At 38.6% G+C, this 1,030,567-nt stretch overlaps 9 protein-coding genes, 1 non-coding gene and 2 pseudogenes across 12 annotated transcripts; 10 read left to right on the forward strand and 2 right to left on the reverse strand.

Moving 5' to 3' along the window:
* Positions 1–21,697: 21,697 nt before the first annotated feature.
* Positions 21,698–45,758, forward strand: STEAP2 (STEAP2 metalloreductase). Of its 2 annotated transcripts, XM_022585231.2 has the most exons (6): positions 21,698–22,434; positions 33,828–33,952; positions 34,193–34,717; positions 37,169–37,696; positions 40,584–40,748; positions 42,705–45,758. In XM_022585231.2, the coding sequence occupies exons 3-6, from the start codon at positions 34,226–34,228 to the stop codon at positions 42,990–42,992; spliced, it is 1,473 nt and encodes a 490-aa protein (XP_022440939.2). In that variant the 5' UTR covers positions 21,698–22,434; positions 33,828–33,952; positions 34,193–34,225; the 3' UTR covers positions 42,993–45,758. The 2 variants fall into 2 exon arrangements, with proteins under 2 accessions (XP_022440939.2, XP_022440947.2); XM_022585239.2 differs by lacking the exon at positions 21,698–22,434 and having other exon boundaries at positions 30,410–33,952.
* A 10,449-nt stretch (positions 45,759–56,207) lies between these two features.
* On the forward strand, positions 56,208–125,105 carry CFAP69 (cilia and flagella associated protein 69). The gene is made up of 23 exons (XM_022585264.2): positions 56,208–56,990; positions 73,380–73,439; positions 75,306–75,371; positions 77,637–77,746; positions 80,286–80,362; positions 83,151–83,249; positions 86,662–86,811; positions 86,919–87,096; positions 88,798–88,921; positions 91,186–91,234; positions 91,330–91,451; positions 93,679–93,895; positions 96,491–96,655; positions 99,485–99,603; positions 101,434–101,552; positions 115,041–115,122; positions 117,719–117,911; positions 118,917–119,054; positions 119,632–119,708; positions 120,897–121,094; positions 122,806–122,892; positions 124,174–124,278; positions 124,776–125,105. Exons 1-23 carry the CDS (start codon positions 56,871–56,873, stop codon positions 124,944–124,946), a joined length of 2,826 nt encoding a protein of 941 aa, XP_022440972.1. The 5' UTR covers positions 56,208–56,870; the 3' UTR covers positions 124,947–125,105.
* Positions 125,106–130,197: 5,092 nt separating this feature from the next.
* On the reverse strand, positions 130,198–169,980 carry FAM237B (family with sequence similarity 237 member B). Its single transcript, XM_089917084.1, has 3 exons — positions 169,101–169,980; positions 132,449–132,602; positions 130,198–131,216 (listed from the first exon to the last, which is right to left on the reverse strand). The coding sequence occupies exons 1-3, from the start codon at positions 169,223–169,225 to the stop codon at positions 130,794–130,796; spliced, it is 702 nt and encodes a 233-aa protein (XP_089773210.1). The 5' UTR covers positions 169,226–169,980; the 3' UTR covers positions 130,198–130,793.
* A 3,276-nt stretch (positions 169,981–173,256) lies between these two features.
* On the forward strand, positions 173,257–193,980 carry GTPBP10 (GTP binding protein 10). The gene is made up of 10 exons (XM_022585283.2): positions 173,257–173,362; positions 176,051–176,244; positions 178,947–179,038; positions 179,462–179,606; positions 184,420–184,493; positions 185,954–186,006; positions 188,103–188,210; positions 188,768–188,845; positions 191,301–191,424; positions 193,481–193,980. The coding sequence occupies exons 1-10, from the start codon at positions 173,330–173,332 to the stop codon at positions 193,741–193,743; spliced, it is 1,164 nt and encodes a 387-aa protein (XP_022440991.1). The 5' UTR covers positions 173,257–173,329; the 3' UTR covers positions 193,744–193,980.
* A 102-nt stretch (positions 193,981–194,082) lies between these two features.
* On the forward strand, positions 194,083–213,112 carry CLDN12 (claudin 12). The gene is made up of 3 exons (XM_022585306.3): positions 194,083–202,356; positions 204,032–204,118; positions 209,590–213,112. Exon 3 carries the CDS (start codon positions 209,623–209,625, stop codon positions 210,355–210,357), a length of 735 nt encoding a protein of 244 aa, XP_022441014.1. The 5' UTR covers positions 194,083–202,356; positions 204,032–204,118; positions 209,590–209,622; the 3' UTR covers positions 210,358–213,112.
* Positions 213,113–236,714: 23,602 nt separating this feature from the next.
* On the forward strand, positions 236,715–248,674 carry PTTG1IP2 (PTTG1IP family member 2). Its single transcript, XM_089917085.1, has 4 exons — positions 236,715–237,328; positions 244,397–244,461; positions 246,288–246,447; positions 247,880–248,674. The coding sequence occupies exons 1-4, from the start codon at positions 237,181–237,183 to the stop codon at positions 248,008–248,010; spliced, it is 504 nt and encodes a 167-aa protein (XP_089773211.1). The 5' UTR covers positions 236,715–237,180; the 3' UTR covers positions 248,011–248,674.
* An 85,054-nt stretch (positions 248,675–333,728) lies between these two features.
* CDK14 (cyclin dependent kinase 14) lies at positions 333,729–915,874 on the forward strand. 2 transcript variants are annotated; one of them, XM_022585327.3, is made up of 15 exons: positions 333,732–333,913; positions 340,680–340,711; positions 476,934–477,179; positions 500,989–501,083; positions 534,148–534,227; positions 588,743–588,837; positions 616,420–616,482; positions 631,551–631,674; positions 685,215–685,335; positions 718,831–718,924; positions 781,744–781,807; positions 799,795–799,843; positions 831,622–831,761; positions 837,185–837,328; positions 913,737–915,874. In XM_022585327.3, the coding sequence occupies exons 1-14, from the start codon at positions 333,823–333,825 to the stop codon at positions 837,298–837,300; spliced, it is 1,410 nt and encodes a 469-aa protein (XP_022441035.1). In that variant the 5' UTR covers positions 333,732–333,822; the 3' UTR covers positions 837,301–837,328; positions 913,737–915,874. The 2 variants fall into 2 exon arrangements, with proteins under 2 accessions (XP_089773160.1, XP_022441035.1); XM_089917034.1 differs by lacking the exons at positions 837,185–837,328; positions 913,737–915,874 and having other exon boundaries at positions 333,729–333,913; positions 831,622–832,603.
* A 1,177-nt stretch (positions 915,875–917,051) lies between these two features.
* Positions 917,052–960,068, reverse strand: LOC111180776 (uncharacterized). The gene is made up of 5 exons (XM_089917035.1): positions 959,791–960,068; positions 959,037–959,143; positions 923,497–923,600; positions 920,631–920,743; positions 917,052–917,401 (listed from the first exon to the last, which is right to left on the reverse strand). The coding sequence occupies exons 1-5, from the start codon at positions 959,857–959,859 to the stop codon at positions 917,216–917,218; spliced, it is 579 nt and encodes a 192-aa protein (XP_089773161.1). The 5' UTR covers positions 959,860–960,068; the 3' UTR covers positions 917,052–917,215.
* TRNAW-CCA (transfer RNA tryptophan (anticodon CCA)) lies at positions 939,886–939,958 on the forward strand. The gene has a single exon. It is a non-coding gene; the product is annotated as a tRNA-Trp (tRNA).
* Positions 960,069–960,868: 800 nt separating the features above from the next.
* FZD1 (frizzled class receptor 1) lies at positions 960,869–963,566 on the forward strand. Its single transcript, XM_022585367.3, has one exon. It carries the CDS (start codon positions 961,326–961,328, stop codon positions 963,258–963,260), a length of 1,935 nt encoding a protein of 644 aa, XP_022441075.1. The 5' UTR covers positions 960,869–961,325; the 3' UTR covers positions 963,261–963,566.
* Positions 963,567–1,001,550: 37,984 nt separating this feature from the next.
* Positions 1,001,551–1,002,177, forward strand: LOC111180772 (cytochrome b5 pseudogene; annotated as a pseudogene).
* A 4,740-nt stretch (positions 1,002,178–1,006,917) lies between these two features.
* Positions 1,006,918–1,006,986, forward strand: LOC115801729 (U4 spliceosomal RNA; annotated as a pseudogene).
* The last annotated feature ends 23,581 nt before the right edge of the window (positions 1,006,987–1,030,567 follow it).

Raw genomic sequence — 1,030,567 nt, forward strand, 5'->3', positions numbered from 1 at the left:
AGCACATCAGGGTCATCTGCCTACCTATAACTCGTGAGGGAGAATGGTGTCATCTCCACCTAAACCACTGAATCAGAAAAGAGGGGATGCTGAACAGAAAAATTACATATGTCCTCTGTTCTACTTCACACTTGAACTGCTTTATTAGTCTTCTAAGCCTCTTTGCCTTCCTTTTCAAATGGCACATGGCTAACAAATTAATCTTCCTAAAACTCAACTTGGATTAAGCTGTTTCTTTTATCAAAATCTTCCCTAAATAGCTCCTCACTGCTTATAAGGTAAGTCCTTAGTCCTTAATCTGGCATTCACACTCTTCTACAATCTGACTCCAAACTCCTTTCCTAGTCTAATCTATAATTTTTCACCTCTCTGAAAAACCAAGTTACTCACTCTCCTCCTAAAATGGCTTTGACTCCATGGCCTTGTTCACATTGTTCTCATTCCTTATCTCCAAGAATGTCTTTTTCTCTCTTCTTCCCCTATTCAAAGTCCACCCATTCTTCAAGTACAACTTCTGAGTTTACTTTCATACAGCTTTCTATACTCATCCCAGCCTGAAGGAACTTCCTCTCCCTTTCTCTCTGGCGATAGTATTTTTTGTTGTATCATTCTTTGGCAAGTATGATGTACTGCTTTATTCTATCATGAATTCATTCAATAAATAACACATTATCTACCTATAGCTACTTATTTAGATTGCAAACTTTAAGAAACAAAGATTATGGCTTAGATTTCTTTTCATCCCATGTAAGGCTTGGCTTGCAATTAATAAACACTTGTTTATTTGATTTTGATTGTACACCTCTGGGTATTTATACATATGAATGTCTTTAACTCAGTTTAGGAATTCACCTTTCTGGTCAATGTACACATTAAGGAAAAATGCTGTTTCCATTGACTCTTTAATCACTATACAATGACACTCACATATTTTTTTAATTCCTTCTGCACCCTAGGTTCAACAAATTCCATACTTGAGGAAAGGCTGTTCAGAAATTAGAAGGTACTCCAGTTCTAAAAAGATGTGTACTTTCAACCACATATCTGCAGAAAATGAATTGTGACTTTCCAAACTGTATTGAATTACGGAAGCAATAATCTAGATGATTTTAGTCAACAGTTAAACACTACTACTCCAAGCTATCAATCTGCAATGATTAGATTCACCACAGTTTTAAAGATTTACACTTTTAAAGGAGGCTGTTTGGAGCAAAGCACAGTCAATGCAAATGGCTTCTAGGAAACTATTTCTGAAGGAATTTGGCTATTTATGTCTTTGGCCAGAATTACTTGAGTTTTGGCTCGCAGTCTGTATTTTGCTTTCCTGGTAGAAACGTGTACTCACAGTATTCTGCCTGCCAGGATTCCTCGCCAAAAGGGAACCCACACCACTTCATCATGAAAGGACAAGAACTCTCCCAGGTAGACTACTGGTGTGTACTCTAAATGAAAAGAACCCACCCATTTTTATATCCTTACCAAGTAGCTACTAAGACACTGTTCTAGGTATTATGGATAAACACTGAACTAAGTGTTATAGATATATAAAATCATCCAAAGGTTACTCTAGAAAGAGTGCCAACCCAAAACAGCATGCAAGATCTACATCCGTAGTAAGGATAATGTGTCATACATAATTAGAGAAGAGAGAGTTTTGTGTGGGCTGGGAGAACTCAAGAAAGGTCTCATAAAGGAAAGGGATCTAACCAGTGGATCACTTAGTACAGGCAGGTAATTTAGTAGAAGCTCACCAAGAAATAGGACTGAAAATGACATATTCTAGACCAATAGGATGTGAAAAGAGAGCTTAGACAGGGATATGCTTGGTAAAAGAAGGTAGGTAATTTGGGAATACACTAGAGAAGAGTTTTGGTAGTCTGTGTTTTGTCCTACAGACAATGGAAATTTTTGAAAGTTTCAGAGCACCAACAAAACAGTTTTAATATAAAATGAGAAATAAAAAATCACTAAAATAATTTTTGAAGAAAAAGAGATAGACAATTAAAAACAATCTTTTTAAACAGAAATCACAGATAGTTTAGAAAGGAATTAATAAAGCTGAAAGTCAACATTATAAGTAGGAAGTATAGAATTTAAACATTACAGTGGTAAAATCATATATAACTGAAATAATTCAGCATTTTCATTCATATTTAGTACTCTTTCCTGATTATAAAACAATCCATATTCATAGGATTCCTTAGAAATTTTAACTATGTAAAAGATAACTAGAAACTTGGTAAGAAGGAAAATTATAAGTAAAAATTTAAAAACTGTTGTGATATAAAAGGGGTATCGGGGGCTTCGCTGGTGGCGCAGTGGTTGAGAGTCTGCCTGCCGACGCAGGGGACATGGGATCATGCCCCGGTCCAGGAAGATCCCACATGTTGCGGAGTGGCTGGGCCCATGAGCCATGGCCTCTGAGCCTGTGCGTCCGGAGCCTGTGCTCCGCAATGGGAGAGGCCACAACAGTGAGAGGGCTGAGTACCGCAAAAATAAATAAATAAATAAAAAATAAAAGGGGTATCAAAAATTTTGCTCTGGGACTTCCCTGATGGCACAGCGGTTCAGACTCTGCACTCTCAATGCAGGGGGCCCAGGATTGATCCCTGGTCAGGGAACTAGATCCCACATGCATGCCGCAACTAAGAGTTTGCATGCCACAACTAAGGAGCCTGCATGCCGCAACTAAGGAGCCTGCGAGCCACAACTAAGCAGCCCACCTGTTGCAACTAAGACCTGGCGCAACCAAATAAATAAATAAAATTTTAAAAAATTTGCTCTAAAATTCAAGTACTTCATTTTTGTGAGAACTTTACTCAAAGCCTATTCACAGATACTTTTGACATGGTTATCTCACGCTTTTAACTAGTTTATCAGTTTGTAGCACTTCAGTTGTAACAACTTAGAAAAGTTTTGCTGCTAGGTGCTGGCATATTAACAGCTTCAGAAAATTAAAGCTCATGTTGAGAGTAAAGACCAAAACAAATAACCTAGTCAAAAAGTGGGCAGAAGACCTAAATAGACATTTCTCCAAAGAAGACATACAGATGGCAAAAAAAAAACACATGAAAATATGCTAAACAACACTAATTATTAGAGAAATGCAAATCAAAACTACAATGAGGTATCACCTCACATTGGTTAGAATGGGCATCATCAGAAAATCTACAAGCAATAAATGCTGGAGAGGGTGTGGAGAAAAGGGAACCCTCTTGTACTGTTGGTGGGAATGTAAATTGATACAGCCACTATGGAGAACAGTATGGAGGTTCCTTAGAAAACTAAAAATAGAATTACCATATGACCCATCAATCCTACTCCTGGGCACATACCCTGAGAAAATCATAATTCAAAAAGATATATGGGGCTTCCCTAGTGGCGCAGTGGTTGAGAGTCCGCCTGCCGATGCAGGGGACACGGGTTCGTGCCCCGGTCCGGGAAGATCCCACATGCCGCGGAGCGGCTAGGCCCGTGAGCCGTGGCCGCTAAGCCTGCGCGTCCTGAGCCTGTGCTCTGCAACGGGAGAGGCCACAACTGTGAGAGGCCCGCGCACTGCAAAAAAAAAAAAAGATATATGCACCCCAGTGTTCACTGCAGCACTATTTACAATAGTCAGGTCATGGAAGCAACCTAAATGCCCATTGACAGATGAATGGATAAAGAAGATGTGGTCCATATATGCAATAGAATATTACTCAGCCATAAAAAGAAATGAAATTGAGTTATTTGTAGTGAGGTGGATGGACATAGAGTCTGTCATACACAGTGAAGTAAGTCAGAAAGAGAGAAACAAATATCCTATATTAACGCATATATGTGGAATCTAGAAAAATGGTGCCGATGAACTGGTTTGCAAGGCAGAAATAGTGACACAGATGTAGAGAACAAACGTATGGACCCCAAGAGGGGAAAAGGGGGTTGGGATGAATTGGGAGATTGGGATTGACGTATATACACTAATATGTATAAAATAGGTAACTAATGAGAACCTGCTGTATAGAACAGGGAACTCCACTTCACTGTACAGTAGAAACTAACAAAACATTGTAAAACAACTATATTCCAATAAAACAATACAATTTTTAAAAAAATAAAAAATTTACACTCACCAGTTAGAATAATCTCAAGTATAGAAACAAACAGCTACTTGCATTTAAAATTGTTGTAATTATTACAAAGTAATTTACATTCCTAATGACCCTGAGCCATGAACAAAACTTTAAATTACATAGCATTTAATCTGTTTAAGGTCTTGAGAGATTACTATCAAAAATAATTTTCTTTACATAGAGATCAGACTTGTGGTTGCCAAGGCGGAGGGGTGGGCGGGAGAGGAATTGACTGGGAATTTGGGGTTGGTAGATGCAAACTATTACATTTAGAATAGACAAACAACAAGGTCCTACTGTATAGCACAAGGAACTACATCCAATATCCTGGAATAAACCATAATGGAAAAGAATATAAAAAAAAGAATGTACATATGTGTATAACTGAGTCATTGCTGTACAGCAGACATTGGCACAACATTGAAAATTAACTATACTTCAATTTAAAATTTTTGAAAAAGAATAATTTTCTTTAAAATTTTTGGACCTAAAGGGGAAATTTTAAATTATTTAAATCCACAATTATTCAAAAGAAATGATAAACTGTGATAATAATAATTAGCTTGGGGGCTTCCCTGGTGGCACAATGGTTAAGAATCTGCCTGCCAATGCATGGGACACAGATTTGAGCCCTGGTCCGGGAAGATCCCACATGCCATGGAGCAACTAAGCCTGTGCACCACAACTACTGAGCCTGTGCTCTAGAGCCCATGAGCCACAACTACTGAAGCCCATGGGCCTAGAGCCCCTGCTCTGCAACAAGAGAAGCCACTGCAATGAGAAGCCCACACACCGCAACAAGGAGTAGCCCCCACTCGCCTCAACTAGAGAAAGCCCACACCCAGCAACGAAGACCCAACACAGCCAAAAATAAATAAATAAAATAAATAAATTTGTTTAAAAAATAATAATAATAATTAGCTTGGGAAAGTTGTCTATTATAATAACAGTTTTAAAACTAGAAAAACATGAAAAATTAAATAAGATAACAAAATAAAGTTGCAATTATATTCAAAGTCAATATGATCCTAATTATGACTTGTAAAAATATCTGGAATACAAGGACACAAGGCACAGCAGTCACTATTTTAACAAGCTTTTAACACTATTTCTCAGTCAGAATGTCACCACACTTAAAAGGAGTGCTTATTATTGAATCAAAATATCTTTTGAGCAAAAAGTTAAAGCATAAGTTGGAATGTTACAGGTACAAAATAATTGAGGGATATTATAAAATAATTATACCTCTTAATAAGTTTCATTCCAGCTAGAAATCCAGGTTAGCAGAAGTCAAACAGGAAAAACAAGCATTTTAAAAGTTGAGTGCAAGATGAGAAATGCTAACTGAAGTATTTGTGGCACTTGTTTTATATTTTGTGGCTCTGGACATTTACTAATTTTCCCTGCCTAGACTCTTCCTCTTTCAGTGGTTCTTCATTCTGGTATTCAGCCTTTCCCAATGTAGTCTTTGTGCTCTGAAGGAAAATGATCTCTTCCCCAGCTGTAGATATGGACTCCGGATCAAACCATCCCTGAAGCTCTCACTTTCCATTTCAAAGCCTATGTGTTTCTAATATTGCTTTGTCACTTTGAACTGATTTGTATTACCTTATAAATATATGTTTTAAATTATATCATATTTAAATAAAATTTGTATGAAATATGTCTGCGTAGTTAAAATCCTATTAATGAAATGAACACTCATGCAGCAGACATCAGCTTAAGAATAAAATCCTAGTGTCTCAGAGGTCTCCTAAGTACCCTTCTTTGTTATAGTTGACTCCCCACCCCCATCCTCAGAGGTAGACACCATGCTCTATTAAGCCAGGCATTAAAGAAATTTGAAAAAATGTAAACAATGCCACTTTTCTCACTTTTGTTTTGGAAAATATAGTTATTTTTCATAAAAATGTGAATTACATTAACATGTAATTATCTATTATTGTTATATGAAACGAAATAAGTATTTATAAATAAATGTTGACAGATATAGCCCACAAACAAAAACCCTTTGGGGTTCTTCAAATAATTTTTAAGAGTGTAAATAGGTTCAGAGACAAAAGTATTGGAGGCATATAACAGGAATGGTATTGCTAGGCTGAATACTGTGCACATATTTTTGATCATTTTTCTTTTGGATGGATGCTGCTCTTATTAATTCATATAGTTTTTATTTTTGGATACTAATCATTTGCTTACACACTGCAAATACCATTTTGCAATGCAACTAATATTTTTCAGTCCCTCCATGGTTTCTTTTGATTATGAGGAGTTTTAATATTAGTGTAAAATGGATACAATTTTTACTCTTTTGGTTCACATTCTTATATGTGTCTTATTTAATAAATCTATCCTCATTCAAAGGTTACAAAGATACTTTCCTATGTTTTCCTCTTTAAAGATATTTTCCTATATTTTCAAGTTTTCCTTTCAGAGTAAGTCTTTCATTTTTCCTAGACTTGATTTTTGTGGAGGAGAGTACAGTTTCTTTTTTTCAAAAAATGATGTTTTATAAATTAACATAAACAACAGCCCACTGACATACAAGCGCTGGTACAAATCAAATTTTTCCTCTATGCCTGGGTCAGTTTCAGTGTTCTCTATTCCATTCCCTTGGTCTGTTTGCCTAACCCTGTGTTAAACAATTTTCACAGCTTTATGTTAACCTTGATATCTGAAACAGCAAATCATCTTATATTGTTCTTCTTCTCTGGGAATTTCATGACTATTCTTGACCTCTTGCTCTTCCATGATAATTTAGAATTAATGTGTCTAGTTCCATGAAAAACCCTGATGGGACAACCATTAGAATCACATTGAAAAAATAGATATATTGGGGGAGAATTGCTATTTTAATATACTGAGTTCTTCTAGCCAAGATTATGGAAGATCTTTATGTTCATTTGGATATTCTTTAATTCCTTTTCCCATACAGTTAATGCTTTTCTCCATAAGGAGCTTGCTTAACTTTCATTAACTATTAGTAGGTACTTGGTGCTTGGGGTTACTATAAGAAATGGTATCTTTCCTAATTGCATTATTTAACTATTCATTGCTGCTACATAGAAATACAATTGAATTTTGTATGTTGATGTTTTTATCTAGCAATCTTGCTAAACTCTGATTAAATCTTATACTTTATCTGTGGACTCTCGGGTTTTCTATGTAAAATTACAGTTGATCTTTGAACAACAGGGATTTGAAGTGTGCAGGTCCACTTACACATGGATTTTTTTTTCAATAAGTACATACTATAATACGGCATGATCCACAGTTGGTTAAACGTACAGATGAGGAACCATGGATACAGAGAGCTTACATCCCACTGTGTTGAAGTGGAACCTCCACCTTTAACCCCCTTGACCACCCCCTGTTGTTCAAGAGTCAACTGTATTTCATCTATGAATAATGACAATTTTGTTTCCTCCTTTTTAATCATTATACTTTTTATTTCTTCTTCTTTCCTTACTGCACAAGCTAGGACTACAGGTACAATGTTGAACAGTGATGGGAATAGAGGATATCTTTGTCCTGTTCATTATTTAAGGACATGCTTTCAACACTACATTAGGAAGTGCTGGGCGCAGGCCCAAAGGTAGGTTAAAAACGTTTCCTTTTAACCCTCCTACACTGTTGGTGGGAATGTAAATTGGTGCAACTACTATGGAAAACAGTATGGAGGTTCCTTAAAAAACTAAAAATAGAGCTACCATACGATCCATCAATCCCATTCCTGAGTATATATCCAGAAGAGATGAAAATGATAATTTGAAAGGATACATCACCCCAATGTTTACAGCAGCACTATTTACAGCACACTATTTGAAGTGTCCATCAACAGATTAATGGATAAACAAGATGTGATATATATATATTTTCCATTGCATATATATATATATAATATACATATAATATTGCATAAAAAAGAATAAAATATTGCCATTTGCAGAAACATGGATGGACCTACAGAATATCACACTAAGTGAAGTAAGTCAGACAGAGAAAGACAAATATATGATCTCACTTATCTGTGGAATCTAAAAAATAATACAGGTACTTCCCTAGTGGCCCGGTGGCTAAGACTCTGCACTCCCAATGCTGAGGGCCCAGGTTTGATCCCTGCTCAGGGAAGTAGATCCCACATGCTGAAACTAAGAGTTCTTATGCCGCAACTAAAGATCCCACGTGCCGCAACTAAAGATCCCGCATGTAGCAACGAAGATCCTGCGTGCCGCAACTAAGACCCGGTGCAGCCAAATAAATAAATAAATATTAAAAAAAAAAGAAATGGAGTTAACATTTATAAAAAATTAAAAAATAAAAATAAATAATACAAATGAATCTATTCACAAAACAGAAACAGATTCACAGACATAGAAAAGAAACTTATGGTTACCAAAGGGGAAAGGGAGGGGGGGATAAATTAGGAGTATGAAATTAATAGGTATACACTACTATATACAAAATACACGAGCAACAGGGATTTATTGTATCAAGGAATAATATTCAATATCTTATAATAACCTATAACGGAAAATAATCTGAAAAAAATTCTATATATAACTGAATCACTTTGCTGTACACCTGAAACTAACACAATATTGTAAATCAACTATATTTCAGGGTTTTTTTGTTTTTAAATTTATTTATTTTTGGCTGCACTGGATCTTCACTGCTGCACGCGGGCTTTCTCTAGTTGCGGTGAGAGGGGATTCCTCTTCATTGCGGTGCACAGGCTTCCCACTGCGGTCGCGTCTCTTGTTGCAGAGCACAGGCTCTAGGAATGCGGGCTTCAATAGTTGTCGCTTGCGGACTCTAGAGCGCAGGATCAGTAGCTGTGGTGCTAGGGCTTAGTTGTTCCACAGCATGTGGGATCTTCCCAGACCCGGGCTCGAACCCGTGTCCCCTGCATTGGCAGGTGGATTCTTAACCACTGTGCCACCAGGGAAGCCCCTACGCTTCAGTTTTAAAAGTTCCCTACGCTTCAGTTTTAAAAGTTCCCTTTTATTCTGTTTGCTAAATTGTTTTTATGAATAGAGTTATGCAGAATGCTTTTTCTGCATCTATTGAGATGATCATATGATTTTCTCCTTTGAACTGTTAGTATAGTGAATTACAATACAGTAATATATTTTCTAATGTTAAATCATCTAACATCCTTGTAATAAACTTAATCATAATGTATTATCTTTTTTTAAAATTTGCTATCAAGCAAATCAGTTTGTTCATTTAAAAAAAAATTTACATTGAATTAAAAAATAAAATTGTACTCTTTTTTACTAACTTTGGTTTCAAGGTTGTGCTAACCTCATAAAACAAGTTGGGGAACATTCTTTCTCATCTGTTTTCTGGAAAAGTTTGTGTTATATTGGATTGGTCTGTTCTTTGAATGTTTGGATAACTGACCAGGAAAGCCTCCTGTGCCTGATTTTATTTGTTTGCTGTTTATGTTTTACATTATAAAAAGATTTTAATTCAAGATTCAATTGCTCAAAAATTGTGCTAAAATCTCTTACTGTGGTGGTAAATTTTTTAAAAATCTCTTTGTGGTTCTGTCATATTATGTTTTGAGGCTACATTATTAGAGACATAAAATTTAAAATTACTTTATCTTCTTGGTGAACTGAATATTTTATCATTATGTAATAGGCCTCTTTAAAGTCATTTTATCTGGTAATATAGTTAGATCATGTTTCTTTTACTTGATATCTCACAGGTACACCTTTTGAATCCTTAATTTTTAGTTTTTCTCTGTTCTTGCAATTTACATCTGACTTATGTAAATAGCATAAATGTTTGTTTCAATCCCGTCTGAAAATTTTGCCTTTTGATTGAAAAGTTTATTCCATTCATAGTTGTGGTGATTACCGATACATTTAGACCTATTTCTACCTTCTTATTATGTGCTATCTGTCCCATTTTTCATGCCTTTCCCTCCTTTCCCAAAGTTTCATTTTCCCTCATCCTCACCCTCAGCAGACAATTGCTTCCTATAGCACTGAGAAAAAAGCAGCAGTCAGGGGAGAACTTCCCCAAGCTCATCCACAACATCTAGCCACTTCACTGCATCTGGACTCATCTATAGCACATTTTCTTCTGTTGAGGATAAACTGTTCATTCTCCTAGCAAAGGCCAAGTCCACCGTTTGTGCACTAAATCCATCCCCTCTTGCCTTCTCAATGACCTGGCTCCAGCAACTCTCCACTCTATATTCTGCATCATCCATCTTATACTCTCTATGGGATCGTCCCCATAAGCCTATGTATACAATTTTTTTCCATCATAAAATGTTCCTGGCTCTGGACCCTGTTTTCTCCTCCAGTCACCACTCCAATTCTCTTCTTTATTTTACAGCAAAAGTCTTAAGAAGAGTTGTCTATACTTGGATCGGTCCGTTCTTTGACTTGTCTCCAGTTTCTGTTCTCCCCTTCTCTAAACCAACTCCCACGAGGTAAGTCACCAGTGGCCTTCACATTTTAAATCTTGTTCTCATTTCTCATCCTACCTGATCACACAAAGCACTTGACACAGCTGATTACACCCCTTTCCTTGAAATATTCTTTTCACTTGGCTTCCAGGGCACTCAACGGTCCCACTTTTTCTCTTACCTCATTAGTGGCATCTTAATTTCCTTTGCCCTTTACTCCTCATCTCTCTCACCACCAGACGTTGGAATGTTCCAAAGCTCAATCCTTGGAATTATTTTCTTTTCTAACTACTCATACTCCATTGGTGAATTCGTGGTTTAAATATTTGAGACGCCAATGCGTGCTTCACGAAGGCGGGGATCTGCTTTGTCTGTTGTGTCCCCAGCCCCTTAGAGAGACACAAAAAGAACATTCAATAAATATTTGTTGAATAAATCAATAGTTTGAAAAAACACAAAAAATAAAAGTTATTAATGTTTAAAAATAAACATGAACCCTCTTAATGACATACTTCTGGAAAAGATGACTCAAAACATATAGATGCTCATAAAATGGGTAAATTTACTGGAGTAGAATAATCTAGGAAACAATAGGCCCAGTATATAAATATACTGAATACTGGAAGTCTGGTAACTCCTTTATTAAATAATTGCATAATAAAAATAAGAGAAATGTCGTCTTTGGCATTTTTAAGCCAATGGCCTACCTCTTACTTTTTGCCTTAACAAAGTGTATTGCAAACTTTAAAAAGGTCCTTTAAATGGTAAAACCTTTGGTGACCTGCTTAGAGAGGTGAACACTTAATTGCTCAAAATTAATAAACAGGAAAAGAATAAAGAGATTATAGAAAGCCCGTAGATAGTATCTTTCCCAGTGTCTCTGTTTATTAAACAATTTTATTTCCTCTTTATTAAAATGTTCATTCAATTCTTTTGTCCATTTATTGGAGCCTAAACTTTTGCTTCTATTCTGAATTTGTATGAGCTATTTTAAATATTTGACATCAATCTTTTAAATTTACAGCAAACATTCCCCCTCAACTTACGTTTTATTAAAAATAACACTTTAAATTTTAACACTTTGACCTAAATAGAATTTATTTTGGTGCTACTGTATGAAATTAAGTATTATAAAACACTTTGTTATTTATAAGCACTTTGTCAGTTCTTAAAACATTTGTATAAAAATAAATGGCAATCTCTTTTTTAGAGATAGTTGGATTTAGAGTTATAAAATTCCAACATTTTAAATGACATTTCAATTTTACTTAAATGTGTTTTAAAATAAATGACCTAGGTTAAATACAATGTCAAAAATAATGAAAACAGATTAAAATAGACTCCTGTTCAATATCTCTCCCACTCCTAATCTTCTCTGATCCTTTTACAGTCATAAGGGTCAAACATTTATGTTTATAGAAAGAGCAGTTGGGTTTTGTTTCTTAAAGCAAGTTTCTTTCATGGGTGTTAACAACAGGATTCGTAATGTTGATGATGACTCAATTATTCCTGGAAAATGCATCTTAAACCAGGCATCAAAAAGATGATGAAATGACATGAAACTGTGAAATAATGTCTTTGTGATTTTTTTTTTTAATAATGAAACAAAGAAGGAAATTGTCGTGGAGCAACTAAGCCCATGTGCCACAACTACTGGGCCTGCGCCCTAGAGCCCACAGGCCACAACTACTGAGCCTGTGTGCCACAACTACTGAAGCCTGCGCACTGCAACTACTGAGCCCCTGTGCTGCAACTACTGAATCCTGACCACCTAGAGCCTGTGCTCCGCAACAAGAGAAGCTACTGCAGTGAGAAGCCCGCGCACTGCAACGAAGAGTAGCCCCCACTCGCTGCAACTAGAGAAAGCCCCCACACAGCAGCGAAAACCCAACTCAGCCAAAAATAAATAAAAAATTTAAAAAATGAAACAAAGAAGGAAATTGTCTACTGAAAAAAAAGTATGGCTGTACTTTATTTAAAAGAGTTCGTATGAGAGGGATATAAAGTAGATTTTTTTTTTTAGGCCAACCTGTGCTGCATGTGGGATCTTAGGTCCCCAACCAGGGGTCGAACCCATGCCCCCTGCATTGGGGGCTCAAAGTCTTAACCACTGGACTTCCAGGGAAGTCCCTAAAGCAGATATTCTTGATCAAAAGAGAAAATGAACATTTTTGGGTCCTTAAACAAGCTTATCTATCACTGCATAACAAATTTCTGCCAAATCGACAGCTTAAAACAACTTATTTTCTGTCATAGTTTTGTAAATTGACTGCCTTCAGCTTGGTGATTCTCATTTTGGAGACTTTCATGCTTTTGCTCAGGTAGTTGATGGGGCTGAAGTCATCTGAAGGCTTGCCTTGGACATCCAGGATGGCTTCTTCACTCACATGATTTACACTTTAACTGGGTAGGCTGGTCAGGCATCTGTCCCTTCCTATGGCCTCTCTATGAGCCTGGGTTGAGTTTTCTCACAGCATGGTGGTCTAAGGTAAATTTTAAGTGGCTACTTGTTTCGCCTATAACAAGAGCTCTAAGAGACCGAGGCAGAAGCTACAAGGCTTTTTTGTGATCCAGACTTAGATATTACAAATCATCACCACTACTGTACTCTATTTGTTAAATGGGGCCAACCCAGGAATCTTGAACAACAGTATGAATACTAGAAGGTATAATTCAAGGGAGACCATCTTTGGAGACCAGCTACCACAAGTGCTTTCTACAACATTTGACATAGAGCTGGTAAAGGTGCCCAAAAGAGCATCAAAAGAATATGATGGGTTAAAAAAAGTGGAAAAATTCAGGAATGATTCTTTAATCCTACGCAGCCAAGTGTGAATTTTCCAGTTAATTTTACAATCTTTAAGTAATCACTATAACTTGTCCTTCTGACTATATTCTCTTCTGCTACTTTGGGGAATTTAACTGTGTATTCAAACTGATACCAGGCAATGAGAAAAGGACAGAACAACACCTAGAAACTCCCAACTGAATGATACCAAATGAAAGTCTGGCCCCTTGAAAGGCACATTTCGTTTTTAAGTACTAGGTGTACATAACAACTTATCATAATATAATAGTAGGTATACTGAAAATGTCATAAAATTTTAGACCCTGAAGGGACTTGAAAGCCAATCTTTTTTTTTGGCCACACCATGTGGATTGCAGGATCATAGTTCCCTGACCAGGGATTGAACCCAGGCCATGGCAGTGAAAGCCCCAAGTCCTAACCACTGGACCACCGGGGAATTCCTGAAAGCCAACCTTTATTTCAAAGACACTCTAACTAAGGCCAAGAGTGGTTAAGCAACTTGCTAAAGGTTTACATAAGTCGTTGAAGACATTCTAACTCCTAGTCAACAAATTTGCATGCAACATGCTACCTTTTTCACTTACCCAGTAGTATTTGAACTAAAACCTTACTAACAAGACAACTGGGCTTGAGTATGGTTGATCCTTATTAATTTTTAAGACTGCAGAGTGATACCTGTGATGTATTAGAGGGTACAAAGTGGTGTACAGAGAGAGAAAAAAAGCCCAAGTTTCTTCTAGACCAGTGATTCTCAAATTTGAGTAAAGTATGAACTCCTTTTAAAGAAAAAAGAAGGGGGAAAACTCTCAATGGCCACATTGTTGACTTAAATTTCTCTTTTAAAAATTACATGATTACGTTCAAATATAAAACTTTGTGTAAATTTCTTATGATTAGAACATGTATGTAACTATGAAGCCAAAACAAATGTGCAAGTTTGTTAAGTAATATCTAACATATATACTAGTTAATGGGTAGTAGGCACTTTACATATAGCAACTCATTTAAAACTCACAACAACTCTATTAGGTGGGCACTATTATATTCATTTAGTAGATGGGGAAATCAAGACACAACTGGTCAGTGGGGACCTGGGTTTCGCAAAAAGTTCACAGACAACTGAGTATGAAGAATGATATTGTTGGACAGAAATTAAATTGCTGCTTGTAATGTGAGTGTGGTACTGACTGAAACTTCGTAGATCTTCTGGTTTAACATACTTAAAATGAGCTCTCAAAAAGATACATGCACCCCAATGTTCATAGCAGCATTATTTACAATTGAAAAGATATGGAAGTAACCTAAGTGTTCATCAGCAGATGAATGGATAAAGAAGAAGTGGTATACACACACACACACACACACACACACACACACACACTGGAATACTACTCAGCTATAAAAAAGAATGAAGTTTTGCCATTCACAACAACATGGATGGACTTGGAGGGCATTATGCTAAGCAAAATAAGCCAGACAGAGAAAGACAAATACTGTATGATATCACCTATATGTGGAAACTAAAAAATACAACAAACTGTTGAATGTAACAAAAAAGCAGCAGACTCACAGATATAGAGAGCAAACTAGTGGTTACCAGTGGGGAGAAGGAAGGAAAGAGGGGCAATATAGGGGTAGGGGATTAAGAGGTACAAAATATTAGGTATAAAATTAGCTATAAGAATATACTGTACAACACAGGGAATATAGCTGATACTTTATAATAATCACAAATGGAGTATAACCTTTAAAAATAGTGAACCACTATATTGTATACCTGTAATTTACGTAATAAAAAAAGTTTTAGTTAAAATGAGCTGGATAGTGACTAATTTCTCCCATCCTTTTTTTCTCTTCTGTCAACTGCTAAATATACCTTGGAAGAGCACAAATTAATGTTATTTGGTCTTCGCTAGAAGCAAATGCCTTGTTAGAAACTAAGTCTATATTTGCTCACTCATTAAATTTTTTTAGACAATTCCTGATACTATTTTTTACTATTGAAATATAATTCACATACTATAAAGTTCACTCTTTTAAAGTGTACGATTCAGTAGTTTTTAGTATATTCACAAAGTTGTGCAACCATCACCATCTAATTCCAGGATATTTTCATCATATCAAAAAGAAATCCCCTACCCATTAAGAAGTCATTCCCCATTCCCTTTTCCATCAGCCAGTAAATTAACAACTACTAATTTATTTTCTGTCTGTATGGATTTGCCTATTCTGGACATTTTATATGATGGGATCATAAAATATATGGGCTTTTGTGTCTGGCAGGTTTCACCTGAACTAATTTTTCAAGATTCATCTATGTTGTAGTCTGTATCAGTACTTCATTTATTTTTATAATGTCTGAATAATATCCTATTATATGAATATACTACATTTCATTTGTACATTTATCAATTGATAAGACGTTTAGGTTGTTTCCACTTTTGAGCTATTATAAATAATACTGCAGTGAACATTTGAGTGCAAGATTTCCTAAGGACATGTTTTCAATTCTCTTGGGTATATACCTAGGAGTAGAATTGTTAAACTATTTCAAAATAGGTGCACCATTTTACATTCCCATCATCAATGTATGAGGATTCTAATTTCTCTACTTTCTCATCAACTCTTAATATTATAATACTGACTTTGATTATAGCCATACTAGTGGGTGTGAAGTGATACCTCATGTGATTTTGATTTGCATTTCTCTAAGAACTAATGATGTTGAGCATCATTCCATGATCTTGTTGGTCATTTGCATATCTTCTTTGGAGAAATATGTATTCAAATAATGTGTCCAGTTTATAATTGGGTTATTTGTCTTTTTATTGTTCAGCTGTGAATTCTCTCATTAGGCTTTGACAGGGTGATACTGCTAGGCACCAATGCAATGATAAATGCAAAAAACATGGGTTCTGAAATTGCATACTTGTACTCAGTTATAAAGTGGTCATCTATGAGATCCAGAATCAAATCTGCTTCTACTGAAATTTTGAAGCTTATCATTAAAAAATATACATTTTAAATGTTTAATAAAATACTGATATCAGAAATATTCCCTCCACTTAATATCACAGAGACTAAATTTTTCAAAGAAGTTAAGGCAGTGTTAGTTACAATAGCAAAAGAGTCAGAAAATGTATTATCCTAAAGCTGAGGGTTAAGAAAACAATTCTATACCAATATTACGGACTACAGAGCAACTAATAATTATAAGCATCTGGACTATCTTGATATATGGAAATCCATTCATGAAACAACATTAGCTACAAAATATCTATCTCATACAGATATATACTCATATACTTTAATAGATTTATAAATGTGTCTACATCATTTTATCTTCAGACAAAATCTATAAAATATATTCTTATAAATCTATTAAAATTTATTAATATATGTATACATGTTTGTATATAATTTTATCTTCAATCTATTTCAAACAGATTATATACATACAAATTTATTAAAATCTGTGAATGTGCTTTGGCAAAAAATGTAAGGTAATGTTAAAAGAATTTTATGTTTATTGGATTCTTTGGTTTCAAAAAGCACTGTTCCACAAATATGGTTCTATTTTATTAATAGCATTGCTCACAAAGATTCAGTGCTAAAACAATTTGGGAATTTGTTGGGAAGATGTTAAGCAAATGTTTTTAGGTAGAAGTCCTCAGAGCCTTTAATCCACTAATATGCATTGTGAATCTCTAAAAGAAAGAGGTTCTTCATATTATTTACTTCAAAGTCTGTTATTTTCATCATGATTTACATTTATTTTACTTGTATAAACAAATTTGTGTAAACCTCATTTGCACTTGTTTACTAATTTATCTTCTCCACCAAACTATAAATTCTAACAGGACAGGTAAGTATATCTCTCTTCTTCACTGTTGTTCCTAGTGCCTCAGCCAGGGCATACAGCAGGAGCTCAATAAATACTTTTGTAGTGAATGTATTACTTGGAGGAGCATCTTGAGGGACAAGGGCTTGAAGTTACACACTTTGGAAACTACGACTCTAAAGTTATTCAATTGTATAATAACTTCAAAGAAAAATTTGTGTTAAAACCTCTAGACCAGCGGCAGAGTCAAGATGGCGGTGTGGGAAGACACGGAGTTGGCATCACCCCACAATTAGGGTGCCTGCCGGCCAATGGTGGGAGACTCTGATGCCCAAGGAGATGGGAGGAACGTCCAAGCGAACCGGTAGGATGTGGGGGGACTGAGGGGTGAGGAGAACTGTAGGTCAGACAGGATCGGCGCCTCTGAGGCAGGGGAGATCAGGAGAGGCAGGCAGGAGGCACTCTCCAGGAAGAGCTGGAGAGGAGCGGAGGGCGATCGCCTGGCCCACTCAGGCCAGGGAGACTGCTGAGCTCCCAGGCCGGTACCCTGCCCTCCAAACCCCCCTCCAGGCCGAGTGGGTCCTGGGGGCATAGGAGGGAGGCCAGGAAGATCAGGAAAGGCAGGAGGTAGGAGACATCTGAGAGGAGCGGGAGAGGAGCGGAAGGCGTTTGCTCCGCCCACTCGAGCCCAGGAAGCCTGCTGGGCTCCCAGAGGAGGTCCCCTGCCCTCTGAGACCAGGGATAGGGGGCATGCCTGGGGCCCCTTCTGTTCCTTGAGCCTAAGCCCCACGCCCCACAGCCCACAGGGCTGGAAAAGTCCTAAGCATAGGCCCCGTCCACTGCCCAAACTTCACCCTTGCTTAGGCCCCACCCTCCACAGCCAAGGCCATCCCCCCCTTTTTTTTTTCTTTCTTTCTATATTTTTTTCTCTTTTCCCTCCTCCTCTTTTTTACTATTGTGATACTGATGTACCTTCTGGTTGTTGATTCATCTATATTTTTATTTTTATATTCTTTCTAACATATCTGTTAATTTCCTAGTCTAATTTTATTTTTTACTTTGTTACTGTTCTTTTTTTTTCTTTGCTGCCCCACGTGGCTTGTGGGATCTTGGTTCATCATCTAGGGGTCTGGTTGAAGCTCCTGTGGTGGGAGCTACAAGTCTGAACCACTGGACTAACAGAGAACCTCAGACCCCAGGGAATATTCATCGGAATGAGGTCTCACGGAGTTCCTCATCTCAGCACCAAGACCCAGCTCTACCCAACAGCCTACAAACTCCAGTGTTGGAAGCCTCAGGCCAAACAACCAGTAAGACAGGAACACAACCCCACTCATTAAAAAAAAAAAAAAATGAGATGGCAAAAAAATATGTCACAAATGAAGAAGCAAGGTAAAAACCTACAAAACCAAATAAATGAAGAGGAAATAGGCAATCTACCTGAAAAAGAATTCAGAGTAATGACAGTAATGATTCAGAATATTGGAAATAGAATGGAGGCACGGATTGAGAAAACAAAAGAAATGTTTAACAAATATCTAGAAGAACTAAAGAACAAACAGAGATGAACAACACAATAACTGAAATGAAAAATACACTAGAAGGAATCAATAACAGAATAACCAAGGCAGAAGAACGAATAAGTGAACTGGAAGACAAAATGGTGGAAACAACTGCTGAGGAGCAGAATAAAGAAAAAAGAACGAAAAGAATTGAAGACAATCTCAGAGACCTCTGGGACAACACTAAACGCACCAACATTCAAATTATAGGGGTTCCAGAAGAAGAAGAGAAAAAGAAAGGGACTGAGAAAGTATTTGAAGGGATTATAGTTGAAAACTTCCCTAACATGGAAAAAGAAATAGTCATCCAAGTCCAGGAAGCAGAGTCCCATACAGGATAAACCCTAGGAAAAACACACCAAGACACATATTAATCAAACTAACAAAAATTAAATTGAAAGAAAAAATATTAAAAGCAGCAAGGGAACAAAAAATAACATACAAAGGAATCCCCATAAGGTTTTCAGCTGATTTTTCAGCGGAAACTCTGCAGGCCAGAAGGGAGTGGCAGGATGTGCTTAAAGCGATGAAAGGGAAAAACCTACAACCAAGATTACTCTACTCAGCAAGGATCTCATTCAGATTCAATGGAGAAGTCAAAAGCTTTTCAGGCAAGCAAAAGCTAAGAGAATTCAGCACCACCAAACCAGTGTTACAACAAATGCTAAAGAAATTGTCTAAGTGGGAAACACAAGAGAAGAAAAAGACCCACAAAAACAAACCCAAAACAATTAAGAAAATGGTAATAGGAACATACATATCGATAATAACCTTGAATGTAAATGGATTAAATGCACCAACCAAAAGACACAGACTGGCTGAATGGATACATATGCCCTGAGAAAACCATAATTCAAAAAGAAACATGTACCCCAATGTTCATTGCAGCACTATTTACAATAGTCAGGACATGGAAGCAACCTAAGTGTCCATCAACAGATGAATGGATAAAGAAGATGTGGCACACATATACAATGGAATATTACTCAGCCATAAAAATAAATGAAATTGAGTTATTTGTAGCGAGGTGGATGGACCTAGAGTCTGTCATACAGAGTGAAGTAAGTCAGAAAGAGAAAAACAAATACCGTATACTAACAAATATATATGGAATCTAAAAAAAAAATGGTACTGATGAACATAGTTGCAGGGCAGGAATAAAGAGGTAGACGTAGAGAATGGACTTGAGGACATGGGGTGGGAGGAGGGAGCTGGGGCAAAGTGAGAGAAGCATCGACATATATACGTTACAGAACGTCAAATATTTGGCTGGTGGGAAGCAGCAGCATAGCACAAGGAGATAGGTAGGTGATTTGCGATGACCTAGAGGGGTGGGATAGGGAGGTGGGAGGGAGGCTGAAGAGGGAGCGGATATGGGGACATGTGTATGCATATGACTGATTTGCTTTGTTGTGCAACAGAAACTAACACAGTAATGTGAAACAGTTATACTCCAATAAAGATCTATTAAAAAAAATAAAAACCTCTAGGCCACTAGAGATCCATTTAATAAATTATTGCTGCACTTCAGTGGAACCCATTACTACTTCAGGGAACTAAAGAGATTTCTCAGAGAGCACATCATGACCTGGTAAAATCTTGCAAAATCATTTTATACTCTGAAACTCCAACTGAAAACTGTAGTATAAATGACAGTAACCATGGAAGAAGTTGTTGAAAGGAATCATGCTTTGCATAAATACCAACAATTTTGTGGAACACATTTGGTGACATGAGATTTTCCTTCGAGGATGTCTTCTTATTTTAATAGTTCAAGTACGAAGAGCAGACATTCCTTCTGGAAATTGCAAATTATTGACTCATTGATTCTCTTTTAGGATAAGTGATTTCACATACAACTTGATTTTTTTTTTGAATAGTCCATGTTATGACAGTTGTTAAAAATATTTAAAATATATAGCTTTCCTACCTGTATTATACAATAGTTTATAGTTTAGGTTAAAAAATGCTTTATTTTTTAATAACCTCTTGTGAAATTGATATAATGCTATTGTATTTTTTAAGAACATAGGAAAGCTACTTTTCATCAACTACTAAGATTCATGAATTTCCTCCACTTGTCCTACAGAAGTGCTATAAAGATGCTAATTTCATTATTTCAGAGTAGTGTTGAAACAAAAATAATAAAAATTGACATAAAATTTAATTATTTTTTTCCACTTAGCAAAGTGCAAAGAATTTTACCAGATGCCAATGCTGCCACATCATGACACACCATTGAAAGGTAGCTTGTCTAAACTTCAAACCTCGATAATATTTGTGGGGGGGAGGGGGCACATGTCAAGTCAAACAAAGAATGTATTTCCAAAGCAGCATTTGCAAAGGTTAATCTCTCTATAGACTACAGAGGGGAAAGTGCAGTGTCCAAGATCGATCCAAGACCGACTTCAAGAGTTTTTTTTCCTGGTTAATAAACCACCGGGAGAGATTTTTTTTAAACTTAAATTTGCTGAAATGGGGATTCACTAATGCATGCAAACAAATTCCCCAAATTTGAGAATCTTCAGTGAACTGATTTTATATTTGAGAATAAAGATCTCTTGCTTCTGCTTACATCTTCAGCACAAAAAATAAAGAATACCTGACTATTTGGCAATCTGCAGGGAGAAAATCTACATACTCCCCAAACCAAAGGTGGCCTTACAGCTCAGGAATCCTCTGAACACTCAAGGCCATTGCGGCCCTGGCAGTTAAATGTCTTTTTCAGGAACCCAGGTATCCTGACCGCCAGGCCTAACCGTCTTTTTTCCAACACCAAAGCTCGAGCGCCACCAGCTAGAGTAAAGGTCAAAGCTGACAAACTACTATGCAGCCCGCCGGCTTCTCCTATCCCAGGGAGTTTTTAAATGTGGTTCACGAAAGGGCATTTCTGAACATTTACTCCAAGGATCCAAAAGATGATTTGGGTGGGTAGAGGTGAGGGAAAGAACACGTACAGGATAAAAGGCGCAGTTTCTTGGAGACTTTTCAGGAACTGAGTGGGGAAGGGGGTGGGAGTGTAATAAAAAGCAAAGTCTAGAGTGGAAAGGCGACCACACAGCACTCACGCAATGGAGGAGAAAAGTGGGCTCAACTGTTCTAGAGAGGCTTCAAAAGGAACCCTGGGAGAGCCCTGCAGGGAGGCGCAGGCCAAGGGCGGATACGCGGCAGCTCCCAGAAGGTTTGGGGGTGGGTGGAGGCGGGGAGCGCGAAGCTGGAGCCGTGCCGCCCAGACTCCCCGCCCCTCTGCGGGCCCTCTCGGCGCTCCGCGCTGCCGCGCTCTCCCCACGCCTGCCCCGCCCCCGCTCCGAGCTCTCCGACTCCTCCCCGGCTCCTCGGCACTCCCACCTCGCCCGCTAGGCCCTCCACTCGGCGTCCCGGGGCCAGCTCCGCGCTCTGCGCCCTCACTGAGCGCAGCCGCTAGCGGCGCATCCTGCGAGGCCGGACTCCGCGCACTGCCCTTCCTCCCGCCCTCTCTCCTCCTCCTCCCTTCCCCGGTCCTGCGCGATCCAGCTTGGGGAGGCGGGGAAGCAGCCCGACCGTGACCGCCGCGGCAGCCAGAGTGCAGCCGCGGGCCGGAGGCGCGGTTCCTAGGCCTTAGAGCGCGGCGAGGCCCCTGGAGAGTCGGCGCTGCTCGCGGAGAGCTGCGAGGCCCGCCCCTACGCGGCGCGGAGGGCGCGGAGGTGAGCGGGCTGGGGAGAGCTCTAGACGCGGTGGCAGGGGCGGAGTTGGGGGGCCAGATGCGGTCGGCGCCAAGCACTGCATCCCTCCTCCCCTGGATTCCGCGCCGTCTGCGGCGTCCGCCTGAGCTGCTGGGGTCCTGGATCGCCTGGTACCTAGAGGCGGGGAGTGGGAAGGGTGTCTGTTCCACGCATCCCGCCCCCTACTTCCCCGAGCTCCCAGAAACTCCTGAGGTTGGTTGGGCCCAGGAGAAAGGAGGCCAGGAGAGACATTGTCCCAGGTAGGATGTGCCCCAAAGGGAGAGGACGGGCAGGTTACCTTAGCCTCCCTGATAGTCTCCTTACCACTTTGGGTTCATGCGGGGCATTTCATTGAAGATCGGGCAGCGCTGCTTTTCGAAATCTAAGTATTTCTAGTAGTCATTTTGTTTATTACCCAGTGATGTGACCGTGGTGTGTTTAGGCCATTATGTGTTAGAAAGTAATTGGCCTCTTCTTTGAGTGTCCTAAATTATCAGAACCCCGTATTCAGCCACAGCCAAAACTTGTTCAAAATTATGCCCCCAAAATCTTGCTCTTAAAATAGAGCAGGGAGATAAAGAGAATTTTTGTCGAGAGATTTCCATTTATTATCTTTCCCACCCCTTGGAGAAGGATTGATGTCAGTTTTTACTTCTCAGGCCGTACATTTTTTAGATGGAAAAACTTATTCCAGGCCATGGTTAATTATCACTCATTGCTGTGGGTGAAAGTGCAAGTAGAATTCGAACTCCTGCCCCACCGCCACCCTCTTGACTTTGATTGGATCCTAGTCCTGTTAACAGCCCTGATGCTGGGAACCTTTTTAGTTCTCTCCAAACCAGTACCCCATCACACCCCATACACTTTTTTCACCTTTATTATTTCCTCGTCGTGTTGATCTCCATTTATTTTTTTCTTTCTTTATTTTAAGGCTGTGTTTTTTTGTTTTTTTTTTACTCTACAGCTCTCTCTTGTTTCAAAGCTTAAAAGCTGTCTACAGAAGAAAAACACCCGTCCTAGAGATTTTGCAGCATATTTAGAAACATAACTGGAATGGCTGCAGTTTCTTTCTCTTAGCTTGTCAGTCATTGGGGGGGTGGAGGGGTAAGGGAATGAGACAGTATTAATAATGATGAATTGAGCTAATTGTGCAGAAAGGAAATGAAAAACTGTATCCAGGTCACTTTTTATTGTACTAGTGACATGGAAAATAGACTTGAAGTGAATGAGCGTAATTATATTTTAATACTGCAGTTTCAATAAAGGGCATTCAGGGCATCAGGAGATGCATTTATTCTGTCTGTGCTCAGCCAGTAACCATGACATTGACTTAACCATGACATTGACATATCACCCGCTTTCGGCCCACAAGCCTTCATCAGCAAAATGAGGGATCTTATCTAGAGACCTATTACAGCTCTTCTGGTCCTGACATTTTTGGATGCATTTGACAACAAAGAATATTTATTGCATTCTTATGTATATACTATGTGCCAGGCACTGTGGAGGCAACAATGGACAAGACAAACATGGTTCTGCCCTCAAGGAGCTTATTTTCTGGTGGGGGAAATAGTAATGAGTAAAGAACAGTTACATAAGAAAGGAAACCTAACAGGGGCTCAAAACAGAACAAAACTGGAGTGAATCATTGTATTGAAGAGACATGATAGGATGTGCAGTGTTCACAGGATGGGAAAGTGATTGGTCTTTTCTACTTCAAGAAAAGGATGCTGTGGCTGGACCACAGGGAATAACAGTCATACAGGATGACATTGAAGAGTTGTGCTGGGGGACTTTCCTGGTGGTCCAGTGGTTAAGACTCCGTGCTCCCAATGCACGGGGCCCAGCTTCGATCCCTCGTCAGGGAACTAGATCCCGCATGCACGCCACAACTAAAGAGTCCGCAAGCCGCAACTAAAAAGATCCCATTTGCTGCAACGAAGATCTCCTGTGCCCCAACTAAGACCTGGTGCAGCCTAAATAAATAAATAATAAATAAAATATTTTTTAAAAGGAGTTGTGCTAAGACTAGCTAGTTCATTCAGAGTCTTCAGGTCAGGTTCATTTAGGTCAAGAAGGTGACTGCAGTTCAAAATGCAACAGGGAGCCACTGATTTTTAAGGAGGTGAAAGACATCATCTGATTTACAATTTAGGGTGATCTTAGCTGCTTCCTAGAGAATGGTTTGGAAAGAGGCAAAGGAGTAAGTAGAGAGACCATTAGAAAATGTTTGCAGAGTTCAGGTGAGAGATGAGAGAGACCTGGATTAAGTTGGTGTCATTGGAGAGGGATTTAAGAAATATTTTGGAAAACAGAAGTTGGTGTTGGATTTTCTTTTTTTTTTTTTTTTTTTTTTTTTTGCGGTACGCGGGCTTCTCACCGTTGTGGCCTCTCCCGTTGCGGAGCACAGGCTCCGGATGCGCAGGCTCAGCGGCCATGGCTCAAGGGCCCAGCCGCTCTGCGGCATGTGGGATCTTCCCGGACCGGGGCACAAACGTTCATCCCCTGCATCGGCAGGCAGACTCTCAACCACTGCGCCACCAGGGAAGCCCTGGTGTTGGATTTTATGTCAAGGGTGAGGGAAAACAAGGACTGGAGGATCACTCCCAGATTTCTGGCTTGAGCAACTGATGAGTAATGATATCATTTCCTGAGAGGAGGAAATTTGGATGAATGCAAACAGTTCTGGGTAGAAAAAGTGTTTTGTTTTGAACCTGTTAAGTTTGAGATGTCTATGAGGAGATCATAACCACAGCTGCTTGGGAGGAGAAAAGGGATGGTCTCCAGGACAGAAGTGGACAGACTGTCCTTTGATAGGTGAGGTTAATGATTGTGAATTGAAGGTGAGCTGCGTTGTCTGATTTTTCTTTAGCAGCCTTCACCAACTTGGATACAGATACAGTGAAAATGGATAGCTGGGTTCTTCCAGGGCTTGAGTTTTGCCAAGTGGATGTGATGGAGAACAAGAGAGTTGTCCTAATCTGTTCAGGCTGCTATAACAGAATATCATTGGCCGGGTGGCTTAAACCATAAGCATTTATTTTTCACAGTTCTGGAGGCTGGGAAGTCCAAGATCAGAGCAACGGCAGATTCAGTCTGGTAGGGGCCTACTTCCTGGTTCATAGAGAGCCAGCTTCTCACTGTGTCCTCATATGGCAGAAGAGAGCCCAGAGCTCTCTGGGCTCTCTTTTTATCCCATTGATAAAGGTTTCACCCTTGTGACCTAATCCCCTCCCAAAGGTTGCACATCCTAATACCATTACATTGGGGGTTAGGATTGCAACATATGAACTGTTGGGGGATAGGGGATGATAAACATTTAGTCTGTAACAAGAGTCGATCTTTTTAAGTGAGTAATGATAAATATACACTGTGGAATCTAGGATGGATAAAGAAACCGGGAGAGTGAGAATATAGTCAGTGGATCAGATTTCTTCTACCATCTGCAATTATCAGTGTGAACATTTGACTAAGGTTATTGGAAGGCTAAGAGATAGTGCTTGGAGATATCTGAGGTGTGGTGGAGGCAAAGATTCATTGCCTTAGATGAATAAGTGAAGGAAATGAAGCCATGAGGTTGAATGCTTCATCCATTCGAATGATGAAGTAGTAGACAAGGATGACAACTGCTGGGGTAGAGAGGAAGAGTTTGTATGTATTGGGGGCCAAAGTCACTAGTGATAATGAATAAGCTAGAAGTCAGTAGATGACAGCAGTGAGTATAGGGAGAGGATATTACGAGGTGCCATGGGCTTCAAAGGAGCTTGGGGTTTGCAGGACAGAAGAAGAAAGGTTCAGATGTGGCTTTCAAAGTCAAAAATACACTAATTTCATCTCATGGCCCTGGAGGATTACATTTTCTTGATAACACATCCAAATCAGCAGGTTGTGAATGTCATCAAGATCTCTGAGGACAGCCCTTTCAGAGTTACTGTTATGTATGTTTATACATATAAACATACTAGATGTTTATATGTGAAACAAATTCTGTTCTGTTTTATAAAATTAATATAGCACAACAGCTGCCATTCAGCCAGAGGAATGTCAAGGAAACTCTTCTAAACTGAAAATCTTAGGATTTCATGTATCTGAGTGTAATGGAATTCTCTTAGCTTGATAATATACTTTAAAATTTAAATGCATACATCAAGTCAAATGTCCACTCAAGAAAACTGTGACCTTGAAATTTCAAGGAACCCATATGCTACTTAAATCACACTTAGATGGAGCTCATAAAGTTGAAGTGTCACAGTGTTAACTAAAAGCTAGCAATTACCATTATTATCTAGCTATAATTCTTGGAAACAAAAGAATTTTAGTGTTGGGAAGGAATGCAGAGTCAAGTACAACTTTTTTGTTTTCCATCTAACAAAGGAAACTAAGACTCAGAAAACAAGGTGATTTCAGAAGCCTGGGCCTATTCTTTCTCCTCGACACCACATAAACAAAACTTTCTATAAATGTCATAGTCTTTTCAATTATCTAGTCTGTATTACCTGTGAATAAGATCAAAACAAAAGGTACAGAAACTCTAGCGCCTTGCTAATCCAAATGTGGCCCATGAACTAGGACCATGGGTATCACCTGGGGGCTCGGGAAAACTGCACACTCTCAAGCCCCCCCCCCAGACCTAGAGAATTAGAATGTGCATTGTAGCAGGATCCCTAGATGATCATACCCACATTAAAGCTTGATAGTCGGTCCACCTGGAAATTCTCCTCTGCTCAGGTCAGCGGAACCTCTGATGCCTGGAGAACTGAGGAGAGGAGCCCCTCGTCAAGTGGAAAGCAGAGACACCCTCACTGGAACATTCTGAATTTTGAATGTTATGAGCTAACAGGAACAAAGTATGCTGTGTGGTGGGATGACACATTTTAAGGAATGGCACTGCCCTTTCCAAAAAATGAAGAGAGGAAATTGCAAAATAGTGAGTGGACCTTCTGAGATAGCTCGGAGCCTGCGTGAGAAAGGGGAAAGGGCTGCATGCATATTCTATAGCTTCCAGCATTCAAGGGCAGCTGTTAGTCTCTTGCTAGGGTTATTTTTCATTATTACAAACAACAGTGTGAAAAGGAGTGTAACTGAGGATCAAAAAGCCACATCTGTTATCTCCAAATACCAAAATAAGTATGAGGTTGAATCCTAACTCTTTTAGTAGAGTTGTTTTTGATCTTGGCTGCATATTAACACACCTGAGGATCTCTTAAAAAATCCTGATACCCAGGCTGAACTCCAGACCAATTAAATAAAAATCTGGGTGGAGGGGCGGTGGTGACTAGGTATCACTATGGGGTAAAGCTCCTCAGGTCACTCCAGGGTGCAGCTGGAGCTGAGAACCGCTGCTTTAGAAGGTCATTCTCTGTTGTGGGAAGAGGCAGCTCTGAGACTGAGGCTCTGCCTCTCCACTTAACCCAAGCAGTGAGTGGGACCTTCTGGTACTCCCATAGCATCCAGCACAGTCAGCAAAATTGAAGTCACAATCTGCTGTGTGTATAAAAGCCAGTGGGGCTTTCACGACATTGTGGGAAGTAGGATTTTTTTTTAAAGAGGCGTATACTCTCGGCAGGTTTTATTAAAATTTGAGTAATAACAGTTACTGCTAGTGGGAATATTCTAAAATTGGATTGTGGAGATGGTTACATAACTGTAAATACTGAAAATCATTAATTTATACATTTAAAATGGGTAAATTTCATGATATGTATATTTCACCTCAATAAAACTTATTTTTTAGTTGTTATATATGCTTCAATATTCATAATTTAATCATGTTGCTTGGATGGCCAGGAAGCCACTGCCTGTTTTGTATCATTGGAGTGTTAACATCTAGCTGCATGCCTGGTGGATAGGGCTCAGTAAGACATTGGATGGGGGAATGGTTGGGGATGGATGGGTGAGTATCATTATGACCTTTGGTTGTGGACTGATTTCTAAATTGATGTCAATCTTCAGAGACCCCTAAAGTTCATAGCACCCAGTGGGCATTGGTGCCATTGGTAAACTGTTTATGGTATGGTATTGAAATTAGGGAAAGGGGTTTGTGTAGAGGCTAGAATAGCAGGCCCATCATAGAAGATTATTTGTTTATGAATAAGTTACTGCAATGTAGAAAAACTTGTATTTGCTAGCCAATAAATATAGGTGTCCTTATCTCAGAGTACCATCTGCAACAAGGTTATAAGATGGGGAAATTATTTCAGCCATTATGAGACCTGCTACTCCCAGCTTCATTTCAGACATACCCCCTGGTCATGTTAAATTGCAGTGCTATGAAAGCCCAGGCATGCACAGGAGACATGGCTGTGCTTGATGTAGCAGGCTATATATACTATGAAGTGGATGGAAGGACGTGTACATCTTCTTCTCTGGCCTAAACACAGAAGAAAAGTGGGTTGGTGGGGAGGTCTTGGGATGTTGTTGCTTTAATTTATTGAAGAAGATACTAAAATTTTTTATTAACTGAAGTCCTTGAGTAATACATTTTAAAAATTGAATTTCTAGACTAACCTAAATTTAACCAGAACGCTTTTTTGTTGAAAATCTTCCTACCATGAACTAGACTGCTTTCTTACCCTAGCAATTGCAACATGATAAACATATAAAGTTTTGTTTTGATGACTTAGGACCTAGAAACATCATAAAATCATACCCTTATAAACATATATATTGAGTACATACTAAGCCTAGGAAATATCTTGGAAGTTACTTGTAATTTTGAATATCTCATTAAAATTCTGGTTATTTGAAAAGTCTGGAAGGCTTGGAGTTAGTCAAACTTTTGCTTTAATGCTATTTTCTGAAAATCTTTTGGTTCTATAAAACATTAACACAAAAAGACACTCAGATCCAAGTATGAAATATTAATGAATCATTTGTAATTACCATAGTTTATAAACAGAATTTCAAAGAATAGATCTGCATAGTTTTAATAAAATTACTATTTTGTAATTCTTGGAAAATGATTTTTAAATGAGGATGCATACAGATTACGCAAAAGTTTCAGCTGAGGGAAAGAATTTAATAGTCTGACTTAAGTGGATTTTAATATTCAAATAGCGAATAGTGATTGGACTGCATTATATTAGGACAGTTATTCTCAAACTTTAATGTGCATCAGAATCACCTGAGGGCTTTTTATGATGCAGATTGCTGGGCTCCACTCCCAGGGTTTCTGATTTAGGAGGTCTCCGGTAGGTCCTAAGAATTTACATTTCTAACAAGTTCCCAGGTGATTCAGATGCCGCTGGTTCAGGGACCATGCGTTAAGAAATTCTAATTTTTCAAGCAGAATTGCAGCTTTGCTTCTGGCATTGTCTAAAGGACTTAAGAATTTCTTCCAAAAAATAAAAACCTAAAAAAAAACCCCACCTCTTCCCTCAAAGAAATACTTTATTGTTATAAACAGATGGGTTTTATATGTTTATTTAAATGCTGAGAATGTAGGGAATATCTTTTTGCAACCCAAAGATCATGATGGTAAGAATCACAATTTAGTCACAGAAAATTAGATTGGGATATTTGATATTTCATGTGAGGATTAAGCAGACATCTCTAGCATCAGGGAGTTTGTTCCAAGGTGCTTTTCTCCCCTCCCCAGAAATGTTTTCTCTCCAACAGGCTTAAGGTGTACTTTATATAAAGAGTTTCCTAATGTCAGACCAGTAAAATAAAAAGGAGAGGGAGAGGATCTATATAGGACTGCCAACTCAAACAGCTGTTATCACTATCCTTTTATGAAAAAAGGACATTTTGACCAGTAGTTAAGAGATACTCTCAGAGTAAAGGACAATTTGTTAAATTGAATAATTTTATGAAAAACTCCCTATTGTATCCATATACTTTTTAATTGCTGTCGACCAGTGATAGCTTCATATTTGGGAACCAGTGCCCTAGCACTTTTAAAGTAAGGTCACAGAAAGCCAAATTTAATTTTGGATCCTTATGGTTTTAAGCTAGAATGAGCCTGTAGTGTACTGTCATGAACCTGGTTTGAAGACATTCTGTGTAATTTAGAGATTATTTCCCAAGTACAATTCATAAATATATAGAATGACTTGAGGTAAGGGAACACCATGTGATATTTTTCTCTCCCTGATTTTCTAGAATAACTATGCTCTGATCATACAGTCTAGTTCTTAATTATATGCTGATATGAGGATTTTTTTTCTGCTTTTTATTCCAAGTACATACTGTCTCTTCCTAACTGGAATGTAAACTCCTTAAGTGTACGCACCATGCGTCTCTTCTTTATCTCTTATGTGCAAAGCACACAGTGGCCTGGATAAATTCACGCTGGATCACAGCAGAGTAGATCTGCCTTTAGATTATAGTTGCATCACTCCTTGTCAGTGGAAATGTACAATGTAAGGTGCTTATTACTCTTATTTTGTAAATAGGTAAACCCTTTTCAGCTATTGACATAATTCACTTCTTATAACCCCATTTTTTATGGATATCATGATTGTAAACTTCAACTCAGCTGTTAATCAAGTGATCCAAAATGATGGCTTAGCAAATTGTAAAGTGATTGATGAGGTTTTGCTCCAGTGTCTCAGCCCCCATAGTTTGTGGAGATGCATTGCTTTTAAGTCTGTGTACAGATGGGTTCCACAGGATACGGACATACTTCTCGGCTCTTTTTCCTTTCCCTCTTGAAGCAGTACACACCTTCACAGTGTTTGCAGAGCCCCCAAAAGAAAATGAGTTGCTATCTGGGGGTTCTCCAAGAGATACCCATCAACCAATCATGTTTTGTTTTGTAGTATTAATAAATTTAGGTCTTTGGTTGGTTTTGATCTAAAAATTGGATTTATTGTTGATTGATTGATTTGATTGATTGATTGGTAGCTAGAATTCCTAACCTTATAGCTTTGGATTTACCTAAAACTATCCTAAGCTTGAACTATTTAGAGTTAGTATGTCTTTTGGAGAATAAAGTTAATGGGTTACATTTGGTGATCTAGACAGTTTTAAGATTCCCCATACAATGTTTGCACTGCAATATTAGAATGAGCAGAGGTCAAAAGACTCGTATTTGAAGGCTTGTGTTAACTACCGACTGTACTGTCTTTGATAAATTGCTAAGGTTCTCTGAGCCTCTGTTTCCTCATCTTTAAGATGGGCATAATATGTACTTCACAGCCATCTGAGAATTAAATAAGGTAATATATGTGAAAATATTGTGAACTATGAAATAGCACACAAGCACATGGTATTATTATATGCTTTCAGCAATACACAAATAATCCACCTCTCCGATCGTTAAAGGTTGGTTTTTGTTTTTTCCTCTCATGAATGCTTTTACATTCCTTAACACTTTGATAAAAAGAGTCTCATTTTTTAGGCCAACTTCTATTTGTAGGCACAGTCATACTATTAAAGGGTTCAGTTAGAACTTGCCATTAGAAATACAATGTGAATAAGGCCCAGACATGTTAGGACAGAGTCACTTATTAATATGTATAAAATACAGGGTATAATGAGGTACCCAGAGATGACATTATTAGGCCCTAATGTATTTTAACCTATTCACATTCTGATGTGCAGAAGGGGTTTGAACTTGCTTTGTAAAATAAGCAGATAAGTGATACTGTTTTGTTTTTGTTTTTCATTTGAAAAGGTCTTGATCATCATGATTCTTATATTTAAAGATTTTGAAATTCTTACGTATGGGGAGATGCTACAGTCTCTACTCAGAAGAACTTGGGACTGGGATATAGGAAACTTGGTTTCTGCTGTGTGAGTCTAGTTAACTCTTTTTACCCTTAGATAATGTTTACGACTAGGGGTAGGTTGGTCAGTTCACCTTGAATTGTTTAATGAAATGAGCATTGATTTAATTACTTCTGATTCCTTTAACTGCTCCTGATTCTCCAAGTGGCCAACAATATCTCCAAGATGTTGACAGTTTTGTACTAACCTGGTGCCTCTGACCCCCGCCTGCCTTTCAGGGTGTATGGGGTCACTCCAAGGGACAAGAAATAATTATCACCCCTTATATCTTGAAAAGTATGAAATGAAACGTGTAATAGATTAAAAAATAGTGAGTTTTCTCCTTTCCCAAGATCCAACTTAGACATTAAGATGAGTAGGTAATGTTAAGGAGCAACGACATCACCAGAGAAGGAGAATACACTAATATGAACACAACCATCACTCTTCCACCTTGCCCCCGCCCCCATATCTTCCTTAAATTCCTTACATGCACCCAGATGACACATACCTTAGCTAGACTGCCTGGGTTCTAATCCTGGTTCCTCTAGTTTCTCTCTTGTGACCTTGTACAAATTATCTTCTGCATGTGTCAGTTTCCTCATCTGCAAAATGGGCATGACAGTATTAGTACCTATCTCATCGGGTAGTTGTGGGGATTCACTCAGTTAATTTGTAAAGCACAGACCTGGCACATAGTGTATGCTATATGAGTATTAGGTAATATTATTATTATCTTTTTAAAGATTAATTTACTGATGTATTTGGAGTCATTGAACATGCTCCAGTTCTAGGGTAAAAAGTTGGATTTTCCTTGCTCCAGTAATTTCAAATTTCATTTAGTAAAAACCCCAAAAAATGTTTTTTAAAACATTCCACCTATTCCTGTAAAATCCATTAAGTTCTCTGAAGTGATCCACATCTGCTGTTAGCATAAAGGAAATGGTGCATTGCGGATAAAATGGAAGAGTATTTTTTATCCAGACCCAGCAGTGACACTGATTCATGGTGATCTGATTGGTGTGCTCAAGCAAGTTACAACAAATATGAGCCTATAAGGTGTTAGTCACTCAGAAAACAATTTGACAGATTTTTCCAGCAAAAATAACTGCATCATGTTGTATGTAACCAATGGGGGGAAAAAAATGGGAAGAAAAAGATTTCAAAAGTACTGTGTACTTTAAGACCATCAACACATTATTAACCCCCTTTACACAGGGAAGCTATCTTTCTCTATGATAAGTTAATAGGACATAGGGTGAATGATAGAAGTCTATTGTATTTAATTAATTCTTTTTTGTATTTTGATGCCTACTTTTCTGAAAATATTATTTAAATGCAAGGTTTCATTCTTTAGTAGCTGATTTTGCTTACTCTCATTTAGTAATAAAGTCCCTCACTAGCTACTGAGGTAGACCCCATCACAAATGACTGTAGACAGTTTGGGGTTATAAATAAGTTCTTGGTTTTTATTATTGTTTTTCTGTTTTCTGTTGTCTTGTGAGCTATGATGAACTGTCATAGTCCTTCTCTACCTTTAGTGGCATTTCTGACTTGCTGCCTCTGGTCTGCTGAGCAACTGGATAATCACACTTGTTAGAACTGTGTTTTTTAAAAAGTTCTCCCTTGCTGAAAACTTCAGTCTCTTTCCTTTTGCACTCTAGAGCCTTGCTGTTCAAAGAGGGGCCCGTAGACCAGCAACATTGGCATCACCTTATTAGAAATGCAGAATCTTGGGCTTCACTCCAGAGCTACTGAATCAGAATCTGCATTATAACACGATTCTCAGGTAATTTAAGTACGCATTAAAATTTGAGAAGCTCCACTTTAGCGCATCAACTTTGTGACAGGTCATTTTTCTGTTTCGAGATCCATTTTTAGCTTACAAATTGTGTCTTGCAATGTTCGAGGTTATATAGCTTGCCAAACTATTTTACCTCTAGAAACAAGGGATGTTGTTATAACATCTAGAAGTGTATTCATGTTTGCTAATGGGTAATTGATGAGCATTTTATTTTCTCTCCCCTAGGATATCCCTGGTGATCTTAGAAGAGTCCGTATCATGGAATCGATCTCTATGATGGGAAGTCCCAAGAGCCTTAGCGAAACGTTTTTGCCTAATGGCATAAATGGTATCAAAGATGCAAGGAAGGTCACTGTAGGTGTAATTGGAAGTGGGGATTTTGCTAAATCCCTGACCATTCGACTTATTAGATGTGGCTATCATGTGGTCATAGGAAGCAGAAATCCTAAGTTTGCTTCTGAATTTTTTCCTCATGTAGTAGATGTTACTCACCATGAAGATGCTCTAATAAAAACAAATATAATATTTGTTGCTATACATAGAGAACATTACACCTCCCTGTGGGACCTGAGACATCTGCTTGTGGGTAAAATCCTGATTGATGTGAGCAATAACATGAGGATAAACCAATACCCAGAATCCAATGCAGAATATTTGGCTTCATTATTCCCGGACTCCTTGATTGTGAAAGGATTTAATGTTATCTCAGCTTGGGCACTTCAGTTAGGACCAAAGGATGCCAGCCGACAAGTATGTATTTTTAACTTTTATTCTTAGTTAGATGGTATTTTGTACTGAAATAGTTAAAACAAGTATCATATATTTAAAAACTGAATTTTGACACTCTCCAATGATTATCATTTTGAAAACTGTATGAGCTCCTGAAAATTTGTGTCCTGACCTTGTAAGGGCACATTTCTATTCCCAAAATGATGTGAAAAGCTGAGAAAATAACTGGAACATTCCTATCATAATCAGCTAATTCAAGAAAAAGGCAAGGTTGGCAGTTGAATAATGGGCCATCTCCTTGCTTCCTCAAATATTAAAACAATCTCAATCATGTCTTTTTTTTTTCCCTCTCTCCCTCCCACCCATCCTTCCATCCTCCCTTCTTCCTTCCTTGAAGCTATTTGGTAAACAGTATCCCATCTCTGAGCGAAATGCTATGTAGTATGATCCTGAAGAAGAATGCTTTAGAAGTACCTTTTATTTTATGTAGATTATTCATAGAATTTTAAATAGTCCAGTTTGTTTTATTTTAAGGGTAGATTTCAATCTGCGTGGGGAAGGTAGAAGCAGATTGGATTTCTCAGGTTCTCCTTTAATCTATGAGTTCTGTTTAGTTCAGTTTGAGAATAAAGCAGATGGGGAGCTCCATCAATGCTTTTGTGGAACGGGAGCTTTTATAAGTAAACACGTAAAATAGTGCACCTTAAAAATCTTTCAAAAGTGTGGTTATGCATTATAATGAAGCATGATGATAAAATACTTTTATTTTTGTCCATAAAGACAGTTGATTAGATGTCTTAGAAAATAAATTCAAGTATTACATCACCATATGCTGCATATCAGAGTCGTGATAACCATTCATTTTCAAGTGTTTAATTTGGAAGAATGTATACTTTCTTACTTTCCTAGAGAGTATTTCTGAATCCTTTTTTTCTTTTGCATATCAACCAAGGTTTGGCAATGGATACAAATCTAGCAAATTAGAGATAAACCTGAATTTAATCCTTTGCCCATATTTGTGATAATTTGAATTATTCAACAAAAGAAATTGTAGAACAAGAGATTAAGTTCAATGTGAGCTACAGAAAGAGTTTCATTTGTATTTTGTAGTCCTTGTGGCTTTATGAATGTTTGATTTATCCTTTTAGGTTTATTATAAAATTTTATAATTTGTAGTTTTTTTCCCAGTGAAGTAAAAACAGTTTAATCCACCATTGTCACACTTGTAATAAATTTGAGAATGCTTTTCCTTACTTCTTTGATATATATTTCTCCACCTTCCCTGCTCCATTTTAGAAGTTCATGAACATTTGTATAATAGTATAGACTTTGTCATTTATATGGTTAACGTTAGATAAAATTAAAAATCCTAAGAGCTCTACATTCTCACCATTATGTAACTAGGTTTAGTAGGCAAGCATTTCAGTGTGGTCTGTTTCAGAGCCTTTATATAAACATCCTCAGGGATACATTTAGGAATTTGTTTTCCCTGAACATAGCTCAGAGATTTCATAGCAAAATTTTTCTAACTCTAATCCTGGCTCACTCCAGCCAGGAACTTGTGAACTTGGTGTTCAACAAATATTTGTGAATTCTCAACTACATTACAATATCTAAGAGGTTTTGGTAGTTTGAAAGCCCACCCTCACCCGCACTGATCACAATCCCATCTTAGAGTTCCTATAGAGGTAACAGCTCTTAGAAGATGGTAGTTACTTTACTGTTTAAGTTAACAAAGCCTATTAATGCTATTTTTTCCCCACTTTAAATTATCCTCATTTAAAGATGAAAGAATTTCATAATTCTGACCAATGAAGTAATATACCTGAGATTATCCATGGTTTTGGTGAATTGGTTTCTAAGCCAAAAGTTATATTTTATAAATAGTATAGCATCATGATATCATTTAGAGGTTTTAATTACAAATTCAACGATTCAGAATCCATGCTTATCTTTTCCCTTGCTGAATAGCCATAAAGGGCAATGCTTGAAATCACTCTACTCGGCAGAATCACTACAGTCCTAGAACTAAGTACTGTCCACCAAAGCCTGGAGAGCCAGCCCCACCGGGTTCCCTGCAGGAGTGAGAGAGCTGGATGGGGGAGGGGCATGGCCTGCAGCTCAAACTCCACCTAGACTGTTGGAGGGAAGACCTTACCTTGTCTGCTCAGAACCTGGTGATCCAGAAACCTTTCTCTCTTCCCGCCTCCCTTCCCCTGAGGACTTCTATTCCCAGGTTCAAGCTAGATTTTTCTGCATTTTCTTTTCATGTCATTGATGGTAGCAAGGACTTTGTTGTTTTTATGATACTATTTTAACCTATAAATAGATTAATAAATGCTTTATCTCCTTAATTTTTTTGCATCACGCAGGGTCATCATAAGTGATGCTCTGTGGATTAAATGGAACCTGTGATTGTTACCATTTTTATAAGCAATAATAGTAATGATGAGTCTTCTGTTTTTCCCATAGGTTTATATATGCAGCAACAATATTCAAGCTCGACAACAGGTTATTGAACTTGCCCGTCAGTTGAATTTCATTCCCGTTGACTTGGGATCATTATCATCAGCCAGGGAGATTGAAAATTTACCCCTGCGACTATTTACTCTCTGGAGAGGGCCAGTGGTGGTAGCCATAAGCCTGGCCACGTTTTTCTTTCTGTATTCTTTTGTCAGAGATGTGATTTATCCATATATTAGAAACCAGCAGAGTGACTTTTACAAGATTCCTATTGAAGTTGTGAATAAAACCTTGCCCATAGTTGCCATTACTTTGCTGTCCCTGGTGTACCTGGCAGGTCTCCTGGCAGCTGCTTATCAGCTTTATTATGGCACCAAGTATAGGAGATTTCCACCTTGGTTGGAGACCTGGTTACAGTGTAGAAAACAGCTAGGATTACTAAGCTTTTTCTTCGCTTCAGTCCATGTTGCCTACAGCCTCTGCTTACCAATGAGAAGGTCAGAAAGATACTTGTTTCTCAACATGGCTTATCAGCAGGTATGGGACGTGCTTGATATTTATCTGATGCTAGTAAAATACGTGATTATTAGAATTTGTAAAACGTGAGATTTAAAACAGTGTAAAATAAAACTTTACATATCTTGTAATAGAAATTTTGGTATATTTAGGGAAGAGAAAGAACTGTTCTTTAAACAATGTTTCTGCACAAGAATTATGCGGCTAATTCAGAATCACTTAGAATAAAAGCTGCTACTGTCCCTTTCTTTGCAGAAAGAGCTGGGTTTTGTTTTCTTTTTTTAATGTTACAATTGCAGTGATTACTTTCAGCATCAGTTAATTATTTTATAATTGTCTATATTCCATGAAATAATAAGGCAGTTCTCAGTAAACATACACAATAAAATTAGAACTAGTGAAAATATAAAACAGAATAGGAAGACAAGATCAGGAGACACACAAGGTTTTTGTTATCATAAAGCAGGAAAGATACTGCTTCCTCAGGTGAACCTTTTCTAGCACTTAGCTCTTCAAGAAAATCTCTGGGAGAGCTTCATAGAAGGGGCTTGATGATGGAATAGACTATGATTTTCCTCAATAATTTCCATTCAGCAAATGTAAGGGGTTTCACTGAAGCTCTTTGATGTAGCACTTCTCAGTGAAAGCAGAGGACCGTGTGTGTACTAAACAAATGTGTAAGAGCTTTTGCATTTTATAAGAAACCAAGGCATCATGGTCCAAGTATGTAGCATCCAGTACTTACACTTGTTTCAACCATAAAACCTAACATAATTTGAAAAAATTACTAGATTGATGTTCTTTAAGCCATTCTCTCTAAAAATAACCACTTAAATGAATACTAAGGCTTTGATATCTACTCCACCCGCTTCCTCACCTCTTTCAAGTCTTCAGTTTGTTGACACAAATAATCAATAAACAATCAATAATAAGAATAGAAGAGAGTTTTATTTGTGCCAAACTGAAGACAACCTCTCAGTAGCTCTGAGGGGACTATTCTGAAGAGGCAGGGAAGGAGCCAGTGTGTATATGAATTTTTTGGTTAGGAAATAAGTGTAGTCGAACATACATCTTTGATAAAGAATTACTGCTAATCACAAAGAACAGATATCTCAAGTTAATGATTTTAGTGCTTTTCTATATATGGGAAGATGCAAGAATCTGGGGTCATTGAAATTCTTCCTAAGATATGCATCTTAATGACCTAGGGGCCAATATTTCACAGCACAGAAAGCCTCATCCTGTTTTTTTTCCTCCTGAATTCCCCTCAGGGCCCGCTGTCAACTGACAGTGGATTGTGACTGAACCCTTTGTATAACTTGATGATGGGCAACATTCTTCTCTTTAATGGTAAAGCTGATATACAATGTATGTTTGACAGGCCGTAAGACAGGCTGTTCTAATTAGCATAAAGTTCAAGCCAAATCGTGTACAAGCCAGAATGACTTCCCTATACCTCAATATGTGAAAATTTCTTCCATCAAGTTCTTACCTCCTCAGCGAGGCCGTCGTTTGGACACCAATTTACATTCTACCACCTGCTTCTGACTCAACCCTGGTACTCTCAGCCCCTCTTACTTTACCTGCTCTTCTTTCTCTTTGTTCAATAGTATTTACCACCTTCTAAGACACTTTGTGTTCTTTGTTTATTTACTGTTCTCTGCCTTCTCTCATCATAATGTAAGTTCACAAGAGGAGGGATCTTTGTTTCGTTCACTGATATATGCCTAATGCCTGGAACTGTGCCTGACACATTGTAGACACTCAAAAAACATACTCATGGAACAAAGGGATGAATTGGGAGGGCTTGTAGATAGATTCAGGTTGTAATCTCCAGGTATACTGGAGTAAGCTGTTATTCTGTATTGTTGTATAGACACCAAATGAGATAATAAGAGCCTTTATCCACAGAGAAGCTCTGTGGCTCTTTTCAGGATGTTGGTATGATTGCTTCAGGGAACTAATGGCTAAGAAATAGCTTTTCTCTCTCTCTCTTTTTTTTTTCATTTCAAGTATGTTTGGTTACCTGGAACTGGACAAAAAGTTAAGCTGGTGTTAAGTTAGAATGTTTTCCATGAATAGATTACTTAAACCGAAGCTTTAACCCAAGGAATCCAAGCCTTGATTTATACTCTAATTATATTGTTTGCATGTAAATAGACAATTCTAAAAGTAGCCCCTATGCAGAATACAACATATTCAGAGTTAAACTCTGGCTTGATTATATGTGCATTATCAATGTAAGGGAAAGTACTGAATGAGGCAACTGGACAGTTGGAAAGTATATTAATGAGGCCATTCAAGTGGGTAAGTATTTGCACTCCTTAGGGCTTTATCCTAAGGGAAATCTCAGCTTCCTGGGGAAAAGAAGGTAAGAAGAGGTAAATCAACATATAAATAATCTTCAAGTAAGAAAGGAAGGCACAGACATAGTTTAGAAATTCCCTGCCTGGATTCTAAATTGAACTAAGGCCAGAGTGTACCCAAAATATTCAACCAAGTTTAAACTAGCTTATAAAAGCACCAGAAAACTAAGTCTAACTGCCAGTACTTCTTTTGTGTCCCTCTGGAACCAACCACTCAGTATTTCACGGTCTTGGGACTCCAGAGTCCCTGTCACCATGATGTATTACAAATGTGGTGACAGATTTACCCACGCTTCTCACATGTGGGTGAGGAAGGAGAGAATCTTAGCCCTTTTTTTGTTTAACTCTCCCTTCTCTTTCCCTCACACCTGGAACAATACCATCCAGTAATAGGTTCTCCATAACAGTTTGTTAAATTGAATTAGTGCAACTCAAATGTTCTATGTCAATATATGACATATTGTTAGGCCAAGAGTGAACTCTGTGCTGAATCAGTTAATATTCTACCAAACAAAGGAAATTCACGTTTGCTTTCTTGTTAGGTTCATGCAAATATTGAAAACTCTTGGAACGAGGAAGAAGTTTGGAGAGTTGAAATGTATATTTCCTTTGGTATAATGAGCCTTGGCTTACTTTCCCTCCTGGCGGTCACCTCCATCCCTTCAGTGAGCAATGCTTTAAACTGGAGGGAATTCAGTTTCATTCAGGTATGTGGGGTTTGTTTGGTGAGGGACTGGGTGGCATAGATTTTTAATTCCAGTTAAGTACAGTTGGATTTTAAATATGCTGCTAATAAAAGAGTGCCCCTGGGACTGCTGTTCATGCATCTAGCTCGTGGAATGTGTGTTGCTAGAGGCCAGCTTAGGACCATTCTGGTTTAGTAAGTGAAAGACCAGTACAGGACTTTACTAGAAAGCTTTGATAGTACTGCCTACTATGTTACAGATAAAGGTTATTTGAAAAAGAAAAAAAAAAGTGGGGGATGAATGAGCTTAGATCAAGTTTAATACCAAAGTCAATTTATTATTGGGTAAATGAATGAAGACTTACTTTATATTTTGAGTCATCTTAATCTGTCTAGAAAAGTCTCATTCATTGTAATTCAAGTGGAGAGAAGCTCAGTTTGAATATTTTAAAGGAAATGTGTATGCACATACAAACACAAGTGGTAGTTAATGGATTATGGCAAGCAACCAGCCTTATCATTCTTGTTAGTATATGTATTTGGTACATCAGTTGTATACATATGTATATGAGTGTCTACAAAGGGGTTTCAAGATAACATTGTGTTCTTTGACAAGTTAAACATTCACTTTCTCCAGTAATAGCTATTTAATACATTTGCATACTTTAAAAATATATAACTCAAACTGAGACCCTACCTAAATTACCATAAAATCAGTATTGGTTGTATCCAAATGGTTTATAGCACAATATGCGGATGGGTGTCATTTGGTGGTACACTAAATTTTGTTTTTTTTTAGTTTTGTTTTTTGCCTCTTCGCTTGAGTTTTTTTTTAAGTGATCTAAAAATCTCATTCAAATTAAGGGCATATCCCTCGTCTAAATTCATTTTTCCTTTTTGAGGGAAATAAAATGTGAATATTTTCCCAACTGCTAGTTTAATCACACCTGAAAAGAAATAGAAGGCCCACTGATAAAAGGTGCTAGACGGGTGCAAAGTATCATTATAAATTTAGATGAGTAATTGCAAACAGAACAGTTTTCTGCGAGAGAGTTGATCCTTCCCCAGTGAAGTTAGAAGTTACATTATTATGCCGATGTAGTACTACATTTTATGTAACACAGACCATTTCTTAAATAAGCAATTAAACATAACGTAGGGAACCCAAAATGCTGAACTTTTTGATTTTAACCTGTGAACTGTTTAACAAAGTGCTCTTAATAATCTTATATAATATGGTTGATAAAGCCATTTGAAATGCTTTTTATGTTACACATTAATACTGTAAGATTTTTCATATTTATCTTCAACTAGTATGTATGTGTGTGTATACTTATGAGAATGCTCTTCAGCATTGAATTTTATTATATACGTGTGTATATATGTATGTATACATGTATTATATACACACATTTAAAAAAATACACAACTGGTAGAAATGTGGATAACTTTTATAAAGGAGTTTTCCAGTTTTTATCAGTATCCTTAAGGAAAACCCAGATGTTTTGACCAGTAATCCCACTATTAGAAATCAATTCTAAGGAAATAAACCAAAATATAGAAAAGGGCTTAAAGTGACATTATAGTTGAGGAAAGTAGGAAACAGAGTAAATGATCAACAAAAAGGAATGGTTAGGTAAATTATAGCACATCCATTCAATAGAATATCATGCAGCATTAAAGTCATGTTTTCATATTTAATGACATGAGGCAAAGGTTCTGGATGTGATAACTAATCAGAATATTAGGCTATATGCAATACAGCCTTATTTGTGTAAAAAAAAGTGCATATAAATATATAAGAAATATATGAAAATACTAAAATTGTTTAATGCAGTAGAGAACAAAGAATAACTCAGTAATTTAAGATAAAATAGTGTTATCAAAATATAAACTTGGTATATCTGGATGGGTTAATTTATGAGTTTGAATAATTTGCTTCTTATTCTGTTTCTTTTTCTTCCTCCCCTATCTCAAGTCTACACTTGGCTATGTTGCTCTGCTCATAAGTACTTTCCATGTTTTAATTTATGGATGGAAACGAGCTTTTGAAGAAGAGTACTACAGATTTTATACACCACCAAACTTTGTTCTTGCTCTTGTTTTGCCCTCAATTGTAATTCTGGGTAAGATCATTTTACTCCTTCCATGTATAAGCCGAAAGCTAAAGAGAATTAAAAAAGGCTGGGAAAAGAGCCAATTTCTAGAAGCAGGTATTGGAGGAGCAGTTCCTCATCTCTCACCAGAGAGGGTTACAGTAATGTGATGATAAATGGTGCTCCCTGATGCCATATAAAGTTCTCCTCATGCCATTATTTTTATGACTTCCTTTATCTTCAGTTGCAAGTGCACTGTCAAACTGCTATGGGCTGATACCTCTTCAGTGAAATCTCAGCTGAATTAGTGGTAGAATTTTCTTCAAATTTATTTTCACTAATGTCACATTTTGCCAATATGAGGTTTTATTGTCAACTTATTGTTGAAATGTAGGTATGTTTTGTTTTGTTTTGTACAATCGTAAGGCTGTTGTTATTTTAACAAACTTTATTCCATAATCAGGCAGAAATGTTTGTAGTTAATGATATAGATACAACGTAATGTTAAAAAAACTTTGCACGCCAGCAGGACTTTAAGGTTTTTTTTTGGTTTTTTTTTTTGTGGTACGCGGGCCTCTCACTGTTGTGGCCTCTCCTGTTGCGGAGCACAGGCTCCGGACGCGCAGGCTCAGCGGCCATGGCTCACGGGCCCAGCCGCTCCGCGGCATGTGGGATCTTCCCAGACCGGGGCACGAACCCGTGTCCCCTACGTCGGCAGGCAGACTCTCAACCACTGCGCCACCAGAGAAGCCCAGAACTTTAAGTTTTAATATAAATCAATAGATATATTTCTTTTCTGAAGCTTCAGTAAGGTTTTAATTATTATCTAGCTTAAGAAATAGAAATGCATAACCATGCATTATTTTTAAGAAAGGACACATTACATTAGCATCTAGGAAAGGGTGCATGGTTAAAATCCCTATATTTCTTTCATAAGATCGGGTTTGAAGAATGTAATCAATTGTATGAACCAATGTGATTTATAAACAAACACAAATTAAAGAGACAAACTGAACTTGAAATTATGTTTAAAATGCATTGGAGACATGAACTATATACTGATAATGTGTACCTCATGAAAGATTTTATTCTTTATCTTGTTACAGAGCAGTTTTATTTGCATATTAATATACTGATCAGGGAGAAGACAGTAACATCTGGCCTCCAAAACTGATCTTTCTCACCTAGTACCAATCTTGGGAATCTTATAATTGTTTCTGGTTAGAGGGAAAGTGTTATGTTTACACACAAGGAGTTGTCAGCTGATCTATGCTGTTGCACCTTAGCCAGTCATACTCCAAATGGTACAGGATCTTACTGACATTCATGGATGGATTATAACCTGCCAGGCACTGTTCTAAGCACTTTACTTGTATTTTCCCATTTAGTACTTACAACAACCCCATGACAGAGGTAGTTATTTTCCTCATTTTACATATAAGGATACTGGAGCATAGAAAAGTTAAGTAATTTGCCCAAGGTCATGCAGTTAGTGAGTGGCAGAGCCAGCATTCAAGTCCAGGCAGTCATATTTCAGAGGCTACAGTTTTAGCCGCTAGGCTGTATGGCCCCTGTCCCATCCCCATGCATACCAATCTAGATGCTTCCTCTTTGATATAAAGGCACTGACATTCTTTACAGTGCGTTGTGGGTGTCAAAAGATATATGAAAATAGTAAAATCATAAATTTATCATTGCCTGTGGGATAATCCACACTTACCCTAGGAGAGGATCTTGCCTGGGACAGGACCCGGGAGATCCATGGCAGTCCATAGGCCTCCCTGTGCAGTGAGGGACTACAGCAGATAGGACCACAGCAGTTTTAATGAATGGCTGAGGTCCTACAGAATCTTAAAAAGTCCCTGTAGAGTTGGTCATCTCTTTTTCTCTTCTTGAGAAGTCCTCCTGCCTGCTCAGCCACTAATTAGGGAGCAGTTTGCAAGCATGAAGGATATTTAGATGAGCAGTTAATTATAAATGTACTCTAGAGACATAGAATCATACAGATTATTCATGAAAGTTTTCAGTGCTGACATTCCACATTAAAATTGCATTTTGTTCATACTTTGGTTAGAAAGCCCTATTTTTTTTTCCGTTTGCTCTTTCCTTATTAAAATAGAAAGTTGCAGACAGATACAATTATATGTATTCCTCTTCCTGAAATTATAACATTTTTAAACTTACCCAGTAAGGTTCTACTGAATCCAGCTGCCAAAGATAAATGGACTTTTACTTAGTGGAGGCTACCTTTCCCACCAATGGCTCTTTCCCTAGTACCGCATCATGTCAGTTTGGTAAACTACTCATGATTCTCTGATGTCCTCTTGCTGAATTTTAGTAGCTTGTACTTTTTACTTGAGCTTTTCTTTTTTCTTTGTTTTAATTCTATTCTTTCCCTCTTGATAATCATTTACTTGTTAGTTCTCAGTAGGGATTCAGTTGGGTGATAACTTAAACACCTATAAACTATATGGTGGACTAGTGAAATTAAGAGTATATTTTTAATATTTTCTTGTTCCTATAGTTCCACTCCCTTAAGCCCATACTTGCACCAGTTAACGTGAAAATACAATGAAATATTTTTAAAAGTTAGATGACTACTGAAGTATATTGTTGCATGTATATATTAATTAGCCAATAAGATAAATAAAATTATCACTATTACAGATAAGTGGGGCCTTTGAAAATATGAAAAAACAAAGTTTATGAAAATGTATATAAGATGTAACAGTTGTTTGAAATGGTGATATCTCCTTTTCAGTACTATAAAGAGGAAATACTTTTGAAGTTTTAGAATAAATATAATATATTCATTATAATTGTAAGTGTTTAAAAGCTTTTCTAAAAATGCAAAAAAATATTGACTTTTAACTGCTTTACTTAAATGACTTTTAATTGCTTTATTTAACTATTTCCTACCTGATTATTTTTCTTAATCATTATTTCTCATAATCATTCTTCAAAAATCATTACTCTGGCCTCAGAAGTAGGACTGAATTCTGCTCTTGCTAGATGTAAGAAAGTAGTGGGAACTTTAAAGTAGTGGGATTTTTTTGTTTCCTTAACTGTATTTTGAGAAGCGCCCCTGAGAAAATTATTATAAGAATGTAGAAAATATACCTAGTTTTAATCCTATGCAAAATAATTAAGTAATTTTTTTCCTAAGAGGAAATTAATCATTGACTGAATCATGCTACCTAGCTTTTGTGTGCAGATTCCATGTCTCCTCTATTAAGAATATTTTAAATCATGTTTAAATGAGAATATATTCATGCTAGCATATATTTTTCAAAGCATATATGGAAATTAGCCTAGACTGTCTACATGTAGAGATTTTTATTTAAATTTTAAAATATTTTAAAGTATGAATAAATTATATTTATAGGTATTTATCAGAGAGGAATATTTTGTGCTACATATGGGATTGGTTAATGAGCTCCAGTGTTAAACTACCTGATTAATTTCTTAAAATTAGCATAATCTTGGGTTGATTAAGGAATTTTACTTTTAAAATTAATTTGATAATAGTAACTCAATGTATATTAATCCTTACAGTCAAATTATGAAAATTATTTGTGTAAAAGGGCTTTTAAGAATATATCATATCCAATTTTTTTATTGTTTATCTCTTATGTAATATGTAAAAATCTTAATTCTTTTTAATTGCCTTTTGCCATTAAATTATTTCATAATAAATTCTGTACAGAGAGGTTTCCCCTCCAAAAAAGTTTTATTTGTGAAAGTTAAAGATTCTTATGTGATGTTTTAAATAAAGTACCATCAATGTAACTTATAAATATTTCTTTAGGAGTATTATGAACACTGAAACTGTGTCAGTCTATAAAATCTCTGTTTTGAAATAAGTATTTAAACAGCCTAAAATGTCGTGTTGAAATTATTTTGTAAATTCATGACTTAAAGCACACATAGCATAATAACCTGAGTCTAGTGTTAAGATTTATATTTGCGATGTGTTGTCATGAAAATGAGCTGCTCCACCCTCAGCTGTTCATAAGTCAGTAAAGCAAATTCTGATACATCTTCAGTATATGTAATTGCTCTAAATGAGTATATGTAATTGCTCCAAATGACACTGTAATAATTTTAGTGGAAACACGATTTGTTCATACCTTTGAACAGTGAATTTTATAGGGATGAATAGGTTCTTCAGTTTTTTTTAAGTGCAAGAAAACTATAAAGTGCTAATATTCAGAGATTCTGTCTATATGATACCAAAAAACATTTAGTTCAGCTTAACACATGTACACACAGTAGTCCCCCCCTTACCATAGTTTCATTTTCTGTGATTTCAGTTACTCAGAATCAGCCATGGTCTGAAAATATTAAATGGAAAATTCCAAAAATAAACAATGAATAACTTTTAAATTGTGTGCCATTCTGAGTAGCTTGGTAAAATCTCGGGCATTCCTGCTCCATCCCACCCACCCGAGAGGTGAATTATCCCTCTGTTCAGTGTATCCTTTCCCTTAGTCACTTAGTAGCAGTCTTGGTTATCAGATCGACTGTTGTGGTATCACAGTGCTTGTAACCCTTATTTTACCTAATAATGGTCGCAAAGTACAAGAGTAGTGATGCTAGCAATTCAGATATGCCAAAGAGAAGCTGTAAAGTGCTTCCTCTAAATGAAAAGGTGAAAGTTTTTGACTTAATAAGAAAAAAAAATTGTATGCTGAGGTTGCTAAGATTTATGGTAAGAAAGATTCTTCTATCCATGAAATTATGAAGAAGGAAAAAGAAATTCAAGCTAGTTTTGCGTTGGACCTCATGCTGCAAAAGTTACAGCCACAGTGTGTGACAAGTGCTTAATTAAGATGGAAAAGGCATTAAATCTGTACAATAAGATATTTTGAGAGCGAGACCACATTCACATAACTTTTACTACAGTATATTGTTATAATTTTTCTATTTTATTATTAGTTATTGTTGTTAGTCTCTTACTGTGCCTAATTTATAAATTAAACTTTGTCACAGATACGTATGTATAGGAAAAAAACATATGTATGTATATATAGGGTTTGGTACTATCTCTGGTTTCAGGCATCCACTGGGGGGTCTTGAAACATACCGCCTGTGGATAAGGGGGTTGCAGACTACTGTACTCAGATTTTTTTTAACTTTCCAAATCATTGGATTAACAACATACAGTCATCCAAAATTAGGGCAGACTATTTGGATTCTCCTAATGGCTAGATGGGCTAAATTAAATTACCAATGCAGGTTCTTTCTTTATGATTTCCAAATTACCACCTCCAAGGAAGATTCTCTTAGGATTTTCTTTAAAGGTCTTTCATAGCTTTACAGATATCCAGCCTGAATGGGGACTGGAAGTTGTCTCTCAATGTCTAGTTACCCTACTTTAAAAGCTGTTGCCAAAAAAAAAAAAAAGCTGTTGCGCATTACATTCCTCAACTGCACTTGCCATTAGGTGTTCCTGTGTGACTGAGTGTTGGCCAGCGAGATGTAAGGGTACAAATGAGTGACTTCTTGGAAGTCTCTTCAAAGAAAAGCAGCATGTGTTCCTTTATCTTATTCCTCCATCTTCCTGCCGAACTGTGATATAACAGGAGCCCTTGCAAATATCTAAGTAGACCAAGGCCTAAGGACGACATGTTAGAAACTAAAAAGATCTTGACTACTTCACTACTTCAACTGCCTTTTCCTGTATTTAAGCCATTGTAAATTTGGGTTTCTTTTTATGAAATCAAAACTAATCCATTCCGGCCTTCAGTTCTTTATCACATGCCGTTTAACACTGTTTGAATCAACTAGATTGCAATAATTCTTACCTTTAAAAGTTTTTAAAGGATAATGTGCAATTCACATTAGAATTGATTTTCCATTGTTAATTAATTATACTCATTTTCCTGCCTTGACCTTTCATTAGGTATTTTATATCTGCTTGGAAAATACTGTCTTCTTTATAACTGTGTAATAGATATTTGCTAAAACTCTGTAATCTGTAAAATATCATTATCAAATTTTATGCCATGTTTTTATATCATTCTCATAGATCTGCCTTATAAACATCTAAATAAAAAAGTACTGTTTAATGTGATTTAACTTCTTTTTTGAAATGTTATATATAAATGGATTTTTCTTTTTTACTGAATAATAATTCCAGTATTTGGTGGAAGCCATCTAATACTTTTCTGTTTCTTTTCAGAAGCATCCAGAAAGCAATTGCATGTAACCGTTTTGGGTTTGGGGGGAATTTTGTTTGTTTTTGCCAAAGTAGACATTTAGAAAAACATCCATCTAATGAGATGGTATTCTTAAAAGTATTTCATTTCACTAGCATTTATTAAGTATCTTTTGTTTTAATTAATTAATTTTATTTTAATTTTGGCTGTGTTGGGTCTTCATCGCTGTGTGCGGGCTTTCTCTGATTGCGGCGAGCGGGGGCTACTCTTTGTTGTGGTGTGCAGGCTTCTCATTGTGGTGGCTTCTTTTGTTGTGGAGCATGGGCTCTAGGCGCGCAGGCTTCAGTAGTTGTGGCACATGGGCTCAGTAGTTGTGGCTCGCAGGCTCTAAAGTGCAGGCTCAGTAGTTGTGGCGCCAGGCTTCGTTGCTCTGCAGCATGTGGGATCTTCCCAGACCAGGGCTGGAACCCGTGTCCCCTGCATTGGCAGGTGGATTCTTTTTTTTTTTTTTTACAGATTTAATACATTTTATTTTATTTTATTTTTTTACATCTTTATTGGAGTATAATTGCTTTACAATGGTGTGTTAGTTTCTGCTTTATAACAAAGTGAATCAATTATACATATACATATGTTCCCATATCTCTTCCCTCTTGCGTCTCCCTCCCTCCCACCCTCCCTATCCCACCCTCCCTATCCCACCCCTCTAGGTGGTCACAGAGCACCGAGCTGATCTCCCTGTGCTATGCAGTTGCTTCCCACTAGCTATCTATTTTACGTTTGGTAGTGTATATATGTCCATGCCACTCTCTTGCTTTGTCACAGCTTACCCTTCCCCCTCCCCATATCCTCAAGTCCATTCTCTAGTAGGTCTGTGTCTTTATTCCTGTCTTACCCCTAGGTTCTTCATGACATTTTTTTTTAATTCCATATATATGTGTTAGCATATGGTATTTGTCTTTCTCTTTCTGACTTACTTCACTCTGTATGACAGACTCTAGGTCCATCCACCTCATTACAAATAGCTCAATTTCGTTTCTTTTTATGGCTGAGTAATATTCCATTGTATATATGTGCCACATCTTCTTTATCCATTCATCCGATGATGGACATTTAGGTTGCTTCCGTGACCTGGCTATTGTAAATAGTGCTACAATGAACATTGGGGTGCATGTGTCTTTTTGAATTATGGTTTTCTCAGGGTATATGCCCAGTAGTGGGATTGCTGGGTCATATGGTAGTTCTATTTTTAGTTTTTTAAGGAACCTCCATACTCTTCTCCATAGTGGCTGTACCAATTCACATTCCCACCAGCAGTGCAAGAGTGTTCCCTTTTCTCCACACCCTCTCCAGCATTTATTGTTTCTAGATTTTTTGATGATTGCCATTCTGGCAGGTGGATTCTTAACCACTGCGCCACCAGGGAAGCCCTATTAAGATCTTTAAACCAGGACTGAACACAATATTCAAGCTATATTCTGTAAGTTCCTGATAGCAGGAACTCTGTCTTACGACTATATTCCTAGTGTCTTGTGCAACATGGTCCTACCGACACTAACGAGATAGTTTAATGAATGTTGCCTCATTTTTACAGAAAATTATGTTATTTATCACCCCACATCCATGCAGCCATACCTGCATCCTCCTGCACATGCCCCTCCCCATCACTGTCTCAACGTCTTGCTTTTCCTCCTGGCCAGTGGCCTGGAGCTGCCCTGTGGTCCCAGAGTGGAGCCGCTGCTGTTGCTGCCACTGCCGCCACCATCACCCCTGCCACATTGCTGTACTGAGGAAAAGAAACTGACCTTTGTGCCTGAGCACGGGATCTGTGGAGGCTATGGCTCCCCCTGCAGCTGCCTGGAAGTGCGTGGGTGTTAATGTCCTGAGAGTAGGGTTCAGGTAAAATACAGGATACTCAATCAAATTCGAATTGCAGAGAAACAGCAAATAACATTTTTAGTATAATTCTGTTACAAATATTGCATGGGACTTTTTTTTCCCCCTCTAAATCTGGCAACCCTACTTGGCGGGTGAATTTTTTTTTTTTTTTTTTTTTGCGGTACACGGGCCTCTCACTGTTGTGGCTTCTCCCGTTGCGGAGCACAGGCTCCAGACGCGCAGGCTCAGCGGCCATGGCTCACAGGTCCAGCCGCTCTGCGGCATGTGGGATCTTCCCGGACCGGGGCACGAACCCGTGTCCTCTGCATCGGCAGGCGGACTCTCAACCACTGCGCCACCAGGGAAGCCCTGGAGGGTGAATTTTGACTGAAGAGATGCAGCACAAGAGGGAGCTGGTAGATAAATTCTTCTCCCTTCATCTCCCCAAGATAGGCTGTTCCAAAGTGCAATAATCCATGAAAATATCCTAAAAGACTGAGCAATTAACCACTCTTGTTGAAAAGCTATGGCAGCTCAGTAACACCTATATTTGTACACCCTCCTCCACTGCCTGCCTCACTTCCATCTTTTCCTCCCTTCTGCTTCCCAGAAATAGTGCCCCCCAATGAACTGGCAGCAGGTGAATGTTTCTTGTTGTTTGTGGCAGGCTCTAGGAAACCTAGGCTAGCATAGTAATTTTGGTAGTGGATTCTTCAACTGGAAAATAAAACATGAAATAAATGATGGTTTTCACAAAGTCAGGCACAGGGCCCTGCAGACTCAAAATCCAGACTGGCTGAGAGCTTTGAGAAAGGGCCTTTAAAGAGGTAATTAAGGTAAAATGGGGTCATAGAGGTGGGCCCTAATCCAACATGACTGGTATCCTTATAAGAAGAGGAGATTAAGACACAGAGGGAAGACCATGTGATGACAAAGGGAGAAGCCAAGGAGAGAGGTCTCAGAATGAAACCAATCTTGGACACCTTGATCTTGGACTTCTAGCTTCCAGACTGTGAGGAAATAAAATTTCTGTTACATAAGCCACCCAGTTTGTGGTATTTGTTCCCACAGCCTTCAAAAACTAAAACACGGTTCATGGAATCAAAACAAGTCAAGTTAATTACAGAACTTGAATAATTAATGTCACTGGAATAAGCTTGTCTGATTAGTCCTGCTCCACAATAAAGACAGTTCTCTCCTGGGGGTACTTCACTATAACAACCCACCATGGAAACACAATAAATAGTTTTTAGTTCTAAAAGCTCAAGAACATTTTCAGTTCATGGAACTATGAACTGGAACTATGTTATGAAACTGAAGCTTTGATCAGATAAAAGTCGCTCTTTTTAAATTAATCTTATTTATTACCATTTATGTAGTTGCTCCACTAAACATGAATAGCTCCTGCAGCTTCCTATTTCAAAATCACTTGCAGAAAGTGAGAGAGTGGCATGGACATATATACACTACCAAACGTAAAATAGATAGCTAGTGGGAAGCAGCCACATAGCACAGGGAGATCAGCTCAGTGCTTTGTGACCACCTAGAGGGGTGGGATAGGGAGGGTGGGAGGGAGGGAGATGCAAGAGGGAAGAGATATGGGGACATATGTATATGTATAACTGATTCACTTTGTTATAAAGCAGAAACTAACACACCATTGTAAAGAAATTATACCCCAATAAAGATGTTAAAAATAAATAATAACTTGCAACTTGGATTATTAGTACACTTTTTTAGTAGAATGGTTGACTTCAGGGGTGGCTGTTCTTTTGTTTTCTGTTCCAGGTACTTATTATCAGATTTACATTAATGATTCTGTTAGTAAGAGGTAATTACTTTTGTTTCTTTTTTATGCATTGTTTCTGCAACAATCAACCTCAAAGATATTTTAAAAAACTAAAGTAGATTAAATTCCAGCTTTTATGTATTTCTTCTGTTACATAATTCCCCTACATCCAACCTAGTAAGACTATAATTACATTTCACATGTGCTATAAACTTTTTCTGTTTAAAACAAATTACTCTGACTCAGAAAGGAATAACATTTGCTTGAACATTTAGGACACCTGGCATTAGGTTAGCAACTACCAAATTCATATATAATCTAAAATAGTAATTAGAAACATTCTTAATTCATGCTAATGAATAATTATAATTTTACTAAATATTGCTAATTAGGCAGGGTGCAAACAAGTATCAGGAAAAAAAATCAGAAGAAGAATATTATTTCTTAACATTTATGTTAAAAATATATTTAGTTTTCTTTGTTACTTTTAGAAGTAACAAAGTGGTGCAGAGGTTAATAAATTACTAAAACTTGTAGTTAATCTTTAAGTCTACAACAGCTTTTAAGAAATTGTAATTTGTAATTTAACAGAAATGTTAAATTCTGCTGAACTGTTACCAGATTGAAGCATTTCTATTCTCTGTGTATAATTCATCTCTCATACATTTCTCTACTATTAATTTATATTTTTGCTGAAATAATTTACCAATTCAATAGTTAGCCATTTTACCCCTACCTCCTTCTGTGTTCTGGTGTCATAATGTCTCTTGTGCTCTTAACTTATAGCCTTCAAAAATCGATAGCAAAGAAGGATCAATGAATAATGATTAAACCTAAATCCATTAGCTAATTTAAACAGGTAAAGCTTTTTAAAAGCTTAAGCTTGGTGCATTTAACAAGAAGAAAAACAAATACACTCAACATTATCATCAGTAAGAAAACAAAGGACATGGAAAATTCACAAATGGAAAAGTAAGGTAGATAGCTGGTGGGAATCAGCCGCATAGCCAGGGAGATCAGCTCCGTGCTTTGTGACCGCCTGGAGGGGTGGGATAGGGAGGGTGGGAGGGAGGGAGACGCAAGAGGGAAGAGATATGGGAACATATGTATATATATAGCTGATTCATTTTGTTGTAAAGCGGAAACTAACACACCATTGTAAAGCAATTATACTCCAATAAAGATGTTAAAAAAAAAAAAAGCCAATTTTACAGCGACTGCCAAAACAATACTAATGAAAATATACAACACACAGCACAGCAGTGCTTCTCAACTTTTAACATGTATACTAATTACCTGGGAATCTTGTTAAAATGGAGATTCTGATTTAGTAGGTCCAGCACAGGGCCAGAACTTCCGTGTTCCTAACAAGTCCCTATGTAATAGCTGTGTAGGTAGTTCAAGGACCTCACTCTGAGTAGCAAGGACTTAGTGTGTACCTTACTCTGGGTAAACTTATGAAATGCTTTAATTTGGTTTCAAACCAAATAAAAAAGTAATCCTTGAAATCTTTAATGAATGTTTATTGAGTACCTAGAAGGATCTAGACCAGGAGGTCCCAGGTTGCCAGACCAGAAGCACCAACATCACTCAGGAACTCGTTATACGCTGACCCATGAACAACGTGGGGTTGGGGTGTCGACCCTGGCTCGGTCAAAAGTCCAGGTGTAACATTACAGTTGGCCCTCTGTATCCAAGGTTCCATATCCACGGATTAAACCCACCAGATTGTGTGGGACTGTAGTCTGTATTTATTGAAAAAAAATCTGCGTATAAGTGGACCCCTGCAGTTCAAACCTGTACTCTTCCAGGGTCAACTGTAAATGCAAACCCATGAACCCCACCCGGACTTACTGAAGCAGACTCTGAAGGTAGGGCTCAGGAGTCTTTTAATTAGCTTTCCAGATGATTCTGGTGCATACTAAGTTTTGAGAAACACTACTCTAGACACTATGCTGAGGGCTTGGGATGTAAACCTGGGTATGTGACTCTTCTTGCTTTAAAAAAATCTCAGTCTAGTAGGAAGTCTGCTGAGCCAGTAAATACCGGTCAAATATGCAGTCAGTACAAAGCCAGAATGACAGACAAAGTGGCACCTAACATAGCAGAGCATGTAAAGAAGGTTTCCTAGAAAAGGTCACAGGAGCTGAGTCTTATAAGGAGTTAGACATCAGAAGACAGTCACATGTACAACATATGCAAAGGTAATGCAGGAGGAAGTTTGGCACCTGTGAAAAACTGCAAGTAATTCAGTCCAGATGGCTTGAGTGTGGGGTGTGTGAGGACTTCCATTCTGGCTGCTTTTCACCTGTCAAAAGATAAAACAAAAACCATTAGAGCTGATAAAAATTACAAAGTTAGATCTATTAACTTCCTGGTAAGGGAACCCATTCTATGAAGAATTTCACTGATGGGGAAAAGTCAAAAGTTTTTAAGTGCTAGAAAGGGGGAGTTCATGGGAGTAGTGCTAATTAAGGATGGGAAACTCGTGCTCTGGATATGGGACAGAATGAATCTATAGGTCGGTACACAGTTGGTTAAAATAAAACAAAAATCCTATTGTTCATTCGTTAGGGAAATGTCTTCAGTCAAGTCCAGTGAGGAGAGTCTGACTTCTCAGGGCCATTGAGATTTATGGACCCTTATCAGCTTCAGTCTACTATGCTGAATCACAAAAGTCAGTTGATATCTCCTAGGCAAGCTCCACTTTAAGTGGGAAATTTTCCTTGGCAATCCCTCCTCTTTGTCCTTCCTCATCTTGAGATGCCAGATGAGCACACAAAGGATAGCAAATCATCAGATTATCAGCTTTCCCACCACCATCTTAGGCTTGGGTGCTGTTGTCACAGGATTCCACTGTGTTTATCCAAGTGGTTTCAGTCTCCTCTTGATGTAGTATACTTGGAATGTACAACAACAATTAAGGTTATGTTAATAATACACTTGACACACCCGTTGCACTTTCTCGGGTTAATAGCAACCTTAGACCTACTGAACCACTTCTAGGTGTAAGGCCTGAGAGGAGCTCTAAAAGCACCAATGAGTAGTTGTAAAGATAAAAAAACAAAAACAAAAAGAATGCTGAAGTCCGAGCTAGGGAGTTTCAAGAAAGCGTGAGTGGTCAACAGTGTAAAATACTACAGACAAGTACACCAAAACGAGGACAAGAAAGTGTCCACGAAATTTTACCACAAGTGTTGTGACCTCAGTTAGGGCAGTTGAGGAAAGCCGAAGAATGAATAGAATTGAGTAAATAGGGATTGGAAGTGCTCAGTACTCTTTCAAAGAAAGTTGGTTTCTTTGGCTGTGATTCACATCAAGTGCTGCCAAGCCCAATCTAGGTTTTCCATTTCTTTTTATTTGTAGGGCCAGAAATGTCATTCAGATCATCTTGCTTATTATGTGCCAAGTACCACTTTACAAAACTATCATTTCATTCTGTCCTCTCATGGCAATCCTATTGATGAGAAAAGTGAAAAAATTATGAGAAAAATGGGTCTTCCAGGGGTTTACTTGCTCTAGATTCAATAATTTGACTCGAAAGCCTTCTAACATTGTGTACAATGCCTTGGTGGTTATTTAATTGTCTGGGAGAACCACTAAAGTACAGAAGAGGTAAAAGGCTGGGGAATGTAGGTGACACTAGTCACTTCTCCGGGGTGAGATAAACTGCTTCAGCTTCCAACATTATCAGTTCATCATCCATCATTCCTGCATCCCACATCCATCCCTCATCCCTCCACCCGCCCATGCTTGTTTCAAGGAGGCCCAGCGCAAACTACAAAGACTGAGACGCACATGTCGCCAAGGTAACACTCCACTGTTACATACCGAGGTCTTCCCCCGCTTTCCTCTGGTACGCAAGCAAACCCAGCCCCTCCAAGTTTAGAGGTTCAGATAAGGGTTTGGGGTAGTTTGGATCCTCGGGCTTCCGTAGGTGCTGGCGCTTCAGCAGCCTCTGGCCCCGCCCCTAGCAACGCATTGGCTTGTTAACAACCTGCCAGCAAGCAGGCTGCTAGGTACGCCGGTGGGCTGCCTCCGCGGGATGCGGGTGGCGTCGCGGTGGCCGAGTCCACGGCCGGACCCCCAGGACCTTTCGCGACTCTAGTGGCTCTCAGGAGGCTTTCACTTCTCGGTGGCGGGGCCTCTTGCAGTCTCGCGGCTGCGGGCACAATGTAGGACAGGAGGACACCCCCCACCCCTCACTCCGCCGCACAGCCATGTCTACAGCGGAGGCTGCGGCGACGGCCCAGGCCCGGGCACGCGGCAGCACGATCAAGTTCAGCAGCCCTCGCCAAATCCCGGTAGTCGGGGTGGTGACGGAGGACGAGGAAGCGCAGGTATGACCAGGTGTCTGTGCTTTGGAGGGTGTGAAGGCGGGGGCGGGGGTTGAGATCTGGGGGCGGAGATGATGCCTGGGGGCAGCAAGGGAGGAAACGGGGGCCTGAGGGGAAACCAGGGGAGCCCGGGGGACTGTGGTTCCAAGCTCAAAGCTGATCCCTTTGAGAACTGCGCCGCCTGCGAGGGGAGTTGGCTGTCGTCGACCAACCTGTTTGGGGACTCGTGTCTCGAGGTCCTCCCGGAGCGTCCCAGTAAACTGAGTAGGCAAGGTTTGGCGGCTTTTCTTCGAAAAGTGTGACCCCACGAAGCACCTGAGAGGGAGGGAAACATTCTTAGCGAAAACTTGGATTTGATGACCCCTTTGTTTGCACTGGGCTTTTATATGTAGATCGCTGTTATCGTGTGATGTTCTTGATATAGGGGTAAATCCTCCCGTGTTTAAATTTGCTGCTACCAAAACCTGCACCTGGAGGGGAGGGAAATACTATTAAAATTAGAAATTTAGCAACATTTTTATATGAAATTGGAAGCTGGTTAGAAGTGCGTCGGAGAGAATTGGGATCTAATAGAATTGATTTATTGTGCTTGTATTTGGTTTTTAGTTTACTCTTTGTCTTACAAAACTAGTTCTTTCGAATTTCTGTTGAGAAATTTCACTTCAGAACCCTGACTTGGATCTCCACTCATAGCGAGGGTGTTTAGAAATTCCAAGGCGTTTGTTTCCTACTAGGGTTCCATTGCTCTTCCCCAGAGATCCATGATCAAGCCTTAAATTAACGTGAATTCTATGGAGGAAATTTGCCTTACCTCCTCACGCTGATGGTGTGCGGCTACTATGGGAATTCCTGCTGAGGCTTCACAAGTCTCAGGCTGCGTCAGGAACCTTGTCTCCTGCGTCCACATCCTGGAGGCTTGGAGAGTTCCTTAGGAGAGGCTAGTTGACTGGGGACCTCTTCTATGGTGGGAGTAGGGTTGCACTCTCTGAAGATGGCCAGACATTCAACCCACAGAGAAAAAACACTTCTGCATGAGGAGGAGCAGGTGTTAGGGGAATTTACCTAATCGGGTTTGTGGAAGTATTCCAGTCCAGGTGCAGATGATTTTGAGGAACAACAGCTGTCCCTTCACTCCCAAGGCTGCAAGGGGGCTCAACACTACTGCTGTTCTCCCAGGCATGGGGCAAAACTGAAGTAGGTGAATTTGGTATCTGATGGCTGTCATTCTTCCTTTACTTGGTATTAAAAAAAAAGAAGGGATGGGGTCTCAAGGTTATAGGAGGCAGGCAAGAGTGGGCTAAAAAGAAGAAGAAAAAAGGGGAAATACTTTTAACAGGCTGTTGCCAAAACAGTCCACAATGTATCAAATAATGCAAAACAAGAATATGTGTGTTTATTTTCTCCCTTCCCTTTCCCTTTCTTTTCCTCTTTCATTACTGCCTCTTCTTACAGGGCCTAGGTTTCTCCTCCAGGAAGAAATCAGTTTGTATTCATTAAAGTTCCTACCCTGTTAATAACTGCTTCTAGGGATATTAACATTTTTTATAGTACTGAAGAAAAAGGCAGTTTCTACCAAAAGAAAGGAAATCGAATAAAGACATCTTAGAGCTGGGAGAAATGGTCTCTAAGCCTTCCTGGGTTTTGTTTGTGGTTGTTTTTACAAATGAGGACCCTAAGGCCATGAGAAGTTAACCGAGAGTTACTCAGTTTCTTTACTGGGAGTGGAATCTAGTGCTCTTTGCCACTTAAAATGATAACCTTTATAGACCTCTGCCTTGGAACTCTAAATGTTTCCAATCTTTTCAAACCTGTCCATATTTGCAGCCTCCTCCTCTTCCTGCAGTGACAGTACAGTATATCCTAGTAGCTAAAGGTGAGACTGTGGAGTCTACCTCAATCCATTAAGCCAGCTTCATCATATGCTTGAGAAATCACAAATTGTTCACCCTTTATATATCTCCTATTTATTTTAATGTTGTTCCTCTTATTATAAAGAATCAGAAGCCCTTTGGAGTAGTGATTATTCAAAATTTAATGTGCATTTGGAGCACCTGGGGAACCTATTAAACGATATAGATTCTAATTCTGTAGGTCTGGGTGGAGCCCTGGATTCTGCTTTTCTAACAGGTTTTCAGGTGATGCCATTGCTAGTGGTTGAAGGACTCCATTTTCCACTCAGAGTAGCAACACTTAGTGTATCATAGCTGCAGTATGGTATGTACAGTGTGACAGTTTCACAGCAGCTAACTCCTGGAAAGCCATAGGAGATGGTTTTACATGGACTCAGATTATAAAACAAAGTAAACAATAACAACAACAATAAAAATTCCAACCCTCCCCCTGCCAGGTCAGATGATATGGTACCAAATGGGGCTTTAAGAGAACTACTTGTTCTCCTTTCCTGTCACCACAATGCCTCAGTCAATCCTGGATTAATGTCACATCCTTTGGGTCTCACCTCTTCCTCTCTTTTCACTCCATTCTCCATAAACACCACATTACCATCCTCCTTGCTACCTCTGAGTCCCGCCTGTTCTTTCTTTCAGGCTTCTGCAGTAGCTCCTTATTGCTTCCCTCACTTAATATCATTACATTGACCAGATCACTCAACTCTCTAAACCTGTTCCCTTTTCTGTAAAACAAGCCTGTACTAGATGAGTGTTCCCCAAACTTGGGTGACCATTACAGTCATCTGAGGAGCTTTTAAAAAAAAACCTGTACATAGCTGGGTCCTTCCCTAGATTTACTTAATCATAATCCTTTAAGTGATTTTTAGCCTCAGAACCACTGAACTAGATGGTATCTAAGGGGTTTGCCATCCTCAAAGTGCCTCAGGTCCACTTCTTGTCCTGTTTGCGAGGTTTCCCAGTGTATAGTCGGTACTTTATCTGTACCATGTACTCTGCTTAGTGCCACCTCCATGAGGGCAGAAACCTTCTCTGTTGTTTTTTTCTGTAGTGTCCCCTATTATCCCCCAGTAGCACCCAGCACAACACCTGGTACACAGGAGGGGATATTAAATATGTATTGAATGAATGCCCTCCCCTCTTTCCTGAATTTAAATCTTACCCTACCTTCAGATCCTACCTCTCCACCATAAAGTAACCCCCAATAGGACATACTTCCCATTCATTTTCACTCTCACAGACCTTCTTCTCATAAATGGGTGTAGTCCTTGGTCTGAGTTTCTCACCTAATTATCAGTTGTTTTATGTTTGTTACTATTTCATTTGTCTTGTTTTGTCTCTCCCTCTCCTTAAGTGTAGAACATATATCTTAATACTTGCGTGTCCCTCCCCTCTCAACTCTGAGTTCAGAGTAGAAATTTAAGTCCTCATTAGTAGCTGATAAAGCCTTCTGTGTTCCAGCCACACTGGCCTCCTAGCATATCCTCAACCATGCCAGGTATACCCTGCCTAAGGGCCTCTGCACTTGCTATGCCCACTGCCTGGAAGTTTTCCCCTTCTTATCCATGGCTTGTTCCCTTACCTCCTTCAAGACTGCTGAAATTTTACCCACTCTGTGAGTCTTTTGCCGACCACCACTTAAGCATCCTAGCACTTTCTACCCCCGTTTCTCCAGAGCATTATCTTGCAATACACTGTATAACTTATTGTCTCCCCCAAAGCATATCAATTCTTTATAAAAGCAGGAGATTTTTTGTGTTTATTCAATACCATATCTTCAGCACTTAGAACAATGACACAATGGAGGCACACAGTAATATTTGTAGAATAAATATGATTGCGATTAGTTTTTTGTTTTCACTTGCATAGTATCATGGCTGAGCTTCCTTGCCCAAATTTACTTTCCCTCTGAGAACCTGCACAATCTGCTAGTTGATGTCATATCCTGCCACTATCTGTAATACTGCCATGGACTGTGTCCTTAAATTGCCTACCCCTGCTTTGGAGTAATTGCTAGAAGTAGCCTCTGTGGTCAGCTGAGAAGTCAGGCAGAGAATGAAGGTGCAAAGAACCAGTGTTTCTGCATCAGACAGCCCTGCTAGCCCATCTACTAGCTATGTGACCTTAACAAGTTAGATATCAGGGCCTCAGTTTCAACAACAGGGATAATCTATCTTCATATGGTATATTTGAGGATTAATTAAGATATAAAGTACCAGACACATTAATGGACCACAATAAATGTTAGATCCTTTCCCTATAACTAAGTATCAAAGGAGCAGGACTTTTCCCCCTTTGAAATGTTCCTTGGTAAAGTGGGAAAATAAGTTCATTCTATAACTTGACGTAAGTGGAGGTCTAGTTTTCTTCAAAGCAGTTTATTAAGCTTTTGATCTTAAAAGGTTTTGTTAAATGTTTTTACAATTTCTCCATAAACATCTTATGATGATAATAACAGCAATTATTTTTATTTTTACATCCGTATGTTCTCTCTTCTACACCCTGCCTGTGTGATCTCATTTACCCAGACTGTTCCAATTATTACTTTAAGCCTGTGACTTAGAAATCTCTGCCCCAAATTTAACTCATCTCCAGCCTCAACACAAGCTTCTCCCTCCAGCATCCCTGTCTCAGCAAATGGTGCCAACCACTTATGTAATTCCTCAAGCCTGTCCGTCCTCCTTACCTTTTCCTTCTCTTTCCCACCAAATCAAATCACTCATAAGGTCCTGCTGATTCTGCCTCCTTGATGCTTTTCATTCCATTCATTGTGTATCCCGATTGCCACTGCCTTAGTCAAGGCCTGAAGTCATAGACTGGTCTCCCACCTCCAGTCTAGATCTTTCCAGTTCAGTCTCAGCAGACAGAATTATCTTTTTTATTGTTACCTTCCTCTGGTTAAAACCTGTGGAAATCAATGAAGACCACCCTAGTGAGAACGAACAGGGGCTTGCTGTTCAGAGCTTGCTATAGAAAGAGAATCTGCCAGCATTGCTTACATTTAGCAGAGACTCCCAAGGCAGGCAAGGGAGCTTTACAGTGAATAAAAGGGAGGCTTCTATATTGCTCTGGTTGGAGGCTGTTGCCTTGGGGAAGCTGGAAGTGAGCTAGCTAGAAGCAAGGCAACCTGTGTGATTGATTTGGGAAGTATACTTGTCTTTTTCTGGTTGCCCCTGAGAGACAAATTGGGGTAAAAAAAATAGGGAATCTGACAATCATTGACCAGATACTGACTTTTCTGAGCCAGTTGCTGCAGAAGTTGTGGTTTGACTCCCCAGGTTGGTTGCTACAGAGGTTGTAGGACAGAGTTCTGTTGCTAGATATAGTCTGGCCTTTGTCTGTTTTTATATCCAGTCTCTCAAACCATTCAATAGCTTCTGGTGATCATTAGCATAGTATACAAGGCCCTCTGTAAAATGGGGTTAATAATAGTATCTACCTCAGAATTCAGTTAGTAAATTCATTTAGTGCTTACAGCTGTACCTAGAAATAGACTTTGTCTAATAAGTTTTACCTATCACTATTATTGTTATTGTCATCTTTATTATTCATGATTTGACCTCTACTTACCTTATCAGCATCATCTGTAGCTACTATCCTCTGAACTATCTTCTCCAACCTACTGAATGTCTCACCAGTCCTGTAAATGCCATGTTTTCTCTTGTCTCCAGGCCTTCACACGTGCTACTTCCTTTGCTCCATTTCTCAAACCTTCAATTCATCTCGCAAATCCTACTCAGTCTCACCTCTGCTTGAAGATTACTTCTTCCAGGAGCTGTCCCAGATTCCCATCCCATTCCCATTCCCATCCCTCCTCCCCATACCATTCTGTCCCCATCTATTTAGTTCCAGAGCACACCTCTCAGCCAGATTGATAGGTACCTGAAGTCAGGGCAATGCGTTCCCCACACCTAGCACAGTTTCTGAAATGTCGAAGCTGCTTATAACTATTTATAGAAGGAGGAAAAGGCTAAGGGAGGGAGGGAGAGAGGGAGAAACCTTAAAAATATAATATGTGCCATGCAAGTAAAACACAGGGTAACATGAAGTAGTAATATAAGATAAATTTAGAGATAAAACAAGATAAATCTATGCTTTAATCTTTATACACTCTTTCTTGGAAAAGTTATACCTGCTCATTTGGGGGAAAAAATTCTGAAAATACATACAGGTATTAAAAAAAAATTTTTGCTCTGACATTTCAATATCTTTTACAACCCTCAAAGCCAATATTGCAGAAAATCAGAAAATAAAAGTTCACTATATATATTTATTTCTCTGAGAACACAGGAAGAAAAAGGACAACTGAGGTAGTGGCAGATGGCACTGTTAAATCCCCAAACCTTAAAAGGCAAAATTCTATTTATCAAAAAACTTTGTAACAGTAAATTTAATAATTTAAACAATTTAATAGTAAGGTGTAACAATTTTAATGGTAATCATAATACCAAGGATAAATAAGTATATAGTAAATCCTTTTTTTTCTTTTTTTTATACAGCAGGTTCTTATTAGTCATCAATTTTATACACATCAGTGTATACATGTCAATCCCAATCACCCAGTTCAGCACACCACCATCCCCACCCCCCCCACGGTTTTCCCCACTTGGCGTCCATACATTTGTTCTCTACATCTGTGTCTCAACTTCTGCCCTGCAAACCAGTTTATCTGTACCATTTTTCTAGGTTCCACATACATGTGTTAATGTACAATATTTGTTTTTCTCTTTCTGACTTACTTCACTCTGTATGACAGTCTCTAGATCCATCCACATCTCAACAAATGACTCAACTTCGTTCCTTTTTATGGCTGAGTAATATTCCATTGTATATATGTACCACAACTTCTTTATTCATTTGTCTGTCGATGGGCATTTAGGTTGCTTCCATGACCTGGCTATTGTAAATAGTGGTACAATGAACATTGGGGTGCATGTGTCTTTTTGAATTATGGTTTTCTCTGGATATATGCCCAGTAGTGGGATTGCTGGGTCATATGGTAATTCTATTTTTAGTTTTTTAAGGAACCTCCATACTGTTCTCCATAGTGGCTGTATCAATTTACATTCCCACCAACAGTGCAGGAGGGTTACCTTTTCTCCACACCCTCTCCAGCATTTATTGTTTTTAGATTTTCTGATGATGCCCATTCTAACTGGTGTGAGGTGATACCTCATTGTAGTTTTGATTTGCATTTCTCTAATAATTAGTGATGTTGAGCAGCTTTTCATGTGCTTCTTGGCCATCTGTATGTCTTCTTTGGAGAAATGTCTATTTAGGTTTTCTGCCCATTTTTGGATTGGGCTGTTTTTTTTTTGTTTTTTTTTTTTTCAGTACGTGGGCCTCTCACTGTTGTGGCCTCTCCCGTTGCGGAGCACAGGCTCCAGTCGTGCAGGCTCAGCGGCCATGGCTCATGGGCCTAGCCGCTCTGCGGCATGTGGGATCTTCCCGGACTGGGACATGAACCAGTGTCCCCTGCATCGGCAGGCGGACTCTCAACCACTGCGCCACCAGGGAAGCCCTGGGTTGTTGTTTTTTTAATATTGAGCTGCAGGAGCTGTTTATATATTTTGGAGATTAATCCTTTGTCCGTTGATTCATTTGCAAATATTTTCTCCCATTCTGAGGGTTGTTGTTTCGTCTTGTTTATGGTTTCCTTTGCTGTGCAAAAGCTTTGAAGTTTCATTAGGTCCCATTTGTTTATTTTTGTTTTTATTTCCATTACTCTAGGAGGTGGATCAAAAAAGATCTTGCTGTGGTTTATGTAAAAGAGTGTTCTTCCTACGTTTTCCTCTAAGGCTTTTATAGTGTCCAGTCTTACATTTAGGTCTTGAATCCATTTTGAGTTTATTTTTGTGTATGGTGTTAGGGAGTGTTCTAATTTCATTCTTTTACATGTAGCTCTCCAGTTTATCCAGCACCACTTATTGAAGAGACTGTCTTTTCTCCATTGTATATCTTTGCCTCCTTTGTCATAGATTAGTTGACCATAGGTGTGTGGGTTTCTCTCTGGGCTTTCTATCTTGTTCCGTTGATCTGTGTTTCTATTTTTGTGCCACTACCATTTTGTCTTGATTACTGTAGCTATCTAGTATAGTCTGAAGTCACGGAGTCTGATTCCTCCAGCTCCGTTTTTTCCCCTCAAGATTGCTTTGGCTATTCGGGGTCTTTTGTGTCTCTATACAAATTTTAAGGTTATTTGTTCTAGTTCCGTAAAAAATGCCATTGGTAATTTGATAGGGATTGCATTAAATCTGTAGAGTGCTTTGGGGAGTATAGTCATTTTCACAATATTGATTCTTCCAATCCAAGAACATGGTATATCTCTCCATCTGTTGGTATCCTCTTTAACTTCTTTCATCAGTGTCTTATAGCTTTCTGCATACAGGTCTTTTGTCTCCCTAGGTAGGTTTATTCCTAGGTATTTTATTCTTTTTGTTGTAATGGTAAATGGGAGTGTTTCCTTAATTTCTCTTTCAGATTTTTCATCATTAGTGTATATGTAAGAGATTCCTGTGCATTAATTTTGTATCCTGCAACTTTACCAAATACATTGATTTGCTCTAGTAGTTTTCTGGTGGCATCTTTAGTATTCTCTATGTATAGTATCATGTCATCTGCAAACAGTGACAGTTTTACTTCTTCTTTTCCAATTTGGATTCCTTTTCTTTCTTTTTCTTCTCTGATTGCTGTGGCTAGGACTTCCAAAACTTTGTTGAATAATAGTGGTGAGAGTGGACATCCTTGTCTCACTCCTGATCTTAGAGGAAATGCTTTCAGTTTTTCACCATTGAGAATGATGTTTGCTGTGGATTTGTCGTATATGGCCTTTATTATGTTGACGTAGATTCCCTCTATGCCCACTTTCTGGAGAGTTTTTATCATAAATTGGTGTTTAATTTTGTCAAAAGCTTTTTCTGCATCTATTGAGATGATCTTATGGTTTTTATTCTTCAATTTGTTAATATGGTGTATCATATTGATTGATTTGCATATATTGAAGAATCCTTGCATCCCTGGGATAAATCCTACTTTATCGTGGTGTATGATCCTTTTAATGTGTTGTTGGATTCTGTTTGCTAGTATTTTGTTGAGGATTTTTTCATCTATATTCATTGGTGATATTGGTCTGTAATTTTCTTTTTTTGTAGTATCTTTGTCTGGTTTTGGTATCAGGGTGATGGTGGCCTCATAGAATGAGTTTGAGAGTGTTCCTTCCTCTGCAATTTTTTGGAAGAGTTTGAGAAGGATGGGTGTTAGCTCTTCTCCAAATGTTTGGTAGAATTCACCTGTGAAGCCATCTGGTCCTGGACTTTTGTTTGTTGGAAGATTTTTAATCACAGTTTCAATTTCATTACTTGTGATTGCTCTGTTCATATTTTCTATTTCTTCCTGGTTCAGTCTTGGAAGGTTATACCTTTCTAAGATTTGTTCATTTCTTCCAGGTTTTCCATTTTATTGGCATAGAGTTGCTTGTAGTAGTCTCTTAGGATGCTTTGTATTTCTGCAGTATCTGTTGTAACTTCTCCTTTTTCATTTCTAATTTTATTGATTTGAGTCCTCTACCTGTTTTTCCTGATGAGTCTGGCTAATGGTTTATCAATTTTGTTTATCTCCTCAAAGAACCAGCTTTTAGTTTTATTGATCTTTGCTATTATTTTCTTTGTCTCTATTTCATTTATTTCTGCTCTGATCTTTATGATTTCTTTCCTTCTGCTAACTTTGGGTTTTGTTTGTTCTTCTTTCTCTAGTTCGTTTAGGTGTAAGGTTAGATTGTTTATTTGAGATTTTTCTTATTTCTTGACGTAGGCTTGTATAGCTATAAACTTCCCTGTTAGAACTGCTTTTGCTGCATCCCACAGGTTTTGGATCATCATGTTTTCATTGTCATTTGTCTCTAGGTATTTTTTGATTTCCTCTTTGATTTCTTCAGTGATCTCTTGGCTATTTAGTAACATATTGTTTAGCCTCCATGTGTTTGTGTTTTTTTCCCTGTAATTCATTTCTAATTTCATAGCGTTGTGGTCAGAAAAGATGCTTGATATGATTTCAATTTTCTTAAATTTACTGAGGCTTGATTTGTGACCCAAGATGTGATCTATCCTCTAGTATGTTCCGTGCGCACTTGAGAAGAAAGTGTAATCTGCTGTTTTTGGATGGAGTGTCCTATAAATATCAATTAAATCTATCTGGTCTATTGTGTCATTTAAAGCTTGTGTTTCCTTATTTATTTTCATTTTGGTGATCTGTCCATTGTTGTAAGTGAGGTGTTAAAATCCCCCACTATTATTGTGTTACTGTCGATTTCCTCTTTTACAGCTGTTAACAGTTGCCTTATGTATTGAGATGCTCCTATGTTGGGTGCATATATATTTATAATTGTTATATCTTCTTGGATTGATCCCTTGATCATTATGTAGTGTTCTTCCTTGTCTCTTGTAACAATCTTTATTTTAAAGTCTATTTTATCTGATATGAGTATAGCTACTCCAGCTTTTTTTTGATTTCCATTTGCATGGAATATCTTTTTCCATCCCCTCACTTTCAGTCTCTATGTGTCCCTAGGTCTGAAGTGGCTCTCTTGTAGACAGCAAATATATGGGTCTTGGTTTTTTTTTTAGTAGGGTTAATTAATTAATTATTTTTTCACACACACACTGTATTTTATTTTTTACAAGAGATAACTAGACTGACACCAAGCATTGTAAATGGATGACCACAACAAAAGCAACAGTGATTGCAATTACCAAACACAAAACACACTCATACTATGTCATAATATTGACATTCAGTCCAGTAATACTCCACTGTAACAGCTCCTTTACTTTGCAGTGAAAATTGATTTGTATATTTTTTGCCTCTGAGTCCTTGTGGGATTTTTTTTTTTATTCAAACAGAAAGTCACAAAAATTATAATCATCCTCATCAGTTTACTCAGTACCATGTAATTATTTTTTTTCATCTTTATCTTTTGTTAGCACTTTTATGAGTTCATCAGTTTTCCATTAGAGTTCTGAAAATGCTTATTCATTCAGTTCAGCAGTACAGTCAGTTACCAGAAACCTGTACTTGTCAGTCTTTTCCATGAATTCCTTGAAGATGAAACCCTTTTATAGGAACATTTTTGTGAAAGCATCAGAGTACACCCAGAACTGTCTGTAAATGACAAAAGACTTAAAAATGACCACAGTTAAAGATTTGATGAAAGTTCATAATAATGCAATTGACAAGGAAATTTATTTATTTCTGAGATATACATTTTAAAGTAATAATTAGAATTATGACTTATAACATTATACCAGAACATATAAGATTTTTAAAAATTTCATGTAATGTCTGAAACATTTATATTAACATATTTCCATGCAAATAACCCAATGAAAGTTTAGTATTAGTTGTTTTGTTTGTTTGTTTGTTTATACTGCAGGTTCTTATTAGTCATCAGTTTTATACACATCAGTGTATACATGTCAATCCCAATCACCCAATTCAGCTCACCACCATCCCCACTCCACAGCAATTTTCCCCCCTTGGTGTCCATACGTCTGTTCTGTACATCTGTGTCTCAACTTCTGCCCTGCAATGGGTCTTGTTTTTGTATCCATTCAGCAAGCCTGTGTCTTTTGTTTGGGGCATTTAATCCATTCACGTTTAAGGTAATTATCAATATGTATGTTCCTATGACCATTTTCTTAATTGTTTTGGGTTTGTTTTTGTAGGTCATTTCCTTTTCTTGTGTTTCCCACTTAGAGAAGTTCCTTTAGCATTTGTTGTAGAGCTGGCTTGGTGATGCTGAATTCTCTTAGCTTTTGCTTTTCTGTAAAGCTTTTGATTTCTCCAACGAATCTGAATGAGATCCTTGCCGGGTAGAGTAATCTTGGTTGTAGGTTCTTCCCTTTCATCACTTTAAGTATATCATGCCACTCTGTTCTGGCTTGTACAGTTTCTGCTGAGAAATCAGCTGTTCACCTTATGGGAGTTCCCTTGTATGTTATTTGTCATTTTTCCCTTGCTGCTTTCAATAATTTTTCTCTGTCTTTAATTTTTGCCAGTTTGATTACTATGTGTCTCGGCATGTTTCTCCTTGGGTTTATCCTGTATGGGACTCGCTGCGCTTCCTAGACTTGGGTGGCTATTTCCTTTCCCGTGTTAGGGAAGTTTTCGACTATAATCTCTTCAAATATTTTCTCGGGTCCTTTCTCTCTCTCTTCTCCTTCTGGGACCCCTATAATGCGGATGTTGTTGTGTTTAATGTTGTCCCAGAGTTCTCTTAGGCTGTCTTCATTTCTTTTCATTCTTTTTTCTTTATTCTGTTCCGCAGCAGTGAATTCCACCATTCTGTCTTCCAGGTCACTTATCTGTTCTTCTGCCTCAGTTATTCTGCTATTGGTTCCTTCTAGTGTAGTTTTCATTTCAGTTATTGTATTATCTCTGTTTGTTTGTTATTTAATTCTTCTAAGTCTTTTTTAAACATTTCTTGCATCTTCTCGATCTTTGCCTCCATTCTTTTTCCGAGGTCCTGGATCATCTTCACTATCATTATTCTGAATTCTTTTTCTGGAATGTTGCCTGTCTCTACTTCATTTAGTTGTTTTTCTGGGGTTTATCTTGTTCCTTCATCTGGTACATAGCTCTCAGCCTTTTCATATTGTCTACCTTTCTGTGAATGTGGTTTTTGTTCCGCAGGCTGCAGGATTGTAGTTCTTCTTGCTTCTGCTGTCTGCCCTCTGGTGGATGAGGCTATCTAAGAGGCTTGTGTAAGTTTCCTGATGGGAGGGACTGGTGGTGGGTAGAGTTGACTGTTGCTCTGGTGGGCAGAGCTCAGTAAAACTTTAATCCACTTGACTGTTGATGGGTGGGGCTGGGTTCCCTCTCTGTTCATTGTTTGGCCTGAGGCAACCCAACACTGGAGCCTACCTGGGCTCTTTTGTGGGGCTAATGACAGACTCTGGGAGGGCTCAGGCCAAGGAGTACTTCCCAGAACTTCTGCTGCAAGTGTCCTTGTCCCCACGGTGAGCCACAGCCACCCCCTGCCTCTGCAGGAGACCCTCTGACACTAGCAGGTAGGTCTGGTTCAGTCTCCTCTGGGGTCACTGCTCCTTCCCCTGGGTCCCGATGCGCACAATACCTTTGTCTGTGCCCTCCAAGAGTGGAGTCTCTTTTTCCTCCAGTTCTGTTGAAGTCCTGCAGTCAATTCCCACTAGGCTTCAAAGTCTGATTCTCTAGGAATTCCTCCTCCCATTGCCAGACCCCCAGCTTGGGAAGCCTGACGTGGGGGCTCAGAACCTTCACTCCAGTGGGTGGACTTCTGTGGTATAAATGTTCTCCAGTCTGCAAGTCACCCACCCAGCAATTATGGGACTAAATCCTTTTTGATTGTTAATTTTTGAAGTAAAAATCATATTGAGTAAATAAACTCACTCAGATACTTATTCTGCAGACTTAATGTTAGAATGCTTAACTGAAAATTGGTTTTAAAAGACATTTCTTGAGATCAGAACATGTGAGTTTGTAATTGTGAAAGGAAAGGAAATTCTGGCCCTCAAGAGGCAATGGAATAATGACTGTGTAGAAAGGTGACTATGTAGAAATATGGAACGGTATGTATTATAGATTTAAAAATCAGAATATACAATAGTGTTAACACTAAGTGAAATTATGTAATGTATTTATACATGTAAACAAAAACAGAAAATAAAATATTAAAATACATATATAAAGCAGAAAATAATAAAAATGTATTTTGATGATAATAAGATTTTTTTCTTTTTGAATATTTTTTATTACATCATCTTTTCAAACAGTTATTTTAAAGTAGAAATAAGTATGAAAGCAGGAGAGATGGGAAGAAGGAAACAAAAGAGACTGGGATAGCTTAACCCTTCTAATAGGAGTGAGCAGTATTGATATAACATTTGAATGAAAGAAAACACCATGCAGCAAAGCATTAATCCCCAAGATAAATATAGCCAAAACTGCATTTAGAGTTTTGACATTTCTGTACTATCATAAGTACTTAAACTTTGGATAACACCTTCTATTTCCTTCCCCATTTACCTACAAATAACTTATATATGTTACACCCAGTGTTTGGTGCTGGGGATGCCAGAAAACAAAAGTCTTCCCTCAAAGTAAACTTTGGGATAGGGGATAAGGATGTAAACCATTTTAGAATAAGGTGATGGGAACTGTGATGGATATACATTCAAAGTGCTATGGGAGTACTCAGGGGGGACATTTGTTGTATCCTTTTTCCTCCCTTGGGGAGGTGACACCTGAACTGTGTCTTGAAGGACCTGGGGAGGTTAACTAAGGAGACAGATAGGATTGTAACAACATAATGAAAACAGGAGGGGGTGAAAGGCATTAGTGGAGAGTCATTGAGTGATTTAGATGTGTTGTGTTCAGATTTGAGTTTTATTGTTCTGATCAGAGGGTAGAACCGTAAGGGTGCAAGACTAGAGGCGGGGAGAACAAACAGCAGGAAACCTTCAAAACTGAGTGAGAAATGAGAACTGAATAAATCATTAAGATGGAGTGGGCCGGATACTATAAAACTCTTAGAGGAAAACATAGGCAGAGCACTCTTTGACATAAATCACAGCAAGATCTTTCTCAATCCACTGCCTAGAGTAATGAAAATAAAAAGAACAATAAACAAATAGGACCTAATTAAACTTACAAGCTTTTGCACAGCAAAGGAAATGATAAACAAAATGAAAAAACAACCCTTAGAATGGGAGAAAATATTTTCAAACAAAGCAACTGACAAGGGATTAATCTCCAAAATATATAAACAACACATGCAGCTCAATATCAAAAAAACAAACAACCCCATCATAAAGTGGGCAGAAGACCTAAATAGACATTTCTCCAAAGAATACATACAAATGGCCAGAAAACATATGAAAAGATGTTCAACATCACTAATTATTAGAGAAATGCAAATCAAAACTACAATGAGGTATCGCCTCACACGAGTCAGAATGGCCATCATCAAAAAAATCTACAAATAATAAATGCTGGACAGGGTGTGGAGAAAAGGGAACCCTCCCACACTGTTGGTAGGAATGTAAATTGGTACAGCCACTATGGAGGTTCCTTAAAAAACTGAAAGGAGAGCTACCATATGACCCAGCAATCCCACTCCTGGGCATATATCTGGAGAAAATCATAATTTGAAAGGATGCATGCACCCCAATGTTCATTGCAGCACTATTTACAATAGCCAGGACATGGAAGCAACCTAAATTTCCATTGATAGAGGAATGGATAAAGAAGTTGTGGTACATATATATACAACGGAATATTACTCAGCCATGAAAGGAATGAAATAATGCCATTTGTAGAGACATGGATGGACCTAGAGATTGTCATACAGGGTGAAGTAAGTCAGAAAGAGAAAGATGAATATCATATAATATCACTTATACTGTATGTGGAATCTAGAAAAATGGTGCAGATGAACTTATTTGCAAAGCAAAAATAGAGTCGCAGATGTAAAAAACAAACTTAAGGTTACCAAGGGGGGAAGGGGGAGGGTGGGATGAATTGGGAGATTGGGATTGACATATATACATTACTATATATAAAATAAATAACTAATGAGAACCTACTGTATAGCACAGGGAACTCTACTCAGTGCTCTGTGGTGACCTAAATGGGAAGGAAATCTAAAAAAGAGTGGATATATATATATGTATAACTGATTCACTTTGTTGTACAGCAGAAACTAACACAACATTGTAAAGCAACTATACTCCAATAATAATTTTAAAAAAAAAGATGGAGTGGGCTCAAGAAATATTTAAGATGTAAACTCTGTAGAACTTGGCAGTTCCTGTTTTCTACTACAGGTGATGTAAGACTGCTGGGAGAGGGGATACCTGGTTCAAGAAGGCGATCGCCTACCTGTAGTTTAGAAGCTAGTCTTATGTATATCTGCATAGGCAAACTCAGTGTAATGTGTATGCATGAGATATGTAATATGTATGAATGAGATCGTTTTATTTTCCAAAGCATGGAAGTGCTATTATTCCAGATGCTCTCTTGGGCCTTTCGGGACTAAGAAATTTAAAGACGTTAAGATTGTAAGATATGAAGGTGGGAGGTAGATGCAAGAGGGAGGAGATATGGGGATATATGTATATGTAATGTATAGCTGATTCACTTTGTTATAAAGCAGCAACTAACACACCATTGTAAAGCAATTATACTCCAATAAAGATGTGAAAATAATAATAATAAAGAAAAATAAAATGAAAAAAAAAAGATTGTAAGGTAATACTAGAATTCAAGAGGTTTGGGGGGGTTCACTCCAAAATTTATTTACACCTATAAGTCTCATCTGCTTTTCATTATCCCTTACTATCTTTTTGTCATAAGATATTTTTAAGTTGCTGAGATATGCCATATAAAAATAGTGTGTTTGATGTGATTTCTTGTTTCTCATGACATAGAATACTATGAGTTTTATGTTTTTTAGGGTGTTTTCAAGCCTATGGACCTAAATCGTGTCATCAAACTCCTCGAAGAGACTGGTAAAGTAAGCTTTGAGAGAAATTTTCTCTATTTCACTTAGAAACTGTGATTTCCCTGAAAGGTAACATGTATTCCCCTAAATATGTCTCATTTCTCTCCTTTTGTTGAAAACATTTCAAATAGTATATGTCTCATCTTGAAGAACTATTTAAATTTAGTATGAATATATTTAACCTGGTAGGGATGCTGGACGAGAATAGATTTGATTACATGGGATGGACAAATCCATGGTGGATATAAACAGAAGAAATCATAAGAGTAAAGAAAGACTGATCTAGCCTCTGTTCATAACTTATTACCAAGTAGGATATGGGCACAAGGGTAGAAAAAGTGTATCATGATGTAGTACTTAAAAATTTCCTGATAAGAAATTAGGATATGTACATACTCATATCCAGTCATAAGTAATTTATTTTGAGAGAACTCTTATACAGAATGTAATGGAAATAAAGATACAAGACTCAAAATTGAAGTTTAGGCATTAGGAGAAAGGATAATAAATGCATATGCATACATGTTTATATGACACGCTCCTGATGTTACCCAAGAATTGACTGAATTCCTAAAAAGCCACTATAAAATTACTACAGGATGAAGATTGCATACTTTCAGTAAGTGGGAAATGGGCTGACCATGGTATAGCAGATCAAAACAATGTCCTGTGATTAGCAGGTGCAAAAATTTAGTCATTGTTTTAACATTTTTTAGTCTTTACATTTTTACATAGAAAGAAGAAAAAAACACATTAAGAATAATGACTTTATAAGAATAATTTATCTTTTGTTGGCTATGATTATTGTGAAAGTTATTTTTAATTGTGAATATATCTGCAGTTTTTAAAAAAGGAAACCCAACTATGTAGAGCTCCTACTAGCTGTTAAATAAGGGTAGACAAAATATGTATGTGTGTGTGTGTATGTATATGTTCATACATAGGTCTATATACACAGATATATATACACACACACACACACACACACACACATACACACATATATATATACGCCACAGTTTCTCACAAACAAGAAGGTTAAAAGAACAGAAATGGGGGCTTCCCTGGTGGCACAGTGGTTGAGAGTCCGACTGCCGATGCAGGGGACGTGGGTTCGTGCCCTGGTCCGGGAAGATCCCACATGCCGCGGAGCGGCTGGGCCCGTGAGCCATGGCCGCTGAGCCTGCGCGTCCAGAGCCTGCTCTCCGCAACGGGAGAGGCCACAACAGTGAGAGTCGAGGCCCGCGTACCACAAAAAAAAAAAAAAAAAAAAAGTGATTCAGTCATGAAAATGCATCAGTATACAGAGTTTTGCTTTGCTTTGTTTTGTTTTGTTTTAATTGGCTGAAGATGTTTAGTTTGAGCCATTACATTGGGTATATTTTAGAGGTTAAAAATACAATTTCTGGAGTCAGATTGTTAAATTTGACTTCTTACATCACCATTTATTAGCTGTGTGATTTGGGTAATTACGTAGTGTTTCAGCTTGAGTTTCGTATTCCGAAAAAGAAGGATAATAAAAGTACCTCCTAATAGGGTTATTTTGAAGATTAATGAAGTGATATGTATATACCTTGCCTAAATGGTACATGGCATAGAAAAATGCTCAACGTACTTCAGTATTATTAATTTTATTTCTGGAAACAATTAATGCTTTTATATTAACCTAGTTTTGATTTGCAATTTCTTATTCAAATATAAATGGTAGTTTATTTTTACCTTCACTATTTTATGAAACATTTTTAATGCTTACATTATAATATCGTAATTTAAGAATTACTTGATAACATGTCTACTCTCTTTTTACACTAAGGAAAATTTTTAAAATCTCAACAGAATTAATAACACAAAAGAACTAAAATAGATAATTTGTTTTAGGATGATTTAGAAGAAAAACAACTTAAATCTGTCAAGAAAATGGTGCAGTGTTATCAGAATGGACTTGTATCCTTTACTTATATGTGTATGTTTGTTTTGTTTATCCTGAAATGGGAGAATTTTTATTAGAAAATGCATTAGCTTCCTATTGTTGCTGTAACAAATTACCAAAAACTTAGTGCCTTAAAACCACATAAATTTTTTGTTTTACAGTTCTGGAGGTCTCACTGGGCTAAAGGCAAGGTGTTGTTGGCAGGGCTGGTTCTTTCTGAAGGCTCTAGGGGAGAATCCATTTCCTTGCCTTTGCCAGCTTCTAGAGGCAGCCTGCATTCCTAGGCTTCCTGGGCCCTTCCTTGAAGTAGCATCACTCTCACCTCTACTTCTGTCATCTTATCTCCTTCTCTGACCCTCTCCTGCCTCTCCTTTCCTTATAAGGACTCTGTGATTACATTGGACCTACTTGTATAACCTCGGATAACTTTCCCATGTCAACGCTTTTAACTTAATCACATCTGAAAAGTCCCTTTGCCATGTAAGGAGGGTAACAGTTACAAGTTCTAGGGATTAGGACAGGCCATTATTCTGTTTACCACAGAAAATACCTAACATTTTGTGCTTTTTACAAAACTATATTTTTATCAGAGAATATAAATTTGAAGAAACAGTATAACACAGTATTAACTGTGCAGATAATGTCAGTTTCTATAGACTCAGAGAGACAGTTTAGGTAGTTAGCAGGGCCAAGTCAAAGTCTTGTTTCTACCAATTTACTTGAGTATTTGCACTGTTGATAAGCTTCTTAACTTTTCCACCCTTATAAAATAGGGATAACAGCCCCTCGTAAGGTTGCTAGGAAGACTAGATGAGATAACGTATGAGCAAGTTCTTGATAATCTGTAAAACATTCTATAAATATGTTATCCTCAATGAAGATACCACCCTGATCAGAATATGTAGAAACCAGTGTGTCTCAAAACTCTGTGATTAAGAACCAGTTTGCTGTTGGGGGTTGTTTCTTTTTTTTTAATCCTTTGCATATATATGCTATTGTAAAAATGCAATGAAATTGTCACAGGAAACTCACTTTCTGCAGTTATTTTTCCACAGACTGGTAACATACAATTCCAGAACTGGCATGGTCCACAGACCACACTTAACAGTAGTATTGATCTAACTAATCTCTAACAGTTGTCCAGTCTGGTCCCAAGAAGACAGCAGTCTCTAATATTATCTTGTTCCAAGATTTCAAAACGTCTTAAGCCTCCGATTCAGGGAAGTGGTGCCTTATAATTTTATCTCTTTTCTCACCTTATTTTAGCCTTGTTTTATATGGATTTGTTCAGTCAGTTACCTGAGGGCTTGTCGATATCAAGCATTGTTTACTGGTAGCCAAGAAAGTCTACTAGCAAGTGATTTCTTATCTTAACCCAATAACTCAACACCTCCCTTATTTTTTCTTCTTCAGGCTAGAGAGTTGGTGGCAAATGACTGTTTCTGAATGCCTTTAGTAGGCTGGGTTTAGAGGTTATAACCACATAAAGCAAACATAAGTTAGAGAGGTATCTTGATCATTTCTCTAGGAAGTTAACAGAGGTTTGTGTTTCTAATACATCCAGCTCTCCTATCTTTTTCTAAGAAGCTCCTAGAGACTAGAAGTGATCAGATTCAATCAAGAAGTGCAAGTCACAGCTACCATGTCCCCTTAACTGTATTAAAAAACAAAACAAAACAAAAAATGTGAAATTTGTTTATGTACCAACTGGGTTTTTTAAATAGGTAAAATAAAAGGTGCTTTTACCTGAAGGTCTAGAGAGGGTACATTTTGCTTTCATAAACTAGTCTTAAATAAAATTTTTAACCAATTTAAACCTTAAAAACAAGAGCACACACCTGAGTAATGTTAATAAAATAACGCATAAAAGTAAGGTAGGTTTGGGTTGCTTATTCCCGAGCAATATATGTTTTGTATGTGGGTGGAGATTAAGGATATAATTGAGCCATTAAGTTAGTTTTGTTTTCAAAGTGTTATTACTCATTACCAATAATAAGTTATCGTTCAACTGAATATGTGGTGTAGTAGTTGGTAGTCAAATTCTAAAGATGTGGTGAGAAGAGAAAAATATATTTTGAATAAGAGGTTACTGAGACAAAAATTAAATAATATTCCTTAAAAAAACATGGTTCTGTTTTCCTCTTTAGATTTCAAAATTGGTATAATTAAACCACATTTAACAAAATAGATGGAATTCTATAGACTTTTCTTGACAGAAATGCTGTAAAGGATATTTTAATAAAAATCTTAATTTTATTTCTTAACTAAAAATATTAAAGCCCCTAAGGGATTTAGCACAGATATTTAAAATTCTGAATCTGTGTGCAGGAAAAATTAAAAAACAACCCCATTTTATAGAACCTGCATGTAATATCCTAAAATTATGTGGGTAAGTTTTTTTTTAACTTTGTTTTATATTAGCATGCAGTATTTTCTGTTTTATTTTGTCTTACAAAAATATTATGCATTATGGTATAGCAAAGTGATACAGAACTCAGGACACTTCACTTGATCACTTGATTCCAGCAGCTGGTATCTCAAAGGTAGTACATTTTATTTTAGTGTAGTCTCAGATTACTGACCACAAGAGATTAAACTGTAAGTATATTTGAATGTTTTCTCATAATAAATTGCTCTCAAGTGAATGATAAATGTGAGATAAAACAAAGAAATAATATTTTTAGAGAATCCTTGAGAAAATTTATGGACAATACTTAATAGTTTCTGCCTAGTTTTTTTTCTGTCTCTCTAAGAAATTTGACTGTCAAAGACATGAGAGTCAAAATGTTTTATTTGATCTTCCAAATTTGAATAAAGAATGATTTATCACCAAATTATTTTTGGCATATTTTTTTCAAAATGTAAATTAGAGATCAGAATTATAAAATTTATATATTCCATCCTCTGTACTATTTTTTCTTCAACCATTTGGGGGAACTAGCCACATAGTGGCTAATCAAGATGTATATTAAAATATATGTTTTTGGTTTTCAATATAATATGGTAGAGGAAATTTCTTAAACAAGGAATAAACTTTTCTGACAATTTAACCTTCTAAACCTTTCTACCAATTTACTTTTTAAATAGTGAGTTTCTTTTAATATATAAATAATAGTATTAGTAGGACTATGTATATGTGGTAGGTTTATCTCTCACTTTTAGATTTAGTAGCAATAATATTTGCAATTTTGTAACTAATTACATTTAAGATTTTGTTATCTGAATAGATGTTCAAAAAAAATTTATTGAATGCCCTTACCACACCTTACTTTTTAATAGAGACCATGAAAAATAAAGAAATAAATTATTGCTCTGATGCTCTCAAGGAACTGTAATGTACTAACTGGAAATTATTGTTATATTGATGTGAGATAATATTATGTAAAACACTTTCAGATTTTGAGGCTATGCAAGTCTTAGAACACCAGATTTGCAAGCATTACTTTCAACATCAGTACTCCTACAGAGCTCCACCAAGAATTGGTTCTCTATGAAAGCTGTGACTGAATGTTTCATTGCATAATATGAGAAATCTTTTGAAATGCACTCTTCACTTTCCTTCATATTTCATAATTACTCACATCATTTTTTTCTTTTGCTTTCCTAATTTCTACTTTCATCGTGCATTTTTCCACACCACACCCTCACTTGATTCTCTTTTCAGGACATTTTTGGGAGATAAAAACATAGAAAATTAAAAAATAAAATCAAACCCTTCTGTTTTGGCCTCTAAGTAGTATGTTTCTCTCAGTGCATCAGAAGTATAATGCTTATTTTTTTCATAACCTTTTTGGTGGAAAACTCTTCTGATGCTTTATCTTTTAGGTTGTTTCCTTTGGTAAAAAAGGAAAAAATTTGAGGACAAGAACAATTCGTTTTATAGTTCTTCACTTTAGAGATTCAACAATGAGCTGGATATCAAGTAATTAAGTTATTTATTTCAAATGAAAAATTCTAACAAACACCAGAAATGAACCTCTATGGTATTTATAAAATATTCCTTTTCATAACTTGCCCTTGAAATATCTTTTAATTCCAGTTGACCTATATACATCAACATGTGATAGTTCCAAGTGCTCTTTTTCAACTATTTGGTTAATTTTTCTTGAAAAACATGAATTTAAAGTCCTATATATAAGATATATTAAATATCTTTAAATAGGATACAAAGTTCAAGTTTTGAACTCCTGAAATGCTGAAATAGTTTATATTTTTTGTTTAGGAAGTGAATTTTCTGTCTCCTCTGACACTTAGACTAATGACCTAGGTTCGAGTGCCCTATCTTTTATGATTTGTGAATAAATTATTTTCAGATAACTTTGGTTATATTAGCTGTGAAATGTAATTCTAATATAATTAATACTTGTTAAATTCTTTAGTGTCTCAAAAAGTATATTTGTTATTTCATGGATGGTAACTGATCCAATTAATAAGGAAAAAGTCACTGACCTTTAAGAACAAATAGACCATTGATCTATTAACTGGAGTTTCAAAAACTTCAGAAAAAGCCCTTGAACAGCCTTTAAGTTATAGGTGAGACTAGATCTGTGATTTGTATCAGATTTTCCAATGTCTTCCTAATTTTAATAGTACAGGTATAATCTAGTATTATTTTGCCCTCAGAGAGAAAGAAGATTCTTAAGTTTTTTATTTATGTAGTGTTGCAAGATGGCTTTCTTAACCCTTGCCTTGTATGTCCATGTCTCTTCATTTTTATAAACCTATTTTATTTTGTTTTATTTTATTTTGGTCAACTGGTTAGAAACACAGAAATATTTTTGGTAGTTGTTAATTCTCCAGGGCTAAAGAAACAGGATATTTATCCTCATTTTAATCTTTAGAAAAGAAATTTTCCTCTACTTTGCAAATGATGCTTCAATCAAGGACTTCATTAAACATAACTCACATATTCTTCATTCTTATTGAAGCTTGCCATTTTTGAAAAAGAAAGTATCGGATGAAATAACATATGCTGAAGATACTGCTAATTCAATTGCACTTCTGGGTGAGTTGAGATGATAGGCCCTACTGACAAGAAGGAAATAGCTCTTGCACAAAGTTTCACTAAGGATACTTCTCCAAATCTAGGCTCTTTTCTTGTTGGGAATTAATCACAGTGTGCTTGGTGACGTTTTTTGTATTATCTTCTACTCAGGTGTTTCATGATACCAACAGGATTTTTTGTTCCTTAATTTTAAGGACTGGCAGATACTTATTTGCACTTATTTGTCTTGATGTTATATATTTAGTTTGATGAAATGTTTGGGGACATTTTTTTTTGTAAATCAGAAGTATGTGTTCCTCTCTTTCAGTAATCACAAAAATATTTTCATCTTTGAACTCTAATCATTGCTTGAACCTAACTGATTGCTGGAATTGTTAGCAATTCTAACAATTTAGCAAGGGCCAAATTGTTCATTAAATAATTTAAAGTCTTAAATAAAATCATAAAATGGTGGGATATTGGGAGCTTTAGTATAATATACATAACGATGCCTGTGTTTTTGTATACAAAAATATGAAAAATATTATAAGCAGGTTTCATATTTGGGTTATTGCTCAGTTTTCTAGAGAAAGAAAATAATAATTTTTTAGAAATGAGATCAAACACTATAGCTCCTTGAATCAGCCCCTGAGGCATAACAGCATGTTCCCAAAACAAATCCCACATTAAATTTATGCTTATTAATTTAGGTCTTTGTACAGGAGAAATAAAAGATACACAAATGGCCTAACAAATTAAAAATAAATATTTACTGAATAGTTATGTTCCCAGCATTATACTCCATACTGAAAGATGATAGAAACTAATATAAGTAAAAGGCATTTAAATTTTTAACAGAGACACTAACACTTTTATGTCTAAATAAATTTCATAATCTTCAACTGTAGATACTTTGGGAGGAATTATTATGGCCTAAGGTGGGTGAAGGTATCAAGGAAATTAGAATAAACATGGGGAGTTAAGTAAGATGACCTTAAGGAGCAGGAAGACTAGAAACTAATGGGAAACTTTAATTCTGTGAATCTCTCATCAGTGGAAATTTACAGTGAGAAGCCAACCTAGAAGAGGATATGATAGTATTAACAGATAAAAAGTGTAGGTTTGGTTGATAACATTTAAAAAATCTCTGTTGCCCTTATTATTTGTAAATATGCATTTGTATAATAAATACATGGAGCTTTTGTACTGTGTCAGTCTACTCTTTGCTGAATGCCTGCCTACAGAACATATTACTGTCTCATTTGAGGGCAGTATGAACTCTTAGCTTAAAATGAACTCCTTTCACTGATTACTTACCGTAAGTACTGCTGCTCTGTCCCTCATTTTTTTAATTGCTGGAACCATGAGTTTAAACTAAAATAATTGTTTGTAGTACAAAGTTTTGAACAAAGGCTATTCATTTTTAGTAACTTCCAGTTTCTACTACATACTAGTAAATTATATTACTTTTTCTTCTAAATGATAGATATTTCTGAATTAAGAGCAGGATTCTGGAAACATATGAAGGAAAAAGTTGGTACTCTGCCCTGAGATTATAAACAGGAAACTATGAGAGATGATCTAAACCTACAGGAACTAAAAGGGTGGTGAAGCAGATGAGAAACCTTAGAATTTCCCATAAACTTGAACGTTTGGATAGTTTTATTAGAAAAGTTTTGTTGTTCCTGTTGCCTAATTTTTTTCAAAACATAGTGAGTTTTCAACTTCAAAGGATGGGTCCAAAAAAATTAAGAGAATAATCTTGAACCTATCTTTTTTTTTAAGTGCTATCTTTTGCTGATAGATTCTTCTCAAGCTAGGGTGAGCCTTTCCTACGTGCTCCCTCCATCTGTCTGCTTGTTGCCCCACCCACTGGCTACCCCCAGAGATAAACATTATGCAAAGCCTAATGCAAAACACAAGTCTTCAAGGCACACCTAATTATCTCTTTCCCTCAGAGAATCCAAGCAGATCTGCTTCAGTCCTGAAGCTGATATTCCTGACTCCAGTTGTCCTCAGGCTCCCAGAGGACATTCTGGATCATTTCCAGAATCCTACTGATCATTTTCAGATTCCCTTAGGGATCATACTTGTAGGACTTCACCAGAGCAGATACAATCCAGTTTGAAATATAGGCTGAAGCCAATTCAGAAGTAGTTTAAATATGACTGAAAAGGAATATTCCCTATCCTCCATCCCCACCACAATAACCTGGACATAAAACTATTACCTGCAGGGCAAAGACTGCCTAGAAACTCACTGTCTTCCAGTCTGTCAATAAACTGAGGGAGCAAAGCTCACTTGGAACTTCTCTAAGCAAAGGATGCATTATTAGAGGCAACAGATTACTGACTCTCTAGTTAGGGAGGAAAAGTCTCAGCCCTTTTCTCATACTAATGCATTTAATTCTCACAGCAATCTTTAAAGTGGTAACTATTGTTATACCATTTTATAGATGAGAAAACTAAAAGACAAGTTTATACAGGTAGTAAGTGGCAGAGCCAGGATTTAATCTTAGACAATCTAGTTCTAGCATTTATGCTGCTAATTACCATTCTTTTCTTCCTGGGAAGGAGAGACTGAGTTGATTGAGGGGCCAACTGTTACAAGGATAGATATTCAGGGTGTTTTGTGCATGCATGCGCACGCACGTGTGTGTGTGTGTGTGTCTGTGTGTATATATAAAATTACATGATCCAGTTTGAATCTCTGATGATATTTTTAATCATGTTACTAACACTGTATGCTTAAAACTGCAAATAAACTTATGGCACTGTTATTGAATAGCATTTGTTTATCTTTCTGGCAGGTGACTTAATGATAATACCAAGTTCTGAATTGAGGATACAAATTTGTAAGTGTATTATTGACTTTTATCATGCAGAACCACCAAAGCAGCATATTACAGGTAAAGTTTTCAATAGTCTTTCAGTAATAACTTATGTCTTTATAAAATAGAACAGTCTTTCTCATTTCTCTTTGAACTTGGAAAGACAGAGTGGGATCATAAATGCAATACATCGGGCTTCCCTGGTAATGCAGTGGTTAAGAATCCACCTGCCAATACAGGGGATATGGGTTTGAGCCCTGATCTGGAAAGATCCCAGATCTAGGCCACAACTACTGAGCCTGCGCTCTAGAGCTCATGCTCTGCAACAAGAGAAGCCAGGACAATGAGAAGCCCACGCACTGCAATGAAGAGTAGCCCCCACTCACCACAACTAGAGAAAGCCCGCGTGCAGCAGTGAAGACCCAACGCAGCCAAAAATAAAATTTAATTAATTAATTTTTAAAAAAATAAATAAATGCAACACATCAAAACAGTTCTTTTGGTAGTCTCAAACTCTTCAGTCATTTTAAACAAAAAAATTTATGTATTTTTTTCAACTTTAGATTTTTATTCTGATGCTAAATATAACAGAATTTTTAAGGTCATACCCAAGTTAGTTTAATTATAATTATTACTATTCATATTATTTAATACTGTTGATAATATTATTATTTTCTAACATTTATAATTATTCATAATATCTGTCCCACCCAACTAGATGTTAAATTCCTAATGCTAATAACATTCTCTACCATGTTTGGAAAAAGAGTTCTGCATGTTACAGCTAAGGGATCATAATATATAATGATAAAATGAGTCACACTGAAATGGGTGGTATCAAGATAGAGGGCACTTGCAATGTAGAGGATATAATGTTACTTAGGACATACTTCCTACCTTCATAGTTTCTGTAATTCATAATCAATCTAGGAAAGGAGAGAAAATATAAAATACATTTTTAAGTTATATGTTCCTTTAAATGGGTGGCAATAAGACTGGTAGAAAAGAAAGCTAACTTATGAATAGGGAAAAATGGGAGGACATCTGAAGTAGAGAAATGAGTAAAGAAATTATTAACTGTCAGATTTGAGCTATTGATGAGATAAACAGGAGGAAGTGTTTGGTAGATAGTAGACATTGGATACTAAAAGCAGAGACCAGAAATACAGGTTTGAAATTCACCCAAATAGAGATGAAAATTGAAACCATCAGGATGCTTGAGTTTTCCAGGAGATAAAGCATGTAAGCAGCAAGGGACCAAGAACAGCAACACGGAGAGTGCCCATATTGAGATCTGGGGAAAAACAAAACAAAACAAAAAGCAATCCAAAGAAACTGGCAATGAAGGAAGGTTCAGAGAGGAGGAGGAAAAGCTAAAGACTGCCATGTCTTGTGTGCCAGTGAATGAAATGTTTGATGAAGGAAGTAGTGGTCTCAGTGTCAAATACTGTAGAGGCTTCTGTAATTGAGGAATGAAAACGCCAACTGATGTGATATCTGAAAAGTTGTAGTTCATTTTTGGCAGATCTATTGCCATAAAGTGGTCAGGGCAGATACAGGACTAAAGAATGAGAGGACTGTGAGAACAGAGGCAGTGAATGCAGACTTATATATTAAAATCAGATGGAGAATAAAAAGAAGGAAGATGGAGAACAATTCAACTGGTAGCAAAATCAAAGAAGATATTTGGTTTTGTTATTATTTATAATTTTTAGGATAGGGAAAAATGAAGTTTTCCCCTATAGGCAGAGGAATAAGAAGCTAGTACATGGAAAATTGGAGGGTGAAATTCCCAAAGAAGGCATGAGAGGATGGAATTAAGAGCACAAGTTTAGGGTTAACCTAGGCAATATATACACAGTCTTTTTAAAATAGAAAGAAAGGGAGACAAATGATGTATAAGATATGACAGAGGAGTTAAGGTGCAGAGAAGTGAGGTTGATCTTAATTTGACCAGGCTCTGAAAATTGGGAATCTTAGGCAATGCTCTCACTAGCTGTCACACAGTTGGTTTCAGGTGATGGGCATGGCTGGATAGCTGGGACCACAGCTGAAAAGTCCTCAGTAGAGCAATAGTAAGAGACGTAGCCCTGGAGACAGGAATCAGGTCCATGAGCCTTAATATTACTATATCCTTCTGTAGAAATGTAAACTCAATATATAAAGATACAGTAAGTATAAAGTACATTTTGGTTGGTCCATGCATATGACAGGCTATTATGCAAATAAAATCATGATTTGGGAAAATATAGAATGAGAAAAGGCTTACAATAAAATCTTTAGTGGCTGCAGTTGAATGTAAAATTCTGCATATAGTATATTGTTAAAGTTATATGCATACATTAAAAATATCAGTAAGAAATATACCAGATTTACAATAATCTGTAACATAGTAGCTGCTTAATAGATATCTATTGATCAAAAAAAACACAAAAGAAATATACCAGAATGTTAAGGTTGTTCTCTCTGGATGGTGAAATTCTGCAACTTGTGGTTTTCTCTTTATATTTTTTAAATGCCTAAAGTGAGTAGCTAGGGCCTTACCATAGAGAACCCATCACAGGAGTGGACAGGGCCTTGTCCAGGGCTAAAGATCAAATTCAGAAAGACAAGACAAACTGACAGACATCTCAGAACTATGGCAAAGTTAAAGAATCTAGTTGGTCTCAAAAGTCAAGAAGTCAGGGAGGTAGATAAGTATATCACTAAGAGAGAAAATAGCTGCGTCTCACGTGAGCAGGTACCCTCTGCTGTGTATTTAATCTCTCTAGTTGAGTGTAGTTGGTCAGGTACCTGTGCAGCTGTATCAAAGGAGAGGTGGTGTTTCTCACAGGCGCTACAGCAGAAGGAAATTATTATAAGACATGTCGCCAAGAATCAAACTTCCCTAAGATACCATTTTCACTAGCATTTATCAGAACAGCATTATATTTTCACCTCTTATTTCATCACCAAATTATGTAATTATGGTCCCTTGAAAGCACTAAAGTAATGTATTGACTTGAATAGTGAAAACATTTAGTATTTTTAATCATGCCATTTTCCTTTATGGAAAGGTATATCTAGAGAAAAGAAATATTGTTCTTTTTTAGAATTTAAGATACGCCTCCAACTCTGCAGTCCTATTTCAAATGCTACACCAGGGATCAGCAAACTATGGACCCCAGGCCAAAATTGGCCCTCTGTAAATAAATTTTTATTGGAACACAGCCATGTCCACTTATTTTTGTATGGTTTATGCCTGCTTTCATGCTATGGTAGCAGAGTTGAGTATTTGAGAGAGAAATCTTATAACCTGCAAAGCCTAAAATACTGATACCTGGCCTTTTATAGAAGTTTGCCAATCCCTGTGCTATACCATTTTAACATGCCATACACTTTTTTAAAGTTTTTGTTGTTGCTGTTGTTTAATGTTTACTCATTCTTTTGTTTAATGTAGATGATTACTATGTGAAATAACTGTACATATTTATTCACTAATTGTTGTTAGGTTACCAGCAGGCTAGTTCATCATATAAGATTAAAATGGCTGAAGTTGGAGGATTGGCAAAAACAATGGTCCAGTCATTGGTGTTGTTTGAAAATCAACTTGTTGAGAAACTTTGGGTACTTAAAACTCTACAACATCTCTCAGCTTCTGGTTTGTATATTATTGTACATATTTGAACACTTCATTCTCAACTATTTTGTTTTTATCTAGTAATGTCAAGGCTGTACAGCATAAATAATTTTAAAATTTATTTTCAGAAGTTAATTGTACTTTAATGGTGAAAGCACAAGCAGCCAGTGGAATCTGTGCTCACCTCAATGACCCAGATCCCTCTGGACAGCTTCTATTTCGTTCATCCGAAATACTTTGGAACTTATTGGAAAAATCTTCAAAAGAAGAAATCATACAACAGCTTAGTAACTTGGAATGTTTGCTGTAAGTATATGTGGTTAGATAGGAATTTTTAACCTTAAAACGATAGCCAGTGACATAACTAAATTTTTTTTTTTAATTTATGTTCAATTAGGCTTTTGATTCATGTAATGGCTATGTTTCAGGACATTTTTTTGTACCATGGTATAAATGCATCTGCACAATAACAAGTCTTTTTTTTTTTTCTATGTGGAAGGCTTTTAAAGTAGCTTGTTAACAAAACTAAATTATGTCCTTGAGTATGTATAAAGTAAAATTAGATATTTAAAAGAACTATTTCATTTGTTCATTCAGTAAACCTATTTTTGAGTACTTACTGTCTTCCAGATACTACAGTAAGCATTAGCAATAAAATATGAGTGAGCCTTTGAGTTACTTATTCATATATTCATCAAATAATTATTGTCTGCTCTGTGCCAAGTTCAGTACTAGGCTGTGGAAATACAACTGAAAACAATACAGAAATGGTCTCTGCTTTCACAGCACTTGCATTATGTTAAGGGAGAGAGACAAGTAAATAGGCAACTAAAAGAGAGCATACTAAATGTTATGAAAGAGATTACTGCAAGGTCCTTCATGTTCTCCTGAAGATGGTGGATCAGCACAGTTTTATTTGCAAGCAACTGAACCCCCCAACCCAACTGATTTAAACCGAATAGGAAATTTTATGGGCTCATGTAACTACAAAGTCAAGGATAAAACTGGTTTCATGTGCAGCTGTATTCAAGGCTCAGCAAATATCAGGACTTGGGCCCTCTTCATCCCTCTGCACTATTTTCCACTGTGTTGGCTTTAGTCTCAAGATCCATATGGTAAGACCTACGAAGTCTAGCTTCACATAATCACAACGCCAAACCAAGCAGAAGATAAGACTTGCTATTCCAAAAGCTCAAATAAAATCCTTCTAATTGAGTCCCTGTTGACCCTTAGGTCTGGTGTTGGCCATATGCCCATTTCAGAGTGAGTTACAGTGACAGAAAGAAGGAATGCTCTAACTCGCTTCCTTTTAGTTGAAGGCAGCTTTACAAGACCAAAAGTGGGTAAAGAGTGAATGCCTAAATAAACATAAGGGTACTATTATCACAAGAAGGGCAAGTGGCTCCTAGAAGATAAAGCAACAAATGCCCATTGTACAGGGAACCTGACCCAGACTTGGAGAGTTAATCAGCACTTCCTAATAAACCCTAATCTGGTATCTGAATGATAAATGTGACTTAGCAACACAAGAGTTCTGCATGCAGAGAGCATCCTAGACAGGGGAACAGAAGTGAAAGAAGAATTTAGCAAAATCAAAAAAATTGAAAGAAATTCAATATAGTGAGAGCAAAAAGTACAGGGTAGAATAGTAAGAGATGAAGCTAACAATGTTAGCAGGGACTGTAACATGAAAGGCATGATAAGCCTTAGTAGGGAGGTAGGACTTTATCCTAAGAACAAAGAAAAGCCTTTAAGTATCAGTAATTTTAAAAAGGAAAATGACGTGATTGAATCTTTATTTTAGAGCAGTCACTTTGACCACCAGGTATAGATTGGACTGAGGGATTCTTATCTAGTCCCTCAGAGAACTAGAGGCAGATTTGTATAGAAAAGATTAGAAATATTTTCAAATGAGTAGTAAAATGTAAAAAGGGAGATTTTGTTGGTAGACACTTAGGTGGTATTTCCATAGAAATATGGCTTTAAAGATATGACTTCACTTTTTAGGGCTTTGAAGAAAGTATTTAAAAATCTGTTTACAAGAGGTCTTAGTCATTATGATCGTCAGCTTAGAAATGACATATTAGTGATCACAACAATTATATCTCAAAATCCTGGAGCACCAATGATTGTAAGTATGAATCAAATTGCATTTTAATTCTAATTGTGGAAGTGGTGGGTGTGGGGGGAGGAGGGAGTCCTGAACTATGTTGTAATGTTTATGTACTTTGTTGTAATGCCAAGTTATATTGTAATGTCATTATGGTCACCAGTATACTTGCACTCTGCCAGTTATTCTTTGCATCCCTTTGGAAGGTTGAGATCCTCCTCATGTATTATAATTTACTCACAAATATAATTTACTCAGCTGGGCATAAGACCTAAATAGACATTTCTCCAAAGAAGACAAACAAACGACCAACAGGCACATGAAAACATCCTCCTCATTGCTAATTATTAGAGAAATGCAAATCAAAACTACAATGAGGTACCACCTCACACTGGTCAGAATGGCCATCATTTAAAAGTCTACAGAAAAACAGGGACTTCCCTGGTGGTCCAGTGGGTAAGGCTCTGTGCTTCCAATACAGGGGGCCCAGGTTCAATTCCTGGTCGGGGGTAGGGGAACTAGATCCTGCATGCATGCCATGATGAAGAGTTCACATGCCACAACTAAGAGGTCTGCATGTCACAACTAAAAAGATCCCACATGCCGCAACTAAAGATCCAGCATGCCCCGGTGAAGATCCCACGTGCTGCAATTAAGACCCGGAGCAGCCAAAATAAATAAATATTAAGAAAAAAAGTCTACAAAAAACAAATGCTGGAGGGGGTGTGGATAAAAGGGAAACCTCCTACACTGTTGGTGGGAATGTAAATTGGTGCAGCCACTATGGAAAACAGTATGGAGGTTCCTCAAAAAACTAAAAATAGAGTTGCCATATGCTCCAGCAATCCCACTTCTGGGCACATATCAGACGAAGCTATAATTTGAAAAGATACATGCACCCCTGTGTTCATAGCAGCACTATTTACAATAGCCAAGACATCAACAGATGAATGGATAAAGAAGATGTGGTATATATATACAATGGAATACTACTCAGCCATAAAAAAGAGTGAAATAATGCCATTTGCAGCAACATGGATGGACCTAGAGATTATCATACTAAGTCACACAGAGAAAGACAAATACCATATGATATCACTTATATGTGGAATCTAAAAACAACACAAATGAACATATCTATGAAACAGAAACAGACTCACAGATACAGAGAACAGACTTGTGGTTGCCAAGGGGGAGGGGGTGGGGGAGGGAAGGATTGGGAGTTTGGGATGAGCAGATGCAAACTATTATATCTAGGATGGATAAACAGCAAGGTCCTACTGTATAGCACAGGGAACTATATTCAGTATCTTATGATAAACCATAATGGAAAAGAATATGAAAAAGAATATATGTATAACTGAATCACTTTGCTGTACAGCAGAAATTAACACAACATTGTAAATCAACTAGACTTCAATAAAATTTTTTAAAAAACCAAACAGTCATGGAATTTATACTGTGCAAATGGGGAAAACGCCCTACATAGCTTCCTAGTCAAGGTTGCAATGTGTAGGTGGGCCTGTGTTTCTGTGGAAGCCCCTGGTCAGTCAATAAATTCTCATTAGCATCCTTGCAAACATTCAGGTGAATTCCATGAATGTGAGTCAATAGGAATAACATCTTCTCATTTTAAAGAAACCATATGGATCTTAAAGTAGTAGGAATATATAGTTGCAAACTCAAAAGCCCAAGGTTTGTCCCTATAAATTCTCCCTAATGTCCGAAGTCCAACTAGGATATCTCTGTCAGGAATGAGTTCCCTCACGCTGAAATGTTTTCTGGTCATTCTTCAGAGCTTTTCATGTTAAGTAGGAATTGTTTGTTGTCTCTTGACCAAACCTTTGACATATTTGAGAGTGGTTGGGGTCAGGGTGGGGAGCCAGGGGGTGTTTAAGAAGAAGAGCTGTTGAAAATAACTGTTTTCTTCCCTTCTTTCATCCCTTGAAGGTATAGATAATGAATTACATAAGTTACTTCTAGCCGTATGTTTTGGGTTCTTACCAAATTTTAAACAGTATCTTGTAAAATATTCATAGAATAATGTAATATATTTTTTAGAACCTACAGAAGTACGTTTAATATTAAATAAATTAAAAGTTTATCTGGCTATATGCTTTTATTTTCTTTCTTTCATCCCTTATTATTAGTGCTTTATGAACTCAGATGAATGACAAGGAGAGTCTGATAAAAAAATACCTACATATTAAGTAAATTTGGGCATCTGTAACTTAATTTCCATATAATTAATTCATCCTTCTGTTTATTTTGTGTATTTATATTAGGAGTGTGGCTTTACCAGGGATTTGATATTATTTGCAACCTTTAATGAAGGTAAAAACCATAAAACTTTCAACTTGTAATTACCTTAATGAGTCATACATCATTTCAGCTTTTATTTCACTCTGCCTTTTTTTCCCCTCTCACAGTTAAAAACCAAAATCCTTTGGTAAAAGGTCTTAAGTTTTCTAATTCCTATGAAGATTTTGAGTTGAAGAAATTGCTATTCAATATAATTGTGACCTTTTGTAAAGATTTATCTACTATACAGGTAAAAAGTAATCAAAATAAAAATTAAAATTGTCTCACTTTGTAGTATAACTTTTTAAAAGCCACAGCTGCAAATCTTTCATCAGCCCATATATTTACCATAGAAGGTAACAAACTCGTATTCACTGGAATTTCACTTTTTCAAAATTTCTCTTATCTATTAATGAACAGTGAATTTACCTAAATTTAAACCACATAAACCAAGGAAAAGCAGGAGAACCGTGGAGATTTATATATTTAGAGCTCCTGAATAAGAGAACATAAACTGAAAGAAAATCCATATAGGACCACCCAGCCTAATAGTCTATCTTTGACCATAGTAATGAGGGATGATTTAATGCTGGAGGAAATTGCTCATCTCTATGCTGCCCATCTCAAACTGTATGAACCTGCTTTTTCTCCACACAGATCTAACCTCCTTATGTACATAGTTTTATTACCCATGAATTATCTTAATACTTTATATCCTACATAAAGCATGGTGTAATTTGAAGAGCACTGGAAATGAATTTCACTTCTGTCTTATCGCCTACTAGCTGTATGGTCTTGGCAAAGTCACCTAAACTTTCTGAGGCTCAGTTCCTCCTTCTGTTGTGAGACTGAGATAAAGGCTTTGTAAACTATAAAGCAACAGAAAAAAATATACTACTTACTAACAATTCCATTAGTTTAGTTATTACTGCATTAATTGAAATTTCATTTTAGTCTTAAAACTCTTTCAAGTTCCAAGGGAGGATTCATTCTGTCAATTTCATTAGTGATAATATAAATGTGGTATAATATGGTGGTTAAGGCTTTAGTCAGGTGGAATCCAGTGCTGTCGCTTTCTAGCAATGTGATATTGAATACATAGTTTAGCGTCTCTAAATTCCAGTTATCTCAACTTCAAAGTGGGGAAAACACCTATCTCATGGAATTATTATGAGGATTAAAAGAGCTAAAAACAATTTTTTTTGGTAATGCCACTTTGAAGAATATACTTAAAAATGCTCAGAAAAAAACTGTCTTTACAGTTATAACTTTATTATTCATATCAAAAACGTACACTCCATAGAAGCTAAATGTATTTTCTGAAATGCAATATAGAAAATCATTCAATAGAATATGGTTTATTATTATAGTGGAGTATTATATAACTATTAAAATGACAGATACAAAGATAAAATTTACACTATAGTTTATAAACCAATTTTATTTGACAACAAAGTCAAATGGCACAAAGACTGATAAGCTTCTTAAAGCACTATGTGAGCAATGGAATCAACTAATTTTTTTTCTGTCATATGTTTGTGTTTGTGGCTCAGTAATGGTAGTGATAATGAATATGTGTACTGTTATGTGCAGTTCACAGAGTATTTCAAAAAAATTATCCACTTACTACTTACAGCAGTGCTAGAACTAATTGTTATTCTTGTTCTCTCAGTTCTAAATCTTGTGCTCTTTCCATGTGGAATAGTAGAAAATTTAGAAAAATTCATAGATTTATTGTGAAAAAATCTTTGTAGAATAATGCCAGATGAAAAGAAAATTGAATAGAATATAGCACATGGTGTGTTACTATCTTGTGAACCATAAATATATATCAATCAGAATCAGCTATAATATTAACTTGATTGTCATATTATAATAGCTTTGCATTTTTGTTTTATTTTTATTGACATCATGGATTCAGTACAGTTTTAAAATTCTATGGCTTGTGACCTGACTGGTATTCACTGGATAGAGTATTTGTATAAGTTCTGTTGCCTATGCTTAAAAATAGCCATAGTCTATTATCATAACTTCAGACAAAATTGACTTCTTAAAGTATATATACAACTGAGTCTCTGAAATGTTTCCTTTAAGAAACAAAAGTAAGGAAGACAGAAATAACCAGCAGTTTATTTGCTCTAAATTTTCGACTCCTGTGGTTTTATCGTAAGCGGGAGGTAAACTGCATATATAAGCAGCATAGATTAAAAAAACTAATACTTACTTTATATTATTGTCAGCCATAGAGTGTATATCCCAGAAAGGGGGATCATAGTGAACTGTTGTTATTAGTGAGTTTGGTTTTGGGTTGTTTTAATTTCTGGTACTTAACATAGCTTGGAATCTTTAGGAAGAAAGTATTTTGAAATGATCATCAATAACACATCAAATTGGAAATCTTTTATTAAATTTTCTTATATTAAATAAAATTGTTTTAATTATGTTTCTAACATAGTACTTTTTGCCCTTTCTCATAGCTATTAATTGATGGCAAAGTTACTTTGGCTTTGTTTACCTATGTTAAAAAGCCTGAGAAACACAAAATAGTTGAATGGTCTGCAGCACAGTATGAAGAATTACAACTGCACGCAATTGCCACTTTGTCATCAGTGGCTCCTTTTTTAATAGACGAGTACATGTTGTATCAGGGAAATGCTCACGTCCTTGCATTTTTAGAATGGTGTGACAGTGAAGGTAAGTGGCCTTTCAGATTCCTGTCAAAATTCTAATCTACATATTTCAACTGAATGGCGGTGTAGAAGAAGAAATACAATTAAAAGGAGAACTAGTAGATCTGGCCTTCTGTGATCTTAATGTGTTTAAATGGTGTTTTAAGGAAAAAAGCCTGAGATTTCATTTATAGTCAGACATTAGTAAATGTTAGCATAGTTGATGCATACCTTTCAGTAAAATAAATCATTCATATAAACTGATTTAAATTTTTATATTATTAGGCCCATCCAATAATTATACTGTCCTGTAATATTTTAATTAATCATTCAACAAATATTTATTGAATGCCTACTAGTAACCATATATTGTTTTAGCTACTAACGAAACATTTATGTTCAAAATAAATGAAGTCCATACCTTCATGGAGCTTCAGATCTAGATCTCTAGCCACATGTAGTCTGCCAAATTAGCAGAGCCCTAATTTGTATGAATATTTCATTTCAATTCTCATAATTCTTAGAAGGGAAATAAGAAATACATTCTTTTTAAAAAAAAATTATAAGTAAGATACTGTATTCTTCTCTGGTAGTAACTTTGCTCTGGAAATAATTTTGTATGGTACATTTTCATTAGATCAAGAATAGCACTCATCCATGAGGAAGAAAAAATTATAGCTTATTTTTATTCTCTAGTTTTTAATATGCTGAGTTACTAAATTTAGTCATGTTAAATTACTGTGCATTAAATAAAACAATTCTCCTGTCTCTCCTTTATATTATTTATGTTTACAGAAGTCTATAAGGCAAAAAAAAGGAAATGCTGCCTAACAAGAAGAAGCCTGATAGCTAACAGTTATTGAGTACCTACTATGTGATAGGCCTTAACCCCCTCAGCAGTACTAAACCATTTAGGCCTCACAACAAATCTAGGAGTTATAGGTTCTATTATTAGCCCTGTTGGTCAGTGGGTAGAACTCAGTCAGAGAAGTTAAATAACTTGTTCCTTGCCACATAGTAAGTGATTTAATGCAGGCAGTCTAGCTCCAGAATCCACATTTCTAAACCTATACACACTACTGAGAACAGTATTTTGAACTTTTTTTTTTAGCATTAAACAAAAAGCTACTTCTAAAAGAACCTGTCAAAGAAAGCATATTATAACGAAGAAAGAGAACTTGCCTTGTTATTTATCAAGACTGACCATAAAGCTATAGTAATTAAAATTGTATGGTACTTGACCAGGCATAGACCAGTGGAATGGAATATATGGGAGGCTGGCATCATCAGGGATGATATTGCCAATCAATGAGAGAAGGTTGGTTCTCGGGCAGTTGGCCCTCCGTGTGAAAAAATAAAAATTAGATCCTTTCAACTTGTTTAAAAAAGTCAATTGCAAAATGAATTAAAGCCTAAATGCAAAAAGTTAAACTGTAAAAATCTTAGAAGAAAAAACATGGGAAATTATCTTTATGATAACAGGGTAGAAACAGACTTTTTAAATACAGAAGAGCTTAACTATAAAAAAGATTATTAAAGATTATTAAATGTATTAAGTACTGTAAAACAGAAATATCTGTATTACAAAATCTGAATAAGATAATCTATAAATTGAGGGAAGACATTTACTCACCACTCTGACTGATAAACGATTAGAATTCAGGTTCATAAAGAACTCCTACATATCAAAAAGAAAATAACTCAGTAGAGAAGTAGGCAAACAATAAAGATTGCCAAGAAAATTCTTCAAAATTTTTGGAGAAAATTTCAAATTTCCAAAAATAATTAAAAGACACTCCACCCCACTGGTAATCAGAGAAATGTAATCGCTCTGCAAATTAAGATAACAATGAACTACCATTTCACATTTAATAGATTGGGAAAAAATCTATTTCTTATACATTGTATCCATATAACCACTTTGGGGAACAATTTGGCAACTTTAATAAAATTCCATGTGGGTATATGATTCTGGTGTCACAGGCGAAACACTTCTCAGTGGGAACAAGAGGACATGAACTAGAATGTTCATTGTATCAATTTGTACTAGTGAATGGATAAACTGTTATTTATAAACTGGATGTAGAAAGCAGTTAAAACTGAGTGACCTAGATCTACTTGTAACAATGTGAATAATTTTAAAAATACAACGTTGAGGGCTTCCCTGGTGGCGCAGTGGTTGAGAGTCCACCTGCTGATACAGGGGACACGGGTTCGTGCCCCAGTCCAGGAAGATCCCACATGCCGCAGAGCGGCTAGGCCCGTGAGCCATGGCCGTTGAGCCTGCGCGTCCGGAGCCTGTGCTCCGTAGCGGGAGAGGCCACAACAGTGAGAGGCCCGCGTACAGCAAAAAAAAAAACAAAAAACAAAAAAACAATGTTGAGTAACAGAAACAAGTTACAGAAGATACATACAATAATGATACATTTGAGTAAAATTTAAAAACATATTTCTGTACTGGAAATAGAAAGAGGAGGGGGATGGAATCATATTTACTTCTCTAAAAAAAGAAAACCCTAAAGTATGACAAAATTTTAACATCTCTTTAAACTTATATAGATATAAAAGATGTCTAATCTAAATTTCTTGATGTAAAGTAACTATTAATATTTCTCTACAGATTCCTTCTTTAGTCATGGGAACAGTTTTCATGGTACAGGTGGCCGTGGAAACAAGTTTGCCCAGATGCGTTACAGTTTAAGACTCTTGAGAGCCATGGTCTACCTTGAGCATGAGACCATAAACAAGGATCTTTGTGAAAAGAGAGCAATTCAGCAACTGATAGGTAAAAACATAACATGTTTGTGTCCTGATGAAAGTAGAATGTTTATAAATTAGAACTTTTGTTTGAAATGTTTTTCTACACATTTATTTTGTCCTATATCTGACAAACTCCTGAATATTTTCTTGATTTTTCTTTCATACTGTTGCTATAAATTAGTTTGTCTTTACTGAAACATCATGATCACTTATCCTTTAAACATTTGTTTACTTAATTCAGATACCGTTTCATTTAGGATTATCTTTATCTTTTTTTTTTTTTAATGGGCTAGTGTTATATTTCACTCTTCTAGGAGTAAAATCACCACTTTTTGGCCAGGCCTTTTGGAGTCATTTTAAAAGAGGATAACATTACATTTTGCAGTGCATTTGACATTACCAGAACACTGGTACACTGGTGTATACAGAAATGTACATAGGTTTTCTGATGTGAAATATCAGGATATCCTTAATTTTCAGCCTAGAGAGTTGACTGTGCTAAGTCACTTTATCTCCAACATACATACATGCGAGCTCAGTGTAAAATTCAGAACCCCTAAGCAGAAGCTTTCTACCTTTTGTTATTTAAAAAATAAATAGTTCTCTGGCCCTAATCTTTCCTGAATTTGAGAAGTAAGAGCTATATTTGTCATATCCATGTTCAGTGACTGCCTTATGAGAAGGTGATATAATTTGCTGGATGTCAATTAATTACAAATGCTTACTCAAAAACTCTCCTACCTGTTCAGTGCCTGCTCTTCCATCATTAGTGGATTGGGGTGGTGCCCTCTAATAATAATACTAGTAAGCAAAATGAGGATATTGAAAAGGGGGCTAGGCAAAAACATTCACTTTCTTGATGAGTTTACTGGGGGATGAGCAAACCTGAAAGTAGATTTTATCACTTCTGTGTACATTTCATGATACAGAACTCAGTGTGAAGGCCCCAGCCTAACTGGATGAATACAATTTCCCATATATCCAAGAAGAAGTCTTAATCTTACCTGGGTAGCAAGTGGGGAAGGGAAAGCAAATAGCAAGGGTTCTTTTCTTCTCAGGACCTTTCCCTTTAACTTGAAAGAAGCTGATCTTTATTATGTGAGTTCCTAGGGGCAGGAACCTTCTCTTACAGAGTAACAAATAGTAATTGCATTGTAAATGTAAATGTTTATACACCTGTTGTGTAGGCACTGGTGTCATAAACATGTATAGAACAGAACTCTCAGGACCTTGCCTTAATGAAAACAAAAGGAAAGATGTATGTCATAGGAAGATAGCATGCATTACCCTGCACTGTTAGTAAGGCACCTAGTGAGTAATACAGAGAGTAAATGCCACAGGGTGGTTTTCAATGCTGGGCAATCTTAACAAGAATCTTTATGAGTTAGGGTGTGAGGGTAAGGCTGATTTCAAGAGGAAAAAAAGAGAGAGAGAGAGAGAGAGAGAGAGAGAGAGAGAGAGAGATGGTCTTTCAAGCAAGGGGACAGCATAAACAGAGACATGAAGCCAAAATATACATGATGATGTGTTCAGAGCTAGCTTAAGTGGAGTCAAAGTTTTATGAAGACAAATAATATGAGATAAAGTTAATTGTCTAGTCAGAGGCCAAGCTAGAAAGAGTTTTGAATGGCATACCATAATAGAGTTTGAACTTCATTCTCTTTAAGCATGGGGAGCTATTAGTGGTTTGGATTAGGGAAGTTATATGTGCAATGCTATTTTAGAAAGAGGAAATCTGAAAAATATATCCAATGGTTAGAATAGAGCAAGGAGAAGGTAAATGTAGGGAGTTAAAGGATACCGAAATATTAAGAAAATAATTCAGTATTAACATAACATTTATTACAGACAACAGGGAAAGTGACATCCCTGTACACAGGTAGGAAGAAGAGGAGATAATCTAGAAAGGAGAAGCAGATGCAAGGCCAGCCAGGTTGGATTCCTAGAAGGTGTCCTAATAAGGGAGCATAGGCCCTCTGTCCATGGCATGCCTCTGCCCTGGCCTCCAGCATGCTCACCTAGCCTTCCTAGCCTCTGATCCTTCACCTGCTGTAATTCATCCTAACAGGACCAAGAATTCAGAGCCAACAGTGGAAATAGGCTGTGATTTCCATGGCCCTTTTACTTTGAAATATAGCTCCACACCTTCCTGCTAATGCCAGTGATCCCTTAGTAACTGAGGAAAAATGACTTTTGTTCCTTATACAAAGCTTAAAGGAAAAGTCCTTTTTTGAGGCAAAATTTTATTGTGAATGACATTCCATCAGCGTAAGTGGCTATTTTCAAGCCTTTTAAAATTTTGATTGGAAGAAGAGCTTTTAAAGAACATGGGAATATTGCTACCTAAGTTGTTGAAGATGCCTTCGAGTGGACATAAGGAGACGATGCAGAAAGAAGTAACAGGAATAGAAAACGTACTTAGGGATGTCTTCCACCTTTGCTTAAGATTGACCCTGTTAACCACAAGGACAAGAAGAGATGAGGCAAGGTATGATCAGGCATTTTGGTCATATATTTGCAAAGGCACACATCTTTGCCTCATGAAACTGCATATTTTCAAACAGTTTTGTTTGCTTGGTGAAGTATCAGGTTGTTAAGGGCTTCTTTTAATGACACGCCATTAATTATGTACTAGAAATTCTATATATATGGGGCTACTGATTGTATTGAGAGCCCAACGAATCCATTTATCATCTTCTGTCTACAGCTTCTAGGAAACCATACAATGAAAATAGCCCTTTTAAAAGTAATTTTTCTAGTTGAAATTTTATAAGAAAGAATTTCAGAACAGTAATTGATCAAAATAAAAATACAATGTTCAATAACTTTACATTCTTTAACTTTTTTCAATCAGGAATCTTTAAAAATACAATAAGCAAGTATAATGATAAGGAAGAGGCCATTCTTTTGGAAATTCAATCTGATATTTTACTTATTTTATCTGGTCTTTGTGAACATCATATTCCTAGGAAGGTATGTATGCCTGTGAATCAAAGTTTTGTTCAGATCTCTCAATCACATAACACTATGAACTTTTTCTTAGTAAATGTCCATAAATGTTGGTTTTTTTTAATCTTACGAAGATTTAATATTCTTTTTTAAGAGTATAATTACATACAGTAAAGTATATAGATCTTAAGTATATAGTTTGATAGGTTTTGACAAATATATACATCCATTTAACCAATATCACAATTAAAATATAGAATTTTTTTTTTTTTTTTTTCGGTACACGGGCCTCTCACTGTTGTGGCCTCTCCCGTTGTGGAGCACAGGCTCCGGACGCACAGGCTCAGGGGCCATGGCTCATGGGCCTAGCTGCTCTGCGGCATGTGGGATCTTCCTGGACCCGGGCACGAACCTGTGTCCCCTGCATCGGCAGGCAGACTCTCAACCACTGTGCCACCAGGGAAGCCCCAAATATAGAATATTTTTATCTCCCTGTAAAATTCTTTCGTGCCGCTTAGCAGCCATGCCCCCACTTGCCTACAGGCAACCACTTTTCTGATTTCTCTTCCCATAAATTAGTTTTGCCTATTTTTTAACTTTATATGAATGGAATCACATAATTATTTACTCTCTTAGTTCTGGTTTCTATCAGCCAGCACCATATTTCTGAAATATATCCATGTTGTTGCATGTATCAATAATTCATTCCTTTTTATTGCTGAATAGTATTGTATGAATACAACAAAATTTGTTTCTCTATTCCCTTATTAATAAACACTTAGGTTGATTCCATTTGGGACTACTATGTTTAAAACTTTAATTAACATTCTTGTACTAGTCTTTTTGTGGACATAATGCTTTCATTTCTCTTGGATAAATACCTAGGAGTGCAACTAATGGATCATAAGGTAGGTGTATGTTTTGAAGAAACTGGCAAATAGTTTTCCAGAGAGGCTGTACCATTATAAATGATGTTTTGGGTTTGAATTCGGTTCATACCTAAAATTAAAAGTTAGAAAAAGAGCTTAATTCCCTTTGATCTTTTTAATGCCATAGCAAACTCTGAGTCTCAGAGATTAATAACTTAAATAGCAAGACATAGATTTGGACAGATAAAAATTAAAAATTATGAAGGTTTCAATAGAGTGATTTGAGGGAGAGGCAAAAAGAACAGTAAACACATACTTAGCTCCAAGCTTTCGTGGAACTTCTTATATTCTATCACCCTGTGCCTGTGTTCTTCTGGAAAATACTCATAGTCTTGCTTACTGGGAACCAGAACTGAACGACAAGACAATGGGAAAGGTACTTGGTAACAGACAAATATTAATTGGTGAAAACATCACATAAATTATTAAAGGTTTTAACTGCTATTTATAAATTTATTTCTCTCTTGGGAACATTGGAAAATCTTCAATGATAGAATTTTAACCCCTTAAATTAGTTGTTGCTATCTAGTACTCATCTGACATGATGTTAGATTACATTCATTACAATGTGGAAGAAAACCATGGGAAAGGGTTAAAGGGTTAAAGAAAGGGTTAAAGGGTTAAAGAAAGGGTTAAAGAAAGGGTTAAAGGGTTAAAGAAAGAGAAAGGGAAAAAATATAAAGGGGCATTAAGCTGGCATGTTGATTGATATCCTCTCTAAAATGACTAGCTTTACAGTAATTTGTCTTAAATTCCTGAGAACAAGTGAGTACAAATTTAAAAAAGAAAAAATGTATTACAGTACTATTTTCCTAAAAATGTTGTTGTATTTTTCTGGTAGAAAAACTTTTAGGGGACAGGATGAAATGGGAAAGGAAAGGATTATTTATTTATTTCAAGAAATATTTTTAAATAAATCTCTTAGGAAATTTTTGGAACTGAAGGAGTGGATATAATTCTTCATGTAATGAAAACAGACCCCAAGAAGTTACAGAGTGGATTAGGCTATAATGTACTTCTTTTTAGTACACTGGACAGCATTTGGTGAGTATTACTGTACCCATGTTAGATAGAATCACAGTAAAAGAAAATTACCTCTTTTGGTAGCTATGTATGCCAATTTTCTTCCCTCAAAACTACAGCAGAAAGATAAGCCTTTTTCTTTTCAGTAGTCCAGAAATGACACTATCCTTTGGAAAGTAGTCTTGTCTATCACTCAAATATAAAACCATTCTTGTATCTAAACTTAAATCCTTGTTTTTTGTGATTTGAATGCGTTCCATTTTTCCCTGGCCTGGGAAAACACAAGCATCTACTATTACTCAAACACTATTCTTATTCTTGAAGACTGCTGAATTCCTCACTCATCTTATCTTAAAAAGTTGAAAACCAGTTGATTAGGTATTTCCTAATCAATATTGTTTCCCAAACATTTTAGCATTCCAAAGGGCAAATATATATATATATATATATATATATATACATATATATATATATATATATATACACTACTTTTCTTAACATTAATTTATGAAATTTTGTCTTTGGGAAAATTAGTTGAGTTTCCTATATCATTAACACTTAACACATTTCTTCTATTTGGGTAGAATTCATGAGAGCCACACTACAACACATTAGTTTAAAAACAAACAAAAAAACCCCTCATGACTGTAGACCAAATGGGCCTAACAGATGTATGTAGAACATTCTACCAACAACAGCAGAAAACACATTTTTTTTAATCACTGTGATATTGTGATTTATAATTTAAAAATATGTATTTGGTCCATTTCTAGTACAGAGCTCCTAAAATTCTTATAATTTCTTAATAAGAGCAATGGGAACATCTTTTGTTACAATATTTGCTCTTTTATCCTCAGTTCCTATAATAGTTTCAGAGTAATAAAGATGAAAGTAGTATCTTTTGTTATTCATAACAAGCCCCTTTCAACTACATCTGAGTTTACGTTAATGAGGTGATTTTTGGAAAGCCCCTAGATAACCACAGGATGGGAGCCTGGTTGCCAGGGGAACTAACTATATGGTTAATTAAAGGGTTGTAACTTTCAGCTCCACCCTCAACCTCCAGGGAGGGGAGAGAGGCTGAAAATTGAGTTTAACCATCAATGGCCACTGATTTCATCAATTACACCTACATAAAGAAGCCTCCATAAAAATCCTAAACTATGAGATTGAGAGAGCTTCCAGGTTGGTGAACACTTGGAGGTGCTGAAAGAGGGCGTGGAAGCTCCACGCCCCTTCCCCATATACCTTGCCCTGATCATCTCTTCCATCGGGCTGTTCCCAAGTTGGATCATTTTATAATAAACTAGTAATCTAGTAAGTAAACTATTTTCCTGAGATCTGTGAGCTACTCTATAGCTGTTTTATCAGAAGCACAGGTGACAACCTGGACCGGAATTTAAGGTTGGGGAAGGAAAGCAGCAGTCTTGTGGGACTGAACCCTTAACCTGTGAGATCTGATGCTAACCTAGGTAGATAGCTTCTGAATTGAACTGAATTGTTAGGACACCCAGTTAATGTCCACTGAGAATTGAAGAATTGGTTTGTGTAGGAAAAACCTACACATTTGGTGGCCCTAAGTGAAGTATTTAGAGTAGTTTTGAGAGGAGACACAGAGTTATTTTTCTTTTTTTTACAAACACAAATGGAGCATTCTCTAGGGTAAATCACATGTAAGGTCATAAAATAAGTCTTGAGAAATTTAAGAAGACTGAAATCATTCCTTTCTGACCACAACTGAATACAACTAGAAATCAATAACAAAAGGAAACCAGAAAAACTCACAAATGCATGGAAATCAAACAACACAGTCTTGAACAACCATTGGGTCAAAGACAAAAATAAAAGTGAAATTAGAAAATTTCTCAAGAAAAACTAAAATGAAAACACAGCATACCTAAACTTACGTGGTACAGCAAAAGCAGCACTAAGAGGGAAGTTTATAGTGAAAAATCCCTGTGTTTAAAAAGAGTCAAACATCCTAACTTTACACCTTAATGAACTATAAAACAGAACAAACCAAGCCCAAAGTTATCAGAACAAAGGAAATGATAACAATTACAGCAGAAATAAATGAAATAGAGAACAGAAAAACTCAACAAAACCAAGAGTTGCTTCTCTGAAGAGAGAAAACTTTTTTGAAAATTGACAAAACTTTAGCTAAACTAAGAGAAAAAGAGAGAAGACTGAAATAAAATTATAAATGAAAGAGAAGACATCACAACAGATAACACAGAAATAAAAAAGATCATAAGGGACCGTTATAAACCATCTGCCAACAAATTGGAGAACATAGAAGAAATGGATAAATTCCTAGAAATATACAATGTACTGACACTGAATCAAGAGGAAATAAAAAGCCTGAACAGATCAAAAACAATAAGGAGATTGAATCAGTAATCAAGAACCTCCCAGCCAAAAAAGCCCACGTCCAGAGAGCTTCACATGTGATTTTTACCAAAAATTTTAAGAAGAATTATTCTGAAAGGTAGGAGAATAGGGAACACTTCTGAACTCATTTTATGAGGCCAGCATCACCATAATACCAAAGCCAGACAAAGACATCGTAAAAAAGAATTGGGAGTTCCTTGGTAGTCCAGGGGTTAGGACTTGGCACTTTCACTGCCATGGGCCTGGGTTCGATCCCTGGTCAGGGAACTAAGATCCTGCAATCCATGCAGTGTGGCCAAAAAAAAGAGAGAGAACTACAGACCAATATCCCTGATGAACATGAAAGCAAAAATCCTCTAGAAAATATTAGTAAACTGAATTCAACAGCACATTAAAAGGATTATACACCATGACCAAGTGGAATTTATCCCTGGAAAGCAAGAATAGTTCTATATATGCGTATTAGTCAATGTGATATACCACATTAATGCGGTATATCACAAAAGGACAAAAATCACATAATTATCTCAATGTATACAGAAAAAGCATTTGACAGAATTCAACACCCTTTCATGATAAAAACTCTCAATAAATTAGGTGGAGAAGGAATTTACCTCAACACAATAAAGGCTGTATGTGAAAAGGCCACAGCTAATATCACACTGAATGGTGAAAAGCTGAAAGCTTTTTCTCTAAGATCTGTATAAGGCAAGGATCCCCACTCTCACCACTTCTACTCAATATAGTACTATAAGTCCTACCCAGAGCAGTTAGGCAAGAAAAAATAAATAAAAGGCATCCAAATCAGAAAGAAAAAGGTAAAATTATCTCTGCAGATGACATGATCTTATATGTAAAAAACACTAAAGACTCCACCAAAAAACTGTTAGAACTAATAAATGAATTCAGTAAATTTGTAGGATACAAAATTAACATATAAAAATCAGTTGCATTTCTATACACCAATAATGAACTACTCCAAAATAAGGAAATTAGGAAAATAATCACATTTGCAACTTCTAAGAATAAAATACTTAAAAATAAACATAACCAAGGGGTGAAAGACATAGTGGTACAGCCACTGTGGAAAACAGTATGGAGGTTCCTCAGAAAACGAAAGATAGAACTACCATATGATCCAGTAATCTCATTTCTGGGTATATATCCAGAAAAATTGAAATCAGGATCTTGAAGAGATCTTATGTTCATTGCAGCATTATTCACAATAGCAAAGATACAGAAACCACCCAAATGTCCATCAACAGATGAATGAATAAAGAAAATGTGGTATATGCATACAATGGAATATTACTCAGCTTTAAAAGAGAAGGAAATCCTACCATTTGCAAGAACATGGATGGACCTAGAAGACATTATGCTAAGTGAAATAAGTCATTCACAGAAGGATATCTCTTATACATAATTTCTCTTATAAAAGGCATCTAAGGGCTTCCTTGGTGGTGCAGTGGTTGAGAGTCCGCCTGCCGATGCAGGGGACACGGGATTGTGACCCGGGCCGGGAAGATCCCACATGCCACGGAGCGGCTGGGCCCGTGAGCCATGGCCGCTGAGCCTGCGCGTCCGGAGCCTGTGCTCAGCAACAGGAGAGGCCACAACAGTGAGAGGCCCGCGTACCGCAAAAAAAAAAAAAAAAAAAAGCATCTAAAATAGTCTAAAGTGTAGAAGTAGATAACAGTATGTAGACAGTGGAATGATGGAGTGAGGGAGGCATGAGGTGTTATCGTTCACCAGGTATAATGTTATAGTCATACAAGATTAGTAAATTCCAGAGATCTGCAGTACAACACTGCCCATAGATCTGCTCTATAATATAGCGGCTATAGTTAAGGTAAGGTATTGTGTGTACTTAAACATTTGTTAAGCGCATGGATCTAGTATGTTCAGTGGTCTTACTACTAAAAAAAAAAAAAAAAAAAATACCACAGAGGGATACAAGGAAACTTTTAGTGGTGATGAATATTTTTATTACCTGGATTGTGGTGATAGTAACACAAGTATATACATATGTGCAAACTCACCAAATTATATATAATAATTATATGCAGATTTTAAAATTCCAGTTATACTTCAGTAAACATGGGGTGGGGGGAAACTCTGATGAATATTACTTTCCATAAGATGAAGTAACTAGATTTATCCCCTGCAAATTCTCTGTTTATATAGAGAGCTGGAATACTCAGCTCTCTTCCAGATACACATAAACAATGGGGCTAATCAAATATCTAGTTTCTTTTTTACTGCAGAGAAGAGAGGGATATAGTGATAAAATGATAACCTGATCTTAGGTTTCAACAGCAAAGTCTTATTGACCAAAGTGCTGTATTAAGCATAGTAAAAAATTTAGAGATGAATATTAATGAGTACCATCCTTACTATCTACCAGTACATTGGGATTCAGTGGTTACTGCAGAAAATGACTTGATGTTTTATCCCTTTTTTATTTAATACCTCACAGTTATACTAAGATAAAGATAAATAGTTTTATTTATCTGTATCTTTTATTACAGCACAACTCAAATCCCTTTGGCTAAGAGATAAGTGATAAGTCCAATGTTTAATTAGTAACACTGGGCATCGGATCTTTTTCCTTTTCTTAGGAACTTAACTGAGGAGTTCTTGTCTATTCATTTGCATCATGAAAGGACTTTACATTTTATCGAACACTTTTACTTCTATTGAGATATCATATAGTATTTCTCCTTTATTCTGTTAATGTGGTCCATCACATTGTATGCCTTGAATAAGTCTGACCTGTTTGTGGTGTATTATTTCTTTTTCTATGTTGTTGGATTCAATTAGCTAATGTTTTTAGATTTTTTTTTTTGGTACCATGTAATGTGAGTTTAATTTTCCTTTTTATTAATGTTCTATGGATGGTTTTGGTATTTAGTTTATTTTGACCTCAGAAAACAGGAAATATTTTTTCTAGAAAGAGTTTGCGTAAGATTGTTTTCATATCTTTCTTAAATAATTTGTGGAATTCACCAATTAAGTCATCTGTGCCTGGAGTTCTCTTTGTAGAAAGATTCTGAAGTATAGATTTCATTTCTTTAATATGTGTGTGTCTATTAAGGTTTTCTAGCATAGGCTCTGATGTCTTTTCCTAGGCACTCATTTATTTTGTCTGAATTTTCATATTTACTCTCATAAGGCTATTTTTAATATCCTCTTAGGATTTTTAATGTCTGTAGGATACAAAGTGATGCTTTCTTTTCCTTTCTTGGTATTAATCATTTCTGCCTTCTCCTTCTGGTTTTTTTCTTGATGGGTTTCACCAGGAGTTGATCAATATTATTAGTCTTTTTTTTTTTTTTTTTGGTACACGGGCCTCTCACTGCTGTGGCCTCTCCCGTTGCGGAGCACAGGCTCCAGACACGCAGGCTCAGCGGCCATGGCTCACGGGCCTAGCTGCTCCGCGGCATGTGGGATCTTCCCGGACCAGGGCACGAACCCATGTGCCCTGCATTGGCAGGCGGACTCTTAACCACTGCGCCACCAGGGAAGCCCTATTAGTCTTTTTAAAGAATCAATTTGTGTGCGTTATTATTTCTATTTTATTTTGTTTTATATTTAATTTATTTCTGTGGGTTTTTTTCTTTCATTCAATTTCACCTTTTCTATTTCTTTTGTTTTTCTGGAATTTAATTTTATTTATTTTTTTATACAGCAGTTCTTATTAGTCATCCGTTTTATACACATCAGTGTATACATGTCAATCCCAATCTCCCAATTCATCACACCACCACCCCCATGCCCCTGCCGCTGTCCCCCCTTAGTATTCATACGTTTGTTCTCTACATCTGTGTCTCCATTTCTGTCCTGCAAACTGGTTCATCTGTACCATTTTTCTAGGTTCAACATATATGTGTCAATAAATGATATTTGTTTTTCTCTTTCTGACTTACTTCACTCTGTATGACAGTCTCTAGATCCATCCATGTCTCTACAAATGACTCAACTTCGTTCCTTTTTATGGCTGAGTAATATTCCATTGTCTATGTTTACCACAGCTTCTTTATCCATTCGTCTGTCGATGGGCATTTAGGTTCCTTCCATGACCTGGCTATTGTAAATAGTGCTGCAATGAATATTGGGGTGAATGTGTCTTTTTGAATTATGGTTTTCTCTGGGTATATGCCCAGTAGTGGGATTGCTAGATCATATGTTAATTCTACTTTTAGGTTTTTAAGGAACCTCCATACTGTTCTCCATAGTGGCTGTATCAATTTACATTCCCACTAACAGTGCAAGAGGGTCCACTTTTCTCCAGACCCTCTCCAGCATTTGTTGATTGCAGATTTTCTGATGATGCCCATTCTAACTGGTGTGAGGTGATACCTCATTGTAGGTTTGATTTGCATTTCTCTAATAATTACTGATGTTGAGCAGCTTTTCATGTGCTTCTTGGCCATCTGTATGTCTTCTTTGGAGAAATGTCTATTTAGGTCTTCTTCCCATTTTTGGATTGGGTTGTTTGTTTCTTTAATATTGAGCTGTGTGAGCTGTTTATATACATTGGAGATTCATCCTTTGTCCGTTGATTCATTTGGAAATATTTTCTCCCATTCAGAGGGCTGTTGTTTCGTCTTGTTTATGGTTTCCTTTGCTGTGCAAAAGGTTTGAAGTTTCATTAGGTCCCATTTGTTTATTTTTCGTTTTATTTCCATTACTCTAGGAGGTAGATCAAAAAAGATCTTGCTGTGGTTTATGTCAAAGAGTGTTCTTCCTATGTTTTCCTCTAAGAGTTTTATAGTGTCTGGCCTTACATTTAGGTCTCTAATCCATTTTGAGTTTATTTTTGTGTATGGTGTTAGGGAGTGTTGTAATTTCATTCTTTTACATGTAGCTGTGCAGTTTTCCTAGCACCACTTATTGAAGAGACTGTCTTTTCTGCATTGTATATCCTTGCCTCTTTTGTCATAGATTAGTTGACCATAGGTGCGTGGGTTTATCTCTGGGCTTTCTATCTTGTTCCATTGATCTATGTATCTGTTTTTGTGCCAGTACCATACTGTGTTGATTACTGTAGCTTTGTAGTAGTCTGAAGTTAGGGAGTCTGATTCTTCCAGCTCCGTTTTTTTCCCTCAAGACTGCTTTGGCTATTCGGGGTCTTTTGTGTCTCCATACAAATTTTAAATTTTTTATTCTAGTTCTGTAAAAATGCCATTGGTAATTTGATAGGGATTGCATTGAATCTGTAGATTGCTTTGGGGAGTATAGTCATTTTCACAGTATTGATTCTTCCAATCCAAGAACATGGTATATCTCTCCATCTGTTTGTACCCTCTTTAATTTCTTTCATCAGTGTCTTATCGTCTTCTGCATACAGGTCTTTTGTCTCCCTAGGTAGGTTTATTCCTAGGTATTTTATTCTTTTTGTTGCAGTGGTAAATGGGAGTGTTTCCTTAATTTCTCTTTCACATTTTTCATCATTAGTATATAGGAATGCAAGAGATTTCTGTGAATTAATTTTGTATCCTGCAACTTTACCAAATACATTGATTAGCTCTAGTAGTTTTCTGGTGGCATCTTTAGTATTCTCTATGTATAGTATCATGTCATCGGCAAACAGTGACAGTTTTACTTCTTCTTTTCCAATTTGGATTCCTTTTCTTTCTTTTTCTTCTCTGATTGCTGTGGTTAGGACTTCCAAAACTATGTTGAATAATAGTGGTGAGAGTGGACATCCTTGTGTCGTTCCTGATCTTAGAGGAAATGCTTTCAATTTTTCACCATTGAGAATGATGTTTGCTATGGGTTTGTTGTATATGGCCTTTATTATTTTGAGGTAGGTTCCCTCTCTGCCCACTTTCTGGAGAGTTTTTATCATAAATTGTTGTTGAATTTTGTCAAAAGCTTTTTCTGCATCTATTGAGATGATCATATGGTTTTTATTCTTCAGTTTGTTAATATGGTGTATCATATTGATTGATTTTCATATATTGAAGAATTCTTGCATCCCTGGGATAAGTCCCACTTGATCATGGTGTATGATCCTTTTAATGTGTTGTTGGATTCTGTTTGCTAGTATTTTGTTGAGGATATTTGCATCTATATTTATCAGTGTTACTGGTCTGTAATTTTCTTTTTTTGTAGTATCTGTCTGGTTTTGGTATCAGGTTATGGTGGCCTCATAAAATGAGTTTGGGAGTGTTCCTTCCCCTGCAATTTTTTGGAAGAGTTTGAGAAGGATGGGTGTTAGCTCTTCTCCAAATGTTTGGTAGAATTCACCTGTGAAGCCATCTGGTCCTGGACTTTTGTTTGTTGGAAGATTTTTAATCACAGTTTCAATTTCATTATTTGTGATTAGTCTGTTCATATTTTCTACTTCTTCCTGGTTCAGTCTTGGAAGGTTATACCTTTCTAAGAATTTGTCCATTTTTTCCAGGTTTTCCATTTTATTGGCATAGAGTTGCTTGTAGTAGGCTCTTAGGATGCTTTGTATTTCTGCGGTGTCTGTTGTAGTTTCTCCTTTTTCATTTCTAATTTTATTGATTTGAGGCCTCTCCCTCTTTTTCTTGATGAGTCTGGCTAATGGTTTATCAATTTTGTTTATCTTCTCAAAGAACCAGCTTTTAGTTTTATTGATCTTTGCTATTGTTTTCTTTGTTTCTATATCATTTATTTCTGCTCTCATCTTTATGATTTATTTCCTTCTGCTAACTTTGGGTTTTGTTTGTTCTTCTTTCTCTAGTTCCTTTACATGTAAGTTTAGATTGTTTATTTGAGATTTTTCTTGTTTCTTGAGGTAGGCTTGTATAGCTAAAAACTTCCCTCTTTGAACTGCTCTTGCTGCATCCCATAGGTTTTGGATCATCGTGTTTTCATTTTCATTTGTCTCTAGGTATTTTTTGATGTCCTCATTGATTTCTTCAGTGGTCTCTTGGTTATTTAGTAACGTATTGTTTAGCCTGCATGTGTTTGTGTTTTTTACGTTTTTTTCCCTGTAACTGATATCTAATCACATAGTGTTGTGGTCAGAAAAGATGCTTGATATGATTTCTATTTCCTTAAATTTACTGAGGCTTGATTTGTGACCCAGGTTGTGATCTATCCTGGTGAATGTTCCTTGTGCACTTGAGAAGAAAGTGTAATGGAATGTCCTATAAATATCAATTAAATCTATCTGGTCTATTGTGTCATTTAAAGCTTCTGTTTCCTTATTTATTTTCATTTTGGATATCTGTCCATTGTTGTAAGTGAGGTGTTAAAATCCCCCACTGTTATTGTGTTACTGTCGATTTCCCCTTTTATAGCTGTTAGCAGTTGCCTTATGTATTGAGATGCTCCTATGTTGTGTGCATATATATTTATAATTGTTATATTTTCTTTTTGCATTGATCCCTTCCCCATAATGTAGTGTCCTTACTTGTCTCTTGTAACATTCTTTATTTTAAAGTGTATTTTATCTGATATGAGCATTGCCACTCCAGCTGTCTTTTGATTTCTGTTTGCATGGAATATCTTTTTCCATCCTCTTACTTTCAGTCTGTACGTGTCCCTAGGTCTGAAGTGGGTCTCTTGTAGACAGCATATATATGGGTCTTGTTTTTGTATCCATTCAGCAAGCCTGTGTATTTTGGTTGGAGCATTTAATCCATTCACGTTTAAGGTTATTATCGATATGTATGTTCCTATTACCATTTTCTTAATCATTTTGGGTTTGTTTTTGTAGGTCCTTTTCTTCTCTTGTGTTTCACACTTAGAGAAGTTCCTTTAGCATTTGTTGTAGAGCTGGTTTGGTGGTGCTGAATTCTCTTGGCTTTTGCTTGTCTGTAAAGCTTTTGATTTCTCCATTCAATCTGAATGAGATCCTTGCTCGGTAGAGTAATCTTGGTTGTAGGTTTTCCCTTTCATCACTTTAAGTATGTCATGCCACTCCCTTGTGGCTTGTAGAGTTTCTGCTGAGAAATCAGCTGTTAACCTTATGGGAGTTCCCTTGTATGTTATTTGTCATTTTTCCCTTGCTGCTTTTAATATTTTTACTTTGTCCTTAATTTTTGCCAATTTGATTACTATGTGTCTCAGCGTGTTTCTCTTTGGGTTTATCCTGTATGGGACTCTCTGCGCTTCCTGGACTTGGGTGGCTATTTCCTTTCCCATGTTAGGGAAGTTCTGGACTATAATCTCTTCACATATTTTCTCAGGTCATTTCTCTGTCTCTTCTCCTTCTGGGACCCCTATAATGCAAATGTAGTTGCATTTATTGTTGTCCCAGTGGTGTCTTAGGCTGTCTTCATTTCTTTTCATTCTTTTCTCTTTATTCTGTTCTGCAGCAGTGAATTCCACCATTCTGTCTTCCAGGTCACTTATCCGTTCTTCTGCCTCAGTTATTCTGCTATTGATTCCTTCTCATGTAGTCTTCATTTCATTTATTGTATTGTTCATCTCTGTTTGTTCTTTCATTTTTCTTGGTCTTTGTTATACATTTCTTGCATCTTTTCAATCTTTGCTGGCATTCTTTTTCCAAGGTCCTGGATCATCTTCACTATCATTATTCTGAATTCTTTTTCTGGAAGGTTGCCTATCTCCACTTCATTTAGTTGTTTTTCTGGGGTTTTATCTTGTTCCTTCATCTGGTACATAGCCTTCTGCCTTTTCATTTTGTCTGTCTTTCTATGAATGTGGTTTTTGTTTCACAGGCTGCAGGATTGTAGTTCTTCTGCTATCTGCCCTCTGGTGGATGAGGCTATCTAAGAGGGTTGTGCAAGTTTTCCGATGGGAGGGACTGGTGGTGGGTAGAGCTGGCTTTTGCTCTGGTGGGCAGAGCTCAGTAAAACTTTAATCCGCTTGCCTGCTGATGGGTGGGGCTGGGTCCCCTCCCTGTTGGTTGTTTGCCCTGAAGCAACCAAACACTGGAGCCTACCCAGGCTCTTTTGTGGGGCTAATGGCGGACTCTGGGAGGGCTCACGCCAAGGAGTACTTCCCAGAATTTCTGCTGCCAGTGTCCTTGTCCTCACAGTGAGACAGACCCGCCCCCATCTCTGCAGAAGACCCCCTAGCAGTAGCAGTAGGTCTGGTTCAGTCTCTGTGGGGTCACTGCTCCTTCCCCTGGGTCCCGATGCACACACTACTTTGTGTGTGCCCTCCAAGAGTGGAGTCTCTGTTTCCCCCAGTCCTGTCAAAGTCCTGCAGTCAAATCCTGCTAGCCTTCAAAGTCTGATTCTCTAGGAATTCTTCCTCCTGTTGCCCAACCCCCAGTTTCAGAGGGCTGACATGGGGCCCAAAACCTTCACTCCAGTGGGTGGACTTCTGTGGAATGTGTTCTCCACTTTGTGGGTCACCCACCCAGCAGTTGTGAGATTTGATTTTATTGTGATTGCGCCCCTCCTACCATCTCATTGTGGCTTCTCCTTTGTCTTTGGATGTGGGGTATCTTTTTTGGTGAGTTCCAGTGTCTTCCTGTCGATGACTGTTCAGCAGTTAGTTGTTATTCCAGTGTTCTTACAAGAGGGAGTGAGAGCATGTCCTTCCTCTCCACCATCTTGAACCAATCTCAACCTTTTCTATTTCTTGAGATAGATGCCAGGATCATTGGTTTTCAACCTTTCTTCTGTTCTAATATATCCATCTAAGGCTATAAAATCTCCTGTAAACCGAGTTTCCATATGTTCTATTTGTATTATCATTATGTTCAAACTATTTTCAGTGTGATTTTCTTTTCAATCTATGTGAATTTTAGAAGTATATTATTTAATTTCTGAACAGAGAAGCATGTTCTATTTTTTTCTCTTTTTGTAATTGTTATGAATTAAAGAGTCTAAAGGCAGCCCATGATAGGCATCAGAGAGTACTACTTCAAAAGTGGGGAAAAAAAAAGTGTGATTCATACCCATAGGTTGTAAGACCTGGAAGCACCTGAGTGAGAGGGGCCAAGCTGATGGCCTTTATGCACTGACCCTCACACAACCACCGTCACAAAACAGCCAGCAGAAACAGCGTCTCTTTTTTTTTTTTTTTTTTTGCGGTACGCGGGCCTCTCATTGTTGTGGCCTCTCCTGTTGCAGAGCACAGGCTCCGGACACGCAGGCTCAGCGGCCATGGCTCACGGGACCAGCCACTCCGCGGCATGTGGGATCTTCCCGGACCGGGGCACGAACTCGTGTCCCCTGCGTTGGCAGGCGGACTCTCAACCACTGCGCCACCAGGGAAGCCCGGGTCTCTTTTTTTTTTTGAAGAGGGATCCATGTTAAATAATTATCACATTATTATTGAATGATAGATAGATAGATACCACGTTAAATAGGAAGGGTATACAATACAGTTTGACCCCAGCAGGCTTGCAAGGCCTGGGAGGGCTAGAGGGAGATTAGGCTCTGTTTACCAACACCACCACCAGCACCAGCCTATTCAGCCCATATCCACCCCCCACCCAGGAAAACAGTGAAAGTAGCCCTGACAGCAACTTCAGTCCCTCACTCCATATGAGCTGCACAGGCCTAAGCAGCAGGCACTTCAGCAAATAATATCATATGCAAAGAAGGGATGTAATTAAAAACAACAAATGTTTCAGGCATGCCAGCACTGTAAAAGATAGACAGTAAGTGAATAAAGCTTGAAGAAAAAGTTAATAGAGCAACAGAGGAGACCTTTAAGAATAATTAATATCAGGAAAGCAGAGGAGAATATTGCATCTACAGAAAAGAAATAGGCAGTTATGAAAAATAATTAAACAATATTAGTGTTTAAATAGTCGAAATTAAACTACACTGACAAAGTCTCTTTAAAGTTCAATTTTTTTTTTTTTTTTTTGCGGTACGTGGGCCTCTCACTGCCATGGCCCCTCCCGTTGCGGAGCACAGGCTCCGGACGCGCAGGCTCAGCGACCATGGCTCACGGGCCCAGCCACTCTGCGGCATGTGGGATCTTCCCGGACCGGGGCACGAACCCGTGTCCTCTGCATCGGCAGGTGGACTCTCAACCACTGTGCCACCAGGGAAGCCCCAAAGTTCAATTTTTTAAGCAAAGAAATTAACTACTTGATTTAAGGAAATGAAGAAAAAATATTCTTTGAAAAGATTTTTTAATAGAAATAGACTCACAAATTGAATTGAACAATAAAGCCTTGTTAAATGAATAACTTTCTTTTTACTTAAGGTGCTGCATTTTTGGATGTTACCCCTCAGAGGATTACTTTCTTGAAAAGGAAGGCATTTTTCTCCTTTTGGATTTAATGGCAGTAAGTATGATTATAACAATTGTGAACAAAAAATAAATGTCTTTATTAACTTTCCAAACTGAGTATCACAGAACACTACTCTGTGATTAAATGTGCCCTCAAATAGTGTTCAAATATTTGTTTTAAACAAAAATCCCTCCTGGAGTTTCATAGTATGCATTGGCATAGTAGAGTCTGAAAATTCCTCCAGTGAAGAAACCAGTTTACTTAGGTCAGTGTTCGCAAACACATGACAGCCGAGAATTTGTTCTGTCTTGTTTTGTTTTTCCCCATGAAACTTTAAAGAAACAGCTAGATTATTTAAAAATCAATAATCATTTATTAATAACTTCTAGCTTCTCTTAGTATTAAAAGGGTCACCTTAGACAAAGGAGTAAAGACCAGCATTTTTAAAAAACTGTGTATAGTTTGTAGGTAATGTGAAGAATCTAGTGTGTCATACACTGTTTTATAGAATGAGCAGAAGTGAGCATATTAAGCCTTCCAGGAAGGCAGCTGAGAAGAATGGCAAAGATCCTTACAGTAATCCCCTACTAGCCTCAATTCTAAGTGGGTCCATAGTTAAGATGATATGAAAGAGAAAGTATACTTTTGTTTCAGTAAAACTTTGGGAGATATTCTCATGCAGAGTTCTAGCTATGTCACTGCCTATGATTGCCACCATTCTTGATTTTATTAACAGAATAACAAACCTACTTTGACTTAGCAACGATACTAAAGTTATCTGTGTCCTTTTAACTCTGAAAGAAAATTAGTTTACACTAGAGATGAGAGTGAACTCATTAGATATAAAACACTACAAACAAAAAACAAGTAAATAATAATGATAATAATAAAAATAACCCTCCTTGAATGAGTCATAACCAGAAACCCTTTGAAAGTTCAGAAAATTGAACATAATACAGAAGGACGTATGTAGTCCTAAATGACATACAGCTCACCGTGTTTCTCTGACTAGCGTACAAGTATGCCCAGAGGCACATGGTCAGTGTCAGGGATTCTCAAAGCTACAACATTAATTTGGCATATCTTCCTGGAATCTAGCTTCTACTTAAGATTTGGAAGCAAGGAATGATATTATGCATGTACATATTAAACAATTATATTTTATTTTAATATTATATAGAAGACATAAAAGACATTTCTTACTTGTGTCCACTCTCCTTCACCATCAGGGTTTCTTGGATGGAAAGGCATGAAGGCTGGTAGGAGAGGCCATATAACACAGTGGTTGTGAGCACAGGTTGGAATCAGTCTGACTGAAGCCTCTAACAGTTGTTAGCTGTGTAACTTTGAAAAATTATTTAACATCTCTGCTACCAATTTCTTCATCTATAAAACAGAGATAACATTTATCTACCTTATGCATTGGTGGAAGGATTATGTGAGTGATTATGTGTGTGTGTGTACACATATACATGCATTAGAATAGTTCCTGACAGATATTTTTGTTGTGTTTTCTATAGTTATGAATGTAATTATTAGATTGCACTTAACATGGATTAAACCAGCCAAGTTAACTACAAATTACAAATCTTCTTTACTGAAGTTCCTATATAAACGTCGACCCTTGACATTTGCCTCTTTCTCCTGAATGTGAAGTATTGGAGTAAAAAACTCATTTGATTGAGGATTCTGCTTAATACAATCTGCTAAAATATTTATTCAGTGTGAAATGGTAATTGCTAGTAAAGGTTAAATATCATTGAGCGTTTACTATGTGACAGGCAGTCTCATATAACTCATCATAATAACTCTCTAAAGCAGGTAATATTATTACCCTTAATTTAATGAAAGAGGAAACTGATAATGTTTGCAATTCAGACAACAGGTTACATGTTTCCTTTGCTATATTCTATTAGCAGTATACTGTAGGAGTTAATCAACCAAAAATATTTCACACAGAAACCATTACTGTGTGGAGGCCATTGCTCTGGTTGGACTTCTCTATACCTAAATCTTGGTTTGCTGAAAACTGTTTGCAGGAAAACAGAGGAAATATGCTTAATACGATAATTTTTCTTAAGTGCTTAAATACTCTTTTATGGATGCTGAGTTTCAAAATACAAAATTATACCTCATTTTGGTTTATTTTCACATGTGACTGCCACTTGGAGTTACCATCAGTTGGTCTCTTAGTAACAATGAGGTTATAGCTAGGATGAGAGAACTTTACAAACTTTAATTAAGCAGGTAAACTGGAAAGATCCTGTAATTACAGAGTCCTATGCATAGCACCATTTACCTTGCTCCACTTAAAATGAACATTTTCACTTATTTTGACAATCTCTCTTTTTCCTACTCAGCTAAATCAATTACATTTTTGTTCATGACATATGTTTATGACTACATCAGAATTATATTGAATCTTTTTCTTTCTATTTTTTAAGAATCCCTAATGTTTGAAAATGGACTCATTACAATGGTATTTATTTTAATAGGAGATGGTCACAAATCATACTTAGAGTCTTAATTTTATAAGGCAGTCATTTAGAAGAAACCTACTGATTAATACAAAAGTTTCTCCTTTCTTTTTTAAGACAATAATTCTAAATATTAATTGTAACATTTTTCTTTTTCTGTTTCCTTGCAAAAGTTGAACCAAAAAAAATTCTGTAATCTAATACTTGGAATAATGGTTGAATTTTGTGATAATCCCAAAACTGCGGCTCATGTCAATGCTTGGCGAGGGAAGAGGGATCAGACAGCTGCTAGTCTTTTAATTAAATTGTGGAGAAAGGAAGAAAAAGAACTAGGAGTAAAACGTGATAAACATGGGAAGATCGTTGGTAAGTGTATTTATAATTGTTTGTAGAAGCAATTAGATCCGTATTTTTAAAAAGCAATCTTAGGAAAGTATGGGGCCTTACACCATACTAAGTAAATTAGTAGCAGGTTCATATTTTTATAGAATATTTTCAGGAAATGGTATTTGATTATATTCTTTAAGTTGAAAATAAAAAACTTAACAATACTTCTTAAAGAACTTTCTTTGAGTTACCTGCTTTTGTAAGTATATTCAGTAATATTTCATTTACCAATAAAATTTGGGACATAAGTTGAGTGCTTGAGAACAATTTTTATTGTATTTTGTACATTTCTGTTGATTCATATTTATACAGTTTACTTTTTATATGAAAGAAGAAACTTTTAAATAAAAGTAAATCCAATGGTCATAAATTTTAATTACTAGACTCTAAATTAATGAAGTTAACAGTACCAGAATTTATATTTCATTTATCTATTTTATAATGCTACATTATATTTTCTAAACCTCTTACAATTCTTATTATAGTTTCATCTGTTAGTATTGTTTATTTTTAAGTGAAAATACTTTCCCCTTTAACTTCTGATGATTTCTATCTTCAAACCATTTTTATTGTTTCTAACTTTTGATCTACAACATCATAAAATAGTTTTTATATTTATAGCATAATATATAGAAACCAAAAGCAAATAGGAGATTACATCATTGTTAAACTGACAGTGTTCAATTTCTGGATCTCAAAATTAGAAAAGTATTTATATGAAAGTTTCACTTTTAAAAAAGTAATTTTGTGAAATTTTTATATTTTACATAAATAGTTTAAAATGAAAGCTTTAAGTTTTGCAACAGAATGGGGAAGAAATTATTGATTATTTATGCTTTTAAAGGAGTAACCATGTATCAGGCAGTATTGTACTCTTACAATATTTTTATATATTTTATAATGTCTAGACTAAAATCTTAAAATTATTAATTTACTACAGTTTTTATCTGTCCTTTCTATATTTTCATGATATCCAATGATTAGATACAAAGAAACCTCTATTTACTAGTTTTCAAGAAGAGCAAAAAATCACACCACTGCCTGCTAACTGCCCAACCATTGCAGTTATGGATGTTGCTGAGAATATCAGAGCAAAAATTTATGCTGTGTTGGGCAAACTAGGTAAGAAGTTACTCGTCAAATGCACAAGAGCCTCTCTTTTTTGCTGAGTGTTGTAAATTGATTTCACTTTGGAGTCCATTTTTCATATATGATGAACAAAAGTCCCTTTATACAGATAAATGCATATTCTATTGTTATCCCAATATGCAGGCTACACCCTTAAGCTCTGGGTTTGGGGCCAGGCATCAGTATTTTTTAAGCTCCCCAGGTAATTCCAGAGTGCAGCCAGGATTAAAGGCAGTTAGTTTTAGATGGTTAGGCTTAAACACTAGAATTCTGAATCACCTGAGGACTTGACCTTGCTTCTTATTAAAGAAAAAGTCCTCACTCTTCAGATTGTGAAAGTACAATATCATGGTCTGACCACAGCACAGAAAGTATTCCTCTTCTAATGACTAGATAAGGATGACCTGGCAGCTGTTTGTTATAGGAGGAAGCCAGAAGCTCACAGAAGTAACTTTTTCATAAATCAGGATGAAATCAAAAGCAGTCATTTGATTTGTTTTTATGATAAATATATGCCTTTTGGAATCACTTGCTCTGTTAAAGTAAATCTCTCTTTATAAACTTCGTTTAGATTTTGAAAATTTACCTGGCTTATCTACTGAAGATTTTGTTACCCTCTGTATCATACATAGATACCTTGATTTTAAAGTGAGTACTTTCTTAACCTTGTTATTAAAATCTAGTATGGCAAGACATCAGTTGGGAAAGATCTATTTTTATTTGTGAGCAATCATCCATGAACTGTGTAGTTTTTATTTCTTATTTTACATCTGATACTATTCAAAGAACATACCATTAACTGATTGGGTATTTTCCATGGGATAAGATTTCATCCAACTATTAGTTTATAAAAGAAGATGGAAGTTACTGACATAGAAGCCTAACAGAATCTTTAAAATATAATTTCTTCTCTTTAGAGGGTATTAAGAGCTAGGGTATTAAGAGCTAGAATTGAATGAATTATTATTAAAATAAATGATTTATACTTATTAAAGTATTATTTTATCATTACATTGTATGATGATCAAATATCAGTTAAAGAGTTGATTACTTTGCTGGTTATATACTTTTTGGTAAATAAATGCCTTTGAAATTTTAGGAAAGTCTTTCCAAGTAAACATTCTCTTCTACTAGTATTAGTACTATGTATTTGAATGCTGTAAATGAATAAACCTCTATAAAAAAGGAAAACAAGGCTGAATTTTATCCATATTCTGGATGTATGTTTTTTCTCTAAATTTAAACATACTCAAGCACAGTAATTTCCAGATAACCCAGAATATGAGATGGAGCTACAGCATGATGAAACCAACATGTTAAGAGTTTTAGATTCAAGTATTACCTTAGCTGGAAAGTGAGGGACAAGGCCCTATTTCTCAGGGTGGCTGGGTACTAGAGTCCCGGGAATCCCCATGTTCATTGTTCTACAAATTCAGCTTGACCTAGCCTTCAAACAGGGCTTTAAGAAGGAAAGCATCTGTACTTCAGGAGGATGAGACTAAAGCAACAACTTGTGCAGCTGTGAAAACAGTGTCTATAAAGGAGAGGGCAGTGATGATAGCAATAAACTACACTTAGGTAGTGGAACCTTACCCATGAGTACCTATCATTGAAAAACACTAGGTAAATTACTTCTGAATACTCAAATGTAACTGTTGCCCCAAATCATTCTCAATGTACTTAACTTATTCCCAAGGAGTAAGTTAGGAGAAGCTGGTTCAGTTAAGTGTTAACTTTGGAATGATCACCCAAATAAATTTTAGGTTACGTAAAATTATATTATTTATTTGTGGTTAATTTAACTTTTTAAAACTCTTTAAAACTTTGCTATAACAGATTGGAGAAATATGGAGTGAAATATATGAAGAAATAAAATTAGAAAAGTTAAGACCAGTCACTACAGACAAAAAAATTTTGGAATCTATTATAACAGCATCAGAAAATATTGGAAAGATGGTTGCTTCTCTGCAAAGCGAGATGATTGAAAGCCAAGCATGCCAAGATGTGCAAAATGAACAAAAAGTATATACAAAAGTAAGCCACAGATGCCACTGAGGCACAAGAAAATAATTTCAGTGTATAAACTAGTTGAAGTTATCCATAAGTTATATTTGCCTTACTTGTGAATGCTTCAGCACTTAAAGTTACCTTGTAATTTTCTTTTATAGTTACTTTCAGTGTCTTTGTATAGTTTTTAAAGAAAACATGGAGTTAATAGCTTGAAATTCAATTACTATACTCAGTGCTGCTTTATGGCATTATAATTTGATTTCTACAGGCTTACATTTTAAAAGGTAGACACCTGAGACATTTCCATTTTTTGAAAGGTCAAACAGAGTTCCAAAAATTGTGGTCTATTTAAATGTATACACTTAGCAAATTCTGACAAATGGTGTTTCTCTGTGACTGTATGTATAACCTCACTGAGAAAGTTGGCCCTTGTCCCTCACTCTGTGATAGGCCCTTACTAGCATGCCAATCATAGGCACACCGACAAGCCTCTCCTCACCTCAGTGCCAAAACATATACTGTGAGCACTCTACAAATCTGGTCTCTGACTTTAGCTAATCAGAAAAAGCCTGTCAGGAAAATATAAGCCATTTTCCCAAAGCTTTACACAGGTAAGAAACAACACATCAGAAGTTTTTGAGCAAATAGGTTAAGTGACTATTTAAGTAAATTGTTCAGAGATACAAAGATGATGTAGATTCTCCACTTCTGCTTGGTGATCTTTTATGACTAAAATTAAGTATTTAAAACACTTTAAGTTGATTTCCAAAGTGTTTTCTATTGCCTGATCTTTTTACATCTACTATTAAATGTCTACATCTTCAGTCTAGTGGAACTTAGCATCCACCTATAAATTCTTGGATAACTCCCTGCTTAAAAGTTTTGTTTGTGAAGATTTTTTATTGCAAGGACGCTGCCGTTTAACCCATTCATTTGCTTTTAAGTGGAGTACTCCATTAGAAGTTCTTGCTCCTCATTAGTTCTATTGAATTGGCAGGATTCTGCTGTGTGGGCTAGCTATTGCTGATTTGTTGGTTATCGTTGATTTGTTATCATGGCTCTGACCCAGTTTATTTTTTAGCAGTTGTTTAATTAAATACTCTTAGGTTAATAATTTAAACTTAATAGTCTATTATATACCAACCAAGGGCATGTGTCCTCAGATTATATATATATTTAGTGGAGAGCCTGTTGGAGACCATTGTCCTTTGTCAGTAGTTACCTCCCTAGACTGCATCACGACAACAAACTCAGCACTCTCACAAAATTGCTGTCTTGCTGAAGGTGTAAATTAGAAGCACTTTTACCAATATAATCTTGCCTAAACTATTATCAGTGGCAGCAGAAAACTCTTTATTTTCTCCTGTGAATTTGCTCTTGGGTCATCTATGTAGCTTGTTCTGGGTTATAATCTGTCTTCACAAGTGATAATCATGTGAAACAATCAGTCTTGCTAAGAAGGATTATTGTTATTTTCATATTTTGTATTTTTATAGCAACAGTTTTGCATTACGTTTCATGGGAAGCAGTTCAAACCTTGGCCACATAGTGAGGGAAGGAGTTTTTTTCCATTTTAAGACTTTGGTTTTTTAAGTTGTTGAACTCTAACCCTCTTGCTAGTTGACCTTAAAATTTACGTTGGCAAAAACTAGGTCTTCCTTCAAAACACAAGTATTCAAGCCCTTTGGTATCCTTTCATAGAAAGTGGAACTCTTAATTATCTTTCTCATTTCAGGTACAAGCCACACACAAGCAAAGAGAATTGGCTAATAAATCATGGGAAAATTTCTTGGCTAGAACATCAAATATTAAAACTTTAAAGGTAGGATTTTTAAAATATTACAATATCCACAACAAACAGTCAACTCTGACAGACTTTTTCAGGGATAACTATTCATTCACCTTTTTCTGTTGATCTTTCTGTGGAATGCCAACACTATTGATCCTCATTTGCAGTTTAGGGCGTTAACTGAAACTCTGCATTTTTCACAGTTACAGAAGATACCACTCTGAGTTTCATTTGGCTTAGCAGTGGGAGGGAGCGAAGCAAGGATGGTGTTCCTGGTTTGCATAAAAGAGATGAGAGTTAGCCAGGAATAAGCAGGAGAAATGTGCTCCTACTTTCCATTCTAAGCCTTCTTATTTACTGATCCTTTCTGTAAGAAGCAGAGTGAAGGACACAAAAAACAACTGTCCATATTACTCTCTCCTTCAAGGATGCTTCCCCTCTGTGACCACCAAAAGAAACATTATATTAAAGCTTAAGTGGGAATTTGGGATAAACACCCCTTTGGGAAAATGTGATAACCTGCTTCAGCAGGAAACTATTCTAAACAGTTTATAATGCTAATTGTTCACTTGAAATATGTAAGAAGCAGCATAGATTTCCAAAATCTCATTACTTTTTTCCCAACTTTTTCATTAATACTTGGGATACACTTTTATATAATGTTACAATTCTTCCTCTAGATATGAAACTGTTAAATGTTATATTAGCCCACGAAAATAGTGGAATCATTAAAATAGCAAAACCAAAATTAAGAACAAGCTTATTCAAGGCACCATGTCTCCCCTTTGTCACTAAAAGTTCTTCCCAACTTTAAAATCAGCCCCCTCCATGCAAATAATTTGTTACCTCGAATTTAGCCTGTTCTAGTGCCTCAACTATTGAGCTTGACTATAACTGCAGCAAATTATATAGTTTGCATTATTCTGAATGCTTGAAACATTTAAGTGTACTGAATTAGTATTTAATTTATGCAAAATAATTTGAAAACATGTATTATCTATTGTAAATTTAGTAGCTTATTCAATTATGTACAAAAAATTGAACCTGATTTCCTTAGGACCTGCTTTATCCCTTGGTCATATATTACCAGTACCTATGGAAATCTCAGTAACATTTTCAGGTGTTTTCTGCAACGTACAAAGGATATAACTTGTTAATAACTATTTTCTTAGCCTAAATGAGTAAATGCTAGTGCTAACTAATAAAGCATAAAACAGACACAATTAAATATATTTTGTATACTTCATTGTAAGTACCATAGTTAATGCTTTAATAGCAATTAATTTATTTTCTTTCTAATTTAAAAATCTTCAGAAAGCAAAAAGACTTCAAGAGAAAGGTATAGAATCCTCTAGATACAGTGAGCATCCATCAAATGCAATATTTCACCAGACAGATATTAAAGGCCTTAACACAACAGTAAGATTCTTTTTTCTCTATAACTTTTCTTAGTAGATATTAAATTTAATCCCCAAAGAGTGTTATTTCTATGGGGTTTTGTCTCATATTTTTTTCTTTTTGCTGTTCAAATATCAAATAGTTAAGGCATATTTATCTCTACCCTTGCCTAGTTCTGGCTTAGACCAGACCCAGCCCTCCAGGATTCCCAAGAAACTGCTATAAACACTAGTCAAAATATATCTCTACATCTCTTTGACAGAAAGTGTGCAGTGCCTCCTTTGCCTGGCAAATAGATCCATGCCATATTCCAGTGTTCCTGGTGTCCTATTCTGGACATAATTTGGCCCTGATTGCAAAGGCTCCAAAGCCCTTATTTTTCCATTAGTCCATGCTGTCTCCTAGTTACTACGTTCATTTTGTGTCTCTTCCAAAGTTAGCTGAAGGATGAATGAGTTTTCCTCTTAGTGAAAAATTTTGTAAATGGACTCGTAAATATTTACTTTTGCTTTTTTTAGGTGCCCTCTGGTGGTGTAGTAACAGTGGAAAGCACTCCTGCCCGATTAGTGGGAGGACCTCTGGCTGATACAGATATTGCTCTTAAAAAACTTCCTATTCGAGGAGGAGCCTTACAGAGAGTAAAAGCAGTAAAAACTGTGAATGAGCCAGAGAAGAGCGTTCCCGCATAAAATACTCTGGAGACTTTTTGAAATACATTCTGCCTATAATTTTTTAGTTAAATATCTGTATATATAAATGTAAAGCAAATATTTTAGAATAAATATTTTAGTAAAATACTATTAAAATAAAAGCACATATAATGTATTTTTATTGAAAATATCAGCACATACTGTGAGAAGAGTTATCATCAATTTCTTTCTAAAGATTACAATCCTCTTAACTGAAAATTGTAAAACATGTTGTATCAGTTGACTCTTTCAATTGATGTGAACTACTCCAACTGGTTTAAGCCAAAAACCAAACCAAAACAAAAACAAAAAAACCCAACTTTTACAGGCTCTGGGGCTATCAAATCTAGGACTAATTAAAACTACAGGCATTGTTGGATCTAGGAACTGAAACTCTGTGAGTAGGCTCTTCTCCTTCCCTAGCAGCTCCTGAATTATATTCTCCCAGGTTGATATCCAGTAGAAAAGAGTGCATGCCTATCTCTCAACAGTCTGCAACAGTCTCTGCATCTTGGGACCCCTGATTGGCCATATGCCCACTCCTGAACCATTCATCATGACTTTGGCCAGATCTGAGAACTGCCTACACTCAGAGACAGAAGGAAGCCAGTCCCATCCAAAGCATATGGATGGAGTAGGGAATCAGGATATTATTAATATATGTTATTATAAGTATATATAAATACTGGGCAGCAAAAACATTTGCAACAAATATGTTGGTCAACGTAAAATAAGTTCTCTCTCCTATAAAAAGCAAATGTTATTCATAAGCTAAACAATAAAACTAAAATAAACATGTTTTAACTCTTAATATATAAATAAATTCTAATGCTACTTCTCTTCCTTAATGGGGAAGGAAAAGGGGGAGTAGGGAGAAACTCTTTTGGTGGTGGAGGTATCTTGCCAAATAGGAGGTAGATGCCTTAATGCTAGATGTAGAGCAAAGTGTCTGTGTCCCTGTATGGCATTATGCTGTTTCCACAGCCTGTCTCCATTTCCATCAACCCCCTTCTCCACTCAGGAAGCTGCAAAATTGAGTTCATGTCCAGGGCTGGGAGAGACAAGAATCTGTTTTCTCAGAAAGGAAAATATACTGGAATTTGAGTCTAGACTCTAGGCCCATAGTGTGCACACAGCAGTGTACTGGTTAAATGTATAACAACCAGCTCTGCAAGGGGAAAAAACCCTTATTTGTAGTGTTTGCCAATCCCACTATGACCAATTTCAAGCTACCAACATGGTGCTACTGAATGCAGAGTTGGGAAGACATGCATAGAATCCACTTTCATTATCAGATAAAAGACGGCTCCAACACCCCACTGGGCCCACCTTCTCTTACTTTCTCCTCCCTCTTCCCCTCACCCCTCCTCCCCCAATTCACATTCCTCCAGGAATTTTTCATTATTCTGTCTGTGAGGATAGTGGCATCTGCCATGAGAGGAGAAATTGCAATTGTTGTTATTGTTCTAATTAGAATGAGTTACCAGCGGCCTCTCACCCTGGCCCAGCTGCCCATTCTCCTTGTGGCTCACAGGAGTACATAATATGCATGAGCTTATCAGTGAGCTTTGTGCTTTCTTGAATCCCTTTCTCTATTACCACCACCCCCAAGAAGATAGGAGATGGCATAATTTGTTCCTCTTCTTCACAGGCAGCCCTAAGCACAAAGGTTCCATGTAAAGGGGAGTTACTGAGACACAAGAATGGATGTGGGTAGGAACATGCAACGATGAGATGCCCATACAAAAAGCACCAGATACACGTTCAGGTACATCTGAGATACACATAGAATTGAGATGAAGTGTCCATGGCTAAAAGCAATGAATGTTTACTCCAATTTGTAGACTATAAGTTCCTTCCTCAGATTCTAAGCTCCCTAAAGACAAGATAGAAACCACATCTCATTCATTATTGTAACCAACACCTCAGTAAATAAATTATTGAATAAGTGTGATGGTGGCCTCAGCTCCTGGCAACCTTACCCTCAACTTCTGCAAAGGCAGCAAAGTCCTGAGCTCAAAGGGAAGGTTCAGCCAACAAAATACTATACCAGGAATGCTAAACATGGACGTTAAAGTAGTTCAAATGTATGTGCTTCGTAACAGTGATAGACTTTCTCTAAAATGAGGCATAAATACTATTACATTAATATAACCAGTGGGTAGAAATAGAATTGATATTTCTTGGCTGAACATTATTTTTTGGATGTAGTACAACTTGGTATCTCCAGATTGATTAGGACTGACTGCAGTCAAAATAATCTGTGAGTTCTGTAGAACTTCTCCCTGCTGTTGTAGATCTTACCCATCAGGAAGAGGAAAGGTAAAATAGGGCAGGTTATTACCTAGCAGCCATTTAACAGAGGAAGAAATGTACACAGATGGAGGGTAGTAAGGTTGCTTAATCCAGACACTTGCACTTGGTAGACAGACAATACCCAAGTTCGCATATTACAATTCCAGCCACCCGGCAGCGAGCCAGTGAGATCAGTCCCTCTGTCTGACAGGGTCACTAATTCTAACACGTCTCCATCTCTCCTCACATCCTGTGCTCCCACCATACCACTTCTAAGCCCTAGGGGATTTGTGCCTCTCCCATCCAGCCTGGCTGAAAGGTGGACAGTATATTTCCTTCCATGAGTCAACTGATACAAAATTTCAGCTCCCAGACTTCTGCTAATAAACTAAATGAAAAGGAAGTCAAGAAAATAAAAACGGAGTTGAGTGAGCACAGATGAAAGTGGCTTCAACACTCTTCGGCAATGAGATTTTTAACACATGAGGGAGGAGTTCATTCCATGATTAGACCCTGTTAGCCAGTGCTTGCTCATATTGGATGAAAACCAGTGAATAATTAGGTGAACAACTTTTGTTCATCTGGTCCTCAGTCTGCCTTCTGAAACACAGGGTACCTTTCATATCACAGGAAAAAACTATAATGTTCACCCTCAGTCTTTCTGGGTCAAATATCCAGTTTATTTAGTCATTCCAGACTATGAACCTGGCCAGCCCTTTCTGAAGTGCTACAGTTTGTGATTATTCCTCTATACTGAGACCAACAGAACCGAGCAACAATTTACAGGTATAACAGGACACATGGAGGGTATAATGAAACTAGTCCCTCTCATTTTTACACACCTTCTGCCAACATAGCCTAGGCTTACATTAGTTTCATTGGCAACCATGTTTCATAATCGCTTGTATTTATTTTAATTTATGTAGATATTTCCTTTTCAAGGAGGTGGAACATAACTCCCCATTCCCTAAAGTGTGGGTAATGCTTAGCGCCTCGCTTCCAAAGAAAACAACATAGAAAGAGAAGGGAAAGTAACTTTACAGCCAAGAAACCTGGCAGATACTACCTCAGCCAGGGTTAAACGCCATCTGTGTTATGTCATGTTGACAGCATGTACCCTTGATAGGAAGTGCTGAGAACAGTGCTTTACTCCTGTAGTTTTCCCAAAAAAACCTATGACCCCAGTCTAACCATGAGAAAAGCATTAGGCAAACCCAAATTGAGGGACATTCTGCAATACAACTGACCAGCATCGGGAAGTGTCAAGGTCATCAAAAACATCTTCTTAGAGCCTAACTCATTGTAAGTGGTGTCCTGGATAGGATCCTGGAACAGAAAAAGGACATTAGGGGAAAAACTAGTGAAATTCAAATAAAATAAAATATGAAGTTTAATTTAAAATGTATCAGTATTGGTTCATTAGTTATGACAAACATGACTAACGTAAGATGTTAACAATAAGAAAAAATGGGTGAGGCATATACAAGAAGTCTTTGCACTAGCCTTGCAACTTTTCTGCAAACTTAAAACTATTCTAAAGTAAAAAGTTTATTTAAAGAAAAAAAATTCTATAGGAAGAGCAGAGGAACTTTAAGCATAGATGCTCAATTTTTATCCATTGTATCACCTCATGAAGAAATATTCTGGGAGCAATATTAGATGTTTTGCTGTCTTTTTTCAGCTTTCAGTGCTCTGGAAAATAACTGATTATGAGTTAAGCTATATGAGTTCAGCATAAACCCAAAACTGAGAAACTGACTGAGTCTTTACCATAATAGCACTGCAAGAATTGGTGGGTTTTGGGGTTTTATTTTTTTTGGATGATCTGTCTGATCTAGTCTGATGATTTTGAATAGGGCAAAAGAGAAATACATATTGTTCCCCACTCAACCCTATGTTGGCTACAATTCCTCTTTCTTGGAAAAAAAACCATATTTTGACATCATAAAAGTGCTTTTGAATTATATTATTTCCTGCTGCATCTTTGTCCCACAGCAATGACAACTCTGGGAGTCAAGGATTGTGTCTGGATTGCTCAGCAGTGTACCTCCAAGCTCAATGAATTTTTTTGAATGAATAAATGATGAAAAAAGAATAAAATTTTCTATATACAAATGACATGATTTGTGCCCAAAACTGGGGGGATTTAACAGAACATTATATCTAAGTACCATCAAAAAGGTTCAAGATGGAGACTTCCCTGGTGGTGCAGTGGTTAAGAATCCACCAGCCTATGCAGGGGATGTGGGTTCGAGCCTGGTCTGCGAAGATCCCACATGCCACGGAGCAACTGAGCCCGTGCGCCCCAACTACTGAGCCTGCACTCTACAGCCCTTGTGCCACCACTACTGAAGCCCGCGCGCCTAGAGCCTGTGCTCCGCAACAAGAGAAGCCACCGCAATGAGAAGCCCTCGCACTGCAACGAAGAGTAGCCCCCGATCGCTGCAACTAGAGAAAGCACGCATGCGGCAACGAAGACCCAACACAGCCAAAAATGAATAAATAAATAAAATAAAAAATAAAATGAACTGCCTTTCTGCTTGTTATTCCTTTTTTTTAAAATGAGGACTATAAAAATGAGAACATAAAACAAATTTTTAGGCCTTAATGCATAAAAAAATAATATATAGCTTGGTGATGAGATACATATATCAGAAGCCACACAGTACACTACATCAAGATTAAATATTACTTTTTAGGATAATACTGGCATTAGTTTTGGCACAGTTTTAAAGTCAAAATTATGTAGAAGATACCTGATAAAACTGGTTACAATTTTACTGCACTGATTGCAGTATTAAAAAATATGTTGTATTTGCATTTTAAGTGGTTTTTTCTTTAAAAAAAAAAAGAGGCTTTACAAAGATGCCTTCTAAATAAAAAGTTATTGACAAAATACCCCAAAATATGGAAATGATAATTCAATAGCCATAAAACAATTACATATCAACAAAAATACAATCTTCATCAATATTAAAGAATTAGAAATAATTCTGATAAATGCTACAGGAAATATTCGAGCTCATAAATACTGACACAGGGTTAAATTTTCAGGTTGGTGTCATCTTGCTTGAGGTATTTTCTGTGTGCTCTTAAATGTAAAACTCATGTTTTGTAAAATCCAGTCCTGTAAGGTTAGAGAGGAAAAATTGTTAACATTTGTTCTAATATGAACTCTTAATATACCCTCCCTTTAAACAACCCTATTGAAAAAATTAATTTCAAAAGCCTAAATACATGTTGATGTTTTAAAATTTTTTCAAAAAATGTAATATGAATAATTACATGGCTAAATGGCTTTCTTATGAACTACTCATGGGGAAAAAAATAAGATGATAATTTAATGATCTACAAAAATATATCATTCCAAGATCATTTAGAATCTAGTATTTGCACATCAGAGCTCCTCTGGTTTCTAAATAATATAAAATCAGTAAAAATGAAAATCAAAGCTGATCATATTAGGAAAAAATATGGCAAATTTGCTAGCTTATTAGATAAACTTTAAAAATCAGAAAGATTAAATATTGAATTTTTAAGAAAACTAAACTGCTATTCTCTTAAGTACACATTTAAATTACCTCCCATTATCTTCTGTGGAAAATTATACTTGGGAGGCATCACCTGTCTTCTGCCCATTCCATGGGATCTTGAAAGCAAGCAGTCTACATACATGTCCCAGAAATCCTGAGCTATGCTTAAGAAGACATTATAATGTCTAGGCTGCTGGGATTTTTGCAGGAACAACATGAAACTCCAGAAAGAATCCACAGTGTGCTCTATCTTGATTTCCTTGAGATCTATCAGTGTCAAAGAGCAAGCATTCCAGCACTGGAGATCAATGTCTTCCATGATCCCTGGGCTGTTGCTGGCAAGCACCCCCTTTTGAAATTCAAAATCCGCGTTAATCAGATTTATCAGCATCATGCAGCCCAGAGGCAGGTAGAACCATCTTCTTGTGGCAAAATTCACATTCTATACAGAAAAAAAAAATGAAGATATATTTTTAACTTAAAATTATTCAATTACTTGATGATCTGTTTAAACCTAAAAAGTTATAACTACTTATGTATTTGGTTTTTATCAAACCTAAAAAATTATAAATACTTATGTATTTGGTTTTGATCAAGTCAAATTTGCCTACTATGTATTTATTGGTTTTCCTCTAAGTTGCTGACTCTCATACTTTCCTTCGAAAGGATATAACAACAGCTTTACCAACATTCTGATAAACAGTCTTCAGGAGCCACTGAAATCCAACACATGTTTATGAAGTTGTGATACATTCATTTCATCAAAGACCTTTGGAGCTGAAAGAAACTCTAAAAAGCATGTGTTCCAACCTTCTACTTTTACAGATTAGAAAAATTCTCAGTGATATGATTCAGCAAGTTCTCAGGTCTCCTGTCTCTCTATCCAAGACTCCTACCACAATACATTTCAACCAAGAAGATCAAAATGCAGCCCTTTCTACAGGTAACCATAAAAAATGGTGTGTGTGGTTTTCTTTAAATTGACGCTTTCCAATCTATCAAGTGTTGGATGCTCAAGCACCATTTTAGGTTTCAAAGTTACTGATGAAATTTATTCATTGAAAAAATATTTGTTATGCACTGATATCTGGTGGATCCCTGACTTTTCTCAGGTTGTTCAGGAGCTGGTTAGAGAAGATTAACATACATACACAAAGGAGCACGAAGACAATAAAAGTGATATAAGCCAATACGACATGGTGCAGCACCAATAACATTCAGCAAAATCTAGGTATTTTCTCACGATTCTTTGCACAAGTTTCCCTGAAAACTGATTGCTCAGTAAATCGACCTGAAGCCTATAGGTGAAGTCAAGGTCTAAATTCGCTTTGAATGGCCCTACCATTCCAGGCTGGCATTGGAAATGTCCCTGACACAACCTTGACAGCCTGGTCGGAGGAGTGGAGTGGCGAGGACAGATCCGGAAGACAGTACTCACATTCTTCCCCGTAAACCTCCGTCCTCCACTGCCCCCTAACCACCACCCCACCCAAAAAAAGGAAGTTAGGTTAAAGAGACAAACTCAACGAAACAAATTTAAACTTAGGTTAGTCGGGTCGTTTCACGTTGTGGAAAATTGTGCAGGTTTCCCAAACAGAGCTGACAGTGGCCAGTTTATAATACAAAGGACTGAGTGGGACCAGAGAATTTTATTCCTCAAGAATTTCAGGTTACCCTCCGGATCAGTGCTCTCCTGCCGGGTCGGGTCACCTGGACGCAGACAAGGAGCCTGCGGGGAATGGTACCTCTCTTAGGCGGCGGAGGCGAGCGTCCGGGTGCGATGTCGTGCGTGCGCTGCGCTCCCTCGAGGGATGAGGGCGGCTCTTGACTGGAAGGGACAAGAGATCTCTGAGCAGACTCCCACCCCCTGCCCAGCCGAACCCACCCCTACAGGCTGGTGACAGGTGGAAGCGGTGCTCTGCGACCTGCCGCCAGCGCACCCCGGGCGCCCTGAACTCAACCTAGGGAACCGTCTCGGCCGCACCGCGCTCCGGAGCCAAGCGGCTCAGGCTCTCCGGGAGCGGCGCTGCAGAATCTGCTGCCGCCGCTGAGGAATCTCGAAGTCAGCCCTGCAGCCCGAACCACGCTCCCTTTCTAGAGACTGAGTGAGGGGGCAGAGTATGTGGCCGCTCTCAAGGCCCCGCCCTCACCTTGCCCACCTCCCCAGTCCCGAGACCCAGGAACAAGGACAGTGTGAAAAAGAGTAAAGTCACAAGAGTATCTCACTAATGATGATAGATGAAAGATCCTAAACAAAATATTATCAAACCAAATTCAGCAGGATTTAGGAAAATACACATCAGTATCAAGCTGGGATTATCCCAGGGATGCAAAGATCAACATATGAAAATCAATTAGTGGATTCACCACAAAAACAAACTGAAGAGAGAAACCACTTGATTAAATGCAACAACCATTAAAGATAAAAAACAATAAAAATCCTCTTAGTAAACTAAGAATAGAAGTGAATTTCCTTAACCTCTCAAATGTTATCCACCAAAACCCTACAGCAAGCATCTTTCTATGGTAAATCATTAAAAGTATTCTCTTTTAGAGTCATGTACCAAAATGTTCATTGCAGCTCTATTTAGAATAGCCAGGACATGGAAGCAACCTAAGTGTCCATCAACAGATGAATGGATAAAGAAGATGTGGCACATATATACAATGGAATATTACTCAGCCATAAAAAGAAACGAAACTGAGTTATTTGTAGTGAGGTGGATGGACCTAGAGTCTGTCATACAGAGTGAAGTAAGTCAGAAAGAGAAAAACAAATACCGTATGGTAACACATATACATGGAATCTAAAAAAAAAAAAAAAAAAAGGTGCTGAAGAACCTAGGGGCAAGATGGGAATAAAGACACAGACCTACCAAAGAATGGACTTGAGGATATGGGGAGGGGGAAGGGTAAGCTGTGACAAAGTGAGAGAGTGGCATGGACATATATACACTACCAAACGTAAAATAGAGAGCGAGTGGGAAGCAGCCACATAGCACAGGGAGATCAGCTCTGTGCTTTGTGACCACCTGGAGAGGTGGGATAGGGAGGGTGGGAGGGAGGGAGCCGCAAGAGGGAAGAGATATGGGGACATATGTATATGTATAACTGATTCACTTTGTTGTAAAGCAGAAACTTACACACCATTGTAAAAGCAATTATACTCCAATAAAGATGTTAAAAATAAATAAATAAATAAAAGTATTCTCTTTTAAATTAATAACAAGACAAGGATTATCTTTGTTAACATTCAAAACAATACCCTCAAAGAAAGGTTAAAAAAAAAAAAGGAGGGAAGATAAGGATTAGAAAGGAAGAAACAGAACTTTTCAGTCTAGTGGGGAGGCAGCAAAGCTATTGGTTTAGCATGGAGCTTAGAGATCAACTGCCTGGATTTAAATCCCACCTTCTAGGTTCAAATGAAAATTTGTGACTTTGGGCAGTTACTTAATCTCTTTGTGACTTAGTTTCCTTATCTGTAAAACGGGGATTAAAAAATAAACCTGGGGCTTCCCTCATGGCACAGTGGTTGAGAGTCCGCCTGCTGATGCAGGGGTCACGGGTTCGTGCCCTAGTCTGGGAAGATCCCACATGCCGCGGAGCGGCTAGGTCTGTGAGCCATAGCCACTGAGCCTGCGCGTCCGGAGCCTGTGCTCCGCAATGGGAGAGGCCACAACAGTGAGAGGCCCGCTTACCGCAAAATAAATAAATAAATAAATAATAAATAAATAAACCTGTTTCATAGGGATGTTGAGATAATTAAATGAACATTTGTGAAGTGTTTGGAATAGTGGCTACACATAGTAAGAATGCTATGTATGTGTTTGTTTTTTTAAATAATAAATTATATCCACAAACTATTTTACAAGAGTTTTGTAAGGTTTTGTAAGGTGTCTGAATATAAGTTCAATCTAAAATATCCACTGCATCTCTATACCTGAGAAACAAACAATATAAATTAGAAAAGAGATGTTATTTATAATAAGAAAAAAATATAAGATATCTAGAAATAAATGCAACGAGGACATTAAATCCTTTATGGAGAATTTTTTTCTTGAAAGGCATTAAAAAAATTTCAACAAAAAGAATGCTAATATGTGGTCTAAAGATATCTATCTTCCCAAAATAATACACAAATTTTCAACCAAAATCATACCAGGGTTAATGAAAAGTTATTCTAAAATGTATATGGTAGAGAAAAGATCCAAAATAGCTAAGCTTTTCCTAAAGAACAACAATAAGGAAAGGGGACTCACTGGTGATTAAACAGGATGTCATTGGCTCAGGAAAAGAGAAATTAACCAACTGAGTAGATTAGAGAGCCTAAAAACAGACGTATACATTTATAGACTTATATGTGACAGAACCAGCATTGCAGATCTGTAAGGCAACAGTGTCTTTTTCACTAATTGAGGCTAAGACGATTGGTTATCCATACAGAGAAAAAAAAAAAAAAAAGTGGATTCCTGGGAATCCCCTGGAGGTCCAGTGGTTAGGACTCTGCTTTCACTGCCAAGGGCTCAGATTCGATCCCTGGTTGGGGAACGATGATCCTGCAAGTCCTGCAGTGTGGCCAAAAAAAAGTAGATTCCTACCTCATACAATCACAAAAATCAATCCCAAGTAGATTAAGAATTTCAATGTGAAAAGCAAAGCATTACAACTTTAAGAGGAAATTCAGAATATCTTTCTGATCTTGAGGTTGGCAAGCATTACACAAAATACAAGTAGTGCTAAGCATAAAAGAAAAATTAATACATTTGACTACATTAAAATTAAATCTGTTAATCACAAGACACCATAAATAAAGATAAAAGATAAGTATAATCTGGGAGAAGACATCTACAGCACATATAACCACAAATGGATTAGAATTAGGATCCAAGATATAAGAATCTTCCAAGGAATCAACAAGAAAAAGACAAATACCACAACAGAAAACTAGGCAAAAGGCTTAGAGGGCCATTTCATAGATAAGGAAACGTAACTAATGAATGATTGAATAAGTATATTCATAACCTCATTGCAAGCAAGGAAGTTCATATAGTGAAAGACCATAATAAGATATGAACTCACACCCATCAGGTCGTCAAAAATTAAGAAGTCTAGCAAAATCAAGTGTTGGTGAGCATATGAAGGGTATTAGTCAGGGTTATCTAGAGAAACATGGGCTAAATAAACAGAGAGATGACAGAGAGAGAGAGAGAGAGAGAGACTGATTTGGTATAAGGAATTAGCTCACATGATTATGGAGGCTGGGAAGTCCCATGATCAGCTGTCTGCAAGCTCGTGACCCAGGAAATCTGGTGGTGTAGTTCCAGTCTAAGTCCAAAGGCCTGAGAACCAGGAGAGCCAATGATGTAAATCATAGTCCAAGTTAAAGAGAAGACCAACGTCCCAGATCAACAGTCAGGCAGAGAGAGCAAGGGAGGGCCATCTTCGTTCAGTCTGCTAATTCAAATGCTAATCTCATCCAAAAGTACCATCACAAACATACCCAGAAATACTATTTAACCAAATATCTGGGCACTCCATGGCCCAGTCAAGGTGACATATATACTTAACCATCACATGAAACAACAGGGACTCTTCTTACACAGTGCTAGGAGGAGTGTAAATTAGTTCAATTAGTCTAGAGCACAAATTGGCACTATCTTGTGAGTCTGAACAAGCACACAATCTGCAATAAATCTTTTTACTCCCAGGAAAGATCTTGAAGAAACTCTTGTACATGGGCACCAAGAGACATACACTATAATGGAATGTTCATAGTAGCACTCTTCATAAAAGCCAGAAACATGGAAACAATCATAATGACCTAATGGTTAACAGGAGAATAGATAAATTAACCATGGTACATTCACAAAATGGGATGTAATTCGGCAGTGAAAATGAATAGACTGCAGCTATATGCATTATAGGCGAAAAAAGCAAATTGCAGAAGATACCATTTTTATAAATTTCAAAGACAAGCAAAATGAAACCACATGTTCTCTATAAATACACATATATGATAATGTAATTTTAATGGTAAGGAAGTGATTAACACAAAATTCAGGAGAGTGGTTACGTTTCAGGGAATGAGATGTAGAAGAACGCACAGAGAGCTTCTATGGATGGTAAATTTACTAGTCTTTATGATTACAGTTGCCAACAAATATGTGTTAGGTATATTCTTTTCTACTGTCAAATAATGCATGTCAAAACTTCTAGGATAGTGACAAGACATATTTCAAATACATAAAGACAAAGCTTGGTGACTGGTCATATTGATATGAGATGGAAAGAAAAGAGAACTAACATTTTTGGCATGCATCGTTATGGGGGTGACAGTGACAATATGAAAAATGGAAAGGAAGATTAGTGGGGAGGATACATTTGATTCAGGATGTGTTGCATTAGATTTGATTCTGGATCTTCTGAAGTATCTAAAATTTAGCTAGAAATTTAAGCTGAAAGGTCTCTGTTTTAATAGAAAATTACTTTTGCTATGAGAGTATACATTGATAAAAGAAAGTTGAGATGAAGATGGAAGACTATGTCCAAATTTAGGGGTCCATGAACTGCAGATAGAATCAGTGAAGGAAGAAGAGATAGAACAATCAGCCTATACAAGCTCCAGGGTAGTATGATGTCACAGAACTAAAGGGAGGATGCTATGGTCTGAATGTTTGTGTCCTCCAAAAAATTTATATGTTGAAATTCTAATCCCCAAAGGTGATGGTATTAGGAGGTAGAGCCTGTGGGAAGTGTTTAAGTCATGCAGGTGGAACCCTCCTGAATGCGATCAGTGCTTTATAAAAGAGGTTCTAGAGGGATCCCCAGCCTCTTTTACCAGGTGAGGACACAGCAAGAAGTAGGTAGTCTGCAATCCAGAAAAGGGCCTTCACTAAAACCCAGCCATGCAGGCAAGCTGATCTTGGACTTCTAGACTTTAGAACAGTGAAAAATAAATTTCTCTTGTTTATAAGCTACCAAGTCTCTGGTATTTTGTTATGTTATCCTGAATAGACTAAGACAGAAGATACAGCTGAAGAATCAGAAGACTGCTATAGGTCAAACACTTGGAGAATTGGTCTTGAAATAATATTTTTCATTTGGCAAAAAGAAGGTGTAGTGGTGAAACTCAAAAGTACATAGTACCTTTAAAAATAGCCATGATAAATTCATGTGGAAGCTTAGATTTAACAGGTGGTTAAGGTCAAGTTAACTAACCCATCTAATTATCATTATATGTAAAACAATCCCTAAGTAATAAGCAACTATGTTTTCCACACTATGGACCATTTTTATTAAAATCATCTTCGAAGATGGTGGAGTAGAAGGACATGCTCTTACTCCCTCTGGCAAGAACACCAGAATCACAACTAACTGTTGAACAATCATTGACAGGAAGACACTGGAATTCACCAGAAAAGACACCCCACATCCAAAGACAAAGGAGAGGCCACAATGAGACAGTACGAGGGGTGCAATCACAATAAAATCAAATCCCATAACTGCTGTGTGGGTGACTCACAAACTGGAGAACACTTACACCACAGAAATCCACCCACTGGAGTGAAGGTTCTGAGCCCCACGTCAAGCTTTAAAACCTGGGGGTCCGGAAACTGGAGGAGGAATTCTGAGAGAAACAGACTTTGAAGGTTACTGGGATTTGATTGCAGGACTCCGACAGGACTGGGGGAAACAGAGACTCCACTCTTTGGAGGGCACACACAAAGTAGTGTGTGCATCGGGACCCAGGGGAAGGAGCAGTGACCCCACAGAGACTGAACCAGACTGACCTGCTAGTGTTGGAGGGTCTCCTACAAAGGTGGGGGGTGGCTCTTTCTCACCGTGAGGACAAGGACACTGGCAGCAGAAGTTCTGGGAAGTACTTCTTGGCGTGACCTCTCCCAGAGTCTGCCATTAGTCCCACAAAGAGCCTGCATAGGCTCCAGTGTTGTGTCGCCTTAGGACAAACAACCAACAGGGAGGGAACCCAGCCCACCCATCAGCAGTCAAGCAGATTAAAGTTTTACTGAGCTCTGCCCACCAGAGCAACAATCAGCTCTACCCACCACCAGTCCCTTCCATCAGGAAACTTGCACAAGCCTCTTAGATAGCCTCATCCACCAGAGGAAAGACAGCAGAAGCAAGAACTACAATCCTGCAGCCTGTGGAACAAAAACCACATTCACAGATAGATAGACAAGATGAAAAGGCAGAGGGCTATGTACCAGATGAAGGTACAAGATAAAACCCCAGAAAAACAACTAAATGAAGTGGAGATAGGCAACCTTCCAGAAAAAGAATTCAGAATAATGATAGTGAAGATGATCCAGGACCTTGGAAAAAGAATGCCGGCAAAGATCGAAAAGATGCAAGAAATGTTTAACAAAGACCTAGAAGAATTAAAGAACAAACAAACAGAGATGAACAATAAAATAACTGAAATGAAAACTATACTAGAAGGAATCAATAGCAAAATAACTGAGGTAGAAGAAGAGATAAGTGACCTGGAAGACAGAATGGTGGAATTCACTGCTGCAGAACAGAATAAAGAGAAAAGAATGAAAAGAAATGAAGACAGCCTAAGAGACCTCTGGGACAACATTAAACACAACAACATTCACATTATAGGGGTCCCAGAAGGAGAAGAGAGAGAGAAAGGACCTGAGAAAATATTTGAAGAGATTATAGTCAAAAACTTCCCTAACATGGGAAAGGAAACAGACACCCAAGTCCAGGGAGTACAGACAGTCCCATACAGGATAAACCAAAGGAGAAACATGCGGAGACACATAGTAATCAAATTGGCAAAAATTAAAGACACAGAAAAATTATTGAAAGCAACAAGGGAAAAACGACAAATAACAGACAAGGAAACTCCCATAAGGTTAACAGCTGATTTCTCAGCAGAAACTGTACAAGCCACAAGGGAGTGGCAATGACATACTTAAAGTGATGAAAGGAAAGAACCTACAATCAAGATTACTCTATGGAGCAAGGATCTCATTTAGATTCGATGGAGAAGTCAAAAGCCTTACAGACAAGCAAAAGATAAGAGAATTCAGCACCACCAAACCAGCTCTACAACAAATGCTAAAGGAACTTTTCTAAGTGGGAAACATAAGAGAAGAAAAGGATCTACAAAAACAAACCCAAAACAATTAAGAAAATGGTAATAGGAACATACATCTCGATAGTTACCTAAAACATGAATGGATTAAATGTTTCAACCAAAATGGAAAGGCTTGCTGAATGGATACAAAAACAAGACCCATATATATGCTGTCTACAAGAGACCCACTTCAGACCTAGGGACACATACAGACTGAAAGTGAGAGGATGGAAAAAGATATTCCATGTAAATGGAAATCAAAAGAAAGCTGGAGTAGCGATACTCATATAAGATAAAATAGACTTTAAAATAAAGAATGTTACAAGACACAAGGAAGAATACTACATAATGATCAAGGGATCAATCCAAGAAGAAGATAAAACAATTATAAATATATATTCACCCAACATAGGAGCACCTCAATACATAAGGCAACTGCTAACAGCTATAAAAGGGGAAATCGACAGTAACACAATAATAGTAGGGGACATTAACACCTAACATACACCAATGGACAGATCATCCACACAGAAAATTCATAAGGAAACAGAAGCTTTAAATGACACAATAGACCAGATAGATTTAATTGATATTTATAGGACATCCCATCCTAAAATAGCAGATTACACTTTCTTCTCAAGTGTGCATGGAACATTCTAGAGGATAAACCACATCTTGGGTCACCAATCAAGCCTCAGTAAATTTAAGAAAATTGAAATCATATCAAGCATCTTTTCTGACCACAATGCTATGAGATTAGAAATCCAGGATTAGATTAGAAGTCCAGGACCAGATGGCTTCACAGGTGAAGTCTATCAAACATTTAGAGAATAGCTAACACCCATCCTTCTCAAACTCTTACAAAAAATTGCGGAGGAAGGAACACTCCCAAACTCATTCTATGAGGCCACCATCACCCTGATACCAAAACCAGACAAAGATACTACAAAAAAAGAAAATTACAGACCAATATCACTGATGAATATAGATGCAAAACTCCTCAACAAAATACTAGCAAACAGAATCGAACAACGCATTAAAAGGATCATACACCATGATCAAGTGGGATTTATCCCAGGGATGCAAGGATTCTTCAACATACGCAAATCAATCAATGTGATACACCATATTAACAAATTGAAGAATAGAAACCATATGATCATCTCAATAGATGCAGAAAAAGCTTTTGACAATATTCAACAACCATTTATGATAAAAACTCTCCAGAAAGTGGGCACAGAGGGAAACTACCTCAACACAATAAAGGCCATATACGACAAACCCATAGCAAACATCATTCTCAGTGGTGAAAAACTGAAAGCTTTTCCTCTAAGATCAGGAACAAGACAAGGATGTCTACTCTCACCACTATTATTCAACATAGTTTTGGAAGTCCTAGCTATGGCAATCAGAGAAGAAAAAGAAAGAAAAGGAATGCAAATTGGAAAAGAACAAGTAAAACTGTCACTGTTTGCAGATGACATGGTACTATACATAGAGAATACTAAAGATGCCACCAGAAAACTACTAGAGCTAATCAATGTATTTGGTAAAGTTGCAGGATACAAAATGAATGCACAGAAATTTCTTGCATTCCTATATACTAATGATGAAAAATGTGAAAGAGAAATTAAGGAAACACTCCCATTTACCATTGCAACAAAAAGAATAAAATACCTAGAAATAAACCTACCTAGGGAGACAAAAGACCTGTATACAGAAAACTATAAGACACTGATGAAAGAAATTAAAGAGGATACAAACAGATGGAGAGATATACCATGTTCTTGGATTGGAAGAATCAATATTGTGAAAATGACTACACTCCCCAAAGCAATCTACAGATTCAATGCAATCCCTATCAAATTACCAATGGCATTTTTTACAGAACCAGAATAAAAAATCTTAAAATTTATATGGAGACACAAAAGACCCCGAATAGCCAAAGCAGTCTTGAGGGAAAACAACGGAGCTGGAGGAATCGGACTCCCTGACTTCAGACTGTACTACAAAGCTACAGTAATCAAGACGATATGGTACTGGCACAAAAACAGACACATAGATCAATAGAAAAAGATAGAAAGCTCAGAGATAAACCCATGCACCTATGGTCAACTAATCTATGACAAAGGAGGCAAGGATATAAAATGCAGAAAAGACAGTCTCTTCAATAAGTGGTGCTGGGAAAACTGGACAGCTACATGTAAAAGAATGAAATTAGAACACTCCCTAACACCATACACAAAAATAAACTCAAAATGGATTCGAGGCCTAAATGTAAGACCGGACACGATGAAACCCTTAGGGGAAAACATAGGAAGAACACTCTTTGACATAAATCACAGCAAGATATTTTTTGATCCACCTCCTAGAGTAATGGAAATAAAAACAAAAATAAACGAATGCGACCTAATGAAACTTCAAAGCTTTTGCACAGCAAAGGAAACCATAAACAAGACGAAAAGACACTTCTCAGAATGGGAGAAAATATTTGTAAATGAATCAATGAAGAAAGGATTAATCTCCAAAATATATAAACAGCTCATGCAGCTCAATATTAAAAAAAAAAACCGAATCCAAAAATGGGCAGAAAACCTAAATAGACATTTCTCCAAAGAAGACATACAGATGGCCAAGAGGCACATGAAAAGTTGCTCAACATCACTAATTATTAGAGAAATGCAAATCAAAACTACAGTGAGGTATCACCTCACACCAGTTAGAATGGGCATCATCAGAAAATCTATAAACAACGAATGCTGGAGAGGGTGTGGTGAAAAGGTAACCCTCCTGCACTGTTGGTGGGAATGTAAATTGATACAGCCACTATATTCATTTTCACTACTATGGAGAACAGTATGGAGGTTCCTTAAAAAATTAAAAATAGAATTACCATATGGCCCAGCAATGCCACTACTGGGCACATACCCAGAGAAAATCATTATTCAAAAAGACACATGCACCCTAATGTTCATTGCAGCATTATTTCCAATAGTCAGGTTATGGAAGCAACATAAATGCCCATCAACAGACGAATGCATAAAGAAATGTGGTACATATAGACAATGGAATATTACACAGCCATAAGAAGGAACAAAATTGGGTCATTTGTAGAAATGTGGATGGATCTAGAGACTGTCATACAGAGTGAAGTAAGTCAGAAAGAGAAAAACAAGTATCGTATCTTAATGTATATATGTGGAACCTAGAAAAATGGTACAGATGAACTGGTTTGCAGGGCAGAAATTGAGACACAGATGTAGAGAACAAACGTCTGGACACCAAGGGGGGAAAGTGGCGGGGCTGTGGGTGGTGGTGTGATGATTTGGGAGATTGGGATTGACATGTATACACTGATGTGAATAAAATGGATGACCAATAAGTATTTTTTAAAATAAATAAATAAAATCATCTTCACCAGCATCAACATATTCATCACCACCCTATCATGATCCTTCTGTTCCCAGCATATTCCCATTGTCCCCAGATTTCATCTCTGAGTTATATCATATCTCTCCTTTTCTCTCTGTCAATTTAGGCTCTGATCCCACTTCTAAGTCCCTTGCATTTAATTCAGCCTTTCTTCTGCAATTAGGTATTCGTTTTCACTACAATATTTGGCATCTATTACTACATTGGTTGTCTTTTTTTTTCTTTCTATGAGAACATGTAATCTTCCCTACTAGTTTATAATAATACTATCTTTACTTCCTATTCTTCTAGTGACTGGCATATGACACAATCGGCACTCAATAAATATCTTTAGCTGATTTCTACTTCATATCCATGATATTCCCTCCACTTAGGGAGTTTTGTCAGCTTTACACAAGGCAAACCCAAGTCTTTCAGAACTCTAGTGCTCCCTGTGAAGACTTCCTGGGTTAGTCAGGCCAGTGGCCTATTCATTTGCCCCCATTCTTCCTACCTTCCAATCACTTAGCTGAAGTTCTGTCACACTTTTGTTTATCCCGTTTCTTTTCTTTTTTTTTTTCTTTTTTAACATCTTTATTGGAGTATAATTGCTTTACAATGGTGTGTTAGTTTCTGCTGTATAACAAAGTGAATCAGCTATACCTATACATATATCCCCTTATCTCCTCCCTCTTGCATCTCCCTCCCACCCTCCCTAACCCACCCCTCTAGGTGGTCACAAAGCACAGAGCTGATTTCCCTGTGCTATGCGGCTGCTTCCCACTAGCTATCTATTTATCCCATTTCTTCTTTATACAGCTTGTTTCTCCAGGCAATACTGCCATAATCACACCCCCAGAGAATTCAGAAGAGCACTCCACAGACAGCAAGGACATGTTGACTAATGCTGAATACCCACAAAAAGAATAATTTTTCAATTCACTGACTTTCTGACTCATTATAATGAAAGACATTAATTTAAAAAATCTATGATTGCAATTGCCTCTAGTAATCCTTAATAACAACGTATTTATCAAAGTGTGATTCAATGACCTTGGGGAGAAAGAGGGCAGGAAATGAAGTTGAAACAAATAAGTACCCTGCAGAGAAAACAAGCACTAGTTGACTGCTGAGTAATTGAAGGGAAAGTAGACATTATATATTTCAGGAACACAGGAGACAAAGAAGAACAAAATACTGACTCTGAGACAGGAGAAAAAGTGTTCAAGAGAGAAGTCAAAAAAATATCATATAATCCTTACCCCTGACAAAAAAGACCATTCATAGAAATAGTTTGTTGTCATGATTTAAGAAGAACAAGAAATAAAAAGTTTAGCTTAGGTTTGTTTACCTTTAGTTTAGCTGAAACATAGCATATGTATAAACATTATGTATTCCAGGATCCTTACTTTACCTCTTTGCATTATTTTTTAGTGGTTGCTTTACGGGTCACAATATATATACTTTTAACAGCCTACTTAGGGTTAATATTGAATCAATTCATGTCAAATACAGAAATCTTGCAAGGTAGGAGTTCATTTACTCACCCTTGCCTGTTTTTGCTAAAGTTGTCAAATGTATAACATCTACATACATTAAAACTCTATGATACAATGTTATAATTTCCAGTGCTCTCATCCCCCCAACAGTCAAGATCTGAATTTTCATCTGTTTTTATTTCTCTTTAGTGTGTAGAACTTCCTTAGTGTTTCTTTTTTTTTTTTTTTTTTTTTTTGCGGTACGCAGGCCTCTCACTGTTGTGGCCTCTCCCATTGCAGAGCACAGGCTCCGGATGCGCAGGCTCAGTAGCCATGGCTCACGGGCCCATCCACTCCGCGGCATGTGGGATCTTCCCGGACTGGGGCACGAACCCATGTTCCCTGCATCAGCAGGCGGACTCTCAACCACTGCGCCACCAGGGAAGCCCCTTAGTATTTCTTATAGTACATGCCCACTGTCAATATCTCCTTTTAGCTTTCTTTTTCTGAAAATGCATTTCATTCTTGGAAGATCATTTTCACTGGATGTAGAATTCTGATTTGATGTGGGCTTGTTCTCCCTTCCCTTCCGGCACTTTAAAGATGTTGTTCCACTGTGTTCTGGTCGTCAATAATTCAAATCATAGTTCCCTCGTATGCAATGTGTCATTTTTCTCTGACAGCTTTCAAAACATCTCTAGTTTTCTCAAATTTGATGATTATGTGCCTAGGTGTGTGCAATGCAATTCTGATGTTAACCAGCTAGAATTAGGTCAAATTTCAGAAGTTAGGAGCATAATTCTACCCTCACTTCAGAAGCCAGATGTAAATCCCAGAGTTCTCAGGTCACCATTCTTCTGATCAACTGGCTACAAATTCAGGGGTTCCAAGTACTCCCTGAAGTATTATAATTCACTAGCATGACTCACAGAACTCAGGAAAGTACTACATTTATAATTATAGTTTTATTATAAAGAATGTAAATCAGGAGCAGCCAAGTGAAAAGACCCATAGAGTTAGGTCTGGGGGTCCCACACACAAAGCTTTTGTGTCCTCAGAATGCCTCAACTTCCAGGCACATGAAGGTATAAATACCAATCAGGCTCTCTCACCTCAGTGCCCAGAGTTTTTACTGGAGTTTCATTACATAGACTTTGTTGATTGAATCATTGGCCATGTGCTTGAACTCAATCTCCAGCCAATTCTGCCCTCTTCAGAGGCTGGGCTCATATCACATGACTAAAAAGCCCCAACCCTGTAATTACCTGGTTGGTCTTTCTGGTGTGGCTAGCCCCCATTTTGAGTCATCTCATCAGCATAAACTCAGGTGTGGGTCTAGAGGCTCACCATGAGTAACAAAGACATTTCTATCACTCCAAGAAATTCCAGAGATTTAGAGGTTATTTCCCAGGAACTAGGGACAAAGACCAGCCAAATTCTTTATTATACAACAGTGTGGTTTTCTTTGTTTTTATCTCATTTCAGGTTTGTTAAGCTTCTTGAAAATGTACAGTTACATCTTTCACCAAATTTGGAAAATATTCAGCCATGTTTTCCTTAGATATTATTTCTGCCCATTATTCCTTTTTCTCATCTCCTTCTGGGACTCTAATTACACATTCTTAGAGCTTTCAATATGGTCCCTGAGGCTTGTTCATTTTTACTTCAATATTTTTTCTCTGTGTTCCTCAGGTTAGATAATTCCTATTAATTAATTAATTTTTTCTTTTTTTGGCCTCACCATGCAGCATACGGGATCTTAGTTCCCCGACCAGGGATCGAACTCTTGCCCCCTGCAGTGGAAGCGTGGAGTCCTAACCACTGGACTGCCAGGGAAGTCCCAATAATTTCTATTAATATATCTTCAGCTTTGCTGACTCTTTCTTCGTTTGCATTCTGGTGTTAAAGACATCTGGTAAGTTTTTATTTCAGATAGTACATTTTTTAGTTCTGGAATTTCCATTTGTTTCTTTTTTATAGTTTCTCTTTCTCTGTTAAATATCCTATATTTCATTCATAATGCACGTATTTTCTTTTACATCCTTGAATATGTTTTATAGCAGGGGTCCCCAACCCCCGGGCCATAGACCGCTACTGGTCCATGGCCTGTTAGGAACCGGGTTGCACAGCAGGAGGTGAGCGGTGGGTGAGTGAGCGAAGCTTCATCTGTATTTATAGCCGCTCCCCATCACTCGCATTACCACTTGAGCTCCACCTCCTGTCAGATCAGCAGCTGCATTAGATTCTCATAGGAGTGCGATCCTACTGTGAACTGTGCATGTGAGAGATCTAGGTTGCGCAATCCATGTGAGAATCTAATGCCTGATGATCTGAGGTGGAACTGAGGTGGTGAGGCTAGCTAGTGCTGGGGAGCGGCTGCAAATACACATTATCATTAGCAGAGAGGTTTGACTGCAGGGAGACCATAATAAATCAATTGCTTGCAGACTCATATCAAAACCCTATCAATGAGTGGCAAATGACAATTAAGCTATATCTGGCGGCAGTCTTTAAGTCAGAATCTGACACTTATTTTAGTCCATTCAGGGCCCGCCCATTATTTTATTTATCACTTCCATCTGTGCCTCTTTCCCCACACTGTGCACTTGTCTCATTCACAGTTTTGGTAAGCCCATAAGTTAACCCTAGCCAAAATGAGTAAAAAACAAACGTCTCTGGAGAGCTTCTTTGAAAAGGTGGAAAGACCCAGTGATGAGATAGAAGACTCTAAGACTGCCAACAAAAAGAAAGCTGCATTTAAAAGAAAATACCAAGAGTCCTACTTAAATTATGGGTTCGTTGCAACAGGTGATTCACATTCTCCAAGCCTGCTTTGTATAATATGTGGCAACCAGCTATCTAACGAAGACATGAAACCTTCAGAACTGCTTTGCCACATGGAGACCAAGCACCCTGCATTAAAAGACAAGCCTTTGGAGTTTTTCAAAAGAAAAAAACGTGCACACAAAGAACTGAAGCAATTATTGAAGGCCACCACTTCATCAAATGTGTCTGCCCTGAGAGCATCGTTCTTAGTGGCTAACTGCATTGCTAAAGCTAAGAAGCCCTTCACTACTGGTGAAGAGTTGATCCTGCCTGCTGCTAAGGCCAACTTTTAGGAGAGGGTGCAGTTCAAAAGGTGGCACATGTTCCTCTTTCAGCTAGCACCATAACTAGATGAACTGATGAAATAGCAGAGGATATTGAGGCACAATTGTTAGAGAGGATTAATGAGTCACCGTGGTATGCAGTTCAGGTTGACGAGTCTACCAATGTTGACAACAAGGCAACAATGCTTGTATTTGTGTGATATATTTTTCAGGAGGATGTGCAGGAGGATATGTTATGTGCACTTTTGTTGCCAAGCAACACCACAGCTGCAGAACTATTCAAGTCTTTGAATGATTACATATCAGGAAAACTGAATTGGTCATTTTGTGTTGGTATATGCACGGATGGAGCGACTGCCATGACTGGATGGTTTTCTGGTTTCACTACTTGGACCAAAGAGGTTGCTTCTGAACGTGAGTCTATGCACTGTGTCATCCATAGAGAAATGCTGGCCAGCTGAAAAATGTCACCTGAACTTAACAACGTTTTGCAGGAGGTGATTAAAATTATCAACCACATTAAACTACATGCCCTTAACTCACATCTGTTCAGGAGGAACAGCTCTGTGAGGAGATGGATGCAGAGCACACACGTCTTCTCTTATACACAGAAGTGAGGTGGCTTTCTAAAGGTAGATCACTGGCCAGAGTATCTGAGTTATAAGAGCCACTCCAGAGATTTCTTTTAGAAAAACAGTCACCACTGGTAACACATTTCAGTGATACTGAATGGGTTGCAAAACGTGCTTACTTGTGTGACATATTCAACCTGCTGAACGAGCTCAATCTGTCACTTCAAGGGAGAACAATAACTGTGTTCAAGTCTGCAGATAAAGTGGCTCCATTCAAAGCCAAACTGAAATTATGTGGGTGACAAGTGAACACTGGGATTTTTGACATGTTTCAAACATAAGCAGAGATTTTGAAAGGGACTCAACCGGGGCCTTCTTTCTCCCAGCTGGTGCATGATCACCTATCTCAGCTTTCAAAAGAGTTTGAGCATTACCTCCCAACTACAAAGACCCCCGAACTGGGAAGGAATGGATCCGCAACTCATTTGTAAATAAGCAAGGTGAATCGACTTTGTCCGTGCTAGAAAAGGATCAACTGCTTGAGACTGCAAATGATGGTGGCCTTAAAAGTATGTTTGAGACAACTTCAAATCTCCATATGTTCTGGATTAAAGTCAAGACGGAATATCCTGAGACTGCCACAAAAGCACTGAAAAGCCTGCTTCCATTTCCAATATCCTATCTTTGTGAAGCAGGGTTTTCTGCAGTAACAGCCACCAAAACAAGATTACAGAGTAGACTGGATATAAGCAACATACTTCGGGTGTCACTGTCTCCCATCACCCCCAGATGGGACCATCTAGTTGCAGAAAAACAAGCTGAGGGCTCCCATTGATTCTGCATTATGGTGAGTTGTATAATTATTTCATTATATATTACAGTGTAATAATAACAGAAATAAAGTGCACAATAAATGTAATGTGCTTGAATCATCCCGGAACCATCCACCCCCACCCCCCTGAGGAAAAACTGTCTTCCATGAAACCGGTCCCTGGTGCCAAAAAGGTTGGAGACTGCTGTTTCATAGTAACTGCTTTAAATCTTTGTCTGCTAGCTTCAACATCTGGGGCATCCCCGGGTTGATCTTTGTTGATTGTCTTTTGTCTCAAAAATGAGTCACATTCCCATATTTCTTGATTTATTAAGTAATTTTAGGTTGTATCCTTAACATTGTAAATGTTATTTTCCAAACATCTTGGAGTCTGTAATACTTTCCCAAAGAATGTTAGTTTTTTTTGTATGTTTGTTTGGTTTGGTTTAGCATGCAATTGACTTAATTGGGCTATATCTTTTGGGCTTGGTTGCTTAAAGTTTGTCCTGTGCAGGCATGGTTCAGGCATCAGCAGAAGATTTATTAAAAAGATTTTAGGATTCCCTTCTCTGGATTCCTCCTACCTTGGATCTTCCATTACTTTCCAGCAACTATACTTATCCCAAACTCTTACCTCTCATTCTTCAAGCCAAAATACCCGGCGTTTTGCAGCAGAATTTTAGCCAACCTAAAAGAACTGACTGGGGCCAGTTCTTAGGCTAGAAACTGTGAAAACAGGGATCTGAGTATCTCCCTTCTTACAAACGGTCAACTGCCCTCCAGAATCTGCTTACTTCTGGTCATTCTAAGGATAAACTTACAGTTTATCATTGTTATATGTAGAAGGATCATCTGACAAGAGCAACTCAGGTCAGAATTCCTCCATCACCCTCATTTTGTAGGTTAAGAAAACTAAGTCCTAAGGAGGTGTTTCCCTGTTCATAAGGAATTTATTGGAATTGGGGCTTGCCACCATGAGAGCTGAGTTGTTGTAGTAAGATAGATGTTATCAGGCAATTTCCTTAAATTTAATAAACATCACTAGTTTGAATTCATTGGCATTACACCCAGTCAATGTTAATCAAAATTCTATATTTTAAAATACTGTAAAAGAAATGTTATAACTTTTTATTATTTTTAAAGGACTTGGCTAGCAAAGTGCTAAAAGTAAAAGTTCCTAAAAGATATGTTTTATTGAGCATCTAAAAACTGTTTGAAACTAGTATATACACCTATGCAAACAAAAAATCTAACATAAATGTTTATTTCAAAAGCTAAAATAAAAGGAGACCTTCAAGGTGGAGGAGGAGTAAGACGCGGAGATCACCTACCTCCCCACAGATACATCAGAAATACATCTACGTGTGGAACAACTCCTACAGAACACCTACTGAACGCTGGCAGAAGACCTCAGACCTCCCCAAAGGCAAGAAACTCCCCACGTACCTGGGTAGGGCAAAAGAAAAAAGAATAAACAGAGACAAAAGAATAGGGACGGGACCTGCACCAGTGGGAGGGAGCCGTGAAGGAGGAAAGGTTTCCACACACTAGAAGCCCCTTCGCAGGCGGAGACTGTGGCTGGCGGAGGGGGGGAACTTCGGACCTGCGGAGGAGAGCGCAGCAACAGGGGTGCGGAGGGCAAAGCGGAGAGATTCCCGCACAGAGGATCGGTGCTGACCAGCAATCACCAGCCCGAGAGGCTTGTCTGCTCACCCGCCGGGACGGGTGGGGGCTGAGAGCTGCGGCTCAGGCTTCGGAGGTCAGATCCCAGGGAGAGGACTGGGGTTGGCTGCGTGAACACACCCGGAAGGGGGCTAGTGCGCCACGGCTAGCAGAGAGGGGAGTCCAGGAAAAGGTCTGGAGCTGGCGAAGAGGCAAGAGACCATTGTGCGGTGCGCGAGGAGAGGGGATTCAGAGCAACGCCTAAACGAGGTCCAGAGACGGGCGCGAGCCGTGGCTATCAGTGTGGACCCCAGAGACAGGCATGAAACGCTAACGCTGCTGCTGCTGCCACCAAGAAACCTGTGTGCAAGCACAGGTCACTATCCACACCTCCTCTCCCGGGAGTCTGTGCAGCCCGCCACTGCCAGGGTCCCGTGATCCAGGGACAACTCCCCCGGGAGAACACATGGTGTGCCTCAGGCTGTTGCAACATCACAGGCTCGGCCCGCATTCCGTACCCTGCCCTTCCCCTCCACCACCACCCCCACCCCCGGCCTGAGTGAGCCAGAGCCCCCGAATCAGCTGTCATTTTAACCCCGTCCTGTCTGAGCGAAGAACAGATGCCCTCAGGTGACCTACACGCAGAGGCGGGGCCAAATCCAAAGCTGAATCCCAGGAGCTGTGCGAACAAAGAGAAAGGGAAATCTATCCCAGCAGCCTCAGGAGGAGCGGATTAAACCTCCACAATCAACTTGATGTACCCTGCATCTGTGGAATACCTGAATAGATAACAAATCATCCCAAAACTAAGGTGGTGGACTTCAGGAGCAACTGTAGACTTGGGGTTTGCTTTCTGCATCTAATTTATTCCTGGCTTTATGTTTATCTTAGTTTAGTATTTAGAGTTTATTATCATTGGTACATTTGTTTATTGATTTGGTTGCTCTCTTCCTCCTTTTTTTAAAAAATATATATATATATTTTTTCCTTTTTCTCTTTTTGTGAGTGTGTATGTGTATGCTTCTTTGTGTGATTTTGTCTGTATAGCTTTGCTTTTATCATTTGTCCTAGGGTTCTGTCCGTTTTTTTTTCTTTTTTTTTTTCTTGTTTTTTTCAGTATAGTTTTTAGCGCTTGTTATCACTGATTGATTTATTTTTTGGTTTGGATGCTCTCTTCTTTCTTTCTTTCTTTTTTTCTCCCTTTTTTTCTAAGCCGTGTGGCTGACAGGGTCTTGGTGCTCCAGCCAGGTGTCAGGCCTGTGCCTCTGAGGTGGGAGAGCTGAGTCCAGGACATTGGTCTACCAGAGATCTCCTGGCTCCATGTAATATGAAACAGCAAAAACCCTCCCAGAGATCTCCATCTCAACACAAAGACCCAGTTCCACTCAATGACCAGCAAACTACAGTGCTGGACACCATATGCCAAACAACTAGCAAGGCAGGAACACAATGCTACCCATTAGCAGAGAGGCTACCTAAAATCATAATAAGGTCACAGACACCACAAAACACACCACCGGATGTGGTCCTGCCCACCAGAAAGACAAGATCCAGCCTCATCCACCAGAACACAGGCACTAGTGGCCTCCACCAGGAAGCCTACACAACCCACTGAACAAACCTTAGCCACTGGGGGAAGACACCAAAAACAATGGGAACTATGAACCTGCAGCCTGTGAAAAGGAGACACCAAACACAGTAAGTGAAGCAAAATGAGAAGACAGAGAAACACACAGCAGATGATGGAGCAAGGTGAAAACCCACCAGACCAAACAAATGAAGAGGAAATAGGCAGTCTACCTGAAAAAGAATTCAGAGTAATGACAGTAAAGATGATCCAAAATCTGGGAAATAGAATGGAGAAAATACAAGAAACGTTTAGCAAGGACCTAGAAGAACTAAAGAGCAAACAATGATGGACAACACAATAAATGATATTAAAACTTCTCTAAAGGAATCAATAGCAGAATAACTGAGGCAGTAGAATGGATAAGTGACCAGGAAGATAAAATAGTGGAAATAACTACCGCAGAGCAGAATAAAGAACGAAAAGAATCGAGGACAGTCTCAGAGACCTCTGGGACAACATTAAACACACCAACATTCGAATTATAGGGGTCCCAGAAGAAGAGGAGAAAAAGAAAGGGACTGAGAAAATATGTGAAAGGAAATAGTCAATCAAGTCAAGGAAGAGCAGAGAGTCCCATACAAGATAAATCCAAGGAGAAACACGCCAAGACACATATTAATCAAACTATTAAAAATCAAATACAAAGAAAAAATATTAAAACCAGCAAGGGAAAAACAACAAATAACACACAAGGGAATCCCCATAAGGTTAACAGCTGATCTTTCAGCAGAAACTCTGCAAGCCAGAAGGGACTGGCAGGACATACTTAAGGTGCTGAAAGGGAAAAACCTACAACCAAGATTACTCTACCCAGCAAGGATCTCATTCAGATTTGATGGAGAAATTAAATCCTTTACAGACAAGCAAAAGCTAAGAGAATTCAGCACCATCAAACCAGCTTTACAACAAATGCTAAAGGAACTTCTCTAGGCAGGAAACACAAGAGAAAGAAAAGACCTACAATAACAAAAACAAAACGATTAAGAAAATGGTAATAGGAACATACATATTGATAATTACCTTAAATGTAAATGGATTAAATGTCCCACCAAAAGACACAGACTGGCTGAATGGATACAAAAACAAGACCCATATATATGCTGTCTACAAGAGACCCACTTCAGACCTAGGGACACATACAGACTGAAAGTGAGGGGATAGAAAAAGATATTCCATACAAATGGAAATCAAAAGAAAGCTGGAGTAGCAATTCGCATATCAGACAAAATAGACTTTAAAATAAAGACTATTACAAGAGACAAAGAAGGACACTACATAATGATCAAGGGATCAATCCAAGAAGATATAACAATTGTAAATATATATGCACCCAACATAGGAGCACCTCAATACATAAGACAAATGCTAACAGCCATAAAAGGGGAAATTGACAGTAACAAAATCATAGTAGGGCACTTTAACACCCCACTTTCACCAATGGACAGATCATCCAAAATGAAAGTAAAGAAGGAAACACAAGCTTTAAATGATACATTAAATAAGATAGACTTAATTGATATTTATAGAACATTCCATCCAAAAACAACAGAATACACTTTCTTCTCAAGTGTTCATGGAACATTCTCCAGGACAGAGAATCTTGGGTCACGAATCAAGCGCTGGTAAATTTAAGAAAATTGAAATCGTATCAAGTATCTTTCCAACCACAACACTATGACACTACATATCAATTACAGGAAAAAAATCTGTAAAAAATACAAACACATGGAGGCTAAACAATATGCTACTTAATAAACAAGAGATCACTGAAGAAATCAAAGAGGAAATAATAAAATACCTAGAAAAAAATGAAAATGAAAACACGACAACCCCACACCTACGGGATGTAGCAAAAGCAGAGTTCTAAGAGGGGAGTTTATAGCAATATATTCCCACCTCAAGAAACAAGAAACATCTCAAATAAACAACGTAACCTTACACCTAAAGCAATTAGAGAAAGAAGAACAAGAAAACCCACAAAGTTAGCAGAAGGAAAGAAATCATAAAGATCAGATCAGAAATAAATGAAAAAGAAATGAAGGAAACAATAGCACAGATCAATAAAACTAAAAGCTGGTTCTTTGAGAAGGTAAACAAAATTGATAAACCATTAGCCACACATATCAAGAAAAAAAGGGAGAAGACTCAAATCAATAGAATTAGAACAGAAAAAGGAGTAACAACTGACTCTGCAGAAATACAAAGGATCATGAGAGATTACTACAAGCAACTATATGCCAATAAAAAGGACAACCTGGAAGAAATGGACAAATTCTTAGAAAAGCACAACCTTCTAAGACTGAACCAAGAAGAAATAAAAAATATAAACAGACCAATCACAAGCACTGAATTTGAGACTGTGATTAAAAATCTTCCAACAAAAGCCCAGGACCAGATGTCTTCACAGGCAAATTGTATCAAAAATTTAGAGAAGAGCTAACACCTATCCTTCTCAGACTCTTCCAAAATACAGCAGAGGGAGGAACACTCCCAAACTCATTCTACGAGGCCACTATCACACTGATACCAAAACCAGACACAGATGTCACAAAGAAAGGAAACTACAGGCCAATATCACTGATGAATATAGACGCAAATATCCTCAACAGAATACTAGCAAACAGAATCCAACAGCACATTAAAAGGATCATACACCATGATCAAGTGGGGTTTATCCCAGGAATGCAAGGATTCTTCAATATACGCAAATCAATCAATGTGATACACCATATTAAAAAACTGAAGGAGAAAAACCATACGATCATCTCAATAGATGCAGAAAAAGCTTTTGACAAAATTCAACACCCATTTATGATAAAAACCCTCCAGAAAGTAGGCATAGAGGGAACTTACCTCAACATAATAAAGGTCATATATGACAAAACCACAGCCAACATCGTTCTCAATGCTGAAAAACTGAAACTGTTTCCACTAAGATCAGGAACACGACAAGGTTGTCCACTCTCACCACTATTATTCAAGATAGTTTTGGAAGTTTTAGCCACAGCAATCAGAGAAGAAAAAGAAATAAAAGAAATCCAAATTGGAAAAGAACAAGTAAAACTGTCACTGTTTGCAGATGACAAGGTACTATACACAGAGAATCCTAAAGATGCTACCAGAAAACTACTAGAGCTAATCAACGAATTTGGTAAAGTAGCAGGGTACAAAATGAATGCACAGAAATCTCTTGCATTCCTATACACTAATGATGAGAAATCTAAAAGAGTAATTCAGGAAACCCTCCCATTTACCATTGCAACAAAAAGAATAAAACACCTAGGAATAAACCTACCTAAGGAGACAAAAACCTGTATGCGGAAAACTATAAGACACTGATGAAAGAAATTAAAGAGGATACAAACAGATGGAGAGATATACCATGTTCTTGGATTGGAAGAATCAACTTTGTGAAAATGACTCTAATACCCAAAGCAATCTACAGATTCAGTGAAATCCCTATCAAACTACCAATGGCATTTTCCACAAAACTAGAACAAAAAACTTCACAATTAGTATGGAAACACAAAAAATCCTGAATAGCCAAAGCAACCTTGAGAAAGGAAAACAGAGCTGGAGGAATCAGGCTCCTGGACTTCAGACTACTACAAAGCTACAGTAATTAACACAGTATGGTACTGGCACAAAAACAGAAATATAGATCAATGGAACAGCATAGAAAGCCCAGAGATAAACCCATGCATATATGGTCACCTTATCTTTGATAAAGGAGGCAAGAATATACAATGGAGAAAAGACAGCCTCTTCAATAAGTGGTGCTGGGAAAACTGGACAGCTACACGTAAAAGAATGAAATTTGAACACTACATAACACCATATACAAAAATAAACTCAAGGGCTTCCCTGGTGGCGCAGTGGTTGAGAGTCTGCCTGTCAATGCAGGGGACACAGGTTCGTGCCCCGGTCCGGGAAGATGCCACATACCGCGGAGCGGCTGGGCCCGTGAGCCATGGCTGCTGAGCCTGCGCGTCCGGAGCCTGTGCTCCGCAATGGGAGAGGCCACAACAGTGAAAGGCCCGCGTACTGCAAAAGAAAAAAAAACAAACTCAAAATGGATTAAAGACCTAAATGTAAGGCCAGACGCTCTAAAACTCTTAGAGGAAAACATATGCCCAACACTCTATGACATAAATCACAGCAAGATCCTTTTTGACCCACCTCCTATAGAAATGGAAATAAAAACAAAAATAAACAAATGGGACCTAATGAAACTTCAAAGCTTTTGCACAGCAAAGGAAACCATAAACAAGACGAAAAGACAACCCTCAGTATGGGAGAAAACATTTGCAAGTGAAGCAACTGACAAAGGATTAAGCTTCAAAATTTATAAGCAGCTCATGCAACTAAATATCAAAAAAACCCCAACCCAATCCAAAAATTGGCAGAAGACCTAAATAGACATTTCTCCAAAGAAGATATACAGATTGCCAGCAAACACATGAAAGAACGCTCCACATCACTAATCATTAGAGAAGTGCAAATCAAAACTACAATGAGGTATCACCTCACACCAGTCAGAATGGACATCATCAAAAAATCTACAAACAGTAAATGCTGGAGAGGGTGTTGAGAAGAGGGAACCCTCTTGCACTGTTGGTGGGAATGTAAATTGATACAGCCACTATGGAGAACAGTATGGAAGTCCCTTAAAAAACTAAAAAGAGCACTAGTATATGACCCAGCAATCCCACAACTGGGCATATACGCTGAGAAAGCCATAATTCAAAAAGAGTCATGTACCACAATGTTCATTGCAGCACTATTTACAATAGCCAGGACATGGAAGCAACCTAAGTTTCCATCGACATATGAATGGATAAAGAAGATGTGGCACATATATGCAAGGGAATATTACTCAGCCATAAAAAGAAATGAAATTGAGTTATTTGTAGTGAGGTGGATGGACCTAGAGTCTGTCATACAGAGTGAAGTAAGTCAGAAAGAGAAAAACAAATACCGTATGCCAACACATATATATGGAATCTAAAAAAATGGTTCTGAAGAACCTAGGGGCAGGACAGGAATAAAGACACAGACATGGATAATGGACTTGAGGACATGGGGAGGGGGAAGGGTAAGCTGGGATGGAGTGAGAGAGTGGCATGGACATATATACACTACCAAATGTAAAATAGATAGCTAATGGGAAGCAGCTGCATAGCACGGGGAGATCAGCTTGGTGCTTTGTGACCACCTAGAGGGGTGGGATAGGGAGGGTGGGAGGGGGACGCAAGAGGGAGGAGATATGGTGATATATGTATATGTATAGCTGATTAACTTTTTTATAAAGCATAAACTAACACACCATTGTAAAGCAATTATACTCCAATAAAGATGTTAAAAAAAAACGCTAAAATAATACACACAAAAACAAACAATAATTACTTCTTTGGATGATAGAATTTAGGGTGTTTTTTTTCTTTTGTTTGCAACTTTGAGGCTGTACTGCTTTGCAATAAGGAAAAGAGTGATTTAAAAATAAAATAAATCATGAAAAATTTTATTCCCGTTAAAGCATTTAAAAATTTTATCCTGCTTTTCTCATAGGTTGTACATTTAATGCTCCATCCAAATCACTAGAAATTCTAAATTACTATGGGTTTTGAAAATACTACTAAAATAAAACCAAACATCTGAGCTATTTGCAGTTAGTTATGTCCTTATACCATAAAATCTTTAAACAGTGAAAGGATTAAGATGCTTAATTTTTATAGGAAAAATGTTATATGTAAGAAAAATATGGAGAATAATGTAAAAGTAAATAAGCAGATGTTCTGAAAGCAAAGATCTCTATTAGTAACCTTTTAACCTTCTAGTTGTACTCAAAAGTTAACAATAACTTCTAGATTTTGAAGAAAACTTCAGGCTTTACATTTCTTTCCAACTAGTAGAATATTTTTTAAGTTTTAAGGATCATTATCATAGGCTGGCTTCTCCAGGAAGCAGGTTCTATGATAGCATTTAGGGGGCACGATATTTCTTAGAGAAATAAGAATCTGGTATCCATACCTGCAGAAGGGAGGGGAAGGAAGCAGGATTAAGCAGAGAGAGAAGCTGAGCTGTGATGAATTTCCCGTGAAGTCCTCAGAGAACCCCACAGGGAGTGCTGAAGCTGGAAAGGTCTGTCAGATTTGTTCACATTGTGTCAAGCTGGTCGGCCCTGTATTCCCTCTGTTAGTCAATGGAGGGCCACCCCCAGAAGGGTGCGGCTTCTTGCAGCTGAGACAATTCTTGAAGGAGCCTACTGCTAAAAGCTGCTTGTTAACATCAATTCCAGCAGGTGAGCTAAGTCTTTCCTTGAAGGGGGATCTTGGTGTTACATCTCCATATTTACCACAATCGAACTTTCCTTTCTACTGGAAAATCCAACTCAATGCAATGTTCAGTAGGAAACAAATCTTTTTTTTTATACAAATATATACATATTTTATTGATTTCATTTTAATCATTATTAAATACAAATATAAAGACATAACATTACACCTCACTTTGTCCTGCACAATAATTAATAACTATGTCCTATAAATGGGTGTGACCAAGAGAATCCCATGTTGTGGCAAGATGGGCCAGGTGAAATTTACAAATAACACTCAATTGTGGGCCTGCAGAAGCCAGTACTCAGGTGAATGTCAGTCAGGCCACATTTCCCAGGTGTGACAGCCTTTTCACTCCATTTTCAGACACTCTTCACATTTTTAAAAGTACACCCACCAGGTGCCCCTCACAGCCTCCTGGATTTTCTCCTTCCCTTTTGTCTTTCTTTCTACATTTCCTTCCATCTAGCTTTCCTTCCAATTCTCTCTCCTTTCTTCAAACTGGTATCCAGCACCTGCTCTGAGTTCAGCCACACACTGAACCGGAGAGATACAAAGATGAATATTGGTTCCAGGGGTCTTTATTTTTGCCTCTTTTCTCATTTTATTGAAACAAGTAAATCTTTATGCCCATATTTAATAAACATTGGAGATCTGGATTATTTACCAGCATGATGAGGTAGAGAATTCAGGGCAGTAAATGACCCATTTATAAAAGGTAGTTAAAACATAATTATTTTAATTAAACAGGAGAGAACCAATGAGAAGTAGATGGTATTTTCTGGGGAAATGTCTAAAAAACTGCAAACGTTGTATAAGAATAAAATAATCTCCTAGAACCTTTCTTTGCTGCTAAATCTGTTTAGAACTATAAGGATTGAAAATAGAATGTACCAACCAGTACTCTGGAAAGGGAAGCCTCTATACCCTGAGGGATGCTGCTCCCTTCATACACCCTCTGCGTAAGCCCATGGTGCAGGAGCAAGAGAATGCTGTATAGCAGGAACCATAGAGAGAATGAAAAACAGTGCAAAATACTAAAGAACAAGGTCCAGCAACAGAAGAATATGCCAGGCACAAAGACGTATTCTGCAAAATCAAAAGGCAAACTAACAACATGAAGACCACCTTTATTTTGGTTGGATTAGGTCATCTGGTACTCCACATGACTCAGAACAGATACACATTTAGTAACCAAAAAATAATTAGAAGTATTATAGGTCTTCTGACAGGAATGTCAAAGGGAGAGGGGAGGGTGCATTCTTTTTGTTTTTAATAAATCTTTATTGGAGTATAATTGCTTCACAATACTGTGTTAGTTTGTCTTGTACAACTAAGTGAATCAGCCATATGCATACATGTATCTCCATATCCCCTCCCTCTTGAGCCTCTCTCCCACTCACCCTCCCTATCCCACCCCTCTAGGTCATGGCAAAGCACCAAGCCTATCTCCCTGTGCTATGCTGCTGCTTCCCACCAGCCAACTATTTTACATTTGGTAGTGTATATATGTTGATGCTACTCTCATTTCACCCCAGCTTCCCTGGCCCGCTATGTCCTCAAGTCTTTTCTCTATGTCTACGTCTTTATTCCTGCCCTGCCCCTAGGTTCATCAGTACCATTTTTTCTTTTTAGATTCCACATATATGTGTTCGCATATGGTATTTGTTTTCCTCTTTCTGACTTCCTTCACTCTGTATGACAGACTCTAGGTCCATCCACCTCAGTACAAATAACTCGATTTCACTTCTTTTTATGGCTGAGTAATATTCCATTGCATGTATTTTCCACATCTTCTTTATCCATTCATCTGTCGATGGACACTTAGGTTGCTTCCATGTCCTGGCTATTGTAAATAGTGCTGCAATGAACACTGTGGTACATGTCTCTTTTTGAATTATGGTTTTCTCAGGGTATATGCCCAGTAGTGGGATTGCTGGGTAATATGGTAGTTCTATTTTTAGTTTTTAAGGAACCTCCATACTGTTCTCCATAGTTGTTGTATCAATTTACATTCCCACCAACAGTGCAGGAGGGTTCCTTTTTCACCACACCCTTTCCAGCATTTATTGTTTCTAGATTTTTTTGATAATGGCCATTCTAACCAGCGTGAGGTGATACCGCATTGTAGTTTTGATTTGCATTTCTCTAATAATTAGTCATGTTGAGCATCTTTTCATGTGTTTCTTGGCCATCTGGATGTCTTCTTTGTTGAAATGTCTATTTAGGTCTTCCACCCATTTTTTAATTGAATTGTTTGTTTTTTTGATATTGAGCTCCATGAGCTGTTTGTATATTTTGGAGATTAATCCTTTGTCCGTTGTTCCATTTGCAAACATTTTCTCCCATTCTGAGGGTTGTCTTTTCGTCTTGTTTATGGTTTCCTTTGCTGTGCAAAAGCATTGAAGTTTCATTAGGTCCCATTTGTTTATTTTTGTTTTTGTTTCCATTACTCTAGGAGGTGGGTCAAAAAAGATCTTGCTGTGGTTTATGTCAAAGAGTGTTTTTCCTATGTTTTCCTCTAAGAGTTTTATAGTGTCTGGTCTTATATTTAGGTCTTTAATCCATTTTGAGTTTATTTTTGTATATGGTGTTAGGTAGTGTTCAAATTTCATTCTTTTACATGTAGCTGTCCAGTTTTCCCAGCACCACTTATTGAAGAGGCTGCCTTTTCTCCATTGTATGTTCTTGCCTCCTTTGTCATAAATTATGTGACCATATGTGGGTGGGTTTATCTCTGCACTTTCTATCCTGTACCATTTAGCTAGATTTCTGTTTTTGTGCCAGTACCATACTGTGTTGATTACTGTAGCTTTGTAGTATAGTTTGAAGTCAGGGAGCCTGATTCCTCCAGCTCCATTTTTCTTTCTCAAGATTGCTTTGGCTATTCGGGGTCTTGGTGCATTCTTAATAAACAGCACATCTTTAAAATCTTCTCAGACCATCATCATTCCTCTTAATATTCTCCAGCACCACAGCTATTCCCAGAAACTCTAACTTTTCAGAGTTCCCTGCCCTCCAAAACTTCTCTGACAGCTTCCCCATATGCCTTTCCTCTCTATCTTCTTTCTTTCCTTCTTCTGTAGCTTATTATTATGTAGCTCCATGTAGCCTTTCTGGTTTCATTTGTTTTGTTTGTTTAGACTTACAATTGAATTTTGGATAGCAAACAATAGCCCCAAGCGGCCAAAAAGAGAGAATCCTTTCTCTTAAGTGTAGGTGGACTGTCAAGAAAAGAGGGAGCCTATGAATGTCCGTAAATTAGTAATTATGACTTCCTTACACAATTGGTTAATAATTTTATCTCTGTTACACTAATAAGAATAGTGTGCTTTATATTGGAGTTTCCCTATTAGATGTGGAGGATTTTCTTAGGGGTAACTGGGGTGTACATCCACCTGTGAATTCTGAAATAATAGATATAGAGAAGCTTTCTGGAACTGCTTTGTAGACTATTATTCCTCTAAATTCTACAGAGATATAGGACAATTTGATGCTTAGTCCTTTTGAGATTAGAGGAAATATGTTTTTAAATCTGCATCTTATTGTTAATTTTTAGCTAGAATCACAGCACATTTGGTCCCCTACATCTAGCTTGGGGGGTGTTATTTACACCATTTAGAAGACCTGAGGTAAACTGGATATCATCAAAAACACAGCCAATAAAAATAACATATGACTAATTGGGGATTACTGTGGGCCAGGCAACACCATGGAGAATTTAAGGGTAGAGAAGCCAAAGGAAAGTTTTAGGGCTCAGGGGGTTAGATATTTACCATAATGAGGGACCAGCTTCCTGAAGGGAACAGTTACAGAAAGAATGGTATGCTGGTACGGCAGGCATTGAGAGAGCAGTTGGAAAAGGGCATTATGGATTATTGTTATTTCTAATCACTGTGATCCAAGCAATCCAGAATTATGTACAGTTCAGGCATGCAATATACGTCTTCACAGTAAATGTTTCTATAAGCATATGTTATAAAAACTAGGAGTATAATTGTGGCATCAACTAATTTCATAATTTTTTTTACAAAATAAAGCCATCACATGCTTCATTCAACAAGTATCTGATGAGCACTCACTGCTTGCCAGGTGCTGAGCTAGGTTTGGAGTTGCAGTGGAAAACAAGTAGACAAGGCCCTAGAGGTGGGAGACAGACAGTAAATAAGTAAACAGATATATAAAGAAAAGGGATTGTTTCAGATAGTGTCAAGTGTTATGAAAATAATAAAATAGAAGATGACCAAGAGGTGGCTACTATCTTAGACGTGGTGGTCCGGAAGACACCTCTGAAGAGATGACATTTCAGCAGGGACTAAAACGATATGAAAGAGTTGGCCAAGAAGATAAGAAGATGTCAGGCAGAGGGAACAGCTAGCAGAAAGGCCTTAAATTTGGTACATGTTTAGTGTGTCAAGAGAACATCATGAAAAAATTTTCAGGGACCAAGTCATGTGAGGCTTTATAGCTCTGGATTTTACTCTAATAGCAATGAGTAGATATTGGTGAATTTTAAGTTACAAAAGAAAATAATCTGATTTATGTTTTCAAAGGATCCCACAGGCTACTCTGTGGAGTATGAACCAAAGAGGTCAAGGGTGTAAGCAGGAATCAATTGGGAGGTTTTTACTACAGTCCAGGCAGAGGATAAATAAAGGTAAGAGTGAAGATGGTAAGAGGGTATTGGAACTGGGCAATATTTAGGAGGTTTGGCCAACTAGATTCTTGATGGATTGGATATGAGAAATCAGGATTGGATATGAGAAATCAGGAAGAGTGGAACTGAGGTTGATTCTGAGGGTTTGGGCTTCATCAGTTAGTTATGATGATTCTAATAACTAAGATGGGGATAACTGGGGAAAGATGATGTTATGGAAGTGGTGGGAGTCGGGGTCCATAAACTACCTATGCTTACATGGATGAGTTTTGCAGGAGCCTTGAATGCCCTTAAGTGGAATGAAAATTTTTGGTATATATTCACAGGGACTTCAGGTTGGGAGCATACACAAGTTTCATCAAATTCTTAAGAGAATTTGGAAAGTTATCTCCAGAAAGCAAAGTTAGGCAATTCCTAACATATTACCCTCTGGATTTTCTTTTTCTTCTTCCTTTCTTTTCTGCTTATAATTATGTAAAAGCAGAAAAGAGAGTAGAGACTGAATTGTTAGTAAAGAAAAATATATGTAAAGAAAAGGACACATTTTGAAAGTTAGCTCTCTTTTTAATTTTACTTCATTGAGAATATAAGTACATATACAGGGTAGACTTGAAAAGATTTCTGGATTCCATTTTAATTTCCTTGCTACATTTAAGATCCGTTAGCAGTCCTAGGTGTAGGCTAGTCTGTAGCATTCCTGGGCTCTCCTACTAGGCCAAACACATATCTTCTCCTTCTTTGCCATGTCCAAGGGACATCTTATACCTTGGGTGTTTTGAGCTCTCCCACTGAGGTACAGCTAAGGGTAACTCTTGCACTCCTTTCTATAAATAGGCATTTTATCAGATGAGGTTCAGCCAAGGAAACAACACTATGAATAGAATGGAGTAAGGGACTAATATGGGTATTAGAACTTACACGATTGTGTGAGAAGCTGAGGAAATACAGGTGTGAATGCGAATACCTGGAGGATTAGAGAAAAGCCAATAAGGGACCATAAAGAGAGCTGTGGAAGGCTGTTGCCCCTGCATCTGGCAGTGGGCCTGAAGTCACCATAAGTTAGTAAGTCAGAGAGTCAGGAAGAAAAGTTGGACAGACAGTTGGGTAGAGCATGGGCACATTTTTCTTCCACAAGGACAAACTGGAAACTACACTGGTCACTCATTATGTCAAACTCCAAGGATGCAGGCCGCCTGCAGAAAAAGTTGGTGCTTTTGACGGCCTTGCTACATATGCTACTTGCCCAGGAACTGGAAAAGCTGAAGGAGGAGATCTTATAGGAATAAGAGAAGCTATGGGCCTGGGTGCTGCTCCATGTGAACAAGGTGAGCCAGAACATCAGGAACCACACATACACACACACACTCAGGTGTGCGCACATATGCAAGCATGTGTTGAGCAATGCCTGGGACCCTGCAGTAACCTCCTGCATAACGACTGCTGCTTCTCCCTTCCAAATCTCGTGCAAATTTCTCTAATGGCCAACTCTAAACTGAAACTACTAAAGGGAAGGGAATTCTGGGAGCCATAGTTCCTGATGAATTGACACAGTACTAAATTACCACAGTCATGTTCTTCACCAAACATACCATGAGAAAGAAGGCAGTGATTCACTTTGACCCCAATTATGGCCCTACTTAAAAAGACATGAAGTGGGCTTCCCTGGTGGTGCAGTGGTTGAGAGTCCACCTGCCGATGCAGGCGACGCGGGTTCGTGCCCCGATCTGGGAAGATCCCACATGCCGCGGAGCAGCTGGGCCCGTGAGCCATGGCCGCTGAGCCTGTGCGTCCAGAGCCTGTGCTCCGCAACGGGAAAGGCCACAACAGTGACAGGCCCGAGTACCGCAGAAAAAAAAAAGACATGAAATGAGGTTGGATGTATTTAAGTATATGGAGTGTGATGGGACAAAATAACTCAATGAACTCAACTTTCTGGTTCCAACAACCCAACAATTCCATCTGAAGTTCTCAGACATTATGACTAGCACTAACATAGCAGTTTTTATAAACTTGGGCTACAGTTGTTAGTAAAATGCGGGGCTGGATGGACCACAGTGGTAATTCCTATGTGCCTATATAAATAAAATGGGTCAAGATTACTCAATTTTATATCCTACCTAATTTTGCTACAGCCTATTACATCTAGCCTCACAGTAATGTTTTATAAGTAATCTTTGTTTGCTTTCTTGTCCCAACACTTTAATATCTTAGGAGGAAGTAATACGAAATTGATGTAGTTATTGGTTTTTCTACTCTGTGAACTGTAATTTCTATACATCATAGATCTCATCTTCTTTTAACAAAAAGAGTATTTATCAGCTAATAAGACACCATTTTCCTTTGATTAAGAAAAACTACCTTTCATCTGTGAGAGAATTTTCTGTCAAAAATATTATATGGCAAGATTGATAATATTAACATTATTTTCTAAGATGACATTTCATGTGAGATGATTTCCTTAATGAAGTTATGCAATCATTCCTATCTGTTGGAAAGACAATTTACACAGTAGCTAAAGAGAAGTCCAAATTTGAAATGAATGGCACACAAGAGAGCAGTTTTCACAGTCCAAGATCAGCCCTCAGAGGTTTACTTGAAGGATTATTATTATTTCTTTTACATATCAGAAGGGGAAAAATAATAAAAGAGGTGGGAAATATCATCCCCCAAATATATATCAGTTATTATAATACAAAAGTTGTAAAGAGAAAAATTCATATTAATTCCTTCTCCAGCTCCCCATAACTAAATTATTAATTAACTAAGAAGAGAAATGACAACTTTTGGATCACTCAGAGAAGCAAGAAAGAATAGAAAATAATGTGTTAATGTTTTAGTCAAACTCAATTCCAGCCCCCAATTTCTTATTTTTCAAAGAGGGAATATCTTAGGATATTGAATGACAAGTTACAGCTGACACATCAAGGGAATGGAGATACTTCTTACCAAAGTAAGGTGCCAGACCCAAATTCAGATTTTTAAAGGAAACGTTCACAAAATTCCTGGACCTCTCATGTCCTCCATCCCTGATGGGCAGGGATTTGAGTGTGCCTGTTCCCTTTCCTCATACTCATTTGGATGGGCCTCCGAGAAGCCTACCGAGAGAACTTACTGCCTTACCTCTGCAGTGGTGAGGCAAAATGACTGTAGTCTTGACTCAAGACTACAGAGAAGTTAAGCAGCCTAGAGATTGGCTCACCAACTGCTTTGATGGTAATGGCGGAGAGTTTCTTTTCTTTGGGGATTGGCCTGCACTCTCAAATTTGCCCAGGTAAAGTCTACATGAGGGTTTCCCATGGCCTGGAGGTGGGTAGTATATGAGGAAGAGCTCACCTTGGATTCAGTCCAACAGGGCTACAGAAAGGGATCAAGGGGCCTGATCCACAAGGATAAGATCTATGTGGACCCTGATTTCTAGAGGTAGCAAGGGCAAGGAGAGTCTAAATCTACCACTCAAAGAGAGATCTATCCATTAGGAAACCAGAGGTGAGAGGCTCCAGTGATGGGACTCTTCCAAGTACCCACAAAAGCACCTATGAGAGAGTCAGCCCTAAATATTTCTCGATCCCAGGACCTCATATCTAGCCCACCAAACAAAGTTCAAGTAAGGATTTTCTTATTATCTTTTTCTTTCTCCCTTCCATGGTCCAACCAAACCTGGAAAGGTCTAAAGCCAAGGTTAGCAAGCTGGCAACTAAATCCAGCAATAGCTGAGAGAGGGGAAAACATGTAACTCTTAAGTTAAATGCAGAGTTTCAATTGTTATACAGGAACCAACACTCTAATTTCTGAATCCAGACAGTGTTTTGGGCCTTCAAATATCTTCAGGAATGCTTATTATCTAAGAGTGAGTGGAAATCTTAGAACTCTAATTAAATGGTGGGGGGAAGCTTCCATCACTGAAAAAATTTAAAGAGATAATGGGAAGCAAAAAAACCCTACATATATATATATATACATATATATATATATATATATGTTTTATTAGGTCTTATGCTTAGGGCTTGTTCAATGTAAAATGTAATGAAAGCGTAAAATATTTAATTTAAAGAGATAATGGGAAGCCAAAAAATGTGTTTTATTAGGTTTTATGTTTAGGGTTTGTTCGATGTTAAAGTAATTTAAAAAAATCATTCACATATAAAGCTTATACCAGCTCTATCCTATAATGCTCCCTAGAGTAAACAACTTATTCTTTACTCTCTCTAGACATAGCCTTATCCTCTCCTTTGTTCAACTACTGCCATGTCCTTCTAACTCATCAGAAACTGTCTTAGCATTCTGTTAGGTCAAGGGATAGTGGCGGGGGGGCGGCTATGCTTAGTGTAATTGCAAAACACTGTGGGTTTCCCCCAGCCTAAGTATTGTCACATACAAGGGTTAGAGCCTAACCTTTCTTACTAAGAAGTATGTAAAAGCATTACACAGAATAAAAAGTTCTATGGATTATATTAGCTTTTGATACCTTCATTTTTTTCTCCTTTGTTAGCACTGAGTTTGGTCAACAAAAATGGGGTATATCCAATATATCTAATATCCTCTCTAATAGATATTTCCAAGTCAAATAAAATACGGTCTGAGAAAAGGACCTAGTGACTGCAATTTTTGTGAAACAGTAAGAACAGAATTAAAGTTCTAGTGAGTTAAAGACTGAATGGGAGATAAGGAAATAGATATAAGAAATTAATACTAAAATATCTGGGAGCTCTGCAGTAACCAAATGAAAGATTTAGTGCTGTTGCAAGAACTAGACTAAATAAGCAAATGAATTCAAAGGCCAAAAGGAATTATTACCGATTTAATTTTTTAAAAGTATATCTCTTTTAAGTGTCTATGACCCTTAAGAAAGGTTCAAAAAACTGTATATATTTTACGCTCTATAAAACTCTATTTTTTTAAACATCTTTATTGGAGTATAATTGCTCTACAACGGTGCGTTAGCTTCTGCTGTATAACAAAGTGAATCAGCCATACGTATACACATATCCCCATATCCCCTCCCTCTTGCGTCTCCCTCCCACCCACCCTGTCCCACCCCTCTAGGTGGTCACAAAGCACCGAGCTGATCTCCCTGTGCTATGCAGCTACTTCCCACCAGCCATCCATTCTATATTTGGTAGTTATACTCTATAAAACTCTTGAACAAAATGAGTTCTCAATAAACTTCATTTCCAACCATATCCTCCAATAAGTTATGTGTTCTGCACCATCTCAGAGTATATTCTCTGCCATGAGTCTAAGTAGGCTATATAATGAGTGCAATGTGTACAAATGCTGTTCCATTCCAAAGCTGTAGCTTAGCTTACCATGTACAGAGTGATAGTCTAACACACATGCCTAGGACAATGATTTACATATTCTTACAATACCTTTTTCTAGAAGAGAATATTTTAACTGATTAATTTATGATGTGGTAGTAATAAACAAAATAATACAGGAATAAGCTAATATAAACATTAATTTCCTTATTTTGAATTACTATTCAAATTATCTAAGAATTCTAGTTCTCAGTAAGTGATTACTGCTTTATGAAATGTCAGTAATAAGTAACAAAGAAAATGGTTTAGGTAAATGAGAATTCAATACACTACCAACTTTCCTGCTGCATGAGTACCCTTGTTTTGGACAAGCAGGAAGCATCATTATCAAAGGCCCTTCTGATAATTCCACTGCCATTCTTATACCTGTAGATGATTAAAAGAAAGTATAAAAAAAAGAGCACTCAGTGACTCATAGTATAGCAGAAGCCCCTTAAAATATTTTTCTTCCTCTAGTACAAATGGTTGACAATGGGGGTCTTCAAAACATGATTCAACTATTTCTTAGGATTTCTATATATATATTTCTAAGAAAATAACCTTTCAGTGATACCCTTCAAATTAAAAACAGGGTGCATTAAAAGCAAAGCAAAATCATGTTCAACAGAAATAAGTTTTTTCCACTCACTATGAATTCAGGTATCAATAATATTAAAATTTGCTTCTTTCATTAACACAACTACTGTGCTTAATTATTCTTACTTAGTTATTCCAGTAACCAAGGCAGTGTTCTAGCACATACCTGAGTGTGTGGGACAAATTAGGAACTTGGTAATTGTTACATGAGTGAATAAATGAAGAAACTATAAATCCTTAGGAAGAAAGGCAATAAATCCACTTTTTTTTTCTTCACATAGGCCTTGTTTCAGGACAATAATTACATGATCTGAGGCCCTTACTTTGACAATACAACATTTTAACTTAGAGATGAAGAACTTAGATGGTGTATAGCTTTCATTTGTTCAGTCCATTTACTTTTATCATCTAGGAGAACTTCATTTTATCGTAGAGTGTAAGACCCCAATTTATAATGATTCTCCGAGTAACAATATTTTTAACAGTATGAAACTAAAAGAATATTTGACGTTAGTTTTGGGGATTATAAGGCTGTGAGTGAGAATAACTTTATGCCCCACTTCAGGTAATTCATATGTCATAGGAATTAGCAATCTAGCTATTGTCTTTCCTAAAAAAAATAAATTAACTAACAAATATTCAGAGAGTATATATTGAGCCAAAGGACCTGTTAGGAAATATAAAAAAGGGTAAGGTGTAGACATCTGAATAGTTGATGGTAACATATCCCCCTTAAAAAAAAATCTTTTCAAGATCAAGGTGGCAATAAGATATAAAGATGGAATGTCCAAGAAAGGAACTTTATAAATGTTTCCATCTGAAACATGGATACAGCAGTCATGCTGAACCCATGAGGGGATCTTGAATCCAGTGATCTGATTAAATTTGTATGTTTAAAGGGAAAAAAACCCCAAAAACTCCTCTGGAGATCATATGGATAAAGGACTATAGTGAACAAGACCGTTGTGTTGTATTATTTTCTTTGTACATGAAAGCTAGTGAAACCTGCTAAGTTGGGTTATAGAATCAATAAAGTAATTAAAGTTAGACTGAATCTTATAGAAACAATGTCAGCTGCTACTTTCTCTTATACAAAGGATAACAAAAAGCCTCCGCTTCTTTCACATATTCCCCCCCATGGAAGGATCTCCCACACTCACGCTTGAATTTTTTTAGTAGAAGCTAGAGCCTTTTATTCATTTCACAATTAGAGATAAAAACTAAAAGTAAATGCCCTGAGAATCAACACACTGACTTAAAATCACATCAGCTTGTAAAATGCAGGTATCGAAGCTATGCCTGAGATCCAGTTTTGATAGGTACTGTGAGGAGAAAGCAGAAGGGTACTTAGTACCTGTAGTAAGAAGAGGCAATTAAAAGAAAGGGAGTGGGGGATGCAGAAAAGGGAGTTTAAGAACTAAAAAAAAAACCCAATTATTTCAACGTTCTATCCTTGGGGTGGCTCCAGAAGAGGAACTGCAGAGAAGAAGCATTTTCTTAGGACGTACTAGTAAATCCAATTTAATGATTACTTCTTGCTAACCTATATCATTATAACAAAAATTGTAGATGATGAAGAGTATCAGAAAGTTAATATCACAGCAAATGCTGAGGTAAATTACCTCTTGAGTAACTATATTAACAGAGAGAAGCAGGATGATTATAAAATAGCATTATAAAGTGTTAGACTTCTTAATTATATTTGTTCATTTTATGCTTAAAGTAATAAACTACACTAAAATGTTTATTAGATTAAATGTAATGTGGTATTCAGGATTGAGTCCTGGAACAGAAAAAGGTTATTGTTGAAAAACTAGTGAGATCAAATAAAGTCTATAGTTTGGTTAAGAGCACTGTAGCAACATTAATTTCCTAGTTCTGACAAACGGTTATACAAGACGTTAACTTTAGGGCAAGCTGAGTAAAGGGTATATAGGACTCTGGGCTATCTGTAACTTTCCTGTAAATTTAAATTATTCCAAAATAAAATGATTATTAGAATGCTTATTAGTTATTTTTATTAGAATAACTCTAGTTTACAACATTAAAGAAAATCAAATTGTATGTATGCCACTGGCTCATTTGAGACTATTGCTTATTATGCAAAATTCTCTAGTGCCTGAGTTTAATGGTTTGCCTGTACTTTAATCTTAGCAGCCATGGGGAAGGCATTCTATCCACTCAGCGGCAGAACTAATAATAGTTTCTGTCAGTAATGACTTATGCATCAGGGTCATTTCACCTCATGTTCATTTTAGCCGAACATTTAAAGGGGACGATTTACATTTCATGTTTCTTTTACTATCTGGTAACCAGAGCTGTAATAAATATTTCAGGCACTGATGGTGTCTTGCTCAAGAAAAATATTATGTTTTCTTATTTGTTTATAGTACCTAATGTTCCTCAGTATTTTGAGATGTTTTTATATCAACTTCCCATTTATTTTTATCTGCTGTTATTATGTTCCCATGTAAATGTTATGACAAGGAAAACAATTTGGGCTTGTGTTCATTAATAAAAAAAATAAACCTTAGAAAATAAACAGATTGGGCTCAGCATAATTCTGAGATTGTAAGACCTAGTAAAGATAATAATCTAAATGGCAGCAAATGTTATTAAGATTAAACTAAACACCTACTTAGTAACAACCTAATTTCTTCCTTCCTTCCTTCCTCCCTCTCCCTCTCCCTCCCGCTCCCTCTCTCCCTTTCTTTCTTTCTTTCCCCTGCCGCGTGGCTTGTGGGATCTTAGTTCCCTGACCAGGGGTTGGACCCGGTCCCTCGGCAGAGAAAGCGCCGAGCCCTCACCACTGGACCGCCAGGGAATTCCCATCCTAATTTCCTGATTAATTAATCATTACAGGTTAAGTGACAATTATAGTTTTATTGATGGGGGTGGGGTAGAGGGAGGTTCAGTAGCAGGAAGGGAATCAAGACTGAAAGGAATAGTTCTTACACCGTGTATTTCCTAACAATCACTGTCATAAGTGAGGGGTAGAAATAGGAGAAGGATTCTCAGTTTTGAGTTCAGAAAGATTATTAGGCTGGCAGCGTAGTGCAGGGCCGCCTAGCAGGGCTGTGTACCTCTGTCCACTGCGCGCGGGCAGGGGGAGACGGGGTGGGTGGGGCGGACGGAGACCCAGTCACTCTGCTGGTGCTGCCCAGCTCGAGAAAAGGGAATCTAATTCTCACAAAGGCGCGCTGCAAATGAGAGTTGAGTAATGACCCATAGTATCTACCGGACCCCTAGAAGCTACTATCTGACAAACAGTTGCAAGATTCCCTCCCCAGAGAACACAGTGAAATTCTTACAGATCTCAGATCCTGACCTTTGGGTCCCAAATTTTAAATTCATTGTCTCTTGGAAGATTTTGCTGGATATTACTCAGCTGGTCAATGAATTAACAGCTTTTTCCCCAGTTGAGTTCCTGAGTCTTTTACGCGTTTGCTTTTATTGTCCGTGGGAGGTGTTTTGTTTTGTTTTTCCACTCTGCTTCGCCGAGAGTAAAGATTGAGGTATCTTGTGGTTTCCTTAATTAGCATAAAAACTCCTCCAAGGCAGTAGAGTCTCCAGTGCCATCCTATTCAAAATATTCCTGAGGTACCTACTCCGCACCTGACTGTCCCCTGTCACATTGCCGCTCAACATTTCCTCAGCGTTTCACTCCGCTTGCTTCTTAACAGACACCACCGTGCCCCTCCCCGTGGGGCACAGCAAAACGCATGCGCACGTTTCCGTGAGCGCGCGCGCCTTACGGCCGCTGAGGCCAACCTGCGGCAGCGTGCGGATACAAAATAGCAGCGGCGGGTGGTGGTGACGTTAGAAGAGCGCGCCGCACTTCGGTGCGAACAGCTTCCGCGGGAGTGAATTCTCGACCGTCGCGGGCATGGTGTGCTGCAGTCGAGTGTTGCTCAGAAAGGTCCGTGATTGGTGCCCCTCAGCCTGATGTCCGACACCTGGTGCCTCTAGCCCCACTTGAGGGCTCTGGTTCTCCTTCGCCTCCCTCCCTCCCCACTGTTTTCTTCCTGGGGGCCTCTTTCCTGCTTCTTTTCTACCATAGTCCTCTCTTTTTCGCCCCTCAGGGAGTCGGGCTTGGCCTGTAAGGGGTGAGAAGGGCGTGTCTAGTCTACCGGGCATGGTTAGGACGGTTGTTTGGAACAGGGTTTGAGATTTTTCAGGGGAATTGTGCGCACGTGGGATGAAGAGCTGGGGTAACTGCCTGTTGTTTATACATGCAATACGGTGTATGTGAAGTGTAGGTTTGACTTTTTCTTTTGGCTCAAATAGTGTATTTTCCTCCTTTTAAGTAATAATATCCATAACTTGTTTTTACGTATTTTTTCATTGAGTGCATTGTTATTAAGAGCTTTCTAAAGACAACTTCATCAGTAAACGAAAATAGGTAACTGACTTGCCTTCTTGCAAGAAACTAGGTCAGCTTTTGTGCAGTGCGGGTTTTAGACTCGTTTCTGTAAAAAATTTACAGTTGCTTTTCAAATTTAAAAACCTCTTTAAGATCCTTACTAGCAATGTTTTTTGAAACCTGCCGTCATCAGGTTTGGTCATTACCTTATTACTAAGGACGAGATTGAGATATTACTTTTAAGTTTTGAGTTCTAAATCTATGAACCTGATAAATCTAGAGCAGTAAAAAATGTGTCACATATTGAAAGGAACTTCAAAAACAGGAGGTTTCTTTTTGTCGGAGGAAAGGCATGGTTAGTAATACCATGGTTAATAAAGTTTTACTTTATTCAACCCTCTATTTTCCAGAAAATAGGTGGTCAGAAGAAGAGAGACTTGTGAAGGATAGTACTTGGGCATATAGGATAACTAATCTGTAAGCTAAAAAAATGAACTACTGCAGTTTTTGCTGGATACGTTTTTAAATGCTAGCTGTGTACCTTACTGCCATAACAGTCACGTCCAGTCAATGTTGTTTGCAAGGGGAATCTACCTCTTCACTTACCTGTGATGCATTTCTGATCTAGCTCTACCCAGCCAAAGCATAAGTTCGTCAGCCTCCAGAGAAAAATACTCTGGCTAGCCCTTAAGTTCATGTTTTGTATATTCCTTCCACCCTTACAATACTCTGTTTCGTGATTATATTTGCATACTCAAATGAAAAGCTGTGCTTTGAATCTTTGCTATGTAACTATCCACTGCAATCTCAAGTCTAGACAGATTTATCAGACTCAGCAAAGGAGCTTTTGATAAATGTGCTGCCTTACCCTATTCTCATCCCCTCCTCCAGAGTATCAGAATGGTCAGTGGAGTGTATGCATTTTTGAAAAAAGTTCCCAGATGTTTTCGATACTTAAAACTATCCTAAATGATTAAAGATGTGAAGATTATGAATTTAAGAAATTACTTTGTGAGGAATTTTGATAGCCCAGGGGGTTAAGACATAGGATCTTACCTGCAAGAAGTTCTTGATTTAGTGAGGGAAACAGAAATAAACCCTAAATACAGTGTATGATTTCTAGAGATCTAATAATAGAGATATAATCCAATTACTGAGAGCCCAGGAAAATCAATGGTAAGTGTTGGTTAAAGGAATTAAGAAAAACATAGGAAAAAATGACATTCAGGTGGGTTTATGATAGAAAAGAACAAATGACATTGTAAGTAGATGAAAAAGCATGAGCAGAATGCCATGGAGAAGTGACAGTATATTGTGTAGCATAGAGCAAAGAGAGGAAGAGGATATAGGAGGGGTTGAATGAATGGAAATGAAATGTGAAGGGTACGTTAAGAGCTTTGAATATAGCACTGAGAATTTTAGACTTTATTTCATAAACAGCAAAAAACCATGAATGGTTTTTGAGTAAGGGAGAAACATGTTGAGAGATCAGATCCATTGTCAGAAAAATCGCTAAGGCAGTGAGACAGAGAATGTGTTGAGGAAGGAATGACTAGACATTGAAAGACCAGTTAGGAGCTAATGTAATGATCAAGATACTAGGGTAGTTAGTTGTGCCAAAAAAAGAAAGATAGTAGGGCTTCGGGAAGAGAAGCAGGTATAGTCTAAGATCCCCATATGTGGTCTCAGTGAGTAGATAAACTATCATTTCATTATTTGTGAGAACATTGGAGGAACAGAATTTACCTAGGGAAAAGTTTGGTTTTGTTATATAACATGTATTTAGGTGACTATTATCCTTTCAATACCTAAGAACAAGTTATATATTTGAGGGGTTTCAAATATAAGTTAAATACTGATCTTGTTCTCAGTTGCTTTAGACTATTAAGCTCACATCTGGTGGAGATGTCCAACTAACTGGGATAGAGAATATCTCACCTAGGTGATAGTTACTGGTACAAACTGAGATCACCCAGGGGAGAAAGTCTAGATTGAAAAGTGGGCCAGTGTCAGAGACCTTCAGGATTGGAAGGACAACAATTGATAGTGAAAAACAGGGTCTTAAGAGAGTTAATCTAATGGGAAAGTGAGGTCAGACAGGAGGTAAACTAAGAAAAGACAATAAATGTGGCATACGGAAAGCCATTTTTTTTTTAAGGAGTTTTAGTGGCAACAAAGAACTAGAAAGGAATTCAAAATTGGTAAGCACATGTGGTATACAAATGTCCTCTTTCTCTTTTTAAGTATGGAGACTTCATTGATAACCTGAGACTCTTCACCAGGGGAGGAAGTGGTGGAATGGGCTACCCTCGCTTAGGTGGAGAAGGTGGAAAAGGTGGTGACGTCTGGGTTGTAGCCCATAACAAAATGACTTTAAAACAACTTAAAAATAAATATCCTCAGAAACGGTTTGTGGCTGGAGAAGGAGCAAACAGTCGGTAAGTATGTAACTGAATGGTTTTGTATGAAATTAATTCCCCCCGGAAGAAGAAAAAAAAGTTGAGATAAAAATTTAATTGGTAATTTGAAGTAAATAATATCCTGGATTTGTAACTGAGCAAAAATCTACTATTTTTGTCTCTAGTAAATATAAAAGATAGGTACTATGGAATGTTTTGACGTTTTTAAACTTTTTATCCTTTTCTTCTCCCAGTGTCTGTTTATATTCTTGTATACTTCCTTTGTAGAACCAGAAAATGATCTGAATCCCCACTGTTTTCTTCTAAAATTATCTTTGACAGTCTTTAGGAAACTTTCTAGAATCTTAACTGGCTACTCCACCCCACTACCACCCATAGTTCTGCCAGCATCTTGTAGGCAGTACTTAAAATTTAGAGCCTGTTTGCTGCTACATCTCTTGAATGTTTTCCTTTTGACTCTGTTTTGATTTTCTCTCTGTGACAGCAAAATCTTCCCTTTGTTTTTTGTTAATGTTTGCTATTTTCTGTGTAACATATTATGTTGGCCTCAAAATATGAGAAGAATTTTTCTTTCATTGTAAAGAAAACAAAGAAAAAAAATTCTTAAAGCTTCCATCAAAATGCAGTCTGTGGTTCCTCAGGCCTCTGTCATTCTGTTGTTCCTTAGGAGGTGTTGGTATAAAAGTTAGGCTTTCTGTTCCTTTTTTCTTTCCCCTTCCCAAGGAAGTGTTTGGGTATATTTATTTGTCACAGTCGTAGAGGATGTAATGTGTCACTTGCTTGGGGGATGAGTGTAAGCAAAGGATAGAGCCTGGATATAGGCTAAACACCCTGTAACGCAGGGTGAGGAATGCCCCCAACAACAAATTATCCTGCCCCAAATATCCAGCAGCATCCTCTGCTGGTAAAGGAATCCTTGGAGAAACCCCTGAAATTTCTTTTGAGCATTTTTGTTTTGAATAGTCTTTACAGGGCAAATTTTGAGAGCCCTATATTAGAATTCAGTAATCAAAGCTTTAAGATCAGAATGTTGTTTTATTATTTTGATGTTACAGGTAGAAAATAACTGCAGTTTATATCCTAAAGTAAAATTTTTCATCATTTTATAATTTCTTTTGAAAATTAAGGTTGCTGTGATTCCAACCTTATTCTGTGTTTAGATAAGTGGTATGCTAAAGATGGTGTATAATGTTTAAATGTTAAGAAAGATTTAAATAGAACAGTTACTGCGATTGTGTGTTGGAATTTTTAGAATGTAGAGGCTTAAATCTAAAGGATCAATAGGAGCCAACTGGATGAAGGGAAGGAAAAAGCATTACAGGAAAGATAACAACATGAACAAAGGCCCAGTGATAGAAGACAAATACCAGTATAAAACACTAAAAGAAGCTCAATGTGGCTGGAATGCAGAAAACACAGAATGTAGAGGAAGATGAGACTAGAAAGATAGGTACAAGCCAGACCTTCATCGTTTCTGAAATACTGCAGTATTCTCCAAATTGGTCTCCTTCTCCAGTCTCAGTCATCACCTCCAATCCATTCTTTTTCCAATTATGTCTACAGTGCTTTTTCTGTAACACCAATTTATTAATGTCACTTGCATATTTAAAATCCTTCAATGTTCCCCATCAATCTAAGATAATATTCAAACTCTCTAACATAGCATATGAGGCTCTTTGTGATCTGGACCACAGTGTCTTCCACCCCACTTCTGCTATGCTTACGCTAGAAATAATTATTATTTCACGAAATACCTTGTTCCCTCCTAATCCGGGGTGTGTGTGTGTGTGTGTGTGTGTGTGTGTGTGTGTGTGTGTGTTTGGTTTGTTTTTCTTTCTCTTTGCCAACACTTTCCTGCCTTGATTATCTGGCAAAATCTTATTCCCCTTCCGAGACTTGTTCTACCCGGAAATAACCACTATTAACCTTTTCATGACTTTTCTAAGACTTCTGTGTGTCTCTACCCAAATGTAATTAAATGTGTCTGTAAAATTGGGGGATACAAAAACAAGAGCACAAAATTTTGCAACCTTCTCTTGTAACTTTTTTTTCCATTCCAGAGAATTGTTAAGCATGGCTGCATAGTCTTATAGTATTGGAAATAACATAAATTATTTTGTCATTCATCTATTTAGGTAATTATTGTTTTTTTTTTTTTACTGTTATTGTCACAATGCAGTACACATCTTTGTGTATATAATAGTTTACATGGTTGTTCAATTTTTTTTTTTATTTTTTAGGATAAATTCCCAGAAGTGGAATTACTAGTTAGAAGCTTGTACCACTTTATCCTCTCTTGAGCAGTTTAAGAATCGCCATATGAGCCTCCTATAATTAAAGTACTCTCATTTCAGATCATTTTTTAAAAAGCCTTGTTATTCACTGGGTTTTCCATTTTTTTTATAGTTTATTCATGTTGCAATGATCTCTTCCTTTCAAACGTACAATATTTTAGTTCATTATGAGTTAAAATGACTTTTGGTAGTTAGCTTAGTAACTTAAATCATTACTTAATATTATTTTTATTGAGATACAGTAGTCTAAAATGCAAATAAATAAATAGGGATAATTTTATTTTTTCTCCATTATTTGGCCATTTAACATCTGCATTATAAGAATTGGTTGCTAGTCTTCTTTGTATACCATTGTATTTGCTTGAAACATCAACCATTTAATCTAGCAGATTTTCTTTATGTTAATTTAGCTTTATTTTTTTATAGAGTTAGTGCACTGAAAGGCTCCAAAGGAAAAGACTGTGAAATTCCTGTACCTTTGGGTATTTCAATAACTGATGAAAATGGTAAAATTATAGGTAAGTGTATTGTAGATTCTAAGGTTGTGAAAAATGTGCACGTTTTCTAAAATTGAGATCTGTGGGGAATAGCACCTCTTAAGTTTCAGGATTTTTTTTAAACATTAAGTATTTTAGCTGCTAGTTTATAAAACAGCTTTTAAAAACATTATATAACAGTTCAGAGTTAGCTGCTAGATTTAAATTATTTTAAAGATGTAAGAGTATTTACTCAGTTTTAAAACAAATAACTAGCATTTTTTCAACCACTTGCAAAAGTGTTTTCTTGGGGTGAGATTTTTAATAGAAATTTGATGCTATCGTTTAGCCCTTTAGATTTGTAAACTGGAATTTCCTGGCATCTGTTTCTGAAAGAAAAATGTCATTAGTGATTAGCTCCACTTACTAATCTTTGATTTAAGTATCTTTATCTCTCTTTTTAAGGAGAACTCAATAAAGAGAAAGACAGAATTTTGGTAGCTGAAGGAGGTCTTGGTGGTAAATTACTTACCAATTTCTTACCATTGAAAGGCCAGAAACGAGTAATTCACCTTGATCTAAAACTTATAGCTGATATAGGCTTGGTGGGGTAAGTATCATTCATATTTTTATTTTTATACTTTCAGAGAGATAGTTCATGAATAGGAAGTAAATATAAATGGTAATTTGGGGCCAGCATTATTTCTAGTTCATGGAATTTGTGTATCGTTGTGTACTTTAAGAATATGCTGCTTAAAAAAAAAAAGAATATGCTGCTAATATTGCCAACATAGAGTTTCATAGTCACTATTCATTTGTCAAAGATCATAGCAACTGAATAGGGCAGTGGAAATGTTAGAAAATAAATAAACACAGAAAAGTCAATCAAATACAAAAGAATGTTACCAAGTATTAAAGAATAAAATCAGAAATCCAGACAAGCCACATATTAAAAAGTGTATGGAAGGAAATAAAAAGTAGGGGAAAAATGACCAAGATATTCTTACAAGTCTTAATAGAGGTGTTGAAGTATCATTAATCAGATGGCTAAAGGCCGGTACAGATGATCTCAACCATCAACTTTACACACTATTGAGCACTAAGCTGGATCTTGCTATGACCGTTTCCCTATCCTTCACTCTCTGTTTAGGAGCTGTCCATTCTCAGTGCTGCAGACCTTCCAATGTTGTCCTCTTCCACCAGCCTCCATTCTTTCATCAAACAATGCTACTTAGCTGTAGGGTTTGCAGTGCTGGCACATAAATGGAGGGAGATAAATAGCAAGATAGAAAGTAGATAAAGGAAGGGAAAACTTCAGCTTTGCCTGTCTCCTCTCCCTTCCTCTCCCAAGTCCCACTATAGCATTAAACAATAGTCAGATGGAAGGCCTCAGGAAAAGGGAGGGGAAACTGCCGCTCTACTCCAGCTGCCAGTTCCATGCCTTGCTTTTCCATAGCTTCTTTCTAAGCTCTTTCATCTTCCTCTTCCCGCATCTCACTGCTTCTTTACCACACTCTTCACTCTGAATCCCTCACCTCTTTCCATGCCTGTTTAGGCCTTACCAGCAGTGGCTTAGAGTTCACAGAGGCCTCATTCCTGCTGAAATTGTAACAGAGAAAGATGTGATCCTGGCATTTAAGCTTGCCATTCGCATTTAATATTTTCAATGAAACATAGTTTTGAGGGTTATGAGTCATAGGTTCTGTAATACTATATATTTTTAGGAACATTATGGACTTAATAGGGTTTTGTGGATAAGACTGAGAATCCAGCCATTCACTTTCTCATTTTGTAGGAAAATATGTTTCAGGTTCCATAGAGACACCTTTACAGCCTAAGAAGAACATAGCAAGGCTGAGTAGTGAATAAAAGTGGGATGGCGATGGCAGACTCAAGTGAGACTGTTTGGGTTAGAATCTCAAATCCTCTGGAGGCTGGCTGGATGGTTTTGGATACAGTCTCTCTAAAGCCTTTTTTTTTTTTCTCATCTTTAATAGTGGACGGCAGTAGTTCTCACCTTAAAATGTTATTGCTGAGTAAGATATTGCATTTGCAGCATAATACATGCCTTGGATTTATGAATGCTCGATGAATGAATGGTAGCTGCTATTATCATCATTATTGCCAACTTATTGGAGACCACATATAGTGATACACTAAGCTTTTCAGAAGTGGACTTGATATTAGTCAATAGCAAGCATCATGATTCTAGAGCACAATGTTTAACATGTATGCTGGTGCTTTTAAATTAGGTAACTATTCTTAAAAAGTTGCTAATGTGAATACCAGCATAAGCAGATGTCCTTTTAGCTGGTTTCAGGAATGAACTGAACATTAGAAGAAAGGTATCATATAACTAATACACTTGTACTGCTGTTTTCAAATCTGGTCTTTGCATAGGTTGGATTTCAGCCTCTAAAATTTTCATTAGGTACTTGTCAATAAAAGTCTCAGGTATCTGTTCTTCACCTGGTAGCTTCCTTTTTCTTGTATTTTGATATCTTTGGAAATAGTTGCTTGCATTTTTCTGTGTTTAATCATTGTTATGAAAATATGAGGATATTAGAAAGAAATAAGCAAGTCCAACTAATGATAATCATGGCAAAAATGATTGCAATTTACTTTTCAAAAAGTTACAAGAGCCTAAGTGTAACAGGATATAAGAAAATACTGTATTTCTAGGGGAAACAAGTCATTAAGAAATCTCACATAGTTTTATTCTAAATTTATTATAGAAATATTTTAATGAGAAAAATTGTTTAAAGATCTCCATTAAGAGCATATACATTTTTATAGAATTCCAAATTAATATTTGTAAAATATTACACCATTATTCCAAATGAAAATGTGGCAGAGTTTTGAAAGATCTTGATTTGAATGAAAACTGTGAAGACAGGGATCACGTCTGTCTTATTGATTGCTATATTTCTCCTGCCTAGTATATTGCCTGGCCCAAGGCAGTGCTCAATAAATATTTGTTGGATAATTTTTTTAAATTGAGATATAATTGACATATAACATTATATAAGTTTCAGGTGTACACTGTAATGATTTGACATTTGTATATGTTGCAGAATGATCACCACCATAAATCTAGTTAACATCTGACACCATGTATAGTTACAAATTTTTTTTCTTGTGATGAGAACTTTTAAGATTTACTCTCTTAGCAACTTTAAAATATACAATATTATATTATTTTTTAATTTTTTTTTCGGTACGCGGGCCTCTCACTGTTGTGGCCTCTCCCATTGCGGAGCACAGGCTCTGGACACGCAGGCTCAGTGGCCATGACTCACAGGCCCAGCCGCTCCGCGGCATGTGGGATCTTCCCGGACCGGGGCATGAACCTGTGTCACCTGCATTGGCAGGCGGACTCTCAACCACTGCACCACCAGGGAAGACCTACAATATTGTATTATTAACTATTATCACCATGCTGTACATTATATCCTCATGATATTGTTTTTACAACTAGATTTTTTTTTTTGGGCCACACAATGTGGCTTGCGGGATCTTAGTTCCCCAAACAGGGATCGAACCTAAGCCCTCAGCAGTGGAAGTGCAAACTCCTAACCACTGGCCTGCCAGGAAATTCCCCACAACTGGATTTTTTTTTTACCTTTTCACCACCTTTGCCCATTTTGTAACCCCCTCCCCCCCCGCTGACACACACACACACAAACACACACACAAACACACACACATACATACATTTTCTGTATGCATTCATCCATTGATGGACACTTAGACTGATTTCACATCTTGGTTATTGTAAATAATGCTGCAGTAAACATGAGGTGCATATATCTTTTTGAGTTAGTGTTTTTGGGTTTTATTCTTTTTGGATAAACATCCAGAAGTGTAATTGCTGGATCATATGGTAGTTCTATTTTTAATTTTTTGAGAAACCTCCATACTGTTTTCCATAGTGGCTGCACCAATTTACATTCCCATTGGTTGAATAAATTTAATGAAAATATCTGAATGAAATTTAGGAAATCATCTCTTAAGTGGCCCCCATTCCTAGTACTTTCTTTCATCCATTGTGGGCCTTTCTTGAGGGGTATTTAGCAATAAAATCAAGGCCTTTAAAACAGCCATGTAGTTTAATCTAGTATTTCCTTATCTAGAAATTTACCTCAAGAAAGAAATTAAAGGTATATGTAAAGGTTCACTTCAGCGTTTAAAGTTTTTTTAAAAAAGCTTGACAGGGCTTCCCTGGTGGCGCAGTGGTTGAGAGTCCGCCTGCCAACGCAGGGGACATGGGTTCGTGCCCTGGTCTGGGAAGATCCCACATGCCGTGGAGCGGCTGGGCCCGTGAGCCATGGCCGCTGAGCCTACGCGTCCGGAGCACGCAATGGGAGAGGCCACAACAGTGAGAGGCCCGCATACGGGAAAAAAAAAAAAAAAAAAAAAGCTTGACAAATAATTAGTGCTCATTTGCAGAAAGAATAAAAGAGTTGAATGTTTATCGCACCATTTGATGTTAAGGTGACTTAACATTGGTGTATGTCTTTCTAGCTGTATGCGTATTTTTTGCAGAGTTATTTATAACAGTAAAAAATTTGAGACCACCTAAATGCCTAACAATAAGAAATTAGTTAAGTAAATTACGCTACACCCTTGAAATGCATTCACCTTATATAATTCAGTTTGAAAGGAGGCCGACCAACTGTGAATAGTCTTTCAGCAAAAAAAGGAATCAAAGCTGAATCTGATCAAAGCTTCATATCTACCAATTTATAGGAGCATGTTAACTGACATCATGGGCATCAGCAGAAAAATCCAGACTATGGCAAAGAAACTACAGGACAAATGGCCCAGTTTCTTTAAAAATAAAATTGCAAAGGGGAAAAACCTGGAGAGGGAGCCTGTACCAAAAGAAATTTAAAAGGCACATCAACCAACTGTAATATGCAGACCTTATTTGGGTCTCTGTTTAAAGAAACCAACTTTAGAAAAATTATTAAGAATGTATTAATATTTGTTTAAGCTAGGTGATGGCTAAATAGGATTCATTACTTTGCTAGTGAAATGTCCATATAAAATGTTTTTTTTAAAAAATACAAAAAACAATATAAGAAATATTTTGTCAGTATTTGGCTAGAGATAGTGAATTGCAGGTATTTTTATTAGTTTCTTTATGTTTTTCTATGATTTACAAGCTGTTGTTTTTAACATTATTTGATTTACTGTCAATACTGAAACATCTTTAGTGTTCACCATAAATTTATCTTTACCTTTTCTATAAGTATATTTTGTTCCTCAAGTTTTTCAAGATTATTTTAAATTTATACTCTACTTTTAATCCCAGCAATATTCAAGAAGTCTGCTTCTTGAAATGTTAGGAATTCAGAGATAAGCAAGTATTTATAATGCTGATATTTGTTGTAATGTATAAATTTATTTTCTTGTTTCAGATTCCCAAATGCTGGAAAATCCTCTTTGCTAAGTAAGATTTCTCATGCAAAACCTGCAATTGCAGATTATGCATGTAAGTATAATGTGCTTTGTTTTTTTAATGTGTAGAGGCAAATTTTTAAAGACTAATCTTCGAGTATGAAAAAAATGATAACTGGGGTAGCCTTAGTTTGAAAACTCTTGGCAGACAGAGTACATGTATTTCCCATTAATCTTTGAAACCTTTAAAGCTCTCAGCAAAGTTCCTAGTACTGCTTATTAGACACTTTGTTGCATTTATTTGTCTGTTGTATAATCATTATTCAGTTTAGTTAACAATTTTATGAGCACCTACCCTTTATCAAACACTGTGATAAATGCTACGAAGGCAGAGATCAATTCCTTCATTCATTTAGCAAGTATTTATTTCTAGGAACTATCAATAACAATAAATTCTGGAGTTACAAAGGCTGGTAAGCAGAAGTGAATACTTCTTTTGTTTTGATTTTTATTGAACTTATAGACAAGTGGGGGAAGGCGCATATCTCACTAATGAATATAAGAGAATATAATATGGTTCTATGAAAGAGTGTAGGTGACTGCTTTAGATTTCTTTGGGGAAGTGTGATGGTGGGGCTGAGATATGAGCAATAAATATGAGTTAATTGGTGACAGACAATGGAGGTGAGAGTCTTTCAGTCAAAGGAAATAGCATGTACACAAAGACCCTGTGGTGGCAGGGAGTAGATTTGTTTGTCTAGAGAACATGTAGTAAGGGGAAGAGGGAATCAAGATGAGGCTAGAGATGCACGTGGAGACCTGTGACATAGGCCATATAGGCTGTATTTGATCTCTGTGGCTTAAGAGCAGTTGATAGCTTTTTAACAAGGGAAAACACAACTGGCTATTGCAGTAGCTGGATGAGATATAATGGAAGCTTAGACCAAGAGTAGTGAATGAATGTGATAGGATCTTTGCCATCATTAAACAAAATGGCACAGATTGACATTAACATGGAAAATAAAATTAAACCATTCTAAAATTGATAAAGTAGAGTTAATTTTGTACTAGCTGCTATAAATCACATGGCCAATATTTATTGTTACAATACAGGGGATTCTTGAGAAGGAAAGAAGAAGAAAAGCAAAAAGCCTAGGAAGGAGGCTAGGGCAGGATTGATGAAGCGTGAGGATAACTAAATGAGAAAGGACCATAGAGAGATTTCACCCACAGCCCAAGTGATAGAAACCTAAATTGTGCCCCCACCCTCAGCACCTTTACCATGCTCTTTAAAGTTTGAGACAGGCACTTTGAGGCCCACTAATTAAATTACACCTGTGCTTTCGAAGATTATGAAAATCTATATTTTGTCCTTTTCCAAGTATATGATAAATAGCAAAGATAATTATACCTTTAATTTCAACAAATGAGAACATAATCTGAATTAGGTTGTTCACAGAAACGAAATATTATTTATTTTATACATGACGCTAAGACAATTTTGAGAGTATAAACCTTTATTCTAGCCTCAATTTATTATTGTTTTTCTTTTAGTTACAACATTAAAGCCTGAACTCGGAAAAATTATGTATAATGATTTCAAACAGGTGGGTATTTTTAAAATAAGACACTTGGTTAGTAATGAAAGTACTTGCCTTAGTGCTTAGATTTTATAATATTTGGGAGTTTCTGTGGTGTTAGGGGGAAAAAGTAGCAGGATTTTGTTTTTGATAGGTGAAGCCATGATCAAATCAATTCTGCTGACCACTATCAGAGTAAAAATATTGTATTAGAATATAATTTCTTGTTCATCTAAAGTTTGGGTGTAGTTTGTCGTTACAACATTTATTGTATCTTAATTGCCTTAATCAGTTTGTCCTCATTGCAAGTCCATATTTTACTGCCATATTTGATTATTGATTTTCATTTCCTAAAAACATTTTCTAAAGTTCATGGATGTAATTTTACTCCAACTTACTGTTTAAAAAAAAATTTTTTTTAATTGAATGGGATCCTCGTCTTAACTAGCTATTTAAAATTTATTTTTCCCTGCTACGGAAGAACTTTTGAATAATTAGAATAAAAACAAATTAAAAAGGAAAGTAACAAAATTTTTAAAATGTTTAATATGTGATCAGCAGGTGCATCCCTTGGTATTTACCCAAATAAACTGAAAACTTATGTCCACTCAAAAGCCCGCACACGGATGTTTGCAGCAGCTTTGTTCATAATTGCCAAAACTTGGAAACAACCAAGATGTTCTTCAGTAGGTGAATGGATAAATAAACTATGTACATCTCAATAATGGAATGTCATTCACACTAAAAAGAAATGAGCCATCAAGCCATGAAAGGACACAAAGGAACCTCCAATGTGTATTACTAAGTGAAAGAAGCCAATCTGTAAAGGCTACATACTGTATGATTTCAACTATATGTCATTCTGGAAAAAGGCAATACTATGGAAATAGCAGAAAGGTCAATGGTTGCCAAGGATTAGGAGGAAAGAAAGGTTGAACAAGCAGCACACAGGATTTTTAGGGCAGCGAAACTATTCTGTATGATACTAGATACATGTCATACATTTGTCAAAACCCATGGAATGTGTAAAACCAAGGGTGAACCCTAATGTAAAGTATGGGCTTAAAGTGATGATGTATCAGTATACTTTCATATAATCCATTGACATAATTCAAAAGACATAGAAGATGTATATTTACAATAGTGGTATAACAGTAAAATTTTTTTAAAACCGACAATTATATAGAATGTTAAATAATAATTATAAGTACAGGATAATATGAATTTAGAGAACACTATTTAGAGGAAAAGACAACATTATTGGTAATTTTAAAGGGAAATCAGTAGAAAACCTCTGAAGAGAATTTCAGGACATGAGACCTACATGTACATTGCTTTGTCACATAGCTCCAACTTTCTTTAAAACTGAAATTTTTAACCACACAGGCAGTGTGTGTAGAGCATTGTTTCTCATCCCTTACTGTACATCAGAATCATCTGGGTAGCTTAAGAGTAACAATGATAAATGAAGCCTGGGCCCCCGTGATTTGAAACCAAACGCCTTGGGGATAGGGCTTGAGCACCTGTAGTTTAGAAAAGTTTCTTAGATAATTATGATGTGCAGTGAGGTTTGAAAACCACAAGTGTAGAATAATGGTTAGTAACTCTTATAACCTCCAAAAGGAGTATAGTAACACTATTTCCCTTACTTTTTAAGAGTGGTTAATAGTTCTGGTAGAATATGAACAATAAAGAAACAATGGTACCAAATAACCATTTACATATAGAATAAAACTTAAAACTACAAAGCTATACTAAGTCAATTTCTGCTGAATTAATATCCTTATATATTTTTAAGAATTTAGAAAATTGAAATTCTTTGAAAAGTTCATACTGAACAATATATGGAATTCTAAAGAGAATTTAAGTGATTAGTAATTGTTAAACTAAGCCATAAAATTCCTAGATTGTTAAAGTAAAAAATGGGACTAATTTCTGATAACAAAGGACTTTGATTCTTAATACATTTATTTTGTTATAAAGGTATCCTGACTTTATAGAGATGCAGTGGTAATCACAAATTAAGAACTGTTTATAATTGAAATATCATGAAAATTGTTGGATGTAATTGTATTTGTGGTTTTCATTTTTTTTTATTATCATACCATTTAATTTTGTGTTAGATATCAGTAGCTGATCTTCCTGGTTTAATAGAAGGAGCACACATGAACAAAGGAATGGGCCACAAATTCCTCAAGCATATAGAAAGAACTAAACAACTACTTTTTGTTGTAAGTCACATGCATATCAATGTAATGTTTAAATGAATGTGAGAACCAGTGAATTTAGTTTTCCTAGAAATTTTTTATAATAACATTTAAAGATAAAGTAGCAGCATATATTATTCCACTAAATCTATTTAGATAGGGGTCAGATACAGTTAGTAATCTTTATTTATAATATGGGGATGGAAGTGGCATTGTTTACTATGTCAGATTAAGGTTTGGCCATACTTGTCAGGCTTAATTCATTAAGATTTTCAATATACTACTAAATTATATAGGATCAATTTCCTACTTCATTTCTGGTGTTCAGTTATATATGAGATTGTCTGTATTGGTATAAATTGTTGAATCTGTACTAGTTTCTCATTAATGATTGTGGTTTATCAGAATAATTATAATTATCTTAAAACGTCAGTTTCTCTCATTTCGAATTACTAAATTACCAGTAGAGTATAGATTGAGAAATTACTTTTAGCTTGAGCGAGTAAAACATTTCAAAACAGAATTGTATAGCTGTTGTTCTTATGTTAAAAGCAGTCTTTTTCCCTTTTTTTTTTTTTTAGGTTGATGTTTCTGGATTTCAGCTTTCTTCCCAAACTCAGTACAGAACTGCCTTTGAAACCATACTACTGCTTTCAAAAGTAGGTTTTCTGTTTTATATCTGGTCTAATACGTAGGCACATAGGACTGTATGGAATAACGTATGATAATTCGAATAAATATATAGTCTGCCTCTACCTTTTTTTTTTTTTTTTTTTGCCGTACGCGGGCCTCTCACTGTTGTGGCCTCTCCCGTTGCGGAGCACAGGCTCCGGACGCGCAGGCTCAGCGGCCATGGCTCACGGGCACAGCCGCTCCGCGGCATGTGGGATCTTCCTGGACCGGGGCACGAACCCGTGTCCCCTGCATCAGCAGGCAGACTCTCAACCACTGCGCCACCGGGGAAGCCCTGCCTCTACTTTTTAAAGCTTTGATGTTAATTAAAAAATTATCTAAACTTGCTGTCTCCAGTTTTGCGATGTTCACCTGTTCCTCAAACTGTTGTAATCATTAAAACCTTCCTTGATTCCAAATCCCTGTTACATACTTCTCAGACTGTATCTTGCTTAACTTTTATTCCTACTTCTTAGACTATTTCTCAGTCTACTTTTTAGGTTCTCTGATACTCAGATATTTTGCTATGTTTTAGATCAGCTGCCTATTGAACATCTTTGATTGGATGTCCCATTAACTTCTCAAATGTAATATGTATAGAACTGAACTCCTTTTTTTTTTTTTTTTTCTTTTAATTCTCCAGCCTCCCCCAGAACTTTACTGAATATGTAAGCCAGAAACCTCGGTGGTAGTGATTCTATCTTTCTTACCACCTGTGTCAAGCCCTGACAGTTTTATATCCTAAATTTCTCTGAAATGCAAGTACTTGTCTTCACCCACACTGTTATAATCATCAACCCCTCTTACTAGAATGTTCTAAGTCCCTCCAGCTTGTCTCCCTGCTTCCAGTCTTAGTTCTCTCCAGGCCATGTTTTATATCACAGCTAGAGTGATCTTTGTTAAAGAACCAAGCAAATGTTTGTTCCCTGCTTAAAACACTTTGATGGTCTCCCATTGCTGTTAGGTTAAAGTCTAACATGAACATGGTTTACGAGGTCTGGCAAGGTTGGGTTCTTACCAAGCACTGTATCTCTATTGTTCTCCTCCCTCTCCCCACCCCTGGCCACACCCCATACATTCTATATCCAGCCAATGATTTCTCTCTAACACAACATGATGTTGTTTATCTTCAGGACTTTTATATCCTATTTCATTTGCTACTTTTTGCCTGTTATTGATAACACTGCTGTGAACATTTGTGTACAGGTTTTTGTGTGGATATGTTTTCATTTCTCTTGGGTGTATACCTAGGAGTGGAGTTGCTGGATAATATGGTTATTCTATGTTTAACATTTTGGGGAACTGCCAAACTGTTTTCCAGAGTGACTGCAGCATTATACCATTTTACAATCTTACTAGCAATGTATGAAGGTTCCAATTTTTCCACATTAATGTCAACACTCATTATTGTCTTTTTCTTTTAGCCTTCCTAGTAGGGATGAAGTGATATTTCATTGTGGTTGTGGTTGTGATTTGCATTTCTTTTTTTTTTTTTTCTTTTTTTTTTTCCGGTACACGGGCCTCTCACTGTTGTGGCCTCTCCCATTGTGGAGCACAGGCTCCGGACGCGCAGGCTCAGCAGCCACAGCTCACAGGCCCAGCCGCTCGCGGCATGTGGGATCCTCCCGGTCCGGAGCACGAACCCGCATCCCCTGCATCGGCAGGCGTACTCTCAACCAGTGCGCCACCAGGGAAGCCCTGCATTTCTTTAATGAGAAATGATGTTGAGAAATGTGACTAATGATGTTGAGCATCTTTTTATGTGCTCATTAGGCATTTGTATGTCTTTGGAGAAATATCTATTCACATTCTTTGCCCATTTTTAAAATGGGTGGTCTTTTAATTGTTGAGTTGTAGGAGATCTTTATAATTTAGATACAAATCCCTTATCAGATATATGATTTGCAAATATTTTCTCCTATTCTTTCAGTTGTCTTTTCACTTTCTTTAGGTTGTCTTTTGAAGTACAGAATTTTAAATTTTAATGAAGTCCCCTTTGTTTATTTTTTCTTTTGCTCATGCTTTTCATCAGATATACGAAACCACTGCCGTAATCCATAGTCACAAAGATTTACTTCTAAGCATACTTAACTTTTTCCAAGAATAATACAGGTATAGCATTAAGCTGTCACTATCTAGTTCTGAATTTTATTTATGTGCTTACTAGACGTCCAGATATCTGTATTTGGCTCTAGGCACAAAATCACAACTGTCTCTAGGATGTCATATGAGCTAAAATGTATTAACATATGACTTAACTAGTAAGCATTTTCTGCATTTCCTTTGTTAATTAGTTTTGTGGTTATTGGGACTTACTGCATTTCAGAGGTGAGAATGGGCCCTAGATTACCCAGGCCTATAAAGTAAAGAAAGACATTACCAAATAGGTCATTTATATAGATATTTTAATAAAATTATTTGGTTTTTCTCTTTGGCTTAAAGGAGTTGGAGTTGTACAGAGAGGAACTTCAGACAAAACCTGCGCTCCTGGCAGTTAATAAAATGGACTTGCCTGATGCCCAAGATAAATTCCATGTACTGACGAACCAACTCCAGAATCCTAAAGGTAAACCCATTCATTCATTTAGTGCCAATTTAATGAATACCTGCTATTTGCAGAGAGTGCTAGGTACTATAATCAGTGGAAAAGAAAACTGAAAGTTGCTACTCTTAAAAAAAAAGTATGTTTGAAGAAAGAACACATACCATATGAAACTTCTAAATAACACTGTAAAAAATAATATCCCATTTCAGAATGTGTGATATGAACAATAAGTTAGAGGAGACAGAAGGAAAGAAAGATTAATTTGAGCTGAAAATGTCAGGCACCATCAAGAAGTAAAACTTAAAGTGGGCTCTTAAAGAGTTAATGGAATTTGGATCAGAAGAGAATAAAGTCAGCATCTACCTGTGAAGTCTGTTAACATATTTCACCAGTTCTAGAACTTCATTCCCCTAGTACATCATGAATTTTAAAACAGAGCTAGTAGTTCTAAAAAGAGGTATGGGGCTTCCTTGGTGGCGCAGTGGTTGAGAGTCCGCCTGCTGATGCAGGGGACACAGGTTCGTGCCCCGGTCTGGGAAGATCCCACATGCCGCGGAGCAGCTGGGCCCGTGAGCCATGGCCGCTGAGCCTGCACAGCCTGAGCCTGTGCTCCGCAACGGGAGAGGCCACAACAGTGAGAGGCCCGCGTACCGCAAAAAAAAAAAAGAGGTATGTATCTTTGCAGTGCCAGGTCCGTAGATCTCCGAAGAGTACTAATCTTCTAAAAAGAACTTGAGTCACTATGTATGTGTGGTACAGAATAATAGATGCTGTTACTCCAAAAGGATTTGTTTGAAATTTGTTCCTAAATGGACCATTATGTGTAAAGAAATTTAAAGGGATTCTCCATAGTTTTGAGTATTGACCTTTGCAGAACACTCTCTATCGTACAGTGATGACACTTTCATTTTTCTGAGTCTAGTAGAGGACCTTTTGCACAAATGAGGAAAGTAGGGTGGAAGGTAAGTAGTTAACATGTTTTTAAATAGGCCTAATCTCTCTTTTTATCCTTGGGATAAAAATTGGGGAAACTAAATTATAATGTACTAGGACTATCAGGCAGCACCAGAAGATCCTCTCTCCCCTCTCAAAATCTACCCCACACCCCGTATAATTTACATATTGGGCTGTCCTTGAGTTAATAAGTTACTTTGGGATGTAAATATTCTCTGGAATATTTATAAATAAACCTTTATTCCTTAATGTCATTTGCTTTATGAGGTCATTAGATCTATTTGCTGGCTGGTCTTGCAGAAAAGGGAACTTTCAGAGGAGGTACCACAAGGAAGGGTAATTCAGGAGTTTGTGGCTATTTTGGACCATCATAAAACAATGTAGTCCCCTCAGTGATAATTCCTGAGTTAGCCTCTCAGACTTCCTTGGGGGTAAATGAATCTCAGAATCCAAGCTCTGTGTTGGTTTGGCTAACCTCTTTTAGGCAGCCTTTCCAGTTCATGTCAGTGTTGATCCATCCCATCAGTATGGCATCCCTACTTCTGTTGCCTTGGTGGCAGGGAAGAACGAAAAGTTATATAATGGCTGTCAGCCCCTGTGGGGTGATAGATTGGATTCATCTAAAATGATGGATTGAACTCCTTGAACTCTTTTCAATTTTAGTATGGCTCATAGCACCAGTGATGATAAGCCATTAGGACAACTAAAGGCCACCTGTGTGCTGAAGCAAGCTAGAATATCCCAAATCACAAATGATGTTATGTTATAGGAAAGTTCTTTCAGAAAATCTATGTTGTCTTACTTTATTGAACCGCCCCAAAACAAAATTTATTGCTTCTGTAAGTAAATCATCTTCTGTGATTCATCTTTTACTTACACTTAATTTTGTTTAAAATATATTCATGCAACAAATATTTATTAAGTACCTGTCATGTGCCAAGAACCTTACCATTGTCACTAGTAAAAACCAAAGGTTCTGAGACCTTATTAGAAAGAGAAGGAAAAAAGAAATGTAAAATGCTTAGTTTTCGGTTCACTGGTTCACAAATCAAACCTCTAGCATAGTTTTGACTTACTTTCAGAGACAGTGAAAATCAGCCTAGTTTTGTGTTCTTTGTTTCAGATTTTTTGCATTTATTTGAAAAAAACGTGATTCCAGAGAGGACTGTGGAGTTCCAACACATCATCCCCATCTCTGCAGTTACTGGAGAAGGAATTGGTGAACTAAAGAATTGTATAAGGAAATCTCTGGATGAACACACCAACCAGGAAAATGATGCATATCATAAGAAGCAGTTGCTTAATTTACGTATTTCCAATACAATATCTTATAGTGAGCTACCATCAAAGAATGCTGTTACTAGTGCCAGAATAGATATAACTTGAATATGTTAAAAGTGATACTGAAATTGCGTTCATTTGGAAGCTTTTCCACAGACATACTTTTTAGAAGGTTAGTTGTTACTAACCTGGTGTATATGCCATCATTCAAGAACCATACTTTTTAAAGATGTTTTGTACTTAAGTCTATCAACAGTAAAAAAAAGTAACTGAGGGTTAAAAATGACAGTTTATTATTTTATGGCCAATTCACCTGTAATAAAATCCTATAATATTCCTGTACATATGTCTCTAGTGAGATCATTTTTTTAATTATATAAAGGATTCCTTATGAGCAACTAGGTTTTGTTTGTTTGTCTTTAAGTCTGTCATGTACCTGGTTCTACTAAATATATAATAGTTCTCTTTTTTGGAAAACCTCAAACCCTAAATTTGAACATATTCAGTGATAATAAAGACCATTGATAATCAGTAGATAGATCTTTGTGATTTCAGCTTTTGGAAATTTCTCTTTCTTAAGTATAAGAGTATTTTTTTTTTTTTTTTTGCGGTATGCGGGCCTCTCACTGTTGTGGCCTCTCCCGTTGTGTGCTCCAGACGCGCAGGCTCAGCGGCCATGGCTCACGGGCCCAGCCGCTCCGCGGCATGTGGGATCCTCCCGGACCTGGGTACGAACCCGTGTCCCCTGCATCGGGCTTCCCTGGTGGCGCAGTGGTTGAGAGTCCGCCTGCGGATGCAGGGGACACGGGTTCGTACCCAGGTCCGGGAGGATCCCACATGCCGCGGAGCGGCTGGGCCCGTGAGCCATGGCCGGGAGAGGCCACAACAGTAAGAGGCCCACGTACTGACAAAAAAAAAAAAAAAGTATTTTTTTCTTGCTTTGGACACACTGATGTATATCTCATTTTATTGTGTCCTAGTCGTTTCACTGTCTACTTTCATATTTTAGTAAGGAGAATAAATAGGAAGTACAATATTAAACAGTATTATCCATCATCAGTATATTCTCAGGAGATTATAATTTCTAAATTTCTGCCTGACTTTCAAAAATACTTACATATTATACATTTTCTCTTAATGCATTTTATTATAAAATATACATGTTAATTGTAAAATAAAATAAAATTTAAACAGTGCAAAAGCATATAAAGTAAAAAAGAAAAGTTCCCATCTTTCTGCATCAGGCTCTCCAGTTCTCAGAGAAAACCACATGTTCTTGCAGAATTTTTTAATGCATATATCTTTTTGCCTAAATGAGTTCATTATATAAGACTTTCCAAGGTTTTTTGTTTTTTACAAAATAGTAGCAAGTTAATGAGCTTCTAAAAATTATTCTTCAGTGCTACTTTTAAACTATTAGGAATTGTTTTGGAATTTAAGGCTAAGTGAAGCCTTAACATGTGGCTGTAAGTATTAAATAAAAATGGCACTATCATTCTACTTAAATTTCTTCTGATGTGACAATGTGAGTAACTTCTTACAATTGTTATTTCACTTTTATTTGTTCTGTTTTCTATTCCCCACTCCCACCTCCCATCCCAGTCCCCAGATCACTGGCTTTTCTTGTGTTTCTTTTCATTGCACGGCTATTTATTGAGTGTCTCCCCTGTGCCAGGCACTGTGCGGGGCGCTGCATGTCCAGTGTTAAGGAGAATAGACAGGACCTGCTGCCCTCATGGATCTCACGTTCAACATCAGAAGCTGCAGGGGATTAGAGCACTTTACAGCAAAGGAGTAAGAGTGAGGAAAGCGTTTCGAATTTGAACATCTTTACTGATCATAGTGACCATGTTTCATATTGGGTACGTTTTACATTTATAACTTGAGTGTCATTTTTCTCTTTTTCACTTCTATTGTTTCCTAAGTATGAACAAGTAGCAGTGTGATGACAGTTTGATCAGGTGAATTTCTGAAGTTCTGACACCATAATCTTATTTTTTGCTGTGGCAAAGGATAGTAGATGTGTGTTGAGGACTAAGAGGAATTGTAGCTTATTTGTTGTGTCTTTATTGCCCAGGTTACTTACCGCTCCACGACTAGCTGAAACATTTTATGTAACTCACTAAAATGTTCCATTATTTGTATTTTCTTCTTACCAAAAGTGTACTCTATGTACGTTTTTCTGATGGTTGATTTTTATTCTAAATGAAAGAAGAAAATCTGAATTCCTTTTTTATAAAATAAAAAATAAATTTTAAACACTTAAAGATTTATTTTGAAATAAATATTTTAACTGCCATTTATTTTGTCCTTAATACTTTTTTGTTAAAAAGTATTGTTATAATACTGAATCCTTAATTGGATCCTTAATTGTTATAGTACTGAATGGCCAGGGTATCAATACACTGTGTTTAACAAATTTTTACCAAGTCCCAGTCATTCTTGCAGAGCTTGCTATTTCAGAGTCATTTACCATCATAAATTACAAATTTATGCTACCAGACACTGTCAAGTATCCAACTGTGAGGTTGGATCTGTGCTCTGAAGATTTCACCTAAGAAAAAAAAAATTTCAGAAACCTATTGTTCTTTTTGTAATATATATCCATATTATTTATCATAGCGAAATGACCTTTTTGTAAAATAAATGTTTTCTTTTAAGTGGTAAACATGTATTATATAATCAAGGGGGAAAATTTACTTTCATAATGGGCAAAATTAGGTCAAGGGTATTTTATTTCAGGATTTATCCAGTTAGTTTTCCTGTAAAGTTATGTTTTTTTTTAGCTCAGTGTTCATTTGCTTTGTGAGGATAGAGGTCAGAGAAAGTTAATGAAAGCTACAGATTTGTTTTTCTTGCTAAAAATGTACACAAAGACATGGAGTATTTTCCAAGTAGTTTCACAGGGTTTTTGCAAAGTTCAGATAAAATATTCAGTTAACAAAGTTAAGTTCCATCAAGAAATTTGTAATACCATTAAGGTACATTAAAAATAATGTTTCAGGGCTTCCCTGGTGGCGCAGTGGTTGAGAGTCTGCCTGCCTATGCAGGGGACACGGGTTCGTGCCCTGGTCCAGGAAGATCCCACATGCCGCGGAGCCGCTGGGCCCGTGAGCCATGGCCGCTGAGCCTGCGCGCCCGGAGCCTTGTGCTCCGCAACGGGAGAGGCCACAACAGTGAGAGGCCCGCGTACCGCAAAAAAAAAAAAAAAATAATGTTTCAAAGCAACAGCATAGAAATATACTTACAAGTTATAGCTTAAAAAACAAAATGAAAATGAGGAATAATATAAATTGGTAAACTTTATACAAAAGACAATTTAAAAATATGGCAACATTTTTTTTGAAGTCCAAATTATTAAGTTGGATGGTAGGTACATGAGTGTTTTGGGTTTATTTTAACCTTTTTGTGATCTAAAATATTTTATAATTACAAAAAAGTATTTGCCTTACAAAAGTTTATATACCTTGGGAATTAAGAGGTAAACATAGTTGATAAATATTGGCAGACAACATGCTACAATCTTTACTGCAGAGTTTAATAATGAAAAATATCTATTTTTTTTTCTTAAAGAGATATTTCAGGGAAGCGTTCTATTTATTTTCTGTTTTGTGATTGGAGGTAGCAAGTACAGGGAAAGTATCAGTGGACTCTTTTTAGCTTTTTAGTGAGTGTCACAAGCCAGCTGAAGGAAAAGCAAAATCAAATAGGTAATAGAAATAGAATAGAAAAGGAGAAAGAAAAGTATGTATGTTGGAAAGTTGGAGTATTTCCTTGTGGATAACTTAGGAGTAAAAGATGGGCTCATTGTCTCAGTTGGATGAGAAGCCAGCGGCAATTTCAACTACCTTTTCCGACTATAACCACTAATTTTAGGGTGTCCTAATTTAAAAAAAATTTTTCTGTTTCTCATTGTAAGACAGTTGCTTAATTAATAGTTGTTGGGTATTTGGAAGACTTCAAAGGAAGTAATCTCCTTTGTGTATATTATTAATGTGTTCATAATAGAAATGAAATCTTTTGGGGTACCCAGATACCAAGCTATGTGAAGCATAGGTGTTATCTGAATCATGTCCTTTCCTTTGAAATACTTGGAATTTGAAGAACAGCTTATGCAATTTATATTACAACTAATTCTGGAGCAAATATAGCAAGGCAGTTTTTTCCTATTTATTTTGTAAACTCTGAGTGCATTGAAAATTGAAAGCAAAGGACAAGAGCTTCCTTTGTTCATGGCATATATTTCAGTATATTTTTCTGAAATTGTCAGTATCTTCTGACCAGTGCCTTCATTTTCTGATTTGTTGTCAAACATTGTTATTGGTATTATTTCTATATAAAAGGCTTTAGAAAGGCCATGGTGTAATATTCTTATATTAAGAAAAAGGATATGATTATAAAGCTAAAACATACCTTCAGCTTTATTTGTTTATGGTTTGCTACAAATTGAGGGAGATTGAAAATATCTTAAATCAAGAGCAGACATTGAGTAAAAGCTTATGGCTTTGGATGGATTTGAAGCATGATTAAATGATAGAGTAAATAAAAGCCTCTGGTCAACCAAACCCTAATGGAGGGAAATAAGAGTACTGCATAATAATTGAGCCTCAGCTTCAAAAACAAATCTTTCTGTGAACTGGTACTACTCCCAGGGTCAAGAGAAATAGTAAGAACAATACTGAGCACACATGGCCTTTCCTATAAAAATATGAACCAGAAAACTCACAGACTTAAAAGAACCATTAATGTCATAATCCCAAATTTGCAACATGCTCATCAAATGTTTAACATACAGGTTTCTCTTTAAAAATGGGGTATATGGGCTTCCCATAAAGCAGAAACTAACACACCATTGTAAAGCAATTATACTCCAATAAAGATGTTAAAAAAAAATCCATACAAAAAATAGTGGTGGTGGGAGGAGGGGTAATAGGCATGGTAAAAGACAAACGATTTAAAACACCTGCAAGCAATTCCAGGAAAAAGCCTTCAGTTATTGTACTTTAAGCCAATTCTGTTGTACAGTCCCGTCCCCTTCCGGCTCCCTCCCCTCTTCACTAGTAACTTTATTAAAGGTCAGGAACAAGTGCTGTAGTCCTAGCTATGTTACAGTAGACGACACATTCCTAACAGTTTTTTTTTCAAGCAAGGGGGAGCTCATTCTGTGTGCTGCTGCAGCACGAGGAACCGAAAACAAGAAACAGGTGCTCTTGCTCGCTCGCCTAACAGTTTTTAAAGTGACATCTCACTGCTTGATTTATCCAGAACCTTCTTCCCTTATTTCCTGTATTAGTTTGCTAAGGCTGCCATAACAAAGTACCACAAACTGAGGACTTAAACAGCAGAAATCTTCTGTCTCTTCCAGTTCTAGAAGCTGGAAGTTGGAGATAAAGGTGCCAACAGGGTTAATTCCTTCAGAGAGCTGTGGAGAGAGAATCTTCCATGCCATTCACCTAGCATGTAGTGATTAGCCGGCAATCTTTGGCATTCCTTGGCCTATAGAAGCATTACCCCAATTTCTGCCTTCATCTTTGCATGGCATTCTGTGTGAGGTTGTCTTCAGATTTCCCCTCTTCCTAAGGAAACCAGTCATATTGGATTAAGGCTAATACTAAGGACCTCTTTTTAACTTGATTACCTCTGTAAAGACCCTATCTCCAAATAACGTTATATCCTGATGTATGCTGAGGGAGTTAAGACCTCAGTAGATGAATTTTTGAGGGACACATTCAACCCACAAGGCTTCCCTTCTTTTCTTTCTACACTTCCCAACTAATAGTAAAAATTTACTTCCCAACTATACTTGCCAACTTCCCAATTATAATGTTATCTATTATTTTATTTGACAGTCTCGTCTAAAAACAAGTTTATGGGTTTTTTCATTAATCTAAGTTTGCTGAATTTCAGTCATGGAGTTGGAGAAATACTATGGTGAAATATGACTAACATGGAAAAGGAACAGTGTGTGCAAGTTAATTTACAATTTGAGGTTGAACTGTGTAGTTTACTATGTAGTTTAGTGAAGATACAAATATTGAGAGCAGCGGGGAGGTAGGTAGGATTTGAGTGAGCAAAGAGGATAGTATGAGGTCATTTCAAGTTCAGGAATAGCTTCAATGAGCAGTTAGATTTAAGTAAGATCTTAGAGGCAGAAATCCAAAAATAGGAAACTGTCCTGAGTCTGGAGAATTCTGAATAGTGACAGCCATCTTTTAGGAAGATCTACCACTTAACCACTTCTTGACTTTGGGCAAATTATTTAACCTTTCTGCATCTCAATTTCTTTGTCATTAATATGAGGTTATGGTAATTAAATTAGAGAGTCCATGAAAAAGTGCTTGGTATATATTCAGTGTTATCTATTATTTTTTTAATTGATAATATATGTAAGGAAACTGTTAAAATATCTTTATGTGAAGAAGTGAAAGCAGCTGGTGGACAGTGAATTAATCAGATAAACTAGAAGAAAGGTAGAAATGTTGATGTTTCCATATCCAAGGAAGAAAAGTTTAGGGAAAAAAGGTGGTCTGAATTGTGTAATGTGGACCTGAAGCCGGTGGAAGAGAATTAGGACCAAAAAGAAGCCTTTGAATTCAAGCAGAAAGAGGTTATTAGTGACTGTAGTAGGCAGAATAATAGTCCCCTAAAGATGTCCTCCTTCTCCTCTCTGGAATCTGAAAATGCTCTGTTACAGAATTAAGGTTGCAAGTCAGATGACCATAAAATAGAAAAATTACCCTGGGTAGTCCAGATGGGTCAATTTTAATCACAAGGTTCTTAAAAGCTGCAAGAGGGAGGCAGAAGAATGTAGGGTGAAATGATTTAGATGTTGAAAGACTCAACCAGTATTGCTGGGTTTGAAGATGGAAGGGGGCCACAAGCTAAGGAATGAAGGTGTCCTCAGGAACTGGAGAAGTAGAAGGAAAAGGAGATTTCCCTGGAGCTTCCAGAAAAAAACACAGCTCTTGCTTCCAGAAAAAAACACAGCTGATACTTTGATTCTAGCCCAGGGAGACCCCGTCAGATTTCTGACCTCCAGAACTGTAAAATAATAAATTTGTGGTGTTTTATAAGCCACTGAGTTTGTGGTAACTTGTTGAAGCAGCAATAGGAAACTAATAGAATAAATGAGAATCTTCGTAGAATTTTGGTGATGAACGGTATATTGCAGTGAACTTGGAAGCCAGGATTGTTAATTGCTCAAAGTCTTACCTAAAGTACTTCTGAGAATGATATTCCAACATTCTAGTCCCACTAGGGCATGTAAGTATTTCACTTCATCTTTTCCATACCAAAGGCAGGCTAAACATAGACCTGAACTTGATCAATAAGTCTAAAAATAGGGTTGTCTTCCCTTCCTTTTATAGCTTTAAAAAAACATATTATCAACTACATATACATCTCAGCTAAAGTCTGCTAACAAGGTAGTCATCAGTGACTGGGAAATAAATTATAAAATGATTTTGTACACAGTTATTTGATTCAATTCAGTTTTATAGATTAGAGAACTGAAGTTCAGAGCAAAGAATCCTGTGTCATATCGTCATCATCCATCTGCTATTGCCAGAGCTGGCTTGGAGCCCAGAGCCTTTTTGTACCCAGAGATCCTTTTCACCCAATGCTGTCCCTCTTTCTCATTGTTACATCTCTAGGTCTGCCTTTGGGATCGGATTGCTTCTGGCCTTAAATCACCTTACATCCTCTGAAGCAGTATGGAAGATGAGAAAGTGGTAGCAGTGCAGATAGTAGCCTTTTTCATTACTAACACATAGTCCCGTTACTAGAGCAACACAAAAATGTCAAATGGAAATAGCAAATATGTAAAGTCCTTATTGTGTGTTAGACACGTATACTGTCTATGTATAGTAACTCATTTAATCCTCACCATAGTTTCTGATATAAATACATTATTATTACAGATGAGACCCTGAGCTACAAAGAGGTTATTTAACTTGCCCAAGGTCATACAGCGGCAGAGTGGGATAGGGATGGATGCCATCTTTTACTTTCATTTAAAACTATGATGCTTTCTCTCAAACTTTTTATTTTGAAAATGTTCAAAGGTACAGAGAATTTGAATAGTACAATGAACACCCGTATACTTACTCTCTCTAGATTTAACGATTATCAATATTTACCACATTTACTTTATCTCCATTTATGTGTATGTGTGATCATGACACTTCAGCATCTGCCCAGGGCAAGGCCACCTCCAAATATGCCTCAATGGCATATTGATTGTTTTGAGTTAAAGTTACTTGAGAAACAGCAGGTGGAAAAAAAAATGATATAAAAACAAAAAAACGCTGACCCTCCCTCCCCCTTTCCCACTGAAAGTGGTAAATAAATCATTTAGTGGGAAATATTTACTTGGGGACCCAACTCAAAACTATTTTTAGTTTTGTTTCCTTTAACTGTTTTTTAGACCTGTAACAAATCTGGTCGGAACTGAAGGTGCTAGAGGAATGGTGGAGGTGGGAAGCGGAGCAGAGGGCGGGAGGTGGTCCCAGGATATTGCCTGGGACTGCCGGCCCAGTGGATTTTGGGAATTGTAGTCTCCCAGTCATCCAGGACATGCTGGTTTAGGGAGCCTGACTACGAGTCCCAGAAGCCTCCGGTGTGGCTCACTGGGAACGCACTTCCTGGGACGCGGAGAGGTAGACGCTCTAAGAGCTTCCTCAGTGTGGGCGAGTAAAATGCTCTGGATGTGAGAAACAGGTAGGTCTGGTCAAGAATGTTCCAATTTCTGGGTCTTTTGCATAAGTAGCTGAGGATTTTGTGTAAGGTTGCTTAAACGACGGGAGTCATTTAGCCTTGAAAAATGCTGACCACATTTGCGGACGTGAACACTGAGTGAGGAGGTGTTTGGTAGAGCTCTAAAAAATTATTTTGGACCCAGGAGTATGAAAATGGCTAGGGGTCTGGTCGGGGCAGCCAGGGGCTTGCGGCTTGCCTGGCCGGGTGTGCGGTGTGGAGCTGCAGGTTGCTATTTTTGAATCAGCAGCTCATGCTGGTTGTGTAATGATGACCTGCTCACTGTTCAACCCACTCAGTGTTGCAGAGATGGGTTTTTCTGAGAGCGTTCATAGTCACTGTTGCGGTCTCTTTCCATTGGTTCTAACCTGGAAAGCTCTTTTTTTCTGCTCGCTCTGGTGCTCCTGAGGACACAGCTCAAAGGGAGTGAGAGGAGGGTGTGGGGGAGGGGAGGCTTCTCTGGAAGCTTGATTTGCTTTCCTCTGAAGCCCACGTTCTGTGTTACAGGCTTTGCAAGAGGCTAGTCATGACATTAGAAAGCCAGACTTGGTGACCCCACTTAAAAATGATTGCTCAGAGATCCTGTTGTGTGTTTTCTATTGTAAAAATGATTTCACTTAACTTTGGATTGAGCAGTTGTGCTTGAAACCAACCCAGACATACATCTGGAAAAGAGAAGAACAAAAACAAAAGCAAAAAAACCACCTGATTGAAATCACTTCTGTGCAGACTGTTGGGAACATCATTCTACTTAATGATCGTAGTAGGGCTAGTGATACAGCCTTAACCCAGGAAGTTTTCAGGTGTTTACAAGTTTTCCTTCTCATCCTCCTATTTGAGGTAAATAGTATTTGAAGATGAAGTTGTTGATGCTGAAGAAAGATATATGGAAACGTTTAAATGGCGGCTTGAACTATTGGTGGAGCTATAAACTCAAAAAAACATTCTAGATGCAAATCGTAGTAGGCACAGTGCGAATCAGCTTGGACTAGTTTTGTTGTCAGTATCCTTTTTAAAGGTATTAAAGAAACATCATGGGGGCTTCCCTGGTGGCGCAGTGGTTGAGAGTCTGCCTGCCGATGCAGGGGACACGAGTTCGTGGCCCGGTCCGGGAAGATCCCACATGCCGCGGAGCAGCTGGGCCCGTGAGCCATGGCCGCTGAGCCTGCGCGTCCGGAGCCTGTGCTCCGCAACGGGAGAGGCCACAACAGTGAGAGGCCCACGTACCGCAAAAAAAAAAAAAAAAAAAATCATGAATGTCTTTTATGCCAAGACAACTAATCACACAGTGTTTCATTGGCCCTCCATTCTTTCACTATAGTCATGAAAGGATCTAAAAAATTCATTAAATATTGATCATCTATTTCCAGGACAGTAAAGTGACTTTTATCCTTATTTTTCCTATCTTCTCGAATCACAAAATGAGGGTTAATTTTTTCTTCTGTATCTCACATATAGATATTGTGTGAATTTAAGAATAAACTGCCTTTTTTTTTTTAACTCATTGACCACCTTTTTTGGTTTAAGATTTCATTGATTTCAGATGATTGCTAATTATTTCTCCTAATGCTCTGTGAATTCAAATTGAGTTTTTAAACTAGTACCATTTTAATCTGAAGTACTTTTCCTGTTTCTTTAGGTCCAGATCATCTGTGCTGTGTGTTCAGATGTGCATATATTTCTTCTAAGTTGATTAAAGTTTTAGAACTATCAAGTACCTCAAAGAGTAAGTACATTCCTTGATTATATCTCTTCCTTTTGCTACCATATATCAGATGACACTTTTTTCTCTTGTTTAACAAAATAAAGTTATAGGACAGACCTCCATTGCAAGTGCTATGTTGATGATCTACAGTTTCTAAGAAAACCCAAATTACAGAAGAATTACGGTAGAAGGGACTGCTAGTGTTACTACCAAGGATTAATGTAGCTGCTATCACAGATGTATTCTTACCTAGCTATTCCTTAGAATTGTTCCTGAAACAATACAATAATGGATCTGGGGCTTCCCTGGTGGCGCAGTGGTTGAGAGTCCACCTGCCGATGCAGGGGACACGGGTTCGTGCCCCGGTCCGGGAAGATCCCACATGCCGCAGAGCAGCTGGGCCCGTGAGCCATGGCTGCTGAGCCTGCGCGTCCGGAGCCTGTGCGCCGCAACGGGAGAGGCCACAACAGTGAGAGGCCCGCGTACCAAAAAAAAAAATAATAATAATAGTGGATCTGGTAATTCTTTAAGCTCTTAGCCACTATTCCTGCTCCAAACTTCTTTGAACTCTATTCCAAACCACAGGAAAGATATTCTTTTGAAAATATTTTTATTTGAAATATCTTTGATAACCTTTAATTGTGTACAAAAATTTATCCGTCTACTTCTCTGCAAGTCATTGTGGAACAGTTAGATGACAGATGTGAAGTGGGTGTTTTGAACAGAGTTCTTGTCTGATTTGGTCAGTAACTACTCTCAAAGAGAATGTTCTCATAAACCTACCAATAATCATTACAGACTTAAATTCCTGACCCTATTCTGCTTTACAAAGGGCTTTACTATTTATGATCTCACAGCTACCTTGGGGGACATTTGAGAAATTTAAGATGCAGAGGACATAGGTGACTTTCCCAGTTTGCACATAGTAGTTTATGACTGGCATATGAGCCTTGGGGTTGCCTGGGTTACAATACCAAGCTGTCCCCCAGATGGAAACAGCAAGCTGACACATCTGTATATACAACCCAGCTCAAGACTGTCAGCCAGCTAGTGTTCATGGGTGCTCCTCAGATTGTTAAACTGTGTTCTTAGCCTTGCACATTTGCTGCAGTCGCTAATAAGGGGTTTTCATATGGCAAAAAGATGTTTTTTTCCTCATTGGGAGAAATATTTTAAAGAGGAAATAAAAATATAATAAATTGTTTAACTTTGATAAGCAAACATTAATTTGATATATGAACCAGTCTTAGTGGCAAGGGGCGAATCCCGTATGTAGCATACCTGTTAAGTTGAAAACATGAGAATCAACAGAGCCATAATTGATCGAATCTCTAACCACTGTGGAAGTTAACCAGTGTTGCCAAACTTAGATATGTGTTTCTACAAGCATAGACTGTTTATAAATACCTGGTAATGGCCTCATCTTTCTTGGGAAGTTTCTGGGGGAAGAAAATGAACTTTATTTTTAAAAATGAGAGGCTTTGGCCAATAAAGAATGGAAAGCAGGGGCACATTCTAGAAGCAGTTTGAAGGCTTCAACACACAGAGTATGAATGAATGAAATGAGTGGAACTGATCCTAGAGCAAATTTTTAACTTTCTGTGTCCTGACCATACTCACATGGACCTTCCATTTGTTTGTTTGTTCATTCATTCAACAAATAATTGAGTGCCTTCTATGTGCCAGTGTTGGACCCAGTGAAAAAAACAGAAGGCTCTCTGTCCTCCTGAAATTTACAGTCTGGTGAGGAAGATAAACACTGAACAGGGAATATAAGCATAATCACTGCTACCAAAGAAAAAGTACGAAGGCGTAACTAGGGGCAGGCGGAAGGTGAAGGGTGGGGGAAGAGACGGGAAATTTAGGGTCAGACTCCCTGGAAACCAGAAAGATGAGTACGAGTTAGCTAAGCAAAGAATAGGATGGGATTAAGAAAGTTCTAGGAGGAAAAACAGCATGAGAAAAAGCCCTTAGCCAAATTGAAAAACAAAATTTGAGAAGTTAAAGGAAAAGCAGTATGGCTGCATAGACTGTAATATGTAAGGTGGGAGAATGACACAATAAGGAGATTGAGAATCTGGCAGGAACCAAATGGTGGGATTTAAAACTTTGGAAACTATGGGAAAGATTTAAAACTTTATTCTGAGGAAGCTATTCAATAGGAAGCTATTGAATGGTAAGAAATGTAGTGAAATGATCAGATTTGCATTTGAGAAAATTATACCAGATTCGAAATTAATTGGTATAGCTCTAAGAGTCAGCATTATCTTTCAGTTTTAAATCACTAAACATATTCCTTTTCCCAACTATCCCTATAAAATTGTTACTTCATCCCTCTAGTGAGATATACTACTTACCATCAAATCATACATATGTGGAGTTAAGAGCAGGGTATAAAAAGTACAGCAGCCAAAGAAAGTTACAAAGAGCAAGGACATTAATTCCAGCACTGAGACTGAAATTTAGTTAAATAGAGGTTAATAGTATTTCCCTTCTGAGAAATGCCATGGTATACTTGCTGGCTCTCTAAAATAGGACTGTTGGGCTTCCCTGGAGGCACAGTGGTTGAGTCCGCCTGTTGATGCAGGGGACACAGGTTTGTGCCCCGGTCTGGGAAGATCCCACATGCCGCGGAGCAGCTAGGCCCGTGAGCTGTGGCCGCTGAGCCTGCGCGTCTGGAGCCTGTGCTCCGTAACGGGAGAGGCCACAACAGTGAGAGGCCCGCATACCGCAAAAAAAAATAAATAAATAAAATAAGATAAAATAGGACTGTTTGTTAGTCTCTGGGATCTGAGCTAAGAATACTTCAGCAGACACAAGTTCAGGGGACTGATATAACACTTGTACTGATTTGATGCAGGATAAATTTGAACATACTTGATACTGAAATAGATATTGACTATTGACCCACCTCTGTTTATTAGTGTCATTTGATAGTCTGTAGGCTAAGAACTACAGAAATTATTTATCAATAACAAAGTCATTCATACTGATATTGTTTCTCATTTCATTTGTGTTGTAGGAATTAGGGGTACAGGGCAGCTTGATTGAAGAAATCTCAGTTACATTGATTCTCCAAGTATTTGTCTGAAAGCAGGAAGGAATTGTGATTGGGTTAGGACTTTGCATGGGTTATGTGAAGGAGTTCTGAAGCTTTGAAAGAAACTGGGGGAACCTTTTTCCTTACGTCTTCACAACATTGATTAAATCTTCATTCTTTCATTGCTCAGTTTTTCTCTAACACTGAATGATACATTTTTATGAACAGGTATTGGGTCACTTTGCTTAATACCTAACAATAATCACTTGATATGTAATAATCAGACATCTCTTTCATTATCAGCATTTTGAGTTCTTATAAAACAGCATATTTTTTCCCTCAGTCTGACTGTTAACACACTGGGGCAAGGTCCAGATCTTAATGGCCTTAGTGTCCCTCTAGGGCCTAACAGAGTGTTTTGCATGTGCTAGATACTCAGTAAATACCTGTTGAATGAATGATTGCTTAGTAATGGCTACTTCCTTGTCCAGTTCTATGTCATTAATAGCCTACCTTTGTGAGTTGCTGTGGCCTTGGGCCGGGGCCCAGTATTTATTTATTCACATATTCCTAAAATGACTCTTGTGCCAGGCACTGTGCAGGTTACTTACAGTATACTGGGGGGACAGGCGAATGAGCAGAAACCAACAGGAAGCTGGATTCTAGAGACTGACAACAGTAGTGGCCTTTTGCAGGGTAAACATCCTCAAACTTGCACCAGAGTTTCCATTGTTGGACTAAGATGGTCGGTTGGTTGCTAAAATTAAGCATTTAAAATTTGCAGGAAAAAAATAAATTAGGACCATAATTCCTCTGTTTGAAGTATTTTCATCCTTAACATTTTCTTAAACAATTACTACTTTTGGTAATATTGACAGAAGACAACATGATAAACAAGTAGTAAACTAAGAACAGAGAAACTTAGAACTAGTTATGCTTAACTTGAGGACTTTAAAAAATGGTCACTTGTGCTTAAACTCTGATTTTTATATTGTACACTTATATATATGTGTGTGTGTATAGGTATGTACACATACGTTTATGTTTTCTGCTAGTAAAATTATTCCTAGTTCATGTGATTGTGTTAAATATATAGTAAATTAAAATAGTCTGTTCTGTTGTCTCATAGGAGGCATGATGGAAGGCAGAGAAAATACATTTGAGTGGTGTTTGGAGAGTGAGTTTCAAACTCTTGAATAAATAAAGCTGAATAATATACTGGTTTTTATAATTTGTCATATACAGAAAAAGAACACAGCCTTTTAATTTGAGATGAAAGGCCTGGCTACTTTTTTTCTTTTTCCTTATAATAGCATTAATAGAGATAGGTTGTCATTACTTCAGAAATCTCTGTATTCATTTTATATGAGCAGTAATAGTAGACTAACCAATCATAGTATATTAGTATAATAACCAATAACCAATAGTTTAATAACCTGAAATGCATGCCCATCATCTCGAACCAGTCAGGAAGTAGATGAGTAGAATAATTTCAGGGACCTTTGTTCTCTCTTTTTCGTTTGAGTAACTCATTGGAGAGGAGTCTATTTATGTTTTGTGATTTTCTGGCATGCCTGGTATATAGGAATGAGATGTTTGCTTTTTTTTTATTTAACGTTTGTTCAACAGATGTTCTTTGAACTGCTCCAGGATGCCAGGCACTGAGCTGATCACTGAGTGCTAAGAAGTAGTTAACGCTTGCATCACACTTATAAGGCGCCAGATGTAACTTTAAGCATTTGACATTATACTAACTCATTGAATACTTAGAAAACCCTGTGAGGTAGGCACAGTTACTTTTCCCATTTTACAGTTGAGGAAAATGAGGCACACAGAAGTATTGTTGTTGACCCAAGGTGACTTTGGTCACTTGGCTAGTAAGTGAGTAATTGCGGATTGGAACCCAAGCAGTCTGGCTCAGAGTCTGCCCTCAACCACTCTGCTGCCCTGTAGTGCTTCTTTCCCTATGCCTTTGTCTTTTATGCTGGTCCCATTTTACATTTGCATGAGCATTTGAAGCCGAATTTGTGTTGTTTGTAGTTGACGGTTGATGAGTGCTTTGACCCTATATATTTGAGTGTCTGACACATCAAAGTGTTTGATATGTGGTTGTCGAATGAGTGATTTTGGACAACTGAGAGAATTCCTGATGTGATGTTAAGAGAATCTGAAATTATTTTGGTTGTTCCTCTGATTCACTGTGTAGAAAAATACTCATGTGTGAAGACTTTAGTTGCTATATGACCCAGGCAGTAGTAAGCGATCGTGTGTGTGTGCAGCTGTGCTCTGAGGTCACATGCATGTGTGCTTATATACATTCATATTGTACATGGAGAGGAGACAAGGGACAGAATTTCCCTGTTTGCATTGATGTCATTGGTTGTGTTTCCAGTCAGCACCATGCTCTCCTATTGTCCCCTCATGATTTGTCCTCTTGTGTGTCACCCCCTAGTCTGACTGGCAGTACTGCACAAGCCTGCCTGCCATGGGCTGTCGGGATGTCCATGCAGCCACGGTCCTCTCCTTCCTGTGTGGAATCGCTTCGGTAGCAGGCCTCTTTGCGGGGACTCTGCTTCCCAACTGGAGAAAATTACGACTGATCACGTTCAACAGAAATGAGAAGAACCTGACTGTTTACACAGGCCTGTGGGTGAAATGTGCCCGGTACGACGGGGGCAATGACTGCCTGATGTACGACACTACTTGGTACTCATCAGTTGACCAGCTGGACCTGCGGGTCCTCCAGTTTGCCCTGCCCCTCAGCATCCTGATTGCAATGGGGGCCCTGCTGCTCTGCCTGATTGGAATGTGTAACACCGCCTTCAGGTCCTCGGTGCCCAACATCAAACTGGCCAAGTGTCTGGTCAATAGTGCCGGCTGCCATCTGGTGGCCGGGCTGCTGTTTTTCCTGGCAGGTACTGTGAGCCTCTCCCCATCCATCTGGGTCATCTTTTATAACATCCATCTGAACAGGAAGTTCGAGCCAGTCTTTATGTTTGACTATGCAGTGTATGTCACTATTGCTAGTGCTGGGGGCTTGTTTACGACTTCCCTTCTACTGTTTATTTGGTACTGTGCATGCAAATCTTTGCCTTCTCCTTTCTGGCAACCGCTGTACTCCCATCCTCCCAGTATGCATACATATTCACAGCCCTATTCAGCACGCTCCCGCCTCTCTGCCATAGAAATTGACATTCCAGTAGTTTCACACAGCACCTAGTGGGGAAATAGTTGCTAAAGAAAACTTGTAGCCTCACATTTCCCTTGTGCAAGGAGCTATTTTGGACCTATATACATTTTCCTTTGATCACAGTCAGTGAAGCCAAATTAGTATGTCTTAGTAGGATGAAGTGCTGCTAGTTTTTATGAAAAGTACAATATTTAAATGTGAATCATTCCTTTTATCTTCTTATGCTAGAAGGATTTTTAACCTCCAGGTTGATATCTGATCAGTTATTTCGGTGGAAAGGACCTGTGTCTCAATTGAGGTGATTTAGAGCAACATAGTAAAAAATGATTGCTAAGAGAAGCTCTTATAAGCGATCCTTATGAGTATTTCAGAATGTGTTTTGTCCTTTTGCTATAATACCTTAAATTGGGAAAAAAGGGCAATTTCAAAATAAAAATTTTTTTTCAGGTAAGGGTAATATTTTAACAGTAGCCAGTCTACCAGCTTAGGCTGTAACTTTTCTTACTTCTTTCTCGGGGCAAAATGTATTGAATAGAGTTCGGTATTTTGAAGATGACTTTCTTTTGTGAGTTCTTATCTTCTACCTCATGCCTGTGTTTAAAAATAAAATGTATTTTAAGTGATGTCAGAGAGAATAAACCTAACATTTAAAATATCTATTAGTATGGATAACATTTAACATAATTTTAAAAGTTAATAGTTCTATAAGTTGTATTATTAAAGTGTGCCATGCGATGGATTGGTGCTTCCTCTGAGGCAGAAAAACTTTTCCCCAGATATCATCCACCAAGTGGTACTCATGCCCACGTATAATCTCTTAGTGACTAAGAGAAAGAAATAAAGAGGCCCGAGTGGTTAGTTCTCCTTTAGACAGTGGTAGGGGACAAGCATCTGTTCTTCAGTGACAACATCAGAGATTCATTCTGGTGACTGCCTTTTGGGTGATGGGTGAAGTGAGGCATGACTTCACCATGACTGCATTCACCCTTGATTCAGTTCCTGCCCCCATCACTGATTATTTTCTTGAGGATATATCTTTGCCCAACACTTTACTAGGTGCTATAGAGGATACATGCAAAGAATGAGATCTGGTCCCATCTACTAAGAAATTTTAATTTAATAGAGAAGATCAAACTGTTATCTGACAATTAGGGAACAGTCTGACTTCAGTGACAGCTGGTCTTCACTTCTCAATCATTGATCTAGGAATATATTTCACCCAGAGACATGGCTTTCTGGCAGACAGGCTTATTGTACAATACCAGCAATATTTAGAACCCAGAAATTCAGTTTGTTAGATCCTTTAGAGCACCTACATTAGCCTAGACACTGTAATAACATGATATCAGATTCATAAGAATGGATGGGCAAAAGTGGTAAAGATTAAATTGTTCCCTTTTCACCTCTGAAAGTATGACGATGTATTAAAGAGGGAGGAATATTTAAAATCTCTCTTCTAATGGGGTAACATTTAGAGGAAACCATGTTAACACCGAGATGAATGCTTAGAAATTCAGGGATATTGGGTGTTTACCCTTACGAATTTGAGCTGTTTATTTGATGTAATTTGCTACACATTAGTGCTATGTTCATGGGGATTTTGTTCTATTACCCATTACAAAATTCACAGACAGCTAGTTGCATGGCTAACAGATTATTGTGCCTCTTTTGCAAATCTGAGTATGCTTCTGGTACTTCTGTGGATGTAAATGGTACTTTTGTTTCTAATTACAAACACTAGTTTATGTATATAGCAAGTAAATACAGTTGTATAATTTTTAAATGCCATCAGTTGAAAGCACGCAAAAGTATGGTTTTCTTAGCTATAGCTTCTGATTTCCTTCAGTTCTTTTAATTCTTCTCAGATACAGCTGAGTCTTGATCATTCCAAGACAGCGGCAGGTAGAATTTTGAGATTAATATTAATTTCCCCCTTTGCTAATTAATTTCTGTCCCCTCTCTCACTGAAGTTGTCCAAAAGTGTCAAGAGTTCCACCATTCTTTGTATAAACAATGTTAAAAGCAGACTCAGCCATTAATATTCTAGACAGTTTTTAGTCCATGGGATCATGTATATAAAATGTTAAACTTTTCCTGTAAGAATCTTTCGGATTCTTTTCATAATCTGTAGCCTCTAATTAGTATTTATTATAGATTCACTTGGCAAAAGAAACAGTTGTTTCCCTTATTGTCGTTAATATTTCAGATTTGCTATCAGGAGCTATTCTTCAAAGCCATCAAAGGAAATCAAGTATTTATCATTCTTTTTAATAACTTTTGAGCATTCATCAGTCTATCATTGTGATGCGGGATGTCTTTTTTTGTTGTTACAAGTCTCTTAATGTTAAAGGCCTTTTACAGAAGTTTGGAAAACCTTAAACGTAGTATGATCCACCAGACCTGGTTTATCCAACCATGGGAGAAAACAAAACCCTGAGCTTACTTTACTTGTAAATAAATATACACTATAATAGATAATATGTTTGCTGTAAACTGCAATGTAAAACCTCGATAAAACTGCACTGTACTTGATGTTTATTAAAAGATGTATTTTTACAAGTTTCTGTTTCTATCCTCATTTCGTCAGTGCTTTAAGTTGAAATATTTCGAGAAATGTTTCTCAAATATGTGCAAATTGAAAAAGACCGCACCGCTTAAAGCCCTGTAGAATAGCAATTGGAACAGAATTGGAAAACTTGGCATTATTATCTCAGAAGCATCAGGACCCTTCATTTCTAAGAGTGGTCTTAGGAGTTTACTGGACTATTTCAATATTCCACAAAAAAAACACCAAATAAAGTCAAATGTGCCAGACTTGCCTCATCGATGGAGTGTTTCAGCGATCTGTGATCTTGGAGATTGGGATTTCTCAGATGGTTAAGTGGCAGACCTTTCCTTATTTCAGAACTTGAGGTTAACAGGAAAAGCAGTCCTAACAGGTAAGTCACCTCAGAATTTCTGGAGCCTGGAATGAGCTCTTAGTTTTCTGCCTCCTGGTGAGAGCATTCACAAGCACTCCTCCCTGAACCCAAGGCTCTCTGGTGGGACATTAGATGCCAGAGCCGTACGTTGCACTGGAAATCCAAAGCTGCTTCAAGCTGGCCATCCCCATAGCTGATTATACTAACGTACCACAGTCCGGAGCCTGCCCCTTGGTTGCACAGTCTCACTGAGGGTGGCTGAAATGCTAGAGAAACTCTTCATGCTAACCAAATTCACAAGAGACTGATTTACCAACCAGAAGTGAGAAATATAGATGCCTTGCAACCACTATCCAAGACCAGTGTTTTAAAAATACACCCTACACAGAGCTCCTTGGAGAAAGGACTGATTCTACTCCTGGGATAGGGAAAGTACAAGATTAGCCCAGCGTCTTCTGTAAAGAAAATGGTCAAAGAATGATGGGGATTTACCCAATTGCACAGAAGCCGGCTTAAAGAGGTTCCCACTGGCCAAATCTGGGACAATCTGAGCATCAAAATAAATAATAGTAATGGGTTATAATCCATTGAATAAAGCAAAAATCCATACATCCCTACTGATACAAATGGGAAGAAAGAAAAGTTGTTTCTTACAGTAAAATACCAAGTAATAAATATGGAAAAATAGATGGAGTTGAGAAAACATCAATAGAATTGAAACTAGTTGATGAAAGTTTGATGAGAAAGAGGATATTTACGTTTTCTCAAAATACTGCTCCACAAATTACTAATTTCGGAGGGAAAAGTAGTAACTTTGTTAGTGGATAAACTTGGCAGACACAGCCTTAACCAAGTGATTAAATTTATCACCAGTACAACAAACCAACACCATGCACCTTCTAATATGATGCAACAAGAAAGTCAGATCATTGCTTTTGTGGTGTTTCCATTAAAAATACATAGCTTGAGACTAATCTTGAGGAAACGTGCAGTTTGTCAGTTTCACTTTTACTTTTTGCCTCCTTCTCTACCTCTCCTGATCTCACACCTCTTCATTTTAATAGAAAAGCATGAAACCTTACAGTCTAAGTTGTCTCTAAAATATTTCCTACAGTAACTCTTTTAGGAGAGAATTTGAAGAGCTTGTGTCAGGTTTCTCTGGGAAAAAAAAGGAAAGGTCCTTGCAGAAGAGATGGAAATCAAAGTGACAGAACCACAGGACTCATGGGATCTTAATTAGCTGTGCCATTTCATTGCTTAGCAGTATCTGCAGTCCTGAAGTATACTGATAGGTTAGCCTAAGGGCTATCTCCCCTTCTTTCCCCTCCCCCACACTGGAGTAACCTTTCTAGGAGAAGGTCATTCTCCCTGTCCCGGGTGGGTGTCTCACCACCCTCCAGCCCAGGAAGGTTCTCTGTCAGTGACATAGCATGCCAGAGCCCTTTAAAACCTCACCGCAGGACTGTGGAACTCAGAGAGAAAAAGCACAACTATAGCCTGCCTAATAGTCATATCCAAATCTGCTATTAACAGGAAATTTGGGTTTGTTTGAATTCGTTTGGAAATATTCCAGCTTTCCAGACTGTTATGTGAAACAAATCCTTCAGCAAATTTTGACGAAGAAAATGAGACGGTGAATGAGGAGAGAAATTTTTTCTTATTTTGTATGAAAAACCCAGTATGACTGGGTCCTGTTAGCAGGAATGTAGTAATCATGATTTTGAGTGGTCCTTGTTCATTAAAATCCTCTATAGAAAAAAAATATAGATTCATGTCTCCAGGGTTTTGCTTTATAGAAAAAAGTTAACAGCTTCTCATTAAGAGAAAAGGCATTATTGATACTTCAACTGCTTTATATATAGTGGCCTCGCTCCAAGATTCACTCTTTAACAGTTTGAAAGGGTACTTCTAGTAAATAAATCCAGATAATTCATTTAAATTTAAAAATAATCTTTGCCTCTATCCGCATGTCCCTTTTCTTGTCCTCACTCTCAGGCTAATCCTGTGTTCTGGACAGTCCAGGTGGGGAGCTTAGCGCCAGGAGGTTTCTGCAGAGAGTGGGGACCCCGGGTCCTGGCAGTCCCCCTCTGGGGTGAGCAGGCGCCTAGGAAGCCTGTCTTTCCCTTTGCTAGCCACGTGAATGAGGGCTTTGGCTCATGTTCTGACCTGCTGACTTGCTCCTGGCTGCTTCTGCTTTAACAGCTCGAAGGTAGCAGTGGATGCTGGAGCCCGGTTGTACTGGCCGGTTGTGCACATCTCTTCCCAACTCCTCGCCCAATGACATCATGTTGGTAGTTTGAAATTGGCCATGGTGGAAGTATTGATGCCACAGAAATTGGCAAATGCTACAAGTTAGAGTTTGGGTTTTTTTTCCTTTTGTTTTTCTTTCCTCCCTCCCTCCCTCCCTGCCCTCCTCTCCTGGGAAACTGGGAATTATAGCAAGTGCTGAGAGCTGTAAAACCTTATCTGTGATGAAGGGACTCTCTGAAATAGACTTTTAATGGGTCTCTCTACCTCCAGTATTGCTCTATGTCCCTCCCCAACACCAACCCATCCTGTACACAGACAACAGAAGGAGCCTAATGAATACAAGTATGACCTAGCCTCTCCTCTACTTAAAATAATTCAGCAGTTACCTCTCAGAACAGAGTCTAAACTCTTGTTTTAAGTCTGAGTGGTAGGTCTTGTGCAGTAGAACAGATAAGAGTTCATCAAAGAATATAGAGCCAGGAAAAACTACCTGGCATAGCACAACCACACAAGTTATCTAGAAAGAGATTTTTTTCACTGTGTCCACAGCTGATGAGACTTTTAGCAATTATTGACACAATATCTCACAAGTCTAATGTGTAACAATGCAAATTCAAGAATAAATAACAGGGAATATCCCTTCTCAGGGACCTCTAGATTGGTTACATACCTTATTCAAGGAATTTCTCTTTCCTGTATGGCGTGATGAATGTGATAGCTAGCCTTTAAGATGGCCCCCAGTGATCCCTGCTTCCTGGTATTCATATCCTTATGCAGTCCTGTCCCACAATGAACAGGGCTGACATGTGTTACCAATAAAATTTTGCAGAAATGATAGCCTGTGACTTCTGAGGTTATAGGTCATAAAAGATGTAGCTCCTGCTTCTCTATCTTGGATCACTTGCTCTGAGGGGAAGCCAGCTGCCATGTTGTAAGGACATACACAGCCCTATGGTTAATTTAGGAAGAAGCAAGGCCTCCTACCAACAGCCAGTACCAATTTGCCAGCCATGTAAGAAAGCCATGTTGGAAGCAGATTTCAGATCACTGCAGCCCTGGCCAACATCTTGATTGCAACCTGATTGAAGGATCCCAAGCCAGAAACACCCAGCCAAGCTGCCCCCAACTTCCTGACCCACACACCCTGTGTGAAATAATGCTTATTGTTGTTTTAAGATGCTGTGTTTGGGGGGCAATTTGTTATACAGCAATAAATGAGTAATACAAAGAGCATAAAGCAAATGCAGGGGGGCAATCTTGAGGAATATTTGTTTTTATGCTATGAAGAGGTATTGTGAGATTTCCTTGCTCCATATCAGAAAACAAATCTCTCTCATGATCCCAGATTCCCTTGGAAAATGCTGAATATTTTTTGCCAAAATGTGGTAAAAGAGCCTAATCTGAAGTGTGTATGTTGGGGGTGGGAGGTGAGAAAGATCTGAGCTTAGGTTGGGAGCAGAGTTCTCTCTAATTCTGGTAAGGTTATAAGTGACTGCCTTTGTTGTCAGGGAAATAAACTGCAGAATAAACATTCATGGAGTTTGGAATAGATGTTAAATGCATTTACAGTCAATCTGATATTCATAGTGGTTATGTTGTTCTCTGGTTACTAGGAACAACTAAACCATACCTGTAAAAAAAATCATTTGTTTTTATCTAACCGTCCAATTATTTCTGGGGTCAGCCCTTCAGGAAGAAAATAAAACTGATAGTTTCCTAGGTAGATGACATTCTGAGACTCATTAGGCTGTTGAGTTGACAAGTAATACCTCCCTTTGGTAGAACAAATAACAAGATAAAAGCCTGTGGCAGCAATTGTGAGATAAGCATTGGGAGAGGGAAGCTGAATTGTATTGATATTTCAGTGCAGTAAAGTTAATCTGATTGCTTTCCTAACACTTGGCCTGTAAAGGGGGCAAGCAAGCTAGGTGGCTTAGGATGCCCAGAGGGCAGCAGCCTAAGGCCACTGAGCTCCTTGGTTGGGGAATAAAAGAGATTCATAGGAGAAAATGAGACCCGGGTTGGGGATGCTGGGCGGCAGTGGATGGCTCAGCAATGGAAAGCATCAGAAGCCAACTTTCCCTACACTTTTTAGGTTGCTTCTCTCCCCACCCAGCCTGTACAACTTGTCAGGCACTAAGGTGGAGAACGCCATTAATGCTAAAGTGGAGTAGGGAGAGACTAGTAAATTCCACCACCACCACCACCACCCCCCGCCCCCCAGGTGGAACCGCAATGCCAGTGGAATGAAACTAGCTTTGACAGGGAACAGAGCAAGAATTAAGGAAGACCTAACACCTTGTGGTAAATAAGAATTATCTATAGTTCAGCTCAAGTGAAATTCTTGCTTTTAGAAGTGATACCATGAAAGAGTGATGAACAGAAATTCAGTTTATTCGGAGAACAAAAGTATGTGGTTGTTAAGGAAGTAAAGGAATCAAAGTTTAAGATGTTCCAAAGAGAAAAATGGCAAAGAAAAAAGAAAAATCATCTTTACTTAGAAAGCCTGCTATTGTCAGTCACTTATCGAGAGACTGGCAGCCTTTTTTTTCTGTGTTTATATATTTGTTTTTGTTTCTACAGATGCTTCTGAATTTTTTGTTAGAAGCAAAGTCACTCTCACTGCCAAGAGAAATTAGCGATGCTTTTACTGTGGCATAGAGACAAATTATACCAAGGACATATAAGAAGCACCCCCCTGCGCTCCCCCAGCTCCTGCTGGATCTGTGCTTTTGGAAGGCATTGTGTCATGAGGGCAGTACTGGCTTCGTGGGACCTGTGCAGTCACGTGAGGCCCTGTGCTCAGCAGGGCACTACCCTTGGTTTAATAGTCTGGTTGCTGCCTTGAAATTCTTAATTTGTTCCAGTGGGATGTAGCAGAGATAGCATTGGATGTGGACTCAGGAGCACTGAGATCTCTGTAGTTCCAGGTCTTGTCTCACTAAATGGGCAACCTTGCGCAGGCATGTGAAAATCCCTGCTCCCGTTTCTCAGTTTCTACATCTGTACATTGAGACCAGTAACATCCACCTTACTTCTTTTTTTTTTTTTTAAATAAATTTATTTATTTATTTTTGGCTGTGTTGGGTCTTCGTTTCTGTGCGAGGGCTTTCTCTAGTTGCGGCGAGCGGGGGCCACTCTTCATCGCGGTGCGCGGACCTCTCACTGTCACGGCCTCTCTTGTTGTGGAGCACAGGCTCCAGACGTGCAGGCTCAGTAGTTGTGGCTCGTGGGCTCTAGAGTGCAGGCTCAGTAGTTGTGGCGCATGGGCCTAGTTGCTCCACGGCATGTGGGATCTTCCCAGACCAGGGCTCAAACCCGTGTCCCCTGCATTGGCAGGCAGATTCTCAACCACTGTACCACCAGGGAAGCCCCACCTTACTTCTTTTAAAAGGTGGTTGTGAGGGTGCAATGGATTTTTCTTTAAGTTCTGCTCACTCTTACCTAATGTTGGGGCTGAGAATGAAGAAGGTTAAGCAGGGTGTCATGTCGCATATCAGAAGCTTCCTTTATAGATGGTTTGTGTCCCCAGAAAAAACAATACTGCAGTCCATGCTAATGTTTGGATTTAGATAACAAGTATGTCTCTCTTCAAAATGCATTATAAGTTCAAGGGAACACAAATTGAGCCAATAGTTATAAGACCTGCCCCTCCCCTTTTACTACAATTTTAGGGGCAAATATGGGAATAAGAAACAACTTATTTAACTTGGGGAAGGGGCCCAGTGAAAAGTTGACGCTGCTTTGATGGACAGGAGTTTGAGTGGGTGGAGGAGACACTACAAATTACTCAGCCCTTGGTGTCGGTTGCACAACATTAGGATGTATTTAATACCACTGCACTGTCCACTTAACCATGGTTTAGATAGTAAATTTTATGTTATGTGTATTTTACCTCAATAAAACATTTCGAGAAAAGAAAAGTGGTAGGCTGGACTTGGCTGGGTTGGAATTTGTGGACCACTGCCCTAGTGGATCATCATGGGTGCATCCCACTTAGAAGACCCCTGGTCTATAAGAGAGAAGGGTGTGTATTTGCACAGTTCTCCAATAATATGACATAAGATAAATTAGGGGAAAAAAGAGACCTGTCCCTTGAACAGTATAGAGCTACCACACTGTTCTTCCATCATGTTAGGATAAAGATGCAGCCCTTACCCTTTAGTTCTGGGACAGGAAAAATGGAACATGGCATGGTCCAGGAAAAGGTATTACTATTTCATCAGTTATAAACCATGTCCATCTGAAAGAGACATGTGCCAGAGCTGTGAGTGGGTTCTACTCTGAGCTGGGGGGTAGGTGGCTAGGGGCCTGGGTGCTAATGTCATGTCTAGCTTTAAAAAATTTGTCCACAAACTCAGTAGGCAGACTTATTTTCCTCTTTTTGAAGTGCCTAAGGTTAAAGATATTTAATTTAGTTTGACCTGTAGATTGGATAGAGAAAATTGATAATAGACTGTTAGTATTTTTTATACCAATCCAAAAAAAGTAATTCTATAGGAGAAAATCACATAAAGTATGTAAACCTGCTTTGAAAATTGTAGAAAGCACCATGGACTGAAGGTATTAGGAACTGACTGGTATCTATAGCTAAATATCCTTACACATATCACTTCGTTAATGTAATTCCTTGCAGATGAAAGATTTTTAAAAAGCAGCTGTATCTTCAGGTTTGATATTCCATATTTTGTTTTGGCAAGGTGAGATCTTCTTAGCCCTTTTCATTACTATGATTGTATTTTATATTTGATATAAAACTAAATTAATGAGCAACTACTTGTAAAAGTTATCACCTAACACTGTTGATTCACTTTCCTGTTTAATTTGCATCTCCTGCTTCTTTCTTTGGTGAATTCTTATTTTAAAGCCAAACATTTATTTAGTCCTTTGTCTACATGCAGTTGCTTATATTTGGAACTTCTTAATTGGAACTAAATATGGATTATGTTTCGATATTTGCTTTAGCTATTAGTTTATGAGTACAGAACAAATAAATGGTATCTGTTTCCTAATATATTTGTGCTTATTTTCTTTAGATCAACATAAAATAATACAGCTCGATATAAGAGCATTAGGAAATATCTGTGACAATACAGATTTTGATAAGCCAAATGTTATCTAGGGTCATACGTTCCCCCAAAGTATTCACATTTCTCAGAAGTAAGATCACACTGAATTGTGTTGTATTTGGCTTAAAGGACAATAGAGTGGACATGCAGAGCCCAGGCTAAGAGCCACTGCTTTCTAGTGTGCTGTCACCCCACCCCATCTCTTTTTCTAGGCACTCTTTTTATGGTTCTTTCACAGTGGGCCTTGTTCTTGTTTAAACCCAATGAATCTTTAAAACTATTCAGCAATAGTACTTGAAGGGTCACCTCATCCAGAGGTATTTTACAGTTAACACTTTTAAAGATTGGAAAATCTTAAACTCCTCAAAATTAATCTTCAGTGGTGGAATTTAAGGTATTATGCATGTCTGTGGTGAGATTCTTTGAAGCCTGAGTTCCTCCTGGAAGTTCCCAAATCACATCATATAAGCCTACCCCATTTTAGTGCATTTTAGGCTAAAATTTTGTAAAAACATATTAAAATTCATTGAGACTTCTTTATGAGAAAAATATTTTTTAAAAAGATAATTTGAAGGGGCTTCCCTGGTGGCACAGTGGTTGAGAGTCCGCCTGTCGATGCAGGGGACGCGGGTTCGTGCCCCCGGGAAGATCCCACGTGCCGCAGAGCAGCTGGGCCCGTGAGCCGTGGCCGCTGGGCCTGTGCGTCCGGAGCCTGTGCTCCGCAGCGGGAGAGGCCACAACAGTGAGAGGCTCGCGTACTGCAAAAAAAAAAAAAAAAAAAAGATAATTTGAAGATCACTTTGTGAAATGTTCTGTTTTGCAAAGTGCTTTGTGATAATATTAAATTGTCCTTGTTGTAGAGTTGCACTAGGTGGCATGTATACATACCAATTATCTTAAAGTTAAGGACTATATATAGAAAGTTCTTTCTAGCCTTCAAATTTGATTGATCTACCTTGGCTATAGCTTTATTTTTGTGGAACAATTGTGACATCTAGTGGTTATTCTAAGTAATTCTAAGAAATGGTTTCACATGTTTTCCTTAAATTCATTTAAATGTGAGAACTTGCTATATAAACCACACTATAACAAATATTCTTATACACACCTTTTACATACTTAATTATATGGGATAAAGACAAAGGAGTGGAATTCCTGAGTGAAAGGATGTGTGTATTTAGAATGTTGATATTATCAATTCACCCTCCAAAGAAGGTTGCACCAATTTATACTCCTACTGTAACTGTGAATACATAGTTCTTCACATCATACCAACAATGGCAATTACCAAAAGTTCATTTTTGTTTTAATTTTCGTTTCTTTATGAATGGGCTGTTCATCTTTTTATGGCTTTTTTTCCTTTTTCTTTCTTTTTTATTTTGTATGGCCTTTTTTTCTTTATCAGTGAAGTGCCAACACACATTGAGGAAATTAGTCATTTATCTGTAATTTGCATTGAAAATATTTTTCCCAGTTTGTCATTTATTATTTATACTTTGTGATTTTTTTTGTTTGTTTGTTTTGCTTTGGAAAGTTTTAATATTTATGTAGTCAGGTATATCAGTTTTTTCCTTTATAATTTTTGTTTTATGTCATATTTTAAAATGTCTGTCTGTCTCCTCTCCCAGAGGATAAAAATTAAAAATTGTGTACGTTTAGTTATGGAACATACTCATGTATGTTATTTATAGTTTTTTGTTTTTGTTTTGTTTTTTACATTTAGTCTTTTATCTATGTGGTATTTTAGTAAAGTAGGTAACTTTGTTTTCCCCAACAATGTAAAGGAGATTGGTAAATGTAAATATAGCTGTTAATATTGAGGTAGGTATCCATACTGATGAGAAAAGGTGTCAAAAGTATGCAAAGGGTAGAATAATATTGATAATATGATTCCTTTTATGTAGAAAAATTATTTCCCTGCAAAGGCACAGAAAATATCTGAAAGGATGTATAGTACACACATTTAGACATGTGCACACATACAACTATTAGCAGTGGACACTTCTAGGGAGTGCACATGAGATATTGGTGAGATAAGTAGAATTTTACTTTTGTCTCTATGGCACAGTTTTCTACAACTTGAACATATCACCATGAACATGTATTATGTATGTTATAAAAATTATTTTAAAGTAATAGTTAATAACATGGGAAGATATCTTAGGATATGTAGTTAACTGAAAAAGCAAGTTATAAATGATAAGTAAAACATGATCCCACTTTAGAAAATAGAAGAATGTCTGTGTAAAGAAAAAAGACTGGGTGGATATACACCAAAATGTTAACAGTGATCTCAGAGTTGAAGGATTTGGGTAATTTTTATTGCTTTCTTTTGTACTAATTTCTACTTCCCAAATACTTTACAGTGGACACATATTATATTTGTGATTATAAAAAGTAAAAAAAAATATATATACTAGAGTTGATTAATTCCTGTGTATGGATCTCTGTAAGATACATTAACTATAATTTCATGTAGCTTATGATTTACTTACCCAAAAGCCTAGCACTGTCCACTCTCTCTTCCCCACTCCAACAACCTATTTTATCATTAAGAAGTTTGATTCATCAGGCATTTCTTATAAAATAAGATGATATACTCCTTAATAGTTTTAAAAGGAGAAATTTCTGGTTCATGGAGCCAGAAGATAATTGGATACAAAAATATCTGACATGAAGGTTATTTCCTCCACCAAATTTCAGTCATGCAAGACGTCTTAATCCTAGGATTTCTCCTCTGTACGTGACTGATTTCATCTATACTTTATGTGGAATAAGTAGCAAATACTTTTGACGTTCTTTGAATTCTTTTAAAATTATATATATAATTATACTCAGCCTTGTTCCAGAAAGGATTTAAAGTCATTAGTAAAAACACACAAAGTTTAAAAATAAGTAAAATGTAACCAGATAAAGTAAAATATAAAATAAGTGGATGAAGAAATCAGGACAAAGAAAATATGAGAGAAGGAGAAAAAAAAATGAAACCACAAGATGAAATCTATCCCTTAAGAGCCGTCACTGTTTTGAGGGTGATCTAACTGTTCTAAATAGCTCCCTCACCCTCCAAGAAAGAGACCAAAGTTGGGAAGGGTCAAGCCATGCTGAGAATGAGGCCAAAAGGAAATTACTCGGTGCATGAGGTTTATATATGACAATAACAGTGGCCCCAGCTTCTACTGAGGCTTCCTATGGGTCAGGAACAAGGCTAAGCTCTTTAAGTCATGGTTTTATTTCGTCTTCACAATAACCCTATTCTCAGTGGGGGACATTTTTTCCTGTTTGCCATGTTTCGTCTCCACTCTCCAGGTTCTTCCTTTGAGAGTGCCTCTTTGGGCTTCTCCAATGTGCCCCTCATGTAACTCCTTCCTCCTCAGGACGAGCTTGGGAGAGTTGGTAAGTTTGAGAGAAGGAAAAGCAGCAGCAGCTCATTCCCCAGGGAGACCTGTTCCCTAGTCCAGAGGGTTCTCTGCCCCTCCGTACACACTGGAGAACCCTGCCCCTGTACTCCTGGGGTTCCAGTGTGTTCCTCAATTCAGCTTTATCTGTAATATGCCTGACACTGTACACAATTCCTTATCTGAAACTCCTGGGACCAGGTGGGTCTCAAATTTGAGACATTTTTAGATTTTAGAAAGGTTATATGGTTCATTTACAGGTTCTGGGACAACTCCTCATTGTCAAACACATTGTTATTTCTGCAATAAAAGGTATGAATATTCACACAGAGTTGGATAAATTAAGACTATATCATATTAAGTCAGATCAGATTTTATTGTCAAATGAGTTCAGATGATGTTGGATTTTGCTGCCAAATGAGTTACAAAAACACTTTTGGTTTTTAGAACTTTTCGAATTTTAAATTGTAGATAAAGGATTGTTTGGCTGTATTTTGATCTCCAACTGTGTCTACTTTCTCAGTTGGTTCCTGGCTTGGAGGGTAGAGAAAGGTAGAGGTAGATATACCACAAAGGTAATAAAGCTTAAGTTTCAGGGCTCCTTCTGTGGCCCTATAACTGTGTTTATAATTTTATATTCTTTCTCTTAGAGAGATCCCTCAAAAATATAAACTTCAGACCCCACAAAACCTAGGTCCACCCCTGGGGAGAGGTACGATTGCCTTCTCTAAAACCCCAATAGCCTAAAGTTAGGTACCGTCATCATCTCCATTTTACTTAGGAAGAGACTGAGGGAAAGAGGTTAATAAGTTGGCATCAGTTACAAGTGGCAGAGTCTGGATTCAAACCCAGACAGTGGAACTACTGAGTTCTTGATTTTAACCACTGCCTTTCTACATCTGTAGATAAAAATTTAAAAATAGTTGACATTCTCTTTCCAGTTAAAGTAACTCCCAGAGGATAGCCTTTATCCCAACAAAAATAACCTAAATCATCTTAATTTCTACCAAACATCTCAGTCTGATAAGAGAAGAATGAAAATTTTCAAATAATATCCTCTAGTAACTTAGGAAAAAAAGCACTAAACTAACATCTCTGTACACTTTCTTCTAAAGAGAATCCTTAGGATTAAATCCTCTTTGTATATTATCATTCCCCTGATATCGAGCCTTTGATATTAGGCAGAGTTTACTCTTTTTCCCCCAAAAGTGATTGTGTTTGCACTCCCCCAACATCTTAACTACATGGCTTTTCATAACATTCAGTCTGAGAGTCAATGAAAACTGTGTACACAGAATGCTCTAACATTTTTACAACAGTAAACAGTCTCACATTTGCATTACCTCATTTATTCTGCACAGCAAGCCTGTGAGAAGGGTAACCAGGGAGTACCTGCATTTTATTGTACAAAAGAAGAAACTGAGGATGAGAGACAGTAACTTTTCCAAGGTCACCAAATAGTGGTAAAATTGGCACCAGGACTCAGGACATTTTTCTCCCTAGTCCAGGGCCACGAAAACCACTTCTGTTTTAAGAAAGCTGGAGAGATAATTTTCTCCATAAGGGGAATTTTTAGAAGGTTATTTGTCTAAAGAGCATCAACTCTGGTCACGTAGGTTCCAAGTTGTTGCATGTTTCATCTCTGACTAAATTGCTGGTGAAGTGCCTAAGAAAAACAAAACCATTCACATCTTCATACTTGGATTCTCCACTTGGCAAAAGAGAACAATAAAAAATTTTTTGTCCTATTCCTTACAATTACAGTGGCATTTAAAAACATTTTTTATAACATATAAATAAAGTTATAGTAAATAATGATGATCCCCTGAAGAAAATAATAATGATATTCACCATCCAGCTACAACACACCTTATCATTTTACCATGTTTGCTTCAGATGTTTTCTTAAGTAATAAAGTCCCAGTGAATGTTTCCCCCGTCCCATTCTTTTCTTGCACTGCTCAGAGGTAACCAGCAACCTAAAATTTTTACATGAATCCATAAATGTTTATATAATACTGTAGCATTTAAATTTTTTAATATGTTTTGTATCTATATAAAAAGATAAATTATCATTTATATAAATATCTTGTATCTACCATTCTGCAGTTTATTTTTTACAGTCAGTGTTGCTGTGGGAATTATGTTGATATTTGAAGCTGATAGATTTATACCTTTAGCTTTTATGATATTGTAGATGGGACCTTCGTTTCAATTACATTTTCCAATTGGTTATGACTAGCATATGAGAACACTATTGATTTGGAATCAAGAAAACTTCTTGAACTCATTTGTTCTCATAGCTTGTAGATTCTCTTGGATTTTCCATGTGGGCAATCATCTGAAAATAAGAACAGGCAAGCATTTTTAGAATGATCATATTTCTCAGTGTGACCTGCTGTTTTGCAGAATAAAGAGCTCCTAAGGATATCTGATTTCTAAAATAAAATCAGTCTCCAGTATCTACAAGCATATGTTCCAATGCAGATATTCAGGAAGTGCTTTCTAGTCCCCATCCCAAATGTCTTTCTAGAAGTATACTTATAACCATGTTCTTTTCTTGCTGTGTTGCCCAAAGACTTTATTCCTTGGTGTGACTACAAATGGAGCACCACAAGGCCAAAGAATTGGAAGCAAATGGGTGACTTTTATTTCAAGAAGAGCATAGTATCCCACTTAATATCTGTGATTTTTATAGAACAGTGGACTTTGTGGAGAAATCGTCTTTAGATTTATGAAGCTCCTAATCACATTTCTCTGTAAACAGAATGAAACAAAGCTGTTCTCTTTTTGTTTGTCAGTAAAAACAAGTTGGAGAAGAGCTGTGAAGTCAACATCATCTGTTCCCATTGAGAAGAAAAATAGTCACATAATGAAAACCAAGGTCAAAGACCCATTATCTTTGTGGCCATTTATTCTGACCACCTATCAGTGCTGGGCAAAATGATCAGTAGTCTTAATAAAGCAAGCGTCTCCTGGGAGAACATAGTCTGGTTTCCATGTGAACTGGAAGCCAGAGATTTAACTGTATGTCCTTTCTTATTATTTTGAACTGACATTGTTTTTTGTTTTTTAATTTATTTTATTTTTGGCTGTGTTGGGTCTTCGCTGCTGTGCGCGGGCTTTCTCTAGTTGTGGCGAGCGGGGGCCACTCTTAGTTGCGGTGCGTGGGCTTTTCATTGTAGTGGCTTCTCTTGTTGTGGAGCACAGGCTCTAGGCTCACGGGCTTCAGTAGTTGTGGTGCGCGGGCTCAGTAGTTGTGGCTCGCGGGCCCTAGAGCGCAGGCTCAGTAGTTGTAGCACATGGGCTTAGTTGCTCCGCGGCATGTGGGATCTTCCCGGACCAGGGCTTGAACCCGTGTCCTCTGCATTGGCAGGCAGATTCTTAACCACTGCGCCACCAGGGAAGCCCTGAACTGACATTGTTAAAGGACATTTCCCCCCAAACTTTACTCAATAGAAAATATTATCTAATAAACTCTGTGTGTCAATTAGAATTCTTTGGATGCAAACAATAGGAACTGACTAACTTAAGGAAAAAAGTTATTGGAAATATCCTAGGTAGCTCAGAGAGTCAAAGAAAATGTTGAACAGTTAGGCTTCAGGAAGGAAGGGGATGAAGGCAGCTCTGGGGATCTGGGTAACAGGAACGAACGGACAGTCTCTGCAGATAACTGCCACGTGTCAGCTTTACACATATTCCTGTCTGTGTCACTCCACTGAAGATCCAGACCCCTGGAAAAGAGAGACTGATTTGCCTGACTTGTGCCAGGTGGTATGTGTGTTGGTGGCCGAAGGAGGGTAGCAGGGAGGTCACCTTCACTTCCAAGTCCTTCCAGGACTACACGTGCTGGGGAAGTTCCCAAGGGAAATCAGGGTTTTCTTACCCAAGAAAGGAGGAAAACTGCTGTACAGGGGCACACAACAGATGTCCATTTCATTCCTCCTTAGTCTGCTTTTTATGAAAGCTTAATATAGCAGTCTCCCGGCAGAACCTCCTGGCAATTGCAGGAAAGGCATATAGGACCCCAGAAGGAGATGACTCCTGTGGAAAATAGGCTTGAGGATGCTGGGAAGGGAGCCTCCATCAAGTCCACTGGGGACATCAGGCCATCAGCATGGACCTTAGTCCTTTTAGAGAAAGTAGCCTTATGACACACATGAATAATGGGGCTGAGCTTTCAAAACTGAGAACAGCCCATTCGGTGAGTACTTATGGTTAGGCTGAACTGTAAGGCTTCCAGGAAAGCAAAAAGGTACCCTAAAGGGACTTAAGAAAAAACAAAACACTTCAGCCTATTGTTAGAGCAGTTAGCTACCATAGGAGACTTCTGTGGTGCTCGTCTCCCACTTTGACACTCGGCTTGACTATATAGCCAAGGTTCTTCCTAAAACTTCTCTCGCATCACCCCTGTTTTGCTTCTGCTGCTGCTCCTGTTGCCTTTGCCTGTAGAGCAGGTAAATGTGGAGACTCCAGAGTGGACTGCCTGGGTTCAAATCCAGACTCCTCTGCCTATTTTCTGCGTGACCTTCTGTGCCCCTATCTTGGCTAATATGAGTGACTGCTGCTGCTTTGCCACTTACAGCTCTCTAATCTCCTCCTTTCTACATAAGATTTATTAAGATAGCCAATCATAGAATTACCCCCATTTCCTGATAGCATCCAATCCAGAGAAAAATCCTGCTTCCTTAAGCTCTTCCCAAGGCCAGATCCTTTAATAAGTCCTTTTAAACATGCACTTACTGAGATACCCCATGTTTCCCATACTGTGCATCCTCCCTCTCTGTAATAAGAAATAAACCCAACTTGTTCAACTACAGATGTGTTCCTGGTGGTCTTTAACTGGAGAGTATTGACACACTCATGGGTTTTGAAATTTCAGTGGCCTGGTTTGGCATCCTGGCTCCACTACTTACCAGCCATATGACCTTATAGACATCTTAACCTATCTGTGCCTGTTTCCTCATTTGTAAAATAGAGATAATTATAACACCTTTCCATCAAACTGTTATGGTTTTAACATGTAAAGAGCTTAGGACAGTGCCTGACACATAATAAATAATCAATAAATATTTGCTATTATTATTGGTTCAGTAATAGTATCATTTTCTTTATATAACGGACATGCTAATTCTAAGATTTGCATTTCATTTTGCCTTTATCAATTGGTGGAATTATCCTTGATTTTATTCCATGGTTCTTGCCAAGTCACATAACCTTAAATTCCAATGTATGCATGCAAACCTGTGCGTGCACGCATTTGATGAAAGGATGAGAGGAGGGCCTAACATTTACGGAACATTGCATACCAGATATGCAACGATATGAACAAAAGCTAAGGAGATTTTTCTGAAAAATTTTTCGAGGCTAGATGCAAAAATTTCCAGCAGAACTGCAAACAATCTGCTGAAAGAAGGGGCCATTCAGCCATCCTCCTGAGGAATCTGAGCCTGATTTAAGTCTGAAGCAAGGATTTAGATTTAATTTTCCTGCTAGGGGCAGGTAAATTCTCTGCCAAAGACATGACCTTCAGTTTTTTTTTTTTTCTTTTTTTCTGAGCAGTGTCTTTTAGATCCTGCAAAACAAATTCAACTCACATGAGAATGTAAATCAAGTTAGGATATGAAATCACATATGCTTCTTACTGGTTCCATAGAAGTATGACAGCAGAGTTTAGGTTGCAACAAGCTTCGAGGTATCCGAGAAGACCTTTCATTTCAGGGCTTGAAATGATTAAATGATTAAAATTGCTCTTTAATAATTAAATGCGCCATCTGTATAAGGCAGAGTGTGACCTTTCACCCAGGGTCTCTCAGGCCTGTTCTAGAATTTCTGCAGTTGGCACATATGGTATCAGAAATCCATTGCTATTCTTCCTTTGAAATATTAGAGGAGCAGACTTAGAGCAGCTGTTTTTGTGCTGCCAGATTTCATTGAAATGTGGGTTTTAACAGCCCTTGGCTTGTCATTTTGAGTTAGCTTACCTTAATCACAAATTTCACCATAATACAATTCAACTGATGCCTGAAACTCAATATCGCGGAACATTTGCTGAACAATGCACTGAATACCAATGACCAATCAGAATGTACATTTTCCATTGAAATGCCCTTTTCATGTTATACGTGCCCTCAGAAATGTCTAATAGATTATAAACATTCCTTTTTTCTATAACAACAAAGTACCAAGAAATCAATCGCCACCATGCTTTCTTTCCCCTGGTTGGGCACATAAAAAAGAATGTGACATTTGGAGATCTGCTCTATTACTGCAATACCACTGAAATATTGATGGCAGCCCTGTCATTCAGCCAACTGTAGTAATTAGACAGCAAGTGATGAGTATAGTTGCGGGTTTGTCTTAAACGTCTTATCGGACAGCGTTTACAGCTCAGTGGTCCGCAGGTAAAATGGCCTGAACAAAAGAACATTGGTCACCAAAACACCATTGTTCTTTTGTTCAGGCCATTTTACCTGCGGACCACTGAGCTGTAAACGTTGTCCAATATGACGTTAAAGAGAAAGACAAATACCCTATGTTAACACATATATATGGAATTTAAGAAAAAAAATGTCATGAAGAACCTAGGGGTAAGACAGGAATAAAGACACAGACCTATTAGAGAATGGACTTGAGGATACGGGGAGGGGGAAGGGTGAGCTGTGACAAAGCGAGAGAGAGGCATGGACATATATACACTACCAAACGTAAGGTAGATAGCTAGTGGGGAGAAGCCGCATAGCACAGGGAGATCAGCTCGGTGCTTTGTGACCGCCTGGAGGGGTGGGATAGGGAGGGTGGGAGGGAGGGAGACGCAAGAGGGAAGAGATATGGGAACATGTGTACATGTATGGCTGATTCGCTTTGTTATGGAGCAGAAACTAACACACCATTGTAAAGCAATTATACTCCAAAAAAGATGTAAAAATAAATAAATAAATAAAATAAAAATAACAAAAGAACATTGGTCACCAAAATATAATTTCTCTATGTGTTTGGGGGAAAGGGGCAGAGACACCAGGTTTGACAGTACTCACTAATTAATCTGTAGTATCCTGGGGACTTTTCATCTACCTGCCTTCAACAGGCTGTTTAGTTATTAAAGTTCAGCTGTTAGACAACATTCAAATGCTATAAATTTTGACTTCAGTGTTTCTATTGGAGATAAACTCAGTTCACTTCCATTAATAACCTATATGGGAAAAGTATATGAAAAAAGCCTGGATATATGTATAACTGAATCACTTTGCTGTACACCTGAAACTAACACAGCATTGTAAATCAACTATACTCCAATATAAAATAAAAAATTAAATTAAACAAATAAAAAATAAAAGTGTGGACTTCCAAAGCCAAAAGCAAAGATAAGTGAGCTAGTCTTATTTTTTTTTAAATATTGCAAATTTAATTTTTAAAAGCTAAATTCTGGTGGAAAATCTCTTAGATTCTGCTATTTGAATTTGTTTCTCATGTACACTTACAGCCAGCAGTCAGGAAAAATTATCCTGTTTGTGTTGTTTTTTTTTTAATTCCTAGTATATAGCCATGACTGATCCTTTTTTTAAATAAATTTACAAATTTTTAGAAATTTAAATGGGACCTAATTAAACTTCAAAGCTTTTGCACAGCAAAGGAAACCATAAACACATTGAAAAGACAACCCTCAGAATGGGAGAAAATATTTGCAAATGAATCAATGGACAAAGGATGAATCTCCAAAATATATAAACAGCTCATGCAGCTCAATATTAAAGAAACAAACAACCCAATCCAAAAATGGGCAGAAGACCTAAATAGACATCTCTCTAAAGAAGACATACAGATGGCCAAGAAGCACATGAAAAGCTGCTCAACATCACTAATTATTAGAGAAATGCAAATCAAAACTACAATGAGGTATCACCTCACACCAGTTAGAATGGGCATCCTCAGAAAATCTACAGGCAACAAATGCTGGAGAGGGTGTGGAGAAAAGGGAACCCTCTTGCACTGTTGGTGGGAATGTAAGTTGATACAGCCACTACGGAGAACAGTATGGAGGTTCCTTAAAAAGCTAAAAATAGAATTACCATATGACCCAGCAATCCCACTACTGGGCATATACCCAGAGAAAACCATAATTCACAAAGACACATGCACCCCAGTGTTCATTGCAGCACTATTTACAATAGCCAGGTCATGGAAGCAACCTAAATGCCCATCAACAGACGAATGGATAAAGAAGATGTGGTACATATATACAATGGAATATTACTCAGCTATAAAAAGGAATGAAATTGGGTCATTTGTTGAGACGTGGATGGATCTACAGACTGTCATACAGAATGAAGTAAGTCAGAAAGAGAAAAACAGATATAGTATATTAATGCATATATGTGGAAGCTAGAAAAATGGTACAGATGAACCAGTTTGCAGGGCAGAAATGGAGACACAGATGTAGAGAACAAACGTCTGGACACCGAGGGGGCAAAGCTGCAGGGGGCTGGGGATGGTGGTTGGATGAATTGGGAGATTGGGATTGACATGTATACACTGATGTGTATAAAATGGATGACTAATAAGAACCTGCTGTATAAAAAAATAAATAAAATTCAAAAATTAAAAATAAATTTATTTTTTTATATTTGGCTGCATTGGGTCTTCGTTGCTGAATGCGGGCTTTCTTTAGTTGTGGCGAGCAGCGGCTACTCTTCGTTGCAGTGCATGGGCTTCTCATCGTAGTGGCTTCTCTTGTTGTGGAGCACAGGCTCTAGGCGCATGGGCTTCAGTAGTTGTGGCGCACAGGCTCAGTAGTTGTGGCTCGCAGGCTCTAGAGCGCAGGCTCAGTAGTTGTGGTGCACAGGCTTAGTTGCTCCACGGCATGTGGGATCTTCCCAGACCAGGGCTCGAACCCATGTCCCCTGCATTGGCAGGCGGATTCTTAACCACTGCGCCACCAGGGAAGCCCCTGTTTGTGTTACTGATGTCCTTATTATACTTAGGAGCCAGATGGAATTCACTGGGCATTAAGACATAACATAAAATAAGGTACGTTTGCCCTTTTTTCCCCCAGCAAAATTTTAAGCCATGGGGACAGACAGTAAGTATTCACTCATTTATTTATGAGTTCCTTCTATAATGGAGTACTTAACACCATGAATGAGACATGTAAGAATTCAACCTTGGTTTAGTATAGGGAGCCAAACACATAAAATGAGTATCCATAATATGAGGTGATTTTATATGCAAATACATATTTGTGTATAAATGTATATCAGAGGAGAGGGCTATTTATTTTGTGAAGGAAGGGTATGGATTATTCACCAGCCAACCTTCCAAATCCATTCTCCACCCTTCTCTGCCCTGCCCTGACCTCTATAGTTTGCATTACCTTAGTTTCTTTACCTCTTTGACTCTGGGAGCCTAGATAGTAGGAGAAAAGAGGGGTCAGGGTATTTATTCTCACTACTCAGCCAAACTGTATTTTCTCTACCTTATGGCCACAGCTCCTGTCAGGTAGCCTCTCTTCAGTTCTCTCTGGATATCAGCCTCTCTGGTAATAGCTTCCCTTTGATGTCCCAGTGTGCTCCACCATCCTTTATTTGTTTTCATTACTCCTTCATTGAATTCCCTTCAGTTAGCCTTCCTGGGCCCTTGATTAACACAGAACGAAATACAGAAGGTCAAGAAAGATAATATAGACGTTCCTTTACCTTCAAATGTTCAGTGTATACACTTTGATAGATCTGAGCAAAGCTATTATCCAGACTATAAACGTGTCATTTCTGTTGCCACCAACAGATGGCATTAGCAGTCATGTCAGTCCTTTAGGGCTGTGCATTGTTCTTGAGTCTGTTGGCTCTTGTGATACTGTGATTTATAATAAATATATATTTGGTTTTCATCCCATTTCTGGCACAGAGCTCCTAAAACCCTTGGAATTTCCTACAGCCATTATTTTGTGATAAGTTTTAATGGAGTATAATCTATAAAAATATCAAGTTTTAATGGAGTATAATCTATAAAAATACTATGCTGCATCCCTGAAACTAACATACTATTGGAAATCAACTGTACTTCAGTCAATCCCTTGAAATTTCCTAAGTGAGGACAGTGATAAAGGTGTCTTTTGTTATGTTGATGAGGTGACTTTTGGAGCCCCCAGCGAAGGATGGGGGCTGATTGCCAGTCATCCCCTACCCCTACCACCCCCCCCCGCCCCCCCACCGAAGAGAGAGGCTGGAGGTTCAATGAGTTGCCCGTGGCCGGTGATTGAATCAAGCACACCTATGTAATGAAGCCTCCATAAAAACGGAAAAGGACTAGGTTTGAAGATCTTCCTAGTTGGTGAACACAAGGAAATGCAAGGAGAGTGGTACTCCTGGAGAGCACATGGAAGCTCCTCACCCTTTCCCCATACCTTGCCCTATGCATCTCTCCCATCTGGCTGCTCCTGAGTTGTGTCCCTTTAAAATAAACTGGTGATTTTGAAAGTAAAATGTTCCTCTGCATTCTGTGAGCCACTCTAGCAAATTAATTGAACCTGAGGAGAAGGTTGTCGGAACCTCGAGCTTATAGCGGGTTGGTCAGTAACTTAGGTGATAATGTGGACTTTCAGCTGGTGTCTGAAGTGTGTCAGGGGTAGGGGTGCAGTCGTGTGGGACTAAACCCTTACCCTGTAGAATCTAATGCTACCTCTGGGTAGACAGCATCAGAATTTAGTTGAATTGAGGGACACCCAGCAGTCGTCCAGAGCATTGTTGTGTGGGGAATCCCCCAGCAACACATGTTGAAATTAGTTACCAAAACCTAAAAGAGTTGTTTTTTTTTTTTTTTTTTACTATTTTTTAAATGTTTTACAAACATTGTCTCTACCCGATAAACACAAAAGCAGTGAAAGTACTGAAGAAACTATTTTAATAGGCACACATTTGCTTTTGATAAAGGCAAGAATGATGATGATTTGGAAAAAATGCAAAGTAGAGAGAAAACAACAAAGTTTGCATGTGCACAAGGAATGAATTTTTTTGACAGGAATAATTCTGAAGGACAAAGAGTGAATCTCGTGATGAGGGAAAAGTGCTATGCCTGACTGTTAGGGACTGAATGCGCCCCCCCAGAATTCATATGTTGAAGCCCTAATCCTAATGTGACTGTATTTGGAGATAGGGCCTTTGAGGGGGCAAGTTAGGTTAAATGAGGTCGTAAGGGTGGGGCGCTAATCCAGTAGGACTGGTGTCCTTATGGGAAGAGGAATAGACACCAGGTGTGTGCACACAGGGAGGAAAGGCCATATGAGGACACAGTATGAAGGTGGCCGTGTACAAGCCAAGGAGAGGGGCCTCAGGAGAGACAAACCCTGCCGGCACCTTGAGCTTGGACTTCCAGCTTCCAGAAATGTGAGAAATTAGCTGTTGTTTAGGCCACCAGTCTGGTATTTTGTTATGGTAGACCGAGCTTTATACACGGGATTTGTAGACTTAAATATTCCCTTGCCTTATTGCAGGTATTTACATCAGCGCCAGGAAGGAGTACAGGGACTTCGCTTAAGAACGATTATCACAAATATGTTATCACCATTTTTCCTTCCTATGAGGGGTCTTTTTTTTTTTTTTTTTTTTAAAATAAATGTTGCTGTGCACGGGCTCTACTCTGGTTGTAGCGAGCAGGGGCTACTCTTCATTGTGGTGTGCGGGCTTCTCATTGTGGTGGCTTCTCTTGTTGCGGAGCACGGGCTCTAGGCGCACAGGCTCCAGTAGTTGTGGCGCGCGGGCTTCAGTAGTTGTGGCTCGCGGGCTCTAGAGCGCAGGCTCAGTAGTTGTGGCACACGGGCTTAGTTGCTCCGTGGCATGTGGGATCTTCCTGGACCAGGGCTCAAACCCGTGTCCCCTGCGTTGGCAGGCAGATTCTTAACCACTAGGGAAGTCCCCCTATGAGGAATCTTGATATGTTGTTGTTGAGGAATGCTCAAAGAGACAGAAAACGTAACTCAAACTGGCTTAAGCAAAAGGGGAATTATTGACTTAGATGATAGAAGAATTTGATTCCAGGGACAGTCTGATACAGTGTCCAAAAGGATCAGCAGGAACATGTTTCTTCTTCTGAAATGACTATTGTTTTTCTTTTTGTCCTTTTGTCAGTTTATAAGAGCACTTTTCATATTATAGCTCTGTCTGTCCTCTGCATTACGAAGAGGCAAGGAAAAGGCAGCCTGGGACTCTGTACATCTTCCCCTTCTCCATCTTTATTGTCAGTACTGGATCCATAGTCCTCAGGGTGCAGTCAAATCAATATGTCAAGGGTGCCATGGGACAACTCCATCATTCAGTCTTAAAAAACAAACCAAGATAGATCCCGGACAAGGACAAACCTCTATGCCCTGTTCCTCCCTACCATACCCCCTCCACAATGAGGCAGTATGGCTCAAATTTCAGTCATTCTGGAACCACCTTCACAATTTTGCCTTACCCTTTAAATTATGCTACTATTTATATTTCTGAAACCTGACATTTTAACATAGATTTACTTTAAAAGAAAAGCATATATTGTTGCCATTATATCATTATAACTACTAGTTATATTTTTCCCCATACACATTAAAACTAAATTCATAACTATGAAAATAAAAGATACTCATCTGCATACCACTTAAAATACACCCGACTTTGGGAAGCTACATTAGAGCATGCCACAGGGCGGGCCACATACTAGTCAAAGACAAGATCAAGGACTGAGAGAGTTGTGCGTTTCAGGACCTCATCCCTTATCAATCGCACAATAACTCCCATGGTGCGTGGTAGATGGCAGGTTCCCTTACATCTGCGGAAAGCGGCACAGAAAGCTGCTACTGCTTTCCAGCTATTGAATGGTGGAAATTAGAATCCAGGCCTTCTTCAAAAGCAACGGCCAAGCAGGGAAAAGCTGTGGGCTTTGGAGGGAAATAGACCTCCATCCAGACCAGTGGACAAACTGTAGGCGGTGGTCAGGGCCCTCGCGAGCCCGAGGCCAGTGCGGACCAGGGTTGCATTACAAACATTTCGCGTTCTGGCCGGAACATGAGAGGTACTACAATTCTTCGAATTATGCTGGGGTCCAGGGCTCGGAAGGGGCTGCCTCAGAAGGGGCTGGGATTGGGACAGGTCACAGTCCATGAGTGGGTCCGCGGGTCCAGCTCGGTACCTGGTGCCCACCGCAATCCCACTGGCCGGCAACCGGCGGAACCCAGGGCCAAGGAGCCATGTGCTGGCCGCAGTCATGGAGTCAAATCCTCCTGCCAGTATTCTTCTCCCTCTTTCTCGTCCAACTGTTTATCAGCTTCTCAGAGAATAGTTTTTCCCAAGTCTCCAGACACAAGAACAAGCACAGACCAAAATCTATGGATGACGGTAAGCCATCCTGAGCCCAGAGGCTGCTGCCCCAGGTGTGCCGCCGCTGTTGTGTTTCCTACTGGTTGTGGCACGCTGGCAGGCTGAGATTTTCATCTCTAAAGTTGCCTTTTGGTGTTGGCAGGAAGACATTTTTAAAGGATCTTAACGTTTTTGGTGAATCCAATTAAATTGGACTCAAATTCATTTGCTTTATCTGAAGTGTGAAAAGTGGATTAAAACAGTTTTAAATGTGGAAAGCATGTTCCCCACCCCCTTTGTTTTGCATGACCTATAGCCCAAAGCTTTGTGCTGTGAATAAGGTGTTGGGTTTTGTTCTAATCAGACCCCACTCAATGGCCATAGCTAGTCTTTCTTAGTGTTGTACGGTCTTAGTTAATAAAGTACTTAATTTGGGTCTTATCTTAAGAAATAATTACCTGGTTTGGAGACTTTCTTTTGTTCCCCTCCCCAACTGAAGAAATTCTGAAACATTAAAAGTTGTACTGAGTTAAATTCATGAACCTGGAGATAATGTTTTCAGTATCCTAAACTGGAATTGTATAGATAGAATAAGGACAGGATTTGAACTACTTGGAAAATGCCCTGTAAAGCCAAGACTGCCATTTTTATGAAGACTCTAAGACAGAATAATTACCGCTTTCTGGTTTTCAGAGTCAAAAAGATAGTATCTCTGAGTGTCTTCCTTCCTAAATCCAAACCCAAAGCTCTTAGCTTTGCACTGAAATGAGACTCTCCTTTGAGAGGGTGGAGGATAAGGAGAGGCTGAATCAAAAGATCTGGCTGTTTCCTTTGGTTTTATCTTTCCCATACATTTTTCTCTCATTTAACCTCTCAGTCATTCCCATACATACTTCAAGAGGAACAATGTTCTCATACCATCCCTTGCCATGTTCTTCCCAGGAAAAATGCCTAAAAACAGGCCAAACATAGAAACAAATCCCTCCCTTTGTTCCCTAACAAATTGGAGTCATACTAGAATTTTTCAAAAAACCTTGTTAAAATGTTGAGGAAGAACAAAAAGGGAGTAAACAAAAATAAATCAAGAATCATGGATAACATAGTCTGGTCTTCTAGCTAGCTTGGTTCTAGGGCTGAAGAACCCAGTCAGTGTTTCTGAGGAAACAGCTTCCCTTTGGGAGGGAAAGCCTGGTCAGCCTGTCCTGGGCCTCCACTGAGTGTTTGCTTCCTAGCCTGGGGTAATTTCCCCTTTGAACTTGCACTCAACCTTCCTATTTTATAAGGATATGGTTTCTTAGACATTACGATTCTTTCACTTCCAAAACTGCGAAAGGGATTCTAACCTTTTACTGAGATCTCCACCTACATCCCTGCTGGTGGTCTGAGTGATAGACCTTTCCCACAGGCAACCCACAGGACTTTGTTAATGATCCCACATCAAGTGAGATCCCCTACTAAGCGGGTTGCTTTGATTCCCCGGGCTTTTAACCCTGATGTTTTATTTATATTTGAGAGCTTAGTAAGCAATATCCCAAGAAGTTGTAGTTTGCTCTTGGAACTTTGGGTTAAGAATCTTCTTTTCCAATACTTAATGAATGCATTAAAAAATACTAAAATGTAGAGAAATTCTCTTACTGGGAGCAACCAGAAAACAAAGGGGTATGGCCTAAAAAGCAAGTGGCAAGCTAGGAAAGAAATAGAAGATTCTAGATCAAAATAGAATAGCACAGCATGGTGACACTCAAAATGCCACCATCACCCCTTAGAAATGACTGTCACTAAATTCCAAGAATTTTCATTAGTACTCCCAGTACTACTCCTGTAGTTCTGAAGATCTACAGAGAAATGGTTTTGGAGGAGAAATAAGAAAAACAGCGAAACTGAACAGTGGATCTGACTCTCATGGAAACACAAGTTCCTGGGCTACAAACTGGCTTTAGGGGCAGATCTACAATCCAGAAATATTCCCTGTATGGAAATGGGATATATCTCCAATTAGCTAGAGTGAACCTTGGCAGTGGAAAATGATAAAACCTCAGAAGAGAGTGTAGAGCCCAGATATTCTAACAAAGTCTGGCACAGACTCACCTGAGTTCTCTCCCTTTGTCAAATACTGAGAACAACCAAGTGAATAGAGCATAAAATACAGTAAAACTGTAGTTTGTCAGAAAAAAAATTTCAAGGACAGTGGTAAGGTGGTCAAAATGTCACTTCTACTGTGTCAACACAAATAGAAGGTCTGAACAGAACTATCTAATCATTAGTAAGATGAAAATAGACAATATAGAACCTATGCAAACACTGCATAGCTAACAGAATAAATAATTGAGTATATATATACTCCCATGCAGAAAAACAGCTAATCTGTCCTAGAAGAAAACAGAACTCAAGGAACAGATGAAAATTTCCCCACAAGTGCTGAGCTAGAGAACCACCAAATGAGAAATAGATTCCGTGAAACATATGTCAAAGTCAAGATATCAGAATGAGATGAAAAGGCAGATTTCTCCAAGGAAATGAAGGCTAAGTAATTTGAAAATGAGGCAAGGCTTCCAGGTTTTCTCTTTATTTCTGTAGTACCCATTTGTTTATTTCTGTAATGGTGAACACACCAAGAATATTTGTCATGCAGACTGTACATATACTTATTGTATTGGACTCTGGTAGCTGCCTCCTTCCTCTGCCCTCTAGCCTAGCGTGTGCTGATATCTGGGGGGAGGTGGGTCTACGTTGTCTTTCCCCTGGTAGATTTCTCAGTCTCTTCTATCACCTGCATACCTGATTCCCAGTACTAAGTTCCCTATGTTATATATAATCAGAGTGATTTCTGTCACTCACAGACCCTTTCTGAGAAAGGTGTACTCATGGATATTATTCAGCAAACGAATATAAACTAAGGGGAAATGTGGGATTCAAGAAAGATTAATAAGCAAAGAAACCAGTAAAACTTTTATAAATGATTGATTACAAGTCAATAGCAATTTAAATACATTAACAGTCTAATAATAATTGATAAGGACTTAATAATAATTAAAATTCCAGATGATTTCTACCTGGAGAATGGTGTGGGAAGGGAAAGGAAGAAAGTTAAAGCATACTAGGATCCTTATATAGGTAGAGAATGTAGATCCTGATTAAGCAATGATAGAAAGAAGAAGATAAAATATATCTCTCAAAAATTTTTAAGGAACCGCTCATATAGAAACAGAAACAGGTGTGACTTCAGGGTGTGACTAGAGGAAATAAAGCAACAAAGAATAAATTGATGGAATAATATATACCTTGCAAATGCTAATGAAAAATAAAGCAAGTGTAGCAATATTAATGTTAGATAACATCGAGTTAAAAAAAATGTTTAAGTAGACGAATAAGCCATATTCCATACTGATGTACAGCACAATACATGAAGATGACATATTATGAAACTTTGTTCACCTAACAACATAGTTTTGAAATAGATGCAGTCAAAGGTGATAGAAATAAAAAGAACATTTAACAAATTAAAAGCCATATGGACTCATTTTACATGCCTATATCAGAAATCAACAAAGTAAATGTAAGGATGTAATATAGAGAATAGTAATATGTGAAATCTTGTTATCTTCCCCCCAAATTTTTCTCTTAGCTGTTCATCAAAAAATTTTAATTCCAGATAACTTTAGAATCAGCTTGTCTGATTCAGTTGTTCTATTTTATAAAATTATTAATTAATTCTTTGCTCTGCCAATCAAAAAGAAAGTTTTTGTTTTGATATCTGGTATAATATACATTGATGCCTGGCATCTCTAGGTATTTGAAATTGTGATCCCTCATGGAAGAAGAGAAGAGGAACAAGGATGGAATTTTATGTAATAACAACATTTTAGACATTGATAGAGGGAATGGAACCAGTCAGGAAACTCAAAAAGGAATGGCCAGAAATGTTCCAAGAGAACTAGGGGAGAATGATGCTGCAGAAATTATGAAAATGTAATCAAGAGGAAGGAAGTGACTGGAGAGAAAAATACACAAAAAAATTGGGTCTTTAACAGGGTATAGGAAGAATCTGGTCCTGAGAATGCTGTGGAAATAGCTAGTACCTCTTTCTTCAGGAAGAGAGTAAAAGAAGAAAAGAACCTATTGCTTCATGTAGCACATTGTCATGTAGGTCAGCTGTCCCTCATTGGTTCTTCAGTAACAGCAAGAAAGACTATAAGAAAGATTGCTGGTTAGTTATACAAATACTCAGTCTAAATCTCTGAGATGGACCCAGATTGGGTCATTCACTGACATAAAGTTCAGACTAAAGAGAAGGGAATGAGGCCATGACGGGCAAACATTTGGAAAACAATGGAAAGGTCAAGAAAAGTGAAGGTCTGAGTCATGTCAAAAGGCAAACAAGAGAGGAAAGGAAAGAAGATTCTAGTCAGAGACTAGAATATTGGTATTTAAGATTTCATGGTTGCAGTCATTTGGAATGATGGCAAAATCCAAGTTTAGATCATGGAAATAATTTGTTTAAAGTAAGATGAAGCATCAGAGTTTCTCTGGATGGTGGAATTTCAGCTGATTTTTATTTTTTAATGTATAGTTATTTCTTATATTGAACATGTGTCACTTTTATAACTACGTAAAGACAATCCTGTTTAAATTTTTGAAAAGTTGGAGACAGAGGCTCCGCACTACCCCTACCCCTCAAGTTCCAATCTGTAAATCGTGGAAGGAGGATTCTGATTGGGCTGACTTGCTCAGATTCCTTCTCCCTGGATCAATGAGCGTGCTGTGGGATTAGCCCAGTTTGATTCAGGTGCGTAGCTTTAGATGCCTGGTTGGGACCAGGGAGTTAGTTTAGGAGAGGAAAGTTAATTTTTAGAACTTACTTGGCTAATCAAAGTTGGATGATGCTATTTCATATTTTTCTGAGTAACAGGAGAAAGTAAGGAGTTAGGATTAGTGAGAAATGGTATCAATGAGAAAGTGTCTAGACATATGAAAATAATAAAGGAAAATGCTCAGGGTATGGATACATTGGCCATGAAACAGGAATGACTTAATGAAACGCATTTTATATAAAGTTGAGCAATAAATAGGCTTTGTATTTATATTTTTGTACTTAATTTTTTTGCAGCATGTACTGTATGGAAAAATTGCCAATTGTGCACAGAAAATAATAAAGTAAGTTAACTTTTATGTGAGGAAATTGTCTTGGGAATGTTAGAAAGTCACACAGTTTACAGTTGTAGTCTAAAAGATATGCCAAACTTTGTTTTACACAATTTTTTGATAGTAGGAATGACTAATAGTGGTTATTAAGAAGTATTTCTGCATTTCAAACCGTTCCGTGAGAATCTAGAAATAAACAAAGGAAAAGTTTAGTGCAAACATGTACTTGCTTCTAGAAAATTGTACTTCAAAAACAAAAGAATTTTTTGTTTGAAAAAATTATACTTCAATTTAAAAAAAAAGAAAAGAAAAAACACACTCTTTAGTCTGGTTCAAAACCCATCACAATCTGAGAAAAGTTTACCTTTCCAAATAATTCCACAAAATTTCATGACGACGGATTTCACTCCTGCCACAGTGGAAACCTGTTCTTTATTCTACCATAGCTTCTGTGTCTAAAGCCCTTCCTTCCTGCACAGATTTTACCTTTTCTTCAAAGCTCAGACAAATTCTTCCTATTCTCTGAAAGAAATCTTAACCAATCAACTAGAAGTGAGTACTTTCGCTATGAACTCCTATTACATTTATTATCCGTTCCACTCCTTTTGAAATTCTAATATTCTTCCATTTAGAAACATTTGTTTTTTATAGAGTGGAAATATTATACCTGCCAGTTAAATCTTCAGCCTCTAGAAAACAATGCTTTATATATCAATGTAACCTAACTTCCATTATATCTAGCATTTGCCCATAATTAGTAAATGCTCTTTTTATCCTCTCTATGTCCACTACTTTAAAATCCCTCTTTGCACAATAACACTTATTTAATATTTTTGGCCAGTATAAGTATTAAACCATTTAGTTTATACAATGTTAACAAACCATTAAACATTACTATGTACCTTCCCCCCTTCTGCATTTTTTCATTTTAATGATATTAACCATCATTCTAAAGTCTGTTAGCTGACTTCTCATTTCTCACTCTCTTAAGGGTCTGAGGTTAGCATGGCTTTGTATTTATATGGGTCATCTTCCTTAGCTACAAGAAAAAAATTCATGTAATTTGTCTTAAATTACGCATTACTAATTTAGAGATGTTGAATATATTCTACTGTTCCTCTGGTTAATTTGAAGTTCTTCTCTTTGAAGACTTTTTAGCCTTAATTAAGGAGTTAGTCAGGGACTTCCCTGGCAGTCCAGTGGTTAAGACTTTACCTTCCAGTGCAGGGGGTGCAGGTTCGATCCTTGGATGGGGAGCTAAGATCCCACATGCCTCCAGGCAAAAAAAAACCATAAAACAGAAGCAATATTGTAACAAATTCAATAAGGACTTTAAAAATGGTCCACATAAAAAAATAATCTTAAAAAAAATAAAAGGAATTGGTCAAATCTTTTTGAGGTAACTGACAGACACCCAACTCAAACTACTTTATTAAAAAAGAGAATTTATTAACTCACAAAACTGGTAAATCCAGTGTGGCCTTGACATCATGCACAGCTGAGTCTTAAAGGATGTTATTCCCATTTCCTCTCTCTCTTTTCATCTCCCAGCTCTGCCTCACTCTGGGTATTGACCTCATTTTCTTCTATGGCAAATGAACATTTTCCATATAGCTGGGGAAGAGGCAGGCTCCCAGCAGACCTCTCCCAATGCCTGTATACAATTCCACAGAGGATTCTGATTGACCCTATTTGGGTCTTATGTCCAGTCCCGCACTAGTTACTGAGCCAGAGGGATGGGCTACTCTGAGTGCCATTGCCTGGGTCAGGTGATTCCAGGAGGAGGAAAGTGGTGGAGCATAGCTGACTGATAGCTGCAGACCCACATAAAGGTGGGGAAGAGGTCCGAAAAGGTAAGAGGGTGTGGGTTACCATAGGAAGAAGGATGGTGACACAATCTGGGCAGACAGAGAGTAAAAAAATAAACTACCTTAGGCTACTGTGTTTCACCCTTTAACCTTTCAGGAAGTATTTTCTCCATCCCTACATTTAAAAAAATGCTCCTGTTAATTAATGCAACCAACCCTCAAGTAAAATTGTACTTACCCAGAGTCGTTGTCAGTTATTGCCCCCCAGCTATAACTTTGGAATGTCAGAGAGATGTACGTGGTGTGCAGACGCTCCGTTGAGTTTCCCTGGCCAAGCAGTGAGTTATTGGTCACCAATCTGGCTGCCCCAGGCTTAACCTGCGAAGGAGCTCCCTTTTCCGTTGTTCTCTGAGCCCCTATCAGAGAGAGGCACAGGGAAGAATGTCTCTTCTGGGGACTGCACTGCTTTAGGAGCTCATGTGCTGTGAACCTGGTTATCGGGGCCAGGGAATCAGCTTAGCACTAAGTGACCACAAACTCTTCTCTGACAGGTTCAGGTTTTTTCTGGCTGTTCATCTCCCTTAAAACCCTGCTAGATGGCATGAACTTGATTCCTAAAATCTCTGAGATCTAATAACCAAGGCCTGAAGTCTCTGGGCTGTAATCCTTGAATGTAGACTTTGACTTTGAAGTTCCAGTCTTTAAGCAACAGTCTAAGACGACAGGATCCATTTAGCCAAAATGGCTTCAATCTTAAATTTGCCTTCATTTGACCTTTGATCTTGGTTAACATGAAACAAAAGTTGGCCTGTGATATATATCTCTTGCTCTCAGGCAGTGTCTAAGGGGTGACTTTTTACAATGGAATGTGTATCCTGCTGGTCTCAGGATATACAGCAAGAAGTGATTGGGAGGGGTCTGGGATCAGTCTTATAGGATTGGTTACCAGCATAGAACCAAATTGATTACATTAGAACCTAAGCTTCCCTATTTACTAGGTATGTGACCTTATGTGAGTCATTTGACTGCTCTGTGCCTTAGTATCCTCCTCTATAAAGTGGATATAACAGTACCTAGCTTACAGGGTTGACATGAAGATGAAATGAGTTAATGTATATAAAGGGCTCAGGACAGTGCCTGTCACATGGTAGGTCCTATGTAAGTGACAGCCGTTTTTACCACTCTGTCCTCATTTTTTTTACTCTTCCAGGTTCTAGTCTTATCTTCCACGGTGGTTACCACCATTGTACCTTGCTTTTGCTTACTTCAGCAAGAGACTTAGAATTCAATTTTCCTATTTCCACATGATCATCTGGCCACCAGTGAGCAAAAAGGGGAAAGGGGGTAAAGCAAGGCTGGTTGACAGCACCACCAGGCCCACATGTAACAGAAGAGGAATCCCCAGAGGAAAGTGTGAATGCTGCAGACAAGGGGAATAGGAAAGAGTATTAGAGAGAGGGAAAAAACAAACAACAACAACGAAAAACACCCTATCTTCTGAAGTCATTATTACTACTTTGTGAAATAATGTCTTAGATTTAGTTCTCTAACTACAGAGCCTGAGAAAGGGATTCAGGTACATGTGATTTCTTGAGTGACTGCTGTTCAGCAAAATTCTATGAAGGAGTAAGGGACCCAGAGAAACTAAGGGACAAGAGCCAAGCAAAGATGTGATCTCAGCCAAAGCCTACACTTGGCCTGAACCATGGGCAGCCCTGGGGCAAAAAGTTACATAGCAGAGTTGTGCCTGCCTTGAGGCAAGGATGTCCATTGTTTGGAACCCCATATACTGGTCAATTCCTGACAGAGGTCAGTTCTTGACCACAGGCAAGATGGTCCCTATCCACAAGGACAATGCAAGAAGAAGGGCAGCTTGAGCCGTTGGCAGTCAGCACTCATTGCATCTAGGTTTGTGTGCATGGGCCTGGTAAAGTGGATCTGGTAAAGCGGCAGACCACCAACAGCATCAACTACAAATAATAATAAAAAAATAATGATGATGATGATGATGGCTGTTATATATTGAATACTTATTGAACTAGTACTAGAAACTTACTGGGATTGTGGTTATTATACTTGGACACTGCTTTTATTTTTTTTCTTTCCAAATACAGTGTTTTTGGTGCAGTGAAGAAAGGGCTTGCAAAAAAATTTGTTTTCCATATTTTGGGTGTCATTTCAGTTCTATATTTTGGTTGAACTGTCATGGTAAGTTGTCCTTATTTGAATTTTATGTACTTTTTTTTTTTTTTTTTTTTTTTGTGGTACGCGGGCCTCTCACTGTTGTGGCCTCTCCCGTTGGGGAGCACAGACTCTGGACGCACAGGCTCAGCAGCCATAGCTCATGGGCCTAGCTGCTCCGCGGCATGTGGGATCTTCCCGGACCGGCGCACGAACCCATGTCCCCTGCATCGGCAGTCAGACTCTCAACCACTGCGCCACCAGGGAAGCCCTGTACTTTTTACAATTGATTTGCAAACTAGTGATTTGCTACAATTGAAGAATTATAAATTATTATATTTGCTTTATTAAAATATAGCAAGTCTGTTCATTGGTGTTTCCTCTGATACAGACTGATACTGATTGTTTCCAGCCAGTGTTGGTTCAAACTAGGTCAACATTCATTCTGATTTGTGGGTGCCTTACCATACCAATTGTTAAATACTTTAAATTTCATCTCTAAAGTACTCTGATGTACAATAACCATAACCCAGTAAAGGGAGGTTTGTGTTCTTAAGTTGTTTTAGAAACTCCAGGAGTTTCTTGTAAGCTAGTCCTGAGGACATACTGAGCCCAATAGCATTATTAATAACTTATATTTCCTCAGCTAATGTGTTCAATACTGAGAATTGACATTCAGAACAACGACTCCCTGGGACTGAACTCAATCATTAAAGAATATTTAATTTTATATCTGTAATGTTGTATTTTTGTTTTTTTAAAAAAATTGAAGTGAAAAAATATAAATTTTGCTCACAAATCCATGTTTTCTTCAGATACCATCAGGTAAATTTAAATCATAGTTGTAGCAAAGAACTTACATATAGCAAGTGACACTTCATGTATTTAGTATGAATGGGGAACCCTAGTCTCCTACTTCATCTTCTGCCCTTCTGGGTTCATTTTACAGGTACACCAGGCTGATAAGTTAAATAGTATTGAGAGGGGATACAGTTTACAGGTGCGCTGGAAATCTGCTTTCCCGGCAAGCGTTGGCTGCCTTTTTGATAAGGAACTGCTGAAACTCAAACAACAAACCATCCCCTGCTACCTACTATTTTATCTTCATAGAAACAGCAACCTGAGAGATCTATTCTTTCTGTTGAGATATTGCCTGGAATGAGTCTAGAGACAAAATAAAGGAAAAAATAAGCCTGTGGCCTAATAGTTTACCTATCTGGAGATAAAGGACATTAAATGTTTCCTCTTTTTAGCAACCCAGATTATTTTCAAATGTTAGTGATTATTGTGTTAAGTGTAGTTTTATTGGAGAATATGATGTATGTTACTGTATCATTTTTAATAATGACCGGTGAATTTGTATTTAAGAATCAGACTGCATGATATTAGGAACGATGAAACTATGAGAAATTATTAACCTTCTGTTAGCTTAAAATATATTTCTTTTCATACATTTCAGTTGACATGTTTGGATTCCTGATGCTTCTACTCATTGCAGTATTGATTATAGTGTTCATTTGTCAATGCTTCATCTATCAATATTACCTGCAGACGTATGTTCCTTTTATCCTTAGTAAGAATGCACTTTAGGATAGTATCATTGAAGAGAATGCTAAGCCAGTAATCAGGAAATGTTTTACCTTTTTTATGTAATAAAAATAGTATATGCATCCATGTGATAAGGAAAAAATTTTCAAAAGGTACAGAAAATTATAAAAAGGTTATTCCGGGACTTTCCTGGTGGTCCAGTGGTTAAGAATCCACCTTCCAATGCAGGGGACACGGGTTCAATCCCTGGTTGGGGAACTAGGATCCCACATGCCGCGGGGCAACTAAGCCTGCATGCCACAACTAGAGAGCCTGCGCCTGCGTGCTCTGGAGCCCGTGTGCCACAACTAGAGAGAAGCCTGCATGTCGCAACAAAAGATCCTTCGTGCTGCATATCCCACGTGCCTCAACTAAGACCTGACACAGCCAAAAATAAATAAATAAATATTTAAAAAGTAAACTCCTTACCTTATTAAAAAAAAAAGTTTGTTTTTCCCACTCCCCACTCCACCTCTGACACCTCCTCTCCAAAAATAATCCTTTTAATATGATTCTATTTGTAGTTCTTTTTTTGGCTACCTCCATGTGTTTGAACAATATGGTTTTATCCCCTTTTCATGATTTCTTAACTTTACATGTTATCTATCAACTCCCCATCATGAAAGCTGAAAAATTTGTCTTGCACTATCCATATTTTTTTGTTATTTTGCTGTTAGGGGATATTATTATTTTGCTTGTTTTTTTTTTTTTTTGCGGTACGCGGGCCTCTCACTCTTGTGGCCTCTCCGAGTGTAGAGCACAGGCTCCGGACGCGGAGGCTCAGCGGCCATGGCTCACGGGCCCAGCCGCTCTGCGGCATGTGGGATCTTCCCGGACCAGGGCACGAACCCATGTCCCCTGCATCGGCAGGCGGACTCTCAACCGCTGCACCACCAGGGAAGCCCCATTATTTCTTGTCAAGAAGGACACAGGACACCTGTATCTTTATTCCTATCACTGTGATTACTCATCTAGTATTTGGTAAAATATATTCATTGTCTTCTTATAGATATTCTTTTAAAAGTCCTGTGACTTCCTGTTATAATTTACAAAAATTTGTTTCTTTTCACTGCTCTACTGAGAAGAAATTTTTGGATCCCATATCTTCCTTTTTTTTTAGGATTCATTTTTTTTCCCTTTTGCTGGAGTATATTCTCAAGTAACTTTTTCAAAAGTAGTTCACAGAGGTATGGAAAATATTTTCATAGTCCATACACATTGAGAAGTTTGTTTTTCTTCATCCTCCTTCAGGCCAACACAGTATTATTTTCTTTCTTTAAGTTGTACACCTTTTTCAAGAAGGACCCAGAGACGAGATAGAAAGATCCATAGATAAGGCAGAGGCACTTTAATAGGCCCATCTGTAAGTAAAATGTGCCTGTATGAAAAGATAAGTGTTGGCCAAATGTTCTGTTTGCTTACTTAAGACCACTTCTTTGTCTAGGACTTTGTATTTTTCTGGCTATGAGACCTTACATCCTTTTCTTATTAACATATAAAGATAAAAGAAAGAGTAAGATGGAAGATAATTCCTTATTCTTTACATCTTAGAAAAAAAATATACCCAGAAGGAAGAACCAGTAAGGGTACATTACATATGTGGCAAGAGTCTGTGACAAACGTGTTGCTTTATATATATATATATATATATTTCCCCCCCACACCCCAGGATCCTGGTCTCTTATAAGTGTCATCACTTTTTTGCATAGTGCTTATCAGTAAAGTGGCTAATTATTCCCAGAAGAGAATAGGGGCCTAAGCAAATATCCATCACTGAAGTTTCTGCAGTTTAGTAGGAAAACTCTGAAGCTTCTCTGCAAATATGGGCCAACAACTGCCCTCAGTTCTGGTTTAGCTCTGCTATTCATCTGCTATCTCTTCTTTTTTGATTTCTTCTAGAGATCTCCTAGGCCTTGTTAATTCCATGAGCACTGCATTCTGTTAGAGGAATTTGTCTTATTAAGGACTTATTGTACTTCATAATCCAAAGATGCTGCTTGGGTTCCAGAAACATCCATCTTTCATTAAAAAAAATGAATGACTAATGGGGCATCAAAAGATTGATTACTACATCTGATCTAATAGTCTTGTTATTTAGCAGATATGATTTTAAGCTAAAGCACTTTTTAAAGTTCCAAGCGTTAGAGAACATAAATGTTTAGCCGCTCGTGTTTTCACTGCCTCCTTTGACTCTCATCTATTTTAGTAAATATTTACTGAGTATTTATTATGCCTTAAGTAGTGTGGTTGTCACTAGGGACATAATTATAACAAGAAAGATAAATTCTTGCCTTCGTGGAGCTTACATCCTACTAAGAGAAGACACAGAGAAGTAAACAAGCAATTGTTAATTCTATTGCTAACTTATTGATATTTCAAATGATATTTCATTTATTTTAATTGTATTACTGTATTCTTAATCTAACACTTTAATTCTCCTGGTGGATAAATAAAAGGAGAATTTAATGTAATAAAGCAAAGGTAATAAAAAGTTACATAAATGTAGTCTATCTAATAAGATAATTCCAATTATAACTTTATTCTGAAAATAAGCCTCACTAACTCTAAGTTTACCATCCTTTTGAACAGAACTCAAGTCTATATTGCTGGAAGACCACACACGATTTACATTCCTCGTGGGACTGCTCCTGGCAAGTATTATAATTTGTTTGATGAGGTGCCCCAGACTTCCAGTAACTCACAGCTGGAAGTCTTCCTCTTACTTATCCCAGGCATCAAAATTAAAGTATGAGTAGGAAACACTGTTCGCATTTCTAAAACACATTCTTATAACCTCAATAGCTAGTGTAGGATGGGTACCAATATTATGGTAAAAAACATAATATTGATAGAGAAGAGTTTAAAATTTCCAACCTAAATTGGATATTAATACCTTTCCCAGTTACCCCAACTCCCACTCCACAAAAGCAACTCAACAAAAGTTTCACTTTGCTTTAAGGAATCCTTGAAGACTTTTCCCAAATCAATTCATCCTACCTAGTTGACTGACCCTATCTCCACTCTTTTCAGCTTGATGCTTTAAACCTTCCCGTACTTACAAGGCTCCTGCTTACCCAGAACTCAGATCTTAGCTCCCTTCAGCTCAACATGCACAGCTCTGGGCAGGTCCTCACACTCTCTGCCCAGGCCTAGATCCTGGGAACCCAACTGAAGTCAGAACCATAGCCCCCTTGTTCACCTGGGTAATTGAACCATAAAGTGTCGACTGATGAAAGGGTACTGCAAGGTCCTTTATAATTTCCATTAAAAATAACATCAGGGGACATCCATATTATTGTGCTGCTCTGGGCCTCTGGGACATGATACTAAATCTGAATGAGAAGCAGGGTAAACCTTGTAGGGGCAAGGATGAACTGTCAGGCATGTACATACTCCATTGCTAACTTCTAGATCTTGTTACGTAGAAATTGTTTTGATGGTAACAGGATCACGAACTGTTTCAAAAAGCTATTTGAGGAGAGGAGCTGAAGTACAGCGTGATTGCTGCTTCCTAGGATTGAAATCACACCAGAGGGCTGCAGAGGACGATGCAGCATTTCAACTTGTCTCCCTCCATGTTCAATTCCACAGCAAAGTGAACCAGGAGAAGTGCTTTGAAGAGAGCACAGGGTTGGATATTTATTCATTTCAGATAGAAACCGTTATCTATTCACAGATTGAGAGCAGTTAGTTACACTAGATTCATTGTAGGGAATAAAATGTGATCAAATTCAGAAAGCAGGATTATTTTCCACCCAGGAGAAAAATCTCAAGCCCAAGGGATAGCCTATATTAAAAGGTTGAATAAAGGAAACAAGATTCTTCAAAAGGAATTGAGAAGAAGATGGAAAGTGGAAGCGTGGTGTCATAGAGATCAGGAAAGGAGGGTCTGAATGTATGAGTGTCCTTTAGACTTACAAATTGAGAGGTTACTGATACCCTAACTGCATGTGGTAGTCTTATGAGTGTTTATTCGAGACACAGTATAAACAGACTTCTGACTTGTGGAAGAAGAAAATATGGAACCTGAAAAACGTCATACACTATGCACATTTGACCACGATACCTCTCACCCACAGAGTTATTTTCCTGGAGTGATAGTAATATCGCCCCTCTTGGTCCTTGGTCCAAACTTCTCTAGAAAATGAATTCGGAAGATGATTTGAAGGGACTAGGGATTCATTGAGCATCCACAGGTTTTCTGTCAGCAGAGACAACTAGTCTTGTGGTCACCACCAAATGTTTGGCCTTTTCCTCTTTGTTAAACTCATACCCAAGTTGATAATACCTTAAGTCATTTGAGCCCTAAATATTAAAATAGCAGTAATATTGCAGTATCAGAATAGAAATCATATGATTATTTCTAAATATTTTATGTTAAGCATTTTAAAAAAATTAGGTAAGTCATCACTGACTTTTCTTAGAAAGACTTTGAAAAGGTAAATTGATTCTCTCTTCTCATAGTATATAATGAATAGATAACTGAAAAGCTAGATCATCCAGAGAGAGAAGAAGGAAGTTTCTTCAATGGTAAGCTTTCAAATTATATTGCATGAATTTTCTGCATGACTTCCCTCCCTCCTGTTATGTAACTTTTCAGAAATGTAATCAGAATCATTAAGAAAGTAAGTGGAAATAAATCTGTAAAATGTAAACTGATATTCAATGCCTGACACATGTAATAGAAGGCAGCAGAAAATGGAGCTGTAACAGCTCCTCAGTCAGGCTGCCTTAGTTGAAATCTGGGCTTCATTTACTAAGTATGTCACATTGGACAACTAACTTAACCTGTCTGTGTCTTAGTTTACTCATTTGTTAATATTCTCCAGTAATAGTGAATAAATCAGTGGGTAGCTCTGAGGGACAAAATGAGGTTTTATGGGCAAAATTTTTAGAATTTCCCTGACAGTAAGTTCTTAATAAATGTTAATCATTACTGCTTATCGAGTACAGAATCTCAGCCCTTGGAGGCATATGAAGGTTACCCTGCCCAACCCCTCCTCCAGTGCTAGGACCCTCTTGCCCGTATCTCTGGCATGTTTGATGGTGAACAGCTGGAGACTGTCACTTGTATGAAAACAATGACTAATTTGGCTTTGTGTATGTGTGTGCGCGTGTGTATATGAATGTTGTGTGCACGCACAGGTGCTTGATTTTCAACAGGGTAAACACACAGGCATACTTTTATTGCCACTTCCTACATCCACCTACACAGAAAGGAAGACCCTAGCTAGAGGCATGCTCCATAATTGTATGGCTCCTGAAGTTGTCAGTGTAGGTGAATAAGAAACGAGAGGAAGGAGAATGCAGGTAACTCCCAGAAGCCTGCAGGCCCCCTAGAGGCCAGAATGATCTCCAGGAGAGAAATTAGAGTTTAAAAGATCAGTGACACTAGGATGACCATCTGTCATCCAAACTGGGACCATTTTGAGAGTAAAAGGGGGTACTATTAATAATTATTCTGGGAGAAAAGTTATAAACCAGGAGTATCTTGCGCAAATGAGAACATGTAGTCACGCTGGTTAACACCCACTGTTGTGAGGGAAATGTGTGCATTTATTTGCAGTTGGAGGGATTGGGTACCTATACAAACTTTTAAAAAGGCAATCTGACAGTGTCTATTAAAACATTTTTTGGGTACTCTTTGACCTGGTAATTCTGTTATTAGAGATTTTTTCCCCTTATGAGTCACCAAAATTATGTGTATTAGTTGAATCAGATGAATTTCTAGATTTGTCCATTTGTGACATACAATTTCATACAGTTCAAACTAATAAAATTGTCAGGAGTTGATTTATGTGTTGTGGGACCTGAAGCTTATGAAATTTTGAGACCCTCGTAAAAATTGTTTTTAAATCTTCTTTTTGTTAATTTTACAAAAATGTTTGACTCTGATAACACATGTTCCTATAACCTTAAAAGGCCTAGGGCAAATGAGGGCTCCTAAAGCTTAAACTATACCACACACACATATTTTATTAAATATTTTAAAAATAGGACACACACATCACACACATTCTTGTCTAGACTTGAATAAGAATGGAACTGTCATACATTTGGGGGTATAAATTAGTACAAGAATTCTAAAAATTAGTTTGCTAATATGAATCAAGAGCATGAACCTTTTTTTACTCTTTAAATCCCAATAATGTCACTTTTAGGAATTTATCCTATGAAAATAATCTAAAATAGCTTCATTTTTAACATGTAGCTCTATGATCCATTAGGAATTAAACATGATATATGGTGTGAGATTCAGTTCCAATTTTATCTTTTTCCAAATGGCTATCAAGCACAATTTATTTTAAAAGCCCATCTTTACGCCAGTGATGAGATGGATTTTTTTTCATAAATTAAATTTCCATACACATTTGAGTATATCTTTATTCTATTCACTGCCATTGGTTTGTCTGGCTAATCGTTCCCTAACACCATACTTAATTATGGAGGATGTATACATTATTTTAATATCTGGAAAAGGTATTAAACTTCTCCCCACCTCACATTATTCTTTTTGTTTCTGTTTTTTTCTTAATTTTAAGTTCAAGCATAATAAAGATGAGTTGTTTATTCTAACTTGTGCCAGTGCTGGAAATTTCAGAAAGTTAAACATTTGTTCTCTGGAAAAGATAATCATTCTAGAACTTCAGAGGTTCTCCATGTAAAGTAATTCATGAATTTACAGTGATTTCCTCTTGATTTGTTTCATCTTGGTTGTCCTCCCCTCCCCATCCTGTCTTTCTTCCTCTTCCTCTTTCTCTTTTTCTTCTTTCTGTCTTTTCTTTTCCCTTACTTCCTTCATCTCTTCCTTCCAGAGCAGTCTTACCAAAGAATGACTTGATGATATTAGTATTTGTTTTTTAAATTTATGTCTTCTTATGCTGCCTTGCTGTCCAACTTTTGTACCAGAGCATTTCGTTTTGAATAAAATGCTACTGCAGGGGGAAAATGTTGCAGGAGAGCTTTTACTATACAGTTGACCATATAATAATCATAGAAAGACTTTCAAATGCATAATGTAAAAGTTATAATTTTTAATGCTTTTTGGTTACATATTCTGTTAAAAATAAAACAGTGAAACATTTTAAAAAAATAGACCTGATATTCCAGCCCCAAACTGTCTTCTATAAAACAATATTTTGAAATCTTAGAATAAGACATAAAAATATACTAGGACAGATTATAGAACCTAGTTTTCTATTGTTGTTCATATCTAATCAGTAAATTTAAAGAAAAGGTAGTGAACTCTATTGAGAGTTTTCACCCAGGATTGTGAGGAAACAGGGCTGTGAGGAGAGAGGAATAAAGAGCTGGAAAGACTGGGATTCAGGGAAGGCTCTGAGTGATGAGAATGGAATGAGGGAAAGAGTATTTGAAGGGAGAACTATCTTAAATTGGGAAGTGGGCTCCAATGCAGAGCTTTGCCTGCAAGAATTTATTGGAGAATGCTCTTAGGACTAACACATATAAGGGAGAGAGAGAGAAGCAGACTTGGGCAGGGGGAATAATTGAACTGTCATATAGTCACAACAGAGCCCTCAGTAAATTTAATGGAGAGTTCTGGAACCTAGATGGCCTCCCTAATTGAGGCAAAGGGGCCCAAACCTTCATATCAACTATCATTAGATGTGGGATGCTCTCCAAAAGGAGACTTAACTTTGAGTGCAGCAACTCCCTTTGACTGAGGGCAATTATCAAAGAGAGCCTGGCAGCTGGAGGAATGAGTGCCTTCTTCTGGAAAGGGAAGTCCAGGCGTCTACCACAGCAGCTGTCATTCATTTGGGGGAATATTGAGAATAGTGATGCTAGGAAGATAGGATTTGAAATGTTCTACTACTCGTTAAGAGCACACTCTTCTCTCTCCACTTTAGCATTTTCTTTACAACCGAAGTGAACATTAACATTTCTTTCAATTATATCTTTCCATTGTTGTTGAAATCATTATTATTATTATTATTTGATTGACCCTATGCAGAGATTGGGCCATATGTGACCGGCTTTATTTCTGGGTTAAATAAATTTTGGAATAGAATTAATTGTGATGGTAACCAAGAAGGGTAAAATATACAAACAGAAGATGGTAGATTTATAAAGAAAAGAAGGTAATTGAAAAATGGTTGTCTTGGAGAAGTAGAAAAAGCAGATCTAATGGGCCAGAAAATGGTGAAATAGAAGGTTGTCGCCAGAAAATAAAACTTCTTCTAGAACACTAGGAGATGGAACAGCTTCGGTCAGGAATTGGCAAACTTTCTTATAAAGCGCCAGATAGTAAATGTTTTAGGCTTTTGGGATCTTCTGGTCTACTTAACTTTACTGTCGTGTAAAATCAGCCATAGACAATACATAATCGAATGTATGTGACTGTGTTCCAATAAAATTTTATTTACAAAAGCATGAGAGGGCCAGATTTGGTTTGTGAGCCATAGTTTGTGGAACCCTGGTTTAGATGATGAAAAAGACCATTGAATGGCTAACTGGTGTTTGCCTATCTTGTTACACTGACTTGTAACAAATGTGTTTAAAGATTCCAAATAAAATTTCCAAAAGAAGATACAAAGGGAAAGCTAGAATAAAGTAACCATTATGTAACTAATAATCTCATCACTTTTGTCACATGGTTGATCACAGTATACACAGCCTTTCACTAATTTCTTCATCCTTCACATTTATATTCTTATTTCTAAATACTGAGTTTTTTGAGATGGAAGCAACAATTAATCCAGCCAACATATGCCATCCTGATAAATCCAAAGGGGTTTTGAGAAACACATCATAATAAGTAACTAATCTCATGAGAAATGTAGCAGTAATCCAAAAGGAATAGATTAGACTTCTGAAATATACATGTGACAGGGGTCTTTCCACTTAATTTGTGTGGAAATTGGTGTGGATTCTTGACAAATCTTTTACCCTCTATCATTTATTATGCAGCTGTCCAATAAAAACACCTTTGATACTTTTCCAGAGTTTTGAAATCTACATGACAAATTTTAAACTTCTTTGAAAAGGATGTTCATTGCCTTTTTGGAGTAAGGCAGTATTTTCCACATCCAAGTTGTTGCCTGGCCAAATCCACAAACAGGGATGTTATTAAGGAAAGTCTTCATTGGACTGTAGGTGAGATGCGATGACCCTAATCGTCACGACTGTACAACCAATAGAAATTTACTCCAAAATTTCATTTACTCTTACAAATTGGGTGCCCAAACAATAAAAAGGGAGAATTAAAGAGACACGTTTATGTTGCTTGTGTTTTTTGGTAAACACACGCTGTTGAGTTATCTATTGAGCATGCCAGAGGCTAATGAGAAAATTTGTGACTGAAAATCGTGGAGACAGACTTAACCTTCTGTTTCCTCCTGGTAGAGGAGAACAAATAGTTAAAAGGCTGAGGGTGAGTGGCAGAATGACAATAGCTTTGTTAACCTGACTCTGTAGATTAGATGATCATTGCCCAAAATGCCAGCTTCTGGTTGGCTGTAAGAAAATGCCTTTTTCTCATTTCACTCACCAGTTTCTCCCTCCATTTAAATGGTAATTACACATTTATAATGCATTGCAATTATGTCCAGTTTTACTCAGAATCCTCTGGGAGCTCTAGAAGCTAGTGCTTTCATAACGAGGGATACTCTTTTGGAGTTATTTCTTTGCTTGGGAAGATCTTGGTTCTATTAATTTTTTTCTACTTTCACTTGTCCTTTTTTTTTTGTTTCCCTCAAAACCAATAGGATTTTTCCAATCAAATAGTGAGCCCTGGCAAAATTGAATAATGATATTCAAGTCATGTAACTTTAAATAATATCTTTATTTTAAGTATCTTTTAATTACCTTGGTAGTTGCTGCATATTAATTTGGTATTATTGTTTTCCCAAAAATAAATCAGACTAATTTCCAGTAAAATCCCCCCCCCGCCCATTTTTCCCTTTTCAAAATCATATTCTTATATTTTTGAAAAATCTAATGGATAGGGCCTTCCCTGGTGGCACAGTGGTTAAGAATCACCTGCCAGTGCAGGGGACACGGGTTTGAGCCCTGGCCCAGGAAGATCCCACATGCTGTGGAGCAACTAAACCCGTGCACCACACCTACTGAGCCTGCGCTCTAGGGCCCACAAGCCACAACTACTGAGCCTGCATGCCACAACTACTGAAGCCTGTGAGCCTAGAGCCCTGCTCCACAGCAAGAGAAGCCACCGCAATGAGAAGCCCGCACACCACAACAAAGAGTAGCCACCGCTCGCCGCAACTAGAGAAAGCCTGCGCACAGCAATGAAGACCCAACGCAGCCAAAAATAAAATATAAATTAAAAAAAAATCTATGGTTAACTCTGATCCTGCATCTTTCCTTTTTCCCCTCTTCTCTCTGTGCTTGGTATTTAGTTCAAGATTCATTTTGGTATTCAAATCAGTGCCTACTTGTTTCATTAGGTTTAATATTTTATCTTGACCTTCCAAATAACTTGAATGCAATAGAAACACCAGACAAAACCTAATGATCTGGTGAAATTAATAATGACAAGTATTAAATATGAATCTCTCAACATATTCCTGACCTAGTACTTATTTAAGCAATCATTTTATATCAATAACTTTTGTCTTTCTGATATCAGGATTATTTTTATGTAAACCTCCATCAAATTCTTTGGGGAACAAGCATTTTGTGCCAAGTTATTTATAATAGGTAGGATTAATAGTTATACAAAGATAAACATTGATAAAATATAATGCAGGAATAACTTTGTTTTATAAGTGTATATAGTGATGGTTTCTGTCAGAATGGTGTCTAAATGAGATAGAACCATATAAATGAGACCCTGTGAGTAATTCTTAAAAATTAGTGAAGGCAATAACATTTTTCTCAAGGGACTCCTAAAATGTGACAAGTGCTTTCTGGGAGATGGGGGAGTTCTGTGGTCAGGTTTATAAGATGCATCTGGAATTTACTCACTGTAAGATCTCAGGTAAATTGCTTAATACCTCTGAGCCTTGATTTCCTCATGCATATAGGAGTAATAATAACCACTTTGCAAGGAAGTTGAGGAAAAATGTAGGAAAAGCTCTTGGAATATAATATACAGTCAATATGTGGTAGCTCCTGGGCAAGGGAAGGAGCCAGGCAAGATACTACAATGAAGTAGGAGTCTAGTCCCTGAACCAGCAAGATCCTAGGTTCTAATCTCTGCCTACCACTTTTGAACTGTTTAATGCTAAGCAAATTATTTATATACTAAGTCGCCCCATATGAAAGGGAAATAACAATACTATAAAAGTTGTGTGAGAAGTAATTTTTTATACTGCTTAGCATATAGTAGGTACTCAGTAAACGGTTCTATTATTGCCTGTTATGTCACTGTAGGTCTGTAGGCACTATGGGAACATATAGAGGAGCCTTACAGGTTACCTTTAGGCACTTAAAATCTTTCAAGGAAGAGAAGACCTTGAGATAAGTATGTTTAGGTAGTACAAAATATAGTATAGTAAGTTCCACAACAGGGGTCCATATGTGCCTAAGTGTTGAGTTAAAGTCTATATAACTCATATTCATAGGGGTCAAGTAAGACTTCATGGAAGCAGTCATGTCAGCTCAGCTGAGTTTGAAGAGTGGTCAGAATTATCAACAGACAGAGATTAAAGCTGTTACGGGAGGGAGTTTGGGAGAAAGGAAGCAGAAGGAGCAATGAAAGTCATGAAGGTGAATAAGCGCAGTTATACATGAGTAAAATAGTAAATAAATTCTACTATTTCTTTAAAGTATAAGGAACAGGGAAGGTGCAGGATTAATGGCTGATACTTACTGGGCACTCATGTGCCTGGCACTGTTCTAAGGGCTTTAATTCATTGAATCCTCACAACAGTCCCATGAGAAAAGTCTTAGTACTTCATAGATAAGGAAATAGAGCCTTTATAGTGCCTATATGTGAAATAGAAGATGATGTCCTTTCTTCTGAGCCTGTAGCAGCCCTGTGCTGAGACACAGCTTGGTGAGTGGTGCATGGGCTACACTTCTACCCCCGCTCACCCCTCACCCTCAGCCAGATGCTTCACTCAGGACCCCTCAGCCTACACTAATGCGTGCAGCAGTCCTGCTTAGTGTCTTAAAGCTAAGCAATCTGGGTCCAGGGCCTGAGCTTTTAATCATGATGCTATGTGATGAGAAAGGTACCTGGTCCTTATTTGTGGGTAATCTTGAAATCCCCACTTAGGAATTTGAGCTTTGTTTTAAAAGTAAAAGGAGACATTGACTTTATTTTGAAGAAACGTAGAGGCACTTTTTAGCAAAGGTGAGGAATAACAATCATTTATTTGTAAGGAAATATATCTCGATGGTATTATTGGGGTGGGGACAGGGAAATGGGATGGGTGGATGATTTAGAGAGGGGAGATTCAGGCAGGAAGACAAGTTAGGAGAGTGCCAGTCATTCAAGTGGGCACAGGTGAAAGCCCAAATGCGAATGGTGGCATGAAATTGGGAGGAGCCTTGAATGACATTTTAGATTAGAATTCACAGACCCTCTTGATTTAGAAGTAGAGTGTCAAAAGGAGGAGCTGAAGGAGATTTCAAGGCTTCCAACTTGGGTAATTGGAAGACAATGATGCTGTTAAGCTAAAGAAGGAAAACAGGAGGAAGGGCAAGGACATTTTGGTGAGAAGGATAAAGTTTTCATGTAGAATTTGTAGTAATGGCAAGACATGCATGTAGAAACTCCAACCAAAAGTTAGGACTGTGGGTGTGGAGCTGGGGAAATTTGAGCTGAAGAGCTAAATGAAGAAAGAGTCTACATGAAGCCATGGGTGTGAGTGAGAGCAATTGTGGAGTATGTCAAGAGAACAGCAGGACAAGAAAGGATCCTTCAGGATAGCCTTAATCTAGAGTGTGGAAAGAAGTTATGGTGTCACCCAAGAAGATGGAGCAGCGGCCCAGAGTAATCAAGTCAGAATAGAGCAGAGCTAAGGTATAGGACAGGGGTGGTCAGGAACACCAAATGTGTGGCACAGGCAAAGTTGCTCATACACGTAATTTATTTTGTAAACTGCAACAATGCCTTTAAACAATTAGGATGTTTCAGGATACTAAGGAGCACTTTGGTGCATATTAGGTACTATGGTAGCTGAAAATAGATTGTAGCTTTCTACAGTGCATTTTCTATCCTATGAGAAGGGTCATGTGCAATAAATGATTTATCTTACAGCAGAGGTTGCCTGGAGCATCATGTAGAGAAGAAATCTGAGTAATGCCCAGGCTCAGTGGGAAAGAACATTAGAATCTATTAGCAATATTGACCCTCTGTGGTGGGAGTGGGGAATACTGTGTCAAAGTTGGTCTTTTCTGGGTTAGATGCTTCCTAAGGTATTGTTAAAGCTCTAAGTTTCTGTGATCATCAGAGCCTAGTTTATCATACACATCAACCTTTTTAAAAAAGGCAAATGACTCCTCATGATTTTGTAGCACAATTTTCCAGTGAGGCTTGCAAAATGAGACCGAATGTCAGGTACTCTAGAGTGAATGAATGAAGAAAAATTATGTGCATTCAATAGGGTAAATAAGGAAAAGTCACCACACACCTTCAACTCAGCTGGTTCCTAGTAAAAGGGTTAGGGGTGTGTGTTTGTGTGTGTGTGTGTGTGTGTGTGTGTATTTAGTTGTTTGGGACTTCAGATAAATGTTCTAATGGGAGTATGGTGGTAATATGTGAAGGAATTGAAAGTAATTGCTTTTTACAGAAAGAGGGAAAAAGTTATTTAAATTTCTCCAGTCAAGAACTTTGATTATAGAAAGCCACAGGTGGGGAACATAAAAAGCCAATGCTGAGCTGGATTATTCACTGAGGAGAACTCATAGTAACCACATTAATAAAGTTTTAGATGAGACTCTTCACTGTTGTATGTAAATAACTATTGCAGAGAAGCTTTTATTTTATAAGTATTCATTATCATAGAAATTTACTGTTCTTAGTCTTGAAAAAGTTGTCCATAAACACTTTTGGAAAATGCCATTGTAATTTAAATACCTATTGGAATTAATTTTAAAAACAATTTTGCTTTGCAGAATCCTAGAGCTGTAGCCCTTTGTATTTCTTCTAACATATCTACTGTATTATATGAATTTACACAAATCATTTCATCTCTGTGTCAGAATATAACTCCTTGAGGGCAAGGGCAGTATTTCATCACTATACCATTGACATCGCTGTGTGTAGGGCCTGTCCCTAGTCTCCTCTGACTTTTCTTCCTGTCCACTGACATTTTCAAGAGTCAGCTTTCATAACCCCTCTGATGAAGGTGTGGGACATGGTATCTGCCATCAAAAAACTTAAAATCCGGTTGCTGAGAGAATAGTCATCAGAAATAGATAATGAACAAGGGAGGTAATTAATAACTTAGAGAATAGGTCCACAGTAATTGCTATTTCAAAACCTTGATTTCATTTTCATTCCTTCTTCAGCCACAGATAAATTCTCAATGATGTAGGCAAGGACTTTCAAGAGATATGACAACATATAGTAACTCTACTATTACTATTTCCTTTGCACACTTACTGTCTCTTTCCCTGTATTTTTGTTCTCACTGTTATTTATTTTTCTGGTGAGGGGCTCTTGTACCAATTCCTGATATTCATTTGTCAAAATGCTAACTTTTTTTTTTTTTTCGAATCTCATCTTCAATGCCACCTTCAAACACATTTTCCTGATCTCCCTTAAGCAACTGTTATGTCTTCCTTTTTTCAGATCACTTTCCTTTCTGCTCTCTTTTGGTACTTATCTTAAGGTGGAAATGGTGTTTTATTGGATAGAGTACAGAATCTTGGCTCTATCATCGTTTGTGATAACTGGAGCACATATTAAACTCTCTCTGTCTCAGCTTCCTCATCTTTAAAATAGGGATAAAAATAATTGCTTGTTTACATAGCTGTGGTGATACGATGAGATAACATATGTAAAGTACTTATAACAGTGCCTAACACGTAGTGAATACTCAGTAAATAATGACTGTTCTGGCAACAGCTTACAGTTCCTGGCATATAGTAGGGTGTATGTTTTGATTTGAATAATAATGATAAAATTGAGTAAATGATGAGTTCATTTTGCTCTGATTCCAGTAAGAGCAAAGGGAGTTAGAAAAAGATCAGGGTAGGGTGGATTTGATTGAATAAGCATTTATTGCATTTTGCTTTGTGCCAGGCACTGGGGATACAATGTGAACAAGACAGACAACATCAGGGAAAAGGGGAGATGTTGGTCAAAGGGTACGAACTTCCAGTTAAAAGAGAATAAGTTCTGAGGATCTCATGTACGGTATGGTGATTATAGCTAGTAAGACCATATTATATACTGGAAAGTTACTAAGAGAGTAGATCTGCAATGTTCTTACCCCTCCGCCAAAAAAAAAAAAGAAATGATAATTATGTGAGGTGATGGACATATTAGCTAATGCTATGGTAATCATCATTTTGCAATATATAAGTGTATCAAATCAACACATTGTATACCTTAAACTTACACTATGTTATATGTCAATTATATCTCAATAATGGAAAAAAAAGACAATGATCCCAGTATAAATACAAAAGAATTGAGGAGCAAAGGAAAATAATTTAAAAATTGTGACACTGCTGGAAAGAAACAAAAGGACTGAAATTGGGGGAAAGGAAGGTGGGGAACGTACTTGAGATAAATATCAAAGGCATCGAGGGAGTTGAGTTTGAGCAAAGACCCAAATATGATGAGGAGTCAGCCAGCAGCAGAACGAGGCGAAGGAAATACCAGGTGGAGGCTCCAAGGCGAGCCAGAGCTTGGGGTGTTGGAGAAACTGAAGTTCAGTGTGGCTGGAGTGAGCAAGGGTTGAGCTGGATACATAGGCAGGGGTCAGACTATGGAGGGATTTATATGCCACTAAAAGCAGTGTGGGTTGCGTTAGACTTGACTGAGAGGGTTGGATTTTCAGCTGGGTTTAAGACTGTAAAATGTAGAGAAATATTTGGGAGTAGGCATCTGAGGTGGAAGAGCAAAGCCATGGGGTTGTGAGGGAGAATGGTGTCGGAGGAGACAAGTAGTCTGTGAAGTGGAGGAGTTGCACAGGGGAATATGAGAAACTATTCTCTTTTGGAGGCTATCATTCTACAGAACAACTGCTGCCTTACAGTAATGGACTTTGACAGATTTTTCTCACAGCAGACGAAAAGTTAAGCTGATGTGGTGACCTTTTGGAATAGATGGTTTCTTTTCTGCCAGGTTGAACCTTTTCTGGGAATATTTGTGCTGAGTGAGCTCTTTGACCTTAGTACAGGGTGGGTAAATGCTATCCTTCACGAGCATTCAACTCTTTTCCTTTCATGTCAGCAGAAGGAAATAAATCATTTATGTTGGCTCGAGTAATTGTAGCAGCTTTTCATTTCCAATTTACCCCAGTGTGTGTGACTAATTTGAGTTGATAATCACGGTTACCCACTCACAGCTTTTCAAGGGAAGGACCATGAGTCGGAGAACATTACGTTTCTATAAAGATTGGTGTAATGGCCTTGAACTTAAGCTTTCTAGTCTAAACGTGAAACCTGAGAGTTAACGCTGTATTACATTTCCAGTAATGACTGTGTCCTTTTTCTTTCAGATTTCCTTCAGGATTTTAATAATCCTTACAGCCTCTTGGAGAATGACTGAACTTCCAAATTCCCTTAAGTTAAAATTTTAAATTCTATTGAACATTTTTGTAGAGTATTTCATTACTTTTACATTGTGACTTGTGCAGTAATTTGTGATTATAAGGGTTAAAAAGCTCTTGAAACAAGATTTTATGGTTAGTTTAAAAGATTTTTTTAAAACTGTTGAATAATCTCCTTCCTAGCTAGCTTTACAATCTTAATATTCTTCCCTTTGAACATAAAGCGGTATAAAAATAGAATGTGCAAGCACCTGACATATAAATTTATATATGGCAGAAGGATTAGAGGCTATACCCCATGATTATGTCTGACGTTGCTGTTTTCTCATCAGTATGACCAGACGATAAATAAATACTCTTATCTGTTTACATTTATTATTAAAAAAATGCACCACTATTCAGAATCTTCCGTACAATAGTAAATTTTAGGTAATGATCGATATTTTTAGAATCTGTGTTGATGAATATATATCAATGATAATATATTTTTAATGCTATAGATAGTTTCAAATAAAAGAGGTAATGACTATTAACAATGTAAGAAAAATACTAGAGGGTTTTTTAATACAGCCAAATTATGCCAGGCTTGTTTCAATACCAAATAATTTCTTCATTAAAATTCAGTAATGATCTGATATATTCATTAATAAGTATGTTTCACCAGTTTTGTTTTTTTTTTAACCTCTCCCTGTTGGGCAAAATTTGGAAAAAGAAGGCATAAACTTATATTTGATATTTTTGTTACTTTTAGTACTTTAATATAAAACTAATATGGCTTCAGTTAAACTGGGTGTGGGAGATGTGATACCAAAAATTGTGAAGAAAATAATCGATTATCACAATGGGGGGAATAAAACTTGGTTCTATATATATTTAGAAGTATTCTCCCATGCTTGACCTAGAGGGGTGGGATAGGGAGGGTGGGAGGGAGACGCAAGAGGTAGGGGATATGGGGATATACGTGTACATATAGCTGATTCGCTTTGTTATACAGTCGAAACTAACACAACACTGGAAAGCGATTATACTCCAATAAAGATGTAAAATGAAAAAAAATTGCCAAGAAAGACACATGAAAAAAAAAAAGCAAAAAAGAAGTGTTCTCCCATGCTATCAAGGCAGGAATAACTTGAGCTAGGAAAAACCAAATTTGTTTAAGTTGAGGTGGCTGTAACTCCAGCAAGACAGACCTTACACTTGATCAAAGATTGATTTCTATGCTAGGCAGAAAATTTGACTTTGATTAGAGAACTGAAACAGCAATGCAGAAATAAGTAATCTCTTTTGTTCCACCAAAATCTGAGAACGTCCTGTCTTTTTTCCCATGAAGTTATAAGCCTAAGCTTACTCCTGTCTGTCTCTTTCTTTGCACTTTAGCTTGTTTCCTGGTGTTCGTCCTCACTTTATTCCCTTCAACCGAGCTTTACTGAAGTATAATTGACAAATAAAATTACATATATAGGGAATTCCCTGGCGGTCCAGTGGTTAGGACTCTGTGCTTTCACTGCCGAGGGCCCAGTTTCAATCTCTTTTTGGGGAACTAAGATCCCACAAGCTGGGTGGGGTGGCCAAAAAAAAAAAATTGTATAAAAGAGTACAGCATGATGATTGATATGCATATATATTGTGAAATGATTACCATAATCAAGTTAATTCATACATCCATCACCTCACATAGTGACGTGTGTATGCGCGTGTGTGTGTGTGTGTGTGTGTGTGTGTGATGGGAATGCTTAAGACTACTCTTTTAGCAAATTTCAAGTTAAAGTACAGTATTATTAAATAGTCACCATACTGTACGTTATATCCACAGAATTTATTCATCTTATGACTGAAGGGTTGTATCCTTTGATGAGGATCTCCCCCCACCCCTAGCCTCTGGTAACCACCATTCTACTCTCTGTTTCTATGAGTTTGACTTTTTTTTTTTTTTAAGATTCAACATATAAGTGAGATAATACAAGACAGTATTTGTCTTTGTCTGGCTTATTTTATGTAGCATAATATCTTCCAGGTTCATCCATGTTATCACAGATGGCAGGATTTCCTTCTTTCCCATGACTGGATAATATTCCATTGTTATATGTACATATATAATATATACATATCACATAACATATACACATATAACATATATTGAATATTTATTAAATTACACTTGCCAGATTTAAATATATCTTTTTCATTAGAGGGATTCATATCTCAATAGCATGCTAAGTTTCAGAATGTTAAAAATATATTCATTTTTTGTTAATACATATGGGCATTTTCACAAATCTTTCAAAATCTCATTAATTCATATTTTGGGGAGAGTTTCTTTTTTTTCTCCTTTCACAAAGATAAATTCTAATTTGCTTCTTTGTTCAAAACAATTCAGTATAGGCTGTATTGTCTTCTATATGTCATGTCACCGCTACTAAATTGTGAAAAACAAATCATGTTTTGGGGGTTTTTTTTGCGGTACGCTTGCCTCTCACTGCCGTGGCCTCTCCCGTTGCGCAGCACAGGCTCCGGACGCGCAGGCTCAGCAGCCATGGCTCATGGGCCCAGCCGCTCCGCGGCATGTGGGATCTTCCTGGACCAGGGCACGAACCCATGTCCCCTGCATCGGCAGGCAGACTCTCAACCACTGCGCCACCAGGGAAGCCCCATGTTTTAATTACGTAACCTGAGTATGGCTTTTGATTTTCAATCATCCAAAAGAGGGCTTTTAATCCCAACGTGTCAATATTGCCCAAGTTGAGAAACTCTAAATTACATCAACCCTAGTAACATTCTTTCGTTAACTTGTCAGTCTCTTTCCCCTCAGCCTCCTCAAATCACCCTATTCTCTTCTTTCTATGCTCTAGCCACATTGAACCTCACTTAGTTTCTTCTGTCAGTCAAGTTGTCTTTTGCTCTCATCTTCCACACATTTACTTCCCTCTGATCAGAATATCCTTTCCCCTTCCTCACTCCCCAACACCATGGAGTTTTACTTCTACTTATTCCTTAGTTCTCAGTTATTTCCTCCAGGAAGGTTTTCTGATCCTCCTTAGACTAAGAGAGGTACTTTTGTAGTATTTCCCCCCAATACCCACACTGCTTATATCATAGCATTTATCAGTTTATTAAAATAACAAGTTAATCTCTATAAGGTTTATACCCAATCCTGTTTGCTCAATGTTGTATCTTCAAGACCTGGGCCTTTGCAATTTATACAGTAGTTCTTTTGTTTGTTGTTTGTTTGTTTGTTTGTTTTTAAGTTATAGAATGAGCATAAGAATAACTGAATGAATCAGCCTACATTTTTTTTTCTTTATCTGTAACATTTAGGAAATGTAGCACTCAAGAAATGTAAGTTAATGTTTTGTGTGTGTACTCTTAAGATATCTCTGTGAAACAAAAATAACCAATTAAAATATTTTTAATCTAGTTAAAAAAAGAGGGCTTTTATAAATAAATACCAAAGGAAGTAATAAAATATTAAGCCATATTTAATTTATTTTATTTTACTTTTAATAGAATGTTTCAATTAATTTCTTCATTACTGGTCCTAATTAATTCATTTTAGAATTTGCCATATTCTGTATTTACAAAAATTATTTACTGGGCTTCCCTGGTGGCACAGTGGTTGAGGGTCTGCCTGCCGAGGCAGGGGACACGGGTTCGTGCCCCGGTCCGGAAAGATCCCACATGCTGCGGAGCAGCTAGGCCCGTGAGCCATGGCCGCTGAGCGTGCGCGTCCGGAGCCTGTGCTCCGCAATGGGAGAGGCCACAACAGTGAGAAGCCCGCGTACCGCAAAAAAAAAAAAAAATTTACTGACTATTTTTTTAAACTTTTTTTATCAATCACTTATTTTATATAGTCAGATTGAATAATTATCAATATATCATAATTCCAAAATGAACAATACTATATTTATAGGATTAATGATTTTGGAGTTGTTTGGTGTTAAGTGAAATTATGAATAACCTTGTTCTCTGTGCTCTGTTTGACATTTTCCTTTCATCACCTATCAGGAAATCTAAAAAAGTAAAGTGCAACTCAGCTGGCTGTCTTTGAAGAAGAATAATTTGAAATGAGAGTAAGTTGATAGTGTAGTAATGGTCTGGTGATAGCTTTCCCAGGAGACATTTTATGCAAAAATGATGGAGGTCTGCCCATCACTGCACACAGAATGCTGACATTCTTGACTTTAATAGGAAAGCATTTATCTTTTGCACCTGCTCCAGTATATGAATAGCTGTCATGTACTCCAACAAAAGAGAGGAGAGCTGTCACTGTGATTTAAGAAATATACATTGGTGTAAGAAAAAGCAAAATGTTTTGAGCACTTAGAATTTATTTTTCTTGCTCTATTATGCCTGGTTTCTACAGTGAATTATTTAAGTTATACTTAATAGTATTAGAATTTTCCTACTGAGTCCATCAGTATGACTTCATCATTATAGAAAGCACTTTGAATTATTAAAGAGACCCTGCGTGTGTGCTTCAGGAATAAAAGGTTGTGCATTTATGATTACTGGATTTTCAGTAGTGTGTAACAAAATGAAACACCTAGATAAAGCGTAAATGCAGTTTTTACAAGCATATCAGTAAGACAAAATTTGAGGTTTATAAAGTTAAAACTTATTCTTAAAAATTCACTGATTCAAATAAAACAAGTAAAATAATGGAGTAAAATGCATATTGAAATTGATTATTGGAAAAACAGAAGGTTTTCTTAAAGGTTTTTAGATTCCTGACAAGTTGACAATGGAACTAGAGCCTTTAAATGTGTTAAAGTATTGAAATGTTACTGCTTTTCCGCACATTTTTATTTCTAAATATTACTGCTTTACTGGGTGAAATTATGAAAGAAACCTGTCAGATCTTTTTTACATTTATGTTTTCCCAGCAGGTGTTTCCTCCCATGGCATTTTACATTCTGATTTTTCTTCTCTTGCTGTCTTTCAATTTTAACTTTCCTTCTAAAACTACACAAGAGATTTCAAGATTATGTACACACACACACATGTAGTTTGTGTGTATACATATATAAAGTATAGCTATAATTTAATCTGACTCATCTTTTAACAAACACTAAACCAAAATTAATTTTCTCCCTTGAGAATATTCACCATTTGAAGTTATTCACTTATTTCACTCCTGCTGATATTACTTAAAATGTCTTTGGACCTATTCCTTTGAAATGTCTTTAAAAACCTGCAGAACGTATAAAATACATCTTCATTTTTTATGGATGGTTGAGAGATGGCAGACAGGCATTCAGAGCCATATGTGATGAGAACAGGTAACTGATTGTTTCAGATAATCCATTTTTGGTCCAAGTCAGGGATATGCTATAAAGAACTTGTTGTGTGTTTGGGAGAGAAAAAATGAAAAGGCAGGGAGGAAAAGGAGGGGCCCAAATTGATTATGATAGGATAGCAATTTGAAAAGAAAAATTCAAAAAGATTTTAGCAGTTGTTGAAAAAAGCTTTGAATTTTCCATGGTGACTGTTTTGAAAGAATGCAAACATTTGGAAGTACTGGCAGCCCCTGAAGCACTGAGGTTTTATATGATTTTCATTTGTACTTCTGAGCTCATATCCATATTGGGATTTAAAGTAAACAGCATATAACTCAAAACTGAATCTGATTAATTCTTCCTAAGGCTCTTTCACTCATCTGGCATCAGTCTGGACAAAAGCCTTATTCTCCACCTTGTACCATCCTGTTTGGTTCTTAATGGGAAGGCAGCTTTGTGTTTTTTTAAAAAAATTATTTATTTTTTTAGGCTGCGCTGCTCGGCTTGCGGGATCTTAGTTCCCCGACCAGGGATCAAACCCCGGGCCCATGGCAGTGAAAGCCCGAGTCCTAACCACTGGACCACTAGGGAATTCCCACATCTTAGCTTTGTTGAGTTTCTGAAAACTCTTCAGTTGTATAGATAATGCTGAATCAGGATGGCTCCAGGAAATGTCAGCTTTGAACAGAGGAAGCAAAGTAAATTTAGAAAGGAGGAAAGGAGCCTAGATTCAGAGAGAGTCTCCATTCTAACCAGAACTTTGGGTGGTTTTCACCTTAGGAAGATACGATCTGGAGAGGGATCAAAAATGAGCAATTTAATACAAGCTGCTAACTGAAATTTCATACTAATTATCGAAGTTTCTCTATGTCTTACCTCATGAGATTGAGTGGTATGCTTGGAAGAGGAGATCAAGTTTTAGATTTAGGAAACCTAGTCCTAATTTCAGTTCTGACCCTAAAGTATTTGTGACCGTGACAAATTAAAGAAAATGGTGTTTTTCTCATTTTCTAAATTGATCTTTTCAGTTAGATAAGGAATTTAAACAAGCCAGCCACAGCAAAATGAATTGTCCAAGATCATAATGGGTTTAAGACATGGAGGTAGGCTTGGAAGGATACAGCTTTTGTCTCATAAAAAAGCTGCTTCTCTGTGAGATAATAGCTCAGAAATTTTCTTTCAATTTGTCTAAAATCATACAAGAAAGAGGTTACTGTGCTAGAAAAGACATCCCTGTCAGTGAAACTGAAAAATTCTGGAGGAAAATGCTTTTTCAGCTGTACCACAGTAAACCAGAAAAACCCATGCTTGGTTTTAAAGTTAAGCATGCTTTTTATTATCCTTTTAGTTGGTTCAAACACTTCCACTGATTTCCAGCTCAAATGTTTACTTTGTTCATCATGGTGAAAATCCCAAATCACATAAGATTATACTAAAGGCAGTCTTCTAGTCATCTGGAAATCAAATACTAAAACCTTAGGGAAACAGGTTCCATTTTTAAGAATAATTTTGTGTCCAATGTTTAATCCTAACAACATTTGAGACCCTACTCTGTACAGAGCATTATAGGTTATTCAGAATAATCGCAATAACAACACTTCATATAAAAATATGACACAATACCCCTGGACATCATTTACTGTAGATACAGATTCTAGCTAATAGGATGTTTTCATGTTCTCTTGGATAAACTTCATGCTCTATCCTGCAGACAGAGGTTGTTTCATTTGAAAAGATAACTACAATAGAAAAAAATCAGTGGAGTATATATAAACATTAGCAATTGCCAATATTTTTTTCTAATTTTATGTATTTTTAGCCAATAATAAAGATATTTTGTTGCATATAACTCCCTTTTTTTAAATTCTGAAATCTTATTGACTTGATCTTTCTTACTTGAAAATTCTTCCAAGATTTTCATAAAAAAACAAACAACAAATAAGGACTATGGCTAGTCTCAGTCTTTTCACAGCTGGAATGTTTTTTTTTCCTAATCTTGTATCAGCTTTTATGTTGAGAAATGAGAGTTAAATCAAATTTTTTAAAACAGATACTACTATATATTATAAAATAGATAAACAGCAAGGATATACTGTATAGCACTGGAAACTATATTCAGGATCTTATGATAACCTATAATGGAAAAGAATATGAAAAAGAATAGATATGTATAAGTAGGTATAACTGAATCACTTTGCTGTACACCTGAAACTAACACAACATTGTAAAACAACTATACCTCAATTAAAAAAAAAAACTAGAAGGGGAAAAATGATTTTTTTAAAAAGCCAATATTTGTTTTGTTTTTTACAAGAAGAGGGCAGAAAAACAAAGCATCCATAGTTCAAAATGCATAATCAAGGGCTTCCCTGGTGGCACAGTGGTTGAGAGTCTGCCTGCCCATGCAGGGGACACAGGTTTGTGCCCTGGTCCAGAAAGATCCCACATGCTGTGGAGCGGCTAGGCCCGTGAGCCATGACTGCTGAGCCTGCGCGTCCGGAGCCTGTGCTCCGCAACGGGAGAGGCCACAACAATGAGAGGCCCGCGTACCGCAAAAAGAAAAAAAAAATGCATAATCAAGTGTCTTTCATTCTCTCCCAATTGTCTCAAAGATGACTGGCAAACTTTCTCCAAAAGAGCCCTCAGCATTCTATAATATTACACTTTCTGATTTGTTGCACTAAGGGAAAAAGAAAGGCTAGAATTGTTTTAGGAGGAGGAACAATTTACAATGTTCTATGAAAGTGAGCCATTTTAAGTACAGTGTTATGAGATAGTTACTGTATTGTACTATTTCATATATACTATGTCTACTACTTGATACATACTGTATGTGTGTGTATGTGTACGAAACTTTTTGAAACTTTTGTATACTCTTTAATTTCTTTCATCAGTGTCTTATAGTTTTCTGCATACAGGTCTTTTGTCTCCTTAGGTAGGTTTATTCCTAGGTATTTTATTCTTTTTGTTGCAGTGGTAAATGGTAGTGTTTCCTTAATTTCTCTTTCAGATATTTCATCATTAGTGTATAGGAATGCAAGAGATTTCTGTACACTAATTTTGTACCCTGCTACTTTACCAAATTCAGTGATTAGCTCTAGTAGTTTTCTGGTAGCATCTTTAGGATTTTCTATGTATAGTATCATGTCATCTGCAAACAGTGACAGCTTTACTTCTTCTTTTCCAATTTGGATTCCTTTTATTTCTTTTTCTTCTCTGATTGCTGTGGCTAAAACTTCCAAAACTATGTTGAATAAGAGTGGTGACAGTGGGCAACCTTGTCTTGTTCCTGATCTTAGAGGAAATGGTTTCAGTTTTTCACCATTGAGAATAATATTAGCATTGGGTTTGTCATATATGACCTTTATTATGTTGAGGTAGGTTCCCTCTATGCCTACTTCAGGAGAGTTTTTATCATAAATGGGTGTTGAATTTTGTTGAAAGCTTTTTCTGCATCTATTGAGATTATCATATTGTTTTTATCCTTCAATTTGTTAATATGGTGTATCATATTGACTGATTTGCATATATTGAAGAACCCTTGCATCCCTGGGATTAATCCCACTTGATCAGGGTGTATGATCCTTTTTATGTGTTGTTGGATTCTGTTTGCTAGTATTTTGTTGAGGATTTTTGCATCTATGATCATCAATGATATTGGCCTGTAGTTTCCTTTTTTTGTGACATCTTTGTCTGCTTTTGGTATCAGGGTGACGGTGGCCTCATAGAATGAGTTTGGGAGTGTTCCTCCCTCTGCTATATTTTGGAAGAGTTTGAGAAGGATAAGGGTTAGCTCTTCTCTAAATGTTTGATAAAATTTGCCTGTGAAGCTATCTGGTCCTGGACTTTTGTTTGTTGGAAGATTTTTAATCACAGTTTCAATTTCAGTGCTTGTGATTGGTCTGTTTATATTCTCTGTTTCTTCCTGGTTCAGTCTTGGAAGATTGTGCTTTTCTAAGAATTTGTCCATTTCTTCCATGTTGTCCATTTTATTGGCATATAGTCACTTGTAGTAATTTCTCATGAACCTTTGTATTTATGCAGTGTCAGTTGTTACTTCTCCTTTTTCATTTCTAATTCTGTTGATTTCAGTCTTCTTCCTTTTTTTCTTGATGTGTCTGGCTAATGGTTTATCAATTTTGTTTACCTTCTCAAAGAACCAGCTTTTGGTTTTATTGATCTTTGCTGTTGTTTCCTTCATTTCTTTTTCATTTATTTCTTTTATTTAAACATCTTTATTGGAGTATAATTGCTTCTTAATGTTGTGTTAGTTTCTGCTGTATAACAAAGTGAATCAGCTGTATGTATACATATATCCCCATATCCCCTCCATCTTGTGTCTCCTTCCCACCCTCCCTATTCAACCCCTATAGGTCGTCACAAAGCACCGAGCTTATATCCCTGTGCTATGCAGCTGCTTCCCACTAGCTATCTATTTTACATTGGTAGTGTATATATGTCAATGCTACTCTCTCACTTTGTCCCAGCTAACCCTCCCCCCCACCATGTCCTCAAGTTTCATTTATTTCTGATCTGATCTTTATGAGTTTTTTCCTTCTGCTAACTTTGGGGTCTTTTTGTTCTTCTTTCTCTAATTGCTTTAGGTACAAGGTTAGGTTGTTTATTTGAGATTTTTCTTGTTTCTTGAAGTAGGATTGTATTGCTGTAAACTTCCCTCTTAGAACTTCTTTTGCTGCATCCCATAGGATTTGGGTCATCATGTTTTCATTGTCATTTGTTTCTACGTATTTTTTGATTTCCTCTTTGATTTCTTTAGTGACCTCTTGGTTATTTAGTAGCATATTGTTTAGCCTCCATGTGTTTGTATTTCTTACAGGTTTTTTTCCTGTAATTGATATCTAGTCTCATAGTATTGTGGTTGGAAAAGATACTTGATACAATTTCAGTTTTCTTAAATTTACCAACGCTTGATTTGTGACCCAAGATATGATCTATCCTGGAGAATGTTTCATGAGCACTTGAGAAGAAAGTGTATTCTGTTGTTTTTGGATAGAATGTCCTATAAATATCAATTAAGTCCATCTTGTTTAATATGTCATTTAAAGCTTGTGTTTCCTTATTTATTTTGTTTGGATGATCTGTCCATTGGTGAAAGTGGGGTGTTAAAGTGCCCTACTATGATTGTGTTACTGTCAATTTCCCCTTTTATGGCTGTTAGCATTAGCCTTATGTATTGAGGTGCTCCTATGTTGGGTGCATAAATATTTACAATTGTTATATCTTCTTGGATCGATCCCTTGATCATTATGTAGTGTCCTTCTTTGTCTCTTGTAATAGTCTTTATTTTTAAGTCTATTTTGTCTGACATGAGAATTGCTACTCCAGCTCTCTTTTGATTTCCATTTGTATGGAATATCTTTTTCCATCCCCTCACTTTCAGTCTGTATGTGTCCCTAGATCTGAAGTGGGTCTCTTGTAGACAGCGTATATACGGGTCTTGTTTTTGTATCCATTCAGCCAGGCTATGTCTTTTGGTTGGAGCATTTAATCTATTTACATTTAAGGTAATTATCGATATGTATGTTTCTGTTACCATTTTCTTAATTGTTTTGGGTTTGTTATTGTAGGTCTTTTCCTTCTCTTGTGTTTCCTGCCTAGAGAAGTTCCTTTAGCATTTGCTGTAAAGATGGTTTGGTGATGTTAAATTCTCTTAACTTTTGCTTGTCTGTAAAGGTTTTAATTTGTCAAATCTGAATGAGATCCTTGCTGGATAGAGTAATCTTGGTTGTAGGTTTTTACCTTTTATCACTTTAAATATGTCCTGCCACTCCCTTCTGGCTTGCAGAGTTGCTGCCAAAAGATCAGCTGTTAGCCTTATGAGGATTCCCTTGTATGGTATTTGTTGCTTTTCCCTTGCTGCTTTTAATATTTTTTCTTTGTGTTTAATTTTTGATAATTTGATTAATATGTGTCTTGGTGTGTTTCTCCTTGGATTTATCCTGTATGGTACTCTCTGCGCTTCCTGGACTTGATTGACTATTTCCTTTCCCATGTTAGGGAAGTTTTCGACTATAATCTCTTCAAATATTTTCTCAGACGCTTTCCTTTTTTTTTTTTTTTTTTTTTTAGATAGTCCATGTTTTTTTAAAATTTTTATTTTTTTGCGGTATGCGGGTCTCTCACTGCCGTGGCCTCTCCCGTTGCGGAGCACAGGCTCCGGATGCGCAGGCCCAGCGGCCATGGCTCACGGGCCCAGCCGCTCCATGGCACGTGGGATCCTCCCGGACCAGGGCACGAACCCGTGCTCCCTGCATCAGCAGGCGAACTCTCAACCACTGCACCACCAGGGAAGCCCCCTAGATAGTACATGTTTATTCACACATTAAGCTAAGAAAAATTCTTGCATGAAATAACTTACACCACCTCTCACCTTCTCCTTAGATTGTTTTTTTTTTTAACATTTATTGGAGTATAATTGCTTCACAATGGGGTGTTAGTTTCTGCTTTATAACAAAGTGAATCAGCTATACATATACATATATCCACATATCCCCTCCCTCTTGCATCTCCTAACCCCCCCTCCCTATCCCACCCCTTTAGGTGGTCACAAAGTGCTGAGCTGATCTCCCTGTGTTATGCAGCTGCTTCCCACTAGCTAGCTATTTTACATTTGGTAGTATATATAAGTCCATGCCGCTCTCTCACTTTGTCCCAGCTTACCCTTCCCCCTCCTCATGTCCTCAAGTCCATTCTTTATGTCAGTCAAGTCATTTCTTCTACGTCTCTACTTTCTTTTTCTCTTCTGCTTCTGAGACCCCTGTAATTCGAATATTGGCATGTTTAATGTTGTCCCAAAGGTCTCTGAGACTGTCCTCAATTTTTTCATTCTTTTTTTCTATTCTGCTCTGTGGTAGTTATTTCCACTCTTTTATCTTCCAGGTCACTTATCCATTCTTCTGCCTCAGTTACTCTGCTATTGGTTCCTTCTAGAGAATTTTTAATTTCATTTATTGTGTAGTTCATCATTGTTTGTTTGCATTTAGTTCTTCAAGTTCCTTGTTAAACATTTCTTGTATTTTTTCCATTCTATTTCCAAGATTTTGAATCATCTTTACTATCATTACTCTAAGTTCTTTTTCAGGTAGATTGCCTATTTCTTCTTCATTTGTTTCATCTAGTGAGTTTTTACCTTGCTCCTTCATCTGTTGCATATTTTTCTGTCTTCTCGTTTTCTTTAACTTACTGTATTTGGGGTCTCCTTTTCGCAGGTTGCAGGTTCATAGTTCCTTTTGTTTTTGGTGTCTGCCCCCAGTGGGTGAGGGTGGTTTAGTGGCTTGTGTAGGCTTCCTGGTTGAAGGGACTGGTGCCTGTGTTCTGGTGGGTGGGGCTGGATCTTGTCTTTCTGGTGGGCAGGGCCACACCCGGTGGTGGTGTGTTTTGTGGTGTCTTTGAACTTAGTATGATTTTAGGCAGCCTCTCTGCTAGCGGGTGGGGTTGTGTTCCTGTCTTCCTAGTTATTTGGCACAGGCTGTCCAGCACTGGAGCTTGCCGGCCATTGGGTGGAGCTGGGTCTTAGTGTTGAGATGGAGATCTTTGGGAGAGCTCTCGCCGATTGATATTATGTGGGGCCAGGAGGTCTCTGGTGGTCCAGTGTCCTGAACTCAGGTCTCCCACCTCAGAGGCTCAGACCTGACACCTGGCTGGAGCACCAAGACCCTGTCAGCCACATGGCTTTAAACTTCCTTCCTTGTGAGCCCCCGGAGGCAAAGTTGATTTGCCAACCAAGTTCCTGCTTCTCCATTCTCTGGCCATTGACTCAGGCATGTGCTGTTAGTATCTCAGCCTAGGTTTCCTTGATGGCAGTGGGAATCCAACAGGGAAAGAACCTTCCCCGCTGAGGCAGGGGGCTTCGGCTGGGCTAGGACCCAAGGGGAGGCGTCCATACAACCAATTCAGGAATGCCACCTCTCACTGTGGCTCTCAGCCCTTCTCTCCTCCTTCCCCTCCAATTTTATAGATTTTAAATCTGGTTATTGTTTTCATAGATTTATTCAGTTTTTGAAAATCTATTTATGATATGTACACTTTTCTGTGTATATGTTAAACTTCAACCAAAACTTCCCTGCAAAGAACCTGAAAGAATTTCTGAGGGCAACATGCAGAAAGTGTCCCAGTTGGACAATAAATTATAGGCTGACCCTATTTTTGTTTTTAATTTTTCTACTTTAGAGAAAAGAAAACTAAGAGTTAGAAACACCTTGTTAAAAGCCACAAAAATAGTAAATATTTCAGTGGAGACTTCAGATAGGTTTTTCTTTCCTGAAAAATCTAGGTGCTTTCCTATGCTTTTCTGCCCAGTGAACGAACTGGCTTATCTTTAACAAAGGTTTGTTATGTTAAAAAATAACAAGCCGGGCTTCCCTGGTGGCGCAGTGGTTGGGAGCACGCCTGCCGATGCAGGGGACGCGGGTTCGTGCCCCGGTCCAGGAGGATCCCACGTGCTGCGGAGCGGCTGGGCCCGTGGGCCATGGCCGCTGGGCCTGCGAGTCCGGAGCCTGTGCTCCACAGTGGGAGGGGCCACAACGGTGAGCGGCCCGCGTACCGCCAAAAAATAAAAATAACAGGCCTTATTCCTTTATAGTCATCCCTTATACATTTATATCATAATTCATGATGATTACATTAGATTCCTTCAGAGCTAAAGAATAGTATTCATTTCAATATTTATAGCAAATTTTGGAACACAAAGCAACTGACCCCTTCTCAGTTAGTACAATGGTACCAATATGGTCTTCGGGAAAATCAACTGTAATAAAAAAGGATTTTAAGGAAACAAAAGACCTCCCACTAGTGGAGAATGTAATTCTGATCATAGGATGAAATGACCAGTAGAGAAAATAATATATTCATCAGCCTTTTGAGATATAGTGAACACTTAAGAAAAAACTCCATGCATTGATGTGGATTTTTATGTATTTTGGTGGCAGCAACTCAGTGTAAATCTTTTCTCTTGGAAGATTTTTGATTACCCCAGTTTAAGAAAAAAAAAAAAAAAAAGGAAAAAGAAACAAATCTTTGACGTTAAATAGCAATTTAGTTTAGAAATTGATTAATATGATAAAATAATTAAACTGACTTAAGGAATATGGCTTATAGCATTTAAATATACACTCCCCAAAGATTGTTATATTAGTATGATGATTTGCATACAGTAGGCCCTCAAAGTGGAGTAGACTAATTTTAGTTCATAGCCAGTTTAGGGAAAGGATAGGGAAGGAGAAGGTGATAAGGCAGATAGAGAAGAGGAGGGAAAATTTAGGTGCAGTAGAGCAAGAGACAGCAGAAGAAATGCTCTGTAGGTTCTAAGATAAATCATTTCCAGTGATCTCTAGCTGTTACTTGAGGCTTTGGGCTCCTAATTATAGAAGATTTTATTGGTTGCCTACTCAATATCTATTTCTCTACACACATGTGCTAAAACCATGACTCTGATTTTGTTCAAATAGCCACTCTCCTCCATGTGGCCACATACTAGTGAGAGGCTGGCCCTATTCCAGCCCCAGAAGGTAAATCCTAATTGCTCTATCGCATTCTTATTTTACTTGCCATTGTTTTAGAAAGGACACATGACCCAGTCAGAAATGAGAAATCTGCTAGAAGCCTCTAGGAAGGGCTTTCTTACTCTTAAACAAGACACAAGAAGGACAGCTTCCTCATCTTTAGTTGGGTAATATTATATCTAGGTGTGATTCCCAGAGCTGCTTCAGCTACTTTCCTATCATGAGATAAGCATGTGGAAAAAGTTGATACCTTGAAGGCGGCAGAACTGAAAACTGGAAATTACCTAGGCCCTTAAGTGGTGTCATTAAGCCACTAATTTACCCATCCTTGGGGTTGCTACTAACCAGCCAAGTGATCTAGGCCTGAGTTTCCTCAACTATAAAATGAGAAAAATGATTTTTTGATTTGATCCATCTGGGACCCTTCAGCTCTATCATCATTCCATGCTTCTTGCAATCCATAAACCATGGCAGTGAAGTTACTGAGCACTTCTTACTGGTGAAAATATATAACCTGGAAAATGAAAACATCAGTGAGTTTTAATATAATTTTCAGTGTAATTTCTAGGAACACGAGTTTTAAAAGTTGCCTAGGGCCAAGCTATTAAAAGATTTCCAGGCATTTCAAATATCAAAAGCTGATATGTGCCCATTGTTGATATAATGTGAGAAATAATTGGTAAGAAACTTGAGTAAGTGCCGAGTAGCAGAATCTAGACTGGGACTCCCAACATTCCAGGACCAGTCTATCTCTTTTGCTTTCTGTGGTGTTGCTGCTACTACCTGACTATTAACTTACATCCAGTGTTTCAAAGCCATTTGCTCTTTGTTAATGATGTTTCAGAATTGCCTGACCTTGCAATAATTTATTTATTTTCAAGGCAATAAAAAAGGAAAAAGGATTCTTGCATCAAATGGGGTTTTAAGTTAACTGATCTCCCAGGCCTTGAGTTCCTGAGAAGTAAATATTTTCCCCCAATAGAATTTTTTCTATTTTTACCAACAACTATTAATGTTTCTCAGTTATTGATAGAAAAGGAAGTCTTTTAGTCTTAACCCATCTAAAGCCACTCTTATGTGTCGACAAAGAAGTGGTTGATTTTCAGATATCTTGGGATGTTCCCATTATCCAGTACCTGCGTTTGAAATGCCTGTGTTAAGGCAAATATTTTTCTAGGTTCAAATTTCTATGAGTCAATATGATATGAATTAGGACATTAGTAAAGGCCATCTTACTTTCTTCCATATAAATCGTATATGTGATGAGACCCTATAATATATGAGGTACTATGCTTTTATTTCATGCAACATTTAAAATGTTGTAACCAGAAAATTAAGCCAATAGAAATGGAAACATCGTTAGAAACCCTGCAAAGAAAGCAAGTGATAGGGAAGGGGTTGGGAGTAAATCCTACAATTTGTGGCTTAAATTAAGTTGTGCTTTAGTTCCCCATCTATGTAATGATAGTAAATTGAATATATTTGATTATTAATAAAAACCACCTGTTTATAAAGGGCTTAGAACTTTATGAATTATGGCAGAGCAAACATAAACATGATTTGGGGATCTTAAAACTAATAATATTCGCATCTAATGCTTTTTCAAAAAGTGTATAAACTCTGTTTTGGTCTTAATGGTTCTAACATTGCAAATATCACACTCAAGAGACCAGCTTTTCTTTGAACAGTTTTCTCTCTGTAAGTAATGTTAGGGAAAGCCAGACTGGTTTCACTTCCCTGCCTCATCTCCTTTCCTTTGTCTTTTCCACAGATGCCCTCTACTCATAAGCACAGTTTCACCCACTTCTGTCCAATCATAGGTTCCTCAGACTATCTGCAAACTTTCCAAAATTAGCTCATCGTACCAGATCCGGATCCCTGGGCTGCTCTGACAAACCTAGAGTCTCTGGTGTGTCTTGGATGCCTAGGCACTCCTTATCTAGAGCTTTCTTTCTCCCCTTCCTGCTTCTCCATGTGTACAGGGTCTGCCTCAGTTGCCCTGTCTGCCTTCTCACCTTCCTTACCTAATAGTGATGGCTCTCCTCCTAGGATCAAACAGTTCCTGCCAGGCCATCCTGTAAAACAAGTCATCAATATCTTACAACTGAGAACCAGATAAAATTTCCCAGGATCATGGCTGGCCTTCTAGCTTAAACACCCATTCCTCCTTCTAGCGACAGTTCCAACTTTTGCTTGGGATTCAGCCTTCCCCCATTTTAGTTCAAGTAGACTGGGTGGGCCTTTGTTCTAAGCCCTAGGGATGGAATTTGGGACCCAAGATATCCTATTTTCACAGTGAGTGGTTCAAAGGTGGGAATGTGACCTAAAATGACCCAAGCAGAGAAAATGTCAGGACTTCCTCTGGAAGTTGTAGGATAGTTGTTCCCTCTTCTTTGGTTAAACTTAAACCTGTAAGGTTGTAACCTAATCAGATTTGACTCTAATATTTGTAGCTCACAGAGCAAGGAAACAAATGGAGGCCTATGTTCTAAACATAGAACCATATGCTTAAAAATGTAAAAATTATAAAATCCAACACAATGTTATAAACAAATTGTTCTTTTCTCCTACCTGGACGAATATACTTTCATAATGGCCCAGAAGGCCATGTTCAAATTCTCAGACTCTTCAGATTTCTGCTCTGGAACGTGGCTGGATGAAGAGATCACACACATTTTGGCCCAACTCCTTCTCTTCTCACTCCAGCCTCAATTCTCTGCCAAAAGGGGACTCATAAGATATGTATGAACACCGCAGCCTGCTCATCTAAATTCCATACACATCATGTGCCAACAGCTCACTGTTGGGCCCAAAGGTATGCACATTGTCAGTTTAGTTCACCTTCAGGGGGATGGGCTAAAAGGAGAGGTCCACTGAGGGCTGAGATAGCTTGGAGATTTTTGGCAGGGAATCCTTTGGTCTGTGGTATCCAGAGTGTGATCTAGAGGGATGTGAGAGGGTTCTGGGGGAGTATGTGCCTTTGGCTCCTGAGGCTCTTTGCCCCATGGGGCGGGGCATGGCTGAAGGAGAGCCAGAGAAGAACTCCCTATAGTACAGGGTCCACAGGAGGATCCCTTTTATCTGGATTGAAGGATGGCACTGCTTCAGACAACTATCTCACAACCGTGAGGGTAGGACCTGTCTTAGAATAAATCCAACACATCAGAGAAGAACCAAGCCAAGGCAAGAGATAGAGAGAACTGGGTTATGGTTATATCATGTAAGTTTCCACATAAGCCACACGTACAGCCAACACTGTCCTGGGACTGTCCAGTTTTATGAGCTAATTCATTTGGGTTTTGCTCAAGCCAATTTGGGCTGAGGTTTCTGTCACTTGCTGACTGAAAGAATCATGTCTGATAGGCTTCTTGATGGTGTTCTGTGAATGACCCATGTCTGGGCTGCTCTGCTTCCTAAGGATGTGGATTAGCTCCCCCATCTCCCTCCCCTGCACCCTGGTAGGGAGGGGTCCTATGTCAGTGTAAATTGTCTTCTTTGTCAGCCCCATTTTACCTAGGTACCAACCTGCCTCATATCTGCATCCTCCTAGTTTCCAAGGAGAAGGAGCTATAAACTGCCAAACAATAATCTACTCATGAAATTATTGCTAAATTTATAACACCCAACAGTTGGGCCAGTTGAAAATATGCTACAATGTGATAAATGTCAGAGAAAGACTCAAACAATTTAATGAACTCTGTATTCTTTTTTTTTTTTTTTTTTTTTTGCGGTACGCGGGCCTGTCACTGCTGTGGTCTCTCCCGTTGCGGAGCACAGGCTCCCGACGCGCAGGCTCAGCGGCCATGGCTCACGGGCCCAGCCGCTCCATGGCATGTGGGATCTTCCTGGACTGGGGCACGAACCCGTGTCCCCTACATCGGCAGGTGGACTCTCAACCACTGCGCCACCAGGGAAGCCCCAAACTCTGTATACTTGAAAGCATCAATTCTTCATCATCAGCTTCTTCAGTAAGGACAGTCTAAACGTGGGAAGGAAATACTCCTGCTTTGAAAACTGGTTCTTCTGTTTGTGTCAACATTTAAGATGTATATATGTGTACAAAGAGCTTTGTTTCTCATTCCTCATCTCCAATGGCCTGTCTGATTTTAGTACCGATTAAGAAGGTTCAGCTCAGAATTCTAGTCCCCTAGCAGAGACTCTAAACCCCAGAAACTAACTTCTTAAGGTCATATGGAACACTACATGAGAATAGAGCTTTATCAACTTCAATGACTAATCACTATGTTCCCTATAAAATCATGCCCTAATGAAGTGTGTGGTTTTTTTTAAAGGTAAAATGCCTTTATTGTTTGAAGCATAAGAAAAGTGTAAACAAATTGGTATGATATTTCATTAGTCTTCTCCGTGATGTGATAAAAATACAGTGCCACTTAGTCTTTTAAATTCTTGAAACTGTCCAAAAGTTCATATTTAGCATTACATAAAAGACACTTAAAACACACACTGAGATGATAAAAACAAAACAAAACAAAACCACCTCATAAATACAATTGAAATTGCCTTGGGAAAAAGTTCTAAATATAGACTCCTCAGTGAACTCTAAATAGGACTTCACTTTTTCTTTTCCAAAGCATAGTATTTTCCTCATGTTTTGCCTACAAGCATCATAAATGTAGACTGCCTTCTCCTACCTTCTGTTCTTGATATCAGGTAACAGAAATGCAAGCTAAATTCATTTTTCTTCTATTTAATCTCTTATTTGGTTTAAGATGAAATTCTTAATTTGTAAGCAAGATCTTTTGGAATGCCTGGCTCATTTTCATCTTGTTTCAAATCACAATTCATTAAGAAGATAGGAAGACAATTATGTGAATTTTTTTAAAGTATTTATATTCAGCTACCAAAAGTGTGTGATTTTTCTAATCAAGGAAAATGTCAAGGATGAGAAGTCAAGTGGATTTTTTTAAAGTGAATATGATAACATATATTAGCCTGAAAACAACTCATCCCCAGTTCTCCAAGAAACAACTTCCCCTGCTCCTGTAGATGGAAGGTATGTCTGCTCTATTTATATAACATGCCTCACCACTACCACTTTCACCTTTGGCCACAGAGAGCAAGAGAGAAGGAAGAGGATAGGAGTGGGAGTAAAGTGAATAAAGGAACAGAAATGAGAGACCAAGAGGGCGCAGAGAAAGAGACACACACACAAAGTAAGAGTGATGGCCGAAGATCTTGACTACTTTCCAGTTCCTGGTTCCACTCTCACCTGAGGCCACCTTCGGTTTCTGCCTACTGGTTCTGAGAGACTCCCCGTAACTTTCGAGTAAAATATGTTTTTTGTTTACTCTTTAGGTTTTTACTACTTTAAATGAAAGTTCTTAACAAACACATACTTTATAAAAGTTTGTCTTCTAACTTGAGTGCAGTCATAGATTTTTAGCTCATTATGCTCTAAAGAAAATCTTAGGAGTAACTTTTTTTGGTCTGAGCACATCTTGAAATTCTGCTATTACTGTTGCTTGAGTAAGAATTTGCTCTTCAGCTACATAAGAAATTTCTATTTAAAGCAGTCGTTTTTACTGTGGATAATGTGAGTGGTGCAATTTGCAATGTTCTTGGGGATTTTAAAATACAGAACGATCTTTCCTCTGAATTTCTTAGCAGTAATTAGATTTCTAGTCAATTGCTAAGTCCATAGTGACTCAAATCATCAGCAAACTTGAAAATATTGAACTTTGCCTTTTAGCTTTAATGGTCTCTTTTTACTTTAAGTGATTCTAGCACACATTGAAGTTATCCTTGAGTAAAAGAAGAAAAACATTTTCTATCTACCTATTTTTTCTAACCTTGATTAATCCCCCAGGTCTTCTTTTATTAAAACACAAAACAAAACAAAACAAAACTTTTATAAAAACTTCCCTAGCATTTAAACATTTGTATTAGTTGTCTGGGGCTACCATAACAAAGAACCACAGACGGGATGGCTTAAACAACAGAAATTTATTTTCTCACAATTCTGGAGGCTAGAAGTCTGAAATCAAGGTGTCAGTGGGGTTGGTTTCTTCTGAGGCTTCTCTCCTTGACTTGTAGCTGGTGTAGATGGCTGTTTTCTTCTTGTATCTTTATATGGCCTTTCCCCTGTGCCTGTGTCCAAATGTCCTCTTCTAAGGACCATCAGTCATTTTGGATCAGGGCTCACCCTAATGACATCATTTAACCTTAATTATCTCTTTAAACACCTTGTCTCCAAACACAGTCACATTCTGCAGTACTTGAGGGTTAGGACTTCAACATACTAATTTTGGGAGGACACACTTCAGCTCCTAACAACATTTAACCAACATTTTTTGAGTGCCAAATATGATCTGTTCTAAAGATTGGGGACAACTATGAAAAAGAAAAGTCCTGCCACCCACCCTTGCAGAGGTTCAAATCTTGAAGGGTGTATTCTATCTAGAATGCTGTGTAAGCCTCTGTGACAGAGAGACCCCAGAGTAGAAGAAGTGGAAATTTCTTTCCCACGTTGGAGCCCTGAGGTAGACAGCCAGGCCCACAGGATGGCTGTGCCATCTTGACCTGGCTTCCTCTCCGGGCACAGGTCAGCTTCCCTGGCTGTCAACGTCCCTACCTCACAACCAACGGGAAGGTGGAAAGGGAAATGCACATTCCTTTTAAGAGTTTGACCTAGAATTTTTACTTAATATTTCTGGTCAAAAGAGAGTCATAAATCCACAGGTGGCTGCAAGGAAGGTTGAAAAATGTAGTGTTTATCTAAGTAGTCATGGGCCTAGCTAAAACATGATTTACTGTAGATAAAAGGGCAAATGAATATTAGAGGACAATTAATGGAGACAGAGACTATAATCACAGGCAATGACTTTATATAGTGTAGTAAGTGAGAAAGGGCTACTATGTACAGAAGCAGAAAAGGCTGTTATAAAGAAAGAAATGGAAAAAGTCAGAGAAGTCCAGAAAAGTGGAAACCAGAGACCCAAGACCACAGAGGGCAACTGAGAAGGAAGTTGCCTGGGTTCCCAGAGCTTTTTAGATTCTGATTCGAATCCCTTATATTATGGGAGCACTTTCTTGTTCCTTATTTTTTAGTCCTAAATTGCTTATAAATTCATGTTTTAGTTTTTTTCAAAGTGGCTTTCCTATTTACAATGCCCACTTACCAGCCAAACAAGTACTTGCTTTCAACCAGCAATTCAGAAAACTAGGTCTTATTGCTTATTCTTACTGGAGAGTAATTGCCATAAAAGCAAATGGGACAGAAGTCAGCTCCACAATTGCTTGATAATATATATTGGTATTTTAACTGTATAACCACAAAAGAAGGTATGTATGTGTATATATATATATATATATATATATGTATATATATGTGTGTATATATATATATATATATATATATTTTTTTTTTTTTTTTTTTTTTTTTTTTTGCAGTACGCTGGCCTCTCACTGTCGTGGCCTCTCCCATTGCGGAGCACAGGCTCCGGATGCGCAGGCTCAGCGGCCATGGCTCATGGGCCTAGCCGCTCCGCGGCATGTGGGATCTTCCTGGACCGGGGCACGAACCCGTGTCCCCTGCATTGGCAGGCGGACTCTCACCCACTGTGCCACCAGGGAAGCCCTGTGTATTTTTTAAAAAGCATGTATAAAAGATGCTGAAAGTTGTTGGTAGGGCTTTCTGTTAATCCCTTCTATTTTTTAGTAAAACATCTTTCTAAAGAAATAATCCTCATGGAAAAGGTTTCACACATATTAAAAATTGCTACTCCAGGACTGTATAGTTTTTTAAGCAATAACGCTTTCCTATATGGGATGATAAATACAGGTAATACATCCCAATCAAAAGTCTTGATCTACTTAGTGGTTGTTGAAAGCCATAAAGCTCAGATAATATTGTAAAAATGTAAAAGGGAAATTCACTTATATATTTCCAAGATAGGTTTATAAATGATGGTTCATAGAATACTTGTAGTTAAAGAGAAATATGAAATTCCAAAATGCGTTCACTACGTAATCAATGTCAGTGAAAATTCACCCGACACTGCTAGATTTTGCTTATGCGTATTTGGACTTTGGCCACCCAACATTCAGGAAGCACTGGGGTGCTTCTTAAAAACACTTCAGTTTTCCTTGGGAAATTACTCCCTCTGCTTTGGAAATAATTTTGGTAAAATGGTCAATTCAAGTGCCTTCCCTCCCACTATGGTTGAGAAAGGGGCCTTTGGATGTTCTTTCACCCAGATCCTTTCGCTCAACAACCGGATGGAACTAGGGGCCAGTGCTCCAGTGTAAGCTAGGTCAATTTCAAGCTCACTCCTGGAAATTTAAATCTAGAACAGAGTGAAAATGAAACTGACATTGGTAGAATTTACTCATTCCTTCACTAGCACTCTGATCACTAAACTTAGGCCTAGGCCTCTAAATATTTGCATAAATTCCAGAGTTCCCATATAATTCCATTTTCCTTAATTCCAGCAGATTTGATGTCTATTGTTTTTAATCTAAAAGCCCTAACTGATTCATTTTTCTGTACTGATCTATAAATTGACCATACCAAGCTATGATATAAGACTAAAACACACATACACCCCACTGCCACCGCCACCACCAACAATAACCTATAGTCTATAATCTGAACAAACTTAGGCAGGAAGTGCCAACAAAATGGACAAAAGGGGAGAAGTATAAATAAAGTTGCTACTAAGTTTTCTCAAATTTTTCAAAAATCTTTACAAACATGGTAACTGTCCCCAGTAGGAAAGAAAAGGGAAAGTATCAAAGTGTCACAGAAAGTATCACACACACAAAAAGGTCAATGTCATTAGTGATCAAAGAGAAGTAAACTAAAACTAGATACCAACTTTTCCCCATAAAATTGAAAGTGATTGAAAATATCAATACTGTTGAGAAGGTGATGAGATGAGCATTTTCATAAACTTCTGGTGGGTGTATAACTGGTCATGAGTTTTCAGGAAAGCAATCTGGCAATATGTCACAAGAACCATCAGAATACTCATATATTGTACTAGTCAGGCAAGCAGAACTATGAGTGTTACAGAGTATGGGATTTATTATATGAATGGACCTTATACAGCTGTGGGGAAAGCTGGGGAAGTGAAACCCTGACAGGGGTTTGAGTCAGAGCGACACACCAACCCTCAAGAACTGGGGTGAGTGAACAAGGGAGAGCAGATCTGAGACACTGTTGTGGGCATGCAAAAGGGGATTCGGATCCGTTTGGAGGTCTCTGGGAGGCCATTGACTCTGGGGATCTGCAGCTGGGCATTGGGCAGCCAATCCAGGGCCACTGTCCATCAGCAGGGCCAGCAGTCAGGAAAAAGGACTGGATGCCAAGAGAAGAGTAAGGACAACCTGGAGCCCACCAGCCAGCTCAGCTTCTGACAACAGAGACCTCCGAAGAATAAGCAAAGCTGCTGCCTCACTCATAGTGAGTTCCTCTCACATGAGTTCCTCTCTTGGCCAGCTGGACCTCTAAGCGTGCAGGGAAAGGAATTCTGGGCACTGTAGTTCACAGCTTCACCAAGTTGAAAATAGAACAATCCAGCACTCGTATCTTTTGATCCTATAGTCCCATTCCACATATAGGAATGGATCCTAATGAGGTGGAAAATGTAGCCGAAGATTAAATAAAAATATCACTATAGCTGCCATAGTTAAAACAGGCAAAATTGGAAATAAGTTAATTGCCCAGCAATAGGGGACTGGTGAAACAAATTAAGGTAAGACACAGACAAGAGTTTCATGCATTCACTTGAAAAATTATTTCATATGACTTTTAATGACATGGTCATATCCTTATGATATGGAATGATAAAAGTAGACACAAAACTGTACCTGCCCCTTTCCCAAGCCAGGGACCAAATGGAAACAATAAAGCTTTCTGGAGCAAAAACAAAAAAACAAACAAAGCCCCATAAAAACAAACACAGAAAAACTGTACGTGCATTGGAATTATGATTCTGGAAACATAGTCATAGATTTTGTTTTCTTTTTAATACTTTCTTATACCTTCCCTATTCATTGTTCACAAAGCAGCCAAAGTCATCTTTTTTAAAAAAAATTTTTGTTGAAGTATAGCTGATTTAAAATGTGTTAGTTTCAGGTGTACAGCACAGTTATTCAGTTTATTTACATATATAAAAATAGGTCCTTGTTGGTTATTTTATATATGGTAGTATATATATTTTTCTCCCAAACTCCTAATTTATCCCCCCTCCTTTCTCCAAAGTCATCTTTTAAAAATGTAGAAAAATCATGTGTCTTCCTTGACTAAAATCCCAACTTGACTTTCCATTGCACCTGGAACAAAATGCTAATCCTTCCCACCATCCGCAGGGTCTTTCACAGTCCTGCTTTTGCCAACTACTCTAACTGAATCTCCAACAGCTCTTTGCTTGGCTCATTCAACTCCAGCCCCAGTGGGCTGTGGTCAGTTCCTAGCCTTGGCTAACATCTCTCCCATTTTAAGGGCTTGGCAAGTATTACTTTCACTTAACATACACTTCTCCCAGTTCTGACTGATCCCTTCTCATTATTCAGATCTCAGTTCAACTGTCATCTCCTGTAGGAGGAGGTGCTCTTCTGAGCACCCCATCTGCTGTGTCTCCACTCCCCACCCCACCCAGCAGTCATTCTTCATCTCATTGCCCTGATCATTTTTTCCTTAACTAAAATATGCTTTTTAATTAGCAGTCTCCTCACTAGGAAGCAGGGCCCATGAAAGCAGGGACCTTATCTGCCGTATTTGTTGTTGTATCCCTGTGACTCCAACAAAGCCACCAAGGCTCTCTGTGTTTTCACTGAATGAATGGGTAAGTGGATGGATCAGTTTCCTAAGTTTTCTACAGCGAGCATTTCCCCTTCAATAGTAAGGAAAAGATATTTAGAAGGAATATGTTGCTTGAAGGGCAATCTTGTACCAGGAAGGACTTTTACCTGTTACATAACTTAATCTCTCTCAGTTGTCATATCTAGTGATTACCCAGGCCTGTTTTGGCTGCTCTATTCCTCCCGCAAGATCTAGGTAGGAGTCTCCACTCTACAGAAGAGAGGTGACTAAATCTCTGTAAAAACACTGGAATCTGGAAAGCATTCTCCTGTATAAATCCTGTCATGCATAGCAGTTAGTGGGCAAAAGCCATATTACCATGATAACACTGTAAACCTCCCAGAGGGGGTGAATTCAAAGCCCAGTTTAGGGCTACAACTCCTTCTCCTTCTAGCTCAGTGGTTCAGTTACCCTTGGCACCTCTGGTCTGCTTTATCAACACCACCCACTCATCGACAATACTGCCCTCTTCACATCTCTCAGGCCCTCCGGTCTCCAGGTCCTACCCTATCACGGTTATAGTGTCAACCATGCTTATTGGCTAACCCTAAACTTCCTTGCTTCTCTGCTGTTGAGACTTTCCTGTCTGAGAAAATCTCAACTATGGAGAAATCCAACGCCTATCATCTCAACATGTTTGTGTTCTGGCTTTGAACTGTCTCTGGAGTAGCAAAAGTTTATCTCCTGCCTTACGTTGCTTTTTTTTAATATAAATTTATTTATTTTACTTATTTATTTTTGGCTGTGTTGGGTCTTCATTGCTGCGCGTGGGCTTTCTCTATTGCACGAGCGGGGGCTACTCTTTGATGAGGCACACGGGCTTTTCATCGCGGTGGCTTCTCCTGTTGCAGAGCACAGGCTCTAGGCGCATGGGCTTCACTAGTTGTGGCACGTGGGCTCAGTAGTTGTGGCTCACAGGCTCTAGAGCACAGGCTCAGTAGTTGTGGTGCACGGGCTTAGTTGTTCTGCAGCATGTGGGATCTTCCCGGACCAGGGATCGAACCTGTGTCCCCTGCATTGACAGGCAGATTCTTAGCCACTGCGCCACCAGGGAAGTCCCATGTTGCCTTTTTATGTTCTATTCTTTGGACGTCCTTTGTTCCCTAGGTGCTAGAATATAAAGAAAGAGGTGAGGCAAGGCTGAGTGGAGTCAGGCTAGGGAGCCTGAATATCTTCACTTTCATGGTCCAACAACACATGCACACAAGGGTGGGAGACGGTGCTGTATATGCCTGTTTTTGTCAGGGCCTTCCCTCCACTGCAGTGGCCAAGTGTCGGCAAGGGAGCTGACACGTGATTAGCTCACTTGGCAGAGGGCCAACCATGACAGGTTGATAGCCCCTCCCAGTCACTAGGCCGGCCTCCAGTCTAGGGAAAGGTTCTCATTCTTCTTAGAATAGGACAAGTTTTATATATAAGAAACAGAAGCATCAGAGTAGAGCTTTAATTAGGTTTTGTTCAGAAGGCAGAGTAAACCGGTGAACCTGTTTCTCAAAAATTCATTTTGGGGATTTTTCATTAAAAAAAAATCTTTTCCAAAATAAGCAATGAAAGACTTATAACACTCTCCTGTGGTCGATGGGTTTAACTATCTTTAGCCAGCATGAATTCTAGTGAAGGCAGATAATCAACTTTATGGCATATATTGGGTTGGCCAAAAAGTTAGATTGGGGTTTTCCATAAGATGTTATGGAAAAACCCAACGAACTTTTTGGCTAACCCAATAACTTAGCAACCTGGCCTATTTTGTGCTAACCTGACTCTCCATGAATTTCGTGGCAAATGAAACTCTGTGTGACAGTTTCCTTTTTTAGACTCTGACACTGGAAGCTATTTTGTTCAGTTTTATGGTTATATAAATTTTGGTGTCAGCCTCAGCAATTTTTCATGCTTTCCATGTCACCCTAAGGGAAAGTGGGCAATCATCAGAAAGTAGCCATGGAGAACTTCCTCTTGCCTATTACTAAGTGCTGCTGGAGAAAAATCACCCTTCTGGGCAGATTGATTTTACTATAATTTTGTGGATCCCCACTTCAGCTGGGCCCATAATATTCCCAGTCAATCCTCTGTTTCTCAGCTCACTTCTTTCTCTTGTACCCAACAATGGTTGTTTCAAAGCTTTTCTACTATCAAAACAACAATTTCCTCTTAATTCTCAAAAAAAGATGGTGTGGGGCTTCCCTGGTGGCACAATGGTTAAGAATCTGCCTGCCAGTGCAGGGGACATGGGTTCAAGCCCTGGCCTGGGAAGTTTCCACATGCTGCGGAGCAACGAAGCCCGTGCACCACAACTACTGAGACTGAGCTCTAAGGCCCACGAGCCACAACTACGGAAGCCCGCGTGCCTACAGCCCATGCTCTGCAACAAGAAAAGCCAATGGAATGAGAAGCCCATGCAGCACAACGAAGAGTAGCCCCCGCTTGCCGCAACTAGAGAAAGCACGCACGCAGCAAGGAAGACCAAACGCTGCCAAAACTAAATAAATAAAATAAATAAATAAATTTTAAAAAAATGGTGTGTCTTACTTGGCATATAAAATAGAAGCCATCTGAAAAGTATTCTCTCCGTTCTCACTACAATTACCCAAAACTGCCCTAATCTACATCCAACTCTTTCCCCTTCCTTTCTATTACCGGAGAAGAGGTCTCCCTCTTCTGTTGACAGTTTATTACTCTGTGGCAGGCAGTCTGTAAAATGGCTCCCAATGACTCTCACTTAACGATATTCATACCCTGTGAAATTCCCTCCCCCTGAATGAAGGTTGGACATAGGTGACTCTCTGCCAAAATAGAATACAGTGCAAGTAATAGAATGTAACTTCTGAGGTTAGGTTAACAAACATATTATGACTTCTGTCTTGGGTACTTTCTAGCTCCCTCTTCCTCTCTCACTTACTGACCCTGAAGGAAGCCAGCTGCTATGTTGTGAGGTACCCTATGGAGAGGTTCATGGACTAAGGGAGGCCACTGGCTGACAGCCAACAAGGAACTGAGGCTCTTAGCCCAACAGCCTGTGAGAAGCTGAATGGTGACAATAATACATGAGGAAATATAGAAGCAGATCCTCTTCCCTCCTCTTGCCCCATTGTTGTCATCAGATGAGACCACAGACCCAGCAAATAGCCTGACAGCAACTTCATGAGAGATTTTGAGCCAGAAGTGCCAGTTAAGCTGTGCCCTGGTTTCTGACACACAGGAGCTGTGAGATAATAAATGTTTACAGTTTTATGCTGCTAAATTTGGGGATAAGCTCTTATGTAGCAATAGATAACTAATAAACCTTCGTTTATGCTCTGGATCCTTCTCTCTTGCTTCTCTTTTCCACATCTTCAAATCTTCTCTATCTGATCCTTCTAATTAGCAATTACACATGGAAAAACTATTTAAAAGAAAGGAAACCTCCAATTTTAATTTCCCACAGCTAAATTTCTCCCCTCCTCTTAATTTTTTTAAAATGATTTTTAAAAAATAAATTTATTTATTTTTTGGCTGTGCTGGGTCTTCGTTGCTGTGCGTAGGCTTTCTCTAGCGGTGAGCAGGGGCTCCTCTTTGTTGCAGTGCGCGGGCTTCTCATTGCAGTGGCTTCTCTTGTTGTGGAGCACGGGCTCTAGGCATGCGGTCTTCAGGAGTTGTGGCTCGCGAGCTCTAGAACACAGGCTCAGTAGTTGTGGCGCACGGGATTAGTTGCTCCGCGGACCAGGGCTCGAACCCATGTCCACTGCGTTGGCAGGCGGATTCTTAAACACTGCACCACCAGGGAAGGCCCTCCCCTGCTCTTTAAAGCCAAGCTTCTTGAGTTACCTCCACTCAATCTCTTCCCTTCATTTCCCTTCCATTCCATTCACCTCCTATTCATCCCATTGCAAGGTAGTCATTAGCCCCATAAAATCCAGAAAAACTTCTCTCAACAATGTGGCCAGTGAATTTTCAGACCTCATTTTACTTGACATTTTTGAATCATTCAGCACACCTCATTTCTCTCAAAAATGTTTTCCTTCCTTCTTCCTCTTCTGTCATAGCAAATGATATTACTCCCTGCCCAAGTTAGAAAAGTGGTCAACTTGACTCCCATCTGTCCATACACTCAATTGTTATCTTCCTCTTTTCTTAGTAGTTCACAGTTCTGTCCACTTTTCTCCATGCACAATGCCACAACTCCAGGACACTATTGTCTCTTGCCTGTATAATTGTAACAGCCTTCTAACTGGTCTTCAATTCATTGTTCTCTCTGCAGCCAAAGGAATTGTTTCAAAACACTTTAACAATGTCAATTCTCTGCCTAAAATTCGTCAATATGTTCCCATTAGGATGAAGTTGAAGTTTTACCTGTAGGAAATATGACCATTTAATTTATCATCCAAACGGGGCACTTTGGAGAGTGAAAGGGAGTGCTGTTAATAATTATGAAGGAACAGGTGTGTAAGCTGAGACTGTCTGAGAAAATGGGATAAAAGATCACCTTATTTATAAAGCCCTGTGATGTCTGGTCCCCAACAACCTCTGCAGCCCATCTCCTGTGTTACCACACACTCCAGTCATTCTGAACTTCATTCAATTCCTTGAACTCACCATAGAGTCTCTCTTGCTTTCGAGGTTTTGGACATATTGTTGTTTTTGCCTGGGAAACTTTCTACCCCTCCTATTCTTCTGAAAGATTCCTATTCATCCTTATGGACTCAACTTAAATGTCCCTTGTCTGGGAAGATCCTTCCTGACCCCTAGATTCCTCTGCTGTGGGTTCCTAAAGCACATAGTATACCTCATTTCATAACTCTTGTTTCTCTCTATTATTTATAGTTTACTTGAGGACTGACTTCCCAGCTGAATTATAAACTCTTTGAAGGAAGATACTGTCTCTGTTTTGTTCATAGGAAGGAAGTTTATGGAGGTAAAACATTCAAAGTCCCAGTGTGGGATTTTAGAAAAACCCATCTCTCATTCCTTGATACTGCAGTAGATGGGATTATCTACCCAACCTCCTATTCCCACTTCTGCTGCTGGTGATCTTCATAGCTTAGGGCAAGTGCAGAAGGAATTTTTGAGGATTAAGATCTCACTCCCAGAGATTCTGACTCAGTTGGTCTGGTGTGGGCCCAAGAAATGGTACTTTAAAAAAAGCCCACTGTGTGATTCTCATGTGAAGCCAGCATTGGAAATACATAGTACTCTAGAGCAGCAGTGTCTCATAGAACTTCTTACAATGATGGAAATGTTCTATGTCTTCTTTGCCCAATAGGGTAGCCATTACCCCATGTGGCTATTGAGTATTTGAAATGTGATGCTGAAGAAGTGAATTTTTACTTTTATTTAATTTTATACATTTTGAATTTATACATTGAATTTATACATATGACTGGCAGTGCAGCTCTAGAGCATTGGCTTTCAAACTTGAGTGTGCATCAGAATCACCTGGAGGGCTTGTTCAGTCAGATTGCTGGGCCCCACCTCAAGAGTTGTCAGGACAGCAATTCTGAAGTGTGGTCTGAGAATTTTGATTCTGACCAGTTCCCAAGTGGTACTGATGCTGCTGGTCTAGGCACAGAGCTTGAAGAAGCGCTGCTTTAGACTTGTTAAAGATATAGACTCCTAGGTCCGATCCTTGTTCTTCTGAATCAGAATCCACAGATTATTTGTATGAACATTAAAGTTCTTTTTTTAATTTATTGAGGTATAATTGACGTATGTTCGTTTCAGAATGAACATTAAAATTTGAGAAGCACTCATTTAGATGATTTTGTGTAAGTCAGACAATTCCAAGGTGACTCCATGAATATAACTTTTGTGCTGTAGAATTACACTCATACCTTCATTTAGCTTTCATCTTTCAAACTGCTTTTTTAAAAAAGAGTCAAATCGTGTGTGACCCTACTCTTTGCTTCATTAATTAACACTTCTCTAAATCTAAATTTTCTACTTGAAAACATAGAAATCCTCACAATAAATACACGGTGCCTCATATAAGTTGGAATATGTTACATCTAAAACAAACACTTGGTATTCTCTCTGTGGTTTATATTCTGCTCGCAAAGCTTTTCTGTTTATTCTTTCAGCTTCTCACAGGTCACTTTTTTGAGGTTGCTCCCCCTACCCTTTCAATTTCACTCCAAGCTGAAGCACAGCCCCTCTCTTAACTTCCCTAAGCAAGATATAGCTATAACTTTACCAAGAACTTGGGAGTCTATGGAATGGAAAAACATGCAGGAAATCAGCCACTGGAACTGAGTAATTCAGGGGTTCACAGCTAAACCTTTCCCAAGGGGGGATTCTGACCTTTGATTTTATTCCTTGACTTGTTGATGATGCTGCTCACCTACCCCACCCTCGACCCCTTCCTTCTACCCCATGTTTATGCCTCCTCCAAATTACCACCTACCCAGAACACAAACCCCCATCTCATCTGAGGACCAAAGAGAGAGAAAAATCTAGTTTTCTTCTCTTGTCCTGGTCTAAAGCCTGCCCCAGCCCATTGTGTGTCATCGTGTGCAGTCTAGCTCCTAGGAGTCCTTAACACTTCTATTTAGAGAGATTTGGGTTTTATTTTTGCACGGTCAAAAGGTCCACTCAAGGTTCCTCCCCACCTCCAAAATATTTAACTGGCTTCAGAGGCACTTAGTGAAATAGAAAGATGCTGCAAGTTTTCAAACAAGTCAGGATTCTCCTACAGATTGAGCACCCTTTCCATATAAAATAGTTTTGTTAGTTCATTCAGGGAATAGAGCTGTCAGAAATTCATATGTGTGGTGGCTGTATTTTTAAAAATATTAACAGTCATTTGTGCATGTTTTCTATATGAGTTCAAAGAGTGACTCAAGTATGAGTCAAGTGCCCTTTTTACTCCTAATTTCCCTTTTTTCAGTAATCTTTTAAAAGTTTCCTGTGTCTTGACATAATTTCAGAGAAATTAAACTTAATAAAGTCATTTCATCAGTGCTGAAACAACTAGATATTCATGTTGGGGAAAATGGAACTCAACTCATACCTCACACCATACACAAAAATTAATTCAAGATGGATTATAGACCTAAACATAAAATCTAAAACGATAAAGCTTCTAGAAGAAATCATAGGACAATATCTTTGCAACCTTGGGGTAGGCAAAGATTTCCTGAGGAAAACAGGAAACACTGACCACAAAAGGAAAAAAATTTGGTAAATTGGACTTCATCAAAATTAAACACTTGCAGGGAATTCCCCAGTGTTCCAGTGGTTAAAACTCAGCGCTTTCACTACTGTGGGCCCAGGTTCGATCCCTGGTGAGGGAAATAAGATCCCACAAGCCATGCAGCATGGCAAATAAATAAATAAATAAATAAATAAACATTTTCAAAAAGACAATGTTAAGAGACCAAATAGATAAGCTACAGGCTGGGAGAAAACGTTTACAACACGTGTCTGACCAAACACCTGCACCCTAAATATATGAAGAATACCTGCAACTTGATAAGAATATTAAAAAATCCAATCTTAAAAATAGTCAAAGGACTCCCCTGGTGGTCCAGTGGTTAAGAATGCTCCTTCCAATGCAGGGGTTGCGGGTTTGATCCCTGGTCAGGGAACTAAGATCCCACATGCCGCGGGGCAACTAAGCCCGCACACCGTAACTAATGAGCACGCGGGCCACAACTAGAGAGCCTGTGTGCCTCAACTACAGAGCCCACGTGCTCTGGAGCCTGCATGCCGCAACTAGAGAGAAGCCCGCCCAGCGTAGCAAGGAGCCTGTGCGCCGCAACAGAAGATCCCGCATGCCACAACTAAGACCCTACGCAGCAAAAAATAAAATAAAAAATTTTAAAAAAAAAAAACAGTTAAAAATGTTTGAACAGTCATTTCACAAAAAAGACAAGAAATGGCCAATGGCCACTTGAAAAATGCTCAACATCATTAAGTTCTTATAAAAATACAATTTTAAACCACAATGAGATACTGTACACCCTCTAGAATGACTGAAACTAAAGAGAATAAAAACTCTATAGACTCTCATGTTTTGCTAGTGGAAGTATAAAATGATATAACCACTCTGGGAAATTGTTCGGCAGTTTCTTATAAAGTTAAACATATACTTACCATACAATTCAGCAACCCCACTCCTAAATATGTGCCCTAGTGAAATGAAAAGATGACTACACAAAGACCTATACGTAAGTGTTCATAGCAGCTTTATTCCTGGTAGCCTTAACTTGGAACCAGCTCAGGTATCCATAAAGAGGACAGTAGATAAACTGTGATATATTCATACAGTGGAATGCAACTCAGCAATAAAAAGGGACTAACTACTAATACAACCACAAGGATGAGTCTCACAAACATTGTGCTGAGTAAAAGAACCCAGACTGAAAAGAGTACATACTTTATGATTTCACTTACATGAAGTTCAAGAACAGGCAAAACTAATCTATGGTTACAGAAATCAGAACAGCAGTTGCTTGCGGGTGGTGGTGATGGGGATAACTGGGAATGAGCTGAGAGAACTTTCTGCTGTGATAGAACATTCTTTATCTTGATGGGAGTGTGGATGAGCACAGGTGTCAGAACTGAAACCTGTGTGTCAGTTTTGTGAAAACTGACCAAATTGTACACATAAGATCTGTGCATTTCCCTGTTTGAATGGTATCTCAGTTGTGAAAAACTTGAGCAGCTTAACATAACATAATAATTGCACTTAGTCTCTGTTATAACCATTGATCCATAGATCCTACTAATTCTGCTAATAATGGTCAATTGCTCAATGGTGCTGATGAATAGCAGTTCATATGTGTTACCTAATTAGGTAAAACTATTGTTGCTTTGAATCTTCTGAATTTTGCTAAACATAGCTGCAGATTTATTTCTGTATTCAACTACAACACTGTGTAGATTTGTTTTAAAAGATGACTGATGTTCAGCTCAGTTCCCTCAACGTTTTTCACCAACATGTGATCCCCTTACATCTTTTTGTTCATCTTTATTTTCTGATCTGAAATGTGTTCAACATTTGATTCTTTGCCACCAAAATTCCATCAATCTGTCACAGCCCAGTTCAAGTGCCATTTCCTCTAGAGGCTTTTATTCCCCCCCTGCAGCTAATATAGCTCTCCATTCTTTCCTGAACCATTGGAGCACTTTTCCTCTCAAGTGCTAATTCCCATGATTTTGCAACAGCTTAAAATGTATTTGGAGCTTCTATTCTGGAATGGACATTTTTTCTAGAGTACAGGGTTAGGCACACAGAAGGTACTCAAATACCTAAATAAACATCTGAACTTAAAAAATGTTTAATCTCATGTAATGTGAATCTCCTTTCCCTGAACTAAAGAGTATACATGTAAGATAAATAATTTGTGTCCAAATAGATCTTGCCTTATCTAAAAAGAATAATAATAGGAAAATTTGAATGATACTCTAACTTTCAAACACTTATGGTTAAATATATTGTTCTTGTAATCAAGGTCATCTTGTACATTACAATCATTATACTAGAGAAAGTTCAACAAAATAAAACAAAAGTGATTGACAATTTCCATTTTATTATCAAAAGACAAGAGAATGGTTTGACCAAAAGTATCTTTTCACCAGGTACATCACGTTTATCTTTGGCAGGAAGTTAAAAGACAGCTCTATAAAATTATTTGGGGCAGTGACAAACATTTAGCCAATTCATTAATGAGAATATTCTATACGTTCATTGCCAAGGTTAACTGTATTGTGTGATACGAGAGCCTTTAGTATGTATGAGGGACCATTAATAAACGTATTTTAGTTTTCAGGCATTTTTGATTGTTATATTCTGTGCTTTATGATTGAGGCTCATATCAGTCACTCCTGTACTATAATGATAATAAGAGAAACAATGCTAATAAGTGATGATTCATTGCACTGGATGTAGAAACTCTGCTTCATGAATTTTCTAATTGTTTTTCCCTGTTCTAGACATTAGCCAGTGTCTATTTTTATTAAACGAAAATTTCAAAGCCTCTGCCAAATAAGTACATTTAGAAAGTAGGAATTAATATGGTATTAAACAAACTACAGTACCTTAAATATACTTCACATCAGATACTAATGTAGTTAAAGATATATACTAAATTAAAAGCCACCAGAGGGCAGCTTAATACAATAGTGATTGAATACTTTTAAGTATGGTAGCAGTATTTTAAAAATAATTCCAAGAGTTAGATATTATAGATATACAAAGTGAAAAGAGATATATTTAATAAAAATATTTTAAAATTTCAGTTATAAATGTTTCTGAGTTGATATATTTTATATGCAGTGCACTTTTTTAGTTGATCTTCAAATACAAATGTGAATTAAATTTATCTTTCTCACTTTTTTTTTTTTTTTTGGCAGCAGCAAAGTTGTACCAGAGGTCAAGCAACTTGGCCAGTATTCACATTTTTAAAATGTGATCTTAGGTTCCCCTCTCTCTGTGGTGGCCAATGTTCCTCCTGTAAGAAGGAATTGGCACCTCTAACTTGTTTCTAATTTAATGGAATTAAAAATTAGGATGATAATGATAATTCTCTTGAAAGTACTTTTCATAATTTTTAATAATTGATGTATTAATTTGCATGCTCTTTGTCTCTGCCTCTAGTTTGAATGCTTCATGAGGTCAAGGACATGTACTTCAGGGACCTTGCCAAATGCAGTGTCCAGCAGTTGGCTTTCAATAATTATTTGTTGATTTAATTATGTAATTAACTGTAAATTCTTAAGGAATTAACATTTCTAGGGACTATTGCATGTTTTCATGTAGTCAACAGCTATGCTTTCTATTCACCCATCCACCCATCTATCCACCCATCCATTCATCATCCATCTATCCCTGTGTCCGTCCATCTGTCCATCTGTCTATCCCTCCATCCATCCATCTGTCCACTTGTCCATCTGCCCATCCATCCACCTATCAATTCATCCATCCATCCATCCATCCCTCCCCACAGACATCTAATCCTCCAAGACAATCTTCAGAAAGGGTTCCTTTCTATTTGGTAATTGAAAAAGGGACTTTCTCAGGGAAGGATCCCTAGTTCAAAGACTTCCTTCAAGAACACATAAATTCGCTTGAATAGTCTTTACCGCGGGGGCTGCGTCGTTTTAAAAAGACTGACAGCCTTCCTCAGTTCTTCCTGTTGGCCAATGCCATGGCAAAAGGGTACATAAGGACTTGTTTCGCTTTTTTTCCCTCCTGAAACCTCTGGTTGCTTTTTAGCAACTACTTTTTGACAAAGTGAAAGATGAAGCCTTTCCTCTTTCACAAGATTTATGTTATTTATCTTGTAATATTTCAGAGTTAAAAAAAAATTCATTGCCACTTTTGTGGCCTTTTTTTAACTATAAAAATATTTATTGCTAAGTTGCATAATATTTTAAAAATTAAAATACAATATTACATAGAGAACAAATATAAATAGTTAACTTATATGGTTAATTTAACTTAGTAATATACATTTAAGGTCCCTCCATGTCTTTTCGTGGCTTGATAGCTCACTTCTTTTTATTGCAGGATACTATTCGATTGTCTGGATGTACCACAGTTTATTTATCCATTCACATGCTGAAGGACATCTTGGTAGCTTCCAAGTTTGGGCAATTATGAGTAAAGCTGCTATAAACATCCATGTGCAGGTTTTTGTATGGACATTTACTTTCAACTCCTTTGGATAAACACCAAGGAGCATGATTGATGGATGATATAGTAGGAGTCGGTTTACTTCTGTAAGAATCCACCAAACTGTCTTCCAAAGTGGCTGTACCATTTTGCATTCCCACCAGCAATGAATGAGTGTTCCTGTTGCTTCACATTCTTGCCAGCATTTGGCGTTGTAAGTGTTCCACATTCTGGCCACTCTAAATAGATGCATAGTGCTATCTCGTTGTTGTTTTAATTTGCATTTCCCTAATGACATATGATGTGAAGCATCTTTTCATAGCTTATTTGCCATCTGTATATCTTCTCTGGCAAGGTGTCTGTTAAATTCTTCGGCCCATTTTTTAACTGGGTTGTTTGTTTTCTTATTGTTGTATTTTAAGAATTCTTTGTATATTTTGTATAACAGTTCTTTATCAGATGTGTCTTTCATAAATATTTTCTCTTGTCTGTGGCTTGTTTCTCATTATCTTGACATCATTTTTCACAGAGCAAATGTTTTTAATTTTAATGAAATCCAGTATTATTTCTTTAATGGATTGTGCCTTTTGTGTATCAAAAAAGTCACCTAGGTTTTCTCCTATGTTATCTTATAGGAGTTTATAATTTTGCATTTTATGTTTAGGTCTATGATCCATTTTGAATTAATTTTTGTGAAGGGCCTAAAGTCTATGTCTTGATTCATTTTTTGTGTGTGGATGTCTAGTTGTTCCAGCACCATTTGTCGAAGTGACTGTCTTTGCTCTATTGTATTGCCTTTGCTTCTTTGTCAAAGATCAGTTGACTATATTTATGTGAGTCTATTTCTGGACTGTCTATTCTGTTCTGCTGATCTATTTGTCTATTCTTTTGCCAATTTCACACAGTCTTAATTACTGTAGCTTTACTGTAGTAAGTTTTGAAATCTATAGTATTAGTCCTCCAACTTTGTTCTTCAATACTGTGTTGGCTATTCTGTACCTTTTCCCTCTGCATATAAACTTTAGAATCTGTTTGCCAATGTCCACAAATGAACTTGTTGGGATTTTGATTGGGATTGCAATGAATCTATAAATCAAGTTGGGAAGAACTGACATCTTGATGATACTGACTCTTCCTATTCAGGAACACAGACTATCTCTCCACTTATTTGATTTCATTCATTAGAGTTTGGGAGTTATTCTTAAATAGCTGTTGTACATATTTTGTTAGATTTATACCTAAGTATTTCATTTTGCGGGGTGCTAATGTAAATGATGATGTGGTTTTTATTTAAAATCCACTGTTTATCACTGGTCCTCAATATAATTTTTATCAGCAGCTTGGTAATTGATCATATGGCTCTTTGGTAAGCTAAGTAACTAACCTCTTTCTCTTAAAAAATATTTAGAATTTTTTCCTGTTTTCTGATATTTTAAATATCAATGAGATAATGAACAACCCTACACACACACACACACACACACACACACACACACATCTTTAAGGGTTCCTAAGATAATTTCCTAATAATAAATTCCTTAAAGTGGAATTTCTGGGTCAAAAAGACACATATGTTAAAGGTTTTTGACACACGTGGCCAAATTGGGCTTGAGAAGTGTTATAAAACTTTAAATTCCAATTGACAGTGTATGAGAGTGCCTCTTTGTTTACATCCTCAGCAATTCTGGGTATTATAGTGTTTAGATTCTCTTCTGGAAGAGGTATTTTTGATTTAAAAATTATCTTGCTTTGGACTTCCCTGGTGGTGCAGTGGTTAAGAATCCGCCTGCCAATGTAGGAGACATGGGTTCGAGCCCTGCTCCTGGAAGATCCCACATGCCGCGGAGCAACTAAGCCCATGCACCACAGCTACTGAGCCTGCACTCTAGAGCCCACGAACCACAACTACTGAGCCCACATGCCACAACTACTGAAGCCCGTGCGCCTAGAGTCCACGCTCCGCAACAAGAGAAGCCACCACAATGAGGAGCCTGCGCACCGCAACAAAGAGTAGCCCCCGCTCACCACAACTAGAGAAAGCCCGCGCACAGCAACGAAGACCCAACACAGCCAAAAATAAATAAATATATTAAAAAAGAAAAATTATCTTGTTTTAGTTTGTAATTATATGATCACTGGAGAGATGAGTAAATCTCTCTGTTGAGGATACCAATAATTTGCCATATGATGCTTGTATTTTCCCCACTTTGGTATTTTAACAGGTGCTGAGCTCACCTGTGAGTACAACAAAGTGGCATGGAGGTGTGAAAATGTCAGTAGTGACAAAAACAATAGGGGTGTGTGTGTGTATGTGTGAATGCACGTGTGTGTAACCGAATGATTTATGCTTCAAAGAAATGGTTAATGGACAATGGTATAAGAATTTTTTTTTACACTTCAGAAAGTTAAACATAGTCCAGAATAGGAAAATCTACAGAGACAGAGAGTAAATTAGTGGTTGCCAGAGGCTAGGGGAAGGGGAGAATGGGGAATGACTGGTAGTGGGTAAAGGGTTTCTTTTTGGCACGATGAAAATGTTCTGGAATTAGACAGTGGTAATGATTGCACAACTTTGTGAATATACTATAAACCACTAAATTGTACACTTTAAACGTATGAATTTTATGGTATGTGAATTACATCTCAATAAACCCATTATTTTATTTTATTTTATTTATTATTTTTTTTGTGTATTTTTTTTACGCGGGCCTCTCACTGTTGTGGCCTCTCCCATTGCGGAGCACAGGCTTCGGACCGCAGGCTCAGTGGCCATGGCTCACGGGACCAGCCGCTCCACGGCATGTGGGGTCTTCTCCGACCGGGGCACGAACCCGTGTCCCCTGCATCGGCAGGCGGACTCTCAACCACTGCGCCACCAGGGAAGCCCAACCCATTATTTTAGAAAGTCAATGTGCTTATTTTTCAAATACCCACTTGAAATTTTGATTTTAATAAAAATGACAATGTGTTTTAAATCATTTTTCCAAGGCAAAAGAAAGAGCAGAGGCATCTAGGCTTACCGATCCAAGGTTAATTCAAGGGTAATGTGTACAGGGTTTCTATTTGCAGTGGTGAAATTTTTCTAGAATTAGATGTTGATGATGGTTGCATAGCCTTGTGTATATACTAAAACCCAGTAAAGTGTGCACTTTAAAGTGGTGGATTTTGTGGTATGTGAATTGTATCTCAAATTTTTAAAAGTTGATTTAAAAAGTTGGCACAGTGCTGCTATATGACCCAGCCATTCCACTCTTAGATGTATACTCCCAAAAACTTGCACACGAAGGTTCACAGCAGTATTATTCAAAACAGCTTTAAAATGAAAACAACCCAAATGTCTATCACTTGATGAAAGAATTAATAAAATGTGGTATTTCCACACAATGGAATATTACTCAGCAACAAAGAGAAATGGAACACAGATACATCCTGCAACAGAATGAACCTTGAAAACATTATCTAAGTGAAAGAAGCCAATCACAAAAGACCACATATTGTATGATTCCATCTGTGTGAAATGTTCAGAATAGGCAAATTTATAGAGGTAAGAGAGTAAACTAATGGTTGTCCTGGGGGAAGGGGTGGAAATGGGGAGTGACTGCTAATAGGTAGGGGCTTCTTTAGGGGTGATGAAAATGTTCTGGAATTAAATGGTGGTAGTGGTTGTACAATCTTGTGAATATACTAAAAACCATTGGACTGTACACTCTAAATGGGTGAATTATGTGGTATGTGAGAATGGTATCTCAATAAAACTGTTTAAAGAAAGAAAAATGCTAACAAATAGCAAAATGTTGAGACAAATATTGAAGAAAGACAGATGGTAGAAAGTCTCTGCTAATATGATGTTAAAAAACCAAAGAAACAAAACACAAAGAATCCCTTTTTCCTTTCTCAGCCTTCTTTATGAATTATAGACAGCATTTACCAATATCTTGAATCTATAATGACTCCGTTGGCCCTTTTCTCCCTTCTTCTTCCACTGTTCACATTACAAATGTCCTGCTTATTCACAGAGTTTATGAAATCCACGTGCATTTTTTTGCCAACGTTATGCTGTAATATGTTTCAATTAAGAGTTTGATACCATTTCAGATTTTTACTTTTACCATTCACTGTTTTTTTAAACAGAAATACTAAATAAATGTGTTGCTATTACACATTCATGCTGGACAGTCACCACAGTGATCAAGTTGGCCAGAAGAAGAGTGTTTACTGCAAGGCTCTGGTTCTTGTTATTATTCAACTCTCTCTACATGAAAATTAGGTCTCCCTAGTAACTAAATTGTTTTAGCCATTGTTTTGACTTTTAACAGCCTTGGGAATAAAATCATGTCAAATGTTTTACGTTATAGAACTTCCGAATTCATTCAACAAAGTTTTATTGAGAACCTGTTATTGACCAGACACCATTTATTTATAATGAACATTAAAGAACACTATTTGGTTAATCAAGTATGATTTTTTTCTTACAGATACTGGTAAGAACACTTCAAAGACGTGAATGGGATTAATTCAGGGCTGTTGCTCCTGACAGATAAGCCAGTCTACCTGCTGTTGAATGATGTGCAAAAAAGAAATTGGGTAAGAAGAAAGTTATTTGAATAAATTTTGTTTTGCATTTGTAGAGTGCTTTTGTTTCTCAGGTTTGTTTTAACGAACAAAAAATCTTTTAAAATCCTCACAAGAACCTTAGGAGTGCGGCTGGGCAGCACTTTCCACATGATTCTTCTGTTGATGAGGACATGGAAATTAGTGAGGTTGTGTGATGGGCTTGCTTGGATATGCACAGGAATCCAGAAAGTCTGACTCTTACTATTTTATTTCAACTTGACCTCTAGAAGTAAGAAAGACTGACGACCAAACCTCTCTAACATTTTCTAAACTGTTTATTTTATTCACACTTGATTCTAATCTAAAGTTGCCTTTAAAGAGAAAAGAGCCCCACCTAGCTACTTGCTCAATGGGATCTGGTATTCCATCTAATCTCCTTATGTTAGTGTATAAATTGACCAACGTTAAAGAGAAAAAAATCTTTCCTCAATGTTTGGGGATGGTGGAGTAGGACAATTTATCTGCAAGGTATAAAAAGGTAAGGTGTACCTCTGCTTTTTGGTGAGAAAAGTTCAGAAGTGACTGTGTTTTGTTAATGAAAACTTCACAATACTTATCTTTGGCTAGAGATTAAACGTGGAAAGATCCACCCATTCATAATCATAGTTTTTGTAAAATTATACATAGTAAAAATGAATGGATCATAGTCTTCATCTGTTGCAGAAATGTTACAACTTTAATATTGCCCAAATGTGTATAAGTGCTATATTTCGAGCCATTGCATAATAATAATTTCTCACTTTTACCAAGCGCTAATTGTGTACTGTGTAGGCAAAACCTACACTTCTCCTGCATATCTGTTTTGTTCTCACACTACTGCCACACTCACAATGCTTCTGACACCAGACATGTGGGTTTTCTGAGACACCAGCTAGGTGTCCTACAGTGTAACTCAATTCTGACACTATCTACCTGGAGATGGCATCAGATGCCACAGGATAAGGACTCAGTCCTACAAGACTGCCCCCCTCCCCACCACTTTAGATGCCAATCGCAAGTAGTAGGTCCCCAGGTTACCCACAACTTGTGTTCAACTTGGCTACAAATCAGAGATTCCCGTGACCTCCTTAGATTCGATTATTTGCTCAAATAGCTCACAGAACTCAGGGAAACACTTATGTTTACCAGTTTATTAAAGGGTATGATAAAGGATACAGATGAACATCCAGATGGAAGAGATATGAAGGGCAAAGCATGTGGGAAGGGGAACGGAGCTTCCATGCCCTCCCCCAATGCTCCACTCTCCCAGCACCTCCACATATTCAACAACTTAGAATAGAAGCTCTCTAGAATCTCATATTTTGGGGTTTTTATGGAGGCTCCATCATGTAGGCATGATGGACCATTAATTCCATTTCCAGCCCTTCTCCCCTCTCTAGAGAATGGGAGGTGAGCTGAAAATTCCAAGCTTCTAATCATAGCTTGGTCTTTCTGGTGACCAGACCCCATCCAAGAGCCCACCAAGAGTCAACTTATTAGGGGCTTCCCTGGTGATGCAGTGGTTAAGAATCCTCCTGCCAACGCTGGAGACACGGGTTCGAGCCGTGGTCTGGGAAGATCTCACATGCCGCAGAGCAACTAAGCCTGTGCACCACAACTACTGAGCCTGCACTCTAGAGCCCGCGAGCCACAACTACTAAGCCTGCATGCCACAACTACTGAAGCCCATGCACCTAGAGCCCGTGCTCCCCAACAAGAGAAGCCACGACAATGAGAAGCCCACGCACTGCAACGAAGAGTGGCCCCCGCTTGCCACAACTAGAGAAAGGCCCACGCACAGCAACGAAGACCCAATGCAGCCAAAAATAAATAAATAAATTTATTTAAAAAAAATTCAGAGTTGTTTAAAAAAAAAAAAGAGTCACCTTCTTAGAACAAAGGACATTGCTATCATCCAGGAAATTCCAAAGGATTTAGGAGATCGGTGTCAGGAACTGGGGTCAAAGACCAAATTTTAGAACAAAAGATGCTCCTAAGCTCTTATCACTTTGGAAATTACAAGTGTTTTAGGAGCTCTGTACCATGAACTAGGGGTACAGACCAGTATATGTATATCTTCTGTTATATCTCACATGTACGAAGACCTATTGTAAGTGGTGCAGGAGGTGGGAGGACTGAAGGAAAGAACATTAATTCTCCTGGCTTCTTCCTTGCCTGGCCATGGGTTGGCAGCAGGGCAGCTTTCATGGGTGTGTGACCTCTGCAGTCAATAGGGCCCCATACTCAGAGGGGTCCTGCATTTGATTTAATGCTTTGCTGACACCATTTTGAAATTCTTAATTTTATCTTTGAATGTGTGTTTCGTTAGTAAAGTCTGATTACAAAAGAGGAGGTACACGTGATACACGTTATGCCATTTCTGATTGCCCCATTTGCATACAGCATTTCCAGTGCTCCACGGGCATAGCATTCCTGTGCATCCATGACACTTGGGAGTTCATTGAGACTCAGAGGAAGGTCAAGGTAAACCTCTGCGACTGATTCAGCCCGAAATGCCTCTCCTTCCTCTTGAACCAGAACAAACAAACAAACAAAAGGCTGTGGCATGCTAAAGAAACCCAACTAACCAAGGAACTCTATCATATCCTTTCTTACTCATGTTATGTCCCTATATTAGCCAACCACTTACACTAAAAATGATGCCATAGAAGGAAAGGGAGGACAGGACAATCCATAGTTCCTTTTCCTTTCAGTCCCTCTTTACTCATTAGTAAGCCAAAGGCAGACAGGGTTGGTACAATGTGTGTGTATAAAGAAGTTAAATGGAATAGTTGAGTTAGTTCTGAGGGGTGTTTCCACTGTTCCAGCAAGAAAACAAATGCATATGTTATGTATGAACTTTGAAATATGAATTGGATAATTTCGGTGATTCTGCTGCATACAAGTTAAATGCTCTTATATTGCACTTAAAACTGACATTGCACAATGTAAGTGGTAAAGTTAGTGCTGATAATTTAAACTTTTAATTCTTTTCTTTATTTTAAATGGTGTTAAATGGAAAAAATTTAAAACATGACCAGTCAAGTGAGAGGGAAAGAAAGACTGTGGAAGAAAACCTAAAGTTTTATATTTCAGGACCTTTAATTACATTTTTTTCTTGATTTTTCAGTTTGCACTGGGCTTCACAAATTTATGTACTTGGTTAACGGTGTCTGCGTTCCTCCACCCAAGGCCACAATTCCTGATGGTGGCCCTTTTCTACAGCTACAGGTCTCCTTGGGTGCCCAGAGCTGGTCCCTCTCCCTTGCTCCTTCAAGCCTGCGGCTGGTAGCACCTGCCACTCTTGCCAGTCCGGTGCGGGTGAGAGGGAAGGGGTATGGAGGGAAAAGAGGGAGATATTGCCTTCCCTTGTTTTCCTTTAACCTCTGCCCACACCTTTGTAAATCACTTTCATCATTCCCTCTTTTTTTTTTTTTTTGTGGTACGCGGGCCTCTCACTGTTGTGGCCTCTCCCGTTGTGGAGCACAGACTCCGGACGCGCAGGCGCAGTGGCCATGGCTCACGGGCCCAGCTGCTCGGCGGCATGTGGGATCTTCCTGGAATGGGACACGAACCCGTGTCCCCTGCATCGGCAGGCGGACTCTCAACCACTGTGCCACCAGGGAAGCCCCATCAGTCCCTCTTTTACACGCCTCCGTTTTCATATATTTTACTGTAGACAATTTCAAACATAAACATATATAGAGAAACTAGTATAATAGATGCCCACATAGCCATTATCCGGGTTCAACTATACTTCTTTCACTCCTTTGGAGTGTGCCATCTGTTTCTTGCTGGGATCCTGGCTGATATAGGGCCTTCCTATGCATTTGGACTACTATTCAGAGTCATTACACCCCTCTCTTCAACAGGGACAGCAACTATTCAGATTATTTCTGAAAAGAACCAAATTATCCCACAGATTAAAATGGAGGAAGTGGCTTTAGACATATTTCCTGCCTGTTCAGTGAAACTTGGTTCCCTAACTCCCTCCCGGGCATCCTAGCTCATCTTAAACCAGGCTTTGTTTTGTACACAAAGCTGCAAAGAGAGGGCATACTTGGTACCATTCAAAATATGTGAATCACATTAATCAACAGTGTTTATTCCCATAGATTAATAAATGCTTTGTCCTTTCACTCATGAGAGAAAAGGAAACACTTGGAAAGAATTTTTTCTTTGTGAGGCGGTCCTCTTTGTGAGAGGATTGATTACATGGTCAAAGATCAGCAGTATATTTATCTTCCACAACTTCAGGAAAATAATTTTGTCATTAATGAGATTTGCTAGTAAAACAGAAAGGTCATATCCACAAGGATAGAGTCATTTGTAATATGAGACCCTGGTCTCTTAACAAGAAAGAGAATCATTTCAGTTTTAGTCTTTTTATTAGTAGACACAATAAAAGTAATGTACTATTCTAGAAACAGGTATTTGGAATTAGACTCTTTTTCATCACATCCCATCAGGTGTACCATAGGATTGTCTAAATCAATAGGAAGCTAGAAGGAAGGGGTGCGGAAAGAACTAATATTTATTGAATGCCTTCTTTGTGTTATAAGTGCTCTCAGGTTTATTATCAATTTAATCCTCATAGTAATCCTAGGAGGCTGATGTTATTATTCCTGTGTTATGGAGGAGGAAAGTGAGACTTAAGTAGGATAAGTTTCTCCAAAGCCCACAGCTACATAATAATTAAAATAGCCACTATTTATGTATGGCTATGCTTGACTCTATGCAAAGCACTTTACATTGAAATTTATGAAATTTAACCCTACGTGGTAAATCGCTTTATGCCCATTATACAGATGAGGTGGGTTAAGCATCATGCCATGGTCACATCACTAATACCGGCAGAGTCAGAATTCTGAGTCAGTCCTGGTGGACTCAAATCCTTGCTAGTCTCACCACCTTCTGTTGGCTGCCAAAGAGATGGGTACACTGTTACAATTTCTTTTTCCATCTTGAACTTCTCTTCCTCTTTAACAATGTCCATTCAATCATTCTCGTTAGATCTTTCTCTTTGATAAAGGACACAAAAGCAAATGTGAGTAGACAGGTCCTTTGTCATCATATTTCATTGTGCAGTCAGTCTCAACAGCTGGCCTGTTCTTTCCTTCATCATTTTCTTGTCTAACACAATTTTCTCCTTTCATTGTCTCCAGACATGTTCATTCAAGTACTCCTAAAATATTTTAAGAAGTAATACATTCCTCACCACATTTTTAAGTTGATGCCTAAAATTTTTATCATGTTAGGTTACATATATATATATATATTCCAGTACATTATGAATAATGACATTTAAAAATAAACTGTCACATCTCTATTTGAATCTATCCAGTAGAATCTAAATATTATAGCAATTTGATGCCCCATAATACTTTTTAAATACACATAAATAAGTTCTTCTTTGTTCGTTTTTCTTCTTGAAATTGTATTTCCATTCCATTTCCTAATATATATTTTATACTTTAAAGTATTTCATGAATAACATACTTCTATGCAACAGAAATATGGAAATAATTTAAAATTTCCTGTGATCATAAGGTTCTAAGTGTTAGAAAATTCTGCACAATTTCTCAAAACATCATAAATATATTGCAAATACTGATGAATAATTATTAAACATAAAATGTGAAATTGTATTGGAATTGCAGATCTTAATGAGATCTTTCTCCCCCATGTATCCAGGGATAAATATACAGGATTTAGTGTCAATGTTGAATGTATGATTTGGCAAATAGAGGTGCTGAGAAGCTCTTCACCTAAATAAGTAAATAGGAATGATGGAGGTTTATTTTTCTTAAATATTTATTTATTTGTTTGGCTGTGCAGGGTCTTAGTTGTGGCATGCAGGATCTTCGTTGCTGCATGCAGGATCTTTTTTCTTTTAGTTGTGGGATGTGGGATGTTTAGTTGCAGCTTGTGGGGTCCTTAGTTGAGGCATGCATGTGGGATCTAGTTCCCTGACCAGGGATTGAATCCGGGCGCCCTGCATTGGGGGTGTGGAGTCTTAACTGCTGGACCACCAGGGAAGTCCCTGATGGAGTTTTGTGATAACAATGGGACTCAGTTCTTTGAATTCTTCTCAGTTATATACCAAAAATTACATGGTAATATATCATCAAGATTATTTTTAGTAATCTCTCATCTTGATGACTTAATTAGGTGTCCTTCCCCTTTTTAAATTAATTAATTAATTTTTGGCTGTGTTGGGTCTTCGTTGCTGTGCATGGACTTGCTCTAGTTGCGGCGAGCAAGGGCTGCTCTTCATTGTGTGGTGGCTTCTCTTGCTACGGAGCACGGGCTCTAGGTGTGTGGGCTTCAGTAGTTGTGGCAGGCAGGCTCAGTACTTGTGGTTCGTGGGCTCTAGAACGCAGGCTCAGTAGTTGTGGTGCACGGGCTTAGTTGCTCTGCGGCATGTGGGATCTTCCTGGACCAGGGCTCGAACCGTGTTCCCTGCATTGGCAGGCGGATTCTTAACCACTGCACCACCAGGGAAGTCCTAAATAGTACATTCTAACTGACCATATTTAGAATTAAATATAAAAGAGCCAAAGTATTCTATAACTATGATTATAGATATAATCACTGACATTTGGAATCTGCTTGCTTGAGTAGACCAGATAATTAGAATATCATGTTAAATAAGCTGAGGTTCAAACCTGTACAAGACAATGCTTTGCCCAGGGAAAAATTTCCATGGCTGAGAACTGCATTCTTAACCTGGGCCAGGTATTTCAAAAACATGCTGTTTCGGTCCTGAGAGAGCACAAGGAGGGGGTGGAATGGGTAGGGAGAGAAACATTACAGAAGACTTTGTGTCAACTCATCAGCGCTGTTGGAAAAACAACACAAAACCACGGATCAAGTCAATAACATTATCTTTGGCCTATAAAGAACAGTACATTTTTTGGCCAACTATCATCCTCGATAATTTGTCTTGTTGTTACATAATATGTTTCCTTAAGAAAACTCAAAGAGCCCTACACAAGTTATGTCATTTTCTTTATAACATGCTGAAGCCGAAAGCAGAAGGGAAGTTGTCTAGACCAGTGCTATCCAAAAGAAATATAACATGAGCCACATAAATAGTAATTAAAAATTTTCTAGTAGGCACATCTTTTTTAAAAAGGTAAAAAGAAATAGGTGAAATTAATTTGAATATTATATTTTACCCAATGTATCTAAAATGTTATCATATCAACATATAATGAATGTAAAAAATTGGCCATGAGATCTATACCATTCTTTTGTTGGTACTAAGTCTTTGAAATCTGGTGTGCATTTAACATTTAGAGCACATCTCAGTTTGGACTGGTCACATTTCAAGGGCTCAGTAGCCACATAGCATCTCAATTCTAGAGAATATGGAAAGGGTGATGGTCACAGAATCCAAAGTCCAGGCTTTATTGCAAGCTAATATCAATATAATGTGTCAGAGTTTGTCGTTATCCTGCTCAAAATCCTCCTGACTTCTTATCACTCCCAAAACAACCGCTAAACTCTTATCTCTGAGGCTGAGCATGATGCAGCCTCACCTTCCTTACCAACTATCTGACCTACCAATTTCCCCCTCACTCATTCTGCGCCCCCCTGTCCCCGCATCTCAGGATTGTGGCGCTTCCGCCTCCTTCAGCTTGGAATGCATCTTCTCCTGCCTCAGTCCCTGAATTCATTTAGGTTTTTGCCAAAATGTCATCTCAGGAAGGCCTGTGACCTAAAATAGCTCTCCTCTCTAGCCACTCTCCAGAGTGATCTCTTGGTATTCATTACACTAAACACTGAAAGTACACATGCATTTTAAAATTTGTTTACTATCTATCTCCTCCACTAGAAAGTAAGATCTATGAGGGCAGGAGCGTTGTCTTGTACACTGTTGGATCACCAACACCTGGAATAGTGCCTGGCACACAGCAGGTTTGTTGAATAGATGAGTGATAATGTTATCTTTGGCAGATCATTTAGAGGGTATAGTGCAGTGTTTAAGAGTGTACAATCTGGAGTCAGACTCTTTGAGATCAAATTCCAGCCTGTCTGCTTACTGCCTCTGTCCTTTTGAGTAACTACTTAACTTCTTTAAACTTTAGGTGCTTCATCTGAAAAATGTGGTTGTCAACAGTAGCATCCATTTTGTAGAGATGATGTTGTTTTGAGAATTAAATGAGATAAAGTAGGTTAAGTACCTAATTCAGTATCCCACCCATAAAAAGCACTCAAGAAAATTTCCTGTTATTATCTTTTAAACAGTGATTAAAATGAGTGCCTTGGCTCCCATGTATTCTTCAACCTGCCCCACTGCTTCACAGACACTGCTCTTGTCACGGTTACTAACAGTCCCTCCTCTTTGTCTCTCCAGTGTATGTGTTCCCTTTCGGCTCCTTGGATACTGTTGAACATTCTCCTGCCTGACTTCTGTAGTACACAGAACTTTCTACTGCCTCTCTGCCTACTCCCTTTTACTCCCCTTTGCTGACTGCTCTTCCCCTTCCCTTGTTTATATTAGTTCAGTCTCTGTCTTTGATGCTGGTTACTCTACGCCCACTCCCTGAACAATCTCACCCACTCCTAGGACTTCAATTGTCATTTCTATGCTGCTGATTCCAAATCTCCATCACCAGCCTGGCTTTCTTTCCTGAGCTCCAGGCTGTATCTGCAATGGCCTTATAGCCATTCAGCTATTGAATATCCAATACTAAAATCATTCTACTTCATCCAAACCTGCTCCTCTTCTGAATTTCCTATTTTAATAAACGGCTCCCCACTCACCCATTGTTCAAACCAGAAAATGCAGTACGTATCAGTCTTGAGTCCTCCCTCTTCCATCCCACAATCCAATCAGTCGCAATCTGCATACTTCTACCTACCCCTGTCGCCATACCTGAGTCGAGGCCAATTTCTGTCTAGATTCCAGGCTAGACTAGCTAAGCTTCCTTACAGACACCACTGTGTCCATTCTTTCCTTTCTCTACTTCTTCTCCACAAAGTAACAAGAGTAATCTTTTTTTAATTTTCTATTTTTGGCTGCGTTGGGTCTTCGTTGCTGCGCGTGGGCTTTTCTGTGGTTGCGGTGAGCAGGGGCTACTCTTCGTTGTGGTGCGCAGGCTTCTCCTTGTGGTGGCTTTTCTTGTTGTGGAGCACGGGCTCTAGGCGCACGGGCTTCAGTAGTTGTGGCACACGGGCTCAGTAGTTGTGGCTTGTGGGCTCAGCGCAGGCTCAGTAGTTGTGGTGCATGGGCATGTGGGATCTTCCCAGACCAGGGCTCGAACCCATGTCCCCTGCATTGGCAGGCGGATTCTTAACCACTGCGCCACCAGGGAAGCCCCAAGAGTAATCTTAATAAAATGCAAATCTGATCTCACTATCATGCTCAGAGCCTCATTGCTTAGAGCTCCAAGGTGATGGGTAGCTCCCTATTGCCTTTAAGATAAAGTCAAATCTGGGGGGCAATTTAATTATATATGTTTGAGAAGTTATACTGGCAGGCTTGTTACAAACAAACAAAACAGCATTCCTCCAACATACCCTCTCCTACAGCACTGTTCACTATTTCTTGTGCTTCAGCCTCCCTGGGGGCAACCGCTATCAACTATTTTACCTGATTCTTTTGGGATTATCTCCGTATCTCTAAAGAACGTGTTTACATTGCTATTTTAAAAAAATTTCAGTGACTTCCACTCTAGAAGGTGAAGATTTAGCTTATTTTCACTAAACCCTATGATACCCACCACATACATGAACACTTTTTGTTCCTCATCTTCTCAACATGGCCATGACTTAACTATGTTGCCTTCAGTAGTTACACTGATATGACTTTGTAAATGTTATTCACATCTGAGCCAAAGAATACTATGTTACAAATACTTTTTCTTTATAACTTTTTTTTTTGAGTTAATAACTTTTCCCCCCTGTAACTTGGGTTTTGTAATAAAGAGGCTTAACTCCATTTTTGATATTTGACTATTGGAAGCTTTCAACCTCCATCCCTCTTCCCTATCTTCCCACGTCTGGGCAGCCAAGATGAGAAGACTTGTGTAGGCCTTTACCTCTAAGAGCTGATGGGAATTTCAAACAGGGCAGACTTTAGCCCATGTTAGGGTAATTCCCCACCATGCTGGCTCCACCTTTTAACCACAGTGAAAGCCCCAAATCACCCCTCATCCTTTGTCATTTTCTCATCAAACTCCTGCATGAGCCCTTTCCCTGCTGGGAACCCCTAGCTTAGTATTAGTACTAAGTATACTTTATTTATAGTCATGGGTGGGTGCATTGTGTCATGTGTCTGGACATCCAAATAAATTCCTAAGTGGGAGATCATGCTCATCTCTGGGCAGACTGATCTATGTATTGATATATACTTATCATCAATACATTCCCAAATTGCCCCACCCCCAGTTTTAAGAATTCTTCCTTCAACATTCTTTAAATGCCAGTCATTCTATCCATGTCATTTTCTTGGTGATCTTTCTCCAGGGCATCTGCCCTGCTCCAGTCCAGCAGATTGGTTGATCTTTAGGCTTCCTTCGGAGCTGTGGTCTTAGATTTTCCCTTCACCATCACCCTGACTTTCTCATGTATCAGAATCCCATTCCCTGGATTCCATTTTCTCTTTTCTTATTTTAGTTGAATAAATTCTCTCATAGCTCCCTGAGAAATGGACCTGTCAGATACTGTTTTTGACCTTTCACGTCTGAAAAATATATATATTCTGCCCTCCCACTTAATTAATAATTTGGCTGGGGAACTCTACATTAGAAATCATTTCCTTCTACTATTTTCTAGCATCCAGTGCAGCTGTTGAGAAATCTGAAGCCATTCTGATACCTGATTCTTTTTAGAATCCTGTTTTTCTTTCCTGAAAGTTTCTAGAATATTATCTTTGTCCACAGGGTTTGCAATTTCATAATGATGTGTCTCAGTGTAGGTTTGTGATGTGTCTCAATGTAGCTCCAAGACATCCATTGTCTTGGGAGCTCGATAGACTCTTTTAATTTGGAAAGTCATGTCCTTTCATTGTAGGAAATTTTCTTGAATTGGTTCTTTGATAGTTTCCCCCCTTCATTTTCTCTGTTCTTTCTTTCCAGAACTTTCAGATATTGTACTTCCTGGACTAGTCTGTACCTTTTTCATCTTTTATCTTTTCTTCTCTTTCTATCTTTTTGTTTTACTTGCTGGGAGATTTCCTCAACTTTATATTTTAAACCTTCACTGGAAGTTTTCTTTTATACTGTGATATTTTTAATATCCAAGAGTTCATTTTTGCCCTCTGGCTGCTACTTTTAAAAACCCTAATACCATCTGGTTCTTGTTTGATGACTGCAATATCTTATAATATTTCACTATTTTTGAATCTTTGAAGATATTAATAGTAGGTTATTTTTTTCCTCCTGCATAGTCTTTATTTCTTCTTTGTTGCTTTTCTATGTTAGTTTGTTTTGGCCTCTGTCTTTCTTATTAGAATATTCCATCAACTGTCTATAGAGATCCTTTACTGTCTGCCCATATCTAGAAGAGAGGCACTAGAAAGCTTTGGGCAAGCTCAATTTACATGGTTGGCTTGTCAACTGTGGGTTTCAATGTAGGGCAATCTGTTGGTCAGAAGTATGGGAAGAAAGTGAAGAAAGAAGGTTAGGTGTCTTGACAGTCAGTTATAAACTTTCAGTAGGTTGCCTCCCAGCCTTGCCAACTGCTGGCTTAGAATTCAGCTTTCTTGGGACGGACAGGTGAGTTACTACTCAACCATAATTTTTCCAGCTTCCAAAATTGTGTTGGTGCTGTTTCTTCTTTTATTATCTATGTGCTTGGGGACTTCTACTTTTAAAAAAATCCATTCATTATTGTTTTAGTGGGTTTTCAGGAGGAATAGAAACTCCCATGTGTGTTGTCTGACATTTCTAATAGGAATTAAAGCATACAGAGTCTTTACTGTATGATTATTGAAGTGTCTACTTTTTGGCCCTTGTCGAATTCACCAGCCTTATCTCATGTCCATTCTATATTCAGACTACCTTTTCAGTTTCTTGAGTGCACCACATTCTGCCTTTGCCATCTGGCCCCCACAAGTGCTGATACCTCTGCCAGGAGCTCCTGTTTGCCCCCCGACTGCCTCTATGGATCTTTCAGGTCTCAGTTTAGGTGTGATTGCTCAGAGTGGATGTCTCTGACCCTCATATTAGGGTGAAATCTCCCTGCTGTGGGGTATCCATACCACTCAATCCTTCCCCTATTTTAAAATGGGTCACCTTTTATTTTTCCTCACTAGTCTGTAAGCTCTGTGGAGGTAGGGGTTGTGACCATGCTCCACTTCTTTCACTGCAGTATATCCAGCCATTAGCAGAGCGCTGAGGACATAGTAGGTGCTCAATGTGCATTTGATGAATAAACAAATGAAGACAAGTGAAAGGACTTGCTTATGATAAGAAAACAGAGATAGTACTGGAAACTGATTCAATCAATCCTTTCTGTTCAACTGTATCGGCCTATCCCTGTTTTCTTGGTTTGCAATTAGAAGAAATCAAGATAGTCTTGATTAGGAAAAGGAGGTAATGATCTCTTAAATTTGTAGGTGGGTCGTACCAGGATAATTGTCTATCTCTGGTTTATAAGTTAGGAAGCAGAGGATTAGTGATATTATACAACACATGAGAGAAGGTTCTAGAACTGAGAATTAGTATCTTCTGGCTCCTAATACTGTTTTCTTTTTTACTGTTTGAAACACATCTAGGATGTTACGTCTCCAACCTTATTGTCTTTTATGCTTCACGGGTATTTCTGTGTTGTTCTCTATATCTGTCTTTCATCAAGTAACTATCATCATGTTGCTATTTAAGGGACAAAATCAGCGATTCTCACTTGGTGGGGGTTGTACAAGAATCACCTTGGAGGCTTTTCCAATCCATATGTACCCCTTCCTTCTCCTGTCCCTCCAGTCCCTGCCTAAGGTGTTCTATAGTGGTTCTTTGAAAATGCTACCCTAGTGCTATAGACTGAATATTTGTGTCTCCTCCCTGCTCCCGCCACCCAAAATTCATACAATGAAAACTAATTCCCAATGTGACAGTATTTGAAGGGTCTTTGAGAGATGATTTGGTTATGAGAGTGAAGCTGTCATGAATGGGATTAGTGTCCTTATAAAAGAGGCCCTGAAGAGCTCCCTCACCCCTTTTGCCATGCCATGTGAGAACACAGTGAGAAGTCGGCAATCTCCAACCCAGAAGAGGGTTCTCACCAGAACTCAGCCATGCTGGCACCCTGATCTTGGCCTTCCAGCCTCCAGAACTGTGGGAAATTAATTTTTGTTGTTTATAAGCCACCCAGTCTATGGTATTTTGTTATAGCAGCCCGAACAGACTAAGACACCAACTAATTTTGATATGACTAATCTTCACAGGTGAGGAATATTGGATTAAATATTAGTTATGAGCAAAAATGCACTAATCCATTTATGACACATGCCATGGTGGTTCAAGTGATAGTTTTAGAATGTTTAGTTCATTTACAAACAGCAATTAGAGTAGAAAGGAGCCTCTTTTTCAAAGTCAATTGTACATCTTTTTAAAAATTTTTATTTATTTTATTTTTGGCCGCATTGGGTCTCTGTTGCTGTGCTCGGGCTTTTCTCTGGTTGCGACGAGCGGGGGCTAGTCTTCGTTGTGGTGCACGGGCTTCTCATTGTGGTGGCTTCTCTTGTTGCGGAGCATGGGCTCTAGGGCACACCGGCTTCAGTAGTTGTGGCACGCGGGCTCAGTAGTTGTGGCTCACGGGCTCTAGAGTGCAGGCTCAGTAGTTGTGTCGCACGGGCTTAGTTGCTCCGCGGCATGTGGGATCTTCCCGGACCAGGGCTCGAATCCATGTCCCCTGCATTGGCAGGTGGATTCTTAGCCACTGCACCACGGGGGAAGCCCCAATTGTACATCTTTTAATTGCACACTTCTAATTTCTTCCCATAAGGTTAAAAAAAGGCAAATTACAGTGCTAGAGTTTAGGAGTTTTGACCCATCCATAAACCTGTTTGAGTTTGGCCAGTTCCTTGCACTCTCTCTGCTTCAGAATAGTTCCTTTCTATACAATAAGGACAATAATAACTATACCCAAAATATATCAAAAGAAAAAGAAAATGCCATACATCGTGCTACAAAAATGCTTTATTGAAGAAAAGATTTTGGTAACCAAAGTGTGTCTCAGTCTAAAACTGGAACCTCTTGGGGATAGTCTCTTGGCATGTCTATGCCCATTTCCTTTGTGTAACATAGTGATAATGATAATGTCTCTTGGAGTAGTATGGGTTAAAATAAGATGAGATCGTCAATTTGTAGCCCATTATAAAGCCACAAGTTATTCTAGTTACATTTTAAAATTATAAATAGCAAGCCATTTTAGCTAGGGAACATGATATATCCAACAAAATCATCAATATAGTTATCCTATGGATACATTTTCTGGCTTGTAAGCACTTGATTAGAATAGGCATGTGGGCACGGAGCAACTAAGCCCGTGCGCCACAACTACTGAAGCCCACGTGTCTAGAGCCTGTGCTCAGCAACAAGAGAAGCCACTGCAACGAGAAGCCCACGCACCATAACGAAGAGTAGCCCCCACTCGCCACAACTAGAGAAAGCCCTCGTGCAGCAATGAAGACCCAATGCAGCCAAAAAAAAAAAAAAAAAGAAATTAATTAATTAAAAAAAAAACAGGCATGTGGGGCTTCCCTGGTGGCGCAGTGGTTGAGAATCTACCTGCCAATGCAGGGGACACGGGTTCCATCCCTAGTCTGGGAAGATCCCACATGCCATGGAGCAACTAAGCTGTGAGCCACAACTACTGAGCCTGTGCTCTAGACCCCGTGAGCCACAACTACTGAGCCCGCATGCTGCAACTACTGAAGCCCACATGCCTAGAGCCCGTGCTCCGCAACAAGCAAAGCCACCACAATGAGAAGCCTGTGCACCACAAAGAAGAGTAGCCCCCACTCGCCGCAACCAGAGAAAAAGCCCACATGCAGCAACGAAGACCCAATGCAGCCAAAAATAAATTAAAAAAAAAAAAAAAGAATAGGCGTCTGAATGCAGATGAACTGTCAAGGGCATTGGGAAGAAAGACTAGGATGTTTTTGATAGAAAAGCTACATTTCTGAATTTAATTGCTCCTAACAGGACTTGTCTAGACTGACCAAAAGTTTTGGTTTCCCTGAAGTATTAGCTTCTGACCACTTTTCCATCCATGTCCACAGTTCAATTACAGGACTGGCCTCTGAATTTTAATTCTGCTGGGTGCAAAATGATGCCTTGAAATTGATGACAATCATAAATGAGGACCCTTTAGTAATGACACATCTCTCCACACACACAAATAACACCAAAGGGATAACTGAGTGAATTGTATGTTAGTTTGAAATGGTAGTAGATGTTTTCTCATATAAAATTCTATTTACAAATTATACAAAATGAAAAACAGGAATGATAGGCCATTGTAATATTTAAGTATGATTTAGTAGGAGAGGGGAATTTACCAGTATTTCAATGCACACTTTGACCTTGGTAGTCTATTTTCTTCAAAACTATTCTGAGCTAATTTATACTTGACACCGTTTGGATGGGTTTGCAACTTCTTTGTTCTTCCTACAGTCATTTGCAAGTAGGTCAATTTGCTTACATCCCAAGGTCTCTTGAAATATATGATGAAAAAATATAGAATTACCTATAAAACAGTCAGGTCTTATTCCTGAACAAGCCCAGAGATTTGTGTCAGCAGTGAGTGATTTGAATTATGAGTGACTAGGCAACAGATGGCTGATAGAACAGGGAGGAAAGAAGTGGGAGAGCCTCCATTTAACTGTGAGAATACACTGGTTTCTCCAATCTTCCATTTGCCTCCCTTTTTGATTTTAAATTTCTCATTGTCCAAACAACAACAATAACAACAACAAAAAGAAATCCTTAAGACTGGACATTATCCAACAGTTGGAACATAAAAGTTGGTGACAAGAGTTTTGAATTCCATGTACCAGTTTCACTGATGACTCACTGGGAACTTGGTATAGGTCACCTAACCTTGTGCTATTTCAGTTCCTGGATGTGTTCAAAAAAGAAGGATAATATTTGATCCTAAAATAATTAACTAGGGTGAGGATTGGAACCAAGATGGCGGAGTAGAAGGACGTACTCTCACTCCCTCTTGAGAGAACACCAGAATCACAACTAGCTGCTCTACAATCATCAACAGGAAGACACTGGAACTCACCAAAAAAGATACCCCACATCCAAAGACAAAGGAGAAGCCACAATGAGATGGTAGGAGGGGTGCAATCACAGTAAAATCAAATCCCATAACTGCTGGGTGGATACGCACAGACTGGAAAACACTTATACCAGAGAAGTCCCCCACTGGAGTGAAGGTTCTGAGCCCCATGTCAGGCTTCCCAACCTGGGGGTCCAGCAATGGGAGGAGGAATTCCTACAGAATCAGACTTGGAAGGCTAGTGGGATTTGATTGCAGGACTTTGACAGGACTGGGGGAAACAGATGCTCCACTCTTGGATGGCACACACGAAGTAGTGTGTGCATCAGGACCCAGGGGAAGAAGCAGTGACCCCAGGGGAGACTGAACCAGACCTACCTGCTAGTGTTGGAGGGTCTCCTGCAGAGATGGGTGTGGCTGTGGCTCACCGGGGGGACAAGGACACTGGCAGCAGAAGTTCTGGGAAGTACTCCTTGGCATGAGCCCTCCCAGAGTCTGCCATTAGCCCCACCAAAGAGCCCAGGTAGGCTCCAGTGTTGGGTTGCTTCAGGCCAAACAACCAACAGGGAGGGTACCCAGCCCCACCCATCAGCAGTCAAATGTATTAAAGTTTTACTGAGCTCTGTCCACCAGAGCTACATCCAGCTCTAACTACCACCAGTCCCCCCCCCCCACCGTCAGGAAACTTGCACAAGCCTCTTAGATAGACTCATCCACCAGAGGAAAGACAGCAGAAGCAAGAAGAACTACAATCCTGCAGCCTGTGGAACAAAAACCACATTCACAGAAAGATAGACAAGGTGAAAAGGCAGAGGGCTATGTACCAGATGAAGGAACAAGATAAAACCCCAGAAAAACAACTAAATGAAGTGGAGATAGGCAACCTTCCAGAAAAAGAATTCAGAATAATGATAGTGAAGATGATCCAGGACCTCGGAAAAAGAATGGAGGCAAAGATCGAAAAGATGCAAGAAATGTTTAAAAAAGACTTAGAAGAATTAAGGAACAAACAAACAGAGATGAACAATACAATAGCTGAAATGAAAACTACACTAGAAGGAAACAATAGCAGAATAACTGAGGCAGAAGAACGGATAAGTGACCTGGAAGACAGAAAGGTGGAATTCACTACTGCAGAACAGAATAAAGAGAAAAGAATGAAAAGAAATGAAGACAGCATAAGAGACCTCTGGAACAACATTAAACGCAACAACATTCGCATTATAGGGGTTCCAGAAGGAGAAGAGAGAGAGAGAGGACCAGAGAAAATATTTGAAGAGATTATAATCGAAAACTTCCCTAACATGGGAAAAGAAATAGCCACCCAAGTCCAGGAAGTGCAGAGAGTCCCATACAGGATAAACCCAAGGAGAAACACACCGAGACACATAGTAATCAAATTGGAAAAAATTAAAGACAAAGAAAAATTATTGAAAGCAGCAAGGGAAAAACAACAAATAACATACAAGGGAACTCCCATAAGGTTAACAGCTGATTTCTCAGCAGAAACTCTACAAGCCAGAAGGGCGTGGCATGATATACTTAAAGTGATGAAAGGGAAGAACCTACAACCAAGATTACTCTACGCAGCAAGGATCTCATTCAGATTTGATGGAGAAATCAAAAGCTTTACAGACAAGCAAAAGCTAAGAGAATTCAGCACCACTAAACTAGCTTTACAACAAATGCTAAAGGAACTTCTCTAAGTGTGAAACACAAGAGAAGAAAAGGACTTACAAAAACAAACCCAAAACAATTAAGAAAATGGTAATAGGAACATACATATCGATAATTACCTTAAACGTGAATGGATTAAATGCTCCAGCCAAAAGACACAGGCTTGCTGAATGGATAAAAAAACAAGACACATATATATGCTGTCTACAAAAGACCCACTTCAGACCTAGGGACACATACAGACTGAAAGTGAGGGGATGGAAAAAGATATTCCATGCCAATGGAAATCAAAAGAAAGCTGGAGTAGCCATACTCATATCAGATAAAATAGACTTTAAAGTAAAGAATGTTACAAGAGACAAGGAAGGACACTACATAATGATCAAGGGATCAATCCAAGAAGAAGCTATAACATAGCACCCAACATAGGAGCACCTCAATACATAAGGCAACTGCTAGCAGCTCTAAAAGAGGAAATCAACAGTAACACAATAATAGTGGCGGACTTTAACACCTCACATACACCAATGGACAGATCATCCAAAAGGAAAATAAATAAGGAAACAGAAACTTTAAATGACACAATAGACCAGTAGATTTAATTGATATTTATAGGACATTCCATCCCAAAACAGCAGATTACACTTTCTTCTCAAGTGCGCATGGAACATTCTCCAGGATAGATCACATTTTGGGTCACAAATCAAGCCTCAGTAAATTTAAGAAAATTGAAATCATATCAAGCATCTTTTCTGACCGCAACGCTATGAGACTGGAAATGAATTACAGGGAAAAAAACATAAAAAACACAAACACATGGAGGCTAAACAATATGTTACTAAATAACCAAGCGATCACTGAAGAAATCAAAGAGGAAATCAAAAAATACCTAGAGAAAAATGACAATGAAAACACGATGATCGAAAACCTATGAGATGCAGCAAAATCAGTTCTAACAGGGAAGTTTATATCTATAGAAGCCTACCTCAAGAAACAAGAAAAATCTCAAATAAACAATCTAACCTTACACCTAAAGGACTAGAGAAAGAAGAACAAACAAAACCCAAAGTTAGCAGAAGGAAAGAAATCATAAAGATCAGCGCAGAAATAAATGAAATAGAGACAAAGAAAACAGTAGCAAAGATCAATAAAACTATAAGCTGGTTCTTTGAGAAGATAAACAAAATTGATAAACCATTAGCCAGACTCATCAAGAAAAACAGGTAGAGGACTCAAATCAATAAAATTAGAAATGAAAAAGGAGAAGTTATAACAGACACCGTAGAAATACAAAGCATCCTAAGAGACTACTACAAGCAACTCTATGCCAATAAAATGGACAACCTGGAAGAAATGGACAAATTTTTAGAAAGGTATATCCTTCCAAGACTGAACCAGGAAGAAATAGAAAATATGAACACACATCACAAGTAATGAAATTGAAACTGTGATTAAAAATCTTCCAACAAACAAAAGCCCAGGACCAGATGGCTTCACAGGTGAATTCTGTCAAACATTTAGAGAAGAGCTAACACCCATCCTGCTCAAATTTTTGAAAAAATTGCAGAGGAAGGAACACTCCCAAACTCATTTTATGAGGCCACCATCACGCTGATACCAAAACCAGACAAAGATACTACAAAAAAAGAAAATTACAGACCAATATCCCCAATGAATATAGATGAAAAAATCCTCAACAAAATACTAGCAAACAGAATCCAACAACACATTAAAAGGATCATACACCATGATCAAGTGGGATTTATCCCAGGGATGCAAGGATTCTTCAACATACGCAAATCAATCAATGTGATACACCATATTAACAAATTGAAGGAGAAAAACCATATGATCATCTCAATAGATGTAGAAAAAGCTTTTGACAAAATTCAACAACGGTTTATGATAAAAACTCTCCAGAAAGTGGGCATAGAGGGAACCTACCTCAACATAATAAAGGCCATATACGACAAACCCACAGCAAACATCTTTCTCAATGGTGAAAAACTGAAAGCATTTCCTCTAAGATAAGGAACAAGACAAAGATGTCCACTCTCACCAGTATTATTCAACATAGTTTTGGAAGTCCTAGCCACGGCAATCAGAGAAGAAAAAGAAATACAAATTGGAAAAGAAGAAGTAAAACTGTCACTGTTTGCAGATGACTTGATACTATACATAGAGAATCCTAAAGATGCCTTCAGAAAACTACTAGAGCTAATCAATGTATTTGGTAAAGTTTCAGGATACAATATCAATGCACAGAAATCTCTTGCATTCCTATACACTAATGATGGAACATCTGAAAGAGAAATTAAGGAAACACTCCCATTTACCATTGCAACAAAAAGAATAAAATAACTAGGAATAAACCTTCCTAGGGAGACAAAAGACCTATATGCAGAAAACTATAAGGCACTGATGAAAGAAATTACAGATTATACCAACAGATGGAGAGATATACCATGTTCTTGGATTGGAAGAATTAATATTGTGAAAATGACTATACTCCCCAAAGCAATCTACAGATTCAATGCAATCCCTATCAAATTACAAATGGCATTTTTTTTATAGAAGTAGGACAAAAAATCTTAAAATTTGTATGGAGACAAAAAAGACCCCAAATTGCCAAAGCTGTCTTGAGGGAAAAAAAATGGAGCTGGAGAAATCAGACTCCCTGACCTCAGACTATACTACAAAGCTACAGTAATCAAGACAGTATGGTACTGGCACAAACACGGAAACATAGATCAATGGAACAAGACAGAAAGCCTAGAGATAAAACCCACGCACCTATGGTCAACTAATCTATGACAAAGGAGGCAAGGATATACAATGCAGAAAAGACAGTCTCTTCAATAAGTGGTGCTGGGAAAACTGGACAGCTACATGTAAAAGAATGAAATTAGAACACTGCCTAACACCATACACAAAAATAAACTCAAAATGGATTACAGACCTAAATGTAAGGCTGGACACTATAAAACTCTTAGAGGAAAACATAGGAAGAAAGCTCTTTGACGTAAATCACAGCAAGATCTTTTTTGATCCACCTCCTAGAGTAATGGAAATAAAAACAAAAATAAACAATTGGGACCTAATGAAACTTCAAAGCTTTTGCACAGCAAAGGAAACCATAAACAAGACAAAAAGACAACCCTCAGAATGGGAGAAAATATTTGCAAACGAATCAACGGGCAAAGGATTAATCTCCAAAATATATAAACAGCTCATGCAGCTCAATATTAAAGAAACAAACAACCCAATCCAAAACTGGGCAGGAGACCTAAGTAGACATTACTCCAATGAAGACACACAGATGGCCAAGAAGCACATGAAAAGCTGCTCAACATCACTAATTATTAGAGAAATGCAAATGAAAACTACAATGAGGTATCACCTCACAGCAGTCAGAATGGGCATCATCAGAAAATCTACAAACAACAAATGCTGGAGAGGGTGTGGAGAAAAGGGAATCCTCTTGCACTGTTGGTGGGAATGTAAATTGATACAGCCATTAATGGAGAACAGTATGGAGGTTCCTTAAAAATCTAAAAATAGAATTACCATTACCATAGATGACCAGCAATCCCACTACTTGGCACATACCTAGAGAAAACCATAATTCAAAAAGATATATGCACCCCAATGTTCATTGCAGCACTATTTACCATAGCCAGGTCATGGAAGCAACCTAAATGCCCATTGACAGATGAATGGATAAAGAAGTTGTGGTACATATATATAATGGAATATTACTCAGCAATAAAAAGGAATGAAATTGGGTCATTTGTTGAGACGTGGATCCAGAGACTGTCATACAGAGTGAAGTAAGTCAGAAAGAGAAAAACAAATATCGTATATTAACACATATATGTGGAACCTAGAAATTGCTACAGATGAACCAGTTTGCAGGGCAGAAATTGAGACAGATGTAGAGAACAAACGTATGGACACCAAGGGTGGAAAGCCTTGGGGGTGGTGGTGGTGGTGGTGTGATGAATTGGGGGAGTGAGATTGACATGTATTCACTGATGTGTATTAAATTGATGACTAATAAGAAAAAAAAAAGAATAGCACAAAGAATGTACATATACCCTTTACCTAGATTTGCCTATTAACATTTTGTACTGTTTATCATTTTTGTATGCTTTCTCTATTGATCTTTTCCACTCTACGTATGTCTATTTTTTTCTGAAATGTTTGAAAGTAAGTTGCATACATCATGCATCTGTTAACATTTTTAAATTAATGTAATTTTATAACTTTCTTCAAAGTAAAAATAATTTTTCTCAGATAGTTCTATCTTTTACCAAAATGTAGAGGCCACTTGGAGCATTATATTTTACCTTGCTTTTGTCCTGTTATCTATTTTAACTACCATTCATGAGGTCCTTTTCATTTCTTATATCTGTACTCTACTATTGTTTTAGATTGTCCTTTAATAAAATCTGAAGTCTTGACGTAAGTACCTGTTGCTACAACATACAAAGTTATAGCTATGTATGTCATGTGACATATTACAGAATTTTGTAAAGTCCTAAATTCTTGTTACATAATTTTGATTGAAGAGAACTCATTTTCTAATGTAAATGCTTGCATTTAAGTAATTGGACTAATTAGATTTCTATTTAGTAAAAGAAAATAAAAAAATAAAGTGTTAAAAAAAATTAACTGGGGTAACTGTTTAGAGTTCTAAGAGGATATTCAATTACGTTAGTTTCTACCACTTTAGTAATTACAGTCAACAATATGTCTTAATCTTTAGCTATCTACACTGGCTAAATTCTAAAATTTTACATTAATTAACATATGTTTTCACTTTAACTTCACTTCCCAACTCTAGTCCCCACATCCTTGGCATCATTTTTTCATAGATTTCTTTTCTCTGATAATATCTTTTGATACTATTTCAGGTCAGTAAATCTGCTTCTGCTTTTGTTGGTACTTTAGATTCTAATCAAATCCTCTATATTTCATCTGATTTAGATTAGGATTCATTCCCTTAAAATTTACTGCCAGCATATGAGCCTGCTATTTTTCTTATATGGACAAGATCCATTCATAAGAAAAGCATAATTTATGTATAACATGAGTAGAAATAATGTATCTTAAATTTCTCATAATTTTTATCATTGGATCCTTGTCTCTCTTATTTGTGTATTAATTACTGTTCATTAATATATCCCAGTGTTTAAGCTGGGAGAGCAGAAATTTCACCATTCAACTTAGAATTTGGCCGCTATGGATGACCCTAGAGGTCAGCTAGTTCAAGACTCTCATTTTACAGATAAGGAAGTGGGTAAATCACTTATTTGTCTAAGGCCACACAACACTTTGTGATAGAGTAGGGACGAAAACCCATGAGTCCTGGGTCTCCAGCCACTGCTGCTATCACTCTAGGCCTAATTAATACACACACATGCTTTAATTGATGAATTCGATTCAGTTCAACCCATGCTGGGTTCAGCCCCTCGGTAAGTTTATCTGTTTATAGGCAGACACTGCACCTTTAACTCAGGCCAGCCAAAACTATAACCTTGTGAATGAGAAGTTCACATGGAGAACTGGCACAGATCCATCCTCCCACTGAAAATACATATGCCACACAGATGCTGAATAGTCATCTTTGTTTCTGAGGACAACACATTGCTTCTCAGTGGCAGCAATATATTCTCTAATCATTTGACAGACATTTATTTAATTTACGTCCACTATGAAACAGGCATTATACCTTTTGTATCTAGGGCTCTTGCCCTCAGGGAACTTACAATCTAAGATGAAGGCAAATGTGAAACGAATAACCATATAAAGAGTTGAATCTGGGAATTTTCTGGTGGTCCAGTGGTTAGGACTCTGGGCTTCCAATGCAGGGGGCACAGGTTCTATCCCTGGTTGGGGAACTAAGATCCCACAATCTGGGCGGCATGGCCAAAAAAAAAAAAGTTGAATCCTATAACATAAGTGTACATATAGTAAAAGCATCCAGTTAAAAATTTCCTTCTTTGTATCACAGTTTCTTGCAAAATTAGCCATTTTAATTTATAACCAACAAAGGAAGCAGATAAGCATGTGCTGGGAGTTGGTTATTCATAATTGCCAAGGTTTACTTGGTCCATTACTAACAACTGTTTCTCCTGCAAGGTATACCATTGTAATTAGGCGAAATGTTTTTGGAGTGGGATAGGTAAAAATGAAGTAAATATTACATTTATGTTTTAAATTACTATTTCTATTATTATAAACAATGCATTTTGGGGGCATAAAACATTCAAATTATACTTAAAGGTACAAAGAAAATGTTCTCTCTACAGTAAGTCCCCTACATACGAACCTTCAAGTTCTGAACTTTCAAAGATGCAAACATGTATTCGCATGTCTAATCACGTGAGTTAGTTCACGTGTCTGGCATACATTGTCACGTGTGTGCATCCTCTACAAGTGGTTGTGCTTTTGTGTACTTTACCGTACAGTACTGTATAGAGTACAGTAGTACAGTATCTTTATTTCAAGCTAGATCTGTAAGAGGACGATTTCATTGAACTCCTTGCTGTGCAGCATGAGGAGCTTACGGATGGAATTGGAGGCCCAGAGAAAGGACAAAGAGAGATAAGAGGAAGAAGAAGTAACTGAAGAACCAAAGAGATTCATGATGCAGGAAATGGCAAGGGGATTTTCTTTATTTGAGGAGGCACTGTTAGTCCTTGAGGCACATGACCTGAACATAGGAGGATACACGAAGGTTGCAGCAGCTCTTCAGAATGCAATCCAGTGCTACCACGTCATCTATGACGAGAAAAAGAGCTTCTACCCAGACATCACTGGATCATTTTTTTTCAAGAGGGTAGATAGAATTGAATCCAGCAAGGAACCAAAACCAGTGCTGTCAACAACAGGCATGAGTGAAATTGCATCTTGCCCTCCATCTCCTATTGCAGACGATCCTTCAGCTCTACCAACTCTCACCTCCTCTTCCTCCAAGTCCAAGTTCATTGGACTTACGAACAAATTGGACCTACAAATGTGGTCTCGGAACGGAACTTGTTCATATGTAGGGGACTTACTGTATTCTGGGTGTACACACTTACAGTTTGTTCTCTTCTTTTTCAGAAAATTTCTAAGCATATAGAAACATATACATGTCTAATTTTTTCTTATAAATATGAAAACGGGTTAATGGTAAATTTTTTTTCACTTACTCTAGACCTATTTACACAATACATATTGATCTATCTCATTTTTGAAAATGCTTACCTGTTGTACTATAGTATGCATATACCATAATTTATTCAAACAGAAGTTTATCTTTTAAAAGGTCAATAATACTAAACACTGGGAAGGTAAAACAGCATATAAATATATTATATATATTCTCACATACACACACGTATATATGAAACAGCCATTATCAGAGTGAATAATATGATTAATAGGATAGCCACAGATGTATAGTTGTCAAAGTTCATTCAGTTAATGACTACTTCTTCATCTCTGTTGATGGATAGGTAGAGCCCATCCGTATTTTGACTGGTTGCTTTTGTCTTTTCATTCAAAGCAGCTGATACCTTTCTCCCTAACTAACCTGAGTAAGTGGTGAAAGTCAACCTTTTTCCTTTCTGAGGCCATGCTTGGTGCTGTCAGTGATATCTAGTTATAGTCCCCAGGACTCAACATCCATTTTAAGTCATACGGACTTTCTTGAGGAATTCCCCACCCTCCTCTGCCCCCACTTGGCTTGACTTCCTGGCTTTAATCAGCTGCAATTTATCAAGTCCCTATAATGTGCTCAGTGCAGAGCAGAACAAGTCAGTGTTCTACCTCACAATTTAAGGAAGGCAGGGGGCTAGTTTTTGTTTTCAGATAAAAATCTATTAATAAAACATAAACTCCCCAAAACTTCCTTTAAACCAAACAACATTGTCACACGCTCACAAGCTCTTTTTACTTGCACAGCTAGATGACTCAAGATTACTACATTTCTATTCATAAGGAGTTTGCTGGCCCCAAATCAACACATTCAGGCTTTCCCCCATCTTCCTTCTCTCTCCCCTGGGAGACTGACTTTTGGAGGCTTGCTGCATCATGTTTTAGCCGAATGAAGACGATGTGTGTTTGCTGCCTGAACTGTAGGTTCTGGGATTTTATAAAGCTTCCCCCCAGCCCAGCTGCTTTTTTGTGGTAGGGGACGAGGAGGTCAGAATGTTTATGCCTCTGAGTCTTCCAGTTTAGAAATATATTCTAAAAATGGTAAATAGACTAAGGCCTTCTGTTTGCTATTTACTATAGAATTGGGTGTTCATTTCAGAAATCAGCTACATTACCGTCCGTCACTCAGTGTGACAGAGGGATGAAGGAAACAGAGCACTAGCCCTGCCTTGGGGAGTTACAGTTGACGCTTCTGCTTTTGCACTTGACTCTCCTAAGAAACGGGCCCATCTTTCCCTTTAGCTCTTTCGCTTCAGTTTCCTTGGCAAAACTGAAGAAAAACAAAAAGTCAACGTCAAACCTGAGCGCATCCCCGAGGCCTTTCCACTCCCCTGACCCGGAGGCATTGGTCTCGGCCAACCCCCCCACCCCCAATTCCAAGCTCTTTTCACACGCGATCGCGTCAGGGAGAAAACCACTACGATGAACGACCTAGGCTCAGCCCCTTTCCTTTCGGGGCCTCCCCACAGCGCGAGAACCGGGTCCCCAGTGGCGGCCCGCTCCCAGCCTTGCCCGTTCGCGGCCCTCCGCGGGCCCGGGTCCTCGAGCGCGCGGGCTGGGCTGGCAGCCGAGGGAGCAGCGCGGGGTCGCGAGCAGGCCAGCGACGGTGGCAGAGGACTCGGGCTCCAAGCGGGGGGCCGAGGTCGCTCCGGGGTCCCGCGCCCGGGGGCCTTGGCCGAGGGGGAGGCGGGGCGGCGGCGGCGGCGGCGGCTGCGGGAGGGGGTTGAGGGCGGGGCTGCTGGCGGTTCCGCGCCGCGGCTCTTTCTCCCGAGCGCCCGAAACTCTTCCCGCCCGCGCCCCGCGCCCTCGGCGACCCCAGGCTCTCGCACCTAGTCCCCGGCCCGCCCCCGCCCCGCCTCCGCCCCCGCCACCCCCACAGCCGGCCGCCGGCCGCGCTTCTCTCGGTTACAAAGGAGGGAAAATGAGCCGGGCGGCGGCAGCGGCGGCGGCGCGGCGCTGGGCCACCACTGCGGCGGCTGTCGCGGCCGCCCCCGGCACCACGTAGAACGCCCCCACTCGTCGAGCCGCGGCCCAGGCCGGAGTGCAGCCTGCCTCTCGCCGCTCGCCTCCCAAGCCCTGCGCGTCGCCTCGCGGCCGGAGAAGGAGGAGGTGGAGGAGGAGGAGGAGGTGGAGGAGGAGGAGGAGGAGGCGCCGCCTTCGCCGCGCCGCGCGTCCTCGCCGTTGTCTGCGCTCGCTCTGGACCAGTTTGGGGAAGTTGGTCGAGCCCCGTGTCGCCCAGATGTGCGACCTCATTGAGCCGCAGCCGCCCGAGAAGATCGGCAAGATGAAGAAGTTGCGGAGAACTTTGTCGGATAGTTTCAGCCGCATTGGTGAGTGGCGTGCTGTCCCGGGCACCGGGCCCGGCGCCCCCATGCCCGCGCCCTCGGCCCCGCGCTTCTGGCACTGGCGGTGCAGCGGCCACCCGGGACTGGCGTGGGGGGCGCTGCGCGCGGAGGGTGGAGGGAACAGTGCCCAGGACCTGCGGGAGGGCGACGACAAAAACGAGAGACACCTCTTTCCCTCAGGACCTGAGGGTTCATTTGTGCATGGTCTTAAGCCTACAATTTGGGTTCCCTCTCCTCGCCACTAGCGCTCCTGCTTTCGCGTCCGCCGGGGACAGGCGGCGCGGCCGCCTGGGTCACCTATTTTTTTGCACGCAGGCTTTGGTATTGGGTGTTTGGTCAATAATTTAGCTTTGGAAATTGGTGAAATGTTGAGTTTGTACCTTGGTATTGTTTAACACATCCAACCTAAAGAGAAGTGGAACAGATACCTTGGGACCTTTTGTTCGGTACTTCGGGTCCTCGAAAGCGAGATTTGGGCGTTCAGTCTCGAGTCCTCTGAATCTTTCCATTGCTGCAGAGAAATTCGCGCCGTGAACTTGTCTGAACCTTTAGGAATAAGTCTCCCAAACTTCTTCCATTTACTAGACCAAGGCTATTGTCTTTAACTCAGCCAACCAATTGACCGACAGATAACCGACCGAGAAATGTTTAGGACATTTAAGAATAAATCCATGTCACGGACTATAACAGGGTGACAACAGTGTCACGTGGAATGGGTGGTTAGATTTCTAGGTTTGGCCATAAAAACCCCTTTTAACCTTAAGACGGTAGCTATCTTCTCTAACATCTTAACTTTCATTTACACAGGTAACTGCTTTCAGCAAGAAAATCGTACAAAATAACCCCTCAGAGTCCCTAAGGAGCCTCTAGCCTTTGTTTCACTTGTTTAACATGTCATCCATGTTAATGAAGGTGTTAATGGAAATTAAGCATAAGGTGCTTAATTCCTTAAAATAAAACCCTGGAGTGCATATGAGTATTGTCCTTGTCCTTCCATCCATTCATTTAAAAATCATTGTATTAAGTGCATCGTGAAATATGCAAACTTTCCTCAAGTCAAAAAAATGTTTAGCCTACTTTTCTTTGTTGTTTTTTAACTGAAAATTCCATATTGGTATACATAATCTTTCCCAAGATGACTGTAAAGTTATGGTGTGAAACCAATATTTAGCCCTGGTTTTATTTATTCTGTGTATGGGATATTTGCAATTTTACTCTTAGTAGTTAGGGAGCCCCTGCATTCAAATGAAGTTTGAAGTCAAGAAGAGTGTGAGAAAGCAAGGTGTTGAGTCGCTGTGCTTTATTAAGGAGGATGTTTCAGACCCTGACCCAAACTATCACAGAGGCGGGTTCTGGAGTCCATTAAGCCCTGTTCTATAAGGCATTAACTGTATATTTACTAATGCTAATGACTCTGTTGGAACTCTTCCAGTTTTGTGTTAAATAATTCATTGCAATTGAATCTCAGTAAGAAACCAAGGACATTAATATAAAAATTCCTTATGTTTAGGTAATTTCAAGGTTTTGATCGACAATCAGTAAAATTTAGATTAACTACAATGCTGGCAAATGGGGTATTATAGTTAATTGGATTTTCTAGCTTACAGAGATTTAGTGATGTGAAACTCCTTTTGATTACAACTCTTGTTAAAATGTCTTCTAAGTTCTAGTAGATTTTACTTCCTCCCTTTCAGAAACAGTACAGTGAAGTGATCATAACTGATTATTTCTTGTATTGATGGAGGGTCATGATTCGAATAGCATATCTCATTCCAGAATACTGTAAAAGGAGATAAAGAGGTTTTAAATGATTATGATTGTATAACAAGCTCAAGACATTCATTAGAGTAGCAGTACAGAAAATAAGTCTTTGTTATCTACTTATTTTTTGAAGTTTTATTTGTAAAATCAAAAAGCATGGAATCAATCTGACTATTTAAGGATTTTTAAGGTGCTGGAGGCTGTTGAATTGAGGCTTTACTGTGGGATTACGTAGTGCATGGATTTAAAGGTGTGGGCTGTGTGTCAGATGGACTAGGATTTCTGGTGTTGCCGCTTGTAGTGGAGTGACCTTGGACAGGTCCCTCACCTTCTGAGCTTCAGTTTTTCAAGTCAGTTTTGTTATTGGCACTTAGTGAAATAATGCATATGATGTCCTGTGTTGTATGGAATAAAGACTCAATAGATGTTCATGATGTGTTATTATCATTATTGGTGATCACAACATGCTGACGTATGGATCTTCTAGGTGGAAAGCAAGAGAAGTAAGAGAAGTGACCACTGACTTTACAGTGTGGCTAACCTGAAAACAGGATGGGTTTTGGAGTTAGGCTGATCTGGGTTCGAATCCCATTTTCCTTGCCTGCTGTGTGCCTTGGGCAACAACTAGCAGAATTTCCTTAGATCCTAGAGTCCTTATCTGTCAGTTTTCTTAAGGTTGTTGTGAAGATTAGATCAGATAAAATACATAAAATATCTAGTGCAATATCTGTCACATGGTGAAGATCAGTATTGGAGGCTATTATTCCTTCTGATTTCTCTGTTTATCTCCTATCTTCCTCATTTCTTCGTTGGTACTTCATGAGGAGATCAAAGAGTGAATGGTTTATTCCTGCTGAGTAATCCAACATCTCAGTATATTCATTCCCTTTAACCAATCTACTCTGGCTTTTGAAATAAACATACTGACTTTATTTTGCTTTTTTAGTATGATTCAGAAGTGTAGTTTGTTAAATGATAAAATATACAGTATCATTGTTTAGCCATGAAAAATTAGTGATCATCTATAGAAAATGAGGACAATTTTTGAAAGTCTATGATATTCATTAATTATGGATTAATAATCCATTATTATAAAAGATTAATAATAATTCTAACTATATAAAAGCGACAATGCTAATGTTTAATTTACTCACACATGAAAGATCAGGCCAACTTTGTCACTGCCCACCTCAAATACAGCTGATCTGAGATTACTATATTATAAAAGGTCTAATAAAACACATTGGCTTTCAAGCCATAGCACTCTAATTTACTACATCTGCCAGGGAGTGACTATAACACAGCTATGGTTCTTTTATAAGATGGGTGTAATTGAATTTCAAAGTCATCCATTGATTTCAGGAGTGAGTATTTATGGTTTTCTGCTAAATAGTGTCAGTGTGTTCACTTATTAGGAATTACTATAGTTGTCTCATGCTTTTTTTTTAAAATTTAGGTTAGCATAAACAAAGACAAATGGGAAATTAATTGTTTAAAAAATTTATATTAAAATTCATTTCCTCTTTTCTTTCATTGTTTCTTTTTTATTTTTGAATGATTGCCTAGAAGGAGAAAGGCTTTCTGTAATATCCCGTGTAAGATTAAGGTCGAACTGACATTTCTTCATATTCATTTGAATGCATTTCTTCACACTTAGTTGGATGATCTTCTAGAGAAAGGAAGTTTATACTCTGCGATATACGAGATGAACCCTACGTATACCATTTCTTTGAAAGATGCAGTTTGTGAGATAACTGAATAAAAGGAAGAGGCTGTGGTTACACTGAATTTGGGAGTTTGTTACCTTGTTCTGTAAGAGTGTAATTTTAGAGTCCAGCTGTCACCTGATAAATCCATTCTGTCAGAAAGAAAAATGTAAGGTTAAAGGTTCAGAGGCAAAATTTAACTATTGTACCATATCCTCTCCCAATGTAGTTTCAAAAGATTTTAATTTGAAAACTGTGAAATGGAATTTATGATTCTTTCATAAGAGAGAATAGTACATGGTTTTCATATGCCAAAAGTTTAGTGTATCTCAAAGGGTAAGATGCTATCCTTTTGCCTTTGAAGTGCAACTCATTAATTCTGCCAGTAATTATCGAGTACCTCCTATGTGCTAGATATTGTGCTGGCATTCCGATTCAGTGACCATTGTTACTGGTCCCTGTCCTCAAGGACTTTAAGAGAAGACAGGCCAATGAATGAGCATGGACACATTCTATCATGAAGATTAGCATAACTTGCTGTTGAAGAACATAGGAGGGGATACCATTTTAGTCTTGGTGAGATCATGGAAAAACTTCTGCCGGGAGCAATGTCTGAGCAGAGGACTAAATAGAATATCTGATTATCTTAGATGCCTTAATATATGCCCCTTTGTTAACCCAGAAAAATGTAATATGCTTGTTATTCCATGGTATCCTTGAAGACAATTGTGGGTTTGTATTTACATGAATAATTAATGACAACCAGAGAATGTAATCAATAATGAGATGTTGTGTGCTCGTCTAGGTCAGAGTTTATTCATCAATGACCTGATAGATATTTGGCAAAGATCTTTAATTGGTCTTTTTTGTTACCACTGACTGCTGTTCAGGGAAAGGATACAATATTTAAAGAAACTATGCGAGGTGTCAATCTAGCAATGAAGAGTTCAATGAAAGGGTAGACTTCTTGGTCTTAAAATATTCTCCCCTCGGTGGCCTGGGCTTGAGAATAATGTACAGGGGAGATAATCTGGCTTCCTGCTCTTTATATCTTAGGAAATACACCTGCAATGACCCTTCTATTTCCTCCTTTTCTTTCTACCTACAGATCCCACCCCTTTATCCAGAATGTTGGAGGAATTGGCAGGATTTAGGTGGCAAGAGAGAAATAGTCCAGTCTGGGTGTTAAAGACATTCTAGTTTCTACTCTCCTAATCTCTCAACTTGAGGGTCTTCGTTCCTTGTTTGCAATTCCCTGAGAGAAGTTATCAACTGTAGTTCTTACTGGTTACTTTGCTTAGGAAAACCCATGGCTCAATCTCTAGAACTTTTATCATGCCCCAAGTAAAGAAGATATATTTAAACGTCTGTGCTGTGAATGATAAGCTTGCTGCTGTAGCTTTGCACTTTGCATGGCAACAACGTAATGTGTTTTACCTTAATCTTTGTTAAATGAGTGAGGTATGAGGCTGTACAATAATTCACTTTGTATTTGAAATCAGTGAGCTAATCATTTCTTATTCCAAAAAGTTGTTCTTTTTTTAGATGGAACAACTTGTCTATATTTACGTAGGTCACTAATATTTTATAAAGGAATCACTAGTCAAGTATGTTAATTAAAGGACACACCTTGGGTTGAGAGAGTGAGGGGTATAGTCTAGTAACATTGTTGACTGATATTTAAAGAAAGCCTTCTGGATTAGAAGTTTTATATTGTGAATTAAAAATGTCACCATTAAGAATCACCTAGGATCTTCTACCTTTCTATCCAAGTAGGTTATTTAATTTAATTTATTTATTTGGCCACACCAAGCAGTTTGCGGGATCTTAGTTCCTCCACCAGGGATTGAACCTGTGCCCTTGGCAGTGAAAGCATGGAGTCTTAAATCTTAAACACTGGACCACCAGGGAATTCCCCAAAGTAGGTTATTTTAGATTTAATATAAATTAAGTCAAATACATTATGTAATATGGGTGAGTAATTGGATGCAAGATAAACCATTTGAAACTGGGACAAAGATCTGTCTTTTTATTTTCCATTCGGAAGAAATGGTTCTCTAATAAAGGAAGTAGAGAAAATTATTACAAGATCAGTTTCTTAGGCAAAAGGGGAAGACTAAGAATTAAACTTTGAGAAACATTTTATCTCCCTTGACCTACCCTTTTCTGCCTTAACTCATCACCACAACCACAGACTTCTTGATGTTTTAAAAAGACAAATTTATAGTATGACACAGAGAAAAGAACCTTTGCAAGATTGCTAGACAGTATAATATAAGCTTTGATGTGATGGCTTCAGTTTAGGCACAGGACTTCTCTCAGAGCTTAACTGCCCAAACTATTTGTTTTCCCAAACTATTTGCTTTGGTCAGAACATAGCTTTCCAAGTAAGAGCTACCCAAGCACTTCTATCCTGAATAGAACTATCCATTATAGACCAGTAAGCACTTATGTACAATTCTGTACCTCTGAAACATTTCTCCAACTTGTGTTTTCAGCTAAATTCACTCCTTTGTGCATTCTCCTTAATCTGAAACATTCTAAGTAATTGTAGGGTTTAAGGAACTAGGTGTTTGCCAACTATATATATGAAATACTTCTCTTTCTCTTTGGAGTAATAACATTTCAATTCTGAAGTCATGAATATTTAAAATAAATTTTAAGTATTTGCTAGTACCTATAAAATATTCCACATGTATTGTTTCCTTTGGTGATACTTTGTTAGAATAGTTATCATGTTGAAACTGTTTGAATTATGTTTCTGCAGTGCTTATTTTACACGCTTGATCTTTCATCATCAAACTTAAACTTCTCTCAGTATGAAAATCTCATTCCGGGCACTGTGCAGAGTGGATGTCTTCCTGACAACTGGTTTGGGAGGTCCAGCCACCATGCTTAATGATAGACCAGCAAACACCAGAAGTTTAAGGGGAAATTTTTTTAAGATTACTTTTTGATTCTTTAATACTTTCATTAAAACATTTTCCTACTAAAGAAGAAATAGAGGAAAGATATGCATACTTCTTTTCCACAGCTGGGAGGATAGTTCCATTTACATATTTATGAAAGTGTCTCACAAAGGTGCGTGCTGTGCAATTCTCTCTCTCATTTGCAGTTTTCACATTTGTATCATAACATTGTTATTCAGGTTGGGGTACGATTTTACTTTTTGAAATGAAAACACCATACTGCTTTGGGTTTTTTTTCTGTTTTTTAGAACTTAGATACTTAGTGTCTTTGAGATGTTTCACAATAACTGTTTCCTTTCCCCTTTTATTTTATAGCTTTGAAGAAAGACGACAACACCTTTGATGAGGTAGGTTAAATTTCTTTATCTAATGTTAGAAGTATTTAATTACGGCCAGGTAAAGTCAGTAGGTGCCAGCTTTGCACTTAGAAACAAACAAACAAAAAAATGCCTTAAAACAAAAAACAAGCCATGGCATCTCTTTATTTAGTTACATTATGTTATTTTCCAGTTTTAAATAACTGTTCAAATTGAATTTTGGTATCAATCAACAGAAATGTGTCTTTTGAAATTAATAAACAAAAGGCACCCGCAGGCCTTTGTTTTGTTGCTTTCCTGATGTTGTTAGTGCTGGTGAAGCCCAGTGTGATGTGTGTACTCAGGGCATGTCTGGAGCTGTGGCAAGTTGGGCTCCACGGCTCCCTTGCAGCCCTCCTCTGAACTAGGGTACGATACGATGTTGACGCCACATATTGTCTGTCAGACTCCCAAAGGAGGAGCTGACTTTTCCTGTTCCAGTTTTCCTATTCTTTGTATATCAGATCTGTCTTTATCTACTTGCCACAAAGTAGCAAAAAAGCCTGTTCAAGAAAGGCAGAGGGTTCCTATGTAATTAATAACATTCTGAATGTGATTTTTCAATTGTACTCTTTCCTGAGTTTTTAGTAGTATCAGTGGGAATCACCAGAGGAATAATGTGTTTACAGAATGTTCTCAAGAGTACTGTAGAGTGAAGTGTTTGATTGTCGCCATCCAAAGCCACAGTCACTGATCTGTGTTGTAAACTGGGCCACGTATTTATATATATGTATATATATTGAGTGTTTATGTATGAACACAGATGTATCTACACATGTGCTTATCCTGCAGCCTGATGAAAGCATAGATTAGTTTGGTTGTGGTTTGATTTGTTTTAACAGTTGCAGATTCCGTGAAATACGCTACCTGTCCTCCCTCTGCTGCAGTGCTTCAGAGAGGAAAGGACATTTGTGCTCATGGAAAGTCCCCTTGGCCATGTGGCTGGCTGTGGTGCAGGGCAAGAGCACTGAGGGGGAACCTGCTCCAGACTGGGATTTCTGGACGGGGCCCATGACATTTGGCTCTCATGGTCTGCTGCTTTGTCTGCTGCACCTGTTCTTTTTTCCCCCGGGTCCAGCTCTACAAAGCTGTGTGTCCCTGGACTCCAAAGCAACTTCCCCTGCCAGCATTCCTGAAACATCCTGTGAAACTTAGTGATTCTAGACCTGAAGCAATAAAGGAGTCTTTTCTTTCCCATCTGTAGTGGGCAATAATGATGTTCCCCTCTAAACCTGTATTTCTGGAATTTCTGCAGTGTTACTGAGATGTTTTTAGGAGAGTATTTTCTTTCTTCTCAGAAGAACTCAATGTGAGAATTTTGGGCACCTTTTCTCTCTTCATAAGGAAAAGTCTCCCCTTTAATTATGTAGGTAATTTAAGTTTACATTAAAAAAAATAAGGAAAAGGAAAAGAAAAAAACTCCCAAATCCTATTATCCAATTACAACCACTGTTGAATGTCCTTCTTGCCTCTTTCCTCATGTAAAAAACAAACAAAAACAACTCCCCCACCCAAACTATAGCCCATGTATTACATCCTACTTTTTTCTTTTAACCTATAATATATTTTTGCATGTTTTTACAGATGACTCCTAATCATTATTAGGAATTTAAAAAACCTTTTGTCTTGTTTAACCACCACGATTAACGATTGTATGTTATTCTGCCACGTGGCTGTGACATCAGCTTTCAAAAACACCTGAGGCTGGAACCTAGATGGAAGTTAAGAATGTATGAGTCAAACCCGTAACTACCTGCCCTCCCTTACCCCCAAACTTCTGCAAAGCTGAAGGCCTGGATTTTGTAATTTGGGGCAAAATTATCCTTAGCTTTTATAAAGGGTTTTCCTTCCTCGGCTAAAGGAAAGAGATTGGTTAGATACCTTAAGTCAGTAAATCACAGAATGTTCCATCTGGAAGGGACCCTGGAAATCATGTGGCCGATTTCAGCATTTCAAAGGTGAAGGCACTGAGGTCGGGGGGCGGGGGGACAGGTAATTTTCAGTTAATCAGGAAAGGCCCAAGGCCAGGAGCCTGAGAGACAGTCTTAGTAAAGACATGCTTGAGTGTGAACCCCAACTCAACCACCCTCTCAAGGGCAATCGACTTCCTTTCCCCAGGCCTTTTATAAAAAATAAAGGTGTAATAATACCTCCCTTCTGAGGTTACTGGGAGGATTAGATAAGCTAAGTGTATAAAGGTACCAGAATAGTCACTGGCACACAGTAAATGTCTTATATTTGGTCTTGTCATTGTCCTTGTGTTTGTCCTCGCCATCATTATTGATGTTCTTACCGTGACATCTGCCTTCTGTAGTTGAAGGGCTGCAAGGAGGATGGAAAGATTTAGTTCAAAGTTAAGTATTAGATCTGAGGAGAATTACTTTCAAATATTCCCCTAAAATTCCATGCAAGACTTCATGTGATGATTTGCATATTAAAACTGTAAAAATATTGTCTAAAACACACCATTTTTTAGATTCCTTGAGAGAATCACTGCCTGCGTTCTGCTTTGTAGTCCCTCCGTGTCTTGCACATGGTTAATATTCAATAAATATCTATTGAATATGAATGAATATCTGTTGCAAATGAAGAGAGAGTGTTCATCCCAGGGTCAGCCAATGTGGATTCTCATTTGCCACTTCCTAGCTATTTGTGCAGGTCATTTACTTTACCCAAGACTCAGTTTTCTCATTTGTAAAACCAATCAGTAAAACTATGATCTTCAAGTTGCTTTCTGTCTTTAAATGCAGCATACAAAACAATCAACATAAAATTACAATTTTACCAAGATCAGAAATGAGTACTAGATCTGTGATTACATGAACAGGAAGTCACTGAGTTCTTCTGTGATCATCTTCAGATTATAATGGTAGATGTTTTCTTGAATTCGTTTCTTGGTCTTCCACTTTTCCTGTCAGAGTTGGAGGACCTTACAGTCCGTTGGAATCCAGTTAAGATTTGAGTCTTGGAATCTGGAGGCTGGGTCAACTTCTTAGATATGCATGGAGGTGTGGCAACTCCTGACTCAGTATTTATGAGCTGGAGGGCTCCTTATCTCAAGGAGTGGCTTTCTCCAGAGTGCCTGGAGAGGGAGTGTAGTTGCTATTTCCTGACTCATGTAGAGGATTTCTCTAGGTGTATGTAAATGTTTGACTTTGAACAGAGGAGAAAAAGAATTATGGACCTGTTTGAAAGAACTATTTATTTATTTTTCCTTTTCCTTCCCTCCCTCCCTCTCTCTCACCCTCCTTACCTTCCTTCTTTCTTTATTAAAGTATAATACATTATATTAGTTTCAGTAATGATTCGATATTTGTATATACTGCAAAATGATCACCACAATAAGTCTAGTTCATGTCTGTCACTATACATAGTTACAGAATTTTTTTCTTGTGATGAGCACTTTTACGATCTCTCTTAGCAGCTTTCAAATATGCAGAGCAGTATTATTAACTATAGTCACAATGCTCTACATTATATCTGTTGGTAATCTGTATGTCTTCTTTAGAAAAGTGTTTATTCATATTCTCTGCACGTTTTTTAATAGGATTGATTTTTGCCATTAAGTTGTATAAGATCTTCAGATATTTTGGATATTGATCCCTTTTGGATACACAATTTGTGAATATTTTCTCTCATTCAGTGGATTGCCTTTTAATTCCTTTCAACAATCCAGTTGCCTTGTTGATGGTTTCCTTTGCTGGCAAATTCAACAATCCAATTGCCTTGTTGATGTTTTCCTTTGCTGTGCAGAAGCTATTTAGTTTGATGTAGTCACTTGTTTATATTTGCTTTTATTCCTTTTGGTGTCAAATCCAAAAATTACTGTAAAGACTAATGTCAAGGAGCTTACTGCCTGTGTTTTCATCTAGAAGTTTTATGGTTTCAGGTCTTGTATTAAGTCTTTAATCAGTTTGAGTTAGTTTTTGTGTATGGTATAAGATTGGGGTCCAGTTTCATTCTTTTGCATGTAGTTGCCCAGTTTTCCCAACATTATTTGTTGAAGAGACTGTCCTTTCCTCACTGTATATTCTTGGCTCCTTTGATGTACATTAATTGACCATATATGTGTGGGTTGATTTCTGAGCTCTCTGTTCTGTTCCATTGATCTATGTGTCTCTTTTTTTTTTGGGGTACGCGGGCCTCTCACTGCTGCGGTCCCTCCCGTTGCGGAGCACAGGCTCCAGATGCACAGGCTCCAGACGCGCAGGCTCAGTGGCCATGGCTCATGGGCCCAGCCGCTCTGTGGCACGTGGGATCTTCCCGGACCAGGGCACGAACCCGTGTCCCCTGCATCGGCAGGCGGACTCTCAACCACTGCCCCACCAGGGAAGCCCCATGTCTTACTTATTGACAGTGACCTTCCTCCCCACCTCCCTCACTGCTTGCACCCCTCCTGAATATTCAGCATAGAATATCTTTCCATTTATTTCTTTCATCAGTGTCTTATAGTTATCAGTGTACAGGTCTTTTCACCTCCTTGGTTAAATTTATTCCTCAATATTTTTAATTTTTGATGCAATTGTAAATGGGATTGTTTTCTTAATTTCTCTTTCTGATAGTTCATTATTTGTATATAGAAACAACAGATTTCTGGACATTGATTTTGTATCCTGCAACATTACTGAATTCATTTATTACGTCTAACAGTTTTTTGGTGGAGTCTTTAGAGTTTTCCATATCTAGCATTATGTCATCTGCAAGTAGTGACAGCTTTACTTCCTTTCCAATTAATGCTTTTTATTTCTTTTTCTTGCCTAATTGCTCTGGTTAGGACTTCCAGTACTGTGTTGAATAAGAGTGGTGAAAAGGGCCATCCTTGCCTTGTTTTTTTTTAACATCTTTATTGGAGTATAATTGCTTTACAATGGTGTGTTAGTTTCTGCTTTATAACAAAGTGAATCAGCTATACATATACATATATCCCCATATCTCTTCGCTCTTTCATCTCCCGCCCTCCCACCCTCCCTATCCCACCCCTCTAGGTGGTCACAAAGCACCGAGCTGATCTCCCTGTGCTATGCGGCTGCTTCCCACTAGCTATCTCTTTTACATTTAGTAGTATATATAAGTCCATGCCACTCTCTCACTTCATCCCAGCTTACGCTTACCCCTCCCCACCTTCTCTTTTATAACTGCCTTTTCTGCATCACATAAGTTTTGATATGTTGTATTTTCTTTTCTGTTTGTCTCAAGGTGTTTTTTTATTTCACTTTTGCTTTTCTCATTGATCCATTGGGGTTGTTCAGTAGTATGTTGTTTAGTCTCTGCATAAAGTTGACCTTTAAACAATGTGAAGGTGAGGGGCACTGACCGCACGCACAGTCAAAAACCCGCACAGAACTTTACAGTCGTCCCTCTATATCTGGGGTTCCACATCCACGGATTCAGCCAACCCAGATTGGGAGATAGATGCGGGCAGTGTACATTGAGCTCAGTTTCTAGTCCATGTCCCTCTTTGTTATTTTGTATAAAGAGAAAACTAATACCCAAGATGATAAGTATGGCAGTGATTTTTATGAGAACCAAAGTCTAGGGGTTAGGTACAAATATGATTTGGGGATATTCATGGTCATTCTTTTCCATCTTTTGAGGATGGTGGAAGCTGTTGCAGTCTTTTCTCACCCTAACTGTCTTCATCACTGGAGGCCTCAGTGTCTTGTGAATGATGTATTTGTTGTATACAGTGTTCCAGCTTCAGACTTCCCTGACTTCCTCATCTAAAATATTAAATCTCAGTAACAGTCATTCCTTAGCCCTCTTGCTCCTGTTATACTCCCTCTATCTCTTCTTTGCTGGCTTCCAGTTTCCAGAGGACCCCTCCTCTGCCTGCCCTGTCCCATTCTTCCGTCCCACAACCCATCCTCTCTCCTTGATTTCCTTTTCTGTTCACTTATGGTGTATCACTCCCTTGACAGTATCCTCAGTGGCCTTACCCCTTTGTATTTTGCTTGTAATCTACTCTGCCAGCTCTCGATTTTGACCTGGCATCTTTTCCTTCTTTACCCAGTGGCTGCCAAAAGCTGCTTGAGGAAATCACTCTGCAAATGAATTTATCATTTCCAGCCTTCGCTGGAACCCGAGGCAACCGTGCACAGTCTTGCACTGTGTGGCTGGGCTGTTTCCTGCTGAAACATTTCCACTTCCCTCAAACATTCTAGCCACCCTCCTCCACCCCTCCTTCCTTTACTAGGTGACTTCTCCTCTCTATTAATTTGCTAGAGTTGCCATAGAAAAATACCACAGACTAGGTGGTTTAAACAGCAGACATTTATTGTCTCACAATTCTGTAGACCAGAAGTCCGAAATCAAAGTGTTGGCAGGTTTGGTTCCTTCTGAGGGCTGTGAGGGAAGGATCTATTTCAGGCCTCTTCCCTTAGCTTGTAGATGGCTATCTTCTCCATGTGTTTTCACATCATCTTCACTCAGTGAGTGTCTGTGTATCCAAATTTCCCCTTTTTATAAGGACATCAATCATATTGAATTAGGGGCTTACCCTACTCCAGTATGACCTCATCTTAATGTAACTGTATCTGCAGTGATCCTGTTTTCCAATAAGATCACATTCAGAGGTACTGGGGTAACTTAAGACTTAAACATAGGAATTTTTGGTAGATACAATTCAACTGATAACAGCCTTCACCTTAAAACACAATAATATTACACATCAGCCCCTTGCCTACATATATACCTTATTTGCTCTAATCATACTTCTTTTTTTTTCCCTGAGAGGAGGATGTGTCTTTTCCTCCTCTGGGCTGGTTCCTCCTCCTATCCTCTTGATTCCTTTCCCTCCTTTCCACTCCAGAAGCTTGTGTAATTGATTCTTTCCTTTCTTATCTACGTTTCCTGTCTCTTCCCCTTTACAGGTATTTCAGCCGAGGCTCTGAGTGTGGTTAAGTCTTCTCCGTCTCTTCCATCGTAATGGAAACCCCTGTGCTCTGTGGTCATTTTTTCATGCTCTCCTTGAGTAGTTTGTCCCTTGGTTTTGGCTGCTCTGTTATTATACTCACGTTAGTGTGGATGGCTCAGCTTTCTGTTCTGAACCCCAAACCCAGATATCTAGCTACCCATTAGATGTTTCTGCCTCTCTATCTTATAGTCACCTTGATTTCAGTGCATACAAAAAACAGTTGACCATTGGGACTTCCCTGGTGGCACAGTGGTTAACAATCTGCCTGCCAATGCAGGGGACACAGGTTCGAGCCCTGGTCCAGGAAGATCCCACATGCCGCGGAGCAACTAAACCCGTGGGGCACAACTACTAAGCCTGCACTCTAGAGCCCGTGGGGCACAACTACTGAGTCTGCGCTCTAGAGCCCACAAGCCAGAACTACTGAGCCCGTGTGCCACAACTGCTGAAGCCTGTACGCCTAGAGCCCATGCTCTGCAACAAGAGAAGCCACTGCAATGAGAAGCCTGCGCACCGCAACGAAGAGTAGCCCCTGCTCGCCACAACTAGAGAACGCCCATGTGCAGCAACGAAGACCCTGTGCAACCAAAAATAAATAAATAAATAAATAAAATACAGTTGACCCTTGAACAACATGGGTTTGAATTGTGCAGGTTGGTTCGTATGTGGATTTGTTTTCAACAAATGCAGTTGGTTGAGTCTGTGGATGCATAACTGTGGATACAGAGGGCTGACTGTAAAGTTATACTCACATTTTTGCACAGAGGGTTGGCATCCCTAACCACTGAGTTGTTCAAGGGTCATCTGTATTACTAATTCCTATATTCTCTAAACATGCACCTTTTCTCTTTCCTATCTCAGTGATTGGCTTTCACAACCACATGATTTTTCAAGGCAAAAACCTGATACCATCCTAAATGTTCCTCCAAGCCCCACATCCAAGCTTTGGCTTAGTTCTTGTTCCCTCCGTCATGCCCATTCCCACTGCTGAAGTGCACATTCAGCCTCTCTTGTCTGGACTGCGGTAGTGTTCTAACTGGTGTCCCTGCCTACAGCTTGCCTCCTGTTCCAACAGAATGACGGATCTGAAATACAAATAGTGCTATTCTCCTGTGTAATACTTTAAAAGCTCCCTGTCAGGGAGCTCTACTCAATGCTGTACTGTGTGGTGACCTAAATGGGAAGGAAATCCAAAAAAGAGGGGATATATGTATATGTATAGCTGATTCACTTTGCTGTACAGCAGAAACTAACACAACATTGTAAAGCAACTATACTCCAATAAAAATTTTTTAAAAAAGCAAAAAGAACAACTCCCTGTCAACTGCAGGTTCAAGTCTAAATTCCTAGCTTGGCTTTCAAGGCCTTTCATCATCCATCTCTCGCCTACCTTTCTACCCTTATCAAACAGTAATCTCTTATTTTAACACCTTTATCATCATTCCAGCTGCCACCACTTCAGTTCAGAACTTTATCGCTTTTACCTGTTTTATCCCAATAACCTGTTAATTGGTCTTACTGTTCCATCTCTCAGTCCTCCACTCCAGCCTTCCCAAAACATCTTTCTTGTCATTATCCTTTCCTAATCAGAGATTTGTACATCAGGTATTTACAGTCAGCCCTCCCTGTCCCTGGCTTTTGTGTCCATGGATTCAACCAACCTTAGATTGAAAATATTTGGAAAAAAAAATTCCAGAAAGTTCAAAAAAGCAAAACTTGAATTTGTTGCATGGTGGCAACTATTTATATAGCATTTCCATTGTATTTACAACTATTTACATAATAAATATTTACATTGTATTTACAACTATTTACATATCATTTACATTGTATTAGGTATTATAAGTAACCTAGAGATGATTTAAAGGGGAAGGAAGGGGAAGCTGTGGGGGAAGTGAGAGTAGCATTGACATATATACACTACCAAATGTAAAATAGATAGCTAGTGGGAAGCAGCAGTGTAGCACAGGGAGATCAGCTTGGTGCTTTGTGATGACTCAGAGGGGTGGGATAGGGAGGGTGGGTGGGAGGCTTAAGAGGGAGAGGATATGGGGATATATGTATGCATATGGCTGATTCACTTTGTTGTACAACAGAAACTAGCACAGCATTGTGAAGCAATTATACTCCAATAAAGATGTATAAAAATATAAAGTATATGGAAAAATGTGTGTAGGTTATGTGCAAATACTATGCCATTTTATATAAGGGTCTTGAGCATCCACGCTGATACTGAGGGACAACTGTATTGATGTCTGTTTTATGTTAGTCTCTGGATATGCTCAGAACCTGACTCTCAGTCTAGTCAGTCTCACAAGATTTCATCGCGCTGGCATTCGCAGGTTGACCAGCTCCTGTCATCTTGCAGCGTTGGGCCTGGGCACAGCTTCAATCTCACTTTCTCTTTATAGTAAGATTTTACATTACTTTATATTCTATTTTATGATGGTCATGTTTGCCAACCCTGGATGATATGAACCCATCGCATGAGAGAGGTCTAGAAATTAGCAGACTGTTCTCTGATCATGCCAGTAATCTGGTAAGTCATTATATTTAAAATTCAACATTTTGGATGGCTGAGAAAGAACCTCACTTCCTCCTTAATTCTCTCTTTGGAAATTTAGTTGAAATTTTCTGATTCTTAAAACTTTCTGCACTTCAGTTTTTCCTTTCTATAAATGTTTGATCATATTTACCCTCTCCCTAATTATGGTAGACATAATTACCATAATTATATCTAGTCCCAGACAGTGGCTAAAATGTCTGGGTAGTGCTGTAAAGATTCAGAGAGGAGGTGCATGTCACAAAATGCAAAATGTATGACATTTGGGAGAATTAGTCACATTTATATTCTTCATTCCCCAAAGACAGAATGTTACAGAAGTTGAAAGCATTGAGTAGCGTCCTGTCTCTCTTGTGGGCAGTGCATATCCTGACAAGTAGGCCCATTAGGGTGTAGGAAGTCTCTCTTGTAAGGTGGCTGGTGTTCCCTTCCAGGCAGTGCTTTCATTTGCATGTTTGAATTCATTTGCAGAAAGCCGACCTTTGGCTTAGGAAGTCTCTCTATGTAACCCAAGTACTTAGGATTTTCTTCAACAGGTACAAAGTGAATCCAGCTATAGGCAGCACATTATACCCATTTTCCTTCTGACTGAAATTGAGCCACTGATTCAGAATCCTCAAATCCTTAAATTGCTTGGTCGTGTTTGAGATGGCCCGTTTTTCATGGAGCCATAATGATAATTGAAATCAGCTAACTTGGGGGTGAGCGTTCTCTGAGGACTGGAATCGTGGTCTGCACTCGATCTGGAGTGTGATGACCTTTAGGGCATTGTGACAGACATTCCTTTCTAAATGATCCTTCTCTGAGGGATACATTTATTAAATATTTTTTTATAGTCCAAAAACACACTTAACTCTTCTTATTCTCTGTGTCATTAAAATTTACAAAAGGCACAGTTACCAAAAATTGGAACCAGCAAAATGCTCTTAATTTTGCAAGCTTGATTTCTCTAGAATGCATCAATGTCAGGCTTCCTGAAGGAGCTCTTCCCATGTAAAGACAGTAATTGAAGGAATACTCACTTTTTCCTTCTGAATCTATCTTATTTTCAATGTATAAAGTTGGTTCTGCTTATTCTTCAATTCTTCATTTAATTTCTAAATTTTATTTTCTCTTTTACTTTTTTCTGCCTTCCTCCCTTTCTTTTCCTCCCTCCTTCCTTCCTCTCTCCCTTTCTTTCCCTCTCTCCTCCCCTTCTCTCCCTGCCCCTGTCTCTCTCCTCTTCCCTTCCTCCCTCCTCCCTCCCTCCCTCCCTCTGTCCCTCCCTCCCTGCCTCCCTCCCTTCCTTCCTTCATTCCTTCGCAGCATATGAGCCTGGGGATTTTCTTAAAAATATGTATTTTTTATGATCTGAAAGTATGACAGTACTATTTACTACAGTGTTTCACTGTCTTGCACCGCAACATTATATGCTTAATTTTTAATAATGAGGTTAATAGTTTTTTCTTGTGTCTTTTAAATAGCTACTCTAAATTCTAAATTCCATATTAAATCTTATATGCATGCTAATGAATGTGTGGGGAAAAACTTTAAGGCTTTCATGGCCATATAGTTAAAGTAGAAAAAACTGCTTCAACATGTAATTGTATACTCAGCCTAAATTGTATCAGGTAGAGTACTTATTTAACTTTCCACTGATGGTTTTTTCCAGCCTGGCAAATCAGACTTCTAAGTATTAAAAGGGACTTGGAATTGGACAGAGAATGTGGAAGTCTCTTGGAGTCGTCAATTCCATGTGTTTTTCAATCTGCTGATTGTGATTTCTCAATCTATGGATACCCTCATGTGAGATGTCTATAAAGTGTGATGTCTAGAATGTATCTTCATATTCAGTGTAGCCTAGCCTGCGTCAAACACATTGTTACAACTCTGTGTTCCATCAGCTGAAATATTGAAGTATGCAAATCATTTCCTTTAAAAAAATATAGAGCAGATTGATGTCAGTCTCTCAATTGTGTTTTGATATATTTTCTTGAGTGGGAAAGAAAGGGGCTGAGTTGCAGTTAGAGTACCAGGAATTTGGCATATTCCAGAGTTTGCCCGTGGTGATGTACCAAGTATGAAATGATCACCCATGACATATGTCTTGGTGGAAACAAAATGAAGTATGTTCCTCTAGTCCTTGCCTTAAGGCTGGGCTATGGCCATAACTTAGTTACCTCAGAGCATTATTTGTTCTATTTTAAATGATTTTCAAAATAGGGAATTGCACCCGCTCTATAAAACAGTGATGGTGTGGAGGGTGGAAGTTTTCTAAATGCTCCCTGAATGAAGATTTTGGTGCAGGGTTCTTCCCCCTACCCAAAATCACACACCTTAAGAATATTGCTCCTGCAGTTAGCTTAGCACAGGTTATTTTTTTGACAGTGTGTCATATCCTGCAAGTGGGTTTGATGATAAAAATGTTTGAGGACCACTCTTCTAACATATCTGTTACTATTAGAAGTGAGTTGAAGATGGATATTGGTACAATCACATGCAGTCTGAATTTTTTTGAAGAGCTCTTGATTTCAGATCATGCATCCTGATTTTTGGTTCCGCAAATATAGTCCTAGTTCTACAATTGTATATTTCTTAATATCACATTTATTTTTTAGGTATTTTAGCTAAAAGAAAAACTCAGACAGTGATAAAGAAATGTTTAACAAAGAAGGGGCTAGGTAGATAATATTCTACAACAGATAAAAATGAATAAGAGTAACGATTATTTTTCAATTTTAATGGAAATTGCATTAATTAAAAACATTATAGGTAAAGAAGAGGTAAGATTGATGAGATAAAATTGTATGTTAGTAATAGCCATTCAGGGCATGAATTACAGCATCTTTTGTGTTATAGTTGCTCATTTATTTTAAATCTTCTTCAGCTCTATAGCTCTCCTTATATTGTCTTCAAATGAATATGGTGGAGAACATTCTGTAGTGCTTGATTCTCTTCTCCTAAAAGGCAGACTATTTAATTTTATAAATGAGCATCCTTGGGTCATTAGATATTGGGGTTCAGGTGTGCAGAAGGCTTGGTAACATATGGCCTGTCCCCAGGTGCCCTAATTTAGCTCAGAACTTTCCCCAGAGGTTTGCATTACTTTATCTAAATGGTGTGTTACGTGTACAACAAAAAGGTGCTTTGGTCATAAAAGGAAAAAATAAATAAATATGTACTTTGCTAGATACACAAGTCTGCCTTTACATTACTTTCTCTACAGTTATTAGAAAATAAAAATCTTAAAACCCATGTGAATGACATTGGATGACCACAATTTTGGGTGATTCACTTTTAGTATCTACAGCGTTCCTTTTCTTTCACTTGTTATTATATACACACACACATGTGCACACACACACACACACACATTTCTCTCCATTTGAATATTTTTTTTCAGGCAACACAGCATATTGGCATCACCCTGGACTTTTTTTCTGGTTCAGAATTTTCCCTTCCTATCACAATTACATATTTTTCACTGAATAATTTAAATATTTGCTATTAAGAAAAGTAAGTATGCACATTGCAGAAAATTTATAAAATATTAAAAAGCAAAAAATAAAAATTACAATGTTAAGTGAAAGCAACCGTAAGTATGATCTCAGCTTTGTAAAGCATATGTTTCCTCTGCGTGGGGGAAACATCTGAAAAAAGGAAAAACAACAGAAGGATAATATGGAAATTGAGGTTCATTGAAGTTGTGACTTGCTCAAAGCCCCTCAGCTAGAAAACCCATTAATCTACAATTCCAGCCTAGTCACTCTGACTCCAGTGTGTGCTTGGCATTTTACTAGGCTGCTTCCCAGGAGAAGGGAGAAACAATACACGGGTGGTACGGTGTGGTGTATGGCGGGTAGATGGAGAAAGGACCCAGCGTTCTTACAAAGAGGCAACTGATGTTTGGTAATAATTCTAACAGTTGAATGGTTTTCCTAATAAGGCACAAGAGTGAGTGAACCTAAAAGATTCCTTCAGTGGAGCTAGGTCATTTTTGAGTCAAGTTATACTCATTTTACAGAGAGGAAACTGAGGTCCATCCAGGCAGATTAAATAAGTTGCCAAAGAGAACGTGGTTGGTTAGTGTGAGATCAAGGAGGTCTCTTCTCTCAATTACTCTTTACATTTTAGATTTCAGTTTCATGCTTATGTTAAAACTGTGCTTGTATTGCCATTTTTATCTGTATATGGACGGGGATTGGGTGGAATTGTTTTGAGATACAAGCTTGATCCTTGGTCGTTTAATACAAATTTCCAGTTAGACATTAGGGCACTGACCACAGTGAAGGTTATGGAAGGTTAACTGTTGGATGAGGTACCCTGGATCACCAACCGGCCTGCCTACAGGTTGGTTGGAGCTGGGAGGCATTATGAGAGTATGTGTTTTAAGTGGCATGTTCAGAACATAATGTCAGGACATCTTTCAATGGGTGTACATTGCCTTCCTTAAGCAAGGTGAAAAGTTAATATTGAACAGAAAGTGTCAGATGAGAAATTCATTTCTTTACTTCAAGGCCTGGCTATATATACGCTTGGATTATTAGCTCGTGCATGTGAAGTGAATCTAGCTTCATTTTTATTTCATATTGTGACAACTGAAATGTTTGTGAAGGCTAAAACTATAGAGGAAACAGGCAGATCTTTTCAATAGTTATATCTTAGTAAGAAAAAAAAAAGCTTGTAGGTGGGCATGGAGAGAGACATTGAATGCTTCTTATTCCTTTTTATTGGTAAGGTGGGTGCTGAGAAAAGAAGCAGAGCATTTCTTTCTTTCTCCTTTTCCTTATGCTTCCAATATCATTGTGTTTTCTTTTTTTTTTTTTTTCCTTTTTATCCTGAAACTGCTTGATCTTGGTGGGGGCAGTCATCTCCATCTTCTCTGAAGCAAATGGTCTAGCTGCCAGCCACTGGGCTTTTTTTGCCCTGAGTTTTTTTCACAATCCATGCACTGGGCCCAGCCAATGTAGTGACCTTTGTGGCTGCCTGTGCCATCCTTCCACTGTGACAGACGTGATTCTTTTCTGGTGCGTGACTGGTGCAGGTAAGGGTAGAAGAAGGGCAAAGAGGCAGGCAGGCAAGCAAGACAGATGCTTTATAATGACTGGCCCTGGTTCTGCAATGGGACAGCAGAATTATGGCCCCTAAAAAGAGACCTGAACTTCCTTATGCTCCCTACTGCGTTTCATGGACTAGTTGTGGCATGTATATTGTTTGATTTACTTTGTCTTCCTGCTTTTACAACCAGTCGAGTTAGGAAGTTTTGCGGACACAGACATAAAGAGTGATTTTTAGATTCTTCCCTGGTACTTGTCAGTGGGCTCAGAAATAGGAGAATGTGTGCCTTCTTAGTGTTTATTTCTTTTTTGATGAGAAGGAGCAGGGAAGTGAAAATCTCAGGAGAGCAGTATCAGTTTTCCGGTCAGCAAGCTCATTAAGTTAATATTTACTTTTAAAATGAATGTATTTGCCAGCCCTTCCTGCTGTTTGCTTGGGGACCATTTAACTCACATGTGAGAGCCTCTAACTGGTTTCCACTTCCACTGGGCATTTCACCTCGGAGGCCAGTGACTAGTATGATGTGCTGCTCCTTGTTTTAACACCTGTCTTTTTTTTTAAACTTCAGATTACATTTATCTTGAGACTAGAGGAAGGGAAAGAAGTGAAACTTAGTTCTTCCCTGTTTCTTTGTGCCTGCTGCTCAGTCTTGTTAAACTGATTTCTAATAACTCAATTGACACATATTTAGGGGTTTAAGAAAACTGGAAATTTGATTAAAATACAGCCTCAAAACTCAAAGATTGCATTTGAAAACTTTTGGTGTTTTTATTGTTATTAATTCTAACACTGTTATATTTTTACATTGTAAAACAACACCTGGTCATTAATGAAAAAGTTAAAAAAATACAGATGATATAAAAAAATTGAAGTTTAAAAACTTAAGTTGTACATTTAGTAAAAAGTTTTCTTTCAGTGCTATTAAAAAATATCCTTTCCATAAGTTTACATTTTTTTTTCATCCTGGAACATAGGATATTCTTACTATCGTTTAAGCCTTTTTTTAAAGCTAAAGATCTCTTTGTAAAGTATTGTAGTTTTAAAAATTTTTATGACCTGCTTTTTGTATTTGTCAATAATGCTATTTTGAGACATCTTTTAGAAAATAATTGCTAACTGAGGATGAGAATGAATTTCTCTTGTTTCTGCTTTGCTCCCGTAGATTTTGACATGTTTATTTTGCATTTTGTTATTTTACTCAACTGTATTAGCTCCATTGTTTTTCAGAGGTTTCCTTTGGGTTTTCTTGGTATATAATCATGTCATCTGCAAATGATTTTTTTTAGCTCTTACTTTCCAGTATTACACAGAATGATTTTATCATTTTTTTTTTCCTCTTGATGCTTGTTACTTTCTAAATGAAGGCTATCATTTTTATTAGGTCTCAGATGAGTGTTTTCTCAAATTAAAAAATTTAATGAGCATAAGATAGTGATTATTTCTACTTCTCTAGATATTTAATAATCAAAGGGTCCTCAGATACATGTCATAGTTTTTGTTGGTGAGTTCTTTAAGCCTTCTGTGTTAGAGAACTGCCAATTATGTTTAATGAGTTGAGGGTTGTATTGAGGAATTCTTACATTTATTTTTGAAAGATCTAGAGATGCCTTTCTATTCGTTATCTTCTTGACATTCCTTTGGTCTTAAAAGTCTGTATGTTAAATGTTTCTGTGATGAAAGCCACAAGTGTGTCCTGCAAGATGTTGCCGTTAGCACAGGGTATTTTTAGAAACCTGAAAAATGTTTATGAACTTTTAGTGGGACCTCTACCACTGTTTTGGGGATCAGCGAAGAGCACCAGTTTGGAGATGAGTGTCAGGAACTTTTGATTCAATGGTTGATGCGTTGGGTGTTTTTTTTTTTCCCGAGATTCCTTTTATTTTCAAGTGGTTGGTGCTGGCTGTCCTGGTTGTTACCCTGTGTGCCCTCCAGGGCTGTGTAGCTGCACATCTCCACCCTGAGCTCTCTCTGAAGCTGGGTGGAGAGCGGGAAAACACAAGAACAGGAGCTTTGGGATCTCACTTCTCCTGTAGTCCAGCTGGGGTTCCCCACTCCCACCCTCCAGACAATCTTTGTGCACCTCCTTTTCCTTATCTGTACATCAAGGATCATGTACCTGGCAATGTTATTATGATTAATCAGATAACGCTTGTAAACCCTATAACAGACTTGGCACATAGCGGGCCAGCGTCTCTCATGCTCAGTGACATTTGTGTCACGCTTCTCTCCATGTGAGCCCTCACACGTCTGTAGGTCACATGATGGCTGACTTGATCATGGAACACCAGTGATCAAATTTTAGGAACCTCCTCATTTTAAAGATGGGGAAACTGTGAAGTCCAAGCTGAGTCTTCCTCCTGCCACTGCTCCCCTTCTCCCCCATCTCAGTGGCCTTGCCATGACCTTGTGTTGACTGGATCTGGCGGAAAGGAGTGTCCACTGGTGGGGTTTGTCAGCTCCGTGCGTGGATGGGATTTTAGGAGACAGTCAGGGGCTCTGCATTTGTGAGCATTATTATTTTTTTTAATTAATGAATTTATATTTGGCTGAGTTGGGTCTTTGTTGCTGCGTGCGGGCTTTCTCTAGTTGCGGTGAGCGGGGGCTACTCTTCCTTGCGGTACATGGGCTTCTCGTTGTGGTGGCTTCTCTTGTTGCAGAGCACGGGCTCTAGGCATGCGGGCTCAGTAGTTGTGGCACACGGGCTTCAGTAGTTGTGGCTTGTGGGCTCTAGAGCGCAGGCTCAGTAGTTGTGGTGCCCGGGCTTAGTTGCTCTGTGGCATGTGGGATATTCCCGGACCAGGGCTCGAACCTGTGTCCCCTGCATTGGCAGGCAGATTCTTAACCACTGCACCACCAGGGAAGTCCATTTGTGAGCATTCTTAACTAATGTTTTAGTAGGAAACAGTGCTCACATACATCACATCTACAGTGTGCATCTGTCGACAGGAGTTGCCAGAAAGATCTACGGTGATTACCTCTTATATAGAGGGAGGAAAATCATCCTGTGCTTTCTCATTTCTGGGTCGATGCCTCCCCTGTAGGTTCTCCTGGTGATGTCTATTTGGTTCTTCTTTCTTGGTTACCAACATTTTTCCTGGAACCTATTCATTGTCTTGGCAGGGGTAGACCCCTTGTCCCTATCTGTGTGTCCTGTGCCCATGTGTTGAGGAATTGTTTTTTGGTGGTTTTTTTTCCCCCATCGGTATGTTATCCCCTCATAGGCGCTGCATATCAAGATCTTGGGACCTGTTGTCTGAGCAGATATTCGCGTCCTTAAAATCATCTTTTATTTCCTTATCGGGGGTGTTTGGTTCCTGGGGGCAGAGATCATTTCTTCCTCTCTCTATACTCGTTTGTTCAGCTTAGTGCTTTGCACCTAGTATGTGCTGAATAAATGTTGCTTGAAAGAATAAACAGAACATATTTTTGGTCTTTTTGGTGAATTTATTTCCATAATTCAGACATAACATTTCTTTCTCCCTCTCTTTTTTAGAATTCACCAATCATTTTTTTTTTTTTTTTTTTTTTTTTGTGGTACGCGGGCCTCTCACTGTTGTGGCCTCTCCTGTTGCAGAGCACAGGCTCCGGACACGCAGGCTCAGCAGCCATGGCTCACAGGCCTAGCCACTCCGCAGCATGTGGGATCTTCCCGGACCGGGGCACGAACCCGTGTCCCCTGCGTCGGCAGGCAGACTCTCAACCACTGCGCCACCAGGGAAGCCCACCAATCATTTTTTTAAAAATGTTTTTCAAACTTTTTTTTTTTTAGTCCTTTGGCCTTGCTGTGTGGCGTGCGGGATCCTAGTTCCCGGACAAGGGATCAAACCCACGCCCCCTGCCTTGGAAGCATGGAGTCTTAACCACTGGACTGCCAGGGAAGTCCCACCAGTCATTTATTGATGATGAGACTTGAAAAAATAAATGATAAACCCTTAAATGATTTTTCTTTGTGCACATCATTTAGTCTTCCCCATAATTGGCATTAGTATTTCTACTTTTACAGACGGGGAAACTAAGGTTTAGAGAAGTTAAGCAACCAGCCCAGGGTTCCAGGGCTGGTGAAGTGGCAGAACTGTGGGTGAGCTAGACAGCCCCCTTCCCTACGGCAAAAGTAGCCGCTGGAAGGGACCTGCTGGATTGTTGGCCTTCTGAAAGGAACGCTGAAAGTTCCTTGCATTTAAATGACGATTGAATTACATTTACTTGAATTCTGTGACTCTGAAGTTGCAAATGAATGCTAAGAGTGTATTAGGGTAGCCCTTGGCTGTGGGACTAATTGAGAAACAAAATGAAAGTGCTGCAAACAAATGGATTTTCCTACTTAGAGTACGTGCTTCCTCCAGTCCCATCCATCCTGTGGCATTTGCCTGAAGGATTCTTTCTCATCTAATTAAACAGTACAGGCCAGATGTTATGTGTTGTCAATAATTTAGTACCCATGTCTTTTTGCCCCTATGGTTAGTTTGGAGACAGCAATTTAGAATAATCTGTGCACATATTTTAAAAACAGGTAACGACTGTCCGTTTGTGTGGTAGTGTTTTTGCTCATCTAGAGCTTATGGGGTTTCTGTCCATATCTTGAAACTGTCCTTTAGAACAACTGTCTGTCCAGTGTGGTAACTTTTCCCAGAAGTCTCTAGCTTCTAATGGGAGAAACACAATCTGTGATTCATGAGCACGTGTTTTGGGGTTAATTCTATTTGCATCTTTGGTTTTTCCTCCTTATTCCCAAGATACATACAAATTAAACATTCAAGATTGCACATCAGTGCGTTGGATTTTTATCTGGGGTTGTTCCTTCTGTAAGTGGGGAGTTGGGGATGTGAGGGGGTGTGGCAGTACTTACTAAGCTTAGTAGTGATTATCCCAAACATCCTAAGCAAAGACTACCCTGAGTGTGTTTTTACTGAAAGCTCTTCCTGTCATTCTGGGTATTTTATACTGTTTATTTATTTACCTTTTTGAAAGGAAATTCCTTCCTTACTGTCCTATCTTATCTTAGATCAAAGTTTCCACCCAGGGACCCTTACTTAAATAGCATTGTCTAAGGCTGTATGTGTTTTCTTTCCTTCTTTCTTCTTCTTTTTTTTCTTTTAAAAGCTATCTGAGTTTTTGCCCCATCTGCACTCTCTGGTATCCCTTCATTCTATTTATGACTATTGTGCAATGAATATTCATAGTTTCCATCATTAATGTAGTAATGTGCCATTCGTCAGTGCACTGGCTTCCTTGTACTATAATTTTAAAAATTTCTGTTTCTTTTATGTACTTATTTTCAAAATTTTGGCCTCTTTGTCTTAAACATTCTTTTTTCTAGGGTTTGTAATCATGTGAATTTTCTGCCCTTAACTGAGACATATGTGCAGGTCTAAAACTGTACTGTGCAAGATGTCAAATGGCTTAAAAGGGTTTCTGTTGTGGTCTGAAAGGGTGGCTCTGTGTCTTCTGAGGGTATAGTCTGACCACATGAATACCAATAATTAGGCATCTTTTATTTTAAGAGAGGGGCAGCTGTTACTGTAGTTGAATTTGAAGATCTTTAGCTATTTCACGCCTTTTTAAAAAAGGGCTATTCTCCATATATGCATCTCTTTGGCAGGTTTGGTAATAGACTTGGATACTGGCATGTCGATAATGTGACACAAGGAGGGAAAGTAAAAACATCTGAAAAGGAATATCTGAAGTGTTCTGAACATTAGATTTTAAGGTATTAGGTTTGTTTTTCTTAAGTTTTTTTTTCCAGTGGATTAAAAAAAAAAAAGTAAGGCACCTAAGCATTATGCATGTCAATTCATTTTTGAGTAATTTTAAGGTTAAAATCTTCACCCATCTTGCACTTGATCAAAGGGTTTAGCAATGAAAGCTCCCCTAGAGCATCCTCAGATGTCCCTTGGAGACTTGTTTGGATGAGAGTTGCAGTGGTGATTGTGCCTTCCAGGAGTTCTCAAGCCTTTTATTTAAATCAGTGCTTATTATCTCTCACTGTTGTTTAAGAACACAGCTCCTGACCCTGAAAATCCAGTGATGATTTCACCTGGAGGGTGAATTATTGGGCATGTGGGATTAGGGGGACAGACTGCTGTCTCCCTCTTTGCCATCATCAGAGGTCCTGAAGCCCCTTCTCCTGCTGGCTAACGTCAGGCAAGAGCGTCACTGCATATTCATAACAGATTTTGCAGGGCTTCAGAGTTCACAGAACAATTTCACATGTTATCTCAGTCAGTTCTTGCAACAGCCCTGTGAGGTAGTGGATAAATATTTTCATCCCTGTTTTGTAGAGGGGGAAATTGCCTTCCAAGAAGGTGAGTGCTGTGCCCCAAGCCACAATTTTCTATTCTTACAGTGGAGCTGGGTCTGGAACCAAAGTTTCCTGTCCTCCTACCTTGACCCCATTATTCTGCTTCACCCAAGAAAGTCAGGATTTAAGGACAGTGCATTTAGGATCAAATCAGGCAAGGTGTATGACCTAAAAGCTCTAATAATGTGGATTTCAAAATGGTACTTAATTTCCTGAATATTATAATATTAATGAGAAATAATATGAATCAGCCACTAATTTCTCCATTCAGACAAATGCATTTGATTTTCCGTATTCCATGACAGATTTATAGACCTGAATACTTAATTTTACATAGTTGTGAAGAGCGTAAATCCTATTTTGTATTTTTCAGATGCCTCAAGGGCCAAAAGCTCATACTATAGTAGGAATATTGGCAGTTTGGCTAAGAGAAGAGAAGGGAGACGACCTGGCTAGCAACCCTCCCTTGAGGAATAGGGATAAATGACTTCTGACAGTATTGCAAGCTGGGGCAAAGGTTTGGTGAAAACAGGAAGCTGCTTATGAGAATTCAGCGTTAGATATGGATTCGAGTCCATGCTCCACCATGCAGTCCCTTTGTTACGATGAACAGACGGCTCCTAATCTCTGAGCCTCAGTCTCCTCCTCTGAGAGCGAAGGCTGGGAGGCAGTTTCATGTGTTAGGTGAGAATTCAGGGTGCTGGTGCCCAACTGCCTGACGTCATAAACCTGCAGTCCTGTCCAGGCTCCAACACCTCTTGGTTGTGTGATACTTAACCTCTCCATGTATCTTGAAACAGGGGGATACTAATGATACCTACCTCATAGGGTTGTTAGGGTCACATGAGTTTCAATACATGAATGGCTCACAGTAAATTTCCTGTCAGAAGTTAGTCATTCTTAAGTGGGATAAGGTAGGGAAGTACTTGGTGCCTCTATTAAGCTCTCAATATATTAGTTTCTTTTTCTCCCATATAGATGTGTTGAGGTTAAGCCTAATGAAAGGAATTTAAAAACCGCTGGAATTTGCATCAGACTCTGTTTATGTCGTTATTGGCCTCTTATACCTTGGACACATTTTTTTTTAAATGTGATATTTTTGTACTACTAAACCCTTAAAATATTGTGTTATATCATGTCTAGGAAATTCATTGTAAGCCTTTCAAAGAGAGAAGGCTTTGTGATAAAAGCCAGCTGCCCAGACATTTCCACCCTCCTCCCCCATCCCCCAGCCGACTGCACAGGCAGCATGTTGGCAGAGATCCAGATTTCCTAAGTGATGGGATTGTTCCCGAGACAGGAATGAGAGGAATCTGCCCAGATTGGAGATGGTTTCAGCTCCTTTGCTTGTTTCGTATTCATAGCCTCGTCCCTGAACTAACCGATCAGCACCGTTTTCCAGTTGTTGGGGATGCTGTTTTAACGCAGGTATGTAAGGTCTTCGTGTTAAAAAAAGTAAGTTTTGAATCTACTTTTTAAGCTCATGGAAGTTTTTCTGCTTTTCTTTGTACAACGGAAGAAGAAGTGTGAGTTCACTTCCATTTATAGTGTCATCTCTGCAAACCAACATGGTTAGCCCCTGGCTGTGCTCCACATGTAGCACCTTTCTTGATCTGACTCAAGTACTGAGATTGTGGTTTTACCTTCCCCGTGTAGGGGTGGGAAAGTTTGGTGATTTGCGTGGCTCAGGCCAGGAAATTATTGGCTCTTGTCAATGGAATTTGTTTATCTTTTCCACTCCTCTGCATTCCTAGACTCTGAGAGAACTCACCATCACTGGGATTGCGCTTCAGTTTGTATGAACTCCTCCCCTTTCTCTATTTTTATTAAATATTAATACTTCATTTTTATTAAATATTATTTTTATTTCTCTCTTCTTTGGATGTAAATCCAGGGGACCCCCCCCCATTTCAGAAAGGGCTCTCTTGCTCAGCAGTTGTTAAAATAAAAAAGATCTGCTGAACACTTTCTGTCCCCTTTTAAATTTGACTGCCTCCTAAATACATGTTTTCTGCAGTTATCTCCATACTTTCTTTAAACTTAAGGTCAATGCATGTGTAAATCTCATGTGCTTCTAGACCTGTACTATCCAGTGGAACTATAATACAAGCCACATTAAAATTTACTAGAAAATGAAAAATTTTTAGTAGTCACATTAAAACTGTAAAAGGAATAGGTAACTTTAATTTTATGTTATTTAACCCGATATATTAAAGTATTATAATTTGGACATGTAATCAGTATAAAAATTATTATTGTGTTATTTAACTTTTTGGGGGAGTAAGTTTTAAAAATCCACTTATGTATTCTATACTTGCAGCATGTTTCAGTTTGGACTAGCCACATTTCAGGTGGTTAGTAGCCATATGTGACTCGCAGCTACCTTATTGGTTAGCAGGGATCTATACTTAAACTTTCCTTTTGTCTTGAAAAAGCACTGCACTGTACTGGCAATTATTTTCCCAACCAAGGGGCTTAGAAAAGAGGCATGAGTCTGCGCCTCATGTCTTTGCCAGTAATTAACACGTATCTAGAGAGATTTTCTTTGTTAGAAAAACCACTTGTGGGATAAAATATCCTAAAACATGAATTAAAATGTAGCAGGTTTCAACCTACCTAAACAGTCGGTTGACTTGTCGATAGCTAGTGATAAAAATTGCTTTGTCTTATGGCAAGACTTAGCAGTCCTAACAACACTCAGCATTTAGCACACTCCCTGGATGCGCTACCTTGCACGGAAGCTGGGGAACTCTGTTTCACGCTACTGAAGTCTAGTGCAAAGCTGTGAATGTTGTTTGTGATTGACCATGCCCCCCACTACTTTTCAAGGTCATCAAGTTTAAAAGGTGAAAGATGTTTGATCCTTAGGATGCCAGCTCATCTGCTTTATATTTCATCCTGTGCCCTGGTTTTTCCAGGATCCTTCAGTTACCTTTGAGAAAAATGGTTCTCGAGTGTTAAAGATCATTTTTGAATCTTCAATGTAGATGGGTATGGCTGATTTTCAGCCATTGGAGGGTCAGTATCTATTCTAGGACAGTGTTTCTCAAACTTTAATGTGGATGTGAATCACCTGGGGGTCTTGTTAACAGATTTTGATGCTGTAGGTCTGAGGTGGGGCCTGAGATTTTGCATTTCTCAAAAATGTTCTGGCGATGCTGATTTTGCTGGTCCACAGACCACACTTGGAGCAGCAAGGATTTTGTGCTATGGTCACAAAAATGCCAATCTTTGATAAGTTTTTATTAGCCTGCAACAAAAAGAGAAAAATAATAATGTAGTGAGTGAGGCTTTCCACTACACTAAAAGTGTTCTTGTTTTATCCACTTTTTAAAATTCAGAAATAATTTTCCTGCCATCTTGTTACCACGGTGATTGTAAATGGTAGTTCTTATTTTTTTAAAAAAATGATCTTTCATGACAAAATCAAAAAGCTGACAACCCTATTTATGTCTCCAAGTTAATAGAATATTTCCACTGATCCACAAACTTCTGAAGTCAGATGCCACCCCACCATCTAAACTATTAGTTTATTAATTTTCTTTCATAGTACTTAGAATGTTTTGTATTGACATAATTACTTGGGTTTTTTTTTTTAATAAATTTATTTATTTAATTAATTATTTTATTTTTGGCTGCGTTGGGTCTTCACTGCTGCACGCGGGCTTTCTCTAGCTGTGGCGAGCGGGGGCTACTCTTCGTTGCAGTGCGCGGGCTTCTCATCGTGGTGGCTTCTCTTGTTGCGGAGCGTGGACTCTAGGCATGTGGGCTTCAGTAGTTGTGGCACACGGGCTCAGTAGTTGTGTCTCATGGGCTCTAGAACACAGGCTTAGTAGTTGTGGCACATGGGCTTAGTTGCTCCGCGGCATGTGGGATCTTCCTGAACTGGATTCCTGGATTCTTAACCACTGCGCCACCAGGGAAGCCCTTGGATGTTGTTTAATGTCACTTTCTCCACTATGCTCTAAGCTCTGTTTTTTTCACCACTTTGTCCCTAGTGCCTCTCACTGGGTCTGGTGCCTGTTAGTCCCCAGCCAGTACTTTTCGAACAGCTTTATTCAGTGGGTCTCAGTGGGAGGGGTACTTCTTTCACAAGTAGTGTTTTGGAAATTGGTGGGAACTGACTTCAGTTGTCCAAAAGAACGGAGTGCGCTATTGGTGTTTGGTGGGTGGAGGACCAGAGGTGCTAGACATTCTGTAGTATACAGAATAATACCAAACAAGTGAAAGCTTATCCTGTGCATCCTGCAAAATCTTAGAATATCCCAATCAGAGATTCTGTTGGTGAAATATCTGTCTATAATTATCTGAGCCAAAAACCTAACCCCATTTAACATACAAAAATTTTTTTTGACCCAGTTTTAATATATTCTGAAATTTTCAGAAATGTAACTGCTGAATACTTCAAAAGTTGTACTTTGATTTATTGGTAACTTTTCAAAGACATGTCCACCATTTTGGCAAATCCCTTCACCTGTAGCAGTGCTGCTTGTGGTATTTGAATTGTGCCAGTACACATTGTGGGCAATATATGATTATGAATACACCCCCCCCACACACACACACTTTGCCTTTATTTTAAAATATCCAATAAAAAGTGCTGAACAGTCTGGTGAATGAATTTTACTCTTTTTAAATTCAAATTTAGTCATTAAAGATAGTTGCAAGCATCTTACATCATTAAATCATTTAGTGTAGTCATGCCTATTTGTATCTTAAAATATGTATACACATAATTTACACATATGAAAGATGGTAAAAACTACTCCTGTTTATTTTCCTTTATACTACAGTTTTCTCTCTTTCTCTGTGTGTACTGTGTCTATGGATTCCAAAGGTTGCTATCAAAATGTGGCTGTGGTCTGGTAGGGTCAAAAATCCCTGTTCTTATGGGAACATCATGGAATCAAGGATTCTTACATTCTGGCTTTGGCTTATTTCTCCAAGCTGCTCATTTAACATCTCTGAATTCACTAGATGCTGTGCATCATACAAGTTGTGGTAAATGATTTGTGAATGACTGAACATGTGGTAAAGTGCCCTAGCTTACTTGGTGACTTCTTGCCTGGAGCTCCTCAGAAAGGCAGAGTGCCTACCTGAGACCCACTGTTTTGCTTCCCTTGTGGTTTTAGTTTGGGAAGACAGACCGCCTTGGAGAAAGGGATTAGCAAAATGCTGAGGTGTGAAGGGGTGGAGAGTGCTGGTAGTGGTGGTAGGGGGGTAGTTTTATGAATTAAAGTTCAAGCATGTCAGGTGAGTAAAAGTAGAATATGTTTTAGCTTTCCAGGAAGAATTTAAGATTCTTAGACCAGGGTCCACTGTTGTAAGAATTTTTGACAGTTATACATTTGTCTACTCCAGAGTGATTAACAACGGAATCCATGAAGACTCATGGTCTGGGGAGGCTTGTGTGTCTTGCTCAGTGGTTGGGTTGCGTGGGCCACTGGGCACAAAGGCCAAAGTTGGTGGGGGAGGAGTACACAGCATACACCTGGTGCCAGGAAGGGCTCCTGGGACTGAGTTGGAGAAAGATGGCAGCAGGTTCCGCAGCAGAAAACCCCTTTAAGCACAGATAATTCGAGTAGGCTTAGATCTGGCTAGAATGTTGCTCATTAATTGGAACTAGAAAGATATAGGAGGCTCAAGGATGATTGGCACTGGAAAAAGTTTACTGAAGGTGAATCCACTTACAATGAAGAACAACATTTCATGATTACTATGCATATAAGGCTTGATTGGGATTTAGTCTTTTAGAAAGTTAACTGATAATCATAAGATTAAGTTCATTCTAGTTTTTGTTTGCAACTAATTAGAAAAAATGTGTGAATAATTAGAAAAAAAAGAAATGAATAAAGTTTTTTGGGAATAATCATTTCTGAAATTGTATAACACATATGCTATCTTTTGTTTACGTATAATCATAAAGAGGGTCCTATTTATTTATTTATATTTTTCCAGGGGATTAAAAAATCTGATAATGGGAATTCCCTGGCGGTCCACTGGTTAGGACTCCGAGCTTCCACTGGCAGGGCCCCGGGTTCAATCCCTGGTCGGGGAACTAAGATCCTGCAAGCCGCGTGGTGTGGCCAAAAAAAAAAAAAAAAGTTGATAGTCATTTCATTCCCTTTTAAAGCATCTGTAAACTTGTAGATTTAAAAATCTTTGATAATTATAAAGAGGATCTCGAGATCCTCATTTTCTGTGGTCTTGTGTGTGACAAGCAGTTTTCCAAAGTTACTTTAATTAATCTCATGAGAGATTGTCTATTTGGCAAGATTTGTAGTTGATTTGTTTGAATTTTTGTGTCGCTGCAGGAAAGGTGGATGGGGAGGAATATGACCGTGGAACTGATTTTATGAGTCATCCGTTCCCCAGAGGATAGTTCTGCATTATGATGACCTGAGTTTGGGGATGGATATTTGGATCACACATCCCCTTATAATCCTCACATTCTTTGTGTATTTCATGTTGCCAGTTAGGTGATATAATCAAGGGCTGAAGTGTGTTTATCTTGCGTATGTTTATCGTAGAGTATTATGCAAGGAGAGTTATTAATAAATACTTTTTGAATGGAATTGTTTTGAATATCATGAATTTATATTCTTCTTTGACTTCATATTTGCAGTTTCTCTCAGTTGCCCAAGGTTGCCATGATAAAATTCAGCCTAACATCTTTTTTGTGTTACACTTTATAAGGTAACATTTTCATCTAAAATTTGGATCATGACTGTTAAATGTTTGCCTCAAAGAGAACAGTTTGTTCTTTGAAATTAATAATAATTTAAAAAAACCCCCACACACTGGATAGCATCTGTGTAGGGATCTTTCCCCTCAATATTGTAAGCAATTATGAATCATGACCAACGAGAGTCCTTGTAATTTATGAATATTCTGAAAACAATTAGGCATATTCTCCTGCTGCAAAGATAACACCAGAGTTAATGGAAGCGCCATATGCCTGGGGGAGATGTCATCAAGACAAACATGTAATTTGTCAAAGTGACGTTTAGACGAGTGTAAGCAATATTAATCCACTCATAAGCTCTTGTCAAACTTAAGCCTGATTTTAAAAGTAGCTATTTTAGGCTTATTATATGTTGCTGTCTAGTGTAGCAACTGATTTGAAGCCATCAAACTTTAGAGTAAAAGAAAATTACATAAAATTAATCAGCATTTGGATCTTTTCTTACCAACTGCTTAACATAAACCTTCTTGATTATTTGAATTATCTTGACTGCTTTGACCCATCGTATTTTATTAAGAAATACTGGAGAAAGTAAGCTGCGTTCTCCACCTAAGGTACCACTTCTGTCCTGTATAGAAAGAGGTGTTAGCAAAGAGAGACTTTTGTGTGATATAGTAAGTATTTATTATGCATAATCATCCGAAGGAGCACAAGACCCTCTGATGCAGCTGTCTCTCAACTGGGTAACATGTACACTTACGAAAAGACTTTCCAAGAGGTATGTAGGCCTGGATAAAACTCTCCAGGGAATCTCTTTCCAGATCCTTAACTTCTGATGTATTCTTTCGGGAAACTCCTCTCCCTGAAAACACATCCATGGTCTGGGCATGATGCAGAATCTTCTTTCTCACCTTTTCTTCTACTATAGCCTTCTGTTTTACAAAAAACACTCTCCTCCGTCTCTAATCTTACTATTGGCATATTGATCTAAGATTTTCAAAGCCCTGATAATCAAACAAAGGACCAGTTCATAGTTTTGATGTCAGGTGAATCTTAATGCCTCTTAATTTTCCCCAATCCCATTCACCTTATTAAGCGATGCATTACCAATGAAATTTATTCCTTATACTTAATAAGTATTTATCATGGTAAATATTATGCTTACTGTGTCCTATTAATAATTATAAGTAATTATAATAAAAACACAAAAAATATAAAAATAATTATAACTGAATCCAGAAGAAAAACATTAAAGCTTAGAGTTTTGTGGTCACAGGAGATCAAAGGCATTTAAAATTTTAAAGTATGTATGAAACTCTTTGTTGCAGAGAAGTACAATAGAGAATTAGTAAATAAGACTTTCAAGCATAAATACGTTAGTATGAAATTCTGAGGGAAAAGAGGAATGAAATATCGTTTCAAAGAGAAAAGGGTATGATGTAAAATTTCCTAGTCCTTATTCATGTATGTTTTATATGGATTATGGTGGGAATGAAATCTCCATGATATTTAGGCAGCCCGCAGAATGGGAGAAAGTTTTTGCACATCATATGTCTGATAAGGGGTGAGTATCCAGAAAATATAAAGAACTGTTACAACTCAATGATAAAAAGACAAATAATCATATTAAAAATTGTCAAAGGATCTGAGTAGACATTTCTCCAAAGGAGATATACAAATGGTCAATAAACATATAAAAAGATGCTCAACATCATTAGCTATCAGAATTGCAAGTAAAAATCGCAGTGAGAGTCCACCTTACACCTACTATGATGACTAGAATAAAAACTACAGATAATTACAAGTGTTGGCGAAGACGTGTGATTCAGCTGCTTTTGAAAACAGTCTGTAGTTCCTCAAATTGTTAAACATAAAGTTATGGTATGGTCCAGTAATTCCACTCCTCAGTATATACACAAAAGAAATGAAAACATGTCCACACACAAACATCTATACAAATGTTCACAGCAGCATTGTTCATAATAACTAAGAAATGAGAACAATCCAAATGTCTGTCAACTGATTGGATAAATAAAAAGTGATATACCTGTACAATGGAATGTTATTTGTTAATAAAAAGAAGTGAAGTACTGATAGATGCTAAAACATGAATGAGCTTTGATAACATTAGGCTAAAAGAAAGAAGCCAGTCACAAAGGACAACATATTGTATGTTTCCACTTATACAAAATTTCCAAAATAGGTAAACCTGTAGATACAGGAAGTAGATTAATGGTTGCCTAGGGCTGGGTAGGAGAGTGATGGGAGGATTGGGGGCTGACAGCTAGGGAGTGTGGGGTTTCTTTTTGAGGCAATGAAAATGTTCTAAAATTTATTATGTTGATGTTTGCACAACTTTGTGAATGTATTTGGAGTTGTATATTTTAAATTAGTGATTTGTATGGCATATGAATTATAACTCAATAGAGCTGCTTAAACAATAATGTAATAGTTCTATTTTTAAAATGTCAATGGTTGCAGTATGCCAGAAATGACATACTTTGTATCCTTTACATAAATTTATGGTGAGCTGTTCCAGATGTAACCTTAGACACTGAAAAGAAAAAGCCCCATATTTCTGCAGTCTTAAATTATCAGTTTTTTTGTTGCATAATATTTCATTGAGTTGATGAAGGATACTTTGCTCATTCTCCTCCTATGTAAGGATTTTCTCATATTTTGATATTTTAAATGATGAAAATTTCTGTACGAGTTTTTTTCTTTTTCCCCTATTGGCTGTTTTCCTTGGATAAAATTCTAGCTGACTCTCAGGAATTAATAGATTGCTGAGACTTTAAATAAGTAGTGCCATGTTATTTTTCTGAAGGGTTGAACAATTTTTAACATTTAAAATAAAATTTTACTGTTTTGTTAAGTACAGTGTCCCCTACCATAGTCAAAGTTGCTTTAAATGGTATTTCTTTGACTAAATAAGTTGTTTTTAAACTTGGGTGTGTTTCCTGCGGTTACCTCATTAATGATGGGCATTTTTATTTTTAAAATTAATTATTAAAAAAAATACATTTATTCTCTAGTTGCAGGGGCTACTCTTCGTTGCAGTGCATGGGCTCTCATTGTGGTGGCTTCTCCTGCTGTGGAGCATGGGCTCTATGCACACAGGCTTCAGTAGTTGTGGCCCGCGGGCTCAGTAGTTGTGGCCCATGGGCTTAGTTGCTCTGCGGCATGTGGTATCTTCCCGGACCAGGGATTGAACCTGTGTCCCCTGCATTGACAGGCAGATTCTTAACCACTGCGCCACCAGAGAGGTCCCTAAAATTATTTCTATTTATTTATTTATTTGGCCACACGGCGCAGCATGTGGGATCTTAGTTCCCCACCAGGGATTGAACCCACGCCCCTGCATTGGAAGCGCAGCGTCTTTACCACTGGATTGCCTGGGAAGTCCCAGATGGACATTTTTATTTATTCAATGAACATTTACTGAATAGCCACTCTCTGTCAGGCCTTGTGCCAGATACTAGAGGTACAAGATGAGAAAGACTTATTTAGCCCGTGCACTCAAAAAAATTCCACATCTCATGAGGAGATAATTAATTACAGTAGGTAAAATGAGTGCTTCAATTAAAGTATAAAAAGGTGTTTGAGGAGGAACCTGGGGGATGTGGCCAGTATAGGAGCCAGGTTATATATATGTGCAGCTTGAAAGATGGACCAGTCTTTGCCTGGAGGAAGGATGAGGGGCAAAGGGAGGGCATCCTAAGGAGGGTGTGAATTATAGACACAGCCATCAAACACTGTGGTGCCGACAAGGAGTTCCCAGAGGTTCCCTCTGGCTGAAGAGTCGTTGGCTCCTTGGTGTTTCCTATTTGTTCATTAGTACATGCAGTTGTTTTTGCTTTTAATATGCTTCCATTCTTTGTATTCCTTTCAAATGTTAATATTAGTGTTAGTTATTGTCACGCTTAAGACAAACATTTTATTTTAGTCTGTTTTTTGACTTTTAATTTTAGTTACTTTTCATTTTTGCATTCTCATCACATAGGATTATGATTACTTGTTTTGATGGGCACCATATGGAAATTTCTTAATTCATAAAATTATGGATTTGGCTGATCCAGCAGCTACAACAGCAGCAAAATCTTGTATCTGAAAGTGGTTTCCCCGGTAGGTGATGAGAGGAGTTGTAAAATGTATGTGGAGCCCATGTTTCCCACACCCAACCCTTTCCATGTCTGATCCCTTTATGATAAACAGCCTGATATTCTTCTTTTTTTAAAAAAATATTTTAATTTTATTGGTGTATAGTTGATTTAATGTACAACTGAATCACTTTGCTGTACAGCCTGATATTCTTCTGATGGCTGAGTCAGGAAGCCAGGGGATACTTTCTCTCTCTCTCTTTTTTCTTCTGTCTTCTCAAGGTCGAGTGGCTTCATTTATTTGACCCAGAGAGTCAAACCAACAGCCTTACTCTGTATGGGTCTGTGGCAACAGTAAAGGGACAAACTTGTTCACGCCTCAACAGCCTGAGATTTTTATTCTTTCAGCAATGTAGTAGATACTCATGAGTGAAAGAATAGAAATCAAATGGAAGGGGGATTGCTATGGATTGAACTGTGTCCTCCCTAAATTCCTAAATTGAAGCCTTACCTCCAATGTGACTGTATTTGTAGATGGAGCCTTTATGGAAGTAATTAAGGTTAAATGAGGGCATAAGGGTAGGCCTTGATCTTGTAGGATTGGTGTCCTTATAGAGACACCAGAGAGCTTGTTCTCTCTACCATGTGAGGACACAATGAGAAGGTACAAGCCAGGAAGGGAGCCCTCACCGGAAACTGAACCCTGCCTGATCTTGGTCTTGGACTTTCCAGCCTCCAGAACTCTGAGACAATCAATTTCTGTTGTTTAGGCCACCCAGTCTTGGTATTTTCTTATGGCAGTCCAAGCAGTCTAAAACAGGAATGGTGATAATAGTCAAAACAATTATTGATTGATTAATATATTTTAGTTTTTGATTTCCTTACAGCAAAGTATGAGTTAAGTCATATCTTTATTTCCATTTTACAGGTGGGGAATCTGATGACTAAATAACTTGTCTCAGGTCTCAATGCTGGGAAGGGAATCTGTGGATCCCTGTTGAGCTTATGTCCAATTTGAGGAAACAGCTCTATAATTCATTTATATATGTTAAGGGGAAAAAAGACCCAACAATAACCACACATAGATTACAAAGTGTTTCCTGTTCAAATCTTGGGAAACTTACCTCCTCTGCTTGATGGATGCACATTTAATGTTCAAATTTCTGAGAAATTCTTCAGTGAGGAAACTGGTTTTAACCTTACTCTCATGTCTCTTAGATCACTTCATAGGGGCACCCCCAGTGATTCAATGTGGAGGAACATTCTATGGGCACCCATTTGGGCAGTGCAGCCCAGAGTGGTCATCAGATTCCTGCAGTGGTCACCAAAGGCCTGTTTAATTTCTAATGTACCTAAATGATGATCATGGACACATTACAACTTACTGAATTTAAACATATAATGAGACTAAAAGTTCATGTTACTTTGAAAAATTCAGTTGAATTTAGCTTTTATTTTTGCATAAAGATTAGGCAAAACTCACAAGGTACATAGTTATGAACTTTTGAGATCCTAATTCTAAGAAAAGAAAGTAGATGCCTTTATAAAAATGAGCTCCTTTGATTTTAGTGAGCACCCGCGTGGGCTAGGCATTTTGTAGGAAAGGATGAGGGTCCCGATCTTTTGGAATTTACATTGTACAGAGATGTGGTGATTAGGGGTTACATGTGTCCTTTTTAACATGTTTATATACATATTGACAAATTATTATAGTTGGAAGGTTCTCTACTTATTACGACTTTGGGCACTTGGCCTCTTCTGGATAAATAAGTCTTTAGTTCAGGTATTAGTGTTTTGATTATAGAAACTAACTTTGGGCCTGTGCTTGGTTGACAGTTTATCATCTACAACTAAAACATTTCTAATTATTAAAAGAATGATTTTTCTTTAAACCTTAAAATGATTAAAAATCTCCAGAGAGACTGGTTAAAACTGGTTCTACACCTTTCCCCCCTCTTTTTCTGTAACTCAAAAGGAGTTTTTAAAATTCTAGACATTTGTCAGGTCTGAATTGAAAAAGAATCTGAACATCTGGGTGAAGGCCTTGGTAAAGTTGTTTTTGGGAGGGTTCAGTCTAGTCTCACGATAGCATTGCTTAAATAAGTTTTTAGGAAACTCTGGGTATTTTCCTCTTTTTTAAATAGGTCATAACATAGGTCATATTTGATAACATTTAAATGAATGTTTTTAGACAGTTACAATTTATTTGTCACGAGGTGAACAAAAGCGCCTCACCTGTTAGCAAATACAAGCCCATTCTAAGACACGAAGGTCTCATCTTTAACATATTGGCCCAAAGAGAAAAAGAATGTTCTTTTTGAATGCAGTTTCCCTTCTGTGTCACACACCCTGAGAATAATTAACCGCCACTTACTAGACTTCTTTTACGCAGATCACTGATCTGGGAAGTGCTCGCTTAGTCTCAGGAAGGGTTTGGTCAATGGAGAAGAAAATCACGGCTGACATTTATGGGCAGAGGCAGTCGGCGGGGGCAGCCAGCTTTTTAACAGCAGTTGTGTGCTCTGGATGACCCCCACCAGTCAGTAAAATGAATGCTGACTACTTTTTATTTCTTTAACCTTGCCATTCTTTGCCTAAACATTCAAAGAAAGGCAATTTTATCACATTTCATGATTCACAAAGCTTAGGGCAGGAAGATGTTCATCTCATGGATCCCTTCAGTCATTGAGTTAGTGGTTTGCATTATGATGGCTAGAGAGCTCTCATTCCCCAATTAGTGAGAGGCACACTGACAGTGCGAAGGACCTTTCTTCTCCGAGATGATTTTTAACGGTTGAATGTGCATGTGAGTGTCTTAAGCCCAAAGCCAGACCCTGGCTACTTTGATGGACTGCATTTTAAATTACTTGGAAAGTAGCTATAACTTAACCCTGTATTTTTTTCTTTTGTTCTTTTTCTCTGCATTAAGCTTCCCCCCAACACTTTAAAAAAATTAAAAATAGAGTGTACTCATGCAGAACAAATGAGCATACAGCAAAGAGGTTTCCTTCTCCCAAGTCCCTAGTACCCCTTCCTAGTGGCAAATATGAACAGCATTTTAAAAACTCCTTGCAGAAGTTTTATACTAAGACGTATCTTATTTTTCTTTCTAACGATATATCTTGAGAATGTTTCATATCAGCCCATATATAGATACAACTCATTCTGTTCATAGGTTGCATGCTATTCAATGCATAGTTGCACTAAAATTTATTTACCCATTTTTAAAATTGGTGACCATTTACGTCATTTATAGGATTTTGTCCTTACACACAGAATAGATAATTTCAACTGAAAGTGCTGAGTCATTCAGGCTAAGGGGAATTAAAATTTTAATATTGCCCAAATTGCCTTTCAAAGAGCTTGCACTGATTCACCCCCCACCCCCCATGTCTGTTTCTCTACCCTTTCTGAAACTTGTAGATTTTTCCAATCTGGCACATGTAAATTAATGCTTTACTAGTTTTCTTACATGTGCATTACTTTAATTATTAGTTAGTCTGAGCATCTTTTCTTTTTAAGTTTATAGGCCATTTTAATTCTTTTTTTTTTTTTCCTGTGAACTCCAGGCTACTTTCAATACTTAGTTATACCTGATGAGAATTACTGCACAGTTTTGGGGGGTACACCCAGAGACTTGTGTCTTAGAACCTTCTTAGTGTGATTAGAAACCTTGCCGGTCATCTGTTCCCACCTTCCAGTTGGTATAGGAAGTACTTTATAACCTTTGATCGTCTGCTTGAATGCTTCCAGTATTAAAGGGGCTTAAAACCTCATGGTCATCTAATTCCTCTGTTGGCTTAGTTGACAGAAAATTCAAGATATGTTAAAAGGCTAGTGTAGAGGGTGGGAGCAGCTGGACTCTTTAAATAAACCACATTAATGAAACTAGAAGATGCTTTCAGGCCCAATCAGGGGACCAGGAGCAATGCATGTGAAACAAATCTTGTCCACTTGACTAAGGAATGAGAGAATATGACTAAGGAGAGCTCTTCTTTTAAAAATTTTTATTTATTTATTATTATTATTATTATTTGGCTGCGTTGGGTCTTCGTTGCTGCGCGCGGGCTTTCTCTAGTTTCGGCAAGCAAGGGCTACTCTTCATTGCGGTGCCTGGCCTTCTCACTGCGGTGGCTTCTCTTGTTGTGGAGCATGGGCTATAGGCACGTGGGCTTCAGTAGTTGTGGCTCGCGGGCTCTATACTGCAGGCTCACTAGTTGTGGCACACAAGCTTAGTTGCTCCGTGGCATGTGGGATCTTCCTGGACCAGGGGTCGAACCCGTGTCCCTTGCATTGGCAGGCAGATCCTTTTGTTTTTTAAATTTTATTTATTTTTTGGCCGCATTGGGTGTTCATTGCTGTATGTGGGCTTTCTCTAGTTGTGGCGAGTGGGGACTACTCTTTGTTGCAGTGCACAGGCTTCTTACTGCGGTGGCTTCTCTTGTTGTGGAGCACGGGCTCTAGGCACATGGGCTTCAGTAGTTGCAGCATGTGGGCTCAGTAGTTGAGGCTTGTGAGCTCAGCAGTTATGGCTCATAAGCTCAATAGTTGTGGCACATGGGCTTAGTTGCTCTGTGGCATGTGGGATCTTCCCAGACCAGGGCTTGAACCCGTGTCCCCTGCATTGGCAGGTGGATTCTTAACCACTGCACCACCAGGGAAGTCCCAAGGAGGGCTCTTTGAGAGTATGTTAGTCATCTATTGCTCCATAATAGGTTGCCTCTGATCTTAATGCCTTCAAACAACAATAAACATCTGTTATCTCACAGAGTTTCTGGGGGTCAGGAATTTGCAATCAACCTAGCTGGATGGTGCTGGCTCTGGGTGTTTCAGAGGTTGTAGTCAAGCTGTTGGAACTGTAGTCATCTGAAGGCTTGATTGGGCCTGGAGGGTGTGCTTGTACCATGGCTGTTGGCAGAAAGCCTCAGTTCCTTGCCACTTAAATAAACGTCTCTGTAGAGCTACAGAGAAGGTTCTCACATTCTGGTGGCTGGCTTCTTCCAGAGTGTGTAATCAGAGAGAAAGCAAGATGGAAGCTACAGCTTTCTGGCGGAAATCACACGTGGTTGTTTCTGTAATATCCTTGTGGTTACACAGGTCAGCCCTATTTAGTATGGCAGGGGCCTCCACAAGTCTGAGCTCTAGGAGACTGGGATCACTGGAAGCTTTCTCGGAGAGTGACTACTCACCTCCTGGGCCCCAAAGATTCACACCTCTCTAACCTGCAAAGCAAATATACTCGTTCCTCTCAGCGCCCCCAGATCTCATCCCAATACAGAGGCCAACTCTTTGTGTAGGAGAATTAAAACAGATTTTGGAAATGCTAGGAGTCTATGAAGAATTTTCCTGTGTTGGAAGAAATTGTTGTATTTGGCCAGTGTTCTCAATTATAAATCTTTCTTTATGCTCTATCCTATGAAATTTCTGTCCCAAATAGATAGGAAATATTTACGGTCTGGACAGAGGAAAGGAGTTTTAGTGAAGTATTTCAACTTATTTTTAGTCAGAAAAGCTTCATGACATTCACTGGTTCTCAAGGTTAGGTTCCTGGAAAACCAATATTGGAGCGTTTTCAGTCGAGGAACTTGAAACCTAATAGGGAAAGTGTGGATATCAAACTGCGCCGGCTGTTTATTTGTGGTTTCAGCTTCAAGCCCACCATTTTCTGCCTTTTTTTGTGAGGCTGGGGCTGGAGCTCTGCGAAATCCATCTCCCAGATTCCCTTGCCAGCTAGATTCCTGTTGGTTTCTGGCAGTAGGAGGCACTGGCAGAAGACTGAAATGTAGGAGCAAGGGGGAGAAAGGGCTTTGCTGTTTTCAGCTCCTGTCAGCGTTTCTCCTGTGGTCGCTACAGCTCTAGTCTGTAGTTTATTTAAGAATTTTTGGCATCAAGTCTGCCATGGCGCCAACCAAGGTCCAAGTATCAGTTATACTGTGTGTGTCCTGTTCTCCCCACCCTGCTTTGAGACCTGTTATCAGTCCCTGCTTTGAGCACCCAGGTCCTGGTAACCCCACATCTTCCCTTTTGTTTCTTCAGCCCTAAGGTTGTGGCTGCTTCTTGCAGTGACTAATATCATGGTTATCTCTGTGTCCCCTTTTTACTTTTTTAGTCTTTCAATACCCATGTAATTTCTTCTATTAACTCTCTGACCTCTAAAATACCTAATGTTTCGGCATTCTCACTGACTGAAACAATCACTCGGGTTGCTAGATATGTCCTCCCTCACAGTTGTTGTGATCTGTTTGTAGTTATTTTCTTTCTTGCAAGGTCAGAGCTGGAGGCCACTGTTTTTCCTTCATCTGGTTCTTTGTCCAGATGTTTAGTGTTTTTCTGGTTTTTAGTGCTTATAGCTGTTGACTTCATTTTATGGATCTGCACGCATGGGCAGGCCTCTGGGATCCTACTTCCTTGTTTCCATAGTGGTCTTAGAGATGGGGATTATCAGGGATGCCTGAGTAGTTTTGTTTAATCTATTTAACCCCAGTACTTTTCTCTTTCCCTCCCAATACAAAGGTGTATCCACTGAATAGCCTTGGCTCTAACAGGTCTTGCCTGAGCACCAGCTGTTTGAGCCTTTTCTGCACACTTCTTAGTGGCCTCCATCCTTGCAGACGCTGCCCACCAGTGGGCACCTGTGGGACCTGCACTTATCTTCTCTCATCTTCCTTAATTTTTCCCAAGACTGTTACTCCTCCTCTGCCGTCTGCTTTGTTTTCTGTTTCTATTCCCAATTCCAGGTCCCTCTTTTTCTTATTATCCCCGATTGGAATGATGCCAAGTTTGTATATATTAAAATTTGAAGCACATGCTGAAAAGGTATATCCACTTATGAATCAAGTGAGCACTTTATAGACCAGAGGAGACAGAAAGTGATTTCATTAGTGATACTTCTGTTCTGCAGGTTAATAAATTAATTAAGCCTTTCTACTTTTATTGGAGGGGTTATGTGTTTCTTTAGTAAATATTTATTTTGTTGCCCTGTTTACACAGCACTATATCAGGTAGGTGCATTGAGGGGTAGCAAAGGAGTAAAATGACCCAGATCTTGCCTGTTTCTTTTTTTTTAATTAATTTATTTTTATTATTTATTTATTTATTTATGGCTGCGTTGGGTCTTCGTTGCTGTGCACGGGCTTTCTCTAGTCGCACTGAGCGGGGGCTACTCTTTGTTGTGGTGCATGGGCTTCTCATTGCGGTGGCTTCTCTTGTTGTGGAGCACGGGCTGTGGGCTTTAGTAGTTGTGGCATGTGAGCTCAGTAGTTGTGGCTCGCGGGCTCGAGAACACAGGCTCAGTAGTTGTGGTGCACGGGCCCAGCTGCTCCGTGGCACATGGATCTTCCCGGACCAGAGCCCGAACCCATGTCCCCTGCATTCTTAACCACTGGACCACCAGGGAAGTCCCTTTTGCCTGTCTTGAAAGACTATGCTGTGTACCCGGGGAGATAGAACACATACACTAAACAGCTAAGGGACCGAAATAAGTGGAACATGATGTGCTGGAAACTGTACTTAAGTGTGTGTTGTGGGACATGTAGTAACGGTGCTTCCTGTACACAGCCACTAAGCACTCTTTGTTGTCTCATTTAATCCTTATAACCCTCAAGCAGTTCCTTTAGTGAGTCCTGTTTTGCAAGTGGTGAATCTGAGTCTTAGAGGTTAAATCACTTGCCCACAGATACTCATCTACAAAGTGACAGAAGTTAGGATTTGAACCCTAGATTGGTCTGAGTCTAAAGACTATAATAGGTAGAAGCGGAGGTTGGGAGCACTTGGGTCATGCTCCTGTGCATGTGTGTTTTGAGATGTGCTGGGTATCTTCTGTTTACTCCCCTAGATTCTGTGTCCATCCTTTCCATCCTGCTCTGTGCCCTGGGTGGCTGACCTGGATTACACTAGTGAACACCCTTGCCTTTCTGCTTCCAGACAGATTCGAACCGTGGGAAGAAATCAGGAGATCTGAGGGCAGGTCGAGAGTGATATTGGGTGTTTATTCCTTCAGCTTTTCTCTACTGGGTCCCAGCCTGTTGGTGCCATACTTCTCTTTCCCTCCGCTGCTTCCTGCCTCTTTGTCTTTCTCTCTCTCTTTCTCTGAATTCCCTCTCACTCCTTGACCCTTCCCTACCCACAGGGTGGGTAACGTAGCGCTAACCCTGCCCTGACTTTAAAAGTTGTCTCTTGATCAAACTCAATTTGAATGTATTATACCCAGTTTGAGTGTGTGTGTGATATGTTTCCTGTTGAGACTGGTATGGGCAAATACTTGCAAAGCATCCCTTCCTTTCTTGCGGGTTTCCTGCTTCTGTCTTTTCTCAGTATGTTCAGCATTGAGGATAAGAAATAGCTTTGCAAGTAAGTTCATCTGTACCATTTTTCTAGATTCCACATATAAGCGATATTATACAATATTTGTTTTTCTCTTTCTGACTACCTCACTGTGTATGACAGTCTCCAGGTCCATCCACATCTCTGCAAATGGCATAATTTCGTTCCTTTTAATGGCTAATATTCCACTGTATATATGTACCACATCTTCTCTATCCATTCCTCTGTTGATGGACATTTAGGTTGCTTCCATGTCCTGGCTATTGTAAATAGTGCTGCACTGAACATTGGGGTACAAAAGCAGAAATAGAGACACAGATGTAGAGAACAAACATATGGATAACAAGGGGGAAGGGGGTGGGATGAATTGGGAGATTGGGATTGACATATATACACTACTATGTATAAAATAGATAGCTAATGAGAACCTACTGTATAGCACAGGGAACTCTTCTCAGTTCTCTGTGGTGACCTGAATTGGAAGGAAATCCAAAAAAAGAGGGGATATATGTACACGTATAGCTGACTCACTTTGCTGTACCGGAGAAACTAACACAACATTGTAAAGCAACTATACGCCAATAAAAATTAAAAAAAAAAAAAAAGAAATAGCTAAGACATGGCCCCTGCCCTCAGGGAACTTATAGTGTAGGTTAAAATTTAATTAATAATAATGGAAAAGAAACTTGTAATGGATTTGAGAAGCTGAGTGACCGAAGAGACAATCTAGCACATAAAATGAGTTGTTTTACTGAAGGTGAAATGTCACTAGCAATTCACAAACTGGTCGCTTATTCTTTCTACCTGTATGTTAGCTTTGTCCCTTGCCCAGAATTTTGAAAAACTCATCTTTATTAAGTTTACTAGAAGAACATCAAGGAGGGGACAAAATCTTTTTCAAAAAGTAACTGGAAGTGTGGTTTTTAGAACTCATCATATTCACTAAAAAGCTAAGTTCACCATAAGAGTTGTCAATCAAATAAAATTATCTACTTGTGTCCCTGGATTTAAGATGCATATGAAGTTTGGGAAAGTCTGTCAGGTTTTTGTTTTTGTTTTTTTAAAGTAATAGACTATTTTTTTGAGCAATGTTAAGTTTATAGAAAATAGTTTTTATATCCCCTCTCTCTCCAATTTCCCCTTTTGCTAATAACATCTTGCATTTGTGTGGTACATTTATTACAACTGATGAGCCAATATTAACTCATTAACTAAAGTCCATAGTTTACATTAGGGTTCACTGTGTTGTACAGTTTTATGGGTTTTGACAAATGTATAATGACATGTGTCCACTGTTACAGCATCATACAGAATAGTTTCACTGCCCTAAATATCCTGTGCTCCACCTATTCATTCCTTCTCCTCTTCCCCTGAACCCCTGGCAACCACTGATCTTTTTACTGTCTCCGTACTTTTGCTTTTTCCAGAATGTCACGCAGTTGGAATCATACAGCATGTAGCCTTTCTAGATGGGTTTCTTTCACTAAGCCATATGCACTTAAGGTTCCTCCATGTCTTTGTGTGGCTTGACAACTCATTTATTTTTATCGCTGAATGATAGTCCATTGTCTGGATGTACCACAGTTTGTTTAACCATTTACCTATTGAAAGACACCTTGGTTGCTTCCAAATTTTGGCAACTATGAATAAAGCTGTTGTAAACATTTGTGTGTAGGTTTTTGTGTGGACCTAAGTTTTGAACTGGTGTCCCAGGATTTAAGATGTAAGTGGAGTTTGGGAAGGTCTATCAGGTGTTTTTATTTTATTTTTTTAACAGCCAGGAGAAATGCTATTATTCCTCTGCTAACGTTCAGTTTTTACCCTGTTATAATGGTTTGGCTGATTAAACAAGCACTAAGGCAAAGACATAACATCAAAAGATAACACAGGAAAAGGAAGTATACTACCTGTTCTCAGATGTAAAGTCCAGGCAGTAATCCTGAAAATGGGTTTCTTTGAACTAGTCGGAGCCAAGGGCAGATACTGGCTTCTTTGCCAGACACACTGAGTCTTAATTAATCACTTAATTAATCACATGCTTACGTATGACCTGAGAATTAGAGGGGAAATACAAACTGAATATCTGACATAATAAATCAAGTATAAAATACTTACCTGTTTTATAATTTTATAAGAGCAATTTACCCGATGACTTTTATTTGTAATTGAGGAAAGTAGACACATTACAGATGCGTATCTGATGTATGAACACATCTTTGGGATGTTAGTGTGGCTCTCCCTTGCTTTTGAGTAAGCAAAGAGCCATTCTTTCCAGACTTCCTGTGGCCACCAATAATTCTGACAAAGGGTCTGACGTCCTGGGAATTTGCCAGCCTTTCTTCAGAGACTTTGACTCATTCTGAAACACCCTTCAGAGCTTCTAGTGGTCTGTTTAAATCTTCTGGTTTAGGGTATTTGAGTGCTGAGGCAGAACATACAAATTCCCATCTCGAATCACCTAACTCTGAGTGGTGTAACTTCATAAAAATCACTTGAGCTTTTTTGTGTTTTTGAGAGTACCAAGCCTCTTTCTGCTGCTGTCGGGTATGTTATAAAGGTGGATTGGCCGATGTTTTTAAAGCACTTAAAGCTCCCCAGGGGAAAGTGCCTTGCAACTTCCAGGCATAATTACTGGGTGTATTCCAGCTGGAATAAGGCAAGCAAAGTGCAGTCACTTTAAAGCCAAATGCTCAACCCTTTTCTTCTGAGGACTCCATTTAGTTCCTTCATAGGGGTAATATATTTTGAATGTGAGAGCATTTGAGTTGCAGTGGGAGAGATTTTAATTATTATTGAATATTTCATCAAAAATTTGGACTCATTATCATTTTGGTATCTGAACGTAAAGGCATCATACACAGTGCCCAGAATCTTCCTTAATCTAAAGTGGACAGGTGTTTTTCCTTCCTGTTTCTGAAGAGTACTAGTAGACTGAGCTTCTTGATCTGGTTTTGCCTGTTTAGGGGAACCATTGCAGTCTGCAGACTCTCCATGTAGTTCAAAGCATCTGGTGTGATAATAAAAGTGAGAAACATTGAGGAATGACTTTGTAATTTCTTTCAATTATTAATAAAAATCATAAACAAGATTTTTATGTCTGTAAATTGTATCTATTTTTTGTTTCATAGAAAATGACTGGGAATTTACTAGTCTTTCTTCAGAGATTTTGACTCATGCCCTTAGAGTTTCTAGTGGTCTGTTTAAAGCTTCTGGTTCAGGGTATGTGAGTGCTGAGCCAGAGCATATAAATTCCCATCTTGAATCACCAAAGTCCGAATGGTATAATGTCAGGGAAATCACTTCAACTTTTTTTGTGTTGTCAAGAGTACCAAGCCTCTCTGCTGCCTGGGGATATTATAAAGGTGGATGAGCCCATGTTTTTAAAGCATTTTAAAATACTGTTGTATTTAAAAATATGACACAGCATCTCTTGGAGATTTAAGCCTCCTTATGTTGACATCAACTGATAGAATGAATTGGAAATAGTTGCAGAGAAATAGGTATTTAAAATATTTTCTAAAAAATGTAATTTATGTATGAGAAATTGGTGTCACAAACATTTAGTTGATTTCAGAGATCGCTGTTGCTCATTTACTTTATTCCTTCTCCTTTTCACTTTGTAATAGTAGTAGACTGTCATACTTTCACACTTGGAAAGGGCTTATTTAACAGCCCAGACCATTCAACTGTGATAAGGACTTTGGTTGCAGTTTGATTTATCATTATTTCTTCTAGTTTGAAATATATTTTGCAAATATTTTCTGTGAACATTCCTTAACTTAATTTTCCCTCCATCTTATAATTGTCTTGAGAGAACTTTTTGTAGTTGATGCTTACAGTGTTTTAGGCTAAATGTGAAAGTTTAAAGCTGGATGTAAAGTTTGTTTATTTATTTATTTTTAGGTTTAATGTGTGTTCATTGGAGTGTCTTCAGGTCTCTACTGCAGTGATGATAATCATGTTGTAGATCTACAGAAATTCATCTTTTGATATTTTTATGGATCTGTGCTGTTACTGTACTTACTAGACTTTTGTGACTATTAAGCACGTGAAAAGTGGCTCCTGGAACTGAGGAACTGAATTTTTTATTTTAATTAACTTAGATGTAAATAACCGCATGTGGCTAGTGGCTACTGTATTGGACAGCACAGCTCAAGTGAGTCATTTGGTTGCTAAAGGCTCGTCTCTAACTTATCTTAACGTCCTGGCATACTTAACAACAACAACAGAAATAAAAATTTATTGAGCATCTGTTTACTTTGTGCTGGAGATGTCACTGGGTATTTACTTTTCACAACTTATAACAACCCTGTGAGCTCCTGTTTTACTGTGAGGAAAGCAAGGCCCAGGGAGCATAAGTATTGGCAGAAGTCATAGAGCTAGTGCACCAGGCATGCTCTTTCTGTTTTGTCACAGGATCTAATTTTGGTTCAAACTGTAGCATCAGTTATTTTGTAGAAGTCTCTTGATTTGGGTTTGTATGCTGTTTTCTTATGATTGGATTGAAGTTTTGTAATATTTTCATCACCCTAAGATGAAACCCTGTACCTATTAGCAGAAGCTGCCCATCTTCCCCTCCCTCCAGCCCCTCGCAACCAGGGATCTACTTTCTATCTCTATAGATATCCCTATTCTAGAGAGTTCACATAAATGGAATCATACACTATATGGTCTTTGTGACTGGCTTCTTTCATTTAACATGTTTTCAAGGTTCATCCTGTTGAAGTATGTCAGTACCAGTACTTAGTTCCTTTTTATGGTCGAATAATATTCTATTATATGGATATGATGTCTTTTGTTTATTCATTCATCAGTTGGTAGAGAATTCGGTTGTTACCACTTTTTAGTTATGAATAATGCTGCTATAAGCGTTCATGTACAAGTTTTTGTGGGGATATATGGTTTCATTTTGCTTGGGTGGATACCTAAGAGTGGAATTGCTGGGTCATATGGTAACTGTGTTTAGCATTTCTGAGGTAGGGGTGGTTCCTTTTTTATAAATGTGTTTGATTCTTTATTGTTTCTTGTGGTTTCTATCCACTAGTGAGTTAGGGTTACAGTGGACTTAGATTCAAGACAACAATAATAGTGTATCTTGTATTCTCCTTTAGTGCCAGGTAAAACATTTATAAAAATAATTAATACTTATTTTCAGATTTCTGCACATACATTTGAGGTTTTTAAAAATGCATGACAGTCTTCCTTCTTATGTCTTTTTTAACATTTGAAAATATATATGTGTGTGTGTGTGTGTGTATATATACATATATATATATATGTTGGTATTATATAAGTGTGGTCCTAATGTAATATGGACAACTGGGGTCTACAGATTGTTGGTAGAACACCAGTTGAAATAAGATTCTGCACTTTTGAGTATTAACAATAGCTGGGGATAATCTCTGTTAGTTTATGGCATTTCCTAGGCATTATTATGTTCAGACCCTAAAGGGTTGGACTGCATGTCTCCCTGCTGATCTGTCTGCAAGAAACAGCAGAATTGTAAAGCAACATAGCTTTTTTTGGTTCAGTAAATAGACATTTCTTGCTGGGATGACAGAAGTCTGAAACTACTCTGTAAAAATACATGTAGTTTAACTCTGTGAATGTTGCCAGAAGTAACCTTACTAAAATAAGGTTATGAAGTACTTTGGCCTGCAAGAATATTGCCCTGCATTACAGTACAGTTGGTTAAAAAAAAAAGTCCTGTGATAAGAACCTTCACACTTGTGATATTGCTTCGATTTCCCCTGTTTCATCCAAATATTTTCTACTATATATTTTGGTATGCTAGGTGTTAAGGAGACCATAAAAGTGTATATGTTGTTGTTGTTCTTTTTTTTTTTTTTTTTGGCTGCACCTTGTGGCATGTGAGATTTTAGTTCCCCGACCAGGGATCGGACCTGTGCCACCTGCAATGGAAGCTCGCAGTCTTAACAACTGGACCGCCAGGGAAGTCCCTGTATATGTTGTTCTTGTCTTCAAGGAGCTTATGCAAATAATGATATAAAGCAGAAATGAAGAAAGGCTCCACAAATGTTACAGAGGGCTGTGGGAAAGTTTCAGTAGTTCAGAAAGAGCTCAGCAGTCTGGGGTCCTTGGAGGGGATGGAATCCTGGAGCTGGGAACAGTGTGTGTTTGTAAATCTTTTGGATTGACTCTTTTTAGAGCAGTTTTAGATTTACAATAAAATTGAGAGGAAGCTACAGAGATTCCCCGCAAACCACTACCCCTGCCCCCATCCACACATAGCCTCCCTCATTATCAACATCACTCACCAAAATGGTACATTTTTTTTTTTTTTTACCAGAAGGAACACTGAATTGACTCTTTACAGTAAAAGCACAACCTCATTAGTTTGCCCTCCACTAATTAGGAAATTTTTGTGAAATATTGGGTAAGGATTGGACTTTAGATAGGATTTTCCAAGAAATTAATAGCATCAATGACATAAAGTGAATGTTTAACCTATTTAGGAGAAGATAATGGTTTAAAGTACTTCTGTAATGAAGGACCCATACATAAGCATTCCAGCAACATTTATTGAGTATGTAGAATGTTGAGAAAGAATAGTGTGATGACTAAGAGCATAGATTCTAGCATCAGACTCCCTGGATTCAAATATGGCTCTACTATTGTCTAGCTCTGTGGCTTGGGCAAATTACTTAACCTCTCTGAGGCTCAGTTTCTTGTTCTGTAAGGTGGGAACAACAGTTTTGCTTACCTTGTAGCATTTCTGTGAGGATTGAACGTAAAATGCTTAGATCCAAGTTTCGTGCCTGATAAACACTCATTAAGTATTGACTATTATAGTGTGTTCCTAGCACTGTGCTAAGTGCAGTGGGGAGATATAAGAGAATTTCTGGTGTCAGAGATCTTTCAGACTAGCAGGTAACATAACACATATTGATATATAATGTATATACATCTTCAATACAATACAGACAGGTGCATATTTTCTTTCTAGTTTGCAATTTAACAATTATAATTAATTCAGTGGACTTTCAAAAACCTAGTTTGAATCCCTTCAGACAACATAAAAGTAATAACTTTTCTTATAACATGTTCTGTGGTTTAGACTTTTCCATAAGTTCTGATGACCTTCTCCTAGTTGGATTGATTTACTGAAATTGGACTATTTGGCCCACTGGGGAAATGCACACTAACTTTTACCCTTATGTCTCTGGTGAATGTACCAATTAGGAGGCGATGCTCATGTTTCTTGAATGTTGTTTTACAGCCCAGCTGCAAAACAGTGGCTCCTGAGTCTAAGGAAGTGGAAACTGGCAAAACCATGGAGTGAAGCCACTGCCTGAGGTGCCCTCAGCCATACCACTTGGCACCTAGAGACGGGACATACATTGGTCATTGAGTCATTTTCCAAGGATTCTGAAACCTTTCATGATAGAATGTTGAGACACAGATAAATTGAATTCTGTGTCTGCTACCGGAATCCTGTGAAAACTCGAGAGGCCAAGATTTGCCTGTTGAGGTCTTCTTAAGGTGAAATTAAGAACCGATGTATTTTGCAAAATTTCTGTTGGCCAAAGGTGCTCTTGGCTGCTGCTGCTCTTTTTCTGGCTTTGTTGCTATTTTAGAAGTGTGCTGAGCGGGACCACTGCAGTACACAACTCCAGGGGACAATATTTATTAGATAGTTTATGTATAGTGCACTCCCTGAAATTGTGCAGAACATAGGCTGCACAGCTGCTAAAGACAGACCTAGTGCTGAATTTGACTCTTAGTTTTGTTCTTAGAACCTGTTGTTACAAGTTCTTTGGAATGTGTCCTGGTCTTATGGATGAAATTGGACCTTTAACTGGACAAGGTCTTAAACTCCAAATACTCAGATAACCCACGTGCCTTCCACGTCTGGTTTGGCATTAACCCAAACTCTCACTGTTATCACCCAGGTTATTATGACATGTCTTATCACTGTAAGTCATCTGGTGACTGGTTTAAAGGAATTCTAACCCTTGTGTGCCAGGACTTCACTAAGCATTCTTCACTTGTAAGCCTGATTTGTGTTCCTACAGCCGTTGTTGCTGGGATCGATCCTTCTCGAAGGTCTGCGAGGTTATAAATGTATTGATGGTTGTGTAAGAGGCTGCTGTTTCTCATACAAGGCCAGCCCTGCCTCCAGCTGCTCCAGGCGGGGTCTCGAGCAGCTGCAACAGCTGCCCTAGGAGTCTGCAAAGCACTCTCCTGCATTGCACAAGGATTAAATATGCTATCTGCTAGAGCTGTGTCTGGTAAGAGTCTTAGAACACTTCCAGGAAAGAAAAACAAAATTGTATTTCCACAAAGGAGTAAGAAATGTTGGCACTTATCTCCATGAGGTCACTTCACTCGGGACAAAAAGTTTGTGTTCTCCTTATTTTAACCAATTTTCTAGGTACTTTGAGGAATACTTTAAGTTTGTGATTCTAACTTAGAGAGATTAGAAAAATAACTCTATTAACTTTGGGGTGATTGGAACCAGGATGATACATTTTGTTCATATAGGTTATTATGAATTTGTCTTTACTCGTCCACTAGTTAGGTCACCGTTTATGCCCTGATTCCTCCCTCCCTTCCTTCCTTCCTTCCTTCCTTCCTTCTTTTTTCTGTTTCACATGTTTGGTAGTTAGGAGTGTTGGTATAAAGCAAAGTCTGGTTGATTTAAACCACAGACAAGTTTAGAACTGGAAGGAATTCTGGTATCATTTATCACAAGCTCCTCATTTTACAGGTGTCAAAGCTGAGACCTTGAGAAGCTAAATAACTGTGCAAAAGTGACAGAACTGATGGGTGGTGGAATCTCAACCAGCACTCAGGCCATGCTGTGCCAGGGAGACGCAAGTCCTGCTCATTTCTCTCCTGGGTCAGATGCCCTTGGAGAAGCCAGAGACCTGCCAGGGGTTATTTATGGAACCCCAATGTGCAATTGAGGTGATTCTCATTTGAACACTTTATGGGAATGGTGTGGAGTATGCTTATGAAAGGCCCTGTCACTTAATAGAAGAGTGACCTCGGGTGGTTAGTTAACCTCTTTGTGCTTCACTTTTCTAATCTGAAAAATCATATTTCCATCCTCATTCAGATGCAAGGATGCTGTGTGTGAATACTTGTAAAGTACTTACTACAACGTTTGGCATAGAGTAGGTGCTATGCCATCATGAGCTGATAGGATTATGTGTTGAAAGTTTCCTTTTTATTTATTTATTTATTTTTTTTTTGCGGTAAGCGGGCCCCTCACTGTTGTGGCCTCTCCCATTGCGGAGCACAGGCTCCAGACGCGCAGGCTCAGCGGCCATGGCTCATGGGCCCAGCCGCTCGGCGGCATGTGGGATCTTCCCAGACCGGGGCACGAACCCGTGTCCCCTGCATCGGCAGGCGGACTCTCAACCACTGCGCCACCAGGGAAGCTCCCCTTTTAATTTTTTAAAACCCATTTGTAAGAGAGGAAGTATCTGTAGAGAAGCTTAAACAGTCATCTTGAGACTTTGTTTGTATTAGGAGGTTGAGGAGGGGAGAGACCTTGGCACCGGATAACTGTAGATTTCAGTCTGAGCTCCTTGACTTTCTAGCCATGCAAACTGATTCATCTCATGCCACCTGTTCAGTTTGTTCATCTGCTAAGGGGATATATGCTCATGAGGTTGTGAAGGTTAGAGGAAGTGGATGTGAAACCAGCCTTAGCACACAGGTGGCAGGTGCTTTTTGTTCCCTTTGCACTGAGTGGAATGTCTACACACACACACACATACACTCAGGTGGAGTTCTGTTTCTTCTATGATGTCCCCCTTTCCCCATTACTCTCCAACTTTCATAAATCTCTCTTCATATAAACTATAACACACCTGCCTCACTTTCTTTCACTTCATGTATATTGTCTTGAATTATTTAAAAAGTTTGTCATGTATCCACTTTCTCTCTCTGAGAAAGAGCATTAAGATTTGTTCTTATTTTGGGGACTTCCCTGGGGGTGCAGTGGTTACGAATCTGTTTTCCAGTGCAGGGACATGGGTTCGATCCCTGGTCCGGGAAGATCCCACATGCTGCAGAGCAACTAAGCCCGTGTGCCACAACTACTGAGCCTGCATGCCACAACTACTGAAGCCTGCAAGCCTAGAGCCTGAGCTCAGCAACAAGAGAAGCCACCATAATGAGAAGCCCGTGCACCACAATGAAGACCCAACACAGCCAAAAAAAAAGATTTGTGCTTATTTTGGATCACACTCACCTTGGTACTGAGTGTGTAATAGTTGCTCAGGAAGGAACTGTTGATGTTGATGGAAAAGTTCATCAAAGTAAGCAGGGAGTGGGTCTTCTACTGCCAGCATATTGAGAACCTGCCCTCTTCAGCTTTCTTTCTCTCAGTCACTATTTTTAATCTTAGTACCTCTATGTTAGTGCTTTCTGCTTCTGATCTCTGAGAAGCCGTTGTTTCTTTGTCTCTGTTGTTCTAGTGTAAGAAACTAGAGATATTCTCAGTCACTGACTTGTTACTAGAAAAATTTCTGTGTAAGATTTTTGGCCATAGCCTTCTATTCAGAAAGTCTCTCTAAAAATTCATTGCAACCTTTAGTCACCTTTAATAAAACAAAACCAAATTTCCGTCATTTTCATGGTTCAGGAGCTCCTTGGTAATGCTTGCACTTTATAGAACCTTTTCTCTGCAGAATAGAAATTGCTTTCTAAAAACTGTTGAGTTTTTACAGTTACAGAGTCTGAAGCCAGTGGAGAAAGTATTTACATTCTCAATCTGGAGTGCTTTTAAATATAGTATTTTCTAAATATTTTTTGTAATAAATTTTTACATTTTATTTCTCATATTTTGCTTAAAAATTTTCTAAATGCATCTTTTTCTCTGAATGTTGCTTAAAATTATATTGTTAATAGTATTTAAGGAACATTCATTCCTTCAGTATTTATTATGCATTCTATGGCAGGTGCTATGCTGGATTCTGGGAATATAATAACGAATGACACAAACTTGGTTTTAGCCCTTGAGGAGTTTACAATCTAGCGGAAAGTAGGAAAAAAAGTAGCTTTCAAATGAAGTAATGGGTAAGGAAGGGTTAAAGTCAGCAGAAGTTGCTAAATTGTACTACTACTGAAACTAATGAATACTTTTAAAAAGCGTTCAAGATGTGATGGACTGTGAAAATAGGTCAAGACGAATACATTTCCCCTCCGTGATTGTTTACTTTTGCAAGGACTGTAATAAATTATCTCTAAACTTTATGTGGCACAGAACCCGAAGGGTTTTAGACATTATCGTGTGGCCATCTGACATCTACAACAAATTTAACCCCTTGAAGCAGAGTGTTTGAGCTTCACTGTGAAGCAAATCAAGGGAAAGGAAAAAGCATCTTTCTGTAAAACACAAGACCACAGGGAGAGACCAGGTGACTCTTCTGTTTCCATCAGAAAATGGACAACCCCACATTTAATAAATTTATTCATTTATTTATTTATGGCTTCATTGGGTCTTCATTGTTGGGTCTTCGTTGCTGCGTATGGGCTTTCTCTAGTTGCGGCGAATGGGGGTTACTCTTCGTTGTGGTGTGCAGGCTTCTCATTGCAGTGGCTTCTCGTTGCAGAGGTTGGGCTGTAGGCATGCGTGCTGCAGTAGTTGTGGCTTGTGGGCTCTAGAGCGCAGGCTCAATAGTTGTGGCGCATGGGCTTAGTTGCTCCATGGCATATGGGATCTTCCCACACCAGGGCTTAAACCCGTGTCCCCTGCGTTGGCAGGCAGATTCTCAACCACTGCACCACCAGGGAAGTCCCCAACTCCACATTTAGATGAAATTTTGGATGCCTTTACTCTGTGCTAGATTTATCTGATAATTATAATGCTGAATTATCACAGACAGTCACCCTCCTGAAGGCAAAAAAGCATGAGCAAATAATTTCTCCAGGTTCCCCTGTTTCTTCACAGCTTGATGATATTATGAAAGCTATATACACATCCAGTGTAAAATGTTTTCTTTCACTTTTTTGAAAGCAGTTAGGAGGATTGACTATTAAGACTGAGTTAGCTAAAGGAAGAGCCAACAGAACTTAACACATTTGATAAAGTTTACCAATCATAAATGATTTATGGCCTTTATCTTTTATTAGACATTACCTACATGGTTCAGATTGGTAACCCATGGCAAGATCAAAGAAATATGGAGTCTGCCCTGTGCTTGAGAGAAATTGTAAAGATCTGAAGATTAAAGCTAGTTGAAGGAACTCTAGTCTTGGGGGAAAATTCTGGTAAATCTCAGTTGATGATCAGCTCAGCCCTATCTTGGAATCCTAAAATCTTTTACTTGAGGAAAAAGAATCTGAAATCATATTTTACTTAGGCACTAAGATCAGGAACAAGACAAGGTTGTCCACTCTCACCACAATTATTCAACACAGTTTTGGAAGTTTTAGCCACAGCACTCAGAGAAGCAAAAGAAATAAAAGGAATCCAAATCAGAAAAGAAGTAAAGCTGTCACTGTTTGCAGATGACATGATACTATACATAGAGAATCCTATACATGCTACCAGAAAACTACTAGAGCTAATCAATGAATTTGGTAAAGTAGCAGGATACAAAATTAATGCACAGAAATCTCTTGCATTCCTATACACTAATGATGAAAAATCTGAAAGTGAAATTAAGGAAACACTCCCATTTATCATTGCGACAAGAAGAATAAAATACCTAGGAATAAACCTACCTAAGGAGACAAAAGACCTGTATGCAGAAAACTATAAGACACTGATGAAAGAAATTAAAGATGATACAAACAGATGGAGAGATATACCATGTTCTTGGATTGGAAGGATCAACATTGTGAAAATGACTCTACTACCCAAAGCAATCTACAGATTCAATGCAATCCCTATCAAACCAACAATGGCATTTTTCACAGAACTAGAACAAAAAATTTCACAATTTGTATGGAAACACAAAAGACCTCGAATAGCCAAAGCAATCTTGAGAAAGAAAAATAGAGCTGGAGGAATCAGGCTCCCAGACTTCAGACTATACTACAAAGCTACAGTAATCAAGACAGTATGGTACTGGCACAAAAACAGAAATATAGATCAATGGAATAGGATGGAAAGCCCAGAGATAAACCCACTCACATATGGTCATCTTATCTTTGATAAAGGAGTCAATAATCTACAGTGGAGAAAAGACAGCCTCTTCAATCAGTGGTGCTGGGAAAACTGTACAGTTACATGTAAAAGAATGAAATTAGAACACTCCCTAACACCATACACAAAAATAAACTCAAAATGGATTAAAGACCTAAATGTAAGGCCAGACACTCTAAAACTCTTAGAGGAAAACATAGGCAGAACACTCTATGACATAAATCACAGCAAGATCCTTTTTGACCCACTTCGTAGAGAAATGGAAATAAAAACAAAAATAAACAATGGAACCATATGAAATTTAAAAGCTTTTGCACAGCAAAGGAAACCATAAACAAGAGGAAAAGGCAACCCTCAGAATGGGAGAAAATATTTGCAAATGAAGCAACTGACAAAGGATTAATCTCCAAAATTTAGAAGCAGGTCATGCAGCTCAATATCAAAACAACAAACAACCCCATCCAAAAATGGGCAGAAGAGCTAAATAGACATTTCTCCAAAGAAGATATACAGATTGCCAACAAACACATGAAAGAATGCTCAACATCACTAATCATTAGAGAAATGCAAATCAAAACTACAGTGAGGTATCACCTCACACCAGTCAGAATGGCCATCATCAAAACTTCTACAAACAGTAAATGCTAGAGAGGGTGTGGAGAAAAGAGAACCCTCTTGTACTGTTGGTGGGAATGTAAACTGTTACAGCCACTATGGAGAACAGTATGGAGGTTCCTTAAAAAACTACAAATAGAACTACCATATGACCCAGCAATCCCATTACTGGGCATATACCCTGAGAAAACCATAATTCAGAGAGTCATGTACCACAGTGTTCATTGCAGCTCTATTTACAATAGCCAGGACATGGAAGCAACCTAAGTGTCCATCGACAGATGAATGGATAAAGAAGATGTGGAAAATACATGCAATGGAATATTACTCAGCCATAAAAAGAAGTGAAATCGAGTTATTTGTACTGAGGTGGATGGACCTAGAGACTGTCATACAGAGTGAAGGAAGTCAGAAAGAGGAAAACAAATACTGTATGGTAACACACATATATGGAATCTAAAAAAAAAAAAGGTTCTGAAGAACCTAGGGACAGGACTGGAATAAAGACGCAGATGTAGAGAATGGACTTGAGGGCATGGGGCGGGGGAAGGGTAAGCTGGGACAAAGGGGGAAAGTGGCATGGACATAAATACACTATGAAACGTAAAATAGATAGCTAGTGGGAAGCAGCCACATAGCACAGGGAGATCAGCTTGGTGCTTTGTGACCACCTAGAAGGGTGGGATAGGGAGGGTGGGAGGGAGATGCAAGAGGGAGGAGATATGGGGATATATGTATATGTATATCTGATTCACTTTGTTATAAAGCAGAAACTAACACAGCATTGAAAAGCAATTATACTCCAATAAAGATGTTAAAAAAATACTTTACTTAGGCGAAGTCAGGATTCAACTGCAGTAATTACTTACTGCATTTTACCTAATTACATTCACCCGATGCCTGGAAAATCTATTTGCTTGTTCCATTTAATTGGTGGGTATTGTTTTTATTGTTAATGATCCTATGTTATGTATTTAATTTGATAAACCGCTTAAATTTTTTTGCATGAAATGTAAGTCAGCATAAACCTATGTAATAAAAATGAAACCAGGCAGCACAATCCGTACTGCATGAATGTGAATGTGCCAAGTGCAGGGTGGGTGGGTGCTTGGTGTATTTGGAAGGCTCATCTAAGGGGGTGCTGTTATGTTCATCTCTAGCTGATTGTATCCTACACAGATCCAAGCTCAGTGTTGTCAGGTCTATAAAAATATCAGGGAACTCTCGAAATCCAGACTTTATGTTAAATCACTAGATCTTTAAATACTTTTATTTGATGATGGTGGTGATGATGATGATGATTTTTAAGAGCACAAAGGATGGCAAACAAACCAGTTAGAAAACAATTCCCCAGCCACGCAGTAAGGGGACAGTTTTTAACCTCAGCTGCAGTCTGGGTCGATAATTGAAAGTGCAACTCGGGAAATGATTGCAGTGTAGCTTTTAAGTAATGAGGGGAAATTCTTTCAAGTTGCAGCATATCCTTGAAGCTTTCTCTTTTTTCTAGAAATCCAAGCATCAGAGAAAAAAAAGAGAGATTTTTGGAGACGTATTTTCCATGTGTGCAATACAGGAGAATCACACATTAAAAAATGTTTGCATTTGCAGCCAATAGTAGGATGAGTTGGAACAGTAGTAGTATTGCATAAGTGAATCGTGCCTAGGCTGTAGTTTGAATAATTGTCAATGTGGACTGGGGAATTACTTCATTTGGCATATCAGTTTTAATACAGATACGTGACTTATCCAGAGCAAATCATCATGCTTCAGGGTGGGTGCATCTACATTTGGGGACACTGAAAGGAATTGCATGTTTTACCACATCACTCCTCTGTTTAGTCATTCAGTGGCTTTCCACTGCTCACACATTAAACTCAGTAGCCTAGCAAAGTCCCTCCCAGCTTGGCCCCTGCCTGCCCCTTCAACCTCATCTTCTGCCAGCCCTCTTGCCCTCGTATATTCCTGTTTCCCAGTAATAGGGGGCTACTCTCAGTTCCCAAATGCTTCTTGCTTTTGCATCCCTATACTTGTTATTCCCTTTGTCTTGAATATAATGTTGCCTGATTAGCTTCTCTGATTTCCAGACTCAGCTCAAATACCTTTTCTTAAGCAAAAACTTTCTTATCTCTAAACTAGCATTTCATAAACTCTGGTTCAAGTGGATCTTAAAAAAACAGAGAAAATTGTATTTATATCAGGCACTAGAAGTGATTCTGTCTCTCTGCCAGGGTTGCAACATAAGTATTTCATAAGCTTAATAGATGTGCTGTATAAATAAATGGATTTACAGGAGTTTCCCAAATGAGGCATATTATAGCTCCTTTGGGATGACTCACAGTGCATGTGAGCATATTAACAACTCGGAATGTAGCAAATGCATTAGCTTTGTTTGATTCAATGTTTCTCAAACTTATTTGACAATGGAACACTTTTGTTTGAGAACATCTGTTAAAGTCTTGAGGAAAGTCTGATTTGGGAAGGTAGTTTGGGGAAAATCTTGCCTTACAACATGGTTTTACTTAATAAGAGGAAATATCTTAGGAAAGAATGTCTTCAAAGTAATGGAATTATTGTCCATTTCTCTGAATGGATATCCCAACTTGGTTTCAGTATTTCAATATTTACACCATTATTAGTGCAGGTCCTTTAAAGTCATGGCTTGCCTAATTGTAACAGAGTCCACCCACAAGAAATGCAAATTTGTATCACAATCTCATCTAATAATTTTTTATTTGAAAAATTTCACACACACACAAAAGTAGAGAGGAGGGTATGTTAAACTCTCATATACTTATTACCCAGATTCAACAGTTATTAAAATTTTGCTTCATTCTTTTCTTTATTGTCTACCCTCCTTTTTGCTGAACTGTTCTAAAGCATATCCAAGACATCATATCATTTCACTCTTACACTGTTTCAGTGTGCATCTTCACAAAAGGGGGCATTGCCTTACATTACTGCAATAATATTGTTGCACTTATCAAAATTATAATAATTTCTTGGTAATGTCTATTACCCAGTCCATATTCAAACTTTGAAAAATATTGAGCTATAATGCACATAACATAAAATTCAGTCTTTTAATGGCCAATTCAGTGGTTTGTAGGATATTCAAAAACCTATGCAACCATCACCCCTAATTCCAGCACCTTTTTATCACCCCCCAGAGAAACCCATACTCATTAGCAGTCACTCCCCATTTTCTCCTCCCCCCACTAATCTAATTCCTGTCTCTAGATTTTGCCTATTCTGGTCATTATGTAGTCTTTTATGACAGGCTTCTTTCATTTAGCTTAATGTTTTCAAAGTTTCTTCACATTGTAGCATGTATTGGTGCTTTATTCTTTTCTATGGCTGAGTAATGTCCCATGGTATGGATATGTCACATTTTGTTTATCTATTCACCAGTTGGTGGACACTTGGGATGTTTCTATGTTTTGATTGTTACGAGACATGCCGTTATGAACATTCATGTACAAGTTTTTGTGTTGACATATGTTTACATTTCTTCTGTGTATATCCCTAAGGGTGAAATTGCTGGGTCATATGGTAACTCTATATATAACTTTTTGAGGAACTGCCAAACTGTTTTCAAAGTGATGGCAACATTTTACATTACCATCAGCAACTTATGAGGGTTCCAATTTCTCCACATCCTCACCAATACCTGTTATTTATTGTCTGTCTGTTAGATTTTAGCCATCTTAGTGGGTGCAAAGTGGTATCTCATGGTGGTTTTGATTTTGTATATTTCCCTAATGACAAATATTAAGCAGCTTTTCATTTGGGTATTGGCCATTTGTATTTCTTCTTTGGAGAAATATCTATTCAAATCCTTCCCTAGCTTTTAAGTGGGTTGTTTGTCTTTTTATTATTGAATTGCAAGAGTTCTTTATATATTCTGAATACTAGTCCCTTCTCAGATATATTAGCTGCAAGTATTTAATCCCATTCTTCGAGTTGTCTTTTCACTTTCTTGATGGTGTCCTTTGAATAGCAAAAATTTCAAATTTTGGTCAAGTCCAATTTACCTATTTTTTTGTTGCTTGTGGTTTTGGTGTTATACCTAAGAAACCATTGTCTAATTCAAGGTCATATAAATTTATGCCTGTTTTTCTCTGAGATTTTTATAGTTTTAGCTCTTATTTAGTTAGGCCTTCGATACATTTCAAGCCCACCTATGATGTAAGGAAGGGGTCACACTTTTAAAAGTAAAATTTTAGTTTCAACTTTCAGGGTGACCTAGAAAGACAGTTGCTTTCCCTCTGCCTGCATGTACTTGTGGACCCCATCCCCCATTCCAACTCCTCCATCCTTAGCTAATCATGACATAATTTATTAGAATCTGTTTGTGTACTAGGGAGTAGTATAATCAGAGTATATGAGAGGACAAAGTCTTTATTACAAATGTGATTACATTTAATTAAGCAAACAACCAAGTTGTAATAGACATCTGGTGTTTTTGCCTTACTTGCCTACTCTTTCTGTTTTTTTTGGAAATGGCACTTGGTTTGTGGAGTCCGCTTCCCACAGTCTCTGTCTATAGGCTGAACTTACAACACATACTCCAGCTCAAGGAGTGGGCAAATTGTACTGACTTGACAAATGAGAATTTTATCTCTAGAGCCATTGTGATTGGTTCAGAGATGGATACAGACCCCAAAAGGGTCAGAGACATATGGGGAATTAGTGGGAAAGTTAACTGGTATAGCCTGGAAATTCTGATGTCTTATCACCAGAAAGTGGTGTCTGTCTGTTTATAAAACCAACATGAGGAAAGGTGAGCTGAGAGATTGGATCTTAACTATCCATTGAACAGCAGAATCCAGCTTTGCCTGAAGTTTAGACTATTTCTGGACCTTTCAAATACATGAGATACATGTATATTCCTTTCTAGATTCGCAGCTGAAAGAGTTGTGGTTCTGACGCAGATAGAATGATAGAAGCTGAAGACACAAGATATATGAGATGCTTTGTGCCTTCGTGGACTTGACAACCTAGAAGGGAAACAGAGAGACAAATAAATAAATATATGGCAAATGCAAGATTAGACATCTGAATAAAATAGGCAAACAGCACAACTATTAGGGAGGGGTTAGGGAACTGGAAAAACCTTCAAAAAATAATTACTGACTTGGGGTTGAAAAATGAATTGACATTCACTAAGTCTTTCTGCAGATAACAAAACCGATTTTTCCACTGTGGCTTAAAGAAGTCATTTCCATTTTGCTGTCGAAGAAGGACACGTTGTTACACTCTATCAGTGGTATGGAACTGACCGTCAGATGGGCCACACCATGGCACTTTTCTAACAGCCACGAAGAGAAGGTGGGAACTAACCTAGCAGGTAGTTAGAAAATTCATAATTTGGGAAGTGGCGTTAAGGTTTTCAGAACCTAATTATGTTTATTTAGTGTATTTTTGAGATAAAGGCCCAGTGTAGTATTGTGCTTTATGTTGTTCTAACTCTGTAGACTTAAGATCATTCAGTCCAACTCATTCATTTCACAGAAAAAACAATTATAGCCCATATAGACTATAGAATGTATCCAAAGTCACACAACAGGGAAGGAACTGTAATCTTGGTTTCTTTATTCTTAGTGCAGTCTTTCTTCTATTTCATATCTTCTCCTATTGAGGCTTCTTCTGAAGAAAGAATCACTTCCTTAAGAACAGAAGCTGGTGGGGCTTGCAGTAAAATTCTTGAGGAAAAAGTAAAGAATAGGGGAGGTTTTTATGTGGATGAGCCTTTTGTTTCGCAGATTGCCAGCTGGATGTTTTCATCATTCTGAGTTTGGTACCCAGACTCCGCTGGAATGGCTGGATGGCTGCCACCTTTCATCCAGATGGTGCTCCCTGTGTCTGTTAAATCAGGCGGGAAGCTGTGGTCCTTGTGCAGATTCTCAGCACACCTATTTCCAGCGTTCAGGATTTCCAGCATACTGAATTTGAGATCAAGCAATTATTAGAAGTTACATATTCTTTTTTTCTAACTCTCGGGAGATTATGTTTTTGATCTTCTTTACTGAGCCATGTCTCCTCCCCTCTGCAACTTCTGTAATAAGAAGGTCGTACAGACTCGCTGTAGCTTCGAATAAGATTATCAGAGGTAAGTATGAAACTATTAAGATGTAAGTAGACAAAATAAAGTTAGAATTTTTTTTTCTTAAGAAAAGTTGATGCTAATATTTGCTCCTTTCTAGTGGGCACTCAAAATCTTTATATAGAATAGGCTCAGAAGGGGAAATCTGTGAGAGAGTGGCATGGACTTATATATACTACCAAATGTAAAATAGATAGCTAGTGGGAAGCAGCCGTATAGCACAGGGAGATCGGCTCGGTGCTTTGTTACCACCTAGAGGGGTGGGATAGGGAGGGTGGGAGGGAGATGCAAGAGGGAGGAGATATGGGGATATATGTATATGTATAGCTGATTCATTTTGTTATAAAGCAGAAACTAACACACCATTGTAAAGCAATTATACTCCAATAAAGTTGTTAAAAAAACAAAGAAAAGAAGAGGAAATCTGTTTGTGTAGCAGTCAAGATGACAAGTCTTGAAGTTTCATTTGGACAGCAAGCCCATAATTTCTTATTTTGTATGTTATTTGGGGTGGCTGAATAGGGGGCAACTGATGGAATCTTGGGAGGAAGGGTGATAATGCTCTTCCCTCCCTCTCCTCCAGCAGACATTGGTATTTAACACCACTGGTTATTTTTTCATATCTTTCCTGTTGCTCAATGGAATTGTTTCTAGTGAATTTGCCGCTATTGTGGTTATGAAACTTGGTCTAAGCCTAACAAACAGGAAGTTCCTTTGGCACATTTACTAGTAGTATGTCAAAAGAAAAATGAAATAACATGACGTACATTCACTAAAAGTTTGCTGTCTAAAACTGAGGATGACACAGAAAGGCAACTGTGTTTAAGCTAGCTGCAAATTATTCTGTTCCCTTTGGTGTCCAGGAACCATTTGCCAGAGCTTAGGAAATAGAATAGCCTGTCAGTTATACTCACCGTCGAATGTAGTTTATTTTGGGGAATAAGTGAAGTGGGAGGAAAGTACAACTTTTGGAATTACTTGGGCCTAGTATAGAAAGGTGACTGGGAGAGGTGAAATCTGAGTGAAGCTGGGGGAGAAGAATATAGGCATATAGAATATAGAGTATAAGAATATAGAAAATCCTATATACAGCTTTATTGAGATATAATTCACATACCATACAAGTCACCTGTTTAAAGTGTACAGTTCAGTGGTTTTTAGTACATTCACAGAGTTGTGCAACCACTACCCTAGTCAATCTTAGCATGTTGCATCACCTCAGAAAGAAGCCTTGTATGATTTACCTATCACCCCTCTCTTGCTCTCCCTGCCCTACCCTGCAACCCTAAGCAATCACTAATATACTTTCTTTGTGTATGGATTTCCCTATTCTGGACACATTTATATATTTCTGGCCTCTTTTTCTTAACATTTACAAGATTCTTCCATGTTGAAGCAGGCATCAGTATTTTATTCCTTTTTATGGCTGAATAATATTTCATTGTTTAGATATATCATATTTTGTTTATCCATCCATCAGTTGATGCACATTTGTGTTGTTTTCACCTTTTGGCTATTAGGAATAATGTTGCTCTAAGCGTTTATTTATACATTTTATTTTTACACAGATGTAGTACACAGGTCAGTGGGAAATTATTGTAACAAAGATGTCAGAAACATTTTAGCTTACCATGGTTTAAATTCTGGTTGACCTTTTATAACACGAAAATTGTGTATTTACTTCTAAGGAGTTATAAAAAATTCAGAAGTCTGGTTTTAGTTCAAGTTATGGAGCTGGAACTTTTCAACTGGTTCCCTTTTAAGGAATTATTAAATTTGTTCCTTCAGACACATCACTTTCAAGACAGTGGTTCTCACACTCTTATCATATCACTCTGCCTAAGGGATGGGACCTTCTCCCGTCAGACACTAGGGCTGGCTCTGTGCTAGTGATGCTCCAGGAGCACGGAGGAGCAGTAAGTAGAGGAAACGAACACATGGATAGACTTCAGTGTGTTAGATAGCATTGTGGGAAGCCATTATTGGAGAAAGAAGAGGGTTGATGGCTTCATCCTGGAAGGATCAGTGAAGACTGTACTTCACAGATGTGGTCACATTCAAATTTGAATTTTTCAAAAATGAATGAGAATCTGTTTTTGTTTTTTTTTATATGTTGTTGGTTTTTTTGCCACAATATAAAACAGTTTATATTTTTGCTCTCTACTTTTTCGTTACCATCATAATAATCACTATTGTTTAGCACTCAATGTGTTTTATTTTTTCTAATACCACCCTTCCCCTTTTTATTAGGGAAACAAAATAAAATAAATCATGTTCACATAAACTACCAAACCTTGTCAGGTGCACAGAATTAAAATTTTTTTTCTATGAACTTCTGTTATTGCTCCTTTCTTCTGAGCTATTTTATATTTATATTTTGATAAGCTTTTTTTTTATCCATCTATTGAACAGAAAACTTGGATATTAATGGAGTAGAATAGGTGGAGCTTTATGTGGAAAGGTGACTTTTTAGTGTTGAAATCATATATTTTACTAGAGTTTAAAATGTTAGTTCTAGGGTTATAATTCATACAAATTTTTGCATAAGTTTTCTCAGTATATTTTTACTACACAAATGATATTTTGAAGCCTGGGTTAGTTTTTAAAGAACAATTAATTATTGTCCTATTTATAGATGCTATGAAAATTGCTTATTTCGTTATATTAGAAGCTATGGAATTTGGAAGAAACTCTTAAAATTGATTAATTCATTGCCCAGAGACACAGTAGATGGTGCTTATTAACAAGATTTTCTCCAGAAGTCTTCTGACTTCAGTATGATAATCATTCCAACATGCATCATTGCACTGAGAATAATTTGTATGTGAATAACCACAAATCCATCTCTTATAAATCACAAAACTATAAATATCAGGCCTTATTTGTTATGTAACACATCCTTACTTTTCTTTCATGGTTACTACTGATTGCACCAGTAAAATGATGGAATACTGTAACATGTATTTTTAAGTATTCTGGCATCCACTAAACTTATATCAAAGTTAAGACTTATTTTTATGTAGATACCAAGAATCTAATAAACTGAATTAACAGCTTGTTTGTTACTCCAAATACATGCCACTTATTGCCTTTATAGAATGTTCAATCACTCTGATTGCATTGGGATAAATGTTTAGTTATGGAAACACTCTTTGACATTTGGGCATTTAACGAAGTTGGCTGTATTGGGCCCTAGTTCCATAGTGAGGTGGCCTATTGTTCGTAATTAAGGGGGATATAAAATTGTGAGGAAATTTTGGATGAGTCTTATGAAAGGGCTGCTTCCAAAGATGGAACAGTATTTTTAAGAATATAGTTATCTGTGTAGCAGGAAGAAAAATACAGCCTTTGAATCACAGTCGTGTGTTAATGGGTGATGGGTCCACCGGGGTAGGATCACGAGGGAGACCTCTGGCTAATGGAGGTGGCTGGGGATCACTTGGTGGGATTGTCAGAGTTTGGATTAGTAGTTTCAGCCTGAACAAATCATATCAGTGTAGAGAGAGCCTAGTCATAGCTAGAGAAAACCAATCAGTTAGGAAAGGTGGGGCCACAAATTCCTCTAGAAGAATATGAAAGATGAATTTCTGCAGATGAAGGCATGTTCAAGGTGAGAAGAGAAACGAACTATTGACTAACCTCAGCAGCTTAATTTACTTCCATATTTATACTTGGAAATGGGAAGGTAAAACACGTTTAAACCCTTAGATTTAGCTGTTTAAGGGATGGTTCTCAGAGGGCTAAGAAAATATCATAAAATGCATAATTATGGTTTGTGCAAGGATCTTTTTCCAAAACATTTTGTCTAAGCAGTTTTACAAATGGTGGGTAGAAACCACAGTGACACGCTTGCCTCCCCTGAGGAAGCACCACCCACTCCTACCCTGCACACTGGCAGCTCCAGACCTCCTGGGGCAGGCCGAGACCCCTCCCTGCACTCCCAATCTGGCTGTGCAACCAACCCAGACATTTCTCTTCTCTTACCAGTCCTTCCCCACCGGGATGGGGCATGCCACCCCAGTCTGAAGGTAGAGCCCAGCCCTGTCCATCTGGGATTTATTTTGATATATGGTGTAGAAGATTTAAATAGGTTCATCTCCCCCATCCCCCCACCCCCCCGAGGCAATAGTCAATTTTAGGGAGCCCCATTTATTGAGTATAGTTCATTCTCATTATGTGGTGTTTTTGGCTGTGGTGGGGAAACCATACTGACTTATCAACAATGTAGATCTTATTAATATTGAGAGATGGTTTGGGGTTGGGGATGGCTTTGAGGATCAGAAAGCTTGGAATCCTGTCCATTCAACCTTCTTTTTCCATATATTAACCTTTATATATATAGTAGGGTTTTTTTTTCCCCTTGAGATATTATTTTCAATTTGTCTGCTTGTACGTTCTTGTCCTAATACTGTGCTGTTTATTGTAGGCGTATAAGACATTCTGATATCTGGTATGGCCAGGCTGGCCTTAATTCATTCTGTTTTCAAACTTCTTTTAACTATTTTCATCTGTTTGAATGCTTTGCTTTTAAGGTCTGAATATAGGCCCCCCCCACCATGCCAAGTGAATGTTGATCTAGACTATTTAGAGCTTTTTTCTTGAAATATAAATTTAGCTATTGCTAGCAAAGTAACACTAGCCAATTTGGGGGTATCATGAAGTTGATAGGAAGGGACGTGCTCTATAAAATAACCAGCCAAACTCCCTAACTATCCCAGCTGTAACTCTATTAAAGGTCTTTTACGCTTCACTTTTAATCAGCACCTTCTTGAATTACACTCAGAAATAGAACTGATTCACTGCACCAACACAATTTATTCTCTTTTCTATATGTGTAAGCATATGTACAAATCGGCTGTTTTCTATATCAGTTACGTATCAGCCACCTCTTGGTGAGCTTTTATAAAATGATTCAAAAATTGCAAAAAGGCACAGACAGAGAGAAAACTTTCCATGCCAACCATGATCTTTCTTCTATTTATTGATTTCTTTATATCCCGCTTTCTTTCACCAACAATTTCAGGTTACTTACAATGAAAGTTCATTTTCAGTAAGACCTAAAACAATGACTGCATGAAAGAAGAAGAAAACTGGAAGAGAAAGGAGTGAGTGGTGAGGCTATCAAGAACTTTTGGCTAGGCAAAGGTCCTGTGAAGTGGAATTAGCAAACTTTACAGCTTGTCTAGAAGGCAAACTGGTACACCAATCTAAGGACAATCTTTATGCAGATTCGTTCATTTATTCAAGAAATATCTATTGAGCACCTGCTATATGCCTGTCACTCATTAGGCATTGGAAATAGAATAGTGAGCAAATCAGGCACAAATCCCTGCCCTCATAGAGCTTACATTTTAGTGGAGGAGCCATAGTAATCAAAATATATAATCTATGTGGAATGTTAGATATTAATAATTGCTGAGAAGAAAAAATAAAACATGGAAGGGAGGTAGGAGGTTAGGGAGGGTGCTTAGCTTTTTGATGGAGTGGTCAGGGAGCGTGTCCCTGAGATACTGACTTTGGAAAAATGGCCAGAAGGCCATGAAGGAGCGGTAGGGATGTCAGGGGAAGGTGCTGGCAGAGGGAGCAGCTAGTGCAAAGGCCCTGGTGTCTTTGAAGGAGCATGGAGGGAGAAGAGCCTGGGTAGAGGGAGGCAGGGGTCATGGTTAGCACCTGCAACCCCAGGACCAGGCCTGGATGCCTTCAAGGTTCTTTGGGTAGGAAAGGGCAGGGCCACAAATAAAAGCAAGGAAATTAGCCTTGCCATACTTTCTAATTTTTATTCAGTTATATATCAAGTTTTTTATGTGCTCAGAATTTCTAACTGAAGAATGAAAAGATGTAATGATGTGTACAGGTACAGGTCTACAATTTCTTTTCTATTTACTTCGACATAGACCATTTTGAAATTTTAGCAGACATTTTAGGATGTACTTCTAAATTTGGTACATCACTGTTTCTTTTGGAAGCAAATAAGAAAAGACCTTTCTGGATCTATTTGACATTATGAATACCCACTAAGAGAGTATTGTGCTCTAAGCTGGTGAACTCTGTGGTTTGCAATCTTGTTTAAACAGTCAGAATTGCAAATAATGATCCCTGAAATATAATTTCCTGTCATTCACCTACCTGCCAATTTCCCTCTAAATTTATGGGTTCCTATAAAACTTACTGTGAAACTCAAGATGCTTGTAACAGTCAATTTCAGACTAATTTTATACTTTTTTCCAGACAGATTATGTTGTTCAAGTCGTGTAGTCATTTTCACACTGTCTCATTGTGTTGTTGGCTGTTTGTTATCTGCTTATTTAAAGAAAATAGAGCAAGGTTTATAAAATCATGGTTTTGGTTCCAGAATCTAACCTGGTAGTCATTTTACTGAGGTCTCCTCCATGTATTCACTAAGGAGGAAAACATCACATCACTTGGCATTTTCGAGGTGATGGAGGAAGAATACATAAGGTAAGAACGGCTTGGAAGCTGTTCTTTCTTCATGTGAATAGGAGGAGTTTATTACTTTGTTTATGGAAAGGGGAGATGGGGGCGAGTGTTGGAAATGTCAGGTCTCTGTGGTTGATGCATTAGTGCCCCACTCCAGGCCGTGTTGTTGTTTTAGGCTGTCAGGGGAATGGGTTAGGAAGATGCCCAGTGGTGCCAGCTGTGTGGCTGGCAAGCAGCTGGACCACGGAGGCGCCTCTTTGGCGGAGTCAACAGTTGGGCCAGAAAGGCTGTGAATCAGCAATGAGTGTAAACATTCGTTTAGTTTGAATGATTAGGAGCAAAGCTTCTGGTCTTCTGTTATTAGCTGATTATAAGAGTGAAGTGGAGGAAAGCTGCAGCCCTTTTTGGAGAACAGTGCTGTTAGAAGCCAATAACGCAGGGGCTTTAAGGGAAGCCACTTACCTTCAGAATATCAAGCAAAGCCACAGTGTTGGAGGGCAGGCTCTTGGTGGGTTCAACAAGGCTGAGCAGAAGGATAGCAGACAGGAGAGAGTGGAAGTGGTTTGCCTGGCATTTTTGGCCAATGCTTGGGCTGAAAGCAGGGTGTCGGTTGCCAAGACCCTTCACAGTCACACCAGTTGTGCTACACGAATGGATTAACCTGACCCAAAGCTTTAGGGGAGAGGAGGAGTAGCAGGAACTGAGGGTACAGTGACCACATGCATGTATCAGCATTATTATTTGTTTATGTCTCCTGCCCTGGGCTACGGATGTCTTCAGAGTGGTGATCGTGCATATTCATCTTATATCAGCATTGTTTACTGAAATGAACTGAAGGGTGGGATGAATTTCTCTTTTTAATGTCGTTTTTTTAACCTCTTCCATTTGAGGATAACTTGTTATTCAGATATGTTCTGAGGAGCCCACAGTGTGTAAATTTACTTTTGTCCCTTTTAAAAGGTATGAGATTTAATGATGAAGGGTTGCACAAGAGCAGAGGATTGCATTTATATAAAGAGCATCTTTATATAAATGAAGAAATTATCATTGGTTCATTGTACATCAATCCATTCATTCATTCATTCATCAGACATATACTGGATAGTACCTATTAAGTGCCAGGTGCTGGGGATACAAAACACAGCCTTATCAGTGGCTTACGAAGGAGCTCACAGGTTTCTTTATTTGAAATAAAAAGAGCAAGAGAATAATTATCCACCTAAATTATCTCCAAAGGAATTGTATTATGTAGAGTTGAAGGAGAGTTGGGAACAGTTCTTAAATGTAGCTCAGAGATATTTTGTGTGATCAGCTTAAAATGTATTAACTGATAGCAACTTGAATTAACAAAATAATTTCAGTTACATATTTAGACATAACATTTTAAAGCTTGTTACTTTAGATAAATTTTTCTGATAATTTACTCAAAGTACTTCTTTTTGTATAATAAAACTAATGACTTATTAGGGTAGGTAATATATTGTCTCTTTAAAAACCTGTAATGGAAGTTATTCGAAACTGAATAAATGTGTATTCTGTCAAATTGTTTTTTTTTAAATAAATTTATTTTATTTATTTATTTTGGCCATGTTGGGCCTTTGTTGCTGCACACAGGCTTTCTCTAGTTGCGGTGAGCGGGGGCTACTCTTTGTTGCGGTGCACGGGCTTCTCACTGTGTTAGCTTCTCTTGTTGCTGAGCACGGGCTTTAGGCACGCAGGCTTCAGTAGTTGTGGCATGCAGGCTCAGTAGTTGTGGCTCACGGGCTCTAGAGCGCAGGCTTTGTCATTGTGGCGCACGGGCTTAGTTGCTCCGTGGCATGTGGGATTTTCCCGGACCAGGGCTCGAACCCGTGTTCTCTGCATTAGCAGGCGGATTCCTAACCACTGTGCCACCAGGGAAGCCCTGTCAAATTGTTAATCATTTACTTCTTACAAGGACCTCTAGAAACACCAGTCCCCAGAGCAGTTTCTGTCTTTTTTTTCTCTTCCAGTTTTATTGAGATATAATTGAGATATAGCACAGCATAAGTTTAAGGTGTACAGCGTAATGATTTGACTTACATACATTATGAAATGATTATCACAGTAAGTTTAGTGAATGTCCATCATCTCACATAGATACAGAATTAAAGAAATAGAAAAAAGTTTTTTTCCTTGTGATGAGAATTCTTAAGATTTACTTTTTAAAAAAAAAAAAAAGTTTATTTATTTATTTATTTTTGACTGTGTTGGATCTTCCTTGCTGCACATGGGCTTTCTCTACTTGCGGCGAGTGGGGGTTACTCTTCGTTGTAGTGTGCGGGTTTCTCATTGCGGTGGCTTCTCGTTGTGGAGTGGGTTCTAGGCGCACAGGCTTCAGTAGTTGTGGCTCGCGAGCTTCAGTAGTTGTGGCATATGGGCTCAGTAGTTGTGGCTCGCGGGCTCTAAAGCGCAGGCTCAGTAGTTGTGGTGCACGGGCTTAGTTGCTCCGCAGCATGTGGGATCTTTGTGGACCAGGGCTCGAACCCGTGTCCCCTGCATTACATCCCTAGTACTTTTTTTTTTAAATCTTATAACTGGAAGTTTGTATCTTTTGACTACCTTCATCCAAAGAAGTTTCTTTTAAAAGAGAATTATAGGTAATGTTGCAAAGAATGGTGAGAAATCCAACTGATTTAATTTTTTTAACCTCTTAAAATACTCTGTATATTGTGGATATGCAAGAAATACTATTAAGTGACCCCAGTAGTTTTACTGGATGAGAGAAGGCAGGTTGTTTTTAAAATATATTTTCTTTTATTATTATTTTTTTAACAAGTCAACCCATTTTTGTTGGCATAGTGCAGCTGTTATATGATTTGCTTTATAAATCTTTGAAGCTCTCTTTTTTTAACATCTTTATTGGGGTATAATTGCTTTACAATGGTGTGTTAGTTTCTGCTTTATAACAAAGTGAATCAGCTATACAAATACATATATCCCCATATCTCTTCCCTCTTGCGTCTCCCTCCCTCCCACCCTCCCTATCCCACCCCTCTAGGTGGTCACAAAGCACCGAGCTGATTTCCCTGTGCTATTATGCAGCTGTGAAGCTCTCATTTTTAAGAATGACTCTTTAAAATGATCTTTTGTCATATAGATTCATAGTCACCGCAGGCTATTAAAGAGGCTGCCTCATAGTGAGGATGGATGTCTACAACTCAGTAATGTGTGGTGGCTCTCAGAGGCCATTATCTTCATTATTTTTCTCCTAGTGCTTTAGATGTGATTAAAAATGATTCTGTGTAATTGAGTATGAGGGGTTTATAGCATTAGTATTCCCCTTTTATATATATATAAATATATATAAAATATAATTTTTATTTATATGTTTAGTTTATATATATTTGTATATATATTTGTTTATGTATATTATATATATATTTGTGTGTATGTACACAAATACACTACATATACGTACATATATAGAGAGAAATTTGAGGACTAAATAGAGTGTCTATATTAAGATAGGAATCTCATAGCATCTGACTTTATATTGTGAAATATCAGCTCAACTAATGACATTAGAAGGACACCAGTTTATATCGGCTGTGGATTTTATGACAACCTCTTTGAGGTGAAATGGAATTTTGTTGTATTGTTAGATACATTTTCTTTTTAAAATTTATTTATTTATTTTATTTTTGGCTGTGTTGGGTCTTTGTTGCTGTGCACGGGCTTTCTCTAGTTGCGGCGAGCGAGGGCTACTCTTCGTTGTGGTGCTACTCTTTGTTGCGGTGCGTGGGCTTCTCATTGCGCTGGCTTCTCTTGTTGTGGAGCACAGGCTCTAGGCACGCGGGCTTCAGTAGTTGTGGCACGCAGGCTCAGTAGTTGTGGCTCGCGGGCTCTAGAGTACAGGCTCAGTAGTTGTGGTGTACCGGCTTAGTTGCTCCACGGCATGTGGGATCTTCCTGGACCAGGGCTCGAACCCATGTCCCCTGAACTGGCAGGCGGATTCTTAACCACTGCACCTCCAAGGAAGTACTAGATATATTTTCTGATGTCTGATTTAAAAATAGTTTATTTCGATGTTATCTTAGGTTGTCAAGTATTATTTAATATAATTAAAATTCTCCATCCATGAAATAATGTGGACAGAAGAGCACCAATTTTTCATTGGTTGGGGAAATAAAATATAGCAAGAATAATACATTTAAAATCACAGTATAGAAGCAGCCAGATGAGACTTGGGGTCAGACAAAATGAGTTTCTATTTGTTTTGCTCTCGGAGACCCTGTTATATGTTATATGGAAATCTGTTGGGTAAGTTAATCAAATTCTCTCTGTCGGCTCTTCATAACAAGGCAGTGCATTAAGTTGCATGTCTTGTTGTCATCACGTATCAGATATGCATAATATGTAGTGTTTCAGATCAGCTGCTGGAGTGTTTGGACACTTTTGTTCCTTTGGGTCCTTGAAGATGGAGAAGAGGTGGGTGTGAGAGAAGTTAGCTCCAGTTACTCTGACGGTGATCATTATTTTATTGACACATTTCTAATGGAGATACAATTGTGATCCCAAATTAGAAGACTAAATAACTTAATTTTAAAGGTTTGAAACTTTGTAGGGCCAATCAGATTTCAGCCATGCCTGGGTATGCTTTAGAATATGACCATGTATGCAAGTAACACGTTTTCTGAAAACCCTGTTGGAAAATTAAAGCCTCTTTTATGGATTCTGCAAAGAGATAAATTCCTGCATTTGGAAGTAGTATACATGTCAAAAGTATGGATGCTTGGATTTGTTTTGTAAGAGAGTATCAAGGTCAGAGTTTTAACTCTCCTCTTGTCCTATGTTCTTGTTATTCATTTTTGATTTGTATATTTATTTTTAACGAACTACTTTAAGACTTGGGTAGTTGGGGTATGAATTTCAAACTATTGTATATTATCTAGCACCAGACATTTCTGCTCTCTCATATTGCTGGTCTATAAAGAAAACAGGGAGGGTCTTATATTGAACCTACTTGTGTATAAACTCGATCAAATGTCACTTTAATCCCTGTACACTTCTGACAAACTAAGAGCTATTTATGAAGTGCTTAGTTCACTTGTTTGAGATGAGTATTTTAATTACCTGGTAGAGGTGAGTCCAGTTGGATATTCACCTGACACTCTCATAACCGAACTCTACCTAGTAGTATCGTGGGACTGATAGATACTGTCTGTTGCTTCTGAGAACATTCTGACTGGCAGTGCTCAGCTACCCTCTAGGATGCCCATGCCCTCTGCTTTTATTGGTCGAGCTGCTTATTTTTGCTAATCATCCTTGTGTTTGTAATAATACAATATAAAGGAGTAACAATAAACTGGTAAAATATAAGTGCATAAAGATAGAGTGTGGTTGTTTTATGAAAAGTAAATTAAACACGTTGGAAAGATATGACACAGGCATGTTCTAAACTTTTTTTTCCCCCTGTTGACTCTGGTGTGGGAGAGACAGCTCTAAAGAATGTACCAATTTAGAAGACTTTTGCCCAAGTGTCTTTAAATCTTCCCCTTATGAAACTCAATACTGGAATTTGTAGATGATGCTATACGGTTATGGTTAACGTGGGGGGAAAAAGACTGAATTCTGGATCGTCTTCAAAGAAAATTACTTCACTCTATTTTGAAAAATACTTGGGTGAATGTGTATTTATAAGAATTAAGTTAGGTAAAATGTTTAAGCATATATTATACTTTTTTTTCTGGGTGAACTGCTACTTTAAATAACATTTTTGCTTTGTCCCTTTAGTAGCGGCATCCACTAGTGGTAGATTATTGCTTCACATTAATATACCTCTGTCTTTTTATGCCCTGAGTTTGTATTTGAGTCTCATTCATTGGTTGCTTTTAATAATTCATATAGAGCCCCCAAATACTGAAGTTTACATTTCACTATCTAGTGAGAAAATATCTAGAAAACAGCAATAACCTAAAAAAATATATTAAACCTGTAGGGAAAATGTATAAATATCTAAAAGAAGGCTTTTCTTGTATGTGTAGAAGCAAGACAAATACATTTTAAAACTTTTTATTTGGAAATAATTTACATTTATAGAAAAGTTGTAAGAATAGTACAAAGAATATTTAAATAGCCTTTACCATTTGCTTTGTTATTTCTCCTGCCTGTCTGTCTATAAATAGATGGATAGATAAATATAGATGCACACAACAATCACTCTCTTTCTCTCTCTCTCACACACTCTCTCTCGCTGTCTCTCTCTCTTTTTCTGAACTATCTGAGAGTAAGATACATATAAGATAGTGTATATTTCCTAAGAATAAAGATATTCTCTTACATCACCCCAGTGCAGTTATCAACTTCAGCATATTTAACATTGATATAATAGTTTTTATCTAATCTACGGTCTGTTTTCCGATTTTGCCAGTTGATCCAGTAACATCTTCTTATGGCATTTTTCCCCTCCAGTGCAAAACCAAGCCTAGAATCACACATTGCATTTAGTTGCCATATCTTTTTAGTCTCCTTTAATTTGGAACAGTTCTTCAACTTCTATATTTTATGACAATGACATTTTTAATAATAGGCATTTTTCCCCCCGCAATGGAATATCCCTCACATTATGTCTGTGTGATGTTTCCTCTTGTTTAAATTCAGGTTACATGTTCTGTTCCCTGCTGGAATATTTCATAACTGGTGTGTCCTCAGGGTCTCACACCTGGAGGCATGTGATATCCATCTGCACCTTACTTTGGATGTTAATTTTGATCATCCAGTCAAGGTGTTAGCTGATTTCTGTATACTGTCTTTCCCCCTTCCTACTAATAGGCAATATGTAGGAAGACATTTTTGTTCTATATAAATATCTTTCTTCTTATCAAAATACTCCCCCCTAGATTTAGCATTCATGGATTATCCTTTACTGTGGAGGTTGCAAAATGATGATTTTTCCCCCATACTGACCCATCAATACTTCACCTTCTCATGTAAGCAAGAACCCTTCTTTTATTTTTCTCTTTTATTTCTTTATCCATTTATTATTGGTGTGAACTCATAGATTTCCATTTTTTCGTCAATGGTTCATAATTCATTCCTATTTTAAAAATTATTTTGGTGCTCCAATTGTCTGAATCAGCAATGGGAGCCTCTTCAAGCATACATATAGAAATCCTGAGTCCATACCAAATCCCAATTCTAATACATCCCCATGGAGTTTTTCTTTGTCTTCTCCCATTTCCTATTTGTATCTGTCTTCTTCCATGGTGAGAACCTAGCTCCTAATGACTTCAGTGTACTTACTAATTTGCTAAAATCTGTAATGTATCTGAAATAGTTTCAGAATTGTTTTGCCATAACTCTACAAATCACTCCTAATAAAAGAGTTTAGGGTTGTTTACAGTTCTCTGCCGCTTCCCTCCCTCCAACCAAGAATTCCGTGATCATAAATTATATAAATCTTCCTCCTTCTCCTCCTCTTCTTCCTTCTTTTTTGATGTTTGTAGTGTGCTTATATTATTCATTTCAAATACACTTAGGGTTGATTTGTTCTGGTTTGCTTTCAGTTTTACTCCTTCCTCCTCATCCTTGTTAATTTTATTTTTCAAATGTCAGTAACATTAACATGCTTCCCAAAGTCAAAACTACACAAAAAGGTACACTCAGAAAAGTTCCACCCCCTCTAGCATCCTTTCCATTCTGTTCCTACCCCTCAACCCCCATATAAGCAACCAGCTTCTTGTTTTCTGGTGTGGTCCACGCTGAAGGGGAGTGGAATTAGGATCTACTGTTTGAAGGGAAGCATGCCAAAGAATTGCGGGACATATTTTAAAACCACCATACTGTGTTTATGATTCTTTAAGACCTGTCTATCTAGTACACAGTCTGTTTAATTTCAGATTCCAATCGTACACACATATACCCAATGAGGTCATCTATGTCCTGTAACACAAATGAGATTATCTATGTCCTATACCTGCTTTTTAAAATTTATAATGTACTGTGCACATGAGCATATTAAAGTTTCTGAGAAACTTTTTAGAATTAAATCTCAAGTTTTTAAAATGACCTTGACCATAAAATTTCTCCCTACTCCATCCTTAACTTCTAAAAATATTCCTAAGGAACTAGTGTTCCCACAACTAAACTTTGTTCTGCTATCATCTTTAAGTAGGATGTTTGCTATTGTTTTCTTATACGTCTTTTCATCATGTTAAATAAGTTTCTTTTTATTACTAGTTGACTGATTATTTTTTGAAGTAGCAGGACTATCTTGAAAGTTTCCAAATGCCGTTTTTACACTTCTGGATGCCCTATGATTTTTCTGATTTGGCCTATTAGTGTAATATATTATTTTGATGTATTACCTAATGTTGGACAGCTGTAAAGTACATCCTATTTCACCTTAATTTGATTTGCCAGTGTTTTTAGGAATTTTGTATTCATATTCATAAATGAGATTGGTTTAGAGTTTTAAAAATTTGCATTACTTTTATCATGTTTGGATATGAGGGCTCTGGTAGTGACTAAGGGATTATCTGTTCCATGAAGATTCAAAAGCACTTGCCCCCAAAGTATCCTTTAGGAAGATAGATATTTGATGACTTTACAATTTCTTATATACCAACTTTTTTACGTCTCTTGGATTAATTTTGGCAATTTATATTCTTGCAGTCTCCTCCATTTAATCTATTATTTCTACTTTTCTTCCCCAAAGTTTAGTACTTAGTGTTTCTTGTATTTTTTTTTTTCTTTTTCCTTTCAAATCCATTAAATTCTGCTTCTGTTTTTTTCTTTTTTACTCCATTATCCTCCCACCTACTTGTTTGGGCGTAACTTTCTTGTGTATAATAGCTAGAGATCTGCTTTTTCGTCAGAAATGCCAAGCATATTTTTTAAAGCCAATAAATACTTCATTTTAAAATCACAATTGTGATGCATCATGATTTATTTAGCTAATTCCCTGATCGTGGACAATTAGATTCTTTTTGCTTTTCTTGCTATTAAAATCAAGGCTGTAAATATGCATCCATATATGTTTATATATGTTTCATCTCTCAGAATAAAATTTTTAAGTCAACGTGAAATTATATTTTAATGGAAATACCCAAATTGTTCTCCAGAAATATTGTACCAAGTTAATTGTATGGGAGCCTCATACCATTGCAATTTCTGGATCTTCTTTTTCTTTGCCTAAATTGATGTGATGAAAATATTTAGTTTTTATTTGTATTACCTTGATTTCTACTGAGGTTGAACTTATTTTCAGCTGCTTATTGGTCATTTGCTTTTATGTGTGTGTATGTGTGTGTGACTAGTCTGTTCCTAACCTTTGCCAATTTTTCCATTGGGGTAGTACTTTTTCTTATTATTTAAGAGCTAATTGTTTTTCTAGGGACAGCGATCTTTGCTTTCCGTATTTTTATAGCAAATAATTTTTTACAATTTGTCATCTTGCCTTCAAATATATATAATTTTTTTTAATGTAGTTTAGTTTAGTTTTGAAATTTATTTTTTATTTATTTATTTTTGGCTGTGTTGGGTCTTTGTTGCTGCACGCGGGCTTTCTCTAGTTGCAGTGAGCGGGGCTACTCTTTGTTGCGTGCGTGGGCTTCTCATTGCAGTGGTTTCTCTTGTTGCGGAGAACGGGCCCTAGGTGCGCGGGCTTCAGTAGTTGTGGCATGTGGGCTCAGTAGTTGTAACTCGCGGGCTCTAGGGCACAGGCTCAGTAGTTGTGGCGCACGGGCTTAGTTGCTCCGCGGCATGTGGGATCTTCCCAGACCAGGACTCGAACCCGTATCCCCTGCATTGGCAGGAGGATTCTTAACCATTGCGCCACCAGGGAAGTCCTATATAATGTTTTTAATGTACAATTTTTTTTTCATTTTAAGGGAATCATATCTATCATTCCTATTATGGTTTCTGGTATTGGGATCATGTTTATAAAAGTTTTCCCTATACTATATGAGAATAATATTCACTCTTATTTTCTTCTGATAATTTCATTTTTTACATTTATATTTTTTAATTATCTGAAATTTATTTTAGTATAAGGTTTGAGGAGGGAACTCATCTTTTCCTTTCTTTCAAACTGCTTTTCCGTTGCCTCAGTAGCATTTACTGAATAATCCATTTTTTTCCCCCTGCTTTGAAGTGCCACCATTATCATAAATTAATTTTCAATATATACTTGGGCCTATATCTTGGTGATGATATTACATTGATTTGTCTTTCTGTACCTGTGTGAGTACCACTCTTTTAATTACCGAAGCATGATAATACATTTATCATACATTTAGTCTTCAAGTGAACATTAGAATATTTTCTTCAAAATAGAAAACATTTCCTACTGAGATTTTGATTAGTGTGGCATTGAATTTGGAAATTAACTTAGGAAGAATTAAAAGTATTGAAATCTTTCTGTTCAAAACTAAGTTATCTTTCCAATTATCTGTTTTCTTCTCTGTTTCTTATTTGTATTTTCTAGTTTTCCTCAAGTAGGTACTATGGATTTTTTATTAATATTTATTCCCTGATAGTCTAGGCTTCCTTTTCTTGATATTTTGATTGTATTTTTTACTCAGTTATCTTTTTTGTCTGTTTTAATGTTGAAAGCTGTTTCAGTCTACATATGAATTTTAATAAACAGTAGAGCATAGTGTGTGTCTTTGGGTTACTTGCTCCAGCTTTCTCATCTTTAATAGTTGTAACTGCTTAATAAGAATTGTTTAAAGTTTAAATGAGATGATATTTAAAAGGAATTTGCACATGGTAGTTCTCAACAAATGTTAACTGCTGTTATTAGGATTTTTAGTTTTTGACAGGTTTCTCTCTGCATTTTCTTATTGTTTCTAGTAGTTTCTTTCAGTTGATTTTTGGTAATTTCCAAATATTTAGTCACTTACTCCTATATAAATCTTTTGCCTTCTCTTTCCAGTTAGGTAAGATTTCAAAGAACCTTTCTGCAAAGCAGTTTAATTCAGGGAAAAGGTGTCCTGGATCATTACCATTTTCAGTTGTCTTTGACTTACTGATCAAAATGTCAGCCATCTCTTAATGTGAATGAATTTGGGGAATTAACTTGTGATAAATGAATTATATAATTTGGCTTTGTTTATTTCTTCGAGAAACTTTTGGAAGAGATGGTCTGTAAGCAAGTGTGTTCTCCAGAATGCCCTAGTTAAAAGCTGAAGGCAACATTATCTTATTAAAAGAGAAGGACTCTGTTTTGTTCCTTTGTTTGTATCTCATCTCCCTTCATGAGTAATGGTAAATCTTATCAACTAAATGGATTAACCAAAAAATTATTATATGGGGTGCATAAGATGATATAAAATTATTTGTTATTATTTTCTAAAAGTAAGATGTGGAAAAGATGATAAATTCAGATTGCTCCTAAAGCCATCAATCCTGAGACAGATTTGTTGAGAAAGTCAGCGGAATATTATTTTGTGTCCAATTAAAATCTTCCATGTGTCAAACATTCTGTCATGCTTAAAGTGAATTTTAAGTGAGTAATGCAGTTCCACTATATTGTATGAAGAAGAGAAAATGAAAAACTCTAACCAGATACCAAACTGTTCGTGAACTAAAGACAAGGAAGGAAGACTGACTTAAAAATCCATTCCTCATGATTGCCTCTCACGAGTGAATGCATGATCTAATTGTGAATGAATTTTTTTTTTTAAAGCAGCAGCTGTGACTTATGCAATTTAGAAACATTAACTTGCAACTGAATCAAACCATCCACATCAGGGCAGAAGGGATCATTTATTCAAAAATGGATTTCAGTATTTCTCAATCCATGACCTGGGTGGGTTGCAAACCCCATGTAAACATGAGAAATAGGAAGATTTAAGGGATGGCTAGAGCTGTGGAATGTGTTCCTTTTTTTTTTCCTTTAGACCAAAGAAATCATCTTCAACATGGGTCTGTTATGTTACTCACCCTTTTTTTCTTTTGACTTTATTTTTGGCTGCTTTGGGTCTTTGTTGTGGTACGTGGGCTTCTCATTGTGGTGGCTTCTCTTGTTGCAGAGCACAGGCTCTAGGCACCCGGGCTTCAGTAGTTGTGGCACACGGGTTCAGTTGTTGTGGCTTGCGGGCTCTAGAGCGCAGGCTTAGTAGTTGTGGCACATGGGCTTAGTTGCTCCGCATGTGGGATCTTCCTGGACCAGGGCTCCAACCCGTGTCCTGTGCATTGGCAGGCGGATTCTTAACCATTGCTCCACCAGGGAAGTCCGTCATCCATTGTTAAGGGTTTCAAAGACAGGCTGGGTAAGAAGAAGCTGTGGGATAGTGAATTTTGGGGTTGAGGGAGGCTAATTAAACCAAGAACTGTGAGGGGAAAAAAAAGGCTTTACTTAGGAGATGGGATTTAAATTGGGTTCTGAAGGTTGAGCAGGGTTTGGGTAGAAGGTGGAAAAGGGGGGCTTTTTGGACAAGGGGAAAAGTTGGGGGTGATGATACTGAAAGTAGAAGGAATAATGGTGTATCAGAGCAAGAATGGATCTATTTAGATGCATATTAACAACTAAATGTGTAATGGGATGGGGAGATGGGGAAGCCATGTACTAGATTTTTGGAGTGTCTTGATTGCCAGGCAGGTTTTTTACCCGTGGTACTTTGGGTAGCAGCTCCCCACTCCCAACACCCAAAGAAGGATTTAGGCAGTTATTTAAGCATAACATTTTACCTTTAAAATTTAATTAACTTATTCCAAAGGAATTTGAAAGAGAAAGACATTATTAGTCACAAAGAAACTTGCTTTAAAAAAGCAATTTCTGAGATACTCTGATAAATAAAATTGTGAAATGGTGGGGTCTTTTTCTGATGATCTAAAACAAATAGGAACAGTTGCTGCAGCTTAAAGCAATAACTGCTGAAGGACAGAAAAGACAGCCAATTAATACTTGATTTAAGTCACCAGATTTAACAACCGAGAAATATGACTTAGAATTATGATTTCTTTTCTCTCAGTGTCACCTGAATCAATACCAACAATATTAGAATAACAAAGTATAAAGTTAAAAAGCTTAGGCCGCAAGGGAGGTAATAGGAAGGAAGTTCACGAAATCCAGGTTGGATTGTGGTAATCACAGAACAGTCAGAATACACATGTATAACACATTCCTATGGCCCTTTCCTGAATCTAAAATGAACTGAATACAATTACTGCTTCACACATTTCCTGTGGACATCCAATATCTGGTTTTGACACCTGGGATCAGTAATAGACCAGTGAATACAGATTTCTAATGGAAGTCAGTAATGACACCTAAGAAAACAAATAAGAAATAGACATATAAGTGGAAATAGCATGTCTCTTGTGATCATATTAAAAAAAACCTAACAACCTAAAGACTTAATCTTTTTCACTTATGTCATAATTAGCCTTCCCTATATGTCACTACTATTAAATTACTTAATTAAAATCTGTTTAATAATTGGTTTTATAAAAAAATTGTTTTTCATTGTTTATATAGCACATGGAAATGGCGTAACAATCGTGTGTGTTAAAGCACCAAGTGAATAACTCATGGCAATGATAATAACAGCATTAATAAAAAACCCACTGCTAGAATGGCCATCATCAAAAAATCTAGAAACAATAAATGCTGGAGAGGGTGTGGAGAAAAGGGAACACTCTTGCACTGTTGGTGGGAATGTAAATTGATACAGCCACTGTGGAGAACAGCATGGAGGTTCCTTCAAAAACTAAAAATAGAACTACCATACAACCCAGCGATCCCACTACTGGGCATATACCCTGAGAAAACCATAATTCAAAAAGAGTCATGTACCAAAGTGTTCATTGCAGCTCTATTTACAATAGCCAGGACATGGAAGCAACCTAAGTGTCCATCATCAGATGAATGGATAAAGAAGATGTGGCACATATATACAATGGAATATTACTCAGCCATAAAAAGAAACGAAATTGAGATATTTGTAGTGAGGTGGATGGACCTAGAGTCTGTCATACAGAGTGAAGTAAGTCAGAAAGAGAAAAACAAATACTGTATGCTAACACATGTATATGGAATCTAAGAAAAAAAAAAAGTCATGAAGAACTTAGGGGTAGGATGGGAATAAAGACACAGACCTACTAGAGAATGGACTTAAGGATATGGGGAGGGGGAAGGGTAAGCTGTGACAAAGAGAGAGAGTGGCATACACATATATACACTGCCAAACGTAAAATAAATAGCTAGTGGGAAGCAGCCACATAGCACAGGGAGATCAGCTCAGTGCTTTGTGACCACCTAGAGGGGTGGGATAGGGAGGGTGGGAGGGAGGGAGACGCAAGAGGGAAGAGATATGGGAACATATGTGTATGTATAACTGATTCACTTTGTTATAAAGCAGAAACTAACACACCATTGTAAAGCAATTATACTCCAATAAAGATGTTTAAAAAAAGCCCCACTGCTAACAGATTATTGCAGAAGTAAACTGGAGAATACAATATATTGCAAGTAAACATGATATATTGAAAATGTATTATTATCATGTAGTAAAAAATGTTCTACATAGTGACCTAGTGGAAGGGTGTCCAAACACGGGATTTCTTCTTCTTTTTTTTTTTTTGCGGCCATGGCTCACGGGCCCAGCCGCTCCGCGGCACGTGGGATCCTCCCGGACGGGGGCACGAACCCATATCCTCTGCATCGGCAGGCGGACTCTCAACCACTGTGCCACCAGGGAAGCCCCTAACATGGGATTTCTGAGACTGCAGACATAAATACCTATATTGGTGGAGTCAGTGGTGACTTCAGAGACAGTTTAGAATAGCATTCATGTGTAGGAACAATATTTACAATGTGATTATATTATTATATCAACCTGTATGCCATAGTGAATTTGCAGAGTCCTTCCCTCCCCCCCCACCCCCCCCACCCCGTTCCTTCTTTCCTTTCCTCTGTCCCACCCATCAAAATGGCTGGGCATACATCTTGGTAGAAAAAAAATTGCTGCTTATCATAAAGAACAGATATCTCAAGTTACCGATGTTAGTGCTTTTCTATGCATGGGCAGATGTAAGAATCTGGGGATCATTGAAATTCTTCCTGAGATCTACATCTAACTATTTAGGGGGCCTGTGTATCCAAAGCACAGGATGCCTCATCCTCTCATCCTGAATTCCTCTCAGGGTGCACTGCCAGTGGGCAGCTGCAGTGGGTTACAACTTAACCCTTCTAGAACTGTGTGGTGAGCAACGCTCTTTGTTTTTCTTTGTTCACGCTAACATGAATATTGGAGTCATTTATATAATCATGTTGAATTCTGGCACTCTAGGAGAAGCAAGTATGCCTAAATGTGCTTGAAAAGCTAGCAAGAGACTTGTAGAGTTCTTAAAAGGGACCAGTGGATACTTTGGGGAACCATAGAAGATGATGGTGCTGGTTTTAATGACTAATTTAATCTCAACTTTATGATTTAAAAAAATTTTGGTATTGGTACAGATTAAACACTACCTTTATTTTTATCTGTTGTCATCAGGATCATTTATTGTTTTATATATGGCCTGAAGGGGTGTTTAGGGAGGCTGGGCATGGGTAGAGAAGCTGTTTAGGTTGTTAAGCAAGAAATGACAGAGGATGGAGGAAAGGGATTACAGTAAGAGGGTACGCAGGAATTAAAATAAAAATGTTTAATTAAGTGGCCTGTGGTCTTTGAGTCCCTGGTCTCCTTTGAGGAGATAGACTGAAGGCATTTTTACTATTCAGATCTTCGCATTCTGGCCCTGAGGGAGAACTGTTAACCCAGTCATTTTTTAGTTGCCTTGGGAAAGCATAGCAAGTTCATGGTTGTTGGGGACAGACTGCTTTTGTGTATTCAGTGTTCAGAAACTTGGTTTCCATAACTTAGGGAATTTTTGAAAATCTACAGAATTTGCTTCAATTACTTTGAAGACATGAAATGTGTCTTATCTCAAAATATTTGAAAAGCTATGGTATTTGCTTCAGTTACTTTGAATACATAAAGTACGTCTTACTTATTTTCGGATTCCTCCCTAGGTAAGTTCTAGGCACTTATCATTGTTTGCTGAACGGATGGAAGAATTTGAAGGTTGCTAATAAATTGCAGATCACTTCGAAGTCAGTTTTTGATGATCCAATAAGAAGAGAAACTTTTGGTCTTCTTTAAGAAAATTTTTATAGAATTTTAGAATTTATGATTGTTATAGGAGATTATGTAGTATAACTGCTCTCTTGATGCTTGAACCTACAGTTTTGGTTTTTATTTAAAATTTCTGAAGTTAATGTACTTTTTTATGGATACATATGAAACTGCGTTAGAAGAATCTAATCATTTGTTCTGAGCATCTTACTTTTTTTTTTTTTTTTTTTTTTGCGGTACGCGGGCCTCTCACTGTTGTGGCCTCTCCTGTTGCGGAGCACAGGCTCCGGACGCGCAGGCTCAGCGGCCATGGCTCACGGGCCCAGCCGCTCCGCGGCATGTGGGATCTTCCCGGACCAGGGCGTGAACCCGTGTCCCCTGCATCGGCAGGCGGACTCTCAACCACTGCGCCACCAGGGAAGCCCCACATCTTACTTTCTGATAAAGCTATGTGTCACCAAAATTGAAGGCCCACATCTTTAGACTACAAACCCTCCAAGGTAGATCTCAGCCTATTTTTAATGCTCTGAAGGGCATGTAAGGTGGGTTTGCTTGGTATTTGCTGTCTTAGAAGAGGCAGATGCTGTAACAGTTAAGTCTGTGGGCTCTGGAGCCAAACTCCCTGGCTCCAGATGTGGTGTGCTCCAATTTGAATTCTAGCTCTACAAGGATTCCAATTAAGTAGCTTATTTTTTCAGTGCTCTAGTTTCCTCATCTATAAAATGAGAATAACAGTAGTACCTACCTACCTCAGACGATTGTTGTACAGATTAAGAATGGCAATTCATGTAAAATGCTTAGAACTACCTAATATTGTTATTATTAATATTATTATTAACTTCTTTTGCTATATATCTATGTAATTGTTATTTAGAAAGTGTTTATTTAATGAATTAAATAAAATACCACAATGTAATTTATTTCATCTTAGAAGGAAATTCTTTTAGAAACACTAAATAGTGTACCTATGGCAATATTCAGTATAATAGTGTGGTTTCTCTCACATTGAGCCAGATGGCGTTCTCTAGCTACAGAATAAAGAATCCTTTAGCTGTGTGTCATCTTAGGAGCAATCACATACATTATTTTCAAATGAAATTAATGTGGAATTAAAAAATCGATAATGGCAACTGTATAGAATTTTCCACTCAGTTGTAAATAATTATTTTTGCATTTTTGTATTTTAAGAGCATCAAAAAGATGCATTAAGGGAGGGTGGGAGGGTGGGAGATGCAAGAGGGAAGAGATATGGGAACATATGTATATGTATAACTGATTCACTTTGTTATAAAGCAGAAACTAACACACCATTGTAAAGCAATTATACCCCAATAAAGATGTTAAAAAAAAAAAAAGGGGGCTTCCCTGGTGGCACAGTGGTTGAGAGTCCGCCTGTCAATGCAGGGGACACGGGTTCGTGCCCCGGTCCGGGAAGATCCCACATACCGCGGAGCGGCTGGGCCCGTGAGCCATGGCCGCTGAGCCTGCACATCCGGAGCCTGTGCTCCACGACGGGAGAGGCCACAGCAGTGAGAGGCCCGCGTACCGCAAAAAAAAAAAAAAAAAAACAAAAAAAAGCATTAAAATAATTACACTTGTAAGGGCTTATTTTGACAAAGATTACTTTAGAAAGTAAGCAAATAAAAGCAAAAACAGAAAAAACCTGCAAGTTTGATTATCAAGGTGACCATGATACTCTTGATGCTCAACTCAGATTTCTAAGTCCTCAGTGTACTCTGTTTTTTTTTGTTTTTTGTTTTTTGCGGTACGCGGGCCTCTCACTGTTGTGGCCTCTCCCGTTGCGGAGGAACAGGCTCCGGACGCGCAGGCTCAGCGGCCATGGCTCACGGGCCCAGCCGCTCCGTGGCATGTGGGATCTTCCCGGACCGGGGCACGAACCCGTGTCCCCTGCATCGGCAGGTGGACTCTTCAACCACTGCGCCACCAGGGAAGCCCCTTAGTGTACTCTGTGTTGTGATTTTTCTATTTTATTTTTATTCATGGTAATAATTACTTGAAAATATTAAAATAACCCTCTAAAATGTACTCACATGCAGTTTGGTGATTTGCAGATAGAAATTACTTCATTCACAGATATTTATTGAACATCTAGTATATGTTTATCTCAGTGCTGAACAAGGAGGGTACAGCAGTGCACAAAGCAGACAAAAATCCCTGCCATCATGGAACTGAATTGTGAAGGGAGGCAGATAATAAATCCATAGGTAAACTTTGTCTGTCTGATGGCGTAAGTACTATGGGGAGAAATAAAGCAAGGGAGTACATAGGAAAGGTGGTAATTTTAATTAGGATGGTCGAAGAAGGCCTCAACAGAGAATGTGACTTTTGAGCATAGACTTGGAGGCCATGAGAGATGGAGCCATGTGGGTACATAGGGGAAGAGTATTTCAGGTAGAGGAAACAGCAGGGAGGTCTCTGTGGGTGGAACAGCGTGAACGAAGGGGAGAGTAGTAGGAATGAGATCAGAAAAATAAGCAACATTGTATAGAGCCTTGTAGGCCGCTGTAAAACTGACTTTTACTCTTAATGAAATGGAAAACGATTGGAAGTTTTTGAGCAGAGTAAAGTGATTTGGCTTCCATTTTAAAAGAATCACTTCATGAGCTATTCTGAGAAAAGACGGTAGGGAGCAACAGGAGCCTGGTTGAGAGGCCCCTGTAGTAATCTGTTAAAATGATGGTGGATCACATCACCATCCAACTAGGGTGGCTGCTCTGAAGATATTGAGAAGCGGTTGGAGTCTTGATTTTGGATGTAGAGTCAAAAGGATTTGCTAACAGATTGGCTATCAAATTAGAATTATCAAAGCTTTAGGTCTGAACAGCTTGAACGATGGAATGACTATTAACGGACCTTTTGGAAAACTGTTGGAGGAGTCTGTTTTAGGATTGTTGTGGGGCAGGGGCTCAGCATTTTAGTGTCAGATGTGTTGAGTTTGATGGGAGAGGTGCAGGTTTATGTGTATAATCCCATAGCACATGTGTTGCTACACTTAGAGGTATTAAAAAATAAAGTGTGATACGGCATGCTCCAATTTGAGAAATATATGCATCTTATATTTGGAATTATTTTAAAGATTTAAAGCTTCACTTGATTGCAGATATCTAGGAAGCCATATTTCTTCTGGTTTGCTTCCTATGTCATTGTTCCAACACTTCCTTTTTTTGTAAGCCAAGAGTGTATGTTTTTGTTTGTGTGGTTTTAGACAAATATACCCAAACATTACACTGCATATTTGTCTTTCACGGGCTTATCTTTCAAGTATGATCTACGTTGGATAGCTGTGTGTTTATCCCCAAATGATGCCACAATTGTTCAAATATTTTTGGAATTCTGTTCTTATATTAATTCACAACTAGCTTATAAACCACTCAGGAAAATTAGTCTTTTAAAGAGAGTTTCAGTTTTTGGACATTGACTTTCATTCAACCTCTGCTTTGGCACATTGTACATTGATACTCCTTACGAGCCGACTTTTCATGTGCCAAGTTTAGTCTTAAACTCATCAGTAGCCTAATGATGTGCACAGATGAGCCTGCATGAGACGCTGCCTGCTGGAGCCTGTGCTGGGGAAGGTGCTGGGCCCTTCCTGCCCTCTGCCTCCTGCCCCAGGACTGCTGGGCACCAGGACTATTTTCATCTCTGGGGCCAAGGATAGAGGGGGTCTGCAGGAGCTGTTACTCGGCATTTAATACCTTCTTATTTCTCTGAAATGGATATTATATATTAAAAATCTATTTACTCCCAGTATATTCTTTTAAAGTAAGTGAGGCATATTGCTACGTTTGTATGATTCTTTAATTATATAGTATCATCTTGGTGGAATCCTTGCTACAAATTTTTTTGATTTCCTATATCAGGATTTAGTTAACAATTCTCTTGAAAATAATGGCTTTATTTAAAAAATCTTTATGGACACTAAATCATGTCCCTTATCATGGCTGCTAAAAAGCCTAGTCAAATTTGTCATCTAGAAAATGTGAAATACTTTTCCTTTGACTTAATTTTCTCATGGACTTATTTTTCAATTTAATTTTAGTTTTTAATTGTGGTAAAAAAACACATAACATAAAACTTACCATCGTAACTTTTTTTAAGTGTACAGTCCAGTTGTGTTATCTCTATTCATATTGCTGTGCAAAGGATTTCTAGAACTTTTTCAAATTGCAAAACAGAAACTCTCATCTGTTGAACAATTCCCATTTTCCCCCTCCCTCTCATCCACTTAGTTTTAAGGATTACTTAAAAAAAAAAAATCTAACACATGTACACAGAGCATTAAAATGTGTGAAATCATACATCCTAAATATTAGATGACTGTGAAAAAAACAGTAATTTCCTATTTTCCATGTATAGGTATATTCCATATATCTATAGCTTCCTGTCTACTAGTTCTTAATCTATGTAGACAATTAAATTCAACACTTTTTATGTTGTTTCTCAAGTATTTTTAGCTTATATCACCATTCTTACTTAAATAATTAGTGTATATTTTCATTATGAAGACTACATTAGTATTTACTATCCAGTGCAATGGTAGACTGTGATATGTTGCCATTCTTGTACAACTCCTTGTTTCAATTTGAGTTAATAATTAAGACTCTGTTGCCATTTGGTTACTTTTCTAAATCCCTACCCTTCTTTTTTCCCACCAAATGTGATGGCAATCTTTTAAATGATTAAATGCTTTTGGGGACCTCTGTCTCATAGCTCCCACTTTTCTTGCACCAGGCTAGATGCCTTATCCCTTAGATCAGAAGAATATTCATTATTCTGGGACTTCCTTCAGGCTCTGTCAGGTTGGATTGCCTGAATCAAGATTCCATGCCTTGTGCTTTCTTGTTTGATAGAACACTCAATCAGTAGTTTCCTAAGGAAAGGAATATTGGACGCTAATTTTTTGTTCCTTAAATGGCTAAAGCTACCTATATTTATGTTCTCACACTTAAATGATAGTTTGGCTGGAAATAGAATTCTACGTTGAAAGTAATTTTTTCCTATAGAATTTAAAAATCATTGTTCTATATTGTCTTCCAGATTCCATTTTTACTTTCAAAAGTCTTTGCCATTGTGATTGCTAATTAGATATGTATATATGTATTTTACATTTTCTTTTCTTTGGACGCTCTTGGAGTCTTTTGTATATTATTATTTCTGGTATGGTACAATTTCATAGTAATTTTCCTTATCATAGGTCTCTTTTTGTTTCATTTGTTCTGCTGAACACTTGGTGAGCTCTTTGAATCTGGAGACATATAATAACATTTGGTTCTGGGATGAATCTGGAGACTTCTGGGAATTTTTTGGTTTTATTACTTTGCTAATCACCTCTCTTCAATATTCTCTATAATTTCTTTCCCTTTCTTTTTAAAGAAATAAAATTATTTATTTATCTGTTTATTTATTTATGGGTGTGTTGGGTCTTCGCTGCTGCGCGAGGGCTTTCTCTAGTTTCGGTGAGTGGGGTCTACTCTTCGTTGCAGGGCGCCGGCTTCTCGTTGCGGTAGCTTCTCTTGTTGCAGAGCACGGGCTCTAGGTGCACGGGCTTCAGTAGTTGTGGCTCTTGGGCTCCAGAGCACAGGCTCAGTAGTTGTGGTGCACGGGCTTAGCTGCTCCGCGGCATGTGGGATCTCCCTGGACCAGGGCTCGAACTCATGTCTCCTGCTTTGGCAGGTGGATTCTTAACCACTGCACCACCAGGGAAGTCTCAGGTGTTTTTTAAGAGTGAGTCCTGACATGACTAGCGCCCCTCTTTTTGCGTACAGGTTATTGGCAGGTCATTTTGGCTGGTGATGAAGTGGTAAGCAAGGTGCTTCATCAGGGGACTCTTAAATGTCAGTATGTAAAGACTGTTTTTTCTTAGAAAGATTTAATTTTTCTAGAGGAGACTCTTTCAACCTCTTAGATGGGGAAGTTGGGCCCTGTGTGTTGAAGCAGATCAAGGGAGTTGATCTGAGAGTTCTAGTGTTTTTCCATTTGCAAATTTTCACTCAGTCCCTCTTTGTTCAATGCTGATTCTCAGTCCTCTCTCACTTGATGATAACTCTGATCTTCAAGCCTGTAAAGGTTATTTTCTCCAGAGAATAAGCTGGCTGCATTGACTAAGGGTGGAGGCCTGGGGGTTTCATGTGCTCCATAGGGAGACTTTACCCAGCCCTCCTGCTTACACTTCTGCTCCTCACTCTGTCTTTGGTTAACCTGGCCTGTCCGTGTTTTGTGTGTGAATTGGCTCACATCTCACTGGTATCCCCCTGACAGGCACTTGACCAGCAGCTTTCTAAGCTCTGACAAACCTGTAATTGTTTCTCCGGCATTTTTGAATGTTTCTGACTTTCTCTTTGTCCTGGTGGGTGTACATACTTTCTCTTCCTTTACTGGCGTGTATTTTGAGAGGGAGAGAAGACAGAAGGTCTGGGTGGTTAATCTGCCATGTTTTATCACATGTCCTACTCAGCTATTAAAATTTTCATTTTATCTTGGTATATTCTAAGTATTTTACTATCTACCTTAAAAGTCATTTCTGGAATACAGCTGGGTACAGAATGCTTTAAAAGCTCCTTTTAAAGGATAGTGCTGTGAGCGGGTATGAAACTTCAAGATGCAACAGAACACAGAATTGAGAGTTCCATGAAACCTTAAGATAGTGATATATAGTGAACAGAATTTAGTATAATTAAAGACAACCTTTGTAGTTTTAGTTGCCTGAAGTATGTTATCACCATTCCTTCTACCCAGGCTATCTTAGGAAAAAAAAAAAAAAAAAGGGAAAAAATGCCAAAGAATAATAGAGTATGCCTCTCAGGCATATTTTGTTTCCATTGCTCTCTCTCTTTCCCTGCTTTGTGAGTACTTTAGAGATGTGGGAATTTTGACAAATAGCAGTGTGATTTTTTTGCTGACCACTATAATTTTTTCTATTACTAAAAATAGATTGTAAAATAAAAAGAATTTAGGTTTTGTAGTTTCTAGGTCTGATCTGTATGTATTTTTATTTTTGACAGAACTATTCCATGAAAGTTCACAGTGATGAATTATGACCCTGTTAATTTTCAGAGATAAATTTAATCTTTGGTGTCATGTGACTTAAATTTAGGTAGGCAAGTGAAATTGTACAAGAACTATTTTATATTTGTGTTTTCTCAAATAGGGTAGCTGAGGTTATCTACTTATATGGAGTCTAATAATAAATAGACCAAATCCTCCTTATATTTGTTTTCTATACATTATGTAGATTTAGTACATTTTTGTATACGTCTCCTAAACAGGGAGTAATGCATTTATTTAAGAGCAGTTTCCTTGCTGGAGTGTATTTCTTATAATGATATATAGATGTAAAACATTTTATTTGAAGGTTAATTAGCTTTTGAGCACATTGTAATTGGATTTTCCATCTCACTGTATAGTGCATTGGCGAAAGCTCAGTATTTGGCCAGAGGTATTTTTATTTTTATTTATATGTAATAAATACATATATAGTGTTACCAAAGTTCAAGGCATTATTCTAAGTTCTTTACAAAGATCAACTAATTTAATTCTTACAACAGTTGTCTGAAGTTGGTACTGTTATTATCTCCATTTTCTGGTTAGGAAATCTCAGAGAGGTGAAGGAACTGGTTGGAAGTCACACAGCTGGTAAACGAGCGTCATGATGTGAACCCAGGCAGTCTAGTTCCTGAGTCCATGGTCTTGACCACTATGAAATAAAATAGTAACTCATACCAGAATGATCACTCTGTGTCAACATAAAGCTGTTACAGCTCCCCTTCAAGTCTTTATTTGAACCATGATATTCATTAAAGAACTTGTGGAGTAACCGTAAGATTCCAAGTAAAGTAAAAGTCTGCCAAAAGAAAACAAAGCAAAACAAAAAAACTCCAAACCTATTGACTGTCTTGGTGCTAGTACAACAAAAATGACAAAGAACCATGTCAAACTTTACATTTAATGAACCTGAAAAAGGAGAGCATGAACCTGTCTAAACTATTTATATCTATAAAGCCTCTCTGGAGGTAGGAGGGGTATAGAGCAGGTACTACTCAGCAGTTCTACTGTGATTTCAGCTAGTACTCATGGAGACAGGACTCCTTCTTAGTAATTATTGAGACCCTTTGGATATCTTAAAAGCAGACAGAACCAAATCTGGTTTGGTAGTAACCTGGCAGATTTTATTATCCCTCCATAGGCAATGAACCACACAGAAGGCAGGAGGTGTGACACCTTAAATATCTCAAAGGTATTTATTGTTGACCAAAACCTAATGGGTTCCTTCAGCACAGGGTTACCCTCTGCTCTCTCTGTAACCATCCGCATTGTCTGACTAGGAGAGAATGGATTGAAGAGCACATTTTTCAGAAGTGATAAAAGAAACTTTCATGCCTTCAACTTAGAATATTTTTATTTTCTCTTTGTGAGGTCCTAATATGTGCACATAGGCATTAGAGTTTGATAGCATGATGGTGGATCCTTCCCGCGTTTGTAGGGCTGCAGTAAATATCAGGATTACTCAGATCTTGTATCAACCTGGAGAAAACTAAAAAGCATTCTAGGCAATGAGGGAATGCAGATTATCTGGTTCCTGCGTTAGAAGATAAGAGTATGTTGGATTGAAGACTCTCCACAATTTAATCCCAGAGCAGCTATAGCTACAAGTTCACAGGGCTCAGACAGAATTACAGAATACCCCTGTTTGTGTCTAAAGCCAGCATGGCGCCCACTATGTGCTGTGTTAAGGAGAGACTAACATGATCATGAAAGATCGCACCATCAAGATACTCATAGGAAAGAACAGAATATGAAAAATAGTATGAGATTAAGTGTTTTACAATAAAAACTAGGTATGTTTAGGTAAATAATACTTTCCAGTTACCCACAAATTGAGAATCCTGGGAGGTTTGGAGTATAAGGAACGATTTGGCCTGCAGGCTTTGGCATCAGCCAACTCAGGCTTGAATCCTGGCTCCACCACTTAATGTGACCTTGGACATGCTGCTCGACCCCTCTAAGCTTCATTTTTCTCATCTGTTAAATGGGGAGAATAATAGTATAGACCTCCTAGGATGTCAGTATGATTAAATGAGATGATATGGATAAGCATTTAGTACAATGACTGACACATTGAAACACAGTACATTTTAGTGATAATAGTATTAGCTGCAGTCAGCAGCAGCAGCAGCAGCAACATCTCCCTGTCCTTCACATACTCACCCTGTTGATTTCATTTGCAAGTGTTTCTCAAATTTCTTTTCTCCCCTGTCACCTCAGTCTTAGTTTTCATCTCTCACCTATACTGCTGCAGTAATGTCTTGTCTGGCTTCAGTGACTCATTCCATACCTCTGAAATCCATCCTCAAAATTCTAGCTAGTAATCACTTTAAAACTCAAATGTGACATTGCCCCTCACTGCTAAATCCCTTTCAGTGTTTTTTATAGCCTTCAAGATAAAGGTGATCTTTCTCCTAGTTGCAGGAGGAGAGTCTCTCCTTAGGTTTAAGCCCCAGGTGGTTATTTTCAGCTATTACAGACTGCCATTCACAGTCTTGGAGAAAGGGACAAAGGGTTCTGCTTCCTTGCTACATTTTAGATCATAAAGTCAACCACTGAGCACTCCTCATTGCTACGTTTTCCAGTTTTATGAAGGAGAGATAATGATCTTGATACCTCCTCCCTGCTCATGGTCATACAGCTCTTTAGCCAAGTCAGTAAGCATTTATGGACTATTGGCCATGAATTTCACAAATTAGACTAGACTCGTTCTTTCTGAATCTCAGTCTGATGCCCCTTTCATTTAAATAAATTTTGAATTTACTTTGGGTTGGAAATTTTATTGGAATGTTATACCACGTACAGTTTATGTACTAGTTATTTTTATCTTATTTTGACTCCACCAGCATTTCTATATATCTCTTTTGACAACATAGGAAATTTGGGATGAAGGCTGGTAATCAGAATTGGCTTCCCAGCAGTATATGGGTCTCCCTTGAGATCAGGAGGGGTTCCTACATTCATAGGATCATTTTATATTTTCTTTGTTTCACTTGTGTGAACTCTAAAGTTATAGATCTGATATCTTTGTAGACACAAACCCAAGTTTCATTTTCTACCTTATATAATAGAACTGACTTGCATTTTTCATCATATTTTGCATAGAGGTCACTGCACTGTTATGATGTGAAAGAAAAACTGCTTTAAATTCAAGGCCTTTTTTCTATCAAGTTAAAAAAAAATTCTCCCCAGAGAGAAGCATTTTGCCAGCAGGGTTCTACAGCTTGTGGGGTGTACTAGGAAAGGGTTCATGAAAATGTGAAGCACGTGAAGGAAAGAATAGTTCATTTAGCCTGTGTGTGAAAAGCCAGATTTCTTTTTCATGCTATTATAGGAAATATTTCAGATTTTGTACATGTTTGCTTTTTTCCATTTTGAAATGGTTGCTCTGTGTCCTCTTGCCAGAGGTATTTAAAATGTGATGACTTCTGAGGAATGTAAATATTAAGGTTGATGTCTAAAGGTCATTTTTAAAATTTAAAACATCTATGCCGCTCCTTCATACTTAAATATTTATGGAACAGAAGTTGTATAAGTTATATAAACTGGTGGTGAGTCCTGGAATAGACCCTCGTCTGTGATGCCCACATAGAGTTGGAGGAAACGGGCCAAGATTAACACCTACTCTGTAAGTGTTCCCAGCTGGGGACAGACATCTTTAGGGGTTTCCCCATTCTCCTGTAATTTGAATCTTTGTAATGAATAGCTATGCAGAGCCGTACACTCATGGTTGTATTGTTGGGAACTTCCAGAAAAGGCTTATTAAGAAAGTGGATGGGGAAGGCAGACATTGAGCTAGTTTGCGCTACGGCGTAACTGTGGTGTGTTACTTCTTTGTCCCTAGACTCAATTCAGTGAATGTCCTAGGCACACATGAAGAAGTCCCAGTGAGAGAATATCCACTTGCTCATGGACTTTGGGTCCTGTCTTTGTTTATTCTTCCTAATGATTCCCTTTCTAGATCCTCTCTGACTTGGTATTAATCATAAACCTGCTTACTAAGCAGAGAAAAGATATTTAAGCTGGCTCTGATACCGTACATTGTTCATTTAGCTAAGTTATTTTGCTTCCTTGAATATTAAAGTTCTTTTGCTTCTTGAACATTTAAATCAAGGTGCTGTTTTAATCTAAAAAAAAACAGGACTTTTTATATGCCTTTGTCTAGACCAACTGAGCTCTCTTTTACTTTATTTATTTAATTAATTTATTTATTTTGCGGTACGCGGGCCTCTCACTGTTGTGGCCTCTCCCGCTGTGGAGCACAGGCTCCGGACATGCAGTCTCAGCGGCCATGGCTCACGGTCCCAGCCGCTCCGCGGCACGTGGGATCCTCCCGGACCGGGGCACGAACCCGTGTCCCCTGCATCGGCAGGCGGACTCTCAACCACTGCGCCACCAGGAAAGCCCTCTTTTACTTTAATCTGGAGTTTTGTATTGGATAAAGTTTAGACTGTTTTGTTATCTGAATGATCAGATGCCAATTTTTCACTAATTAAAAAAAGCCTTAACTGAATTTTCTTGTTGAATACCCAATATAGTATTAACATTTAGTGTTGTAAGTTAACTGATTCACTGTGTATACATGAGGCTCTGTGTGCGTTAATTAAAGACTGTCATGTAAGTGTTCTTGAATTGGAGAGCTAATTGATTTAAAGTTGAAAATATTCAAATAGGAACGTGTTGAGAAAATGTTTCATTAGGAAAATTAGTTAAAGGTTTGTGATCGAGAAACTATGAATACCTTTTAGGTATGAAAAGAGGTTAAATAATTATTTAAGACTTACGTGGCATGTCTTATTTCTGTGTAGACCTTGAGCAGCAAAATTGCTACCTCAACTAAGAACAGACATGGTTATGTGGGTCATATAAACTATGTCACCAGAGTAATTTTTTTCAGATGAAATTCTAATTGCTGTTTCCCTGCTTAATGACTCTCTATTGCCTACAAGATAACACTCAAAACTCAGGCCAGCACATAAGACCCTTCATGATTGCCCTTTGTCTGCTTTCAGCCTTATTCCAAGCCTCATCTTTCACCTACCTTGCTTTCTTCTCCCCCAACTTTCCCCAGATTTCCTGTAGGGCACTACTTATCTTCCCATAAATATGTTATAATATTTCCTACCTTATTTGTTGCACCCATGCTCTTCTTTCTGTCTAAAAATCCCCTCGCTATCATTATGAGGCTCTAAAAATATAACTTGAAAATATTTAATGGCTCCTTTTGGCATTATACTGTATGTATTAAAGTAATAAATAATTGAAATATATATTCTCTACCCCAGTAAGAAATGAGTAAGAGTATAGAAATGATTCATTCATGTATTCATTCAACAAATATTTTTTGAGCACCTACTATTTGCCAGGCATTGTTCTTGGCCCTGGACATTTAAGAGTGAGCAAATAGAGAAATCCTTGTCACCATGGAACTTTTACTTTAGTGGGGATGAGAAGCAGATAATAAACACCTGTAATATAATGGTCAGGCAGAAGTGCAAGGAATATAAACCAAAGAAAGCAAGGCAAGGGGAAAGAGCAACATGGAGGGGAGTGTTGGTAAAATGGTCAGGGAAGGTACTTCTGCGGTGATGTTTGAGTGCAGATATGTAAGAAGGGAGGGAGTAAACTTTGGGAGTATCTGGAGGAAAAGAGTGCAGGTCTAGAGGGGCTTAATGTTCTTAAGAAACAAGAAGGAGCATAGATACGGAAAACAAGGGGACTGGTGAGAAAGATAGCACCTTGCTGGTCATGGTTAGAGTGTAGCATTTTATTCTAAGTCAGAAACTGAGGTTTTTGGCAAGGCAGTGGTATTTTCAAAAACTGATGGCTGTGTGTAGATTGGGGCAGGGGAAAGAGTAGGAGAGTAGCAGCAGAAATACAAGTTAAGAAGCTGTTGTGATCATCCAGAGGTACATTGTGGCTTGGACTAGGAGGAAAGCAGTGGAGGTGCTGTGAACTGGTTGGATTTGGAATATGTTCTGAAAGTAGACCCAAGAGAACTGGCCATTGGATTGGATGTAGGATATAGGACAGAGCAATCAAGGATTCTCAAGGTTTGGACTAGAGACATCATCGAGTGTGTTAATGGTAGAGCCTAAAGGAGAATGGTGGGGGGAGGAGCAGGGTTGGGAAGGTATGAAATCAGGAATTTGGTTTTGGACTTGTCAAGTTTGAGATTCTTATCAAATATCTGTAAGGAATTGTCAGTGCATTGATAAGTAGTTGGATATATGAGTCTGAGGATGAAGGAAAGGTAGGGCCTGGAGGTATAACTTTGGGAACCCTCAGTGCATTGATGGCATTCAAACCATTTGAGACATGACTTTTGAATCACCTAAGGAAGGAGTATAGACAGAGATGAAAAGAGGTCCAAGGTCCCATTCCTGGGACAACTCCATCTTTAGAAGTTGGGAAGAGAAGCCTCTAGCAAAGGAGACTGAGAAGGCAGAGCCAGTGAGGTAGGAAGAAAACTAGCCTTGGAGCCTAAGTGAAGAGTCCAAGGATGGAGGGGGGTGGTCAGGTGTGTCAGTTGCTGCTGAGAGATCCAGGGAAGTGCTCATGGAATTGGCAGAGTGAGGCCGTTGCTGACCATTGGTGGAGTGAGAGGACAGAGGCCTGATTAAAATAAGTTTAAGAATGAAATGATTGTTGCATTTACTTTCAGTGTCAAAGATCATTGCCAATACTGATGTGTGGTAACTGTTTTGCCTTACACACACACACACACATTCTGTTATAAACCTAAAATTAATAAAATGTCATATGTCAATTATATCTCAATTTAAAAAACAAACGAACGAAAAAAGAATGACAGTGAGAAGAGGCCGTGGAGCCAATTAGGATTAACTACTCTTTTTTGGGAATTTTGGTGTAAGGGGAACAGAGAAGTGAAAGGGGGAGGGGTTCAGAGATCAAGGGAGATTTAAGGTAGAAGATAACTTTGGGAATAATTACAATTTCATTCCCTCTCCTCTTCTTTTGTTAAAGAACAAGAAGACATGCATAGCTGAAGCACTCCTTAGCTTTAATATTTACAGTCCCTATAAACATGACAAAAATTGTCATGGAAAGAGGGAGAGCTTTTTACGTTCTCTATGGTGTTAAAATCTATAATAAAATATCAGATTTCAGGGCTTTCTTCTGTAACTTTTCAGATGTCAGATGGTATCTTTGAACTGGTATAAAGCTCAACTGCCCTGTGTGAGATTTTCTGTGAGCCAGAAGTAATTTCAGAATAAAAATTTTAGGACTTCTATGTCTGAAACAAAATTGGTGGCAGTTATAGTAATATTCTAGTTCTTTTAGAATACCTACATGGATTAAAAGAATCATACATTTTCCCAATAAAAAGAAGTGTTGGATGGATGTGCCAATTGTTAAAAAAAAAATTGAGAAGTACTTAAATGCTTGAAGAAAATTATCTGATACATGCTACTTGATATTTGTTCTGATAGGAAGGGTTAGTTTTAGTTAAAATTAATTGCCCCCACACTTATATGCTTATCTCACATTTTCGGTGTTGGGGGGTGGATCTCTTGGAGAAGAGGTCTTCTTCGGAATCGCTGTGGTGCTGGTATTTTCACCTGTACTTGCATATACTGTTCTACCACTAATTGCTTTTTACTAGTGTTTATATTTTCATTTTAATTTCATGCTAATTGAAATGATAGCACAATATTGAATTCTACCTATAAATTTCTTACCTACTATTTATTTATTTATTTACATCTTTATTGGAGTATAATTGCTTTACAATGGTGTGTTAGTTTCTGCTTTATAACAAAGTGAATCAGTTATACATATACATATGTTCCCATATCTCTTCCGTCTTGCGTCTCCCTCCCTCCCACCCTCCCTATCCCACCCCTCTAGGTGGTCATAAAGCACTGAGCTGATCTCCCTGTGCTATGTGGCTGCTTCCCACTAGCTCTCCATTTTACTATTAAAATACAGTTTCTTAGTTGTACTATCTTATGCTACTTTAGTGCACATAGAAGGAAAATACTTTCGCAAGTGTGAGAAAGAGCAGAATGGTGGTGGGTTCCTCTGACTGAGATTTAGCACATGTGGGTAGACTCTGCTTCTACATAGATATTATCATGGATGATTTCCCAGACTTTTATAAGAAAGGCAATTATTTGTGTATATTTTGAAAGCTGATGCCTCAGAATTTTATTCCTTCTTTGATCAGATGGAACATTTTGTTTAGTACAGTCTCAGAAGACAGAGTCCTGCTTCCTGATTGGCATCAGTTATCTTAAAACACCCCCAATTTTTTTTGAAATGTGCACCTTCCAATTTAGTACTGTTTACTTGAAAAGTTACCTGGTTGCTACTGGCAAAATTGATTCTTGATGGGGTTTTTTGTTTGTTTGTTTGTTTTTTTAAAATCTTCTCTTGTCCAGCTTTGGATAGCAGCCAGGTGTGGGTACATCATGTGGCTGATTATCCTGTTAGTAAATGTAAACTTCTCCTTTAGCATTCGCTGCTTCATAATTTCTCTTGTGTGTCCCGAAGGTAAAATCTTATGTTATCGTTCTAACTTGTTCAATAAACTTTACTTTATTTAATTTTTAACGTCTTTATTGGATATAATTGCTTTACAAAGTTGTGTTAGTTTCTGCTGTATAACAAAGTGAATCAGCTATATGTAGACATATATCCCCATAAGCCCTCTGCGTTGTGTCTCCCTTCCACCCTCCCTATCCCACCCCTCTAGGTGATCACAAAGCACAGAGCTGATCTCCCTGTGCCATGCAGCTGCTTCCCACTAGCTATTTTACATTTGGTAGTGTATATATGTCAGTGCTACTCCTTCACTTGGTCCCAGCTTACCCTTCCCCCTCCCCATGTCCTCAAGTCCATCCTCTACCTCTGAGTCTTTATTCCTGTCCTGCTGCTAGGTTCTTCAGAACCTTTTCTTTTTTAGATTCCATATATATATGTTAGCATACGGTATTTGTTTTTCTCTTTCTGACTTACTTCACTCTGTATAACAGACTCTAGGTCCATCCGCCTCACTACAAATAACTCAGTTTCGTTTATTTTTATGGCTGAGTTATATTCCATTGCATATATGTGCCACATCTTCTTTATCCATTCATCTGTCGATGGACACTTAGGTTGCTTCCATGTCCTGGCTATTGTAAATAGTGCTGCAGTAAACATTGTGGTACATTTCTGGTTTTGAATTATAGTTTTCTCAGGGTATATTCCCAGTAGTGGGATTGCTGGGTCATATGGTAGTTCTATTTTTAGCTTTTTAAGGAACCTCCATACTGTTCTCCATAGTGGCTGTATCAATTTACATTCCCACCAACAGTGTCAGAAGATTTCCTTTTCTCCACACCCTTTCCAGCATTTATCGTTTGTAGATTTTTTGATGATGACTGGTGTGAGGTGATACCTCATTGTAGTTTTGATTTGCATTTCTCTAATGATTAGTGATGTTGAGCATCCTTTCATGTGTTTGTTGGCAATCTGTATATCTTCTTTGGAGAAATGTCTGTTTAGGTTTTCTGCCCGTTTTTGGATGGGGTTGTTCATTTTTTTAATGTTGAGCTGCATGAGCTGCTTGTACATTTTGGTGATTACTCCTTTGTCAGTTGCTTCGTTTGCAAATATTTTCTCCCATTCTGAGGATTGTCTTTTCATCTCGTTTATGGTTTCCTTTGCTGTGCAAAAGCCTTCTAAGTTTCATTAGGTCCCATTTGTTTATTTTAGTTTTTATTTCCATTTCTCTAGCAGGTGGGTCAAAAAGGATCTTGCTGTGATTTATGTCATAGAGTGTTCTGCCTGTGTTTTTCTCTAAGAGTTTTATAGTGTCTGGCCTTACATTTAGGTCTTTAATCCATTTTGAGTTTATTTTTGTATACAGTTAGAAAGTGTTCTAATTTCATTCTTTTACATGTAGCTGTCCAGTTTTCCCAGCACCACTCATTGAAGAGGCTGTCTTTTCTCCATTGTATATTCTTGCCTCCTTTATCAAAGATAAGGTGACCATATGTGCATGGGTTTATCTCTGGGCTTTCTATCCTGTTCCATTGATCTATCTTTCTGTTTCTGTGCCAGTACCATACTGTCTTGATTACTGTAGCTTTGTAGTATAGTCTGAAGTCTGGGAGCCTGAGTCCTCCAGCTCCGTTTTTCTTTCTCAAGATTGCTTTGGCTATTCGGGGTCTTTTGTCTTTCCACACAAATTTTGAAATTTTTTGTTCTAGTTCTGTGAAAAATGCCATTGGTAGTTTGATAGAGATTCCACTGAGTCTGTAGATTGCTTTGGGTAGTATGGTCATTTTCACAGTGTTAATTCTTCCAGTCCTATAACATGGTATATCTCTCCTTCTGTTTGTATCATCTTTAATCTCTTTATCGATGTCTTATAGTTTTCTGCATACAGGTCTTTTGTCTCCTTAGGTAGGTTTATTCCTAGGTATTTTATTCTTTTTGTTGCAGTGGTAAATGGGAGTGTTTCCTTAATTTCTCTTTCAGATTTTTCATCATTAGTGTATAGGAATGCAAGAGATTTCTGTGCATTAATTTTGTATCCTGCTACTTTACCAAATTCATTGATTAGCTCTAGTAGTTTTCTGGTAGCATGTATAGGATTCTCTATGTATAGTATCATGTAATCTGCAAGCAGTGACAGTTTTATTTCTTCTTTTCTGATTTCGATTCCTTTTATTTCCTTTTCTTCTCTGATGGCTGTGGCTAAAACTTCTAAAGCTATGTTGAATAATAGTGGTGAGAGTGGGCAGCCTTGTTTTGTTCCTGATCTTAGTGGAAATGGTTTCAGTTTTGGCTGTGAGTTTGTCAAATATGGCCTTTATTATGTTGAGGTAAGTTCCCTCTATGCCTACTTTCTGGATGGTTATCATAAATGGGTGTTGAATTTTGTTTTTTCTGCATCTATTGAGATGATCCTATGTTTTTTCTCCTTCAGTTTGTTAATATGGTTTATCACATTGATTGATTTGCGTATATTGAAGAATCCTTGTATTCCTGAGATAAACCCCACTTGATCATGGTGTATAATCCTTTTAATGTGCTGTTGGGCTCTGTTTGCTAGGGTTTTGTTGAGAATTTTTGCATATATGTTCATCAGTGATGTTGGCCTGTAGTTTTCTTTTTTTGTGACATCTTTGTCTGCTTTTGGTATCAGGATGATGGTGGCCTAGTAGAATGAGTTTGGCAGTGTTCCTCCCTCTGCTATATTTTGGAAGAGTTTGAGAAGGAGTTTGATAGAATTCGCCTGTGAAACCATCTGGAGATTTTTAATCACAGCTTCAATTTCAGTGCTTGTGATTGGTCTGTTTATATTTTTGATTTCTTCCTGGTTCAGTTTTGGAAGATTGTGCTTTTCTAAGAATTTGTCCGTTTCTTCCAGGTTGTCCATTTTATTGGGATATAGTTGCTTGTATTAATCTCTCATGATTCTTTGTATTTCTGCAGTGTAAGTTGTTACTTCTCCTTTTTCATTTCTATTTCTATTGATTTGAGTCCTCTCCCTTTTTTTCTTGATGAGTCTGGCTAATGGTTTATCAATTTTGTTTATCTTCTCAAAGAACTAGCTTTTAGTTTTATTGATCTTTGATATTGTTTTCTTCATTTCTTTTTCATTTATTTCTGATCTGATCTTTATGATTTCTTTCCTTCTGCTAACTTTGGGGTTTTTTTGTTCTTTCTCTAATTGCTTTAGGTGTAAGGTTAGGTTTTTTATTTGAGATGTTTCTTGTTTCTTGAGGTAGGATCGTATTGCTTTAAACTTCCCTCTTAGAACTGCTTTTGCTGCATCCTGTAGGTTTTGGGTCGTTGTGTTTTCATTGTCATTTGTTTCTAGGTATTTTTTGATTTCCTCTTTGATTTCTTCAGTGATCTGTTGCTTATTTAGTAGTGTAGTGTTTAGCGTCCATGTGTTTGTAATTTTTGCAGATTTTTTCCTGTAATTGATATCTAGTCTCATAGTGTTGTAGTTGGAAAAGATACTTGATACGATTTCTGTTTTCTTAAATTTGCCAAGGCTTGATTTGTGACCCAAGAAATGATCTGTCCTGGAGAATGTTCCATGAACCCTTGAGAAGAAAGTGTATTCTGTTTTTTTTTGGATGGAATGTCCTATAAGTATCAATTAAGTCCATCTTGTTTAATGTATCATGAAAGCTTGTGTTTCCTTATTTATTTTCATTTTGGATGATCTGTCCATTGGTGAAAGTGGGGTGTTAAAGTCCCCTACTATGATTGTGTTACTGTCGATTTCCCCTTTTATGGCTGTTAGTATTTGCCTTATGTATGGAGGTGCTCCCATGTTGAGTGCATAAATATTTACAATTGTTATATCTTCTTCTTAGATTAATCCCTTGATCATTATGTAGTGTCCTTCTTTGTCTCTTCTGTTAGTCTTTATTTTAACGTCTGTTTTGTCTGATATGAGAATTGCTACTGCAGTTTCTTTTGATTTCCATTTGCATGGAATATCTTTTTCCATCCCCTCACTTTCAGTCTGTATCTGTCCCTAGGTGTGAAGTGGGTCTCTTGTAGACAGCATATATATGGGTCTTGTTTTTGTATCCATTCAGCCAGTCTATGTCTTTTGGCTAGAGCTTTTAATCCATTTACATTTAAGGTAGTTATCGATATGTATGTTCCTATTACCATTTTCTTAATTGTTTTGGGTTTGTTATTGTAGGTCTTTTCCTTCTCTTGTGTTTCCTGCCTAGAGAAGTTCCTTTCGCATTTTTTGTAAAGGTGCTTTGGTGATGCTGAATTGTTTTATGTTTTGCTTGTCTGTAAAGGTTTTAATTTCTCTGTCGAATCTGAATGAGATCCTTGCTGGGTAGGGTAATCTTGGTTGTAGATTTTTCCCTTTCATCACTTTAAATATGTGCTGCCACTCCCTTCTGGCTTGCAGAGTTTCTGCTGAGAGATCTGCTGTTAACCTTATGGGGATTCCCTTGTATGTTATTTGTTGCTTTTCTCTTGCTGCTTTTAATATTTTTTCCTTGTATTTATTTTTTGATAGTTGATTAATATGTGTCTTGGCATGTTTTTCCCTGCATTTATCCTGTATGGGGCTCTCTGTGCTTCCTGGAGTTGATTGAGTAGTTCCTTTGCCATGTTAGGGAAGTTTTCCAATATAATCTCTTCAAATATTTTCTCAGACACTTTCTTTTTCTCTTCTTCTTCTGGGACCCCGTACTTTGAATGTTGGTGTGTTTAATGTTGTCCCAGATGTCTCTGAGACTGTCCTCAATTCTTTTCATTCTTTTTTCTTTATTCTGCTCTGCGATAGTTATTTCCATTCTTTTATCTTCCAGGTCACTTATCCGTTTTTCTGCCTCAGTTATTCTGCTATTGATTCCTTCTAAAGAATTTGTAATTTCATTTATTGTGTTGTTCATCAGTGTTTGTTCACTCTTTAGTTCTTCTAGGTCCTTGTTAAACATTTCTTGTATTTCCTCCATTCTATTTCCAAGGTTTGGAACTTTACTATCGTTACTCTGAATTCTTTTTCAGGTAGACTGCCTATTTCCTCTTCATTTGTTTGGCCTGGTGGGGTTTTACATTGCTCCTTCATCTGCTGCATATTTCTCTGTCTTCTCATTTTGCTTAACGTACTGTGTTTGCGGTCTCTTCTTTGCAGGCTGCATGTTCGCAGTTCCTGTTGTTTTTGGTGTCTGCACCCAGTGGGTGAGGTTGGTTCAGTGGCTTGTGCAGGCTTCTTTGTGGAGGGGACTGGTGCCTGTGTTCTGGTGGGTGGGGTGGATCTTGTCTTTCTGGTGGGCACAGCCTCAGTTGGTTGTGTGTTTTGGGGTGTCTGTGAAGTTATTATGACTTTAGATAACCTCTCTGCTAATGGGTGGGATTGTGTTTCTGTCTTGCTAGTTGTTTGGCATAGGGTGTCCAGCACTGGAGCTTGCTGGCTGTTGGGTGTAGCTGGGTCTTAGCGTTGAGATGGAGATCTCTGGGAGATCTCTTGCCAATTGATATTATGTGGGCCTGGGAGGTCTCTGGTGGATCAGTGTACTGAGCTTGTCTCTCCCACCTCAGAGGCTCAGGCCTGACACCAGATTGGAGCACTAAGACCCTGTTAGCCACACAGCTGCTAGTGTTGGACGGGCTCCTGCAGAGGTGGGGGGTGGCTATGGCTCACCATGGGGACAAGGACACTTGTTCAATAAACTTTATGTTGAAAGTGTCAGTATGTAACCATGGGCTCTCTGTTCTGATTTGATTCTTTAGAGGCAGCTTTGTAGTTACAATGGAGAAATATGATAGATAGTGAGAAAGAAGAAAATTGATAGAGATAGATACATAGGTAGATAGGGAATGAACTAAACATTCTCAATAAAACTCATAAAGAACTGTAAATACATAGCTCCTTTTACTTTAGCCAAAGGAAGTATCAAGAAAGGCTGTAGGGTAGCACCTATAGCTGTTAAAAAAAAGTGTTTGAATAAGTGGTTGAATTTCATGGAATGGTGCAAAAGCACAGTATAATCCACAACAGAAATAGAAGTACTGGAGAAGAATCAATAGGAACTGATGGACCTAAGAAGTGAATGAGCAAATGAGCCTAACAGCCCACAGCTGATACAGAATGAAATGCCCAGGTTGATCTGAACCAAGAGAACCAAGACCAGTACCAGACCTCAGGCAGAGTCGGAGCCCCAGGATAAAGGATTGTCTGTGATGCCTAAAGGCTTAGTACCTGGTCCCTCTAAATATACGTTATCCTTATCACTGGGTTGTAAAAGCCTTTGTTTTACTGGACACTATTCTAAGCAGTTTGTACACGAGTTAGCCTCACAACCACCCTCTAAAGTATACAAACTATTATCATCCGCATAAGTTTCTTGCCCAAGACCTGGTTTGTCTGCTTCTTGAGCTCATGTTCTCCATGTAGCTGTTCTGCAGCTTATGTTGAAATTATGCTTCAGTGTGTCTGTTTATATGGTTTCATCTATGATGCTGTCTCTTTTGACCTTATTAAACCTGTTTTATCTCTCAGGGGTCTGAATTAAAGGGCCTGTGGTTGATATGAGAGGAAATATTTGAACTGGGGTGGATAGCCACCTGGTTGTCGTTCCTTAAAGTCAGGTTGTCCTGCCGATGCCGTAGTTACTCTGTGCCCATAGAAGGAACTAATTGTGATGGGGTCAGTCAAGAAGTATGAACTGAATTATTATTTTTTAAAAACTTTTATATGGATTGAGTCTTCCTTGAATGATTAGGAGAAACAGTGACTATTGAGGGAGTCAGGTGCTTCAGGGGAGGATTGATAAAACTAAGTTGATCGATTTGGCCTTTGTGTTTCAATAAGTAAAACCCCACCTTCCCTAAACTAGAATCAATATTGGAGAGAGGAATGATAAGTAAAGATGATCTCTCAGTTCCCTGTGACTTGCTGTTGCAACACTTCTCAAAGCTCAGTTTTCCTTAAGCAATATGAAGAAAGAGTTTGGTTGTCTGTGTCCAGGGTAACTAGGAAAAAACACATCTTTGAACCGTATGGGCAGGCAGTGTACATGGAGTCCCTGGAGTCCATCCAAATAATCTTCCACCAGAGGGTAGAAAAGAACCATTGTTCATGAGGGTTCAAATGGAAATTGTTCAACTCTTCTAGGCTGTGCTCCTACAATATTACAAAGGTTCTTTGTTAAATTATCAAATTACATCCAAATATCGATAACAATTATTATGCTACGAGTGGTCTTTGCTGGTCTTTGGATATACATTTCCCCCCAACATCTTACCTATTGAATTCTTTGTGACTCTAGTATTCAGAATTTGATTATCTAAAATGAAAGTCTTCCAGTTTTGCTTGATCCATCATTCAGAGCCTCCCTCTTTGAGGTCTCTCTCATTCTGAACTCCCATAGTATTTTACTTCTTCTTTGGCAATTACTTCTTGTATTGTATTTATTTGTGTAAGCACCTGTGAGAGTATCAGTTGTGTCTCATTCATCTTGATATCCCCCATAATGCTTAATATCAAGTTCAATAAATGGTTGGTAAATGAACTGAACATGAAAAAAAATCCTTTGGTAATGAAATACAGAAAATGTAGTTTACTTTATGTCTTCTTAGCAGTTTCTTTACATATTCCATCAGTCCCTGGTGTACTTTTGTGGCTTTTTCCAAAATCCCCTTGCTGTTAGTTCTTTAATTTTTAATTAAAGAACTCTTTCCCTCATGGCCAGAAATCTTTAAAGCCAGTGTTGGTGTAACAAACTGATTTCCCTCTCATAATTCCTATGACATTTCTTGGCTACTTATGGGTGCCATCAATTTATAAGTGGTATCTACAAGGCCAAGTCAGTTTATTTCCCTCTAGGTGCTATGCCTAAAATTTGAATACATGCTATCATAGCAACTTGGATGCCAGATTAAAGTAATTGGTCCAAGCATTCAGGCATCCTACAGGTGCAGATAACTGATTAATAGGTCATGCCCCATGACTTATGGCAGTTATATAAATTCCCCTGTAAATTATAAGAATAAATAAGTAATTTTAATATATGATAATTTAGTAAAAATTTATAGAATATTATATATAGTAGGTTTGTGAGGTAGCTTTGTGAAACCTTTAACTACTAGTAAACCCTCCTCTCCTGCCATCATATAAGTCAAAATCAACCTTAAATCCTCTTTTCTTAGATTTTAAAACAACACATCTATTGTTACTTAGCTCTAGCTCTGACATTAGTGCTTCACAGTAGCTCTGCATCCTTTTGTACATGTATTTTCACGTGTACCAACACTAGCACTCTGGGTTACAAATAACTGAAAATCAACTTGAAGTCACTAAGAAAAAAATGGAATTTATTGGGAGGGTAATGTGACAGAATAGAAATAGGAACTTGACAGCCACGCTTTAGAAAGTCAGGTAACCAGGCAGTTGGTCCTCAAGGGCTAGGACCAGGGATCCCATGTTATCTGTGCTGTCTTTCTTATCCTCATCTTTACTCTTAGTACTTGGTAGTTCAGGATCCCTGTCCAGTTTCTCTACAGAGCTAGAGACACTTGCTTCTAAGCTGGTGTTTTCTCTGTTTTGCCACCATCAGGGGTGCAGAGGTGGGGTGCAATTCTGGTTGGAAAAGTCCCAGGGAATGACTGGCCTACGTTGGATCCCTTGTCTGCTCCTAGACAGGACTCAGCCCTCCCTAGACTGTGGTGGATGGCATCAGGGCAGGAGTCATTCCAGGCAAAGAGAAAAGATGTGCTGACCATTCAGAACAATTGGTGCTACTTCTTTTTAGAAATAGGAACCTATCTTATTTTAATAACCACTCAAGAAAAACATTTCACTAGGAGTAGTAGAAAGGATTCAACCAATATTTGCGTGCTGCTGTTGTCACTGTTTTACTGGATACAGAATGAGTGTAGGGGGAAGTTAAAGCCTTTCAGAGTTGTTAATATCCCTGTTACTTATGCATTTTTGCAGCAAACCTCATCCTCTGTTGCACCAGTGAGATTGGACTGGTTATATGGTCTCATGATGATTCTTCCTTAGACAAATGATCACTTTGGTTTGCTTTCTCTTCTTTGAGGGTGGTGTCCATGTGGTTTCAGAATTATCTAAACTATAGCTGTATTGGCTTGAAATGGCAAATACTAAGACATTTTCTACAGGAAAGTTATTTAGATTACATAGGAGCACATATTTTCATTTTAATTGTGAGTTTCTTCAGTTGGTTATCTTTTCATTGTCATGAGTGTTTATTGTTGAATGTACAGCATTGTTATCCATTCTTTCCCATGGTCCAGCATCCTATTTCATTTTATTTCTTAAGTGTGTAGATGAGACAAAGGGAGCAAATTATTTAATGAATACCTTTTGTTTTAATACTTTAAAGTACTTACTAGATCAGTGGTAGGGTATTTCTAGATTTAAAAATGTAAAACATAATTTAAAAAAAGTATTCATTAAAGTTATTTCTGTATGTCTATTTGGCAAGCTCTTTTAAGAAAATTTTCTTCCTTTTGGGATTTTTCTGATTTTCTAACCAAGTGAAATTTTAGAAAGCTGGGATAAAGTCCCTAAAATAATAAAGCTGACTTATAACCCTGAACTAGAAAACTTGTTCTCTTCTTTTTATGGTTAACTAAAAAACTTGGAGAAGTTAAAAAAAAAAAAGAGACTTAGCTCCTTAAGAAGCTTCAGATAATCATGGATTTGTAGTCTCTGTCCTTAGTGGAATCTTGGCATCATGAAGAGAGAAAACCCTCACATCTTTTCTCAGTGCCTTTGCCTTTCTTCTTGCTGCTACCTGAGGATTTTGTGTCAGCCTCTGAAATCTTGTAATTTAATTCACATTTGTCAGAACATATACGTTGTACATGTTTGGAACTCTCTGATACTGTCCTTTTGTGAACGCGGTCATAATAAAATCTCTTTTACATCTGGGTTCCTCTGCTCCATTTCACACCACATCAAAATCCTGTTATGTTTCTGCTTGTGTGTTAATAGAAAAAACTATAGTGGGCTATGTAAATGCCCATGCTTTTTATATATCACCTTAATAATTATTGAGTACATAAATGTGTATGTATATGTATGTAGAAGCCATGTAATATATGTTTTAGTGCAAATACAAGTCTTATGTGACAGGGATTGGAAAAGGAGAAGCAAAGACTGAGATGCAAACAGGTTGTTACCCAGGGTAATTCAGGACACACAACCAGGAAACACAACATACAGGAAGGAGGAAAATTGTTCCCTAAAAAGAATTAGGCTGAAACCTTGAATAGAAACAGAACTGTGAACAGATATCCGATTTTTGGAATATAGGCAAAAATAAGGCCTATCTTTTAATTATTGTAACCTGCATCTATCTGTTTCTGTTCTTAGATTCATGATTCTCAACCTTCCATGCCACTTTTTAACAAACACAATCTAAAGCTCCCCTTCTCTATTTTTGGACTTTTAATTTCCAACCTAGAGTGAAGTTCATAACTGAACTGTCTTCACCTGGACATGTTTTCTGCAGTTCACAGGGATCAGCACAGGATTTATCTCTAGCCAAGAAACATTTATAGTGCATCTATTGTATGCAGGACCCAATATCAGCCCTGTAGGGAATGCAGAGATGAAGAGGATATGGCCTGTGTGGGTGTGTTTGTAAGGATTTTTTTTTTTTTAATTAGTGCTCTGGAAGCATGGGTTTTGAATGGTCTGCCCTCAGTCTTATTTTCCCAGTAAATTACCTTGCTTTCAGGGTGCAATTTAATAGAATGCAGCGTTTCTCAGGAACAAATATATTGGTTGATAGAATTATTCATATTTACTGATAAAATTAGTTCATTTTTTTCCCTCCAGAATCTAGAAAACACTGAAAATTGTGTAGTGTTAAGAAGAAAATCCCAAAGTTTCCATGAAATGCCATGAATGACATGTGGATGTTTTTGGTATGTGGTTAAGAAATGGCTTTTAAACATGCAATTCAAACTCCTCCAGAATTTCACAGTGTTTTGAGAAATTTGTTTTTTAATTGAAGTATAGTTGATATACAATGTTGTGTTAGTTTCAGGTGTACAGCAAAGTGATTCAGTTATACATACATACATATCGATTTTTTTCAGATTCTTTTCCTTTATAGGTTATTACAAAATATTGAGTATAGTTCCCCGTGACATGCAGTAGGTCCTTGTTGGTTATCTATTTTATATATAATAGTGTATATATGTTAATCCCAAACTCCTAATTTATCCCTCCCCATCTTCCCCTTTGGTAACCATAAGTTTGTTTTCTATGTCTGTGGGTCTGTTTCTGTTTTGTATGTAAGTTCACTTGTATCATTTTTTTTTTCAGATTCCACACTAGCAGTATCATATGATATTTGTCTTTGTCTGAGTTACTTCACTTAGTATGATCATCTTGAGGTCCATCAGTGTTACTGCAAATGCATTATTTCATTCTTTTTTACAGCTGAGTAGTATTCCATTGTGTGTGTGTGTGTATATATATATATATATATATATATATATGTATGTATGTATGTATGTATATCACATCTTCTTTATCCATTCATCTGTTGATGGACGTTTAGGTTGCTCCCATGTCTTGGCTATTGTAAATAGTGCTGTAGTGAACATTGGGGTGCATGTGTCTTTTCAAATTATGTTTTTCTCTGGATATATGCCCAGGAGTGGGATTGCAGGATCATATGGTAGCTCTGTTTTTAGTTTTTTAAAGGAACCTCCAAACTGTTTTCTATAGTGGCTCTACCAATTTATATTCCCACCAACAATGTAGTAGGGTTCCTTTTTCTCTGCACCCCCTCCAACATTTATTATTTGTAGACTCTTTGATGTTGGCCATTTTGACTGGTGTGAGGTGATACCTCATTGTAGTTTTGACTTGCATTTCTCTAATAATTAGCGATGTTCAGCATCTTTTCATGTGCCTTTTGGCCATCCATATGTCTTCTTTGGAGAAATGTCTGTTTAGATCTTCTGCCCATGTTTTGATTGGGTTGTTTGGTTTTTTTTTGATACTGAGTTGTATGAGCTGTTGTATATTTTGGAGATTAATCCCTTGTCAGTCACATCATTTGAGAAAGCATTTTAAGTGAATAACATTTCTCTGAATATATGGGAATATAAGTAATGACTGACGCCAGCTGAGAAAAATTAAGTCAAAATTTTTAGGGCTTATTAAAAAATTAGGGTTTAGGTTTACTAAAACATTATGAATATTTAAAAATCAATCATAATGTAAACATTTCACTGTAAAAGTTTACAATCAGAAGAAATTGCTAGGGTTACATGGAACTATTATAATTTGAAATTGAACCTCTTGGGGAAATTTCAATCTTTTCTCTATCACTTTCCAAAATAAAATAAAATATATTCCCTCCTTTAGACTTAAAGATTTAATGAAATTAATTCATAATGTAGGTGACTTATTGTATTAAATGTATATGTATAAAGTAGCCTTTTCTCTTACCCCTTTCCTAACCTTTGAAAAGTTTTCTTATTTAATGTTTTCTTGTCTTTTTTCAGTTAAAAAAAAAAGAGCCCTTCTCTGTCCCTTTTTCCAAGTACTTTTTTCTCCAGGTTTAGTTTTCTTTGGCCCCATCTGTCTGTGAAGGTCAGACATCTGGCAGCCTCATATGTCTGAGATAGCTCCATGTAGGATGATAGGAAACAAAGGGTTTCTGCACAGATGAGAAGTACCACAAAGCCTGTATGGTAAAGCCGTGGTCATTGGGTGCCTAGGCTAGTATTTCTCCACTCAGGAGAAAGTTCCTAGCTCTGCTTTGAACCCACCATTTGACTCAGACCTTTATTCACACAGCCTTCTAATCAGTCTATTTATCTAGGACGCCCAGGACAGGGGTGGTTGAAGAAGCTGTGGCAAGACTGAGAGGGTGTGGTGGTGTTAGAAGGAAGTGGCACATCTACAGCCATAAGAAAGAAAGACTGAAGGCAAAGAGAGGCTGGACCATCACAATGAAGCGGTGGAACTCACATATGTTGGTTATTGAGATTAGGAGACAGTGGTCCTGTATACCCACCTTTAGACCCTCATGGTTGTCACTGGTATTCGTAATTGACTCCATCATCAATTGAAGATTAGATGTTGTTTATTATAAGCCATTTAAAATGTCAGAGAAGTGCATAATACTTTTTAGAATTAAAAAAAATTATAAAAGCAGGCATTTCAAGGGATCAGATTTTGTTTACTTGCAAAAATGACCGAAGTAGATGTTAGTATCTAGTATTTTTGTCAGTTTCTTTCCCATCTTCTTCTCTATATCCACTGAGATGATGTTTTTACAAAAGACTTTTTGTCTCTTCTCTTTGAAGATGGACCCCTTATTTTAATCTCTACTATTGTTCTTCTGTGGTGTGGTTTTATATACATCTCAATGTCCCCTAATAAAGATATTCTTTTCTTTTTTAATTAATTTATTTATTTTCAGCTGCGTTGGGTCTTTGTTGCCGTGCACGGGCTTCCTCTAGTTTCAGAGTGGCGGCTACTCTTCTTTGTGGTGTGCGGGCTTCTCATTGTGGTGGCTTCTCTTGTTGCGGAGCACGGGCTCTAGGCGCACGGGCTTCAGTAGTTGTGGCACTCAGCCTCAGTAGTTGTGGCTCTTGGGCTCTAGAGCACAGGCTCAGTAGTTGTGGCACACAGGCCTAGTTGCTCCGTGGCATGTGGGATCTTCCCGGACCAGGGCTCGAACCCATATGCCCTGCATTGGCAGGCGGATTCTCAGCCACTGTGCCACCAGGGAAGCCCAAGATATTCTTAATAGCAGTAGGTGGCAAAGCTTCTAAGACATGAACATAGTGATTATTTCCCACAGCTTCACCCTCAGCCTCTATCTTTACTTCTGTCCTATGGTCAAACTTCTTGTATAATTCTATACATTTGTCGACAGTGTTTTTTCCCCACACATTCTTCTCACACATTTCTCAAGCTCCCCATCCATTTCCACTCTACAGGAGCCCACAGAATTTGTTTGAACTACTATCATCAGCAGATCCTCCTAATATTTATGTATATAACAAGTACTGAGGGCTGAGCTTTTGTGTTGCAGAAAAAAATAAAGTTCAGTATCTTCCCAGTGGCATTCAAAAGGATGAAAGTGAAGATGGTTTGGAAATAGGGGATGTGGGAGATGATTCCCTTAAACCAATTACAATGTGAAAGGAAAGCGCTTTTCCTTGAGATTTCTGATTATAAGTGTGCACCTAGTCCTGGGAGCTAAATGAATATTTGACACCGTAGTTACCTCTTCTTGTACTTAATTTCTTAATTAAATGAATATCTATGAGGTCATATTTCATGCCTGACTTTTTTGATTTCTTGCCTAATGTATTTTTCAGTTGTATCCTTATGTCTTAATCTAATTTGTGCCCTTTTGTGATTCTGTTCTCTAAGGATAGGAAATAACTTTAAGCAAGGATGAATTGTAGATCAACCACTCTCCTGTAGGGGCCGCTATGAGAGTAGCAATTTGGCATCCTTCCTTGCCACTCAGCACCGTGTGGTATGACTTGACACAATTAGTCTAAGGATTGTGAGTTCTGGTTTGTGTTGATATTTTACTTTTGAGGGTGATATGAGCTCTAACTCCATCAAGAATTCTGCAGGCTCATAACTATGTATTTTATCACTTTGGTTCCGTAAATGCTACACCTGTGCATTTTTTTTTTTTTAACCTCACGTGTTTGGCGCATGGTTATTTTAGAGTTCTCATCATGCCCCGTTTGCATATGAGAAATCTATGCACATAGACATATTAAACCATTTTAGTGGCTTTGCAGCATGAATGATGGTATCCTAAACTTGGCCTTCTATAGGACCTCAGATTACTGTTTAATGGGGTTGTCACTCAAGACACTTACTGGCTTTCACCAGTGCTTTTAAAAAATTGAATTGAGCATGATGAGGTGCATCCCCTTGATTAAATGTTTTTCCTCCTATGCAATCACCATTAGCTGTTTGGCTCCCATTCTGTATTCTTTTGAAGCAGCCCTGCATTACAAATCAATATCTTTCTGAAGGGACAGTGTGTCGTGAATTGCCTGCCTGCACGGTTACTTTGGCTGCAATGTTGCTGCAGAGCCTGGTTACACTGCCTTCCTGGGAACTCCAGAGGCAAGTCCATCGTGTTTGGAGAAAAAGAAAATAGATTCTTTTGGGAAAAAATTGAACTCTTAAAGCTATTGATACTGAATGTTAGCATGTCCTTTGTGTTCTTCTGAACCATATTTGGTCTTATTCCATGGAGATTAGCTTCTGTAGGTGGTTTCTGGGTGAATTTTTTTTTTTTTTTTTTTTTTGCTTTTGCTTCCCCCTTTCTTGGTTGTAGTACGGCCGTACCATTTCAGCTTGCTAGTGCAGAAAGATGTGAATTCAGTTGCTGTATGGGCCTGGTTTGGTGCAAGCACATTGCTAGAGACATGTTAAAGAGTTCCAGGTGATTCGAGCCTGAGAGAGACAACAGCAAAACGGTAAGACCGAGCATGCTTAAAATCAGAGCAGGGGTTTTAATTTGGAGCATCTCAGCAAGACTGAATCCTGACTCACTCATTTACAACTTGAAAAGGATTCATTTTGTGCGTGTCATTTTACTCACCCCCTTCTATCTAACTGCCCAAAACATCACAGATTGATCAAGGGGCTATTTAAACTAAAGATCTGACAAGAGGTTACCCACGGAAGTCTCTTGAGGTTCCCGAGGCTGCTGCCTGTAGTTTGTAAACACCAGTAGCAGCGATAAGATGAAGAAAAGGTTTGCGACTGTGCTTCTTTGCCATAGCTGAATCTTATTTCTTCTGAGATTCGTCTTATTTATTATGGCTTAAAGAGATCTGACAGATCGTTTTGCCTGGCTATGCTTGGCCGAATGCCCTCTGAGTCAAGCCAGTGAAGGACGGGATACTTTTCTCATTTGGGTAAACTGATGTCCATGAATTAGCTGGACTGGCTCTGAGCGCAATGAACATCTCTAATATATTAGGGATCTGGGGCTTCCTCCCTGCTTCTCCCGCCCCCTCCCTTCTGGCACAGAAAGGCACCTGCTTTAAGTGTGTGCTGCCTGGCAGAGGTCAGTGTGCTGGTATTTTGCATCATTACACCTGTAGTGGTTATGCTTTCATGTACAGAAGTGATAATCCTTCATGCAGTTCTGCTTGAAGTGCTGACTCTAAGAGTGGACTGTTAGCGTTTTGTATGCTAATGGAGAACTCCTGCATGCATGAAGGACTGGGGCAGCAGACAGCCTCCTCCAAAATGATGCTTACCTGTTCGCGGAGAAGATAACAGTTGAGAGACAGAAATGTAAACCTTGATATCTGCAGAGGGTGAATTCCTTATTTCCTTTGTTAATGGGCACACTGTGTTGGGGTTGGAGGTGGTTGAAGTTGAAGGACATGTTTTAATACTGTTCAAAGTGAGACTACTACATTACGTGGTCCTGGTGAGTTTATAAGGATCCATCTATTATACAGGTACTGAATGTTAAGGATGTCAGCATTTGATTTCTTTTTTTGCTTTAAAAATATTCTTCTTATGTATACTAGAACTGAGTACTTCGTGTAAAATGTAAATGATGTAGCTAGTGAATATTAGTTGAGAAAAGCATCAGTAACTTGATGTGGCATGTTGGCCACAAGCCAGTTGTATATAATTTTGTGACATAAGTATTTTTAAGAAAGAACTCCTGATTACTTGATAGGCTAATTGAGAGAAATATTGATAATGTCTGGGTTCACTAGAATTTTTTTGGAGGAGTGAAGGAGCCTTAAATATTTTTCTGTATTCACTCAACTATTTATTGTAAAGGTTGGACATTGATTTTAGGGAATGAATATTTGGATTTTCTTCCAAAGAGAGTTCAAATTTTCTTTTATTTTGACCATTTACTATTTCCTAAAATATCAAGATGATCTATAAACTATTCTTTTCTATACTTCAATTGTTCCTTAAAAAAACAAACTTTTTTTCTACTCAGAAGATGATGTGCCATGTGTTTGCTGTTTCTTTTTCTGAGAGTGATGTTTTTGGCTATTTATATTTTTACCTTCACTTTGTGTAAGCTGTGAGGTTTATTTTTTTCACCCTGTGACAAAAGGAGTTGTACATTTGCAAAAAGTAAGTAATTTTAAAAAAGGGGTAGTAGAGCATTAATATGACATTGATTTTACAGTCAGGTTTTTATTCCTCATTGTGCAAACATTTATCACTCATCTACTCTAAGACATCATAAGATGTGCTGTGAAGGAAGTATAGATGAAATAGATACACTCCCTTCGCTGAAGGAGCTTAGATGTAGTAGCTTTGGTATTTTTCTCAGGAATATGCCCCATTATACTTTCTCATGAATAAGTAAATTTGATGTTTTTTATATTTTCCTCCTTAGGAGACTCCTTCCTCTATTTTCTTTTAATCATTTATTTATTAAACAAACATTTATGGAGAGCCTACTGTGTAACAGTGTAACTACTGTGTAACAGTAAGTAAAACAGAGCTGGTCCCTGCCCTCATAAAACTTACAATCTACTTATTTTTAAAATATTTCAAGAAGAATTTGGAGGCAAGTTTTTTTCATTTTGGGCAATTATGAAACAGACACTATATGCTTAGATTTTTTCCATTTTAAAAATTGTGGTATAAAATATACATAACACAAAATTTTCCTTTTTAACCATTTTTACGTATATAATTTATTGGCATAAGTACATTCACAGTGTTTGGCTGCCATCATCGCTGCCCACTTGCAGAACTTTTCATCATCCCTAAGAGAAATTCTGTGTCCATTAAATGATAACTCCCCATTCTCCGTCTCCCCAGCCCCTGGTAATCTCTCCAGTCTACTTTCTGGGTCTAAGAATTTGCCTCTTCTTGGTATCTCATATCATATCGAGTGGAATCATACAGTATTTGTCCTTTTGTGTTTGGTTTATTTCATTCAGCATGTTTTCAAGGTTCATCCATGTTGTACCATGTATCAGAATTTCATTCCTTTTTAATGTATGCTTTGATTTTTTTATATGGAAAAGACAGCAGTTCCCCACCCCCCTTATGATTTCACTGAATCAAGTTCCCATATGGACCTCTATGGACATCTAATAAGTACGGATAATTTAGAGATACTAAAAATAAAAGTCTGGGGGGGGAAGGGCAAGGAATGAAGAATAGAAATGCACTGAGGGAATGATCTAAGGATGTATTCATTTGGATTCTTTACGTGGGCTAGTAATTGAGCATGGTAATTGGGCTAGTTAGATTTTCATGTCAATTCTTTGCTTATAGAAAGCAACTATCAGCTGAACTATTCAATGGAAGGCTGGACTGTAGCTTTTGTCATTAACATTCAAATTTTACCCACTCTACTTCTAGTCTTTTACTTTATCTAACTTTGTAAGCAAAGACTGATCATGCTGAAGTCCTCTTGCAGAATCAGAGACTCTTAGGACTGGGAGGTTTTTCAGCAATTGTGTTATCTGATTGGCTCATCTTCATTTCATTTGGCCAATTGGAGAGCGAGATTCCACTCAGTCTCCTGACGCCCACTGCAAGCCTTCTGTCACTCCCCACTGCTGTTTTCAGTGGACACTCAACCCCCAAATCCCAGGTATCCTCTGACTTAGAGGGGAGTGAGAGAGGGTATTAGCTTGATGCCGTCTTAAGCAGATTTCCATTGGATGAGGTAAGCCTGGCTTCATCAATATAGCATTCTCTTTCTCATATTTCTTCCTGTTGCTGCTTTTAAATCCAGTTGGTTTTCTGATAGAAGATCCTTTTTAGAAAGCCAAGCTAAGGCCCTAGAGCTGTCTGTCTATCTATCATTGACTGATTTGATGATTCTTAGATGGAATCAATCAGCAGTTTATATCCGCGCCTTTAACATACTATTCAGGAAACACAAACATATATGAGAAGAGGAAGATTCAACATGGCAGTGTCTAATGCCTGAGACTTCCCATCTTCCCCGTCAGCCTGTCCTTCTAAAGAAATCTTTTTGCTTTCTGCCCTTGCCCCACCCCCTAATACTTTGATGTTCAGGCCTGACTTTTGATATGAGGCTGATTGAGAGTCAGATTAGTCAAAAGCATGTTAAATTTACATGCTGGAAGTGGTGAGCAGGCAGGGAGGATGGGTCAGAAAACCTTAAAACACAGAGCGGTGATTTTGCTCAGTTTTAAAAATGCTTTTCTTTTGCATCAGAAGAAAGAATGAGAGAAGTGTTGCAGATCAGGTCTCTGCTTTCCTTATTTCTCGCAGGATGTAAGTCCCAGGGGGACATGTAAGGAAGACAGCCTGGTCGTCAAGAGCTTGGGCTTTGTAGTCAGAGTCTTGGAATAAATCCCGTTTCCTGTGTGAATTCTCTTGTGGTCTTGGACATGTTACTTAACTCTTGTGTGCCTCAATTTAATCATCCGTAAGATTGGGACAATAATAATACCTCATGGGGTTGTTGTAGAGATTAATTGAGAAACTACTTATAAAGTATTTTTAATAGTAACTCATAGAATAAGAGCTCAATAATAGCTATCATCATCATTGTCGTGGTCATCTAGAAGTCCTTAATTTCCATCTCTCTTTTCTATCAACTTATATCTTGCTCTAGATTCTTCTCCAGTTTGCTTGTTTATTGAGCATATATGACAATTTCTTAATGTTATTGGGTTTGAGTGGATAAAAGGAGGGTGTGAAAGAATGCTCCAGTATTCTAGTTATCATCTGGCAGGTTTGGGAAGGATTATATGTTCTATAGACTTCCTCTTCGGCCCAACTGATACAAGTTGGCCCCAGTGGCTTATTCCACAGCTAAATGAGATCTTGCTAAAGACACAAAGATGACTGTAAAATGCTCCTGGAAGCACTGGGGTTTGTTTTCAGGTGGCAGACAAACAGCAGGGTATGTGTATGCCACTGTTCTGCTCTGTTCACCTTGGATATCTCAGTTAGGATTCGCTATTGAATTTTCTCAGTCATAGGCAAGGTTTAAAGAACCAGTCCTCATGGAAGCAGTTAGGACTTTATTATTAATGGATTTCCGTCAAATTTATTATCACTGAAATTTTAGCTCTTTACAATAGATGGGCCAGTTGTTAAAGCTACACTGAAAGATACTTCCATTTTCTCCCCACGCGTTCTTTGTTCCCTGTGTTTCTCTTCATAAGCTCTGTGTGGTTAGTGACCCATATATGATTCTCTGAAAATTTTAAGAGCTTCAAAAGTCAATCCTATATTGAGTGGTGCCCTATATTTTTCTGAATTCTTTGGTGGGGTTTGCATCTAGATTTGTTTTATTAGAATAAAACTATTAAACTTTTAAACTTTCTAACATCACTCTTGACATTAATCACTAAGTTATTTTCCAAGCATTAATAATGCAGTTAAATGTTATTAAAAAGATGGTTAATATAGGTGAGGAGATAAAGGTTGTATTTATTTATATAACCATCTGTTTCAGAGTAAGAAGAGAGTACACAATTTTATTTCTCCTTCAGGGAAGGAATTTAAAAATATTTACAATCTTTATTTTTAAATGCTGTTCATGTGGTTACCAGGGGAAAGAAATTCAGGTCTTAATGGATCAGTCAGAACCTCCAGTAGTGTCTTCTTTACAGGTTTCCAATTTTTAATGTTATTTTACCTTCTAGATGCTTTATCTTACATGAGGGACAGAACAGTGAGCTACAGATATTTGAAAGGCATAAACATGAAGGAAGAACTAGGCTACTTTAGTACAAAGAAGCTGTGGGTGGTGCAGTGAAACTAGGAACAGAAAACAGAATTCAGAAGGCACCCGAGACTCTTGTTTGCACAGCCTCTGAGACAAATGACAGTTTCTCTTGTCTTCATGATGTTAAAAAAAAAAAAGCCCTCAAACGCTAAGCATATGTGTACAGAAAGCATTCTGGACCATGTTAGTGATTTTAAACATCTGTGAATCTAAGTTCAGCCTGATCTGTTTATTGGTTATTAGTGCTCTGACACAGTGGACGTTTTAAAATTGCCCTAGTTAATATTAGTCAGCTCCCCTCCCAGGTTATTTTGTACCTCTGCATGGTGTGGGGTCCTTTGAAAACACCCTGGTTTCTCCTTCTCAGATAGGACCCAAAACAAAACCTAATAAAAAGAAAAGCTATATTTAAACCTGTAAATTCTATGAGAGAGGGGGAAAAGTCCCTATTTGCAGGAACAGACTTGTTCTTTTCTAGAGCAAGAGCTATAAGGGAATATTGTCTTGATGAAGAAACTAATTAGCCATGCAGTGTGAGCCACTTTCTGTAGCTCGAGTCTTCTGTTGTGTTGAGAATGGGGATTCCAGTTCCTCACTGTAACTATGGGGATTTCGTAGGTTGGAATAGGCTTTTGCTTTGTGGAATCTCAACAAAGCCACTCCTGTGCTGTGTGTGGGGATTCTCATGTCATGAGCCCCATTTCTGAGCCCTCTGGCTCTAAATGAGAGGGGGGAAGTAATGTAGATGTCGATTCTAATATTTCACCTCCCAGTATGTTCATTGGGCCATATGATATGACTGCTATACTCCTGACTCTCTTTTTTTCCATGATGAAATTTTAACCAGCATATGATTATGGATGTCAAGTGAGAATGAGAAAACTCACACATCGTCTTCTTTTTCCCCTTGACTTCTTGGGGATATTTAGTAAGTTTTTAGTGGAAGCAGTGACTGAAAGAGGCCCAGAATTCCACAGAATTGCCCTGTCCTTCTGTTTGGGAGTAGGGGTTCGGGTCCTTGTCCAGACCAGGGTGGGAAATGTTCAGTTATGCCTCTCAGGCAAAGGGCTTCTTCTTTTTTTTCCGTGCAAGGGAGGACCTGTTTTATATTACATGGCACTCTTCATGCATGTAAGTTCCTTTTAAAATTTCATTTCTGGATCCTGAAGTGACTTCCTTTGAATTTTTTTTTTCAAAGCTACTACATAAACTCTGGTAAATAAAGAGTAAAGCAAAATTCTGGATTCACTTTGCCTTAGAATAATTTTGTGGTCTTTTTTTTTTTTATAGATATGGTGGTCCATGGTAAAACAATGCTTCTGTATTAGAAACAAATAAAAGTTTCTATGCAGGAAGTAATGCTACATATGTTATTATAACCTATGTATAGTCTCCTTTCTCTACTCCTCACACACTCCAGTCCCATTGCTTTTTAAAAATTCCTGAATATATTGGGGGTAGCTTATTGGAAAATTTTATTTCAGAGTTCAAAATTATATTAAAGAATTATCTGAAATTACCATGATCTTTTGTGGGAAGTTTGAGCAAAAATGCTACCCAAGGAATGTTGAAGTGATTATCACTCCTGTTGTACCCAGAGACAAATTTTGCCTCTTTCACAATCTCGACTCTTTATTTGACCGTAGTAGCAGAATCTATTATTATTATATGGTTTAGAGCACTGCATTTCAAAGTTCAGTGTGCATACAAATCCTCTGGGATCTTGTTAAAATGCAGGTCTGACTCAGTAGGACTGAGGTGAGGTGAGGGCTGTGCTGTGATCCTGGGTGATGACTGTGCTGCTGGTCCAAAGGCAGTCAGGGGTTAAAGAATAATTCCTGATGAAATCCTGATCGCCCAAAATAACTACATTCCAAAAAACCTAAATAGGCCACAACTAACAACAGAGAGAGGGCATTTCAACCCTTACTGTGAGTATTCATTAAACTTCATGTTAAATTTATCATTATGAAATCATGGAATTTTAATCAGCATATAATTATGGATGCCAAGTGGGAGTGAGAAAATTTCACATATCTTCTTCTTTTTTCCCTTACCTTTTTGGGCTAGTTACTTTTTTTTTTTTTTTCTGTACGCAAGCCTCTCATTGTTGTGGCCTCTCCCGTTGTGGAGCACAGGCTCCGGACTCGCAGGCTCAGCGGCCATGGCTCACGGGCCCAGCCGCTCCGCGGCATGTGGGATCTTCCCGGACCGGGGCACGAACCCGTGTCCCCTGCATCGGCAGGCAGACTCTGAACCACTGCGCCACCAGGGAAGCCCATGGGCTAGTTACTTTTTAGTGGAAGTAGTGTAAAATAAAGAATCTAGAGGTCAGTAAATATATGCATGTATCTATGCCAGCCTTTAAGCAAACTGTATCTCTTATATCTAAATCAAGTGTCTCACTGTAACAGAAGGAAAAGCAACTAAATAAAATTATTTTAGTAATGCATATTAAAGTACAAGCTCCTGGGAAGACCACCTAAATATTTCATAATAGAATCAGCAAAACAACGATCAAGTCTCTTGGTGATAAGCACTGAAGCCCAGTAAGGTTGTAACAAAACTACAGTCACTGAAGCGGCATAAAGGAATGTGATGTCCTCAGGAGTTCTCCATTCAACTGTGTCCATTAGCTGATGGATTCAGGATTGAATGAAATTAGGTCAAACCCCAAAGAAACCAGTCAGTAGAAAAATAAGCATTTTAAAATTAAATCCCAGTAGTGGACATTGAATTCTGGTAAGTGGGAACAGCTGGTGAAGCCTTTTTGTTGACTGGAAACGATCTCGGCTCAGAAGGTGCCTCATCCTTACGTAGTTTCTTAGGACTCATTTTTGTAATGGCCCATGTTTAGTTAAAGGGGAAGGCTTATAATAAGGAAAACAATCCATCTTTGAGTAAATATTACCAGAGCACCCAGTTTTGTGCTGCCATTTGAGCTTTGGGAATGTGAAAGAAATGGAAGACGTGGTTTCTGTGCTCTGGTGTTTACAGTCTGGTTGTGGAAATACAAATACATGAGAAACAGAGCAAGACAAAGACCTCCTCCCACCCCAGCAGATAAACCAAACGCATCAAAACAAACTCCACAGTAGCTTATATGAAAGCACGTAAGACAGTGTATATTTAAGTGACGGGTTATGAGGTACAGTCTAAAAACGATGTAGTTCTTAGTGAGGGCTTTTCTGGTTGCGACAGTGACAGTGACATAGGGGCATGAGTGGTGTTTAGTAGACAGAACTAGTGTTGCCAGCATCCCACAGTGTGACCGCTACCCCATGCTGCTCACAAATAATTCCTCAGTCAAAAGGCCCAGGATGCCATCACTGAGAGACAATGCCAGGATTTTAGAGTTAAGGAACACCCGCAGAGGCTGGAGCTCTCAGGAGAGGTGTTTATGGTGTGAACCTGACTGCCTCCTCTCTAAACCCTAAAATCCTAAGGCAAAGGGGAAGTAAAAGGAAGCACAAAGAAGTGAATTTATGTGTCTGGTCTTAGCTCTCTAGTTGCTCTATTTAAAATCATTTACCAGCTGTAAGCTGCTGCCTGGAGTTTGTAATAGTTGAGCTTTGAAAGGCCTGAAGAGCTGTTTACTCCAGCTGTGTCATTTTACAGATGAAAAGACTGAGACCCAGAGAGTTGTAGTGACTTGTTCTGAGTCACTTAGTTCTGACATAATATGGGGCCGCAGGCTTGCCCGTATATTCGCTAATGTTCTGAAGGTGATGTTTGTTCTGATAAAACATAGCTGTAAGTAAAAGTACATTCAGGCATATATCCCTTTATATACATAGACAACACGTTCTATTTTTTTGTTCCATGTAGCTATTCACACTGCCACCTCTGTACACACACAGACACACACACACACGGGTGAGAAAAGAGAAGACTACAACCAAAGAGAGGACAAGGTACTTGTAGATCTTGCAGGTTTAGGTTAGAGGTGAAGGCAGCTGTCATGGGTTATGATTCTAGTGGCATTAGAAATTTCTCCTACCCTCTCCCCCTTCATTCCCCGCTCCTACCAAAACACCTCGTCCACTTACCCCTGAAAGCTGAATTTCTTTTATAGGGGGTGGAGCTTTTTAATGCTATAATGCTTCAAGTTCAGATAATCCAGGGAGAGGTAATGCTCTGATTTAAGTGTTCACAAACTTGTAAATGACAGATGGTGGCTTTTTAATTGGGAACAGATTTTGAGAGACGATATTGAGTAAGAGAAAGCTGTTTGTCAGGCCCTCATCAGGTAACAGATGAGGGGAAAACAATTGTAAGAGGTTGTTTCAGTGTCAAGAATTTTGCTGATTTCAGTTTTGCATTGGCCTGTCATGGATATTCCTTTCATGAATGGCAAAAGATCATGACTTAAACCGATTCTTGTTATGGTGTTTGCCTTCATGAAGAGGGTGGAGTGAAGAAGTACAGAAGATCACACACTGAACCCAGTAAAATGCCAATCATCAGAAAATGGTTGATTCAAAGGGACAATTTTCAGCCCCAATGAATTTGCCGGAAATGAGTGCCAACCTTCACTGAATTAAGTTGTGCTCATTCAAATCCACTGCTGTGAGTTTGGGGGACAGTTGTCTGGATTTTACATAGCTCCAAGCTAAAATTGTAGGTCAAACTGTGACTTTTGGAGCCTCCAACACTGTTTGAATTGCTAACAATTTTTACTGAGTTTTGGGTCTGCCAGCTAATGTACAGACCCCTGTTAATGATGAGTGAACCAAAATAATTGATTCAGATGAACACCTAAACGTGTGGGTGCATCTCTAACCATGTTTGAAATTCTAGCTTCTATTGAATTTACTGGAAAAAATAAAGGAACAGAAGTTTATGTTGGTATTTGTGATGGTTTCTTCTTTTTATCTTTTTATTTCTTCTTTTTATGCCTGATGGTTTTCAAGTACCATCAGACATCCCTGCTTTTATAAATTTTGTCACTTCAGTTTCTAAATGGATCAAGGAAGTGTGAAAAAATGCCATCATAGAGAAAACATATCCTGTTTCCCGTTGATACTGGAATGTCTATGGTTTTCAGGCAGTACTGCTACTATAGCTATTTATTGTGACTGGCTTGGTCCATGGCTTGGTGTAGGGGGAAGTCTATGGCGTGTTGTGCCCTGTGCAGAGGGCACTAACAAACTATGTGTAAAGGACAGTGAAAGCTGATGGTGAATGTCATGTCCAAGAGTATTCTGTGCCTGGAACATCCACAGCTAGTGCCCACATCCTTAAAAATATATGTAGCTAATAAATGTAATTTTGGAAAACAATTTGTCTCAGTCTACTTAAGCATGGATGACTGACTTAACTAAATTCCCTTAATTTCAAATACTAATTTAGTGTGACTGATTATTTTAACATATTTCAGATACTTTAAACAAAGAAAACATGCACAAATATGATTATTGCACATAATATTACTACACTTACACTCATCCTATTTTAAAACACCAACACTGTGGGTTTAATTAATTTCGTATTATTTCTGTATTTCTTTTTATGCCTTCCTAGGGTTATAGATCTAATTAGTAGATTCCTTCCAGGGGTTTCACTAGTAATATTTTTGAATCTTCTTGGAGTTGTGTAATCTTTACAAATCCACAAGTAAAACAATGCCTTCTCCGAATAGCTGGGATTACAGGATCTGACGCGGTTGGGGCCTTGGTTGATTTTTCCAAAGTGATTCAGATCTAAGTCATTGGTTAGCAGTCAAGTTGAATTTTCTATTTAAGGGTTAAATTTCACTTAGTTACTAAAATTTAACTTATTTCCAAAAAATGCATTCCACATTGACTTCACAATAAATTTTCTTTACAATCTGGTGTCTCTCCACTAAATGTATTCTTTGTAAAATGTTGCTTAGGCAACATCACATACCCTTTGTTTATTACTGTGTTATATTGACCTGGTCTGTTAGTGGAACATCTGTGTTGCTGTTCTTTCTACACTTGTGCTGTGTAGACCCCTTCTCCACAAGCTTTGAGCAATCATTCCTATTCTTGGTGCGATTCCTACTTTTTCTGGCACTACTTGGCTTACTCACAGTTCTATGTGTGAAAACCAACTATATATCCTGTTATATTCATCCTTCCATATAACTGCCATTTGTCGTTTATATTGACTTTTCTTTCTCAAAATCATAATGAACTCAGGGTCTTTCAATAACTCTCTTGTTCCATTTAACCATAATTTTATTTTCCTTTTGATGCTCAAATATGTAATCACAGTTTGGCCAGTAGGAATCCCTATAGCCAGATTCCTTTGTCCTTCTAGCATGGTCACTGACATTTTTGAAAGGATCCTAGTTTTCTGGTAACAGCTGGATATTTCACAGCTGTTTTGCGCTTCCTGCCCTGTGAACTGGAATCAGGTTACTTCCAAGGATTCCTCTTTTTTCATAGTGGGGAACTGGAACATAGACCAGAATCTAGGCACTGGGGGTACACATGAAAGTTAGCAGTGGATCAAAGTGCTACTATTGGGTGGTTGAAAAAATCTGCCTTTTTGAGGTTATGGATTCCTACTGATTTTTTTCCAATTTGACATACATGCTTTTGTCCTCGAGTTTTCTTATATTATGAGATTGTATCTGCACCGACCACAAGCATCTTGTTGTAGGAAGAAAGATTTTATTTGGGGAGGGGAAATGTTTATTTAGATTGCTGACAGGTTGATGGAAAGATTCAAATGAAGATCTGGGCACTGGGGAGTAGCACCAATGTATAATCTGTCTTCTAGAACCCTCTTTCATTGCTAGGACTCTAGTCAGCTCACTCTTCTCTTCACGTACCTTGTGCACTTCAATAATTTTATTCTATAGTATGCCAGAGATTGCAGCTAAGGGGACTGAGTGCCGTTCTTACTTCACCTTGTCTGGATCCTTCCCCACACCTAAGCCCTCCCTCTTCTCTTCAGGGTCTGACAAGCCCATGAGGTCAGGGAGGCTGCTTCCCCATAGCCTTATGAAGGGCCTGGAGTCTGCTTTCTGTTGTGCTTGTGGTTAACAGAGATGGCCAGATCATGTTTAAGTTGTTTGTCCCAAATATTGGAAACTTGAAACTTTTCCAGAACGGTCACTTTGCCATATGTGGAAAACTCAAGTATAGATGACTTTCCTGGATGAAGATGCCTACATAAAGCAGGCCTGATACTGTTTTTTGTTGTTTTTTTTTTAACATCTTTATTGGGGTATAATTGCTTTACAATGGTGTGTTACTTTCTGGTTTATAACAAAGTGAATCAGGTATACATATACATATGTTCCCATATCTCTTCCCTCTTGCGTCTCCCTCCCTCCCACCCTCCCTATCCCACCCCTCCAGGCGATCACAAAGCACGCAGCTGATCTCCCTGTGCTATGCGGCTGCTTCCCACTAGCTATCTACCTTACGTTTGGTAGTGTATATATGTCCATGCCTCTCTCTCGCTTTGTCACAGCTCACCCTTCCCCCTCCCCATATCCTCAAGTCCGTTCTCTAGTAGGACTGTTTCTTTATTCCTGTCTTACCCCTAGGTTCTTCATGACATTTTTTTTTCTTAAATTCCATATATATGTGTTAGCATACGGTATTTGTCTTTCTGACTTCCTTCACTCTGTATGACAGACTCTAGGTCTATCCACCTCATTACAAATAGCTCAATTTCGTTTCTTTTTATGGCTGAGTAATATTCCATTGTATATATGTGCCACATCTTCTTTATCCATTCATCCGATGATGGACACTTAGGTTGTTTCCATCTCCGGGCTATTGTAAATAGAGCTGCAATGAACATTTTGGTACATGACTCTTTTTGAATTATGGTTTTCTCAGAGTATATGCCCAGTAGTGGGATTGCTGGGTCATATGGTAGTTCTATTTGTAGTTTTTTAAGGAACCTCTATACTGTTCTCCATAGTGGCTGTACCAATTCACATTCCCACCAGCAGTGCAAGAGTGTTCCCTTTTCTCCACACCCTCTCCAGTATTTATTGTTTCTAGATTTTTTGATGATGGCCATTCTGACTGGTATGAGATGATATCTCATTGTAGTTTTGATTTGCATGTCTCTAATGATTAATGATATTGAGCATTCTTTCATGTGTTTGTTGGCAGTCTGTATATCTTTCCTGTAATTGATATCTAGTCTCATAGCGTTGTGGTCGGAAAAGATACTTGATACAATTTCAATTTTCTTAAATTTACCAAGGCTTGATTTGTGACCCAAGATATGATCTATCCTGGAGAATGTTCCATGAGCACTTGAGAAGAATGTGTATTCTGTTGTTTTTGGATGGAATGTCCTATAAATATCAATGAAGTCCATCTTGTTTAATGTATCATTTAAAGCTTGTGTTTCCTTATTTATTTTCATTTTGGATGATCTGTCCATTGGTGAAAGTGGGGTGTTAAAGTCCCCAACTATGAATGTGTTACTGTCGATTTCCCCTTTTATGGCTGTTAGTATTTGCCTTATGTATTGAGGTGCTCCTATGTTGGGTGCATAAATATTTACAATTGTTATATCTTCTTGGATCGATCCCTTGATCATTATGTAGTGTCATTCTTTGTCTCTTCTAATAGTCTTTATTTTAAAGTCTATTTTGTCTGATATGAGAATTGCTACTACAGCTTTCTTTTGGTTTCCATTTGCATGAAATATCTTTTTCCATCCCCTTACTTTCAGTCTGTATGTGTCTCTAGGTCTGAAGTGGGTCTCTTGTAGACAGCAAATATATGGGTCTTGCTTTTGTATCCATTCAGCCAATCTGTGTCTTTTGGTGGGAGCATTTAGTCCGTTTACATTTAAGGTAATTATCGATATGTATGTTCCTATTCCCATTTTCTTAATTCTTTTGGGTTCGTTATTGTAAGCCTTTTCCTTCTCTTGTGTTTCTTGCCTAGAGAAGTTCCTTTAGCAGTTCTTGTAAAGCTGGTTTGGTGGTGCTGAACTCTCTCAGCTTTTGCTTGTTTGTAAAGGTTTTAATTTCTCCATCAAATCTGAATGAGATCCTTGCTGGGTAGAGTAATCTTGGTTGCAGGTTTTTCTCCTTCATCACTTTAAATATGTCCTGCCAGTCCCTTCTGGCTTGCAGAGTTTCTGCTGAAAGATCAGCTGTTAACCTTATGGGGATTCCCTTGTGTGTTATTTGTTGTTTTTCCCTTGCTGCTTTTAATATGTTTTCTTTGTATTTAATATTTGACAGTTTGATTAATATGTGTCTTGGCGTATTTCTCCTTGGATTTATCCTGTATGGGACTCTGTGCTTCCTGGACTTGATTAACTATTTCCTTTCCCATATTAGGGAAGTTTTCAACTATAATCTTTTCAAATATTTTCTCAGTCCCTTTCTTTTTCTCTTCTTCTTCTGGAACCCCTATAATTCAAATGTTGGTGCGTTTAATGTTTTCCCAGAGGTCTCTGAGACTGTCCTCAGTTCTTTTCATTCTTTTTTCTTTATTCTGCTCTGCAGTAGTTATTTCCACTATTTTATCTTCCAGGTCACTTATCCGTTCTTCTGCCTCAGTTATTCTGCTATTGATCCCATCTAGAGTATTTTTCATTTCATTTATTGTGTTGTTCATTATTGTTTGTTTCATCTTTAGTTCTTCTAGGTCCTTGTTAAATGTTTCTTGCATTTTGTCTATTCTATTTCCAAGATTTTGGATCATCTTTACTATCATTATTCTGAATTCTTTTTCAGGTAGACTCCCTATTTCCTCTTCATTTGTTAGGTCTGGTGGGTTTTTGTCTTGCTCCTTCATCTGCGGTGTGTTTTTCTGTCTTCCCATTTTGCTTATCTTACTGTGTTTGGGGTCTCCTTTTTGCAGGCTGCAGGTTTGTAGTTCCCATTGTTTTTGGTGTCTGTCCCTAGTGGCTAAGGTTGGTTCAGTGGGTTTTGTAGGCTTCGTGGTGGAGGGGACTAGTGCCTGTGTTCTGGTGGATGAGGCCGGATCTTGTCTTTCTGGTGGGCAGGTCCATGTCTGATGGTTTGTTTTGGGGTGTCTATGGACTTATTATGATTTTAGGCAGCCTCTCTGCTAATGGGTGGGGTTGTGTTCCTGTTTTGCTAGTTGTTTGGCATAGGGTGTCCAGCACTGTAGCTTGCTGGTCGTTGAGTGAAGCTGGGTGCTGGTGTTGAGATGGAGATCTTTGGGAGATTTTTGCCGTTTGATGTTATGTGGAGCTGGGAGGTCTCTTGTTGACCAGTGCCCTGAAGTTGGCTCTCCTGCCTCAGAGGCACAGCACTGACTCCTGGCTGTAGCACCAAGAGCCTTTCATCCACATGGCTCAGAATCAAAGGGAGAAAAAGTAGAGAGAAAGAATTAGTAGAAGGAGGAAGAAAGAAAGAAAGAAATGAAGAAAGGAGGGAAGGAAGGAAGGAAGGAAGAAGGAAGAAAAGAAGGAAAGAAGGAAAGAAAGAAAGAAAGGAGGGAGGGAGGGACGGTGGGAGGAAGGGAGGGAGGGAAGGAAGGAAAAAAGAGAAAGAAGATAAAGTAAAATATAATAAAGTTATTAAATTAAAAAATAATTATTAAGAAAAAAAATTAAAAAAAAACCAGACGGATAGAACCTTAGGACAAATGGTGGAAGCAAAGCTATACAGACAAAATCTCACACAGAAGCATACACATACACACTGACAAAAAGAGGAAAAGGGGAAAAAATCATAAATCTTGCTCTTAAAGTCCACCTCCTCAATGTGGGATGATTCGTTGTTTAAAGGAGGGAAGGGAAGAAAAGAAAGAAAGAAAGAAAGAAAGAAAGAAAGGAAGGAAGGGAGGAAGGAAGAAAGAAAGAAAGAAGATAAAGTAAAATAAAGTTATTAAAATTAATTATTAAGAAAAAAATTAAAACCAAAAAAACGGACAGATAGAACCCTAGGACAAATGGTGGAAGCAAAGCTATACAGACAAAATCTCACACAGAAGCATACACATACACACTCACAAAAAGAGGAAAAGGGGAAAAAATAATAAATCTTACTCTCAAAGTTCACCTCCTCAATTTGGGATGATTCGTTGTCTATTCATGTATTCCACAGATGCAGGGTACATCAAGTTGATTGTGGAGATTTAATCCGCTGCACCTGAGGCTGCTGGGAGAGATTTCCCTTTCTCTTCTCTGCTCTCACAGCTCCCAGGGGCTCAGCTTTGGATTTGGCCCCGCCTCTGCGTGTACGTCTCCAGAGGGCGTCTGTTCTTCGCTCGGACAGGACGGGGTTAAAGGAGCCGCTGATTCGGAGGCTCTGGCTCACTCAGGCTGGGGGGAGGGAGGGGCACGGAGTGCGGGGCGGGCCTGCGGCGGCAGAGCCCGGCGTGACGTTGCACCAGCCTGAGGCTCGCCGTGCGTTCTCCCGGGGAAGTTGACCCTGGATCCCGGGAACCTGGCAGTGGCGGGCTGCACAGGCCCCCCGGAAGAGGGGTGTGGATAGTGACTTGTGTTCGCACACAGGCTTCTTGGTGCCGGCAGCAGCAGCCTTAGCGTCTCATGTCCGTCTCTGGGGTCCGCTGTTTTAGCCGCAGCTCGCGCCCGTCTCTGGAGCTCCTTTAAGCAGCGCTCTTAATCCCCTCTCCTCGCGCACCAGGAAATAAAGAGGTAAGAAAAAGTCTCTTGCCTCTTCGGCAGGTCCAGACTTTTCCCCGGACTCCCTCCCGGCTAGGTGTGGCGCACCAGCCCCCTTCAGGCTGTGTTCACGCCGGCAACCGCAGTCCTCTCCCTGCGCTCCGAACAAAGCCCTAGCCTCAGCTCCCAGCCCCGCCCGTCCCAGCGGGTGAGCAGACAAGCCTCTCGGGCTGGTGAATGCCGGTCGGCACCGATCCTCTGTGCGGGAATCTCCACGCTTTGCCCTCCGCATGCCTGTTGCTGAGCTCTCCTCCACCGCTCCCCGCGCCGAAGCTTTCCCCCTGCGCCACCCGCAGTCTCCGCCCGCGAAGGGGCTTCCTAGTGTATGAAAACCCTTCCTCCTTCACAGCTCCCTCCCACTGGTGGAGGTCCCGTCCCTATTCTTTTGTCTCTGTTTTTTCTTTTTTCTTTTGCCGTACCCAGGTACGTGGGAGAGTTTCTTGCCTTTTGGGAGGTCTGAGGTCTTCTGCCAGCGTTCAGTAGGTGTTCTGTAGGAGTTGTTCCACGTGTAGATGTATTTCTCGTGTATCTGGGGAGGAAGGTGATCTCCGCGTCTTACTCTTCCGCCATCTTTCGCTCGTCCCTGATACTGGTTTTATTCGCACAAAGCCAGGCGAAATGGAGACCATAAATTGCGTATAAATTTAATTATGTGGAGAATTTGTTCGTGGGCTTTATAGTGCTGATGGAGTTATGTCGTGCAGAAAACTCTCAATATATGGTCATTTATTGATAGCAGTCCTAAGAATCATTGCTTATCTATCCTGGATCTGATACAGTGTATCAAATACAGAAAGTGGTATCTGCAACATATTCCTAAGAACAATCTGCTCAAATATCAGAGTGCTTATAGGCAATTTCAGTAAAGTGAGTGTATTAGTTTTCAGTTGGTGTGTAACACATTACCATGTACTTACTAGCTTATTATCTCACAGTTTCTGTAGTTTAAAAGACTAGGCACGGCATACCTGGTTTCTCTGCCTTAGGTCTCACTGGACTGAAATCAAGGTGTTGGTCTCACCTGGGACTCAAGATCATCCTGCAAGCAGAACTTGTAGTTGTTGGCAGAACTCATTTTCTTGTGGTTGTAGGACAGTGGTCCCGCTTTCCTGCGGGTTGTCAGCCAGTGACTACTCTCAGCCTTTAGAGCCTGCCCCCCATTTCTGTGCCGTGTGGCCCCCATAGGAAGATCACAGCATGAAATGTTGGCTTTCTTCCAGGCTAGCCAGATCACACCTCTGACTTTCTCTTCTGTGGCCAACTAGAGAAAATGCTCTGCTTTTAAAGAACTCACCTAAGGGGGCTTCCTTGGTGGTGCAGTGGTTGAGAATCTGCCTGCCAATGCAGGGGACATGGGTTCGAGCCCTGGTCTGGGAGGATCCCACATGCCGCAGAGCAACTGGGCCTGTGAGCCACAGTTACTGAGCCTGCGCGTCTGGAGGCTGTGCTCTGCAACAAGAGAGGCCGCGACAGTGAGAGGCCCGCGCACCGTGATGAAGAGTGACCCCCGCTTGCCACATCTAGAGAAAGCCTGCGCACAGAAACGAAGGGCAACACCACCATAAATAAATAAATAAAATTTTTTTAAAAAAGAAAGAACTCACCTGATTAGGTCAGGCCCACCCAGGGTAATCACCCATTTGCCATATCACATAATAGAATCATGAAGTGATATCTCAACATATTCAGTCTCAAAGGGGAGGGGATTATTCAAAGGCTGGACATTGGGTGTCATTGTAGAATTCTGCCTATCACAATGAACTTGTAGTTTAAAAATACTTTTATGATAGCATTTTATGAATATATGTGTTCATTATTTTTGTGTCAAGATTGCTGGGTTTTTAAAATAAATTTATTTTTATTTTATTTATTTTTGGCTGTGTTCAGTCTTCATTGCTGTGCACAGGCTTTCTCCAGTTGCAGCAAGGGGGGCTACTCTTCATTGCAGTGTGTGCACTTTGCATTGTGGTGGCTTCTCTCAGTAGTTGTGGCTCTTGGGCTCTGGAGCGCAGGCTCAGTAGTTGTGGCACACTGGCTTAGTTGCTTCGCGACATGTGGGATCTTCCTGGACCAGGGTTCAAACCCGTGTCCCCTGTGTTGGCAGGCAGATTCTTAACCACTGAGCCACCAGGGAAGTCCCTGATTGGCTCCTTTGTTTTTTTTTTTTTCTTTTTCTCAGCCATACTTTATAGTTTCTGTGTACAGATATTGCACATATTTTGTCAGATTTATCAGTAAATATTTTACATTGTTTGAAGCTGTTGTAAATTGTGTTTTTAAAATTTTTGATTGTTGTTAGTATCTGGAAATACAAATGATTTTTGTATATTGATCTTATATCTTGTACCCTTGATAAACTTATTAATTCTAGTGCTTTTTTGGGGGGGTAGATTTCATTGGATTTTCAACGGAGATGATAATGTCTTCTGTGAATAAAGTTGGGTTTTATTTCTTCCTTTCCAATGTAGATTTTTTTTTTCTTTTTTCTTGCCTTGTGGCATTGTCTGGAACTTGTAATACAATATTGAGTCAACATAATGAGAGTGGACATCCTTGATTTGTTCCTGTACTTAGGAGAAAGGCATTCAGTTTAACAGTTACTGTGGGTTTAGAATCCAGGGCGCCTTAGCTGGGTGCCTGTGGCTCAGCGTGTTGTATGAGGTTCCAGTCAAGCAGGAGGCTGGGGCTGTGGTTGCATTTGAAGGCTAAACTCTTGTGGTTGTTTGCAGTCCTCAGTCCTTCCATAAATGTGCCTCTCCACAGAGCTGCCTCCTAACATGGCAGTTGGCTTTGCCTTGGGATAGTGATCTAAGAGAAAGGGAATAGGACTGAGAGTGTACCAGCACAGAAACCACAGTTTTTTTATCATCTTTTCTCAGAAGTGATAGCCCATGATTTCTGCCATATTCTGTTTATTGGATATAAGTCAACAAATACAACCCAAACTCAAGATCTGTGTGCTAAGTAAGAATGTGACTATCTGGAAGTGGCTATCACTGGGAGCCATTTTAGAGATTGCCTGACATTGTATACTAAAATGGTGAATTACACATTTTAGAGTGTTAAGCCAACCCTGCATTCCTGGGATTAATACTACTTTTTCATTATTTATTATCCTTTTTATATATTATTGGATTCAACTTTTTAAAAATTGCCAATAAGTTTTGCATCTTTATTCATGAGAGAAATTGATCTGTAGTTTTCTTCTAATGCTTTTGTCTGGTTTTGGTGTTGGAATGATGCTGGCTTCATATAGTGAGTGGGGAAGTATCCCCTTCTCTTTAATATTTTGGAAGCATTTCTGTTGAATTGATGTTATTTTTTCCCTTAAATGTTTGGTTTACTTCACCAGTAATGTTGTCTGGCCTTGGCATTTTCTTTGTGATAACATTTTTGGTTACACTTTTAATTTCTTTAATAGACATAGGTAGACATAGGACTATTCAACTTATCTATTTATTCTCAAGTGAGCTTGGGTTGTTTTCATCTTTCACGGAATTTGCTTCATCTAAGTTGCTGAACTTATTGGCATAAAATTGTTGATGATATCTGTAGAATCTGTAGTGATGTCATCTCTCTCATATCTGTTATTGGCAATATAAGTTCTTTACCTTTCTGCTCTTATCAGTCTGGCTAGAGGAGTATCTTTTTTTTTATCTTCTCTGAAAACTAGCTTTCAGTTTCATTGATTTTCTTTATTATTTTTCGTTTCCTATTTCATTTTCATAATGATATTTTTTTCATCATTTTAATTCTCTGCTTATTTTAGGTTTTAATTTCCCTTCTTTTTCTACTAGTATTTTAAGGTGTAATCTTATTGATTTGAATTTTTTTCCACTATATGCATTTACCATTATAAGTTTTTCTACAGCTAAAGTACTATTTAAGCTGTATCTGCCATTTTGATATTCTGTTTAACTATTTTCATTTAGTTCAAGATACTTTCTAATTCCCCTTTTGTATTGTTTAGTTTCCAAATATTTGCTGTCTTACTTATCTTTTAAAGTACTTTTTTCCCTCTGGCTCCCTTTTAAGATATTCTCTTTATCACTGGTTTTAAGCAACTTGATTTTGATGTGCCTACATGTTATTTTCTTTGTATTTCTTGTGTTTAGGGTTCATTGACTCCTCAGATTCATGTGTTTATATTTTACAGTTATAATTCAGTTGCCTCAGTGGTGTGGGTTGTTTTGTATCCATATCACATCTGTTGCCTCTTGCTTTCACATCTGTAAGAGAAACACGTGAACTCTTGAGTGAAAATTGAGTGAAACACGTCAGTGCATCTAATCCTGTGATAAACTGTTAGTTTTTGATCATGACTAGAGGACTCTGCCTTAAGTCTTTTAAAGATATCTTCAGCAATTGTGTGGTATGCCAAAAGGTGTGATGATAGCCTTCTTATTTGATTTAATTAAAATGCATCCTATGCTTAGTAGTTGAGATGCACTCATAGGACAGAGTTGATGCTTAATATTTAATTAAAATTTTTTTGTTTGTTTCAAAAACTTAAAAGACCTTAATTTATTATACATACTTTCCCACTTTAGTATTTTCAAAAATTACGTTGTCAGACATGTTAATTATACAATTCAAACAATATAGGGGTATGTAAAAAATAAGTGATCTTACCCTTTATCCATTCAGTTTTACATATCTGGCGGTATCTTATGTTAACACTTTGGTGTGTTTCCTTCTATACCTTTCTATGTGCTCATACATACACATACAAATATCTATATCTATGTCTGTATGTATATTTGTATCTATATCCATACACATACGTTTCTTTCTGATATGGAATCATCTTATACATATTACTCAGACACTTCATACGTTTACTTTAACAATATGGGGTTTTCTTAGATACTTTCTGTTTTCCTGCCTTCTTAAATAAGGATGTGGAAACTTTTCACGAGAAGAAAAAAAAACTTTAAAAGCATTTTCAGAGTTGTCTTTTCTCTAAACAGCATAATAAAGTTACCTAGCTTTACAGGCAAGCTAGAGGCCATAAAATTACTTAAAAAGAAAAACAAAGTCTCCAGAATACAGGGAGAATGAAAGAGTTAGAACGTAAAGTGGAAAACAAGGAGCAAAAGTCAAAGAGACTAAAATAAAATGAGAGAGGAGGGCAGACTATGCAGTAAGAGAATGAATGAAGTTGAGAAGGAAATCGGGGTTTAGTGGAGTAATATGAACAAAATAAAGTGAGAGAGTGGCATGGACATATATACACTACCAAATGTGAAACCGATAGCTAGTGGGAAACAGCCGCGTAGCACAGGCAGATCAACTCGGTGCTTTGTGACCACCTAGAGGGGTGGGATAGGGAGGGTGGGAGGGAGACACAAGAGGGAGGGGATATGGGGATATATGTATACGTATAGCGGATTCACTTTGTTATACAGCAGAAACTAGCACACCATTGTAAAGCAATGATATTCCAATAAAGATGTTAAAAAAAAAAGGAAAAAAGAATAAACATTGTTTTCAACTTTTACTATCTCTACCTTTTAGCCTTTTCATATGCTCCATTCTAGTTTGGAGATGAAATCAAGATTGGGATAGATTTTAAACAGGTATTCAAGCATTAAAGTGTTGACGAACATAATGACTTTCTCTAGCTGTGTTAGCTGCTTCCATGGTGGCCCATCAGTTAAAATGCCCATCTGATTTAGTTCAGCTGTTTTTGTTTTAATTAAGGCAACTTATCCAACTTTTAATGATTCAGAAATAATCCCAGTTGCAGTCAGATGGTAAAATATGTGACAGAGTTCAAGAACCACCTTAGGGCACTAGCAGTAGAGACCTTAAGCTTCCTGTTTTAGGGATAGCAATTTTAGTGTCAGCCCTAAGTGAGTATAAGCAGAATGATTATGAGGAATTTTTCATATTGAGGTTTAAGCTAGTGTAGCTTTTAAATTGTGGCCTTTCGGGGTATTTCCTGGAATCAACATTGGCATGCTTTCTAGGATGACAAATCAGCATGTTTAGTGATATTAAAGTGTCAGTGGAGAGGTTCAGTTTAATTTCTTTTTTTTCCCAGATATGTGTCACAAAGATGTCTACACGGAACTGCCCGGGAATGGACTCAGTGATCAAACCCCTGGACACAATTCCTGAGGATAAAAAAGTCAGGGTTCAGAGGACACAGAGCACTTTTGACCCATTTGAGAAACCAACTAATCAAGTTAAGAGGGTGCATTCTGAGAACAATGCTTGCATTAACTTTAAGGCCTCCTCCACTGGCAAAGAGTCTCCTAAAGTTCGGCGGCACTCCAGCCCCAGCTCGGTAAGTGCAGTCTTCTCACTTATCAGTGGGTGAACAGAACAAGTATCCCTCTTATAATAGTGGCATGCTGTGCAGGAAGACAGCAGGTGGCTTTATCAGTACATTATTATGCATTGTCTCCTTAGGTGGTTTAATGTTTTTGGAAGAAAGAGCGCAGGCACGCGCAAGTGCCAACTATATACAGACTCTTTATTCATAAGCACCCAACAAGCAAATGAGAAGTGATTCAACTTATTTTGGGAAAGATTATTTTCTTTCTAGTTGTTTCTAGTTAGAGGAATTTATAATTAAAAATCCTTTGCTATTTTGAACACCTGGAGAGGATGTTTGAACTTCACTGTGTTTGCGGGCAGTAAGGGTCGTTTTGAATTTGGCAGATTCACAAAGAATTTCATTCCAGGGTACATGTAAGAATGTGTTCACTTGTCTTATTCCAGTTTGTTCTCCTTGTCAATATTCTACAAATTACAAGCTAGACATTGAAACTGATCTTCTTAAAGAGAAATCCTTTTCATCACAGTGAAATTTTCTAAACCCAAACTATATCAAAGCAAGTCTTGCCTTTGGACCCAAGGAGGTATAAAGTTCTGAGGTGATTGCTGCTTTTTGACTGTAGAAGTTTTACTGAAACTGATATTTCCAAGATTGGCCTGCATTTAACATTGTAAAAAAAACACTTATGATCTTTTGAAATTAAGTAATTTTCTAATTTAACCCACACTTAAGAACTTCTTGACATAGATGGTCTAAGAGTTTAAAGGGTAAGTGAAGAATCCTAAGAGAATTTTGATTCTGTCATCTTGCTAAGAAACATATTCCATTTCACAAATTTTAAATATTAAATTCCATGAGGGCCAAAACAGAGCAAGAGATGTCAGCTGCTAGGAGAATATTGACAGTTTAATTCAGTTTAATTAAAGTGTATGATACCTCACAAATCTTGTGTCACATTCTTTTGTTAATGAATCGAAAATAAATTCGTTAATGCAACATTTGTGAGGAGAATTGATTATCTTGGCTTTCCCCAAATTGGCCCCTGTAATCTTGTCTGTGATTGCAAGGTAGTGTCCATTTAGGTCACAGATACAGCACTAACTCCTGGGAGAACTTTTAGATTTAGTATCGTTTAGAAGAAATGAAAAGAATCATTGAAGAATAATTAAGCTTCTGTCATGGAAAGAGAATTACATATATTTTACTATATAGTTATCGTAATATTATTATATGTCAGTCTACGTGATATATAGAAATTGGCGCTTGAGATATTGCAACGAAGCATACTTATACTAAAAAATTATTCACTGTTTATGTGAAAATCAAATTTAGCTAGTTATCCTGTATTGTACTTGCAATCCTAGTTATTATCCAGTGGTACATTATTTCTTTTGTTACTCAAATTGTTCCTGCTTTGGTCACTGGGAGTGGGAGCTCTTTTAGCTTGGCCCCTGTGTCCTTTTGAGATGTCTTCATCCCTTTGTTTTTTGAACACTTTCTTACTTTCTTGTCCTACAAGTTGCTCTTGGCTTACACTGTGTTTTTCCAGCCCCAGACCTAGAATCAGCCATTTCTCCAAAGATCCCTGTTTCCTTTGATTGAAGAATGGTATTTAGAAACTAAGATTTGGTGCTGGGTGTGCTTGCTGCTACTGGGGGTCATCAAGTCAGTGTGTACATCATAGTATAAATAATAACAGTGGGATTTTGATACTTATTTTTAATGTTTAATAAAGAGTTAATTAAAATACTTGTCAAAGAAAGCTGAGACTTGTCTGACGCGTTCTGTATTTCTCTCTGTATTTATTCATTTATTTTATACTGGAGTATAGGTGATTAACAATGTGTTAGTGTCAGGTGTACAGCAAAGTGATTCAGTTATACATATACACATATCTATTCTTTTTCAAATTCTTTTCCCATTTAGATTGTCAGATAATATTGAGCAGAGTTCCCTGTGCTATACAGTAGGTTCTTGTTGGTTATCCATTTTAAATATAGCAGTGTGTACACGTCAGATAGGAGAGGACTCAGGGAGCATGGCAGTGGCATAGGTTTAGAAACCCCTCATATAATTAGAGAGAGCAACTAGTGCAGTAAAACCAAAACCAATGGATAACATCAACAACAAATATAGGTGACGAGGTTTCTCCATGAACCTCAAACTAGGAGTGAGGGGAACAAACCATGAACAATTTTAAGAACCATGTGGTATCAGAAAGTGAGAGGGAGGAAGCTCAGGGAAGGCCAGGGGACTAGGGCCTACTCTCAGATCCAGGAAACCCCAAAATTGCCATCAGGTACATACTGGTGGCTCATTGGGCCATTCTTAGGACAGCAACAGCACCTGGGTGGGGACTTTGATGGCACCTGTGAGTGGATGAGTGCACGGAGACCATGGGGTGTCTGCTGGTCTTCCTCCTGTGACTTCTCTAGAACATCAGATTGAAGCACCTTTTCAGGACAAAGCCCTGCACTGAGTAGAAAGTGCTGGAGTAGACTTCTGTGCAGGGAAGGTTCAGTAGGGCAAAAGGGAAAGAGAAAGTCCAGAAAGAAGTGTTGAAGTGAAACAAATGGGGAAAGCTCAATGTGTGTGAGATTGTCATTTTTTTCTTTTTCAATTCATGAAACAGAGAAAAGAATTTCATTCCATAAAGCTAGAAAAGCTATCTTGGCCATATGCCTCTCAAATTACTGAAAAATTCATTTTACTTAAAAATAACCAATAGAAAAATTATTGGTTGAATCCCATACAAAACTATGAAAAAAAAGAGAGAGAGTAACGAGTAGCATACCATCTCTACAGATAATGAAAGCAAGCTAGAGGGGGGCAAAATTATCGTTATTGCAGATTTATGATGATATATCTAGAAAAACCAAAAGAATCAGTGGAAATACTACAAACAGTGAGAGAAGTTAGCCAAATTGCAGGTTATAACATTAATATACAAAACCCAATAGATACCATTATAAAAACAAATAAGAATTAGTGTTGAAAACTGGCAAATAAATCAAATAACTAAGCATTTATTTTCAGTGATTTCTATATGAAATTCACCTCATGGTAATCTAGTCATTGATGAAGGGAAATTTCTCTTTTAGGAGTAATCCCACTAATAAATCAAGAAAGAATAATAGATTTAGGAATCACCATTTGACAACCCCTGAAGAATTAATACATCTAGGCAAAGATTATCAATACCTGCTAACATCCTCAAAAGAGGGACATCCAGAGGTTATGATGTCCTCATGGGAGTATGCAATAACCACCAATAGAATTAAGCCTGAATCTGAACAAGCCTCTAGATGTAACTACCTGAGTTACAGGGTACAAAGGAACACATCGAGACGGGATTTTCTCTGCTCTATTCCTACCCCCAAGTATCTTTACCCTACTTTTTGGCTTTAATTTGTATAAGTATTTACAATCTTAAGATGATGTAAATACTGTTCTTAGTGAGATCACATAGTATACTATGATTAACTTTCTTTCCTTGCAAAAATTTTAAATTTTCCTAGTTATAATTGCCTCTTCTTTTCATTTGTTCATAATTAATACAATTAATAGAATTTTAATCACAAATTGAGGCCTCAAACTATTTGATAAAACTAGAAAACTCCTCTGAAATAAATCAGAATCAGAAAATCTGTCAGTTTTTCTTCCCCCTGAAATTTTCCTTGTGGTTCTCCATTGTCCTAATCCAATCTGGACCGGTTGATCTCCAAATTGCTGTCAGGAGACGTCCCTTCATTCCTCCAAAGCTGATGGACCAATCTAGTTTTTAAGATAGGTAAGCCTAGCTGCAGTTTGTTTCCTGAGATGATCAAGATGGGGCTCAGTGCCTTTTTTATGCTTCATTTTTGTTCAGTCTCACTGTTCATCCTGGTTTTCATTATGCTTGGTGTCCTAATTCTGAGCCTCTCAAGTTCAGCCTCTTCAGAGAATAAACCTCTGCTGGGATCAGGGATAGGCAGACACCTGACTGGGAGAGTCTAGGGGAAAGGACCTGTTCCTTAAATCCACTCTAACTTATCATTTTGGTTTTAGCCCCTCCTTAAAGTTCAACTTCCAATTCTTGAGTGTTTCTGGGATTCTGAAGTATGAATTGACTTAGTTCTTACTGGTTTCTACCTTTAGTCATCATCCTTGTCAGTGACCTCCTGTCCATTTGTTTCCCATCTCAAAATTTTTGTTTGTATCTTGTCTTCAGTCTTCTCCTTATTCATTTTATTTGTCCTTCTGAGTTATAACTTAGTACTGTCATTTTAGTACAGATTGGTAAGGGGGAGAGATAAATACTTGTATTCAAGCCACCATGTTGAACTGGAAATGTCCACTGTTTCTCTCCTATTATATTAACTTCCTTTAGATCTTCTTTCCTGAGAGTTTCTTATTGGGTTTACCCTTTTCTAATCCAATCTGGGATGTCTGTCTTGTATATCAGGGCGCTTATATTATTTTTTGTGGAAAGTGCTTTGCTTTCTTTTCATTTTGGAAACTTTTGCTTCCATTCAGTATGCCTTGGAAAAAGGTCTTTGCTTTTTCCTGATCAAGCTGGAAATAGTTTCTTTTTCTCTTTTAGCACGATGCTACAGTATTCTGTTTTATTCTGAGTTCTTTCTGTCTACTGCCTTTTTGTTCTCTCCCCTATTGCAGTGACGGGGGAGGGGGGGATTTTATTATACTCTTTTTCATGGAAAGACTATTTTCCTTTCGATTCCTCATTGGGCCGAAAATGGACGTGGTTACACTTCTTGTGCAACACCATTTTACATCCTGTCCAACAGTGTATGGGTTTGATCATTTCATACTCAATGGCATGAGAGTTTTATGACATAGGTTTTGTTATTTTTAAAGATTTTTTAAAGGCTGATAAGCATCAAAGGAAACCCTTCACCTAAGGACAACCAGGATTAATGTTATAGCTTTATTTTATTGTTATTTCTTTGAAAGTATTAGTTATCTTGAATAGGCTCCAAGAGCACAGTTGAGAAGGAAGGAGAAGATGAGTAGCAGTGTGGCAATCCAGCCCCTATTTTGGTGAGGAACTCAGGATAGTCATTCTTGTTTCTTGGAATACCTGTGGTAGAAACTACTGTACAATATCACATCTTCCCAACTGTGTATACATCTCTCTGCTGTTCACATACTGGTCATGTCTATGTGAGGAGTCATGCCTCAAATCAAGGAATCAAGAGTGCCTTGGCCTCAGTGACCATCACAATCATCTGGACTTCCTGATTTTGTCCAGACGGTGGCACTTCAAAATTCAGGCAGAATGTAAAGAATGTGATTTTATTTAAATTGGTATATTTCAAGAGGTGTTTAACAGATCCTATTTGTTTCAGATGATTTTTGAGTGCCTACTCTTCCTGAGCCTAGTCCCTGGGTCATAATTAGCACTGTCACTGACAGGACAGACTTTTGCTCCCCTTTTCCTACCATCTCCTCCAACTCAGCTGTGCCCTTCAACAGCGAAAACTATTGGCAGTGCTGTAGGAGAGTCTCGCCTGTCTTGCTGGCCCAATTTAGAAGGGATTTCATTGAGCTGTGCTTCAAGAGACCATATTTTCAGAAATTCAGGTTTAGATTAAGGTCCTCTATACATTCTGTAAATTTCTCCAAATTTACCTCTCTTCCTTACCAAAAAAAAATCTGCATCCCATGACAGTCAGGCTCAATTTGGAGAGAGAGGAGGATGGTGCAGACTTGAAAATGAGAGGCCCGCTTCAGTCCTCAGATGCTCATCCTTGGGGATCTCATTTTGGCATTGCCTCCTTCTTGTGGGGACTAGCCCCTTGTCAGGTTGTTAGCATGTGTGGTGGTTGGGTCTCTCCCTCTGTCTAGATCTAGATCTATTTTGTAACCAAGTTATCCATCAACTATGAATTATCTCAGTGTGGCTGTGTCTAAAAGGGTTAGAAATGCAGGATGATAGAGCCTGTTGTGAAGATCAAAAGCAGAAGAAAAATTAGCCCAGGAAGGTTTGACTTCAAAAATCCTTGTTGTTTGATGAGGTCAGATAGTTCTGACTGAATCCTTCCCACCTTACCCTCACACCCACTCTCACAATTATTAGTATAATGTGATAGAGAAGTGGTTCTTACTTGTGCTTTTCCTACAATTCAGGGGGTCATCAACAATCTTAAGTAAGGGGTTATGTATGAAGGTTAAAGTAAATTTTCAATGAATTCAGTGTAAAACTGTTGACATTCTTATAACCATATCATGGTATCATTATAGTGAACACTGAGGTATACTCATGCAGTTTATAAAAATTGACTAAAAAACCCCATCCTTGTTTCTAGGAATGGGGTTTCAGTGGACGGTAGACAAGCATGACTTAATAACTCCTCCATTTGGGTGGGAGTTAGGTCTCCATGGAAAGAGTCTGCCAATGTAGTAGTGGTAAAGAAAATATGTTCTCAATTCCAATCAACTTGGCTTGAATTGTAGCTCTGCCATTAGCTGTAGGATCTTAGATGAGTAACTTTACTTCTCCAGTCTTAAATTCTTCATGTTCAAATAGGAACACTAATAGAACCAACCTTAGGGGGTGGTGTTATAGGGATTAAACTTTGGTGGTGTATTTAAAGTGATAAACTCAGAGCATGGAACACAGTAAACACTTGATATTAGCTGGTTGTTTTTGTTGATTGCACAAACAATGAATTGGAGCATGCCAGGAGCATCTCCTTCAGGGCGGGGTGACAAACACCATTCAGCTGGAATATTATCTTGGCTTTTTCATTATCCATGCCAGTGTTCCCCTCCACTGGTCCAGACAATTGACAGTTCTCTGTACCTTTATTCTGTTAAAAAAATGTATTAACATTATCTCATTAAATTCTACATCTCCATGCAGTTAGTGTCTGTTAATAATTGCTGATTAGCCCTCTGTATTTCCATTTCTCTAAAGTGCTGTCTCAAACCTGCAGTCTAAGTAGGGAGGTGGTAAGCAGAGAATAGTGGCTCCTTAAAGCTGTTTCCCATCCATGCATGCACCTGACATCAAAGAGCCAAAGATAATGTTAGGGTTGACTGCCTATTGGCTTGATCTAGCATCTTTAGTTAAATGTGATGATTTAATAAAGTTGCAAGAAAAAAGAAAGGCAAACCAAAGGCCTGAACTTTAATTATCAAACAAAATAGGACCTCTCCTTCTGAATTATTCTTAGTCATTTGATTGGAAGGATTTTATTATTGGCCTCTTTAAACACTTGGCATTTAGCTTCCTTATTTATATGCATAATAATTACAGATCAGAACATTTCTGTGTATTTAAAATAGGAGATGAACTTTACAAGAATCTAACTCTTAAAGCGCAGACTATCTCATAGACATGTCCTGTTCCATAGACCCATTCTTTCATTGACTAGAATAACTTTTAGAGAGGCATTACATGTGTGTGATTCTTCTTATTTTACAGATCTGTAACTTACAGTGTATTTCCACAATGTGTACATATCAGTTTCAAAGGCAGATCACATTGACTGTTTTTCCACTAAATGAGACAAAATATTAATTTTCTGCCATCACGTTGTTAATAGGATGTACTTTAACGATGGCAGTTAATACCTCCAAGTCATTCAGTTAGATGCCATTAGCATCTCTTTATTTTTCTAGTGGATAAATGGGATATATTCTGAAAAAGAGTATTATCCTTGCTTTTCTAACTTCCTCAATTCAGTTTCTTCAAGTAGTAATTTTAGTATGGTCTAAGTCTTAAAATGATTACATAAGCTTATATAAGGCAGTTTACGAAGAGTAAAATATATCATTTTTAGAAAATTATTTGTGCCTTTCCAGGAAGAGAAAATAATAACTTCCTAATCTATTACCAATTTTGTGTGATTGTGTCTTGTCCTTGCTCTAAATACACATTAGCAGTTTATCTTCTAATAAGACTAAACAGGTCATTTTCTGCTGCTGCTTTTTTTCTTTAATTTAGATTGAATTTATTCTTAAAGGAGCACAAAAGCAAACATACAGACGTCTCATTATGATTTTAAATAATTTAGAATGGAACTGTGAACACAATATTTTCCCCATTGAAGATCATTTTATACTGAAGTTTAATATAGGTTTAAAAATTTCTATTTAAAACTTGGGCTCAGGAGGGTGATGGTAAAGTGCGACATTCACAAGCTGTTTCTTGGTGATGAAAAATGCATGAGAACGTAACCCACACAGGACTAGTCAGGCTCTTTTGAATGTAGTTTTCCATTAAGTTTTACTTGATTCAACTCAACACATGGTTGGTACTTCACAAGTTTCTTGAAGAAAAGAATAGGTAATCCATTGTCTATTAATTCCTTCCTACAGTGTCCCTTGTTGTTCTTTTTCTAGCTGCAGTTAAATGTCTAAAATCATAATACTTTCAACCTTTCTTCTCTTCTAGTATGTGCACATTTATTTAAATTTTTTTTTATATATTGATTTAGCTGCATCCCATGGGTCTTAAAATGTCATGTCCTCAGTGCCACATATTTATTTATGAATTTTCAATTTTGATTTTCTTTTTAACCCATATGGCCAGACTATTTAGTTTTCCTTTTATTCTTAATTTTTAATTTATTGCATTGTGTTCAGAAAAAGTAACTTGAAATGTTTCTTCAGTTTTGAATATTGAGTTTTTTTTGGTGGCCTAATCTATGGCCATTTTTTGTGAATGTTTAATGTGTACTTGAAATGAATATATATTAATATACGTATTAGGTTAAAATATTAATTCTACTATTCAAGCCCATATATCTCACTTATCGGTCATTTGCTTGCTCTGTTGATGTCTGAGTGATGTATGTCTGTCTCCCATTATCACTGTGGATTTGACAATTTCTCATTTTATTGCTACCAGCATTTGTTTCATACACCACAAAACTATGTTGTTTGGCTCATACTAGTTTGTGATTATTAAATTTCTTGGTGGATTTTAATGGTGGATTTTAATCTATTTGCTGTTTTGTAAATTCTGTCTTCTCTGCCATCAGTATTGCTATAATGCGTGATTTCGCAAAAATACTTTTTTTTGCTATATTTTCCCTTTTATTTTCAGATTTACTCTTTTGTCTTAATTTTTTGGTCTCTTCTCAATAGCGCATTGCTAGATTTTCTTTGTCTTTCCAATCTGAGAACTTTATATTAATAGAGAAATTTTAAAATTTGTATTTATTGTAAGCATTGATATATTTGGACTTAACTTCCTTATTTTATGATTTTCTACTTTATATGCTTCCTTACTGAGTATGCCCCTTCTCTAACTCTCCCATTCCTTACCCTCTTCCCCCTTCTTCCTTGCACTTTTCTCTTCCATTCCTTCCCTCCTTAATTTGTTTGGGATTTGTACATCATATTTATTCTAGTAATTACCTTTTAAGTGTTAAGAAATACACTAAAATTTATGAATGTGGAGTTAATCAGTATCTGCAATCTGTCCTTAACAATCCAATAAATCCCAACATGCTTTTATTCTCTTTTTCTACTGTTACTTGCCTTCCTGCACTTCACCCATCACTCCAACTACATCTTATATTGAGATAAAATGGAATTTTATATCTTTTTTTTTCCTGTAGGTGGTAAAATTGCAACGTTTCCATCCCAAATGAGGAACTATCTTGAGTATTAGTAATCCAAAACGATTTTCCCTTTTCATTTTAAAAGTATTGCTTAGTTGTCTTTTGTTCAGCCATTGTTGTGTATAAAAATATTATGCTTGTTGAATAATTTTTCTGTTTAGATGTAACCTCTCCCTAGAGCTTTCTGGGAAAATTCTGTTCAACCATTGAACTTTTTCCTTTTTCAGCTATGTACGTTCTTTTAGTCACTGGCCATACATGTTTTATTTCGCTGATGAAATATTTAATCTCGAAATCTCTGTTTCTTTTCAAAGGATGTAATATCTTCTTAAATCTCTAAGATACTGGCTATTGGGCTTCCCTGGTGGCGCAGTGGTTGAGAGTCCGCCTACCGAAGCAAGGGACACGGGTTCGTGCCCCAGTCCGGGAAGATCCCACATGCCGCGGAGCGGCTAGGCCCGTGAGCCATGGCTGCTGAGCCTGCGCGTCCGGAGCCTGTGCTCCACAATGGGAGAGGCCACAACAGTGAGAGGCCCACGTACCGCAAAAAAAAAAAAAAAAAGATACTGGTTATTTTTATTCAAAGTTATTATTACTTTTGCAGTGTCAACTTTCTTACCAGGGTTTAACTTATTTGCCCATTGAATTTTAAAATTAATTAATTAATTAATTTTGGCTGCGTTGGGTCTTCATTGCTGCACACTGGCTTTCTCTAGTTGCAGCGAGCAGGAGCTGCTCTTAGTTGCTGTGTGCAGGCTTCTCATTGTGGTGGCTTCGATTGTTGCGGAGCATGGGCTCTAGTCGCACAGGCTTCAGTAGTTGTGGTGCACGGGCTTGGTAGTTGTGGCTCGCGGGCTCTAGAGCACATGCTCAGTTGTTGTGGCTCACGAGCTTAGTTGCTCGACGGCATGTGGGGTCCTCCCGGCCCAGGGCTCAAACTTGTGTCCCCTGCATTGGCAGGCAGATCCTTAACGACGGTGCCACCAGGGAAGTCCCTGAATTTTTTTTTTTTAATAGAGTATGGTTGCTTTACAATGTTGTGTTAGACTCCACTGCACAACAAAATGAATCAGCCATACACATAAAGATATCCCCTCCCTTTTGTACTTCCCTCCCATTTAGGTTACCACAGTGTGCTAGGTGAGTTCCCTGTGCTATACAGCATGTTTCCATCAGTTGTCCATTTTATACATAGTGTCAATAATGTATATGTGTCAATCCCAGTCTCCCAATGCCTCCCACCCCACCCTTTTTCCCCCTTGATATCGATACATTTGTTCTCTACGTCTCTGTCTCTTTGCTTTGCAACTTAGATCATCTATAACATTTTTCTACATTCCACATGTACGCGTTATTATATAATGTTTGCTTTTCTCTTTCTGACTTCACTCTGTATGACACTCTCTAGGTCCATCCACGTCTCACAAATGACCCGGTTTCATGGCCTTTGTTTTTTAGAGTTAGGATATACCTGATATCTTTATTTATTTATTTTTTAAAGATCATTATTGGAGTATAATTACTTTACAATGGTGTGTTAGTTTCTGCTGTATAACAAAGTGAATCATGTATACATATATATATATATATATATATATATCCCCATATCTCCTCCCTTTTGTGTCTCCCTCCCACTCTCCCTATCCCACCCCTCTAGGTGGACACAAAGCACCGAGCTGATCTCCCTGTGCTATGTGGCTGCTTCCCACTAGCTATCTAGTTTATATTTGGTAGTGTATATGTGTCCATGCCACTCTCTCACTTCATCCCAGCTTACAGTTCCCCCTCCCCGTGTCCTCAAGTCCATTCTCTAAGTCTGCATTTTTATTCCTGCCCTGCCCCTAGGTTCTTCAGAACCATTTTTTTCTTCTTTTAGATTCCATATATATGTGTTAGTGTACGGTAGTTGTTTTTCTCTTTATGACTTACTTCACTCTGTATGACAGTCTCCACGTCCATCCACCTCACTACAAATAACTCAATTTCGTTTCTTTTTATGGCTGAGTAATATTCCATTGTATATATGTGCTACATCTTCTTTATCCATTCATCTGTTGTTGGACACTTAGGTTGCTTCCATGTCTTGGCTATTGTAAACAGAGCTGCAAAGAACATTGTGGCACATGACTCTTTTTGAATTATAGTTTCCTTAGGGTATATGCCCAGTAGTGGGATTGCTGCGTCATATGGTAGTTCTATTTTTAGTTTTTTAAGGAATCTCCATACTGTTTTCCATAGTGGCTGTATCAATTTACATTCCCACCAATAGTGCAAGAGGGTTGCTTTTTCTCCACACCCTCTCCAACATTTTTTGTTTGTAGATTTTTTTGATGATGGCCATTCAGACCAGTGTGAGGTGATACCTCATTGTATTTTTGATTTGCATTTCTCTAATTGTTAGTGATGTTGAGCATCCTTTCATGTGTTTGTTGGCAATCTGTATATCTTCTTTGGAGAAATGTCTACTTAGGTCTTCTGCCCATTTTTGGATTGTGTTGTTTCTTGTTTTGATATTGAGCTGCATGAGCTGCTTATATATTTTGGAGTTTAATCCTTTGTCAGTTGCTTCGTTTGCAAATGTTTTCTCCCATTCTGAGGGTTGTCTTTTTGTCTTGTTTATGGTTTCCTTTGCTGTGAAAAACCTTTTAAGTTTCATCAGGTCCCATATGTTTGTTTTCGTTTTTATTTCCATTTCTCTAGGAAGTGGGTCAAAAAGGATCTTGCTGTGATTTATGTCATAGAGTGTTCTGCCTATGATTTCCTCTAAGAGTTTGATGGTGTCTGGCCTTACATTTAGGTGTTTAATCCATTTTGAGTTTATTTTTGTGTATGGTGTTAGGGAGTGTTCTAATTTCATTCTTTTACATGTAGCTGTCCAGTTTTCCCAGCACCACTCATTGAAGAGGCTGTCTTTTCTCCATTGTATATTCTTGCCTCCTTTATCAAAAATAAGGTGACCGTATGTGTGTGGGTTTATCTCTAGGCTTTGTATCCTGTTCCATTGATCTATATTTCTGTTTTTGTGCCAGTAGCATACTGTCTTGATTATCGTAGCTTTGTAGTATAGTCTGAAATCAGGGAGCCTGATTCCTCCAGCTCCGTTTTGCTTTCTCAAGATTGCTTTGGTTATTCGGGGTCCTTTGTGTTTCCATACAAATTGTGAAATTTTTTGTTCTAGTTCTGTGAAAAATGCCATTGGTAGTTTGATAGGGATTGCATTGAATCTGTAGATTGCTTTGGGTAGTATAGTCATTTTCACAATGTTACTTCTTCCAATGCAAGAACATGGTATATCTCTCCATCTGTTTGTATCATCTTTAATTTCTTTATCAGTGTCTTATAATTTTCTGCATACAGGTCTTTTGTCTCCTTAGGTAGGTTTATTCCTAGGAATTTTATTCTTTTTGTTGCAGTGGTAAATGGGAGTGTTTTCTTAATTTCTCTTTTAGATTTTTCATCATTAGTGTATAGGAGTGCAAGAGATTTCTGTACATTAATTTTGTATCCTGCTACTTTACTAAATTCAGTGATTAACTCTCGTAGTTTTCTGGTGGCATCTTTAGGATTCTCTATATATAGTATCATGTCATCTGCAAACAGTGACAGCTTTACTTCTTCTTTTCTGATTTGGATTCCTTCTATTTCCTTTCTTCTCTGACTGCTGTGGCTAAAAGTTCCAACAGTATGTTGAATAATAGTGGTGAGAGTCAGCAACCTTGTTTTGTTCCTGATCTTAGTGGAAATGGTTTCAGTTTTTCACCATTGAGAACGATGTTGGCTGTGGGTATGTCATATATGGCCTTTATTATGTTGAGGTAGGTTACCTCTATGCCTACTTTCTGGAGGGTTTTGGGTGTTGAATTTTGTCAAAAGCTACATTTTGGAATTTTTTGAGAAGGATAGGTGTAAACTCTTCTCTAAGTGTTTGATAGAATTTGCCTGTAAAGCCATCTGGTCCTGGGCTTTTTTTGTTTGAAGATTTTTAATCACAGTTTCAATTTTAGTGCTTGTGATTGGTCTGTTTATGTTTTCTATTTTTTCCTGGTTCAGTTTCGGAAGGTTGTGCTTTTCTAAGTATTTGTCCATTTCTTCCAGGTTGTCCATTTTATTGGATATGGTTGCTTGTATTAATATCTCATGATCCTTTGTATTTCTGCAGTGTCAGTTGTTACTTCTCCTTTTTCATTTCTAATTCTATTAATTTATTTTATTTTTGCTGTGTTGGGTCTTCGTTTCTATGCGAGGGCTTTCTCTAGGTGTGGCAAGCGGGGGCCACTCTTCATTGCAGTGCGCAGGCCTCTCACGATCACGGCCTCTCTTGTTACAGAGCACAGTCTCCAGACGTGCAGGCTCAGTAGTTGCGGCTCATAGGCCTAGTTGCTCCGCGGTATGTGGGATCTTCCCAGACCAGGGCTCGAACCCGTGTCCCCTGCATTAGCAGGCAGATTCTCAACCACGGCGCCACCAGGGAAACCCCTCTAATTCTATTGATTTGAGTCTTCTCCTTTTTTTTCTTGATGAGTCTGGCTAATGGTTTATCAATTTTGTTTATATGCTTTTGTTTATTTGCTTTTAAGTTTCATTAGGTCCCATTTGTTTATTTTTGTTTTAATTTTCATTACTCCCGGAGGTTGGTCAAAAAAGGTGTTGCTGTGGTTTATGTCAAAAAGTGTTCTGCCTACGTTTTCCTCTAAGAGTCTTGTAGTGTCTGGTCTTACATTTAGGTCTTTAATCCATTTTGAGTTTATTTTTGTGTATGGAGTTAGGGAGTGTCCTAATTTCATTCTTTTACATGTAGCTGTGCAGTTTTCCCAGAACCACTCATTGAAGAGGCTGTCTTTCTCCATTGTATATTTTTGCCTCTTTTGTCATAGATTAGGTGACCATAGGTGCGAGGGTTTATCTCTTTGCCCATTGAATTTTATACTTTTCTTTCAAGTTGTTGGTGTTCCTGAAATGATTCGTGATTTTTGGTTGTGTACTCATTTTTGTATTTTAGAATTGCTATCAGGTTATTCTGTTTTCTGTATAACTGTCTCTAGTGATTGTGTGAGAGAGGTAGGGATTGTAGTTTGGGGATGGGATATGTCATCCTTTCTCTGGGTATTGGCTACTTGAGTCCTTGCTCTGCCCTTCTAGCCTGAATACCTACATTCTCTGCTGTCTCCTCTTCACATGTTCCTGCAGTTTGCTTGGGAGGACATCATGTGTTCTCCTGTGTTGACAAGTCTCATATTTACCTAGAGACTCCTGCTTCTTTTATCTGTACTCGTCTTCCCCTACATGTTAGGGCTTTAAATTCCCCCATTCTTTTCTCTGAAGTTTTCATTCTGATTACTTTTTATCTTTTAGAATTCCTCTAAATATCTGGTTAGATATTGACACTCTTTTGTTTCACATTCCTATTCCTTATTTATTATTTTTGAAAAATATCTTTTCATTCACTATGTGGCATTGGGTGGGGGGCAGGAAGATGGAGGTAAGCAGCATTGCTCAGTTTGCCAAATAGAATCCTTATAAACCATGGGAGTCAGATTCATTGTATGTTGTGTTTTTTCGTAAGTGGTATAAGAGCTCAGGGTCAAGAATAGTGTACTATAAACTTTCTGCAAGAAGTTCTTTCCTTAAGTTTCTAAAATTGGTTTCTCACGGAGTATCACAAGCATTAGTAACTTTTTATAAATATAGTTATAACTGTGATTACATAATCCTTTAAAAATGTTATTAATTCCTTATACAATTATCATTTTTAATATGCTTTGATATTATCTTTTTATAGTGACATTAAAATAATAGGCAATTTGTCCTCATGGAGGACAACACTCCCTTTTTCTGGCTCTCTGGTGAACGTTGGGGTGGGAGTTGAGCACAGCAAGAGTTATGAGACCACTCACTCTTAGCACTTCTGTGGTCATGATGGAATGTACAGTTTCTGAAGGAAGAGTGATTTTGTTGCAGCTTAAGGATTGGTGTATGTAAGCATAAGAGAGTTTCTTTTGTATTAATTAGTGTTATCTGAATATTTTGATTATTTGTTTGCATTACTGCTAAAAGGTAACAGAGGAGTAACTTTGTATGACTAAATTTTATATAGTCATGATTTATGACAGGGGTCAGGTAAATATTTTCAGCTTTGTTGGCTATATGATCTCTATTGCAAATATAATTTTGTTGTAGCTTGAAAGTCATAAGACAATATGTAAATGAATGAGTGTGACTTTGTTCCAGTAAGCTTCAGGACACTAAAACTTGTTTTTCATATAATTTTCACATGCTATGAAATTTTATTCTTTTTTAGATATCCCCCATTAAAAAAATATAAAAACCTTTCTAAGTTTATGGGTTATATGAAAATCGGTAGTGGGCTGGTTTCCAGCCCCTAATTTAGACTGTATAATAACATGGAAAATATTTATACTATATTGAGTTAAGAAAAAGCAGGTTACAAAACACTATCTGTAGTGTAGTCCCATTTATGTTAAAAAGCAATCATCAGTATACAGATAGCACTAGAAGAAGAGCTATCAAAATACTAATTGTGGCTCCCTGTTGGTGATTAGATTATGGATAAAGTTAAACTTCTGTACTGTGTTCATTTGCATTTTCTGAGTTTTGTACCCTGAATATTTATTATGTTGTTTTTAAAAATAAACATTCTTGTATCAGAAAAAAGTTATTTAAAAACTGACAGAATCTACATTTTCAGCAAAATTGGGTTATTCATTGTTTTTTGGGTTTTTTTTTTAACATCTTTATTGGTGTATAATTGCTTTACAATGGTGTGTTAGTTTCTGCTTTATAACAAAGTGAATCCCTTCTACATATACATATGTTCCCATATCTCTTCCCTCTTGCGTCTCCCTCCCTCACACCCTCCCTATCCCACCGCTCCAGGCGGTCACAAAGCACCGAGCTGATCTCCCTGTGCTATGCGGCTGCTTCCCACTAGCTATCTACCTTACGTTTGGTAGTGGATATATGTCCATGCCTCTCTCTCGCCTTGTCACAGCTCACCCTTCCCCCTCCCCATATCCTCAAGTCCGTTCTCTAGTAGGTCTGTGTCTTCATTCCTGTCTTACCCCTAGATTCGTCATGACATTTTTTTTTCTTAAATTCCATATATATGTGTTAGCATACGGTATTTGTCTTTCTCTTTCTGACTTCCTTCACTCTGTATGACAGACTCTAGGTCTATCCACCTCATTACAAATAGCTCAATTTCGTTTCTTTTTATGGCTGAGTAATATTCCATTGTATATATGTGCCACATCTTCTTTATCCATTCATCCGATGATGGGCACTTAGGTTGTTTCCATCTCCGGGCTATTGTAAATAGAGCTGCAATGAACATTTTGGTACATGACTCTTTTTGAATTATGGTTTTCTCAGGGTGTACGCCCAATAGTGGGATTGCTGTGTCATATGGTAGTTCTATTTGTAGTTTTTTAAGGAACCTCCATACTGTTCTCCGTAGTGGCTGTACCATTTCACATTCCCCCCAGCAGTGCAAGAGTGTTCCCTTTTCTCCACACCCTCTCCAGCATTTATTGTTTGTAGATTTTTTGATGATGGCCATTCTGACTGGTGTGAGATGATATCTCATTGTAGTTTTGATTTGCATTTCTCTAATGATTAATGATGTTGAGCGTTCTTTCATGTGTTTGTTGGCAATCTGTATATCTTCTTTGGAGAAATGTCTGTTTAGATCTTCTGCCCATTTTTGGATTGGGTTGTTTGTTCTTTTGTTATTGAGCTGCATGAGCTGCTTATAAATTTTGGAGATTAATCCTTTGTCACTTGTTTCATTTGCAAATATTTTCTCCCATTCTGAGGGTTCTCTTTTGGTCTTGTTTATGGTTTCCTATGCTGTGCAAAAGCTTTGAAGTTTCATTAGGTCCCATTTGTTTATTTTTGTTTTTATTTCCATTTCTCTAGGAGGTGGGTCAAAAAGGATCTTGCTGTGATTTATGTCATAGAGTGTTCTGCCTATGTTTTCCTCTAAGAGTTCGATAGTGTCTGGCCTTACATTTAGGTCTTTAATCCATTTTGAGCCTATTTTTGTGTATGGTGTTAGGGAGAGATCTAATCTTATACTTTTACATGTACCTGTCCAGTTTTCCCAGCACCACTTATTGAAGAGGCTGTCCTTTCTCCACTGTACATTCCTGCCTCCTTGATCAAAGATAAGGTGACCATATGTGCATGGGTTTATCTCTGGGCTTTCTATCCTGTTCCATTGATCTGTCTTTCTGTTTTTGTGCCACTACCATACTGTCTTGATTACTGTAGCTTTATAGTGTAGTCTGAAGTCAGGGAGCCTGATTCCTCCAGCTCCATTTTTCGTTCTCAAGATTGCTTTGAGTATTCGGGGTCTTTTGTGTTTGCATACAAATTGTGAAATTTATTGTTCTAGTTCTGTGAAAAATGCCATTGGTAGTTTGATAGGGATTGCATTGAATCTGTAGATTGCTTTGGGTAGTAGAGTCATTTTCACAATGTTGATTCTTCCAATCCAAGAACATAGTATATCTCTCCATCTATTTGTATCATATTTAGTTTCTTTCATCAGTGTCTTATAATTTTCTGCATACAGGTCTTTTGTCTCTTTAGGTAGGTTTATTCCTAGATATCTTATTCTTTTTGTTGCAGTGGTAAATGGGAGTGTTTTCTTGATTTCACTTTCAGATTTTTCATCATTAGTGTGTAGGAATGCCAGAGATTTCTGTGCATTAATTTTGTATCCTGCTACTTTACCAAATTCATTGATTAGCTCTAGTAATTTTCTGGTAGCATCTTTAGGATTCTCTATGTATAGTATCATGTCATCTGCAAACAGTGACAGCTTTACTTCTTCTTTTCCGATTTGGATTCCTTTTATTTCCTTTTCTTCTCTGATTGCTGTGGCTAAAACTTCCAAAACTATATTGAATAAGAGTGGTGAGAGTGGGCAACCTTGTCTTTTTCCTGATCTTAGTGGAAACGCTTTCAGTTTTTCACCATTGAGGATGATATTGGCTGTGGGTTTGTCATATATGGCCTTTATTATGTTGAGGAAAGTTCCCTCTATGCCTACTTTCTGGAGGGTTTTTATCATAAATGGGTGTTGAATTTTGTCAAAAGCTTTCTCTGCATCTATTGAGATGATCATATGGGTTTTCTCCTTCAATTTGTTAATATGGTGTATCACATTGATTGATTTGCGTATATTGAAGAATCCTTGCATTCCTGGAATAAACCCCACTTGATCATGGTGTATGATCCTTTTAATGTGCTGTTGGTTTCTGTTTGCTAGTATTTTGTTGAGGATTTTTGCATCTATGTTCATCAGTGATATTTTCCTGTAGTTTCCTTTCTTTGTGACATCCTTGTCTGGTTTTGGTAACAAGGTGATGGTGGCGTCGTAGAATGAGTTTGGGAGTTTTCCTCCCTCTGCTATATTTTGGAAGAGTTTGAGAAGGATAGGTGTTAGCTTTTCTCTAAATGTTTGATAGAATTCGCCTGTGAAGCCATCTGGTCCTGGGCTTTTCTTTGTTGGAAGATTTTTAATCACAGTTTCAATTTCAGTGCTTGTTGATTGGTTTGTTCATATTTTCTATTTCTTCCTGATTCAGTTTTGGCAGGTTGTGCATGTCTGAGAATTTGTCCATTTCTTCCAGGTTGTCCATTTTATTGGCATAGAGTTGCTTGTAGTAATCTCTCATGATCTTTTATATTTCTGCAGTGTCAGTTGTTACTTCTCCTTTTTCATTTCTAATTCTATTGATTTGATTCTTTTCCCTTTTTTTCTTGATGAGTCTGGCTAATGGTTTATCTATTTTGTTTATCTTCTCAAAGAACCAGCTTTTAGTTTTATTGATCTTTGCTATCATTTCCTTCATTTCTTTTTAATTTATTTCTGATCTGATTTTTATGATTTCTTTCCTTCTGCTAACTTTGCGGGTTTTTTTGTTCTTCTTTCTGTAATTGCTTTAGGTGCAAGGTTAGGTTGTTTATTCGAGATGTTTCCTGTTTCTTAAGGTGGGCTTGTATTGCTATAAACTTCCCTGTTAGAACTGTTCTTGTTGCATCCCATAGGTTTGGGGTTGTTGTGTCTCCATTGTCATTTGTTTCTAGGTATTTTTTAATGTCCTCTTTGATTTCTTCAGTGATCACTTCGTTATTATGTAGTGTATTGTTTAGCCTCCATGTGTTGGTATTTTTTACAGATCTTTTCCTGTAATTGATATCTAGTCTCATAGTGTTTTGGTCGGAAAAGATACCTGATAAAATTTCAATTTTCTTAAATTTACCAAGGCTTGATTTGTGACCCAAGATATGATCTGTCCTGGAGAATGTTCCATGAGCACTCTAGAAAAATGTGTATTCTGTTGTTTTTGGATGGAGTGTCCTATAAATATCAATTAAATCCATCTTGTTTAATGTATCATTTAAAGCTTGTGTTTCCTTATTTATTTTCATTTTGGATGATCTGTCCATTGGTGAAAGTGGGGTGTTAAACTCCCCTAGTATGAATGTGTTACTGTCAATTTCCCCTTTCATGGCTGTTAGTATTTGCCTTATGTATTGAGGTGCTCCTATGTTGGGTGCATAAATATTTACAATTGTTATATCTTCTTCTTGGATTGATCCCTTGATCGTTATGTAGTGTCCTTCTTTGTCTCTTGTAATAGTCTTTATTTTAAAGTCTATTTTTTTCTGATATGAGAATTGCTACTACAGCTTTCTTTTGGTTTCCATTTGCATGGAATATCTTTTTCCATCCCCTTACTTTCAGTTGGTATGTGTCTCTGGGTCTGAAGTGCGTCTCTTGTAGACAGCATATATATGGGTCTTGTTTTTGTATCCATTCAGCCAGTCTATGTCTTTTGGTGGGAGCATTTAGTCCATTTACATTTAAGGTAATTATTGATATGTATGTTCCTATTTCCATTTTCTTAATTGTTTTGGGTTTGTTATTGTAGGTCTTTTCCTTCTCTTGTGTTTCTTGCCTAGAGAAGTTCCTTTAGCATTTGTTGTAAAGCTGGTTTGGTGGTGCTGAACTCTCTCAGCTTTTGCTTGTCTGTAAAGGTTTTAATTTCTCCATCAAATCTGAATGAGATCCTTGCTGGGTAGAGTAATCTTGGTTGCAGGTTTATCTCCTTCATCACTTTAAATATGTCCTACCAGTCCCTTCTGGCTTGCAGAGTTTCTGCTGAAAGATCAGCTGTTAACCTTATGGGGATTCCCTTGTGTGTTATTTGTTGTTTTTCCCTTGCTATTTTTAATATGCTTTCTTTGTATTTAATTTTTGACAGTGTGATTAATATGTGTCTTCGTGTATTTCTCCTTGGATTTATCCTGTATGGGACTCTCTGTGCTTCCTGGACTTGATTAACTATTTCCTTTCCCATATTAGGCAAGTTTTCAACTATTGTCTCTTCAAATATTTTCTCAGTCCCTTTCTTTTTCTCTTCTTTTTCTGGAACCCCTCTAATTCGAATGTTGGTGCGTTTAATGTTGGTGTTTTCCCAGACGTCTCTGAGACTGTCCTCAGTTCTTTTCATTCTTCTTTCTTTTTTCTGCTCTGCAGTAGTTATTTCCACTATTTTATCTTCCAGGTCACTTATCCGTTCTTCTGCCTCAGTTATTCTGCCTTTGATTCCATCTAGAGTATTTTTCATTTCATTATTGTGTTGTTCATTATTGTTTGTTTCATCTTTAGTTCTTCTAGGTCCTTGTTAAATGTTTCTTGCATTTTGTCTATTGTATTTCCAAGATTTTGGGTCATCTTTACTATCATTATTCTGAATTCTTTCTCAGGTAGACTGCCTATTTCCTCTTCATTTGTTAGGTCTGGTGGGTTTTTATCTTGCTCCTTTATCTGCGGTGTGTTTTTCTGTCTTCTCATTTTGCTTATCTTACTGTGTTTGGGGTCTCCTTTTTGAAGGCTGCAGGTTCGTAGTTCCCGTTGTTTTTGGTGTCTGTCCCCAGTGGCTAAGGTTGGTTCAGTGAGTTGTGTAGGCTTCGTGGTGGAGGGGACTAGTGCCTGTGTTCTGGTGGATGAGGCTGGATCTTGTCTCTCTGATGTGCAGGTCCATGTCTGGTGGTGTGTTTTGGGGTGTCTGTGGACTTACTATGATTTTAGGCAGCCTCTCTGCTAATGGGTGGGGTTGTGTTCCTGTTTTGCTAGTTGTTTGACATAGGGTGTCCAGCACTGTAGCTTGCTGGTCGTTGAATGAAGCTGGGTTCTGGTGTTGAGATGGAGATCTCTGGGAGATTTTTGCTGTTTGATATTATGTGGAACTGGGAGGTCTCTTGTTGACCAGTGTCCTGAAGTTGGCTCTCCCATGTCAGAGGCACAGCACTGACTCCTGGCTGCAGCACCAAGAGCCTTTCATCCACATGGCTCAGAATAAAAGGGAGGAAAATTAGAGAGAATTAGTAGAAGTAGGAAGAGAGAAAGGAAGGAAGGAAGGAAGAAGAAAAGAAGGAAAGAAGGGAGGGAGGGAGGGACAGTGGGAGGAAGGAAGGAAGGAAGGAAAAAAGAAAGATAAAGTAAAATAAAATAAAATATAATAGTTATTAAATTAAAAAATAATTATTAAGAATAAAATTTAAGAAAAAAGGACGGATAGAACCTTGGGACAAATGGTGGAAGCAAAGCTATACAGACGAAATCTCACACAGAAGCATACACATACACACTCACAAAAAGAGGAAAGGGGGAAAAAATCATAAATCTTGCTCTCAAAGTCCCCCTCCTCAATTTGGGATGATTCGTTGTCTAAAGGAGGGAAGGAAGGAAAGAAAGATAAAGTAAAATAAAGTTATTAAAAGTAAAATTAATTATTAAGAAAAAAACAAAAAAAACGTAAGGGTAGAACCCTAGGACAAATGGTGGAAGCAAAGCTACACAGACAAAATCTCACACAGAAGCATACACATACACACTCAGAAAAAGAGGAAAAGGGGAAAAAATAATAAATCTTGCTCTCGGAGTCCACCTCAATTTGGGATAATTCGTTGTCTATTCAGGTATTCCACAGGTGCAGGGTACATCAAGTTGATTGTGGAGATTTAATCTGCTGCACCTGAGGCTGCTGGGAGAGCTTTCCCTTTCTCCTCTTTGTTCTCATAGCTCCCGGGTTTCAGCTTTGGATTTGGCCCCGCCTCTGTGTGTAGGTCGCAGGAGGGCGTCTGTTCTTCGCTGAGACAGGACGGGGTTAAAGGAGCCGCTGATTAGGAGGCTCTGGCTCACTCAGGCTGGGGGGAGGGAGGGCACGGAGTGCGGGTCGGGCCTGCGCGGCAGAGGCCAGCGTGACGTTGCACCAGCCTGAGGCTCGCCGTGCGTTCTCCCGGGGAAGTTGTCCCTGGATCTCGGGAACCTGGCAGTGGCGGGCTGCACAGGCTCCCGGGAGGGAGGTGTGGATAGTGACCTGTGCTCGCAGACAGGCTTCTTGGTGGCGGCAGCAGCAGCCTTAGCGTCTCCCGCCCGTCTCTGGGGTCCGCGCTTTTAGCCGCGGCTCGCGCCCGTCTCTGGAGTTCCTTTAAGCAGCGCTCTCAATCCTCTCTCCTCGCGCACCAGGAAACAAAGAGGGAAGAAAAAGTCTCCTGCCTCTTTGGCGGCTCCAGACCTTTTCCCGGACTCCCTCCCGGCTAGCCGGAGTGCACTAACCCCTTCAGGCTGTGTTCACGCCGCCAACCCCAGTCCTCTCCCTGCGCTCTGAACAAAGCCCAAGCCTCATCTCGCAGCCCCGCCCTCCCCGGCGGGTGAGCAGACAAGCCTCTCGGGCTGGTGAGTGCTGGTCGGCACTGAGCCTCTGTGCGGGAATCTCTCCGCTTTTCCCTCCGTACCCTGTTGCTGTGCTCTCCTCCGCCGCTCCGAAGCTTTCCCCCTCTGCCACCCGCAGTCTCTGCCCGCGAAGGGCCTTCCTAGTGTGTGGAAAGCTTTTCTCCTTCACAGCTCCCTCCCACTGGTGCAGGTCCCGTCCCTATTCTTTTGTCTCTGTTCTTTCTTTTTTTCTTTTGCCCTACCCAGGTACGTGGGGAGTTTCTTGCCTTTTGGGAGGTCTGAGGTCTTCTGCCAGCGTTCAGTAGATGTTCTGTAGGAGTTGTTCCACGTGTAGATGTATTTCTGGTGTATCTGTGGGGAGGAAGCTGATCTCGGCGTCTTACTCTTCCGCCATCTTCCCCTCGTCCCCCCGTTCATTGTTAATTAGTCTGATACAATCTGTTTTGTTTACCCTCTGCTTCATTTTTAGCCAACAAGTCCCAAATTTGGAAAAGCTGACTCATATGAAAAACTGGAAAAACTAGGAGAAGGATCTTATGCTACAGTATACAAAGGAAAAAGCAAGTAAGTTCATTAATTTTTGAATATTTCACATGTAAAATATACCTTTTCTCTTACTATTAAGTAACAGTATGTTTAAATAATTTTTATTTAATACACAATAGATTTTCCTCCCTCAGGTTTTTTGTTGTTATCGTTGTTGTCGTTGTCTTAACAATTGTAAAAGTCAGTAGAATTGCTTTTCTCCGTGAGCAAACAGTTTTGCAGACCTGTCCAATTTATCTTTTCTGTTCTTCCTCTCTTCCAACTTTGTTTTCTCTTTCTCTCATTGGAACCCTCAAATGAGAATTCATTTCCAGGTGAATGATGTGATTAATTTCTTATGGAGGTTTAGCATTTGCTTAAGAATAAGAGTACTGTTTTGACAAAGCCAAATGTATTGATTATTCTTGACATCTTTTTAACTTGAGTTTTTACTCCATCTTTCAGAAGTCACTTAATTAAACAAACTGCAAACTCTTTCTTTCTTCCTGTGTCCTTTGGCGTCATGCTGCATATATTTCCACACAGAGAAACAACTCTTCCCCCCTTTGTCCTCTTCCCCCACATTCTCTCTCAGGGTCAGGGCACAGATTTGGGTTCTTAAAAAGCTTGCCCCTATATGTTTCTGATAGGCCTCTTCCCTCTCCCATATTGAATAAGAGCACAGATTTGGTGGCATGTAGCTTGTAGAAACTTTTAATACTCTTCCTGAAATAACTACAGGAGACAAAAGCCTCATTTTACCTTAATAACAGTACCAAGCAGTGTTGAAAAAATTTTTTCTAAACTATCCTTGTTATTGTCTCCCTTTTAAGTCATTGTATAAGATAGGAAATTCTAACTAATTACTCAGCAGTAATTGAATTACTAACTAAGCTAAGTAATTAAAGAGATAGAGAAGACAATTCTCTGAAGGATCATTCTAAACACATAATTGGAAATTTTGACTATGTGCTTATTTAGGTACTCTTTGGCTTTTCTGGAATGTAGTCTTATACCTTTGTTCATAGTTTTCAAGTTAAGATGAAGCAGTATTCCTGATAAAGGAAGATATGTAAGTAAGGAAATTCAGAAATGCTGTAGATCAAAATTGAGTATTAATTTTGACTCTTAGACATTTGCCCAAAAAAAAGCCTTTAAAAAATTTGAATAGAAAAAAAATATGATGGGGAAGGAAAAAAAATATCTAGAGGGCTGTTAATGACTTCACTGTGTCTCTTAAGCATTATGGAATGTCATGGTAATGGCATAAATGGTTGAGTTAATTTCAGTAGTGGTTGTGTCCCAAGTTTTTGTATTTTTTCCTACGGAAAAATAGTACTCTACTGTGTAAAAATTACTTGAACCTTTCATGTTAATAAGGTGAAGATAACTACACTGGATTGAGCAGTTATTTTGTGTAAAATATGGTGTATTCATTGTCTCATTTATTCCTCACAACACTCTATAAGAAAGGTCCCATTTTTATATTATTATAATCTCTGCTGGACCAGACATCTTCGTGCTTAGAGAAATTTAGTCACTTGTCCAAGTCAGTACAGGTTATTAGTGACAGAACTTGTCTTGACTCATGTCTTTCTGGTTTGAGGTCATCTTTTCCTAACCATTTTACATACTGCTTCCACAGGATAAGGCCTTCTTGGAAAGACTTGGTCCTTGTTGAGTATTCCAGATGGTTCTCCCAGATGCTCTGATTTGTTTTAACGGTGGATCAAACAGAAGCACACATACTATTTCATTATAAGGAAATAAACCAATCATTTTGAAGTGCCTTCCCACCAAAGATATGCTCAGCGAATTTCCAGATGCAAGATAATAACTATTAAATGTTTAACTTTAAGATTTATGACAAAATCTTGAAAGATAGTTGAAACATTCTCCATTTATTATGCCCAAATAAAAGAAAGACTGCAATCTTTGAGAAGGATAGTTCTGGACAGTTAATACTTTTCACTCCAGCAGGTCTCAGTGTATCTTGTCAGCATTTCTCAAGCAGTTTAAAGCTTGCTGGTCACATGTACTATTTAATTTCCTCCAGCTGGAGATGAAAGCCGTTGACCACTCACCTGCTTTAGGAGATGACAGGCTGCTTGTGTTTATTTGCTTTATGGTGGCAAGGTCAGGCCAAAGAACAACAGTTACGTGCCATCTAGCAACATAAAGAGAGCTGAATTTGGTGTGCCTCCTAAAGCACTACGTAATTTAAAGAGTCAACTGAATGTTAGGATCCCTGTTCCAGTATGCCTCACCACTTTCCCATAGCTGTCTGCATCCCTGCCTCTATCTTTAAACGTTATATTTAGCATCTACCCCAAGAGCAGCTATCGTTATCTTGCAACAGAGCTGCATGGCATTTGTAGAGATACCCATGATACTCAGTTGGTGAGCATTTTATATATATGTGTATTGAATTACAGGTGTCAAGTTTGGATTTTGCAATAAACCTCATTGTATTTGTTTGCTAGGACTGCTAAAACAAATACCATAGAGTGGGTGGCTAAAACAACAGAAATTTATCATCTCTTAGTTCTGGAGGCTAGATCTAAGATCAAGGTATTGGCAGAGTTGGTTTCTTTCTGAGGGTTGGTCCTGTAAGGGAGAATCTGTTCCATGCCTCTCTCGTAGCTTCTGCGGTGTGCTGGCAATCTTTGGCATTCCTGGCTCGTAGATGCATCACCCTGATGTCTGCCTTCATGGTCACGTGGTGTTCTCTCTCTTGGTGTGTTTGTCTCCACATCCAAATTTCCCCTTTTTATAAGACTACTAGTCATTTTGGATTAGGGCCCACTGTAATGACCTCATTTTAGCTTGATTACTTCTGTAAAGACCCTATTTCCAAATAAGGTCACATTCTGAGGTTTTAGGGGTTAGAACTTCAACATATCTTTTTTGGAGGATACAGTTCAATCTATAACACTCATTAATTTCAAACCTCACTAATTTGGCATTTTGTTCATGATAATATTCTTCATCTCCATTTATGATATATGTAAGTCGTCTTTTATTTCATGGTTCAAATATATGAGCATAGGATATCCCCCCATCAAAAGATTTGTGTAATTGTTGACTTTGATACAGTTGCTGTCAGCCATTGTTTAGAAACCTGAGAAGAAGTACAAAGACTTTTTATTACTCTTGAATTCTCTTGAGTTTCTTATTCCTGTAGGGATACATAGGTTGGGGAGAAGTTGACTGAGATTCCTGTACTGTGTAGCCCCCTTGGTAATGAGCTTGCCTCTAAAGAATGTGGCTGGTTAACTGCAACCATTTCAACATACAACACTCACAAATAAGTTTTCCTATTAAAAAAAAAAAAAGCTTTGAACTTCCCACGGTTTTATATTTGAGTAGAGATTTGTTTTGTTTTGAAACCAGTGTTCTCCAGCTTCTTAATACTTTCTTTGTGCATGTGTGTGTTTCTGTCTGGGGAAGGGAGGCAGTTTATCATCACTCTTGCTACTAATCTTTATCCTAGTTTGATTTCCTGGTTATGTTCTCTCTTCTAAATCCCTGTAGCATTTAATTTAGGATTTTAAAAAATCATGCAGTGTATAATATACTACATTTTAAAACATGTGGCATTTAAAAATGTCTTTAGTTCAGCCCCTTGAAATCATGTTTCCCAAGGACATTTGTATCAATACATTAAGAGACTGGTTAACAGTTTTTTAGCTTATTTAATTAATGACGAGTGTTTGTTGTTTTTATGCCCCTTCTGTGCTGTAGGTGAAAAAGAGGGAATTTAGATACAGATTCTGCCCTCAGGAAACTTAACAGTCTGGATGGAAGATGGTCCATATATGTAAAGAACTCTGTATAAGTTAGAACGTAGTGTATTCTATATAAGATAGAATGCAGTAAGAAAGGCCCAGGTAAAATGCTGGGGTTTCAAAAGTAAGGAAGAGAGGATGAGGTTGAATAAAGTATTTTAAATGTGTGCTCTCCAGTGGTGACTGAATTCATAGCCTCATGTGCTTTTAAATCAAGCTTCCCTCATCACTGTGTATATTTGTAGGACTCCTTGGGAGAGTTCCCTTTTGGGACTTGGTCCTCTAACCACATATAATGAAATTTTCACCAGACTCTTCACAAAATCTGTTAAAGCCTGAGGGCCTTAAAGTAAAATCAATTATTTATTTGAATTATTGTGCAAATTTTGATAAAAGTGAAAGTGTTATGTTTGAGTGTTCAAGTGGGATTGGCATTAGACAGTATAATTTGGACGGGCTGGTGGGTTGTTTATATGTGAGCACCCACGGATGCCTGGCTGTTGTAGGTAAGAGCTATGAGCACCAGCCACCTCAACTCCCAAACTTGGAGTATGGTGGGACCTGTGTGTTCCTCAGCACACTGGGATCTGCAGTTGGAGTGCACCCGAGTTCCCCCCGACCCCATGCCTGAACCCCCAGTTCTCCCGGGTTCCACACCCTTCCCCGAGTGGTGAGAAGCTATAAACCTTTACTCTTGCCCGGGACAGACTCCTCTCTTTTCCTTCCTACTTTAAAGGATTGTGAGGCTGTAGCTGCTTGCTTTTGCCTTTCTCATGCTTCTAGTGTCATTTACAGAAAGAAAAAGTTTGCTCTTTGTTCCATCTCTGGAATTAGAGTATTGGACTTACTCAGACTAAGTCCTCCCACAGATGACCCTGATTTCTGGTCATTTTTTTCCTGCTTATCTTCAGTTTCTGTTGAGGTGAAGATGCCAAAGCCTTACTCCTGCGGGAGCCTGCTAAACAGAGGAGCCGGCCCAAACTGGTCTGTACCAGCTGTAAATTGTTATCTCAGGTCCATAAGAACAATGGAGGAATTTGGTCACTTTATGTAACACGAGATTTATGTGATTGAAAATGCCAGTCTTCTTTTAGCATTTCATTCTGCCAGTGTGTGCTGAATCATTGAACTTGAATTCAACGACCTCATAAATTGGGAGGCTAGGCCAAACCAAGACTGAAATACACTAAATACATTTCAAAGAGCTCTTCAAAGCCGCCTGAGAAATAGGAGGAAGAAATACTGCTAATTAAAACAAGCAGCAGCAAGAAGAAAGGCAGCAGCAGTCAGCCACCTTTTCAGAATATGTGAGATTAAAGAGGTGGCTCTTACTGCTGGCCCTGAAGGTCAGCTCCACTGAAACACTATCAGGAGGAGCTTGAAGAATTCTGAAAGTCAGAAATCCCCAGATGGAAAACAGTGGACTCCTGGTTCACTGAAGTTTCAATCTTAAGTGTTGACACCTGGACTGTCATGCTGACTCCAGCATCCTGCGAGGTTATCTACCCACAAACGGGAACTCTGTACAAAAGAGAGGCAAATCTGATTACATTTTACAGGCTCTGCTGCACTCTCTGTTTCTCATTAGGTCTGCTCTGATTTCTTTTAGACTTTGGGTCCATAGGCTTATTATCACAGCTCACTTCAAAGATCAAGCCTGTAACCACACTATTAGTCACAGGATATGAAAATGGCGGCATACTATGATAATACAATCAGTGTTAACTTTGTAATTTAATGCATAAAATATGGCATTACAGTGTGCAAGAGAAACTGGATTTTTAAAAAAGCCTAATGAAATGAATGGACTTTGTGTCATGTGATTTTCAGATCTGGTGCTCCTTGTGTACAGATAAAAGTAGAGTTCTTATCCTTACCTACTCCAAGGAGGATAATAGCCCACCCACCAACATCTGCTAATTTTATTTTCAAAAACCTTAAAGCCTATTCAAATTGCAGATTCAGCCCTGACTTCCTTTTCAGGAAGAATGTAAGGCATTAGGAGCTGGTTCATGGGTACAGCTGGTTCCATTTAGCTTGCAGCAGATAAACAAACAATACCTAATCTTTTTGACAAAAGTGACAATGAGTATATTGTTTAAGCAAGAACCATGATTTCAATTATTAGACCAAACTGTACAGGGATAACTTTTCTATTAGACAGTGTTTTAATGTTGGCGTCTGTTAGCCATTTTTATTATCAGGGTCTTTGATCATTTGATTGGGAGACCCTCAAAACAATCAGTGATATTTCCTGTCTTCAGAGTTGTAGTCCAGCTGGTGAAAATGGAGGCATTCCTTGGATAGTGGAGGAATATTTTGAAAGAGTTAGTGTAGAAATTTCCAATTATCATAATGTCAGGGCTCCTAGAATCTCTCTCCCACTTAAACCACTTAGTTCAGTTTAAGTGGTTTTTGAGGAGGACTAGAGGAAGGACATGACGATAAGATTGGTTTCAGGTTAAAGCAAACCCACATTCCTGAGTTGCTTCATTGTTATTGTCATCCTTTTATTTTAAACCAGGATACATTTGCTGATATCTGGAGACACTTTTGGTTTCATAACTCAGGGAGCGGTAGTGGTGTTACTGGCAACTAGAGACCAGGGATGTTGTGAAACATCGTACAAATGAACAGGACAGTCTCCCGCAACAAAGAATTGTTTGGTCCAAAGTGTCAATAGTACCAAAGTTGAGAAGCCCTGGTCTAAACAAGCAATGCAGAGAGGCATTGTGCATGTAAAAGAGCTCTTTCCGTCGGAGACATTTACTGAGCCCATACTGTGTTCTGTGTACTGGGCCAGGCAATGGATATGTAATGGTGCGCAAAACGTGAGTTTCTCTTTCCATGGAACCTGTCATCTAGTGGGGAAGGCAAAGATTACTCGAGTCAGCAGATACATCTGTAATTTTAAATTGCAAAGAGGAAAAGAGAGCTATGAAAAATAACTAAGATAGAGAGCGGTGGGTTATATATGTTTATGTAAGGGCGAGAGGTGGGCAATGAGTATACCTTAGATGGATGGACAGTGGAAGCCTTGCTGATGAGGGGACATTTACACTTAGATCTGAAGGAGGAGATGTGACCAACCAGGTAAAGAGCACGGATAAGAGTGTTTCAGGCCAGACCCCTAAGAAGAACTTGGTATTTTCTACAGACTTGGAGAGCCCCATGTGACTGGGAGTTCAGGGGAAATCTGTATGAACTGAGTTTTGAAAAGTTGGCAAGGCCTTGAGGACCGTCTTAGGAATGTGCTGCTTACATATTACTCCAAGATGAACCGCCCCAAAGCTTAGAGAGCTAAAACAACAACTATCATTTATTTTGTTCATGAACCTACTCTTGGGAAAGGGCCGGACAGGAAAAGCTTGTTTTTGCTCCATGTGGTATCATTTTGCACAGCTGGACTGGGATATGAGGGATCCATATATGATTCACTAAAAAGATATAAAATAGAATCATATAAAATGCTCAATTAAAATCAGAGGGGGCAGAAAAAGAAGGAAAAGGACGTACAATGAATAGAAAACAGTTTACAAACAGGATAGCTATTAATACACTTATATGAAAATCACTTAGAATGTAATTGGTCTAAATACACCAATTAAAAGACAGATATTGTCAAAGTAGATAAAAAACAAGACCCAACTATATGTTGTTTACCAAAAACCCACCTTAAGTATAAAGACTTAGGTTAAAAGTAAAGTGATAGGGCTTCCCTGATGACGCAGTGGTTGAGAGTCCGCCTACCGATGCAGGGGACACGGGTTCGTGCCCCGGTCTGGGAAGATCCCAAGGTACAGAAAGTGGAAGCTGCCTATATTTTAAGGCCTGTGCCCAGAACTGGCACAGTGTCACTTTCACCTACTTTATTTATCAAGTATTTGAAGAGACCAGATTCAAGGGGAGGGGAACACAGACTGTACCTCTTGGTGAAGAATGTCAAATAATCTTTGGGCCATGTTTTAATACCTCACAATACAGTTTGGATTTCATTTTAGTTGGGAATTAAATCTTTGCTCTTCCCTTTGCACAGAGCTCTTTCACTTATCTTTTCTGACCACATATTCATTGACTACTTCTTGGATTAGCCTCACTCTTTTACATGATATTCCCAAGAAGGATAAAGATCCAGTTTGGTATAAGGTGCTTTGTGTAGAGGGGGACCTTATGTAATGGTTTGCTTGGGACAGTCCTGGTTTATGCTTGTTGTCTTTGTGTAATTATTAATAGCGCTCCTTTTTGCTAATTCAGTGTTTTTACTATTCGGTGTCTCCATTTGGATGATAAAATGTATGATCACCTTCCTTATGTAGTGCTTTATTCCTCTAGAACTTGCTAAAACATTTTGCCAAAAAACAAAATTTGATTAAAGTATTGTACTATGGAGACCAGTCGAGTATTTAGAAGCATTAATTGTAGTGAACATTTGGGAGATTTTTTGAATTGTTTGTGATTATCATTGAACCTCTAATGAAGATTTGTCAATTAATTTAAAAAGTGTCGTGGCCAATTAATGAGTTTTAGGTACAGCACATGCTCTTGGACAGCAAGGTATGGAGACTAGACTTCAGGAAGTTTGTGAAATAGCAACTGATCAGTCTAAAATGCAGATGACTTAACCAGATCCCTTACTACTCATGACATAAATGATAGGCTCAGAGTAATTCAAGGTAGCAGAAATATTGGAAATTTGAAACATGAATTAATGAGTAAGCCGGGGCTTGGGTGAAACCAGGAGCTTTTAGAGCCCAAAGCTAATGGGTTGTAGTGTCAATGAATTTTGGTCAAATGCTTGCAGTCTATTTAGCAATGATGCATACAAAAGGAGTATACTATACCATTAGGAGCAATTATAATAATGGAGAGATGGCATGTATTTGAAAATTTAGGACTCCCAATTGCATAGGGTAATCAAGTGCAAAATTGGATTGTAGACACTGTCGATTTGGGCTGCTTTTTAAGGAATATGAGATCTGGTAGGCCAGGATCAAAAAGGAAGTCTTTGGAAAAAAGGAGTGGGGTTTGATCTGATTCTTTCCCTAAGTATGCTTGGGTTGCCCCCGAAGTTTAACTTCAGGCTCTTGTTTGTTGCCCCATCATAATGAACTGGAGAGTGATATCTTCCTTTGTCACTAAAATCTGACAACTGGAAAGATAGTACATGCTCAGTGGCTTTTATTCAGAAAAATATCTGAGCTCAACAAATAGGAAATTATTTTAAAGATCTCAGGCATGAGACATTTTTCATGCTTAATGTTTGATTCCAAGCAAATATGTGCTCCCTTCCTTCTGTGGTTCAAGGAAACATATTTCCCTGTATAAACAAATTATTTGAAAATTTAAAAGATAGTTCTGTCTCTAGTTCAAAATGGTCTCCTTGGGATTGCTGTGTTTTTAACTATCTCTGTTTTCAGGGATTTTAATCAATGATCCTACAGATCCACCAGCACTGACTGAGCCAAGGAAAATAGTAAACACTAGGAACTTTGGTTAACAGTCGAAAGCCCTGTTGTAACTCAACTGAGAATAAGATAGACGTCATTCCTAATTGGCCTGATGGGTGAGACAAGAGTGAATTCTGAAGTAGCTTAGCGCGCAGCACAGATACTGACAGACAAAAAAGCCCCTGAGGAAGCAGAAAAGGAACCAATGGCTTTTGTTGTGTGTCTGATTAAACCTCGTAGGAGAAAGAAGAGATACTGGGAAACTAAGTAAATGTTACAAACGAGGCCTGTTGGGGATCCCAGAGGAAGCTGAATTCCTAATGAGAAGGCAATGGGCTGGGTTAAACAGTGACACTTTTTTTTTTCCCCACTTTATGTCCTGGGAAACTTTCAATGTTAAGCTCTGGAGAGTTGAGTGCACCTGGGACACTGCCCAAAGTAAAGCACGGAGGATGGTTAAATTAAAATAGAATATATCTTACCTCTGAGTGAAATAGAAGAGATGAAAGAATAGAACACCAACAGAGTTGGACAAAGGAAGAACCAAATAGTATGAGAGGGATTGCCTAGGGAGAGCACAAGAAAACCAGCCAAGCACCAAGGAAGGAAGAGAGTTGCTGAAAATGCAGATGATCGTGTCAGATATTCAGCAAAGACAAATCAGATGAGTCCTGAAAAGGACCCATTAAATTTGCAATTAGGAAGGTTTTTCTTAAGTATGTGCAGGGAGCTGGTGGGGCTGGAGACCTTATTGCTTTGGGTCAAGAGAGAAAGGGAAAAAAATGGAGGCTGAAATGCAAGCTATTCTTTTGAGGAGTGAGGCAGAGGAGGAAAGGAGAACAAGAAGAAAGGGCAAAAGTGTTTTTGTTGTTTTGGCTTTAAACTAAATGGGAGGGGATTGAGTACATATATGGATTATAACAAGGGAGTCGGATTTTACTCTCTTTTTAGGGAGAGAAAATGATTAAGAAAACACTTGGAATATATTCTGGATGAAGAAATTTGAGGAGCTCTCCTTTCTCTGTCACTTGATCTCTCTTCATATGTCCCTGATAATTGGTCTCCCCCTTTCTTGTTCTGATAATATATAAATCTGAAATCATTTTTCTTGCCAGCTTCATCTCATTTAGGACTTAGTCCTAAGAGAACATTATCCTTCTTAAATATCTCTTCTCTTTTTATTGGTGTTCTTTAAAACTTCAAACACACCATTAAACTTTCTGTGTAACACATTGGTTTCTCCTCTTGGCCAATTTTTCTTCATTGATACTAGTTGTAATTTTAAAATAACGTCTATTTATGTGAATCTTCTGTCTCTCTTTGTGCTTTCCCTTGGTAATTAGGGTCATGAAATAAAGCTGATATTTATTGAACACTAGGTTAAGCTCAATTTTCTCACCTATTAAAATAGGGCTGATAATGGAATTGGTTTCACACAGCTGTGAAGAGTATTTATGAACGAATACCTTTGCAGCGCTTAGAACCGTGTCTCACGTGTTAAATGAATGTCACCTATTACTTTTTCCTTTGTTTCTTTTACCAGTTCTGGAAAAGCTTTGGGATGAGATTATTTCCCTCATTTAATAGATGTAGAAACTGAGGCCCATGAAGTTTGAGTAACTTGCCCACAATCAAACAGCTAAGGGGCAGAGCCAGGATTTAGATACAGTCAGTCCAACTCCAGAGCTGAGTTCTTAATTTTTATCTCCTTTTATTTTTGGGGGAGGAAAAATGTTAAAATCTGCTTTCTTAAAACCTATGCTTACTCTACCCCTTTGTTAATGATAAACTCTAGGGGTACATAGCCATTTTTTCCCTGTGATTCTCATATCTTTCCTCTGTGCCAGTATTGTAGTTTCTCTTTAGTTATTTATCATTTGTATTCTCCACTATTCTAAGCAACTTCACAGTGACATCATAGTTATTTTTCCCCTTATTTCACCAAAGTGATTTGTGGCTTTCCATATAGGAGGTGCCTGCATGAAATAGAACACTCACTGCTCCCCTTCCCTTTTCTATTGGATAAATTTATTTTGGACAAGATTTCCATTTCATTGCAACTTTTTTTTTTTTTTTACATCTTTATTGGAGTATAATTGCTTTACAATGGTGTGTTAGTTTCTGGTTTATAACAAAGTGAATCAGGTATACATATACATATGTTCCCATATCTCTTCCCTCTTGCGTCTCCCTCCCTCCCACCCTCCCTATCCCACCCCTCCAGGGGATCACAAAGCACGCAGCTGATCTCCCTGTGCTATGCAGCTGCTTCCCACTAGCTATCTGCCTTACCTTTGGTAGTGTATAAATGTCCATGCCTCTCTCTCGCCTTGTCACAGCTTACCCTTCCCCCTCCCCATATCCTCAAGTCCATTCTCTAGTAGGTCTGTGTCTTTATACCTGTCTTACCCCTAGGTTTTTCATGACATTTTTTTTTCTTAAATTCCATATATATGTGTTAGCATACGGTATTTGTCTTTCTCTTTCTGACTTCCTTCACTCTGTATGACAGACTCTAGGTCTATCCACCTCATTACAAATAGCTCAATTTCGTTTCTTTTTATGGTTGAGTAGTATTCCATTGTATATATGTGCCACATCTTCTTTATCCATTCATCCGATGATGGACACTTAGGTTGTTTCCATCTCCGGGCTATTGTAAATAGAGCTGCAATGAACATTTTGGTACATGACTCTTTTTGAATTATGGTTTTCTCAGAGTATATGCCCAGTAGTGGGATTGCTGGGTTGTATGGTAGTTCTATTTGTAGTTTTTTAAGGAACCTCCATACTGTTCTCCACAGTGGCTGTATCAATTTACATTCCCACCAACAGTGCAAGAGTGTTCCCTTTTCTCCACACCCTCTCCAGCATTTATTGTTTCCAAATTTTTTGATGATGGCCATTCTGACTGGTGTGAGATGATATCTCATTGTAGTTTTGATTTGCATTTCTCTAATGATTAATGATGTTGAGCATTCTTTCATGTGTTTGTTGGCAATCTGTATACCTTCTTTGGAGAAATGTCTGTTTAGGTCTTCTGCCCATTTTTGGATTGGGTTGTTTGTTTTTTTGTTATTGAGCTGCATGAGCTGCTTATAAATTTTGGAGATTAATCCTTTGTCAGTTGCTTCATTTGCAAATATTTTCTCCCATTCTGAGGGTTGTCTTTTGGTCTTGTTTATGGTTTCCTTTGCTTTGCAAAAGCTCTTAAGTTTCATTAGGTCCCATTTGTTTGTTTTTATTTCCATTTCTCTAGGAGGCGGGTCAAAAAGGATCTTGCTGTGATTTATGTCATAGAGTGTTCTGCCTATGTTTTCCTCTAAGAGTTTGATAGTTTCTGGCCTTACATTTAGGTCTTTAATCCATTTTGAGCTTATTTTTGTGTATGGTGTTAGGGAGTGATCTAATTTCATACTTCTACATGTACCTGTCCAGTTTTCCCAGCACCACTTATTGAAGAGGCTGTCCTTTCTCCACTGTACATTCCTGCCTCCTTGATCAAAGATAAGGTGACCATATGTGCGTGGGTTTATCTCTGGGCTTTCTATCCTGTTCCATTGATCTATCTTTCTGTTTTTGTGCCAGTACCATACTGTCTTGATTACTGTAGCTTTGTAGTATACTCTGAAGGCAGGGAGTCTGATTCCTCCAGCTCCGTTTTCGTTCTCAAGATTGCTTTGAGTATTCGGGGTCTTTTGTGTTTCCATACAGATTGTGATATTTTTTGTTCTAGTTCTGTGAAAAATGCCATTGGTAGTTTGATAGGGATTGCATTGAATCTGTAGATTGCTTTGGGTAGTAGAGTCATTTTCACAATGTTGATTCTTCCAATCCAAGAACATGGTATATCTCTCCATCTATTTGTATCATGTTTAATTTCTTTCGTCAGTGTCTTATAATTTTCTGCATACAGGTCTTTTGTCTCCTTAGGTAGGTTTATTCCTAGGAATTTTATTCTTTTTGTTGCAATGGTAAATGGGAGTGTTTTCTTGATTTCACTTTCAGATTTTTCATCATTAGTGTATAGGAATGCCAGAGATTTCTGTGCATTAATTTTGTATCCTGCAACTTTACCAAATTCAGTGATTAGCTCTAGTAGTTTTCTGGTAGCATCTTTAGGATTCTCTATGTATAGTATCATGTCATCTGCAAACAGTGACAGCTTTACTTCTTCTTTTCCGATTTGGATTCCTTTTATTTCCTTTTCTTCTCTGATTCCTGTGGCTAAAACTTCCAAAACTATGTTGAATAAGAGTGGTGAGAGTGGGCAACCTTGTCTTGTTCCTGATCTTAGTGGAAATGCTTTCAGTTTTTCACTGTTGAGGACAATGTTGGCTGTGGGTTTGTCATATATGGCCTTTATTATGTTGAGGAAAGTTCCCTCTATGCCTACTTTCTGCAGGGTTTTTATCATACATGGGAGTTGAATTTTGTCAAAAGCTTTCTCTGCATCTATTGAGATGATCATATGGTTTTTCTCCTTCAATTTGTTAATATGGTATATCACGTTGATTGATTTGCGTATATTGAAGAATCCTTGCATTCCTGGAATAAACCCCACTTGATCATGGTGTATGATCCGTTTAATGTGCTGTTGGTTTCTGTTTGCTAGTATTTTGTGGAGGATTTTTGCATCAATGTTCATCAGTGATATTGGCCTGTAGTTTTCTTTCTTTGTGACATCCTTGTCCGGTTTTGGTATCAGGGTGATGGTGGCCTCATAGAATGAGTTTGGGAGTTTTCCTCCCTCTGCTATATTTTGGAAGAGTTTGAGAAGGATAGGTGTTAGCTTTTCTCTGAATGTTTGATAGAATTCGCCTGTGAAGCCATCTGGTCCTGGGCTTTTGTTTGTTGGAAGATTTTTAATCACAGTTTCAATTTCAGTGCTTGTGATTGGTCTGTTCATATTTTCTATTTCTTCCTGATTCAGTCTTGGCAGGTTGTGCATTTCTAAGAATTTGTCCATTTCTTCCAAGTTGTCCATTTTATTGGCATAGAGTTGCTTGTAGTAATCTCTCATGATCTTTTGTATTTCTGCATTGTCAGTTGTTACTTCTCCTTTTTCGTTTCTAATTCTGTTGATTTGAGTCTTCTCCCTTTTTTTCTTGGTGAGTCTGGCTAATTAAAAAGATTTTTTATTGGAGTATAGTTGATTTACAGTGTTGTGTTACTTTCAGCAAAGTGAATCACTTATACATACACCTATATCCACTCTTTTTTAGATTCTTTCCAGGGTCCTACGTAGCTAATGAAACAACACTGTTGCCATTGCTACCTTTTCATTGCAGACCTCAGCTCAAGATTTGATGGCACCCATTTCTCTCACTACCTCTTTTATTCTATTCATATGGCAAACGTAATTCCTGATCTGCCAGTACATTTACAACCCTTTTATCCTTCTCATGAATAATGGAGGAACTAATATTATAGTAAGAATTGTACCTTAACAAAATAAAATGCTTTCAAATGGGTTTTTGAGTAAATCAGAAACTCGGTACCCTTGTGCCCCCATCCAAAGTATACTCCCAGCACCAGTTTTAAATGCAGTTAAGCATTGAACGTTGAATTAAGAGGAGAAAATGATTCTCTCTACCTGTTATGTCCTTTGAAAGTCTTGTCAAATTTTCATGGTCCTTGTTCTTATATTTAGTCACTTCCTTATGGATTTGTATCTAAGCAGGTTCCTTTATATTGTTTGTATGTATTTACTCACACAAACTTTCAGATGACTTCATTAATTTTAAATGATTTTTGTGATGGTTGACATGACCTGAGCTAATTTACCATTGACCCATCTGTTATAAAAGGCTTGTTTAATTAATAAGACCTGGAGAGAACAACCGTAGTTAAGGTTATTTTGTCTAATAAGTATGGTTATGTGGATGATGTTCATCACAAATGCAGTTATTGAAGCTGACATGGCCAGATTTCTATGTAGAGACAATGTCGGTAGCTACTTAATAATCAGCCTGTATAGTTTTATTTCCCTTTCTACTTTTCAAAACCTTTCCCTTGTATTATATATATTCACATAGCATATGAATATATACATATTCATATATGTGTGTATATATGAAAAAGAAAATACAAAGAGGTAGCAGAGATTGTCTTTGAAAGTTGGAGAAAGTTGAGTTGACAGGTTGAAAGATGGGTGTAAGTTTATACCCCTGAGTAGTAACATGCTGCGCTGAAAACTTGGATGTCTGCATTTCTCATCTGTCACTTTCTTACTGTACTTCAGAATTGGAGTCATTCCTTATATCCAAAATGAGTAAATCTCCCTGTTTTTTCAAGTCTCATATAATTTGGTCATATTTTCTCCTTAGTCACTCAAAATGAGTAAGCTATGAGCATAATGATTGAATGCTTACCTGATACATGATTAATTATGTTCTCTCACTTTCTGAAGTTCATAAACTGAGTCCAGCTGACTAATTAGTGGTCTGGATTTTTAAGATCATGGTTAAAAAGAAGAAAAATTTTTCTTTAAGTATTTGAGTATTTAAAAACAAAGAAAAAAAGGAAAGGCAATCCTATGGGTTATAACCAGACCAAGTTGTTTATCTACCATGGACACAGGACATTAGTTTTCTAGGGTCCATTTTACTTGCATTTTTTATATAGCTACATTCTATTTTTTTAAACAAGAAAAGAATATAAATCTTAGAAAAGAGGAAAATGATAGTTACAAGTGAAATATCTGCAGCTCTTTGACAGGAAGATTTAGGTGTATGTATTTAATTTACCCAATTTACAGACATACTATTTTTTAAACTCACTTTAAGGTAGCATGTTACACTAGCTAAAGTCTCTTTTGTGTTCTGGGCTAGGATTTGTAAATAAGGTGCTGTGATGGAACAGTTCTTCAATTGGATGACTACTGACGATTTCCCATCTGCTTCAGTTGGAAAAGAGTCATGGCAGTTGCATTCATCCCTCATTTTAGGTGAAAACCCAGCAAATATTTAATTGCTTTTGAGTGTATGTTTCCCCTGAAGTCAGGGACTTTACTCTCTAACACTCACCTTGATCTTAAATGAAAATCATTTCAGATGGCTTTCTATAAGGACTGAGAAGATTGATAACACAAAGGAGAGACATTTAGGAAAGCTGAGTTTGGGAATTTCTTAGTAGTTCCAGAAATTGTTCTATCGGGGAGAGCTGATGTAATCTGTCCTATCTCTAGCTGTTACTTGTTTAGTCCTTGTTTGAGATAGCTGACTTCATTCATTCATGCGTGCAGTTATTGAAGCCAGACTCCACGAAAGCCATGAAACATGGTTTCTCCCCAAAATGGCTAAATTATGTCATCTCACTGAGTAGAAATTAGATTTCTTGGAAGTAGATTTGGTGGCCGAGCCTTAGCATTACTGAATAGCCTTTTAAGACCTTGTCAATTTTCCTTACTTTGTACCCCTAAACCTAGCAAAACAAATTGCTCTGTAGAAAAAAGGGTGCTAATGTCCTGTTTGATGTGTTAAACACACATGTTATTGCTTGGAAAGCCCTGGAAGTAGCATAATTGGATTTAACAAATTGTGTATTCAGCTTCTTTGTCATTACAGTAAAGATTTGCCACCAAATATTTTATAGTTATATATGTATATGTAACTATAATATGTAAATCCTGGAAATTTATTAATTTTTAGTGTTTTAATTTATATTTGTAAATATATTCACTTTATAGTCTGCTTTAATCTGCTTATATCATGGAGCTATAGTTAGTAGACTTACAAGCTAGCAATAAGGCAATCCTATGGGTTATAACCAGAGTCGGTTAATTTACCTTTGTTGGTTAGGAATAAAAATGTATGTTTAGCTTCAAAAGAGCGTTGTTGACATATTAGCTTTTGCTTCATTCAAAGCTCTACCCTAAAAAAAATGTAGGCAGGTAATGAAAATATTGGTGTCTAACAAGATCAAATATCTAATTACTTTATTGGATCAATTTTGTAGTGGACCTGGCATCAAAATCCCTCTCGAGTCTACTTTTCTTTCCTTATGTCCTACTGCTTCCCTAATTTCTACTCTCTGTACTTTAAATGTGCCTGTCCCCACCCCTTCTGCATCTCTGTTTATGATAGATCCCTCTATGTAACTAGCTTGCCTCCCCTTTCTACGTGTCCACATCCTATCCCATCTTCAAGTCCCACTCATATTATGAAACTTTCCTGGCTTCTGACAAGATACTCTCTTTGAATAAACTTCAGTTATAGTCCTCTAAGCCCTCTTCTTGACTAGGCCCTGACTTTGCCTCACCCCCACCCCTCCACCCCTGTCCTTGCCAGGCTTGCATAACCCAGTTTTAGCAAGAATCCTGCTAAGTCAATTTAGAGAAAATCCCCCCGTCCTTGATATCTGATGGCTCTGGCCTGTATGCAGCAGGAATCTTGTTAGGTGAGTTTAGCAAGAATCCCCTACCTGTGATGTCTCTTCTTAGTAATTTTCCATCCACCAATGATCCCCTAACCTGCTACTTGGCTATAAATCCCCACTTGTTCTTGTGGTATTCAGAGTTGAGCCCTATATCTGTCTCCACTGTTGCAATAGTCTTGAATAAAATCTTACTGTTTTAACAAATGTCAGAATATTGTTTTTCTTCTTTTTCCTAATTCAGCTACTGCCTTGCTTGATATCTCCTTTACCTCATATGTATGTAACATATTATCGTATGTATATAACTTACTCTTCAGCACCTGTTACAGTGCTATTAATAGATGCTTAACAAACGTTAACTATGTAATGATTGGGGAAAATGTTTAGGAATGCTCTCATCAGGCCCTTTAAGTGTGAGAAGAGACTTTGACATATGGCCCTTGGGAGTAGAGATTTGTAGTCAGGACATATGAAGTTCTTTCTTCAGCTATACATTTGATTATCATGGATTTCAGTTTTTCTGAGTGTAAGGTTATATATCTGGGTTCATAGAGTAAAATCTGCTAGAGGGTCTATCCTGGAGATGATTTGAGTGATTGTTTCCTGTCACTGGGTTGCAGCACTCCCAGAAGACTGAATTCCGGCCAGGGAGACTCAGAGAACCTGTGCCCCAATGGGCCCTGCTGGCCACCCCACCTCTGCCCCCCTGTGGCTGTCAGCCCCATATACTGTCTCCACATTCAGGCCTCTATTGCTTGGCTAGCAGGGTTGCTTTCACCAATAAATCAAAATACAAGAGTCATGAGATTTTATGCAATAAAGAAGTCCTGGGGCCATTTTCCTTAAAAGGAAAGTGTGAGCTTGTTTGAACTTGAGGCTTCCTGGGTTCTTTTCTCAGCCCATCCAGTAAAAAGATATATTATTAAACCATAACAAAAATGTAGATGACCAAATATGGTAGGATACCATTTATAAAAATCTACACACAGGAAAAGAAGTCTAGAAGATACATACATATGTTGAAGAATTTATCACTGAATAGTAGGATTATTGTTGATGTAAAAATTTTTCTGGGACTTCCCTGGTGGCACAGTGGTTAAGAATCCACCTGCCACGGCAGGGGATATGGGTTTGATCCCTGGTCTGGGAAGATCCCACATGCCGCAGAGCAACTAAGCCCATGAGCCACAACTACTGAGCCTGCGCTCTAGAGCCCACAAGCCACAGCTACTGAGCCTGTGTGCTACAACTACGGAAGCCCACACGCCTAGAGCCGGTGCACCACAGCAAGAGAAGCCAGTGCAATGAGAAACCCGTGCACCACAACAAAGAGTAGCCCCCGCTCGCTACAACTAGAGAGAGCCCATGCACAGCAACAAAGACCCAATGCAGCCATAAACAAACAAATAAAAAACTTTCCTTAAAATAATTTTTTTTCTGTATTTCCCAACTATTCTGCCATAAGCATGCATTACTTTTATAATTAGGGTAAGACTTACTAATGCCATTCTAAAATATATTGATTTATTTTGAGTTTTATAAAACATTATTAGAAAACGCAAAGAAGAATGACATTGCTTTGAGAGTAAGTAATTTGATCACAAGTGTCTGGTATAAGCAGAGTGCCTCTTTTGAATGAAGGGGAAATAGGAGGGTGTGAACCACACACCTTTCTTCTGTGGTTCACACTTTAATTATTGCTACTCCACAGAGAATTTATGAGTATGGCTGTGAAGCCCAGTCTCCTAGGACCAAACTGTGGATCTACTGCTTCTAGCTGTGTGATTTAGAACTGTGCCTCAGATTCTTCATAAAGTGGAGATAGCCATAGTATCTACCACACAGAGGTGCTGTAGTGATCACATTAGTGTAAATAAAGTCCTTGTTGAAGGCCTGCCACACTATAGGTGCTTTAACAATAGGGCTATTTAACATGAGTGCTAGTTTTGAATTAAAGACAACTGTCTTGATCTTAAACTTATTGACTGTGTATAAAGTCATCTTACTCCAAATCAGACTGACTAATTTGTACTCTGGCTCTATTGCTAGGGTTTGGAAGTAATACTAGCATAGATCTTATCATACCAATTATATATGATTTTTATAAAGGTCTTCATGTAATCAGCTCTTTACTTATATATGAGTTAATATAAACCCTGCTCTTCAACATGTGTACGTCGATTGCTTTCAACTTTATAGTTAATCGAATCATTTTTTAGTTTGACACTCTGCTTGCATATAAAGCAGTCCACCGTAGTGTGTCACTTTTATTTTTGGAGTACAGTCTTTTAGGTAATTCATGATGCTATAGCATTTTTCTCCAATCCTTTTTGTCATAAAAGACAAATCAAACTAGATACATTTGGCTTTGCTTGATATTATCTTAAAGTTTCATTTAAAAGGTATTTAACAATGACATTTTCTATAATTATGAAAGTAATATATTTTAATTGGAGCAAATTAAAGTCACTCATAATCCTTTTGGCTTGATATAAGTCCCCTAGTCCTTTAACCAAGCTGCTGTGTATTTATAATAATTTTCTTTGTTGATTCTTCATGGGCCATTGCAGCCAAATGAAAAAAGAAAACGGTAGCTTGCTGTCCTGTTTGCAACATAAACTGGAGGTGTGTGTGGGGTGTGTGTGTGTGGGGTGTGTGTGTGCGTGCGTGTGTGCATCTTTATTAGAATGGGTTGAGAATGGTTTGAACTCTGAATACCCCTACCTTAATGGCTCTCGTGGGCTGCTTTGTTTTATCCTGCTGTTCCAAACTTCACTTCATTTTGTGAGGCTGTGTTTGAATGGAAAATGCAAGATCTCTGTGGTTAACATTACTTGGCAGTGAGTATTTGGGGACTCTTCAAAGTCTCTTGGTGAATCAGTGACATGCTTTTTGGTGCATCTCAATTAACTTATTTGGAGATGCTTTTTTCCTGAGAGTGGAAGCTTGACCTCTCTCTCATGATGCTGAATATGTATGTCTCTACTAGAGGAAGGGGAACATTTACAACTCTGCTAGAGAAATGGGAACATCATGCTTTAAACATATCTTTGAACCAGGAAGCTTGAAATGCTGTAAGGTTGAGCATCGGACTTCATCCTCTTTTCTTTAATCCCAGCTCATGTAATGACTCACTGTGATTGTGGTGCTGTAGTTAGACTTTTAAAAAAGAGAATTGTGAATTATTTTTATTTTTGGATGTAGTATAAGATATAGCATGTAAGAATTACCCAGAAGATAATAGGTAACCCAAGATAGGGAAAAATGATAATATCATCAAGAAGTATATCCATTTCTTTTCTGCTTGTTTGAAGCATTTTCTATGGGAAAAAGAAGCTACTGAAGATAAAAATCTATTTGAAGTGGCAACTTGACCTCAGAAGTAGAACATTTGATTTCTCTAGAAATATAAACTGCAGCCTTTCCAAAGACCTCAGTAATATGTTTCCCCACACAAGTGTGCTTGAAAACGGGACTAGAGAAAAACAACACAAAAAAACTCTCCTACTTCTTCTTTTTCTTTACCTTCACACTATCCCTTAATTCCTAGTTTTCAGTGCATATGAGTGTATAGAGATGTATGTTTAGGGATATGAATTGTTGTATGTTACAGCTGAAAACTTATAGAACTAACTAATACAGGAAGCTTCAAATCTCACTATGTGTGAAAAATCAATCTATAAAAACTTCTCATAATAAACTACATTTTACTTACTTTTTTTTTTTTGTGGTACGCGGGCCTCTCACTGTTGTGGCCTCTCCCGTTGCGGAGCACAGGCTCCGGACGCGCAGGCTCAGCGGCCATGGCTCAAGGGCCCAGCCGCTCCGCGGCATGTGGGATCTTCTTGGACCGGGCATGAACCCATGTCCCCTGCATCAGCAGGCAGACTCTCAACCACTGCGCCACCAGGGAAGCCCTACTTACTTTTTATGAAACCCTCCCATCTCATCAAATAAATACGGCTCTTTTCTAGTAATTTTAGGGGTAGTATAACTAACCACCTTTACATCTATGGGTGTCCTGGGCATCTTTTCCATGCTTCCTGCCTTTTCTTGATAAGTTAACAATTCTTCCATTCTTTGTCTTTGATAACTTTGCTTATCTTTTTTTTTTTTTTAAAGAAACTTACCTTTGTTTAATATGCATTTTAGTTGTCTGATACTATCTTATTTCTTCTTTGGCTGGTAATCTCCTCAAGGGCTGTATGCATGTGACTTTTTGCTCTTCCCAGAATGGTTCCTTGTAACTGGAGGTATTCCAGAAGAATACCGAGATGTGTACAACCCCTTGCCCTAAAACTCTGGAAGGTTAATGTATGAACATGGATGATAAAAGTCTCTCAAATGCAAACAAATATCGGACCAGATAACCACTGTACAATCCAGCTGAGTGAGGGAAGGAGAGGAAGCATCAGTAACTCAGGAAAAGCTTAGGTTGAAGTTTACACACAAAAGATGCTATTGGGGTAGAAACAAGTACAAAGTACCTTCTGTTTTGCTTACATCATTGCTACCAAGGAGAGTTTGCTTTAAGCACTGAAGTGCAAAGCAAACATAGGAGTGAATTAAATTATCAAATGTCTTAGGAAGTCTGACAGTACTATGTTTTTCTAAGGAGTTCTGATTTAAGACCTGAGACGACTGTTTCACAGACTTCTAAAGAATTTGAGAGTTGAGATTGTCCCATAATTGTTAGTCATCTTTGAGGAACTATGAAAAATTTTAGAGACATTAGCAGGCTTGAGATGTCCAAATGTTCACAGAAGAAGATGGAACTGGTGTGGCTTCCTCCCTGCATGCCTTTCTCATTTCCCCTCCTCCAGTGGAAAATTTTAGGACAGATTATCACTCAGATTATTTCTGAGTAAATCAAAATAGGAAGAAAAATAATGATCTAGGAGTTCATAAAAAAATTATGTCATACCTAAATAACCTTAATTCCTCTTTCTGATGAGATTGTTAAGCTAGTGGACTGGAACACTGTAGATGCTGGGTATCTGCTTGTTTTTCAAACATGGGTAAATGTTCTGATTATGTTCTGGTAGGTAAGAGAGCCATAGACAGTTGAGTGATACGCCGTTTCTGGCGGTGGATTTAAAACAGGTTGGTAAGAGTGGTAGGGTTTCTAGTACCTTTATTACATGGTAAAGGGTTGACTCATTTGTTCACCATGGAGCCCTAACTGTGTGCCAGATGCAGATTTTCCAGCACAGTCCAATGGTAGAGGCAGAAGGTCAGTGCAGTGGTTTGGGACAGAGGGCCATGGAGAGGAAGGGCTGGATTAGAGAGTTTGAAAGTGAAAAGGGAAGGAGGGAGGGGAGAAAAGAGAGAGAAAGAGAAGACAGTCAATGAAGCCACGTCCCCCAAAGGTGGATGGGGCATGTCAAGAGTGTGGTGTCCAAGAGCACTGCCCTGGACCTCATCCTGTTCAGTGTTTCTATTCTACCTCAGAGAAGGACACACAGAAGGATGGGCAGCCAGTGCTTGTCAAAAACAAGATTAGAATTTAGACAGGAGAGGTTTGAGCAGTTGGTTGCTGCTGACAAGTTGGAATCTTAATAGGAATAAATCAGACTCCTGAAATTATGTTTAAAAAGTGAATTATTAGGCCTAGGGCAAGTTAGAGATGGTGTGATTGTGGGGCCCATGAAGAAAACTCAGGGGTTTTAATTGTTGGCAAGATCCATGAGTTAATGGTGTTTTGTGCTGATCACAGGCGAATACATGCTGAGGCCAAATGAGTACCAGTCGAGTTTCTGGAATGGGGCAGGGTAGTCTCCCAGTCCACTCAGCACTTATCAGACCACATCTGGTAGTGTGTACACCTTGGCAAGCACATTTCACAAGGGGTTAATCAGCCCCGACTTACCAAAGGCTTGCAACTAGGACTGTGAGGGCGCTCAAAATAGTTGAAAACATTTGAACGTTTACCGAGAAAAAGGAGACTTCAGTGTTGGAGAGACCAGACAAAGGAAGAAAGACAATGAGCACGTGATGTCGGAACCTGAAGGCTTATTTAACACAGTGGTTCTCAACCCTGGTTACACTTTACAGTCACCCAGGATGTTTTTAAAAAATATGGATGCTAGGACCCCACACTGCACCAACTAAATCAGGGGTGGAGCCAGGCATGGGTATGTTTTAAAGCTTTCCAGTTGATTTAAAAATGTAGTCAGGGGTGAGAACCTGTACCTTGGTTTCTGTGCAGCCACAGAGGCTGGTGCCAGCTCCAGGCCTTGCCTGATGCACGCAGAGGGCAGCCAAAACAGCAGTCCCTACTCTACCTGCTTCCAAGAGGCTGTCAGGATGGAATGTCCTCTGCCTCACACCACTGTTTACCACAGGCATGGTATAAAACGCCCTGATGGTTTATTATCTTTCAGACGTCACCCGTGTATTTCGCACTATATCTCCTACTCTGTCCCTTCCCCATGTCCTTCAGGCTCTTTTTATGTTGTCTAGATCTAGATCTAGAATACTGTTTTCTGATTTACAAATGCTTACGTGTGTTCGACTTTCTTCTGAGTGTTTACTTCTGCTTTAACAGAAAATTGGCTCTCTCTTGAAGTTATTACTTCCCTTGAAGTCCTCCAAATGACTCACAAGTTTTTATGTCTAGACTAAGATCCTCCCAAATAGGACTCTTGATTCTCTGTCTAAATCTCTTCTTCTTTAGTTTCCCTTGAGTCAGTACACGTGCCTCCATCCACACAGAAACTAAAGACAGGACATTTGGAGTCATCCTTTACCACTTGCCCTATGCCCAATTCAGTTTATCCTAACAGTCTCTTGATTCTGTCTTCAGAATATTGTTTTCCTTTTCCCCATTGCTCTTACCAATACCCTGGTACTTTGTGACCACCATCTTTCCCCTGGACCACTGTAGTAGCTGCCTGACCGCCCTCCCTGCTCCCACTATTGTGCTCCTTCAGGCTGTTCTCTACACGATAGTGAGGGAGCTGCAGACACACAATTTAATCATATTATCCCCTTTCTTAAGATTTCCCGGTGATTTTTTTTTAAATCAGTCCTTTCTGTGGCCCTTAAGGGCCTGCATGGTCTGGCTCTCCTGTCCCTCTCTGCACGTCCCCCCTCTCCTACCCCCTGCCGGCCAACAAGCTCCAGCCACTCTTTCTTTCTTATAGCTTTGTTTAACACATTGTGTTCTCTGCCCCTGGGCTTTTGTACAGGTTGTTCCATCTGCCTGGAATGTTCTTTGCTTACTCTTCTATATTTCTTGTTTCAGCTTAAATGTCACATTTTCAGAGAATCTTTCCCTGTCTAATCTAAAATAGGTTCTTCTTTTTTTTTTTTTAATTGAAGTATAGTTGACTTACAATGTTTTGGGTGTACAGCAAAGATATTCAGTTGTACACACGTATATATATTCTTTTTCAGATTCTTTTCCATTATAGGTTATTATAAGATATTGAATATAGTTCCCTGTGTTATACAGTAGGTCCTTGTTGGTTATCTGTTTTATACATAGTAGTGTGTATATGTTAATGCCAAACTCCTAATTTATCCCTGTCCACCCCCGCTTCCCTTTTGGTAACCATAAGTTTGTTTTCTGTGTCTGTGAGTCTATTTCTATTTTGTAAATAAGTTCATTAGTATCATTAAAATAGGTTCTTTATCTTTTTTATGGCATGCTGTGATTTTCCTTCATTGCATTTATCCCAACTTGTATTGGGTATGTTTTTTAATTTTTAAAGAACTTCTTACGGAGTTTTGATAAACCCCCATCAGTTTCCAACACTGACAACCTGTGTCTAATCTTGTTTCATCTGTATTCATTCCTTCCAATTATTTTGAAACAAACCCCAAACATCATATTATTTCATTTTATATTTTTTCTTTAACAGATAAGGCCTCTATTTTAAAACACCAAACCATAATGCCATTATCACATGTAAAAAATTTAACGATTTCTTTATCATCGAATATGTAGTCAGTGTTAAAATAAACTTTGTTGGAATCAAGATAAAATCGGGTCCATACATTGCAATTAATTGCCATTAGTTCATCTCTCTCTTTTAATCTATGGGTTCTCCCCTCCTTTTTTTCTTGAAATTCATTTGTTGAAGAAACAGGTTCATTTCCCTATGGTTTCCTGTAGTCCGGAGTTTTCTGATTATACCCCAATGGTGTTATTTAACTTGTTCCCTTATCTCCTTGAAATAAGTAGTTAGATTTGGATGTGGTCAGATTCCTGTTGGATTGATTCCATTGAGGGGGATGAATGCTTCCATCAGGGGGCACATAATATCTGGTAGCTTCTTTTTGTGACTTTAGCAACCATTAATGGTGATATTCAAATTCTGTCATTTCCTCTTCATTTGTTACATGCAGTGCATCTATGCAGAGAAACTTCACTTATGAACTATCTGTTTACACTGAGGTACAGTGTATGCGAAAGTATATGAAAAGGGAAGGTAAATGCTTGACATATTCTCTTTAACAGTTTTTAAACTAATGAGATGGTTCTGTAGTACTCTCCAAATGTGACTCATGAGTTTCTTTTAAAGTCTCATTATAAACTTACTGATTTAAACATATTTAATTCCTTTCAATCACAGGTATTAGTTTAGTGATGCTTAAATTGTCCCCTGTTTGAAGAGCGAGCACCTCCCGTCTCCCTTTGGTGTATGTCAGCCGTCTTTGTAGTTACATGTTTTACGTCTGTCTCCTCGGTGAGACTTAAGTGCAGGGACCATGTCTGGGTTGTTTATTCTTTATCCCAAGCACAAAGTCACAGTCTCTCAATTAGTATTTGTTGACTAGGAGGCAGGATATTAAAACTTAATTAAGGGCAGGGCTGTCTTGTGGAAGAGCATTTAGTTTAGTCTTGGTGGACTCAGACCTGGAATCAGAGAGTAGAAGTTACAGGAAGCAAATTTTGACTCAGCATAAAAAAGGACTAAGTAATTTGGGTATTTTAGAGGGGTTGAGTTCCACCGAGGTCTTTTGAGGAGCTACTTTGCTCCAGGGAGTGGGAGGACAAAGACAATCAAGCCAGTCAGGATTTTTTTGTCTGTTCAGGAGCTTGAATGATCACTGAGGTTACTTCTACTTTTTAAGGTAATACGACTCTCAAATCCTTTATTGACAGATTTTATTTTTGGAAAGGTACAAGTTTAAAATTATTGAAATGTAATTATTTTATTTTCTCCCATGAACAATATATATTCCTCTAATTTTATGTTTCAAAGTATTATGAGGTTTTACATTTAATAAAACATCATTATCAATATTTTGTCAAATGTACAAACTCATAATAATTGTTGGTTGAGCACATCCTTTTTCTCAGTACGTTAAATCATTAGACTTTTTGCATTATTAATCACATCCTAATAAGTAGCCATTATGCTATTCTCTTATAAATCTTTGGATTTTTTTTTAAAGAAATTAATTTAACAGAAATGACATTAGTCTTTTTCCTCTTCTCTCTGCATTATTTTGATAAAGATTAGGGTGAGGGCTTCCCTGGTGGCGCAGTGGTTGAGAGTCCGCCTGCCGATGCAGGGGACGCAGGTTCGTGCCCTGGTCCGGGAAGATCCCACATGCCGCCGAGTGGCTGGGCCCGTGAGCCATGGCCGCTGAGCCTGCGCGTCCGGAGCCTGTGCTCCACAACAGGAGAGACCCGCGTACCGCAAAAAAAAAAAAAAAAAAAAAAATTAGGGTGAGGTGTGATTACTGACAACTTACCTTGAAATTCTAAATTTACTTTTCCAGAATAAAGTATTATAGATGACACTTTTAGAATATTTCAGAATATCAAAGGTTAAATAGTATTGAGATGATTTCTCATTTATACCTGAATATAAATTGAATTTAGGTGGAAATAGCAAGGCCATGAATATTTAGTTGTTTTTAATTTTTGAAGTGTGTATGTGAGACAGTATAGTCAGCGTTCCAACAGTGTCCTAAGAGGGAATTAATAAAAGAAGCACTAATGGTAAAACCTTTAAAATGTTTTTAATGACTTTGCCAAAAATTTATAAGTTCAGCTCAAAATATTGTCCTTGACGTACTCCGCCTTGCCATTGTCAATCCCTCAGTAGTAACTACATTTCCTTGTATTGCTTCTAAACCAATACAGTAAGGAAACAAAAGCATTGTATCTCCCTGCACTCAGTATTGTTTTCCATAGCAGTTTCTCTTGAGACAAAATCATAATGGAAGAGAGAGGCAGAATATATTAAATTTACCAGAGTATATTAAATTTCTTTTAGGTGTATTGCCTTAATTTCCTTTATGTCCTCTACACATAATTTCTTCTAGGTGTAAGCACATGAACACTATCTTCAAAGATGACCTAGATAATATTTGTTATTTTGTTTTATTGTACTAAGTTATCTTATGAATTTGAGGTAACTAATGTGATAGAAAACCTTTAGGCTTTCCTTTGAGGACTGTCTGTAAGGAAATTCTCTTTGTGCATCGTCTTTTGAGCTGGGCAAGTTTACCCTAAGTGGGGAGTTTTCCTTTATAGGGTTCACAAAATGTTAAAGTAACAAATGCATGAAAAAATGAATAGGCTGTGCTCCTTATTCAAAACTTCTCGATCGTGCGTAATCCACACAAGATCATTTTATTATTTACAAACTTAGGGCACATAGATTTGTGGACAGAATTTCTGAAGTTGGCAGAGATTTGGATCTGTGGTTAGGACCGGTTTGAAAGCTGGATCCACTCTAGTGTGGCTTTGCCAGGACAGCCAGCCTCTCCATGTCTGTGCGTGGATAGCTCTGTGCTCGGACGTCCCCCTGGCTTTTCCTCCTGATGCAGTTGACAGCTGTTCCTGTGTGACATGCGGACTAAAGCAGTGTCACTTGTCCTTGGGCCTGAAGTGAGCTTCACAGTGAGGACACGCTGGGAAAGGCAGTGGTTGGAAGAATTAGAAAATAGTAAAGAATCTCTGAAATTAAAACAGCTCCCTAGATAGCTTAGAATAACTAGACACAAACCTGGCAATATCTCCAACAGAAATTTCTGTGGTGATATTAACACAATTGAAAGCATTTTTTTTGCTATATTATTTACCTGAATTAATGTTTCCATTGCCAATCAAGCCTTGATTACCTTCTATTCATTAGCCTTTGATTTAATTAATAAAACTTGTTAAAGAGAAATCTTCAGTGTTTTCCTGTAAACAGCTCTAATTTATTGATTCAATTTGAATTTTGTAATTATTCTAAAGAACTTCAATGTTTGAAGTATGTGTTTTGAATACTTAATAAAATAGTTTAAACCATACAAGGTAATTATTAGATACCATGTTTATTTTGTTTTTCATAGAATAATAGGTATCTTCTTTTGATATCTCTAAAAAAATGACATTTTGTTAGAGTTCGTCACTTAGAATTTCAAATGTTTCAGTCGGTACTAAAGTTAAAAAAATATGCCCCAAAGGTAGAATATTAGAAAATGTGTAATGTTATTTTTTCAAAAGGTACCTTTTCCAAAAGTGGAGCCAGTGACTTATGTTTTTTCTAGACTTTAGAACTGAGGGATTCAGTAGTTGGTGAGTGTCTAGACATGTAGAGGAAAACTAATTAAGAAAAGAGAGAGTCACAATGACTCTTAGGTTAGAGGCTATTTGATAATCAATATGGTTCTTAATGGGAAACCAATGAAGCAGTTGGAGAAGAGGGAAATACTGGTTACTAGTCTGGGCTCAGATTATTAAAGATAGTGAGGGTTCTGAAACATGTCTGTTGGGTGAAAAAGGTTAATTAACAAAGCGTTCTATAAATTCTAAAATCTTAAGGAAATGAAAACTTTCTATATCTTCATGCATCATCAAAAACAAAGAGACTGAACCTTTAATTTGAAAAAAGAAAACAAATAAACATGAAAGAAGATATTGAAATCTTTTTATAAATTTTATATTTTTGAAATTATTGAAAATAATTTATACTTTATTCTTGAGATACTTATAGGTATGAGGAAAGAAATATCAGTATATTAACATTATTAATATTCAGTCAATAAAGTATTTTGAGGGCTTCCCTGGTGGCGCAGTGGTTGAGAGTCCGCTTGCCGATGCAGGGGACACGGGTTCGTGCCCCGGCCCGGGAAGATCCCACATACCACGGAGCGGCTAGGCCCGTGAGCCATGGCCACTGAGCCTGTGCGTCCGGAGCCTGTGCTCCGCAACGGTAGAGGCCACAACAGTGAGAGGCCTGCGTACCGCAAAAAAAAAAAAAAAAAAAAAAAAAATATTTTGAGAGTCTCCTCTGTGCCAGACAGTTTTAGGCATTGGGCATGTAACAGTTAACAAAACAGAAAAAGAGTTCCTTTTCTGTATTCTCCTGGAGCTAATAATCTAGTATAAATTTTAAGGAATTTTTTAGTTTCATATGATGTAATACATAAAATCTAAATGTCTTTAACTGCTGTGATTATCGTAACTATAAGAAATTGATAGTTGGAGGTTTTAACTCATGGAGAGTTGTGCTTCAGAATCAGGATCCCATTAACTTGGATCTTATTCTTTTATGCAGTTTATCATAGTAAATATGTTCAAAATTTTTTTCGCCACAAAAATAATGTACACTAGCCTATGAGATTGTTTAAAGGTGTTCCTTCTCTAGTTGCATTTAAAGCATGAGTGCTGGTTCAATTAAAGGCTCTTCTCCTTTCAGTGTATTACAGGGGACTCATAGCTTCATGGTCTCAGAGTGTGTTTTAAGCAGATAGCCTTCCAAAATCACAAATTCCCTGTGTTCTAGAATTCAGTTCACGGTATATGCAAGCCAGCGATCTCAAGGGAAAGGGAAAAGTTTGTATGTGTTTTTTATGGGTGAGGGGAGAATATCGATAAATGAAGGCAAAATTCCAAGCAGTTCCTGGAATCAGTTCCTGCCTCCTCAGGGAGCCAGTGACGAGCTCAGCTGGGCTGAGAAAATCTGTGCAGATGTGAGTACTGACTGCATCCCAGCCCCAAGCCCTGCCAGAGGCCTCCCTTAGTCATAAAGGGCAAAATGGCCAGCACAAGTCACACTCACCAGTTGAACCCCATGTGAATATTAATTTTTTGCTTGCACCTGGGTACCTAGAGCATAATCAGGATTAGAAGAAAATCAAGGTGATGTACTCAGGAGAGGAGAGTTGCAGAGCAGAAAAGCTGCAGGCCTGTCCTCCCAGCTGAGAGACACAAGGGAAAATAAACATGACTCCTAGCCTTGAGGAGACAGCACATTGTGGAGCGTTATAACTGGATGTACTTTGACTACTGTAACCAATAATATATTTCAACAATCCGTTTGATGAGGGATGCCAGTAGGATGGTTGGGCTGTGATGATTCCCTTGACCTTTGTGCCTGTGGCAGTTGTTTTTTGTTTTTTTTTTTTATCGAAAACAGACCAATTGGTTGCAGTTCTTTACAAAGAGACATTCAAATTCTTTATTTCAGACTCAGGCACTGGATTCTCTGGGCCACACGAGCTCTCCTTTGCTGATTCCATAGCCTCTAAAGATTTTTGGTTGCAATTTAAATTGCAGTAAGAAACCATTTTTCACCTATCAGATTGGCAAAATCAATGGTTGATAACATAGTATATACTGGTAAAGGGGAAACAGGAGCTCCTATTTTCTATAGGTTGTATAAATTGGTACAAGCTGTAAGTAGGATAATTTCTCAGTGTCATCAGAGTTAGAATTTAGAAATACACATTTTTTTTTTTTTTTGGCTATCCACACCCTACTTTGTTTTTTTTTTTCCCCAACATCTTTATTGGAGTATAATTGCTTTACAATGGTGTGTTAGTTTCTACTTTATAACAAAGTGAATCAGCTATACATATACATATATCCCCATATCTCTTCCCTCTTGTGTCTCCCTCCCTCCCACCGTCCCTATCCCACCCCTCTAGGTGGTCACAAAGCACTGAGCTGATCTCCCTGTGCTATGTGGCTGCTTTCCACTAGCTATCTATTTTATATTTGGTAGTGTATATATGTACATGCTACTCTCTCACTTCGTCCCAGCTTACCCTTCCCCCTCCTCGTGTCCTCAAGTCCATTCTCTAGTAGGTCTGCGTCTTTATTCCTGTCCTGCCCCTAGGTTCTTCGTGACCTTTTTTTTTTTTGTTTTTAGATTCCATATATATGTGTTAGCATACGATATTTGTTTTTCTCTTTCTGACTTACTTCACTCTGTATGACAGACTCTAGGTCCATCCACATTTTACTTTTAGGAATTTGTCTTACAGATGTATTTTTACATGGATGAAATTATGTCCAAGAATATTTATTATATCATTGTTTTATGGCCAAAAATTGGGAACCTGCTAAATGCCTATCAGTAGAGGACTGGCGTTAAATTAAGCATACTACACTCATACAAAGGAACACCGTGTGGTCTTTCAAAAGCAAGAGACAATTTTCTATGAATTTATGAGGAAGTCACCAAAGTATATCGAGTGATAAAAATAATATACACTGTACCCTGTATGCCATATTACCATTTGTGTGTGTGTGTGTGTTAAGTATATATGTTAAGCTAAGTTACCTCTCTGAGGTAAGTGGTGACCTCAGAGGGTGGGAGCTGGGTGTGGCGGGGAGATTTACTTTTCATTAAATGCTTTGTGTTTCTTTTACTTATTTTAATTAAGGAAGTATGTTGGTAAGCCTAGTCAAGGTAGAAAGTAGAGCAGTCAACTAGAAGACCAACATAGATAATCATGTCTTTATTTTATTAACAGAATAGATTGGATAAAAAGTTATCTGCCTAGCGTAATCCTACTTTTAATTAGAGCTGAGCTGATACACATTTGGAATGTGTCTAGAAGAAACATCTGCTTTGGATAGGTCTTGTGTAATTTTGTAATAGTTAAATATTCTTAACTTTTATTTTGATGATATACTGCATTATAAAACACAATCAGACTAATGTAATTTTAGGAGGCTCTAGTAAAAAAAAAATAGTGAAAAAGGGAGGAATGGGTGATGTTGAGAGAGAGACAGACAGAGACAGACAGAGAAAGAAGAGGGAAGAGAGAAGGAAGAAGACTGAGTGTCAGGTTTCTGTCCTTGGGGATTGAATGACTTCAACTTAAGACTGAAGATAAAGACATTTCAGCAAAAGAAACAGAGGCGCTATTGGAGAAACAAAGGGAGAGTGTTATTTTGACGACTTGAGTTTTAATTAATCTGTGAATAATTGATCGAACATGGTGTTTTTGTTAAGCACTAGTTTCATTTTGGAAAGAACATAGAGTGAATCACAGAAAACTTCAGTTAAATCTTGGACTATGCAAGTGCGAATATTTAAAATGTGAATATTTAAAGTGTGAATATTTATGATGATGATACAGGATTCCCAGCCTTACTGAAATTAATCTTGTTGTGGTGGCATAATTGAGTTCTGACATTTTCAGTGCAAAAATGCATAAAATATAAATTGTAAGGAAGACAATTAGAACCATAACGGGAACATATTTTCACGGATTTGCTTCTCATCTTTTGTTTTGTTTCTCCAGGGTAAATGGGAAGTTGGTAGCCCTGAAGGTGATCAGGCTGCAAGAAGAAGAAGGTACACCTTTCACAGCTATCAGGGAAGGTAGGCATTTTTTCTTGTTATCTTTGCTTTTGTGTTTGCATGATGCTCATAGCTGTTTAACTATTATGCACCTCTGAATATGCTGCGTTTCTAAATTACATAGTTATATTTCTAATTGGAATGTGTAAACTGAAATTTAAAAATCAGTACCTCTTACGATCATAGCAATTCATGTTAAATAAAATAAAACTATCCTGCTATATACTCAGGTGTGGAGAAAAAAACTGCTGTGCATTGATGGTGAGACTGTCACTAACTGAGGAATCTTACATGTCTGATTTTGTTTGCAGAGCTCCACGCACATATTAATCTAGAGTTACTCTATATTCATGACTTTTAAGGAAAGTTCTTAAAAATGAGGGGATTATGCTACCTTATTAGTCATTTGTATTTCTTCTTTCTTGATTTTTGTTCCTGTTCTTTAATATATTTTCTATTGGTTTTTCTTACTGATTATAGATGCTCTTTATATATCAGCATCATGTATGTTGTAATATTTTCTTCCATTCTGTCATTTTTCTAAAAAGTCTTTTTAACAGTTATTTGATACATATAAATTTTAAATTTTTATGAGATGAAATTGCTCTATCTTTTGCTTTATTACATCCTGCATAGTTTCTCTACTTCAAGAGAATGAAATACCTTCTTTTATTAGTGGGATCTTTTCAGTTCACTTTCAGAAATTTTAGTATTAATAGCTTCACCTCTACTACATTTTTAAAAGTACAAATCTTGAAATAAGACTTCAGTTTATTTTTGCATTGAAGGAACCACAGTTACTTTTCTGCTGATCCACAGCAAGATAAATAACAGAGATTTACTTCAATAGTATTGTTAAGATATTGATGAACTAAATGTAGTCTGTCACTGGTCTGATTTGTTTCCCTGACCAGGGATTGAATCTGGACCACAGCAGTGAAAGCCTGGTATTCTAACCACTAGGCCACCAGGGAACTCCCAAGAAGTGTACTTTCTGTTTCACTTTCTCACCTTTCATTCTCCTTTTCATACCACTTCAGTTTAGTTTCTATCATTCCTGTTTAGCTAACACCAGATTTTCCAAGTGGGTAGCTTTTCTCTCTCTCTTGTGTTGTCTCCTTCTCTAAATATTATGGAGTTTTAGGACAGGGAAGGGGCCTTTTTTTCTCTAATCAGCACTCTTTCCCATGTGATTTTATTCATGAATTAAATAGCAGCTATAACATGATGACCTACACATGCCTCTCTTTAGCTAAGACCCTGTCTTTGTTTCCATTCTCACACATCCTTCTGCCTACCTGGCATTTCCTCTTGAATCCAGTAATATATAAAAATGATAATTTATTCCAGGAATAAAATATTTGTATTTGGTCTGATGGGATTGGAAACCACTGGCTGAGATGGAGCAATGGGTTCCCATTGAGCTGTGAATTTGATTATGGTAGGCCCTCAATGTTAAAGAGTAGGAGGGGGCAAAGAGTTTCTGGGCCAAGAGAGAAGCAGAAGGAAAATGATACTGGGCAGCAGGCATGCTCCTTAGCATGTGGGGTGTGCACTAGAATTAACCAGCCTAACCTTGTTAATGGTGCCTTCCCAGATTCAAGGTTAAGAGGAAGTTCCTAATGATATTAGAGGATCCAGCTTTGACAGTTGGGTCCATCAGTGGGAAGCTCAAGGTAAGAAGCAAGTAGGGTTATATTAAAGTTTTTGATGATCTGTCTGTTCATACTGGCTGGGTATGAGGCAAGGCCCTTGGGCACATGGTAAACCTTGAGATAAGCTTAGGAGCTGGCCCCAGGCTGCAGTCGTGTCATAGAATGCAGGGCTCTGTAGGTGGGACCTGGTTCTGTGGGTTAGAGAGCCTCTGAAGACTTTTGAGCTGAGTGTATTAGGAGGATAAATCTGATATTAGGATGTGATATAGATTAGATAAGGAGGAAGCCAGAAGCTGATAAATCAGTCATTCAGAGCAGTGCATATTTGAAATCATGAGGATTTGTTAGAAAGCAGTGACAAAAAATTATGTTGCTGAGAAAGAAATGCCAGACCTAGGTGAATTATTAGTTATAGGCAATTTGAGAGGGAAATACCAATGGTTTTGAGTTTGAATGAGTAAAAAAAACGGTGCCAGAGAGAGAAATAGTTTTTGATTGCATGGAGAATTGCTTTTAATACTTTGCAGTTTGAAAGGGCTATTATCCAATTTAACCTTCACATTAGCCTTTTGAAAGTTCTTTTTTGGGGGGTGTAGAATTTATATTGTTTGTGAATTCGTATTACTAATATGGAATTGAGGCTCAGAGAGGTTAGATGACTTGTCCAAGGACTTGAATCTTGGACCTAGACTTTCTTAGATTATAAAACAGTGTCCATACTAACTTTGTGGAGTAGTTGATTGGGGTTTTACACATTGGGGCTTGAGTTCATGAGACATCTATACAAAAATGTCCTTTTGTGATGTGGAAGTGTAGCTCACAAGAGGCCAGCATAAACAGTATATATTAACATGGTCTTTAACAAGTTGAACAAGTGGTAAGATTTTTATGGGAGAGAACTTTGAGTGAAAACAGAGAGCTAAATTGCAAGACAGTGTAGTGAGTTAGAAAGCCTCATATTAGAGTCTGGAAAGCTGGGTTTTGATCCTGACTGTTTTTCATCACCTTGCTAGTTTGCTAGGGCTGCCATAACACAGTACCACAGACTGAGTGGCTCAAACAGCATCTCATGGTTCCGGAGGCTAGAAGTCCGAGGTCAAGGTGTCAGGGCCCACCTTCTGATGGCCATGAAGGAAGGATTTGTTTCAAGCCTTTCTTGGTGAATAGATGGCTGTCTTTTCCCTGTGTCTTCACATCATCTTCTCTCTGTGCCTTTGTCCAAATTTCCTTTTCTTATAAGGACACCAGTCATATTGGATTAGGGTCCAATGACCTCACTTAATTACCTCTGAAAAAAATTCGATTTCAAATACCATCATATCCTGAGGTGGTGGAGTTAGGACTTCAACATATGCATTTTGGGAGACACAATTCAATCTGTAACATCACCTAATGGTGTTGGGCCTCAGTAACCCTACTTGCAGAACACAGGAGTTGGTTTGTGCCATCAGGAACCATCTACCTCTGCATTATGGTTTTGATTTCCCAAGGAGTCTTTAAACTCAGAGTTCTGAATTCTCTGGAGATGAATGGTACAAGAATTGTTGAGGCCTGAAGGAACTGATCACAACAAGACATTGTATTTTCCTTTGAATAAAATATTTTACGTTTTTCCTAATAAAATCTGACTTCCGAGTGATTTTTAATGGAGATAAATGACCATATAGTAAGAAGAAACTCTGGGCAGTTTTGGTTATTTGTTGCTCTCTTGCCTTTCATAAGTCTTATTTTTCTGCTATTTATGTGTGGAAGCAAAAGCTAGCACCATTGCTCACTCTCTTTTGCATTATTAATACTAGAAATCCATGCACAATAACTCCTCTGTGTACCTAGTGGTAGAACTTGAAATATTTAGGATCAGGGTGGTAGATGCTTGGGATATATTCATTTTTACATTTTTTACATTGATGAGGGAGTGGCATGGCTTGTTCAATTGAGAGGAAGCACTTTAATTTGAGTTTGCCTTTTTTCTGCTGCTTGGTCAATTTCCTCATTCACAAAACGTCAATAGAAGGAAGATTTCAAAGTAGGAAAGCACTGTGCGTAGTAAAGTAGCTTTCAAGTGGCTGCTTGCCACTTCTAACCTTTCCTGGGAATTCAGATGTTAACACATAATTTCCACCTAAAGTGGAAACACTTGTAAGCAACCCTAATCTTACCAGCTTTATGTCCAAAGATGGACTTTGAATTTTATCTTATAGAGCTAGAGTGCTTAATGGCTTAATTCAGGTTCAAGTGCTTTGAAACTCGTTCTGTCTTTGATGGGAGCTTAGAGAAATTAAGTAGCCATGCTGAGGCCAGCTTTTCTATTTTAACTTAAAATCTTTATATGATATCATCATGGTTTTTGATGGTACTGATAAAGAGTCAGGAGATACAAGAAAGGTTTGAAAGGAAGTAGATGAAATGTCTTAGGATACAAGAAAGGTAGCAGTTACAGGAAGGGAAAGATAGTTCAATATCAACATGTTAAGTTTGAGGTTGGATGTTGATGTGGCAATTGTTCATATGGTGTGCAATACAGATAATAGGCCAGTTGTACGTAAATTGGGGACCTTACTTGGCACTTCCAAGTACATGATCTCATTCAGTCTTTCAACATTGTGAGAAAGGTTGATGTTACTATCTTCATGTTAATAATTATGAAGCTGGGATCTAAAGAAATTTTTGTCCAAAGTCACACAAATAATTATGTGGTAGGTATGGAGTTCAGCTTGCATCTTCTACCTAGTACGCTGACACATGCTAGCCATTCAGTATGTGTTGAATGAATAAGTGAATGAATGAGTGAATAAATTCCAAATCCTTACTTTTTATTCTACTATACTGCATTACTGTTGACACAGAAACCTGTACGATCAAAATTGTATATAGAGACTTTCCGGCTGTTAAGAAGCAGACAGGTGAAGTTGGGAAAGCACCATACAGCAAAATTCTGAGTCTTGATGAAGACTGTGCAACTAGCTATGTGATGGTGAGCAAGCCACTTAACATATTTTGTCTTTAGTTTCTTTCTCTTGGAAATGGAGGGGTTGGACTATATGATCTTATATCTTCATGATTAAAATAATAGTACCAGCGTGGATCTTTTCCTGGATAAAGGATCTATAATTGTATCATCAGTATTCCTCATCCACACCTGCTGTAGTGTGATACACATTACTGTGCTTAGAATATTTCCTTTAAACTTTCTAATAATAACCCTTTATGTCTGTCACTGAAAAAATTAACATGAATTGCTTCAGAGCATTTAACAATTGACAAAAATTTTTTAAGTGAAAGATAAAAATCTATGAGTCTAGACTTTGATTGTAAGTAAGCTTATGTAAACTGCCAAAATTGTTATTCTTTGTAAGTCTGAGTAATTTGATGGGTGTCTGCCAATTGATATCAACAAAAAATTTCCAAGCTCTCAGATCATGTGACTTTAAAAACTATAAAAATCATGTATTTTCTTTTTCATGTTTTTAATTTTAAAGGATAAAGTTTTTTTAATGAAATAACTTATTTCTTGTCTGCTTTAAATTTGTAAAAAATTTTATATTATGTCTTATTTTATTTGGAAATACAGTTTCCAACTTGTATTTGAAAACATAAGTATTTTATTGGAAATATAAATTAAGCTATGATACATTTATATTTAAAACACATTTAGAAGAACTATGTAACTAGTTCTAATTTGAAGGCATTTATAACTGGCTAAAAATCTTTATAGACTTTTTTGGTACCTGTCATGCTAATAACATTTTAAAGATGCTACCTCATTTAATTCCCACAATAATCCTGTGTTAAATATAGATATTAGTATCTCCATATTACCGATGAGATAATTGAAGCCTAGAGATAAGTAAATTATCCTGTGTTACACAGTTTACTAGGAAACAGCTAAGTTAGGGTTTTAACTGGGGTCTTTTAAGTGAAGAGTTTGTTTCAAAGGTGATACCTTCCTCCCTTCAAAATTTCTTGGCTAATTTTTAAAAAGTGATGGGAATCCATAATCTACATATCAGCTGCTTGTCATGATAGTAATTATCATAGCTACTATCCGTTGCTTTATAAAAATACAATCCATTGGTATACCTTTGTTACTTCTCAGTATTTGAGAAACTGTTATACTGTTTTGCTGCTTAAGCTATGTTCTATCTAGTGACTTAGAAATAGTCAGAAGATGGCAAACTTTAAACAGTAATTAATTCATGACCACTGTCATGACCACTGACAGGATTTAGTATTATTTACCTTTGAGCTGTAATTTAAGATAAATTTCCTGAATGTTGAAGGAACTTTAAAGGATGACAGAAAACAAGGAGACTTTTTTTTTCTTTTTTTAAAAAATTTATTTATCTGTTATTTTTAAATTTTATTTTTGGCTGCATCGAGTCTTCGTTGCTGCACGTGGGCTTTCTCTAGTTGGCGACGAGCAGGGGCTACTCTTCCTGTGGTGTGTGGGCTTCTCATTACAGTGGCTTCTCTTGTTGCAGAGTGTGGGCTCTAGGTACGCGGGCTTCAGTAGTTGTGGCACACGGCTCAGTGGTTGTGGCTCACGGGCTCTAGAGCGCAGGCTCAGTAGCTGTGGCACACGGGTTTAGTTGCTCCGCGGCATGTGGGATCTTCCCGGACCAGGACTCGAACCCGTGTCCCCTGCATTGGCAGGCAGATTCTCAACCACTGCGCCACCAGGGAAGCCCAAGGAGACTTTTTAATATTCATTTAAAAAAATTGATAGGTCATGTATATTAGAAAGGAATTTGACAGTACCAGAAAGAGAGGATAGAGAAGGGAGCAAAAACATATTTGAAGAAATAATTGCCCAAACTTACTAAAGTTATTGAAAACTATGATTAGTCTGTTCTCCAAGAAGATAAATGAACCAAAATTAGGAGAAACATAAAGAGACCCATACCTAGACCCATCATTGTCCAACTGTTGGAAGACAAAAGACAAAAAGAAAATCTTGAAAGCAACAGGAGTAAAGCAACTCATTACGTACAGGAGAAAAAAATACGTTTAAGATCTAATCTCCCATCCAGACCAGTGGAGGCAAGAAAGCAATGTAATGACATATTTAAAATGTTCAAAGACAAGACAAAAAGCCTGTCAACCAAAAATTCTGTATCCAGCAAAACTGTCCTTCAAAAATGAAGGCTAAAGACATTTTCAGATCAGCCACAAATTGGGAGAAAATATTTCCAAATAATATATCTGATAAAAGATTTATCCCCAAAATATATAAAATATATAAAGAGGTCCAAAACTCAATAATTAGAAAACTCCCCCAAATTTTTTAAATGGATGATTTGAATAGATATTTCACCAAAGAAGATATACCAGTGGCTGATTAGCCCATGAAATAAAGCTCAGAGTTGTTAGTCATAAACAAAATGAAAATTAAAACCACAGTGTGAGGTGACTGTACACCTAATCCAATGGCTGTAATAGAAAAGACAGATAATACCAAATATTGCAAAAATGTGGAGTAACTGGAACCCTCATACATTGCTAGTGGGAATATCAAGTGGTATACTCACTTTGGAAAACATGTTGACAGCTTTTAATTTTTTAAATAAATTTATTTTATTTTTGGCTGCGTTGGGTCTTCATTGCTGCGAGTGGGCTTTCTCTAGTTGCGGCAAGCAGGCTTCTCATTGTGGTGGCTTCTCTTGTTGCAGAGCACCGGCTCTAGGCATGCCGGCTTCAGTAGTTGTGGCTCACAGGCTCTGGAGTGCAGGCCCAGTAGTTGTGGCTCACGGGCTTAGTTGCTTTGCAGCATGTGGGATCTTCCCGGGCCAGGGCTCGAACCCGTGTCCCCTGCATTGGCAGGCGGATTCTTAACCACTGTGCCACCAGGGAAGCCCTTGACAGCTTTTTAAAAAGTGGAATATTAAATTACCATATGACCCAGCATTTTCACTCCCAGAAATCTATCCAGGAGAAAGGAAAACGCTTCCACACAAAGACACGTACACATGAATGTTTCTAATGTTACTATGCAGAATAGGCAAAATCAGGAAACAACCTAAATGTCCATCAACTGTTGAATTGATACACAAAATGTCAAACATTCATATAGCAATAAAAAGGAGCTACCTACTGATAATATGCTTCAACATGTTTGAACCTTGAGGGACTTCCCTGGTGGTCCAGTGGTTAAAACTTCGCCTTCCAATGCAGGGGACACAGGTTCCATCCCTGGTCAGGAAACTAATATCCCACATACTGCAAGGCAACTAAGTCTGTGTACCGCAACTACTGAGCCTGCATACTCTGGAGCCCACGCCACGACTAGAGAGAAGTCCGCGCACCGCAACGAAGAGCCTGCATGCCGAAACTAAGACCCGATGCAGCCAAAAATAAAAATAAATAAATATTTTTAAAAAACCAAACAAACACGTTTGAACCTTGAAAACATTTATGCTCCGTTATATAAGCCTGGTTGTATATACATAAAATTCCCAGAAAAGGCAAATCTATAAAGACAGCAGATCAGTGGTTGCCTGGGGCTGGGTTTGGAAGAGGGGACTGACTGCAAACTGTCACCACTGTCTGGTGAGACAAAATTGTTCCAGTACTGGATTTTGATTATGGCTGGACAAATCTGAGATACGGTAATGGCTGCAGAGCCCTACAGATTTACTAAAAGTCATTTTATTTTATATTCACAGTGGGTATCTTTTATGGTTTATATTATACCTCAAATAAATGTTTTCCTAATTCTATTGAAATGTATATTTATACACTTAGCTAAAAAATAGAAGAAAATGAATATAACACTAGTGATGATTAAATCTTTAATTATTAATTAATAATAAGTTAATCATTAAATTGTTAAATCTAGAAAATCTTTATTCCTCTTTATCCCAACTTCTCTAAACTCTGTTATTTTTATTATCAGAAATAAAACTTATTTTGTTGAATATAAAAACTGGCACCTCCTATTCTCAAAGATCTTAAAATTGATTAGTGGAGAAAGATAAACACGTTATCAGTTGAATTATAGGATCTAATTATAAATGTCTATAGAGGGGAAAGAGTGAGAGGGAAACTGTTGATAAGTCAAAGAGCCTTTAAATTAGTGATGGAAGAGGTGGTGCCTGAGTGATGTTGTTCCGACAGTCACAAGGAAGATTTTGAGGGTCTCCTGTTGGTGTTACCCAGCCTGTCCTGTCATTATAAGAAACATGGGCCACTTCTACGTCAGAACTTAAAAAAAAATTACTCCTACTCACGTGCCAGAAATTGTCTTCTAGTTAACAGTGTTGACATCAGTGATGTTGGATGTTTCATTATTCCAGGAAGGCAGAGGGTGAGGGATAGGAGCTGTCTCTGTGTGCTGAACTGAGCTGCCCTAAGCACATGGAAGAAGGAAAGAGACAGCCTATAGAGCTGTGCTAAAGAACCTTTGAAGCCACATGTCATTGCTGTCAGTTTTTGACAAATAGCTTTAATCACAACACACTATTTGTTCAGTGAGATAAAATAACCCAACAGAAGCAAAAAATCGTTGTATAATTTATGCAGCCAAGAAGCTGATTGTAAATGGCGATCGACAGGTTGAACTTTTATGACTCCATAGTGGAGAAGCAGCCAGAGCAGCTATATATTGGAGGAAGGAACGTCCTTTACCCTTTTCAAGCCTGCATCCTCCCGATCCCTCCCCAACTCTGCTCTGACCATCTTTTAAGACCTTTGTTTTTTTGTTTTTTTTTTTTTGCGGTACGCGGGCCTCTCACTGTTGTGGCCTCTCCTGTTGCGGAGCACAGGCTCCGGACGCGCAGGCTCAGCGGCCATGGCTCACGGGCCCAGCCGCTCTGCGGCATGTGGGATCTTCCCGGACCAGGGCACGAACCTGTGTCCCCTGCATCGGCAGGCGGACTCTCAACCACTGTGCCACCAGGGAAACCCTAAGACTTTATTTAAGTGCTATCTTTTCCCTGAAACTTATTTGGTTTTCACAGAAATAATCTTTTTCCTTTTCTGCTCTTTTTGCTTGCTCTGCTTTTGTTGTTGTTGTTTTCTCCTTTATAAACTTATCTCTTAGCACTTTCTGCATTATACTTTATGATGTGCTCAGTTGTGTTCAGTTGTAAACTATTGATAACCTCTGGGGCCTTTGTATTCTGAGGGTTGTGGTATGAAGCCAGCATTGACTAGTCATGTCCCAGCTCTTTCTCTGCTGCCACCAAAATGGAACTAACCAAGAGTCCAGTTAGTGTTTGAATGGAATTTAAACAGTAATGAAAAGGACCATAGTGGTTTCTGGATTAAAAAGAAAGAGCTCTGGTGTGGACATGGAAGAGATTTGGGCTGAGCTTAAATTATAGTGTCTTAGTTGGTTTGGGCCTCTATAACAAAATACAGAGACTGCATAGCTCATAAACAGCAGAAATTTATTGCTTACATTTCTGGAGTCTGGAAGTCCCAGATCAGGGTGGCAGGATGGTTGGGTGAAGGCCCTCTTCCAGGTCGAGACTTTGCACTGTATCCGCATGTGGTGGAATTGGCTAGAGAGCTCTGTGGAAGCTCTTTTTAAAGAACATTAATCCCAATTCCCTGGCGGTCCGGTGGTTAGGATTCTGGGCTTCCACTGCAGGGGGCACGGGTTTGATCTTTGGTGAACTAAGATTCTGTGTGCCGTGTGGCACAGCCAAAAAATAAAAACAAAAATTAAAAAAAACAATTACAGAACATTAATCCCATTCATGAGGGCAACAACACCCTCATGACCTAACCACCTCCCAAAGGCCTCACCTACTAGTACTATCGGCTTTGGGGATTAGGACTACAAAATATGAATTTGTTAGGGGTGGAGGAGGTACAAACATTTAGACCATAGCAGATAGGTAGGATTCATGTAAGGAGAAATGAACAGAGAAAGGCATGCCCGCTAGTGTAGCTGACTAAGGTAAATATCACTTCTTCCCCTCCACCTCAATCCCATCACCAGTTTGACAGCCATTGAGGAAGTAAATCTCTTGACAGTGGGGTGTGTGGGTTGTTCCTAAATGTTTTCTTATGAAAAGTCTACCTGTTCCTGTTTTCTTTGATAGTCTACTAAAAAGATAATTTGGGTATTGTTCTGGAAACTTCTGGGTTTTTTTTTTCTTAACTTTTTGTTGTTGTTACTCTGATATTTGTTACTATGTGTTTCATTGTTGACCCTGAATCATTAATGTGGCCGGGGCACCTGGGATAATTGGTGAGGAAAAAACCAAGAGACCCAGGGATCTGCAAGAGAATGCCATGAAGCCTGAGAAAGGGGAGCTAGAACAAGACACTGAAAAGGAAGAATGTGTCCAGTTGAGGGGGATTAATAAGGAGCTAAGAACAATTTGAGTGTCTTAGAGTGAGTTTGAGGTTGACAGAACCATTTATAGAAACAGGAAGCCAGAGGTGGCAGCAGTTTTATGGCCAGAGGGGTTGAATAGATGTTACATATGCTGAACTTGAGGTGATAGCCATTTATACCAGTTAGAAATCACCAAACCATAGGATTTTAGAGCTGAGAAGAATTTTAGTGACCATGTCATCTGGTTCCTTCATTTTACAAAAGAACAAACTGAGTCCTAGAGAGTTCAGTAGGTAGTTTGAACTACCAGGATCAGGAGAGCTAGGCCTGGAGTGAAAGTCATGTTGAATCATCATTGTAGAGAAGATGGTCGGAGATCTGGCGGTGAATCACATCTTGAAAATGCAGCCCTCACCACAGATTATAACTGATCTCAGTGGGAAGTGCCAAAAAGATACATCATTTCGGTTTTTCTCTATTTCTCATTTTCTTCTGACATTTTGGAATGTGGTAGAACTCTTCAGAAGACCCATCAAATAATTCCTATTTTAATTTTTTAAAAAGCAGATTAATACCATATGTGGAGAAAATGTACCATACAGTTTATTGTGGGAAAAGTTAAGAAGTAGAAAGTTAAAGGAAATTTTAGTGTAGGACATTTGTATTTTTGGATACATGCCATCTCAGTCAAGTCCCTGAGTATACTCACAAGAATTGAATTGATAATAGCACTTTTTAAAAGTGGTAACAATTTGAACAGGGCCCAAGAAAAAGAATTAAAGGAAATAATAAGCAAGAAATTGGCAGTGGTTCTGTTGTCTGTGAGCTGATACTTCTTCCTTCTGTCCTGAAGTTTAGGGCTAGTATGGGCAGGAACCAGCAGCAGGGGTCAGTTTTAATGATGACAACTTGGTTTCACAGAAGTATTTACGATTATAAAATTTTCTTCTTGAAGGCCAGGATTAATTTTTCTGGAGGGGCGTTTTTTTTTTTCCTGGAGATTTGAGGCAGTTTCCATGATGAGCAGCAGATTGTTGGGTTTGTTTATTTAAGATGACCTGGGTAGTATTTTAAAAATTCTAAATGCATAATAGGCATTTAATAAACAGTTGTCTATTACATGACTTTCTAAGTGCCTTTAAACTTGTTTTTTTTTTTTAATTAATTTATTTTTTGTTGTTGCGTTGGGTCTTCGTTGCTGTGCACCGGCTTTCTCTAGTTGTGGCACGCGGGGGCCACTCTTCATTGCGGTGCGCGGGCCTCTCACTGTGGTGGCTTCTCCTGTTGTGGACCACGGGCTCCAGGTGCACGGGCTCAGTAGTTGTGGCACACAGGCTTAGTTGCTCCGCGGCATATGGGATCTTCCCAGACCAGGGCTCGAACCCATGTCCCCTGCATTGGCAGGTGGATTCTTAAGCACTGCGCCACCAGGGAAACCACTCCAAGTGCCTTTAAATGTATTAAAATAATTGTAAGCCTGTGGGAAACAGTTAAACATTTCTACTTTCCCTGGGACTTCCAGGGTTGATGTGCATCTGGAGTAGTTCTTTCCCTCTGTTACATTAATACATTTGGAATATTACAGATGGTTGATGGTGTTATAGGGAACCAGTAACTTCCACCACCGACCCATTCTAACCAGCAGATTGGAAACCCACAGAGTTGATAACCAGATGGATTCGAATGCATGTGCATCTGACCCTACAGCACAGCTCTTAACACGAGGATGTACCACTTCCTAGAGGCAGGATCGGAGAGATTAAGACTTAACCCTTAAGTGATTTGTACTTGACTGGCCCAGAGCCATAAATCAGTACCCAATTCATGCTCCAAACTTCCTTTCTTAGCCTAACACATGCAGCCATCTCTAGCAGAATCATGCATGTGTTAGAAAACAATCGAAATTTGCCTGGCAGGATTCACCCATAACCTATTAACTGTTGGAACATAGATTAACCAAATACTAGACATCCTGCTAATTTTAAGTTGATTAATATTGCAGAACTTATTGATACTGCTCATCGTGGAATAATTAGTGCAAAAGAAAATATTTTTAAAATGTTGCTCTATCAGGGGAGCTAAATCAAACTGAAAATAGAAAAACATGAAAACACAGCTGCTTATGATACAATTTTGTTTTCACATGCAGGCTTGAAAGTTTTCAGAATTAGAGAGCGCTGGTAGCTTAACTACAGCTTGAAAAACTATACTTTCAGATACTTCTTATGCTTCCAGAAGATTTTTACCTCAGTAGTAGATTATTGAAAATACTTGGCTGACAAGTTCCTGCCTTTTTTAAGTAAAACCTTCTTCAATCTATAATGTTCTGAGTAAAGAAAAATCTTAAAACCCACAAAGAACAAATGGACAATTTTTTTTGTGTGTGTGTGTATAGATGTATAATTTGTTACCCAACTTCTTTATTTGTTGTTGTGTTATTATACATATTGCTGTACTTGGAGCAAAAATATGACCAGAGAAATATATGGGTATATTATTTCAATGATTTGATAAACCCGTGTATTGCTTTTGGGCTTCATAAAGCATCTAGGCAAATCCTTAAGTATGGTGATATATTGCCTTGGTCTCTGCATGGAGTTGCTAGTGGAAGCTTTATGCGTCATTGGAGGGCAGTACATGGCCTTTTGTATTTCAGAGATGGACTATAATGCAAAAGCAAATTTGAGATGACAGTCAAGAGCTAAGGTTTTCAAACCTATAGACTTTTCTTATGAAGAATGTTTATTTTTCTTTGCTTGCAAGTAAGTAACTGAAATGATTTGTTATGCATATGTGGCCCATAGGATATCTAGGAAGCTTTCTTCAGTGCTGATATTTCCAGACTACAACCCTTTCTGTATACGTGCACATGAAAATACACATTGAAACATCCCTCCGAATTAAAGCTTATTTTAGGTAACTCGTGTTGTTTAATAAGTGCAATTCATGTTTTTCATTTCCCTGGTGAGTGTGATTTTTAAAAAAAAGACGTAGACATAAACATGTAGGGAACTGTCTTCCTTTTAATTGCTGTGGGTCCCCTGAGTTCATGGAATCACTCGAAGCAACTTGTAGTCTTTAGAGAAGAGAGAGAAGACATTTTTGAAAGGTTTTAAATGGTCATTTAAAATGCATATATTAATGTAGAAAACCAGCCTTTTGAGAGCTGCCAGATTTTTGAGGAATGTTAACCTTCTCTCAGTTGGAAGAGGAGGATTTCTAATGCTGAACATTTGTCCTTTCTCTTGAGGAGCAGTGAAATTCCCCCCTTGGAAGCAATTTTGGTAAAAGAATAATTTAACCAGAAATCAAAATGCTAAGAAAGCGCACACGGTTGTTCAAACACAGGAATCAAATCTTTTATAGGATTTTTCAAATAAAAACTAGAATGTTTTCCCCTAAAGGTTATGAGTGAATTCCACTTAGCAAAAACTCATGACCTTTTCAAATTCTTGGTCATCTTTAACACTATTTTGTTATTTGACACTGTTTGCTGCTATCACTGAAGAATTGTATGTCCCTTGCAGCATTTCACTGGGCATTCTGTTGTATTTTTATCTGCTAAATCTGGCATCTTGAAGACCCCTTTCTTCTCTGCAGAGGCCTTATCTTTGTGCTTCCTGAGGGCATCCTGAAATCCATGGTTTTGATTCTCCTCACTTCCTCACGAGAGTTCATGACCCTTATGGTACCAGCTGTCACTTCTCTGTGCCGATTTCCCAAACCACATCTCTAGCCTTGACTATTCATGCCCCCAAATTCAGGCAACCTAGTATAACTCATTGAATGTGCTGCTACTCTCTCCAACTCAACCCAACTCAACCCAAGTGTTTTGGATGCCCCAGGACCAATTATCTCATTGTGTTCAGGCATAACATTATTTTCACTGACTGAGAGAAATTCGTTTATCTGTGCTGGGGTCATGTTACGTTAGACTCCTCTCTCTCCATATATGTAATCGGTCTCCATGTTTGCAGAGTTTCATCAAAATGACTTCCACTTTCATCCTCTACTTTTCCATCTTCCTTACTGTTTTCCTATCCAGATATAAAGTAGTGAAGGTCTTGAAATAACTTTCATTCTGGGCTCCTCTGATTCATGGGTCCAGCCTTTCAGTTTCTTCTACATTCGGCTGTTGGATTCATCCTCTTTAAGCATTGTCTTAGGTCAGGTTCCCTGGAAACAGGCTCAGTGGCAGGGCTGCATGCAGGTTAATGGGAAGTGCAGGTACTTTCACCTGCAAGGAAGTAAGGAAGGCAGGTTGAACAGAGAGAAGTTCACTTGCAGTGAATGTGTAACTGATCCTATAGAGTGCTTCAGAGCTGGGATGGGTCTTCAGAGCTCTCACAAATGGAGGCAAAGGACCAGACCCTTCAACACCCTCAGCTCTACCAAGGCGCCTGATGTGACTCATTTCACAGTCTCTGATTTCCTCTCCTGTATGGCTCTCCTTTTCCCTGTAACCATGTGTTATTCTCTCCCTTTCTGCCTCCCCAAGTGCCTGGTTCTGAGCAAGTCACCCCCTGAGAGGAGGCATGAACTGGGGGAGGCTGTTCCTGAAGCCAAGGGCTCTTCCCACTAAAGTACACAGCGGTGGAGCAGTAGCTGAGAGATGGGTGTGTTGGCAGTGAGGAGGGCTGTGAGCTGAGCCCTACAGGATTCGCTCCAACCACATTCAACATTGCCCTTCCCTGTGTAGGAACCTGAAGTGCTTCCCTCCTGTCTGCTTCATCAGGGTCAATGTCTCTGCCTCACTATGAAGGGCCGTCCATTATCTGGCCCTACCATACCTATTGCTGAACTCGGTTTCTCACCGTCCCCTGCCTGCCCTCCAGTGCAGTAAGGATTATCCTCGGTGTAGAGTCTGCTCTGTAGCCTCCTTGAGATCCCTGCCCACAACCTCCACTGCCCACTGTCACCCTCAGGCCTTCAGGCCTTGGCTTCTGTTGTCCCCCCACCTGCAATGTCCCTTCCTCCAAGTCTTCTGTTCTTTCATACCGAGTCTGTTAGTCCTGCTCATAGTTAGTACTGTACAGTTCTGTACTTCATTGTGTATTTTATCACATTTCTTCAGCAGCTTTGTGTGAGCTGTTCTTGTCTTCAGTGCTATATTATTTTGGAAGGTGGCACGTAGTATTTCATTAGTATTCTTGGCAGAATCCAGCAGAATGCTAGCCTCATAGTAGAGGATCAGAGAGTGGCTGTTTTATTCCTTGATTATTTATGTAGGTGGCACAGCCAAAAAAGTTAATTCTGAGAGTGATGAGATGGAAGGAGTTTGCTAGAAAGATTGTATTTGAGCTCAAGGGATGAAATTTTCTGAAAGAAAGTTTCAGAGTTTCAGAGTCACAGGGTTTGTGTGGCTCCTTAGTGGATGAGCTTTAGTACAATATGAATTAATAGCAGTTTCCTTATCCTCTTCTCCCAGTTCAGTCTCTCTCACTGTACTGGGGCCAGCGCAGCCTGGAGTTCCTTCCCTGTGATTCTCTTCCCCTTTTAGGAATTCTGCATGGACTCTGAGCTGGGCACTTGACTACCTACTTTATATGTTATCGAATCCACACAACTACCCTGTGAGGTATAGCTGCTGCCATAGCCTCCATTTTATAGGTGAAAAAAACAAAGCTTCAGGAAAAGGGATGCAGCCACACAGTTAGTGAGGGAGTGGGACAGGTGTCCAAAACCGTTGTAGCTGTCTGCATCATCCTAAGAGTGAACACGTATTTGTAGAGGATAGTACCACAATTGTTTTGGAAACAACTGCTCTGAGGGAAGCTACCTTCTCAATAATTCTACCTCTGCTCTTTTAAATCCCAGTGGAACAGTAGCTAATAAAAGGTAGCATGGTTTCGTGGAAAGGATGTGGGTGTGGAGTGAGAAGAACTGGTGTCAAGCCCTTGCCACTGGTTAGCTTTTCAGTAGTCCTGGACAAGTTACTCAGCAAAGCAGGGCATTAATTTCTTTAAAGTATCTTTAAAAAGGGTTGAGAAATACTGTACTTTTCCGTTTTGCCCTATGGGACTACTGTAACCTTCTCCTGGGTTTATGAATTGTCAAGTGCTACAAAAGAAGTTATGTTTGTTAACAGTGTAAAGAAATACACATGGTGGTGATAATAATAATAATATGGTGATGATGATATAATACCAATAATAATAATAATAATTTAAAATAGTAATAAAAATAGACAGTAATAGCTTTGCATCAAATGGCCACAAGGATTGAACTGCCCTTTGCTGACAATATGTCAGATATTTGCTGATTAAGTTGTTTTGGTGGATTTGTAGTTTATGCCCTTCTTGGCTCAAACAAGCAATTATATTCTCCTCAGGAAATCATGAAAGGTTACCTTTGGTTGTATAGCCTATGCTGTTGAAATTTTGGCTTCAGTTCACAATTCATGGCCAAATTAATATCTGAATCACTTAAGGTCTATTCATAAAGAATAGGATTATGTACACAACTAAAGTTTATGTACTTAGCTGTTAAGTGTGAGTTTCACAGTGTAGCCAGGAGGTAGAGACTACTTCTGTACTTTGTACTACAAGTCACAGGCTGAAATGTAGCCATCTATGAGTCTGCAGTTGTGTTTATATGTAAGTGAGCATCTGATTTGGGCCGGAGCTTGCTAATTTAGTGGAGGATGCCTCCAATTTAGCAATTGAGATTTGTAATGGGTCCCTAGGGCCCTCCAGGAAAATTTTTGTATAAATGAGATAATGGTAACATTTTAGTCATTTGAAAATCATCTCTTTTAAGTAAAATGCCTTATGAAAACCACTAAAACCATATAATTATTTCTAAAAATTAAATTCAAGTACTCTTAGAGGAATTTTTCAGAGCTAGAAAACATTTCATACTCATTGTTTTGGTTGCCCTTGCCTTTCTTGCTGTGGTATAAGTAGTGGAGACGTGTATAAAGCTGATAACTTAGAAGTGATTATTTTTAGATCAAAATTTTTTGGATGACTTTTTTAAAAAAAAGATAGCTTGATACGCAAAGTATAGCAAATATAGTTCTTACTAACAGAACTTTTCACATAGGATGAACTTTAATATTAGGGACTTGGGAAATAAGTGTGAATTATTTTTAATGGATTTTTTTGCTAATAGGACTACTTCTGTTTGACTAAATTTCTATATCATACATTTATTTATCATTGTTTAAAACTTTTATTAATTATGTTTTGGAAAGGACCCCTTAAGGGTAAATTAACATCAGAATGATCACACAGAGTGTGGTAGTTATGCTTCTGTTAGTCAAAACTCTTAGCAGTTTTATTTTTTAAATTAAAGACCTGATTAGTCATCTGGATAGAAATTTCAAGAAACTGCTTTTGCAATTATAGCTATCTTAGGAGAATTCCTTTCAGAGAAATTGAGCAAGGATGCCAATTAATTCCAGCTGTTGGAGTGAACTGTATGTGAATGTCTGAGTTCAAGTTCTAGGAACTTAGGGGGAAGCTCTTAAATGCTATAATTTAGCAACCAAAAAGCCTTGTATGCCATTGTCCACTTATTTGATTAAATTCTTAAATGAAACACTGATTTCTTCATTTCTTTTTTTATGAGCTCAGTATCCCTGGCACTGCTGGCCATATCTGTGGAGAAGTTTGAAGGCAAAATTGGGGAAGGTCAAAGAAAGAAAGAAAGAAGGAAGGAAGGGAGGGAGGGAGGAAGGAAGGAAGGAAGAGGTGAGAGAGAGAGAGAGAGGGAGGGAGGGAGGGAGAGAGAAGAAAGAAAGAAAGAAAGAAAGAAAAGAAAGAAAAAAAAGAAAGAAAAAGAGAGAGAAAAAGAAAGGCTTAATTTTTAAATTTTTTATTGTTTTAAAATTTTCTTTTTCTCTAAACTTGAATACTCAGTTACTTACGCATGTGTTTTTTCTTTTTTGCGTGTGTTTTTTAAATTAATATACTTTGCTTTTTTAGAATAGTTTTAAGCCTACAGAAAAAATTGAGCATAAAATACAGAGAGTTCCCATACACCCTTCTCCCGTGGCACAAAATTTGTTAAATTGAACATTATTAACTAAAGTCCATAGCTTACATTAGACTTTACTTTGTGTTGTACAGGTTTATGGGTTTTGACAAATGCATAATAACATGTATCCACGATTACAGTCTTCTACGGAATGGTTTCACTGCCTTGAAAATCCCCTGTGCTCTGTTAATCACCTCACTACCTTCACTCCCATCCAACCCTTGGCAGTAACTGATCTTTTACCATCCCTATAGTTTTGCCTTTTCCAGAATGTCCTGTAGTTGGAACCATAGTGTATGTAGTCTTTTCAGATTGGCTTCCTTCATTTACTAATATGCATTTAAATTTCCTCTATGCCTTTTCAGGACTTGATTGCTCATTTCTTTTTAGCACTAAATAATATTCCATTGTATGGATATAACATATAGTTAACCATTCACCTACTGAAGGACATCTTAGTTGCTTCCAACTTTTGGCAACTATGAATAAAGTTGCTGGAGGCATTCTTGTGCAGGATTTTGTGCAGACATAGGTTTTCAACTCCTTTGGGTACTTCAGTTTTTTTACCTAGAGAACAAGTAGACACTGAATATATAGATGAAAGTCAAGATAAACACACCATTCTTATGCGAGTGGGAGGCTGGGAGCGGGGAAGATTGTTCACTTTAAATTATGAGTCCAGCAAAGTTTGCAAACTCCAGCCTTTCTCCTGCCAGTGGGTAAGCGGACTTCGGGGAGAAGCTGGAAGGATGTTTTCCTGCTTGGTTACCATTCGAAACAATCGAGAGGAGTACTAATAAACAGCCTTAATCAGTCCCAATTACAGACCTAGTTAATTAAATTCCCATAAACACTTTTAAATTGCATGTATAAATTTAATGTATTTTGTTCTTTTTAAGCATTCGAGTGCCTTGATCTAATAACCAGAACTTCTCAAAGTACCTAAACTATTCTTATAAACCCAATAATACAAAATTTATAAAGTTTATCTTAAGAATTCCAATACTAAGGAGAACCTAGGAAAATTCTCTTACACCTTTCAGTTTAAAATCACAAATTTAAAATAAATTAATTTGAAATTACAAGTATAGTCTGTTAATATATCAAACTGTCTTAAACATAATAAACATTTTATCAACTAAATATTGAACTTTGTCCAGATGATCACACAACGATTCCTAAACTTAACATCAGAGATTTTAATACTGTGGGTTCGACTTGATCATTGTGTCTCTATTTATTTATTTTTTAAATTAATTAATTAATTAATTTTTGGCTGCATTGGGTCTTCCTTGCTGCGTGAGGGCTTTCTCTAGTTGTGGCGAGCGGGGGCTACTCTTCATTGCAGTGTGCAGGCTTCTCACTGCAGTGGCTTCTCTTGTTGCGGAGCATGGGCTCTAGGAGCGTGGGCTTCAGTAGTTGTGGCTCGTGGCTCCAGAGTGCAGGCTCAGTAGTTGTGGCGCACAGGCTTAGTTGCTCCACGGCATGTGGGATCTTCCCGGACCAGGGTCGAACCCGTGTCCCCTGCATTGGCAGGCGGATTCTTAACCACTGCGCCACCAGGGAAGTCCTGTGTCTCTATTTAAAACTAAACATTCCTGGAGTTCTTCTCACCCAGAGTGATTTAGAGTTGTCATCCCAGGAAGAGCAGGTTCATTATATAAAGCGACTTAAGTAATTTACCAGCCAGAGGTCTGAGACCTGGTGGAGGGCATGGATGTCACGGGTATTCTTCCCTAGCCACTGGAGGACATGCTACACAATTTTGTATAGTCAGTATCACACCTGGAGGATTCCAGGTCTCTATTCTTAAATAATTCTTTTACCTCATTTGAATCTGCAGTCCTACAAATCAGAGGCACTTAACTTCTTTCAGCTAATCTCTTCTACTTCTTGTGGAATTTTATATTCTTTTCATATTTTTCTTGTCTGGTTAGGTCAGAACTCTTAAAGCTGTTTTGATCTACTACTACTGAATTCTCTGTATCTCTCATACCTGTCTGTCTCAAGCCGCAACACTAGAATCTGGCTCATGACAGCTATGCTGAGTTTCCAGCTATGTCTGACTGAGATACTTATCTGCTTATTGAATGACTCACTGACTAAACAGTGACCGTGAATCATGGTAAGGAAAGGTAAAGTAGTATCCTTTTAGAGTTCAGATATTTGAGGTCTTGTGTGACATTTATATTATATGTAAATGTATTGTTCTAAAAGTGGCAGGGGTCTTCCCTGGTGGCACAGTGGTTAAGAACCCACCTGCCAATGCAGGGGACACGGGTTCAAGCCCTGGTCAGGGAAGATCCCACATGCCGCGGAGCAACTAAGCCCGTGTGGTGCCACAACACTGAGCCTGCACTCTAGAGCCCGTGAGCCACAACTACTGAACCCGCGTTCCACAGCTACTGAAGCCCACGTGCCCTAGAGCCTGTGCTCAGCAACAAGAGAAGCCACCGCAGTGAGAAGCCCGCGCAACGCAACGAAGAGTAGACCCCACTTGTTGCAACAAGAGAAAGCCCACGTGCAGCAACAGAGACCCAACTCAGCCAAAAATAAATAAACAAATAAATAAATTTATAAAAAATGAAAATAAAAAAATTAATGTGGCAGGGTGAATTTCAAATACAACTAAAGGCTTTTCACAAAAGATTCATCGTGAAGGACAATTTTGAGATGAGGTTATTAGGATTGACTTGCCTCTTTCTCTCACCTCCTACATCTAGTCCATTGATAAATTTTATTGGCTCCACTTGCAGATCAGATCGGGAATCTAACAGCTTCTCACCACCGCCTCAGCTGTCGTTATATCTAGCTTGAGCTCTATTGTTAAATAGCCTCTTGGTGGTTTTTTTCTTGTTTGTTTGTTTTTGCTTCCACAGTTACCCCCACTCCTGTCCATCGTCTGTCTTCCACACAGCAGTTGGCTTGATCTGAAAACATAAATCAGATAGGTACCACTGTCAGCCCTCGTATGGCTTTAATCGTAATAGACTGAAATCCAGATTCTTTACCTATATGTCCTAGATCCTGGCTTCTCTCCAGCCTCGTGTCCGATAAGTGTCCTTAGCCAGACTGGCCTCCTTGCTATTCCTTGACCTGAGGTTCTCCCACAGGACCTTTGTACTTAACTGTGCCTCTTCCTGCGACTCTCTACTCTGTAATATTAACATGTCCCTCACATCAAGAATTACCTCCTCAGAGACGTATTCAGGGAGTACATCTGACCATCTGATCACCCTTTCTGATTTCAACTCCCTCCCTATCCCTCCTCACTCCCCCGGCACCGGCACTGTGCCGTAGTCCCCATCACTATGGTCTCTTACTGGTTAATTTTTATTCATAGTCCTCACCAGCAATTGGCATTGTCCTGTCTATTTATTCATTTATTGTTTACAAGTTCATTACTATAACCCCAGCACCTAGAATAGTCCCTGGCACCAGTAAGTGCTCAGTAACACTTGTAATACAACATAATGAATGAATGAATGAATGAATGAATTACTTTCTCATTAGAATGAAAGCCCAATAAAAGTAAGGGCTATGCCTGTCTTGAGTTATAGCTGCATCCCCAGGGCTTGACGCATAGCAAACACTAGATAAATATTTATTGAGTGAATGATGGACTGATTTGGGTTCAAGTCTCTGTGAGGCATTTCAATTCCTGGTCTTAGATTCCCTTGACCATGTCTTACTTATTTTATTTTTTTTTGCCGTACGCGGGCCTCTCACTGTTGCGGCCTCTCCCGCTGCGGAGCACAGCCTCTGGACGCGCAGGCTCAGCGGCCATGGCTCACGGGCCCAGCCGCTCCGCGGCATGTGGGATCTTCCCGGACCGGGGCACGAACCCGTGTCCCCTGCATCGGCAGGCGGACTCTCAACCACTGCGCCACCAGGGAAGCCCCATGTCTTACTTACTGACAGTGAGCTTCCTCCCCACCTCCCTCACTGCTTGCACCCCTCCTGAATGATGAAGTGGCTGAAGGGAGTCTTTTGTAAGCTACACATAAGAGAGCCTAATTGAAACACTTGTCAGTGGGCCCTTAGCTGATTGATTTCATTTTCCTCTTGTGCTGATTTATGTTATATAAAACCAGAATTAGGGCTTCCCTGGTGGCGCAGTGGTTGAGAGTCTGCCTGCCGATGCAGGGGACACAGGTTTGTGCCCCGGTCCGGGAAGATCCCACATGCCGCGGAGCAGCTGGGCCCGTGAGCCATGGCCGCTGAGCCTGCGTGTCCGGAGCCTGTGCTCCGCAACGGGAAAGACCACAACAGTGAGAGGCCCGCATACCGCAAAAAAATTAAAAAATAAATTAAAAAAACCAGAAGTAAAATTAGTGGCGTAAGCACAAAGCTGAGAATAAAATGGAATACTTGAAATTATTTGAGGACTTAGAATTGCTAAAGTAACTTGTCATCCTTAGCATGGAATGTACATTAGACATTGCCATTTATAGTTTTTTTTTAAAGTCACTTTACATACGGAGTAGTTTATAGTAAAATACCTAGTATTTTAAAAAAGATAACAGTGCTTAAAATATATACCTGAAAATCCCTTAAATAAATTTGAATTTTTAAAATAGCGCCTCAGATGAAAAAAAAAAGAATGTGTTGCTAAGTATCGAAGTATCATTGAGGATAAAATAAGCTCCTATGTTTTAATAGTGCTGTACAGTGCATGAAGCACTCTCCTCTACTTTATCTTAAGCAGATATGGGCCTAAGATCAAGTATGATAAAAATGCTTTCACTTCAGAATGTAGGTCATGAAGAGGAGCTTATATAAAAGACTTTGAAGAAGTTCTTTTAGAGGAAGGTACTCAGAGTAGTGGGCTAGTGTCTGGCTAGTATCCCTAGGGTGGTCAGTGGAGATGAGAAAGGTCGCATGGGTTAGGACTCGGTGAACTTTCTAGAGCTGTCAGTGGTGCCTGTACAGTCTCTTCTCGTACTCTTAGCCATCTGCTTCCCACATCTCCTACCCTCACCTTGTCATCCACCATGTCAGTGCTTAGCTCTGAACACTGCCCTTGTCTTTTCTCTGGAGAAGTAGCTGAGCAGTGAGATTGTGGGACTCACAATCACCAGGCTCTACCACTTACCATTTCACAGGCTTATTTCCGTTTCAGATCTCCTTCATGTTCTATAAAGATGGGATTCCCTCCCAACTATTAGTTGACTGATATTGGAAACCACCTCATTTCTAAAACTTGTGAAACTGGCCATGATATGAGCGCAATGTAAGGGCTCTGTGGCTTTGATTCGCCAACATCCCACACATCAGAATCCCTTGGGGAAATGGGAATATGGCTCTGCACAGATTCCATGGCTCACCCCAGCTATGCTGAACCAGAATCTTTGAGGCTTATGAACAAGGGATCTCATTTGTAAAGTTTTGAAGTTTGAAACCACTGTTCTGGGGACAGAACAAGAATTTTAAGGAATAATCTCGGCATTCAAGATGCTTTTATCTAGTTAGAAAATGAAAATGAACATGAATGGCATAATTAAACAATGTAATGGAGTTGATTTTTTTGTTTATTTGATTGATGTGAATGGAGGGAAGTCTAGATAAGACAGCATGGGTTTGGGTATCCTTGATTTATTCGTGGGGTAGAGAGTTTGGGTAGAAATGTACCAGATGGTCTGACTGGTATAGCAAGATTTAGTTTAGTATGTCAATCATTAGTTTGGCTTCCAAGCATGTATATTGTTTAGTAGACTTTTAAGTATTAATATCCCCGCCCCTCCCAAAGCTGGTAAGGTTTTTCAAGAAGGACTTAAAAATAGACCCAGTCATTTGGTTAAATTTGTTTTTGTTGTGAAAATAAATACCCCTCCCCACATGTTTTATAGATTTAAGTTGCATCTCCTTTCAAATTCCTTAAGAGTGTGAACTTTGGATATTTCATAATAGTTCCCGTGATCTTAACAACAATTAAAACTGTGGAGACTATTTTACCCAATTGCTTTATTATGAACTGTTCAGGCAGTGACTAAAAGACCCCTCGGTGGTAATGAAATCAATTATTAGTTGTTGGTGTTTGTCCTGTGATAGTCTTATGGTTAAAAAGATCAGTGATTTTATGAAGCTTTAATGTAAGGGCTTTTATAAGCAAGTGATCTGAAAATGAGATGGAATCAATTAGAGGCCATATTTCTACTTTGTATCTCTTACTTAGCATATATAATTAATGTATCTTCCTAGAAATTACTTTGAAAAATATATTAATCAAAGATGCTAATAGGTGTTCTCTGAGAACAAAACCTTGATTTATCACATAGATTTAGTTTGTTAAAATAATAGGAATATGTCTGAATATGGATTGATTTGTTTGAAGATTAGTAAAAAACAAGTAGGCTGGAGGTAAAGTGTAGAGAATGAGGCAGAGGGACAGGTCAGGTAAAGTAGGACCTTGTGTGTAAAAAGTTATGACTTTATTATCAGTGCAATGGGAAGCCACTGGAGTAATTGGGAAGAAATTGAAGGATTTGTTTGTTTGTTTACAGGGGAATGGTACAACCAGATTTAAGTTTTAAGAGACTACTTTGCATTTGTATTTTTAGTAGACCAGGAAGTTTAAATATTGGTAAATTTAAATGTTGGTAGTTTAAATTAGGGTGATAGTGTGGAGAAGGGGAAAAGTGAATGGAGTCTGGATGTATTTTGGTGGTACTGCTAATAGGACTTACTGCGCAGTGTGCCTGTTTCCATAATATAAATTACAGAGCATACACTGATCAGAATTCCCTTGGCTGTGACAGATGTGCTGGCAGTCAAGTGAGAAAGTTTGGCAGAAAGTTTGGATGAAAAAAATGTTGAGCTCTGGTCCCACCCATTCATATTAAGAAGTGAGGAAATGAATCAAGTCTCAGAGGTGCACTGACTTACCCGAGATTCCATAGCCAATAGTATAGAATGGAGACTATAGCTTAGCCTCCAGAGTTCTAGCCCTGTGCTTTTTCCCACTCTGCTTATGCCCTTGCCTCCCTATGGTGAAGTTCATTAGTCATAATGAACTTGCTCTTCCAATGTGGTGGAATCCACAGCAAGATAGCTTTCTAGTAACAAAGGTCATAAGCGGGGAAGCCCATTTGCTTATTTCCTCTCACCCCAACTGTTCATTTCCTTAGAGTGCAGTACTTTAATGGTCTCTACTTGCTGCAAGGTATGTCTCAAGATTCAGAAACGAATGGCAGATTTGTGCCTCAGGAGTCTTAGAGAGGTCTTGTACTGATAGAAACCTTATGTATTACATGTAAGAAACAAACACTTGTATTTTCTGGTCATCTTTTAGACTTCTTCCAAATAACATCACTTACTTTTATGTATCTAACATAAACCATTGGTTTTACTGAAATGTAATTTATTATAGACAGTAGAGTTCTATGCACCGTTTTCATTCAGAATCAAAGTGAAATGTGTTCCTTGTGGATAGTGAATTTTTTCCCCTTTTGAAATTGTTTCCTAGCGTTATGGTGATTCTTCATCCCTCCTTTCTGTACCGACACACAGGTTTGCTTGCTGGAACATTCAGTTCAATGCAGCCAATACTTATTGTGTACCTACTAGAGACATCTGGAAAGATATAAAAAGAATGAAGGGTGAGAGTTAAGCTGTCATTTAAACTTTGGGATAGATGGATGAGAGGCTAGAAATAACTTGTTTCAGAGGACAGGCTACATCTATTTTCCTGCTAAGAAGGACTGACTGTCTTATTACCTTCTTACTGTCACCGGAAGCTGTCAGTCTTTCAAGCTAAGATGTTCTTTTCTCCTGTCTCTTCTAGACTAGCGCCTCCCTATCTTCCTTTCAAAGCCCTGTTTTATTTTAAATGAGTAAAAAAGATAGCGAGTGCAGTTACCCCCACTGGGTAGATTGACAGAGTGATTTTCAAGAACGAAGGGATGATCGGAACTCAAGTCTTACCTGTCACTTGAACTGTAAAGTTTGGAAAGTTTATGATCCTTAAAAATAAAAATATAAGAAGGCTTTTAGTTTTCTTTAAAGCCTTATAGTGATTTGCCAAAAGTATCCAGCAGAACAACCAGAACAGGGCACTCTCCTAAAATTAATTATAAACACCTTTTGATATATTAAGACTTAGGAAGGCAGGAAGGACAGGACTTGAAATAACTCCTTGTCTTTTAACTGTGGTCTGTCTTATCCCTTGCTTTGTTGAGGTAGGGCTGGTGGGTTAGGGAATTGGAAACAACATGGAAATTTGTGGCCTGAGGTCAAGGTAGGACGGTGCAGAAGCTCTGAAGAGTTGTGACTGAGTCAGGCCACTTAACAAATGGATTCTCATATACTGAAGGACTACAGCTGGTCTCCTTTGAGAGATTTAACCAAGACTGTAGAAATTCTGAGGAATTTTCCTTTCCTTTTTTATAGACATTATGTCTGTTTAACGTACAGTGAATAAAGAGAATATACAAGAGAGTACGTACACACACACACACACACACACACACAGACACACACCCCTACACCTACATACATATATGGTGGCATATAGGGAAAAAAGGCAGAAAGGCACTTAATTATGGTTATATACCAGCTGGGATTATGATGGATCTTTTTGCTTTTTTACCTTCTGAAATTGTTGAAAAAAATTTTTTTTGCAGTGACTATATTTTACTTTCATAAGCAGAGTAAAACATATTCTTATTTTAAAAGTTAAAGGCACAGGGGATTTTTAGGGTAGTGAAACTATTCTGTGTGATACTGTAATGGTGGACACATTTGTCAAAACCCACAGAATGTGCAACACAAGAGTGAATGTGATCTATGGACCTTAATTTATAATGATACTCAATAGTAGTTCATCAGTTGTAACAAATGTAGCCCACTAATGCAAGATGTTAATAATAGGAGAAGTTGTGGGAAGTTGGGGGAGAAGAAGGGGTCTACAGGAAGCCTCTGAACATTCTGCTCGATTTTTCTATAAACCGAAAACTACTCTAAAATATAAAGTCCATTATTTAAAAATGAAAGTGTTATAGAATTTTGTTACATTTTTGTTGGTAACCGAACATGTTGCTTAGTTGCCTCTGTTACGGAACTTCACCCACAGTAGCACTTACATGTGAAATTTCTGGTGGGGTAATGGTATTTTCATTGTACATAATGAAAATTATGCTATCAGCTTTTCTTAGTGGAACGAAGGGAGCTGGAAGGATTAGAAGCTGGATTGTGGTTAGTTGAGGGTACTTCTTATACCTGTGGTAGTTCCAGACACCTGCTTATAGGAAGGAGGAAACTAATTTTTACAGAGTGCCCTCTCCATACTGGGTACTGTGCTAGGTGTTTCCCATGTCTTCAGGTAGCCTGTGTAGCAGTCTTGTGATATAGATATTATTATACTCTGTTAGAGATGAGGAAGAACTTTAGCAAGGTCATAAGCTAGCAGAGACCAGAGCCTAAAATTCAGATCTATCCCACCCTAGTTCTTTTGACTTATTATAGTTCTAATTCGTAGTTGTGTACTAGCCAAATTTAGCACCTTTTATTATGTATTTTCTTACAAGATGCCATTTTGATCCTACAAAACAATCATTTGATGTTTTGGCAATAATGTTAGGGCTTTGTGAAGAGTTTGCTGGTTCCTTTTTTTTTTGGCTTGTGGGATCTCAGTTCCCTGGCCAGGGATTAAACCCAGCCCACAGCAGTGAAAGCCCAGAATCCTAACCACTAGGCAACCAGGGGACTCTGTGAAGAGCTTGAAAGAAGCCAGCTTAAGGAGAGAAATGCTCACTTAATAGTGAGCTGTGCAAAAGAAGGAATTGAGAGTGGAGGGCCAGCTAATACTTGGTAATACAGCTAAGGAAAATGAAGGCAGAAAGGAAGGGAGTTAGAAACAAGTGACACAAATTAGAGAAAGCAGTAGCTGCTAGAAAAGGCTTTTGGAACAAAAAGAAGTTTCTCACTCGGAAGAATCAGACTGTGTTAGACACAATCTGACAGTTAAACACACATATCTGTGTGTGTCTGTACATGCACTCGCACACACACACACGCACACAATTGGCACTCTCTAATAAAAGCTGGTATCACAGTTAACAAGTGGCTAACCAGAAGATAACAGTTAGGACCTGAAACCCTACCTTGTAAACCCTTTAATCCTTCTGTTAGTGTCTGCGTTGGATGAGGATCTGAGGGAAGAAGTGTCGTGACATTGCTGGCTCGTAGCACAGAACTTTCACAGGAAAACCAAACAGCCTTATCGCTAATGTTGCTTTTATTGGAGAGATTTTTCGCAGCGATGGTAATTTTCCCACTTGGTTTTATTGGACCAAGGCATTATTATTGTATTGTAAGGCGTGTTCTGCTGCTGATTACTTAGCTTGCTTGTTTTAAGTAGGTGAGACAAATTGTAATAGCTCCTTAAACATATATTTTCTTCATCAAGAACGGGAGCTGCTGATATTTGGTTAGAGGTCATAGGCATTTGATATAAGCCAAAAAGTTGACACCAAATAATGCTATTTCTCTTTCAGCCCTAATATTTCAGCTCAGTGGTCATTAGTCTCAGTCCTTTTTTCCTTCAAAAAGTACATTTTTAGTTTAATGTAAGTCATATGTACTTGTCACACAGAGAGATGCAAGTTTCAATTTTAAAAGTAGTGATTTATCTTGATATTATAAGATTAATTTTGCAGCTTTCTCAGAAATTTGATGAATGATGTGGTTATTTTATTCTCTAAAGTTAATTGATGGTGACATTCTTAAGCCCCTAGGAATTAACTATCTCCACCTGAGTAGAATGACTATATATATATCTCATATATATATATACACACACACATATATATGTATACATATATATGTGTGTATATATATATATGAGCTATATATAGAGATATTTGTATGACTCTGAATTTTAAGCATGACGTTTGTTAGGAAAAGCAGCATATCTAAACATATTCTTGAATGAAAAGCATCTGGATGTGAAAGTGACGGAAACTCTGGCCTCCTTAGTGCTGGGATGGTGACAGGGGATCTGTGTGGACTCAGATGGTAGGGGAGGCTGCCTGAAGCAGAAGCCCAGTTCCCTGGAGATGAAGAGGTCCCCTGTGCATGAGAGAGCCAGGAGAGTCTGTCAGGAACTTTCTGGTATGGAAGCCAAAGCCCACCTCCTGATCAGAGGGAGAAAAATCCTTGTGAAGGCATGGGATAGGAAGACCCAATAGCCTGGAATAAATCTGTTTGGCTCCTATATTATTTCTGCCTCAGGTAATGAAGTTTTTGACTATGACATGTATAAGATAGTGTAATTTTTACAGAACTATATCCCATTATCAATCTTCTATTGTTATGGCATCTTGAAAACTTTTAGTCAAGAAAAGGTAAGAGTTTCCACTCTCTTTTCAGAGAGCTACCAAGCTATGATTGTGGTTTTGTAGTTTAAAATGTAATGGGTTTTTCCTTCTTGCACTGTTGGTGGGAATGTAAATTGATACAGCCACTATGGAGAACAGTATGGAGGTTCCTTAGAAAACTAAAAATAGAACTACCATACGACCCAGCAGTCCCACTACTGGGCATATACCCTGAGAAAACCATAATTCAGAAAGAGGCATGTACCAGAATGTTCATTGCAGCTCTGTTTACAATAGCCAGGACATGGAAGCAACCTAAGTGTCCATCGACAGTTGAATGGATAAAGAAGATGTGGCACATATATACAACGGAATACTACTCAGCCATAGAAAGAAATGAAATTGAGTTATTTGTAGTGAGGTGGATGGACCGAGAGTCTGTCATACAGTGAAGTAAGTCAGAAAGAGAAAAACAAATACCGTATGTTAACATATATATATGGAATCTAAAAAAAAAGAAAAAGGTCATGAAGAACCTAGGGGCAGGACAGGAATAAAGACCCAGACCTTCTAGAGAATGGACTTGAGGACATGGGGAGGGGGTAGGGTAAGCTGGGACAAAGTGAGAGAGTGGCATGGACATGTATACGCTACTAAATGTAAAATAGCTAGTGGGAAGCAGCCGCATAGCACAGGGAGATCAGTTCAGTGCTTTGTGACCACCTAGAGGGGTGGGATAGGGAGGGTGGGAGGGAGATGCAAGAGGGAGGAGATATGGGGGGATATATGTATATGTATAGCTGATTCACTTTGTTATACAGCAGAAACTAACACACCATTGTAAAGCAATTATACCCCAGTAAAGATGTTAAAAAAAATAATAAAAACAAAGTGAAAGAAAAAAAAATGTAATGGGTTTTTCAAAAAAATTCCCATTGAGCCTTGGAGTACCCTCCGCAACTGGCATATAACAGAGCAACAGAGCAATGCCAGGCTCTGCAAGCTCATTCAGAAAGATTTTGAAAAAGTAGAAAAGCACTTTAATTGCTAATTGCACAGGCAATTAATCCTGGAGCCTGGAGGGAGTGGGCCTGTGGAAGCATAGTCAGGAGGTGATGCTAGGAGAAGTGAGTTTGAAATGTGTTTTCAGTAAACCCTGACTTTGGCCAAGGGATTTAACTTCCCAGGATCTCAAGTTTTAATCTACAAAATGAAGAGCTTGGTCTAAATCATCCGAAAGCTCCCTTTCAGCTCATATTGTGTTCATCTAGAACAGATAGTGAAAAGAGTACAGGTCTTAAAGTTAAGAGTCAAGGATTCTAAATTCCTGTGCTGGGTTTTGGTCTCTCCTTGAAAATGAAGGATGAAGTCAGATCATCTTCTCAGAACTTCTAGATAGGAAATGCTCTATTTTCTGGCCTACGTTTATATTCTATTTGCACAAATTTGCAAAGAGATGTTAGGAATGATGACCAGTTTTCATTTCTGAGCTCTAGATCGTGGTTCATGTGATCTTAGCCCTCTCTGAAGTCAACAAATGATGGCTGAGAAAGTCTCAGAACCATTTAAGGTCCTTTCGTTTTTCTCCTTAGCGCTTATCACACTCTAACAAACTACATATTTTACACGTTTCCCCTTTTTCTTGTTCTTTATTCTCTTCGTTTTCTCTCCCCGACAGAATACAAGCATCATGAAGGCAGAAGTTTTGCTCATTTTGTCTGTTGCTCACTGCTGTGTCTCCAGTGCCTCTCATGTAGTAGTCACTCAATAAACATTCATTGAGTGAATGAATAAATTCACGTGACATTTTATAAGCAAGTATTGCATTACATCTCTGTGCCTTAAAGCCATGTATTCCATATTTTAAGGTATTTAAATGATAGAAATTACTTGAAGTAAATCTGGTTAAACATTTTTTGACATCAGTGTTTTTATCCCACTTATTCTTAAGGTTTCGTTATATTCTTCATCTTTTAAAAGCATTAAATGGAAACATTATTTTCTAGGGGAAATTTCCATCCAAAAATTGAGTGGGCTCCTTTTTGAATTCCTTTTGTAATCCATTTTTCTTCAAGAATGAAGTGGTAATTTAAAACTAGCAGGAAATAATACATCCAATTTCAAATGTACAATGTGTAGGCGAGTGGAGATTGTTTTTGCTAGCTTTCTTTTCTGGTGCCACGCATTTGAATACATTCCCAACAAACCTCGGAAGACTTGTTGTAGTAAGTTATGTTATTTATATGACAAGTAACAGGCACCACTCAGTGCTAACCTTTTATTAGACATGTACATTTCCATTTCAGTTAATATAATACCTATATTAATTTTTCTGAAAAAATAAAATGAGAATTATTCTTTTCCCCTTTGGTGACACTGTTATGTCACTGAGCGAGAATGGCAGTTAGTAATCTAGTTTCTGTCCATTAACAGCTGTTCTGTCAAACTGTCACTAGAATAGTACATTCAAGAAGTTAGCTTTATGTGAAAGGATTCCCTCTTTTCAGATGGCAGCTCATTCTATTTCTGAATCTTTGAGAAGTGCAGGTCCTCTTTCACCCTCCCCCCTTTTTTGTATACAATAATATACAAAAGCTGTGAGGACCCAAACCTTTGTCTCTAACCTTGTCTCCATTACTTTTCTTCAGACATCTTCTTTTTCAGCCAAAATAAACTACATAATATTTCCCTATTTATGAGTGTTGTTCTTTCCCTACACTCAAGTTCCTTGAGCTTAGAATGTTCCATCTCCTCATAGCACATCCATAGGCTCTTCTGGAGTGACTCGTATGATACCTATCTTATGAGATTCCACACTTTGCTCCAGTTGGGAGTTATCTCTCCTTCCTCTTCATTGCCTCAGTATTTCAGTTGTTCATTTATTACTCTTTCATGACACTTATGCAGATCTGTGGTAGTAAAGGTAACTTGTGTGTTTCTTTCTCATCCCCTTGCGTGTAGAAGTCTTACTTAAAGTGAGGATCTAGGTAAGATTCTTCTTGGAGACGCCACTGTCTGTGCTGTTGCTGAACATTCTCTAGAATGTTCCAGGACTGTTGGCAGGAGGCCACCTCAGTGTGCCGAAGGTAGCTTACCACACATTTCCATTAAACTGAGCAGTACTTCAGGTGCTCAAAAGGGAAAAAGAAATCTGTTCATTTATTGAAGTAGCAGGAAAGGCGAAAAAGATACAAACACATCAGTTGCCCAGTCTCCCACACCAGGGTAGGTTAGGACTGTGATCTGGGCAGAGGATAGGTGTGGCTAGCTGTGGGTTTGATCAGTCATCACCTGGTTGTAGGCCCATCACTTACCTTGGTTTTTATGAGGTGATTCATTGGGAAAGAAATGAGCATCATGTGAATAACCAAAATGGTACCCAGCAGTCTCACATTGGGACCCCACTTATATATAGACTGATTTCCTGCCATTTCCACCTCTTCCTTCCCCTTCCCCTTTGTCAGGAGCAGTTTGCTTTCTGGCTAGTCCATTTCCCCAGAGCTGCTGTATATGAATGGAGGAAGGGCAAACAGAACCTAATTTCTCATTACCTTCTTTCCTTCCAAGACTCCATCAGAGAATTTTTGGGAAAGGCTGGGGAAGGGCCTGGCAAGGATACTTATTTATTTTTGGTTCAGTTGCTTTATCTTAACTTTGAGAAGCAGAGCTAGGAATTGTACTTATCAGAACTTTTCTTTAGGCACGTCATACCAAGCAATATGGAGTTGGTTTTGGATGCTTGTCTACTGCATAGCTAACCTACACATAGTATGACTTCCAAGGTTGGATAGTCACAAACACATCACAGGCATTTACTAAATGTTAGTTGAATGAATGAATAAGTAGTTTGTTAAAGAGATGCCCACCTAAGAAGAGAGTAGAGAACAAAAGGATTTTGAAAATTTTTTAAATGATTTTTTATTACCTACAATTATAATATAAAATACTAGATATCTAGATAAAAACATTAAACAATAATAAATATATGAGTAAAGTAAACTCCCATTCTGCCCACACTTCATCTGCTGAGCCCAGTGTCATTTCGCACAGGTAACATAGCTTGTGGAGTATATCCACCCCTCCACTCCCCTTTTAAATACAGACTACTTTCAACTTGATGTTTTTTTTTTCCCACTAAGTATATCTTAGGCATTTCAATATTACTACTTATAGTAGAATTATTGCATTCATTTTAATGGCTCTGCAATTCGTTTGTTATATGAATGTGCCATATTTTATTTAACCAGAACACAAGGAATGGGCTCTTTGGCTGGTATCAAGTTTTTCACTGTTTATTAAGAACATTGAAGAGAACATTTTTGGTAATGTATCTTTCCTTATTTCTGCATCTGTGTCTGTGAATTCCTGGGAGAGATGTTGGTTCAGGGGCTATGAGAAATATATATATATATATATTTAACATCTTTATTGGAGTATAATTGCTTTACAATGGTGTGTTAGTTTCTGCTTTATAACAAAGTGAATCAGTTATACATATACGTATGTCCGCATATCTCTTCCATCTTGCGTCTCCCTCCCTCCCACCCTCCCTATCCCACCTCTCTAGGTGGTCACAAAGCACTGAGCTAATCTCCCTGTGCTATGCGGCTGCTTCCCACTAGGTATCTATTTTACGTTTGGTAGTGTACATACGTCCATGCCACTCTCTCACTTTGTCCCAGCTTACCCTTCCTCCTCCCCATATGTCAAGTCCGTTCTCTAGTAGGTCTGCATCTTTATTCCCGTCTTGCCCCTAGGTTCCGCTGACCATTTTCTTTTCTTTTCTTTTCTTTTTTGATTCCATATATATGTGTTAGCATATGCTATTTGTTTTTCTTTTTCTGACTGACTTCACTGTATGACAGACTCTAGGTCCATCCACCTCACTACAAATAACTCAATTTTGTTTCTTTTTATGGCTGAGAAGTATTCCATTGTATATATGTGCCACATCTTCTTTATCCATTCATCTGTCAAGGGACACTTAGGTTGCTTCCATGTCCTGGCTATTGTAAATAGAGCTACAATGAACATTCTGGTACATGCCTCTGTCTGAATTATGGTTTTCTCAGGGTATATGCCCAGTAGTGGGATTGCTGGGTCGTATGGTAGTTCTATTTGTAGTTTTCTAAGGAACCTCCATACTGTTCTCCAGTGGCTGTATCAATTTACATTCCCACCAACAGTGCAAGAGGGTTCCCTTTTCCCCACACCCTCTCCAGCATTTACTGTTTGTAGATTTTTTGATGATGCCCATTCTCACCGGTGTGAGATGGTCTCTCATTGTAGTTTTGATTTGCATTTATCTAATGATTAATGATATTGAGCATTCTTTCATGTGTTTGTTGGCAATCTGTATATCTTCTTTGGAGAAATGTCTGTTTAGGTCTTCTGCCCATTTTTGGATTGGGTTGTTTGTTTCTTTGATACTGAGCTGCATGAGTTGCTTGTATATTTTGGAGATTAATCCTTTGTCAGTTGCTTCATTTGCAAATATTTCCTCCCATTCTGGGGGTTGTCTATTCATCTTGTTTATGGTTTCCTTTGCTGTGCAAAAGCTTTTAACTTTCATTAGGTCCCATTGGTTTATTTTTGTTTTTATTTCCTGTTCTCTAGGAGGTGGGTCAAAAAGGATCTTGTTTTGATTGATGTCATAGAGTGTTCTGCCTATGTTTTCCTCTAAGAGTTTGATGGTATCTGGCGTTACATTTAGGTCTTTAATCCATTTTGAGTTTATTTTTGTGTATGGTGTTAGGGAGTGTTCTAATTTCATTTTTACATGTAGCTGTCCAGTTTTCCCAGCACCACTTATGGAAGAGGATGTCTTTTCTCCACTGTAGATTCTTGCCTCCTTTATCAAACATAAGGTGACCATATGTGCGTGGCTTTATCTCTGGGCTTTGTATCCTGTTCCATTGATCTATATTTCTGTTTTTTTGCCAGTACCATACTGTCTTGATTACTGTAGCTTTGTGGCATAGTCTGAAGTCAGGGAGCCTGATTCCTCCAGCTCTGTTTTTCTTTTTCAAGATTGCTTTGGCTCTTCGGGGTCTTTTGTGTTTCCATACAAATTGTGAAATGTTTTCTTCTAGTTCTGTGAAAAATGCCAGTGGTAGTTGGATAGGGATTGCATTGAATCTGTAGATTGCTTTGGGTAGTAGAGTCATTTTCACAATGTGGCTTCTTCCAATCCAAGAACATGGTCTATCGCTCCATCTGTCTGTATCATCTTTAATTTCTTTCTTCTGTGTCTTATAGTTTTCTGCATACAGTCTTTTGTCCCCTTAGGTAGGTTTATTCCTAGATATTTTATTCTTTTTGTTGCAATGGTAAATGGGACGGTTTCACTTTCAGGTTTTTAATCAGTCTATAGGAATGCAAGAGATTTCTGTGCATTAATTTTGTATCCTGCTACTTTACCAAATTCAGTGATTAGCTCTAGTAGTTTTCTGGTAGCATTTTTAGGATTCTCTGTGTATAGTATCATGTCATCTGCAAACAGTGACAGCTTTACTTCTTCTTTTCCGATTTGGATTCCTTTTATTTCTTTTTCTTCTCTGATTGCTGTGGCTAAAACTCCCAAAACTATGTTGAATAATAGTGGTGAGAGTGGGCAACCTTTTCTTGTTCCTGATCTTAGTGGAAATGGTTTCAGTTTTTCACTGTTGAGGACGATGTTGGCTGTGGGTTTGTCATATATGGCCTTTATTTTGTTGAAGAAGGTTCCCTCTATGCCTACTTTCTGGAGGGTTTTTATCATAAATGGGTGTTGAATTTTGTTGAAATCTTTCTCTGCATCTATTGAGATGATCATATGGTTTTTCTCCTTCAGTTTGTTAATATGGTTATATCACGTTGATTGATTTGTGTATATTGAAGAATCCTTGCATTCCTGGGATAAACCCCACTTGATCATAGTGTATGATCCTTTTAATGTGCTGTTGGATCTGCTTGCTAGATCCTTTGTTGAGGATTTTTGCATCAATGTTCATCAGTGATATTGGCCTGTAGTTTTCTTTCTTTGTGACATCTTTGTCTGATTTTGGTATCAAAGTGATGGTGGCGTCGTAGAATGAGTTTGGGAGTGTTCCTCCCTCTGCTATATTTTGGAAGAGTTTGAGAAGGATAGGTGTTAGCTCTTCTCTAAATGTTTGATAGAATTCGCCTGTGAAGCCATGTGGTCCTGAGCTTTTGTTTGCTGGAAGATTTTTCATCACAGTTTCAATTTCAGTGCTTGTGATTGGTCTGTTCATATTTTCTATTTCTTCCTGGTTCAGTCTTGGCAGGTTGTGCATTTCTAAGAGTTTGTCCATTTCTTCCAGGTTGTCCATTTTATTGGCATATAGTTGCTTGTAGTAATCTCTCATGATCCTTTGTATTTCTGCAGTGTCAGTTGTTCATTCTCCTTTTTCATATTAATTCTATTGATTTGAGTCTTCTCCCTTTTTTTCTTGATGAGTCTGGCTAATTGTTTATCAATTTTGTTTATCTTCTCAAAGAACCAGCTTTTAGTTTTATTGATATTTGCTATCGTTTCCTTCATTTCTTTTTCATTTATTTCTGATGTGATCTTTATGATTTCTTTCCTTCTGCTCACTTTGGAGTTTTTTTTGTTCTTCTTTCTCTAATTGCTTTAGGTGCAAGGTTAGGTTGTTTATTTGAGATGTTTCTTGTGTCTTAAAGTAGGCTTGTATAGCTATAAACTTCCCTCGTAGAACTGCTTTTGCTGCCTCCCATAGGTTTTGGGTCGTTGTGTTTTCATTGACATTGTTTCTAGGTATTTTTTGATTTCCTCTTTGATTTCTTCAGTGATCTCTTGGTTATTAAGTAGTGTGTTGTTTAGCCTCCATGTGTTTGTATTTCTTACAGATTTTTTCCTGTAATTGATATCTAGTCTCATAGCGTCATGGTCAGAAAAGATACTTGATATGATTTCAATTTTCTTAAATTTACCGAGGCTTGATTTGTGACCCTGGAGAATGTTCCATGGGCCCTTGAGAAGAATGTGTATTCTGTTGTTTTTGGATGGAATGTCCTATAAATATCAATTAAGTCCATTTGTTTAATGCATCATTTAAAGCTTGTGTTTCCTTATTTATTTTCATTTTGGATGATCTGTCCATCGGTGAAAGTGGGGTGTTAAAAGTCCCCTACTATGATTGTGTTACTGTCGATTTCCCCGTTTATGGCTGTTAGCATTTGCCTTATGTATTGAGGTGCTCCTGTGTTCGGGGCATAAATATTTACTATTGTTATATCTTCTTCTTGAATTGATCCCCTGATCATTATGTAGTGTCCTTCTTTGTCTCTTGTAATAGTCTTTGTTTTAAAGTCTATTTTGTCTGATATGAGAATTGCTACTACAGCTTTCTTTTGATTTCCATTTGCATGGAATATCTTTTTCCATCCTCTCACTTTCAGTCTGTGTGTGTCCCTAGGTCTGAAGTGGGTCTCTTGTGGACAGAATCTATACGGGTCTTGTTTTTGTATATATTCAGCCAGTCTATGTCTTTTGGTTGGAGCATTTAATCCATTTACATTTAAGGTACCTATTGATGTGTATGTTCCTATTACCATTTTCTTATTGTTTGGGATTTATTATTGTAGGTCTGTTTCTTCTCTTGTGTTTCCTGCCTAGTGAAGTTCCTTTAGCATTTGTTGTAAAGCTGGTTTGGTGGTGCTGAATTCTGTTAGCTTTTGCTTGTCTGTAAAGCTTTTAATTTCTCCATCAAATCTGAATGAGATCCTTGCTGGGTAGAGTAATCTTGGTTGTAGGTTTTTCTCTTTCATCACTTTAAATATATCCTGCCACTCCCTTCTAGCTTGCAGAGTTTCTGTTGAAAGATCAGCTGTTAACCTTATGGGGATTCCCTTATGTGTTTCTTGTTTTTTTTCCCTTGCTGCTTTTTATATTTGTTCTTTGTATTTAATTTTTGATTGTTTGATTAATATGCATCTTGGCATGTTTCTCCTTGGATTTATCCTATATGGGACTGTCTCTGCTTCCTGGACTTGATTATCTAGTTCCTTTTCCATGTTAGGGAAGTTTTCAACTATAATCTCTTCAAATATTTTGTCAGTCCCTTTCTTTTTCTCTTCTTCTTCTGGGACCCCTATAATTCGAATGTTGGTGCGTTTAATATTGTCCCAGAGGTCTCTGAAACTGTCCTCAATTCTTTTCATTCTTTTTTCTTTATTCTGCTCTGTAGTAGTTATTTCCAGTATTTTATCTTCCAGGTCACTTATCTGTTCCTCTGCCTCAGTTATTCTGCTCTTGCTCCCTTCTAGAGAATTTTTAATTTCACTTATTGTGTTGTTCATCTCTGTTTGTTTGCTCTTCAGTTCTTCTAGGTCCTTGTTAAACGTTTTTTGTATTTTCTCCATTCTATTTCCAGGATTTTGGATCATCTTTACTATCATTATTCTGAATTCTCTTTCAGGTAGACTGCCTATTTCCTCTTCATTTGTTAGGTCTGGTGGGTTTTTACGTTGCTCCTTTATCTGTGGTGTGTTTCTCTGTCTTCTCATTTTGCTTAACTTACTGTGTTTGGGGTCTCCTTTTTGCAGGCTGCAGGTTTGTAGTTTCCATTGTTTTTGGTGTCTGTCCCCAGTGGCTAAGGTTGGTTCAGTGGGTTGTGTAGGCTTCCTGGTGGAGGGGACTAGTGCCTGTGTTCTGGTGGATGAGGCTGGATCTTGTCTTTCTGGTGGGCAGGTCCACGTCTGGTGGTGTGTTTTGGGGTGTCTGTGGCCTTATGATTTTAGGCAGCCTCTGTGCTAATGGATGGGGTTGTGTTCATGTCTTGCTAGTTGTTTGGCATAGGGTGTCCTGCACTGTAGCTTACTGGTCATTGAGTGAATCTGGGTCCTGGTGTTGAGGTGTAGATCTCTGGGAGATTGTCGCCGTTAGATATTACATGGAGCTGGGAGGTCTCTTGTGGACCAGTGTCCTGAACTTGGCTCTCCCACCTCAGTGCCACAGCCCTGACACCTGGCTGGAGCACCAAGAGCCTGTCCTTCACATGGCTCATAATAAAAGGGAGTTATTAAAATAAATAAGAAAAAAAATTTTTAAGTAATAAAACAAAACAAAACAAAAATGGACAGACAGAACCCTAGGACAAATGGTAAAAGCAAAGCTATACAGACAAAATCACACACAGAAACATACATATACACACTCACAGAAGGAGAAAAAAGGAAAAAAAAAAATGTATTGTTGCTCCCAAAGTCCACCCCCTCAATTTGGGATGATTCCTTGTTTATTCAGGTATTCCAGACATGCACAGTACATCAAGTTGATTGTGGAGATTTAATCCGCTGCTCCTGAGGCTGCTGGGAGAGATTTCCCTTTCTCTTCTTTGTTCGCAAAGCTCTTGGGATTCAGGTTTGGATCTGGACCCGCCTCTGTGTGTAGGTCGCCTGAGGGCGTCTGTTCTTTGCTCAGACAGGCCGGGTTTAAAGGAGTAGCTGATTCTGGGGCTCTGGCTCACTCAGGCCCAGGGGGAGGTAGGGGTACGGATGTGGGGCGAGCCTGCGGCGGCAGAGGGCAGCATGACTTTGCACCAGTCTGAGGCGCGTCGTGTGCTCTCCTGGGGAAGTTGTCCCTGGATCACGGGACCCTGGCAGTGGCGGGCTGCACAGGCTCCCGGGAAAGGACATGTGGATAGTGACCTGTGCTTGCACACAGGCTTCTTGGTGGCAGCAGCGGCAGTGTTAGCGTCTCATGCTTGTCTCTGGGGTCTGCGCTGATAGCTGCGGCTCGCGCCCGTCTCTGGAGCTCCTTTCAGCGGCGCTGTTAATCCCCTCTCCTTGTGCACCAGGAAACAAAGAGGCAAGAAAAAGTGTCTTACCTCTTCGGCAGGTCCAGACTTTTCCCTGGACTCCCTCCCGGCTAGCCGTGGTGCACTAACCCCCTGCAGGCTTTGTTCACTCCACCAGCCCCAGTCCTCTCCCTGCGCTCTGACCGAAGCCCAAGCTTCAGCTCTCAGCCCCTGCCCGCCCCGGCGGGTGAGCATACAAGCCTCTCGGGCTGGTGAGTGGTGGTCGGCACTGACCCTCCGTGCGGGAATCTCTCCGCTTTGCCCTCCGCATGCCTGTTGCTGTGCTCTCCTCCGGGGCTCCGAAGCTTCCCCCCTCTGCCACCTGCAGTCTCCGCCCACGAAGGGGCTTCTAGTGTGTGGAAACCTTTCCTCCTTCACAGCTCCATCTCAGAGGTGCAGGTCCCGTCCCTATTCTTTTGTCTCTGTTTTTTCTTTTTTCTTTTGCCCTACCCAGGTACGTGGGGAGTTTCTTGCCTTTTGGGAGGTCTGAGGTCTTCTTCCAGCGTTCAGTAGGTGTTCTGTAGGAGTTGTTCCACATGTAGATGTATTTCTGATATATTTGTGGGGAGGAAGGTGATCTCCGCGTCTTACTCTTCCTCCATCTTGAAGCTTCCTGTCATGAGAAATATTTTAACTTTTGATAGATTTTGACCAATCTCCTTTCCCACCCCTATAACGTCTGACCTCATAGAGTATGAGTCTATCTGTTTCCTTACAGCCTTGTCAATATGAAATATTATTTGGATTAATTTGCTCTGAGATTCATGCTTTAGCTTCCCTCCCTGATAATTGCCCCCCCTCCGCATTCAGTCCTTTTGTTTGTGCGTTGTGGGTAGGGGCTATCAGGCCATCACGAGCATTGCCTGTAGTTCTGGCAGACATTAATCTCTGCAGTTTTATGGGTAGAAGCCTGGCATAATGGTTTGGGAATCAGAGATATGGCTCTTGGCCCAGCTTGCTACCTTGAATAAGTCCATTTTGTTTCTTTTTTTCTCATTTTCCTAGGATATAAATATCAGACGTTTAATGCCTACCTGACATTTTTTATCAGTCTCTGAGAATGAATTGGAGAAATAGGGGCTAGAGAGGGGAAGTGATGTACCAAATTGTATGGCTTTTGACAGTGTCTCTGGGCCACAAAATTTTACCTGAGAAAAGTGCATCTGTTGGACTAAATGTTCTCCAGAGTCTATTTAGATCTTTCAGTCAATGAATCTATGTTTGAAACAATGTGAAAAGAAAGTCCTGTGCTGGTAACCTTAAGGGGTTCCTATTCCACCTAGTGGGTCTCGTTGGAGCTTTGAGATGAACAATTTGAAATGGATATAATTTCATTTCAGTCTATTCTTCTTTGGTAGTAATTGTGATTTTCCTGTAGTAACAACTTCTTGTTCTCCTTCTAGTCCCCTTTCTTACTCTGTTGGTTTGTGGGACTCATAAAGCCCTCTTTGAATTGACTGCTTCCAGTTTCCTCATAATTGTACTTTAGCTCATGCAATCAAAGTGATGTTGTATTTTTACTCACAAAATATTAATTCAGAGATCACAAATGTAGAGGCTCATCAAATAACAGGCTGAAAGAGCCTCTATCACTTTGGGGGAAAAAGGAGGATGGGGAACCATAATAGTGATGTCTTGTGTAAGGGACCAGTTGTGTAGCTCCAGACACAGAACATTTACCCACATCTGTTATTTCTGAAGAGCCAAAGTTGTGCATTTTATATGAAATCCTCCGATTTTTAAATACTTCATAAATATCTAAGACATTGCACAGACCAAACAAACCAAGTCCGTGGGTTGGATTTGACTCTGCTGTAAACCCACGTATGGTTGAGAACATCTTCTTCCTTTTCTCATTGCTACCACCTTATTGTTTATGAACTTATCTCATGCTGGGTAAAAGTGTTAGGATGTAATTTTAGTTTCTAATATGAGTTTTTAGAAATAAATTACAGTTTCAAACACATCTTGTACCATCTTTCCATAATCTGAAATATGAGTGGAAATAAATAAAATAATGCCTTTTTACGTATAGCATTGTATATAGCATTTTGCCTACTTATGAAGGGAAAACTCCTAATAACACCCTGTAAGAGGTTTCTTCGCTTCTTTTTAAATTCAGTGAAATATATAGCCTCAGTGTGTTTGTCAGTTATTACAAAACTGAGAGTGGATTTATTTTGATCAGCATATCCAGGCCAAACTAAACACATTATAAAAAGATAACCAATCCATAGCAGAGCGCAATCCTAAGAACTTGCGTTGCTGGTGGCGACTTACGGAAGATCATTTAAGGATTTTATTTTTCTTGTTCATGTGTACATTATTCAAGCTGCACTTAATAGGCATCTTCTATAAACTCAGCACTGCATTGAGTGCTATGAGCACAGCAGGAGTGAGAGCAAATCATGTTGTGAGTGGGGCTTACAGACAGGTGGAGATAGGTCATCAGGTAATTATAACACTGGGACAGGACAACTCAAGGTGCTCAGGGACTGATAGAAAACACGTCTAACTTGAGCTTGGGGTCAGCAGAGACTTCCAAAGGAAGTGATAGCTAAGTTAAGATCTGAAGAGATGGTAGGGATGTGTGAGGCTCAGAGGCTATGGGGGAGGGAGCAGAAGAGCCAACATCCAAGAGGTCTGAGAGGAAGTGGTGAATTGGAGATCTCTAGGAAGCGCTGTATAGCTGGAGTTCACAGTGTGGAGGGCGTTGGAGCAGCTGGGGGCGTGGGGAGCTCCATCAAGAGCCCTATTGCGCAGGTCTTTGGCAGTCCTGTTAAGGAGCCATTGAAAGATTTCAAGAAGAGAAGTGACTTGATCAGATAAAGGCGATTTAAAAAAGCCAAGTTGAACAGCAGTTCTCCCCCAGCTTTCTTCTTTACTTATTACTCTCTTTTGAAACCTCTTTAGTCCAGGTGGTGTTGCTACAAGTGAAGAGTTGTGCAGATATGTCTGTCATATCTGATGTTCTTCTAGTCTTCTTAGCTTCAGGTTTTTCTGCCCCCAACACCTGGAAAGATACAAAGATAAAGGGAAACCACAATCACAGCAAAACACTAGGAATGAAGAGGAGAAAACCAAGACAATGAGAGTGGATAATGCTTACTTTGACAGAAGCAGAATCCTCCTGTATCAGGAGTCAGGGGGCCAGGGTTTGAATCCTATGACCACACTTCTGTGTATTATTATACTTTCCTCAATTGTCAAATGAAGGGCTGGATTTAGATGCTTTTGAAGATGACACTCACTTTGAAATTCTATGAGGACTGTTTGAATTGTGCGTGATGATTCAGTCACCCTGTATTAAGTCAAACAGAGATGTCTTTAATGCACTAAGGTTTTATATATATGTGTATGTATGTGCTTGTGTATGATGTATATGAAACAAGATGAAGTTTTATTAAAAAGGGAAATATGGGTGAAAGGAGGTAGAATACATTTGAGAAAGTGGCAGTCACGCTAATCATGGGTGGATGTTCTCCATAGTCCTCAGGAGTTGCCTTCATGTATGGAAAGGCAGGTTGTATGAGCGGGAGCTATTGTTGGTACCAGTCACAAGTGTACACCTTGAAGAGACACTAACAAAAACCCTCCACAGTCACAACATTTGAGGCTCAAATGTTGAGCCTACCTTGATAAATGCAGGGCCAAATTATCCCTTCCCCGAGTTCCTCTGGCTGGTGGTGGTGGAGACAGAGATACAAATTTCCTAGAAAATTTGACACCATGGTACTATTTTTCTTTCCCTTCGTCATTTTCTTGCATGACTTTTTTTTTTTTTTTAACTGTAGTGACAGTCTGAAGTTACCTTGCTAATTTAGAAACATAAAATATATCATGTACAACTTACTTGTCTTTTACTTGACTTATATAGTTATCACAGTGGTTAGTGTTTTATCTTAAACAACTGTGATACATTGCATGAAATCTAATACTTCTAAGATGTTGCCAGTTTCTGACAAGTAGTGACTTTAAAAAGATGAGACTCTAATAAAAATTTTAAAAGTTACTATTTTTGTACTGAAGTGACTTCCCTAGTGTAGAAGAGACTTAGAAGGTTGTTATTTTCAGAAAAGTTTGGGAACTGCTCCCCGAACTCATTAAATACCATTTTGCATAAACAGTTTTATTATCATCATCATAGGATTCTGAATACTGAACACTTAAGATGTCACTCTACCTTTTATAGGTATGTTTGTTTTCCTGTCTTGTTTTCATGTATTTCCAAATATAGAAAAGCCTCCTTCAAATGCTGCCGTAGCCGAGGTTATATGAAACAAGAGAGCAGTGAGAGCTCTGAGAGATGGCGTTTGCCAGTCCTGCCTCCATGCAGTTGGAAGGCAATTCCTGAATGAATCCTTAATTGCTTTTTTTAAGTATCTTGTAAAACTCCTGAACATGTACGTGGTGCTAGAGCCAGCCAAATGTTGTGTCATTAGCAGCTGAGCATCATCGGACGTTGAGCATGAGGGAGCACTGGTGGGAGGGAAGCAATCTGGGACTCGTGTTAGCGACCTTCCCAGAAGTGGCAGAGCTCACTTTGCTGAGTTGAACTTGGGTTCCCGCCTGGGCCACCACGGATCACAGGCCGCATGAAGGAATTCAAGGCTTCGTCCAGGCCTAGGGACAGCTGGCTCAGTTCTGTCCTGGGGAGGTAGAAGTGAAGGTGACGTGACTGCCTGAAGGTGAACTAATTCTGTGAGAAACATGGTGCTCTGGGGCTGTGCACTTTCCACTGAGTTATGCTTTCATTTGTCATTTTTAGAGCTTTGACTTTGTTATTCAGTCAAATGAAGTGGTATTATGTTTGAAATTTCAAGTCAGGGGATATTCAAGGGTAGGAATTAACCCCAACCAAGATTCATAGTCATTTTTTAGTCTTTCACTTCTCTTCCTTCTTTGCTCATAATCTGTTTACAGTATCTCCAGACCTGCTGATTGTATCTGTTTATCAAAGCACTGGTTCTGAGGCAGTATGTACTGCAGACATTTTACATAAAACTTTACTCTTTCACAGATATTAGAAATTTTTGTGGGATTGAAAAGGTCTTATTACCATGACCTTAACATTTTATTCATGTTGCAAATATGAGCTCACAGTTTGGGGGTTTTTGAAATGCAGGAGAAAATCCGCACACATCAAAATACCATCAAATTTTCAGAATAAAGAATTCTGTCTTCTAGCCCAAGAGTTTATATTTTTCACTGGAATCTATCTCACTGGCTGTGTGCATGTGTGTGTGTGTGTGTGTGTGTGTGTGAGAGAGAGAGACACACACACACACACAGACAGACAGAAGTAGATACTAGGTAAATGAAATGATTGATTGAATGGTTGTTTCTATTGATTTGCTTGTGGAACAGTGAGTAAATCGCAGTGTAACTAAGTGCATAAACAGACACACACACTCACTCTGTAAGTATGTTACCCATTCCTATATAACAAAACCATAACACAACAGTGATTTTTAAACTTTAGAATACATAAGGATTGAATAGAAAGCTTTGTGGAAATACAGCATATAAGTTTCATGGGAACAAAAGTTTTGTCTGTGTTTCTCCGGTGCTTAGTGATTGGCACATAGGAGATATTAAGTATTTGTTGGATGATTCTTGGGCCCCACCCCCATCGATTTGGCTTTGGTAGGTTTGGGATAGGACCTGATGCATTGGCATTGATATCAGGCACCTCAGTTGACTTTGATGTGGGTGGTTGAAGGACCACACTTTGAGAAGCACCTCGTGGCGGGCCTGTGGCTGTGGCTGTGAGGTGGAGGGGGTGGAACCTCCTGTGTCTGCAAAATTGCCCTGCTCTGTGGAGGAGCCTGATAGTGACTGACTGGTGTCTCTCAAGGTCAGGCCCTTAGGCACTGGGACTTGCAGCCATGGCAAGGAATATATTTTCTGATTTTCAGCTTATTTTTGTAAAAGAATATGGGCTTCCCTGGTGGCGCAGTGGTTGAGAATCTGCCTGCTAATGCAGGGGACACGGGTTCGAGCCCTGGTCCGGGAAGATCCCACATGCCGCAGAGCAACTAGGCCCGTGAGCCACAACTACTGAGCCTGGGCGTCTGGAGCCTGTGCTCCGCAACAAGAGAGGCTGCAACAGTGAGAGGCCCACGCACAGCGATGAAGAGTGGCCCCCGCTTGCCACAACTAGAGAAAGCCCTCGCACAGAAACGAAGACCCAACACAGCCAACAATAAATAAATTAATTAATTAAAAAAAAAAAAAGTAACAAATGTTCAAGTACAATTGGTGTCTTAAAAAAGAAAAAGAATGCAATAATAGCTATTCACATAGTTTCATGTAAGGAGAGGTTGTTTAAGTCTAGTCAAACAGAGATAGCTATTATGATATAAATGTTTATTCTTCTTCACCAGAAGACTTAAGGGACTTGGTGCCAAACCACATTATCTTTTTTTTTAATTATTGCATACTTTGTAGTATTCTTACTGACTGTACATGTAACCCATTGTAACAAAGTGTAAAATAGTTCAAATAAAGTAAATTGCCTAACAGCTTTTCAACCTAGTTTTTACAGCCAGACAAAAAACAACTCTTGTGTTGTCAAGTCTTCCAGTAACCCTCGGCTCCTAAATGGTCTCTTTCCTCCCTAAAGACAGTCCATGGAGCATAACTACCACTATCTCCAACCGTGTTGCTTGGCAAGATGTGTTTCTGCTGAAGTTATTAGTGAGACGTTTACATTTGAGAAGAACCACATCTCGTATTCATGTACTACCTACATATGTGTGGATCTTTCCACTGGCAAATCGGAACAAGATTAACTAGAGCATGGAAAGGCAGCTGGTGGCTCATTTACAGGTTCAACTGGGAGTAATTGGAGACAAAACTAGGAATCTTTTGCAATGAGTAAATTAATCTTAATGCGGGGAAGTAACCATTTAGACAAGAAATGGTTTCAACATTTTTTTTTTTTTTTTTTTTTTTTTTTTTTGTGGTACGCGGGCCTCTCACTGTTGTGGCCTCTCCCGTTGCGGAGCACAGGCTCTGGACACGCAGGCTCAGCGGCCATGGCTCACGGGCCCAGCTGCTCCGCGGCATGTGGGATCTTCCCGGACCGGGGCACGAACCTGTGTCCCCTGCATCGGCAGGTGGACTCTCAACCACTGCGCCACCAGGGAAACCCCCAGTTTCAACATTTTTGATTAATGTGTGACATGAGTGCAAATTAGAGGCTGACACAGGGTGTGTCACGTTCCAGAACAGGAAAATAGACCCTTATAATGCAAGGATTTGCACCAGTACCTTCATGAAGAGGAATTAGTGGTGAAGGATCACACTGTAGTTATAATGATTCATTATTGTAGCTGCACATTAATTGTGTAAACATCAGTGTACCTTTTATAGTGTTATTTCAGTTCTCTTTAGCCAATCCACTCTAATAAAGAACTTTTCCAGGTATCTCTTTTTTTTTTTTTTTTTTTGCGGTACGCGGGCCTCTCGTTGTTGCGGCCTCTCCCGTTGCAGAGCACAGGCTCCGGACGCGCAGGCTCAGCCGCCATGGCTCACGGGCCCAGCCGCTCCGCGGCATGTGGGATCTTCCCAGACCGGGGCACGAACCCGTGTCCCCTGCATTGGCAGGCAGATTCCTAACCACTGCGCCACCAGGGAAGCCCCCAGGTATCTCTTTTATTATAAAAGGAATATATCTTTATCATAAACAATTCAAATGATATAGAAAGGTACTCATACAAAATTAAATTGTTTCTATATCCCTCCCCTCATCTATAACCATAGTTTGATGAACAGATTCCTTTTTTTTTTTTCTTTCTATTCAGAGTCAATTCTTGGCTGATTAATTGGTTTGAATATTAACAGTGGGAAGAGTAACCATGCATTTGTGAAGAATTTAAAATTGCTAGGTAAACTCTATTAGGTTGAACCACTCGAAATTGCTGTGTTAGGTCAAAGATGTCAAATATTGGCAGTTTCACGTGGTTAAGCTATACTGTTAGAGGAACCTGTTTCTTTGAGTGATTTAGCAAGCTGTCAGTGTGGTCCTGTGAGGCTGCAACATGGAAATAGCCCCCAGCTGACTGCTCTTTGCCAGTAGTCAAGTGGTGGATGCACAGGGAGTGATGGCAGAGCGGCTGGCTGAGGCTGTAATTCCAGTACCACTTTTCAGGTCTGTGATGGGGAAATTAGGAGGGGAGCAGAGCAGGGGGGATATGCAGTGGGACTGAAGTTCTGTCCATCCTCAAATAGAAAACCTCAGCTACGGAGCAAGTAAAACAGTAGAATTTGTGGTGGATAGAAAACAAGTTATGTGATATGTATAAAGTATTCCTGACCTTTTGTATTCTCTTTCCACATTTGGATAGCATGTGGTGAACAAAAAACATGTCTCTAAATCCTTCATGTGATTTTAGCTAAGTTAAGTTTATTCGACATCACATGTGTTTTAACCTTGTGTTTTGGATTAGCTGTGACCTCTTTCCCCATAACAAAGAGTTGACTCTTTTGTATGTATGTGTGTAAAAGTATAAAAAGTAAAAATGGAGTCAAAGATACAATTCCATTTTTTAGCCTGATTCTCTTACCTTTTCATTTATTAGTTTATGGTTGTGTGTGTGTGTGTGTGTGTGTGTGTGTGTGTGTGTGTTAGATCAGATCTCATTTAGGGGAAGGTCCAGAACTGTGTAGAGCTACAGCATTTCTCCTAGTATGTAGCCACAGTGGGCAACATACCTTCTGGAACCATGCATAAGTTAACCTGGAGCTTCGTATTGGTTTTCAGGGCAGGCACAAGTGCCTTTCTCTGTCTAGATCACCTCCTCATCACAGACACAGTTAAACAAGAACTTTTGTCTTTCTCTGTGTATTTTGTTGTTCACCCTTGTTTTTCCCATTCAGAATATTTTCACTATGAAAATATTCAGAATCCACTAGCAAGTAAGTGAGAAGTAGAACTTATTGAAATAAGTAAAAAGATACATTTGGAGTTTGGTATTAACACATACACACTACTATATATTATATTGATAGATAAACAACAAGGACCTCCTGTATAGCACAGGAAGCTATACTCAATATCTTGTAATAACTTATAATGGAAAAGAATATGAAAAAGAATGTGTAACACACACATATATGTATAACTGAATCACTTCACTGTACACTTGAAACTAACACAACATCGTAAATTAACTATACTTCAATTTAAAAAAGAAAGTATACTATTATTTCTAGTATAAAGTGAATTTCAGCAGCCTTAGAGCTATCTAGCTGTGGGCTTCAAGGAAAGGTTTATGTCTGTTGTGGTTGTAGCTTGACATACAGTTGGCTTCTTGGGTTTAATAGGTAGTAATCTTTGTCTTCTAGAAAAATCAAGTAGCAGCCCCTCAGCAGCCCCTTTCACCCCACTGAAAAAGAAAACATAAAAATGATGAGAGGAAATCGTGAATGCGCTAGTTCTTTCCAAAGGCTAAAGGGAGAGTGAGCAAGGATGGGTTGTGATTACTTGTGATCTCTCCTTTCCTAGTAGTAGGATGTCAAATAATGACCTAGAAGACTGTTGGAAATAGTAAAGAAGGGTTTTATTTTAATCATGATGAGATTAGCATTTAGAAGAAATTTAACTCTTCCACCTCAGAGTGGAAACCTAGGATGTTTATTCTGAAAGTGGGAGATCAAGGTTTCTATATGCCTTCAGACAGTGGGTGTCTGAATCCTGCTACTAAACTAAGGGAGGACTCCCTTTGTCCTCCTGTCCTACTGGGACTTTGTCAAAGGCAGTTATCTTTATGAGCAACAGTGTTTTTCTGTTTCTGTATTGTTTCGACATCACAGCCCCAGAATTATTGTTAGCATTTTTACCCTCACCCTTAATTACAATTCTTTTATGTCATGTACGTTTGTACCTTTTCAAGCCTCACTGGTGAAATGAATTTAAAATGTTTGCCATATGTTTGCTTAAAACTTGTGGGGAAACGAAGCGTGCTAGAATTACTAACGCCAGTGTTACAGGATTTGTTTTGTATGTAAACGATGAGAAAATAACGTGGTGTATTTGAGATATTATTAGGATTACATGGAGTAGTATTTTGACAGTGCTTGTCTTGAAAAGGGAGACATACTGGCTCTAGGACTTGTAGGTGTTAATCACTGGACCGACTTGGCAGCCCAGGAGACTCACTTGCCTTGGTAACAGCAGGAGTGATAGTATCTCGCACCTGGCTTGGAGCAGCGGCTGTTGCCTTGGCAGCCTCCAAGTTAGTCAGGTCTGTCACTTACCCTCATGTTGGTAGATATTGTGGTTGGTTTTCTGCCCTTCAATGTCATTTTTCTGCCATCAGCTTTGAAATTAGTGGCTTTAGCCTTTTCCAAATACAAATTTGTTATGTTAATCTCAAAAGAAAAAGCGCTTATTTTCAAATAGAGTTCTTGGTAGTTATTTGACTGATAGTGTGGTTTTAGCAGTGTATGTAAATATAGTTAGAAATCTAAAATCTGTAATAATTGAGAGTTAATAGAACGAAATATGGAGGCTTTGAGTCTTCATGTAGAAATGGTCAAAAGTGTAATGTAGGGCTTCCCTGGTGGCACAGTGGTTGAGAGTCCGCCTGCCGATGCAGGGGACATGGGTTCGTGCCCCGGTCTGGGAAGATCCCACATGCTGCGGAGCAGCTGGGCCCGTGAGCCATGGCCGCTGAGCCTGCGCGTCCGGAGCCTGTGCTCCGCAACGGGAGAGGCCACAACAGTGAGAGGCCCACGTACCACAAAAAAAAAAAAAAAAAATGTGATGTAAAAAATGACATGACTTTTTTGCTATAATATTGGTCACCATCAGGAAGATGTATTTTTCCCCAGGATAAATGATGGCAGAGAATTGATTTTACTGAAATTGTAGGGAAAACACAATGGGAAATGATGGATGTGAAGATGTTATTTTGAGAAATGAGAAACAGTTTAGGTCTAAATGGTAAGAGAGGAAAGGCGGCAATGGGAGAAAAGTAAAAAAAAAAAAAGAAAAAGCAACAACAAACGATTCTCTGGGGATGGGATATTCAATGAATTGTAAGCTTCAGTACCTTTTTGGAGTTGTTGCTGATAAGTATCATCACTGAATTTGACAAACTGAAGGGATAACTTGAAAAATGAAATCAGACAGGATTACAAAAGATATTATATCTTTTCAAAACTTGCCTCACAAAGCTAGGTTCCTTTCATAAACATAATATTCATTAGGTCCTTTATTCATTTTACCTATGCATATTCGTGCACAGGCTAGGTGTGAAGTACTGTACCTGACCATCACTTCCAAATACCCTGTTGTGGTTTGAAATCGTGATCTTTGAGGATGAGTCTGCCTCAGAAGACTAGCATAGGTCCAAGTGTCCTTTTTAAAACTTGAGCACATGTGCAGTTGGTTCCCCAACGGATTAATGATTAATGCCTGGGGATTAGCTATGTAATAGAGCTTTACTTGTTTGAGGCTGACGGTTGAATAATGAAAATATAATTAAATATTTGAATAATTAAAAGAAGGAAGATTGTAAATTATTGGAATTAACGGTACTAAACTCTATCGTATGTCTATGTAGTGGTTGTTTCTTCGAAGTTTGTGTGCTGTGATTTTATTGTTATTGTTATTTTTAGTAATTATTTTCTCATGAGTGCTAATTTACAAAACTCAGATAAAATAAATTTGTAGATATTTTTACTATAAGATTTTTAGTGTGTAAAACTAACTTGCCCACGGCAGATATATGTGAGGCGGAAGAGAGGGCCTCCCCATGATAGTTAGCTTAGACCTCTCTGGCTTTGGACGACACACTGATGCTGCTGATTCAGTTTCAGAGGAAACACACTTCTTGTTGTCTTCTGGTGTTGGAACCAGCCACACCAAGTATTCTCAGTCTGAATGGCCTTCTCTGGATCAATTAAGTGTTTGTTGAAGTTCATCTTTGGATTAAAGATATATTATATTGTCCTGAAATAGGTTTACCTGGTGAAGACAGTGGAAATTCATAGCAATAATAACTCTAAAAACAGGAGCTCACATTAATTGGGGTCATATGAGAATGTAACAGTCTATAGGCTTTGTCTCTGCCTTCTCTGGGGACTGCCCAGTATAGCCTCTTTGCATGATTATTCCATATCTAAAATACCATTTTATTTCAGTAAAATATTAAACAATCTAAACTTGCTTTTTCTTTGAGTATGTTAAAACATAGATATATCTTTTTACTTTTTAAAATAGACTTTATTTTTTTTAGAGCAGTTTTAAGGTTCACAGCAAAATGGAGTGGAAAGTACAGAGAGTTTTCATATACTCCCTTCCCTACCCTCCACCCCAATCCTCCCCTACTATCAACATGTGTCATCAGAGTGGTACATCTCTTACAAGCAATGAACCTACCTTGACACGTGATTATCACCCAAAGTCCAGAGTTTACAGCAGGGTTCATGCTTTGTGTTATAAATCTCTTTTTAAAGAGGTGGTCTTGCAGTATTATTATCAAGAGTTCGAGGTTTGTCCAGGGCCACCCGTGCTGTTAACTAGGTTCTCAATAAATATTTGATGAATAAATGAGCAGTTACAAGTTCCTGACAGAACACACACACAAAAATGTGTTTTGTGTTTCTTTTTTCTCTTCAGGTTGTATACCAAAAACCAAAATCGAAGACACGGTGCTACTAAAATAATTAACAATGATAGAGGAAGCTTCTGTTCTTTGAGTATTCTACCTGAATGGCCATTGGTGTAGGCCAAAAGAAAAAAAATATAAAAAGATATATCATATGAACACTAATCAAAGTCAAGCTGGAGTGGCTATGTTAATATCAGACAAAACACTTCAGAGTAAAGAAAATTACCAGGGACAAAGAGATGCATTATATATTGGTAAAAGGGGCCAATTCACAAAGAAAACATAACAATCTTAAATGTATATATAGTAAACTACAGAGCTTCAAAGCACACAAAGCAAAAACTGGCAGAACTCAAATAAGAAATTGACAGATTGCCAGTTGCAGTTGGGGATGTCAACGTCCCTCTCTCAGTCATTGATAGAACCACTATTCAGAAAATCAGCAAACACATACTGTAGAAGAATTCAATGATACCATCAACGAACAGGCTCTAATCGACACTTACAGAACTCTCCATCCAATATCAGCAGAATATATATTTCATACATATGGAGATAAACCATATCCTAGGTACCTAAACAAACCCAAATTTAAAACAAATGAAATCAAACCAAGTATGTTCTCTGACCATAATGGAATCTAACTAAAGATTAATAACAAATAACAGGTGAATTAATTGGAGGTAACTTAATCTAAATGAAAACCTTGTTCCTCTGCCCTTGATTCTGAATTGTTATTGGCTTGGAAAATGGGAAAATCGGTATATTTCATCTGATGATGTACCAAAATGATAATGAAACAAATCAGTTGCTTATTACCCATGATAAATTGTCTCTATGTCCACTTTATTTTACAGCTTCTCTGTTAAAAGGACTGAAACATGCTAACATAGTGCTGCTTCATGACATCATCCACACCAAGGAGACACTGACACTTGTGTTTGAATATGTGGTAAGTAAAATGAGAATTCAGATTTTATAAATATGAATAAAATTCTTATTATCATAGAGTTTTGTCTTTAGTTAGCTATACTGAAGTGAGTATTTTATCTGAGTACACGAGACTTGTAATTTTGCATAATTTTGAATGATATGTATCTTAAAGAAAAATCCAGAAAAAATGTTCAGTTGAATTTTCATCAGATATATTGTCTATAACCTATGTGTTACTAGTATAGACTGTAATTTTTAGGTTTATCAAATAGGATTAAACAACATGATGGTGATCACTCCATCAAGGAAGTTCACAGACAACAAAAATTTTTTTTCTTTGGATTTATAACTTGGTTTCTCAAAAGCATCCTTATTTGGATGATTTTTGTGGAGAAAAGCCTGATACTTACAATTTAGACTGCATAGTTTTTCCCCTCGGTTAGTATTTCAGCTATTAATTAAAACTTCCAATTTGCGTAGCACACAATGTAATGATCTTATTGTGTTGAGACTTAGACTTGAACTCATAATTAATCTTTCTCCGTTTCTCTTAGAAAAACATACGGTATTTGTGTAGCACCACTTCAGCATTTAACTGTGGAACCATGAAATGTAACCATGATAATTAACATCCCAATTTTCACAGATGGATCTGAGAACATGTAATTTACAAGATACAAATGACATTGGTAGAGACCTTTATTGAGAAGAATAGCTGTTGGTATTGTGAATGTATTAAGATCCCATTTTGTAATTACCACCCTACTTTTTAAAACATTTGAAATAGTGTCCATTTTTCCTTAAAAATATATAATAGAATGAATATTTACAACATTTTTATCTTGCTAATGTCTGCCTATGTCTGTTTGTCATTTGAAAATTGTTGTCTTATGAAGAAGCCATTCATCTTGTCTATTTACATATAAATGATAGATACATTTGAATAATATGGTAATGTGGCTACAAGGACAGCTAGAGCCAAGCAGTTGCATATATTACATGCTACCAAGAATGGATGCAGATTCACACATCAATGCAAATATAATTTCTTTTGTTTAACTGATGATATGGGGGTCAATAATGTATTCAGCTGATTTAGAATTGGAATTTTTGTTTCGTATTTTGTAGTATGTCTAGTTGCAATATTTCAGTTAAATCCAGATTTTTCTTAGTATACTTGACTAACTTTTCCACAAAACATTACAAAAGAGATTTCAAAAATATACTTGTTCCCTCCCCCGAAACTGGTTAATTAAATTGAGAGAAAGAAAAACTAGTTTGGCCCCTAAAATCAACAACATTGATAGAGAAATGAACAAAAATAATGTGAAAACGTGTCTTTCAAATCTTAAAAGAAAATTAAATATATTTGTGAAGCTAAAAATGTGCATATCAGAGCAGATGTCATTTGATCATTTTATATTCTGTAGAAGTTAACACATAAAAGGAAAGAAATTCACTGTCCTGCAGTATTTGTCAACTGATTAAGACTGACTTTTAAAATTATTCTTCTTTGAGTGAAGTTCCCCTTGGTCCCAATTCTTCTGGAGACATCCCAGATCCTCTTCAATAAACCACAAAATAGGGTGCATATATGCAGTACTCTGCGGGCATTTCATGCCTAACTTCTCTGGGGGAGCTAAGGCATAGTTTAACCTGTTCTCTTTTACAGAATGAGGCACACTGGTGTCATTCATGACTTATGATTGCCCTGCCTTGCCTCTTCTTCCTTTCTCCACTCCACCTTTATTTCTTTACTTTTCCAGTATTTCTTTGCCTTTCTCATCCCCGCCTTTCTTTGTCTTTTTCTATTTACTTCATCTCCTATTCTTTTGCTCTCTCTAGTGAAGTGCTTTTTGTTGCTACCACTTGCTTGTTCGGCTTTTTTTTTTGCGGTACATGGGTCTCTCACTGCTGTGGCCTCTCCCGTTGCAGAGCACAGGCTCCAGACGCGCAGGCTCAGCGACCACGGTTCATGGGCCCAGCCGCTCCGCGGCATGTGGGATCTTCCCGGACTGGGGCACAAACCCGTGTCCCTTGCATCGGCAGGCGGACTCTCAACCACTGCACCACCAGGGAAGCCCCTGTTTGGCTTATTTTAAGTAAAATGTTCCAGTGAGTCTCTGAAATCAGAGTTGGGGAGGTGGGAGCAGGGGAGCTCTATGCTGTAGAAATTCCTTTCAGAGTCTTCCCAGTTAGAGTGGGGAAGGTGTAGACTCCCTGACAGTATTAACCTGCCTCTGTGGCTATTGCCCAGTACAAAAATAACTTCCCTGAATATTTCCTAAAGTTTCTCTTTTCTTACACTGCTTTTTCATTGCTTGCCTTTTTTCCCCCCACATATGCCAATATCTTAAGGAAAATTAAGATTCTTACATACTTTAATGGATTACTTTAATCAGATTGTTTTCCTCACAGTATCTAGCAGAAATAAATTCTACTCTTTTCTTGCATGTTTCACAGCAGTGGGAAGGTGATAGAAGTTTCAAAGCATGACATGCCATGGGAATTAGAGCAGATCTAGTGGAGGGGCACAGGGTAGGAAACAGGAGGGCACTTGTGGATTTGAGATGATGAGTGAGGGATCAGAAAGGGAGCTGAAATAATGTTTAAGACAAGTATGACCACAATACTAAAAACCAACAACTAAAATGTATTGAGTTTTATGCTGGGCACTGTGCTGGGGGTTTTGCATTCATTTTCACTTTTGATGTTCTCAACAGTCTTATGGATCTGTGACTGTCACCACCCTACAAAGGAGAAACCTAAGGATTTGGGAGATGAAATGCTTTTTAGGGTCTTGTGGCATGAAAGATAGACTCAGATTCATCTTACTTTGAATCCTAATTGCAATATTGTGTCTCCTGTTTATGTTCAGCTTTACTTAGGTTGAGCTTTTGGTCAGAAGGGGGAAAGGAAACTTTCTTTTTTCTTTCCACAACCTTCCCTATTCTGCGCTTAAGATGTAACTGTATTTAAATCCTAAATACAGTTAAACTGCTCTATAGGCTGAATAAGTTTTGTAGACTGGTTGAAAACCCAGCCACTTAAAATTTTATTTTAATTATGAAATGTTTTAAGTTTCCATAAAGGAAACTTGTAAGTTAGAGTGTTGCCCCGTTTATTTCACTGGGATCTACTTAAATACACACACACACACACACACACACACACACACACACACACACACACACACACACACACACACACACACACACAGAATCTTGTTATTTAGCAAGCCCTAAAATCAGTATCAAACATTTTAATCTACAGTTTCCCAGACTTAATGATGGTATTGCCATATTTAAAAATTGTTCACGTCAAAGTTGTTTTCTAAAAAATGTTGATTTTGTAGTTCCATGTAATTAACAGCATATTTTTTGAGGGAGGGGACTGAGTATGTTAAACAGTATAGGAAAATTCATACCTCATACTCGTGAAAACCCTAGATATGCAGGAAAAGTAACATAATTTAAGATACATTAGGTACTATTGAATTTTCCCTTTGGACGTTAGAATTAATTAAGTATTCAAGCACTTTTTGAGGTACCTATGTAATTTGGGTTCCACAGTGTAAGAGATTCTTATTTATGATAGTGTATACACTGTATAAATATATTTCTGTTTTTTTGCTTTAAAAGAGAACTCTAAGCCTGGCTGCTTTATATTATTGCCATGAATGACATTGTAGGTTACATAAAAGCCTTCTGAGGGCCAGACTAATGAAATAAGTGATGAGAAGTTATTGATGTGAAAGAATATTCGAGGAAATGACTTTGGAGGTCACTATTAAAGTGATTCAGTGTATAATAGGATATTGTTAGTGTAGGCTATCTCTTAAGAACTGGGTAAAACTCCTGAAACATCTGAAATTTAGTTTTTTACACACTTTCAAAATGTGTAGATATAGTGGTCTACAAGCTGCAAGGCTGACACACACTGGGAAATGTGCCCCCAAGCTGCTCATGGCTCATTGGTGTAACCTGCGGGCCCTCGTGATGGGTGCTCTTTTGGGTACTTCCTTTCTCCAGTTGTTGTCAAATGTGAAGGAGTATCTTTATCCAAGCAGTGGCTCTATTAGCTTGAAAAGGTATGTGGTTTCATAATGGTCTAAAATATTATTATAGCCATCTTTTTTTCCTGCCTGGGTTTGAGACATGGAAGAGAAATATAAAAAATGTGAAAATGCTAGCAAAATTTTCTTCTACTTAAACAAAAAGTTAAGCAATTTAGTTTTTATTTTTTGCCAAAGACAAATAAGTGCCACATTACCCTGCTTAACCCCATGCTGAAAAATCTAAAACAGATTCTGTAAGTGGAAATAAAAATATTAATAGTAAACATGATTATGTAAATATATATTACCATTAGTTAAAGTGCATAACCATTCTGTTTTAAATTGCATGAGAGCAAAGTGTGTGTAGCAGCATTTTTCATTACATATTTAATAATACATTACATTTTCATTACATTTAAATATGTAATTACATATTTAATAACATATAAATATAAGAAGAAAAGCAACAAACTTATAACTGATCATGATTATTTGGAGCAATAGTTTTATTTCTTCTACTGTGAAATATTCCAAGCTAATGTGCACCGTTATGTAATACAAAAATCTATATTCCACATGAAAAAAAACTGTGTCACCAAAAGTCATGTGAAGGGATTTATGAATCACCAAAAATCACATAAGGTATTTTTCTTCTTTTTTTTCCACATAATATGTTTTTATAGTGTTTTACATTCTACAAAGCACTCTCTCATAAATGCTATTCGATTAGATTCCATCTTTAGCCCTATGAAGTACATAAGGCAAGTGTTTTTGTTATCCAGTTTTTTTATACTCGATGAGGAAAAAGAATGCTTAGAGAAATTAAGATTTACTAAATCATTTGGTTACGTTAAAAGGGTAAAGATAGGACTTTAGCCCAAGTCTGCTGTGCCTAAAATTCCTCATTACTCCATTTCACTCTGCAGCCTGCTGGTGTTAACCATCTTCTTAGTTTTATTTGATGGCCTGAGGTATGTGTGATGATGGATATGGGACTGGCAGCTGAAAGTTATGTTCTCTCTTTTCACCGTGCCACACAATTTACCTAATTATTTGGTTTCTATGCCTCATACATTTTGATTTCTAAATCTACAAAGAATGCTTTAATTTGCATGATCTTATACCACATCTGTTCTCAAAAACTGTAGCTCTCCATCAGTATTCTGGTTTCCAGATTAAAGTATCCTGAGGCAATTGAAAAGTTTCCTGCTTTCCTATGAGATACGATATATGTGCACACGTGCATGCACGTACAACTTTAAATGACAGTGATCAGGGAAGGCCTTGCTGAGAAGGTGAGAGGTATTTAGGTAACAATCTGAGGGAGGTGTAGGAGGAAGACATATATTCAAGGCAAGAACATTCCAGATAGAAGACTTATGTGAGGAGCAGCGGGGCTCCTGTGCTGGAATGGAGCAGGCAAGGAGGACAGGAGGAGGAGACAAAATCCAAGACACAATGGGGTCCAGATTGTGTCGGGCCTTGTAAAGTTTTATTTTGATGAACTTTTCTTTTGCTCAGAATGAGATGGGAAACCACTGAAGGATGCTGAACAGAGAAATGATCTGATCTGGCTTATATTTTAATTGAATCTCTCTGGCTGCTTTCTCAAGAATAGATTGAAGATGGGCAAGTTCTGAAACAGAGAGACCAGTTAGGAGGCTGTCACAGCTGTCTAAGCGTGGGATGATGTCAGCAGTGGAGGTTGTGAGAAGTGGTTGGATTCTAGATGTATTTCTAAGGTTGAGCTGATAGCATTTGATGTGGCATTTGAGAAATGAAGAAGAGTCAGGGATGATCCCAAGTTGTTTTGGCTGAAACAACTATAACAGTGGAGCTGCTGTGAGGAGAGATGAGGCAGACTGCAGGAAGATGCAACTCAGCCTTGAAGGGGTTAACTTTGAGATGCCTATTATATATGCAGTGAAGATGTCACAAGGCAGTTAGACATATGGGTCTGGGATTTAGGAGAGAGGTTCACCGTAGAGATTTGGAAGTTGTCTGGGTCATAGATAATACTTAACAAGGGGGTTAGATGAGATCACCAGGTATGGTCATTGTTACCTTGGTGGTGCTAAATGAACCATGCCTTTGGATATTCACACCCTTGTGTAGTCCCTGCCCCTTAATTAAGGCTGGGCTTGTGACTTGCTCTAACCAATAAAAGAGCGTGGTGGAAGGAACACTCTGCCAGTTGTGGTCCTGACAGCTTCTGTTTTGCACTCTTGAGCATCCTGATCAGCCATGTTAGAATTCCAGTTGTCCTGCTGGAGAGACCATGGGGAGAGGCCCTGGATTACATGGAGGAGAACTGAGAACCCAGAGGACAGTGTGAAGTTAGTTAGGCCTGAGACGTAGGACCCCAGCCAAGCCATTTGCCCCTCCAGGCTAGTGCCAGACATGTGACTGAAGAAGGCTTCTTGGGTGGGGGTAAGGGGCAGATTCCAGTCTCACAGATGTCACATGGAACCAAGATGGATTGTCCCCTGCTATGCCTTTTCTGAATTTTTGACCCAAGAATTGTCAGAGATAATATAACGGTGGTTGTTTCAAGCCACAAAGTTTTGGGTTAGTTTCTTGTCCAGCAATCAGTAATTAAAACACTGTATGAGCAAATGGACATAGAAATGGAAGAGAGTTTCATGGACTGAACACTGGGGCACTTCAACATTCAGCATAACATTAAGGCACTGAAAAGTGATGAGGAACACCAACAGAGGATACTGAGAAGGAAGTACCTGTAAGAAAGGAGATTATTTATGAAACCAGATAAAACTATTTCACCTGAGACTCTGAGCTAGATAGACTGGGGTTTCACAAGAGGAGAGGTTGCCTCTGCAATGCCTAGCAGAGTGTCTGGCACATAGTAGGTGCTTAGCTAGTAAGTTTTATATGAGTGAATGAGTGACATTTGAAGCAGGAAGGGCAAGAGACTCTTAATAGTTTTATTACTTATTGCGAACAACCTAGGGAAAGCAGAACTACTTAATTCATATTTAAACTTTTTTTCTTTATTTTTCTATTTATCTATATTCCATCTTTAGCTCCTATTTTATAGTCTTTATTTTTTCTCTCAAAACAATTCTCTTCCAAGCAGAAGATGTAGAGCAAATCTTACTCCATAACGGGTAGAGCAGACCGCAGACAATGGGATAGTCAGAAACCACCTAGTTGTTTCAAAGGAATTAAAGTGGCTGGCTGCTCTGAAAAATGTACCAGTCAGAGTTCTCTGTTTCAAGCAACAGACATCCTCTTTAGCTGAATTAATCTGAAAAGTTTATCAAGAGGTTAACGTGTGGCTGACAGACCTGCTGAGAAGACTTTAAAAATGGGCAGGAACAGTGTGAGGCTGGAGAGCCAGACCCAGAACCAATATCATGCGTGGACCTGCCCACTGCACATCCTGCTGCCCCCAGGACTGCTGGCTGCAGACATACTGTGTCTTACTTGACTGGCGTGGCTGCCCTGGGTGACTGGATGTTATTACCTCCACTGATGATGTCAAAATGGTGTCGACATTCTCCATGCTTCTTTGGGTTGTTAGCTCCTAATGCTAAGTGAGGGTTGGTTGTGTTTGGTTAGCTGACACTAGGTCCCATGCCCATGTTTTGACTGCACAGGCCCCTGAGAAGGTGAGTGTCTGGCCTTTTGACTTTTGTAACGACGGTTTGGTCTTGCCTCCCACCAAAATTCATAAAGCAGGGGATTTTCCCAATATAGGGAATAATTTCAGATATAGGACATGCTTTCCTTAGTTCCCTGCTCTTCCCAACCCCCCCTCCCTCCAAAAAAACCCACACTCATATAAACATCTACTACAATGAATTCATTATGTAGTTCCAGGTAAATTACATCTAGAATGTGAAAAGAAAACCATTGCATATAATCTTTGAGAAATCAAGAATGAAGGTTATATAAGGAATGCTGGTTTTTAAAAGGTGGTAGGGAACACACCCCTGAACCTGTAGACATGTAAGCTTACTGTAGAACATTAGTGAAATGCAAAAAAAGATTTTTAGACATTCAAGTCTAATCAATCCCTTTTTTTTTTTTTTTTTTTTTTTTTTACGGTACGCGGGCCTCTCAGTGTTGTGGCCTCTCCCATTGCGGAGCACAGGCTCTGGACGTGCAGGCTCAGTGGCCATGGCTCACCGGCCCAGCCGCTCTGTGGCATGTGGGATCTTCCTGGACTGGGGCACGAACCCGCGTACCCTGGGTCGGCAGGCGGACTGTCAACCACTGCGCCACCAGGGAAGCCCTAATCATTCCCTTTTAATAAGAAACAGTGTTAGTCCTTATTTCAGCAAAGGTTGCGACAGGGACTCTCATGAGATCCTTATCAACATAAAATTGAAATTCAGTTGTTAGAAGATTATTCTTTCAGTTTATTGCTGGTTGAACAACTTCACCCAAAGCCTATTGATTAATGAATCGACACTGGGATGGAGAAAAGTCTATCGGTGTATGCTGGAGGGCATTGTCCTTGACCTTGTCCTATTTGATATTTTTATTAATGACTCAGATGAAGACATTGAGATGATGTGCTTGACCTATTTGTATATGTGTTGTCGCTGGGAGTCATAATTAACACTTGGGGTGATGGAATCAGGGGTGAAAAAAGATCTGGTGAAATGATGAGCAGAACCTACAAGGTGAATTGCTGTGGGGCTAAGTAAAACAGTGTATTTGGTTTAAAAAAAAGGCAGCCCAACCTAATACAGAAAAACAGGGTGCAGGGACTTCCCTGGCGGTCCGGTGGTTAAAGACTTCACCTTCCAATGCAGGGGGTGTGGGTTCGATCCCTGGTCAGGGAGCTAAGATCCCACACGCCTCGTGGCCAAAAAACCGAAACATAAAAAAAAAAAGCAATATTGTAACAAATTCAATAAAAACTTTAAAAATGGTCCACATCAAAAAAAAAAAAGTAAAAAAAAAAGGGATAAACAGGGTGGAGGAAAGTTAACTTAAAAACAGTTTATGTGAAAAAGACTAGTAATTTCTTTGGCTCAAAGAGCTGAAGCAAACAGGAGAGTGCACCTGGAAGGGCATGTGAACGGATACAACATGGAACCAGTAAAGGTGCCAGGAAGACTTACTCAGGAGAATTGAAGCCATACTGAAGAGCGTAGAGAAAAGGTAACATAAATATTCCAGAGAGGATAAGAAAGCCAAGTGTGAGAGTTCTGGAGAGGCTAGTTTTGGTTTAATCCTGGGAAGAATGTTCAAATGTTTTGTGTTACTCATAAATTAAATTCAGTGCCTTGTGTAATGAACACCTTATCACTAAGAACATTCAGTAGAGGATAAGTGGATTTCCATCAGAAATATTGTAGAGAGGGTTCCTAACCTGTACTTTATGCAAGGGATTGAAATATGTAATTTAGATGTTATGTCATATAGTGCCAACTGAAACCGTGAAGTGGATATAAGGTGCTTCCATTTTGTAGATGAGGAAATTCAGGCCTTTAGATATTCAATACTCCATGCATGCCCTTTCCAGTAGCTTCATCATCTCCTGTGTCGAGTGTGAATCTGGATAGCTCCAAGTTTACATAGCAAAGGACTGCCCAAGTTTTTGCACTGTTATTTAAACTCATCCCATTTGGCATAATTTTGGGAAGCAGAAACACAACTTGTTATGGTCATTCGCTTAATAATTCATTTTTTTTTCCTCCAACATATGTGGACTGTCTTCTCTGTGCCAGGGACTATTCTTAAGCTCTAGGGATACAAATATATAGCCCTTACTTTTAACAAGGTTGAAATCTGGTAGAGGACTGTGATCTTAGACTAGATAATCTTCATGTGACATTTGAGTTATAAGTCGCTGTCATAGATCTTCACATGTCATGGACTAGAATATATTTGTGTTTTAGTGACAACAGTAGGAAAACTGGATTTGATTCATGGACTTTTATTTATGGAAGACTTTCAAGGATGTTTTAGTTTCATATATGGAGAGCTAGTTATGCAGTGTAATACTATGATCTTATATTCTGAAGGGGTGGGTTGCCATGCAGAACCAAGTACTGCAAGTGAACAGATGTAAACGTTGTGGATGACAGAACGTGCAGGCAGCTAAAGATAAAAGAATTTTGAACCATAAGGAGAAATTAAAGAAATGAAAAAGAAAACAAGCCAGCTTTCAATCAGTGCTCTGTTATGAATGTCTTATTTCTCTAATTGGTAGGACAGAGTCAATTATCTTCTTTTCTATTCTTTTCCCTAATGGCTTTTTCTCATCTAATAGGGAGTCATGGTCTCCTTTAGTCACTTTAAACTGTGTTTGTTCACTGTCATGTTGGGTGCTGAGATTTTAGTGTATTTTTTTCTGTTTACATCATACCTGTCTTCTCTGTGTTCTGGTTTTATTTCATATGGTTGCCATTCCTTATTCGGAAGTCCTGATTACAGTTCAGTATTTTAATCCACATGATTTAAGATGGGAGCGTGTCTGATCTTTAACTGTTGTGATAGTAAATGTCTGCTTATTTACAAAGACACACAGTTTATGAGCACATTCCACTACAGATTAGACTGTTTTTATGACAATACAGTATGCCCCTATGGTTTCTTTAAAAATTATTTTTCTTACTTTAATTTCAAATTTAATCATTTAAACTATAGACGTTTAATGGTGAAGCTGGTATAATCTGTGATATTTGAAAAGAATGGACTGAAAAAAAAGACTTCAGTTGTAGAAGGAAGTCATAGGGAAGATAACAGTAGTAAAAAAAGAGAATTCCTTTAGAAAGGAAAAAACATATTTCGCGTATTAATCGTTTGTTTTTCCTCACAAAAATCATTTCCAAGTTTCCTTAGTTAAGGAAATAATAATCTTAAAAAAACTGTGCATACTTCAGGGGGCAGGTGGAAGCAGGAGAACGATGCATTAATAAGACTGACAGTAATGATCAGCTTGGAGAAATTGGACAAACGTTCCAGCTAAAGTACTAAAGTTGCCGTCTGATGAAAGTGCCCAAGTTCAGGATGAAGGTGATCAATAATTCCAATTACCTTCACATTATGTTTGAATAGACCATGAAGTAATTGGAGAAAAAATCATTAGCAGATTTATCTCTAAGCGAAGTATACATTATTATATATCATATGAAATGGAGTGTCTGTAACTTCTCACCAATTTTCAAAATCAGTAATTTGATAAAGGCATATCATTATAATGACCATTATAATGAATGGTCTTTCATATGATTATTATTATTTCTTACATTTATTTATTTCAAATTCATTCAGTTAACATCACATAATATTTTAGTTTAATATGCACTTTATGCATTGGTAAAGGGCAGTTAAACCCACACCAGGGTTAAATCATTCATTTTGTTGCTGTGATTGTTGTTTTTATGCAAGTTGTACATCACACGCATATAAAGAGTCAGTTAATTCTGTGGTTTGTTAGGAAAAATAGTTTTTACTTTCAACTCTTTTAACTGATTCTTTCGGATTTTCCTCTGAATATTTAATAAGACTTTCTTTTATTGCCACTTCTTGATTATTCACCTTTTGGCATCATCCATTGATTCCTACAGTGAAAAATGGGAATTTAGTGGTCTTTTAAAAAATTTTTCTGCTTTGAAACAAGTGAACATCCTATCCTGCCACCCTCCCAACCTTCCATCCTCTCAATATAGGTATATTATAATTTTGATTAGATCAGAAATTCAAAATTTACATTATTATGTCAATATAAATCTTGTTTATAGCTGAGGCATGTAGTATACTGTGATTGCTTTTTTGTTTTCCCTGAAATTAATAATTGCCCAGTTTTCATTTCTACCATTAATTCAAGACCTCCCCGAGCCTCTGCCTGGTGCATGTCCTGTCACTGGTTTCCTGCGGTGCCCCTCCCCTCGCTACTGGGCTGGAGCTCTTTTTTCCTCCATCTCATGTTGTTTTGTTTTGGGGTGAACACAATTTCTAATAGCTTTCTAGGAAAGAGTGTGTGGGACATTTTTTTATTTGAGACATTGCATTGCTGAAAATATCTTTATTCTGCACTTACGTTTGATTGACATTTTGGCTAGATATAGGTTTCTTGGTTGGAAATAATTTCATTAGAATTTCAATGAAATTGCTCCATTGTTGTCTAGTTTCCACTGTTTCTGTTAAAATTCTTCTCTTTATTTCCAGTGTTTTGAAATTTCATGATGAAGCAAAGAGTTGACCAAGATGTAGCTTTGTTTTCATTCAGTGCACCTTTTCAATCTGGAAACTCATGTCTTTCCATTCTCTTTTTTTTTAATACAACAATTCACATAACAAAATTCACTCTTTTAAAGTGTATAATTCGGTGGTTTTTAGTATATTCTCAGAGTTTGGGAACCATCACTGCTACCTAATTTTAGAAAATTTCATCACCCTAAACAGAAGTCCCATATCCATTAGCAGTCACCCTGAATTCTTTACCCTTCTAACTGCTAGCAATCACTAATATACTTTATATCTCTATAGATTTGCCTGGACATTTTATCTAAATGGAATCATTAATATGTGACTTTTTGTGCAGGTTTCTTTCGCTTAGTAAGCTTTTAAAGTTCATTCATGTTGTAGCCTGTATCAGTACTTCATTCTTTTTTGTGGCTGAATAATTGTCCATGGTATATGGATTGATGACAAATTGAAATTATAATGGCATAATCATAGATCAGGCATACAAAAAGGGTGTCAGGCAGTCATTGAGGTTCTGGTTTCAGACACATCTCTGCCCCACTGAGCATTTGAATTTCCTCTGAACGATATCAAACCCTATGATACCACCAGCTGTGTTTAGAACAACATCCCTCAGCTGCAACTTTATGTCGTCTCAAGGTCCCCACCCCTTGTAAGTATGCAACCACTTCAGACCCCAACCAGTCCTTGCTTAACAAGCACCCTTACTTCTTGCCTGTTCCAATTATAATTCTTGACAAACAATTTAGGTAGCTAACTGTGGCCTTGCAATTTCTGCCTTTATAAGCTTCCTCCATTTTGTAGTGCTACAGAACACAATTCAAGTGTTTCTTGAATTTGTGTCTCCTACATGTAGTCTGACACACCCCAAATAAAGCCTCTCTATTTCAATTAGATTTCGATTTCTGAAATCTTGGTTAACAAGATAATATCACATTTGTTTATCCATTCATCAGCTGATGTACATTTGAGTTGTTTTCACCTTTTGGCTCCTGTGAATAGTGCTGCTATGAACATTTGTGTGTAGTCGTTTGTTTTGAGTCCCTGTTTTCAATTCTTTTGAGTATATACGTAGGAATGGGAGTGCTGAGTCATCTGATGACTATCTTTAAATTTTTGATTGTCTTAAACTATGTTGCAAATTGCATGCACCGTTTTACAATGTAGCCAGCAGTGTGTGGGGTTTCCGATTTTTCCACACCCTCTCCAATACTTGTTATTGTATGCCTTTTTGGTGATGGGGGTGTATAATAGTTTCTTCTTGTCATTTTGTTTTGTATTTCCCTCGTGACTGGTGACTAATGAGGTCAAGCTCTTTTAATGTGCATATGTCCTTCTGTTCCAGGAAAGTATCTTAAATTATTTTGTTATGAGTTCCTCCCTTCACTTTTTCTTTTCTTTTTGGATCTTCTGTTATGTAAATGTTGGACCTCCTGGATTACTCTTCTAATTTTCTTATCTTTTCTCTCTTATGTTCTAATTATTTTTTCCTTTAGCTCATCATTAAGGGACATTTTCTCAACTTTGTGTTTCATCTATTCTATTGAAATTAAAATTTTTAATATTATTAATTTCTAAGAGACCTTTTTGTTCCCAGAATATTCCATTTTATAATATCCTTTTCTTGTTTCAAGATTGCAATATATTTTCTTAACTCACTGAAAATATTAATGATCTTTTTTTGAAACTTTTTTAATAGTATTTTCTCTGTTTCTACTGAGTTTTTTTTCTTCTAGTTTGTTTTGGTCTCTGTCTTTAATACTAGAGACTGTGGAGTGATAACTGGTGATTCTTAGTTGTCTGGCCATAACTTAAAGGTGGTGCAGTAACAACCTGATTGGGTGCTCCAAGTGTGCTGGGTAGCTGGTTCACCATGAATTTCACTGTAGGAACTGACGAAGCCATTTTGTTGAGAAACCCTTGATAGATCACTATCCATCTTTCCTGCAGTGCTGTAAGATTCCTGGTAAAAATTCTCCTAAACTCCTGCCTAGAAGATAGAGTCCTAGTTGACAATCTTCTGGAAGCAGAGTGGGAGATGGAAATCCACTTAATCCTCCTGTTTCAGGATGGTATCCCTGTTCCTAACTGGTTGGGTTTCCCAGTTCTCTGTTTTACCCCCTCTGGGTCTGGTAGAGGCAGTTACCTATGTAAGCAGAGGGGGATAAGGGATGTAAGGATTAAATATCTACTGAAAAGACTTCCAATCAGGCTTTCATATTTTAGACCTCTATATATAGACCTTCTGGTCATTTCCACTTCCTGGTGTCAGCCCTGAGCCTTTTGGTTGTTCTGTCATATAAATAAGCCTGCTTCTAGGCTTTCCCTGCTGCCAGTTTAATAATCATTTGTTGTTTGTTTGCATTTTGTATGCTAAACTTGCTACCATCTGTTTTGGAGCTTCTAAAATTTTGGTGAGTGGGGATTCAAGAGAGTACAGGATGGGTACATATGTCCAGTTTGCCATCTTTACCATGGAATTGCATCCATTCTTTTTTTTTTTTTTTTTTTTTTTTTGCATCCATTCTTAATAAGTTTAAACATGAACAAATGCTTGAGCTTGTCATTGTGTAAACCACTGTGTAACTAGATAATTTTTTCACTTTAATGGTTGTGAAGTATATAAATCTTTGCTATTTATCAATTATCAGAGTTTATCAGATGTGACAAGGCTAGTGGGAGTGAAGATATTTGAATGAACTGTTATTAGATTATCATCCCATCAGTAAAGTTTTAATCACACAAGCAGTGTCTAAAGTGTGACCATGCCTTTATTAGGATGTCCTGTCTTGATGGAAAATATTTATGATTGTTATTTGGTCAGTTAGTCATTTTGTTTGTTTTTTCTTATAGTTTGTTATGATGATTGTGGGACGTTGATAGGCTGTATAAACACGCACTCATACATTTGAGAGCATTTTAAAGCCAATAAGAAGCTTTTTACAATGTACGTGTATGTGTATACGGAATAAAAAATGGTGACGCATTCTGATTTTAAAACATAATTATTAAGAATGTATAGGTTGCTTATTTTGCAGGTTCATTAGGGTTTTGATTGCTGTGTATGATTAGAAACTTCCTTTTGAAAATATGAACTTTATAGTTCTAAGTTAACCTCCAATTTCAACTGAGTAATTTACTCCTTTTTCCCTGGCAGATAGGAGTCCAGTTATAAATCCCCAACAGATGCTCATGCCTCATTTTTATTTCATAATTGAGAAGCTGAAAAACAAGTTTGTCATGGCAGCTATTTGCTAAGTAGGAATTTTCCTTCTTCTGGGTTTTTCCTTTTTTCTTGAATATGTAATCTTTGTTTTAAAGCTTTGAATCTCATTTCAGCCATCATCAGGAACATTTGGAAGATTGAATTGGTTCCCTTTTCTCCTCTTTAAATTTCTCTGCCCTTTCTACTTGGATAGGGAAGTTAGAAGCAGCAGGGAAAGCCAAAATGTTGAGTATTTTAGCTAGGATTTTAGGATATGTATTGAGGAACGGTATCTAATTCTAACAACAAGAAAAAGTCAGCAATGCTGGGGAGAAGAGGTGTGGGGAGGGATGATTAGTAACAGAATATTTATTAGAAGAAGAAAAGAGAGGATTAAAGTTTTTTTTGTTTTTTTTTAATCAGATTTTACCTGAGTAAAAATACAGTGAACTGAGTGGTATCTTGCAAAGGGTGAGCAGGACAACTTGATTATTTTTCTATCATTGTGACATCTGTGTAAGATGCATGGGCAGCTAGTTTCCTGAGGGCAGGGGCTGATTTCTCATTTGGTGTGTCTCTTAGTACAATTACACTAGGAACTCTATAAATCTCTGCCAAATTGGTATTTTTTTTCCATAAAGTGGGTGCACCAGATATGATTGTGTGTGTGTGTGTACTATAAATGTAGAGTCATTTTTCAAGGTTTTCATTAAAACACCCTTACAGAGCATAACAGACACAAAGATATGGGGTCCATATCCTCTTTAAAGGAGAACTTGCTGCCTAGCTACAGCAAGCATAGCTATATGGTCACCAGAATGCATCTCCGTCAGCAAATAGGGATCTGGCTCAGCTTCAGGGACCCATCTTGAATGAGGTCGTGACTTTCCACAGGCATCCTGTATCTGGTGACTATGTGAGGCGGAGGTATAAAGGCCTGGCCATTTCTGCCCCAACACAGGGCAAATCTGGGGCTAGGTTGGCCGAGGCTTTATTGGCCTGCATCACATTTTCACGTCCTTTGTCCAATCCTGCTTTCTTTTCATTCCTTTCACCTAATAAACATTTCATTCCTTTTACATAATATGCATACTGTAGCCCCAAACTCCACCTGGAGAACCCAACCTATGGCATAGTGTCATAAAGATTAATTTTATTTTTTTAAAGTTAATTAATTAATTAAATTATTTATTTATTTTTGGCTGCATTGGGTCTTCGTTGCTGTGCACGAGTTTTCTTTAGTTGCGGTGAGCGGGGGCTACTCTTCGTTGCAGTGCGCAGGCTTCTCATTGCGGTGGCTTCTCTTGTTGTGGAGCACAGGCTAGGTGTGCGGGCTTCAGCAGTTGTGGCTCGCAGGCTCTAGAGCGCAGGCTCGGTAGCTGTGGCACACCGGCTTAGTTGCTCTGAGGCATGTGGGATCTTCCAGGACCAGGGCCCTAACCTGTGTCCCCTGCATTGGCAGGTGGATTCTTAACCACTGCGCCACCAGGGAAGCCCAAGATTAATTTTAAAATGAAATTTAACTCTTTAATTTAATAGGGATTTGTTATCTTTTAGGGAAGTTACTGTTAAAATATGGGGTTCTGATTTACATATCCAAACATATCAGACATATACCAGAAAATCAAAAGATTTTCAGAGTTCAGAGGGGAAAAAGATAACCTGGTATAGCAAGAATTTCTAGAAAAGTTAACTTTGGATGAGAAATAATTGAGTTCATAAAACTGTAGCATCCTTTTTGAAGTTATTAAATCCTTGACAAAAGTTTCTTTTAAAGTTCAATGCAAGGGACTTCCCTGGCAGTCCGGTGGTTAAGACTTCACCTTCCAATGCAGGGGGTGCGGGTTCGATCCCTGGTCAGGGAGCTAAGGTCCCACATGCCTCAGGGCCAAAAAACCAAAAAAACCCCCATAAAACAGAAGCAATATTGTAACAAATTCAATAACAACTTAAAAATGGTCCACATCAAAAAAAACTATTAAAAATAAAATTCAATGCAAATATATATGTATATGTATTTATCATTCTCACTATTGTAGAGTAAAAGAAAAATTGAGTATAATTTGCTTAGTGTAGATGACTGTATTACTGTTTTCTGATATTTGGATCCCAATCCCTGCAGGAAGATTATACCTCCCTTCCCTATTAAACTAGGGCATGGCCTTGTGGATTGCTTTGGCCAATAAATTGTGAACAAGAGTTATTTGTTATCACAGTAGCATAAGTTGGCCTGTCTTGACGGACATATCCCAGATTACTTAGTATCCAACTACTCTAGAGAAAGCCAATGCTACCATGTGTTTTTCTTTTGAAGACTCCTTTTATGATTCATACTCACATGCATGTTGTATGCATGTATATATGTATATTTATGTGTACACTATACTTATGTAGTACATATGCTGTTTTTTAACCTTTTTAAAAACTTACAGAAGTTAATGCTACCATTGTTCCAAATCAATAAATGTAGTTATGTACCAAAGGTTACCCACATTTTAAAATACATGCACCCTTTGCATTGGTATAAAAATCCTATGCTTTTCTTTGATATCATTTTAAATTTTGGATAAATTTAAAATTCTTAATAAAACAACTTTAAATAATGATTATTTTAAAATATTAAACACTTGATTCTGTTTTTTTTAACATTTAAAAACTACATTTTTTTATCAGTAAGGGCACTAAATCAGCTTGCTTACGACAAGCTTTTGTATCATACATAGCATCAAGGGTCAAGTACAAATGTGGTCACCTTCTATGTCAAGAATGGTGTTTGCTATGTTTTTCTTGATACAAATTATTACAACCAACTTTATATGTTGATTATAATAATTACGTGCTAGGCCTACTAATTTATTTTGAAGTAAATATTGAAATGTTTTGCCCAAAATTCTCCACTATGATTTTCTAACAATTTTTTAGTGACTGATTTAAAATTTAAGCTCCAATAACTTCTATTAAATTTTGCTAAGACTGACTTTCAAATGGTATTTTCAACCACAGCATCAGGAAAGCACTTCCTGAATTCATCCCAGACAAACTCAGTGAGACTTTATTCTTTCTCTTGAAATACTTTTCAGTAACCTTTTTATGGCAAATTGTACAGTCAGGAAAATGAAAAGATATTTTTAGCTCTGATTCACTGAATATATAACTAGATTTTGGTATAAAAGTTTAAAACATCATGAGGAGCAATAATGTTGGTCTTCACTTCTTGAAGTTTCAGAATTCATATTCAAAATATCAACTATATCTGGCAAATATGTCAAACTCCTGGGAAAGTTATTATCTTGGCAAGTTTGCAAGTGTCTAATGATGGAGAAAGAAAAATAAAGCAGTTCTTTTTCCAGGGTATCTTTAATTTCATACTCATGCATGGCAAGGAATTAAGCACATTTCCTTTGTACATGGATTGAGCAAAAGCAAGTAGTGAAAGAAAAGAAAAAGAGTGATGATTTACTCTTTGGTAAATTTTTTTTAGGTCAGGTAAGCCAGCAATTTGACTTTTGACTATAGATGCTAAAAAAAAAGATACTTTGGAATCTACTTCATTTTAACTTTTGGCGGTACTCAGAATACAAGAATTCATGGTTTTTTTTTTTTTAACCCCCCTCTGTGATCTGAGGTCTTTTTATTCTTGGCTATTAAAAGAGCTACTTCAAACAAAACTTTTACAATTTTTTGTGGATCCTTAACAATATGTTTCACTACTCTTCAATTGCTCATGCTTCAGAGCATTAGACCCTGTAGGTAAAAACTTGCATTAAAAAAAATAATGTTGGTGTGATCCTTTTACTCACAGAGTTTGAGGAAACCTAAACTATCTTTGCCCCTTTATGTACTATATTGAAATAATTTAACTTAATGAAAAAAATAGATCTTACCTAAATGTAAGTACATTACCTTATAATGTACTTATGCTTCAGGTGTGCCACAGGAATAGCAATATAAGTCGTCTCTTTCATCATATATAACAAACATACATTTCGTATACTTCACTGTTTGTCAGGACTTTCCCCGAAAGCTTTATCATTCTAAATTATTTGTATTCCCACCAACCAGGGATTTAATTGAAGCTATAAATGAGCTTTACATTTGTAGTATAAACTTAACTTTCAAACTATTTCGCCCGCTCAAGAGATTTTGATTTGTCCCATTTTGGAGTCTGTAGCACACAGCTCTTGTTCCATAAATAATCAGATATTCATAACCATGTTTAATAACTCTAAGGTATTTTGCATTGTAAAATCTTAATAACATTCCTTCTAATACATCCTTCTGTATTTCCTTGGGGAAAAAAACCACCTAAAGTTGTCACTACTTGGTCAAATGATAGGAACAAAGCTATAAATGTTTCATTTAAGGTAAGAGAGAGACTATTATTGAGTTATTGTTCTTATTTCCCCCATGGTCATCAGTAAGCTCTTGAATAGTGAATACTGTTTATCCATCTTTATACATTTGCAATACTTTACCCACTATGAGTTTGAAAATATATTTTGAATATCAGTTGGTATGCCAAAAAAAAAGGCAGGGTGACAACGTTAACAAGTTATAATTGTTTAATGTTTTCCTTGTGATTATGTGTTCCAGAATTACTATTTTTAAAATGAAGAATAACATGTAACATTGTAAATCAACTATACTGCGATAAAAATTTTAAAAAAAAGCCATGTACCTGAAGCTCATTATACAGTATATTTCATAAAGTTTTCTGAAACACACATCTGGTATGATCAGTCCCTATGTGGGTGTTATTCTTAACCCTTAGAACCCAGATTATTAAAAAGGCTCGTCTTTTCTACTTTGTAGCCAGAAAAAGTTATTCCAGGATAGCCACCTTTGATTCCTCTGTCTTCTCTCCCTCTGTTTCTCCTCCCTCTCTCCTCTTTTCCTCTGTTTCTAATCTTTTCACTCATGTTACTTTTACCTTATAATTTCAGGATCTCTCATATTTCCAGCAGGGCAGCTCCAGAAGGGTTTTCAGAGTTAATATATTCCTGAGAACTATTCCAGTTCCTTTTCTTTTTTTTCCATCTCATACTTTGACTCCAAAAAATTTTTTGTGGCCCACTTTGTTAACCTTTTCTTTTTCAAATTCTTGAGGATGTTGGATGATCAGAGCTTTCCATTCTTTATACCCATTGGCCTTTTATTTTTCCTTTTAAACGTGGCTTCAGAATAGCATGAAAATCTTTTTCAGGTGTCTATTTGACTCTGTTAAAATTTATTATATGTTTTAGGCTTGTGAATGGTGTGCCAGAGGGCATATAAACCATGCCGAGTAGTCTTTCCTTCACTGTTTCAAGGGAGCACGTTTATACAGTCTTCTAATGCAGTAATAGCATTTGGTTCTGTAGAACCACAGTGTTCTTCTTCTAGAAGATTTCCACCATTTTTGAAACTTCCCAAATCTATACTTTCAATTTATTTAATTTAAAAAAGGACTATCATTTATACCCCCCATAAGTATTATGAAGTGATATGGACATAGATATATGGATATAGATATGTGTTTGGTTTATGAATTACCCCCTACAATATTGAAACTACTTCAGACACTTGAACTACTGGAAAATAAATGTCTGCATTCTCTTTATGTGAGAAAAATGACTCACGACAGTCTTACCGCCTGGATAGACCTATACAATCTCTCTACCCGTAGTGTCATTGCCAGAAGCCAAATAGTAAGTTTTTTGTTTTAATGGAAAAGATCTTTCAGGTTGCTGGTTTTACACAATGGGAATGTGGTTGGAAATGCTTCCTGTTCCAGTCACCATCCCCAGGCTGCCCATGCATTTTAGAGTCAGAAATGACAGCTGAAACCAATTAGTTAGAATGATGGGATCACTAAGTCGCATTTAGGTTTGTTACGTCCCAAGAGGAGAAAAATACATTATATGATAAAAAAAGAAATGACTAATTTAATTAGGAATAAGCCAAGGCAGTGTGATTACTATGAGAGGATTTTTATATAGTATTAACTGTTGTGTATGTTAACTACCCTTGCCCTCCCCAGGAAATATGTGTGTGGTTTACTGGCAGAATTTCAAACATTTCCTAAGTGGCGTAAAAACAGGTGAAAATAAAATAACCTAGAAGCAGGCTTTGGAATATATAAAATAAGTCTTTACAAGAACAGTGGAATATTTGAGAATATTCCATTTAAGAACATAATTTTGGATATATGGAACAGATTGGAAGACCGTATTTTCTCTATTGTCATACCACGTCCTATGATGCAACTTAAGGCACAGTAATCATAATTAGAATTTTTATTTCTGAGGGAAGAGATAGTACTTTTGTCCTTGTTCATGAATGTCTTGTTTTTGTCATTAAAGAAAAGGGATTTCAATGCATTTGCAAAAAGCCTAAATAACACTTAATAGAATACTTACAAACTTTAAAGTAAATTATTTTTTAACCACTGTTTTAAAAGTGGGTCCCTGTGGTATATAGCGGGTACAAACCTTCTCTATAAAGCATCTTGAACGGCTATGGTTTTGTTTTAAAGGGGAATTTGATTAATGTTTCTTTTCATTTTTTCTCACTAATGAACAGTGCTTATGTATTGGAACTCACAACATTAAAATTTTATTAATTATGATTTGGGAATAAATAAATGAGTACTATAAAGCTTAACGGAAAAAAATGCAAAGTCGGTTTAAGCCTGTGGACTTCGTATAAGAGCAGTTTGAAACTAGCTGCTCAGTAATTTGATGTATTAATTCTTACAGCAATGCAGGCTGATTAAAACAGAGATTGTAGCCAGAGGAAATGGCATTGACTGCTGTAGAAGAAAGGAGGGCTCAACTTCTATAAGTTTTCTTCAGTTGCCTCGAGCAGCAGCTATTCCCCAGTGAATCACACAACTTTAATGAGCTACAGGTGAAACAGATTAAAAACTAAAACCATAGTGAGTTCTACCAAAATGCGCAACTATTCTTAAAGTGTGGTTTTAGTTAGAGTGCATGTGGTGTGTCCCAGACATGGGACAATGGTAATAAAGGTGACATTAGCCAGTAGTAGATTAAGCATCACAGGTAAGCATCTGCCACACTTGCTGCCTTGGAGACACGAAAGTTGCCATCGTTGCCGTTAATTTTGGGACCCCGTGTGGTACCACTGAAGAGTGGAAGTAATTGCTCTTGTCCTTTAGATATTTGCAGATTTCTTGATTTGCTCTCTTACCAGTCAGAGTACTATTTAAAGGTTTTTTATAATGGGTCACTTACTCATTATAAGGAAGAGATTGGAGTGTAATCAAACTGAGATGAGGACCAGGGAGCTCCTTAAACAATCAAAGTCAGTCCGGAAAAGGAGGGCTCTATATTTTTATGCTTTCAAGTTGTACATGTTATCAACTAGTTCTTAACATATCCCATCTTTTTTTTTTTAAATCATGTGTTTTCACTTAATGTTTTTTGTTTTATAAGTCTTTTCATTAATTTCAAAATAAAAGTATAGCTGAGGCTTGGTATTTATTCATAAAATAAGACTATTCCTTAAGAAGAAAGAAATTCAGAATTAGTTTTATTATCTTCTGGAATCTTTCCATATTCTTATTCTTGCGAAGCAGTTTTGTTTTTAATGTTTTAAAAATTACACTAAGCCTGAATATACTGACTCTTCTCTTGCTGTCAAAATGGAAAACGAAATGAAAAGAAGTAAAGAATGTGGAGGCTGTGTGTAACATAACTTCAAAATGAGGATTTCTGATGGTTATCCCCATGGAAAGACATCCTTATTTTTAGCCTAGATGCTGGAAAATAGGGCTGTGCTATTTTCAATGTCATATTTTGTCAGTGCTTCTGAAAAACATCAAAATTAGCTGACAAATATCGTAGACACCATGCTTAACATAAGAGACTGGAAAAAATGCATGTTTTAGGGAAAGGGCTCTATTTAGATTCCTGCTTGATGAGAAAAGTCCAGTCTGAAGACCAGTGCTAATACAAAAGCATAATTTCTCTGAGGAACTTGATATCTCTTGAGTAAGAGGTCTGATCATTTGAAGGGCCAAAAATTGGAAAACCTCACTTCATGGATGATACATTGATTAAAAAGAAACATAAGCACATACTAAATGATGAAGCCTACTTAATAATTGACTTATACTTGTTTCTGCCCAGGAATTTGGGTAAACTTTCATGTCCAAGAGCTTTTCTGACTCTGTGGTCTTCAGAGAGCCTTTTTACCAGTGGCTTTCAGTGGCAGTATATTGCTTCTTTTCCCTCACCCAAAGTCAGTTTCAAAAAGAGTGAGGAATGGAGAGTGGAAAATATGAAAAGGTGAATGTCGTGGTCCAGCTAGTTTCTCATCTTTTTCTTTGGCTGGACTTTCTTTCCTGGTACTCTTGAAGGGCTGTTCTCCACTCAGGCCTGTTTTAAAATTGTCATCATATCTATAATTTATCTTTGTAATTTCCTTTTATGTCTTTCTCTTTAAGACTCATGGCTGTGTACTGTTAGTCATGCAGTTCTCAGGTCTACATATGATTGAAATTAACAGATTCTACTGTGTGAAAGTGCTTATGAGTAAGAAGTCTTTTCAATATTTTGTGGTCTTTCTGTATCCTGCCTTTTTACGAAGAGAGATCTGTCTCCTGCCTTCTAAATTGATCCAGCCACAGAGTAATGAAATCAACATGGAGAAACCTAAACTGTAACTGTGGCTCCTTTACAGAGAATGTTTATGTTTAGGGTGTTATGGTTTCAGATACGTTCTTCAGATTCCTTCCCCTTGAAACACTCCTGCACCTATGTAAATTCTCAAATAAATGCTACTTGATGGGTAATCAACAGTGAGGAAGGAGGAACTTGATTTTGAAAGAAATGTATGCAAGTGTGGGGACTGAACCTTAACAGCTCCTTTTTATTGTCACTCTTCTTCTTGGTCTGCAAATCTAGCCACACTTGATAGCTTCGTTTAAAACCACGCACTCCACGGAAGACTGATGAAGTATTCTTAGGGATTCAGGTATAAACCTGTCAGACACAAGTGCTTCTGAAGGCCTTCCCCTGAAGAACAGCAACAGTGATAGAGTGAATAAGAGGGTGTAGGAAGATGAAGTGAGGCATTATGTAGTGAGGGCAAGAAGCGATGTTAGCCAAGAGCCAAGATAGAGATTGGAGGGGGAAGAGTTACTGGGTTTGATCTATAGTCACCAGGCACCTAGTCTAAAGATACTCCTTTTAGTGTTAGAACAAGAAATAGAGATCAAGTCAGATGGACCTGAGATTATCTGTGTCTCATCGGTGGATAGTGATCTGTTGGTCATGTGCCATAGGGGCCTTCTGTTCAGAACTTGTATGTGTAGGATGACTTTAAAAAATGGAATGACAGAGAAGTACCTCCCAGCATTATTGTTAAGTTTAGTTCTGTATTTCGGGACCAGTGCAAATCATAAAGGTCACATAAGCCAATGAGTTGAACTAAGGAGAGAAGTTAAAAAGAAGGAAGAGATGTGATGAAATTTGTAATTTAGGCACATCTAATGCAGTTCCAGGCATAGTACTGTGTATTACAAAAGAGAGAGGAAAAAGAAACAGTTTTTAATGCAGGTAGAACAGAAGTTTGCTAGGGTATAAAAATAAGACCTTGTACTACCTCTTGTCTCTTCCTCCATTTGAGATTCTCCAGATTCTTGCTCTTTGAATTCTGTCTAATATTTATATTGATATGCTGATTTTTTGCTTTTTTATTGATATTTACCAGTATAAATATCCTAAAACGTAAATAATGTAAATGTGTAATATATAATATGATATATTATTTCTTTATTTTCAGGTTTTCTGTTATTTTTTGTTGTGTATATTTAGCTTGTGTGAGTTTGATTTTGTTTTGTAAACTGAAAATTTATATTTTTAATAGGAATTTTAACATGTGGCTATATGATTATTGTTATGATTGGGTGTACTTTCTATTTACCACTTTATTTGTTGTGTGTGAAGCAATGAGCAAATTACAGTTCTTCCCCTCATGAGTCTTATTGTATAATGGGCAGTATCTTAAATACTACCTTATTTTTGTGTATCATGCTATTGATTAAAAACTGCTTTCTCATGTACTATTTTATTTATTTTTATTTATTTAATATCTATGGAGTATAATTGCTTTACAATGTTGTGTTAGTTTCTGCTGTACAACAAACAAAGTGAATCAGCTATATGTATACATATATCCCCATATCCCCTCCCTCTTGAGCCTCCCTCCCACCCTCCCTATCCCAGCCCTCTAGGTCATCACAAAGCATCGATCTGATCTCCCTGTGCTATGCAGGAGCTTCCCACTAGCCATCCATTTTATATTTGGTAGTGTATATATGTCAGTGCTTCATGTACTATTTTATATGTTCTTCAGAAATCTCTAGGGAAGGTGTTAGCCTTAGTTGAAAGGACAGAGAGGTTAATTATATGGAGTTATAAAGTGGCAGTTTGGGATCCAGAAATCAGTCCTCAATTAATTAAATGCATGAAATAAAACTTTTACATAGTCAGGAAAAACTCCATGGAACCCATTATAATTATATTTTAGGCTCATTTTTAATGAGCTATACTATATGTAAAACTGTTTCCACCTGTATTTATTTAGTTCTTCTTCTCTGTCACTGACTGGACCAGAGAGACAATAATTTCCAAATCAAATGTAGTTACTGTCCTCATGGAACTTGACTTTCATTTGGAAGTTAAACACCTTGGGTGTGGTGCAAGATAAAGGCAATATTGTCTCAAAATATATCTAAGAGCATTTCTTCTGTCCCATCTTCTTTCCCTTTGTTCTTCCATTGGCTGACCCTTTTCATTCTCTGTTCAGGTCTTACTTAGAAGTAATGCTTTCTGGAGGCCTTTCTGAAATCTTTAGACCACAATAAGTTCCCCCCTGCTATGTCCTCAAACATTACCCAGTACTGTTCTTAATATACAACATACTCCACTGTAATTACTGACATGCCTGGTTTTTTCCACCAGCATCTATTTCATTGAATTCTATGCCCTTAGTGATTAGTGTAGTGCCTGGAAGATAATAAGTGCTCAAGAAATACGTGATGAATAATGAATGAATGCTAAATTCTGCTCTGTATCCTTGGGAGTTACCACCTGGCATGCAATAAAAACTCATAAAGGAATCTGAACTGTTGTCATCGTGGCTATAGCCATGGTACAGGTTCTTGAAAGTATCAAAAACTTATGATTCCTGAATAATTGAAGCCTGATAATGGGGCACGAATAATCATGATCACTGGCTTTTACAGAATGATTAAGTGTTTTAATGTCACAAATCTTACAGTATCCTCCAGTAAGATTAGAAAAATTTATATAGCAACTCTGCATGTTTTTTTCCAAGTTTTATGTAACTCATAATATAAACAGAGAAAGCATTAAAAAGAAAATATATAATTGTGTGCAAATTGAGCTTGGGATATTTGAAGGAATAACAGCATAAGTTGCTATCTAGGGATATTCCTTTTAAGTTATATCTGGATGTATTTGTCTTAATTTATAATTCTGAAAGTATTTGTATTGATTTATAAAGTAAATCTTTATAAAGTTTTATAAAGTAAATATTTTCTCAAATATATTCAAGAGTTCTGAGAATCTGAAAATTATTTTTTAATAAATATAGTTATGAAAAACTCAAATAAATCCAATGATTAATTTTACTGTAATGACCTGTTTGTAGTATTTTTATCTCATATAACATAAATAATCATAACCTGCATTTCCACTTGGAAAATACAAGATAATTGAAGTTGTAATTGGATTGGTTAATTGTGTGTGTGTATGTGCTTTAGTTTTTTTAAGTTAAGACATATATTTTTAGGTAGGGTTTTTTTTTTTTTTTCAGTTAAGAGATGTATGTTCAATGAGGAGAAAATTAGGCATTTAACAAAGTAAAAAATTGTGGATGTGAATTCCTTCTAATACACAGATATGTTTAATGTAAGACAGAGCCTAGAGGTAAAGATAATGATTTGATTGTGGTTAAAACAGGGGGCGGAGGAGCATGCAACTGCATACACTAAAAAATCCACCCACTTGTCTTATATTTGCTTTGTTCAGAATGTAATGATGACTTTGAAGTAAAAAAATACTGATTCACTGTGTTATAGCCAGAGGGATGTTAATACATTCCCCTTTTTCTTCTAGCATACTGATTTATGTCAGTACATGGACAAGCACCCTGGGGGGCTGCATCCAGATAATGTGAAGGTAGGAAAAGATCTTTTTAAGTCAAGGGTTAGCATTCTTCATGTGCATGTTTTGAGCGAAAATCTAATCTCTCTACTATAACTTAAAAAAATTGTGTAAAGAGAAGTAATATTGAAGTGAACCATAGTCATTGCTATGCTTTGACATTGGAAGCCATGCTTTGACATTAAATATTTTCACTGTGGTATTATTATTTAGACCTTATCCTGTTTTTTTTCTTCATGGAGAAATGTTTGCCAGTAATGAGTAAAATCCACTGGAATCCTGTCATAACACTGTTTTCAGAAGAGGGGAATCTCCAGTAGCTCTAGCTTGGAGCTCCATATTGCAGTACCAATTGGTTTCAAGATAAAGTATTATTATGATCCAAAACAGTGTTATGGTGAATTCATGGTGCATATACTTCACTTGTTTGTACAAACAGATAAAAATGGCTTTTCCTACTGCTTTTTTTTCATTTCTTTTACCAGAAATTGGATTACTGTGTATAAAAAGAACTAAGTTTTTCTAAGATTTGACCTAGCAACCATCTTGGGAAATTGTCCAAAAATTTCAAGCTTAAAACAGGAGATTCTTTCTTGGCATATGTTAGGGAGTTGGAAGATACCAAAGTTTATCTGAAGGCTAAACTTATAAATGTATTTGAAGTAAAATTATTTGTCTCCATTTCGTCCCATTCATTATCAGCACCTTTCTTGCAATGTGGCATATTTTTTCTTCTGTACTTTTCCCTTTGCTAGGAGAGATATATTTGCACGTATGGTATTACATGTGTTTATTTCTTTTTGCTTTATAAAAATAATATATATATATTGTATAAGTTTTTTTTCCTCTTAGAATATGTCATAGATATCCTTTAAAATCAATACACGACTATGTAGTTCAGTCTTTCTAATAACTGCATATTATTCCATAGTATGAATAAACCGTAATTTGCAACTGTTCTTTATTCATGGATCTTGAGGTTGTTTCCAAAATGTTCCTATTAAAAATGATTCTAGAGTAGATATTAGTATAAAACCTTTATACTCATTTCTTTTGAATATCTAGTTAATGGGTTTTCTTTATTAATTAGAGATGTGATGTCAGTTTTAATGAAGTTAACTGGAACCTTTGCCCACAAGGTTGTAAATTACAGAAGGACTGTTTTTCTCTACATTCCCTAGGATTGACTAACCAGTCATTTAGATTTTTGCCATTCTGATGAGTAAAAATGAAATATTTTTTATGTTGACATTTTCTTGACTGCTAGTGACATTGAGCATCTTTTCATGTCTCTTGACCACTTGTAATTCCGCTATTACAAGTTACCTGTTCTTATATATTCATTTTTCTATTGGATTGGTTTTTTTCCTTAATGAATTATAGGTGCTTTTTAATATGAAATTAATAATGAGGGTTTTTATGGCGGTCATCTATGTTGTACAGTTTTAAAATGTAGGAACTTGTAGGAAATCTGACAAAACATTGTTATTAAAATAAGTAATAGAGTCAATATGGTACTTACAGTATTTGTTGATTTTTTCATATATCTCCTTTTTTGTTGTTGTGATTTTTTGTTTCGTTTAGATTTCTTTTAAATTGTTTGACTATTCACTTTTCTTAAAAATCTGTATCCATTGACATAGGTAGTTTTTTAGTGGTTAGATTGGGCAAGAAATTTTAACAGATGAAGAGATTTGTTTTTTAATCTTGTTCATGTTCAAATTTAACTTTAAACATTAGTATTATAATTAATACATAATTCTTTTTTTAACATTAAAACATCTCAAATTGTCTCATTTATACATTTAATGTTCTCTTCTTAGGGTTGATTGGGTTCACAATCAACAGTACAGTACATCCTTACTCCTGTTTCTCACTTTATTTTTATTTATTTTTTAAATTAATTTTTATTGGAGTATAGTTGCTTTACAATGTTGTGTTTCTGTTGTACAGCAAAATAAGTCAGCTATACATATATATATATATATATATCCCCTTTTTTTTTTGGATTTCCTTCCCATTTAGGTCACCACAGTGCATTAAGTAGAGTTCCCTGTGCTATACAGTATGTTCTCATTAGTTGTCCATTTTATACATAATATCAATAGTGTATATGTGTCAACCCCAATCTCCGAATTCCTTCCCCCCTCCCCACCCCCTTTTCCCACTTTAGCCTGGGGAATCTGTAGAGAGTCCAGCTAGTGGAAGCTCAGGGCCTACCAGCCTCAGTGGAAATCAGAGGGTACTCTGAGCTAAATTTGATTTCCAGACTTCAAATTCAGTGACAGGATTAAGATTAAAGAGCTGGCCTGAGCCTTTTCAAAAAACCATGGCATCACTGGATTTCCATTATCCTTGTTTTGTCTTTTCACCAACACTGTGTGTCATTAGTTATGGGCAAGTTTGTTGGTGAAATAAAGAAAGAGAGCTCATTCCACAAAGCATTGCCAGTATCACTGGTGATTTTTGTAGCCTTTGTAAATTCTGCTTCATCCGTTACATTTTATTTTTCCTTAATCTCTTAATGGTCATGGAAAGATTGAGCTTCTAGGTTACTGGTTTTCAGTTACTAGGCTGCACTCCTTGAAATTGTGTTTCAACAGCTGTTACCCAAGTTTTGCAAGCTTTTCTTTCACCCTACGATCATTCCTCGTACTTAAAATACTTAGTTTTTGCTACCTATTTCAAGTTCAGGTTGTACTGGGGCATTAAACAAGGTTTATTACTGCAGGAGCTCGTACCTCCTAAGGTGTGGTGGAAATTCACTGGTGAATGAGATGTGCAGTTAGCATAAATAATGTCACAGAAATTAGATATGATGCCAACACTGAGTCTAGATATTAGTCATACGGAGCAGGAACTACTCTCACTCACAAATTGTTTCACATGGTTACAGATTGATATTCTACTACATTTTTGCCTCCAAAAGTGCATGATGTGATTTACCTCTTTTTATACCTTTCTGTATAACTGAAAGGCAGTGATAGGTGTTGGTATATAAGTTTCCATTTCCCCATAGCTATTGACATCTTGGCTTTTTGAGGTTTTGCCAAAACGTACTGGATTGTCTCAGTGCTTGGAATATTTAAGGGTGCAAGAAACTTTGGTCATCATCAAAGAGGTCTTCAAACTAGGCTCCACAGCAGAGTCATCTGTAAAACTTTAATATATATATATATGAGAGACAGGGCCTGGACTGTGGTGCTTCAGAAAACAGGTATCAGACCCACGCCTCAAGGTAGAAAGTTGTAAGCGTCTTTGTGGCGAATCTGATCAGTCCAAGAGAACAGACCTAAAGAATCTAGGTGATTCTACAATGAAGACCCCAATTGACAAATAAGTAACTCAGAGGAAGCAAAGTTGCTTGCATTGATTACACAGAGAAAGAAAGAAAGAAAACTTCAAAAAAACTATCAATAATATTCTCCAAGAGGTAAAAGAAAATAGTACATCTGTAAAACACAGTGCTATGTTATTTTTAAAAAGGAGAAATTAGTGGACATGAAGTAGCTTTGGAAATTCAAAATATGATGACAGAAATTAAAAACAACAGTAAAAATGGATGGAAGAAAAAGTTGGAGAAGTTTACCAGAAAATAGAGCATAAAATACAAATCTGAAACATGAGAAAGAAGGTATCAGAAAATTTGGAGTCCAGTCCAGGGGATCAACCATCTGAATGACTGGAGAAAATAGGAGGGAGTCATTAAAGCAATAAACATTAAACTATACTTTTTCCAGATGTGAAGCATGTGAACTTCAAGATTAAGAGGGTCCATTAAATGCCCAGAACATTTAATGATAATAGATGAATGATAACATTTATTGTTGCAAATTTTCAGAACACTGATTTCAAAGAAAGATCCTACCGACAGGGAACAGGTTCACTACTAAAGATCAAGAATTACAGTGATGTTAAACTTCAACAGCAGCGCTGGAATGGAGATGGAAGTGGGACAACAACTTGAAAATTCCAATGTAAAATTGTTTCCAATCTACAATTCTATACAAACTATCAATGAAGTGTGAGAGTAGGATAATTATTTTCAGGTGTTCAAGGAGTCGAAAAGTTTGCATACCTTGCATCCTTTCTCAGGAAGCTACTTGAAGATGTACTGCACTATAACTCAGGGAATAAACCAAAGCAGAAAAGGAAAGGAAACCAGGTAGTAGAGGCTACCACAAAAGAGATGGATATCCTCAAGACAATGATGAAAAGAATCCCAGGGTAACAACTGTGCATCGAGCTAAAAGGGTAACAGTCAGTCTGATTGGTGCAGGTCAGAAGTCTCCAGGAGAGATTTCTAAGAAGATGAAAGGGTTAGAATACCAAATGTGTTTGAGCAGATTTATAAGATGGAAGAAGAATTTGGTGTTGAATTAGTGATAACCACAAAGAAAATTCAACAAAGGCAAGCAAACCAACCAACAAAAGAACTAGATAGTTACTAACACCAGAAAAACAATTATTGTGCAGGGGAAGAAAGTAGTCATATAAAACTTAATGGCTCAGCTGTACATAACATTTACATGATTATAATACAGTACAATATTGCGATCAATATGTAATATTATAAAATGTAATATGTAATCAATATTACATGTTGGTGTAGTTAGAAAAACACTTCTTTAAGTGATTCTGCTATAGCCAGGCTCATTCCAGGATTAGCATCCTAAAGCAGTCATCCATTTCAGCTGCCACATTTTATATAAAGATCAGAATCATTGAGATTAAGAACTTGTCAAAGAGCATTTTGATTCTTTGTCCAATGTTCTTTTCCTTACATTGCATGATTCATATATTAAATTACAGTAATTAGCCTGTTTACCTGACTTTATATGTACTCATTCACATAGGTTTTTCATCATTTTCATGTTGAAGATAATAGTTATACCTTCTCTGAGGGTATGGGAAGTTAAAAAATAGAATGCATCTTGTTAATGCCTGTGTTTTGACATCTGAATTGTAGTGCATGAACATAAACAGCCCTCATTACCATGTTGGTTTCCATGGGAGGCCACTCAGCTAATCATGCACTGGCTTTTCTTCACAGTTTTGTCTGCTTAGAGACAGTGCACTCCTCCAGGGTTACATTTAGGATCTGCACTGCAGGTGAAATTATTCTCAAAGAAGTCTGACTATGACATAGTGACAGATGTCCCATGGGTATTTCTGTGTGATGGATTAACATTTTTTTCATGTGGTGATACTTCTTGTCACTTAAATCAATGAATGCAAAATGAAGAACATAAGAATAATATTTACTAAGTTAACTGTTCATAATGCTGTGCTAGATGCTGATTAAAAAAAAAAAACAACAGTTGAGCTAGAATAAGACCTTGTAATGGTTCTCTATAAATGTAAGATGTGAAAACCAGGTGAGATAAGCAATTATCTTTAAAAGAGCATGTTCTTGTAGTAACTCTGAAGCTCTGCATTTGGTTAAATAGTTCATAGATCATTAAAGGATAGGAATGTAATAAATACTGAATATTTATTACGGTGAACAGAAGGAAAACATAGCGATCAAGTCCTTTTGCTTCTAAATTTGACAGTTTTGACTTTTGGTTTCATCACTATGCAGCATGACAGTATATGGAAATATTTTAAACATTCATTTTGGATTATAAAAATGTACATATCTGTTTAGATTTCATATATACTTGTTTATTGTGAAAAGGTGGGTTGCCACGCATCTGAGAATTGAGGCGATTGTTCTTTACTGTGAATCAGGTAGACTTGCAAGTGTTACAAAGGTGATGCATCACTGAAGAATGAGGGGGAAGAAAAGAACAATTGAAAGAGTACATAACTCATGATTTCATAGTAAAGCATAGGCTAGTCTATGGTAATTTTGAATTAAATCCCAGCAAAACATCTGTTAAAGTTTTATCTTTCGTGCTGTATATTCCTTGTAAGCACTGGAATAAACTCATAAGAAAAATTGTCAATGTTAACTAAATTGCTGTAATCACTTTGCTACTTTAATTGCCTACAAAATGTGTCTGTTCTCAGTATGGCCTTCTGAAATAAATATTCACTATTAACTAATGGTCTGTATTATATCAGTTTTAGACAAATGGGTAATTTTAGCAGTTAATTACTTAGAGGACAATTTAAAGCCTGAATCGAAAGCCTGAGGACATTGGCCTTGTAAATATTTATGATGATTAAAGGTATAACAACCAATTGTTAGAACATGATAATTGGTATGTAGGAAACTGGTTAGAATTTTGGGCAGAAGGTAGTTCATTTTTGCCCCCTTTACAAACCATTCACTATGAATTTTCTTGGGTTTTGACTGTCATAGCTGAGTTGAAGGCAGACTTGTATTGGAGTTCTTCATTTTATAATTCTCAGTGACTTACAGATTGATCAGTTTTTTAAAAAATGACCATAACAGTCTAAATTCCCTCTTTCATTCAGCTTTTCATGTGTTCTTTAAAAAGTGATAAGCATGAGAGACTGAAAATTAAGGTTCATTAAAGAAAAGAAAGATTAATTGATGCTGTCTCCAGCTCATATCCAGAAATATAGGTGCTTGAATCTTATTACCATGATGACATTGGGTCTTCCTGTGTTTTTATGTAATTACCTTCATTGCTGTGTCACCTTAATGACTTTTCTAGAAGATTTTTTTGTAAAAACATTTGTCTTTTTTTTTAAAAGAACTGTAATCCAAAATAAAGTAATTCTGAATTATCTGCCTTGTTCTCTGAAGTATCTGAAATTCTTTGGACATAAAGCTGAGTTTTATTTTTTATCTCAATATCTATATTAATTAAAAAGATATGAGGATTATTAAGGTTGAAAAATTGCTATTTTTCCAAGAACAAGCAGGTGTATAACAGTCAGAATAATGTTATGCCAAATTAAGACTGTCTCATACAGATGGCACTGAGAATTGGTTCCTGAATGAGACTTTCTAATGTTGAGATAGAAAATCCGATAACACCTGATTTTCTCCATATTTTGCGTTAGAACTCTCATTTAGCTGGTGATGATTTCCTACTATGCATTACAGTGAATATTATAGAGCCTTTCATTATTCTGTATTTTGGGAAATACGGTTATTTCATGGAGCCATTCAAGAGTGTTTTAAAAATTTGACACCTAGTCTCAGCACCTGTCCAGTTTTCTTTTGAGCCTTTTCATCCTATTTTTGTTATAACAAAATGATTTTCCATATCTAGACAGTGAAGGATTAACAGTAAAAGAAAGTGAAATTCATGTGTCAATTCATATTGTGTTGGATGTTCAGAGAGGGTCTGAGTAGTGAATTTCTGGTTAAGATGTGGGGCGTGCATTCCGTTGTTTAGAACATGTCTTTTGTATGCTTGGCATCATCTGCTGTGCTTGTTAATGATTTGAATCAGACAAAGGAATCAAGGCAGCTAACTGAACAGCCCACTCTTTCCTAGCGGTGCTTTAAAACCCAGATTGAAAAGAAATCACCCCAAAGATTGATGAAATACAGATAGTCGTTAGAAGTATGCCCTGTGGTATTTTATTTGTTAGATGGAATTACCCAGCTTGGTGGGGCAGGGGCGGTGGTATCCAGTGGAAATAGGACAGATACCCTCCTGGATTTCAAGCTTCAAGCCATTCACCTTGCCTCTCTCCCGTTTAAGATGGATCTTGCACTCGACCCCTTTGTTTGCATGTTTTCCAAGGCAAACATGAGGACCCAGGGGGGAAATTAGCTGAGTAACAGAGTATGTACACACTTCCAGGGATTTTTCTGAAAGTCCTAGACAAGTTCAGCCTTCATGTGAGTAGCCAGTACATTTCATAGATATTTTCTCATTAATATATAAATCCCTGTTACTTGAGATCTCTCTAAGAAGATGCAGAGAGAGAGAGAGGTTTATTGATCATACCTATCAAACTCAGAGTCTTTACTGCATTCCATATGAAACATATTTTTCTCTATTGTATAGCTTGCAGAAGTGACCTTTCTCTAAGACTCTTACACTCAAGATTCATCACCTTTGTCAGTTTTTCAGTCTGCATCTGTCTCTCTCAATTTAAAAAAAGAAGTTGCATTGGCCTTATCAACTGATATTAAGACAGTTCATGTTGATAGTGTTTAAGGTGTTACTTTAGGCAATAAAACCATTTTAAATTCTATTTATTCCTTTTCATTGTGTGTAAAAAGAATGGCCCGTAGTTGGGGGAGTGTTGCATACATTCACAAATGAAGTTGAGCAAATATTTGTATTTCATGCTATTTCTTTTTGGTTCCAAAAAGTGCCTATCAGTAAGGTCAGTTGTATACTTAATATTATTATATTATTAGAATTCCTTGGAATAAGTGTTTCAGTTTTTCTCTTGGAAAATTATGTTGGGCAACTATTAAAGCCAGTAGCTTAAATTTGATCATCTTCTTTCTACTCAGCTAAGGAATATTTCTAATACTAATTTTAGGCTGCTGACCAAGTTTATTAAATGGAAGTTTCTCATCCTCAGCCCTCCCCATTTTCTTCATCATACATACAAACTCTAATAACTTGGAAATCTACTTAGTATACTAAGTATTATAACATATTGTATATTATTATATAATATTACATATTATGATAATATATTAACATACTAAAGAAGCTAATGTGCTTCTTTCAAGGAACATGGCAAAACACATCTGTTTTACAATCCCCATATGACTCCTTGTAAGTATCCCGGTTCTGGTTCCCATGGCTCCAGTCAACTTGCTCACTGTGGGCATCTCGGTGCCTAGAGCAACACCTTGTTGATATCCACCATTGTATTGAGGCAGGAGGAGAGGGCGGAATGGGAGGCCAACTTAAGGATCACAGAAAGCGTGCAAGAGCTTTTTCCCAAGAGTTTGCCCAAGTATTTGAAACTCTTATTTTTTGAGTTATTCCCTTCCAGAAAATTATCATCTTTAAGAATAGAATATTAATGTATAAATAACATAGAGATTGAAAATTAAATTTTTGTTACATTATTTAGAAATAATGGAACATGTTCCATATCTAAGACTTATGAGGGAGTAGAATGAAGAAGCAGAAAGTTAAATGAAAGAACTCAAAAAGGGCAAAACGTGGCAAGACAAACTGTCCTTACTACTCAGATTTTCTAAGACCCAGATCTGTCTGTAGTACAGGGCAAAAAAGGACACATCTATGACCTGATGCCCTGGCATGAATGTTTGTGTCTTACACTATCCCAGTAGCACACTTAATACTGTCAAGTGTGTCCAAAGTGACAAATAAATTATACCATAATGTTTTACTACCTGGGCTTTTATTTCTGTCTCCCTTATAGCTCCATATAACCTTCTTAGTATTCTTTTTAAAAAATTCAACACATAAAATTGCAATGATGTTTTATAAAATATAAACTATTTGGGAATGTATTATGTACATTGTATTACAAATTATGATTTGATATTTGCATTAGGTATTTGCAAATTTGAAACTCAACTAAATGGAATGAATCATTCTTTTGAAAGTTGAAGAAGACCTAGTATTGCAGTAAAATCATTATCTGATGCATATTTTAATGTATTTTTACATTCACTAGATATTTTGAGGACTCAAATTTTCTAATTATTTTTCATTTCTAGAAAGTTTGATGCATGAGTAATTTAATGTTTGTGCATCCTGTGGAGTTTTAAATGATATGGTGCTAAACATGGAGCATATTATTTGAAGCATGTATTAGCGATGTACAACTTTGGTTTATTTGCCAATGTCACATTTTCTAGCCTTGGATTCACACAATGTGTAACTACTTTAATCAAATAGTATACATGGTTTTTGGGTAGCAGTATTTTAAATTGTGGGCGTCAGAGCAAGACAAAAATGGGAACTATCTCTACTACCTCTACTACACTTGCTGTGGGTCCCTTTTCCCAATTCACTTAGTTTCTCTGAGCCTTTATTTCTGTATCTGTGAAATAAAGATAATAGTATCTGCCTAGCAGAAGTGTTGGAAGGATTAATTTACTAGTAAGTATTTAGTAAATGGCAGTTATTACAGCTGCTCAATTTGTAGAGTCCCTTCTATTTCTGTTATTCATAAAATGAAAGGATACAGTTTTACAGCATGAATGAATATTAAGGGCATCTGAGACAATCTCATTTTTAAGATGAAAAACCTAAGATACAAAGATTTAAACTTGGTCCCCAGGTGACAGAAAAGTAGCTTAACTCTCTTTGTAAGAATTGCTGCTGTGCCATAAGGCATAGGGTGAATTGCTAATCACTCTAATAAGCCCTAAGAGACCGTGGACATCCCTTGAAGGTGGTTGACCCAAGCCTGGAAAATCTGCAAGATGTTCACTGTGCTTAGTCTCATATTAAATGGAACCACATTTATTAAATAATGCCTGGATTTCAGACCATTCATGGAATCTCATGACTGTAAGCATTGAGACAAAGAGCATCTGATCATACATCTTTAGACTTTTGACGGAGGTGGAGGAGTATAAAATTTGTTGCTCACTGCAAGTGGCAATAATTCTTTTGAGTAACAAATATATTAAGTCCAATGATGTGTGTGTGTGCTTTTTACCAACTTGCTCTAAATGTTTTGATAAAAAGCCTTATCTTCGTATTCTTTACCTACTTAAAGTCTAAAGAGTTTCAGAAGGGAATAGAAGGAGTATTAAAGGATATTCCCAAGAAGTATATGCCATGGCCCTGAGAATATGAGCTGCTTTCTGCGGGAGATGGCAAGACAACATGGCTATAGATAGATCTGCTGCTGGTAAAAGTGTCCCTGTTCATCGTATCGTTGCTATTTAAGGCATTTTCCCATGGGGATTCTTATTGCAAAAAGTGAACATATTCGAACTAGAGTATAACTCTTCAGTGATCATACTGTAGGATTTGAAGATATCTCCTTTTATAAAGTTGAATAGAATATCCTGAGGGGACAAGGTATTCTTAGGAAGACCTTATGGCTACTACAGTAGAAAAATAAGAAGATAGAAATGAAAATATGTTAGTTTATCAGCTTCAGGACATAAAGCTGTCTTCTGCCATGTTATTTATAAGAGGATTTTAAGTAGCAAAAATAGACATTCAGGAATCATATGCTCATTACATAATATGCTAATTGAGGCTTACAAACTTGGGTTCACTTAATCAGAGCACTTTGATTATATTGGGTGTATAACTGTATTCATCCATGCGTTTAGTAAGCATCAACCTCATTTAAGATAATGAAGTGTAGTGGAAAGTTCACAAGTGCTGTGTGATGGTTGGATGACTTTAAGTTTCTCATGCTTTTAGAACTTTAGTTTTCTCATTTGTTTAAAAGAAAAGGAAAAATACAGGATTATAAAATATATGTAAAATTACTTAAAACAGCCTTTAAATGAGTGTAAGCCTTCAATAAGTATTACTCTCCCTTCCTTTTTTTTCAGTACCTGAGATTGCATTGATGTTCACCAAGTTTTATTAGCAAGTAGCAAAGCTGATTTTTACTCTTTCTCTGCATGTGGCCCCCTCTTTGGTGGTCCTTCTTGTTTTCATAGTATCCTCTGGTTTTCACAGAGATCAAACATAGCTTGTTATCTGGTGATTTATACAACAACCAAGTGAAGTGGCCTTCTGAAAAATTTACATGGGCAAGTTAGATACTTGCCTGTTTGCCAAAAGAAGAAATGCCCGAGACTTGCCTTTCTCAAAACACTCCCAAAGAATATTCCATGCGACATTCTATTAAACTCAGTGCTAATTCCTTGTGGCCTTCCCACCCCTAGCTAGCAGTATATTTTCTGTTAAACACATTGAAATGTTATTTCTAAAACACCAAGTTTACTAATGGTTTCAGTGAAGTATACTGTTATCCCCTTGCCACCATTACTATTATGATGGTGCATTGATAATTTTACTGTTTCGTATATTGTCTTCTTTTCATTTATTTAAAATTTTCTTCTTAATTTGTCTTCTTAGTGATCTGCTTGCTTGGTCTCCTCAGTTTTTTCACTCAGAACAGCAAGAGGTTTGTCATATAATACAGCACTTCATCTTGTGCATCTAGTGAATGCTTGTTTTCCTATTAAAATTTCATGTGTAATGAATTCTGTTTTCAGAGTGACAAGTTTCCTCCCTCCTCTGTGCCTTCAGTACACTCAGTTCACGTTGCTGTCACAGTGCAGACCTCTTTAGGTGGTAGTTATCTGTTTATGTGTCTGTCATGCCCAGTGGGCTGTGAGTTCCTCGAGTCCAGGGACTACATCTTATATCCTGTTCATCTTTGCATCCCTCTTACATGACAGCACCTGGCACATGGTTGGCACTTAGTAAATCCTGAATGAATTTATTCTATGGGGATTTGTTCTGACTTTGTGCATTGATCAAAGATTTAAAAATTTGTTTGGGGCTCCAACTTAATGTTTGGGGTTCTGCTTGTCTTGTTTGGGGCTTAGTTTGTCATGTATACAACTGTAATTGGAGTGTGTGGTTGCATCCTTCCTGTCACTGATTTTCTTAATCCTCTTTAATACGCTACCCTATTTGAATAGCTTCTGGATTAGCATGAGGATTATATATTTTCACTAATTGGTAGAGGTATTAAAAGAAGAGCCCTTTGGGACTGCTTGATCTACCCACTTCTACCCTTAGCTTCTAGAGACTCCCATTCCAGGCGTCTGTTATTTCTGTAGCTACTTCATCCAGCTGTGCCTAAATTCTGTTCAGTCATCACATTACTGGTATATGAGTGTCAGCTGTGGACCCAGGTTAGGAAGGTAGTTAAGGCACACAGTCTGAGGGAGATAGGGTAATACCATAACTGCAATAGACAGATGTAGCGGCTGCCCCAGGAGCACAGAGGAGGAACCCCTCACACAGACCTGTAGGGAGAGGGAAGGCCTAGGGTCAGGAAAGCCTCCAGGGAGGAGTGGTTTTTGAGGCGAGATCTAAGAAATACATGGAGATTAGCAGGCAAAGGTGAGACAGTGCTTTTCTGTCAGAGAATAGGTAAGAACAAAGGTAAAGGGCTGAAGAGCAGTATGCTCTGCGTATGGGCGTACGTGAGACTGCTTGGAGTCAGGGAATGTAGAGTGATGATGCCTGGGCACCCAGCTGGAATCAGGGCTCAGCTCAGCAGCCTCGAAGACCGTGCTGTTAGATGCCCAGACTTTATCCTGTTAGTTGGAGGAAGCAGCTTCTATATCAACACTCCCTACTTGTGTTCTGGCCAAGATTCCTATAGTGGAGTGGTTAAGGGCATGGAGTTTGGAGTCAAACTTGTTGGGTTTGAGTCCTGGCTCTGCCACTTAAACTGATCCCAGTTTCCTTATCACTAATACAGATTTAATAGTGGTACCTTCACCACTAAAATTATTACAGAGATCAAATGAGTTCATATTCTGTGATGCATAGAACGGCAGCTGGCACTTCATGTCATTGCTTGTTCAACTAAGATGTGTTGCTGTGGTGAAATAGATAATCGCAGTCTGGTAAGTCTCTGCTAGCACCTTGCAGAATGCAAACTTTCTTTTCAAAATCAGTTTATTTTTGAAATTAAGTTTGTTATGTGGTCTGCCTTTGTGATTGATTGATTGATGAAAAGATTTTGAAAACACAAAGCGGCTTTATTTGCTCATCCTCTCTCCCTTCTAAACTGAAGGGATATGGATTTTCTTAGAAATTGTAAGCTTTCGGCTTCAGGATGCAGGGGGTATTAGAAGTGAGGAACGAGGCTGGAAGCTGCTGGTGATGGCGTTAAGTCTTTCCATCTGCTACACCGAAAGGATTGAAAAGAGGAGTCCAGGAGACATTTGCTTCCCGAGGTTCTTGAGCCAGTAATTTAATCCAGGCTAACACAGAACAGGTTTTTAGTTTCTGGTACTTAGATTCTGGAAATAATGATCCGAGGCCTTCACTGCTCCACAGCATATTATCACATACAGAGATTTTGAAATGAATTCATCTACTGTTATTTCAAGGTATCCACTCTCTAAAAAATTTACTTGGCTTTCAGAGCCCCTAGTTAGTTGGAAAATATTCCAGAAATGCTAGCTTCCAGGGCCCTCAAGGAGTTGCCAGTCTTTTCCGTTTGAAGATCCTGGAATCCTTATACTGCCCACACTTGGCATCTAATTCATTTAAAATTTCCCTGAAACTGCATTTTGTTACCAGCTGATTACATAGACTCCGGTATTGATGGCACTTAAAACCTTTTGTTTTTATTTTTGTTTTAGAAGATTGATTTTTTAAAACTATGTCAATTAGGATTATTTTGGCAAGTAAATTGTTTAAAGATAGTCTCTTTTTTATAAACATTTTTATAAATATTGGAAAGCCTAGTGACTCACATTTTTTGTTATCAAAATTGGGAACATTTGATAGGATCCAATATGAAACTAAACAGGGAAGGCCATCAGTCACTTCTTAAAATTATTTCTTATAAAGCCATTGCTCTTGAATTCTTGATTTCTCTGTTTTCTGTGTTTCCTTTCCCTTTAGGATGGGTCTGTTCTGTAATTAGTGAAGGTACCTGTCTGTCTTTAGGCAACAGCCTAATCTCTGTGGCCATATATGCAAAAGCAGTATAATTACAATCCAGTAATAATTGGACCATGTGACTGTTTTTGTTTTAATTACTTGAAATCATCTTATCTTTCCATTCCTTAAAGCATGTTAATGGGTGAATCCTTGGGTACCATGTTTATGTCATTTCTATGGAATTGAATACATGCACATTTACATAAACTTAGTAAAAAAATTCTGCTTCTTTTTATAATATTCTGGATAGATTTTTTTCTCTGTCTCAAGCATCAATTTAGACCTGAAGAAATAAAATATTTAAAAAATGATTCTTTACGTTGTGCTTAATTTATAGAACACAGATTGGATTATAGATCTTTCTGGCTGAGGAGGTATCACTTTGGGTTGACATAATAGGTTGTTAGAAATTTTCAGATTTACTTCTTAATGAATTAGGAATTTCCATACCCTTATGCAAATTCTGGTTAAATAGTTTGGTAGGAAATTTAGTGACGGGTACCCATTTTCACTAAACACAAGTACTTGGCAGACTGTATGTAGAAACTGACATTTGTCTGTGTTCAGATTTTAACTTTTGTCTCCCTATTTTTTCAGTTGTTTTTATTTCAGTTGCTGCGAGGGCTGTCTTACATCCACCAGCGTTATATTTTGCACAGAGACCTGAAACCACAGAACCTTCTGATCAGTGACACGGGGGAGTTAAAGCTGGCAGATTTCGGTAGGAAAGCAGTTAATTACCAGTCTATTTTGTCACACTGTGAGAATGCCAGGCAGATGGTGGCACTGCATTTGTTTAGGTGCACTTCTTCTATCATTCCAGATCCTGGTAACATTTTTTCAGGAGTGAAAAAAAAATTTTTTTTATGATCAACATCATGCTTGGTAGATTTTTAAAAAATCCACATTGCTTGTTAAAGCATTAAATAATCATAAGCACAAATCAGATCTCATATATTTCCAAAGGAAAAGTCAGTACAATTTTGAATATAAAATACATTGAAAGAAATCTATTTTTTCCATTTTCTATTATGAAAATGTCAAGCACAGTCAAAAGTAGAAGGATACGATAAGGAGCCCCATTACCCATCACCCGGCTTCAACAACTACCAATATATTGTCAAACTTGAAGAAACCTGGATTTAAACCTTGGGACTGTTTCAGAGCATCACAAAATATATTCAGTAGTGTATGTTGTCCTGAGATTTTAATAATTTAAAAATCTAGGGGCAGTGTTAACCTTTCTGAAAGTGACTGTTGTTTGAAAAATTCTCAGTAACTTTATAAAAGTAGACACTGCTGCTGATTTAAAAGTTGAGGTCCTGGCCTGGATCCATTAAAAGTCATCCCTTCCTTAAAGGTTTTAAGGTTGGCCTCTTACAGCTTAGAAGCTTTCATCCAACACTGACTTAAGCACCCAAAGAGGAGCAGAACTGTTGTGTTGTCCTTGCTGGCTCCCCTCACTTCATCATCATGTCTGATGTGTCTGCACTGCCCTGACTCCCTGTCACACCAGAGTGTGCCAGGTCAATTCCCAGCACCAGGAATGCTGATGGCAGCATGATGTGTTGACATTGCATTGCCTCAATTATTTTTGAATACATATTCTGATTAGAAATTTGTTCCATTAAGAATGGAATGGAAATATTACCCTTGGGACACAAAGACGCCTGAGGTTGAGATATGGGCTTTTACCGAAATATGATTATCTTTTCCCACCCCACCCCCCGAGAAATAAAAGAGAGCAGGAAATGTTTATTTCTTATTTCAAGGTTAGTAGACTGTTCAGTACCTTTGGAATGACTCTACTCTTGGGTTTTTTATATTCTTTTCTTCTAAAATTGAAATGAAACAAAAGTTAGCATGATTGGTGATATACTGCAAAACTTTATTTGTTCTCATCTTATTTGTGTGTGTGTGTATATGTTGTTTGCTGTCAGGTTTTAGCATCAGAATAATACTTAGGTGGCTAGATGTAAAGTCTTTCTATTACAGTGTAGAAAATAATGGGAGAGTAGGTGGGTGGAGGAGAGAAGATTTTCAGTTCCTCAAATTCAAGGCTGTTGGGTTTGCTGTGAACATATTTTATAGTTTGTGGGTATTACTATTAAATTAGTAAGAATTTATAATGATTTTTTTCTAGTATGTTAATATAAGGTATATGTTGGAATAAATTATTGTATTGAACGTTTAATTTTGCTGAACATGGTTTTCTTGTATATTTATAGAATACATTTTTACAAAGTTTATTTTGCCTGTATAACCAAGGAAATAATAGAATTGTATCTAAGTGCTTACTGGGGGATTATTTTTTAATTTTACGATGACGTTTTTATTATAATAGGTAAGTTCACCTTAAAAGATTCTTATGGATCTTTAAAACTGACATTTTGCAGTAGATTCAGAGATAAATTCAAGTGTAATTTTAAACAACTTAGAAAGATTTTTTTAGAAAATTAGAAAATTTAGAAAGTATGACCAATTCAGAGATAACAAATGTTAACATTTTTGTTGTATATTTTCCCAGTGTCTTTCTCCTCCTTCTCTCTCTCTTTTCTTGCTTCTTCCATCAATTATATAATCCTGAAAAAAAAAAAAAGAAACATTGTTTTGTAAGCAGTTTTCACATAAGAATATTTCATGGACATTTTCTCCTGTTATTCAATATGAAAAAATCATTTGTAACAGCATAGATTTTTCCTTTAATAGCCAAGACCTAGTCTTTTTATTGAGTCCCTCATCAGTGAATATTTTGGTTCCTTCTAATTGTTCATGATTATGCACAGTCCTGTATTGAATGTTCCATATATGCTGCAATTACAGCGTTGCGTGTTTTAAAGCATTTGATTCTTTGGACCAGACTGCTCTGCACAAAGGTTGTACCTCAGTGTCATAGACTGAATCTTCTTGCCTGGAACACAGACTTGGCATGCATCCTGTGCACGAAGTGTAATGAGGGAGACTCATTCACCAACTGACAATTTCTCCCAATTGTGCATCATTTTTGTCTTTTAATTTAAGACATGCGATTAACTGTGATTTACTGCGGTCGGGCACGTGTTTGTGTCTGAGATGAAGGAAACACAGTCTGAGATGGACGAGCTAGACAGTCAAAATGGGACGGTTCCAGGCAGCAGAACAATTAGAAACACTAGGTCTTAATTCAGAGTTTGATGTGTAAAGAGCTTTAGCAGCAGTTCCTTTGTCCTACCTATATCTCTTATGTGAAAAATATCATAAAATTTTGATTCAGTGGTACAAATGAAATCTGTATGAGTATAATTCCTTTATCATAAATGCTACTGTTTTTATTAGAGGAAATATATGGGGGGAGGGAGAAGCACTAAAATGTATTGAGTTTATTCTGTGTGCCAGACGCTTAGAAATTCTTGTTTCGTTGTCTCTTAAATGTAGTAACGTATAGTAACCTATACTTTTGAGAGAGACATGAGATTCAGAGAGGGTTAGAAATTCTCACAGGCTTGATTATATGACGGTAGCTGCTCACAAAACTGGAATTCAGATGCTTGATCCACATCCTTCAATTTCAGGTGGCCCAGGATCTTTATATTTACATACATAGATATTTTACCTTACAGACCTGCCTAATCTTCCAGTAAATTATTGTTCATTGTATATATTTATATTTATATATTAATAATTATAGGAAATTATTAACCATTCTATGTATTTTATACATATGACCAACATGACACTCGTGCTACGAAAATAGATTGCACTAATACCAAAAAAATGCATAACATAATTTAAAGAACATTTTGTCATTTGACTAATTCAGTAGTAATGAGTGATTTCAGCCTTAGTCCTTTGGAGATTTTACCTGCTGGACAAGGTAAACCAGATGATAATGTATCCATAGACCCATTCATGTTTAAACGGAATGCAGTTCTGAATTCCAGGTGGTCAAAATGCTGTACTATTTTTTTTTCCTTGTAAACAAAATCATATTTAAGCACTTACCTGAGACTTGTTTTCTATATGCATTTAAAAATAAGTAAATTACACATGATTTAGAATCACTATGGCTTTCCTAATGCAGAAGTTTGTCCCACCTGTGTATAATAAGATAATAAAATTGTGTAGTGTTTAGACTCATTTCTAAAAAAGGGTTCGTGTTTACATTATTTTGGGGAAAAACTATTTCAAATCCCTTACTCAGCCTATGTCTTCACTACCTTGCTCCTCCTTGCCTACTGTAGTACAACCAAACGCCAGACGCATTCCCACATCAGAGCCTGTTACTTAGCCTTTCCCTTTGCCTGGAATACTGTTCTTCCTGCTTCTCACGTGGCTGCCTCTTTCTCATCACACATATCATAGATCATATGTTACCTGTTCAAAAAGGCCACCTTTCCAAAAATAGAATTTTACCACCATGATCACCCAGTTCAACTTCTTCAGTAGCACTTATGGCACGCTGAAATTATTTTGTCATTTGTTTATTGGTTAATTTTTTGCTTCTGCTACTTGATTGTAACTTCCATGAGGGCAGGGACATGGCCTGTCTTGCTCACTCTTATATTTATTTATTTATTTGGCTGTGCTGGGTCTTAGTTGTGGCATGCGGGGTCTTCATTGCAGCATGAGGGATCTTTAGTTGCAGTATGCATGGGGGATCTATTTCCCTGACCAGGGATGGAACCCAGGCCTTCTGCATTGGGAGCGCAGAGTCTCAGCCACTGGGCCACCAGGGAAGTCCTGTCTTGCTCACTGTTGTCTGTGCTATGTTTAGATCATAGGAGATGCTCAGTAAATATTGGTTGAATGAAGAAACAATATGCATAACAAAATTGAGTATTAGTGTAAAGACTAAGACCCACTAATTTACTAATTACTAGTGAATTTACTAATTTCTGCTTGATTCGCTTTAGCAAACCAACAGTTTACAAATTAATTTTCTCTTCATCAGTGCTGTCCTGGCTGGGCATAGTCAAGAGTGCAGATGGAATTAGATGACTTCAGATGGTGTTGGAGCCTCAGGATTGCTTTGAGGCTATTATACATTGGCTCTACATATCTGCTTGGTATTATATTTATAGCCTAAAGCTGCAGAAATAAATATCACTGAGTGAATGTAAACATGTAGAAAAGATGTATAAGATTTAAAGTTCCTACTCTGCAGACCTTAAATGACTGTCTGGTTGTACTATTGTTGAAATCAAAGTGTGTTGAGCCTTGAATTAGGAGACCTGGCTCTGTCTATAACTAGCTTATGACTTTCAGGAAGTCATTTATCCCCTCTGAGCTTACACTCCTCAACTAAAAAATAAGTGCATTGAACAGATACTTTCTAAGATTCTTCTTAGAGTTGTTTTTTTATGTTGTACATTTCTGAAATTATTAACTTATTTTCTAATGATCAGATATTCACTGTTGGATAAAAATCAGTCAATTGAATCCATAATCAAGGCTATACCATCCCTTCCTATGGTCTAATTTTTTTATTCTGGCTTCTAGAAATTCAAGTAGATGAGAGCCACACTTTTATGATATGTGTTGAGATCACATTAAAAGAAAATTATCGTAGTGTGACAAGTAAATGCATAAATAAGCTCACCAAGAAGTTAATGTTCATTTGCAGCATGATAGTATGAAAACTTAAAGGTATTTTTCCATGTAAATGAGATGAAAACAAAATAGATGAGTCTGTAGAATTGCAGCTTTCTGCAGTTCTTGCAAGATGTTGATGATTGTGTCACCCATATTTTCCAGCCATTCTTCTGCTATTTTTAGGGGTCAGGGCCTTGCTGCATGGAAAGACAGCTGGGTTAAATTTGCCCCTGAAAAAAAGAGACAGTGCAAACTCTGTAATATAAGCACTTAAGGTCTTGGCTTATTTTACTGGCTTTCCTAATGTAGGAACCAAGTTAAACAGCTCTGTGGTTTTAATCAAGTAAAATTACACAGGTCTCTTTCCCACCAGAGGTCTAAAATGTTACCTTCCTAATGTTGGTAGTTTCCTCCTCCAGGCTGTTCCTTGTCTTAATTTGAAAAAGGAATTATTGTAAATCACATTTTAGATTAATTTGCAGAACACACCAGAGATGTAACTGCAGAGACCATGGTGAGTGCAGGGTTTGTTTGTAATGTGTCTCTCAGAATTCATGTAGGGAATAGTAGAAAACAGAAAGAAATCAACTGCTTTCAGATGCAGAGTAGAGTCTGTCTGTGTGATAAATATAAAGTCTCTGAATAAAAGCCTGTTAGTCCCCAAATTACAAACCTTTAACTATTTTTTATTGTTAGCCTATAAAATTCACCATTGAAGCCATAGTTATAAATTAAATGTTAGATATAACTAACCATGCTTTGACCGGTAGGATTCAATTTTACTGTATACTTGGTTTAGAATATAATTTCTATTAGCAAAAATATCTTTATTGTCTAACGTGAGGTATCAATCTACTTTTAGAAAGGTCCTTTGAATTTTAACATAAGCAGTTTTAATGCAAAGTTTAGGCAGTTGCTTTCATGAAGATCTGAAAACTAAAGAATATTTTTATAATAATTTGTGCTACAATATGAACCAAAGAAAGGGCTGTTTTTCTACCTAATTTTTCTGGGCTTCATTAAAACTCCAAATCAAAATGTACATGTCTTAAAATGTATCAAATACATTATCAACATTCCATGTTAGAAATAATTTGATTAACATGTGAATTAAAGTTAATCCCCATGACTCATTATTTTAAAGATGTAGTAACCCTTTTGAAAAGGAGTGTTGATACTTCAAATTGTCTTCTCTAGGATCATGAAATATCACTTAGCGTCATTATTTAAATCTTGTTTAATATCCCCGCTCATCCATTCAGAAGTTTTCTTGGATTCAAAAGGGATGTTGATGACATTTCATTATATTGTTCTTTCTGTTTTGTGTTATCATAATGTAACTTTTCCCAGGTATGTTAACATACCTGTGTTTTTCCTCCATTTATATGGACTTTATTTTTTAAAAATTTATTTTATTGAAGTATAGTTGATTTACAATGTTGTGTTAATTTCTACCGTACACAAAGTGATGCAGTTATACATATATATACATTCTTTTTCATATTCTTTTCCATTATGGTTTAAAACAGGATATTGAATATAGTTCCCTGTGCTTTACAGTAGGACCTTGTTTATCCATTCTATATATAATAGTTTGGATCTGCTAATCCCAAACTCCCAAACCATCTATCCCCCAGCCCCCTCCTCCTTGGCAACCAAAAGTCTGTTCTCTATGTCTGTGAGTCTGTTTTTGTTTTGTAGATAAGTTCATTTGTGTAATATTTTAGATTTCACATGTAAGTGATATCATATGATATTTGTCTTTCTCTTCCTGATTTACTTCACTTAGTATAATAATCTCTAGTTACATCCACGTTGCTGCAAATGGCATTATTCTCTTCTTTTTATGGATGAGTCATATTCCATTGTATATATGTGCCATATCTTCTTTATCCATTCCTCTGTCAGTGGACATTTAGGTTCTTTCCACGTCTTAGCTACAGTAAATAGTGCTACAATGAACATTGTGGTGCATGTATACTTTCTTTTTTTTTAAAGATCTTTATTGGAGTATAATTGCTTTAAAACAGTGTGTTAGTTTCTGCTTTATAACAAAGTGAATCAGCTATACATATCCATATATCCGCATATCTCCTCAGTCTTGCATCTCCCTCCCACCCTCCCGATCCCACCCCTCTAGATGGTCACAAAGCACCGAGCTGATCTCCCTGTGCTATGCGGCTGCTTCCCACTAGCTATCTATTTTACATTTGTAGTATGTATAAGTCCATGCCACTCTCTCACTTCATCCCAGCTTACCATTCTCCCTCCCCGTGTCCTCAAGTCCATTCTCTACATCTGCATCTTTATTCCTGTCCTGCCCCTAGGTTCTTTAGAACCATTCTTTTTCTTTTTTTTTAGATTCCATATATATGTTAGCATACGGTATTCGTTTTTCTCTTTCTGACTTCCTTCCCTCTGCATGAAAGACTTTAGGTCAATCCAACTCACTACAAATAACTCAATTTCGTTTCCTTTTATTGCTGAGTAATATTCCATTGTATATATATGCCACATATTCTTTATCCATTCATCTGTCAGTGAACACTTAGGTTGCTTCCATGCCCTCGCTATTGTACATAAAGCTGCAATGAACATTGTGGTACATGACTCTTTTCGAATTATGGTTTTCTCAGGGTATATGCCCAGTACTGGGATTGCTGGGTCATATGGCAGTTCTATTTTTAGTTTTTTAAGGAACCTCCATACTGTTCTCCATAGTGGCTGTATCAATTTATGTCCTACCAACAGTGCAAGAGTTTTCCCTTTTCTCCACACTCTCTCCAGAATTTATTCTTTGTAGATTTTTTGATGATGGCCATTCTGACTGGTGTTAGGTGATACCTCATTGTAGTTTTGATTTGCATTTTTCTAATGATTAGTGATGTTGAGCATCCTTTCATGTGTTTGTTGGCCATCTGTATGTCTTCTTTGGAGAAATGTCTATTAAGGTCTTCTGCCCATTTTTAGATTGGATTGTTTGATATTGAGCTGCATAAGCTGCTTATAAATTTTGGTGATTAATCCTTTGACACTTGCTTCATTTACAAATATTTTCTCCCATTCTGAGGGTTGTCTTTTCATCTTATTTATGGTTTCCTTCACTGTGCAAAAGGTTTTAAGTTTCATTAGGTTCCATTTATTTATTTTTGTTTTTATTTCCATTTCTCTAGGAGGTGGGTCAAAAAGGATCTTGCTGTAATTTATGTCATAGAGTGTTCTGACTATGTTTTCCTCTAAGAGTTTTATAGTGTCTGGCCTTACATTTAGGTCTCTAATCCATTTTGAGCTTATTTTTGTGTATTGTGTTAGGGAGTGTTCTAATTTCATTCTTTTACATGTAACTGTCCAGTTTTCCCAGCACCACTTATTGAAGAGGCTGTCTTTTCTCCATTGTATATTTTGCCTCCTTTAATACAAATAAGGTGACCACAGGTGCGTGGGTTTATTTCTGGGCTTTCTATCCTGTTCCCTTGATCTATATTTCTGTTTTTGTGCCAGTACCATACTGTCTTGATTACTGTAGCTTTGTAGTATAGTCTGAAATCTGGGAGCCTGATTCTTCCCGCTCCGTTTCTCTTTCTCAAGATTGCTTTGGCTATTTGGAGTCTTTCATGTTTCCATACAAATTGTGCAGTTTTCTTCTCCTATTTCCGTGAAAAATGCTATTGGTAGTTTGATAGGGATTGCATTGAATCTGTAGATCGCTTTGGGTAGTATAGTCATTTTCACAATGTTGATTCTTCCAATCCAAGAACATGGTGTATCTCTCCATCTGTTTGTATCATCTTTAATTTCTTTATCAGTGTCTTACAATTTTCAGCATACAGGTCTTTTGTCTCCTTAGGTAGCTTTATTCCCAGGTATTTTATTCTTTTTGTTGCAATGGTAAATGGAAGTGTTTCCTTAATTTCTCTTTCATATTTTTCATCATTAGTGTATAGGAATGCAAGAGATTTCTATGCATTAATTTTGAATCCTGCTACTTTACCAAATTCATTGATTAGCTCTAGTAGTTTTCTGGTAGTAGCATCTTTAGGATTCTCTTTGTATAAGTATCATGTCATCTGCAAACAGTGACAGCTTTACTTCTCTTCCAATTTGGAGTCCTTTTATTTCTTTTTCTTCTCTGATTGCTGTGGCTAAAACTTCCAAAACTATGTTGAATAATAGTGGTGAGAGTGGGCATCCTTGTCTTGTTCCTGATCTCAGTGGAAATGCTTTCAGTTTTTCACCATTGAGTACAATGTTGGCTGTGGGTTTGTCATATGTGGGCTTTATTATGTTGAGGTAAGTTCCCTCTATGCCTACTTTCTGGAGGGTTTTTATCATTAATGGGTGTTGAATTTTGTCGAAAGCTTTTTCTGCATCTGTTGAGACGATTATATGGTTTTTCTCCTTCAATTTGTTAATATGGTTTATCACATTGATTGATTTGCGTATATTGAAGAATCCTTGCATTCCTGGAATAAACCCCACTTGATCATGGTGTATGATCCTTTTAATGTGCTATTGGATTCTGTTTGCTAGTATTTTGTTGAGGATTTTAGCATCTATGTTCATCAGTGATATTGGCCTGTAGTATTCTTTCTTTGTGACATCTTTGTCTGGTTTTGGTATCAGGGTGATGGTGGCCTCATAGAATGAGTTTGGGAGTTTTCCTCCCTCTGCTATATTTTGGAAGAGTTTGAGAAGGATAGGTGTTAGCTCTTCTCTAAATGTTTGTTAGAATTCGCCTGTGAAGCCATCTGGTCCTGGGCTTTTGTTTGTTTGAAGACTTTTTTTTGTGGTACACGGGCCTCTCACTGTTGTGGCCTCTCCTGTTGCGGCGCACAGGCTCTGGACACGCAGGCTCAGCGGCCATGGCTCACTGGCCTAGCCGCTCCACGGCATGTGGGATCTTCCCAGACCGGGGCACGAACCGTGTCCCCTGCATTGGCAGGAGGACTCTCAACCACTATGCCACCAGGGAAGCCCTGTGTGAAGATTTTCAATCACGGTTTCAATTTCAGTGCTTGTGATTGGCCTGTTTATATTTTCTGTTTCTTCCTGGTTCAGTGTCAGAAGGTTGTGCTTTTCTAAGAATTTGTCCATTTCTTCCAGGTTGTCCATTTTATTGGCATAGAGTTGCTTGTAGTAATCTCTTATGATCCTTTCCAATTCTGCAGTGTTGGTTGTTACTTCTCCTTTTTCATTTATAATTCTAGTGATTTGAGTCTTCTCCCCTTTTTTCTTGATGAGTCTGGCTAATGGTTTATCAATTTTGTTTATATTCTCAAACAACTAGCTTTTAGTTTTACTGATCATTGCTGTTGTTTCCTTCATTTCTTTTTCATTTATTTCTGATCTGATCTTTATGGTTTCTTTCCTTCTGCTAACTTTGGTGTTTCTTTGTTCTTCTTTCTCTAATTGCTTTAGGTGTAAGTTTAGGATGTTTATTTTAGATTTTTCTTGTTTCTTAAGGTAGGATTGTATTGCTATACACTTCTCTCTTAGAACGGCTTTTGCTGCATCCCATAGGTTTTGGGTTGTCGTGTTTTCATTGTTGTTTGTCTCTAGGAAGTTTTTGATTTCCACTTTGATTTCTTCAGTGATCTCTTGGTTATTTAGTAGTGTATTGTTTAGCCTCCATTTATTTGTATTTTTTACAGATTTTTTTTCCTGTAAATGATATATACTCTCATACCATTGTGGTCGGAAAAGACACTTGATACAATTTCAATTTTCTTAAATTTACCGAGGCTTGATTTGTGACTCAAGATATGGTGTATCCTGGTGAAGGTTCCATGAACACTTGAGAAGAAAGTGTATTCTGTTGTTTTTGTATGGAATGTCCTTTCAATATCATTTAAGTCCAGATTCTTTAATGTATCATTCAAAGCTTGTGTTTCCTTATTTATTTTCATTTTTGGATGATCTGTCCGTTGGTGAAGGTGGGGTGTTAAAGTCCCCTACTATGATTGTGTTACTGTCGATTTCCCCTTTTGTGGCTGTTGGCATCTGCCTTATGTGTTGTGGTGCTCCTATGTTGGGTGCATAAATATTTTCAATTGTTATATCTTCTTGGATTGATCCCTTGATCATTATGTAGTGTCCTTCTTTGTCTCTTGTAATAGTCTTTGTTTTAAAGTCTGTTTTGTCTGATATGAGAATTGCTACTCCAGCTTTCTTTTGATTTCCATTTGCATGGAACATCTTTTTCATCCTCTCACTTTCAGTCTGTATGTGTCCCTAGGTCTGAAGTGGGTCTCTTGTAGACAGCATATATACGGGTCTTGTTTTTGTATTCATCAGCCAGTCTATATCTTTGGAGCATTTAATCCATTTACATTTAAGGTAATTATCAATATGTATGTTCCTATTACCATTTTCTTAATTGTTTTGGGCTAGTTATTGGAGGTCTTTTCCTTCTCTTGTGTTTCCTACCTAGAGAAGTTCCTTTAGCATTTGTTGTAAAGCTGGTTTGGTGGTGCTGAATTCTGTTAGCTTTTGCTTGTCTGTAAAGCTTTTAATTTCTCCATCGAATATGAATGAGATCCTTGCTGTGTAGAGTAATGTTGGTTGTAGGTTTTTCCCTTTCATCACTTTAAATATGTCCTGCCACTCCCTTCTGGCTTGCAGAGTTTCTGCCGAAAGATCACCTGTTATGGGGATTCCCTTGTGTGTTATTTGTTGTTTTTCCCTTGCTGCTTTTGATATCTTTTCTTTGTATTTAATTTTTGATAGTTTGATTAACATGTGTCTTGGCATGTTTCTCCTTGGATTTATCCTGTATGGCACTGTCTGTGCTTCCTGGACTTGACTATTTCCTTTCCCATATTAGGGAAGTTTTCAACTATGATCTCTTCAAATATTTTGTCAGTCCCTTTCTTTTTCTCTTCTTCTTCTGGGACCCCTATAATTCAAATGTTGGTGCGTTTAATGTTGTCCCAGAGGTCTCTGAGACTGTCCTCAATTCTTTTCATTCGTTTTCCTTTATTCTGCTCTGCAGTAGTTATTTCCACTATTTTATATTCGAGGTCACTCATCCGTTCTTCTGCCTCAGTTATTCTGCTATTGATTCCTTCTAGAGAATTTTTAATTTAATTTATTGTGGTGTTCATCATTGTTTGCTCGTTTGTTCTTCTAGGTTCTTGTTAAACATTTCTTGTATCTTTTCTATTTCCACGATTATGGATCATCTTTACTATGATTACTCGTAATTCTTTTTCAGGTAGACTGCCTGTTTCCTCTTCATTTGTTTGGTTTGGTGGGTTTTTACCTGCTACTTCATCTCCTCTCTGTTTCTCTGTGTTCTCATTTTGCTTAACTTTACTGGGGTTTCCTTTTCACAGGCTGTGGGTTTGTAGTTCCCATTGTTTTTGGTGTCTGCCCCCAGTGGCTAAAGTTGGTTCAGTGGGTTGTGTAGGCTTCCTGGTGGAGGGGACTGGTGCCTGTGTTCTGGTGGATGAGGCTGTATCTTTTCTTTCTGGTGGGCAGGACTGCGTCCGGTGGTGTGTTTTGGGGTGTCTGTGAACTTATTATGATTTTAGGAAGCCTCTCTGCTGATGGGTGTTTTTGTGTTCCTGTCTTGCTAGTTGTTTGGCATAGGGTGTCCAGCTCTGTAAATTGCTGGTCATTGAGTGGATCTGGGTCTTAACATTGAGATGGAGATCTCTGGGAGAGCTTTTGCCATTTGATAGTACATGGAGCCTGGAGGTCTCTGGTGGATCATTGTCCTGAACTCGGATCTCCGATGTCAAAGGCACAGGCCTGACACCTGGCTGGAGTACCAAGACACTGTCAGCTACACGGCTCAGAAGAAAATGGAGAAAAAAAGAAAGAAAGAAAGGAAGGAAGGAAGGGATGGAGGGAGGGAGGGAGGGAAAGGAAAGCAAGAAGGAAAGGAAGAAGGAATAAAGAAAATAAAGGTATTTAAATAAAAATAAAAAATTAGTAAAGATAAATTAAAAAGTAATAAAAAAAGAGAAAAAAAAGATGGTTGGAAATAACCCTAGGAAAAATGGTAAAAGCAAAGCTATACAGACAGAATCACACAAAGAATCATACACATGCACACTCACAAAAAGAGAAAAGGGAAAAAAATATATCTATATTAAAAAAGAAGGAAGAGAGTAACTAAATCAAGAAATCTACCAATGATAATAAACTCTAAATACTAAACGAAGATAAACCTAAAACCAGAAACAAATTAGATGCAGAAAGCAAACCCCAAGTCTGCAGTTGCTCCCAAGCTTCACCGCCTCAATTTTGGGATGATTTGTTATCTATTCAGGTATTCCACAGATGCAGGGTACATCAAGTTGATTGTGGAGATTTAATCCGCTGCACCTGAGGCTGCTGGGAGAGATTTCCCTTTCCCTTCTTTGTTTGCACAGCTCCTGGGGTTCAGCTGTGGATCTGGCCCCGCCTCTGCGTGTAGGTCGCCTGAGGGGGTCTGTTCCCTCCCCAGACAGGACGGGGTTAAAGGAGCAGCTGATTAGGGGGCTCTGGCTCTCTCACGCCAGAGGGAGGGAGGGGTACGGAATGCAGGGGGAGCCTGCAGTGGTAGAGGCCAGTGTGTCGTTGCAGCAGCCTGTAGCGCGTAGTGTGTTCTCCTGGGGAAGTTGTCCCTGGATCACAGGACCCTTGCAGTGGTGGGTTGCACAGGCTCCCAGGAGGGAAGGTGTGGATAGTGACCTGTGCTTGCACACAGGCTTCTTGGTGGCTGCAGCAGCAGCCTTAGCATTTCATGCCCGTCTCTGGTGTCTACACTGATAGCCATGGCTTGCGCCCATCTCCGGAGCTCGTTTGGGCGGTGCTCTGAATCCCCTCTCTTTGCGCATCCCGAAACAATGGTCTCTTGCCTCTTCGGCAGCTCCAGACTTTTTCCCAGAGTCCCTCCCGGCTAGCTGTGGCGCACTAGCCCCCTTCAGGCAGTGTTCACGCAGCCAACCCCAGTCACCTCCCTAGGATCTGACCTCCAAAGCCCGAGCCTCAGGTCCCATCCCTACCCACCCCACCAGATGGGCAGACATGCCTCTCAGGCTGGTGTGCTGATCGGCGGTGATCCTCCGTGCGGGAATCTCTCTGCTTTGCCCTCTGCACCCCTGTTGCTGTGCTCTCCTCCATGGCTCTGAAGCTTCCCCCCCCCCGCCCACCCCCCGTCTCCACCAATGAGGGGGCTTCCCAGTGTGTGGAAACTTTTCCTCTTTCACAGCTCCCTCCCAGAGCTGCTGGTCCTGTCCCTATTCTTTTGTCTCAGTTTTTTCTTTTTTCTTTTGCCCTACCCAGGTACGTGGGGAGTTTCTTGCCTTTTGGGAAGTCTGAGGTCTTCTGCCAGCATTTAGTAGGTGTTCTATAGGAGTTGTTCCTCATGTAGATATATTTCTGATGTATTTGTGGGGAGGAGGCAATGTTGCTCCTCCGCCATCTTGAAGGTCTCCCCTTATCTTTTCCAATTATAGTTTTCTCTGGATATATGCCCAGGTGTGGGATTGCTGGATCTTATGGCAACTCTATTTTTAGTTTTTTGAGGAACCTCCATACTGTTTTCCACAGTGGCTACAGCAACTTACATTCCCACCAACAGCATAGGAGGGCCCCCTTTTCTGCACACCCTCTCCAGCACTTGTTAGTTGTAGAGTTTTTAATGATGGCCATTCTGACTGGTGTGAGGTGGTACCTCATTGTACTTTTGATTTGCATTTCTCTAATAATTAGCAATGTTGAGCAACTTTTCATGTGCCTGTTGACCATCTGTATGCCTTCTTTGGAGAAATGTCTGTTTAGTTCTTCTGCCCATTTTTCCATTAGGTTGTTTGTTTTTTTGTTGTTAAGTTGTTTGAGCTGTTTGTATATTTTGGAAATTAACCCCTTGTCAGTCACATCATTTACAAATATTTTCTCCCCGTCTGTAGGTTGTCTTTTTGTTTTGTTTATGGTTTCCTTTGCTGTACAAAAGCTTGTAAGTTTGAATAGGTCCCATTTCTTTATTTTTGCTTTTATTTCTATTGCCTCGGGTGACTGACATAAGAAAACATTGGTGGATTTATGTCAGAGGATGTTTTGCTTATGATCTCCTCTAAGAGTTTTATGGTGTCATGTCTTATATTTAAGTCTTTAAGCCTAAATGGACGTTATTTTTCAGAGCAGTTTTAGATTCACAGTAAAATTTAACAGAAAGTACAGAGGATTTCTATACATTCCCTGTACACACACATGCATAGCCTCCTCCATTATCAACATCCCCCACCAGAGTGGTACATTCATTACAATTGCTGAACCTGAATTGACACATCGGTATCAGCCAAAGTTCATAGTTTACATTAGGGTTCAGTCTTTTAAAATTTTTTTTATTTTATTTTTTGGCTGCATTGGGTCTTCATTGCTGCACGTGGGCTTTCTCTAGTTGCAGTGAGTGGGGGCTACTCTTCATTGCAGTGCACGGGCTTCTCATTGCGGTGGCTTCTCTTGTTGAGCATGGGCCCTAGGTGCACAGGCTTCAGTAGTTGTGGCTCACGGGCTCTAGAGCGCAGGCTCAGTAGTTGTGGCGCACGGGCTTACTTGCTCTGTGACATGTACGATCCTTCCCAGACCAGGGCTCGAACCTGTGTCCCCTGCATTGGCAAGTGGATTCTTAACCACTGCACCACCAGAAAAGCCCAGGGTTCACTCTTGATGTTGTACATTCTATGGGTTTTGAAAGATTATAATGCCATTAATATATTTGCTGTTATTGTGTCATACAGAAGAGTTTCACTGCTCTAAAAATCTTCTAAAAAACTTAGCTATATGTTTTTTTCTTTTTTTTTAACATCTTTGTTGGAGTATAATTGCTTTACAGTGGTGTGTTAGTTTCTGCTTTATAACAAACTGAATCAGCTATACATATCCAAATATCCCCGTTGTTTCTTTTTAAGTTGTAAATGGGAACAAGAAAGAAATATATGAACTGCAATTAATAAGCATATTCTACTCTATGTATGAGAAATCTCTGTTCAGTCACCATAAAGCAGATTGAAGCAATGTGGTTAGGGGTTGATTGCTAAGAATGGCAGCTTCAAACTCCATGTAAATGAGAAAATGCAAAAGTGTTAGTTCATTTTTAGCCAAATCATGCATGTGAGGTAACGAGACATCTGAAAATGCATAACAGACTGCTTCAAATAGGGCTGATCATCTCATTCTCTACTCTTGATGGAAACTTTCTGGGCAAAAAGATTTCAATATGCAAAATATTTTTTGTTCTATACAATATGAGGGCAAACCTGTAGGCAGCAAATTAGATAAGTAATGCAGATATGAGTTGAAATACACTAATATATCCTTTAAAAATCTGCATATGGGATGACTGGAACCCTAAGTGCTGGCAGTGATGACCAGAGTGGAAGAATTATAAGTGATGTTGTCAAGAATAGCACTGGAATGAAACTTAGAATTATGTAACACTCACATGCTATTTAAGACAACGATGATTACACTTCAACATGAGTTTTCATAACTTTTAGGTAAGTGTAGAAGTGCTTAGAGTTCAGCAATTCACTAATGTCCTTTGTTTATGGATCTTCCTTCATCTTCTGCTCTTTACCTTCCAAGAAGCATTTTATTTTATTTTATTTTTCTCATTATTTTTAATATTTTTTTACATCTTTATTGGAGTATAATTGCTTTACACTGGTGTGTTAGTTTCTGCTTTATAACAAAGTGAATCATTTATACATATACATATGTTCCCATATCTCTTCCCTCTTGTGTCTCCCTCCCTCCTACCCTCCCTATCCCACCCCTCCAGGCAGTCACAAAGCACCGAGCTGATCTCCCTGTGCTATGCGGCTGCTTCCCACTAGCTATCTACCTTACGTTTGGTAGTGTATATATGTCCACGCCTCTCTCTCGCTTTCTTACAGCTTACCCTTCCCCCTCCCCATATCCTCAAGTCCATTCTCTAGTAGGTCTGTGTCTTTATTCCTGTCTTACCCCTAGGTTCTTCATGACATTTTTTTCCTTAAATCCCATATATATGTGTTAGCATATGGTATTTGTCTTTCTCTTTCTAACTTCCTTCACTCTGTATGACAGACTCTAGGTCTATCCACCTCATTACAAATAGCTCAATTTCGTTTCTTTTTATGGATGAGTAATATTCCACTGTATATATGTGCCACATCTTCTTTATCCATTCATCCGATGATGGACACTTAGGTTGTTTCCATCTCCTGGCTATTGTAAATAGAGCTGCAATGAACATTTTGGTACATGAATATTTTTGAATTATGGTTTTCTCAGGGTATATGCCCAGTAGTGGGATTGCTGGGTCATATGGTAGTTCTATTTGTAGTCTTTTAAGGAACCTCCATACTGTTCTCCACAGTGGTTATATCAATTTACATTCCCACCAGCAGTGCAAGAGGGTTCCCTTTTCTCCACACCCTCTCCAGCATTTATTGTTTCTAGATTTTTTGATAATGGCCATTCTGACTGGTGTGAGATGATATCTCATTGTAGTTTTGATTTGCATTTCTCTAATGATGTTGAGCATTCTTTCATGTGTTTATTGGCAGTCTGTATATCTTCTTTGGAGAAATGTCTGTTTAGGTCTTCTGCCCATTTTTGGATTGGGTTGTTTGGTTTTCTGTTATTGAGCTGCATGAGCTACTAGTAAATTTTGGAGATTAATCCTTTGTCAGTTGCTTCATTTGCAAATATTTTCTCCCATTCTGAGGGTTGTCTTTTGGTCTTGTTTATGGTTTCCTTTGCTTTGCAAAAGCTCTTAAGTTTCATTAGGTCCCATTTGTTTATTTTTGTTTTTATTTCCATTTCTCTAGGAGGCGGGTCAAAAAGGAACTTGCTGTGATTTATGTCATAGAGTGTTCTGCCTATGTTTTCCTCTAAGAGCTCGATAGTTTCTGGCCTTACCTTTAGGTCGTTAATCCATTTTGAGCTTATTTTTGTGTATGGTGTTAGGGAGTGATCTAATCTCATACTTTTACATGTACCTGTCCAGTTTTCCCAGCACCACTTATTGAAGAGGCTGTCCTTTTTCCACTGTACATTCCTGCCTCCTTTATCAAAGATAAGGTGACCATATGTGCGTGGCTTTATCTCTGGGCTTTCTATCCTGTTCCATTGATCTGTCTTTCTGTTTTTGTGTCAGTACCATACTGTCTTGATTACTGTAGCTTTGTAGTACAGTCTGAAGTCAGGGAGCCTGATTCCTCCAGCTCTGTTTTTCGTTCTCAAGATTGCTTTGGCTGTTTGGGGTCTTTTGTGTTTCCATACAAATTGTGAAAGTTTTCGTTCCAGTTCTGTGAAAAATGCCATTGGTAGTTTGATAGGGATTGCATTGAATCTGTAGATTGCTTTGGGTAGTAGAGTCATTTTCACAATGTTGTTTCTTCCAATCCAAGAACATGGTATATCTCTCCATCTACTTGTATCATCTTTAATTTCTTTCATCAGTGTCTTATAATTTTCTGTATATAGGTCTTTTGTCTCCTTACGTAGGTGTATTCCTAGATATTTTATTTCTGTTGCAGTTGTAAATGGGAGTGTTTTCTTGATTTCACCCTCAGATTTTTCATCATTAGTGTATAGGAATGCCAGAGATTTCTGTGCATTAATTTTGTATCCTGCTACTTTACCAAATTCATTGATTAGCTCTAGTAGTTTTCTGGTAGCATCTTTAGGATTCTCTATGTATAGTATCATGTCATCTGCAAACAGTGACAGCTTTACTTCTTCTTTTCCGATTTGGATTCCTTTTATTTCCTTTTCTTCTGATTGCTGTAGCTAAAACTTCCAAAACTATGTTGAGTAAGAGTGGTGAGAGTGGGCAACGTTGTCTTGTTCCTGATCTCAGTGGAAATGCTTTCAGTTTTTCACCATTGAGGATGATGTTGGCTGTGTGTTTGTCATATATGGCCTTTATTATGCTGAGGAAAGTTCCCTCTATGCCTACTTTCTGCAGGGTTTTTATCATAAATGGGTGTTGAATTTTGTCGAAAGCTTTCTCTGCATCTATTGAGATGATCATATGGGTTTTCTCCTTCAATTTGTTAACATGGTGTATCACGTTGATTTATTTGCGTATATTGAAGAATCCTTGCATTCCTGGAATAAACCCCACTTGATCATGGTGTATGATCTGTATAATGTGCTGGTGGATTCTGTTTGCTAGTATTTTGTTGAGGATTTTTGCATCTATGTTCATCAGTGATATTGGCCTGTAGTTTTCTTTCTTTGTGACATCCTTGTCCGGTTTTGGTATCAGGGTGATGGTGGCCTCGTAGAATGAGTTTGGGAGTGTTCCTCTCCCTGCTATATTTTGGAAGAGTTTGAGAAGGATAGGTTTTAGCTCTTCTCTAAATGTTTGATAGAATTCGCCTGTGAAGCCATCTGGTCCTGGGCTTTTCTTTGTTGGAAGATTTTTAATCACAGTTTCAATTTCAGTGCTTGTGATTGGTCTGTTCATATTTTCTATTTCTTCCTGATTCAGTCTTGGCAGATTGTGCATTTCTAAGAATTTGTCCATTTTTTCCAGGTTGTCCATCTTATTGGCATAGAGTTGCTTGTAGTAATTTCCCATTATCTTTTGTATTTCTGCAGTGTCAGTTGTTACTCCTCCTTTCTCATCTCTAATTCTATTGATTTGAGTCTTCTCCCTTTTTTTCTTGATGAGTCTGGCTAATGGCTTATCAATTTTGTTTATCTTCTCAAAGAACCAGCTTTTAGTTTTATTGATCTTTGCTATCGTTTCCTTCATTTCTTTTTCATTTATTTCTGATCTGATCTTTATGATTTCTTTGCTTCTGCTCACTTTGGGGTGTTTTTGTTCTTCTTTCTCTAATTGCTTTAGGTGCAAGGTTAGGTTTTTTATTTGAGATGTTTCCTGTTTCTTAAGGTAGGATTGTATTGCTATAAACTTCTCTCTTAGAACTGCTTTTGCTGCATCCCATAGATTTTGGGTCGTCGTGTCATCGTCATTTGTTTCTTGGTATTTTTTGATTTCCTCTTTGATTTCTTCAGTGATCACTTCGTTATTAAGTACTGTATTGTCTAGCCTCCATGTGTTGGTATTTTTTACAGATCTTTTCCTGTAATTGATATCTAGTCTCATAGCGTTGTGGTCGGAAAAGATACTTGATACAATTTCAATTTTCTTAAATTTACCAAGGCTTGATTTCTGACCCAAGATATGATCTATCCTGGAGAATGTTCCATGAGCACTTGAGAAAAATGTGTATTCTGTTGCTTTTGGATGGAATGTCCTATAAATATCAATTAAGTCCATCTTGTTTAATGTATCATTTAAAGCTTGTATTTCCTTATTTATTTTCATTTTGGATGATCTGTCCATTGGTGAAAGTGGGGTGTTAAAGTCCCCTACTACGAATGTGTTACTGTTGATTTCCCCTTTTATGGCTGTTAGTATTTGCCTTATGTATTGAGGTGCTCCTGTGTTGGGTGCATAAATATTTACAATTGTTATATCTTCTTCTTGGATCGATCCCTTGATCATTATGTAGTGTCCCTCTTTGTCTCTTGTAATAGTCTTTATTTTAAAGTCTATTTTCTCTGATATGAGAATTGCTACTCCAGCTTTCTTTTGGTTTCCATTTGCATGAAATATCATTTTCCATCCCCTTACCTTCAGTCTTTATGTGTCTCTAAGTCTGAAGTGGGTCTCTTGTAGACAGCAAATATATGGGTCTTGCTTTTGTATCCATTCAGCCAATCTGTGTCTTTTGTTAGGAGCATTTAGTCCATTTACATTTAAGGTAATTATTGATATGTATGTTCCTATTCCCATTTTCTTAATTCTTTTGGGTTCGTTATTGTAAGTCCTTTCCTTTATTGTGTTTCTTGCCTAAAGAAGTTCCTTTAGCAGTTGTTGTAAAGCTGGTTTGGTGGTGCTGAACTCTCTCAGCTTTTGCTTGTCTGTAAAGGTTTTAATTTCTCTATCAAATCTGAATGAGATCCTTGCTGGGTAGAGTAATCTTGGTTGCAGGTTTTTCTCCTTCATCACTTTAAATATGTCCTGCCAGTCCCTTCTGGCTTGCAGAGTTTCTGCTGAAAGATCAGCTGTTAACCTTATGGGGATTCCCTTGTGTGTTATTTGTTGTTTTTCCCTTGCTGCTTTTAATATGTTTTCTTTGTACTTAATTTTTGACAGTTTGATTAATATGTGTCTTGGCATATTTCTCCCTGGATTTATCCTGTATGGAACTCTCTGTGTTTCCTGGACTTGATTAATTATTTCCTTTCCCATATTAGGGAAGTTTTCAACTATAATCTCTTCAAATATTGTCTCAGTCCCTTTCTTTTTCTCTTCTTCTTCTGGAACCCCTATAATTCGAATGTTGTTGCGTTTGATGTTGTCCCAGAGATCTCTGAGACTGTCCTCAGTTCTTTTCATTCCTTTTTCTTTATTCTGCTCTGCAGTCGTTATTTCCACTATTTTATCTTCCAGGTCACTTATCCGTTCTTCTGCCTCAGTTATTCTGCTATTGATCCCATTGAGAGTATTTTTCATTTCATTTATTGTGTTGTTCATCGTTGTTTCTTTCATCTTTAGTTTTTCTAGGTCCTTGTTAAATGTTTCTTGCATTTTGTGTATTTTATTTCCATGATTATGGATCATCTTTACTATCATTATTCTGAATTCTTTTTTAGGTAGACTGCCTATTTCCTCTTCATTTGTTAGGTCTGGTGGGTTTTTATCTTGCTCCTTCATCTGTGTTGTGTTTTTCTGTCTTCCCATTTTGCTTATCTTACTGTGTTTGGGGTCTCCTTTTTGTAGGCTGCAGGTTTGTAGTTCCCGTTGTTTTTGGTTTCTGTCCCCAGTGGCTAAGGTTGGTTCAGTGGGTTGTGTAGGCTTCCTGGTGGAGGGGACTAGTGCCTGTGTTCTGCTGGTTGAGGCTGGATCTTGTCTTTCTGGTGCACAAGTCCACGTCCAGTGGTGTGTTTTGGGGTGTCTGTGGGCTTATTATGATTTTAGGCAGCCTCTCTGCTACTGGGTGGGGTTGTGTTCCTGTCTTGCTAGTTGTTTGGCATAGGATGTCCAGCACTGTAGCTTGCTGGTTATTGAGTGAAGCTGGGTGCTGGTGTTGAGATGGAGATATCTGGGAGATTTTCGCCGTTTGATGTTATGTGGAGCTGGGAGGTCTCTTGTGGACCAGTGTCCTGAAGTTGGCCCTCCCTCCTCAGAGGCACAGCACTGACACCTGGCTTCAGCACCAAGAGCCTTTCATCCACACGGCTCCTTAATTTGGGATGATTGGTTGTCTATTGATGTATTCCACAGATGCAGGGTACATCAAGTTGATTGTGGAGCTTTAATCCGCTGCACCTGAGGCTGCTGGGAGAGATTTCCCTTTCTCTTCTTTGCTCTCACAGCTCCCAGGGGCGCAGCTTTGGATTTGGCCCCGCCTCTGCGTGTAGGTCTCCGGAGGGCGTCTGTTCTTCACTCAGACAGGACGGGGTTAAAGGAGCTGCTGACTCGGGGGCTCTGGCTCACTCAGGCCGTGGGGAGGGAGGGGCACGGAGTGAGGGGCGGGCCTGCGACGGCAGATGCCGGCGTGACGTTGCACCAGCCTGAGGCGCGCCGTGCTTTCTCCCGGAGGAGTTGACCCTGGATCCCGGGACCCTGGCAGTGGCGGGCTGCACAGGCTCTCCGGAAGGGAGGTGTGGATAGTGACCTGTGCTCACACACAGGCTTCTTCGTGGTGGCAGCAGCAGCCTTAGCGTCTCATGTCCGTCTCTGGGGTCCGCGCTTTTAGCCGCGGCTTGCTCCCGTCTCTGGATCTCCTTTAAGCAGCGCTCTCAATCCTCTCTCCTCGTGCACCCGGAAACAAAGAGGTAAAAAAAAGTCTCTTGCCTCTTCCCAGGTCCAGACTTTTCCCCGGAGTCCCTCCCGGCTAGCCGTTGCGCACTAACCCCCTGCAGGCTGTGTTCACGCCACCAACCCCAGTCCTCTTCCTGCGCTCCCACCGAAGCCCTAGCCTCAGCTCCCAGCCCCGCCCTCCCCGGCGGGTGAGCAGACAAGCCTCTCGGGCTGTGCCGGGAGGGACTCGGGAGTGCCGGTCGGCCCTGAACCTCTTTGCGGGAATGTCTGCGCTTTGCCCTCCGCACACCTGTGGCTGCGCTCTCTACCGTGGCACCGAAGCCTTCCCCCTCCGCCACCCGCAGCCTCCGCCCGCGAAGGGGCTTCCTAGTGTGTGGAAACCTTTCCTCCTTCACAGCTCCCTCCCACTGGTGCAGGTCCCGTCCCTATTCTTTTGTCTCTGTTTATTCTTTTTTCTTTTGCCCTACCCAGGTACGTGGGGGGTTTCTTGCCTTTTGGGAAGCCTGAGGTCTTCTGCCAGCGTTCAGTAGGTGTTCTGTAGGAGTTGTTCCACGTGTAGATGTATTTCTGGTGTATCTGTGGGGAGGAAGGTGATCGCATCTTACTTTTCCGCCATCTTCCCAGAAGCCCTCCAAGAAGCATTTTAAAATGCAGCCAAAACCAGACTTGACTGATGCATACATCCCTACTGTGGATTTACTCTAGTATCATGGATGACAGTGAGTCATTGTAGTCTAAAGCACATGTTTTCTAAAAATTTTACTGGAAGCAAGAAAAACTTACTGGCTACTGTGGAAAATCCAAGATATACTGTAAATTCTGAAGGTTAGACATACTTGAAAAATTTGTGATTTTGATTTTTTTCTTACTTTAATACTGTCCGTTCAGTATTAGTTTGCTTTCCTCTTTTGTTCTCTAAGGTTTTTTTTTTTTTAATGCCGTATGTGCTGGCTTACTACTTTTGAAATAGTGCATATTCATAGTAATATTTTAAAATTTCAATATACAATTTACAGCTACGCACAGTGATACAAAGGAAAGAAGCCAGATATAAAAGAGTGTATGTTGTATGATTCTACTTAAATAAAGAACAAAAAGAGACAAAACTTATCAATACTGTTTGATATCAAGACAGGGATTCCCCTTGGGGGTGAGTAGTGACTGGAATTCGGGGAGGGCTGGACAAAAGTTTCCTGGGGAGGTCACAAATATGTTCTTTAATAATAATGTTTAAAAGAACATTCAGTAAAAGGCATATATATTTGGAAAAAACATTTCCTTTTTACCTTGAATGGCCTCTTCCTTGACAGTAAACATAGGAAGCTAAGACTTTTTTCATTTTAATGAAAAAATAAAGTACTAGAAAATTTTAAAATAAGATATAATTGAGAACTAATGATCTGTACTGCTTAGGAAATTTAGATACATGTCTAAAAAGAAATCTATGTTTATTTTATCACATACTATAAAATAACCTTGATGTGCGTAATCAAGATTACAGTTCTAAAATATAACTTTTTGCAGAAATTCAAACTTTAAAAATGGAGCATCGCTCTATTAAATATCTGTCAAGTTATTTGACATTCTCATTTTTAATCTGGAAAGATACTGATATCAAAGGCAGATTGAAGTGTTTATTCCAGTTTTGGAGTAGAGTTGTCAGCTAAAGAAATCTATTGTGTGAAACAATGACCAGCCCATCCTATATGTGGAAAGTGTGCTTAGAACCAGCCTGGAAGTCACAGATTGGGGAGCACAGGGTGAATGGGGTCAATGAATTGGCTCAATTAAGTGCCCCCATCAAGAGAATGGGACCACAGAGGTATAAAGAGAGGTACATGAAAAGTTGGAAGATTTCAGGATAATATATTTATGATGGTTTTTGAAAAGTTACCAGTAAGCTCTCAACCTACTTAAAATAAGTTGGGAGCATCTAATGAGAATCACTAATATTAAGATTACAAGAATGACACAAAATAAATATGATATGCAAGGATTTTGCTCAAAGAATTGGAAGCAGAGTATGATATTGTTGAAGTCATCATCTAGCTGTTCATAGAGTCATATCATTGGGAGAATTTTGTTCTTATTGTTTTTCAGAATAAAGGTAACAACCCTGAGGGGAAAGTTGAAATAAATCTGTTATAGTTGTATAAAAGAAAAGGAAAACCTGTCATTCACATTTTCAGAATGTTTTATTTTAGATTTTCTCTGGATTTTGAAGGAACCTCACATTATCTAGTCCAAACCCCTCATTTAAAAAATGTATATACTTTGGCCCAGAGATGGAAAATTAAGTGAACATTGTGCCTGTTACTTAGTGTTGTGTTTAATTATTATTAATATTATTATCACTGGTGTCTCTACAGCTCTAGTATAGTTCCAACAGACTGTTGATAACTTAACACATGCATGCGTGGTCTTAGTTGCCCAAACATGTGAGAAGGTAGAAGTGCTAAACAAATGTCCAGATCAAAATAGCCTCTGCTGATCTGGTGACCTGTGTCAGCTGAACAGTGAGATCACCCAGTCCTAAACACTGGAACTAGAACACGTGTCTTGAGGAAACTGCAAGAAACAACATAAAGAATGTTTCTCACAGTAGACCTGTAGGAAGCCTCGTTGGAAACACAAATTGGAATAAAGCCTTGGTAATTTATGAATTAGAAGGAACCACCCTCTTTCATTACATTCCTGGGATAAATTAAAGCATTGAGAAGCCCTGTGGGCAAATGAAGGCTGAATTGGTTTTAACAATGTTCCCCTTAACAACGCAGCAGTGCTGGGTAGTGGCTGAAAAATACACTTGATGCCTCCCAGTGGGGGGAATCTTCTGTTCAAATCTTACCTTTTCCAAAGGTTGGAAAGAAACAGTACACAACTGCAGGGCAGGTGGGGCTGTAACAGGAGTAGTAAGTAAAACACTAAGTCTGATAGAGAAAACTTTTTATATGGAAACAAATACAACCACACGAAAAACAAAATAAAGTAAAATATCCCAGAATGGTTAGAGTGCAGATTCTGGAGTCAGGTGCCTGAGTTTGAATCCTGTCTCTGCTGTTTACAAATTGTGAGTTACTGAAATTCTCTGTCTTAATTTATCTGTTTGAAAATGAGGATGATGATGGTAATACTGGGCACCTCACAAAATTATAAGAAGAATTAATTAAATAAGTTAATACTTACAAATTATTTAAGGACAGTATCTGGCTTATAGACAGTCCATATAAATGTCATGTTTATTTTTAAGCTTTAGAGTTTAGGGGGGGTTTTTAATTTAAAAAATTTTTTTAAGCTTTTAATTTTTTTCCCTCTGTATATATTTTTTAAAATACAATTTTTAAAGGTTACTTTCCATGTACAGTTATTACAAAATATTTGCTATATTCCCCATGTGATACAATACGTCTTTGTAGCCTATCTTACATCCAGTAGTTTATATCTCCCACTCTCCTTCCCGCCACCCACTGGTAACCACTAGTTGGTTCTCTGTACCTATGAGTCTGTTTTTTTTGTTTTATTCACTAGTTTGCTGTATTTTTTAGATTTCACATATCACACATAAGTGATATCATATAGTATTTGTCTTTCTCTGTCTGACTTAATTCACTTAGCATAATACCCTCTGAGTCCATACATGTTGCTGTACATGGAAAAATTTCGTTCTTTTTTATGGCTGAGTAATGTTCCATTGTATACATATACCACAGCTTCTTTATCCATTCATCTGCTGATGGACACTTACGTTGGGTTTAGGGTTTAAGTGTTCAAAATGTTATTTATTTTTAATGTGATTTATTTCCCTAAAATGTATAAGATGCTTTCTTGAACAAGGTTATAATATGGGCTGTTATTCAATAGTTCATTCAACAAGTTTTTACTGAGTGCCTACTGTATACCCACAGCTGTGCTCATGGCTCAGTATACAGTGGTAAATCAAGGCAACATGGTTCTTACAATCCCACTCTAAGCTTTCCTTACCGTTTTGCAGTCAGCATTTTGAATGTTAATTATTGCATTGTACAGAGATGCCCTGGGGGCTAGTAATCTTTTTTAAAGGATCTGATTTTTAAATCAGTCTCATATATTTTATGGATATTATCATTTGTGTATTTTATTTATTTATTTATTTCAAGGGTTTTTTTGGCCGCATTGGGTCTTTGTTGCTATACATGGGCTTTCTCTAGTTGTGGCGAGCGGGAGCTACTCTTCGTTGCAGTGTGCGGGCTTCTCATTGCAGTGGCTTCTCTTGTTGTGGAGCACAGGCTCTAGGCACGCGAGCTTCAGTAGTTGTGGCACACAGGCTCAGTAGTTGTGACACACGGGCTTAGTTGCTCCAAGGCATGTGGAATCTTCCCAGACCATGGCTCTAATCCGTGTCCCCTGCATTGGCAGGCGGATTCTTAACCACTGTGCCACTAGGGAAGTCCCTCATTTGTCTATTTTAAAGTGTAATTACTGGGCAAGGTAAGTTTCTTTTTTTTTTTTTAACATCTTTATTGGAGTATAATTGCTTTACAATGGTATGTTAGTTTCTGCTGTATAATAAAGTGAATCAGCTATACGCATACATATATTCCCATATCTCCTCCCTCTTGCGTCTCCCTCCCACCCTCCCTATCCCACCCCTCTAGGTGGTCACAAAGCACCGAGCTGATCTCCCTGTGCTATGTGGCTGCTTCCCACTAGCTATCTATTTTGCACTAGGTAGTGTATATAAGTCCATGCCACTCTCTCACTTCATCCCAGCTTACCCTTCTCCCTCCCTGTGTCCTCAAGTCCATTCTCTACGTCTTTGTCTTTATTCCTGTCCTCCAGCTAGGTTCTTCAGAACCAATTTTGTTTTTTAGATTCCATATATATGTGTTAGCATATGGTATCTGTTTTTCTCTTTCTGACTTACTTCACTGAGCATGACAGTCTCTAGGTGCATCCACCTCACTACAAATAACTCAATTTCGTTTCTTCTTATGGCTGAGTAGTATTCCATTGTATATATGTGCTACATCTTTTTTTTTTTTTTTTTTTGTGGTACGCGGGCCTCTCACTGCTGCGGCCTCTCCCATTGCGGAGCACAGGTTCCGGACGCGCAGGCTCAGGGGCCATGGCTCACGGGCCCAGTCGCTCCGTGGCATGTGGGATCTTCCCGGACCAGGGCACGAACCCGTGTCCCCTGCATCGGCAGGCGGACTCTCAACCACTGTGCCACCAGGGAAGCCTGCTACATCTTCTTTATCCATTCATCTGTCGATGGACACTAGGTTGCTTCCAAGTCCTGGCTATTGTAAATAGTGCTGCAGTGAACATTGTGGTACATGACTCTTTTTGAATTATGGTTTTCTCAGGGTATATGCCCAGTAGTGGGATTGCTGGATGATATGGTAGTTCTATTTTTAGTTTTTTAAGGAACCTCCATACTGTTCTCCATAGTGGCTGTATCAATTTACATTCCTACCAACAGTGCAAGAGGGTTCCTTTTTTCCACACCCTATCCAGCATTTATTGTTTGTAGATTTTTTGATGATGGCCATTCTGACTGGTGTGAGGTGATACCTCACTGTAGTTTTGATTTGCATTTTTCTAATGGTTAGTGATGTTGAGCATCCTTTCATGTGTTTGTTGGCAATTTGTATATCTGCTTTGGAGAAATGTCTATTTAGGTCTTCTGCCCATTTTTGGATTGGGTTGTTTGTTTTTTTGATATTGAGCTGCATGAGCGGCTAAGGTAAGATTTTAAAAATAATTATTTACAAACTAATGTTAAAAACTTCCTGTGGTTTGTAGTTCAGATTTTAAAATATCTCTATCACAGTGCCATTATGTTTAGCTTCCATGGTAGAGGGACTAAGGATAATTTAATAAAAGGGAATCATTCTTATGATAAAAAATTTTATGATAGATTTGTAGCACTAGTGTCATTCTTTGAGAATAAAATTATACTTCATGTTAATTCCTTTAAGAGGTAGAACACTTGGTTAACCAACCAAAAGTTCACTGGTGTTATACATTTTCTCTTCATAAACAACATCTTAATGCTTCTGTCAAATATATCATTAGGGGAGACCTGTGAGATGAGAAAATTTTATGAACCACAAGAAAAATCAGTCCTAATGAAAAATACAGTTACACCTTAGCGTACAGTTTAGTAAAGAAATGAGTGAACCCTTGAAATTGCTAGAATGAAGACTACTTCTGTCCAGTGTCAATGTTGGTAGTCTCTTAGGAGATGATCTTACTGCAGGAATTACTTTTACATTGTTAGGTAATGCGGAAATCTAAAAGAAAAATGGCATTTTGATCTATTAAGGGTCTTCAGAGGTTCTCTGCTCTGTAAAACAGTGAAATTAGTTGAGAAGAAAACTGTGTGGGACCATTATAACTTGTCTTCTAAGACTTTTGTGGCAGCTTTTTTGAAAATTAGCCTTGATGTCAAAGTTCATTTGATCAGTCTTTTAAAAATCTCAAGAGGAAATATAGACAACTAGAAATGTGCATAAATTAAGGAATATACTTGTAATTGTCAAAAAGGAGTATGTGTAGGTTGTCAAAATGAATGATTTATGATAATGGTAGATTGCAGATTCCTTAGCAGATTCATAAATCAATTGCATTTGTAGCATGTATCCTTCATTCCAGTAAAAATGTCAGTACCTTACATTTTGTCAGCCTTGGCCATGACAACAAACTCAGTCACTTCTTAAATTTTAAGAATTGCTTGTTGTAGCTTCTTTGTGGTGACAGGTCTATGCTTTGGATATGGGCACTTGTGCTGTGCAGTGTTGAAGCAGAGGATGATTATTTTGCCTATTATAAGATGTAGAAGTCACTGCAGACTCCAGTATCTGAAAGCATGCTTATTTTTTTATAGTAAATTCAACAATTTGAAGCATTCTAGTGGTTGAATCATTGAAACATTTTATCTGATGCACTTGACATTAGAATGCTCTTAGGAAATGAAATTGATTCAAACCTCTGTTATTTCTAATAATAATAATAGCAGCGCTTTATAGTTCATGAAGTGATTTCATAACTCTTATTTCATTCTTATAACCCTGTAAAGTAGACGGTACAAGTCTCTTTACCCCCTTTTTAATATGGGAATATTGATTTGTGCTTGTAATATTAACTCAGCTTGGGTATCAGAATGACTGACATTGTAACAGTGGCATTTCTGTTGAGTCTGTAGGCTTGAAAATAATTTGTCTTGAAATCATCTTGTGAGGTCATATGACTTTTTATATATTTTAAATAACAAAGTGAAGAGTGTTCAAGTTGTTCTGACTGTTATTATGATCAGTAATCTTCTAAATTTGAAAATTATCGATAAATACATTTTGCTGTCCAGCACTTTTCAATGGGAATAGGTATAAATAAACTCTTTGGTATCCCTCCGAGAAGTAGAGAAATTTTAATGAAAATTTGAAATTGTCTTTGAATCACTGAGTGAATGCCAAAATAATTGTAGCACTTTTGCCCACTGGCTCTAAAGGGTCATCTATAAATTGAAAACACAAGCATTAAAGGCAGTAAAACATTCTATTATCTGCCTACTTGCCCTTTCATTGCCAAAGATAAAATTTCTGGAAATCAGAAGGGCATTCAAAAACAAAACTCAAAACCTTTTTTCTTAACATATGCGACACCAAGCAAGGTGCTCATTAGACTTTCATCTACCACCTCCCTTCCTCTTTCCAAGCTGCCCTGTCCCATTCAATCTGTCAGTTCACTGACAGACCCCGTGGATGCTGGTTACAGGTGATGTACGTCACTGATGTGATAGGGAAACATGAGGAAAGAAAGAATGAGAACTAGTTTGGTCTTCTTTATAGCTGTGGATTGTTTTATTGAGAAACACAGTGTATAATTTGTTTTGCTCATAAAAATATCATGCTTGGTATACTTAGAGTGATAAAAGACCAGAAAAGACTATAGAAATATCGGAAGTGAAACTTTTTCATCCTTGTATTATTTCTTGAAGGAGCCAGACAATTATTTCCTCAATTAGTTGATGGCTCTTGTCCCCTTTGTACACTTGCCTTCTTTTTACTGAGGCAGCCAGAGAGAGCTTTTGATTGCTATTTCTTTAACTGCTTCTGTAAACCTGAAAAGACATTTTAAAAAATTGTGGTCCATTGAACATTCATTAATGAAAAATAATTTTTTAAGTTACAAAAATTTTTCTTGGTCAGATCAGTTTCAGGTGAGCTGCATGTGTGTGTTTTCCCCACTTCCCCCTACCCAGTGGAATCACAGCATATATTAACTAGTGATTAAAGATCCTTGACCTTGCTGCAGTTAAACTAAAGTCTGACATTATATCTCCAAGATTTATTTCATTAAGGACAGATTTTTGACTTATGGAAAGTACGTTGGGGAAATGCTGGTGTCCTAGTTAACTTATTGCCGTGTAACAAGTTACCACAAACTAAGCTTCTTAACGCTGCACAAGTTTATTATCTCACTGTTTCTGTGGATTCAGAATCTGGGCATGGCTTAGCTAGGTGCCTCTGCTCCAAGGCCTCTCACGAGGCTGCAGTCATAGTGTCTTCTGAAGGTTCTACTGGAAAAGGATCTACCCAATTCACATAGTTGTTGGCAGAATTCAGTTGCTAGCCATCTATAGGACTGAGAGCCTTAGTTCCAAGCTAGCTGTAGGCCAGAGGCCACCCTCAGTTTCTTGCTGTGTGGACCTCTCCAATGTGGCTACTTGCTTCACCAAAGCATGCAAACCAAGAAGGCAATGAAGAGAGACTACAGCAAGGCAGAAGTTATAGTCTTATGTAAACCTAATATTAGAAATGATATGCCATTATCTATGCCATGTTCCATTTTTTTTTTTGGAACAAGTAACAGGTTTCACCAATGCTCAAGGGGAGGAGATTCCACAAGTGCATAAAAACAGGAGTTAGGGGGTCAGGGGAACTACCTTAGAGCCTGCCGACCACTGCTGATGTAAAAAGTACTATCCAGTTATTTCATGGTGGCTATACTGTTTGATATGATTTTCCATAAAGAATAATGAACTGAGCATGTAAAGCCTTATGCTAGGGTGTAAAGATGTTTAAAGGATATTGGTGATGGTGATGATGGTGATGATGATAAATGGTGATGATAAGTAAGCCTTATTGATTGGTGCTTGTGTCAGACACTGGGTGAGCCCTCTGCTTGTAGTATCTTACTTGATCCTCACACAAGCCTCCTTTTTCCAGAAACCAAAATAGAAGATTAGGAAGTTAAGTAAACAATAGGTCTGTAGATTGTTCTCAAGCAGCTCACTGAGAAAATAGACAATTTATGCCACTAATTATAATATTTTCCAATAGGCGACTTCTCTATACAGAATGGGAGGCCAGAAAAGGGTGCCACAGTTTTTGCTTGGGAGACTTAGAGGGGACAACGTAAAGAAGTCTTTTCAAAGGATGAGTAGGATTTTATGAGGTTTCTGAGACAAGGACAGGGACAGGGTTCAATATAAGTAAAGGTAAGTAGGTTTATATAATGGTAATATTTACAGTCCCTCTACAAGTACCATGACAAAGGACAGAGCTTTGACTGTTTAGCCACGGGCAGAGATGATGGTGGACATATGGGCAACAAAGTCAGAGAGTGGATTAAATGTCAGTTAAGTGGTGGCAACAGCAGCAGATGGCAACTCTTTGGTTATACTTTTTATTATTTATTTATCCCAGGCCACTTTCCAAAATGGTGCTGAAACAGCTGCTGATCTGATGGTCCACTTGCTTTATTCTTCTTTAGCCTGCAGGCTGTTCTAGGCAGACTTGTTTCCATCCACTTCCGCCTCTCCAGTTTTGGTCTACAGGTTTCACCTTCAGTCACATGTATCTGGAAAGGCACTTGGTGCCAGGGCCCGGAGGCCTCCCGGGCTGCAGCACACTTGTTTCTCTGGCTCCTGTCAGCTAGAACCTGCTGCCAGTCAGCCAGGACCTGGGCCAGGCCCCACCCCTGCACAGATAGGCCCTTGGGAGTGTGGCAGGGCAATGAGCCAGTTGCCTGCAACCTTCAGTTTGCCACGCAGAGCCACCTGACAGATCTGGGGAGGGCCAAGCTGCGAGAGTAAGTCCTGGTCTGGTTTCCCAGTCCTCTGGGCTAGAAGAGTAGCAGCCAAGCCCACAGCAAAAGCTGAGGGTGAAAAACTATGACACCTGTGTCTTCTCTGGAAGCTCTCCCTTAGGCAGAGATGGCAGCTCTGCTCATTTAGTAGTGAAATTTAATAAAAAGAACATGGTAGCAGGAGTGAGAAGTCCAAGCGCTTGTTCCAACATTTTTACTAGACGTTTGACCTTGGACTAGTCATTTAAACAGGCAGTTTTGTTTTCTGAAAATTAAAAAAAAACGTAAGACTGGATTTAATCTTTAAGCTTTAAATTCCCGGTTTTAATATGTTTTAATGTCCCTTAAAAACTATTCTTCTAAGTAGGTTTACTCTATTCTCTATCATCTATGTACAATTTGTGGTCATTATCTTATAAATACCTTTGTCAACTTCAAAGTAAACTGCTTTGCCCATGAAAATGTAAACCCAACATATATAGAATTGACTACCAGCCTTGTCTAGAGTGGAGATTTTATTGCTTTTCTTAGTGTAATCATTCTAATGACTGTAACTAGGAAATAAGGAAAAAGAACAAAGAACTTCTAATGCTTGTAGAAAGTCTCATTTTTAAAAGTAAATTCAAGGCAAATCTTTACACGGCACCAAAAGAGAATGCGCAATCCTTTCCCTCTTTCCCTCTCTATATTTGTTGTTCTGAACATTGAGAATAAGGTAACAATGCCAGAGGAAACAAATCTAAAATCATAAACTTGTAAACCTAGTCACAGTAGCTATTTTAAAATTTTCGAAATACCTTCAATTCTTTGATGACATGCATGCATATCTTCACATAGTAGCAGTTGTATCACTGATAACATGGATTCTGTTTTTAATCACTAACATAGCAAGATTTTTTTATATTTTGATTTTTTAAAATAAATTTATTTATTTATTATATTTATTTTTGGCTGTGTTGGGTCTTCGTTGCTGCGCGCGGGTTTTCTGTAGTTGCGGTGAGTGGGGGCTGCTCTTCTTTGCAGTGTGCGGGCTTCTCATTGCAGTGGCTTCTCTTGTTGTGGAGCGCGGGCTCTAGGTGCGCGGGCACAGTAGTTGTGGCTTGCGGGCTCTAGAGCGCAGGCCCAGTAGTTGTGGTGCACGCGCTTAGTTGCTTCATAGCATGTGGGATCTTCCCGGACCAGGGCTCGAACCCATGTCCCTTGCATTGGCAGGCAGATGCTTAACCACTGTGCTACCAGGGAAGCCCATGTATTTTCAGTTTGTGTATTAACTTTTTTTTTAATAAATTTATTTATTTTATTTATTTATTTTTGGCTGCATTGGGTCTTCGTTGCTGCGCGCAGGCTTTCTCTAGTTGGGGAGAGCGGGGCTACTCTTCGTTGCAGTGAGCGGGCTTCTCATTGCGGTGGCCTCTCTCATTGTGGAGCATGGGCTCTGGGCGTGCGGGCTTCAGTAGTTGTGGCTTGCGGGCTCTAGAGCACAGGCTCAGTAATTGTGGCTCACGGGCTTAGCTGCTCCGCGGCATGTGGGATCTTCCCGGACCAGGGATCGAACCCGTGTCCCCTGCACCGGCAGGCGGATTCTCAACCACTGCGCCACCAGGGAAGCCCCTGTGTATTAACTTTTATAGCTGTAAGTCATATATGTTCTTTATTTTAAAATAGACATTATGGACTGCTTTAAAGAAGAAGAGAAACATTATCTAACATCCTTTTTCGATAATATGGCCCCTGTTAACATAACTCAATGCTTTTCTTGTACACTTACATAATGACATATTTTTCTTAAAAAAGGTAAATTGCTTTAATTTTTAATGGCATATGATTTTATTAATTTGTTGAATTTTCTCAACAATCACCAGTTTATTAGTTGTCCAAAATGATGTTTTTGGTAACGTGGAGATTTATGTGACATATCAGAAATGTAGTAGACAAATGGACAAATGTTTTTCCATTAAAATGGTCACAAGCTTTATACTGAAATTCAGTAATATTGTATTCCAACACAAATAGGTCCTTTGCTACCTTATGCATCCATATACATAAAGCATACTACTCAGATTTTTAATGAAAACTTTTGTACAGATAACCTGGATGGTCTCCTATTATTAATGCTTTTTCTCTCTTTTTTTCCTTTGAGCTCACCATAGTCATTAGATTCACTTAATAGATAATAGATATGTTCAATCTTGTTAAATGGTCATTATTTTAATTTTGAATGTGTATCTCAAGCTAAATAATTCTTTAAACCCTTCAGTTCTGAAACTTTAGCTTGGGTGTTCTCAGGAAGAGAATAGTCTTCATCACAAAATAATTACCACTCCCTGATCTACTTTCTGGTACACGGATGAATACTCATGTTGAGTCTGGCATCTAAATTAAAGTATTTTTAATAATTCAAACTATAGGGCATTATAAATAATAGTTAAGAATAAGTTTTCATAATTCTACATTGTTTTGTGTTTAGTAATTCACATCATAAACTGTAGAAACATTCCTATCAGAAATCACAAAATCAAATCATTAGCTGATTTCCTTTTTATGATCTTCTAATACCTTTCAGTTTTAATATTTTATCCAACTATGACAATGAGGTGAATTTACTTCAAATGTTATCTTTTAGTGTTTTTGTTTGTTGCACGGTATTTTATGTAAAATGAAATTTACCAATTACAATTTGATGAGTTTGATAAAGGTATATAATGGTAAAACCACCCCCCCAATCCAGTTTTAGAGCACTTTCATCACCTCAGAAAGTCCCCTTGCTATAGCAGTCAAGTAAATATTATTTTTCTTACTATTATTTTAAAATTTTTTTCAGACCTTAGTCAGCCTGGAAGAGTGGGACCCCAAATAATAGAACACTGCTTGGTAAACAAAATTTCTGTCTTATGAGATATTCTAGACCAGGGCTCTCAAACTTTCTTTAAAAGGACAGATAATAAATATTTTTGGCCATGAAGTCTCTGTCACAACTACACAAATCTATTGTTTTAGTGAAAAAGCAGCTACAGACACTATTTCAACAAATGGGTGTGGCCAGATTTGGTCCATGAGATGTAATTTGCCAACCCATGCTCTAGACCTTTTGAAATTCAGTTTTTCTTATTAATATAACCAATGAGCTGGTAAAAAACATTTTCAAAGGAATACATTAGTTAATAAAATAATTGGTAGCATTTTAATTTAGCACACTTGTCTTTTAGAAGTTATTATTTCTGAAAATGTCCAAGATATGTGTTATTCCAAAAACCTGCCAAGTGTAATTAGAATAAATTAATGTTGTCCAACTTTTTGTGTAGTAACAAAGAGTTAATGAAAAAAGAGTAGTTAAAATTAGTATTAGTACCAAAAACTGAAACGTAAATTGTAGATCCTAAATCATGGCACTAACCTACAAAAGTTTTACAATTGTTGACATATGTCATGTTGTATTCTCTTGTAATATTGCTGCTCTAAATGGCATAGTTATTTGTTTGTTTTTTAATGAATAATCTACCTGTGTTTTGTGAGTGTTTCATACCCATTTGAAGAGTCTTACTAAATAAATCCTGAGGGTTTGAGAGCTTATCATGGAAGAAGAACACTTTGGGCTAATTGAGCATACCTACAGACTGGGCTGTGATTAGAGCACTTCTACATGTTGGAGTTTTAACCTCTGAACATATGGCCTTTGTCATATGTATCTTTTCTTTCCTAAGAAATCCAACTTTATAATGTTATGTTGTCTTTACCAAACCATTTTTAAGTTAAAACCTAGTAATATTGTAAAAAAATCAGCCCAAATTTGCTAATTCACACATTGAGGAAGAATGGGCTTATCATAGGAACTAGGTAAAGTCAGTAATTTGTAATAGAAAATAGTCATTTGTGACTTCATGATAGAAACATTGCAAAAACTGGATGTTAACAGGAAAAAGTGCTTTGGGAAAAAAAGTGTTACATAAGATGGCTTACCTTTTTACTTAAAAGTGAGAAATGTGTAAAGTTGCCTTTTTTTGTGTGTGTGTGTGGTACGCTGGCCTCTCACTGCTGTGGCCTCTCCCGTTGCGGAGCACAGGCTCCGGACACGCAGACTCACTGGCCATGGCTCACGGGCCCAGCCACTCCGCGGCATGTGGGATCTTCCCAGACCAGGGCATGAACCCGTGTCCCCTGCATTGGCAGGTGGACTCTCAACCACTGCGCCACCAGGGAAGCCCAAGTTGCCATTTTTTAAGACAAAAAAACAAGTTTATAGAAAATGATATAGTGTAAAGGATATGTTTTTTAAAAGTCTATGGGGCTTTTTTTTGTTGTTTTGAAGATTAATTCCCTTGAAATTTATTTTTAGAAATATATACTGCATTTGTTCATAACATTTGATGTAGTCTCATCTTTAATGACATGTTAATACATTTAGAGTCATTTAGTGCCCATGAGGTATTGTCTCATACTCTTGGATTTGAAATACTTTTGGATTTCAGTATACAATCATTTCAAATATGAATCAATCCATACATGTACTAAATTTTACTTAACCACCAGACATATATTTCAAGTATAGTTACCCCTTTGTGCTTCTTTAATGAACTGTTTAATGAAGGAATGAGTAGGATCAATAAAAGAATGGATAGCAAAATAGAGAGGAATTCATGATTCCGGAACTCACATTTGGTTTGAAGAAAGTTTCTAAATTTAAAATGCCTTCAGTTACATTGTAAGATTTCAAATAAAGCTTCACTGGTGAAGATAAATGCCTTGAAGAACAAGTTATTTGGACTGACAAGATGGGGATATTTAAAGTATATTTAACAGATTCTAAAAAGGACATGTGCTTCAGATGTTAGGTTTCTGTCTTTAATTCTTAAAGGATAAGACAGTTGTCTAGTATAGCACAAGATGAGTTTACATTTTATTGCTGACAGCTCTTTTAAAACCATGGCAGTCTTCTGGGAACACTCTTGGTCCTCTCAAATTCAGCATGTGTGATGTTTGCTGACAAGTGAGGATAAATAGATTGTCAGGCTGCTGATTCTGAGTTTGAACTTCTCAAAATCTACCTGTGATAGTCTTACCTCCGTTAGTTCTTAGTTATTTAGAGCATCATGCCTTCATGTGGTTACATTGGATATAGAAATGAAGCCTTTATTGTATGAATTGTAAAAATTTAAAATAAAATCCTAACTGCTTGGGCAGTCTTGACACTTTCATCTGAGGGAACTCTGTTCTAAGTATTATACTTGCAAAAGCATGTTTCCCTTCAAGGAAGATTTTTTGTTTTTAACTTCAGAACTGCCTGATGATTCAGATTACTCATGCAAGCTTATCCTCTGTCTTAGTAGCTAAACTGGTTATTATGCAGACAAGCGAGGGCTTTAGAAGGCAACTTGGTTATAGTGGTGAGAATATTTAAATAATAGTTTATTTCAGCCTGCTCTACCCAGTCATTAACTCACTGCGCCAGCCATCAGGTTCCCTGCACCAGGAAAGCCTGTCGTTTACAAACCATGACTATTTTAGGACCCACACTATAAAGTATAAAGAATACATACGCTGAATTCTTACAGCGGAGGCGGAAAAGGGGGAGGGGGTGCTGAGACTGCACAGGACTGGGTTAGGGCTTATTTGACCCCTTTTCTTTCTCTCTTTTAAAAGCAAGTATTTTTGTTGAGTAGGTAACATGCGCACAACAGTAATAGATATTTCCAAGACTACAAAATGGGAGTATAGTGAAAATTGTATCCTCCTTCTTCCTGTTTCCTTGTTTCTTTCCCCACAGACAGGTCACCTTGGCCTGTTTCTTTTGTCTCTTTTCAGAGACATAATATGCATGTATAAGCATGTTTCTTTTTATGCAAATAGTATATATCATGCCCACTGTTCTTTATTTTGCCTTTTCCCTTAGCAGTATATTATAGTTGGTTCCATATTAGTACATACAGATTTAATGGCCTCATCGGCTGCATTTTGAAGCTGTACCATAATTTATTTAGTTATTTTCCTCCTGGAATTTGTGGTTATTTTTGGTCTTTTGCTATAAACAATGTCACAATAGGTATCCATGCACATAAGTCTTTCTGTGTATAAATACAGGATAAAGGTGCCATTGATCACTTTCTGAAACTTCTGAAACATACCCAGTGACTTCCAAGTTCAGTCCAGCCAGCCAGCTTGGTGAACATATTACTCATCCTGTCTAGGCTGGGCCCTGTCTCGGCTGGTCCTGGGGACTTTCAAGAATCAGACGTGGTCCCTGCCTTAAATAAGGTAGTATCACTCTCCAGTGACTGTGATGCTTCAAGGTAAAGTTCTGGGTGACAGATCAGGAGTGCAGCAGAATCTTGTGGAAATCCACACAGCAGGGTGGAATGACTTCTGATCTTGGGGATCAGGGAAGAATTTGAGGATGGGTTGGAATTAGAATTCCATGTGGGAAGTGGCAGAGGAGGCATGGGGAGAGGGTTCAGGAAGCGTGGGTGCACCAAAGCACATGCTGGGTGTACTGCCCTCCACACAGGGCCTCCTCATCATATTTGCCATGTGCCAGGCCCCCTCCTGCCTCAGAATGTGGGCACTTGCTGTGCCTTCTGCCTGTAATACTTCACCAAGATTTTTTGATGGCTTGCTCCCTTTGCAGGGATGCCCACAGGTCATCAGAGCTCCTCACTGTGGGCCCTGGTTATTTGCCCATGCCCTCCAGGTCTTGTCCTGTCGTGTCAGAAACCAGTGCCTCATGTTCCTGCCCTCTGCTCTTCCTCTCAATGCCACCATGTAAAAGTGCCTCTTATGATGGCCTCTGGCACAGCTGGCTCCTCCCTGGTGACTGGCACTGCCACAGCCATTCTGGCCTCCTTTGCCATCTGCTCAAGGGCAAAACAGGCCCTTCCCTTAGACTGCTACAAGGCAGCCACCATCAGGGTATCACTTCCAACAACAATTATGAAAGTGGAGAATTTGGGGAAGGGCAAGGTAGTGGTACCACTCACTTCTGTTCAAAGTGGTTGGCTTAGAACCTAGAGACCCCTGCTTAGCATTGGAGAGAGGGTTTTCTCTCTGTTTATCTCTTGCTCGTCCCTCTCTCTGCCTAGGACTGGCTTTCCTCTCCCCGAAGTGAGTGTACCCCAGTGATGCTACCTGGAATTCAGGCCCTAAGGCTTCAGAAAGAGGAATTTCCCTCCTTGTGAGAATCTAAGTCTCCTGAGAGGTCTAATTTCAGATCTTGGGGTCCCCCTTGCATCCCCTAGCCACAGGACTGGGTGCTCTGACCTGCAGCCCCAATAAACAATCATAGCACTTAATATTTACACCAAAACACAACCAACAGTCCAATATCAGTAATCTCGGTAGGATTTAGACTTAAATGTTATTAAGTTGGGCTTAATTGGTCCTGTGCTTTGTAGGGTGAAGAATAGCTCTCACCACCTACCCTTTCTTCAGTCCTTTGGGTTCCTGAAAACCTCTGATCAGGAACTGGGAGAGGCATTGGTACATTGTCTTTGTGTTCCTTGAGGCAGCAAACGTCTCCCTCAAATAAACTGCAGAGCCGCAGAAACCTATTAGCTCTGCCAAAACAGGCACCCAGTTTACATTAAACCTTTTGGTCTGCTTGAAGCATCCAGATGCAAGTTAATTTCACAGCCTGCTCCAGAACAGTGGGTAGGGGCTTGCTTTACATTTATATAACAGAAATTGCCATTAAGTTGCTTTTCTTAGAATAAAGGAACAGTCAGCAGCTAAGGTAAATTCAGGTCTCTTCCTATCAGTAAAACTAAACAGCTGGAAGCTTTGAAATGAGTGTATTTGTACTTCTGCTCATCAAGGTTTTTTATAAGAAACTCTCAGGTCTGGGCACACCTCTTTCTATGCTTAAGTTAACTCTTTGAGAGGCAGCTAAGGTGCCATGCAGAATAAGAGACACCTGCTATTGTTGCAGTTGGGATCTAAGCTGGTTTCAATAAGCACGTCAGTTCATAGGCAGGGATTCCAGTAAGTAGAGGCAAATTGATCTCCTGTCTGAATGTGCTTTAGACAGTCTTGTCTAAGTCCTACGTTTTACAAAAGACTGTTATATTGGGATGCAGAAGGGGTGGGACGTGATGGTAAGAAATGGGACAATCATAAGAAATGATCATTGCTCATAGGGAGCTTATAATATAGATGGAGAGGTAAACAGATGAATAAAACAGTTTTATGTACTTACTGCCAAATGAGTTGAATAGAGAATGAGATGTGATATAAAAATTTGGAGGAGAGATTGATTAATTCTTGAGGTTTCATTCATCTAAATTTTTTTTAAAGATTTATTTATTTATTTTTGGCTGCGTTGGGTCTTAGTGGCAGCATGCGGGAATCTTTGTTGAGGCACACGGGATCTTTTAGTTGTGGTGCACAGACTCTTCCTTGTGGTGCGTGGGCTTCTCTCTAGTTGTGGTGTGTGGGTTTTCTCTTCTCTGGTTGTGGTGTGCAGGCTCCAGGGGGCATGGGCTCTGTAGTTTGCAGCACGCGGGCTCTAATTGAGACGCATAAGCTCAGTGGTTGTGGCACACAGGCTTAGTTGCCCTGCGGCATGTGGGATCTTAATTCCCTGACCAGGGATTGAACCAGTGTTTCCTGCATTGTAAGGCGGATTCTTTACCACTGGACCACCAGGGAAATCCCCATCTAAATTTTAAATATCACATTAGATAAAGTTTGAGACATCATGGAGTTTGTTAGGAAAATAAGTTCATCACTTATATTAAGAACCAGTAGCTTGTATATTAATAGCCTTATGGTATGATATTATATTTTTATTTAACATATTTATGAACATCATAAAGAGATTAAAGCACTATATATATATTGGGTTTACTTCTTACCAAAAAAAAAAAAAAAAAAGAATCGGGACTTCCCTTGGCGGTACAGTGGTTAAGACTCCACACTTCCACTGCAGGGGGCACGGGTTTGATCCCTGGTTGGAGAACTATGATCCCGCATGCTGTGGAAAAAAAAAAAAAAAAAAAATCATGAGCTTTTAGGTAATTTAATCTTGCTTGCATTAGGTTTTTAAAATTTTTAAACCCAGGAACAGATTTTTCTGTTGAAATCTGACACAAAGTCCCAAGCTATAACACAGGTAAAAGTAGAGGTGCTCTGGATGAGGTGGGTTTGGTTATTCACCCTGTTGGCCAGGATGACAAACACGTACCATCTGCTATGGGAACACTGTCTCAGGGGTTCATGATAGGTGCTGTTCTCTTTCTCTATGTCAGTCCAACAATAGACTCACTGTGGGCTGACGCCCTGCCAGGAGCTGGAGCTACCAAGGTGAATGATGCATGGTCCTCTTTCAGGGAAACTACAGTCTTATGTGGGGCGGGGGGTCTGGGGGGCTGATATGTAAATGAATGACTTGGGATGTCCATGCACGCTCAGGGCTGCTGTCATTCAGAGAACAGAGGAAGGCTCACTGCCTGGACCAGGGAGGGAGGGCAAGTCAGGGAAGCTTCTGGAGGACTTGGCCACAGTATAGTTATGAAGGACATGTAGGAATCCATCAGCTGAGTAAGGCATTCCAAGGAATGAGACCATGTTGTGCAAAGAAACTGACATGAAATCAGATAATTACAGGTAATTTGATAGGCAGGTAACAGTTGCCTATGTTCTGTTCTATAACAGAGCATAGAAAGGAAGGGGAAGAAAAAAGGCTGGGGTAATAATAGCAGGGGAAGTTATTTCTCAGAGTTTGGACTTTCAGAATACAGCCCAGAGGATCCATTAAGCTCTATAGCAGAGGAGTGACCTGATCAGGTGGTGTTTTAGTTAATGATAATAGCCAATATGTACTGTGTTATTATAGGCCAAGTGCACTATTCATCACTTTCCATGCATTTCTCATTTAATCACACAATTGCCCTAGGAGTCAGGTGTGGTCATTGTATCAGGGATCCTAGAAGAAAACAAAGAGCAACTCAAACAGGGTGATTGAGGAGAGTTGGTTGAAGGGACTATTTATGAAACTGTGGGCAGGTTTAAAGATGTAAAACCCCTCCAGGCTAGCAGTAGTGGGGAGCCTTTACCATTCTGCTCTGCAGGATTATGAGAGAAATAGATTCTGGAACCCACTGAGCAAGAGTGGCAGCCTTCTGGGACTTCCCTGGCAGTCCAATGGCTAAGACTCGGCGCTCCCACTGCAGGGGCGTGGGTTCCATCCCTGGTCAGGGAACTAAGATCCCACCCACTTGCTGCACAGCGTGGCCAAAAAAAAAAAAAGAGTGGTAGCCTTCCAAGGGAGTACTTAGCCACAGCCATTTTCCTGTCCAGCTGGGAAGGAGCCAAGGGTAAAAATGTACACCAACCTCACTTTTTTCCTTCCCTCTGATTTTTGGTCCTTGTGCCTCCCACTGGCCAAACTGCACTTGAGGCCAGGGGACCAACAACTCTGTAATTACAAGCTCATTAAGGTCAGCAGAGAACAGGAAGGAGGAAGAGTCAAGGCTGCATCAGGAGGGCTTCCCTGGTGGCGCATTGGTTGAGAGTCCACCTGCCGATGCAGGGGACACGGGTTCGTGCCCCAGTCCGGGAAGATCCCACATGCCGCGGAGCGGCTGGGCCCGTGAGCCATGGCTGCTGAGCCTGCGCGTCCGGAGCCTGTGCTCCACAACGGGAGAGGCTACAACGAGAGGCCCGCGTACTGCAAAAAAAAAAAAGAATGCATCAGGAGGGGCAAATAGAGGATATCCAGCAAAGTTACCACATGCATTTCACACATGAAGCAACTAAAAGTCAGCTAGGTTAATCACTTGCCCCAAATCACACAGCTTGTAAGTGGTGGTTCCACATGAGCACACAGAGGAAGCTCTTACACACTACAGGGAACTGTCTCTTCCTCAGACTATGGAGAAGGAATAGGAAGGGCAAACGTGGCAGCTGGGAAACCAGTGAGGAGCTCTTTCTAAGATTCAAGACCCAGAAGAATAAGTATGAAGGCCTAAAATGACAGTGCAGTGAGGGAATGGAAGGAAACAGTAGGAAGGAACAGAACAGAAGGAAGGGAATGGATTTGAAACAGTAGAGGCAGAATGGATACAACTGTGGACCTCAACTTCCTTATAAAAAATGATAATATTGAAGACAGACTGTCTTAGATTCTTTCCAGCACAAAAGCTATATGACTCATCTCTGCAGTGATTGTGATATATGTTTGTTTCATGGAATTAATGTATCTTTGAAAATATTCCCCAAATGCTCAATATACCTCCTTTTGGAGATTTAAAGTTTATTTATATGTTAGTAATGCCCAACTCCAGTATCAGGACAACCAAGATTGTCACCAGATGTCATAAAACATGTTTTAAAATCATCCAAATAAAGTTTAAAAATCATCAAAATAATGTTCATGTCTTTTAGTAGACATTTTCTTCTCATTATGATGTCTGAAATCCTGTACTGAGTACAGTGTTGAGACCCCAAACTATAACTTGACCCCTGTTCAAATAGTATGAAAAGAGAAAAGGAAAAAAAGTAAAAGCATGGGAGAAAATAATTCACAAAAATTGGGCAACAACCATAAAATTTTTAAAATATCATAATGACTTAGCATGACCTAAACCTTTTTTTTCCCTTGAATTGGCTCAATGATTCCCTCATTAATTTGAACTGATTTAGTTGGACATTTACCCTTACAAAAACATAAAAACCTCTTAGTTCAAGTTTGAGCATAGTTGCCTATTTTCATCTCATGGAATATTTTAAAAATTCACTTCAGTAAGGACACCTTAGAAGAGCATATCCTTCAGATTAGCTTTAACCACACCCAAGTTTGGGGTTTCTGGAAAAAAACAATGAGCCTTTGGGGTCCTGTAAGATAAAGAGCATCCCCCCCAAAAACAATCGAATTCCTAGCGGTTACTCTCCAAGTTACCGCAGCCTTCTGGCTAACTGCTCCGTTTCTGGGGCTACTGCTTTCTGCCAACTTCCACTTTAAAACAGACAAACAAAGCAGCTGATAAGAACTGTTCTTACTTAAGCAACCAAACCCTAATTTGAAGGTTCCTGAGCATTTCTCTTATCAAACTTCTCTTTTCCTTGAGGGCTTTTTGTCTGATTGTTCTATGAGACCCTCTAGACAACGTCAGTCATTTTCACTTGAGTTTACTTATTCTTTTGGAACCTCCTTTCAGTAAAACCAGCTGTGTTTTCTCCCCACTTCTCTTTCCTCTGTCCCCTGTCCTCACCCCATCCCTCTCCCTCTCTCACAAGACTGACCTGTCACCGCTCTGGGGTTTGGACCCACTCAGTCTATGCCACTGCCCATCTGGAGCCCAGGAGCATGTTTGTTCCCAGATGCCCAGTCTTTCTGGGGAGGCGGTGACACTGGCTGCATTCACAGCCGGGCATAGCCACTTATTACTGTCGACCAAAGGGTAAATTGGTTTCCTGTCTGTATAATTGGGATACTAATAATTATATTACCTTCTAGGTTATTGCAATGATTAAATGACATCACACCTTAAAACCCTCAGAATACCCAACAGATTGTAACTGCTCAAGAATTTCTCATCAAGTTTGCCTCTATTATAATCACTAGCATATTATCTACAGATTCTCATATTTTTATATTACCTATGGTAAGACTAGGTAAGGGTATTGTGTCCCCCCTCCTTTTTACAAAATTTTAGGTGGTTTAGGAAGGAAATGGGAATGATTTTCTCATAAAGTCTCCAAGAGGAACACTCACTCTGATTTATTATTTTTCTTCAAAGCTAAAAAAATTAATGAGCATAGGTTGTTATTTCGAATGTTATGTATGTATGATAATTTCATCTTTATACATTGGCTTCTTTCATATTAAGCACAAAGCATACCTCTGGCATAAAATTGTAATTATTCTTAGTTTATTTGACCTAATTATAGTTACAGTTGTTCAATAAATAATCTCTCTTTAACATATACAAATGCATGCTCATAATATTTTTGGTATATAAATACATATTTATAAGCAAATGGCCTAAAAGTTCTGAGTATTATGTCTTGATTTAAAACTTAGATTCTTATGATGAATTTAGTATGTTTTACCTTTAATTTTTCAAAACTGGAAACAAATCATCATGGATATGGAAATTCATCAAAATTGCCAATTTAGTCAGGTTATGAAATTCATTTTCTATATTGTGTTGTCATCTAGCATTGGAATAATAACTATGAGTTTCATTAACTGAGAAGCAGAAACTAGAAAATTAAATGTAAACCAGTGAACTGTGAAAATGATGATATACGCTCTTGAAAATGATTTTGCATTTTTCTGCTAATGCAGATGCGATGTGATGGGATCAGTGAGGTGGAATTACTTACTTAAAAGGGCTTTTTAAGAACTTGAGCATATATGACCTTCATACATTTAATGAACAAGGTTCTTAGTAATATTTTCTTAGGATCACTGAGTTTTAGTACCCAGATGGACTTTAAAGTTTCCTTAGTCTGCCCATGGGTCAACAAACTTTTTCTTAAAGGTCAGATACTAAATTTTGTAGCTTTACATGTTGTACTTACTCAACTCTGCTGCTGAGCACAAGAGCAGCCATAGACAATACGTGAAAGAACAGACGTAGCTGTGTTCCAGCAAAATTTATTTACAAAGACAGGTAGCCAGCTCATAGGCCGTAGTTTGATGACTCTGATCTCAGCCCCCTTATTGTACACATAAGCAAGAGAGCTTAAGTGACTTAATCAAGGAGACACAACTAACTCGTTAGTGTCAGAACGACTGTCAGGCATTTCGTTTTTTTCTTATCACATGTCTTCTGATATGCAGACTACTGCTGTGGTAGCAAAAGCATGTTTCTTATATGGTAGGCAGCCAAAGAACTCTGACTAATTGGTCTTACCACCACTCCTATTAATTTCATGTAAAGCAGTATTTCCCAGAGGAATATATTGTTTTTATCTTCTATGCAAAATAGAAAATAAAGTCTTTCTATATAAAAAATTTAATTCTTTGAAAATTTCCTTTCTTGTTTAGAATGTCTTTATTAAAATATTATGATCATTTCTGTTATTTCAAATGAAAGATATAAAAGAAGTGCCCTTGAGGATAGACAGAAGTTAGGCATAATTTATTAACTTAAAAAATTCAGGGCTTCCCTGGTGGCGCAGTGGTTGAGAGTCCACCTGCTGATGCAGGGGACACGGGTTCGTGCCCCGGTCCGGGAAGATCCCACATGCCACGGAGCGGCTGGGCCCGTGAGCCATGGCCGCTGAGCCTGCGCGTCCGGAGCCTGTGCTCCGCAACGGGAGAGGCCACAGCAGGGAGAGGCCCGCGTACCGCAAAAAAAAAAAAAAAAGAAAAAGAAAATAAAATATATATATATATACACATATAATCAGAACAAAATAAAATATTGCCTTAACATGTTTTAATGTCTTCTGGACTTAATTTCATTTTAATTAGAGTTTGTTTTCAGAGGTTACTCTTATTCAGTTGAAAGATTCTGACAAATGCCAGTCATAACATTTTAAAGGGATTTTTGTATCCTGTAAAGAGTAGCTTCTGTTAAAGTAGAAATCTGGACAGAAAAAAAAAAAACAAAGATGTTTCATTTAAAGGAAAGAAAAGGAGATTATAATTGTTATCTCAAAACTTTTTTTCCACTTTAAGAAACACCATGTGATATTAAGTGTATAAAAAACATAGGCCTGTCCCTAAAATGCTCACATTTCCTGCTTTCTGTTATGGCAAATATGGGGCAAGAGGTTTGGAGGATGCTTATAGGGGAAGATTGGGCATTCAAGTCTTTTATTATTCACACTGAAGAGTGTTCCAGTTAAACTTTAATTTTCAGTAAAATTAATCTCAATAAATGCAGGTCATTTATTGTCTAGGATGTATTTCGAAGTTGATAACTATTTGCCATGGACAGACCTGAGGCTAGTGTAATACTCTAGCAAGAGATGATGAGGAGGACCTAAGGAGAAGGAAGAAAAGAGAGCAATTATAAAGTAAAATCCATTGAATTTTTAAATTTTTTAAGTGGAAGTGAAACTGTGCAACTCAGATTGGGACTTGAACCCACGCTCTTTCAACTGAGATCACACACCTGGTCTCAGGACTTAATGAAGTTCAGGTTCTTGATCTCTCATCGCAGAGAGAAGTCAGTGAGAGACAAAGTTGATAGGTAGGAAGTAGATTTATTTAGAGAGAAACACACCTCACAGACAGAGTATGGTCCATCTCAGAAGGGGAGAGCGGCCCAGGGTATGGGGTTGTCAGTTTTTATTGGGGTGGGTAATTTCATAGGCTAATGAGTGGGGAGAGTATTCCAGCTATTTTGGGGAAGTGGTGGGAATTTCCAGGAACTGGGCCACTACCCACTCTCTGACTTTTAGAGTCAGCCTTGGAACTGTCATGGCACCTGTGGGTGTGTCATTTAGCTTGCTGATGTGTTACAGTCAGCGTATACTGAGGCTCAAGGTCTAGTGGAAGTCCGCCATCTTGGACCTACTTGGTTCTAATCAGTTTATGTCGTGTCCTCGGGCTATGTCATTCTTTTAAAGGTTGTGCCCTGCCCCCTTCCCTCCTGTTTCAAAAGTAGCCTATTAGGAAACAAGACTTCCGGCTTCCGTGAATGGATGGATGGTGATGTTTAGTGGTGAGTTATAGAACACTGGAGGGGGTAGTAATGGTTGGAAAATTGGGGACAATAAAAATCTTAAAGATATATATGGAGGATCTAAGTTGACATTTTTTATTTAGAAATCTAAAGTTTTAGGGGAAGATTGATAGTAGAGATACATATTTGGGATCTTCAGCAGACAGATAGTAACTGAACACATGGGAGTAAATCAGATCCTCCAGGAAAACTTGTCAAGTGCAGAGGCAAAAGGTTAAAGCCAAAACTCTGGACAACACCAGAAGAAAATGCTTTTTTGTTTTGTTTTGATTGATGGTTGTTTATTGATATACTGTAAGAGCAGCAATAATGGATTTTTAAAAATAGGTTTAGCACATCATCAGATACTTAATGTAAACCCTCTAGGAGGGAGAGGACACCATTAAAAATGTCTGTTTAAAATAAATTCCAGGCCAGTTCTCAGGACTGCGGAATGGGAAAGAAATACAAAAGCCTTCCTCTGCCCTTACTCCGTGGATTAGCTAACAGAATAGAGAAGTCTTCCCCTTTTCAGCCTGACAGCCTAATGGTAAACTGTTACCCAAGTATGTCATGTCTGTGTGGAATCAAGCTGTGAAGAAAGGAGCCCCTTTCCAAGAAATACTGATTTTGCGATTAAGAGCAAGACACTCTTTTTCTGATCATTCAGTGTGGGGAATGAGGTAAGGTGAGAGAGACGTGTGGGAGTTGCTCTAATATAAAATACAAAACCACTGACAAGCACAGAACAGTGGCACATCCTCTGGAAAGACTGAAGTGGTGAGGGATATTCCTTTATATTGTATTTTAGCTGGCTTTTGCAAGTCCATCTACCTTTTGCCATTATTCCACTTAATTCAAAAGAAACAAGTCAGTGTTGCCAGTTCTTCCTCAATTCCTTAGTCAAAGCAAAGACATGGGAATTAGTATTCTTGGACCCCAATGCTAGTTTTAGCAATTTTCTCCATAGAGTCAGAGGGATAACTCAAGTCTCTAACCAATGTTACTACCTGCAAAAAGGATGTATTAGAATTTGAAAGAATAATTAGATGTGCATAGAATAGAAATCTAATGAACATGAGTGTACAGCTAAAAGAAATTTTACTGTTTGGGGAACGTATAACAGTTTACTAGTAAATTGCATTTGACCCTGGACTCACAGCATATTCCCTGTATTAACGATGCAATTGGCCATAGAGACTTGTGGTTGGGGTCCAGTGGTTAGTGGTTGTAACTTGTGGTTAGTGCCTGTAGGACATCCTCATCCCTATGTCTAGTGAGGAATTGGGTAGACACAGATCTGAAGCCCACAGACAAGTATGAGCTGGAGATAAAATCTTAAGAGAATTCACCTAGGGATGACAGTTAAAACATAGCATTAGCCACAGTTACCCACAGAGTGTATACATTTAGAAAGCACTGGTTTAAATATATAACTCTAGACAAGTCCAGCAGTTATGGGGCAGATAGAGGAAGATTCCAGAAGCAGACCAAGTCACTCCTATTATCTCTTCCATAACTGAGAAGTCAAGGGAGTAAATTTAAAAGAATGGGAGTGGTCAGCTGTATCCATTGCAGCTGAGAGAACTTTTAAGATAAAGTCTGAAGAATCTCCATTGTTTGGCACCGAAGGGCTGGGCTTCTGGAGGCAAATGTTGGAAGAACTGTCACATGATTTACTTTGTGTCCCTGCCAGAGGGTAGAACCAGGCTCAGGGTGGCAGCAGAAGTTAGACCATCTTACAGAGATATGAAAAGGAATTCTTTCCTTGGGTAAGAGCTTACCTGTAAAGCTTCTTAACTCTTCTGGAAATCTAAGATTCTACTATGCTAGCTAGAATCAAGGTTGTCCAACTTTGAATAATTGGCAAGAGGGCTTGAATGATAGGATTTTTTGCTCCACTCTTAGGGTCTTTCCTTAGTTAGAAGTGGTAACATCTTCAAGTTGGATACTCTGAATCATTAGGCAAGCCATTTTAGGTGCCCTAAGGAACATGCACCCTTTCATATGTACACACTCAGCCAAAGCAGCAGTGTATAAATAACCTATACTCATCTAGTTAGCATTTCACGTTGCTTTTTGACTCTTAATTCAAACTGAACATTAATATAAGAAGTTTTGATAATAACCCATGAACTTCATCCTTTTTAGAAGGTATTGTAGCTTTCTTCCTGTAGTGTAACCATAGCAACTGACAAGGAACAGAGAAAGAAAGCTTTCACACATGCTGTGCTAATTAATCCTGTCCTACAGTTTTCCTTCAGCCGGAGGATGCAGTTTAATAAATTTTGCATAGTGAGCGTGTTTTGATGCATGAACTGTATAAATACATAGCAATATCTTTACTAAATATATTTATTTAAAAATGCAGTTGTATATTTCTACTTCAAGGTGTACTTTTTTTTTCTTTTGAGTCATTGTTTTAATAATGTGCTCCCTCCCTGAAAAGTTTTGGCATTTATTTATCTTTTTAACTGAACAGAAATATTTTTAGGGTAAAAACCTTTTGTTTAACAATATACAGGACACTCTCTACAAGATTATGTTTTAATTGACTCTATTAAAGTGAGATGTGAGAGTTTTTCTCAAGTGATACAGAAGAATGTATCTTAAAAATATAATAACATGCTTCAATATGACACATTTACATGCAAACCACTTTAAGAAACTGTCTTAACACATTGAAGAGTTAGATATTGAAAACTCATTTTCATTGTTGATTTGGGAAGCTGTGTGACCCATGTGAGTGGAGTTTGGGCAGTCCTTGACTGAAACATGAGATGGAGAAAAATAATGTAGATGAAGAGCTTTTTCTGTTTATATTTTTCAGAAATATTTAATCAGTTTTACAAACTTACATTCAGAGTGGGCATAACTGACCTGAAGTCACATATCATTATTTAGATTTATACTATTTCTAGGTAATTTTGAGGTCTGGTTCTCCCTTTAAAACTGGGGGTATCTGGGCTTCCCTGGTGGCGCAGTGGTTGAGAGTCCGCCTGCCGATGCAGGGGACACGGGTTCGTGCCCCGGTCTGGGAAGATGCCACGTGCCACGGAGTGGCTGGGCCCGTGAGCCATGGCCGCTGAGCCTGCGCGTCCGGAGCCTGTGCTCCGCAGCGGGAGAGGCCACAGCAGTGAGAGGTCCGCGTACCGCAAAAAAAATATATATATACTGGGGGTATCACAATTTTCTGTAACCAGTCTGGTCTTCTGAGCTGTCAAAGAAAATCTCATATTCTTAAATTCTCCTATCCCTCTGGCCTAGCTTTCTGTCAACAGGGACTTGGCAAAACCAAGGGAATCTAGCCTGAATGTTTTTGGCATCCCATTTGCCTTGACAACAGCATATGGAACGAGTCAGAACCTACTTCAGGACTTGTGCTTATTAGCTCTTTAGTCTGTATAGAAACATGCTCATTTGAGGAACTAAACTTTTTGATGAGATTACTAAACTCTGGAAACACTTTACCACCCTGACTGTTTTATCTGTTGTTCAGTTTTGCCTGCTTTGAGGTAGGATAAAACCTTGCAGAGAAAAGGAGTAGAGGTTACTATGGAAATCTGTTATCAGAAATAGTTATTCTATTCATGTGCAGAAAAGTTAGAGACAGTACATGTGTAGGTATGTTTGTATAATCTGTATATTTTAATATGGAATACTTCTAAACAGTCAATTTATAATACGCCATTGTGTTGTTGTAAAAACTGCATGGTAGGAAAAATTGAGTTATTGTAACCATAGTTGAACTAATTAGAAATTCATCTTCTCACCAGATGCTCTATTAATTTTAACATTTACATATAATACAGTAAAGGGAATACCAAGTGTTTAATAAACTGAGAAAAGTTATGTTCCTAAGTACTACATAAAAATTTAAATAATCAAAACATTAAAATAAATATGTTATGGTAGGTTCACTGTAAAAATGTTTATTCGCTTTGAGCATCACAGTGATAAATAATACTTTACACTTGTCATTAATGAACATACTCAGATAGAAAGCTATCACAGATTTTTTCTCTTAAAAAAATAATATCTATAGATTTTGTGTGTTTTAAAGGAATTATGTATTAATTGTAGAAAACTTGGAAAAAACTCAGAAAAACTTATTAAATTAAAAAACCAGGGCTTCCCTGGTGGCGCAGTGGTTGAGAGTCCACCTGCCGATGCAGGGGACATGGGTTCGTGCCCCGGTCCGGGAAGATCCCACATGCCGCGGAGTGGCTGGGCCCGTGAGCCATGGCCGCTGAGCCTGCGCGTCCGGAGCCTGTGCTCCGCAACGGGAGAGGCCACAACAGTGAGAGGCCCGCGTACCGCAAAAAAAAAAAAAAAAACAGATAATCTTGTATTCCAGAACTAACCACTAAGGTTATTCAAATATATTTTCCACCAGTCTTTTTTCAGTGCATAAATATTTATGGTTGTGAGGTCAAACTGCATGTAATTTATCACTTAACATTTTATTGTGACCACTTTCCCAATTTTTAAACATTCTTAGAAAACAATTTAATTTATTATATGGTATCTCATCATTTCCACATACCAGATTTATTTAACTGTTCCTTTATAATTATTTTTTATGTGGTTTTCAAATGAACCTCCCGAATAAGCATTTCTTAGTGAGTGTGTGACAGAACCCTGAAACCAAAAGAAGTTTTGGAAAAACCCTTTGAGAAAAGAGTCATATTCTTATCTTTCAGATTCACCGTACACATTAGAAAAATTAAGGGCACTGAGAAGTCTCACAGTATGGAAACCTGTTTTACTTTTTAAACCATCTTTTCTCAAAGGTATTTGACCTTGGGACTTTTCCATATCACACTTATTTGTAACTCTCAGAACTAAAGTACCATGAGACATTCTTTGGAAAGTCCAGGAGATTTCCAAGCTTCTGCATAGTATCAAATAGTTTATGAATTGTTTGTTTACTCTCCTGGGATACTTTTTTTTAGATTCTTGGTGCTATATTAGGAAATACAAATGATTTATTGGTTATTAGCATGTATTTGAAACAGGTAGACCACAATAATGCTTTCCCCAACCTTTCTAGTAACCTTGACGTTGCATTCGTGATTCTGTATTATAATATCACCTTTGACCTTTTAAAACTGTGAACATTCAAATTTAAATTCCCTTGTTTTGTTAATGCCTATTAAACTTCTTTATGTTTCATGTAACCCACAGGTCTTGCAAGAGCAAAATCCGTCCCTAGCCACACATACTCCAATGAAGTGGTTACCTTGTGGTACAGACCTCCAGATGTCCTCCTGGGCTCGACAGAATATTCCACCTGCCTTGACATGTGGTGAGAAATGGAAGCTTTACTCTAGCTAATTTATCTATAGTGCTTGGTCTGGGTCAAGCCTAGACAAACATCCTAACAGTCTGAATGAAGATTAATGGTGCTGGAGTGTTGGCCTGTGTGTGGCAATACCACTGGAGTTTTTGAAAACATAATTGGGAATGTTCCCTAATCAGGGACTCCCTTACAGATGGTGTCTGCTAATGGTTCTTGATGGACAGGGGCAGAGACATTTTTCTAGCTGTCAGTTTGGTGATTTTTCTCCCTAAGGGTCTTAGTTTGTAGATTTATTTTATAACAAGGAAGTGTATATCTCCAAACAGCAGCATAGGTTGGAAGTTGTAGGAGCATGTTTAAATTCACAACAGAAATCAGATAAGTGGTGTGAAAATTTTGCTGTGACTGTAAGGTACTAAATTTGGTACAATATACCCCTGAAAACTGTTGGTACCAATTATCCAAAATGAAATTAAATGATTACTTTTTAAAAATATCAGAGTAAGTTTAATTTCAATAGAGTCACAGTTTTACACAGTGGTTTAGCAAAACTTAAAATTCTATTATAGGAGGCCCAAAGAGTGGCAAGGTTTAATGTGTAATTATTATTAATGATAAACTACGATGAGTTTCCAGTCTAGTGTGATCTAAATCAAATAAGGGAATAACCTTCTTTTTAGCAATCAGAAAGGCTTAATAGTGAATGTTGAAAAGGTCATTTATTAATAGAAAAATCCCTTTCCTAGACTCACAATTGTGTTCAGAGTAAAACAGTTCACATAGCACATGGCTATTTGATAGCATGAATCATCTTCCATGAATGATGATGCCCTACATACAGAATTCAGCTACATGTTCACATAATGTTTATGACCTCAATAAAGCTTCAGCATGTGTCATTTATCTTCTTGCCCTGTACTTACTTCACTGCTCTACCCTAAATAATCTTGACTTTTAGTAAATTAGGCTGTGATGAGGCTTGGCTTCTTCCCTGATATTTTTAATCCAAACTTCCTTCCTTCCTTCCTTCCTTCCTTCCTTCCTTCCTTCCTTCCTTCCTTCCTTCCTTCCTCCCTCCCTCCCTCCCTTCCTCCCTCCCTCCCTCCCTCCCTCCCTCCCTCCCTCTCTCCCTGTCTCCCTTCCTTCCTTTCTTTTTGTCTGCGTTGGGTCTTCGTTGCTGCATGCGGACTTTCTCTAGTTGCAGCGAGCGGGGGCTACTCTTCATTGTGGTGCACAGGCTTCTCATTACGGTGGCTTCTCTTGTAGAGCACAGGCTCTAGGCATGTAGGCTTCAGTAGCTGTGGCACGTGGGCTCAGTAGTTGTGACTCACGGGCTCTAGGGCACAGGCTCAGTAGTTGTGGTGCATGGGCTTAGTTGCTCCGTGGCATGTGGGATCTTCTCAGACCAGGGCTTGAACCCATTTTGCCTGCATTGGCAGGCAGAATCTTAACCACTGTGCCACCAGGGAAGCCCTGATCCGAACGTTTTATGGAGAGAAAATAATCAAGTTCCTTGTGATGTAGGGTACAGTGTAGATTTACTTAATTTAGATTCCAACAACCCCTTAGGAATGGGATTTGGGCATCTGTAAAGCCACCGAAAATATATGCAACATTTTGTGTACACGTGGATATATTTATTTTTCTGTGCTGTAGATCTGTATGAGTTATAGAGTGTTTTTCTCTACGTTTTGAGAATGGAAATTCTAGATTGTTTTTCAGTGAGGTCAGTTAAGGACTCTGCTAATAGAACATAGTTTGGAAATATTTGTGGCTTGGAGCCAGTTTTGTCTTAGTTGCTTGGCAGTGCAGTTAAGACTCTACCCTCAGAATGAGGAGAAGCTATTTTTTATACACTAGTGGCTAATTTTTCCCAAACCTTTGAAAGTGCCCTTTAAAGTACAGAGAACCGCATGGATTGGGACTTGCTAATATGTCTGTTTGTGATATATAATGTTTGACTTCCAGTCTGTGCCTCTCCACTCGCCCTGCCCCCAACCTTTCTGTGACATGTATGTGCCTGTTGGTGTCCATTCTCTTAAGGAAGAAGGCTTGGTTGCTTTCTGCCAATTTGCTTTAAGCAGAGACATAATGAAGCATAAGAAGAAGATGGTTATTTAAGTGGAAGGGAGGAAAACTGATATAAAATAATAGACCCCAAATGCCCTTTTGTCTGCATGCCAATATTATTCATTGCCAAAAGCAAATAGTAAATGTGTTATGTTGGAGCAGTTTCCCATGCTTATTGGCTCTACATTTCTAAGCCCTAAAATCTGAGTTATGTCTGTGCTATGCCTGTCACTCTGAATCTGATTTCATTCCAAGCCATTTTCTAAAAGCCATTTTGTTATTTTCCTATAAGTCAGGTAAAACGTATATATTTTTCCAGTTAGAGAAAAGTTCACAGGGCAATGATTTTTGCATAATTAGTGACCTTGATGCTGGGTATTTAAAGATCTAGAAATGGGACTATAATTGAGTCATGGCTCAGCTGCACCAAAGAGAAGTACAAATATTAACCCATAGACAGTAGCAGGGGGGCAGGTGGCAGTGGTTTCAGGCTATTTTTACAGTTCATTTACCATCCTGGGGCAGTGGGGTAGTAACTAAAAACTAACGATCCCTACACAGTGTTACAATTTCCAGTTTTCTGTTTAAATAGCTTTGGGCAATAAAAATATTAATGAAGACACTTATTCATTAACATTGGCAGCAAGTGATGGAAGTCAGAGCTCTCCCTGTTATGATTTACTGCTCTAGGTCTCCAGTGGTGATGTATGAATATAGTGTGTGATTTGAGAACTCGTCAAGAAAGATAGCTTTATGACACCTTTGTCTGCCTCCGTGAAGGAGGGTTTAAGCAGAGGAATCAAATTGGACTTTGTGTCGTGTATAGCTTCCCTTAATTCTTGGATTTTATAACTCTTTGAAAGTCAAGGCATAGGACATCATCTTTAAGCTTCTAAACCAAAAAGGCTTACCAAGTACTGAAAACCACATTAAGAGAAGTGCAAATGTGAAAAGGAGCTTATCTGTGTAGTTCCTCCCTTGTCAAGGAGTTCTGCCCTAGCTGTCGAGGTCATTGCTCTTAATAAGCCTTATATTCCTTTATAGAAGCTCATAAATATGTTTAGAATGGCATTTGTTTTCTAAAGCAGAAGGTCACTTGGGATTATTTTAAGGGATTAATTTTTAGCATAGTGACTAAATTGATCTGTAGCTAATAAATATCTCATCATCACGGTGCTTTTGGGGGGGCACAATATATATTGATACCACCTTGTGTCAATTCCAGTGCTCCCCAACATGGTGTGTAAAGAATGATAGCATGTCAGTCTCTCCCTTTCATCATCTTTTTCAAAGCTAATTAACATATTAACTATGCTTGTCAAAATGTGGGGCAAATCATTTATAAATAAACCTGTCAAATGTAATGAGATTGCATATTAAATCACCCTTTTCTCTATAGCATCTCTGATTTAGGATTAAAATTAATTTATTTAACATTGTAGCAGCTGGGTGGTTAGAAAAAAATTTCCATACCGATCTTGATATATAGAAAAACGTCTGCATCAAAATTGATTTTGCATATATCAGAAAAGAAATTGCCTATTTATTGAGTATTATAAGGCCATTTGGCATTTCATTTTATTAAATAAGCCTAATCACCATACATACTGGCAATATAGAGTTCTGCCATCATCTTTAATGATCTCTCCTGAACCAAGGAAATTTATGTAATAAAATAAAGTTTCCTAAGGACTCAGGCTTGTTTACCAGTGTTTTAAGAGAAAGAATCATAAATTGTCTTAAGCAATAGTAATAACAATGGTAACAATAATAGATACTTTTACTGAACACAAACTGTATTCTAAGTCCTCTTATGCATTTTAATTACTTACCTACTGTTCTATGATACAGTGAAAGAAAACAAAACCCAGGGAGACTAAGTAAGAGAGTAAGGGTCATAGTTAGTAAATAGAGCTGACATTCAAACTCAGAGCTAACGAACTCCAAAGCCCTTTCTCCTTATAACATATTACATAATCTCTTAAGATGATTTATAAGCAATTGTTTTTTATTTTACTACTAAAGTGATTCCAAAACACAAGTAAGTAAAATACCTCTTTGAGAATTTAGGTTATGATCTGAGTCATGTTGGACCCTTTGCATATTTCAAACAAAGTAGATGGCTTTCCCTCTCACACAACAGCCTTGCAGACTGCTTTCTCTCCTCACATCAATAGTCTATATTATATAATTTTATTCAGGATGGAGTTTTTTTTGAAATAAACTTAAGACATGAATCATTGGATTGAATACATTTTCATGAGACCAATATCTATACTGGCAAGTATTTTCACAATTTCTGACCATTACTCATTTACCGCTTCTGCTAAAACGAATGTGTCCATTTAAAAAAGAATGCTAGTAAAAACTGAGAATTTGAGTTCATAGGCTACATAAAATCATCTATCAACATTATTTACACATTTTCTAATTAGGTCATGAGACCAAGGGGGATTCAGATTAGTCACTCTCAAAAGTAACAACTCTTTAAGAGATCTTGAGAGCTGCTCAAATAATACATGATCCAAATGACTTGCCAGTGTAGCCACTGACAATGCAATGGAACATGACAAAAGAACAGGGATAGTCAGAAGGGTGTCTGGGGGACAAAAGCTGAGCTCCTGGTGGCAGCCGTACTTTCTGAGCCACTCCCACTACTGAAGTCCCTTAAAATTGCGATGACCATAGAGTATATTGTCCATTCCAGGATACTTTTTAGAGTTAATAGTAATTCTGCTAGGACAATAGATGTAAAACAGGGATATAACTGTGACGTGTGGCCCTCTTACTCATAAAGCACTGGAGCAATAATTTGCTAAATAGTAGTAGTCAGAAGAGACAATGCATTTGAGTGCTTAATTCACACCGAAGGAGTGCTGGCTACAAACTATTCCTTGTGGAAAACTTCTGTTACATTGCTTTATAACAAATTGTCTCCAAAAGTACAGTTCTCTATTATTAGATTATTATGACATTATGGAGTGGCTGCCACAGTGCTGCATTTAGTGATGGCTTTGGAATGCTGAAGGGAACCTGTTCTCTTATCCTGTCAGAAGCTTAGCGTGGTTATGGTTATTACATCCCATGTTGTTTATCGGTGTGTGTTTGTGAGAGAGAGTTTATGTGTGTTTTCAATGGATGTGTTTGGTCACTTGTTAATGATGGACTGGCTGAATCATAACATATAAAATGAGACATTGTATATGTAGTTTTCACTACTAAATATTTTTAAAACAAATAAAAATCCCCCCACTTGTATCAAAGTTGGCAAAGTAATTGGTCACCCACAACTGGTTTTTGGATTTTTTGTGTGTGTGTGTGTGATACGCGGGCCTCTCACTGTTGTGGCCTCTCCCGTTGCGGAGCACAGACTCCGGACACGCAGGCTCAGCGGCCATGGCTCACGGGCCCAGCCGCTCTGTGGCACGTGGGGTCTTCCCGGACCGGGGCACGAACCCGTGTCCCCTGCATCGGCAGGCGGACTCTCAACCACTGCGCCACCAGGGAAGCCCTGGATAATATTTAAATAGCCAATCACAATGACTAAGCTTCATGATACTAAGATAGCCCTTGGCATACTTAGCTGCCTCACTGGTTCATAGCTGCAAGAGATGGATAAATGCAGAAATTGTTTAAGAAATATATGACTCCATAAATGTTGAAAATAGTGTTCTTATTCAGCTTTTGGAACATCAACCAGCCAAGCTAAATATTTTGTATTTCTATTAAAGTATACAATCCAAGGGTGCTATAGAATATATCAAAGAAATAGAAGCTGTTGTATTTGGTTTTAGGGAGATTCACATACTGTCTATGTCTGGAGAATTAGAGAGAAATTTCGGCCCAGGATGTTCTCATCTTACGCGTGTGTGTGCGTGTGCACATGCGTTTAATTCGGAAATATATGTTAGTACTCCAAGTTTGGAGAGCATTGGATGTTCACTAGTGCCTTTTATGTTTTACAAGTTGTGTATTTTTTCATGTAGCTATTGATTCTCTGATCAAGGTAACTTAACAGTGGTTTGCTGTATAAAGGAGGCCATGTTATGGTAGAAAATACGTTGAAAGCCTAAATTAGGCTCTGCCAGTCCTTACCTGTGTGAATTTAGTTGATCAGATCGCTTAACTATCCTTATCTTCAGTTTCCAAATCAGAAAATTTTAATAATTAAACCTATTTCAGATATAACTAGTTACTAATAGCTGCCACAGTAGTAACAGTAACAAAAGTAGTAATCTCCTGCCTCACTCATTCTCATCCTCTAATCCTATTTGTCAGAAGTAACTACTACTTTCAACTCTTTTAGGATCTGTCTCCACATGTCTTAAATAATTGTTTATATTGCCATCTCTAAGTTACTATTTTAGACATTGCTACTAAGTAGGCGTATAGTAGACAAAGATTTAACTTTCTTCCATCAACCTTCCCCCAACTCCACCTTCATCTCATTCTCCCAATACAGACTCTATATCACATTTTGAAATATTAATGTGTAAATATTAATATTATTCATGGTGAAGTCAAGTAGTATTCATGATTATGTATTCTTTCTTGTATAACCTTTGGTTTTTCCTGGACTTTATGATTGTCTCTGCTTTTTATTAGTTTAGTTGTCTTTGTCCCTGCTGTTATTTATAGTCATAAAAGATCTGTCGATTATATATGGAAAATATTTTCCAAATGCTCAAACACATCAGCAAATCTGTCAATTCCATTTAAATTTCTTGATATCTCCCTCCCTCAACCTTTTCCTTGAAACTTTCCTCTCTCGGCTCTCTGATTTCTTGCCTTAGCACAGCTGAACATCTGTCCGTTTCCCCCCTCTCCTGTTGTTGTAGGTCTTAAGCTAGTTGTTCTCTGTTTCCCTCCAAACCTGTTCTCTACCCTCTTCTTCCCTGCCCTGTGTCCTGGATGACTAACCCCTAGGGAATACATCCTCCAAGCTGCCTTGGCCACTGGTTCCAAATCGAGTTCAGGCAATGGAAAAGTATGAGGATTGAATATATTCATCCCTACTTCTTCCCTGCTTTAACCTATATTTCTCGGAATGGCTAACTACAGCTTCTGTGCAGAAGCACTTTTTCATGGCTCTAGCTGTCAGTAGATTTCCATAACATTTGGCCTTTATGATCCTAGGGGCAATAATGGCTTTTAGGCTTTTTTGGCGGGGGTGGGGGGGGGGTTGGCTGTGCCACATGGCAACCTGGGTCCTCGGCAGTGAGAGTATGGAGTCCTGTCCACTGGACCTCCAGGGAATTCCCGGCTTTTAGTTCTAAGGCAAGTAATGACTTCCTGCTGTTGCTAGCCTCTTAGTGTTTCAGTATGTCTTATTAGTTCTGTTACACCTCTGTAAGTAGTAAATTCATCAGAGTCTGTTCTGGGTTGGATTCATTTTCCTTCTGACCTTTACTGATTATAGATTCCTTGTTTCCTGGATTCCTTGTCTTCCTCCTTTAGTTTCCTAAGAAAGAATGTGTTAGAAATATAAGTTTCAAACTCTTAGTTTTCTCAAAATGTCTTTATGCTGCTCCCACACATGATTGATAAACTTTGGTTGAGTATATAATGAGGGGGTTTTTTTCCCTCAGAATTTTGAATGTATTGCTTACTTTCTTTAGAGCTTCTAGTATTGCTACTGAAAAGTCTGATTCCATTCAGATTTGCAAGCATTTGTGTGCCTCATCATACTTTCTCCCTGGCAAGTATTAGGTTCTTATATCTGTCCCTGGTTATTCTGAAATTGCTTGATAATGAGCTTTGATTGTATCTTTTTCTGTTGGTGCCAATTAGATACACAGACCAATTAAACACATTTTTTACTTAATTTCCCTTTTTTCAGCTCTGTGCCTCACTCTGCTCTCACCTTTTATCCTCAATTTGAGGACTTTTGGATTTAATTTCTCCAGAGGATAAACACTCAGTGTCCTGCTGGTGGGTTGGGGTGAGAGATGGTCAGAGAAGGCCTATGGGTCAATTGGTTTGTACAAACATTCAATCCTCCACCCTATTTCCAGTTGTCAGACTCACCTTTACACTTTCTAGAACTTACGTATCCAAGTTGTGTGCCTTTTCTAAGTTGTTGTAGGTAAATACTCAGTCTATAACTTGAGAAGTTGTAGCTGCCTATGGTCTGCCTAGATTGCTACACCTTCATCCACAACTTATGAAAAAAATTCTCTCTCATCTTCTTGTGTGTCCTCATCTATCTATTTTATCCTTGTTTAAAATGTTATTCCTTAACTGACACTTCAGTCACTTTTGGGAGGGAGGGGGAGTTTGTGTACATTTTACCGAATGTCCTACTCTTGTTGATAATTTAATATTCGTGGCTTTACTTATGGACAGTTGACTGCTAAGGTTCTTGTCCTAGAGAAAATTGTGACTTTGCTTGGCCACAGATTTGAGTTGCAAGTCCTGATGGGTGGGAGCCAATCAACAGCATGGGGCAGGCAGGAGCATCTTGACTGCCAGCTTCCTAATGTGGTTGTGGAAATTTATAATCCTTACCATTTAGCTGTTAATGTAGTGAGGACAACTTTATTTATGAAAACAAATGTGAAAAGAAAGCCAAGCACTTTCTGATAAGCTAGTGATGGAAAGGAATAGAATGTGAAATGATAGTTTTTTAAAAGATAAACATTTTACATGAATTGAAAGAAGTGATTGCAGAAGGTAGTTCTCTGATCAATGGCAATGTGTGAATCCACCATGAGCTTACTATTGAAACAAGCAAAAGCAATCAGTGAAACTCTTTCAACAAATGTTCCAGTCAATATGAAGTTTCTAATCCAATGAAGGTGAAAAAGTAGATTGTTATCTTACATGCACAGGGAAGATATGATTGAATGACAATGTGATTGGAGAGAAGCTAGGGGCTTATATAAACATCACTGTTGGTAAAGGGACTTGGGTGTCTACTTCATACTGTTCATTGAAGGACGAAAGTGAGGACCTCTGTGCTATTGTGACGTTTGTGATTTAATTCCTCAGGACACTGCATTATCTAGCATGTACTTTAATTAGGAATCACATTTTCATTTACTGGTATTCTGCTCTATGAATTAATGTAACTTAAATATACTAGTAGCTTTCTTGATTTTAGATACTATATTATGTAATCAATAAGCTTAGATATTTGGGGTTTTTCTTTTTTTCCAGTTTTGCTCTTCAAATGGAATGTCCTTAGATTCCTATTGGTAAAGATGACATTGGGCAAAAAAAGAAATAGTACAATAATTGAAAAAGAAAGTCAAACTTAACTAAACTAGCCTATCAGTGGCCAAGAAACAGCCTGCTTGAAATTCCATTAAAATATAAAACAAAACTTAATTATAGCCTGTAACAGGCACTTAGTAATTACCAAGGACAGAATCTGAGTAGCTTCCTGTTTTCCTGTACACATGTGGATTGTTCATCTTTGGTATGGCATTTATATTTCTCTGTATTTCCATGTGAGACAGTAGATTCTAAGAATGAGATACTCACATAATTGCATTTTCTGTAGAGCCTGGCAAGGCATTTCTATTCTTTCTCATTGAAAATTCAGTGGTTCTTCCTTGACAGCTAGCTTTCACCATGTTTGCTTCTGAAGACAGAATATATTCATAGCCTAATGTAGACTCAACAAATTGAAAAACTTTATTATATCAACTATAAAAATTTTCATGTTTGTCATTTTTAATCCTAACACGTTTAATTTAGAAACTGTTTCAGAATTTTAGCAACCCAGTGAAATCAATTCATAATTTTGTTTTATTAGGTTTTATGGCCATTTTATACCCCTGCCTCCCAAATCTGAAGATTCTTGGTTATGCTGTTCACACTAGCTGGTTGGTGGTGGCACAGAGGGAAAAAGAACCTCTAGAGTCTCAGGGCCAGCCCCCTTCCCACTAAGATCTCCCTTACACAACATGATTATGTTCAGCCATTCATTCATTCATTTAACAACACCTTACAGAATGTCCAGAGGTTCAAGAGTGAAAAAGACCTGGTCCCTGTCCTTCAGCAGCACCCACTAGTGTTACAGCATCACACAACTCCAGGGGGCGTCATTCACATTGTAGTCTGTATGCATTGTCTAATCTATACAGCTACATTCCAGGGCAAGCCCTTGAGTATATTCCAAGAAGGCCACAGACTTCACCAAAAAACGGACAATGAGGATTTACAGTGGGAAGGTTTTTGCCTTCAGGTCTTCCATGTGTTATCTAAGAGGGTTGTCATAGCAGATGGGTGTCAAACATTTCCCTGTCAAGTATCATCCATCTAGTCGTATACCTTAGTGGTGTTCATTCCAGCATTCTTAACCACAGACCATCTAAGTACAGCTATGCCATTTGATGACTGGAACTAAATGTATCAACTTACCACTCTGTAAACTGAAGTTCAGAATTCTTCTTTCAGGAGAGTAATTTACATGATTTCAGCAGTGATTTGTCATTGTGATATGCTAGATATGTTTCTCTAAAAAGATTGCTTGAATGTGTCATTTGCTCTGATCTTTAAGATAATTACCCATGAACGATTTTTTCCTAATTCCCCACGTTATTGCAGGATGATTAATAAATTTGCAGGGAGGAATCTTATAATATGACTTCCTTGTTTTGCATCAGCTGTCATATAAACAGAAATTAAAGATGTGCAAAGCTTATTAATTTGTTTTTTCTTGTCCTGCCTGGTCTACAGTTATTCCTTGGAGAAGTGCTTTGTGTGGTAGCATTTTAAATGACTAACCGAATGGAACCTCTCTTCCTTTGTTGTTCCATAGTGCAAGAAATAATATTTCTCGGCTATTCAATGCAATATGTTGAGTTTTATATTTTTTCCTTATTGTAGTCCTCAGTAAGGGCCTTTCCTATTTAAATTTTTGTATCAATTGTTAATGGTTTCTGGATGTTCCTGTCTGAATATTCCCAGGTATCTATATAATATGTGGCTGTTACTTTCATTTATTTATTTATTTATTTTTTGGCTGCGTTGGGTCTTCGTTGCTGCGCACGAGCTTTCTCTAGTTATGGCAAGTGGGGGCGCCTCTTCTTTGTGGTGTGTGGGCTTCTCATTGCAGTGGCTACTCTTGTTGAGGAGCACGGGCTCTAGAGCATATGGGCTTCAGTAGTTGCAGCGCATGGGCTCAGTAGTTGTGGTTTGCAGGCTCAGTAGTTGTGGTGCACGGGCTTAGTTGCTCTGTGGCATGTGGGATCTTCCTGGACCAGGGATCGAACCCCTGTCCCCTGCATTGGCAGGGGGATTCTTAACCACTGCGCCACCAGGGAAGTCCTGTGTGGCTGTTATTTTAAGACTTTATCTCTGGGGTTTTCATTATCTATGGAAGTCTGTTTTAAATTTTCAAGCATCTTTAAACACCCATCCTTCTTTCAGTACACTATCAATGGTGATAGACTTCAGTCTTTAGGGATAGTTTTATTGTTTTTTTTCTGCCCAAACCTTAATTTTATAGACTTTCTTTTGATATTTTTATCCTTGTTAGCATTTGTGTCACCAGGAATGAGAACGAATTCGCCATCTCCGTTTCTTCTTTTTTAATCTGACCAGACTGATCAAATAAAGACGCGTCATTCTAACTGGGGAGGCGGCGTGGCATAACGAAGGCTCACTGGCCCAGGATTCTGAGTCACAGCTTCAGGTTCTGGGGCTGACATTTAAACATGTAATATGGTTTCTTTACATGTAAAAATCAAGGCATTGTCTTAGGCACTCTCTAAAGTCCCCCTATCTCTAAATTTTAACAATCGAGTAAATTGTATTGCTGAACCAGAGGTTTACATGGAGACCATTGGAATTCCTTCAGAGTGACATAAATGAAGTTAGGGTTTAGATATTTTGATGTAATGACTGAACTGATTTTTTCTAGTGTTTAATTTTATATGATGATATTAGTTCTAAATCAAATTCCTTTCTGTACTTCAGTTTCTTGTGTACACTCCTCAGAATAGTTTGTATAATTCATTCATTCATTCATTCATTCTTTTATTTGAAAGATATTTATTGAACACCTATTTTGTACTAGGTACCAGGTTAGGTCCTGGGGCTTATAAAGATGAGAAAGATCCTTCCATGCCTTCAAGATCAGAAGGAAAAACAGTGTAATAAGCTGTAACACAGATATACAGTCAGTACAGTGGTGGCTCAGAGGGGAAGGTGATAAATTTATCCTTGGTGGATAGTTGAGGATAGGTTGGGGGGGGGTGGTCACGGAAGGTGTCACCAAGTGGTAATTAGTTGGCCCAACTCGTCAGAGCCATCTTTCAAAGTTAACAAAGCTAGAGCTGAGGACACGTTGGCCAGGCCATGGACAAAAGTACCCCACCAGGGGGTGAAACAGCTGATATTTGTGGGTAGGGAAGAGGGACAGAGTTTAAGAACAGGTAGAGAAAAAGGAAAAAATGGAAAGTGGGGGAAAGTGGTTGGAAGCCAGAATGGAGAAATATTTAGGAATAGTTAGGATGTGACAGCTCAATTGAATGAGAGTGATAGGGGAAGGGCAAGGGTTTCAGATGATTCGTGGATTTCTGGCTCAGGTAACTGCACCAGAAAGCAAAAATACAGCTTTGCAATGTGATTAAAAAAAAAAATAAAAATATATATATATATATATATATATATACACACACACATATATATACATATTTTAAGTATACATTTTTTATATTATATATTTATGCATAAATATATATAAAGTATATATGTACACACATGCATATACACTAAAATATGTACCAAAATGTATGTATACTGAAATATATACACTAAAATATATCAACATAGATGTCTGCATATTAAAATGTATGAGCAAGAGTTATCATTGTAACTTAATGAGCATTGTTGCCAGTTGGTACATTAAGGTGGTTAGGCTTCTAGATCTTTCTGGTAAGACTTATTTCAGATGTGGATGCTGGTAAGGGGCTCCCTCTCACTGCCTGGTCCCTGCTCTCCAGTCAGCAGCGGGCCACCCTGGGCCTTGGCTTTATGGAACTACGTTAGGTTCCTGTACTTCATTCTTTGCTTTCGTTTAGGTTTTGTTCTGACATGCCTCATTTGTAAGTACAATTCTTAGAGATACAATTCTGTTTCATAGTTTGAAAAATAAATGTTAACGTATCCCCATATATAAAAAGTTTATTGTTTTGAACTGAATGTTCTCTGAGATGGGCTTTCACCCACAGTCTAGTGTTTGGATTGGTTTTGTTTTCATTCCTTGAGAGCTGCGTGCTCCATAGAAGTATCTGACTAAGATATACTGTGCCTGTCTGTGCCTAATGAAGCACTAACCACAGTAAATGGTGAGTGACAGTTGAATCAGTTCAGTCCCTTCAGTAGCTACCAAGGACATGTGAAATGTAATTTTTTAATCTTTCACTTTTCAAATACTGCAGATGCCAAAATGAAAAGATCACGTTTGTTATGTGTAATACATTTTCATACAAGTTTAACAAAAAAACCCACTTTTTAAAAAACTTTGATCTTTTAGAAGCAAAACTAGGGGAAAAAAAACCTCTTTGTTCTATTTTACAAATATATATATTCCAACAGAGAAAAGATAAATAAATGGCCACCTTGTGCATCAAATTGCACTACCTTTAATTACATAATGATGTATTTCAGTGAAGCATGGCTAAATAAAATTACCTATTAGGTTAATTAACATGAAACCTTTCTGAGTTAGTATTGCATCCCTATGTGTTAAATTCAGATTGTGTTTAGCATTTAATCTAACTTATTTTATTAGTCTCCTGTTTCTTTGTGGTTCCCTTGGATGGAGCCTGAATACATATTTAGAGAATTAATCTGAGTTATAAAACTCCTTTCAACACAGACTTAACCTAGATTCCTTTAGATTCTTGCTCTTCAGTTTCTGGTCTTCTGAACAGCAATATCGGCATTGCTGAGATGGTTGTTAAAAATGCAAGATCTCAGGCTTCAACCCAGACCTAGGTGACTAGAATCTGCATTCTGACAAGATCCCCATGTGATTGGTGTATACATTAAAAGGTGAGAAACACTACTTCAGATGCTTTTTTTCAATGAACACATAGGCTTTGAGGAGATTTCTGGTGCCATCATAGTGCTGAAGAAGAGAAAGGCAAAAATACTGACTCGTGGCGAGTTATGGTTCTGTTCATCTGCTGTCCTCCTGTCAGATGCAGCCCGACACTGGCTTTATCTGCAGCCCTCTTTCCAAATGTTTTGACAGTGCAGATGGTTCTGAATGGCTGTAAATGATAACTTGATTGAAGCCTCATAACTTTCAATTAGGGAAGTCTGTAGGAGAAGGGGCTGGTCTCCCTCATGGTCATACTGTGAGCTGGGTGGGTCGCTGTCCCCTCTGCACCCTCTCCAGTGCATGGGCTGTGCTGTGTCGTGATCCCTCCCGGTCTCTGTGGCTAAATGCTGCCACTTGAGGGTGAAACTGTTACTCTCTGCCTAAAGCTCTCTATCCTAAGGAATCTCAAGCCTTTGCTAATAAATGGATAAAATTGGAAGCTAAAATTTAGGAGGTTTTTTTTTTTCTTTTTGAGATTTTAATTGCACCATATTTTAAAATATTAAAGTCTTTCTACATTATCTATTGAGGTTCAACCAAACTGTTGCTCTGAGACTTAGGGAAGAAGGAGAGCAATGTTTTATTTTTTGATGACCAAAATAAGGTTCATGTCAAGTAGATAAATAATAACCTCTAGGTTCTGTTTTATACTTCTTCATGTGGGTTAATTGCTTATTGGGTTATTTAGCATCTTGTAACAATGTTTTTTGGGAAAATTGAGTATACTCCACTTGCAATGTCATGTGTCAAATGCAGGTATTATTTGAATATGGGAGGTAATGGGTCTAATTAATACCTGTTTTAGTTGAAAGATGTAAAGTTATCTTGCACCATATCATCCCAACAGGACTTTAATAATCAGATGCATTACACTGCGTCTGAGCTGGGGACTGTAGTGACCACCTCTGTTTGATACAGGTCTGGGAGGGCTGCTATGTTGCAAAAACCTCTCTGATTCATTTGAACTGTATCTTTAAAAGTGAAAGACCAAATTCTTGTTCTGAGAAAGATGATAGTGCCCATTATATTTACAAGTAAATAAATTACAGTTGGAGGAAGTCATATGAGAAGTATGGAGTTAGGGGACCTAACCTAGTGGTTGATCAGGAAACCTTCCCAAGGAAGTGACATTAAACTTGATGTTTCCTACTCTGATGGAGAGAAGTTCTTGCCCCTTCCTTGGGAATTTTTTTTTTTTTCTCTGCGTTCCACTCTCCTCACTATTGCCCCAAATTTAGTAGTTTAGATAAATGTTTTCATTTTGAATTCTTTTGCCATAGAGCTTGTACATCAGTTTTCAAATACCTTCATATCTAGCTTACTTAATCTTTAATTAGTTTGCTGCCCAAGTTATTTAAGATCGAACTTTGACATTTCGCATTCTAGCCTGCAGTTCTAGACAGCTCGTGTTGATTCCAAGAAAAAGTTTATAAAAATGTACACAGGTTCTTTTTTTCTCATATAGGGAAAACTCAAAATGCCATGGCTCTTCCACTTAAAATGACTGATTCTATATATGGTCCCAAGGAGATGGCTGCCTTCCTTCATTTCACCTTTTTTAAAATAAACTTTTAATTTTAGAGGAGTTTTATATTTATAGAAAACTTGCAAAGACAGGAGTTCCTACATACTCCTCACCTGGTTTCCCTATTGATATCTTACATTACTATGGTACATTTGTCACAACTAAGAAACCCACAATGGTACATTACTATTAATCAAACTTTATTTTTATTTCACTAGTTTTTCCTAATTTCCTTTTCCTGTTTTAGGATCCCGTTTAGGATACCACATTACATGTAGTTGCCATGTGTCCTTAGCCTCTTCTGGGTTATGATAGTTTCTCAGACTTTCCCTGTTTTTCTTAACCTTGACAGTTCTGAGGTGTATTAGTCAGGTATTTTGTAGAACGTCCCTCAGTTTGGGTTTGTCTCATGTTTTGGGAAGGAAGACCATAGAGGTGAAGTGACATGAGTCTCATCACATCGTGTCAAGACTCTATGCTATCAACGTGACTTATCATTGATGATGTTAACCTTGAACACATGGTTAAGGTACTGTTTTTCTGGTTCCTCCATTATAATGTTACTCTCCATCCCCCTCCTGACTCTTTGGAAACAGGTCACTAAGCTCAGCTGTCACCCTGGTGGCTTTACAACTAGTGGTTGTAATTGCTTCTGCCCTCAAAGCTAGTAAAACAACTGGGTTCTCCACGGTTATGTCCAACTTTATTCACCACGAATATTGGGATATAGACAAAAATCGAGAACTTCTAGCCTAGGAATAAGACACAAACCTCTTAGAGTAGAATATGGTCTATGGCTCTCTTTTTAACTTTTTCTTCCATTTTCCACGCAGAGCCATAACACTAGCACTTGGCTCTCTCAATATTCCTCAGTTATTGGCTCCTGTTTTCTCTACCTGGAATGCACGGGTCCCATTCCTGGCTCCATCACCTCATTATCCAATATCGTGGGAATTGTGTAGAATGTTTTAGAATTATTGTGTTTATAGCATACATACTTGAGAGACACGTGATAGACGTTTTGCCCAAATTGACAACAGTCCTAAACGTTTACATGACTGTACCAATAATAAGTGAAGATGGGAGAAAAAAACACACACACACTTTTTCCATACTATCAGGAAAAGATAAAAGTTATCATTATGCTAGAGGAATGACTAAATTATCTCTGTGTTCTCTTTATAGAAAAATATATTATAGAATTATCATAGAATAGATAATTGAACATTATACAGCCAAAACTGTAAAAAGAAAAGTATTAGGGAGGTGTGTCAGATAGTTCATAAGTATGTTATATTATTTTTCCAAGTTATGTATTATTGCCATATTCATTAGCCTTAAAAAATTTATGGTTTCTTTTTATTATTTTTTCTCACCCTAAATTCACTTTTGTACCTAATTTTTTATTCATAATGAGAACTCCCAAATTGTATGACCTTCGGGACTAAAAAAATTATCTGTGTCTGCTCATAATGACAAAGCATTATCAATTCTGCTTAAAATCTTGATTTGAATTATAATGAAAAAAATATTTACACAGCTGTGGCATAAATTAAATTAGGAAATTTTGAGCTCAAAAGAATTAAAGATGTGTGAGCATGGGTGGGTGTTTTATATATTACCTTGCCTGGTAAGTAATCCTAAAATGAGACTTTGAACACACTGCATCCTGTGACACCTTTAATTGTAAGCTTTTGTGACCAGTTCTTTTTCTTGAAAAATTTAGTCTAAGCACTTGATAATTACACAGTGATTCAAATTCCCAATAGAAGCAAATTAAAGGAGACATTTATTTTATTTATACATAAATTTTATTTCCTGAAATAAAATTATATATCATAAGTATAGAGCTTAAATGGATGAATTCTTTCTCAGTAAACCACTCAGGGCAGTCAACTTAATCCATCGAGAGAGGTAGCACAGGGTTAATGGAGGGTAGCAAAAGAAAAGGGGGGGGAAAAAAAGAAAAGCAGGCAAAAACTCCCTCCATATTAAATTGAATGGCTTTTTATTGCTGTTTAGCAATAAAGAAGCTCCAGTAATAAAGTATTCTGCTATGTTAAGATGTTGATATGTTTTATACTTCTCCTTTTTTATTTTTTGTGCTTTCTGTCTCTTTTTGTAAATCCTTTAAATATAATTCTCTCAGCTTCATTACTATACCCTCAAGCATCTTTGAAAAATGACAGCATAGGAAACATCCATGAGAAATGAAAGTCCAAATCCCTTAGCCAGCTAAGCAGATAAGTGTCTATAGAAATGCTATATCATCTCATTCCAACTGAGTAGAATTGCAGCATAGATTTATCTTTTGTTTTAAGTATATTATGGAGATGTTATGGACCAAGCACAAGTAGTGGTAAAAGAATTTCCATAAGTGGTTCTGACAGTGTAAAGGTTACCTCAACAGCCAGCTTAGCCGATACACCATGGGGGTGGATGTGGGTTCTGCTGAGGGTCTTCACACTCAGAGTTGCAGCTTGTGGTGGGAAAGACTAAGGCCGATAGGTGGAGAATAGAGGGTATATTCTGAATAGAGAAAAGGAAGGTGCCAGTAGCTATTAAAGATTCAAGATATTTTATGTAAACTGAAATAATAAAACAATAGAAATGTAGCTCAGTAGTCTTAGAAAAGAATTCTTGGTATAAAAAATGTAAAAACGCATCAAATTGAAATTTTAGATCTAACTGGATGTCTGAAGCCCCAATATCTATAAGAATATCATTGCATTTTAATACACAAATAAAATAAATAAATACACAAATAAAATACATACATAAATACACAAATAAATAAATACACAAATAAAATAGTTCTTGTCTCTCAAATCTTTTTAACGTTTTATTATTATTATTACTATCATTATTTTTTATATATTTTTTAAAGTGTACTTGATGTACAATATTGTTTTACAGATGTACAACATAGTGATTTATATATATTATACTCCATTTAAAGTTATTACAAAATAATGGCTATATGTCCCTTTGTTGTACAATATATCTTTGTTTCTAGTTTATTTTATACATTGTAGTTTGTATCTCTTAATCCCATACCATTATCCTGCCTCTCCCCCACTTCCCTCTCCACACTGGAAAACACTAGTTTGTTCTCTGTGTCTGTGAGTCTGTTTCTGTTTTGTTATATACATTTATTTGCTTTATTTTTTAGATTCCACACATAAGTGATAACATAGAGTATTTGTTTTTCTCTGACTTATTTCACTAAGCATAATACCCATTATGCTTAGTGATCCATCCATGTTGTTGCAAATGGCAGAATTTCATTCTTTATATGGTTATTTCATAGTATGTGTACATACATACTGTGAAATATATATATATCCCTTTTATCCATTCATCTGTTGATGGACACTTAGGTTGCTTCCATATCTTGGCTATTGTAAATAATGCTGCTATAAACATTGAGTGCATGTATCTTTTCCAATAAGAGTTTTTGTTTTCTTCAGATATTTACCTGGGAATGGAATTGTTGGATCATAGGGTAGTTCTATTTTTAGTGTTTTGAGGAACTTCCATAATGTTTTCCGTAGTGACTGCACCAATTTACATTTTCACCAACAGTGCGCTAGGTTCTCTTTTTTCCACATCCTCACCAACATTTGTTGTTCGTAGACTTCAATGATAGGCACTCTGACAGGTGTGAGGTGATATCTCATTGTGGTTTTGATTTGCATTTCTCTGATGATTAGTGATGTTGAACATCTTTTCATGTGCCTGTTGGTGATCTGTATATCTTCTTTGGAAAAATGTCTATTCACCTCTTCTGCCAATTTTTAACCAGGTTGTTTGGGGTTTTTTTGATATTGAGTTGTATGAGCTGTTTATGTATTTTGGATATTAACCCCATATCAGTCATATCATTTGCAAATATTTTCTCCCATTCCATAGTTGCCTTTTTGTTTTGATTTTCTTTGCTGTGCAAAGCTTTTAACTTTAATTAGGTCCCATTTGTTTATTTTTATTTCTGTTTACTTTCCCTGAGAAGTCTGATCCAAAAAAAATTGCTATAATTTATGTTAAAGAGTGTTGTGCTTATGTTCCCTTCTAGGAGTTTCATGGTTTCAGGTTTTACATTTAGGTCTTTAAACCATTTTGAGGTGTTTTCTTTTGTTTTCATATACGGTTCTAATTTCCTTCTTTTACATGCAGCTGTCCACTTATTGAAGAGACTGTCTTTTTCTCTATTGTATATTCTTGCCTCCTTTGTCATAGATTATTTCAAACTGAGGCTCCAGTTCTTTAATAACCTTGGTTTCAGTCAATTTGGTCAAAAACAGTGAAATTAAAGCATGTGATAGATATTCTGGTGAAGATGCAAATGTATTAGTTAGGAAGGATACCTTTAAATATATTTTTAAAGAAAACTGAATTTTTCCTCATTAACCACTCATTTATAAAGATTCAAAATACAAAAAAAGAAAGACCCCACTGTAAGTGCATGGGTTTATTTCTGGACTCTCTATTCAGTTCCATTGATCTAGTGTCTGTTTTTTTGCCAGTACCATGCTGCTTTGATTACTGTAGCTTTATAGTGTAGTCTTATATCAGGGAGCTTTGTTATTTTTTTCTCCTCTTCAATTTTTTGGAATAGTTTGAGAAGAATATATATTAGCTCTTCTTTATATGTTTGGCAGAATTCTCCTGTGAAGCTATCCAGTCCTGGAGTTTTGTTTGCTGGGAGTTTGTTTTGTTTTGTTTTTTAATTACAAATTCATTTTCACTACTAGTGATCTGTTCAGATTCTCTCTTTCTTTGGTTCAGTCTTGGAAGCTTGTATGTTCCTAGAAATTTGTTCATTTCTTCTATGTTGTCCAATTTGTTGGCATATGACTGTAGTATTCTCTTATTATTTTTTTGTATCTCTGTGATATCAGTTGTTATTTCTCCTCTTTTATTTCTTATTTTGCTTATTTGGATCCTCTCTCTTTTTTTCTTGATGAGCCTTTCTAAAGGTTTATCAATTTTATTTATCTTTTCAAAAAACCAGCTCTTGGCTTCATTGATCTTCTCTATTGTGTGTTGTGTTTCTATTTTATTTCCTCTCTGATCTTTATTATTTCCTTCCTTCTGCTGACTCTAGGCTTTGTATGTTCTTCTTTTCTAATTCTTTAGATGGTAGGTTAGGTGGTTTATTTGAGATTTTTCTTTTATTTCTTGAGTTAGACCAGTATCACTATAAACTTCCCTCTTAGAACTGCTTTTGCTGCATCCCATAGATTTTGGAAAGTTGTTTTTATTTTCATTTGTCTTGAGGCATTTTCTGATTTTCTCTTTGATTTCTTCATTGACCCATTGGTTTTTAGTAGCATGTTATTTAATCTCCACGTGTTTGTGTTTTTTTCACTTTTCTCCCTGTTATTGATTTCTAGTTTCATACTGCAGTCAGAAAAAATGTTTTATATAATTCCCTTAAATTTGTTGAGACTTGTTTTATGGCCTAGCATGTGATCTGTCCTGGAGAATAGCCCATCTGCACTTGAAAATAATGTGTATTCTGCTGGTTTCAGTTGTAATGTCCTGTAGATATCTATTAAGTTCAACTTGTCTAATGTGTCACTTAGGACCACTGTTTCCTTATTGATTTTCTGTCTAGATGATGATCTGTCCATTGATGTAAGTGGGGTCTAAAAGTCCCCTACTAATATTGTATTACTGTCAATTTCTCCATTTATGTCTGTTAATATTTTCTTTATATATTTAGGTGGTTCTGTATTAGGTGCATATATGTTAACAAGTGTTATAAACTCTTCTTTTATTGATCCCTTTATCATTATATAATGCCCTTCTTTGTATTTCATTTTAGCCTTTGTTAAAGGCTAAAGTTTATTTTGTCTCATATGAGTATTACTACCCCTGCTTTCTTGTCATTTCTATTTGTATGAAATATCTTTTTCCATCCCCTTACTTTCAGTCTGTGTGTGTCTTTAGCTCTGAAGTGAGTCTCTTGGAAGCAGCATATAGATGGGTCTTGTTTTTTTATCCAGTTAGCCACTCTATGTCTTTTGATCAAAGCACTTAATCCATTGACATTTAAAGTGATTATTGATAGATATGTACTTATTGCCATTTTGTTACTTGTTTTTTGGGTTGTTTATGTAGTTCTTCTCTGTTCTTTTTTTCTTCTTTTAGTTTCTTCCTGGTAGTTTGATGATTTTCTTTAGTGGAATGCCTATGTTCCTTTCTTTCTATTTTTCATGTATCTATTGTAGGTTTTGGTTTGTGATTGCCATGGAGTTCATATATGTTGATCTATAACTATATCTGCTTGCTTTTTTTTTTTAAAGGATCTTGCCATGGAAATGCAAATGTTATTTTTTTAGTTAATTTATTTTTATAATTTATTTTAAAAAAATTTTGGGCTGCGTTGGATCTTTGTTGCTGTGCACGGGCTTTATCTAGTTGCACCGAGCGGGAGCTACTCTTTGTTGCGGTGCATGGGCTTCTCATTGTGGTGAGTTCTCTTGTTGCGTAGTACGGGCTCTAGGCATGCAGGCTTCAGTAGTTGTGGCACATGGGCTTAGTTGCTCCATGGCATGTGGATCTTCCTGGACCAGGGCTCGAACCCATGTCCCCTGCATTGGCAGGTGGATTCTTAACCACTGGACCACTAGAGAAGTCCCTATCTACTTGTTTTAAACTGGTAGTCATTTAAGTTCAAACACCTTTCAAAAGATCTACATCTTTTTACCCCACTCCCTCACATTTTGTGTTTTTGATGTCATAATTTGCATCTTCATGTTTATCCCTTTACTGTTTATTGTAGTTATACTTGATTTTACAATTATTTTTGTCTTTTAATCTTCCTACTAGCTTATTTAAGTGGTTGATCCCCAGTCTTTACAGTATTTGCTTTTACTAGTGGGATTTTTCCTTTCCTGGATACTTACTTGTTGATGTAGCCTTTTATTTTCCACTTAGAGAAGACCCTTTAACTTTTTTTTGGATAGTTTTAGTATTGATGAACTCTTTTAGTTTTTGATTGTCTGAGAATTTTTATTTTTAATCTCTCTTTTGATTCTAAATGGTAATCTTGCTGGGTAGAGTTGCAGGTTTTTCTCTTTCATCACTTTAAATATATCATGCCACTCCCTTTTGGCCTGCAAAGTTTCTGCAGAAAAATCACCTGATCACCTTATGAGGGTTCCCTTGTATAGGACTCTTTATTTTTCTCTTGCTGCCTTTAGAATTCTCTCTTTGTCTTTTGGCATTTTAATTATGATATGTCTTGGTGTGGGTCTGTTTGGGTTCATCTTGTTTGTGATTCTCTGTGCTTCCTGTACCTGGATAGCTGTTTTCCTTCTTCAGGTTTGGGAATTTTTCAGCCATAATTTCATCAAATACATTTTCAACCCTTTTTTCTCTCTCTCTACTCCTTCTAGTCCTCCTATAATGTGTATGTTGGTATGCTTGACGTCTCAAAGGTCCCTTAAACTATTCTCATTTAAGAAAAAAATTTTTTTTTGCTGTTCTGATTAGATTATTTCCACTATTCTATATTCCAGATCACTTATGTGTTCTTCTGTATCACCTAGTCTGCTGTTACTTCCTTCTAGTGTGTTTTTCATTTCAGTTATTGTATTCTTCATTTCTGACTGGTTATTTTTATATTTTCTACTTCCTTGTTAAAATGCTCACTGTGTTCATCTATTCTTTTCCCTAATTCTATTAGCAGTCTTATTACTAATCTTTGAACTATTTATCTGATAAATCATTTATTTCTGTTTCATTATTGTTTTCTTCAGGGGTTTTCTCTTGTTCTTTTAATTAAGACAAATTCCACTGTCTTCTCATTTTGCTTATCTTTCTCCGTCTCTTTGAAATTAGGTGAAACCATTACCTATTGTGATCTTGTAGGGGTGTCCTTATGTGGAAGCATCCTTATATAGTCTGTCTGTGCCCATTGGCTTTGGTGGGAGAACTGGATCTGATGTAAACATGAGTCTTGTCTTTCCCCAGAGCGTACTGGCAGCTATCACCTTGGTAGGAAGTGGGACTAGAGATGGAGTGGCTAGAGCAAGAGCTAGGTGTGAGCTGGGGCTTCCCCTATTCTTAGTGGCAAACTCCAGTTTACTGGGGGCAAGGTCAGGTCCCAAGCTGCTGGAGCAGAAGCTGTGAGGGTCAGGTCTGAGCTGGGTCAACTCCATCTGACTGTGTTCTCCCCTCTTCCAGCACTAGCACCCTTGCCCCAGAAGGGCATAGTGCTGGATCAAGAGGGACTGGCTAGATTCTTTGTGTGGATCTGGATGTGGGTTGTGGCAGAGTACTGAACTGCTTCTGGTGCATTGCCCCCTTAGGTGCCAGAAGTGGCCACTGTTACCCCATTCAGGTGCCATTTGGGATCTGAGCTGACTGCCTCTGAGCTGGCTCCATCCTTCACAACAATTCACTCTGCTTGTCCGTAGCAGCCCTCACCTAGTGTGGAGCTGCACTGCAAAGCAAGTGGGGCCAGAATGAACACTTGGCTCAGCTGGGTCGCATGCCAGAGTGGTCATGGGAAACTGGCCAGAGTCCGGTGTAGTTTCAGTTTGCTTTCTCCACCTTGTTTTGTGAGTAAGCAAGTGTGTGTTCACACTTCACAAGTGGAGTCCAGGTTTCTTACAGCCCCTGTGTGAGTCATACTGGTTTTCTAACCAGCTGAGGGGAGTCTTTCTTCCCACTGTTGGAACTCAGGGCTTGGCCGCCCAATATGTGGCTCTAACAGCTCACTCCCCAGGGAAGATCTCCCTCCTCTTCTGAGTTCCCTCCCAAGAGCACAGGTCCCGACCTGACTGCTTCTCTTCCCTTCCTATCTGATTACATATCTGTCTCTCTTATGGGTTGTATAAGTCTTTCTGAGAGTTTTCAGTTAGTTTTCAGTGAGAATTGCTCCACGTGTATATATATTTTTGATGTGTTTGTTGGGTTCCACGTCTTCCTGTTATACCTTCTTGCTCTTAATCTCCTTCAAATTTGATGAAAACAATGTGTTACAACTCATCTGCCAAGGGGGACCTTCAAGATGGCGGAGGAGTAAGACGTGGAGATCACCTTCCTCCCCACAAATACACCAAATATACATAAACATGTGGAGCAACTGCTACAGAGCACCTACTGAACACTGGCAGAAGACCTCAGACTTCTGAAAAGGCAAGAAAATCCCCTCGTACCTGGGTAGGGCAAAAGAAAAAAGAAAAAACAGAGACAAAAGCATAGGGTTAGGACCTGCACCTCTGGGAGGGAGCTGTGAAGGAGGAAAGGTTTCCACACACTAGGAAGCCCCTTCGCGGTTGGAGACTGCGGGTGGTGGAGGGGGGAAGCTTCGGAGCCACGGAGGAGAGCGCAGCAACAGGGTTGCAGAGGGCAAAGCGGAGAGATTCCCGCACAGAGGATCAGTGCTGACCAGCACTCACCAGTCTGAGAGGCTTGTCTGCTCACCCGGTGGGGCAGGTGGGGGCTGGGAGCTGCGGCTCGGGCTTCGGAGGTCAGATCCCAGGGAGAGGACTGGGGTTGGCTGCATGAACACAGCCTGAAGGGAGCTAGTGCGCCACAGCTAGCCAAGAGGGAGTCCGGGAAAAACTCTGGAACTGCCTAAGAGGCAAGAGACCATTGTTTCAGGGTGTGCAGGGAGAGGGGATTCCTTCCCTGTCTGCCCACAGAAGGCACAGCACTGCCTTATTGAGCTCCAGAGATGGGCGCGAGCCATGGCTATCAGCTTGGACACCACAGACAGGCATGAAAGGCTAATGCTGCTGCTGCAGCCACCAAGAATCCTGTGTGCAAGCACAGGTCACTCTCCACAGCCCCCGGGAGCCTGTGCAGCACGCCACTGCCAGGGTCCCCTGATCCAGAGACAACTTCCCTGGGAGAACTCACGGTACGCCTCAGGCTGTTGCAATGTCACAACGGCCTCTGCTGTGGCAGTCTTGCCCTGCATTCCACTTATAACTACCGTACCCCTCCCCACCCCCGCATGAGTGAGCCAGGGCCCCCTAATCAGCCGCTGCTTTAACCCCCTCCTGTCTGGTAGGAACATAAGCCTGAGGGCACCCTACATGCAGAGGTGGGGCCAAAACCAAAGCTGAACCCCGGGAGCTGTGCAAACAAAGAAGAGAAAGGGAAATTTCTCCGTGCAGCCTCAAGAGCAGTGGATTAAATCTCCACAGTCAACTTGATGTACCCTGCATCTGTGGAACACCTGAATAGACAATGAATCAACCCAAAACTGAGGTGGTAGACTTTGGGAGCAACTGTAGGCTTGGGGTTTGCTGTCTGTGACTGACTTCTTTCTGATTTTTATGTTTATCTTAGTATAGTTTTTAGTGCTTATTATTGTTGGAGGATTTGCTTATTGCTTTGGTTTCTCTCTCCTTTTTTTTAATTACTTTTGAATTTTTTAAATTTTAATAATTTTAAAATTTTATTTAGTTTTTACTTTTTATTTTTTTATTTTTTTCTCGCTTTTCTTCTGAGCCGTGGGGCTGACAGGGTCTTGGTGCTCCAGCCTGGTGTCAGGCCTGAGCCTCTGAGATGGGAGAGTAGAGTTAAGGACATCAGTCCGTGAAAGCTCTCCCATAGATCTCCGTCTCAGCTCTAAGACCCAGCTACACCCAACGGTCAGCAAGCTCCAGTGCTGGACGCTCCATGCCAAACAACTAGCACGACAGGAGCACAGACCCACCCATGAGCAGAGGCTGCCTGAAATCATACTGAGTTCACAGAAACCCCAAAACACACCACCAGGTGCAGACCTGCCCACCAGAAAGACAAGATCCAGCCCCACCCACCAGAACACAGGCACCAGTCCCCTCCACCAGGAAACCTACACAGTCCACTGAACCAACCTGACCCACTGGGGACAGACACCAAAAACAATGGGAACTACAAACCTGTAGCCTGCGAAAAGGAGACCCCCAAACACAGTAAGGTAAGCAAAATGGGAAGACAGAGGAATATGTGGTAGATGAAGAAGCAAGGTAAAAACCCACCAGACCAAACAAATGAAGAGGAAATAGGCAGTCTACCTGAAAAAGAATTCAGAGTAATAATAGTAAAGAGGATCCAAAATCTTGGAAATAGAATGGAGAAAGTAAAAGAAATGTTTAACAAGGACCTAGAAAAGCTAACAAGCAAACAAACAATGATGAACAACACAATACATGAAATTAAAAATTCTCTAAAAGGAATCAATAGCAGAATAACTGAGGTAGAAGAACGGATAAGTGACCTGAAATATAAAGTAGTGGAAAAAACTACTGCAGGACAGAATAAAGAAAAAAAAAAAATGAAAAGAATTGAGGACAGTCTCAGAGTCCACTGGGATAACATTAAACACACCAACATTCGAATTATAGGGGTTCCAGAAGCAGAAGAGAAAAACAAAGGGTCTGAGATAATATTTGAAGAGATTATAGTCGAAAACTTCCCGAATATAAGAAAGGAAATAGGCCAGTCCAGGAAGCACAGAGAGTCCCATACAGGATAAATCCAAGGAGAAACATGCCAAGACACATATTGATCAAACTCTCAAAAATTAAATACAAAGAAAAAATATTAAAAGCAGCAGGGAAAAGGAACAAATAAATACAAGGGAATCCCCATAAGGTTAACAGCTGATCTTTCAACAGAAACTCTGCAAGCCAGAAGGGAGTGGCAGGACATATTTAAAGTGATGAAAGGGAAAAACCTATAACCAAGATTATTCTACCAGCAAGGATCTCATTCATATTCGATGGAGCAATCAAAACCTTTATAGACAAGCAAAAGTTAAGAGAATTCAGCACCACCAAACCAGCTTTACAACAAATGCTAAAGAAACTTCACTAGGCAGGAAACACAAGAGAAGGAAGAGACCTCCAAAAACAAACCCGAAACAATTAAGAAAATGGTAATAGGAACATACATATTGATAATTACCTTAAATGTACATGGATTAAATGCCCCAATCAAAAGACATAGACTGGGTGAATGGATACAAAAACAAGACTCATAAATATGCTGTCTACAAGAGACCCACTTCAGACCCAGGGACACATACAGGCTGAAAGTGAGGGGATGGAAAAAGATATTCCATGCAAATGGAAATCAAAAGAAAGCTGGAGTAGCAATTCTCATATCAGACAAAATAGACTTTAAAGCAAAGACTATTACAAGAGAAAAGAACAGTACATAATAATCAAGGGATCAATCCAAGAAGAAGATATAACAATTGTAAATATTTATGCACCAACATAGGAGCACCTCAATACATAAGGCAGATGCTAACAGCCACAAAAGGAGAAAACGACAGGAACATAATCATTGTAGGGGACTTTAATACCCCAATGAAAATAAATAAGGAAACACAAGCTGTAAATGACACATTAAACAAGATAGACTTAATTGATATTTATAGGGCAGTCTGTCCAAAAACAACAGAATACACTTTCTTCTCAAGTGCTCATGGACCATTCTCCAGGCTATATCATATCTTGGGTCACAACTTGAGCCTGGGAAAATTAGAGAAAATTGAAATCATATCAAGTGTCTTTTCCCACCACAACACTATGAGACTAGATATCAATTACAGGAAAAAAAACTGTAAAAAATGCAAACACATGGAGGCTAAACAATATGCTACTAAATAACCAAAAGATCAGTGAAGAAATCAAAGAGGAAATCCAAAAATACCTAGAAACAAATGACAATGAAAACACGAAGACCCAAAACCTATGGGATGCAGCAAAAGCAGTTCTAAGAGGGAAGTTTATAGCAATACAGTTGTACCTCAAGAAACAAGAAACATCTCAAATAAACAATCTAAACTTACACCTAAAGCATTTAGAGAAAGAAGAACAAAAAAACCCCCAGAGTTAGCAGAAGGAAAGAAACCATCAAAGATCAGACCAGAAATAAATGAAAAAGAAATTACAGAAACAATAGCAGAGATCAGTGAAACTAAAAGCTGGTTCTTTCAGAAGATAAACAAAATTCATAAACCATTAGCCAGACTCATCAAGAGAGAAAAAAAAGGAGAAGACTCAAATTAATAAGATTAGAAATGAAAAAGGAGAAGTAACAACTGACCCTGCATAAATACAAAGAATCATGGGGGATTGCTACAAGCAACTATATGCCAATAAAATGCACAACCTGGAAGAAATGGACAAATTCTTAGAAAAGCCCAACCTCTGAGACTGAACCAGGAAGAAATAGAAAATTTAAACAGACCAATCACAAGAACTGAAATTGAGACTGTGATTAAAAATCTTGCAAAAAACAAAATCCCAGGACCAGATGGCTTCGTAGCGAATTCTATCAAACATTTAGAGAAGAGCTAACAGCTTCTCAAACTCTTCCAAAATATAACAGAGGAAGGAACACTCCCAAACTCATTCTTTGAGGCCACCATCAACCTGATACCAAAAGCAGAGATGTCACAAAAAAAGAAAACTACAGACCAATATAACTGATGAACATAGATGCAATAATCCTCAACAAAATACTAGCAAACAGTATCCAACAGCACATTATACGGCTCATACACCATGATCAAGTGGGGTTTATTCCAGGAATGCAAGGATTCTTCAATATACGCAAATCAATCAACGTGATACACCATATTAACAAATTGAAGGAGAAAACCCATATGATCATCTCAATAGATGCAGAGAAAGCTTTCAACAAAATTCAACACCCATTAATGATAAAAACCCTGCAGAAAGTAGGCATAGAGGGAACTTTCCTCAGCATAATAAAGGCCATATATGACAAACACACAGCCAACATCATCCTCAATGGTGAAAAACTGAAAGCATTTCCACTGAGATCAGGAACAAGACAACGTTGCCCACTCTCACCACTCTTACTCAACATAGTTTTGGAAGTTTTAGCCACAGCAATCAGAGAAGAAAAGGAAATAAAAGGAATCCAAATCGGAAAAGAAGAAGTAAAGCTGTCACTGTTTGCAGATGACATGATACTATACATAGAGAATCCTAAAGATGCTATCAGAAAACTACTAGAGCTAATCACTGAATTTGGTAAAGTAGCAGGATACAAAATTAATGCACAGAAATCTCCTATACACTAATGATGAAAAATCTGAAAAGAGTAATTAAGGAAACACTCCCATTTACCATTGCAGCAACAACAACAAAAAAACCTAGTAATAAACCTACCTAAGGAGACAAAAGACCTATATGCAGGAAACTATAAGACACTGATGAAAGAAATTAAAGATGATACAAACAGATGGAGAGATATACCATGTTCTTGGATTGGAAGAATCAACATTGTGAAAATGATTCTACTTCCCAAAGCAATCTACAGGTTCAGTGCAATCCCTGTCTAACTACCAGCGGCATTTTTCACAGAACTAGAACAAAAACTGCACAATTTGTATGGAAATACAAAAGACACCAAATAGCCAAAGAAATCTTGAGCAAGAAAAACGGAGCTGGAGGAATCAGGCTCCCTGACTTCAGACTATACTACAGAGCTACAGTAATCAGGACAGTATGGTACTGGCACAAAAGCAGAAATATAGATCAATGGAACAGGATAGAAAGCCCAGAGATAAACCCACGCACATATGGTCACCTTATCTTTGATAAAGTGAGGCAAGAATGTACAATGGAGAAAAGACAGCCTCTTCAATAAGTGGTGCTGGGAAAACTTGACAACTACATGTAAAAGAATGAAATTAGAACACTCCCTAACACCATACACAAAAATAAACTCAAAATGGATTAACGACCTAAATGTAAGTCCAGACACTCTAAAACTCTTAGAGGAAAACATAGGCAGAACACTCTGTGACATAAATCACAGCAAGATCCTTTTTGACCTACCTCCTAGAGAAATGGAATTAAAATAAAAAATGGGGCTTCCCTGGTGGCACAGTGGTTGAGAGTCCGCCTGCCGATGCAGGGGACACGGGTTCATGCCCCGGTCCAGGAAGATCCCACATGCCGCGGAGCGGCTGGGCCCGTGAGCCATGGCCGCTGAGCCTGCGCGCCCGGAGCCTGTGCTCTGCAACGGGAGAGGCCACAACGGTGAGCGGCCCGTATACCGCAAAAAAAATAATAAATAAAAATAAATAAATAAACAAACAAATGGGACCATATGAAACTTAAAAGCTTTTTAACAGCAAAGGAAACCATAAACAAGACGAAAAGACAGCGCTCTTTGTCTTTTGAATGGGAGAAAATATTTGCAAGCAAAGCAACTGACAAAGGATTAATCTCCAAAATTTACAAGCAGCTCATACGACTCAATATCAAAAAATCAAACAACCCACTCCAAAAATGGGCAGAAGACCTAAATAGACATTTGTCCAAAGAAGATATACAGATTGCCAACAAACACATGAAAAGATGCTCAACATCACTGATCATTAGAGAAATGCAAGTCAAAACTACAATGAGGTATCACCTCACACTGGTCAGAATGGCCAACTTCAAAAAATCTACAAACAGTGCTGGAGAGCATGTGGAGAAGAAGGAACCGTCTTGCACTGTTGGTGGGAATGTAAATTGATACAGCCACTATGAAGAACTGTATGGAGGTTGCTTAAAAAACTAAAAATAGAACTACCATATGACCCAGCAATCCCACTACTGGGCATATACCCTGAGAAAACCATATTTCAAGAAGAGTCATGTACCACAATGTTCATTGCAGCTCTGTTTACAGTAGCCAGGTAATGGAAGCAACCTAAATGGCCATCGGCCGATGAATGGATAAAGAAAATGTGGCCCGTATATACAATGGAATATTACTCAGCCATAAAAAGAAAGGAAATTGAGTTATTTGTAGTGAGGTGGATGGACCTAGAGACTGTCTTACAGAATGAAGTAAGTCAGAAAGAGAAAAGCAAATACCATATGCTAACACATACATATGGAATCTAAAAAAAAAATGGTTCTGAAGAGCCTAGGGGCAGGACAGGAATAACGACGCAGACATAGAGAATGGACTTGAGGACACGGGGAGGGGGGAAGGGTAAGCTGGGATGAAGTGAGAGAGTGGCATGGATATATATACACTGCCAAGTGTAAAATAGATAGCTAGTGGGAAGCGGCCACATAGCACAAGGAGATCAGCTCCGTGCTTTGTGACCACCTGGATGGGTGGGGTAGGAAGAGTGGGAGGGAGACCCAAGGAGGGTATATCGGGATATATGTATATGTATAGCTGATTCACTTTGTTATACAGCAGAAACTAAAACAACTTTGTAAAGCAATTATACTCCAATAAAGATGTTAAAATAAATAAAAATAAAAACTCATCTCCCTAGAATACTGATTTTGAAATTAATTCATTATTAAATGGAATTTTTTAATGATATAAAGTACCATTTGTTTTCAGTTATTTTCACTGTATATACTATTGGTGTTTAATTTGGATAAAAATTATGTGGTGTAATAGAGAAGAGAGTTCTGCTAATGGATTACTTCTTTAATTCAAGGTATTGTTTACATACAACTGGGGCAGGTATAGAGAAGTAAGGCATTGTGTTTAACCTCTAGAGGATCTGAAATAAATACACAAGGGACTGCTCACTCTAAATTGAATAGGAGTTCAGCAATTGACGAAGTGTCCCAATATGTTGATGATTTTATTAGTATCCTTTCAGGCAACATAAACCCATTAAAGGTAGAACCATTAAAAAAAAAATTCTAGAGAATTGCTAGAAGTTAGAGAGATCTAGCAAAAACACTGGTTTATCAGAATATCCAGGCCTTAAGAAGGTGGGAACCAGGTCAATTCAGGGAACTTCATCTGCAGGAAGGTGGTCATTCTTGCAAGTTCTTTGCCTTTAATGTGACTTATTTCATCAACATATGCTAGTTTCTTTCCATCCTGGTCCCAGGTGACTTTATCTCCAAACTTTCAGTAGAAGTATCTGATTGGCTGTCTGCCTGTACTATGGATTCGGTGTTCCTGTTGGGTTCTGTGGTCTGGGAGGCAAGGTCTCCTGATATGCTCGACTGCCTTACTAGATAGGAACTGTGAGCCTGGCAGAAGAATTTGACCATAGTAGATGACTGATAATGAATAAGAGCTTAAGAAATAAACTCATAAAGGGAGCTGTCCTGTCTGGCAGAATGTTCATGGAAGGCTTTGTAGAAGAGATTACATTTAAATTATATAGGTTGGGTTGGATTTACATGTCAAGAGCAAACAAATGAAGAAAAAGGGAGTTCTAGGTGTTAGAGTAACTTGAGCCAAGTTGTATAGGTTTATGCTTGGCCTGTGGACAGATCAGTATGGCTCAGAGATCCTCAGTGTAGCTGCCCTAAATCACCTGAGAAGCCCGAGTCAATGCGTTGCCTCTAACTGACTGAAACAGAGTCTCTGGGGTTTGTGTTCAGATCATTTGCATTTTTTAAAAGTTCCCCAAATGATTTTGATGCAAAGAGAGCTTTGAGCCCTGGACAGCTATAGCAGATAATACATTGTGAATTTGTGAAATAGAGTTGGAAAAGGATGTTAGAACAAGACTATGGAGGCTTTCTATATCAAGCTAAGGAGTTTCTTGGCCATATCCTGTGAGTAACGTAGTTAGTGAGGCTTATATTTTATTGGTTTGCACCATTTTCTGAGCCTATGTAGTTGCATCTACTTGGAGTCCTTTCTGGGCAGTAGACAGAGAAGGGAAAGGAAAGTTAAGGGATCTAGGTACATGTGGCACATCCCTTTATACTTATTTAGAATATTATTTGTTCATTGTTTCTCCTTTGTAGGAGTAGATGTTCTAATTTCAGATTTAGATGTTCTAATTAGATGTTCTAATTCCAGATTTAGTATTCTTAGCAGAGTATATTGATGTTTTAGTAACAGTTCTTTCTTCTCTCTTTAGGGGAGTCGGCTGCATCTTTGTTGAAATGATCCAAGGAGTTGCTGCTTTTCCAGGAATGAAAGACATTCAGGATCAACTTGAACGAATATTTCTGGTAAGTTATTTACAGAATACTTCTGAAAAAAATTGGACTTGAATGCATCCCTCAGTGACAAATCCTACAGTGGTAGTGGAAAATAATTTCAAACAAATTTGTTGGTTGTCACATTTAATTCTAACATATTTTTGGATCTTTGCAAAAGCAGGAAATTAGTGAAGAATTGTGTTTTTAAACTACTGCACATGAATAATATGCCAAAATGGTAAGAAAGGGTAGGATGTCAGAGGCAATATAGAAGAGTGGGTTAAAAACGAAGGCTCCGACAAAAATTCCAAATAATTTATATAGATATCCCCCCTTCAAGTAGGTGTATCTTATTCCCTCCCACTCCTACCTACTTAAATGTGGGCTTTGATTGGTAACTTTTTTTCTAAAAAGTAGAGCATGGAAAGAAGGGAAGGGAGGATAGTAACTTCAAAATGGAGAAACCAGGCAAATGGTACTTTAGCCCGGTCTTCAAGGTTAAGATCATCAAAGATAAGTCACATTGGTAGTATGTACCCTTTGTATAATGTATTGAGAATGGTACTTCTCCTCTGTAGTCTTCCTCCGAAAACCATAACCCCAGCCTAATCTGGAAAGCCACATCACACAAACCCAAACTGAGGGACATTTACAAAATACCTGACTAGTACTTTTCAAAACTGTCAAGGTCATGAAAAACAGGGAAAGTCTGAAAAACTGTCACAGCCCAGAGGAGGCTAGGGAGACATGACAGCATAATGTAATGTGGTATCCTCCATGGAATCCTGAGACAAAATAAGAACATTAGGGAAAAATGAGTTAAATACAAGTGAAGTGTGCAGTTTAGTTAATATCAGCATAGCAGTGTGTGCTCCTTAGGTATGATGGAAGTTCCCTGTAATGTAAGATTTCATCAATGAGGGAAACTGGTGAGGAGCATATAGGAACTGTCTGTATTACTCTTCACAACTTTTCTATAAATCTAAAACTATTCTAAAATTTTAAATTAAAAAATTTTTGTAAATCTGTGAAAAATAAAAATAAAATTTGTTCTGTAGCCAGATGAGCTGGTTTTGTCACCTGCTCTGGTCACTTTGGACAAGGGACTTAGTTCTCTGAACCTTAGTTTTCCTGTGGGTAAAATAAGGGATAATGATAAAACCTACCTCATAGATTGTTTTGAGGAATAATTAACTTAATTACATAAAGTGCTTTTAGAACTATGCCTGACACATAATAGATACCCAATAGATGTGTTGTTATTATTTTAATCAAATCATTTTTATACCAGATATTTTCATTCAGTGGAACTTCCACATTAGCTAATATTCATATAAACTTATTATTTAAAACATGGAATAAGAGCTAGACAAATTAATTTTTTTTGTTAAAAGGAGTCAGACTATATACATTGTAGCAGTTAACCACATTATCATACTTTTAAAAAATAAATCTCCCATGTGAAATCACTGGGGCACATTTTAGAATGGACCTTGTGAAGACATGCACTTATTGGATTATGCAAGTACACCCTTAAAATGTAGCTTTCATATTAAGTATAAGGACCACAGGAGGGTATAGTGATATGAATTGAGACTCCATCACTGCTGTGTTCACCTTGATGTCAGCATTAAATGATAAGAAAAGGAATATGAAAACTAGAAAATCAAAGCACACGTGATTCCACCATGCAGTATCCTATACCCCAGGCATCCCTGTGTATTCACAGTGGGTGGACAAACAGCAGAGTCTCTAATATTATAGAAACTTTCTTCAAAGTCTTATCTTATTGGTTTCTTCTCCCAGAGGCTGTCTGTATCCACTTCCTTTCAGTTTTACTTAATTATTATTATCATCCATAAATTCCCACACAGAGTGTTAAAATAATGTCTTATGATTATAATAATGCAGCCTTATAATGGAAAATTCCCACTATGTCAAAAAGTATAAAAGTTGGAAAACCCCTTTGTCCTACTACCCAGAGAAAATTACTTTTAGTATTTTGGTATATATCTTCCATTTCAACACATGTTAAAAAAATTAAATTGTATCTTGTATACTATTTTGTAACTTTCTTTTTTCACTTAACAATAGGTAGTTAACACCTTTCATTGGAAAATAAATCCAGAAACTTATCATCATTCTTAGTGATGAGTATTTCATCGTATGGATGAGAATTATTTGCTTAATCAGCCTGATATTGTTTATAGTCTTTAACTATTATAAAGCGCTGTCAGAAATATTCTTTGCACAGTTATCCTATTAGTTAAGAAAAATTATTAGAATTGAAAGTCCTGAATTGAATACAGTTTAATTTTCATAAGTCTATTGACCATTCTTATATTTCATTCCCTCCATCTAAACTCATGAAACACTTCCTTCTCTCTGTTGTCAAGAAAGTCGCTTACTGATTTCATTGAGATTGTATTGAGCCTATAGATTATATTACAAAGAAATGATATAAAATGAACTTTCCCAGCCAAGGAAAAATAATCTCTTTATTCATATTTCATGGCCCTTAGCATAAATTTAACAAACATATTTCTCTTTTCCTTTTTTCTAATCAAGCTTTTATTTTCATTCAGCTATTTTAAGTAACTTTCCACAGTTATTTTCCCCAAAATACAATAAACTTGTTCACATATTGTGAAAAACATGACAGGAGAGGGAATTTTAATGGGCTATGCTTTGCATCATATAGATCTTTATGCCAAAACATATCTTTAAATATTTAGCTTTTTAATTTATTTAAAGCTTAAATATAATAATACCACTTAATTATATTCTGATAATAATTTCCTAAACTTTAGATTCCACTTAACTGTTCACTGTGATAGCTATTGAACAATACTTATATAACCTTGTCAAATTACCTATTTTTTATGCTAAAATCATTAATTTACTATATTTGAAATCAGAAAACTTCAAAGGGAAATTATATAGAAAGAAATATCCCTACATACACATTATTTCAGGGTAAATTTAAAAGAAAAAGAAATGGTTGTATAAATGAGGTATATTCTATAGCAGTTGTACCAAAAATTTTGTTTCACGAAAACATAGTTTATTGATATAGCTTAGTCAAAGTTATAATTTTCAATATTATTTTTATAATGTAAGTCATTTCCAATAGGTACTATCTTGTTGAATTGCTTCTTGTATGGAGATTTTGTTATTATTTCTTAATTTTATGACAATTATTTCCTAATTTTATGGGTATTCAGAGACCTTTGAGCCATGACTAGGCTTTTAATAAATCAGAGAAATACATCATTGTAAATTGTCTATGGGAATATTGATACACCAAGCTACTGTTTGCTCTTATTAGACCACAGAGACGCTTAAATGCAGATAAGCATCATGATTTATGGTAATAACTCCTTCATTTACTGTAGTTTATTTTACACGTGTAATGATTTTTACAAGTAAAATGTCCTTTGGTAATTAGGAGATAAAGATCCTCATCTATATAAAATTGCTGCTTTAGAATTAAATAATGTTATGTTTTACCCTGAAGAATTAGACGTGACCAAAAAAGAAAAGAGGGAGAGAAATCTGCAAACTTCTTTTGACAGTAAATGTTATCATCTTAAATATTTTATTTCCTCCCCTGAATTGTTTAAATTTGCAAATGCTAGCCGTATGACACATTAAACAAGCAGACTCTCAGGAGTTGTGCGATCATTGGAAGTAGAAATTTTACTAACCCTATGTGGTTGAATCACTGGGAAAAAATGCTTTTTCTTGGTGACCTTTTATGTCTGGTCTGAAGAGGAATAACTTTTAAATGTGATTAAATCCACTTTCACGGGCTTCTCATGTAAACTGCCAGAGGCTCTTTTCTAAAGCAGCAGTTGTGTATCTGGCCTCTCGTAAAGCATTGCCAAGGAGATAATCAACTTTGAAAAGTCATGAAACGTGGAATTGTTCGTTTTGTTTTGTGTTTTAATACAGGGATTAAGTCCATTCATTTGCCTGTGAACTGTATATAGAAAGGTGGTTGGTTAATAACTTTGAAGCACAGAATTCAAGCTTGTTACCCAAGAGGACTAATATAATTAACTCCTACACACTGAGTCTTTATGTGAAAAGCAACAAAGATCAGTCACTAGAGCCTTTATATTTTTCTTTTGAAGGTTTTCTTTTTCTTGTTTTTTCTTTTTCCTTCCTTTGGTGGGAAGGAGCAGTTCACATTCTTAACAAGTCCAGTGCATTCACTTCCACAACATAGTAACTGTGCTGCTCCGTGTAAGGTGAGCTGGCTATACTGCAGTCTGAGATTTCACCATTAAATCATTTTCCTTGAAATTGTGATGCTCATATACAAGAAAGGAAGGAAAGTGATAGAATTTTGACAAATTATATTCAAGACATTTTGAATTGCCAGGTGAACGGGCACCTACTTCTCTAAGCAGTAACTCTGCTATTACAGTAAAAGAGTGATTTATATCATTTCTTCAGCGTTACTCATGTTTTAATGTGTCACGATGTTTTCTATTCACCTTTGTTAGCTGCGAAAATAAGCAGTAGATGTATTCACCCAGGTAAATATATATATTCAGAGTGACAAAATCAGAACTAATATTCTAATCATATTCTAATCATATTGTTCTGAATTGAAAAAGAACTCTACTTGATGGAACCCTGGGAGCATTCTTCTGCCACTTCAGAACAGCTGAACAAATGGCAGAGAGTGCTCGCACAGCTGTCTGAAACCTTTGGCAGATGCTTCTGGGTTTGTATGGCTCATGGCCCCAGAGTACAGCAGCCACGACAGAGGGGCTGGCATGATTGTGTTCTGGGGGCCTGTTCTAGTTCTCCCTGACTTTGAATGTTGATTAACCCCAAGAGGCTCACTTTTCCCTGTCTCCTGGTCTTCTGGTTTGCAACGGAGTTTCATCCACCAGTTATTTGTTAACATATTGTACATTATTTGATTGGTACAGTTGTTAGAATGTTTCTCTTCCGTGTATATATCATTCAGAATTTAAAAGAGAGTGTGTGTGTGTGTATTTGTGTGTGTGTGAAAAGAGCCTCTGGCAACTTTGAAATCTACTACTCAGCCTGGCTTTTGAGTCAGATCCTTCCTTAAGCCTCTGTGTTTTACAGTTGAACTGACTGCCGAGACGTAACCTGTAGACCCAGTTCCAGTCCTTGTTTCCCCATCCTGGCTCTCTTTCCAGGATATTAATGGGAACCGTAACCCTGAGGTTTCATGATTGGCTAGAATGGCCATATAGAATGTAAAAGAAAGTTGACACCACCTCCTTTGATGGTCATTACCATCCAATTGGATGTAGCAGCCACATTGTTAAGATGGAATATTGCTGTCACAGATCTGTATCTTCACTTCCATCATTGGGTTGCTTGAGGTGACGTCCGCCATACTTCTTCAGCACTCCCTCTGCAACACTAGGTACAATGGAGATGGAAAGGAATTCTGTGCCAGGGTATCTGCCCTGGAGCAAATGAGGGCAATCAAGATAGGCAGGCAAGACATACCATTAGTAATGGAGTCATGAAAAATTGCTGAGCAATTGATCAGCAGATGGGAGATCCAGTAATATAGTAGATCCTGTATTAGTTAAAATACTAAACTCTAAGCACTCAATATTGAATTCTAATCCTAGATTGTTTTTTTTCCCTGAACAAGCCACCTTTTCTAATTGGATTGTAGTTTCTGCATCTGTAAAGGGAGGAATTGAACTAAATGATTTCAATAGTGTCTTGCGGCTCTAACCTTTTTTAATTCTAAAAATGCATATTACAGGATTATGCATAAGGGCTGTGGGTGTTCAAAGGAAATTTCTAAGAACATTTTTGTTAAGCATGGAAGGAAGTATAAGATTTGAAGTGGAGTAAAGGATATGGGGAACATCAGGCAACGGTCCAGGAGTGGAGTAGGCACAGTAGGAGTCTGTCCTGTATGCATGGAAGGTGAGATAGGATGTTGAAGTTTGGACTTTGATAGATTGAGGACTTTTAATTTTATTTTGTCTATAAGTAATAAGGAGACAGTACAATTTTTAACAAAAGAATAATAAAGTTTAAGTGGCATTTCAGCAAAATTAATGTAATATGATATAATGATAAACTCAACTATATAAAGGCTGACAGAAGGAGACAACTAAGCAATACATGTTGGAGTAAAGGATACTGAAAATATTAAGCAATGTTTTTTAAAGCTGATTTTAGAAAAACAAAGTCGGGGAGATGGATTATAATACCACCCACCCTGAAATAAATGCCTCTTTTAATTTGTACACGTTTCTTGCAAATCTCATCAATCAATAGTCCTGGTTATTTCCATGGTGGCAAATCTTTTTCAGTCTTAAGCTTATAAAAAGTAAGGCAGCTAGAAAAATTTTAAAGCCGTATGAAAAGAAATTAAAACCACCATTTAGAGATAACCAGTGTTAAATATTTTTGTATTTTCTTTTCTAGATTTTCACCATTGAGTTAATAATAGATTTATAGGTTTTGTATTCAGCTTCTCTTTATTTTCACATTTAATAGGGAGCAGGGGCTTCCCTGGTGGCGCAGTGGTTGAGAGTCCGCCTGCCGATGCAAGGGACACGGGTTTGTGCCCCGGTCTGGGAAGATCCCACATGCCGCGGAGCGGCTGGGCCCGTGAGCCATGGCCGCTGAGCCTGCGCGTCTGGAGGCTGTGCTCCGCAATGGGAGAGGCCACAACAGTGAGAGGCCCGCGTACTGCAAAAAAAATAAAATAAAATAAAAGCATAATAGGGAGCAATTTCCAAGCCATTAATATGTGTTTGAAAATATCATTTTAATTATGCTATAATATCTTATTAATGTTCCCAAGTGTACTAACACATTACCCTATTACAGTACTAGGTAATTTGCTTACGGTTTTTATGCTACAGTAAATTTTATCCCATTCAGTTATACTTTCAACAAGAATTTTTAGGCATCTATTCCGTGCCAGGCTCTGTGCCTACAGGCAGTGGAAAACCAACAGACACGGTCCCTGCTCAACTCAAATGTACTGTTAGCTGTGCTACATTAGAACAGCTTCCAGTCAGGTCAGCAGGATGTTGTTGCAAAACTGTTGTAATACATCTTGTACATAAATGATTTGGAAGAGAAAGGAGTCAAAGATAACTTCAGAGTTTCAAGCTTGGGGAACTAAGTGCTCCATGAAGTCATGGAAAATAATGGGGACATTGAAAAGGAGTGCCACTGGGACTTCCCTGGTGGTGCAGTGGTTGAGAATCTGCCTGCCAGTGCAGGGGACATGGGTTTGATCCCTGGTCCCGGAAGATCCCACATGCCGCAGAGCAACTAAGCCTGTGCACCACAACTACTGAGCCTGCAGTCTAGAGCCCCTGAGCCACAACTACTGAGCCCATGTGCCACAAGTACTGAGCCTGTGCTCTAGAGCCCACAAGACACAACTACTGAGCCTGCGCTCTAGAGCCCACGAGACACAACTACTGAGCCCATGCTCTAGAGCCCACGAGACACAACTACTGAGCCCCTGTGCCTAGAGCCCATGCTCTGCAACAAGAGAAGCCACTGCAACGAGAAGCCCGTGCTCTGCAACGAAGAGTAGGCCCCGCTCACGGCAACTAGAGAAAGCCTGCACGCAGCAATGAAGACCCAACATAGCCATAAAGTTAATAAAAAAATAAAATTAAAAAAAATTAATGGAAGTGATGGCATAATTATCAAAAAAAGAAAGAAAGAAGAAAGGAAGGAAGGAAAGGAAGGAAGGAAAGAAAGAAAGAAAAAAAGAGGAAAGAAAGAAAAGAAAGAGGAAAGAAAGAAAAGGAGTGCCAGTGGAGGGAGAGGAAGAAGAGAGTTCAGGGACTGGACTTTATATGATAGCAGGTGACCCCAGGTGGAGACGTCCAGTACACAGCTCTTACTGAACAGAATTAGGAGAAAAATGAGGATCAAGGGATTGTTGACCCAAACCAGACAATGTTGGGACCTAAACTGTACTGGTTCTTAAATAATGAGAATGTGGGGGAGGAGCAGAGGAACACTGCCTAGGCTTTAGGGATGCTCATAGTTTGTGGGGGTGGGATGGGGGTAGGGAGGTAAAGTAGGAGAGAATCAGGACAATTATACAAAGATCAAGGTAAGGGCAGGCAGCAGAGAAGTGAGGATAAAATAGGAGAAAAATAATCACTCCCTCGAGGGAGGTTATGGATCAGCTCAGGTCTGGTTAGCTGGTGGGTGAGGAATTTGGGGCCAGGGCCCTTCCTTTCTGTGCTCCCTCAGCGTGTGCCTCCACTGCCTGTATAGTATGTGGCACACATCCTGTACTTTTGCAACTAATGCTTTTAGCCTAGAGGATGAGAAGGGTTTCCTTCTGGAGAAATGGAAGGGTCGACACGGAACACTCCTCTCAGTTTAATTAGGGAAATTTAGACTATCCATGAATTTTCAAAGGAGACTTATGATCCTCCTCAGTGTCTCAGGGATGCTGGAGTCAAGGTGAGTGTAGCCTCAAGGGAGGCCAGCTCCGACCCCTCCGCTCCTGGCTCTGCTTTCATCAAGATTTTGTATGTGAGATAGATCTCGCTGCTGAAAGAAAGGTTCGAAACCCCTGGACTAACGCTGTCTTAGGGTCTTCCCAGGTCAAGTGTTCTATGAAAAACAGACGTCCATGAGGAAGAAAAATGATGCAGAGCCAGTGAAAATGAAGATGCTAGAGAAATAAAAATTGGTTGATTCATATATGGAGACATTAGATATGTATTCTAATAAAGAAAGTTCTGTGCCAATAAGCTATCGAAATTTTTGTAGTAAACTTCAGTAAGGTCATTTGTCTTGAGAAGAAAACAAAGACAGAGGGATATTTCACTACAGAATAGGTAGTCACATTACTTTTTACAAAGAAACATTTATTTGAAGATTGCTGGCTGTTACCTACAGATTTGAATAGGCTCACATGGTGAAAAAAATATTTTTTTACCTTGAGGATTCTTACATTTGCTTTATAGTGTTACAAACTTTCTGTAAATGGAAAATGAGAAGATTTTCATTAAATCATTCACTTTCTCATTGTTATTCATTTTTCAGCAAATATTTATTTTGTGGTTACTATGGGCTCAATACTCTTCCATGTTCTGGGGAGACAGCATTGCACAAAACAAAGTCCCTGCTCTTGTGGAACCTATATTACTGTGAGGGAAGATAGACAATGAGCAAATAAATATATAATGTATCTCATGAGTGTTGCATGAGGAATGCCACTTTACATATGGCATACTGGGGAAGTCTCTCTCAAGGATCCTGATACTTGTGCATTGAGTGAAGTTAGTCAAGCCACAAGACATGCAGATTTAGGGCTCAGAGCATTTAGGTGGAGAGGATAGCAACCTGTTTGTGCTTAATGATAAGAGTATTAAAATCAGAGTTCTCAGGCCTGAATTTGTCAAATTAAGGATCACTCTTCCCACTGCATCAAAGAGATTTCTAATACTCTTATTACTTTGACCTCCTTTATAGAAAGCATTTTCTTATATGAGAAGTCCTTGCTTTTTGTAAAACATTAAATTCCTGTATAGGTTAATATTCAAACATCAGATTGAGCAAATCAGTAAGAGAGTTTGAAGTACACCTGTGTGCATGTTGCAAGTTGGAATTATGCTGCAGCAAGAGATTTGGGCTTCCTGATTGAGTTCATCAGAAATGTTGGTGTAGATACAAGAAAGTGGGAAATGTTTCAGATTTGGACAGTAGACAGTGCTTTGGAGGAGAGAACAGAGAAAGAATATCTAGAATTCAAGAGGAGCTAGAGAACACTTTTTTTTAAGTCAAAAGTAGAAGAATTTCAAAAAGGAAAGCTTCATCAACTGCACCAAATAGTACAGTGAAGTCAGTGGAGGATGGTGCTGAAAAAAGGCCACAGGTGGTAACTTCTGAGGGAATAGTTCCAGTAGGGCTGGATATTTAAAGTCAGGTTACAATGGGTTTAAAGAGTAAGTGCGCAGTGAAAAAATGAAAACATTGAGTATAGACAATCTGTTTGCGTATTGGCTGAGTACATAGGATTAGATGTCACCTTAAGGGTATTTTTTAAGTCAAGATTTATAAATTTTATGTGTCATAAATATTGTTTTAAACAGTGAAGCCCAGGATGTTTGGAAGGTAAAGGACACCAAAGATATAAGAAAGCATATTTGACAGATCAAGGTATTGGGAGGCAAGGGTGGATGGGTGGAAGAGACAGTGCCTTGAAAATGTGGATGAAAAGATTTTCTCGAAGATAAGAAAGAAGAAAGGAAAGGAAGGAGAGGAAGATTTAAATAAATGTTGTAGAGGAGAAAAAAAGGAATTTGAAGATATCATGATCTGCATGATTCTTAAATGAAAGGGAGGGGATGTGGCTGACAGTAATGTGCATCTGTGGGGGTAGATGTTGAAGGAAATGGATAATATATGCAAAGCTGATGTAATACCAAATGGTATTATGATATGTGATGTGACAAGAGAAGGAGGTCATTGCTGACCACATTTGTTAATCAGCTGTTGATCTGAGACCTTATTATAGAAATAGAAATGCTTTGTTTCCAATTTGTATGATGTATAATAGTTTACTTTCCTATTAACATAAGATTACTTTTAGGCATATCCATCCTAGCTATAAATGTTTCCCAATTGTAATAGCTTTTACGAAGACTTTTCTGGAGGCAGTGGTTCATATCTGTAGTCTAACAGTCTTAAATGTTTTAAGAATGTTTTAATTTATCATCAGTATGGGATTACTTACTGGCTTTTGCAGTTATCTCTTGTTATGTAACCACCTTAAAACTCTGGGTTAAATCAACAACAGTCATATTTTAAAATTATTTGTCATAGTTTTAGGGTCAAGAATTCAGTAAGGGATGGGCCAGGCAGTTATGGACTTGGGGGTCTCTCACATGGTTGCAGATATATGGTTGAAGACAGATGGTGGCTGGAGCAGAAGCAATCAGAAGCTGGAGCAGTTGGGGACTAGCCAAATATCTCTCTCTTCATAGTCTTTGAGGCCCTACGTGAGTTTTCTCCATGTGGGCTAGTTTGGGCTTCCTCATGGGATGGTGGTGTGTTTCAAGAGTGGGTGTCCTAAGAGGACCAGATAGAAGCTGCATGGTTTCTCTTAACTTAGCTTCAGAAATCATACAGTGACTCTGTCAGCCAAAGCAGTCACAAACCCTCACCTAGAGTCAAGAGGAAGGGACATAGACCCCAGTTCTAGATGGAAAGAGTGTCAAGAATGCTGGGGCCATGTTTTAAAATTGCCACATTGATTATGTATTGATACAGTTCCATTAGGGCATATCACCATTTTGAGCTGATAAACAGCTTTGTAGGAAAAAACAGTCTGGGAAACAGTTTTATCAAGCTTCTGAAATTTTTGTTGTTTTTCCTATACTCTTTATAGCCATTACCATACTGCTTCCCATGATAAATATGAAAGTGTGAATTGTCACAGAGTGTTAATGGTGGGTCATGAGGTCCCTTATTTGCTCACTCTCCTTTTCTTCCTTTTTTGACTAACAAGTTCACAGATGTGTCAGACTGAAAAAAAAAATGGTGGAATACTGCCATAGTGTGACACATCTGAGGTGAGTGAGGTGATGACACTTCTTAGCAAATTCTCAGAATGTTATCCATAAAGTAGACTTCTATAACTCAAATTCTAGCTTAATTCTTTTTTCATTTGGAACGTGTTTCCACATATAAGTCTTTCATTCCTCAGAACATCACATGTCAGCTCTTGTGGTAGACAGCATCTAAGATGGCTCCCAGTGACCCCCACCTGCTGGTGTTTATGCCCTTGTGTAATGCCCTCCCCTTGAGTGTGGGCTGGACGTAAAGACTTGCTTCTAATGAACAGACTGTGACAAAAGAGATTGGGATATTACTTCCGCGACTAAGTTACAGAAAGGTTGCTACTTCCTTCTTGCTCACCCTCTCTTACAAGTCTCACTGGCTCACTCTGAGAGAAGCCAGCTGCCATGTTGTAAGTTGTTCTGTGGAGGGACCTTTGTGTCAAGGAACTGATGTTTCTAGCCGGCAGCTGCTGAAGACCTGAGACTTGGCAACAGCCGTGTGAGTGAGCATGGAAGTGGGTCCCTCTCTTAGTTGAACTTTTTATATGTGAGACCACAGCCATAGTTAACACTTTAATTGCTGCCTTATGAGAGACTCTGAGCCAGAGGCACACAGTTAAGGTGTTACCGCCGAAATGGCAATTTCCTTGGTCCTTGTCCCCCAAAGGAAAGAATTCAATCAAGAGACAGAGCAGTTTTAAGTAGCAAGAGTTTTATTAAGCAAAGCAAAAGTGTGCTTCTGAGAGAGAGAAGGAGAGCAAGCTCTCTGGAAACCAGAAGCAGCCCCACAGTGAGGGTCGGGTTGGTGTTTCAGAGTGGTGGAAAGTCCCTCCCTGTGTCCTGCATCATTTAACTGACAAGTTGATTGACAGCTTTAGGTTATATAACTGTTCTCCTAGTGTGCAGGCACTTACCCACAAGCACCAAAGTGAAATCCACTGGGGATGGGGGGCAAAAACCACAATGCTAATTTATTACAAGTACAGCATAGTGAACCCTGGGTTACTTTGAGTCACCTTTTAGGTCTTGGTGCGTCTGCGCCAACCTGTGCTGGTGGGTTTTATTTTGTTTGGTCGGTCCTTGACTACAAAAAGGGAGGATCTCTGGGCGTGTTCTGATCACCAGTGTGCAGGGGTGGGGCCGGGGAAGAGAAAGAGGACCTGGTCCAGGGTGGGGTGGGGATCAGCTTATGTCTGACTAACAACCCAACAAAGGTACACCTGGATTCCTACCAACAGAAAGTATGGAGATAGTAAGTGTTTGTTACTTAAAGGCACTAAGCTCTGGAGTAACTTGTTCCACAGCGATCGATAACTAATACATCTCCTTTGATCCCAGGACCAAGAAAGAGTAGGTGCTATACCTGTTGTTTTATAGCTGAGAAAACTATCTTCAGAGATTATATGAACTTGCCTAAGAAGATATGTTCAGTAAGTGCCAGAACTGAGACTATATCCTAAGTCTGCTGACTCTTCCACCAAAATACTCTTGTTTTGTAGTTGTTTGTTTGGTTGTTTTTGCTCTGATTCATAACCATGAGTGTGCAGGAGGTTGACATGGGAATCATTTCTTTTTTTAATTTTTATTTGTGTTTTTAATTTATTTTTTACACAATATAAAAATTTATTTTTTCTCATGTCATGAGAAATCTGGGGTAGGCAAATGCTGGCATTGGTTTAGTGTCTCAGTAATATCACAGCAAAGTCTCCATGTTGGGAATCATTTCTTGAATACACATTCTTAGGCCCCACTCAGGGCCTTTAGAATCAGGTTTCCAGGGATGGGACTCTGTGCGTTCAGACAAACGAGCAGGCCCTGGTTGATGAGTCCTTCTGGTGAAGAAACTCTTACTTTAAAAGATGCATGTCATACTTTGAAATGTTATGCATGTTTTAAATTTTCTGGCCTCATGTGGCAACCTAAAAACCTAGGTAGTATGGGCTTACTATCCAGAATATAGAAATTCAGTCCAACCAAGTCCTGTGTTTCTTACAGGGATACTTTTGATATGATTCTCAAGGGGCATGTCTTATAATGAGTATATTTGGGGGCTTCTTTCACATGGCTTTATATTAATAATGTTATGTAACTATTATTAGAATTGTGTATACAAGCAAATATCTGTAATCGTCACATGTAATCATCATATTCCAGCTGCTATAACTTCTTACCTGGCCTGATTACTTGATAAACATTCTGGTTTCCTCCCTCATTTTGCAGCCTATGTTTTCTTATGCCTCAGAAGACTTTACCCAAAAGGATAAATCTGTCTGGGCTGTTAATCTTTTTGTGAGGTGTGAATTCATTTAAAACCTGACCTTGTATCATCTCCTGCAAAACCCCCTGCAAGGAAAAAGAGCATCCTCAAAACATTCTGTTTTAAATCGATCTCATGTCTCATTATTTTATATCTTGATAGAAAGCTATGGCTAGTTGATTAAAATTTATCACATAAAATAATACACCTAAGTCATTGGAGCATGTCCCCTAGAGAATGGTTTTCTCCTAAGTCAGGTTAACAGATTATCTGACCTTGGAGCTGAATTTGTTCTTTATTTCACTCACCTCTTTTGAAAATGACAGACATACATTTTCCAGGTAGTGTGTAGACTATGGCATTTTTTTTTTTAGTTCTTCCTAAAATCTCTTTATCTGTGAGTTTAGTTGTACTGGAAAAGGGTTGAGAACTGTCTTTTATTTCGTTTTTTATCCATTTATTTATTTTACATCCCTAGTTTATTATATAACTAGAAGTTTGTACAGTTTGACCCCCTTCACCCATTTTACCCACCCCTCCCCCACTACACCCCACCTCCATTTCTGGTAACCACCAATCTGTTCTCTGTGTCTGTGAGCTTGGTTTGTTGTTTTGTTTTGTTTTGTTTTTTAGATTCCACATGTAAGTGAGATCATACAGTATTTGTCTTTCTCTGTCTGATTTACTTCACTTAGTATAATGCCCTCAAGGTCCAAGATTGTCACAAATGGCCAGATTTCATTCTTTTTTATGGCTGAAAAATATTTTGTTGTATATATTACCACATTATCTTGAGAATTGTCTATTTTAAATGTACCATTCAATGAATTTTATTCTTCTATTGTGTCTAATATAAACTCAGGCTTCTGTTAGTTTTGAATAACTTTACGTATTAAAATTATCAGTGAACTTGAGTCTCTGCTTGGGAGGATATTATTCTCTGTGACCAGAGCAAATGGCAGTCTTGTCATACTTTGCCTTTCATCTTGTCCAGTCTTTTGTAAAGATGCAAGAATTGGTAGAAGGATACATCCTGTGCTCTCAAACTTCTATGCCTTTACACCTGCCGGGAATTCCTCCAATCTCCAATGTCTAAATCTAACCCATTCTAAATATTATAAATGTTTTCCCCTCTAATGAATTTCTCTCTGTTTTCCCGATTACAAATTATCTCTCCTTCTTTTGGACCTCTTGGTTTCTTTACCAGATCCTCTCTGCTGTCTCCCTTCAACTTCAACCTTGCCTTGCAGTTGTTTTTGCTCCTACTCCCCTGATAGAGTTTAGGATTTGGGAGTAGGGATGCAGAAGAAAGGAGTACTTTGTGCGAATCAAGAATTAGTGTGTTCCCTGACGCTGCAGGAATAAACTCATGATGAGAGAACTATTGCATTTTTAAAACTTCATTGTGTTCTTTTTAAAATGCATTTTTTGAGGGAACTCTGTGGAGATGACATTAAGAACCACTTTTAAAATTAAAGGCGGTTTCCCTTCCTTCATTTGTTTGTTTGTTTTAAAATAAATGAGTTCATATTTTCCTTTAATTTCTTCTTTTGCAGTTCATTGTTCTAATAATATGTAAATCACTCACAGCAGATAACATTTAACATTCAAATGCAGAGTTCATTTTATTGAAGCTCAGTAGAACAAATTACTATCAATTTGCTCTAAGTAAAATTCAATATTAAAAATGTTTCATGTTTGCCAAGTGAAAAGTAAATAGCTGAAAGTTGTTAATAAAACCTTTTTTGGAGAGTAATATTAGGCTCATTTTTGGATCCTATCCTATTCCCAATAAAAGGAAATATTGTTTGTCTCTCACACAGAATGGTGGTGTCTGCACATTTTAATCTGATTATTGACTCTTGGAATGTGATTCAATTCATTCAGCAGTTGTGAGTGCCTACTATATGCCCAGAAGTGGGCTTCAGTAAATTTCTACTTTGAAGAAGTTTGACAAAATTTTCATTGAATCTTCTTTTTAGTACTTTGCTCTGGGAGTGCCACTCTGAGGAAATCAGGAAGCTAAAATCATAAGAGAACTAAATATGATTGCCAATTCCTTATTAATTTTCTTCCTTATAGTGAAAATTGTTTTTAGACAAATAATCAAGTAGTATATACAGTGACTCTTCTCGTAACTGTGATCTTCCTGATATACCATGATGTCAAATTGGATGTGAAATGGAAAAGGCATTAACTTTAGTGAAATTATAACCTGCTATCTGGCCAAAAATATATATATATTAACAAATGTAATACAGTATTTGTTCATCTTTCCAAATATTAAGCTCAATTTTTGCAAATCATAAAAGATGCTATTATATGGGAAATCTCTGTACCTTCTGCTAAGTTTTGCTGTGAACCTGAAACTGCTCCATAAAATAAAATCTGTCAGGAAAAAAAAAAGATGTTGTAGCTGAATCAAAGCAGAATACTGGGGAATTCCCTGGCAGTGCAGTGGTTAAGCATCCGCCTGCCAATGCAGGGGACATGGGTTTGAGCCCTGGTCCAGGAAGATCCCACATGCCACAGAGCAACTAAGCCCATGCGCCACAACTACTGAGTCTGTGCTCCAGAGCCCGAGAGCCACAACTACTGAAGCCCGCGCGCCTAGAGCCCGTGCTCTGCAACAAGAGAAGCCACCGCAATGAGAAGCCCACGTACTGCAATGAAGAGTAGCCCCTGCTTGCTGCAGCTAGGGAATGCCCTCATGCAGCAACAAAGACCCAACACAGCCCAAAATAAATAAATAAATTTATTTTAAAATAAAGCAGAATACTGTTCTCAAAATCTGTTCTCCTCTTTTGAGCCAATAGTAAGATTCCCCTTCTAGGAATTATACCTTTTTTTCTGTCAATGAGCCACTATGTGGAAGAGAGTAGACAGGCAATAAAAATCTTTATTTCCTGGCAATTTAATGGAAGCTGTGGTAGGTGGAGCAGGGAGATGGAAAGATAAGTAAGTATCAGGTCCTGAAGTAGAGTGGCTAGCAGGATAGTAACAAGGTCAAGGTGAGGCATTAAAAACCTATAATCAGTTTGTTACTAGTTTACATCAGCTAGCTATATGTGTTTAGGCTAAAAAGGAAATAAAAGTTCTTAGTAACATTAAAAAAAAACAACAATCTATAATCGGTACTTTGGGAGTAGAGAGTATGGCTGGGGAACATTGCTGGTGATCAGTCCTCTTCCTGTGTATTTAAGGTGGTATGAGTTAGTTACAATGGGAGCATTCATTCATTTGAATAAACCTGTGTCAACATTACTTTAAAAAAAAAAAGGTAAGAGGTGCTACAGAATATTGTCTAACACACAAAATGCCGTGACGTTAATAGCAATTAATGAAACTTTTACCTTTGAGCTTTAAGATAGAGAATGGCCTATTGGTTAAAACACACATATTTCTGACTTACAAATATTGAATTATTACTTACTAGCAAACTGTTGTCTCAGCCATCACTTTAGCATTTCTTTAATACCAATTTGAGAAAAAATAATGACTCAGGCATACGATGCGATGGTTTCATTTTCTGTACTGATATATGTGTTTCTTTGTCTTGGAGTTTCCAAAGTGATGATTTTATTCATGAAATGCTTCAAGAAGCAAGCTGTGATTTTTAAATAAGCCAACTGCTTGCTATTCCTTTGCTCAGAAAGTTAGGGAACTGAATGAACCACAAAAGAACGCTCGCTCATTTCCTCTGCCTTTTGACTTACCATCCACTGGTAGGCCTACAGCCCATGAGTTTGACAAATGTCAAGAATCTAGCCTATAATTTGAATTTAGTGTTCAAAAGCCTATATTAAAGTAAAAAGAACTACAAATATGTCCACTATAGGCTACTTCCACTTCACTGCTCGATATTTTACTGTCCTTTCTCATGCCTGCCTTCAAAGCATCTGTGCCTTCCTTCTTGCTGATGTGCACACTTTTTCCAGATTGTTTCCACTGATGTCAGCCAGGCCTGACAAGCCAAGCCTTATGTTTATTGCACTGGGATAGGATCCAAGGAAGTCTTAGAAGGACGTGGCTACCCCTGCAGGTACAGAAAAAGATGCTGAGATTCCCATTGGTGTAAGTAGTTCATTAAGGTGTTGCTCCAGTGACAGAGAAGGATACCCTGACTTTTTTCCTCCCACATACCCCAGGCCTGCTCTTTGATAATTTTTCATGCTTCAGGGCTGCCTATGACAATATTTAGGACAAGTTTTAGAAAGCAGGAAAAGACAAAGATAACTCATTTTAAGAGGCTTTTCCCCAAAACCCTAAAAAAGGAGATATTCTAAGTGGGAATCTGCACATTTAGTGACAACTTCAAAAGAGCAGCTTGTAAAGGGAATGATTCAGAATGCTTCTGTGAGCTTCGGGAAACTCCGCAAGACATCAACATAGTAACTAAGAGGATTATGCATTTTAAAAAGCAAGGCATTTCTAAATCTTTTTATTCATATTTGTTTGGTCTTCACTGGAATAAAGTTTATGGCAGCAGCAAGGTAGTCATATGGCAGATTAGTTTTCAGAAATATGTAACTAAATGCAGAAATAGCAAGTAAAAATAAGCAGGCAAAAATATTGCTTTTGTTTGTTATTGTTGTTATTGGTTTTGGTTTTTAGTCTTAGAATTCCTAAAAGTTCAGTACTTATCTTTATGCTCTTCAGCAGCTTTTGGTTAGAAATGTTTCCTTTTCTTTTGTTCTGGTTCATCTGTTTATGATAACATTTCATCCCTAAGAAATAGGCTTTTAAATATTGTGAAGGACCAGTACACTGTCTAAGATGACAGATTAATTACCTTCTTTTACCCTTAAGGGAGCCTAGTAAGAATTTGAAGACATATCGGCACTGATAGCTTACCCCTAAGGTCTGTGTGTTCTGCCAGAAATAATGAAAAAAGGAAATGCAGTCGTGCTACTGACTCTCAGGATACACAGCTTTGATAATACCAGCCTGTCGTTTCAGATAAGATAAAAAAAGTCACTCAGAAAAGAAAGAAGAAAGCAAATGAAGAGATTTTATCCACAGTGTGTTGCAGCATAACCTGCTGGAGAAATAATATAGTGATAGTAAAAACAAAACATGAAGGTACCTTCAGTAGTACCCTTGCTTTCTGTTTTTTCCTTTCTTGGAAAAGGTAATACCTTTTTCAAATGTAAATATAAAAAGAGATTTTCTTTTTGTCCTGTTGCTTTGTCCTTTACTTCTGATTAGTATTTAATTCCATTGAAACCTCAGGGGGAAAGTTAGGATATGTTGCAGTAATTTGCGTATTCACCTCCTAGTAATGTTTGAGCAACAAAGTTAGTTGACCTGAATGCTCTGTACTGCGTCCCTTAAAATAACTCACACATAAATCTTTCCTGTAACTGTAGCCAGCAGAGCTTAAACCCAGCTGTTGTCCTCAAAGCTCTTTCTCTTTGCATTATACTGTGTTTAAGCCCAGTGTAAGTGATATAACCATCAGTAATAGATTTATGAAACTTATGACTCTACCAGGCAATAGATAGTAAATATAAAAGTATGTCAAGTATATTCTTAGATGAATTCTGGAATGAAAGCTCACGATCTCTGGATTGGTTCTTGGAATACCCAACTTCTAGTCCTGTCTCTGTTTGAATTTTGACATGCTTAAGTAGGACTCAGTTTCTTCACCTATGGAATGAGGCTAGAGTACTCATAACTTTCCAAAAAAATTTTTAGTAAAATAATTTCTTTTTTGAAGTGAAATGTCACCTATAATCCTGAAACCCCAAATCCCACCTGCTTGACCTTCTTGCTCTGTCCCCAAGATAGCCCTGGTATGCCTCCAAGAAATTGTACAACTCCAAGGAACATAGTATGAGAACTACTAGACTAGATGATCTTTATAGTATCGCCACAAATTTTCAGTTTTCTCCACTGTAGTTATTTTTGTTGTATAATATCTCTCATACATTTTAACGTTAATGTCATAAAGGGTCCCTTTATGCCTCAATAGTTTTAAGTGTATTGCCTTCATTAAAATATTTGTTCTTGTCTTCTGATTTCCTTTAGTTATTTAGTTAATTATTTTGATCAGTGTGAAGTATAGATAAGTATTATAATCCCATAGCAATTTTTTGTGTAGCTCATAGTATGAATTGCCTTTCACTAAAGCAAAGGATTCATGGACTAATTTAACCAGTATTTATTGAATATGAACCTTATGAAGGGTACTGTGTTAGAATCCAGGATGTAAAAATAAGTAAGACATTGTCCCCACCTTCAAGGAACTCACAGTCTGGCCAGGGAGAAAAACAAGGAAACAGATCGTTATGGTACTGTGTGGTAAGCGCTGAGTGCCAGCCTGTATCCAGTTTCCTGATCCATCCATACACTTGGATGACTAATAAGAAAATCAGATATAATCCATCTAAATCATGGCTCTTGACATATCACAAGCAAAATCATTCAAATCTTTTCCTCCCCAAGTTTTCCGATGTCAGTAAATGGTAGTATCCGTGATCCAGTGGTTCAAGCCAGCAGTTTAGAAGTCATTCTTTTTTTTTTTTTTTAAAGAAGATGTTGGGGGTAGGAGTTTATTTATTTATTTTTGCTGTGTTGGGTCTTCGTTTCTGTGCGAGAGCTTTCTCTAGTTGTGGCAAGCGGGGGCCACTCTTCATCGCGGTGCGCGGGCCTCTCACCATCGCGGCCTCTCTTGTTGCGGAGCACGGGCTCCAGACACGCAGGCTCAGTAGTTGTGGCTCACGGGCCTAGTTGCTCCGTGGTATGTGGGATCCTCCCAGACCAGGGCTCGAACCTGTGCCCCCTGCCTTGGCAGGCAGATTCTCAACCACTGTGCCACCAGGGAAACCCTAGAAGCCATTCTTAATTTCTACCCTTTCCTCATCGCATGCATCAAATTTATCAGCTAATTTTATTACTTCTATTCTAAAATAGGTCTTCAGTTGATCCATGATTCTCTACCATGCTAGTCCAAGTCACCATTATGTTTCACCTGGTCAATGCAGTAGTCTCCGTCTGGCCTCTGTCTTGCCCCCAACCCTTGACAATACTCCTACAACTTTCAAATGGCAATGAAAGTGTTCTAGTTAGCATATTAGTTTGGCTGCTTCAAAAGAGGCAAAAATAGCATGTCTTAGAGAAAAATATATGGTTTTCTTTTTCATGTATAGTATAAGCTGGTGGGTCCATGAGGTCATCATACTAGACGGAGAAAAAGAATTAGTCAAAATTCCACACCCATTCATGGTCAAAACTCTCAGAAAACTAGAAATACAAGAAAATGTCCTTAACCTGATTATAGATATCTACAAAAAACTATTGTACTTAACGGTAACATTCTGAATGTTTTAACTGTAAGGTTCAGAACAAAGCAAGTATGTCATCCGCTCCTTCTAGTCCTATTCAGCATGTGACTGGAGGCAAGTTCCATAAGACAAAAAGGAAAGGAGAGGGGAGGAGAGGCAAGAAGGGAAGAGGAGGGGAGGGGAGAGGAATAAATGCAATAAAGGTTAGAAATAAGTAAAACTCTCCTTATTCACAGACATGATCACCTATGTAGAAAACCCTAAGGAAGCTACAAAAAGCTACTAGAAAAACCAATGTACAAAATCAACTGTATTTTTGTGTACTAGTAACAAACAATTTGAAATTTTTGAAATTTTAAATACCATTTATAATAGCATCCAAATAATGAAATACCTATATCCAATAAAATGTGTTCAACATTTGTATTCTGCAAATTATAAAATACTACTGAATGAAATTTTAAAAGATTTGCATAGAGAGATATACCATGTTCATCAATTAGTAGACTCAATATTGTTGTGAAGTCTTCCAAAATTGATCTCCAGGTTTTATCTGTTGAGAGAAAGAAAAGATAGGGCAATTAACTGTAAGGAAGGTCCTGACTGATAAAATCTGGAATACAAAACAGGCATGTTGTATATCAAGTTGGAGGGTATGGTATTGGTGAGGGCCAATTTCAGCTTTTTCTTTTAAGTGGAAAAGAATGTGAGCAAAATCAATAGGAGGACAATACAGGGATTATAAAGTTTGGATTCTGAAGGAAGCTCCCACTTTTTCTTAAAGAATATTAATTGATGTCATCTTCTACTAGTAATTTATTGGTAAGTTGAATGAATTGGAATCTAAAGAACACAAGAGAAGGTCTGAAATAACCTGGTGAGTGATGTGCCAGACCACCAGTGAGAAATGAATGCTGAAATTAACAAACAGCATTGAGGCAACTTGAGGTTTAAAGTCGCTATCTTCTTCAATTGATAGTTATCCATTAGGATCAAGCCTGGAGTCACAAACCACACTGTAATTTGAACAGGAGTGGTTTAATATAGAGAGTTATTAACTATTTACAGGGATTTGCTTTTAAAAGGGTAGAAAAGAGAATTCTAAAGAATGTTCTAAGACTGTGGGAGAGAACTCAAGAAAGGAACAAACTTGGAAAGGGTCTCCTTCCCCAAGTTTGGGGCTCAGACCTCATTGGAAAAGGTGTGTCTGCAACCCATTGGATTGCGGAGAAGTGCACTGGGTTGCCCCGGGCCAGAGCTGGTCCATGGCCATAGGACAGAGGTTGGTTATATGGAACTGCCAGCCAAGACTAAGCTAGTTGGGAGGCGCCCCTCCAGGGTGCCAGCAGGCCTAGGCTGGTGGGCAGGGCATTGTGAGGAGGAGATCCCTCTTGGGTTCTGAGGGGCAAGCAGGGAACTTCTGGCTAGGGCTGGAAAGCTGGAAGGTGAGCACCACTAGGTGGCAGAGAGGGTATATGTCTGGGGGTCATGTGCCACTGAATCACGCTAAGACCCTTCCTCCTCCAAGGTCCCTCCAGCTCTGTCTACTGACAAAATTTACATCGTACCAGCTGGCAAGGGAGAAATATTCCAGTATCACAGGTGGGCAATGGAAAGTGCATTTGGAGCTGAGTGGCATTACATTGATAAAGGAAGCAATTCTTGACTTCTGTACTGAGTATGTATTAACAATTTCGGGGATTTTATATCCTTCTAAGTCACATATGCTAATACATATGCCAATTTTATTATTAAATGGTAGTTTTTTTTGTTTGTTTGTTTGTTTTTGCCATACGCGGGCCTCTCACTGTTGTGGCCTCTCCCGTTGCGGAGCACAGCCTCCGGACGCGCAGGCTCAGTGGCCATGGCTCACGGGCCCAGCCGCTCCACAGCATGTGGGATCCTCCCGGACCAGGGCACGAACCCGTGTCCCCTGCATCAGCAGGCGGACTCTCAACCACTGTGCCACCAGGGAAGCCCTAAATGGTAGTTTTATTATTAAATACAGGAGAAAAACATCTTGAGCATTGTGAGTCAAAGGAAGAACAAGATTATGACTCCAGTTATAACTCGTGGTCAGCGAGCCTTAGAACATATAAAACTGCGTTTGCTACACTTGGAGAAGATGGCACATTTTGGCAGAATTTTACAGTTTACATTTTCACATTCCAGGGTGTGGCCACTGTACCATTCTGACACAGAATTAGCATCCCTAGTTAATGTTATGTAAAACAGAGACCCGTGAGGCATGAGCCCTAGGAGATGGTCCCTGGTGAAGCAAATAGTATTTTTAGGACCAGACCGGATTTTTCTTTTAGGGTCCACATGGCACTAAGCAGATGGTGCTGTGGGCGGCTGTGGTTTAAGATCTGAGGCAGTTCATGAAGACACCCAGTCTTGTCCTTGTCCCGCCCTAGAGGCAGTGATGGCTACAGGCTGGTCCAGGCAACAAGGTTGTGTCTGCTGTCCCTGTAGGCAGACACTGCTGGACCCTGCAGACTGGCAGCGCCCTAGACTAGACTGCAGGGCAGCTGGGAACTCAACCTGCTGGTAATGTTCAGAATTAGCATAACCTTACCTATTGTAATGTGGAAAGGAACTTGGAACTTTTTTCTCCCCATAGCGCTCTTTAGTTCTTAAAAGTATAACTTAATGTTGAAACTCCCCTTCCCCAGAGGTCCTCTCTTTTAATTGTTCTTTAATATTCCATGGTCTGCGATTAGACTGCATTTATCCAGAAACTTGGATGCTGGCTAGTTGATGGGGTTAGGGAGGAGAGAGAAAGTCATTTAACATGTGCTCACTTTTTCCAGAAAAAAGCATTGTATATTCTCCTTGATAGAAATGTCTTACTCCCAACATCTGTATTACCAAAATCATTTTCTTAATTTGATCCCATCCCCTTTTTTCCATTTATTCTCTTTGTCAGTCTCCTGTCCCATTTATTTTAAATTTATTTGATCTTGTCATCTTTTTTGATTTATTAAATTATGAAGCACTCCAGATTCCTATATTATGAAAGCATGCATGTACATGTAAAAGTTAAAATTCTCTCCAGCATCATAATCCCCTCCCTGGTAAGTTTTATCAAAAATTTCATGTACACATTCTTTTTTCTGTTCCTGTGCAGTCATTCACATAAATAGTATGCATTTGTGAGTGATGTGTTTCACCAAAACATGTTACAAACATTGTTTTCAACTTGCTCTATTTTGTTTTAACCACTGCATGATGATCCTCTGTGGCTGATACATGTTTATCTCACCAGTCCTGAAACTTCCCAGTTTTTTACTATCATGGGGGAAAGAACCTGCTTTATGCACTTTATGCACTCAGACATTATCTCTGCAGAAGCGATTCCTAGAAGAAGACTGCTGAGTGTCCTTTGAACATTTTTATAGATTTTGACCAACCATCCTCCAAAAATGTTGAACTAGTTTGCACTCCGTTAGCAACGGTGCATGTGCTCTCCTGTCCCACTTTTAATGCTGATACCACTGATTCCCCCTCTAGAAGCTGCCCTCCCCTCCACTGGGACTGGTTGGCACTTGAGTCAACAACTTGTCATTGTTCAGCCCATGATTTGCTTTTCTGAGATAGGATTGTACAGGAGGAAAAATAATTTTCTCTCTACCCTTCTGAGTTCTAAGCTGAGACCCCTGCAATAAAAGACAGATTAACAAGAGAAAAAGAAAAGTTTATTAACATATATACCTCATGTATACGGGGAGATAACCAGGGAAAGTGACTAACTCCCTGATATGGCTTTGAATTCAGACCTAAATACCTTCTTAGTAGGAGAAGGGGAGAGGAGATGTAAGGCTCCTAGGGGAGAGTGGATGATTTTTAGGAAAGATGAATGGGCCCTTAGAAGAGTAGGTGGGAGGTACGATAGTTTGTGACAAAGTTTGTCAGTGTTTGGTGTCCAGTTCTCATCTGCCCTCCTGTGATAAGAGTCACCCTCCCCTGGTTGATGAAACTTCTTTCCGGGGAAGGGATTTATGACAGTTGAGTTCCTTTTAGAAGATCTGTCTTTAGGCCATGAGTTCAGACAAAGCCTCCCCCTGCATTTGCTGTTTTTCAAGTGCCTACAGCTCAAAAAATAATCCATGTGCCAAAGTGGCATGTTTTGGAGTGGCATGTTCTGCACCCTTCTGAATAAACCCAACAAAAGCTTATTTCCTATCTCAGATAATTGCCACAGTAGCATCCTTCCTTGGAGACAATATTCAGACCAGACCTTCCTGGGAGTCATTAGAACATCCACTGTGCTTGGAGTGAAGCCTCGGCCATCTCACTAAATTAAGCAGGGTCAGTTTTCTTCATCCTGTGGAATGGGAGATAAAGTTATAATAGTTTTTTTTTCCCTAAACTGTATACATTTCCAGACAGAACACTGCTAGACACATTTATAAAATGTATAACAATCAGATAACTGTTACCAGTAATTGGCAGTCAAGCAAATCCAAGCTATAACCACCCACCACAGGAGCAAAATAAATGTGTTATTTTTCCTTTTTTTCCCAGATGAATAGAAGCCTCAGATTCATTTCAGCTGGATAGAATGAAAAAAGCCTTCAAGCCAGCAGCTGTCAATAAACCATTTTTTTCCTCTATAAGGACAGTATAACATCAGTAAAGATAGTGAAAACAAGAGGGAGGGGACAAAACCCTAACGACTATTTTATTTTCATTTTTACACGTGTCCTTCTAATTTGTATCCATCTGTCAAGATTTTTCATGGTTGAAATTCTTTTATATGTACAACTTTATGTTCTGATTTTGTTTTCACTTTAAAGCTGACTTTTTGTTAGATATTCCAATAGCTGCAGCCTTTGTGGTCATTGTGTGTTAGTTCAGGTAAGGGTGATGGTGGCCTCCCCAGAAAAGACCTAGGCTTCTCCACATGTCCTACTACTGAACTAGAATTGCTCATTCTGGGCACAGCAGAGCCTAACAGAGAGTCTGGGAATGTGAGCCAGGGGAGGGAGAAGGCCAGAAAACAGGGCTGGTGGCAGCAGCATTAGTTGCAACAGTTCCACTCAGGAATTTGTTGTCTGACACTTCACAAAGCTCTGCACCTCAAGGTGAAGCCAGCTAGCAACTGAAATTGTAAATTTAGTGTAGCTGGAGGGATAATCAGAGTAATATAGGGTGAGAGAAGGACAGGCGGGTGAGGAAAAATGAACAAACAGCTACCTAAACAAGTATTGCAGCTTTTGATTCAAGTTTAGAATAAAGCCCAAAACGAAACTTTTAAATGGAAACTACATTTGAGGTCATCCTTTGAAGTTTCTTGTGTGTTTGGTGTTAGTTGTTAATTTTCTCCTTCTCTCCCACCCTCCCTTCCTCCCATCCTTGTATCTGCATTATATCTTCCAATGCCTATTAGGCAGTAATTCTCTTCTCAAAAACATAAAAATTATAATCTCAAAGGGACTGGATCATATCAAAGTGAGTGAAGGAGAATTTGCAGTTTGGAAAAGCATGTTCAGTTACCTATTCTTTGTTCCTGTTAGAATACTTGATTACTTCTGAAATGTTAAATAACATTTATGGAAGGCGTGAGGATTTTGTCTTTATAGGAGGATACTGAGTTAACTAAAGTTTTAGAAACACTACCCTAGAACAAAAGTGCAAAGTTTCATTTTATGCTAAATTTTCACCTTTTGAGGCTCTTTTAAAAGAATTGTAATTGCTTTTGAGGGATAATTGACATACTACGTTTAAAGTATACAATATGATAAGCTTTGCCATATGTATACACACATGAAACCATCACCACAATCAAGATAGTGAACATATGAATCATCCCTGCAAGTTTCTTTGTACCTCCTTGTAATTCCTCCATCCCTTTTCTCTTTAACCCCTCCATATCCAAGCAACCACTGATCTGCTTTTTGTCATTACAGACAAAAAGTTTCCATGTTATTAAATTTCATATAAGTGGAAATATATGTGAGGGGGTCTGGTTTTTTTCAGTGAGCATAACTATTTTTAGATTCCTCTGTGTTGTTAGTGTCAGTAGTTCATTCTTTTATATTGCTGAATGGTATTCCATTGTGTGAATATACCACATTTTGTTTTCCATTCACCTGTTGATTGACATTTTGGTTGTTTCCAGTTTTGTTGTTTCTGGTTATTACAAGTTAAGCTGCTGTGAATAAATCTTTGTATTGGCAAAGGTTATCTATTCCCTTGTGTTAGTACCTGGGAGTGGAAAGCCTGGATCATATGGTGAGTGCATGTTTATCTTTTTTTAAAAAGTTGATATATCATTTTACATTGTTATCAGCAGTTTATGAGAGTTCCAGCTTCACATCTTTAATTTTAGACATTTTAGTTGGAGTGTAATGATATCTCACAGTGGTTTTAATTTGTGTTTTTCTAATGACTGACTATATTGGACATTTTTTCATGCCATCCATATGTCTTCTTTGAGAAAGTGTCTGTTCAAATCTTTTGTTCATTTTTTATTGGGTTACTTTTTTTCCCAATCATTGAGATTTGAGAGTTCTTTATATATTCTAGATATGGACTTTATCAAATGTGTGATTTGCAAATATTTCTTAACAGTTTCTTCTGAGGAGCAGAAGTACATAATTTTGATGAAGTCCAAAGAAATCTTGATCTATCCTGTGGTCACAAAGATATTTTTCTGTGTTTTCTTCTAGAAGTTATAGCTTTAGGTAGGTCTCTGATTCATTTTTTGTTGTATGTGGTGCCAGGAATAGATCAAAGTTCCTTATATAGCTATCCAGTTGTCCCAGCACAATTTATAGAAAAGTTTATCCGTTCTCCACTGAATTGCCTTTGAAACTTTACTGAAAGTCAACAATCCTTCTTAGTACTCTAAACTTAGTGCCTTATGAATTATGAGGTTTTCCACTCTGGCTGTTGGGAATATGCACTATTCTCCCAGTGTGAACTCTGGGCATTGTTCCCTCTAATCATCTGGGTGGCTCTTTCCCTAGCATTGGGTAGTTTTCCTTAACTTTATGCACTGATCACTAATTAACTGAGTCATCAGTTAAGATCTTTAGAGTTTTCTCTTAGTACGAATTTCCCCTCTCTGAGAGTCTGCTCTGCAAATTCTAGCAGCCTGTGCTTCCCCGGACTCCCAGCTGCATATTTTAAACTGTGAGAGGTTACTAAGTTCTCCCTGGTTTCCCTTTCTCTACATTATGACCTAGAAATTTTCTCCAGACAGTCAATTAGAGCAGTCATAGATTTCACCTTGTTTCCTGTTTCTCAGCAATCACTGTCCTTCATTGCCTGATATTTAAATACTTGAGAGCCATTATTTCATATATTTTCTTTATTCAGCCTTCATTACTTGATCTTGGCTGGAAGTTGTGACTGTTTCTTCATGCCCCCGAGCATTCAGCATGCTGGTACATAGTAAATATTCTTCAAAGACTGACTATAGTCACTTACATAGATCCACATAGAAATAACTGGCTGGTGTGTAAGTGGAAAAAAAAAAATGTAACTTGTTGAAAGGGTATGACAGTAAGTAAAAAATGTCAGATGCCAGAGCATTTCTGATCAGGGCTTTCCTGGACTGCACCATGCCCTGGCCAGTCACTCAGGACACCAGTGCCTCTGAACTTTACCTGCTTCCAGCACTGCCAAATAGCAGAAATAACATGGGCATGTAACTACTTAATTTACTGCCTAACCTGATTGATCAAAGCCAACAGGAGAGGCATCAAGTCATCCCAGCCCCAGAAAAGTCCCAAACACAGGCTCAGATTTCCATAGTAAACAAAATTCAAATTCACTGCTACCTTCTTTGTTCCCTTCCTGTCCTCTTCCCAGCTTCCTGTCCAGTGCCTCCCTCAGGGAGGTCTTATGACCTTCTGATTTGTTCTTCTATGAGAGACATCAGCTACTGCTGAATTAATCTATTTTCATTGTCCTCCTACTTTTGAGTTTTGCTTTCAGGCAGTGGATTGTTCTTTGCTTATGTCCACTTGCTTCTACCAATTATTAGAACTTCTTTGTATTTTATTACCTGTGCCTCTCAAAATTTTATAAGCCCAGAAACTGAGTCAAGATTTACGGAAAGACATTCTAGAAATCGTCAAAGGAAACTACCAGGTTATTTCCCACATGAGACCTTTCTTCCTCTTTCTTTTAAAATGTCACTCTGGCATTGAGACTGTTTGAACTTTTCTTCATAAATAACTCCAGTCTGGTGAAAGCCTAGGTTCCTATCCTATCAATTTACCAGTGTTTTTAAGGGAAGATCTTTCTGTAGACCACACGGTCTCATTATCTTTGTGGGTTTTACTCTTGCTTCTTCTCCTTAACTTACCTTGAGGTAAGAAAAGGCACTTCTAAGATAGGAGAATCTTTGTGTCTGACTATAATAATCACAAACTTTATGTAACAAGATTAATTTGAGGTAACATGTAATTAAGACTCAATCTGAAGAGGGTCAGCTCTGCACAGCTGAAAATGCTAGAGAGTGTTTCCAGCCCTGCATGAATCTGTGTGACTAGTGAACTGGATCTTCAGAGTTGGAAAATTGGACTGGAAAGTAGGTGACCTAATTTTATTTTCTTTTATAGTTACAGAAACTATAACTGAGATTATCTCACAGAAACTCTTTTAGTGTTTAAGCTGATGACATTTTTGTTAGTTGTCAAGATATTAGAACTTTAAAACATTGCATTAAACAACGTGTCTTTCTGCTGGTTCTATTACCAAACTTTACCTTCAGTTTAAGTATAATCCAATGCTGACTTTTATTATAGACGTGGGAAAACTGAAACACAAAGGTCATCCAGAACAGAAGTGGAAATTACTTTGTGAATTCCTCCTTCTTTTCTTGGAGTCAAAACATGAGATCATGTTTAGAATGATGGGCTAGCCCATGTTTTTTCTTTTTCCCCAAGATTTAAAATAATTGTTACCAACTCTATGGCATTAAATATGCCATCACATACAACAATGGTGATTTTTTTCCTCATCATTATTAGAACATTGTCACCAGGTTACATGTGATGGAGAGATGGCAGTAGACTACCCAAGCATAGGGATTTTGTGAGCGCTAAACAAACTAATATTTTAAAGAAACTTGCCAGTGGTTAACTGTCATTAAACTGGATTAGCTGCCAGTAAAGGTTAGCGGTCATTATTTTTACTAATAGAGGCTTGTTTGATATGAGATATAGGTATCCAATTCCATTATGGTGTGTGCCCCCAAATGTGTGAGGGGACAGCCTAGCTCAGGTTCCACTGCCCAAGTGCCCACTTGCCTGGCTATGCGGACCAGCCCTTTATGAAGATTCAGTGTTGACTGGGACAACTGTGAAAGCCCCTTTCAGTTCTCAAAGTCTTCAAGTTTCTTATTCATATTAAAGCATCCTTGAAACTAAGTTTTAAAAAGTTCTTTCCACTGTCACTGAGATTTATTAATATGCTTAGTAATTTTCCTTCTAGCGTGTTATCTCAGTCTGACAGAATGTTCTCTTCATGTGTTCTTTGACTTTGCCTTAGTCTGTTTGTGCTTTTGCTTGTCTTGCTGCATTAGGTGAAGTCCAGACACCTTAATCTCTTCTTATCTGACTCAAGCTCACTTGCCCATTGTTCCTTTACGTCAAATCTGGTTGGTCTCCTTATTGAACCGCCTTATTTACCAAGCTCATTCTTATCTCTTGTTTTCTCCAGCCATCACCCCTTCCTCCAGCCATTCCCTGATTTTACTCCCTTATCCATGTTCTGTGCATTCTTCGCGGCTATGCTGTCTGCAGCCTCAGGATGCTCTTCCATTACTAATTCCTCATTACTCACCATTCAGATCACACAGGTTGTATCCCATATGCCATCTGCAGCCAGCATTGCTCACGATAATTACAGATACATCAGCAGCATTTCTGTTCCCAATGAACAGGGTTGCTTTTTTATTTTGTTTTGTTTTATTTTGTTTTATCCCAGTAGAACATGTATTGGTTTTTCATACTCTACTTCCTGGAATATAGGTAAGACTGTGTATATGAGCATCTGTAAAACATTTGTTTGCTTTTACAGGAAGTATCCTAAAATGATAATTGGTGACATGTATTAGTAGACTCCAGTGTTGTAATTACACTTGGGGAAATTGGGGGGTTGGGGTTTTGACATGTAGCATGTCAAAATTCCTCTCACTCTCACTTATATTAATGGGAAATAGGCTCTCAATAGCATTTTCATGCAGAAATGGATGCAGAATTTCATGCAGAACTTTTCAGAAATGTATTACCAACCTAGCATGAGCAATTCTTATACTAACCACTACTAAACAGATTCCTACTACTGTTGCCCTGCATGGTGCTATGTGGAACTAGAGAGCTGCCTATGGGAAAAGCAGCCCTCCAGCCAATCTCCACCTACAGACCTGTGCCTGTAAGTTAGAGCCTCTGCCCTGGTGAAGTTTGATTTGGGTATATTTGAAATCTGACATGTTTTCTCTGCTGACAAAAACATTATACTTGAGGGCTTCCCTGGTGGCGCAGTGGTTGAGAGTCCGCCTGCCGATGCAGGGGACACGGGTTCGTGCCCTGGTCTGGGAAGATTCCACATGCCGCGGAGCGGCTGGGCCCGTGAGCGATGGCCGCTGAGCCTGCACGTCCGGAGCCTGTGCTCTGCAACGGGAGAGGCCACAACAGTGAGAGGCCCGTGTATCGCAAAAAAAGAACATTATACTCGGCATGTTTCTACCAGCCACCCTCTACACATTCCTCTCATTTTACCATGATTTCTGCTGGCCCTTCAGGCCTCGAGGACTGAATTTGGTATATCCCTCAATTTTAAGGAAGACTATTCCAAACGTGCTCTCAAGCGTTAATGAAAATCCATTAAGCCATTAGCATACCTGGTGTAGTCAACTGGGTGGATAGTTTATACGTGTTAATTTGTACTCTTTGTAGGTTATACTCTAATTGTTCAGTGTGTGGTCTGTGGCTCCATCTGGACTAACAAGTTCTGCTGAAATGTGAGTTGTGCATTTTTACTGCTCCTCCTCAGCCCACCCAACCCAGGCTCCAATCATATATATTTAGTAAGGACTTCTGGAGAGATTTTCAGTCTAGGTCAGAAGCAGAATTGCAGGGTGCGTTTGAAATCTAAGTAGCATATAGTTTATCTCAGGCCTTGCTGTGATAAATCCAGTGGTACTATATGTAAGATGTTTTTTTTTTTTCTTTTTTTTTTTTTTTTTGGCGGTACGCAGGCCTCTCACTGCTGTGGCCTCTCCCGTTGCGGAGCACAGCTCCGGACGTACAGGCTCAGCAGCCATGGCTCATGGGCCCAGCCGCTCCACAGCATGTGGGATCTTCCCAAACCGGGGCACGAACCTGCGTCCCTGCATCGGCAGGCGGACCCCCAACCACTGCGCCACCATGGAAGCCCCTGTAAGATGGTTTTTACATTCATCATTTATGGCAGGTTTTAAGGTTTTGGAGACTGGATTCTATAGGAGGAGTGGAGGGTGGGGAGGGCATGTATGTGAATGAATTTTTTTTTTTTTTCAGTACATGGGCCTCTCACTATTGTGGGCTCTCCCGTTGCGGAGCACGGGCTTCATACGCGCAGGCTCAGCGGCCATGGCTCATGGGCCCAGCCGCTCCGCGGCATGTGGGATCTTCCCGGACTGGGGCACGAACCCGTGTCCTCTGCATCAGCAGGTGGACTCTCAACCACTGCGCCACCAGGGAAGCCCTGTGTGAATGAATTTTTATTTGTCAGTCAAACTTTCAAACAAAACTAACAAAGCCTTGTCTACAGTAACTCCATATGCACCAGTACTGTAGAGGCACAGACCGTGACCTAGAAGGGACCTTTGTTTAAGCTTCCCACAAATGTCAATATGACTATTGTTCCTGTTGAGAAAAAGAGGAAAAGGAAATAAGAAGCAAAATCCCAATATCGAGAAGCAAGGCAGTCTGAATCCCTACAGGGCTCTTGTTTGTCTACTCGTGGGTCCTGTGATGTTTCCTTTCTTCACTTTATCTGCTGGAATCCATTTGTAATGAGCAAAAATTGTTTAAGGACACAGGTCTGTTTTCTCTGAAGTTAATGCTTCTTAGTGAGAAACATTTCACTTTCAATAGAGATTGACCTAAGATTTTATTCCCCACTGTTTTCTCTCATATGGAAAGATTTTCAAGATATGTAAAAGAAAAGTATGAAACAGTTCTAAGTGCCCGTTAGTGGAAGGAAAAGAGAACGTTCTGCTGATAAGATGGACATGATATGATGTCCAGGGCGTGCAGGGAGCATTTCCAGATGGTAGTTTCCTACAAGGTTTAGGACTGGGCCTCTGCTAGCACACTCACTTTTTGTCAAATATGGTCTGATACTGTTAATTATTATTATTATTTGTCTATTTGCATATGATCATCCATAATAACTTTTTTTACAGTTGAAAGTTAGAAACAAAGATTTTAGAGAGGCAAGTCCTTTAAAACAAGATATCTCCTGGTGAGCTTTCATAGAAACTTTCAGCTCAGCAGTACTGGCTGCTTGGTGATGTTCCCTCAAATGCTGGACTGTGGGTGTGTGTTGCTGTTATTGATGACTTCATCTGCCTGAATGGGTGTTCGTGTTTGACATAAGTGGGGCAAATAGGCAATGCTCTATGATGGATGAGTATCAGTGCTTCTGGAGGGGCTCTGCATTCAAAGAGCTCTGGGAGGAAGGGCCAACACTGGTGTATTCTGTTATTCCTTGTGCTCTGTGAGTAGGTGAGTCTGTGCAGAAAGATAACAGAGCATTTTGAATTACAGGGCCACCAGAGTGCAGAAGCTAGCCAGCCTTCCAGATTATTTCCATAAGTAAAGAATGGTGCGGCTAACCAGCTCCATCCAATTTCAGGGCTTGGATGAAATCAAATTAGATTGGCTTTGCATCAGCCAGGGGTTGTGCTGGCAAACAATAGACAAATAAATGTGGCACTGTTTCCTGAACAGAGGCATGGGGACAGTGGTATTGCTGGGTAAATTTATTCTATAAGTCATGATATTAATGATGAGTAGATACAAACTGGATAAACTCAAAAGAAGCAAGAAAAAACAGAAAGGAAAGGAAGCCACCTTATTTAGAAACCTGAGGAGCAGGTGATGGTGCAGAAAGGATCTAGGCCTTGGGGTCAGAGCTCTGTTTTCTTTTTCCTCACCTCCACTTACTACCAGTTTGCCCTCTTACAGTGAACTTCACTTCCTGAGCCTTGCCTGTATCATGATCACAAGAGTACCTAACTTGTTGGGATCACTGTGATGATTGAAGATCGTATATATATGATATATATATATCTTATATATATATGATATATATATTCTAGCAGAGGGAGCCTGGCATAGAGTAGGTCCCAATAAGTAAGAATAACTTGGCTGTTCTTATTGGCAGAGATGTAGCAGCCTGGTGCTAAGCCTGCTTCCACTCCTATCGTCTGCATCACCGCCCGTGGGCTAGATCAGCCCTGTGAAAGGACAGCTCCATCCAGCTAACAGCTTCCTGGTACTTCTGCTTTCATGTCTGTAATATTAAGCTTTGACACTCCTTCTACACCCTTATCCAGGGAAAATTACACCAAATAGACTTATCTTTGATCTATTTTCCATTTTGACTAAATTATGGACAATAATACTATATTTTAAAGTATAGACAGAGACTGCAGGCTACAAAAATCCAAACCCTTTTTAGTCTTTTCAGATCTTGAAACTGGATGATTAACCATTGTCAGCTCTACATTGACTTGGGCTTTCTTAGCTATTGAACTCTTGGCTCCAATTCATACCTTCACTCTCCCTTTAATCTAAAACGACTTTTTTTGTAATGCCTTAATTTCAGAAGTGCATTTATGTATTGGTTTTGTTATTTTAGTAGAATTATGATCTTTGATGTGTTCTAGCCTAAAAATCTGCTTTTAACATAATGGTTACAAAGTATCCTATAGCCAACAAAAGGACTATTAAAGCATCAATTTTGTCTTCCTTTACTGCTAGGGCTTTCTTCCCCAGAATGCCAATGCTGTAAAATTCCACATTAATAAGACCTCAGATAGGCTAAAAGTGCAAAAGAACTCTTTCTGTTCCATGATAATGCTGCATAACAAACTGCCTCAAAATTCAGCAGCTTAAAACAATTATTCTTGTTCAAATGCTCATATGGGTTAGTTAGGTTGGCTGATCCAAGATCATATCATCGAAGTCCAGGTTTGCTCCGCATATTTTTTATCCTCCTTGGACCAGTGGGCTAATCAAGGTGTGCTTTTCTGTGGCAATGGCAGAAGGGCGTGAAGGGCGAATGGAAACAGGTGCTACCTCCTAAGTTGGTAACTGCCCCTTTCACTTCCAGCTCCATCCCATTAACCAGGCAAGTTAGAGTGCCATGGAGGAACTGCAGAGTCACATGGCAGAGGGTGCAGTTATAGGAAGGGGTGAGGAATCAAGATCAGTAACACAATTGATCACATCTGGCTTTGCTGCTAACCATTGAGGGACTTTGAGCAAGTCTCTAAGCCTCAACTTCTCAATGATTTCATTCATTCATGGAATTCAGCAAATAATTCTGCCATATACATAGTGCTGGGCATTGTTCTAGGTGATGGGAATACAACAGTGAACAAAAAAATCAGAAATCTTGCCCACATGGGTCTCATATTCTAATCAGAGAAACAGACAGTAAATTGTATACTTGTGCATGTGTTCATGAATGTGTTATAGGTCAGAGAGTAAAAAGTGCAATGAAGAAAAATTAAGTAGGGTAAGTAAAATAATTCACCTCTCCCTGCCCCCTGCCCCAGAGATGGCCATTGTTAACAGTTTGGTGTTTGTGGTTAAGGGGATGGATAGTGGAGCCTTACACTGGGGTTTGAATCCTTGCTCTTCCTTTGACTTGCTTTGTGATCTTGGACATGGCTGTTATTTTTCCATTGATTCCTAATAAATTCCAATAAACTTAGTGTCTGAAAGCAATATGTATTTTTGCCTCATAGCTTGTGTGAGTCAAGAGTCCAGACACAGCATAACTGGATCCTCTGATCAAGGTGTCACAAGGCTGCAGTCTAGGTGTTGACTAGACTGCATTTCTTTCTGGAGCTTGGGATCTTTTTTCAATTTCACATGGTGATTGGCAGAATTCAGTTCCTTATGGTTGTAGGGATGATGTCCTTGTTTTATTGCTGTCAGTCAGGGGCTTCTCTTGGCTCCTAGAGGCCCCCAGTTCCTTGCTGTGTGGCTGTCTTGTAGTACCTGTCACAACATGGCAGCTTGCTTCTTCAAGGCCAGTGGGAGAATCTCTCTCCAGTCTACTGAGTCTACTAAGACAGAGTCTTATAGGAGTGACCCTCCTATCACCATTGCCATATACTATTAGCTAGAAGCAAGTCATAGCTTCTTCAGCATTCAGTGGGAGGGGGTTATACAAGGGCATGACTAACTGAAGGTCATTTTAGAATTCTGACAACATGTTACTTAACCTCTCTGTGTCTCATTTTCCCATCAGTAAAATGGGAATAACAATAATAATATCTAACTCAGCAAGTAGTTTTGAGGACTAAAGGAATTAATAGAAGTAAATCACTGAAAAAAATGCTGGGTACATAAAAATCCCTATATGTGTCAGCTATTTTTGTTATCTATAAAGTGTGAGGATTTTGTTAGGTGATTTTTAAGGTCCCTTTCAGCTCAAACATGTGGTTTTATTACAATATACTGTAATGCAAAACTGGGCAAGGATAGGACATCTACTGAGAGAGAGAGGGAGGGAAGGCACAATATTAGGATAAGTTGAAATGAACCTAAATAGACCATATGTTTCAAGGGGGCAAGAGTCATCCATTCCTCTTTTATTTTGCCATCAGTGAAACCTCCCTAAGTATTGCCGATTTGAAGTTTTTTGGTTGTCTTGTCAAGGGATCTTTTTGGGGACCAGTGTCCCTCTAAGCAAATAGTGCTTTGTAAGAAACTTTCCTCCTTTAGTTACCATACTGTCCCTAAGTTAATTGAAGCCTATGAGTCTCAAATAGACCATTGGTTGATGCCACTGGATTATCATTGAATATAGGTGCTAGTGATATATTTAAAACGTAAAAGTGTGAATGGCTTTTATCCAAACTTGCTTAAACAAGAATAATTGGAGTAGGACACCCCCTAATTGCCTCTCCACCCACACAGGCCCATGAGGAGAGGACGTTATGGTCATCTCTCCAAGATGTCTTGAGGCAACAGGAAAGGTCCCGATCTTGCTGTTAATGCTTCCTCTGCTAAGAGCCACTGATGAAAGCTGTTCCTACTCAGTCAGGCAGGAAACTGCTTGGGCATGGGGGAGGTGTGCCACCTGTAGGATCAGCCCCATTCCCTGTCTCTTTGGATGGTATCCTCTGTCTGGAGTAGTGATGAGCCAAGAGGCAGCTTCAGTAGTTGTTTGTAGAATTCGTACTCTGTGTGTTTATGTTCTCTACGTAAAGGCCCATCATTTAGAGAGAGGCTTTCTCAACAGCAGCACGGTTAACATTTTGAGCTGGATATTCTTCATCTTAGCAGACTGTCCTATGCATTGTAGGATGTTTAACAGTGGGCCTGGTCTCTAAATGCCAGTGGCAATCCCTACCCCTACTTGTGACAACCAAAAATGTCTACAGGTGTTGCCAAATGTCCCGGTACATTTTATATATTTATTTATTTACATAGTTATTCATGAGTTTCTTTAAAATAATTAAAACATGGATAATTTTAAAAAATTCAAACAGTACAAAATAGTAAACAGTAAAAAACATGTCTCTAACCCCAGGACCACAGTACCAGGTTTCTACTCCAGAGGCAGACATGTTACCATAATTTAGGTCACAAGAGATCTCCACTGAAATTTATATAAATGCAGATTGGGTGTCTAGTTATTGTAAGATACACGGGCAAGTGTATTATATTTTTATTAGCAACTTTTTTTTTCATTTGTGTTCAAGATGAAAAGAAAATGACCAGAATGAATCTCTTTTAGTTTGTTTCTGATGTATCTTTTAAAAAGCCTCTCAGCTCTTTCTGGACTGATATATGGCCTCTTAAGAAGAATTATTTCCTGCACAGTAAGAAGCTGCATCCCCTTAACTTATTCCCGTGGCCTCGGGAGCCTCTCACCATGATCTCGTCTAAGACCGATGCCATGTGGCAGTAAGGAAGAACTCTTTGGGGCATCGATATTTTAAGCCCTCGAAGTAGACATTTTTCATCTAATGAAACAACTGAATACTTCAAAAGTACTAACCCTGTTTTTTTGTTGCGAGTATGTGAACTGTGCTCTTTATTGATTTCCTTGCCCTGTTGAGGACACAATGTACTTCGTGAGGCTGTATTTTTCACATCACAGCACTACCTTCTCACACAGGGGAAGATGATGTTCTCATCAGGGTTGTTCATTTATCAGCATGTGTGATTTACAGTCTTCATAACAAATGCCTTGTAGCTCCTGCTTCTCCATCATCGATTTTCTGTGTGACACAAAGTTTCAATTTGATTTTTGTTGGTCCTAGTCATGGTTGTGGAGATCACCACATAATGTTGACTTTCACAGCTTCAGCAAGATATATAATCCTTCAGGGAAGATTTTTCAAAATAATCCTACTCTTGGCAAGATGTACTCTTGTACTCTTGATGGAATTATAAATTGACGCATGATTCTACAGAATAAGTTAGAAAAAATGTTAAATATTCATATTATTTGGCTTAGAAACGAGACTTCCTGGAGTTGCTAAATAGTCACAAGGACACAAAGATTTCCGAATAGAAAAGTCCGACGCTGAGGAAATAGATAAATATTTTCATCACTACTAATACTACCACTATTACTGTTAGCTAAACAAAGTGACATGGTAAGCATTTTTATGCATTATCTCACTAACTCTCACAATGTTGTGAAATCGTGTTACTATTATCCCATAACCATAAAAGGAAAGTGTGTCTTAAGCTAATCAACCCATATAAATGATAATGGTGATGATAGTGATGGCCCCTAACATTCACTGAGTGCCAGTGTGTGTCACATGGGACTCTAAGTACTTTACATGGATTACCTTATTTAGCTTTCTTACCAAGAACCCAATGAGATAGGTACTCTTTGTTATCACCATTTTACCAAAGAAGAAACTGAGGCACAGGGAAGTTGACTAACTAGAATAAAAGAAGTTAAGTTACAGCATTCAAAATATTTAAGTAGAAATTTGAGTACAGATAGATTGATTTTGGAGGTCCTAGTACCTACCAAGACCATGTGGTTGGTAAGTAAATGGTACACCAAGACCTAAACTCGGATCTGGTGGACAGTCTCTTAATCACTGAGCAATATAGCTGATTAGTTAAGGTAATTCCATTTGATGGATTGTCTGGTAGAATGTGACGTGGTTATATACTTTTTTCAGAGCTAAATGGGGAAAAATAGAAAACACGCAGAGGTTATCAAGGATAGGGAAGAAATGAGTTCACTCATCCTGTTAGGATTGCCCCCCGACAATTCCCCCAGCCACCTCCAGGATGTGATGGTGGCTTCCCAACCAGCAGAATGACTGAGTGGGGGTGGACAGTTTCATCCCAGAAGGAAGGATACAGCCTGAGCCTAGAACCTCAAAACAGGGTCATATTAAGTAAGGAGTGTAGACTTTGGATCCGGATACCCCTTTTAAACCCTGCCTCTTCTGTCTGCATGGTGAGGCCTTAGTCAAGTCCGTTGGTAGCTGTAACATGGAGGAATATGACCCACGTGGAGGCTTTGTTGAGAGGATTAAATAAGGTGATTTCCAACATGTCCTGCACAAGAGGAGCACTTGACAATGGGACAGAGACCCTCCTTTCCCTCAGCCTTCAGCGGGCACTCTCCAAACACCTCTTCCTAGTAGCAGCCCCTGAATACTTCATGCTCTCATCTTGCATTCATACCCTCTGAAGTCTACAACCATGAACATTCCTTGTACTCAACCAACTAAGAGTTTTCTACCCTACCCTCACTTCAGACAAAGTCCAGCCTGGCCTCAAATGCAAATACTGTTGGATAATTTTAAAGTAACTTAAGAATTGGGAATATGTGTTTTGAGGTATTTTGTTTGTCCACCTGTATCACCACTAGCATCATCTAAAATAAGCGAGGTCTTGACTGAGTCTGAGTATTTTCAAAGTGTTTGTTTCTAATCTAGTAATAGACATGTGAATAAGAGAATCAAAGTCTGTTTTATGTTATGAATACACCATAACAAAACTGAATTGCTTGGCACTGTTTGGATCTTTTAATTATGAAATCAATGACAGAAGAGCCAATTAAGGAAGAGATGGGTTTCTTCCAGGGGATTGTCTAAAGATGGAAAAGTATATTTTCAAAGGCATCTTGGGGAAACCTAGCTTGTCAGTTCAAGTAGGAGGTAGTTTAAGCCTTAGGCAGTGAATAAGCTAGTAGAGGACAGTGAGTTTTATGACTTAAGTCTCATTAAATTGCACTCATGTAAGCATGGTACATGGAATGAGAAAGTGCTGAAAATGATGGTGATTGTACTTGGATTCAAGTCCGGTGCTTTAAGGGACTGTAGATGACCTTGATCATATGGCTGCTGCCTTCTTTTGACAAGGCTAGCAGGAGAAAGAAAGGCACCAATGGCTCTGTTTGTAAAGTACAGTGTAGTCTGAAAACGCATGTGCTGAGGACAATCTTGTGCAAGTAAGACTCTGAGCCAACTGCGTGTGCACTGTCTCTAAAGCAACGTAGGAAAATAAGAGCGGCAGTGAGTGTTTCCTTCTGCTTTTTATCTTTCAGAAATGCCTATCCACCCTCAATCTCTGTTCCTCAGCTTGTTGCGCTGTGAGCCTATTTTAATCATAAGACACAGACAGAGGTGGCTGAATATTAGAAAATCTAGGTGACCTCTTTGAAAGAACTAAGTTCCCTGCCTTTTTAGTGACTGTGATCATTAGAAGGCTTTGCGCTTTATTTGGACTGGCCCTTTGCTCCTTTTGTTGACAGGCAGTCTTGCAAGGCTGTCCTTTGTCCCCTGTAACCTGTCAGCAGGAGAATGGGGCACAGCGCAGAGGGAGTGATGGGAAGCTGCCTTCTTGAGGGAGAGCTAAAGCAGCTGCTGACAGCCTCCCCTGTGTGAGGAGGCCACACGTGTCAACATCGAGATCCCAAACTTTTGGGGAACTTTACCCTTTACTGAAAATAATAAACCATGATGGCAGTATTTTATGATGTGTTGATCATCCAGAGTGAAAACAACTTCTCAAGAAATAACAAAACAGGATGGTCTTAGAGAAGCATGGCGGAGGAGAGGAAGAGATACCATTGTTAGCCCAACCCCTGATTTATCTGGGTATCTTTAATCTCCGCTTTGTCCTTCACATGAGGATAAAATTTGTGGTCAGAGGTCATCATGAGTGTTTACATTATTTTTACAGTATAATTTAATGGGAGGGAGCCCATTAGATCTCTAGAGTTCAGAGACCATCCTGTCTCCCCTCCCCACACCTATCACCATTGGCTGTTTGGCTGTTGCAAATCACTCAAACTGTTTCAGACACCATTTGTATGTCTTTGTATAAATCAGGGATCCCCGTTTAGGGCTTTTATTCATTATACCACATTTCATATTCATAGGTGCTGAAGCCCCTCCCCCCAACCCCTCTGAACCCTGTAAACTCTTGGCCTACCAATCCCATCCTTTCCTGTTTAACTGTGGAGAAAACAGTAAATGTCAGTGTCTTCATCACTACTGACTGCTGTGACAGAATACCATAGACTGGGGGACTTACACAACAAAGGTTTACTTCTCAGTTCTGGAGGCTGGAGGTCCAAGATCAGGATGCCAGCATGGTCAGGTCTTGGTGAGGGCCCTTTTCCTGTTTATGTCTTTACATGGCCTTCCTTGGAGTGTGCACACGGAGAGATCCTTTGTCTCCTCCTCTTTTTATAAGGACCTTAATCCCATCATGAAGCCCTCATCCTCCTGACCTAATATAATTCTAATTATCTCCCAAAGACTCAATCTCCAAATACCATCACATTGGGGGTTAGGGTTTCAACCTCTGAGTTTTGGGGGACACAAAGATTCAGTCCATAGCAATGAGTATTTGAAAAACACAGATTAAGCGGTGAAGAAGAATTAGGTTATCTGCTTTAAAATCAAGAATAACAGCAACTGAAAATTTATAACTAAGTCATTGTAACACTGATGAACCTTTAGCTCAGCATTGTCCAGAGAATTGCAGAATCCCAGCTCTCTTGGTGTGCCAGTGGTTGTCAGGGGCATCCAGAGTTGTCAGGACTTCATTGGCAGCCATACTTCCTGATAGAATACCTCATTTTCAACTCTAAGTAATTTACTAATTTTAGGTTATGAATACTAAAGTTTAACATCGGTATTCTAAATACCAGTTCTTGACCCACTGAATCTGTTAGGAATAAGTAACCCCTTTTGTAGGGGAAAGCCTGTGGTATTTCATACCAATTGCCAAGAGAACGTTGCTTTGGGATTGGGAATCTATTCTTTTCTTTTTTTGAGGAACAATTTCTCTTTTATTTTACTGTTTTTTTTCAACATCATTGTTTTGTGTGTGTATGTGTGTGTTAGTTTCTACTTTATAACGAAGTGAATCTATTCTTGATCAGGAAGGAGCAGGCCCGTGGGGCCCTGGAGGACCTAGAGTTTATCATGAAGATTACCTTTATCAAGGACTATCTTTTCCATAATTGCATCCTAACTTCTAGCACGGTCGGTCCTTGGCAATAACAAGTTCACAATAACTTTTTATGAATAATATGTAATAACATACATATCTGTTGAAACTGTATATATCTGAATAGTATATACACAGCTGCCAAAACTATAATAAAATACTGCATATGTAGGACATTCTATAGAACTATCTTGACCTGAATTTTTTAACAGCCTCTTTTTTTGCCAGTAAACTTACCAGAGGTTTAGCTGTAACTCATACATTCCTGCATAGCCCATTCAAAGCTCTAAAAATAATAGCCTCTTTTTTTAGAACAGGTAAATGTATGGATTTCCTTTTGATAGGCAGGCCCTGACCTACATATTCTCGATACAGACACAGCCCTTGCTCCTGCTACAGCTCGGGAGGCTCTAATGCTCTTCTCCTCCCACCGCTCCAGCACTGCAGACATAACACAACGGAGGTGGCACCTCCTTTCAGTTTTCTCCACCTCCTCCAGGAGCTCCCCCTGCCCCGCCCCCAGTTCTGCCTCTCCGAAGTCCCATCCTCAGTGCAAGTAGGTGCCTCTGTGAAAGAAGAGATACAAAGGTTGTGAAGAGGAGAAAGAAAAGCCAAGCCTTTCACCCACTGGAGACACTGTGAGGGCAACCTCTGGACCCCACCTTACTGTTGTGTTGCCCACCACCACCCCCATTAACCAGTGCAAAAGACACAGAGAAAACGATTCCCTTTTTTTTGTTTTTGGGGGGTTTTCTGCGGTACGCGGGCCTCTCACTGTTGTGGCCTGTCCCGTTGCGGAGCACAGGCTCCGGACGCGCAGGCTCAGCGGCCATGGCTCACGGGCCCAGCCGCTCCACGGCACGTGGGATCTTCCCGGACCGGGGCACGAACCCGTGTTCCCTGCATTGGCAGGCGGACTCTCAACCACTGTGCCACCAGGGAAGCCCACGATTCCCTTTTTGACGACCCCTCACCCCTTTTGCTAGAGTGCTTGTCACTCCTCCCAAGTCAGAGCTCCCTTCCTCTTGGTTTCAGTCCCCATCCCAGCCTCTCCGTGGGCCTGGAAGCCTCGGACCAGCCTGGTCTTCCTCCTCTGGGCTGGCCTTGCTGCCCCACGCTAGAGCTTGGTGAGTCTTGGGGACAGGAGCCCTGTCCTGCTCCCTGGCCACCTCCATAGGAAGTGTTGTGATTTCCACGGTGGCTGCATTTTTATCGGAAGCCCCATTGTGCAGAGTGGTTTGGCTCCGTAATGCTTTTTGGTTTGTTATGAATTCAACAGGCTTTTGTGCAGCAGCCAGGGGACTAACCACCATGTAGAGAATTGTTTCTTTGGGGAAATATATTGTGAGTCCCAAACAGTTCTCAAACTGTTGGAACACAACTCCATTGTAGGTGCCAGTGTTTTATTTTTGTATTATGGAATTTTATGGTGGTGAAAGGATAATGAGATCGCTGCTGAGCTTTCAACTTGCCATTTGTACGTAATGCAGTTTTCCTTCCTGAATCCTGGGCAGAAACTTATAACAACACAAATGTCTATCAATAAGAGAGTGGATGAATAATATTCTATTCACATAATAGTCACACAAGAGTTTGGATGAATCTTAGCAATATAACGTTAAGTGGAAAAAAAAATCTCAAAAGATTAGCTACAGCCCTATATCTTGTATAGAAATTTTTAAATAATTAAAATTAAAATGTTTTATAATCTTTATAAGGACAATAAAATTATATTTAAAAGGAAGGTAGAGTGATGAACATGGTTCAGAATGGAGCTTACGGCAGGTGGGGGGCAGGAGATGCTGGGTGATCGCATGGGGCCTGAGGATTTGACGTTGTTGTTTTTAAATAATCTAGCTCTTGTCCGGGGCGGTGAGCTCATGGGTGCTTATTATGTTAATATAAACAAAATTCTGTGCACTACATCCAAAGAAAGAAAAAAGTAATACATTATTTTTTCTTTTTGGTTCGAGGGATAAGCACTTCCATTACTATTGTCGGATAGAATCGAATAAGAATAAATGACAATGTCCGTTTTCTTAGTAGATAGCTCTATGAGAGAATCATTCCTTGACTTTGCAACCAATCTCAGTACATCCAGTAGGTCAGCAGAAGCATGGCAGCACCTGCTGTGGGGAGAGGGGTCACGTAGCTAGTGAGATGGCCTGGCTGACCGCTGGGCTTCAGTCTTTGCTGGTCCTGCGTGCGGAAGTTGTTTTAGGAGTCACCTGAGAGGAATTAACAGTCCTGTTAATTGCTCTGGCATCCAAGTGACGAGGTGGGAAGGGCACCAGACACAAATCCGGGTTGTGTCCTGGCTCTGTTCCTCTCTTCAAGGGCACCTAAGCAAGTGCCTTGCTTTGCAGTATGGTACTACTGCAGAGTAGCCAATGTTGCCCTATTTTACTGTGTTGATCACAACTCGTATGAAATAATAGGTGTAACATTACAAACTGTCAGGCAGCTTATGTGAAGTTATTGCTGCAAGTAGACTTACTTTCACAGTTTTTTTCTGTTTCCTTCGTGTTTTATATGTATAAAATATCCACTTTGAGTGTCATTTAGAAATAATATTTTGTAAATGGTCATTTTACTCTGTAGTAGGCTGAATAACAAACATGAAAGACATTAGACCTTAATCCCTGAACCTGTAATTATACCTTATTTAGAAAATGGGTAATTTTTGCAGATGGGATTAAGTTAAGGATCTTGAAATGGGGAGAGTATCCTGTATTATCCAGGAGGACCCTAAATGCAGTCATCAGTGTCCTTATAAGAGTGAGCCAGAAGGAGAATTGATGAAGAAGAGGAGAAGACAGCATGAAGACAGAGGCAGAAATGAGAGTGAAAAATGCCTTTAGCCACCAGAAGCTGGAAGGGGCAAGGGATTCTCCCCTAGAGCCTCCAGAGGGAGGTTAACCCTGCTGACAGTAACTTCAACCCAATGATTCTGATTTCTGACTTCTGACTTAAGACTCCCAAAAGGATTAAACTTCTGTTGTTTTAAGCCACCTAGTTTGGGGTTATTTGTTACAGCATCCACAGGAATCTAATACATTCACATTAACATGTTTTTGAAAATTATATAATTTTCTAAAACACTCTGAAGGATGTCAAAGTTTCATAATGTTATGAATCAGTTCAATAGCTTTGTGCTTTTTAATTTTAATGTAATAAAAATGAATATTTAAAATACTACATTTTTGAGGGCAGAAGTTATAGTTACACATTTTTCTGTTACTCAATAATCAGCGCACTGCCTTGCACAGAGTCAATGCTCAGTAAATAGGAAAACTACTTTCATGCAAGAAAAAGAAGATGGCAATCAATCTGGGCATGTGTTATATGTCATATATGACACATATATTTGTCAATCGAGTTTTAATTGGCCTCAAGTTTGCAGCCCAAGTAAAGAACATCAGTGGATGAATGGAGTATTTCTTTTATGTTTATTATTATTCACATCCTGCCAGTTTTGAGAAATGATTTGAAGCCTCTTGCTGTAAGGGACACCTGGGGTATAAGACTGTAAAAGTAAGGACAGGAAAGCAGGTGCTGGTGGGCGAACTCTGACTTACAGAATGCTGAGCCAGTCCTCCACGCAAATCATTGTCATCTGTACTAGCTCCCGATATGAGATGCACACCTCTCTTCCAAATGCTATCTGAACAAATAATCTTCCACAGGTACTCTGAATGAAGATGTACCTGTAGTGATTACTTCCCACCTACTGCTTGCTCTTTTTTGGTTGAAAAATCCAGTTAGAATGACTTCTTTAAAAGCAGTGCTTCTGAAACTTAAGTATGTGTATGAATCACCCAGGGTTTGTGTTGAATTATAAATTCTGATTCATCAGGTTGGGAGTGGGCCCTGAGCTTCTTTCTGTAGGTGATGCTGATGCTGCTAGTTTATGGACCACACTTTGAACAGCAAGGCTCCATCCAGCATCTAGTGTTCCTACCTCCAAGTGCCTCTCCCTGGGTGTCCTTCTTTTTTTGCTTTTTGTACCACTGCTTCAGGCAGCCACCCTAGTTCTGCTGCATTTGCTTGGCAACATCGCCCCCTCCAGCCTCAGCAGCCTCCACCCTCAGGCTCCTGAACAACGTGCAGGGACATTTCCATCCCTGTGGCTCCCACAGCGGGGAGCTGGCAGTCTGAAGCCCTGTCAGAATAACATCACTCAGTGAAAAGAAGAGAGAAGCCGTTGAGATGCCAGTGAAATCAATGAGGGAGTCAGTGTTTAGAGAGACAGGGAATAGAAACAGTAGGAGGAAAGGGAGAGGGAAAAGAAGGAAAATTTTGTTGGAGGGAAACATTTTAAATGAGCTGCTTTCACTGCAGAATTTTCCAGTTAAGAGCATTTCGTGGAATAGTTTCCAATTTAGTTTCTAGGTATCCTCTAATTTCTATAACAGCCAACTGCTTATTTTGTTCATTCATCTACTGAAAATCTTTTGTAGCCCTCTGGACCCAGGCTGAAGACTTAAAAAAAAAAAAAATCTATATACCGTCTAACTAAACTGAGGGCCTCTGAGAGATGGCCTAGTTAGATGGGGCCAGTCAGCGAGCCCAACCCTTGCTGTGACATTAGAATCACTGGGAGGTTTGGAAAATTCCGCGTACCTAGCCTGCACCTTGAACCAATTAAATCAGAACTTTGAGGTGGGTCCCAGTCTTTAGTATTCTTTTTTATCTGTATTTTTTTCATGCTTCCCAAATGCTTCCCACTTGCAGCCAAGCACCACTCAGCCAGACCTTTATCTTCTAGCCGGTGAACTGAACTCACTTTAAATAAAACTCTTAAGAGCTGTCCTTTATGTATTTGGGTTCCTTCTCATCTAAACCTTTGTCATGTTGAAAACTCTGCAGGATATTTTGGAAACACCATCCTTTTCAATCCTGCAACTTCAGTTGAGCCGCTGATTAAATAGTCAAGCAGCTTTCTGAAGCCCCAGCAGCTTTTCATTTTCTTGGTCCAGTGGCTCCCCCTGCTGGCCTGTCCTAGGTAAAGCTCCCTGCTCTGCAGAATCTCACTGCAGGTTATGCTGCTCTAACCCAGAATCACACAGCATGTTAAAGCAGCTTTTCTAATCGCACATTCAACTTGTATGTCGTTGGCCTTTGCCAAAAATGAAGTCCTAACACGCTAACCCCTTATCCAATGGCACTTTAGGTAAGGCCTAAGGCGTGATGGAGGAAAGGAACTGTATATATGTGTGTGTGTATGCACAGACATACACACATAATACACACATACCATATACATGCATATATTTTGCTTATCTTGCTACTAGAAAATATTCTGATATCAGCCATTGATTGTGCTGGTTCCCTGCAAAATAACTGCCATTGATATATACTTTGGATAGAAAATGGGGAAGGAAAGCTTTCATCCATACCTTCTCTACCCCCTTTCATAGATATACCCTTTTCCTTATCAACTCACTTCTCCCTATCTGCCCCATAAGTTATAATTACGGCCAAATACAAATGAAGGTAGATGTAAATGCATGACCTCACCTTAAGGCCCAAACTCTTGGTCATAGTGTTACATCAGACTTTCACTGCACACGACCCTTGTGTATAGGGAGACAGAAGTTGATTCTTCTATCTGGATGCAAAATGTGGTGCAGCCCAACCTTTCATCTGATGAAGCCTCATGAGCCTGTCTACTCCATTTTATACAGCTCTTGTCATTAGTATGCCCTTCTTTGTCTTTTACTAGTATCTTACCCCATTGGCCCTCAGCACAGCGTAAACCAGCCCCCTCAGCATTGCAGTTACTTGGTCTCTGACGTCCCAAACTGTTTCTTTCTCAAGGGTGAACATTTCCAGTCCACCTCATGGGGCACGGGTCCACCACTTCCTGACCTTTCTGGGTACATCCCTTATTTATTTTTGTTCCTCTTCACGGGTAGCACCTGGTGCTGGTGCAACAGTCCAGATGGGATCTGACTAGTGTATAGTATGATTCAAGGGTGAAATTGGTATTCGTTGTGTACTGCTGCATAACAATATTACCGCAAACTTAGTGACTGAATTCACACTTACCATCTCACAATTGCTGTGGGTCAGGAGTCCAGGCCTGGCTTAGCTGGGTGCTCTGCTTCAGGGTCTTCCAGGGCTCCAGTCAAGGTGTCAGCTGGGCCTGCAGTCTTATGTGAGGGTCTCCTGGGGAAGGCTTTGCTCCCACGCTCATGTGGTTGTGGACAACATTCAGCTTCTGGCAGGCTGCTGGACAGAGGGCCTCAGGTCCCTGCTGGCTGTTGGCTGAGGCCGCCTTGAGTTCCATGTCCTGCAGCCCTCCTCATGTGACTGCTTGCTTCCTCAAAGCCAGCGAGGGAGAGAGTCTCCTAGCAAAATGGGAGTCAGCATCTCACACAATGTAATCACAGAAGTGGCATCTCATCACTTTGTATTCTGTTGGTGAGAAGCAAGTCACTGGTCCCATCCACGCTCAAGGGGAAGGGCATGAACACCAGGAGTCAGAGATTAAGGGGCCACCTTCAAGTCAGCCCACCCCCATCTTTCATTTCCACTGGATGGTCTCATGGAATTTGTACTCAGCTAAAAGCTTTGGATCTTTTTTTATACAAATTGTTGCCTTCCAGGTCTTCCCATCTTGAACAATTAATTAGTAGAACCTAAATACTGGACTTTATGTTTATTGCTATTGGGTTTCCCTGTTAGGTTCAGCCAGTTGTTCCTACCTGATTAAATATTTTTTAATAGAAGAGAGATTACATATCACTTCTATTTTGTGTCACCTGAGAATGTAAGATATTTTTCTATGTCTTCCTTTAAGTCCCTGATGAAAATGCCAGAAAGGTTGGAATTGGCACTCTGTGTGTGTGTGTGTGTGTGTGCGCGCGCGCGCGTGCGTGCGCGTTGGACTAGAGAGAGAGAATTAAAAAAAAAAAAAAGCCTTGCTCCTAATGCTTAGAATCTCTTTCTAGAGACTGGTTAGTTGGCTGTGAATCATTTAACACCATCTGAGCCACATTCTCTGATCCTCCTGGGAGCATAATAGCACAGCTCTTAAGAACGTAGTCTCTCCAATCAAACCAACCTGATTTTGAATTCCAGCTCCACCCACTTGATAAATTATTTTTCTAGAGGGCGCACAGGCAGGGTAAGAGTTAGGAAGTTCTGCTTTCTCCCTGGCTCATCTTTGAAGTTTACACCAGAGCAGAGTTTGTAACATCCAAGCTGAGTTCTGCTGAGCTTCCTCACAAGTTTCATTTAGGACTTCTCACCGAGGAACCAGAAAAAAATCTTCAGGAACCTAAAGTAGTACAGCTGTGAAGCAATCATGATTTGAGAGACGTTGTATGTGTGGACTTTCAGAGTGTCAGTTCAAAATCATGGAATTTACTTGGTTGTTCTCCATTTCCTTAGAGCCATTGCTAAGTCAGTTTGAAATCGTCAACACTACAGTAGAGCTCCCAGCTCAGAAAACAGAAAACTCCAAGCTGGGAACCCAGCATGTTCCATCCCCATCACTTCATTAGTATAGATGTGTGTGAGCTGGGTTTATCCACACTCGATAGGCCAGAATCCCCCTGCGCTAGAGTCTCTGTTGGAGACCTCCCTGACTTCTGGACGCAGGAAAGCTATTAGGATTCCTTGTTCTACTTCAACCACAGGCGTTGTTCAAGGAAAGCCCAGGGACTCATTTTTAGCAGCCCTGGGGCCTGTGCAAAAGCAAAGACTAGCGAATGTGAAAATTAGTGGAACTATTAATAATTTGGAAGGGCAAGTCAATGTTTCTGACAGACACTAATTCTTGAACTCTGAGCTCTGGAAGTTTAGAATTCACTTTTCTTCTGTTATTTGCTGTCTCAGCAGAGAGGCCCTCTTTTTCTCAGCATCTTCCTCTGCCCATCATAGGGGCTGACATGATGGGTGGGATTTATGCTGTACCTGTGAGCACATAGGTAAGATCAGAAGAGTAAGTTTGAGGTCATTAAATTATAGTTCCTCAGAGTCAGATAGTATAAACCTCTACTGAGAAGGTGAGATAGTCCCTTGTTTTTCTTTTTTTTTTCTTTTTTTTGGTCACACTGTACACTTTACTTTTTATTTTTTTTTAGAGAAATAAAGTGAACAGTTTTATTTACGACACTATTTACAGTTACCTTTCAGCATCTCAATATTCTAAGATAGTATATAATGATTTACATAATTTCTCTCTATAACATCATAATTTGCTTCAAAAATCTTGATTCCAGAAGAAAATTCTTATTACTTAACATGAATCCCTGTAATATTTATTATAAAACTGCCAATTCTACTATTAATAATAGAGTAATGAAGTCAGTAATATGTCTGTGTAATAATATGCAGTGAATAACAGTTTATCTTGTCATCAACTTAATAAAGTCCGAACATTCCCAAAGCAACCAGAATTTTGAGAATTACAGAGTCTGGATATCAATGCTTGCAATTGCCCAGGTGTTCGCTAGAAAGCTAGTACAAACTGGCACTAACATTTTTAAGTGACTTTGGGAATCAGTTTTACATACAAAAAATTCAATTAAAAAAAAAAAGAAAAATATGTGGTATTCCAAGCATTGTTCCTTATTTCAGCTTGTTGCATTGATTAAAATATAACCTGAGACAGAGTAAAACTGTGTTCAGCAATTTCAAGAAATACATATAGTATCCATACATATGAAAAGACCCACCTCAATAAAACAAAATAATATTTAATATTTCAAACATTCAGAAGTATATGAATGCATTAGAAAAGGTCTTTAAAAGCTACATAATAAACCAGTAGTTAACTCAGGAGAGGGATCTAGCTTTGATTAAGGTCAAAGGTGAATTTTTAATTTCTGTTGATTTTTTTTTCAGAGATCAAATATATATATATTTTTTTTTAGCCAGTAAATATGCTCTATTTTTGCTTCTTTCCAATAGAATACATTTGATCACTTTTTTTTTATACAGCAGATTCTTATTAGTCATCCATTTTATACACATCAGTGTATACATGTCAATCCCAATCGCCCAATTCATCACACCACCACCACCACCCCCCGCCACTTACCCCCTTGGTGTCCATATGTTTGTTCTCTACATCTGTGTCTCAACTTCTGCCCTGAAAACTGGTTCATCTGTACCATTTTTCTAGGTTCCACATATATGCGTTAATATACGATACTTGTTTTTCTCTTTCTGATTTACTTCACTCTGTATGACAGTCTGTAGATCCATCCACGTTTCAACAAATGACCCAATTTCGTTCCTTTTTATGGCTGAGTAATATTCCATTGTATATATGAACCACAACTTCTTTATCCATTCGTCTGTCGATGGGCATTTAGGTTGCTTCCATGACCTGCCTATTGTAAATAGTGCTGCAATGAACATTGGGGTGCATGTGTCTTTTGGAATTGTGGTTTTCTCTGGGTATATGCCCAGTAGTGGGATTGCTGGGTCATATGGTAATTCTATTTTTAGTTTTTTAAGGAACCTCCATGCTGTTCTCCATAGTGGCTGTATCAGTTTACATTCCAACCAACAGTGCAAGAGGGTTCCCTTTTCTCCACACCCTCTCAGCATTTGTTGTTTGTAGATTTTCAGATGAAGCCCATTCTAACTGGTGTGAGGTGATACCTCATTGTAGTTTTGATTTGCATTTCTCTAATAATTAGTGATGTTGAGCATTCTTTCATGTGTTTGTTGCCAGTCTGTATATCTTCTTTGGAGAAATGTCTATTTAGGTCTTCTGCCCATTTTTGGATTGGGTAATTTGTTTTTTTAATATTGAGCTGCATGAGCTGTTTATATATTTTGGAGATTAATCTTTTGTTCATTGATTCATTTGGAAATATTTTCTCCCATTCTGAAGGTTGTCTTTTCATCTTCTTTATGGTTTCCTTTGCTGTGCAAAAGCTTTTAAGTTTCATTAAGTCCCATTTGTTTATTTTTGTTTTTATTTCCATTACTCTAGAAGGTGGATCAAAAAAGATCTTGCTGTGATTTATGTCAAAGAGTGTTCTTCCTATGTCTTCCTCTAAGAGTTTATAGTGCCCGGTCTTACATTTAGGTCTTTAATCCATTTTGAGTTTATTTTTGTGTATGGTGTTAGGGAGTGTTCTAATTTCATTGTTGTTGTTGTTGTTGTTGTTTTTGTGGTACGCGGGCCTCTCACCACTGTGGCCTCTCCCGTTGTGGAGCACAGGCTCTGGACGCGCAGGCTCAGTGGCCATGACTCACGGGCCCAGCCACTCCGTGGCATGCAGGATCCTCCTGGACAAGGGCACGAACCCGTGTCCCCTGCATCGGCAGGCGGACTCTTAAACACTGCGCCACCAGGGAAGCCCTAATTTCATTCTTTTACATGTAGCTGTCCAGTTTTTCCAGCACCACTTATTGAAGAGACTGTCTTTTCTCCATTGCATATCCTTGCCTCGTTTATCATAGATTAGTTGACCATAGGTGCGTGGGTTTACCTCTGGGCTTTCTATCTTGTTCAGTTGATATATGTTTCTGTTTTTGTGCCAGTACCATATTGTATTGATTACTGTAGCTTTGTAGTATAGTCTTAAGTCAGGGAGTCCGATTCCTCCAGCTCCGTTTTTTTCCCTCAAGACTGCTTTGGCTATTCGGGGCCTTTTGTGTCTCCATACAAATTTTAAGATTTTTTTGTTCTAGTTCCATAAAAAATGCCATTGGTAATTTGATAGGGATTGCATTGAATCTGTGGATTGCTTTGAGTAGTATAGTCATTTTCACAGTATTGATTCTTCCAATCCAACAACATGGTATATCTCTCCATCTGTTGGTATCATCTTTAATTTCTTTCATCAATGTCTTATAGTTTTCTGCATAAAGGTCTTTTGTCTCCCTAGGTAGGTTTATTCCTAGGTACTTTATTCTTTTTGTTGCAATGGTAAATGGGAGTGTTTCCTTAATTTCTCTTTCAGATATTTCATCATTAGTTTATAGGAATGGAAGAGATTTCTGTGCATTAATTTTGTATCCTGCAAGTTTACCAAATTCATTGATAGCCTCTAGTAGTTTTCTGGTGGCATCTTTAGGGTTCTCTATGTATAGTATCATGTCATCTGCAAACAGTGACAGTTTTACTTCTTCTTTTCCAATTTGTATTCCTTTTATTTCTTTTTCTTCTCTGATTGCTGTGGCTAGGACTTCCAAAACTATGTTGAATAATAGTAGTGAGAGTGGACATCCTTGTCTTGTTCCTGATATTAGAGGAAATGCTTTCAGTTTTTCACCATTGAGAATGATGTTTGCTGTGGGTTTGTCATATGTGGCCTTTATTATGTTGAGGTACGTTCCCTCTATGCCTACTTTCTGGAGAGTTTTTATCATAAATGGGTGTTGAATTTTGTCAAAAGCTTTTTCTGCATCTATTGAGACGATCATATGGATTTTCTTCAATTTGTTAATATGGTGTATCACATTGATTAAATTGTGTATATTGAAGAATCCTTGCATCCCTGGGTTAAATCCCACTTGATCATTGTGTATGACCCTTTTAATGTGTTGTTGTATTCTGTTTGCTAGTATTTTGTTGAGGATTTTTGCATCTTATTCATCATTGATATTGGTCTGTAATTTTCTTTTTTTGTAGTGTCTTTGTCTGGTTTTGGTGTCAGGGTGATGGTCGCCTCATAGAATGACTTTGGGAGTGTTTCTTCCTCCGTAATATTTTGGACGAGTTTGAGAAGGATGGGTGTTAACTCTTCTCTAAATATTTGATATAATTCACCTGTGAAGCCATCTGATCCTTGACTTTTGTTTTTTGGAAGATTTTTAATCACAGTTTCAATTTCATTACTTGTGATGGGTCTGTTCATATTTTATATTTCTTCCTGGTTCAGTCTTGGAAGGTTATACCTTTCTAAGAATTCCATTTCTTCCAGGTTGTCCATTTTATTGGCATAGAGTTGCTTGTAGTAGTCTCTTAGGATGCTTTGTATTTCTGCAGTGTCTGTTGTAGCTTCTTTTTCATTTCTAATTTTATTGATTTGAGTCCTCTCCCTCTTTTTCTTGATGAGTCTGGCTAATGATTTATCAATTTTGTTTATCTTCTCAAAGAACCAGCTTTTAGTTTTACTGATCTTTGCTATTGTTTTCTTTGTTTCTGTTTCATTTATTTCTGCTCTGATCTTTATGATTTCTTTCCTTCTACTAATTTTGGTTTTGTTTGTTCTTCTTTCTCTAGTTCCTTTAGGTGTAAGATTAGATTATTTATTTGAGATTTTTCTTGTTTCTTGAGGTAGGCTTATATAGCTATAAACTTCCTTCTTAGAACTGCTTTTGCTGCATCCCATAGGTTTTGGATTGTCGTGTTTTCATTGTCATTTGTCTCTAGGTATTTTTTGGTTTCCTCTTTGATTTCTTCAGTGATCTCTTGGTTATTCAGTAACGTAGTGTTTAGGCACCATGTTTTTGTGTTTTTTACATTTTTTCTCCTCAAATTTATTTCTAATTCATAGCGTTGCGGTCAGAAAAGATGCTTGATATGATTTCAATTTTCTTAAATTTACTGAGACTTCATTTGTGACCTCAGATGTGATCTATCCTGGAGAATGTTCCGTGCGCCCTTGAGAAGAAAGTGTAATCTGTTTTTGGATGGAATGTCCTATAAATATCAATTAAATCTTTTGGTCTATTGTGTCATTTAAAGCTTCTGTTTCCTTATTTATTTTCATTTTGGATGATCTGTCCATTGGTGTACGTGAGGTGTTAAAGTCCGCCACTATTACCGTGTTACCGTTGATTTCCTCTTTTATAGCTGTTAGCAGTTGCCTTATGTATTGAGGTGCTCCTATGTTGGGTGTATATATATTTGTAATTGTTTTATCTTCTTCTTGGATTGATCCCTTGATCATTATGTAGTGTCCTTCCTTGTCTCTTGTAACATTCTTTATTTTAAAGTCCATTTTATCTGATATGAGTATTGCTACTCCAGCTCTCTTTTGATTTCCATATGCATGGAGTATCTTTTTCTATCCCCTCACTTTCAGTCTGTACGTGTCCCTAGGTCTGAAATGGGTCTCTTGTAAGCAGCATATATATGGGTCTTGTTTTTATATCCTGTTCAGCAAGCCTGTGTCTTTTGGTTGGAGCATTTAATCCATTCACTTTTAAGATAATTATCGATATGTATGTTCCTATGACCATTTTCTTAATTGTTTTGGGTTTGTTTTTGTAGGTCCTTTTCTTGTGTTTCCCACTTAGAGAAGTTCCTTTAGCATTTGCTGTAGAGCTGGTTTGGTGGTGCTGAATTCTCTTAGCTTTTGCTTGTCTGTAAAGCTTTTGATTTCTCCATCGAATCTGAATGAGATCCTTGCCTGGTAAAGTAATCTTGGTTGTAGGTTCTTCCCTTTCATCATTTTAAGTATATCATGCCACTCCCTTCTGACTTGTAGAGTTTCTGCTGAGAAATCAGCTGTTAACCTTATGGGAGTTCCCTTGTATGTTGTCTGTCGTTTTTCCCTTGTTGCTTTCAATAAGTTTTCTTTGTCTTTAATTTTTGCCAATTTGATTACTATTTGTCTCAGCATATTTCTCCTTGGGTTTATCCTGTATGGGACCCGCTGCGCTTCCTGGACTTGAGTGGCTATTTCCTTTCCCATGTTAGGGAAGTTTTTGACTATAATCTCTTCAAATATTTTCTCTGGTCCTTTCTCTCTCTCTTCACCTTCTGGGACCCCTATAATGCGAATGTTGTTGCATTTAATGTTGTCCCCAAGGTCTCTTAGGCTCTCTTCATTTCTTTTCATTCTGTTTTCTTTATTCTGTTCTGCAGCAGTGAATTCCACCATTCTGTCTTCCAGGTCACTTATCTGTTCTTCTGCCTCGGTTATTCTGCTATTGATTCCTTCTAGTTTAGTTTTCATTTCAGTTATTATATTGTTCATCTATGTTTGTTTGTTCCTTAATTCTTCTAGGTCTTTGTTAAACATTTCTTGAATCTTCTCGGTCTTTGCCTCCATTCTTTTTCTGAGGTCCTGGGTCATCTTCACTATCATTATTCTGAATTCTTTTTCTGGATGGTTGCCTATCTCCACTTCATTTAGTTGTTTTTCTGGGGTTATCTTGTTCCTTCATCTGGTACACAGCCCTCTGCCTTTTCATTTTGTCTATCTATCTGTGAATGTGGTTTTTGTTCCACAGGCTGCAGGATTGTAATTCTTCTTGCTTCTGCTGTTTGTCTTCTGGTGGATGAGGCTATCTAAGAGGCTTGTGCAGCTTTCCTGATGGGAAGGACTGGTGGCGAGTAGAGCTGGGTGTTGCTCTGCTGGGCAGAGCTCAGTAAAACTTTAATCGGCTTGACTGCTGATGAGTGGGGCTGGGTTCTCTCCCTGTTGGTTGTTTGGCCTGTGGGCTCTTTGGTGGGGCTAATGGCAGACTCTGGGAGGGCTCACGCCAAGGAGTACTTCCCAGAACTTCTGCTGCCAGTGTCCTTGTCTCCACGGTGAGCCACAGCCACCCCCCGCCTCTGCAGAAGACCCTCCAACACTAGCAGGTAGGTCTGGTTCAGTCTCCCCTGGGTTCACTGCTCCTACCTCTGGGTCCCATGTGCACACTGCTTTGTGTGTGCCTTCAAGAGTGGAGTCTCTGTTTCCCCCAGTCCTTTCCAAGTCCTGCAGTCAAATCCCTCTAGCCTTCAAAGTCTGATTCTCTTGAAATTCCTCCTCCCATTGCTGAACCCCCAGGTTGGGAAGCCTGATGTAGGGCTCCGAACCTTCACTCCAGTGGGTGGACTTCTGTGGTATAAGTGTTCTCCAGTCTGTGCATCACCCACCCAGCAGTTATGGGATTTGATTTTGCTGTGATTGCACCCCTCCTACCATCTCATTGAGGCTTCTCCTTTGTCCTTGGATGTGGGGTATCTTTTTTGGTGAGTTCCAGTGTCTTCCTGTCAGTGATTGTCCAGCAGCTCGTTGTGATTCTGGTGTTCTCACAAGAGGGAGTGAAATCACCTCCTTCTACTCCGCCATCTTGGTTCAGGCTCCCCTTGTTTTTCTTAACAGATGCTAAAAGTCCAGGAAATCACAGAGACACCCTTTGGGGACTGTATACATGTTAATATAGGGAAGGGAGACCATTTTGGAGCTATTTTGGTATTTGCTTTCTACAAATGTATATACGCTAAATGTTTTTCTTGATCTTAAATCCCTCTCCCAGGATCCATATCTGTATTTCCACCTGTCCTTTAAAGGCCCTTTGTCTTGACCTGCAGGTATTTCTAACATTTAATAGGCCCAGAACTAAACTCATTGCCCTCAGCTCCCAAACTTGCATTCTTGATTTCAGCTTTCTTGTTCCCTATCGACTGGCTCTTAAACAGTAAGAAATGCATTTTACATCATGACTCACAGTGCACACATACATATGTACATGCACAGATATAACATGAATAAAAGTTGAATAAAATGTTGCTTCATAAAAACAACATGCATCTTTACTGTGTCTGTTACCCTCTGACATCTTCTCTTGGATTTCATCTTCTGAAAAATGCTGACATCAACACTCTAAATGAAATTTACTGTCCTCCAGTGGGTCATGTGACCTGCAGTTTGTGACAACTTGAAAGAGAGATAAAATGCAGTCAGTCTTCATGCATTCAGTATCTGGCCCTAGCCTCCCATCCCATAACCCAGCCAACAATAAAGCCCACGAAACTTCGCGCTGTTACCCAGACACACCGTTCATTCGTTCCTTCATTCATTCAACATTTACTGTGTGCATGTTTGGTACCGGGCTATGGTAGGCACTAGGGATCCAGAGATAAATGTCATGGTCTCTACTTGGAGGTCCATGGTCCGGTGGAGAGACAGATGAGTGCTCTAACGCTTATGAGGCAGTGAGTGGTCCTATAATGGAAGTCTGCACAAAGCCCTCAGAGAACACAGAGATCACAGCAGGTAACTTGGACCAGAGAGTCCAGGAAGCCTTTCAGGAAAAGGTGACCCATGAAGCTAGAAACAGAGGTAGGAGTTAACCTGGCCAGTGGAGACAGGGCATTCCAGAAGAGGAAACCACCTTGGGAAGGCATGGGGGCAGGAGCATCATGAGAACTTAAACAACGGAGTTTTTTGTTTTTGCGGTACGCGGGCCTCTCACTGTAGTGGCCTCTCCTGGTGCGGAGCACAGGCTCTGGATACGCAGGCCCAGCGTCCATGGCTCACGGGCCCAGCCGCTCCGTGGCATGTGGGATCCTCCCGGACTGGGGCACGAACCCGTGTCCCCTGTGTCAGCAGGCAGACTCCCAACCACCGTGCCACCAGGGAAGCCCGGAAAGCTCTTTTGATCGGAGAATGGAGAGGGATAAGCTCCGGCTCTAGAGCACACACACTCCCCGACAGGCCGCGGGCAGGGTTGCTTTATAGGGCGGGGCAGCGGGGGGAAGAGGCGGAGCTCTCGAGGGGTGGGCGGGGCTGCGGGGCTGCACGGCTCAGGCTCCAGATCCTCGCGGTGCTGGGCGCAGCCTCTCTGCACACAGCCCGCCACCGCCATCTTGAATCGCGTCGTTTCCGTGCTCGGCGCTTCTGCACACGGTCCCGAGCCGAGGTGTCGGCAGGGCGGTTCTGCACCGGGAACTTTGGGCCGAAGGGCTGGTGTGAGGCCTCTGCCCGTGGCTCCCTGTGAGCAAGTGAAACTAGACGAAGCGCCAAGGCGAAGAAAAAAGGTTAGACTTTATTTCATTACCTAGATACTATTTTTATTCCCTGGGAATTGTTAATGGGCTCTGCCAGTGACAGTTACATCTTTAGGGCACTTTACAGTTTACTGTTACATTTATTTTATTTTTATTTTTTTTGCGGTATGCGGGCGTCTGTCTGCTGTGGCCTCTCCCGTTGCGGAGCACAGGCTCTGGACGCGCAGGCTCAGCGGCCATGGCTCACGGACCCAGCTGCTCCGCGGCACGTGGGATCTTCCCGGACCGGGGCATGAACCCGTGTCCCCTGCATCGGCAGGCGGACTCTCAACCACTGCGCCACCAGGGAAGCCCAAGATTATTTTAATATAGCCTTTCCTTATAACCAGAATACTCAGCTGTCCCTCCCCTTGGGCCCCCTCCCCACTTTCTTTACTTGGCCAACCATCACTCTGTGTTCCGTCTCCCACTGAAAAATCCTCTCCCTGGCAACTTTTCCCCGCCCCCCAGGTAGCCTCAAGCACACTCTGCTTTGGGCTCTTGCCCCCTTCTCCTCACACTTCTGAGAGAGCTCTTCTTATGTCGAAGGCAGCTCATCACCGTCCCACTCCTCTGTCTCACCAGAGTAGGAGCAAGCGCCTCAAGGCAGAGCCCAGTCTCATCCTTCTGTCTTCTGTGATGAACACAGTAAATGTTAACTGAGTGCAGAGATGAACCAGCAAAGGGACAGGGAGACATACAAGCCACGGGCACAGGTTTAAGGCAAAGCAGCTTAAACGAACACATAGAGGACTTTTTCGCATATCACAGCATGTTGTTTCAAGACTGAGGGTGACCTCAGATATTAGAAACCTGCTTTTTTACAGATATGGGGACCACACTTTAAATGTTGAGGCACACATTTTACATGTTGAGATGTAATTATCTTCTGCACTGTTGTTTTGTTTTTTGGGGTTTTTTTTGCAAAAGATAATTTTTGACTTTTAAAGAGTACCTCTTTTTCCTTCTAACTTCAAAGTATCTTGGTAGTGGAATTTCTTAGTTATTAATACAAAGGAAAATCTGACATCAGAGGCAATACACACCCACTTTCCCTAGTGCATAAGTAGCCTATCATCTCTAACCATACATTTAACCCAAATTGCCTTTCCCAAAAAGGCTTTTACAGGAAGCAACATTGACTTCTAATTCTTTTCCTTTGCCTTCTTTCTATTTCCTGTGCAAATGGCCTAGGAGTTGTTGACAGGAGAATAATTTGAGGTGTGGAATCTCATCAGTCAATGCTATAATAACTCAAAAAAAGTCTGATGTATTTTTTCTTTGCAGGTAATTTTTATGGGATGGCCATAGTATTTGATAATTACTTTGAAACAGAACACTGGATCTGGATGAGGATAGTGCCTTTGAAAAAGCTTTGTTAACATAAACATTGTAGAAACAGGTACAGTCAGGGTATCAATCATACTTTTACTAGGAGTGAGAGAACAAGTTTCATGTTCTGGCTGGACTTTTCATTGTTTATAAAACCTTAGAGGGTCTCTTTCATACGTGATGGATTTGTCATGATCAAGATGTGATTTTGAGCTGAGAGTTTCTCCCTTTAGTTGCTAAAGTTTAATACTGTCAGACCCCTTTGTCCTTCATGCAGAATTCAGTGGGAGCTCAAAAGAGGAGCATCCCCCAGATGAGCTGTGTGCTGCCCGCACACCTGACTATCTCCCTCTCTTGAAATAATCAGAATTAGTGGAAAGAAAGGAGGACATGCCTTTTGCAGAGACACTGTTGTCACAGTTGTTTATGTCAGGCTTGTCTTTGTCTCTTTTCCTATCTTATAACTCTTGGAGCCCTCTCTCACCTATCGCCTTCCATCCCCACCTAGCCCATCAATAGTGTGACCTTGTTTATGTAGATCTGCCTGTTAATATTAGTGTTAATTAGTGCTTGCAAGAACTGTATTGTCTGATCCCCTGAACACTGTGTTCACACCCAGTGTTTCAGTGAATTCCGTGTTTCAGTGAGGAACGTTATACATGTGTTTATTAACCCTGATTTGCCAGAGCAGGAAGCAGTAAGTGAGTCACTTGCTGTATGTGTGCCCCACCTTGCCTTCACAGCCCTGTACCCCCTAGGAAGTCTATGCATAAAGAGCCAGAGCTCTGTATTTCCTTATTGCCTAGTAGTATCTGCTAATCCTCAGAGATGAGTGAATAGGTGTCATTTCCCCCCATGATGTCTGCCATTCCTCCAGTTTTGCCAGCTTCTGGCTTTATCTCTTCCCCTTTCTAACTCATTTGACTGTCATATTGGTCCATCATAGTCTGAGTTACAGCATTTGGCACTGACCCCCAGATCAGGGAATCCCTATGGAAAAAGTGGGTGGGCTGGATTCTCCTCCATTGCCGGCACCTGCTTGACCTGACCCCATTTTCTGTGGGTGCTTTGAATAGTATCTGATCCTTACATAGTGCTTACTGCATACCAGGTAGTATTCTCCCACAGATGAAAAAGGTGCTGTTATCATCACCCCTAGTTTACAAAGGAGGAAATTAAAGCTCGATGAAGTCCCATGGCTAGTAAGTAGGGGATCAGAGGAGTCTGTCTCCATGATCTGGGCTCTTAAACCTTTCATCTCCACTGTTCTCCATCAGTGATTTACCATGATCATTGAGTATAATAGCAATAGATGATGGAACTGAAAATTCGAATAAAGTGTGCTCGTTACACGTGAATCGGAATTGCCTTTTAATGCCTTTGACCAGATCAAACATTGTGGGGATAGAAAAGTAGATGCGGAAAGAAGCTGGAAGTATGGATAGAGAAAGACAGTGTAGGGAGAACAGTATTTGGGGATGAGGAAACTATATATCATGTGACTAAAGATGTTAACTCTAACAAATAGTATGGCCAGTGAAGAATGTGAGCATCCCAAGCTGTCTGTTCTGCTTCTTTGAAACATTCTGATGCCCAGACAGAGGATGTGAGGGAAGAAATGACAGAATTCTTAGAACTGTTAAATGATGACATGTCTGATACTAGAGTGAAGGATAAAAGCTCATGAAAGAATCATGAGGGACACATACATACTTTATTCAGTTCCATGAAGATGGCAGTTCATTCTTTGAGTCGTAAGCCTGCTTACTAAGTTTGGAGTTGATAAAATGCAGCAGATTTAACTTGTCTTACCGCATTTAGCTGCATTTGTTAAAACACAGACATTCGACTTGGGTGGCTCTTTAGCTGGGTTTGTTTTACTGAAATAAAATCCCTGGCACACGATAATGGGAAGAAAAATCCAGAGTTTCATCATATGCAGTGTACTGTTTTCTGCACTGGAGAATCTTGAGTGCTTTGGAAATAATAAGTCTGTTTCCACAATTTCCTGCTCTCCACTAGGTTCTTGGAACGCCAAATGAGGACACGTGGCCTGGAGTTCATTCTTTACCACATTTTAAGCCAGGTATGTTTCACTAATTACAAATGACTAAGTGCTTCTGATATGAAAAGGGTGAATATATAAATATTCCCCCTCGAGCTAATATATTACCTGGGAAAATTCTGGTTACTTTTGCCATTGTGTATTCAACCTCTTATTGGAGTTGTCCTTTGGTTTTCACAGTTTTATTTGTTGGCAAAGATAGACTGAATGACAACCCTCGTGAGAGTTTTTCACCGTATGTCCTTCGTTTGATTTGACTGGCTAATCTTGAAGTAACCTTTCATTTCATCATCAGTTAGACTAGCATCCATGTCTATAAAGACAAACTTTAAATCAAGCTACTATAATCCATCTGTGTGACTTCTAGTAATAATACTAGGGAAAGTATTACATTGTAAAAAGGAAAAATCATATTTTTATTTATTTTTTAAAACTCTAGTAATACATGATCAATTAATTTGAGTTTAAACATATAAAATGTTCTGTATGTTCAACATTCCATCTTTTTTAATTTTAAATATTTAAACCCCTAAACCAGAAAATGTGAGGGAAAATGCAGAACTTTTATATAAAATAAGTTGTCACTTTTTTCTTACCAGTAGGTGGCAGTCAAGAAACTTTCAGTTTTAATAATTATGCTTAATGGAAGAAGAATCTCAAAATGGGCTATTTAATTTTTATAGGAGGGATGAAAGGTTTGGAATTTAATAAAAATTAGTGGAATGAATTATTGTAAAATAATCTTTTTGTTTTTTCTTGTTTACAAAACATGGATTATAAAATGCAGACCTACCATTAAATTACTGAAACGGATTTTATGGAAGGTCTAATAGTCCATTATTTTATGAGGGAAAAGAGCTATGAATAATTACTGTTACAGGATCCAAGTGTATTCTTTTTCTCCCCTTCCTCTCTTTTGGGGGACCATCAGGAATAAGTTATCAATCCCAAAGAATGACTGAGTTTAGAAACTACTGTTACTCTTAATATTTTTCTTCTGAAAGTACACCATGTGCTGAGAATTCTTTTATTTTCTTTGGCTGCCCCAAGGACCCTTTGCACTTTTACTGAAAATTCTAAATAACTTCTATGTTATGAAAGACTATAGATACTTAATTTAAGATGGATTTTTTTTTCTTTTTCTTTTTTTTTAACTAAACAAGAAGCATCCTCTAAGTGCTCTCACTAATGGATTTTAAGTGAGAACACAGCTCTTTATAAACGTTCCAGGTGTGGGTTCATAAAGAAGCCTCACTTCCTCATGTTAATATCTAAAATCTTAAGTCCTAGGGAAATAAAGCAGAGGAGAATATGAAAAGGGTGTAAATGAATAAAGTTGATGCAGAAAGGAACAATTAAGATAGTCATTTGGCCCACCAAGTTTCTAGAGGAGAAAACATGGAGTATTTGGTTTATTTTGGTGTGAATAGAATTTATCTTAATAAGCAACACACAAAAGCATTTTTAAATGTGTCTGGAAAGTACTATGATGTAATGCAAATTGAACTAACAGATTGGGAACTTCATGAGATCAGAGACTGTGACTAGTATGTATTTTGGTTCAATGAATGTCTGCTGCTCTGAATTTTATTGAATGTTTAAAACACATTATTTATGTGAGTTTTCTGGTAGGCATATATAAATTAGGGTGTATATATATATATATATATATATGTTATTAATATTATGTACAAGTGCAACCACAGACATAATATATAAAAGGTAATGGGGGTCCAAAAGAATAACGTGTTTAGATGAATGTAAGGCATGGGTGCTGACTAGCAAAAAAGATACTCCAGGCAGTGCTTGGTGCTTGTGGATGAGAGTAGATGTGATAAATGCTTCCTGAGTTGCCCTGAGAGGAGTCAAGGAGAGACAGGATAATAGACTGAGGCAAAGGGAGCAAATCTACGAGCCTTTTCATGCAGCACTTAAGCAGACCCATCAGGGGAGTGCTGGGGAAGAAGATACACGTTCCCAGAGGAGAAAATATTAGTGCCAGGGTCCACCTGTCCCACCCCACTTTCCACCTCCTTATTCTACCCCCAAAGAGTGCCTTAGAAAGTCTGAGGGAAAAGAAGAAAGTCTGAGCCATGAGGACATACTTTTTTTGCTTTGCTTGATAGACTTCATTTTTTAAGAGCAGTTTTAGGTTCATAGCAAAACTGAGCAGAAGGTGCAGAGATTTCCCATACATCCCCTGCCCTGACACATGTGCAGCCTCCCCCATTATCAACATCCGCCACCAGAGTGGTACATTCGTTACAGTTTGATGAACTTAAGCTGGCACATCATTATTACCCAAAGTCCATAGTTTACGTTAGGATTCGTTCTTGGTGTTGCACATTCTACGGTCTGTACAAAGTATAATGACATTTATCCACCATTACAGTATCACACAGAGTAGCATCACTGCCCTAAAAGTCCTCTGTGTTCTGCCTGTTTATCCCTCCCTCTTCCCTAAGCCCTGGCAACCACTAATCTTTTTACTGTCTCCATAGTTTTGCCTTTTCCAGAATGTCATATAATTGGAATCATCTGAAAAGGATGTTGCCTTTTCAGATTGGCTTCCTTCATTTACTAATATGCATTTAAGGTTCCTCCAGGTCTTTTCATGGCTTGATAGCTCATTTCTTTTTACCACTGAATAATATTCCATTGTCTGGATGCGCCGCTGTTTATGTATCCATTCACGTACTGAAGGACATCTTGATTGTTCCAAGTTTGGGCATTTAGGGATAAAAATGCTCTAAACATCACTGGCACTGGGTTTCAACTCTTTTGGGTAAACACCAAGGAGTGTGATGGGAAAAATTATACTTTGTCCAATTTTTGAATAGATAATAAATTTAAGCAATTCAGAATATCAAACCATATAAAAAAGGAGCACAGTACAAAGCCTCCCCACCCTGTCTGCCACCTGCCTACTTCCCCAGAACGATTGCCCCAACCACAGGCCCCCACTTATTAGTTTCTGTTATGTTTTTTTCTTCTATGTAAATGTAAGAAATTATGAATATATATTTTCATATTTCCCATATTAAAAACAATTTGGGGTCTTGCTTTTCTCATTAATGCATCCTGTAGGTCCTCTCATGTCACTGTACAGAGGAGGCCAGTGTGGCTTCCCTCTTTTCCTGCAGCCACATTGTTTCACATTGTATGGATTTAACCTGTCCCTACTTATGGACATTTGGGTTGTTTCCAGTGTTTTTGCCATTATAAATATTGTAACCCGTATACACACACATAAATAAGCGCATCACATCTGTACAAGTATATCTGAAGGATAAATTACCAGAAGTAGGGTTGAAGAATTAATAAGTATACAGTGACCCTTGAACAGCACGGGTTGAGCTGTATGGATCCATCATACGTGGACTTTTTTCATTAATACCCACTACAGTACTCCATGGCGGTTGATTGAATCAGGGATGTGGAACCACAGATACCAAGTACAGACTATAAATTATAGGCAGATTTTCGACTGCAGAAGAGTCAACGCCCCTACATCCTGTGTTGTTCAGGGGTCAACTGTATACAATTATACTTTTGAACACTTCTGTCAAATTGTTGTCCAAAAGGATGGTACCAGTTGGCTCTGTTACCAGCAATACATGAGAACGCTTCTTCTCCACTCCACGCTTCTTCTCCACTCCAAACTTTTCAATTTTGCCTGTTAGGTGACAAAAAAAATCTTAATATAATTTTAATTTACATGCTTCTTTTATGACGAGGCTGAGCATCTTTTCATATGTTTCAGGATCACTTGTATTTCCTTTTCTGTGAGCAACTAATATCTTTTGCCAATTTACAGTAGAGTTACGTGTCATTTGTCATATTCTTACTAATTTCTAGGGGTTCTTTATATATTAGAGAAAGTATCATTTTTCTATAAACAGGTTTTGCTTCTCTGGAATTTTAAAAAATGACTCTAATTTTTAAGGAATTTTGAAAGTAATCCTCACTCTCATATCTTACTAGTCTTGTTTAACTTGTTTTGCCTCAAGAGAAAAAAATTCTGTGTTGGCTTAGAACAATTGTTAAGATTTTAAGAGAACAACTAGATAACAGCTGGGATTGATTCTTTAGAATTTAGCCTGTATGTGTCCTCTTCTGCACTTATATTTATGCTAACACAAAATTCCTTAACTTCAGCTTATTCCCATAGCAACCAGGCAGCTGGGACAGGCCACAGCTGCATAAAATAAATAAATATATGTGTAACACACACATGCGCATGTACACACACACGTGTGTGTTACATATAATAAGAAATCTAACCTTGGGAGCTGCCACTTCCCCATCATTTACTTCTATTTAAATTTCTCTCAAAAGAAGTGGGAAATGGGTCTGTGTCTTCTTTGAACCTGATTGCCTTCTCACTTCTTTTTCCTCACCCTCAGGTTCTGTGGTTTATGGTCTCAAAATTAGGGGTCTCTCCCTCTCTCCCTCTCCCCCTCTCTAGTCCCTCTCTGTCCTTCCTTCCCCGTCTTTCCCCCTTCTCCCCACCTCTCATACTAGAGTGTCTCCTTCTATCACTATCCTCAGGATGCTTGCTGTGGGCCAGCCTCGGAGGTGAAAGGTGACACCGTGGTATTCTTAGCACTTCAGTAATTCTGTCACCTTCGATGAGATTCATCACAGGCCAAACCCAATTCTCTATCAAAAAGTAAGAGTCTACTGCAAAATTACTACATTTTCCCTTTCACTTGTTTCATAATGACTCACTACTGGGATGCTTTTGCGTAATGCCCTCTGCTCCATTTCCTTCTGGGATGGGAAGAGCCTTCCCTGTGTGACTCCCAGGACCACTTTGCCCTGCCTGCTTTGCCCTCGGCTACTTTATGTCAACAGAGGCCACATGGCTCATACACCTCTGGTGAAGTGGTGCTTGAAATTCTTTGTTATAAGACAGACTTATTAGCATTAATATTTTTTAAAAACACATCTTGGGTATGTATTGGAGGGGTTGTTTGGGATTTGTAGAATTGTGGTAGCCCCAGATCAGGGCAGAATATAGGTAGGCATTTGAGGTTCTCCAGACTAGTAGAATCAGGGTGAGGGACTGAGAATTCTGAGAAGATTTTGCAGTTTCCTACTGTCAAGGAAAACCTTTGGGCTGCTTGAGCTGGGAGTAAGAGCGGTGTTTTGGTTGTGCAGTAACTATTTAAGCAAATTGAACATTAGAGCCGGAAGAAGTTCCAGAGGGCATATAGCCCTGCTCAGTCCTTTGTAAGGCTAGGAACCTGAGGTCAGAGATGTTAAAGGACTTCCCCAAAGTCAGTGTCAGAGATGAAAGTAGATCCCAGGAGGTCTCCCTGGGTTTCAGTTCAGTGCCCTTTTTTTGCAGCATGAATCACGGATGATCATGCTACTGCATCTGTATTACAATTTCTCGTTGACCTTCTTCTAATGAACAGTTTACTGACAATTAGTCTATGAAGAAAGTAGCAAAAAAGTAGGAAGGATCTGAGCTCTGTACTTAGTAAAACATGGACCCATAAACATCACTTTGTATGAAATACTTTGGCCCCGAAATAACATGTGGAGTCCATGTATGAAGCTTTTTTCATCTCTTAAATGCTTCCAACAAAAGGGGCATTCAACAACTATTTAATGACCAGTTGTTATTCAGGAGTTCAGAAAAGGAAGGCACTGTAAAATTCAGGGAGAGAAAAATGTTGCTAGACAGGAAGCAATTAAAAGTAATGAAATTTAGACTGAAATAATTCTATTTTTCCCAAATCAAGCAAGGGAACAGAGTATTTCTAAAGTGATTATATTATTCTGAAGAGAAAGTTATCTAATCCAAAAAGCAGTTTGATTAAGGAAAGTTTGTTAAAGTCAGAATTTCTTGCAACGAATTTGCCGTTGGAGGCAAATTGCAAAAAGGGAGTATTTTAAACATTCTGTGCCCCAAACTAAGCTCACAGACACACTGATCTTGAAGGCAACATATAAATATGGACTTAGTTGTACTCAGACTCTGTAATGAGGTGAAAAACTTCTCCTCAATTCCAGCTATTCACAGGCCTAACTGAGGCCCCCAAACTAAGTAGATTCAGACTTCTTAATTCCAGAGGGAAGATGTAAATTTTTTCAGAATACCATGATGGGACTTCCCTGGTGGCACAGTGGTTAAGAATCCACCTGACAATGCAGGGGACACGGGCTCGAGCCCTGGTCCAGGAAGATCTCACATGCTGCGGAGCAACTAAACCCATGCGCCACAACTACTGAGCCTGCGCTCTAGGGCCCGTGAGCCACAACTACTGAACCCACGAGCCACAACTACTGAACCCGTGTGCCACAACTGCTGAAGCCCACGTGCCCTAGAGCCCATGCTCCACAACAAGAGAAGCCACCGCAATGAGAAGCCCACACACCACAACTAAGAGTAGCCCCCGCTTGCCGCAGCTAGAGAAAGTCCACGCACAGCAACAAAGACCCAACGCAGCCAAAAAAATTTAAAAAAAATTTTTTTTAATTAAAAAGAAACAGAATACCATGATGATAACACCTTACGTTTTATGTTGTATTTTATTATTTACAAAGCATTTCAACATATTATCTCAGTTGGTATTTAGAATAACTCCTGAGTTATTATAATGTTATTGTCCTAATACTGTTATCACAATTTACGGACAAGGAAACTGGGAGACTGAGGCTTGGAGAGATTGTGTGGCTTGTCCAAGGCCACATCTGCAGTATGTAGCGGAGCCCAAACGCAAACCCAGGCCTGCAGTCCCTGGCCTGCTATTCTTACGGATGCCTGCCATTCTTACGGATGCCTGCCAGTCTCTTTAAGAGAGCTTGCCCGTCTGCAAACATAGGAGTATGATGAGGGAGAATTGTCAGCCTCTTCTCAGCCCTGCCTGGTGGCATCTTGGGAAAGATCTCTATATATCTTCTTGTAGGTACCAGAACCCACCCTCCACCTGCTAAATATGGGTATCTTCTTTGAAACTTGTGCTTCCAATAAATTGTCCACTCCTAACACCGTCTGTGGGTGTTTAGTTTTAAATGTACAGTCCTTGGTACATATTATGGGAATTGCCCAGTTCCATGATTTGCACACCAGAGGAGATCTGAACCTGTAGCCTTTGTTCACACTCTGGACTTCCCCTAGTCTGTTAGAAGGTGATGGAAAAACTGCGGAAGCAGTAGAAATTGTTTGGTGGGATGTTCAGTGCAGGGCGGTTGAGAGGAGGGTGGTTTCGTGCCATGATGTTGCCCTGCACAGACCACGCCTGCTGTCAGGAGACACCTGTGGACATGCAGGGCCATCTTCCTTCCTCTTCCAGAAGCATCCCGTCTGCTCCCTCCAGCTCATGGAACTCCTATGGACGTTAAATGAGATAATCCATTTTTACATCCTGTTCATTACTTTTTACATACTTATACTTTACCTATTTTTAAGAGGATTTGAGCTGGCTGTGTAATTGGTATAAAAGTGCTTTTAAACTGTTAGGGGCATGTAACATACAAAGTAATATTTTGTACCATTTATACTGTGTCCTCTGCCCGGTGTTTTCTTTCCCACTTTATGCTTTACCTCAAGAATCTTTTTATATGTCTTTTTTTTTTTTTTTTTGAGCGATTGATAGCAAATGTAACGGTCATGGGTAACATCTGAATGTACAAGGGTGTAACTATGTGATGGTTATAAAAATTGACTTGAAAAATTAATCTGCAAATATATGGCCCTTATCTCAGATTTTATTGCTAAAAACCTTATGGGTCTGCCTGTCCCAAGGCTCAGGCCATTTAGAGCTCTCTCCCCCAAGCATCAACCACCACCTTCTTCAACTCTGCCATTCTTCATCCTACCAGTAAATGCCACTCCGGTCACATAGTGAAAAAGCCAGTTAATTAGTAAATTTATAATAAGTGAACTTTATAGAGCAGAGGAAGTTAAAACAACGTTAAGCGTGACAAGGTCAGGCTGTCTTGACTTTCATACTTTCTGATTGTGGCAATCATGCTGGGGGTCACTGCTGGCTGAGAGCAGGGGAGAAAATGCTGGAGTTGAGTGGCCACGTTTCAAGCAGCAGGAACCATGCGCCAGATACTCTCATGAGCTCAGATTCTTAATAAGTACTCGCTAGGTGGCAGGCAGCATTGTAGATGCTGAAGACACAGTCGTGAACAAAGCAGATAAACCCGTTGCTTATGGGGCTTCCGTGCTAGAGGGGAGACAAATAGTAGACAAATTACAAATCAGTGTGGCTGGAGAAGCTGACCACAGACAGAGCAGCAGGGGTGGGTCACTGAAAGTCAAGGTGAAGAGCTAGGATTTTATTTGAAGTGCGAAAGGAATCAATGGAGGGTTTTTGAGCGGGGGAGGAAATTGATGTTTTGTTTGCAAAGGGACCTACTGTCTACAAAAAGTCACAGACCTATTTCAGAGATGGTAAGGGGCTTCATCTCAAGTGTGAACTCCTCTTGATTGGTAGTTTCTGCCCACAGCTCTGGGCTGAGAAGGGTCTGTAATAGCAAGTCCTGGCTCAGGGGAAATTATTCTCACACCAGTTAACAGTGATGCCATAGACATGGGGCATAGGTTTTTCCCAACAGGTCCATAACCGACCAAGGATTTGATATGCAAAAAGTCATACATATAGCCAACGCTATAAAATAAAAATTTTAAATGGCCAAAAATCATGATAATTACTGAAAAATGTAAAATAATAATTTAGCTCTTCCCCAGTGGGCAGACCTATGGGGGAGATATCTTTATAAATTGTAGAAATTCATTTCAATGCAAAGCAGGGACTATCTGTACTGACTTTCTCTGTATCTGCTTGAAGAATTTCCCATTTATTTTCACTAGAGGGCATCACAAATGATGGAGACTAACAGAGTGTCCAGAAAACGCCAGAGAAAATGTAGTGAGATTAAATTTTCAAAGAGAAATGAAGTTCTTCTGATTGCAGCTTTATTGAAAACAAAAGCAAAAACAAAAAAATCCTTAGGTATACTGGTTTCATTACTTCTACTCTTGCAATTTTGAAAAATTCAGTTTGGGAGTTATCCACACCTCATCGCGCCAAAGTTGATATAGAATGCCAGTCACCAAACAAAGACTTCTTCAGTAATTATGCTCCCTCCCGCCCCAAGAGGATTAAAATCCTTGTATAGTGTCCAATTTGTGTGATTTGGTTACAATCATATCTAAGAAAAGAATTAGAATTTCAACCTATGAGTGGAAATCAGAATAAATGAAGACACAGATCATTTTCAAGGTACTGAAAGAACTGTTACCAAAGAGCTTGGGTAACCCAGCTTTTTGGTAACAAGTGATAAACCGGGAATAGAGTCCTGATTCAGCCTCTGCCACTAGCCTGGATCATGGGCTCGTCAGCTCAACCTTTCTAACCTTAGCTTAGTCATTTGTAGAATGAAGTGGTCAGACTACCTGATTGCTCACATTTCCCCTAGAAGGTGCTGAGTTCTGTCTTCCTGATCTCTTTCTCCCTGTGGAGAGTTTGGATGGAGGGATGGGTCGGGATGCATGGAGAGTGAGACACAAAATCTTTCTTCTCCTTTCTTTTCCGGGAGCTGTGAAGATTCAGTCTCATTTGTGAATAGTACACTTTAGACTGTGATAAATGCCTAACTGATTAAACTTTACTTCTCTAAAGAAAAACATCTTACCGAAAGAGAAGTGTTCCATGACTTTTAGGTTGAGAAAGGTGTGGTTGGTTTGAAGACCTCAGCTGGGAATATGCACTCACAAACCCATTTGTATGTCTGTTGGAAAAACCAAATGCCATAGGAAGTAAGAACGTTTAACGTACAGAGTAGACGTTTGTTTCTAGAAGTTGCTCAGAGATTGCTCATTTTAAAACACACACCGTTGGTAATCGAAGGATGATTTGCTGCAGCCAGGGCAGGGCAGGATGCTGCAGTCTCCTATTTTCAGGACTGAAGATGGCTACTCAGCATTTTAAGGAAACCCCTCTGGGTGACGGCAACAGGGCAGTGAGATTCTGTTACATGTTAGCATGTCACGTCAGAGCCTCTCACTGGTAACGCTGGAGCTGTGTGAAATCACAGCCGTTATATATATGAGGGACAGCAAGAGTTTTAAAGCTGTGAATTACAGTTGTGCAGACATACATCTTATTTCTAAAATGCCTGTTTGGATCACTATGCTTTTTTGGAATTGACATATCTAAAATCCCCATATTTTGGAACAAGTCTAGCCCTCTCTGTTTGGGATAAACTGTCGTCTACTGTGCATGAATTCTGCTTTACTTCTGGTCTGAGGACCATAGATGGTTTAAATCCAGCTTTTCTGTGTCTTGGTCAGAATATCAGCTGAAATGTTGACTGCTGGCTTGGTTTTCCTTATAACCATAAGAAAGTCACATTTGCATAAAAATTCTTGTGAATACTTGTAAATAGATTTTCTTCCATTGCTGGCCCCTTAGTATTGGATCCCATGATTCATTGTAGGCTACAGATGACCTTGTACGTTTTGTGCACTGCGGGGTCCACAGTGCCTGGCAAACAGGCACACAAGAAATATTTGTAGAATGAGTGAGAGAATGAATGAATACTCATGTCTTCTAACCTTAAAAGATTCAAGGCTATGATCTGTTACATAAACAAGTAACTAAAGTGATTGTTGGAAGCATCACCAGAGTGATTCGTGACTGTGTTTATTGTTCATCCTCATAAAGGACCGGACTCTTTTCCCTCCACTGAAGCAATCCTGAGAAAGGCTTCAGGTTCAACACCTCCACCAGATGATAGTCTGGTCGCAGCTCTTGACTTAAGTCATTACTACTTTCTTACAAACTCAGGAGAAAAGAGTAAATGCATTTGTTAAAATGCAAAATAATCCTAAAGAATTTACATAGTGAGTAGTTGAATATATAGTTTAGAGGTGTTCATTATAAAATAATCAAACATTTACTGTGGCATTTTGGACATTACTCTTTTTTTAAATTTATTTTTTGGCTGTGTTGGGTCTTCGTTGCTGTGCGTGGGCTTTCTCTAGTTGTGGCAAGCCGGGGCTACTCTTCGCTGCAGTGCACGCGCTTCTCACTGTGGTGGCTTTTCTTGTTGCAAAGCACAAGAGAAGCTCTAGGCGCATGGGCTTCAGTAGCTGAGGCACTCAGGCTCAGTAGTTGTGGCTCACGGGCTTAGTTGCTCCACGGCATGTGGGATCTTCCCAGACCAGGGCTGGAACCCATGTCCCCTGCATTGGCAGGCGGATTCTTAACCACTGCACCACCAGGGAAGTCCCTGGACATTACTCATTTTTGTATTGACTTATAGTTATTCCATGATATTATTTAAAAATCAGATGCTATTAAATCCATTTGTAAAAGGTGTACTAAAGTTTGAGACTTTAAAAAAAATTTTTATTAGAGTATAGTTGCTTTACAAGTTTGAGACTTTTAAAGATCTTGTCTCTATTGCCACCCCTCCTTTCCATGCACCCCTCCCCCCTAAAAAAAGAAAAGTGTTCTTATAAATCCTGCTTTAGCCTTTCAAGTCCTTTGAACATATTGGGTTAGGCAAAAAGTTAATTTGTTTTTTTTCTGTAAGATGTTACAGAAAAACCCGAACGAACTTTTTGGCCAATCCAGTACTTGGGGGTTTTAATTGATTGCTTGATTTGACTACTTACTCATATGTTTCCTTGTTATTGACGTTAGAAACACAGCAGTATCTTATAAGATCCAAAAAACATTGGTGAGAAGGGGATAAGGGTATTAAAAATTAAAGTTACTTTCCTAGAGTATACAGTACATATATATAAGCAAATGAGTAAATTCCAATTTAGGTTTTATCTGTTTTCACACTGCCTCAAGCCATTTCAGGTTTAGCTCTTTTAAGCTAGGAAACTTTAGAATATATAGCATTGTTCTCCAGTGTTTTCCTGTGGAATCTCAACGAATTGCTGTGTATAAGCATGGCAGTTTGAGCAAAACCCTTCCAGCCTCTGTCCCCTACCCCACCATGTTACAGAGTTAGTGATTTCTTCTTCTCTACCAGCTCTCCTCCCTGGCCGCCCACTGTGTGCGACCATCCTCTGCAGTGTCCCTGCAATAAGAGGAGAAGGTGAAAATCAGCCTGCAGGTTTAAATTAATTGCACTTCTCAGTTATGCTGTGAGTTAGTCTATGCTTTAAATCACGGCATTCTAAGCTTCTAGTTTAAACATAATTGGAAAGAGAAAGCTGAAATTAAAATAGTGACAGAATAAACCTAACTGGAGGAGAAGAGTATAAAACACTCCTAATCAAATACTCGAATAATCTGTTAAAATTATTCATAAGCAGTTGGCTATTTTATTAAATACACCTGTTACTGTTTTGGGGCATTAATTTAAGCACCTTTTTGTTTCCAAAACTTACCTAGTGAAATTAGGTTGCTTACATTCTAATGGAACATTGCTTTTACTCATGATGGAAATCGTTTTAAAAATAGAATTTAAAAAATCTAATTATAAACGTTACGCATGCTCATTGCAGAAAATGTTAGAAATGGCTCCATTTGAAATTGTGTACTTTGACAGTTAAGATCTGAAAGATGTTGTATACAAGAGATCAGGTCCTGTGTGTTACTGGAGCTAGCTTCAGATATTTGAGTTTATCCTGTCTTCATTTGGAAAAGAAAACAGATGGGGTTAGTGGCTCTGCCTCTGTGCTTCCAGGGGACTGCATCCATATCCACATTGTAGCATTTTCACCCCGTGTTGGTAATTCTGTATTTACATTTCTGGGCCACTGAACTGTAACCGGGACGTCCTCATTTTTGTGTGCCCATCGCCCAGTGCAGTGCCTGGCATACAAGCAGGTGCCCAGGTGACATCTGCTAAAAGAATTAAGAGTTTATGTGAGTAGTGATAGAAGGTAAAGGTAGGAAGACTTTGTTCTTCCTTATTTTTTCTATTTTCATATGGCATGTTTCTCTATCAATTTTGGCTCTTTTATGCGTAGCTAAAACTGACATATTGTATTTCTGAAAAAAATAATTTTCTATTAGCATATCCTGTCAAGCTCTAAATAGAGGCAATTCTTAGAACTCATATTTATGTGCAGTCATTAATTGCTAAGAATAATAATTTACCTGTAAATCCAAGATTGTATTAATTTTATCTGTAATGGAATTCTTTCCTGAAATCATAGCAAATTATTAAAATTGCTCTGTGGGGAGTACAAAGTTAAGGAGATCAAATTTGTTTTACAAGGACATTTGATGTAATTATTTTTAAAATATATGTTGCTTTTTATACCAGACTTTTAGATAAAAATAATTTCTTAAACCTCTATAAAAAACTATTCTTCCCATTTCTCCTTTCTTTGTCAGTTAATTCTCAAACCTAGAATATGCCTTTACATTTCTGTTCTACACCAACTGGCTGAATTATGTTGGGTCTTATATAATGCAGTCTAGTAGAGAATAAATTGAGATGTTAGGCACTCTTTTGAAACAAATAAATACATAATTGTTGGTGAGCACTTTTGCCTGTAGCTGTAGAACAATGGATATTTGTAATCAGGCCTGCTCTTCAGCTAATGTACACTATTTCCCCTGGTAGTATACTCTCCAAACAGAAGCCAGAGTGATCCTTAAAAAAAAAAATTCTGTATCATATCCTAAAGGCCACAAAGTCTGTGTGAGCCGGTCTTCTGCCCATCTCTCCTGGGCTGTCTGTCTGCTCCAGACACCCCATCCTCCAGGCTCACTCCAGCCCTGCACATGCCCTACTGGAATGAGAGCTCCCTACAGGCAGGAAGGTCTTCTGTTTGGTTCTTTCTCTGTATCTTCAGCTCCAAGAGGTGTACCTGGCTCACAGTAGTTGCTCAGTAAATAGTTGAATGAATGAATCATTGCACAGATTTCTTTTGAATAAACTTTGTACTTAGAGATAGGAAGCTGAGTGTGTTCTTAAATTTCTTTTTGTTCTTTTTATCTAATGGTATTCTTATATGTGAAACATACCATAACAAAAGCAATATAAATCACTTTCTTTTCTTTAAAAGCTTATAATTCAAAGCAGACAACACTAACAAAAGGCACCAACTAATACTAAGAAGAATTAAGCCTATTAAGTATTAAATGATTAAGAAGAAATGAGATCAATATGAAAAGGAGATCATTTAATTTTACTGGAGGATGTACACACAAATCCTTTCTAAATGGAAAGATACAACATATTGTTATGTACAAAGATTTTATATCACCCTTTTCAGATAAATATACATTTTAATGAAACTCCAACCAGATTTCCAGTAGGAACTTTGTTTATTGTGTTGGTTGACTTTTATTTGCAACTCATTTTCCTTCATCACCCAACCTGAAGTGTCCCTCTCACACCAGTCACTCAACATCATACCTCCGTGTTTTATTTTGCTAGAACACTGTCTTGTCCCTCAGCTTTATTGAGTTATAATTGACATAAAGCACTGTGTAAGTCTAAGTTGTACAGCACAGTGATTTTACATGTGTATATATTACAAAATGATTGCCACGATAAGTTTAGTTAACACATCCATTACTTCACATAGTTTCAATTTTTTTTTTTTTTGAGTGAGAACTTTTAAAATCTACTCTCTTGGCAACTTGCAAATATTCAGTGCAGTATTGTTAACTATAGCCACCATGCTTTACATTACATCCCCAGAACTTATTCATCTTATAACTGGGAGTTTGTACCCTTTGACTACTTTCACCTATTGCCCCACCTCCAACCCTATGCCCCACCTCTGGCAACCACTTCTGTTGCCTGTTCTCTGCTTCTATGAGTTTAAGTATTCTTTAGATTCCACCTAGAAGAGAGACCATACAGTATCTGTCTTTCTCTGTCTGATTTATTTCTCTTAGCATAATGCCCTCAGGGTCCATCCATGTTGTGGCAAAATTTCCTTCCTTTCTATGGCTGAGTAACATTCTGGTGTGTACATGCGCCACATCTTCTTTATCCATTCATCCATCAGGGGACACTTAGGTTGCTTCCATGTCTTGGCTATTGTAAATAATGCTGCAGTGAACATAGGGGTGCAGAAATCTCTTTAGTGCCCTTCAGATATGTACCCAATTGCTGGGTCATGTGGTAATTCTATTTTTAATTTTTTTGAGAAAACTCCATACTCTTTTCCATAATGGCTGTACCAGTTTAAGTTCCCACCAGCAGTGCCCAAGGGTTCCCTTTTCTCCTCATTCTCACAAGCACTTGTTATCTCATCCCTTCAATAACAGCCATTCTAACAGGTGTGAGATGATATCTTATTGTGGTTTTGATTTGCATTTCCCTGATGATTAGTGAGATCAAGCACCTTTTCATGTACTTGGCCATGTGAATATCTTCCTTGGAAAAATGTCTCTTCAGGTCCTTTGCCCATTTTTTAATTGGATTATTTGTCCTCTTGCTAATGAGTTATATGAGTCCCTTCTGTATTTTAGATATTAGCCATTTTTCAGATATGTGGTTTGCAAATATTTTCTCCCATTCTGTACCTTGCCTGTTCATTTTGTTTATTGTTGCTTTTGCTGTGCAGAAGCTTTTTAGATTGATGTAGTTCCACTTATTTATTTTTGCTTTTGTTGCCTGTGTTTTGGGTGTTGTATCCATAAAATCATTATGAAGACTAAAGTCAAAGAGATTTTTCCTGGTTTTCTTCTGTGGTTTCAGGTCTTACGTAAGTTTTTAATCCTCTTCCAGGTTTTGTGAGTGATAGAGGTCCAGTTTCATTCTTTTGCATGTGAGTATCATTATTTTCCCAGCACCATTTATTAAAGAGTCTATCTTTTCTCCACTGAGTATTTTGGTTCCCTTGTCAAACGTTGACCATATATATACATGAGTTTATTTCTGGGCTCTCAATTCTGTTCCATTAGTCTATGTGTCTGTTTTTATGCCAGTATCATACTGGCATATATATGTACCATGGTATGTATATTACTATAGCTTTGTGATATAGTTTGAAATCAGGAAGTGTAATACCTCCAACTTCGTTCTTCTTTCTCAATATTGCCTTGGCTATTCAGGGTCTTTTGTGGTTCCATATGAATTTTATGATTGCTTTTTTCTATTTCTGTAAAAAAATAAATGCCATTGGAATCTTGACAGGGATTGAGTTAAATCTATAGATGCCTTTGGGTAGTATGAACATTTTACCAATGTATTAATTCTTCCAGTGATGAGTATGGACTGTCTTTCCACTTATTTGTGTCTTCTTCAATTTCTTTCATCAATGTCTTATAGTTTTCAGTGTACAGATCTTTTACCTACTTCGCTGAACTTATTCCTAGGTATTTTATATTTTTTGATGCTGTTGTAAATAGGATTGTTTATTTCCTTTTCAGATTAATCATTATTAGTATATAGAAATGCAACTGATTTTTGTATATTGAATTTATGTCCTGCAACTTCCCTGAATTTGTTGATTAGGTCTAACAAGTTTTTGGTGGAGTCTTTATTAAGATCTTCTATATATAAAAAAATCATGTCATCTGCAAACAGCAACAGTTTTACTTCTTCATTTCCAATTAAGATGTGGTTTTTTTTGTTTGTTTGGTTGGTTGGGGTTTGGGGTTTTTTTGTTTATTTCTTGCTTGATTGTTCTGACTAGGACTTCCAATAGTGTGTTGAACAGGAATGGTGACAGTAGCCACCTTGTCTTTTCCACTAAGAGTTCTGCCTTTCACTATCCAGTATGGTGTTAGCTGTGGGCTTGTCATATATGGACTTTATTGTGTTGAGGTATGTTCCATCTATACCCAAAATATTATATCATGAATGGATGTTGAATTTTGTCAAATGTTTTTTCTGCATCTATTGAGATGATCATGTGATTTTTATCTTTCATTCTGTTAACATAATGTATCACATTTATTGGTTTGCATATACTGAACCATCCTTGCATCCCATGGATGCATAATATAAAAGAGACATTATTTTTTTATTGCTGGTGGGAAAATGAAAAGTAATCAGCAGCTATTAAAATGTGAAATATGCATACCATTTGCCAGGCAGTTCTATATTGGGGAATCTATTTGACAGAAAAGAAAGCATCAGTATATAGACATAGATGTGCAAGGATTATTTATTGAAAAATTGTTTTTAAGAAAAAAAGGGGCTGGAAACTACCTAAATTTTCATCAGTAGGAGAATGGTCCAATAATTTATGTACTTCTACCCTATGGAATATTACACAGATTTAAAACAATTGTTACATATTATTTTATTCGAAGGACTATTCACTATATATTATTAGATGCCTAAAAAATTTCAGAGAATGTTTATTGTACAATGCATTTAAAAATTAAAATAGTATATATATATATATTTGTATATATGGATAGATTTGTATTTATAAACATAAATATGTGGAAAGAGACATACCAAGCCATTAACAATTGCTATATCATCAGGAGTGAAAAATGGGGAGCAGGAGAAGAGATTATTAATGTATATTCTATGCCACTTTATTGTCTAACTTGGTAAAACAAACATGTTGTGTTTTCATTTTAAAAATATAAAGATTGTTCAATGGTAAATGTAAGTATACACTATAGGACGTTGGTGGTTTGGCTTTGAGTATGTGTAAATGCCATATAGTATAAGCAAGGAGAGCCAGCACTACTGTGTTTGGTCAGAGATGTATGTCTTCATAGAAAAAACAGCAGGTTTCACTGGACCAATGTGGCAATATTCTTCTGTAAATCTACCTACAGTTTGCATATTTGGAATTTGCATTTCTTTTTTCAACCCAATTAAAACTTAGTTATTCTAAGAAATAATTACTAGGAAACCAGATTATGAAACAAATCACCCTAGACAAAAGAAAACAATGCTTCATTGTTTAAAATGTTTAGATCTTCCTGTTTTACTCTTTTGTTTAATCTAAGGTGAAGACCTAGCATGTCTAGCATAGCTATGGCTAAATCGAACAGTAGCTTTTTAAAAGTTTTTTTTTTAACATACTGGCAATATAGACTTTTGAAACAAAGATTGTTTATAATTTTTCTTTTTTATTTCAGAACGCTTTACCCTGTACAGCTCTAAAAACCTTAGACAAGCATGGAATAAGTAAGTTTTTTTATACAGCTTTTACTCGTTTTCTTTTTCTCTCTCTTAATTTTTAAAACTCTCCTGATAAATTTGTCATGACATTCTTTCATTTGTTCACCCAGTTGTCTATTCATCCATTCGTTTAACCATTAAACAGTTATTAAGCCCTAACTGTGTACCAGCCCCCATGTTCCACCTGAGCCAACACTCTGTGAATTTGGGTTCCCAGAGTTGTTAATCCTGAATTTCACTGTGCTCACTCTTCTTCTAACTAGATTCCAAGAAATGTTTTAGCATCAGCAAAATAGCATTTCTTAAGTACAATATATCAACTGACTTTCTAATCTAAATAATGTTGGTGACAACCTTTGAGCTAGATAAAACTGATCTTTCAAATGTTTTTAGTTTACCTATTTTTCCCCTGAGCTTATTGGGAAGCTAAGCACACGTATCACTTGGAATACATGGACTCTGTTTATTTAATCTCTCATCTGACCTTGTTGAAATAGCTTTATTTATTGGTTTCTAAATTTGATGACATCTGAAGATCTGGGTGTCTCAAGTTATTCGGGGGTCTTTTATAGCAAGCCAAACTGCTAGTAAATCATTGAAAGTTGGGAAGCAGAGTAATTGAGTCACTCTGTTTGACTGTATCACATTTCAAGCATTATATTAGGGAAAAGGTAACTAGATCTGCTTTGATTAAGTAAACTGTAATTTGTCATAACAAAATTTTGTCTATGGGGAATTTAGTGTTATTGCCTCCCTTTTTACCGTTATGACATGTTTAATTTTAGATGCCATCAATTATGGAAAAAATAAGAAAAACTTTTTTTTTTTTTTTGGCTGTATGTGGTCCTCTCATTGTTGTGGCCTCTCCCGTTGCGGAGCACAGGCTCCGGACGCGCAGGGTCCGTGGCTGTGCTGTGGCTCCCGGGCATAGCCGCTCTGTGGTATGTGGGATCTTCCCGGACCGGGGCACGAACCCGTGTCCCCTGCATCGGCAGGCGGACTCTCAACCACTGCTCCACCAGGGAAGCCTAAGAAAAACTTTTGATAATAAAAATGCCTTTAATCAATGCTGTCAGTAGATAACAGCAGATAGCTTACTGTGAGGAACTCATGGAATGAATACATTAAAATCTTCCATGGATTATTTGAAAGATTTGGCAGTTTATTTTGATTAAATTCATACTAAGAAGAATACACCAGTATAATTATTTTTGTCTAACACAAGACTTCGTATTTTCCATTTGAAGGGTCAGTTCTTAATATCTAGAATCTCCCACAGAAGCACGCCCTCGGCTGGGAGGGAACATTCTCTATGTGTTCCTCACCCTTTTATCCTCCTTCACACTAACTTCACTGATCAGTGGTAACACATTTTAATTAAGTGCTTTCATATACCAGGTAATATATACATATAACAGTTCCTGTCTTCGTTAAATTATCAAACACATTTCTCACAATTGCTCAAAAAGTTTTGTCCCACTAAGCACTTTATGAAACAATTCTTGACAAAGCCATTGAATTTCTAACCGTTTCTCTGAAGTAACAGGAAAATCTGGCAAATCCACGCAGAGTGGCGTTTGTGGAGAATAGCCTCCAATTTAGCTAACCCTCGTTTCCTTCCTTCAGAGGGACGGGACTGGAATGACGTCCAAATCACCCAGAAAAATAAATGGCAATTTTTATCCCCTTAGATTAGTCTACAAAAGACAGGATGGAGGAGGGGGAGGTCTGTAGACGATGCTGAGTGATAGTTCATCCACTGTCCCCTTGTGGATGTGACCCCAACAGCATTTACACCTGGCCCACTCCAGCTGTTCATTTTCGCAACTTGTATTCAGCACCTGTCATCTATATGCCCAGACGAATGGCCTTTCTTGTTCAACCATTGGAAGTAACTAGTGGGATGCCTCTCAGAGAAGATGCTTTTGTCCATTTACATTACTCTATATCAGGAGAAACTAGGTTATCTCATGTCTTTCAAAAAAAAAAAAGACAACTGAAGTAGTATTCAAGCTTTGCGTTGCTTTGCTTCATTCTGACCACCTAAGACCTGATGCTTTCCTTTCTGTGAGAGGTACTGTTCGTGTCACAACAGAAGTAGTTAACTTCATTGACAAAAATCAGGCTGTGTGATCCTCTGGTATTGCTGCCTTAGAAATTTTAAAAGCTGTGTGCGTTGTGCTCAATCTCTGAATTTTCTTAAAAGATGCTAGGTTCAGTAAATACGCTTTTACTTTTGAGGGCAGATAGTTCTTCAGAATATGATTTTTCACAAAATAAGAACACGGTTTCTCTTTAAGATATCACTTCAGAGATATTTATTATTTGCATTTTCCATGAACATAGAATTTATATTTTTTCTACCAAAAACAAGGTCTAAAATACTGAAGGAAATATTACATTTTAATGTAAAGTCTTTTAAATCCATTGATAGAATTGTAGTTAATATCTTTCTTTTAATTTCTACCATCACATATGCTTTTTAAAAACCCGAGAATTAATTCAAAGTCATTTAAGAGAGTGCCACCCTTCGATTTCTTTAAAAATATTTTAGAGAAAATATTAAATGCTGAGCTTGAAGTAAGGTTTTAAAATTATAAACATGACTTGTTTAGAACCATGCTATTTTCAAGTCCCCATAAGTCTTATTCTTTTATTGCCTTAAGGATTTATTTCAGAAAAAGCTAAGGAATAAAATCATCACTAAAAATATTATAAAAATATGACTTTCTAGTATCTGTTTTGTACTGAACCCTTAAAGCGAAGCTATAGCCTCCAGCCAGTTCTAACCCAATGCAATTTAGGGAGAAGTAAGAATTCAGACATTAATTATATTATTGATTCTTCCTACAGACCGACTTGTGACCTTGTAACCATCATTGACATTTCAACACCTCTCACTTCAGAGTGGGGTCTAGATTCGGAAGAATTGCATTTAAAGACTATTAAGCAAGTGCTAGCTTTCTTCCTACTGCTAACTAATTTGTTTGTCAACAGCACAATTATGAAACCAAAGTGATTGGTAAATTCTCTTGTACAGCAGTAATATGTTCAAAATAAAGGGAACTAATTTGCAAGGACTAATTTGAATTCAGTTTAGATAGGTTAATATAAGATGGGCAGGTTAATATACACATGTAAATTGCTGTTCAAAATTAAGTAACAATGTTAAAAATAGGTATTAACACAGCTGTTGAAGCTAGTGGATATATGAACCTGCCTAAGAGAGTAAAAATTCTTTTTTTTTAAATAACTTTATTTATTTTTGGCTGCTTTGGGTCTTTGTTGCTGCGCGCAGGCTTTCTCTAGTTGTGGCGATCGGGGGCTACTCTTCGTTGCGGTGCGCGGGCTTCTCATTGCAGTGGCTTCTCTTGTTGTGGAGCACGGGCTCTAGGCGCTCGGGCTTCAGTAGTTGTGGCTCGCAGGCTCTAGAGCGCAGGCTCAGTAGTCGTGGTGCATGGGCTTAGTCGCTCCATGGCATGTGGCATCTTCCCGGACCAGGGCTCGAACCTGTGTCCCCTGCATTGGCAGGCTGATTCTTAACCACTGTGCCATCAGGGAAGCCCGAGAGTAAAATTTCTTGAGAAATGAATCCTCAAGTCTCTTTGAACAGCTGTAACAAGTGACCTAGTTTATTTTGGGACCAAGTCTGCCCTAAGTAACACCCCATGCAATTCCCTGCTGACTTCATTTATACCAGTAACCATGGGCATAATTTTATCCTTTGAAGGATGTTTTAGTATTCTGGGGAAGCAAAGCAGTGATAGGAGAAAAATGTCAGAAGATCCAGCAGATATCTAAACTCAAAAGGATAATATAAAGAAGTCTTAATTATAGGGTTGAGAATAATAGATACATATTCAAAAAGAAAAGAAGGTCCTTTTATTTCCTCTTACTGGAAGTGCATGATCCATGTGGGTTCTCTCCTGCTTGAAGAGGATTTTAGACTAAAGGGAGACAAATCTTAATTTTATAAATACGTGTTCTTTCTGATGGCCTTCAAAACATTCCATTTTATTTCCTTGGAGTTATAAAGACTCTCCCTGTTTTTCTTCCTGATCTCTCTATTTATAGTTGTCTGACATTGGCATGCATGTGCAATCAACCAAGTATTTCAGCCAGTTAAAAGACCTTTCATTATTTTGGCTGGAGAAGAAGCCTTAGTGTATGCTCTCCAGCAAAGTTAAGGGTAGGATTCCAGGAATGCATTTGCTTGTTTTGGAACTTTTTAACAGCTGAACAATTTTGGAGGTTTGAAAGTAGCAAAAAGAGAACTAAGGATAAACCACCAAGTCACAGAAGACAGATTTGGAAAACACAGGTCATAGCTGATAAAGCAAAGCACATCCGTAGACTTTGAACAGGTGTAGGCCAACTTGTCCTGCCCCCTCCACCCAGTGCTCTAGTTCTGCTTATAAGCCTTCTGGTTAGCAAGTCCAACTGGATTGCTCCTAAGAATTAAAAACAGACGATACTTTAAGATGTGCAGTAAATTCAGAGACATTATAATGAGGCTACCCTTATGGAAATGCAAAAAGAGAGAAGACGACGTTTACCTGCATGTATTGGAAGGTACCAGCAGGGTCACAAACCCTAATTTAGGAGCTTTAGAAGTGTTTTCCAGCTTGGCGTACTTGAGCTTTCCTTGAATGTTTTATCTAATTCGATGATTAACTTCCAAAACATATTTTAAAGATGACTTGGGCTTCCCTGGTGGCACAGTGGTTGAGAATCTGCCTGCCAATGCAGGGAACATGGGTTCAAGCCCTGGTCTGGAAAGATCCCACATGCCGTGCAGTGACTAAGCCCGCGAGCCACAACTACTGAGCCCATGTGCCACAACTACTGAAGCTGTGTGCCTAGAGCCTGTGCTCCCCAACAAGAGAAACCACCGCAATGAGAAGCCCGCACCGCAACGAAGAGTAGCCCCTGCTCGCCGCAACTAGAGAAAACCCATGTGCAGCAACGAAGACCCAACACAGCCAAAAATAAAAACAAATAAATAAATTAATTTTTAAAAAAGATGACTTGCTAGAAAGTCATGCTACATGTGCATAAAGCATAATGTATTTAAAATAATATTTAGAGAAATAACATAAATTTCACTCTGTATACTAATATTGTATTTTTCTTGTCATGTCTGATTGCATTCCATTAAGATTTAAATAGGTGCCTTCTCAAGAAAGAAAAGCCCTGTTTCCTACTCTGCCTTATTGTTCTAAGTTGATCAAAAATTTTGTAAAGTAATAATATATTGCAAAGTAAGTTCAAGCTTTCAGTTTCTCTACAGTTGCTTAGAAATGTTAGAGGAAGGTAAGTACAGTTACTGACGCTAGGAGGAGCCGTTGAGTTGAGCCAGATCTTTAAATCCTCTTTCTCCAGTTTCACGTTTTTTTCATTGTTGATCATTTTTGTTATAATTCTGTTTACTTCAAAGTAACAGTTTCAATTTATTTAGTGCCTGAAGATTTCTTCTCACCATATTTTCAAAGAAATTATTCTTTACATCATCCATGCACTTTTTTAGGGGTGGGTTTATGAGGGTGACAAGCTCTAAAGCAGACAGTAAAGCAGACATTTTGGAATTCCTTTCTTTTCACTCAGAGGATGAGCTGGAGCTGCAATTGTCGACTGCCCAGCTCTGGGGACTTGAGTTCAGCATTGGGAGGCTACGTGGGGTGTAGCTCCTTACCACACCCTTGAAAATAATAGTTTTCAACACTTGGACAATCAGATCCAAGCCAGTCTCTTGTCCTGACCTTGGACACCCACACAGGGTATTGTTTGGAAGCCCCTAAGTCTCACCTGCCTGCTTAAAAGTCGCAGTTCAGAGCAATTTCTTGGGTCATTCAGTTTCACAAGAATGAATCATTAGTTCAGTCACTGAAAGCATTGGGTAGGTGTGATGTTTATCTGATCTATTAAACCCCTTGCCACTGAACAGAGAGCAATTCTAGAAAATTGAAGAGTGGATTCTTAAAGGGGAAAAAGAGGAGGTCCTCAAACAGGAGATGCTTTCCAGGCTTTGGTGGGAGTCAAAGAAGACAGCATAAAGGTCTGTCCAGAGACACAGGTTGGAGGCAGATGCCAGGAGGACAAAGAGAAAGCTCTCCAAGAGAGAGCTGGACAATCTGCCAAAGCTCTAACCCTGATCACTAACAGTAGCAACAGCATAAATGTGATAACACGCGAGACGTACCTAGTCAAAGGCCTGACGTATACTTGTTAATCCATAGTCCTGGCTTGACAGGGGTGTAGTAAACCATCGGACGGCCTTCTGCTCTATAGGATTCACATATGTTGTCACATCTTCATGTCTTTATACCAATCTTGAGAGGTAGCCAGGGCAGATATTATTGTCTCCATTTTAGAACTTGAAATAAGAAACCTGCTGAGGTTGAATGATTAGTGCTATTGAGAATTACAACGTGGAGAGCATGCCCCAGAGTGAATCTTGTGAAAGAAATATTATCATTTAAAAAACCCTGATCTTCAAGTGGGCTTATCATTACCTGACTTTATTTTGTTCTCACTGTGACTTTGGGTCGGGAGATCTCTTCTGGGACCTGACGTCATTCATTGCTGGTCTAGCTTTTTGGCAGTGGGAGAGCTGGGCTAGAGTACAAACCTGATTTCCTCTCTCCTGGGGAACAGTGTTTGCAGCAGGCTGGCCACCCACACCATCAACTAGGGCCTGTCCTAGGTAATTGCTGGGTAATGTACCATTGGGATAGAGGCAGGTTTGTGACAAGCTAAGTACTGGAGATGTCAGGCCTGCCAGCCACCCACACAGACCCTGATAGTGGGATCTGTCGCCCATTCCACACAGTTCCCACTGCCCCAGGAAATTATGCTCTATCGTTTTGTGTTATTGCCAGATTTCTTGTCCATGTTTTTCTTTTCGTAGCAAAGAATTCGCTGACATTAATAACCCCTGGTGATGGCCAAGGGCAGGCCCCATGCTGTTTGCTATCTTTCAGGCATGAGTTTTTTGTTCCCCTTCTGATAGGCAGAAACTATCCATCTTCTCGCTTACTAATTGGCAGTACGTGCCAGGCTTGGGAGTTGGCAACAGCCATTGTTTATCATCCTTTCAGATTATGTGTTGGACTCCTCATCCAAAAGTACACACTTCTGGTGCAGCTAAAACCTTCCTTCTGCTATCCAGCTCATTAAGGGATAAAACCCAACCATGTTTCTGAAGCGGCACAGAGTTTCCAGGAGCAGCTGGGCTGCTCGTTTCCCTGAAAGAAGGACGATAGAATTAGGTTTTCTCAGACTGTTCCCCAGAACAGATGCTAGACATGTGAACTGAGGAAGTTCTCTGCTTCTCCACAATATAAAATGGTACATTTGTATTCTGTGGCTGCCATAACAAATTGCCACAATTTATCATCTCCTATTGGGCAGGAGCCTAGATGGGCTCAGCTGGTTTCTTTGATCTGGGTCTGACGGCAAAATCAAGGTATTGGTAGCCTGGGCCCTGTCTGGAGGCTCTTGGGGAGAATCTGCTGCCAGGCTTATTCAGATAGTTTGCAGAATTCAGTTCCTTATGGCTGTCGGGCTGAGGTCCTGTTTCCTTTCTGGTTGTCGGCTGAGAGCCTCCCCTAGCTCCTGAAGGTCACGTGTATTCCACATCACCCTGCCACCTCCTCCTTTAAAGCAGCATCAGTTCAACAAGTGTTTCTCATCCTTCGAGTCTCTCTCTTCCCCTTCTGCCCCATCTCTTCTGCCTCCAGTAGGAGAAAGTTCTCTGCTTCTAAATTCTATAATCCAAGTTCACCTTTCTATTTTAAGATCTGTAACCTTAATTACATCTGCCAAGTCCCTTTTGCCTTGGAAAGTAACATATTCACAGGCTTCAGGGATGGGTGAGAGGACATCTTTGGGGCCATTCTGCTTTTCACGAGTTGTAGTGGGGTTTCCTACTCAGTGAGGAGTCATGGGGTGAGGCAGAGCAGAGGGGGTGAACCCAGCCCTCATCAGGTCAGACACAGCCCGTTTTGCCTGATCTCTGGCCCATCAGGTGACAAGCACAGGCCCCTGATTCTGATGGTTCCATGTTGCCTGGTTCACATTAGCTACGCTCAAAATTATGTATGAGGAAGAAATCATTTTCCACCCCCGTAGAGAGAAACAGAGATTATTCTCAAGAAAACTCATAGTCTCTGAGATGGTAAAAGTTTGGCCTGATATTTATGTCCCCTCTAGATCAGTGTCCAGCAGAACCTTCTCTGTTGATGAAAATCTGTACCTTCACCACCCAGGTCAGCAGCCACTAGCCCCCTGTGGCTATTGAGCACTAGAAATGTGGCTTAGGAACTGAATCTTAAATTTCATTAATTTAAATGTAAATACTCGCCGTGGGCGGCTACCAAATTGGGCAGCACAACTGTAGATCAACAGGTAAACTATCCATTTATTTTAGGTGCCCAACAGTGTAATACAAGTGTGGGTGTCTGATGCTTTGGAAATTCTACGCTCAAGAGTCCTTGCATTTTGCGCTCAAGTGTCTGGGGATCTTGCTTGATGTGTTTGCTTCTCACCTCTGTCTTTTATTTGTAAACACTCTGAGAAGATAATAGCTCTGGAGGACCCAGTAAGAGAGAAATCTGAGGAGGGAATAGTGGAGGTATCAGAGAACACCTAGCAGACATGCCTTCCCCTCCCCCTCACTTCCAAGAGCCATGGTGTTCCTTCTTGAGGGGCACTGCCTATTTCAGGCGACTCCATTCCTTTCTCCTTCTCCTGTTCTCTCTCGTTTCGCGGGGAACTGCTAGGGGTTAGACACACAGTTGTCTACCCTTTTTCAACTCCCTGAAGAATTCACCTCTTTGCTGTTGTTCCCGGCCCCCTTGATCTCCCCTAACTCTGCTCAGAAAATACCAAAAGTCTCAGCTTCCCCTTCACCACATACAAGATGGTACCAAGAGGAGCTCCATTTTATAAATAAGCCTCTCATGGGCCCCTTGGTTACATATGTTAACTCTTCAGCTTCCGGACATTGAAATTTTCCACATTTAAAAAAAACTGAAGCATGAACAGAAATGCATAAATTTTTACTGCTCTTTATTTATTAAAAAAACACTGGCTGTGAGATCCCTTTCCTCAACATTTATTTTTATCATTTCCTTTTGATTAAGAAAATGTTAATGAATCTGGTGAATTGTCAGCCTCAGAATTAAGACAAGCATAAGTTGTCACTGGAGAGAGATGGTTTGAACAACAATGTCATCTTTTGTATCCACTGTCACCCACTCCACACTTTACCTTGGTTGATTTTCATGAAAATTAGGATAGGATAAGGGGCCCAATCATTTGTGGGGACAGGGGGTCCTCCTCATACTTTGGGGGAGACTTTCTATAAAACTGGGGCTCAACTTCCACTCATTGTGAAGATACAGTTAATAAACTATTCATGTTGACAAGTGCATCCGACTTCTGCTGTGTAGACACTGGTCCTACTGACCCTGTAAAAATACACGGTCAATAAATATTGTTGATAAAAACCAAGAAAGAATAGAAAAGAGGAAAGATGCCTGAGAAAGCTCATTATTACTACAAATGGCAAGAAAACACCTGAAAGTAACATAAGCTTTGGTATGATAGGGGCCAAGTTCCAATCACAGATCCAGTACTGAACCATATAATACTCAGGAAGCTCACTAGCCAATCTGAGCCCAGATTTTCAGTCTTTAAGACCCTTGGCAGGATTATTGTGAGGAATGTTAGCTTATCTCCCTTCTGGTTTTCGGCATGCCCTGCCCTCTCCTGCCAGTCCAGCTATTTCATTCATTTCGAGATAAGTAATTGTCCTTGAACATGAATACCGCTGTGACACAGGCCCCCAAACATCTGGAATATTCCTTCTACCTTTCTAGGAGCATGTGCTGAATTTCTCGGTCACCAGATGATTTTTTAAAAATATTTCATGTGTAGAAACAAGATTCCTCTTCCCCAGCAGTTCCTTGCTAAGAGTGATGTGTTAGCAAATAGCATTGTACATAATTCATGTAAAAGTGTGGTTTACCCTAAGTCTTGAAACACATCTATTAGACAGTTTTCCTAATTAAATTGAAAGAAGCCCTAAGACAAACACTGCTACCAAGTTCAAAGCATCTTTTAGACCTTTTCCATACATGTACACGAACTCTGTACCTGAACTGATGGATAAGCCTAAACCAGGTGCATAGAGCTTGGGTGTCCACTTGACCCCGAGGGTTTCATTCGTGATACTAAAAGTAATTATCCTTGTTGATTATGGCTCCTAAATGGGGAGGGTAGATGACTTATCTCTAGAATCACAGAGAATAAAGGCTGGGAGCATAGCCTTACTCTGGTTCACATATCATCACTGACAAGCAAATGGGTAGGGGACACCAAAGGAAACTGCTTTTTTCTTTCAGACACTGAGCCAAGTCCATACCCTAAGGCACAAGTCCCATGTTACTTTGTATTGTTAAAGTCACTCCCATGTTATATTCGTCATGGGAGTGACTTTAACAATAGATTTTATTTTGTCTTTGACAAAAACAACAAAATACATTAAAATGCCTTAAACACACACATATACAATCCTGCAAATCAGTTATTTTTTGTCTTACCTAAAAGAGCATTTTTAGATCATTTCAACATTTTGGGGATATTCGAAAAATCAAGTGGTGGTTTACAGTTGAAGTCTCATAGTGAGTGTATATGTGTGTGGATGTTATTACCCAGACCATAAATGAGATATAAATGAATAGAACTATTAACACAAAGAGATCAATATTCTGGCCCTCGCTGCATTATTATACAGCGCATCTTTGTATATCTGTATGTGAATTCTCATCTAGTCCTCAGCTGAATTTAATCCCTCAAGACCTGATATACAAACATAATGCCAAATAGAGAACTTCCCTTAAATTATTCAAATTCCCCATAAGTGATTTCCCACTCTTCCTGCAATGGAAAACATTTGATCATAAATTCAATTAAATCAGCCATCATCTTTGTGATGTTTGTCCAGCTAAATCCTTTAGTGACTAAACCAATAAACATACCAGCTGTGTGTGTGTGTTTATGGCATGACTGTTGGGAAAGAATTGATTTGAAGTAAAGACGAAGGGTAGTTCTCATTTCTTAGGCCAGATTTTGACCACTTTACTGCAGCCAAGGTTTAAAAGATTAAACTCTTAGCGGGGACAAAATCATGTATATTCCTTAAATTCATTGGCTTTTATTCCCCAACTCAGGGCCAAGTTTTAATATATTGTTTCAGATCAAAACTGATAAGCTTTGGAGATGTTAGTAAAAGCGGTCAAACCACATCAACCATTTTTCTTCCTCTTTCTTTCACACCCTCTCCTCCCTTGTTGAAACAAAGGAAAAATGACTGTTGACATACTTTTAAGTTTCTCCAGGAAAATTCAATTATAGGACAACAGAACTATTTATGATTTCTCATATTTATGTCAGCTGAACAGGTAAAGCTTACTAGAGGCTTATAAATGTTGATTGTTTCTCACCTTTATCCTAAAGCCTTTCAGACAATAGATATAATCAACCACCTCCCCTCTTTTTCACCATATCTTTATTAATAGGATCATCATATCCTATTAATTTGGATGTAACTGAACCTTATTTATACGTTATCTTTACATATGTGTATATTCATGTGGCCTCTAGAGGGCAGCATGTTCGGGGTGGGGGGAAAGGTTAGAGGCCAGCTACTTATCTCCATAACATATGTGAGATAACCAACTGATTTTTTTTTTTTTTTTCCCTTTAGCAAAGCAAGTAAGCTATCTCAAGTAGAAAAATCAGTGCTGCCCCATGGTTTGATTGGCTGCCCCATCTGCCATTTTGGGCATCTACTTGGATGGCCAACAATTTTTATGACTTGGCTCAGCTACCTTGGAGGTTACTTAATTAAGGATTATACCAGGTTCCATGCCTTCGCCTCCAAATGGAACTAAGCACATCATTATATTTATAAAGATGAATACAAATGGGATTTTTCCATTTATCTCTCATTTCTTGTCACCCTTGACTGAAGGTTAAATTGTACCCACAGTTCTAATTTTATTTGGCAGTCAAATCAGGCTTTACTCTCCTTTCTTAGAATTCAGCTACATGTCCCTTACGTTTAGGTTGTAATGCTGAAAGAATTCTAATGTCTCTTATTTTTTCCAAGGAAGTGAAACACATTTCCACGGGGACGTCTTCCACCCATCGTGATTTTAGGCTCTTTCTCCTACCAGCCGGCAAACCTTTGGAGTAATCCCTGACCTAGCCCTCTTCTCTATAGCTACATTCACTGATTTTCTCAATCCAATCTCTATTTTTCATCTGAAGAATAAATTCTCCCATTGTATAAACTACACAATTCTTCTTCTTTAATTTTAGAAATTTCTGGAAGCTGCAGCAGATCTTTGAAAGATATAGAGCAGTACTGTCCAATAGATCTTTATGCATTGATAGGAATGTTTTATATCTGTACTGTCCGATATGGGGCCATTGAGTAACTTAAAATTGTGGTTAGTGCAATTGAGGAACTGAATTTTTATCTTATTTAATTTTAATTAATTTAAATTTAAATAGTCATCTGTGGCTTGTGGCTGCCAAATTGAACAGTGCAGAATAGAGCATAACTTCTGATCAGTTTATAACAAATGTTTTACCAGAATATTTTGTGAGGGGGATTAGATTTTGCAGCTAAAAACCTACTGCCAAGGCTTTTATTCTCTCGCTTATTTCTTTCTCGTATAGCTATAGGCTTAAATCCAAATCCTCTGACTCTGACCAAGGATTTTCTCTCTGTGAGAACATCTGAGAGATTTTCAATTTTCAAATTCTTCAATTTTGTTGAATATTGAACATATCTCTTCTGGGTATCCAGAATGGAGTTTCAAAGCATGGCATTTGGACAGCACTGATTCTGGGGGCACTGGCCATTTTACCGTCTAAAGCTCTGTTACCTCTAGATCTGGTTTTTCCTAAATATAGAAATAAAACTTGAGAACGTGCTAAAATGTGTCAAACTGCATACAAGCTTGGCACAAGTTAGCATATTTCTTAAATTGGAATGTTCCCCCATATACATATGCAACAGTTATTTACACTGACTACAAAGAAAGCCTATGTTTGTTCCATCCACTCTAAAGTGACCTCAATATTCTTTTTAAATTTTCTTATAAGTTCCCAAGTAATCATTTTTTAAATGCTTCCATATTTTTACACATGATCAGCAAATGCATGTCTTAGTTTTCCACAGTATGCCGATATTGTTGGTTTTAAGACATGGCAGACTTTTTTTTCATGGTTTGTGTCATGCCACTAGCTTCTACCTCATGTTAGAGACATGACTGAAAACACCCTCCATATACCTGGCACATATAAGTAGTTGGACCCCAGATGATAATAAATATGCAGCTTTTTAATTCTATTCCTTTACCTTAGTTTTATTTCAGCTGAAAAGATAGAATTAGTATTCAAGAAGATAAACAGCTCAGCAATTATGCCGATTTGGGGGACCTCTAAGCCCAAATGGATATGGAATGGCACCCTTCGTTTTAAATCATTTTCTATAAAGAGGCAAATGTAGAGTTAAAGGCAAGAATAAAGGAATGTGCAACCCAAAAGCTGTGCTCACTTTCAATAAAGACAGCCTCAGCATATTGTATGCTCACCATCAAACCAGTCTTTATAGCACCCATGCCCCCAGATCCACAACCTCTTCACATCATGAGAGAGGAAAGCAAGGATGATTGGTAGCCACATTATTCTTTAAGAGACCAGCCTCTTGGAAAAGGCTAGGCAGCCCCACACCACAGGGCACAAGAGAGCAGAATAGGAAGGGATCATGAAGTTCTTGTCAACACTCTGTTAGTAATGAGCTTTAAGACTGGACTCCTGTGCACAAAGCCAGTTCCCTGCCATTTTAAGACTTGGTCAGCTTCCTGTTAATGGACATGTGAGTTATCTGCAGGGAAGTCATCAGACTAAAGTCTCTCTAATGTAGTAACTATGCTGAGAACAGCCATTTGCAACCTCCAGAAGCACTTTAGACTATTTGATAATAGTGATGCAATCATGTGCAGGTTCATATAGGTACAGAGAGAGAAAATGAAGGGTAAAAGGCAAGAGCTTGGAACTAGGAGAAGAATGTAAGGTACCAGTTCTTAACTCTTGGAGCTCACTCTGCAGGTTCATTACTAAAAAATCACTCCTTAAATTGCACATTCTAATGTAGGAGGAAATGCTGTCTTTTGATGGAAATATATGAAATATTTTTTCTAAAAATTTAAAAAATTTCTTCTCTGATGGCTCTCATATTTGTAGCACACATTACATCACAGAGTAGGATAAATCATTTTCCAGGTCTTGAACCTCAAAATGAAAACAAGCACACCAAAAAAATGTTTTCTTCATACTAACCTTAGCATCAGCCCTGGCCACGTAAATAATTACAGTAATCCCTCTCCAAACACGCGTTGCAGTTACTCAGTATTTTAGTACATGTCAGCTTGATGTTCTACAGCTCTGAGGGCCCTGGTTCAGATGTTGGTGAGTCACTCTACTTGGAGATCATTTGAACAGTAGGGTTGGGAAGAGGAAAGGAGGAATGAGGATGGTAGAGAAGCAGAAATGTTTTCACTTTGTTGTCTTGATAAATCTGAAATTGAGGTCAGCACCCTAGGGCTGCTAGGCAGAAGGAAATCAAGACATATAAGACAGGCCATATGGTGAGCCATAAAACAAGGAAGACATTGGGCATTTAGAAAGAGGACACATATATAGTCAGAGTAAGGGGGAGACTGGCAAAGAAGGCAGTACGCCTTGGTATGTAACACAGCAAAACACATTTACAAAATCTTAAAATAAGAGGCAGATCCTGCAACGTATCTAACAGGAAAACATTTCCATCTTAAGGTACGTAACATAATATTGAAAATATTTTTACTTAAGGTGCTCTTCGTTGTTTTATTTTAGTGAGCATTTAAAAATTATGAGATCTTTTTTGTATAAATTTACTCATAACTTTGATTCTCCTCTTTTTTCCATTAGTTGTAAGTCTCCCAATGAGGTGTTTCCTACCAAAGGAGTTTTAGGGATATACTCTGATTTGGGAAAGAATATAATAGTCTTAAAAGACTCCTTTTACTGCATTTAGTAGGGTCAGTTTAATTTTTTACATGCATAGAAGTGGTAGAGCAGCAGCAGTAATATTTATTATAAATATCAACAGCTGCACTTGCTCATGGTACACATAGATGTGCCTATACCATGCTAAATGCTCTGTCCGCATTATCTCGTTTAATCCTGAAAATAGCTCTCAGATAGTTCTCTACATTTTCTGATAGTAACATTTCAGCTTATTTTAGAAAGTCTATTTCCCTGTCCTCAATTATATTGTAGTCTCAAGAGCAAATCTGTAAATATATCCCTCATTTGCCATTTTATTCACAGAAGGACTGAGGCTAGGATGAGGCAACTAAGGTACTCAGCTTGGGTTCAGAATTTAAGGTGATGCCTCCCTCCAAAAAAAACATAGTAATCAAGATAAATTACATTTTAATGCAATATTTTAAAAAGCCAAAAGATAGCTTCAATGTTTTCTATGCTGTCCATCGAACAACCCTTCGTTAGCACCGGTTCCCCCAGATCCATAACCTCCTCCTTCCTAAACCCCAGTGCTGGTCAGGTTATAGAGAAATGGATGCATTTATTTACTGCTAATGGCATTGTAAACTGATAAACAATGTAGAAAACTTCATGGAAATGTTGAAAGCTGTAAAGATACTCATTTGTGGCACATTCAAGAAATATGATTTGGCATCATCTAAAAGTTCTGGGTGCTTGGGAATGCACAGATGAGGTTCCCATTCTCACGGGCTTTACCTTCTAGAGTATCCAGGAAAATAAACAAGTAATAAAATAAGCAATCTCAGAGAGTGATAAGTACATGAAGACATGGCAGTATGATTTCTTTTTAAAAAGAGGAATAGCATTGGAAAATTGTAAGCCATATGAAGGCTGGGATTTTGACTATGTTGTTTACCTTTATATCCTTTGTACCTATGACAGAGCCCATCACATAGTAGGTGCTCAAGAAATATGTGTTGAAGAATGAAGGTGGTAAGAGTGTAGTGAGTGTAAGGAGAGTGAGAGGAGATGAGATTGGAGACTGGAGGCAAAGGGGGTGAGGAAAGGCCTTGTAGGCTACAGTTGCGATATTCCGATATAGGAAGCCTGGGGAATTAAGTTTATGACCTAGTAATCTGACTCTTTAGTGTTTCTCCCAAGAAAACAAATCAGTGGAGTAAAAACCTAGTTGCCCAAAGATGCTCATTACTGTGTTGTATATTAAACTATTTAAAAAGACTTGGCACCAACTTAACCAAAATTAAGGGAATGGGGAAATATTTAGTATATCATGGTTCATGAACCCCAGTGGAATATTACACAACAATGTTAGGACAGTATTATGAAGACTTTGAAAACATAGGGAATGCTTCATATGTTCTCTGAAGAAAGCAGAATAAAAAATTTTATGCATACTAGCATATTAACTCTAAAATTGTCTGTGAACTGTGATCGAAATGTAATATAAGAGATAAAAATAGTTGTGTTAGGGTAACAGAATTTTGGGTGATTGTTTTTCTACTTTACAAAAATTATCTTTAGTATTATTGTCACATTATTTTAATAAAAATATGTTGCTAAATTAGTATAGAGTTTCTTTTTGGGGTTATGAAAGGATTTCGAAATGGATATTGTGATGGTTGAACAATATTGTGAATGCTGTTAATGCCACTGAATTGTACACTTGAACATGCTTAAAATGGCAAATTTTAGGTTACATATATTTTACCACAGTTTAAAAAAAACCCCAGATCTCTTCTATAATCATCATTATGGTTTAGCAGCCTCCAAGATGGCCCCCCAGTGGTCCCTGTCTTCTGGTCTTCACACCATTGGGTAGTCCCTCCCACATTCTACTAGGATTGGTCTTGGTGACCAGTAGTACATGGCAGAAATGATGGCACATTATTTCCAAGGTTAGGTTCTAAAAGATTGAGGTTCCCATCTTAGCTGTCTCCCTATTTCTTGGTTCACTGACTCTGGGGAAGCTAGCTGCCATGTCATGTGAATAGTTCCTCCATCTGGGAGAGGGGCCCCCCTGGTGAGGAACTAAGGTCTCCTGCCAACAGCCATGTGAGGGAGCCACCTAGGAGTGGATTCACCAGGCCCAGTCAAGTTTCAAATGACTGTAGCCCTGGACGTCACCTTGACTGCAACCCTGTGAGAGACCTTGAGCCAGAACTACCCAGTACAGCTGTTTCAGGATTCCTGACCCCCAGAAACTAATATGACCTCAATATGGGCTTAAGTTTGACTTTTAGGAATTTAAAGAGAGCTTTTTAAATGCAGGTTTTGAAAGGAAATTTTATGTGGAAAAAATGTACACTGTGATAAAAATTACAAAGAAATAAAATGATGTGTTTGCTCAGACCTGTACACATAGAAATAAACACCGAGTTGATAAAAAAATCATTTATCTGAATTATAGACTTATGAGATGTTTTTATTTTCTCTTATATGTTTCAGGATTTCTCTTATATGTTTCTAAATTCTCTAGAATGATCATGTCATACTTTTATGAGGAAAAAAAAGATATAAACAGAGCTTTAAGAACAATGATACAGAGAAGAGAGCATCTGCATCTGAAGCACATAACATGCTCTACCCTCATTTGCTGTGTGACTCTGGCTGTATGGCTTCTCCTCTCTGAGCCTCAGTTCCCTCATCTATAAGGAGGGATAATGATGTTCATCTCATAGCTGGGGATGCAGAATAAGGGAGACGACTTGTGAAAAGTCTCTAGCACACAGTAAATCCTCAATAGATGCTTCATCTCCTTTGTATACCTTCTCATAGTATTTAGAACAAGGGTGTCATTTGCTGGCTGATCATGTCCTTTGTGATAATCAAGGGAAATCAGATAGTTCAACAGGTAGTTGGTTCAGTGTGCAGCCTACAAGAAAGTCTGTGATGGGGAAGATAGGAGGCTCCTTTGTAGGAGCAGTAAGTATTAAAAGCTATTTGACTTTTCTTCCTAAAGATCATCAGGCCCTTGTAGAGGACACCCAACTCTTCAGTCTTAATCCAAGTCTTGTTTTACACATAAACACACAGGCCAGTTCTTCTTGTATCATAATGAAATCATATATTTTCAAATTCCAGATGCAATGTCACAAGATAAAGAAGCTGAAATGATAGTCCACAGAAAATATATCTTTCATTTGCCCAGAACCAAACTTTAATAACCCATAAGCTCTGATCTAACTGAATTTTTGTTCATATTTATTTAAATGGGAGAACTGGTTTTGGTGATTTTCTCCAATCCTAACCATCTAATATCTTTAACCTACAAGACAACAATTCTTTTATTTATTTATTTATTTTTAAGGGGTAAGGAAACATTCTCCCTTCTGTATCACCTCAGGATGCTAAACTGTGTGTTGTTTGCCTTAAAAAATAAACTTTCCTTTTTACATTTTTCTTGTTATCTTGGATCATGTCCAGTCTCTAAGGAAATAAACATGTGAAGAAAGAGTTCTGTGGAATGTTAACTGCACTGGTATTTTTCTTCCTTTTATCATGCCTCAAGATTTGCCAAAGTTGATATAAATTCACCATGCCTTCTTTAAAAAGCATAACAGCAAGGCATTCTTCTTATAGGAGTTGGACTGTAAAAGGTGATTTCATTTTAGTCCATTTTGTTTAAGCCTGTAAAAAGCATTAAGTGAAAAATCTGATATATTTGTTAGGGCATTTATTGCATTACTAAGTTATATTTTCAGTTCTCAGTGAAAGGTTTATTGAGAGGTTTTGAAGAGGTAAACTTTGAAGAGGTTTTGTTCAGAATTAAAGAATATTTTTTCTTCTCTTTTGGTGAAATAATATCACACAAAATTGTACCTTTTAGGAGCTATTCTTAGCATTGTTTACAGTCAAAGGACACACCCGTTCCATTATGGTGAAGCAGATATCACCTTCCAAAACCAGCCTCTGTTGATGAGATTTGTAACTTCTCTAGGGTTTCAGAGGCATGAAAGGCTGTGAAGTTACCATTTTCCATTAACTCAAGTCACCCTAATATTGATGCACCAGTAAGGTAAACTACTTTGCAGGAGTCTTTTAGAGTGAAAATGTTTTTCATATTGGACTAAATATTTGTAACTGATCCATCTTAAATGTAAAAATATAAGCCATTGCTAAACTTTAATGTGGATTGATTTCTTTTTTGATAGATGAAGATTTTAATTTAAATTCTTGACACAATCTTTTATCATCAAAAAATGAGTGTTGTCTTTTTCAGATGAAACAGTGCTATAATCAACCACTTTGAATTCAGGAAAATTGGATAATCGCTATTCTCTAAATAACATAAATATCAAAAACATCACAAGGGTAGAAAACTCATTAACAATTTACTCTGCTTCACTCTTGATTTACTAAAAATGTTTTGAAAACTTGTGAAATTATATGATCCTTTTAATTGATTTAAACAACTTATGGTAAGAAAAGGTCAATCTTTACAGCAATCCTGTGGAGGAGAGGGCTACTAATTTTATCCTGATCCGTATCCAGAAGTCAGAAAGTTTGAGTTGTTGATGTCCTTTAGTTAGCAATGGAATTCCATATGGGGGAAGGTCATGTCGTTAGGAAGGTCTAGTGTTTATGATTGGATATAACAGTTAACAAAGTAACTGGGAAGTTGGAAATCAATTCTGTTGAATGCACATCCTTTGGGTTTTGAAGATGTTATACACTGATTTTGTTTTAAACATTCTGTAAGTTTTATCCTGATTACAAGGATTAATTGTTATTTCTGTATTTTATTTATTTATTTTACTGAAATAAGATACATCATTTTTTACCATGTCCTTCAGTCAGAGGATTGAAAAGTAATTATTTTTGCCTCTTCTGCTGTTAACCACATTATTAAAGTAAAATGCTAAACAAAAATATAGAATCATATGATCACTAGTCAACAAAATCTAGGAACCTTTTCCAAAATATAGGTATAATGCCTGATAGGTTTGTGCTATTCCTATATACAAAAAATGTCAGTGATTGGCAGCTTGTAACAAATTTTAGAGAAACTTTTTAAAATTACATTATATAGTTGTGTAGAATTATAAGTGATTAGATTTATATAAGCTACTAAAAAACACAATTTTACAACTCAAAAAAATCACTGCTACTAGGTACTGGAGAAGAATTGAAAAGGAGATTAAAGTGGAGTCTCTGCAAAAACAATGTAGTGAACCAGTTAACTGTTTCTTTCCTATAAGCAAGTTGCATGCAAGCATGATCCACCTTTGTGGAAAATAAGTTTAAATACACAGGGCTTTTGTTGAAAAGAATATAACAAGAAGTTCACTTATATTAGCGTTTCTTTGTGAATATTTTATGTTAATATCTGCATCTATAGATTTATGAGATGTAAATATGAAAATCTATAGCTCCGTATTAGCACATGGAAAAGGCTAGTATAATTGCATAAGTTAGCCAATTTTTTAAAAGCCAGACCACTCTTCATTTGATTTCAGACTGAACTTAAACATTCAAAGACATGTCTTTTGGGGGGGGAGGGTAGAAAATGATAATAAATAAAATCAAAGCTAGGAAATTTGGGGTAAATATTATCTAGCTAAGCTCTGAAATCCAAAGCAAGAATTTAGTGTTTTCCTTTTTCTGCTCACCTTTTGGCAGTTTATAATACTCTTAAGAGTGTCAGTGCTAGCGTTTTCAAAAGCTCAATTCATTTACACCCTGCTGAGGGCTCTACAGCACTTTCTGTACTTTTCCACCAGATAGAGTTTTCTGCAAGGGCAACTATGTGTTGAGTAAGGGTTAGATCTGAAGGCAAGACCCAGCAGTGCAGATTAGTATGTCTGGCTTTGGGGGTTATTCATCTTGTTCACATTAAGGCTGGACTCTCCCTGTTGTCTTTATTTAATATAGGGCACTGGAGGTATTAAAAAGAATATAGAAAGAATAGTCTCTATAACAATAGAGTTCAGAATTAAAGGAAGAGAGAGAAATACAGAAACATGTAAGGTATCTTTAAAAACAACTTTAAAGTAATCCAATAATCCCTTTACAAACTGAGTAACATACAGCTTTGTGTGTGTGTAATCTATATGTATATGTATGTACACATATATACATACAGTAAATCTTTGGCATGACATGTAATGGGCACTAAAGAGTCAGAAATTTCTGTACGTTCCATTTTGTAAGTATGGCCCTTTGATTACCTGGATCAAATAAAATAATATGTGTGAAAACACTTTGTAGACTGTAGAACACTCTACAAGTAGCACTATGATATAGCATTTTAACAATCAAGTAAGCTGACCGTTATGGGCATGAGTGTCTTCCAGGGAGATTGTGTCATTAAACAGTTTAGCTAGAATAAATGAATGAGAGCTGAACAATTTTCTGTGCACAACAAAACACAACCTATTTATGGAAGCTAATATAAAAATGTTACCTGTTTACCTTGAGGGGAGGACTCTCATTAATTTTTTTTTTTTAACAGCAGTGTGTTGACAAAGAAAGTCTCAGTGTAAAACAACTCTGTCTTCATTATTAACATACCCAAGGGTCTTGCCTCTCATTTCATTGCACAGCCCAGCTCCTGGACTTGAGATTCACTGCACAGACCTAAATCTTTCCTTATATTAGTCTTTATTTTCCCCAGGAGTGTATTCCAGTGTCAGGGATTCCCTTCATCTTCTGCTTGACCAATTACTGGCCCCTCTTTGCAAAATAAATAAATTCAAGCCTGTTTTTTAAAAATAAGTCACTTTTTGAAAAATCAGAGTGGTTTTATGACTGCAGTCTTCCCTCTAAGTTAGAACTTTGACAAGAAGGTGATTAAATGCACATTTAGCTTTTCATATATATATATACAAGAGTGCTGTATCTGACAGTTCTAGTCGGTACAGTTGAGGAAACAGTCAGACTTGTTTTTATTGGTGGGTGGACTTCTTCACAAATCATTTTCAAGAGATCAATTGTTGTCTAACCCAGTGGCCAGTGCCCATGTTGGCATCCTTGGCACAGAGACAAAATGTGCACTGTCAAATAAAAGGACCCAGTCCATTTGTCTTTGCTCTGTGATGAGTGTGACAGTGAGTAAAGCATGAATATAGAGACCCTCCCCATCATTCACTCCAGGTCGCTCTATTTCCAACTCTGTGAGACAAAGCACACTCTTATGCTTCAGACATAGGCCCACAGTGTATGTCGTTTTTTCCCATCATAAATTGCAAGTGAGGAGTATTCTAGAACGTTTTGTTCTTTTTATTAATTTCCTTTTAAGCCTCTATATGGAAGTCAGTATCTCCATTGAATGCTTTAATAAGTAGATTGAACCTGCTACACCTCTACCCTTTATGTTCAGCTTTCATGAGCTAAAATATTAATAAATCGCAGTGAAGATTTTTATAGACATATTTAGAAGTCAACTCTTAGGAACAAAATGTAACTTGTTTTAGTTGTTCTGCAAGCAGATGTATCATCAGTTTTAGAGGGAGTCTTTTGGCACTACAACGTGAAAAAACAAACAAAAAAACCTTGCAGTCCTAGTTTATAAAGTAACTTTAAAAAGACAAGGATGAATTTCCTTCCCACTTCAAAAAAAAAAAGTCACCCTCTGAGACATGTATACTTTGAAGATGTTCCTTAGGGACCAGAATTTAACCTTAAGATGTTTTTACCCCAAAATGATTGTTTACTTTTAAATTCATGTGTCGCAGGTAAAGTAAAACCTCTTGTAAGTATAAAAATTAATATAGTCAGTTCTCAATCAAAAATTCAGTCATTCAACAAATGCCATGTCCCCACTCTGTACCAGGAACCGTGCCTCATAGGAAATGCCCTTTTTGGCTTGCCATTGCCCAGCTCTTCCTCTTTCTCGTGCCACCATTTTCATCCTCTACTTTCAGTTTTCTCTACCCAACGTTGACAGTCTTCCTTAGTGTGGCAAAAGACTTTGGCTTTGCTTTGCTCTTTATTTTCAAGATGGCTTAGAAACTTAGGTGAGCTTTTAAAGCATTTAGTTGACAGGTTGAGTGAAGAGAAGTGAGAGGCACTGTTGGATCACTGCCTTGATGGCAGAGAGGGGAGCTGTGGTGGGTGAGCGATGGCAGGCCAGTGTGGCTCTGCTCACCCTCCCTGCCTCCAGTTCACACTCAGGTTCTTCCTAGGTCAGAGGACATGTAATGTTAGAGCTAGACAACCCTTAATGACCATATGTTCCATCTTCCTCATTTCTGAGGTACAAAAATCTGACCTGCACAAGGAATAAAGAAAATATCCTGCTCTATAGTCATGGTTTAAAGCTGTTTTTGCTATTCATGTTACATTCTTTCATATTTTTTTTTTAAAAACTCAGGTAAAGTGTACGTGTGTGTGTGTGTGTTGCATAGATAAGGACTAGGAAAACGATGAAATTTGTTATGATTAGAATAGCAGAATACTATTATTTTCAACTGTATTAAAAGCATTTGTTTGCAAGTTATAAGATTCTCTCCACAAACATACTCTGAATTCAGTAGAGATTGTTTCTCTTCATTTTCATACAGATGTATAATTTTTAAATTCCTTAAGGTTTTTCCCAGAGAGTTTCCACAAACAACAAACAACATCTTTTAAAAGCAATGACTATGGGGCTTCCCTGGTGGCGCAGTGGTTGAGAGTCCGCCTGCCGATGCAGGGGACACAGGATCGTGCCCCGGTCCGGGAAGATCCCACATGCTGCGGAGCGACTGGGCCTGTGAGCCATGGCCACTGAGCCTGCGCGTCCAGAGCCTGTGCTCCGCAATGGGAGAGGCCACAACAGCTAGAGGCCCGCATACCGCAAAAAAAAAAAAATGAATATGGAATGAACGTGACGGTTTCTGTCCCACGTTCCCTTTCCCGTTTATGTGAACCTCCAGGAATGTAGAGCTGGCTGAACTCACTCTGTGAGCTGACAGGCACAGTTCTGACCGCCTGAGGCCGACCCCCACTTGGTAACCTGGCATCCAGCACTGAAATCCATAGGAGGGCCTCACCATTAGCAGTTGCATCTCCTCATTTGCTGGGACATCCCTTGAGGCTTCCCTGGGACACAGAAGTCCCAGTGACAGTCACTCACAGAGGGCCAGCCTCCACCCCTGATGTCTGAATGTTCCTTGTGAAAAACCTGCAACACCCCATCTCTCCAAACTGCTCCCTGTGCTGAATTTCCTTGACCAGTCCTCCTGCCCTTTCACATGTCTAGATGGCCTGATCTCCGTTCCTATTGATCAAGATGTAAAGCCATTTGAAAAAATTCTCTGGACCCCTTTCTTAACCCCTCCCACCCCCAGCCTCAGACAATCACTGATCACTTTTCTGTTTCTATAATTCTGCGTTTTTCAGAATGTCATCTAAATGAAAGTATATAGTGTGTAGCCTTTGGCTTCTTTCACTTAGGATAATGCATTTGAGAGTCATCTATAAAGTGGTGAAGGAAGGAACATTAGCCTGAAATAACTTCAATTATCTAGTTTTTGAGACTTAATAGAGGTAACCTAAAAGAATTAGTTTTAAAAAAAGAGGCAAGACAACAACACCAATTTAGTGCTTATTCCAGGGAGAAAGACCTAAAAACTGTAAGTGTGGATGATTTTATAGTAACTAATTAGATTATAGAGATTATAAATATTTATCTGTAGGGGGAAAAACAGTCTCTTCTGCTACCGCTAAAAATCACCTAAAATGTTGGATAAAATACAAGCACATCCGTTCAAATGCATATGCATAGCTGAACCAAGAAGAAATTAACTGAAATTTCCAGGGGCCAAGAATGAAAAAAACAGAATGATAAGTAAGTGCTGAAGTTGCAGCTGCCCTTGAGGTATTGCTAAAACAGAAACGTGGAGCTGCTTGACGGTCGGGAATCAAGGCTTTGGGCCTGAGAAAGTTAGGAGGGCATAGGAGTTGAGATTCCCCACAGAGAGTCAAGACCCTCAAAGCACTTCAGCCAGTAATGGGCTGGCTAAAAAAAAAAAAAAAAAAAATCTGCTTCCAGCAAAGAGAGACTTCAAGGACAATTGTTTGTGTTGCCCTTGGCTCTGAATGGGGATGAAAAAGACTCCCCTGAGAATTCTCCAAGTTTAGGTTTAAATTTACATAACTCACTTGGTCTCAGAAGCCAACAGAAAGAACTTGGAGTACATAGGTGTTGAGAGAGCTCCAGCGCTCCTAGCAGAAGCAAAAGAAAATCCCTATAGAGAAACATATTCTCAACCCAGGTGCTTCAAGACTCCCACAGATTATCAAAGCCAAGCATGAGCCCAAAATCCAGAATTATAAAACGTGAAAAAGTCATTGTGAGTGAGGGTCAGTAGCAAAAGCAACAAAACTGGACTCCTCCACCTCACCCAGAGCTTCAGCTATTGGGAATTATCAGACATAGAACAAAACTGTATTTAAAATATTGTACAGAAATAAAAGATCAAATTAAAAACTTGAACAGGAAACCATTAAAGTTGAAAATGAAAATTTGTCAGATTTTAAAAGAACTTATAAGAACAAAATGAATAATGAAAACAGCATATTAGATGCACCTGATTAGAGAGTTAGTTGAGTTAGAAGATGGCTCTGAAGTAATTAGAATGGAGAACAGAGAGACTAACAGATGGAAAATATGAAAGAACAAGTGAAGACATGGAAAATTTAATAAGATGGTATTACATTGGAGTTATAAAACGACAGAAGAGAGAGAATTGAGCAAAGGCAATATTCGGAAAGTAATGGCTGAGATCTTCTTCCAGAATTGATGAAAGACATGAAACCTCAAATTCAGGAAACACTATGAATACCAAGCAGGTTAAATCAAAAGAACCCCATACATCGCAAACTGCAGAACTCTGAGGTGGAAGAGAATAGCTAACAGGCAACAAGAAAAGCCTGTGTAATATCTTCTGAGTTAAGGGAAAATGCTTTGAACCTAAAATTATTTCTCCAGCTGACTATTATCCTGTATGAAAACAAAACTGAGAGAATTTGCCACCAAGCTCTTTAGTCATAGAACTTCTGAAGTTTGTATTTCAGATACAAAAAAAGTTATCTGGGAAGGAATGTCTGAAACATGAAAAGAAAGGTGATTAAATAAATGATAAACATGGGTAAATCTAAATAATAATAACCAAAACAGTGTTTAATCTGTGTCCTTATGTAGAAAGTAGAAATCAAATATTAGACAGTATAACATGATAGGACTAGTATCATCAGAATTCAAGTGTTCCTATGTTTTTTTATTGTTTGGCAGGAGGGTAAAGAGAAAGTGTAACTTTGAACTTTAAATAGTTAAAAAGTTAAGGAGCCATACACTTGGAGAAATAAGGGTGAAGGTATATTCAAAATGTGGAAGTTTCTTCACATATCCTTGATGGTATTAAAAACACTAAACCAACTTACCCCCAAAGACGACTCCACTGGCTGCAGTTTGGGCAGTTGTGTGGTGTTCTTAGTCTTATATTTATTAAGTTTCTGCAGGGAAGTGGAAGTTATTGCCAGGAACACAGCATGACCTCTAAACAGACAAGTGAACTATACAAATTCATTACTGTTTCACCAAGAAGGTCCATCAGAGGGCTTAGCTAGGACACAGGAGGATTGAATTAAAACCAGGAAAGCACATTACAAGAGTTCTGACCTAGGTGGGCTAAACCTGGGCGAACTTCCCTTCTGTTGCCTCATTATTGGATTTCAGATTTGCTGAGGCTTGCCAGTAGGATCATTTCACTTCCCGTTAATCCCAACCTCATATGCAAAGCACTGAGAATTTCAAATGTAGTGTATTGTAGTAGACTTCAGTTTCCTTACATCATCCTTTACATCACTTCTGTGTTCTATATACAAAAAGATTTATTTTTTATAGTCCTATTGAGTGTTTTTTTTTAACCTAAATTAATATGGCACAAATTAATTGACCAACTTTTGTGAAGTCATACACAGGATATAGTCCAACCAGTGTGACTTTAACAAATTTATAGAGGAACTTAAAAAGTGGGGCGTTACCACAAGGGTAAAAATATGTGAAGCAACTTACAACACTGCTTTTGTGGAGAAAAGGCATCAAGTTCTGGGTTGGCCAAGGGATGCACTGCCATCCAACCAGACTGTGAATGACTGGTTACGTCTTGTAAAACATGAAGTTTCCTGAAAAACTGTCAGCATGTTGCAGGTCTTGGGAGAGTTGTCTTAGCATTAATTGAAAATGGAATGAAATATGAATATGCAGTGAAGTTCATGAGGCAAAAGTGGAGTGGAGATTTTGAAAGCCAGCAACTTTTGTATATGGAGAAATATTGTCCTAAAATCCTGCTGCACTTCATAGATACCAGGAGCCATAGAAATACTGTTGAAGTCAATAAAGCTGGGCTACCTGATGTCTTAAGTTCCTTGGAAATAGAACTTTAGACAGGACCCCATTTATTGTGTATATTAGCCAACATGTAGACTTGGTGAATGATAAGTCTAATGAAGCTTTCACAGGAACATTGATAAGCAGTTTTATCAGACCTCAAGCTTAGCAGAATTGCAGGCTCTGTGTTTGTATTATGATCAGCCTGTTTGGAAACTTAGCAAAAGATTCTTGCTGTTCAGCATTTAAATTATGCTTATCATTTTGATCAACTGACCTTTCCTGAAACCATGCAGTATTGGGTTATAAGTCTTCTTCAAATCTATTCCCATTCCAGAATCTTATCATTATATAAGAAATTTAAAGAGATTGGGTGCCAAAATAGCCAGCACAATGCTTGTGTGTTCTTAATATCTTGCAGAATTAAAATCCCAGGAACTATCCTCTGTGGTTTGTCCCCTCAGTCATTTCAAACATTGATAGTAGGGCCTATATGGCTACTTGCCTGCTACTTTATGTCTGTATCTCCCATATTTAAAACAGTATACATCCGATTTGTGTAACCACAGATTTTGTTGGCTTTTGACCATGTCTTATGCTGATTTTTTCTTAATGTCCTTCTATAAATCTCATTTCGTGCTGTTATGAAAACCTCCATTTTGAAAATCACAAATCTCTGGTTGTAAAGTTCATGGGAAGTCCATATTGTACAGAAGCACGTATCTTTAATGTTGCCAGACAAAAGTGTCTTAAAATTAATTTAATGTTTGCACTTTAGGGAGCAACTTAAAAGAGAAGGCCTGAAAAAAGTGGGAGTGAGCATTAAGTATTTTTGGCAGAACATTGTGTTTGTCTCATGTTGGACATATGGAATATGCCCTTTAGTTTAGTCAGTATTTTTTTAATTGTAGACATGATTTGTTGTTGTAGCTTAAATAATTCTGAATCAAAATTTCTGAAAATCCTTTAATTTTTTCCAGTTTTTATTGGAAGTTGTTTGCTGACTATTGCTGTTAGAAGTGTGAATTTTTTGCTTTTCTCCCAGTCTTTCTTACAAGAAGAGAAATTTGTTTCTGCTGACAAATTGAGCAGACATCTGATATTTTATATTCCTGTTGAAGTGTATATATTCCTGTTGAACTTAATATTTGTATACTTGATAATTTGTCTTATTATGTAATTGATAAATGGTGCTGTATGTTGATTCAATCATATATTTATATGACATAAATATCATATATTTATACTATCTGGATTGTATGATTATAGTTCTTTGGGAGAAATAATTTATCACTGTACACCACCTTGTAAAAACCTAGTGCTAGAGTTTAAACATCAAAATAAATATTGAAATACAAAAAGAAAAAGAAAAGAAAGAAAAAGAGTAACTAGTAAACACATGGAAATAGAATGTATAATTTCTAAAATAGAAGATGGAAAATGTTGAATTTTAAAAGTCAATCCAAAAGAGGGCAATGAAAGAGGAAAAAGATAAGGCAGGACAGAATAGGATGCAAGATTAAAATGGTAGCAGTAATTCCAAATATTAATATATCAGTAATCATGACATATAAATGGATTAAATTTTCTCCTTAGAAGACAAGGATTGTTTAATTGGATAAACATTAAACCCAGCTATGATATATTTATGAGACACCTTAAAGTTATGGATATGAAATATTAAAAGACAGTGACAAAAGGTACGCCAGGCAAATACTAAGCAAAAGAAAGCTGAGGTCATTAAATTAATAAGAAAAAAATGAACTTTAACCCAGAAAGCTTTATTAAAGAAGTTCACCACGGAAAGATTAAAGACTGAATTTACCAGGAAAAGTTAACAGCGCTAGACTGTTAAGCACTTAATTACCCAGCTTTACAATATATAAAACAAAACTTGGGGGAATTGTAAGGAAAGATTTTAAAATCTACTGTCAGAATGGGAAACTGAAAACAACCACAATCATTCTAACATTCTGATAAGGTGAACTTATGGCTTGGGATAAAACTTCCAAATAAGGTATCCCAGAAGTATCATGTCTCAGACCACTTAGATGGACTCAAAAAGTGGTTCTGGTAATGATGATTCTGATGTTGAAAATGCATGTGGAGAGTTGGAATAAAAACGGTTCTTGAAATACAAGTGAGGATATAGCAAACTTTCTAAATTAAAATTTTGTGTGATAATTCAGATGTATATGTATAAACCAGATAGCACAAATAAGCATTTGATTATTTTATTGACTTTATTAACAAGTTTAGTCAGTTTGGGGGAGGGGAAATGTCTTCTTGGTAATTCCTTATATTTAGGTCTATATGTGTTAAATCTAAATGTGATCAACAATCGACTGCAAAAACAAATACAACTTTAAATATTTATAATTCTTCAAAATAGTGAAACCATGCTTCAAGGATGATTTATGGCTTGTTGGAGCTGGAAGGACTGCAGACATAATGTGTTTCATCACTCTTTAACAGAGTCAGGCCTAAAACTTAGATCTAGTCTCAGTCTGGCTGGCACTGTCGTTGTGTTTTATCAAAGCTGTATAAAATGGATACCAATGTGTTCACCATGGTTACATACAAACTGTATGTTCAATATAAGTGCAGTTTTTGCCATGAAGTCTACCTATCTCAAACTTTGCATTTGATATTTAGAAACATATTAATGAAAAAAATTTAATAGCAAAAGAGTCTTAGGAAGAGGAAGGAATAATTTGGATGGCCCTGGACCCTATTAAAAGAAAGAAAGAAGAAAAAAAACCCCAGAATTTTAAGAATTTAAAATTTAAAATTGTCTCCGTTTCCTGTAGACAAATTTCTCTTTGCCGGGTAGAGACATTTAAAACCAAGATACTGATCAGTTTTTTCAAAAACAGCATTACAGCAGCCAGACACTGAACCAATGGGTGAGACCTTCACCTATGAAGATTTAGGGAGAAGGTCTCTTAGATTGGATCTTTGGAGTAATATTTTTCTTTGCTCTTCTCCCTTTTTCTTCCTCTGCCCAAATTCATGACCTACTTTCCTCTTCCTCACTCCCAATCCATCCCCCTCCCCCCCACACACCATAACAATTTTAAATCAATGCTAAAGAGTTGCTTGAGGAGGGGAAGGGAGAGAATTGTTGGTCACTAGAAAAGATGTTTATTGGCTCATGGCTTGTTTTGTAGCTTCAAGGCTTTTGAAAGAATACCCACTAGCAGGTGCAACTTTTCTTCACATTCTTCCGGCTGCTTAAGAGTCACTGTACTTACTTCATCTTGTAGAAACTCAGGAATCTGTGGGTAAAAGCCTTTAGCAATGACCTGAGAGCTTTGCACATGCAAAACCACTTTAAGAGTCATCTGGTTCTGGGTGGGTTTGAATCTGCTCAACCTGCTAACTGAGCAAACCATTAACCTTCTCTGACTTCCACTTCGCTCCCCCTGCTGTTAGACAGAAACAGAGTTATCTTGTCCGAATAGTAAATAGGAGAGTGTGTGAAAAGCGCCTAGGAGAGCGCTTGACACATGTTCACCTACTCATAAATGGTAATCATTATTAGGAAGACTTTAATTATCATTTTTATGTTAACTATTTGGGTTTGATTGCCCTGAGCAGTGAAATAGAGATTCCATGGAAAACAAGGCTAGGCTGGACAGTGTGGTCTGCTACCCATTTGAAAGTAGTACCACATGAAAGATTTTACTCCTCTGCTTTTTTGGTAATCTTGAGACACATATCTCTCTGCTGTCGTTTTAAAGGTCATCTTGAATTGATTCAGTCCCATATGGTTTAAGCCTATCCCCTTTGTTAACCTGCATGTTAATATTATGATTAATATTTGAAAGGGTACTTATTCCAATAATCTTTTGTTCAATGTAAGAAAATGTAAATTCTTAAAGGAAAAAGTAACTTTAGTAACTAGAGAATTTAATAGTAGATTTATTTTAATTCTCCTGGTTATTTTGTATTAATTTTCCTGTAAATGTATCCAGATGTGTATGCAGTACCTATATTCTATGAACAAATTCTGGCAACTATTTGATAAATTATCTTCTGAAATTTTCTACCTTGGGACCTAATTCTATCCTGAAAATATCAATCCTTCGCTTATAGTAAAATATGTTACATCAATGAGGAAAGCGAGAGTAAAAGCTGGTTTACAGTAACGGATACTCTAGGAACTAATGTGAATTCTGCTGCTTTTTATTTTCAACAGGCAATTTAACTTGTTTTCTTGGCCAGGAATAAATAAATACTGAAAAATTAGGTGAGCCTTATATCTTACTTAGGGGATTTTCTTGTTTGTTCTGATTTCTCTCTTTTTTGCTTGTGTTTTCAGGCTCAGCTATGTGAATCATGCAGAGGATCTGGCCTCCAAACTCCTACAGTGTTCCCCAAAGAACAGACTGTCAGCACAGGCCGCCTTGAGCCACGAGTATTTTAGTGACCTGCCCCCACGGCTATGGGAACTGACTGATAGTGAGTATGACAAATTCAAAACATCCAATCGAAGCAGGGACATGATTTTAGCATCTATGTGTAACACACATGTAGAGAGGTTCACATGTTTATATGTGCATCTCTCTAATATTACATATGCTTGTATATGCATTGCCTGTGTGTGGGTGTGGGTGTGTGTGTGTAGAGAGAGAGAGAGAGAGAGAATGGGGGGAGGGGGGTAGTGTGTGTATATATTTAGTGGAATCCTGCCATTCAATTGCTAGCTTACCAGACACAGGAAGAAAATGGATTCCTTTTTTGCTATCTCTGCTCTGCAGTCAGCAGCTGCATGTCTTTGTATTTGATTATGTGTGTGTCCAAAAAATGATATGAGCAGTCATAAAGGAAAAGGAAAATATGATTTACATATTTAGTGCCTTATGCGTATTATAGTATTTTTTAGCTGGCTGCAGTACACAGAGTAGGAATGATTCATTTCTATTTGATTCTCAGAGACAGTCTTGGTTGTAACAATAACCTTAAAAAGGGCTGCTATGCAGTGAGCTGACGAACAGAGTTGGCAATTGGCTAATGGGCTGAATTGACATGTAAGAACTGAAGACATGTAATTCATTTCAACTACAGATGCTCTTGGTATTCATACAGAGCTCTTCTCTGGATCTTTTAAAACAAAACACATTCCTGGGTGGGTTTTTGTTTTGTTTTTACAAAAGTGTTCATATTTACACAGCCTTTTTCAATTACATTTTAAATATTTGGGGGAGGATTTATGACTGGGAGGATCTCATCTTTCTTCCAAAGTGTGAAACAAAATTCTTGTGAAATTTTGCAAAACACTATTGCAGTAAGAACACTTTTGTTCAATGGTGATACATTCTTTCCAAATGCCAGTGAAAGATATTTCTCCTCATACTCTTTTCTTTTTCCTTAAAAATTAATATACTGCATATATGGATGGATATTATATCATTTTTAATCCTTGTGTACACATCACTTACCATAGACATACATAAAATTTATTTCTTTATTCCCTTAGACTTTTTCCCCCCATGATAGCATTGGAGTCTCCTCGACAACAATAACCTTTTACTTTGGAACTAAGTCCCAAGTAACAACTCTTGGGTATTCCTACCCTAAATCTTTTCTGATACCTCATATTTAATTCTAATTACTTTTTTTTACTCTAAAGTAACTATAGATATATTAACCCACTACTCCCCCATGCTTTGAAATCTTCTTCAGTATTTCATATATTCCAAGCCCATATTTATCCCATATTCTGCACTACTTCCTTTCTGAAAGTCTACCCACTGACCATTACTACAGCTATCCCCATTAAAAAAAAATTAAAGATGAAATCCCTATAGAAAAATAATGAATTGGTAACACATCTTCCCATACTGAAAAAAAAAAAAAAATTGATGCCAGTGGACTCATTAGTTTATTGCTCGTCAGACTCAAACATATGGTTTGTTTTCCCATTCAGTATAACTTGCAACTTGATATCACTCCTCCTTGGTGACATCTCAATCCCATCTGACTTGATGATTGAGTTTAAGCCGGGATTTTGATGGTCTATGAATTCTGAATTCTGTAGTAGTACTTTTCTGTTAATATGGACTTATTACCCACTTGGCACTTAGTTTATCAGCCAGTGGTTAAATCCAGTTTCTATCAGTAAGTAAATGCCTACACATTATCACTCGGCAGCAGGCTGCCAATGGAGACAGCCTTGTCCCTGTCATTAACAAGCACAATGTATGCAGAACACCAGAGGGGAATTAAAACCACAAAAAATACCTCAGGGTGGTATTTTTAATATGAGAATTTAATTTGTAATTTCACAGATTAAGAATTTTGGCTGCATTAATCCCTTTATCAGCTCACAGCAGGCTATTTGCAGAAGCATAACCATAAGGCGATATTCATTGGCAGAAACACGTCTTTGCATAACGTTAAACATCAGGAGCAGTGAAACCTTTTGAAGGGGGGAGAATAAAGATGAAAAATCATTATATTTTTAAAGCAAGATTCTGCTAAACGCCTCCGGTAACAATTTTGAGTTACAGAAATGCTGTTTCTGTGTCTAGTAGATAATCATTATGAAGCATAAATCCAGTCGCAAGAAAGGACAATCCCAGTATTAAATACCACAGTCATTTCCATTTCGAACAACGTGGTAGTTCTTGTAAACATGTTTACACAACAAAGAATTCCTAGGCTTTGGAGACTTTGGGAACTAGTTCTTTTAAGTGAAATGACTGGTTTTGGTGACTCTGTTATCTAGGTTAATATTCTGCAGACTATATTTAAAAGTTCTTGAAATTCTTAAAATTAAATTTTACATTAGTGTGGAGTCTTGTAGAAGTTCACCACCTGGCAAATGGCAGCAGCAGCAGCAGTGCCAGTATCCTCATATGCTTCCTTTTCAAGGAGATTTGGAAAGAGATCTATCTGAAAAGAAGTGTTGCAGAACCAATAAATGGATTGTCTTATCAACCAAGTCATGGTTTCTATTAATCAGTTTTAGGAGCCTCACATTAATACATAGTCTATTCAGGATGCAATAACAAAATAACTTAGACCGGGGCTTAAACAACAAACATTTATTTCTCACAGTTCTGAAGGCTGGGAAGTCCAAGATCAAGGTGTCGGCAAAATCAAGTTTCCTGATGAGACAGCCACCTCCCTGTATCTTCACATGGCAGAGAGAGAGAAACAGTGACACCTCTCTCTCCCTCTTTATCTCTCTCTCTCTCTCTCTCTCTCATTTTTTTCATATAAAGCCACTAATTTCATCCTAAGGGCCTCACCTTCATGACTTCATCTAACCCTAAATACTACCCAAAGGCCTCATCTCGAAAAACTATCACATGGGGGGTTAAGGCTTCAGCATATGAATTTTGGAGGGACACAGTTAAGTCCATAGCAGTCACATTCTTAAAGATGGGTCATGGCATTTTTTTTTAAAGAACGTCCACAAAGGGAAAATCTTATGCAAGCAGAAAGCAAACCCAGGTAAAAGGAGAAGATTGTAACAAAAGTAAGTTCAAAGTGGGCTCCAGTCTTCTTGGCCTACTTTAATATATCAGACCTTTTGAGAGGAGTATCAAGTGTTATTAGAACCTTGGTTACACAGAGCACTGCAGTCATTCCATGAATTCTTATAAAAATGAAGTTGTATGCTGATGCCAGACTGTTATTTGCTTTGGAAGAACATATAACAATATAATATCTTCCTTAATTGTACTAGTCCTTAAAACCTCACCAGTTTACAAAATGCCAAAATTTAGAAGCAATGTATTAGTGTGCCACTGAAGCAGGAATTATAAATTCATCAAGCAAGAATTATGGTACAGTTACCTGGAGATCTGGCAGTTAAAGCTGGCTAATTCTAGTGGCACCCTGTCATTCTCCCTCTATCCCAAAACCCGAACAGCCTTGCCCCACTTCTTCACAAAGATTTAATTGCAGGGAAGTAAATGGAGGGCTGATTTAGAAGAAATTCATCATTTTTCCCAAATACACCAAAGGGCATTCTCCTGTGTATACTATCAAGTTACATAAATTATTGAAGCTGAACCACCCTTGTCAAAGTAAATGAACAAAATACACTTCATAGCGTAGAGTCCTTGATTTTATTACATTCATTTGCTAATTCACAAAACTCAGATCTGCAGTGAAACAAGGCCAACAAATTGGTGCAGTGTGAAGAGCACTGAACTGGGAATCAGACCACCTGGATTCCAGCTTCAGCTCCGCTGTTAACTAGCTGGGCAGCTTTGGAGAAGTGCCTTAGTTTCTGTGGCTTCCCAATTTCTCATATAGAGGCACAGTGATCCCTAAGGACCTTTCAGCTCTAATGTTGGTAGGGTTTCTTATTCCTATATATGTCCTATATATTATCCTAAAGCAACATTATGCCATTAATGGAGCTCCATGCCATCTTTTTAAAAAGAAAACACACCCTGTTCTAACATATTTGCTGCTCTGGTTTCTAGACTTCCATTCTCTCTTGAATCCTTTTGAGCCGAGCTTTTATACCCAAGATTCCACAACTGCTGGTTTTAGTCTCTATCCATTGGTCTTTCCCCAGCCCTCATCTTGATCCATCAGCATAATTCATCACAATTGACCACTGTCTCCTCGTAGTAACATTTCCTTCACTTGGATTCCAGGACAGGACATTTTCCTTTTGCCTCCCTAAACATTCCTTTTCATACTCCTTTGCAGATTTCTCATCTGCCAGACCTCTCACTCTTAGAGTGCCCTGGGGCTTAATCCTCAGATCTTCCTATCTACATATGCTCCCTAGAGCCTAGATGATCTCATTTAATCTCCTGATTTAGATATCATCTGTGTACACTGACAGCTTCCAAATTTCAATCTCCAGTCCCATCTTCCCTGACTCCAGACTTGCATATACCAGCTGACTACTTAACATCTCCATTTGGACGTCTAGTAGGCGTTTCTAACTTCATATTACCAGAACTGAGTTCCTTATCTTTTCCCTTAGACTTGCTCATTTTATAGTCTTCACCTCGTTAATAAGGGGCAATGTCATTCTTCCAGTTGTTGGAAGTTACCCTTGACTCCTCTTCTTTTGTCATACCCAAACCCGGTTCTTCTGTAGACCCTGTTGATGCTACCGTCAAAATAGATGAATAGACCATCCTCACTTCTCCACTGCCATCACTGCCCCATGTCACTCACCATCTTCCTTCACCTGTGTTTCTACAATAGCCATCTAACTGTTTTGCCTGCTTCTTCTCTTGCTCCTTAGAGAGGCTTTGCTGTTTCTTCTTTCTTCAGTTCGTGCTTGCTCTTGCTCTAGATATATGCATGACTTGCCCTCTCACCTTTTTGGGTCTCTGCTCAAAGGTACCTTTACCTGGGAAGCCTTCACTGACCTGCTTCCACCCCAGCACTTCCTGTTTCTCTTCCTGCTTTATTATTCTTCAAAACACTTACAACTAGTTGATATATTCATCTGAGTGTTTATCATCTGTCTCCCCTAAGTGGAATCTACAAAAACCAGGGTTTCTTTTCATTCTGATTGATACACTACAGGATTCTGAAAACCTAGAACAGTGTGGGGCTCAATAAATATTTCTTCAAAGAATGAATGAAAGAATGCACAAAGAAAGGGCAAAATATGTTGTTTCCAAATTCAAGCTTATTGTTCTAGATCAGAGAAGTATGAGAGATCAGCTGAGCTGTGGCTTGGAGGGGAAGGCAGACTATCCTGTCATATGTGTGTGTAAATCTGTGTGAGTGTGTGTGTGTGTAGCTGTGACGACTTGACATTTCAAAGACCAACGCATACCATGATGTTTTATGTGCGGGACATCCAGCATTGCATCTCAGCCTCCAATTTTGAAAGAAAAGATTCTAAATACACCTATAAATATGTAAATGAAAACTTTTCATTCTGTCCACAGTGTCTTCTATTTTTACCGTCCCAAATGTAAGATTGCAACCAGAAGCTGGAGAAAGTATGCGGGCCTTTGGGAAAAACAATAGTTATGGCAAAAGTCTATCAAATAGCAAGCACTGATGCTCACAGCAGTCTCAAGAGAGCACAGGTAAGATGATCTACTTTACTTGGAAAGTAATTGTGAAAAGACATTGAGTCAATCTTTCAAATGAAATATTTCAGACTTATTTTTTCCTAAGTATCTTATGAATCTCTTATGTTTGTTAGGCATTCATTACAGATTCTAGTGAGGCAGAGTGCTGTCAGTCATTTCTGTATTTTTAGGCACTTGCTGGAGTCTAACCACAATGGTCCTTTATTTATGTAGTTATAAGCAAACCATTTTAGTCATAAGCAGATCATTTCACTACTCACCCATCCTTCATAGAGGCTAGAAAATGGTTAACCTCGGAGGATATTTAAGCCACAGACCTGCTTTGTGTGGCCCACACAATTTTTTTCTTTGGTTGCTCCCATTTTAAAATGAGGAGATTTTACACAAAGTCTGGGTTTCCGGCTTTTCTCGAGAAATCAGCAGCTCTGGCAACACTAAACTCACATTCCTGCCAGAAGTTTGTGTATGTAACTGAACTGTGGCTGCCTCCTTTGGAAAGGACATGGGCTCCCTAGTTTAGTTTAGTGGCCATTTGGGCCACTTCACTCATTTCTGATTCCTGGGTGGCCCCTAGTACAGACCTTATTGTGGTGAAGCTTTTTTTTTTTTTTTTTTCCTATTCGATTCTTTGGCCTCTGCTATTCTGCAGATGTAAAGCAGAACCTAAACGAGATAGTCTCTGAGCCTGTCGGCCTGTCCCGGTCATCACACAGGCTTTACAGAAACAAGCATAAGATGGCAACTTCTGAAAAGGCTGTGTCTTTAGTGCCAGTTGGAAATGTCTGGGTTTTTTGGAAGTTTACGCCTATATATATCTTTTCATTTAATGCAACATAACTCTGAAGCAAACAAAGAACCAACTTTTTTGTGGGGAAGGCTTTTTATTTGCTAGCCCATATTGTTACTTGCTTGTGTGGCTGTTCAGGAATTAAATGTTCCAGTGAATTGAAAGATACAGACAGCATCGCAAGGGCTCCTCTTCCTTCCTCTCTCTCTTAATGTGAAATGTTAACAGGCTGAACTGTCAGCAGATTACATGTCCACATTGTCTTGTGGGTGATTAGTCAAACATTTGGACTTAGCTTTTGTGTATGCTCAATGTGGAGGTCAATTTTGGCCTCTCAGGAGTATGGTGGTGATTTATGAATGATTGGAGAAAAGATTCCCAGATTGATAAAAGATGGTGTATAAATGCCAGTCGGGAAATGTTACTAGTAGACTTGCTATTTCATACGTAAGATTCTTCATTCTTCTGGTTATTTCTCCCTATTGGATAAAAAGTTACCCGGAAGCACAACTTTATTCACCCAGTAGCATTTGTACTCTCACTTCAATTGGTCAGACAAAGAGTGGGGCTGAGTTTTTGACCAGTTACCTCCTGGTTCTGAGAATGGTTTTAATTCATGAGGGTTGCAGCAGATGCTATTGAGAGTATTTGACCTGCATTACCATAATGAGAGCCCCTGACTTTATAAATCCCTTAGCCAATTCAGTAGAACAAAACAAAAATTGGACCTTATTTGTGCTGCTGCCTCATACACACATACACACAAGCAAGCTTGAATTTCCATCGCAGGGCTGTGTCCTTTCTTCTCTGCTCTTTTGAGATCTCTCTGACCTGAGCCTGGCCAGTCAAAACGGCTAGAATGTGTGTCAGGTCAGCTTTTCCGTGTAAATCAAATCATGCTCACTGGATAGAAGCATTTCCCATAAGGTCTGAAAAACTGCTAAGTGAAAAGAGATTTTAAAGAGCTGCTCGGAACTACAGTCATCAGTATTTAAAAGCCTTTACAAAGATGTTTTTTCTTTGTAGTACGTTTTTAAAACTAGATTCAAGGGTATTATCTAGAACCTCTTCCTCTAGAATTATCTGATAATACTAGAAATATGTTCTCTATGAATTTTGTCTTTTTCACATCAACTTTTAAAGCTTTAATATTATTACTGCCTTTGTTGTTTTCTTCAAAATCCAGATACCTCAGTTTGATTCAACATTATATTAAGGAAACATCTAAATTTCTTTTTCTTAGAAAAGCTGCATGGAAGCTGGATTTTAAGAGTTTTCTGTCAGTCAGCAAAAAAGGAAATCATTTTTTCACCTTTGTAGGGTTTTCTTTTAATCAAATGGGATCATCTTAGAGATGAAATAGCATAGCCTATATATTGGCCTAATACATCCTGCACAGTGGAGCTGATTCTAATCAATAGCTGAATACCAGTGTCTATATTGTAGACATTATAGAGTCAAAAGTCTACATAGGGCTTCCCTGGTGGTGCAGTGGTTGAGAGTCCGCCTGCCAATGCAGGGGACACGGGTTCGTGCCCCAGTCCGGGAAGATTCCACATGCCGCAGAGCAGCTGGGCCCGTGAGCCATGGCCGCTGAGCCTGCGCATCCAGAGCCTGTGCTCCGCAACGGGAGAGGCCACAACAATGAGAGGCCCGCGTACCGCAAACAAACAAACAAAAAGTCTACATAAATAAGGGTATTCATAAAGAAAATATGTAATTCCCTAGATTTTGATTTTGTTGTTGATGAATTAATTAACAGTTTAGAACAAGCTGAGGCATCTTAAATTTTCCTCAAATGCCCCAGTTCTTTGTAAAGCCCAGAGAGATTGGGAAGGAGAGGAAGGGGCAAGAGGTTGAGGGCTCAGAGAGCCTAAGACTGTAACCTAGCATTTTAGCCACCTCTCTCTGGAGAATTACACAGAGGTAAATGTGGAAAATGCATTGTATCACTTCTGGTTTTGAAATGACGGAGGACTGGGTAGAGAGGAGCGTTTCAAGTCCTAAGTTTTCTCTTATACCACAATGCCAAATTGTTTCTAAACTTGTATATACTAAGGTCACTTCAGTTATTTAGTTAATAATCCTGGATTTACATAAACTGGCCTTACTGGAAAAGCTAATGAGAAGCATTTTTCTTTGCAGCAGAGAGCAATTTTGGTTTCAGAGTCTTGTAACCAAATGAAACAAAAAGAAAACCACATGCACCTAAGTTTAAAAATGTAGCCAATGGATGATCAAGATACTGTGCTTCCTACAGTTTGTTATCCTCTAAAGATATGAATAGACTACAGATTGCATAGATTGTCCCCACCCTTTTTGTCAGCATTAAAGGATAGGACTTTCCTGAAGTCTGAGAGAGCCTTAAATATGCATACAAATTTTCCCTAAGGGAAAGACCGGAAACTATATTGAATATCACATCCATTAGTATCACTTATATTTGTGCACAGTGATACTGAATACATCCCCAGGCTGAGCTTAATTTTCCAGTTATTCTAAGTTGAGAGAGGAAGTGCACAGTCACTCTTGTCTGCTCTCCTTTTGCTGAATACAGGGGATAAGAATGGCCTCTAATCTTTTAGACAGATGTTTTATAATTTTCCTGAAATGATATATGCTCATTATGGAACATCTCTTTTTAGTGAATCAATTGGTCTTCAAACCCTATTAAATTCATAATAAATATAGAAATACCTGTCTGGTGCATGAAAAAACTGTATTTGGTTCAAGTGCAAGAAGTTACTGCATGCATATTTTGGTGACCCTCTCCTTGCTTTCTAGTATATTATATTTGCTAATCAGTGTTATTTAAGTATCATGTGAAAATGAAAAAAAAATGTGGTAGACTCTTTCTGTCTGACTCTCAGTCATCAAGCAATAATTTCCTAAAAGTAGGCTGCCAGGTAAACAGTAGGATGCATAAATTGCTCAAGAATTTTAATTAAATAAGAGAAAGATTTTTTTAAAAAACTGAACTCCAGGCAAAATATAATTCATTGGTGCTTAAGACTCTCTGCCATCACTAACTGAACATTCATTAGAGAGGTGTTCACACACCCTGGGGAAGTGGGGGGCAGTGCCAAAACCCCTGGTGAGTTTTTAAAAATCCAGGGTCCTGGGGTCTTCCGCATTTTAAAGAACCCCAAAGGATGTTGATGTAGGTAACCTTTGAACCACACATTATGACCTGTTCGGTAACTAAGAATTGTACATTTATGAAGTAAAATAATCAACTTATTTGGGCCAGGACTGGATAAAGACAAAATAGGAAAAGCCATCCCTTCCTTTCCCTTCCCTTTTTTTTAAGGAAGATTAATATAAAGTTGTGCTGTCCAACAGGGTAACCACTAGCCATGTGTAGCTACTTTAAGTTCATTTTTAATTAATTAAAATTAAACTAGGGCTTCCCTGGTGGCGCAGTGGTTGAGAGTCTGCCTACTGATGCAGGGCACATGGGTTTGTGCCCCGGTCCGGGAATATCCCACATGCCGCGGAGTGGCTGGGCCCGTGAGCCATGGCTGCTGAGCCTGCGCGTCCGGAGCCTGTGCTCCGCAACAGGAGAGGCCACAACAGTGAGAGGCCCACGTACCGCAAAAAAAAAAACAAAAAAACTAACTAAATTACAACCTTGTTCCCCCAGTAGCAGTACCACGTTTCAAGTGCTCATTACCCACCATGACTAGTGGCCACCATAGGGACAGGACAGAGCGAGGACCTTTCCAGCATCACAGAACGTTCTACTGGACAGCACGGGTGAAGAGCGTTTCTCCTGCCTGCCTTTGAGGAATCAGGAAAATTGAACTGAATTCAATCAGTAAAAATATGTTTCAGTTATAGAATATAGCCACTTCAGAGAAGCTCAAAACGTTTGCGGAAGAGAGACACTCAAGTTAGGAAAGAGGCAGGTGGCAAAGTGAGTGGGACAGAGACAGATGACTGAGAGCCACAGAAAGCGCTTTGTCACAGGGACAGGAGCCATCACGAGGAAGCGGGCGTGGGGATCTTTCGGGGGAAGGAAACATGGTGCGGTTTCCTCAGGGATGGTGGTCTTTGTTGAGATAACTCAGGGAAGTAAGGAAGAACAGGTGGACAGTCCTTAGACTTCTTAAAGCTGCATGGCAGGGCTCACAAATCCTGAATGTCCGTCAGGATCCACAGGAGCTTTGGTTTGTCTGCTGTCAAACACAACCGCCATCTCAACTCTGGTACCTGCCCCTGGAGAAACAGCACCCTCTAGCTCTCCGTCATGCTGTGACCTCTTCTGTCCCTGCATTGACTAACAGTACTTTTATCTTCTCTTCATCTCGTGGCTTTTGCTGACTTGTTTCTGCTTATTCATGAATCCTGCTTATCATTGCTTCTCTTGTCCCTGTATTCCTGGGGCAGTCTATAGCCAAGCTCTTTTCTTCAGATTCAGACCCTCCTCCAGTCCAGAGCAGCTCTGATTGGTGTAGCCATCATCATGGAGAGAGAACAAGGCTTTGAGCAAGGCTGTTGGGTTTGTCCAGTCAGCTGAGCTGTGAACTGTGTGGCCAACCTTTCCTTAAGGAACCCCTCAGAAGAGGGCTCTGGGCTTAGCAGTCTCTGAAGCTTCTAGGAAAGCAAGCAGTATAGATGGAAGGCACTTGCCTGGCCTGTACACTACTAAGGGAAAAATCAGACAGGTATAGAGGGAAACTCCAGTTTTCATGGAGTAACAACATCCTCAATGTGTGCTATTTTTGACTAACGGTCTTTTTAAGCCATGTTGCGTCTTCTCAACTGTAGACACAAAAGGAGATTACACCCATTAGTACTTACCACAGTATAAGAAATTCAAGTGTTGGATCTAGTTTTCTTTCAGTAGCAGAAAGATTTATTATTTTTCTCCTGCTAGAACTGTTATTTTCTGCATGACTCTGCAAATTTTTTTCCTATCAAACTACAGTTTTATCTCTGTTTATTATCTCTGTTGTCTCATGTAGTTGACAGCAGTAGTTGTGGAAATAACAACAGGCAGAGGGGGAAACAAACCTTAGTGTTCCTCGCAGGTTTTATTTAAAGAATCCCTGGTTTTTGTCGTTACCTCTACGTTGCTGCAGATTAAGAAATATATATTATTCAGGAACTTGACAGTGCTTCGAACCATACACATGCAGACTACGTTTGTGAACATTTGATTGAGAAAAGGCTGGAATGTGGTTTAGTTTCTCCAGCCTCCTTTCCTTAGCTTCCCCTTTGCCCAAGAGAGTCTATTACGTCCTCTAAATCCACTACTTAGCAAAATAATGGGCTAAGGAAGTTTGACTCTTCTCTTCTCCCTGTTCCTTCTCTGCCCCTCTGGCCTTCCTTTGGGTCTCCTCTGATCTGTACCGCACACCCCGTCCACCAGCCCTGTGAGGGGGTTCGCCAAAGACTAAGTCCTTTACTATCTAATTTGCTTAATTCTGTCCTGGGTTGTCACAAAGCAGAATGAAAAGAAAGTTTAATATATCATGCTTCATTCATCCAGAGTGCATTTTTTAAAGTATTTATTTTTCTCTATATTGACGTAATTTCAGATTTACAGAAAAGTTGCAGGAGTAGTACTAAGAATGGCTGATACACAACATCCACTTTCCCCAAATGTTAGCATTTTACTACATTTGCTCTATCATATTCTTTCTCCCCCTCTCTCTCTTTCTCACACAGACACACAAATGTGTGCACATACACAGTTTTTCCTCACACGATGCTCCATTACCTTTAAATATTTCAGTGTGTTTTTCTTAAAAACAAAGAATTCAGAGTGATATTTTTTACATTAAAAATAGAGGGGTTTTTGTCCTTGCTTTTCCTTTACCCTTCTCTGACTGAGAGTTTTTAAAAGCAAAACGGCTAAAAGAGAAGAAACTTGTTTGATGCTCCACAAATTGGTTCATCAGCCCACAGATGCTCAAAAATTGGCTATGTTTTTGAGATTCAATGTTTCCAGGTCAGATGAGCTTTCAAACTGAGGATGGTGGGCCGGTGTGGGGGGTGGGGGGTGAGAATAGCACTGCAACTTGCATCTTCTGTCTTTTTAAAACTGAAATTAATTTCTTAGGGACTATTTAGCCAGCACCATAACATGAGTGAAGCTTTCTTATAAGTAGTGGGCATAGATGTGATATGGCTACTAGCAAGATATCTATTAGAATGCTTGGCCAAGCTATTATGAAGTTAACAATCACATATAACTATAATCAGTTCAGGTGCTCTATTTTTCCTTTTCATTTAATGTTGATTCTTATGAATTTGGGATACAGAGGGAATCGTCTATGCCCTAAGTGCACTGTATTGTATTATTAATACCAGGATAGCAGCTGAGTCCCACTAGACAGTCTTTGTGGTCTGCGGATACTCTAAGAAGTGTCTGAGCTTAAAAGGAGGCTGTTTGAGTTGAAGTGGGCTGATGGTCTGGGATGACATTTGAATGCATAGAGGACAATGTCTAAATGACAATGTCGAGAAGAGAAGGCAAAAAAAAGCTTGAAACTATTGCCATTGTCCCACAAATGCTCATCACTCCTGAGATGCTCCTCACAGACGAGCTTTGTCTGGGTAGAAATAGGGGAGTGGGATCGAGGAGAGATAGATACTGGGGCCCTGGGACAAAAGCCAGGGATTCGGTCCTTAGACACATTAAAATTCTAGACAGATAGCAAATGTGATGAAAACCACAACCCGAATGTATTTCAAGTCTAACAAAGTTAAACATTTTAGCTAAATTATTACAAGTATATTTAACAAAATGTTTGCAATACTCTGAGATGCTTCAATGAATAAAGCTTTTAAGAACATCAAATTGGTTGTGCAAATGAATAATTTAGTGGGTCTCCTTTGGAATTTAGGATAGCTGTTTCCTCTACCCCACACACACACACACATAGACACACACACACACTGTACACTCACACAGCCAAATAGAATAATTTTTCAACAGTCCTAGAGTTGTTAGAATAATGTCATAGATTAAACAAAGGATAACTTCTCCAGCTGATGAAATAGTGTACAAGATCTAGAACAGAAACAATACACAAGTTTGAGAAATTGATCTCATAAAAAATATTAGCGGGCATGCCAAGCATGGAATCTAATACTGTACTCTTAAATTCCATACTTGGCTGAATTTTTTCCCTTTAAATTACCACCATTCTTTTAATGTAGTTTGCATTATGTATAGTGCCCTTGGATTTTTAATTGCTCTGGATTATCATTTTCAATGCAATTAGTAAAATGCCCTCAATTACATATAATAATTACTGTAAATGGGGCTATTGGCCTAATTACTATAAATGGGGAAAGATGTGTGATTATCATGTGCAATTAAATCATGTACAGTATTTATTTTACATTATTATATAAATGGTGTAATGATCACATGTAATTATATTGTATCATTCCTTGGTCAACAAATCTACTTCATGTTAAGATATCTAGAATTGTGATCCATTGCCAAAGATCCATGTAGTAGATGTTTTTTCCTAAAGTATTGGGTTATTCTGTGGGCTGGGAACCCACTAAATAAACTGATTGTGCATAGGCAAGAAAAATCTGGAAGGAACAAAAATTATTTTACCTTCATTAAAATCAAGAATGCCCAGATTATCCTATGTTGTCAGTGTTAAATCCTCCCTGAGCCCAGTGCCAACTTTCACCATACCTATTTGTTTTTATGTAAACATGTGAAAATCAACACCCCCTAAATGGTGGCAACATTTAAAATATGCCTGGGGAAAAAAAAAGAGGTCCTTTCTTCACTGTGGCCAACATGATAATCATCCCTAGTTTACAAATGCACACTTAACAAGCTTACAGCACATAATTAATTCTGCAAAGGATGCTGTTTGACAGAGTGGGATTATGAGAATTGCATATTGATAGTGGCAGGAGAAATAAATCTATTTTCTCTACATAAGGTAGGGTGTTCTTGTGTGTTCTTTAGAAACTGGCACATCTCAGAGGTGTTGCTCTCAAAATGATCTCAGGATGGAAAGAAGTCAGTAATTACAGAGCCAGGCATTCAGTTGTGTCCTAATTTTCCCACCAGTTTTTCAGTGTTTCCGCTGCCTCAGAGACTTAAAGCATTCTCATTAGGTAGCTGCAGAGGCAGCCGCTTGCCTACTCCCTCATTCTCTCACTCGCATTTCCTTTTTTTTTTTCCATTCCTGCCTTGGGAGTGACTGTGAAGATCATTTGCTGGAATGATTGGCAGGTTAGAGGATTCGATCAGATGAGTTCCTCTTAGTGCAGGTCAAAAAGGCTAGTTAGCAGGAGCTGTCGAAAAATGCCAGCAGCATTCGAAATGGGAAATGTCATGACTTCGAGGCAGGGGGTGCCACCTGGAACAGAAAGCCCCCAGCTCATTAGCAAGTTACAGGATGCGGGCTTAACTGGAGGGAGCAGAGAAGGAAAGATAATACTCAATAGGGAAAATGATTGTGAAGAGGAATTGATTTCATGTATAATTTGTTTATCACTAGAGGGGACAAATGCTGTCCTTCTGACACGAGCAGAGGAGTGTGGACTATGAATGAAGCAATTTTGCATAATCTCCAGGTTGCGCTTTGGATTTAAAGAATGCAAACTTCTTTATTCTTAACTGTGGAAATGATCAGGTCATGTTACATTAATTAAAGCTGACATACTCTCAAATGTTTTATCTGGGCAATTGTGGCAACTCGACAAACGGATAGAGATGGGCAACTTTAGAAAATAACAGGATTTTTTTTTTTTTTCTTTTTCCTCTGCTGGTGTGGAAGACTAGCTCAGTTGCATACTGAATTATAACAGGCTTGGTGTTTATCTTCAGTGCTTAGCTAGGCTACACAATCAAACCAGGGTTCCAGATTCTCATGAAATCTCATTTATAGAGGAGAGCGTTTGCCCTTTGGGAGATTTAGATTGAATCCATGTTAAAATATACGTGTATATTTTAGAATATGACTATATCATATTTTGGTACAATGTGAAAACTTTAATCTTTTTTTTTAAAGGAGCAGCTCTCCAGTAATGAAACTGAAGCCTAGTTGTCAGTTCATCTGGATAGAATTTGATATTTTATCATAAAGTCAACAACTTACAGTAGCATAGTTACAAACAAAACTAAAATAAAAAAGTGTCCTTACAGGAAGAATTAATCTGCAATTTGTAAAAAGAGAATGTAGTGGCAAAACAGAAAATAATATTGCCTAGCATGTACTCAAACCAAACTCCAAATTTAAAGGTTTCAGTATTTTTTACAATGCATTAAATGGGCTTTAGTGTAAAGCTTTTTCCTACATAAATTCCATCAGAAAATGTATTTTCTTTTGATAAGAAACTTTTACGATATCATTTATCTTTTACATGGAGATCTTTATTCTGTTATTTTAAGTCACAGATGCCACAGCTGCAAGTCTTTCTGGCTGAACACTAAAGGATGTTTACTTAGCATCCAGATTTTGATTATAACATATATTTTCAAAATGTTTTTGTCCTGACTTTTCTTTTCTCTTAAATACTGAGACATTTTATGAGGCAGTTATGAAATAACCAGTGCTTGTTTTATCAAGCGGCCTCAGATTGCTGTCTTAAGTGAATAGGAATCCTAAAATCTCCTAGTGGAAACACTGGTGGAAAATTCATTCTGTTCTGTATTCAGCATGAAAAGCTTAGCATTAAGCTACTGAATATAGCTGTCAAGATATACTGCATTACTTTTGTCAGATCTAAAAATTTAAACATCAGTGTGAATCCACTCATCCCCTTATTTGGGAGCTTTATTGTGTGGTCCAGGAGCTGGCCTTTAAAAAAAAATTATGAAAGACTTTTGAAATAGCTCATCTAAAGTTAAGATGTTTTATTCTTCCACAGTAACTCAATTTGTTAATAACTGACAGATTTATTAGAAAAATGAATAAGTCAACTATTTTGAAAGAAAACACTGTCAATAAAATTTTTAATAAGAGGATTGGGTCTAGTTGTCTTCCCAAGGACTTCACAGTCTCAGAAGCTTGAAGTAAGATGCCCTTACCTCTCAAGATGGGCCAGATGAAGGAGTCCAGCCATGCAGAGCCGGAGGTGACTAGTGGCCTTTGTTCATACCTGGTCTCATTTCTCACTCTTTCCTCCATGCTCTGCCCTCACCTTGGCTTTCCAAAGTCAGCTCTGCATTCACGGACATCGTAGACTCTCCGCTATTTTGCCTTCTTCTCAGTTAATCTCCTCTCCATCAACTAAAATAATATCTGATACATACTGACATTATATTTATCATTCCCTTTGTTGAATCTTTCCACAGCTCTATGGATTGAGTGACCTTGTTGTTGAAAGTTTCACAGTCAGATTTATGGGTTCCCCTTAGATAAGTTCCCTAGTTCCAAAGAAAAGAAATGGCATCCTTATAATTGTCCTCTTTATCAGTAGTTCTCAACGTGTGGTCCATATACCCTGGGGATCCCCAGAAGTTCCATGGGGGTCAAAACTGTTTCCTTAATAATATTAAACTGGTCTTTGCCTTTTGCACTGTGTTGACATTTGCACTAATGGTGCAAAAGCAATGGAAGTAAAACCGCTGGCTCCTTAGCATGAATCAAGGCAGTGGCACCAAACTGTCTTCCTAGGCACTGTTTTCTCTACCGCCACACAATGGTAATTGTTTTTAAAACACAGTTTCACTTAATAATGTTCTTGATGAAGCAGTTAAGATTATTAATTTTATTAAAGCTCACCCTTTGAGTAAATGTCTTTTTAATATTCAGTGTGACTAAATGGGAAGTTTACATAAACCATCTCCACTGTGTACCTAATTACTCTGGTTTTCTCAAGGGAAAGCTGTGGGCAGGTGTTTGAGTTGCAAGGGGAACTGGCTGTTTTTCCCTGAAACATGGTCTTTAAGGGATGACTGACTGACAGTGGTTATCGGTTATGGTTTTTCAGACTTGGGTATTTGGCAGACGTTTCTTAAAAATGAACAAAAAGTGAGTCTGTCACCCCAGGAAAACAACCAATAGCATTTGCTGCCTAAGATAAAATTAAAGCTTTCAGTAGAAAATTAGAATTTGGGGAAACCATAGAAAACTTTTATTTGCCACTGTGGGCTTGACAACTTTCCAAATATTTTTCAAGTGAGATGGGTAGTGACATAAGCAAATGTGATTTTTTTGAAATTGTATAGTGAAATGTGTCAACATTCAAAAGAGCTGTATAACCCATTGAATCAATACTTTCCAAATGACCAGTGCGTGATTGTAGAAAATCATTGCCTGGGTAAAATACTCACTGAAAGTGCAAAGTAAACCAATAGATTTTAAAGTAACAGAGTACAAAGAATTCATTGATACGGTTTCAAATTTCCCAGTGCAATTAATCTTTAAGAAACTACCACTTGTTGAGTTTTGTTATAATATAAAAGAATATATATCCACAATTACCTGAAAGGGCTATTAAAATACTTCTTTCTTTTCCAACTACATATCTTTGAGAGGCGGTATTTTCTTCAGTTGCATCAACCATAATAACATATCGTAGAACAGACTGAATGCAGAAACAGATAGGAGAACCCATCTGTCTGCTATTCAGCCAGATATTTAAAAGTTTTGCATAATTGTAAAGCAGTGCCACCCCTCTTGCTAATTCTGTTTGGAAAATATGGTTATTTTATTAAAATAGTGCTTTTATGTTAACATGCAATTGGGTTATTTTTAATGAATTAATATTTTAAATTATCAATTTTAATATCAAATGTGGTAAACACCAACAGCTATAATCCATATAAACGAACGCTCTGGGGGTATCCCTTATAATTTTCAAGTGTATAAAGAGTCCTTAAGACCCAAAAGTGTGAGAGCTGCTGCTCTGTACCCATAGTGTCATGCATTAACTCTAATATGCTAATTTTGCTGGTAACATTTTCCCCCTTGAATAAATTACTCTTCATTGCAATTTTTTTGTTTTGCTCTACAGAGTTATTCCCGTTCTATCCGTCTAATTGACTATCTCCGTTTTTCTGGAGTACAGTGAATAAAATCCCAATTCTTGTTCACACAGATGTCATCTGAAAATTACAGTTGAGTGCCATTTAAATCTGTGTCCTTGATGATTAGAAGGCTAACTCTTAAAAGACTTTTGCTGTATATTACTTTGGGGGGCTGTAACTTTCCCTTTTTTATATGCATTAGGTTTGACCTTACCTAATGGTGAGGCTCTGATCCTACAGTACTAAATCATCAGGCTGTTTTACATAGCTTGTTTATAGGACTCGGGAGGACTTTCTGTACAGCGTCCTGAGCAGACTCAGTGTACGTTCAACTTCTTTCAGGAGAATGGACTCAGGTCTTTTCCCTCCCTGCCCACTACCTTGAGATAGCTCATGGAAATCTGAGTGCATTATGGGGTTCAGAATTGAAAGTAACTACTCAGCATGAGTAGAAGTCAGATTAGGGTTGTATTTTTTTAACTCTTTTTTTTTAAAATAAATAAATTTATTTATTTATCTATTTATTTATTTTTTGGCTGTGTTGGGTCTTCGTTGCTGTGCGCAGGCTTTCTCTAGTTGCGGCGAGCAAGGGCTACTCTTCGTTGCCGTGCGCGGGCTTCTCACTGCGATGGCTTCTGTTGTTGCGGAGCACGGGCTCTAGGCATGCGGGCTTCAGTAGTCGTGGCTTGTGGGCTGTAGAGTGCAGGCTTAGTAGTTGTGGCAGACAGGCTTAGTTGTTCTGCAGCATGTGGGATCTTCCTGAACCAGGGATCAAACCCATGTTCCCTGCACTGGCAGGCAGATTCTTAACCACTGCACCACCAGGGAAGTCCCTGTTATCCCTTTTTGATGCTAGTCATTCTAACGGGTATGAAGTGATGTCTCATTGTGATTTTGGTTTGCATTTCCCTGATAATTAGTAATGTCGAGCACATTTCACATACCTTTATTCCACAAATAAATGTATGGCTATTTTACACATGTTGAGAACAAAGCTAGAGTTTCAGCCCCTCTGTATTGAAGACCCCTGGTATTTGTCCATCTTACCCATTAGCATCTAGCTCTCAGAATATAGGCATTTGTTTACTGATTTATCCTTATTTCCCAATTTTGTCTCCATCACCTAGTATTGCACATAATTTATGTCCCTTAAATATTTTTAAATGGAGTGAATGTCTGCCTTACTCACCATAACATAATCTTCTGTTCTTTCAACAAGTATTTTTTCAGTAGCCATTATCTTGGTGCTGTTCTAAGTAGTAGTAAATAAAACTGTTTTTTAGCTTCAGGACAATCACAGTTGAGAGACATAGATACAAACATTTAAATTGAAGGGTGATAAAGGCTACAGTATATTTTCATAAAGCTACATGGGAGGACAAATAAGGTAAAAATTAATTCTGTGAGAGGGGCTTGAGAAAATTTCACAAAAGAAGAGATTTGGGGGACTTCCCTGGTGGCGCAGTGGTTAAGAATCCACCTGCCAATGCAGGGGACACAGGTTCGATCCCTGGTCCAGGAAGATCCCACATGCTGCAGAGCAACTAAGCCTGTGCGCCACAACTACTGAGCCTGTGCTCTAGAGCCCGTGAGCCACAACTACTGAGCCCGCGTGAAACAACTACTGTAGTCGGCGTGCCTAGAGCCTGTGCTCCGCAACAAGAGAAGCCACCACAATGAGCCTGCGCACTGCAACGAAGAGTAGCCACCACTCACTGCAACCAGAGAAAGCCTGTGCACAGCAACAAAGACCCAACCCAACCAAATGTCCCTTTAAAAAAAAAAGAAAAAAGAAGAGATTGAACAAAAGGAGGGACTAGAGAAACACTTTGAGCAAAGCCATGTCACAAAGTGCAGCATCCTAAGGAAGGGTCTGATAAAGCTGAAAGATGTGGGGATGGTGGAGTGAGAAGAGATGGGACTGAAAAGTGATTTGAAGCTAGATTGTGACAGGGCTGGAATGACATGCTAAAGAGTTTGGATTTTAATGTGATTGCCCAGGGGGCAGGCGATATATATGACTTCCTGGTCAGACATAGGAGAGTCAAAATATCTTAAAGCTGGTAGATCCTTTTGGGATCATATAATAACCTTGAAAGAAGACGTGATATTTTTCCTTTTCTTTGAACTTCTTATTATGGTAGATCATGTCTTGAAAACAAGTAAAGAAATATGTAAAACTCCATTCATACTTATATTAACATAATATTAGAATATTAGAAATTGTACCAACACTTACGCTTCTCTTTGGCTGAAAACCTATTCATTCTCCAGCCCTGAAATTCTGTGAATCTGTTATGGGTATGGCTCCTTTAGTATACATTTTTCAACATGTACATAAATGTGTTTCTTGAAAAATTATGCATAAATTCATTATTTTATTTGAAAGAATATGCCTTCTTTGTTAGCATATTTTTTGTAAAATGAATAATGACCCCCTTAATTTAACTTCTGTGGATATGTAAAATTCCATATATTAAGACACATTGACAACATTTAGGGGAAATGCAAAAACTAAAGAATGAGATAACAGATTTTCCAAGGATGATAATGTAAGACAATTTTTGAAGTTGAAAGAAATGTTTAATAATTTAGTATCTTGGGACTTTCCTGGTGGTCCAGTGGTTAAGACTCCGCTCTCCCAATGCAGGGGACCTGGGTTCAATACCTGGTCAGGGAACTAGATCCCACATGCCGCAACTGAAAAAAAAAAAAAAAAGATCCCACATGTTGCAACTAAAAAGATCCTGCATGCTGCAGCTAAGACCCAGTGCAGCCAAATAAGTGAATAAATATTTTTAAAAATTTAGTATTGTCATGGTCTAACTTGTAATATGCCTAGCACTCTGTAGGTGTGCAAAAGTGTTTTCATGAATAAATTCATACTGATGTTTATGAACTTTAAGAGTTAACTCTAGTTTTCATGTCCATTTTTGCCTAAATCCAAACAAACTGTTAATTATTTGAAGATCTTAAAGTGAGTCTAACCAAGTTCTTAAAACCACCTAATGTTTAGTAATTCAGTAACTTTTTTTGATGATGATGATAATAATGGCAAAGAAAAAATGTTAAGACAGCTAAAATAAGACAGATTGAACATAAGTTTTTTAGAATAGACCACTTAAATATTTTTAAAAAGGAATTACTAAGTAGATTAAGTATACCAAACTGGATGGAATGTTATGCAGTCTGAATTGGGAGATTGGGATTGACATATATACACTAATGTGTATAAAATAGATAACTAATACAAACCTGCTGTGTAAAAATAAATAAAATTCAAGAATAAAAAAAATGATGGTCATAAAGGCAAATAACATGGAGAAATACATGTGATAATGTGAAAAAAGTAGACTAATTCTTCTTGTATGTGTAAAATTTATGTGTAAGGGGAAATAACAAAGGAAATACATTAAACTGATATTCCCCTGGTGTAGCAGAGAAAACATCTCCTGATCACGGTAGCCTTGGTCAGCCTGAAAGAACATAATACAGTCCTCGTTGGCCCACTGCCCACTTGCCAGGACTTGAAATGTTTGCAAGAGGTCAGAAATTAAGATTTTTGACCTTCTCTCTCTTGTCTGCGACTTAAAGATAAAGAAGAGAGGCTGGTGAGACAAAATCATTACCTTTTATTTGTACCTTTTATTTGCAACGCAGGGTGAAAATCAATTTTGAGAAGAAAATGTATGTGTCCAAAAATGAATTTGTAAAATTTTTATATTTTGTGTGTACACAACATATTTGGGACCTGAAACCAGCTTATTATGTGGTCATTTTACATAAATAATATTCAAATATATGTATTTGCATATATTTATATATTTGTGTCAACGAAAACAATCTTTCATTTTTAACTCTTTTAGTTTCTTTGTGACTTCTCATGCGCTCCTTCACCATTTAGTCAGCTTTGCTTTTTGAACTGTTTTCCTGTAGTTTCCAATTTCCACCTTCATTCCATCTCTTTACTTGAAATGTTACCAGAGAGGAGTAGAAAAAAGAAAAGTGTATGTGTGGCGAGGGGTTTGTGGTGGTGTGAGGTAAAAAGAAGGCAGAGGGAGGGAGACTGCTGAGGGGGAAAAAAAGATTTAAATGAGAAGGAGAATGAATGCTTCACTTGTTGGCATTTAGCACAATTACCATACCTTAGGAAATATGCAGGGAATCGTTAATTACGACTAAATGAGCCCCTTTTAGAGGCAGTGGCAGGCCCAGGGAGCTGACTGTCAGAGCAGTGAAAGATGTTGAATTGGAAGACTGGACTCCATGTCAGGGGGTAGATGGTCTGCTGGAGAGCCAGACACAGAAAAGATAGCCGGTGAGAGTAGCCTTTGACAGGGGAGCCACAGATAGCATTTGCATACTTTTCCTGCCAAGGGGGTTTAATCCAAAGAAAGAAAGAGATTTCAGTATTGTCAGGCAGGCTTTGTTCAGGGTGAAGAGCAGAAGGAAATCTGCTGAAGGAGCCTTTCTCAAAGCCTTGGTCTCAGCCTTGAGGTTGTTCTCGTAAAGTTAAGTTCTCGAGCGTTGTTTGCACACTATTGTCTGTTTGAAGATCTTCTAAACCCAAAGGGCTCAAAGTATCCCCCTTCGCCAGCACAAAAGAAGGGAATTTGTGTGGTAAAAATGACTCGTGTTGCAGACTGAACCCAAGCACCCTTTGTTCTTGCACAGAATACTCTGAAGTTCCAAGGGTGTCTTTTCGAGCCACACTGAGTGAGTCACACCATAAAAGCGTTTGCACACTAGCAAAAACGAGGTAAAACCAACCCATACTTGTGTCTTTCTTTGCCACCTCAACGAAGGCCTTAATGTAATTCCCAGAAAAGCTGGTTCAAAGAAAAAAAAAGTGGCAGATACAATTTGTGATTGCCATGCATCATTTTTGCCCTGTTTCCTTACAAAATGTTCTGAGGTTGAAGTGTTTAACGTTAAGACAAGTTATTTAGACCACTAAGCAGAGCAAGTTTTCTCACCACCCAACCAACGTTATCTTTTATCTGGCAACATGAGTTTATGATTATGGTCTGTGTCCAGTTTTCAAAAAGATGCCTTCTTTCCTAACCCAAGAAGAACTAGATAGTATGCAATGGTCTACTCTTCACCATAAGTTTTTCTAATAGTCTACACGTCTGTAGTGAGGAGTGTGTATCTGTAATACCTGCTTATATAGTAAATCATCACAGTATTCATGGGTCAGAAATCAGGGCTCATTTCAACTTCACTAGTTGGTTTGTAGTTAAATACCCATAATCCTTATAGTTCAGGAAAGTATGTACTCAAAACACAGAATGGGAGTTTTAAAAATTAGCAATGTATTTGTTTATAAGGATAATGTGGCCAGTTGTGAGTGCCTTTTAAATTTATGGTCTTCTATGTGGAGCTTAAAGCTTCAAAAAATGTGGTATCTTACCACATTATATGTATAATTCAAAACATACAAACTAAACATTGCTTGTAGCTGATCAAGCAGGATATACAATAAAACTTGACCTTAGAAATTAGGAAACATATGTGTATTTACACATAGCAACGAATTTAGCTTCAGATTTTTTTAAAATTAAGGATATTGCTTTATGGATTTTTTTTATTGTCGTTGATCCTTTTGCTGGATTTTTGGCTCACTTGGAGACCTGCGTAGAAGACCCTGCACACATTCAAAATAAAAATGAGTAATGAAAAGTCTGTTTATCTAAGGGTCTAAAAGACAAGGAAATATCCATCTGAGTTGCAAAATAAAGGCAAAACCTGTGATGTGCTTACTTTGAAACTAGCATGAGCCAGCTTCTAAGAGAAAATTTGTGCTGTCTTCATGGGTAGAGTAGTTAAGAAAACCTTTATCAGGATAATCATATTTGGGAGTTTCAATTGATGTGATAATGCCAGTGAGCTTGGATCACAGGTGAGGTTGAAAGCTAAGACATTCACAATGGCCAGATAAGAGCTTTCTGAAGTTAAAAATGAGTGAATAAAATGGTGCTTGCTACTTTCCTAAATACGTTATTTTTTGTTGTGGTGAGTTGCTGGTCTCTGATCTGAGTAAACTCTGCTTTGCTGGAAGTGGTGCATTTCTTTCTCCTGCTTTGCATTTTTCCCTGTGAGAAGCGTGTCTGAACTGGGGGGACCTGAATATACCTCTTTGTTGCTGAGCTTGTCAAGCACAGCACTATGTTCTCTTTCCCACCAGGAAGGTCAGGCCGCTGGGGGCCAATCTGTTCTCTGAAATGAACCCTACTGTCTGTCCCTGGTGTCTGACAGATTGAAACAGTTGTCTGTGTTATTGCGCTTTCAATGCTTTTTAAATGCCTCGTTTTCCGAGAAAAAGATAATATATGTAGACTCCGTTGAAAAGATAAAATTTTTCAGAAGGACTGGACTTTGGGTGTTAATATTTATCTAAAAGGAAAATTTAATTAACTTTCTAAAAACATATTTACACATTCAGGAAGTTAACTGTATGCACTGGTGGGCACAGGCGTGCGCACAAACACACACTCTTGCACCAAGATAAGCCTTCACTTATGAGTTCTACTTCTAAAGACTTATATTGTGGTATTTTTTTAATTGGAATAATAAAATTATGAAGTATGGAACTGTTTCAATAGTAGAATTGTTGAAGTTAGAGTCTTTTGTACACTGAGATTTCAGTTTCATGTATTTTGATCAGAGGTATGTATAAAGCCTGAAGAAATTTGTACTGTGCTGAGCCTCAATTCAATATTCTCCAGATAATTGAGCTAATTAAATCTTTACCAACATTAACACAACTCCAGCGTTCCTTGGACAGTAGATAATTATTGCATGAACATGGCAAGCTTAAACTAAACAGATGAAAATAGAGTTCTATGGAATGGGCATTGAGTTTATTCTTTATTCATCTTTTGATAAGGTTTAATTAAAACTGCCTCTCTCCATTGTGGTGAGAATGAATGTGCTTGTTTTCCTAGTGAAAAGCAAATTATTCACTTCAGCCATGGTTCAATAATCAAAGCCTTTGCAAACTTTTGGGTTATAGTGTAGCTGTGGGGATATAATTGCTGCAATTCTGTATGAAGGCTTTATCTTTTTTTATTACTTTCTCTTATTTATTTTTGGAGAAAGAAACTTATAAAAGCCCATTTTGTGATTTGGTGTGGAGAAGTACATATGTTTGAAGTCTTGTTATAGGTTTGCCATGGCCAGATTTTTTTGTAAGGTGTATTTCTTACAACCTCTTGCTAAAATGCAACGTAAAAAGGGGCACACATTTAAATAGATGGCATTTGAGATTTATCTTTTAAGTTAGTGAAGAAAGTTCAATAAAACCTTTAAATCCTGTGGCTGCCACTGGATTGACATAGTGAGTTGACAATCCTAAGGTAGAAAAGTAGTAGACATTGGGAATTCTTTCCGTAAATGCATATATTTGTATTCTCATTCACTTTCTTTAAACCCACCAAAAATATTGTCTGTACTGTTCTTTTAAAGAGGTTTTTTTTTCTTATGTTAGTGATACTTTTGTAGCATGAACAGATTTTATGTATATTAATGACAACTTATTTTCAAACTTATTACCATGACTGTGCTAGATTTCTATTTTTTTCTTTTTGATAGGTAAGAAGTAGAATTATTTAGAGAGATACATATTCCATAGACAGAATGTGCTCTGTCTCAAAAGGCAAGAGCCTGTGCTACGTTTCTTGTCCTTTCTTTCTTCATTTTAATAAAATGGGAGAGTAAAAGGATACAAGATGCTTATGGAACCAAGAACAAAAATAAAACTGGGCCTTGGGCATAAACTAGAAGCCCATAGAGGGACTGAAGTACGAACACACTCTCTCTCCTTCTCCATCTTTTACTTGCCTTGATTCTGACTTTCCCTGCTTCTCTGGTCCATGCAGTGGAAACGAAGTTGACTTGTCCCTTGATTTGTCATAAGAAAAAAGACCAGACATCACTCTTGGTCAGCATTCCCAATTCCCTGAAAAGGGAATCTGCCCTTCTGAGATCAAGTGAATCAGCCTGACATCCAAATTTTAGTGTCTCCACTTGCCACTTCTTACCATACTTTTTCTCCATCAGTTTCTTGGAGAGGGAGGAAATTCAGATGTGAGCAAAAGTTTCTTCATCTTTAGAATTCTTTTGAGGATGAAGTCGTTTAATGCAGTGTTTTTCAACTGCCCACATGGGTGGTGACATCAATCTAGTGGACTGAAAAATAGTATTTCTTAAATGGAATAGACTAGATGAGAAAAAAATATGTCAGAAATGATCACATGTAGTAAGAATAAATATTATTTCATGAAAGTTTTGTTTCAGCGACGCATGTGTGTTGGTGTGTGTGCAAGTGCCCCTATACTAAGTCATTTAATAAAATGTGTTTTGACAGTGAGTTGTGCCCAAAACAAGTTTGCAAGCCAGTGACTGCTCCTCGGATCCCCTTCAAGGTTTCTCTTGGGAGGTGGAGGAAGGGAGGGAGGGAGAGAAACACTGGGCAGGGCTCCAAGCCCATCACTCTCCCCATCAAAGCAACTCCACTTTAATCTGCTTTATACTTTATGTTTCCACCTAAGGTATCTTTTAAACAAGGATGCAGCGGCAAGAAGTTTGAATAAGTGATTTCCCAGGTCCCTTCTTGGGATTTTTAGAGCTAAGTCCAATAGTCGCCAGGACCAGATCAGGAATTATTTTGGTTTTCTGTATGAAGGACGGCCTGGGAAGCCATCCAGCCCTCAGTTGTTTTCCATGTTCTTTTTTTCCTGTCTTTCTAATGCTGAAATGCAGTTTCCCTACTTAATCCCATAGAAGACTTTGAGACTTAGCATATAACCAGGACAACACTAAATCCGAATGGACTTGAAGCAGCCTTATAATTTTAAAAAGGGAAAATCAGCAAGTCCTTCTCCCTGCACTTTTCCCTGTCCAGTTCTTTAGGGAGGGATGAAAGGCAGAAGTGAGCAGTGGTGACACGAGGGAGAAGGAGGTGGCAGCCCCCTCACATGGTCCTCAGAGAACTGAGCATCCTGGGGAGAGTCAGTCTCTTTAACAGAAATCAGTAGTAAGAGAACAAGGGCTTCCCTGGTGGCGCAGTGGTTGAGAGTCCGCCTGCCGATGCAGGGGACGCAGGCTCGTGCCCTGGTCCGGGAAGATCCCCAGCGGAGCGGCTGGGCCCGTGAGCCATGGCCGCTGAGCCTGCGCGTCCGGAGCCTGTGCTCCGCAACGGGAGAGGCCACACAGTGAGAGGCCCATGTACCGCAAAAAAAAAAAAAAAAAAAAAGTAAGAAAACAAGACTAAATTAGAAAAAAAGCTGACTTCCTTAAAGGGGTGTTTTATAGAACTTCCTTTGGCAAGTTGAAATAGGTTTATCAATCACTTTTTTTCTGCCCTTGACACTGTTGAGAGGATCTCTGTGGTGACACAGACTGTCCTGAAAATTGGGATCTAATGTTAATAAGCTCTTTTGTTTAATTATGAGTTCCGTTTTGCCTATTTGCATACACACCAAAAATGTGACCTTATGTTGGTGAACATTTTATTAGTCATTCATTGCATTAACACCTGTCCTGTTAGCAGTGGTCTTCACTTGTGGTCTACAGGCAGCTCTCTTTAACTCAGGGAAGCTGTGTAGGGTAGGGATGAAGATCTCTGACTTGGATCAGCCACCTGGGCCTTGAGACTGCTCTGCGCTACTTACTAGTTCCATGACCTGAGCCAAGTCTTAACCTTTCCAAGCCTCAGTTTTACCATCTACAAATCAAGACTAGGAATAGTGCCTGTCTTATCAGCCTGTTGTGAAGATTAAATGGGATGATAGTGTATTTAGCATAATAGCTTGCTTGGTTCATAACAAGGGCTCAGTAACTGTTATGAAACCCAAATTTCATGAAGTCTGTGATAAACAAAAGACATATTTACTTGAGCTCTTTTATGATAATTATTTTTTGTTTGTCTTTCCATTTCCTCTACCTAAAATGAAGAAAAGCTAGAAATTCTTACAATGCAACACATGTCTTGGTACAAACCATACATAATCATGAGGGAGGAAGGGCAAATTGGGGCATGGTTTGGCATGAGTTTTAAAGAGAAGGAAGAAAGAGGATTGGTGGAAATTGAGAAGAGACATTCAAGAGACTTTTTTTTTTAAGTGTAGTTGATTTGCAGAGGTTTGTTTTGTTTTTTGTCTTTAAGTCAGTGAAAAAGGACAAAAATAGAACTGAATGTGTTGCATGCAGGGGATGCAAGATATAAAGGACATAGTAAAGTGGGGGCAGTCTTTAAGGAAAATTATTTAAGTTTTGTGGTCCCAGTAGGGGTCGTTGAAAACCATTGCAAAGAAATCAGTACTGTGATGTAGTCATGTGGTTGAAGCAGGAGGAGATAGGCCAGAAAAGAGTTAAAATTGCCTTCCACGTTGTGGAACTAACGAATTGGCCGAAAGGCACCTTCCCTGGTGGCCTGGAAGGGCTCTGAAGGGGTAAGCCATGGGTGAGGAGGGCTAGGCCAAGTCTGGGTTTGCAAAGAAGTGTCCTGTAGTCTAGGTTGCTATATCATTAGAGAGAGAGTGAGGAATCAAAAGCAGAACTGAAGATTTGGTCTTCTCCAGCCCGATAACACTCTGATGAGATCCACATAAAGGTTCCAAAGCTGGATCACTGTTCCTGAACTGTTGTGGGTAAAGATCAGCAGTGACAGCAGAGAGAGAAAGGTCAGAAGAAAGAAAGAAGTAAGCTGGAGGTGCACCCCAGTTACCATCTTCTCCATGATGCCCAGCCAGCACTTTCCAGGCTGCGACTGTGTTGCCTTTCTCCGATTTTCCAAAGCACTTGTGGAGGCTGTCAGTTGGAAACTTTTAATAGATACTACCCGTACACATTGTATTTGCATAAAACAGTGGTTTTAAATCTTGATAAGAGTCAACATTTAAAACTATGCAGATCTTATATAAAAATCCCTGTTTTTCTGCATCTCATTAAAAAAATAAATAAAAGGATGATTGAGCCATTCTGAGCGTTCTCTAATCACAGTGATGGGTCAGGGGTGAGCAGAGGCTGCCTTTTTAGAAAAGGCTGTGCTCTGAAATTTGCTACAGCCCCTGCCACTCACAACTTGCCCTCCTGCCACTGAGGCTCAGCGGCAGTTGCTGTGTACCTTCACCTTTTGTCTGTTGTTTATCTTATGGCAGAGGGAAAAGAAAAGTGAAATATTTCTTGTAACTGTATCTCTGTCCTAAACGACAAATGTAAAACTAGCCCGAAGGAGGCTTTTGTTGCAAGAAGAATTGGCAAGAACATATTTCTTTATGTAAATAACATAGCCCACTTCATTCACTTGTTGCCTTCTTGGCCCTTATTGGGCCTTAGAATCTTTTCTAATTGTTTAGCAATTAATCAGGTTTACTATTATATGTGTTTATGCTTGCATATAGTTTCTGGGGAACCAGAAGCAAAATGAAAAGAATATAACAGTTTTCCAGGGAAGAAAGATATTCATGGAAATAAATAGCTGAGATGAACGAGAAGACAATTGGCAAACATTTATTAAGTGCCAACAGATCCCACAGATGGATTTGTGAGAGATATCAGGACATGGTTGTACTAGTCAGCTCAGGCTCCCATAACAAAATACCATGACTGGGTGGGTTTAAGTGACTGATTTGATTCCTCTCTTCCTGGCTTATAGACAGCCACCTTCTCACTGTGTTCTCACATGGCAGAGAGAGAGCAGGGAGAGCTCTGACTCTTCTTATAAGAAGAATCCCATCATGGGGGCCCCACCCCTGTGAATTCTTCTAAACCTAATTATCTCCCAAAGGCTCCAACTCCAAATACCATCACACTGGGGCTGAGGGCTTCAGCATGAATTTTGAGGTGACATATTCAGTCCATTACAGTGGTCAGTCTTGTCAAGCAGTTTACATTGCAATAAATGACATATGATACAGATGATTAACTCAAGGTAAAATGTGAAAAGTACTATTGTACAAGCATAAATAAAATGCAATCAAAACAGAGGAGGGACAGACCTCACTGAGTCAGGGGATGGAGAAGATAGCATCTGAGCTAAAGCTTGAAGCCAAGGTGGGATATTTACAGTCAGGAATAGGCTTCCAGAGAGGGGGCATCAAAAGGCACAGAAAGGCTGGAGAGTCCAGGGCATGTTTGCAGCCAGACAAGAAATGTGATGACCTTGACAGCAGGGTAGATGAGTAGGTACACGAGTGCCTGGGGAAGAGCAGGAAAGAAAATCTAACTGAAGATCATTCACTACAATGTCTGAACAACCACAAACTTATCTTTTCCTTAACCTTTTCTCTTTTTTATTTCTAGAAAATTCTGCTATACCATAAAGCACATAAGATATATAATAATAATAGTGACAACATCTCACTTATTGAGTTACTGTGTGCCAGGCATTGTGTTGAGCACTTCACATGAATACTCTCATTTAGTCCTCATAACAACCCTCTACATGTTCTTATCACCATTTTGCAGACCAGGAGACTGAGGCAGCCCCACCATCCCGCAGCTGAGTGGAAGCTGCATTTCTAGCCCAATGCAACAATGTGCTAGAAATATAAACAAGTCGTGCGTCCTCCCATTGCACTCACCACTGGTCTTATTCTGATTTCTGACAAGCCTGCTTTATTTTGGATGTTTCAATCACAGTCAGTCCAAGCCTAGGCAAGTGTTTAGTTGCTAATGTCTAGAGGAACTTTGACTACCTCTGGAGATAAAATTAGAGCTGCAAGAACTACAGTGCTCCCAAAACCCTGTCTAAGTTTAGTTAATTAATCTGTAACTCGGACACCCTAAAGGCCCTATTTAAATACAATTACACTGTTAGTGAGAAGCTCCAGGAACCTTGATTAAAACTGAGTGCAGTCAGAAATAAAAAGTGTAAATCTTTTATCTAAAATTCTTGACATGAAAATTGGCATAAGTTTCATATTGTTTCAGTTGGCTTTTAAAATACATATCACAGTTATTAATAAAATGATAATATTCTGTATAAACTTCCTGAAGACACAGTTGGTCTGAAAACATCTGAGATTTCCACATAAGCACTTGTTTTTAAAAACATATACTTAAGATACTATCATTATGGGCCATATTCAGGTGGTATTGTTGTTTCATAAATATTTCTTTCAGAATTAAAAATGCAGTAGGTATTGTAGAATTCAGCTGCAGCTTTAGTCTCTGACCGGTTTTCATAGATTCAGGCAGCTTTCCCTTATTTATGTCAATACAAGGGAGAAGTGACACAGATAATTCAGAAATCATTTAGTTTGAGGATGCATTGTTTGAAATGCAGCTGTACTATTACAGTAATTTCTGTCATAGCCTAATAGTAAAATTAGTTTGTACTTCTTAAAATGGTAACCATTTTGAAGCAGGAATTCCAGAATGTCTTGTTACCTGGAACAAGTCCACAAAAGGAATAATCCACTGACACATATTTGAGGGCTTTTAAAAATGTATAATTAAAAGCAAAGTGCAGTATCAAATATAAGAAAAGAAGCACAGGAGAGATGACTGAAAGAAAAAACATAAGCTATTTCTAGCTTTTCATTTCTACTCTCAGACTTTCAGGTTATAACCTTATAGTTAGATAGGTGTTGGGTACAGAGGGGCAAGGAAGAGAGAAAGAAAGGGAGGAATTCCCTGGCGGTCCAATAGTTAGGACTCTGTGCTTCCACTGCAGGGGGCCTGGGATTGATCCCTGGTCAGGGAACTAAGATCCCATAAGCCAAGTGGAGCAACCGTGGCAGACAATCCTTCCAACATGGAGATTGAATTTGAGATAGAGTTACTGTCCTTTTGTTTACACCCTTTTTATTCTTAATTAACTAATTGCTGAAGCTTGCCTGAGGAAAGCCATAGGTTTTTGCTGCTCAGATATCAAGTACTCTTAAAAACAAAAAGGAATGGGTCCTAAGAAAAACACTAACTGAATGAGACAGAAGGAGGGGTGACCTCTTCTCTTTAGTGTTTTAAGATTTCCCACTGATGTTAATAACCAATAAATGTGAAGACCTGTTCTGATTGAGCAATCTCACTGCGATCTATATAGTGCTTTATTTCTTTAGACATATCTTTTTAGAGGGCTGAAATTTAAATTAATAAACCAGCGGGGTCTGCACGCCAACGTGACTTGAAAGTTAGGTGGAATTTATTGATCTGCAGCCTGCAAGATGTTCTATGCCGCACTGCACATAAGAAAGTCAGTCTTTAAAGTCAGCCAAAATTTTTTTTAATTACCTCAGAAAAGATCGTTTACATCTTTAGATAGTACTGTTGTTTGGCTGGTACCTTCTCTCCTCTACCCCTCTTCCCCACAGATTGAGTCATTAGTGGTTAATGTTGACAACAGCAATAGGTAATGCAGCATTCATAATTCATGCTCCATTTTCTGGTTAATAGAGGGGAAAGGAAGCAATGGCTCACCAGGCTGGCTACTTTTCAGCCCCTGTCTGTGATGGGTGTAGGGGAGGGAAAGTTCAAAAGGTGGGGATGCAACAAGAAGCTCCTCATTTCCTTTATTAACGTGTTAAGAATCTAGCCTCCCTGGATGTCCCAAAAGTCTTAAGCCTATTTCAGTTTTTCACTAGATGCTTTCTCTTGAAAAGCCACCTGTTGTGTGAATCTAAGCTCTTCTTATCAGGTGTCCTGAAAGAGCCTTTTAAACTTCAAAGGGGTTTACCTGGCTTTACTGTTCAGACAGTGAGTATAATAGCTACCCCCACTTGAGTCCTTTGTGATTTTATAAACTTTTCCAGTCGCTCCTCTCAACTTCTGTTTTTCCAAGCTGCACAACCGAACAACCTCCATTTTTCTGTTGTCTTCTGTCTGCCTCTGTTTTTCTTTGATCTCTCTCTCTCTCTCACACACACACACAAACACACACGTATATATACATACATGTATATATATATAATATTGAGATTTTTTTCCCTCCATTTTCCAAGATAATACCTAGAATATTTTATTTCCTCAGTTTCACTGGACTTTCTTAATCAAGTATGTTGTGGGACATAGTAATCAAACCTGTGCATATTGGGTAGGTGCAGATAAGCCAGTTTGGTATAAAAATCATCATTTGCTTATCACTTTTCTGGTCCCCCAACAGGCCCACCTCCACCAGCACCTCTCTGTCTCAGCCTCTGTCTGTCTCTCTCTCACACACACATACAGATAGACACACACACACACACACACACACACAGATTTTCCCAGGGTTTTAAGCATTTTATCACCTGAAAGAGGATAAAATGGATTCTGCATATTAGCTTTTTTTTTTTTTTTTTTGAGTGTGCTCTCTCTCTCTCCCCAAGATAATTTTTAATATTAAAAAGAAAATGCAGCTGATGCTGGCTACTAGTTTTTTTTTTTTTGCGGTTTGTGGGCCTCTCACTGTTGTGGCCTCTCCCGTTGCAGAGCAACAGGCTCCAGATGCGCAGGCTCAGCGGCCATGGCTCACGGGCCCAGCTGCTCCGCGGCATGTGGGATCTTCCCGGACCGGGGCACGAACCCGTGTCCCCTGCATCGGCAGGCGGACTCTCAGCCACTGTGCCACCAGGGAAGCCCACTAGTTACTTTTAACACTTGTGTGATGGAAAATGTTGGTTCTACTTATTATTTCCCATCTTTAATCAAGTCCTCTCTCCATGAGAAAACACTTTCCCCAATCCCATGTTAACTTCGTTTTTATAAACTGTCTTTGATGTGGAACCTTGTCAAAGGGTTTTGAAAGTTTACATAAATTATGTGCTCTGCTTATTTACCCTCTCAAATAACTCAAAATGATTGGAGAGACATGCCCCCTCTCTATATAAACCATGTTGCCTTTCCCCTAATGGATTATGTTTGCATATATGATAAATATCTTATGCTTTATTGTAGATGTTACCAACTTGCCATATATGAAGTGAGGCTATGAGTCTCAGGCTCCAAACCGAACTCTCTTTTTTTCCCCTAAAAATCTGGATAATGGATAAATAATCCAGGAAAACAACCAACTCTGAAATTATTTCTCTTTTGGTATGATAATACTTCATAGAATTCTTTATTTTTCTAATCTATGTTTCTAATTATGTCTAACCTGAAAATGAGCATGTTTAACATTAAAATCACCATCAGGAAATCAGTCAAGAAGTAAAAAGAGACCTAAGGGTTAAATTTTCTATATCTGTTAAATTTTCTACATCTGTTAAATTTTCTACATCAATCTATCTGTCTACAGATATATATGTGTATACATATGTTCATATATAACTAATAATTGTCTCCAGGTTCTGAATAACTTGTGAATGATAAAATTAAGTTGTATGATACAATATAATTCATTTTAAGAGAGAATTTGCAAATCACCTAATGATGTGCACATAATTACATTTTACTCATATAGGAATTCTGTATTTCCAGTCCCTTTACTAAGATACGATGGCAGCTTCTTTGGTGAATATGAAGTTTGTGAGGTAATAATTAGCTTTGGTGCCTTAGGGTAGAAAGCAGAGTGCCCCCTATAAGTACAGTCCTGTTCTGGATATTTAGACTACAATGTCAAGTAAGCCTTGGTGCTACTGCAGTCTTGTGGGGAAGACAGACAACAGTCATTGAGTCTGGCCAGAGTCATGAAGACTGCGGTCAGGGACACCCTGGAGTCCCAGAGGAGCAATGAAGAGGGGAGTGTAAACATGGCTGCTGGTGGGACTCCTGCTTAGAAGTATTATGTTATGTTGTCCATTTCCTTTATAGCAATACAAGTCAACAAATGTTTATTCAATTCTTGCTATTTGCCAGGCATCGTGGGAGATAAGATATAGCTGCTGTCTATAAGGAGTCTGCAGACTAACAGCGAAAGTTGTTGAAATTTTATATAAAGACATAACACACCATATATGAAAATTTACCCTTAGGGAGACTGCGCTGTATTAATGGCCTAATGATTTTCAAGTGCTCTGGATGGACCCAGTAGTCCTAATTCATTTTTAACAGTAATATTCTTTCAACAGTCTGACTTTTGCCATACAACAATTTTGCACTCTTGAAAAAGAATCTTTGAGAATATAAGTGAAAGGGATATTAAAGGATATTGAGTAAGTAGCCCTGCAACTAGAGAAGTAGTACTAGATAAGATATGTTATTTAGGTGGGATGAAAAGTTGAAAAGAGCTTTATTTCAAAACATTCCTTCCCTCTTCTGAAACCTTCTTTTGAATATGCCCCTCGCATTGGGAGCTTCTTCAAGAAGAAAGCACTGCGTTCAGCACACATTACAGCCTATTTCTTCGTGTTCACTCCTTTTTGACTTTCCTCCTCTTGTGCCAAGCTTCCTTGCATCTTCAGTCCTCAGGCACATGCACACACAGGATTCCAAGCAGCGAGAAGACCTGTTGATTATTGCACATGACATTCTGATAGTTCTTAACGGTTCAAGGTCTTGTTCCCTCTGGGTCAGCATGTAGCTAATGCATAAAATGTTAAAACTCCTTCAAAAGAACGTATGTTACAATCTCAGTGCCTTGTCAAACACACACTAATCTGTTAGCAATTTTAGACCTGACAAAAGCTTGTTCTTGGCTGCGTATCTGTCTCTTTACTTTTCTCCATTATATATCCTGTGCAAGTTCTAAGCACAATGATGGCATTTAGTATTAACGACATTAAGTAACCATGTTGACATTAAGTAACCATGTTTTGGTTTTGTTAGCTACATCTTTTCTAAAAATTATTAGTTATTTTATTTATTGTTGTCTGCATCGGGTCTTTGTTGAGATGTGCGGGATCTTTTGTTGCAGCACACAGGCTCTTCGTTGTGGTGCACAGGCTTCTCTCTAGTTGTGACCTGCGGGTTTTCTCTCTCTAGTTGTGGTGTGCAGGCTCCAGAGCGCATGGGCTCTGTAGTTTGTGGTATGCAGGCTTTCAGGTTGAGGCGCACGAGCTCAGTAGTTGTGGCACGTGGGCTTAGTGACCCCGTGGCATGTGGGATCTTAGTTCCCTGACCAGGGATCAAACCCTCATCCCCTGCATTGTAAGGCGTTTTCTTTACCACTGGGCCACCACAGAAGTCTCTTGTTAGCTAGCTCTTAACTGTTTTATATGAATGCACTAACTAATTGCACTATATGTCATTTGAGTGTGTTCCCATTGCCCTGAAACATTCATTTTATTCAACTCCATTTTTCCCCATCTCTTTATTGACCCAATGCATCCAGATCTATAATGGGCAAAAATTTTTTGATTGACTCAGGGAGTAGGGAATTGCAATGTAGTGATTTCACACTCAGTTGCTGGCTAACGAGGCACCATAGTCTTTATTTAGTGAGGCCCTGGTAGCAGGAGATGAAGAACTGTGTAGGGCCCAGCTGCCACGGTTACAGGCAGCTTAAAGGGCTTCAGGGTTCCAGGTGTGAGGGGACTTGTCTCCTCCCAGCAGGTAAGGTATAGATCTAGACAGAGTCTGTTGTGTTCAAGATGCTGATTGGCCTGGCCAATTCATAAATCCAAAAAATTACAACACCTTCTGGTTGGGAGGAAGTGGAAGAGACATTTAGTGGAGTCTTAACCCTCTAATGCCAGGGATGTAAGACCTCCTGATTGCTGGTTGTTTACAAGGGGACAGTTTGTGTTTAAAGCATTTTAAAAAATGTATCTCCCTTTTCCAAGTCTCCTTTTAGATTAAAATATATTAGGTCAGCTAATTATCTATTTAGGTTAAGTCTTATCATTCCATTTACTTTTGCTGTTGTAGCAAAATAATGTAATCTTTTTATATTATTTTTCAGACAGCTGGTGATTTTTTTGCATGTTGGTCTAAGATAACTAGAAAGGCCTAAGGTGCTAGTTTGTTATGTGGGTGCGTTTGTGTGTGTGCACACACACTTATGGAACTACTAAATTTATACAACTTTTCAGACATTTAAACTTTAGTATATAATAATTTTTGGTAAGGCAGACGGCCTGGTGAATTTGGCCTTTCCTCCATCTATGGAAAGTAGTTTGCTAAGGCAATAAAGGTTCTGAAGAGGAATACAAAGGACAGTGTTTATCCTATTAAGAAAACTGTTTTCAAGCACGTTAAAGTTACTGTTAATATGCTAAGTCCAGGTGAGCCCATGAAAGACCCCTACTTGACAAATTTAGCCCTCTTCTAGTTTATTTAAAGATAATACAATTGTATCTATTTAAAGAGTGTTGCAGCTTAGATTTTGATTCAGATATGTCTTTCAGGCCATTCATCCAAATTAGGTTTTATTATAATGAACACAAGAGTCATATTTCTTGATTTTTTTGCCTCATTAATACATAAAGTATTATTTTATGTGGAAAGCTCTCCACTAAAGGACACAGGTATCATTATTAATATTTCCTATTTAGTGCCTGAATGTCCTGAGGATCGTATATCCCATGAAGCATAATTTGTTCTTAAGACTGGAGTTCCCTTGTGGAGACTCCTCCATTTGCTTCTGCTATACTGTTCAGCCCTTATTCTCACCCCCATCTTGCTCGTACCCCAATCTTCAGGCTCGTAATTTGGGACAGAACTCAAATTCCCAGTTCCAAAGTGAGTCTGATTTGCTAACATAGTAACAGGTCCAGGGGGAGCATCCTCATGCCAGAGTCCATTCACTGCACATCATACCCTCCATACAGAATGGCCGTACTCACAGTGGCTCATTGTTACTCAAATCCAGGTAACTATGGATCTCATCGTGCTCTCATTCATGCAAAACATAAGTTCACCTGTGAAAAGCCTGAGGGAATGAGGTTAGTCTATAAAGTGGGGGACTGGACCTGAGTTTCCCTGACTCTAGAGTTATGTTATGATAGGGTTTCATTTTAAACTATACCTTTTTAATTTCCTGGTTTTTATTTCTCTGGTTGGTTTCTTAGGAGTTGTATTTTAAATAATGTTTGCTATGCTTTTGCCACAGTCTAAATAAAAACTGGTTTGAATGGCTTCTCTCTTGGAGTTACCCATTGGGTTCCAAAAGGGTACTTTTGTTTATTATTCACAGGTGAAGAGGAAAAATGCTTCCCTTTTCTCTCTGCATATTCTCCCTTTGATTCAGGTTCGTGTTTAGCTGGATGACGGAATCCACTGGTAGCTAAATATCTACATTTCATGGTCGTAGCTAAGATGGAAAGAGGAGTCTCAGTTTTGCCCACTTAGGATGTAATGTTAGGACCCATAGAGCTCAAAGAGAGAAGTGAAGTACTCTAAAGAAATGGAAATTAGGGCCAACATGAGATGGAAAAATCCTTGCAGTGTGCAGACTCATTGGAGTTATACCCATGCGTTATATAAAACCAAGTCTGTGTGTTTGGGGTTATAGTGTTCTTAAATGCAAGCAATGCCTTGACTGGCTGTATTAACCAGTCAGACTTTCCTCATGTGGTTACAGCTTCTCCAAAGCCCCACAAGAAAATTATAGCTCCCCATCTAGACCACTTATTCATAAAGCGTTGTGTCTTGTGAATCGTGGTATGATCTTTTGGTTTCTGCAGATAAATAGCAACTTAAGAGTAATTAAGGATATAGTGGGGGGAAAGTAGCAACTAGAGTTACCATTTGGGAATTTTCACAACCAGTAAAAATTCTTCTTTTCTCTTCCTCCTCCCCTCACCTATTTTATCACTAAATCTCTAGGTAGTAACAATCATGTAATATAAGAAATTAATATGATGGGTACATTTTCAGGTTAACTTTTATGCATCTCTTAGATATCTGGCAAAGCTAAGTGGGCATAGGACATATTTTTAGTTTTAACAGTATCACTCATGGAGATTTTAATCATTTCTGGTGTTTGGTGTTGCATTCTGGTCATCAGTTATGTGAAAGTTGCTTCCCGGATTTTCCTCAAGCAACTTATATTATTTAGATACAGATTCACCCATTTCCTCTAATCTGTAATTCATCCAATAAATATTTATTGAGTAACTACTATGTGCTATGTGCCACGGCTGTAAAGCTTACTTAGATATTATTACTGAGCTCAAGGAACTGACGATTGAGCAAGAGAAACGTACATGTAAATATATCTGTTTAATTGAGGTGGGAAGTGTTGTAGCCCAGGTGTGAACAATGTGATGTAGGAGACACTGAAGAGCAACTAAGGCCAGCATGTAAATAATAAAACTGCAGCACATAAATGTGGGAAATGTTATTAATAGCACTGGCCTGGCTTGTATATGGTAATGATGACTTTTTATAATAACTGTATGGCCCCCAGGTTGAGTGTCATTTTCCACACATGGTAAAACTAGAAAGAGGTACCAAATGTTTCTAACTAAATCCAAGTTATACTGTAAGAATCCAACGGAGGAACTGATGCACCTGTAGCAGTGAGGTGTGAGTGATAGAGCAGTGCTATGGCTCGGCCTTACCCATCACGGAGCTAGCTGGTGGGTGATGGGTAAGAGAAGCGTACTGAAGAGATCAATTTGGCTATGGTCTCCTAGAAGGACTCAGAGGTTGGGACTGAAGAACCAACAAGAAGCCTTAGACAAAGGAGCTTCAATTGTAGGCAGAGAAACTTTCAACCTAGGGTAACAGACGTTAAGTATTTATTTCCACGTCCTTGAGCAGGGAAATGATACTACAGAAATAGTGGGATTTGAATATTATTTTTAAAATAACGTTTATCGTAAGATGGGGCTCTGATAACAAGGTATCATATATTCATTATAAAATTTTGGAAAAGCATGAAAATAACTCCCTTAGGGTCCCAATACCTTAGAAACAATTTTGGTTAACATTTTGGTATATTTTGGATTTTTTGGTTTTGCTTTGGTTTGGGGTTTGGGGCTTTTTCCTTTTTTAACAAAATTGGATCCATACTCTGTATGGCTCTATATAAGTGATAATCTGCTTCCCCCCGACCCCCCACTTAGTAAATCTTGAACATTTTCCCATGTCATCAAATACTCTTCTGCAGTGGCACTGTTAACGGTGTATAGTCCCTCATGTGAATGTGCCACAGTTCTCTGTAATCAACCATTGAACATTAAAGTTGTCTCCAGTTTTGAACTACTATAAATCATGTTGTAATGAAGATCCCTATATATACATCTTTCCATATGTTACTAATTATTTTCTTAGGATAAAATTCCAGAAATTTTTACTCAAATTTTGAGCCAACACGTATGGGTAATTGAGGTTGCTAGTACATACTGTCACATTTAAAACACTATTTTAGAAAAATAAAGTGGCTGTAGTGTGCAGCATGGCTTGGATGAGAGATTCTGTGAGGAGCAATTTAATCTAGCGCTGAAGAACTTTGGTTCATATCCTGGTTCTGCTTGCTGTGTGACCTCAGTCAGATAAATTCACTTCTGTGCCTTGATTTCTTCCTGTGTAATGAGATAATTCATATAAAGCAATTAAAGCAATGCTTGGCACATAATAGCTGACATTACTGAGCTGTTGTTAATGTTATTATGGTAATAACTTCGGTATGATGTGATGAGAGCCTGCATTGTATTGAGAGGAAAAATACAGAGAGAGACAAATCAGTAGGACTCAATGACTTATGGCTATATTGGCCAAAGGAGAGAAAAAAGTTTAAAAAATAGAAAAGAGTCAAAGTTTTTAAGCCTGGAGGAGTGGATCTCTCAGTGGTAAGGTGGCTCTGACCATACTGAAGTTGACACAGTGGGAGAGGGACATAGGCTGGTGTCTGTCAGTTACAGTGTGGAGACTGAGGGAAGGATATGTTGATTTGGGAATGATCAGAAGCGACCTGTCAACATATGTGAGAGGGCCCCCAGGAGAGAGGAAAGCTTAGGATCTTGGACTGCTGGAGGTAAGTGGAGAGAGGGAGTGGGCAGGAAGGAAGACAGACCAGCCCAGCCAAGGAGAGTGAAAAGATGGCATTGCAGGAGTGGACAGAGAATCAGATTTTGGACGCCATAGAAGGGTAACTGTCACCAAGGAACGGGTACTCGTCAGTGTCAAAATGGCAGAGAGTTCAGAGATTGACAGGAAATAAAAACCATTACTAATTCTAGTTAGTAAATTGAAGGTAGGAAAGTTTGAATTTTCTTGGTGTGTTCTATGATGGTCTTTTTGTTGGTTTTTCTCCTAACATCTTAAAACTTTCTTTGTGAGTTTTAGTCACTATGTGTTCTTGGTCATTTTCAAACACTACTTAGAATTCTTCTTTACCCTATAAGTTACATTTCATGAACACTTGCAAAGCAGTTAGTCTTCCAGCTTGCCCTCTAAGATATCTTTGTTTCTCATTCATAATCATCTTCGGCACAGTTGCCTAAGCATTTGGTTCATGTAACCATTAAAACGGCATGAACAAAAATGCTATAAAATAAACAAGACTGAGTATTTTATGCAGTAATCACTTGCCATGTCTCCCCTTTGAAACTGAAGCCATTTTTATGTCATTGAAGTATAGCAGAATGATCTATAAACAAGATTTCTATTGCATTTATATATTAAAACAGATGAAATCATTTTAAGTAAAATGCTAAAAGCATTTACTTCCTAATTCAGACCAAGCCTGATCCAAAAAATATTCATCATTCATCCAAAATTTTTAAAAACGAAACGAAACTGAGTTTTGATTCCCAATTCATTTGCTTTGTAAACCTGGAAAGACTTTTCAGATATAAAAACTCAATCACTAATGTAAATCATTTCTTATTTCTTTCCACTTTGTGCAAGTTGTTTTCTCATGATCATTTCACTCTTCTTCTATTTTAAGGCTTAGCTTATTGGTACTCACTTACCACCTTTTAACTTTATACGTAACTCTTACTAGATGTGGCTACCAGACCACTCCTTACTAGTTACCTGCCTAGTAACAAGACATTTGATTGGTGTTTCCCATCAGCATTAAAGTACACTTTGTTTTGTTTGGGTTTTGAATTTAATTTGAAGTATAATTTTCCTTTAGTCTTGGTCTACCTGACTTTGCATTAAATCATTTCTGAGTTTGATTTTGCCTGAAAACATGTGTTTGGGTAATTTTTAAATCTCTTTGTTAGAGTCAACTTAAACTGTTTTTTCTCCTGTTTTCTATTATCTCGTGGGTGCTCAGCACAGCACTGAGCCCAGATGGATTCTTTATAATGGCTGTTTGACAGTGATTTGAAGGAGGGAGTGAGGAGATCCTTTTTATTTTCCTCCTGCCCACAGCTGCTCTCAATATGGCTTATCATGACTGAAAGGAAATGAATAAAGATGAGTTATCTGAACTGAAAATCAGCCACAGAGCAGAAGCAATTCATACTCCCCAACCTGTCCACGAATCCAGTAGAGGAAAGGAAGTTGTTGCCATCATTTATTTATTCATATATTTTTAATAGTGGCAGGATTATTTTTTAAATCTTGTACCTTTGAGTAGTGGCCATTTGGAGCATTTGTGAAAGGCCATATGGTTTCAGATGAGATTCCCATCACATCCTGTGCATTTGAAACCATTTATGCCGAGCCTCTTGGCACGACCTGCACTTGGAGCATTGAGCAGATGCACGAAAGAGCTGTAGACAAGACGAGAGAACATGCAAATAGCATTTAAGGAAATGTTAGTGGTTTGACTTGCCATTTTTGGATCGCCCTTCATTTGGATGAGACAACCTATATTTTATTTTAAGCAGCTATTATCTCCATATTTTGTGCATTACATGTCTCCAGTGATTAATATCTACCCTCTTGACTTAGGGACCATAAGTGCTCAAAAACATTTCAAACAGGGAAACATGTGGAAAGAGAGTTTCGAATTTGAGTCCACATTAGGATGGAGGATAAGGTTCATCCAGGAACTTGCTGAATCACACGTTTCATGTTTTCTCTGTAAGAAGAAAGATGTAAGTATGAAAGGCAATGTCTAACTAAAAAATGATCTCATGTCCCGTGGGATTTGGGGATATGAGCACCTAAACTCTGGCCATGATCAGCTTTTATTCGTGACAAGCAAGAGACTCACTGTCAGAAGCCACACAGTGGGTTCGCTTGTACTTCAGATTCACTCAGACCAGGTTCAAATCCCAGTAGCGTCATTTCTTGCTTTGTGTCCATGGGCAAGTCCCTAAATCTCTCAGAGGCTTGTCTTCTTCATTTCCAGGTATGCATAGTAACACTGATCCTACAAAGCTGTTGGAGAATTAGTTGAGAGAGGACCAATGTCAAGTGCCTCATGTTATCTGAGAAGCATCAGGGCACTGTGCCATGGCCATTAGGAGTTCTGGTTTCAGAGTCAGCCATCTGAGTTCTGACACTTACTAACTCTGTGGCCTTGGAAGCATAGCCTACTAATCACATTCACATCTCACAGAGCTGTGATGAGAAGTGACAGAGATGATCCATGTAAGACACTTAGACCAGTACTGGCCCAGTATTTGGAAGGTGCTCAATACTCTCATATGCTGACCTTGCAGAATGGTCAGGTAGATGGGCGTTAATGCCTGTGATTCCTGGCACATCATGAACAAACAGTAAGTAGAGGCTACTGTCCCTGTCATGTAAAAGTAATCCAGCGTGGAGTCCCACCTCGTGAGGAGCATGCTTGATTAGACACCTCTGGCTCTCCACTCTGGAGTTCATCGTGGCCACAGAAGCATCTAGTCTGGTACTTAAATTAACATCTGTGATGCTACGATCCTTCTCCAAAGCCATTATGAGTTCCACAGCTCACAGGAAACTTTCTTTTTCTCTTTTGATAGCCATTTGCCAAACACAGAAGTTTTTGACACCCAGTTAGGCTATGGCACTCCAGACTTGTTACACTGGAGATATGGAATTGGTCACAATTTACATGTTAATGAAATATGAGATATTCTGTAATCTCTGAGTAGTTTTGTCTGCAAAGTAATGTGTTCTTTCCACGATAGGTTACATTATAATGAACATTGCTTTGGAAAAGGAGGAGAGGCCATTCCAGGGCAGATGTATGCATGAGTGATCCTTCTGACATGACAGATGGAAAGAACTGATGGCCAAAGGGTTGACATCTTTCCCCAGTTCTGATGTAGTCAGGTCATAGGGCGGGGAGTGGGGGGATCAAGGTGGGGGGAGGGAGCATTCAATGTCCTGGTTATCTTGAAGCAACTCAGAAAAATTATGCTCTTATACTTCAAGGGCTCCAAAAGAGAATGGAAATTACGTTGCATTTTCAATGATGTGCCTTTCCCAAGGAGGAGAAAAACGTTTAATATCTGTGAACATTTTCTTTAATACCCAGCAAATGGGATGTGCTGTTGATAGAAAAAACAAAAAACCCCACCTATTTCAATTCTGTGCTTCATGATACTAGAACAGTACAGACTTGATATTGTAGTAACTAGGTTCTAAAAGTACCCTTCTAATGAAAACCAGCACAGTTTGGGCAGATATTTTCTGGCATCTTTATATTTCCTTTAACTGGAAACAGAGAAAATGCTGTCTTGGTGTCATAACTATAGGATACTGTGTTTTCTAATTAAAAACAAATTGTGGAGACAGTTTTGCCAAGAAAAATGAAGGTGGTTAGAAGGTATGGAATGGGGTACTTCTGGTGCTCATATCCATAGGTTGGTTTATTAACTAAAGGACTTAGCATGATAACACTGTGGTCCGCTTACTTAACCCTCCTGCCTGTTGCCTCAGTGGTGAAAAAGAGAGCATTCTGTAGAGATAAATAACTTAGCATCATGAGGATCATGAACACTTGGACATTCAGAAATGATATCTGAACTATTAAGTAGATCTAATTACCCATTACCGATAGGCCAGCTATCCAAATTCCATATCATCTATAGCACTGTCCCAAGCCTGCTGTCTGGACAGATGTGAGCTGAGGCTGTGCTGAGAGCAAAGAGAATGAAACTGGCCCATGGGTGGAAGATCATGGTGGTCTCAAGAAGAGAGAAAAGGAAACAAAACTGGGCATAAGTTTGTGCATCACAATTCAGAGTATTATGGAAAAAGGGAAGAATCCAGAGACAGGCAGTGGGATTGATACTGGGGTTGCCAGCCTGGAACAGAAGTTTCCCAGGGCAGCTTGTTGTGGAGTGTGGAATATGCCCATGGTGGTGTTTATAGGACACTTGCAGCTTCAGTCACGGGTAGTGAGGGAGCTGTAGAGGCAGAGCAGTAGGTCAGATGAGCTCCTGGCTTTCCTCTAGTTTCCAGTTTTTTGACCACATACTGTTTTTTTGGGGTTTTTTGTTTAATGCATGAGTGTAATGGGAAGACATTTTTACAGTATTTAACAGCTGGGATCAGAATTAGTCTCAAGAAGGATACTACTTTTGTCTGAAGAAATGATGATTATAGAGATTACATTTAGATGAAATCCATCTAGGTTGGGGAAATGAGATGGGGCCAAGATTTCCTCTAGAAAATCTGAATGACTTTATCCAGGATAGAATGAAAAGGGAAAAAAGCAGAAGATAATAGGAGGAAGGAGCCATCTGACTGGTATAAGGCTATGTGCTCTTGACCCTGCCTTCCTCAAATGTTCAACAAACTCCACTAAGGGCATCTGTCTCGAGCTGAGTTTCAGCGTACATTTCAGTGCGTGTGTCCTAGTAGGTGGGGAGCGTGCCAGAGCCCAGGGCCTGAAAGCATAAGTATCACCCACATCCCTGGAGTTTTCAGAAATCTTGAAGGCTGTGGACTCCCATGGCTTGAGAAATTAGCAGGGTCCCTACCTGTTCTACCCAGACTTAAAGGACAGAAATGTCCTCAGCCACCATGTGGGTGTTATACATATAAAGGTTGTGCTATGACAGGCAGTGGGAATAAATCCAAATAATCAACTTGTGGCCTATAAATACTTGTATGAAAATGTTTAGTTTAACAGGTGATGGAACCCTATAGCCCGCATTTAGCTTCTCATTATCTATTGATTTTATTTGTCCAGGTTTATAGGTAATCACATCTTCACTATACACGGTATATATTTTTAAAGATTTTCTTTGTCTATTTCAAACTCCTTTTACTATATTCCACTCTTGGTATTTCCTTTTTTCATTTCCGTTATTATATTTATCAACTCCACTTAGGTACAGAGATGCTATGGATTTTACAGAGTAGAAGGTATCACTACACAATAATGCAATTGCTTTTATAGGCCATACATAACATACCCACACTTCTTTATTTCATAATCCTATCATAAGCATGATACACTTATGCCACAGTTCATTTGTCATGTGATTGAGGGCAACTCATAAATGTATATATGATACAAAAGATAAAATAAATTATTGACTGTCTCCAGAATCTCCAGTCTCCAGGAGTTAACAGTCTAGTTGGGGACAGAGATATGGAGACCCACGTAAACCACGGAAAGACAATTCAAAAAAAGTAACATGAAGACATACGAACAATCAGTGTCTATATTTTCAGCAGGGAAACACTGCTTCTGGCTTGGGAGGCTCATAATGGAGGTGGAATTTGATCTGGACGAGTCGGCAGGATTATGGATACTGTGGCTTAAAAGTGGGTGGTGGTATATGTAAGTCCAGGCCATTGTACTACCAAATGGAAAATAGTTAGCTAGCGGGAAGCAGCTGCATAGCACAGGGAGATCAGCTCGGTGCTTCGGGACCACCTAGAGGGGTGGGATAGGGAGGGTGGGAGAGAGACGCAAGAGGGAAGAGATATGGGAACATATGTATATGTATAGCTGATTCACTTTATTATACAGCAGAAACTAACACACCATTGTAAAGCAATTATACTCCAATAAAGATGTAAAAAAAAAAAAGTGGGTGGGTGGACAGAGAGGATTCAGCCAGGAGCTGCAGACATAGGATCAGTGGTGGGATGGCCAGGGTGTGCTTTGAGGGCAGCACAGGCAGGTGGCTAAGGGGTGGGTTTCTTCGAAAGAGTGGAAGGTAAAACTGAAAAACTGAATTCACTTCTTTTAGAAATCAAGACATTCGCTGTATAAGTTACCGTATTTCCTGAGAAAAACCTGACTGGTGAGGTTCCTGAAATGCAAGGTTTCTTGCTCAGAGCAGTGCATTTTTCCTTAATACCAGAGCTGAGTGAGGAATGAGTTTATATTTTGATTCCAGGTAACAGCACAAGCTGTTTCTGTGATAGGCTAATCCTGAAACAGCTATGGAGTGAAGGTACCAAAATCATGCTTTTACAATTGAGTCACTCAACCTCTTCATTATTTTAATTATACTCTTGTTAATAAATCCTTACCTTTACTGTTTCAAAAGAGTTTGAGCAAGACAACTTCTATTTAATAAATAAAACCAAATGAGCCTAAAATGGCTTTTTAAATCTAAGATGTGATTACAAAATAAACAGTTAAGCTGAATATTAAAACAGCAAAGCTGTAGATACTGCTAAATTCTTCTTGGCGTTCAGCACTTGGCTAGAACATAATAAATAAAATATTAGTCTTAGTTTTTCCTTCAATTTGTGAGTCAGTAATTTCTATTAACAGCTCATAAAGTGGCACGTCAACATGAAATGTAAGTACATTTTTTTATAGAACGCTGAAGTAATAAAATCTCCACAGAAGTCGACAAAGCAATTTAGCTATTCTCCCTTCTCCAACCTTGATACTTAAGAAAGATTAACTTTTCTCTTGGTATCGCAAATGTTTGTTATTTTTAAAAAACTTGTGAAAGAGGCACATAAAAGAGAACAGTCACTGCCTTCTTTGGCAGGCGTGTGGCATTAGCATAACAGACTTGTTCGAAAACCCTCAACGGAGGACTTTATAACACGTGACAACATTAGATTGTACATATTCTGACAAAATGGTCTTTCTTGCAGAAGAGCATCTTCTTAAAGCAATCCAACAAAAACATCGAAGTGTCAGTTTTCAAAAGCCTCTGTTGAAATTCCATAGTCCCAAGTTGACTTCATTCATTCAGTCACTCAATATGTATTTATTTATCACCTCTTGTATGTACAAGAAATTGCACTGGGTGCAACAGTCTCCTTAAGCACTGATTTCTCTAAAAATATGTATTTGTATTGATGAGTACTTTTTCATTTTTATATTAACTATTTCTTCTCTGTATCTCTAGTAATCATTTAAGCCTTGTGTTGAAGGGAAGTGATTTTTTTTGTGTGGTTGTTTCAGTGATACCTCTGCATTCCTGGGGAAAGCTTCATGGAACAGGTAGAGAGACTTTGGAAAGGGAGGTAAGAAGTAGGAGGCAGGAGACTGGGGAGTACAGGCTTGAGGATGGCCCTGTGAAGGTCCCCACTGAGGAGCAAATGGGAGAAATGGATTACTGTGAACTGGGCTGGGAGGGCAGAGGGCAAGGGAGCCAAGGACCAAGGACACCTATAGGCATAGGGTAGTGACAAAGAGCAAAGGCCCCAGGATCAGAGGGTCAAATCACAGCCTTACCACTTACTGACTCTAACTGGGAGAAGATACTTACCCTCTCTACACCTCTGGTTCCTCATGTATAAAATGGAGAAAATAATGATAATAATAATTGTATCTACCTCATAGGGTTGTTGGGAGGATTAAATGGAGTCAGTATACATAAAGTTCTTAGAATAGTGTTAGGCACATAGTAAGTGATCGATAAATTTTATCCGTTATTATGGTCATAGGTCCCTTAGAGAAGGGACGTGCAGTCAGAGAGAACAGCCTCAGCTGGGATGGTGGTGTTGCCAAAGCCATCTCTAGACCCCTTTCTCTAGGAAATGTACATACAGGGTGTGCATTTATTATGCCTACATCATTGTCCCTCAATTATCATCTCTGTCTTCCAAAAAACAAATTTATCTGTATCAACAGATACAGAGTTGAGGGCATACATCTCATAATCATGTGCTGACACAGAAACTGTAAGGAATCGGTGTTATTTATCTGTCTTCCATCACATTTAAGGTGATAGGGTACATGAGCACCATGTTAGGAGTCCAAAGACGTGGGTTTGGGAGTAAATTTAACCTTGTCACCAACTAGCTGTGACCTTGAGCATGTCACTTCATCTCTATGAGGCCTCTGGTTCCCTTTCTGTAGAATAGTGATAGAGTTTTGGGCCTGCAGAAGCCTTTCAACTCTAGTGTTCTGTGTTAAGGCATCAGTGGCAAATAACAGTTTCAGACAGGAGTGGTGTTCATCAGATTCCACTGAGTAAAATCAGAGAGCAGGAAGACCAAGAGAGTGGACATCCTAAAAGTAGCACCTGTGTGCTTCATTCCCAGTGCTCACAGTAGTGAGGACAGGAATTTCACCCCTGACCAACAAGGTGTTTAGTCACATTTTATGAAATGTGTTGTACAATAAGTCTGTAGCAGGTGAAAGCAGCAAAGAAGATCTTCCTGCTGAAATGTAATTATGTTGTCTCCTTGGGCCCCTGAAATTGCTCTTCATGTCCACTCTGTGTCTTGCTGGCCCAGGCAGTCTGGACTGAATTGGTGCAAGGATGTGTCCGGGTCCTTTAGAAGCCAGTGTAGTGCTTTGTGAAGCTGCTGGGGGGTTGCAGTGTAACCATTTCTAACAGCAGGTGAAGGGTTTTAAATTGAGGAGTTTGGGCCCAAGGGGAAAATAACACGGCAGTTATTCTGAATTGTTGAAGAATTAGATGGTCCACACTGTAAGAAAAATTTTAGATAAATGGAGTTTGCAACTTTAGGTGCACAAACTTGTTGTTATTGTATCCATTGTGTAGGGAATAGATTCAGGCTTCGGGATCCGAATCATGGGCTTGAGTCTTGCATATAACACTTAACTAGTTGTGTGAGCATGTCGTATTTATATTGTCTAAGTCTTTGTTTCCCCACTTGGGAAATGGCAATATTAAACACTACCTCACAGGGAAGCTGTAAGGATAGATTTCTGGAAATGGCAGATGACATACAGTATTATCTGCATAGCAGAACTTTGGAAACTCACTAAATATCGAATAATAGGTGAATGGTTGAACCAGTTACGGTATAGCCATATGATGTTCATTAGTTTCACAAGCCATTCCTTCACTGATGTAAAAGTAATTACAGCCAGCTGAGGTCCAAAACTAGGAGGAAGTCTTAACTTTGTGGAATGGAAATAATAATTACAATAACTAATATTTATATAGTGCTGGTATGCCAGATCCTATGTAAGTCTTGCACTTACAACTACTCATGAAATCCTCAGAACAACCCATAAGAAAGAGCTACTATTATTATCTATACCCATTTTTTACATGAAGCTACTGAGGCAAAGTAATATTAAAAAACATATCCGGCCAGTAAGTGGCCAGGTCAGAGTTCATATAAAGGAATTGGGGAATGTGTGTGCAGTTAAGAGTGGATTAAAGATGGCTCCTCCACACCTCATCTAGCTCTGTGATTTCCTGGATAAATGTAGAAAGACTTGGCCGTGTTGCCGATGAATGAAACACACCATCATTGCAGTGTTGGCATAGTAGCATAGCAGCTGCCCAAAATATAGATGGAAACTGCCATACTCTTGAGTGGAAAGCCCTTCAGGTATCCAGATGGGCGGCTAATGATTCTGCAAGCTTAATATCCAATTGCAGACCATTTTTTTGCCTGCCTGCCCTACACTGCCTGCCTTTATTGAACACAAACTGTGATGTACTGAAGGAATCCAAGATACATTTGTAAAACATCATGTCAGGCCCTTTCTAGTCCCAGTATCCCCTGGTGATCCAAGGTTGGAGTCTAAAAATATAGAACAGAACAGAGAAAAGGAAGCAAACACCAACTTGCCACAGATACATGTAGAGTGAAGGAGATATTTTTTGTTTAAGAGACAGACAGCTGAGAAACAGGTATTTGATCCCTGCTGCTTGAGGGACAGTAGGGAAAGAAAGGTATTTTTGTGATCACTCTTCTGCGTTCCCTATGCGGCTTGGTTCATACAGTCACAACAAAAACCCGAGCTCTAATAATACATTGCCACCGACCACAGATATGTTGCGAGCATCACGCACAGTAGTAACTAACATTCGGCTTCTTTTTGATTACTTCCAGGCCTGTGACATTTAGATGGTTGCACATTTCTTCTAACCTCAGAAAACTCAAGAGTCCACAGCATACATCTCATAATCATGTGCTGACATAGAAACTGTAAGGAATCAGTGTCATTTATCTGTCTTTCATCACATTTAGGTGATAGGATGAATGAGCACCGTATTAGGAGTCCAAAGACATGGGTTTGGGAGTAAATCTAACCTTGTCACTGACTAGCTGTGACCTTGAGCATGTCACTTCATCTCTATGAGGCCTCTGGTTCCCTTTATGTAAAATAATGATAGAGTTTTGGGCCCCCAGAAGCCCTTTCAACTCTAATATTCTGTGATAAGGCATCACTGAGTTCCAGCTAATAACAGTTTCAAACAGGAATGGTGTTCATTCATCACATTCCACTGAGTAAAATCAGAGAACAGGAAGACCAAGAAAGTGGACATCTTAGATGCTTGTAATCTTCACCCATCAACTGGCGATGGCTCAGATAGTTCTCCAAGTAAGCCATGCATCCCCTTTTCTAAAAGGAGAAATGAGAATGTTAATGTGCATTTGAACATTTTAAATGTCAAATGCCTCTGCATTGTTTTTATTTTTTAAATTCTCTCTAAGGAATCATTCTCAAAGTTAGTTAATCACAGCATTCTTGGGAAATATAAACATGATTTTTTTTGATCTCACCTAAGTCTTTACTATACTAAATTTTATTCTATTGCAACATGCTTGAAAATCTGTGGTTTGTAGGTTTGGTCAGCAAGTGCGTACTTTTTGAGCAAACTAATGTAACGTGAAAGAACAGTTTTCAGTGTTTCCCTCTACTTGTATTTGTGGGTACCCTTTACTGGTAACTACACCAAGCCCCACAAGCCATCCCAAATGGACTGTTTGCCAAATGCCTGTTTGCCTAATAAGGAAGCCACGTGTTAATGACAGCCTTATGTGTAGAACGTCTCATGCAGAAAGGCTCATGAAAGGCAAATCTCAATTTATAGATAGATTTTTTTTTTTTCACAAAAGTCTAACGAATTCATGTAGTCAAATCTTAGGAACAGAAGTGTGTTTGGTAGCTTGAGCCTGCTGCCCAGACAGGCTCTGTGTGTCTGCTCTGAAAGACCAAATATCATCCCAACGGACCTGACCTAGTTGAACATAAATACACCATTGAGGAGTGACTGGCTTCAGAATTAATAAAATTTATAAATAAATAGGATGGCCTTGCAAAGAGGCTAAACTTGAAATGCCTCTTAATTTTTTTAAAGCAGTGCATAGCTGCCCTACTGATGACAAAATCTATGAAATGAAATTGTTTGGTAGAAGGCAGTTGGGATTGTTCACATTTTGCAAGATTAGAAAATGAATATAACCCATAATAGGATCATAATACAGAGCCTTATATTTTTTGGTAAGATGCTGATCCAGCCTAGAAGGTAATGATTTGGGCTGTTTTCACACTTAAGCAATTTGGCATTTTCCCTTTCAATCTGTAAGTTCTCTGAGTAGGTGTGAATGGGTTTGTAAAAGCATCTCGATTTCAGTTTTTGTTGTTCATAAAGTATACTCGCTGGTTTCTTTAACCTGTCTTAACGACACAGCTCAATCTGTATCTGAATTGATCAGTTATTAAAATTTAGAGAGGTGGGCAGCCTCTGTGCTCCTGGGCCTGCCAGTGAAGCCCATTAAAGAATCACCAGAGAAGGCATCCATTATAAGGGCTGGAAAGGAAGCACCAAGATCCCTACTTCACTTGAGGATATTATTCAGAAAAGAGGAATATTTTTCACTTCTTGCCACCTAAGCTGAATTTTGAGAAGTAACCATAAAAGATGAAGCTGAGAATTATAATTGGGTTTTTCGTATAGACAAATTGTACTGTGTCTTTTGAGTTTTGATTTTAAATTCCCCCTAAAAGGTCACTGGATACAAAGACAATCTCTGAATTTATTGAAAGGAAAGCAGCTCTGTATATGCCTATTTTGTATTTCACACTGTCTTTTGTCAGCCAGTAACAAACAGACAAAATGGAATTCAGTCTAAGAATTTCTTTACCATCTTTTAAAGATTTTCTTCAAGGACTTATTTCCAAACAGTGAGGAAAAATATTTCTAATTTAAAAACAGAAAAGACAAAGCCCCCCACATTTGTCCTATTACATGGTATCTTCTCAGCATTCAGAGTGGCAGATGTTAGGAGTTCCCCTGGATGAATGTGGACAGAAGGCCATTAGGTATCTTTTCACCTCCCTCACCTGGGAAGTGCACTTTTGACCTGGCAGCCATTGCTGCATTTACACCGAAATGACTAACTGCCCAGCTGATTGCTATAATGTAAGCAGGGCCGTGCCTCGAATGTGAACCCAGTCTCAATGCAGTGATGCATTTTGAGCTATTTTCTGGGTGACTAATTAGGTCTCAACCTGGTGTCTCAGTTTTGGATTCCAAATCGGCCAAGTGGGCATCATGACATTGCCCCCAAGTAACAGGGTCTTTGGGCCCCTCTGATGCAAAGAGGAAGTACAGTGTGGTAGGAGCCAGGCTACTTGGGTGTGAATCCTGGGTCTGATACTTGGTTGCTTTGGAAATCACTTAACTTCTTGGGGTATAGTATTTTCATCTAAAAAAAAAAAAAAATGTGGAAAGAGTAGTATCTATATCATAGGGTATAAAATGAAGTTGTTTTGCAGAAGGTAGTTGACTTGTTCACATTTTACAAGATTAGAAAATAGATTTATTTCAAAAGGAGATCATAATGCAGAGCCTGATATTTTTTGTAAGATGGTGATTGAGCCTAAAAACTAATAATTGGGGCCACTGAGCCTAAAAACTAATAATTGGGGCCACTTTATATATGGTCATGTGAATTAAATAACTTACAAAGTGGTTAGAACGTGCCTGGCACATAGTAAATATTTTGTTAGTGTCAGCTATTGTTATTAGTGTAAATTCAGGGGTATGCTTATTACAGTTAAGGAGTCCCTTGCAGAAGTCATAATTGAGAAGTAAAATATTAAACAAAATGTTTAAGCTTTTTAAAATTTCACTTTACTTGTCAGGCATGGTGCTAATCATATTATATCCATTACCTTGTTAAAGACTGCAAGATTCCTTGGGGAACATACATTTTACTCTGTTAAAAAGAAAATTTTAAATATATATATATTTAAAAAAGAAAAAAACTGAACAATAAGCATTGAAGGAGTATTTTCTATTTTTATATGTAGACCAAAAATATCCATTAATAAAACTTACATTTCATTTCTTAAATATTTCTTAAATACCACATATTATACCATCATGCTGCATTCCTTTCAACTTTTTAAAAATCTTTTCTCAGTTAGGAAATTTTGTTTGTTGACCCATTTGGAGAGGTAGACAAGACGGGTCTTATTATTTTAAATTTACAAAAGAGGACACTGAAGTTTTGTATAACTGAGGTGAAGTGACCATCCAAGATCATAAAACAAGTTCATGGTCCAGGGCCACAACCATAACCCAGTTCTGGGTCGTGCTGGGCCTTGATTTCAGCCCCTTGACTGTGCTGGGCCAGAGACTCTATCTGCCTCATCTTCCATCTGCCCAACAGTCATTTCCAAGAACTGAATAAAACCACCAGCTTTGCATGATTTCCAAAGCTATTGATTGTGCCCCTATTCTTCATTCATCTTGTGGATAATAAATCCATCCATTTAAAGACAAGAAGAATTCAGTGTTCAGCTGTGGTCTGCTACACACATGTCCACTTTCCTTACATTTTCTTTGAACAGAACACAGTAAAATCTATTGTACGGCTCACCGGCGTGATATCGCTTTGATAGACACTGAGTGACCTAATATACACACTCCAGTGTACTCTAATCTGTGGTCTCCCAGCTCCTACTCGGCAGGAATTCTGAGATGTTGATGGAACCCCGTGATTTAACAGAGCAGCCGGGCTGCCCTTTCACCCTTCACACTGGTTCTGACAGCTGCCTGCCATGTGTAGAGAAAACCTCACAGGCTGAAACCCTGTCGCAGAGTAAAGGTCCTTGAATAAACATACAAGCATGATCATGCTACTATTCTAAAATTAAATTGCTTTTTTTAAACTGAATTTGCAGTGGGGAAATTTTACAGCTGAAGATCCAAGTCATCCCAAAGTGCACCAAGTACCTTCTCCTTTTAAAAATAAAACAAAATAACAGACACAGTGAGCCTGGTCCCATCCACACATATTTGAGTTACCTATCTTTTTCAAATGGATTAAGCCAGTTCATCAATGCCCAGGTTTGTCTACTCTGAGACATTAACAAGCATGCCAGAAATGATGTGCAGCATCTCCTGGGTTTGTTGGGAAGCTTGATTTGTGTTTAAGCTATCAATTTAATCCACATTGCCTTTTTACTTTTATCAGGGTATTCTTCAGGTAGAAAGAAATGGAAGGAGCTTTTAGGCATGACTACCGTCCTAAATATAAAGTTGGTTAAAAAAAAAAAAATCCCTACTCGGCCCAAATAGCATTGTGCTTTTATAATTCATTCTCTTCACATACAGTACCCTGCGTTATCATGGCTAATGTTTTCCTGCTGAGCTGCCATCATCTTTTGTCAAGCTGTCAGGGTATTAAACTGATGTACCTTCCACATTTGGATAGAGGTCATTATCCTGTTGCCTGGTTGCATTGCCTCTGCTGAGCAGGTTAACTGCTTGAGGTCTTTCATCTAGATAAATGTTCGCCAGCACTTTTGCTCTGTGATGACATGAGCTGTTCCTTAGAGGTCAAATAGTGGTGCTATGATAAGTTGTTCCCTTTGAGTTCACAGATTCAGAAAGGACCAGAGTCCAAATTTCATCATCGGCCTAAAAATAATGATAAATGCTCATTTTGGCATATTTCTCCCCAAAGTGCTGGACTGGGGACTCTTTAAAAAATACATACTTATGTTTTAATTTTATATAGAGAGAAAAATTTTGCTTTTAAGTATTTTATTGTTTCAGTATCGTAAGTGATTCCACTGTGTCAGAATTGACCCCTTAGTTCTGATGATGGCAGAAATAAATTGTGTGTGTGTGTATGCAAGCATAATAGATAAAATACATTGTAAGTTTTCAGGCTTGCTAATCTTAAAATAGTATTTTAAGCGTAGTTTAAAGACTCTAATATTAGACACCTTGGTACCATCCAAATAGGAAGATAGTTTTTTGTTTGTTTTTTCGTTTTTTTTTGCGGTATGCGGGCCTCTCACTGTTGTGGCCTCTCCCGCCGCGGAGCACAGGCTCCGGACGCGCAGGCTCAGCGGCCATGGCTCACGGGCCTAGCCGCTCCGTGGCACGTGGGATCTTCCCAGACCAGGGCACGAACCCATGTCCCCTGCATCGGCAGGCGGACTCTCAACTACTGTGCCACCAGGGAAGCCCAAAAGTCTTTTGTTTTTTAAAGTGGTTTTTCAACTGAAGCAGGCCTTGCCTCTCTATTTACCATGACTACTGTTGTTATATGAGCTAAAAGATGCTTTTACGAGTAAATAGAACACATTTTTTAATAAAATCTTTTTTTAAAATGCCACTTTAAACTATAGTCTCTTTTAAAGTGTTACACATGGAATCAACTTTCTTGACATTGTATAATTTTAGGCCAAACTGCTTAATTTTAATATTTAACTGCCTCATTTCCAATTGGATGATATATTTAGTCTTCTAAAAATATATTTAGGTGTTTTTTATAAAGTGTACTATTATTTTCAACAACTGGACTAGATTTTAGATTATTGTTTCATTATTAAGGGTCAGTTATATGTAGTCCACAAATTTTATCATAAAACAAAATTTAAAACCTGCCTAGAAGTACCATCTTACAGAACTTGGAATTAGTGAGGTCAAATGCACTGATAGTTTTATTCATGTATTCATTAATACCTGTTAGGTGGTATAGAAACAAACATGAGTGAAACAGTGAGAACTGTCTTCAAAGGAAGATTCTGTATTCCCTTTCCTATCCATTAATTATATCATCAGCGGCACAGTTGCCCAAACTATAAAGTTCAGCATCCTCCATGATGTGCCCTGTTTCTTAACCAGATGTTGAGTGAATGACCAAGACCTGTCAGTCCCTCCTAAATACTATCTTAAAATCCATTTTCTCTTCGACACTCCACACTGTCTTCTAGCCTTAGCTGAGACCCTCTTTATCCCTCATCCTAAGTTGTTCCTCTGCCTCTAGTTACTCCCCATGCTGTCCCTCACCGCCATCCATCTTCCTTACTGCCAAGAGAGTTTTCTTTCCAAAAAACCAATCTGATCAGTCACTCCCTGCTTAGAGAGCATCTTCTCATCCATCCCAACCTTACCACGTAGAGTTGTTGTGAGCTGTACAAATCTCCAGGTAACAAACAAAGCGATGGACCCACTTTAGGTACCCAGAAAGCCTCCTCTAATTAAAGCACCCAGACTCATTCTAATAATAAATGCTGTGCTTCTAGGGACGTATCAACTAACTTGGGGAGAAGGGAGGCCACCCTCATCTACCTTATTAAGAGATGCATTTCCAATAAAAAGTTTAGTCTTATGTTTAATACTTATTTTCAATTTTGTAGTATTTTGGCACTTTGACCAATTTGTCTTGGGAAATTTTTTAAATTTAAATTACTGTATATATGCTATGGGGTATTATACAACAATAAATAAATTCCATGATAAGAATGTATTATATTAGGATATAATTCTATTTAGGGAAGTGGGATGGAAGTACTAAAGGAGAAAAAAGTATGATATAAAATTTCCAACTGTTAAAGAATAATTTAATCATGTACTTTTAAAAATGGATGATGAGATCAAATATATTTACATTACAATGGACCAAGTTTAAAGAATGATATAAAATCTTTATTTTAAAATGTCAATATTTTCAATAAGCCAAACATTACATTCTTTGCTACTATTAAATTTATGATCAAAATATCCTATTTCAGCTTTAAAATGTGCAGAAAAGTACATAGTTTAACAAAAACATTTATGGAGTAGTCAAGCAAAAAACATTGAAGACTATTCAGTTAGACTGATCGGATTCCAATCCTAGAAATGCTGAGCAAATGTATGGAATGTTTATCCCCTATACCTTTAAAAGGGATGTTTTTTACAATTATTTTACTTTAGTGTTATTAATAGACAAGTAGGCGAGATAACTTTCCTCCTAATTATGCTAAACAATAAGTATTATCCAAAGGCTAATCAGTAGCCACCAAGGACCCAGGGCTTTTGCACATCTCTGTAGCTGGGCCTATGCCAAAGGGCCCCGCTAATCTCCAGTGGGTACAGAACTTACTGGATTTCTTCAGCAAGCATATGACTACTCTTCCCAACTTTATTAATTCCTGTCCTTGCTGCTGATCTAGCATGAAAGAAGCTGGGGCAAGAGTTCAGTGTTCTTATTGGGATTTAGAATTACACAGTTGAGAAATTAATGACATCCAACATTGTCATTAAACATACAACTTTCTAGCCTTGAATTTTTTTATTGCGCTCACATACCAGGAGCTCATGGACAGTGGGTTAAATGTGTAACAGGATCATTTTTAATGGATCCACAGTTTTCAGATTCCCCCTGTCAGCTGAGATACCAAAAGCACAGCCACATGATTACCTCAGAGTTAACATCAACATTTATCATGAAAGAATCTTTGCTAGATGCTTGGGATGCAAAATGCGTCACAAATTCACATCATTCCTGCCTTCAAGGAGTTTACTTTCTAGTTTTGATGAAAAGTTTAAATAGTAATGCAGTCCATGCCAGGGCTATTAAATAGTCATTAAAGTAATATTTAATGACATATTGAAATATGGTCTGTGCCTATCACTAAGTGAAAACAGCAGGTTGCAAAACAGCTGTGCATAGTACAATCCCATTTCAGTAACTGAAGTATACACATATATGCATAAAAAAAAGTAAAGTTATAAGCAAAATGTTAACAGTCTTTCTTTCTTGATCAAGTAGAACTGTGCAGTAGTTTAACTGCCTTTTTGCACAGTTTAACTTCTACAATGAGGAGATCCCTTTGGTAATAAAGCTGTTGTCATTGGGCCTGGGGTGACTCTAGGTTTTAGGTGTGAGGCTATGGGCTGTGAACAGGACAACAGACTATTAAGACAAACAGGAAAACCTGCATCCCTTAAGATCACTTTTGGAGGTCAGAGCGGAGGTAATCGTACCTGAAGAGAGGGCCAGCCACCCATCTACTCACTCTCATCAGATCCACTTCCATTAGGTGTTCTCTGGCAACAGGTTCCATCCTTGCTGGCAAGCCAGGAAGGATTGGAGACAGAAGTGAATCATCCCATGAAGCTCTTACGCGGCATACACTTTAGGCCTTGACCTCTGTAGCCTCCAGACTCGCCTGCCTGAAGGAGGGCGAGTCAAGGTCTACATATATGGTCTAGTGCCCCATTTTCTGGAGCCTCTGTCCCATATTTCTCTCAACTTTTCCAACGATGGAAAAGTATTTTGACATTTTGCCCTCAGGAGTTTAGGGGGAGGGAGCTTGTGGAGAGAACTTTGTCTTGCCATTGAGGCCTGGCTCCAGCCCTTACAAGCTAGGTCATCTGGAAAGTTCCTTAATGTCTCAGTTATATCAGAAAATATCTTTCAAATGGGGATTGTACCACCTGCCATGCCTCCTTTAAATGACAATTTGACAGAAAAACGAAGCACTTTTTTTTTTAAGAAAAGACCTATCCAAATACAAGAGATTCATATTAGAAAACCTAACTTTACACTGAGAGATTATCCAGAGACTTGGTTTTTTGTTTTTTGGGTTTTTTTAAAACATCTTTATTGGAGTATAATTGCTTTAAAATGGTGTGTTAGTTTCTGCTTTATAACAAAGTGAATCAGTTACACATATACATATATCCCTATATCTCTTCCCTCTTGTATCTCCCTCCCTCCCACCCTCCCTATCCCACTCCTCTAGGTGGTCACAGAGCACCGAGCTGATCTCCCTGTGCTATGTGGCTGCTTCCCACTAGCTATCTATTTTACATTTGGTAGTGTATATATGTCCATGCCACTCTCTCACTTTGTCCCAGCTTACCCATCCCCCTCCCCATATCCTCAAGTCCATTCTCTAGTAAGTCTGCATCTTTATTCCCATCTTGTGCCTAGGTTCTTCATGACCTTTTTTTTTTTAGATTCCATATATATGTGTTAGCACACGGTATTTGTTTTTCTCTTTCTAACTTACTTCACTCTGTATGACAGACTCTAGGTCCATCCACCTCACTACAAATAACTCAACTTCCTTTCTTTTTATGGCTGAGTAATATTCCATTGTATATATTCCATCTTCTTTATCCATTCATCTGTTGATGGGCACTTAGGTTGCTTCCATGTCCTGGCTATTGTAAGTAGAGCTGCAGTGAACTTTGTGGTACATAACTCTTTTTGAATTATGGTTTTCTCAGGGTATATGCCCAGTAGTGGGATTGCTGGGTTGTATGGTAGTTCTATTTTTAGTTTTTGAAGGAACCTCCATACTGTTCTCCACAGTGGCTGTATCAATTTACATTCCCACCAACAGTGCAAGAGGGTTCCCTTTTCTCCACACCCTCTCCAGCATTTATTGTTTCTAGATTTTTTGATGATGGCCATTCTGACTGGTGTGAGATGATATCTCATTGTAGTTTTGATTTGCATTTCTCTAATGATTAATGATGTTGAGCATTCTTTCATGTGTTTGTTGGCAGACTGTATATCTTCTTTGGAGAAATGTCTATTTAGGTCTTCTGCCCATTCTTGGATTGGGTTGTTTGTTTTTTGATATTGAGCTACATGAGCTGCTTGTAAATTTTGGAGATTAATCCTTTGTCAGTTGCTTCATTTGCAAATATTTTCTCCCATTCTGAGGGTTGTCTTTTTGTCTTATTTATGGTTTCCTTTGCTGTGCAAAAGCTTTTACATTTCATTAGGTCCCATTTGTTTATTTTTGTTTTTATTTCCATTTCTCTAGGAGGTAGGTCAAAAAGGATCTTGCTGTGATGTATGTCATAGAGTGTTCTGCCTATGTTTTCCTCTAAGAGTTTGATGGTGTCTGGCCTTACATTTAGGTCTTAAATCCATTTTGAGTTTATTTTTGTGTATGGTGTTAGGGAGTGTTCTAATTTCATTCTTTTACATGTAGCTGTCCAGTTTTCCCAGCACCACTTATTGAAGAGGCTGTCTTTTCTCCACTGTATATTCTTACCTCCTTTATCAAAGGTAAGGTGACCATATGTGCGTGGCTTTATCTCTGGGCTTTCTATCCTGTTCCGTTGATCTATATTTCTGTTTTTGTGCCAGTACCATACTGCGGAGACTTGGTTTTTACTGACATTTTAACCAGATTCCATTTCCTTGAAAATGTTGAGGAATTGGGCCTCCCTGGTAGCACAGTGGTTAGGAATCCGCCTGTCAATGCAGGGGACACGGGTTTGAGCCCTGTTCCTGGAAGATCCCACATGCCGCAGAGCAACTAAGCCCCTGTGCCACAACTACTGAGCCTGCTCTCTAGAGCCCACGAGCCACAACTACTGAGCCCACGTGCCACAACTACTGAAGCCTGAGTGCCTAGAGCCCATGCTCTGCAACAAGAGAAGCCACCACAATGAGAAGCCTGCAAACCACAACGAAGAGTAGCCCCCGCTCACCGCAACTAGAGAAAGCCCACGTGCAGCAATGAAGACCCAGTGCAGCCAAAAATAAATAAATTAAATGAATAAAGAATTTAACTAGATGCTGTCTTTAAAAAAAAAAAAGAAAATATTGAGGAATAAATTTTGCACTAGAGAGGGAAAGCATGCCCTCACATTACCATAGCTGAAGTTCTGCTTTCCAAGGCAGATCTGTTTCCAGGAATTAAGTAAACACCAGCTCGGAGATTCACACTGCAAACCTCTAATGCCTAGGTGACGTCTAAGGGATTTAAGCTACAGGATATATGATTCAAAGGAAAAAAATAAAGTGATTAAGAAAAATCTTCTCTATGGCAAGGAAACAACAGATTATTTCTATTAATCTTATGAGTAATTTTGTTTTTGTTGGCAGAAAGCTAAACCCGGGGTAAGTGTGGTGCACAGTGGGAGGGAGGACTTACTGGAACAGCACAAGGGTTGTGTCACAGCCACTGCAACGCAGTACATTCGAAGCTGGGTTCTTCTCCCCGTACAAGTCGGCTTCCCCTCCCAGCTTTTCTCTTCTCATCCTTGGTCCCACTGCTCACTGGGGCTCTAGCTCTCCTTTCGTCTGCATCTCCTATCGGCCTCCAGGGCCTGCCCATCTTTGCCTTGAACCGTATCTTGAATGTCTGTGCTTTTCTCCATTCTCTCACCTCACACCTGTGTCCCTGTAAGAGATCCTCTGGGCTCAGCCAATCACACAGCAAACATTTATAGAGTGCTTGCTGTGACTACAAGCTCCCCCTTGTTCCCCTCCACCCAGAATGGTTACATATAATAAGTCGTCCGAAATGTTGTTTTCATCACGTCATTTCCCTTCTCAGAGATCTGAAGCAACTCTTTATTTCTTTCCACTGCAAGTCTAGCCTCTTCTGTTTAGATTTCAAGGCCTTTCACAATCTGACTCCATCCTACTAGAATCTACCCCCAAAGTCCCACTTCTCTCCTTAGATCGGATGCTATCTCCATGTTTCATTTATTCATTTTCTCCATACTGATGTGCTGTATACCTGCTATATATATGCCAGGCACAGCGCTAAGTGCCTAAGAATATGATATGGTTCTTTCTGTGAGAAGCTCCAAAAGTCTAAAGGTGGAAATATGTAAGGAAACAACATAATATGATATGGTCAAGGTTCCTTCAGGGGTTGTATAGTGCGCTGGTTAAGTTCAAAGAGGAAAGTGCTGATTCCACCTGAGGAATCAGGCTGACAATTTTGTCTAGAGGGACCAGGGAAGTTGTCCAAAGGGAGCCAAGTCAAGACCAAAGGAAGGGAAACCTGAGAGTCAAAAGCTGGTGTGCCTACCTCATACTAAAATCCAGATTTGGGCTTCCCTGGTGGCGCAGTGGTTTAGAGTCCGCCTGCCGATGCAGGGGACACGGGTTCGTGTCCCGGTCTGGGAAGATCCCACATGCCGCGGAGCGGCTGGGCCCGTGAGCCATGGCCACTGAGCCTGCGCGTCCGGAGCCTGTGCTCCGCAACGGAAGAGGCCACAACAGTGAGAGGCCCGCGTACCACAAAAAACAAACAAACAAACAAAAATATATAGTTAAGTACTCTGGTAAGCTCCTTGCCACAATTAAGACATCCCTCTCTTTTTTCATATTGTAGTCAAAACACATGAGAATCAATAAACCACTTCAGCATTAGGTTTACATCCATACTTTAGTGAGGGCAAGTATCACAGGGAGTACGTGGAAATCTCTTAGGACAGATGGTCAGTAACTTCTTCCAAACATATTTCTGAACAAGGTAATGTTCCCTTCCCCATTAATCTGGTAATTTTCTTCCTTTTTACTATGAAGTATTACTTTCATTTGTTGAGGATGGTAATAATTTTCAGATCAGGAAGAGTAAGGGAACCAGCGTCTATTGAGTAATCCCTGAGTGCTGAGACTTATTTTGTGATTCATTGTAATTCTTTTAAAAAAGAAATTTGATTTCCAGTAGTTAAATAAATATTTTTAGGAATATCACTTAAACATTCCTCATGTATTTTAACTCATACCCTTTATTACTGATGAACAAACAGACAAAATGCAAGTGTTGATCAACCCTCAATGGAATTGAGAGGAAGGAAGTAGTAGAGGGAATATATTGTTTATCCCCTCCCACACTAAGCAATTGGAACCACTATCCAGATGAAACAGAGCCCTACGTGGTAGTGGAATATCTGTCTGGGGATAGAGTTGTAATCAGTTGTCAGTTTCTCCCCTTGGATTCTGAATTCACCAGCTAAGAGCTACATGCTCAGGACCAAGGTGTAGTATGTGTGCAGATCAATAAATAGGTAGCTTAGATATATATAAGATAATCAGATGATAGACAAATAATCATAAGAAACATGCTGCTGTTATGTTTAGAGTAAGATTTTCAAACTCTGTAGTTAAAATTTTAGATAAAAATTACCAAGTCCAAATCTTTAGTCTCAGTGCTCAGTATAAAATATGATTGTAAAAAAAAATAGTCATTGGATGAAGAAGGTAATTCCATTGCCTTATTGTCAACATTATATCATACCTTAAAATCAGATGTGACTGTGGAACAAGTTTATCCACATGTTGTATAATTGTTGATCAATTTAGAAATAAGAGATTCAAACCTTGTTTCCTTTCTGTAAATAAGAGGATAAAATTAAAGCATTTTAAATTTGAAGGGTTCATCTTTAATTTAGTAATAACCAAATTTTAGTGCCTAAAAGTGTGTACCTATTTGATTTTCTTTCTTCATACATGTGTCTTATGTGTTTGTAGTTAAAGTGGTTGAGCAACATTTGACATTCATGATTATTTTCTATTTAGATAGCGTAGCTCTCTGTTTCCTCTTTATCATTTCACTTCATTATTAATGCATTGAAAAGATATTACCCAAAAAAATCACAAAATAATTCAATTTCGATATAGAATGTGAAGCAGGAAATATACTTCTTCCTTCCTTTTCTGAACAATTTTCTCTTAAACACAAGTATATTTAGCAAGGCTTTAAACAGTGCTGAGCAAGTTTAGTTTTTCATTGCAGTTGCCAAATACTAACCATCTCACGAACTCACAGTTATGCATCACATCGTGTGTATGTTCATTATACAAATAATAAGTTATTTATTCCAGTAATTAAATTTCAATAATAAAACTTTCTTATTGGAAAGTATTCAAATAACACAAAGGAATATCTAGTAAAACTTTAAAATTCCCAACCTGCAGAACATCTTGATCTCCTTCCAGAGGTAGCCACTATTAATAGCTGGTATATTATCTTTCCAGATGCTTTTTGATATACATAACATTTCATGCTTATAATTTCAAAGAATACCATTACTTAAATTTTACTCAGATTCAAATTATATGAAATTCAAGTTAGCCAACCTGAGAGTGATATTCATATGAGAATTCCAATTTTTGCACCAGGTATCTGGCAACTTTCCTATTGCTAGCAGGAAGAAATACAAGCAAAACTAGAATACTGTAAAGCTTGACAGACGTATCCCATACTACTATTCATTTTTTAATATAAAAGCATGGATTTTCTTGTATGGCTTGTGGTATTTTTCTCTTTACCTTATCAAATTCTGTTCTATTGCTTTTCAGAATTGAGTCTTCTCTCCTGCCCACATCATTTAAGAGTTACTACTGTTACAATACAGTAGAAAGAGTATGGGATTTGGAGTAATAAAATCTGGTACAAGTTCCAGCTTTGCCACTTATTAGCTGTGTCCTTAAGTAAATTATGTGTATTCTCTACCCTTCATTTTCCTCATTGGAATAAGGAATGGCAAACCCAACTACCTCACTAGGATTGTTTTGAAGAGTAGAGACTTGTAATCCAAACTAGACATGATAAGCATTGTGTCATTCAGGATGGACTAAGTTTTGCTGTGGCTTAATATAACAAACGTTTATTTCTTGTTGACACGGTCTGTCCATATGAGTCATGAGAGGCTCTGCTCAGGGATGCAGGGTAACAGAGGCTGCATCTCTATACAGTCTTCCTCAGCCACCTTGGCAGGGGGAAGAGACCTGGCAAGAGGAATACTGGCCCTTAAGGCAACCACATGGATATGTACATCTCATTGGTCCGAGCAGGTGGAACAGCCATGCCTAACTTCCAAGGGAGACGTAAAGGGCATTCCACCCAGGATCCAGAAGACAGAGAGCTGGAACTTAGTGAAGAGCACTAATGACCACTAATGTTTGCAAACATTAGAAATAAGGTAAAGCGTTTCAAGGGAAGGGTGAAAAGTCATTCCTTGTTATTTTCTTTGATCCCAAAGGTATTCAAGAAAGATTTCCAAGGAAGGAAAACAAGCCTGGGGACAAAAATGGGAGCCTTGTGTGGGAGTCAGGCATGGTGGAAAGGAACATAGGGTGAGGAATTCAACAAGAAAAGAAAGTGAGGGAAGGGACAGCGTCAAAGTGAAGCAAGCTGGGTCTCGTGTGACTAGAGACTGAGCCCCACGCTTCTAGATCTGCAGAGGGTTGCAAACTGCAGCCTAGGTGAACTCTTCCTCAATCCCCTCCATATATCATTAGATGTAGGATGCCTGCCTCACACAGAAGACCTCAAAGCCACTTCACTCCACCTCTGAGCTCAGTTCCTGCTATCTGGTCTCACTGTTAGCGTTGTGTTCTTGTTTTGGCCTTTGCACAGCTCCTGGGGGCTCTTTATCATGGAAGATCACTACCCAATCCAGGGGTGGCAACACCATGGCCACCAGGCTTCACAAGCCACTAAAACAGTCACAGCAAGGTTTTCTTTCTATCCCCTCAGAACCTCTAAAGAGCATCCTATATTCTTGGTGCTTTAAATAAAGGAAGAAGTCTCCCTTATTGTGTATAAGGAAGGCATGTCAACATAAGTGGAAATAGTTTAGATTTCATTATTCCAAGCCCAGTTTTTCCTAAAATTCCTCTACTTTGGCTTAATTGTAGAAGGGTTACAAATCTATAAGAGGGTTAGGATCCCGTATCTATATGTTTAGAATTTCTCTGGTCAGAATATTCCTTCAAAAATATCACCACCAGGCATCGGACGGTGTGGGTGTGTATTTTCATGTGTGTGAGTGCGCTGAGGGAAGGGTGCATGAGGGAAGAGGAAATGTGAAGCTTCAAAAAAGGAAATGGGGTGGTCTTGTTGCATTTAATCAGTGGAAATCCGTGGTCAAAAAAATGTGTTTTTTTTTTTTGAAACTTAGTCTCTTTATCTTATGCTCAAAGGAATAAATTTTATAAAATTAAGCTGTATAAAAGTAAAATTATGTGGATCAGAGAACTGAAGCAATTCTGTGCAGATTCCCTTGATCACCCAAACCAGCACGCAGATCCGTGGGAGGAGCAAGGTAGAGGGACGGTTAGGTGTGGTTGCTATGGCAACCATGTGCTGATTGGAATAAGACTGAGGAATTGTGATTCATCCCTGGCTCCACATTTTTCTTTTCTCTTCTTAACTGGCCCCTAAAGATTTGCAGTCCTTGGGGTCTCGGTGCTACCAAGGCAGGTCACAGAGAGACACCGTGCAGCCAGAGGTTGCTGTCCCCTAGCAATAGCAAGGAAGGCACAAGTTATTCATGTGCCTGAGATAAACAGGGTACAAGTGTAAATAAGGTTTAACCAGAGAGATGAAAGTGAGCAAGAATCATCAGAATGCCAAGCTTCCAGGCCAAGCCCTGGAATGCCACAACTCTGAAATGACAGAACCAAAGTGAGGCCATAGAAGCCAGATCAGCCTGTGAAGTGCAGATATAAAAGACCATGAGTTCGTTTTCTGATGTTAAGAAGAAACACTGGTATTGACAAGAGAGACAAAGGTTTGTCCAGAGGGTTGGAGTGGGATGTACTTTTCCAACACATGTTTCTGAGCTTCAGCTTTCTCATCCATAAGATGAAATGCTGCCTTGAAGGTTGCTGCGGGGACCAGAGGCATAATAAATCCTCCTCAGCTGCTCAAATGAGTTGTCTGTGACCCTTTCTGAGGGGGAAAATATGAGTGGCCATATTAAGAACAATTGCAAAATCTTGGCTGATACTGTTTTTACCTCGATAGGGAAGATAAGAGTTCAGCATCATTGGCAAAGCTGTGAGAAGAGACTCTGAAGGTCATCTGTTGAGATCCCTACTTCGGGATCTAAAGAATGCCCATTTGTGCTTCTCCTGTTGGCTGTTGCCTTCATCAAATAGAGTGGGCTAGGTTCTACCTCTCTTGATGAAACATGATGCATGGACTAGGTGACATTTTTATTTTGTTTTTGTTTGGTTGGTTGTATTCTTGTCATCTAGGGAGGGTGTAGGAAATCACATAAGCCTCTAACCACTCTTAACAGGAGTGTCCATAGTCTGTGCCCCTTGTTCAAAAGGAATTACCTTCAAGGACTTCACTTTCAGGGAAGGTTATTTCCTCTGCAGTATGCTCTAGAATTGTGGCTAGATGATGGAAATGCTGCTTAATGCTTCAGCATTCTGACTCTCCAATCCTGAGGTTCTTGACCTGCGGTCCATGGGTCTATGAATGGAACTCAGAAGATCTGTGAGCCAACTGAAATTGTGTGAAAAAAGCTGCCTGTAGTTATATGTGTAGATGGAGTTTTCTGGAGAGGATTCCTTGGTGTTCATCTGGTTCTCAGATTTGGCAGTGACTCGGTTTAAGAATGATCATAATCTGAGTGCTCTGTGTCTGTTCTCTTGTTGGCAGTTGTATTTATCAGTGTTTTGTCCACTGAGGAGTTGGTAAGAGTAGAAAAATAGGGAGGACATTAAAGAAATTTTTTTCGTAAGAAAAATCATAATCTCAGATTCTGACTTAAAACTGATCTCTCCATTAGATAGCAATGCAACAGTTCCTATGCAGTACCATTACAAACATTAAATAATGTATGCAAAATGTGTACATTTTACTGTAAGTAAAATTTACCTGAACACCATAAATACATATTGCACTCAAATTAACAATATGTATATTTAGGGGTGAAGTATACTGATATCTGCAACTTACTTTGAAAAGCATCAAAATAATAGGATTGATTAATGGATGAATAGAAGCACAGGCAGATGAATAGCTATGTTACAAAGCAAACACATCAAAATGTTAATTGTAGAATCTTTGTAGCGGGTATATGGATGTTCGCTGTATAATTCTTTTGTTTTTCCGTATATTTGAAAAGTTTAATAAAATGTTGGAAAAATACATGATCATAATATTTAGAGTGCATACAACTATATATGACACAGAAGACAGAATAAGGATCAAAAGAAATGAATGGAAGTTGATTTTATAACTTTGATATTTATTGATTCAATTTAGAGGTAATTTAGTACACAGAAGTAAATCTACAAATGTTCAAATTTCAAATGCAGAGAATTTATAGTCAAGAGGAATTACTGTGATGTATCTGTGTGCTTATTAGCAAGACAGCCCTCTGAACAGTGACCATGATTGCATATTTTCCCCAGATTTGGTAGGGTTTGCATAGTTTTATTTGGAGCTTGTTCTAACACAAAGCTCTTCTTGCCTTCAATTATTTTCTAGTCTGTTTCTTTGCTTGATTGCACACCATGAATCTTAGTAATTTTCCTCTACCTATCTGCTTCAGATACATCTTATCTGAATCACCCATCTCTAGTATGTAGACAGGCTTAACACACTACACCCCAGCGAGTGAAAGAAAGAGGTGCTGTGTTCTTCTTTACATTTTACGAGGCATATATCAGTCTCTAAAAATCAACCTGTTAGAATTTTTCTTAATAAGAGAGTACTAAACGAGATGAGATTTAACTTTACCATGTTAATCCAGGCATGAGTAGTTTTATATCCTGCTTGGACCAACGTGCTTAATAATTGATCATGAGAACCATATAAACTCTGGCACTAAAACTTGGGAGGTTACTAATTAAAAAACAAAAGAGTTTTTCCATTTTAGCATCGCAGGCCCGGCTCATTGTAGGTGACAGCTCATTCGAGCCACTGAATCCAAGAGTTGCAAAAGGAGCAAAACCAAACAGCTTATTGGAGCTGATGAGCTGTTTTGTTTTGTTTTCACACTTGTATACTTCATGCAGTATACATTATAGTTAATTATTATGTTTCAAGCAAAACTGTGGTGATTTTTTTCCCGCCATGACAATGAAGCAACTAAGTCACTAGATCTGTTTTGGGTTTTTTTTCTTTCTTTCTTTCTAATGACCCCTGTGTTCAAAGTCAGATCTTTTGAAAAGGACTTAACAGAGCATCATGAGACGTGATAGGTGCTTAGGGTGCAATTTTAATGCCAACAGACTGGAAAACAAACAGCATAACCCAGACAAGACATACCTTTGTTCTTTAGCATCTGTGTGAAGAGGAAATCAGATCTTTCTGGGATGTGCTTCCACTCACAGGTGTGGAAGAGAAGATGTCAGTTCCCAACTCACCACATTGTGGGTGGGATTCTGATTTGGGGCAAGGCGACAGGGTATTGCTGTTGCATTGTCTCTCACAATAAGAGCTCGATTCACTTAACTCCATGCTTTTGTTTCAGTCGTCCACAAACGGACGTTAAAAAAGCGTGAAGCATCCCTTAATCCCATGAGCCTGGTGTGTGCTGGCTCCTGTCACTGCATTCTCCAGCTCTGTTGCCAGTGGAAGTGAGAGATGGACCCCAGGCTTGCAACCACTGTTCTTTGCTCTGCCACCAAACCACTGAGCTGTTGGCACTTTAATCGTTTTATACCAGGAGGAAACCAATTGTGTTGATGTGAATGTCTTATTCATCGGACATTACAGGCTTCACATTTTTAAGGAGCTGAAACTCCAAGTCCCCAGCGTGCAGCCGCAGTGAATCAAGACAAGAGTGCCGTGATGACGTTTTCGAATTTATTGCAGTTGCTCTTTAAAAGATTTGACAGTATTTTAGAATTCTAAATGCCACAATTTGAAAGCCTGTCTGAGGCTGTGTGCTAATCAAAAACAGTAAATCATGTTTGACTTATAAAGGTCAGCAGAGTAGTAAAACTCAGAGTTAGTGCATATTCTTTTCCTTTTCCTTTTAAAGGTGTAGACAAATACAGAGACTCAAGTGAACAGGCAATTTATCAAGGACCTAAAGCATCTTTCTGGTGCATGAAAATGTCCAAATTCTCCCCACGGGCTACGTTTTGAAAATTGCAGTCCTGGGGAAGAAGCTTAGTTTCTGTGTCATCCTGAGTCCAGGACACTCTAGATATTTCTCACGGGCAGAATAAGACCTTTCCACATTAAGTGCTGGAAAATCTGGTGCTTTGTGAGCAGTCACAAGACATTTGAAGAACCTGCTGCATTATCTGATTTGATGTCATCCTGAAAAAAACTATTTACCCACAGATTTCACAGAGGCAGCTGTGACTTCATCTGTGTGGAAAGCACACAACTGCCCTTGGTTGGGGATTGCCCTGGTGATTCCCCTGCTTAAAAGCCTCGAAGACCTCCTCACTACATACAGAATAAAGTCCCAAACCCTAAGCAGGGCACGTAAGGCCCTCCACTCCACCAGCCTCCCCTACCCTGTCAGCTTCCGCTGCACTTTGTTTCCTGATCTCCAAATATGTGCCTGCCCCACTGGCCACTCAACTGCTTCCCAGAGCCCTAGGCTATTCGAGAATGCCCTCCTTCCTCCTTTCTACACATTAAACTTTTATTTATCTTTCAAAGCCCAGTTCTTCCTCACTGCATTGGTACCTCTAGAATAACACTTCCATTCTCCATTTGGACTTAGAGGTTGCTGTTGTCCTGTGGTTCCCTTCCAAACTCTTGAGGCTCCTGAGGACGGCAGTGGTGTGCTGGTAAATATTTAGCAGCCATCTCTCCAGAAAGAGCAGGAAAGCCCTGATTGGTCAATTGTCTGTATCCCATGGTGTAAATATACCTCCTTCCATTGCCAATTTCAAGGGTGGCTGTGTTTAATAACAGCTTGCAAAATTCCTGAAAATTTTAGCATTGGGCTCTCACAAGCCAGTTCAAGCCAGCTTCAGACCACCACTGGGAGGGACCTTGCTTTAACAGTCTTTGGAATAGTCTCCTCTTCCCTGCTAAATGCTGTGCTTTCCTTTAAAAAGAGATGTTCAGTGTTTCCTGGATTGAAATAGGCAAGCCAGCTGATAGTTTGGCTCTGCCACAGCTTATTGAGTGGGGTGCCATTTGCACAGAGATTCGGGGGATATTTGCACCTCTTGTCATTTGAGAGTGGTGGCCTTAGCCGTCTCCCTCATGCCACGGTGCGCAGGCACGTGTGAATTTAAACAGATGGATTTATTGGAAGTGCAACTGAGAACTGCAGTGAGGAGCAAGTTGATGGTCTTGAATCCAGCAGCCTCATTAGAACAGAATGTGATCCACCATGGCGTCAATAAAACACTTACAGAGGAAAGCCTAAGACACAGATTTGGGAAGATCAGTGACAAATTCTTTGAGGGAGGAGAGAATGCTATAGGCTCAGATCTCAACATCGTTTCAACAAATCTTTTGTCATTTTATTTATTTATTTTAAATATTTATCTATTTATTTTTGGCTGCATTGGGTCTTCGTTGCTGCGCACGGGCTTTCTCTAGTTGGGGCAAGCGGGGGCTACTCTTCGTTGTGGTGCACGGGCTTCTCATTGCGGTGACTTCTCTTGTGGAGCACGGGCTCTAGGCGCATGGGCTTCAGTAGTTGTGGCTCGCGGGCTCTAGAGCGCAGGCTCGTAGCTGTTGCGCATGGGCTTAGTTGCTCCACGGCATATGGGATCTTCCCAGCCCAGGGCTCGAACCCGTGTCCCCTGCACTGGAAGGCAGATTCTTAACCACTGCGCCACCAGGGAAGCCCTCTTTTGCCGTTCTTGATGTGAGCCTTTGTCTTACTTTTGTGACTCACAATTTGAGATTGGAACGTCAGCATATATTAGTTCATGTAGTAAAGTGCCAAGCTGGCTAGCTCTGTTTTTATAATCAACTTGGAAATAATAGCATATCGACCCTGCTGTTCCTGTAAGGGTGACCAACTCCTTTTGGTTTACCCAAGTTTTAAAATTGAAAGTCCCACACCCTGGAAACCCCCTCAGTCAAACTGGGACAGTTGGCCAACCCAGTTGCTGTAAAGGTGTGGTTCCTTTAGTGAATGCTATGGGTACTTACACTTGGAATATACCTCACACAGCTGCTATGCCAGGAGACATTGAACCAGTGACTGAAAGGATCATAACTTCTTTAAAAGCCCAGTTTATAAAATCTGTTCTCCTCTTAAGGTTATGGTCCTGTCTTTCAGGCACATTATTTATTTATTTATTTATTTATTTTTTTGGCCACACCTCTCAGCATGCGGTATCTTAGTTCCCCAACAGGGATCGAACCCACGCCCTCTGCAGTGGAAGAGCGGATTCTTCACCACTGGACCTCCAGGGAAGTCCCCCAGGCACATTCTTTAAATGAGAGGGTAGGGCTTCCCTGGTGGCGCAGTGGTTGAGAGTCTGCCTGCCTATGCAGGGGACACGGGTTCGTGCCCCGGTCCGGGAAGATCCCACCTGCCGCGGAGCGGCTGGGCCCGTGAGCCATGGCCGCTGAGCCTGCGCGTCTGGAGCCTGTGCTCCGCAATGGAGAGGCCACAGTGGTGAGAGGCCCGCGTACCGGAAAAAAAAAAAAAAAAAGAGAGGGTAAATGAAAATGTACTTGGGATAGGAGAAAATGCTACATGTGCACAAAAGGTTGCTATTTATTTCTCATAATGATACGTGTTCCATAACTATCCCATATTTTCGTACTTATCTTGGGTATAAGAGAAATATAGCAACTTGCTATGATGGGATAACCAGTATCAAAATACTTTAAAATAGCCTATTAGGATTTTGTGGGGAGTACATTTCAGATAACTTTACACGCAGATAGAGTCTTAACTTCCATGAATCAGCCCTCAGTGATTTGTTGTTCATTGGCACTGTTCATATTGTGAAGCTGCTACACGGGAAAGAGTTGGTGGGGAGCTTAGCTGGGTGTCCAATGTCTGAATCCCTCAGCATGACCTTGTTGGACCTTCCTCGCTGTCAGCAGACATTTCCTGGTAGAAACGATGTGCTATGGTAGTGTCCACAATGTGTCACTTTGTGACAGTGTTAAATTGTGCCCCATAAGAATCAATGTTTCTGCTATAATATGACATATGACATATGTGTTCCTACATGTGTTTGGCAAACTACCACAGTAAAAATTGTAGTTTATGGGAAGAAACAGAGTAAGGGGCAGACTACTCAAATTGTATTCAACATAGTATTTTAGTATGTTTGAGCTGCTCTAACAGAATACCGTAGACAGGGTGACTTATAAACAATAGAAATTTATTTCTCACAGTTCTTGAGGCTTGGAAGTCCAAGACCAAGGCACCAGGAGATCTAGTGTCTGGTGAGGACCCTCTTCCTCTTCTTGCTATGTCCTCAACATGAAAGAAGGAGCAAGAGACCTCTCTGGGGTCTCTTATATAAGGGCACTAATCCCATTCACATGGGCTCCACCCTTATGAACTAATCTTCTCCCAAAGGTTCCACCTCAGAATACCATCACATTAGGTTTAGGTTTCAACATATGAATTTGAGGGGGGACATAAACATTCAGTCTATAGCACATGGCACCCACAAGAGCAGTAAAAACACTACTAAAAATACTAGCACAGTTTACAGGTGAAAGAAGTTTGGTGGAAGGGTTGAGGCTACCGAATTTTGGCTGAAACAGCAAAATGTGCAGAGATCTAGGAGAACCTTACAATAAACAATTCCAAGACAGAGCATCATGTGGCCGAACTAAGCCAAGATGAAATATGTGAGGTAAGTGGGCAGCATGTACAGTACTGCAGACCCCTTCAGCTTGCACACGACTGTGTTTATGCCTCATGCACATGGCTGCTGTGACTTAGTGGCTCAAAACTAACATTAGCACGAATTCTCTCACGTGAACCAACATGACTTCTGGTTTATGCTGACACTGTTCTCTGTTTACCAATCATATGTGATCTAGTTTTCACTACAGAAAGTCATCTTAGCTTTGCAAATTTCTGCTGAATCTTAGGTTTGCAAATTTCTGTCTCATGGCTCATGAGACAGACTAAAGTTGTAGATGATCATATGTACTGAATTCAAAACCCTTAGCATGAAATTTTCTTGCGCTTCAACACTTTGGACAGTAATACTAGACAACTTTTAATTTGAAAGAAAAAAATCCACCCAAAATGAAGTCACATCTGCTCTCAGATCTTTTAATTAAAGTCAGACATGAACCCTCGTGTTTCTCTGACTGCTAAATACTTAGAAGTGGTTTTATGAGATTTGTGTGTGTGTGTTTTAAGTTGTAAAAAATGCACACACTGCTGAGTTACATGACTTTGGTTTATTTAAATATAGTTTAGTAGGACTGTAATATATAAGGAAGGTGAAAGGGCAGAATTCTATTTAATTAACTTATACCCACTTGGGAACCAGTCAATTATAAAGGTATGCTGAGCAAATAAAGCTTCACATAAGAAATCCTTGAAAAAAATAAGCCACTTTGGTGAAGGCTTTCCTGTTCTTAACTTTGTCATTAAAATTATTTCTATGAGCTATTTCAAACCTTAGATTATATGTATGTATGCATATGTGTGTATATGATATGTATGATTTTTATATATTATGTATGATTATATATAAATGATTATATGTGTGATTGAATATATATATACATATGATTTTTTTAAAGATTAAAATATGTCTTGGTCGCTCTTAGAAGACCTAGATCAGTACTTTCCCTGCACACTTTTGGCCTTTATTGAGATAGGACATACTCCCAGGATTGCCATCCTTTAATCTACATGCGGATTAAAATACGACCAGTGTTTTATATTTACATAAATCTGATTTAATAAACAGTCACACCATTAAAATAGAGGATTCTTTTCAATCACAGCTAATTACACATCATATAATGCCTGGTCTTTAACGAGGATTTCAATAAATGTTTGTTGATAACGATGATTATTAAAATGATATGTTGGTCTCCTTGTATAAGAAATGCTTTGTTTTGAAATGTTTGTTAGACTTAAAGCTTTGCCTAAAAATTTTTAATTATGATCACCACTTTGGCAAGAAGCTTAAAATGTGCAGAGTCGCTGCAATTAGCGCATTGTGCACCCATATGGATGTTACCAAACAGCTTTCAATTTAAAGGATTTGAGCTATTTGAGTGATGGACCTTCTGTTAAGCTTAAAACAAAGCCCGACTATTTCTGCATTCATTTTAATTAATATTCTCTTGCTGGTCTCAAAGTATTCTCTTCTGGGGGGGAGAAGCATGATTATCATAAATCAGAAATAAGTAACAGAAGTAGGTTTAACTGATTTTCTACTTCGTTCTGTTTCATCCCATTTCTCCCCACCCCCCGAGGAGCTTCAATGCAATGTCAGAACAACTGGAAAACACTGATTTCAGATGTTCTCAAAGAAAACCATTTCTAGCCAAATCATAACATAATTAAACTCACAAAAAAATGAAGAAATAAAGCTGTCCCCAGATTTTTGAAAATCATTATGAAGTTTAAAACGTATCATTTTCAGTCTAACATTCATGTCAAATCTACAGTATAAAATTTGATTATATATACAAATGAGTATATGTGTCATATATGTATATATTTGTATATATACATGATATTTTTACTTCAGAGAGGTTTGTAGTTGCCTAGGTGCTTGGGGTTTAGCAATCTTATATGTGGACTTAATTTTCTACAGTAGCAAATTCTGCCTGAAGATTAATTAGGTACAAAAGATTAGTATTTTAAGCAAACTTAAACTCACACAGTCTGGTAGTTCTTTTTTCCTGGATACTTTTAAGTGAAGTCTTATAATATGATACTTGGGGAAAAGAAGCTTTCTGGACTTTTTCTTTCACCAAATCAGAATAAATTCTGTAAATGGTTATGTGTGTTAGTTAAGGCCCTAATTTTTTAACTATTTTCAAACATCTCCCCTGCAACCACTCTTTATACACCTTCAGAAAGACAATCACTCCAGTGGCCACTGGAATCCTCTGACTACCTGAACGCCCAATTTTGGACAACTATGAATGCTGATTTCAAAAGTAGACAGCTAAAATGATCCCCCAAAATCTTCACCGAATTCTTAAGAATAAGATAAATACGAAGATTACAAAGCAGAACTGTAATTTACCAGAACACGTGGGTAAAATAATTCATCCAGTATGGGAGTGGAAAGGCATAAAATCATTAATTCCACTCTAAAACACCACAGCAGGTCCTATTTTTTTTTCCTTTTCCAGCATTAAGGAAATTCATTCCCCCTAGCCACTAGATTTGGCACAGAGATACTCTAGTTTTTCCATATTGTCTGGATTTTTCATTTTTATTTCCTTTTTTTTTTAAAGCATGTGATTAATTATACACCTGTCTTTAAATTCCTCCTTATATACCGGTCTTTTGGGTTCCACATTTGAAAAGAAGGAAATGTGGAGTTAATTTTATTCTAGGTTAGAAACAGATAAAAGCTAAAGGTGGTCAAATAATATACATTGTTTTTCTTGAAGAGAGGTTAACTATTTTATAATTCTATACTGTCTTTGCTACTGGGTGGTAGCTTTATTTACATCAAATTGCTTCCCTTTCTGTTAGGCGTCTTTACACAGAGTCCCTCAAACAGAAATGAGCGGATTACCCAACACTACCCTATGTATAGCTTCACATACATCCTGGTGAATATCCTGTTCACAATTTAGGCGATGAAAGAAAACCTACAGTTGTTTTAATTTGGAAGCAAAATAATCACTTCTCTCCAGTGAGGCTTAGAGAGAGAAAAAAAAAAGGGGGGGCCAGAGTCTTCCTGTAATACTTTGTGGAGGGGCAGTGCTGCAGCAGGGTTAAAAAAATAAAAAGTAAAACAAACACAAAACCTGAGAGTGGGTAAGTAGGCCAGCAAAAGAGAGACCATCTGATTACATGGAAGCACCCTGAGCTGGGGTACTGGGCTGTGTCGTCCCACTGGCGTGTAAACTGCGTGTGTTTGTGTATGTGTAAGGGTGTGTGTGTGTATGTGTACACATAGATTTAACAGGGAGCACAGAGGGAATTAGAAAGAGCCTGGCCCATTTTTAATTTGGGTCTGTTTGCTTGCATTTAGCACTTAAGGGCTTCTACATTCAGTTTGCTCAAAAGAGTGATGAAGCACTCCTTGCTTATGCCTCAAATCAGAAATGCATGAAGTGCAGCTGCAGAGATAATACATTTTCCCCAAAGGCTTTGGCTGAGCAAATTAGGTGTCAATGGGGTGCCTGCGCAGGCAGTACTCTCTCTAATTAGTCTCTTGAGCCTAGTTGGTGGCGGGTATGAGATGATCTAATCAATTGGTCTGTGTCTGATGGTTCGTGTAAAAATCCTACCAGGCAGACTCTCTCCCACAGGTCACCCACCTGCACAGCGGGGCTGCTCATTTTCATTTTTCATCTCCTCCATCACATGATGCTGACAGTTGGTTTTAAGAAAATTGAATCCAAAAAATATCTAGTTCATAGGGCACATGGGTCAGAACAAAGTTGCATTATGGGTACCAGCAATCCAATTAATTAATATTTATAGCTGAGAAGCTCTATGTAGATATTTCTGAATAAGGATTTTATCAATAAAAATCTAATTTCTTCTTTAAAACATTCATTTCTAGAGAAAGAACATTGTAAAAACAGAAAGCAAGATATAAATGGCATCCATTAATCTTATGGTTTATATACCTAGGAGTTGACGTGCACATAGTTTATAATTTATATTCAGTTTCATTTGTATTGTGTGTGTGGTGTGGTGCATTTTAATAATCAATTAAATGTAAGGAAGGATTTTGCTATTATACTTTGCTTCCCTATGGATGTTGTGTGCCCTCTCCTTCCACCTATATGCCCACCTGTCAAATGCATGATTACATTTAGATTTGAAAGAATTTTTCTAGCAGTAAACTCACCTACCTCATATGCAGTCCTTGAAAACTGAAACAGATGCTGATGCCACCCAAGGAGGAAGAAAGGACATCCCATGCTGCCGGTGAACAGTATTAGGCAGGGTAGTGGGCACAGTTTGGGCTCAGCTGCTCACAGAGATGGGAAAGGGTCTAGCTCTCACTGGCATCTCCCTTCTTTTCGTATTATTGGCTCCTTTCATTAAATGTCTGAACCTAAACCTAAGTAATAGACATCTCATAATCACTCTGTTCACCTTTTATTATCCAATTACTGTTATTTTGTATTATCCTTTATTATCCAACTCTGCTTATGCCCTGGGTTAGGTACATGATTCTCCTAGAGATTACACCCAAAGAATCAGAGCAAAGGCAAGGACAAACACCAGGAATGACTAAAAGAAAGTCTTAAATCAACCCAATAGGAAAGTAACATGCTATGGATGATGGTGCGCACATATGGTTACATAAAATCAGATATATTGAAAATCAAATCATTTTTTTCAAAATGTTTGACCTACAGGAAGGTGTTAATCTTACCCACCTTTCTCAGCCTGTAGTGTATCTGTGGATGGCCACCTCTGTTCCCAGCACTGTGCTCTTTCAGCAAGAGCATAGGCACAGCATTTGCCCTTGGTCACCATGCCAGGAGGGAATAACATCTGAGAACATATTCCACTCCCAAGTTCTCAGATTCTACCTTTCCCCTTCCTGTTCATTCCACAACTGTCTACTGACTACCTGAGCTAGGTCTGGGCTATGCTCTAGGGACACAATGGCAAACAAAACCAAGATTAATCAAGAATATAATGATGCCACCTGCCACCGTACATGCTCCCTCACAGCAAATGCCCTCAGACCACAGGGACTACATGAAGTCTGTAGTTCAGAAAGGTCAGCTTGGGTGCCAGGTCTGCATCCTACTGATTAAAGTGGTGGAGTGGAGGAGAGCCAGGCAATGACTAGTTCATTCGGGTGTGGCTGTAGGAACTCTGTGTCTAGGCAAGCAGATGTCAGGACAAACCCTGACTCCTGTTTGGCCAGGGTGGGCAGGCTTCCTGGAAAAGCTGGCATCTCTTAGAAGAAACAATAGGGGAAAATCTTCATAACTTTAGATTTTTAGATATGACACAAAACCCACAAGAAACAAAAGAAAAATATGGATAAATTGGACGTCATCAAAATTAAAATTGTGCATCAAAGGACACTATCAATACGGTGAAAAGGCAGCCCACAGAATGGGAGTAAATATTTGCAAATCAAGGGATTAATATCCAAAATATATTTTTAAAAAAAACTCCTACAACTCAACAACAGACAAACAATCCAATTTAAAACTGGGCAAAGGACTTGGATAGATATTTCTTCAAGTAAAATATACAAATGGCCAACAAGCTCAAACATCACTAATTATTAGGGGAATGTGAATCAAAATCACAGTGCCATACCAGTTCATACCCACTAGGCTATCTATGATCAAGAAAAAACAAAAACAAAAAACCAGAAAATAACAAACGTTTGCAAAGGTGTAGAGAAATTAGAACATTTGTATATTGCTGGGGGGATTATAAAATGGTGCAGCCACTGTGGAAAATGGTTTGCCAGTTCCTCAGAAAATTAAACAGAATCACCATATGACCCAGCAATTCCACTACCAAGTGTTACCCAAAAGAATTGAAAACAGGTACTCAGACAAATATTTGTGCATTAATGTTCATAGCAGCACTATTCACAATAGCCAAAAGGTGAAAATAACCCAAATATGCATCAACTCATGGATATTTCATACACAGAGACAAGAAAGCAGATTCACTGTTGCCAAGGAGCCTGGAGCAAGAGAAGAATGAGAATGAAGGATATAAGATATGTAAATAAAGGATATAAGGTCTCCTTTGGGGATGACAGAAATGTTTTGGAATTAGATAGAAGTGATGGTTGCGCAACATTGTGAATGCACTAAATGCCAGTTAATTATATGCTTTAAAATGGTTAATTTTGTGTTATATGAATTTAGCCTCAATTTTTTAAAACAGGGTGGAAGGTTAACCTTCCAAAAATCATCATAGTAAGTGGGGGAAATGAGTAGAGGGTGGAGAGGATGCTGTTTTAATGGTTCTTAACTGTAAGATTGGAACTTGTTGCTCCCTTGGTCAAGGTAGTGCCATTCAGGGGTGATGTGCTTGGTACCCTAGCCTGCAAGGGCAGCAGTAGGGCAACTGCACTGCAACATCTCGACAAAAGACCACTGTTCCCTGTCTGCCAGAGAAGATGCCTGTGTGGCAGTGTGGAAGGGGACAAGCAGGCCTGACCAGGCCTCAGTGACCTCAAGCTTCTAAACTGAGATAATGAGTTGGTTCTGGGATTCAGTGGAGCTGATGGATCGAATCTCTGGGCTGTGCGACTTGACCCTGACAGTGTTTCTTTTCACGCTTCCTGGCAAGACATTATTTTCCCATCCTAGAAACTCAATGAAAATGCTTAAGGGCCAAAAAAGAAACGGAGAGGGAAGCAGAGTGAACATTCCTTCTTTCTTCTTGAACCGTTCACATGGAAGTAGTTACCGAATTTAAGCAGGCATCATCGGAAATGCACAGTTGTATGCAGGATGTTGGGAAGAGGTTGGCAATTCAGGTCACGCGGGCCAATTTTCATTCTGCTGAAACTAGGTCTGATAATCGGCACTGTGGAATGATATACAGCTGGATTTTTTTAAAAACATGTATGTGATCCGTTTTTCTATTTCATGTTCATAAAAATGAACACGATACATCCTTTTAATGGTCTGTATGATGCTACAGGCATTTAATTAAGACTAGTATTAGTGCTAATGATTTGGGGAAGGAAATTTGCTGAATTTCTTTTTCTCTAAATAATCCAAGAGGAGGTTAGACCATTTAAATTCATGGAGTTAAATTAGAAAATGCAATCAGAGCATTTGTTTATCGTATTATAAAGGACTGTTTTGGTTAAGGAGACTGCTCTGCTTCCAACATGTGTGCTCGAGGCCGCTGTGGAAAGAATGGATAGGCTCACTTTGGCCTGACCAATTCTGATGTCTCACGTAATTTAGGAAAAATGAATGATGTAAGGTTTTTTTGGTTGTTTTGTTTTTAACATATAACAATTTTCTCTCTTCCTCCTTCCAGGATTAAGTTGTCATCATTCTGGGAAGGAAAAAAAAACCATTAATAAAGTGGCCAATAATACGAAGGGAATCATGGATCAGTCTCCTTTCACTCCCTGTGGTGGATTTCGCTTACAAGAAAATTGAAGCTGGCAAGACCTGTTTTCTCTGCAATTTATTTAAAACCTTGCACGCATTTGGATACCTTGTGATTTCCAAAAACTATGGAAGATTAAGTTTTGCTTACTGATACATGGCATGTATTCTTCTCAGTCTTTTGTGTTTGATTTTTTTTTGATTTCCCTCTGCACCACGGCGTCTCTGTAAAGGTTTTTATGCTTTCACCAGCCATGTCTTAAATACATTAAGACAACACACTCAGTGTTCACACTTCTTCAGTAATGTCTGTACTTGAAAGCCACATAGTGGCATAAAACAATGTGTGTTTTCTCTGAGAGCAATGCACATTTTGCAACCACCAGGAAGGAAAACTATAGCTAAAAAAAACACCCATGTTCTCTGACTGACTTGACACCTTGGTCCCTGGCCGTGGGACCCCACTTGTCTCTTTAAGGACATTGGCAAATGTGTGTTTTTGTTTTGTTTTGTTTCTTGGAAATAACTGCACACTTATATAGGATATCAGACTCTGCTTAGCATTTTCAAGCCACATAGCATGACTGTTCTCCGAGCAGGTTGGAAGTGAAGAAACAAATATGAAGCATTAAGAACAAAGACAGGGATAAATCACTTCCTTTTGAACCTCTAGAAATTGAGGTAGCTTTTTAAATGCTTTCTGGGTCTTGTCAACATCTTATTTTTTTCCATCCACTTTGTTACGCTTTGTGAGTATTTTCTAAATGGTGAAAAGAGTGAGGAACAGAATGTTTAAAGCACAGGTGCAAAAGAATTGTATCTGCTAGATGAGCCCTGAATGCTGTCTTTACTAGTCAACATTTAAAAAGCAAATTACAAAGCTATCCAGAGTTTGAAATTTGCTCATTTACACCAAAACACCTTTGAACTACATTTTTCTAAACATTCCAGGCTAATTGGAAGGCATCATTGGGTACCCTAACTTTAAGCAGTCTCCAGGAATAACTGTTCGGATGCAGGTTTTAGAAACAAGGCAGGAGTCTTGCTTTAAAGATGGAAAAGGGAAAAAGGAAAGGCCCAGCTTTCCTTGTTTAAGAGAGACCTTGGAGGATGAAGGCGAGTATGTGACGTGGAGGGGAAGGTGGATTGGGCATGCGCGTGCTTTGATCCAGAGGGAGAGCTGCCTGGCGCAGGTCTGTTCCCGGTGGGGCAGGCCTCACTGCAGACCCCAAATAACACTGGGGCAGCTAGGAAACTTCATCTCGAGCATGAAACCTAGCTCCTGAGGACACCAGTTCTTATGGAAATACCTTCGTGTACATTGTTTTACATTTCCTAGTAGAGAGGAGGAGAGGCTGAGAACTTGAAACGTGTCGCACTTTCTAGGATCAAGAGTAGGAATTATGAGCCAGTTTGACAAAAACTTTCCCTGAGAGTCAGGTGAAGGAAAAGCTTTTCTATAGTCACCCAGTATACCTAGGAAACTGGACCCAGAATTTCTAAACATTAAAACAGTACTTCCCCTGGAGTGGGGTGTGAGTATAGATGTCAGGTCACAATCCATCTTGTCCAAAGTAGTAGTCATTGTAAGCTTCTAAGTGCTAAGCGAGAAATTATTTACTGATTGATTTTAAAGAGAGGAAAAGTTATCCAAGGCCAGAATGCTTACTGTTCACTACCTAGAAATACTTCCCATTCTCCTTTCATACATTCCAACTCTTTGGCAGTCTTTAGAGGTATTTTGATTTAACGTGTATTTACATTAGGATTTCTTAAAGTAAATGTGGAGAGAAAACTTTATGTGCAATCAAAAACCGGCCTTTCCTGTGATTTATTTTGAATTATTCATTGGGGGGAGAGGCATAACTTTTGTACTTGATGAAGTTTAAACCAAGGGCTGATGATGCTTCAGTCTTGCTATGTAATAAGCTTTCTAACTTGAAATTTTGAAAATATTTAATGTTTAAAGACTTCAATTAGAAATGTTAGAGTTACTCAGAGATATATACCCCTGTCATTGGCAGCTTCTCTTGGGAAATGAAACGTAATACTTCTCAGTGGGGGGGGGGTGTAAATCTGTTTTATTACAGAGACATATGTCTCAGAAGGGTCTCATTTAGGAGGTTTTCGGTTCCCCATGCTTGCCATTGGTGCAGAACATCAAAGTTTACTTTGTCTCTCTCTTTCCTCTCCCATTTGCGAACACCACCTTCTTTTTTTTTCCCTCCTCTCGCTGAGGACAGCCATGAAAATCACTACAGACTGTGTTCATGAACAGATTTACTATTCTATTGAGAAAGCACTGGAATGTTTTGTGAGATTATTTTTATACGAAGGAGTAGCTTGAATTCAAACAGCTGGAATAGTTAGAACACGTTAGCATGGTAGCTGTATCCGTGTGATGTCACTGCACACACAGTATTTTGAAAGGCAACTTGGGACTTCATGTCCATTTTCTTAAAGGAAGAGTTTGGTTGACTTAAAAATAAATACAAGATACATAGGACATGAAAAAAAAATGTTTGCAGTGCTCAGATTAAAAAAAAGGGGGCATAAGGCGGAGGTGGCTGTCCGTCCCCTGACACAAGGATGAGAAGCTATTTCTACCTCCCAAGGGTGACGAGAAGAGTTTCCAGAGGAGCCTCCAGGCTTGTGGAGAAAGCAAGGTCTCTTGGTATCCTTTCCTCAGTGTGTACATGATAGCCAGTGTAATCAATACCCTAGGTAATGTGTCTATACAAGATAATCATCTGTGAATATTACTGGTTTTGTAATCTTTGTTATATAAGGGGATGTTTAGGCTGTACATACTGGGGTAGATTATTGCCTGCCCCTATACATAGGAATATGCTGCATAATTGCATATAACTCCCATCTCCCTTACCAGCTTGTAGGCAGAGGAAACCATATAAGTTACTGCCTTGCAATTTTCTCATACACCAAAAACCAAACCAAACAAAATTCAAATAAAATAAGCAATCTCCTATTCTCATTCCCTTCCTACAGCAGCATATTTTAGAGGCACATACAAAATCTACATTCTCTCTAGTTGGGAGTGGATTTAAAAAATTCTTCTTTTATCTTTTTTTTGTATGATACACTGAGATGTGTACTTTCTAACAGGGGGTTGGTACCTAAGAAATGAGCTAGCATTATTCAGAAAATTATTATACTTCAAAATGACACATAGTAAGGAGAATGGAATAATACACGTTGCATATTTGTTACCAATTGTAATTTGTATTATGAAAGATGTAATGGTTTGTCAGCTGTCACTGTCGTTTTCTTGTAACATGATATGGAATAAAGTATAACAGAATCTCTGTACATTTTCTTGTTACATCTTCTTGGTGGGTACCAAATAACACCATATACTCCATCAAAGAAACATTGTCTTAAAAACTCTTAGACACAACCATTCTTAAAGAATGCAAACAAGAGGGGCTTACCTGGTGGCGCAGTGGTTGAGAGTCCGCCTGCCGATGCAGGGGACACGGGTTCGTGCCCTGGTCCGGGAAGATCCCACATGCCGCGTAGTGGCTGGGCCCGTGAGCCGTGGCCGCTGAGCCTGTGCGTCCGGAGCCTGTTGCTCTGCAACGGGAGAGGCCACAACAAGTGAGAGGCCCGTATATCGCAAAAAAAAAAAAAAAAAAGAATGCAAACAAGAGACCAAACACACAATGCTCTTGGATGTGGGAAGGAGTGAGTTAGTTGGCATGTTCCAGAAATTTGTTAAACCCTCCCTCTGCTTGATTTGCTATGCCGAATGCAGGTAAAGGACTAGAGGTTGTGCAAAACAAATCTTGTGAGCTCCAAGATCTTCACAATTCCCTCAGCTCCTTACTGACATTCACCACATGTTCTGTGCATCTGGAGCCAATCTGGTTTTGTTTAATGACAATCTTACTAGTATCTTTTATTGCCTCCTCTTTTTTTTTTTTTTTTTTGCACATATACTAAGATGAGGTGAGTAGGTTACCCTCCATTGAACACAAATCAAAGCCTGAGCACGCTGACATTCTGCCAGAAGCGTTAGTGTTCTCGGAGCTGAGCACGTTTCCCTGAACACGGCCTAGTGGGCGCCTGCACCTGACCCAGCACTGCTGGGAGCCGCACTAGGATGGACAGTGCCACTTGGGGAGGCCAGTTTCATTTCTATCATCACCTCTTCTTGTCGGATCTGTCAGCTTCATAACCCCAAACAAAGCCCCATCAATGGATAATAAAGTTCATACCAGATACAGTCATCAACTTCTAGATATGCTATTTGGTGATTTTAAAATGTTTCTCCTTGAAGGTAAAAATCAAAATTCATATATCATGTTAAGAAGACCTACGACCCCCAGCCTTCCCCTGCACAGACCCTCACCCCAGCAGCACCCACCTCAGGTTTCCCTTCCCTTGCTCCTTTCCTATAACCTCTGTGATTTCCTAGTTTGGAAGCCCTCACAAGCTGACACTCTCACAGAACCGAATGTAAGTGTTCTCAGTTGATGTATATTGCATTCCACAAAAGCTCAGGAGAGCCACCGCATCTCCAGCCTCCACCAGCCCGTGCTGTCTCCCCTAAAGCAGCAAGTCACCTATGCCAAAGGCACGTGCACTTCCACACAGCCCTGCCACCACCAGTGGATTCGGAGATAGGAGATGGCGTAGAGGCAGACGTTGTGGTAGCCAAGGTAGAGATAACAGGCACATTTCTTAGTTAAATGGGAGCCATAAGTGACCCTGAAAACTGATTAGAACTAGAAAGGTGTCAAAAGCATAACTTGTTCCTTGGAGCTGTTTCAAGGGAGCAAAATGTATGCCATCGTCCCACTTCAGTGACAGTAGCACAGATGCCCATTGCTGACATCATTTCCAGCAGCCTCGGCGGTGGGCTTGACCGCATCCCTGGGTTGATTTAATCCCACTAGCTCTTGAGAAAAGAGAGGAGGTGGAGGGCTGGTATCTACCAGAGGCCAAAGAAATAGCTTGGAGAAATAGTTCTAACTTTTTTAATGTGGAAGTAGAGATGACAGTCAACTCTCAGCTCCATAATTGCCCAGGGTTGCCTTGCTCTTTTTCAGCAGGGCCGTTGTTCCAGCTCTGCCAGGTTGGAGCATGTGGTGTGTGCTCGCAGAGACAAGCAGTTAGAGTCAGGAGGGCGGTACTCCCAGCCTTGCCATTGGCCCCCAGAGGAAAGAGAAACCAGAGGGGAAGGTGTCGGAGCAACCCGGTGCCACTAGGTTAACGCGTACCGTCGCTGAAGAATGGCGGGCATTGTAAAGCTCCGCCATGAGGACCCCGCCGTGGCCCAGCAGCCTGCTGCTACCAGTGGGTGGTGGCGTTATGGGCATTAGCTTTGAGAAGCTTATACAGCAGAGGGGGCTAGGATAAAGGACACAAATCAGGAGAAAACTGACAAGATTAAAAAAAAATCCAAGGCTTCGTATTTACTGTTCATCCCCCATGCTCTCGGTGTGCTATATTGTCTGCGTTGAGTCATGCTGAGAGAGAGCCAGGCACAATAATAGCTCGGAGCAGCCTTGCAGCCCCAGAGCCAGCCTCTGCCAATGGTGCTGACTGTGCCGGTGGAGAATGGGATTCTGATAGAGTCGTCTTTTTTCTCCTTCCCTGTGAGACCACCAATAATTACGGAGGGCATGCTGCAAAGATGGGGTAAGGGTTCCCAGTTGGAGTGTATCCTGAGAAGTGACCCAGCGGGGGTCCTGGCGAAGGTGTGCCTGCCTGACAGATGCAGACAATGCTGGGGACATCCAGGGACATATGTTTGAAGCAGCGGTTCAAGGATTGAGGTTCAAACGCAACTTAGCTTATACATCCTACTACAGTGTGAAACAATGACTCTCTTCCCTCTCACCATCTTCAAACAAATCGAATAACTGGGTACCTTGCGGATCCCCGGGGCAAGCAGGCACAAGTCCCTTATTCTGACCAACATTGGGGAAATCCAAACCCTCTGGTATCCAATCCCCTTAGCCCAGCAGCTAGCAGCCCCGACTCTCATTAGAATCATGGGGAAGTTTTGAAAACACCTCCACCCCAGACCAATTCATTCGAGAAATACTGAGGGTGGGTCCCTGGCACCGGTCTGTTTGGGAGCTCAACAGGTGTTTCTCTCGTGCACCTCGCGTGAGAACTGCTAGCCTCTTGCCTTCCTCATGTCTGTCTGCTCCTCCAGGGAGCAGGCAGGCAAACTTGCTGTAAGAGCCAGATAGTAAATAGATCCAGCTTTCTGAGCCATACAGTCTCTGTCAAAACGACTCACTCTACTGTCAGAGTGTGAAAGCAGCCATGCCCAATATATAAATGAATGAGCATGGCTGTGTTCCAATTAAACAATTTATGGGGCATTGAAGCTTGAATTTCATAATTTTCACATGTCATGAAATATTTTGCTCTTGATTTTTAAAAGCTATTTTAAAAGTAAAACCTATTTGTAGCTCGCAGCCTGTATAAAAACAGGCAGTGGGCAGGGATTTGCCCGGGGGCTGTTGTTTGATTACCTTGGCTTAGAATGCGCCCTGGTAATGGGGTTAGGCCAGGACCACCCCTGAGAGTTGCCAGGCCCAGGACAGAGCCAAAATGGAAGCCCATGTACCATATAGCTAAATATTTCAAACTATAAATCCAGCTGACAAAATGTTAAATAAATTCTATTATTTTACCTTGACAAATATGTCTTCATAATGACCTAGAAAAGCCAGGGCTGCACTTAGAATTCTCAGACTCCTAAGTTCACCAAAACTTGGCGGCGTGTAGCATACATATGTGTGGGCACCCCACCCTGCCCCCCGCATCCACACTCTGTCCGTACCTGTGGCAAACAGCCCCTCCTTGGCCAGCCCGCGGGTATCAGCTGCATACACTTATGGAGGGGGTTTTTGGGGAAGGCTCCAATTGCAGAGAGGATTCCAGGGTCCCAGGCATCTGGAGAATATGAATAGAAGTGGGGGAGATTGGCTCCTGTTGGGCATGGCACCATGGATTCCTCATTCTCTGGAGGAGGGCTATGCCTGCCGATGATCAGAGCCAGGCCCTTTAAACATGGGAACCAAAACAGAGCTCCCTCTTGCCTGGGTCTAAGGGCACTGTCGGTGGGCGATAGGAGGCTGAGAATTAGCTACTGTGAGTTTTCAGGTCCATGGGGCATTTCATCTGCCCACTCTACTCTGATCCTGTGGAAGCAGACATCGTAAGGGGAAGGGCAAAAAATTGTTTCAGCACATCTCTTGGAATTAAAGGATCTGCCTCCTGTTAGTCATGTGCTGGAACTAGCTGATACCAGGCCACCAGAACCAACTGTATACCTAAGAATTTTGTGAGCCAGTTCTTAAATCGTTAATAACTTGAAATCAGATGGGAGTATTTACACCACAGAAATTGGCAAATTCTACATATCACGGTTTTTTTTTTTCCTTTGTGGTTTTGATTTTGGTTTTGGTTTGGGGTTTGTTTTGTTTTGTTTTTTGTTGCTGTTTTTTGTTTTGTTTTTGAAAGAGAGCCTGTTTTCCAGCACAGCATTGCTTCTTGACCTCTTTCTCCCCAGGCTCATCCCGTACCTCTCCACGCACAAGTCCTAAACTTCCCATTGATCCCTGGATATCCCAGACCTCTACGTGCCCCTGTTCTTTTGCACACACTGTTCCATCTGATTGGAATGCCCTTTCCCATTTTTCGAGCAAGCAAGTTCCCATTAATCCTTTTAAAGCCCTGTTCCAAAACTATCTCTGTTGCCAAACATCCCAGAATTCCCCCTCAAAACAGTTTTTCCTTCTTCCATGTTCCCACATTACTTTGGAAATAGTAACAATACAGGCCTTTTTACAATCTCTATCTCCTCAAGCCTGAAAATGGTGACCGAGGCACAGACGTTTAACAGTGGGTTTTTTTAGATAAATCAATGATTAAAGGATAAATACAGATTAAACAAGTGAGATTGAATACAGTTTACCATCCTAAGAAAGGGTTTAGAAGCCTGCAAACAATGTGAATATACTATATGTATACTAAATGCTATGACATGCAATTATATACAAGGTATGGCTTAGCTCTATGGGAGAAAGGGAAACCACAGAGGAAAAGATCTCCTCAAGGAGTTCACTGAAGCAGTTCCTACACTTGGCTGACTACCAAAATCACCTGGGGAGCTTTCTGAACATTTCTCCTGAATCGCAGCCACAGGGGTGGCAGTCCAGGTGTGTGTACTTTTTTTTTTTTTTTTTGCGGTACACGGGCCTCTCACTGTTGTGGCCTCTCCCGTTGCGGAACACAGGCTCCGGACGCGCAGGCTCAGCAGCCATGGCTCACGGGCACAGCCGCTCCGCGGCATGTGGGATCTTCCCGGACCGGGGCATGAACACGTCTCCCCTGCATCGTCAGGCAGACTCTCAACCACTGCGCCACCAGGGAAGCCCCAGGTATGTGTACTTTTAAAAATCTCCTGAAGTGATTCTGACAGTCATCCATGGTGATGATCGCTCTAGGGAAGTTTAGATGCATAACCTCTTAACCAGTCTATTTTCCTCCCTCTCAAGTCTCCCCTCTACCCTCTGCTCTGCTTGGTCGGGCAGAGGATTCGTTGGGAAGCCTGGGGTCATGCCCCACCTTCTGAGCCCACACTAGAGAAGAGGCAAGAGGCAGCTGTTTGCATGGGGTAGAAACGGAGCTTGGATGTGTGTGTCTCCCATATCCCCACAATGCAGAGACGATCTGGGATGGGAAGGGACGGGGCCTCTGTTTGCTATCTTGGGCACAAGTGTGCTGAAGTGGACATCAGGGCGATATTTGGGGGAAATCCCAGGGTGAACTAGACCAGAACGTCCAAACGATATTAGCAAAGCCAGAGCACCATGTTATTAGGGACTCGTCTTGAAGCTTAGTGTCAAATGAAGTCAAGACCTGGAGTCAAATGAAAGTAGCAAACCAGGGAAGAGGAGAGAAAAGTGAGACACAGAGTGGCCCGGACAAAGCCTGCAGATGTCGACCAACACTGACAGCTAGGTTTGCACAGCATCCTGGGTTACCATCTTGCTGAAAAACTCCAGGGATTCCCATTCACACAGAATAAAACATGACTGGTGACCCCTTGTTCTGATTATCTTTGCTGCTTAAGAAATCACCGGAAAATTTAGTGTCTTAAAAAACAATCGTCATTTATTATCTCATAATTCTATGCGTCAGGAGCTCAGGAGCAGTTCAGCTGGGTGGTTCCAGCTTGAGGTTCTCATGAGACTACAGTCAGATGGTGGCTTAGCTGGGGTCACGTTTAAGGCTCATCACTCATGTAGCAGGTGCCAGAGCTGGTAAGACCCGGAGAGCTGGGAGCTAAAAGAGCTAGAGCAAAGCACCTCTAACTGAATGTGGTTTCTCCACAAGGCCTCTTAAGCATGATGGCTCAAGTTAGCTGCACAGTTAATATGGTGGCTCAGGGCTCCAAAGCACATGCACCAAGAGAATAAGAGAACCAGGTAGAAGGTGTATTGCTTTTTATGGCCTTGCATTCCACTTGTTAGAAATGAGTCACGAAGGCCAGCCTATATTTAAAGGGAGGAGAATTAGACTCCACCTTTCGGTGGAAAGAATGTCAAAAACTTGTGGGTATGTTTTAAAACCACAACAATCTGCCCGCTTACCATAAGTTATATATATTGATCCCGATCCCACATGCAAAATACACTCACCCGCTCCTTGAACTCCCAAATATCTCATCTGGATAGCATCCATCTCACACTCAAGGTCCAGTATCCCATCATCCAAATCAGGTTCAGGTGCTGCAGACGAGGCTCTGTAGGTGCAGATTCACAATTAAAGCTTCCTGAGTATAGTTCTTGATCTGAAGATGTGTGAACTAAAGTGACAAGTTATTTGCTCCCCGCATCCAACATGCTTTGGTGGGATAGGCATAGGATAGCCACTACAGACATTTCTGAATCTGTAGCAATCAGGTAATCAGTCTGCAGCAATTCTGAAATTGAAATCCAGCCAGGCACATGTTGCCAGTTCCTTGATTAGAGCTCAGTATGGTTCCCTAGGAATGATTCTCCATGGCTCTTGACTTCATTCTTTGGGCTCTTGTTGCCTCCCCCTGAATTATCCTTCCTGTTCTATAAAATTTTGATAGCTGTGTAGTTTTCTCAGTCTGCTTCTTTCCCATAGAATTTTGGGATTCCAAAAACCTCTGTTCATTTTATACCCTCTGTCCCTCTTAGTCTGAGCTGGCAATGTTTTCGTTAGTACAAGTCTCCTTAGTATTTTGTTTCTCATCAATCTTGTTAGGATTCACTCCATTAAACAAACATCGAATCTATCCAAAGCTTATCTCAAATGTCGAGATAAGCTTTTCTCTACCTTAGACTTCCTCTAAGGCTACTGCAGGACTGTGCCCTTAAGATTTTTATAAGCACTTCTGTTTAACGGAGACATCTAAAAGGCATGCCTTTCATATCTTTCGAGGGAATTTTGATGGTTTGAAAGAATCTATGTGGCACTACCTCAAATCTGGCTGAGGTCTTAAGGGTTCTTCACCGTTGCCTTCATCTTTAGATAGAAGTTACATATTTTAATTTTAGCTGCATTTGCCATCTGCAGAAGATGAAACTGAGGAATAGTTTTATTTTTTGAACACCCAAAGTCTTGGCTCTTTTATAGTTAACAATTCTTTCTTTAGCTCGTCTTTTTCCTCTCGTATTTCCTATGGGCAGCTGGAAGAATCAGGTTGCCTTGAACATTCTTCCTGGAAATCCTACTGGATCATGAGTTTATTACGTACATTTTCTATTTTCCATGTTACCACTGGTGAAAGTATTCCTAGACTTTCCACCATTTCATAACCAGGGAATCCTTTCCTCCAGCTTCCAACACACCTTCCTCGCTTTCCTTTAATTCCTCTCTAACAGCCTCTTCAAAGCTCTTCCAATGTCCACCCTCTACCCAGGCCCTGAACCGCTGCTGCATGTTTTTAAGTTTTGTTATGGCAGTGGCTCACTTCTAGGTACCAAAATATTTCTATTTATCTATTGTGAAACAAATCACCCCCCAAACTGGTAGCCTAAAAACAGTATTCAGTTGTGTTCTCTTTCTTGGTTTCTGTGGATCCAGCATTCGGGATCAGCCTGTCTGGGTAGTTCTGGCTCGAGATCTCGGCGGTCGCTGGGCTTGGAGCCAAATCAAGGGCTCCTGCGCTCCTGTATCTGGCTCATGGGCTGGGAAGACCTGAATGGCTGGCGGCCAGAACTGCTGGCTATCCACAGGCATCTCCTGTTTGTCTCTACATGCTCTCTCTCTCTGGGGTTTCCCTGGCATGGTGGTTTCCACGCTCCAAAGGAATACACCCCAAGGGAGACAGCCAGGTAGAAGCTGTATCACCTTTGATGAATTAGCCTCGAAAGCCACACAGAATCATTTCTGCTACCTACTCTTACTTAGAAGCAAGTCACTAAGGCCAGCCCAATATTTAAAGGGAGGGGAATTAGGCCTACTGATGGGAGGTGTTTCAAATCGTACGCAGCCTTGTGTTAAAACCACCGCACCTCTTACAGGCACTGGCCTAGCATGCGTTTGCTTACTGATCTGGATGAGTTTGGTAGAATGGGAGAAAATCCAAGGCTGCAGTCTTCTTGAAATTCTGGGAGTTAGGTCTCTGTTTTAAAAATTATCTCCGATTGCTGGGGAAGATGGCGGAAAAATAAGAGGCGGAGATCACCCTCCTCCCCACATACACACCAGAAATACATCCACACGAGGAACAACTCCTACAGAACACCTACTGAACGCTGGCAGAAGACCTCAGACCTCCCAAAAGGCAAGAAACCCCCCACGTACCTGGGTAGGGCAAAAGAAAAAAGAATAAACACAGACAGAAGAATAGGGATGGGACCTGCACCAGTGGGAGGGAGCTGTGAAGGAGGAAAGCTTTCCACACACTAGAAGCCCCTTCCCGGGCGGAGACTGCGGGTGGCGGAAGGGGAAAGCTTCGGAGCCACGGAGGAGAGCACAGCAACAGGGGTGCGGAGGACAAAGCGGAGAGATTCCCGCACAGAGGGTCGGTGCCGACCACCACTCACCAGGCCGAGAGGCTTGTCTGCTCACCCGCCGGGGCGGGCGGGGCTGGGAGTTGAGGCTCGGGCTTCGGTGGAGCGCCGGGAGAGGACTGGGGTTGGCGGCGTGAGCACAGCCTGCAGGGGGCTGGTGCGCCGCGGCTAGCCGGGAGGGAGTCCGGAGAAAGGTCTGGACCTGCCGAAGAGGCAAGAGACTTTTTCTTCCCTCTTTGTTTCCTGGTGCGCGAGGAGAGGGGATTAAGAGCGCTGCTTAAAGGAGCTCCAGAGACGGGCGCGAGCCGCGGCTAAAAGCGCGGACCCCAGGGATGGGCATGAGACGCTAAGGCTGCTGCTGCCGCCACCAAGAAGCCTGTGTGCGAGCACAGGTCGCTATCCACACCTCCCTTCCGGGGAGCCTGTGCAGCCCACCACTGCCAAGTTCCCGGGATCCAGGGACAACTTCACCGGGAGAACGCACGGCGCGCCTCACGCTGGTGCAACGTCACACCAGCCTCTGCAGCCGCAGGTCCGCCCCGCACTCCGTGCCCCTCCCTCGCAGGCTCGCCGCGCACTACGTGCCCCTCCCTCGCAGGCTCGCCGGGAACTACGGGCCCCTCCCTCCCTCCCTCCCCGCCCCCCCCCCCGCCCTCCACCGGCCTGAGTGAGCCAGAGCCCCCGAATCAGCGGCTCCTTTAACCCTGTTCTGTCTGAGCGAAAAACAGACGCCCTCCGGCGACCTACACGCACAGGCGGGGCCAAATCCAAAACTAAACTAAGCACCTGGGAGCTGTGAGAACAAAGAAGAGAAAGGGAAATCTCTTCCAGCAGCCTCAGGTGCAGCGGATTAAAGCTCCACAATCAATTTGATGTACCCTGCATCTGTGGAATACATGAATAGACAACGAATCATCCCAAATTAAGGAGGTGGACTCCGAGAGGAAGATTTATTATTTTTTCCGCATTTCCTCTTTTTGTGAGTGTATATGTGTATGCTTCTGTGTGAGATTTTGTCTGTATAGCTTTGCTTCCACCATTTGTCCTAGGGTTCTATCCATCCGTTTCTTTTTCTAAATTTTTTTTCTATTTTTTCTCTTAAAAATTATTTTTTTATTTTAATAACTTTATTATATTTTATCTTACTTTATTTTATTTCACTTTATCTTCCTTCTTTCTTTTTTTCATTCCCTCCTTCCTTCCTTCCTCCCTCCATCCCTCCTTTCTTTCTTTCTCTCTTTCTTTCTTTCTACTTCTACTAATTCTTTCTTTCTACTTTATCTCCCTTTTATTCTAAGCCGTGTGGATGAAAGGCTCTTGGTGCTCCAGCCAGGAGTCAGTGCTGTGCCTCTGAGGTGGGAGAGCCAACTTCAGGACACTGGTCCACAACAGACCTCCCAGCTCCACATAATATCAAACGGCAAAAATCTCCCAGAGATCTCCATCTCAATACCAGCACCCAGCTTCACTCAACGACCAGCAAGCTACAGTGCTGGACATCCTATGCCAAACAACTAGCAAGACAGGAACACAACCCCAACCATTAGCACAGAGCCTGCCTAAAATCATAATAAGTCCACAGACACCCCAAAACACACCACCAGACATGGACCTGCCCACCAGAAAGACAAGATCGAGCCTCATCCACCAGAACACAGGCACTAGTCCCCTCCACCAGGAAGCCTACACAACCCACTGAACCAACCTTAGCCACTGGGGACAGACACCAAAAACAACGGGAACTACGAACCTGCAGCCTGCAAAGGAGACCCCAAACACAGTAAGATAAGCAAAATGAGAAGACAGAAAAACACACAGCAGATGAAGGAGCAAGATAAAAACCCACAAGACCTAACAAATGAAGAGGAAATAGGCAGTCTACCTGAAAAAGAATTCAGAATAATGATAGTAAAGATGATCCAGAATCTTGGAAATAGAATAGAGAAAATGCAAGAAACATTTAACAAGGACCTAGAAGAACTAAAGGTGAAACAAACAACGATGAACAACACAATAAATGACATTAAAAATACTCTGGATAGGATCAATAGCAGAATAACTGAGGCAGAAGAACGGATAAGTGACCTGGAAGATAAAACAGTGGAAATAACTACTGCAGAGCAGAATAAAGAAAAAAGAATGAAAAGAACTGAGGACAGTCTCAGAGACCTCTGGGACAACATTAAACGCACCAACATTCGAATTATAGGGGTTCCAGAAGAAGAAGAGAAAAAGAAAGGGACTGAGAAAATATTTGAAGAGATTATAGTTGAAAACTTCCCTAATATGGGAAAGGAAATAGTTAAGTCCAGGAAGCACAGAGAGTCCCATACAGGATAAATCCAAAGAGAAATACGCCAAGACACATATTAATCAAACTGTCAAATATTAAATACAAAGAAAACATATTAAAAGCAGCAAGGGAAAAACAACAAATAACACACAAGGGAATCCCCATAAGGTTAAGAGCTGATCTTTCAGCACAAACTCTGCAAGCCAGAAGGGACTGGCAGGACATATTAAAGTGATGAAGGAGAAAAACCTGCAACCAAGATTACTCTACCCAGCAAGGATCTCATTCAGATTTGATGGAGAAATTAAAACCTTTACAAACAAGCAAAAGCTGAGAGAGTTCAGCATCACCAAACCAGCTTTACAAGAACTGCTAAAGGAACTTCTCTAGGCAAGAAACACAAGAGAAGGAAAAGGCTTACAATAACGAACCCAAAAGAATTAAGAAAATGGGAATAGGAACATACATATCGATAATTACCTTAAATGTAAATGGACTAAATGCTCCCACCAAAAGACACAGATTGGCTGAATGGATACAAAAGCAAGACCCATATATTTCCTGTCTACAAGAGACCCACTTCAGACCTAGAGACACATACAGACTGAAAGTGAGGGGATGGAAAAAGATATTTCATGCAAATGGAAACCAAAGGAAAGCTGGAGTAGCAATTCTCATATCAGACAAAATAGACTTTAAAATAAAGACTATTAGAAGAGACAAAGAAGGACACTACATAATGATCAAGGGATCGATCCAAGAAGAAGATATAACAATTGTAAATATTTATGCACCCAACATAGGAGCACCTCAATAAATAAGGCAAATACTAACAGCCATAAAAGGGGAAATCGACAGTAACACATTCATAGTTGGGGACTTTAACACCCCACTTTCACCAATGGACAGATCACCCAAAATGAAAATAAATAAGGAAACACAAGCTTTAAATGATACATTAAACAAGATGGACTTAATTGATATTTATAGGACATTCCATCCAAAAACAACAGAATACATATTCTTCTCAAGTGCTCATGGAACATTCTCCAGGATAGATCATATCTTGGATCACAAATCAAGCCTTGGTAAATTTAAGAAAATTGAAATTGTATCAAGTATCTTTTCTGACCACAATGCTATGAGACTAGATATCAATTACAGGAAAAGATCTGTAAAAAATACAAACACATGGAGGCTAAACGGTACACTACTTAATAACGAAGTGATCACTGAAGAAATCAAAGAGGAAATCAAAAAATACCTAGAAACAAATGACAATGGAGACAAGACGACCCAAAATCTATGGGATGCAGCAAAAGCAGTTCTAAGAGGGAAGTTTATAGCAATACAATCCTACCTTAAGAAACAGGAAACATCTCGAATAAACAACCTAACCTTGCACCTAAAGCAATTAGAAAAAGAAGAACAAAAAAACCCGCAAAGTTAGCAGAAGGAAAGAAATCATAAAAATCAGATCAGAAATAAATGAAAAAGAAATGAAGGAAACGATAGCAAAGATCAATAAAACTAAAAGCTGGTTCTTTGAGAAGATAAACAAAATTGATAAACCATTAGCCAGACTCATCAAGAAAAAAGGGAGAAGACTCAAATCAATAGAAGTAGAAATGAGAAAGGAGAAGTAACAACTGACACTGCAGAAATACAAAAGATCATGACAGATTACTACAAGCAACTCTATGCCAATAAAATGGACAACCCGGAAGAAATGGACAAATTCTTAGAAATGCACAATCTGCCAAGACTGAATCAGGAAGAAATAGAAAATATGAACAGACCAATCACAAGCACTGTGAAACTGTGATTAAAAATCTTCCAACAAACAAAAGTCCAGGCCCAGATGGCTACACAGGGGAATTCTATCAAACATTTAGAGAAGAGCTAACACCTATCCTTCTGAAACTCTTCCAGAATACAGCAGAGGGAAAAACACTCCCAAACTCATTCTACGAGGCCACAATCACCCTGATACCAAAACCAGACAAGGATGTCACAAAGAAAGAAAACTACAGGCCAATATCACTGATGAACATAGATGCAAAAATCCTCAACAAAATACTAGCAAACAGAATCCAACAGCACATTAACGGATCATACATCACGATCAAGTGGGGTTTATTCCAGGAGTGCAAGGATTCTTCAATATACACAAATCAATCAACGTGATATACCATATTAACAAATTGAAGGAGAAAAACCATATGATCATCTCAGTAGAGGCAGAGAAAGCTTCCAACAAAATTCAACACCCATCTATGATAAAAACCCTGCAGAAAGTAGGCATAGAGGGAACTTTCCTCAACATAATAAAGGCCATATATGACAAACCCACAGCCAACATCGTCCTCAATGGTGAAAAACTGAAAACATTTCCACTAAGATTAGGAACAAAACAAGGTTGCCTACTCTCACCACTCTTATTCAACATAGTTTTGGAAGTTTTAGCCACAGAATCACAGAAGAAAAGGAAATAAAAGGAATCCAAATCGGAAAAGAAGAACTAAAGCTGTCACTGTTTGCAGATGACATGATACTATACAAAGAGAATCCTAAAGTTGCTACCAGAAAACTACTAGAGCTAATCAATGAACTTGGTAAAGTGGCAGGATACAAAATTAATGCACAGAAATCTCTGGCATTCCTATACACTAATGATGAAAAATCTGAAAGTGAAATCCAGAAAACGCTCCCATTTACCATTGCAACAAAAAGAATAAAATATCTAGGAATAAATCTACCTAAGGAGACAAAAGACCTGTATGCAGAAAATTATAAGACACTGATGAAAGAAATTAAAGCCGATACAAATAGATGGAGAGATATACCACGTTCTTGGATGGGAAGAATCAACATTGTGAAAATGACTCTACTACCCAAAGCAATCTACAGATTCAATGCAATCCCTATCAAACTACCACTGGCATTTTTTACAGAACTAGAACAAAAAATTTCACAATTTGTATGGAAACACAAAAGGCCCCGAATAGCCAAAGCAATCTTGAGAACAAAAAACGGAGCTGGAGGAATGAGGCTCCCTGACTTCAGACTATACTACAAAGCTACAGTAATCAAGACAGTATGGTACTGGCACAAAAACAGAAAGATAGATCAATGGAACAGGATAGAAAGCCCAGAGATAAACCCACGCACATATGGTCACCTTATCTTTGATAAAGGAGGCAGGAATGTACAGTGGAGAAAGGACAGCCTCTTCAATAAGTGGTGCTGGGAAAACTGGACAGGTACATGTAAAAGTATGAGATTAGATCACTCCCTAACACCATACACAAAAATAAACTCAAAATGGATTGAAGACCTAAATGTAAGGTCAGAAACTATCAAACTCTGAGAGGAAAACATAGGCAGAATACTCTATGACATAAATCACAGCAAGATCCTTTTTGACCTACCTCCTAGAGAAATGGAAATAAAAACAAAAATAAACAAATGGGACCTAATGAAACTTCAAAGCTTTTGCACAGCAAAGGAAAGCATAAACAAGATGAAAAGACAACCCTCAGAATGGGAGAAAATATTTGCAAATGAAGCAACTGACAAAGGATTAATCTCCAAAATTTATAAGCAGCTCATGCAGCTCAATAACAAAAAACCAAACAACCCAATCCAAAAATGGGCAGAAGACCTAAATAGACATTTCTCCAAAGAAGATATACAGTCTGCCAACAAACACATGAAAGAATGCTCAACATCATTAATCATTAGAGAAATGCAAATCAAAACTACAATGAGATATCATCTCACACCAGTCAGAATGGCCATCATCAAAAAAATCTAGAAACAATAAATGCTGAAGAGGGTGTGGAGAAAAGGGAACCCTCTTGCACTGTTGGTGGGAATGTAAATTGATACAGCCACTGTGGAGAATAGTATGGAGGTTCCTTAAAAAACTACAAATAGAACTACCATATGACCCAGCAATCCCACTACTGGGCATATACCCTGAGAAATCCATAATTCAAAAAGAGTCATGTACCAAAATGTTCACTGCAGCTCTATTTACAATAGCCCGGAGATGGAAACAACCTAAGTGTCCATCATCGGATGAATGGATAAAGAAGATGTGGCACATATATACAATGGAATATTACTCAGCTATAAAAAGAAACGAAATTGAGCTATTTGTAATAAGGTGGATAGACCTAGAGTCTGTCATACAGAGTGAAGTCAGAAAGAGAAAGACAAATACCGTATGCTAACACATATATATGGAATTTAAGGGAAAAAAAATGTCATGAAGAACTAGGGGTAAGACAGGAATAAAGACACAGACCTACTAGAGAATGGACTTGAGCATATGGGGAGGGGGAAGGGTAAGCTGTGACAAAGCGAGAGAGAGGCATGGACATATACACACTACCAAACGTAAGGTAGATAGCTAGTGGGAAGCAGTGGCATAGCACAGGGAGATCAGCTCAGTGCTTTGTGACCGCCTGAAGGGGTGGGATAGGGAGGATGGGAGGGAGGGAGATACAAGAGGGAAGAGATACGGGAACATATGTATATGTATAACTGATTCACTTTGTTATAAAGCAGAAACTAACACACCATTGTAAAGCAATTATACTCCAATAAAGATGTAAAAAAAAAAAATTATCTCCAACTGCACGTTATCCCCCATAAGCACTTGGGAAACCTTTGCTTTTGAATCTGGAGGTGATAACTGCCTGGCGTCCCACTTTCCTCACAGGAAACCATGTGTTATACAGAGGAGTTTTGTTCTTTGTCCCTCATTAGTTTCCTCTGTCCCCAAGCCAGGCAGCCACTGTCCCAAAGGAAAAAGAACCCTCCTCAAGTAGCCAACAATCAGCACGCCCTCCATCTCTAGTCTCTAAGACTTATTAATGAGTGGATTTGACTTAGCCTGAGTAAGTAGTTTTTTAATACTAATTGTTTTAAAACCCTGCTATGCCAAAGAATTAAATAAACACTTGTCTAGCTTTAAATATTTTGCAGGGGACTAAAATAACATCTTCTAGGACAGATGTTCTAGTTTTCAACCCCACTCATTCAAGGCAAGAAAATCTCTTTTCTACAAGGTTTTGATTCTGTGGCCATAGCTATAAGATGGTGTGCCATCAATTTTCCAAGTGTAGAGAAATTCTAGGGGTGCAGAGATTTTTCTTTGCAGGCTGACAAATGAAAGTATATTTCAGTGTAGGGGGTGGTGCAAGGGAGTGATGCTCAGCCCTCAGAGATGACTAGAGTCTCCGCTTCTATATTTAGACCATGTCTTGCAACTCGTGAAAATGAATTGCTTGTTCTTTTTCCCCTAAGTCATTCTCTCTCTGCCCCCTACTCTCACCAGGCTTTATTTATTTATTTTTAGAACTAACTGAGTCACATGTGATTCCTTCCTAAAGCTTAAGACTTATTTTTAACAACGTGCTCAAACACAAATCCTATTGTTCACATCCTTAGGGAGAGTGAGTTACTCCAGAGGAAAAAAAAGGAGAGATTTCATATACATTTTTTATGCAGTGAATAATTTATATGAAAAGAAATTGTACAGAAAATGTGAAAAATCTTTGAATAATCCAGAGATTACTGTACTGGGACCAGAAGAGAAACGACTGAAATCCATAAAGCTTTGGAGGGAGCTAAGAGGGGGAGTTTTCATTCAAAGTTTTTCAGTGGTGTCCTTATGTTGTTTTGAACGCTGAGGTTCTATTGTTCCGGGGGGGCTCATTCCACACCACCTGGCTCACTTTCTCTTTCCCACAGTTAACAAGTGTTGTTTGGACTCTAGGAAGTTTTGATAGAGACTCAGCTAGGGTAAATCACCGAGATCATTGATTTTGTCTAGATGAGTGGGAAAAAAAGTCAACAGTGGAGCAGAAAGAGAGAGAAAGAGAAGCAGTAAGCTATGATGACAAAATATCATATTGGATCAGATCAACTTCCCGCTCTTAGTCCCTTAATTTTAATCACATCTTTTCTTCTTGGGTATCAACAATATTGCTGCCCAAACCCTATGGCTATGGAGACATAAACATTTAAATCTACCAGAGACAGATGGTAACATAAATCTCCATTGTTGCTTCCTTAGAGGATTCCCAGCGCTGTTGCCCTCTGCGGTAAATGGGACATCAGAGGTGACTATTTCCCACAAGGGCTCCTTTTGGATTCACCTGCAGGAAATAAAGATGCTTCATTGTTTTAGGGGGAATTTTGTCGGCTGCTATTGTGGGAATTACAACAGCAACAGAATGCTGAGGCTGGAATGAAATTTACCAATTAGCAACTCTACAGCTTCCTTTCTGCTCAGCCTCCCAGGGCAATAGATGTGGTTGTTACATCTGGCCACCTCTATCCAAAAGGTTTGGCTGTGATCATACCAGGCTAACAGACAGCCTTAATTATAGCAAGGGAAAGCCTGATGGTCAGCCCTGTTTTTGATCAGAGAATCTCAAAAATCGTATTTGAATTTATGATCCTGCACTTAACCAGAATATGGCCTTTTGCTGAATTGTCTTAATTTTTTTAAGGTCCCATTTTTCTGTTCTGTGACAACTTTTGGTTGCTTGAGCTTCACTAAATACTTTATAACATTAACACTTTTTTAGATATAGCTAGGATTTAGTCTGTTCTATGTAAAAACATTTTTTGTGGTTGATTTTAAAAATCCAAATCTGCATATCTTCTGTAATTATTAATAGCTTTTACTGCATTTGACGTGTCAGGAAGAGTTACAGAGCTATGTCAGTACTCTGAATGGGCTTCATGATATTTCCTGGTGCCCGGGATGTTGACATCTGTTTTGAGTGCCAGTGGGGGAGCAAAAGTGACCCATGTCTGTCTCAGGAGATAGAACAGAGGAAACATGAGGCAGTCAATTCAAAAATCATACTGCAAACATTAAAAGCCAGAGCAGAGATTCCTGACACTATTCAAGGAGGCATGTGGGAGTGAGAAAAAGATCTAGATTCAGAAGAGATGAAGTTCCATAATCTTTGATTAAAACCTCTTCCTCCGGGACTTCCCTGGTTGCGCAGTAGTTAAGAATCCACCTGCCAATGCAGGGGACACGGGCTCTAGCCCTGATCCGGAAAGATCCCACATGCCGCGGAGCAACTAAGCCCGTGTGCCACAACTACTGAGACTGCACTCTAGAGCCCGTGCTCCGCAACAAGAGAAGCCACCGCAGTGAGAAGCCCGCGCACCACAACGAAGAGTGGCCCCCGCTCACCACAACTAGAGAAAGCCTGCGAGCAGCAACGAAGACCCAACGCAGCCAAAAATAAATAAATAAAATAAATTTAAAAAAAAAAACCTCTTCCTCCATGAACATAAATGTTAAAACAAGCAACCTTTAACTGCCAAGAACCCCAACTGAATTTAAACATACCCAAAGAGGGATTTTAAGGAGAGAAGCTAGCACAAAGAGCCCTCTGGCACGCAGAATCCTTTGTGTAGAAAGATAGTGGAGCCTTTCTAGAGATTTAAACCAATTGAATCAGAACACCTGTGTCTCACAGACTACCTAGAGCAATTGATAATTCTCAGGGTTTACTCAGCTCTAAACTTCACTGGACTTGACCATCCGTATTTCTGCTTCCTCTTTGAGCCTCAGGCTCTCAATATTTCCACCCAAAGAGCTTTTTTTTTTTTTTTTTTTTTTTTTGCCGTACGCGGGCCTCTCACTCTTGTGGCCTCTCCCGTTGCGGAACACAGGCTCCGGACGCGCAGGCTCAGCAGCCATGGCTCACGGGCGAGCCGCTCCGCGGCATGTGGGATCTTCCCAGTCCGGGGCACGAACCCGTGTCCCCTGCATCGGCAGGCGGACTCTCAACCACTGCGCCACCAGGGAAGCCCCACCCAAAGAGCTTTAAGTGCGCTTCCTTCCTCCCATTCATCCCCCTCCAAACACTCCACCATGCTGTAGCCAAGGGAATCTTCTGGAGCCCTCTTCTGGCGCACACCCTCCACTGGTTTCTCCTACGTTCTGTGTCCAGGTCATGCCAGGCATCAGGGCCCTTCCTAATGGCATCCACTTGCTCTCATCTTGCTCCCCAGCCTGGTATGCTTTGCTCCCATGGGTCTCAACCACTATCCTCCTGTTCTTGGTCTCTCTCACATCTGGGCCTTTGTTGTGTATTCTCAGGGCATTTTACTAGAGCATAATAAATACGCCCATTTTATTATAACTGTCCTCCCTGCACGACTCCATGCTCTGCTTCCTCTTTGCGTGAGACCTGGCGCATGGTGAGCCCATGAGGAAGATGGGTTGAGTGAGGGGGTGGGTCAGTACCCATGCTGTGCCCCTCCTTCCACCTAAAACGCCAATTCATCCCTGGCCATCCTGCAAGGCTGGCCCCAGGAAGCCACCCCTAACCCCTCCCCTGCTTTGCTTCCCCAGTGCCTTATATATAACCTTTCCTTTATTTTATTTCACTTACTTATATTAGGTTATAAGTACTTATGCTACTTATCTACTTATACGTTTGCTATTTCTGTAGGTCAAAAGGACCAAATATCAGCATTTTCATATGGTCCAACCTAACAGAAAAGCAGGAGCCCATGGCGGGTATATGTCAGACAGACCAAGGTTGAAGACTGGCTCTGTCACTTCGCTTGCTGTGTGTTCTAGTCAAGCTCCTCGGCTTCTCCACGTCTCAGTTTCCTCATGTGTAAAATGGAAATAATCATAGCAAGTACATCCTAGTGGTGTTATGAGGATTAAATGAGGCACTGCATTCTAACATGCAGAACTTAGGGCTTGGCTCCTATGATAAACGTTAGCTACGCTTAGTCAGTAGTTAAATATTTACTAAGGTCCACTACGTTCCAGGGATAGTGCCAGTTGCTGGAGGTACAAAGATGGATAAGATAAAATGAGGCTTGCCTTTGCGGAGCTCATAGCCACTAAAAGTGCAAAAACGAGTCTGATCAATGCTACAGATGAGGAAGTACTAGTGCTAAAGGCATCTGTTTCTCAACTCTCATGCTAGGGTGGAATCATCTTTTTACAGCTCTAGTTTCCCAAGTAAACCATGAGAGGCTTTAACTATCTTTTTTCCTGGTAAGAGGTAGATACCCATAGTTCAGAAACTAGCATATGGTGGATACTCAAGAAACGTGTGTTGAGTGAATCAATGAAGGAGTCAACTAACAAATGAATAAATGAACTGTAGCTCCAGGTCTAAGCACATATGAAACAGAAACCTCTCAAGTCAGCATTCACAGCCAAAGCAGCCAGGAGTTCTTCCTTAGAACACTGAAGTTGTCCATAACCCACGATCTGGCTGAGTGACCCCTTTCTGCCATTTCCATCAAAAGTAGACTCTGGCCCATAAACCTCTGTTTTACTATAGGAATGGCCAAAAGGGGTCACTCAGCCAGATCCTGGGTTATTTATTTTTTAACTATCTTTCCATATGTTTGTGGCATACACAAAAATGTGTTTTTGAACATTGCTATTTACGTAAAATATAATCATGTAAGCAAACAAACAAAGAAAAGAAAATGAGAGATGGCTTTTCCCAGCTCACAATTCATTCACTCATTCATTTCATTCATCCCACAAGCATCCTATGTGCAGGGCACTGTGTACATAGCAAATGTTTGGGGTAGAAACAACCAGCCCCCAGCCACACCGTTTAATGGCCCTCTGCCTCAGGATCTTGTTTCTTTTATCTTCAAACTTACTTCATTGTGCACATTTGTTCATAAATTTAAATAACTTATTTATTTAAGAAACATTTGTCAAGAGCCAGCTCTATACCAGGCTCTGTGATGGGCCCTGAGAACTCTGTGATGAGCCCACCCTGCCTCAGCCTCTGCTTCCCTTAAACTTGGAGTCTAACACAGAGAAGCGCAGACAGTATCAAACAGTCACATAAATACATAATCAAACTGCAATTACTGCAGGAAAGGAACAAAAGGAGGTACACGAGAAAATATGGCAGGGGGCCTGACCTGGGGAATCAGGAAAACTTCCTTGAAGGAGTGACTTTTGAATTGAGCTCTGAACTTTGAGAGGAGGAGATAGGAGCCGGGGAACTGAGGAAGCCGGTGTGGGAGTACAGGGGATGCGGAGCCCACAGAGATGAAGGGGGGCAGTTGCACAGGGCCAGGGAAACTCACGACACATAACGAAGTTTTAAAATCCTTAAGGAGGATTGTGATCAGCTTAGGTTGATGCTTTTCACTCTGATTACCGTCAACTAGATTGTGGGTTCTTTGAGTTATGAGGCTGCATCATACTCCTTTTTACATCTCTGACCGCATCCAGCAGAGGGCTTTGAATGCAATAATCTGGTGCTCAATTAATGGTGACTGAACATGTGAAAAGGATGCCAGTGACATAACCTTGCACTGGGAGGTTAACGAGATCTAGTTAATGGATACTTTTATCCCCAAACCAAGAGACGCTCCTAGAATCCCCAGTGTTTTCCCCTCGGTCGCGCAGGTGAAAGAGAAGGGGCGGGACACTCTGTTTTAAACTTAAATGTTTCCGTTTATACTATTTCTCTATGAGAGAAAGAGTTCTTAGCGATCCCCTTGCTCGGATTCACATCATGAGAATTACTAGTCGGCCACAGTCTCAGCTGCAAAATTCACTGATCATCATTCTGATGATTGGAGCAAGTAGGGATTTGAAGTGGATTGTCTCTCCCTAGTTCTAGCTCTTCTCTTTCACTCTATCTGATCAGCAATACGGGGTTCCATATTCCCTGACTTGGCTCTTTAATATTCTGAAGGCTTTTGCCACCCACAGGCCCACCCGCAGGATTACGAGTGTCCTTTTGGGACTGTGACTTCTGTGGGATTGACTTCTCTTAGATTTGGGAACTGATGCTCAGCTATGGTGAATGCTCCCATCCTCTGCTAGAGAAAATGTTGCCTCTGTGGTCATTAACGATACACTTGCCACCTCCAACTTCAGATACTAAGGGAAAGGCGCTTTGCAATAGGGACAAGAGATAGAGATAAATTTCAGATGCCCTTTCCACACAAAGATGATTTTCTCAAAATGGAACCAGATTTCAAAGATTTTGTCCCCTTCAGAGAGGCTTTTCCAGTGCATGGATACTATGGGAATATGATTATACAAATGCAGCAGGAAAACGTACTCCTGATCACTATATAAATCACTTGATGCTAGCAGTGATCTCATTTTTAAAGCCATTAGTAATCACGAATGATGGCTAAATTAGGAACATAGTCTTAAAGAGCTTCCATATTGATTGGCTGTTTTCATCCCTTCTTCTCCCTCGTGCTATTCTGTGATATCGCCTCAGCCTCAGAGATTCAGAGCAACAATCTGCCGAACACATGAATACTAAAGAATTGGTTTCCTTAGTAACAATAATCATGAAGCAGCTCTCAGAACTTCCTGCTTTTCTGTCTGTCTGTTTTCTGTTGGTCACATAGAAAAAGACGGCCAAACCGAGCCTGCCCAGAAAAGATGCACATATATATCATGACCCCTAAGTGGAAGGGAGGCTTGTCTCTTCTGAGATCACATTCCTTTTCTCAACCGGCTGCCTTATTCTGTGTGGTTAGGGCTAAACCAGAGCACCTGCAAAGGTCCATGACCACCTCTGAACTCTTTTCCTTTCGAGTCAAAATCTGGAACCACAAAACCATAATGCAGGACACATCACCAAAATGGTTCCTTCTCTGTGGGAAACATGGAACTTCCCTAAAAAGAAGACCTTCTTTCTTTCCACAATATTTCTAATAACAAAAAGAAAATGGGGACTTCCCTGGTGGTCTAGTGGTTAAGACTCCAAGCCTCCAATGCAGGGGGCCCGGGTTCGATCCCTGGTCAGGGAACTAGATCCCGCATGAAACAACTAAAAGAGCTCTCATGCCGCAGTGAAGATCTCACACGTGGCAATGAAGATCCTGCGTGCCGCAGCTAAGACCCAGCAGAGCCAAATAAATAAATATATTATAAAAAAAAAAACTATAGCTAAAATCTTATTTACAAAAAAAAAAAAAGGAAGAAAGAAAGAAAAAAAATGGTCATCAAGTAGAGAAATCTTTGCTGATTTTCCAGGATATCTTTTCTTCCGTGTCTGTTGTGAGAAATTGCCCTGCTTCCTGCCCCTCTTCCTAACTCTAGCCAGGATGAATTCAAGCAACTGCCCTCCATAGGAGCAGAAAGGATGTGCGTCAGGAAGCCTTGGGCCCACCGTCCTGCCCCCGGGTCCTGAGCCCGTTACCCAGACGTTTTTGATGGATTCTGCCATCTCACTTCCTGGATGCATACCGGGGTGCCTGACCCTTTGTGGCTCCACCTCCTGGCCTGGATTCCCAGCTGTGGCTACAGAGGCATCGCTCTGCCTGGCAAAGCACATACTGGCTCCTTCTTGCCTCAGTTGTCTCCTTAGGGCTTCTTGATGGGCAAATACAAACAAAGCACCGCTTGGCACTAGGCACGATGTCAAACACTGTGGGTCTGGGAATGACTGTGAAGTGACAGTCCCTACCCTTATGAGGTTCACAGTCTGAAACAATAATTTGGGTGCAGGACAATAACTATAGTACACTGCAATAGGAGCTACACCCAGGGTAATGAGGACCCCGTAAAAGAAGTGTCTAATACAGCCTGTGAAACCGGAGGCAGAACAGGAAAAAGTTCCTGGAAAAGGTTAAGCCTAACTGTCTTAAAAGTTAAAAAAAAGATAGTAGGAATAATGTAAAGTATGTTGAACGCTTACTATGGACTAGGAACTTGACATGTGATATACATTCATTATTTAATTTAATTCCCACAACAGTGTCCTATGAAGCAGATTCCATTATCATCCCCACTTTACAAACTGAGGCTCATGGGTCAAAATTTCTCACACCTGGTCACAGAGCTAGGAAGCAGCAGAGCCCACAGTCAGACCTAGAGCCGTGTGACAGTAAAATCCAGGATCTTAAGCACAGGCCGAGTGGAAGGAGGGAATCCCAAGTGCTCTAGTGTGACAGGCACACAAGCGGTTGCTTTGCCAGAACATGAGTGTGGGGTGAAGCGTGGTCAGAAGCAGGATGGCCAGCTCATGGAGGCCCTTGCTGATGAGCTTGGCCTTGGTCTGCAAGGTGAGGGCAAGATGCTTAAGGGTTGTAAGTAATGCTGGGAAATGGTCTGATATGCATTTGGGGAAGACGTCTGGTAACAGTGAGGAGGGTGGATTTAAGGAGCTAGAACTGGTGGCCGAGATCAGGTAAAAGCCCCTCACAGTGAGTAGTCCTGGTAAGAAGTGATGTTGGCCTGAATTTGGGTATTGACAATAGGGATGGAAAAGAAGGGACCTCCCACTGCTTTTCCCACAAAGCTCCATCTGCTGGATGCCTACTTCTGACATCGCACCTATAGCTCAGGCTCTAGGGCTGCTTGTGACCTGGTATCTTCACATCTGTCTGCAGTTACCTTACCCTCTCCAACCCTACACTGCATCTCATGTTGTTTTCAACTCCCAGAGCCTAGTACCGGGATGGGTACCTAGCAAAGGAATGTTGAAGGGAGGAATGAATGAACTGAAACAGTTTCCAATTTCCTGTTTAATAAAACTCATGGTCCTGACCATTGCAGTCTTGTTGCTATCTTTATTCAAAGGTGATACAAAAGCTGGATGGATGTTCTGATTAAGCATGAAGTGTGAGTGATCCGGTTGTCACAGTGCAGATGCTCCTTGATTAATATATAGTATCATTTCCTCTGTCTTGGGTTTGACTCTGGAAAAAAAGATGTCAAACAGTGTGTACCTCAGACCCCTTAGCAAGAAGAGAAAGAAGTGGAACTCAGTGCAAATTCCTATTTACCTAGATACAGAGGCAGGGATGAGCCCTCTCTTCACATTCTTACCAATTAAAAGTTGGGCCAAGTCTGGTGGAATGGTGACAAGTTGAACTGGGTGCACATGCACGTGTGCACACACACATACACACACAGATGGCTGAGACATTCCAATGAGTTGAGGACCTACTGTGCAGCATTTTGAAGGCAGCACAATTCATAGCTAAAAATTTGAATAGCTTCTCCCATCTGACAGTCTTAATTTGTCCTTGTCCTAGAAGGAGTAAAAAACTGAAAAAGAAAACAACCTGTACATGGATGTTTATAGCAACTTAAATCATAAATGCCAAAACTTGGAAGCAACCAAGATGCCCTCCAGTAGGTGAATGGATAAATACACTGTAGTACATCCAGACAACAGAACAGTGTTCAGTGTTAAAAAGAAAGGAGTTACCAAGGGATGAAAAGACATGGAGGAAACTCAAACGTATATTACTAGGTAAAAGAAGCCAATCTGAAACGGCTAATTACTGTATGACTTCAGCTATCTAACATTCAGAAAAGGCAAAACTGTGGAGACAGTAAGAAAAGAAAAAATCAGTGGTTGTGGAGTCAGGGAGTGAGCAGGCAGAACACAGAGGGCTTTTAGGGCAGTAAAAATAGTCTGTATGATATCATCACGGTGCATATATGTCATTATACATTTGTCCAACCCATAGAGTGAACTGTAATGTAAACTGTGGACTCAGGGTAATTGTGATGCATCCATGTAGCTTCACCCTTATTAAAAACTGTACCAACTGGTGAGTGATGTTGATAATGGGGGAGGCTATGCTTGTGTGGTGTAGGAGCTAGATGGGAAGTCTCTGAACTTCCCTCTCAATTTTTTAATGAATCTAAACTGCTCTAAAGAAGTACATCACAATTTAAAAACACAAAATCAGAACAAACAACGGTAGCATGAACTTGATGACATCAGGTGCAATGGAGGGAAATGCACATAATTTCTCTGGCCCAGCACTCAAACAAATAACTCAAGGCTGTCTACTTTTTGTGCATGTTCCCAAAAAAAGAATCTTGAGAACCTATGTACATCCCATGCACATTTTTAGATAGCTTCACAAGATCAAGCCTGAGATGGACAAAGGATTCAGGCACCCAACTTGTGTGGGACCCTATCCTCTTTTGTATGACGAGATGTACTGCTGTTAAAGAATGAAAATCTACAAATAAATGCAAAGGGGGGAATTAATGTAATTCTCCTATTCTGTGGTAAAGTAGAATCCTATGGCCTCTGACTCACTAGCCGGAGGCAACAAATCAGCAACAACAACTCAAAGAGACATAGGAAAATACAACTAGTTCTTCAAAAACCATAAAATAGCAATTACCATATTTTAGCATATGGTTTTACACTGAATTATTTCACAGTTATAATTAGGTTGCTAATGCAGTGCAGAATTAGACGATACACTAATTTGGTATATATTTTATCTAATCTGATGGAAATGTAACACTTAGAGGGCTTCTTTTTTTCACAAGCAATTAAAAAGGACTTTAATATCACATTTTAAAAAATTGTGTTGGCCTTTATGATGTGATGTGTATGTGTATGTGTGTGTATGTGTGTGTGTGGTGGATGTGACAGAGAGAGAGACAGAGAGAGAGAGGAATTCCATCCCAACTGTAGGCACAAGCCATACCCTTTAGTCTCTGATTTATTTCCATCATGTAAGATTCTTTTCTTGCTTGCTTGCTTATTTTTTTAATCTGTTTTTCTTTTTTGCCTTTGGTAAATTAAAACTGAATTTTCTTCTCCAGGACAATTCTCTGTTCCAGTCATAGTAAATACCAATTTCATTTCCATCCCATTATTTTTCTAATTAAGCATTTGTCATGCAAAAGAAGATCTGAGGTGCCTGTGCTTTCCATTATGCAAAATATTCAGTTATGATAATAGCTTTGCGATGGCACCTTGAAGGTGTTACGGAAAAAAATCAGAGAAGAAAAATAATAAAATAAAATATATTTTACCTCGGACTTTTGCCAGTTTATTTTCTCCCTGATTTGCCACAGTTGTGGGTATTGACAATGTCCCATCGGTTGTGAAGGATGGACACATAATTCACATCCTTTAATAAGGAGAATTCTATTAAATCTTTATCTAAACATTTTAGAGGTTAAAAATGTAACCCTGCATCTCATTTTTTTTCTCTTCTGTTCACACTTAGCAAAACCTACAACTTCTATACTTGATGAAACGTGCTTCTGACTCAAATTGTTTCAGAACAAAGTACGAATATGCCAGAAGGACAACCTGATATTTCTTGGAAATTCTTTCTTCCTTCTTATGACAAATCCCAAGGGGCTAGGCTCTGTCAAAGGATAATTTATTTTCTAAACCCTTTGAACACAAAGCTTTTCCATTTTCTGTGGCAAGATATTTTTCCCAAACATTAACCAATCTTATAGCTATATTTATAGCCATACATACACTATATATCCATATGCATATATTCTGTATATGTATATCTATATGTATATTTTAATCTATTGATTTATAAACTCTAAGACTTCATTTTTCAATCATTTCCACAGTTTACACAGAATAAGCTGTGAAATTGGATTTTTTAGAAGTGGGACCCATTTCCTCTCAATTTCGCAAAAAATGTAGACTGAGAACTTTCCGGTTTTGGAAGGAACCCTGGTGTATTTTCTGAAACACACTGTGCATGGTATGTGTGTGTGTGCACTGCCTGAGTAGATAGTGCTGTTAGTTGAACTCACTGTGATTCTGCATGTTCAGTATTTTCAAAGATGCTGTTGCGGTACCCCCTCCCAGATCCTGTTTACTGGGGTCCCTTGCTGCTCTGAGTGCTGGCTGCTGAAGGCTCACAGGTGCCCCCATTTCTGGGAAGGTTGTCCTGGGCTAAAAAGAGAAGCCACCTCACTCAGGAATTTGGTGGGGGGAGGTCACAGCCAATGACTGATTGGGAAGTGGTACAAAATGCTGGCACCACGGCCCCAGGAAGGAACAATTCTGTGGGTGGTTAAAGCTCCAGAGCCCTCCCCCACGTTGCAGGTCCTGGTGGTCTTCATCTGAGACCACATCGCCTCCCTGCCTCTCCTGCTTCACTCCTTCCCCCACAGGATTTTCCTGAAGAGCACTTGCTCAAGAGATCACAGCACCCAAATCCCTGTCTCAGGTTCTGTTTCTGGGAAACTTCTTTCAATTTTAGACATTCAATTTCCTAATCAATAAAATGTGTATAATAAGTCCCGCCTAGTCTATTTCTCAAAGTTGGGGTGTGAATGGCAAAATGTGTGGAAGAATTCTGGAAACAGCCAAAGCAGTAAAAATATTTTGCAGGCACCATGATATATCATTTGTTTTAATACTTAACCTTAGGTTCCATGAAAATATGGCTGATTTCTCCCAACTTGTGTTTTTTACACTTTAGGCTAATGTCCACTGTGCTCATTTTGCTGCTCCCTGGCGAGGGCTGATTTGTTAAGAATTGCTGACTTGTCTGTACCGCTCTTTGCATCTGGGCTCTCCAAGGTAAAGGAGGGAAAGAAACGTGAGTCCAGCAAGTGACTGTGTTGGCCCAGAGAGCACAGAGTCCCTGCCCAAGGCCAACTAAGCAAGAACCCGAGACCTGGTCTTGCCAGATCTTCACATGTTTTTAAGCAACGCCAGGCACCAGATATTTATGTAAAATCTCCAGCTTCTTAAATACTAACAACACATTTTTAAAAAACTGTAACACTCTACTATTCAAGCAAAACACAACTGGAGGCCCAATTGGGCTAGTAGTGGGTAACCTACGACCAGATTTAAGCTCCTGAAGTAAGAGACCAGGTAATGCCCACTGAGGCCTCTGCTCCAGCACAGCGCTCAGCACATGATCCACGAAAGATCCCAGAAGAACAGGACCACCATTAGCAGTGTCGGTTTCCAGGGAGTTAAATGAATGACCGCTAGTTTTAGTAACTAGTTTTCTACTTTGTAAAAACCATTTAGCATATGATTCTTTTCCCTAAACAGTATCATAACATGTGCAGATTTTTATTCACTTGCCAGCTTGCTCTTGCACAACTTTTCAAGGACACTGTCTGTTTCCTTGTCTATGAAACAAAAATAATTATACCTGATCTGAAAATAAGCAAAAGCATGTAAAAGGACTTTGCAGACAGTGGCCATCAATCCAGAGAAATCACTGTTCTCTAGATTCTGCCCTGAGATCTAAATCCCGCACTCAGAAATCTGAAACGAACAGGGGCTCTCTCATCTTTCTTCTAAGATGGAGTTTCCTTAATGTTAGTCATGATTTTTGCTATAAAAACTGCATTATTATTTCCTATTACTATTAATTACCTAATCTTTTCCTTTAAGTCAAATAGATTTTTTTAGTTACTGCCAACCATCTTTTTCAATTACCAACTTTATCTTTGCCTAAGCAATAATATCCATGAATGCACAGGTTTTATGTCCTAGTATTTAATTTTTATACAGACACACATGTAGAAGTGTATATGTATGTGTCTATATATGTGTTTGTGTATATATACATATATATAATATTCATCTGTGTACCACCTAAAATCACCTTGCCTGTTACCAATTATATGTCTCCCATTTTGGAATATTCTGCCCCCCAGGGATAGCAGAATTTTATAGAAAGATTTTCTGGCTCTATCAGTTTTTATTAATTTACTCAATAAGCATTTGTCACCTATCTGTCTATCTCATGTAAACCTGGAACAGGCAGGAGAAGATTAATATCACTGGTTCCACAAAATTTTAAACCACTCTAAAAAGCTTTGTGAGCCCATGTGGCTAATGAATTTCAGGAAGGAAACTCACGCTCCAAATCTTCCCGCTCCAGATTTCTGTGGACTTGGGACCACTCAGGAATGACAGAGGGTAACCCCGAGAGAGCCATATTTGCAAACTGGTGAAGCTCTCAGAGTCTGCCCCAGGTGAATCCAGGTAGCGCTGCTAGTGAGTTTTAACACAGCAAAGCGGTGGAGCCTTCTCAACAGCCTTCATGCAGGAAGCTGTCTGATGCTATGTTCTTAACTATCCAACCACCCAACACTGTAATTTCTAAGATTGGCTTTAGTCATTTAGTAAGATAATGGCATTTAAGCCAGTCACCATTAGGATACCAGATGATGTTAATAATTACAGTCTGCATTTAGGTGGCGCCTCTCCAGGCAAGCACTAAGAGTTTTACAAACATTATCTCATTTTCATCTTCATGACACCCTTGTGAAGCAAGCATTTTTTATAGCATTACTACAGAGAGAGCAGCTGAGGCGTGAAGGTTAAACACATTGCCCACGTGAAGGTTAAACACATTGCCCAATCTGAGAGCACATGTGCAATCACGGTTCTCAAACCTGGTTTGATGTCTTAAGAAAGTCTCTGTAATGTGTTCATGTAAAGGTTTCACACCAAATACAGGGGATGTCTCTGAAAATATTTACATTTAGGTCTGTAAACACACAGTCTCTTTAAAATTTGTATTCAGTGTATCTAATTAGCAAACAAACATAGAGGTCTAAGTGGAGTCTGATGTACTAAATACCATCTGCCCCATAACTTATTTAATAAATTGTTAATGTAGCACTTGCATGTGGCCGGCATTGTTCCAAGTGTTTTATAAATATTAACTCCTTGGCTCCTCCCAATAACCCCATGAAGGAGGCGCCATTATGTTCCTCATTGTACAGGGAGGAAAACCAAAGAAGTTAGACAACTTGCCTAAGGTCCCACAGCTGGTAAGTGACAGAGCTGAGATTCAAATGCACATGATCTGGTCCCTGAGTTTATGTCTTTAAACCAGAACACTGTGCAGCTATCAAACTTATAATAGTTATTTGTCTGAAAATGTACTATTTCTTTCTCATGCCACTCAAAGGCTTTTTTCCTATGTCAGTGGTTATCCACTTAACCCTATTCCAGACAGAATCTTCCCATGTAGCCAATCATCCTGACCCCAACCCCACTGCGCTTATAATCTAGGTGGATGACTCACTGGTACTTTAGCAGAGTGACTGGAAAAGAAGGTTTCAGAAGCTCAGCAAATTACAAATCCGTTCCATGCAGAGTCCAACAAGATATCGCCCGAAAGTATTAAAAAATCCTTTCTTCATTTGTGCTTTGGGGAAGGAAGAGTAAAATTCTCCTACTAGTTTGTCTCAGGATTCGGATGAGTTTCTACAGTAAGCAAAGGTATTTTTCACAAGTGACTTATGCAATATACCTTATATTTGGAGAGTGCTTTCAAAGTGTCCTATATATTCATTATCTCATTTGATCCTTACACAACAGCCAGTGAGATAATCGGAGAAGCTATTTTCATAACCACCATTTTACAGATGATAAAACTGAGGCTCAGCGTCATTAAATAAACTTGTCCAAAGTCACCCAGCTAATGAGCTACAGAAGCAGAATACATCCAGTGTCATGTGTTACTAAACCCTATAAATTATCTCATCTCATATTTAGCTTAACACTTCTGGTGATACCAAATCACACACTTAAATAAAAGAGTGATTCCTCCTCAGGGGTGCAGACAGGACACTTGAGAACATTTAATGATTTCCACGTTCAGCTCCCTTCTCCTTTTTCGAGAGAACATGAAATAGACTTTCCAGGGTCATCAAAAAGAGAAGAGCTTCCATGTGGCCACTTCTACCAAACACGGGACTCATACCCGCTGATTTGCCCAGATGCTACCCACTTCCTGAGTGAGGGGAATCTCTAGGTCTCAGAAGAGCCATCTCCTTTGTTGCAGGAACGTGTCCCTTCTCCCCTGGTTGTGGACACTGTGCTGAAGATTAGTTCCACTAAAGAAGGAATGAAAAGGCAATTCATTCGGATGAGTTACGTATGGGAAAGGCATTGGGCCCTGGAGGTCAAATCTGCCAGCTTTTACTTTCTCTATTAAATGTTTACTTTTCTCTTCCAACTGCTAGAACAATTGCAGTGAATCACCACCTGTGATTTAAGATTTTTCATACTTAGTCTGCCTACTTATTATTTATTTATTATTGGTATTCTTCCAAACAGGTCATTATTGCAATCATTGGCTTCCCTCCTCCTCTGCATATGATCTTTACCTCTGCTTGACTGGGATCCCATCCTCTGATGTTAGCTTCTTCAGTTTTTCTCCCAGCCACCTCAGGATTTCCTGGATTTTCTTCCCCAGTCAGTCCCACTTTCATGGGAAGAGGTTACCTCCTCCCTCCCAAGGCTAAATCAACCCCTTCTTCTGCTAGAAACCCCTCCCTTACCACCTTTTGAGAATTTCACTCCATCAATTACAAACATCTCTCCCTGACATTCCCATCCTACTGTATACCTCAGCCTTTCTCTCTTTCCTGGAATACTTCCCTTTAACCACCAAGAGGTTTAAGTCTTTTCAGTTCCTCTAAGGCTGTTCCATTCTTCATGGCACACTCTCTTTGCTGGCTTCTATGACATTAGAGTCATAGAAAAAAATCCACTACCTCCCGAAAAAATGGAAAAGAAATCCACATGGAACCTCTTCAGTGGCTATTGCTGTGTAACAAACCACCCCAAAGCTGAATGGCTTAAAACACAAACATTTATGATATATTAATTCTGTGGGTTGAGCTGGGCAGTTCTCCAGCTCACAGGGTACAACTTAGATCAACCAGGAGCTGCACTCAGTTGGGAGCATGGCTGGTACTGGAATCTCAACCTCTGGGACCTGTCTGTGTTCTCTCGCACCATTCAGTAGTCCTGGAGCTTCCTGACAGCATGGCAGCTGGCTTCCAAGAGCACAAAGCAGAAACTGCCTGCCTTTTGAAGGCTTAGGCCTGAAGCTAGCACAGTAGCGCATCCCCTTCATTACACTACTGGTCAAAGCAACTCTCCAGGCCAACCCAGGTTCAGGAGAGGGGAAATAGACTCCATCTCTTAATGAGAGGAACGGCAAGGAATTTGTGGCTCACTTTAATCCACCACAGACTTCCACATTTGCTCAGCTTAAATCACCACTGTTATCACAATAGCTATTTGGAATTATTCCCTAAAGTGTTAATAAATCTTGGTCAGATCATCTTACGTAACTCCTAGGGTTATTATTTCTCCAAAAAAACAAAAGAGCTCAATTTCTGGCCTTAGGTTAATAGGAAAGTAATTTTATAGACTCTTAAAATTCAAGAGCAGCTTTAAGAACTATTTAAAATTCAGCTAGAATTTATATAGGTCTGTTTTATAGATACAAAGATCAGGTAGCATATCTATAAAATCTAGAGAAAGTAGGTGAAGTGAATTTTAATCTGTTTTTTCTTTTGAAAAAAAAAGCCAATATATTTATGTTGATGACTAAAACAATGCACAATGTGAGAGTTGCGAGTTAAGTTTTTATCTGGGGCAAAATGAGGACTATATCCCGGGAGACAGCATTTCAGATAGCTCTGAGAAACTGCTCCACAGAGGTAGGGGGGAGGGTCAGAATATATGTGATTTTGGTGAAGGGAGAGTACATGCAATCAAGCACATATTTTTGCAGAAGGTTTCTGCTAGTCACGAGGAGCAGACATCACCATGAAGGAATTTAGTGCTTTTCTAGATATGAGGAGATGCAAGAATTGCACTCATAAAATCAGCTCCTAAAAATATCTAACTATCTGAAGACCTGTTCTGCCAGTTTTTCCAGAGCACAGAGTGCCTCATTTCTGCTCTCCACCCTGAATTCCCTTCAGGGGGTGTTGAAGGTCAGCAGCTGCAGAATCACGTGACTTAACCTTGTAGAGGTGGATGGCAACTGCCCATGGCAAGTGCCAATTTGTAGCTGACACTGTAAAGAAGATGAGTATTTTTCTGAAAGGCAAGGATAGTCATAAATCAGAGGTGTCAACTAGGTCTATTACTAAACAGTAGCAAAGAGACTGCTCTGGATGCCCTGTCCAGGTACTCAGCAGTGCCCTTACTGGCCACCCGGTGTCCCACTGGCTTCCTGGGAGGGCTGATCAAAGGTATGTGAGGCTGAAGATAAGACCTCCAGTCCACCAGTTCAGATATGCTGTTGGCTATAATCCAGCCTTCTCATGGGTCCTCAGATGTGTCTTACTCCTTCTTACCTCTGAGTTACAGATACCATGCCTGTTTATCATTATGCCCCACTCTCTCTCCTTCCCACACTTTTCCTTTTGCCTTAGCTAAATCCTCTTCATCCTTTCGGTGATGGGATTATATTTGTCATCCACAGTGAAATTTTCTTTGAACCCACCCCCTTCCCAAAATTAGGTCAGATGCTCTTGGGGCCATTCCAACTTCTGTTGTATAAATAATTTTGCAGAGGCTGCCTTACCTCTTCTCTGGGGTCTTAACCCATTGTTCAGGGGTGCCCCTCAACAGTGTCTGTACACTAAGACCAGCTTCCCTGGCTCTGATCCATTAGTCCAGGAGCAGACACTAACCTTAAGATGGACCAAAGACATTCCCTTTTGAACTGAAAGACTCGAAGCTTTGATGATTAAGTTACATTAATGAAGCACATCAGAAGGAAGACCCATAAACTCTTGGCAAAGAGGTAGAGCTAATTTGACTCTTGCACTAGTTTATCTCCTCCTTGTATTCCGTTAGACACTTCTATGACTTTCCCATGGATTCTGTTCTTTCCTGAAACTATCCAGAATTGTCTATAACTCCCAACCAAAGACTTAAAATAATTTATACCAACTGGAATGAACTCAGGTATGCATGTATAATGAATGGTGTATTTGTTTTGTGTCCTTTTCAGTGCTAGAATGAAGGCTCTGTGAAGACAGGAGGATGCCTGCCATGCTTGGTGCTGTATTTTGAACACCAAGTGAAGTAGTTGGCACATGGTAAGTGGTCCATAAATAATTACTGAATGAATGAATAAATGGAAATATAAGACTGATGCAGCTCTTTGGGAAGTGCCTGGGAAAGAATGAGACTTTACTCTGGTTGGGCGGGAGGGTTAAGGGACCATGGTGGGTTTGGATTCCATGTTGGTGAGAAATGCTTTGAGTGGAGACTCTTGGTTGAATTGCTCAGGTTTTGGAAAACATCCTATATTACCTGACGGTAGAAAGAGTCAAGTACAAAGACCCTGTTTACCTTTGGATGCCAAGATTAGATGAAGGCTCTTTCTTACCATAGTCGAAAAAAATCTCTTTAAACTTGGGCAGTGCAGGAGAGGAGGACGGTAGCTCTGTGAAGCAGTGGACCCTGCAGGGCTGTGTGTCCCATCAGAAACTGACTGGTGAGAGGGAAGCATTGCAGCAGGAACAATGCCGGAAGTCTCTGGTGGTTAGGGTGTGGACAGAGCAGCCATGACAGCCATTTGCAGCAGGGAGAGTGGCTGGGGGTGGATAGAAATGAAAGGCTAGAGGAGATCCCATTTCCAGTCTACACCAATTCCCTGGAAACAGGGCAGACAGGGTTGAAATTTCAGTATCCACATTGGTTCTAAAGCCACAGAACTCTGGGGTTGCTCACTACATCCCAAGCTCTTAGCATTTCCAGGCCAGTGTCACAAGGGTTACACTATCTGACCTGCATGCTGAGGTATTCTAGTAAGAAGCAGGGTTCCTGCAGGACACAGATTTTTAATTCATTACAGAGGTGGGTCTCTCTGCAATTTTACATTTTTTGGAGGACATGAACCTGCCAGATTACTTGGTCTGATGTGTAAAAACTGAGGTCAAAAACAGGAGCTTTGTATCTCTGTGCTTTAGCTATCAACTTTCTAATTGCCCTGAAAGATGAAATAACTTTGTGTCAGAATATGTCTTGATAACAGCCAAATTCTGGATGCAAAACTATCTCTGAACTTTGTAATGATATCCAACTAGAGTAAAAGACGAAAGCCTGATTTCCCAGCAGTCACAATACAGTAACCTTCAAACTCCATGACTCATCTCATTCTTCCTGGGGAAGTTTCCAGCTCTACCAGTTTAAGCTTGTCCAATCCTGCCAGGAAAATACTCTGCCAATGTACAGGTGTCTAGGTAGAGGTGAGACATTTTGTTCCATTGCTATTGGTCCAAGACCACCACATCTTAGTAACAATTGTCTTAGTAACAATTGTATGCAAAACATTTCTTAATATTTGGTGAGGGCCCATAGCTTTAATTTTTTTGTTTAACAGTTCTTAAAAGGCTTTGCTCTAATTAGCTAAGAAGGAATGATATAGCCCAGTGGTGAAGCTCCTATAGTCTATAGCCAGACAATCTCAGTTCAACCTCCATTCTCCTGTTCAGTAGGGTGTGGCCAGTTCCTTAACCTCCCTAAGCCTCATTTTTCTCCTCTGTGAAATGGAGATAATAATAGGACATCCCTCAAAGAATGAATATGAGAATTAACTAGCACAGAGTAAGCACTCAGCAAATGTTATTATTATAGCTATCTTTAACCCTCATAACATAAAATAAAATTATTTTATAAATTCAGATTTCTTAGTGTGGCAGTTTTAAAAGTTGTTATAAATACTTTGACACTGCTCCCACTGAAGTGGTGTCTAGGTCTCCTCCACTTGAATCTGATCAGGCTTGTGACTACTTTGGCTCTAGAATACGTTGGAAGTGACCCTATGTGGCTTCCAAAGCTAGGTCATGAAAGAACATGCAGCTTCTGTGTTGCTGGCTGGAACAACAGTTCCAGTACACTCTGACTACAGTCTGTACAGTCTGACTACCCCAAGACTTCCATGCTGGAGAGGCCACGTCAGCACTCTGGCTGACGGTCCCATCAGAGTCCAGCGTCCCTGCCTAGGGGCCAAGCATTTTGAAAGCAGATCCTCCAGCTCCAACTGTTCCAGCCCTCAACCGCCTGAGTCACCTCTAGCTGCTGGAGTCCTCCCAGCTGAGTTCCCAGACCTCATGGCATGCAGACAAGTCATTCTCTCTGTCCCTGTCCAAATTTCTGACTCCATGAACATAATAATTCTGACTCGTGAACATGTAAAATGGCTATTATTTTATGCCACTAAATTTGAGGTGGTTTGTTATATAGCAATAAGTATATGGAACATTCAGAAAGTAATGGATCTGGGGGGAAACAATGGAGTAAAAGGGAAAATTAGCCATATCAAAATAATCAGATCCAACCTTGATCTGTGTGCATAATTTTCAAATATCTATCAGTTTTTAATGATGGCAAAGTTTACTTTCTTCTTTCTAAGCTAAGTCTGTATTAATCTGAAGGGCCTGCAGCAAACAGAATGACATACAAACTCCACACACTGCAGAGCCCCAAGGGGAAGCTCATGAGCCCATGTAAACATGGACTTCTCTTACTTCTGTTCTTGAGAGAACTGAGGGAAAATGAAAGCTGAAAAGAAAAGCCCTTGGTTTAAATGGACCCCGATTGCATTCCAACCTATCAGATCAATAATGCAGAGATTCCTAAAATCAATGTGCTAAGGCAGTTTTACCAAATGCATTTGCCTATTGATTAATACTCTGACTTTTAAATATAAACATGCATACTTCTTTGTTGTGATCAGAATTACAGTATGCAAAAGCCAGCAAGATACCCAATCTAATGGGTATTCATTAGATTATCATCCTAATTTTATAAATGAGGAAACTGAGTCTCGGGAAAGCAAGAAAACTCACCATGATAAAAGAAATGACAGTGCCTTTTGCTGAGCACAAAGAATACCCCAGTGTCCGGGCTTTTCTTCTGATGCAAAATAGATGTAAGAATGGCGAGTATATCCCCTAAAGGTCTACCCATGGATCAGATCAGATCACAGGAAAGCTACATTTTGAATCTATTTTTCTGCCGCCTTACAGACACCTTCCCCCATCTAAAATGTACCATTATTTCTCGGGTTTTATCATGGGTGGCCATCTGACAGTGACCTGTGGTGTTCGATATCCTTTATACTAAAACATCCAAATAACTGTCTTAGAGGTAGATTCTTGGCAGAGTTTTGGATTTTCTAATGAACTTAATTAGGTTACAGAAGCTATGGGATCTATCTTGTTTCCCTGGGTGTGCTGCCATGGTAATGCATGTAGTAGCTGCATTTGAATTCTAGTTCCCGCCATGGCCAGCTGGGTGAGCAAGGCAACATCTTAGCCTCCATTTCTGCATCCGAACTGCGGGTCATCATCTAACTACCTGCATCTGCGTTGTTGTGAAGATTAAGTCAGGTACATGATATGACGATAACGTTCATGGAAGAAAATGATCTTTTTTTCTTTTTCCACTTTTTTTCAAGTATTAGGATCTCTTTCGCCTTAGATGTCTAGTAAAGTACAAATAGCCCAGTGCTTTTCTTTACTCTGTCCAAAGAAATGTCGGATCTCAATGAAAATGTCTGGTTGCCTGTTCCATTTGTTCTTAATCATAATTCCAAAGATGTTATTTTAAGAAGAATTTTTACTAATACTTTAGACACCATGGATTGACTTACACGTTGTATCTTCAGCCAGAGGATTTCAGGTTAAAGCAAGAAGCAAGTAAACAAACAAAAAAAACCCACAATTTGATCAGACTATGATGTTAAAAGATGTATAATATTATCTCCCCCCCACACACACACAAAATGTCAAGTCATCCAGAAGGGAGAGCAGACATGCTCACTTCCAGAGGCACAAGTTTTACTTGAACTCTTAAAAACCTCTTTCGGCACCAAAATGACTCCAAACTATGCTCCCCACATCTTAGCCAATCAGAGAGGCCTCTTTAAGAAACATAACATTTTAATTTACAAGGGACCATCTATATTTCTTTCCCAGGGCCTCAGAGGAAGGACTGCATTTTAGATCGAATACAAATGTGTACATGTTTTGCAAAAGTTTTCCCAGATAGTATACACTATTTCCAATTGCATAATGACAACAGAACTCATTAAAGCAGAGTCATGAGATAGCTCTTTGTATTTTAAACTAAGATTTAAGTAATATATTTAGCAAAATCTTCTTTTACAGTTTAATCTTTGAACTATAAGAAGATTTGGGGGTAGTAACTACCCTACCTTATTGATGATAAATTCAGTGATGGTGATCTCCCTTTCATACTTCTATTTTTTTTAAATGTGTTCTGTGAGATTTGTGTATAAGTAATCCATGATTAGAACCTAGACCTACTGAATATACCCATCTATATTCAACATTTGAGTCTTAACCATGTTTAAAATGTAAATTCTAACAAATTACGGCTGACTCACAAAAGATAAGTTAGTTTAGGACTTAATATTAATCGGCTATAAATGCCCTGTAAGATAAAAGTCAGGATAGTCAAACTGACAGTCTCCTTTGATAAGCTGTTTTAGGGAAAGCAATATATGTTCTCAAAAGATGGATCTTTCAAAGAGAGCCTATGAATTGAGGTTCTGTGTATAAATGAATCCAAGAACAATCTCACCAATGTCAAGAACAGATTTGTGTAAGAGTGAAGAAAAAAATTAAGAAAGAAAAGACATTTAGTTTTAGAGTTTTTGCAAAAGAACACGGATGTTTTGGAAGTTAAGAATTAGCTTCTGCCATAATTCCTGGGTTAGAAATTCAAGAAGAAAGAAGTAGAAATCTATGCTGAAAGCTTAGATAAAGTGTCTCTACAAAGACAGTATAACAGACCTCAGGTGATGCCTCCGAGGAAGGTGGGAATAGCATAGCCCAGCCTTTCTTAATCACTACCAGCTCCTGAACCAATCAATATCTCTTCACTAGGAATTCGAAGATAAGCATCAGACACTCAAAGCATAGTAAACCAAGTTCTCACTTTCCATTCCTAACATACAAAAGTGATACAGAGGCGTGAGTCCAACCTTATAAAGTTGAGTTTTAAACTATCTTAGATCTGCCAGGTTGCACCTGGAGCAGTCACCTAACTCCAGGCGAGTCTATGTGCACCCAATTGTACGTAATTGGAACTGGTAATTATCCATATTCAACCTGACATAAGCAGTCTGGAGAAACTTCAGAAGATTTGGGCAAGGGCTGATAAAACAAGATCTTCGATATAAGAAAACTTGACTGATGCTTGAAGAATCAGTATCAAGGAGGAATTGGGTTATGCTTATAGCTTTTACCTAATTGAAGTATTTTTATTACCAAGTTCATAATAGTTCATACTTACTTAGTAATTTTTATCTGTGGATCTCAACCCCTTCCACCATATATGAGAAAATAATATATTTTAGATTAATGTCAAAATATGCTGCTCATATTTTCCTTCTTACATTTTGTTAGCACTGCTATTATCACCTCCCCAAAAGACCTTCCATAACACTAATTTTTATTGGTTACCACCCTGAACTGTTCCTGATTTTAATACCTTCCTCTGTATCACGTAGGTTTGATAAATGAAATAACGTATTGGTGTAAAAAATAGATAGACAACCTAGGTTGTTGTTTTTTTTTAACTTTGGAAAATAACTCTCAGGAAACAATTTTTTGACAAGGTCTTTTTTTACACAATCCATTGAGAGAAAACTTCTACAGAAAACTGATTTTTTTAAAAAATAAAAAGAACGATAGCTACTCAAAAGAATATAGAAAGGATTAAAATAAGCATTTAACAAAATTCATGCCAAACAAGGCCATTTAACCTGTATCTCTTCCTTTAACATTTTTGGGTCTAGTATTCTTAATTATAAACTGGAGAAAATTAACTAGTCCTTAGATGATATTTTGGGTTCCTTCTGGTTCCATCATCTGGCAAAAATGACTTTCTTTTTAGCTCTGACTGCACTTCTGAGCCTCCTCCCTAGTAAACTTCACTGTCCAGTAGAAGATAAAACAAGCTCACGTATTTCAAGAGAACAACTTTTGAAGCAGGACAGACCTACTCTGGGGAACAGAACTGCATTCTGCTGAACTCCCTGTGCCCTACCCCCTTGGGGGAGAAGAGGAAGCATCTGAAGTGATGGTGATGGTGGATGCTTAATATACTGGATGTTTCTTGGTAATTAATACACTAGAATAAATTGACTTTTCACCAAGCCCAGTCACCAAGAATGACCTTGAGAGAATGGAACACAAGACAGAGTAGTCTTTACACAAGAGGAGTGGCAGAAGAAACATGGCTTGGTAAAGTTTCTAAGCATGGGACGTTATCAGCAGAAGAAAGAGCATCAGGGTGAGAGGCTAGAGAAAGGTATCCCCGGGAGACTGTGGGCCAGGATGCTGAAGGATAAAATGAATAGTTATGAACGGTGAGTGCTCTAAGGACCTCAGAGAGCACCTGTGCTTCCCAACCTCCTTTTCAATACCAAAATCTTTCATGAATTATTGTCAACACACACACACACTCATTCACATATAATACCTGTTGTACATTCATTATGATATCTGTTGCATTTTCTTTAAAAAAATAGGAACCCAGAAATGCTTTAAAACAAATATGAATTTTATGAATTTACTACATCCATGAATATTTGAAAAATGATAATATATATATCTGAAACAAATAGATGTCATTTCGTTTCAACAGGTAAAGATATGACTGCACAATCTTTAGAGACACCAACATGCACGGTGATGAAATTCACAGTGACCTTTTAGTATGTAGGACAAGTGACACTCACCTAAAGTAGTGACCTTTACATGTAGACTAATGTTTAAGCTTCCCAATGACATTGTGCCCCAGCTTCCCTTTTTCCCAGTCATCCTGAAGCCACCTGCTGAACCACTGCAAAGCTCTGAAAAACTCTGGGGCTCTTAAGAGAGTATCTGCGAATATTGATAAACTGAACTTTTTTTAGTGGGTACATTATCCAGCTGGAATTGTCTTTTAAAATCCATCCTATGAATTATGTGAGAATGAAGAATTTTACTTCCAGTTGACTTTCCTGTTTCATGATTTAAATGATTTATGAATGAGGGCTCTATGTTCAGTCATTGTGGCCCTAGGCAGTTCGGTGGTCTGATTCATTCTCAGGAATTAGATGATCAATTCAATTTTGCAGATCTGATGACCAGATTGATTAGACAGTAAATGATCAGGCCCAATATAAAATACCATTTGGTACCCACTAATATGACAATTTCAAGATAGAATTAACCTCAAAATTATTAATATAGTGCTCAGTGTAGAAAAGGATACAACAGTTATTCTCTAGAGCAATGGTCCTTAAACTTTGAGTGCATCACACTCACCTGGATGTCTGACTCAGTAGGTATGGATGGGGCTGGAGAATCTGCATTTCTAACAAGTTCCCAGGTGCTGCTGCTGGTTCAGAGATCACAGTTTGAGGAGCATTCCTCTTTAAAAAAAGACCAAAAAAGCTGCATTTTAGTTGAGTTTAACATACCAAACAGATATAAATTATAACAATATTGTTCAGCCACCCCCTGCTTATGTGGGAAAAAGTGACCCTCAACAGCACCCTGTTGTCTATATAATTTAACCCAGACTTTTTAGCATGGATTAAAATTTTTCTCCTGCCTTCCTCATAATATCTCAGCCATACCCACCCCCCTCCCCCTGCAGCAATTTAAGCACTTCAGAGCTCCTGTCTTTTGCACCTTCCACCCACTTCTCCACCAGAACCCTCCCTACCCACTTCCACTGGCTGGCTGCTTTCCTGTGCTCCTTTAGCTTTGGGATGGGCATCAAGAGAACTGATCTACATCTCTGTGCCCCACTGCACTATGCCCTCCTGTAAGGCCAGCCCATGTCTTGCTTATCTTTGTATTCTACTACCTAACAGTGCTTACAGCATAATATGAGCTTGGTAAGTATTTATTAAACAAATGAATGGATAAACAAAAGATAGAAAATAACTGTAGAAAAGTATCCCAAGAGAGTCTAATCATAGGTCAACCAATCCTAGGTAGAATTAATAATACAGTGGCATTTTATTGATAAAACTGAGTCACGTAGTCAAAGCATCACTTTAAAAAATCTTACACGAAAACAACAAGAATGTAAGTCGGCTGAGATGAATTGTGTTGTTTTGTTTGTTTTGCGAACCGGCATCCACAGTTCTGCGTCTGAGTGGAAGACCACTCTGCAGCCCGGCCTGTGGCACCCAGCTGGCCCGGGTCTGACCCTCCCAGGATTTCCCACAGGTCCGTGGGCGTCTCCGGGCTTTGGAAGGCTCCCAGGAGCTCCCCCAGGCCCCAGGCTGCCCCCAGGCGCAGTTCCGGCCCCGAACCACCTCTGGGGTCTCAGGCAGCGCGGGCTTCCTCTGCTCCCTCAGAGAGGTCGTCGGGTTCTCAAGTTTTTCTCTCTAAATATTTAACGGGCAGTTTCTCTTTGCTTCTGTTTCTGGATTGATAAAGAGGAGAAAAAGGAGTTCGACCACAGAAAACATAATAATAGTGGACTGTATATCTGACTTTACTTTTTAAATTCCATCAAAGTTTGTGTTTGGTTGTTGTTTTTCTTCCTTTGATAGCGATCCCGTGAACTTCTCCTTGGGGGAAATGGCGCGTCCAAAGCCCGCCAAGCCCAGCCTGAGAGCTCTAGGATTTGAGAGTAATATTTAAAACAAAACCTCGACAGATATAAACTCAAAGGAAGCCTTGCGTTCCTTAAGTCAAAGGTATCTGTTCTGATCGAAGCACTTGGTTTGCTGTTTGTAACCAGCGTTAAGAGCAGAATTTTTAAACACAAAAATGGATAAAAGAAAAGCTAAATCGCGCGGTCCGCCGACTCCTATTCATTATCTCCAGCAGCATATGGGACCATTCTCCTACTTGTCCTCGCCCTTTCTTCCGCAGAAGCAAAAGCAACCAAGCCTGTCCCGCTTCATAGCAAACCCACTCTTTGTGCCGAGAGGTGCCTCTGCACCAATACTACTTCCTCCCTCTCCCGCCTCCTCCTTCATCCGCCCGCCTCCGACTTTCGCTCTGGGAACACCGCGGCTGGCGCCCTTTGCGCCGGCAAGTCAGTACAGAGATTGGGCGACGGTCCCTGAGCCTCCAGTTCCGCGTCTGTTTCAAGGCTCCTCCCTCCCGGTGAAAGACAGACTGCGGGGCGCCTGGAAACCGGTCCGAGGGCGCGCGAGGGAGAGGAGAGCTAGCGAGTTGAGGGATTGACACAAATGGTCAGGCGGCGGCGGCGGAGGAGGAGGCGGAGGCGCAGGGGGGAGCCGAGGCTGCTGGGCTGCCGAGAGTTGCGCGCTCTACCCGGCCGCCGCCACTAGCGCGGCGCCGCCAGCCGGGAGCCAGCTAGCCGAGGGCCAGGAAGGCGGGACGCGACCCCGGCGCGCCCGAGCCACCCGGGCTCTCCCCGCAGCCCGCGCTTCATGAATCGCAAGTTTCCGCGGCGGCGGCGGCTGCGGGACGCGGAGCGGGAGCCGGTGGAGAGGGCCGAGCACTGCTCGGGCTCGACGGAGGGCACCGGCGGGGAGGAGATCGCCCCGGCCTCAGGGGGAGCAGCCGCCGGCCGCGCCACAGCCAGCCCCAGCCGAGAGGCGCCAAGAAAGGAGCCGAGAAAGTATGGCTGAGGAGGAGGCGCCTAAGAAGTCTCGGGCCGCCGCCGCCAGCGGCGCAAGCTGGGAACTTTGTGCCGGGACGCTCCGCACTGGACCGGTGGCGGAGGGGAGCGGGGACGTGGGCAGCCGCCGCCGTCTCCCCCGAGTTGACTCCGGGCGCTTGGCGCGCGGAGTGCTACTACTGATTTGGCTGCTGGAGGCTCCGCTGCTGCTGGGGGTCCGGGCGCAGGCGGCCGGCCAGGGGCCCGGGCCGGGGCAGCAGCCCCCGCCGCCTCAGCAGCAGCAGAGCGGGCAGCAGTACAACGGCGAGCGGGGCATCTCCATACCGGACCACGGCTACTGCCAGCCCATCTCCATCCCGCTGTGCACGGACATCGCGTACAACCAGACCATCATGCCCAACCTGCTGGGCCACACGAACCAGGAGGATGCGGGCCTCGAGGTGCACCAGTTCTACCCGCTAGTGAAGGTGCAGTGCTCCGCGGAGCTCAAGTTCTTCCTGTGCTCCATGTACGCGCCCGTGTGCACCGTGCTGGAGCAGGCTCTGCCGCCTTGCCGCTCCTTGTGCGAGCGCGCGCGCCAGGGCTGCGAGGCGCTCATGAACAAGTTCGGCTTCCAGTGGCCTGACACGCTCAAGTGCGAGAAGTTCCCGGTGCACGGCGCTGGCGAGCTGTGCGTGGGCCAGAACACGTCGGACAAGGGCACCCCGACGCCCTCGCTGCTGCCTGAGTTCTGGACCAGCAACCCACAGCACGGCGGCGGAGGGTACAGGGGGGGCGGCTTCGCGGGGGGCGCCGGCGCGTCGGAACGAGGCAAGTTCTCGTGCCCGCGCGCCCTCAAGGTGCCCTCCTACCTCAACTACCACTTCCTGGGGGAGAAGGACTGCGGCGCGCCCTGCGAGCCGACCAAGGTATACGGGCTTATGTATTTTGGGCCGGAGGAGCTGCGCTTCTCGCGCACCTGGATCGGCATCTGGTCAGTGCTATGCTGCGCCTCCACGCTCTTCACGGTGCTCACGTACCTGGTGGACATGCGGCGCTTCAGCTACCCGGAGCGGCCCATCATCTTCCTGTCGGGCTGCTACACGGCAGTGGCCGTGGCCTACATCGCCGGCTTCCTGCTGGAGGACCGGGTGGTGTGTAACGACAAATTCGCCGAGGACGGGGCGCGCACAGTGGCGCAGGGCACCAAGAAGGAGGGCTGCACCATCCTCTTCATGATGCTCTACTTCTTCAGCATGGCCAGCTCCATCTGGTGGGTGATCCTTTCTCTCACCTGGTTCCTCGCGGCCGGCATGAAGTGGGGCCACGAGGCCATCGAGGCCAACTCGCAGTATTTTCACCTGGCCGCCTGGGCCGTGCCGGCCATTAAGACCATCACCATCCTGGCGCTGGGCCAGGTGGACGGTGATGTGCTGAGCGGGGTGTGCTTCGTGGGGCTCAACAACGTGGACGCACTGCGCGGCTTCGTGCTGGCGCCACTCTTCGTGTACCTGTTCATCGGCACGTCCTTCCTACTGGCCGGCTTCGTGTCCCTCTTCCGCATTCGCACTATCATGAAACACGACGGCACCAAGACAGAGAAGCTGGAGAAGCTCATGGTGCGCATCGGCGTCTTCAGCGTGCTCTACACGGTGCCAGCCACTATCGTCATTGCCTGCTACTTCTACGAGCAGGCCTTCCGGGACCAGTGGGAGCGCAGCTGGGTGGCCCAGAGCTGCAAGAGCTATGCTATCCCCTGCCCCCACCTCCAGGCGGGCGGCGCCCCGCCGCACCCGCCCATGAGCCCTGACTTCACAGTCTTCATGATCAAGTATCTTATGACGCTGATCGTGGGCATCACGTCAGGCTTCTGGATCTGGTCCGGCAAGACCCTCAACTCCTGGAGGAAGTTCTACACTAGGCTCACCAATAGCAAACAGGGGGAGACCACCGTCTGAGACTGGGGACTCAGCCCATTCCCAGCCCTCGGCCTGGTCCCGGCCACCCCAAAATGCTGGCCCTATGGAATCCTTGCCAAGTCTGGCTACTCGAGGCTTTCTCACTAGCCATTCACTTTCGCGGGCTCCTTTAAACAACAAAGCTCCTGCAAAAGCTCTGTCCCTGGGGGCAAAGGGACTCGAGGGCCCAACTGCCAGAGCAGGATGGACAGACCTCTCTTGCTCTGGTACCGGGACTGTACGCTTTTATGATTGTAAATAGCCTGTGTAAGATTTTTTGTAAGTATATTTGTATTTAAATGACAACCGTTCACGAGTTTTTCTTTTACTTTCCTTTTTTGTTTTTGTTTTTTTTGGGGGGTTTAAATTGTAATTATTTAGGGCGGTTTAACCATTTGAGACTTTTTCTTCTTGCCCTTTGCAGAGTACCGCAGAGAGAAAACCAGAGCTCACTGCTCAGTTGCTTCTGTTGGTGCTGGCGCGCCCCTCCCTGACGCGGGGTGGGGGAGCGCTTGGGTTTGCACCGCCCGGATCACTTTCCTGCTCCTCTGTCTGCTCCCTCCCTCCCCATCCTTGCTGGGGTCTGGTACAGAACTCCACAAAGCTTGCAAGTCCGAGAGTGGAACCCCGCCCATCCCAAGTCAGCCCTTGTCCGGGGCCAGAATGCAAAGGCCTGTCCCTTAGACTATCCGAAGCTGAAATTTTCACTGTCCCGAACCTTACCCCTAGCTTCGAGGAGGCCCACGGATGTGGGCACTGGCAGCTGCAGCCTCCCTAGCTCTGGCCTCCAACGCCCAGACACTCCCTTCTTCCACCTAAGTTGGTTAGAGGGTGAGTGGAATAACCAATGCCAAACTTTTTTTAAGTCTAATTTTTGGTGGATGAGCTCATTTCATTCTCCAGCGTCTAAAACCTGGTATGGGTTTGCCCAGCGTCATGGAAAGATGTGGTTACTGATATTTGGGAAGAGGCATGAATCTTTGTGTGGGTTGGGAGAGACTGAAGATGGGAGTTATAAAATGTTAATTCTAATTGCATACGGATGCCTGGCAACGTGCCTCTAGGATTGAGACAGCCTGCATAAAGATTTACCATTCTGTAAAATGGAAATGTTAGGTCACCTGGAAAGCTTTGTTAAGGAGCTGATCTTTGCTTTCCTTAACAGGACAGCAAAACAGTAAACTGAATATGAAAACTTGAAGGAGATTTCAGTGTAATGGATGTCCTCAAAATGAAGTGCTACTTTCTTATTTTCAATCAAATAATAATTAGACATATATCAGAAACTTTAAAATGTAAAACTTGTACACTTTCAACATATTACTACGATTATTATTCAACAACACATTCTGAGGGAGAAACAATCCACATCACTAATAATAACCTGGTAAGATTCCAGGAGGTAAAGGAGGTGGAATAATTGATGGGATTAGCTCCTGAAATAAACAAAATATGGGCATGCATGCTAAAGGGAGAATGTGTGCAGGTCTACTGCACTAAATCCTGTGTGCTCCTTTTTGGATTTACAGAAATGTGTCAAATGTAAATCTTTCAAAGCCATTTAAAAATATTCACTTTAGTTCTCTGTGAAAAAGAGGAGAAAAGCAATCCTCCTGATGTATTGTTTTAAACTTTAAGAGTTTATCAAAATGCCGGTACTTAGGACCTAAATCTATCTATGTCTGTCATACCCTAAAATGACAATGGTCTTTGAATTTGGTATGCATTTATTCTGTTCATTATCACAAAATCATCTATATTTATAGAGGAATAGAAGTTTATATATATAATACCATATTTTTAATTTCGCAAATAAAAAAATCAAAGTTTTGTACAAAATTATATGGTCTTTGTGCCTGAAAATAATAGAGCTGGAACTGTATGCACTATGAACTACCTTTACATTTTATAGTGTCTATAGCCAATCCCACAGTATATAAATTCAGGAATTTCAACGAAAAAGTCTATCTTTAAACCTTTAGATCAGTCCTTCCAAAGAATTAACTGACTTGCATTGTAGTGATTGATGTTGTGAAGTCCCTAGGAAAGATCTGCTTCCATGACAGTAACAATATAAAACAGAAGTTTGCAAATTATTTCTTTACTCAAAGAAGATTATTAAAAAGAGAACTCTAATTTTATTACAGCATTTTTTTCTTTCAAAGGGTAAATTTACGTAACTTTCTATAATATGGAGGTTTATTTTTAAATCATCAACCATCATCTTTGTCACGATTTTTATGAAGTATTATCTTATACTTTCCATAATCTTGGATATTCCAAAACCATAAATAGGCAATCAATAAATGGTTAACTGCCTGTGTGTTTATAAGCATTTTAAGCAGCAGTTGGGTGTATAAGGCTGTTTTGTTGTTTGCTTCTGAAGATCCATTTTTATATTGTTCAAGGAACCTTCCCTAGAGGAATTATCTAGTTGGTCTACTCTTAGTTAGAATTAATGTAAGTGTATAATATGTAGACTGTATATATACATATGTCTATATCTCTCTATAAAATATACACATAAGTATACACATACTAATTTTTATAAAATTACAAAGTTTACTTATATATTTTACAATATGGAAATAAGGTTATGAGAAAAGGAGAATGCCAGATGGAAAACCTCAAATACCTTTGGAAGACAAGTCTCTTATTCCTTTATACACTAAAAATATCTATATTAAATTTTCCCATGAAAACATTTTGTGATAAAATGACGAGGGGCTAAAATGAAGACCTTTAATACAATAGAGTTACCTTCATGGTTATAAGGCAGTTGTCTTATAAGTCATCATCATTATTTATTTTAAGGCAAATGAAAAACTTAAATCTAATTGAAAATAGAGCATTCAGTTTTAATTAGCAAGGTGCAACTTTGTTCTTTTTTTCTTTGTTACATTAATCTAATATAGTAGATATTGGAGAAGGTTTTATTGTGTAGGCACACAAAAAATAGCAATTCTTAGGCTAAATTAAAACAGGTCTCACTAGATTATTCAACAGATAGTTTCTGGAAAAAAATTTTTAAGATTATTAGTCTCTATTCTAAGAATAAATACAAAGCATTCTTATTGTGGGTGTCCTTAAAATGATGTAACTATAAAATTTGATGCAGACAGGTTTTAAAATGGTGGATTTAAGTAATTTGAAAAGACATTTTTAAGCCACCAGCAGGCTTTGTTTTTAACAAAACAACTTGTTTTAAATTGTGTAGCATATAGAAAGCCAGTGTATTCTTTTGTTTCTTTCAACAGTGATGGCAAAATAAGACTTGCCTGAAAAACCATAAAGCTACTGGAAATATGGTCCTATTAATATGCTGTTTCCATGACGAACCCTATTTTCAGATTATTTGGTTTGCCTATTTTATTTTTTTAAACCAGCTATCAATTGGAGTCAATTTTCCCCCTTACTGTGTGTGTGCTTGGTTCAGCTTTTGTAGTAAATATATACATAGTATGAAAGCTTTCTGATGCTCTTTAAAAAAAAAAAAAAAAAGCCATTTTTTACTTAAACTTTCTACGGGGGCAGAAAGTCATATTTTTAATCTAAAAGCCAGTTAGTGTCAAACATATGCAAAACAGCTGGACCGGATTTTTCAGTTTGTCTGAGGCACTCACTTGTTAGCCTGAGTTAACTGTCTTGGTTCTTTTGTCTCCACGGAGCACTGAAGCCTTCCGCTGTAGTTGCATCATTCCCAAACTCCAGCGTTGAACTAGGAAAGGAGAACACAGTGAAGAGTTGATGGCCAATTAAAAAAAAAAAATTGCCTAAACCACAAACCTTTTCAGGACTTGGGTGGCTTCAGATCACTTTCCCTGGTATCATGTTTCCATCTTGGTACATATTTATTTTTTTTAAAGATGCCATATTTTCAGTGTGTGTGTTTGTGTTCAACTTCAGCTACTCTTGCTTTTTGCTTTATAATCCATCTTTTGGCTATAAACCAGATTTTACGCAATGTACATGCAATTTATTGAAACCAGTGTCATGACACTGGACGTCTCTGATACATTTCTGATTATAATGTTCTGTGTAACTGGGGCCTGAGAGATAATCAAAATGTGACCATTACATACATCTTGAGGTGGACACTAGTAATATTGTCATTAAATACTTCACAGAAAAAAAAAATACTTCATGGAATATACTAACATCAAAGTCTTGCAGGATTAACCTGTAGGCGCCAAACTAAGATGTGGACTACATATAAGAGTTCTCCAGTTACATTACTAAAAAGGAATTGTGATACCACCTTAAATTCAAGACTTTTAAGACCCTTACATTTGAAATGGGGTCTTACAAGGGAAGTGCCAAACAAGGTAAAATTAATTTTGGTGATTCCTAAGATTTATATCTATATTTTTGAACTGTTGGCAGATACCAATAGCCCCTAGAATTTGAGAAACATTACTTGAGCTTCATGACTCAGAATTCCCTAAAACTTTTGGGGCTTAAATATTTCTATTCACTTCAGTCATACCTTTGACAATGGATGTGTTAAACCATAACTATAGTGACAAAATAGCTTATTTGTAACCTGGTGATATAAAGACAGACTCTACACTAATATTCTTAAGTTTTATCATGATCTGTAGTGACAAGTGTCTCTACTCCATTACAGAATCAACTTCCTGTTTAAATATAATAACACTTACGTTGGGGATTTTTGTTTATAAGTTGGTTTGGGACCCTAACAATGGATCAAGTAAAAGGATTTATCACAAATCTTTCTCATGTAATGGACAGGATTAAGTATAATCTATAAGTACATCCTACAATGAACATATAATAAAAGTTCTGAAGGTTATCATCAGTTTTATAAGTCAAGCAGATTCTTAAAATTGTTTGAAAAAGTAAAATAACATTTTCCAATAGCAACTTCTCTAAATAAATCCTTTTATTTTAAGATAGTGATATTCTAAAGAGGTATATTTACCTCTTTAAATATTTTTGAGTGATAAAATTAAAATAATGCTGCATTTTCTAAAGGAATCATTAATACACTAGTTGAATGGCATATTTGTATAATTAATAATTCTAAAAGCGAAGTATTAGAATAACGTTGATTTGCACATTTTATATACGCATGCTATTTTTTTAATGAAATTGACTTGCTGGAAGACAATAACTTTTAGGTTTTAAAATTTGTAGTATGCATATTTCATATAGAGACAATCTCAAGAAATTTTATTCACAATATAGACTTTCAAAACATGTTCTCAGGACTAGAGTGATTAACATGAAAATGAAACACTATTGCTGCTTTGAGATAGTTCTCTGTGGCCTGGATTTCTTTTCTTTCCTTTTTAAAATCCGAGTATCCTCTAATTTGTGGATATCTCCATGTTTCAGATCTCAAGACCTGTTTGAATTAAATTTGCAGGGGAATAACTGTAGGATCCCCCCATAGACAAAGTGTGGCCTTTATTTCCTTTCAAGTTGGCATCGTGTCCTTGCTTAAAGGAAGCACTCAGAAAAAGATTGTTCTTTTGCCCTTGGAAATGCTCGTCTTCACAAACGCAGCAGCAAATACCTGGAAGTCATACAGGCTAGTTAAATGTATATTCCAAATGCCAAGTGCTACTTGATTGTTACAAAACAGAATTTTTTTTTCCTTTAAAAGTAGATTTAGAGACTGTTCTTGACCTTATATTTCCAACTCTTGGAAAACACTTTCTAAAAGTTAACTTCAATAAATATTCTGTCAAAAACTCATAACTCAAACAGGGTAACCCACTGTTTAGGTTTGTCCAGGACTGAGGGGTTCCTTGGGATGTGGGATTTTCAGTGGTAAAACCAGGAAAGTCCTGGGCAAACTGGAATGATGGATCATCCTATTCCATGGATTAAACTGAGCTTCCAAGATAGAGTAAAAGCTTTTGTAGTGGTCACTGGTCCAGCACTAAAAATATTCCACTGTAGTTTTCGTCTCGTTCATTACCAGATGAAAAGCCAGTGAACAAGCCCTTTGAAACTTATCTTTTTTTTTTTTTTTTTTTTTGCGGTACGCGGGCCTCTCACTGTTGTGGCCTTTCCTATTGCGGAGCACAGGCTCCGGACGCGCAGGCTCAGTGGCCATGGCTCACGGGCCCAGCCGCTCCGCGGCATGTGGGATCTTCCCGGACCCAGGGCACGAACCCGTGTCCCCTGCATCGGCAGGCAGACTCTCAACCACTGCGCCACCAGGGAAGCCCTGTAACTGATCTTGACAGTGAGTACCAATCACCAGAAGCTGAGTGCAACATGAAGGTATAATGGAATAAATCACATTGACATCTTGGCCGTTCTGTTTTCTGCCTCCTGAAGAAATGAGGCATAGATACAGGAACCTAAGTGGCCACTGAGCCCTGTTCTTGCTGCTTATGAAACCAGGTCAAGTAGCTATTTTTATGGAAGACTCTCAAAAGTATTCCTTTGGAATAAAATGCATTTTTTTAAATTGATGTTAAGGTTTATCAGATTGTAAGGAACTGTTAGGTTTTTGCCTATGTTTAGATCTCTTTTATTTCTCTGTCAGAGCAGTCCACTGTAATGAGATTACAAACTCAAGCAGGGTTTATCCCTAATGGCTATACATCAGCACTTAATTGTCATACTTTTTCTCAGAGGTAAGTAGGTTTACCACGCATGTTTTCCCCAAAATGAAAAGTTGTATCTACAGGAAGGAAAAAGAAGTAAATAAACTTAAAATTCTACAGTGATTATTGGGAGTTGTAGGATGTAGGGTGTGGACCAAGCAATCCATGGCATTCACATTTCTATTTGCATGAAACTCTTCAATTAGAATTGGTCCACCCCTTTTAATTAATTAATTTATTTTTTAAAAAGATTATCCAATTTTATTGTAAAAAAAAGTAAACTTCCATTTACAAATTCCAGGTACTTATCAAATATTACTATTTGAGTTATAGCAGAAGCCAGTTAGTTAAAGATACAGATTCCGGACTCAGTCTCAGACTTTGAAAACCAATGCTCTAGGCCATTTCATTTCCAAAATCTTATCGTTGGATAAATTCTGTTGTAATTAATGACTTCTCCATTTTACTTCTTTTTCACTTATAGGTACATTTTAGTAAAGTAAAACATATAAAGAAAAGTATACTCATATAAAGTGTGTATTTGATCAAATTTCACAAAGTAACACAATTTTAAAAACATGACCCACATAAGTAAATTGAACATAACCAGTATCCTTCTCATGTACTTTCCTGAGCACTACTAACCCTCTCCAAAGACAGTCTCTATCCTTATATCATCAAGTAGTTCTGCCTATCTGGAATATCATATACATAGAATCTTGTAGTATGTGTTCTTTTTTATCTGGCTTCTTTTACTCAGTATTATGTTTCTTAAAGTCATCTATACTGTTGAATTTGTCAATACTTTGTTCATTTTCATTACTGTATAATCTTTCTTTGTATATATATTCCACATATTTTTTTAAACATATTTATTGGAGTATAATTGCTTTACAACGGTGTGTTAGTTTCTGCTTTATAATGAAGTGAACCCGCTATACATATACATATATCCCCATATCTCCTCCCTCTTGCATCTCCCTCCCATCCTCCCTATTCCCACCCCTCTAGGTAGTCACAAAGCACCAAGCTGATCTCCCTGTGCTATGCAGCTGCTTCCCACTAGCTATCTATTTTACATTTGGTAGTGTATATATGTCCATATATACACTACCACTCTAACTTTGTCCCAGCTTACCCTTCCCCCTCCCCGTGTCCTCAAGTCCATTCTCTACTTCTGCATCTTTATTCCTGTCCTGCCCCTAGGTTCTTCAGAACCATTTTTTTTTTCTTTTTAGATTCCATATAGATGTGTTAGCACACGGTATTTGTTTTTCTCTTTCTGACTTACTTCACTCTGTATGGAAGACTCTAGGTCTATCCACCTCACTACAAATAACTCAATTTCGTTTCTTTTTATGGCTGAGTAATATTCCATTGTATGTATGTGCCAAATCTTCTTTATCCATTCATTTGTCGATGGACATGTAGGTTGCTTCCATGTCCTGGCTATTGTAAATAGAGCTGCAATGAACACTGTGGTACATGACTCTCTTTGAATTATGGTTTTCTCAGGGTAGGGTATATGCCCAGTAGTGGGATTGCTGGGTCGTATGGTAGCTCTATTTGTAGTTTTCTAAGGCACCTCCATACTGTTCTCCATAGGGTCCACCCCTTTTTATATTGACTTCATCCTTCTTGTCATCCTTCTGATTCATCCATTCCTCTCAATCTTCTTATAAATGCACATAAAATTTCACTGCCTTTGTTGTTGAAACAAAACACTATTCTTGCTATCTTTTAATTAAACTCGAGGTAAAGAAATAAAAAAGATGGGCAGATAAAGTAGTTATTTCAGGAGATACCTACACATTAGACTCTAAAGCCTTGGTTCTCAATAGGGAGCAATTTTGGCCCCCCAGGAGACATGTGGCAATATCTGGACACATTTTTGGTTGTCATGACTGGGGGTGGGTGGGTTTCTACAGGCATCTAGTGAGTAGAGGCCAGGGAGGCTACAAACCATTTCACAATGCACGCAGGACAGCCCCTGACAACAAAGAATTATCTTATGCAAAGTGCCAGAGTTGAGAAATGCTGCTCTAAAGGAATATTTAAAATTGTGAGTACACATTTTAAAATAAGGAAACATGTTAAATTTATAAAATAGGATTGAGAAAAATATGGATTTACTTATGCCTACAGCATGGACTTTACTTTTGAGCCGCCAAGTTTGTTTTACATTGATAATAGCCTGATGATACTGCATTGTAGTCAATGTCTTCATCTGCTTGAGCTGCTATAACAAAAATACCATGGACTGGGCGGCTTAAACAACAGACATTTATTTCTCATAGTTCTGGGGTCTGGGAAGTCCAAGATCAAGGTGCCAGCAGATTCAGTCATAAGTATGAGACCCTACCTCCAAATACCTATACATTGGGGATTAGGATTTCAACATATGAATTCTGGGGGGAAGCAAACATTCAGCCCATAACAGTCAACAAAATAAATCTGCTTTTATTACTTAAATCTAGACAAGGACAGACAGTATCATAATTTCAGTGGAAAAAATCTGTAAATTACATTAAATAAGCTTGTTGAAAAAAATCTCTTTCAAGTGTTAGCACTATGCTGTTACACTTCATATTCCACATTTCCATTTTCTTTACACATGTCCCTGCATCACTGAAGGTGTTACGATACAGAGGAAGAACGAGGCCCGGGAGGCAGAAAACCTGGGCTGCAGTCTGGACTGGGCTAAGCACGTTAAGGTACCTTGGGTGAGTCCGACTCACAAGATTTCATGAGTCAAATGGAGACACTAATGAAATAATATACATGAAAACCCTTTTGTAAACAGTGAAGCTCTGTACAAACGCGAGGGGTTTTCATTATCACTCACATTGAGCTAATTAAGGAGGAGACTAAGACATCTTGAAGGCTCTTTCTCAGCTTTGACTACTCCCCTCCCCCACTTTTGGAAAAGGATGTTCCAGTCACTGAAGGGACCCAAGGTGATGGGGGCCTTTCTGCAGTTTTCCCAGCCCCTGTCCTCTGGCTTTGTCACTACACTTGGGTTCTCCCGGACATACATAGGATTTTTCCCAGTTTTTATGAGACTCTGGTTAAATTTAGGATAAGCCAGTCTGCAGTGCAGCAACTGCACTATTTGACTGGGCTTGGGTCCTCATAAGGGGAAAGAGGGTCTTGTTTGAGAGGGCTGGTCTGGGGCAAGAATTCTGCTCCAGAAGTGTTTCAAGGTCAGAAGTGTAAGAGGGCTAAGAATATGTTCTAGGTCCAAATGTGACAAATTCACAGGCAGACACTCAACTGAGAGCCCTCACAGAGTGACACAAGTGCCTCAGGAACTGTCCATTTGTTCATTAATGAAGCTGGGGTAGATGTGAGAAGCAGCTTGGGATGGGATGCTTTGTGTCCTGAAGGCAGACAGATTGGGGTCATTTGACACTGGAAGAGGTGAAAAAGAAAGGGATATAATGAAAACCAAAGTCAGCTAATCTTTCTTGGAGCTAGCTCTCATGGGAGTCAGTAAAGTGTTAGCTGAATGGACACATCTCTCAAATAGGGCCATAATCCTGGATTGGAAATATGACCTTTCATCTTCCTCTTTTTCAAAAAAAAAAAATCAATTTCAAGGTAATAGGGACTTGGACGCAAAGAAGTTTAATGTCATCTTGGAAAGAATTTTGGATTTGCAAGACGTGGTTTGAATCTCAACGAGCTCTTAGCCTCAGATCCATTCATCTAAAATGGTGATACTAACAACTTTTTACTAATTCATATGGTTGTTGGGAGGATTAAAGAAATACAGTATATAATGGCATTTTTAGCACTAGAGAGTCATCTACAGATCTTAGTCTTCCTCCCCCCACTGTATATTTCTTTTCTCTCTTCCTCTTCTACCTAATATTCTCCCCTACCCTGCTCCCTCTCCTTGCTCTTCTCACCCATATGCCCTCCCCTTCCCTTCCTCCTCCTACAACTCACCATTATCGCTGATGGAAATTGAAAATGCAAACTAATGCCATATTGTTCCTGCATCCTCTTTTCAGGCTAAGCATGTTTTACAAGACTTATTCAGATAAAGATTAAGTTCATGGGCAATCTTAAGGTTAAATGACACAAATAATGTTCTGTATATTAGTGATATTGCTCTTAAAGCATAAGTGCATTTCTATGCATTCATGCCCACCTTGGGATACACTGTTTCAAATTCAATTTCTTTATGGCTGCTAACAATTCTGACCTAACTGGTAGGTTGTACACTTGAGTAACATGGCAGCAGTTCTTCAAGGCTACTCTAAATCATGACCAGGAAGAGAATCATAATTTCCTTTCAGAAATAAACTCTTCTACAGACTGATAACTAACTGAAGAATTGCAGGAGTCCTTTGTTTGTCCTGTTGACTATATTGCCAAAGGGAGCTTGTTCAATAGTGGTTATGAAAATGCTCCTTTGGTACTATTGGAACATACTGAATATATTTTGATGCTTGAAGTATAGCAGGTTTGAGGGCTTATATCAAAGCAGTTGATTGGTCATTTCTTTATTTCCTTGTATAGAAGGCAGCTAGCCATTTTGGTGCCTTGGTGACCCCTGAGGATCTAGTATATCAGTTTTTCTATTGCTGCTGTAACAAATTACCACAAACTTGAAAAACACAAATTTACTGTCTTACAATTCCGTAAGTCAGAGTATGACATCGGTGTCACTGGGCTAAAATCAAGGTCTTGCACGGCTATGTTTCCTTCAGTAGGCTCTAGGGGAAAATCGGTTTTCCTGCCTTTTCCACTTCTAGAGGCTGCTCCCCCTGGCTCTTGGGCCCCTTACCCCATACTCAAACCAGCAACATGGATCAGGTCTTTTCTCTCACTGTCTGATTCTCTCCAGCTGGGACTGGTCCCCTGCTTTCAAGGACACATATGATTAGATCAATGCAGGACAATGCTCCAAGAATTAGAGCGTGGACATTTTGAGGGGATCATTTTTCTACCTGCCACATTTATGTTTAGCTGTTGGAAATAGCTAGAGGATCTTTTTTTTTTTTTTAAGAAGTATTCCCATCACATTCTCATTCTTTACAATTCCATTTTTTAGAAACTGGCTTCCTGAATTTCTTCTGTTCTCCATTTTGTTCTCTCAAAGTATGTTTCTGTCAACGGTCAATTCCTCATTGATTTCCCCTCTCCCTTCACCCCATTTTCTGTTAAGTGGTCTGCACATCGGTCCTAATCCTCTAACTCTACCAGATTTCTTTATATTCCAGATGTCATCTTTCTTCTTCTTTCTGCTACAGATCCTCTTCTTTGCTACCCACCCTATATGTCTTTTCAATACATTTCTCTCTAGATTCATGGTGTGTGTCTGTCCCAGAAATAGGTCAGAAAGAGACAGTGATTGACTAATGTCGAACATTTTCTTCCAAGTGAAGAATAATATAATCCCACTATTTTTTAAATTACAAGTGATATAACTCTATGGTTTCCATCAGAAACACACCTGTCAAGTGACTGTATTTTTGCCCTTCGGTGAAGGGCCGGATGTGAGAAATAGTTTACCTAGTTAACCTCATCTCTGATTTACTCGATCTGTATTTCTAGCTGTGACTATAGATTTTAATTCTTTATGAAGTTATCACCATGTTCATAGAGAAAATTTTTTCTCATCATCTTTAATTTAAACACTTTGTTGAAAAAGAAAAATCTCAATTGCCTGGGTTGCATTTTATACAAATTCAGGTAATGAGTACGCCTGTCCTAGTTTAAAATGTTATGCTGACATTTTTGGAGAAGAAATTTTTCTAGCATTACAAATGCATCCTTAAAAATGTTCTCTAAAATGTAATTTTTAGTCTATGTTAGAAACCAACTGCAAGATTTTTTTTCTATCTAGGCTGTTATGGCTAAAAGTACATATTTTCCTCCCATATATATATGTATATATATACACATATATATATATACACACATATATATATGCTAAAAGTACATATTTTCCTCCCATATAAATATGTCTGAAAAAAATATGCCTTTTTCAGCAACTTATTTAAGAAGAAGGATTTCAAATGTTCATAGCTATCCCCAAATATGCATTATTTGCAAGCATCTGAATTTGCAGGGATTATATAGAGAGAATTTCTAGAAATCAGTAATGAGTTAGCATATACAAAGTTATCATCAAATACCTCTATCATATATTCTCTTTTAAAATTTACACCATTCATCCTCTCTATAACTTTTTTTTCCCAAGTAGGGATAATTTTCAGTAACAGACCAAAGCTCATTTGAATGCAGTAATGGTTCTATAAATAAAGATGTTTTTAATAATATACAGCTTCATTAGAGTCAAGTTGAATTAATATAGGAGGTATAGGGTGTGTTTGAAGATCTCAGATAAAGCAAGTTATAGTGAAAACTCATTCAATGCTAACTAAAAAAAAAAAACATATGACCCTCGAAATATATTTATCGGAGGTGGCAATGGATTACTAGGAATTCTTAAAATTGAGTGTAGAGTAGAATCACTTGAGGAGCTTATTAAATATGAGGATTTCTGGCCTCATTTTAAAAGACTCTGATTTTGTTTGCCGGGACGAGGATGGGGTTCAGAAAGTTCCATTCTGGTGTTTCTGACGCTGGTGGTTTTTGAGGAGTTTTTTGAAACATTGGGTTAGGTAAAGTTAAGGAAGTGAGTAAAGGACCAATAGTGCTCAGCCCAGGAAGAGAAATGGCTTAAAGAAGGAACACAATAGCAGACCCAAGTAGAGGCAGTGGGACCTTGGATGGAACTGGTCACCCCAAAAACGGAAGTGGCAGTGCCAGTAGGGCCCTCTGTCTGGTCCACGAGCCTTTCCTCAGTTTTTGATAGGGACAACTGATGTTTCTCAAGCTTGTATGAAGGGTTTAGCAAACACAACTTCAAGACAAGCCCCTAGCCCTTCTTCCTATCTACAAACCTTTTATAAAGACAGTGTGGAAACTTCACTGGACTCAGAGCCTGAAAAGTATAAGAACTAGCTTTTTAGAACTCTCAGTAGGGAGTCAACCTATCCTGCCTGTCTTTATCCCTAAAGATCTAAATTAAGAACAGCCAGGTGTCAGCCTGGTGTGCCCAATGGGCCCTTCACCAAGGCCAGGTCTAAAATTCTTTTAAGTTTTTAAAAAAGGATAGGGCTCGGGCTTCCCTGGTGGCGCAGTGGTTGAGAGTCCACCTACCGATGCAGGGGACACGGGTTCGTGCCCCGGTCCGGGAGGATCCCACATGCCGCGGAGCGGCTGGGCCCGTGAGCCATGGCCGCTGAGCCTGCGCGTCCGGAGCCCGTGCTCCGCAACGGGAGAGGCCACAACAGTGAGAGGCCCGCGTACCACAAAAAAAAAAAAAAAAAAGAGGATAGGGCTCTAATTCCATAACTAGAAGTTAACTTAGAGGCATCCTTATAGTTAGAAGACTTTCAGAGTCCAATCAGTTCACTGATCACGAGGTAGGGAAGGAGAAGTGTATAGATTCTCTCTTGCTTACATACGGCATCTGACAGCGACACAGAGAAGGAAACAGTGCAGCAGGTGGAGGATTGATGGGCAGGCAGAGGAGGGATTTCAAAAGGTTCTGGTTCCCCCCAGGCTGGGCCTCTTCGCTTTCAGCAGGGCAGCCATTGGCAGAAGCTGAGCATGGAGGCCTCTCAGGCAACTCAGCTTCCCATCCGTTCTCATTTTGTTTGTTTAGGTTTTTAGTACAACTGACGTCTTAGAAGGCCCTTCCTTTCCAGGGAATTCACTAATCAAGGTAATACTCTATTCGTTTCCATAAACAAAGCCTTATGAAAGAGCAATTCATTCACATTAACTAAGAAATGTGATCATTTCCACTGTTGTACTCAAGTGCTTCAAAGCACCATTGTTGTTCACATCAATTAATCTAGGTAACTGGGAAATGTGAGTAACACAGGACTAAAATATATCCCAACTGATTTTACAAGACTTAAAAAAAAACAAAAAAAAACCCCTAAGATATCTAAACTCATGTTGTCTTAAGCATGTTAAGAGCTTGCTTCATAAGGAAGAATAATCACAGTTACAGAGGAGAGGACGGCCACTTCATTTTAGAATGAAGTAATTTTACTCCATAGAACTTACTGGAGCTTGGAAAGTTTCAAGTAGCTTCTTCCTTTGTGCTAGGAATATACTGGGAAGAAATACCTCCTCCAGGAAGGGTGAATGCCACGTTAGCATCGAGTTAGGTAATATGGGAAACAATTTTTAAATTTTATTTATTTATTTATTTATATTTTCTTTTGGCTCACTGGGTTTGTGCCCGGACTTTTCTCTAGTTGTGACAAGCAGGGGCTACTCTTTGTTGCGGTGCGCGGGCTTCTCATTGTCGTGGCTTCTCTTGTTGCGGAGCACAGGCTCTAGGCGTGTGGGCTTCAGTAGTTGTGGTGCGTGGGCTCAGTAGTTGTGGCTCGCGGGCTCTAGAGAGCAGGCTCAGTAGCTGTAGCACACGGGCTTAGTTGCTCCGTGGCATATGGGATCTTCCTGGAGCAGGAATTGAACCCGTGTCCCCTGCATTGGCAGGCGGATGCTTAACCACTGTGCCACCAGGGAAGCCCCCGGAAATTTTTTGATGAACATTTTTATTATTAAAATGTTTTTGTGGTCTAAGATGGATATTAAATTTCAAAAATAAATATTAGATCTAATTAATTACCTATACATAGTCTTAATACTTGATTCAAGGGACAGCTCATGACTAAGAAGGAAAAAAAAGAGTCATTAAACAGCCATCCTTTCCAAATAACAAATTGTATACATTTCAAGGGTACATGTGGTTATGAGGTTTTTAAAGAAATTTACAACAGAAAGTGCCTGAATAAATAGAGATGGTTAAAGTGATCATCGATTAAAGACTTCTACAGGAAAATAAAATTGATCTGTCTCCTACGCATTCCACCTGCTCCAACTAATTCTTTCAGTCTTTTTCTATTGAGATGTAATTCACATACCATAAAATTTACCCTTTTAAAAAGTATAAAGTTCAGTGGATTTTGGTATTTCTCAAAGTTATACAACCTCAATTTTGCCTCTTCAATATTTTGAAATTGATTCAATGGTAAAAAAGGAAGGAAGTTCATGATAGTTTTCATACCTCAGAATAAACTGAAAAAGGAAAGTGACTCTAGAACTAGTTCATAGCTTACTTATTTCTTTATATATAACTCTATTAATAAAATGATGCATATAGCTTATCAAAATGTATATTAAAACATAAATGTAGAAAAATATAAAACATTACTATCCAATAATAGAACTTACTATATTGGGTGAGTAGAAACTTTTAATATGCAATGGGTGTATTATAAGGTTTTGTACACTCACCGGAGGAGGATTGAATTTTTGTCTTTGACCTTCCTAGGAGCCAGAGTAAAGTGATAAACTGTAAAATTCATAATGCTCATACAGTTAAAAACAAGATAGAATCCATTACTGACTACCATAGAGTCATTATCTATTCTCGGCATGAGCCCTCCAATGTCAAGGAGATGCTGAATCCTGATGCAGTCCCTCCCGTTGCTGACTACTCCAGATGGTAGAAGAGCTAACACCTGCCTCTAAGTTCCTTCTGCCCAGCAAGGCCTTATCTACACTCTCTCTTTGTCCTGCCCTCCTTTTCCGCTGAGGAAATTCAAACAGCAGTCTGCAAGGCCAAAGTCATATGTGATTTTTTTTCTTGGTAGGTCCTTAATACCCCCAGACAGAATTAATTTTCCTTTATGGACGTGATTCATTTCGGTGTTGGTCTTCCCCGGTGGACAGTGATGGGCTTCACAGGAGGGAAGTGTCTTCATTTTCACATCCCCAGTGCCTGGCACAAAGCAGGTACTCAGCAAAGGGTGGTGTGTCAGGTTGATTTTGTCAGTCACTCCTGACTTCTCACCCTGCCGTGGATGCACGTTGGTTTGTCACTGTCCCTCTTTAGAAGTGATCCCAGAATGAAAAAAACGTTTTCCAGATTTTAGCCCTTCGGCATACAGAGTGCCCATTGGCTCTGGAAACCAGGTTTTCCTCGGCTTTCACTTTCTAATCTAAATGTAAGCCTTTATTTGTATCCCTGATAAATGTAATCTTGTTTCCTGCAGGAAAAGATAACTTTATCTTGCCAGACCAAAACGAAAAATCTCAGTTTTAATTCTGTCATCTGTCACATCTACTCTATCAACCAGTTTGATGTCATCTGTGTATGGGAGGATAATGTGAAATATGTGCATTAGCCTTTTTAATGCAATTGTGTATTTAGTGCCAAAGAAAAAAATATCCAGTATGTCTAATTATTTATTGGGAAATTTTTATTCTTCTAATTCAAGATTCTAAAAAACTACATTCCTCTCTCCCTCCACCCATCACCAAAGCTTTAGATAGCTCTGGAAAAATATGTCATCATTTAATATATATGTCATCATTTAATATATATGTCCTCTGCCTAATATCTCCCTGATGCCTACAGACTTTCTATGTGTCCCAGCTATGCACTCCAATAGCATCCTGTACATTCACTAACATAGAGCTCATCACATCTCACGTCATAGTTTGTATCACTGTCTCTATCCCTTACCAGTCTACAGTCTCAATATTTATATTTTACTCAATACCTCAATTGCTTAGCACACTGCCTGACTAAAATTTTATTTGAATCAAATCTACTTTAGATCAATTATATAATATTTACAAATACTATATTCTTTTGTGTGGTTCCATCACTGGATCAGTCACTAACAAGAGGGGGTATGCTATCTCAAAATAACAAGAGACATTATTTCAGGGAAGGTAAAGCAATCGGCAGATCAGATTATTTCTCTAATAACAGCATTTCCGGTTGCCATAAGCTAATCAAATAATGACTTACATTCAGCAAAATTTAAAACCTCCTAAAAAATATGGAATATAATAATTAATCAATAAACAAAATGTCAATTTGGAATTTAAGCATTTCAAAGTTTATTTGTTGCCCTGAAATGTCTACACAACTGTAGGCTGCAATGCTGAATTTCAAAGTTGGGGCATCTTAGGTACTATTCAAGGGGTTTTAGCTAACTGATGAGACAAACTTCTGGAACACCAAAGCAGAAAAATGTAAAACGTGGAAAACTACCCAAACTGAAGTTTCTCAGGTATGATTTACTTCTTAACATAAAGCAGCCCTAATGAAAAGTAAGCTTTCTGTTAGCAGATGCTAAAGAGACAAAAATACTGTTCCTGTCTGCTCTCTTTCCCTTTGGTCAGCTATCAGTTGTCATGAAAAAGAAAATACATCGCTATTTCCCAAACCCAATATTTTTAATATCTTGACATCTATATTCATGTTCTGTTAAAAAGTTAATAATATGAAGAATTCATTATAAATTCTCAGTTGCGTTTTCAGAACCAGAACCTCAATTATTAAGGATTCATATGCATGTGGTGCTGAGTCTGTGCTATGACATGATCCTGTTCTCTATTACTTTACAGTTGAAAAGAGCTATCATTTGACAAGAAAGATATTTCCCCGTACTTTCTTCCACCACCATAAAAAAATAATAAAAAGTATGAGAATTAACAAAATGAACAAACGTTACACTAATAAAAAACCACAGGGCTTGGAAAACTGTCAAGAAAAGGTGGGACAGGGAGGGAAACAAATGAGAAAAAAGGTAAAGAGAAAGGGGACCAAGGGTTTAAATAGATTAAGAAATACTTGCATGTGGCAAATAAGATCACACTGCATAGCTAGGGCACCATCAGGATTTTGTTTTAATGAGAACCAAGACACCTCCTGGAAAACAGCTCACCTTAGGCTGAGAGTCAAATCCTCCAGCTTGGTGGAAAACTAGTGCCAGAGTTTTTGGAGTGGGACATATAAGTGTACTGCCCTTGGATGGATCCCCATGTAATCCTCCCTAAAGCCTACCAAGAAGGAAGCCCGGGAATGAACACTAAGAGTGCTGTTTTCATTTAAAAGCTGTGAAAGACACTAGTATCACGTTTCCCCACTGCATTGACAGAGCATTACCATGAAGGGTAATGTGCCCTACGCCACAGGAGATGTTCATCGCGACTTCATGTTGCTGAAAAGGTTGGCTCTTTGGCTGCTTGTCAATTTGGTTCACTTAGAGCTATCATGTTACAGCAGCATCAGTGCAGGTGGAACTGACTGGTTTTGACATTAAATGGAAGTGGCCCAGTGCCAATGGGGCAGCAGAGGGGTTGTAGGAAAGTTTCATAGAAGTTCTGTGAATGCTGCAAGATTCAGAAGCACATCTCAGGAAGAGGAAAATGGTGGGCATCTTACAAGAGCAGTGAAGGTCATGTTGTTGAGTACATGTGAGACACCTTTCAGAGCTCTTGAAATTCCTGGGTGAGAGTGAATTTTGAAAATGGACTGAAAGAGTTAACATACGTAAGTCTAGAGTGTGAGTATGAATAGGTAACAGGTAATTTGTCATCCAAACAGGGATGACTTTGAGAATGAAGGGTATGTTGCTAATTATGCCAAGACAACAGATGTAAAATAAGACCATCCTGGACAAATTGCAATGTACAGTCACATGTAGTTCCTCCTAGGAACTGTCACTTCCACTCTTTTAGTTTTGTAATGTTTGCAGTTTTACCCTAAACATGTATTTTTTTAAATCAGAAAAATATATAAAATTATATAACTTACACATCTAAATGAACTAAGGGGAATGAGGTCTCACAAGAGTGACAGGGCAAAGATAGAAGCATTAATACTTACATTGTTATGTTGACCCCAGTACCCCACTTCCTGACACCACATTACAGTCTAGAAAATTATGTCTGTAAAATTATTGTCTGTCAATTATTCTTCACCCCCTGGCAACCCCAAAGTGGCCTACCTTGCTTAGAATGGTCACACTGTCCCAGCAGTCATGGTATGCCTCACTTCCGCTATTTGATTTTACTCTCTGCTTTGTCTTCTCTTTGGGATAGTAGTCTTTTAAGGTCCAAAAGGATGTTTTTATGGGGGTCCAGTTTAGAAACACAATGCTTCTGATCATAGCTGGCCCACATCAGTCCTGTCAAGACATTAATGGTAGAAAACTTCTTTAGAGTGCCCAGGAGATCAGGATCCTAATTTACTTTGTTCCTAATTCACCAAGTTGACTTCTTTTTTTTAAACTAGGTTGACTTTTCTCTTTCGTGAGTTCTAACATGTAGCTAGAAGTTTCCACTGCAAAGTGTACTTGTTTGGCTTAAGCTCTTTTCAAGTGACTTTTATAATTTTAAAAAAATTTTGGCATTGGAAATTGAACTCGTCCTCCATCCATAGGGCCGGTACGGATAGAACTATGCAGTCTTCTGCCATTGTCCCAGCCCATTTCCTTGAACAACTGCCTTTATGAGGGAGATGAGATGTGGCAACTTAGCTCCCTACTGCTCCCAGACATGCAAATAAAGCTGGAGTTGAATCTGTATATGAGAGCATGTTGGCTGCCAGTCCACTGACTCTGAGTCTGATGTATTAACCTATCATCAGTAATCGGGATTGATATCATCTGCCCAGGGATGCTGTTCTCTTGGTGAGGAGATGGCAAAGTTCTGAGAGAAGGGGCCACAGGGCAGGTAAATTTGATAATGGGGCACAGAGAGCATCAGAGCATGGGACAGTGTCCAGGAAGGGGTAGTCCCATCCTGCCAGGGGGAGCATGGTAAGCGGACAGCCACTGGGTGGCTAAGATTGAGGGGCTGGGGGAGCAGGATGTGAGCAGAACAGGTAGGGGGCCCCTATTACCAAAATATCTATTGTCTACCTGGGAACAAATCATGTTACAAAGATGAGAAGGTCAGCATTATTCTCAGGAGGTTTTCAACGTAAGTATACTGTTCATGGTACTCTCTGGTTAGGTTACATGTATGTAAGACTCAGGTCAATCGTAGAAGGTTAAGTTGGGTTGGAATTTATACTATTTGTGCCCTTGATAATAATAATTCTTATACTTCACATGTGTATAATGCAATGTATATATTATATATATTATGTATATAATCTATTTGGTCACAATAACTCTGTGAGCTATGTAGGGCATGTAATATTAACTCTATTTAATACATGAAGAAACTATGGCACAAAGCATTAAGATGCAAGGAGAGTGGTAGAAGTCCCTGGAGATGGGGCTTCAAAACATGGTTTTCTGACTTCAGATTCAAAGATAATTTTTAAACCATACTTGGCTGCCTCTCAACCACAAATTAATTGGTAGCATCTGGCAAGCTGAAAAAGAAAATTGTTTTGAGTATTTTTTCTTTTTGCCATTAAATAGAAAAACCTTCTGGGTTCTACCAGCTTGTTCTCTATTAAATATACTAATTGAAGTGTAAAGTAATTTTATTCTCTAAACCAGCAGTTCTAAAGGATATATACATGGAAGAAAATATTAGGATTTTTAGTTTTATATTTTTGGATGTGTTTAAATGAACATAATATCTCCCCACAGTATACCGTAACACATATATACATAAATATACACACACATATATAGCAATAAATGTGTATAATTTATAAGTAAGTGTATTTACAAATATTGAGACAAATGTTCTTAAAGAAAAAACAACACAGAATTGCAGGCTCAAAAAAGCTTGGAAACCATTGTTCCTAACTGGTAACAACTTTCCCTAAAATGTCCACACAGTTTTTAGCTAAACACACTCCTCCTTTTGTTTCACTTAATGCTTAGTGCAACGGGGTATGGCAACGGCTGCTATACCCAGAGAAACAGAAGCTTTGAGTGAGAAGGGCCTGGAGGGATCAATTCTCCTAACTCCTTGATTTGACAGAGGAAGAAACTGAGGCTTACGGGGGTTAAGGGATTTGCCCAAGCTGACAAGTTAAGGTTGAGCCCAACAATACAGGAAACGGATGGAAAATCCAGTTAATGCTTAGCTAGCCATGGTAATGTATCATGGGGCTGGCTTGCAGAAATTAAATCCGTTAATAATCCCCAAGCCTTATTTTAGCCAGAAGTTTTAAATGCCTCACCTATCAAATCTTTTGCTAAAGATGATAATGTAAGGGCTTTGTTTCTCTGGGTGCCCAAAAATGTCACATATATACTGCTCTCTGGGTATCTGGTTATATACAAATACAAACTTGGGGAATACATACAGATATTTAATTACATACATCAATTGGTAAAAACAATTGTATTGAAACAAATATACTCCCCATCCTGACTTCAGTGACAATGGAACCAAATTATAATATTCCCCAACAGGCAAATAACTACTCAAAATCCACTGAATTTTGAAATATTTTGTCTGCCATTATCTCCTTGGAATTTAAGACCAGACCAATGCTGGACTATTATCAGATGCTAAATTCCAGTGTGTATTTGGTTCTATTTCTAGACTCTTAATTCTCTTCTCTTGATCTGGCCATGTATTTAATTACCAGTGCACAAGGGTTTTATTTACTGTAATATTATGGCAGATAAGACCAGTGTTAATTTTTTAGTTTAAAAAAATATCCAGGCTATTGTTGAATGACTTCTCCCCTTCCCATGAACTTTAGAATCACTTTTCCTATTCAAAAGCAAAACGAAACAACACACCCCAAAAACACCAGCACCAACAAAAACCCCATCTTTATTCAGAAACTTGTGAAATTTAGAGATTGGTTTATGGAGAACTGACTTATGCTGTTGAATCATTTTTTCCCCCTAAATAGGCGACTTAAATTCATTTCAATTAGGATATATCTTTTCATTTATTCAGTCATGTTATGCCCCCTTGACAAATGGGTTTTTAAAAAATTCTATTATATTTTCTAACTGATTGCACATTGTATGTAAGAAAGCTGTGAACATTTTTACAAACCTTGTAACCTGACATTTTACTGAATTTTCTTGTTATATATAGTAGTTTTTAGTTGATTCTCTTGGCGTTTTCTACATAGACATCCATCTCATTTGTGAATAATGACTATTTTGCCTCCTCCTTTCCAATTTTTATGCTTCTTATTTTGCTCTCTTGTGTAATTGTATCAACTACTATTTCTAAAGCAACTATATAACTATACCTTGATTATCAATCATTTAGAATTTCTCCCATTATAATAATGCTGAGGTGAACATTTGCAGAAAGTTTGAGTAGTTTGGGTCATTTCCTTAAAACAGATTCCTACAAGTATAATTTGTTGGGTCAAAAACACAAAAATTTTAAAGACTTTTAATACACTGTCATGTTACTTTCCCCAAAGGGTCTATCGGTGACTCTAAACACCCCTTCTCCTCTGTTCACAATCCCGAGGCTCCCGGCACAGATGCCCCCTTCCCAGCCCTTCCTCTATGTGCCTTCCCTCTGCCGCCCACTGAGGAGATACCCAGGAAATTCCAAATCAAGCCCCTCCCCCAAATCAAATAAAAGTAAAACACAAGAACATAAAACTGCTACCCCAGTAACCCCAAAATCAATTTGGAGATGTAATTCAAATGATTTGGAGATTATTTGCTCACTCCTCCTGCAAATCATCCTAGATGCCTCCTTTCCCTCATCCCTCACAGTCTAAAGCCACTGAGTCCAGTGGCCTTAACTTCTCTCCTACCCATTCTTTATTCTCCATGCACACTGTTACCGCTCTAGTTCAGGAACTTGTCCTCTCTCGTCTGGACCACTGTAATCCCATCTAACTGATCTTACAACCTCTGTGCGATCCTTTCTCCACCCCTGTGCAGAACACTTCAGTGGCAGGAGACACCTCAGGATGGCCACCAACTGTCTGTCCAGTTTCTCATTTTAACCTCTGTCTTACTACTACCTGCTAGCCAGACCAGACTATTTGCAGTTCCCTGACCATGTACAGCGCCAAGCCTCTGTTCCTGCCTGTGCCACTCCAACCACAGGAATGCCCTATTCAGCACCCGACACCCCCAGCCCCATTCACCCAGGAAAATCCTTTTTCTGTTTAAGATCCAACTCAAGGGGCTCTTCTCTGGTGAAACATTTCCCATTCCACCCTTCGACCCCCCACCCTAGAACTGTTATAGGAAGGGCTGTCCATTGGATAGTGTATGGCAATATTTCCTGAGGTTCCTTTTATGCCCAGTTTCCAGGGTTCTTATATAAGTGGAACAAAGATCCATAGGGACTGGCGTTCCCCCTCTTTACAGTGAATTACATTTGTTTGACATGACTTCAAAGTCATTCGATACAAATCTATTCCTGCCATCAGTATAAACACAAGAATCGGCCTTGCAGAAGGGGCCTCCATCGTGAGCTAGGGGAGGGAGGCTTAAAAGGTAAGAGCTGGCTCTGCCCCTCTCCATTTTCTTGTGCCTCGGGGCACTTGCCTTGCTGACGGTTAATGATCACCTTAGGCCCTGAAGCACGATGATGAGAGACCCCCAGTGACTGTTACAACTTCAGACAAAGCTTTTGGTTTTTCCCTATTTTTTGGTGGAAGAGACATTCAGAAATCCTGTGAAAGGAAGGTAAAATCTTAGAGCTGGAAAGGGGGGGTCAGCGTGACATCTAATTCAGCTCTTTGCTTCCAAGAAAGATCCGAGGAGCTAACCAGTACCTCCCATTTTTAAAGGTCTGTGGAATGAAAAATCCTTTGTTCATCCAAGCCAGCACTTGTCAGCCCTCATTGGCAAGCAATTCCTGGGTCTCACTTCCTATCCTTGCCTGCGGCCCACCTCCTTATCTCCTCTAACTCCATTTCCTGCCTCTAGGTGACTGGTTTCATATCTCTAGTTTACTAGGACTGCTAGGAAGCAAGGGTGTTGCCTGAATATGCCAATTACATGCTTCGAGCTTATGCCAGAGTCTCCCTCTGATTCCTGTTCTCAAAAGTGGGTGAAGGGGGGCACATGGAAAGCCTCAAGTGTAAACGCAGCTCTCTCTCGCAATTCATTGAGGAAATGGAATAGGTGTTCCCATCACACACCTGGGGGATGGATTTTGCTTGGCACAGCACAGCTGCCCTTCTGCAAACTGTTCCAAAGCAGGCCACTTTATTCCAAATTCCACTGCAAGTGTCTGTTAATATCTAGTGAGATGTTCAAAGCCAGTTAACCATCTACGAGGTTTGGGGGTGCTCTTTTTTGTGGATTCATTGAGTAACACAGACAAAAAATGCTAACACATGTTTCTGTTGCTAGGCCTTAGTCTTATCACAGTTTGAAACTGTAGAAAATCAATTACGTGCTTTGAATTACTCCCTTCCCTGGCACAGAAGCATTTCTTCGTTCTTTCCGGACAGTGAACACTTTGCAACATCTACCACTAACAGCCTGTTAGGATTCTCTGCTAAATTAATGTAGTACAAATAAACCGAACAGAAGCCTGGTGGAATGCTAAACATCCCCCCTCTCCTCTGTTGTGGCCTCCTTGCAGCTTGGGACCTTTCTGCCTTGCTGCTGCAACATCTGGACGGCATTTGGGTTGTTTCTCAAGGACACAAGTGTGCACCTCCGGTGAATTTCAACTTTCAACATCTCTCTGGCTCTAATCTATATTTAATGTTTCATGACTGGTAGTCAAAGACGCTTCAGCTAAATATCAGGTTGGAATGAAAATGATCCTTGGGAGAACATTTGCTTCCAGCATGCGTCAGCAAAGTGTCTGTGACAGAGGCTTTCCCCAGAGATGTGTTGCCCACTCTCTTGCAGTAATAATAATTACGCCTTATGATTGCTGTGCCCACATAATCAAAGATCGCTTCATCAACTGCGATCCCGAGGGGAAGTTGCCTCTGCTCCTAACTGGATGTCAGTCACAGAGAGCAGCACCCCTAGGGATCCCCAATTTTTCGCTTGCCCTTTTTAGTCCCGTGTTGTTAGCATTGTGTTTCTTCATATTCTTCTCAATGCAAATCATGTGTAAATCATGTCCTCCAGAAGGCACACGTGGTGAGGGGGAGAGGGTGGGGAGGGAGGTGGGGCTGGTGTATTCTTCTCCCCCGGCCCCCCTCCCCAACCTACCACAGGGATTTCTCGCATGGAACATAATTACATCTGTGCCATATGGGCTCATTTATATTCTATTACAGGTTAAGCTAATACGACTCAGAAATATGCTAAAAATACCTCAAAGTATTCTAGAGCTGTCAAAACACTTGTCATTTCTTGCTCACCCTTTTGATTGCTAGTGTTTTTGTTTTTGTTGGGAGATTCAGAGAGCTAAGAAAGCATGCTGGCGTGCTGGTGTCCAGTCTATAAATATAGCTTAATTTCCAGTATTAATGCAATCTGTGGGCTTGCAAAGAAAAGATCTTTCTTTATAAACCTAGAATGGCCCCAAGACATGGGCACTGAAGCCCCTACACTTGTAGATTTTAATTTCCCAAGAGGTAGGAAATACAGATTTCAGATGTGTGGTTTTGTCAGCTTTAGAATTTTTCTTGTCTTTGTTTGATGTAATTATCCACTGTGATAGAGAAACACCTGCAGCGGGCTGACACCAGAAAAGTGTGATGCTAGAGTGAGACGAGTCGGTTTGAATGTCAGGCAAATCTTGCCAAGATTTTACATGTGTGGCATGAAAATGAGAAGTACAATCTGTAATGAGTAATGAGTTCAACAATGATTTACAAGGGTATGTTGGGTTGTTTTCATGCAGTGGTTAAAGTCCATCGACCCATTAATTTCTACCATCAGTTCAGAAAATTGGTGGGTCATGCCTGTGTAGACTCTTAACCTAACGGTTTGGTTATGTTTCATTTTTTTAGTATTACTATCTTAACATGTTAGTGGAAATTAATAAAATCTGTCTTGGGAACAGAAGAGCAAGGACAAATATTTTACTTTTCCATGCTTGGCAAGCAGCATTTCCAAAGCATATATGGTGCTGATCATGCTATCGGCCAACAAATACACAGACCATTCTACTGAGAACTGAATTCACACAAACGCATACTTTTCCAATTTTCTAATAACTGTTCTATGTTATCTGGTTGAAAGAGTGGTAAAGACTGCCTGGTTCCAATCTCAAATTCTGCTACTCACTAGCTTGTTATCTTGGCAAATTCCATAATTTTCCCAGTTCCCCCATCTATAAAATGAACATGATATTAGCAGATGCAAACTATTATATGTAGAATGGATAAACAAAACGGTCCTACTGTACAACACAGGGAATTATATTCAATATCCTGTAATAAACATAATGAAAAATAATATTAAAAACAACGTATATAAATATATATATAAATGTATAACTGAATCACTTTGCTGTATAGCAGAAATTAATACAACATTGTAAATCAACTATACCTCAATAAAATACATTTTTTAAAAATGAGCATAAGAACAGTAGCTCTCTCCATGGGATTTTTGGAAGTATTAAATGAGAAAATATAAGTAAAATACTAGGCACAGTGTCTTGCATTTAGTAAATATTTGTTACTATTATTGTTGTTGATTTTAGCTTTAACATAAACAGCTTCTTTATATAGCTACAGGGCTCTTTTAACAAAAAATTATGTTTTTGTCAAAATCATGTTAGTTGCTCAAACTTCCATTTATCTTAGATCATGCAGGCCAGAGGTTCTTGGTACTTTTGGACTACACAGCCAAGTTCTTACTTTAGAATCTACAGAAACTTCATAAACTGGCATGGGAAGAAACAGAAAAAGTCAACATTAATATACTGAAGAAAGTTTCTAGACTTGTATAATTTTGAAATATTTGTACGTTTACGATTGTTCAGAATACAAAGTGTCTGAACTCATGCAATTGAAATGTTCCATTTAAATAAGAAGGTATTCCAGTTTATAGTGGGCAGATGGTTGAACCAGTAACTATAACCAAGTTTTTAGTTTTTGCTTCTTTTAATCCTTAATATAGAGCTATTTCAAGATTTCGAAGGGGTGTGTGTGTGTGTATGTATGTGTGTGTGTGTGCGCGCGTGCGCGCATGCAGAAAATCTATACTGTAGACACATGCGCACAAAAGAACCTAATTTGGGGGTCTTCATTTACGTGTTCCTATCCAGCCTCATGGCCCTGGGTAAGTCATGTGCCTTCCTAGTCTGTAAGATTGGGCTCTCGATTATCCCTCAGGTCTTTTCTCCTTTCAGGCTGCTTATACTACCATAAAAATGGAATTTTAAAAATCAGAATTATTATAAAAAGGGCTATAAGTTGCCTAGACACCTCAAACTTATATTTTTGAATGAAGGTCGACTATAAACTTGATGTAGAAATAGGAGTCTTCTTTTTCATTAGCCTTGACTTTGTGGTTAGGGATAGAGACAAAGACAAAACAAGATACGGGCAATATTTTACAGGAGGAGCAACCTCATCTCCTTCCCAGGCTTCAGGCACTAGGTTTTTGGACAAGGGTGCCAAAGATTTAAAAGGTGCAGTAGCCAGGGAAACAGCAGTGTGACGCTAGAGCCTCATGACTTTTGAAATTTCATGTTTAAAACTAGTATTTTTCAGCTTTCAGAAAATGTTTTCTTCCTCTCAAAATTACCCCCAGAGACTTTTCTGCAGAGAAGATTAGACACACAAACTTTTGATGGTTAAAGTTCAGTCGTACTTTCTTTTTAGTTTTCTTCTGTCAACTGTATTGTAAATTGCTTTAAAGTAAAAATAAAAGTTTTCCTCTTTAACCTTACATGTTAAAAATAAAATAAATCTTTAAAATGGTAAATGGGATTTGTTTCTCAGGCTGGGTCAGTGTGAGATTAATGTGTTCCAAAATGTCATATGGTTCGACCCTAAATCTTTTCTTAGAATATCTTCCCTAACCTATTCCTCTATTGTCAACATGAGACTACACAGGGTGTTCGAGATAAGGGCTGGTAGAAATCTATTCTACTGAGAGTCAAAAGGAGGTCTTTTTCTTTTCCCATGTAGTTACCCTTAATAGGTCAGGAAAAAAATTCTCTGGGAAAAGCTGGAAGTAAAGGTGAAACAACATAAGACAACCGCTAGGTTCACAAACACTGATATTTATTTGTTCCTGGTAGGGAAGGAGTGTGTATGTATTAATTACTTAATTACAGATTTTAAATTAACTGCATTCTCTTTAAAAATCCCTAACCACAAGGGACAAAGACCCGCCCCCCCCCCCCCAGAAGCCTTGTTCTCCCAACTTAGCTTTGAATGGCAGCAGCCCTACAGAAGTGACCTAAGTTATAGCCATTCTGGCTCTCCACGCCAGATCTAGATGCTTAAAGCTTTAGAAATATAGCTATGTGTTCCCATATCCTCTGTAAAAGATATTTGTCCTATCTAGAAGGAAAGATCATTTCAAATGTGAACATCCATTTATAGAACTTTTGGAAGAAAAGCAAATTCCTAGAGTCCCAATTGACTAAAAAAAATCTATTGTATGAAAAAAATCCTCTGAAGATAAAAGAAAATTTAAACTTTAACCACAAAATTGTGTCACATTTCACATAACCTATGTAAACTATCATCCAGAAGACAGTGGAAAATCTGGGAGCTATGACTAAATTCTTTTTTTTGAAAAATACTCAGGAAGTTTAATGCACTGGAATTATAATGTTACTCTCTTTTGTTTATTCTCTTTTTAAAATGTTTTTTCTTGGCTTTTTTGTAGGAAATTTAGAAAAATCACAAATGATACAAGGAAAAAAATAAATTTCACATCGAGATAAACCCCATTGACATTTTATCTCCTTCTAGTCTTTTCTCTATGTGTAAAGATATATTTTCAAGTAATTAGATTGTACTGCATATAAAATTATATACCTTAGATTTTCCCCTTTGGCATTCTTTTATCATTTCCTCATATCTTTAAATATCTTTCAAAAATTTTGTTTTTAATGATTGCATAATATTTCATTGCACAGTTATATCATAACTCTGTTTACATTAATTTGCCATTTGAGATTTTACCTTCTTGATGATTTCAATACTGCAATGAATGATCCTTCCAATGTCTTGGGTTCTCAGATCCCTGATCCTTTCTCCCTTGTGGTGGTGCCCTCCCTCCTGCAGTCACCCACTCCCATGGGCAGACCCTGCAAGGGCATGTCATTCCCACTCTCTCAATATCATATATCCCACCCTGACCAACATCTCTTGAGTTTTGGATCTCCCCCTTTAGTATTCTGACTGTAATTCTTTGACCCCCCCCACCCCGCCCCGGGACCTCCAATTCTAACACCCTTTCACCATCTCTTACTCCTTTCATGTCCAGACTCCTCTTTACCCAGCTGAATTCCATCCACAACAATCACTCTCATTGTGCACACCTTCAAATTCCTTGCCCCTCTCCTGTTCTATCATGTTTGTTTGGTGAAACCATAATGCTGCTTAAATCCAACTCTTTGCCTACGCTGTACAGGGACCTGGGTAACTTATCATGGCTGGAGAAGAACATGACTGTGCTGATTGGTCTCACTTCAAATGCAGAAGCACAAACTCGGTGAACCCTTAGGGCTCACAGTAACCATTCTATACCTCTCTAGTCCATTTGCTCACTATTCACCACCTATGTGACATCATCTCTCTCCTCAAACCTCCCATGTCTTCCCCCCCATCTTTATCATCTTAGCTGATGATATTGTATCCTACTTTACTGAGAAAACTAAAGAGATTAAAAAAGAACTTCCACCAACTCTTACAATCACATCTCCACCCTCACATCTGCCCCCTCATACATTACTGTCCCACCTGCTATCAAAGATGAGGTATCCATGCTCCTAACTAAAGCCAGCCCCTCCATCTGTGCACTAGATCCCATCCTTTCTCACTTACTTGCTTTAGCAGTTGTTCTTTCTCTCTCCTATATTATCAGGATGTTGATTCTCTACTGGATCATTTCCAGTAGCACACAAACATGCTGTTCTTCTGCCACCTTCATTTTATAAGCTATCATCTCATTTCTTTGGGTACTTGCAGCAAAATTTGTTGAAAGGGATGTCTTGACTGGCCATTTCTGATTCTTCTCCTTCCATTCTCTCCTGAATCCTTTCTCATCAAATTTTTGTCTCCTTCCACTATTTCACTGAAACTGCTCTTGTCAAGATCATGAATGACCTCCCTGTTGCTAAATCCAATGGTCAGTTCTCACTTCTCACTTTTTTCAACCTTTCTTCATTTGGCTTCTGGGATACCACACTCTCTTGGATTTCCTCCTACCTTACTAGTTGTTTCTTCTCAGTCTTACTTACTGGTTTTTCCTTTCCTACCTGATCTCTTAATACTGAGATCCCTGGTGTCTCAGTTCTTGGTCCTCTTTTCTTCTCCACCTACACTTATTTCCTTGGTAATCTTATCTAAACTCATGACTTTAAATACCACTTAAATGCCTAGCACTCCTAAATTCATCTCTTGATCCCAGACCTCTCCCCTGATCTCCAGGCTCACATATAGTTACCCAACATATTGTCATTTTGTTGTCTCAAACTGAACATGCCCAAAACTGAACTCTTGACATGGCCCCTGCCCTTGCATCCTCTGCAGCTGTTCGCATCTCACTTAATGGCAACGCAGTCTTCCTGAGGCTCAGACACAACTTTGGCAGCATCCTTGACTTTTATTTTTCTCACACCCTGTATCCAATTCATCAGAAAATTTCTTCCTCTACCTTTGTCATACATCCAGAACTTGACCATTTCTCAACTCCACCTCTGCCACCACCTTGTTCTGTATCACCATTACCAGCTTCTTAACCTATTTCCCTGTTTCCATCCTCAGACCTTCCACCTTCTATTCTCAGCACAACAGCCAGATTTATATACAAATCTGATCAGATTACGTCTCTGCTCAGAATCTCCTAAGACTTCCCCAGTTCAGTCAGAGTGGAAGCCAGAGTCCTTACAATGGTCTTCTGGGCGCTATGTGTTCTGACCCCAGTTCCCTAGCTGAGCCTTCTTTTTCTCCTTCTCTCCCCTAAATTCACTCCCCTCCAGCCACACTGGTCTCCTTGCTGTTCCTCAAACATGCCCGGCAAACTCCCACCTCAGGACCTTTGCCGTGGCTGTGACTTTTGCCTGAAAAACCTTTCTAATCTTTATGCACATGTCACCTTCTCAATAAAGACTGCCCCCCCAGCACCCTAATTTTATACTGCACCTTCAACACCTCCTGTTCTCCTGATCCTCTTTACCATGTTTTCTCATTTTTCCCCCCATATCATGTATGGGAAAGTTTCCTGTATCACATGGGAAGCTTCTTAACAAGCTATGTAATTTATTTATTTATTACATTTGTGTTTATTCTCAGCAGTCCCATCTGAAATGTAAGTTCTCACAGTGTTAGGGGCTTCATTTTGTTCACTGAGATATGCTAAGTGCTGAGAAAAATGTCTGGCACATAATAAGTGTTTGATAAATATTTGTTCAAAAACTTTAATAAGCCTACTCATATAGAAAAGGCAAACATTTTAAATGTTAATTTTCTTATTTCAGCCCACATTTGTTTTGAAAAACTTGCTCTCTGAGTTCAAGTGTAATTTCTAACTCTGGTGTAGAACACCTTACTTGAAGCTTCACCTTTATATTCTATGGAGAGGATGACTTTCAAAAATGTTTTGATGATGGATGAAATGAGAAAGAATAGCCAGGCACACTGAAAAGTCAAGTGAAGAATTATGACAACCATCTGGATATTTCAGCTACATGAACTCTAGCGGGGAACCCCTGTCATCCAGTGGAACATATAACTCCAGGCAGAAACACTTTAATTTGTGAATTGGACCATGCAGGGTGGTGGGTTAGAATGGGCATGATGGAGGGTTGGTCACGAAAAGGAAGCGGCAAGTAAAATGGAAGGAAAATAGATGTGTTAGAAAAGGCATCAAGTACCCAACCCTTGTAACTGACCACACATATGGTTACATGCTGGCAATGCCTGTGTTTTTCTGACCGACGAGACTGTGACGCACACTTACTGTACAACATCGAAAGGATGGCATTTCTCTTTTGCTCAGATCTGAACTATTTTGTTGGTTTTGAACTTACAGTGAGAATCAAACTGTACAAAGTTTGCTTAAACTTCTCCCCCACCCCACGAGCTCATGCTACTACAAACCTGTTGGGAAAACAGATTGAGAACATTTAAAGAGATCCTTTTCAAGTATGAAGGCATTCGAATCCAGTCAAGGGGACAGGCGCGGCGACCACTAAACAAGCATGTGCATTAGTTCAGAGGCACTCAGAAACAGGGCTCAACCCACCTGGAAGGATTTTGCAAAGGAAAGGCGGTTCCTGCAGAAGAGGGAAGTAAAACTGCTCATGGAAAACCAGCCATGTGTGGGCACACTGCTCTGCAGCCATTTAAAATCTTTTCCTCCTCATCTGCTTTAATCAGTTTCCTATTAGATTTTTTTTTCCAGTTGATTTTCAGTGTTGAGAAAAATTACTCTATCCTTTAGTGGAGGGGGCGGGGGTGGAAATGGGCAGGAGTGAGGGATAGGGGAACCGAGCAGAGTAGCCATTCTCATTCCTGAACAGTACTATGGTACTTGTTTGGGAAAAAATAAAGGAAAAGAAAAGAAATATTTTACCAAGGTCCCACCAAGGATGTTAGGGCTTCAGAAGGGCAGTAGGCAGCCAGGGGCGCAGAATACAGGTTTTTTCAGGAAAACAGAGAAAACTGACAGATGAGGAAAGGAAGGTAGAGAATGCTGAGATGTGTGTATGTTGGGGGAATACTGCAATTTTCAATAGAATGGTCAGACAACGGTTTATTGAGAAGGTAGCATTGAGCCAATACCTAAAGGGAGAGAGGTCTTAAGTTGTAGGAAGGAAGAACTCTCCAAGCAGAGGAAAGAGCAATGTCTTTGGAATGGAAACACACATAGTGGGTTTGAAGAACATCATGGATGTAGTGTGGCTGGAGCTGAGTGACTCTGCTTTATTTCTCCTTATAACACTCATCACCATCTGCCATGCTACATGTTTTCTTACTGATTTGTTTATTGTTTGTACCCCCAGCATCTAGAATAGTGCCAGGCACATAGTAGGCACTGTGGTAGGTGCTGTGCTTTGCCACTCAGATTCGTCTTCAGGAGTGAAGACTACTGCCAAAAGACAGCTCTCATGGGAGGTTGACTATAGCTTAGAAAATTGCACGAGGTCACCTCTTCTTCCCACCCTCAAAGATTGACCAGTGCAGGGGTATAAAGGCCTGGATGCCTTGCTCCGCCTTGGGACAACTCTGAAGGGCCGCCTAAGTTCCAGACCTTTCCATGGGGTTGGCTAAAGCCTTCCTTGAGACTATATCAGAGCTCCACTTTACCTTCTGCCCAGTTCTGCTTCCTTCCACTCCTTTCCACAGGTGTGGATTTCAGGAACACTCTTTATTTGACATGCTGTCTGCTAAGCTCTGTCTCATAGTCTGCTTTCTGGGGAACCCCACCTGAGATGGGGTCAGGAGTAGCAGTGAGAAGATAGATGCTTAAATGGAATTTTGGAAGCAAACCACCTGCCAACCGACAGGGAATGAGGACTCCAACATGGATGGTATGTGGTATGTCTCTCACACTAGGTAGCAGTGCAATTGTTAAAACTTTTATTGATGGTAAATCAGGATGGTATACTAGTGAAAAATAAATGCATTAATTGGCACATTGTATAGGCATTTGAGAAGTATGGGAGCAATCATATCTATAAGGACTTGGGAATTGAGTGGTAATTATTGCTAAGCTCAATTAACACTTGGGAAAAGATTTTTTTTTTAAATGCTGAGGGCAATTATTCAGCAATTAAAAGTCAAGTTTGAAAGCCAAGGGGCCTCCTTGGTAGCATATAAAGAATCTCCCATTTCTTGCAGTGGAACAGTATAAAAAGCTGAGCAACAGGATTAAGACTTAATTGTAAAAGCAGACAAGCTCCAATGAATATAAACTCCCAACCAAGCGTGGTCTTCTATCCCAAGGTCAGGACTTTCACTGTTAGAGAATGGACCCTGACACATGGGATGGGACTTCTAGGTTAATGTACCTGAAATCTTAATCCTTAGCTTCAGTGTGTTCTGGTAAAGGTCTAACAATTGGCTCTCCAATATATTTCTTGGACACACTTTTAAGGTTATTGCTCGTCATTATTATTTTCTCCATCACTTTCTCTGTCTGGACAACCAAGAAAACAATAAATTAAGCCCTGATTCTCTCATTTCTATGGGATAAATACTTCCACCATGGCCACTTTCAGTGTGACATCACTGAACATGGAGTTGAGAAAAGCTGTTCATTAGCATCCCATTACATATATTTCTGCCATACATATACAATAGATGTAAATAACCTCAAGAGCATAAATAACAGTAAAATCACTAGGAATTGATGAGTTTTGAGCATTTATCACCTTTGTTTTATGTTTAATTTAACTCTAAGTTTTTAAAATCTTGTTAATAATAATGCGTGTTTTTACAACTGGTTCACAAAATTCCTGAAAATTGGACAATCGGCTCTTGAGAGCAGGAGCAAAGTGGTGTAGAATTTTAACTCGATTGAATTGCATCAAAGGATCTGGTATTAAATCAAGTCTTCAAAACTTACTAGGATCTAACACATTAAGACTATGCATTTTCCTTATATAGTTAATGAATCCATGAATGAGAATGGTTGATTATAAATTGACTAATCCCTTAGGCTATCATTTTGCCAACTTTAGTTGGGAAATAACTGAGTTTTAAACTGTACATACATTTTTAAGAATCTGTCATCTTTTTACATATGCAAGAATCAATTCAATTCCCTTAAACAAAAGAACACAACAATTATTCTCTTTTCACCTAAATTTTGCCAACAGCAATGACTTCTCAGCAACAGAATCCCTGCAGTTGTTTAGGGATTATTTTACAATGTGACAAAAGATTGCAATATAAAATTTGTTCCAATAACATTCTTAAAATGTTTGCCTGCTAGAGAAAGGACTTTTCTTTAAAGTACTATGGATTTTCTCTTAACATGTTTTAGTTTAAACCTCCTGTTTCAGCTTAATGGAGCTGGCCCTAAATAGAGGGATGAAGCCAGGAAATCTGGTATAAGACAGAAACTAGTGTGACCATACCCTTAGGTTGCAAAAATAAATCTTCAACAATGAAAACTCTGAAGTTATTTATTATTGTCCTATGTTTTATTTGAACATTTCTTCACTGATCTATAGAATTGTGTAATCATTCATTCATTCATTCATTCCTTTAATGAGGATATTTGTAGAATGCTCACTTTGTGCAAGGTACTATTATTATCCAGAGTCAACCTAAATAAAGAGGTAAACGGAGGCAAGCTCGAATAACCAGACATCAAATTTATTTGGCAATAGCAGAGGAAATGCAATTCAGGAAATGCCAACTACGACAAGCTGCAGGTGAGTCCGTGGAAGGTTTGGGGTGGCCTCTATCCGTGAGTGAGGAGCGCAAAGAGGGTGCATCCAGACAGAGTCCAAGTGGTAAGTTCATTCGCTTGAGGATGGGGAGAGATGCTTGGCGGACGTTCCTTGGTCAGAAGAGAAGTTCTGGTTTTCTGTCAGTCAGGCATTCACAAGAAATCAGTCTCTCAATTCCTAAGTTTCATTTTCCTGAGGGCACATGCGTGAGATTCTTCTTTTTATATCCTCTGGTTCCATTTTAGATTGAAATCCTTTCACACTAGAAATACAGTGTCTACTTTGTGGCTTTCCAGAGCAGAGCTTTCAGCTCTCACAAACAGGGTAAAAACTACTCAGCTGTAGCCCATTTTCCACTTTGTAAGGAAGGTGAACACCTCCTGAATGAAGCTGTTCTAGTGGCCTGTGGTCCTATCAGAGCTGGACGAGAAGGAGGCTTGAGGTCAACCTCACCAGTGGGGTAAGTTCGCATTTCCAAAGAATTTCTTTACCATCCTGCTATCCTCTTCTTCCCAGCACTGGGGAGTCTTCAAGAAGGTGCTCTGAATAGCAAGTTTAGGGAAAGAAAGTGAAGGAGGGAAGGTTCCACTGGGGCTGTTTTCCTGGGTGAAGAGGTGATGTTGGCTAGCCCGAGTGTGAAGTGAAAAATTATGAAACGCAAGTGTAAACAAGATGTAATAGTGAGACAGCTTCCCTAGTTTTTCAGAGGTAACATTTCATGCTACAGTTTTATTCTATTTAAAAATTTTTAATTGAGGTACAATAATTGACATATAACGTACTCATTTCAGGTATACAATGTTATGATTCGATACTTGCATAGACTACAAAATGATCACCACAATAAGTCTAGTTAGCATCAGTTACCTTACATAGTTAAAAAAAATTTCTTGTGATGAGAACTTTTAAGATTTACACTCTTGGCAACTTTCAAATATGCAATAGAGTATTATTAACTACAGTCACCATGCTGTATGTTACATCACCATGACTTATTTATTTTATAACTGGAAGTTTGTGGCTTTTGATCCCTTTCACACATTTTACTCCCCCACCCCCAAGTCCACTACCACCGCCGGCCTCCGGCGACCACCAATCTGTTTTCTGTGTCTATGAGTTCAGTTTTTGAGTTTTTTTTTAGATTCCACATATAAGTGAGACCATATGGTATTTGTCTTTCTCTGTCTGACTTATTTCACTTAGCATAATGCCCTCAAGGTCCATCCATGTTGGCACAAATGGAAAGATTTCATTCTTTTTTATGGCTGAATAACATTCCATTGTGTATATGTGTGTATATATAGTGTGTGTATAGATACATATTATTTTCTTTAACCATTGATTTGTCAGTAAACGCTTAGGTTGTTTCCATATCTTAGCTATTGTAAATAATTCTGCAATGAACATGAGGGCACATATATCTTCTTGAATTAGTGTTTTTCTTTTCTTTGGATAAATACCCAGAAGTAGGAGAATTGCTGGATCATATGGTAGTTCTATTTTTAATTTTTTGAGGTATCGCCATACTGTTTTCCATAGTGACTGCAGTAATTTACATCCTCTCCAACAGTGCACAAGGGTTCCCTTTTCTCCACATCCTTGACAGCACATGTTATTTCTTGTCTTTTTGACAATAGCTGTTCTATTTGCATTTCCCTGATGAGCATCTTTTCATGGCCAGCTGTATGTCTTTGGAAAAATGTCTATTCAGATCTTTTGCCCATTTTTCAGTCTGATTGTCTTCTTGCTATTGAGTTGTATGAATTCTTCATATATTTTGGACTTTTAAATATATATATTAAATTTACAAAATGTCAAACATCGTCTTTTTCTAGCGTTTACAAAATCTACTACAAATCTAAAAATACTAATGAATATAATGAGTCTTGGGCTAATAGAGTCATTGACTTTCTCCAGTATTATGAGTGATTAAAAACTGATTTTATTAAACTAAGCAAGAAGTAAAAGGAAAGAAATGTTAAGAGCTAATATTTCCTATTGCCAACATCACACCCAGTTAAGACCCTTTGCAGTTGCTATTCCCTCTGCCTGTAGTACTTTTGCCCCAGATCATCTTTGCACAATTAGCTCCATTTAGGTCGCAGTCCAAAGGGTACTTTTCAGAGAGGCCTTCCCTGACAACCTGATAGAAAGTAGCTTCATGCTCCATCATAGCACCCTTCTTTAATTTATTTGTAGCAATTAGGTTTTTCCAGAATGGATTTGTTCATTTTATTTGTTTGCTGGCTGATTTTTCTGTCTTTTCTCTCAACCAACTGGAAAGAAGGCAGAGCCCTTGTCTACTTTGTTCACTGCTACTTCCTTCGTGCTTGTCTGGCACATAATAAGAGCTCTGTGATTAGTTTTTGAACAAATATATAAGTGAATGGGCATATTTAACTGCTTTGGGGTTCTGTGGTATATTCTTCATTGGGAGTCTCACGGTGGATTCTAACATCTAGATGATGTATGCTTGGCTTATGTACTTAACATTTTGAATGCTGAGCCAGCTATTTACTGATTGTCATTGTCCATTTAAAAACATTAAGGGGGCCCAGGCACGGAGCCGGGCCGCAGGGAATGTCCCGGGACAAGTTCGGGAAGACGCCGGCTGTACTCGGCCCGTCTCGGCTCCGCTGCTCCCTTTAGGGCCCGAGGCTCGCAGCGCTCCCAAATGGCCGAGGAGTCCTACAAAGCCGTGAAGTATACACGGCTGGAAGAGATCCAGAAACACAACCACAGCAAGAGCACCTGGCTGATCCTGCATTACAAGGTGTACGCTTTGAGCAAATTTTTGAGATGCTTGAGAATTGTCCAAAATTGTCCAAAATTATCACCGGGGAGCTGCATCTGGATGACAGGTCAAAGATAACCAAGCCTTCGGAAACTCTTATTACTACTATGGATTCTAATTCCAGCTGGTGGACCAATTGGGTGATCCCAGCTATCTCAGCACTGGTTATAGCCCTGATGTATCACTTCTACACATCGGAACACTAAACATGTTCTCAGAGGCCAGTGGAAGAAAAGACTGCTTTGGTCCGGGGAGAAAGAAGCCACCGTTAACTGCTTCAACTGAACCCTTCACCTGAAAATGATTTGAATACACCTGTTTTCCTTTCCTCCTACATTAGACACAAAACAAACCAAAAACAACTATTCTTTCTACTCCTGAACTTTTAGAGTGTGCCTTTTTAACCATCAGCTTTGTTTTGATGTTCCACCACTATGTCATTTGCTTATTGTGGGCACAATCTTTTAAAACATACCACCATGTTTGGCTGTCTATTTGATATGTAATTGTTTTTAATGTTTGGAATCTGACTGTTTGGCGGTCATTTAATGTGTTAATCTTTCAGATCCAAGTTGTCTGTCTGATGTGAGCAGGGGCGTCCTTGGATCTCTTCTTGTGCTGCTTCATCTAATTGAATAATAAGGTATTGCATGTTTCCGGTGTCATTTTTTTGTTTGTTTTTTGTTTTCCAAGGAAATTAAGGAAGGCCCAGAAATAATAGCTTAAAGATTTCTAGTAATTGTTCTACTTGAACAATCATATAGATGATAAAAAGAGAAAGTGGCCTGCAAGACCTAGAAAAGATACTCCATCTTTTCTTTGATTAAAAACACCAGCAACATCAACAAAAGTCTGTGAACCATGAGAGAACATTACCACTGTCCCTTCTCTCAGCTTAAACATGTCATTCTGAAGAGATTCTCAGTTATACAGTTTCTCAGGTTTTACAGACTCCTCCTTCAGAGCTGAAAACTGTTTACATGCTCCTATAAAGAAATGTTGATTCCCTAATTTGTAAAAAACACATATTTGAAAGAGATTGTGGGACATTTGGAATCTGATTTTTGAAGAAATTTAGCTCTGGTGTTGGGCCATGAAGAACTTTGGTGTGGACTGATTCAGTGGACTGGTTCAGTCATCCCTTATTTGTTTATTATTCTCTGCCCAGTGCTTTTTTCTTTAAATGTCGAAACTTGAGAGATGAATTTATAGACTTGAAGTACTTTGTAGTTAGCTATGATTGTCCATTGGCCTGCTAGCCGACTGATGAGCCATGGAGTTATTCAGAAATAACTAAACACATTGGAAAGGAATGTGTTTAAATTACAGAGCATAGATTTTTATAATCAATGACATGTATCACCCTCTGCCTTTTTTGTCACTGGAAGTTAGAGCGAATGTAGGAGGGCAGTGGGGCAGCTGACTCTATCACATGGGAAAGTACCTTGCAGAGGAATCCTTTGTTTAGATTTTAATAAACATAAGCCTGGAACAAAAAAAAAATTTTAAAAATAGAAAAATCAAAACATTAAGGGATTTTTACTACGATCAGGTTTGTTTTAAACTTTTATAGGTCAAGATTTTCACTGAATAGTGCCTGTCTCTTCAAAATATCTATAGACTTTGTATCTTCTGTCTTATAGTGTTATCACTTTATTTGGACTGATAATTTGAAATTAGAAACTTTGTTTTACATAGCTGTTTATCTTGTATATAGCTTGGGTTTCATATGTATGGACTGTGTAAATGATAAGAGATATATAAGTGATCATGAGACATATGACTTAAGCCTACAGGGATATGTTACTTTTGCATCCAAATAAATGAGTTTGGGCTAAGAGGTCCAGTAAGTGACTAAAACTTAGTCTAATCTAAAACAGACAAGTTATAATTAATAATATCACTTGTAAAGCTGCTTGAATTAGGCATGTCTTGCTTCACAGTTATTATACCACTGTGATATCTCAAACAGCAGACTCTATACACCCATATTAGCAGAAAGTTTAGTGTTCGCTGGATTGCCCACATTGGATATTTCTAAAAACCCTGGAGGAAAACTCTTATTTCACACAATTCTCTCTCATTGTTGCTTGTCTTCATGGCCAGGCATCTTATTGCAGACGAATTCTACAATCATTCCAAAACTAGATTGTCTATCCAACGTTCCTGACTCTGTTTTGCTCATGGGCCTGTCTTAATTTCCCCAACCCAGTTACTATCAAGCAGTAACATTTAAGGGACTCTGCCAAGGAACTTGGGTATCACAAAATGGTCACAGCCAACTCTCTCATTAATTCCCACCTGTTCTTGCATTGTGAAGATTGTTTATCTTCTGCTCTCCTTTCCCTGGTCCAGCAAGTGGAACTCCAAATCCCAAATCCCTCACTCAGTTTCGATTGATATCTTTATGGAGATATCTGATAGATTGAATTATTGGACCCAATTCTTCACCACTTCTTGTATCTACACCCTCTGCCTTATAGCTTTATATTCTCTCCTACTAAAGTCTCTGCCTCTTGACTTTGACTCGGACATGTGTTTTGCTTTGGGTTGTAGGATGTTAGCAGCTGCAATGCAAAAATTAGCTTGAAAAGTATTTATGTTGGGCTTCGCCCTTGTGCCTTTGCCATCACCATGAGAAGAATGTGTCCTGAAGAGCCCAATGGGACCAAGGAGGATGAAAGACATGAGGGAAAGACCCAGATTTGCAGATCTGCAATGTGAAGCAAAACCAACCCAGGTGACTCACAGATCTGTGAAAATAAAGAACTTTTGTTTCAGTCACTGTGTTTTGAGGTTGTTTGTTATGCACCATTATTGTGGCAAAAGCTAATTTATACAAGATGTAAGTCTTGCCATGGTAAAGTCAAATATTGACATCTTTGTGCAAAGTAGTTTGGCTACTTATGGCCCCTAGTGTCCCCATTCCAGAGTAGCGTTTTGGCTTTACTTTTGCATAATCAAAATGCATGTTAGAATTCTTTCTCAAAATAAAAAGTTTTCCTATAAAAGTGAAGAAAACCAAAAACTACTTTTAAATGGCCACTTTTCCATCTCTGAAAAAAAAATTAAAAGCCTTGCTGAACTCTATGCTCCAGATGAAAACCCAGATTTGTCAAAAAGGTTCAGAGAAGAAGTGGTATTGGTGATGATTCTGAAAGACTGGATAGGATTTGAGTTGACAGATAAGAGATGGGAATATATTTTAAGTAAGGAGTGAAATGAACAAAATGTGATGACTAGAAAGCATGAAACTCATTCAGAACCACTTAAATCATAATTTACTTTACAAACATTTATAAATATAATTTTTAAAAAACCTTAAGTTGTGAAAAATGAAGGTAATCTATTATTGAACTCAAAGACCAATCAATACTAATAGAACTTCTTCAGGGTATTGAAGAAAGTACAAGTACAGTGAAGATTTGCCAAAAAAAAAAATAGAGCTATTTTAATCAGTATGTTGAAGACGTTAAGTAGACACATTCCAATGCCAATTCTATTACTACTTTAATCCTATTGTCCCCAATTCTCCTAGAAATTCCATTGAGATTTGCTTTGATTTATATCAGCATTCTGTATGTCATTATTTCTTGTTTCTCAGACTTAGCTTGAAGCATATTTGAATCACATGGGTTCAATATATTCCATCTACCATTTGTCTTTAGGCCCTAATACCTTGGTTTGCATGTAGCAGGTGCTCAAAATAGTTTCTGTTATTATTTTTAATTAATACTTATATTATTAGCAATAGCTAATCACATTGATTCATCATCTCAGTGGCTCTGTGAGGTGGGTACCAAATTTAAGTCAATATTTTTGGTTGAAGAAACTGAGTCATAAAGAGATTAAATGATTAAGAGATGAAGTACCAAGTCACACTGGGAGTAAGTGGCAACACCATGACTCAAGTTCAGATCTGCCTAACACCAACACCAAGCTATTTTGAGTTGAACTGATGCACATGGTTTGAAAGACCATATGGAAACTACTGTATACAAACCATGGCCAAATATCATTGCAATACAAAGAGATGTGTTATACATTATATAAATGTATGTTTGTGAATGTATATATACAGGGTGATTTGCCTTTCTCACTTCCTGATGATAAAACTTGAAGAATAATTGTTTCTGTGACACATGAACTGCAAATGTATTTTTTTCATTTTGCAGACCCTGGAATGCTCATTTACCTCTCTTCAGCTTGGGAGTTACAATGCGTTCATAGCTAGCAAGAGTGAGCTACTGCTGCCTTAGACTCAGTGCTTAAAGAATCTCATAAAAAATTGAAATTCCTACCTTTATTCAAGCTTGTCAGGAAATCTCCCTATAGCCCTTTGTATTTGAAAATGCATTATAGTTTTTTTAAAGCACGTGGGAAACGGTTTTACATTTTTTCAGTTGCACATAAAATCACTTTATGAGCTGTCAAATGAAAACTGAGAAAGCTCAGTGAATGGGGATGCCTCCTTCAAAATCTCCTATGTGAACTGGAGGTGCCATGTTCTCTGCTTACATGGCTAATATGGTTACTTTATCTCTTCATTTCACCCCTAACTAGAAATTAGGAATTCTTTAAGACATACCCATTAGTTAAAGTGAGACATAACCAGTGCTTACTAGCAGAAAGGAGACAATGAATATCCCTCCAAAAGCTATTCTCACACAGGAAGGGTTGAGAACTGAAATGGAGCTGTATTGGAGCCAAGGTTTTTTATGCTATTAAAATTAGTCTGGTATTAATCTAAACTAGACTATTTTAAGTTAAGATGTTTATTGTAATCCCCAGGACAACCACTAAGAAACTAACTCCAAAAATACAGTAAAATAGACAACAATGGCACACTAAAAAAATATCTATTTAACACAAAAGAAAGCAGTGACAGATCAACCAAAGAATAAAAAAGATAAGACATAGAAAACAAATAGAAAACGGCAGCTCTAAATCCTAACTTGTCAGTAATTACATTAAATACAAATGGATTAAACACATCAATTAAAAGCTAGAGGTAGTAAGCTTTGCGCAGTGGCAGTATCGCAGCCAATGAGGTTTATCTGAGGCGCAATTATTGCTAATTGAAAAGCTAGAGATAGGAGTGAAGTAAGTCAGAAAGAGAAAAACAAATACCGTATGCTAACACATATATATGGAATCTAGGGGAAAAAAATGGTTCTGAAGAACCTAGGGGCAGGACAGGAATAAAGATGCAGACGTAGAGAATGGACTTGAGGACATGGGGAGTGGGAAGGGTAAGCTGGGACGAAGTGAGAGAGTGGCATGGGCATATATACACTACCAAATGTAAAATAGATAGCTAGTGGGAAGCAGCCTCAAAGCACAGGGAGATCAGCTCGGTGCTTTCTGACCACCTAGAGGGGTGAGATTGGGAGGGAGACGTAAGAGGGAGGAGATATGGGGATATATGTATATGTATAGCTGATTCACTTTGTTATAAAGCAGAAACTAACACACCATTGTAAAGCAATTATACTCCAATGAAGATGTAAAAGAAAAAAAAAAGCTAGAAGTAGAACAGATTTAAAAAAATAATCCAACTGCTTGGTGCCTACAGAAGACACACTTTATACTCAAGGATACAAACAGATTGGATGGAAAAACTACACCGTGCAAGCAATAACCAATAGAAAGCTGGAGTGGCTATATTAACATCAGAAAGAAAAAATAGACTTTAAGACAAAATCTGTTACTAGACATAAAAAATATTATAAAAGTTTCAATCTATGGTCAATCTGTCAGGAAGACATAACAATTATAAACATATATGCATCTGACAACAGAACCCAAAGTACATAAGCAAAAATGGACAGAACTGAAGGGAGATAGACAATTCAGCAATCATAGTTGGGGAGGCCTCAACATCCCATTTCCAGTGAAGGACAGAATAGGCAGAGGGTCAATACGAAAATGTAAGACTTGACCAACACTATAAACCAACTAACTAGACCTATCAGACATATATAGAACATTCCAATCAACAGCAGCAAAATACACATTCTTCTCAAAGTCACATGGAACAGTCTCCAGGATAGACCACATGTTAGCCATAAACAAGTCTCAGTACATTAAAGAGGACTGAACTCATACAAAGTATATTCTCTGACTGCAATGGAATTAAATTAGAAAAAAATACTAGGAGGAAATTTAGAAAATTCACAATTATATGGAAATTTTTAAAAACACACTCCTAAAAAACCAATGGGTCAAAGGTGAAATCATAAGGGAAAGTAGAAACTACTTTGATAAAGTATACATCATGTTGAAAACTATGGGATACAGCTAAGTCAGTGCTTAGAGGAAAATTTATAGCTCTAAGAACTTATATTTAAAAAGAAAGATCTCAAATCAATAGCTAAACTTCCACCTTAGGAAACTAGAAACAGAAGAGTAAACCCAAAACAAGCAGAAGGAAGAAAGAAAAAGAAGACGATTTTCAAATGTAAAGAGAATTAGTGATTTTTCTACAAACTCTTAGTGAAATTTTTCATTTCAAGAGCTAACTGTAATTTATAAGTACAGAGATTATTATAAATTTTATTTAATGATTATAAAAGTAATACTTGAAGATTGCCTAGAAGTATTTAAAATATCACAACCTAGAGTCACTCATCATTACCATTTTGGTACATTCCCTTCCAACCTTTATTCTAGGCCCAATGAATAAAACCTATATAGTGGACAGGGTATATATACATGTCTCTCTATATTTTTTCACTCAATAGTTAATTGTAAATTTCCCTGGTTATTAATATTTCTTTGAGATAATTTCAATGGCTGTATAATAATGTCCCCTGCACATACAACATAATTTATTGAACCATTTCTATATTTTTGGACATTTAGATTGCTTTTAATTTTTTTTCTTAGAATAAAGGTCTACATGTGGGATTACTAGGTCAAAGATTAAACTTTTTTAAAGCTTTTAACTATTGTGATTTGCTTTTTAGAAAGAACATACCAATTTACATTACCACTAGCAGTGTACTAGAATACCTGTGGAGATAATATTTTCTGAATCCAAGTTTAGTCACACAATTTGACAAGTACTAATATATTTACAGAATCAAAAATTTTAAGTGTTTAAAGTCAAGGTCATTCCAGAAAATTTAGGGCATGATTTTAAAAATCAATAAAGTAATTATTGCTTTCCTTTTCACAGATGACCAAAATACTACTAAATTGAGTTAAAATGTTTTGCTATATCTACTTATTAAATCTAGAGGTGGAATTTAGAGTCTTTGTGTTCAACCCCCTAAATTTACAGACCAGTGAACTCAAGCCTTGTGAGTAGCGTACATCTTGTAGCTATGTTCATGACTTAGCCAAAGGCCAGTGCACTTTGATTTTAAACAATATTTTTTAAAAATACAAGTAAATGTGAATACACTCCTGTGAAAATTCAAACATTACAGAGATAAATATAGATATCCCTATCGTTCATCTATCATCTATCTATCATCTATCTGCTTATCAAGAGAGATAAAGTGAATATCCCCTCCATCCTCTATCCTCAATTTCACTCTGCTTCTCAAAGGTTTAGTGAGGATCCTTCCAGACATTTTAAAAATTCTTAAACTATAAGTTTCCATTTAAATGTTTATTTTAGTATATCTTCAACTTGTGTTTTGTTTTTTTTTTTTTTCTTTTTTTCACTTAACCATATGTTCTGGAGATATTTTCATATCAGCACATAGAGATCTGCCTGTATTTGTATTTTTAACTGCTACCTGCTAACACAGACATAATTTACTTAAAAATCCTTTTTTGAGGTGTATTTCATTTGTTTTAATCTCTTGCTTTCATAAATGATGCTGTAATGAATGTCTCTGGACATACACTTCCATACAAATGTGCAAGTTTTCTGTAGGATAGATAATCAAAGGTCAAATTTCTGCATTAGTAGGTTTGCATACACAGTTGTCCCTCAGTATCCATGGGGGATTTGCTCCAGGACCCATCAGGATGCCAAAATTTGTGGATGCTCAAGTCCCTTATAAAAAATGGTGTAGTATTTGAATATAACATAGGCATATCCTCCCATATACTTTAAATCGCCTCTAGTTTACTTATAACACCTAATACAATGTAAATGGTATGTATATAGTTGTAAATACAATGTACATGCTATATAAATAGTTGCCAGTGTGGCAAAGTCAAATTTTGCTTTTTGGAATTTTCTGAAATTAAAATTTTTTTCCGCATATTTTCAATTCGAGGTTGGTTGAATTTACAGATGCAGAAATCTGTGAATACGGAGGGCTGATTGTACTTCCGAACTCTCCTTCAAATAGACTAGACTATCACCATTAATATGATAGGCAGAATATGCTCCCTCCCAAAGATGTCCACGTCCTAATTCTGAGAACCTGGGAATCTGTTACCTTATCTGGCAAAAGGGACTTTGTAGATGTGACTAAGGTTAAAGACCTTGAGATGGGGAGATTATCCTGGATTATCTGATTGGGTCCAATCCAATCACATGAATCTTTAAAAGCAGTGAATCTTTCCCAGCTGTGGTCAGAGAGAGATGTGACTACAGCAGAAGAATCATCAAAAAAAATGCAACATTGCTGTGTTTAAAGATGGAAGGAGTCCAGGTATGCTGGTTTCCTCTAGAAGCTGGAAAAAGCAAGGAAATGGATCCTCCTCAGAGGTACCAGAAAGGAATGCAGCCCCGTCTGACACCTTGATCTTAGCCCAGTGAGACTCTTATTGGACTTCTAACCAACATAAGGTAATAAATTTGTGTTGTTTTAAGCAACTAAGTTTGTGGCAATTTGTAACTGCAGCAATAGAAAAAATATGTAATTTAAGAGAATATCCATTCCTTGAAATCCTCAACATTAGGTATTTATCATTGTTTTTAACTTTTGCAAGTCTGATAATCAAAAATGGTGAGCCACTATTGGTTTCATTTGAATTTCCCTGATTCCTGATGAGGCTCAGCTTCTTTTCATAAATTCTTAACCTTTTGAATTTCTTTTGTGACTTGGCAGAGACTAACCTAGTATCATTCTTCTTTTGGATTGTTTGGCATTTCTGATTGATGGGTAGAGTCTCTTTTATATTTTTACATTCTGATATTAGTATTTTATAGCCTTTGCTTGTTACATATGTGCCAAATATTGTTTCCCAATTTGTCACTTTACTTGATCGGAGTTGCTTGACCTGCCTCACAATTTCCTAGCTCATCACTCAGTGCTGTCTGTGGGTAAACACTGCCTGCAAGTGCCATACACTAGTTATTGAAATGGGAACCATCTGTGCTGGTGGACTCTCCCAAGGCTGAATAGATAAAAATACTGCCTAACTCTGTGGAGGTGAATTTTACTTGTCTGTTTGTTTATTTGTTCATCTGTCTGTGAATGGAAAGGTAGAACATAATGGTGAAGGTTGCTCTCTTAAGGAAAGAATCCACAAATCCTATAAAATCAATGAACTAAAGTTGACAGATTGATTCAGATGATAAGACTTTTTTCCCTTCAGATACTACATGACCTATTGTACTGAACAGTTGAGCCCTTGGCCAACATGTGTTTAAAGCCAGCCCTATTCTGTTCTCACTGTATTCTGTTCTCACTAAATCAAAACTTTAAAAAGGAAATGTCTTGGGAACCTAGGCGAGTCAGTTACATTTAAAACACAATACATGACTAAAAAGATTAAAAACTAAAGCTAATATTTACTTATGGATTACTATGTGCTAAGCTTCTCACTGAATCCTCACAGCAATTCCATAAGAGGGGTATGGTTATCCAGTTAAATAGATGAGAGAACTGAGGCTCAGAGAGGCAAGCAACTTGCCCAAGATGGCATTAAATTATAGAACCTGAACCAGATCTGACTCAAAAGTCTTAACCACTATAACTATGCCAGAAATCACACCTGATATCAGACATCACATCTGATATCAGACGTCACATCTGAGTCTTAACTATCCTACAGTAAAAACTTTCCAGTAATCTGAATTAGTAAAACATTCTGAATTACACTTTGTTTAATTACTCGAGGATATACACAGAAATGAGGAACCAGGCTATAGTGTCCAGCAGAAGAGGATTTTAAAAAAAATACTTGATTGAATAGACAGCAGTGATTTATCATTAGTCACTGGCTTATCAGTTGATTACCTGTTGATGGATGTTTCTGAAATAGTGAAGGGTGCTTGAAAAGTAGCTTTCCCCTTTCCTCTGCAATCTTATTTACCCTATAATTTGCAAAGTAAATCTTTTATTCAAAGGTAGTAAATACAGGAACTTCATTATAGCTCCTGTCTGATTTATCTCAAATGCAGGATTTGTGAATGGTTTAACTCTTAGGTCTTGCATTCCTGATTCCTGGTTTCTCTTTGACGGACCTACTGGGAGGTGGCAGTGGGGGCTGATGGGGAGAAGGCAGTCAGCAGCAAGTGCGACAGACAGAGTGCACTGACTGCTTTCTGGAGAGAAAGATCCATTCTGGGGCATTTACCATTTACCAAAGATCCATTCTGGGGCATTTACCGCCCGTTCAGAAGCTGTCAGAAAGCCTGGGGCTGGCCTTACCCTCCAGTCCTCCTGCCCTGAGGGGCTCCAGGACGAGCTCACACAGAGCCACTTCAGCATGCACCCCGGCCTCTACATTCCCTTCACTTATCTCACAAAATATAAGCGTCTCTGCTCCCAGAAAAGGTTGAATCAGCCTCTTCAGTAAAAATTCCTTTCCCGGTATCTTTCCAGAAGAAATTAACTACTTTGTTGCCAAGAAAGACCTATGCCACATTTTCACAAAATAATGGAAAAATGTGCCTCTGTGTGTGTGTGTCTTCGTTCTTTTAAATCTTGAAAAGGGCACCTGATTAGAGGTGAGATAGGACTACTGGTTTGCTGTTTGTTTTTTATACCATTTTCTGGAGTCCCAACCTTTGCATTTTTCAATTACAATAATAACCCACTTCCTAATGTTATTGTTATTAAAGATATCCAGTGTGTAGTAGATACTGGTTGTTTAGTAGAAGTCCTCCCTGTGGGGAACCATTGGCCCCCAGTCTGAGCCCACACTTGTGCTCCCAATGCTCCCAGAGATGGAATCAGGAGCTTCACCTGCCGCTGAGAATGAGCCCTGGCCCCCCGACCCAAGTCATTGCTTCAGGAAAAGGCTTGATCCCTAACAGGAGTGGGACGGAAATGTCAGAGTCCTATCTGTGGTTCCTGCGGGATGTGGCAAGAAATTCTCTTACTCTGAAGTTAGATTACCAGTGGCCATATTTTTGAGCTGCATGAGGGAGGAGGCTGTCTAGGATGAAAAAGAATGAGGACGAAACACGGAGGGAGGCAGAATCAGTGGGAGACAATGAGAACATTGCCTGAGCCCCCAGATCCAGCTACCTCTTGGGCCAACTGTACCTGTTGGGTTCCCAGTGATGGGAGCCAAACAATTCCTTCTGGCTTATGCTAGTTCCTCCTCATTCTGTCACTTTTAACTAAGGAGTCCGAGTAAAGCTTTCTTCCGTGTATATTCAAATACCTATTTCTCCCTTCCCCACTTTTACAAAGTAGGATCAGCCTACACATCTTTACAATTTGCTTTTTCACTTAATGCGTCATTGACATCATTGACACTTTTCCAGGTGGTATATATAGAGCAACTTCATTCTTCTGAGAACAGCAGAGCATGCCATACAAATGCATCATCCCTCTATTTATTTTTACACTATTCATTGGTGAGTGGACATTTTGTTGGTTTCTCAGTTTTTGATATTCAACCCAGCCTGCAATGTATGCCTTAATAAAAACATCTTCAGGCACTTGGGTAGGTATTTTTATAAGATAAATTCATGGCAATGGCATTTCTGGGTCAATCATTTCATGGAATTTTTCATAGAAATTACCAAATTGCCCTCCAAGAAAGTTGTGTCAATCCTAGGCTCACAGCAACAGCATACATGAAAGGGGCCCTTTTTCCACACCCTCACCAAGGTGTGGGGTATTATTACTCTTTTCAAATTTTTGGCAATCTCTGACATAAATACATATCTCATTTTTTTTCAGGTATGATCTTTAAATGTTAGTCGGTTGAGACCCTTTCCTTCTGCTTAATGGTTATGTGTGTTTATCTGGGACTTGTATGTACCCCTTGCCTAATTTCTGCTGGGGTCTTCATGTTTTCCCTGGATCCATGACAGCTCATCATATATTAAGTGTATCAATCAAGCTCTTAATATAGCTTGCCACTTTTTCTAATTTGTCTCAGTTTTTAAAATTCTAATTTATGATGTCTTCTGTCAGGCAAAATTTTTAATTTTCACATAGCCAAATATATAAATATTTTCCTTTTTTATTCATTAAAAAAACTCTCAATAATGTTGTGAATCTACTCCTAACACTTATTCCCAAATATTTTAATAGCCACCTATAATGAATTCAATTTTGTTGGATAGAAGATTGTGTGTTAACACTTTCAGGCTATTAGATGTAATTAGTAATAATTTTGTGAGGAAATTACTATATGTCTCACGCTGGCCTCTCAGTGTTGTGGCCTCTCCCGTTGCGGAGCACAGGCTCTGGACGCGCAGGCTCAGCGGCCATGGCTCACGGGCCCAGCCGCTCTGCGGCATGCGGGATCCTCCTGGACCGGGGCACGAACCCGTGTCCCCTGCATCGGCAGGCAGACTCTCAACCACTGAGCCACCAGGGAAGTCCTATATGTCTCTTTTAAAACTGTTCTATTTCAATGTATGTGGTGATTTTTCACTCTGAAAAATTTGTTTGTAGCCCACCTTTCAATTAAGTAATGATGAGTAAGAGGTGAGATGAGAGCTAAGGGGTTGGGCTCTAGCCCAGCTTTGCCACCATCTTGGTGAATGACCTTGGGTGAATCATGTCAGCCCTCAGGTTTCATGTTCTCCATCTTGAAAGGACAGGGTTGGATGAAATAAGCATTGAAAACCTTTCTAGCACCAAACTTTCAAGAGTCTATTAATTCTTTGCTCGTATCTTTATTTAAATCTTGTACTAAGTGATAAATCATTTTCTAATACACAGTGAGTAGTATTCCATAGTTTTTTTTAAGAGTTTTTTTTGGGGGAGGGTGTATAAGAAGGAAATTATATTTATTAAGTGCCTATCAGGTCCTAGGCACTGTACATGTATTGTTTTATTTAGTTTCCACAACAAACTTTCGAGATGGAAGATGTAATCCCATTTTACAAATGAGGAAACCATAGTCCACTGAGGTTAAGTGATGGAACAACTGGGTAGCCTTATGCAAAAATGAAATAAAATATACCTTGACTCTTAACTGATATCACACATAAAATTTAACTCAACGTGGCTCATAGTCCTAAATGTCAGAGCTAAAACTATAAAACTTCTAGAAGAAAACATAGGAGAAAATCTTAGCGACCTTGAATTTGGTAAAGACTTTAAAACATGACACTGAAAGCACAACCCCAAAAGAAAAAAGTCAGTAAATGAGACTGTATCAAAAGTTAAAAGTTTTGCTCTTCAAACAGCATTGTTATGAAAGCCACAGCCTAGAAGAAAATATTTACAAGATATATATCTGACAAAGGAATTGTGTCTAAGCTATATAAAGAACTCATAACTAATTAACAAGATAAGCAACCCAGTGAAAATTGGTAAAATTTGAACAGACACTTCACTAAAGAAGAAATATTGATGCCAAATAAAAACATGAAGTTCAACATCATTATCCATCAGGGGAATGCAAATCAAAACCACAATGAGAGGGCTTCCCTGGTGGCGCAGTGGTTGGGGGTCCGCCTGCCGATGCAGGGGACACGGGTTCATGCCCCGGTCTGGGAAGCTCCCACATGCTGCGGAGCGGCTGGGCCCGTGAGCCATGGCCGCTGAGCCTGTGCGTCCGGAGCCTGTGCTCCGCAACGGGAGAGGCCACAACAGTGAGAGGCCCGCGTACCGCAAAAAAAAACCCAAAACCACAATGAGATATCACTTCACAGGCATTAGAAGGGTTAAAACTGAAAGAAGCTGACTGTACCAAGTACTGGGGAGGATAAGAAGGAGCCAGAAATCTCATACACTGCTGATGGGTACAACTGCTTTGGAAAACTGTCAGTTTCTTAAAAATTTAAACATACACTTAACTACAACTCAAGGGAAAAGAAATCATATGTTTATACAAAGATTTGTACATAAATGTTCATAGCAGCTTTATGAATAAAAATTAAAAACTGTAAATATCTCAAATGAGCATCAACAGGTAAATGGATAAACAAACTCTGGTATATCCATAAAAGGAAATTAAATAAATAAATAGAAATATCTGGAATAAGTAGAATAAAAAGGGATAAATAATAATAAAAAGGAATAAAATACTGATACATACAACAACACAGATGAATCTCAGAATAATTAGGCTGAGTGAAAGAAGCCAGACAAAAGAGAGTAGATATGGAATGATTCCATTTATATAAAATCTTGTAACAGAATCTATAGTGACAGAAAGCAAATTCGTGGTTGTCTGGGGAGGGACGAATTACAGAGGGGCATGAGGAAACTTTTGGGGGTGATAGATGTATTCACAATACTGATTGTGGTGATGATTTCATGGATGTTTACATCCAACAAACATTAAACTGTATACTTAAATATATGCAGCTTTATTTAGGTCTATTTTATCCACAATAAACTTGTAAAATGGATATATTCAGAGAGAATTTCTCTGATGCATCGTAACAGATAAATTAATAATGAAGACAACTAACATCAACCGCTTTTAAATCACAGATTTTGCCAAGTTTCCAGCCTTTTTTTTTTAAAGTTTTTAATGGACAGCTTAGTTACTTATGTACACTTCTTAGTTAATCATGGCCTGTATATACCAGTGTTCCCATGTCATATATCCCTTGTCTTAAAATTTTTGATTAACCCCAGAATGACTTTCACTGCTATCACCCAAAGTAGTGAGAAATTAATTTCTTAGGCATAGAGAGGAATGTTGGGTGTGTAGGATCTTTTTTTTTTTTAATCTAGAAAATAAAAAGCGTTCTTAGGAGTCTTTGCCTAAGATGTGATCTTAGAATAATTTCACTCTGGTACTGTTTGCAAAAAAAAAAAAGAAGTGTTTTCATTTTCTTGAAAAATGAAACTTCTTACCTTTGATAATCAGATTTTTTAAACATAAACATAACCTCTCCCATCCTGTTCTTGAACTGATGATTTGTAAGCAAATATCTCATAATCTTTAAGTTTAAATGAGAGCTGCCTCAAGGCAGTCATGCATGAGGACACATGTATTGTGTCTTCCACTGGTACTGCCCTTTCTCTAAACATTTTCAAAATTTCTCTTTGGTAGAGTCGTCTCTGAGCCAAAAGAAAAATTGGTCTCTTCATTATAGTTACAAATCAACCAAAATATTATTACAAAGTTTTATAACCCACTCTATCTACCAGGCCTGGTTCCACATAATTTCAGACTATTTTCAAAAATTCTCCCAAATTAATTCCCCCAAACAAAAAGTTGCAACAATATTTTAAAAAACTTCTACTCTTGCTTGACTAGTAGGTTGCTTGACCAATACCCTGATGCAGGGACATGTCTTTTTATTTTCAACAATAAAGAAATAGGGCATTTTACCTTTGACATTTAAAACTGTCATTACTACGTTAGTTCTTCATGGAGGAACCAAGACTTAAAATACATATACAATAATATAATGTTAATAAAAATAGACGCTGGCTACATACTAAGGTCATTTTAGTTAACTGTCATAATTTAAATATTAGAAAATTAATTTTTCTTGATCAAAATTAGTGAAACCTTAAAAACGATTGTCTCAGTAGAATATCATTTAAGAGGACAATGTCATTTTCAGACATGTTCTGAAATTCTAACTCATTTTGTAGTAGAATTACAGGATAACATTTATTTTTTAACATCTTTATTGGAGTATAATTGCTTTATAATGGTGTGTTAGTTTCTGCTGTATAACAAAATGAATCAGAAATACATATACATATATCCCCATACCTCCTCCCTCTTGAGTCTCCCTCCCTCCCACCCTCCTTATCCCACCCCTCTAGGTGGACAAAAAGCACCAACCTCATCTCCCTATGCTATGTGGCTGCTTCCCACTAGCTATCTATTTTACACTTGGTAGTGTATATATCTCCAAAAATACACTACCACTCTCTCACTTTGTCCTAGCTTACCCTTTCCCCTCCCCGTGTCCTCAAGTCCATTCGCTAGTAGGTCTGTGTCTTTATTCCCGTCTTGCACCTAGGTTCTGCATGACCTTTTTTTTTTTTTTTTTAGATTCCATATATATGTGTTAGCATACGGTATTTGTTTTTCTCTTTCTGCCTTACTTCACTCTGTATGACAGACTCTAGGTCCATCCGCCTCACTACAAATAACTCAATTTCATTTCCTTTTATGGCTGAGTAATATTCCATTGTATACATGTGCCACATCTTCTTTATCTATTCCTCTGTCGATGGACACTTAGGTTGCTTCCATGTCCTGGCTATTGTAAATAGAACTTCAATGAACATTGTGGTACATGACTCCTTTTGAATTATGGTTTTCTCAGGGTATATGCTCAGTAGTGGGATTGCTGGGTTGTATGGTAGTTCTACTTTTAGTTTTCTAAGGAACCTCCATACTGTTCTCCACAGTGGCTGTATCAATTTACATTCCCACCAACAGTGCAAAAGGGTTCCCTTTTCTCCACACCCTCTCCAGCATTTATTGTTTGTAGATGTTTTGATGATGGCCATTCTGACTGGTGTGAGATGATATCTCATTGTAGTTTTGATTTGCATTTCTCTAATGATTAGTGATGTTGAGCATCCTTTCATGTGTTTGTTGGCAATCTGTATATTTTCTTTGGAGAAATATCTATTTAGGTCTTCTGTCCATTTTTGGATTGGGTTGTTTGTTTTTTGATATTGAGCTGCATGAGCTGCTTATAAATTTTGGAGATGAATCCTTTGTCAGTTGCTTCATTTGCAAATATCTTCTCCCATTCAAGAGTTGTCTTTTCATCTTGTTTATGGTTTCCTTTGCTGTGCAGAAGCTTTTAAGTTTCATTAGGTCCCATTTGTTTATTTTTATTTCCGTTTCTCTCAGAGGTGGGTCAAAAAGAATCTTGCTGTGATTTATGTCATAGAGTGTTCTGCCTATGTTTTCCTCTAAGAGTTTTATAGTGTCTGGCCTTACATTTAGGTCTTTAATCCATTTTGAGTTTATTTTTGTGTATGGTGTTAGGAAGTGTTCTAATTTCATTCTTTTACATGTAGCTGTCCAGTTTTGCCAGCACCACTTATTGAAGAGGCTGTCTTTTCTCCATTGTATATTCTTGCCTCCTTTATCAAAGATAAGGTGACCATATGTGTGTGGGTTTATCTCTGGGCTTTCTAACCTGTTCCATTGATCTATATTTTTGTATTTGTGCCAGTACCATAATGTCTTAATTACTGTAATCTTGTAGTGTACTCTGAAATCAGGGAGCCTGAATCCTCCAGCTCCATTTTTCTTTCCCAAGATTGCTTTCGCTATTCAGTCTTTTGTGTTTCCATACAAATTGTGAAATTTTTTGTTCTAGTTCTGTAAAAAATGCCAGTGGTAGTTTGATAGGGATTGCATTGAATCTGTAGATTGTTTTGCATAGTATAGTCATTTTCACAATGTTGATTCTTCCAATCTAAGAACATGGTATATCTCTCCATCTGTTTATATCATCTTTAACTACTTCCATCAGTGTTTTATAGTTTTCTGCATACAGGTCTTTTGTCTCCTTATGTAGGTTTATTCCTAGGTATTTTATTCTTTTTGTTGCAGTGGTAAATAGGAGTGTTTCCTTAATTTCCCTTTCAGATTTTTCATCATTAGTGTATAGGAATGCAAGAGATTTTTGTGCATTAATTTTGTATACTGCCACTTTACCAAACTCAATGATTAGCTGTAGTAGTTTTCTGGTAGCATCTTTAGGATTCTCTGTGTATAGTATCATGTCATCTGCAAACAGTGACAGTTTTACTTCTTCTTTTCTGATTTGGATTCCTTTTATTTCTTTTTTTTTCTCTGATTGCTGTGGCTGAAACTTCCAAAACTGTTGAGTAATAGTGGTGAGAGTGGGCAACCTTGTCTTGTTCCTGATTGTAGTGGAAATGGTTTTAAGTTTTTCACCATTGAGAATGATGTTGGCTGTGGGTTTGTCATATATGGCCTTTATTATATTGAGGTAAGTTCCCTCTATGCCTACTTTCTGGAGTAGTATCAGAAATGGGTGTTGAATTTTGTCAAAAGGTTTCTCTGCATCTATTGAGATGATCATATGATTTTTCTCCTTCAATTTGTTAATATGGTTTATCACATTGATTGATTTGCGTATATTGAAGAATCCTTGCATTCCTGGGATAAACCCCACTTGATCATGCTGTTTGATCCTTTTAATGTGCTGTTGAATCCTGTTTGCTAGTATTTTGTTGAGGATTTTTGCATCTATGTTGATCAGTGATATTGGCCTGTAGTTTTCTTTTTTTGTGGCATCTTTGTCTGGTTTTGGTATTAGGGTGATGGTGACCTCATAGAATGAGTTTGGGAGTGTTCCTCCCTCTGCTATATTTTGGAAGAGTTTGAGACGGATAGGGGTTACCTCTTCTCTAAATGTTGATAGAATTCACCGGTGAAGCCATCTGTCCTGGGCTTTTGTTTGTTGGAAGATTTTTAATCACAGTTTAAATTTCAGTGCTTGTGACTGGTCTGTTTATATTTTCAACTGCTTCCTGGTTCAGTCTCGGGTGGTTGTGCTTTTCTAAGAATTTGTCCATTTCTTCCAGGTTTTCCATTTTATTGGGATATGGCTTCTTGTATTAATCTCTCATGATCCTTTGTATTTCTGCAGTGTCAGTTGTTACGTCTCCTTTTTCATTTTTAATTCTATTGATTTGAGTCTTCTCCCTTTTTTTCTTGATGAGTCTGGGTAATGGTTTACCAATTTTGTTTATCTTCTCCAAGAACCAGCTTTTAGTTTTACTGATCTTTGCTATCATTTCCTTCATTTTGTTTTCATTTATTTCTGATCTTATCTTTATGATTTCTTTCCTTCTCCTAACTTTGGGGGTTTTTTTGTTCTTCTTTTCTCTAATTGCTTTAGGTGTAAGGTTAGCTTTTTTATTTGAGTTGTTTCTTGAGTTAGGATTGTATTGCTATAAACTTCCCTCTTAGAACTGCTTTTGCTGCATCCCATAGGTTTTGGGTCATCCTGTTTTCATTGTCATTTGTCTCTAGGTATTTTTGGATTTCTTCTTTGATTTCTTCAGTGATCTCTTGGTTATTTAGTAGTGTATTGTTTAGCCTCCATGTGTTTTTTTTTTTACAGATTTTTCTGGTAATTAATATCTAGTCTCATAGCGCTGTGGTCGGAAAAGATACTTGATATGATTTCAATTTTCTTAAATTTACCAAGGCTTGATTTGTGACTCAAGATATGATCTATCCTGGAGAATGCTCCTTGAGCACTTGAGAAGAAAGTGTATTCTGTTGTTTCTGGATGGAATGTTCTATAAATATCAATTAAGTCCACCTTGTCTAATGTATCATTTAAAGCTTGTGTTTCCTTATTTATTTTCATTTTGGATGATCTGTCCATTGGTGAAAGTGGGGTGTTAAAGTCCCCAACTATGAATGTGTTACTGTCGATTTCCCATTTTATGGCTGTTAGCATTTGCTTTATGTATTGAGGTGTGCCTATGTTGGGTGCATAAATATTTACAATTGTTTTACCTTCTTCTTGGATTGATCCCTTGATCATTACGCAGTGTACTTCTTTGTCTCTTGTAATAGTCTTTATTTTAAAATCTGTTTTGTCTGATACAAGAATTGCTACTCCAGCTTTCTTTTGATTTCCATTTGCATGGAATATCTTTTTCCATCCCTTCACTTTCAGTCTGTATGTGTCCCTAGGTCTGAAGTGGGTCTCTTGTAGACAGCATATATATGGGTCTTGTTTTTAGATCCATTCAGCCAGTCTATGTCTTTTGGTTGGAGCAGTTAATCCATTTACATTTAAGGTAATTACTGATATGTATGCTCCTATTACCATTTTCTTAATTGTCTTAGGTTTGTTATTGTCGGTCTTTTCCTTCTCTTGTGCTTCCTGCCTAGAGAAGTTACTTTAGCATTTGTTGTAAAGCTGGTTCGGTTGTGCTGAATTTTCTTAGCTTTTCCTTGTCTATAAGGATTTTAATTTTTCTGTCGAATCTGAATGAGATTCCTGCTGGCAAGAGCAATCTTGGTTGTAGGTTTTTCCTTTTCATCGTTTAAAATATGTCCTGCCACTCCCTTCTGACTTGTATAGTTTCTGCTGAAAGATCAGCTGTTAACCTTATGGGGATTCCTTTGTATGTTAGTTGGTTTTCCCTTGCTGCTTTTAATATTTTTCCTTTGCATTTAATTTTTTTTTTTTTTTTTTTTTTTTTTGTGGTACGTGGGCCTCTCACTGTTGTGGCCTCTCCGTTGCAGAGCACAGGCTCCGGACGCGCAGGCTTAGCAGCCATGGCTCACGGGCCCAGCTGCTCTGCGGCATGTGGGATCTTCCCGGACCGGGGCACAAACCCGTGTCCCCTGCATTGGTAGGCAGACTCTCAACCACTGCGCCACCAGGGAAGCCCCATTTAATTTTTGATATTTAACTGATATTAAACTTTTTATTGAACTATTAAAAATTTTAATAGTTTGATTAATATGTGTCTTGGGGTGTTTCTCCTTGGATTTATCCTGTATGGGACTCTGTGCACTTCCTGGACTTGATTTACTATTTCCTTTCCCATATTAGGGAAGTTTTCAACTATAATCTCTTCAAATATTTTCTCAGTCCCTTTCTTTTTCTCTTCTTCTTCTGAGACCCCTATAATTCAAATGTTGGTGTCTGTAATATTATCCTAGAGGTCTCTGAGGCTGTCCTCAGTTCTTTTCATTCCTTTTTCTTTATTCTTCTGTGTGGTAGTTATTACCACTCTCTTATCTTCCAGGTCACTTATCTGTTCTTCTTCCTCAGTTATCCTAGCCCCCTTCAGGCTGTGTTCCCCAGCCAGCTTTGCTGTCACTGCTAGAATGATATCGTGTCCTAGTGGCACCTTGCTCTGGGCTATGCAATAATAGAGTCAGTAGACACATATCTTGTGGTTAAAATAAACATACCACTGGCTGTAAAGCTCAATTTAAAAGGAGAAGGGTTCCCATCGAGCACGTAGTGTCTCAAACTGATTACTTAAAAGGTGTCCTGAATTTGTATATTTGTGTGTATAATTCAATCGACCCAGTGAGATCTGATTTTAGTATGCTGAGACCGGAAAATCCCAACCCAGGAGATGCTAAAGGAAGAAACATCACAGAATGCTGCCTTCTTCAAAACTGCCCTTTCAGAGTTGTAAATTTCCCATTGTGAGTATAAGGAAATAAGGGCCATTGGTTATTTTGCTTGAGTACCTATGCTCTGATAAATGGCTAGGCAAATTGTCAGCCTTTTCCTTTTCTATCTCCCTTCCCAAACTTCCTCAGGTAATACTTGGTGCCAGCACATGAAAGAAAGTTGTCTCTGAGTGAAGAAACCAAAAGACCTTCATGAGAAGCTCCTCCACCCAGAAACACTTCCAAGCAGAATTTAAAGGAGATCATTTGTTTCTGCTTATTTTTCTAGTGATTTGTCTCCCCAAACCCATTCCCTTGTTTTCTGTGGTCAGCACAAGCCCTCTGTATGCTTCACAGAGGATTGTTTCACTCTCAGACACAGCCTGAAGGGTCCACGTCCTTGAATGATGGGATAGCTCAGCATCCACACTATTGAATCCCTGGCCTTTTCTTGTCAGGGATGTGGCAGGGAAAAGCTTCAGGCCCTATACCTGCATGGAAAATGGAGGGACATTTTGCTGACACTGCTCTCTCACAGCTTGTCATTTTCAAAATGAAACTTGCTGTGTTACTAATCCAGAAAGGCCTGGAATTTTCATCTATCTGCTGTCAAATGCACTGTTAATGTCATGTTGGATTATATGATAATAGTGAAATAAATCCTTTAATGACTTATCTAAACCACACGACAGATAGAAGAGTGAGCAAGGTGGGCTAGGTAACAAACCAGAGGGAAGCAAGAGGGCTGGGTTCATGAGCCACATTCAGGTAAAGGATTGCATTTGGTTTGCTGCCTAGTTCATCATGTGGTCCCTGTCAAGGGACCTTGAGGAGTGTGAACCAAGCTTATTCCACCCAGTAGGATTCACTTTCTCAGTTGATTTATTTTCTAGGTAGAACATACCTATAAGGAAATAACCTTCATTACTAGGCATCACTGAGAGAGCCTGTCTCCATAATCAATTCTTTTCCCAATGTGATTCTCCAAGGCGAAGGGTGGAAGATGGGGGGTAGAGCAGGTGAAGAAGGCAATATTTTCCTCTCACTCTGTCTTTCCCATAGAACCTAGGAGAGAGACCTGAATATACTGGCTGTCCATTTAATGATGACCCATATGGTTTGTTGCTCTTTACCCAACAGAGCTAACCTAGGTCATCACTCTCAAGAGGGAGTGAGTGAGAAGGAAACAGTGCTGAGCTTGTGGATGGAAATCCTAGGTTCAAATCCAGATTCTGACTTCGCCAACCATGTGACCTCTCTGCACTTCATGTCCTCACTCATAAACTGCAGGGTTTCTACCCCGCTCAGAGAGTAAGAATCAAGTGAGATGAGGGGTATGAAAATACTTCATATTTGGGAAAAGAGGTGTAAAAACAAGGCTTTTATTACCACCCACTAGTCCAAGAGTTCCCAATCTGGCTGATCATCAGAGGTGTCTGGAGGCTTATTAAAAGTATAGAATTCTGGGCCCCTACCCAGTCTTACTGAATTAGAATTTCTGTGGGTAAGGCCTGGAAATCTGTACTTTTAGAGCTTCCTGAGCAATTCTGATGCTTACTCAAGCTTGAGAATGCCAGTGCCAGGGTTTGAACTTCTTAAAGATGAGAACCGTGTATCTTAGTATTTTAAAACCTCCACACCTAATACATGGTATTTATATAAGAAAATAGTGACCAAATATTCACTGTACAAATATTTACTGAGGGCATACTGTGTGCCAGGCATTGTGCTAGCCACCAGCGAGACACATAGCACAATCCTGGCCTGTACTGAACTTAGGCCCTACATGTTGGTGGTGTGGGTGTTAGATGCAGGTACAACAGTTTCACTGTAATACACCAGCTACTATCAGAGAGCTCGAGCCATTGAAGGGTTTTCAGCAGTCCTTTGATATGGTCCAATGTTGTTGAACTTGTCAGTCTTGCCTTCATTTTCAATTCTATTTTCACTGCTTTGTCATGGGCAATATTTCCTGCAGAAAATAGTGAGAAGCTTTAAAGAAAACATTTTGTAGATTTTCCCATCAGTTGAATTTCATGCTTCTTCCTGATCAGTTTCCTTGGACTCATGCAGAATATTTTTTTTACAAAACCAACATGTTGGGGGCAAATGCTAGTGGAAATATGAAGTCTAAACACCACAGGTGCAGAACAGGAGCTACCAAAGGACATGCCATGAAAGGGGAGAATGAGAAAAGAGATCTTCTGGGAAGTCTCACTCCAAGATGAAATGAATTTTCAAAACATAAAGAGGTTGCAAAAAGGAAAGTTAAAATTCCAATATCTGTCTTGGGATGTGAAGAACAGCAAGGTGTTCTTGATTCAACCCAAGCATGGCCAGTCGACCCCAATGTCTGGCTGACCCTAGCATAGCTGGCTGACCTGAGTTTTGCCCATCCCTTGCACCACACTTGAACCCTGTGTTAGCCCTGAAGTCATGTGGAAGATCATTTAAAAATATTTTCTTCTCTTTGTCTCCTGGCTTGGACTGAGAATGCTCTGAGGAGAGCAGTATGGAACCACAGGGGAGATGGAGCTCATTCTTTCTATATTTCCATGTGCTTTTATGATGATTTCCCTGCAAGTGTTGGCCAGCAAAGGAATGATGAGCACTGAGAGACTCCTTGATTTGTGCATGGTGATGTGAGCAAATAGTTTCCCATCAGGACGTTATGGTTGGAGAGCAAGCGCTGGATTCAAACTTAGAAGCCATGGTTCTGGTGTCCTGCTCTAAGTAAGCCATTCAAAACATGCTGCTGAAGGAAGGAAGGTGTGACTAAATGAAGGAGTACCAGTTAGGTCTGATCAAGACATTTCACCAAACATGAGACTAAACTACAGCAACCACAGAAATCAAGGATCAGGAGGTTACCACATTGGGGGTGTAAATGTATCCCAGATGCTGGGCAAGAAGCGGAAACTTAAGATGTAGCCCCTGCTAGTGTTCACAATCTGAGAACCACTGAGCAATAAATTTGGAATTCCACAGGCAACTCATAGAAGGAGAGGTCTGGTATTGGATCCGCATCAGGGAGAGGTCAGGACTCTGGCTGGGCCTTGAAGGGTGAAGATGGTTTTGATAGACAGAAGAGAGGGAAAGAATGCATCTTAAGTAACAGTCTGAGAAAAAGTACAGAAGTCGTTTAAATCATGATGATAACGTTTATGAGACAGCGAGCTCACCAGGATGACTAAAGAAGGCACTGGGAGGTAGTCAGGGAGCTGGTGGCCTTGAAGTGGGCAAAGGAACAAGGACCTGGTATAGTGGGAGCTCCAGAAGGAACAAGGTGCCACTAGAGGCTCCTGAGTTGAAGAGCAGTGTCCTTGGGTGGCTTATCTGGCAAAGTGGGCACCTCCCACCCACCTCCTGTATGACTCTTGCTTCTTCGCTCAGCTGCTGAGGTTGGATGGAAATCCAGTGAACACTTCTGTTGCTCTCCCAGGTGAACAGATCCACAGATGTGGGGGGCAAGCCTCCTCACACACTCCCTTGTCCGAAAACATGGTGGAGACTAGATCACACACTTTCAAAGCAAACCAAGAGCCTCTTCCCTCTAGTATGATTTACCAGATGACAGAGGATCACAATCCCTGTAATTACTTAGATACTTTAATTGACTTTCAGTGGCAGTAATAAGTAACTGGAGTTCAGGCTTGTAGAATTTCCTTCCTAATTGTGGCTGTTAAACTCATCATTATGGGGATAAATAACACACCACTTTATTTAAACCGTTTCCCCCATACATGTAAATTCCAGCGGAAGTGCCCCAGCACTTGCAAGCCCCTAGGAGAGCTGTTTGGCGGCAAGGACCCTGGTGGTACACTGTTGAGAGAGCTGCTCAGGCTGGTTGGCTGCTTCGTTTGAATGAGCAAGCCATGAGTTTCCAACACTGACACACTTCCTAGTGCTTGGGCTTTAAAAGGCTGTAGAAAGGATAATTGACCACCGCTTGTCAACACAAGAGATTTACTGTCATTAGTGCAAACTCAGATGAATTATTTTAATATCATGGAATATGAAAAATGGCCAGCTAGTTTCCTTTCTCAGTAAGTTAAGTACTTAAACAGCTTTTCACACTTCACTTCTGCATTTAGATGTAAAGGAGGAAGGAAATTATAAAGGGCCCATAAGTGGGAGTAGAAGGAAGGGGTGGGACTAACTTGGCAGAGGTAAGGAAAGGTAGATTGCAAATTCTCAGATAAGATCCAAGTGAACAGATCTCTTCAGGGTTGCTTGTTTTCAGGGTGGCATAGAAGCTAAATAGACATTCTTTTTTTTTTTTTAGTTCCCAACATTGATTTCTATTTTCCAGTGTAGTATTAATTTAGAAAATTCTATTACAACTTGGTGTTCTTTGTGTTTTGACCCAGTTGTAGAGAAAAAGAACTAGAAATATAGCAAGGTAGATTTTAAAACCTTTATTACACCATAGACACAAGTTTGGGAAGCCTGAATTTTTTCACCCAGGGCCATGCATATATGGTCCCTTACATGTTCTATTTTGTTTTGTTTTGTTTCTGAACCATCCATTCTTCTGAGGATTGTGTAAAAAACAGCCAGTGCCCAAAAGAGTCAAAGAATGCCTCAAACTGGAGCAATTTATTTTCGTTTTGCTTCCCTATGGCTGTTTCTGCAAATATATTTGCTTCCTAATTCTCAGAGCCCAAGACAAGCCGCCCCTGGCAATTATCTCATTTTGATTTTGGGGAGGAGGGCTTTATTCCTGTTTGATCATTGAATTTAGACTTTCTTTGCCCTCTGTCCCCTGTCTCCGCTAAGATAAAAACATGTGGGCCTGGTTCCTGTTGTTATTGTAACTGAAATGGAACTAATCTCACTCATTTCTATATGGCTTAGCACTGCAGGTGAATATCTGTGAATGATGTTGCCAATTACTATTGCTTGATTGGCTGGTTGTAAATGCTATTTGTTCTTACCCCTTTTTTCTTTCTCAAACACACTGTAACATACCTGAGAGGTGAAAGTAACAGAATCCTTCTGAGAGAAAGTCTGTAAAATCCAACAGCCTATTTAGTTACTGCATATTTGATTGTTTCCCTTTCAGCACTGAGTGACATGGCAATAACATAGAGGGAGATGAACATTTCACTAAATTACCTTATTAGGAACTATATCGTTTAAAACACATAAACAACAGCCACAACAAACTTAAAGGCACTACAAGCCTTGGTCTCTCCTTGAACTGGCCATCGTGTTCCAGGTCTGAAAGTGAGTGGGCTGGACTTCTCAGGATCAGTGAGTGATGGAAATTCCAGAGCCTTGGGGCTGCAGGTTCTTTCCCCGACTTCTGGTTTCTAACATTTAGAGTGAGTTGTTGCTTCACCTACATCCCATCAGTCTGGTGATGGCGCATCTCCAAATTGCTTTGAGAGAATCATGGTTTGAGTTTCCTAGTTCCATTTTTAAAATTCAACTGTGCATGGGGCAGCAGAGTCTCCAATCCCCTGGCTATTTGTGCAGAACTTGTGTGTTTGTGTGTCACAGAGAAAGACATCATATTTATATTTAAAGAAGAAAAGTCATGTAAAGAGGATAGAGTTAGGATGGTGAGAGATCTGAGCAAGTATATTCAAAGTTTTTGAAACCCAGTTATGAAATGCTTGCTCCCCAACCCCTACCAGACGGTTAGTAACGGAACTACCTTTATCGCTGAAAAATGTGTGTGAAATGATGGCAACCTTCATATGAGATAAAAGAAAATGGCAAGAAATAGTGGTGTACCTGACTAGGGTACATTAGCGTGGTGATGTGTTGTAGTCAGGTCTCCTTTCATGTTCTCCAACACAGGTTTGATCCAGGCCTGACCAGGATGACAACATTTCCTCTTGAATGGATCGCCATGTGTTCTTTTAAACAAAATCTACGTGCTCTGTCTCTGCTTGAGGTACAGCTTTAACTGGCCCATCATATGCCCTGGTGGAGTGTCTGAGCTCAAGGCAGGTTGGAAATAAGGCAGCACATCAGATTGGAGATGCTTGCAGAAGTGTTGCGAGAAACGGACTGGATGATGGTCAAGCCCGTGGTCAAGAGTGTGCAAAAAGGACTTACTCCATCTTCAGGACCAGGATGCAAGGGGGAAAGGGAAACTGTTTTTGTTTGTTTTCACACCTCTCTATCTATCTATCTATCTATCTATCATCTATCTATCTTTCAGTTTTATTGAGATATAATTGACATACTGCACTGTATAAGTTTAACATATACAGCATAATGATTTGACCTACATACATCATGAAATGTTTATCACAATAAGTTAGTGAACATCAATCATCTCATATAGATACGAAGTTAAAGAAATAGAAAAAATATTCTTTTTCCTTGTGACGAGAACTCTTAGGATTTACTTTCTTAACAATTTTCATATATAACATATGGCAGTTAGTTATATTTATCATATTGTACATTACATCCCTGTTACTTATTTATCTTATAATTTTAAAATTTAAATATGACAGGCTGTCACTCAGAATGGTTTAACATCTCTCTCCAGGGATGGCTTGGCCCATATGACAGGTTATAAGACATGTTTGAAACTTGAGAGAGAGAAGGAGAGGAAGGGAGGAAGAGAGGGAGGGAGGCAGAGAGAAAGAGAGAGGAAAAAGAGAGAAGAAAATAAAGGCTGGATTTTTTTTCTGCACCTGTTTCACTTTTTGCGATGCATGCTAAATAACCTATATTGAACATTTCGCCTGGTTGTGTCCTAATGAGCAAGTGCGCTTCTGGATTTCGTAGGCATGTCATCCATAGGCATGCTTTTCTGGATGTCATCTGCCTCGCAGAACACACCCCTCTTCACTGTCACCTCCACTCCCCTGACAGCTCAGCTTATCTTTCTGGCAATAGAGAGACCATCAATCGCCAGCAGCCTGTCCGTGAGTATTGGGGAAGGTAGGGGGAGGTGGCAAATATTAAATCACTAAGGAGACAAGGCTGTGTGTGCGAAAGCTCCAAGTCTTTTCTACAGTCATGGTTTCCCCTAGTCTTCACCACATATCTGGGCTTGGGTGAGCACAGAGGGGATTTTCAATAACTGTACTTAGCTTCTAAGATTCTGTGGTATACATTTTGATAATGGACTTTAACCATGTCAATTTGGCATTAATATTGGTATGTCCCCTAATGTTATGTATTTCCTCTCCCCTCCCCAAATTTAAATAGTTTTACTTTTATTCTCTTGCAAAGCAGAGAATGTACAATGCAAAGTACAATTTGCATGTACAATTTGCATATACAATGCAAAGAGGTATAGA

Source organism: Delphinapterus leucas, chromosome 9 (genome assembly GCF_059928025.1).
Source record: "Delphinapterus leucas isolate spDelLeu-1000000601 "Yukka" chromosome 9, BTC_Dleu_Yukka2, whole genome shotgun sequence".
Classification (NCBI taxonomy): domain Eukaryota; kingdom Metazoa; phylum Chordata; class Mammalia; order Artiodactyla; family Monodontidae; genus Delphinapterus; species Delphinapterus leucas.

What these genes read in the sequence shown, in the direction of transcription:
- CDK14 (XM_089917034.1), top strand. Translation starts at nt 333,823, where the DNA reads ATGTGCGACCTCATTGAGCCGCAGCCGCCCGAGAAGATCGGCAAGATG. An exon ending in GGCACTCCAGCCCCAGCTCG is followed by an intron (nt 477,180 to 500,988) that starts GTAAGTGCAGTC and finishes CTTCATTTTTAG; the next exon opens with CCAACAAGTCCCAAATTTGG. An exon ending in TCCACCTGCCTTGACATGTG is followed by an intron (nt 685,336 to 718,830) that starts GTGAGAAATGGA and finishes TTCTCTCTTTAG; the next exon opens with GGGAGTCGGCTGCATCTTTG.
- FAM237B (XM_089917084.1), bottom strand. Translation starts at nt 169,225, where the DNA reads ATGGCAGTGGAATTATCAGAAGGGCCTTTGATAATGATGCTTCCTGCT. An exon ending in TTACCTAAACCATTTTCTTT is followed by an intron (nt 132,603 to 169,100) that starts GTTACTTATTAC and finishes TGTCCCTTCCAG; the next exon opens with TCAAGAGCCGCCCTCATCCC. An exon ending in GGAGAGCACTGATCCGGAGG is followed by an intron (nt 131,217 to 132,448) that starts GTAACCTGAAAT and finishes TTTTCTGTATAG; the next exon opens with AATGTGAATTTTGCCACAAG.
- PTTG1IP2 (XM_089917085.1), top strand. Translation starts at nt 237,181, where the DNA reads ATGTGCTGGCCGCAGTCATGGAGTCAAATCCTCCTGCCAGTATTCTTC. An exon ending in ACCAAAATCTATGGATGACG is followed by an intron (nt 237,329 to 244,396) that starts GTAAGCCATCCT and finishes TTAACCTTTCAG; the next exon opens with GAAGTATTTTCTCCATCCCT. An exon ending in TTAATGCAACCAACCCTCAA is followed by an intron (nt 244,462 to 246,287) that starts GTAAAATTGTAC and finishes AACTAGTACTAG; the next exon opens with AAACTTACTGGGATTGTGGT.
- LOC111180776 (XM_089917035.1), bottom strand. Translation starts at nt 959,859, where the DNA reads ATGCCGGTTCGCAAAACAAACAAAACAACACAATTCATCTCAGCCGAC. An exon ending in TTTGGGAGTTCAAGGAGCGG is followed by an intron (nt 920,744 to 923,496) that starts GTGAGTGTATTT and finishes CATATTCTCCAG; the next exon opens with ATGCCTGGGACCCTGGAATC. An exon ending in GGAGGGGCTGTTTGCCACAG is followed by an intron (nt 917,402 to 920,630) that starts GTACGGACAGAG and finishes CTCCCGTTGCAG; the next exon opens with AGCAACAGGCTCCGGACGCA.
- GTPBP10 (XM_022585283.2), top strand. Translation starts at nt 173,330, where the DNA reads ATGGTGTGCTGCAGTCGAGTGTTGCTCAGAAAG. An exon ending in GTCGAGTGTTGCTCAGAAAG is followed by an intron (nt 173,363 to 176,050) that starts GTCCGTGATTGG and finishes TCTCTTTTTAAG; the next exon opens with TATGGAGACTTCATTGATAA. An exon ending in CTAAACAACTACTTTTTGTT is followed by an intron (nt 188,211 to 188,767) that starts GTAAGTCACATG and finishes TTTTTTTTTTAG; the next exon opens with GTTGATGTTTCTGGATTTCA.
- CLDN12 (XM_022585306.3), top strand. Translation starts at nt 209,623, where the DNA reads ATGGGCTGTCGGGATGTCCATGCAGCCACGGTCCTCTCCTTCCTGTGT.
- STEAP2 (XM_022585231.2), top strand. Translation starts at nt 34,226, where the DNA reads ATGGAATCGATCTCTATGATGGGAAGTCCCAAGAGCCTTAGCGAAACG. An exon ending in CAAAGGATGCCAGCCGACAA is followed by an intron (nt 34,718 to 37,168) that starts GTATGTATTTTT and finishes TTTTTCCCATAG; the next exon opens with GTTTATATATGCAGCAACAA. An exon ending in GGGAATTCAGTTTCATTCAG is followed by an intron (nt 40,749 to 42,704) that starts GTATGTGGGGTT and finishes CCCTATCTCAAG; the next exon opens with TCTACACTTGGCTATGTTGC.
- FZD1 (XM_022585367.3), top strand. Translation starts at nt 961,326, where the DNA reads ATGGCTGAGGAGGAGGCGCCTAAGAAGTCTCGGGCCGCCGCCGCCAGC.
- CFAP69 (XM_022585264.2), top strand. Translation starts at nt 56,871, where the DNA reads ATGTCTACAGCGGAGGCTGCGGCGACGGCCCAGGCCCGGGCACGCGGC. An exon ending in AATATCCTAAAATTATGTGG is followed by an intron (nt 77,747 to 80,285) that starts GTAAGTTTTTTT and finishes TTCTTATTGAAG; the next exon opens with CTTGCCATTTTTGAAAAAGA. An exon ending in AGCAATTCAGCAACTGATAG is followed by an intron (nt 96,656 to 99,484) that starts GTAAAAACATAA and finishes TTTTTCAATCAG; the next exon opens with GAATCTTTAAAAATACAATA.